The sequence below is a fragment of the Typopeltis vanoorti genome, chromosome 21 (genome assembly GCF_054136105.1).
Source record: "Typopeltis vanoorti isolate ZY-2024b chromosome 21, IOZ_Tvanoo_1.0, whole genome shotgun sequence".
NCBI lineage: Eukaryota > Metazoa > Arthropoda > Arachnida > Uropygi > Thelyphonidae > Typopeltis > Typopeltis vanoorti.
Window position 1 is genome coordinate 13,687,557 of NC_143569.1, and position 1,004,951 is coordinate 14,692,507.

The 1,004,951-nt window shown below is 35.9% G+C and overlaps 4 protein-coding genes and 1 long non-coding RNA gene across 17 annotated transcripts; 2 read left to right on the forward strand and 3 right to left on the reverse strand.

The window, feature by feature from the left end:
- Positions 1–632: 632 nt before the first annotated feature.
- Positions 633–50,115, reverse strand: Tango11 (transport and golgi organization 11). Of its 11 annotated transcripts, none has more exons than XM_090410896.1 (5): positions 50,012–50,115; positions 38,519–38,584; positions 15,144–15,372; positions 6,599–6,806; positions 633–2,008 (listed from the first exon to the last, which is right to left on the reverse strand). In XM_090410896.1, the coding sequence occupies exons 3-5, from the start codon at positions 15,352–15,354 to the stop codon at positions 1,795–1,797; spliced, it is 633 nt and encodes a 210-aa protein (XP_090267022.1). In that variant the 5' UTR covers positions 15,355–15,372; positions 38,519–38,584; positions 50,012–50,115; the 3' UTR covers positions 633–1,794. The 11 variants fall into 11 exon arrangements, with proteins under 11 accessions (XP_090267022.1, XP_090267023.1, XP_090267021.1 ...); XM_090410897.1 differs by having other exon boundaries at positions 15,144–15,355; positions 50,012–50,114; XM_090410895.1 differs by lacking the exon at positions 50,012–50,115 and adding an exon at positions 49,845–49,960.
- A 43-nt stretch (positions 50,116–50,158) lies between these two features.
- Positions 50,159–123,437, forward strand: LOC150094635 (uncharacterized). 2 transcript variants are annotated; one of them, XM_090410904.1, is made up of 4 exons: positions 50,159–50,366; positions 67,879–67,962; positions 116,669–116,827; positions 123,139–123,437. In XM_090410904.1, the coding sequence occupies exons 1-4, from the start codon at positions 50,250–50,252 to the stop codon at positions 123,331–123,333; spliced, it is 555 nt and encodes a 184-aa protein (XP_090267030.1). In that variant the 5' UTR covers positions 50,159–50,249; the 3' UTR covers positions 123,334–123,437. The 2 variants fall into 2 exon arrangements, with proteins under 2 accessions (XP_090267030.1, XP_090267031.1); XM_090410905.1 differs by lacking the exons at positions 116,669–116,827; positions 123,139–123,437 and adding exons at positions 90,841–90,924; positions 108,468–108,567.
- Positions 123,438–144,140: 20,703 nt separating this feature from the next.
- On the forward strand, positions 144,141–858,346 carry LOC150094636 (oxysterol-binding protein-related protein 1-like). Its single transcript, XM_090411347.1, has 26 exons — positions 144,141–144,311; positions 167,879–168,063; positions 181,642–181,727; positions 214,934–215,008; positions 249,434–249,545; positions 271,101–271,186; positions 325,423–325,567; positions 367,370–367,482; positions 411,142–411,215; positions 425,009–425,072; positions 437,684–437,785; positions 473,263–473,394; positions 492,618–492,842; positions 504,453–504,642; positions 593,146–593,308; positions 602,969–603,044; positions 634,099–634,233; positions 659,439–659,536; positions 677,498–677,674; positions 693,757–693,835; positions 712,783–712,901; positions 745,286–745,511; positions 770,524–770,649; positions 807,293–807,413; positions 837,127–837,217; positions 857,140–858,346. Exons 2-26 carry the CDS (start codon positions 167,904–167,906, stop codon positions 857,240–857,242), a joined length of 3,078 nt encoding a protein of 1,025 aa, XP_090267473.1. The 5' UTR covers positions 144,141–144,311; positions 167,879–167,903; the 3' UTR covers positions 857,243–858,346.
- Positions 411,489–561,512, reverse strand: LOC150094637 (uncharacterized). The gene is made up of 3 exons (XR_016550147.1): positions 561,226–561,512; positions 520,408–520,629; positions 411,489–411,745 (listed from the first exon to the last, which is right to left on the reverse strand). It is a non-coding gene; the product is annotated as an uncharacterized LOC150094637 (long non-coding RNA).
- Positions 858,347–866,680: 8,334 nt separating the features above from the next.
- On the reverse strand, positions 866,681–980,736 carry LOC150094638 (tRNA-splicing endonuclease subunit Sen2-like). Of its 2 annotated transcripts, none has more exons than XM_090411325.1 (8): positions 980,035–980,736; positions 978,811–978,899; positions 957,134–957,641; positions 939,073–939,129; positions 930,552–930,693; positions 903,942–904,102; positions 888,455–888,544; positions 866,681–867,036 (listed from the first exon to the last, which is right to left on the reverse strand). In XM_090411325.1, the coding sequence occupies exons 1-8, from the start codon at positions 980,245–980,247 to the stop codon at positions 866,980–866,982; spliced, it is 1,317 nt and encodes a 438-aa protein (XP_090267451.1). In that variant the 5' UTR covers positions 980,248–980,736; the 3' UTR covers positions 866,681–866,979. The 2 variants fall into 2 exon arrangements, 1 of the variants encoding a protein (XP_090267451.1); XR_016550146.1 differs by lacking the exon at positions 866,681–867,036 and adding an exon at positions 894,170–894,283 and having other exon boundaries at positions 888,454–888,544.
- Positions 980,737–1,004,951: the final 24,215 nt, after the last annotated feature.

The window sequence follows — 1,004,951 nt, forward strand, 5'->3', positions numbered from 1 at the left end:
GAACTGAGTGACAAAACACAGTGCTGTAATTCATGTCTAAACACATTTCTCAATCCTCCTTCCCTACCTGAGAGCCGAACCAACCCAAATAGATGAATGGAGAAGGAATATCCAACTGTCAAAAACTGCAGTGAAATATTTCTGACAAGTGTAAACAAGTGCAACCATCTCACTGATTACCCAGTAAAATGTTTATAGTTTTATAAGATTTAATTGTTTATGTCACTCTTTGTGTTTATCAATATATGTAATTTATGAATACAAAATTGAATGTGTGTATATATATGTTTTATTTTATTCCGATTGTTAAGTTTTATCTATCTATGGGGTACACCAGTTACATACACATTTCTGGGGGGGGGGGGTACGTGAAGCATAAAAGGTTGAGAACCACTAATCTATGGCACTGTGGGTAAATTGGGACCAAAACAGTTTACACTTTGGTCCACCATGAATCGTGTTGTAAGGACTGATAAAAAGTTAAAGTTTTATTAATATTATTTAAATTTATTATTTAGTATTTAAACAATAAATTAAAAATATAATCTAAACTTAGAGCTGATTTCACGTCTCCATCAGCTGAAAAAATTTCACGAATTTCACGTCTCCATCAGAAAGAACTTACGATTGAGGAAAAAATGGGATAATTTAATGCACTAAATCAGGAAAGTAACATCTGATGTGTTTACATAAAGAGATAAAGTTAATGCCTTCTACAGTTTCAACAATGGTAACCAATTTTTTCCATTCACAAGTAATGGAAAAAAATAAAAAATAAATATATTAGTGCTGTGGATTGACGATATGAATCAAAACAATCTTGTAACTCAACAATAATCATGAACAAAGCATAGTCCTTGTTTTCTCATTAAGGCTTCTCCACTATATAATATTTTTAATCTAATTTATAATGTATTGTTGTGTTATTTATAAACATTTATGAAAAACAATTATAAAAGAACCATCATTATTTATAAAAATTGCAAAATGATTAACTTGTAGAGATAATTTTTCATATTGAAGGAACCAACTCATTTAAATACATTATAATTTTACCTCAACTTATGAATAATCTACTTTAAAACAGTAGGCTGGGAATATAACCCCTTTGTAAAATGAGGCCCATACTAGTAAGTGGGAAAAAATATATTACTGATCGTCTGAAAAGTCAAGATGGTATTTTTAGCAAGAATTTCATCTCATGCAAAATATTCATATAAAAAATTACAATATATATAAATGGAATACAATATTCCTCACCTATTTGCTCTGCATTAAACAAAAAGTTGTCAACTATCTAAAGCTATCACATCTAATATCTTGACCTCCAGTTTTATATCATTTTTAGGGGTTTCAATTCCTTTTGTGAAAGTCTTTCTTCTTATTTACTTAGTTCTTAAATATATAATTAACTGTTAAATTCATAGCAAGAAATGAAAAATAATTTGCATTCTGAATTTCATGCATAGAATGTGCACTTTTATTACTGAACAATAAAACTAAGCACTTATATACAGTAAACAGTGGAACATTAAAATGATCAAAATATTATACTCAAACAAAAGAAAATTCTATTACATATAAACATAGACTTTTTACAAGATGAAACTGCTAGAAGTATTTCTATCTAAATCTTCAAATACATCATATTAGTAAAATTTAAGTTCTATGACAGTTATCTGACCATCAGTTTTATTATCAATGATTTAAAAACTTTGTCCATTAAATTTCATTCTTTCTTGTTTGCCACAGATGACAATCTCAATTTTTCATTTTAGTGAATTAAGTACATAATCACCAATGTTTGTGTAACCAAATTAATCCTTTCACAAGAAAATAAATAATACCTAGAGAGTACACAATCATATCCCGCTGTTCACGCTGCTGATTTTCTTGTTCAATAAGAAAAACTCTATGGCTCAATTGTTTTACATGCTGACGTAACATAGTTAATTCATCCTCGGGTCCTTGTGATGATGCAACACCAGGCAATGATTCTAGTGGCAATCTATAAGAAATTTATACATACATATATATGTATATATACACATAATGTACACAAAAACTTTTATATAAATGCAGATACTTCATTATAACTGACAGATGAAGTAATCTTTAGAGCTATGTTTAGCACTAAAGCTTATCCTCAAATTCTAAGGCATTTGCAGCATTAAGCCCGAATAATTATCTAGCATTAACTATTATCCTAAAATTTTTATAAATGTATCAGTTCGTCTATAATGATAAATTCAATAAAACTCACAAAACACGAAAGTTTTGAGAATTGCTGATGAGCCCACATGACAAGATATGTTTTTCTAAATTAAAAACCTAAAGGACAAATTAGTATTAGCTATATGATCTGATTTCACTTATGTTGTTTGAGGACAAAAGTGCATTTTGAAAGAAAATATCATGCAAAAATCAGAATGAATTTGACTAATTTATTTGTAAACAACTTTTTCCATTTTTTTTTTTTTTAGTTAAGGATGGAATAAAGTCACCAAGAGATGACAGCACTTGTTTGCTGGTCTCTTCATCAGTAGCCGCCTATAATTAGTGATAGGCATGGGCCAGCTATCTCTGATTGGCTACCAGTGGAGATTGAACTGCCCATAAGTCACCAAAAGCTAGATAGGGTATAAAGGCCTCACCTACTCCCCATTAGGGAATAAAAGGCGTTAGATGATTTTTTTAAAATTTATTTTTAAAGTTTAATAATATTGGAGCAAAACAATCATTTTATAGATAATGCTTATTGAAATGTAAGAGCACTCAGAAATCATGAACACTTGATGCCAGTTTCAAGAAAAAATTTCACGAGAAATGGCATTTTTTTCTCCAAAAATAAGGATGAAAATAATGGAAAAACAACTCATAAGAAATACATTCCATGTTTCATGAGGTTTGCTTGCATGTTTCCTTGTACTGAACATGCTATCTAAAGGGTAATCTGAATTATGCCCAACACATTAAGGTTACTGGGGGTATTGTGTATCCTCTCTTCGATAAATGAGTGCATTCTCCAGTCGCTCTATCTGTTTAGTGGGGAAAGATTTGGATTTCCAGGATGAACATCAACTGAAAATTTGTTATGAATGTTCCTTCCATCCTAAACAAGATTCAGGTGAATTGTCTTTCCAACCAGATGCATTTTTTGGGAATACCAAGTCCCATCTATCTAAACACAGAGACTGATACTCTCTGTATGGATGTCATGTCCAAGAGTATCTTCTCTCACTGCACAGTCCTCATTATATCTTTCCATCTAATCATGAATAATTTATGAAGAGTTATAAAAACAATGACAGTGGCACTGTGAGAAAAATAAATCTCCCTTATAAACCAATCCCATCAAAAAAGTTGCATCACAACCAGTCACACCAAACAAACCAAGCCAGAACCTCTTCACTAAAAACTCTTTCATATCCACTTTATAAACATCTGTGGCATCAACACAAACATAAAGGACATTTTACATAATTTGCAATCTTCGAACATGAAGACATCTTATTTCTGACAGAAACCCAGATTTCAGCTACATCTACTACTACCCAATTCCAATGCTCAAACTACACACTTTATGATTCACAAGAGTAGCACCTGTGCCTGTGTGAAATATGGCATAGTCTGCCAAAGAATGTCTAATTTAGAATCCCCTTCTTTTGACCTTCTCTAGTTCACTCAAGATTTCCTTTCCCCCATGCCAAGATTTCCAAATTCCCAAAACTTCATCTTTTTTTTTTTTTTTTTTTGATTATGTGTTTAATGAAATTATTCCACATTTAAAGTGTTACTTTATGTATACCATAAGCAAGTAAACATTTAACTTGGCCCCAGGCAAGCTTTATTGGATTCAGTTTGCAGTGATAAGGAGGAAGCCTGAGATGCGTGTCCTGCCTCAGTTATCATGATGTCAACTCAATAGGCTGAGAACTTATGCTTCTCCCTGTTCACAATTTCAAGCAACTTGGCCTTCTAAACAAGCTTGAACACAAGGTCAGCCTCTTCAACAAAACTACCTATGCCACCTTCATGCACAGCAATCAGGAGCCAACCATTTCCACATGGAGTCTTCAACCTGGTTGATAATCCTTTTAATGTGGCATCTTGTGTGGTCTTTTCACTATTTTTTCAATCATTTGTTTCTATTCCTGATAGCACTGGTACTGGTATAGCCTGTAACAGTTGTGTCATTCTATGATTTGCTGGTAGCCTGGCCGAAATTAACCCATGTTTTGTCCACAAAAATTATACTCCTCCCAACTTGTCATGCTATCGAATAGCTTGAAGGTATTGATGTCGCCAAGCAATTACATCCTCTCATTCTATGATGGATGATGCATATTATTGTTTAATGTACCTATAATCTCATAGTGTCCTTTTTGATATTTGCAGCAGATCAGGATCACTGCTGACTTCGACAAAAAGCCTGTTCCGTGTGGGCTACTCATTCTTCTTCATGAAAACTTCATAAAAAATCTGAAGTTGCAATCGAAAAACCTGTGAAACCTTTCTCATCCGACATGCTCTTTGTTCTGGTTTTGAAATCATGCCGTGACCCCGGAGAGACATGACAGGTCAAAACAATCGGCCAGTTTATTTAATTATTTATTTTTGTGTTATTTTAAGTAGAACTAAGTTTTTAAATGTTCAGTTTAATTTAAAAAAAGACTAAACACACTCATAATTTTAAGTCCAAATGACAGTTTAATTGCATCCTAAGAAGGGACTATTTTTCTAACTGGCCATTTTCTGAGAGGAAGTGATTTCCTGCAATCTTAGTGTTACAGAGTATAACATTGCATACTAGCCTTTTGCATATCTAGTCATAGAAATTACCACAAAGTCAATTCTTTTCCAGATTACAAGTGTATTTTGTGCTACGGTATTAGAAAAATACCAATCCTTTATCTCCTTCTGCTCCCACCTCCCCCCAAAAGCACATCTGAGATTGCTAATATTAAGCCTAGCTTTTTTTTCATCATCATTTGCATGCATACACAGTGAGGTATGTGCTATCCTATCTTCCATCTTTCTGATTAGGGTCTACTTTTTGATGTGCAGTACACACTTTGAAAGTCTGTAGCCAGTCTAAAAGAGACATTGAAAGAGACATTGTGATAGGATGCCATGTTGCAGGTCTATCTGTTCAGCAAATTGTTGACAACTGGGCTATCGCAGGTAAACAAACAGTGATACCATACTGACATGGAAGGGCAGGGAGTCAATTGCAAGTGCTACCCACAGTGGATGATCCACCAAACATGACCATAGGATGCTGCAAAGTATAAAATGTAAAAAACCACCATTTGTCAGCTGACACGCTGAATGCAGATTCTGGCATCGAATAAAATCTGCACAAAAACATTCAGAACCAAAGCTCACAACAAGGGCTTCCATGGTAGGACCGCAATATGCGACCACACATTACCTGAACTAACATGAAGGGTCATCTTCAGTAGTGCAAAGAGGCATGTACAGTGGGATGTGGAAGTTTGGAAAGGTGTGTTATGGAGCAATGAATCGCATCACACCTTCTACAGAGCAGATGGACAGGTGTTGGTGTGGTGGATGGCTAAGTGAATGTCTCTTACCAGAGTGCATAACCTCAACTATGAAATTAGGAGGTGAGGATGTGGTGGTATGGTCTTGTTTTCCCAGTTTGGCCTCCAACCTCTGTTTCTGGTGGCATGAACATTGAACTCCAAGAGGTATCTGAATATTGTGGACAATGCAATGCTTCCTACTTTGTGGCTTTCTTTGGAGCATTGTCTCTTTCAGGAAAACAATGCATAGTGTCATAAGGCTGCTGCTGTAACTGCATGATTTGTTGACATGAACGTCACCACACTTGACTGGCTTCTACAGAGCTCTGATCTAAATACCAGTGAACATCTGTGGGCTGAATTGGAGCATCATGTGAGGTCAAGGGACATCCATCCCACAACTGTCCAGGACCTCATTATATGCCTACAGGAAGAATGGTCCAAAATTTCCATTGATCGCTATCATACACTTGTGGAAAGTATGCCTTGTAGGATTGCTGCAGTCACTCCAGCGAAAGGAGGTCATACATTATTATTAAGGGATGTGCTATGGTTGTTTGTTCCTCACACTATGGTGACTGTTGACTGCTTTCCAAGCAGTGTACATTATGTTAGTGTAAGACATGTATGTGATCTTCAAAGGTTATCTAATACTAAGACTGACCATTACCTTAGTGGACTTATTCTAGAATTCTGCTCTAGAGGTCAAACAAACTTTATTTAAACCATTTCAGACTTCTGATACACAGGATGATGTAAGTGGTATAATTACAATAAAATTACATTGTTCTCAATCCTAATAAGAACAAAGAAAGAATTGCTATGTATCATTTATACTAATGAATTGTGTTGGTCTGGCAAGACTGCGGAACCACGAGTACCAGAAAATCAGTGGTGTATCTGTGTTTTTTTTAATAAAACAATATAAACTTTCAGTATAATCCATAAATAAAGATGTGAAAAGGGTATAAATATAAAAATTTTAAAGTTTGTAATTTATACAAACTATAACAAAATTTTCCCAGAAATAAGAAATCAAGTACACTTACCCAGTTTCATTATGAGTGGGAAGAGCATTTTGATGAGTATTATTGTTAGGCCTGTTGGGTGGGTCATGAACAGATGGATAATGATACTCCTGTAAAGTTATAACATGAGGAGGAGTAGATAAGTGGAGGCCTGATGGCTGTGATGCAACACTTGATTCTAATCTAAATTCTGGAACAGATTCTCGTCCAAGAACATGTTCTTCTCCACCTGGATCAAAAAAGGATGTTTATTTTTTTGGCTGTAATTAGGAAAATAAAACCATTTGTATGATATTTACCGTTATATTTTCACCATTCCTTTGGATCCTTAATGCAATTAGGGTTCAGCAATTTATAAGTAATCAATGTATGGTTAAATCATAAACATTATTATTATTAATGCACAGACACTTCACTGAGTCCAATGTCTCCACTGCAGAGGGGGTCTACACTAATTATTATGGGCACAATGAATAACATCTCTCTCTCTCAAAGTAGTTCACTGACAACACACTTACCAATGCCTCTAGCAACCTATTCCATTCAATTACCATTCTCCAAACAAAAGATCTTATCTTTACATTCTTGTTAATCACACTCTTACACAACTTCCAGGAGTGATGCCTTGTTTTCTTCTGTTCAGCCATATACTAGAAAATTTGTTTAACACTTACACTATAAAACCACTTCTGCAACTAATGTTTCTATCATATTCATATTCTAATTTCCACATATCAGCTATACTTTGTAACACACAAACCTTTGGTCCATCCTCATAAGGATCATTTCACAAATGACTCAGGATTTTGGTTACTCATCTCCGAATCTTCTACATCACCTCCAAATCCCTAGGTGACCTAATCTGTGCACAATAGCAGAATTGTCATATCAAACCATATCTGTACACAGTGGTTCCAAATGGTCTTTCAAAGCCTTCAAAAGAGGGATAACCTTCTTATTCTTGCTTGTCAGAGTGTTCCTAAAATGATAGTCATTTTATGATAGACAAAATGATATTTTGTCCACTTTTGCAATGTTCTCTAAACTTTTAATTCTGTTCTGACCACTTTCCCTAAACCTTAGCCTCATCAATTTCTTGCAATGCAGCTATTATTTTCCCCAAACTACCACTCCATTTAAGATCATTCTGTAAGATCTCTACATCACTTTTATTAATTATTGCTCTCCCTAATTTAGTAATCCACAAACAATTAGGTATTCCCTCTCAAATCATTCCCAATATCGTTGATGTATAGGGCACATCCAGAAATTAAGTAGTTCCAGTTGGTTGTAAATGTATGATATGACAATGCTTTCATTATTATTTAATTTGCCACACAGTTTACACATACTGTTTGGCTACTGCTACATGAGACATCATATCGGGCACAAGCTTTTGTATCTCCTAAATGAAAATGAAGTAGTCTGCTGCTAGCTTTCACCCAATCTTTTGCAGTTGAACTGTTATTTGATAAAAATTTCTTCAAGTTGAGTAAAAGATGGAAGTCGGTGGGTGCAAAATCATGGCAACAGAGTGGATGTTGGAAACTTCCCAGTTGAATTGTTTGAGCAGTGAACATTATTGCAAATCAAAACAATTTAAATGTAGAGAAGGTCTCATCATTTGTTTCAAATAGAGTGCTTTAGAAAGTTTATTGATGTTCTCTGAGTTACATAAAGTCAATGATCAAACACTGCATCAGTTCCAAAACATGGTACACATGACTTTGTTGAAGGAAAGGTTGTGCTTGAATCTTTCGCCTTTGGAGATTCAATGTGCTACCATTGCACTGATTGCTGCTTACTTTAGTGTCATATGAGAAATCCAGGTTTCATCTCTTGTCACAATGTGATTCAAAATTCATCATCTTCTTAGAAAACTAGTCTAAAAAGTTCATTGGTACACCCATGCATTTTTGTTTTGTATCATCAGTGAACATTTTCGCACTCATCTTACAATATTGAAAGTGTTCCTCGATGATTCTGTATAGTAAAAAATGGGAAATATGTACTTAATCAGAAGCAGTGAATTTTCAGTTTTCTTGAATCATTTCATTCACTCGGTCAAGCAGATTGGCAGTGATTGTCATCCACATTTTTCCTCCTTACTGAACATCATTTTCTCACATATCTTCACTCATGGCATTTTCTCCATACACTTCACTATTCATCAGCAAATTAAGTGATAAATTTCAATCAGGCAAAGCATTTTTAGTATCCAAAAATTTTATCGACTATATATCTCAACAACTGGTAGGATTTTTGATTTTCTTACTCATTTTATAACATTATGGTAACCTTATAAACCCAGACTGAGAAATTACAATATGTCCATCTTATATTTCTTGACTCTGCAACATCACTGTGTAGACATATCCTGCCACTTGTGCTGCTGGTATGTGTGATTTGAATTTGGTTTCTCGACATATCTTGTATAAACTGAACATTGGCAACTACAGTACAGTAAAGAGCCTTGCAGCACATTAGTAACCATATACCTCCTCTTTCGTTCCACTCTACCATACACTATTTTCTGGTGTGTGTGTGTGTGTCAGCCACCCTCTTATCCATGTTGCCAACTTCATGCTCAAGCCTATTTGCTCCAACTTACAATAAGACTATGAAGTATCTTGTCAAATGCTTTTGCAAACTCCAAAAATATCATGGTATAGTTATTTAGAAAGTAAGTAAATTATTAAGACAAGACCTTTGCTTCACAAAGTCATACTGTCCTAATAAAAAATAACTTCGTTCTCCTTCCTTTATCTTTAATGATACTAAATTCGCCTCAAGACCAAATCATTCTTTTTCAAAGACTTACTCCAAGCCTTTTCTGACAAACATCATTTCTATACTGTGAGTGATGTGTTTTTCAGGAAAGGCTGTGAAAAACTTACCATCCCACCAGCCAACTTTCAAATACTGCTCTCAAACACAACCACAGACCTCTGGGAAAAGTTCTCGATGCTGTTTAAAAGATGGCAGTTCAACTAATTGATGACCCGCTCCTCTTGCTCTACAGGCACTGCATCAAGAACAGTTCCCACATTTTGTCTTTTCCACAGATATTTCCAAGAGCACTGTTCAGCAGATCTGATATCCATTACTACCCCTCCTCCGTTTCTGTTAAACCTACAATAACATGAACAGCTGCCCAAGTCGCCATTTACAGTTAAATTATTAATCAACTGAACCCAGTACTCATACATCTTTCATTCCATCTACCTCTATTATCTGGAACAGCCTTTCCTATGAAGTATTCCCTGAAGAATATAAACCTTAGTTCTTCAAAAAACATATCAGTATATTGCTTTTCTTTCTTGACCCCTGCCTCACACACAACATTGATTTGCTATAGGTTTTGTAACGTGTGTTACAAAAAACTAATCTGCCAAGAAGAGTCGATTCATGTTGAAGGGGAGAAAGGATTAAGGCGATACACGAATTTGTCATGAATACATGTAATCACGTGCTTTATACGTAAAATTTTCCAACTGTTGTACAATCAAAATAGTTACCACTTTAAAAACTAGAATTTTCATAAAAGAAAACCAAATTTTCTGACATATAATAATAAACACTCATCCCATGAAACACATTGATTATCCTATTATCGGAATGGATTTGCCTTCTGTTCAAATATGTTTATACCTCTGATATCTACAGGACACTTGTATCTTTCCCAAAAAGAATATTTCAAGACATTTTTTTTCTTCTTCACTAACGACTCCTATTTGCATACAATTTTATAGCTTAAAGGCAAAAGAGAAACAAAAGCTTTCTTGTTTCTCTTCATCTTAGTTCTCTTGAATTAACAGACAACGTAAAACTAAGAACAACGTACTATCTCTATACTTTTCTTCACTTTCTTTTTTAAGCTTTTTGCTGCTTATATTTTTCACATATCAGTTTAACAAAAGTGCTGCATTAAACTTCAAAACCAAAAGCATTAGTAAGCTTGTACATTACATAATACTTAATTTACACTCATGAGCAGTTGAATTAGAGATACCTCTCTAGTAGTGGGTAGCGCCCCCTTTTGCCTTGATGACGGTGGCGATGCAGCGTGGACTCCACAAGGCACTGGAAGCATTGGGGGAGCCAAACTGATCCATGACCGCTGCACAATGCACGGAAATTGGTCGGAACAGGGTCCAGGGAGCATATATCTCTCTTGACAGCATCCCAGATGTGTTCAATAGGATTGAGGTCAAAGGACCTCAGGGGCAAGCCAAGCATCCTCATGTCCGTGGAGAGTTCATCCACCTACTCGACCACAATTTGGGAGCAGTGGCCAAATGCAGTCTTGCTGTAGGTGCAGGTCTCCTGCAGGGTGCTGTAGGCGCAGAAATGGGTGCACACTTCTGACAGCAGGCCTGTATTGTTCGCCGTTGAGGGACGATGGTAGATGTACCAGGGGACCCATTTCATCCCACGTAAACAGTCCCCATACGAGGATACCACCAACCTGAACTGTACCCTGCTGGCAGGAGGGATCCATCGCTTCATGTGCTTGGCGAAGCACTCGTAGCCTGCCATCGGCATCTACCAACGTGTACCTCGACTCATCAGTCCAGACGACCTTTTTCCATGCGTCAAGGGTCCAATGGCAGTGTTCCTGTGCCCATGCTAATCATCGTGCCTTGTGACATGTGGTGAGCAGAGGTACCCAAGTCGGGCGGTGGCTTCTGTACCCCATAGCAAGGAGATAGTTCTGGATGGTGCTGCTGCTCAGACATCGTTGTTGTCCAGCATTGAATTGGCGAGTGATCTGCAGCACTGTGGCCCGTCTATCCTCTATTACCATCCGAGTTAGCTGACGGCATCCCCTGCCATCGACACGTTGCACACCATGGCAGTTTTCCTGGCAGCTGTGGTTTTACCCGATTCCATGTACTCATGGTACACTCTTGACACAGTGGCCCGCGAAAAACCCAGTGCCTGCACGACTTCGGAGATGGAGTGCCGATGTCTGGCCGCGATTGAATTCGCTGAGATCTCGATTCTTCCCCATTCTGTGCTCGACTATTACTCAGACAGTCAGTACAAGGTCTGATGACATCCCTGTCACGTGGCACTATTCCATTCGCCGGGACGACCACAGCACCATTTCGCCAACACGGCAGGTATCTCTAATTCAACTGCTCATGAGTGTATATCATAGCACTAGCCTTTCTAACTAAAGTGTAGCTTATCCATAATACTTGTGAATTATATTTAAGATAAAGTTTGTAGTTTACTATTACCTAAGGAGCAATAGTGATGCATAATTTATTGAAAGAGTAAGTTGTTTCAGCACACAGAAACAAACAAACATGAGTTCATGTTATGGAACATGATGATGGTATAGAGATAGTTGAACTGGTAGCATACTTGCATATCCAAAGATACTTGTGCGTTTCTATTTAACAGTTGATTTGCACTATAGAAAACATCATTATTAATAAAGTTATTCACTATAACAAGCTAATGAAAAGTCCTGAACAAAGCCATATTGGCATAACATTATGCTAAAGAAAATTCGTTATAGTAAGCTATTCTTGGGATCTCCCTCTTCTCTAAGTTCTTTATAGCAAGATTCTGCTACATTTATTAAATTTAAGCTTTCACATAATGTTTATCAGCGCTGAGTTTCACACATTCTTACTCATATATTAAAAGTTATTTTTTATTAGTTATAATCATATTCCTGCCTTAAGAGATTTGGGAACCTTTGATCTCACAGAACCCTAATCCTGCTCTTACTGCAATTATCAATAACATTGCCACTAAATTACCAGCAATATGGTCACTTAGCAGATTAGTTGAATTGTTAATATTTTCTTTGATGCTCACAGGAGTTTTGACTTATAAAGAGTTTTAAATTGAAAATACTATTAATACTTGGCCACTTCATATAACCTAAAAATCTATTTCCTGTACTTCATGCAGTACACCTCTGGCCAATATGAAATGCAAGTATTACCATTTCAAATATAAATTATGAGGATAAGACAAAAAGTAATTTATTAATACTCAGGATACACTTCTTCCAAGTTTGTATTTTGAAGTTTTTATTTTTTGCTGCACTAATAAAGGCAGCAAAAAGTGCACAGAATCAAAATGCGTGCACGCATGCACAGAGTGAGTGAGAGAAAGTAGTTTAATAAATAAAGGAGTGAAATTTTTAATAAAGCAGTGAAAAAATTAATTTTTTTGCTGAAGAATAGTGTGTGTGTGTGTGTGTGTGTGTGTGTGTGTGTGTGTGTGTGTGTGTGTGTGTGTGTGTGTGTGTGTGAGCTGACAGTAATTGGTTTTAAGATATGTTATGATCAACATCTGATGAGTCTTGTGACTCCATGGACACACCGTTATAATCATAACTTCTAGTGACACTCTGTGTGTGTGTGTATATATATATATATATATATATATATATATATTCGATGTATCTCTACAGACACCCTGTGTGTGTGCGCGTGCGTATTCTCTGTATCTCTTAGAAGTTATTATCATAACGGTATTATTATAATTGATTATTCTAAGTAAAAAAGTTCATATAAACATCTGTCCAATTGCCAATGGATGAATGCAGAGATACAAGTGTTTGAAACTGGCATGTAAAAGTTATTATGAGAGGTATTAAAGAACGATAAATGACTTATTGTTTATAATTATTGACTGTTTGAATGATACAAAACACAAAGAATTGACAAATGCTGTAATTTACAGATCATAATAAATGTCTGAAAATTCCACTGACAACTTCATGCACTTTGCAACTCTTGTGGCAATAGTATGTGTTGTTGTTCTGAAGCTTGACGTTCTTTTATGAGCCATAATAAGATCAATCAATTTGTCTCTTGTATTTATCTTTTCTTTGTATACTTCGCTTTTCATCCAGCCCTACAAACCAAATTCTAAGGGAATGAGACCTTGGTGGCCAATGGATGGGAACACCACATCAATCCATCATTCAGGAAAAGTTCAATTCAGATATGGTGTCACCTGATGGCTAGAATGTGCAAGAGCTCAGTCATGCTGAAAGAACATACCAATCCTTGTAGCCAAGGGAAAATCCTCCAATAGTAGTGGAAGTTCGTTTTGCAGAAATTGTAGATAAATGGGTCCTGAGATGATTTGGTAACACAAAAGGCTCAATGAAATGATTGTTAATCATACCACACCACACCACATGTTTACAGAGCAGTGATGTTGGAAATTTGTTTCTACAATAGTATGTGAATTTTTGTCAGACTACTGATGTCAGTTATGGGTGTTATTGATATTGCCATGGGTGACAGTAACTTCACTGGTGAACAGTATTAATGGAATTAATCGGCAATTAACATTTAGACACTGATAAAATCCTAATCGACTTCCTTCATCTGCTGGGTGAAATGGATACAAGCCCTGCTCATGTAATGTTCACTATACTCTTGTATGTGAAACACTGATATGTGCAGAAATTCTCTGTGTGCTTGTAGTAGGACTATGTTCTACTGACTGAAAAAGGTGTTCTACTTCATCCACATTTTGTTTGTTTCAACGTTCAGAAGAAATATGACTGCTGGAAACAGTATCAGTCTCACACAGGTTGTTGTAAACACTAGTAAATACTCTTCAATCTGGTATTCTGCAGTTAGGAAACCGTCAATGGTATTCTCTACAAGCAGCAACAGTGTTTCCATTACAAAAACCATTAACAAACATCATATCAGCATATTCAACATGCGTAAAGATGTGTGGCATTCTTAACAACACTTCTAAAGTGAAACTGCATCAGGTTATAACTGTTTCATGGTCACATCTGATTCAGAGAGCTGCATGTTGGTCACCTGATCCTATAGAGCTGTGTGTGCATTTTAGCTGTACGTGCCAGTTTCAAACAGCTGTACCTCTGCATCCACTGACAATTGGACACATGGATACAAACCTTGCTCAAGTAATGTTCGCCATATTCTTGTAAGTGGAACACCAATATAGAACACTGGAAGATCGATACTAGCACCTACCAAAACATTTACTTTTCCTCCTAAAACACCCTGTGTATGTACAGTATATATTACTGAGAGAGAGAGAGATACAGAGAATATATCTAAGAGTTGTACTGATGTATTACTTTCAATATGCATTGAAGTGTATTTTTTTGCAAAGACTCATTAAATATGCTTTATTTTTAGAGAGATATTCGATATTAATATATATATATATATATATATATATATATATATATAGTCATCCAATTGCCACATGAGCACTAGCACATTGAAGTAAAGTGCATACTATTTTTTTCTCATTATCCAGATCCTAAGCACCTGAGGTAGGTAAAATATCATGCAAATTTGACTTAAGAGAAAAAAAAATAAAAATAAAAAATTGTAATATGTAAATCAGTTCTTCTATGCCATCTCTCAAGTGCATAACGTGTTATTTTGATGAATCAGCAGCAGATATGGATAGGAAATATACTTTGAATTACAACCTTTGCCAAAATGCATGCATAATAAAATAAATATCCTGTTCACTATAGGAAAGTGTTTCAAACAATTATAATATATTCACATTTATGATGTTATGTACATACCTGCGAGTAATATTCTTTCTGGGACGTGCATAAGCAGCTTTTCTGGATCAGGAATAATTCTTGAATTATTTTCTTTAGGGGGATTATGGTCAACAACACTTATTCTGTCTGGTACTTGCATTTTGGTACTTATTTCTGCAGTGAAATTGGGATCATAAAAGTTTTCAAAATTTACAGAAAATCTGTGTACTGGACTTGTTCCACGTGACATTCTAAAGATGCATGAATGCTAGTCAGTTCGCATAAATAAAATTAGTAAGCTTGAGAGAAAAATGAAGAAAGAAAACTCTTACAATTAAAAGAATAAAATTAATATGATACATGGAAAATGAATAATTTGGTGATTATGTAAAATCAATAACTATAGCCAGTAGCCACAGCAATTGGTAAAAGTAATCTCTACATCCATTTCACAACATTTATTTTCACTGCTGATTTTATATAATCTCCAAATCAGTGATAAATGTAATAAAAAATTATGTGTATCAAATTAAGTACCTAATGTAAAATATACAGTCTAATTTTACTGGAGGTCCAACTCACAATGTGGTTCTATATAATCTCTAATTCAGTGATATCTCTCTTAAAAAAAAATTTCATATAAGCAAGTTAAGTGTTGAACTATTTTTGCTGAAATGATGTTGGGTGAATAATTGAAATGGTCAGTTAACTGATGGTACAGTTAGAAGGGAGGAGAACAAAGACCAGGGAAATTACTCAAATAATTTAAAGCGTATTTTTATTACAGAAAATATGGAATAAATGTAAAACAATTTATCACTTTATTACTATCATCATCATCACTGGAACTCAGTTCATTTAAGAGTCTCACTGATGGAGGTCCAACAATGTCGATCACGATCAGTGGTGAGCTATGGAAATTTTAACAAAGGGCTCGCATCGTCAAGCAAAAAAAAAGCCATATTTCACACAAAAACTTTTATTAATACAGCTTGTGTACAAATGCCAATCAAAAAGTATGAAGGGACAACTGTCAAGGCTATCATTTTTAAACCAATATTTCATGATCTAAACATGAAATATTTGCACAATCATCTGTGTTAATTTATCTTAATAAGAAAACATTTTTTACTATCAAAATATAATAAGAATAAAATCTTTTATAATTGCACATATGAAATAGTCTGCATTTTTTATAAACAAAATAAATTTCTTTTGTTTGCTATAGAAGGTTTTATGACAAACAATCTATAAATAATAAATAAATATTATCTAAACACAATAATATTGAAGTATGTTATATTTCTCTTTGTTTTTATACTTCAAGTGATAATCAACAGTACCAATCAAGGTGCATTATTTTATTATTATTATTATTATTATTACGGGTATCTCCATGGAGTCAGTAGACTCATCGCGGGAGACCCAAACTAGCAAAACAATATCTGTCATATCTCTTCTTGAATTCATTTACAGATGAAGAGCTCACAACAAAGTCAGGCAATGAATTCCACTCATTCACCACCCTCCAGGCAAAAAACCTTGTTCTGACACCTTTGTTAACCACACTCTTCTTTAATTTCCAGAGATGACCTCTTGTTCTTCCATCACTATCACACAGCTGAAACATTTCCCCTGCATCAATCCTATAAAAACCTTTTAGTAATTTGAATGTTTCTATCATATCCCCTCTTCTTCGCCTATCAACCAATCTCTGCAATCCACAAGCTCTCAATCTTTCAATGTAGGGAGCATTTTTTTATATCACTCACCAACTTGGTCACTCTTCTCTGAACCCTCTCCACAGCCTCCTCATCTCCAAGGAATCCAGGTGACCAGACCTGAGCACAGTAATCCAAATGTGGAAGTATCAATGCTTTATAAAAGGGAATAATAACCTCTTTATCTCTGGATGTCAGTGTGTTCCTCAACAACCAAGTAATCCTATGTGCAATCTTGGACACCTTAGCAATGTGTCCTCTGAACTTCATCTCCTTATCTACCAATACCCCTAAGTCCCTAGCCTCATCAATCTCTTGGAGTACCTTTCCATCTATGTAGTACACAGCTGGTAATCTTTTAATCCCAAAATGCAAGACTTTACACTTTTCCACATTGAACTGACATCCATTTTCTTTTGCCCATTTTACCAGCTTATTTAAATCCTCCTGCAAACTTTCAACATCAGCTTGATTTTTTATTGCACTACACAACTTTGCATCATCAGCAAACAACTGAATATCTCCCTTTAAGCCGTTTCCTATATCATTTATATACAAATTAAACAACATTGGCCCAAGCACAGAGCCCTGAGGCACACCACTGGTCACCTGCCTCATTCTGAAAAGTTCTTCTAGTCGACGACTAGATTCGAGCGCCTTTCGTTGTGCGATCAAGTGCTGTAGAGTGCAAACGCCACTTCTACTGAGCTACACAGGCACCTGTGTAGTTTTATAGTCCTATTTATTTATATGCGATTACCAAATGTGAATTCTTATTTGTAAAACGATGGTAACAGTAACTATAATATTTTATTTAATAAAATCACTTTGTTAGGTTACCATGAGTTTGTCACTTAATATATTTAAAAAAATTATAGGTTTTTTTTGGAAAAAATGAAAAGTAAACAAGAGGCTCACAAATTTGAGAAAAATTCAACTAAGGGCTTGGGCGAACCCCTTATAGCTCACCACTGATCATGATACATCTTAAATCCAATTACTGTCAGCACACTCATATCCACCCAGGCAGTACAATGCATTCTACTACCTCTCTCTCTCTCTCTCACACACACATTTCTCCAGGGAGAAAACTTAATCTTCACTCCTTTATGCACTGCTCCCTTGCACAACTTCCACAAATAGCTCCTCTTTGGAAAATCTCTAAAGTATTTCTTTGGTAAGTTTCTCAACAGCTGATGTCTCAGCCATATTACCATCTTCTCCTATCCACCAAACACTGTAGATTACATTTCCACAATCTGTCATTCTAAAGACCCGATATCTTTGTTATCCACCTTTGTACCCTTTCTAAAATTACTCAACTGGTTGAAATCCAAATGACCAGATCTGTGCAGTGGTCCATATTTAGTCTTATCAAGGCAACCACTACATCCTTATCTCTGCTGAAAAAAAATCATTTCCATCATAAATGGTAAGTGTATCTTCTGGTCACTTGCAAAGGCTATTGGGAAAAACTTCTAATATATGCTTCCACTTCTTTCTTGTCTCCAGATGGCACAGCTGCAACCATGCCTATAGGAAAAAACTGGCATTCTGGCATACAAGGCAAATCACTTCCCTATAGTATCTTGGCAGATACACACAAAAAAAAATCTTGGATAACCTGTAGGTTATCTATGTTAATTAATCTTAAACTACAACAAACTTCTCTTCCTCTTCTTTCATTCAATTCCTCTGTTTTGCTCTGTTATTTGAACTGGCTCCTCCACCGTCTTTTCTAAAAGACAAAGTTTGCTGTTCAAGCAGTATTTCAATAAATTTCATGTGCAGGCAAGAAGCTGAAGAAAAACGAAAGAATGTGCTATAGGTTTTACAACCTTTTATATATGAGTTTAATATTTAAAGAAAAGTTCTTAGGTCTTGATGGTATTTTCCTAAATGTTACTCAAGTTATGCTATGGATCAAACACCTGTCCAATATCATCTCTCCAAACGCTTTTATATTCAGCTGATATCTGTCCTAATCCATGGAAGCAAACATATATTCAGCTCATTCAAAAAAAGTGAAATAAGTTTGCCACAAAACTATCAATCCAATGGCTTCATCTCGGCTATCTTTAAAATAAAGGGAAAAGTTATCAGCAGTCAACTTCTATATCACATGAAGAACCACCACCACCACCAGTATGAATTCTGCTACTCTAGATCTATGGAAGCTCTAGCTTACAGCACACACCTATGGACATATGCTATGGAAAGTTTGGGGAAACAATAGAGGTTTCCCTAAACCTGTTGCTTTTGATATTTCCAGATCATTTAATCAAGGCCTGCTAGTGTTTGTAAATTGGTAGCTAGTTTTTAATCAAACTAGCACATTATGGTGGATAGTTTCCTTACTTCAGACTTTCCCATCACTGCTGATGTGCTCAGGGTTGTATCTATCACCCACCTTCATTCTCTTATACATAAATATCCCTTTTCTCATTGATCAATAACTCTATCTATAATTCCGTTGACAACAGTACATTCCATTCCTCCTACCCATTTGACAAACTACACAGTGTTCAAACATTCCAAACTCAAGAACTTTCTGTAATCAGATTTGGGCTATTTTTCAATGGCGGTGAGATAACCTAGTCGCCTTAAACAATATCAAAACACAATTTTCTTCATTTTCAGTACAAATGATAATACAAAAATTACCTGATAGGATGGGATCTCTCTGTTCTTGGATTGACAATTATTCATCGTTTTTACTGGAACAAACACATGTTAGTTACTTCCTCAGGTACTAACTCAGCATTTTGTTTCTGGGATGACAATTATGTCCGTGTGATACTTTTCAGTTCTGCAATCTTGATTTCCTTTCCATTAATACTCATCATACTGCATGTTGTTATCTTCAGTTCTTCTAACATTTGGTTTGCTCTTCTTCTTCTTTTAGATGTTGAGCTTGAGTCTGTTCCAGTAGCTGATTTTTCACTGCTCGCCCTTGTTCCCTGATGAAAGTAGTGGGAAGAGTCTTATTTAATCTGGCAATTCCCAGTTAAATGAGGAAATGACTGAATTGATTTTGATGAAATTTTGAGGACATGCTTAGGGTAGTTCTGGCTATGATTTAGGCTACTTGGTTGTCTTCTGCTGTCATGTTTCATCTAAGGTTACTGATGTGAATAAACCAAGCACTTGACTCTGTTAGTACACCATACTAACTCCCAAGAATGACAAGGCATAAATGATCAATAGCACTGTGCTACGCAGATATGATGCACAGGAAATGGTCTACAAATCCACAGGCAGTGTTACAAATTAGGATAAAGCAGTGAACTACCCAGTACAATTTTAAAAAGTTCATTACTGCTCATGAAATATCCATACATAAGATCGACCTGAAAACTGGTATAAAAAAGTTGATGAAAATCTTTAGAGCAAAAACTTCACATATATATCTCATAGCCAGCCTGATTAGCCAAGTGGATAACGTATCCACTCTCCAGCCAAAAGGATGCGGGTTCAAATCCTGCCGTGGACACAGCTGTTTGTGACTGTCATTGGAAATACCATTAGTAGTCAGTGGTAGATGGCGTTGGTGATTGAATGGTGGAGACAGAGTTGTAGAGCAGGTGCCCTCCCTCGATGAGTTCTTGGACTCCTGGAGGTGTCAAATAATAATAATAATATCCCATTGAATTTAAATGTCCCCAGTTTCTAGTCAGCATATGCTACATATTAACCATTAACAAGTGACAATGCAGAATGCTCTGAATTATTATTATCTCAAGGGGCCCACGGAGTCAAAGACTCATCTAGAATGTCCTTCTGTCATACACACAGCTCATCATACCTTGCCTTAAACACACTCAAATTCCCAGCAGACATCACACTCTCAGGCAAGGTATTCCAATCATTCACAACTCTGTATGCAAAAAAAAACCTGCTTCTCACACCCTCCTTATACAGCTTCCAAGGATGTCCTCTGGTTTTCCCCTGATCTTCCACTGTTTGCTGTAAAAATCTCCAACAATGATCCTATAACAACCCCTTACTAACTTGTAGGTCTCAACTTTCCTCATATTCAACATTCCAGAGATCAGAAACTAGAAACTACCTAGTAAGTCATCTCTGGACCCTTTCCAACATCTTTCCTTTTGAAAACCAGGTAGCCAGGAAAACCAGAAAACCAATATATGCACAGAAGTCCATGTGTGGCCTAATCAAAGCATTATACAATGGAACAAAAATCTCCTTACTTATACAAGTCAGAGTCCTCTGCATCATTCCCAGAATTCTTTGTGTTGTCCTCAAAATTTTGGCAATGTTCCCCCTAAATTTCAGATCCTTATCACTATCACCCAAAAATCTCTTATTTCCTCCACCTCCAACAATATATTCCCATCAAGCATAAATTCCACATCCCATCTTTGTTTCCCAAATTTTAAAACCTTACATTTTGCAATATTGAACTCTCATTCCCATTTCCATGCCCATTCACTAAATTTGTTCAAGTCTTCTTGTAAGGCCACATTTTCTAAGATGTTGCAGCCACTAATTTCAGATCCTGCTGTTTCCCACATGGGCAGATAGCTACATGCATTCTACTCAAGGGTGAATAGCAGTAATGATCTAAACATAAGCTCCAGAGGGGGAAACAATGCAGTTTATAAAGAGGCTTTGATATAAGTGAGACCGTATAATATTTTAGTTATAATGTGAACAATGAAATATTTCTTTTATTAATGTAAACTCATACTGTTTGAAGAATGGGTATTTCAGCTAGTTAATTATATATATATATATAACAAATATTCCCAACCTTCAATATACTGTCTCATGTTTGCAATGGTACATTAAGGAACCCCTTAAAAATTCTTCGTGACAAGCACAGGGGGGAGGGGATTCACAATCCAACTTTAGTTCTTAAATTACATAATAATGTAATTTAAGGATAAGTCCTAGAGAATTACCAACATATCTGCAATATTGAAAACTTATTTTAATGGTATTACAACACCAAACCAACTAAATTATAAAAAAGATGTTTATTAACTGGCTTATATTTTGCTGAATTTCAAACCAGCATCTTCAGAGCAATTACATGTTATAGTTAATATGTGAGAATGAATAAGTGAAACAATTCAAACTGTAATGGACAAAAAGATCTAAAGTTCTAATTTGGCAAGCTTAGATGTTGTAAAAAAGAAGTATTACAGCTATGTAGGATTTAATCTTAAGATGTCTTCCAAATTTTTGGCAAATGAATGCAACCATACTTGTTCAGGAGAATGCTCCATAGTCATGGTTGACTCTAAAAATACTATTTTATAATACTATTAAAATAAGTTATGAAAAACATTTAACACCTAAGCTTGTCTATCAGATATCTCCAGTAAATATAACTTTAATTTAATGAGTTGCACACTGTTATTAAGAAGGCAATTATTCAAACACTGTCTGATAATTCTTACATCTTGTACAAAAAGATATTTTTCAATTAGCTAACATTGGTCATTATAAGGTTTAATGGAATACAGTGCACTTAAATAATTAGACATAAGTTTAACCAATCCTATATTTCGTTTGTCAGTGAGACATTGCCAGGGAAATAAATTATATTAAAATTGCAAAAACAAAAAAATGCACAAAACAATAAGTGAAATAATTAGACTGAAAGCCTAAAGTCCTATGAAAATAGTATCAACAGGATGGATGATAATGACTAATTTGCAAAAAATTTATTATTATTCAAGAACTCCAGTCACAAAACTCATTATGGGATGCCTATCTATCTTTACCATTCCTTAAACCAGTTCACCACCCTAGCAGTGCATTCTATCTTCCATGCAAAAAAAAGCCAATTCTTACTCACCACATCCTTTTGCAATGTCTTTATTATTATTATTATTCAGGCCTCCATGGAGTCAAAAGACTCATCATGGGAGATCCTTCCTAGCAAACACAAAGTCTTTAATCATACCACTCCTTGAACTCATTGACCAATCTTGCTCTCACCACTCTATCAGGCAATGTATTCCACGGTTCAACCACCCTCCATGCAAAGAAAACAATCTTCACCCTCTTGCTCACAGCTTCCTTTTGCAACTTCCAGGGATGGCCCCTTGTCATCACTCCTTCCTGCTGTTCCACCAAGCAAAAGAACTCCCCAGTGTCAACCCTGTAACTAACCTCTCAACTGTTTAAAAGTCTCAATCATATCACCTCTCCTAACTACCAAACTCTACAGTCCACATTACCTCAGCTGATCATCATAACTATTTTTTTGGGATAGTATTATAGATAGATATATACAGTCCTGAAACCATCTTTATTATCTGCCTTTGTATCCTTTCCACAGTTAATTTATCCCCTTCAAATCCTAGGGATGAAATTTGAGAACAACAGTCTAAGTGTGGTATCCTGTCTTGCCAACCTCTACCTCACACCATATGCTTTCAAAACCATTAGTGTCACTGACCTTCAAAATCTCCACTTTTAGGGGACATAAGTCATCACTTATCAGAAGCAGTACTCCACCACAACGTTTTCCCTTCTACTGTTGTACCCTGCTAATTCTATTCCTGTTATTATATCATCTTCCTTCAACCACGTCTCGGAGATCCCAATAATCTTTGGCCAGGCTGATGCTATCAGCGCCACCAATTCATCTACTTTATTCTGGATACTCCTGGCATTAGTATAAAGCATAAAAATGTCACATGTCACTTCTTCTATACCTATCATTAACCCTTCCAGACTCCATTGGGCTCAGTGTTACCTGATGCCATCCCCTTCACCTAAGCACCCATTTTCACAAGAGGCCATCCACCCTGGAAATTCTAGTTTCCCTGCATTGACAAACCGACTTGTTCAGAAAACAGATGTCTACATCCTTCCTCATTCAAATGCAAAGGGTCTCTCGCATACAGCTCCTTTCTGCCCTCAAATGCCCTCCAAGCATCCAACATATTCCAATCCTCTCTTCTGCACATTCTAGCTATTATGCTATCCATTATTACTGCTCTTCTTCTGTCCAGCTCGTCATTATCATACCTGGGTAACACACACATAATCTTTATTCTCTGCATTTTCTTTTGTACAACCTCATACATAAATCTCAGATCTCTCACCACCCCATTTACACTGCCTCTCAAGTCATTCGTGCCCACCATCACAATCATCTCATCCACCCTTTCACCTCGCTTAATTGCCATAGCCACACTTTCTATTGTTCTTCCAGGCAAACACTCCTCTGGCATCCTATCTTGCACACCACGGATCATTAAGTCTCCATACATCATACCTCTTACCACTCTGTTCCTTGATTGCTCACCTGCATCCCTCACTCTCTCTCTCTCTCCCTTTCACTCTGTGTTCCCCTACTTACCTGCTGTCCTGGCTATACCTGGTTCCAGCACTCCCTTGCATTCTTCTCATTCCCTCTCTCTGACCGTTTCCATTCTCATCTTCTATCATTCCCATAACTCTCTCTCATTCCCTCTCTTCTACTGTTTCTATTGTCTCCTCTTCTATCATTCCCATAACTCTCTCTCATTCCCTCTCTTCTACTGTTTCTATTCTCTCCTCTTCTATCATTCCCATAACTCTCTCTCACTCCTACTCTGATTCGCCTAATCTCATCTTTCATACTCTCATCTCATCCCCGAGACATTCCACCTCCTCTTTCGGCTCATCTCTCTCTCTCTCTACCTTTCAAATACTCCTTAGTTTAAATGTCTCAATCATCTCTTTTTTTTGTCTTCTATCTACCAAGCTCTGCAGTTTGCATGCCCTCAATCTATCTGCATAACAAACACTGTATAGCCCTGATATCATTTTTATTATCTCCCCCCTGTTACCTTCCCCTTTCAAAGGTTACTTCATCCTCTTCAAATCCTGGCAACCAGATTTGAGCATAATATGAGGATATGTGCTGAAAAAGTTGTGATAATTCTATGAAGGAATTGGGTAGAACCATGCAACTTACACATTATCCTACGTATTCTTCATGAAGTATTATACACTTGTTACTACGCTGCTGTATCATTTGCAATCCTCTGAGAAATAAATCTTTCCCTTGTTGCACAAACTACTCCTCAGCTGCAGATATGACTTCATCATCTGTGGTAAATTATGTTTCTTTCAAGTGTTTCTTTAAATTTGGGAATAGAAAATAGTCAGATGGGGCCAGGTCTGGCAAATAGGGTGGGTGAGGCAAACATTGAAAGTCCAATTGTATATTGTCTGTTGGATTTTATGAACAGTGTAAGCAGTAAGCATGTTTGTTGTTCTGCAAAAGTAACACGCCTCTGCTCAGTTTCCTGCAGCATTGTTCCTTCAGTACTTCCTTCAATGCCTTCAGAGCTGTTGAATAAACTGCTGTAAAGTTTCACCTTTTTTTAAGGTACTTGTAAGGATTATCCATATTCCAAAAGACAATGGCAAGAACTTTCTCTGCTGACTTTTGGGTTCAGATCTTCTTTGGCTGTGAGAACCTTTGTGTTTTCACTCTGCTGACTGTTGTTTGGTCTTTGGGTCATAGTGATGAAGCCATGTTTCATCAAGTCACAAAAATTGAGTCAAAAAATTTGCACCTGATTTCTCAAAATGACCCCCATTCATTCCCTGAATATCCTCAGAGTCTTTGCAATGTTTTTGGCTGGTATTTGTCTATCATCAAGAATCATGGCATGCGCTGCGATGTTTTCAGGTGATTGCTGTGAAAGGTCTTCCTGACCTGGGGGCATCTGCTGTCTCAGGATGCCATTTTAAACTTGGTCATCCATCTGGCAACTGTTGGATATGCTGGGGGAACAGTCATCTAAAGTCTCACACAAAGTTTGGTAAATCTCAGTTGTGGACTTTTCTTGCAGCACAAAAAACTTGATGACGGCCCACACCTCTATGTCTTCGAATTTCTTCAAACCTCTGACATCTTATTATCCTAAAAGAAAAAGACATATTACAATTTGATGAAACATAGTGGGTTAAAGGGTTTTAAGATATGTTCTTTCTTGTGGTTATATCAGTTGCTTTAATATCATTTTGTTCTAGGTGTTTATCAGAACTTTTCAGACCCCCTTGTAATCCAGATGTAGTCTGATATAAGACTTTTACAATGAAATTACCACTCTTATCTGTGCTGCTCAAATGCTTTCTTAATATCACAGCAATCACCTGGGTTATGTCTGCTATACTTGAACTTTCTATCGAATACCAGCCAAAATCCTTTGCCTATCTACTTCCTCTAGTATAATTCCACCAATAGTGTGCAACTTCCATTGATGGATCCCAAATTTCAGGATCTTATATTTAGTTGCATTAAAATGCATTACTATTCATTACCTGTCCAGCTTATTCATATCCTCTTGAATAGCCACCACACTGGCACTACTACTAATAACCCTTCCGGGCTTCACATCAACTGCAAAAAAAAAAAAAAAAAAAACTGCAGATATTACTGCAATCCAGCGACAATATCACTGACAAAGATTAAACACCAAAGGTCCCAATAATGAACTCTGTGGAACTCTACAACCTTCCTTTTCCTTGATACTGTTTCCACATACATAACTCTGATATCAGCCAATTTCCAATCCAATTCACTAACCTGATATCTAACCCTGTGTGTTGCAACTTAAATATCAGCTTATTGTGTGGCATCCTGTCAAATGATTTTGCAAAATCCACAAAAAAAATGGCAGTATATGCCTTTTCCTTATCAACCACTCATTACTTTATAATAAAGGGCAAGTAGATTACTGACGCAAAAGAAAAAGTACTCCTTAACAAATCCATGCTGACCTTCATTGACATTGCCCTCACTGCCCAATTATGTATACATTCTCTCTCTCTCTCTCACATTAATTTCTCCAAAATCTTGTATTTTTTCTGCGTTATTAAGATTTTGGAGAAATTAGTGAGAGAGAGAATGTATACATAAGGAAGGAAAGTAGGATAGTGCCATTGCATAAGGGTAGTTTGAAGCCTCCGTTATACTACTACTACCCTTACGCAATGGCACTATCTTACTTTCCTTCCTCTCTTTATATTACCTAGCAATTAGACTTTCGATGAACAGCCCGATCGATGGAGATGTCAATTCCTTAACATATGAATGTGTGTATGAAGATGGAGTATATTGCAATGTGGGGGGAGAAGTGGAGATTGAGCAGTGGTAAGCAGCGATAAAGGTGATTTGGCAGGTGTAGTGGAGAAATCACAACCAACATATGGCTTGGATAAGACTGGCTATAGACCTAAAAATGAACTTCTGTTTGTTTACAAATGTCTGAAGTATCAGAAATAAAGGGGATGGAATGGTTTCAGTGATTGAGTTTATTCGGCCCCAAATCATTGGAATAAGTGAAACATGATTGAATGAAGATGATATCGTAACTGGAATAGAAATGGAAGGGTACAGTATTTTTCGTGAGGACAGAAAGGACAGGAAGGGAGGGGGGAGTGCTGCTGATGATAGCAGGGGAATTAAGTCCACATAAGGTAGACATGAAAGGTCTACCTTATGTAGACATGAAAGGTCTACCTTATGTAGACATGAAAGGTCTACCTTATGTAGACATGAAAGGTCTACCTTATGTAGACATTTCATGTCCACATAAGGGAAATAGTGACAATGGTTATGAGGCAGTGTGGTGTAACGTGGAGGTTGAGAGGAAGACATACTTAGTTGGATGTTGCTATAGGCCTCGGAATGTGGAAGGTGGCGATGAAGAAATGTATAAACAACTTGGATTAGTGAACAAAGGAAGGGTAATTATTATGGATGATTTTAATTATGGCAGTATAGATTGGAATGAAGAGATAGCATTTGGGAATAAGGAAAGTAAATTTCTCGGGTTCTTGAGTGATAACTATCTCAGGCAGCACGTAAAGGAAGGCACACAAGGATCAAGAGTCCTAGATCTCATCATTTTATCAGAGGATGTAATTGTTAGAGAGGGGTTTCACATTTTTCTCCAGTTGGTGAAAGTGATCATGAAATAATTACCTGTGTTGTGGCTAGTCATATGCAGGCTTTTTCAAGGAAAGGATATATGTGGAATTATAAGGCTGGTGATTATGACAAGCTTAGGAGACAACTTGAAGCTATAACATGGAACGAGGAGTTGAGTGGTAAGGAAATAAATGCTGCATGGGAACTTACAAAGAAATACATAACAGCATCAGTGTACGAATGTATCCCAAAAGCCAAAAGGCTGAATAAAGTAGGTGTAAAATGGATGAATATGAAGCTTTAGCCTGATATCTAGAAAAATAAAGTACTGTGGAGGAGTACAAGATGAATAATGGTAATCAGTCATATGAAGAATATAAAGAACAAGCCAGGAGAGTGACTCAGTTAGTAAGGAAAATAAAAATAGAGTATGAGCAGAAATTGGCAAATCAGGCTAAGAAAAACCCTAGAGAGTTTTTTTTCCAGATATATGGCAAGTAATTTTTTTAGATATATGGCAAGCCTTTAAAGGAATGCGGAGAACCGACCAGGGCTTCTGACTTAATGTCCAATCCTCACCTTCTCGTGGTGCACCCTGTTGGGTATCTACTTTGATACTGAATGAACGAGGATGGGCTGGCAATTTGGGATTTAGCAGACCAAATTGTATTCTTATTGGTTAAACCAAAATAAAAAAATGATGGTACAACATGACAAAATTTCATGCCGGCTGGGGCGTCGCCCGGTTAAACAAGGCCCCCGTTGTTTTTGCCAGGGAACCAAGGCGAACAGCGAAAAGTCAGCTACTGGAACAAATCTGAAAACACACCCCAACTCAACATCACCAGAATTAAAGATCGGTACTATCAACATAAGAAGCCTGAATGGCAAAGAAATGGAGCTAGCATAGGAATTGGATAAGTACCAGATCGACATAATAGGGGTGACTGAAACAAAAAAGACCAAAACTGGTGAGATCTTTCTGAGCAATAAATACAAAATGTTATATTCGGGCAACGACAATCAAGGAAAAGAAGGAGTAGCCATAGTATTCAACACAAAATATAAAGGCTAATCTTCTTGAATGGCAGTCAGTCTCAAGTAGAGTAATGTGGGCAAATATGAGAATGGGGAACTGGACAAAGAGACTTATTTGTGTCTATGGTCCCACAGAAGGTTCTACTAAGGTAGAAGTGGAGGAATTTTTTGATGCTCTAGAAAAAGCAACTGAAATGAAAACACAATGAAAAAGGAAAAGTTGGTCCTTGTTGGGGATCTAAATAGCAGAGTAGGAAATGACTGTGAGACATACAAATATATTTTGGGAAAATTTGGAGAAAAGAGCAAAGCTAATAATAATTGAAAATATCTGTTGGATTTCTGCTCAGGACATGGACTGGTTATTACTAACACCATGTTCCAACATAAAAATGTGCACAAATTCACATGGAGAAGAGGCTAGGAATAAGAAAAGTCTCATTGACTATGTTACTGTTGATAGTGATGTTTTCTCCCTCGTGCAGGACACCAGAGTGTACAGAGGGTTTGAAATTGGAAGTGATCACTATTTAGTCTTGAGCAGGATAAAATTGAATTTCATATTGAAAAGAAGAACATGTAAGAAAGTTTTAAAGCGAATAAAAGTTGAGCAGCTCTCAGATGTGAACTGTAGACTAAAATACAGAAAGATTATTTAAAAGAAAATGAAAGAGTTTGAGAACCGGAATCAAACTTTGGAGATTCAGTGGCAAACTCTGAAGAAAACATTGATTGATTCTGCCAGAGAGGCATGTGGTGAGGTTGTGTGCAAGGATAAAAAAATCAGAACTCCCTGGTGGACACAGGAAGTTAAAGAGGCAGTGAAGGAAAAGAAGAAAGCATATCAAAAGTTCCTGGCAAATAAGTCAGCTTTTACTCTTACAGAATACAGAGACAAATGTAAGAAAGCTAAACAGTGTGTAAAACTAGCTAAACAAAAGTCATGGGAGGACTTTGGCAAGAATATAGAAAATAAATATCAAGAAGGTGGTAAGATATTCTGGAGGTTGTTGAAGAAGCTTAGAAATGGAGGTAAGAGTGCTGTGAAAGGAATTAGAGATGCTAAAGGTGACATGAAAACAGGAGAAAAAGATATCCTTGAAGTATGGAGAAATTACTTCAAAAAATTTCTAAATGAAACAAGCAGTGATGACACCACACTGATAAAAAAACACTGACCAGGCATGCAGTCAGGAATACATATCCATACTTGAAGTATAAAAAACCATCAAAGGCTTGAAATGTGGAAAGGCAGCAGGAGTAGATGATATTCGACCAGAAATGCTGAAGTATGGTGGTATAAAACTCTTACAGTGGCTGCACTGTATAGTTCAGAAAGTCTGGACAGAGGGATGAATTTCCGATGATTGGAGCAGAGCTCTCATAGTACCCATATATAAAAAGGGAAATAAAAAACTGAATGTGAGAATTACAGAGGTATTTCCCTACTGAGTGTTCCTGGCAAGATCTATGCAAGTATACTTGAGAAACGGTTGAGAAGAACTGTGGAAGAAAAGCTTGGTGAAGAACAAGCTGGATTCAGGCCAAACAGAGGCTGTCAGGATCAGATCTTCACTTTACGACAAATAATCGAGAAAGCATGGGAATATAACAAAGATCTGTATTTAAGTTTTGTCGATTTGGAAAAGGCATATGACAAGGTGCCAAGAGAGAAGCTATTCAATACGCTGCAGTTATATGGTATCAATGGGGCATTATATCAAGCAATACTTAGTCTTTATTTGAGTTGTAAGTCAGCAGTTAGAATTGAAGGAAGTACAGGAAGATGGTTTAATGTTAAATCTGGTGTGAGACAAGGATGTACATTATCCCCTGTTATTCATTATCTATATGGATCACATTATGAAGGAAAGTGGTATTAAACTTGATATCAAAATTGGAGATATTAATGTCAGCTCTTTGCTTTATACGGATGATGTTATACTTCTAAATAAATCCACTACAAGTCTGCAAGATTCTCTGACTAAATTGAATAGCTGTTGTAATAGATATGGTATGAAGGTCAGCAATAAAAAGACAAAGACAATGAAAATAGGCAGAATCATTGAAAATGTCAACTGTGTTGTGAATGGAGAACCTGTGGAACAAGTAAAACATTTTAGCTACTTAGGCACAATTTTTACTGAAGATGGTAAATTAAATATAGAAATAGACAACAGAATCAGCAAAGCTGGTATGGTGGGAAGTCAAATGAATAAATTCATATGGAATAAGAAAGAAATTAGTCAGAACACTAAATTAGCTGTATACAAGACAGTGTTCAAACCAGTTTTAACTTATGGATCTGAGAGCTGGGTCAGAAGTAAAACACTTGACCAAAGACTAGAGAACGCAGATATGAGAGCCCTGAGAAGGATTATAGGCGTGAGCAGATAGCATCGATGGCAATATCATATTAAAAATGAGGATATTAGGAAAGAACTTGACATTGTCAACATCCAGGAATGCGTTAGCAGAGCTAATCTCAGGTGGTATGGTCACTTAAATAGAATGGGAGAGGAAAGATTAGCAAAACAAGTGTTCTCTGCCAGGTTGGCAGGAAAACGACCCAGAGGAAGACCAAGATATAGGTGGATTGATACGGTACAAAGTGCCTTAGACGATAGAAATATAAGATCTAATAATGTTGGAGTCTTGACAAGTAACAGACTGATTTGGAGGAAAATTGTAGATAGGAAGTTAGTAATGATGTAATTTTTTCATGTAGTACTGTCATATCCTGTACACCCCTTGAGGGTACATGGCAGGAATTTGATGATGATGATGGCAAGTAGAAGGAAGAATGATCATGGAAAGATGAAGTTAAGATTAAAATGGTTCTTGATTGCGTGAATGGACAGGTAAGTGGAACTGTCAGTTCAATGTTACCAAGTGTAAGGTTTTGAGATTTGGTAATCAATGATGGGATGCAAAGTATACACTTGGTGGGGAAACTTTAACTGAAGTAGAGGAGATGAGACATCCTGGTCAGGGTGGAATCATGATGAACTTAAGTGTAGAGGACATCGGAGAGGTTAGCTTAATTGTTAGTGAGCAGGAGGTATTTGAGGAAATAAATAACCTTGATGTTAATAAGGCGATAGGATTTGATGACATATCACCACACATCTTAAGGGAATGTTCCAGGGAAATGGCAGTAGCATTCGAATGCCTGTTTAATAATGGTTTTGCAACAGCACAAGGTCCAAGGGAGTGGAAGGAGGGTAAAATTGTTCCACTGCATAAAGGCAGTGATAAGGCTGTATATTTGGAGTTGTGGTGAAGGTCCTGGAGAGATTGGTGAGAAGTAGGATACAGAAATAGGTTGATAACAGCAGTATTCTCTGTGGCTATCAGCATGGATTTGTTAAAGGGAGATCATGTTTCACTAACTTACTCATATATTATAACAAGGTGACAAATACCTTGGACAGAGGAGATGCATATACAGTGCTGTACTTGGATATTGCAAAGGCTTTTGATAGACAGCCACATGACAAGCTCTTAAATAAATTGAATCTGATGGGATTGGATAACAGACTTCTGTGTTGGATCAGTGAATGGCTGTCAGATAGGTATCCGAAAGTTGTATATGGGGGTGCATTATCTCGAAAGAGAAAAGTCACCAGTGGTGCGTCGCAAGGGTCAGTTTTGGGGCCATTGTTGTTCACTTTGTATGTTAACGATATTGGGTTGGGTTTAACTAGTGAGATCCAGCTGTTTGCGATGTAAAACCGGAGAGAGCAATGCACAGTGAGACTGATGTTAATGCCTTACAAGAGGACTTGAATAGATTGCATGAATGGACAGGTAAGTGGAACTGTCAGTTCAATGTTACCAAGTGTAAGGTTTGAGATTTGGTAAGCAACGATGGGATGCAAGGTATACACTCGGTGGGGAAACTTTAACAGAAGTAGAGGAGATGAGAGATCTAGGAGTGATGGTAGACAAGGACCTGAAACTCAGGGACCATATTGCAAAAGTCGTGAAGACATCACATCGAATAATGGCAATGATGCAGAGAACTCCGACATGCAGAAATAGAGAGGTTATGATTCCATTGTATAAAGCACAGATTTGGTCGCCAGGTTTTCATGGTGAAGAGGATATGTTGGAAAGGTTACAGAGAAGATTCACAAAGGTAGTCAGTGGTCTTTGGAATGGAGTACGAGGACAGATTGAGAGAATGTAAGTTGCAGAACCTCGTGAATAAGAGGAAGAAGTGGGGATATGATTAATACATATAGGCTGGTCAGGGGTAGTTATCAGGTAGACATGGAAGAGATATTTCACAGAATGGGTGACAGGAATAGAACAAGAGGCCATTGCTGGAAACTGTATAAGGAGAGTGTGAGCAAAGGAGTGTGAAGCAGGTTCTTTGCATGGAGGGTGGTTGGTGAGTGGAATGCATTGCCTGAGTGTGTTGTGGATGTGGACACACTGAATCAGTATAAGTCGCAGTTGGATGAGCGTTGTATGCAATAGTGAGTACTTCCCACGATAAGTCTCTGACTCCATGGAGGTCAAATGTTGATAATAATAATATTCTCTGTAAACATGGCAAAATATTATCCAATCTTACTGCCTTATTGACTTCCAGAGTACTTAATATTCAAATGTTCCCCTCGTGCATTTATAAACCTTTAACCCCTCTAGAAATAAAACCCTGCTTTTCTGGGATTAAATAGCTTAATAAACTGATCACCCACAATTATATTCTTCTCCTAATAGCCACATAACAAAAAAAGTCCTTAGTCTCTTCTCACATTCCACTTTTGTCTTCTTTACTATATGAGTGATATGGCCTAATTCTTATATTCCTCACACAATTGCTATCTTTATACTTTTTTCTATAACCTCCTTTTCATCGGCAGTTCCTGTTTGATATCCTTAGTCATTTATCAAATTGTGCTATCTTTTTCACTTGAGGAATGCATTTTGTCATTAATGCTGATAAATATTTCCAAACTAGCTCCCATGCACTGAATGATTTCTCTTCCATCCATTGAGCTGTCCCTAATTCTGATAGAGAGGCTTATATGTTGATTATTCATAACTTATTTTTTTAGGAAATTATATGTATACTAAATATTAATTATAACAACTTTAATTAACACTTCCGATATTTCGGAAAAGTCAAACTGCCACCATCAGGGAATCACGGAACAATGATATGAGCACAGTCACTAATACTGCGTAATTGAGGCAGAAGAAAGGCAACCAAAGTTGGACCTATCCTAAATGGTGCCACCTAGTGAGCTAAACGAGGCTGACGATTCTGAGGATGAGTGCTTCCCAAATGTGGGGAAGTTCCATGCACTTCAAATTTGTTGAGGTTTGGAAAGTTTCTCAAGGATGAGGCAGATTCTAAGAATAGCCTCTTATATTCATATTTGCTGCAGTGGAGTAGAGTGGTTTTCTTCCAGCATATCCTGTGGTGGGTGTCCAATGCAAAGTCAGCAAGTCCAGAGTGACTATAATGGTGGAACTGAATGTAGTCCATATGTTCAGAAATTCTGTTATTGGCTGTCTTACCTGTTTGGCTGTAGTAGGACAGTTTGCAACAGCAAGGGACCTGGTAAACATCTGGCAGGTCTTGAGTAGGCAGATAAGGGATGCCATTTTTTTTTGTATCTAATAGACATAAAATCTAATGCCTAATTTTTTGTGTAGTCTGTAAATGGTTGTAAGATTGTATTTCTTTAGGATTTTTGTTAATTTTTCAGATGTGCCCCAGATATATGGAATGGTGATAGATTGTGTGTAGTCTCTGTTCCAAAGGGGGAGGGGAGGATTACTACATTCAGTTCCATCATTATGGCCAACTCTAAAATGACTGACCATGCTTGAAGAAGGTCACTCTACTCCACTGCAGCAAAGTAGAATAATTAAAGCTTTAAATTTATTACAGCTAACATTTGCTAATGAGAGTACAAGAATAGCAAAAAAACAAAATTAGAAATTAAGCAAGTCAGAATGGAAATGGAATTCATGCAGCTATTGAGTGAGACATTATCTTAAACAACATAATAGAAGGTACTCAGGGTTTGAAAGTACTGGATCTGGTGGCCACATTACAGAATGTGTCCATAACCAAGGTAACCACTTTAACTCTGATTTGGGTGATTGCTCATGTACTCTTGACCAGAAAGGCAGCAAGCCTGTGGAATTTTCAGTTAAGAAGAGGTATATGTGGAACTACAAAGCTAATGATTATGACAAACTCAGGAAGCAGCTTAAAGCAGTGCCATAGCTTAAAAAATTGCAAGGGAAGATATCAGTAATGCATGAGAAATGGTCAAGGGATGTTTTTGAAGGAAAACTGTATCAGATTTCATACCTAGTGTCAGGGAGATAAATCACACGAGTTAAATGGCAACAGTAAGCAGGAGCTGCGAAAAAGAAAATGTCATGGAGAGTATATAAGGAGAAAGATGATCCGGCACACTCATGACTAATACACAGCACACATACAAGAAAAGCATCCAACAGGGTGAGGAAAGCAAAATAGCTGGGCAGGTCAAACAATATCCCAAAGAGTTCTTTCATTGGGAAATAAGTTTTTTTTTTTTTTGTGGAGGAGGGGGAAAGACTAAACACCTAAAGTTTAATACCTTAAACGTGGTGTTTAGGGAAATAAGAAATCTCAATGTGCATACAGCCACGGAGCTGAATGAGATATCAGACTATTTGTTCTACAGGAGAGTGCAAGAGAAATGACAGTACCCTAACCAGACTAAGTTTCAGCACAACTTAGTCTGGTTCCTGGTATATACCTTCAAGGGGTATACAGGATATGATAGTATTAAATGAAAAATTTACATCTTTACTAACTTCCTATCTACAATTTTCCTCCAAATCAGTCTGTTGCCTGTCAAGACTCCAATATTATCAGATCTTATATTTCTGTCTTCTAAGGTACTTTTTATTGTATCAATCCACATATATCTTGGTCTTCTTCTGGGTCTTTTTCCTGGCAACCTGGCAGAAAACACTTGTTTTACTAATCTTTCCTCTCCCATTCTGTTTAAGTGACCATACCAACTGAGATTATCTCTGCTAATGCATTCCTGGATGCTGACAATGTCAAGTTCTTTCCTAATATCCTCGTTTTTAATATGATATTGCCATTGATGCCATCTGTTCATGCCCCTAATCTTTCTCAGGACTCTTATATCTGTGGTCTCTAGTCTTTGGGTAATGTGTTTTACTTCGACCAGTTCTCAGATCCATAAGTTAAAATTGGTTTGAACACTGTCTTGTATACAGCTAATTTAGTGTTTTGGTTAATTTCTCTCTTATTCCATATAAATTTATTCAGTTAACTTCCTACCATACCAGCTTTGTTGATTCTGTTGTCTATTTCCATATTTAATTTACCATCTTCACTAAAAATCGTGCCTAAGTTGCTGAAATTTTTTACTTGTTCTATAGGTTCTCCATTCACAATGCAGTTCATATTTTCAATGCTTCTGCTTATTTCCATTGTCTTTGTCTTGTCAGTGCTAACCTTCATACCATATCTATTACAACAGTTATTCAATTTAGTCAGGGAATCTTGCAGAATCTTGCGGATTCATTTAGAAGTATAATATCATCACAATAAAGCAAAGAGTTGACATTAACATCCCCAATTTTGATATCAGGTTTAATACCACTTTCCTTAATAATGTGATCCATATAGATAATGAATAACAGAGGGGATAATGTACATCCTTGTCTGACAGCAGAGTTAACATTAAACCATCTTCCTGTACTTCCTTTAATTTTAACTGCTGACTTACAACTCAAATAATGACTAAGTATTGCCTGATATAATGCCCCATTGATATCATACAACTGTAGTGTTTGAATAGTGTCTCTCTTGGCACCTTGTCATATGGCTTTTCCAGATCTACAAAACTTAAATACAGATCTTGGTTATATTCCCATGATTTCTTAACTAACTGTCGTAAAGTGAAAATCTGATCCTGATAGACTCTATTTGGCCTGAATCCAGCTTGTTCTTCACCAAGCTTCCCTTCCACAATTCTTCTCAACCGTTTCTCAAATATACTTGAATAAATCTTACCAGGAACACTCAATAGGAAAATACCTCTGTAATTCCCACATTCAGTTTTATTATCCTTTTTATATATGTGGGTACTATGAGCGCTCTACTCCAATCTATCTTAAAAACTGAAGTTTCAAATTAGACCATTTAATATCTAAGAAGCAACAGTTAAGGTATTGGAAAAGTTAGTTAAGGACCAAATTCAGGAATGGGTGGACAAGAATACGATACTCTATGAGGCACAGCATGAGTCTGTGAAGTGGAGGTCCTGTGTTAGTAATTTACTCAGTTCCTAAAGTCATAGCCAAGTTGGATAACAGAAATGGCTACACCACAATATTGCTGAAGCTTTCAAAAGCATTTGACAAGTATTGCACAAAACTCTATTATGCAATTTGGAGCAAATAGGCATTAAGCAGGTAACACGAATACGAAGTTTCTGATGGACAGACATTAGCAAGTAGTATATGGTGGAAGTTGAATCAAAGTGAAGAAAGGTGCCAGAGAGCTCTCTACTGGAACTACTGCCTCTGTTGGGAATGATTTGAGGGAAAATATTCAGTTGGTTGCAGATGATGCTAAATCAGGGAGAAACAGTTTATAAAAATGACATAGTAGTCCTGAAAGATGTTAGATAGACTGGTAGTTTGGAAATGAGTAATAATGGCTGCCAATTCAATGTGTTAAGACTGCAGAGATGGACTGATGAGACTAGTGATTAAGGGATAATGGCAAACAAAGTCTAAGTTCAGAGAATATACTGAAACAGCAGAAAAAAAATCTTAATCACTTTGAAAGAAGGAAAATAAATTTCTCACTTTATAAGGCTTTAATACAACATCTATACTGCTGCACAGATTTGGCTATTTTGTTTTCTTGGCGATGTGGTAGCAGCAGGGAGGACTCATATGCAAGTGATCAAAAATGGTGACTGGTTTGTGGAGTACTCTGTATGAGGTCAAACTGAAGGTCTGCAGTAACAGAGGTTGAATTGATGTGTGGAAAAGATGCAACATGAAAGAAGCATAAGTTACTACGGAGGTTTCATAGAGTACAAGCTAGAGAAATATTCAATATGTGACTGGATAGGAAAAAAAGGGATTACTCCTGGAAGATTGACATGTGTTTGGTTAGCAAATGCATGAGGACTAGTTATTTCTGCTTGGCGAGTGGTAAATGAGTAAAACAAGATGCATCAGGTGGACTCAAGCATGTCATCAGTGAATAACTTTAAGGAGAAATATGACAGTCGGAGTATGAATAATAGTTAAAATGTGGGACTTCTGAGATAATTCTGTGGATTCCATGGGGATGCCAGTATACAGTAATGATTATAATACATTTATTAGTATATCAGTATAATTACAATACAATTATTAGTATATTAGTATGATTACTTCAACATATTTAATTTAATGCTGACTTAGAATAAGACAATACTAATGTTATTAAGTCCACATTTCTAAGAAACGAAAGTAGCAAATGTAACCAACTTTAGCTCACCAAAAGAAGAAACCGAAACCAGTTTTTTTTCCCCCTTGAGAAATTGGAGAGATGGATTAAAAATATACATTTCTTTCAATCTTGATTTTCTTCTTATTAATCTGGAGAGAATATAAAAAGTGCAAAAGGCAAACTACAACAGTATGTTCAATGTAAAACCTACAATTTCTAATTATATAATATATACCTAATATATGAACTGTCCCCACAGTCTCCAAAAGACAGGTATGGCTAAAATGGCCTCGCCTACTTCCTATAAGGGAATAAAAGGTATTAGCTGATTTTTTTTTTTTTTTTTGATATATGAATTATATGGACAGATTTTAGAAAGCATGGACAATCCATATTTGATATAGATGGTCCATATTTCTAATATCTGGTCATATTATTACAACATGGACAGATCTAGTAACAGCATCAGAAGATATATCCATAACCATGGTAGTCATTCTTCCTGGAATTAGGGAAAGTGACCATGCACTCTTGTTCTGGAAGGTTGCTAAATATATCTAGACTACTGTGCTCAGATTTGGTCACCTAGGTTTCTTCTTGATGGGGAGGAGGTGAAGAGGATCCAGAGGCGAGTGACCAAGATGATAGCAGGTCTGTGGAATGAACCGTATGAGAACAGGTTGAGGATTTGTGGGTTGCAAAAATTGGTTGATAGGCGGAGGAGGGGAGATATGATTGAGACATTCAAATTACTGAAGGGTTTCTATAAAATTAATTCAGAAGATATTTTTGAGAACAGGGCTGGTTGTGGGAGGACTAGGGGACATCCATGGAAACTGGGCAAAAGTGTGGTTAGTAAAGGTGTTAGAGCTGGGTTCTTTACTTTTAGAGTAGTGAATGAGTGGAATGCGCTCCCTGAGTCTGTGGTGGATGCTGTGACAGTGAATGAGTTTAAGGCGAGGTATGATAGATACTGTATGAATGTCAAATAGTTGTGATGAATATGATTTGGGGCCTCCCTCGATGAGTCTAATGACCCTGGAGTTGCCCGTAATAATAGTAATAATAGTAATATGGAATTGTCAGTCAAGAAAGAGTTTACATGAAACTACAAAGGAAGTTATTATAACAAACTTTGGTGGCAACTTGGAGCAGTGCCAAGGCATAAGAAGCTGCAAGGAAAGAACATTAATAGTGCTTCAGGAAAGCAATATAAGAGTATATATGCCAAGGATCAGGAAGATAAACCAAGTGGAAGTTAAATGAATGAGTAGCAATATAAAGCAGAAGCTGATTAAAAAATATATATATATATATATATAGAGAGAGAGAGAGAGGAAACAAAGAGGATCAGTATAAAGGTGTTCTTGCACAAGCAGTAAGGGTGATCAGTATGATAAGCAGAGCTAAAACAGGCCAAAGAAAATCTAAACATTTTCTTTGGCCTGCTTAGAGTTATTTCATTATGCATCAAGTAAGAGAAAGAATGATTACGGAAGAATAACTTTAAAATGTGACAAAAGCAGAAGACAGTTCAGTTATTAAATGATCACTATGAAAGGTTGTGCAACCAAGGTGAGATTCTGGAATTGTCGAGGCGAAAGAATGATGTAAGAATTGAGGTAAATGAACTGGAAGTGCTCAGAATATTGAATATTCTGTATTCAATGAGAATACAGAAGTGAGATTGGATGGCATGTTGGCCCATGTATTATGAGAATGTGCAAAAAACTCACAATACCTTCTGACGAAGTTGTTTAATCTAAGTCTCAGCTCAGGCAAGGTTCTAAGTGGAAAGTGGGTAAGATAGTTATATAAAGGAGGCTCCAATACAGAAGTAGTAAATTACAGACCAATCACTATCTCAGGAATAGTGGTTAAGGTATTGGAAAATTTGGTTAAAGATAGAATTTAGGAATGGGCAGATAGGAACAACACTCTATGGTAGGCAGCACAACTTTGTAAAAGGTAGGTCTTGTCTTAATAATTTACTCACATTTCATAATGAAGTAACAGTGGAGTTGGATAAGGGAAATGGCTACACTATTATATTACTGCTTGGCAGAGGCATTTGACAGAATACCACACAGAAAACTATTATAAATTGGAACAAATGGGAATGGATATGAAGCTCGTGCATAGATAAGGAAAATTGCTGACTGACAGACAGTAGAAAGAAGCATATGGTGCAGTGGAACCTAGGAAAATGAAGGTGACTAGTGTGGATACAGAAGTGGGATTGAAAGCTTTGTATGAGAGCAACTACTGTTTAATATTTATACTAATGATAAAAGGAATGATTTGAGGGGGGGGGGATTCAGTTGTTTGCTGATGATGCAAAGCTGAGGAGGACAGTAGTTGATAAAGGTGATGTAGACATCATGCAGGATGCCTTAAACAAATTGGCAGTGTGGGAAAAGGATACTGATTGTCAACTTAATGTTGTAAAATGGATAAAGACTACATACTGTGTATTTTATATATATGTAGAAAGTTTTTTACCTTGAGTATAATATACGTTAAAGATACCAAGCTATTTTAAACCTGGTTTTACTCCATTTCCCAAGTAAGCAAACAGACAAGTAAGTCAAGTTTGCACTTGCAAGTAGTGCAAGTCTGGGTGACCCCGCACGTAGTGCAAGTCTAGGCAACTCGTGGTAAAGGTGGAATAAGCTCTGATCACTGTTCTTAATATTTACCCTTAATGCAAAGCACATCTCTTCAAGGAGATGTAGATGCTATGTATTAAAGGCAAGGGGCCACTACAAAGACCGGTTTCGACCTTTACTGAGGTCTCAACATAGCATCATACATCTCTTCCAGAAGATGTGCTTTGCATTAAGGGTAAATATTAAGAATAGTGATCAGAGCTCATTCCACCTTTACCACGAGTTGCACTACGTGCAGGGTCACCCAGACTTGCACTACTTGCAGGCGCAAACTTGACTTACTTGGGAAATGGAGTAAAACCAGGTTTAAATAGCTTAGTATCTTTAACGTATATTATACCCAAGGTAAAAAACTTTCTACATCTATCTCTCATCCTGAGATTTTTATTTAATAAGGTCAAAGCACCTTATGGTAACTTGTTTTGGTAAAATACTTATAAGCTTTGTATTACTATTTTAGTATTTCTAAATCTTAGTATTTCTAAGCCTGGCTCCCACTGAAGAAACCTCAATAAAGGTCGAAACCGGTCTTGGTTGTGGCCCCTTGCCTTTAATACATAGCATGATACATCTTGATATCAAGAAATTACATCATACATCAAGAAATTGAGGAGGATAGAGATTTTTGAAGGTAACAGTAGATAGAGCTGAAGTTCATGCATATTGCAAAAGTTGACAGAACAGCTCAAAGGATTACTTGGATGTTAAAGAATACAATGCCAAGTACAGAAGTTATTCCTCTTTATAAGGTTATGATATATTTTTATATCTCATCCACACACACAAAAAGGCCACAAGACCCACAGCATATTAGTGCTGTCTGTGGGCATGAGAAATAGAAGAAAGGGGGAATCTGTTCACATTTAGCTTGAACAGCCAAGGGTTGTAATCTTTGGGGAAAGAAGAGTGTTGGAGACTGTTCCAAAGGACAGAAGTAGACGGAATGAAAGAGGAGGCAGTGAGGTTAGTTCAGCGACTTTTAAGATGCACTTGTAAAAGGGTGTTGGTTAGTAGTGGATCTTGTTTTAATGATTTTGGAGGACAGTGGAGGAATAAAAGTGGCCAATTCAGCAGAGCACTGTCCATATGAAAGTATCTGTGGAAGAGGCACATAGCAGAAATGAACTTCTGTGAGAGAGAGGGATTGAAGTGGGTATGTGAGAGGGATCATTAATTAGTCGGATTGCCCTCTTCTGGACAGAAGTGAGCAATCTTAGAGAGGATTTAGCAGCTATGACGGTGTGTCTCATGCAAAAAAGTGCACAAGTTTTTTTGTGGCTGAAGAAGCTATAGTTGAAATGTGGTTGTGCCTGTGATTGTGTTTGGATATTTCAGTATTACTGATGGTAAGGGGAAGGGATGCAAGCTCTTTCTTGCAAGAGACCAGTCACTGGTCGTGGTAGATTTTGAGGATTCCAATACTTGAACACTACAAGGTTTGTTGAATAAAAAGGAGGACTGTAATGTATCATTGGCAAAGCTATGGATAGGACTGGAAGTTTCCGAGAGCAGGTCATTAATATACAAAAGGAAAAGAGTGGGTGAAAGAACAGAACCCTGGGATACTACTGCATTGGTAGTACCCCAGGAGGAGGAGAAGAAACCATCCACAATGATGTAGTGAGCAACCAATGAGAAAGTTGGTAATCCAATTGCAGAGTGAGGAAAGCAGACCATAGAATAGCAGTTTGTTAAGTAGGCCCCTGTGACAAACCTGATCAAATGCCTTTGAAATGTCAAGAACAACCACATGAGTTTCTCCAAATTTTTCCATAGCTTGTGTCCAAACATGAATGGTGAAAGCAAGAACAGCTGTAGATTGAGAACGGATGAATCCGTACTGCTGGTCACTGATTGGTGGTATGTCTCCAGGTAGTTCAAGAGTTGGCTGTTGATGACCTTCTCCATAATTTTAGACAGAACAGAAGCAAGAGCAATTGGATGGTAATTCATTGGTTGACTTTTATCACCTTTCTTTGGGACGGACTGGATGTAGTACTACTTTCATGTTATAGGGAAGGTGCTAGTTGAATAGGATAGATTAAAGAGGCAATACAGAACAGGTGTTAGTTCTGGGGCACAATTTTTTTTTTAACACAATAGGTGGGATACCATCAGGACCAGATGCCTTGTTTGTGTTCAGGCTATTAAGGCCTCTTCAGATTTCTTTTTGTCAGAAGACTATGGGAGACATGAAAGGAGCCATTCTTGGTAGAGTGGAGGGAACTTTGCCTGGGTCATCAATGCCAGAATTGGAAGAGAAGAGCAATGCCAGAGTTGGCTTTGTCTTTAGAAGGTAACTACAGTACCATCCAGATGTGAGAGTTGTGGAAACCTAGGCAAGTTTGCAGCATTTGGCCCTTTCAAAGTCTGACTTGGACTTGATGATTCTTTTACAACAATTGTGAGCTGCAGTATAGCCATTTGTGGTATGCAGAGGTTTTTTCTTTTGCAGCATTGGCACAGTTTTTTAAAAACCTAGGCTTGGATGGTGGCTGAGAATTTGGAGTGGAATAAGGGATGAAAGCCTTCATTCCTGTGAGGATGATTTCTGTTATTCAGTCTGAGCAGGTATTTGGATAAGAAGATCTGAAGCCATGGGAAGGAAAAATAGAAGTCAAGGAGGTCATCCCAGTTGGCACCCTTGTAGTGCCAAAGAACACAAGACTGTGAAAGGTGGGTAAAGGTTGTTCTGTGGCAAAAAACGACTTGTATGAGGTTGTGATTATCCGAGTTACCAAGAGGAGAACTGATACCCACAGTATACCTGGAAAGGGAGCTTGTTAAGAAGATGTCAAATGTGTTGGAAAATTGGAAGGGGTTATCAGGCATTATGGTAGGAAGATCAAGCTTTAGAGAGGGAGAGAGAGTTGAAGAGGTAAGAGTGGTTGATGGAGTTTGGAGAGCAATAGAGAGAGCATATGAAAAGGGCAGCTTGATTTGGTAGAGAAATTTTGAACCAAGCTGATCAAACTGTGGAAATTCAAGGATTTGCAATCTCTGGCATGGTATGTTAGTTCTGATGAATGCACAAGTGCCATCCTTGTGGTGGAAAAAGCTATGTAATGTGTAGTTTGGCAGTTGAGGTGGGCAATGGCTTTGAGGTTGCCAGTTGGGGGTTCAGATAAGAATAGTAATTCTGGTTTAGATGAATGTAAGTGGTGGTGCACATCATTCACCACCACCTATTGCTGTTTAGGACATGGATGTTAGTGAAGTGGACGTGGAAACATTTTCTTCTGATAAAAATTAGTGTTGGTGGGTTGCTTGGTTGATTGGATTTCTGGTGTTTTTAATGATTTTTGATGTTCTTTATGATTAAATTTTTTTGTTTTGTTTTTTATGGTTTTTTTTTTAACTATTTTTTGTGGGAGAATTTTGAGATCTGCAGTAAAATTGCATTTCTTTGGATTGCGGTCCATTATATTTGGTGAAGAAGAGATAAAGGGATAGTGGGGCATGCAGTGAGAGGTGACAAACTTGCAAACATACTGCCCACACTGAGGGAACTCAGTCTCCTGTCCATATGTGGCTTATTCAGTTCCACTATAGCCACAGTACTGGGTCTCTCTCCAGTGATGAACTGGCCAAACGTAGTTGCAGGATTTGACACCAGCTGATTGGGAAGCCTCCAGATTCATTATTAACTGGTTCGGTCCCATGTACTAAGCAGGGGCCAGCCTGCAAAACCATTTTACTGCTGTACCCCCTCCCCTGAATGGTGAAGTCCAGGTCCCCTACAGCGAGATTGAAGTGTCATTGAGGATATCACTAACTGCATGTTGCCTCCAACTAGGGAAGATATACTTTTGAAGTGGCAATGCTTACCTACCATATAGCTGCATCTTGACTACTGTGCACAGATTTGGTCACCTTGGTTTCCTGGGGATAAAGAGGCAGTGGAGAGGATCCAGAGACAAATGACCAAGCCGGTGACAGGTCTGTAGAAATCTCTCTGGGAGTGAAGGTATACGTGTTGCAAAGTTTAGTGCCAGACAGAAAAGGAGAAATATGATAGAACACTTACCTTCACTTACTATATTGATCACATTATGAAGGAAAGTGGTATTAAATCTGATATCAAAATTGGTGATGTTAATCTTAGCTCTTTACTTTAAGCAGATGATGTTATACTTCTGAATAAATACCGCAAAGTCAGCAAGATTCCCTGCCTAAATTGAATAACTGTTGTAATAAATTTACTGTGAAAATCAGCAATAAAAAGTATCAACTGTATCCTGAATGGTGAACCTATAGAACAAGTATAGCATTTCAGTTATTTAGGCACACAAATTAAATATGGAAACAGACAACAGAATTAGTAAAGTTGGTATGGTAGGAAGTCAGCTGAATAAATTTATATGGCATAAGAAAAAAATTGGTCCACTGTTTGAACAAAACAATGTTCAAACCAATTTTAAATTATGGATCCAAGAGCTGGGTCAGAAATAAAACACTTGATCAAAGACTACAGACCTCTGACATGAGAGTTTTGAGAAAGATTAGTGGAGTGAAAAGATGGCATCAAAGGCAGTATCACATTAAAAATGGAGATATTAGGAAAAGAAATTAGCATTCGGGAATGTATTAGTAGAGGTAATCTCAGTTGGTAGGTCACTTATATACAATGGGTAAGGAAAGAGTAGCCAAACAAGTGTTCTTTGCCAAGTTGGCAGAAAAAGACCCAGAAGAAGATCAAGATGTAGATGGATTGGTACAGTAAAAAGTGCCTTAAAAGATAGAAATATAATATCTGATAGCAATGGAGTCTTGACAGATTAATTTGGAAGAAAACTGTTTGAACAGAAGTTAGGATTGGTGTAACTTTTTCATGTAGCACTATAATAATTATCCTGTATTTTCCCCCTAAGGATACATATCAGGAATTTGATGATGATATAGATATTGTGTGATTAACAGTTAGTGTAGGTCTCTTGTGATAAGGCTTTGAATCTATGGAGGTATCCATATAACAGTTATGTGTGGATGTATTGCAGTCTATATTTTAATACAATTGTATATTGTCAATATTTACCATTTTATTAGTTGTCTAATAAAATTATTTCTTATTCTAATATTAATAATTTTAAAAATGTATGTCAATTAAAACTGATCATGAAATAATTGGTATTAGAACTATTGTGCAGTTTTATTTTGTGATTTTTATACATAATACTTATTTAAAAAATTTAAATATATGGAAAATTACATAAGAAAATTATTGAATTCCCCCCCCCCCAACTCCTCCTTGCTGATGACAGTCTCAATAACTTGTCTTGCTGAAATTTAATAGTATCTAGGCTCATTGGCGCACCCAGGGAGGAGGCCAAGGGGCCCTGTCCCCCTCCCCCCCAAAAAAAAGAAAAAGGAAAAAACACTAGGAAAATTTCAAAAAATCTTTTGGAAATTCGTTTTTTTTTTAAATTTATGTTGTGTTGTGTCTTCTATTTCTATGCTACTTATGAATTAGCGGTCACATAAGGTGGGAATACCCTATAGCTCTCAAGAATTCTGGCCACAGTGAAAGCAAGGCGAATGAAGTAGTGCTCAGGTGCTACTTCGTTTTCCCCGAGTCGAGCCAGAGGAGATCACGGGTATCATGTATTGGCAATCACTGCAGATGCTCAGTCATAGCTCGTATGCAATGCGTAGTGTGTATTCTCAAATCTTCTATTCAACTCGCCCCCCCCCCGCCCCCAAGATTAAATCTTGAGTGCTCGGCCCCCTCCAAGATTAAATCCTGAGTGCACCACTGTCTAGGCTAAATGCCTTCTAGTTTATTAAGATAAAAAAGATAAAAAAACAAAGTTTTCTATAATTTATATATATGTAAATGAATTGTGTTCACAGGACTATAGAACATGAGATTATCACAACTCTTTATTAACTGATTATATTAAAATAACATCCCTTTTATACTATATTATGGGGGATGAGGGGAAATGCCCATATTTGGAAGCTTAAAAAATATGCTAACCCTCAAGTAGTCAATACATATTTTAGTTTAGTGTTTGAAAAAACTGCATTATAAATATTGTAATTTACAATGTCTATAATTTCTTGCTATATATTAAAACTTGAAAATATAACTGAATATACGAGGGGGGGGGGGGCTTTAAAGTTCTGGTAAACACCTAGAACAAAAAATGATATTAAAGCAACTGATATAACCACAAGAAAGGTCATACTGGTAGCAGAGTTATGAAGATAACTTATATTTTTATATCCTCATAGGTTCTTTCTTGTGGTTATATCAGTTACTTTAATATCATTTTTGTTCTAGGTGTTAATCAGAATTTTCCAGACCCTCCACCTCATATAACAAGACAAAATGTACCAATTTAAGCAAATATTTTAATAGGCTAATTCTGATCAAAAGGAATGAATGACCTCCATAAGAGAAAGAGAATAATAGCAATATCTGCCACACTGGTTCTTAAACAAGTATGAGGTGGGGCACTATTATCTGCAGTAAATTACAAGATACAAATTTCTATTTTTGCATACCATGATTCGTGCCATACTTGTCAAACATTACAATGGTTCTGTGCATAACAATTTATGAACATTCCTGGAAGATTTTAATGCTGGAAGAATGGCAAGAATTTTCAGTATATCCTTCACACGAGACTGTTTATACAGACAGATAAACAATCTCATGTAGATGATACTGAAATGGTGGAATCAAATTAGTAAGCTAGTATTTTAGAAGAGAAGTTAGGATCAAAGTTGGTTAGGAGTCATAAAAAACAACAGCTGCAAGAATGGCTGATTTTCATCATCTACTGTAATCCTGCTAGTTCAGTAACCTTCCTCTAAAGAAAAGTAATAGTAATTTCCCAAACAACATTAGACTTAGATGTAGAAAGTATTTTTAACTTGGGTATAGTTATGTTAAAGATACCAAGTAATTTTAAACCTGGTTTTACTCCATTTTTTCCAAGTAAGCAAACAGACAAAATGTCAAGTTTGCGCCTGCAATATATGCAAGACTAGCTGATCTTGCCTTGGAAAAAATGGAGTAAAACCAGGTTTAAAATTACTTGGTATCTTTAACATAACTATACCCAAGGTAAAAATACTTTCTACATCTATATCTCCTCCTGAGATTTTTATTTAATAAGGTTATAACACCTTATGGTAACTCGTTTTGGTAAAATACTTACAAGCTCTGCATTACTAAATCTTGGTATTTCTAGCCTGGTTCCCACTGATGAGACCTCAATAAAGGTCGAAACCGGTCTGGGTAGTGGCCCCTTGCCTTTAATACAAAACATCATACATCCCCTTCTTGGAGATGTGTTTTGGCATTAAGGGTAAATATTAAGATTAGTGATCAGAGCTTGCTCCACCTCTACCACGAGTTGTCTTGGTCTTGCACTACCTGTGGGATCAGCTAGTCTTGCATATATTGCAGGTGCAAACTTGACATTTTGTCTGTTTGCTTACTTGGAAAAAATGGAGTAAAACCAGGTTTAAAATTACTTGGTATCTTTAACATAACATTAGACTTGTGTGTCCAAAAAATTACCATGTTTCATCTCTCTCTAAAGCAGGGTTTCTGGATTATCCTGCCCTCAGCCTATACACAATACTAATGTGCAGGACTCAGTAAAATATATTTATCATAATGCAGGTTTGTTAAAATAAGGTTTTAAGTGAATTGCCCATTTGTATAATAGGGCAATTATTGTGTTGGATAATGGAAATGCACACACTGAAATAAGGACATGAATTTTGGATGTTGTGATTCCTTCTGAATAAGCAATCATCTGGATTATTCTGAACATATTTAATCATGAACACTATGCCCTCCCTCGATGAGTTTTTGGACTCCCTGGAGGCGACAAATAATAATAATTAATTTGAGAATGAGGAATGATTGGAAGATTCACAAGAAAATGACCCTAATATCTTGATTATACAGTGTTCATTATAACAACAGTCTAATGGACTGTGAAGTTATGGAATGTGGTAAATAGGAAGAAAACAGTGAATGTGATGAATACAATGAACAGTGTAGTGAGCACTCTAAACCATAGCAATGCCACAAAATTTGTATGAAATATACATGAAAATGGGGAGGGAGTAATGTTACTCCAAGATGAGTAAAACCATTATCTGTAAAGATTGTTTTCTAGCGAGTAAATGCCAGTATTACCTGGATGAACAGCACACGCACAAACATAGCAAATTAAATGTATTAGGAAAATGGTGTCAGTAGTATGGGGGGGGGGGGTCAGTGTCCATTAATGTTATTTAACGTTATTATTATCATATTATTCAGCCGGATATTAGCGAATAATAATTCAACGTATTAGCTGGGCAATGCGCCAAACCAAAACATTAGTAACAATGATTGAACATAAAGATTATACACAACTATTTTTCGACTAATTTATTTCTATGTTTCCAAACATTAACTTTCAGTCACTCACCTAAAGGCAAGTTATATCAGCCAAGTAAAACTGTATAAAATACAGTTCAATACATTACATATTCCATTTTCCAAACGGATTAAGACTATGTAAATTGATTATATTTTTAAGATGCACAAAAGTTAGAAAAAAAAATGCTAAGTTTTGTAAACAGAACTATTTCACAACTAAAAGATGCTTGCTTAAACCTATTATATTGAGCAATATTAAATGCATAATGGTGGAAACCGCGCTATCGTTGCAACATGTGATATCTTTGTAGGTGCGAGTTTTTCTGCTACACGCAGGTGAAGTAATATGAAAGGTTACAAAGAGAGAGCAGTAAAGGAGAGAGAGGGAAGAAAAAAAAAAAAAACAGCCGTCATTCTAAAGCATATGGTATTACATAAACTACTGCCAGAACATCAAATCATTAACGCAGATGACTATTTTACTTAATTACGAAAACGCTTACCCAAAACAGAGTTAAAAAAACAAACAAACTCCACAATTAATATAAATATCCCCAAACTAATATAAAGATTTCATCATTAAAAAATAATTAATGTATTACAAATTCAAACAAATACACCAAAGCATAAATAAAAAACATAAAATTCGCAGATTATCATTTTCAGATACCATTAAAATCTGATGAGAATTGGGTTTAAGGATACCAATTTAAGCGCCATCTTGTAGACGGTGTGTAGAATTCGTCTGCTAGTGCAGGAACTTGGGATATGGTTTGAATATGTGGAATTTTTACCTGTTCGTTGGAGAATTTTAGCAGTTATTTTAGGAATTATGGTATATATATATTATAAGGGTTTGCAAAGCTATTAACAAGTTTATTAAATTACATCAAACGCAGGACTCACAAATGGCAACAAAGATAAAATACTTTTGGCCCCTGCGACGATACGCAAGGTATATGAAAGATGAGAGGGCTCGTGTTTCAAGTACTGCGGAAGATACCGAATCGAAAGGAATATGGAAGGTATGTGCGCAAAAAAATATATATATATATATATATATATAAGATAAATTATTATTATTATTATTATTATTATAAATGAGTAGGGTTACCAAGTGTCGCAGTCGCGAAAGGAGGAAAATTTCTGTAGAAAATGTTAAAACAAAGGAGGATACAAGTAAAAAAATTAAAAATTTTAAACTAAAATTTGAATCATGTAAATTACTTTACTACAACATATAACATATTTCCTTTATATAAAATGTATGTCTCATTATTTTACTCTAACCTTAACCCATATACTCTTACCCATATTTTTCTGATGTACATTTGGTACTTCAGTAAGATTTCTTCATAAAATTGCAAATAATTTCTATTGCAAAAATTGAATTTTACCATTACCAAACCTTTCAGTTTCGATCAACATTCTGTTTCATTCCTCCGACCATTGCTATTCCATTAAACTAAATACTCGAGCGGTGGCATTATGAGCAGGAACTGCGAACATATATTGACAAACTTTTAGGAATTCTGATTGTTCCGGATTGTCTATTGTTTGGAAATACCCAAAACATTTCTCATATACTTGTTCATTTAAATTAGAATTCTGCTGCAAATAATTTTTAAAATTACAATATTGATTCACACACTTGGAATCGTCAATCGTTATTTCCCTTTCATTAAGATATTCAGTAGTTTTCATAATATCCTCCCAAAGAGGGATTTTTGAAAGTGACATCCAATTAAAAACTTTGAACGAAAATATTGATCCGTCCACAAATTTAGATTGTCCAAATCCAGCTTGGTACACGATCAAACAATTTCTTTTAAATTTTAGCATTGTCTCCCCAATGCAACATATTTATTGAGAATATTATTCACTGTCAGTGGGAGAACATGTGAAATATCAGAAACTTCTTCCAACATAGACATTGTTTCTGGAAAAGTCAGACACGTTTTCCATTTTTGAAAATGGTTTGGTGAAAATTATAGGCTAATAAATGTACAAACATTAGGTGTTTACGAGGGGGGGGATGGAAAGTTCTGATAAACACCTAGAACAAAAATGATATTAAAGCAATGATATACTGCAAGAAAGAACACACTAGTAGCAGAGTTATGAAGGTAACTTATGTTCTTATATTCTCGTATGTTCTTTGTTGTGGTTATATCAGTTGCTTGAAAATCATTTTTGTTCCAGGTGTTTATCAGAACTTTCCAGCCCTCCCGTCGTAGGTATGCTTCATGTAATGAGCTTTCAAAGAATGATTTAAACATGGCCAGAGGTTTCTCAATACTTAAGAAATAATATTTTAATGACTCATACATTTGTAATACTTTTGAGATTACTTGATATAAGGATAACCAACGGGTCTTGGAGTGACTAAGAATTTGTTCGTAATCGACTTCGACCAAAGAACAAAATTCTTCTAACTTCTCAACCAGGATACTCCTCTAAGTGGAAAAATGATTATAAATCTTTACAAGAATGCTCTTTATATCAATTGGTAAAGAGTCTACATTATGCTGGAAACAGTTAATTACAATATACGCTGTGCAGCCACTACCTTCTAAATATTTAATATTTTCTAGTAGTAAAGCTAATACATTCTTTTTTCCAGCATGTTCACGCAATCTAAAATTTGAGTTACAGTTATCGACGCCAAAGGCCATGTAAACGGAGGGAGATTATTATAAATGCTGCACCATTGTAAACGATGTGGTGGTAGGTTCCGTTGTTAACCTTCTGTGATGTAATGTATAATGTTTAACTCTTTCTTTAATGTACTCTTTACTTTAATCTCTAATTGACCTTACTCTTTCGTATGAAAATCTATTTCACCTTTCGCACTATTTGTCATATGCCTATGAGTACTGGAAAATTTATTTGTTAGACTGTGCCGCCAGTAATCTTTTCTTGGCATAAGACTCAGTAATACGGCTGATAGATCTCACTCTCTAGCATAAATTCCTTCAATCAAGTTTTACATAAACAGTCGTGGTTCTCAAGTATTTAAACTACGCTTTTAATGCCTTGTTAGTTTCCCGCTCACAGGTCCTCCTTATTTGGGAACAGTGCATTGTAAATTAAAAGATCGGGTAGCACCCTGTTGATATATAAATAAAACACATTTATTTACATTAATATCAAAGTACATTAACTAAACGACAGGGCGGTTACTCTGTCTACCTATCCGTTAAACTTTAGCATAAAGAAACAAAATTTCCCTTTTCAATATTAAATAACTTTACAATACAATTACTTAATTACTTCTCTGCTTATTAAATCAAATTATTGATACTCTAGTTTACTCACAAAGAGGTTAGCTAGCTATGACAAGTTATCTCACAAATTATATACCAATTATTAACAAATCACAGGCCTCTCTTATAGACACTGCTAATTCCTAGTGCCTTATATCTTAACAGTCCATCTAAATTAATTCTCCTATATTGCAAAACAGAAACATGGAAAAAAATTGGAATGAACTCACATATGCTCTGCCTTCTGAGTCGCGCAATTTTTCAAGGAATTTTCACTAGAGTCCTAGACTTTTCTTTCTGCAGTGTCTTTCTCATCCTTGATGAGGTGAAGGATTGTTGCGGGGCTTTTGAATGTTGATCTCCGGCACTCTTGGGATTCGGACGAGGGTTCCATCATGCGGAACTTATGCGGTCTCGTTCAGAAAGCAATGCATTATCCTATGGACGCTGGAGTCTGCTCCTCGATTATTAGCTTCCGGTAATCTTCCATAGCCAAATCCAAGATCGAAACAGCCTTTTTATTTCACGTTCTCTGGGACCTTGCACGAAGGGTTGAGGCCCCGAAGAATTCGGCGCAATTCCTTGATCTTCTGTTTAGGCCAACCCGTTTTTTCTTCTCCAGGCGTACTACACAAACCCGATTAGTCGGACACCGGAACTTCATGTGATCCACGCCGACCCCTTTTAAGAACGACCTTGATGGTTAGCATATACAGAGTACGTAAACAAAGGTGTTCAAAGCACTTAGTTAAAACAAAGATATATAGCTTCTAGTGACACAGCATTTTCCTTTGTTACTAACTTTAACCTTTCTTGTTTACTACAATTTTGGGCAGGTTATGTTTTCCTTAGGATTATGAACATTCTTTTATACACGTTTATTTTTTTTCAACACAAACTTTTTAGATGTGACCTCTGTAAAAATCGATGTAAAGCGCTTGTAAAATTTTAAGCTACATCGAATTTTACAGCCATATATTTTGTTAGTATTTCATTGAACAGACACTGTCTTCTACTTTATACGAAACTGAAGGTTAAAATTCAAAACTGAAAAGAAAAGCCAGCAAAAGGATAGAGCGCGCAAGAATTAAAATAGTGCGCTTGCGTCCTTACCATATGAGGCAGTCGGCATTAATGTAGAAGGCGTACATGCCGACTGTCCCATATTCGCCGAATTTAACATCAACTGACGCACATGGAAATCGAGATTTTAATCAGTTACCTAGTCTGTGTGAAAAAAGGTAGTGAAATGAATAACCCCTCTGATGTATTTTCAATCCCAAACGAAGTGACTAGTATTTTAGCGCTACCTTTTGGAAATCTGTAGAAAATTAACTAGGCTCCACCTTTCTTCCGTGCTGCTAAATGAACGGTGTTTTATCTAATCTCAAGTAGTATTTATTTTCATCCACTCGTCTAATTTTCTGAGTTGAGGGATTACAAAATGCAAGATTCCTCTGTAAATAAAACAAGTGCAAAACAGCAAAAAAAAAAAAAAGAACGTAATCTGTTAACATCATAGTCTTAATTGCTTCAGCTAGGATTTCAACCAACTATCCATCCTCTAGTAGTGATTAGAATCGAACCTGTAAGGCTGTTATTTTACAGACACCCTACAGAATACTGACGCTAAGCAGTCATGTTTAAATTTTAAGGATAAGTGCATGACAGAAGTAACAGTTTGGTTCTGGCCACGAGCCGCAGAGATAACTCAAATTTATAAACTATAAATGTCTTATGAAAGCAAACTGTACATTCATACTAATGCCAAATATATTAAGAATAAATAGTTTTTTGTGATTGAGCAATGCATTCTGCTGAAACATTTTTATAAGTGAGACTGATGATAAAGGAGAAAGTGGTCACAGAGAGTAAGAATACTAAAGATGTGGTATTTTTCAGAAAGATTGCCATGAGAAGAGAAGGGATGAACATTTTTGATACCACTCCTCTCTTTAATTAATTAGCATTAACTATGATGTGGAATTGGTTATTTCTTTGTTTACACAATTGAAACACAGTGTAAACAAGATATTATTCAAGCAAAAATTTGACTGGTGACACAGAGCAATTCAGATTATACACAAAAGTCTAAGAACAGTTTGTGAGGTAGCGCCTTAAAATATGGATACTCCAAGTAATGCTGTTTTGTTTTCTTGTAGATCATATGTGCTTAATTTGTTGATGTTTAATTCTTGAAAATAGTTGGACAGTTTCTTTGATATTGCACCGATGCCAACTGGGATAACTTTGATGTGTTCAAGCCAAAGCCTGCCAACATTGATTTCCAGATCTGGGTAATTAGTATTTTTTTTCAGTTCTTTGTTGTTGATGTTGCTATCAGTTCGTACTGCGATGTCAAAAATTCATCCTTGTTGGCGTTCAACAGATCTGTGAGATCAGATCTGTTCCAAAGGCCAGTTTTTATTCTCAAGTCTAGAGAATTTCTGTATATCCAGTACTGTTTCTATTTTATGCTGCCACCAGTTATCAGAAATAAAAAAAAAACATATTTTTTGCATACATGCTAATGAATATTTTGACCACGTCATCATGGCAGTATTTATAATTAGTTTTTGTTATCTTACTTCAGGCACACTGATTAGATGTTCTATAGTCTGATCTTTCTGATCATATAATCTGCATTTGCTGTTATTATTGATATTCTCAATTTTTGTTTTAGCTGCATAAGTTTGTAACGCCTATTCTTTAGCGGCTAGAACAAATCCTTCTGTTTCTTTTTTAATATATTCATGTTGAAGCCATTACAACGTTGGTCACGTCAATTTTTTCCTCAAAAAAATAACCGATATGTGCGCACATATCGGTTATTTTGTTGTTCCTTTTTTGCAATCGGATTTATTTCCTATTGCTTTTAGAACTTCTTGTGAAACGACTTGAAACATTTGCTCAGTGCTGTTGTCTATGTAATTTTTAAACTACTTTCTTCTTACGTGTATTGAGGCTGTGAAGAATTCATGTTAGAGGTTTAATGGAATATTAACAGCACTGAGAAAGGATTAAAACTAATTTTAATACTTCCAGTATTTCGTATCCGTCACAGAAACATCTTCGGGGATTACAAAAACTTTTTGTAACAACACACACAAATACAATACAAAGTGAAACTGAAGTCCTATCTAGGTAGTTCACCCTCTATGGGCATTTGCAGGTGGCCTGTATTGTATTTGTGTGTGTGTGTGTGTTGTTACAGAAAGATTTTATAATCCCCCGAAGATGTCTCTGTGACGGAGAAGAAATAGTGGAAGTATTAAAATTAGTTTTAATCCTTTCTCAGTGCTGTTAATATTCCATTAAACATCTAAACATTAATACTTTCTTCTTCTTCTTTAGCAGTATGTCTCATTTGCAGCAGTCCCTGCCCAATTATTCTTCTTAGTAGATACAGCTGATCATTATCACTTTGTGTATGTAATGCATGATGAAGTCGTTAATTTTGTAGTTTTGCGGTCCAGTTTGTCCAGGTCTTCTTTTTGTCCAATCTATTATGCCAGCAAACTATATTGGATCACTGGTAAAGCCCAAGAGTTCATTGTATTCAATCCATGAAGTTTTGTTCTCAGAATGTTCCTGACTCTTTTGGTGTATTCAGCTACTGCTGCTCGTTGTTTAAATATCGAGTGAAGGATATCACTGGCTTTTAATATTCCCAAGTATTTATAGTGTTCGTTGGCTGAAATTGCTTTTATATGTCTTTCCTGGTCAAAATTAAAATTGTTAGTGTCATTAATTTTTCATCTTTTAATAGATAAAATTGAGCAGCCATTGGGAAAAAGAAAACCAGGACGTCCTCTTAAACGATTCAACGATGACTTCTATGGCCGGAACAGGCCACGTTAGGCCTAAATCCTCGGTACGCATGATGATGATGATGATGATGATTTATCCTAACCAAATACCATTTTGATGTCCTAACCGAAAATACGAATCGTGTTCAGTAATGAGTCTATGCGCTGTGCTGATTTTTCCATATAACTTCAAGTAGATAGGAAATTTTAATATTATTTTTAGGAATTTCATATCCAAGTTTTGTTCTCTTCAAAATCGTAGAAAACGGAGTCAAAGAAATGTTGAAGTGTAATGGTGACAAGGACTGACCTTGGAAATTTCCATGCTTATGCTCATATCTCCGAATCGTTCATTATTCACTGTTAAAGTTGTTTTCCATGATTTCATAGCAGCAGCCAGAAATGAACATGTGTGTTTGCTAATTTCAAATATTTCTAGTTATTTTAAAATCCAAGAGTGCGATAGGGAATCGTATGCATTCTTTTAAGGTATCGATGCCATGGTTAAGTCCGTTTTTTCGTCTTTTTGAATTCTGGGATATCATTTTATTAATAAGGATCTGGTCTTTTGTTCCTCTAGATTTTCTAAAATTGCTTCTTTGTTCAATCGGATTAATCTGATCATTTGATAAGTAATGAGTGTGGAATTTGTTATGATTGCAGTGAACAGCTTAATCATAGTGAGTAGGCATTTCATTGGACTATGTTACTTGTGTCCGCACCATTTATCTATCATGAATAAAAATGTACGCCTTATTTGAGTATATCATCCAGTCTGCTACTGAGGCTGACTGCAACAAATAATTAAATTGTTCTGCCAATCGACCATGCAAATTGATTAGATGCTTTAACCAAAATCCGTGTAGTTCGACTTTGCTAGGTGCGTTCCAGTTTTTAAACTTTCTTGCTTGTGATCTGACCATTTCTTTATTAATAATGACATTTTGCATTTGTTTTTGTTTCATTTCCGATTTTGTTTTCTTAATCCATGAGGCATCTTTATTATGTTTAATGGGATTGTTCCAGATTGACTTCCAAAATCCAGTGTTTCTTCTTTTCTGGTGAATGATGGTTTGTATTTGTATTTCCCTGGAATAAGCATTTTTGATTAATTTTCTTTAAATAGTGAGTTATTAGATATTACTGTGGATCTCATCTGGAGAGCCTGTGTAGCTCAGTAGAAATGGCGTTTGCCCTCTACAGCGCTTGACCGCACGAAGAAAGGGTTTGGTGGTTCAAATCTAGTCGCCGACTAGAGGAAATTTTTCTAAGCCTTTTTTCGACCGGTTCCCGAGTTAGTCGATCTCTGGCACGGGCAAGCGGGTTTTTCCTCCCGGAAACTCGGGTTTTTCGTCCCGTAAACTCAAGAAAATCGACCGCAGAACCCACATTATTTTCAGACATTAAATATATTGTGTTAAGGTTAGGGACCACGAGATGGCGGCACATTTGAGCCGTCTCTCTTCACTGTGTACCGCTTAATTAGTGATAGCCTTGGGCCATCTATCTCTGATTGGTACCAGTGGGGATTGAACTGCCCACTCAGTCTCCAAAAGTTAGATAGGGCTAAATGGCCTCGCCTACTCCCGTATACGGGAATAAAAAGGCGTTAGCAGATTTTTTTTTTATTATCATCTGAGACCTTCAGAAATTTAAGGACTCAGAGGAGACTATACATTACTCACACTAGATGCATACATTTTCTTAAACTCAGTCCCACTTGTTGCATGCACAACTTCAACAGGCAAACTGTTTTCTCTCTCTCTCTCTCTCTCTCTCTCGCTCTTCAAACTCATCAGTTAGGGGATTTCAACTTTAGCTTGAACGGCACCGAAATTTAGTGAACTTGAGCTGGAAGCACTGAAACCTCAAGCTGTAAAAGGAGACCGTACTTACCCTGAAGTGACCAAGAATATGAATGAAGCAGAACCAGATTCCAACGTGCAGTATGCTGAAAATTTTGAAAATATATAAATAGTTGAAAGGAAGCTATCAGATAAGGATCAAGAACTCACACAAAAAATTATCGAGCAAATGAACAGCAACCAGGAACGAGTTAGGCTTCCAGTATTGAGACAAGTACCTCAACAAAAACTCAAGGAACTCCTACAAGAGGCCAATAAAGCTGCAAGGGATATTCCTACTGGAACTATTGGGCAAACGAATCAACTTATGTACTCAATAGCCTATGTCATAACATCTGAATTAGGATATAAGATTAGTGAACCCAAAAGCAGTAAGGCTCAGGAACCAAAATGGAAGCATCGACTGGAGAATGAAATTCTTAAACTCAGAGCAGACGTGAGCAATTTGAAAAACCTTAAGGAAAAGAAGCTGAAAAACACAAAAATCCGAAATAACCTCATAAAGAGATATAATACTGGAACACGACCTATTGATGAAGTGAAGCAAAAAATAGTTGCAGTTGCAGCTAAAATAAGAAGATACAGTGCACGTATTGAACAGTACAAGCACAATTCGATGTTTCGCGCAAATCAGCACCAGTTTTACAAGAAAATTGAATGCTGCAGGAATGGTAACTTGAAAGAAAATATAAATATAAATACCAGAGACAAAGAAAATACACTAAAGTTTTGGCAAAACCTATGGGACCACCCTAAGAGGCACAATAACAAGGCAAAATAGATTGAACAAATTACGAACAAATATCAAGAACGAAAAATGGACCAACTGAAAATAACAACTGAAATGGTTCAAAAGCAAGCAAAATAAAAAATAAAAAATTGGTCAACACCCGGGAAGGATGAATTACATGGCTACTGGTTGAAATATCTAACAGGCTTATATGAAAGACTTGCTAACCAATTTTATGATGTTTTAGTAGGAAAATGCAAAGAAGAGTAGCTCACAGCAGGGAAAACGTTTTTGATCATAAAGGATAAAGAAAAAGGTCCAAACCCAGAACACTTCTGACCAATAACCTGCCTGCCAACAATTTTTAAGCTACTCACAGGCATACTAGCTGATAAAATATACAGCTATCTTAAAGCAAATTCTCTTCTCCCGATTGAACAAAAAGGTAACATCAAAAATTCAAGAGGCACAAAAGACCAATTGCTGATTGATAAAATGATTCTTAAAAATTGCAAACGTAGAAAAACCAACCTTCATATGGCTTGGATAGATTATAAAAAAAAGCTTTTGATTCGGTGCCTCATAGTTGGATTTTAAAATGCACAAAATTATTTGGTATTAGCGAAAACGTGCAAAAATTTTTGCAATCCAGCATGAAAAACTGGAAACAACGTTGGTTATAAATAGAGAAGAAATTGGAGAGGTAAACATAAAAGGGGCATCTTTCAAGGAGACTCATTATCTCCTCTATTGTTTATATTGTCATTGATCCCCTTAACTAGAATTTTAAATAAAACTGCTCATGGTTATCAAATTAACTGCGCAAAAGAGTGCAAAGATATCTCACCTTTTATACATGGACGATCTGAAGTTGTATGCAAAATCAGAGAATGAACTCGGATCGTTGCTAAACACTGTGCACATATTCAGTCAAGATATATCAATGGATTTTGGCTTAGACAAATGTGCAATTGCTGGAATAACAAGAGGAAAGTTTGAAGATATGAACGAAATCGAGCTGCTCAATGGTGAAATAATCAAAGCAATAAAATTCGAAGACAGCTACAAATATTTGGGAATTTTAGAAGCATCACAAATTCTGCACAATAAGATCAAAGAAAGAACTAGAGCAGAATACATAAGACGATTAAGAAAACTCCTTAAATCAATGCTTAATGCTGGAAATTTGATAAAAGCAATTAATACCTAGGCCATACTTTTTCTGAGATATTCAGCAGGCATTGTTGAATGGACCAGCTAGAGATGGAAGATTTAGATCGAAAATCTCGAAAATTAATGACAATGCACCATGCCCTCAATCCTCGCAGTGACATTGATAGACTATATCTATTACGCAAAAAAGGAGGTAGAGGATTATTACAAGTGAAGCAAGTTATTGAAGAAGAAAAACGAAATTTAAATGATTATCTGCAGCAAACAACGGAAAATTTTCTAATTCAGGTAAGGAAAGAGAGTTTATTTAAACCTATGGAGACAAAATTGGAATACAAAACCAACCAAGTAAAAGTGAGAATCGAAAGATGGAAAAATAAGGCATTGCATGGAAAATACCTTCACAGCATAGAGGATAGCGCTGACAGCAACTTGACCTGGCAATGGTTGAGAAATGGAGCACTAAAGAAAGAAACAGAATCGGTAATTTTTGCAGCACAAGAACAGGCCATTAAAACCAACGTTATGAAGGCAAAAATACAAAAAATTCAAGAAGACAATATATGTAGATTGTGCAAAGAAAAGGAAGAAACGGCAGACCATATTATAAGTGGATGCAGCAAAATCGCACAAACTGAGTACCGTAAAAGGCATGATAACATAGCTAAGATAATCCACTGGCATTTATGTAAAAAGTATGGGTTTGAAATATCTAAAGACTATTGGAAGCATACAGTTCACCAGAAAGTGGTTGAGAATGAAGAAGCTAAAATACTCTGGGATTTCAAAATCCAGACTGACAAAAGTTTGGAATGTAACACACCCGATATCACAGTGGTTGAAAAAAGTGAAAACAAGGGTGTTACGTTTATCGAAATATAAGTACCAGGAGATAGTCAGATTGACAACAAAGAAAATGAAAAAATTACAAAATATCGCGATTTGCAAATCGAAGTTGAACGAATCTGGCAAAAGAAACGAAAGTTGTTTCCATAATAATAGGTGCTTTAGGCGCCATCTCTAAAACGTTGAAAAAACATCTAGAAGCACTCGAGTTAGATGGATTAAAAATTGGGCAGCTGCAAAAGGCCGCTTTGTTCGGCACAGCTATCATTTTCAGAAAGTATTTCCACAACTCATAGGCCCTTGGGTAGGGCCCGAATTAGTGGAATATAACCAGCCTTTTCTTAAGACTGAGGAAGCAAATCATGCTTTGATGAATATTATATATATATATATATATATATATATATATATATATATATACAGGGTGTCCCAAAATTCAAGCAAGAAGTAATTTTGATAGAAAACACAGGTTTTTAATTAAAAATTGTAATTTCTTACTGATTCATAAAGTATACAGTATAGTGTTATTCATGGAATAGCATATCGGGTAAATGGCCTCCACGTCTTTGGTGGCACATATGCACTCTTTTGTCGAAATTTGCCATGACCGTTTTGCATAAATGTGGCTGAATTTCGTTGATACAGCGCTCAATTTCCTCCTTCAAGGCGTGGGTAGTCGTGGGGCTTGTTTGCCTAAACCTTAGACTTCAAAAAACCCCAAAGAAAAAAGTCCAACGGCGTTAAGTTACATGATCAGGGTGGCCAATTCTGATCACCAAAACGGGAAATTACACGACCAGGAAATGACTTATGCAGTAATTGAATTGTTTCTCGGGCTGTATGGCATGTGCCACCGTCTTGTTGAAATCTCATGTCGTCCACATCCATAATCTTGCAATTTAGGTACAAAAAACTGGATTATCATGTCGCGATAGCGAGCACCATTAACTGTTATTGCCTTACCAGCCGCATTTTCGAAGAAGAATGGACCGATGATGACTCCAGCCCAAAATCCGCACCAAAGAGTGACACGTTGTGGATGCATCTGTTTCACAACAATCACTCGTGGATTTTCTGAACCCCAAATGCGACAATTTTGTCGATTAACGAAGCCATCAAGATGAAAATCAGCCTCATCGCTGAAGATGATTTTGTTCGAAAAATAAGCATCCACTTGTTGTTGTTCCATAATCCATTCAACGAACTGTCTTCGCTGTGTGTGTGGTCAGTAGGTTTCGGTTCTTGAGTCAATTGAACTTTGTAAGCATAAAGATGCAAATCTTTCGTGGGAATACGCTGTAGAGAGCTTCTCGAAATGCCCAATTCAAGACCACGGTGCCGAATTGATATTCCTGGACTCTCAGCAACACTCTCACGAACTGCTTCGATGTTTTCTGTTGAACGACTTGTTGAAGGACGGCCAGAGTGTATAAGATCACTAATTGATCCAGTTTTCTTGAATTTAATTAATCTTTTCACAGTTGATGAAGTTAAATCACTATTCCGACCATATTTTGTACGAAAATTGAGAACTGTAACTGCCAAACCTTCATTATTTTTAAAATATTGCTCAACAATGAAAATGCGTTGTTCTTTCGTGTAGCGCTCCATTTTTAATAACCCTGAACTGTCAGCTGTCACGCTGTCTTATATATATATATATATATATATATATATATATATATATATATAATTTTTTTTTTTTTTCTTTAATGGAGGGTAGTGAGGAATGTCATGCAAGGATTTTTCGCAAACTGTGAAAAACTTGTGTTTAGCTACTTCGTTTTCGGTAAGAAATTACTTCCAATATAACAGTGTGCCTAGACTATTATGGACTCTTGCGATGTCATAAAAGGATAATAGAAAATTAAATACAGAACAAAACAAAGACAGTAAGTTTAAACAAAACCAATAATCAGAATGACAAGTCCTTGCGTTATCATGATTAATTATAATTATCACTTATCATTTTTTGGTTCTCGCTATGTTTAGAGTGTTCTATCACAGATATGCTAGATATTTTTATAATACAAATAGTACTAATAATAGTAAATAAGAAAAGTAATTGGTTTGAGTTGGCGAAACTACTCCCTTTGGGATTATTCCTACTCATCCTTCACTAAAATGGTCCCATCCTGTGTTAACACACATTGAGATGAAATTCGTGTAATTATCTGAGTTTTTCTTCTCATAAGATGGGAACAGTGTGTTGCAAATTATGCAAAGGGTTTCGAAGCAATAACAGTTATATTTTGCAAATAATAATAAACTATCAGCAGTACACAAACAAAATCGATTCTATGTTGTATAGTGGTGACACCACTACACAACAGTATTATTGCAGAACATCCATTTTTCTGACTATGTTTGGATCTTGCGGTCTTCATGTGATAAACCTTCCAAAGAATTCAAATCGCATCCCCCCCCCCAAATTCAGTTGACCATTTATGAGATATGTTGTATTCCAGGACAGAGGTTGCTTAACATAAGTAAAAAACCGATAAAAAAAATAAACATTTTCCAAACAGCCGCTAATATCTATAAATTGAAAAGACTGGCATGATATTTCAATCACTACTAGCATTAGGCATGTTTCCTGTAATCTCTACATTGTTGTGTAAACTCTGTCTGTGATTGCTGGCATAGAAAAGGTCTTCGGGAAGTCCAAGTGTTTAGGGAGTCACCGGAGGGAGGACTCAATGTCCATGTTTGGTCTTTAGAGGAGAGCCTGTGGACTATGTTATAAATAAATAAAAAAATCCAAAATATATAAAATTAATAAAAATAACGGGGGGGGGGAACCTTAACCCACTTGGGATGTTTTGATTTGACTCACACTCACGAAAGAATATAAACCCACTCACGGCATTGATCACTGAGGGTGGTTCTGTTCTGTTATTTTATCTTCTGACCATTTTTCATCTAATATGATCTCGTTCTTTAAATGACATGACATTTGCTTTCTTTTACAAAATCTTTAAATTGTAGAGGTAACTTATTTAATTCATAAACTGATTTTTGAAGATCATCTTCATTTTCACCTGGAGAAGATAAATTAGATTCAGAACTATATAAATATGCAGGAACTAGATTCAAAGAAAGATTCTTATTATTTTTAAATAAAATTTATTCAACTGGTATTCCCCCAATAGAATGGAAAAAAGCAATTGTGATTCCTATCTTTAAAAAAAAGGTAATAGAGATGACCCTAGAAACTATAGAGGTATCAGTATACTAAATTCCTGTTACAAAATATATAGCAGAATCTTAAAAAGCAAACTAATGAAATATTCCGAAAACTTTATTTTATAAGTACAGAATGGATTTAGAAAAGAACGATCATGTATAGACCCGGCCTTTTGCCTAAAATTAATAATAGAGAAAAGAAGAGAATACAATTTAGAAACACATATTGCATTTATTGACTTTGAAAAAGCATTCGACAAAGTTAAAAGAAACATATTATTTAACATAATATAAGAAAGACAAATACCAAATAATATCCTAAAAGCTATCACAAATATATATGAAAATAATCAAATATAAATAAGATTAAATCACGAGCTATCATATACGAGAGAGATAAACCAAGGGGTCCGACAGGGATGTCCCATCTCAGCAACTCTTTTTAATATCTACTTAAATGAAATAATAATAAAATGGAATAAAAATTTACATCAAGGAATTAAACTTTCTCCTACAGTAAACTTAAACACTCTCCTCTATGCCGACGACCAAATAATAATTACAAATTCTGAAGATAAACTACAGAAAGCTATTTTAGATCTAAATGAGATATCTAAAGATTATGGTATGATAATATCAACAGAAAAATCAAAAACTATGGCCTTTAAAGGACAAAATCTAGTAAGAACTAAAATAGTAATAGATAACACGATCTTAGAACAGATGAATTCATTTAACTTCCTAGGATGTACGGTCACATAAAAATGAAAAAGATATAAACGTAAAAATTGCAAAATATTTTAAAATAACAGGTGTAACTCTATATTTAAACCAAACCTAGTTCAAAAACAAACCATACTAAAAGTATACGATACATTATCCCTACCAGTCTTAATGTATGGAAGCGAAATCTAGACAATAAAACAAAAAGACAAACAAAGATTAACAACAGCAGAAATGAAGTTTATGAGAAAAACTGCAAAGTATACCCTATTTGATCACAAAATAAATTATGACAGAATTAAACCAAGAACCAGTAGTAGAAAAAATTAAAAAATATAAACATAAATGGATGGAGCCTGTGTAGCTCAGTGGAAGTGGCGTTTTCATACTACGTCGCTTTGCCTCACGAAGGAAGACTTGGTTTCGAGTCTAGTCGGCGACTAGAGGAAATTTTTCTAAACCTTTTTTCGACCGGTTCCGAGTTAGTCGATCTCTGGCACGGGCAAGCGGGTTTTTCGTCCCGTAATCTCAAGAAAATCGACCGTAGAACCCACATTATTTCAGACATTAAATATTGTGTTAGAGTTAGGGATTTGAGCCGTCTCTCTTCACTGTGTACCGTTTAATTAGTGATAGCCTTGGGCCATCTATCTCTGATTGGTACCAGTGGAGATTGAACTGCCTGCTCAGTCTCCAAAAGTTAGATAGGGCTAAATGGCCTCGCCTACTCCCCGTATACGGGAATAAAAAGGCGTTAGCTGATTTTTTTTTTAAATGGATGGAACACGTTCAAAGAATGAAAACAGAAAGATTACCAAAACAAGCCTTAAAATACAAGCTATTAGGAAAAAGAAAACCAGGACGTCCTCTTAAGCGATGACTTCTAAGGCCGGAACAGGCCATGCTAGGCTTAAATCCTTGATATGGATGATGATGATGATGATCTTCATTATTTATTATTATTTATCTTCATGTCTTGTAATATAATCTGCATAGCATTGTATTGACAACACTTTTTCTGGTTAACTGGATACATGTCTTATTGTTGTTTTCCATATCTTTAGAGGCAGGATCTCTCTCTCTCTCTCTCTCTCTCTCTCTCTCTCTCTATATATATATATATATATATGACTATCCAGACCGGTTTCAATCTTTTTTGAGGTCTCCTCAGTGAGTAGCTAGACCCTAGACACAAAGGTTTTAGTAATACAGAGCCTTATCAACTTTACCTATAGAAGTTGCTGCAAGGTGTTTTTATTTTTAATAAGAATCTCTGGAGGAGATATAGATGTAATAAATTTTTTCACTTGGGGATACTGTATATTAGGGTTCCCAAGTAATTTTATAAGCTTGGTTATTTAACTCTTAATCCCAAGTATGCAAACAATTAAGTTTGCGCCTGAAACATAGTGTATTGCATAATATATTATCCAATACACTATATATATATATATATATATATATATATATATATATATATATATATATATATATATATATATATATATATATATATATATATATATATATATATATATATATATATATATATATATATATATATATATATATATATATATATATATACAGTATATACACATACATACATAGAATAGAGTTGGAGGCAAACTACATCTCGGTCTTTCAACTTGATTTTATACACTTTTTGGGAAAAAGGTCCACGGATACTCGCATAGGCAAGATGCATCGTGTCATGTAACGTGCCAAGCTCCTAAGTCAATGCAACTGTCCGGGTGAAATGGCTGCTGGAGGGGAACTCGCGGAGTTTGAAAGAGACCTTGTGATAGGATGCCGTGTTGCAGGCCAGTTTGTTCAGCAAATTGTTGACAAATTGGGCTATCCCGGGTAAAGTGATACCATACTGAGATGGAAGTGCAGAGAGGCAATTGCAAGTGCTACCCGCGGTTGACGACCCACCACACTCACCAAATGTGACCGTAGGGTGCTATGAATGTTAATATGTAAAAACTATCTTCCTTTCGTCTGCAGATACGTTAAATGCGGAGTATAACGTGGAGTTTAACTGTATCAACTGGAATACGAAACTGCACAAAAACATTCAGAACCGAGACTCACAACATGGTTTCCATGGTAGAACGGCAATATGCAAGCCTCACATTATCCGACCAAACATGCAGCGTCGTCTTCAGTGGTGCGAAGAGCATGTACAGTGCGACGTTTAAGCTTGGAAAGGTGTGTTACGAGCGATGTATCGTGCTACACTTCTGCCGATCAAATGGACGAGTGTGGCAGATGGTCGGTGAATGTCTCTCTCCAGAGTACGTCACCCCAGCTATGAAATTCGGGTGCGGCGGTAGAGTCTTGTATTTCCTGGTTTGGCGTCGGACCTCTGTTTCTAGTGCCACGAACACTGAACTCTGAGAGGTATCTGAACAATTTTGGACAATGCAATGCGTCCTACTTTGTGACGTTTCTACCAAACTAACATCGTCTCCTTCATCAAGACAATGCACTACGTCATAATCTGTTGTAACTATTGTAACTACGAGATTTGTGGACATGGATGTCACCACACTTGACTGGTGTCCACAGAGCCCTGATCTCAACCTTATTGAACATGTATGGGATGAACTGGAGCGTCGAGTGCGGTCAAGAGGCATCTTCCCCACAGCAGTCCAGGACTTCATTACATGATTACAGGACGAATACTCAAAAATTCCCATTGATCGCTATCGTACACTCGTGGAAAGTATGCCTCCCAGGATTGCTGCAGTGATCGTAGCGAAAGGAGATCCTACATCTTATTAAAGTGAGCCTAGGCTATTTGTCCCTCACACTATGGTGTCCGTTGACTTCTTTCCAAGCAATGTGTGTGTATATATTGTTTATATTATTTGTGTTTGTATATTGTGTGTGTGTGTGTATAGTGATATATATATAGTGTTGACATCTTTTAGCATGTATTGGCTGAGAAGGAAGATCTCGATCTGAGTTATCTAGAATTTGAACACTTCATCATTAAAAAGAACGGTGTTGTTTTAGTAAGTATTTTACAGATTTTTACAAGTGTAATAGTATTACTTAATAAGTGTAATAGTATTACTTATTTTCAGAGGGTAAATGATAGTGAAGACGAGACACTTAGTGTATGCAAAAAAAAAAAAAAAAAAAAAAAGGACTGAGAATGGATAAAATATTGCTGCAGTAAAATAAAGTCTATTTCTTCTCCATGTTTCCATTTGGAGTAGAAAAACACTTTAAGGATTTAGTTGTTTGTAAGAAATACTCTGAAATATGTCTTCGGGAAAAACCATATCATTCGTTTTTTAGAAGATTCATTTGTTTGCTTATGAAATTGTTTTTCTCGAACTGAATATAATATAGTAGAAGGGGGGAAATGCGAACAGGAGCAAAAACAGGGAAAAAATCCAGATTTATGTGAAAGACAGTTTCAATATATAACTTAAGAAATTCGAAATCCTTTTAAGTGTAAAAATATTTTGAATCATCTGAAATGAATAAAAGCGTTTCCTTAAAGAACAAATATTACGATCTTGTATTCATCTGTAGTCTGTACTATAGTTTTGCCAAAAAAAAAAACAAAAAAAACTCACAACTTAGAACATGGTATATGGTGTATGCCTGGGTAGTCTTTGTTTATATAATTAACTAAATAAATCGTTTAACGCCTTTTATTCCTAAAGGGAGTGACAGAGGTCGCCATTAGCCCTAACTTTGGAAATCAGTAAGCAGCCTGGATCTATCCACAACTGTCAATCAAATATAGTTGAGCTCATGACTACCGGAGATTTTGAATGCATCGTGACGAGAGTGATTCCAAATTCCTACTCGTACCATTATATAAAATTGTGCGATTTTTCTGACTTCCAGAGTTTAATAACTCGAATTTCCTGAAAACAAATACTCTACTTTTCTGCGGAGATCTGCTAATTTTTGAACCAGCTGAAAAACAAAGGCTTAGGGAATGTTCTTTGCTTCAGACTGCCTAGCATTGTGCATGTTTATAATAAAACGAACACAACTGATATATGCTGCTATACAGGAAAATTAAAAATTCTACCCTAGGATCATGTTTTAAATATATGCCATATAATTAGCTTAGTTTTATTAATATATTCGGGAAATATCACATGCTCGTATTTCATAATGATGTTAAGGCTGAGTCAGATGAGGATAATGGATACACTATTATACTCTTTGGACTTTGTTAAGGCATTTGATAGGATACCACATGAAAGGTCGTTGCATAAAGTGGATAATATGGGACTGAAATGTAAAGTATTGGCCTGGATAAGTCAGTAGTTGACGAACAGATATCAGAAAATGGTATATGAGAGTGTGAATCCATCAGATTTAAGGTGACCAGAGATCAGGCCTTTAACCATTGTTATTCAATCTATACTTTAATGCTATTGGGAAGGACCAGACAGGAAAATGTTCAGCTGTTCACTGATGATGCAAAAATAGATTGGACAATTAGGCATGTTACTGATAAACAGCAGGGGCTAATTCTCTATGCTTGCTGCGCAAGTGCATTAATTGAGAAAGAAGTAATATTTATTTGTTAATAAATGCATGCATTTATAAGCATTCCATTTAGGATTTTATTTTTGTAGACAGAAGACGTCTTAAGCTTGCGCGGCAATAATAATTGAGCTTTGCGTTGTGTATCGAAGGCCGATGCTTGCTAGTCTAGTCAAAGCTACCTTGGCTTGCTCGGTTGTAGGAGCTTCCAGGTCCGTCGCTGCAGCACTGTGATTTCATGCGCGCGCATAGCCATTTCCGCTCCCTTCACATCGTCTTAAACACAGGCCATACGCAGTCAAAGTAGCTCTAGCCAGCCTTTACAAGTGTGCGTGTTGCTTGGGAAATTAAATTACAACCAACTTTTTATGACGATGTTATTAACCAGTTCAGAAAGAAGAACCGTAGGGTAGAATTTGTATTCAAGTAGCTAAATTGAAAAAGATAGAATATCATTTGTAAAATAAATGTTTTATTTGTATGATTAAATGTACATTATATATAGTTATATAGTTTTAAATGATCAGTATTCATTATTCCACTAATCAGACTTCAATCACACCTCTCACTCCTTGAATGATAACAAGAGCAAGCGTGAATTTCAAGACCAGCATTCGCCACTGATAAGTCTTTGACTCTTTGAGGTCTTGGGGTAATAATAATAATAATAAACAGCACTTATAGGATGGTTTGAATTAACTGGAACAGTGTGCAAATGATAGTGACTCTCTCAGATAAAGTTCGCCCACCGTTTGTAGGTCTCTGCTTGGCGTCTTGCCAAGAATAGTCGATTCATGCTGAAGGAGAAAAAAAAAAATGAAGGACGTACGAATTGGTCGCCAACACGCGAAATCACGTGCTTTATAGGTAAAATTTTCCAACTCTTATACAAGCAACATAGTTAACTACAATAATCATAAAAGAGAAGTTAATTTTCCGACCTGTAATAATAAAAACTCATCCCACAATACGAACTGATTACCCTCTTATCGAAATGGATTCTCCTTTTTCTGACATGCGCAGAAGTGTCGAAGTACCTCTAATCGGTGGGCGAACTATAGTATGTGTAAATTTTAATGTTAGTAAGTGTAAATTTATGCACTTGGCGTGATGAGATTTCCAACGGCGTATTATATTGGAGGAATTATGCTAAAAGAAATTAATGAGGCTTGGGATCTTGGAGTTATGGTGGATGGAAATTGAAGTTCAAAGATCAGATTGCAAAAATTGCAAATACTACTCACGGAATGACTGCAATGATGGAACGTACATTGACATCTAAGAATAAGGAAGCCATTTTGCTTCTTCACAAGGCCTTGATACAACCGCACCTGGACTACTCTGCGCAGATTTGGTCTCCTGGGTTCGGAAGGGACATAAAGAGGCTGTGGAAAAGATGCATAGAAGAGGTACAAAGATGATATCGAATTATCAGGACAGATTGAGAGTATATGAAATGCAGACTAGGTAAATAGGAAGACGTGCGGTGATATGATAGAGGTTAGTTAGCTTCTAAATAGGTGTTATAGAATATCGAGTGATGAAATATTTGCTTTCATTTAAAGTGGGGAGAGAACGAGGGGGAATCCATGAAAGTTAAGTTTGCAGTTAAAAGAGGAGTGAGAGCTGGAACTTTCTCTCACAGAGTAGTAAGTCTCGGATAATAATAATAAGTTACCCAGAATAAATTGAAACAATTTGGCTTTAGTATATGAAATCTGCATGTGGATGTTTGAGAATACCCTAGATACACAGTTGTATGCATTACCACCTGCACTCAACCTTATGGTAAATCATTAGGAGGCTTCCCGCCTTACTTAGGACTAACTTGCTGCTAGTTACTTACTCTGCTAGATCGTGCATAGAGAAAGCGAGGAGAATAGAATGAAATACAGAAGAGTGCTGTTGAGACTATGTACAAGCCAGGAGACTCAATATCGTTGTGTTTTGTGTGCGAGTCTTCCTGCCCCGCCATACATACTGCAAGCCTCTCTTTTAACTTTTCCATCATTAACAGTGAAATATGTCACAAACAATTACAATATAATTCAAGATAAAAATTCCCAAAAAAACCCATAAAATATAGAAAATTGAAGGCTTGTGTAGCTCAGTGGAAGTGGCATTTACATCCATAGCTCTAGACAACTCGAAGAAAGACAAGTTAAGTTACAATCTCTGGCTAGAGGAATTCTTTATAAACCTTTATTCGACAAGTTCCAGAGGTCGTCGATATCTGGCATGGGAATTGGGTTTTTTTTTCTCCAGGAAACGCAAGGAAATCGACCGTATAACTCACACTATTAAGTTATCCTTATCCATCCACGTGGTCAGGGACCACGAAATGGCAGCATTTGTTTGTTGTCGCTTCACTGAATGTGCTTAAAATTATTGATAGTTTTGGGTCAGCTATATCTGATTGGCTATCTCCAAAAGTAAGATAAGGTTAAAATGGCCTCAAATACTCTCTATCACAATAATGAAAGGCATTAGCAGATTATAGAAAATTAATCCTCTATAGCATTAGATTCTTCAGCAGTAATTCTAATCCAATCCTGTGAGTGTGATATTTCTTTCTTTAATTCTTCATTTTGTTAAAGTGAGTTTTTAAACTTCATATTTATTCATCGATGGTCACAAATGCGAAAATAACATTGCGGCACTTCATTCCTCCTCCTGGGGTAATATTACAAAATGTGAAGCCTAATATATAATACTATTCATTTTAATATAGGAAAATAAATACATTTTTTTCTTTAACCGTATTAGTCCTATTCGTGCTATCAAAAAAATTAAGTTCATCAAATAGGGTATGGTAAAGGCTTCTATTGGAATCAACCACATCAGTTCATTGTTTTATGCAAAATCAGCTACACATAATCGCACCCATTCGGCTACATCAATATGCACTTGACTGAAACAGCCGATGTATCAATTGACACATGTCCGCGCGGTTAGCCTAGTGGCTTTGCGCTTCGCAACCATGCCGGGGGAAGGAGTGTCCCAGGTTCGATTCCCGTCAACGACGTGAGGAGCTCAGGGATCTTCCTCAGCCATAGCCAGGTTAGCCGGTCTTGGGCTTGGACAGCAGGGTTTTTTCCGCAAGTTTATCTGGTGTTTTTCATCCCGCAAACCGGTCTGAGGACACACGGATTTCAATCAGGAATACGAACCCAGCCATAGGTCTGATTCGTCAGCCAATGCCCGGTTCCGGAGCCCTGTTAAAATTTGGGGAGAATAGATGGTACGTGAACTCTCGTAAAAAAAGGGGGGACGGACTATCATCACACGGAATTTATTTATTTAATTGACACATCGCTTGATATATCAATTATCAGTTTGATATATCAGTTTGTGCAAAACAAAATTCTATATTCGGCTTTGAAATAATGCTAGATCTTGTATCTACTTTGATTATGTAACTTTGCATTGCCGAACTGAAGCCTTTTGGCTCTTTGTTTTAGTAATTGCATATTGATATGCTTTTTATCTTAATCTCTCATATGTGTTATGTGAATGATCTTTCATGGAAACGACGATGCGCATGCATTGCATCATATTTATGCAAAGAAAATCGTAGATGTAAAAATTATCACGTCTTCATAAATATTTATATAATAAAATGAATTACTATACTAATCACTTTATTTCAATTTTACGAATGTAAAAATAATTACTGAGACAGCTGTACTTCTGATAAACTTAACATTGCGTCCATACCATTTGCGTGTGATTTTTTTCTGGCTGTGATCACACTTCGCATCCCTCTCAGTGTATTCTCCACCGGTCTGTGAAAATTTTGACTTTCCCGTAATGTTGTGTCAAACGCTCACTCTATTACCTTTATCGCAGTAACATTTCCTTTATGGAATAGGTGCATTCTGATATTGACAAAGGCATGGATCGGTTCCATAAAATTACCGAAGCAAAAGAACCATTACATTACCTAAAAGTATTGCATGTTCCTTGGAATTAATTTATTGTACTCCCCTGCTGAGCATCCCAGAACCCTTTCATACTTTGGTCTTGGTTTTCTGCACATTCCGGTGCATTATTTTCAATGCGATGGTACATTGACATTTCCATCGTTCATAACATGCCTTCGTTTGGAATTTTGGACAAGTCAGTATTTTACTCATTAGCAAAAGATCAAGATATTTCATGAACGAGTAGGTCGCTGTTATGCATATTATGTCAATACTGCTTTTGAAGTCCAGGAATTTTTGTCCACATTCATTTACAATATTGATATGTAAAGTTGAATCCACGATATGCACACTTCTTAGAAAGAAGTCAAAGCACACTCGCATGGGCAAGGTACATCGCGTTTTGTAACGAGTCACGTGTGTGTAGCCGGTAGAATGGTCCAAGAATGGGAAGAATGGTCCATCCACATTCTCATTGATCACTATCGCACGCTTGTGGAAAATATGTCCCTTAGGATTGCTGAAGTCATCACAATGGAAGGAGGTCCTATTATTGAGGTGGGCGCCATCATGGCTTTTTGTTTCTCACATTATGATGTCTGTTGACTTCTTTCCAAGCAGCGTATCTGTTTACCTTATTTAGTAATACAGGCGACGTGGAATGAAAGAAATGATATTCTGGTTTGTTTCGTTCTAAATATTCCGATCCTTATTATAACAAATTAAATAATTTAACTTAGTCTGATTGATAAATCAGACTAAGTTAATTTATCAATCCAAATCCCATCTCGGATTGAAATTTCACCACCTTCTCTTCGTGGAGAGATTTTGTTTCACACATTTTAGTAACCTGGAATTGAGACATTGCATCCCTCTTAGCATCCCAGTACATTTACGTGCTTTATAAATAAAGTTTGAAAAAATTAGTCCCAACTTATCTTAGCTGTAATTGTGATAAACTAGACTTATCACTGCATCTGGTCTGATTCTGATCCATTTTCAATTCGGAATTCTACTGAACTCAGTAGTGAATTCTGAATTGGCAATGATTCAGAATCAAATCAGCCTTCTCTCCAGATATCAGTATCCTTAGAAGATAACCTTATATAAACCAGTGGGGGGTCTTGAGTGACATTAGAAATCATGTTTTGCCTATAGCGTGTGTGTTTGATTATCTGACGATTAATCATTTCTAAATGTGCATGCACTGCAGTAATATCAGTAAATACTGTGCTAATTGTAATTAACACAAAACCTAGTAGAAAGAATTATAAAAGCCAACCCATCATGATTTTCTGAAGAGAACACAGTACAAAATAATTACATTTATCAAAAACAGTCATGCAACAATTAGCGCGTCACAAAAACGAACTCACGCTATGATCATTATACTAAAGCAATCGATCATTTACAGAAGATCTGGATGCTGGTTAAATGATTAATACCTCCTCTCTTATACATCTCACCTGTCATCTGAAAACTGTGCCAATCAGAAACGATGAGAAAACAAGTTGTCATAACGCCAAAATTACTGTGACCTTCTGCCTGTTAAGTAATCAGTATTATGTATATGTGTGTGTGTATATAAAACAATAAACAAAAAAATAAATAAATAAACATTAAATTCTTATAAATTAAAATTGAATGTTATGCAAAATACTCCTATAATGAAATTAAAATTTTAAAATTAGAATAAAGAATTATGATAATGAAATATGCAAGCTGCAACAGTAAAATAAATATATACGGACCTTGTATATTGTACATTCAAGGGTATCTAATGGCCTTGTTGCAAACTTGTATCATAAAGCACCACCTCAAACGAAGGACCGTTATAATTTCGATTCCATTCGCTGACCCTAAAGGAACTGTTCCTAGGCCCTTAACTAGTTCTAGAGTTAGTTGATATCTGTACACTTAAACGTGGTTTTTCATCCTGAAAATTAAGTTCATACCCAGCATATCATCAAAATAGCCGAAGAACTCACTGTCTCGGACAGATATATGTATAATGGTTTGGAGTAACTTGATGGCAGATTTCTCGATTATACTGTATATGGGTGTGTGTCTCTCTACAACCATTGGGAGCTATGGGATCAGCTTTTGGTGCTGGCTAAGGGCAGAGATGACTTCCAACAGTTTTCCAGACCTAAAAGAGCTCTGTCTACTTTGAAGAAAAAAAAGGTCTTTAGGGGATTTGTTATTCATATATAAAGCACATTACCATGGCTTTCTATTTAGCACATTTCACTTCTATTTTCGAAATTTTGTATACAGTGTTTTACAGTTTATTTATTTTTTGCTTTTTATAATTTTGACATGCAGAGACCATTTAGCATTATTTTCAAATAAATGTGTGTGTATATATATATATATATATACACACACACACACATATATACATATATATATATATGTATATATATATATATATATATATATACACACACACACATATATACATATATATATATGTATATATATATATATACATATATATATATATATATATATATATATATATATATATATATATATATATATATATATATATATAGTTCAAATTTGACTGTTGTTATTCCTAACTTGTTTATACGAGAAGTCCATGATTTATCTTGCTATTTTTCCAGTTTGTGATAATTTGTACACCTGAAGAAGTCGAAGTCGGCATTCCAACGAAACTAGTTGTGTTTTACCTTACCTTACCTTATAGTTTTTATCTTACCTTATCTCGGTGTTCCTAGTCAGTAAAATTATGATTTAATATATATATTAGCGAAACTTGGTTAACCAAGAATGATATAGTTATTGGGATTGAATGTAAGGGGTACAGTATTTTCAGGCAGGACAGAGATGACAGAATGGGGGAGGGGTTTTATTAATGATAGACGAAACATTAAAGCCAAAAAAGATAGAAGTACCTCACTGTGACAGGTATGTAGAGGGCAGTTCATTAGAGGCTGTTTGGTGTGAGATAGAGATTAACAAGGCGAAATATGTAATTGGTTGTTGCTATAATCCAAGGGGAATAAGGGAGAATGTAGATAGCATGTATTGGTAAATTAGCACGATGAGTAAAGGTCAAGTAATTATTATGGGGAATTTTAACTTTGAGGACATAGATTGGGGGAAGGAATGGTCACAAGGAACAAAGGAAATGGAGTTTATACAATTGTTAAGAGATAATTACCTGAGACAGCATGTGATGGAAGGGACAAGAGATTCTAGAGTGTTAGATCTGGTCATAACATCGGAGAACATATCAATAAGTAATTTAGTTACAATGTCTCCACTTGGGGAAAGCGATCATGTGGTCTTGACCTGGGAGATTGAAAGACGTACTGAATATTCTATTAAGAATGGGTACATGTGGAATTACAAGGCTGGTGATTATGGCAAGCTGAGAAGTCAGCTTTCAGCTGTATTATGGCATGAGAAATTCAAGGGGAGAGATGTTGATGGTGCGTGGGAGATTCTCAAGGAGTATTTGAAGAAAGCTGTATCAGACTGTATTCCCAGAGTCAGAAGGAGAAATCAAGTAGTAAAATGGATGACTAATACTATTAAACAAGAGTTGCAGATAAAGAAAAGGTTGTGGAAGACATATAAGGAAAAAGGTGATGAGCATTCCAATGAGCAATATAAGGTACAGGCAAAGAGAGTAACCTGTATGGTAAGGAAAGCCAAAGCTAATTATGAGAGGAAGCTAGCTGATGAATCCAAAAGAAACCCTAAAGAGTTCTTTCGCTATGTGGCTAGTAAAAGGAAGAATATCCATGGAAAGATTACTTTAAAAAGTATTGATGGTAAGGAAATTACTGAAGCTAATCAAATAGTTCAGTTGCTTAGTGATCATTTCGCAAAAGTGTACCATCTTCGTAGTGATAGTGCAGTGTCAGATGTGCCATTGACTGATGAGAGTATAGAGATAGATGAAATTGAGGTGCTTAATATATTAAAGAGCCTTAATGCTAACACTGCCATTGGGTTAGATGGCATATCGGCCCATGTGTTACGAGAATGTGCAAGAGAATTAGCAACTCCTCTAACCAGGATGTTTAATTTAAGCCTCAGTTCTGGTAAAGTGCCAATAGAGTGGAAAGAGGGGAAAATAGTTCCATTGCACAAGGGAGGCTCTAAGTCTGATGTTGCAAATTATAGACCAATCAATATATCTGGAGTGGTGGTTAAGATTTTGGAGAAATTAGTTAAAATTAGAATTCAGGACTGGGTGGACAGCAATATGATACTTTATAAGGGGCAACATGGTTTTGTGAAGGGTAGGTCTTGCCTAAGTAATTTGCTTACGTTCTATAATAAAGTAACAGTGGAGTTGGATAAAGGAAATCCTTACTCAGTGATACTGCTTGACTTTGCAAAGGCTTTTGACAGTATTCCACATGGAACTCTATTAAATAAATTAGAGCAAATGAGTTTGGATCCGAAGATGGTGATTTGGATTAAAGGATGGCTGGCGGACAGATATCAAAGAGTGGTTTACGGAAGATCTGAGTCCAGGAAAAGGCAAGTGACTAGTGGTGTACCTCAGGGCTCAGTTCCTGGTCCTCTATTGTTTAATTTGTACATCAATGATATTGGAAATACCTTGAATGGAAATATGCACTTGTTTGCTGATGATGCAAAATTGGGAAGAGCGATAATCAATTCAAATGATGTGGATATTTTACAGGGTGACTTAAATAGGCTGACGCTATGGACTGAGGTAAATGGCTGTCAGTACAACGTGGCTAAGTGTAAGGTGATGCACTTCGGGAGGATGACATCGCATGCTGTTTACTATATTAACGGAACTGAACTGCAGGAAGTTGATGAGACAAGAGACTTGGGAGTTATTGTGGACAGAGAACTTAAGTTTAAAGGGCATATTGCTAAGATTGCCAAAACATCACATCAAATTACATGGTTGTTGAGGAACACACTAACAAGCAGGGATAGGGAAGTTATTGTTCCACTCTATAAGGCATTAATAAGGCCGCATTTGGACTATTGTGCACAGATCTGGTCGCCAGGATTTCTTGGTGATGCGGAAGTGGTAGAGAGGATTCAGAGGCGGGTTACAAAGATTGTTGCAGGTCTGTGGGATGTTCCCTATGAGGATAGCTTGATGATCTGTGGGCTCCAAAAACTAGCTGATAGACGTAGGAGAGGAGATATGATAGAGGTATTTAAATTGTTAAAGGGATTTTACAGGATTGATACTGATGATATTCTTAAGACCAATGCAGGATGTGAGAGAACGAGGGGCGATCCCTGGAGATGGTGTAAGAGTGTGGTTAACAAGGGTGTTAGGACTAGATTTTTTACTTGGAGGGTTGTGAATGGGTGGAATGCTTTGCCAGAACTGGTTGTGAATGCTTCAACTGTGAATGAATTTAAGGAGAGGTATGACATGTGTAAATAATGGTTAGTGTCAATGTCGGGTCTCCCGCGATGAGTCTTTTGACTCCATGGAGACACCGTTAAAATAATAATAATAATAATATATATATATATATATATATATATATATATATATATATATATTTCAGAATAACAAAAATAAGCTAACGTCTTTTGTTCCCGTATAGGGAATAGGCTAGTTCGTTTTAGCCCTATCCAACTTTTGGAGATTGAGTGGTCAATTCAGTCTCCACTGGTAGCCAATCAGAAATAGCCCGCCCAAGGCTATCACTAAGTTAATAGGCACACAGTGAAGGGACGGCTAAAAATTGCCGCCATCTCGTGGTGCCTAACCCTAACACAATATGTTTAATGTCTAAAAATAGCATGGGTTCGACGGTCGATTATCTTGAGTTTACGGGCGAAAAAATTGAGTCTCTGGGATAAAAAACCACTTGCACATGATCGACTAACTCGGGAACCGGTCGAAAAAGGCATAGAAAATGTTCGTCTAGTCGGCAACTAGATTTCAACCCAAGTCTTTCTTCGTGCAGTCAAACCCTTGGAGTGCAAACGTCACTTCCCAAAGGGAGTATGAAGAGGGCCTTAGCCCTAACTTTTTAAAGACAAGTAGGCATTTAGTCTCCAAACTTCAATCATTCACTAAAGAATGGAGACCGAATGCTATTAATTAGACAACCGCCGACGTCTTGTGAACCCTAAACGTTAACACTCACTAGTCTCAGTTTTAGATGCAGGCTTAAAAACCCGAGAAAAATTCTATTTTCCTGTGCCATGGGGCAACTAAATTTAGAAACGTTCGAATACAGTCTTAGATGAAGTTAGTCGAATTGGAGAGTAGAATCGAAAACCCGTGATGGTGTTTGCCAGCCTCGTTGGACACGTGGTTAGTGTACCTGCTTACCAACCAACAGGTCGCGGGTTCGATTCCTGCCATAAGCAAGGATGCTGCTATTGTCTTTTGGTGAGAGATTGTACATCACACAGATGCGATCTTCTTCTTCCACAGCTTCTCCCACTTAAGTGGGGTCACTGTTGATGATGAGTCTCCTCCACATCCTCCTGTCTTGGGCTGTCACCACATCCATGGTCTTCATCCTCAAGTCCTCTTCTACCAGCTCCCTCCATCTCTTCTTTGGCTGCCCACACTTCCTCCTTTCTTGCACATCCATCTGCATGACCCTTCTTCCCACATATTCGTCTTCCCTCCTCATCACATCACCAAACCATCTCAACCTTGCCTCCTGTATCTTTGCTCCTAAGTTCGTAACTTTCACTGTTCCCCTTACATAGTTATTTTTCAGACGATCCTTTCTGGTCACACCGCACATCCACCTAAGCATTCTCATCTCTGCTACTTCCATCCTGCTGATGTTATTTTTCCTCAAGGCCACAGTTTCCATAGCATACGTCATAACTGGCCTCACTACTGTCCTATAGATTTTGCCTTTCAGATTGATCTGCACCCTCTTATTGCATAACACTCCAGCCATCTCCCTCCAGTTCCGCCAACCCGCTTGTATCCTGCATCTCACTTCCTTCTCAGCTCCTCCATCTTCTTCCACTGTTGAACCTAAATATCTAAAATCCCTCACCTTCCTGATGAGATTTCCTTCCAGCTCCAGATCTGTCTCCTGGCCGCCGCCCACTGTGCAACACATATACTCTGTCTTACTTCTGCTCAGTCTCATACCTCTCTCTTCCAGTACTTTTCTCCATCTTTCCAGTTTAGTTCCCACTTCTTCGCTTGAATTTGCACACAGCAAGATGTCATCTACATAGAATATTGCCCAAGGCGCATCTTCTCTCACCTCCTCCGTCACCACCTCCATCACAATATTAAAGAGAAACGGACTTAATGCTGACCCTTGATGCAAGCCAACTGTTACTTGAAAACTTTCTGTCTGTTTTCAGGTCCAAACACTTGTCTTCACATTTCTGTACATATCCTGCACCAACCTGACATATTTATCGGGAACCTTCTTCTCCCTCAGACACCTCCAGACTTCTTGCCTTGGCCTTGGCACTCTATCGTATGCTTTCTCCAGATCAGTAAATGCCTGATGTAGCTCCCGTTGTTTCTCTCGAAATTTTTCCTCATCTGCCGTAACCCAAAGATAGCATCTGTTGTTGATATACCAGGCATGAAGCCATATTGTTCCTTTGCAATCTCCGCCTCCTTCCTCAATCTTCCATCAAGAACTCTTTCTAGGATTTTCATTCTGTGGGACATCAACTTTATTCCTCTGTAATTTTTACAGTCTTGTGCATCCCCTTTACCCTTGTAGATGGGGAAAAGAGTGCTCTCCCTCTATTCCTCGGGTATATTTTTCTGTTGGCAAACTTTCATGAACAGATCCCACAGCAGGTCAATTCCCTCTTCCCCCAGTGCTTTCCATGCCTCCACTTTACATCATACAGAAGCGATATCAGAGAAAAAAAAGTATTTCAAAAATTTAACACCAGGAGGCGTTGCAACCACAAATGCATGGAATTTGCAGATTCTGCAACTCGGCAGGTGCCAGGAGGGTTTAAAAACATGTACACAGATTTTTTCCTCTTAATTCTGGTTGCCAATACTGTCCACAGTAATGGCACCAAAGTTGTGTCATTTGCTCATGAAGCTCTACTATCTAAACAACTGCAATGCTGTTGCTGCACTCCGCGAATTTCTTCGCCTGAATAAATGTCGACGAGGTCCACTATTTCCACGTGCTCTACGACAATGATTAGTCATTTTGAAGAAACAGGTTCGTTTGGAGTCAGACGAGGCAGAGATCGCAAACCAATCAGTTCACAAGTGAATAAAGTTGCTACTACCATTGTGGAGCAGGCCATGAATTACAGCTTTGGTTCCTGCAATCCACGTGCTGTATCAAGACACATAGATGTGCCTTACACAACTGTCTGGAAGGTTCTGCATTTCTACCCATTGAAGATAACCCTGACACAAGAACTGTGCCTGCAGGACTTTGAAAGTCGACGAGAGTCGACGACATTCGTTTTAATATTCTTTGTTTTAGTGGAGTTGGACGCTGCGTGGTCGTGGATGATTTTCTGTGGGGATAAGGCTCACTTTCACCTGAACGAAGCTGTGAATACCCACAGTTGCTGGGTATGGGCTACACAATACCCGCATGGAATCCAACAATTCACCCAAAATTACTGTCTGGTGCTGGTTTACAGCTTCTTTTTTCATTGGACCATTCTTCTTTGATGACATTCGCCTGTCGGGTTCTGTGACCTGCTCAGTTACTGCCGAGAGGTATCGCGATATAATTAACAATTTTGTTGTGTCACAGCTGCAGCAGCGCCTGTGCATGGATTCAGTTATTTTCATGCAGGATGGGCTCCACCATACATCGGTCGTTTTATACAGAAGGTTTTTTTGAGAACATTTCATGGACCCCATACTGATCAGCCATGCGTTTTCCACTGCATGGCCGTCTAGTTCACCTGATCTTTGTGATTTCTGACTCTGGGGATTTCTCAAAGACAGGTTTTATCTTGATCATCCTGATAAGTTGCCAGCTCTGAAAGACAGCATAGAGCATCATGTGCGCAATATCGGTCCCGACCAGTTGTGTTCTGCCGTTGAACACATTGTGCAAAGGGTGCAGTTTGTAGCATACCAGGAAGGGCAACACATTGAACAGTATAGCACGTGAATACATAATGGAAGTAAGTAAAAATGTATTATTTATGCTTGTGTCGCTTTTCTCCCTCTTACACACACAAAAAAAATTACAAATCTATATTCGATACATTGTTAAGCACTCCTGGTGGGAACTACTTTTACCCTGAGATATCTTTTCCGCGTAACGCACAATGTATTCCTACAAAGTTTTGCGGCGTTTGGATCACTGGATGGCTCTCCACAAGACCTTAAACAGGGATACTTTAATTTGATCACCCTGTACCTAAACTGAATAGACAGGAATATTGAAAACACTAACTACACTCTCATTACAAAACCTGTTAAAGAAGAAGTGAAATAGTTTAGTAACATATGTGAAATATGTGCCAATATCACCTCTCTATTTATTGGGCTTCATCTTGCAGCCCTTAACTACTTCTTACAGCTGTTTATTTCAATGAATATTAGTTGTTTTTACAGCTATTTGATTATTGTTTTTAATGAATCTTTTAATGAATGTAAATACCGCTGAGAGCAGCTGATTTGGAAATACTTAATTTTTTGTATTTGTTTCATGGCTCTTATGACTGTGAAATTCTCTCCTAACCTAGATTTGTTATATGAATTTCATTGTTGAATTCCTAATACCTCTCGGTGAGGTATTTTTTTGATGTAAAAGTTTGGTCAGTAGATCGTTTTCCTTTTCGAAAGGCATGTTTTTTACAAATATTGTCTTCTGTATGTGAATTAATATTCGTGTGTATAACTTACAACCATATTTTAAGAACATATACCTCTTTAGTTTTCCCAAATGAAATGTATACGTTTCATTTGATTTTATTCATAAATCGTTGAAAACAAGCATTCTCACAGTGTTTTGTTGTGCAGTCACATGGATTTTCAAACTAAATTCTTAACTTTTCTATGTGGATTTCATTATCTATTGATTTTATCTTCTTTTATTGTTTAGAAAAGACAATAGCTAAGACTGGAATATGTTATGTTTGGTTATAAAACTTAAAAAAAAAAAAGACATATATTCGAATTTTGAGGTCATCCCATTTTCATTTTCGCTTGCATGTTCGGTCGAATGAACAGTAACTGCCAAATAACTTGACACTCCTTTGAAACCTGATTAATGATCTGACAGAGCGGTTTTTGCCTATCTGCACAGTATTATTACTGTAAATTGAGTCTCTTCTGTCCAGTTTTCCTATTTTGCAGGATGAAAAACCTTTCACTTCTCTGTATGAGACCGGAGAAGTGAAAGTCTTCAGAAGTGAAATGCTTCAATTTACAAGCCCCGATATAGGTTTCTTACGTCTAGACCGGATTCGAACCAAGGTCTTTTTAATCAAAGGGTATAGTTTAAACCAACTAAGCTACAGAGACTCATTATGAGTTCTTTTTTTTTTATTTTAATGTCCTCTAATGCCTTTAGTACCTAACTTTTGAAGACACGTGAGCAGCCATTCGCCTCACTAATAGTGAGCTGAAGATATCAATGAAACAAGGTTTTTACGAAAAAGAGAGAGAGAAGGCGAGTATGGAAGCAACTACCACCACACCTCTAACACTCATAATAATGAGAGTTCTGTGGTGAATGTTTTGAGGTATAGGTTTAAAAACACTCAATATAGATTGACTAATTCCCGAACTGGCTTAAAAAAATTCTACAGTAAGTTCTTCAGTCGATCTATAATGGTCTTTCGTCGGGAGGCCTGGCTATGGAAGCAAACGTTATTTTTACAGGGATACAGGCACTGATTAGCATTTTTTGAATAGTCAACACTGCTCTTGCATTTTTGGCAGATAGGCCGAGTTTCCTACAAACAATAGCTTCAATTGTTTCATGTCATTTTCGGGAGAGCTCACAAAATATTATTATTATTATTATTGTTATTATTATTATTATTATTATTATTATTATTATTATTATTATTATTATTAAGACCTCCAGGTAGTTAGGGACTCATTGAGGGAGGCCACATATTACACGCTCTAGCTATCATACTTGTTCTTGAAGTAATCCACAATCCTTTGCACACACAACATCCAATGGCAATTCACTCCAATCACGCACCACTCTATGAGAGAAAAATTCAGTTCTCACTTCCTTCTTAGCGGCACTCATTCGCAGCTCCCAAGGATTCTCCCTTGTCCTTTCCTCATTCTCCATAAAATAAAATAAAATCCATGAACTGAAATCCTATATGACCCTTTCAGAGGGTTGTAAGTCTCAATCATATCTCTCCTGTTTGCTGGTGTCTGCAGGTTGCAAATGCTCAGTCTGCCTTCATAATCAGTACTCCACAATCCTGATATTATTTTAACACTCTCCTTTGCACTCTCTGTACTGTATCAGAATTACAACGGAAACCAGGAGACCAGACCTGTGCATACTCCAAGTGAGGTCTTATTAAGGCCATGTAAAGAGGTAAAATAACATCCTTTTATATGTCAGAGTTCGTTTCAGTATTATCTTTTGAGTTGTTATTTGCAATCTTTGCCACATGGTCCCTGAACTTCAACTTCCTATCTACTAACACTCCAAGATCCCTAGCCTGATCAGTTTCAGTTTCTTCAGTAAATGTGAAGTGTATGACTTCACAATTTACTGACATCCATTTCCCCATGCCCACAATTTCAGCTACGCTAATCATTCTACAAGTACCAGCTGCATTCCTGATTACCCTACCTATCTTTGCATTGTCATCTGTCAAATCCTTCTCAATGTCATTAATGTATAGATTGAATAACAGTGACCAATGACTGATCCTTGCGGTACACCACTAGTTATCTTAAATTTTGCACACTCATATCCCCTGTATACCACTTTTTGATATCTTTGTAGAAGTAGAAAGATAAGTAGGCACATAAGTTAGCCACTTAGGTTAGACTCTAGCCTTCTTAACTACATGTTAAGTAATATAGTTCGCTTAAGAAAAGAAAAAAAAGCCTTTTTCTTTTTATTAAAGAAAAAGGCTTTTTATTCTCTTATAGGGAGTAGGCGAGGCCGTTTAGCCCTATCTAACTTTCGGAGACTGAGTGGGCAGTTCAATCTCCACTGGCAGCCAATCAGATAGCTGCCCTAAGGCTATCACTAATTAAGTGGCACGCAGTGAAAAGAGACGGCTCAACAAGTGCCGCCATCTCGTGGTCCCTAACCCTAGCACAATATATTTAATGTCTGAAATAATGTGGGTTCTACAGTCGATTTTCTTAAGTTTACGGGACGAAAAATCCGAGTTTCTGGGAGAAAAAATCCACTTTTCTGGGTCAGAGATCGACTAACTCGGGAAGCGGTAGAAAAAAGGCTTTAGAAAAATTACCTCTAGTCGACGACTTAAGAAAATAATTTATTTATTTGTCACTTGCACCCTATTGTAAATTCATTACATGTAACTCGAGGGTTATCCGTATTAACTAGGAAGCCCAACTTAGAGATCAATCGTGGAAATTTGTGAACTAACTAAAGGCTTCTAAGAAGCATGGTGGTGGTCACACACCAGACAAAGAAAATTATCTACCACCATCCTCAGCAGCAGATAGTGCAACAAATTAAAATTAACCATGGAAACCAAACAGAACAAATCCATCAATTTCTTAAACTTGATATTAATCAGAAAGACAACAAAATAGCCACGAAAATATACCGCAAACCCACGCATATCGGAAACTAACTCCATTTCTACTCATGCCATCCGTATTCTGTTAAAAAATTGGTAATCCTATCACACCATAATTATATCAACACATAAATAAAAAAATAACACAGAATTTTAAAAATCGCAACTATCCCACACAACTAATAAATTATGCAAACAGGACAGCAAAAACCCGTCAAAACAACCAAAACAAACTTCCCAACACAAAAAGTTATCAAACTGCCATACATCCAGAACACATACAAAGCCTACAAATACATTTTCAAACATGCTGACTACAAACTGATATTCACCACAAACCAAAAATTGTCAAATTTTCTAAAACCCACTAAATCTCATACGCACAAAGAAATATTAGAACACTACAACGTAGTCTACAAATGTGTGATATCACCTACACAGATTCTATGGGCAAGACTACAAGAACACTTCCGTGACTGTAACATCCCTATTCCAGAACATTTAAACACTAAAAAACGCAACATCAAAAAGAAAAATAGAATACAAAGTACAGGGAAAACAGAAATAGCAGTTCACTTCCTTGAACAAAAACATACCCCGCAAATTGACAAGGCCATCATAATAGACTGACAAGTCAACGAAACAATGCTTAGAATATCGGAAACGATAGCTATAAAATGTGACGAGAACTCAATCAACGTCCACAGACCCTACATAATCTCCGAGCGTTGAAAGCTCCACCACATAAAACTTAGATCACGACTCCAAACAATAAGCGAAAACAAAAGTCCTAAGGCACATACACCAAGCCGACACGACATGCCATACACTTCCCCCATGAGTTCAGACGACGACCCACACGATCGAAACGGCTCGCACCCCGTCAGCCCTCTCCCCGGTCCCCTTTTCCCATAAACCCTTCCTCTTCCTCTAAAAATCTGTTTCTATTTTCAGCCCACTTTTTCATCATTTTTTCCCACCCTACAAAAAAAGCGCTCCGTTCACCCTTAAATATAATATATCATCATCATCATCATCATCAAATTCCTGACATGTACCCTCAAGGGGTGTACAGGATATGACAGTACTACATGAAAAAATTACATCATTACTAACTTCCTATCTACAATTTTCCTCCAAATCAGTCTCTTACTTGTCAAGACTCCAACATTATCAGATCTTATATTTCTATCGTCTAAGGCACTTTGTACCATATCAATCCACCCATATCTTGGTCTTCATCTGCGTCGTTTTCCTGCCAACCTGGCAGAGAACACTTGTTTTGCTAATCTTTCCTCTCCCATTCTAATCTCAGGTGGTAAGTGACCATACCACCTGAGATTAGCTCTGCTAACGCATTCCTGGATGCTGACAATGTCAAGTTCTTTCCTAATATCCTCATTTTTAATATGATATTTCCATTGATGCCATCTGTTCACGCCTCGAATCTTTCTCAGGACTCTCATATCTACGGGCTCTAGCCATGGTCAAGTGTTTTACTTCTGACCCAGCTCTCAGATCCATAAGTTAAAACTGGTTCGAACACTGTCTTGTATACAGCTAATTTAGTGTTCCGACTAATTTCTCTCTTATTCCATATGAATTTATTCAATTGACTTCCCACCATACCAGCTTTGCTGATTCTGTTGTTTATTTCTATATTTAATTTACCATCTTCAGTAAAAATCGTGCCTAAGTAGCTGAAATGTTTTACTTGTTCCACAGGTTCTCCATTCACAACACAGTTGACATTTTCAATGATTCTGCCTATTTTCATTGTCTTTGTCTTTTTATTGCTGACCTTCATACCATATCTATTACAACATCTATTCAATTTAGTCAGAGAATCTTGCGGACTTGCAGCGGATTTATTTAGAAGTATAACATCATCCGCATAAAGTAACATCTCCAATTTTGATATGTTTAATACCACTTTCCTTCATAATGTTATCCATATAGATAATGAATAACAGAGGGGATAATGTACATCCTTGTCTGACACCAGATTTAACATTAAACCATCTTCCTGTACTTCCTTCAATATTAACTGCTGACTTACAACTCAAATAAAGACTAAGTATTGCTTGATATAATGTCCCATTGGCACCATATAACTGCAGCGTATTGAATAGCTTCTCTCTTGGCACCTTGTCATATGCCTGTTCCAAATCGACAAAACTTAAATACAGATCTTTGTTATATTACCGTGCTTTCTCGACTATTTGTCGTAAAGTGAAGATCTGATCCTGACAGCCTCTGTTTGGCCTAAATCCAGCTTGTTCTTCACCAAGCTTTTCTTCCACAATTCTTCTCAACCGTTTCTCAAGTATACTTGCATAGATCTTGCCAGGAACACTCAGTAGGGAAATACCTCTGTAATTCTCACATTCAGTTTTTTTATTTCCCTTTTTATATATGGGTACTATGAGAGCTCTACTCCAAACATCGGGAATTCGTCCCTCTGTCCAGGCTTTCTGAACTATGCAGTGCAGCCACTGTAAGACTTTTATACCACCATTACTTCAGCATTTCTGGTCGAATATCATGTACTCCTGTTGCCTTTCCACATTTCAAGCCTTTGATGGCTTTTTCTGCTTCAAGAATGGATCGAAGTAATTACTCCATACTTCAAGGATATCTTTTTCTCCTGTTTTCATTTCACCTTTATCATCTCTAATTCCTTTTACAGCACTCTTTCCTCCATTCCTAAGCTTCTTCAACAACCTCCAGAATATTTTGCCACCTTCTTGATATTTATTTTCTATATTCTTGCCAAAGTCCTCCCATGACTTTTGTTTAGCTAGTTTTACACACTGTTTAGCTTTCTTACTTTTGTCTCTGTATTCTGTAAGAATAAAAGCTGACTTATTTGCCAGGAACTTTTGATATGCTTTCTTCTTTTCCTTCACTGCCTCTTTAACTTCCTGTGTCCACCAGGGAGTTCTGATTTTTTTTATCTTTGCACACAACCTCACCACATATCCTCTCTGGCAGAATCAATCAATGTTTCCTTCAGAGTTTACCACTGAATCTCCAAGGTTTGATTCCTGTTCTCAAACTCTTTCATTTTCTTTTCAATAATATTTCTGTATTTTAGTCTACAGTTCACATCTGAGAGCTGCTCAACTTTTATTCACTTTAAAACTTTCTTACATGTTATTCTTTTCAGTATGAAATTCAATTTTATCCTGCTCAAGACTAAATAGTGATCACTTCCAATTTCAAATCCTCTGTACACTCTGGTGTCCTGCACCAGGGAGAAAACATCACTATCAACAATAACATAGTCAATGAGACTTTTCTTATTCCTAGCCTCTTCTCTCCATGTGAATTTGTGCACATTTTTATGTTGGAACATGGTGTTAGTAATAACCAGTCCATGCCCTGAGCAGAAATCCAAGAGATATTTGCCATTATTATTAGCTTTGCTGTTTTCTCCAAATTTTCCCAAAATATTTTTGTATGTCTCACAATCATTTCCTACTCTACTATTTAGATCCCCAACAAGGACCAACTTTTCCTTTTTCATTGTGTCAGTTGCTTTTTCTAAAGCCTCAAAAAATTCCTCCACTTCTACCTTAGTAGAACCTTCTGTGGGACCATAGGCACAAATAAGTCTCATTGTCCAGTTCCCCATTCTCATATTTGCCCACATTACTCTACTTGAGACTGACTGCCATTCAAGAAGATTAGCCTCGTATTTTGTGTTGAATACTATGGCTACTCCTTCTTTTCCTTGATTGTCATTGCCTGAATATAACATTTTGTATTTATTGCTCAGAAAGATCTCACCAGTTTTTGTCTTTTTTGTTTCAGTCACTCCTATTATGTCGATCTGTCACCCCTATTACTCCTATAACGGCCGATCACGCGTTATCGCGTGGACGTCGCTAACTAAATAAAAAAGTAAAAAAAAAATTGGCCACCACACGAAATTCCAGTTTTCAGCTTGGCAATTAACCAATAAGAATACAATTTGGTAGGCTAAATCCCAAATTGCCAGCCCATCCTCTTTCGTTCAGTATCAAAGTAGATACCGAACAGGGTGCACCACGTGAAGGTGAGAATTGGACATTAGGTCAGAAGTCCTGGTCGGTTCTCCGCATTCCTTTAAAGGCTATGTGGAGGTCTCCTCTCAGTTATACAGCTTTGACCCTTAAGCACTCCCCCCCCCCCCCAAAAATAATGATAATAATAATATATGTATATATTATATAAAAAAAGCCCGAGTTTTTTCAAATTAATTCTCCCACATTGCCAACCCCCCCCGCTCCCCTTTCAACACCATAACAGCAGAAGTATGCATACCGCAGTAAGAAGACAGGCAACTACATCCAAGAAAAGGTATGTACAAATTTTCTTCTATTATGCTACATATATTTGTCTCTAAAATACATCTGCAATGATCTAAGAATTCTTGAGTAAAAAGCCAATGAAATTAAAAAAAGGGCACTCCTAAACGAAAGCAGCCAAAATAGCCGTAATAATAAAAAGTAATGCACTTTCCTTAGGAAGCACTCAAAACTTCAAATCCATAGTCTATATTGAGGTTTTGCTTTTCCCAAGATTGAATGACTCTTGATTTCTGGAAAATATTCCATAAGGAATATTTCTTCCCTTAACGATTTGATATAATTATAATATGCAGATGTACAAGGATCATGGTTGGAATCAGATTCCTAGTACATGAAAGATGGACACAGATTTGCATGTTTCCTGTGATATAGAAAAAACTGATACCCATTTTTTTTTTTTTAATTTCAGGAAAGCTTTTCCTTAATAGACAGCAATAACTGGGTTCAAGGAGTGGCGAAAGGAGACAGTATGTTAATTATTTTAAAACTGCAGGTTAGTTTTAATATATTTTTAATTTTTTAAATCAATCTCCTCAGAAGCCTAATAACCTGCAGAATATGTAATGCTCTCATTAGGCTACGGTTTAAAAAAAATCCCAAAAGCCTGCTCTTGAGGCCAAATACTCTTAAGTTTCTAGTATTATTCGATTTTAAAAAATTATCAGAAAGAAATTTTTGCTTGATTAAATCTCTTTTCGCACTTAATTTAGGTATCATAAATAATATACGTGCAAACAAAGTGATACTGGGAGACTAATGCTAAGCCTAAAATGGTTTTGACCAGTCCTGGTTTGCTAGTATTTTTATTTTTAATCACAAAATACTGTTGGCTTACAGTATATTAGCATAAGTACAGTAGGCAGGCTAAGGGTTAGATAATGTAGATAGCTCGATTTCGTGGTGGAACATCTTTAAGCATTTCATAAATAGAGAGGGTTGTGGTCTCATGGGGCTATGAAATTCATCTATCACTTGAAGTCACTCAAAAATATCCATGCCCTGATTTCATCCGAACCAGCCTGTTAGTTAGAGATGTGGAAAAGTTAGTCATTTAATTAACCAGTCTGGCATATAATGTAAGTAGATAAATTCAGAAATTTAACATCGGTCAGCGTCATCACAGGAGGCTTACGAATTAATCAGTATAGATTTCTCCACACTCGATCCACATCGGACCGCTTAACCAACATCACCCGCCATTGGATGTTATTATTATTCCACAATTCTAGGACGAGTAAATCTAGCAAAGAGGCCTACTTACCAAACTGTCATCTGTGATTCCTTTTTCCACTCTGTAATTAGATTGCTGGATTTTTTTCTGTTCATTCATTATGTGTTATGGTGGATGACTTCCTACAGATTTTCCCTCCGGTGCTGCATTATTCCAGGAATCTGTACATTTTAATTCCTATGCAAAAATGACTTATTTCGTCTAATCTCATATACATCCGCACCTTTACTGATAACAGTGCAATTACTTCCTATTTTTCGACTGATAATCCATGTACTGCTCAAACATTCCAAACTTCCAAACTTCTGTAAGGCATGATTTCCTTGATTCTCTAGCGGGATGAAAATAACTTTGTCTTTTATTTCAAAATACCCTGCGTTGCTTATCACATGCAAGATCCCAGTTGCCTCTTCTCACCCACGATAATACCAAATCTTCAGACAAAATCACATATCACATCTCAGATTAGCATATATCGATATCCTCTCTTAGTACAAACACTTGATATCTGTAGCCTCTTCAACCTCCAGAAAACTTAGTGTCATTTTTCGGCTCAAGCCACTGCTCCTCATATACAATCGCAGCTTTGTATAAATACCTACTCTGCCTAAAAAACTTCCAAAAATACGCTGTGCTGTCCAGAAGAGGACATTCCGGTTTAATGATTACACCTCTCAGATTCATTTCAGTCACTTACTCATGGATTTTCTGTTTCTGCTTTTTGCTCTTATATATACTATCTACCAATAATTGTCCGAACACCTGTGTTATTTGAATTTATGGAACATTCTAGGTTTGTAAAGAATGTCATTTATGGGCTGTCACCAATGTGACAGCCCACATCCACCAGCTTATCCATACGTACCATTGCCGGTCAAGTGGAGCATCCAAAATCAACGGTCGGCGATATGATCAACGAATGGAGACATTCTGGCATCATTAGTGCAGGAAAACACCTAGGCGGGCACGAAAATGACTGACTTGGACAGGAGGGTGTTAAACCTGGCGACATACAGACTGGCTACAATCGGCAGAGACCATCTGTGATGAGTTCCAGCGCTCCAGTAACACCATGGTGAGTACTAATGCTGTACGAAAAGATATATATTTACTGGATTTCGACGGAAGAGCAGCGGCATACAAACCGGACATCACAACAACGAAGAAGGCGGCTCGTCTTGCCTGGTGCAAAGAGCATGTGAACTGGACAATTAACCAGTTGAAAACTGTAATCTAAAGGGATGAATGAAGATTCATCTGTTTCTAGCCTGATGGCAGGGTATGGGTGTGGTGGCAGCCTGCAGAACGCTTATTAGCATGGTGTGCCGTACCCACAGTAACGCTTGGTGGTGGAGGAGTAATGTGTGAGGTGCATTCAGCTGGTTTGGACTAGGACCACTGGTTGTTGTTGTCCAGAATATCAGTACCTTGATATTCTGGATAATCAGGTGCTGCCTATACTGTGGAGTTTTTATGGAAGACCCGTGTTACTATCAAGACGACAATGCCACAAAGCTGCAGCTCTTATGGAATAGTATGAAGAGATGGGTGTTAAACGGCTGCTCTTGCCTATGCAGAGTCCTGACCTCAACCTCATCGAACACCTGTGGGACAAATTGGAGCGGCGATTGAAGTCCAGAGCAGCACGTCCTCGATCTGTCGCTGAACTCAGCGCTGCTTTGATAGAGGAATGGAGACAAATTCCACCTGATGTCTGCCGCACATTAGTGGAAAGCCTCCCTCAAAGGATGCAGGTGGTGATCAAAGCCAACGGTGTACATACGTTTTACATTTCCTGCGTGTGCGGGAGAATAAAAGCTGACGTTTATTTTATTTTTTTATTTTTATATTTGAAATTCGAAATTTGCAAATCTGTCGATATAAGTTCTTAGCTTCGTTATACCTTGATATGCCAGCTTAATGAAAAATTTTTCTTTTGGTGGAATGAAGCAAAATTTCCATTTCATTGTAGCGCCTTTATTATTATTATCATTATTATTACGTGACACGTGCCCAATAAACCGCACATGCAAGGTCGGAGGGCTGAGAGTAACTTGTCACTTTCAGTCCTCCAATAAGCGGGCCATGGTCACGTACCGGGCGATGAAATTCGTCTCTACATTAAGACTTTCGTAAATATCTATACCTGTGGAAGGATTCGTACCCGTAACCTGTTGGTTGGAGGCTGAATACGTGAACCACGCGGTCAGCTAGACCGGAAACATATCTTAATATATATGTAATATGTTTAACTGCACCAGTGGCTCTTTGTTCATTTTATTCACTTTTATTTATTTATTTATTTGGTTTCTAAATGATCATTTCCTTCCAGATGCTTTCTTAAATATGTCTGAATAAATCCAGCCTGCTTTTATCAAAATTATTCGAATATCCATTTTTTCCCAGAACACTGAGCAGCAGTGAGAAACACAGTCGTAAACTAAAGTATAAAAGCAAATTGTGTACACAAAATCATTATATTTGGTACAATACTGCAAATCCATATTGATCACGCAATATTATCACGCACTGCCATATTAGTCATTAATGAGTTTGTTCAATTGCAACAAACTTATAGTATACATAACTAACTATAACTGAATTCATTAAACGACAGAATGTTGAAAAATTAATTCCAGCAGTAAGGCTCATCATATACGAGAAAAGTGAAAATGAGAGGAGAGCAGTTTTGCATTCCTAACATCCGGACTAGTGGATTTTCTTAAACAGGAATTGAGGCTGTATATAGCTAAAGATTTGTGCAAGAACATTTTGTACTCTACAAATATTAGTCAGTTTTAATGTGTTCCAGCAAAACGTCACTCTAAATAACAATATTGTTTGACATGTAGTAGAACATTTGAGATTCTACGAATAGATCTAATTAACTTAAAGATTTAAGTAAAGTATATGAAACGTGAACTCTATGTATCCTGAAAGGAATAAGGAGGACCGATCAGACCTTCTGGCTTAGTGTCTAATCCTCAACTCGTGAGACGCCCTGTTGTTAGGTATTCACATGGTTATTGAATGAACCAGGGTAGTCTGGTAGTTGGGGAATTAACCATCCAGATTGTATTCCGTGTTTTCCTAAAACAAAGAAATTATGAAATATAGTTCGCCCACCATTTCTAGGTCCCTTCTTGGCTTTGTGCCAAGAATAGTCGATTCATGCTGAAGGGGAGAAAGAAATGAAGGATGTACGAATTGGTCGCCAACATGCGAAATCACGTGCTTTCTTGTCTGTCGCTGTACTAGTACTAGCTTGATTTTTGTTGTTCTCTTTTTGCATTATTTTTTTATTATTAATTTGTATGATGGATCCAGTACAGTCAACAAGTTCTATTGTTACACGTTTCAGTAGCTCTTGCAAAAGAATATTGAATAATGTGCTGACATTCTGCGAAAAAGAATCGTCAGAAAGCCGTCTTCTTGTTCCCCTTTCTCAAGTCATAAAACGTGCAAGTGCAATTGCGGGCGTATCGGGGTCGACTGTTAAAAGAATTCGTAGGGAATCAAAAGGTGAAGGTAAGCCAAAATTTAAATCTCCTAAAAAAAAAAAAAAAAGCGCCAGAGTAAAGAAAACCATCGAAACCGTTGCTTTGAATGATTTTGATGTAGACGTTATAAGAAGAGCTATTCACGAATTTTACGTATTCGAGAAAAGAGTGCCAACTGTTCCGAAATTGATTCCTGTGCTTAAAGAAAAAACTAATTTTCCTTGGAAAAGAGAAACTTTAAGGAAAATACTTCATGAAATCGGATTTTGTTTTAAAAAGTCCCAGAATAAAAGGAAACTTATCATGGAGCGAAGTGACATTGTTTTATGTAGAACGCAGTATTTGCACGTATTAACACTCTACGTACATTTTTCCAACTGTTATACAAGCAAAATAGTTACACTTTAAAAACAGCAATGTTCGTAAAAGAAAAGCTAAATTTTCCGACCTGTAATAATAAACAAACTCAGTTTGTTTATTATTACATCCCAGAAGACAGACTGATTACCCTATTATCGGAATGGATTCTCCTTTTTCTGACATGCGCAGTAGTTTCGAGGGACCTCAAATCGGTGGGCGAACTATATCACACCTGCTGGGGCATTGCCAGGTTAAATAAGGTATTTGCAGATTTCATCAAGGAACCAGGGTGAACAGCGTAGTCAAGCCAATACACACTCAAATTTACTCTCAACAGAATTGAAGGTAGGCACCACAACCTAATTTTCTGATAATTTTGTATCAGAAAATAAGGAAAACTTAGAGAAGAATTAAATACCATGCTCACCTACAGCAGCAAAAAATTTAATCCGACAACTCACATTTTAAAGAAATATTTTAATATCATGAGAAAATAAGTGCAAAAATTAAGCTCCAACTTTACCTAATAATTTGTGTTCTGTTCCTAACAAGTTCATTAATTCGTTTAGGCATTGACTCTATCAACGTAAAACATATTGTTCTTATTTCTGTATCTCGAAACCATACTTTCATAATGGGTTGTATTAAGTTATCCTTCGTATCACAATTTAATTTTCCAAGTCTCTTTTTCGCTATGGCCCACTAATTTTTTTACTCTCCTGACACTCTCATTAACCACAAATCGGGGTTAATGTCAGGAGAGTTATCTGGAGACTGAAGCAATTGGATGTTGTGATTTTTGAAGAACTCTTTTTCTTTTTTGAAGCGTGGTATGGAGCGATATCCTGAGTGAAATTGGAGGACGAGTCCTTTCTGGATCTGTTGGACCACTCTTTTATCCAATATGTTTATTTATGCATTGGTCACTTTTCATCATACTGTGAACAGCCACAAGTGATCCTGGACCGTTATGTGTGAAACAACCAAAGAACATCTTTTATCTGCGTGTTTAGGAGCTTGTTGAAGGTGGGCGGGATAAGTCTTCTCAACTGCTAATTTGCAAACATAGGGTACTCATTCTCCTTGGATAAAGAAATGACTTTCATCTGAGAATGTGACCTTCTACTTCTCAACAGTCCAATTTTTGTAAATGACCCACTGGGGCATCTTTCTCTGCATAGCCTTCGTCAACAGTTGTTTTTGTTTTGGTCTGTGGGCAGTGCTCCCTGCTTCCAACAGTCTTCAGAGGCTATTATGTCAGAAACATTAATGCCGCTAGCTGCCAAATCTCTATTTAAGTCTACAGCAGGCAATCTTAGACTCATTTTGCTTTTCCTAACTAGTAAGTATAGTTTTTCTTTTTCGCCCACTTTTCCTTTTTTGTCAGGAGAAAAGATACTTGTCTCCCTAAACCTCTTTAAAATTTTCATTAACAGCATCCAAACCCACACTACACTAATTGGCAATTTGTCTTTGCGTCATGGATGTTTGTTGAGAAAGGGTACACATTTTTGAACGCTTTCCTGGAGATGTATCCATTTTATAGTACAGAAAATTTATAAAACACTACAAATATCAACTTTTTTACACTACTAAAACGCACAACACTATTAATAAACATCATAAAGACAGTTAAAACACACAACACTCAACCAAAATAGTGCACTAAAAACCGAAAAACCAGAACTGAAACAAAAATAAAAAACGTGACGAAAATTCTTCACGATTTTGATTTTTGTTTGATTCTTGTTCGGATTAATTTATTCGCTAATGTATGTTAACGAGTATGAAGTATGAAACAAGTAGGATACTGATAAATACTAATTATGAGATGTTATATTCAGGCAGCAGTGATTACTGCAAGGAGGGAATATCCACTAACACATTTTTATTCTAAATGGGAGTAGACGAAGCCATTTAGCCTTAATTAACTTTTGAGGAATAGGGAAGCCTATCTCCACCATAGCCATGTAGCGCCTCCGTAACTTGATCAGTTTAGATGAAGTTGTTTGGTTGGTTGAAAAGACATGGGACAACCATCACGCGGACTAGCTCAACATGACTTATATGAAGACCATCTCATCAAACTGGAAAAAAAGCAAAGCTACTGCACAAAGACTTCCTAGAACTCTGTTCCCACATGCGTAAGGATTAAAGAAACTTTCCCTCGAGCCCTCATAAATTATACAAATGTCAACTTTTCTCTATATAATGAACAAATACAAAAATCCCTCAGGATTCTTAGTTTTCTCAACACAACATCTTATGATTTTAACGTCAAGATCGTTAACGATAACAATTCAAGTCAAATATTTTGGCCTTCGTAGAGCCGGTTTCAGCTTAAATGAACTGAAAATATCTAGCGAAAATAAAATAAATGTAATCAGTAAGTTCGGCACTCTAGAAGTAAAGGAAAAATCTTAATAAACTCCCGGCTGACATGATGATCCACAACTTGTCAGATTATTACACTTTCTGACAATGAAACCAAAATTTTAAGCAAAGGCTTTAATTTCGCAATTACTCTCGAAAACATTCCTTGCTCATTGATTATAGTAAACATCGAATTCTCCATCAAAAGCTCAAAATGAAGCCGAGGTTATTTGATGAGTGTATGCTAAAAATGCACGCACTCACCCTCCAAAAAGTAGCATATCTCAAAAGGCAACCTTCAGAAATCTAAAACTGGACAAAAACTTAGTTATAATAAAAGCAGACAAAGGAAATGCCACAGGTATCCTTAATACAGATTACTACAATAGCAATAAAAGAATTATTGGATACGTCAACATATATTCTAATAGTGAAGGGTCCTGCCACATTTATTTTTTTTATCGATGTGATATTGTCTAACAGACTTTTAACCATAAGTCTGTTAGACAATATCACAACCTGGTCGACGGAAACTTTTTCCACATTAAAAATCTTTTACCTGCACACACACCAAGGCTATATGGATTCCACAAACCTGGAGCTCCGCTTCGACCCAGCGTTGATACTAGAAATTGCCACACTTATAAACTTGCTAAACATTGAGCATCTGAATTCAAACAAGCATATAAAGTCACCCATTTTCACTAATATTTCACTAGTCCTTTCCAAAATATTCCCTCTTCCCCGATATTTGCATACTCTTTAAAGGTAGTTTAGCTAAAAAAAAATCGGGGTAGGTATTTTAACTAGAATAAGTAGATCTTTAAGAACTGAAGGTAGGCTTCCCCACTTTCATCCTCGTATTGCTAACTTGCACATGGAATTCATTGAAACGTTGGCACTTAATTCATCCCTCCTGCAAACCCAAAATATGGCCGAGGTATATATGATGTCTTTGCAATTTGGCCACGTGGCCAAGAGGCTCTTTCTAACTTTTACAAGTCTTTAACAGTACCCATCCAGAATTACCTTTATGTTGAAAAGGACTCTGGCTTTCCTGTATACCTTAGTTATAAGGCAATCAGATAGGTCCCAAACATGCTCAGTTTGTCGGAAGCCACACACACACACACACACACACACACACACACACACACACACACACACACACACACACACACACACACACACACATACATGTACGCGCGCGCAGGCGCAGATACAGGGTGGCCATAATTAAACTTTCCCTATTCAAAGCATTATGTAGCTCGATCTAATAACCGGAATGTCATCAAATTTGGTATGGAGATTAATCAAGACGGGAAGAAAGATTTCAAGAAAACAAAAAAAAATTATTTCGAAAAGTCGCCGATAGGGGAATATGTAAAATGTATAATAAGAATATGTATAACATAAAAAAAAAAAAGCGTTGAAATGGACAGAAAAATGAATAACAAAGACTAAACAAAATAAACCTTTATGTGCTTATGATAGCAATATAACATTTAATATCAATTTAATTTAGCACAATAATTATGATATTACAGTTACTGGAGCCTAAGTTTCGTCACAAACCTGTTGCACAACTCGAACACTTTGAGTTCATCCATGAGAAAAAGAAACCTGGTTCAATGTAGCCACTGTTCTCATTGGCTACATTGAACCAGAAATTGCTTCTGGACCAGAAATTGCTTCATCTACACAGCATTCTCAATAGCAGAAAGTTATATATCTGAAGGGAATGTTCGTCACAGTCCGTGATACGTTGTCCTTTAAGGCTGCCAAGTTCGAGACACCGCTGCGACATATGTTGGCCTTCAGGTAATCTCCACAGAAAAATCGCATGGAATAATATCAGAGAAGCAAGATAGTCATGCAATCGGAAAGAAGCGATTAATCATTCTTTTTTCCGTGAAATGATGCCGTAGAAGCTACTGTACTATACTGTACTGGTCGTGCAAGGTGGAGCGGTGCTCCATCTTACAAAAAGTATCTCGTCTAGATATCGTCGTTGCTGAAGCTACGGAATGACAAAACTATTCAGCATATCGCGATATTTTAGAGCGGTAATAGAACAAGTTACTGGACCTATCGGAGTGATGTCCTCAGAAAAAGAATGGTCCTATTATTAAACTTGCTGTGAAGCCATATCAAACGGAAATTTTTGGTGAATGGAATGGGAGTCCCTGGAGCGCATGGGATGGATGATTCGGAAGCCAAAATTCGTCAATTTTCGGCGTTTACAGTCCCGTTGAGATAAAAATGCACGTCATCTCCCACAGAATTTTCGAAGGCCAAGCATCGTCTACTTCCAGTTTTACCAGAAACGTCAGAGCAAATGTCAGTCGCTTATCATAATCATCGTGTAACAGCTGGATGCGACTGATCTTTGTATGGATAAAATGTAATAATTTTGCGAAAGACTTTCCATTCCATGGAATAAGGCATGTCGTGCTACTCCATTTGCGCTGCTAATAGCAGCAACGTTTTCATGTGATCTGTCTACAATCGTGATGGCAACTTCTTCAATTACTTATGGTGATGTAAAACTCGATGTTGCTTGGAAATGCCAAAGCGCTTTACATCGATTTTTACAGAGGTCAAGTCTCATGAGATTGTTACAAAAATAACCTTGTTTGTCTCTATATATTTTATGCTAAATATTAATGTAAGTAACCATAAGGGAATTGGCTGTACTTACTGCTTTAACAAAAATTTCTATAATGTAAAAAAAAACAAAGAGATGGACAAGGTTCCGCTGCCTGACAGCATAAGATTAAAGGAATGCACGGAGGAGAAGAAAGAACGGGTCGGTCTTAACAGAAAAGCAAGGAGTCGTGCCGAATTCTTCGGGGGTTACAACTCTTGGCGCAAGGTACCAGAGAACATCAAATAAAATGGGACTGAACCTGACATCGTGGTGCGCAGTTATCAGAGTCGGCAGTTCGAGGCAGAAGTTTCAGAAGTAGGATCCAGAGGACCAGACGTTAAGGCGAGCCCACGCAAAAGGAAAAGTATGGGAATGATGAGAGAACAGCCGATGTAAATGCCAGAGGCAGTGTCCGTCGGATGTCCTTTTGCTGCGGTCAACTGAAGCCAAAAGCAGCAGAGCCCGAATGCTGAAACATCTTACTTGAGCTTTTCGAGTACTGGAAAATTGCAGTCCAAAGCCCGCCAATATCCCGACGAATCGCCTTCTGAAGCAAGTCTCTCCAGACGGTAGCTTAAGGCCCGAGATGAAAGGAAAAGCATAGAGACTTTAGTGCAGGACCTTTGGAAGAGTGTGTGACACAGAGCCTCTGTAAGTTTATTCCATCTTTTGTTGTACATTCCTTTTGTAATCTAGGAGATATGTTGTAGATGGACTGATAAGAAATAGTAATAAGAAGTATCTATAAGAGAGTCCTCTGATTTGTTATTAATTGGAATATAATTTGTGAGATAACTTGGCATAGCTAGCTAACCTCTTTGTGAGTAAATTAGTTTCAGTAATTTGATTTAATAAGCAGAGAAGTAATTGAGTAATCATTGTGTAGTCATTTAGTATTGAAAAGGGAAAGTTTGTTTATTTATGCTAACGGATAGGTAGAGAGAGTAACCTTCCAATCGTTTAATGAATGTATTTTGTTATTAATGTAAATAAAATGGGTTTTTATTATATGTCAAAAGAGTGCCGCCTCATCTTTTACTGTTCCTAAAAAAAACTGGATCTGTGAACGGGAAACAACTAAGGCATTAAAAGTGTAGTTCTCAAATTTGTTTTTGATGGACAGTCAAAAGACAAGGCACAAATTTGGCTGTAACACGATTCATGCATAAATTTTGGATAAGAATCTCATAATAGACAGTTTTTGAAATGTTTACTACTTCAGCTACCTCACAAACAGTTAAATTCAGAACCACGACTGTTTATGTAAACTTTGTTGATGAAAGTTATGCTAGTAAGAGAGAGAGAGAGACAGAGATCTAAAAGAGACTCAGTAACGGACGTTTTACTGAGTCTTATGCCGATATAGAAATACTGGTGGCGCAGTCTTAACAAATAAATTTTCCAGTGTTCACAGGCATATGACTAGTAAATATGAAAGGTGGATAAACATAGTACGCAAAAGAATGAGTAACAGAGGTACGAAAGCAAAAAGCCCATATTGCTATATAAAGAATAAAGAAGATATTACAAATAAAGCATTTAAACATCATATTATTACAGTGGCATTGGTTTCCGTGCACTGGCAGGTCGAACTTCCAAAGATCTTTCTTCAAACTTCCGAGTCATCGATCTAACTGCGTTAGCTTACAGAGGACATTTACTCAAGTTCTAGCAGTTTCTAAACTCACGAAGTACGGCTATTCATTGCATTTGTTAAAGTAAAATAACTACAAATAACACGCAATAAGTTAAAGTGGGACTTGTTGAACACGATTATCAATAGGAATGCATTTGTGAAGTTTTCCCTTTACTTTATAGCTCTCATTATGCCAGCAAAACAGGTGTTCAACTTCGTCTCATGCAAATTTTCGGTTTCCTGGACTACAACAGCACCATATTCTCCTACCTATCGAACTAATTAATTTTTTCTCGGAATCCTTCCTGTGTTTTGATTAGTCTCCTTACCAAATTTGGTGACATTCCAGTTGTTAGATCTAGCTGCATAACGCTCTGAATAGGTAAAGTTTAATTATAGCCACTCTGTACTTACATACATCACCATCATGTCCAGAAACTTTGGATTTTCCAAACTTTAGCCTACAGAGCAGAACGAATTTCGTCCTCACCACCTGAACTGCATCTGGAACAATAGTTTGTAGTTACACTTTTTGACAAAACAGCTACAAACAAAAAAGCCTCGCCAAATTCCTTTAAAAAGGGTAACAAATCCTACCCTCCCTTACAATAAAGATATAACAGATGCACTCATGTCATTCTTGAAACAACACAGAATCAAAATAGTCTATAAATCTTAGGACAAAATCTCCACTTTCTTTAAACAAATTAAGGATTGCCAGGATCTTCTCTTTCCCAGGTGTCTATAATATTCTTGTTAATGTGGGATCCAATACTCGGGACAGGCATGATTGTCTACCTTAATAAGAAGAAAATAATATAAAAATTATATTTGACATGGACAACCAAAAAGCGGACTTGATTAACATATCTCGAATAAACACCATTTCATCAGATGGTAAAAAAGCAAAGCTACTACGCAGATCCCAGTTAAAATCGCAGAGACTGTTTTTTAGAAGTCACTCATGTGTTACAGAACTGAACCAATTTAATTGTAATGGAAATGGTGGTTTAATTTTACATAAATTTTGGAGTATCTCCCTGTTCACCCACTGGCAATACTAACAGAATATTACCGCAAGAGAACGCCACTGTCGTACTCCATTCACCTTACTCTTCTTGCTCTGGAATTGATTTTAATTTTGTCTTCACTGAATATATATCTTCAGTGAGCCTTTGATAATGCTTGCTGGAGCTGGCGAAACGTCAGATGTAGATATTTAGTTTATTAAATATACTGTATTTGTTTCACTCCTATTTCTATGTAGTTTTACTATGTAGAAATAGGAGTGAAACAAATACAGTATATATCCATAAACTTCAGCATTCATCTGTTTTGCTCATCGATGTACGTTTCCAAAATAGGGCATTATGAACAGATGCCAATCCATTTTAAAACTTCAAAACGTAATCTAATTTGAGTCCTCAGATGCACTCTTCTCTGAAGTGTGTAAGATTTTGACTAATTACAAAGAGCATAACACACACAGTCAGACTTTAAAAAAATATTCCTTATCAATACTGCAAGCTATAACTGTAAAAGAAACGACTGATGACCTAGCTAATCCTAACTACACGGAAGATTTTTTTTGTCGTTTCCTCTTTGAAAAGGTGTAAACGTGTCGCACAGTTATGTACCTTGGATAAGGATTAGAAAAGGAGTGTTGTCGAGGCTATCAGGTGAAAAGTACTGTTAGAAAGATTTGTAATTTTTGTTGATTTATTGTGTTTTCTTAGATTTAATTGTGTATTTTTAGTATATTATTGTAGTTTTAGTGTAATTATTGTACTATAGCATTTTATAATACAATTGCAGAAATATTATTAGTTTTTACTACTCTTAAAAATAGCACGGAAAACTCCTCATAACAAGGCAGTGTCTAAAGTTCAAGTTGTCGCTACTGAGGAGAGAGTTTGTCATGATGAACAAACGTACTGCTTCAGTGATGATGATAATTTATCTGATGATAAGTTGACATCAGAAATATCTCGATTAAAAGAAATTATTAGAAAATCGACCAGGGAATTGGAAAAGGTGGAAAAACTTTTGACTCAACTTAGACAGGATAAGAAAAAGGATCAGAACAAGAACAGGCAGGAAAGTACTGAACTTGGTAATCAAAATATTAATAACAACAGTGTAAGTCAGTTAAAAACTAAGAAAAAAGCGATGATATGGTATGGCGACTCAGTTTTAAAATTTGTGCTTGCTGAGGGAGTCACCAGTTCTAGATTCCCTGGAGCGAAAATTAAAAATATGTCAAACGTAATTAAAAACCAAAAAAGAAATGTAACAGAGATGGTAGTTCTGGTAGGTACTAATAATTTAAGTAGTAACAAATACTGTATAGTATGAGAAGATATGAAAGGTCTGTTGGAAGAAACAAGGAAGAAATGTGTGAGAGTAAAAACTATAGGATTACTACCCAGATATGACAGTACTGAGTTAAGGAGGAGGGCGATGATAGCAAATGATTTCACTCGCAGGCTATGTAGAAGATATGGATGCGAATCTTTAGATGTGTGGAATGTGTTTGATGGCAGAAAAGACTTGTATAAGCAGGATGGCTTGCACTTGAATTCCTTTGGCGTCAGAAGCTTGGAGAAATTGCTTCTTGGTATGAGACCTAATGAAGAGAGTCAGGAAAACTAGATCATCAAGGGAGGAATGGGAAAAATGGGTGTGAAAATTCAGCTATGGTATGCAAACGTGATAAAGATATGAATGTCGTCGAACATGGTTACGAATGTGGCGAAGTGGTGGAAAAATATACTTTGGGTTTGGACTTTTAAAGTATGTCTGGGGGATGGGGGGAAGAGAAAATTCTAGAACGAGACCAGATTGCATTCCTAATTATAAGAATAGGCTAGGTGATAATTTATTTTGTCTATACACAAATGTCAGGAGCATTAGAAACAAAGGGGTTCATTTCGTTGCTTTATTGAATACAACGTGGCCTATGATTGTTAGCATTAGTGAAACCTGGGTATCAGAATCAGATATGGTAAGTGGGATCCAGTGTAATTGGTATACTATTTTTAGGAATGACAGAAGAGATAGCAGAGGAGGAGAGGTGCTACTAATGACATCTGATGACTAAGTCTAGTTAGGGTAGAAACACAAGAAAACCATGATGTTAACAATGTCCCATGTAGCAGATCGTTTGAGTCTATCTAGTGTGAAGTGGAGGTTAACAGAATGAAATATATGGTGGGTGTTGCTACAGGCCTGGCAGCGCAGTTGCAGGGGACGAATGCATCGCCACTTTAGCCTTATGGGTAACAAACGAATGATCATTATGGGTGACTTTAATTTTCCAAACGTTGATTGGGTAGAAGAGAAATCTCATGATATGAAAGAAGAGATTATTGAATTGTTGCGAGAAAATTTTCTCAAGTAGCATGTGAAAGAAGAAACTCTAGATCAACACGGGATTTGATCATAGCGTCAGAAGGGTCTCTGTCAAAAATATGGCTATTTTACCACCAATTGGTGACAGTGATTATACTGTACTTTCTAGGGGAGTATCTAATTGTATTGATGCTCCGATTAAAGCAGGTTACATGCTGAACTACAGAGCTGGAAATTATTATCAACTTCGGAGAATACTATCGTTGGTCCCATGGTATCAGTTACTGAATGGGATTTGCTGACATTTTGTCAGCGGTATCCCTAGTGTTCGAAGAATAAATAAACGGTCACTACCCGAATTGTTCTTCAGACGATCTTTTACAGAAAGAACTACAATATATAACTTCTTCCTTTCTATCTAATGGTTATAAGAATTGCTTCATTAAAAGAACTTTGAGTATTTTTAATATGTCTTCCTCTTCAAACACAGAAGAAATAACACGCATTACTATCCCTTATGTACAAGGCATCAATGAACGTATAGCAAAATTTTTAAAACCACTGAATATTTGTGTTGCCTTTCGACCGTTTAGAAAAATCTCCACCTTTCTCACTTCTCCTAAGGACAAGCTTCCGCATCTTAATCATCCAGGTGTCTACCAGATTCCGTGCTCTTGTGGATTATCTTATTTCGGACAAACGAGAAGATCTGCCTCTATTCGGCTAGAAGAACACCAATCTTATATTGAATACCTTAAACCTGAAAAGTCTGGACTTGCAGAACATGCCATCTTCACTAGACACAGAGTTCATTGGAGAAAGACAAGAGTTCTTCACAAAAGTCAGTTTCTCATGGAACGCCTTTATAAAGAAACATGTGAAACTCTACTTCATTCTCCTAACTTAAACAGATCCGACGGCTTACGTCTATCCCCTTTATGGGAGATAGTACTTTACAAATCAGCTAATCTTTCCTAACTTTTTATTGTATTGATTTTTATTTATTTATTTTTATTTTATTTTATTTTTAGGAAAGTTATTGACCTTTTTTAGTTATCTTACACCAGCTACTTAGGTGGCGCTTTTCGGAATTGTCAGTTATTGTTTAATTTGAGCTTAATGTACTGAAGATGCCTGTTACACCCAGGCGAAAATTATACTATTAAATAATCTTTGTACGTGTGTTTTTTCCGTTATTAATTTTGTATGCATATTATATTAGCGGGATTATGCTACAAGAAAGTGAGGAGGCAAGGGATGTTGGCATATTGGTTGACGGGAATTTAAAATTCAAAGGTCACATAGCAAAAGTTTCAAACACAACTCAAGGATAATTGCGATGTTGAAGCGAACCTTGACATATAAGGATAAGGAAGGCATTTTGTCTCTTTATAATGCTTTGATAAGACCACACCTGGATTATTGTGCGCAGATTTCCTCTCCCGGGTTCCAAGGGGATAAAGAAGCTGTGGAAAGGGTGCAAAGAACAGTTACAAAGGTTATATCCGGATTATGGGATTTAGATTGTGAAGACAGATTGCGAGTGCTTGGATTGCAGACTGGTTAAGAGGTTAAAGAGGAGTGTATGATAGAGGTCTATAAACTTTTGAATGGGTGTTATAGGATATCAACCGATGAAATGTTTCGTTATATGGAAGGTGGGGAAACACTTGAGGCATCCATGAAAGTTAAGTTTGTTCACAGTCAAGAAAGGGGTAAGAGCTAGGTTTTTCTCCGAGAGAGCAGTAAGTGGAATAATTTGCCCTTAGGGGTAGTGAGTGCATCTAGTGTGAATGACTTTAAGGAAAGATATGATAGCTGGTTTTGGTGATTTATAACCTCCCTCGATGAGTCCTTGACTCCCTGGAGGTCTCAGATTTTTTTTTTCGTCTTGCACGCAATTTTTTTTTTTTTTTTAAATGTCAAAGTTTATTATCCTCATCACAAATTATTTACAAATATATAACTGAAGTATTACTATCACATTTTCTGTTTACTGCAAGTATTCATTACAGAATGTTAAGTAAATAATGTTAGATAAATACTAATACTACTCGGATGTAATGTCTCAACTGCATCCTCGAAGGGGACACGGTCAACTGGGCGATGGCCAAGTGGGCGACGGAATAAAAGATGAAATGTGCAATTCTATTCTGTTGATCTATTACTGGGTAAAAATGAGTTAAAAGAACGGTATAAATAAAAAAATTGAAAAATCTTGCTTATAATTAAGTTTATTTAAGTTTATTTTTATTGTGTAGAATTACGAATTGTATTGAAGTCATATTGAAATTTCGGTATAAACATAATTGAAGACTTGATTGAATTGAAGAATTGACATAATTGATTCGTAGAATTACGAATTGTATTGAAGTCATAGAATTACGGTATAAACATAAAATTTGAAAAATCTCGCTTATAATTAAGTTTATTTTTATTGTTTGAAGAAGTATTTCTGAGCTTCACTGCGTAAGGTATCTTGTTTGGCAATTTATCACTTGGGCGTTTTGTGTGAGGTTATTTAGTTTAATACGCATTCACAAGATATTTTGACTTCTATTAAACAGTAAGACTAGTTTGTTTATTACATCATTTCCGATATTTGTGTGAACGTTACAGTTACCACGTGCAAAGAACAAGTTTCAGTAAATAAAAGGTATGTATTCAAAATTTATAATCTTAATCGTATACTAAATTGTATACGTAACATCTAAATTAATTTAAATAAATTTCAAACTCTTGATTATCTCTCAAATGAAACAAATTGCTAACTACAATTATATAGAAGTATAGAAATATTTCACTATTGATATAATTAAGAATTTTTTCAGTACTATTTTTCAAATAGTACTGAAAAAATTCTTAATTATATCAATAGTGAAAACGTTTTTTTAATTTTATTTTTGTATTTATATTTCTTGTTTCTATTCTTCAGAAATGGATAATTCAAGAATATTAAATCAAAGAGACAAGGGAAAATATGCTTGGAATGAGTATCTTTATGTTAAATACAAGATTGATAAGAAAGGTTCAATTCAATTTTGGCGATGTGAAAATGAAAACAAAGGATGCAAAGGTAGAATCTGGACAAGTGTCAGTGATGGATCACTAATTTCTGAAAAACAGGAACACACATGTAGCAGTTCTGGAAATGCGGCCATAGTAATAACGCAAGAAGTTAGTGCAACAGCCAAAAAATTAGCGGATACGACAATGAGCAACCCATCACAAATCAGAACTCAAGTTCTACAAAATGTTTCTTCTGCGCTATAAGGAATGCTTCCAAATCATAGCAGTCAGTGCAGAAATATCCAAAGAAGAAGATTAAAAAAATTTAAAATCCACAATTAATCCTGATTCTAAGGAAACAATAATTATTCCTGAAGAATACATAAATTATGACTTCAGTCCATCACAATTGCAACGTTTTTTATTGGCTGATTCTGGATCAGAACAGATCGACCCCATGAGAATATTATTTTTTGGTCGTGAAAGCCATGCAGTGTGGAGCCAAAGCATGAATGAATTATTTATGGATGGCACACTTTTACTTTCTCCCCCTCTTTTTGCTCAAATTTTTGTTATTTTGGCTAGAAAGGATGGAGGTCCTGTTTTCCCTGTTTTATATTGTTTATTACCTAATAAGACTCTTGAAACATACACAAAATTATTTTATATATTATACATGAAATGTGGCCATTACTAGATCCCGAAAATATAAATGTTGATTTTGAAATTGCCATTCATCAAGCGTTACGTATAGTATTTACACAAACACAAGCAAACATAAATGGTTGCTTTTTTCATCTCGTACAAAATCTTCGTAAGCATTTAGCTTCATGCAGTCTTTTAACCAGATATAATTCTGATGCGCAATTCACTTTAAATTCAAAAATGATCACTTCGCTTGCTTTCGTTCCAGAACAAGATATTATTTACGCTATTTCTGAACTTGAGAATCATTTATCCAATGAATTTGAACCAATTTTAGAATGGTTTACGAACACACACACAGGTCGTCTAAGGAATAACAGAACCAGGGCTCCACCGATTTTTCCCTCAAACGTTTGGTCTGTGTACCAAAGAACAATAAATGGAAGCGATAGGACAAATAATTTTGCGGAAGCCTGTCATCGAAAACTGCAATTGAGCTTTGGCAGCAGCGCAAGTCATCAAAATTTATGGACTTTTATAAGTGGACTACAAAAAATTCAAAAAACATATGATGTTGATTATGAAAGAGCAGTAGCAGGTTTTCAACTTGAGCGCAAACGTAGACGTTACGATGAAGCTGACCAAAGAATTTTGAAAAAAGTTATTATTTACGATAGGAAAAATATAATAGAATATTTACGTGGTATTGCATATAATTATAATATGAATTAATAAATTCAAAAAAATTGTCTTGAATTTCATATACTTTTTTGTTTTATTGTATATATGTAACATTTGTAAATATGTTTGTTAATTACAAAATAATATTAATAAATGAATTAAAACAAAACTATATTTTTTCTTTATTTTAATACTGTGCAATTATACCTTTTCATTTTTAAATCATTTTCGGGCCACTCTTTTTAACCATCTCTTTCTTAAACGATCCTACAAATTTTGATATATGATATAAACGATAATATATAATATAAATATTTATTAATTAGCTGACTCATTTTTTGTATGGGAAATTTCAATATAACTTCTATACAATTCGTAATTCTACACAATAAAAATAAACTTAATTATAAGTGAGATTTTTCAAATTTTATGTTTATACCGTTCTTTTAACTCATTTCTCAAAAAAAATATTATTTAAATTTACCTGGTAATAGATCAACAGAATTGTATATTTGATCTTTTATTCCGTCGCCCATTTGGCCATCGCCCATTCGCCGTCGCCCAGTTGTCGTGTACCCTCCTCGAAGCTTTCTAATTAGCTTATCTCAGGATGACATTGGTTACACACACACACACACACACACACATATGTGTGTGTGTGTGTGTGTGTGTGTGTGTGTGTGTGTGTATATATGTGTGTATATATATATATATATATATATATATATATACATATATATACATATATATATATGTGGGAGGTCAAATGATTGATCTGAAAAGGTCTGATCATCAAAGTGAAATTGCCGATATATTCTGGTGTTATTGCACCTGTCTTGATGGTTCACATTCTTTTTTTATTGTGCGCTTCTTTTTGAGCTAATTAGGAGGCTTTTTTTTTCACAGTGGCAGCCTTTCTATGTATTCTGAGCTTTAATTTGTATCGGCTTTGAAGTTTGTGACTTCCTTATTAATATCTTGGCATCTCTGGTCCACAAAAATTGGTAATTTTTTCTATTTTTGCTTTTCTTTCTTGGTACAACAGATTCTGGTTGAATGGTGTTAAATATTCGGATAGGAAGATTGGTGTATTGTCTTGCTATGCGTTCAAGTACTTGGCAACTGGTTTTTTCTGCCTGTTGGCTTTTATGAGATTGTCTCTTGTGGACTTGCTCGTAAGACGAATTATGACTGGTGCAGGTCATGGCAAGCCTTGGTTTTTGCTCTTCCTAGAAATTTGATTTACGGTCTGAATGTCGTTAAGCTGTAGGGGAATATCAATTGCATGTCCTATTTTTAAAACCACGTCTCTGAGGTTTTCTGTAGGTGCAGTTTCAGGAAGACCGTTTATGATAAGATCTTCTTTATGTTGTTGCTGATTTAAACGTTCGTATTGTAGTTTTAGAGAATGAAGTTCTTGGCAGAGTTTGGATGTCTCTTTCGTCAAATTGTGTTGCTCATTTAGTGCTTAATGCTCATTTTAATGTCTTTTACCGTTTGCAACACTTCTATCGCTCTGCTAAATGATTATGTTTTACCAAATCTTCATATTCGCTAGATTTTTTTGTTATTTGTTCGTTCTGTTTATTAAAGAGTTCTTGCACAAGGTTACTAAGCTGGCTTTTATGGTCTCTATACCGTTTTCTATTAGTATATTTAAAGAGTTGAAATTATAGCACTCACCAGCATCTTTTTGTCTGTTCAGTTCGTCGTCTGATTTTGCCTCCAGTATTATTATTATTGTTCTTATTATTATTACCCAAGACCTCATGGAGTCAAAGACTCATCTGGGAGGTCCTTTTATCACACACACAGCTCATCATACAGTGCTTTGAACACATTCAAACTCCCTGCAGACACCACACTTTAAGGCAAGGCATTCCAATAATTTACAAATATGCACGAAAAAAATCTGCCTCTCACTCCCCTACTCACGCCTTCTTTAAACAGTTTCCAGGGATGACCTCTGGTTCTCCCCCGATTTCCCACTATTTTCTGTAGAACCTCTACAGCATTGATCCTTTAACAATCCCTTACCAACTTGTAGGTCTCTATCATATCTCCCCCTCTTCCTCCTGTCCACCAGACTCTGCAAATTGCATCTCCTCAATGTTTCCTCATACTCGACATTCCAGAAGTCAGAAACTACCTTAGTCAGTCGCCTTTAGACCCTTTCCAACATCTCTTCATCCTTCTGATAACCAGGTGACCAAATCTGGGCACAATAATCCGTGTGTGGCCTAATCAAAGCCTTATACAGCTGAACAAGAATCTCCCTACTTCTACACGTCAGTGTCCTCTGCATCATTCCAAGAAGCTTTTGTATTGTCTTCACAATTTTGGTTATATGTCCCCTAAATTTCAGATCCTTAACCACTATCACCCCCAGATCTCTTATTTCTTCAACCTCCAACAATGTATCCTCACCAAGCATAAATTCTGCATCCCATCTTTGTTTTCCAAATTTTAAAACCTTACATTTTGCAACATTCAACTCACATCCCCATTTGCTTGCCCAATCACTCAATTTATTCAAGTTCTTGCAAGGCCACAACATCTTCACTACTCTTCATGGTTCGCCCCAACTTTGCATCATCTGCAAACAACTGAATATCTCCATCCAAATCTTCACCTATATCATTAACATACATACAAGTTAAACAGTAATGGCCCTAAAACAGATCCCTGAGGTACTCGGCTAGTGACTTTCCTTTTCGTGGACATTGCTCTTCCATTCACAACTTGTTGATACCTATCAGACAGCCAATCTCCAATCCAATGCACTAATCTAATATCCAACCCCATCTGCTCCAGTTTGACTATCAATTTATCATGAGGTACTTTTATCAAAAGCCTTTGCGAAATCCAAGTATATCACTGTGTATCCTTCTCCTCTGTCCAAGGAAGCAGTCACTTTATTGTAATAAGTAAGTAGATTACTAAAATATGACCTCCCTTTAGCAAATACATGCTGTCCATCAAAGATGATACATTGTTGTCAACCCAACTCTGGATCCTAGTTCTCACAAGCTTCTCCAACAACTTAACCACAATACCTGACACACAGATAGGCCTATAGTTTAATGTTTGAGTTCGATCACCTCCTTTATGAAGTGGCACAATCTTGCCCTCCTTCCACTCCTTAGGGACTTGACCGAGTGCAAGACTCGTATTAAAAAAATATGTCAAAACAGGTGTCAACTCCCTGGCACATTCCTTCAGAATACGTGGCAATATATTATCAAGTCCCACAGCCTTATTAATATCTAGTTTACTCAACTTCCCATACACCTCTTGCTTACTTACAGTCAGTCTCTCCTCCCCATCAATCTCTCAATCTCTCCATGAAGGCACATTCACAAGATTGAAATAATCAGCTGCGTCATAGGTGGCTGCTTTAGGTGCGTTTCTTTGTTCTTCCTACAGAGTACACACTTCCATTCCTCGCCCAGTTGTATGTTGCCCAGTTGTTTCTGAAAACCCGGCACATTTTAAGTGTAGAATCCTACTGCATTTCGCAGAAGTTATATTATTTCCGTCGGACGATAAATCCTCCAGGCATTTGATACACTTCATGACTCACCTTTCTTCCCTTGGGCAGTTATGACGTGATTGTAAAGATGGCGACGTCCTTTGTTCTTTGCTTGTTGTTGACCACGGTCCTCTCTGTTCACTTTTCAACACTTCACATATTGGTTTCTTCTAAGCCGATCTCGTTGAATTTTATATCACTGTCTTCGGCGTGATAAGTGAATAACACATAATATGAACATAGTAATAATAATAATAATAATAATAATAATAATAATAATAATAATAATAATCCAAGAGCTCTCTTCTAGAGACCAAATATAGTATCAAGATATTTCAGGCCTCCAATATGCTCATATTATGCGATAACCTCAGTCAGTATACACCAGGGTATCTCAAACTATGTTCTGCGGAAGGTCAATAGGTGTTCCGCGAGAATTTCTGGAATTTTTCATTTTAGTTTCCTAAGCATTTTTCATGAATAAATATTTTATAGTAGAAATATTCTGAGGAGAATAATATTCGTAAATATGTCGAAAAGCTGAAACCCAGAACGCCTAATAACATCTCTGTATCGTTAATTTTCACACATCGAAATATTTCAATAATCGGGAAAGAGAATACCGCCGTTTATGACGAACATAAAAAATTGCCTGCAAGCCAATTACAACAATGAGCGGCGTGTTCTCAAAGCTGAACGAAACAACATCTGTGTTGCAAATGTCAGTGACCAATCAGCAAAGAAGTATAAAGAAAATTTTTCCACTAAAATTGAAGATCAAGATAGTCTGTGTCCGGTTCTCAAATCTATTAATACTGAATAGTTTCTTCGCAGTGCCGGAGTGCCGTGATTTTTTTAAAAGTAATAGGAATACAGATTTAAATTCTAATACGAATAAGAGACAAGGCACTTTGTTTAATTTGTATTAAGAAATCTCTTATTGAAGGTGTTTGTGACGGAACAGATAGTGAGTCATCCACCTCAAATATACAAAAAAAGTTATCCACCTCAGGATATACAAAAGGAGGGGAAAACTACCAGCACACAGGAGAAAAAGTCTGCATTCACTCGTAAGTACTTATAATAATATTATAATTTTTTGGTGATCAGAATGGGATATGTCAATGAAAATCAGCACGAATTAATTTAATGGTGGTTTAATTGACGTCTACTTAATTAATTATCAATTATTAATTAATACATTACAAAATAACCAAGGTGTTCCGTGAAAATTTCAGGATTTATGAAGTGTTCCATCGTAGAAAAAGTTTGAGAAAGTATTTTCTCAATATATTTTCTGGTATTCTCGGAAGTTCATCATATAGACCAGTGATGGCGAACCTTTTTACCCACGTGTGTCAGACATCTTTTTTTTTTTTAAATATTGACGTTGTTGATGTGCCACTTGCATACATGCATTATAAATTTAACTACATAATCATAGATGGTGACTTATACATATCATATTAGGCTATTTATTTAATAGGACATTGATATAAAGTCTATGAATTCATATTATACAATTAATTTAATAAAGTGAAATTACAAACTTATATTACATTTAATGACTTTTCTGTTGCTGAGTACTGGTAGAAAGTTGCTTCATAGAAGGGCTATAGTGTGTACATTTTAATGCTACACAGGCAGCGCTCAAATCATTGCTCAATCTATTTCTCCCTTTCGATTTGATATTATTTAAGGAAGAAAATAGAGTTTCACAAGAGTATGTAGAAGAGAAATTGTTAGAAGAGCTTTAGCAAAGATTTTAAGAGCATGAAAGTTTTCGGGAAGACTATTCCACACGCTTATCAATAACACCATATTGTTTCTATCAATATCTCTATCAATAACACCATATTGTTCAGTCTAGGCATCTTGGAAATTTCTTCCACTTCCTTTCTGTGAAAATTTTAGTTTTTTATTAGTGCTAGCTGCCATTGTAAACGGGTTCACAAATTAAAAAAAGAGCACAATTATATACAGCAGTAATTAATAAGAACTTACAATTACTGGAAATGAATTGTACACCAGCAACTCAAATTACTTAAGTGGCAGACCATGCAAGACTACTACTACTTCTTTCAGCAGGGTTGCCGGATTTATTACCGGTACGTTCATAGCAACCTTGTTACGTTTTACTCTCTGTCATGCTACTAAATAGCAGCTATTTAGTTTTGTTGCGACGTCATCGTAAGTTGTTACTATTTGCATTATTTAACGAAATTTAGTGAATTTTTATTGCAGCTATAAAAATATTTTCATTATTTACTCAGATAAATTCAATATTTAATGCTGCGAATTATATTTTCTGTTAAAGTGGTCTCAAATATGTTAGAACTTGCATTACTCAGTCGAGAGACTTGGAATGCATGCATGAACGAATTTCACACAGAAGTCAAATGAAAACTTTACGTTTATAATATATGAAACATGTATTTATAAGTTTGTATCGTATAATATTGATAATAATTTTTATAAGTTTTTATAATATCATATGACTATGCATAAATTATAATCATTAAGAAAGAAAACATAAACTTCAAACACTCGTTGTTTATAGGCTAGTTACAAAATAAAATAGGAATAGGCTAACTATAAAATATAATTCTTTCAATGAACCGAAACCTACCTTCGCCTTAACTGAGAGCGATCTTACATGATTTATCGCAGTTTCTTCATCAGAATACCATTATCTTTCAATATCCAAGGTGTGTCACCTGAAACCCTCAAGTGTGTCAGTGCTGACACACGTGTCATAGGTTCGCCATCACTGGTATAGATGATGCCCTTCCGTTGGAAAGATCTCGGTTCTAATCCCATCTAGGACACGAAAAATCTTTAAAAGGATTTTTTTCTCATCTGTACGTGAATTAGCCATTGTATGGAATTGGTAAGATTATCCGTCCAGGAAACTCTTTTTTTGATTTCTTTCTTTCTTTCTTCATTCTTCCAAAGCAGGCAAATCCGCCAAAAGAACACATGCAATTTTCAGAGACAATATACTGGTCTCATTGCCTTAGTTGCTTCTGCTCTATTTCCAAACAACTTCAGCCAATCATTAGACGATAAAAATCATCTATTATCTGAAACATTGTCATCCCACGATAACTGTTATCCTAATATATGTGTATGTGCGTGTGCGTGTGTACTATTAATAATTATGATATACGGTATGTATACTTATATTTTCTCTCTTAGAGCATTATGGAATTTAATCGTATTATATGAGTTCCATCAACTTTTGTGTTTGCTTTTCTACTCTATAATAGGAAACAAGGAGGTTTCGTATTCAGTTTGATTCATACAAAGGAAGAAACGGAATTCAACAGTGTGAAGAATGCAGTAGAAAGTTTTCTTTGCACTTTCCGATTAAATTTTCCACAAGTATACATTCAGTAAATACTGAAACCGAAGAAAATATTCAGCAGGTAAAGTAGCTGTTAAAAATAAACAAAATGATATTGAGTTAACTTTCTTATACTAATTGAAAACCGTAATTAAAATTCTCGAGATACTGAAGAAGTAAGGAAAAAAGATTGGATATAGATCGTGAATTCATTTTTCGTCTCCCACTACTTTGACCCTAAATACATATGAAGATATTAATGATAAATAAAAACTTCGTTTTAAACATTTATTAAAGATGATAGAATTCTTTAGAAAATAAGCAGTTGCATATCATCATTATTTTTTTTTCATGGTCGAGTTAATTGTAACTTAATGAAAATTGTCTTTAGTATTATGAAGTGGTTTACTTTGTGTTTATAATTTAATTACCATATAGTCCACGCGGTTAGCCGAGTGACTATGCGCTTCGCAACTATATGCCTGGGAAAGGAGTGTCCCGGGAGGGAATCGAACCCGGGACACTTAGGACCTTTCTCAGACATAACCAAGTTAGCCGGTCTTGGGCGTAGACTGCAGAGTTTTCTCCCCAGCATATCTGGGGGTTTTCCATCCCCCAAAGCAGGCATACCGGCCTTGAGAACTCAACGCTTCTACAGATATATGATCCCCTGGAGGCATAGGGCTAACCACCGTATCCTCGTATAACAGTTGCGGTTATGAATAGAAAATCCTCGACACCGCAAGGTAAAAGAGGGGAAAAGGAAGAAGAAGATAGTATTTGTTATGAAATGTGATCATACCGGTTAAAGGGTTGTCTAACTCAGCTTCGGAAATCCATTAATTCATAGACAGTCCTAACTCACGCTCTTATACCAGTCGGTTGATTCGAGAACCGCTCAGCTACTGAAAATATTTGCATAAATATTTTAAATATCACTTTTACCACATAGTTGCGGTAAATCTGCACTTTAAAAAAATCTTTCTAGGAGCATTTACTAACGTATAGATATAGACCTGAAAGGCTTCAATTTGGCATGAGTAAGATATTAATATTAAAATGAAGGATAGTATATATCCATTCATGTTTTATAGCCGAATATAGAAACTTTATTAAAGCCTTCGGCATTGGAGTTGCTTGAGTGCAGTAATCCCTCGATTAATGCGTCCCCGATTAGTGCGCCATTTTTTTTTCGATACCCAAATCGATTAGTGCGCCTATATGCATCTTAAAAATAAATGTTACAGATTTTAAAAATTTTCTATCTATATATTTTTATAGCTAACAATTTTAAAAAATCACTCACCAGAATGAAATTATTTAGTTACAGATTTAAAACATTTTACAAAGTTATTTTTAATGGCATACTACACTACTTCCATCTATACTATGTACACTATGTTCCAAATTTTTACCGCCAAAATTTATGTCGTCTGCTATAGTACGCCCACAGATTCGAGACTCTTCGACACTTCTGCGTATGGTACAAAAAAGGATAATCCATTCCGATAATAGGGTAATCAATCCGTCTTCTGGGATGAGTTGTTTATTATTACACGTCGGAAAATTAACTTCTCTTTTATGATCATTGTAGTTTTTAAAGTGGTAACTATTTTGCTTGTATAACAGTTAAGAAATTTTATCTATAAAGCACGTGATTTCGCGTGTTGGCGACCAATTCGTACGTCCTTCATTTCTTTCTCCCTCTCCTTCAGTGATAACGTCCAAGAGTTAATTAAATCTCATTCTGAAGAATTGAGTGATTCCAATCTGCCAATTTTAGATGCACAGCAGGAAGATCCCGAAGAACATGAAGAAAATTTAACCACTGATAGTCAGCCAAAAGAGATTTCACAGAAACAATTTGAAAATATTTTTCGTACAATCGAAGTTTTTAAGCAGCAGTGGTTAGAGGCTGACCCTAAGAGAGAAGATCAGCCTCTAATGATGAAGAGAGAAGCAGTAAAATTTGCAGAAGAGTAGAAGAGGCAATAGGGCCATACCGTCGATTGTATGAAAAAAAGAAACAAAATGCCAACCAAACTACGTTAGCTCAATTCTTTGTTAAGAAGTATAATAATAGAATTTATATTCTGAATATATTTTATTGTCTTTCAGTTTCATGGTTTTCCTTTAACTAGGCCCTGAGACATACCTTAATTCTTTTATAAAAAGATTAAGGTTCAAAAAAGAAATTTGAGGAACGAATTATACTTTTCCCATAGGTTATTATATTCCATTAGTGCGTTTTCGATTAATGCGGCTGTTTTAAAGAACGCATTAGACGCACCAATCGAGGGATTGCTTTATTCACTACTTAAAAGACACAAGCCTTGCCCAGAATCCCGTATGTTCTCCTTTTATTAGTGCTTAAATTAGGTTTTTACTGACCCAATAGCTGTTTTTAACTGTTGGTTCTCATCAGAGAGTAGGCAGAAACCTAAACAGAGCAAAAAGAAAAGAAAAAAAAATTCAAATTAGGTGGATATTGAATCCAACATTATTTCAAAGGCGAATAGAGAAACTACAAGAGTTTCATGCCGAATATAGATAGAAACTATAAACGTTTCGGCGGATCCAAGCGTAAGCAAATCTTTCTACGGGTTGCCCCTGTCATGAAAGGTTTTTCTTACGCTTGATCCGCCGAAACGTTTATAGTTTCTATCTATATTCGGCAGGAAACTCTTGTAGTTTATATATTCGGCTTTGAAATAATGTTGGATTCAATATCTACTTATTATATTTATCATAAGTGAACTCTCGGTAGGTGCATAAATCACTTACTAAAGTATAGTACTTTAGTACTATACAGGCGAACCTACTTATAAACTTTCAAAATACGAACAATTTGTACTTAAGAGCAATTGGTACTTACAAACACCGTACGGGCTAATAAATTATGACCCCAGTTCATTTATCGAACGCAGAATTCACGCTTACAAATATTTTACGAAGCCCGAAGTTCACCAATACCTTAATTATATGCTTAACAACATATCTTACGGGAAAAATAAATAAATTCAACTGACGAACATTCAAGTTACAAACACATTTCAAGGAACGCATTATGTTCATAAGTTGGGATTCCCCTTTACTTTACTATGCCATACTGTACTTTAGTACTATACTTTATACTTAGGCTGACCGTATTTCCTTGAGACAAAAACGGGACGGGGGTTATGTAATATTCTGTATTCATGAAAAAGTAAGACGATTAAAAAACGTTTTACTTTGCCCAGTATGTATGGTCATAAAACGTTGGTAATTATTGCTTCTGATTTGGTACGTGCTGAAGAAAATTTTAATTCATAACGTTTATTGATCAATGACGACAAGCAGTCATTTGCGCAAAAACTTTGGCCGTGACCCATAATATGATAAGTAACAAGAGCTTCACTTGCTGCAATTTTATCACTTTCGCTATCACCATCACGTCTCAGCATAAACGAGCTAATGTTTTTAACTGAAGCCAGAGTCTTTTCAGCATCCTTACGTTTCTGGCTATGTAGATGTCGCTTCTACCTCCATGAGCAACGGAAAAATGGACATTACAATGTTGGCATACCACTTTTGTTCCATCACTACACAGCTTGTCCAGTTTAATAAATTTGAATTCTTTCTGGAGATCGTCATTAAAACTGTAGTTTCGCCTCTTTTTTAAAGTAAAGCTTTAAAAAATAAAACTGAAAACTTTAAAAATTATGAAATTTAAACCACCTGCATTGAATAACAAAGCCACCGGTTAGCATACAGACAAAAAAAAAACTAACACTACAGCAGAACATACGCCGCGTCTGAGACGCAAGTGTTGCCAAAATGTATTTATTATTTTCTCTGAATAAATCACTGCAGAAATCGATAATTAGTATCGAACAATGCGACTCCATGGATGTACAAATTACTGTATCCATGATATCGATATACGATTATAGATTATGAATAATAATTTATAATCGATCGATATTAAAGTATATTTATAGATTTTATTAAAAACGGGACAAAATTGACATTTTTATTAAAACGACGGGATGGCCGGGAAATATGAAAAAAAAAAAACGGTCCTGTTCAAACCGGTACGTATGGTCAGCCTAATTATACTGAATATTACTTTCGGACATAGAATTAAGTATTGCATGGAAAGTTTTTTGCTCTCTAGGTTTCTGCTTGGCCTGTGATGAAAACGAACAGTTCAAAACAGCTGTCAGGCCAGTGAACCTAAATAAGCTGAACATACTTCTTGAGAGAACTCATGTTTTTTAAGCAGTGCATACTAAGGCTACTCCGGTGTCATAAATTTCGAAATTTTTAAAAGTCTATATTTGCTATAAAATATGGATGGATTCATTTTAATATTAGTTTCTAATTTAGAAAGAAAAAAACGTGAATGTTCATTTCCAAAGATCCAAGTGTCCACGCACGCGTGCATGTGAGCGAGTGAGTGAATAATCTAAAAGACGGTTGCAACATAAATTTGAGGTCCCGACATTATTCGCATATCAAGTTTGTGCTGGCTAATTTTAATTAATTGTCAGTGCACCCTTTTTTATTAAGTGGTCAGTCAATATTAACATTCTTTATAAAAATGAATACATTATATTTCGAGTTATGATATATGCATTGCAGCAATCACCCAATTCAGAATTACAATTACAATACGTATACATAGTGTGCCCGTTAAGTAATGAGACAACAATTATATCAAAACAAAGAACTAACATTTGGAATTGTCAGTTACTCAGATTCAACATAATCTCCCTAAAACTGCATATAATGTTTACATCTGTCGTCGTACAGGTGTTCGAAGGCGTGGTGGAAGTCCTGAACGGGAATCTCCTTCAGTGTCTGGGTCACACTGCATTGGATGTCCTCAATGCCTCTGAAGTGCTTCCCTTTCAAGACACACTTCATCTTTGAGAAGAGGAAAACGTCTACGGGAACCAAATCTGGCAAATAGAATTGGGGGGGGGGGATGTTCGATAACACAGATCGACTTCGAAGCCAGACTTAGCTTCACAGTGCGCGTCATTCAACAGAAACCAATTGTTGATGTTGTGGAACAGTTCTTTCCTGACATGCCGCATGCGGGCATACATACGTTACATTACTCCTAAATCATACTGACCGTTCACTTTGGTGTTCTCAGGAACAAATTTGCGGTGGGTAATTCTAGCAGCGTCGAAAAAAACAATGACCATTGTCTTGACACGTGATTTTTGCAACCTGACTTTCTTTTTGCTGGAGAAGACGTTCCATGCCATTTCGTTTCCGGATCAAACTAAAAACACCAACTTTCATCACCAGTGACAATTCTTTGCACCACATCACGATCTACATCAACTGTATAGATGAAATTTTGACATGCAACCCAGTGCTCTTTCTCTGTTCGTGTGTCAACGTGTGTGACACAAACACCAACACAAAGCTGTATAGCTAGTAGCCTAGTGGCTATTCTCCTGTCATAGGCAACAATTTCCCTAGCTTTTAACGCATTTTCATTTGTCCGTACAGAAATTGACCTCCACAGGGTTCATCCTTCAGGGACTCCCTCCCCTCTTTAAATGTTGAAAACCAGCGGAATGCTTGTGCACCGTTCAGACAATCATTGCTGTAAACTTTTTTTTAAAGGTCTTAATACTCTTCTGTAGCAGTTTTTCCTAATTTACAGTAAAGTTTTATCACAGCTCTTTGCTCTATGACGCAACTTCTGACATGCTCCACTCACACACTCTTACTTCAATGGTTGCAACACGAAAATGCTGCGTCGCCCAACTCGAAAGTTGCACCTGCGATTACAACACAGTCTAGCGATCAAAACTATAAACACGTTTGTTACTTTTATTCAAAGGGGGTTCCTGTAAAAAATCAATCTCATTACTTAACAGGTACACTGTATTTCTTCCCTGTTCCCCTCATGAAGTATCTCTCTCTCTCTGTTTCCAGTTCTCTAGTTGATAGATTGTTATAATCCGATATTTAGGATGTTTTCAACCGTAAAAAACAATTCAGCTTTTTTATGTCCGTTATTCCGAAAACTTAATCGCAGAACACACAATATATACAAAATAAAATTAATTATGCTAGAAAAACAAGATGGCTGGTGCTGTCGGCTGTAGTTTGTAGTTTCATCGCCTTCCATTCATTCACTTCTTCATCTCCGCAGTATTTATGTCAGTATTTATAAGTAAGGAAATAAAAAGACATTAAAGGGTTCGCTTTTTTTATAGCTCTGATTACTATATGCAAATATTAAAAATAACCTGATAAGTTTTTCGTTGGTTTTAAATATCGGCAAAAGCTCTGTAATTTGAGAACAATTTACCTGTTTACTTTATGTTGCTTTATTAATTATCGCTCATGTGATGTTAATGATTTTATTTAATATTGTTGTTTCAGGATTCACAAGAAGTTGTCAAAATGTCCACAGCATATAGGCATACTAACATTCAGGATGAACAGTTGAGGGAATTAATATTACTCTGTTTGACTGATTCTCATTTTCCTACATTCGTTGGACAAGTAGATAAAATTCTCCAAAATGTAACTGGAGATACAGATTTAAAAAACAAAACAACAACAAAAAAAACTTAGTTGATGATTGTTGATAGATTACTTTCCTCATATATATATATATATATATATATAAATATAGATAGATAGATCACCACGTATTGAATATAATTCATAGTCCGTAAATGTAATTCATTTTCTCGGTGCATGGGAACTTAATGCAACCTTGCCAGAGAATTTTCGTTCAACAACCTTGTGTTTTCAGTTATAAAAGATGCTAACTGTAATTAAAGTTGTTCATGCAAGTTGATTTGCGATATTATTTATTTAATTTTTTAAACCGAAACAGTTGAAGTAATATTAAGAGAAACCCACAGGGAGTCAAGCACTCATCGAGGGAGACCATACACCCACACTACCTGCACTCACCATCTTCAAATGCAAACCATTCCAATCACGCATGGCTCCATGCAAATAATAATAATAAAATATATAGCTCTCATCCCGTTTTTGTTTATATTCTCAATTTACATCGCTACCCTCTCTTCCTCTCCCGAGCCATCAATAAAATAAAATAAAAATTCAATGTACTAGTAACTTGTATGATCCTTTCAGAAGTTTGAAGGTCTCTATCATAGCATTCTTTTTTCTCCAGTGATTTGCAGTTCGACAATTTCTCAAACTATTTCAAAATCTTGTAAAGTGATAAAAGGACTTCACTTTACTTACATGTCATTCCTTGTTTCATCATTACAATTATTGACTGAGTTGCATCTTCAGTCTTTGCTATATGGTCCCTGAATTTCAACTTCATATCTACTAAAATTCCAAGATGCCTGTCCTAATCAGTTTATTCTAGCATAATCCCACCAATATAATATACACTGAACATCTCATCACACCAGAGTGCAAAGCTTCAATTACACTAAACTGCAGCTATTTTCACATGCCCCCATTTCAAGCCTATTGAAACAATTCTGCAAGTGTTGCATGGGAGTCGTATTGCTGATTACCATGCATATCTTTGCATCATTAGCAAACAGTTTAGTGTCTCCTGTCAAATCCACAGTGTCATGAATGTAAAGACTGAGTAACAATGAACCAAGCAACTGATCCCTTGATTGACTACTGATGACAGTATTTATTCTCCTTATCTATCCGAACACGAACATGATTAAAAATGTAAGTTATGTGAACATGATCTTCTCTTAGTAAACTCATGTTGTTCATTGAAAGTATAGATTTTCTCTCAAAACCTATTTCTATATGGGATTTTTAGCAACTTTTTCAAAATCCACTACTCCAAAGATTTTAATAAACCCGAAGTTTGACACATCTGTCTTTGCACAACCTTATGCAATGGAATTATCATCCATTCCTTTCATTTCTGTCTGATACTCCGTGTGCTGAGACTAAAATTATGTCACCAGATCAAAGGTACAGCCATTTCAGCTGAACATTCGTTTGGCAGCCATGCTGATATATTCTACCAGATCCTACTGTGGAATTCTTATTCAGTTTATTCTATCTAATTTCCTCCTCATACACTTGAGTTTCTTTATTGAGTATAGAGGAAGCATCGAGCTAAGTATTAACTACATATGATGCGAGCTCATAGCAAAATGGGCCACGTTATTCGAACAATCTTTTCTACATCTCTCATCAGAATATTGTCAGCATTTAGCAATTATTTTTCTTCATTCATTATTTATTTTACTTGCAGCATAACTATAAAATTCTTTTGCATTGTCTTTAGCTTGCAGAATCAGTTTATTTTCATACTCAGACTTCGCTTTCTGTACAATTCTTGTAACCTTTCTGTCCTGTGCCTTATAATTTTCATACCGATATTATCCTTATGACTATATTCCTTCCATATCGTCTTTTCTTAGGAAACTCTTGTTTAACAAGACTACATCCATTTCACCACTACTTCATTTATTTCCCGAACTACAGGGATATATTCCGATATTGCATCATTAAAGTATTTTAATGATTCTCTTGCATTACCAGTATCCTCCGATCTGGCAACCAATTTCATGGAACCAGTCCTAGAATTGTTCACAATAAGTCACAGTTTCCTGCTTTTTTTAATTTGATATTTACAAGATATTTCATATTTACAAGAGGAGCAATTATTAATAATCATAATTTGTTCAAATCTATTACAAATTCACTCTGTGCTAAATACGTAGTCAATTTCTGATTTACTCTATATTCTCAGTTTTTCATCATACTCACAACTGGTGTGCAATAAGAAAGTTCAAAATTTTTATGCTTTAGTTTAGTCATCACATTTTAAGCTATGATCGAGCAGAGTTTCTAAGCTACGAAGAAAAAAATGCCGTAATTATATATATATATATATTTTTTTTCAGACATTAAAAATATTGTGTTACGGTTACGGACCACAAGATGGTGGCACTTGTTGAACCGTCTCTCCACTGCGGGCTGCTTAACTGGTCCCACAGATAGCCTTGGGCCATCTATCTCTGATTGGCTACCAGTTTAACTCATTTTGTGTGCTCTAGTTGAGAGGCATTGGCATGTATGGATATGCCACCATGACCTTAGTTTTGTGTACACACAAATACTATCTACTAATATTTGCTTGGACACTAGCAATTTGCAACTGACACCAGCAGGCGATCCCTAATTTCGGGAATGTCTACTTTTGGCTTTGATCACCTACTTTGACAAAGGTTTCCCATCAATGTGTGTGGGATAGACATGAGATCGAATTCTCTATTCTTCTAGTCGTCGAATTCTCTCTATTCTTCCATCAAAGCAACACTCAGTTAAGTGACAGACGTGCTGCTCTGGACCTCAGTTACCGCTCCAATTCGTCCCACAGATGTTCGATGGGTTGAGCTCAGGATTCTGTGAAGGCCAGAGCAGTCATTTAACACCCATCTTTTCATACTATTCCATAACTGCTAAGCTTGTGGCGTGGGGCATTGTCGTCTTGATAGAAACACGGGTCTTCCATAAAAACTCCACAGTGTAGGCAGCACCTGATTATCCAAAATATCAATGTACCGAGCGGCCTTCATGGGACCAGGGACAACGACTAGTGCTCCTGCTCCAAACTAGTTGAATGCACCATACACCATTACGCCTCCACCACTAAATTTTACTGTGAATACAACACCCTGTAGTAACAAGCGTTCACCAGAATGCCTCCAAGTGGCGTATTTAGGTATAGCCGTATACTCCCGGGCCTAGAGCGGCAAATTTCCGGACTCTCATTTTTGTAATTATATTTATATTACGAATTTACGATATAAATAGCTTATGCATGTAAATCAACATGTTCATTAAATATGGGGGGGGGTGGCATTTTCTGTTGGCCTAGGGGCGAGAAATACCTAAATACGCCACTGCCTCCACACCCACAACCCTCCCATCAGATTGTAAACAGGTGAAACTTGATTCATCATTCCAGAGTGCCGTTTTCCACTGGTCAATTGTGCAGTTTACACGCTCTTTGCACCAGGCCAGATGAGCTGTTTTATTCGCTGTTGTGATGTTCGGCTTGTGTGCTGCTGCTGCTGCTGCTCTTCCGTGGAAACTCGGTAAATGGAGTTCTTTTCGTACAAGTATAAGTGCTCACCCTGGTGTTACTATCGCTCTGGAACTGATCACAGATGGTCTGTGCCGATTGTCGCCGGATTTTGTGTGCAACCCCCATTCTAACACCCTCTTGTCACTGTCAGTCATTTTCGGCGGCTGCCCTGGATGTTTTCCTGCACTAATAATGCGAAAATATCTCCATTTGTGGATCATATCACCAACCGTTGATTTTGTGTGCTCTAGTTGAGAGGCAATGGCATATATGGAAATGCCACCGATGTGACAGCCACGATGATACCTCTCTCGAAGTCACTGAGTTCACGTGTTGCCATACCACTTGTATTCAACTATCTGTGCACTGGTTTTTATGTTATTAACAAACCTGGAATGTTCCATAACTTCAAATAACAGGGGTGTCCAGACAGTGATTGGTGGATCGTGTATATTTATGTAGGGTTTATCCTTCCTCTAAGAAATATTTGCTTTCTTTAAATGCAAAGCAATATGTTAAGAACAAAAGTGTATTTATGTTTGAGATACACGTTTTTAGCATTTTAAAACATTTACCGTACATTCCATAGTACTGCAGACAATAATTCATTATGTCGATGTTAAAATGCGTTTAATATGTTAATAATACACTGTTTGAACGCGATTGTGGCACTCATTTGCTGGCTGTTGTTTCTTCAGTAGATGCCATTTAAATTTAATGACTGTCGTAGAACATCTATCTCTGATTGACTAATGGTGGAATTTGAATGATCTCTGGATCCAAAAGCTAGATTCTGCTAAAACTACCCTGCCTGATCCAAGCGTGAATAAGAGTGTTAGCGGATTTATTTTATTTTTCAATTTAAAACACAATACAGGTTTTACAGTAGGAATATGAACAAAATATTTTTTAATAATTGAACATAATATTAACTTGACTAGCTGAATCGCTTTTTAGCGTCACGTATTTTTTTTTTAACTTGAGAAATTAGTTATTTACGCGAATTAAAAAAAAATCAGCTAACGCATTTTATTCTCTTATAGGGAGTAGGCGAGCCATTTGATGGTATGCTATCTCTTGGAACCTAACCCTAAGAGGTTATGTTAGTCTGAAATAATATGGGGTTTTTGGCCTTTTTTTTGGTTTTACATGACGAAAAACCCGACTTTCCGGGAGACAAAAGCCGCTTGCTCATCCCAGAGATTGAATAACTCGCTCCACACATCCACACCACTCCTCCTGCATAACCTACGCATAGAGTCATTCGCAATTATGGCCCTCCTTCTCAACTCTACTCTGTCATACCGCGGCAACAGACTAACTATCGTAACTCTCACACTCTTTCCTTTTGCTACATCTAGTAATTCTTTCAAGTCCTCTCTCATAGCACATTTTTCACCTTTTAAATCATTCGTTATGGCAACTACTATCATTTCTTTCACCCTATGCTTCTCTGCTCTAATAGCCTCACTTACATTATTAATTTTCGCACCCGGAAAGCACGATTTTGTCAAACTCTCATCTATTACACCTTATTACATCTTTTACTACTGAATCACCGCATAACACTCGCTCCTTAATTTTTTTTTTCACTCCCGATCATGTATCTTATCACGTGCTTACTTCTTTTTGTTAGCTGATCCATCGGTAGACATTTTTGTAATCGCTCCAGCTGCTGCTTCTCCCTATGTATCACTCCACGCAACCGAGCTATATCCTCATTGCAGCTAACTCTTCATTTTTTTTTTTTTTATCAGTCGAACCATTCTCTCGCTCTGTACTTTTACTTTCACCATTAACTGTATCACTTTTAAACTCACTCTCTATGCTATCTGGCGTTACATCACAATTTTCTATCGCATTCTGACTTTCATCCACTACGTCAATCTCGCGACCTGAGACACACTTCAGATCCTCGCTTTCATGACACTCTCCCACTACTATCGCTCTCAAACCAAACTCCAGCCGCTCTTGGTAAAGCATACATTCCACAGACCTTACACTGGAAGGTCTGTGGAATTCCTTTGGTTAAATTCTTCAAACAAATACGATGATTTAGACGCCATTGCCTTTCTTCGCTTTGGTGCCATGTGCTACGCTTCGTATCTACCGTGTCTTATTAAAATACTAACTTAACTCTATTTAAAACAAACTTTTTAAGATAACTCCGCAATATATTCCAATTCTAGCACAATTTTTAAACTAATATCGCTATATTTTTAAAAAAACTAAATAACGTATCTTTCAGAGCCCTTCAAACGCAGTACTACAAACAACAAGCACTGTAATAACTTTTTCCAATTAGAATGGACATTACAAAGTGCGTTCTTTCTTTCTACCACTTTCTATCACGTGATCCTATTTGAAAAGCCATGGGAAACTGAACATGAACATAGCATTAACAAACGTAATATGTATAAGCAATAACAAACCTCCAATGGGAAAAAGGGTGCATGGCTTGTTAGGATTCAAACGTTCAGTTTAAATATGAAAATATAGTAAATTTAAAATAAAATAAAACTGCAGACAAGCATATATTATATACTAATATAATACATTGTTTTTTACTTAAAGCTGAGAAATCTAGAGAACTCTGAAGAACACAAAATTTCTATTAGACACAGGATCCTTAGTGCACACAAAAGTTCTTCACAAACATATTTTCAAATTTGAGATGTTAATCAAGGAATGTTATGAAGCTTTCACAGTCAGTCTAAATCTCAACGATTGTCTACAGATATCAAATATTTGAGAAACGGTGAATTCGAAACTCTCGCTAATAATCTAACGTTATTCGTAATATGTATGTGCAAATTCTCATGCAATTTAAATATATATTTTAATATATATTTATAACCATGCATGATCTATTATGTGAATAACCTGGTGTGTGTGTGTGTGTGTGTGTGTGTGTGTGTGTGTGTGTGTGTGTGTGTGTGTGCGTCGCGCGCGCTCTAGTGCAAGTTTTTGCATATTATTATTATTACCTGAAACTTCCAGGGAGTCCAAAGACTCATCGGCGTATAACTTAATTTTTTTATATAATTTTATTTTTAATTTAATAAATTCTTCTCGTTAAGCTGTCTCGCCGTACTTTTTTGTATCCTAATGAACTGCACACTATTTGCAAATTTGCTACATTTCTTTATTGCTTTGTTAATGATGATATTTACGGGTTTCCATACAGTGGTAGAGAAGCTGTAGTGTAATTAATTGGAGCAGTTTCCAAGAGGGCCACTGACCACGATATTTTACCAATTATCGTAATTGTTGCGCGCACGCACGCACGCACACACACACACACACACACACGCACACACACACAAAGCTAACACTGTATCTATGAGTTTGCCAAGGAGTACCAGCAGAAACCTTGTAATGCTACTCTTCCCTTATTATCATGTGATTGATTTGCCAGAGAGCAGTAGAAATATAGCACTTTATATTATTATTACTACAAGCGTATCTTTGAGTTACCACTGATCGAGGGATGTTCATTACATTTTTGATTCATATGACTTCCTTCATTTTGTTTTCAATCTCCTGATATGATGAGATACTCAGTACAAAATATAAATGTATAGTAAGTTCATCCTGAATTACTTTAGTATTAATAATTAAATTCGCATGCAAATCGAATAATAGCTATAATGAATATTATTATTTAAAAAAAAATCAGCTAACACGGTTTATTCCCTTATAGGGAGTTGGCATCATCATCATATTGTACGAATACCTCCCTGGGGTATGAAGATTCATCGCACAGACCCAAACCATCCACACATCTATCATATCTCTCCTTGAACCGATTAACAGACAAAAAGCTTACAGCTAACTCTAACAACCCGTTCCATCTATTTACCACTCTTCAAGTAAAAAACCTATTCCTGACACACTCTGAAATTCCAAGGGTAATCTCTTGTTGTTCTCTCTCTCTCTCTCTCTAGCAAAGTGCTGAAACACTAACACTATATCAATTCTATAAAACTCTAACTACCTTAAATATCTCTATCATATCCCCTCCTTTTCGCCTTTAAACACAACATCTAGAACCGAAGCCTCACTCCGTTCTTAAAGGGGGACACTTCACAGATGACTTACCATCATGATCACTTTTCTCTCAATCCACTCCATCACTTTCTGATCTGCAAAAAACCGAGAAAACTAGCCCTGAGCAAAATAATCCTGATGACGCATCAAGGCCTTAGAAAGAGGAATAAAAACTTTCCCATATCGACTTGTTAGTGTGTTTTTCAATAGCCAAATAATCTTATGAATTACTTTAGCAATATGCACTGTAAATTCAACTATCGATCTACTACCACCTGCAAATATTAAGTTTCATCTGTTTCTTGAAATAAAGTTCCAACAATGTGGCACACAGCTTGTCGGTTTATCCCAAAATTCATAACTTTACATTCCTCCAAATTAAAATAAAACCAATTATCTTTTGCCCATTCTGACCGCCTATTTAAATTGTCCTCCAAGAACTCCAATATCACCTTCATTAACTATTACTTTATCCAACTGTGCATCATCAGTAAACAACTGAATATTTTACTAGATTATTCTGTTATCATTTAGATACAAATTAACCAGTATTGCTTGAAAAACAGAATCTTGCCACACACTTTCTAGTTACCTGCTACTTCATGAATTCTGCTCCTCTATATACCACTTATTGGTATCTGTCCATCAGCCAACGTTGTATCCATACAATCCATTTGATATCAATTCCAATTTGTTCTAATTTGTGTAAGGGTGCTCCACGCGGTATTCTGTCAAATGTCTTTGCAAAATCCAGCAAAGTCATTGTGCAGCCATTCTTGCTATCCGACGTCGCTGTCAATCAATTATAAAAAGTTTGTAAATTAACTAAGACATCACCCATCTTTCACAAACCACGCTACCCACCCATTCTTGAATTATACTTTTGACCAATTATTCAGTACAAACGAGCACTCCTGAGGTTCTGATTGGGGATTATTTTGCCTTCTTTCTAAACCCATGGAACTCTATTACAGCTGCGTATTAAATTAAAAGAGCCTTGTCAGGAGAATTTCCAATTCCTTGCATATTCTCGTAAAATGTGAGCAAATATCTCCTCTAATCTGACAGCAGTATTTGTATTGAGATTCCGCAATATCATAAAAGCCTCCAATTTATCTACCCCTGCTCTCTCAACATTCTCTGTTTCATATGTCACGGCGGTAACTTAACATGGATGATATATTCTGTGGAAGGCACACAGCAGGAAGCTTCAGGTAATGAACGTCAAGAAGCAGGGAAACCGAGCATGCATAGTCATATTGTGTCTCCGGCCAAAGAAAGCGGCATTCAAAGAAGGAAACACAGATAAGTAAGCGTCAACAAGGGAAATCGTCAAAACGTCCTATGATGGACTTAGATCTTATTTTTAAAAACACCCGGGTTTTTTAATTTAATCTTCCCACCTTGCCTCAAACAACCCCCCCCCCCCCCACGTTTCCTATCTCCTTTATCGGCCTAACAGCAGAAGTATGGAAAACGAAGACATCCTAATATCCAAACAAGGATATTAGGATGTGCAAAATTTCTTCCTCTATTAGTCTGCATATATTTACCTCTAAAATACACTTATAATGTCCTAAAAAATTCTTGAGTTAAAAGCCAATGTATTTAAAATAAGGGACACTCCTAAACGAAAACAGGCAAAAGCAGTATAAATAATTGTTATAAGCAATTGCGAACAAATAAATACACAACTGTTCGAATTTTCACGAGTGTTTCTATTATTATAATGATTGCTTTATTAAACCAGTCTGAATGTTTAAAATAAGAAATATGATATATAAAATAATAAAATACAGTATGTCAATTATTTTTGACAATTTAATTTTGTGCTGCCTTAGAAACCTCCTACCCTCAGGAATTGTCTTAGTTGCTTATTGGATAATCATTGCCCTGCTACTGATATATATATATTCTATTACATATACATTACCAGGGTGGTCTGAAAGATTCTTGGCATAGCAATAAAGAAACGAATTTATAATTTCAAAATTATTTTTATTTTTCAACATAATCTTCCTTAAGACTAGGGCTAAAACGGCCTCGCCTGCTCCCTATATACCGGAATAAAAAGGCATTAGCTGATTTTTTTTTTTTTGAAGACTAATACATTTAATTCAGCGATGCTCCAGCACTGTCCCTGTAGTGGTTCTCAGTAAGATCTGCAAAATACCCCTCTACAGCTGCAATCACCTTTTGATTCGAAAAAAAAAAACTCTCACCAACGAGGAGTTCTAGTTTTGGGAAGAGATAGAAGTCAGAGTAATTTTCCATTGCCTACACACCTTTGTGGGCAGCTGCATTGTCCTGATGAAAGAGGATTTTGTTTCTTCTGCAAACCGCATTTTCTCACGAATTTTTTCGTCTAATCTGGTTAAAAGAAAGGAGTAATATTCCCGGGTTATTATTTTACCCTTTTCAAGTTAATTAATTAACAAAACACCGATGTCATGATCTTTCCTGCTGACGGAACCGACCTTGTGTTCTTTGGTGCTGAACAACCGAATTCTATTCACTGTTTTGACTGCTGTTTGGATCCTGGTGTGTAATAGTGAATCCAAGTCTCATCCATAGTAATAAATCGACGCACAAATTCAGTTTTATTCTTGTTAAAATGCTCCACGCACTGTTCAGAGATTTTCATGTGGGTGCGTTTTTGATCTGCTTCGAGCAAACGAGGCACTCATCTTGCTCAAAGCTTTTTAATTTGCAATTCTTCATGCAAAATATCTCCTACACGTTCCTTTGAAATGTCTATAGTCTCAGCAATTTCACGCACATTGACTTGCCGGTCATCCAATACCATTGTACACTTGATCAATGATTTCTGTTGTTGTTACACTTTTTGGATGTCCTTCACGTGGATCGTCTTCAAAGCTGGTACGGCCACAGCAGCCCATTTCTTAATTGTCGAAAACGAAGGAGAAAAGTGCCCATAAATTTTCATGAACTTGGAATGAATTTCTTTTGGCGTTAAATGTACTTTTACAGAGCGTTTATAACCGCACGATACTCAATTTTATCCATTTCAAGGGATACGTACAACACTTTTACTTCACACAGCTGTATAAAACAAACTATTTAATAGAATGACTTGCAATTTCACATGGGCGCGTATGACAAATGTACCAACTTAGAAACAAAATCTTGCCAATAGTGTTGCCATCTATTGTCGAAGCCTAGAACTTTTCAGACCACCCTCGTATATACATTGTCCTCTTGATATTCTGTGTTAAATGAAATAGAAGTATTCAGCAAGAAAACAGAAAATTTGAGGACTCGGATCAAGAGAGTAAAAGGAAACATTAGGACTCTGCAGTTAAGATGTCGATAAATGTAAAGCATTATTTCAACGCAGAACACAATTTTTGTACATTAAGTTTATTTATTGTGGATAAATGATATTTATGCGCATATGAACGCAAATATTGAAGAGTGTGAAGCAATCTGCAGTCGTCAACTGTTCATCCTGTATCGGTAGCTAATCCATAAAGAATTATTTCTTTCTGGTCCTGCTATTCTGTGGAAAAAGAAATAGAAGTATTCATAAAGAAAATTGAAAATTTGAGGACTCGGATCAAGAAGTGAAAGAAGACATTAGGACTCTGCAGCTAAGATTAGCTAATATAAAAACTTTAAGAGAATGTGCAAGAGAATCAAGAGAATGGGAAAATAATGAAACCTTGGGGCAGAGAAGTATAATGGTTAGAGAGTAAGAGAAGGTTTCAAGAAAATGGAAGAGTATGTGAAGGAGGATAAATGTAAGACATAATGATGTGAGAGCAATGTATGAGAGTGGAAAGATGCTAGGATAGGTGCACATAAAAGCATTGATGGTCTAGAGCAGTGGTGGATATCGACCCCCAGGGGTCGATAGAAAAATATAAGACATCATTGTACGGGTAATATTTAATTCTGTTAACTTGGTAACTCCATCCTGAATGACAACGCAATTAAGAGTGAATCGTGGGAACAGTGACATGAATAGGACCTGTAAGATGGAGCAAGGTCATGAAAATAGTTAAGGAGGCCAAAATGACGTATTTACCAATAAACAGATGTCGGTGGTTCCCGCGCGGCGGGAGCGAGATGGCAACACGTGCGCCGTTGCTTATTTACTCATTCTTACACGTATTCGATCCCAGTCTCACTTTTGCCATCGGCATACAAGTGAGCGTTAATGTTCTAAAATTCATCAACATACATATTATAATTCAATCGTTATTCATTCACAAACTAAACTTCTCTATGTTAAAGAATTGAGAAGGGCTGGTAGTAATATCAATGATATTAATACCAGTATATTAATATCACTAGTATTACCAGTGATAGTAGTAGTAATAGTAATATAATAATATATACTATATTATACATACAATAAACACTGTAACTATAAAATAAACAATCTAAAAACTCATAAGCTCTTTTTCGCTTGTCCTATTATAATTACGTAATAGTAAAATAGAGGGGGTCGATAAAACATCAAGAAACTCTTCACGGGATCGACGGTCAAAGAAGTTTGGCGACCCCTGGTCTAGAGAATGAAGAGTTAGATGTAAAGAAAGTGTTAGCTTGCTTACGTGTAGTTTATCATAGGATGAAGCCTAAGGTTGGAGACTGAATAAACGTTTGGTGAGTATGGTGCTGCTGAAAGAGAGAAGAAAGAAAAATGAGGAACCAATGAAGATAAAAGAATTCCCGTTAAAGAAAGATAGTAGGAGTAGAATGAGAATCTTTATGGCGATCATGTTTTTCAGGTACAAAGAATTTTACTCGTCTCTACTAGCAGTAGAGACGAGTGAGTATGTAAAGTTAGTAAATAAGTGTTTCATGTTCTCCTTCTCACCATACATTTCCCTTTTCATATCATTTGTACCTGCCAAAACAATTAACGTTTTCACTTTACCCTTTTTATATGCTAATAATATCACTAACGTTATTAATCTTTGCATTTGGGAAACATGATTTTATCTTTCCTTCACAAAGCATTCCTCTTCTTATGGAATCGGCATACAAAATTCCCATTCTACTCTTACTATCTTTTTTTGACGAGCATTCATTTCTAAGTAAGTTGAGAAGAAGCCATCATTGCAAATGATTCAGTATGTAGATTGTGTAAGAGGAATGAAATTCAGTTTCTGGTTGTTTGGAATGAGTTGGATGATTGAAAAGACAAATACGGTTTGGCAGTTAAATGGATTTGGTGTTAGGAGTCTAGAAAAGAGCTCCTGACTGTATCAGGTATTTGGTGTGCAAAATCAGGTAAAGTGCAGTTGTTTGGGAGAAAGAAGGTAATTACCAATAAAGGAAATGGGTGTATGATTGGTGAGAAAATTCAGGCTTTAGTATCTGAGACAGTAAATATGAATGGGATTGTGAGTACATGGTGCAAGGTTCATTATGTATCTATGAGGTTTATATCATTTATGTATACTAATCCAGAAGAATTAGGAACCACGAGAAGTTTTTAGCAATGGTTAGTTCCTAATGGCCAAAAAGTTATTGGGACTAGTGAGACGTGGTTGACTAAGGATGATGTAACTATGGGCATAAAACGTGATGGTTATAGTATTTTAGGGGGAATAGAGCAAGTGCTAGCACAACAGGAAATCAGTAAAATAGAAGACAGTGCTTTTGAGGCTGTCTGGTGTGAGAAACCAGCTGACATAATCAAGTATTCGGTTGGCTGTTGCTATAGGCCCTGGGTCAGAAAACAAAATTCAATAAGTAGATGGAGGGTAATTATTATGGGTGACTTTAATTATGGGGATATAGATTAGAAAGAGGAGTGGTCATTTGGAGAGATGGAAATGGAATTTGTGCAGCTTCTTAGGAATAATTATCTAAGGTAGCAGCCTGTAATGGAAAGGGAATCGAGCGTGCTGGACATTGGGATTTCATCTGAGGATTCTTGTATAATTGAGATGGATATCCCGCCAATCAGCGTGAGCGATCATTCCGTTTTGACCTAGGAGGTGGATAAGCATGTGAATTTTCAGTGAAAAAGGAGTTTTATATGTAATTACAAAGCTGTGAACTACGAGAAATTTATAAAATTGTTTGGAATTGAATATATTTGCATGGGAAGCCGTAAAGAGATGTTTGAATGAACAAATAACTACTACGTACCAAGAATTAAGAAACTAGCAAATAAATGGATGAGTTACAGCATTAAGCAGGAGTCAAAAAGAAAGAGATTCACGTGTAAGAGATTCATAGATATAAATGACGAGCAAGTCCATTAGCAGTATAAAACATTTAAGTGACTGGTTTGATGGCTTTTCTTTTCTTTTTTTTTTACATTAGATAAGATCATGTATTTTAATTGCAGGATATTTTGCTGCTATGATGCGGAATTTAAATGTAGGTATTCTATATATTTTGTCAATTTAAGGTGACAATCTATGTAAAGGCCATATAAGGTGGCTAAAGGTGTGGAATTTACAATTAAGATAGGATACATGTGGAATTATCGGGCTGGTAAGTATAAGGTTGATGGGTTCAGTGCCATGGCATGTACAACTGCAAGGGCTAGAAGTTGATAGTGCATGGGTGGCGGTTAAGAAGTGTTTGCATGAAGCAATGGCTGACTGTATACCTAGAGTCCGAATAATAAATCAAGTAGGGGTTTAATGGATGAATAACACCATTAAGCTTGAGCTGCAAAAAAGAAACAACTGTGGATAGAATTTGAGGAGAAAGTTCACCGACAGGCATATGAACGGTCTAAAGCGCAGGCCAGAAGGATAACGAGAATGGTAAGAAAAGTAAAAAAGGATTACGAAAGAACATTGGCCATGCAGGGCTAAAGAGAATCCTAAACAGTTTTTTCGATATGTTGCAAGTAAAAGAAAAAATGTATATGGAAGAATGATTTTAAAGAAAGCCAATGGTACGGAGGTAACCGAATCAGTTGATATAGTTGAATTACTGAGCGAGCACTTTGCAAGAATATATCTTCCAGGTGGTGACATTGCAGAAATTAATGAACCAATAGATTATACAGGAATTGTGGTGAATGAAGTGGAGGTGAATAGTCTATTGCGAAACCTCAGCGTCAATACATCTGTGGGATTGGATGGCATACCAGCTCGTGTCGTACCTGAAGCGGCTAAAGAATTGTCAGTAACCCTTGACCATTTTGTTTAATTTGAGTTTGGGTCTGTGTTAGTCCTGAGGGGGTGTAAAGAGGGAAAAATAATTCCACTGCATAAAGGAGGTTCCAAGACTGCTGTTGTAAATTACCGACCGATTAGCATCTCAGGAATCGTTGTCAAGGTCTTGGAGAAATTAGTCAAGAGAAGAATACAGGATTGGATAGATGAAAATGGGATACTGTATGGGGGGACAACATGGTTTTGTGAAGGGTAGATCATGCCTCACTAACTTGCTCACATTTTATAACACAGTGACGGCTGAACTGGATAAGGGTAATGGGTTTACAGTGAATCTACTCGACCTTGCCAAGGACTTTGACAGAATACCACATGGAACTCTAATTATTAAAACTGGAGCAGATGGGGATGGATATAGGGTTGGTGAGATGGATAGGAGGGTGGTTGATGGAGAGATACCAAAGAGTAGTTTATTCAGGAGTGGAGTCCAAAAGATAGCTTGTGACTAGTGGTAATGCCGCAGGGTTCTGTTCATGGACCACTACTTTTCAATTTGTTCATTAACGATATAGGAAATGATCCGAGAGGAAGTATTCGCTTGTTTGCTGATGATGCAAAGTTGGGTAGAGAAATAGTGAATGCACATGATGTCAAAATTTTGCAGGATGATTTGGATAGTTTGGAGGACGGCTAGGGAAAATGGATGTCAATTTAATGTGGCAAAGTGTAAGGTTATGCATTTGGGAGTGAAAAGATTAGCAGCAGTATATCACATTGGTGGAACTGTACTCCAAGAGATTGATGAAGCCAGGAATTTGGGAGTGTTGGTGGATATGGAGTTGAAGTTTAGGGGGTACATTGCAAAAGTGGCTAAATCAGCTCATGAAATCACTTGGTTGCTGAAAAATACTTTAACAAGCAGAGAAAAACAAGTTATTGTTTCTCTATATCGAGCCTCGATAAGACCCCATCTAGACTACTGTGGTCAGATTTGGTTGCCTAGGTTTCTTCTTGATGGGGAGGAGGTGGAGAGGATCCAGAGACGAGTGACCAAGATGGTAGCAGGTCTGTGGAATGAACCTTATGAAAACAGGTTGAAGATTTGTGGGTTGCAAAAATTGGTTGATAGGCGGAAAAGGGGTGATATGATTGAGACATTCAAATTACTGGAAGGTGTCTATAGGATTAATCCAGAAGATAATTTTGAGAATAGGAATGGTGGTGGGAGGACTAAGGCCATACATGGAAGCTGGGCAGCTAGCAGAGGTGTTAAAACTAGGTTTTTTACTTGGAGAGTGGTGAATGAGTGGAATAAGCTTCCAGAGTCTGTTGTGGGTGCTATCACCGTGAATGAGTTCAAGGTGAGGTATGATAGATACTGTGTGAATGTCGAATAGTTGTTCTTGACATGATGTTAGGGCCTACCTCGATGAGTCTGTCGACTCCTTGGAGTTGCCCGAAATAATAATAATAACAATAGGCAGCTATTTTCGTTGTTAATGCAGCGGCATGCCTGACAGTATAGTGATATTGGTGCGGGATGCATGATTCTCGGATTATGTATACTTAACATCTGGGTTTTGGTGCTGTTGATTATAATTTAATTTTGGTAGAAGTAATTTGTGATTTTGTTTAGGTGTTATTGTGGGAAAGAGTGGTGTTGATGTCTATGTGGATGCTTGAATCGCGGTGTCGTCTAAGTATTAATATATTTGACTTCGTGTGGCCAGGTTGTGAACGTCTTTAATGTGTATGTTGAACAAAGTAGGTGATAATATTGCGCCCTGTGGGACACCTGTTTTATTTGTATACCCTCGGCTGTAATGGATGCCTATTTTTGTTACTTGTGTTCTGTTTGAGAGAGTTCCTGAACTAAGTATGCAGTGTTCATTTTATTCTGGCTGTGTATAGTTTTCAGCAGTATATCATGTTCGAGTGTATTAAAAACTTTGGTTAAATCAAGAAATATATGGACAGTGTACTTGTTTTTGTCGAGGGCTTTGTTTATGGCGTTGGCGATGTCTTCTAATAAGGTGATGGTCTGTTTTGTTTTCTGAACGCGGTGTTGGTTTTGTGAGATGATGTGGTACGAGTTCTCCTGCAAATAGTTCTGTAGTCTGGTGTGTGTTCTTTTTTCAAGAATTTTGAAGATGACTTGTTGGTTAGCTACTGGTCTGTAATTCTGAGTATCGTTTCTTTTGCCATGTTTGTAAATTGGCGTAATTATTGCAGTTTTTAGTTGTTATGGAATAATACCAGTGTCGAATATTATGTTCACAAGTCTCAGAATATTGGATTTATTTGTTCAAAGTATTGTTAAAAGCTCTGTAAGTCTTATTCCAGGCATAGAAGTGGTCTTTGGGTTTGGCTGTAAGAGTTCCTGTTTTGTTACGGGTGGAAAATACAAGTTTGTTATTGACTTTGTGTTGGTAATTTTTGTTGATCTTTGGTAGATTTTTTTTTTTTTGAGTTGCGTCACACAACTCAGAAAAGTTTAGTATGTAAGCATTCTATATATTTTGTCCATTTAAGGTGGCAGTCTATGTAAAGGCCATATAGGCAGCTATTTTGTTGTTAATACATCGGTATGTGTGACAGTGTAGCGATAAGATGATGGTGTGTTTTGTTTTCTGAACGCGGTGTTGGTTTTGTGAGATGATGTTGTACGAGTACTCCTGCAAATAGTTCTGTAGTCTGGTGTGTGTTCTTTTTTCAAGAATTTTGAAGATGACTTGTTGGTTAGCTACTGGTCTGTAATTCTGAGTATCGTTTCTTTTGCCATGTTTGTAAATTGGCGTAATTATCGCATTTTTTAGTTGTTGTGGAATAATACCAGTGTCGAATATTATATTCATAAATCTCAAAGGTACGAAATGAGTCTGCTAGTTCCTCTTGGTTCATATCCTGACCGAAGCTTTTTGCAATAAAATCTTGTACTGAAGTTTTCTTTTTTTGAGTAGTAATTCGTCAAGTGTAGCCTATGTTTGCTTCATATTGTTATTACATTAGTAAAATTTTTGAAAATACTAGTGGCTTTTAGCCCGACGAATTTTCGTTGTGTTTTTGTATAATGTTTGTAAATGAGTGTTACTCGGTGGCTTTGTTTTAGTCTTTTCCATAGATTTTCTTTTATAGTAATACTATTTATAATGTAGCCATTTATCCATGGGTTATTTTCTGTTTGCTTCCCCGTTTGTGTACGCTTTGTTGCTTTTTTTGTACATTGGTTGGAAGTTCTTTTGTTACAGGATCATTTATTTGAGTACGCAATTCCAGTCTGCATTTTTTATAAGGTTGTCGACAATGCTCTGTAATATGATGACTTAATATATCAAGGTATGTGTTAGTGGTTGAAGACGCAATGTCAAGAGTATTTATGGTAATGTTTCCTATTAGGATAGGCCGATGTGTTGTACAGGGTTTAATGCTGCTAAGCCATGCTTCTAATTCGTGCAGAAAGCTGATTTGATTATTATCTAGGGGTCTGTATATTATGTTTATCGTTTATTTGATGATACGTTTGTCGGTATTTCTGATTTCCAATATTAATGTTTTCGCATGTTCGAAATGATTTTGTTTTTTTAGTCACGCTGTATGTTTCTTTGATAAATGGCATGATGCCTCCTCCTCTTTTGTTTGGTCTGCATAAAGTGTAGGACTGGTAGTTATCAATGCTGTATGCATAAGCTTATGTCTCATTTATTGCAACTTTGGGCAGGATTAGTATGGCTATGTTTGTCAAGATGTAGTTTAGCAGTGTTATCAATATAAACCAGTGTTTCATTACACTTCTTATATTTGTGTGTATGACGGTGAAGCCAACATTTCTGAAAGTGTTGTCTTTCCACTTCTTCAACGAGTCAAAGACCTTGAAGTTTTACATTTTCTGACTGGATATGGTTGCCCAGATATGTCATTTCCATGCATAGTTTATAGAAATAATTCTTTCTTACTCTTAAGGGGAGGGAGAGTCAATGTACTATTTGGTAGACTGCTTCGGTCGAATTATCTTGCAGTTATATAAACTTGAGTGTTTTCATTCTATCTCATAAATATCTACGAATCCTTAGTCAACAGAAACTTGTAGTTTTTTTTTTTTCTGTTTTTGTTTTCCTTGCCTGGTATAGATTTTTAAATTATGGGGTCCAGTGTTCAAATATATACATTGGAGTTGGGAGTTGCTTTTCAGTTAGGATCGATGCTATTGGCCTTGCTTTCTTGCTTGTGCTAGAATGCTGTCTCGGAGACTTTTGCTGGTAAATCGAGCGATGATTGGTGGCGGTCTCTCCCTTTATTTTTTGTGGTCCACGATCAACAGACGTGATGTCCGTGGTTGTGACTGGAATGCCGATATTGGCGCTAATCAATTGCATTATGAAACTTAAATCTTCTTTCTACTTCTTTGGTATTCCCTCTATTTGAAGTTCTTTTTGTAGTATATGCTCGATTTGGCACTTGAGATTGTTTACCTCTTTCCACAATTCTTCATTTTCGCGCTTCATGTTTTCTTGAGCTTCTGTCACTGCCGTTACTTTCGTTTTTATGTCCCGAACAGTTCCAAGTAATGGGGTATTTAGGTATAGGCCCAGGCCTAGAGTGGCAAATTTTGAGGGGGCTGCGAAAATTTCCGGGCTCTTATTTTTGTCTGATATCAGATTGACATCACAGTACCCACCGCAGTGGCATAGCTGGAGCTTTTGCCACCCAGTGCGATCCCTGAGTTTGCCGTCCCTCTCAATACACACCAAAAATGCAAAAAAAAAAAAAAAAAAAAAAAAAGTCAAAACGACGTATAGGGATATAAATTAAAACACTATGTTTATTTTTGAAGTAAAACTTTAATTCCAACATTCTAAAATGTTATTTTTCTTCTTTTCTGTTAGCAAAATCGTCGATGACATTGGCGAAGACTATTTCATAGTAATGTAGGTAATTCTTAATCAATTTTAATTTAGAAAAACTCCTCTCACAACCTAGCAACACTTACAGCAATTGTGACAAAAATTCGCATTAGTATTACAATTTTGAACTGAGTTCTCGAGACTGTATTTTAGAATAAACTGCAAAAGTTCAAAAAGGTCAAAGTGCCGCGTGGAGCAAACCGCCCCCCTCCGCTCTCGCCTAGATACGCCACTGACCTAACGTTAACAACAAATAACTGGAAAAAGTCAATAAAATATCGAAATCTGTCAATCGAAGTTGGCCCGCTGTGTCTTAAATACACCTGTCATTCAAATAGTTATCAGTGCGCTTGGTGCAATTTCAAAGAAGCTATCCAACTATTTAGAAGAATTAAACATGAACGAAATGACAACACATGATCTACAAAAAAACGGCATTACTTGGAAAAATCCATATTTTACAGCGCTACGTGATCAGACTATTCTTATATTCGTGGGTAGAATCTGAATTGCACTGTGTTGCCAGTCAAACTTTTGTTTCAACGATATCTTGTTTTGACTGCATATTAATTGTGTAAATAATAATAATATATATTAATGATGAAAAAAAATATATATCAATCATGAAAAACAATATTGCGATCATATGATTGTACTTGTATTATAACTATTTATCGACAAATTTCTTAATATTCTGTCATGATATTATATTTTACATACGTAAAGGTTCATGTTCCTGTGTAGTCGGTCTCGTGTTAATTTACGCTTACAATAATATTATCGTGGTCCGTACTTGAACAGCACTGTATGAATTTATTTTTTTGATCCAAATATGAACTAATCGTAATAAATGCGATAACATGATGAGTCTTTTGACTCCCCGGGGGCCTAAATAATAATGATAACACTGTAATTTTTTTGTAGCGAGTTATATTTACTATAAGCTGTATCTTGAAGCACACGCATGCTGAAAGGCCTTTGATGGCATCTTCCTTAAAAAAATATAAAAATAAAAATAAAATATGAGTTATGAATGTTTTAAAATGTTAATAGGATTTTTTTTTTTAGTCAGCAATTGTTATTTGTTTTGTATGGGCTTTGCTATCGTAGTTACTATAGGCTCGATATTTACAACATTCTTGATTGTAAACTGACATACACGTGGAAGTCAAGTGACAGCATCTTCCACATTTTTCTGCCGAGATCAGTTTCCCACGTGATTTTGTACTTCTGTGTCAGTTTGTTATCACTGTTGAAATGGGCGGTGTGGTGATGCGTTTTGGTTGTTGATAATATTCTTTTATTTTTAATGTAATTGCAGTTTGGTATGTTATACTCATAAACAATCTGCTGTGTTATCATGCTTAGAGAGAATGTATAATACGGCTTGCATCATTCGATTGTGCAAATAATTTTCATCATATTGCGGTAAGTTATATGTACCAAATATCGGAATCTAATAGTGACGTATCAGTGTGAAATATATCACTCTTAGAGATAAATATGTGCTTTCATTACCAAAAAATAAAAAATAAAAAATGCATTAACAGGAAGGAAATATGATGCGACATGAAGATTCTGATTGTTCTTTGGTGTGCTGGTAATCGGATATGGTGTTACTTCACCTTCGAAGTCATGCATACCCCTATAATGACTCACCATTCCCCCCCCCCCCATGACACTCGTTCAGTGAATTCTTTATTTTATTTTATTTTTTTAAAGTTCCTCGTGAGTATTGTCATTGGACCTGCTAAATCCCTATTCTGCCCACATAACCATCTACGAATTGCGAGCTTTAGTGGTATGACAGTTTTGTCATAGAGACAGTTTGGTCTCTAGTGAAGAGTATAGAGAGTAACTTTCAGGAGTGATGCCAGGCTACATACATAGTTTATATGTTGATTGATGAACTCAGAAATTTGGGTCTTATTATGAAATAAATACAAAATTTTATAGTTTCCCCAGCATTACAGATGTGTAAATTACTTAATATTGGGATAAAGGTTGTTTCTGTTACCTATTAAATAATTTGTTAGAGATTTTGTAAATAACTTGTGGGGAGCTTTATTTAACACATAATCATTGAACACATGAATGAGAAAAAAAAAATTAGTGATCTGTAAAAATTAGTGATGACACAACCATTTTGTCAAAAATGCAACTAGAGACAGACTTCTATTTTATGACTCATGTAGTCAATGGTGTATTCCAGAACAGGATTCTGTTCATAAAATGTTTAGAAAACAAATTTATATATAGGGATCAAACATGAAGGAATGATCAAATAAAAGAAAAATATGGATAGGATTAGGATATAGCATTGGTAGATAGGCAACACAAAATTCAAATTATGGGCAGCATTGGTTTGGAAATGGGTAGTCCTGCTACGCATGCCACTTCTGTTTTAATAAAAGTGATGATGTTGAGAGTAAATTATATATTTAAAAGTCTTAAAGCTATGTTTCATAGGTCATATGCATAGCAAGTTGATGAAGAATCATGATAGACTAAGGTGATTAGGGAGATTGGTTGTCTGAGAGAAATCAGTAGGTTAGTTATGGAGGGGTGAGTATAATGTCTCAAAGTGAAAATTGCCAGTGGTGTGCCACAGGATTCTGTCCTAGACTGCTACTGGTTGTCAACTTATTTGTTAATGAATTTTTTCTGGATTGACAGCAGATATTCATTGTCTGCTGATGATGCAGAGATATAAGAATCATTCTATTGTTACTCATTCCTAAAGGAAATTAAAATATACTTTTTCCTGGATAGATGAGTTGAATGGCTTTTTGAGGAGGTGGATAAGATTAGGACTCTAGGAGGAATGGTTGACAGAGAATTGAAGGTTAGGGAACACATATGCAAGGGTTGTGTAGATGTAAAGCACGTTGCTTCTATGATAAGGATGACACTGCTGACAAAGTGGAAATTAAGTGGTTATAACCACCTCACTTCATCTCACCTCTGCTTGTATCCTTATTCCTGTTATAAGAATGACACTGACAAATAGAGATTGGGATGGTTCTGACACGATACAAGGCCTTGATCAGATCCATACCTGGACTTTTGTTCACAGATTTGGTTTTGTGGTCTGTGGTAATGAAGAAACTGGAAAGGGTTGCTATTATTATGTGACATCTCCATTGACTTGAGTTGTGTAGATGTAAAGCACGTTGCTTCTATGATAAGGATGACACTGTGACAAAGTGGAAATTAAGTGGTTATAACCACCTCACTTCATCTCACCTCTGCTTGTATCCTTATTGTTGTTATAAGAATGACACTGACAAATAGAGATTGGGATGGTTCTGACACGATACAAGGCCTTGATCAGATCCATACCTGGACTTTTGTTCACAGATTTGGTTTTGTGGTCTGTGGTAATGAAGAAACTGGAAAGGGTCGCTATTATTATGTGACATCTCCATTTACTTATTGTGAGAAGGCACAATCCATTATGTAATTCACCCAGGGGTGCAGCAGTAGTGTCCGGTGCCTGTGTTCAAAGCTTTAGTTGGCGCCCCTATACCCAGTAGTGTCCAACACTTGTGTGCAAAACTTTAGTTGGTGTTCCTATCCCCCCCCCCCCATTACAATAAAAAAATCACATTAAAAAAACGTTTTTTTAAAGTATTTCCTCCTCTTTGGTGCCTTTACTATCCTGGCACCTGTGTGTATTGCACATATGGCCGACACGCCCCTGAATTCATCATCCATACACATTGCCATCTAGTGTCCACCAATAATATTTTTGGTCATTTAATTGAGTGGGTTTTCTGGTAGATTTGTCTGTGTGGGATGGAAAAACCTGAGTTTCTTGATGATAAACATGCTGCATCTGTGCAAGATAGTTAACCCACTGTCAGTTAAAAAAGTCCACATATAGGTTCTCGTCATGATGAGAATCAAACTGGAATGTTTTCCAACTGAAGGGCACATTGTCCAGTCATTCTTTCAGCTGCGCTATGGCATTGCTATAACTGAGGAATTAAGAGGCATAACTTAGGCACTATCTGAAGTCTGGAATATGATTAAAGCTGAAGAAATTAATTTGGTCATTCCCATCTTAGTTTGATGATAATAACTAGATTAATACAATAGAGTGGAAGAGGAGGAAAACAAGAAGTCATTTGTAGAAATGTGTTGCAAAGGTGAAGTCTGTCATTGAATTTAAGTTAAATAACAGATTACAGTTCTTGGTTGAGTGGGGCCTGTGACAGATCTTTTGTCACAGGCCCATGTTTTCCATGTTTTCATGGAAATCTTTTAATAAATCTTTTGCAGGCCTGGTTGGTCGAGTGGTTAACGTATCCGCTCTCCATCCAAAAAAGGTTGCAGGTTCGAATCCTGCTAAGGACATGGATGTTTGTGATTGTCTGTGGAAATACTAGTGGTGGTGGTCGGCGGTAAATGGCGTTGGTGTAGACGATGAAGGGGCAGTTGGTGGATTGTGGAGTGATGGAGAGAGAGGTGTAGAGTAGGTGCCTTCAATGAGCCTTTGGACTCCCTGGAGGTGTTACGTAATTTTTTTTTTAAATTCAATTATTTTTATTATTAAAATTATGATTGCATATTTATGCATTTACAAAACATGTTGTTCTAGTTTTTTTTTTTTAACAATGAATTTCAAACAAATTTTCATTTTTTTTTATATAATGTATTAATAATAGTTAATATAGATGATAATTTATAGTTTGCAATTGAATAAGATTACATTTTTAACAGCATTTATAGTATAACAATGTTATATTTTACAATTTTTGCTTTTAATATATTTTTATAATAATTTTTTTTTTTTTTACTCTTTAATTCCTATATATTTTATTATATTATTATTATTCTAAGAAACCTTTATATCAAAGGATTAATTAATTTTTTACATATATATTTTACATATATATTTACATAATATATATTTTACAATTTTTGCTTGTTCCATGTCAAATCCTTCCAATGTTGTTAATGTACAGATTGAATAACAACGAACCAAGGACACTACTTTGTACCTTGAATCTTGCAGATTCACCGCCCCATACCACTTTTTGATGTCTGTCAGTCAGCCGTCCTCTTATACATGACAATAGTTTATAATCCAATCCATTCTCCGATTTTATGCAACAGTATTCCATGCTATATTCTGTCAAAATCCAAAAGTGTCATGGTGTATCCATTCCCCTTGTCTAACTCGGTAGTAACATTATTATAGAATGTGAGCAAGTTGCTAAACATGACCTTCCCTTAGTAAACCCATGCTGTTCATTGCAGAGTAGAGATTCTTTGTCAACCCATTTCTGGATGTGAGCTCTAACCAACTTTTCAAAAATCTTCACACCACTCCTGAGATACTGATAGGTCAATATCTGAATACATAGCCTCCCCCCCCCCCCTTGTGCAATGGAATTACTATACATTCTTTTCACTCCTGTGGAATCTCCCTGTTCTGAGACTCAAATTATATAGCCTGGTCAAGGGAATAGCCATGTTGATTATTATTTTAACGGTATAATAGAACAAAGAAACTAAGTAAATAATTAATTTATTAACTTAACGCTGATATTTCACTGGTGTTATAACCAGCATCTTCAGAGCACAAAAACACTGTTTGTCACAATACGCGAGACTAAAACAACATGGTGTACTTAAACAAAATTGTAGCAGCAACACAAAGACTAGAGTCCTGATTTTGGCACCCTCTATCTGAAAAAAAAAAAAAAAAAAAAGCTATCATATATTACTAGAGTCCTAGAAAAGTGCTAGTTTTTTCTTAATATGACTGTCTCCCAGATCTTCGGCAAGTTAATACAGCCATATTTGTTGAGATTTGGAGTGTGTTTTAGGGCTTCTGTCGCCCCTAAGAACAATCTCTCTGATTTATACGGGTTTCTGTGTAGTACTTTTGTGTTTTTCCAGTTGATCCTGTGTGCAGGGGTATCCAGAGCATGGTCGGCTAGGCCCGACTTCCCATAATGATAATTCCGGACGTATCTTTTATGTTTGCTGATGCGGATGTTCACAGTTCTTCCTGTTTGACCGTAGTAGGCTTGATTGCATGAGCAGGGTACTTGGTAGACTCCTGGATGTGATAAAGGAGGAATGCTGTCCTTGGGTGAGCGGATGAGGGTGGCTAATTTGCTACATGGTCTGAATGTAGTGCGTAGTTTATGTTTATTGAGAATTCTTGAGATCTTTTCGGATGTGCCTTTAATGTAAGGGATGGTGACTGTTTTGTTGTAGTTCTCTGTGGTGGATGGTGGGAGGGGTTTCTTAGGAGTGTTTAGTATTTTGTTTATTTTATGTGGATTGTAGCCGTTGGCCAAGAAGTTGTGGCGTAAGTGAGTCACTTCAGCAGTAAGAGCCTTGTCATTGGAACAGATTGCTCTCGCTCTATGGGTTAGCGTTTTTAATATGCCATATTGTTGAGAAGGATGATGGTGTAATTGTTTGTGTAAGTATCTACCTGTATGTGTGGGTTTTCTAAAAACTGAAAATGATACGGAACCATCTGGGAGATGTGTGATGAGTGTATCCAGGAAGGGCAGACAGTTGTTGGCTTCCAGTTCCATAGTAAAGTGGATTTTTGGATGTTGGCTATTTAAGTTAATAAATTAAGTTAATAAGTTAATATCAGCATTAAGTTAATAAATTATTTACTTAGTTTCTGTGTTCTATTATACCATTAAAATAATAATCAACATGTTCGACGAACACATAAGTCTGTCCACACGTTCAAGGGAATAGCCAGTTCAGCTGAACTCTTTTTTAACATCTGTGCTGATATCACGTTAGTTCCTATTGCGAAATTCTTATTCAGTTTGTGCAACATCTCTAGTACTTCCTCCTCATCTACATCAGTTTCCTCATATGGTGAAGAAGTAGCGGTGACTTCAATGTTGCATATACCAGGTTGATAGCTTTTAGCAAAATGGCTGCTCATTAGTTAATCACTTCTGCATCACTCACCCAAATACCAGCTGCATTCAGTGGAGTTATTCTTTCATATTCAGTCTTTCTTTTACTTCAGCATAACAGTAGACTTCTTTTGGATTATCTTTAACTTGCAGAGCTAGTTTCTTTTCATATTTGGACTTAACTTTCCTTACAACACTTGTGATTCTGGCTTATAATTATTGTAACTGACATCGTCCTTATGCACACAAAATCCCTTCCATTTCATCTTTTTCTTATGAATCTCTTGCTTAATTAGATTACATATCCATTTCACTCCTACTCTATTTATTCTTTGAATTTAGGACACATAATTTCCTGCTTTGTAGTTCAACATGTAACCTTTTCTGAATATGTTCATAAATTCTTAAACATTATTAATGGAATAGGAATGCAGCAATAATTTCCTGTAGGTTTTATAATCCCTTGTGTACGTGTGAGATTGATATAAAAATAGAAGAAAGGGACGGAATGCAAAAGTCAACATCAAATAAATTAACTGGAATAAAGAAATGTCACCAGGAAAGATAGATGGTATTCAGAATAGTCTTGATTTTGCTGATCTCTTTCTGGTGAAATATTAAAGAATTGCAAATCTGATATGGTAACACAGGATTTACTCAGAAAATTCTTGGAGGAGTTGGTTTGACAATATAATTGATCATAATTGGCTTTGTAGCGCAATTGGAAGAACGACGGTACATTGCATCATTTGATTGGAAAGGCCTAAGTTCGATTCTCGTCATGATGGGAGGGATCTTTATATGGACTTTTTCAATTGAAGGCGAGTTAGCCGATCTCATATGGAGGTAGCAGGATTTTTTCTCTCAGAAACTCGGGTTTTTCATCCCGCATACAGACAAATCGGCCCTTCAGAACACACCCAATTTACAGACAAAAAATACTAGCTGTGGTGGTGGTGGTGGTAGGCAGTAGATGGCACTAATGTAGATGATTGGTAGATAATTGATAATGTAGAGGATTGGTGGAGACGGGGAGTTGTACAATAGGTGTCCTCTCGCGATGAGTCTTCGGATTCCTTGGAGGTGTCACGAATAATAATAATAACATACTCCGGTTAACTCTCACCATAACAAACCTAAAGGGACTGCAGAAATATTTTTTTATACGGGATAGTTTGCTATACTGAATATCCTTTAGAAATTTCCCAGTGGTATTTGTTTTGGTTGGAATATTTTGGTAGTTACATCAGCATTTAATGTATTGATAGTCAGATGTTTATGAATATAAACATCTGACTATCAATACATTTAATATCTGACTATCAGTTGTTCTTGTAGTCGTATGTAATTTTTCTTGGGAAATATGTATATATAATATATAGTTTTTCACTTCCAGTCTATATCCTGCTGTTTGTTCATAAATTCCATTTCAGTAGTATTTAATCATGTGTGTTATTTTTCACTAATTGTTAGTGCTTGTGCACCATAGAAGAGAGTTGATTGGAAGAGCTGCAATAAATATCCGAAGAACGAATCCTTTTTGAGCCTCGGACAATTATTCTGGAGTGGAACAATATTTTTTTTGTAAATATATTTTTATTCTACTGAAACAGTTGATGTTTAGGTTCAAGGATATCTATCTTTGAGGATGAAGAGGAAATGCTCTGGTAAATTGCCTCCATAGCACAATTGGAAGAACATTGGTACGCTGCACCCTTCGTTTGGAAAAAGCCTGAGTTCGATTCTCGTCGTGATGAGAGGAATCTTTATATGTTCTTTTTTTTTTCATTTGAAGTTGAATTAGCCAATCTCATACGGAGGTAGCAGGATTATCTCTAGTGGTGGTGGACAGTAGATTGGGTTGGTGTAGGTGATGATGGTAGTGGTGGAGATGGAGAGTTGTAGAGTAGGTGCCCTCCTTCAATGAGTCTTTGAATTGCTTGGAGGTGTCATGTAATAGTAACAGTAAATCATTCTGGTAGCAAAGAAATTTTGCTCTCAGAAAATAATGCTTCATCTGAAAAAAAAAAAATAAATTAAAAACTCCATGACAACATACACTACTTATATCTTCTCTATGAATAAAACTTTTATTTCCATAAAGTTGTATTTCCATTCATTTAAATTATCAATATTCCTTTTCCATGTTAATAGTAAAATAAATAAATACTATTTTTGCATCATATTATGTTTTTCTTTATCATAATTCTTAAATTCCTAAATAGCCAATAAATCAATAAAGTAATCAATATATATATATATATATATATATATATATATAGAGAGAGAGAGAGAGAGAGAGAGAGAGAGAGGTGTGTTGTGTTGTGTTGTTTTGTTTTGTTTTTCAAATGGAGCATTTTTCTATGAGTGAAATATGAGTGAAATATTTTGCCCTGACCTGAAAATATTTAAAAATAAGCAAATTGTTCCAATTCATTCTGGGATTATTAATTAGAAAAAATTAAGTTCCTTTTGAATTGTTCCAAGAGGAACATTTTATTTTGGTTTTCAAAACTGTTTCAATCCCTGGTTGATTGTGCAAAAGTATTGTGCATCCTCATTTCCTTTTGTACTTGTGATGGTTGAAAATAGATGGAATGGTTTCTTTGATTTCTGTTTACTTGATGATATCATGTTTAAATCTTCTGTCATATGCTACATGGTATTATAAGAGAATATGTTGAACTACTCTGTTATTTTTATTATTATATTATGTCTCATGCTAATGAGTACTTGTAAGTCACTGCTGACTTCATCTGCACTATTCCACAAACTACATACTTCACCCATAAAATATTTTGTTTACTGAATGTGTTGTCAGACTAGTTTGCCTATTTTTGAGGAAAAATCTGATTTTTCAAGAGGGGAAACCTCCTCCCCATCTATATAGAATTAATGCATAGGGGGAAAAAAGTTTTAAGCATTCCTAGCATTTGATGAAATTTGAATTCGTATCTGTTTCCAGTCAGCGAACACATGTTACATCATCCTTCTAACTGCACTGCTAATGTAACTATGAAATCCTCATGGAGTGTAAGGATATGTTGCAAGTCAACTCGTTCAGTTGTTTTTTCTTATATGTGTCAGTATATAAGACATGGAATCAGCAGTCTCATTATATGAGGCCTTTAACTAGTAGCAAGTCTATCATATTGAACATTGAAATCATTTATACTTCCCACATTCTGGTAGTGTGTTCCATTCTTTCACCACTCTCCATGTAAAAAATCTACTCCTTACACAACTTCCATGAATGGCCTCTCATTCTTCACATCTCATCCTCCTCTCTTGTTATAATCTCTTCTGTATTAATCTGGTAAATCCAACTTGAAGGTCTCTATTACATCACCTCTTTTCTTCCTATCCATCAAAATCTGAAATTTATATTTTCTCAAATTATTTGAATTTTTCAATAGAGCATTACTGTTAATGTAATTCTTTATCATATGATGTGTAGTCTTTACAACATTGCAATGTGACCTTGGAACTTTAGTCCACCGTGAACTATTTACTCCAAGTCCCAAATCGCATCCACTTCCTGAAGTACAGCTCCTCCAGTAGTGAACACACAGCCTGATATTTCTGCACCCCAAAGTGCAGCATCTTGCATATATTAATGTTAAAACTATAATCCCACAATGGATTAGATATAGATGTTGAAAATTTTTCCACTTGGTTATATTATAATTTAAAGATCCCAAGAAATTATATTCTTGGTTGCATCCATTATGTCCCAACTGTTTGGCCATTCTATGGAGTTGTAAGTTGTCCTATTATGACCAAACAGGCAGGAGCGTCTGCATCAGTCTTAAGAAACTACTTGAACTTCAGTAAATTTGGTTGTATGAAACTGCCTCAAATCTGGGTGCACTTATCCTGAGAACTTCAGCCCAACAGCCACAGACACTCATCCCAGCCAATAAAGGGGCAGTGTTTAAGACTTACCTTTTGTTGTTTCTACTTCAGTCATACTTACCCTATGTAGTGTCTGCATGCCTATATTAGTTTGTTCATTGTTCCCTGATGATGGCAATTTGACTTTGCCAAAATATTGGAAGTATTAAATATTTTTCTAATTAATATATAGTACATGTTGTTAATTTCCTTAAGTAATACAGTTATGGATATGAATTATATATTTAATTTAATCCTTTATCTAAGTGTAAGCAAACAAAGTTTGCGCCTGAAGTATCTTCAGGACTGGGGCAACTCGTGGCAAAGGTGGGCTAAGTTCTCATCACTTTCCTTAGTATCCCATAATGCAAAACACACCTCCTTGCAGACATGTATAATGGTATGCAATATGGGAAGGGTCACTACTCAGACCGGTTTCGACCTTTATTGAGGTGAAAAAGTAAGTGGAAGCAAACAAAGTTTGCATGTAAAGTAACGTCACGACATGAAGTTACTTCATGTGCAAACTTTGTTTGCTTACACTTGAATAAATGATGAAACCCAAAATATAATTTCTTGGCGTCTTTAATTTATAATATAACTAAGTGGAAAAACTTTCAAAATCTATCTGTAATCCAGTGTATTTTAATAATAATGGTGACACGTTTTGACTCCTTGTATATGGAAATATGACTTCTGCATTACTTCAACCTTGTTATCACTTCTGGATCTGACTCACACTGATGAAATAATAAAGATTGAAACCGATCTGGGTAGTAGCCCTTCCCATAATGCATACTATTAAATATGTCTGTAAGGATATGTGCATTGCCTTATGGGATACTAAGGCAATTAATGCAAAGTCATTAGCTTCTATATACGAGTTGCCCTTTATGAAGTTACTTCATGTGCAGACTTTGTTTGCTTACACTTGGATAAAGGATGAAACTAAGAATATAATTTCTTGGCATCTTAAGTTATAACCCCACTCATTTGTCCAAGCTAAAAGTCTGTTCAAATCTTCATGTAGAGAATTAACATTTGTCTGATAATTTTACTCAACTTTGCATCATCAGCAAATATTTGAAGATCCCCATTTGATCCACATGAAACATTAATAAATGAGTTAAACAGCAGGGGCCCAAGAACTTGAAGCATGCTGCTGTCACCTACCTTTTCTGAGACACTTTCCATCATGCACAACTTGTTGGTATCATTCAGAAAACCAATCTGTTATCACATCTTTTGTAGTCTAATATTTAAAGGTACGCATGGTATAACTGTAAAAATAACTTAATACAATAACCACAGTAATTGACTTGAATGAAATAAAGGTACAAATATTATTTATTATTATTATTATTATGTGACACCTCCAGGGAGTCCAAAGACTCATCGAGGGAGAGTGTGCCGACACCATCGAACGATTGATCTCCTTCCAACTACTAACCGTGCTCAGACTTGCTTAAGTTTATGCAAGCGATTAATAGCAGAGGCTCTATCAATCGACCAACCTTCGCTGGCAATTCATACAATATATTTCATACTGAAATTAACCGTACATCATCATCAGTGTAGAACAAACAGTTAAAAGGAATGAAATACAAAGTACAGAACAATCGGTGGATTACCAATTAAAATTGTTGCTGCATGCTAGAAAAATGGAATACAAAGTACAGAACAGTCGGTGGATTACCAATTGTTGCCGCATGCTAGAAAATTTATTTTCTAGCATGCAGCAACAATTTTAATTGGTAATCCACCGATTGTTCTGTACTTTGTATTTCATTCCTTTTAACTGTTTGTTCTACACCAATGATGATGTACGGTTAATTTCAGTATGAAATATATTGTATGAATTGCCAGCGAAGGTTGGTCGATTGATAGAGCCTCTGCTATTAATTCCATTCCTTTTAACTGTTTGTTCTACACTGATGATGTGCTGTTAATTTCAGTACAAAATATTTGTACCTTTATTTCATTAATTACTTAATGAAATTACTGTGGTTATCGTGTTAAGTTATTATTATTATTATGTGACACCTCCAGGGAGTCCAAAGATTCATTGAGGGAGAGTGTGTGCCAACAGCATCAAAGGATTGATCCCTTCCAACTACTAACTGCACTCAAACTTGCTTAACTTTTTGCGAGCCATTAGTAGCAGAGGTCTAAATCTTCTGTAGCTTATTCACCAGTCTGTCATATAGTAATATATTAAATGCCTTTGCAAAGTCTAAGAATATTACTGCGTTATTAATCTCTCTTATTCAAACACATTTGTTACTTTATCATAAAATGCAAGCAGGCTGCTAAAACAAGACCTGTCCTTTGCAAACCTATGCTGACTATAGAGAATCCCATCTATCAACCCAATCTGGTATTCTATTTCCAATCAGAAATACACTTTTCAGTTTAAAATTTTGTATATTTTGAACATCTGCGTGGTTAGCTTAGTGGCTATGCGCTTTGCAACCATATGCCTGGGGAAGGGGTGTCCTGGTTCAATTCCCATCAATGACGTGAGGAGTTTAAGGATCTTCCTCAGCCATTGCCAAGTTAGCCGGTCTTGGGCGTGGACAGCAGGGTTTTTTCTGCCAGTTTATCTGGGGTTTTTCCTCCCACAAGCAGGCAAACCAGCCCTGTGAACACACATGCACGGATTACAGTCATGAATATCGCTCTTAGTGAATGCAGCAGAGGAGTGGTGAACCCACTGCATTAATACGCCAGTAACCCCTCATTAGGAGGGGACTCAACCTGTCCTAGGATGGACGAGAAGGATAGGATAGGGTATTTTAAACTTCTATTTTGTATAACGGTATTCCTTAAGGAAATTAACAATATATATTATATTGTTAATTATATATAATTAACAATACTTCCAATATTTTGGCAAAGTCCAATTGCCAAAATTAGGGATCAATGAACAAATTGATATATGTCTGCAAACACTACTTAAGGTGAGTATGACTGAAGCAAAAACAATAAAGGTAAGTGTAAAGTCCTAAATAGTTCCTCCCCACACACACACACTCTCAGTGGGCTAGGATTGGGTGTTCTTCATTGATAGGCTGAAGTTCTTAAGTGTTCCCCAGATTTGAGGCAGTTAGTTTCATACAACCAAATTTACTGAGGTTTGTGTATTTGGGTAGTTTTTAAGACTGAACCAGAATTCAGGAAAGGTCTTTCACTTTTGAATTGCTCCTGTGGCTTAAGATAGCCTTTTATCCATTATATCTTGTGGTGGATTTCCAAGGTATGCTCAGCAAGACCTGAGTGGCTGTGATGGTGGAACCAAATGCAGTCTTTGTGTTCTGTGATTCTGATGTTGACTGTCCCAACTGTTTGGCCATTCTATGGAGTTGTAAGTTGTCCTATTATGACCAAACAGGCAGGAGTGTCTACTTTCAGTCTTAAGAAACTATTTGAACTTCAGTAAATTTGGTTGTATGAAACTGCCTCAAATCTGGGAGCACTTATCCTGAGAACGTCAGCCCAAGACACTCATCCCAGCCAATAAAGGGGCAGTATTTAGGACTTGAGACTTATGGCAATTTGACTTTGCCAAAATATTAAAAGTATTAAGTATTTTTCTAATTAATATGTAGTATATGTTGTTAATTTCCTTAAGTAATACAGTTATGGATATGAATTATATATTTAGTTTAATCCTTTATTTCACTAAGCCATATGAGCATCTGCAGGTAACAGCTAATCAAATTGCTCACCAGCTGCTGCTGAATGGAAAATTCATTAAAAAACACACAAAAAATAAGATACTTAGAACACCAAGTGAGGAACAAAATATGATTAACTCAGATTTCACCATCACTGAACTCAACGCTGCCATAAACCTATTAAAACCTAGAAAATCTGCAGGCCTTGATGATATCTGTAATGAACATATTAAACATTTTGGAACCAGGACTAAAGAGTGGTTATTAAACCTATACAACACTTGCCTCAGAACCCTAAGGATACCAACTATCTGGAGGCATGCCAAAGTGGTGGCCTTTCTGAAACCAGGGAAAACTCCAACCTAAGCAAAAAATTACAGACCTATATCACTACTCAGCAACCTCTTTAAACTCTATGAACAATTAATTCTGAATAGGCTACAACCTCTAATCGAACCCCCATCTTATTGCTGAGCAGGCTGGCTTTAGACCAGGCAAATCCTGCACATCACAAATTCTCAACCTCACTCAATATATAGAAAATGGTTATGAGCAAAAACTAGCCACAGGAGTAGTCTTTGTAAACCTAACTGCAGCATATGATACCATAAACCATCTCACACTCAGAAATAAAATATACAGAATAACTAGAGACTATCGACTTGTCCTCCTGATCCAATCACTATTGGAAAACAGACGCTTTTATGTGGACCTTGGGGTATGATGAGCCGCTGGCACTACCAAAACAATGGCCTCCCCCAGGGAAGTGTGTTATCACCATTACTTTTCAACATCTACAACAACGATCTCCCCATCTTTCCAGGAACTAGAAATTTTATCTATGCTGATGACCTTGCCATAGCTATTCAGTCAAAAAATTTCAAGTCCATTGAAACTACTCTATCACTTGCCTTAAATAGTCTAACCACGTACTATACCAACAATCAACTAAAACCAAACCCCTTGGAAACCCAGACTGGCCTTTTCCACCTTAACAATAAGGAAGCCAACAGGAAGCTACAGATTTCTTGGGAAGGCTCTAATATAGAACATTCCTGGAAACCAATCTACCTCGGTGTGACTCTCGATTGCACCCTCTCATATAAAACCCACATAGAAAAAACAAAGGCAAAAGTGAATGCAAGAAACAGCATACTAAGGAAGCTTACCATTCTCCAAATGGGGTGCAGACCCTAGCACACTGAGATCTTCTGCTGAATATGCCTGCCCAGTATGGTCCAGATCCTGCCATGCTGAAAAACTTGATCCAGCATTGAATGAAAGCTGCTGCTTAATTACAGGATGCCTGAAACCAACACCACTAAAAGACCTGTCTACTTTGGCTGGTATTGCACCCCCTTCAATTTGAAGATCTGCATTCTCAGCTGATGAAGGAAGCAGACAAATGAATGATGAATGCCACCCACTGTTCGGCCAGACCGCAGTGCCCCAAAGACATAGCTTCCTGACAACTGTTGAACCTCCTAAAAACCTCCCAGAGACAAGACTTCAACAATGGCTTGCACTATATCCTGAAAATAATACTGGTATTCCAACAGCCGAACATCTTCCACGTGGTGCCCACTTAGACTGGAATACTTGGAAAAGCCTAAACAGACTCCGGACGACAGGCCGTTGCAAACAAAACCTCATCAAATGGGACTACCTCGCTGGTCCAGACAATTGTGAGTGTGGGTCAACCCAGTTCATGGAACACCTTCTTTCTTGTCCCTTTCTTCCATCGCCTTGTGCAAAAGAGGACCTTATATCCTGCACAGAAAGAGCAGTTGATTGTGCAAGATACTGGAGGAACATCTGACCGTGTTTATTGTATATAAGTTATGTATAGTTTCCTTTTTTTCATATTTAATTATTATTCCCTCTATAATTCACCTACCAAATCTAAGATGATCTCATTGTAAAGTATCCTAATTTGTTGTAAATCATGTTGTACCACTTACTTACTACTGTACTACTTGTGTTTGGATACGAAATAATAATAATCCTTTATCCAAGCATAAGCAAACAAAGTTTGCGCCTGAAGTATCTTCAGGACTGGGGCAACTTGTGGCAAAGGTGGGCTAAGTTCTCATCACTTTCCTTAGTATCTCATAATGCAAAGCACACCTCCTTGCGGACATGTATAATGATATGCAATATGGGAAGGGTCACTACCCAGACCGTTTTCGACCTTTATTGAGGTGAAAAAGTAAAGGATTGCTCATCATAGGCCTAGAGTAGTTAGTATAGGGATGCAAGAGAGAGCCTGATAGTATTAGGAGAAAGAAAGACAGATAGATAGCATGAGGGATAGAGAAAAAGGCCTCAGCTCTTTTATATCATCATATAGCCAAAGGCTATCAGTTTTCCTTTTTCACCAATCTCATATAGATGGACAACCAAAAAACCAATTGAAACTAAAGTGCAAAGATGACTGATACCCAAGTGGTTAGCCCCATCTGGCTTAACTGCCTTGAATTGGCCCTCTCTGCCTAGGATTGCTCTCCAGTCACGCTTGCAATTGACTATAAGACTACATTGAATTAAGTGGATGGAGCTATTTAGAAAACCTCTCATAGTAAGAATAGACAGAATTTTATCCACCCCCCTGGTGAATATTGCATAATGTGGGTGGTCTATACCATCTAGTGATAAATTTGATATCTCCTAGAATGCTTCTTTCTAAATACAAAAAATGTCTGACTGAACAATAAAATTTCCACAATACAATATTATAAAGCATTTGTATATCATATTGCTGGTTTTCAAATCCATGTTTTTTCTAACCTTCCATAAATGGTATTTTAATTCATTAATTGTAAATAATGGCATGCCCAACACATTACATAATCTGTTCCAAATATGCAGAGCAAGAGGGCAGCTGTAGAATGCATGTTCTACTGTTTCTAATTGGCAAGATGTCACAGATTGTATCTCCGATGTTCAAGTACATCCATTTGATGGCATTGACTGGAAGGCAACCATATGCAATTCTCCAAGCAAGATCCTTCCTGTTAGGGTACCTCGGAACTTCATCAAGTTATGAAACAAGATATTGTTGTCAGTACCCAACTGTGGAACTTCGCAGCAAAAGAGATTAAAGATTTCTTTATACCAAATTTTACTTTTTTTAATGGAAAGAATGTCAATTCCACATTGTTTTAGCAGTCTTAGAGTTAAGCACAGAATGCATTAATACTTAATTTGCTGCTTTTGCTGAATTTTTCCAAAATACCAAAAAAAAAAAAAAAAAAAAATATATATATATATATATATATATATATATATATGGAATCATTATCCTTCAAAAATCTGACTACATCATTAGCATATGCTAATATCTTATTTTCCTTTTTATTTGAAGGAACTGTTATTCCTCGCACAGCATGTGTATTGTTGACTTGTAAGAAAGGTTCAAGAACCAATGCAAGGAGCAGTGGACTGAGAATTCAATCTTGCTTGACTCCTTTTTGAATTTTTACTGGGTCTGACAGGAACCCATTAACTAGGAGGCGGGAGGTTGAATTGGCATAAGATCCTTTGATAACAGATAGCAGTTTTTTACCTACACCAGTTTTCTAGAGGATGTGGAATAGAAAGGGATGCCAGACATTATCGAATGCTTGAGTAAGGTCTACTGATAGCACTGCCATTGATTGCTTTTTCGTGTTACTAAGCGGATTAGATCATATAGCAGAAATAGATTAAATTTTACTGCTCGACCTGGTACCCCATATGCCTGTGTGCTTTTAATTATATATTTCATTCCAACTTTGAGCCTGTTATTGATAATGTGGAAAAATATCTTGTAGTCAGTACTAGATAAATAGGTCTCCATCTGCTGATTAAGGTGTGATCTTTAATAGGTTTAGGAATGAGGACAGTATGGCTTGCTACAAATTCACTTGGTATATGTCTTGATGAGAGAAAGGAATTAAATAGCGTAACTAGAATGGGAACAATAAAATCCCAGGCCTCATGATAAAGGTCTATCCCTAGACCATCAGGCCCTAGGGATTTTATGTCTGGCATTTTTTATAGGCTTTTGGTAACTTTAAATGCAGTAATGGGGGCTGTCAAGCCCATCTTGGATATGAACAGAAAAGCCATTAATGTTCCAAGAGTTATAATTTCCAACAGTAGTACTATTGTCTTGAAACCGATTTCTTTTAGTGTTTTTGAAAGGCATCGAGGATGTCTTGAGTGGTGGACATGTCTTCTCTATCCGCACAGATTTGAGTGATAGTCCTTTCTTTGCAAAATTTTGTAAATTGTTTATTGAAGAATGCAGCTGAAGGGCTATCTGCTAGGTGCTGTTATATTCTTATCTTAAAATTTCTTTCTTCTACTTGTTTCTGCCTTTCCAGTTCTATCTCTATGTTAATGTTTCTAATGATGTTACATATTCTCTACCATTGCATTGGTTTGTTACAAACCAGCTTCTCTCTCTTTATATAGATCTTTCAACTTTTTCCTTTTGAGGAAAGCCTGTTCCTTTCCCCATTCCATCATATTTACTTTACTGCTTGTTTGAATTTTAACCACATATCTCAATTCCAGGTAACATTATTCCAATTCAAACAGAGAGGCTGGAATTTAGTTCAAAAGATCAACGAAAAATTTGGTGGAAGTCTCCATGGTCCAGAAGAGATCTCTACTTTTTCCATGCATCAAACTTAAGTATTTATTTATTTAGCATATGGCTCACACATGAAAAGTTACATTATATTAATCCTTAATATATATGGAAATAGTAATAGACATATGTTCAATAATAAGACATAATACAGCCATAAAAGAGACACTCAAGAATCAAGAACAGACTACAACTGAATGTCTAGGTTGATTATCCAGTCGACTGCACTTGGTGTAGCATGGATGAAGTCTGACAGGTTTCCACTGTATGCACGTTGGACACATTCTGTTGTAATATGATTAATTGTCTGGTGGGGTGATCCACAGTCGCACCAGGGTAAGGCAATCATGCCCCATTTGTAAAGGTGGTCTGCACATCTGCCATGGTTGGTGCGGATTCAGTTAAGGGCAGACCAAGTTTTCCGAGGTAGGTCAAAACCTGAAGGTATCTGTGTTGGGTCCACTAATTCATGGAAGATCCCTGTTGAAATGTTACACCAGGACTCTTTCCACTTCTCCTTCATGTTGAAACTTGTCTCTGCAATATTTTTTGCTGTTAAGATTGGAGGGTGTCTTGACTTTAGCCTGTTTATTTCTAGGGATGGGATGTCTTCATGGATTGGAAGATTTTGAATTTCCATGATTTTGCTGTATTCATGTAGAAGAAAGTTGGATCTGTGGATGTGTGGAGGCGGGATGTTGCTTAGCACTGGGAGCCAGTAGGTTGGGGTTGATTTTACAGTTCCAGAAATAAGACGCATAGTGGTGTTAAGCTGGACATCAACCAAATACACATGGGCGCTGTTCAGCCATACGGGTGAGCAGTATTCAGCTGTAGAGTAAACGAGGCCAAAAGCAGTGCAGCGAAGCGTTGTTGCTGAGGCATCCCAAATTGTTCCACATAGTTTTTGCAGTATATTGTTTCTTGTTTTTAGCTTGGATGCTGTGTTAATGAGATGTGGTGTAAAAGAAAGATAGTGTTCTATCTAGAGTGACGCCCAGATATTTCGGGAATCTGTTGTAGCGTAGCAGTTTGCGGTTGAAGTAGACCATGAGTTCTTTGTTAGCCCGGTTATTGTTCAGGTGAAAGCATGAAACTTCTGTTTTGCTAGGATTTGGGCATAATCTCCATTTGCTGAAGTATTCAACTAGGACTGCAAGGTCGTTTGTCAGTGTATCTTTCATTGTAGTAAAATTGGTGTGTCTGGTGGCTAGAGCAATGTCATCAGCGTAACAAAACTTCTTGGTGACTGTATTAGGCAGATCTGCGATGTATAAGTTAAAAAGGAGGGGAGTCAGAACTGACCCTTGTGGTAGTTCTTGTGGAACTATTGTATAACTGAATTATGATCTGACCTGTTGATGTCAAGATGTTTTATCTGAATTATCCTATTTATAAGTGAAGAAGAGATATAAATTCGATCAATAAGAGTACTAATACCTTGATTCATGTATGTGTGTGCCTGGAGATTAGGATTGCAAATCCTCCATATGTGTACTAGTTGAGCTTTGTCAAGACATGTTTTTAACTGTCCGTATCCCACTTTTCCACTCCTGGGGTATCCTCCTATTTTGTCTAATGTGGGGGTTTTTGAGGTCTCTTCTTTGGGAGCCAGACCGAGAGGTGATACCAAGGTTGAAGCAATGCAGAACTCATATTTTCATATGCCAGTTGCCAAAAGGTGTTCACCTTATTATTAAATTACTCAGGATTAGAGAAAGATGTTGGAAGTTTTTTCCACTTGGTTAGACTATGAATTATATATTTAGTTTAATTCTTTATAACTAAATATTATAACTAAATTTAATCCTTTAAAACTAAATGTTATAACTAAATATATAATTCATAGTATAACCAAGTGGAAAAAAGCTTCCAACAGTTATGGATAACCAAGCTATAATAAGCCTTTTCACCCGAACTTCTATTTTGTAGCATTAAGTTGATGGCTGTTCTCTGTTACTTATAATACCAATGTATTTAAGTCTTCTTAGAGGAAAATTTTCCAAGTTTATTATAGTTCATAATTTTGTATTAGTAAGCAACTGGATATCCCTTTTAAACTCCTTTCTGTATTATTAATATACACATTAAACAGCAATTGCCTAAGGATAGGATTCCATTGCTCTCTCTCTCTGTAACCTGCTCATCAAATGTACTATATTATTACTGGTTAATGATTATTAACCAGGCATATTGTGTGGATCTCATTCATTAAGTTTATTCACATAAGTTTATGTGAATAAACTTATGTGAATCTAAGAGTATCTAAGGCATTTGGCCAAACAGGCAGAACAACAAATATCAGGATTTCAGAACACCAAGACTACATCCGGTTTCACCAGTACAGCTGCTCTGGGCTGGCAAACCATGCCTTAGATACCTACCATAAAATTCGTTGGAAGAAAACAAAAATAATCCATCGCAGCAAGTTTAAATACGAAAGATTATTCAAAGAATCTTCAGCAGCTCTAAAAAACGTTCCTAACCTCAACAAATTTGGGTGCATGAAACTGCCCCAAATTTGGGAGACTTTCATTATGAGAATTTCAGCCCAACTGCCAAGACTACCAAATTAGCCCGCAAAAGGGCACCATTAGGACTTTAGGAACAATATTAGTTTCTTGCTTTCTTCCTCATTTGCTTTGTGTTAGTTCCTGAGTGCACATACCATATCTTTATGTTCCCGAAGATGGCAATGTGACATTGCCGAAATATAGAAGTTATTCATTAAAGTTACCTTTAATTAATATACTTTATATGCGTTGTTAATTCCGTAAACTAATTACCAGTTATGTCTAACCAACGTATAAGTCTTACTACTAGAAACTTAAGGATCTTACTGACCCTTAAGCTTATTCACATTTCTAGCATTCATGAAGATGGTAGATTGGCAACATCTGCATAGGAGATAGTTAAGATATTCAGCAAACAGCTCATCAGGGTGTTTCATCCTCATCAGTGTGAAATCGTGAAAAGTTGAAGTGATTCAATATGGCAGGACCTACCTTTCACAGAGCCATGCTAATCACCAGAGAGTATTGTATCCTCTATCTGTCCATTCTTGAATTCAACCTTTAGCCAAATTTTTCAGTACCTTAACCATTACTTCTGTGATACTAATTGGTCATAATTTACTACTTCTGTCTCAGAACCTCTTTTATGTAATAGAACTATCTTAGCCTCTTTCCACTTCCTCAGAACGATGCCAGAGCTGTGACTTAGATGAAATAGCTTGAAGGTCACTCCAGTTCTCTTGTACATTCTTGTAACACACATTTCATCAAGAAATCATATAGGTCGAACATATAGTCCATTCCCACTACTACAATCCACTCCACCTGGATAATATGCCTTTGGAAAACGATTACTTAGTATCTGAACTATTTTTTCTGTTGGCCACTTTCTAATTATCAGCATTGATTGAAGTCATCCTTCCATAATAGCTAATTTCCTTTCATAATCTGATTTAGCTTTTCTGACCATGATAATTATCCTTCTTCCCTGCACTTTGTATTGCTCATAGGCATGCTGATCAGTTTTTTAATTTTTTTTTTTTTATATCTCCTCTGCAGTTTTTTTTTTTTTTTTGCAGCAGCTTCTTTATGATACTACTAATCCATTTACTCTCACTTAGTTAATCCATTTTGACCCTGGGTATCCAGTATGATACTATTTCCCTTAAGCATCCCTGACTATTCCCATGCATTATTGACATTTCTTACCTCACATCTTCTCATATCATTTCTCCAAGGTATGAATCTCTACTGTACGCTACATTTGTCACTTTATTGTAAATGTGAGCATATTGTTAAAATAAGACTTCTCCTTTAATGCATGCTGAATCCTCATAGATAATCTTGGATCTGTTATTCCTATATTTGTCAGGCCTGTACTTTATTTAATAATTCTCTATAGTACTTTAACTGCAATATAGGCACTAACCTATATTGCAGTTAAAGTACTGCAATATAGAAACCTCTGTCTTGTCATGAGTGATGTGCATTGGCTCTACTTTCTTTCTTCAACTCTTTTGGGACCTCCTTTATTTCAAGATTTTCGTTACACTACCAAAACAAGGGGGGGGAAAGCATGCTATACAAATTTATGGATGATCTCTTCCCCCCCCCCCCCTCCTGTCTCCAGTATTCCTCTTTCCTCTGGGCTTTGCACTCTCTCTTAGTATGGAATACTGAGAGAGAGTGCAAAGTTTGTTTTGTGAGTGTATGGAATATACTCACAAAGTGCTCATTAAGTAATTCTACCACATCCTCTGCAGTGGTTATTTTATCAAATAGTGTTGTGTTGCTCATCTGTAATCAATCTTCCTCTTGCCTCAGCACATAATCAAAAAACTTCTTTGGCCTGACTTGTTGCAGTCCTATCATATTGCCTTGTTTCTTTTCTTCCTTGATTGTCACCTTTCTAGATTGCACCTTCCTTAAGTTGTTATAAGAGAGAGAATGCAGAAGGCACAGATCCCTCGTTTCATAGGGTGGGATAATGTGAAAATACTACTCCCACCTATTGGTGGCTTGAAAATGTTTGTTTTCTAGAGCAGGGTTTCTGGATTTTCTAAAAAAAAAATACAGAAAATATAAAAAATTTATAAAAATAGAAAAAATAATCCTTTGTCCACCCACAGTACTAATGTACTATAGGTTTAGAACCTATAGGTGGGAGTAACATAAAAAAAATTTCATTTGATGAAATTTTCATCCTTCTGATTGATGAGCAGGCCTTGACAAGCACTATAATAATGATCTATTTCTATCAGTTTCAACAACTCAACAGCCTTTGTCTTACCAAGCTAATGTTAAGTATTGAATTTTGCTGACAGTAAATGCTTCAGACCATGTTGGGTTTGAAACTTTGTTCATTGCCTCAGGATCCTTTGAGAGCGACTATGGAATGACATACAACTCTCAGTTAATATTAGAGTTCTCTTCATCATACTATTCTAGCCTTCTGCATTGCAAATGGTTTGACACTTTGGCTCTAGTAACTTTAAATTCGAAGTCATGAAGTAGGATTTACAAATTAGGTAATTTTGTCTATTTCTCCATAAAATCAGCTTAATCATTCAATAGATAAACTGTTTTATATACAGGGTGTATAATATAAAATTTGTAAGCAGATCAGCTCATCCAACATTATTAAATCATGTATGAACAAGCCCTCACACCACACACACACACACTTTCTCTCCCTCCCCCTCCTTTCTTTCACTCACCTGTTCACTTATATTGTACCGACTTCTAACAAGGTGCATCATGCCATAGGAATTTTGTTGTGTGCAAGTCATTTCCAGGAACACAAGAATGTTTTTTTATACTTTATCAGCCCACTCAGTTGTATTTTGGTCTTGTCATTTGCAGATTGTTGTGTATCATTGAAAGACATACCAATTCTTACAGTGATGAATTTTACCTTGTCTTCACAGACTAGTAATACCACCAGAGCACTTTTATTCTCTTATGGAATCAGTACAAAGGGATGACCCCCTTTTTTCTCACATCCTCATGTATTGAAAGTTTTCTTCTGCATTCACTTTATAAAACTCCTTTCAATAACTTATATGTTTCTAATATATTCCCCCTTCCATCAGCTAAATTTTGTAATATACAATAAAGTGATACATGATATTATCTAACCTAACTCCAGAGGACCCATAGATACATCTCCAAGATCAGGCAATCGAATCTGTTATGCATTGTAGTCCAGAAACTTCATTCAGTATTCTTACATATGCATTTGCCTTAAGTGTTCCAGGTACGCATGCTCACTTACATCACTAAACAGCTCTTGGGGGGGAGCAGGTGAATCTAATATAATACCTTTGTGTATGTGTATATCATTATTTTATTATTTTTTGTCTTTCAGGTTTTAATTGGTAAACTTGTGAAGCATGTCAAAGGAAGAAGAAATTACAGACACACATTTTTCATTTCATTCAGCACCAGAAGAATTGCTCTTACAGAGTGCACGAACAGGAAGCTTAACTATTTTAAGTCAGCTTTTGGAAGCATATACCCAAGGAAAAGTTGTGTTAGATGTTAACTGTAAAGGTATGAAAGTAAACAGATACATATATGAAATACATATTTTGATTTGCAGTGGTCAGCTTTTGAGTTGAATTGTAGAAACATTTTTAAGTATTTGTCATGAATTTGTCTGTGCTTTCAGAAAAATCTAAAGGTGAGTAGCAAAAACACTACTTATTTTTATTCATATACATTTTTGAATTGAAGCAGAAGTTCTCATTAACACTGTAATGACTGTTTCTTGGCAACAGAAAAGAAAAACATGATGATGATGTTAGAGAATCATTTTTAGCTTAAAATAAACCTAATAACAATATTATATTCTGGGTTATGCTTATTAGTTTGTATTAGTGATCTATGGTTATATTCAGTTTATTATATTATTATTATATCCATCCTCACAGACTTGTAATGCAAGGTCTTGCTCAGCCAACACCATACCTATCCTGTTGAATTTTGAAAGTGGGCAAGTAGTTTTTAACATGAAAACGTTTCAAGTTAAAAATTACTTGCCTGCTTTTTTTTTTTTAACCACATCCTAATTTTCAGGGATGATCCCTTTCTCTTTTGACCTTCAAACTTATACTCCCTTTCATATTAATCCTAAAAAATTCCCTTGCTAGCTGAAATGCTGCTATAGTCCTCTTTTCTGCCTATATTCTGAATTCTGCAATTTACATTTCCTTGACTTCTCCCCATAACCAACATCCAGATATAGTTATTCATCTCTTGATGATTTTCCCCAGAGTTTCCTCAGCATAGCAGTTAACTAATATTTTGATTTGCATAGTGACCAAATCTTTGCATGGCAGTTCACACGTGGTCTGATTTAGTCACCTCCTTATTTCTACCTGCCATTATCCTTATTATAATAACAGGACTCTGTGTAGTCTTTTCAACACTTGTAGTGTGCCTTTTGAACTTCATGGCTCTTTTGACCACTTCCTCGGATCACAAATCTCACCCACTTCCTGAAGCAAAGTTTCATAAATACAATGTCTAGTCTCTGCTCTAGATTGCAACACACACACACACACACACACACACACACACACACACACACACACACACACACACACACACACACACACACACACACACACACACACACACAGAGAGAGAGATAATGAGGTGGATTGGATGCAACTGCCTTCTTATCTCTACTTGTCAGTGTTGTCCTTATGATAGCAACAATGCTCTTTGGAGATTCTCAAAACTTGCATTGTGCTCTTTGAACTGTGTGGTTGCCCCTAATCTCATCCACTTCTTGAAGCATACTTCCATAAATACAATATATAGGATCTGCAATACCCTCTTGCCCTGCATATTTGAAACAGATTATATAATGTGTTGGGCATTTAAATTTCATAGAACATTTAATTTTCTATGAAACACAGTACCAAACAGAGCCTTGTTGATAGAGTGTCTTTCAACAAGGCTATGAAAGCCAAGTGGATCAAGGCCTTAAATAACACCAACTTCACATATTCTAGCACTCACTTATGCCTGGTATTTAATACTAGAAATTAAAAAAACAACAACATTACCCTGCCAATGTTAATGACATTGCAAAATGTATCGTCCTCTTTACAACTTATCCACTTGAAAAATGCACTATTAGAGAGATGAATGCAAGACTGAAATCCAAGATAAATATGCTCCATCTCTTCTTTCACATGTTTTCACATTTCTCAAACTTATACAAGTATTTGAATCTCTGTAAACTGGTCAAGTAGCTGGTCTGAATCATCTATCCAGAATTCAAAAGAAATATAACCCAAATGGCATTAAATGGCTGACCACTACCTATAATGATATCTTACAGAAAGGAACATTGTCAGCACTCTTCAAGATATCAAAAATAATAACTGTATTAAACCCTGGAAAGACACATCTCTTGCTACAAGCTTTAGACCCATTGCTTTGTTAACAATCTGCTTGAAACTTCTTGAAAGATTGCTGTCCAATAGGATTTCTCTAATCATCTACATCATGATACCCATAGAGCGAGCTAGCTTTAGGCTTAACAGAAGATGTTGATCAGGTTTTGGCATTAGCAACTATTTTAGGTATTGATTCCTGAAGACAATATCTTTCGGCAGCTTATGACACTGTATGGTGTCATAAACTGCTGAATTTACAGGATTGCTAATCTAGTCAGTGTAATGGATCATCCAGCATATATTGGTGGGCAAAACAGGATATTTAGTGGGGTGTTGCTACAAGAGCTCAGAAGGTGAGGAGCAGGAGATGTTTAGGTAGTTGAGCTTTGCAAGTGCAAGAAGAAGAAGAAGAATGATTGTTATGAGAGATTTTAACTATAGCAGTATAAATTGAGAAGAGGAAACTGCATGTAGTAATAAGGGAATGGAATTTCTACAATTCTTGAGTGACAAATGTCTTAGGCAACATGCAGTAGAACGAACATGAGGTTCAAGAGTTTTGGATTTGGTCATAGCATCAGAAGAGCTGATTATAACTGAGATGACATCTCTACTCCCAGTTGGAGAGAGTGACCATGTGGTTTCGACTTGAAAGATGAATAGACATGCAAGAGTATCAAAGAGGTGCCTTAGACGATAGAAATATAAGATCTGATAATGTTGGAGTCTTGACAAGTAACAGACTGATTTGGAGGAAAATTGTAGATAGGAAGTTAGTAATGATGTAAATTTTTCATGTAGTACTATCATATCCTGTACACCCCTTGAGGGTACCTGTCAGGAATTTGATGATGATGAGTATCAAAGAGAAGGGAATATATGTGGAATTATAAGGCAGGTGATTATAATAGTCTTAGATATCAACTTGAGGCAGTTCCATGGAGAGAGGAATTGGAAAGGCGAGATATCATTAGTGCTTGGGAAATTGTGAAGGAATATTTGTTAGCAGCAATAGTAAACTGTATTCCACGAGGAAAGAGGAGGATACAATTTGGTGTAAAGTGGATAAGAAACAACATGAAACAGAAACTCCAGGTAAAAAAGAGATTATGGAAGAGATATAAGGAGAGAGGTGGAGAGCAGATGCATGAAGAACATAAGACTCTGGCCAGGAGAGTGACTAGTATGGTAAGGAAGACGAAACTGGAATATGAGAAGAGATTGGGTCCCTAAGATTTTTCTTGGATCTTAGGAAAATTCCCATAGGAGGAGAAATGATTGTGGAAGAATGACATTGTGGGATAAAAATGGGAATAGAGTGTAGTTGTTCAATGAACACTTTATTGGAGTATTTCATCCTGTAGGTTTTAATACTAGAGGGATAGGGCAGGTTCGAGGTTTAGAAGTGCACGAGGAGAGTGTGTTTCAAATATTGAAACACACTCTCCTCGCGTGTGTGTGTGTGTGTGTGTTTTAAATATTGAAATACACTGTACCTTTCCTGTAGTTCATTCTGACCACAGGAAAGGTACCCAAGGAGTGGAAGGAGGGTAAGATAGTGCCATTGCATAAGGGTAGTAGCAGACTGGAAGTGTCAAATTATAGACCAGTTTGTGTTTCATCAGTAGTTGTTAAGATCTTGGAGAAATTAATGAGGGACCATATACAGCATTGGGAAGATGAGGGTATTGTTATCTGTGACAGTCAACATGGATTTGTTAAGGAGCGTTCTTGCTTTAGTAATATGATTGCCTTTTATAATAACATGACAAGAGCAGTTGATGAGGGAAAGTGTGAAGAGATAAAGTTCCAAATGAGGAGGTGCAATTATAAAATAATGTTTCATTTAGTTTGTGACTTGCAAGAATGGAGCAGTACTAACAGAAGAACTGGAAATCAAAAACAGATAAGAGTACTGTGAAGAACTGTACAGCAGAGAGAGTATAAGGAAAATTCTGATTTGGAACCTCCTTCACTTAGGCATGAGGTTGAAAGAACAGTTAAACACCTTCACAACAATAAGACCCCAGGTGCAAATGGAATCCCAGCATAATAGGGGATGGAGGGATAAGAGTGTCTCATAGATTGATTACAAGAATATGGGAGATAGGATCATGGCCTAGAGACTGAAAGAAGTCAGTTTTCACATCACTGCACAAGAAGGAAGATGTGAAGGATTGCAAGAGCTATAGAACTATTAGTTTAATCATTCCTGCAAGCAAGATTTTATTAAAGATCACTATAAATATGATTGAGGTCAAAGTGGGGATTCTTGAGGAACAAGCTGGTTTGAGGAAAGGCAAAGGTACCAGAAATCAGATGATCCTTTGAGTTAGATAGGTGTTTGAGAAGTATAATGAGTTTAGGCTCTGTTTGGTACTGTGTTTCATAGAAAATTAAATGTTCTATGAAATTCAAATGCCCAACACATTATATAATCTGTTTCAAATATGCAGGGCAAGAGGATAGCTGTAGAATGCATGTTCTACTGTTTCCAATCAGTCACAGATTGGATATTTGATGTTAAAGTACCTTCATTTGATGGTATTAACTGGAAGGCAGCCATATGCAATTCTCCAATAAGTATAACTTATTGAAGTCATAACTTCAATATGTTATGAAACAAAGTTTTCTTTTGTTTTTACCTAACTGTGAAAGTTTGTACTGAAAGAGGTTAAAAATTTCTTTATACCAAATTTTACTTTTTTTTAATGGAAAGAATGTCAATGCCCAAATGTTATAGCAGTCTTAGAGTTAAGCACAGAATGTTGTAGTATTTCAGAACATGCTCAGCTTTTGGACCTTTATAATCATTTACTCCAAACAGGGGAAGATGATAACCCAGGTAGTACCAGAGAAAGTCTGCACATGTGTGATTGTTCTGCAACATTTTATGAATATTTGAAGCTGTACTGCTTAAATAGCAGAATTTTAAAACTGGAAGCCCAAAGCCTCCATGCTTCTTTGATAGTTGAAGAAATTCCTTTTTAAGGCCATAGTTCCTTTTTAACATCTTTGTATAGGCTGGACCAAAAAATTGCATAGGCTTGCTGTATAATTGCTTTTCTGCATCTCTAATGTTTGTAATATTTCTTATGTACAATTGAGCAAGGAAGATGTTGCTGAATTTTGAAAATACCAAAAAAGATCTATATCTAATTATTATCCTTCAAAGTGCCCGCTATGTCACGTCATATGCTAATACTTATTTTATTTCATAGTTGAAGGAACTGTTATTCCTCACACAGCATGTGTATTTTCAACCTCCCACAAGAAAGGTTCAAGAACCAGTGCAAAGAGCAATGGACCAAGAGGGCAACCTTGCTTGACTCCTTTTTGAATTTTGACACTGGGTCTGATAGGAACCTATTAACTAGGAGGAACGTAGTTGAATTCGCATAGACTCCTATTATAAAGGAGTCTGTGCCAGAGAAGGAATTTTCTTTCGAGTGCAATCTTTTATCCAAATCATTAGAAGAGCTGATATATAGGTTCCATATATCAGCAACTCACTTTGCACTTATTGTTGACCTGGCAATTGCACTTTCTCAAATTTCATGTTGATTTAATGTTCCTTTTGTTTGATTGTTTAAATTGTTGATTTTCATTTTAATTTAAATTCATCATCATCATTATCATCATCAAATTCCTACCATGTACCCACAAGGGGTGTACAGGATATGATAGTACTACATGAAAAAATTATATCATCACTAACTTCCTATCTACAATTTTCCTCCAAATCAGTCTGTTACTTGTCAAGACTCCAACATTATCAGATCTTATATTTCTATCGTCTAAGGCACTTTGTACCATATCAATCCACCCATATCTTGGTCTTCCTCTGGGTCGTTTTGCTGCCAACCTGGCAGAGAACATTTGTTTTGCTAATCTTTCCTCGCCCATTCTGTTTAGGTGACCATACCACCTGATATTAGCTCTGCTAACGCAGTCCTGGATGCTGACAATGTCAAGTTCTTTCCTAATATCCTCATTTTTAATATGATATTGCCATTGATGCCATCTGTTCATGCCTATAATCTTTCTCCGAACTCTCATATCTGCGGTCTCTAGTCTTTGGTCAAGTGTTTTACTTCTGACCCAGCTCTCAGATCCATAAGTTAAAACTGGTTTGAACACTGTCTTGTATACAGCTAATTTAGTGTTCCGACTAATTTCTCTCTTATTCCATATGAATTTTTTCAATTGACTTCCCACCATACCAGCTTTGCTGATTCTGTTGTCTATTTCTATATTTAATTTACCATCTTTACTAAAAATCATGCCTAAGTAGCTGAAATGTTTTACTTGTTCCACAGGTTCTCCATTCACAACACAGTTGACATTTTCAATGATTCTGCCTATTTTCATTGTCTTTGTCTTTTTATTGCTGACCTTCATACCATATCTATTACAACAGCTATTCAATTTAGTCAGAGAATCTTGCTGATTTGTAGCGGATTTATTTAGAAGAATAACATCATCCGCATAAAGCAAAGAGCTGACATTAACATCTCCAATTTTGATATCATGTTTAATACCACTTTCCTTCACAATGTGATCCATATAGATAATGAATAACAGAGGGGATAATGTACATCCTTGTCTCACACCAGATTTCACATTAAACCATCTTCCTGTACTTCCTTCAATTCTAACTGCTGACTTACAACTCAAATAAAGACTTAAGTATTGCTTTATATAATGCCCCATTGACACCATATAACTGCAGCGTATTGAATAGCTTCTCTCTTGGCACCTTGTCATATGCCTTTTCCAAATCGACAAAACTTAAATACAGATCTTTGTTATATTCCCATGCTTTCTCGACTATTTGTCGTAAAGTGAAGATCTGATCCTGACAGCCTCTGTTTGGCCTGAATCCAGCTTGTTCTTCACCAAGCTTTTCTTCCACAATTCTTCTCAACCGTTTCTCAAGTAAACTTGCATAGATCTTGCCAGGAACACTCAGTAGGGAAATACCTCTGTAATTCTCACATTCAGTTTTATTTCCCTTTTTATATATGGGTACTATGAGAGCTCTACTCCAATCATCAGGAATTCGTCCCTCTGTCCAGGCTTTCTGAGCTATGCAGTGCAGCCACTAAGATTCTTATACCACCATACTTCAGCATTTCTGGTCGAATATCATGTTCTCCTGCTGCCTTTCCACATTTCAAGCCTTTAATGGCTTTTTCTACTTCAAGTATGGATATGTATACTTAAATATAAAGAGCTAATAAGCTTCATTTCGGCAATGAAAACATTACTTAAAATAAGGGGATATTAAATCCCCTTATTTTAAGTAATAGTTTATAGTTTATAGTTTACTATATTCGGCAAGAGTTTCTTGCCGAATATAGTAAACTATAAAGTATCGGCGACACTAGCGTTAGCAAATGCAAGTGATCCTAGTACTTAGTACAATACTGGGCAGCTCGTTGCAAAGGTGGAGAATTTCAGATCGCTATTCTTAGGTATTTTCCATAATGTAAAAACACATTTTCTACTCACTGATGAAGCCTCAAAAAAGGCTGAAACCGGTCTGGGTAGTGACCTCCCTCCATAATGTAATAACAGCATACATTTCCTAGGAAATGTGTTTTTACATTATGGAAAATACCTAAGAATAGCGATCTGAACTTCTCCACCTTTGCAACGAGCTGCCCAGTATTGTACTACGTACTAGGATCACTTGCATTTGCTAACGCTAGTGTCGCCGATGCTTTATAGTTTACTATATTCAGCAAGAAACTCTCTGATTCCAATCTTTGAGTTTCTTATTCGGTTTTAAAACTATGTGGGATTTAATATCCCCTTATTTTAAGTAATGTTTTCATTGCCGAAATGAAGCTTATGAGCTCTTTATATTTAAGTAACTTAATGGTTGCACCTGTTTGGATAACTCGTTCGCAGAGTATATAAGTTCTTTTCGCTATACACTTTGGTATTATTAGGTCTAGCTACTCACTGATGAAGCCTCAAAAAAGGCTGAATCCGGTATGGGTAGTGACCTCCCTCCATAATGTAATAACAGCATACATTTCCTAGGAAATGTGTTTTTACATTATGGAAAATACCTAAGAATAGCGATCTGAACTTCTCCACCTTTGCAACAAGCTGCCCAGTATTGTACTATGTACTAGGATCACTTGCATTTGCTAAAGCTAGTGTCGCCGATACTTTATTTTTTACTGTATTCGGCAAGAAACTCTCTGATTCCAATCTTTGAGTTTCTTATTCGGTTTTAAAACTATGTGGGATTTAATATCCCCTTATTTTAAGTAATGGATATGTATTCCTGACTGCATGCCTGGTCAGTGTTTTTTACCACTGTGCTGTCATCACTGCTTGTTTCATTTAGCAGTTTTTCAAAGTAATTACTCCATACTTCAAGGATATCTTTTTCTCCCATTTTCATGTCACCTTTATCATCTCTAACACCTTTTACAGCACTCTTTCCTTCATTCCTAAGCTACTTCAACAACCTCCAGAATATTTTGCCACCTTCTTGATATTTATTTTCTATATTCTTGCCAAAGTCCTCCCATGACTTTTGTTTAGCTAGTTTTACACAGTGTTTAGCATTCTTGCATTTGTCTCTGTATTCTCTAAGAGCACAAGCTTACTGATTTGACAGGAACTTTTGATATGCTTTCTTCTTTTCCTTCACTGCCTCTTTAACTTCCTGTGTCCACCACGGAGTTATGATTTTTTTTATCCTTGCAGACAACCTCACCACATGCCTCTCTGGCAGAAGCAGTCAATGTTTTCTTCAGAGTTTGCCACTGAATCTCCAAAGTTTGATTCCTGTTCTCAAACTCTTTCATTTTTTCTTTAATAATCTTTGTGTATTTTAGTCTACAGTTCACATCTGAGAGCTGCTCAACTTTTATTCGCTTTAAAACTTTTTTACATGTTATTCTTTTCAATATGAAATTCAATTTTATCCTGCTCAAGACTAAATAGTGATCACTTCCAATTTCAAATTCTCTATACACTCTGGTGTCCTGCACCAGGGAGAAAATATCACTATCAACAATAACATAGTCAATGAGGCATTTCTTATTCCTAACTTCTTCTCTCCATGTGAATTTGTGCGCATTTTTATGTTGGAACATGGTATTAGTAATAACCAGTCCATGTCCTGGGCAGAAATCCAACAGATATTTGCCATTATTATTAGCTTTGCTCTTTTCTCCAAATTTTCCCAAAATATTTTTGTATGTCTCACAATCATTTCCTACTCTGCTATTTAGATCCCCAATGAGGACCAACTTTTCCTTTTTCATTGTGTCAGTTGCTTTTTCTAAAGGCTCAATAAAATTCCTCCACTTCTACCTTAGTAGAACCTTCTGTGCGACCATAGGCACAAATAAGTCTCATTGTCCGGTTCCCCATTCTCATATTTGCCCACATTACTCTACTTGAGACTGACTGCCATTCAAGAAGATTAGCTTCGTATTTTCTGTTGAATACTTTGGCTACTCCTTCTTTTCCTTGATTGTCATTGCCTGAATATAACATTTTGTATTTATTGAGATCTCACCAGTTTTGGTCTTTTTTGTTTCAGTCATCCCTATTATGTCAATCTGGTACTTATCTAATTCCTCAGCTAGCTCCATTTCTTTGCCATTCAGGCTTCTTACGTTGATAGTACTGATCTTTAACTCAGGTGATGTTGAGTTGGGGTTTGTTTTCAGATTTGTTCCAGTAGCTGACTTTTCGCTGTTTGTCCTGGTTCCCTGGCGAAAACAACGGGGGCCTTGTTTAACCGGGCGACGCCCCAGCAGGCATGAAATTTTGTCATGTTTTACCATCATTTTTTATTTTACGAATACAATTTGGTCAGCTAAATCCCAAATTGCCAGCCCATCCTCGTTCGTTCAGTATCCAAGTAGATACCCAACAGGGTGCACCACGAGAAAGTGAGGATTGGACATTAGGTCAGAAGCCTTGGTCAGTTCTCCGCATTCCTTTAAAGGCTATATGGAGGTCTCCTCTCCGTTATACAGCTTTGACCCTTAAGCACCGCACCCCTTTAATTTAAATTCATTTAAATTAAAAAAGTCCTTGAAAACAACTCCTGGTTTTTCTCCATTTTCCAACGGATCCAAGATATCAATTGTTTCTTCGAGAGAAATGAATTTTCTTTTCGATGTTGTTTTTTTCCCTTTTGTTGCAGTTTTAGTGGCTATTACTATAAAAATAAATTTTTTACATAAAAAAAAAACATTACATATTAATTATGTATGTGACTCAACAGAAAATAAAGTGCTTAGCTTGAAATTAACACACTTATGATTTTTAATGCTTTCCTGGCAGAAAACAAAAACAATTTTCAACAATAAACACTTTATATGGTAAACCATTGACATTGTGCTAAAGAGTATTCTCCTAATATAAATTCACTACTTATAATTACATGTGCGATACTGGCAGACACAAATTTAACGAAGATAAAATTTGATTTTTAAGTTACACTGAGCTTGTGTTACAGTAGTTCTTGATGTAAAACAGGTTATGACATGTTGAAACATATTTAAACTACTACAACAAAAGGACAGTAAAGTGACAGTAATTTAAAGTTTCAGTTTTCTAATTAATAATTTCTTCTAAAATATTTCAAAAATCTGATTTTTTGAAATATTTCAAAATATTTCAAAAAATCCTTATATGGTAGAATTTTGCAGATTACAGATTTGGTTTCAGTACATCAAATACATTAAAGTCATCTACATATACCATTTTAAACTGATTTTCACATTATTTTTATAGTTTACAGTTTATACATGGGATTGTAAGTTTCAGTAAGGAAATACCGTGAGTAGACATATTACTAACTATTATAATAACGGAATTAACTCACATAAATTATTCGTTATTCGTAGAATTTTCACCTGAGTATCACAGGCATCATCAGTACAGGTACAAGGCTAATTAAACAATAACTGTTATATTCACAAAGCACCACCTAAGTAGCTAAGGTTGAATTTCCTAAATTTATTTAATTATTATTTTATTTTTTATTTTTTATAATTAAATATATATCTGTGTATACAATTGTATGTTAGGAAAGATTTGCTGCTTTATAAAGTACTATCTCCTACAAGGGGGAAAGATATGTGAGTTAATTCCGTTATTATAATGGTAACATGGAAATGTCTATTGATATTTCCATATACCGACTACTGAATGATGAAAGAATAGAGGTTATTAGGTTTCTATGTCTTAACAACACCATAGGAGTTTTAACTGATTAGTAATGAAGCAATATTAAGTGACGGTAACTGCTAAACTTTTATTTTGATATGATTGGGCAAGGGGCTATCTATGAATTGTGGCATGGTTCTTTATAATGTTTATTGGTTTAATATAGTTTTAACATGATAGTAATGAAGTGACAGTGTTCAGTAATTTAACTTTTTTGTACATTAGTGAGCCTCCATCAATGATGAAAGTATGGTGATTCCTTTTTTTTTTGTGTGTGTGTGTGTGTGTGTGTGTGTGTGTGTGTGTGTGTGTGTGTGTGTGTGTGTGTGTGTGTGTGTTTTTCATGTGTGGTTAAATATGACAGTGACATTTTCATTTGGTGATAATGGATAATTATTATTATTATTACTACCACGGGCTACTCCAGGAGTCCTTAGACTCATCGAGGTAGGCCCTAAACATCATGTTCACACAGCTGTTCAACATTCTCACAGTATCTATCATACCTTGCCTTGAACTCGCTCACTGTCATAGCACCCACAACAGACTCTGGCAGCTTATTCCACTCATTTACCACTCTAAAAGTAAAGAACCCAGCTCTAACACCCCTGCTAACCACGCTCTTGCCCAGCTTCCATGGGTGTCCCCTAGTTCTCCCACCACCAGTCCTGATCTCAAAAATATCATCTGAATTAATCCTATAGAATCCTTTTAGCAATTTGAATGTCTCAATCATATCTCCCCTTTTTCGCCTATCAACTAGTTTCTGCAACCCACAAATCTTCAACCTGTTCTCATATGGTTCATTCCATAGACCTGCTATCATCTTAGTCACTCACCTCTTGATCCTCTCAACCTCCTCCCCATCAAGAAGGAACCGAGGTGACCAAATCTGGGCACACTAGTCGAGATGAGGTCTTATCAGGGCTCGGTACAGAGGTACAATAACTTGTTTTTCTCTGCTCGTCAAGGTATTTTTCAACAACCAATTGAGTTGATGAGCTGATTTAGCTACTTTCGCAATGTGCCCCCTAAACTTCATCTCCCTATCCACCAACACTCCCAAGTCCCTGGCCTTATCAATCTCTTGGAGTACAGTTCCACCAATGTGGTATACTGCTGCTAATTTTTTCACTCCGAAATGCATAACCTTACATTTTGTCACATTAAATTGACATCCATTCTCCTTAGTCCAGAACTCCAATCTATCTAAGTCATCTTGCAAGACTTTGACATCTTCTGCATTCACTATTGCCCTACCCAACTTTGCATCATCAGCGAACAAATGAACTGTCCCACTTAGACCATTCCCTATATCGTTAATGAACAGATTAAACAGCAGTGGTCCAAGAACAGAACCCTGTGGCACACCACTAGTCACAGGCCGTTTTTTGGACTCTACTCCTGAATAAACTACTCTTTGATATCTCTCCATCAACCACCCAGCTATCCATCTCACCAACCCTATATCCATTCCCATATGTTTTAGTTTACGGATTAGAATTCCATGTGGTATCCTGTCAAACGCCTTTGCCAGGTCCAGCAGTATCACTGTAAACCCATTTCCCTTATCTAGTTCAGCCGTCATAATCATGATATATAGAGATTTGTGTTATCTTCAGTATATCTAGAGGGGGGTGGGGGTGGGGGGAAAGAAAAGGATTTAGCATGATGTAGCAAGAGATTTTAGCTTGTTGTTAGTATAATGATGTGACAATGTCTTGTAATATACAATTTTCCAGTTAGTGAACCTTTTTATATTGTGTACATATGGAGAACAGTAGCAAATACAGTGTAGGTCTTTAAAACATATGTTTCTTTAAAAGGTTTTTCATTTTGATACAATCATTGTGGCTGAGAATGAGTATGGAATGTCTTTTTTTTTTTTTGTAAATACTAACTCCACACGAGAGGATGCAAATCTTATAGTACATTGCTGTGTGTAGGGGGCCACCTAATATCTTTTCATAGTTGAACTCCAAACTTGCAGAATAAATTTTTCTTCTTCCTCTCTCTCATTCCTTTTATTGTTATTCTCTGGAACAGTCTCCTCTTTTATGCATTTCCCAAGGAATGTCAAGTATGGAATCAATATAAAAAACTCGCATCACAGTCAAATGATTAGTCACTTTGTTAATGTTCTTAATCCTAGTAGCAATTTTATGTGGTTTTTGTTAAATGTTTTTGAGATGTCAAGCTCTTACCTATTGTAATATTTAAACATGTTGGAATTGACAAGTGGACATTCTCTTTCTGCTAATGTAAACATATTTCCTGTTTTTCTCTTCTATTATTTAAACGAAAACTACTCTCTCTCTCTCTCTCTCTCTATCGGGACTATGTTGTATATCTTATCAGTGACAAGTGCTTGTTTACAAATAAAATGGAAAGCATTATTTTTTTAATTTAGTTTTTAACAACTGGAAAATGTTTCGGTTTGCTTGTTTGTTTGTTTTCAGTTTTTTTTCATAAAGATAACTTTTTTTTTTTTTTTTTACAATTTCAGGAAAACAAAAAAGCAACATGGGTTGGACTCCTTTACATTTGGCATGTTATTTTGGACATAAAACTGTTGCAGAAATATTGATAAAGGTAATTTGGTTTTAATATGTGTATTAAAATGTAATTTTACATATAATTGCTGCTAATACAAATAAAAGTGCTGTATTTAAGATTTATTTGCAAACGTATTAATTTATTTGGCTCCACGTGTTATTCTTCTTCTTATTATTATTATTATCCCAAGACTTCCATGGAGTCAAAGACTCCACAGGATGTACCTTTGTTATACACATTACTCATCATACCATCTGAAATATATTAAAGTCTCTGCAGACATTGCATTCTCATGCATTCCAATCATTTACAACTTTCCATGCAAAAAACCTATGTTCTTACTGCCTTGCTCACACTGTCCTTATACAGCTTCCAGGAATGACCAATTGGTTCCCCCCCCCCATCTCTCACCATTTTATGAAAAACCTGTTCAACATCAACCCTATAACAATCCCTTATTAATTTGTACATCTCTATCATATTTGTACACTAGGCTACAAATTGCATCTTCTCAACTGTCATCATACTCAACATTCTAGAGACCAGAAATTGCTTCTGGACCCTTTCCAATATCTCTTTATTCATTTGAAAACCAGATGAACAGATCTGTGCACAGTAGTCCATATGTGGCCTAATCAAGGAACCAGAATCTCCTTCCTTCTTCAAATCAGTGTCTTCTGCATCATTAACAGAATTTGTTGTGTTGTCCTCACAATTTAGGCAATGCGGCCTCTAAATTTTAGATCCTTATCCACCATCATCTCAAGATCTATTTCCTCTACCTCCAACAATATATCCCCACCAATAATAAATTCTACATCCCATCTTTGCTTTATAAATTTTAAATCTTTACATTTTGCAACACTGACCTGGCATCCCCACTCCCGTGCCATTCACTCAGTCTATTCAAGTCTTCTTGTAAGGCAACATCTTCTCTATTCTTCATAATTCTTTCCAACTTTGTGAATCTGCAAGCAACTGAATATCCCCATTTAAATCTTCCCCAGTATTATTAACATACAGGTTAAATAGCAATAGCACTAAAACAGACCCCTGAGGCACACCACTAGTGACTTTCCTTTCCTGGGGGATGTTACTCTCCCTCCCCCATACACAACTTGCTGATACCTGTCAGATAGCCAATCTTCAATCCAGTGCACTTGTCTAATATCCAATCCCCATCCACTCTAGTTTGACTATCAACTTATCATGTGGTAATCTATCAAAGTCTTTGCAAAATCTAAGTAAACCACTGTGTATCCATCTGACTTGTCCAGTGCAGCTGTCACCTTATTGTAATAGGTAAGTAGATTAATGTGATACACTCCTTTATGAAGCGGTACAATCCTCCCTTCCTTCCACTCATTCGGAACTTGACTGAATGTAAGACTCATATTAAACTAATATGCCAAGGGAGACATCAACTCCCTGGCACATTCCTTCCAAATACCTAGTGATGGATCATCATCATGTCCGACAGCCTTATTAACATCAAGTTTGCTCAATTCCTCGTGCTCACTCACTCACAGGCAGTCTCTCCTCCTCCTGATTCACTGCTCTTAAATTCTCAGTGGTGTCACATTCACAACGATGAAAGACTTCTGTGAACTGCTTATTAAATATCTCAACTATATCCTCCGCAGAAGTTGTTCTTATATAATTTTCTCCAGTCATTGTCATCCTATCATAATCATTTTTTGTTTTGCTGGTTACATATTGAAAGAGCTCCTATAGTTTTATTTTTATTTATTTATTTATTTTTTTTGCTTCATTAGCTAGTCATACTGCACTTTTGCTACCCTTGCCAATGTTACCAATTCTTATGTTGCTTCCATAATGCCTTCTTTCTCTGTACTGCATCATTTTACACCTACCTTATTTAACTTTCTGACCCTTGGAATACATTTAGACATTGCTTTTACTAGATGGTTCTTGAATAGCATCCAAGCAGGCATTGATATCCTTTCTACCCAACTCCTCATTCCATTATACAACTGCAAGCTGTCTCCTGAGCTTCTCATAATTACCACATATACCCTTTCCTTACAGAAGTCCTCACATGGTTGCCAACCACCCAGGTAATCACTTCATAGTCACTCTCGCTATCTGAAGGGTGATTTGACATCTCATTTATAATAACATACTCTGATAAGATGATCAAGTCCATGACCATCAATCATCACTTGCTCTCTGTTACATACTATCTGAGGTAGTTGTCCCACAAAATTTGAGAAATTAATTTTCTTGACATCCAGTTGTGCCTCGTCATCCCAATCTATATTTTCCTAATTAAACTCATAACGATCACCCTTTTTCTATTTGATTAATTTCCCTATACATTTCATGGTCACTACTCTTCACATTACCAGGTCTCTAGCAACATCTAAGTATTTCATTCTATTCATCTCTACCTCACACCATACTGACTCAAAACCACTACCACTATTCTTCCCTTGCATCTCTACTTTGTATGGACATAACTTTTTTCCCTCCCTTTTTACCCTTTCTGTCTTCACGAAATACATCATACCTTTCCATCTCTATTCCTATCAGGATGTCATCCTCTTCCAACCATGTCTCACTTATTCCAATAATTTTTGGTGAATGAACTCAATCAATGCAACCATTTCAATTCCCTGTTTCTGATTCTTCTAGCATTTATATACAAACATAACTCATTCCTTGATCCATAACAGGTTTTCACTGATACTATTTATTAGATGTGATGTCTCCATACCTTCCTCAAGTCCATTCTTTTTCTCCTTACTCATCCCAGAACCTTCCTCAAATCCAACTGTTCTCCCTATATACCATTCATCCCATTTCCTTCTTGTCTACACGCATGTGTGCATGCGCCCTCCCCACACATTCACTTCCTTTTTGAGCATCAACCTTTTTCATGCTGTGTTTCCATTCTTCTAGAGTCTCCAGTTTCTGTCTTGCACACTTGTTCTCTCATTCTCTACTCATATCATAAGCACCTCTTCAGTCTCTCCTGCTCTTTCACATAGCTTCTTTCTTGCTCAGATTCATTTTATGCACTCATTACCATATTTACTCGAATATAACTCACCCTCGTATATATCTCATACCCCCGATTTTACTTTATGAAAAAATAAATTAAAAAGTTTTGCATATAGTTTGCACACGAAAAAAAGTTTAAAACTTTAAGAAATAGATAACGAATGTTGTTATGACAGTTTCAAATATTTTGGAATTCGGTTGAAGAGAATCAGCATTTCAACTCAACAATTGTCGGCTTGCCTTTGTTGTTGAATCGCACAGTCTTTTGTTAATACCACCCCAATCATATGCACAGAGACGAAAGCAACCAGTAGAGGAAATGTGAGAGTATTGACTTCTACTCTATCTTGGATTGTGCGGGGGTGGATTAAGAGACCATCATTAGAACTGCTGTGCAACTGGATTTTGAGAGCTTGGGACATGATTTCACCAGAAATAATTAATTTAATTGAAGAAGCATTGTCGCAAAAAAGATTCATTCAGATATATTGTGTGATGAAGGTGAGTGGCTGATCACATAAATAAATAATTAAAATTTAAATGCATTCATTTTATAAATGTGAGCAATTATAAATCATCATGAATACTGAGGATTTAATTATAAATGTCAATTTAGATTTTTCCTGAAAAACTTCAGTTTCCGAAATTCCCTGCATGTATCTCACACCTTTTTTTTTAACTTTAATTTTTGGAGAAAAAAGTGTGAGTTATATTCTAACAAATATGGTACTCAACTATCCCTTCAAGCAGCAGTCTCTCCACATAACTTACACCAAAACCATTCAAATTCAGTCCATCATATAGAGTTCAATTCATTCTTCAAACTCATTCCATGCATTAACAAATTGCACTCCTTTCTCTTCATGCATTTCCACTAATATATCATTCATAATCTTTGCTCTTTGCCTCATCTCATCACTGTAATAGCCGGGCAACACATTGACTACATTTCTTATCTCATTGCTATTTTTTATTCTCTTCTCCAAACCTCTTGATAGGCTTGATTGCTATTTGGGAAGGAGGCACGCTTAGCATTTGGCTCTAAAAGTCTGCTTCTGATTTGTTGATGATTTTTTCAAGTTGTTTCAGGCTGTAGTGTAAACTAAGTAAGAAGCTAGAGTTTTTTTAACTTAGATCACTGAATGTGCTGAATTTTTGTCTTGGACTGCCTTCAGCACATCTGCTGTTCATTTGTTACATCTGTTATTCAATTTAGTTAAAGAATCCTGAAAACTTGCATTAGATTTATTTAAGAGTATAATGTTCAAAAAGTAAAGAGTTAAATTTAATATCATCTCCAATAATCCATATAAATGAAGAACAGTGGTGTAGAGATTATGTGCACATGGTATAAGACAAGGAATGGAGTGATTAATAAAGCCATTTATTCCCAAAGAATAATTTCAGTTATATGATTGGAACAAATGCTTTATCAGGAGAATAGAAACATTAATCGTGATCGAAAAGAGGCATAGATGGTCAAAGGTGTTGGAAGAATGATGAGATTTAGAATTCTGTTAGGTTGGTGAGCAGTTTGTGTTTGATAACTATTTAAAGAAAACAGTTCAGCTTTTGGATAATTAGACTGTATTTAATCAACTTTCAGAAATAAATCATTGTAAACAGAGTCTCTCTTGAATAGATAGATGTTATTCTATGACCATAAAGAGTTAATAGAGAAAAGTGGATTTAATATGCAGCAGTTCCTGATATAAGAGAGCTTTAGTATGGAACATCAAGTACGTGCATGATGGTACTACATGATAATACTCCAATATTGTGATATCTTATATTTTAGTCGTTTAAGGTACTTCTAATTGCTCAATCTGCTTATGATTTTAGTCTTTTTCTTGTCATCTTGGCATCAAACATTATTGAATATGTTAACCATGCAGTGTTCCTTCCTGTATCTTCATTTTTTTTTTATATGTTGATGTCATCTGTTCATTCTATTAAAAGTCTCATAATCTGTGGTTTCTGGTCTTTGATTGACTGCTAGTTTAGTGCAGGGTGAATTTATCTCTTTATTTAATATAAATTTATTCAACTTATCCTGCTCCCCCATACCATCTTTGTTTATCATCATCATCATCATCATCAAATTCCTGCCATGTACCCTCAAGGGGTGTACAGGATATGACAGTACTACATGAAAAAATTACATCATTACTAACTTCCTATCTACAAGTTTCCTCCAAATCAGTCTGTTACTTGTCAAGACTCCAACATTATCAGGTCTTATATTTCTATCGTCTAAGGCACTTTGTACCGTATCAGTCCACCTATATCTTGGTCTTCCTCTGGGTCGTTTTCCTGCCAACTTGGCAGAGAACACTTGTTTTGCTAATCTTTCCTCTCCCATTCTATTTAAGTGACCATACCATCTGAGATTAGCTCTGCTAACGCATTCCTGGATGCTGACAATGTCAAGTTCTTTCCTAATATCCTCATTTTTAATATGATATTGCCATTGATGCCATCTGTTCACGCCTCTAATCTTTCTCAGGACTCTCATATCTGCGGTCTCTAGTCTTTGGTCAAGTGTTTTACTTCTGACCCAGCTCTCAGATCCATAAGTTAAAATTGGTTTGAACACAGTCTTGTATACAGCTAATTTAGTGTTCCGACTAATTTCTTTCTTATTCCATATGAATTTATTCAATTGACTTCCCACGATACCAGCTTTGCTGATTCTGTTGTCTATTTCTATATTTAGTTTACCATCTTCACTAAAAATTGTGCCTAAGTAGCTGAAATGTTTTACTTGTTCCACAGGTTCTCCATTCACAGCACAGTTGACATTTTCAATGATTCTGCCTATTTTCATTGTCTTTGTCTTTTTATTGCTGACCTTCATACCATATCTATTACAACAGCTATTCAATTTAGTCAGAGAATCTTGCAGACTTGTAGCGGATTTATTTAGAAGTATAACATCATCCGCATAAAGCAAAGAGCTGACATTAACATCTCCAATTTTGATATCAGGTTTAATACTACATTCCTTCATAATGTGATCCATATAGATAACGAATAACAGAGGGGATAATGTACATCCTTGTCTCACACCAGATTTAACATTAAACCATCTTCCTGTACTTCCTTCAATTCTAACTGCTGATTCACAACTCAAATAAAGACTAAGTATTGCTTGATATAATGCCCCATTGACACCATATAACTGCAGCGTATTGAATAGCTTCTCTCTTGGCACCTTGTCATATGCCTTTTCCAAATCGACAAAACTTAAATATAGATCTTTGTTATATTCCCATGCTTTCTCGACTATTTGTCGTAAAGTGAAGATCTGATCCTGACAGCCTCTATTTGGCCTGAATCCAGATTGTTCTTCACCAAGCTTTTCTTCCACAATTCTTCTCAACCGTTTCTCAAGTATACTTGCATAGATCTTGCCAGGAACACTCAGTAGGGAAATACCTCTGTAATTCTCACATTCAGTTTTATTTCCCTTTTTATATATGGGTACTATGAGAGCTCTACTCCAATCATCGGGAATTCGTCCCTCTGTCCAGGCTTTCTGAACTATGCAGTGCAGCCACTGTAAGACTCTTATACCACCATACTTCAGCATTTCTGGACGAATATCATCTACTCCTGCTGCCTTTCCACATTTCAAGCCTTTGATGGCTTTTTCTACTTCAAGTATGGATATGTATTCCTGACTGCATGCCTGGTCAGTGTTTTTTATCACTGTGCTGTCATCACTGCTTGGTTCATTTAGCAGTTTTTCAAAGTAATTATTCCGTACTTCAAGGATATCTTTTTCTCCTGTTTTCATTTCACCTTTATCATCTCTAATTCCTTTTACAGCACTCTTTCCTCCATTCCTAAGCTTCTTCAACAACCTCCAGAATATTTTGCCACCTTCTTGATATTTATTTTCTATATTCTTGCCAAAGTCCTCCCATGACTTTTGTTTAGCTAGTTTTACACACTGTTTAGCTTTCTTACATTTGTCTCTGTATTCTGTAAGAGTAAAAGCTGACTTATTTGCCAGGAACTTTTGATATGCTTTCTTCTTTTCCTTCACTGCCTCTTTAACTTCCTGTGTCCACCAGGGAGTTCTGATTTTTTTATCCTTGCACACAACCTCACCACATGCCTCTCTGGCAGAATCAATCAATGTTTCCTTCAGAGTTTGCCACTGAATCTCCAAGGTTTGATTCCTGTTCTCAAACTCTTTCATTTTCTTTTCAATAATATTTCTGTATTTTAGTCTACAGTTCACATCTGAGAGCTGCTCAACTTTTATTCGCTTTAAAACTTTCTTACATGTTATTCTTTTCAATATGAAATTCAATTTTATCCTGCTCAAGACTAAATAGTGATCACTTCCAATTTCAAATCCTCTGTACACTCTGGTGTCCTGCACCAGGGAGAAAACATCACTATCAACAATAACATAGTCAATGAGACTTTTCTTATTCCTAGCCTCTTCTCTCCATGTGAATTTGTGCACATTTTTATGTTGGAACATGGTGTTAGTAATAATCAGTCCATGTCCTGAACAGAAATCCAACAGATATTTGCCATTATTATTAGCTTTGCTCTTTTCTCCAAATTTTCCCAAAATATTTTTGTATGTCTCACAATCATTTCCTACTCTACTATTTAGATCCCCAACAAGGACCAACTTTTCCTTTTTCATTTTGTCAGTTGCTTTTTCTAAAGCCTCAAAAAATTCCTCCACTTCTACCTTAGTAGAACCTTCTGTGGGACCATAGGCACAAATAAGTCTCATTGTCCAGTTCCCCATTCTCATATTTGCGCACATTACTCTACTTGAGACTGACTGCCATTCAAGAAGATTAGCCTCGTATTTTGTGTTGAATACTATGGCTGCTCCTTCTTTTCCTTGATTGTCATTGCCTGAATATAACATTTTGTATTTATTGCTCAGAAAGATCTCACCAGTTTTGGTCTTTTTTGTTTCAGTCACCCCTATTATGTCGATCTGGTACTTATCTAATTCCTCAGCTAGCTCCATTTCTTTGCCATTCAGGCTTCTTACGTTGATAGTACCGATCTTTAACTCTGGTGATGTTGAGTTGGGGTTTGTTTTCAGATTTGTTCCAGTAGCTGACTTTTCGCTGTTCGCCCTGGTTCCCTGGCGAAAACAACGGGGGCCTTGTTTAACCGGGCGACGCCCCAGCCGGCATGAAATTTTGTCATGTTGTACCATCATTTTTTATTTTGGTTTAACCAATAAGAATACAATTTGGTCGGCTAAATCCCAAATTGCCAGCCCATCCTCGTTCGTTCAGTATCAAAGTAGATACCCAACAGGGTGCACCACGAGAAGGTGAGGATTGGACATTAGGTCAGAAGCCCTGGTCGGTTCTCCGCATTCCTTTAAAGGCTATGTGGAGGTCTCCTCTCAGTTATACAGCTTTGACCCTTAAGCACCCCATCTTTGTTTATTTGGTTGTCTATTTCAATATTTAATTTGCCATAGTCACTTAGTGCTATATAGCTTGAAATATTTTACTTGTTTTGCAGGTTTTCTGTTGGGAATGTGGTTGTTTACAATGTTCTCACTTATTTTCATTGTTTTTTTTTTTTCTTCTTACTATTTTTGTACTTTGTTACATCTGTTATTATTCAGTTTAGTTAAAGAATACAGAAGACTTGCACTAGATTTATTTAGGAGTATAACATTGTCTTAATAAAGTCAAGAGTTAAGCTTAATATCCATGCATAGTGCATGGGAAATATCTGGAGTATCTGGAGGAAGCACTATCACACTGTATTTCCCAAAGTCAGAAGGGTAAATCTGGTAGGAGTTGGATGGACGAGTAGTATCATTAAGCATGAGCTGCAACCAAAGAAAATGCTGTGGAGGGTATGTAAGGAGAAAGGTGACCAGATTATGAGAAGAAATTAGCTGAACAGGCAAAAGGAAATCACATTTTTTTTTTTTTTTGTTATGTGGCAAGTAGGAGAAAGAATGACTATGGAAGGATAGCTTTAATGAGTGCAGATGGTAGAAAGGTAATGGAGGCAGACAAAATTGTTGAGATGAGGGATCATTTTGCAAAGATATATAGGTGAAAGATATTGTTATGACAGGGACTAGTGTTAGAACAGAGGTTGAAGAATTGGAGATACTTAGCATATTGAAAAATCTGAATGCTAATATAGCTGTGGGATTGAATGAGATATCAGCCCACATTGTACCAGAATGTGCAGAGGAATTGGCAATGCCTTTGACTAGGCTGTAGGAGTTAGATGGGGAGTCCAAAGAGAGTGGAAGGATGTCAAAATAATTCCCTTGCATAAAGGAGGATGTAAGTCTGTGGATTGATTTACAACAAATGAATCCAGGAAGTGGAGAACTTACGAGTAGAAATACCATTACATCAATGAATTTTTATGCGTTATTGCATGACGGCATGGATGGAAAATTTAATTCCATACATAGACGTGGTCAACTCATCAATCATTGCTGAGTTTTTGTATGCTAAAATTGAGTCCGAGCATCTCACATACATATGTTTAAACCAAAGTAAACTTCGGGTAGAAAATTATATACATCTCTGTGATGCATTGTGTGATAATCTTCAAATATTGGCCAAATTTAAATATTGCCTTCTTCTTCTTCTTCTTTTTGTGGAAATCACTTGTTATTTCCTCAAAAAGACTCAGGATGCAATGGTCATTGTTAGAGCATGTGGCAGCGCTGACCTTTTTTATTACCTTCACGTGCAACAGTAATTGGCCAGAGATTTTGGAAAATTTGCTACCCGGTAATAAGACACAACACTTATGAGGCACAACATCATTACAAGAGTTTTTCGTGGCAAACTGATGAAATTGATGAATGTCATCACAAAGTACAAGTTTTTGGAGCATGGAGGTGCTATATGTATTCAGTAGAATGGCAAAAAAGGATTTGCCACATGCTCACATATTGATTTGGCTTGAAGATAAAATCAGAAGCCATGAAATCAATTCCATTATAATCACTGAGATACCTTCTCCTCAATGTGACAAAGAACTGTTTGATATCACAACAAAACATATGGTGCACGGTCCATGCGGAACTGTTCATTTGAACTCACCATGCATGAAGAGATATCAAAGGTCATTTATCAGTGAAACTCAAACAGATGAGGATGGATATCCATGATGTCATTGCCATATAGTGTCTTATAATCTGGTTTTGTCGAGAACCTTTAATGCACACATAGATTTTGAAATTTTAGTTCTGTGAAATCCATCAAATATGCGTGCAAGTAGACCAAAGTATGTTTTGTTTACAAAATGAACATAGCAAAGTAGATCTCTACCAAACCGGATGACACTTCAGTACTTTTGAAGTTGTTTGGCAGATTTTATCATTTGATATTCATGAGCACCATTCAGCCGGTGTTCATCTCACAGTTCATCTCAAAAATAGTCAAAGAGTATACTTCACAGAAAGTAACACGCTCGGCATAGTGGAGTCACCAAAGGATACAACGTTAACAGCCTTTTTTAAGCTATGCATCGCAGATAATTTTGCCCAAATACTGACCTATAATGAGGTACCTACATACTACACCCAGCATTAAAACAGACAACAAAGAAGACAGGGTGCCAATGTGGACAGTAATCCTGGTGTGAAAAACAGTGTTTCTCTAGGTTGTATTTATAGTGTACATCCCAATAATGCTGAATGCTTTTATTTACAAATGTTCTTAATGCGTGTGAAAGGACCAAAATCATTCAGCAACCTAAGAACAGTAAATGGTGTAGTACATCCAACATACTGGGATGCATGTAAGGCTTTGAATTTGATAGAAGATGATTCTCACTGTTTCGATTGCCTTGCTAATGCAATAATTTCAAGCTCACCATCATCTTTGTGCCTTTGGTTCACTATAATGTTGGTTCACTGCAACATGACTGACCCTCTATCTATGGCCCACTTACAAAAATCATTTTTTTGGAAGATATCTTACACCAAGAATGTTTTACTCTTTCTCAGGTTCAGTTTAATGAAGCAATATATAATGAGGCATTATTGAGACTAGAATCAATTGTTAAGTCAATAAGTGACAAAAGTTAAAGATTTCGGTCTTCCGATGCTGAACAATCTTTTGCCTGATTTAATCTGAGAAATTTCATACAATTTCAATGAACTTTGGGATTTATTATGTCGGCATGAACAATCACTAACTTCAGATCAAGCTGAACTTTTTCACAATGTTCTAAGAAGCTGTTAAAATCGATCAGGGAAACTGTTTTTCTTGGATGCTCTAGGTGGTTACTGGAAAAACATTTTTAGTAAATTTGTTATTAAGTTCAGAGGCCAAGGTAAAATCACTCTGGCTGTGGCATCCTCAGGTATATCATTAACTCTATTGCAAGGTGGTCGAGCTGTGCATTCTACTTTCAGAAGTACTACTTACAAATGTGACTAATGATACACTTATGTGCAATATATCAAAATGAAGTAATTTGTTGAAATTATTACAAATGGTTTCTTTGATTTGTTTGTGACAAATGTACAATGTCCCATAAAACATCCATTGAAGCGGTTGACAGAACACTGAGACTAGATCAGATGATCGAAGCAAATATGCATGTTCACCTACATGGAGACGCTAATGTACATTCCTTCTCCTCAAAAGTGTTAAAAATTGTGAATGGTGAAGTACAGCAAAGAGATGAAAAAATTATATTAACACACCTAAATATTGGGAAAATTGTCCAAACTGCAGACGAACTGTTGTGCAGTGTCTACCCATCTATTGAGAACATAACAGAAAAGCCATCTTCTTGGTTCAGATAGAGAGCTATTCTTGCACCTCGAAATGATGCCATGTCAATAATAAACGAGTTGGTTTTTAGTAGGATTAATGGATCTCTTAATGTTTACAGATCAGTAGATACTCCTGTTGGATGTAGGTAATGCAATTCGTTTTCCAATTGGAATTTTTAAATTCCAATTGGCTTAATTAGATTAAGCGAATAGTAGATTAAGTAGATTAAGCAAATTAAATTCGTTTAATCAACCTGGATTGCCTGGTCATGATATTAAATTGAAAATAGGTGTTCCTGTTATGTTGCTCCGAAATCTGCACCCTTCTCCCCAATCTTTGCAGTGGAACTAGGCTTCAAGTAAAATTATTGAAACTGAGTGGTCGATGGCTGAAATTCATTGCCTTGGAGTGTGGTGAATATAGAAATGGAAAACAAGTTTGGAAGATAGTCTGATGTGGGAGATCCTCCCACTGGTGTGTCCCAAAATGAGTCTTCTGACTTCACAGAGAAAGATGTTGGAAGTTTTTTTCCACTTCAGTAAAGGTCGAAACCGGTCTGGGTAGTGACCCTTCCCTTAATGCATAGCATTATACATGTCTGCAAGGAGATGTGCTTTGCATTATGGGAGATACTAAGACAAGTGATGAGAGCTTAGTCCACCTTTACCACGAGTTGCCTCAGTCCTGAAGATACTTCAGGCACAAACTTTGTTTGCTTACACTTGGATAAAGGTGTTGAAAGTTTATTTTTCACTTGGTTAGAATATAATAAATTTAGTTTGATCCCTTTATCCAAGTGTGAGCAAACAAAGTTTGCGCCTGAAAGTATCTTCAGGACTGAGGTAAGGTGGTACACACCAGGGCAACTCGTTGCAAAGGTGGAGCAAGCTACCAATACTCCTGTCTCAGTATCTCCTATAATGCAAAACACATCTCCTTGCGGATATGTCTAATGTTATGCATTAAGGGAAGGGCCACTACCCAGACTAGTTTCGACCTTTATTGAGGTAGAATGGGAGTTCATGTCTCTCATCATTGGCCTTTGGAGAATAAAGCATGCTGAGGATCAGCAGACAGTAAAAGAGGAGTATGATATAAGATAGAGTAGGATAGTAGGAGGTAAAAAGAGGCCTCAGTCAACCTGTTTAGCCTGATTGGCTAATTGGTCTGTAACATATAATCTCAATTTACCTGTTCAGAAAAGGTTAAACATAGACTTTTGTCTATAGTTCTCATATTATTTTATCTAAAGTAATGATTTACTCCAGTATTAATGGAGGTTCTTTTTATGTTACTAGATATAATATCCTTATTTTTATTCCAGGTAAATATATATATATATATATATAATTTTTTTTTTTTTTTTTTTTTTTTTTTTTTTTTTTTTTTTAAAACAGGATGTAAATAATAGGACTTGTTTAAATATTTATTTTAAATCTAAAATAACGGGACTTAAGGTCCGGTAAGTAGGAATGAATAGGAACTTACTGAGGAACTTGTATACCTGGTACCACTGGGACTTAGAATGGGGAAGAGACTGGCCCGGGAGATGCCACTCACGAGGAGCGGCACCGCCTCGCAGTAAGCCTTCGCTGCCCGGGTTCTCAGCTCTCCCCCCCCTTGTTTGGAGTAAAAAAAACCGTGCCAGCGAAAGCTTTGTGGCTAGGGGAAACAGAGTGGTTATTCTTTTTCCTGGGGTGGGGGGGATGGTGGGTTTTTTTTTGGGTTCTAAAGAGATATACAGGGCTTGATGCGTCCCTGTATAAGAAAGCATATTATCGGTGGTTTGCAGTATTGATTCACAAATTTAAAGTCTCCTAGTAAGTGCCTTTCTTGTGCAAGAAATTTGTGTAAGTAGAAAAAGAAACCTTTTCTTATTCTTGCATACATTAAATTTGCGTCTCGTACCTGGGATTTTTTCCGTACTTTCCAGATGTGATATTTTAGTACATTGATTAGGAAGATAGTGAACTTTTGGGTTTTTTGGACTGGTGGCGGGAATTGTAGTCGTACTACCTCTTCTACTGTCAGCATGGGGATTCCCAATGCTGTGCTGAGTCTCCGCCAGATGCGTTGGGCTGGTGGGCAAAAATAAAAGAAGTGGTCCACCGTTTCCACGTCCCGGCAGACATCGCAGAATGGGTCGCACGGGTTAGGTACATACCAGGATTTCACCTGTTTCACCGGGAGCCGCCCGTAGGCTATTCTCCAGGCTAGATCCCGATGAAAAGGCTGTCCCCAGCTATTTTTGATGTTTCTGAAGAGAATTTCATTATTTGTACTAAGATTGGGTGTATCACGCCTGGAAAGTTGGAAGAAATCCCAGTATACTGCTTTGGGTTTGTGTGTGAGGATTGCTATTCCTCTGTCTCTGAGTGTTGTGATCGATTTCACTACTGTCGGTACCACTTGGGCACCCCCCTTGCGCGGGGTCCAGCATAGTCCGTGATCCCAAAGAGGGGGAGGAAAAGTCCTATAAAATATCTAATTAGTAGGCCAGAAATGTGGTTGGAGTTTAAGGCCTTCCGTACGGTTTTGAACGTGTTTGCTTGTAGCAAGCTTCTGTGATCGGGCAGAGCATAACCCCCTTCTTCCTGTTTGAGTTGTAGATATTCTTTCTTTACTTCGCGTTTTCTCCCATTCCAGAAGAAATCCAGGTGTTCTTTTGATAATTTATTTTCTTGTGCCAGTGTGATGCCTGTGATATTGACAGTGTGCATCAGCATTGGGGTGACGATTGTTTTTATTACTGTCGCTCTGCCATAAAAGGAGAAGAAGGTTGGTTTGAACAGCCTTATCCTTTCCCTGCTTGTCTCCTGCAATTTTTGGATTGGTAGTGCTAGGGTGTCTGAAAAGGGCACGCCTAGTATAGTTAGAGGCTGTGTCTGTAGCGTTAAACCGTAGGGAAGTCCAGTGCTATGGAAATTTCCGAAACTTTTGATTTTGGTTTTTTGTGCGTTAACGCGAAGACCACTGACTATGCTGAATTTTTGCAGCGTGTGCAGATAGATATAGATGGACTCAGAGTCTCTGAGTGTAGCCACTACATCGTCTGCATATGCCACTATTTTGCATTGTCTGGAGCCTTGGGGCAGTGGAATACCGTTAATTGCGGGGGTGTTATCAATTCTTTTGATTAGGGGTTCTAATACTAGGGAGAAGAGGAGGGGGCTTAGCGGGCAGCCTTGCCTAACCCCTCTCTTTATGCGGATTGGTTCTGTTAGAAACCCATTAATAGATAGTTGGGTCGTGGCTTCCGCATACATGTTTTTAATTGTACGCCGAAGTCTCGGGCCCACGCCTGTTTTTAGTAGGATGTTCTGCAAGTACCTGTGGTTGATGCTGTCAAACGCTTTCTCCAGGTCGGTAGAGAGAAGTGCCAGGGGGTATTTTTTCTCTTTGGCCAGTTTGATCAAGTCTCTTAACAAAAAGAGATTGAATTCCATAGATCTACCAGGGATCCCATAGACCTGTGAGCTTGTTATTATTTTTCCGATACCACCCTTGAGGCGCGTGCAGATAATTTTTGCAAAAATCTTGTAGTCTACATTGGTTAGGGAGATTGGACGCCAGTTATTCGACAAAGTCCGATCTCGGTCTTTCTTGGGGATAAAGATGGTGTGGCTCTTAACGAATTCCTCGGGGATGTTTCCCGAAGTGAGGAATTCGTTAAAGATGTTTATTAATGCTGCCAATGCAAATTCCCAGATAGATCTATAGAATTCTATCCCCAGTCCGTCTGGTCCTGGGGTCTTCTTTGTTTTCATCATTCTGTACGTGGCCTTTAATTCGGCTGCAGTTATCGGCCTGTCCTGCAGGGCACTAAGATGATCAGGAAAACGTGTTGCGTCCCACTCACTGAAGTCATCCGTGCCCTGCCGGTCAGAGAAGATACCGATATACTGCTGATGAAAGTGACCGAGTATTTCGTGGGTTGAGCGTAAAATCTGGCCCTTCTCCTCGATCTGGTGAATCGTTTTCTCATCATTAGCCACCACCCGTTGTTGGTTGTAGAATGCGGCGGAAGGTGTTTCCAAATGTCTGAGATAGAGTCTCGTTCGAAAGTCGAGGTCCTCGACTCTACTCTGCCGCTCTTGCTGCAGTTCTATTTCTACTTGTCTGATGAGATCTCCGCAGGGAACTCCGCTCCGTTCGTTTGTCCGGTACCAGCCGAGTTCCCTGTAGAGATCCCTCAGCCGTTTGCGTTTTTGGTAGGCCCTTTCGCGTCCACATTTTTGGAACAGTTCCCTAGCCTGCCTCTTGAAGGTCAGCCAGTTTTCCCAGTCCCAGTTGGTGTTTGTCCATCCGTCACAGAGGTTCTGTAGCTGGTCGCTGAAAAGACTGGGGAAGGTAGGAGGGAGCCTCCAAGGACCTCTGGCTGTTTCCATCAGCTCTGGGAGCGTGATTTTTAGTATGACCATCTTGTGGTCGGTTGTCAAGTTATGCACTGCGGTGTGACGTATCCTCTGAACATATTGTTCCAGGTTTTGGGACACGTACACCCTGTCTAGTCTTGTCGATATCTGGCCGCGGCCCCACGTAGTTTCTACTTTGGCTGGGTTATTCCGCCTCCAGATATCGACGAGGTCAAAATTTATACAGCATCGATTTAAAGCGGCAATGCCGCCAGTTCCGTTGTTTGCGTTCCCGCCTATTTTGTCTAGACGTGTGTCTTCCACACAGTTCCAGTCTCCTGCAACTATTAGGTGTTCTGCTCCCAGGAGATAGTCTTCAAGGGCAGAGAAGAAACCACTTCTGTGGTATGGATTGTTCGGGGCGTAAACTGCAGCAAGTCGGATGGTACGGCCACCGTACTTCCAGTCCACCGTTACTAGGCGTCCTGTGGCGTCTTTTTGGACGTTGAAGAACCCCCCCACGATTGGGGGGCGAATTAGTATCCCCACCCCTCGCGAGTGAGCGTCCCCGAAGCACCAGTAGCTGGTGACCGGATAGCTTCTTGAGAAGTTCTCCACGTCCCAATGCTTATAGAAATGGGTTTCTTGTATCAGGAGGATATTAATTTTGTGTGTTAACATTAGCCTCCAGACAGCGCTTTGCGCAAAGGGGTTGCGTAGTCCGTTAGTGTTTAAAGTTGCGATTTTAACTTCCATGTTGGTGTTAGAATGAGGGGGGGGCGTTATCTGGTGTTTGTTTTATGAAACCCGGTTCTGGTTCCTCGTCGGAGCTGGTTGCACTTTGAGCATCCGAGACAATGACAAGCCTGTCTGTAGAGTCCCTGTCTTCGTCAGAATCCATTTCGTGGACTTGGGGTTGTGCCAATTGATCCATTACTGGGGGTAGGCTCTCTAACATTGTAACGTCATTGTCGAGGGGCTTTGCGCCTATTGTTCGACGTTGACCTGTGGTCTCTGTTTCGTCCTCCGATGACATCATGCTGCTTTGTTTTGCTTTTTTCTTTTCCTGTGATTCCGTTTCTCTTGCGCGCTTTGTTGGGGCGCTGGGTGTGACCTCTTCCTCTTTCCTGCAAGCTTCATGGTTTGCCACATTGATGCTGGTGATGTTCTGTGTGTGGCGGCTTGCCTTGGGTATCTTTGGGGTTTTCGTTTCCGTTGCTGCTTCCTTTTCAGCCTGCTGGCCGAGCTCCGGAAAATCGCTCCTTGATATTTTCTCAGGGTTCCCAATGGGCGTTGCCCTAATCGGTGTTATGGTCCCTCCTGTTGCTTCTGAGTGTGTCTTGTACGGACATGTGTCCAATTTGTGGGTCAGAGCCCCACACTTAATACAGGGTTCTGTACAGCTTTCCATTTTATGCTTTGACGATTTGCAATTTCTGCATTGTATTCGAGGGCAATCTGCCCCAAGGTGTTCCTCCGAATTACATCTAAAGCACCTTTTTTTCACACCTGGGTAGTTCACCATTACCCTCGTTCCCCCCAAAAAAACAAAATTGGGGACTTCTTTTTTCATGTCAATCTGGATTTCAACATCTCCTGTTTTCCATCCTTTATAGTCTGCATACTCCATTGCTTTAATCTCGTGAATTTCCCCCCATTGGCTAAAGAATTTCTTGACTTCAGGTTCGTTCTCTAGGTATTCTAGTGGAAACCTGGTTATTTTTAGCGTTTTTCGTAGGCTCCCTACTAGAAACGGTCTGATTGTTTGTCCACAACAAATGAAACCCTCTAATAATTTCTTTTTTGTTTGTTCGCTTTTCACCACTATTTGAAATCTATTGTTCCCATAAGGTATAAAACCGTATATATTTTCAGCCCCTACTGTTTCGATTAGAGCTCTCGCTAACGCCCGCTGATCTACGGGCTTCGTGAGCTCGATACCGAGCGTCCTAGTTCTAGGCAAAAAATGCGACATGGTTACAGAAATTCCTGACTACTGGGTGTAGAAAGGGAATGTAAGGGGGGGGGGGGAAATCGAGGAACGTTGGGCGTTCCTCGCCGCAAACAAGGCGATACCAGAATAGACGGATAAAACAGGCAATAAAAAGAAAAAAGGTCTTACCAAAGCTGGGGTACTACTGCGGAATCTGAGCATGGAGCTCTCTTTTCGGGCCGTTGAAACTGGATCTTCTTGAGAGGTAGATGTCTGCCTTCGGCCGGAGCTTTCTCGGGGGTCCTCGGGAACTGTCTCTGGAATCCGCTGCGTTCTGTCGATGTCGATATTGAGGTCTCTTCAGTGGGAGACAGGCCCAAGCTGAGATACCAGGCAGAAGCATTCGCAGGTCATCTCTACCTATAGAAGTTGCCAAATGGTGTGCCACCCATTTTTATTAAATTACTCTGGATTTAGAGAAAGATGTTGAAAGTTTATTTTTCACTTGGTTAGAATATAATAAATTTAGTTTGATCCCTTTATCCAAGTGTGAGCAAACAAAGTTTGCACCTGAAAGTATCTTCAGCACTGAGGTAAGGTGGTACACACCAGGGCAACTCGTTGCAAAGGTGGATTGCATTGGTAGCTTGCTCCACCTTTGCAACGAGTTGCCCTGGTGTGTACCACCTTACCTCAGTCCTGAAGATACTTTCAGGCGCAAACTTTGTTTGCTCACACTTGGATAAAGGGATCAAACTAAATTTATTATATTCTAACCAAGTGAAAAATAAACTTTCAACATCTTTCTCTAAATCCAGAGTAATTTAATAAAAATGGGTGGCACACCATTTGGCAACTTCTATAGGTAGAGATGACCTGCGAATGCTTCTGCCTGGTATCTCAGCTTGGGCCTGGCTCCCACTGAAGAGACCTCAATAAAGGTCGAAACTAGTCTGGGTAGTGGCCCTTCCCTTAATGCATAACATTAGACATATCCGCAAGGAGATGTGTTTTGCATTATAGGAGATACTGAGACAGGAGTATTGGTAGCTTGCTCCACCTTTGCAAAGAGTTGCCCTGGTGTGTACCACCTTACCTCAGTCCTGAAGATACTTTCAGGCGCAAACTTTGTTTGCTCACACTTGGATAAAGGGATCAAACTAAATTTATTATACTTGGATAAAGGATTAAACTAAATTTATCATTTCGTTTTATAAAGCCTTGATACTATTGATACTACTGCATCTGAATTACCGTGCTCAGGTCTGGTCACCTGAGTTTCTTGGGGATGAGGAAGTGGTATCAGATCCAGAGGTGAGTAACCAAGATGGTGAGTGGTCTGTGGAATACCCCCCTATGAGGATAGATTGAGGGTTTGTGGATTGCAAAAATTAATTGATAAGTGAAAAAGGGGTGGGGGGAGATGATAGAAACATTTAAGTTATTTAAAGGCTTTTATAGGATTGATGCAGGGGAAATGTTTCAGCATTTGGCCAGAGGAAGCAGAACAAGAGGTCCTTCTCAGAAGTTTAGTAAGAGTGCAGTTAAAAAGGGTGTTAGGAGTAGATTTTTTGCTTGGATAGTTGTGAATGAATGGAGTGGGTTGTCTGGTCAGTTGTAAGTGCCTTGTCTGTTAATGATTTCATGGAGAGGTATGATAGATATTGTGTTGATAGTTTGGGTCTGCTATGATTAGTTTTAGGACCATGGAGGTGCTCTTGCAATGATAATAATAATCTCTAACAACATGATCCATGTAGATGAAGAACAATGGCATATAGTGTACACATGGTGTAAGACAAAAATGCATAACATTTTTGTCTTATACCTTGTGAAGATATGAAACCATTATCCTGTAGTTCCTCCAATTTTAATTGTTGACATATAGCTTAAATATCGACTAAAGTTTTTCTTCTGCAACATTTCTTTGCTTCTTTTAAATTATGCTTGCTTAAATCTTGTGTGGAACAATTAGCAGATCTATGGCTTCTGAATTATGTAGGTCAACCGCTGTAAAAGTTTTATACCTACATATTTGTGGCTTTTCTGGTCAATTATCTACTCAAGCTGCTTTTCTACATTTCAGTTATCTGACACCTTCCTCTACCTCGAGTATGGTGCTTGTTTTTGATCACACTTCTCTCGATTATTTTCTACCATTGTTCTATCATTGCTAGTTTTATTTAAATCTCAAAGTAATTACTCCAAACATCCACAATATCTTTATTTTCAGTTTTAATATCACCATTCAGATTTTTCTGAACTTGAAGAAAAAATTGCAGAATTATTGATTTCAATTTTGAAAAACAAACACATAAGCAAAAAATTTCTCCAAAAATTTTACTCTTTTCTCTCAAAGAGTGATTTATACTCACAATTTTTAGAAAAATTTTTGGATTTTGAAAATTTGAAATCTTTGATATTATTTTAAGTAACAATAGGTGCACAAATGCCTAGTTAATGCAATTCAAAATTCTGTTGTCTACCAAGAAGTGCAATAATCACTTCTGCAGGTAGCCAGATGTTTCATCACCCACTGAAGACAACTACTACTGTAGTGGTAGTAGTCTTATTTACAGTTCTGTAAATAAGAACTGTAAAGTATCATTTCTAATCTTTTAGAGCAGAGTTTTTGGATTATCTGACTTCTAAAATTCTTCACTGGAAAATTGCAAGAAAATTCTTTTGTGATATTTTGCAAACTGATTCTTCACTGTATCAATTTTAAAGCTGATATTGAAATGTTAGACATGAAAAAGAAATTCAAAGCAAGAAATATTTTAGAAAATATAGCTTCTTTCTGTATAAAAAACTAAATAAAATCAAAATAAAATATCATTTTATTTAGTTTTTAATTATATTTTTATTGTGTATAAATTGGAATTAATATTTTACTGATTGGTGAGTTCTCTAATTTTTATTTATTTCTTAAAATGTTAATTTTAAAAGAATTTTTTTTCTTCCTTGGATACTTGGGGCTCTGTAGATGGGATATGAAATTTTACAAAACTGGCATTTAGTGCCTCTACTCATTAGGGAGTAGAGGCACAAAATTTAAGAAAATGCTTATTTTTTTAGCTTTTCAGTATTTTTATGCATAATTCATACATTAACCAAATGTGATATTATTTTTTTACTAACTCAGAAGATGAGGTACTTTCCAATTGTAGAAAACCCATATATTTTGGAATTGACTTCTTCTGCATAGTAAAGAGATTTTGAAGGCTGTTATTGTTTTAAGGCTATTAGTGTAAGAATGTGTGTGTACCTTAGAGTAATTATATTAAAGAAAATGATGGTAAAATTATATATATCCTTTCACAATGTAAATCATTACATCATAATTGCTGATTGGATTACTTACTGCTGTCTTTTGGTGAATTTGTTCAAGGAAAGATGTGTATTTAGGCCAGAGCACTTCTTCCAAAATAATTGAAAGAAGTGCTCTGTATGTGCTGTATCCTTGAACTCCCTGGAGGAGCCTGCATAATAAATATGTTGTTCTTTAAGGAAGGACCTTCTTAGTTTAATAATGGTTAATTTTGTTTAGAAAGATCTGAGTTCAGATCCTTCCAAAGGCTTTTCAATTGAAAGTGAGTAAGTGAGTTAGCTGGGTTTTCCTACTAAGAACTTAAGACTTTTCATCCTGCAAGTCTGACAAACCAGTAAAAAAAATGCAAATAATTGACAGACATAGCACTCTATATGGGGTGCTTAAGGGTCAAAGCTGTATAACTGAGAGGAGACCTCCACATAGCCTTTAAAGGAATGCGGAGAACCGACCAGGGCTTCTGACTAATGTCCAATCCTCACCTTCTCGTGGTGCACCCTGTTGGGTATCTACTTTGATACTGAACGAACGAGGATGGGCTGGCAATTTGGGATTTAGCCGACCAAATTGTATTCTTATTGGTTAAACCAAAATAAAAAATGATGGTACAACATGACAAAATTTCATGCCGGCTGGGGCGTCGCCCGGTTAAACAAGGCCCCCGTTGTTTTCGCCAGGGAACCAGGGCGAACAGCGAAAAGTCAGCTACTGGAACAAATCTGAAAACAAACCCCAACTCAACATCACCAGAGTTAAAGATCGGTACTATCAACGTAAGAAGCCTGAATGGCAAAGAAATGGAGCTAGCTGAGGAATTAGATAAGTACCAGATCGACATAATAGGGGTGACTGAAACAAAAAAGACCAAAACTGGTGAGATCTTTCTGAGCAATAAATACAAAATGTTATATTCAGGCAATGACAATCAAGGAAAAGAAGGAGTAGCCATAGTATTCAACACAAAATACGAGGCTAATCTTCTTGAATGGCAGTCAGTCTCAAGTAGAGTAATGTGGGCAAATATGAGAATGGGGAACTGGACAATGAGACTTATTTGTGCCTATGGTCCCACAGAAGGTTCTACTAAGGTAGAAGTGGAGGAATTTTTTGAGGCTTTAGAAAAAGCAACTGACACAATGAAAAAGGAAAAGTTGGTCCTTGTTGGGGATCTAAATAGTAGAGTAGGAAATGATTGTGAGACATACAAAAATATTTTGGGAAAATTTGGAGAAAACAGCAAAGCTAATAATAATGGCAAATATCTCTTGGATTTCTGCTCAGGGCATGGACTGGTTATTACTAACACCATGTTCCAACATAAAAATGTGCACAAATTCACATGGAGAGAAGAGGCTAGGAATAAGAAAAGTCTCATTGACTATGTTATTGTTGATAGTGATGTTTTCTCCCTGGTGCAGGACACCAGAGTGTACAGAGGATTTGAAATTGGAAGTGATCACTATTTAGTCTTGAGCAGGATAAAATTGAATTTCATACTGAAAAGAATAACATGTAAGAAAGTTTTAAAGCGAATAAAAGTTGAGCAGCTCTCAGATGTGAACTGTAGACTAAAATACAGAAATATTATTGAAAAGAAAATGAAAGAGTTTGAGAACAGGAATCAAACCTTGGAGATTCAGTGGTAAACTCTGAAGGAAACATTGATTGATTCTGCCAGAGAGGATATGTGGTGAGGTTGTGTGCAAAGATAAAAAAAATCAGAACTCCCTGGTGGACACAGGAAGTTAAAGAGGCAGTGAAGGAAAAGAAGAAAGCATATCAAAAGTTCCTGGCAAATAAGTCAGCTTTTATTCTTACAGAATACAGAGACAAATGTAAGAAAGCTAAACAGTGTGTAAAACTAGCTAAACAAAAGTCATGGGAGGACTTTGGCAAGAATATAGAAAATAAATATCAAGAAGGTGGCAAAATATTCTGGAGGTTGTTGAAGAAGCTTAGGAATGGAGGAAAGAGTGCTGTAAAAGGAATTAGAGATGATAAAGGTGAAATGAAAACAGGAGAAAAAGATATCCTTGAAGTGTGGAGTAATTACTTTGAAAAACTGCTAAATGAAACAAGCAGTGATGAGAGCACAGTGATAAAAAACACTGACCAGGCATGCAGTCAGGAATACATATCCATACTTGAAGTAGAAAAAGCCATCAAAGGCTTGAAATGTGGAAAGGCAGCAGGAGTAGATGATATTCGACCAGAAATGCTGAAGTATGGTGGTATAAGAGTCTTACAGTGGCTGCACTGCATAGTTCAGAAAGCCTGGACAGAGGGACGAATTCCCGATGATTGGAGTAGAGCTCTCATAGTACCCATATATAAAAAGGGAAATAAAACTGAATGTGAGAATTACAGAGGTATTTCCCTACTGAGTGTTCCTGGCAAGATCTATGCAAGTATACTTGAGAAACGGTTGAGAAGAATTGTGGAAGAAAAGCTTGGTGAAGAACAAGCTGGATTCAGGCCAAATAGAGGCTGTCAGGATCAGATCTTCACTTTACGACAAATAGTCGAGAAAGCATGGGAATATAACAAAGATCTGTATTTAAGTTTTGTCGATTTGGAAAAGGCATATGACAAGGTGCCAAGAGAGAAGCTATTCAATACGCTGCAGTTATATGGTGTCAATGGGGCATTATATCAAGCAATACTTAGTCTTTATTTGAGTTGTGAGTCAGCAGTTAGAATTGAAGGAAGTACAGGAAGATGGTTTAATGTTAAATCTGGTGTGAGACAAGGATGTACATTATCCCCTCTGTTATTCATTATCTATATGGATCACATTATGAAGGAATGTGGTATTAAACCTGATATCAAAATTGGAGATGTTAATGTCAGCTCTTTGCTTTATGCGGATGATGTTATACTTCTAAATAAATCCGCTACAAGTCTGCAAGATTCTCTGACTAAATTGAATAGCTGTTGTAATAGATATGGTATGAAGGTCAGCAATAAAAAGACAAAGACAATGAAAATAGGCAGAATCATTGAAAATGTCAACTGTGTTGTGAATGGAGAACCTGTGGAACAAGTAAAACATTTCAGCTACTTAGGCACAATTTTTACTGAAGATGGTAAACTAAATATAGAAATAGACAACAGAATCAGCAAAGCTGGTATGGTGGGAAGTCAATTGAATAAATTCATATGGAATAAGAAAGAAATTAGTCGGAACACTAAATTAGCTGTATACAAGACTGTGTTCAAACCAATTTTAACTTATGGATCTGAGAGCTGGGTCAGAAGTAAAACACTTGACCAAAGACTAGAGACCGCAGATATGAGAGTCCTAAGAAAGATTAGAGGCGTGAACAGATGGCATCAATGGCAATATCATATTAAAAATGAGGATATTAGGAAAGAATTTGACATTGTCAGCATCCAGGAATGCGTTAGCAGAGCTAATCTCAGGTGGTATGGTCACTTGAATAGAATGGGAGAGGAAAGATTAGCAAAACAAGTGTTCTCTGCCAGGTTGGCTGGAAAACGACCCAGAGGAAGACCAAGATATAGGTGGATTGATACGGTACAAAGTGCCTTAGACGATAGAAATATAAGATCTGATAATGTTGGAGTCTTGACAAGTAACAGACTGATTTGGAGGAAAATTGTAGATAGGAAGTTAGTAATGATGTAATTTTTTCATGTAGTACTGTCATATCCTGTACACCCCTTGAGGGTACATGGCAGGAATTTGATGATGATGATGATAGCACTCTATATTGATAGGATCAGTGCTTTTTTTTTTTTCTAAAAAAAAAAAAAACTGCAGCTACTCATTCTTTTCTAGCAGGAAAAATTAAAGATTTAAAAGTTATGAAAAGAAAAATGCACAAAAAAAGTATTTATCTATACTGTTACTTCATAGTGTGATAATGTTTTCTTTCTTAAAGTGAGTAAAGGACACTTGTAACCTACTAAGGCACTTCTTAGGAGCGGGCTTGGAGGATGACAAAATTCTATCTCAACCATTTATTTATTTCATAACACAGGTGATACAGTAATGAGTAATTAGTACAACATTATTTACAAAAAATTAGGATACATTACAAATGAGAAAAGCTTGAATTTAGCAGGCAAATTATGCAGGGAATTATAAGTAAAATATACATAAATTATATACAATAAATATGGTCAGATGTTATTCCAGAATCTTGTGCAATTAATTAACTGCTCTTTCTGTGCAAGAAAGGTCCTTTTTTGTGCAAGGTGATTGAAGAAAAGGGGCAAGAAAAAAAAAATGTTCCATGGACTGGGTTCTCCCACACAATTATCTGGTCCAGTGAGGTAGCCCCATTTGATGAGGTTTTGTTTGCAGCATCCTATCATTCATAGTCTGTTGAGGCTTTTCCAAGTATTCCAGTCCAAGTGGGCACCATGTGGAAGATGTTCGGCTGTTGGAATACCAGTATCATTCTCAATCTCAACCATTAAAAAAACCTTAACATTTTTTTTACTTCTTGAATCTGTTGGCAGCATATATCCTAACAATGGTCCTGCATCGAAGTCTCTTATTTTGATAATAAGATCTTATTTTGGTTAATGGTCCAGCAACTTTGCCAGTCATTTTATGGCATTCATTTCTTGTTGTTGGATGCTGATGCATCATGAACAAGAAGTCTTTAACACATCCTCTGATTTTTGACAAGTGAGAAAATTGGTGAGTTAACTCTTCACTAATTTTCTCATTATAATCCTTTTCATTTACTTTTGGTTCAAGTTTTTTTTTTTTTTTTCTTCTTAGATGAATAGAATATCTGCAAATGTTGGATGAAACCTAGAAAACTGATTTACGTAACACATCTTCGAGGGGAAGAGACAAATCAACTCATGTTGTACTTGACCTTCAGGCAGGATAGGAGAATTTGCCGTGTACTTTCTGTTTGCATATCATATATACATATTGATAGTTTAGCACTAGAATGAAAATGACCCTATATATGTGTAGTATGCTGCTTCTCCTCCTAGAAGCAGCATACTACACATAGAGTCAGTGCACTGCATTGAGCGAAAAATACAGTATTTAGCATAATTAGTAACAACTGGAATGAATGCCATACTGCATAGTTGCAAACCAAAGTAAAAGTTTTATTGTAGCTCTAAATTACAGTCCTGATTTGAAGTGCAAATGCGAGACACAGCCTTGCATGAATGTGTTAATAATATAAATATATGAAAGTGATTTAAAATCATAAAAATAGTTATATCAAATATCTTAATAATAGACTTAGTAAAAATATAAATTTCATTAAATAACTAAGTTTATTTGAACTAGATAAACGTGTAAAAACATTATTGAATATTACAAAAGAGGCAGTGAAGGAAAAGAAGAAAGCATATCAAAAGTTCCTGGCAAATAAGTCAGCTTGTGCTCTTAGAGAATACAGAGACAAATGTAAGAAAGCTAAACACTGTGTAAAACTAGCTAACCAAAAGTCATGGGAGGACTTTGGCAAGAACATAGAAAATAAATATCAAGAAGTGGCAAAATATTCTGGAGAATGTTGAAGAAGCTTAGAAATGGAGGAAAGAGTGCTGTAAAAGGAGTTAGAGATGATCAAGGTGACATGAAAACTGGAGAAAAAGATATTACTATTACTATTATTACGGGCAACTCCAGGGAGTCATTAGACTCATCGAAGGAGGCCCCAAATCATATTCATCACAACTATTCGACATTCATACAGTCTCTATCATACCTCGCTTTAAACTCATTCACTGTCACAGCATCCACTACAGACTCAGGGAGTGCATTCCACTCATTCACTACTCTAAAAGTAAAGAACCCAGCTCTAACACCTTTACTAACCACACTTTTGCCCAGTTTCCATGGATGTCCCCTAGTCCTCCCACAACCAACCCTGTTCTCAAAAATATCTTCTGAATTAATTTTATAGAAACCCTTCAGTAATTTGAATGTCTGAATCATACTCCCCTCCTCCACCTATCAACCAATTTTTGCAACCCACAAATCCTCAACCTGTTCTCATACGGTTCATTCCACAGACCTGCTATCATCTTGGTCACTCGCCTCTGGATCCTCTCCACCTCCTCCCCATCAAGAAGAAACCTAGGTGACCAAATCTGAGCACAGTAGTCGAGATGGGGTCTTATCAAGGCTCGATACAGAGGAACAATAACCTGCTTGTCTCTGCTTGTCAACGTATTCTTCAGCAACCAAGTGATTTGATGAGCTGATTTGGCCACTTTTGCAATGTGTCCCCTAAATTTCAATTCCTTATCCACCGACACTCCTAAATCTCGTGCCTCATGAATTTCCTGGAGCACGGTTCCACCAATGCAGTAAACTGCCATCAATCTTTTCACCCCAAAATGCATAACCTTACATTTTGCCACATTAAATTGACATCCATTCTCCTTAGCCCAGACCTCCAATCTATCCAAATCATCCTGCAAATTTTTGACGTCATCTGCATTCACTATTGCCCTACCCAACTTCACATCATCCGCAAACAAATGAACTGTTCCTCTCAGATCCTTTCCTATATCATTTATGAACAAATTAAACAGCATGGTCCAAGAACAGATCCTTGTGGCACACCACTAGTCACAGGCCGTCTGGTGGACTCTACTCCTGAGTAAACCACTCTCTGATATCTCTCCGTCAACCACCTTCCTATCCATCTCACCAACCCTATGTCCATTCCCATATGCTGCAATTTACTGATTAGAATTCCATGTGGTATCCTGTCAAAGGCCTTAGCAAGGTCCTGTAGAATCACTGTAAACCCATTACCCTTATCCAGTTTTGCCGTCACTGTGTTATAATACGTGAGCAAGTTACTGAGGCATGACCTACCCTTCACAAAACCATGCTGTCCCCGATACAGTATCCCATTTTCTTCTATCCAGTCTTGTATTTTCCTCTTGACTATTTTCTATAAGACCTTGATAATGATTCCTGTTATGCTGATTGGCCGGTAATTTTCAACAGCAGCCTTGGAACCACCTTTGTGCAGTGGAACTATTTTCCTCTCTTTCCACCCCCTTGGGACTGACCCAGTCCTGAGGTTCAAATTAAACAAAATGGTCAAGGGCACTGACAATTCTTTGGCCGCTTCACGTACGACACGAGCTGGTATACCATCCAATCCCACATATGTATTGACATTGAGGTTCTGTAATAGACTAGTTACCTCTACTTCATTCATCACAATTCCAGTATAAGCTGTTGGTTCTTCCATTCCTGCAAAGTCACCACCTGGATGATATACTCTTGCAAAGTGCTCACTCAGTAATTCCACAATATCTACTGATTCGGTTACCTCCCTACCCTCATCATTTTTTAAGATCATTCTACCATGAGCATTTTTCCTTTTACTTGCAACATATTGAAAAAACTGTTTGGGATTCTCTTTAGCTTGCGTGGCCAATTTCCTTTCGTAATCTGCTTTTGCTTTTCTTACCACCCTTGTTACCATCCTGGCCTGAGCTTTATACTGTTCCTGCACCTGATGGTCACCCTTCTCCTTAAATTCCCTCCACAATTGTTTCTTTTTTTGCAGCTCAAGCTTAAGTGTTATTCGTCCATTTAACCCCTACTTGATTTATTATTCAGACTCTTGGTATACAGTCAACCATTGCCTCCTGCAAACAGTTCTTAACCACCTCCCATGCACTATCAACATCCAGCCCTTGCAGTTTTACATGCCATGGCATTGAGCCAAGCACACTCCTAAACTTGTCATACTTACCAGCCCGGTAATTCCACATGTACCCTGTTTTAATTGTAAATTCGACTCCTTTAGCCACCTCCCAAGTCATGACCTTATGGTCACTCTCACCAATTGGTGGCAACATGGTCATGTTCGTTACAGCCACATTCTCAGTTGCAATTACTAGGTCCAGCACTCTCTGTCCCCTGGTATTTTCCAATACATGTTGCCGTAGATAGTTGTCCCTTAATAACCGCATAAAATCCAATTCCTTCCTCCCATGTGCCCTCTCCTCTTTCCAGTCAATGTTACCATAATTGAAATCACCCATAATAATTACCCTCCTTCCACTCATTTCTTTTATTTGTTTATGCATACTATTCCCACCATCCACTCCATCACCCAGTCTATAGCAGCACCCAATTGTATATTTTGTTCTGCTAGATTCTATCTCACACCAAACAGCCTCAAATGTGCTTTTTTCCCCATCCTGCAGTTCAACTTCTATACTCCTTGGCTGAAGCTCATCAGCTATCATCAATAACACTCCTCCCCCCATTTTTATTCACCCTGTCACTCCTGAACACGCTATACCCGTCGCATTCAATCCCACTAGCTTTATCATCTTCTGTCAGCCATGTTTCACTAATACCGACAACCTGTGGCCTGGAAGTGCCAACCATGGCCAAAAACTCTTCCGTTTTGTTCCTAATACTCCTGGCATTAGTGTACATGAATCGCAGAAGCCCATTTGTCCCATCCCTACTTTGATGCCTTATACTAACTATCCCATTCTGATTTGTTGTCCGTCGTACTCACTCGGGCATAATATACTCATTCATACACTTAACTGCCCCCCTAAAGTCTGCATATCTACTCCCCCCCCTCTTAATAAATCTAGTTTCCCTGAGTCTGTACATCCACTTCCACATCATTCATCAACACTCTTTCAAGTCTCCGTACACCAACTCCATTCAAATGTAACCCATCCATCTTATATAAGTCCTTTCGCCCATCGAACTCATTCCACACATCCACAAATTCCACACCACTCTCCATGCATAACCCACGCATAAAGTCATTGGCAATTATAGCCCTCCTTCTAAACACTTCGCTGTCATACCGCGGTAAGATACTCACCATCCTAACTCTCTCACTCTTCTCTTTTGCTACCTCAAACAAGTCCCTCACATCCTCTATCATTTCCATTTTGTCCTCTTTCAAATCATTCGTTCCTGCCACGATTATCATCTCTTTCACCCTCTGTTTTTGCAGTCGAATAGATTTGCTGACGTCCTTTATGTTCGCACCCGGCTGGTACGACTTTGTTAAACTCTCAATTATTACACCTCTTAATAGCGAATCCAGATACAGCACTCGCTCCTTCATTTTATTGACGTTTACGAACATTCTATTATTTGCCGTCACAGACTTCTGCCGGTTATTTGTCAGTACGTTCGACACACATTTTTCCATATGCTCCAGTTGTCTTTTAGCTCTGTGTATCGCACCATTCAAACGGGCAATTTCGCTACTCGCATTTATCTCACCATTTTCATTATCGATCAAATCATCCATTCTTTCTGTGTTTCTACCTTCATTTACACTTTCAGCGACGCTCTCACACCTATCTGGCACTAACACGCAATTCTCTAGCACACCGCCATTTTCTACATTCTGACTATCGTTAATGATATCACTCTCGACACACGAAACACGCTTGAAGTCCTCATTCTCTTTACACTTTCTACACATATTAACTCCACTATCACTTTCTAACCAGACTCCCACCGCTCTTCGCAAGGCATACATCTCACAGACAGCACATTGCATAAATTCGTTTACATCAGAACTCTTAAACAAACATGGCGACCTGGCCGCCATTTTTTTCTTTATCGGTACCATGTGTACGCTATCTTTTCTTAAAAATAATAATTAAAATAACAGAAAACATGCAAAAATTGCACAGACACACCAAGAAACAAAAACCAAACAATACTACTTAAAATTCTAGTAAAATATCTAATGTTAACACAAAATACTACTAATCTTTTCATGAGCTCTCGACAAGCCGACGATCTAATCAGTGTGACACCAAGCGGACTCAATCCTCGAAGTATGGAGTAATTACTTCGAGAAATTGCTAAATGAAACAAGCAGTGATAGCACAGTAAAAAACACTCAACAGGCATACAGTCAGGAATACATATTCATACTTGAAGTAGAAAAAGCCATCAAATGCATGAAATGTGGAAAGGTAGCAGGAGTAGATGATATTTGACCAGAAATGCTGAAGTATGGTGGTATAAAAGTCTTACAGTGGCTGCACTGCATAGTTCTGAAGGCCTGGACAGAGGGACAAATTCCAGATGATTGGAGTAGAGCTCTAATAGTACCCATATATAAAAAAAGTGAAATAAAACTGAATGTGAGAATTACAGAGGTATTTCCCTACTGAGTGTTCCTGGCAAGATTATTTATGCCAGTATACTTCAGAACTGGTTGAGAAGAATTGTGGAAGAAAAGCTTGGTGAAGAACAAGCTGGATTCAGGCCAAATAGAGGTTCAGGATCAGATCTTCACTTTACGACAAATAGTTGAGAAAGTGTGGGAATAATACAAAGATCTGTATTTAAGTTTTGTTGATCTGGAAAAGGCACCAAGACAAGGCACCTGACTTTGAATCGCTTCTCTCTTGGCACCTGACAAGGTGCCAAGAGAGAAGCGATTCAATACGCTACAGTTATATGGTGTCAATGGGGCATTATATCAAGAAATACTTAGTCTTTATTTGAGTTGTAAGTCAGCAGTTAGAATTGAAGGAAGTACAGGAAGATGATTTAATGTTAAATCTGGTGTGAGACAAGGATGTACATTACCCCCTCTGTTATTCATTATCTATATGGATCACATTATGAAGGAAAGTGGTATTAAACATGATATCTGAATTGGAGATAATGTCAGCTCTTTGCTTTATGCGGACGATGTTATACTTCTAAATAAATCCGCTACAAGTTTGCAAGATTCCCTGACTAAATTGAATAACTGTTGTAATAGATATGGTATGAAGGTCAGCAATAAAAAGACAAAGACAATGAAAATAGGCAGAATCATTGAAAATCTCAACTGTGTTGTGAAAGGAGAACCTGTGGAACTATAACATTCAGCTACTTAAGCACGATTTTTAGTGAAGATGGTAAATTAAATATGGAAATAGACAACAGAATCAACAAAGCTGGTATGGTAGGAAGTCAGTTGAATAATTTCTCTCTTATTCATATGGAATAAGAGAGAAATTAGTCAGAAGACTAAATTAGCTGTATACAAGACATTGTTCAAACCAGTTTTAAATTATGGATCTGAGAGCTGGGTCAGAAGTAAAACACTTGACCAAAGACTAGAGACCGCAGATATGAGAGTCCTGAGAAAGATTAGAGGCATGAACAGATGGCATCAGTGGCAATATCATATTAAAAACGAGGATATTAGGAAAGAACTAGACATTGTCAGCATCCAGGAATGCGTTAGCAGAGGTAATCTCAGGTGGTATAGTCACTTAAACAGAATGGGTGAGGAAAGATTAGCAAAACAAGTGTTCTCTGCCTGGTTGGCAGGAAAACGACCCAGAGGAAGACCAAGATATAGGTGGATTGATATGGTACAAAGTGCCTTAGACGAGAGAAATATAAGATCTGATAATGTTGGAGTCTTGACAAGTAACAGACTAATTTGGAGGAAAATTGTAGATAGGAAGTTAGTAATGATGTAAATTTTTCATGTAGTACTCCCTTGAGGGTATATGTCAGGAATTTGATGATGATGAATATTACAAATTTCTAAATTTATGACATCTGTATCTCAAACGTTGCTATGTAATAGAGATGCTGGTATGCTGTACTGTTAGCCAATCATTTTATGGCATTCATTCCTTTTTGTTGGATGCTGATACATCATGAACAAAGAAATTCACTGGATGTGATTAATCCCCATGCTATAGCATTAATTAGGTTTCATGGCCTGCCAAGTTACTCAAGAGGCTATGAACCCAACTTGTTCAAAGGAATATGATAGTAGATCTTAATCTTTAAGGTGACTTCCATTAATTAATTTAACAAGTCCTTTAATTGTCTTTTTTTCTTTTAGTATGGTGCTGATGTGAATGTTGTTAATGATGCAGGAGATACCCCACTTCATAAAGCTGCTTATACTGGAAGAGAAGTAAGTAGCTTACCTTGGAGGATTAACTTGCACTTTTTTCTTTTACAAACTATATGTAAAACATTCCTTTAGTTTGATATGCTTTAACACTTTTACCAGATTGGAAATATTTTCTTCATTCGTGGGAGGTACTACTTCAGAATAGGCGAAGAAATTACATTCATATCATTATCACAAGTTAATAAATGCTGCATATAATGGTACCTATTGCTTTCTGTAAATTTATTCTGAATTTGAAGTTGTCATATTTGCTGATCTTAAATTGATTTGCGGTTTATTACGTTCTGAAACATGTCAGACTCTGAAGGATACATTATGTTGTAAAAGTATTGGAATACCTCAGGAAAAAGTGTACACGATCTAATGACCATACAAATTGAGGGGCTGCAAATATTGTCTGTATTAATCAAAGAAAATTCATAAATGAGTTCTCTGTTTGTTTGTTCGGTTTACGCAAACTCTGAGACCTGATATTTAGCCATTTTCTGAGACTTCTTTGGTTATGTTGAAATTCTTGAGAATTCTGGTATAAAGACCACATAATATTTCTAAGATAAAACTAGTTGTTCGATAATTCTCTATTAATTTTATATATCTTTTGTAAGTTAAGACAAGAGACCCTTACTTTATAAAAGGTGGAATGGAATCAAAAGTTGAAAAATTATTTAACAGTGGGCATGTGATGGAAATATAACCTATTATTATTATTATTATTATTACATGACACCTCCAGGGGGTCCAAGGACTCATCGAGAAAGGCACTTGCTCTACAAGTCTCTGCCTCCACCACTCAAATCCACCAACTACAACGAACAGTAACTACACCAACACCACCACTTTCACAGACAATCACAAACATCCATGTGCACGGCATGATTCAAACCTGCAGCCTTTTGGCTGGAGAGCGGATATGCTAACCTCTCGGCCAACCAGACTGGCTGGACTTAACTGGAATTATCATATTTCAAAACATAATGTGCATCATATCTAGAGTTTATTAAGAGAGATTCTTGATGAAAGATGAATAGGCTTGATGTAACATGATGCCTTAGTTTTTATTACATTCAGCAAGTGCATTGCATTTCTGTCCTTGGATTTTCTGACAATGCAGCTATCGTCTGTGTGGCATTTCTGTTTTCTACCAGAGCTAAAGAATGACTTCATTGGTTGTAGAATAGGCTAATCTGGATTGTGTTTTTGACATTTTAAAAATGTCTTTGGTAGTTTTATCCAAAATTTTCATCATGAAAGAGCATTATGGAAATTTCACATTCAGCAGTGTTGCACATGCACATATCCACATTCATGAAATGCATGTACATATAGTATGGAAACTTGAAGACTAGTGTATCCTAAGATGCAGTGAGTACTTCAGAGTAGCTAATGAGATTTCAGTCGTTATACCAGCATTGTGACATGGTCTTTCGAATGCATCTCTTTCCTTTCTTCTTCTAAGGTAGACTGCAGGCTCGGTTGCCACTGGGCAGATAAGTATCATTCTTCTCCCTTTTTTTATCTCCTAACATTTTCAATTTAACTTTCATTCTTTATTAATAATCTTTGTTTTCCTTTATTCATTTTTTCCTTACATTCTTGCACTGCTATACAGACTAAAACTTCTTAATTTGCAGATACTGCTCTCTAGTATAGGAGAACCTGACTGACTCTAAAATTGTCTTTCTGATCTCTAATGGCTTCTAAATAGCACACTGGCTATGAAGAAACCTACTAACCTGAACAAGTATGGTTGCATTAATTTGATACAAATTTGGGAGACTTATCTTAAGATCAACTTCTACATATCTGTAATTATTATTATCATTATTATTACATGTAACACCTCCAGTGAGTCCAAAGACTCATCGAGGGAGGGCACCTACTCTACAACTCTCCGTCTCCACCAACCACAACTACTTCATCATCTACATCAATACCATCTACCGCCAACCACCACCACTAGTATTTTTACAGACAATCGCAAACATCCATGGCCACGGCAGGATTCGAACCCACAGCCTTTTGGCTGGAGAGCAGATACACTAACTACTCAGCCAACCAGGCCAGATGCTTCTTTTTAATACTGCTTTTTAAAATATAATACAGTAAACCCTTGATTTAATGGACTAACAGGGGGGCTAAGGGGTGTCCGTTAAATCGCAAATTTTTTAAAATATAATTATCTGTAACATTATACTGCAATTTTATCAATATTAGCACTGTAATAACAAAAAAATTGTTTTACACACACTTTTAGATAAGTTAATGGGAAGTTATCGATGTTGAGGCACTTGGTTTAGATAATCGTGCTTTGAAAAAACGATCAAGTTTTTTTTTAAACTTTTGAATTCTGCTCTTTTTTTATAATTAACTCCCTAAAATTATGAAAGCATGTGTAATAAAACTGCCACAGAAAGTCACGCCATGCGACAAAAGAACCAATTACAGTGCGATTGGTGTGATCACATCCTAATCATTTGGTGAACATGTTTTATGAGCGGTGACTCATTTATGTCGGCTAAATTACTACAGTGTTTTTCCAACATATGATGGCCTATTCGCCAAAATTTATTAAAAATAACAGGAAATTAATAACAAAAAATAACCTGTTAATTTAATTATAAGCAAATCTTGGTTAAAAGCATTTTAAAATTAACAGGGTGTTAATTTTCACGTGACATACGGACCAGAAATTTTTCCGTTAAATCGAGGGTTTACTGTACTTCTTTTTTTACAACATTAGAGGGTGCCAAAATAGGACTTTAAATGTTTTGTCTGTTATAATTTGAATTGTTTCACTTACTCATGATGCATGTAAACTATAGCATGCTGGTTTGAAATCCAGTGATATATGAGCCAGTTAATAAACAGCTTTTTTTTTTTTTTTTTTTTTTTTTTTTTTTTATAAAATAGTTTGTTTGGTGGTGTTAATAGCATTAAAATAAGTTATGGGTAACATTTAACACCTAAGCTTGCCTATTAGATTTATTAATAGAGGTTTCATAATTATCAGCCATTATCGATCCACTTCTGGATGAAGGCCTTTCAAGACTACTCCAAAACTGTCTGTCCATGGCTTTCCTTTTCCATTCTGCAAATCTGATGATATCATCAATCCACCGTGATTTAGATCGCATCTTGGTCGTTTTTCCTCTCGCGGAATCCAATCCAGTGGAATCCTTTCCATATTAAATTGTGTTGTTCTTAAGCTTAGAATTTCGTTTGCATTTAGTGTCCATGTTTTGCAGCCATATGTCAATATTGGAAGAATACATTGGTTAAAAACTTTTCTTTTCAGGCATAATGGCTTTTGAATATTGAATGTAATTTTCCAAATGCTTTCCACCCAAGCATCGTGCTCGTCTTTTACTTTTGTTCATGATATTTTGTTCCATTGGTATCTGTTGTCCTAAGTATATGTAACAGTCTACTTGTTTAATTTCCTCATTATTTCTGGTTGGACATGGCTATTGAACATAACTTGGGTCTTCTTTAGGTTTATATTTAGGCCAGCTGTTTTGCAAGCAATTTGGAGTTCATGGATACTATTCTGTAATTCATGTACAGTTGAAGTAAAGATACCTGTGTCATCTGCAGAGCATAAATGGCTTAAATATCTTTCATTTATTTTCAGACCTTTCCCTTCCCAATCAAGAAGTTTGAATATTTCTTCTAGGCACACTGTGAATAATTTTGGAGAGAGAGATTGTGTCACCCTGTCTTATACTTCTCTGTATTTCCACAGTAGAGATGCTTGAGATGCTTCCATTGAAATGAATTGTGTATACTGATTTGATAGTTCTGACGTATGGCTCCTCCACTTGTTGGTTTCATAATACTTTAAGTATTGCACAAGTTTTTAGTGAATCAAAGGCTTTCTCATAATCAATAAAACCAAGGCATAATGGTAACTGATATTCATTATGCCATTCAATAATCTTCTGTACAACTTGAATATGGTTCCAAAGCCACTTCGAAAGCCTGCCTGTTCTTCTGTGCTAGGTGTAGAGTCGTACAAAGCCTATGAGCTAAGACTTTTGTAAACACTTTACTGTTAGTAGACTGATGGATCAGTAGTTCGTCGAGTTTTCTACCTCACCTTTTTTATGTATCAGAATTGGGGTAGCCTTCTTCCACGTTCTTGGTACATCATTTTTCTTCAGGCATAAAGTAAATAGTTTTGCTAAGAGTTTGTAGATTATTTCTCCATCTGTTTTTAGAAGTTCAGCTATAACTCCATCCTTACCTGCAGCTTTCCCATTTTGCAAGCTTTGGATGCTCCACATAACTTCTTCTTGGAGAATCTGAGGTACTTCACTGTTTCGTAGTTGTCTTCTTATTCATTTAATTCATCATCACTGAGTAAAATTCTTCAATTCTTTTTGCTATAGCATATCAAATGGTCTCATCTTGTCGTTTGACTGCAACCATCTGTTTTATTGCTGTTTGGCTTGTTTGAGACTACAATTGTTTTCAATTGTTTGTTGCGTGAATTTATAATTGAATTTCTTTGTTTCTTCTGTGATTCATTTTCTGATCGTTTTGCACAATCCGGTGTATTCAATTTTATTCTGTAGGTTATTTGATTGTTTCATTTCTCTTCTTTTTTTCATAAGCTATTTTGTTTCTTCAAATATTTTGTCTTGTTTCTGTTCTATGGTACCAGCTATTTCAAGTGAGCATTGTAAAAGGTTTTGGTTAATAATATCATAACTTTCTGATTGATCAGCATTGTCATCAATAATAAGATGTTTAAATCTATTGATCAGTTCATGTTGAAATATATCTTTTTTAATGTTGAGTTTGTGTACATCTATGTTTTGCTTTAATCTTCAAAACATCTTTCTTTTTGGCAGTTTATTTGGATTTTACTGCATACCATATGATGATCACTTCCAATGTTTGAAGGTGTTTATAACAGAGCAGTCTTGAAAGCTGTTTTTTTAGTGCTGAGGATCAAGTCCATTTCACTAGTTTTTCCATTTGGATTTTTCCATGTCCACTTCCTATGTGTTTTTTTTTTTCCTGAAAAAGGAATTTATGATGTACAGGTTTTCTTTTTCTGCAAATTCTATTAATCTTGCTCCTCTATTGTTTCTCATGCCATATCCAAAATTTCCCATTGGGCTTTCATCTGATTGCTGTATACCATTTCTATCATTAAAGTCTCCTATTACAATTCTGAAATGATGTTTTCCTTTATTGCAGAGTTGGGATATATTAGAAGGCTTAAAGTTCTTAATATTCAGTTTCATAAAAATCAGAAATTTGGTTTCATAGTAGTGTACATTTAATTGGAAATTACTGTTATTAGTAAATATTAATATACTATTAAATTAGTATTTTCCACCAGCACAGCTCATTGAATTAGAAGTTGAAGGTGATGATGATCCTGCTCCGATGAAAATCCCCAATCCTTCAGATATTGAAAAATTAATCTAAGTTATTTGCATGAACTTTTCTACCAGAAAGATATATGCATTATATTATTTTCTGTCTCATGTTAATAATAATTAATTTAAATGTGTATTTCTTAATTTTTAAGTATTATTATGTAATGTTTAATATTAAACATCATGTATAAATTTTTCCATGGTGGCAGAATTCATATCCCCACCCCTACTTTATATGTATTTGAATGGGGAAATTCTATTTAAAGAATTTTAAATTTTATTAAGGTCTCGGGAATGTATAGAAAACTTACTGTGTATAAAGGAATCCTTTCTTTTAATGTTACATGGTGATCATCATTTATTTTGCTAAAATTATGGAGACTATTGATGTGATAAGAATAATTATTTTAATTTCCTTTCATAATTTCTTCATTTCTTTTGTGATCAAATAGGATATACTTTGCAGTTTTTCTCATAAACTTCATTTCTGCTGTTGTTAATCTTTGTCTTTTTGTTTTATTGTCCAGATTTCGCTTCCATACATTAAGACTGGTAGCGCTAATGTATTGTATACTTTTAGTCTGGTTTGTTTTTGAACTAGGTTTGGTTTAAATATAGAGTTAATTACACCTGTTATTTTTAAATATTTTGCGATTTTTACGTTTATATCTTTTTAATTTTCATATGTGATCATACATCCTAGGTAGTTAAATGAATTCACTTGTTCTAAGATCTTGTTATCTATTACTATTTTAGTTCTTGCTGGATCTTGGCCTTTAAAGGCCATAGTTTTTGATTTTTCTGTTGATATTATCATACCATAATCTTTGGATATCTCATTTAGATCTAAAATAGCTTTCTGTAAGTTATCTTCAGAATTTGTAATTATTATTTGGTCTCGGCAAAGAGGAGAGTATTCAAGTTTACTCAAGGTTAATTCCTTGACGTAAATTTTTATTCCATTTTATTATTATTTCATTTAAGTAGATATTAAAAAGAGTTGCTGAGAGGAGACATCCCTGTTGGCCCCTTGGTTTATCTCTCTCATATATGATAGCTCATTATTTAATCTTATTTGTATTTGATTATTTTCATATATACTTGTGAAAGCTTTTAGGATATTATTTGGTATTTGTCTTTCTTTTAATATGTTAAATAATATGTTTCTTTTAACTTTGTCAAATGCTTTTTCAAAGTCAATAAATGCAATATGCGTTTCTAAATTGTATTCATTCTCTATGAAGAAATTATGAAAGAATTAAACCAAGAACCAGTAATAGAAAAAAATTAAAAAATATAAATATAAATGGATGGAACACGTTCAAAGAATGAAAACAGAAAGATTACCAAAATAAGCCTTCAAGTACAAGCCATTAGGAAAAAGAAAACCAGGACGTCCTCTTAAACAATTCAACAATGACTTCTAAGGCCGGAACAGGCCATGCTAGGCCTAAATCCTTGATACACATGATGATGATGATGATTTTAATTTTCTAATGTTTCCACCTTCATATTATTATTATTATTATTGCACAGGCACCTCCATGGAGTCTTATTGCTTATCGCAGGAGACCCAAACTATCAACACAATATCTATCAGCTCTCCTTGAAACCATTAACAGACAAAGCACTCACAACTGACTCAGGCAACCCATTCCATTCATTCACTACTATCCAATCAAAAAAACTAGTTCTCACACCCTTGCTAACCATGCTCTTACCCAACTTCCCGGGGGATAACCTCTTTTTCTGCTTCCTCTAGCAAAATACTGAAACATTTAATTGATTGATTGATCTATCTCATCCATCCCTTTAGTATAAGTGGATTCTTCCCCCCCCCCCACCATGAGGGGTTTACACTGAATTTAATGTGGCCTGTTCATCACTCCTTGCTGCATCTTCTAAGGGCAATATTCATAACTGTAATCTGTGTGTTCACAGGGCTGGTTTGCCTGTTCTGGGAGACGAAAAACCAGAGTTTCTGGGTGAAAAAACCCCCTACTTCTGTATGAGACTGGCTACTCACCCTTCATCGAAAGAGACCAGATAAAGGTTCCTCACGTCTTGGACGGGAATTGAACCCAGGTCTCTCCGACTAAAGGGCTCCGCTTATACCGACTGAGCTATGGAGGCTCGCTGATACATTTCCCCTGCATCAATCCTATAAAATCCTTTAAGTAACTTAAATCTTTCAGCCATATTCCACTTTTTTTGCCTATCAACTAACTTTTGCAATCCGCAAATCCTCAACCTAATAGTTCTCATAGGGAGTATTCCACAAACCACTCACCTCTGGATCTGCTGCACCACTTTATCATCCCCAAGAAAGCCAGGTAACCAGACCTGAGCACAGTAATTCAGATATGGTCGTATCAAGGCTTTATAAAAAGTAATGATAACTCCATTTGTTTGTGAGCCACTCCATCTTCTTTCTACCTACTACCACCACCGCTACTCCAAAATCCCTGGCTTCGTCAATTTCCTGAAGTATAGTTCCCTCAATGTGGTATACAGCTTGTAACCTTTGTATCCCATAATGCATAATTTTACACTTTACCACAATGAATTGACATCTATTATGTTTTGCCCATACTGTGAGTCTATTTAAATCATCCTGCAAGCTCTCTACATCACCTTGATTAACTCTTAGCCTATCCAACTTTGCATCATTAGCAAACAACTGAATATCTCCCTTCATATTATTTCCACCTTGGCATCTTTAATTTATAGCCCGTTCCCTTTATCCAATTCATCTGTCATTCTATTATAAAAAGTTATAAAAACTTATGATGTAAACTGGGATCTCAAAGTATTAATGTTTCCCATATTTTGAAAAGTTTTATGCAAGCATATGTATTCACATTAGGTTGATGTTTAATAGCAGCAGCAGATTCTAAAAACAGTGTTCTAAAAAAACAGTCTTAATGGCTACAGTTCCCACATTATCAAAAAAAAAAAAAAAAAAAACCTTCCACCAATTCACGACTTTCTTTTCAGAAAGATATTAGTAATGCTGTTACCATCCCCTATGTCTGAGGCACATTAGAATCTTAAAGAAATACAGTCTTTACACTGCTTTCAAGCCCTTCTTAAAACTAGCTACCCTTATCTGCTGCACTAAAGACAGACTTCCTCCTCTTGCTGTCCCAGGTGCATAGAGTTCCTTGTTCCTGCAAGTTAGCCTATTGTGGGCAGACAGGAAGGTCAGCTACCATCTGCATTGAAGAACTTAAAAAATACATCTGCACTCATGACTGTGGTCATTCTGGCCATGTACATCATGCTTAGGGCAGCTCACAGAATCAATTGGAAAAAGACCATCATACTACATCACAATAAATTTAGAAGAAAAAGACTGTTTTAGAATCTGCTGCTGTGCTATTAAAAATCAGCCAAATTGAATAAATATGGTTGCATAAAACACATATATCAAAACATGTGAAGTGGGAGTCTTATAACATGGGATAAAAGAGGATGTGTTCCCAAATGAGTGAGGTTCCAATCCTTGAAGGTTAATTTAATTGAGAATGTACCTGTTTTTCACATATATTAAGGCATTATAGTAGTAAATAAAATATTCAGTATGTATAAAACAAATAACTATTGAAATAGCTCTTTATTTTCAAGTTTAATACATCGTGCAACTCTCTTGACAAATCCATCCATCCATCAGTGGCTTTAACAGGCACTTAAGTGCCCATAGGCTTCCAAGTATCCTTGGACTTCCCAACTGTATTATAAGGATATGGCAGTTACCACTATGCCTCTAAGTATTCTTGTCTGTAAATTGTGTGTGTTCTACTGGCTGGTTTGTCTATTTTGAAGGATGAAAAACCCGAGTTTCCGGGAAGAAAAAACCCTCTACCTCAGTATTAGACCGGCTAACTCACCTTTAGTTAAAAGAGACTAGGTAAAGGTTCCTCATAACACTGATGGGAATTCAATTCAGGTCTTCCAACCAAAGGGCTTCGTCTATACTGACTGAGCCACGGAGGCTCTCTCTGAAACATATTCACTGAAAATGTGTGTTGTTATTCAGCTTTTCATGTTCACTCTCCAAGCATAATTATTGAAGTAGGTCTTTATTTTCAAGTTTAATTCATCGTGCAACTCTCCTGAAAAATATTCATTGAAAATGTGTGATGTTATCCAACCCTTGATATTCACTCTCCAAACAATACACAATGTTGCCTTTACATATCCCTTTCAGTGACCATGGATTTTTTGAGTAGTACAACATGAGAGGTCTTATTTTGTAGTCCCCAGAAGCATTACCTCCCAAAAGCAACATGTACTCGGTGCTTTAAACTCAAATGCTGTCTTCACTTCGATTGATAAGTAGGTACAACTGATCATATGCTTCCATACTACAGGCCAGTTTCATCTAGATTAAACACTTTGTTATATAACCTGCTTTGCTTTGAAGAGATCATGAAATTCTTCAGCAGCTATGTGATCTGCAGCTGCAGCCTTGCCAGTCATGTTGAGATTGTGAAATGCACTGTGACTGTTATAGTGGTCGACCCACTCATAACTTGCAGCAAACAGTGTCGGTTGTTTTTCATCTTTCATCATATCTTGATATTTACAGATAAAAACAATACTGCATAGATCAATAAGGCAGTAAGGACACAGAAAATGGGCACCGAGCCAGTGACCACAACAGATAAAGGTAGGAAACAAGGCACATGCACAGAAGCTTCCACAGCCATGGATAGCAAACAGTGATAGTTCTTATGTATCGAAATGAAACTGCATATATGCAAAAAACATGGATAACGAAAGTACGTATGATGAGAGTTACTTGTATTGATTGATTCAGGCAGGGAAGCATATGTTGAAGTTGTCTGCAAGGAGAAAACTATCAGAACTCCATGGTACAGTCTGCAAGATAAAAAAGCAGTCATTGAAAAGAAGAAAGCATTGAAAATTCTTAGCAAGTAAATCAGCATGTGTTCTGAGAGAAATGAAAAAAAAAAAAAACTGTACAAAAACAGCAAAACAAAAGTCATGGAAAGAATACAGAAAGTTGCAGAATGTTCTTGAGGCTATTAAAATGCTTAAAATTGGAAGAAGTACTGTAAGAGGAATTAGAGATGATAGTGACATGAAAACTGAAGATAAAAATATTCCAGATATCTGATTGGATCAGAGCTCTCTTAGTACCCATCTATGAAAGAGAAATAAAACTGAATGTGAGAATTACAGAGAAATTTCATTATTGAGTTACAGTTAAGATTTATGGAAGGATACTTAAGAAGTGACTAAGGAAAATTGTGGAAAGTAAACTTGGAGATGAATAAGTTGGGTTCAAGCCAAATTGAGGTGGTCACGATCAGATTTTCAATATAAGACAAACATTTGAGAAATAATGGGAATATAAAGATCTTTATTTAAGTTTCTTAGATGTGGAAAAGGCAAATAACAAGGTGTCAAAAAGCTGTTCAGAAATGCTACAATTATATGGTGTCAATGAGATAGCATATTGAAGAGTACAATTTAGTTCTAAATTCAAGATGAGATATACAAGAAGATAGTTTGATGTTAAATCAGGTCTGAGACTAAAGTATATATTATCTATCTCCACTGTTTTTCATCATCTATATGGATCACATTATGAAAGAAAATAATGTTAGATCTGATGTCATGGAAATATTAAACTCAGCTTTTTTATGCAAATGATGTTATATTCTTAAATAAATCCATTACAAGTCTGTAGGATTCCTTAACTAAATTGAATAATTGCAGTAAGAAATTTCATATGAAATTTGGCAGTAAAAAGAAAGATTGAGAAAATAGACAGGAATATTGAAAACATCAACTGCAACTTCATGGAGAATCTATAGAGCAAGTAAAACATTTCAGCTATTTAGGCCCGATTTTTAGTAAAGATGGCAAATTAAATATTGAAATAGACAACAGAATAAGTAAACTAGTTATGGTAGGGAGTCAATTTATATCGAATAAGAGAGAAATTTGTCAAAACTAATACAAGTTAATGTTCAAATCAATTGTATTTTATGAATCTGGATCCGAGAAGTGGGTTAGAAATAAAACACTTTATCAAGGACTGGAGTCTAGATATGAGAATTCCAAGAAAAATTAGGGAAGTGAATCAGATGGCAGAATCATTAAAAATGAGGATATTAGGAAGTAACTTGACATTCAGGAATGTGGGAGCAGAGCTAATCTAAGATGGTAGGAACAAAAATTAGCAAACAAGTGTTTTTTTACCCAGGATGGTAAGAAAATGACCCAGAGAATGACCAAGATCTGTTTAAGTGCCTTAGGAGATCAAAATATAAAACTGAATATAGCAATACTGGCATCCTAACAGATAACAGATGAAGTTAATGATTCATGATGTAGTACTATCATAATATCCTGTAATCTCCCCTTGCCCCCCCCTCCCCCCCAAGGATACTTATCAGGAATTTGATGTTGATCAGAAAGTTCCTTCAACTAACCTTGATCTTACAACATTTGGATTAAACACTAATTCATTTACTGTTCCTCCAACAGATTTAATGTGATGCATTTCAGTTACTATACATTAAGGAAATGTTTGGTTATAGAAGTTAGTAAACCAGCAAATAAACAACAATAACAAAAAAGGAAAAGAAATTTGAATGTAATCAAATTTACATTCAAAAATCAAATTAGTGTGGAAGGTGAGCAAGTGCATTCCCAGGAAGTATATCTCTGGGGCTGATTTTTTTTTTTTTTTGTAATGAGAAATGTTTGATATGTTTATAAATAAAATTCAGAAGAGATTTGATAGGCATTTCATAAACTAGAATTCAACCTCCCTGTAACTCATGAGGCTCCTATCCTATCCTTCTCATCTGTCTAGGACAGGTTGAGTCTCCTCCTAATAAGGGGTTACTGGCATATTAATGCAGCCAGTTCGCCACTCCTCTGCTGCATCCCCTAAGGGCGATATTCATGACTGTATCTGTGTGCGTGTTCATGAGGCTGGTTTGCCTACTTGCAGGATGAAAAACCCCAGATAAACTGGGGGGGGGGAACCCTGCTTTCCACACCCAAGACATCAGCTAACTTGGCTATGGCTGAGGAAGATCATTAAGCTCCTCATGTTGTCGACAGGAATCAAACCTAGGACACTCCGTTCCCAGGCATATGGTTGCAAAGCACATCATAGCCACTAGACTAACTGTGCAGGCGCTCATGAGGCTACCAGATAATAATACAGGAAAACCTCGCTTAACAAGATTAATCAATCAATTAATGCATGCTAAGCAAATACAATAAACAATAGGAATAATTATAATTCATCCATCAGTTAGCATTAATTTGGAAAAAAATTACAGTATAGGTTATATTAGAGGATAAAATCATGAAAGTTAATAAAAATCTATTGCTTAAATTTTTATTTAATATCTAAATATTTGATTGAGGTACTTTTTACGAAAAAAAATTAAGTAAAGAGGTTCGAATTGTGCTCATCTTTTTCATCTCATCATGCAATTTGCAATAGCAGGTGATCGCTTTATCAAGATTTTGGCAGACTTCGAAGCTTCGTTCCATATCAGTATCAGCATCAAACAAAATTTTATTAGCATACTCAATGTGATTGAAAACTAGCTCAAGTTCTTTTGCAGTTAGCTTCTTAGTCGTAATATTTTCTTCTTGTTTGCACTCCTTATCATCTTCTTCATATGCACGCTGTTCTTCTAGTTGAAGGAGATTATTCTTGCTTAACTATTCTGAATGAGAATCGAGCAAGTTTCTCATATTTTCATTATCCATTTCATTAAATCCAAGTTCTTTCCAATTGTGCTGATTTCTTTAATAATGTTAGATCTTGGATTTTGCTCATGATAAACTAACATAGGCTTGAGTTTAAAGTCTCCTTTTGCATTGCCTCCTAATAAAAGCATAAGATGATCTTTAGATACTTTATATCCTTGTTGAGATGCTTCTGCATTATGCTTTGCAATTCTTCAGGAAACTTGGCCGCAGAATCTTTATCAGCACTCACAGATTCCCCAGTTATTCTTACGTTTTATGCAGTCTAGTTCGATTTTTAAAATGGTCATCCTAAATTCACAGTAAAGCTTTCACATTCCTCTTGAAATTTGGTCTCTTTCAATGATGTTAAAATATTGAGAGCCTTGTGCCTGAATATTCCCTGTACTAAGAGGTATAATTTAGTTATAATCCTCAATCCAGAGTGATAGAAGGTACTCCATCTTGATCATTAAATCACTTTTATTTCAGATGATCTGCATGCTTCAAGAAGGAGTAGCAACTTTTTCTTGTTCTTTGTATTCTTTGTTCTTATTTTATATAGTCCAAACTGTAGACTCGCTGTATCCCAGGTCTTCCACAATCACTAGCACTGGTGTATTACTAGCACCACTTTCATGTCTCTTAATGACTTTCAGCTTTTCTGCTTGCTGCAGATTGGCGACAAAAAATTTTGTGTAACATAAGAAAACTGTTGAAAATTTATTTATCACTAGGTTAGACTATAATAGATTTAGTTTAATCCTTTATCCCAGTGAGAGCAAACAAAGTTTGCGCCTGAAAATATCTTCAGGACTAAATACTATATTAATACAACACTAAATACAACACTATATTTAGTCCTGAAGATATTTTCAGGCGCAAACTTTGTTTGCTCTCACTGGGATAAAGGATTAAACTAAATCTATTATAAGAAAACTGTGTTAACTGATTAATCACTCGCTTAAAGCAGGAAATAGTATCATTTCACTCAGTCACCTGATTATCGCGCATATCGAATTTGCATTAAGCGAGGTTTTCCTATACTCATTATTTGAAGTCACTATTGTAGTTGCTTTAAATGAAATGTATTTTAATAAGTCAAATGAAGGTTTTTATTATTAAGCAAAGGGAAATGAAGGACCATGAGATTGTTTTAATACTTAGATTATTAATAACTATTATGTACTTCAGCTGTTGTAGAAGAGGGATTGCTGTGAAAATGTTAACTATCAAATGTGCAAGACGATCAAAATATATACAGTATTTATATCTTTTACAGCAGTGTTTCCCAAACTTTTAGTACCTATCTGCCTCTTTTAAAATTTTAGTAACATCAGTGTACCCACTCTCGGGTAATTTGGGAAAAGTTATAATATTATTTCATTAAAACACAAATAATTATAAAGTATTTTTTTTGAAATTTGCATTATAATAAATTACAAAGTAAAATACTTTTTTTTTTAAATGATTAAATGCATTTTTAGTTACGCAAATCTAGTATACAGTATTAACAAAAATTATGTTATTTAAATTTTTAATAATAAAACAATTTAATAAGACAAATGTATTTGTATTTAGCAGAAAGTTCTAGCTGCATAATTTGAACTATTTGAATTTAAACTTTTAATGCAGACAATTTGAAGCATGTTACTGGAATGCGATCGTGCTATCAACCAGATTCAGTCCTAACAGTGGTATATATGCTGAAAGAGACATTTTATTTAAAAATTCTTTTAGGTCATTTTGTTATGGAAAGTTTTAATTATAAGGAATTGATGTGCATTTATCTGTGACAGTACAATAACAAAATGGGGGATGAGGCACTTTTCAAATTTTGATTTTAAAAAATTATTTTACATCAAAATTAAAAAAAAAAGTGTTGTACTCTCTTAACGACTTTGCATGTGCACCTCAGAGTATACATACTGTGCTTTTGAGAAACACTGTTCTAGAATGTTTTATACTATTTTAGGCATTAGTATCCCTATATATAATATCCCTATATCATTTTGGAATGAGGCCTATAGGGATAATAAATCAAAAACAATACTTTGTTTCAAGAGCACATACCAATAAAAACCACAAAAATTATTGTCATTAGAAATAAATATGGCAATACTTCAGAGATTGACAAAAGCTGCATGAATCTCACATTTTAATCCATGAAAGTAGACTAGTGACTTAAATATAAAGAGCTAATAAGCTTCATTTCGGCAATGAAAACATTACTTAAAATAAGGGGATATTAAATCCCACGTAGTTTTAAAACCGAAAGAGGTCACTACCCAGACCGGTCACTACCGGTCTGGGTAGTGACCTTCCTCCATAATGTAATAACAGCATACATTTCCTAGGAAATGTGTTTTTACATTATGGAAAATACCTAAGAATAGCGATCTGAACTTCTCCACCTTTGCAACGAGCTGCCCAGTATTGTACTACGTACTAGGATCACTTGCATTTGCTAACGCTAGTGTCGCCGATACTTTATAGTTTACTATATTCGGCAAGAAACTCTCTGATTCCAATCTTTGAGTTTCTTATTCGGTTTTAAAACTACGTGGGATTTAATATCCCCTTATTTTAAGTAGACTAGTGATTTTTTTTTCTATTTGTTATTACTTTTTTTTATATGTTTTTGTTTATTTTATTGATTTTTCTACCTGCTTCGGAAACCCTGCTCTAGAGACCAAACTAATTACTCTAATAAGTAATGTAATGTTCTCACACTGGACAGTGAAATTCATCTGCCATTTAAAGACAATCACAAACATCCATGCCCACCATGGGATTCGAGAGCAGGTAAGCTAACCACTCTGCCAAGCACATGGCCAACCTACTTTCATAACCAAAATCTCACATTTAATCAGTAAACTGAAATGCAACATTAATAAAAGACAGACCCTATTAAATCCGTTGCATTTGCTACAGTTGAAAGGCAACCATGGAGAAAAGTTGTAGTCCACTATTCCAAATATACAATCACTGTACTGCATATATCCTAAAATTTGGGGCATATTTTGAGGTGAAAAAAAAAAAAGATTGGTTGTTTATACATTTCCCAAGGCATATGTTCTGAGTAATTGTACATTTGACCAGTGGAGGAAACTATATCATCCTGTAGATAAGGCATTAAAATGTCTTATTTTAAAAACAACTTTGATAAATTTTTAAGTGTAAATTTGTTTAGTCATTAAAAAAAAAAAAGACAGCATGGACAACTAAATAATATATAATACTATGTATTATGTAACATGATGTGTAAATTTTTCGTCATCATCACATTTCTGATATCCTCAAGGGGTGTACAAGATATGGTAGTACTACATGAAAAATTTACATCATTACTAACTTCCTATCTACAATTTTCCTCCAAATCAGTCTGCTACCTGTCAAGACTCCAATATTATCAGGTCTTTTATTTCTGTCTTCTAAGGCACTTTTTACTGTATCAATCCACCTATATCTTGGTCTTCCTCTGGGTCTTTTTCCTGCCAACCTGGCAGAGAACACTTGTTTTGCTAATTTTTCCTCTCTCATTCTGTTTAAGTTACCATACGACTTGAGATTAGATCTGCTAATGCATTCCTGGATGCTGATAATGTCAAGTTCTTTCCTAATATCCTCGTTTTTAATATGATAATGCCATTGATGCTATCCGTTCATGCCCCTAATCTTTCTCAGGACTTTCATATCTGCGGTCCCTAGTCTTTGGTCACGTGTTTTACTTCTAACCCAGCTCTCAGATCCATAAGTTAAAATTGGTTTCAACAGTGTATACAGCTAATTTAGTGTTTTGGCTAATTTCTCTCTTATTCCATATAAATTTATTCAGTTGACTTCCTACCATACCAGCTTTGTTGATTCTGTTGTCTATTTCCATATTTAATTTACCATCTTCACTAAAATTTGTGCCTAAGTAGCTGAAATGTTTTACTTGTTCTATAGGTTCTCTATTTACAATGCAGTTGAAATTTTTAATGTTTCTGTGTCTTTTTAATGCTGACTTTCATACCATATTTATTATGACAGTTATTCAATTTAGTCAGGGAATCTTGCAAACGTGTAGTGGTTTAAGCCAAATAAATCTATTTGGCTTAAAAGAAATCTGGCATGCTGTATCCAATCACGTAGAAGTGCCAAAGATGTTTTAAAATAAACATGTTTCTCTCATCTTGAATGGAATTGTTCTTTTAAAAATAGAAACTTTGGAATAATCTTGTTATCTCTACATCTTTTCAAAAAAGTGAGGTGATTTAATAGTTTGGCTTTTTTACATTTAAGGAATTCAAAACGGCATACCTTTCTTTTGGTTTCCCCATGGATTCTCTTCATGTTAAAAATACATTTAATTTTCTTGCCCAAAAATCTCTGGAAAAACTTTTATTGGGATTATATTGATCAAGTGTATATAATAAACAACTAAGTTATACCAACTAGTTTCACCAACTAAGTCTGTTGGCATCTTCAGGGTACATAACTGATGTAAGGCACTAAAAAGTAAAAAACTATTACAAACTAAAATCAACCGATTCCAATTATATTAAAAAGAACAGAGCGCGTACAATACATTCATAGAGCGTGGATGATCTCACCTGTTGTTATTTAGGAATGTTCTATAGTTGGCACTATAATTCAGTTCTGGTGAGTTGAAGGATCTGATAAGGGTCTTCCAGATCACGGGCAAGATTAGTCCTTGGTTCCTGTTAAGGTTTTGTGTACAGCGGGCAACTGTTGTGGCCTCCTTAAAAATCTATCCTTAAAAGTCTATAGAACTGGTCTATAGACTTAAAACGAAGATTGAAATCCATGCATCCACTAACACCAAGACTATATTGCGCTCCTAAGGTACACAAAAATGGAATACCACTACGCCCGATTGTGGATGGAATCAATTCACCAACTTATCTGTAATCTAAACACCTGGCAGGCCTCCTCAAACCTCACATCCATAATTTGGACACTTATATACGAAATTCGCAACATTTCGTTGAGAAACTGAACAACATCTCTATCTCCAGTACGGATTTACTCGCTAGCCTGGATGTTACATCTCTATTCACTAACATCCCTGTGGAGGAAGTGATGAACATTTTAGGAAGTTTGCTCCCACAAGACATTACTTCTCTGTTCCATCATTGTTTAACACCAAACTTTTTCTTATGGAATAAAACCATATATCAACAATTAACTGGCCTTGCAATGGGTAGCCCCCTCTCTCCATCTTGTGCTGATCTCTTTATGGAGGATTTTGAAAGTAAAATCTTAACTCAAACAGACCCTAAACCCACAGTATGGTGGAGATACATGGATGATGTCTTTATCGTTTGGAATCACACAAAAAAGGACCTGTTCGACTTTCTTAAGAAAATCAACTCTCTACACCACACAATCAAATTCACTCTAGAACTTGAAGAAGATAACCAATTATCATTTCTGGACACTTTAATTAAGAAGCTTCCGAATGGTGGTATCAACCTCTCAGTTTACCGCAAACCTACCAATACAGGACGTTATTTACATTTCACTTCCTCACACCACATTTCTCAGAAACTTAGTATTGTACACATGTTGAAGAACCGTGCCTCTCTCCTTACAACAGATCAACAAGACCTCCAAGAAGAACTATCCCTGATATCCACCAACCTTATCATGAACGGATTTCCTCGAAGACTCGTCCACAAGATACTTTTCTCTGAACCCCGACAAAGACAACAAGATGATGTACGTTATATTTCCACCATCGTCATTCCATACTTAGGGACAGTTTCCAATAAGATTGCTAGACTCCTTAGACAACATAAAATAAGTGTGGCCTTTAAAACCACAGAAACGATTAGACAATTCTTAAGATCTCCAAAAGATAGCCATCCTTTCTCCAAATATGCTGGAGTTTATAACTTACCATGCTCGTGCGGCTTGAATTACATCGGCCAAACTTCAAGGAGCCTTGAAATTAGGCAAAAAGAACATATAGGTGACGTCAATAATAACAGAGAAGAAAAATCGGGGTTAGCTTTTCATTTCTCAAGAACTAACCATACCATAGAGTGGGATAGAAGCACAATTGCTTACATGGAGGAGGACTTCCGCTCCCGAATTTTTAAGGAGGCCACAACAGTTGCCCGCTGTACACAAAACCTTAACAGCAAGGACTAATCTTGCCCGGGATCTGGAAGACCCTTATCAGATCCTTCAACTCACCAGAACTGAATTATAGTGCCAACTATAGAACGTTCCTAAATAACAAGTGAGATCATCCACGCTCTATGAATGTATTGTACGCGCTCTGTTCTTTGTTTAATATAATTGGAATTGGTTGATTTTAGTTTGTAACAGTTTTTTACTTTTTAGTGCCTTACATCAGTTATGTACCCTGAAGATGCCAACAGACTTAGTTGGTGAAACTAGTTGGTATAACTTAGTTGTTTATTATATACACTTGATCAATATAATCCCAATAAAAGTTTTTCCAGTATTTGTGTATTTCAGTCTACAGTTCGCATCTGAGAGCTGCTCAACTATTATTCACTTTAAAATGTTCTTACATGTTCTTCTTTTCAATATGAAATTCAATTTTATCCTGCTCAAGACTAAATGGTGATCTCTTCTAATTTCAAATCCTCTGTACACTCTGATGTCCTGCACCAAGGAGAAAACATCACTATCAACAATAACATAGTCAAAGACTTTTCTTATTCCTTGCTTCTCTCCATGTGAATTTGTGCACGTTTTTATGTTGGAACATGGTGTTAGTAATAACCAGTCCATGTTCTGAGCAGAAATCCAACAGGTATTTGCCATTATTATTAGCTTTGCTCTTTTCTCCAAATTTGTCCAAAATATTTTTGTATGTCTGCCAATTATTTTCTACTCTGCTATTTAGATCCCCAACAAGGACCAACCTTTGCTTTTTTCATTGTGTCAGTTTCTCTAAAAGCCTCAAAAAAAAAAAAAAAAAAAAAAAAAAAAAAAAAAAAAAAAAAATTCCTTCACTTCTACCTTAGTAGAACCTTCTGTGGGACCATAGGCACAAATAAGTCTCATTGTCCAGTTTCTCATTCTGATATTAGCTCAATTCACTCTACTTGAGACTGCCTGCCATTCAAGAAGATTAGCCTCGTATTTTGTGTTGAATACTATGGCTACTCCCTCCTTCTTTTCCTTGATTGTCATTGCCCGAATAAAACATTTTGTATTTATTGCTCAGAAAGATCTCACCAGTTTTTGCCTTTTTTGTTTATTTGTAAATTTATTTAGTCATTCAAAAAAAATTATGGACAAATAAATGATATACATAATACTATATATTATGTAATGTACTGTAAATGTTGATTAACCTCTGTTTGCTAATTGCTGTTATGCTGCATTAATTATGTGGCTGCTGTGCACTATGCCGAGAGGGATAAAAATCTTAGAATCCAATATTTCAGCTTAATTAAATCAAATCCAAAATAAAAATTTTAAGTATAATCTCAACAGTAAATATTTGGTGAGAAATAAAATCAATAAAACATGACAGATTATTACAACCAAATAATCTGTCATGGAGTCATGCAGATTTACAGCAAGTCATAGTTTGTAGTTAGAAAGTAATCCCACACGTGATTTGAAAATATCAAACTATTACATGAAAAAACATGCAGATACTAGAGCCAGCATTGTGAAAAACATCAAAATGAAATCACTATTATTATTTATATGGGTATTCCATGGAGTCAAAAGGCTGATTGTGGGAGACCCACCCTATCCATTAATACAATACCTATCATACATATCCTTAAACTTGTTCACTGCTGAGGCGCTCATAAACGCCTCTGGCAATCCATTCGAGATCTGAACCAACACTTGAATTCATTCACCACTCTCCAAGAAAGAACCTAGTCTGCACACTCTTACTAAACACGCTCTTAGACTGCTTCCAAGTGTGATCGCTTGTTTTCCTCCTATGCCCATGTATTAAAAAATTTGTTGTGTGTTAATCTTATAGTATCCCTTTAGTAACTTATAAGTTTCTATCATATCCCTTCTCCTCTACTTGTCAGCTAAACTCTGTGACCCACACATCCTCAATCTGTCCTTACAGGGAACATTCCATAGACATGTCACCAGCTTAGTCACTTGTTTTTGAATCCTCTCCACCACCTCTCGATCCACAAGAAATGCAGGTGACCAGATCTGTGCACAGTAGTGCAACATGTGGCCAAATCATAGCCTTATAAAGAGGGATAATAACCTCTCTATCTTTACTTGTCAATGTGCTCTTCAGTATCCAAGTAATCGTCTGCACTATTTTGCCAGCTCCTGCAATATGTCGTCTGAATTTCAAATCTCTATTTACCATCATTCCCAGATCCCTAGTGTTATCAATTTTCTGTAAACTAGTACCATCAGTATGACACGAAGTATGTAATCTTTTCATCCTGAAGTGAATTATCTTACATTTTACAACATTGAATTGATAACCATTGTCCTTTGCTCACATTGTTAATTTATTTAAATCATCTTGTAAGATATATATCCTTTATCAACTATTGCCCTCCCTTGTTTTGCATCATTGGCAAACAACTGAATGTCTGCCTTCAAATTTTCTGCTATTCATTAATATACAAATTAAAGATTTGTATGTAAATTCTTGATTTGCTCCAACTTATTCTGTCAAATGCTTTTGAAAAGTCCAGCAGTATTATGGTGAAGCCATTTCCTTTATCCAGTTCTGCTGTCAACTTATTAAAAAATGTGAATTAATTACTGGGGCAGGACCTACCTTTTACAAAGCCATGCTGCCCCATATAAAGTACATATTCCTATCCATGACATTCCTGAATTTTACTTTTAACCCACTTTTTCAATAATACTTTAACCACCACTCCAGAGATACTGATTAGTCTGTAATTTTCTAATTCTGTTTTGGAGCCACCTTTATGTAATGGAACTATCTTACCCTCTTTCCACTTCCTTGGAACCATGCCAGAGCTGAGACTTAGATTAAACAACTTCATTGGAGGCACTGCCAGTTCACTTGCACATTTTCATAGCACATGAGCAGACATACCAAGCTGACCAATACTAAAAACTCCTCTCCTTTATTTCATGCTTAGGGAATTTGTGTACATGCATTTTGGCATCCCCTTGGGACCACAGTTATGCTCACATAATTTGTTACCTGCCCATTCAGATTGGAAACCTGGGAAACTGCACCCAACTCTTCATAACCGTTCCTTCACTCATAGTTATCTATCCCAGGGGTGGCTAGACAAATGCTTGATTCCCCCCCCCCCCCCACAATATCTCTAGTTTCTCTGGTTTTGCACTTCTAAACTCCCTTACTGAACAACACCTTCTTTAAGCACCTAACTCCAAAATCATTTAAGTGCAGTCCATCATATTCACTTCACAGATCTATAAACACAGATCTAACGACAGGTCCTTATGTCCATCGTATTCACTCCACACATCTATAAACTGCACACCAGTTCCTCCTGCACATTCTTCTCATTGGCAATCATGACCTTTCTTCTCGTCCTATCATACCAAGGCAGCAGACTCACAATCTTCACAATCATGAGAAGGATTATATCAGTAGTATGAAAGAACAGTATGATAATTTAGGAATTATAGACACGTTAACACAAGAATATTTTAATATTTGCGAAATATTTCAGTCTGAAACTAACAAACTATCTTCAGTGGCTACATAGGAACAGTTTTTTAACAAGGTGGAATACCAACAATTGATCATTCAAAAGTAGAATGAGCCGCATGATGTTACATTGCTAAGCGTTAAAGAGAGAAAGCATTTCATCAGAGTGATGACAATATAACATCATATGACTCGTTCTACTTTTGAATGATCAATTGTGTATTCAACCTTGTTAAAAACTGTTCCTATGTAGCCACTGAAGATAGTCTGTTAGTTTCAGACTGAAATATTTGGCAAATATTAAAATATTCTTGTGTTAACGTGTCTATAATTCCTAATTATAATGTCACAAGTGTCTCTCAAGAGTAAAAAATATGATAATTTGCATAAATAACATTACATTGCAAATACCATCAGGAAACAAAAGGAATAGAATTACAGTGCCATCAAATTATGGTCAAGTGTTTAGAAAGAAAGAAATAATATTGTGTTTCTTGAAAAGCTTGTGAGTATATTTATTCAGGAAAATGGTATGAGAAAGTCATTTTCGAAGAACAGAGATAAATGAAGGAAGAGAAGGTTTGTTAAATTTGTTGCTGAACTGGGAATGGATGTAGGGTAGTGCTTGTGTTCTTACATGATTAAAGGAAAGCAGAAGGATGGTAGGGTTAGTGGAACAGCACTCACAAAATACTTATAAAGAAAGAAAAAAACATAATCCAGAAACAAATGAGAAAGCAATTGGAGAGAGATGGTGAGAAAGGGCGTCATCTGTTAGGTGGATTGTCCTCTCCATGGATTCATAAGACTCATCATGGGAGGTCCACACTATTTAATACAAAGTATTGTACCACTCCTTAAACTCATCCATTGTTTGCACTCTCACCACCCTCTCAGGCAATCCATTCCATGCCCTACCACAATCCATGCAAAAAAAAAAACTTATCTTTTTGATCACTACTTCCTTTTGCTACTTCCAGGATAGTCCCTTGTTCTACCATATTGAAAATCTTTCCAATATAAATCCATTAATAAACCTTTAATAAGCTATCATCTAGTATATTTCCACCAAGTGGGTATGAATCCCATCTGTGAATCAGTAAAGCATCAGTACTATTAATAATGACCCTCCCAAGCTTCACATCATCTGCAAATAACTGAATATTTTAACATGAAGAGTGAAATAATAATGGTCCCAGTACTGAACCCTGTGTAACTCCACATGTACCTTTCCTACTCCATGATACTGTTCTCTCATATACAACTGTTTGATTATTAGAAAGCCAGGCATCAATCCAATCCACTAACCTGATATCCAAAAACAACTTGTCAAGTGCCTTTGCAAAATTCAAAAAATGACAGTGTATGCCTTACTCTCATCCACTTCTCATATTACTCTGTCCTGTTACCATTTATAAATCGTAACTAGATTACTAAAACGAGCATGCCCCTTAACTAATCCATGCTGGCCTACATTATTAATATTGTCCTCATCTGCCTAATTTGGTATACCAGTTCTTACCAGTTTCTTCAAAATCTTAACAACTACAGAAGAATTACAAACAAGCCTATAATATAATTTGATACCTCTATTCTAACACCACCTTTATACAGTGGCACTACCTTACCCTCCTTCCAATCTCCGAGGAACCTGTCCCATTGCATGACTTTCATTAAACAGTCAAGTCAATAGCATGGTCATTTCCATAGCATATTCCCTTAAAACATGTGAATTCCATCTTTTCCTCCTCCCTTACCAGCATTTAGTATGTGGAATATATTACAGTTCACCACTCCTTATCCCTCCCCTCTTAGGACTAGGATGGAACACTCTAATAAAATGATCATTAAATAGCTCAACTATGTCAACTGCATTGGTTATCTGATGCCCATCTTTATCCAACTGGGTAATCCTTCCACAATCGTTTTTCTGCTTACTCACCACACACTGACAAAAACTCCTCGGGATTGTCCTTAGATTACAGCACTAGTCTCCTCTCATTTTGTAAATTTTCACTCCTTACAATACTAGGCACTTTTTTAACTGAGCCTTATATTTATCATGCAAACTGTTCTCCAACTCTCTTTATATATCTTCCATAACCTCTTTTTCATCTGCATTCCTGTTTAATTTCTCATCATCCATTTGACTCCAAATCACTATATCTTCTTTACTGAAGATATACAATCTGTCATTGCTGTCAACAATTTTTTATTAATTATCTCCCATACAATACAGAAGTAGAAGAAAATTTGTAGTGACATTACAGACCTCCCTCCCTTCAAATTTTCAGTCCATTGTACTGCTGCAAGCTAGTTTCTAAATTGATGATAGTTGCCTGCCTTATAATTTCACATGAATTCCTTCTGCCTTGATACTTATCCCTGCCTGTTCATCCTCCAAGATAGGATTACATGATCACTCACCAACTGGAGTATAGCATCTCATTACAGTCAGATCTTCTGATGCTATGACCAAATCAAAAATTCTTCACATTCCTTCCACCACATGCTACTAAGACAGTTGTCTCTCAAGAAATCCAGTGATTCAGTTCACCTAGTCCTGCATGCTGCCTCCTCTGTCCAGTTTATATTGCTATAGTTGAAGTCCCCATAATGATCACTCACTTTGTACTTATCAAACTAATTTCCCTAAATGTTTCTTGCTCATCACCATCTGGTCTATAGCAACATCTTCTTAAAATACACTATCTACCAATAATTGTTCGGACACACCTGTTATTTGAAGTTGTGGAACATACCAGGTTTGTTAATAACATAAAAACTATTCTACAGATAGCAGGAAGCAGTATTTCATCATATTAGTAGTTGAATACAGGTCATAATGCAACAAAACATAATCTTAGTGACTTCAAGAGAGGTGTCGTCGTGAGCTGTCACATTGGTGGCATGTACATACGTGCCATTGCCACTCAATTGGAGCAACCAAAATGAACAGTTGGCGATATGATCAACAAATGGAAACATTCTGGCATCACTAGTGCAGGAAAACACCCATAGCGGCTGCCAAAAATGACTGATAGGGACAAGAGGGTGTTAAAATGAGTGGTATGCAAAAATTGTTGTGTCCCAGTCTACGATTATTAGGCTTTTCAACTATCCTTACATGTGAAACTCTACTTGTCTTTGTCCAAATCTTATTTATATACGCGATATTACCCAGATACAAATATTCAAGCTTCTTCTCCCCTTAGTGTCCATAAATATTTATTTTATACTGCACCGTTCAGGACATTTAGTTTAAGATATAAAATTCAAAAACAAGGAGCAATTACCAAAATGTCAGAGTGTGAAACCAATATGCAGTCGTGACCTTTATCTCATAACTTAATAAATCCCCCCCCCCCCCCCGTGATTAGGTTTGTACGTTGTTACAAGTGGTGCATTGAGTGACAATCTCAGACAAATGTATTCTCAACGAACAAAAGTTTATTGAACTCTTAAACATGGTACAATTCATTCTAAATAAAACTCAATTCAGTACTAAGAATATATAATACAAATTTTCACCAGCTAAACACAAGTATTAGGTTAAGATCCTACATGAGAATTGTGATCATATCGCCATAACAGATTCTATACATACAAACAAGTATAATCTTAGAACTAGTTGATCCTTTGTCTAACCCCTTACTGGTTTGATCATGCTATAATTCTGTATTTCCTAGGACATATATAATCTGTTATTCTAATTTTCTCACTAAGACAATATGGATTAAAATTATCCTTTCGCTGAGCTAATACACACTTTTGACCTTTAAAACTCTCTTAATTAAAATACAATGTACATGCATAAATCTCTAGGTACATGAATTACATATTAATTAATAATAAGCTCAATTTTATTCTAGTTTGACATGTACTAAAGTCCTAGTATAATTCTCATTAATCCTTTCAACTGTTCAGCAACTGTTCACAAGTGTCTCTCAAGAGTAAAAAATATGATAATTTGCATAAATAACATTACATTGCAAATACCATCAGGAAACAAAAGAATAGAATTACAATGCCATCATATTATGGTCAAGTGTTTAGAAAGAAAGAAATAATATTGTGTTTCTTGAAAAGCTTGTGAGTATATTTATTCAGGAAAATGGTATGAGAAAGTCATTTTCGAAGAACAGAAGTAAATGAAGGACGAGAAGGTTTGTTAAATTTGTTGCTGAACTGGGAATGGATGTAGGGTAGTGCTTGTGTTCTTACATGATTAAAGGAAAGCAGAAGGATGGTAGGATTAGTGGAGCAGCACTCACAAAATACTTATAAAGAAAGAAAAAATGAACAATGACTTTATGATTTGAATTGACACGAGATTTTACAGTACCTTTTGACTTGGGTCTTCTACACTGGTCTCTACCTTTTTCCGATATTTTACTTTCCTAGGACGAGATTTTCTATAACTTATCACTCCTAAGTTCTTTTGGCACTAAGATGGGCTTTCACAATCTTTACCTTACATTCTTCAATCAAGGACATACATAGGATCATCTATTCTATGGCTGTGAAATTCACCACATGGGCACTGACTTCTTTATAGAATTTTCTTTCTCTCGTTACGATCACTGGACGATGAAACATACTGACATTATCTTCTCTCCTTTTAACTGAATGGCATCCCTCATTTCTTACAATAGGAACACGGAATCAAAATCCTGCGCACTTTGTTTCCTTATTGTGTCGGACGGAGAAAACTCCTAACCTGTCACTCAGGAAAACCGCATGAGACCTATACGAAGACTCGTGAAGAAAACTCTCAGGAAAAAAAGCCTCTTGGGGGGGGTTTCCTAACCATTTTATACGGTGACCCCTATCGGCACCTTCTTCAATTTCTTCCCCCCCCCCCATACTGGAGTTGATTTCACTGACTAATTAGAGTAGCGTTCTTCTGCCAAAACATCATGCAGTCCGTGTGCACGCGATTGACATGTGACGAAGTCTCGTTTCGGGAATTATGACCTTGAGCTTTGGTTTTTTGTTTAAGCTAACCTCTATGTCATCTGTACTAAATTAATCCCCCTTCCAAAATTTTCTAAGAATTAACTGGAATCTTTAATCTCTTATTTCAAGTGTAAAAACCTCTCACATACAAATTCCTATGACTAATCTTCTTTGCTTTACTTAACCTTATTTTATCATATCACAATTGTAATAAAATTCCCTTCCTTTTTTTTTTTTTTTTTTTTTTTATTTAGTTCAACAAACAATTTCAGCTATATTTTTCACTTGGATGCAAGCATGTTTTTCTTTCCTTTTTTTTTTTTTTGTATTCGTTACTTTCAAAGGCTCTTAACGATATCTGCTTAGGAAGAAGCTTGCTTACTTAGTTATCTATACAGGGTTTTTATTTCTTCTCTTGTTACACCATGATAACTGAAATTTTCACATTTTTAAGTTATCAGGGTGTAACAAAACATCTACACTTGGCACAGACTATCTGTGATGAGTTCCAGAGTGCCATTAACACCATATTGAGCAATAATTCTGTACGAAAAGAACTCTGTTTACTGGGTTTCCACAGAAAAGCAGCAGCACTTAAGCTGAACATCACAACTTTGCACCAGGTGGCTTGTCTTGCCTGGTGCAAAGAGTGTGTGAACTGGACAATTGACCAGTGGAAAACGGTACTCTGGAACGATGATGAAGGTTCACCATTTCCAGTCTGATATCAGGGTGTGGAGGCAGCCTGGGGAATGCTTGTTACCACAGTGTATTATACCCACAGTAAAGTTTGGTGTAGGGGGTAATGGTGTGAAGTTCATTCACCTGGTTTGGAGTGGCACCACTGTTCGTTGTCTGTGGTTCCATGAAGGTAGCTGAGTATCTTGATATTCTGGATAATCAGGTGCTGCCTACACTGTGAAGTTTTTATGGAATGGACTCATGTTACTATCAAGACAACAATGCTCCATGCCACAAAGCTGTAGCTGTTATGGTATGAAGAGATGGGCGTTAAACGACTGCTCTGGTATGCGCAGAGTCCTGACCTCAACTTCATCGAACACCTGTGGGACGAATTGGTGCAGCCATTTAGGCCCAGTACAGTATGTCTTTGACCTGTTGTTGAGCTCATTGCTGCTTTGATGGAGGAATGGAGACAATTCCACCTGTTTTATGCCACACATTGGTGGAAAGCCTCTCTCAAAGGGTGCAGAAGGTGATCAAAGCCAAAAGTGGACATACCCAATATTTAGGTTTGCCTGATGATATCAATTGTAAATTGCTAAAATGTTCGGACAGTTATAGGTGGATAGTGTATTTTGTCCATCTCACACCATACACTCTCAAAGCCATTAGTGTTATTTCCACTGTGATTCTCCACCCTGAGAAGGCACAATTCAACTCTTATCATGAGTAACATTCAACCACCATGCTTACCTTTCCTATCCTGATGAAATATGCTATACACTTTTCTATCCCTGTCAGAACATTCTCCTCAGTTAACCATGTTTCACTGATTCGAACAATCTTTGGAGAGACTGAATCAAACAATGCCACAAATTCATTCTCTTTATTCCTAATGCCCCTAGCATTTTGTATACAGAAAACCCAGTGCATTGCCAATATTTTTATCGTCAATATTACTATTCTCATTCTCTACCTGGCTCTGAACTTTATTGTGTACACATACTCATTTCTCAAGCACTATATCCACATAAGGTGCCATTCCTGCTATGTTCAAACATTCTTAGTGAGATTTTGGGTGTGCTCTCCCAGTTGTGAGAAAGATATTAAAGTTTTCACAGATTTGGAAGTTGTTCAGCAGAAAAAAAAATAACGTTTTGTGCAAAAAAGAAGTTTTTTTGGCAACTAAGGAGGCTACTGGTGTGATGTGTTTATGCCAGGATTAGCTATATGTGAGTCATCCTAAGAAGAGAAAACTGATAAGAAGGCCACATTGCTAGACTCATGCAAATGCTTTGTAAACATCAAGACCAACTATGTAAATTTCTCCAGATTTTTCTGTAGTTTTTGTTCAAAGGTAAGTCAGGTTAGCTTGGAGACCTGGAATGAGTGGCAGAATTAATATATGTGATCACTAATTAATTGGTGGGTGTCCAGGTAAAAGTTGCATTAATGACCTTTTCAGTTATTTCTGAGAATATTGAAGTGATCGCAGATAGTTTGTTGGCTGACTATCTCTCATTTTAGGCACATGCTGAATAAAAGCTTGCTTCCATGTTATTGGATAGATGCTAGATGAGTGTGACATCTTGTATAGATGATAAAGATGGATGTTAATTCTGGAGCATAATCTTTTAGTACAGTTGCACGATTCTTCCAGAGTTGGGGATACCAACACTCCTATCCCAGTATCTCCCATAATGCAAAACACATCTCCTTGTGGATATGTATAATGTTATGCAATAAGGGATTGCCCACTACCCAGACTAGTTTCGACCTTTATTGAGGTCTCTTCAGTAGGAGCCAGGCCCAGAGTTGGGGATACCAGGCAGAAGCAATAGCAATGTCTTGCTCTCACTTGGATAAAGGATTAAACTAAATTTATTATAGTCTAACTAAGTGAAAAATAAACTTTCAACATCTTTCTCTAAATCCAGAGTAATTTAATAAAAAAAAGAAAAAGGTGGCAAACCTTTTGGCAACTCCTATAGGTAAAGATGACCTTGCTATTGCTTCTGCCTGGTATCTCCAACTCTGGACCTGGCTCCCACTGAAGAGACCTCAATAAAGGTCAAAACTAGTCTGGGTAGTGGCCAATCCCTTAATGCATAACATTATACATATTCGCAAGGAGATGTGTTTTGCATTATGGGAGATACTGGGATAGGAGTGTTGGTATCCCCAACTCCGGAAGAATCGTGCAACTGTACTAAAAGATTATGCTCCAGAATTAACATCCATCTTTATCATCTATACAAGATGTCACACTCATCTAGCATCTGATGAAGTGGCCAATCCCTTAATGCATAACGTTATACATTATGTGTTTTGCATTATGGGAGATACTGGGATAGGAGTGTTGGTAGCGTGCAGTATATGTCATGTTAGAACTGGGATTTTTCATTTATGCCATTGAACATGTATGATGCTGAATTTTTATCTTGGATGGCTTTGTCACTTGTTGGAGAACCAGGACTTTCATAGGATTTTATTTTATGGTACAAAGACATCAACGGTCATACTGCACCAGGACACAGCTCACAGCAGTACATATGATAATTGGTTCGCAGGATTTGAATCCACAGCCTCTTGGCTAGAGAGTGGATATGCTAATCACTTGGCCAACCAGGCCAATGCTTCCATAGGAGTTTTGAGTGGAGTGAGGAATGAAGGCCTTCATTCCACTGTAGATTATTTCTGTTTGGATAGAGCATGTGTTTGATATGGTAATTAGACCATGGAAATGAGGTGTAGAAATCCTTGACTTCATCCTAATTGGAACTGTTGTAGTGCTGTTGTATGAAGCTGAAAATAGATGTGGGAAAAAGGAATATGAACAAAGTTGTGGTCAAAGTTGCTAAGAGAAATAACATCTGTAGTGTATTTGGAGAGGAAAGCTGGTTAAGAATAGGTCCAAGTGTTGGCAGTAGGATGAGGATTGTCTGGTATTCTGATGGGTAGGTGAATAATTAGTGTTACATCATTACTGATAGCAGATTGTTTGGTTTTTCTTCCAGCTTTATTTGTGAAGTGAGACAAGGGCAGCCATTTGGAATTATGAACATTGAAGTCTCCAAGAAAGATGATCTTACTATTTGGCTGGCTAATTAAACTGAATGTATATATCAGTGTTCAAATAAATCAATAAAAATCAGTGCTCAAATAAATAATAATCCAAGCAACATCATGGTCATTTGAATAATAGAGTAGTAAAAACAGCAAATGAAGGCAACAGAGTAATGCAAGGAAATCTTGAGCTGGAGTAGAAGTAGAGGATATTCAAGGTTTAGGAACCTTCATCACGGAATATCGTGCCTGACAGAAGTTTGTTTCCCATCCTCCTTATGGAAAACATCATGAATGATGTAATTAGGGTAGTTTTTGTGAACTGTAATCATAGAGTATTCAGAGATGCTACAGTACCTCTGAATGGAGGAAAGAGGAATTGCTAGCTCCCTAATTAATTATGGTATGTTATACATGTCCAGCAAGTCCATTGTCTGAAGAAATAGGTGTGGGGTGGAAAAAAGGAAAGCAGAAACTGGAGACCTTACTTTGGAGATAAAACAGCAATAGCCATCTTCAGTTCAGCCTCCAATAAGATTGATATTGGTATTTCACCAACCAGTGAAATTGCAACTTCCTAGTTGCAAGAAATTTGGCATTTCTTGCAACTAGGAACGATTTGCTCTTTCACATTCAAGTTTTACAATCCTCGGGCTCCTAAACTGTTAATAATGATCCATTATTGTTGGACATAGTAACATCACTTAATATGCTGTAGAAGGGATGGGGAAGATGAGCCCTGTGTCTTGGTATACATTATCAAAATAACCATGTACCCATTAACACACACAGATCCATACAACTCTTTCAGTATATGTATATTACTGTGTTGTTTCAGAATATAATCTGGATCTATTATATCCAAATTAGATACCGGATATAATTCAGTATCTAATTTGGTAATTTAGCAAATTAGAAGTATCCTATCAGTGGCTTTAACAGGCACTTAGGCTCCCACAGGTCTTCCAAGTATCCTAACCGCAATACGAAGATAAGGGTTTACTCCTATGCCTCTAAGTATTCTTGTCTGTAAATTGCGTGTGTTCTACTGGCTGGTTTGCCTGTTCTGAGGAATGAAAAACCCAAGTTTCTGGGAGAAAAAAACCCTCTATCTCCATATGAGACCTTATGAGCAATGATTAGAACTTTCTTAAAATTAAAGATCATTGCTTATTATAGGGCATGTCTCTAGAAAATTGTGTATAATAAGATAACAGTGCCTTAAGACAGTGGCATATTATGATAAGCCCACAAATCACTCTCTACAGGGACTCCCATAATTACAATGTTGTAATAGTGATGACTTCAGGTGTTACATAAGGTTTCAGTCTACATAATTGGAAACCTGTATATAGCTGGTGACGAATGCATAGAGATAACCTGGACTGCTAACTAGATGTCCAGTATCTTCTGTGGTCTACTGAGATAGTGAGCAAATGAAGATTGGCTTGGGAGTGTGTTAACAGAATTGTATTCTATTCAGGGAGTAGTAGTAGTAGTGATCAGGAAAAGGGAAAAAAAAAGCGATAGTATTCGCATACACCAACTGGCTGGAATGTACATGATGTTAATATATGTATATAGATAGATACTTGTTGTTGTGCCCAATGTATTTCTACAACCAACAGATAACACTAATAATAGGACTCTAGCATCATCATCATCATCATCAAATTCCTGCCATGTACCCTCAAGGGGTGTACAGGATATGACAGTACTACATGAAAAAATTACATCATTACTAACTTCCTATCTACAATTTTCCTCCAAATCAGTCTGTTACTTGTCAAGACTCCAACATTATCAGATCTTATATTCCTATCGTCTAAGGCACTTTGAACCGTATCAATCCACCTATATCTTGGTCTTCCTCTGGGTCGTTTTCCTGCCAACCTGGCAGAGAACACTTGTTTTGCTAATCTTTCCTCTCCCATTCTATTTAAGTGACAGGGACTCTTAAATAGAATGGGAGATCAAGGACTCTAGCATTGATGTATAATCTTTTTTTTTTTTTTTTCACCAGGGGCCAGACCAACAATTGTTGTAGCGATTGGTCAGTGTCTGTAACAAACCAGTTCGATTGTAGTGTAGCTTGTTTTCTGTGTATAGTTGTATGCTTCAGAAGATGACCTTGACATAAAGGTCGAAACGTCGAATGTAGATGTTAGTTATATTAAACTAAAGTTTTTATTCAAACATGGTAGTTGTCTCCATAATTTTCAAAAATGCAGACTAATAATATGATTAGTACCTGCTAAATTTCTGTTCATGACATGGGCTAGTAATTAATAGTGCCATGTTTTGATATCAACACATCTATAAATTCACAGGGAGGGAACACAGTGGTAGTAACTGCCAGTTCTGCTCTGCTGAACTGACTACCACCATTGCTCCACTTTCCTCTTATCATTTATGAGCAAACATTAGGGATGTTGACAAGGCAACTGCTACTCACTATCCCTATATGGTTCAATCCCAAATTCACCACACCAACTTCTCATCCTCCTCCTTCATTCCATTTTTCTCCTTTGGAACAGTATATCCCATACTATTTTTCCCAGTAAATATAACCTGCAGCTCTTCAAAAAACAATAACAGATTCCTTTTTTCTCTCTCTTATCACTTGCCTATACACAGCACTGTCATGTTAGGTCTTGATGCCTCTCATTTGTAGGATTTATAAAAATCCTACAAATGAGACTATATAAAAAAATGTGTAGTGCATTTTAATAGTAGAATTTTGAGTGTATTTTAACTGTAGTTTTTTGCAGTTAAATTTTTAAGTGATGTGGTTTTGTAGTTTGTTTCATTTTCAGTGATGGAGCCAAGATTTATGAATACATCCATGATATAGACATGGAGTTAATTTTTGTTATATCAGTTTTGTTTGCTTATTTCAAAAATGTTATTTAATATAAGTGTTTTTTTCAGGAATTAGTTTTATTGTTACTGGCAAATAATGCAAATGAGTTTATTAGAAATGGAGAAGGTCAAACTGCAAAAGATGTTGCCAAAGTAAATGATGTCAAAAAATTGCTTAAAGGTAATTTCCTTATGTTATATAAATGTTAATATCATGCATCCAAATATTAGAAGATATTCGTTAATCATTGAATAAAATTTTAAGTTAATATTAGAAAAAAAAAACACAATGTATTGTTTAAAAGTATTTTATTGTGTTTTTTGTTTGGAATTCTGCAGATTGTTCCAGATTCTGAAAAAGCACTCAATCACCTACAAAAAAGTCTGTTAGATATATACTTAGGATGAAGATATTACAAATTTAAGTAGTAAATTGTGAGTTATGCCAATGTTTGGGCCATGATATTTGGGTTTTTATTGAAACATTTTAAGTTACTAAGCAGACATATTTGAGCTGTTTTAGTCATTGCATTCTACAGATGATGAAATTTGAGATTTGCAATATTGCCTTGATTGGAATTTTCAGAAAAAAATGAATGTATTTTATAATAAAGAAGAATTTATATTTTTTAATCCTTTATCCAAATGTGAGCAAACAAACATTTGTGTGTGAAATATCTTAACTACAATGCTACTTTCAAAGTCATGTCTCCACGTATATCAAGTTATTCAAAACTTGAATAACTTGATATATGTGGAGCTATATTTCCATAATGTATAGCGTATTACTATACATTATGGAAAGAGTCACTACAGAGGTGGTTTTGATCTTTATTGAGGTCTCTTCTGTGAATACTAGTCTTAAGGAGATACTGAGAACTAAATCAGTACAGAAGTCATGTTTTCCTTATACAAGCAGCATCAAATTATAATGAAGTTGTTCCTGTTTTAATACTTTACCCAAGCATAAGTAAACAAAGTTTGCATATGAATTATGAAAAGTTTGCATATGAATTATGAAAAGTTTGCATATGAAGATACTTCATATGCAGACTTTAGTGAAGGCAGATGACTCTACATCCAATTATCCTAGTGGCTCATAATACACAAAAAACTTTCTTTCAGATGTGTGTGTTGCTGTACATTATGGGAAGGATTCCACCAATGCAATCTCAATGGTTGAAACCAGTCTGTGTAGTGACCTTTCCCATAGGATGCATAGTAATATGCAATATACACATCTGAAAGAAAGTTAGTATGCTGTGTATTATGGGATTAGAGCAGTTTGGTGTAAAGTCTGGAGATGAGGAGGCTGTGGAGAGGGTTCAGAGAAGAGTGACCAAGTTGGTGAGTGATATAAAAAATGCTCCCTACATTGATAGATTGATAGCTTGTGGATTGCAGAGATTGGTTGATAGGCGAAGAAGAGGGGATATGATAGAAACATTCAAATTACTAAAATGTTTTTATAGGATTGATGCAGGGGAAATGTTTCAGCTGTGTGATAGTGATGGAAGAACAAGAGGTCATCTCTGGAAATTAAAGAAGAGTGTGGTTAGCAAAGGTGTCAGAGCAAGGTTTTTTGCCTGGAGGGTGGTGAATGAGTGGAATTCATTGCCTGACTTAGTTGTGAGCTCTTCGTCTGTAAATGAATTCAAGAAGAGATATGACAGATATTGTTTTGCTAGTTTGGGTCTCCCGCGATGAGTCTACTGACTCCATGGAGATACCCGTAATAATAATAATAATAATAAGTCATTGCAAAGCCACAAGCAGCCTTCTCATACAATGATAATTTATGCAGAAACTTTTGTTTGCTCACTCTTGGATAAGGGATAAAAGCAAGAATATAAGTTCTTGTTTATTATAATTTGTGTAACTAAGCAAACAAAAAACTTTTTCAAGAATGCATGTATCAGTATGTATGAAATTGGTACTGAACATGTTATAGGTTTCCAATATTTTTGTGGGTAGAACTGATATAAAATTAGATTTATAGATAGCAATGTGAAGGCAACCTTTAAGTTGTATTGTGTGAATATTTTTACTACTCACACAATACAGCTGTTTTGAATGTAGGGTAAAGAATGTCACCTTCACACAGCTGCAAAAAAAAGTGTCCTTGATATTAAGATTGCCTAAACAGCCTCACTCACCTCTGAAGTGACCAAGAGTGTACATAGTTTTCTGCGCATGTATCGTCTGTTATGTTGGCCAGATGGCTTGATTGATAGAAATCTGCCTCAAAGAACATATCAAAGGTGTGGAGAAAAGAGAGCACATGAATCAGGATTAGCATTTCATACCACTAAAGAAAAACAAGTACTTTGGCAACTCACACTGAATTCAACATCTATGTTTGCAGATTTAAAGACGCTACCAAAATGGTAAGGTGTCCAACCCAATGTAACAAAAACAAGGTTTCATCTTGAATTATCTTTGGTCAGCATATATCAGAAACCTGAATATCAGTGAATTAGGCTATGAAAGATACACAACGCATTATGACATTGAGCCAAACATCTGACATGTTGATGCTATATTCAACATCTGGGTTAAGATTAAATACCTCGTATAACAGTTACTAATTTAGAAATTTCTCTGTTAATACCTTTTTGTAATTTTGTAATTAAATTTGAGAATGTACATGACAGAATGTATTAAACTAGTCATTAAATAGTTCTTTTTATGATAATGTTATACATGGTTCTCATCTGATAAATAGCAATAGAGAACTTACCACAGAGACCTCATTTCATTGATTATATATTGAGACTGCATTGCAAGAAATTGAGGTGAGCGATTTAGAAGTAATAGTGGACAGAAATGAAATCCGAGAAATTATTGTAAAATTTGGCAAAATAATATACAGGATTAATTTATATTAGAAAAACATACTGAAATGCATAATTAGCATTTTTTATTCCTTATGAGCCATGTTTTTTTTTTTTTTTTACAAAAATTCACAGACGAGAGGTCTCAAGATATATAACACAACAATGCTATGTGTGGGCAAGTGATTAGAAAGTAGAATGGAATTTGTCAATGTGTTTCTTGAAGATGTTGAAAGATTATTTTTCACTTGGTTAGAGTATAATAAAATTAGTTTTATCCTTTATCCATGTGTGAGCAAACAAACTTTCAGGTGCAAACTTTGTTTGCTCACACTTGGATAAAGGATTAAACTAATTTTATTATGTTTCTTGAAGAGTTGGGAGGTTGCATGCATTTGGGAAAACAGTAATAGGAAGACTGTTCCAAAGGAGAAAGATAGTAGACTAGAATGAATAAAGTGGATGAAAAGTTGGTTCAGTGAGTCTGAAGCTGAATTTTATATATATATATATATATATATATATATATCAATGTTGACCAACAGCTGCCCATGTTCATATGTAATTAGAAGGAAGCAGACGGACAGTGGTAGCCAGTAAGTGAAGCAGCATCCATGGAAATACCTATAAAAAAAGACAATGCAGAAACAGTGTTTCTATGGGGAAGCAACTAGAAGAAGTCATTGAGAGAAGGATCATCAAACGGCTCTCTTCTGGATACAGTGCTGTCTGACGACAGATGCGAGACCCCTCAACACTTCTATGAATAGTGGAAGAAGGCGAATCCATTCAGATAATAGGGTAATCAACATTTCGTGGGATGAGTGTTTATTATTATATGATGGAAAATTAACTTTTCTTTTATGAAAATTCTAGTTTTTAAAGTGGTAACTATTTTGCTTGTACAACAGCAAAAAAATTTTACGTATAAAGCACATGATTTCGCGTGTTGGTGACGAATTTGCACATCGCCTTATTCCTTTCTCCCCTTCAACATGAATTGACTCTTGACAATCTGCCAGCTATGGTTCTTGCATCTGTGGTTGAACAGTATAATATTCTAATTAATAGCTTTAATGGAACATGCACTAGACATATTAAAATAAGGCATATTCCGATAATTGGACCACATTTTTTTATTAAGCTAAAAGCACAATAAAGAAATAAAACCCGACAAGTTTTACCCCTGAAGATGTAAGTCGATTGACTTACATCTTCAGGGGTAAAAGGTAACTGAAAGTTAAAACAACAACCAAGAGAAATTAATAGTTCATACTATACAGTTGTAGCCGTCTGACTGTTCATAAAATTAAAAAATCAGAATGCAGATTCAAAGCAGTGCTCAGTTTAAACAATGCTGGATGATGCCATGTTCTGTTGTTCACGATCATAATGTCCGAGGTCTGAGTGTGGTATATTTTTTATCAAAGCTGACCAAACTTGGTGTAGAATTAAGCCTTGGTTTTTATTGCATTGTGTCGGAATTCTAAGCATGTTTGCAGCTTCTTTAAATTTTCTTATGTAACAGTTTTTTTCTATATAAGACATGTTTGTTTTCTACCAGAGTACATTGTGGCTGGTGGAAGTGGTATGGAAAGCTAGACCTGATGCTGCGAGAACAATAAATTTTATAAACACCTGATTTTTTTAAAGGATGATGTGGAGGTTTCGGGGGATATAAAAATCTTGCAATTTTTTCCAGCAGCAGAAAGGCTACTTTGATGTTACGTTTGTTTAGTAATTTAGCCATCTTGTCTGTAACATTCTTGATATATGAAAGCGTGATGGCGTTTTTGAAATCTAGTTTCTGTGAGATGTTTGTAGGAGGTGTGTGGAGGATTTTTTTGATAGTCTTGGGTTCATAACCATTTTTTTTGAGGATCTGTGTTAAATATTCCAGTTCTTCATTTCTCTGTTTTTCTGTGTTGGAAATATTATAAGCTCTGTCCCTCAGGATTTTTATTAGACCCATTTTTTGTGAAGGGTGGTGGTGGTGGTGTCAGGCCACATTAAGAAATCTTCCTGTGTTGGTGGGTTTTCTATATATTAAGAAAGAAAGTTATTATCTTTTTCATTAATTTTAATAGGATAGCAAGAAAAGGAAGTTTTCTAAGTTCTTGTTCTAAAGTAAATTTTATATTCTTATGTAAATTATTCAGGTAATCTTTGAAAGCAGTGAGTTCATCTGTTGTTCCTGGCCAAATGATGAAAATATCGTCTACATAGCGTAGCCAAATTTTTGGTTTTTTATGATAATTGATTAAAGCATTATTTTCAAAATTTTCCATAAATAGGTTAGCTAAAGTCAGAGAGAGGGGAAGAGCCCATAGCCAATCCTTCTTTTTGTTCCCAAAATTTGTCTTGATACATGAAAAAATTATTATTTATACAATGTTTATAAAGATCTATGATGTCCGGAAGAAAGAGGTCTTCAAGGAGATTCACAGTTTCATTTCTTGGAACATTTGTAAATAGGCTGATAACGTCCAAACTTGCTAAGATGTCCGAAGGTCCAATGTAAATATCTTTTACCTTCTCAATAAAATGTGTACTGTTCTTGATGAAAGAATATGCTTTTCCTGTGTGATGTAAAATCATGTTAGTGAGATGTTTTGCTAAATTAGAGGTCTGAGAGTCTCTTCCATCCACTATCGGTCTTAAGGGAATACCTATCTTATGTATTTTTGGTACACCATAAATTCTTGGAACTAATGAGTGTTTTGATTGTAGAGTTCTTTTAAGTTCTTCAGTCCAATTAGGCATCTTTTTAATTAGATCATTGGTTTTATTGTGAGCACGCCATGTGGGATCTCTGTCTAAAGGTCAATAGGTATTAGACTCTTCAAGAAGAGTTTTCATTTTATTGTTATAATTTTCAGAGTTCAAAACTACTGTTGCATTCCCTTTATCTTCTTTGATTATAATATTTTTGTCCGATTTTAGTTCTTTGAGGGATGCGTATTTCGTGTAAGGAAGGTTCCTTTGAAGTTTTCTTTGCAATAGTAATGCTGTGCTTTGTATGCAGAAGAGATCTGATGTATCATCAGGTAAATTTCTTATTCCTTTTGTTATTTTTGGTAGGAAACATGGCTTTAAGGCAAAGTTGAAACCTTTCATGAGCAGATTTTTTTCGGTTCTTGATAGGCCTCTTGAAGAAAGGTTAATAACTACTTTGGAATAATCTAGGTGTTTTTGTTTTTCATGAAGAAGTAAGTTAAATTTTTTGATTAAAGTATGCTTCTTCCAATCAGAAATTGCTGCAGCTTTGTTATATGTGATGGTGTCTATGTTGTTCCACAGGTCGGACGGAAGATATGTGGCTAACTCATTATGTAGAGAAAATGTATCTCGGCTAATTTGTCAATTCTGATCTAGTGGCTGAAATCCTTTCTCTCAGAATCGCTAGTTCCATTCTTCAGTAAATTCTGTTAGCTTTATTTGTATGGAATGCAGGCTTGGTTTGGATGAACTTAGGTATGATTTCGTTATCTCTGCATCAGATTAAGAATATAAGACGGTTGATGAAATTTTGATGTTTAATATGTAATTTCTCTAGTTGAGTAACTTTATACCAAAAGCACTCACTGTGAGCATTTAATTGTAAGTGGAGGTTTCTGTGGTTTAGAAGTTCATAAGGCATATTCTGGTAATTGGACCACATTTTTTTATTAAGCTAAAAGCACAATAAAGAAATAAAACCCGACAAGTTTCGTAAGTCGTTTGACTTTCATCTTCAGGGATAAACGGTAACTGAAAGTTAAAACAACAAAAAAGAGAAATTAATAGTTCATACTATACAGTTGTAGCCGTCTGACTGTTCATAAAATTAAAAAATCAGAATGCAGATTCAAAGCAGTGCTAGTTTAAACAATGCTTGATGATGCCATGTTCTGTTGTTCACGATCATAATGTCCGAAGCCTGACTGAGGTATATTTTTTTATCAAAACTGACCAAACTTGGTGTAGAATTAAGCCTTGGGAACAAAAAGAAGAATTGGCTATGGGCTCTTCCCCCTCTCCAGCTTTAGCTAACCTATTTATGGAAAATTTTGAAAATAATGCTTTAATCAATTATCATAAAAAACCAAAAATTTGGCTACGCTATGTAAATGATACATTCATCATTTGGCCAGGAACAACAGATGAACTCATTGCTTTCAAAGATTACCTGAATAATTTACATAAGAATATAAAATTTACTTTAGAACAAGAAGAACTTAGAAAACTTTTTTTTCTTGACATCCTATTAGAAGTCAATGAAAAAAGATAATAAACTTTCTTTCTCAATATATAGAAAACCCACCAACACAGGAAGATTTCTTAATGCGGCCTCACCACCACCCTTTGCAAAAAATTGGTCTAATAAAAACCCTGCGGGACAGAGCTTATAATATTTCCAGCACAGAAAAACAGAAAAATGAAGAATTGGAATTTTTAACACAGATCCTCAAAAAAAATGGTTATGAACCTAAGACTATCAAAAAAAATCCTCCACACACCTCCTACAAGCATCTCACAGAAACAAGATTTCAAAAACGCCATCACGCTTTCATATATCAAGAATGTTACAGACAAGATGGCTAAATTACTAAACAAACGTAACATCAAAGTAGCCTTTCTGCTGCTGGAAAAAATTGCAAGATTTTTATATCCCCCGAAACCTCCACATCATCCTTTAAAAAATCAGGTGTTTATAAAATTTATTGTTCTCGCGGTGTCTGCTATAGGACAGACAGTAAGATCTGGGGAAATACACATGAACAAACACCAAAAGGATGTACAAAACAGAAGAGAACACAAATCAGGTCTAGCTTTCCATACCACTTCCACCAGCCACAATGTACTCTGGCAGAAAACAAACATGTCTTATATAGAAAAAACTGTTACATTAGGAAATTTAAAGAAGCTGCAAACATGCTTAGAATTCCAACACAATGCAATAAAAACCAAGGCTTAATTCTACACCAAGTTTGGTCAGCTTTGATAAAAAATATGCCACAGTCAGACGGCTACAACTGTGTAGTATGAACTATTAATTTCTCTTTTTTGTTGTTTTAACTTTTGCTTACCTTTTACCCTTGAAGATGTAAGTCAAACGACTTACGAAACTTGTCGGGTTTTATTTCTTTATTGTGATTTTAACTTAATTAAAAAATGTGGTCCAATTACCGGAATATGCCTTATGAACTTCTAAACCACAGAAACCTCTACTTACATTATTAAAATAACTTCCATAGCTTAGAAATGTAACAAAAATTATATAGAATTTATTCAAAAACTCCAACATATTTGATCCATGAGTAAGACCATTAACTACATTAAAAACTACGTAATAATAATAAGATGAATAATGAGTCATAAATCATGCATATGTTAGCTCGTCATGTCTCAGTCGCAAGCTGAGGCATATGATATTACACTATTAGAGTTCAAAGGAACAATCATAGTAATTTGAATTATAAAAAATTATTTAAAATAATTATTAATTAAAAAAAAAGAAAAACCTTATGGACAATTAACACTTTAACTGCTACGGTCAGGTTAACTCAAGTGTGGAAAAAATGGCGACCTTGCTACGGTCGAGTTAACTCGATCGATGAAAAATCGATTTAACTCAATTTTTCATCCTGCACACCGACAAATCGTCCCCTCAGAACACACATAATTTACAGACAAAAAATACTAGTTGTGGTGGAGGGCAGTAGATGGCGTTAATGTGGATGATTGGTAGTAGAGGTTCGGGTGGAGACTGAGTTCTACAGTAGGGGTCCTCCTGCGATGAGCCTCCGGACTCCTTGGATGGGTCACAAATAATAATAATAATATGCAGCACGATGCGTAAACCACGTGACTGCGGGAATTTCCGTGATGTCACAATATGGCATCTACCAGTAAATATCCGTGTTATCTTACTGATGATCAAATTGATGATTCTTAACAACAAATGAGTTGGGAGAAGAATTGTCCGAGTTAAGTGAATTGTGTACTTCAAATGAAGAAGATCCTGGTGATTTTATATAAATTAATGTGTGTAATTTGCTTAATCAAGTGGACACCTTGATTATGCAAATTTTTTAAAACACTATTATTGCCATTTTTGTGAGTGAACAAGTGTATATCAAGAATGTATGATGCTATCCAGACTTCTTACTTCAGTAAGAATTTTAATTGATTTTATTTATAAATTTTTTTCAAAATTAATTCGGCACATGGGACAATGTCAGTGGAATATAAAATCAGCAGTTAAAGGGTTAATAGTGATTGCTTCCTAAAACTTGGATATTGGTATACAGTCTGTGAAATGTGAAAACTTGTGAAATGCTATGATTTCATAGCATTTAACAAGTTTCAAGGGAAAGGCGATCAAATTTGAACTTTGGAATAAATAAGTTTTGTTTGGTTCCAAAGAACTCTGTGCCTAGTGAATTTATGAAGAATCCTTTGCTATTTGTTCCATGGTTCCTTTAAGGTAGGATATTAAAATTCTTTTCACATCATAGAGGATGATAATTATCAATAATTTTTGAATGGTAATTTTGTTGTATCAATTACATTTCAGATTGCTTTTAATTTTATTAAGTTCATCTAACAAAAGGGAATTAGATGAGTAGATTGTGTGAGCTCTGTGTACAAGACCTTGATAATACCCATATTTTGTGATTAATGATGCTGGGAAGATGAGTGAATGTATCTGCCATTAAAAGCAGATACATTCTTCTGATAAACTGAAATTCATCATGTTTGGGAGATTATGAATTATTATGGTATCCAAAAAGGGTAGTTGGTTATTGGATTCATGTTCAATGGTGAACTTGATATGGGAGTACAAGGAGTTCATTTTCTCTAAGAACTGAAGTAATTCTGACTTCAGTTCTTAGAGAAAATGTATATCATCAACAAAATGTAACCATACACGAAGCTGATGAATATAGTGTCAAAGAGTCCTTTTTCTAAATGCTTTCTAAATAAAATAATCAGCTAAGGCTAGTTGAGATAGGAATGCCCATTGCTGTTCCTTCTGTTTGAACAACTTATTATGCCATGTAACATAGCCTGTGTTGATGGTAAATTTAAATAGGGTGACAATGTCTTCTGGGAAATCAGATTGTAAAAACTGAAGAGTCTCTTGTGGTGTATGTTGGTGAATAGGGAGACTACATCAAATGAAACCATAATCTCATTATTAGACAGATGTAGATCTTTTATTTTCTCTTTGAAGTCAATTTTGATATAAGCTCTGGTATGGTCAGTGAGATTCTGACCATACCAGAGGTATGGTCAGAATCTCACTGACCATAATGACAAGAGAGAAGGAGAGAAATGTTTTGCAAGGTAGTAAGTTGAAGAGACAATATAGTCTACTATTGGATGTAGTAGGTTGCCATCCTTATGCATTTTAGGAAGACCATTGAGATGCAGCAACAATGGTCTTCCTAAAATGCATAAGAATTTGTAACTTCTCAGCAGTAGGTGGCATTCCATGATTGTATATTGCCTAATAATTTATTTAATTTATTGAGTTTTTACTTTTTTGTTGGATCCCTGCTGATAACACTGTTGGTTGATCTATCTCTTAATAAGATATTAATTTTATGATTATACTTGGTGGTATTCATGACAACAGTGGCATTACCTTAGTCAGTTTTTGTGATGACAATATTGGTGTTCTGGCATAGGTAGCAAAAAGGTTGTACTTCTGAGAAGGATATATTTAAAGGGGAGTAGTTTTGCTTTGTATAAAACTTGGGCAATCTCAAAATGTAATTTATTAGCTTCATCTGTACATGATTCTCTGATACCTTTTTTTCTAGATTGACCATGTAAGTAAGGTACATGTCAAGGAAACAGTAAAATCAGGACATTTAGATAAAATTAGTTTATCATTTGTTAGTGGTTTATTGGTTAAATTTATAACCCAGCTGTTGCAGTTAGACTAAGTTATTGGTTGAATGTTGTGGTGGTTTCTTTTCTAGTATTTCAAACTTACGAATTAAACTAGTTTTATGGATGAAATGTGCTCATCTTCCCGAGGATAGCGAAATATGAGAAGTAAACTCAAAATTGTCTTGATTAAGAATGTCTTTTAGAGTATTTTCAACTTTCAGAAGTTGAGCATTATTTAAATAAAAATGGTTTTTCATTTCACATATTTGATTTACTAACAATACTTTGTTTGTTTTTTCATAAATCTCAGTGGAATGCGACTGGATGGTTTCTTTAATTTTAACAAAATTTGGAATAATATCAGCAGTGCAACAAAGTTTAACAACAGAAGGCTATTATGCAAATTTTGGTGCACCATCTCATATGTGAAAACAATATTCTAAGGTTAAGCAGATTTGGAATTTAAAAAAGTGTTAGGAGTTGATCAGAAGTGACATAACTTTTAGAACAAAACAAATACAAAGCTTTTTCTGGAATTTGAAGAGGTTATGAATGTGTTTATGCCAAGATAAGCTAGATGTGAAAATCAGCCCAAAAAAGAGAAACCGATCTTGATTATCAAAAATGAGAGACAGTTAGGCATGGTCTTTCTCCTAGGAAAGTAAGACAGGTTGCGTTTTGTTAGCATTAAAATTCACTAAAATTCAAAAGTTTGAGTCATCTGATTACCAGAAGGTTTTGTAAATAGCAAAGAGGAATTGAGTGCCTTTTCATCAGCAATGCTATGAATAGAATTGGACATTAGTGAGAGAAGATCATTGATCTATAGAAGAAAGATTGTAGGTGAAAGTACAGAGCCTTGGGGGTACTCTGGCACTGATGGAAAAATTAGAGGAAAGGAGAATGTTAGATCAGATCAAATGGCTTGGAAATATCAATAGTGACCTCAGGGATTTTTCAAATCTTTCCATGGTATGTGTCCAAAGTTGGATAAGGTTAGCAATGAGGTCTGATATATAAAACAGCAATGGCAAAATCAATATTGGTGATCACCATTTAACCATTGGATATCTAGGTAATGAATAAGCTGATTGCTGATGACCTTCTCTATCACTTTTGAGAGTATGCAGGTGTGGGCAATGTAATGATAACTTGATGGCTGACTTTTATTTCCATTTGTAGGAACAGGCTGAATAAAAGCTTATTTCTGTGCTGTTGGAGAGATGCCTGATGAGTAGACAACTTATGAAGACGATACAGAATTAGCATCAGTAATTCCTTCTCACCTTAAAATCAGTCAAACAGATTTTAGGAGAGCAGAAAGGTGCACAATATGTGTAATGACTTGTTACCAACCCATTGTGGTTCAGCTTCTCTTAGAACAAATTTTTCTTCCTCTTCTTTCATTCTCTCTATTATAGTCCTTTGAAGAGCCTGTATATAATTTTGAGTACTTATTAGTACAATCTGCAGATTTTCAAATCAGAATGTTTTTTTTCTTGCTCCTCAACTTCTTCCCATTTATGCATGTCATCCTTTTGTATGATCAATGGAGAGGAGAATACTATTAAAAAAATGCAAACAGAAATTTTTTCAGTTTCTTCAGGGAATCATTCCAAAATTGTGCTCAAATAGAAAATACAGAAGGTAGCAAAAGGATTCTACTAATCATAGCTTTGTGGGATTCAAAGACTTGCAGTATTTTTTTTTTTTTTTTTTTTTTTTTTTTTTTTTAATCCAGAGTGCTGAGGGGAGGAAAGTATGCTCTAATTTTTCAAGATTGTGCACTGTCAGATAATAATAATATTATTATACAGGTATCTCCATGGAGTCAGAAGACTCATTGTGGGTGATCAATTATTCACACACTAGCACCATTATTTACCTGTCATACCTCTCCTTAAACTCATTCACTGATGAAGCATTCACAACGACCTCTGACAATCCATTCACCACCTTCCAATCTGAAAATCTAGTCCTCAACTCCCTTGCTGTCTGCACGCTTATACAACTTCTATTGATGATGCCTTGTTCTCTCCCTTCTTGCCATGTACTGAAAACAGTTTTCAGTGTCATTCCTATAAAACCTTTTTAATGACTTAAATTTCTTTATGAAGACCTTTGAAGAGAAAGCCTTAAACTCCGCCCCACAAAAACCCACTATTTGGCTTCGTTACATGGATGATGTGTTTGCTATTTGGCCACATGGCTCAGACACACTCCACACCTTCCTAACACACTTAAACAACCAACACCCCAGAGTCCAGTTCACCTCAGAAAAAGAGGAAAACAACACCCTCCCCTTCCTAGACACTTTAATCACTTGCCAGCTTGATGGATCTTTGGTTTTCTCTGTTTACAGAAAACCCACCCATACTGGCAGATACATTCACCAGCAATCTCCTTCCCCCCCCCCTCACAACAATATGGGGTTATAAAAACACTATATAACAGGGCAAAATTAATCTGCTCAGATGACAAGGCCCTAACCACTGAACTAAACCACATCCTCAACACTTTCTTAGCCAATGGCTATAACCCCTCCCCCCTCCACAATAAAGATTACACCAAATCTATCACCCTACATCCAGGGCACCTCTGAGAAAATAACCAATATTCTCAAAAAATATGACCTTACTTCTTGTTACAGACCATATAAAAAGTTGGCATCCCTTATCCGCTCTACCAAAGACCAACCACTTCCCCTAGACCTACCTGGTGTATACTAGGTCCCTTGCAGCTGCAAATTGTCCTACTTTATCCAAACAGGCAGGACAACAAATATCAGGATTTCAGAACACAAAGACTACATCCGGTTTCACCAGTACAGCTTCTCTGGGCTGGCAGACCATGCCTTAGATACCCACCATAGAATTCGTTGGAAGAAAACTAAAATAATACACCGCAGCAAGTTTAAGTACAAAAGATTATTCAAGGAATCATCAGCAGCTCTAAAAAACGTTCCAAACCTCAACAAATTTGGGTGCATGAAACTACCCCAAATTTGGGAGACTTACATTATGAGAACGTCAGCCCAACGGCCAAGACAACCAAATTAGCCTGCCAGAGGGCACCATTAGGACTTTAAGAACAATATTAGTTTCTTGCTTTCTTCCTCATTTGCTTTTGTTAGTGCCTGCGTGCACATACCATACATACCATATCTTTATGTTCCTGAAGATGGCAACGTGACGTTGCCGAAATATAGAAGTTATTCATTAAAGTTGCCTTTAATTAATATACTTTGTGTTGTTAATCCCGTAAACTAATTACCAGTAATTTATTGTTTAATGAGCAAAATTATTGGCGACAGAAAGAAATCATTGATTTTACAGGATCGGCATCGTGGTGCTTTTAGATTTATGAAGAGAAATTATTTATGCTTGCATGCAAAAATGAAAATATCATGGAAAATAAATGGACAATACATGTATTAAAATTTAAAATAATGATATTAATAAAATAAACAAATAAATCAGGTATTGTTTATTCTCTCATAGGGAGTAGGCGAGGCCTTTTAACATGTTTAGCTTTTGGAGACTGAGGAAGTTCAATCTCCACTGGTAGCCAATCAGAGATAGCTGGCCTATCTATCACTAATTATAGTGGCATTGATGAAGAGATGGTCAGACAAGTGCTGCTATCTCTTGGTACCTAACCCTAACTGGATATGTTACTATCTGAAATAACGTGGGTTCTATAGTTGATTTTCTTAAGTTTCTGGGAAAAAAAGCCCTCTTGCCCATACCAGAGATTGACTAACTTGGGAACCAGTGGAAGAGAAGTTTAGAAAACGTTCCTGCAGTCAACGACTAGACTTGAACTTAAGTTTTACCTTTGGATGGCCTAGTGCAAAGGATGCTAGTGTCACTTCCACCAAGCTACACAGGCTAAAAAAAAATATAATATTTACAGGAAAAATTTTATACATAATTCGTGAGTCTTATACTGCAAAGAATATTTTATTTCCAAAAATTCGACATGAAAAATGTGATGCGTCCAATATAATGGTGCTTCATTATAAGACGAAAAATATGGTATTTATTCAATTTTTTTATATCATGCATAGGAAAAATTATAAAAGGATGCTTTAAAATGCACAGTAAAAAGATTAAGACAAGTGCTAGTACAAACACCATTTAATCAAAAATGCTAATAAATATGCTGCTACAGAGGTTGAGGGCCATGGAGATTTAGACAAAGAGGTCAGCCACTCAACCTTACAATGAATACTTTAATAATGGATGACTGGACTGTGACTTTTTTCTTTGCTTCATTGATTTCTTTGTAGTTAGCAAGCAAGCTCATCATTCACTCTTCAGTTAACTTTTAAGAATCTCTGTCGGAATCTACCTTTTCAAACCTCGTCATTGCCAATGCAATTTCATGAAATGCCATTGCCATCTCTCTCTCTCTGCTGATGAGGCATCTGCTTCTCATTTGGTTCATCTCGAGTCTCATCAGCATTTTCTTCTCTCACTATTGCTGCTTGCATGTCAATAAGTTGTTGTTAGATAATTCCTTCTCTTCCTTCTCTATTAACTCCTCCATGTTGTTTTTGTTGTCATCAACCTGCAACTGAAATAGCTCTGCAAGCTTTGCAGTCTTATCTGTAACCTCTTCATATGATTTGTCTTTTTCAAAGCTTTTGAAAACTTTATACATGTGCTGTGGGCATATTGTCTTCCATATGCTATTTAAACAATTTTTAGAAATTTCTGTCCGCAGAGTATTAATGTTTAATATGTCATAGTAAATGTAAGATTTTCAAAAGTCTCTTGACATCAATTTTTTTTCCCACCATCTACTACAGACAATGCTTGAGCAAAATGTGCATAAATGCTATGCTTTGAAATTCAAAATAACACCATGATCCGTAGATTGGATGAGTGAAGTTTCGTTTGGCGGTAAAAATAGAACTCTCACATTCAAATTGAAACTGCTTAGCACTTAATCATTTTCATCTTCATTCCTAAATCAATTTTTTTTTCTAGCACTATCACCACTTGCATTCTCCTTAGATCTCTTTCCTTTCATCATTGTAATAAGAATAAAACAACCACTAAGGACAACCAACACGTGGTTAAAAAGAACATTGATGGCATGACTGCAGATCTCTGATCCGAAACAGTAATAACATTCATATAGTAAGCATTTATTTGACTATTGTAATTCATTATCATTGCCAACCAAGAGGCCCATCTACTGGAGTTTTATGCATTTATGCTGTCTACTTAATTTTGCAGTCCTGATCTGGTCCTCCATTAATTTCATATGAAATGCAAAGTATGTTTCCATGATTTTTTTTAAGTTTGCATAGCTGACAAAAATTTACGTGAAGTAGAATTTACATAAGTCAAGTATTGCACAAGTCAGAGAGTGGCTGTATTTTGAACAGAGATGGAGGTTGAAGAGTATCATGGAGAGGATGTGGAGGCACATACCTTGAATGGCATTAACATATTTAGAGAATGAGAGAAGAACAGTTGCCATTGAGAATTGTAAATTGGCTATTGGAAATAGGAAAATAGGAAGACCAAGGACTATTTGGAGACAAGTGGAAACATCTTTAGAAGGAGAAAAAAGAAGCATCCTTAATTTGGCCTGTACTTAGCTTGTTAGAAATAATTATTAAAGGGAAAAATAAAGAAACGCCAAGTATGGACTGAATTGGTATTGCCACAACCAAAGTTTTACGTTAAAACAAATGGGCAGGCTGACTAAATAAATGATCCCACTCTTTCTCTCATAGATCTTTCTTATACTTTCTTTCACTTTCTTATAAGCATTCTGATTCTGCAATACCTCCCCCATCCTTTTTTTTTTTTTTAATTTACAGTACTTTCATGGTTTTCCTTCAAACTGACCACCATCATTCCCGTAATTATTCAAGAACATGAGTAGCCACTCTGTGACATCTACACATATTTCCACTTCAAACTTATTGAACCCACATTCGATTATCTTTTATCATTTCATCTACTTCTGTTTTTGGAATAGCCTTTCCCATACTGTTTTTTGCAATGAATACTACTCCCATGTTTTCAAGAAGTTTGTTAATAGATTTCATCTTTCTCCTTAGCTATTTGCCCGTTTGTCTAGAGATGTTACTGTTGTGATATAGGTTTTGAGACCTCTAATGTGTAAGACTACTATTAAAAAATTGAGAAATCATGGTCTTATATTATTATTATTATATGGTGGTACCTACTATAATAGTATCTATTATGTAATATGTTAGTATTTCAATTAAAGCTTTTGTAGAGTGTAAAAAAAACATATAGTGTTTCCTTGGTACGCTATATGTTTTTTTTGCACTCTACACTTTTCAAAGCATTAAATCTGCATAATTGATGAAACAGTAGGATGTATAGGATATTTGATGTTAAATTGGGTGCAAAGCAGAGATGTATGCTATCCACACTGTTACTTATAATCTATACTGACTGCATTGTTAAGGAAAATAATACGATTCAAATGATAGATGCTTTACTCAATACATTGTCATCTTAAATAAAAATGTTAAAAAAATTAAGGTCATGATGATGATATGTAAAATTTGCTTTCAGATTTGCATAGGACTTAATTAAAGAATATATATATATATATATATATATATATATTGTGTGTGTCTATTATGTTGCATATCACGCACTCTTTACTTGTTTCTAATGGTCCTCGTTGCTGTTTTAAATATGCTGCTGTGTCTAAAAAATGAGTGAAAACAATTTTTTTAATTTTCTTTTTCTTTTTTATAATGTTTATCTCACCCACAAAAAGTTAGAAACATATTGTACATTAGTACTTAGGTTCATATTGGTTTTATATTTCATATCACTGGAGTTATATTTCAATTTTATATGTCACTGAAGGCATATTACATTGTTAATAGAATAGAATAAACTAACACTGAGTTTAAACCTATAGATATGAACCATAACCATTTGGTTGGAAAGCAGAGACAGTATTCGCTCAGCCAATCATGCGAGCAATTAATATTACACCTTGGGAATTCTGATTATCAAATGTATTGCTTATTAAACCATGTCATAACTGGTTTATTGTTTCTGCACTCTTAGGCAGTGCATTTCACTCTCTCTCTCTAATCAAAAATTGGCTTCCTCAATTCCTTTGCTCATGCCCTTCTTTTATAACTTCTGGGGATGGTCTCTTATTTTAACCATCTCCCTTCCTTCTGTCCCATGCTGTGCATGGCATTCAATCAGTTTGTCCTTAGATCCATCATTCAAAAATTCCAGAGACTTGCTACCACTTCAGTCTCTTCTCTGGCCTTTTTCAGTCTTTTTTTTTTTTTTTTTTGAAATCAGGTAACCAAATTCATGTACAGTAGTCCAAATGTGTCGTGGTCCCATATTCAGACATCAGTTGAATTCTTTATTTCTTCATGGGAATGTTCTCACAGTGTTTGAAATATAATCACTAAATTTCAGATACATTAAAGATACCAAGAAATTATATACCGTTTAATCCTTTATCCAAATGTAAGCAAACAAAGGTTGTACCTAGAGTATTTTCAGGACCGGGGCAACTCATATATAGAAGCTAATGACTTCACATCACGGCAAAGCACATGTCCTTATGGACCTGTGCTTTGCATTATGGGATGCTAAGGCAAGTGATGTGAAGTCATTAGCTTCTATATACAAGTTGCCCTGGTCATGAAAATACAGGATAAAGATACCAAAGATAAAGATAAAGAAAATAAGGATACCAAGAAATTATATACCGTTTAATCCTTTATCCAAATGTAAGCAAACAAAGGTTGTACCTAAAGTATTTTCAGGACCGGGGCAACTCGTATATAGAAGCTAATGACTTCACATCACGGCAAAGCACATGTCCTTACGGACCTGTGCTTTGCATTATGGGATGCTAAGGCAAGCGATGTGAAGTCATTAGCTTCTATATACAAGTTGCCCTGGTCCTGAAAATACAGGAATACCTTGTATAGCGGGGTTAATTGGTTCCAAGAAGAGTCCGCACCATGCAAAACCACATTGTTCGAGGTCTATTTATAAAGGTTTTCAATTTAATTTGTTTATTACAAAAATTTTGGATAATAAAAATGTTTAAAAATGAAAAAAAAAAAATTTATTTTTATTAACCAATAAAATAACTAATAATAACTAAACATCAAATAAAATCCTTTTAAACTGATATAAAAGTTGTAGAAAACAAAACAAATATTGCTTCAATTTTAGCATACAGTAATTTACTTTTTACTAAAGTAGTCTTTTAGTGTTCGTTGAATCATCCTTGGCTTCTTTGTCTCTTCAAGTACTAAATCTCTGTAGCATTTGATGGCATTATTGAGACTTTGTCTCACTTTGATGCTTCTTTTCAAATTCTGGTTGGGATTTATGAGAAAGTTGGAAGCCTGGTCGATTTTTCTCACAAAAGTTGAAAGGTCAGCAAAGGAAAATTCTTCATCCATGACATCAGTGGGGTCATCTTTATCTTCTGCTTCATAGGCTCATTGTTGTTGCAACTCCAAAAGGGTTTCATCATCCAGATCATTTGAATGAGAATCAATTCATTCACATTGTTACAATCTAAACTTGTAAAACCAAGATCTTTGCCCATCTGCACAATTTCTGTTGAGATTTCCTCTTTCTGTGTTGCAAAGGCAACAAAGTCCTTTGAACAATGCAGTAAGATTATGCCATACGGCTCTCGTGTTGCTTTGAGTCACCTCTTGCCAAGATTCATAAATATTTTGAATGGCATCTTTTATGTTAAATTTCTTCCAAAATTCACTCAAAGTCCAAGAATCTTCTTCTGCTGCAGCTTTAATAGCTTGAGCAAAAGTTCGTCTTAAATAGTAAGCCTTGAAAGTGGAGATAATGCCTTGATCCATCGGCTGCAGAATTGATGTTGTGTTTGGAGGAAAAAAACGAATCTTGACATTTTCATCTAAGTCAGTCAATAGAGTTGGATGGCCTGGCGCATTGTCTAATAAAAGCAAAATTTTGAAAGGAACATCATTCTTTTTACAATAGCTTTTAACTTCAGGGCAAAAATAAGTTTTAAACCAGTCTTCGAAAATTGAACGAGTAACCCACGCTTTTTTATTCGAACGCCAATGAACAGGTAAGTTGTTCTTTGTAAAGTCCTTAAGAGCTCTTGGGTTTTCCCCTCTGTACACTAACAGTGGCTTCAATTTTAAATCACCTGATGCATTACCTTCTAGTAAAAGTGTCAATCGGTCTTTTGACACTTTATACCCAGCTTGTGTTTTTTCCTTCTCTGCTAGAAATGTGCACGATGGCATTCTTTTTCAGAACAAGTCAGTCTCGTCAACGTTAAAAATTTGATCATCTGTGTAGCCTTCCTTCTCAATAGGCTCCTTCAATTCATTGGGAAATAATTCTGCAGTTTTAGTGTCAGCACTTTCATCTTGGATTCTTACATTATGGAGTCCCATACGCTTTTTGAAATTGTAGAACCACTTGTGACTTGTTATAAAAGTTTCACTGGTTGTACCTCCATCATTTTCACTTTCATTTTCTTTTTCATTTTCATTTTTCATTTTCGTACAGATGACTCATTCATTGAATTCTCACGAGCTATTTTAGCAAACGAAGCGGCATTCTCGTGACATTTTATAATTTCAAGTTTCTTCTCTAATGTCAACCACTTGTGATTTTTTGTTCCAACAGTGTTTTGTTTGTTTTGTCTCTTTTCACTCATACTTAAATAATAAAAAATATTAAATACTAATATTAACGTAAATAATAAAATGCTGTGGGGAAAAGAACGTGTCTATGTGAAAGCCAATCGAATAACTACTGCATAAACGTGGCTCTCGACTATCACTTGTGGCACCTGGGAGTCACCGGTCAGTGTTGACAATGTTAGTGTAATAATGATAAGTGTAATAATAAAAACAGTGTTAGACCAAAACCCACGTTGTTCAAAACCGCACTATACAAGGTATTCCTGTACTTCAACCTTTGTTTCAACCTTACACTTGGATAAAGGATTAAACCAAGTACATAATTTCTTGGCATCTTTAATGTATAGTACAACCAAAGTGAAAAAACTTCCAACAACTAAATTTCAGATGTCTGTCATCACTCCCCCCTCCTCTCCCTTATCTCCTAGACCTCCTTCAATACATTCTCACTAAATATCTGAATACAGAACATCCATTCTTTGTCTTACAGAAATTTTGAAATCTTACAGTTTGCAGAGTTATTAGCCCACTTATCTGCCCACAGAGACTATCTATCCAAATCCTTATGGAGAACCACATCATCATCAGCTTTATTTCTCCTGAGCAAATTTGCATCCTCAGTAAATAGCTACATATCTCTATTATCATTTGCATACAAGTTAAACAATAATGGTCCTAAAATATACGCTGGCAGTATAAGACTTAAATGTTTAAGTATACCTGTGATGTTATAAGCACAATTGACTACAAATTACTGTATATCATTTCTACTAACATAAATGTTCAATACAGACGTTATGTACAGTTGTGTTATATATGAAGAAGAAAGGTTATGTGTTTGTTAAAGAGTAAATAGGAAAGCTGTTTTTGTTGGGGAGTATTCAGCCTTTGTTGGAAAGCCATTTTGTGTGCACATTTAGTTCATGAAGCTTTTATTTTTGTTTACATGAAATTTGTAAATTTTATAATTATGTATACGAAAATATTTAGTTCAATAGAAGTTTGTTCAAATTTTAAAACTTTTATTGAAATATCAGTTGTAGTGGAACACAGTGATTAGTTACAGTTGGTAATTTCAGAGTTAATGAGTGATGTGTTGGTGGTGTCATAATCGTAATAAATTCTGTAAATTAAACATAATGCCATAGTCAGATATTTGAACTAGCGCTGATCATCACTGGCAAAGTGTTGAACAAAATCAGCTTAATATTGCATAATAATTCCATCATTTTTTTAAAAACTAATTTGATAATCTCTTAATGGCTTTTATTTAAATAAACAACTGTGTTTTAATAACAAAGAAGGTATTGTTATATTGTAGCTGCAGAAGATGTTGACCTAAGAAAGAAAGAGGAAAAACTGCTGCATTCTGCTCGTGAAGGAGATGTAAAAACATTAGAAAAGTTGGTAAGTATTCAGTTGTGATTGGTTGATTGATGTTTCAGAGTGGTTTTAATAATATCAAATTTTATGTATTCTTTGCTATATGTATATATAAAGCAGCTATGTTGATAATTATTGCTGCTCAATACTTGGATATAGGAGACCTAAAGCGGCTTGAAAAAAAAGGGGACTGTATTTAGTCTCTTTGGAATTATTATTAGTATTATTAATATCTGAACTCTGGAGTCAGAGACTCATTGTGGGAGGTATACACTATTGCACACGATACTCATCCAACCGTGCCTTATGTGTCTATGTTCACAACACATTCAGGCAATGTATTCCACTCGCCAACCACTCCATGCAAAGAATCTTCTAATCACTCCTCTGCTCACATCCTCCTTATACAGTTTCCAGTGATGGCCTCTTGCATTACCCCACACACACACATACACTCTCTCATTCTATGAAAAATCTCTTCCATGTCAACTTGACAACAACCCCTGACTAGCCTATATGTCTCAATCATATCCCCCCCCCCTTTCCTCCTATTCATGAGGCTTTGCAAGTTACATTTTCTCAATCTGTTCTCGTACTCCACATTCCAAAGACCACTGACCACCTTTATGAATCTTCTCTGGACCCTTTCCAACTTATCCTCACCAATTTATGTTGGAGGTTTAATGGATTTTTTACAACACTCAAAAAGAATTAAATTAGAATTTAATACTTCCTATATTTCGTCCTAGTCACTAGGACATCTACGGGGATTACAAAAACAATTAATGTAACATGCACACAAAAACTTACAATACTAAGCCCAACCACGTGGGTGACACTAAAGTCCTATCTAGGTGGAGCGCCCTCTAAGGGCGGTAGTAGGTGGCCTGGAATGTAAGGTGGGACCTCTGGTGATGAGTGTTTCCCAAATCTTCGGAAGCTTAATGCAACCGTATTTGTTAAGATTTGGTTGGTTTCTGAGAGCTGCTGCTGCTTCTAAGAAAAGTTCCTCTTTCTTGAATTTGCTGTGGTGGAGCATGGTGGTTTTCTTCCATGATACTCTGTGGGTGGTGTCCAAACATGGTCAGCCAAGCCTGAATGGCCATAGTTGTTTTAACGATGTACGACTTGTGTTCCTCCAGGCGGATGGATGCTGATCTGCCTGTCTGTCCAAAGTACGCAAGCTTACAGGAACAGGGTACTTTGTAAACTCCAGGCAGAGAGAGAGAGAGGAGGGAGCTGATCTTTCGTAGAACGGATAAGGGAAGCAAGTTTGCGGTAGGGCTTATATGCTGTGTGTATCTTGTGTGTATACTTTTTTAGTATCTTGGCTATTTTTTCCGAAGTGCCTCGGATGTAGGGTATGGTGATGGCATTTTTGTTGACGAGAGGGACGGGGAATTGGGGAGGAATTGATTATTTTTTTGATACTGTGTTCGCTGTAGCCATTGGAGAGGAAAGTTCTGTGTATGTGGTTAAGCTCAGTAGTGAGGGCGGTTCCACTGGAACAAAGATTGTGGGCTCTCTTGGTAAGGGTTTTAATGATGCCATATTGTTGTGAGGGGTGGTGGTGTGAGAATTTGTGAATGTATCTGCCTTATATCTGTACAATACTACCGCCCTTAGAGGGCGCTCCACCTAGATAGGACTTTAGTGTCACCCACGTGGTTGGGCTTAGTATTGTAAGTTTTTGTGTGCATGTTACATTAATTGTTTTTGTAATCCCCGTAGATGTCCTAGTGACTAGGACGAAATATAGGAAGTATTAAATTCTAATTTAATTCTTTTTGAGTGTTGTAAAAAATCCATTAAACCTCCAACATAATGTCCTCACAGCACTTAAGCCTCTACACAAAAATATCCTCAACAAGTTATCATCATGATAACCCGGCAACCAAATTTGTGCACAATAATCCATATGAGGCCTGATCATGGTTTCATATGGATGATTGTGCTTAAGTTCTTTATAATTCCACCCTGATCAGGATGAAACACCCTTATAAATTGATCACTGAATACCTCAACAATGTCTTCTGCAGCAGTTACCATTTTAGTATTTTATCCATTAACATCATCTCACCCTGATCATTCTTCCTTCTACTTGCCACATATCTAAAAAACTAGGGTTTTTCTTCACCTGATTTGCAAGTTCTGCTTATACTGCACTTTTGTTTTCCTGTTACTGACTGAGTCACTCTCCTGGCTTGCTCTTTATACTCTTCATTTAACTGCTTTTTATAATTTTTCATCCTGTAATAATGATGTCATGAAATCTGGAAGAATTAAGTATTCTTCTTCCAGATTTCATGCTTAAGCCCCTTATTTCTCCATTTTACACCTACTTTATTCAGTCTTTTGGCCTTCGGAATACATTTGCACATTGATGCTGTTGAGGGAAGAATGGAAATGAAAACATGTTATGTATTTCTTTGTCATTTCTCAAGCAGCATTGATTTCCTTACTGCCCAACTCCTCATTTCAAGCTATAGCTCCAAGCTGTCTCCTAAGCTTGTCATAATCTCCTGCCTCATTATTCCACATATATCCTTTCCTCACAGAAGTCTGCATATAGCTAGCCCACAACTCAGGTGATCACTTCATGATTACTCTCACCAACTGGAATAAAGTGTGAAAATCCATTCACAATTTCATCCTCTGATGAAATGATCATATCTATAACTCTCGCTACTTGTGTGCACTCTTTACATGCTACCTGAGATAATCCTCTCTCAAGAACTAGAGAAATTCAATTTTCTTATTCCTAAATGCCATTTCTTCATCCCAATCTATACTGCTATAATTAAAATAACCCATGATAATTATCCTTCTTTTGTTCACTAATCCAAGTTGTTTATACATTTCTTCATCACCACCCTCTACATTCCCTGGCCTATAGCAACATCCAACTAAATATGTCTTCTTGTCAACCTCCATCTTAACCACACTGCCTTATAACCATTGCCACTATTTCCCTCTTTCATGTCTACCTTTAGTGGACATAATTCCCCTGCTATCATCAGCAGCACTTCCTCTCCCTTATTGTCCTCACGAAAAAAACTGTATCCTTCCATTCTATTCCTGTTAGAATATCATCTTCATTCAACCATTCATCACTTATTGCAATGATTTTGGAGTGAATAAACTGAATCAGTGAAACCATTTCATCTTCCCTATTTCTGATACTTCTGGCATTTGTAAACAAATACAGTAGTTCATATTTAGGTCTATAACCAGTCCTACCTAAGCCACTTGTTGATTGCGATTTCCCCCACCACACCTGCCCTTGCCCAATCACTTTTATCACCACTTACCACATATATCTGCTCAGTCTCAACTTCTCCTCCCACATCACAATATACTACATCATCATACACACATTCACTACCACTTTCAACACCCACTCTCCCTATGCCATGTACCCCTGTTCAACCGGGCTTCCCCCATTTCCCTGTTCCTCTTGCATTCCCCATTCCCCTACTTTTGACCTTCATGCCACACACACACACACGCTGTACTTCCATCTAGCAACACTTTCTCCAGTGCACTCACTCCAAAGCAATGCAGATGCAACCCATCATGCCTGTATAATTCCATTCTTCCCTCAAACACATGCAATATGTCCACAAACTGTACTCCCTTCTCTTCACACAGCTCCACTAGCATACCATTCATGATTTTGGCTCTCCATCTCAGCTCATCATTGTCATACCTCAGCAACACACTGATGATTTGAGACAGAAAGCCAAAATCATGAATGGTATGCTAGTGGAACTGTGTGAGGAGAAGGGAGTACAGTTTGTGGATGTATGATATGTGTTTGAGGGAAGAACATACCTTTCACTCTTACCTTATCACTGTTATCTTTCACTCTTCTCAATAACCTCCTTATATTCATCCTCACATACTCCTTATGTCCACTTAGATCATTTGTTCCCACAATCACTACTAACTCTCTTGCTCGTTTCTTCCTCATGTCCAACTCCTGAATTATCCTACTCATTCTTCCTCCTGAATAGCAGACTTTATGGACTCTCTCATTAACTAATCCTCTAACTTCATGTTGGAGGCTTAATGGATTTTTTACAACACTCAAAAAGAATTAAAATAGAATTTAATACTTCCTATATTTCGTCCTAGTCACTAGGACATCTACGGGGATTACGAAAACAATTAATGTAACATATACACAAATAACAAACAATACTAGGCCCAACCACGTGGGTGACACTAAAGTCCTATCTAGGTAGAGCGCCCTCTAAGGGCAGTAGTAGGTGGCCTGGAATGTAAGGTGGGAACTCTGGTGATGAGTGTTTCCCAAATCTTCGGAAGCTTAATGCAACCGTATTTATTGAGATTTGGTTGGTTTTTGAGAGCTGCTGCTGCTTCTAAGAAAAGTCTCTCTTTCTTGAATTTGCTGTGGTGGAGCATGGTGGTTTTCTTCCATGATACCCTGTGGGTGGTGTCCAAAACATGGTCAGCCAAGCCTGAATGCCCATAGTTTTGTTTGAAGATGTAAGACTTGTGTTCCTCTAGACGGATGGATGCTGATCTGCCTGTCTGTCCAAAGTATGCCAGCTTACAGAAACAGGGTACTTTGTAAACTCCAGGCAGAGAGAGAGGAGGGAGCTGATCTTTTGTAGAACGGATAATGGTAGCAAGTTTGCGGTGCGGCTTGTATGCTGTGTGTAGATTGTATTGTTTTAGTATCTTGGCTATTTTTTCAGATGTGCCACGGATGTAGGGTATGGTGATGGCATTTTTAAAATCTTGTTGACGAGAAGGAAGGGGAATGGGGGAGGAGTTGATTATTTTTTTGATGCTGTGATCGCTGTAGCCATTGGAGAGGAAAGTGCTGTGTATGTGGTTAAGCTCATTAGTGAGGGCGGTTCCACTGGAACAAAGATTGTGGGCTCTCTTGGTAAGAGTTTTAATAATGCCATATTGTTGAGAGGGGTGGTGGTGGGAGAGCTTGTGAATGTATCTGCCTGTGTGTGTGGGTTTTCTGTATACGGTGAAGGTAAGTGTATCATTAGGCAGGCGTGTGACTAAGGTGTCTAGGAAGGGTAAACAATTGTTCTTTTCCTTTTCCATAGTGAACTGGATTCTTGGATGTAGACTATTGAGATGACTGAGGAAGGAGTCTAACGTGTCTGGGCCATGAGGCCAAATAGAGAACACATCATCTACATATCTTAGCCAGATAGAAGGTTTGAGTGGGGCTGAGTCTATGGCTCATTTTTCGGAATCTTCCATATAGAAATTGGCAAGGGGGGGTGAGAGGGGGGAACCCATGGCAGTTCCCTCTATCTGCTTGTAGATTTTGTTGTTCCAAGAGAAATACCCAGAGTTAATGGCAAAGGAAAAGAGATCTAAGATGTCAGAGGGAAAAACGTTTTCTAAGAGAGATAAGGTGTCATTTAAGGGAATATTGGTAAACAAAGAGGAGATATCAAAGCTTACCAATATGTCTGTCTTATGCAAGGTTAAATTTTCTGTGAGGGCTTTAATTACTAAAACAGTACAACCTACACACAGCATATAAGCCCCACCGCAAACTTGCTTCCCTTATCCGTTCTACGAAAGATCAGCTCCCTCCTCTCTCTCTCTCTCTGCCCGGAGTTTACAAAGTACCCTGTTCCTGTAAGCTTGCGTACTTTGGACAGACAGGCAGATCAGCATCCATCCGCCTGGAGGAACACAAGTCGTACATCGTTAAAACAACTATGGCCATTCAGGCTTGGCTGACCATGTTTGGACACCACCCACAGAGTATCATGGAAGAAAACCACCATGCTCCACCACAGCAAATTCAAGAAAGAGGAACTTTTCTTAGAAGCAGCAGCAGCTCTCAGAAACCAACCAAATCTTAACAAATACGGTTGCATTAAGCTTCCGAAGATTTGGGAAACACTCATCACCAGAGGTCCCACCTTACATTCCAGGCCACCTACTACCGCCCTTAGAGGGCGCTCCACCTAGATAGGACTTTAGTGTCACCCACGTGGTTGGGCTTAGTATTGTAAGTTTTTGTGTGCATGTTACATTAATTGTTTTTGTAATCCCCGTAGATGTCCTAGTGACTAGGACGAAATATAGGAAGTATTAAATTCTAATTTAATTCTTTTTGAGTGTTGTAAAAAATCCATTAAGATTCCAACATGATGTCCTCACAGCACTTAAGCCTCTACACACGTATTCTAATCATCCATGGAGAAGAATTAGCACGCAAATCCAAGCAATACGGTAAGTCAAAACTACGACTATCTAGGCAACTAAATAGGCTGGCCTTTTTAAAATGATGTCGGGATACAAGAGTGATACCAAACTGCGTTAAAATAAAGATCAATTTCCATTCCAAAGAAGCACTTTGTATATATAACTGTGCCAGCCGGGCATTACTCTGCTAGCAAATCGCCTCTACACGTGCTACCCTCGCAGTGACGAACGCCGCCATTGGCTCCTTACATTCAGAGCTCTCCACCGTTCTTAACCCTGAACTTTGGTTGATTCTCTCTGGCATTTTGGAAACTTCCGCACAGAGGGAATTCCAAAAAATAAAAAATAAACACATCAAGAAATATAGCAACCTTGTGAAAAACAAACCACAACCACAAATTCAACCACTCCAGACAGTAATAAACCTGTCTTCCAAAAGGCTCAACGACGAAACCGTCAGCGCCCTTTGCCTCGGCCGTAATTTTGCCGTCGCTCCGAAGGAAGTGCCGGTGCTTGACGTAATGGTGAACATCGAACGGGGAAATCGGTGGCTTACCGTCGGAGATAGCTAACAACATCAGACTTGACGTAGCCAACATCCTCGCGCATTCTTTGCCGCCAAAAACTAATTTTTCATATGCCCAACGCATGGCTTTCCTGAAACTACATAAAGAATAAAGTATCGTCATCACCAGAGCGGATAAGGGTAATGCCACAGTCGTTCTTAATACCAGTGAATACAATCGTAAAATGAACATTATCCTCCGCGATCGCGCTACCTACATCCCGCTAGAACACGACCCCACAAAAACACAAGAAACTAAAAATCTTACTCAAAAAAGTATCTTCCTGGCCCCCTGACGTCACGAAAATACTTAAACCTTTCCGCTCCCGTTCCCCCTGAATATACGGTTTACCAAAAATCCACAAACCCAATTCCCCACTCAGGCCTATAGTAGATGCCACAAATGCACCTTGCTATAGACTATCTAAACAGCTGGCCAACTCTCTGATCACCCTCGCCAGAAGGTCCCCTTCCTATATAAAAAACTCGCACTTTAAAGCCCTCACAAAAAATTTAACCTTGAATAAGACAGACATATTGGTAAGCTTTGATATCTCCTCTTTGTTTACCAATATTCCCTTGATTGACACCTTATCTCTCTTAGAAAACGTTTTTCCCTCTGACATCTTAGATCTCTTTTCCTTTGCCATTAACTCTGGGTATTTCTCTTGGAACAACAAAAACTACAAGCAGATAGAGGGAACTGCCATGGGTTCCCCCCTCTCACCCCCCCTGCCAATTTCTATATGGAAGATTTCGAAAAATGAGCCATAGACTCAGCCCCGCTCAAACCTTCTATCTGGCTAAGATTTGTAGATGATGTGTTCTCTATTTGGCCTCATGGCCCAGACACATTAGACTCCTTCCTCAGTCATCTCAATAGTCTACATCTAAGAATCCAGTTCACTATGGAAAAGGAAAAGAACAATTGTTTACCCTTCCTAGACACCTTAGTCTCACGCCTGCCTAATGATACACTTACCTTCACCGTATACAGAAAACCCACACACACACAGGCAGATACATTCACAAACTCTCCCACCACCACCACCACCCCTCGCAACAATACGGCATCATTAAAACGCTTACCAAGAGAGCCCACAATCTTTGTTTCAGTGGAACCGCCCTCACTACTGAGCTTAACCACATACACAGCACTTTCCTCTCCAGTGGCTACAGCGATCACAGTATCAAAAAAATAATCAACTCCTCCCCCATTCCCCGTCCTTCTCGTCAACAAGAATTTAAAAATGCCATCACCATACCCTACATCCGTGGCACATCCAAAAAAATAGCCAAGATACTAAAACAGTACAACCTACACACAGCATATAAGCCCCACCGCAAACTTGCTACCCTTATCCGTTCTATGAAAGATCAGCTCCCTCCTCTCTCTCTGCCTGGAGTTTACAAAGTACCCTGTTCCTGTAAGCTGTCGTACTTTGTACAGACAGGCAGATCAGCATCCATCCGTCTAGAGGAACACAAATCTTACATCTTCAAACAAAACTATGGGCATTCAGGCTTGGCTGACCATGTTTTGGACACCACCCACAGAGTATCATGGAAGAAAACCACCATGCTCCACCACAGCAAATTCAAGAAAGAGAGACTTTTCTTAGAAGCAGCAGCAGCTCTCAAAAACCAACCAAATCTCAATAAATACGGTTGCATTAAGCTTCTGAAGATTTATGAAACACTCATCACCAGAGTTCCCACCTTACATTCCAAGCCACCTACTACTGCCCTTAGAGGGCGCTCTACCTAGATAGGACTTTAGTGTCACCCACATGGTTGGGCCTAGTATTGTTTGTTATTTGTGTATATGTTACATTAATTGTTTTTGTAATCCCCGTAGATGTCCTAGTGACTAGGACGAAATATAGGAAGTATTAAATTCTATTTTAATTCTTTTTGTGTGTTGTAAAAAATCCATTAAGCCTCCAACATGATGTCCTCACAGCACTTAAGCCTCTACACACATAATCCTCTAACTATGCAATCTCCATACACTATACTAGAATCACTCGTCACCTCTTTTACCCTTTTTCTTTCAATCTATTCTTTTCCACACTTTCTTTAGTTTCAACTAAATGTCTAATAATACTCCTCATATTCCTCATTTCATTTTTCATTTTCAATAACTGTTTCATCAAATCTTGCATACCTTATGTTGTATTGCCATGTCAAGATACCTTCATAAGAAATTTCACATTATTCAATCAACAATCAAACAACCATGGGTTCAATGCCCGTAGGTGTCTGATGCTGTTTTGATATGATTCTTCCATTGCATTCTATTTTGTATAAATTACTCAATATGTGTACTGAGTTTCTGCACCATTTGACAATGTCATCGCATTGTCAAATGTCATTTTTGGTCTTCCTCTTTTCTTTCCTTCAGTCATCTCAAAGAGCAGCATTTTTAATTTCCTCTCATCATTCATTCTGCTTATATGGCCAAATAAACATAGTTTACTTTTGATTATTTTCTGAATCAGGTTTTCTTTTGGATGGGGTGCTTAAGGGTCGAGGCTGTATAACTGAGAGGAGACCTCCACATAGCCTTTAAAGGAATGCGGAGAACTGACCAGGTCTTCTGATCTAATGTCCAATCCTCACCTTCTCGTGGTGCACCCTGTTGGGTATCTACTTTGATACTGAATGAACGAGGCTGGCAATTTGGGATTTAACCGACCAAATTGTATTCTTATTGGTTAAACCAAAATAAAAAAATGATGGTACAACATGACAAAATTTCATGCCGGCTGGGGCGTCGCCCGGTTAAACAAGGCTCCCATTGTTTTCGCCAGGTAACCAGGGCGAACAGCGAAAAGTCAGCTACTGGAACAAATCTGAAAACAAACCCCAACTCAACATCACCAGAGTTAACGATCGGTACTATCAACGTAAGAAGCCTGAATGGCAAAGAAATGGAGCTAGCTGAGGAATTAGATAAGTACCAGATCGACATAATAGGGGTGACTGAAACAAAAAAGACCAAAACTGGTGAGATCTTTCTGAGCAATAAATACAAAATGTTATATTCAGGCAATGACAATCAAGGAAAAGAAGGAGTAGCCATAGTATTCAACACAAAATACGAGGCTAATCTTCTTGAATGGCAGTCAGTCTCAAGTAGAGTAATGTGGGCAAATATGAGAATGGGGAACTGGACAATGAGACTTATTTGTGCCTATGGTCCCGCAGAAGGTTCTACTTAGGTAGAAGTGGATGAATTTTTTGATGCTTTAGAAAAAGCAACTGACACAATGAAAAAGGAAAAGTTGGTCCTTGTTGGGGATCTAAATAGCAGAGTAGGAATTGATTGTGAGACATACAAAAATATTTTGGGAAAATTTGGAGAAAAGAGCAAAGCAAATAAAAATGGCAAATATCTGTTGGATTTCTGCTCAGGACATGGACTGGTTATTACTAACACCATGTTCCAACATAAAAATGTGCACAAATTCACAGAGAGAGAAGAGGCTAGGAATAAGAAAAGTCTCATTGACTATGTTATTGTTGATAGTGATGTTTTCTCCCTGGTGCAGGACACCAGAGTGTACAGAGGATTTGAAATAGGAAGTGATCACTATTTAGTTTTGAGCAGGATAAAATTGAATTTCATATTGAAAAGAATAACACGCAAGAAAGTTTTAAAGCGAATAAAAGTTGAGCAGCTATCAGATGTGAACTGTAGACTAAAATACAGAAAGATTATCATCATCATCTTCCTTATACCTTCTCTTACCTTGCGGTGTCGATCGTCCATTGATCATCGGACCTCACTCCGTTTACAGGATAAGGTGGTCAGCCTTATGCCCCGGTGTATCCTATGGCCTGTAGTGTTGAGTTCTCAAGGCCAGTTTGCCTGCTTTGCAGGATGAAAAACCCCAGAATAAACTGGGGAATAAACCCTGCTGCCCACGCCCAAGACTGGCTAACTTGGCTATGGCTGAGGAAGATTCTTCAGCTCCTCACGTCACCAATGGGAATCGAACCTAGGACACTCCTTCCCCAGGCATATGGTTGCGAAGCGCATAGCCACTAGGCTAACTGCATGGACATACAGAAAGATTATTGAAAAGAAAATGAAAAAGTTTGAGAACAGGAATCAAACCTTGGAGATTCACTAGCATACTCTGAAGAAAACATTGATTGATTCTGCCAGAGAGGCATGTGGTGAGGTTGTGTGCAAGGATAAAAAAATCACAACTCCCTGGTGGACACAGGAAGTTAAAGAGGCAGTGAAGGAAAAGAAGAAAGCATATCAAAAATTCCTGGCAAATAAGTCAGCTTTTACTCTTACAGAATACAGAGACTAATGTAAGAAAGCTAAACAGTGTGTAAAACTAGCTAAACAAAAGTCATGGGAGGACTTTGGCAAGAATACACACGGGAGGAAGGAACTGGATTTTATGCGGTTATTAAGGGATAACTATCTGCGACAGCATGTAATGGAAAATACTAGGGGTCAGAGAGTGCTTGACCTAGTAATTACATCTGAGGATTTGGCTGTAACAAATATGACCACATTGCCACCAATCGGTGAGAGTGATCATAGGGTCTTAACTTGGGAGGTGGCTAAAGGTGTAGAATTTTCAATTAAGACAGGGTACATGTGGAATTATCGGGCGGGAAAGTATGACAAGCTTAGGAGTTTGATTGGTTCATTGCCATGGCATGTACAACTGCAAGGACTAGAAGTTGATAGTGCATGGGAGGTAGTTAAGAAGTGCTTGCATGAAGCAATGGCTGACTGTATACCTAGAGTCCGAATAATAAATCAAGTAGGGGTTAAATGGATGAATAACACCATTAAGCTTGAGTTGCAAAAAAAGAAACAACTATGGAGGGAACTTAAGGAGAAGGGTGACCGGCAGGCAAATGAACGGTATAAAGCGCAGGCCAGAAGGGTGAGGAGTGTGGTAAGAAAAGCAAAAAAGGATTACGAAAGAACATTGGCCATGCAGGCTAAAGAGAATCCTAAACAGTTTTTTAGATATGTAACAAGTAAAAGGAAAAATGTACATGGCAGATTTATTTTAAAGAATGCCGATGGTAGGGAGGTAACTGAATCAGTTGAGATAGTTGAGTTACTGAGTGAGCACTTTGCAAAAGTATATCATCCAGGTGGTGACATTGCAGAAAACGAATAAACCAGTAGATTATACAGGAATTGTGGTTAATGAAGTGGAGGTGAGTAGTCTATTGCATAACCTCAATGTCAATACATCTGTGGGATTGGATGGTATACCGGCTCGTGTTGTACGAGAAGCAGCTAAAGAATTGTCAGTACCCTTGACCATTTTGTTTAATTTGAGTCTCGGGTCTGGGTTAGTCCCGAGCGGGTGGAAAGAGGGGAAAATAGCTCCACTGCATAAAGGTGGTTCCAAGACTGCTGTTTTAAATTACCGACCGATTAGCTTATCAGGAATCATTGTCAAGATCTTAGAGAAAATAGTCAAGAGGAAAATACAAGATTGGATAGAAGAAAATGGGATACTGTATTGGGGACAGCATGGTTTTGTGAAGGGTAGGTCATGCTTCAGTAACTTGCTCACGTATTATACCACAGTGACGGCTGAACTGGATAAGGGTAATGGGTTTACGGTGATTCTGCTGAACCTTGCCAAGGCCTTTGACAGGATTCCACATGGAATTCTGATCAGTAAATTGCAGCATATGGGAATGGACATGGGGTTGGTGAGATGGATAGGAGGGTGGTTGACGGAGAGATATCAGAGAGTGGTTTACTAGGGAGTGGAGTCCACAAGACGGCCTGTGACTAGTGGTGTGCCACAAGGATCTGTTCTTGGACCACTGCTGTTTAATTTGTTAATAAATGATATAGGAAATGATCTGAGAGGAACAGTTCATTTGTTTGCAGGTGATGCGAAGTTGGGTAGGGCAATAGTGAATGCAGATGACGTCAAAATTTTGCAGGATGATTTGGATAGATTGGAGGTCTGGGCTAAGGAGAATGGATGTCAGTTTAATGTGGCAAAATGTAAGGTTATGCACTTTGGGGTGAAAAGATTGGCGGCAGTTTACTGCATTGGTGGAACCCTGCTCCAGGAAATTGATGAGGCACGAGATTTAGGAGTGTTGGTAGATAAGGAATTGAAATTTAGGGGACACATTGCAAAAGTGACCAAAACAGCTCATCAAATCACTTGGTTGCTGAGGAATACGTTGACAAGCAGAGACAAGCAAGTTATTGTTCGTCTCTATCGAGCCTTGATAAGACCCCATCTAGACTACTATGCTCAGATTTGGTCACCTAGGTTTCTTCTTGATGGGGAGGAGGTGGAGAGGATCCAGAGGCGAGTGACCAAGATGATAGCAGGTCTGTGGAATGAACCGTATGAGAACCGGTTGAGGATTTGTGGGTTGCAAAAATTGGTTGATAGGCGGAGGAGGGGAGATATGATTGAGACATTCAAATTACTGGAGAGTTTCTATAAAATTAATTCAGAAGATATTTTTGAGAACAGGGCTGGTTGTGGGAGGACTAGGGGACATCCATGGAAACTGGGCAATAGTGTGGTTAGTAAAGGTGTTAGAGCTGGGTTCTTTACTTTTAGAGTAGTGAATGAGTGGAATGCACTCCCTGAGTCTGTAGTGGATGCTGTGACAGTGAATGAGTTTAAGGCGAGGTATGATAGATACTGTATGAATGTCAAATAGTTGTGTTGAATATGATCTGGGGCATCCCTCGATGAGTCTAATGACTCCCTGGAGTTGCCCGTAATAATAGTAATATAGAAAATAAATATCAAGAAGGTGGCAAAATATTCTGGAGGTTGTTGAAGAAGCTTAGGAATAGAGGAAAGAGCTGTAAAAGGAGTTAGAGATGATAAAGGTGACATGAAAATGGGAGAAAAAGATATACTTGATGTATGGAGTAATTACTTTGAAAAACTGCTAAATGAAACAAGCAGTGATGAGAGCACAGTGATAAGAAACACTGACCAGGCATGTAGTCAGGAATACATATCCATTCTTGAAGTAGAAAAAGCCATCAAAGGCTTGAAATGTGGAAAGGCAACAGGAGTACATGATATTCGAACAGAAATGCTGAAGTAATGGTGGTATAAAAGTCTTACAGTGGCTGCACTGCATAGTTCAGAAAGCCTGGACAGAGGGACGAATTCCCGATGTTTGGAGTAGAGCTCTCATAGTACCCATATATGAAAAGGGAAATAAAACTGAATGTGAGAATTACAGAGGTATTTCCCTACTGAGTGTTCCTGGCAAGATCTATGCAAGTATACTTGAGAAATGGTTGAGAAGAATTGTGGAAGAAAAGCTTGGTGAAGAACAAGCTGGATTCAGGCCAAATAGAGGCTGTCAGGATCAGATCTTCACTTTACGACAAATAGTTGAGAAAGCATGCGAATATAACAGAGATCTGTATTTAAGTTTTGTCGATTTGGAAAAGGCATATGACAAGTGCCAAGAGAGAAGCTATTCAATACGTTACAGTTATATGGTGTCAATGGAGCATTATAACAGGCAATACTTAGTCTTTATTTGAGTTGTAAGTCAGCAGTTAGAATTGAAGGAAGTACAGGAAGATGGTTTAATGTTAAATCTGGTGTGAGACAAGGATGTACATTATCCCCTCTGTTATTCATTATCTATATGGATCCCATTATGAAGGAAAGTGGTATTAAACCTGATATCAAAATTGGGGATGTTAATGTCAGCTCTTTGCTTTATGCGGATGATGTTATACTTCTAAATAAATCCGCTACAAGTCTGCAAGATTCTCTGACTAAATTGAATAACTGTTGTAATAGATATGGTATGAAGGTCAGCAATAAAAAGACAAAGACGATGAAAATAGGCAGAATCATTGAAAATGTCAACTGTGTTGTGAATGGAAAACCTGTGGAACAAGTAAAACATTTCAGCTACTTAGGCACGTTTTTTACTGAAGATGGTAAATTAAATATAGAAATAGACAACAGAATCAGCAAAGCTGGTATGGTGGGAAGTCAATTGAAAAAATTCATATGGAATAAGAGAGAAATTAGTCGGAACACTAAATTAGCTGTATACAAGACAGTGTTCAAACCAGTTTTAACTTATGGATCTGAGAGCTGGGTCAGAAGCAAAACACTTGACCAAAGACTAGAGACCGCAGATATGAGAGTCCTGAGAAAGATTAGATGCGTGAACAGATGGCATCAATGGCAATATCATATTAAAAAGGAGGACATTAGGAAAGAACTTGACATTGTCAGCATCCAGGAATGCGTTAGCAGAGCTAATCTCAGGTGGTATAGTAACTTAAATAGAAATGGAGAGGAAAGATTAGCAAAACAAGTGTTCTCTGCCAGGTTGGTAGGAAAACGACCCAGAGGAATACCAAGATATAGGTGGATTGATATGGTACAAAGTGCCTTAGATGATAGAAATATAAGATCTGATAATATTGGAGTCTTGACAAGTAACAGACTGATTTGGAGGAAAATTGTAGATAGGAAGTTAGTAATGATGTAATTTTTGCATGTAGTACTGTCATATCCTGTACACCCCTTGAGGGTACATGGCAGGAATTTGATGATGATGATGGTTTTTCTTTTGGTTGTATTCATCTGTAAGATTTCCTCATTGTTCACTTTCTGGATCCAGTTTATTCTCAAGATCTTCTATAGCACTTCCTCTCGAATGCTGATTTCCTCCTTTCAGATTTTGTCAGGAGTACCTAGGCCTCACATCCATAGAGCATGCTGCTGAATATACAGGTTTCCATAATACACAGTTTAGTGTGTATCTTTATAGCTTGGCTCATCCATATTTTGTCCATGGCTTTTAAGTTAACTGTTGCTGTAACTATTCTAATTTTTACCTCTTTTTTTTGGTTCCAAGTCGTGCATTATATGGCATCCAAGATATGTGAAGTGTTCCACATTTTCCAGTTGAAATCCTTCTATGGTAACTTTGTTCAATAACTCCTGTTGTCTGAATATCATTGTTTTAGTTTTTTCAAAATTGACCTTTAATCCATATCTTTTTCCTTCTGCATATAGTGTTTACAGTGTCTGTTCCAGCCTTGCTGTGTCTTTTTCAATCAGGATGATGTCATCTGCAAAGCAGAGGTAGTTTATTCTCATGCCATTTATTGAAATGACTCCACCTTCTTCTTTAATCTTATCTAGTGTTTTCTTCCCAGATGTGTGATGAAGATGATTGACGATATTGGGTCCTCTTGTCTTGTGCCTTGACTAGTGGCAATCAATCTCCAGTCATACCTGCTATCCTGACTGTTGCTTATGCTTGGGTGTTTATATCTTTCAATAGGCAGATCAATTTATTGGCCATACGATAGGACTCCAAGACTGCCCGTGTTATAATTAGGTCAGTATTATCAAAAGCTTTTTGGAAGTCCATGATAGAACAGTATATCTTTTTGTTCTTTCTTTGAGCTTTCTCTGCTATTAGTCTTAGTGTGAGTATTTGTTGCCCTGTACTTGAATCTTTTCAAAATCCGGCTTGCTCATCATGAAGATGTGCCTCCATATGACCTTTCAGGCATTCTGTAAGTATTTTCATCAGCACTTGCCAAGATGACTCATTAGTGCAAATAGTTTAGTGCATTCTAAAGCGCTGCCTTTCTTATAAAGAACAACCAAGACCGATTTTTTCCAATCTTCGGGGGCATACCCTGATCTCCATATTTCATTACATAGCTTATGCATTTCTTTTACAATCATCTCATCTGTTATGTTGTCATTTCTAGGACTCTTGTTGTTCTTGAGATGTTTTAGTTTTATAGCCTTACTCACCTCCTCTTCCAAGATGTCCTTTTCAAAGATCTCTGCTGGTGGAGAGATTGCTTTTAGTTCTTTGATTACTTCTGTTGCAGTATTACTTAGTTTATTTTTATATAATTCACTGCAATATCTTGTCGATCAGTGTATGATTCCAGTTTTGTCCATCAGTACTTTATCATCTTCATCTTTGACTGCTACTGATCTTGTTTGCCACTTCCTATTGATATTTCTTATAAGTTTATAAACCTGTCTAGTTTTGTGTTCTCCGTAGTACTGTTCAATGTCTTTGCATTGGTCCTCCAGCCATTTGACTTTATCAGATCTTGTTGCTTTCTGTACTTCATCATTGCATTTTTGACAGTATAACTCATCTGCTACCTCTGAATCATCTCTTTTAAGTTTCAGTTCTCTTTTCTCTTGTACCAATTTCAGGGTTTTTTAAGTTATCCGTTTCTTGATCTCTCGTTCAGGAATTACTTCTACAGCTTTTTTTAGTACTGTAGTTAGTTGTTCTGGTCTTGTATTTATATTTTGTTTTTCACTTGTGGTCTTAAGCCTAGTTTCCAGTATGTCCTGATATGCTGTTCTTAACCTGTCTTCATTTAGTCTTGAGATTTCTCTAGCTTTTTGGGAACTTTCCTTTGTATTTCTGTTTCAGTTTTAGTCTTATATTTACAATCACTAAGCTGTGGTCCGAATCAGTATCAGCTCCTTGGAATGATCTACACTGTTGAATCGATGTTCTCCATTTCTGGTCTATTAATATCAGGTCAATCATATTCCAATGCCTGCTATCAAAGAAGCGGCATGTCCATTGACGACAATCTTTTTGTTGGAATTTGGTATTGCAAATCAACAGGTCATTATCAGAGGCAAATTCCAGAAGCATCTCTCCACATTCATCACTTTCTCCATATCCAGATTTTCCCATAACCTTTTCCCATCCCGTGTTATTTCTGCCAATCTTTGCACTCCAGTCTCCTCCAATGAGTGTATCCTGCTTTGGCACCTCATCAATTTCTAGTTGTAGATCTCTGTAAAATTTCTGTGTCTTCATCTGCACTTTCCACAGTAGGCACATATACTTGAATGGTCATGATATTAAATGGTTGGGCACTGAATCTTGCAACCATTATCTTTTCACTAATTGGTTTGTATTCTATCATTGCTTGACAGGCCTTGTTACTTAGCAGGAAACCTATGCCTGCTTCATGCTTACTTTCATTTCCTGACCAGAGAACTCTTCCACCATTTGTTTCTCCTGACAGTGTCCATCTCATTTCTGAAATACCGAAGATGTCACATCTGTTCAGATTTGATGAGACATCAAAATGATGAGACAGATGCAATGAGAGAGATTGCATGGTTGCATGGAGCGATACATAGGGCGAATTGGCAGCTGGAGCATTGGCAAAAATGTTTACAGAGCATGCCAACTAATAAACAGCAAAAGTATGATAAGAAAAATAAGAGTATGATCGTGAGTGTGAACAAAATGAAAGAGTGAGTGTTGTACGGAGATTTTTTAGTAAGAGGTGTGATAGATGAGAGTTTGACAAAATCGTACCAACCTGGTGCGAACATTAAGGATGTAAGTGAGTCTATTAGAGTGCAAAAGCAGAGGGTGAAAGAATTGATAGTAGTAGCAGGAATGAATGATTTCAAAGGAGACAAAATGGCTATGAGAGAGGATTTGAAGGAATTACTTGAGGTAGCAAAAGAGAAGAGTGAGAGAGTTAGGATGGTGAGTCTGTTGCCGCTGTATGACAGTGAAGAGTATAGAAGGAGGGCCATAATTGCTAATGACTTTATGCGCGGATTATGCAGAAGGAGTGGTGTGGAATAGGTGGATGTGTGGAGTAAGTTCGATGGGTGAAAGGATTTATATAAGATGGATGGTTTGCATTTGAATGGATTTGGTGTACGGAGACTTGAAAAGGTGTTGTTGAATGACATAGAAGTGGATGTGCAGAAGCAGGCAAACTAGAGTTATTAAGGGTGGGAGAAGTAGATATGCAGACTTTAGAGAGACAGTTGAGTGTATGAATGTGTGTAATATGCCCGAGCGAGTACGAAGGACAACAAATCAGAATAGGATTGTTAGTATAAGGCATCAAAATAGGGATGGGACAAATGGACTTTTGCAATTCATGTATACTAATGCCAGAAGTATTAGGAACAAAAAGGAAAAATTTTTGGCCTTGGTTGGCACTTCCAGGCCACAGGTTATTGGCATTAGTGAAATATGGCTGACAGAAGATGATATAGCTTGTGGGATTGAATGTGAGGGGTATAGTGTGTTCAGGAGTGACAGGGAGAATAAAATGGGGGGAGGAGTGTTATTGATGATAGCTGATGAGCTGCAGCCAAGGAGAATAGAAGTTGAACTGCAGGATAGAGAAAAGAGCACATTTCAGGCTATTTGGTGTGAGATTGAGGCTAGCAGAACAAAATATACAATTGGGTGCTGCTATAGACCAGGTGATGGAATAGATGGTGGAGATAGTATGCATAAGCAAATAGAAGAAATGAGTGGAAGGATGATAATTATTATGGGAGATTTCAACTATGGTAACATTGATTGTAAGGAGGAGAGGACACATGGGAGGAAGGAATTGGATTTTATGCAGTTATTCAGGGACAACTATCTGCGACAGCATGTAATGGAAAATACTAGTTGTCAGAGAGTGCTTGACCTAGTAATTACATCTGAGAAATTGGCTGTAATGAATATGACCATGTTGCCACCAATTGGTCAGAATGATCGTAGGGTCTTGACTTGGTAGGTGGCTAAAGGTGTGGAATTTACAATTAAGACAAGGTACATGTGAAATTATTGGGCTGGTAAGTATGACAAGCTTAGAAGTTTGATTGGTTCAGTGCCATGGCATGTAAAACTGCAAGGGCTGGATGTTGATAGTGCATGGGAAGTGGTTAATAAGTGTTTGCAGGAGGCAGTGGCTTGACAATATACCTAGAGTCCGAATAATAAATCAAGTAAGGGTTAAATGGATGAATAACAGCATTAAGCTTGAGCTTCAAAAAAAGAAACAACTGGGGAGGGAATTTAAGGAGAAAGGTGACCGACAGGCACACAAACGGTATAAATCCCAGGCCAGAAGGGTAACGAGTGTGGTAAAAAAAAGCAAAAGCGGATTACGAAAGAACATTAGCCATGCAGGCTAAAGAGAATCCCAAACAGTTTTTTTGATATGTTGCAAGTAAAAGAAAAAATGTATATGGCAGAATGATTTTAAAGAATGCCGATGGTAGGGAGATAACTATATCAGTTGATATAGTGGAATTACTGAGCGAGCACTTTGCAAGAGTATATCATCCCGGTGGTGACATTGCAGGAATGAAAGAACCAACAGCTCATACAGGAATTGTGGTGAATGAAGTGGAGGTGAATAGTCTATTACAAAACCACGATGCCAATACATCTGTGGGATTGGATGGTATACCAGCTCGTGTCGTACATGAAGCGGCTAAAGAATTGTCAGTGCCCTTGAACATTTTGTGTAATTTGTCTAGGTTAGTCCCAAGGAAGTGTGGAAAGAGGAAAAAATAGTTCCACTGCATAAAGGAGGTTCCAAGACTGCTGTTGTAAATTACCGACCGATCAGCATATTAGGAATAGTTGTCAAGGTCTTGGAGAAAATAGTCAAAAGGAAAATACAGGATTGGATAGATGAAAATGGGATACTGTATGGGGGACAGCATGATTTTGTGAAGGGTAGATTGTAACTTGCTCACATAACTTCCTCGGTAACTTGCTCACATTTTATAACACAGTGACGACTGAACTGGATATGGGTAATGGGTTTACAGTGATTCTACTGGACCTTGCTAAGGCCTTTGACAGGATACCACATGGAATTCTAATCAGTAAACTGCAGCATATGGGGATGGATATACGGTTGGTGAGATGGATAGGATTGTGATGGAGATGGAGTGGTTTATTCAGGATTAGAGTCCAAAAGATGGCCTGTGACTAGTGGTGTGCCGGAGGGTTCTGTTCTTGGACCACTACTGTTCAATTTGTTCATTAACGATATAGGAAAGGATCTGATTGTTTGTTTGCTGATGATGCAAGTTGAGTAGAGCAATAGTGAGTGCTCAGGATGTCAAAATTTTGCAGGATGATTTGGATAGTTTGGAGGACTGGGCTAAGGAGAATGGATGTCAGTTTAATATGGCAAAATGTAAGGTTATGCATTTTGGGGTGAAAAGATTAGCAGCAGTATATCACGTTGGTGGAACCATACTCCAAGAGATTGACATGGCCAGGGATTTGGGAGTGTTGGTGGATAGGGAGTTTAGGGGGCACATCGCAAAAGTGGCTAAATCAGCTCATCAAATCACTTGGTTGCTGAAAAATACTTTAACAAGCAGAGACAAACAGGTTATTGTTTCTCTGTATCGAGCCTTGATAAGTCCCCATCTAGACTGCTGTGCCCAGATATGGGCACCAGGGTTTCTTATGGATGGGGAGGAGGTGGAGAGGATTCAGAGATGAGTGACCAAGATGATAGCAGGTCTATGAAATTAACCTTATGAGAACAGGTTGAAGATTTGTGGGTTGCAGAAATTGGTTGATAGGCGGAAAAGGGATTGAGGCATTCAAATTACTTAAGGGTTTCTATAAGATTAATTCAGAAGATATTTTTGAGAATAGGACTGGTAGTGGGAGGACTTGGGGCCATACATGAAAGCTGGGCAAGAGTGTGGTTAGCAAGGGTGTTAGAGCTAGGTTTTTTACTTGTAGAGTGATGAATGAGTGGAATAAGCTGCCAGAGTCTGTTGTGGGTGCCATGACTGTGAATGAGTTCAAGGTGAAGTATGATAGATACTGTGTGAATGTCGAATAGTTGTTCATGACATGATGTTAGGGCCTCCCTCGATGAGTCTATGGACTTCTTGGAATTGCCTGTAATAATAATAATTTGTATTTCTTAATTTCTTTTTGAAGCAACTTCAATTTTCCAGTTGTCCATAGTGTGCAGACATTCCATGTACCTATTGATATTCCATCCCACACAGGCTTGAGTTTGATTTCTTTGTCTTTGTTTTTAGTAGCTGATTTTTTGATCCAACCCTGATTGATCAATTGGGGATGCAGACCTTGTTTGACTGGGCACATTATTGTTGCCAAATTATTCCAAGTAAAAGATATGATAACAATCTAACCATTCTGATTGGTTGAGTGGTTAATATACCCATTCTCCAACCAACAAGCTGTGGATTTAAATCCCACGCTGGGCATGGATGTTTATGATTGTAATCAGGTGGGAGATCAGTGAATATGTTGTTGGATGTCTAAACTGCTTGAAAGAGTTCCATTTTTGGTCTCTAAAGCAGGTTTTCTGGATTATATAAAAATACAAAAAATATATAAAATTAATAAAAATAAAAAAAAATCCATATCCCATCTGAGTTACTGATCTACTGCAGTTTACAATCTTTTGTGGGTGACAGTTGTATAAAAAAACTATATATGTATGTATATAATATAAGATAAAAAATTCAAATACAGAAGATATTCTGTAGTTATTTGTTATCACGAGGATTGTTTTTTTAAAAAAGAGGACACATTACGATTATGTTCGAATTAATTGGGATTAATTATTTTTGCCATATTAGCTAGGCTGATTCATAAATTTTAATTTTTAAGGGTGTTCCTCCAATTTTTAGGTGTGTTGTTACAGTTTTATTTTTACAGGCTGCCTTATTATTTTTTAACGCTTTAATAACATTCTTGTCTTCATTCAGAGACAATTCCTGAACTGTCAGTTCTTCAACATTTTATTCTAAACATTGTACCTATGGCATCAGGTTTTCATCTAATGGTAATGATTTTCTGAGCAGTTTCTCAGCATACTGTCCAAATTTCTCAACAGTTTGTTTTTCTTAAATAATAAAATCTCCTTGGCTGTTAGTCAGTATTTGAGTTTGTGGTTTATATCCTCTTTTAAGTATCTCACTGCATCTGAAGAACCTCTTTGAGTTCTTTGTATTATTTTCAATTTCAATTAATTTTTCTCTGCCAGCCATTCCTCTCAATGCAGTATTTTACTAATTAAATTTCTGCGCATCCTGTATTTCTTGATATTTTCTTGTTATGTGTCCTGTGGCATTTTTAACCTTATCTCATTGCTTCTTTAGAGCCTCTTCATGCATTATTTCCTCTGCATCAGTTCTATGAACTATTTTAGAAATTTATTTCTATCATATCCTCTAGTTTTTTATCAGTTGATTTCTGCAAATTGCAAATCCTCCAGCTAACCTCATAGGAAGCATTTCACAGAGACTACTACATCTTGGTTACTCACCTTTGAATCTTCTCCACCATTTCATCCCCAAGAAATCTGAGTGACTAAATCGAAGCACATTAATCTAGATGTGGCCATATCAGTTCCCTGTAAAGAGGAATGATATCATTATTCTCCTTACCACTACTGTTAATTCTCTGAGCTACTTTGGCTGATATTTTGCAATATGTTCTCTGAACTTCAATTCCTTGTCCACCAATACTTCCTCAATCTCTAGCTTCATCAATTTCCTGGAGTACATTCTGTGAATGTAGTTCACAGCTTGTAATTATCACCAACAAATTCCTGATATGTACTCTCAAGGAGGGTACAGGACATGTTAGTTATAAATGAAAAGTATGCATTATTACTAACTTTCTATTGACAGTTTTCTTTCAAACTAGTCTGTTATGCGTTAGGACTCGGATATCAAATCTCATATTTTGGTCTTTAAGGATTCTTACTGTATCCATTTACCTAGGTCATGGTCTTCCTTTGGATCCTTTTCCTACTATCAAATGCCTGTTTTAATTTCCCATTCTGTTTAAGTGACCTTGCCACTTTAAATTAACTCTGATCAAACATTTTTGAGAGCTAATTTATTTCATCTATTTCAAGTACTTTCCTGTTATCTTTATTTTTAATATGATTCTGCCATTAATGTCATCTGTTCATTCCCCCAAGTTTTTTTTTTTTTTTTTTTCTTACCCAGTTATCAGATCTATAAATGAAATTGGTTTGAACACTGTTTTCTATATAGTTACTTTATTGAACTTTAATTAGAATAATTTCTGTCTTATTCCATATAAATATATTTATTTGTATCCCTGCTATACTAGCTTTGCTCTCCTGTTTCCATTTTTAATGTTACCATTCTCACTAAATTGTGCTTGAGTAGCTGAAATGTGTTACTTATTCTGCAGGTTCTTCATTCAGGATGCATGGAGGTTTTCAGTATTCCTGCTTATTTTCAAAGTCATTCTCTTTTTATTACTGATTTTCAAATGAACTTTATTACATAAGTTATTATGTTCAGTTAAGGAATCATACAGAATTTTAATGGATTTATTCAAGAGTATAGTATCTATATAAAGAGCTAAGATTAACATCTCCTTTGATATTAGGTTTATTGCTCTTTTCTTCATATCGTGATCCATGTAGGATGATGAATAACAGTTGAGATATGTGCACTCATCTCACACTTCATTTTACCTCAAACCATCTTCTTGTAATTGCTGACTTACAACACAGATATAGAATCTGTGTTGCTATGTATAATGTCTGTGTCGCTATATTATGGTGTTTTGAACAACTTTTCTTATGGCACCTTCTCATATCTAGAAAATTTAAATACAAATATTACCGTATATTCGTATGTAATCTGAACCATTTGTCTTATAGTGAAAATCTGTTTCAACAGCCTCTATTTGCCCTTAGCTTAGCTTGTTCTTCTCCAGGTTTCCCTTCTGCAATTTTTCTTAGCATCTTTTCATATATGCTTGCATTAATCTTACCTAGAACATTAGAAAAATTCCTCTGTAATCATCAGATTTAGTTTTATTTCTCCATTTTACAGATGGGTACTGAGAGCTCCAAAATAATAAAATCATCCTCAGCAGGCTATCTTGAATTATACATTGCAGCTACTATAACACTTATCTCCATATTTGAATACCTCCAGTCCAGTATCATCTGCTTCAGTTGTCTTTCTACGTTTAAGTTTTTGATTGGTTTTGCTACCTCAGTTTTTGATATAACTCATGATTGCATTTCTTTTCAATATTTTCTACCACAATTCTAGCATGCCTTGTTTTAATTAGTATTTTGCCAAAGAATCCTCTAAATACCTTGAATGGTGTTGCCCCAAGTGTGGTCCATGGATCCCTGGGAGCCTCCAAGGTCAAAACTACTTTTGTAATAATACCAAATTTATTTGAAAATATAGTTATTTTTCATGAAAAGTATGTTATTTATATTAACATGTAATAGATTTATTATTATTTTTCAAAATTAATAATGCTGTCTTTTGCTATGTTTTTGCCTCTAAACACTTATGTCTTGAATCACTTTTATGGAAAAGATCAAACAATTTCTTCTCTGCCATTATAAACTTTGAATTCAGTATATTATAAAAACTGTCAACGAAATAAAGCCCTTAAGTCTACACACAAAAGTATGTCAGTGCATTTGAATTCTGGTTGACTGAAATGTTGCTGGATGGACTGGGCCAGTGATGTCACATGACACACTAGCAACTCAGAAAATGATCAAAAAACATTTAGGTTGAAATCAATATAAAGAAATATTTTGTTAAATACTTCTTTGTCATCTTTCCAAGTTTTCATATCCAATATTAACAGTGAAATATACCATCAGGAATAATAAATAAACTAATTATTACTCTGCCCATTGCATATCTATTTTAAGGTTGCCATGTCACTATTAGTTGATTGCCTAGTAGTGTAGACAAAATCAAGACAAAATAATGCATGTATATCCTATTCTCTTACTGGTCATAATCTGTTATGACAAAATCAGTGATAAGTGGTAAAACAGACGTTTGTAATAGCCAGCAATTCCCAAAGATGCAGTAAGGTGAACGTAAAAAAAAATTTAACAATTGAATCAAACTTCTTTTGTACAGTCAACTAATAATTCTGATTCATTACAAATGAGCAGAGATAAGTGCATTTTTCAAGTCCAGCTGGTAGTCCTTTTACAATACTCTTTCCTCTGTAAGTTTTTTTCAGTAGTCTGCCATTTCAAAATTATCCTCATATTTAGTGTTGAATACTATATCTGTGTGGTTGCTTAAAGGTCAAAGCCAGTTAACTAGGAGGAGATATTCATGTAGCCTTTAAGTAAAGGAGGCAGCCAACTGAGGCTTCTGACCTAATCTCCAATCCACACCTTTTGGTGGTGGACTCTAATAGTCACTCATTGTTATCTACTTGAATACTGAACAAACAGTGATGGACTTTCAGTTTGAAATTTAACCAACCAAATTATTGACTTAAATCAAAATAAAATGATAATTCAACATAATTTCATTCTGGCTGGGATGTCACCCAGACAAACAAGGCCAGTGCTGTTTTTGTCAGAAACCAAGGCAAAAACATTTAAAAGTCAGCCACTTGAAAAAACTCCAACTCAGCATAAGTTAAAATTCAAGTTTGAAGCAGCATCAATGAAAAAGACATTGAACTAATAGAAGAATTTGCATTAGTACCAGATTGACATAATAGGTGTTAATGGAACGAAGAAAGCAAAAACAGGTGAGATTGTTCTAAGCGACAAATACAAGATGTTATACTCAGGTAATAACAATCAGGGAAATCATAAATCATACTCTAAATCAGTTAATCAACTCAATATGTGAGAATAATCTTCATGAATGGCAGACAGTATCAAGTAGAGAGAGATGTGGGCAGATATCAGAATGCAGAATTGGACAATGAGACTTATTTGTGCCTATGGTCCCATAGACGGTTCTACCAAAGAAGTAGATGAATTTTTTGATTCATTGGAGAAAGTAACTGATGCAAAGAAGAAATTTGTTCTTGTTGGTAGCAATCCACACAGCAAAGCAGGAAATGATTACCATATGGAAATGTTTTGGGAAAATTAAAAAAAAAAAAAAAACAGCAAAAGCTCATAATAATAATAGTGAATACCTGATGGATTTTTCTTCAGGATATGGACTAATCATTACTAACATCATGTTCCAACGTACGTCGTGTACAAATTCACATGGAGAGAAGACACAAAAAATATTAGTCTCATTGACTGCATTATTGTTGATAACGATATCTTCATGTTGGTTCAGGACATAACAGTATACTGAGAATTTGACTAGGTAGTATTAACCATTTAGCTTCATGCAGAATAAAATTGAATATCTTACTGAAAACAAAAGTGTGTAAGAAAGTTATAAAAAGAAAAGGTTGAGCACCCTTCAGTGATGAGCTGTAGACTTAAATATTATTATTATTATTAAGAGAGACCAACAGGAAGTCAGAGACTCATCGAGGGAGGTCACATACTACACACACCAGCTATCATACTTATTCTTGAATTCATTTATGTTGCTTTCACTCACAACATCCAATGGCAATCCATTCCAATCACGCACCACCATCTGAGAGAAAACTGTAGCCCTCATCCCTTCTTAGTGGGCTTCATTCTTAGCTTCCAAGGAAGCCTTCTTGTCCTTTTCCCACCCTCCATAAATTGAAAAATTCCATCAATTGAAATCCTGTATGACCCTTTCAGAAGTTTGTCTCAATCATATCACCCTCTTTCTCCTGTTTGCTAGTGTCTGCAGTTGACAAATTCTCAATCTGTCTTCATAATCTGTAGCCAATCCTGATATCATTTTTAACACTCTCTCCAATATATCAGAATCACAATGGAAACCAGGAGACCAGACATGTGCACAATAGTCCAAGTGAGGTCTTATCAAGACCATGTAAATGTTTGTTCCAGCATTCCAATTATCTTTTGAGTTGTATTTGCAATATTTTCTACATGGCCCTGAACTTCAACTTTCTGTCTACTAACACTCCAAGATCCCTAGTCTCATCAGTTTCTTCTAGCATAATCCCACCAATATAATACGACATTGGATATCTGATCATGCTGAAGTGAATGACTTTACATTTACTGACATTGAACTGACACCCATTTTCCCATGCCCACAATTCCAGCCTATTCAAATCATTCTGCAAGTACTGCATATAAGCAGCATTCCTGATTATCCTACCTATCTTTGCATCATCAGCAAATAGCTGTATGTCACTTGTCAAATCTTTCCCAATATCATTAATGTACATATTGAATAACAGTGGTGGACCAAGCACTGATCCTTGTGGTACACCGCTGGTTACCTTAAATCTTGCAGGACTCACATCTTGTGTATACCATTTTTTGATATCTGTCAGTCACCCATCCTCTTCTTCACCCATCTTATTCATGTTAATATTCTATAATCCAAATCCATTTTCTCCTATTTATGCAACAATCTACCATGCTGTATCTGGTCAAAAACCTTAGCAAAATCCAAAAGTATCATGGCGTATCCATTCCCCTTGTCTAGTTCAATGGTAACATTGTTATAGAATGTGAGCAAGTTGCTAAAACATGACCTTCCCTTAGTAAACTCATATAATTCATTGCAAAGTAGAGATTCACTGTCAACCCATTTCTGAATGGAAGCCTAACCAATTTTTCCAAAATCTTCACCCTGCTCCTGAGATACTAATTGGTTGATAGTTGGATACATCGGTCTTTGTTATCACCCTTGTGCAATGGAATTATCATACATTCTTTCCATTCCTGCAGAATCTTCCCTGTTCTGAGACGCATATTAAATAGCCTGGTTAAAGGAATAGCCAGTTCAGCTGAATGCACTTTTAGCACACATGCTGATATCCCATCACTTCCTATTTTTGAATTCTTATTCAGTTTGTGCAACAGCTTTAATACCAATACCTCATACAACCGAGTTTTTTCATCAAGTGAAGAGGTAGAGGTGAGCTAAATGTTGCGTACACCAGGTTGATAGCTTTTAACAAAATGGGCACTCATTAGCTGAACAACCTCTTCTGTATCTGTAACCCTCAAGCCATCTGGATTTTGAAGAGTTATTCTTTCATATTCATTCTTTGTTTTACTCTCAGCATATCAATAGTATTTTTGTGGGTTGTCTTTAGCACGCAGTGCCAGTTTCTTTTCATACTCAAACTTTGCTTTCTGTACAACAGTCATGACTATTTTAGCCTGCTGCTTATAACATTCATAATGGACATCATCCTTATGCAGACAGTATTCCTTCTACATCTTCCTTTTCTTACGTATCTCTTGCTTAATAAGATTATACATCAATTTGACTCCTACCCTATTTATTCTTCAAACTTTCGGGACACATTCTTATATCACATCATTTAAGTATTGTTTAAATGTTTCCCATGCACTGTCAATATTCTTTCCGTCCAGCAACCGATCCCATTCCACTGAACTCAGTATACTCCTCAGTTGGTCATAATTTTCTGCTTTGTAGTTCAGCATGTGACCTTTTCTGAATGGAACATTCATAAACTTAGTCACTTCCAAAGTGAGTATCGCATGATCACTGTCACTAACTGGAGGGAGAATAGTTATGTCTTTAACTGAAATGCCCTCTGACACTGTAATCAAATCTAACACTCTTTGCCCTCGAGTTCCTTCTGTCACATGCTGCTTGAGGAAGTTGTCGTGAAACAGCTCATTAAACATTTCATTCCTCTCATGAGATTCTACTGCTACCCAATCAATATTTGGGTAATTAAAGTCTCCCATTATTGATTACTCTTTAATAAATAATGGGAGACTTTAATTACCCAAATATTGATTGGGTAGGTTTATTATTCTCATCTTTTCTATTTGGTGATGCATTTCTTCATCACTAGCAACTGATCTACGAGGTCTGTAACAACACTCCACTATGTAATTGATCTTGTTAGATTCCACCTCCCACCAGCTGGCTTCAGGCTCACTGCCACATGAAATATTGTTAGTAGTAGTAGTATAATAATAGGTTTCAATTCTAACTGGATTCAAGTCATCTGATATCATTAGCAGCATGCCCCCTTCATTCCTATTCTCTCTGTCTTTCCTAAAAATACTGTACCATTGACACTCGATACCAGTTAGTAGATCTGAATCTGATAGCTAGGCCTCACTAATACCTAACAATCTAAGGTCGCAACATATTGACTAAGGTAAGAAAGTCTAGCCCTTTGTTTGTGATACTTCTAGCATTCGTGTACAGACATAATAATCTACCTTCTTGTTCTTTTGTATAGCCTTGTCTCAGCCTATCTGACACAATTGGACAACTTGCAGATCTCTATTTTTCTCTAATGCCTTATACATCTTTGCACACTTTTGATGGGTCCGAACCAAATGAACACAAATTCATGACTTATTTTTCACGGTATTAACAACACCACAAACAGTTTTATCAACAAAGATGTTTTATTAACGCTTATATTTCACTGATTTTCAACTCGGCATCATCAGAGCCCAACACACATGTAAACGTGACAGTGAGTGAGTGAAACAATATAATTGCAAAAGACAAAAGATCTAAAGTCCTATTTTTGGCGCCCTCTAGCGAGGAAAAAAAAAACCCTGCAATTATCCAGGAGTTTTTCTTAGGATAACCGTCTCCCAAATTTTTGGCAAATTAATGCAACCATATTTGTTAAGGTTGGGAGAATTCTTCAAAGCCATTGCTGACTCAAAAAATAATCTTTCAGATCTATAACGACTCCTAAATAGCACATTCATTTTCCTCCATCTAATCCTGTTTGAAGGAGTGTCCAAAGCGTGGTCTGCCAGTCCCGACTTGTCATAGTAATAGTAGCGAATGTATCTTTCATGTTCTGCCAGGCGGATGTTCACTGATCTTCCTGTTTGCCCATAATAGGCCAAGTCACAGTCACCGGAACTTCATACACTCCTGGGTGTATGAAGTTCTGGGCGGATCAGAGTTGCCAGCTTGACATGAGGTTTGAAAGTGGTGCGAAGGCCATGTTTCAACAATACTTTGGCTATCTTTTCCGATGTACCTCTGATATAGGGAATAGAAATGGTCATGTTGTATTCTTGTGTATTAGGGGAGGGCAGAGTAATGGGCCTGTAGTATTTTATCTATTTTGTAGGGATTGTAGCGTTGGCTAAGAACATACTGCGCAGGTATTGGAGTTCAGTGGTCAGAGCTGTATCGTTGGAAAAAAACTGGCCCAGCATTTAGCCAAGTCGCTTGCCCCCCTTACTGGCAACTCCTCTACTTTTGTAAAGAATTCAATCGATTTCAAAACACTGGTTTTAAAAATCTAATCCTAAAAGATTCAGACATAATGGTTAGTTTCGATGTCACCTCCTTATTTACCAATGCACCACTTATAGACACTCTTGATTTAATCGAGTCTAAATTTCCCCCAGATATTTTTGAATTATTTCAATTTACCATGAATGCAGGTTACTTTACATGGGGGGGGGAATTCTACAAACAAATTAATGGTACTTCTATGGGTTCCCCCCCCCCTCTCCTCCATTAGCAAATTTTTACATGGAACACTTTGAAAACAAAATACTTACCACAGGTACATACAAGCCACAAGTGTGGTTGCGCTATGTAGATGATGTGTTTGCCATCTGGCCCCATGGACAAGACACTTTGGATGCTTTTGTCACCTACCTAAACAGCCAACACCCCAAAATTCACTTCACAGTAGAAAAAGAATCAAATAACTGTTTACCATTTCTTGACACATTAGTCACCCACCTTTCAGATGGATCACTACCTTTTTCTATTTACAGAAAGCCTATACACACACACACAGGAAGATACCTACATAAACAATCACACCATCATCCAGTCCAACAGTACGGCATTTTAAAAACACTTACACACAGAGCCAGAGCCATTTGTTCCAACGATACAGCTCTGACCACTGAACTCTAATACCTGCGCCATATATTCTTAGCCAACGGCTACAATCCCTACAAAATAGATAAAATACTACAAGGCCCATTGCTCTGCTCTCCCCTAATACACAAGAATACAACATGACTATTTCTATTCCCTATATCAGAGGTACGTCGGAAAAGATAGCCAAAGTATTGTTGAAACATGGCCTTCGCACCACTTTCAAACCTCATGTCAAGTTGGCAACTCTGATCCGCTCGTCTAAGGATAAACTTCACCCTTTAGCACACCCAGGAGTGTATGAAGTTCCGTGTGACTGTTACTTGGCCTATTATGGGCAAACAGGAAGATCAGTGAACATCCGCCTGGAAGAACATGAAAGATGCATTCGCTACTATTACTATGGCAAGTTGGGACTGGCAGACCACACTTTGGACACCCCTTCACACAGGATTAGATGGAGGAAAACGAATGTGCTATTTAGGAGTCGTTATAGATCTGAAAGATTATTTTTTGATTCAGCAATGGCTTTGAAGAATTCTCCCAACCTTAACAAATATGGTTGCATTAATTTCCCAAAAATTTGGGAGACAGTTATCCTAAGAAAAACTCCTGGATAACTGCGGTTTTTTTTTTCCTCGTTAGAGGGCGCCAAAAAATAGGACTTTAGATCTTTTGTCTTTTGCAATTATATTGTTTCACTCACTCACTGTCACGTTTACATGTGTGTTGTGCTCTGATGATGCTGAGTTGAAAATCAGTGAAATATAAGCGTTAATAAAACATCTTTGTTGATAAAAGTGTTTGTGGTGTTGTTAATACTGTGAAAAATAAGTCATGAATAACCATCAACACCTAATCTTATCTGTTAGACAAATGAACACAAAGCCGAAATCGTTCTTTCTTCATCAAAATTTCCATGACAAAGCCCATTCCCATCATTAACACAGTTATATAACATTGTCACTCATACATTCACATTCAGACCATTCCTCCCTTTATAATTTAGTTTCCCTGACTCTCTGTGTTAGGTCTCATACCAGTTATTAGTTTTTCTAGACTCCTGATACCAAACGCATTGAGGTGTAGGAATCCTGTATGACCCGTTCAGAAGTTTGTCTCAATCATATCACCCCTCTTTCTCCTATTTGCTAGTGTCTGCAGTCTACAAATTCTCAATCTGTTTTCATAATCAGTAGTCCACAATCCTGATATCATTTTTAACACTGTCTCCAATATATCAGAATCACAGTGCTCTATCCAATATATCACATAGGATGTCCTTCTTATACAAATCTGATCTTCTCCCAGACTTACTCCACACATCCATTCCTTCTACACAGCCTATACTCGAATCGTTTGCCATCATACCCCTTCTTAATTCATTTTTATCATATCAAGATAAAATACTGATGATTTTCATTTTCTCACGCTTCACTCTCACCTCTTCCAACAACCCTTTCATGTCCTCTCACATACTGAACTTATCACCAGTTAAGTCATTAGAACCTACTACTACAATTTCGTTTACTTTTCTTTTCTGTTTTAGAATTGCTTCCTTTATATTCTTAATTTTCACTCCAGGAAAACTCAAAGTTATAACTCGACTTTCTGGTGGTCACGAACTATGCATCACTGAAATCGGTTGTCATAGCTTTTCTTAATCTCATTCACATTAGATGCACTTACTGTTTCACTTGCTCACTGCTTTGTGAGAGAAAATTCTAGCACTTACATCTTTCTTAACAGCAAATAAACGAAAGAGAACGCTGGGGCATAGATGCTGTCTTAAGAGAATACAGATGTCTGCTCCTCTGAAAGAATACAGAGTGAAGTATGTAAGAAAGTGAAGCAGTATATAAAACTAACTAAACAGAAGTAATGGAAAGACTTTAGTAAGTACTTTGAAAAGAAACATTTGGAAGGAGGCAAAATATTCTGGGGACTATTGAAAAAAGCTGCTTAAAAATGGAGGAGAAAAATTACTCTAAAGGGAATAAAGATGACATGAAAGCTGAAGACAAAGATAATCTAGATGTCTTGAGTAATTTCATTACTTGGACTTCTGAAGAATGAGGACATAATACAATTGTGTTGCCAGTATTCTTATCACATAAAATAGTTAGAATTGAAATAGTTTATTAATTACTGAACTAGTTTCATGAAATTCATGTGTTTACATCATCAGGAGAAATAAGTGAATAAACTACAAAATCAGATTACAAATGGGTGTGACATTCACACCCATTTTTGTATCTGTATTTCACTGTGACATTCACAGTGAAATACAGATACACCATCTATTTTCTGGCGACAGATGATCTGGCACTTCCTTTAGTCCAGACAAAATTTTGAGAGCTTGTTTCAAATTCACATAAATAGTTCTGAGACTCATATTAATATACGTTGCCATAGACATTGTGTGTGGGGAGTATGTTCACTTAATCATTTGCATCTGCACTTGGTGGTAGTGATCCCTTGATTTTGAGTGATTTTTAAGCTTATTTTACTTACATTTTAACATTTTACATTTTTACTTTTACATTTACTTACATTTAACTGTATCTAGGTTTCTATGCAAGATCTGTTTCACAGTGGTGGTAAGTGTAAGCACAAGTCCATATCGATACAAAATAAGATAGAGGTGTGGAAACAACTCAACTGTGATATTTCGATGCAAAATGTTATGTGTATGATATCAGTTCTTAAACTGTTTATAATGTAAAGAAGCAAAGAGAAAGGTACTGAAATTCATTACAGACAGTGATTCCAAGAAGCAAATAAAAATGGCTCAATTACTACTGACATTATGTTAGGATAACTTGAAAAGTTTTTGTTCCTGAAGCCTGAGCATAATGCACATCTTTAGGCTTACCAGAAGACTGCAAAATTCTTCTCAGTGAACAATTTTGGCAATCTTGAAGAAAACCTGGCTGAATGGATGAACACTAATGAATAAACTTCTTCATGATACTAATCCTAAAATTAGGGATATTGTTCTGAATCCTGATAAAAACCTAAGTGATAAAACAGACTTAATTAATGGATGAGTTAATTTGATGTATGAAAAATTACACAAGAAAGATCAGAGTACATGAAGCAACTTTCCTTGAATGAAATGTTTAAAAACAGCCACCAAGATGCCAGAGCAACAGGCAACATGAGATAATTCTGTGGCTTCAACTTCAAGTACTGCAAATATCCATCTGCAACTATACAGATCTGTCAGTAATCCTGACAGTCGTCAACTTCCAGACTCTACAATCCCAGTAAAATTGTCAATTTTTGCACTTTGAGCACTATTACAACATTCTTTGTTATTTATAGCAATTAATAAACTTTTTAAATTTATATTGTACTATACTGATAATCTCTCTCTCTCTCTCTCTCTCTCTCTCTCTCTCTCTCTCTCTCTCTCTCTCTCTCACACACACACACACACACACACACACACACACACACACACACAGGAATGTATGTATTTCATTTAATCACTTAATTCACATTTTATTTACATATAATATTGTTTCTAGCTCTTTAGAGTAATAAGAGGGATATAATTAGTGGATCTGATGTGTACTGATCAATTATTATAATGGTAATGCCAAATTAAACATTTTGTTGGACCAATGGAGGTCCAACAAAATGTTTAATTTGGCATTACCAGGGGTGCTGGAAAGGCCGTGGTGTACTTGTATTTGAAAACAGGAATAAGAATGGAAAGTGCACGTGTGCTACTGAAGGTTGAAAGTATTTACTTTTCCATGGTCTTATGTGAACTATTAGCAACTGCATGCATATCATGTTTACTTAGAGAAGACCAGACCAGACTTGAAGTAACATCGTTCTTTGTTTCTTGTTGCACCATTGAGGGTGTTTAATCATTTCAGTTGATTCCTTAAGTGCTCTTGAGAAGAGTTTGTTATTTATGTGGAGCATTTCGGTATAATGACGTGAACATGCACATGAATTTTTTGAAACTAGGTTAAACTTTTGAAAGTTTAACCTCTTGGATAGTTTATCAGTAGTTGATAAACTATTTCAATTTCAGCTGTTTTATGTCATAAGAATACTGGCAACACAATTGATTATGTCTGGATTGATTATAGACATAATACAATTGGTAGGCAGTGACAGCATAGTAATTGAATGTATTCAGGAATACATATCAATACTTGAGGTAGAAAAAGCCATCAAAATCCTGAAATGGGGAAAGACAGCTGGACTATGAGCAAATTAAATATGGAAATAGACAACAGAATTAGCAAACTGGTATGGTAGGAAGTTAATTGAATAAATTTATAAGAAATAAAAGAAAAATTAGTCAAACACTAAACTGACTATATAGACAGTGTTCAAACCAGTTTTAGATTATGGATCTGAGAGTTGGGTTAGAAATAAAATCCTTGATGGAAGACCGGAGACAACAGATATAAGAGTACTGAGAAAGATTAGGGGAGTCAGTATATGGCATCAATGGCAATATCTTATTAAAAACAAGGACATTTAGAAGGAACCTGACATTGCTAGATTCAGGAATGTATGAGCAGAGCTAATCTCAGGGTTAGCCAGTCTAATGCAGAGACAGAGGTGTTTAACCTCTTGGAAACTCATGTTTTTATTCTGCAAAACAGCCATTAGAACACACACAATTAACAGACATAATATACTGTCCTTGTATCTTGAGTTGCTTCAGCTGCAAATCCAAATAAACGAAACCAAGCTTGTCTCAGGTGGTATTGTTATGTAAACAGAATGGGAGAGGAAAGGTTAGAAAAACAAGTGTTTTTTGCTAAGATAGCAAGAAAAAAGATGCTGAAGAAGATCAAGATCTAGGCTGACTGTTACTGGTACAGGCTTAGATGACTGAAATATAATATTTAACAATACTGGAGTTTTGGTAGATAACTGCATAATTTGGAGAAAAATTGTTAGTAGGAAGTTAGTAATTAGGTAAACTTTCCATGTAGTACTATCATACATATCCTGTAACCCCCCCCCCACACACACACACAAGGATAGATATCAAGAATTTGATGATGATACTATATATCTTATCCTTCCTCTCCAGGATCAGTATCGCCTGAATGTAATATCTTGTATTTTTTATTTAGCAGGATCTCATCTATATCTGTACTCCTCTAATCCTTCTGAAGTTCCACTCCTTTTCCATTAATATTATGTTAATGAGAGTACAGTTTGATTGACTAAATTTCCAAATTGCCAGCCCATTGTTGCTTTTTTGTAAGTGAATACCTATTAATTGAGTGCACCATGAGAAGATGAGAATTGGATATTAGTGCAGAAGCCCCAGTTAGTTCTCCACATTTCTTAAAATGTCCTGTAGAGATCTTTTCCCCAGTTGACTCTTTGGCGATCCCAGTTTGTAATATTTTATTCCAAAATGTATAAATTCTCATTTTTCCACATTAAACTTGCATTCATTATCTCATTCATTATTGCTTATAATGTTAGTTTTTTTAAAAATTATTCTGCAAGTTTCCTTCTTTGCTGCAATTAACTGTTATGCTATAGTATTTTGGATCATCAGCAAGCAACTGAATATTTGACTTTTGAGCAGTAGTCTAGGCACAAATCTTAGCATGCCACTAGACACCTGCCTTCTCTTGGATTCATGTTCATCCCCATTTACTCCAGTTTGTGTGATTGAATATAGTAAATCATAACCACCAACACTGAGTTTATGATATACGTGCAATCTCCATAGAGCGAAATAGAAAAAAAAAAAGAAATATAGCCTTGCTCATGACTATAACGCAATGACTATAAACACAAAAAGTGATTCCACTAAACTTAAACCGACTAGTTCAAAAATTAATGGATTATGCACATCAAAGAACTAGACAGGCTTTCTGATACATTAATAGAGTGGATCAACTTCTGCTCCCCCCCCCCCCCAAAGGAAAATAAAACTGTTATAATACCTAATGTTGTCCCATACAAAGTAGAAGTTGATGTCAGAATCATATGTTGTCAAATTTCCTGAGGAAGGAAGATGGATACTGGCTCTCCACAGTTCTTTGAAAAGGAAAAATCCAAGAATAATGCATGTTCTCACAAAATCAGATTCCATGTGTATCATCCAAACCTAAATTACTAACACATTCCAATAATGGAATTGTTGCAGAGTCCATCAAAACACGAATGATATTAGTGTCTTCTTACATAGGTGAAGCCAGTTTGCAATCCCATTTGAGGCACTTGTTGTGGTGGAGGAGACCTCCACTAATCATACCAGCCCTTTTCATTCTTCTTCTTATATTCTTCCTCTTCTATTCTTTTCTCTCTACTTCCCTGTGTCTTTTTTACTGTCCTGTGTTCCAGACCATCATCACTGGAATCCAATGCCTTGTTGCCATATGAACATCTGGAAGTTTGCATGGGGGTGGGTCGATTCTGGTAGTCTTACAACGGTGCTACAGTAGGTCTATCACGTGATCTGGGATCAGGGCCCAAGGCTTGCTGTGGTGTCAGCATAGTGTCCAAAGTAGCCCAGTGATTCTATTCCTAAGCTCAATCCTTTGCTTGCTGGAGAGTGGGCATTTATGTGTGGCTCCATGGTGGGTGAGGAACTCTGGCACTAAATCAAACTCTTCCAGAGAATGAATTTTTCGTCTTTTTTTTTATTATTATCATGCTCCTCAACAAGTTCCAGTCATGTCCTGAAATCATAAAAACTTCAAATGAAAACAACAAAATAAAGAAGCAGAAAACATAAGAGGCAACAATAAATGTACCACCTTTTTAATATTGCTTTCAAGTGGACATTCTTCAGTTGGATTCTAGAAACATAACAATGTAAATACATTCAGAGCATCTCATTTGCACAGTATCCATCTGGGGAATACCAATTTTGGTTATCTCCTACAAAACTCGGAACTATTCTTGAAGAGTATTATTAGAATGGAATCTCCTCGATGTCCCAGACAAAGAGGTTTGCTCTGAAATGAAACACTCGAGTGACAGCAATGAGGAGAATACTCGCATGTAGGAATGGTTGTCTTTAATTTCAACACACCTAAAAAACCACTATCATTACTGAAAGTGGGTTATCTTACTGCCCAGTTAGATTCTGCATCCAAAATCCTTTGCACTGTTTTAAATATCAAAAGTATGGTCATTCTAAAACTGCCTGTTGTGAAATCTGCCATTTCAAATCTGTTGTAGCAGTAAAGATCACAAAAACAAGGACTGTAAGAGCAAAGAACCAAAATGGTATAATTGTGAGGAAGATCACCTTGTATATTACTGGGCATGCTTCCAAAGCTACATAACGATCTCGAACATCAATGAATTGGTATCCAGTTGCTCTGGTTAGCTGCTTATGCAAGAGCTTCAGAAAAACAAAAAAAAAAAAAGCCCTCGTCATTTATAGTTTCTAGAGCAACGCCTTTTTTTTTCCTCCCAAGACACAGGGCTTTCAGAAACATAATTTTAAACTAGATCATTTAATCCAACTGGGAACATCTATTAGTGATGAATTTTTTATTTTAAACATGAGCATTTACAAGGGTGGTCTGAAAAAACGAATTTATAATTTCTAAATTATTTTTATTTTTCAACATAATCTCCCTTAAGACTAATACATTTATACCAGTGATGCTCCAGTGCCATTATCCCATCCCTGTAGTGGTTCTCAGTAAGATAGCGAGGAAGAGTTTAGTTTTGAGAAGAGAATAGAAGTTAGAGGGAGCCAAATCTGGGGAATAGGGTGGATGTTCCAACAATTCATAGTGCAGATTCCTTAATTTTCCCATTGCCAAACACGTTTGTGGGCAGGTGTATTGTCCTAATGAAAGATGATTTTTTTCTTCTGCAAACTGGGTCTTTTCTCACAATTTTTTTCATCTAGTCTGGTTAAAAGATTGGAATAATATTCCCCGGTTGTTGTTTTATCCTTTTCAAGACAATTAATAAATAAAATGATTTTAGCATCCCAAAACACCGATGCTGTGACTTCTTCTTTGGTGCTGAACAACCTGCTTCTGTCCCCTGTTTTGACTGCTGTTTGGATTCTGGTGTGTAATGGTGAATCCAAGTCTCATCTATAGTAATAAATTGATACACAAAATCAGCTTTATTCTTGTTAAAACTCTCCAAGCACTGTTCAGAGATTTTTAAGAGAGTGCATTTTTGATCTGCTGTGAGCAAACGCGACACCCATCTTGCACAAAGCTTTTTCATTTGCAATTCTTCATCCAAGATATATTCTACACGTTCTTTTGAAATGCCTATAATCTCAGCAATTTCACACACTTTGACACTCGCCGGTCATCCAATACCATATCATGCAGTTGATCAATGATTTCTGGTGTTACACTTTTTGGACGTCCTTCACGTGGATCATCTTCAAGGCTGGTACGGCCACGTTTAAACTCGACAGCCTATTTCTTAATTGTTGAAAATGAAGGAGAAGAGTGCCCAGAAACTTTTATGAACTTTGAATGAATTTCTTTTGGCGTTAAACCTTCTTTTACAAAGAATTTTATAACCGCATGATACTCAATTTTACCCATTTCAAGGGATACAGACAACAGTTTTGCTTCAGACAGCTGTATAAAACACACTACTTGATAGAATGACTTGCAATTTCACATGGATGCTTATGACAGATGTACCAACTCTACTTTGATAGAAAAAAGTGTATGAAATAACTTGAAAGTTTGTTATATTGTAATATATAATTTCGATTTTAGAAATTTTGTTGCTTTCAACTGTGTTTTGGTCAAGATCAACTAACATTCAGAAAGCACAAAAATTAATCAAACACACAGTATGAGTTTTGGTAAATTTAAAGATTTACACTAGAAAACATTAGTTTCAAGTTGATGATTTGATTAAATCAGATAAGTTTAAAGACATTATACAAATAATAAATTCAATGCTCTTCTTAGGAATATGTTACTAGAAAGTATAATTCAACACATGAATTTATCTTTTAATTGGATGATGAAAACATTTTAAATTATTTCTGTTTATTAGAACAATCTACTTGGCCACGTGAAGAATGAACTTTATTATGGATTGTTGTTGAAAAATAAAATTGTACCGTTTAAGTGAAATTTTAAAATTACAAAGTTGATATGAATATTTTTGGGATTTTGTAGATAATAATGTAGAATCAAAGGTTGTTTCATTCTCTGCAAGTATTATAAGCGCTAAAAAGATAGTTTAACACTACTGCAATCAATAATGCTGAAGCTGAGAGAGTTTTCAGTTTAATGAAAATAATTTGTATGATGGAGAGAAATAGTTCAGCATTAGCTAACATAGCGGATTTAATGGTAATAAATTTATTGGGAAAAGAGTTAACAAATTGGGATGCAACTCCATTTGTTGAGTTGTGTTGAATCGTAACTACAGATTGGTTATGGATCCAAAGACTTGACAAAAGTTAATGAAAACATTTTGTGCTTATCCATTGGCTATATGTAAATTACAATAAAAATGAATGGTTTATTATTGTTTTAAATTTTTGTATTTGAAATTGCTCTGAATCAGTAAAACTTAATAAATATATCCACACATATTCTTGGTCTTTTTTTTTTTTTAGTGAGCCAGTTGTTAAAAATTTACCAGCGAACCACTGAAGATGGGCCTTCTGTGATGAGTCATGTGATTCCATGAAGGTCTGGAATAATATGTTGGTTATGGGATAACTGTGAGTTATTCATTATAATACTGAGATCACACTTAGACACGATTAAAAATTTTTTTAACTACGACCGATTACACTACAGACCCTCAGCCCTTCCTAATTGAAATATCTGTAATTTAACATATTGATTACCACTGGCATAATGGGCACACTTTCTGCAGTGACATGAGGTTGGTAATATTTTCTCTTAAAATATACATAACTGATGATACGTTTTTCATTTTGTCACTTAACTACAAAATTTTTTTAGTAAAAAGTTTTCAGGGCTTGTGTGTGTGATTATATTATTGGTTGAAAGTTTCTAGTCTCACATGGGTTGGGAGTATGTTACTAATATCTAATATTCAGTATGAGAAATATGATATAGGATAACTCATAGTTGGCATCCTGATATAGATATCAACCTGAAGTTATCTTATAGTTAATCAGTCTTAAATAATTTTCAACTGTGTCTACATGTGACCTTAGTATAATAATAATAATCCACCTGCTCCTACATTTACGACATTGCACCAGAAACATCTCTAAAATGCCCCACACAGGCAGATACATTCACAAACTTTCCCCACCCCCCAACAATATGGTATTGTTAAAACACTAACCTATAGAGCCTTTGTTCCAATGAACCCTCTCCTACAGCAGAACTTAATCACATACATCAGACCTTCTTGTTTAATGACTACAGTTCTCGTGGTATCAAAAAAAAAATCAATTCTTCCTCCAATCTTGGACCTTCTTTTCAGAAGGATTTTGGTAATGCTATCATCATCCCCTATGTCTGAGGCACTTGAGAAGAAATAGCCTGAGTCTTAAAGAAATAATACATTCTCTGCAAGGCTTTCAAGCCCCACTGAAAGCTTGCTAACCTTATACGTTTCACTAAAGATTACTCTCTGTTCCTGAATACAAAGTGCCCTGTTCCTGCATGTTGACCTGCTATGGATAGACAGGAAGATCAGCCAACATCCATATGGAAGAACACAAAAAATGCATCTGCAATCATGACTGTGGTCACCAGGGACTTCCAGACCATGCTTTAGATATAACTTACAGTTGGAAGAAGACCACCATGCTTCATTGCAATAAATTTAGAAGTGAATATTTTTGAAATTTGCAGCTGTTCTCAAAAATCAGCTAATTTAAATAAATATGGTTGCATTAAGCTTCCCAAAATATGGGAAACACTAATACTTCGAGATCCCAGTTTACATCCTAGGCTAACAGGTGCTCACAGAGGATGCCCCATCTAGTTAGACTCTAGTCTTTCATCCATGCATTTCATTTAGTTTTGTGTTGCTTTTGTGTGTGTGTGTGTGTGTGTGTGTGTGTGTGTGTGTGTGTGTGTGTGTGTGTGTGTGTGTGTTATACAAGTCTCATATTGTACTCCCTGATGATGTCTCAGTGACTGAGATGAAATATTGAAAAAATTAAATTATTTAAAACCTTTCTCAGTCATGTGACTGGAGCAACTCTAATAAGCATCTAACATGAATGGAGTGTAATTTAATTCATCTCTTACAGATTCACTCTTTCACAGATGTTCTGTTTGTATCTTATTTCTCTTCTGTAGGTATTTTCATGGACACTGTTCTGCCAAGTTGGTCAACATTATTTGTCCATTTTCTTCTAAGACTGTATAAACATGAGCAACTGCTGGTCGATCCATTTATTGTTCAGATTCCCAACTCCCATATGAACTTCTCTTTCATTCTGTATACTTTGGTTCTTTGAAGCTATGCTTTAATCTTAGCTAAAAAAATCCAGGTATTTAATGTCAAAAAATTGACATGTAAATAGTAGACATGTTAATAAAAATAAGAGATGGAATTAACTTACATTGAGAATAATACATCATTTATTATTCTCATATATCAGAGATCATATATCAGTTCAAGATAAAATGAAATAACAGTAAAAATAGTAATAAATTTATAAAAATAGGATCGATTGCTTAAACCTTTACCCTTTTTGGAAAGTTACTTTGCTTAATACTCTCACTACTGTTCTTAGTTCAGTTTAATTTTCTTATTGACTCTAATGGTTTGCAGACAAAGTTCTTCTCCTGAAATTAACATCACACAGTATAACATATTAATTGTCGATCTGTTCTATTTGCTTTTTAACTCTTTCTGAGCTAATTAAATTAGTTAATTAAATAATTATAATATAATGATATATTATTCTCAACATAGATGATAAATTCCATCTCTTATTTCTTTTTATTACTAGTTGTTTAATGTTTGTTATCAAGTTTAGAACAAGACAGATATTCAGAGTAATAGGAATATCTGTTCAGTAGTACTTCTTTTTTCTTACTGCCCATAAGTTTTTAAGGTAATTTAAAATCCATCAACGGACCAATAGCTGGCAAAGCATACATAAAGTAATTTTGCATGCTCTTATTATATAAAATCAAAGACACCACAAACTATTCCAAAACTAAAAACTACTATGGATTAGAGATAGCTGTTGTTGGAAGTTTCCCCACTTGGTTATACTATAAATTAAAGATACCAAAAAATTATATACAGGTATCCCTTGCTTAATGCAGGATTTGATTAATGCAGTGAAATTAATTGCGACAATCCCTCAATATATGCGGCAGGAGTTTTGATTAATGCGCCTTTTAACCCTGTGGAGCTCACAGCTGATCTGACAGATACATGCAAAATGTTTAATATAAATATTCTTACACAATTCAGTGTATAGCTTGGAGGTCATGAGTAGCTGTGCATTCATATGTTATGAGTGATATTCCGCACTGTTTTTTGTTATGTAAAGGTTTGGATTTTTGACAGTAAATTTTATCTGAGAGATACCGCGACCTCCGATGTTTATTTATATTCTGATATCAGTATAGTATGGTATAGTTTTTTTTTTATTCTTTGTTCAATAATTTCTAGATTGTAATTGAAAATAAATAAACCATCATGTATTACTGAAATAGAGAGCCAAAGGCTTATTTATCATAACATGTCTTCTAGGACAGTGCTTCCCAAACTTCTGGATGTCAGGGCCCCCTTTGGAAAAATTCAAATATTTCACAGCCCCCCCCTTAAAAAATCGTAATATAGAAATATATTATTATAATATTTATTGTATTTATATTCAATACAAAACATACACAGCGAATATTGCAAAACTCAAATGCCAGTATATCATATTTTTAGCATCTTACATACACATTTTTGACATGGCACGTTATCTCATATTTTTATTTAGATAGATATATTGTTATTATACATTTGCAGTACAAGCACATGAAATGTAATGTTAATATAAATATTCTTACACAATTCAGTGTATAGCTTGGAGGTCATGAGTAGCTGTGCATTCATATGTTACGAGTGATATTCCGCATTGTTTTTGCTGTTATTTTTTTAACACATGTTATGTAAAGGTTTGTGATATTTGACAGTAAATTGTATCTGAGAGATACCGTGACTTCCGATGTCAGTATAGTATGGTTTAGTTTTTTTTTTTAGACTAAACTTTAAAACTGGCAATTTAGTATTTAAAACTGAATTGTGTAAGAATATTTGGCCAAGTGGTCAGCATATCCGCTCTCCAGCCAAAGGCTGCGGGTTCGAATCCCGCCGTGGGCATGGATATTTGTGATTGTCTACGGAAATACTAGTGGTAGTCATCGGCGGTATATGGCGTTGGTGTAGTTGTGGTCAGTTGGTGGAGAGAGAGAGCTGTAGAGCAGGTGCCCTCCCTCAATGAGTCCTTAGACTCCCTGGAGGTGTCTAATAATAATAATGTAAAACGATTAGTAATAAAGAAAGAATTAAAAACATAAAAGAAGTTTAATAACAATTTAATGTGATGGTTGTGTTTCAATACTGCTTCCAACACAAAAAAGTCAATATCAGGTGAAATATTCGAAACTGCAATTCTTAGATTTCTGCTTTGAAATGAAACTTATATGAATAAGCATATATTTAATAATATTCATTAAGCGACGAAATATGCAGGAAGCAAAATTTGTGAACCCTCACTAATGTGTGATATTTTCCATTAAAATATAAAAAATAACAAAAAAGAAATAATAAATAATAAAAATTAAATATGTTTCTTTTAAGATAAAAAAAATCTACTTAGTCTTAAAACATTTTAAATTTGTTTTCATTATTTCATGGCCCCCCCTCTCAACAAAACTTATGGCCCTGAAGGGGACTGCGGCCCACAGTTTGGGAAGCGCTGCCCTAGGAGATATGCTTTACATTATGGAAAATACTAAAGAAAGTAATCTGGAGCTTACTCCACCTTTACTACAACCTGCCCATAAGGTTGCTTATGCTTGCATCTGCCGAAACTTATAGTTTCTATATATTTGGCTATGAAATAATGTTGGATTCAATATTTATCATACATGTCCTCTAGGAGATGTGCTTTACATTATGGAAAATACTAAGGAAAGTGATCTGGAGCTGACTCCACCTTTACTATGAGTTGCCCATAAGGTTGCTTATGCTTGCATCCACCGAAACTTTTAGTTTCTATATATTCGGTATGAAACTTTTGTAATTTCTATATTCGGCTATGAAATAATGTTGGATTCAATATCCGCTTAATTTGTACCATCATGTATCATATTTGCAGTGTTTTTTCTTTGTTTTATTGCTTGTTTGCCGAAGTCTGGAGAGTCATTTTGCTTGTTATCATAGAATTTATGCCGATAAGGAAAAAACTATAACTGTTCAAACAACTCTTGATAACTTCTTTTGATAAAAAAAGTTGCAGTAAATAATGTAGGTACAAGTATTTATTAAACATTTACTTTGCATTCATTTTTTATCTTTCCTAAAAGAGTACCACATAAAATGAATTATTAATACAGTAATCGATCATCGACGAACTGTAATTTTTACCATTGATTATTAGATTTGATTAACACGATTTTGATATACGCGGTAACATCGAGGGATTAATTAACCGCGTTAATCGAGGGATACTTGTACTTGATTTAATCCTTTATCCAAGTGTAAGCAAACAAAGTTTGCACCTGTAGTATTTTCAGGTGCAAACTTGTATATAGAATGTAATGACTTCACATTACTTGCCTTAGTATCCCATAATGCAAACCACATATTCTTATGGACATGTATAATGCTATGCATTATGGGAAGGGTCACTACTCAGACCAGTGTCAACCTTTATTGAGGTGAAAAAGTAAAGGGTTGCTCATTATAGGCCTAGAGTAGTTAGTATAGGGATGCAAGAGAGAGCTTGATAGTATTAGGAGAAAGAAAGACAGATAGATAGCATGAGAGATAGAGAAAAGGCCTCAGCTCTTTTATATCATCATATAGCCAAAGGCTATCAGTTTTCCTTTTTCACCAATCTCATATCGATGAACAACCAAAAGACCAATCGAAACTAAAGCTCAAAGATGACTAACACCCAGGTGGTTAGTCCCATCTGGGTTAACTACCTTGAGTTGGCCTTCTCTGCCTGGGATTGCTCTCCATTCACCCCTGCAATTGACTATAAGACTACATTGAATTAAGAGGATGGAACTGTTTAAAAACCTCTCATAGCAAGAATAGACAGAATTTTGTCTCCCACTTGATGAATATGCATAATATGGGTGGTCTATTCCAACTTGTCAAAAATTTGATACCTCCCATACTTCTTTCTAAATACAAAAATCATCTGACTGAACAATAAAATTTCCACAATACAATATTATAAAGCATTTAGATGTCATATTGCTGGTTTTCAAATTCATTTTTCTTTTTAACCTTCCATAAATAGTATTTTAATTCATTAATTATAAAAATCAAAATTCTCTTCCCATTGCTGAGAGGTGGTGGGTATTGTAAAAAAAAACTTGTTCTATTGTAAGTAATGGAATGCCCAACACATTACATAATCTGTTCCAAATATGCAGGGTAAAAGAGGGCAACTGTAGAATGCATGTTCCACTGTTTCGGTAACAGATGTCACAGATTGTATCTCCAATGTTAAAGTACCACCATTTGATGGTATTGGCTAGAAGGTGGCCATATGCAATTCTCCAAGCAAGATCTCTCCTATTAGGGTACCCTTGGAACTTCATCAAGTTATGAAATAAAATATTGTTGTCCATACCCAACTGTGGAACTTCACGGCGAAAGAGATTAAAGATTTCTTTGTACCAAATTTTACTTTTTTTTAATAGAAAGAATGTCAATTCCACAGTGTTTAAGCAGTCTTAGAGTTAAGCACAGAGTGTTGTAGTATTCAGTAATAATCTCAGCTTTTGAACCTGTATAATCATTAATTCAAAACAGGGGAAGATGAAAACCCAAGTAGTAATGGAGAAGCTCACCACATGTGTTATCAATCTGCAATATTTTATGGATTTTAGAAACTGTATTGTTTAGATTGCAGAATTTTAAGACTGGAAGTCCAAATCCTCCATGCTTCTTTGATAGTTGAAGAAATTCCTTTTTAACTTCTTGGTATCGGCTGGACCAAAAAAATTGTAGAGGCTTACTATATAATTGCTTTTCTTCAGCTTCTGTGATGTCTGTAATATTTATTATGCACAACTGAGCAGGAAAGATTTTGGTTTTCAGTACTATGGCTTTAGAAGAAAAGGAGAGTGGCCCTATTTTCCAGTCTTCTAAGATTTCCAAGTTCTTATAAGTTCTTGGACTGGTATATTGGGTAAGTGAAGAAGGGACTTCCAAGTATAGTAAGAGGGTTCTCTCTTAGGGGTTAGTCCAAAAGGAATGCCTTCAAGATCACACTTTCCATTAACTTTTAATTTTGTGTTGTCTGCATTAATAATTAATCCACTGCTTTTGCTGAATTTTTCCAAAATACCAAAAAATATATATATGGAATCATTATCCTTCAAAGTTCCCACTACATCATCAGCATATGCTAATTCAAAGTTCCCACTACATCATTTCCATATGCTAAAGGAAAATAAGGTTAGCATATGCTAACCTTATTTTCCTTTATAGTTGAAGGAACTGTTATTCCTCACACAGCATGTGTATTGTTCACATGCTGTAAGAAAGGTTCAAGAACCAATGCAAAGAGCAGTAGACTGAGAGGGCAACCTTGCGTGACTCCTTTTTGAATTTTGACAGGTGAATTTTGACTTACATATTAGTGTATTTAGATAAATACACTAATATGTAAGTAGTTAACATATTTGCTTCAACACTAATAGTTAACAGGATATCTGTATGTGATTCATCACATACAGATTAAATACATGTAATCTAAGGTGACCATTGTCGATTACATCTGTTCTAACATCTTACCAGCAAGATATTTGCCTGAATGGTTAGCACAAAATTTTTCAACCTCTATGTGTGTGTGTGTGCGCGCTATGTGTAGACACAGAATAAATACATACATACATACATATATACAGGAAAACTTCACTTAATGCGCACTAAGTGAAATTGTGTTAAGTAAAAATGGTAAACAATAGGAATAATTATAATTCGTCCATCAGTTAGCGTAAATTTGGAAAAAAATTACAGTATAAGCTATATTAGAGGATAAAAATCATCAAAGTTAATAAAAATCAATTGCTTACATTTTTATATAATGTCTAAACATTTGATTGAGCTACTTTAAAAAAAAAATAAGTAAAGATGTTTGAATAGTTCTCGACTTTTTTATCTTGTCATGCAATTTGCGATAGTTGGTGATCGCTTTATCAAGATTTCAGCAGACTTTGAAGCTTCATTCCATATTAGGATCAGCATCAAACAAAATTTCCTTAGCATACTCAATGTGATTGAAAACTAGCTCAAGTTCTTTTGCAGTTAGCTTCTTAGTCATAATATTCTCTTCTTGTTCGCACACCTTACTTCTTCATATGCATGCTGTTCTTCTAGTTGAAGGAGATCATTCTCACGTAACTGTTCTGAATGGGAATCGAGCAAATTTCTCACATTTTCATTATCCATTTCATTAAATCCAAGTTCTTTCCAATTGTGCTGATTTTTTTAATAATGTTAGATCTTGGATTTTGCACATGATAAACTAACATAGGCTTGAGTTTAAAGTCTCCTTCTATATTGCCTCCTAATAAAAGTGTAAGATGATCTTTAGATACTTTGTATCCTGGTCGAGATGCTTTAGTCTTAACTAGGAAAGTTTTTGTTGGCATACCCTTTCAATAGAGACCAATTTTGTCGACGTTGAATATTTGCCGATTGTCATAATCACACTCCTGAATTATCTTTTGCAATTTTTCAGGAAACTTAGCTGCAGAATCTTTATCAGTACGAGCAGATTCTCCAGTTATTCTTATGTTATGCAGTCTAGTTCAATTTTTAAAACGGTCAAACCATCCTAAACTTGCAGTAAAGCTTTCACATTAAGACTCGTTAGTACGAGGTGTGTTAGTAGAGGATTTGACAAAATCGTACCAACCTGGTGCAACCATAAAGGATGTAACTGAGTCTATTAGAGAGCAAAAGGAAAGGGTGAAAGAAATGATTGTTGTGGCAGGTACGAATGATTTGAAAGGAGATAAAATGGAAATGATAGAGGACCTGAATGAATTGTTTGAAGTAGCAAAAGAAAAAAGTGAGAGAGTTAGGATGATTAGTCTTTTTCCGTGGTATGACAGTGAAGTGTTTAAAAGGAGGAAATAAAAGTTTAATTGCAAATGACTTTATTCGTGGGTGATGTATGACGAGTGGTATGGAATTTGTGGACGTGTGGAGTGAGTTCGATGGGCAAAAGGATCTATATAAGATGGATGGCTTGCATTTGAATGGATACGGTGTAAGGAGACTTAAAAAAATGTTGCTGAATGTAGTGGATGTGCAAAATCAGGGAAACTAGATTTATTAAAGGGGGGGTAGATATACAGACCTTAGGGAGGCAGTTGAATGTATGAATGAGTATAATGTGCCCGAGCGAATAAGGACAACATCTCAGAATGGGATAGTTAATATAAGACATCAAGGTAGGGATGGGACCTAATGGGGTTTTTAAATTCATGTACACTAATGCTAGGAGTATTAGGAACAAGAAGGAAGAGTTTTTGGCCATGGTTGGCACTTCCAGACCACAGGTTATTGGCATTAGTGAATCATGGCTGACTGTAGATGATATAGCTAGTGGGATTGAATGTGATGGGTATAGTGTGTTCAGGAATGACAGGGAAAATAAAATGGGGGGAGGAGTATTGTTGATGATAGCTGATGGGCTGCAGCCAAGGAGAATAGAAGTTGAATTGCAGGATAGAGAAAAGAGCACATTTGAGGCCATTTGGTGTGAGTTGTGGCTAGCAGAACAAAATATACAATTGGGTGCTGCTATAGACCGAGTAATGGAAAAGATGGTGGAGACAGTATGCACAAGCAAATAGAAGAAATGAGTGGAAGGAGGTAATTATTATGGGAGATTTCAACTATTGTCGCATTGATTGGAGTGAGGAGAGGACACACGGGAGGAAGGAATTGGATTTTATGCAGTTATTAAGGGATAACTATCTCCAACAGCATGTAATGGAAAATACTAGGGGTCAGAGAGTGCTTGACCTAGTAATTACATCTGAGGATTTGGCTGTAACAAATATGACCACATTGCCACCAATTGGTGAGAGTGATCATAGGGTCTTGACTTGGGAGGTGGCTAAAGGTGTGGAATTTACAATTAAGACAAGGTACATGTGGAATTATCGGGCTGGAAAGTATGACAAGCTTAGGAGTTTGATTGGTTCAGTGCCATGGCATGTACAACTGCAAGGACTAGAAGTTGATAGTGCATGGGAGGCAGTTAAGAAGTGTTTGCATGAAGCAATGGCTGACTGTATACCTAGAGTCCGAATAATAAATTAAGTAGGGGTTAAATGGATGAATAACACCATTAAGCTTGAGCTGCAAAAAAAGAGACAACTATGGAGGGAATTTAAGGAGAAAGGTGACCGGCATGCACATGAACGGTATAAAGCGCAGGCCAGAAGGGTGACGAGTGTGGTAAGAAAAGCAAAAAAGGATTACGAAAGAACATTGGCCATGCAGGGTAAAGAGAATCCTAAACAGTTTTTTCAATATGTTGCAAGTAAAAGGAAAAATGTATATGGCAGAATGATTTTAAAGAATACCGATGGTAGGGAGGTAACTGAATCAGTTGATATAGTTGAGTTACTGAGTGAGCACTTTGCAAGAATATATCATCCAGGTGGTGACATTGCAGAAATGAATGAACCAGTAGATTATACGGGAATTGTGGTGAATGAAGTGGAGGCGAGTAGTTTATTGCATAACCTCAATGTCAATACATCTGTGGGATTGGATGGTATACCAGCTCGTGTCGTACGAGAAGCGGCTAAAGAATTGTCAGTACCCTTGACCATTTTGTTTAATTTGAGTCTCGGGTCTGGGTTAGTCCCAAGGGGGTGGAAAGAGGGGAAAATAGTTCCACTGCATAAAGGAGGTTCCCAGACTGCTGTTGTAAATTACCGACCGATTAGCATATCAGGAATCATTGTCAAGGTCTTAGAGAAATTATTCAAGAAAAGAATACAGGATTGAATAGATGAAAATGGGATATTGTATGTGGGACAACATGGTTTTGTGAAGGGTAGATCATGCCTCAGTAACTTGCTCACGTTTTATAACACAGTATCGACTGAACTGCATAAGGGTAATGCGTTTACAGTGATTCTACTGGACCTTGCCAAGGCCTTTGACAGGATACCACATGGAACCCTAATCAGTAAACTGGAGCAGATGGGGATGGATAGGAGGGTGGTTAATGGAGAGATACCAGAGAGTGGTTTATTCAGGAGTTGAGTCTAAAAGATGGCTTATGACACTAGTGGTGTGCCGCAGGGCTCTGTTCTTGGACCACTACTTTTCAATTTGTTCATCAATTATATAGGAAAGGATCTGAGAGGAAGTGTTCACTTGTTTGCTGATGATGCAAAGTTGGGTGGAGCAATTGTGAGTGCACAGGATGTCAAAATTTTACAGGATGATTTGGATAGTTTGGAGGTCTGGGCTAGGAAAAATCGATGTCAATTTAATGTGACAAAGTGTAAGGTTGTGCATTTTGGGGTGAAAACAATAGCAGCAGTATATCACATTGGTGGAACTGCACTCCAGGAGATTGAAGAGGCCAAGGATTTGGGTGTTGGTGGATAGGGAATTGAAGTTTAGGGGGCACATTGCAAAAGTGGCTAAATCAGCTCATCAAATCACTTGGCTTCTGAAAAATACTTTAACATGCAGAGACAAACAAGTTATTGTTCCTCTGTATCGAGCCTTGATAAGACCCCATCTGGACTGCTGTGCCCAGTTATGGGCGCCAGGGTTTCTTCATGATGGGGAGGAAGTGGAGAGGATCCAGAGACGAGTGACCAAGATGATAGCAGGTCTGTGGAATGAACCTTGTGAGAATGGGTTGGGGATTTGTGGGTTGCAGAGATTGGTCGATAGGTGGAGAGGGGTGATGTGATTGAGACATTCAGATTGCTGGGGGGTTTCTATAAGATTAATCCAGAAGATATTTTTGAAAATAGGACTGGGGGCCATGCATGGAGGCTGGGCAAGAATGTGGTTAACAAGGGTGTTAGGGCTAGGTTTTTTTTACTTGGAGAGTGGTGAACAAGTGGAATAAGTTGCCAGAGTCTGTTGTGGGTGCTGCGACCGTGAAGGAGTTCAGGGCAAGGTATGATGGATACTGTGTGAATATCGAATAGTAGTTCTTGACATGATGTTAGGGCTTCTCTCAATGAGTCTGTCGACTGCTTGGAGTTGGCCGGAATAATAATAATTACTCTTGATATTTGGTCTCTTTCAATGATGTAAAAATATTGAGAGCTTTTGTCTGAATATACCCTGTGCTCAGAGTTATTCTTCTTTGGTTATAATCCTCAATCCAGAGTAACAGAATACACTCACTCCATCTCGATCATTAAATGGCTTCTATTTTGGGTGATCTGAATGCTTAAAGAAGCAGTAGCAACTATAGACTTGTTGTATCCCAAGTCGCACCCAATCATTGTATTACTAGCAAGACTTTCATGTCTCTTAATGACTTCCAGCTTTTCCACTCGCTGCAGATTGGCGACAAAAAATTTTCATCATCATCATGCGTATCAAGGATTTAGGCCTAGCATGGCCTGTTCCGGCCTTAGAAATTATCGTTGAATCGTTTACAAGAACGCTATAGCTTTCTTTTTCCTAATGGCTTGTACTTTAAGGCTTGTTTTGGTTGTTTTGGTAATCATCATCAAATTCCTGCCGTGTACCCTCAAGGGGTGTACAGGATATGATAGTACTACATGAAAAATTTACATCATTACTAACTTGTGATCTACAATTTTCCTCCAAATCAGCCTGTTACTTGTCAAGACTCCAATATTATCAGATCTTATATTTCTGTCATCTAAGGCACTTTGTATTGTATCAATCCACCTATATCTTGGTCTTCCTCTTGTTCATTTTCCTGCCAACCTGGCAGAGAACACTTGTTTTGTTAATCTTTCCTCGCCCATTTCTGTTTAAGTGACCATACCACCTGAGATTAGCTCTGCTAACGATATTCCTGGATGCTGACAATGTCAAGTTCTTTCCTAATATCCTCATTTTTAATATGATATTGCCATTGATGCCATCTGTTCACACCTCTAATCTTTCTCAGAACAAGTGTTCTCTGCCAGGTTTGCAGGAAAATGAACCAGAGGAAGACCAAGATATATTGAATTGATAATATTTAAATTGAAATATAGTAAACAATTCCATTGAAGAAAAAAAAAAATTAACTGTATACAAGACAGTGTTCAAACCTGTTTTACTTATGATCCAGCTCTCATATCCATAAGTTAAAACTGGTTTGAACACTGTCTTGTATACAGTTAATTTAGTGTTCCGAATGTAAAAAAAAAATCGCATTAACTGATTAATCACTTGCTTAAAGGAGGAAATGATATCATTTCACTTAACTGATTATCATGCATATCGAATTCGCATTAAGCAAGGTTTTCCTGCACACACACACACATATATATATATATATATATATATATATATATATATATATATATATATATACTGATTTGTTCCTTGAGATCATGTTATAATTGCTGCAACCTTGGGAATGCATTATTAAATCGAGGTGAAGTATGGGTATCCAGTCATTTCTTTTACCTATTGTGGTGTGTTTTGTTTTGTTGTAATAACCCAGTAAACCACCAAAGATATAATCAGTGCAAGTCTAAATACTTGTTTGAACTAATTTATTTTTATTAAAGCTTCAAAGTGTACCTGCTCCAAATATTAACTGTACAGATTCTTCAGGAAACACCCCTCTGCATTGTGCAGCATACAGAGGTCGAAAGGAGGCTGCAGTTTTTCTTCTTCAAAGTGGCATTGATTCATCCATTCGAAATAAAAGAGGTTTGTTTTATATATATATATATATATTTTTTTTTTTTTTTTTTTCCCTTCAATGGAATTGTTTACTATATTTCAATTTAAAAATAGTTAATATCAACATCAATTATATTTTTGTATTCTAAATAAAATAAAGAATGATTATTAATTGCTGTTTTTAATTTGTAAACATATATAAACATGATAATCTCCTAGAACAATTTTTTTTCTTATCCTTCTTCCTTGCTAAAATTAATTCATTGCATTTGATGGATCTCTTCAGCCAACCATGTATAACATAATTATCAGTTCAGCCTACCAATAACTTGGAACGACAGCTTAGCCTAGGAAATCTCTACTGTTTTGGTTTAGTGAAGGAAATGTGGAATTCCTTCACTGAAAGTGAGGAAGGTATTCTATATCATGATGATATAGAAAACAAAGAAGCATAAAAGAAACTTCTCCCACACTGATGATCCTTTAACCATCAAATCACTATCCTTCATATAGAAATTGTAAGATTCTCCTGATAAACTAATGATAGCCTTTAGGTATGCTAATGAATTCATAATTCGAGGAGTTAACTCAAAGGTAAGGTGCAAAAATTGCATAGCAGATGTTAACAGGCTAGGTACGTGTGATGTCTAATTAATGGACTTGAAAAAAAATATTAATACCAATATCAGGAGTAATCATTCCATGGTCTCTGTTTCTAAAATTTTGATAGGCATTTTGAACTTAAATGCAAGAGGATATGTCTCCGTTATATGCATTAAATTCTCAAACAACTAACATCAACTCGGCACCTCTGAGTCGGGCAAAATTTTCTTATGACCTCTATCTTACAGTAACCCAACAACTACAGAGCAGAAGTTTAATGTAAGATAACTAAAAAAGGTAATTAAATTTCCTTACTTATTAAAAAAAAATTAATAAATACACACATACAGTTAAATAAAATAAACTGAGGAAAAATTAGCTGATTTAAAAAGTACTATCTCCCACTAAGATAATACTTTTTTCTATCCCACAAAGGGGATAGACCATCGGCTCTGTTTAACTTAGAACTTTACTTCACTCTTCTAAGTTAAACAGATCTGATGGTCTATCTTTATAAAGTTATGTTTTCTTTATAAAGTCATTCCATGAGGAATTGACTTTTGTGAAGGACTATTGTGTTGTCCCAATGAATATGTCTAGTGTTGATAACATGTTCTGCAAGTCCAGACTGTTCAGGCTTAAGGTATTGAATATAAGACTTCTGTTTTTCTAGCCGAATAACAGCAGATCTTGCTGTTTGTCCGAAATAAGATAACTCATAAGAGGAAGGAATCTGGTAGACACCTGGATAATTGAGATGTGAAAGCTTGTTCTTTGGAGAAGTGAGAAAGGTGAATATTTTTCTGATGGAGCAAAAGGCAACAAAAATATTTAGTGGTTTCAAAACTTTCGCTATGTGTTGACTAAAGCACGTAAGGGACAGGAATATGAGTTATTTCTTCCATATTTGAAGAGGTAGAGATACTAAAACTGCTCAAAGCTCTTTTGATGAAAGAATTCTTATGACGTGGTGACTTTTGGAATTGCCAGTTATTCAATTAGTATTATAATTTATTTAAATATGCCTACTCACGATATTTCCTTATTGAAACAAATACAGAGCAGAAGTCAACTTAGAGATTTGTGATGGACTATGTCTTCAGTGTGCATTTTGACACCAAACTGTGATACTCTTCATGTATTCACTATTTACATGCCACGAGAATGCTCTCGCAAGAAAAATCATGTATTATACTTGCGAAAAAATTATATCCTTATTTAATAGTTTGTACCAGAAATATCTTCAACTAGGCTACTTGTATATAAACAATTGTTGATTTCATGTTGCCTTAGTATTCCATAATATATCACATACGAGTTCAGATGCACAATACAACTCTTGTACCCTTAAAAATTCCCTGCAAAAATATGTTAAATAGATGTGATATATTTGTCTACTTTTTGATATTTTTATCACCAAGACATCTTGCAAATATTGGAGATAAGGCTTAACAACATCTCCATCAGAGAAAGACTTCCGTTTTTTGGTCAACACTAAAGCAATTTTCTAGAATGCTTTTCTCATCACCAAACTTTCATAACTTCTTTTAATAGAGATATTTTATCTTCTTTTGATTTTTTTCTAAATCACATATTCTCTTCATAACCCAGACTCAAGCACTAGCTCCAGTTTTCCGTTTATTTCAGTCTAATGTTGTGCTTTATTGTGTTTATTAAGATCATATCTTTTATTATGTGACAAAGTGTTTTCACAAACAGTGCACACTGGTTTTCCTGACAGATTCACTATAAATAAGAACTATTTTCTAACTGTTCATTGAATTTACACTTACTGTCACCTTCTGTTTTCCTTTTGTGCTGTGATGGGTAACTAGAATCTCCATAGCTCAGTATAGTCGAAGCCCTTTGGTCAGGAAGACCTGGGTTCTGTTCCCATCTGTGAGTGATGAACCTTTATCAGGTCTCTTTCGATGAAAGGTGAGTTAACTGGTCTCACACGAAGATAGGGTTTTTTTTTTTTCACCTGGAAACTCGGGTTTTTGTACCCCCCCCCCCCAGAACAAGCAAACTGGCCCTGTGAACACATGCATTTGCAGACATAGGACATTTCTGGGAGGCATAGGGATTAACCACCTTATCCTTGAATTATGGTTAAGAAATCCAAGAATAATTGGAAGGTAGTGGGCACTTAAGTGCCTGTTAGAACCACTGATGGATGGATGGATGCGTAATTGAATGTAAAAACAACACTTCATTTTTGAATAACTACAAAACTGCAAAAATTCACAAAGGATGAACAAAGCACAACTCCATGTAGCACGAGTCTCAATTGTAAACTGACTGACAAAAACCTATGAATGTGCAAAAGATGTGCACGAAACAATAAAATTGCTAACAATAATTACTAAATTTTAGCTTTTTTTTTCTACAAATCAGTTTTTAGTTAATACTTTTTGCATAAATAAATTAGGCTTACTTCTTTTATTATTATCATTGAGGTCTAATGCCCTACTTCTAATCATCCAGTGTGCCATTTGTGCACATGTGCCATAGTTTGGCCATCCCTGCCATAATGCAATAGCCTTCAAATGTGTATGTTGCCATGCATTATCACTATCCAGACTGGTTTTGACCTTTACTGAGGTAAAAAAGTAAAGGGTGATCATCATATGCCTAGAGTAGTTAGTATAGGGGTGCAAGAGAGCCTGTTAGTATTAGGAGAAAGAAAAGATGGATAGTTAATATGAGAGATAGAGAAAACACCTCAGTGCTTTTATATCACTATATAGCAAAAGGCTATCAATTTTCCTTTTTCACGTCTCATGCAGATGAACAACCAAAAGACCAATTGAAAAGTGCAAAGATTGACTGATGCACAGGTGGTTAGCCATATCTGAATTAGCCACTTAGAGTTGGCCTTCTCTGCCTGGGATTGCTCTCCAGTCATCTCTGCAATTGACCATAAGACCACATTGAGCTAAGAGGATGGAACCATTTTAAAAACCTCTTATAGTAAAAATAGACAGAATTTTATCTCCCCTGATGAATATGCATAATGTGGGTGGTCCATTCCAACTAGCCAAAAATTTGATATCTCCTAGAATGCTTCTTTCTAAATACAAAAGACATCTGACTGAATAATAAAATTTCTGCAGTACAATATTATAAAGCATTTGTATGTCATATTGCTGGTTTTCAAAACCAAGTTTCTTTCTTTCTGACCTTCCATAAATGGTATTTTAATTCATTAATTATAAAAATCAAACTTCTCTTCCCATTGCTGACAGGTGGTGGGTACTGCAAAAAAAAAGAACCTCTTCTGTTGTAGGTAATGGAATAGCCAAAACATGACATTTGTTTCAAATACTCAGAGCAAGAGGGCAGCTGTAGGATGCACGTTCTACTTTTCCATTCGGTAAGAGATGTCACAGATTGGATCTCTGATGTTAAAGTACCTCCATTTCATGGTATTGACTGGAAGGCAGCCATATACAATTCCCCAATCAAGATCCCTCCATCCTTGGAACTTCAATAAGTTATGAAACAAAGTGTTGTTGCCAGTACACAAGTGCAGAAGTTCACGGCAAAAGAGATTAAAGAATTCTTTATACCAAATTTTAATTTTTTTTTAATGGAAAGAATGTCAATGCCTGAATGTTGTAGCAATCTTAGAGTTAAGAACAGTTGTAGCATTCATAGAATGTTGTAGTATTCAGGAACAATCTCAGGTTTTGGACCTTTATAATCATAACTCTAAACAGGGAATATGGAAACCCAGGTAATAGCGGAGAAGATCTGCAACATTTTATGGATTTTTGAAGAAGCTGTATTGCTTAAATTGCAGAATTTTAAGACTGGAAGCCCAAATCCTCATTCTTATTTGATAGTTGAAGAAATTCCCTTTTAATTACTTAGTATCAGCTGGACAAAAAAAAATCTACAGGTAACTCTCGTATAACGCAGATGTTAGGTTCCATAGAAATGGCACGTTATATAAATTGCGTTATGCGAGACTCAGATCACATAGAAAAAGGGGTTATGTTCCGAAATCATTTTTTAAAAATTATGTAAACAACAATGACATATCCAACAAATACATCTGTTGGATATGTCAAAACTATTGAACAAATATATAAAAATTACAAATTGCACATAAACTTCATTGCACATAATGCATAAATATTTTAGGCAAAATAAAATAAAGTGCATATTTTAATCATCATTACTGTCTTCAAAAATAATATTTCGTAGATGTTCTTCATTTATGAGTAACTGGACATCATCACTTCAAATCTCTTGGACATCATTTGTATAATTCTCATTGTATACTTCTGCTGGTTTAGTTATCAAGAAGTCAGTAATAAGACTTTGCTTACCACTATGCTGCAATTTTTTTATTAAGTTCATAATATGGAGCTAAACAAATATTCAATTGTCCCGTGAATTTTCCGGAATGCTCCATTGAGGGACACATTAGGTCATGTCACAATGAGAATCTTCGGCAGAACTCTCCCCACCATTTGGTTCAACGTCATCAATTAATTATACCAGTTCCTTTTCATTTACATCTTGGAAGTTTTTTCCCACTTGGTTAGACTATAATAAATTTAGACCCTTTATCCAACTGTAAGCAAACAAAGTTTGCGCCTGAAGTATCTTCAGGACTGAGGCAACTCGTGGTAAAGGTGGACCAAGCTCTCGTCACTCCTTGTCTCAGTATCTCCCATAATGCAAAACACATCTCCTTGTGGACATGTATAATGCTATGTATTAAGGGAAGGGTCACTACCCAGACCAGTTTCGACCTTTATTGAGGTCTCGTCAGTGGGAATCAGACCCAGAAGTGGTGATACTAAGGCAGAAGCAATGGAGAAGTCATATTTACCTATACGAGTTGCCAAAAGGTGTACCACCTTATTATTAAATTACTCTGGATTTAGTGAAAGATGTTGGAAGTTTTTTTCTACTAGGTTAGACTATAATAAATTTAGTTTAATCCTTTATCCAAGCGTAAGCGAACAAAGTTTGTACCTGATGTGTCCCCTAAATTTCAGAACCTTATCAACTATCACCTCCAGATCTCTTATTTCCTCCAACAATATAATGTTGTCGAAGATGCGTTGTTTTTTATGGAACATTTTGAACAACGTATCTTTGACAACATTTCTCCCAGACCTACTCATTGATTCAGATATGTCAATGATATTTTTGCTATATGGAATGGCTCTTCTGATGAACTTCAACAGTTTCTCACTAAGTTAAATGTACTTCATCCAAGGATCCAGTTTACCCTGGAAGTAGAATCAAATAAGCAGTTAGCCTTTTTAGATCTTCTAATTCTTTGCCAACCAGATGGTAACCTACATTTCTCAATCTATAGAAAGAAGACCCATACATGCCATTATATCCATGCTGAATCTCATTACCATCCCCGTCAAAAGTCAGGAACTATTAAAACACTGGTTCATCACAGGCCCACTTCTTTTGTTCTTCAGACGATCTATTACAGAAAGAACTGCAATATGTTACTTCTTCCTTTCTATCTAATGGATATAAGAATTCCTTCATCAAAAGAGCTTTGAGTAGTTTTGATGTCTCTTCCTCTTCAAATACAGAAGAAATAACACACATTTCTATCCCTTATGTACAAGGCATTAGTGAACGTATAGCAAAAGTTTTAAAACCGCTGAATATTTTTGTTGCCTTTCGACCATTTAGAAAAATCTCCACCTTTCTTACTTCTCCTAAGGACAAGCTTCCACATCTTAATCATCCAGGTGTCTACCAGATTCCGTGCTCTTGTAGATTATCTTATTTCGGACAAACAGGCAGATCTGCCTCTATTCGGCTAGAACACCAGTCTTATATTCAATACCTTGAACCTGAACAGTCTGGACTTGCAGAACATGCCATCATCATCACTAGACATAGAGTTCATTGGAAAAAGACGAGTCCTTCACAAAAGTTGGTTCCTCATGGAATGGCTTTATAAAGAAACATGGGAAACTTTTCTTCACTTTCCTAACTTAAACAGATCTGATGGTTTACATCTATCCCCTTTATGGCTTTATGGGAGATAGTACTTTATAATTCAGCTAATCTTTCCTAACTTTTTATTGTATATATAATTTTTTTTTTTTTTTTTGTTAGGAAATTTATTGACCTTTTTAGTTATCTTACACTAGCTACTTAGGCACTTTTTGGAATTGTCAGTTATTGTTTAATTTGAGCTTAAAATGTACTAAAGATGCCTGTGACACACAGGCGAAAATTATACTATTAAATAATCTTTTTACGTGAGTTTTTCCGATATTAATTTTGTATTTTTCTGTTGATCTTTCCAACCGAATTCCAGACCTTCTGGTAAATTGGAATAATGTCACTTGGAACTGGGAAATGCGATTAAAATTCAAACAAGTGGTAAAACAGAATATGATTGAATGGAGAAAGGAACAAACTTTCCTCAAAAGAAAAAGTTGAAAGACCTGTATAAAGAAAAAAGCTGGTTTGTAGCAAACCAATGTAATTGTATAGAATGTAACAAAATTATTAGAAATATTAACATAGTGATAGAAGTGGAAAGGCAGAAACTGGTAGAAGAAAGAAATTTTAAATTAAGAATACAACAGCACTTTGCAGATAACCCTTCAGCTGCATTCTTCAATAGACAATTCACTAAATTTCACGAAGAAAGGATTATCACTCAAATCTACATTGATGGTGAAGACGTGTCTACCACTCAAGGCATCATTGACTCCTTTCAAAAACACTACAAAAATCTATTTGAAGACAAATAGTACTTTGGGATATTATAACTCTTGGAACATTAATGGCTTTCCTATTCATATCCAAGATGGGCATGACAGACCCATTACAGCATCTGAAGTTACCACAGCCTATAAAGAATGCCAGACAAAAAAATCCCCAGGACCTGATGGTCTAGGGATAGAACTTTACTAATGATGCCTGGGATTTTATTGTTCTCATTCTGGTTATACGGTTTAATTCTTTTCTCTCATCATGACACATACCAAGTGAATTTGTAGCAAGCCATACCATCCTCATTCCAAAATGTAATAGAGATCACACCTTAATCAGCAGCTGGAGACCTATTTCTCTATCTAATACTGACTACAGAATATTTTTCCACATAATAACAGGCTCAAAGTTGGAACGAAATACATAATTAATAGCACACAGGTGTATGGAGTTCCAGGCCAAGCAGTAGAATTTAATCTGTTTCTAATACCTGATCTACTCTGCTTAGTTAATACCAAAAAACAGCCAATGGCAGCACGACCAGTAGACCTTACTCAAGCATTTGATAATGTTCACTATTCCTTTCTTTTCTACATCCTCAATCAAACAGATGTGGGTGAAAGGAGCCTATGCCAATTGAACTACCTGCCTCCTAGTTAATGGGTTCCTATCAGACTCAGTTAAAATTCAAAAAGAAGTCAAGCAAGGTTGCCCTCTTAGTCCATTGCTGTTTGGATTGGTTCTTGAACCTTTCTTAGAGGAAATCGACAAAACATGTCCTATGCGAGGAATAACAGTTCCTTCAACTATGAAATAAAATAAGGTATTAGCACATGCCAATGATGTAGTGGGCACTTGGAAGGATAATGATTCCATATAGATCTTTTTTGGTATTTTGGAAAAATTCAACAAGATCGGTGTATTAACTGCTAATGCAGACAAAACAAAATTCAAAATTTTTGGAAAGTTCAATCTTGGAGGCATTCCTTTTGCACTAACCCCTAAGAGAGGGAGAACTCCTCATTTCACTTGGAATTCCCTTCTCCACTTACCTGATATTACCAGTTCAAGAATTTATATACATGAACATTGAAACCTGGAAAATTGGGCCACTTTCCTTTTCTTCTAAAGCATATTACTCAAAGCCATAATCTTCCTTATTCAGTTGTACGTAATAAATATTACAAAACCACAAAAGTTAAAGAAAAGCAATTATATACAGGTAACCCTTGTATAACGCGGTACTTATACAACGCAGTTTTAATATAACGTGGCCTACAAATTGTAGTAACCCTTTATCTTTTCATATACAATATTTTTCACTGCGAGACTTAAAAATCAAATTTTATGTTTGTTAAATTTGTGTTTGCCCGTATCGCACATGTAGTTATAAGTAGCGAATTTATATTAGGGGTAATATCCTTTAGCACGCATGTACGTCAATTGTTTGCTGTTTAAAGTGTTTATTGTTGAAAATTGTCTTCGTTTTCTGCCAGGAAAGTGTATTAAAAATCATAAGTGTGGTAATCTCAAGCTGAGCACTTTATTTTCTGGGAGTTACATTTATAATTAATATGTAATGCTTTTTTTATGTAAAAAATTTATTTTTCTAGTAATGGCCACTAAAACTGTAATGAAAGGGAAAAAACAGTTGAAAAGAAAATTAATTTCTCTCAAAGAGAAAATTAAAATTTTCCTATGAAATGGCTCAACAAGTCTACCCTACCTGTTAATTGGTGAGTTGACAAAGAGGCATGGGTTACAGCCAGCATGTTTGAAAATTGCTTTTTCAAGTGTTTTGCACCCGATATAGAAAGTTACACAAAGAAAAAGAATATCGACTTCAAAATTCTACTAATTTTAGATAATGCACCAGGCCACCCAACAAATTTAAGACATCCAAATATAAAAATAACTTTTTTGCTGCCTAATACTACTTCACTTACTCAACCAAGGAATAATATCAACATTTAAGTCATATTATATTCGTCAACATTCCAATTAATTTTGGAATAAATGGAATCTAATCCAATCATGACACTGCTTCAAGCATGGAAAGAGTTTTCAATATTCAATTGTGTGAATGCTTGGTGGAAAAAAATATGGCCTGATGCAGTTCTGGAACAAAATTTCATACCTCCAGTGGATGCCAAGCTAAGTCGTATAATAAACGCCATACACATTTTTGGAGGAGAGGGCTTTTCTGATATGGTTGAAAATGAAATTAGTGAATTAATTGATGATGATGTAAATGAAATATAATAAATTTAGTTTAATCCTTTATCCAAGTGTAAGCAAACAAAGTTTGCGTGTGAAGTACTTCAGGACTGAGGCAACTCGTGGTAAAGGTGGACCAAGCTCTCATCACTCCTTGTCTCAGTATCTCCCATAATGCAAAGCACATCTCCTTGTGGACATGTATAATGCTATGCATTAAGGAAAGGGACACTACCCAGACCCATTTCAATCTTTATTGAGGTCTTGTCAGTGGGAGCCAGACCCAGAAGTGGTGATACTAAAGCAGAAACAATGAAGTCATATTTACCTATACGAGTTGCCAAAAGGTGTACCACCTTATTATTAAATTACTCTGGATTTAGAGAAAGATGTTGGAAGTTTTTTTCCACTTGGTTAGACTATAATAAATTTAGTTTAATCCTTTATCCAAGTGTAAGCAAACAAAGTTTGTGCCTGAAGGGAAGTAAAATCGATATCACATATGGCAGATATGTGGAACAGTGATGAATCATACAATTCATATAACATAATAAAAAAGAAAATTCTGGTCAGTAGTTCTAATTTTTGGAAAGAACTTGAAGCAATTCTGCAATCTATTAACTGCTCAAAACAGTAAGTATTACACAGATCTGATAGCCAAAATTGTGAAGACATCACAAAGGCTTCTGGGAATGCTGATACGGACGACACTGACTTGTAGGAGTAGGGAGATACTTGTTCCATCGTATAAGGCTTTGATTAGGCCACACATGAACTATTGTGCCCAGATTTGGTCACCTGGTTTTTAGAAGGACGAAGAGATGTTGGAAAGGGTCCAGAAGTGACTGACTAAGGTAGTTACTAACCTCTGGAATGTCGTGTATGAGGAAAGATTGAGAAGATGCAGCGTGCAGTCTGGTGGACAGGGGGAAGAGGGGAGATATGATAGAGACCTACAAGTTAGTAAGGCGTTGTTATAGGATCAATGCTTGAGAGGTTCTACCAAAAATAATGGGAGATCAGGGGGGGGGGAAACCAGAGGTCATCCCTGGAAACTGTATAAAGAGGGTGTGAGTGGGGGGGTGAGAAGTAGCTTTTTTTCATGCAGAATTGTGAATGATTGGAATGCCTTGCCTGAGAGTGTGGTGTCTGCAGAGAATTTGAGTGTGTATGATAAAAGGACGTCCCAGATGAGTCTTTGACTCCATGGGGTCTTGGGTAATCATCATCATAACACTAATTACGGGTATAGACCATATTGGTCTGTTCTGCTCTCGTTATCCATCCAATATCCTTTTTTGAGGTCTAACCTGCCTTCTCTTTCCAATTGGCTTATATTTTAGTATTTGTTTTGGATGTCGGGTGTTGGCCATTCATTTACACGTTCAATCCATGTTTGTTTATAATTGTTTAGTTTTTCTTCTATTGATTTTGTTTTTAGTTCTTTTAAAATGTCTTCGTTCCTTTTTTGATCTAATAATGTGTATTTTGCAGTTCTTCTCATAAATCTCATTTCACTTGTTTTTATTCTTTGTTTATCTTGTTTGTTTGTTGCCCAAATTTCACTGCCATATAATAATGTGGGCACTGCTAAAGTATTGTATATTTTCAAGCATGTTTCTTTTTGTGCTATATTTGGGTTGAGTGTTCTATTTATCAGGCCTATAATTTGAAATTAAAAATTTTGAAGTTTTTAATTTTGTCTTTTTCTCCTTTATATGATATTTCACATTCAAGATAACTGAAAGTATTTATCTGTTCTATTATTTTATTATTAATAACTATTTTGCTTCTAACTGGAGTTTGTCCACAAAATGCCATTGTTTTAGTTTTATCTATGGAAATTTTCATTCCAAACTGTTCTACTATAATATTTAAATTATATATTGCTCTTTGTAAATTGTCTTCCTTATCTGATATTATTACCTGATCCTCTGCAAATAATAGTGTATTTATTTTGTTATTCCGGGAAATTTCTATACCTTGATTGTTTAAGGTGTTCCACTGTATTAATATTTCATGAATGTAAATATTGAAAAGTGTTGGAGACTGAGGGCATCCTTGTCTTACTCCTTGGTTCATAGATTGTTTTTCAGACAACTTTTCATTTATTTTTATTTTTATTCTTTATCTTTGTATATATTCAATATTGCATGTAGTAAAATATCATCATCATCATCATCATCAAATTCCTGCCATGTACCCTCAAGGGGTGTACAGGATATGACAGTACTACATGAAAAAATTACATCATTACTAACTTCCTATCTACAATTTTCCTCCAAATCAGTCTGTTACTTGTCAAGACTCCAACGTTATCAGATCTTATATTTCTATCGTCTAAGGCACTTTGTACCGTATCAATCCACCTATATCTTGGTCTTCCACTGGGTCGTTTTCCTGCCAACCTGGCAGAGAACACTTGTTTTGCTAATCTTTCCTCTCCCATTCTATTTAAGTGACCATACCACCTGAGATTAGCTCTGCTAACGCATTCCTGGATGCTGGCAATGTCAAGTTCTTTCCTAATATCCTCATTTTTAATATGATATTGCAATTGATGCCATCTGTTCACGCCTCTAATCTTTCTCAGGACTCTAATATCTGCGGTCACTAGTCTTTGGTCAAGTGTTTTACTTCTGACCCAGCTCTCAGATCCATAAGTTAAAACTGGTTTGAATACTGTCTTGTATACAGCTAATTTAGTGTTCTGAGTAATTTCTTTCTTATTCCATATGAATTTATTCATTTGACTTCCCACCATACCAGCTTTGCTGATTCTGTTGTCTATTTCTATATTTAATTTACCATCTTCAGTAAAAATTGTGCCTAAGTAGCTGAAATGTTTTACTTGTTCCACAGGTTCTCCATTCACAACACAGTTGACATTTTCAATGATTCTGCCTATTTTCTTTGTCTTTGTCTTTTTATTGCTGACCTTCATACCATATCTATTACAACAGCTATTCAATTTAGTCAGAGAATCTTGCAGACTTGTAGCGGATTTATTTAGAAGTATAACATCATCCGCATAAAGCATAGAGCTGACATTAACATCTCCAATTTTGATATCAGGTTTAATAAAACTTTCCTTCATAATGTGATCCATATAGGTAATGAATAACAGAGGGGATAATGTACATCCTTGTCTCACACCAGATTTAACATTAAACCATCTTCCTGTACTTCCTTCAATTCTAACTGCTGACTTAAAACTCAAATAAAGACTAAGTATTGCTTGATATAATGCCCCATTGACACCATATAACTGCAGTGTATTGAATAGCTTCTCTCTTGGCACCTTGTCATATGCCTTTTTCCAAATCGACAAAACTTAAATACAGATCTTTGTTATATTCCCATGCTTTCTCGACTATTTGTCGTAAAGTGAAGATCTGATCCTGACAGCATCTCTTTGGCCTGAATCCAGCTTGTTCTTCACCAAGCTTTTCTTCCACAATTCTTCTCAACCGTTTCTCAAGTATACTTGCATAGATCTTGCCAGGAACACTCAGTAGGGAAATACCTCTGTAATTCTCACATTCAGTTTTATTTCCCTTTTTATATATGGGTACTATGAGAGCTCTACTCCAATCATCGGGAATTCGTCCCTCTGTCCAGGCTTTCTGAACTATGAAGTGCAGCCACTGCAAGACTCTTATACCACCATACTTCAGCATTTCTTGTTGAATATCATCTACTCCTGCTGCCTTTCCACATTTCAAGCCTTTGATGGCTTTTTCTACTTCAAGTATGGATATGTAATCTGAACTGCATGCCTGGTCAGTGTTTTTTATTACTGTGCTGTCATCACTGCTTGTTTCATTTAGCAGTTTTTCAAAGTAATTACTCCATACTTCAAGGATATCTTTTTCTCCTGTTTTCATGTCACCTTTATCATCTCTGATTCCTTTTACAGCACTCTTTCCTCCATTCCTAAGCTTCTTCAACAACCTCCAGAATATTTTGCCTCCTTCTTGATATTTATTTTCTATATTCTTGCTGAAGTCCTCCCATGACTTTTGTTTAACTAGTTTTACACACTGTTTAGCTTTCTTACATTTGTCTCTGTATTCTGTAAGAGTGAAAGCTGACTTATTTGCCAGGAACTTTTGATATGCTTTCTTCTTTTCCTTCACTGCCTGTTTAACTTCCTGTGTCCACCATGGAGTTCTGATTTTTTTTATCCTTGCACACAACCTCACCGCATGCCTCTCTGGCAGAATCAATCAATGTTTTCTTCGGAGTTTGCCACTGAATCTCCACGGTTTGATTCCTGTTCTCAAACTCTTTCATTTTCTTTTCGATAATCTTTCTGTATTTTAGTCTACAGTTCACATCTGAGAGCTGCTCAACTTTTATTCGCTTTAAAACTTTCTTAGATGTTATTCTTTTCAATATGAAATTCAATTTTATCCTGCTCAAGACTAAATAGTGATCACTTCCAATTTCAAATTCTCTGTACACTCTGGTGTCCTGCACCAGGGAGAAAACATCACTATCAACAATAACATAGTCAATGAGACTTTTCTTATTCCTAGCCTCTTCTCTCCATGTGAATTTGTGCACATTTTTATGTTGGAACATGGTGTTAGTAATAACCAGTCCATGTCCTGAGCAGAAATCCAACAGATATTTGCCATTATTATTAACTTTGCTCTTTTCTCCAAATTTTCCCAAAATATTATTGTATGTCTCATAATCATTTCCTACTCTGCTATTTAGATCCCCAACAAGGACCAACTTTTCATTTTTCATTGTGTCAGTTGCTTTTTCTAAAGCCTCAAAAAATTCCTCCACTTCTACTTTAGTAGAACCTTTTGTGGGACCATAGGCACAAGTAAGTCTCATTATCCAGTTCCCCATTCTCATATTTGCCCACATTACTCTACTTGAGACTGAATGCCATTCAAGAAGATTAGCCTCGTATTTTGTGTTGAATACTATGGCTACTCCTTCTTTTCCTTGATTGTCATTGCCTGAATATAACATTTTGTATTTATTGCTCAGAAAGAGCTCACCAGTTTTGGTCTTTTTTGTTTCAGTCACCCCTATTATGTCGATCTGGTACTTATCTAATTCCTCAGCTAGCTCCATTTCTTTGCCATTCAGGCTTCTTACGTTGATAGTACCGATCTTTAACTCTGATGATGTTGAGTTGGGGTTTGTTTTCAGATTTGTTCCAGTAGCTGACTTTTCGCTGTTCGCCCTGGTTCCCTGGCGAAAACAATGGGGGCCTTGTTTAACTGGGCAACGCCCCAGCCTGCGTGAAATTTTGTCATGTTGTACCATCATTTTTTTTATTTTGGTTTAATCAATAAGAATACAATTTGGTCGGCTAAATCCTTGTAAATTGCCAGCCCATCCTCGTTCATTCAGTATCAAAGTAGATACCCAACAGGGTGCACCATGAGAAGGTGAGGATTGGACATTAGGTCAGAAGCCCTGGTCTGTTCTCCGCATTCCTTTAAAGGCTATGTGGAGGTCTCCTCTCAGTTATACAGCTTTGACCCTTAAGCACCCCATTCTTTGTAATATATCAAGCAGTATATATCTTTTTACTTTGTCAAATGCTTTTTTGTAATATATAAACAAAATATGAGTTTCTAAATTAAATTCTCTTCTTTTTTCTATAAGTAATTTTAAACAGAAAACTGCATCCATTGTAGAGCATCCTTTTCTAAATCCATTTTGACATTCTAATAATATTTTTTCACTGTATATTTTTAGTTTTTCATTAAGTATTCTGCTATATATTTTGTAGCATGTATTCAATAAACCAATGAACTCATACCTCTGTAGTTAGCAGGTTTTGTTTTATCCCCTTTTTTAAATATAGGTATTACTATGCTTGTATTCAATTATATTGGTATTTGTCCATTTGTATATATTTTATTTAAAAATTTTAGTAATCTTTGATGAAATTTTTTTCCAGCAAGATGTTGAAAGTTTATTTTTCACTAGGTTAGACTATAATAAATTTAGTTTAATCCTTTATCCCAGTGAGAGGAAACCAAGTTTGCACCGGAAAATATCTTCAGGAGCAAACTTTGTTTGCTCTCACTGGGATAAAGGATTAAACTAAATTTATAAGTTTATTAGTGAAAAATAAACTTCCAACATCTTTCTCTAAATCCAGAGTAATTTAATAAAAAAAAAAGTTGGCAAACCTTTTGGCAACTGCTATAGGCAAAGATGACCTTGCTATTGCTTCTGCCTGGTATCTCCAACTCTGGGCCTGGCTCCCGCTGAAGAGACCTCAATAAAGGTCGAAACTAGTCTAGGTATTGGCCAATCCCGTAATGCATAACAGTATACATATCCACAAGGAGATGTTTGGCATTATGGGAGATACTGGGATAGGAGTGTTGGTAACTTGCTCCACCTTTGCTACGAGTTGCCTTGGTGTTGTACTACTTACCTAGGTAAGATAGTACAACACTATATTCAGTCCTGAAGATATTTTCAGGCGCAAACTTTGTTTGCTCTCACTGGGATAAAGGATTAAACTAAATTTATTATTTTTTCCAGCAAATTTATACAGTTTGGAGTTTATCCCATCTTCTCCTGCTGATTTGCCATTTTTATTTTATTTAGGTTGTCCTTTAATTCTTTCATTGTTATTATATCATTTAAGGTATTTTGTAAGTTTCTGGTGTAATTATTTTCGATGCCAGCATTATTCGTCCAAAGATCTGTAAAGTAATCCAAGAATTCTTTTATATCTATTTCACAATTTATATTTGCAGTCTCTTTTATATCTGCATTCATTTGTTGTAGTATTTTGTATGCACTGGGTTTTATTTTGTATATGTCATTTTCTAGATATGATACAAATTTTTCCCAGCTTTCTCTGTGTCTCTTTCTGGTTTCTCTTTTGACTATTGCTCGTCTTTTTTTATATTCAGTTTCGTCTTCTTGTTTTTTGCTACTTAACCATCATTTAAAAATCAGCTTTTTATTTTCAATTATTGTTTTTATTTCATTGTGCCATATATGTAATTTTTTATTTTTATGATATTTTTTGTGTGTTCCTAGACTTTCATATGCTGCTGATGCGATAATTTCTTTTATCTTTCTCAATGTCTTCATTTTCTGGTATTTTTTCTAAGTACAGTGGTATCTCGCTAATCCGAACTAATAAAAACCGTGCTCGTTCGTATTAGCGAATTTTCCCCCAAGAGTCAACAATAACTAGCGTTTAAGACAAAAATAATCAGATTCTAATGGTACATCAATTTAATTCTATAAATAAATTAACTGATAGAAAAAAGCTACTGTACTGTAATGCTGTGTACAAGAAAATATCACTTTCTTGTACATAACACAAAAAGTTTCACAAAATAACACAAAAAAGTTTTTTTATTTCTTTGTAAAAAAAGTCACTGATTTTCTTTTGCTTCTTGGAAGTTAAACTTTTTTTGAATGCTTCTTCTCGGAGCTGCATTAGCTATAACATTTTGTGGAATGGCGTATCATTCTGCTTAGCCCATTCTATAAACACATTAAAATTATCAGCTGCCTCTTCATGTTTTACTTTTTTTTCTTTGAGTTCTTCATCATTGTCTGCTAATTCATTCTGTAGTATCATATTTATAATTTCAGCATCCGATTTCATTTCAAATTCACTTTCGGTTCTACCTGTAATTCATTCCGCAACATCTGTTTGTGAAATTTTAACATCTGGATTTATATTTTTAACCGAATTATGCACGTTTTGAATTTCCTCTTTTTGTGTATATTTGTGATTCATGCCGACAATACGGTACGTACTGTACAGTATAAAAAAAAGCAAACGTGAATACACAATAAATCAAAATAGTCCGCAGTATAACCGTACAATCGACAGTATGAAAAAAAACTGTACTGTAATAATAAAATAAATAATAATAGTTAAAATAATAATTATTAAATAAAAATAATAGTACACAAAATAATAATACGTAATAAATAAAACTTTTTGCTTTCAAACCGCAGTTCGGATTACTGGAGGGTTCGGACTAAAGAGGTTCGGATGAGCGAGATACCACTGTAGTTATTAATCCTCTGTTTGTATAAATTTCTTATACTTAAATCATTTAGTAGTCTTATTTTGTAATTAGATTTTGATTCTCTAGTTTGTTTATTTTTTTTGTATTTTTTGTAGCCAGTTTGGTGGAAATCTTAGTTTTGCCTGTACTAAATAGTGATCTGTGTCAATTTCTAGCCTTCTTCTAACTTTAACGTCTAGGAAGAGGTTTGCTACTTTTTCATTTGCTATAAAGTAGTCTATTATTGATTTTTATCCTCTTGCACACCACGTATATTTATGTATATTTTTATGTTTGTAAAATGTATTCATTATTTTTAAATTATTATATATTGTATAATCAATGAGTTGCTTTCCATTTTTGTTTACTGTTGGTTCTCCAAAGTTTTGTATATTATTGTTAATTTTTTTCATTCCTATTCTGGCATTACGATTTCCAGCTATAATTATATGGTCTGTTTTATTTAATTTTTCATATATTCCTTGTAACTCTTTGTAAAAGTAATCATTTCCTTCTTCTTTTCCTCCTTCAGGGGACATACACTCCAACAACGGTTAAATTTTCTTTATTTAATTTTAATCGAACTTTTAATATTCTTTCATTCCAGTATGTATAATGAGTTATTTTTGCTTTAATTAATTTATGGATCCAAATCATTACACCGGCTTTTTGTTTCTGTAAGAACTGCAATTTCTATATTTTCGTCATTTAAAATTTTATCTAATTCTTCTTCTTTATGTGCTATGCTTCTAATGTTCCATGTAGCATATTTTGCCATGTTTTTCTTTTTCCAAAGTTTCTTAACCTTTTCCAGCTTGCAGTCGTTTCCCATGTTTTCTGTCCGGTTTGGATTTCGTTGAGACTTGAAAGTAATATGTGTTTCCCTATGTCAAGTGACTAGCATGACGATAGGTATCCTAGTGGTGGGGCTGCCACCTTAAGACAACTAGGCTTGCCTTTTTTAGCAGACATTGCAGACTACAGTTTGAGAGGAAAGAGTCATCCTCTCGCCCTCGAGTTGCTCTAATAGCACTGCGACGAAGCAGGGCCGGATTTAGACTTGTTGATGCCCTAAGCTATATACAAAACCCAGAGGCCCCTACTGTTTTAAATTACATCAGCTGGTCTCAGAAAAATTTTAAATATATACGCCTTTTTAATATATGAAAATATATTGCCTTTTAATTTTTATTAAAAAAATAATAAAGTATGCATTTACAAAATCACAGAAATAAATATATAATTAAAGGATTTTAAAAACGACAAATAAGGCTCATAGAACAGAAAGTTTTAAATTAAAATAAGAAAATAAAAAGTAAAAATTAAATTAACATAACAACATAATTGGTAGTATATAAAAAATTAATCTTTTATTCAGGTGAAAATTTGACAGTAGACATCACATAAAATTGGGTACCCAAAATTCCAAATAATGCAGGTACACATATATATAATAAATTAATATTGAAAATATGGGGTGGATAAATTGTTATAATACAACAATATTTAATAGAAATAATTCATCATCAAATTCCTGCCATGTACCCTCAAGGGGTATATAGGATATGATAGTACTACATGAAAAAAATTACATCATTACTAACTTCCTATCTACAATTTTCCTCCAAATCAGTCTGTTACTTGTCAAGACTCCAACATTATCAGATCTTTTCTTTCTATCATCTAAGGCACTTTGTACAGTATCAATCCACCTATATCTTGGTCTTCCTCTGGGTCGTTTTCCTGCCAACCTGGCAGAGAATACTCATTTTGCTCATCTTTCTTCGCCCATTCTGTTTAAGTGACCATACCACATGAGATTAGCTCTGCTAACGCATTCCTGGATACTGACAATGTCAAGTTCTTTCCTAATGTCGTCATTTTTAATATGATATTGCCATTGATGCCATCTGTTCACGCCTCTAATCCTTCTCAGGACTATCATATCTGCGGTCTCTAGTCTTTGGTCAAGTGTTTTACTTCTGACCCAGTTCTCAGATCCATAAGTTAAAACTGGATTGAACACTGTCTTGTATACAGCGAATTTAGTGTTCTGACTAATTTCTCTCTTATTCCATATGAATTTATTCAATCGACTTCCTACCATACCAGCTTTGTTGATTCTGTTGTCTATTTCCATATTTAATTTACCATCTTCAGTAAAAATCGTGCCTAAATAGCTGAAATGTTTCACTTGTTCCACAGGTTCTCCATTCACAACACAGTTGACATTTTCAATGATTCTGCCTATTTTCTTTGTCTTTGTCTTTTTATTGCTGACCTTCATACCATATCTATTACAACAGCTATTCAATTTAGTCAGAGAATCTTGCAGACTTGTAGCAGATTTATTTAGAAGTATAACATCATCCGCATAAAGCAAAGAGCTGACATTAACATCTCCAAATTTGATATCATGTTTAATACCACTTTCCTTCATAATGTGATCCATATAGATAATGAATAACAGAGGGGATAATGTACATCCTTGTCTCACACCAGATTTAACATTAAACCATCTTCCTGTACTTCCTTCAATTCTAACTGCTGACTTAAAACTCAAATAAAGACTAAGTATTGCTTGATATAATGCCCCATTGACACCATATAACTGCAGTGTATTGAATAGCTTCTCTCTTGGCACCTTGTCATATGCCTTTTCCGAATCGACAAAACTTAAATACAGATCTTTGTTATATTCCCATGCTTTCTCAACTATATGTCGTAAAGTGAAGATCTGAACCTGACAGCCTCTATTTGGTCTGAATCCAGCTTTTCTTTCACAGTTCTTCTCAATCGTTTCTCAAGTATACTTGCATAGATCTTGCCAGGAACACTTAGTAGGGAAATATCTCTGTAATTCTCACATTCAGTTTTATTTCCCTTTTTATATATGGGTACTATGAGAGCTCTACTCCAATCATCGGGAATTCGTCCCTCTGTCCAGGCTTTCTGAACTATGCAGTGCAGCCACTGTAAGACTTTTATACCACCATACTTAAGCATTTCTTGTTGAATATCATCTACTCCTGCTGCCTTTCCACATTTTAAGCCTTTGATGGCTTTTTCTACTTCAAGTATGGATATGTATTCCTGACTGCATACGTGGTCAGTGTTTTTTACCACTGTGCTGTCATTACTGCTTGTTTCATTTAGCAGTTTTTCAAAGTAATTACTCAATACTTCAAGGATATCTTTTTCTTCCGTTTTCATGTCACCTTTATCATCTCTAACTCCTTTTACAGCACTCTTTTCTTCATTCCTAAGTTTCTTCAACAATCTCCAGAATATTTTGCTACCTTCTTGATATTTATTTTCTATATTCTTGCCAAAGTCCTCCCATAACTGTTGTTTAGCTAGTTTTACACACTGTTTAGCGTTCTTGCATTTGTCTCTAAGATCACAAGCTGACTTATTTGCCATGAACTTTTGATATGCTTTCTTCTTTTCCTTCACTGCGTCTTTAACTTCCTGTGTCCACCATGGAGTTCTGATTTTTCTATCCTTGTAGACAACCTCACCACTTGTCTCTCTGGCTGAATTAATCAGTGTTTTCTTCAGGGCTTGCCACTGAATCTCGAAGGTTTGGTTCCAGTTTGCAAAATCTTTCATTTTTTCTTCAATAATCTTTATGTATTTTAGTCTACAGTTCACATCTGAGAACTTCTCAACTTTTATTTGCTTTAAAACTCTTCTTACATGTCATTCTTTTCAATGTGAAATTCAATTTTATCCTGCTCAAGACTAAATAGTGATCACTTCCAATTTCAAATCCTCTGTACACTCTGGTGTCGTGCACCAGGGAGAAAACATCACTATCAACAATAACATAGTCAATGAGACTTTTCTTATTCCTTGCCTCTTCTCTCCATGTGAATTTGTGCAAATTTTTATGTTGGAACATGGTGGTAGCAATAACCAGTCTATGTCCTGAGCAGAAATCCAACAGATAATTGCCATGATTATTAGCTTTGCTCTTTTCTCCAAATTTTCCCAAAATATTTTTGTATGTCTCACAATCATTTCCTACTCTACTGTTTAGATCCCCAACAAGGATCAACTTTTCCTTTTTCATTGTGTCGGTTGCTTTTTCTAAAGCATCAAAACATTCCTCCACTTCTACCTTAGTAGAATCTTCTGTGGGACCACAGGCACAAATAAATCTCATTGTCCAGTTCCCCATTCTCATATTTGTCCACATTACTTTCTTGAGACGGACTGCCATTCAAGAAGATTAGCCTCATATTATGTTATACTATGGCTACTCCTCACATTATACTATGGCTACTCCTTTTCCTTGATTGTCATTGCCTGAATACAACATTTTGTATTTATTGCTCAGAAAGATCTCACCAGTTTTGTCTTTTTAGTTTGTCACCCCTATTATGTCGATCTGGTACTTATCTAATTCCTCAGCTAGCTCCATGTAAGAAGGGGGGGTAAGAAGTAAGAGAGCGTAAAGGGAAAGAAGAGTAGAAGACCAGTCTCCAGATACGATATATCAAGTGTATATTGTATGAAGCAAGATCAGGTCTAGCTTGGGTGGGTATCTCAGGTTTGCCATGCCCGTACTCACCAGTGTGATAATAATAATAATTATAATAATAATTGTTATAAGGGTAATAATAATTGTAATAATAATATTACAGAATGACCCAAGGAGGGGCAAGAATAAGAACTCCTGCTCCAGCTCTGTTAAATCTTCCAGAGCTCCAATAAAAAAAGATTAGATAAAGTTCTATTCTATCTGTTAAAGTTTTTATCTCTTTATATCTGCAGAAGTATGTTTCTTGGAGAAACATACTGATATTATGATAAACCTATATTATGGCATACATAAATTTCCACATAGCTTCTTGTTCAACTTGCCTGTGGAATTCTTCTACATTTAGTGAGACAATGCAGAAAGGAGATGAAGTGAAGTGTTACTGGTGAGTTTTTAATTTCTACATTTTGGATGAACCTGATTAGGTCTTCAATCTGTGAAGGAGCAATTGTGTAGCCTGCTTCTTGCAAACTGTTTTCCAGTTTTTTCCAGTTGCTTTCCATTATTTGAATTTCATGCCTGTTGTTCTTGAATTGGATGCTAGTTATTTTCTTTTCATGTAGATGATTATCGTGCTGAGAAAACTTTGAATCAACAAACTTTATTATTTTATCTTTAATTGTATCTCTTGCTTTCCCTTTATTAGCATGAGATGGTGCTTCATAGTCCATAAACTCTTCTGCACCTGAAAAGTCTTCATTTGACAATCTGCAGCTTTCTCCAACTTTACATATTTTTATTATTTCTTTTTCTTTTAGATTTAGTTCTTTTTTTTTAACATCTTTTAATTTTTTTTTGTTTATCCTCAATTTTTTTCATTAATTCATCTTTTCTTTTTGATGATCTTGTCTGCATATTAAGTTCTTTCAGTTGTCTTACTTGCATTTCTGTTTCTTCTCCAGTTTTTCCCTTGTAGAACAGTTTCATGTGTTTGCATTTTGTCTTGTATCTGTTCAGTTGTTATACTAGGTTCATTATTGGAAATTTAGACTGAAGTTTTCCATCCATATTTGACTGGGAAAGTGGCTCCTGCAGTTCTGGAATTTTGAGGCTAATTTCTGGCTGATTTGGTTGCACACTTTTTGTGATTTTTTTGTTATAGTTTGTTTAAAAGTGCTGTCTTTATTAAACTGAATTGGAAGATCCGGGAACTATTTTTTATGTCTCTCTGATATATATACAATGTTCTGGCTTAATGGATTTTTTACGACACTCAAAAAGAATTAAAATAGAATTTAATACTTCCTATATTTCATCCTAGTCACTAGGACATCTACGGGGATTACTAAAACAATTTGTAAATGTCCTAGTGACTAGGACGAAATATAGGAAGTATTAAATTCTATTTTAATTCTTTTTGAGTGTTGTAAAAAATCCATTAAGCCTCCAACATGATGTCCTCACAGCACTTAAGCCTCTACACACGTATACAATGTTCTGATTGGTTCTACCGGTGCACTCTTTCAGCGAAAGTACTGAAAAGACAGATGTTAATGTGATATTCAGACTTTTGTATTTCTGACAGGGTTTGAGACACTGATTAGCGACATGTCCAATCACCATGCAATTGAAACATTTAGATTTGGGGCAGTTGTCACTCAAGTGATTATATGAACCACAGCGCAGGCACTGCCTCTCTACTCCTGGATAGTTTATCATAACTCGAGTTGTACTGATGTTGACAAAATTTGGTACGGATGTCTTTATATCCATTTTGAAGGTGACCTCATCAGAAAACCAGTTTCGATTTTCACCTCTTTCGTATATTACTGATTTTACCCCATTTCAAGAATGTCTGTATAAGAATTTCATTACTGTTCTATATACATTCCATTTGAAATCTTTCAATTTTTACTGTTCTAACCTGGCTTCCCACCATTATAGGAATTACTGTGCTACCTTTGAATGTAAAGCCCTGCAATAGTTTATCTTTCGTTTCCACATCTTTAACTACAGTTAAATATTTCCCTCTGCCGTATGGCATGAAAGAATAAATCTTACTAGCACCAAAAAAAAAAAAAAAAAGAAAAAACTTTCAGTCATAAGACTGAGAATTAAATAATACTGTGATATAGAAACAGTTCTACACCACCAGCAAATGCTCTATTTGAGCTATTATAAAGTGGCGGCTGTGATACTGCCAAAAGTAATCCTGTAATGCAAATATTATACTACCAGCAATCTTAATATTTACTTTAAAAAAGCCAGTGCTAGCAGGGGCAAAACCACCACTATCACCATAGCAGTAAAATTAAGTCAAAGTGAAAAACAAAGGAAAGAAAACCAAAGTACAGTAGGCCCTCCCCCCGTATCCGCGGGGTTTGGTTCCATCGTCTTTCGCGGATACCTGAAACTGCGGATAGTAGCAAACCCTATATACAGGGTGTCCCAAAATTCACGCAAGAAGTAATTTTGATAGAAAACACAGGTTTTTAATTAAAAATTGTAATTTCTCATTGATTCATAAAGTATACAGTATAGTGTTATGCATGGAATAGCATATCTGGTAAATGGCCTCCATGGCTTTGCTGGCACATACGCACTCTTTTGTCGAAATTTTCCATGACCGTTTTGCATAAATGTGGCTGAATTTCGTTGTTACAGCTCAATTTCCTCCTTCAAGGTGTGATGGTCGTGGGCTTGTTGGCATAAACCTTAGACTTCAAAAAAACCCCAAAGAAAAAAGTCCAACGGCGTTAAGTCACATGATCTGGGCGGCCAATTCTGATCATCAAAACGGGAAATTGCATGACCAGGAAATGACTCATGCAGTAATTGAATTGTTTCTCGGGCTGTATGGCATGTGGCACCGTCTTGTTGAAACCACGTCTCGTCCACATCCATATCTTGCAATTTAGGCACAAAAAACTGGATTATCATGTCACGATAGCGAGCACCATTAACTGTTATTGCCTTACCAGCTGCATTTTCGAAGAAGAATGGACCGATGATGCCTCCAGTCCAAAATCCACACCAAACAGTGTCACGTTGTGGATGCATTTGTTTCTCAACAATCACTCGTGGATTTTCTGAACCCCAAATGCGACAATTTTGTCGATTAACGAAGCCATCAAGATGAAAATGAGTCTCATTGCAGAAGATGATTTTGTTCAAAAAATGGGTCCACTTGTTGTTGTTCCATAATCCATTCAACGAACTCTCTTCACTGTGTGTGGTCATTTTAATAATCCTGAACTGTCAGCTGTCACGCTGTCTTTTTTTTCTCGTTGGCAACATTTTACCGCACAAATGGCGCTAAATTTAAATCTTGCGTGAATTTTGGGACACCCTGTATAAATATCTATGACGAAGTTTAATTTATAAATTACAGACAGTAAGAGATTAACAACAATAACTAATAATAAAACAGAACAATTATAACAACATACCGTAATAAAGTTATCTGAATGAAAATGGAATCTTAGCAACCTCAGATATGTGGTTGCTAAGATTCCATTGTAATTCTATGTGTAAAATTACATAAGCAAAGTGGATATTAGATCCAACATTATTTCAAAGCCGAATGTTTGTAGAGACTATGAAAGTTCCGTAAGTTAACCTTTCGTATGTTAATATCTTCGGACGACCAGGGTTGACCGCGGATAGGGGGGTCCTACTGTACTTATCTTGCCAAAATATTAAAAGTAGCAAAAAATGGTTATTGCCTTATTAGTAAAATACTGTGGATCAGAGGTAGTTTTAGAAAGTTTTTCACTTGGTTACCAAGTAAATTATATTTGCTAAGAAATTATATTCTTGTTTAATCCTTTTTCCAAGTGCAAGCAACTAAGTTTTCATGTGAAGTATCCTCACAACTAGGCTACTTGGATATAGCAGCTTGACATCACATGGAGTATACTTACATGTACTTTAAGTCTGGTATTTTCTCTCGTTTCCTTGTTGTAGGCACTGGTCTGTCAGTGCTGGATCTTTCTTCTGCCTGCACTGTTGTCTATTCGTGGAAGATTTCTTGCTGCAAGTGCTTTGACACGGGATTTTCTTTCTCTTGCTAGTGATGAATTGCACAATCTCACCATAGGATTTTTATCAGACCGAAGGTCTCTTTTTGCTTATTTTTTTTTTTTTTTTATTAATGCAAAGAATGATTTAAAAATGAGTTCCCGACCTTCTTGGGTTAAAACTTCTGTTTCGAAATTGCTGGACTCATGAAGTAAGAGAAGTCATTTAAGCACTGCAAGAGATAGAGGAGTAGATAATATATATATATATATATATATATATATGCATTCCTGCCTTTTGGCAGTGAACAGTATCAGGTTGTCACAAGAGATATAATTGCTAGAGATGAACTACTAGCAGGCTTTAAAATAAAAGATCAGTTGATCACTTCCATAATGATTGGAAGCAGGTCTGCGAGTAGAGGGAGAAAGGTTCCCAATTGAATACATTGAACGCTCTGATGAGATTATATACAAAGCCTTCACCTTCTCTAAATGGGGAACATTTAAAGATATACATAAAGAATCCAGAACAAACAGAATGGAATTTGAGGTGCCTCCTTTTCACTATGGTTATGAAACGGCAATTCCCAATGGCTAGGCGTGGTCAAAAAACAGACTGAACTTTTGCTATAAAGACTTTATTGCTCATTTTGCAACATTTTAAGCACCATCTCCTTTAAAGTAGTCCTCTCTACTGGTGATACACCGTTCCCAACGTTTCTTCCATTGTTGGAATGCACTTTCTGTGATGGTCACAGAAAGTGCAGTTCTCTTATCGCATTTTCCTGAATCTCCTCTATGGTTTGGAAATGACATCCTTTCAAAGTGGTTTTAAGTTTGGAAACAGGAAAAAGTCTGCTAGGGCTAAGTCCAGAGAATAGGGTGGATGGGGCACAATGGATGTCTGGTGTTTTGCCATATAACTGTGGATGAAGAGCGACACTTGACCAGTGCATTGTCTTCGTACAACATCCAAGTCTGGTTTTCTCCAATTCAGGCCTCTTCCTGTGCACAGCATCCCTCAAGCAGAATAATAAAACTTCCTAGTACAATTGTTTGTTTACCATCTGACCACGTGGTACAAATTCATAACAGACAAATGCCTTTCCAATCAAACAACACGACCAACATCACAATTGTTAACTGACTCATCTGTGCTTTTTTGGCTCAAGGAGATGCTTTCAAATGGGGAGGGGAGGAAATCACGGACCTCTCCAATACTACTGTGACAGATTTTCAAATTGCCTTCAAAAACATTAACAAAAAAATGTTGAAAGTTTATTTTTCACTTGGTTAGACTATAATAAATTTAGTTTAATCCTTTATCCAAGTGTGAGCAAACAAAGTTTGTGCCTGAAAGTAACTTCAGGACTTGGGTAAGGTGGTACAACACCAGGCAACTCGTTGCAAAAGTGGAGCAAGCTGACATCATTCCTATCTCAGTATCTCCCATAATGCAAAACACATCTTCTTGCGGATATGTATAATGTTATGCCAGACCCAAGTGGAGATACCAGGCAGAAGCATTAGCAAGGTCATCTCTACCTATAGAAGTTGCCAAATGGTGTGCCACCTTTTTATTAAATTACTCTGGATTGAGAGAAAGATGTTGAAAGTTTATATTTCACTTGGTTAGACTATAATAAATTTAGTTTAATCCTTTATCCAAGTGTGAGCAAACAAAGTTTGCGCCTGAAAGTATCTTCAGGACTGGCTCCCACTGAAGAGACCTCAATAAAGGTTGAAACTAGTCTCGGTAGTGGCCCTTCCCTTAATGCATAACATTATACATATCCGCAAGGAGATGTGTTTTGCATTATGGAAGATACTGAAATAGGAGTGATGTTAGCTTGCTCCACTTTTGCAACGAGTTGCCTGGTGTTGTACCACCTTACTCCAGTCCTGAAGATACTTTCAGGCACAAACTTTGTTTGCTGACACTTGGATAAAGGATTAAACTAAATTTATTATTATTAACAAAAAAAGCTGAATAATGAAGAGATGAATATCTTGCATAGAACTATACAGGCAATTGCCAACAAAAATATTAACTTATAATGGTCAACATTGCCACATTTAACATCAGAAGATTCAAGTCAGATTTAAAACAGTACTATGCCTGGAAGTTGTTGCTACTTCATAACATTAACCTACTCTTTATTCAAGAAGTGCATTTCTCTGGCCATCAGGATGTTAGTACTTTCTTGAAGAAATTTCAATTAACCTCATATTGGTTGTTCAGACAAACAGAGTTAGAGGTGTTGCCTTGTTAATTCGTCCCCCGATTCTGGGCATCTTCTATAATTTACAACTGGATGTAGAAGGATGTATTATTTCCACTGATTGGAGATGGAAGGAGAAGACGTTTTGCATCATGGGAGTCTGTCCACTCATCTAACAATCCTTGAGAGCGAATTATGTTTTTCTCAACTTTAGAGATGTAGCTACATGATGTAATATCATTATGCTAGAGGATTGGAACTCTATGGAATCCCAGAATAGTACGATCAGAGGAGGCTTTTGGATAGGGAACATTAGAACAAGAGAATTAAAGGTCTTTTGTGGGAACATGGGCATATGGAAGAAAAGTCCCAGTAACAGAGATATATGATTAGGTCCAACAGCTGAAAATCACCTTGTAAGGATTTATATATTCACAAATTTGCAGAATAATGTTAAATATATATGATATATTAATTCAGCACAAGGGACTGACCTTGCGCTAGTATGTACTCATCCCTAAAAAAAGGAAAAAAATCTATCATATGTTACCTCTTTCATTACTTTCATTTGGAGGCCTATAGCTTTAATGCAGGGGTCACAAACTGGCCATATACGGCCTGCGAAAGCTTTGTATATTCGGATGTTATCACAACAAGTGATGCTGCTGTTAAATGTAGTTACATCATAAGTGAAAAAATTGCTTTTGCTTCAAAACCTTTTACTGATGGAAAATTTATTAAAAATTGTATTTTAAGTGCAGTTGAAATCATATGTTTGGAAAAAAAAGCAAGCATTTGAAAGTTTAAGCCTATCATGAAATACAGTTGTGAAGCGTGTTGAAGATATAGCAGAGAACCTCCAAGATATATTGTGTGAAAAAATAAAGAGTTTTATAGCGTTTTCCATTGCAGTTGGCGAATGTACAGACGTTATTAATACTTTCCAGTTAGCAATATTTATTCTTGGCGTTGATGACAATATGAATTTAACTGAAGAACTATTGGATATAGTGACTATGTCAGGAATATCGACAAGAAATTATTTATATTTGTGTATTGCTAAATACACAAATATAAATAATTCTTGAAAATGCTCATGCAGACTGGTCAAAATTAGTAAGTGTGACTACAGATGGGACTCCTGCTATGGTTGGTGTTAAAGTCGAACTTGTTACAAAACTTCAAATGAAAAAGGAAATGTTGTGCAAGGACAAACTTAAATCATTTCATTTCATAATACACCACGAGTCACTTTCTGCAAAAACTAAAGATGGAACACGTCATGAGTGTAGTAATTAAAACAGTAAACTGGATACGCTCTCACACCTTGAATCATTGGCAATTCAATGTTTTGTTGGATAAATTGGATTCACAATACACCAAATGATGCAATGCTCCGACTATATTATACAGAGGTTAGGTGGCTTAGTCGTGGCATCGTTTTAAAAAGATATTTTGAACTCTTAAAAGAAATTGACATGTTTACTGCATCCAAAGGAAAATTGATTCCTCAGCTCACCGATGAAATTGCAGACTTGGCCTTTTTAGCTGACATAACAAACCACTTAAACACTTTGAATACTGCTCTGCAAGGACGTGAACAGTTGATATGTCATATGTATGATTCAATTGTCATTTCTGGCAAAACTCTATCTTTGGCAAACACAGTTGGCACAGAATAATTTAGCCCACTTTCCTACACTTAAATTGATTTCTCGAAATAATAATGATGCTGAAAAATACATTCCTCAAATTGAAGAATTGAAAATTGAATTTGAAAAAAGATTTTCTGATCTCAACCATATAACGAAGTTGGCATACCAAATTTTTATAAATACCTCGGCAGTAAATATCAGAATATAAAATTTATTGTGCAAAAATGTTGTCAATCTTTGGAAGCACCTATGTATGTGAGCAATTATTTTCAATTATGAAACTTAATAAGTCAAAGTTCCTCTCACGGATAAAAGATTCTAGATTAAATGTAATACTTCATATTGCAACACGAAGTGAAAAAGCAGATATTGATATGTTAGTGCAGATATTTCAGGATCAAAATCAAATTAAAAGAGGATTCATAGATAAAAATCTTTATTTTTGCAAGTCAAAATTATGTATTAAGAAAATTATAATTTTCTTAAAGTATGAATAAAATGTAATTGAACTTGTGTTTTCTAAACTTGTTATATTTTTAAAATTTAAAAATGCTTATATATTTAAAATTCAAATGGTGGTGTAACTGTTTACTTAAGTCATAAAGGCCCAACAACAAAAGGGCAATCCGCAAGGAGATGTGCTTTGAATTATGGGAGATACCGAGATAGGAGTGATGAGAGCTTTCTCCACCTTTGCAATGAGTTGCCTGGTGTTCCACTACCTTACCCCAGTCCTGAAGATACTTTCAGGCGCAAACTTTGTTTGCTCACACTTGGATAAAGGATTAAACTAAACTTATTATAGTCTAACCAAGTGAAAAATAAACTCTCAACATCTTTCTCTGAATCCGGAGTAATTTAATAATAAGGTTGCACACCCTTTGGCAACTCCTATAGGTTAGGATGACCTCTCATTGCTTCTGCCTTTGTATCTCCACTACTGGGCCTGGCTCCCACTGACGAGACCTCAATAAAGGTCGAAACCGGTATGGGTAGTGGCCCTTACACATATCTGCAAGGAGATGTGCTTTGCATTATGGGAGATACTGAGATAGGCGTGATGAGAGCTTTCTCCACCTTTGCAACGAGTTGCCTGGTGTTGCACCACCTTACCCCAGTCCTGAAGATACTTTCAGGCGCAAACTTTGTTTGCTCACACTTGGATAAAGGATTAAACTAAACTTATTATAGTCTGACCAAGTGAAAAATAAACTCTTAACAAAAAGGTCTTTGTTAGAGCCTTTCTTTTTTTAGTTTGTTTTGGTTTGCAGAATAATATTGAATACATCCTGCATCTGACATACATCTAATTGACTGGCTCTTTGCTGCATTTGAGTTTGAGACCCCTGCTTTAATGAATATAGATTATAAAATCCTCATGAAAATTATAAATACTAGAATTAAAATTCATTAAAAGAGTTGGGTCAAAGCCCACAAAATGGCTTCTCCAGAGGAACGATGACATCTGTTCAAAACAGCTGTCAGGCCACTGAAACCTTTATCAAAATATTAAGTAGTGCAAGCTAAGGCAACTCCAATGCCAAGATTTGTATTCTCATAAGCTCTCCAGTCAAAATTTTGAAACTTCGAAGTTTGTACATAGATTGGGCTTTGAAATAATGTTGAATCTTTAATATGCACTATTTCTGTACAATTTATTTCACTAAAATGAAGCCGTATCTATCCCTCTTTCTTTGATGATTGAATTTAATTTATTTCTTATCAAGGATATTATTAATTTAGTCAACCAACAAAAATTTCCTTGCACACTATCTATATACTTAAGTAAAGCCTTTGACAGCCTGCAGCACAAATACTTGGAATACCTCTTAAAGTCCTTCAGCATAGGCCCTGTACTTATCCAGGTCATAATGAAAATCTATAAAAAAAAAAAAAAGCTACCACAAAAATGTTGATTAATGTCTTCCTGTCTAATCCCATCCTTGTGCGTCGAGGGGGTCAGTCAGGTATGTCCTCCAAGTCCCCCTGTAGTTTGCCTTGGCTGTAGAACCATTAGTGCAGAAAGTCTAGCAGTCCTCTGCTATTAGAGAAATAACTGGCTCACTTGTGTCTTATCCATCAAGAACATAATATATGCAGATGATATGGCACCAATATTGAGAGATTCTGACTTGTTCTACTGCTTCTTTAGATTATCAGAAGAATTTAACAGCAGCAGTATTAAATTCTTCTGCTAATCCAGAGAAACAAAACTCCTAAATTCAGAAGAAAAAAAAAGAATTTTTGGAACTTTTGATCCAACAAACTTGCAGTGCTTGCTTACACTGGAAGAGGGCCCTATAAACATCTTAGATATACCTGTAAATGAAAACATTACGCTCCAAATGTTTCAGGTCATTAGGAGAAATGCTTTGGTTAACACTTTAGAGATCATTCAGAAAGCACTGCCATTTACACATGTTTTTGGCACTAATTACATTCTTCTTAGGATTTTCTGTATATCTTTTTTTGGGGTACTTGTGACAAAGATCCAACTAGTTAAGTAGTAGTTGTCATAATCACAAATATCCTGCCGTTTGTGATTGTGGGCATGGATGGATGTTTGTGATTGTCTTTGAAAATACTAATGATGGTAGTGGATGGTAGATGACGTTGGTGTAGTTACAGTTCATTGTAGTAGGTGGATTGAGTGGTGGAGATAGAGTTGTAGAGTAGGTGAGTCTTTGGACTCCCTGGAGGTGTCGCATAATAATAATAACATTAGGACTCTTTTAAAGCATGGGAAGTACACATACCAGCCACTGAATTAGAAACTTTTCTTTAATACCATGTTGGCTCTCCTTTAGTGATTGCCAATACTGATCTTCAATTCCCAGCGCATAGTTCAGTGAGATATTGGTCAGGAACAGCTTTCATTAAATGCTTTGGTCAATTATTGCACACAGCAAGTTCTGCTTATCTGTACTAGCCTTCTCAGATGATGCAGATCTCATTCCTGTCTGTCTTAAGATTATAGTTACTTCTCTTAGACAAGCATTGTCGGATTATTTTTCCACTGATTAAACACCTAGGATATCTCATCTTTTGAGAAGCCAGTCATCTATACTGTTTTCTAAATTGTGGCCCCTGCCAAACAGGTATCTACAATAACCCTTTATCGAATTCCGAAAGATCCTGTATTGTGATGAACACTATTGACGATTACTGATCAGCAGCATTCTTAAATAGTTGCTTAGAACACGTGGTAATGCATGTGACTAAGTATTTTGCATATATATTGCATAAGTGACATTTAGTATGCTAGTGTTGATGTGCCTAAAACCTTAGACGTTGCTCACACATTGCTTGGAATGTGTGAGCAATGCCTAATATAACTACATAAATATATAAAATGAATAAAATAAATATAAATAATAACTATTGATTATTATTATTAACTAATAATAACCAATAGTTATTATCTCCTTCATTCACTAATAAAAATAATAATTTTTGCAAACTTCTTTAAATACAATGACCACCTTTACAAACAAATTTTTGGTCTTCCAATGGTCCAAAGCAGGTCTACTCGCAGAACTTTTTCTTGCCCATATAGAAACACAATTCTGTCTTCTCTACTCAGTGTAATCTCTTACAATGGTAGATATGTAGATAATGCTCAATGTACAGTAGTCTCCCCCTATCCATGGGTTCACTTTCTCTAGTTTCAATTACCCGCAGTCAACCCTGGTCCAAAAATATTAAATGGAAAATTCCAGAAATAAACAATAAGTTTTAAATTGTGTGCTGTTCTGAGCAGCATGATGAAATCTCGCACTTTCCTGCCCGGGATGTGAATCATCTTTTTGTCCAGTGTATCCACATTGTACTGTATATGCTACCTGCCTGTTAGTCATTAATAGCTGTCTCGGTTATTAGATTGATTATCGCGGTATTGCAGTGGTTGTGTTCGAGTAAACCTTATTTTACTTAATAATAGCCCCAAAATGCAAGAGTAGTGGTGCTAGCAATTTGGATATGCCAAAGAGAAGCTGTAAAGTGCTTCCTTTAAGTGAAAAGGTGAAAGTTCACGACTTCATAAGGAAAGAAAGAATTGTATGCAGAGGTTGCTAAGTTCTATTCACATAACTTTTATTAGTATATTGTTATAATTGTTCTATTTTATTATTAGTTAATTTCTTCTCTCTCTCTCTCTCTCTCTATGTTCACTGGGCATCTACAGATGCCATATGGTCACTCCGATGCTTGGTGATGTGCCCCACCAGGCTTCACCATGTAGTCCTGTTGTTTGCTTTTCTGGAAGCCTCAGCTCTCTGAAGATCAGTCACTCTGCACACCATCCATCTATTTCATTGATGGTCTACCCCTTCCTCTTTTTCCAGGAACTTTACCTTCTATTACTGTTCTGAGAAGTCCTCATTCCTTTTATCCTTTCAATGTGTCCAAAATATTTAACTTTCTTCTGCCAATATCCTTAACGTGCCTTAAAGTTCTACTGATCTTTTCTAACAGCCATTCATTTGTACACCTTTCTGTATATGATATCCTCAACAGCCATCTGTAAAACCATCTCAAAAGCAGCTATCCTTTTCTTATCTGACATCTTTAGGTTCCAAGTCTCACATCCATAAGTCGCTGTTGGAAGACAACTGCATCCAAAATCCTCAACTTTGTTCCCATGTAGATAGATCCATCCTTCCAGATTTTAGACAGGTCTCTGACTGTTGTTTTAGCCATTCCTAACCTTTTTCTGACATCTCCTGAACAGCAATTCTTCACATTAATAACGGATCCCAGGTACTCAAACTTGCAGACTTGCTCAATTCTTTCTTCATTAAGGTACACCTGTTTCTCAAGAGCTTCTCTGTTTGTATTTCCTTTGAGAACCATAATCTTTGTCTTGCTAGGTTTGAGTTGAAGTCCTCCATTATTACTGATCTTGTTAACTTTGTCAAGAATTAGTCCTAGTTCTTCCATGTCATTACAAAGGAGTACTGTCTTATCAGCATACCTCAGATTACTGATCAATCTACCTCCTATCCTAATTCCTGTCCTGAGCTCATCCAATTCATCACGCATGATGTCCTCCACATATATATATACTAAACAAATGAGGAGGAAGTAAACATCCTTGCCTGACTCCTTTTCCATCTTGAAGCCAGTCAGTCAATCCAACACCTGTTCTTACCATGGCTTCTTGCTCCCTATACAAGCTAGCTATCAACTTGATAGTGTGTTGAGGAAAACTCATTCTTTTCATTACTTCCCACAGTTTCACATGCTCAACAAGTCAAAAGCTTTAGAGTAATCTAAGAAACACATTACCAGAAGGAGTCTGAATTCTTTATATTTTTCTATGATCTGTCTAAGGCAAAGGATCTGATCTCTGGTGCCCTTACCTTTACTAAAAAACCTGCTTGTTCCTCGAGTATCTCTGCCTCAACTTTGGCCTCAGTCCTATTTAGCATGATCTTTAATAAAATTTTGCTTGCATGAGATATTAAAGTAATAGTTCTATAATTCTTGCACGTCTTCATATCACCTTTCTTATGTAGTGGTATGAAAACCAACTTCTTCCATTCTCTAGGACATGATCCCTTCTCCCATATCCTTGTAATCAATCTATGAAACACTATTATCCCTCTGTCATCTGTCTTAATTCTGCTGGGATTTCATCTGCACCTGGGGCCTTATTGCTATTAAGCTGCTTAACTGCTCTTTCTATTTCATGCCTAAGTGGAGGAGGTTCCAAATCAAAATTTTCCAGGTGAGAGGACTCCACATTTTCTTTATCCACTCTTCTGTTAGTAATGCTCAATTCTTCTTTGATGACATTCAATTTAGGCTTAAACTTGTGCTTTAAGTCACGAACTAAATAAAACATCCTTTTATAATTGTGCCTCCTCATCTGGAACACTATTTCTTCACATTTATTAGTATAGAACTTAATTTCTTACTATGCCTAATTTATAAATTAAACTTCACCATAGATATGTATTGGAAAAAAACATATATATATATAGGGTTTGGTACTACTCTCAGTTTCAGATATCCACTGTGGGGTCTTGGAATGTATCCCTCCCTCTACAGATAAGTGGGGAACTGCCGTATCTGTAATGTGAATGCCATACAACAGTTGGTTTGTTCTTTAAATACTTTTAATTAACTACAGATTTAAAATTCTCCATTGAATACAAACAAAATAAATCCATAATTATTTCATTATAAATTCATAAGAAATTCAAATAAATAAAGTTCTTGAGCTTACAGTCTGCCCTACTTGGGACAGACACTGGGAGATCAGTTGACATCCACCTTGAAGAACAGAAAACTTACATCTGTGATCACTTGTATATCAAGTTGGGATTGACAGACCATGCTCTGCATGCTCCTTCACATGGGATCAGATGGAGAAAAAACATCTTTATTACATTGAAGGTCTGAGAGACTATTTTTAGAATCAGCATCAGGTATGAAGCATTCTAACCTCCACAAGTATGGTTGCATTCATTTCCCAGTGATCTGGGAGACTGTCATTTTAAGACCTGATAATCTGATTTCTCTAAATTCACTTTGTGTTTATCTGATAAAAGGACATTAGTTCTGTTGTCAGTTACAATTTAAATAAATTATATATTTAGTTTAATCCTTTATCCAAGCATAAGCAAACAAAGTTTGCAGCTGAAGTATCTTCAGGACTGTGGCAAAGGTGGACTGACTTCACATCGCTTGCCTTAGTATCCCATAATGTATAGCATTATGGGAAGGGGTCACTACCCAGACCAGTTTCGACCTATATTGAAGTCTCTTCAGTGGGAGCCAGACCCAGAGGCGATACCAAGGTTGAAGCAATGCAGAAGCCATATTTCCATATATGAGTTGCCAAAAGGTGTCGCGCCTTATTATTAAATTACTCTGGATTAGAGAAAGATGTTGGAATTTTTTTCACTTGGTTAGACTATATTTATTTATTTAGCATATGGCTTACACATGAAAAGTTACATTACATTAATCCTTACTATACATAAACATAGTAATAGACATATGTACAATAATAAGACATAATACAGTCATAAAAGAGACAGTCAAGAATCAAGAATAGGTTACAACTGAATGTCTTAATTGATTATTCAGTCGACTGCACTTGGTGTAGCATGGATGAAGTCTGACAGGTTTCCACTGTATGCATGTTGGACACATTCTGCTGTAATATGATTAATAGTCTGGCGGGGTGATCCACAGTTGCACCTGGGTGATGTAACATGCCCCATTTGTAAAGGTGGTCTGCACATCTGCCATGGTTAGTGTAGATTCGGTTAAGGGCAGACCAAGTTTTCTGAGATAGGTCAAAACCCAAAGATATCTGTGTTGGGTTCACTAATTCATGGAAGATCCCTGTTGAAGTGTTACACCAGGACTCTTTCCACTTCTCCTTCATGTTGAAACTTGTCTTTGCAAGATTTTTTGCTGTTAAGATTGGAGGGTGCCTTGACTTTAGCCTGTTTATTTCTAGGGAGGGGATGTCTTCATGGATTGGAAGATTTTGGATTTCCATAATTTTGCTGTATTCGTGTAGAAGAAAGTTGGATCTCCAGATGTGTGGAGGTGGGATGTTGTTTAGCAGTGGGAGCCAGTAGGTTGGGGTTGGTTTTACAATTCCAGAAATAAGGCGTATAGTGGTTTTAAGCTGGACATCGACCAAATACACATGGGTGCTGTTCAGCCATACGGGTGAGCAGTATTCAGCTGTAGATTAAACGAGGTCAAGAGCAGTGTAGCAAAGCGTTGTTGCTGAGGCATCTCAAGTTGTTCCACATAGTTTTTGCAGTACATTGTTTCTTGTTTTTAGCTTGGATGCTGTATTAATGAGATGTGATTTAAAAGATAATGTTCTATCCAGAGTGACGCGCAGATATTTCAGGAATCTGTTGTAGCGTAGCAATTTGTGGTTGAAGTAGACCATGAGTTCTTTGTTAGTCTGGTTATTGTTCAGGTGGAAGTATGAAACTTCTGTTTTGCTAGGGTTTTGGTGCAATCTCCATTTGCTGAAGTATTCCTCTAGGACTGCAAGGTCATTTGTTAGTGTATCTTTCATTGTAGTAAAATTGGTGTGTCTGGTGGCTAGAGCAGTGTCATCAGCATAGCAAAACTTCTTAGAGGCTGTATTAGGCAAATCTGCGATGTATAAGTTAAAAAGGAAGAGAGCCAGAACTGACCCTTGTGGTAGTCCATTATCCAGTGTTCTTTGTTTACTTTTGTTCTCGTCCATACACACTTAGAACAGGTAGTTGCTTAGCATGTTATCAATTAGTTTTGTTATTGTTCTGCATGGGACTGCATGGAGCAACTTGCAGATTGCGTCATGCCTCCAGGCTGTATCATAAGCTGCAGTAAGATCTACAAAAGCTACAGCTGTTTCACAGCATTGTTGCTAGCCTGCCTCTATATGTGTGGTGAAAGACAGAACTTGATCACAGCAGCTTCATTTATGTATGAATCCGGCCTGTTCCACTAGGACTTGTTCTGTTATCTTAAGGGCAATTTTATTAAGGATGAGCCTTTCTTTAAAGGTCGAAATCGGTCTGGGTAGTGACCCTTGCCATAATGCATAGCATTATACATGTCCACAAGGAATATGCTTTGCATTATGGGATGCTAAGGCAAGTAATGTGAAGTCAGTCCACCTTTGCCACGAGTTGCCCCAGTCCTGAAGATAATTCAGGTGCAAACTTTGTTTGCTTACACTTGGATAAAGGATTAAACTAAATAATATATAATTTATAGTCTAACCAATTGAAAAAACTTCCAATACAATTTAAATTGTTTTCCTCAAATACATATAGTTTAGTGTTGTGTGTCACAGTTATAATTGTGCTATGATGATGATGCTGGTTAGAAAACTATCCAAATATTAGTGAGTTTAATAAATATATATTTTTTCCTCTCTCTCAGTGTTGTTTATACCTTAAAAATTATTATGAATCATCAACACCTAAGTTTTTCTAAATATACGAATACCAAAAGAAGTTGATGAACCATATGGTTGGCCGAGTGGATAGAGTATCTGCTCTCCAGCCAAAAGGCTGTGGGTTCGAAACATGCCGTGGGCATGGATGTTTATGATTGTCTCTGAAAATACTAGTGGTGGTAGTGGGGCATTGGTGTAGATAATGATGGTAGTTGCGGTTCGTTGCATCTCGTGGATTAAGTGGTGGAGACAGAGAGTAGGTGCCCTCCCTCAATGAGTCTTTGGACTTCCTAGAGGTGTGACACAATAATAATAATATTGAAAGAATAGACAGTTCAAGACCATCCAAAAAGATTCTCTGATACCATCCAGTTTGGAGGAAATAGAAGTCTGAGATTACCAAGAAAATGATGGAATGAGACCAGAACAGGCCATTGTACCTAAATCCTTGAAAAGGATGCTGCTGATGATTTAATTATTATTATTATTATTATTATTACTACCATGGGCTACTCCAGGAGTCCTTAGACTCATCGAGGGAGGCCCTAAACATCATGTTCACGCAGCTGTTCAACATTCTCACAGTATCTATCATACCTTGCCTTGAACTCGCTCACTGTCATAGCACCCACAACAGACTCTGGCAGCTTATTCCACTCATTTACCACTCTAAAAGTAAAGAACCCAGCTCTAACACCCCTGCTAACCACGCTCTTGCCCAGCTTCCATGGGTGTCCCCTAGTTCTCCCACCACCAGTCCTGATCTCAAAAATATCATCTGAATTAATCCTATAGAATCCTTTTAGCAATTTGAATGTCTCAATCATGTCTCCCCTTTTCCGTCTATCAACTAGTTTCTGCAAACCACAAATCTTCAACCTGTTCTCATATGGTTCATTCCATAGACCTGCTATCATCTTAGTCACTCGCCTCTGGATCCTCTCAACCTCCTCCCCATCGAGAAGGAACCGAGGTGACCAAATCTGGGCACAGTAGTCGAGATGAGGTCTTATCAGGGCTCGGTACAGAGGTACAATAACTTGTTTTTCTCTGCTCGTCAAGGTATTTTTCAACAACCAAGTGAGTTGATGAGCTGATTTAGCTACTTTCGCAATGTGCCCCCTAAACTTCATCTCCCTATCCACCAACACTCCCAAGTCCCTGGCCTCATCAATCTCCTGGAGTACAGTTCCACCAATGTGGTATACTGCTGCTAATCTTTTCACTCCGAAATGCATAACCTTATATTTTGTCACATTAAATTGACATCCATTCTCCTTAGTCCAGAACTCCAATCTATCTAAGTCATCTTGCAAGACTGACATCTTCTGCATTCACTATCGCCCTACCCAACTTTGCATCATCAGCGAACAAATGAACTGTCCCACTTAGACCCTTCCCTATATCGTTAATGAACAGATTAAACAGCAGTGGTCCAAGAAGAGAACCCTGTGGCACACCACTAGTCACAGGCCGTTTTTTGGACTCTACTCCTGAATAAACTACTCTTTGATATCTCTCCATCAACCACCCAGCTATCCATCTCACCAACCCTATATCCATTCCCATATGTTGTAGTTTACGGATTAGAATTCCATGTAGTATCCTGTCAAACGCCTTTGCCAGGTCCAGCAGTATCACTGTAAACCCATTTCCCTTATCCAGTTCAGCCGTCACCTTGTTATAAAACTTGAGCAAGTTACTGAGGCATGATCTACCCTTCACAAAGCCATGCTGTCCTCTGTACAGTATCTCATTTTCATCAATCCATTCCTGTATTTTTCCCTTGACTACTTTCTCCAAAACCTTGACAATGACTTCTGATATGCTGATCGGTCGGTAATTTGCAACCATAGTCTTGGATCCTCCTTTATGCAGTGAAACTATTTTCCCCTCTTTCCACGCTTTCGGGACTAAGCCAGACCTGAGACTCAGATTAAACAACATGGTCAAGGGCACTGATAATTCATTAGCCGCTTCATGCAAGACCCGTGCCGGTATACCATCCAATCCCACAGATGTATTCACATTAAGGTTCTGTAATAGACTATTCATCCACTTCATTCATCACAATTCCCATATAAACTAATGGTTCCTTCATTTTTTCAACGTCACCACCTGGATGATATACTTTTGCAAAGTGCGCGCTCAGTAACTCCACTATATCGACTGGTTCAGTGATCTCTTTACCATCGTCATTCCTTAAAATCATTTTGCCATGTACAGTTTTTTTCTTGCTTGCAGCATATTGAAAGAACTGTTTGGGATTCTCTTTTGCTTGCATAGCTAGTTTCCTTTCATAATCGGCTTTTGCTGTTTTTACCACACTCGTTACCCTTCTGGCCTGTACTTTATACCGTTCGTGTGCCTGCAGGTCACCCCTTTCTTTAAATTCCCTCCATAGTTGTTTCTTTTTTTGCAGCTCAAGCTTAATGGTGTTATTCATCCATTTAACCCCTCCTTGTTTCACTATTTGGACCTTAGGTATACAATCAGCCATAACCTCCTGTAAGTGCTCTTTGATCACTTCCCATGTTCTATCGACGTCCAGCCCTTGCAGTTGTACATGCCATGGCACTGATCCAAGCAATCCCCTAAGCTTGTCATACTTGCCAGCACGGTAATTCCACATATACCCTGTCTTAATCACAAATTTCACACCTTTAGCCACCTCCCAGGTCAAGTGATCAACCTTATGATCACTCTCACCAATAGGTGGCTTTTTAATATTTTATAATAATTAATATCTCTTTATCCTATATAGATAAAATGGAAGAGCTTTCTTACCAAAATAACTTTGCTTTTTTCAGCTTGACATCAAATTTTAGGCATGTCATGATTTTATCAGATAATTTTAAATATTGATTATTTCATTCATGTTTCATTCAACCTAAATCAGCATATTTATTTTTAATTTTTTATTTATTTTTATTTTTAAATACCAGGCCAGTTAGCAGTAGATCTAGCAATTAGTCCCTGGATGAAACAAATTCTCAGTGTTCAACCAGTAAAACAGCTTCAGAAAACAGCTTCCAGATTTGAAGGGGCTATTTTGAGGGTTTGTAAGATACATTTTTTACATAAAGAATATAATAACTTTACATACAGCAGTTTTATTTTATTTTACTTCTTATTTATTTATTTATTTGGCTGGTAATGAGTAGTGTTTTTTTATTTATTTATTTATTTCTCTGACCTAAGGTAAAGAAATGAACACACACAAAATTTTTTTTTTTTTTTTTAGTTATTTTTCACAGATGGAATACAGCATGTTTTTGGAACATAATAAATAGCATTTCCTTCTTTTCTGTTTAGTCAGAAGAATCTGAATTTCATATTAACTGATCATTTCATTAGTAATATATTGAAAGAAGCTTAGCAATGTATTGTTGCTTGCATTTTACTTTACTTGTTGTATTGGTCTCATAACTAGGTTTCAGGAGATTACCATAGTCTCCCCACATTTGAGATAACCGTAGCTGGCAGAGTGAAAAGAAGAGTCATTTCATGTTTAAGGGGAGAAAAGAATAATTGATGCATGAATTTGTCACCAACATGTGAAATCATGACTTTATACATAAAATTTTCCAATTATACAAGCAAAATAGTTACCACTTTAAAAACTAAAATGTTCATCATCATCAAATTCTTGCCATGTACCCTCAAGGGCTGTACAGGATATGACAGTACTACATGAAAAAATTACATCATTACTAACTTCCTATCTACAATTTTCCTCCAAATCAATCTGTTATCTATTAAGACTCCAACATTATCAGATCTTATATTTCTGTCTTCTAAGGCACTTTTTACTGTATCAATCCACCTATATCTTGGTCTTCCTCTGGGTCGTTTTGCTGCCAACCTGGCAGAGAACACTTGTTTTGCTCATCTTTCTTCGCCCATTCTGTTTAAGTGACCATACCGATTAGCTCTGCTAATGCATTCCTGGATGTTGACAATGTCAAGTTCTTTCCTAATATCCTCATTTTTAATATGATATTGCCATCGATGCTATCTGTTCATGCCTATAATCCTTCTCAGGACTCTCATATCTGCGGTCTCTAGTCTTTGATCAAGTGTTTTACTTCTGACCCAGCTCTCAGATCCATAAGTTAAAACTGGTTTGAACACTGTCTTGTATACAGCTAATTTAGTGTTCCGACTAATTTCTCTCTTATTCCATATGAATTTATTCAATTGACTTCCTACCATACCAGCTTTGCTGATTCTGTTGTCTATTTCTATATTTAATTTACCATCTTCAGTAAAAATGTGCCTAAGTAGCTGAAATGTTTTACTTGTTCCACAGGTTCTCCATTCACAACACAGTTAACATTTTCAATGATTCTGCCTATTTTCATTGTCTTTGTCTTTTTATTGCTGACCTTCATACCATATCTATTACAACAGCTATTCAGTTTAGTCAGAGAATCTTGCAGACTTGTAGCAGATTTATTTAGAAGTATAACATCATCCGCATAAAGCATAGAGCTGACATTAACATCTCCAATTTTGATATCATGTTTAATACCACTTTCCTTCATAATGTGATCCATATAGATAATGAATAACAGAGGGGATAATGTACATCCTTGTCTCACACCAGATTTAACATTAAATCATCTTCCTGTACTTCCTTCAATTCTAACTGCTGACTTACAACTCAAATAAAGACTAAGTATTGCTTGTTATAATGCTCCATTGACACCATATAACGTATTGAATAGCTTCTCTCTTGGCACTTGTCATATGCCTTTTCCAAATCGACAAAACTTAAATACAGATCTCTGTTATATTCGCATGCTTTCTCGACTATTTGTCGTAAAGTAAAGATCTGATCCTGACAGCCTCTATTTGGCCTGAATCCAGCTTGTTCTTCACCAAGCTTTTCTTCCACAATTCTTCTCAACCGTTTCTCAAGTATACTTGCATAGATCTTGCCAGGAACACTCAGTAGGGAAATACCTCTGTAATTCTCACATTCAGTTTTATTTCCCTTTTTATATATGGGTACTATGAGAGCTCTACTCCAATCATCGGGAATTCGTCCCTCTGTCCAGGCTTTCTGAACTATGCATTGCAGCCACTGTAAGACTTTTATACCACCATACTTAAGCATTTCTTGTTGAATATCATCTACTCCTGCTGCCTTTCCACATTTTAAGCCTTTGATGGCTTTTTCTACTTCAAGCATTGATATGTATTCCTGACTGCATGCCTGCTCAGTGTTTTTTATCACTGTGCTGTCATCACTGCTTGTTTCATTTAGCAGTTTTTCAAAGTAATTACTCCATACTTCAAGTATATCTTTTTCTCCTGTTTTCATGTCACCTTTATCATCTCTAACTCCTTTTACAGCATTCTTTCCTCCATTCCTAAGTTTCTTCAACAACTCCAGAATATTTTGCCACCTTCTTGATATTTATTTTCTATATTCTTGCCAAAGTCCTCCCATGACTTTTGTTTAGCTAGTTTTACACACTGTTTAGCTTTCTTACATTTGTCTCTTTATTCTGTAAGAGTAAAAGCTGACTTATTTGCCAGGAACTTTTGATATTCTTTCATCTTTTCCTTCACTGCCTCTTTAACTTCCTGTGTCCACTAGGGAGTTCTGATTTTTTTATCCTTGCACACAACCTCACCACATGCCTCTCTGGCAGAATCAATCAATGTTTTCTTCAGAGTTTGCCACTGAATCTCCAAGGTTTGATTCCTGTTCTCAAACTCTTTCATTTTCTTTTCAATAATCTTTCTGTATTTTAGTCTACAATTCACATCTGAGAGCTGCTCAACTTTTATTTGCTTTATGTTCATAAAACTAAAATGTTCATAAAAGAAAAGCTAATTTTCCAATGTGTAATAATAAACACTTGTCCCACGAAACGGATTGATTACCCTATTATCAGAACGGATTTGCCTTCTGTCATGTTCAGAAGTGTTGAGGTTATCTCATCTGTGGTCGAACTATAGCTGTGATTATCTATTACACAAATAAGAATGATGCTATGAAACTAAAAGGCAAATAAGACTTTATGTAGCTCCCACACGTGAAAGATACGTGATTTTAGTACACTATTAGCTTGGTTGGACTAAAAATTTTTTTTTTTATTAATTTTATATATTTTTTGTTATTTTTTACATAGCCCAGAAATCCTACTCCAGAGACCAAACATAGAACTTTTTCAAGTGTCCATTTGTTTAAACTTCAAAAATAAATGAAACAATTGAAACTACAGAATGGATCTCAACAGAGGATTCTAATTAGATATATCTTCTTTAAATAACCATCCCTGAAAGTAAAATATCAATTATTAAAGTGATAGGTTGACTGACTGCCAAAAATTCCAATGCAGTGACATACATAACTGATTATCTTGTTACATAAAAAGACAGCAGAGATGATATCACTAACTATAGGCTCATCAGTTTGCTATCACAATGGTACAAAAATTTTTACAGCTACATTTAGTTTTAACTTGGATCTGAGAGCTAGGTTGGAAATATAACACTTGACTTGATCAAAGACTGGAGACCATATATATGAATTCTGAGAAATATTAGGGGAGTGAATAGATGGTATCAGTGGCAGTATTGTATTTAAAATGAGGATATTAGGAAAGAACTTAACATTGTTAGCATTCAGAAATGTATTAGCAGAGCTAATTTCAGGTGGCATGGTCACTTAAACAGAATGGGAGAGGAAAGGTTAGAAAATAAGTGTTCTTTGGGAGGATGGCAGGAAAATGACTCAGAGAAAGACCAAGATCTAGGTGGATTGATACAGTAAAAAGTGTCTTAGAACAGATTATCTTGGACAATATTATTAAATTTTACTATTTAACAATATTGGCATCTTGACAGATAGCAGATTACTTTGGAAGAAAATTGTTGATAGGAAATTAGTAATGAGATAACTTTTTCATATAGTACTATCATAATATCCTATACTCCCCTTGAGCATAAATGTCAGGAATTTGGTGATGATTGAAAAAGCAAATTAATATAATCTTCCTGCATATTTACTTTTTGTAGAAGTTTTAGATTCTCCAAATCAGTCAGAAATAATAAACAGCTTAAAACAATAAGCCATTACAGAAAAAGTATATCAAATTATTAAAAACAATATATCAAAACTCAGCAGCCATAGAGGACTATGCTTAACATCAGGGGAAAAAATGCAATATTGGGAGAGGAGTAAGACAAGGAGATCCTGTAGCACCCAAACTGTTTTTTTGCTAGCATTAGAAGAAGTCTTTAAGAATGTCTCATAGGAAAAAACTGGAATTAACATAAATGGAAAAAAATCTCAATCACTTATGTTTTGCAGATGACATTGTTCTTTTATCAAAAAATCAAAAAGTCTAGGAAATGTTAAATGACCCTGACAGAGAAAGCAGGAAAAAAAAAAGTTTAAAGAAAACCTTTAAACATAAGTGAACAAAACTGATGACAAATTCAGATCAAATTGAAATTGTGGAGGACTATGTTTACTTCAGTCAGTTAATTTTAAGAAAAACAAGATTAACAAATAAAGAATCATATAAGGAAACAAAGCATGTCTGTTAGTAGATTTGCCTGTATGCTTAAAAAGAATGCTATTTAATGATTAAGAAACATTTTGTGTGTAGTCCAAGAACCTTGAAAAAAAGAATGCTCCACATAATGCTCTACACACACACATGCCAGACTGTATATGGGCCAGAACTGGTCAGTAATGAGTCAGGAGGCTTCCTTTTCAGCTGGTGCATAATCCAGCTGCCACATAGTCTACCAGGTCATTCCTGGTCATTCCTCACCAGGAATGACCTGCCACATAGTCTACCAGGTCATTCCTAGTTAGGGAATCCGAGTAGTGGTGTGTGGAAAATACTGTCAAGGCTACAGAACGGCAAGGAGACTGGTTGCTCTCTGTATGGGTGTCATTGCATACTCCTCCCATTGCATATTCCCACTATTTCCTTTCATCTAATAACAAACCAAAAATGAAAAATGAAACAGACAAACAATGATGGAAATACTGCGAACATACCAACAACCAATTCTTCCAAACAATTCAAACCAAACATAATATTCCAAACTTACAGGATTCCTACTACAAAAAAAAAAAAAATAATTTTTACATCTACTTCACAAACATCCACAACATAAATTCCAATGTATGACTTTCATCACTATTTACAGATCCAAACCAGACCACCGTCTCTTAACAGAAACCCAAATTACAGCTATATCAACCAAAGGTGGCACTTGTGCCTTTATACATTCTAACACTGCCTGCCAGAGAATGCCAAATTCAGAATCCTCTACTTTTGACTTACTTTGGCTGAAGGTTTCCTTGTCCTACTAAGTAATATTCATCTGCTGCATTTACTAGTCTTCAAACTCTGAAAACCACAAAGACCTATGCACCTTCCTCTCCATGAAACTCAACCATCTACAATCCAGCTACCCGAACAACAAAGTCATCAATCTAGGTGACCTGAATGTCCACAACTCCAACTGGCTCCCTCCCTCTCCAACACTACAGATCAAGCTGGACATGATGTGGAAGTTTTGACTATAAGCAATGATCTAACACAAATGGTGCAGCTACCTGCCCAAATTCCAGATAATTCCCTCTACTCTCCTAATACCCTTAATTTTTTTTTTAACTAATTCTCCTTCTGGACCCATTGGAGAAGTTATCTCCCTTCTCGGGGAACTCAGACCACAATCTAGTGTGTAAGTTTCCAGTCTCACAGAACACCCTTCTCTGACCACACCCAACCTCATGTCCTCTGGCACTACAACAATACGGAGTGGGATGATCTCTGGAACTACCACTTTCCTTTTCCATGGCATGACTATTGCTTCCACTCTTCTGACCTAGACACCTGCACTGGGCGAGTCACAGAGATCATCCTCAGTGGCATGAAGGCATTCATTCTTTGTTGAAAATTTATTTATCACTAGGTTAGACTATAATAGATTTAGTTTAATCCTTTATCCCAGTGAGAGCAAACAAAGTTTGCGCCTGAAAATATCTTCAGGACTAAATATAGTGTTGTACTATCTTATCCAGTAAGTAGTGCAACACCAAGGCAACTCGTGGTAAAGGTGGAGCAAGCTACCAGGCACTTCTAACCCAGTATCTCCCATAATGCAAAACACATTTCCTATGTGGATATGTATACTGTTATGCATTAAAGGGATTGGCCATCTACCCAGACTAGTTTCGACCTTTATTGAGGTCTCTTCAGTGGGAGCCAGGCCCAGAGCTGGAGATACCAGGCAGAAGCAGTAGCAAGTCATCTGTGCCTATGGGAGTTGCCAAAAGGTTTATCACCTTTTTTAAAAATAACTCTGGATTTAGAGAAAGATGTTGAAAATTTATTTATCACTAGGTTAGACTATAATAGATTTAGTTTGGTCCTTTATCCCAGTGAGAGCAAACAAAGTTTGCGCCTGAAAATATCTTCCTTTATCCACCTTTACCACGAGTTGCCTTGGTGTTGCACTACTTACTGGATAAGATAGTACAACACTATATTTAGTCCTGAAGATATTTTCAGGCGCAAACTTTGTTTGCTCTCACTGGGATAAAGGATTAAACTAAATCTATTATAGTCTAACCTAGTGATAAATAAATTTTCAACATCTTTCTCTAAATCCAGAGTTATTTTTAAAAAAGGTGATAAACCTTTTGGCAACTCCCATAGGCACAGATGACTTGCTACTGCTTCTGCCTGGTATCTCCAGCTCTGGGCCTGGCTCCCACTGAAGAGACCTCAATAAAGGTCGAAACTAGTCTGGGTAGATGGCCAATCCCTTTAATGCATAACAGTATACATATCCACATAGGAAATGTGTTTTGCATTATGGGAGATACTGGGTTAGAAGTGCCTGGTAGCTTGCTCCACCTTTACCACGAGTTGCCTTGGTGTTGCACTACTTACTGGATAAGATAGTACAACACTATATTTAGTCCTGAAGATATTTTCAGGCGCAAACTTTGTTTGCTCTCACTGGGATAAAGGATTAAACTAAATCTATTATATTGCATTCATTCTTTGTTCCAACCAAAATTCCCATCCACTTTCCAAGCCCTAATTAGGCACCCTCTATGTTAAAAGAAAAAAAAAAAAAAAACAGAGAGAAAGCAGGTACTAGTTATGTCTTAAGATGACTGTCTTCCAACTCTTAAACAAATTTATACAACCATACTTGTTGAGGTTCGGAGTATGTTTCAAGGCTTCTGTTGATTTTAAGAACAATCTCTCTGACTTGTAAAAGCTTCTGTGCAGCACTTTAGTTTTCTTCCAGTTGATCTTGTGTGCAGGGGCATCCAAGCGTGGTCTGCTAGACCTGACTCGCCATAGCAATTGTGCCAAATTCACTGAGGCGGATGACCACAGTTCTTCCTGTCTGACCGTAGTAAGTTTGATCACACGAAGGGTACTTTGTAAACTCCTGGATGTGATAAAGGAGAGATGTTGTCCTTGGGTGAACGGATGAGAATAGCCAATTTGACATGCAGTCTAGGTACGGTCTCTGCGTAGTAGATGTTTATTGAGCACTCCAGATATCTTTTTCGATGTACCTTTAATGTATGGGATGACTGTTTTGTTGTAGTTTTTCGTGGTGGAACAGTGGGGGGAGCATTTAGTATTTTGTCTATCTTATGGGGATTATAGCCATTGGCTAAGAGGGTGTGACATAAGTGAGCGAGTTCAGTAGTAAGAGCATTGTCATTGGAACAAATTGCTCTCGCTCTGTGGGTTAGTGTTTTTAGGATACCATACTGTTGAGATGGGTGATGGTGTGATTGTTTGTATAAATATCTTTCTGTATGTATGGGTTTTCTATAAACTGAGAATGATAAGGAACCATCTGGAAGATGTGTAATGTATCCAGGAAGGTCGGACAGTTATTAGCTTTCAGTTCTATTGTAAAGTGGATTTTTGGGTATAGCTTAAAGTTGAGATTGTGGTGAGCTCACTCTATTAGTACTAAAAGGCTGGTATCAATAGCAGCTATTTGTTCCTGTATTAGAGAAAACTGGTGCATATGTAGATGTGGAGGGGTTTTGTAGCATTCTCAGTCTTGGCCACAAACTGTTGTGGCCAAGACTGAGTAACTAGCAAAATAACATTGTTATCCCTGATGTCTCACATAAAACATCAATGTTAGCAGCCTGGCTTTAGATATTGCAAACAACATAAAGATTGACATTGATGTATGAGCTTTGCTCCCCAAAAGTAAACTCTTCTAGTCAATTCTGTGCTCTTAGGAGTCTATCTATGGAAAATCAGAAATATGGTCATCACTGGAGTGCATACGGGTAATGTTACTATAGTCTTCAACACCACTGAATACAGTCTTGCCATAAATACTGTTACAACTTTCATACATCCCCTGCGAGCTGATTCTGTTAATGGCGCTGTGCACAACCAACATTTGCATATTTATCAGTAAAAAGAGAGTTGTCTCGCTGTATGAGTTAACATGCATTGGGGAGATTATGAGAACCATGTAGCTGCAGTAGCACTTCCCAGTACCAAATCAACTCCTTCTTGGACCCCCCGGCAGGAAGAAGAAATGTGAGGCCCCTGTCACATTTTCTAATGGTCAATAATAATAATGATACTCATCGTTTTGAAATCCCAAGTAATTCCATTTGTGAATGTGAAGGTGATATTCAAAATAAAAATAATACAACAATCCACTCCTTCCCACCCACACGCTTCCCCATAGCAAAACTACCATTATAAAGTGATTTTTCTACATTTTGATGTGGCAAAATCATGTATTAGGTCATCAAAGTTAATATTTTGTGAAATCTCATGTTCAGTAATCATTAAACTTAGATGGTTTAATCGTGACTGTGCCATGCTGTTTCTTAATTCATTTTTTAATGATTTCATTTTAGAAAATGAACGTTCGCCACAGGCATTAGTAATGATCATTGAAAGAAAAATCCTCATAGAGATTTCCATATTAGGAAATACTGAAAATATATGTTTATTATGCATATAAGTGTAAATTTTGTTAATGGTAACACAGTCTTCTTCTTCATTTGTGGTTAAGGTCTTATCACCTACGTTTGCTTTTTTCACTGATTCTATATCCATCATCATGTGTGACCTAAAGTGGAGACATTCCATGAATAGTTCTGTAGAAGTAAGGTCTTCACTATAGAAGTTGGCTAGATCATCACAGTGAGTTTTTATGTTTTGATCATCTAAAGTATGAAGCGTTTCTAAGAAGCCAAATTTATTAAATATTTCTACATACTGTTTTCTCGCATATCCAAACTAGTTACCAAGGAATCTATGATCAGTAAGTATGTGTCCACTCTAAATTTCCTACTTCTCTTAAGTTGCACATTTGAGTCATCTGTGTTTCTAACACCATCTACAAATGTTAGAGTGCTGTTGCTGCGTTGTTTTATTCGTTTATACAAATCCTGGTAGTTCTTATCCCGTGACTTTTCTTTCACTTGGGATTCATAGTCTTCAAAATAGTTTCTTTTCTCAGTTACAAATGCCTTTAAGGACTTAAGAAATTTCATAGCAGTAGATAAGTTCATGCTTTCTTTCTGGAGGACTTGGCTCACACTGTTAAATCATTTCAGTATGTCATTCCAAAAAAATAGTCAGAAAATTTGTTTCTAGTTTGTCTCTTAAACCCTGAGCTGTAAGCTGTGTTTCTGATGATTCCTTTCTCCCTCCTAAATCATCCAAACTCGATCTGATTTCTTCATAACCTTCGTGTAGAGCACTTACTGTATCTGCATGTGCAGACCTCTGAGTTCTTGACAATTGTTTTGCCACCTTAAGCCAAGATGCCAAATGCGAAATGATTATTTCCCAATGATAAGGCGAAGATGAAAAGAAATTGTAAAGATTTTGAACAAAATCAAAATAAATTGTGACATTTAAGGTACTATTTACAGCATGAACACCTACAAGGTTCAAGGAATGTCCTGCGTATGGTATATATACAATGCATATTTATTTTGTTCCTTAATTTTAGCCTGTAATCCTGAATAATGCCCTGACATATTTGCTGCATTATCATAGGACTGACCTCTACAGTTCATTAGTGGTATATTATTTTGATCCAAAAAAGTCGTGACTATGTCAGCGAGAATATCTGCTTTATGCCCATGAATGGGAATAAACTGTAAAAATCTCTCTTTAGGAATACCTCCAGAAACATATCTTATTATAAATGTCAGTTGGTCTACATATGTGATATCAGGTGTTGAATCCACCGATATGGAATAATACTTAGCTTTCTGTACTTCAGCGATAATAGTTTCCAACACTTTAACTCCCATAATTTGCATGAATTCTTCACAAATAGTAGCTGATAGATATGATGGGACCATCTTTACTGCATTACTATACTTCTTTATATGTTCACATAAAAATGGATCAGTTCCAAAATGCCTAAATAATTGCCATTCCTATGTGAGCCTATGGTTTGGTTGTTTCCTCTTGGCGGCAGGCCTCTAGACGCTCAAAATTTTATAACTGCAATTATTATTTTCAATACTTCTATCCAGTACTGACGCTCACCGTCGAACTGGATTACCAATTGTGTGTTTATACACCCATGCACTTTTAAACAACTGCAGTATGTCATCATGCATTTTATGTGTTCTGCCCCATTTTCATGATGTGAAATGGCCTTTATTCCGTATTTCTAGTCATTGAATGTGCTCATTATAAATGGGGAATCAGAAGTTGAAAACAATTTACAAACAAAACAATATACTTTTCATTTTGTGGGAGAATAAATAAGCCAATCTCGAAGTTGAATTTCTCCATTTGACAACTGTTGCGAAAACATTGCCGGTGTTAAATATCTAGTTTCTTTATCTGAGTTGTTACTTCCTACCATATATTCTCTGGCTGAACTGACTAAAGCTGCACTGATTATTTTGGCATTTGGATGGACCTTTTTGAACCCAGTACTTCTGTAAGATATGATTTGCCATTGGCCATAGTCCAGGATCTGAACTCTTATAATTGTCATTATTTGTACTTACATTTACTGTAGCATCAGCAGAGGTTGTTTCTTCTTGTACACTATTACTGCACAAGAACTTGCTTGAAACAGAATTTGCTGGCGATTCTGTATTTTCTCTTTCCCTATGCGCTTCATTCTCCGCAATAACTTCACTTTTGCTGCTCTTAAAAAATGTTGTTAGTTTTGGAAGTTTTTGAATAGCCTTTGCATGTTCTTTCATTTGGCACAACCACTTTCATAACGTTTCATACTGAGGGGAAGCGTGTTCTCCTAATATCCCTATGACTTGCCTATAACTTTTAACTATTTTCAAACTAGATCAAGACAAAACACAATATACTTATCTACTAGTTTATACTTGTAAAGCAGAAAGCTGAACCTGAACTGCGATGTATATATTACAGTTGGTACTGAACAATCACCTGCAGGCCACACGAGAAAATTCATTCATTGTTGCGGCATTCCAACTATGAAAGTTGTTAGAGATTTAAAAAAGTTTCTATTCATTTATGTATTATATTTTGCAGTGCTTGAAATAGAAATTTAGAAGTGTCGGTATACTTTCCAAGGTTCGATTTGCGTTATATCAGCTTTGGCGCACAAAACTTTTGCACATGAGCATTATCAACAATGCTTTGGTATTGTTGATAAATAATGCTTGATTTGGTTAGGATGCACCAAATCGAGTTAATGTTAATTCCATAAAAGTGAGTAACTCATAACTTAGCACCGTAATAAAACGAAGTTTAATAACAGTTTTTGTTTAACCAGGTTTCTTTTAACCGGAGTTTGAAAACGACAATCAACAAAACTAAATTAAGCTTTTCAACATAATTCTAAGTTCTTTCCTCATAGCATTTTCATAAAAAACTTTGCATCAAGTTATATTAGGGTTATGTAATATTTTAACTGGCCATGTTGAGCACTGAAAATTTGTTTAGTTTCTCTATTTTTAAAAATAAGAGAATGGGGCCCCCCCTAAAGAGCAACGGCCGGCAGGGTTCACTGTTACCTTAAAACGCCCCTGGCACTTCCCAAAGGTTAGAATGCAGTCACCTGTTATTTTTAACCTGCTAAAAACAGTTTGGATCATTAGGATGTTTGTGTATTGGATTATTAACTGTTATAACAGTTTCAGTAAGGAAATACTGTGAGTAGACATATTACTAACTATTATAATAACGGAATTAACTCACATCAATTATTCTTTATTCGTTGGCGGACAGTATAGAATTACTACACCAAGAATTTCCTCCAGACATTGTCAAATTATTTGAATTTGTAATAAAGTCCAGTTATTTTTCCTTCAAAAACCAGTTATACCAACAAATCGAAAGGACAGCAATGGGTAATCCAATATCTCCTGCTATTGCCAACTACTTCATGGAGCATTTCGAACAGCGTATCTTTGACAACATTACACCCAGACCTAACATTTGGTTCAGATATGTGGATGACATTTTTGCCATATGGAAAGGCACCTCAGAAGAACTACAACTGTTTCTCTCAAAAATTAATGCACTTCATCCAAGGATCCAGTTCACTCTAGAAATAGAAGTAAATAAGCAGTTAGCATTTTCTAGACCTCTTGATTCTTCGCCAACCAGATGGTTATCTACAATTCACAGTCTATAAGAAAGAGACTCATACAGGCCAGTACAATCACATCACCATCCCAGCCAAAAGGCTGGTACTATAAAAACACTAGTTCATAGAGCCCACTGCTTTTGTTCTTCAGAAGAACTTTTACAAAAAGAATTACAGTATATTAATTCCTCCTTCATATCCAATGGCTATAAGAAGTCCTTCATGAAAAGAGCTTTAAGTAGTCGTGCTCCAGCATCCTCTTCAAGTACAGAAGAACCTATATGTATATCTATCCCCTATGTACAAGGGGTTAGTGAACGCATAGCTAAGGTGCTAAAACCACTAAATATCTGTGGCTTTTCAACCCGTCAGAAAAATCTCCACTTTCCTAATGTCTCCAAAAGACAAGCTCCCACATCTCAGCTATCCAGGTGTCTACCAGATTCCCTGCTCGTGTGGATTATCATATTTTGGACAAACAGGAAGATCTGCTCAGGTCCGGTTAGAAGAACACCAGTCATACATCCAGTACCTTGAACCCAAACAGTCTGGAATTACAGAACATGCCATCAACACCAGACATAGAGTTAAGTGGAACAAGACAAAAGTCATTCACAAAAGTCGGTTCCTAATGGAATGGCTTACAAAGAAACATGTGAAACATTACTTCACTCCCCTAACCTAAACAGAGCCGATGGTCTACGTCTTTCCCCCTTGTGGGAGATAGTACTTTATAAAGCAGCAAATCTTTCCTAACATATAATTGTATACACATATATATATATTAAAAAAAAATTAATTCTTATAATTGAATAATTAAATAATTATTATTTCATAATTAAATAACTAAATAATTTTAAAAAAATAAATAATAATAATAATTAAATAAATTTAGGAAATTTAACCTTAGCTACTTAGGGCACTTTGTGAATATGACAGTTATTGTTTAATTAGCCTTGTACCTGTACTGATGATGCCTGTGATACTCAGGTGAAAATTCTACGAATAAAGAATAATTGACGTGAGTTAATTCCGTTATTATAATAGTTAGTAACTGTTATAACAATACAGAAGATGTATCTAACAGCCAAAGAACAGGTCGCCAAACTGTGTTAGGATGGAACAGCTTGTGAGGGCACGCCTCTGCCATAATCCTGTGAGAATGCAGAAAGTGATTTCTTGAGAGATGAATGTTCACAGACAAATGTCACATGTATTAACTGATTCACTTAAAAATGAGTACTACAAGTAACAGATGCTCTTCATTACTAGAATTAATTTGGATAATTTAATTTCTTAAGAATGAAATTACATGGGCCATTTGTAAATAGAGCAGATATAAGTTATTAGTATCACAGTTATCATTGACTTCAATGATAACTGCATAAATTCTTAGATTTCAGAACATCTTTACCTCAACCACAATACTGTCTTCGGTGGTTTGACAGATCCATAGTAGATGGAGTCATATGGAGTAGTATTAGACTCTTTTGAGTCAGTAACTCATCATGGGAGACTATACATCACCCATACCAGCTGTCATACCTTTCTTGAATTCACATCCACTACTCTTGGCATATTAAAAGCTAAGCTATTCCAATCTTACACTACTATGAGAAATCTCTCATCCATTTCTTGACTGCATTCATCCTCCTTTCAATGAAGCCCTCTCCTTCTGTCCTGCGCCTTCTATAAATTTAAAAATACCATCTGCCAGTATGACCTCAGGAGTTTCAAGGTCTCTCTTATATCACCCTTCTTTCTCCAGTTTGCTAGCATCTGCAGTCACATGTTCTCAATTTGTATTGTAATCTACATTCCACAAGCCTAATATTAACACCCTCTCCACTTTATATACATTACCCTGAATCCCAGGAGACTAGATGACTATTTAGGTTTATGTGCTGGTTTACACTCATAATACAATTTAATGGAATACCTACAGCACAAAGAATTTATTTATTTTTATTTTTTTATTTTTATTTTATTTTTTTTTATGTTGCTCCAACCAAAGAAAAGTTATTTGTAAACCTATTTTATCATCATTTTATCATTGGGGTGGTTAAGGATCAAATCTGTATAACTGAGAGAAGACCTCTACATAGCCTTTAAAGGAATGTGGAGAACCGACCAGGGCTTCTCATTTAATGTCCAATCCTCACCTTCTTATGGTGCACCCTGTTGGGTATCTTCTTGGATGGGCTGGCAATTTGGGATTTAGCAGACCAAATTGTATTCTCATTGGCTAAAATCACAAATAAAATGATGGTACAGAATTTCATGCCGACTAGGGCGTCGCCCAGTTAAACAAGACCCCCATTATTTTTGCCAGGGAACCAGGGCAAACCCCAAAAAGTCAGTTAATGGAAGAAATCCTGAAACACACCACAACTCAACATCACCAGAGTTCAAGTTGTGGTGTGTTTCAGGATTTCTTGATTTCTTGATAGTCTTGAGCAGGATAAAATTGAATCTCATATTGAAAAGAACATGTAAGAAGGTTTTAAAGTGAATAAAAGTTGAGCAGTTCTCAGATATACACAAACATTATTCAAGAAAAAATGAAAGAGTTTGAGAACAGGAACCAAACCTTGGAGATTGAGTGGCAAGCTCTGATGAAAACATTGATTCACCAGAGGCATGTGGTGAGGTTGTCTGCAAGGATAGAAAAATCCGAACTCTGTGGTAAACACAGGAAATTAAAGAGGAAGTGAAGGAAAAGAAGAAAACATATCAAAAGTTCTCGGCAAATAAGTCAGGTGCTCTTAGAGAATATAGAGACAAATGTAAGAAAGCTAAACACTGGATAAAACTAGCGAAACAAAGGTCACGGAAAGACTTTGGCAAGAACATAGGAAGATTGCAAAATATTCTGGAGGCTGTTGAAAAAGCTCAGAAATGGAGAAAAGAGTGCTAGAAGGAATTAGAGATGATAAAGGTGACATGAAAACTGGAGAAAAAGATATCCGTGATGTATGGAGTAATTCAAAAATTGCTAAATGAAATAAACAGTGACAGCATAGTGATAAAAAAATACTCAGCAGGCATGCAATCAAGAATACATATCCATACTTGAAGTAGAAAAAGCTATCAAAAGAAATGTGGAAAAGCAGCAGGAGTAGATGATATTTGACCAGAAAATGTTCAAGTATGGAGGTATAAAAGTCTTGCAGTAGCTGCACTGCATTGTTCAGAAGGCCTGGGCAGAGGGACGAATTCCAGATGATCGGAGTAAAGCCCTCATCATACCCATATAAAAAAGGAAAATAAAACTGAATCTGAGAATTGCGTGGGTATTTCCCTACTGAGTGTTCCTGGTAAGGATTGTGAAAGAAAAGCTTGGTGAAGAACAAGCTGGATTCAGGCCAAATAGAGGCTGTTAGGATCATATTTTCACTTCATGACAAATAGTAGAGAAATCGTGGGAATATAACCAAGATCCATTTTGTAGACCTGCAAAAGGCATATGACAAGGTGCCAAGAGAAAAGCTATTCAACATGCTACAGTTATATGGTGTCAATGGGGCATTATATCAAGCAATACTTAGTTTTTTATTATTGTTATTATTATTACGTGATGACACCTCCAGGAAGTCCAAAGGCTCATCGAGGGAGGGTACCTACTCTACAGCTCTCTGTCTCCACCAACTACAACAAACCGCAGCTATCATCATCTACACCAACGCCATCTAACACTCACCACTACCACCACCACCACTAGTATTTTCACAGACAATCACAAACATCCATGCCAACGGTGGGATTCGAACTCGCAACCTTTTGGCTGGAGAGCGGAACTCGGCCAACCAGGCCTGCAAAAAAAAAGTTTCTCAGCAAGGCAATTTCATCTCTGCAACTCCCGTGAACCGATTGTGCTCTTGAATGTTATTCACATCATTAGCACTGCTACTATTCACTATACCATCATATAGTATACACAATGCAATCTTATCCTCCCAAAGTGCATCACCGATTTAGCCACATTAAACTGGCAGTCATTTAACTTTGCCCATACCTCCAGCATATTTATGTCATCCTGCAAGATCTCTATGCCCATCATCAGTGACTGCAGCTTCTCCCAGTTTTGCATCATCAGCAAACAAGTGGATATTTCTCATCAGATTATTTCCAGTATCATTAATGTACAAATTAACCAACAGAGGACCCTGTACTAAGCCATAAGGAACACCACCAATCACATTCCTTCTTCTGGACTCAACTCCTCCATAAACCACTCTTTGATATCTGTCAATTAGCCACCCTCTAATCTAAATCACTAGCTTCAGATCCATTCCCATTTGCTCTAAGTTAATTCCATATGGAATCCTGTCAGATGCCTTTGCAAAGTCCAGCAGTATCATCAAATTTTCATATAATATATGGAAATCATCCAAATATCACAATAAAACTAAAATAAAGATCTTCAATAGCAATATTAAGGCTATATTATTTTTCATCAGAGACATGGAAACTGACCAGTAAATAGGAAGCTAAATTAAATAGTTTTCAAACAAAATGTCTGTGTAAAATATTAAAAATATTTTGGCCACAACCTGACTGACCAAAAGAGTATCACCAGTGGAAAAATAAAATAAAAAAAAAGACACATGGAAAGTGATTGGACACATGCTGTGGATAGACAGCAGAGAAATTCCAAAGTAGCATTGACCATGGATTCCAGAAAGAAAAAGGAAAAGGGGAAACCTAAATTACTTTGCCAGAAAAAGACAGAAAAAGAAAAGAAGATTGGTTGGTTGAGAGAGAAATGGATCTCAACCTTACGTTTCATGAGACACAAAGAAGATAAATGAGTAAAGAAAGATGTTAAGCCTAACTGCTTTTCATAGACTGATTTTGCCTTAGGGCCCTTACTTACTTTTCCGCTTTCTTTTTTTATACTGCTACTGGACCTGGTAATCGCACTTTTCCCGGTACTGGATTCATATTTTCTTTTTAAGAAGCACTTGATTCAAAGTCTTATTCACCCATTTAATGCCTATACACTTTATTCTCTTGACTCTAGGAATACTGTAGCTTCTTTCAGACATTCTTTGACACATCCCATGCAATGTGGATTCTCTTGTCATGCAAATTTTTCATGTCAATACACCGCAATGCTTGAAGATGCTTTCTCAGTCTATCATAACATCTATCTGAAGTTCACATACATCCTTTTTTATTGAAAGTTTTCACACGACTCGCCACCTCCCAAGTTAAATTGCACAATACCCCTCTCTCTCTCCCTCACCCCCCCAGTTGAAAGCAAAGCAGCTACTTCATTTATTAGCTGTTCCTCCTCACATCCCTCTCAACATACAGACTACAGTAATGCTATTATTGTTCCCTATATCTGAGACACGTCAGAATAAAATAGCTAGAATTTTAAAGAAACAATCTCTGCACTGCTTTCAAACCTCATTTGAAGCTAGCCTCAACATCTCCAATCTTCTAAGGATCCTCTTCATCCCCTCTGTTTCATGTGTTTAAAAGATTTCTTGTTCTTGCAACATCATATTATGCTCAAACTGGGAGATATACTACATCTATTTTGGTGAACACAAGAAATACATTATTTGTCACAACTATAGTCAGTCAGGTCTAGCTGACCATGCCTTGGATACAATGCACAGGGTCAGATGTTAAAATATATATGCTTCATCACAGCAAACACAAACTTGAAAGACTTTTTTTTTTTTTAGAATCAGATTTAAAAAAACCATCCTAAATAAATATGGTCCTGTTAAACTTCCTAAGATTTGGGAAACTGATTATTTGGCCTCCCACCTAAACAGCATCTATAGAGGGCGCGCTAGGACTTTGACTTTTTTTTTTTAAAAAAAAAGCTTTCTTAAACATTTATTTTATTATCTTCTAGAAGAAAGCTGTTTAGTCCCAGATGATCCCTTCATATTCCAATGGGGCTGAGAGCATCCAGAACAAGTGACAAAAATGGTGATCTAGGGATTAGAAGGTTTAGCAGAGAAGATTGGCTATAACAGAAACAATATTTTATAGAGTAGATGCCAAAGAAATTTTTAAGTACATAACCAGACAGGAAAGAGCAAGAGAAGTTGCACCCTTGAAGTTGAATCACTTTAATCACTACTGAAAGTTACATAAGGATGTGATGTGAAAGCGAGTGATGAATGATTGGAATGGGTTGCCAGGTGCAGTTATGAGCTTTGATGAATGAATTAAGAAGAGGTATGATTCAAGCACCATGCAAACAATGGAATGTGAGTCTCTCAGGATGACTCTTCAGACTCCATGGAGGCATCTGTGTAATAATGATATAAATTATGCATTCCCACATTTTATTTTGAACACCAATTAAGAGACATTTACAAAAAAATAATAAAGAAGACTTTTTTTTTTAATGTATGTGTATGTGCTCTCTATAAGCAAAGTTATGACATCATATTTATATGCTGGGGTTGAAATAACAAATCTATCAAAACGGAGAGATTTGCTAAGCTGGCTTTGGCTTCATGTTTTGCTTATACCAAAGCATGCAACAAATGCAAAGCTGTCACCAGCAGATAACTTTTTATTTTGAGTTGTAAGTCAGCAGTTAGAATTGAAGGAAGTACAGAAGATGGTTTGATGTTAAATCTGGTGTCGGACAAGGATGTACATTATCCCCTCTGTTATTCATTATCTAAAAATATATGGATCACATTATGAAGGAAAGCAGTATTAAACCTGATATCAAAATTGGAGATGTTAATCTCAGCTCTTTGCTTTATGCAGATGATGTTATACTTTAAAATAAATTCAGTACCATAACTGTAAATGGAAGAAATATAACACATTTAAAGTATGCTGACGACATAGTAATCACTACAAAGAGCCAAGAAAAATTAGAAAATATCCTGATCAAGCTGCAACAAACAAGTAACAAATATGATATGAAAATCAATTTTAGTAAAACAAAACTAATGGTAATAGGAAGAAAAAGAGAAGCCATCCAAATGAAAATAGGAAACAATAATATAGAATAGGTAAAGAAATTCAATTACCTAGGCTCACTCATCACTGAAGATCTAGATTATTTTGAAACTATAAAACAGAATCAGTAATGGATGGATAACAATGGGCAGACTACAAAAAATATGAAACAATAAAAGATTAAGCAAAGAACGCAAACTAAATATATATAAAACAATGATAATTCCCATAGTACTCTATGGCTCAGAATGCTGAATCTTAAGAAAAAAAAAGAAATGGATAAACTCAATGCTTTTGAAATGAAATGCCTAAGAAAAATCAATAAAACAAACTGGACAGAAAAAAAAACAAATGAAACACATAGAGAAGAACTTAACTTTAAAGAAACAATAATTACAGCACTAAAAAAAAAAAAAAAAAAAAAAAAAGAAGAAGCTAATTGAACTGGTTTGGACATGTTTCAAGAATTCAAGAATGAACTCAGAAAGACTACCGAACATATTATTAAATGGTTGAATTGAGGAACAGCCCAAGAGAGGAAGGCCAAGAAAGAAATGGATTGACAACATTAAAGAGCACCCGCTTAATCTCCATAATAGAACTACATAAAAAAACAGCAGGCAAAAATTCATCTTTGAGGAACTCAACCTGTCATGAGTAGATGAGAAGAAGATGAAATTCAGTACAAGTCTGCAAGATTCTCTGACTAAATTGAATAACTGTTGTAATAAATTTAGTATGAAAATCAGTAATAACAAACTAAGACAATGAAAATAGGCATGAACATTGAAAATATCAACTGCTTCATTAATGGATCACATTATGAATAACCTTGTTACGAATACCATTGTTAGCATCCAGGAATGTATTAGCAGAGTTAATCTCAGGTGGTATGGTCAATTAAACAGAATGGGAGAGGAAAGATTAGCAAAACAAGTCTTCTCTGCTAGGTTGGCAGGAAAAAGACTCAGAGGAAGACCAAGACATAGGTGGATTGATACAGTAAAAAGTGCCTTAGAAGACAGAAATATAAGATCTGACAATGTTGGAGTCTTAATAGATAACAGATTGATTTGGAGGAAAATTGTCGATAGGAAGTTAGCAGTCATGTAAATTATATCCTCTATACTCCTTGAGGGTACATGTCAGGAATTTGATGGTGATGATGATAACAAGTAAAACGTTTCAACTACTTAAGCAGAATTTTTAGTGAAGATGGTAAATTGAATATGGAAATAGACAACAGAACAACAAAGCTGGTATGCTAGGAAGTCAGCTAAATAAATTTATATGGAATAAGAGAGAAATCAATCAAAACATTAAATTAGCTGTATACAAGGCAGTTCACACCAGTTTTAACTTATGGATCTGAGAGCTGGGTCAGAAGTAAAACACTTGACCAAAGACTAGAGACCGCAGATATGAGAGTCCTGAGAAAGATTAGAGGTGTGAACAGATGGCATCAATTGACATTGTCAGCAGAGCTAATCTCAGGTGGTATGGTCACTTAAACAGAATGGGAGAGAAAAGATTAGCAAAACAAGTCTTCTCTGCTAGGTTGGCAGGAAAAAGACCCAGAGGAAGATCAAGATATAGGTGGATTGATACAGTAAAAAGTGCCTTAGAAGACAGAAATATAAGATCTGATAATGTTGGAGTCTTAATAGATAACAGATTGATTTGAAGGAAAATTGTCGATAGGAAGTTAGCAGTCATGTAAATTATATCCTCTATACCCCTTGAGGGTACATGCCAGGAATTTGATGGTGATGATGATAACTAACTGATGACCAGGGGAATGAGCTTATCATCATTCTACTGGGAACTTCCTAACACTACAACTTATGCAGTAGAGGATTATAAAATCAAAGGCACTTCTCTGGCCATCACAGATGAGAAGATTTTCACCATTGAAGATTCATTTAACTGCCAAAATAATTGTGTATATATCCCGGATGGTTGCACTTGCACCAGAATTCAGAGAGGTCATCACCCTTCGTCAGTGATGGTTTGGTGTTGGGGGGGTCACTTTGGATATCAAAGTTGCATTTCTGTGAGAAAGGGGTCAAAACCTCCGCTAAAGTGTATCAAGACATCGTGATGTAACCTGTGGTACAGGCTCCTGAACAACACCTTGTTTCATGGTAGGCAGGAGACCCTCCAACAGGACTTAGCCCCTGCACACAAGGTGAGGACCACACATAAGTGGTTGGAGGTGAATGTTCACAACTACATAGCGCCATCTGGAAGTCACGATCTGAATCTGTTGGACTTCGAATTGTGGTTGGAGCTTGAGAGAGTAGCCTGAAAAAATGACACCTTCACACACTTCGGGTATGTGTGAAGGCAAAAGGGGAGACATTTTGAACATTGAGTGCTGTTATGTATGTTATACTTGTGGTTTATATGTGCTGAAAACTGTAAATGATTTTCTGATAGATCAAAGCTTTATGTACTATTCTAGTTATAACAGTATTTAGGGCTAGATTTGGTATAACCTTCAAATGGATGTTGTGCTCAGAGACTCTGCTACTTCCATTCTTTTATATTATGATACCAAATCTCAGGTTAGCACTATAAACAGAGTTGTACTTGCAATTTTTGTAATGCGATCTTTGAATTTCAACTTTCTATTTACCACAACTCCAAGATCTTTAGCCTTGTCGGTTACTCCAAGTATAATCCCAACAATATAATATGCTAGGAATGAATGGGGAAGTGAGTGACATGAGTATAGAAAATGAGAGAATGGGTGTGCAAGAGAAACAGGGAAACGGCGAGGCTCATGGTGGACAGAGGTACACAGTGTGAGAAAGATGGATGCTCCAAGAGGATGTTCGAGCAAGTGTGGACAGGAAAGGCATGGGATGACCTGAGATCAAGAGGAAGCAGTTGGAAATGAAGGGGGTTCTAAAATGAATAAGCAGAAAGGGAAATGCCCCAGTCGATGGAGAGATCACATCAAATGAGTGGTATCAGTGGAACTAGCTATAGATCCAGAAATGAGCTGTTGTGTTTGTATACAAATGCTAGAAACATAAGAAACAAGGCAGATGAAATGGTTGCACTAATTGCATCTGTTCAACCAAAGATTGTTGGAATAAGTGAGACATGGTTGGAAGAGGATGACATCCTGACAGGAATAGAGACGGAAAGGTATGATGCGTTTCGTGAGGATAGAAGGGGTAAAAAGGGAGAGGGAGTGCTATTGATGATAGAGAAAGAGTTATGTCCATACAAAGTAGAGATGCAAGAGGGAAATAGTACCAGTGGTTTTGAGGCAGTATATGAGATAGAGGTGAATGAAATCAAATACTTGGTTGGATGTTGTTATAGACCAGGTAATGTGGATGGTGGTGATAATGAAATGCATGATCAAATTAGCCAAGCAAATAAAAGGATGATCATTATAGGTGATTTTAATTATGGCAATATAGACTGGAATGATGAGATAGCAACTGGAAGTAAAGAAAATGAGTTTTTGAGGGATAACTACCGCAGTCAGTATGTAACAGAGGGCACGCGAGGATTGAGGGTCTTGGATTTGGTCATCTCATCAGAGGATGTAATTATAAATGAGGTGTCAAACCATCCACCAATTGGTGAGAGTGACCATGAGATGATTACCTGGGTGGTTGCCAGCAGTGTGAGGACCTCTGTGATAAAAGGGTATATGTAAAACTACAAGGGGGGGGGTGATTTTGAAGAGCTCAGGAGACAGCTTTTGAGTGTAGCATGGAATGAGGAGTTAGCTGGAAAAGAGATCAATGCAGCTTGGGGGATTTTAAAAAACTATCTAGTAGATGCAATGTTTAAATGTATTCCAAGGGTGAGAAGGTTAAATAAGGTAGGCGTGAGATGAATGAATAAAGAGATTAAGCATACGATATAGAGAAAAAGGGTATTATGGAGGCAGCATAAGAGAAGTGGAAATAACCAATTCCATGAGGTTTACAAAGACCAGGCAAAGCGGTTGGTGAGGGTAGCTAAAGTAAGGTATGAATAGCAGTTAGCTAATGAAGCCAAAAAGAATCCTAAGGAGTTCTTTTGATATGCAGCCAGCAAAAGAAAGAATGATTATGGAAGGATGACATTGATTGGAGAAAATGGTATAAAGACAGCTGTTGCAGAATCCGTGGCGGAGATACTTAATGAGCAGTTCATAAAGGTCTTTCAATCTTGTGAATGTGACTTCATGGAGAGATTGAAAGCAGTTGATGATGGGGAAGAGAGAGAGAGACACTGTAAGTGAGCAAGAGGTGTATGGGGAGTCGAGCAAACTAGATGTTAATAAGGCTGCGGGACTTGATAATATATCACGTATTCTGAAAGAATGTGCCAGGGAGTTGACACCTGCCTTGATATATTTTTTTAATGTTGATAGTACCGATCTTCAACTCTGGTGATATTGATTGTGTGTTTTGAGATTTGTTGCAGTAGCTGACTTTTCGCTGTTTTCCTTGGTTGCCTGACAAAAACAATCAGGCGACTCCCCAGTTTACATACAATTTGGTCAGCTAGATCCGAAATTGCGAGCCCATCCTCGTTCATTCTGTATCCAGGTAGATACATAGCACTGTGCACCACGAGAAGGTGAGGATTGGACATTAGGTCAGAATCCCTGGTTGGTTTTCTGCATTTCTTTAAAGACTACGTGGAGATCAACTCTCATTTATATAGCTTTGATCCTTAAGCACCCCTATGTTGGGGTGCTTAAGGGTCAAAGCTGTATAACTGAGAGGAGACCGCCACATAGCCTTTAAAGGAATGCGGAGAACCGACCAGGGCTTCTGACCTAATGTCCAATCCTCACCGTCTCGTGGTGCACCCTGTTGGGTATCTACTTTGATACTGAACAAACGAGGATGGGCTGGCAATTTGGGATTTAGCCGACCAAATTGTATTCTTATTGGTTAAAATAAAATAAAAAAATGATGGTACAACATGACAAAATTTCATGCCGGCTGGGGCGTCGCCCAGTTAAACAAGGCCCCCATTGTTTTCGCCGGGGAACCAGGGCAAACAGCGAAAAGTCAGCTACTGGAACAAATCTCAAAACAAACCCCAACTCAACATCACCAGAGTTAAAGATCGGTACTATCAACGTAAGATGCCTGAATGGCAATGAAATGGAGCTAGCTGAGGAATTAGATAAGTACCAGATCGACATAATAGGGGTGACTGAAACAAAAAAGACAAAAACTGGTGAATTCTTTCTGAGCAATAAATACAAAATGTTATATTCAGGCAATGACAATCAAGGAAAAGAAGGAGTAGCCATAGTATTCAACACAAAATACGAGGCTAATCTTCATGAATGGCAGTCAGTCTCAAGTAGAGTAATGTGGGCAAATATGAGAATGGGGAACTGGAGAATGAGACTTATTTGTGCCTATGGTCGCACAGAAGGTTCTACTAAGGTAGAAGTGGAGGAATTTTTTGAGGCTTTAGAAAAAGAAACTGACATAATGAAAAAGGAAGAGTTGGTGCTTGTTGGGTATCTAAATAGCAGAGTAGGAAATGATTGTGAGACATACAAAAATATTTTGAGAAAAGAGCAAAGCTAATAATAATGGCAAATATCTGTTGGATTTCTGCTCAGGACATGGACTGGTTATTACTAACACCATGTTCCAGCATTAAAATGTGCACAAATTCACATGGAGAGAAGAGGCAAGGAATAAGAAAAGTCTCATTGATTATGTTATTGTTGACAGTGATGTTTTCTCCCTGGTGCAGGACACCAGAGTGTACAGAGGATTTGAAATTGGAAGTGATCACTATTTAGTCTTGAGCAGGATAAAATTGAATTTCATAGTGAAAAGAATAACATGTAAGAAAGTTTTAAAGCGAATAAAAGTTGAGCAGCTCTCAGATGTGAACTGTGGACTAAAATACAGAAAGATTATTGAAAAGAAAATGAAAGAGTTTGAGAACAGGAATCAAACCTTGGAGATTCATTGGCAAACTCTGAAGAAAACATTGATTGATTCTGCCAGAGAGGCATGTGGTGAGGTTGTGTGCAAGGATAAAAAAATCAGAAATCCCTGGTGGACACAGGAAGTTAAAGAGGCAGTGAAGGAAAAGATGAAAGCATATCAAAAGTTCCTGGCAAATAAGTCAGCTTTTACTCTTACAGAATACAGAGACAAATGTAAGAAAGCTAAACAGTGTGTAAAACTAGCTAAACAAAATTCATGGGAGGACTTTGGCAAGAATATAGAAAATAAATATCAAGAAGGTGGCAAAATATTCTGGAGGTTGTTGAAGAAGCTTAGGAATGGAGGAAAGAGCTGTAAAAGGAGTCAGAGATGATAAAGGTGACATGAAAACAGGAGAAAAAGATATACTTGAAGTATGGAGTAATTACTTTGAAAAACTGCTAAATGAAACAAGCAGTGATGACAGCACAGTGATAAAAAAAACACTGACCAGGCATGCAGTCAGGAATACATATCAATGCTTGAAGTAGAAAAAGTCATCAAAAGTCTAAAATGTGGAAAGGCAGCAGGAGTAGATGATATCAGACCAGAAATGCTGAAGTATGGATGGTATAAAAGTCTTACAGTGGCTGCACTGCATAGTTCAGAAAGCCTAGACAGAGGGACGAATTCCCGATGTTTGGAGTAGAGCTCTCATAGTTAGTACCCATATATAAAAAGGGAAATAAAACTGAATGTGAGAATTACAGAGGTATTTCCCTACTGAGTGTTCCTGGCAAGATCTATGCAAGTATACTTGAGAAACGGTTGAGAAGAATTGTGGAAGAAAAGCTTGGTGAAGAACAAGCTGGATTCAGGCCAAACAGAGGCTGTCAGGATCAGATCTTCACTTTACGACAAATAGTCGAGAAAGCATGGGAATATAACAAAGATCTATATTTAATATTATTATAATTACAGCTATTTTGCCTGCTTCACAACATAAAATTGAGGTCACAACCCCGACCAATAGGAGACAACACAAACACCTCTAAAGCAGAAGCACTCACCCGACCTGACATAGCTTCCACTTTCCCAATGTGTTCAGATGATGACCATGAATAGTCGAAACGGTCCACACCCCGTCAACTACCTTTCCCCTTCCCCCTCCCTATTTTAAAAAAATTAACCCTTTCACTTTTTTCCCCACCCTATATAAAAGTATATGTTTCTATATATTACGAAAAAAACCTGGGTTTTTCTAACTTATTCTACCATACTGCCTACCCCCCCCCACACACACACACTCTGCAATTTTCGACATCGCGGACTGAGGAAAAGCAACAACACCCAGAAAAAGGTATGTGCAATTTTCTATTCCTTAGGCTACATATACTTTTTAGTACATCTACACTCATAATGCCCTAAGAATCCATGAGTAAATAGCCAATGACATTTAAACAGGGGTACTCCTAAACTGAAGCAGGCAAAATAGCTGTAATTATAATAGTTTATAAAGAGGAGTAACATGGGAGTTTTCACAGAAATAATATACATAATCTATATTTAAGTTTTGTTGATTTGGAAAAGGCATATGACAAGGTGCCAAGAGAGAAGCTATTCAATACGCTGCAGTTATATGGTGTCAATGGGGCATTATATCAAGCAATACTTAGTCTTTATTTGAGTTGTAAATCAGCAGTTAGAATTGAAGGAAGTACAGGAAGATAGTTTAATGTCAAATCTGGTGTGAGACAAGGATGTACATTATCCCCTATGTTATTCATTATCTATATGGATCACATTATGAAGGAAAGTCGTATTAAACCTGATATCAAAATTGGAGATGTTAATGTCAGCTCTTTGCTTTATGCAGATGATGTTATACTTCCAAATAAATCTGCTACAAGTCTGCAAGATTCTCTGACTAAATTGAATAGCTGTTGTAATAGATATGGTATGAAGGTCAGCAATAAAAAGACAAAGACAATGAAAATAGGCAGAATCATTGAAAATGTCAACTGTGTTGTTAATGGAGAACTTGTGGAACAAGTAAAACATTTCAGCTACTTAGGCATGATTTTTACTGAAGATGGTAAATTAAATATAGAAATATACAACAGAATCAGAAAAGCTGATATGGTGGGAAGTCAATTGAATAAATTCATATGGAATAAGAGAGAAATTAGTCGGAACACTAAATTAGCTGTATACAATACAGTGTTCTAACCAGTTTTAACTTATGGATCTGAGAGCTGGGTCAGAAGTAAAACACTTGACCAAAGACTAGTGACCGCAGATATGAGAGTCCTGAGAAAGATTAGAGGTGTGAACAGATGGCATCAATGGTAATATCATATTAAAAATGAGGATATTAGGAAAGAACTTGACATTGCCAGCATCCAGGAATGTGTTAGCAGAGCTAATCTCAGGTGGTATGGTCACTTAAATAGAATGGGAGAGGAAAGATTAGCAAAACAAGTGTTCTCTGCCAGGTTGGCAGGAAAACGACCCAGAGGAAGACCAAGATATAGGTGGATTGATACGGTACAAAGTGCCTTAGACAATAGAAATATAAGATCTGATAATGTTGGAGTCTTGACAAGTAACAGACTGATTTGGAGGAAAATTGTAGATAGGAAGTTAGTAATGATGTAATTTTTTCATGTAGTACTGTCATATCCTGTACACCCCTTGAGGGTACATGGCAGGAATTTGATGATGATGATGTTTGTTATTGCCCAAATTTCACTTCTATATAATAATACAGGCACTGCTAAAGTATTGTATATTTTCTAGTGTGTTTCTTTTTATACTGTATTTGGATTGAGTGTTCTGTTTATCAGGCCTATAATCTGTAAAAATTTTGAAGTTTTTAATTTTGTCTTTTTCTCTTTCATATGATATTTCACATCCAAAATAACTGAAAGTTATCTTGGATGTTATCTTTCAGACTCACATCCCCAATATACCACTTTTGCATATGTCAGTTAGCTATCTTCTTATCCATGCTGATATTTTACAATCCAATCCCATATTCTCTAATTTATGCATCAGTCTTCCATACTGTATTCTGTTAAAGCTTTAGCAAAACCAAGAGCTTCTGTCCCCTGTTTTGACTGCTGTTTGGATTCTGGTGTGTAATGGTGAATCCAAGTCTCATCCATAGTAAAAAATTGATGCACAAAATCAGTTTTTTTCTTGTTAAAATGCTCAAAGCACTGTTCAGAGATTTTTATGCAAGTGCATTTTTGATTTGCTGTGAAAAAGCACAGCACCCATCTTGCACAAAGCTTTTTCATTTGCAATTCTTCATGCAGAATATATCCTACATGTTCTTTTGAAATGCCTATAGGTTCAGCAATTTCACGCACTTTGACTTGCTGGTCATCCAATACCATATCGTGCACTTGATCAATGATTTCTGGTGTTGTTACACTTTTTGGACATCCTTTTCACGTGGATCATTTCAAGGCTGGTACGGCCATGTTTAAACTCAGCAGCCCATTTCTTAATTGTCAAAAACAAAGGAGAAGAGTGTCCATAAACTTTTATGAACTTTGAATGAATTTCTTTTGGTGTTAAATCTTCTTTTACAAAGAATTTTTATAACACATGATACTCAATTTTATCCATTTCAAGGGATACAGACAACACTTTTGCTTCAGACAGCTGTATAAAGCAAACTACTTGATAGAATGACTTGCAATTTCACATGGATGCTTATGACAGATGTGCCAACTTAGAAAAAGAAATTCTTGCCGATAGTGTTGCCATTTATGGTCGAGGCCGAGAACCTTTCAGATCACTCTTGTAATCAAGGATTTATGCTGCTACACTGGAATTTTTTCTGTAGTTAAAATATCATTGAACATATCCAATATGGTCTTTACAAACTGTGAAACCACATGATTTTATGTATTTTGTGAATATGCCATCTTCTTTGCTCACTTGAAGATTTTAATCAACTTTCTTAACTAAAATCAATAGCCTACACCCATGTATCAACTTCACCATGGAAAAAAAAAAGACAGGAAATTTGCCTTCCTGGACATCTTTCTTTCCCATACACCATCTGGAATACTTACAACATCTGTTTATGGTAAATCTTCTTTCACAGTTAGCTACATATGGCAACATTCAATCCATTATCTCTAAAAAAAATCGGTGTCTTCACATTCTTGCTGAACAGAGCACATTATCTGCTCCAATTCCCAACCTCTCCAAGTAAGAACTGAACACCCCCATCCAGTACATGATACTATAGAATGGCTTCACCTCAAGTATGTTTAAATGCATTCTGGACACATACAACCTAACTCCAAGAACAATCCTGAATCTGTACGCGAGTTCGTCTTCCATTAATCTCGGAGGAGATTGTAAAGATCCTAAAAAGATAAAATTAGTCCCTTCATTCTTCCCTATCAACAAAATATTCTCCTAGTTACCATCCATGAAAAATAAACAACTCCCTTCCCTCTAGTGTTTACCAGGTTTAGCATAAGTTGTTCATGCTCTGGACAAACAGGACATTTAGTTGAAAAACAACTATGAGACTGTTAATCTTATATCAACACAATAAACAATAAACGTGAAAAATCTGGCCATGCTCAGCATGGAGTGAACATTGACAATACCCTCCAGTCCACTGCTCATTTTACCTTAGTGCCAATTTAGATGTGACAGACTATTTAAAGAGTTCTGAAGTGCTTCTATACTGCCCAAACTTAAATTGAAATGGTTGCCTATCTAATGCCAAGATTTGGAAAAGTCTCATCCTTATAAATGGCAACAGAAAGCAATGCCCTTCCCCCTCCCTTTTTTTTTTAATCTAATGCTATTTCATTCAATTATATAAATTTTGTACCGTAGTCCCCCCCCCTTATCTGCCGGTTTGCTATCTGCAGTTTGTTATCTATGGTCAACCTCAGTCCAAAAATATTAAATAGAAATTCAGAAATAAACAATATATAATACATCTACAAAGTGGATATTATATCCAACATTATTTCAAAGCTGAATGTCTGTAGAAACTATGAAAATTTTGTAAGTTGACCTGAGAGCTTATGAGAATACAATCTTCGGGATGCCCGAGTTGCCTTAGCTACTTAAGTCAAGTAGTGCAAGGTAAGGCAACCTGGTGAAACCGAGGATTGTATTCTCGTAAGCCAACTTACGAAGTCAGGTCAACTTATGTAACCTTCATAGTTTCTATAAACATTCGGCTTTGAAATAATGTCGGATCTAATATCCACTTTGCCTATGTAATTTACATTGCCAAAATGAAGCCGTATGGCCCTTTCAGGCCTCCAATAAGCTGGGCAGTGATTTCACACCGGCCAATGAAGTTCATCTTCCACCTAATAGACAATTCATAAGTTTTAAACTGTGTGCCGTTCTGAGTAGTTCTTGGTTATCAGATTGTCACGATATCGCAGTGCTTGGGTTCAAGTAACTCTTATTTTACTTAATAATGGCCACAAGAGTAGTGATGCTGGCAATTTGGATATGCCAAAGAGAAGCCGTAAAGTGCTTACTTTTAAGTGAAAAGGTGAAAGTTCTCGACCTCATAAAATAATAAGTAAATAATAATATTTAAAAAAAAAATGTATGCTGAGGTTGCTAAGATTCCATTCACATTCAGATAACTTTTATTACAGTCAGAAAAAAAAAATCAGCTAACGCCTTTTTATTCCTGTATACGGGGAGTAGGCGAGGCCATTTAGCCCTATCTAACTTTTTGGAGACTGAGCGGGCAGTTCAATCTCCACTGGTACCAATCAGAGATAGATGGCCCAAAGCTATCACTAATTAAGCGGTACTCAGTGAAGAGAGACGGCTCAAATGTGCCGCCATCTCGTGGTCCCTAACCCTAACACAATATATTTAATGTCTGAAATAATGTGGGTTCTACGGTCGATTTTCTTGAGTTTACAGGACGAAAAACCCGAGTTTCCGGGAGGAAAAACCTGCTTGCCCGTGCCAGAGATCGACTAACTCGGGAACTGGTCGAAAAAAGGCTTAGAAAAATTTCCTCTAGTCGCCGACTAGACTCGAAACCAAGTCTTCCTTCGTGCGGCCAAGTGCCGTGGTTGGCAAACGCCACATCCACTGAGCTACACAGGCTCGTTTTTATAATTGTTCTATTTTATTATTAGTTATTGTTGTTAATCTCTTACTGTGCCTAATTAGGCTCAGTACTGCCCCCCCCCTCTCTTATTTAACCTATACATAGCTGACCTGCCAGACACAGCATCTAGAAAATTCTGCAATGCAGATGACATAGCATTAGCTACCAGAAATAGAGAACTAAGACGAACGGAGGAAACTCTCACAAATGACCTTGCTGCTATGCATAACTACTTTAAAAAATGGAGACTGCAACCAAGCCAAAGTAAAACTGAAGTGTCAGCATTCCATCTCAGCAATAAACTGGCACATAACGAGCTGAACATTTGATTTGGAAACTCAGTTCTACACCATAACAAATATCCGAAATACCTAGGGTTTACACTTGATCGCACCTTATCATATAAGAAACATGCTGAAAACACAGCTGGAAAAATTAGAACCAGAAACATCATCCAGAAATTATGTGGCACTTCTTGGGGTGCAGCAGCAACCACATTAAGAACATCCGCACTCGGATTGTTTTTTCCGGTGGCAGAGTACTGCGTTCCTGTTTGGCTCAACAGCTGCCATGTTGAGCCAAACTAATTGACCGCCAGCTTAACACCACAATGCAACTTATCACTGGAACCATAAAAACTCCTATTTGCTGGCTCCCAATGCTGAGTAACATAATACCACCAAACCTACGAAGACATGATGCTCTACTATGTGAATATGATAAAATACTCAGAAACACTGAATTGCCTATACACAATGACATATTAGAGCTATAGCTCAACAGACTGCAATCAAGAAAACCTCCTCTCTGTGAAGCTAAACACCTGAGAATGACCAACTACAACACCAAAGAACAATGGAAGTGAACGTGGAGCATAAATTCCAATGCTCAACTCCAAACTTGGTTTGACAGGCATCATCTCAACATCCCGAGTATGGAACTGTCGAAAGACTTGGACAACGCGGAACAGGATTCGCACCAGACATGGAAGATGTGCAAGCTCTCTCTACAAGTGGGGAAAATTCCCTTACCGGAATGTAACTGCGGGCACCCGAATCAATCAATCCACCACATCTCTACTGAGTGCAGTCTTTGTGCATACACAGGCCAAAGAAACAACTTCCTGGAGGCGACACCACCTGTTATAGACTGGATCAGACAACTTCATATTAACCTATAAGTGTTTTGTTTGTTGAAAGTATAAGTGTCTTTGTTTTATTCTAATTCTTTGTCACTTACTTTCTATATATTTATTTTGACTTATGTACCTTTATAACTGCATGTAGATTGCCATACGCTAAATAAATAAATAAATGTGCCTAATTTATAAAATAAGCTTTATCATAGGTATGTATATATAGGATTTGGTACTATCTGTGGGGTGTCTTGGGATGTATCCCCCCCTGCAGATAAGGGGGACTACCATATTTCATATAATTTGATTTTGTAACCATCTGTATGGTGGCACTCTGGTACTTGTCTCAGCTCTGTAAATAGGAGTAACATTCCTTGTTCTAGCTTTACCTTGTGATTATGCTAATACACTGATGATGATGCTTTAGTAATAGAAATGCCACAGAAATGTTAATTTCTGACTGAACTATTTGCAGTAATAAAAATAATTATTATTATTCTTAATCTTGTGAATGTGTGTGTGTGCAGTAATCTGTTCTGTGTCACAAGATCCATTAAAAACTCAATATTATTGATACTAAATTCCCTGATTCAGATAATATCATCCCAATTTTACTAAAAACTTGTGATCTGGAATTTTTTATTTTATTTTATTTTTGATGTGGTTACCAGCCACAAAAGAAGGTTATTAAACTTATAGTATACTAGGGCTCTTCCCCCTGATGCCTAGGGTGCCCCCGAGTTCCGGACTGGTAGACCAGTTCTCCTTGAATTCTGATGACTCGAATTTTGATGACTTGAAAAGGGGGTTCCCCTGAGTTCCTGACCGGTAGGCCTGTTCTCCTTGAATTCTGATGACTCGAAAAGGGGTTCCCGCCCCCTATTTCCTGACTGGTAGGCAGGTTCTCCATGAATTCTGATGACACAAATAAGGTTGAAAGACTTGACACTCAGGGTAGCCCCTGAGTGTCGAGTCTTTCAAAACGTTTCAAATAACTTGACAACAAACATGACATAAAAACATTACAAAAAAAAAAAGGCTTATTTTAAATTATAGAGTAGATTTGTACTGTGGGTGGGTTAAGGATTTTTTTCCATTTTTATCAATGTTTTTTTTTTTTGTATTTTTTTTACATAGTCTGGGAACCCTGTTCTAGAGACCAAATATAGAACTTTTTCCACTTCAGGCCTCCAATAAGTGGGGCAGTGATCTCACACTGGGCAATGAAGTTCATCTTCCACCTAAAGACAATCACAAGTGTCCATGTTCACAGCGGGATTCGAACCCACAACCTGTTGGTTGGAGAGCAGCTATGCTAACCACCTGCCAACATATTAATACTCATCCTCTTACACTTCTCTAAGCTTTCATACTCATCTGATACCCTACACCATTGAAACAAGTCTTTATCTAGTTTGTTTCTAGAAAGTGAGGTAAAAGTCAGCCATCATCCTATTTCTTTTACCTCAGTCCACTAGAAAATAATGAAAAAGGTTGTTAACAGCCAACTGTGTCATTACTTACTGACCCACCATTTAATTAACACTTGCCAATATGATTTCTTCACTCCTAGTCAAAACAGATTTCTGTGCTTGCTTTACACACCTTTGGATATAAACCATGGAAAAGTTTGGGGAAATTTATGTGGTCACTCTTGATATTTCCAGGGCATTTGATAAGGTCTTGCATTTTAGTCTTCTTGCTAATCTACCTTCATATATTCTTTTTTTTCCCCTTTCTGATTGAATTATCTACTTCTTTCAGTATTCATTGCATACCATAGCAGATGATTTCATCTTCCCATTTTTCATTTTCCATCAATTCTTGAGTATTCCATACCCTTCACTTTCAGTCCTGTTCATAGTTTTATTGATGACTGTACACACCATTCTTTTCTATATTCTTAAAATCTTATTGTATTCAAGTAATTCAATCTTCAATATCTTTTATAATCAATGCCTCAAACACACATTTCCTCACTTCAGAAGTGGGGTGAAGTCCTATACAAACATAGTCCTGTCTTATTTTTTGGAAGAAATATCTTGTCCTTAACCCCCCCCCCCCACTTTTGATGATATTCTGATTGCCAACTGAGATCAGTTTTCTTTACTAGATCATTTTCACTACAAGATCAGTTTTCTTTATCACTTTATTTAATAATTTTTTCATTTGAGATGGTGCACATAGAAACTTTACTCACAATGCCTTGTATTCAGGGAAGGGCTATTTGCTTAATAGATTTACTCTGGTATCTCTCACTGACTTCTGTGAGAAATACCAGATAACAGTCCTGTTTCTGCATTGTCTTTTTTTTTTTTTAATATATAGATATTTTCATAGCTAGCACTCCATTGAAGCCAATATCATTCTTATGCTTTCCTCTAATCATGTGAGAACACAAACAACCACTAGTCAACATCTATACACAGTTAAGTTCCTAACTTTTCATCCTCTTCTTTTATTTCACATACCTCTGTCCTTTGGAAGAACAACTTTCCATATACCATTTTCTACAGTGAATGCAACTCTCACCTCTTTAATAAACACATTAACAAACCCCTTTGTCTCCAGCCAGTTTCCCATGCATTGCACATTATCTTGTTATAGTTTTGTGATTACTCGTGTATGGTACTGATAAACATAATAGCAAAGCTGTCTTGAATATCCTTAGTCCTAATTGGTTAATCTCCTCTTGTTGCACCTTTCCTTACTATTTGATCACATTTTGTTTTAGTCGGTATCTTATAATATTCATGTAGCTGATCATTGTGTGCTATTCTATAGTGATTTCTTTTTCCATATTCTTTGTTGAATTTCACTCTTCATCCATTTCACTTCTACCCTATTCACTCATCTGACTTTTTACATAAAAGTACCTATATCTGACAGCCACTTTGTAGAGTGGCTATCAGGTTATTTTAATTATTTCTCATGATCTATCAATCTCTTTCTTTCATAAATCATTACCATGATTTTGATGTAAGTAGACTGTGGAGCTTTCTTGATCACATCTGTCTTATACTTTTGCTTGTATGTCTTTCTGATTGATGACTTCCCTCAGCATTAAACTTATTGAAGCATCTTCCTCTTTAATTCCATTTACCTCTGTTCATTCTCTCTGAAACATACAGCCTTTCCAATGCCATTTTACTCAAGGACTACAATTTCTAGCTGCTCAAGAAACATCAGTAGATTCGTTCTTTCTCACTAATTGCTTTTTACTGGTCACAAAACCTGTACCACATGTATTTTTGTGACTTCTTTTGTGTGTGGGGGAGGGGGATGATATACACTGGTTTCCAAAAGCTAAAGATGAACTACATTTTTACCTGTATATGGAAAAATTTTCACATTTTCATGACTACAGCCAAATGTAGACAAATTTAGTGCCAGCATACTACACAAAAAATGTATTATAAATTTTGTACAAATTAAATTGCAGTATGGTTTTTTTTGGGGGGGGGGGGAAGTTACAATTTCCTAAGAACATAATTAAGGAATTAATGTACAATGCTTACAGAAAAACTGTGAAGAGACATTTCAGAATGGAATATCCACCCCAAACTGTAATGCAGTTCTCACAATGTCATATCTTGCTTAGCACCAAGTCATTCAGGAGTTCTTGAGGGAAACTAGCCCACTGCTCTTCCTTCAGAGCAAGGATAAGGCCTTGTTTGTTTTTTAGGGGGAGGGGGGGGTATTTTAAGCAGTATTGTATCTCCCTGTTATTCCCAAATGTGTTCTTGGGTTGAGATCTGGGGGGGGGGGCATGCTGATCTCTTGATTTGAATAATATCCTTGGTCTCTAGAAGTATCTCTACTTGTGTATGATGTGGTGTGGAATTGTCATCCCTAAAAATAAATTCTTCACCTACAGAACAATCAAACATGATATACTAGTCCCTTTTTTCCCCAACACTTGTGACTAGGTGCATCCATTATCCATATGCCTCCACACACCATGACTCCAGCACTACTGTATCTATTCCTTTCAAGAAGATTCATGTGATGATAAGCAGTGCACTTTCATGCCAGATTGAGTGTCATCTAGAATTGGAGGAAAGACTAAAATGACTCATCTGTAAAGAGTACATTAGCCCATTGATGTCTTGTCCAATTTTTATGGATACAACAGCACTGAAAACATGATCTAAGATGAGCTGTGGATAAAGGGATGCAGACTACAGGCTCTCAGGTGTATAGGCCAACTTGTTGCAGACATCTTATCACAGTTTGTGAGATATCTGCATACTTGTGTTTGAATGGAGCCAATTTGCAAGCTGACCTGTGATGTGTCAATTATGTTTTGCTGTTATAACCGAAAATCTGTCTTCATGCTCCATGGAAGAGCATGGTGGTGACCTCTTAGCAAATGTCTGGAACACATTCCATTGGTTTGAAACACTGCCCAAGGCCTGGATACAACACTATGTGAGATTACAAACTCTCTAGCAATATCAGTAATTCTGTGGTCTTGTTCAAGCATTCAGATGTCTTTGAGACTTTACAAGACATTCAAGTTTGCAGATTTATTCCTTCAAGAAAAGAGCTTCCTTCAAACACAATTTGTTTAGTGCAGCCTTTTGCCTTTTATCCTGCTGACTGCTATCATTTGACTCCTTTGTATGTGATTTGAAAATTTAATGTGTACCTGCTTTCTACTCAAAATTGTCAGTTAATCAAAGCGCCACAAACTGATTCATCTGAATTTGCAGTTGTTACAGTGATAATCTTTAGATATAGTGTTCACCCTTAGATTTTGAACACCAGTATATTAAAACACAACATTTATTTTCTTTGTTATTATGTGCTATGTCCTCTTTCCAATCCATATTTCTATATTTAAAATCCTCTAGTAGGATCACCTTTTTGCCTAAACATTTAACAATCTCATTATCTCCTACACCCTACACTTGTGAGCTAAGACATTTTGACCACCTCCTTAGAGGCTTGTTGGGCCTCCTTTTGAGATATCAACTTGCACCAAGCATTATGTTAATTTTACTAGATCATGGAAGGTGTCTTGAGGTTAGCAAATGAGTGCAGGTGTTGACTGTAGATGCTGTGTGTCACATGACCCCACAAATGTTTGATAAGGTTCAATTAGATAAGGAGAATTAGATGGTCACAGGGCATTGTGACCATGGCTTGCTGGAAGGGTTCAATCATCCATCAAGCTACTATCACCATTTAGGACAATCTCCAGGTAAGAATTAGTGATTAAGGTGTGTTCATTTGGGATGAGAGGATCTGGTGGTATCCATGAGAACAATTGTTACATCAGAATAATTACTGCCAGCCTTCCCTTGTGCTAACTGACTCAGTTAATGCTGCAAATGCATATTGGACTGACAGCATGATCTTGAGCTTGTAGATAAGTCATTGTTTTAATATTAAATTCATGATATTTTTGATAATTACTAGTTGTAGTATCCTTGTGTATGACTGTGTGGCTGAGTGTGTTTTATTTTTTGATATATTTATACCATGTATGATAGATAAATAGTATTATCTATGGTGCCGATGTGAATGAGAACAATAGTGGCCAAGATGTGCAGGGGGTTTGACATTGGTGATTTTGTGAAATGTAGTGTGTGTATGTGTGTGTGTATGCTATGTATTAATTGCCAAGAGAAAATGGATTGTGGTATGAGAGTGGCAGTGGAGAAAGAGAGCGTGCCATAAATGCTTTCTGAGCCAAAAATGCAAGACTTGTTGGAAGCAAGAAAATGAGATAGAGGAAGTTAGTATGGAAAGCCCTGAAACTGAATTTTTTCTGATTGAATGGAGTTCTCCATTTAAATGATGGTAAAAGAAATATGAAAGAGAGTATAAATGAGGTTATTGAAAGTAGCAATAATCTAACTTATTCAAAAGTTAAGCCGAATGACTGTAAAATAACAATCATGATAGACAGCGAGAATGAAAATGCAGCCAACTTGGTAGAGATAGTAAAGAGCAGTGATTTCAGGATATGAAAGTGCAGTTGGTGAAGATGAGGCAAGAGAAGGCAGTTGCAGAGTGAAATAAGGAGATTAGCAGGTTTGTATGGAAGAGAGAGGAAGGCTAGAATAAAAGATGGCAGTGTGAAAGAGGTGTCCAATGATTCAAGAGTCACCATATATGGGGGATTCAATTATTAGAGGTGTGGTAAATGAGAAGGTGCATAAGGTTTGCTTTCCAGGATATAGAATAATTGTGAGCAGAGTAGTTGAAACACTAGATATTAGGAAGAAGTGAGCAAAATAGCTGGTCGAGATGAGCTACATTTAAATGGATAAGTCAGCTGGAGTAATTTTCACTGCAAGAGAGAGTGATGACTGAAGTAAATGGAAGACCTGAGGAAGCAAGAGGTGACGTGGAACAACTGTAAGTAGGGTAGGAGAGCTTATGAATGCAGTGGTAAGTGGCATGAGTGAAGAGAATGAAAGAAAAGGAACGCAAGACCAACAGGGAAATGGGGGAGGTCAGGATGGATGGGGAAACTGCATGAGAAGGGTGGATGATGGATACAGGAGCAGGTGTATGTGTGTACAAGAAAAGATTGAAATGACCAGGGATGTGGGGGGAAACAAACAGGTCTGAAGAGAGGTGTAAGATCAGTGAAGATAGAGACAAGCATATGGAGGTGTCACATTTGAGAAGTGGGTCGGGAAGGCTTGTTATAGAATCAAATAAGTTTGTATGCATGTTTACAAATGCCAGAAGTATTTGGCTTGGAATAAAGGAAATGAAATTGTAGTATTAATAGAGTATATTTGCCCCAAAATTGTTGGAATAAGTGAGAAATGGTTAGATGAAGATGATATTCTGATAGGAATAGAGATGGATGGATATGATGTTTTTGTGAGGATAGGCAAGATAGAGGGGAGAGGGAGTGCTGTTGATGGTAGCAGAGGAGTTACTCCAGCTAAGGTGTGAGATGAAAGGAGTGAACAGTGGCAGCAGTTTTGAAGCAGCATGATGTGATGTGTAGGTGAATAGAATGAAATATCTAGTTAGGTGTTGCTGTGGACTGATAATATGGTGAGCAGTGAGAAGGAAATGTATAGGCAAAGTGTAGCTAATAAGAAAAGGGTGATCATTATGGGTGATTTTAATTATGGTAATAGACTAATGATGAAGAGACAGCATCTGGGGGCAAAGAGAATGACTTTCTTCAGTTTTGAGGGACAACTACCTTAGACAGTATATAACAGAGGCGCACATGGATCAAGGATCTTGAATTTGATTATTTCATCAGAGGATGTTATTGTAAATGAGGTACTGAATCACCCTCCAGCTGGTGAGAATGACCAACTGCTGATTACTTGAATGGTGGCCAGCCATATGAGGACTCTGTGAGAAAGGGATATATTTGGAACATAATGCTGGTGATTGTGGCAAGCTCAGGAGACAACTTGCAGCTATATCATGGAATGAAGAATTGGAAGGAAGGGAGATTGTCGTCTTCAGAATATCAGTGCTGCTTTGGACCTGTTCAGGAACTGTCTGGCAAAGACTGTCTAAATGCATTCCAAAGGTCAAGAGGTCGAATAAGGTGGATGTGAAATACATGAAGGAAGAAGTGGAGCATGCCATTTGGAAGAAGGCATTATGGAGGCAGCATAAGATGAGTGGCAGTAATAGTCAGTTGCATGAGGCATATAAAGTGCAAGCAAGAGAAGTGACTAACTCACTTGGTAAAGGTATCAAAAGTGCAGTATGAGCAGCAGTTAGCTAATGAGGCCAGAAAGTGTCTTAGGGAGTTTTTTGCGATATATGACCAATAGAAGAAAGAATGATTATGGAAGGATGATACTGGTTGGAGAGAATGCTAACCACTGAAGAGAATATAATAGCGATATTAAATGAGCAGTGCATAAAGGTATTTTATTCTCATGAAAGTAACCCAGAAATAACATGTGAAAGTAATTCAGAACTTGAGAAGGGAGGTGGAGCACTGATGTTGTGTGAGCAGGAGGCATATGAGGAATTGAGTTAACTTGATGTCAATAAAGTCATAGGACTTGATGGTATATTATTGCATGTCTTGAGAGAATGTTTCAGGGAGTCAATGTAAACTTACCTCACTAACTTAAGTTTTAGATTTGCCAAAGTTCAAAAAGAGTGGAAAGAGGGCAAAATTGTCCTGCTTCATAAAGTGGGTGATAAGACTAAGGTTTCAAATTACAGACCAGTCTGTTTGTTCTGGAGTTGTAGTAAAGATATTAGGGGCTAGTGAGAACCAGGATTCAGAATTGGGTTGATGCCAACAACATTCTCTTTGATAGATAGCATTGGTTTGCTAAATGAAGGTCGTGTTTTAGCAATCTACTTATCTACTTACTATACCAAGGTGATAGATTCTTTGGAATAGGGGAAACGCATGCAGTGGTATATTTAGGTTGCCATGTAACAATCTGGTAATTAAACTCAGGCAGGTGGGATTGGATAGGTGATTAGTGTGTTGGATTGGAGATTGGCTGTCTGATAGGTATCAGCAATTTGTGTTTGTGTGTGTGGGGGGGGGAGTGATATCCCATAGGCGAAAGGTCGCCAGTGGTGTGCCCCAAGGATTTTTCTTTTTGTGCCCATTGATGTTTAATTTGTATGTAAGTGATATTGGAAAGGGCTTGAATGGGGATATACAGTTGTTTGCAAATGATACAAAGTTGGGAAGAACTATGAAGAGTAGAATGGACATTGTAGCTTGGGACTTGAATAGACTTTCTGAATGGGCTGTTCAGCATAGCCAAGTGGAAGGTTTTAAAATTTGAGAAGCGTAGATGGGATGCAGAATATAAGATTGGTGGGGATATCTTACAGGAAGTGGAGGAGATGAAGGATCTGGAAGTGTTGTTGGATAAGGACCTGAAATTTCAAGGACATTTTGCTAAAATTGAGGACTACATAGTGCATAATGAGAATTCTGTGGAGAACATTGATGTGTAGGAGTAAGGATGTAATAATTCTGTTGTGTAAGTCTTTGATCAGACTGCATATGGATTACTCTGTACAGATTTGGTCACAAGGTTTTTAAATGGATGAAGAGATGTTGGAATGGGTTCAGAGATGATTGACTAAGGTGGTTTCTTGTCTTCAGAATATCGAATATAAAGGTAGATCGAGAGAATGCAAATTGCAGAGGCAGAGTCTAGTGGATAGAATGTTTGGGTAGTGGTGTGTGTGTGTGGGGGGGGGACATGATCGAGACATATAAGTTGGTAAGGGGTTTTTACTGGATTAAAGTGGATCACAATTTCATAGAATGGTTAGAGACCTGCAAAGAATCAGAGACCATCTTTGGGAGCTGTGTAAGGAGAGTATGAGTAAGGAGATTTGCATGAAGAGTTGTAGTTGGTCAGAATGCATTGCCTGAAAGTGTGGAAACAGTGAATGCATTCAAGTCACAGATTGATAAACTGCATATGTGATGGAGGACCTACTGCGATGAGTCATTGACTCTATGGAAGTCTGATATTATTATTACTCCTGATACTCTTTGAATTAGTATACTGACATAACAGTCCATATGAAGACTCATAAGCCATACTCATGCTATTATTTTCTTGTGCTGCTACACCAGTCCACAATCTTAACAAGCCTTCCTTTATCTTACTGTGTACTTCCTCAAGATATGACTGATTCTAATTTGTTTGAGGCCATTCCTTTAGAAATTCTCTCTCTCTTTGCTATGCATTAATGCTTTAGAGTATATATTAAAGAGAGAGAATGTATAAATAGAGCAGCATATCTAATATGATGTTGGTATAGGATTCTGAATGTACACTCATGAGAGAGAGAGAGAGAGAGAAAGGTTGTGGACTTGTGTGGTGGCCTAAGAGTATAACAGCACAAGTATAACTTAGATGTCTTCATATGGGCTGTTATGTCTGTATACTACCATTCATTGCACTGCTTGTTCTACTCATCTACTGTCATACTCTGATGTATTCTTTCATTCTGTCCTGTCACAATCTTCTCATCCTTGTATCCATCCTATCTTTTCTCTCTTCCTTATGGTTACTCATTTTTATCTTACTTTTGTGCATTTCTCTCTCTCTCACACAAACATGCACAAATAACTGCTTCAAGCATCCACTATCAAATGCATTCAAACATGTTCCATTTCTATTTTCTCCAGTTTTTGGTTTGGAGCAAATTTGAATTTGTTCCTTATGTTTGCCAATTGCACACTTTTGTCTCATACAGCTCGGCCATCATGACATTCATCATTTCTGCTCTCTCTTCCTTAATTCAGTATTGTCATTCCTGGACAACACACAAACCACTTTCCCACTTAAACTGTCAGTATTTGCATGTCATAAAAACTTCCCAAGATTTCCTTCAGCATCCTTTTTACCCATCTTTCAAATAATTTTGGCTACAAACATAACTCTGATATCCATTCATTCCTTCCATTTCTGAGCTTCAGTTCCTGACCTTATTTTAATATGGAGAAAATATCCATTTTTTTATCTACCAGATAACTGAATCTCTCTCTCTTTCTCTGATCAGTTTCTTCATTTGTCTGTTTTATCCTCAGCATGCTTTGTTTCACTCTTTATTTCATTTGTTATGAAGGACCTGGTTTTCAAGAAACATTTTTTCATTAAATATCTTTATTCTTTCTTTTCATAATTTATGTAATGGTTTGATCCAAAGTAGGATTTATTGAATTTTGTAACTGAGAATAAGATGTCATCATACAGCTTATCTTGATTATTTATATCTAATATTAAATGTAAAAATTAGCATATTCTAATTTGAAATAAGTTTTGGCTAGTAGTATTTTCACTGTGTTGAGAATAATATTCTCTGAGAAGGAAAATGAATCAGATGAGCTTTTCCCCACATGCATCTGTTATGATAAACTGGTGATCTTAATTTAATATTTGCATAAAATTTATTATAATATGCAGTGATGATTATGTTAATAATCTGTGTAATGTAATTGTTATTCATGTTTTGTAATTTTTAATCTGTTATTTGCAGAAATCTCGTTTTCTTGGATGGAAACCAGTGTGGACAGTTTTAGAGAGGGGAGTAATGTCCTTTTTTGTATCAAGGTAATAAACTTCATGGATGATTATTGATATTATGAGATGTAAAAAATTTTTATTATAAAGTCATCATAGCTTAACAGAATTAATAATTAGTATGTATGATAAATAATTACGAATTTACACACATGTAACCAAACTACATTCAGACAATATAAGTATAAAAAATTAAATTTGCTTTTCATAAGTTTTTCAGTTAACATATAGTAACTAATAGTGCACTTGCATTTTGAGAGTACAGCATTAAAATGATGCTGAAGGCCAGGTAGTACTTAATCAGCCAGATAGCACAGGCCCAAAGCTATTTATGAGTTAGGAGACTTGGTTCAACTGGTACATAATCCTTCTGCCACGTACTCTTCCATGTTATGCCTAGAGTGCAGGTAGAGAGTCAGAGTAGTGGCATGTGGGAGGCACTATTGAGGCCAAATTTTGGCAAGGAAACTGGATACTCTCTATCTATATGAGTGTCATGTCTAAGAGTCTGACTCCTCTCACTATACATTCCTACTATTTTCAGCTGTTCCCAAATCAGACTATGAAAAATAGAACAATGATAGTCAATTTAAAAAAAAAAACTTCAGAATAACTCTCACAAAACTGCAAATCAAACAAAATGTAAAAATACATGCCAAAATTTCTACAGAAAAAAAAAAGCTTTCACATCCATTATCCATGATTTATATTAGATAAGAAATTGTATTGTAATTATTTACCCAAGTGCGAGCAAACAAAAGTTCACACATAAAGTATTTTCATGATTAGCTAAATCCTATAGCTTCCTCAGTGAGATTTCAGTAAAGGTCAGAACTAGTCAGAGCAGTGATATTTTCCATAATGCATGGCATACATGCCTGAATGAAGTATACAGGATACTGAAGCAGTTGATGTGAAGTCAACAACAACTTTTGTATATAAGTAACCGAGTTATGAATACACCTAACTGCATCATTTTGGTTTGCTCACATGGGATAAATAATTAAAACAGGAATTTAAGTTCTTGTTAAATGTTTATGTGATAAGAATTTGGCAGTAGGACCAGGTGGGATATCAACACATACCACCTAGCTAAAGGAATGTTCAGCTGAATTGTCTCTTGATGTGTTTATATAACTTGAGTCTCAGCTCAGGAAAGATGCCAGAGGAATAGAAAGAATGTATAAAAGTTCCATTGCACAAGCATGGTCCAACAACTGATGTTTAATTACTTATCTTTCACTATCCCTAGAGTGATGGTGAAGATTTTAAAGAAGTTGCATGAACTTGACAGAAATGGATTTAAAAACAAGCTATACTTTGCAAGGGACAGCATGGATTTACTAAAGGGAGGTCATGCTTCAGCAGTTTGCTGTTTTTTTTAATGATGTTACAGCTTTGTTGGATAAAGGGAATACACTATAATACTGTTGGACTTTGCTAAGGCATTTGATAAAATGCAACATATGAAAGACCATTGAATAAACTGGAGAATATGGGATTAAAATATAAACTGTTGACCTGGATAAGTGGGTGGTTGCCAGATAGATATCAGAACATGGTATAATGGGTGTGAATCTGTTAGATTTAAAATGACGTGGTGTAATCAGGGAAGCAGTCCTTGGACCATTGTTATTCAATTAATGATATTGGCAAAGATCTGACTAAAGACATTGAGGGCAATCAGGGATGCTACTGATATCTAGCACTTATAGGAATGATAATGATTTGAATAGGCTGGACCTGTGGTCAAACAGTAATGTCTTCTCATTTCAGTATTAGTAATGTAAAGTTATGTACTTTGTCATGATGAGACTTCCAGCAGCATATTATATTGATGGGATTATGTTACTAGAAACTGATGAGGCTGGGGATATTGATGTTATGCGGGATAGGGATTTGAAGTTCATAGATCACATTGCAAAAATTGCAAATACAATCCAGAGGATAATTGTGATGTTGAAATGAATATTGACATGCAAGGATAAGGAAGTTCATTTTGCCACGATAGAAGTACACCTGGACTGCTGTGTACAGATTTTGTTTTCTGGGCTCAGAGGAGATAAGCTATGGAAAGGGTGCAAAGAAGAATTATGAATATTATATCAGGATTATGGCAATAAATGTAAATAAAAATTTATCTAAATTTGGAGATGGAAGTGAGCTCATTGCCATTTCTGTGTTTGCAAAATTTGTTTTTCTAAGTTAAATATTCAGAAGTGATTATAAATTTAATTAATTAATTAATTTATTTATTTATTCATATGGCATGAATAAAAAAACATAGCACAATACACTGTCACTTTAAAACATATAAAATTAAAAGTATTTTAAAAACCAATAAAATTAAAAGGTTACGTCCATATTAGTCAAATAGTTCATTGCTTCGGGTGTAGCAGTTAAAAATTCCAATTTGTCTCCTGAATATTCTCTGAGATAACACTGAGTCACAATACGGTCCATAGTTTGTCTTTGAGCTCCACAATCACAATGCAGGGATGGTCGTTTACCCCATTTAAAAAGCATGTCTGCACATACACCATGACCAGTTCGTATTCTATTAAGCTGAGTCCAGAATTTTCATGGGAGGTGTGAGCAAGCATCAAAACTTTCTTGTATTTCTTTGAGAGAAAATTTTGTGATGTCATCTGCCTGGCTCTCCCACTGTTCTTGCCACTTTTGCTTCAGGTCAAAGTTAGATTGTAGTAGTAGTAGTTGGGCTAATTGTAGTGGTGGATGTCTTGATCTCAATCGTCATACACTTAAGTCTGGAAGATCTAAATGTATTGGTAGGGCTGTGTTCTCCAAGATTTTCTTATACTCCTGTAAGAGAGCCTTAGTCCTGCACAGATTTGGTGGAACAATGTTGCTAAGAGCTGGAAGCCAGTGTGTGGGTGTGGATTTAATTGTGCCAGAAATCAGTCTCATTGTCTTATTTAGTTGGTTATCAACAAGTTTAACATGTGTGCTATTTAGCCACATTGGTGAGCAATATTCGGCAACAGAGAAAACTAGACCAAGAGCTGTAATCCACAGATTATTAGCTGTTGCTCCCCATGTCGTGCCTATTAGTTTTTGTATTATGTTGTTACAGATTCTTAACTTAGCAGAAACGTTTGTTAGGTGTTGCTTGTAAGAGAGTGTGCAGTCCAGGGTCATGCCCAAGTATTTTGGAAATTTATTGTGTCGTAGTAAACATCCTTCAAAGAAGATATGTAAGTGACATCTGTCATATGATTATTAAGGTGAAAGCTTGATACTTCTGTTTTGTCTGGATTGAGCTGGAGTCTCCATTTTTTGTAATATTCACTTATTGTTTTCAGATCTTTTGTAAGTACCTCTTCAGCCTGACTCATGTTTTTGTGTCGAATGGCAATTACAGTGTCATCAGCATAACAGAATTTGCATGAGATGGTAGCAGGCAAGTCATATGTGTATAGGTTATAAAGTAAGGGTGCCAATACTGACCCTTGTGGAAGACCATTATTAAGTTTTCGTTGTCGGGACATTTTATTTCCTAATATAACTTGAAAGAAACATTCAGTGAGCATGGAGGAAATTAAGTGTGCAGTCCATTTACATGAGACAATGCTAAGAAATTTGTATATAAGACCTTCATGCCATACTGTATCATAGGCTGCTGTTAGGTCCAAGAAGACAGCTGATGTTTTTTCTTGCTTCTGAAATCCAGCTTCTATGTATGATGTTAAAGTGAGCACTTGATCACAGCAACCACATTTTTCTCTAAAACCAGCTTGTTCAATTGGGACATTCTGCATAATTGGTATGGACAATCTGTTGTACAGAAGGCTAGGCCAGTCAATAATATATCAAAAGAATTCACAGAACCATTTTATAGTATTTGGCCCGCTATTAATCAGAAATTCAGGATGGACACCGTTGAAGCCTGGGGCCTTGCCTGCTTTGATATCTTTTATGATGGCTTTTACTATAGTGAAGATTGGGGCATATTGTGAAAAAGCAGGGGCATTTGTTTTTAAAGCTCTAAGTTCTTTCTCAACTTTCTTGGTATGTTCACGGTCCCTAGGTGCCCTTGACATATTAACGATTTGATTAGCTGTTTTCTCAGGGGAAATAATTGTGCTTTTTCTTTTAGATAGATTAGTTATGGATAGTTGTGGGAGAAGATTCCAAGCTTTTCTACTTGATCATTTGAGGTCAAGGTTTTCAACCATATCAATCCATTTTGTTTTTCGAGATGAGTTCAGGCTATGTAGTAATTCATCTGCTATTTCAGGATCTTCACTTTTCAGGAACGCTCTATAGAGATGTTCACTCTCTTCATTCCATCCAGGGACATAATCCTTTCTGTAATTTCTAGGGATATATTTTTTTGCAGTTGATATGATTGCTCCTACAAATCTTGTACTCTGCAAATCTAGCAGGTATCCAACAAACACATTTATCCAATTCATTTGCAAAATTTCTCCAATTTGCCTTTTTAAAATTCCAACGTGGTCGTGGAAAGCAACTTGCTATTGGTAGTGTCATACCGATTTCCAGTAACACCATTCGATGTTTACTGTGTGGGAAGTTAGAAAGTACATATCGTCTTGCTGGTAATGGTTGCCCTTCTGTGTTTATTGAAACAAAACATAAGTCTGGATTAGACTCTGTTTGCCATGCTGATGATCTAAAGGTGTTTCTATCCTTGGTATCAAATACAAGGTGTATATTATTTATTTCTGCCCATTGAACGAGGATTGTACCTCAGTCGTTGTTATCGTGGTACATCCGCTCTTCATGATGGCTATTAAAATCACCAATCCATACTGTTGGATGTTGATAAGTAGGTATCACATCTATAGACCATGATGTTAAAGGATGTTTATAGACATTGACTATTGTTATGTTGTGAATTTTCACACTCACAAGACGGGTATCATTATCACATCTCATAGAAAATGCTTCTGTCAGGACAGAAGCATATTCTATATCATCCTTGATATATGTTGCAATGCCATAATTCCGGTGGTATGTAGCACCAATCAGAGTGTAACCAGTTATTTTTCCTCTTCTATTAAGGTCGTCTTCATTGTCAGCATGTTTCTTGAAGAAGCACAACGTCAATGTTATTTTCTTGTAGTAGTTTGCAAAGATAGTCACATTTTGCTCCGTTAATTCCCTCGATATTCAGTTGATTCATCTTAAGGCTAAATCCCAGTTTTTTGTCAGCATCATCAATAAAATTAGAAAAATCAGTATTATAAATTTAAATAAGTTTGTAATGTCACATGGAAATTTTTGGAATAAAAATTCTTATTTCTCAGTATGAGGAATATTTATGAAAAGAGATACAGTGTTAAACCTGACCAGATAATTTGAAGATCAAAGATTTGAGTTTTATAAATTCAGTGGAATTTTTTATTGAAGAAACAGACTAACAAATTAGAGTGTGGTGTAGATTACACAAAAATTTAGAAAAACTTTGTAGGTAGAACTGCTTATGAAATCAATATTCGGTTGAAGAGGACATCCTTTTTTTTTTTTTTTTTTTTTTTTAAATGTAGTTCTGGGCCATAGACTCTAGAAGTCTCTCATGTTATGTTTTGAGTTGCATTGAACAACAGCATATCATACTTAATAATTTGTTTTGTTTATTAAGCTGACTTCTGGCAGGCTCCCTATTCACAGAAAATATATGTTTCAATCTCAGAGAAGCAAATTCATTATCTGGTTATAAGCTTCAGAGTCCAAAACAACAGTGTGGTTGCCTTTGTCATCTTTTATCATTTCTTTACAGACTGCAAGGCTTTAATTTCTGACTGTAGAATATTCAGTTTAGGAGGTTTTGCAGCACTGGAGAAAAGAGAAAAGATAATTATCTGCAGGATTTCTGTTCAGGATGTGAACTAGTCATTACTAACACTATGTTCCAACATAGATCTGCATAAATTCACCTGGAGGGAGAGAGAACACAGAAGAAATAGGAAAAAACTTATTGACTGTTATTTTTGATTTTGATATCTTCAGGACAGTTTGCAATTTAGCAGTATTGTGAACTAGTCTGAAGTTTTAGATAAAACTTCAGTTTTAAAAAGAGTTTTTAAAAAGAATCATGCATTTAAAAAAAAAAAGTCAAAGCTAAGAAGTTTTTAGAATTAAACTCAAATACATAAATATTATTGAGAAAAAAAAAAAAAAAAAATATATATATATAAAGTTGAAAACAAAAACCAAACCAGCAGGAGCGCATTGACAAAATCTATGAATTAATTGATTGTTTCACTTGGGTCATGTTTTGTGAAGTTGTTTGCAATGATAGAAAATTCAGAGCTGCCTGCCTAGTAGATATAAAAAAAAAAATTACAGGTGGTACTAGAAAAGAAGACATCCTATCAAGAGCTGCTATCAAGTAAGTAAACAGGTGTTCTTCTTAGAGAGTATATAAAGAGAAAAGGAATTTAAGAAAGTTGTTATATGTAAAAATAATAAATAAATAAATAATAATAAGGCTTAACAAAAATCATAGGAAGAATATAGAAGATAATATTGTGAAGAGTTAAAATGTTCTGGAGGCTATCGAAGAAATGAATGAAAGCTTACTGTAAATAGGAATCAGATGATAAAAATGACACAACAATCTGAAAAAGAAGGATATTCTAGATGTCTGGAGTAGTGTTTCTTTAATTAATCTCACACGCACAAAGAGTAGCAAAATCTATAACTCAAGAGTGCTCTATATGTAAGCACATCATCATCAGTGCCTATGATTCCGTTGTCCATTAGTGTTTGATGTTTTACCATTCTTTACCATTTCTGTCTGTCCATTGCCAGGTGACTCAAATCCTGCAAACTCTTTCTGCACCAACTCCTTCACATCTACCCACTCTCGCTTTGGCTGTCCTTTTTATACCATTCATTGCACCAGCATCAAGGTTTGATCTTTCTGTTGTTCATTCTTCAAAAAGCTTTAATTTCCTTTGAATTATTTTTCTGCATTAGATTCTCTTTGTAGTTTATACTTTGCTACTATACAGTTCTTCATTTGTTACTTTTTGCACCTTAAATTCATAGAATCTTTCAATAATGTGTTCTTTCGAAACCTCATATTTGTCTCAAAGTCTTTGACCATTATCTCATAGCAGCCTCTGTAGCAGTGAGTGTGAGAATGGGAAAAAAAATGCTGAATGTAGCTTCTTAAGTCCAGAAATTGAGAGAGATAGTCTACAAGGATGGTTGTGGACCCAAGGACTGCAGTTTCATTCAGAATTATAAGTGAGGAGTCTATGGCATTGGTTAGTTCATTTTGAGCAAAAGCTATAGGCATTAATTAGATGAGGATGATATAGGGATGGAATGTAATGTGTATCGTTTTTAGGAAGGATGGAAGAAGTACTTTGCTAATGATAGCTAAACAGCTGAAGGCAAAATAAATAGGAGTTTTCTCAAGAGGATAGAGATGCAAAGAGCAGTGCATTAGATTATTAGATTACCAGGTGTGAAATAGAGGTCAGCAGGACAAAATGTTTAGCCTGTTGCTAAGCCAGGGCTATAAAGAAAGATGTGAAGGGCAAAGGCATGTATTGCTAAATTAGCACAGAGGGCAGGACAAGTAATTATTATTGGAGATTTTGCTGGGGACATAGTTTAGAAGGAGAAAAGGTAACATAAAGAGAAGGAACTGGAATTTATATAGCTACTAAGAGATAATTACCTGAGACATCATGTTTTAGGGGGAACTCAAAATTTTTGAAAGTGCTTGATGTTGTGATCGGATTGTGACCACAGGATTTATAAATAATCATGGTTGTCCTTGCCTCCTTTTGGCAAGATCGATCATGTGATCTTGACCTGGGAGGTTGTCAGATGTGGAATTTTATTTAATATTAAAATATAGATGAATATCAAGCAAGATTCTGAAGAAATATAGTATGTCCACACTTCATAGAACCGACCTTGACTCTTGTTTTTTTAAACTCTCGTTTAGATTTAAAATAGCTTTCTGTAAGTTATCTTCAAAGCTATCTTCTTAAATTCTGTCAAGCAGAGTTAAAATAGAAATATACAAAACAATCGTTAGACTGATTTTGATATAGAACAGAAACCTGTAGCATAACAGACTAAGACGAAAAAGCATTGCAGATCTTTGAAAATAAAATCCTCACAAATATCTTTGGATCTGTAAGAGATAACACAACAGATGGAAAAGAAGATATAAATCAAGAACTATATGAACTCTATAAATCTCCACTTTATCTGATGAAATCAGAGCTTGCAGGTTGAAATGGCTTGGGCACATGGAAAGAATGGGTAAAGAACAAATGGCTAAACAAGCTTTTAAGATGAAACCTGATGGAAAGCGACCTAGGGGAAGACTGCATCAGCACTGCGAGGATAACATTCAAATAGACTTAGCTGAGAAGAGAATCTTGGACTGGACTGAAAGAGCTCAAGATAGAAAAAAAATGAAATAAAAAAAGTTGGTCTTAGCAGCAAAGAACCTTAGGAGTTTCAACAAGCTAAGGAAGAAGAACAGAGAAGGCCATTATGACCAACTGAGGAGGTAGCTTGAGCCTTGCGCATTCTTAAGAAAGTGCCATGGCAAGAGAAAATCTGCAAGGAAAAGATGTTAACAGTGTATGAGTGGTCAAGAAAAAGACAGTATCGGACCATGTATTAGGTTGAAGATAAATCATGTTGGAGTTAGATGGATGAACAGCATCATAAAAGAAAAATAAATAAACTGATTCATTTTTATTTTCCTTTTTACAAAATTTGGAAATCCTGCTCAGCAGACCAAACATGGAAGTGTTTCAAACCACTTCAGAACTGTGGAACAAGCTGTCAGAGTGCAGAAACTTTGGCTCATGTTGCTCAGTGTTGTTTTCACATACACATGAAATACATGTCAGAAGATATAATGCAGTAGTGAGAGTTATAGAGAATAGGTTGGAGAACAAAGGTTGAATAACAACAGTAGAACCCTATAGGACTAACATTGGATTGAGGAAGCCTGACCTTGTAGTAAAGAGGAGATGAGCTAGTAATTATTGATGCACAAGTTGTGGGTGCTGGGTGACCACTCACTATCGTCTATCATGAGAAAGCTGTCTACTATGCTTGAAAACCAAGACTCAGTGTGACCACTTCAGGAAGAACACCACATCATACCAAAATTTACTTCTGTAACTGTATCCTTTAAAGGCATATGCTATCAGCAAAGTTATATGGACTTACTAAGCTTCAGACTGTCTTGGGCTGATTTCAAGATTCTCTGTTTGCATGTCTTGCAGGACACCTGACAGCATGGAGGTCTTACCAGATAATGACCTCTTAAATCCTCAAGCCTGGAGTCAGATCTTCTGGTCCTATATATGGGACCATAATATGTAGCACTGTTTTCAGTGCAAATTATGAAAATAAAAATTTCCAGTATACAGAGTGGTGGTCTCATACTGACAATGAAATTTATTTCCCCCTAAAACATGTTGATAGGTGCTGAGAGGTATGCTGTTCACAACCTACAATTAGATGGTGTACATGGGATATCTTCAACATTGTTATCTGATTTGTGTGTAACTCAAGAGCTGCAGAGGATACTATGATTGTATTACATATTGTTTATATTATTACTAACTTCCTACTAACTTACTAACTTCCTACTAACTTAGAAACCTTAGTCATTACTAAGGTTTCTAAGTGAAGAAGTGAAAAATTCCTTAAGATATCCTTAAGGAATGTGCGACACAGTTGGCTATGTCCTTGACTAGGTTATTTAATGAGTCTTGCATTGGGTAGGGTTCCTAAGGAGTGGAAAGAAGGCAAAATATTAGTACTCCATAAGCATGGTTCTAGGACAGAAGTTTTCAATTATTGACCAGTCTGTATAACTGCAGTTGTGCTCAAGATATTGGGGAGATTGGTTAGAAATAGAATACAGGATTGGGTTGATGGATTATAGCATTCTTTATGATGGTCAGCATGGATGTGTAAAGGGTAGGTCCTGTTTTAGCAATTTACTTGCATTTTATGATAGGGTAATGGGTGTGTTAGATAAGGGAGAAACATATACAGTGATATTTTTGGACTTTGCACAAGCATTTGATAGATTACCACATAAGTTGGTAATACTTTATACTTACAAGCTTCAGAGGATGGGAATATATAATATATTGATTAGATGGATTGGAGATTGGCTTTCTGAACGATACCAGCAGGTTGTGTATGATGGAGCACTGTCTCTAAAAAAAAAAGAGGGTAACCAGTGGCATGCCTCAGTGTTCTATTCTTGTGTTCCTGCTCTTTAACTTGCTTGTAAAGGATATATCATATATTAAGTGTTCCCCATCAGCTACAACTTCCAACTCTTCAAGCAAAATGTCAGTTGATTTCTTGTTTCCCATCTCTCACTTGTATCCCACACTGATATGCTATATTTTATACCTCTTGTGTATGGTATCAGTATGTAAAAAAAATTACTCCAAACATCTGGAATATCTTTGTCCTCAGATTTTATGTGATATTTTTCATTTGTAATTCTTTTTACAGTGCTCTTTCTTCCATTTCTAGGCTTTCTTTTCTATATTCTTGCCAGAGTTTTGACTTTGGTAAGAATGACTTTGAGTTTTTCTTTTACACATTGCTTAGCCTTCTTATATTTTTATTCTGCATTCTCTCAGATCATGTATTGACTCACTTATTGGATACTTGCAGTATAATTTCTTCTTTGCCAGAACTATCTCTTTAATTACTTGTAAAGTAATCCACCTACCACAGGTAGGTGGATTAATTTACAAAAATCAAATCCACCATATGAAGATTGGATTGGTTTTTTTTTTTTCTATGTTACAAACTGCTTTATATATCACCCTGCATCAGTCATTATTTTCTTTCAACTCTGCGATCTCTATTTTCTTTTCAATGTCATTTATTTATATTTTTCCATGGAAGTTATGTTCACAGTCAAGAAGGGGATGAGAGCTAGGTTTTTCATTCACAGACCAGTGAGTGAGTGAAATAGTTTGCCTTTAGCAGTAGTGAGCATCTAGTGTGAACGAATTTAAGAGAAGGTATGACAGCTGGTTTGGGTGATTTATAGCCTCCCTCAATGAGTCCTTGACTTCATGGAGGTTTCAGATAATAATAATAATATAAACAACTAAAATGGATTAAACTCAATTTTTTTTTATGTTAAAAGTCTACAGAAAACAAATCCATACAGGTAGGTTCTTGCATGCAAGCTAATTTTACCATCCTCAACAAAAATCAGGTATCATTACAATTTTAAAAACCAGGCCTTAAATATAATTAAGGATGATGAAATAAAAAGAAAATAACTTAAAATCCTATTTCACCAATTTTCAAAATGGCCACTCAATGAACTAATTTAAAAATTATTATTTTCTGTAACATGCAGATCCAGTTCAATTCAATTACAAAGGCATCATCTCAATACCCCATGTTGGTAACACATCAAGACAGACAGAATTGTTAAAAAACAATGACAGAACATCCTTCAAAGTTTCCTATGTTCTCCTAAAGACATATATACATAGTGGGGTATATAAGATCCCATGCTCCTGTGGAAAGGTCTATGTAGGTCAAACTGGGAAACATTTTGAAATCCACAAAAACAGCATACAGTCAATATTAAACATGAGAGAGAGAAGAAGAAAGTGGTCTCATTGCATTCTTGCAGAACATCACCCTCTAGACAGACCATCATCCTCCATGTCTTACTTAGAGGGAAAAAAAAACTTTTGCCAGAATGTTGTCTTCTGAGGTGATTTGCTCACAATTACCTCAGAAGCAGTTGTGTACACTTTTATTCAACAATAACAGACTGTGCATAATGTATCTTATGATACATGTAACCGACTGTTCAATGTTTTTCAGTTTGTGTGTGTGTGGGGGGGGAAGCTATTTGAAGCATTTAAATCTTTTTGTATGTTCCTTGTAAACTTTCTTGAAGATGCTATCAACCAAAGGATGACAGTAAAAAATGTGGAAGTAATATTTAGTATAATAGGTGGGTCTACGAATTTAACTATTTTAATTCTGTATATAGTTCATCAAGTCTATAGTTATTATAAACATTTCAGTATCATTTAATTTCATTCTGCTCAAAACTGAATAGTGGTCACTTCCTATTTTGAAACCCCTGTATACTCATATCTTGAATCAGTGTGAAGATAAAACCACCAGTAGTGACACGAGACATTTTCTCATTTCTCCTGTCTTCCCTCCATGAGAATTTGTGAACATCTTTATGTTGAAACATGGTACTCTAATAACTGATCCTTTCCTGAACAGAAATCCAGCACATATTTAAAATCCACATTATATGTAAAATCCATTATTATTAGTTCTCTCTTTACTCCAAATTTTCCAAAACCATTTCTATGCCTTTCATATTCATTTCCTATTCTGGTGTTTAGATCTCTAACAAGTACCAACTTTTTCATTGTCATCTGCCTTCTTTATTGACCCAAAGAATTCCTCCATGTCATTCTTAGTAGAATCTTTTGCAGAATCATAGACCAAATAAGTCATGTTCAATTCTCTTTTTGATATTTGTACACATCACTTGAAATTGCCTGTCATTCAGACAATTTCAAGTGATGTGTACAAATATCAAAAACTATATAAAGATATTAAGTATGCCTTCACTTCAGAAATTTTGAAATCTCTTTAACCTATGAAATGAATAACCAGAATGCAATTATCAAATCCATTGTTTTACTTATCTGCTGTTATTATCATCAGTTATTTATATTAGACATATGAAGAGCCAAAGGCTTCAATTCGGCGACATATATAACTTGTTTAAGTTAAGGGATATATATCCCATATCGTTTCTTAGCCAAATAAGAAACTCAAAGAGTTTCATGTCGAATATAGTAGAAATTATATAAAGTTCGGTGATTCCAAGCGTAAGCAAATACCTGGATACTGCAGCAACTGACCCTTAAGGTAGTGCAAGCTGAGGCAACTCATGTCTAAGGTGGAGCAAGCTCCGATCACTATTCTTGATATTTACTCATAATGTGAACTTAGCTCCTAGGAGCTGTATTACTGTTCAACATTATGAGAGAAGGTCACTACCCAGACCGGTTTCAACCTTTATTGAGGTCTCATCAGTGAGTAGGTAGACCTAGTTAATATCAAGTTTGTAGCGAGCAGAACTTATCACCCTTCTATGAGTATTGCCGAGAGGTGTCCTAATAAATTATTAGGCATATGAAGAGCCAAAGGCTTCAATTCAGCAACATGTATAACTTGTTTAAGTTAAGGGATATATATCCCATATCGTTTCTTAGCCGAATAAGAAACTCAAAGAGTTTCATGTCGAATATAGTAGAAACCATAGAAGGGTGATAAGTTCTGTTCGCTACAAACTTGATATTAACTAGGTCTACCTACTCACTGATGAGACCTTAATAAAGGTTGAAACCGGTCTGGGTAGTGACCTTCTCTCATAATGTTGAACAGTAATACAGCTCCTAGGAGCTAAGTTCACATTATGGGTAAATATGAAGAATAGTGATCGGAGCTTGCTCCACCTTAGACATGAGTTGCCTCAGCTTGCACTACCTTATGGGTCAGTTGCTGCAGTATCCAGGTATTTGCTTACGCTTGGAATCGCCAAACTTTATATAGTTTCTACTATATTCGACATGAAACTCTTTGAGTTTCTTATTCGGCTAAGAAACGATATGGGATATATATCCCTTAACTTAAACAAGTTATTTATATTTTTGTAACTGTTCAGAAGCCCAAGAAATTTTACATTCTGTGCAGTATGTAAGTTAATTTAAAAGTTTTAATTATTTTATGGCTTGTTATGTTTTGCTTCCTAGGGCAGATTCAACAACAGGAACAAAGCGAAAAGGTTATAAATACTTGGATGGAGGAAAAGTAGTAGTAAGTTGATAGATATTAAAATAGCTTTGTTTCTTTATTTATGTAGGTATAATAAGTGAAAATTTAATGCATTTTAATTAGTCTTTACAAGAAATTTTATGCTTCTTTTAATTCATATTATATTCATGTCAGGGCATTTTTAAAGTTGTAGTGAGCTTGGAGTTACTGCAAGTATTTAATACAATTAGAAAACACATCCTCAATTGTTTATGTGCAGCACTCCTGATCCCTTCCCACCTCAGGCAATCTTTCTGACTTATTCACTTCTCTTCAAGCAAAAATCTAATCTCATGCACTTGTTAACAGTAATTTCCAGAAGTGATCCCTTGATCCTTTCTTCCATCATGTATTGAGAAATTTCTTCTGTATCAATCTTATAAAATCCATTTAATATCATATGTTTCTATCGCATCCACTCTTTTCTACCTATCAGTTCGATCAGTCAAATTTTGTAACCTTCAGTCCATTCTTATGAGAAGTATTCCACAAACCTGTTACCATCTCGTTTTCACCCCTAGAGTCTTCCATAATCATTCTTCCTTGCATCAGCTAGCAGCAGAAATTCATAAGATTTCCAACCTGCTCAGCCAATTTCTTCTCATAATAATCTGATTTTTCCACACTTTACTATGCTGAACACACTTCTTGCCTCAGCTTAGTACTGCTGAAGAACCTGCTGATTTCTTTATACTTCTCTACAATTCTTATGCCATAGCATCACTCTATTCTATTTAGTAAGTGCAAATCATGAGCCTCCATAGTTCAGTCGAACTTTGGTTGGAAAGATCTGGGTTCGATTCCTATCAGTGACGTGGGGAACCTTAATCTGGTCTCTTTTGATGAAAGGTGAGTTAGTCAGTCTCATACGGAGGTAGGAGGTTTTTTTTTTGGGGGGGGGGTCAGAAACTCGGGTTATTTGTCCCCCAGAGCAGGCAAACAAGCCCTGTGAACACACACTGATTACAGTCATAAATATCGGCCTTAGGGGATGCAGCAGAGGAGTGACAAACTGGCTGCATTAATTCATCGTAGGTCCCTCATTAGGGGGACTCAACCCGTCCTAAGGGACGGATGAGAAGGATAGACAGATAGAAGTGCAAATCATTGGTTCTGTAATTCTGTATATTTAGCAACCTCCCAGGTTAAGACTGCATGAACATTCTCCCTATTCAGTGGCAAATATATGCTTCCCATTATAGTATACTGAAAAGAATTGTTGCCTAGATGTTTCAATTCTTACTGGAATCTTATCAGTAGCTTAAGTTTTGAAGATACCGCAGGGTTAACTCAACACCAAACATCATCATTCAGTATGAAAGCCTCTGTTAATGAATTTGCAATAAGAAACAAAATGATCCTTGCAGTTTAGCATCTGACTTTTATCCCATTTTAGGAACAGGCTGGATACATGCAGATGAGTATGATTACTTTTAAAACCAATATAGGATAAGTGTTAATATGTCCTTCTCATGAAAGATCAGAGGAGGCATTTGGTTTGTGGAATAAGGGGTTATATTCAGTTAGTGGAAATGGTATGGAGACTGTTCCAAAGGATGAATATATGGAATTAATACATTTTCGAAAATTATGGAGACAACTACCATGTTTGAGTAAAACTTTAGTTTAATATAAACCAAAATCTACACTCGATGTTTCGACCTTTATATCAAGGTCATTACGGCCCTCTTTGTCCACATACTGTGCTCCGGTTACTTCATGTGGCAAAATAAATTTTACCTACAAAAAGAAGGCACGGCCATGGGCTTGCCACTATCCCCCCCCCCCCCCAATCACTAACTTCTATATGGAAACTTTTAAGCAAAGTGCTCTTGATTCCTCCACTCTAAAACCTACAGTATGGCTTTGATACGTTGAAGATGTGTTTGTTTTCTGGCCACACGGGCAACAAACACTAAACACATTCCTCAGCCACCTGAACAAACAACACGAACGGATAAATTTACGATTGAAATTGAAAATCAGAACTTGCTCCCGTTCCTGGACACACTGGTCACATGTCTTCCTTCAGGAAGTCTATCCTTCATGATCTACCGCAAACCAACACACACTTACCAGTATATACATGCTAATTCATACCACCACCCATCACAAAAATATAGAGTCATTAACACCCTTAAAAACAGAGCTATAACAAGCAAACTCTGAAACAGGAACTAAAAATAATCAGCAACACATTTATAAATAATGGCTATAACAAAAATACTATTAATAAAATACAGTGGTGCCTTGGTTAATGACGTTAATCCGTTCCAGGATTATCGTCGTTAACCAAAACTGTCGTTATCCAAGGAGCAATTACCCATAAGATTATATTCCCCATAAGATTTAATTTGTTCCGACTCCTCCCCATAACCATAGTACATATTAAAAATGCAGATAAAACGCATTTAAAATGTCATAAAAATATGGTAAATATCATTTATTTATTATACAGTATATGTATTTGCTACAAAAAAATTAACATTAATAAAATGAATTGTTCGTGAAAACAGTTTTTAATTATCAATCTTCACCAGAAGGACAATTGGACTCACTTTGGAATTTTTTGAGAAATGGACCTGTAAAAAAACATGTCTAGGGTTGTTTGCTTCTGCCTCTTTTTTAAAATGTTTCTGAAAAATTGCATGGACTTTTCATTAAATAGATCTGCATTTCTGATAACTTCAGATTTTTTTGGATTCCATTTCATAGCAACATTTTGAACTTCCTCCCACTTTGCCAAAACATTTTTGATTTCAGCAGTTGTAATTTTTTCTTTCTCTCCATCCTCATCTTCAGATGAAATTTCCATTTCCTTTTCTTCACATTGCTGCTAGAAAAGTTCTTTTAGCTCGTCAGTTCTCGGTCATGCATCTTCAATAATTCTTCAACATCTTCTTCCTCTACTTAAGTTAAGATGATGATCAGTTGCCACAATATCCTTTACCAATTTGTGTCCTTCATCTGAAGTTTCTTCATTACCAAAGGAAGGACACAGTTTCCTCCATGCTGCTTTGAGACATTTCATTGTTACTTCTTGCCAAGCCTTTACAATTAGCCTAATTGCTATGAAATGTTGAATTCTTCCTTCCAAAATTTTCTTAGGGTTATGTTGGTGGCCTCACACATTTCAAAGCACCTGATAAAAAGTGCCCTTGTGTAAAGTTTTTTAAAATTTACAATTATCAGCTGATCCATAGGTTGAATCAGAGATGTAGTCTTGGTTTGGAAGAAAAATCACCTGTGTTATCCAAGGTTAAAATGGCTTTTAGAGGCAGATTGTTTTGCTCAAGATAGGCTTTGACAGTTGGTCCAAACACTTCGCGAATCCAGTCTCTAAATTCGATTCTTGACCCAGGCTTTGCTGTTAGACTTCCACGAAACACCGAAATTGGATTTAGAGACATTGAACTTTTTGAATGCTCGGGGATTCTCTGAGTGGTAGATTAACATTGGTTATACCTTGCAGTCTCCACTCATATTTGCTGCTAAAAGCAATGTTAACCTATCATTCATTGGTTTATGCCCTGGAAGTGTTTTTTCTTCTTTTGTGATAAATGTCCTGTTGGGCATTTTCTTCCAAAATAACCCAGTCTCATCACAATTGAAGACTTGTTGAGGTAGGTATTCTCCTTCTATAATTATTGTAAAGCTATTGACAAATTTATCTGCTGCTGCTTTGTCAGCACTAGCTGTCTCTGTGTCTGACCACACTATGAATTCCTGTTCTTTTATAAAAGTTGTCAAACCAACCTCTGCTACCTTTGAAATCATCATCATCTACCTCAGAACTTGATCCTGAAGTCTTCTTTTTCAAATCTTGATAAATCTGTTTAGCTTTCTGACAGATTGCATTTTGAGATGTAGTATCACCTGCCATTTCTCTTTCTTTGATCCAAATTAGTAACAGATTTTCCATTTGCTCAAAAAGAAGCCCTCTGACATTCAACCTTGAAGTTCCCTTAGCAACCTTAGCTACCATAAGTTCTTCTTTCTTAGCCAAAATGGTTGATATTGTAGAATGACTGGTTTCATATATTCGAGCTAGCTGCATAACTTTCACACCTTCATGATGTTTTGCTATTATTTCTTTCTTCTGTTCAATACAGAAAATTTTTCTGTTTTTTTTCCCTCATTAGCTTTCTTTCTGGAACCCATTTTGTCACACGGTAAAAAAAATTCACTATAAAAAAAAAATACGCAAAATATGATATTATTACAAATTGTATAACATTAAGACAAGGGATACAAAGAACATAGCATCACCAGAAAATAAAAGTAAAAGTTCAAAAAAAAAACTTTTTGAAATAAAAGTTAACAGTTAAATTTGAAACTGCAATTTTGGACTTAGTGCATTTTGCTTGTAAGATGACGATATTAAATACAACACTTACCGTAACATACACTGATTAGCAGCTTACAGATGCAACGATTATTATACAGATGAGATTTAATTTTGCCTTTTGATGGCGAATGAACAGTGACATGCACCCACCAATTTATTGTCTATATGAACCAACACATAAAAAATAAATGCTTAAATACTCATTTTCATCATAAAACGTATTTATAACCACAAATTTTAAAATAAAGAAAAGAAACAATAAACGGAAAACGGAAACAGCTGGCTATTATGGGTCAAACATATCTGAGTTTCACAGCTATGCAGCGTGGCTGTTCTTTATTTGACAATGTCTTCCTGCGCGTGGCTGAGTGCAATCGGAAAATTCCGGTTTTTTAGATCGGATAGAGGTTCGCATAATCGAGAGTTGTTAACCAAAGCCTGTGTCGTTAACCAAGAGATTTTTTTCTTACAGCAACTCGTCGTTTACCAAGTACGTTGTTATCTGAGGCCGTTGTTAACCAAGGCACCACTGTACTTCATAAAACATCATCAAAAAAGAATCTAGATTACAGTAAAACCATAGCCATCCCATGCATTAAAGGGTTATCAGAAAAAATCAATAGAATCCTACACCAGTATAATCTCAATGCCACCTTTAAACCACCTACAAAACTTAAAAACATATTCAACTCTTCTAAGGATCCTCTCCTCCCACTGGCACATCTTGGAGCTTATTGCATCCACTGCACCTGTAACTTACCATACATTGGTGAAACAGAACATACAATCCCTATACTCTATAAGAAAGAACACATAAGACGCATTAAATATAACCATTTTGGTGAAGCAAGCCTCTCAGATTACGCTCTCAACACCTTACACCAAATTGACTGGGAAAGTACCCGCTCTTTGCACCATACAAAAACCTGGTATGAAAGAAAATTTAAGGAAGCCTGCGAAATTCTGATTCAGCCTACTTAATATTTAGTATCATACTTCATGACTCTAGGCAACTTTCAGCTAGTATTGGAAACCATCCCATACCAACTGGTTGGAATGTATATGTATAATCATGGTGTTTATATGTATAATCTTTTTATATGTTTATATGTATAATCATTTGTTTATAGGTTTATGTTTATATGTATAATATATATAATATGTATAAGGTTTATATGTATAATCATATATATATGGACTTGTTGTTGCTCCCAATGTAATTTTACAACCAATAGATAATATTAATAATAGGATTCTAGCATTGATGTAGTAAGTTTTTTTTTTTTTTTCACCAGAGGTCAGGCCAATAATTGTTGTAACGGTTGATCAATAACTTTAACAAACCATGTAGGTTGTAGTGCAGCTTGTTTCTCAGTATATAGTATGTGTATGTTTCTCTGTATATAGTATATATCCTCCAGAAGATGACCTTGATGTAAAGGTCGAAATGTCGAATGTGGATTTGGGTTTATATTAAACTAAAGTTTTACTTAAACACGGTAGTTGTCTTGATAATTTTCCAAAATGTATTTGGATCACTGTGTAAGCCTAAAAGAAAGGATATGGAATGAAGGAAGAGGATGAGAACTTTGGTGAGTTTACAGCTGAACCACATGGATGTTGGCTAGCAGCTGCTTCTGTTCACATATCATTAGAGGAATGGTACTGACCAGTTTTATGGAGCAGCATCCTTGGAAATACTTAATTACAAGTAGTGATGTAGAAACATAGCATCTATGGGAAATCATTGAGAGAGAGAGGCGGGTTATCTATTAAGTAAATAGCTCCCCTTACGATCTATCATTAGGAGGAAGGTTTTTGATTCACTACTCCAAACACGAGAACAATAGTCTTAGATCAATTAAAGGTCAATTAAAGATTTATTGTCTTGCAATTTGAGCAGAAGAGAAATAGTATAGAACACCATGCTTTTGAGGGCTGAATGTGTTGTGTTGGTGCTAGCATACACCTGATGTTGATAGTCAACCAAAAAGAGAAACTAATCTTGGTTAGGGAATAGAATGTTATTAAGAGCAAGGGGAAGTGGGCCAATTACTTTCTTCTAGGAAATAAGATAGCATTGTGTTTTGTGTAGATTAGAGATTTAATTATATTTGAATTAATTGAATTATATTTAACCACTTGAATGGTAGGAAGATTATTGTTTAAGGCATTAGTCATAGAAATTAAGAATTATCAACACGTTAGCACAAGAATATTTTAATATTTGCCAAATATTTCAGTCTAAAATTAACAGACTATCATCAGTGGCTGGATAGGAACAGTTTTTACAAGGTGCAATACAAACAATTGATCATTCAAAAGTAGAACGAGCCGCATGATGTTACATTGCTAAGCACTAAAGAGAAGTAAATTTCATCAGAGTGATGAAATTATAATTATAGGAATAAATTATAGGTATCAATTCACAATTTCATACAACAATCTTAATCTATAAATTCAATTAAAGATAACATTAGATTAATGTAAGAACTAGAAGGTCTCAATTGCAAAAAAAAAAAAAAAAAAGAAAAAAAAAAACTTAGTGTGTTATCCAGATTAAACTTTCCCATATTTTTGACATGGATAGGCAATCATTTCGATTCAAGTTAGGGTGTTGAAGTAAGGCCTCAGCACTCTCTTTTCTTTGAATAGGCATTCGAATTTATAGTGATATTGGTGTAGAAGGCAAGTCCTGGACCAGAGAATGTTGTGCTAACCCAGACTTATTGGATTTGTTGTGAAGAATGTACAATTGATGTTCTTGTATTCTTTTTTCTATGGAGCATCCGGTTTGTCCAAAGTACAACAGATTGCAGTCACACGGAACTTTATATATACACCAGGCAGCGACATAGTTGAGCGTTTATCTTTAGAAGTCTGTTAATTTCAGACTGAAATATTTGGCAAATATTAAAATACTCTTGTGCTAACGTGTTGATAATTCTTAATTTCATGTCACAAGTGTCTCTCAAGAATAGAATTAGTCATAGAAGATCTTGAAGCTTGAGTCATCTGTGCACTACTGTGTTTTGTAAGTGAAGAAGAGGACTGGAGTGTACTGTCATTAGCAGAGTTATGAATAGGATTGGATGTATGCAGGAGGAAAAGTGTAGGCAAAAATCACAGAGCCATAGATTTCTCCAGAATTGTTGGATAAATCAGACAAGAGAGAGAACCATCCATCATGACATGCAGTGAACAACCAGAGAGATAGCCAGAAATCCACTTGCAAAGAGGAGGAGGAGGGATATCATTACATGCTCAATTAAATGTCTTGGAAATATTAACCACAACCATATGAGTTTCTCCAAATCTTTTCATGATGTGTGTCCAAAGGTGGGAAAAGTTACTGAGGGGAGTCTGTTGTAGAATAAGAATGGGGGGATCCATATTGGTGGTTACTGTTTAATTGATGGATTTCTAGGTAGTGAAGAAACTCGTGGATGATGCTCTTCTGCAACATATTAGGGGGGCACCAGGGGGAGGTGCCCCCCTAATATATATATATATATATATATATATATACACACACACACACACACACACACATATATACACAAAAAAAATCTCAATCAAATTTGCATTTTATATTTCCTAGCTTGATATCAGAATTGCTGATTTCAAGTTATGAAATTTCAAAACCCCTTGAGATTTTCTATATCATTGAGACAGTTTACACATACTAATTTTAGAAATAAAATTTAACCAAAACTATTCAAACTAGAATTTTGTATACATTGAAAACTGTAAAAATGCACCTACTGACAAGGAAGGACATAATGAAAAGCGAGTTCCCCCTTCAAGCAAGACACATGGGAGATGCTGCCCAATGTGAATCTGTTAAAATGAAATAGCGAATTCGTCCTTTATGCTTTCCATATTTAAAATTATATTAACACGTCTCATTTGCACCTTGTTGTCTGTTGTTCCCTTATTCCCTGGTGGGTACTAGTTTTTAGTGTATGTATGCGGCTTCCCTGTCGAGCGGTCACATTTTAATGCAATTAGCATTGAAGTGTCTGGATGATATTGAATATCTGAAATGCAGTTCAAACTGATTTCAAGTTATCAGTACCGTCGACAGGATGTAGCATAGAGGCCTGCCTCGTGGCACAGCTTAATAAGGGCGCTTGTTCGGCCATACTGCGGTAGGCGCCGTTGCTACACTAACAATTCCCGTTAGCTTAACAAGTGCAGAAAGAAATTTTTCCAAGCTTAAACTGATTAAAAATTATTTTTGAACAGCAACGACCCAAGAAAGATTGGTTGGTCTAGCAACTATATCAATAGTGGCAAACATAGCATATAATTTTTTTTTAATAGTTTCATTGTGCGATATCCCCATAGAGCAACATTTAATTAATATTATTATGTAATCGTTTTGCATTAATGTTTCTCTTGTAATAAAAACAACATAGCAATTGGAGATTTTCTTACATTTTTGTCTTATAATCCATCATGGGCGATATTTAATTGTTTGCCTAAGGGTGCGATCTGATCTGACGACGGCCCTGCAAGTTATATATATATATATATATATATATATTCATTTTGCTTTTCATAAATTGAGTGCTTTCTGTATCCAATGGCTGTGTTACAAACAACTTTTACACATGTTTCTGGAACTGAAAATTTGAAAGTGGATGTTAGGACAAATGTATTTAATTAGGTGTTATGTTTAGTCTGTTTGCATGCATACAGCATAGCCTGTGGGAGGGGGGTGGTTTTTTTCCCATTAAGCATGTCGTTTGAGTTCTCTTACACTAATTGTTCCTTAATATAGTATACAGATGTTAAAAATCTGTTTACTGTATTTAATCGTAAACAAAGGTAATTGTTTTTCTTGCTTGTGCAGTATAGCATCTGTTGAGGTTAGAAAGTTTTTTAACAGTATAGAGAAATTTTTAGTTTAGTCTTTGGAAACAACAGATGGAAAAATTTTATCTATTCCTGAATAAAAATGAATACTTCTGTGTATTATAAGGCGTTCTTGATCTACAACAAAAGCCCTGATACTAAAAGAAAAACTAATGAATGTAGGATTCCCAAAAGTGTGGAGAATATCCGATAATAAAACGCATACTGAGTATTGGTAAACAAAAGAAAATTCTTAGAAAACGGAGCAAAATATCCACAGACCAGAGAAATGAACGTAACATGTGCAACAAATTTTATGAGACGATTTGCTGTTCCATCAAACCATATTTATTCTTGCCATACTCTCCGTCTCCTCGTAATTTTTTTAATTATGCCATCATAAATCCACTTATTCACGTCTAGACTTTATAGGATTGTGCTACTCGCTCTACCCCGCAACTTGTAGGACCACATATGACAAATGTTAATTATTAATAATTCGTTTGCCATTAATGAAAGCATTTCTACTCGCACTTATTCTTTCTTTTCGTTTCCCATTCTCGCATGTCTTGTAAATGATGCTTCACATATTTTCACCTTTGAGTATTTCAAATATACCAACCAAATATAGCATTCTCCTTCCTTGTTGTTTTCTAATAAATCCTGAAACAAACAGATTGTTCCTCCACACTGCGAATTGATTACAATTTCAATTTCAGTGGTGAATTGAATCCAATTCACCATTGAAATTGAAAAAAAAAACACTCTCTTCTGTTCCTAGACATACTTGTCACACGTTTTCCTTCAGGCTGTCTCTCCTTCTCAGTTTACCGCAAGCCTACACACACAGGCCAGTACATACACAAAACTTCTTATCACCACCCAACACAAAAACAAGGGGTCATAAGCACCCTTAAACACAGAGCTCAAACCATTTGTTCAAATGAACAAGCTCTTAACCATGAATATGAGACCATCAAACATACCTTTATAAAAAATGGATACAGTATAAAAACCATTCACAAGATCCTCCACAAAGATACCGCTAATAACAAAAAAGATTTCAAGAATGCTATTGCTATACCATATGTTAGAGGCATTTCAGAAAAAATAGACAGAACACTACACAAATACAACATCAAAACCACCTTTAAACCCCCGACAAAATTAAGACACCTACTCAGTTCTTCCAAGGATCCCCTGCCACACTTAGCCCACCCAGGGGTTTACAAAATAGATTGCACATGCAACATATAATACATAGGGGAAACAGGGCGAACCATCCCAATCAGAAAGGATGAACACAAACGTCACATAAAATACCTCCATTTTGGAAAAACTGGCCTTTCTGACCACGCATCCAAACGTACCACAGAATTGACTGGAAAGGTACCAAGTCCCTACACCGCACCAAAACTGAGTTCGAGCGGAAATTCAAGGAAGCATGTGAAATGATCAAACATGATCCGAATCTGAATAAAAATGATGGTCTAACAATTGCAAGAATGTGGAGGACCCATCTACAACCTTCATAGCAACACGAAGAAAAATCTCAATACAAGAAGACTTGGTGAAGTTTTTTTTTTTTTTTTTTTTCTCCTGAACATTCAATAGCAACCGGTACTATACAAATCCAGAAGATAATTGTAATATAACAATATAAACTGTATAATTCCAGAAGAATCCTAGTATGTGAGGACTTTAGCAGAGTTTATTGTGGTTTTTATTTTATTTATTTATTTTTATTTTTATTTATTTATTTTTTTTATCACTAGAGGGCAGGCTAAGAAAAAAGATTAGTTAACAACATAGATGTAATTTACTTGTATAGAGTGCAACAGCACGTAGCTTGTCCTTATACACATGTATCCTTCTAAAGATGACCTCAATACAGGGGTCGAAACGGCAAGTTATTATTTTATTATTAATCAGTAAAATAATCTTTTCAACACGTGTGTATTGTGTCCCTAAATTCATAAATATAAATATGATTACAATTAATTGATAAATTAAAGTATTCAAAGTTATCCTGCAATTAATTGCATTGTACCAATTAAGATGAGCTCTGATGTGCTGTGTACTCTCAAAACTTTCATACATAGATAAAAATGCAATCATATAGTCAAACTGATGTGAATTTTGTAGTGCAGGTTTCATAACATACACGACAGCACACCCAACTGAAATGGGCATGCGATGCTACTGATATATATGTATACATATGCAATTTATTTTACACTTTTATGATTAACTTTTTCTTTAGTGAAAGCATAATGCTATTAGTGATTTAACATCACACGGCTCATTCTGTTTCGAAAAAATCAATTATTTGCATTCTACCTTGTAAAAACTGTTTTTAAGCAACTGACAATAGTCTGTTAATTTCAGACCGAAATATATGACAGCATATTTAATAAATAATACTTTTACCTTGTAGAAATTAAGCGGATAAAAATCCTATGTTGTTATATAGCCAGTAAGTGAAACTCAAGATCGAGAACTAGTTCTCGATCTTGAGTTTCACTTACTGGCTATATAACAACATAGGATTTTTATCTGCTTAATTTCTATTAAGTTGCCAGAAAACTAGCCATTTGGCTTTTCATTTTAATTACTTTTACCTTGTGTTTTTGTATGTATATTATATAGATTGAGTGTGTGTGTGTGTGTGTTTCTCCCATCCTTTCTTATGGAAAGGAAGAATATACAAATAGCTTGATGGGACTATGATGCCCCCCCCCCCCCCCAGCTCTGTATGGAATTTTTTGAAAACCAAGCATTCAACATTGCCACACTGTGCTATGTTGAAGATGTATTTGCTGTTTGGCCTTATAATTCAGATATACATTTTTGGTGCATCTTAACAGCTTACATCCTAAAATAAACTTCACCACAGGAAAAAAAAAAAAAAAGTAGTAACAATTGTCTCTTCTTTCTAGGTGACACGATTTTCTAAGAGCTTATTATCATTCTCGATTACAGTAAACCCACCTTTACATTACAAGAAAAAGTTGATTAGCATGCCTATAAGTAGCATTAGGCACAAGCAAGAGGTTCAGCTTTGGTCCATCAAAGTCGTGATCGTTCTACTTTTTTTTATATTTTTTTATTACAATATGAGTACCCCTTTATGTGCAATTATATGCACTTACAAAAGAACTCTCATTAAATGTGCTTTCAATTTTTATTAGAAAGACGATGTTTCTGAGTTTTCTATGGATGCCAATCCTAACACATTGAATGAAGCGTTACAGTTCGGCAAGCATTGCAACATGTTTTTCTGTTGTTGTTGTTGTTGCATAATTAAAACTATATTGTATAAATATATATTTATTAATCTCCCCAAAATGCCCAAAATGTTTTTTATCTGTATTATTCCATTTTTCTTTTTTTTCTTGGAAAATAGCTAGATCCTTCTGATGATGCTATCTTTGTAATTCACTTTTCTGATAATACAAGTCAGCGATTCAGTGTTCCTTATGTTTATTATCAGCAGGTTGATCGCCAGGTAAGTATTTTTGAGTATATTCTGTACATATTTTCAAAGAAATGAAATCAATACATCTCATACATTGCTAGTTTTCTTCAAAAGCTAACCAAAATTCAAAATTGTAATTTTTAATGGTCATTGGATGGTTTGGAATTTGAAGAATAGAGCAGTAGAATTAGAGGAGTGCTTGTTGTGTGTGTGTGTGTGTTGCGGAGGGAGAGTTATAGAGAGTAAGAATGTGATGTCAGAATGTAGATGATATAATGGTGATCGTTTGGAATGTATGTCTAGAGGGGAAGGCTAGTTCCTGAAATATTTTAGTGCATTGTTACAAATTATGTAGTAGAAGAGCATGATGGGAGAGGATAGTATATTGCTTTGGCATGTTATTGCAGAGTTGAGAAGATGAGCAGTGATAATAAATATCATAGTGAGAATATATGCAGATTTGGAATATGTAGATTTTGGTGATGTTTGATGACAGAAGAGGTATTCAAAAGATGAGTTCCATCTAGACAGTGAAGAAAGAAAGCATCTCGAGAAATTGCTATTTTATGAGCAGATATCTTCCCAGTTTTGTTGTCGAAGTGGATAGCATCTCCACTATCCAACTGACAGTTGTTGTTCCAATTTTACAGCATGCATAGATAAATGTCTATTGAATGTCTTTAGGTGTAGAGAAATGCTGTGAGCCCTGCTTAGTCGCTTTATTACTTGAATAAGTTTCATGTTTGATCTCTAGAGCAGGCTTTCTGTATTACTTACATCTTAGCCAACCCTTGGTACAAATACGCTACAGGTTTACAACCATTCATGGGTACACATTTAAAAAAAAAAAAAAAAAGGTGTTGAAGCAGGGTAATTCAAGTTTGCCTGGGGAAGGTATTGTGACCTCATGTGGGGACCATAGCTTCAAGGGAAGTTAGATGAAATAAAAGAGCAGAGATAAACTGACGAAAGCAGTAATAGATAGGTGCTAATAGGAATACTATTAGTAATGTATTCTAACATATAAACAGTCTTCAAGGATTACTGGTATCAGTGAAATGTGTATGACAGATGATGTCCTGAGAGGATTAGAAATTGTTTCAAAATATTAGCATATTTTAGATTTTGGATGTGTGGAGTGAGTTTGAGAGAAGATTAGACTTGTATAAGAGGGACATTCTACCCCTGAATGTGTTTGGTAATAATAACTGGTATGAGACCTAACACAGAGAGTCAGGGAAACAAAATTATAATGGGAGGAATGGTTAGAATATGAATTTAATAGTGACAATGCTATATAATTGTGCTAATGACAGGAATAGAATAGGCATTATCATGGAAATGATTACGAGGAGACAATGATTTCAACTTTGTGTTTGTCTAGTTCTGACCCACTAAACATATGCAAAGATGGCTACACATATAAGGCATTAGAGAAGAATAGAAATCTGCAAGTTGTCCAACCGTATCAGGCAGACTGCAGGTAGATTATTATGGCTATACACAAATGGTAGGAGTATCAGAAACAACAGGGTAGAGTTTATTGCCTTGGTCAATATGTTTGGACCTCAGATTGTAGGCATTAGTGAGACCTGGCTATCAGAATCAGACATACTAACTGCATTACTAACATAACAATAATTTCGACTTTGTGTTTGTCTAGTTCTGACCCACTAAATGTGTGCAAAGATGTCTATTGTCCAACTGTATCATGCAGACTGCAGACAACAGTATACAAAAGAAAATGCAGGTAGATTATTATGACTATACACAAATGGTAGGAGTATCAGAAACAACAGGGTAGAATTTATTGCCATGTTTGGACCTCAGATTGTAGGCATTAGTGAGTGGCTGTCAGAATCAGACATACTAACTATATCGAGTGTAAAGGGTACAGTATTTTTTAGAAAGGATAGACAGAATAGGAGAGGAGGGGCATGCTGCTAATGATATAGGATGACTTGAATCCAGTTAGTGTTGAGATCGTAACGGTATTTCATGTGGCAGTGAATTTGAAGCCATCTGGTGTGAGGTGGAGTCTTAACAAGCTCAATTACATAGAGGGGTGTTGTTACAGACCTGGTGGATTAGTTGGTAGTGATGAAGAAATGCATCACAAAATACAGATGATGGGCACGAAAAGAGTAACCATAATGGAGGACTTTAATTATTCAAATATTGATTGGGTAGGTAGCAGTAAAATCTCATGAGAAAAATGAAATTGAATTTATTGAGCCTATTGTGAGACAACTTCCTGAAGCAGCATGTGAGAAAAGGCACTCGAGGTCAAAGAGTTCGATTTGGTTTGATTATAATGTCAGAGGGTGTTTCAGATAAAGACGTACCTATTCTGCTTCTGGTTGATGACAGTACTCATGCAGTACTCTTGGGAAGTGACTAAGTTTATGAATGTTCTAATCAGAAAAGGTTACATGCTGAACTACAAAGCAGGAAATTAGGACCAACCGAGGAGTATGCTGAATTCTGTACCATGGTATCAGTTATTGGATGGGAAGGATATTGAGTGTGTGTGTGGGGGGGGGTTTAAAAATATTTAAATGATGCAATATCAGAATGTGTCCCTAGAGTTCGAAGAATTAAGCAAGAGATTTGTAAGAAAAGATAATGTGGAAGGAATACTTGGTGCATAAGGGTGATGCCCGTTATGAAAATTATAAGCAACAGGCTAGAATAGTCACAACTGTTATACAGAGAGCTAAGTCTGAATATGAAAAGAAATTGGCTCTGCAAGCTAAAGATAACCCACAAGAATTCTATCGATATGCTGTAATAATGAATATGAAAGAATAAGTCTTCTGGATGCAGATGTATGAGAGTGACAGATGCTGAAGAGGTTGTTCAACTAATGAGTGTCCATTTTGCTAAAAGCTATCAATGGTGTATGCAACATTGAGTTCACTGCTACCTCTTCACTAAATGAAGAAACTGAGGTGTATGAAGAAAGATATTAGAGCTGTTGCACAAACTGAATAACGATTCAGCAATAGGACTGATGGGATATCAGCACAGATGCTAAAAGAGTGTTCAGTTAAACTGGCTATTCCCTTGACCAGGCTATAAATTTAAGTCTCAGAATAGGGTAATCCCATTGTACAGGGGTGGTACAAAGGCTGATGTATCCAACTATCAACCAATCAGTATATCAAGAGTGGTGAGGAAAAGTTGGTTAGGGCTTGCATTTAGATATGGATTGACAGAGAATTTACTTTGCAACGAAATCATGGGTTTACTAAAGCAAGGGCATGTTTTAGCAACATCCTTTATGTCCTCTAAAGTGATTCTATTCCTAAATCCCTGAAAAGTGTGATGATGATGTTTTAGCAACTTGCTCACATTCTATAATAATGTTACCACTGAGTTAGATAATGCAATGGATAAACTAGGACACTTCTGGATTTTCCTAAGGCTTTTGACGATACAGCATGGACTCTTGCATAAATTGTAGAATATGGGATTGGATTATAATCTGTTGTCATGGATAAAAGGATGGCTAACTGACAGATAACAAAAAGTCATATATGAGGGGTGTGAATCTTCAAGATTCAAGGAATCCAGTGGTGTGCATCAAGGATCAGTTCTTAGTCCACTGGTATTCATTCTGTACATTAACACTTTGAGTCCTAGACCTACTGGGACTTAAAGAACCCTGTCTCCTGACCATTTTTAGCTCTATTTAAAAAATTGCTCTACAGTATTTCTGTGGAATATCCAAATAATTATTTTTTGTCTTTTAGTTAGCATCTTTGACAATTAATATTGGTTGGATTTCTGCTCAGGACATGGACTCGTTATTACTAACACCATGTTCCAACATAAAAATGTGCACAAATTCACATGGAGAGAAGAGGCAAGGTATAAGAAAAGTCTCATTGACTTTGTTATTGTTGATAGCGATGTTTTCTCTCTTGTGCAGGACACTAGAGTGTACTGAGGATTTGAAATTGGAAGTGATCACTATTTAGTCTTGAGCAGGATAAAATTGAATTTCATATTGAAGAGAATAACATCTAAGAAAGTTTTAAAGCGAATAATAAAAGTTGAGCAGCTCCCAGATGTGAACTGTAGACTAAAATACACAAACATTATTGAAAAAAAAATGAAAGAGTTTGAAACCAAGAACCAAACCTTGAAGAAAACCCTGATTGATTCAGCCAGAGAGGCATGTGGTGAGCTTGTCTGCAAGTATACAAAAATTAGAACTCCATGGTGTACACAGGAAGTTAAAGAGGCAGTGAAGGAAAAGAAGAAAGCATATCAAAAGTTCCTGTCAAATAAGTCAGCTTGCGCTCTTAGGGAATAAAGAGACAAATGCAAGAATGCTAAACACTGTGTAAAACTAGCTAAACAAAAGTCATGGGAGGACTTTGGCAAGAATATAGAAAATAAATATCAAGAAGGTGGCAAAATATTCTGGAGGTTGTTGAAGATGCTTAGGAATGGAAGAAAGAGTGCTTTAAAAGGAATTAGAGATGATAAAGTGACATGAAAACTGGAGAAAAAGATATCCTTGAAGTATTGAGTAATTACTTTGAAAAACTGCCAAATGAAACAAGCAGTGATAGCACAGTGGTAAAAAACACTGCCCAGGCATGCAGTCAGGAATACATATCCATACTTGAAGTAGAAAAAGCCATCAAAGGCTTGAAATGTGGAGAGGCATAGATGATATTCTACCAGAAATGCTGAAGTATGGTGGTATGAACGTCTTACAGTGGCTGCACTGCATAATTCAGAAGGCCAGGACAGAGGGATGAATTACTGATGATTGGAGTAGAGCTCTAATAGTACCCTTATATAAAAAGGGAAATAAAACTGAATGTGAGAATTACAGAGGTATTTCTCTACTGAGTATTCCTTGTAAGATATATGCAAGTATACTTGAGAAACGGTTGAGAAGAATTGTGGAAGATAAACTTGGTGAAGAACAAACTGGATTCAGGCCAAATAGAGGTTGTCAGGATCAGATCTTCACTTTACGACAAATAGTTGAGAAAACATGGGAATATGACAAAGATCTGTATTTAAGTTTTGTCAATCTGGAAAAGGCATACGACAAGGTGCCAAGAGAGAAGCTATTCAATACACTACAGTTATATGGTGTCAATGGGGCATTATATCAAGAAATACTTAGAATCTGGTGTGAGACAAGGATGTTCATTATCCCCTCTGTTATTATTATCTATATGGATCACATTACGAAGGAAAGTGGTATTAAACATGATATCAGAATTGGAGATGTTAATGTCAGCTCTTTGCTTTATGCGGATGATGTTATACTTCTGAATAAATCCGCTACAAGTTTGCAAGATTCTCTGACTAAATTGAATAACTGTTGTAATAGATATGGTATGATTATGGTAAGATGGGATTCTGGATTCATGCACGATGTATGTATATTTACATTGATAGGAATCAAAGTGTTAATGACTTTAAGAAAGATTTGACAAGTAACATAGAGCTATTTGTTGATGATGCAAAGGTAATAGGTTAGGTAATCAGGAATGTTGCTGATATGCAGTACTTACAGAATGTTTTAAATAGACTGGAATTGTGGGCATGTGACATTGGCTGTTATTTCGATGTTAATAAATGTAAGATTATATAGCAAAAGTTGTAAATACAACTAAGACAATAATGGCAATGCTGAAGTGAATCCTATGAGTCTAAAAAGGAAAGCTTTTGAACAGTGTATACTTCGTGTCCTAACATATGGGGGGAGAAACATGGACTTTAACAGAAGCTCTAAACAAAAAGCTGAGAACAACACATCACATGGAGAGAAGTATACAAAAAATAACATTAAGAGATAGGAAGAGAAATGCTTGGATAAGATCTCAAACAGGTGTCACAGATATTGTAAAATACATTAAACAGGCTAAGTGTAGATGGGCTGGCCATATTACTAGATGCAATGACAAGAGATGGGCTAGAAAAACAACAGAGTGGAGACCAATGGATGGAAAAAGACGAAGAGCAAGACCAAGAAGTAGGTGGAGGGATGAACTGGAACAAGTTGCAGGAGTGAGATGGATGGTTTCCAGACCACTTGGTAGAAAACCAAGTGGTCTGGAAACCATAGGGGAGACCTTCGTCCAGCAGTGGATAGAACCAAAAGGTTGAAGAAGAAGAAGAAATGTAAGGTCATGCACTTTGGTGTGATTAGATATCAAATGTTGCATTGGATTGGTGGGATTATGCTTGAATTAACTGATGAGGCTAGGAATATTGGAGTTTTAATGGACGATACGCGAGCAAATTGCCTCTACTCGTGCCACCCTCACAGTGACGAACGTCACCATTGGCTCCCTACATTCAGAGCTCTCCACCGTTCTTAACCCTGAACTTTGGTCGATTCTCTCTGACATTTCGGAGACTTCTGTACAGAGAGAATTTCAAAAAATAAAAAACAAACACGTCAAGAAATACAGCAACCTGGTTAAAGACAAACCACAACCACAAATTCAACCGCTCCAGACAGTAATAAACCTCTCTTCCAAAAGGCTCAACGATGATGCCATCAGCACCCTTTGCCTCGGCCGTAACTTTGCCTTTGCCCCAAAAGAAGTGCCGGTGCTCGATGTAATGGTTAACGTCGAACAGGGGGATCGGTCGCTTACCGTCGGAGGTAGCCAACAACATCAGACTCGACATAGCCAACATCCTCGCTCACTCTTCGCCTCCAAAAAGTAACTTATCGTATGCCCAACGCATAGCTCTCCTAAAAATATGCAAAGAAAAAAGTATCGTCATCACTAGAGCGGATAAGGGTAATGCCACAGTCGTTCTTAATACCAGCGAATACAATCGTAAAATGAACATTATCCTCCGCAATCGCTCTACCTACATCCTGCTAGAACACGACCCCACAAAAACACAAGTTAAGAAATTAAAAATCTTACTTAAAAAAGTAACCTCCTGGCCCCCTGATGTCACGAAAAAACTTAAACCTTTCCGCTCCTGTCCCCCCTGAATATATGGTTTACCAAAAATCCACAAACCCAATTCCCCACTCAGGTCTATAGTACATGCCACCAATGCACCTTGTTACAGACTGTCAAAACAGCTGGCCAACTCTCTGTCCCCCCTCACCGGAAATTCCACATCCTATATAAAAAACTCGACCCACTTTAAAGCCCTCACAGAAAATTTAACCTTGAATAATACAGACATATTAGTAAGCTTTGATATCTCCTCATTGTTTATCAATATTCCCTTAACTGACACTTTATCTCTCTTAGAAAACGTTTTTCCCTCTGACATCTTTGATCTCTTTTCCTTTGCCATCAACTCTGTGTATTTCTCTTGGAAGAACAAAATCTACAAGCAGATAGAGGGAACCGCCATGGGTTCCCCCCTCTCACCCCCCCTTGCCAATTTCTATATGGAAGATTTCGAAAAACGAGCCTTAGACTCAGCCCCACTCAAACCGTCTATCTGGCTAAGATATGTAGATATGTGTTCTCTATTTGGCCTCATGGCCCAGACACGTTAGACTCCTTCCTCAGTCATCTCAATAGCCTACATCCAAGAATCCAGTTTACTATGGAAAAGGAAAAGAACAATTGTTTACCCTTCCTAGACACCTTAGTCACACGCCTGCCTAATGATACACTTACCTTCACCGTATACAGAAAACCCACACACACAGGCAGATACATTCACAAACTCTCCCACCACCACCACCACCCCTCGCAACAATACGGCATCATTAAAACGCTTACCAAGAGAGCCCACAATCTTTGTTTCAGTGGAACCGCCCTCACTACTGAGCTTAACCACATACACAGCACTTTCCTCTCCAATGGCTACAGCGAACACAGTATCAAAAAAATAATCAATTCCCCATTCCCCGTCCCTCTCGTCTACAAGATTTTAAAAATGCCATCACCATACCCTACATCCGTGGCACTTCGGAAAAAATAGCCAAGATACTAAAAAAGTATAACCTACACACAGCACATAAGCCCTACCGCAAACTTGCTACCCTTATCCGGTCTACGAAAGATCAGCTCCCTCCTCTCTCTCTCTCTCTCTGCCTGGAGTTTACAAAGTACCCTGTTCCTGTAAGCTTGCGTACTTTGGACAGACAGGCAGATCAGCATCCATCCGCCTGGAGGACCACAAGTCGTACATTGTTAAACACAACTATGGCCATTCAGGCTTGGCTGACCATGTGTTGGACACCACCCACAGAGTATCATGGAAGAAAACCACCATGGTCCACCACAGCAAATTCAAGAAAGAGAGACTTTTCTTAGAAGCAGCAACTCTCAGAAACCAACCAAATCTAAATAAATACGGTTGCATTAAGCTTCCGAAGATTTGGGAAACACTCATCACCAGAGTTCCCACCTTATATTCCAGGCCACCTACTACCGCCCTTAGAGGCCTCTCCACCTAGATAGGACTTTAGTGTCACCCACGTGGTTGGGCTTAGTATTGTAAGTTTTTGTGTGCATGTTACATTAATTGTTTTTGTAATCCCCGTAGATGTCCTAGTGACTAGGACGAAATATAGGAAGTATTTAATTCTTTTTGAGTGTTGTAAAAAATCCATTAAACCTCCAACATAATAGTGAATTGGACAGTGAGACTTATTTGTGCCTATGGTCTCACAGAACGTTCTACTAAGGTAGAAGTGGAGGAATTTTTTGAGACTTTAGAGAAAGCAACTGACACAATGAAAAATGGCTTTCTTAATAATAATAACTTAGCTATTGGACAAGCTATAGCAATTTCATATTGCTAGGGTCTGCAGAGAACAAGTGCATACTGCAGTTTGAAACATCTTATAAAATTTTGTTCTATTTTGAACAATTTTACTTAGCTTGGGAATGACACTAACTGGTGCTCACCCTTAAATATAACTTATTTTTTATAAAAGAAATGATCTTGTTGTCAATTTTAATAGCAGTCCTGTAATAGGTTTTAATAGTTATCATAATAAACACATCTCATAACCATTCAATTGCGATGAAATAATCTTTGAGGCACTGAGTGAATGCAACAACTTCAAAACTATCTGAAACAGAATAGTTGCAGATAGCAACATTTTTTATTTATTTATTTTTTATTGACTGATACATAGCTGTGATACCTCTGCTGTCAATTTTCTCTGCTTTCTCAAATCTTTCTTATACAAATTGCATTCATGTTAATTGTCTTCACTGGATAAAAAAAAAAGAATTTTCTACCAGTAGTGTTGCTAGAACAGAAGTTGAACTCGTTTTGTAATGACAACATGTGGTTTTCAGTGATCATTTGCAGCTTGCATTTGTGACCAACTGTTTAGCATCATCACATGGTCTTCTAACATATGACATACCAAATAAATAAATAAAACTAATTAAATAAATAAATAAAAATAAAGTGCCACTGGATAAAAAAAAAAAAAGAATTTTCTACCAGTAGTGTTGCTAGAACAGAAGTTGAACTTGGTTTGTAGTGACAACATGTGGTTTTCAGTGATCATTTGAGCTTGCATTTGTGACCAACTGTTTAGCATCATCACATGGTCTTTTAACATATGACATAACAAATAAATAAATAAAGCTAACTAAATAAATAAATAAAAATAAAGTGCCACTCTGTGATTAAGTCAAATTCATTTTTGTGGGTAGTCAGGTTAAGAAAGTTAGTTTTGTTCTTATACTGAGCTTATAAGCCATCACTAACTAGGCTCAAACAAAGATACAACAACCTTAAATATCCCAGCGTTTACCGAATTTGATGCAACTGCGATAAACCCTATTTTGGCCAGACAGAGAAATCCATCGAATTACATCTTGAAGAACATCTATGGAGACAATGAGCTTCATACCATCAGATGCGGTGTTTAGTGTAAATACTATGTTGTGCCAGACCATACTTTTGAGGTTTCATGTATTCATTATAATATTGATATTCGTTAATTCTTTTTTCCACAGAATGGCCTGTCTGCCCAAAGTGGGAAAGATTACATTCACAAGGTATCTAGTAAATACCAGCTAATGATAGAAGTGACAGTTTGTCTTTTGTAGATGATAACAGATGAGAAATTTTGTTGATAGGAAAATATGTGGGAATAAGGTGATACTCCTTCACAATTCTACCAATAGGTTCAAACATACTAGAAATATAAGGGATTAGAACCCTGCAGTCTATTGAAGAATCATTAGGTGTTGAAACATAGCAGCCAATTATCTGCTGGATTTGATTAGGATTAACCAAATTAAATTCCATTGAAGTTTTGATAGTGAGAAGGTCCTGTTGTAAGCTTGAGGAAGAGAAGCACATGTTTTGTGCTCTATTAAATTAAAAACTTGATGACACCAATTTTTTTTTTTTGAGAGGTGTGGTGTGATGAGCAAACTTTTGATGAATGTATCTGCCAGTAAAGGTAGGTTTTTGATTAAATGATTTAAGGATTAGAAGGTTAGATATATACAGAGACGTTATATTCAGGAATTGACAATCAAGGAAAGATTACAGGAGTAGCTATATGCAAAACTATGAGGCTAATCTTCTTGAATGGCAGGTAATATCAAGTAGAGTAATGTGGGCATATATCAGAATAGGGAACTGAACAATGAGACATTTGTGCCTGTGGGCCCACAGGAGGTTCTACTAAGGTAGAAGTGGAGGAATTTTTTGAGGCTTTAGAAAAAGCAACTGACACAATGAAAAAGGAAAAGTTGGTCCTTGTTGAGGATCTAAATAGCAGAGTAAGAAATGACTGTCAGACATACAAAAATATTTTGGGAAAATTTGGAGAAAAGAGCAAAGCTAATAATAATGGCAAATACCTGTTGGAATTCTGCTCAGGACATGGACTGGTTATTCCTAACACAATGTTCCAACATAAAAATGCGCACAAATTCACATGAAGAGAAGAGGCAAGGAATAAGAAAAGTCTCATGGAATATTTTAATGTTGATAGTGATGTTTTCTCCCTGATGAAGGACTCCAGAGTGTATAGAGGATTTGAAATTGGAAGTGTTCACAATTCAGTCTTCTTGAGCAGAATAAAATTGAATTTCATATTTGAAAAGAAGAACATGTAAGAAAGGTTTAAAGCTAATAAAAGTTGAGCAGCTCTCAGATGTGAACTGTAGACTAAAATACAGAAACATTATTCAAGAAAAAATGAAAGAGTTTGAGAACAGGTACCAGATCTTGGAGATCCAGTGGCAAGCACTGAAGAAAACACTGATTGATTCATCCAGAGAGGCATGTTGCGAGGTTGTCTGCGAAGATATAAAAATCAGAACTCCATGATGGACACAGAAAGTTAAAGAGGCAGGGAAGTAAAAGAAGAAAGCATATCAAAAGTTTCTGGCAAAAAAGTTAGCTTGTGCTCTTACAGAATACAGAGACAATGTAAGAAAGTTAAGCACTGTGTAAAAAACTAGCTAAACAAAAGTCATGGAAAGACTTTGGTAAGAACATAGAAAATAAAGATCAAGAAGGTGGCAATATATTCTGGAGGTTGTTGAAGAAGCTCAGAAATGGAGGAAAGAGTGCTGTGAAAGGAATTAGAGATGATAAAGGTGACATGAAAACAGGAGAAAAAGATATCCTTGAAGTATAGAGTAATTACTTCAAAAAATTGCTAAATGAAACAAGCAGTGATGACAGCACAGTGGCAAAAAATACTGACCAGGCATGCAGTCAGGAATACATATCTATACTTGAAGTTAAAAAGCCATCAAAAGTCCGAAATGTGGAAAGGCAGCAGGAGTAGATGATATTCTACCAGAAATGCTCAAGTATAGAGGTATAAAAGTTGTACAGTGGCTGCACTGCATGGATCAGAAGGCCTGGACAGAGCAATGAATTCCAGATGATTGGAATAGAGCCTCCGTAGCCCAATTGGAAGAATGACGGTACATTGCGCCCTTCGATTGGAATTGGCCAAGTTCAATTCTCATCGCGATGGGAGGAATCTTTATCTGGACGATTTTCAATCAAAGGTGAGTTAGCCGATCTCATATGGAGGTAGGAGGGTTTTTTTTCTCCTGGAAACTCATGTTTTTCATCCCGTATATAGATAAATCGGTCCTTCACAACACACGCAATTTACAGACATAGCATACTAGTTGTGGTGGTGGTGGAGTTGGGCGGTAGATGGCATTGTGGAGATGATTCATAGTAGAGGTTCGGTGTAGTGGTTGAGACAGTTGTAGGTGTCCTCCCGCGATGAGTCTTCGCGGTCAGAAATATTATTATTCCTGACTCCTTGGAGGTGTCAGGAATAATAATAGAGCACTCATAGTACCCATATAAAAAGGGAAATAAAACTGAATGTGAGAATTACAGAGGCATTTCATTAGTGACTGTTCCTGGTAAGATATATGCAAGTATACTTGAGAAACGGTTGAGAATGATTGTGGAAGGGAAGTTTGGTGAAAAACGAGCTGTATTCAGGCCAAATAGAGGCTGTCAGGATGAGATTTTCACTTTATGACAGATAGTTGAGAAAAAATGGGAATATAACAAAGATCTGTATTTAAGTTTTGTAGATCTGGAAAAGGCATATGACAAGGTGCCAAGAGAGAAGCTATTCTAAACGCTACAGTTATATGGTGTTAATGGTTCATTATATCAAGCAATATTTAGTCTTTATTTGAATTGTAAGTCAGCAGTTAGAATTGAAGAAAGTACAGGAAGGTGATTTAATGTTATATTTGGTGTCAGAGAAGGATGTACATTATCCCCCTCTCTTATTCATTATCTCTATGGATCACATTATGAAGGAAAGTGGTATTAAACCTGATATCAAAATTTCGGATGTTAATCTCAGCTCTTTGCTTTATGCAGATGATGTTATACTTCTAAATAAATTCGCTACAAGTCTGCAAGATTCCCTGACTAAATTCAATAACTGGTGTAATAGATATGGCATGAAGGTCAGAATTAAAAAGACAAAGACAAACATTGAAAATATCAACTGCATTCTGAATGGAGAACTTATAGAACAAGTAAAACATTTCAGGTACTTAGGGATGATTTTTAGTGAAGATGGTAAGTTAAATATGGAAATAGATAACAGAATCAACAAAGCTGGTATAGTAGGAAGTCAACTGAATAAATTTATATGGAATAAGAGAGAAATTAGCCAAAGCACTAAATTAGCTGTATACAAGACAGTGTTCAAACCAATTTTAACCTATGGATCTGAGAGCTGGGTTAGAAATAAAACACTTGGCCAAAGACTAGTGACCACAGATAGAAGAGTCCTGGAAAGATTAGAGGGATGAACAGATGGCAATGTCATATTAAAAACAAGGATATTAGGAAAGAACTTAATATTGTTAGCATCCAGGAATGTGTTGGCAGAGCTAATCTCAGGTGGTATGGTCACTTAAACAGAATGGGAGAGGAAAGATTAGCAAAACAAGTGTTCTCTGCCAGGTTGGTATGGGAAAAAGACCCAGAGGAAGACTGAGATATAGGTGGATTGATACAGTAAAAAGTGCCTTAGAAGACAGAAATATAAGACCTGATAATATTGGAGTCTTGACATTTAACAGACTGGTTTGGAGGAAAACTGTAGATAGGAAAGTTAGTAATGATGTAAATTTTTAATGTAATACTGTCGTATCCTGTGCACCCCAAGGGTATATATCAGGAATTTGATGATGATGATGATAAAAAATGGCTATCCAAGGAATTTAATCAACAAACTTCTTCATAGACCCCCACAACAATAACAATCTACCTTCACTCAATACAGATCATCCATAGTTATTCCTTATGCAGGTACAGTGTCGAAAAAGATTGCAAAACTTTTTAAGCCTTTCAACATCGGAGTTCCATTTAAACTGGTCAAGACTGCCTGTCATGTTTTAAGATTACCAAAAGACGTTAATGCTTTTTTCAAACACCCTGGAGTGTACAACATTCCATGTGAATTTTGAACATTCCATGTGAAATTCAAGAACCCTCGAAATCCAAAAAAAAAAAGAACAGAACAGACAATTCAGGTCTAGCCCATCATTTCGCGATTATAAACCATACCATTGATTGTGACAGCAGTTCCATGCCGTATCTAGAAGAAGACTTCCATTGTAGAAATTTTAAGGAAGGTGTAGTAGTCATCTGATCTGGAGAAATCTTAACAGAAACTAGGCAATGATAATATCTGACCTATGGAAAACCTTAATAGGGTCGCTTAGTCTGCCAGAATTTAATTTTGCCCAAAACTACAGAGTGTGCTCTCACAACAGTGACTAACACAACATGTACCATGTATAATGTTATGCATTCTGTTTTAATTTTTAATTTATGTGGTAGTGTTACTCCATTTTCTCTGTACTGGTCACTTTGAGTTTTCTCTTACTGTTATAAGCCCTGAAGAAGCTGAACAGCTCCATTGGCAAAACTTGTTGGCATTAGATGTTTATAAATCAATGGTCAATTAATGATCAATTAATTTTCTCTGTACTGGTCACTTTGAGTTTTCTCTTACTGTTATAAGCCCTGAAGAAGCTGAACAGCTCCATTGGCAAAACTTGTTGGCATTAGATGTTTATAAATCAATGGTCAATTAATGATCAATATACAGTTCATTTTAATTATATGTTTGAATGACCAAATATAATCTCAAGAACATCTGATAACGTTGCCGTCCTGACAGGTAACAGATTGATTTGGAGGAAAATTGTAGATAGGAAGTTAGTTGTGATGGAAGGTTTTCATGTAGTAATATGATAATCTGTACACTCCTTGAGGGTACATGTCAGGAATTTGATGATGATATATACAGAGAACATTTGGCTATTAAATGTTACATATTGCTTTACTTCTGTAAAGGGAGTTTCTTAAATTCATTTCATGGCAAATGATTCTATTCAATAAGGTTGAGAAAAAAAAATGAAAAAACAAAATTAAAAAAAAAATGATGAAAAAAAATGAAAAAAAAAAAACAGTCAAGTTCCAGATCAGTAATTCTATCTTATTCTGTACATGAGTTATATCTTTAACATCCTTAGACATTCTTAAAATTACTTAAATAAGTACAAAACTAACAGGATCCAATGCCATCTAAAATAAGTATATACCTAGAGATTTTTGTATCCTAATCATTCACTCAATAAAAGGCAAATATATAGAAGCTTGGGTTGTGCCTATGTCTTTTATATGATCCACACTAGGGCAACTCATAAATGCTGGCAAGTGTATTCCTGTAAGATCTCTGGTTTGGCTTTAAAATAATGCTGGATTTTTTTGCATTGCTGAAATGAATCCTTTTGGCTCTTTATTTTAGTAAATACTTTACGTACCAACCGAGGCAAAAAATACACCTCTCCGACACTTTGAGTTCCTTAGTACTGAACGAGTGTTTTTGCTCTCTTAAGGTTTCTGCCTAGTCTTTGAAGAGAACCAACCCGTTTGAAACAGCTGTCAGGCCAGTGAAACCTTATCAAAATGAACCAATAAAAGGTGAATATATAGACTCTTGGGTGGTGCATATGTCTTTTATATGGTCCACGCTAGGGCAACTCATAAATGCCGGTGAGTGTATTCCTGTAAGCTCTCTGGTCATGTTCTTTATGAAACTTTCATAGTTTCTGCATTTGGCTTTGAAATAATGCTGAATTTAATATCCACTTGATTTATATAATCATTCACTCTTTGACTCCTATAACTGGTCTGTTTGACATATATTTAATTATATCTACCAGACTAAAAATTTTTGTTTTTTTCACAACAAGAAAATGTTCATCAGAATCAGTTTCTTTGTTGGGCCTTTTCTGAAAACATAAATTGCCTCTTCTTCCAAACAAGATGCTTTTTTCCCCCTTATTTAGCATATGATTTTTTTCAATCATTCCTCCTGTTTCACTGGAGTAGAAAAATTCTTACCTCTCACAGTTCAATTTGAAGTGCAAATTATCAATTTTTGTACTAGAAAAAGAACTTTTCTACTACTAATTCATAAACAGCATATCTAAGTAGAGCTCTTCATGTTAAGCCACTTTACAGTTTCAGATTTTTATAATTCCAATGATTTTTCCAATAGAATAATAAAATTGATCCAGCATCCTTAAGACAGATGACAAAACTTTTCATTCAGTATTTCCTGAAACATTGAATTAGAACGTCGACTCCAGTATCTTATTTTATTTACTAAACACTTGTTGAGTCTCATCACTTCCAGTTTAAAGATTCACAATGCTATGATTTCTTTTTGGAATCTTATATTAATATTCTCCCGACTGTCATGTTTTCTTAAAAACTTCCTAAGAACAAAATTTTCTAGTTGACATTCTCAAATTTCTATTCTCTCTCTCTTTTTTTTTTCTTTGTTACTTCGATACCAAACTCTACAATAAAAAAAAAGATTGAAAGTAACACAACTATCAGAATCTAGTAAGTACATCAAAATTTTAAATCCTTTACATTTCATTTTGACAATAATAATATCAGTAATGGGAACATCTAAAGTGCTGATCATATATGTTATGAAACCAAAACTAATAATGTATTAACATAGAGAAACAATTGTAAATAGATTCATAATTTTAAATTATGATTATTTTTACACTCATATCAAATCTTTGTTATATAATTCCTCCACCTTGTTCATTAGCAACCTTTTTCTTTACTTTCCTTCTCTTGATATTAATTCAGTGCTTACTTTTGCTTAACAGTGGTATAAGAGATACTTTTTGATTTAGAATCAAATTTTGTCGGTGTTGCTATTAATTCTTGATGTTGATCATGAGACCACATCAAGAGTATCGTATTGTTGGAATATGTCAAGTGTACTGCTCTCCCTATCATGGTGGTGATGTTCTTGCAGCAGATTCCTTCTGGCCTTTTGTCTAAAGCAGGGGTCGCCAAACTTCTTTGACCGTCGAACCCTTCAAGAGTTTCTTGATGTTTTATCGACCCCCTCTATTTTACTATTACGTAATTATAATAGGACAAGCGAAAAAGACGCTTATGTGAGTTTTTAGATTGTTTATTTTATAGTTACAGTGTTTATTGTATGTATAATATAGTATATATTATTATATTACTATTACTACTACTATTACTATCACTAGTAATATCACTGGTATTACTAGCGATATTAATATGCTGGTATTAATAAACTACTGGTATTAATAAACTACTGGTATTAATATCACTGGTATTACTACCAGCCCTTCTCAATTCTTACATAGAGAAGTTTAGTTCGTGAATGAATAACGATTGGATTATAATATGTATGTTGATGAATTTTAGAACATTAACGCTCGCTTGTATATGTCGATGGCAAAAATGAGACTGGAATCGAATACGTGTAAGTATAAGTAAATAAGCAACCACGCACGTGTTGCCATCTCGCTCCTGCTGCACCAGCCGGGCGGGAACCACAGACATCCGTTTATTGGTAAATGCGTCATTTTGGCCTACTTGATTGGTCCGTAACTATTTTCATGACCTTGCTCCATCTTACAGGTCTTATTCATGTCACTGTTCATACGATTCGCTCTTAATTGCATTGTCATTCAGGATAGAGGTAATCCAAGTTAACTGAATTAAATATTACTGGTACAATGATGTCTTATATTTTTCTATTGACCCCTAACAATGTTATATCGACCCCTTTGGCGACCACTGTCTAAAGGGTTGTAAGCAGGTCAACTATGTCTTGCTGTAAAGATTTTGTACTATCATGATTTGTATATTTCAGGTAGAAAATGTAGATCACTATTTTGGCTGTAATGAAGAAAGCAGATTTGGTGGTTAACTGATTGAGTATGGATGAGGTTGAAGTGTTGTTCTGCATGCAAACAGCCACAGCTAAGCCTTGCAGTATCATAAAATGACCGGATCATTTTTTATTGATAGGGCATTCAAGGTAGGTTATTATTATTATTGTAAGGACACCTCCATGGAGTTCAAAGACTCATTGTAGAAGACCCAAACTATCAACATAAATATCTATTGTACCTTTCCTTCAATCCATTAATAAACGAAGTGCTCGCAGGTGACTCTGGCAAACCATTCCATTCATTCATTACCTCACCAAGTGAAAAATCTAGACCTCACACCCTTACTAACCACACTTACCCAACTTCCAGGGATGCTCTCTTGTTCTATTACCATCTAGCCAAGTGCTGAAACATTCCTCCTGCATCAATCCTGTAAAACTATTTAAGTAACTTAAATGTTTCTATCATATCCTTCTCATTTTTTGCCCATCAACCAACTTTTGCAATCTGCAATATATTAGTCTCCACTTCTTCCCTAAGAAATCTAGACCTGAGCACAGTAATCCATTTGTGGACATTCAAGACCTTATAAAGAAGAATGACAACTTCCTTATTTCTGCTTGTCAGTATGATTTTTAATAGCCAAGTAATTCTATGAGCTACTTTGGCAACCTCAGCAATACACTCTCTAAACCTCCCCTCTGTCTACTATCACCCCCAAATCCCTAGCTTCATCTACATCCTGGAGTATAGTTCCATCATTGTGGTACATAAATTATAATGTATTTATTCCAAAATGCATAACTTTACATTTCTCCATGTTAGACTGACACCATCCAATATCTTTTGTCCATACTGACAGCATATTTAAATGATCCCACAAGTTCTCCACATTGCCTTGATTAAGTATTACCTTAACTATTACTATATCCAGTTTTGCATCATCATCAGCAAAGAACTGAATATTTCCCTTCAGATTATCTCCTATATCACATATATACAGTTTAAAACAGCAGTGATCCTAGTACAGAGTCTTGCAGAACACTACTAGTCACATGTTTTTTCTGATTCTTCTCCTCCATATATTATTTTTTTGGAATCTGTCCATTAGATTTCTGTGGTATCTTGTCAAATGCAAAAACCAGCAGTATCATTATGTAGCCTTTTCCTTTATTCAACTCAGCTATCACTATTATAAAAAGTTAGCAAATTACTAAGGCCTGCCCAACTTTTCACAAAGCCATGCTGCCCCTCATTGAATATCATATTCTTATCCACCCATTCCTTGTTTCTCTCTCTCTCTTTGACCAACTTTTCTAGTACTTACTGCCACTCCTGATGCAAAGGAATTATTTTGCCATCTTTCCACTCCCCAGGAATCTGCCAGAGCTGAGACTTAAATTAAATGCCCTAGTCATTGCCATTTTCCTTGTGCATTCTCTTAATATGCAAGTTGATATTCCATCTAGTCACACAGCCATATAAATACATTGAAATTCTGCAGTATCCTGAGAACCTCCAATTCATCCACCTCTGTTTTCACATCAGTCTCTGTTGTAGCCTCACTTGGATGATATACCTTTGCTACATGATCATCCAGTAACTTAACTATATTGTTACTGGAGTGGTGCTAGCGTCGGCGTAGCACGTGGCGGTGAATTTGAGCTGTGCAGAAGAAAGTGATTTTTAATCGGTGAATAGTCCGTTTTTTCCCCTGTTTTTCTACATTTTTGAGGTCTAAATTGTTTCTCTGAATACGAGTGTACTTCAGTGGTTGTTTTTTGGAAGTTAGTTGCTGTCGCGATATAATATATTTTGGTTACCGTCGGAATCGAATGCATAACGGCGGAAGACAAAACGAAGCTAAGTTTTCATTACTGTATTTAGTTATATTTCATTTTATTTAATTATATTTAGTACTTAAATGTTTTTTTGCTTTTAATTGTTTGTACTTTTTTTCCTTATTTATTTAACGGAATTTATTAATTGAATAATTATTAAAGATTACGCTACTCGGCAGTAAGGAATGATGGCGGATTCAGCAGCAGTCGCAAGTGGCGTATTGCCAAGTCCTCCGCCATTTAAGAACTCAATTATAAGCAATATCATAAGGGACTTTGTGGCATGCAGTACTTGTGGCATGTATGCGTTTGGGGATTGGGTATGTGGCTTGTGAAAGAGAGCGGAGAGCGTATGTGCGCAAAATGCAGGCAGTTGGAGGAAATAAGTGCATTAGAAATATCGATATCCAACTTTGTTGCTCCAGGAACGGGGAATGAATGTAGGAAGACAAGTAGTGTGATAGGAGAGAATGAAAAAAAGATATATATGAATGAGAAAATAATAGTTGATAGTGTGGAAGGTGTGAGTGACTGTGAAAGTTTAGGAGATGGTTTTGTTTGGGAGAGTGAATTTAAATTAAGAGTGACTGACCTGCAGAGGGAGATAGATGAGTTGAAAGAGGAGGTGAAATGTCTTGTGAATGAGATCAGAAGTATGAAAGATAAGATTAGGAGAATGGAAGAAATAAATGCAAGGCGAATCAGAGTAGGAGAGAGAGAGAGAGAGAATTTAGGGAGTATGAGCGAGAGGTATGGGGGTGCTAGAAGAGGAGAGAATGGAAACAGTAGAAGAGAGAGAATGAGAGAGAGGTATGGGAATGCTAGCAGACGAGAGGATGGAAACAGTAGGAGATATGGAAATGCTAGAAGAGGAGAGAATGGAAACGGTAGGAGAGATGGAATGAGAGAGAGGTATGGGAATGCTAGAAGACGAGAGGATGGAAACAATAGGAGAGACAGAATGAGAGAGGGATATGGAAGTGCTAGAAGTGGAGAAAATGGAAACAGTAGGAGAGAGGGAATGAGAGAGATGTATGGGAGTGCTAGAAGAGGAGCGAATGGAAACAGTAGGAGAGAGAGGTATGGGAATGCTAGAAGAGAGAATAGCAGTAGAGGAGAGGGAATGAGAGAGACCTATGTGAATGAAAAAAGAGGAGAGAATGATGACAATAGGAGAGAGGGAATGGTAAGAGGTATAATGTATGGCAACTCAATGATCTGTGGTGATCAAGATAGGATGCGTGAGGAGTGTTTGCCAGGAGGAACAATAGAAAGGGTGGCTATGGCAATTAAGAGAGGTGAAAGGGTGGATGAGATGATTGTGATGGTAGGAACGAATGACTTGAGTGGTAATGTAAGTTGGGCAGCGAGAGATATGAGATTTTTGCTTGAGACTGTACGGAAGAAGACAGAGAGAGGAAAAATAGTGTGCGTGTTGCCTAGGTATGATAATGATGAGCTGAGCAGAAGAGTGGTGATATTGAATGGCATAATAGCGAGAATGTGTGACAAGAGAGGACCGGTATATGTGGATGCTTGGAGTGCGTTTGAGGAAAGAGAAGAATTGTATGCGAGAGACCATTTACATTTGAATGAGGAAGGACATAGGCATCTGGAGAGATTGCTGTTCTGAACGAGTCAGGGAGGATGATAGCAGGAGTGGCCTCTTGTGGGAATGGATACTTGGGAGAAGGGAGATGATGTCAGGTAACACTGAGCCCAGTGGAGTCTAGAAGGGATAATGCTGGGTATAGAAACAATGGCATTTATATGCTTTATACTAATGCCAGGAGTATCAGGAATAAGGGAGAGGAATTGGTGATGCAGATAGCATCAGCCTGGCCAAAAATTATTGCGATCACTGAGACGTGGTTGACAGAAGGGGATATAATAACAGGAATAGAAGTCGCTGGGTATAGCATTTTTTGTCAGGATAGGAGGGGAAAGCATGGTGGTGGGGTACTGCTTATGATAAGTGATGACCTATGTCCTCTAAGAGTGGAGGCTTTCGAAGGAAGTGAGACAAATGATTTTGAGAGCGTATGGTGAGGTAGAGGTAGGCAAGACAGGATATTTAGTGGGGGTGTTGCTGCAGACCCAGGAGCACAGAGGATGGAGACCAGGAGATGTTTAGACAGCTGAGTTTGGCAAGTGCAAGAAGAATGATTGTTACGGGAGATTTTAACTACAGTAGTATAAAAATTGGAGAGAGGATGATGCATGTAGCAATAGGGGAATGGAATTTCTAGAATTCTTGAGGGACAAATGTCTTAGGCAACATGTAACAGAGGCAACAAGAGGTTCAAGAGTTTTGGATTTGATTATAGCATCAGAAGAGTTGATAATAACTGAGTTGACATCTCTCCCACCAGTTGGAGAGAGTGACCATATGGTTTTGACTTGGAAAATGAATAGACATGCAGGCGTATCAAAGAGACGGGAACTTATGTGGAATTATAATGCAGGTGATTATAATAGTCTTAGACGTCAACTTCGGGAAGTTTCATGGAGGGAGGAATTGGAAGGCCGGAATATCATTAGTGCGTGGGAAATTGTGAAAGAATATTTGTTAGCAGCAATGGTAAGTTGTATACCACGAGTGAAGAAGAGGACACAATTTGGAGTAAAATGGATGACAAACAATATTAAACAGGAGCATGTGAAAAAGAGGCTATGGAAGAGATATAAGGAGACAGGTGAAGAGAAGATGCATGAAGAATATAAGACACAGGCCAGAAGAGTGACTAGTGTGGTAAGGAAAGTGAAACTGGAATATGAGAGGAGATTGGCCCTAAGATCCAAAGAAAATCCTAGGGAATTTTTTAGCTATGTGGCCAGTAGGAGGAGGAATGACTGTGGAAGAATGATATTGTGGGATAAAAATGGGAATAGAGTGACTGATGCAGAGGACATGGTGGAATTGTTCAATGAACACTTTATCGGAGTATTTCATCTTAGAGGAGTCAGTTTTAATGCCAGAAGGATAGGGCTGGTTCGAGGTTTAGAGGTACAGGAGGAGAGTGTGTTTCAGATACTGAGTACTCTGGATGTTAGTAAAGCTGTGGGACTGGATGGTATTTCACCATGAGTTTTGAGAGAATGTGCTAGGGAACTGACAGTGCCTTTAACTTGGCTTTTCAATGAAAGTCTGGCTTCGGCAAAGGTGCCCAGGGAATGGAAGGAAGGTAAGATAGTGCCATTGCATAAGGGTGGTAACAGACTGGAAGTGTCTAATTATAGGCCAGTCTGTGTGTCATCAGTAGTTGTTAAGATCTTGGAGAAAGTAGTGAGGGACCATATATAGCATTGGGCAGATGAGGGTAATGTTATCTGTGAGAGTCAACATGGATTTGTGAAAGGGCGCCCTTGTTTTAGCAATATGCTAGCCTTTTATAATAAAGTTACAAGAACATTAGATGAGGGAAAAGCATATACTGCAATTTTCTTAGACTTAGCGAAGGCATTTGACAGGGTGCCACATGATAAGCTGATATTTAAGTTGCAGCACATGGGTCTGGATGTGAGATTGGTCAACTGGATTCAGGATTGGCTGTCTGATAGGTATCAGAGAGTTGTGTATGGTGGAGCAATTTCAAGGAGGCAGAGGGTTACAAGTGGGGTTCCACAGGGCTCAGTACTAGGACCTATATTGTTTAACCTTTATATCAATGACATTGCCAGCGAATTGCAAGGGGATATTCAGTTGTTTGCGAATGATGCGAAGCTGGGAAGGATTATTAGTAATAGTGCAGATGTGGTAGCCCTGCAAGAGGATTTAAATAAGCTAGATAGATGGGCAAATGAATGGGGGTGTCAGTTTAATGCAGCAAAATGTAAGGTCTTGAGGTTTGGGAAACAATGATGGGATGCTGCATACTCTATGGGAGAAGTTATACTGGAGGAAGTAGGGGAGACGAGATCTGGGGTTGATGATTGATAGAAACCTGAAGTTTAGGGGACATATTGCAAAGGTGGTGAAGGTAACACAGAGGATTGCTGCAATTATGAGAAGGACACTGACCTGCAGAGATAAGAGGGTTATCATTCTGTTGTATAAGTCTCTGATCAGACCACACTTGGACTATTGTTCTCAGATTTGGTCCCTAGGATTTGAAGGGGATAAATTAACTGTGGAAAGGATGGTTTCAGGACTGTACAAGCATAGTTATGAGGATCGGCTGAGGGAATGTGGACTGCAGAGTTTGGTGGATAGAAGAAGGACAGGTGATATGATTGAGACTTTTAAACTGTTGAGAGGTGGTTACAGGGTTGACACTGGGGAGTTCTTTCACTTGGTTGAACAGCAGGAAGGAGTGATGACAAGAGGCCATTCCTAGAAGTTACGAAAGGAAACTGTGAGCAAGATGGTAAGGAGTGGTTTCTTTGTGTGGAGGGTGGTTGAACCGTGGAATGCATTGCCTGATGGAGTGGTGGGAGCGAGAACGGTCAATGAGTTTAAGGAGTGGTATGATAGACTTTGTTTCTTAGGGGGGGACTTCCCCTCGATGAGTCTTTTGACTCCATGGAGGCCTGAATAATAATAATAATAATAATATTAACTCAGCCATCGGCACTTGTTAAATTTATCCTTCCATAGTCATTCTTCCTCTTACTTTCCACATAATAAAAGGACTTTTGGGGATTTCCTTTGGCCTGCTTTGCTAGTTTCTTCTCATAATCTGAATTTTTTTTGCCTTCCTTACCATGCTGGGCACTTTTTTGCCTGCCCATTGCACTGCTTGTGGGCTTGTTGGTTGCCCTTCTCCTTATATTCCCCTGAACAAACTTTTTATTTTCAGCTCTTGCTTGATGAGACTACTCATCTAACTCCTACCTGTAATGTTCCTGAACTTGGGTATGCATGCAAAGGAGTTCCAGTTTGTTCACCAAAGCAACATTTTTGTCATAATTCTGGTTTGAATTTGTCTAACATTGCAGGAGTGGAAAGATATCATGCCAAAATCTCCATTGAATTTCAGTGTCAGGTTTGATGGAATGGTATTTGTTGGAATGATTAATAATACGATGTCTTTTGCTGACACTGTTGTTTCAAGGTGCTGTAAATCTTGTTGACATTGGATAATATAATGCTAACCTGTGCATTTTTATTGAACATACAGGCACTGGGTCTTCTACTTTGGGAGATTGGAGTCCCTCTTCAATTATACTCCCAGGAATATTCATGTAAAATGCAGATTCCCAAATTCCAAGTTGGTGAGTAATTTTGGAAAGTATCATGTGAGGCTTGGAGACAGAATATCACTCAAGACTCATGCCTCACCAGCTTCAAGCAGGAAAGTGGATCTCTCTCTCGGTGATGGGATTTCTTACCATCATGTTGTGGACAGTGGGTTTTATAAGGTTCTCATTAAGGGCTTCACTGGGTGCTGAGGTTTAAGTTCTTTCATCTTTGAAGAGATCTTTATATAAATTTGTTAGATTTATTGGCATATGAGCTATTGTCATTATAGTTGAAGAAAGAGAGGTGATGAAGCTGAAGATATATTTGGTGGTACATTTATGTTCCATTTCCTGTTGTTGGGTACTGAGGAAGAAATGAGCATGAAATGTTGTTATCCTGTAGGCAATGGATATCAACTTTTAGCATCCTTGTTTAAGAGAATGACAACTTGGTATAGGAAAGCCAGTTTGTTTCCATATGAATCAACAGATAATAGATTGTATTTGTTTGATGAATTGTGCTGGATGGGGGGGGGGGCAGGGAATTGAGAATCTTTAATGTATGCCAAAGGACAATCCTTCAGCTAAATCATTGATAGTATTTGCTCTTCCTCTTATTGAGGCGAGACCTATACTGCAGCCCACCTTTCCTAGTACATGATGTGTTTCCTAGGTGAATTCCCAAGTATTTGTTTCCTCTCTATAGACCAAGGGCCAGACATAAATGTGTTGGTTCAGCTTCTCCATTTGCAGCCCCACAGAGGAGAGAATTGCTTTTATACCTCTTTTGTATGGTGTAGATGTAGTAAGTCTGTTTATCTTCATGCCAAGCATTACATCTAAATGGCTTGAATGATGCCTGGGTGAAAACCAAAGGCTTTTAAGCAGCTGAATAAGTAATTCAATAGAATGTTCAGTGGGATTGAATGCTTTTTATTAGTTTAGTGTTACAAGCCCTTGGTTTCACTGTTGTTGTTGTTAGATCCCTTTTGAAGTGTAGGTTTTTGTGACTGAATCTTCCTGGAATAGAAGAACTGTGGTACCTTATTATTTTGTTCAAAGTGGGCTTAGGTCTGTTCACAGTGGCTTTTGATAATATTTTAAAGTCAGTGTTTATAATGGAGATGAGTTGCCAGTTTCTCAGTAAGGTCACTCTTTTCTATGGAATGAGAATATCAGTATTTTCATACTAGGCACGAAGTCATTGGTAGTTGCTTTAACATACATTCCGTGGAGAATAAGTTCAAACTGCTTCCAGAACGATTAAAATTCAGTAGAAAGCCCATCCATGCCAAGAGATTTGTCTTTTGGTAGAGAACCGCAGGGTTTTGTCAAATCATGTAGCATGATGCAAGGCTAATGCAACACCCATCAATGCCACCAGTAAAATCCTCTTTGTTGTGAAAAGACTCATTTTCAGTTCCACATAAAACAGAGCTTCCCATCATGATTTGTTGTATTGTTTAAGGTATGCAGGAAGATTTTGTTGTGATCTTCTATAATGCTTCCACTATGTGTTATAGAAGAAATTCTGATGGATTCTTATTGATGCTTCTCTAATGAAAAGAAATACTTTGTGAATGCATCTATGAAATTTATGTGTATGTTGTGCTCTTATTAGAGCTCCTCTTGCAGAGTGGTTCTCCAAATGTGAAAGAATGGTGGTTTCTAGAGACTTCTTGGAGCCCAGGTTATGTGATTGCCCAGATGATGTGATCATTGCTGCATATTGCATAAGATTGAATTCAGATTCTTCTGGTGACTGTTTGAGTGAACATCTTAACTTTAAACTTAAAGAATGCCTACCAGTGAACAAATGGTCATGAAGTTGGCATGCTTCTATGAGAGAGTAGCAGTATAGTTTATGGAACCATTGAGATACTCTGTGTCTCAATGAAGATTCAGTATGCTACACTTTTGTGTCCAGGAATAGAGATGGGATGGTCTTATGAAGAGTATTGTATGCATGGATATATAGTACCCATCCAGACATGCCTAAAGGGCCCTTCTAGGAAACCTTTTGGCCCTCCAGAAGAACCTTGTGTATGGGGGAGGGGGGGTGTAAGTCTGGAGATATCAGTCAACTCCTAATTATTGATTACATCCTGCTGGAGCGGAGCTAAGGCAAGATGATGTTTTCCTGGCATTAGTATCTGTCCATTGTGAGGTCTAGAGTGCAATTGAAATTCCCCAGGATGAGGTGGTCCTCAGTAACACTGCCGTGGTGACTTTGGATGAACTCCAGTACTTGCTGCAAGCAGTACTTGCTGTGGTATATATATATATTAATTATATGTCACAGTCTGAGTTTTAATGAGTGTATAAATTGCACAACCTGGAAAGGTACTGATGATCCGTAGTTTTGTTTGAAACAATTGAATAGATCCAGTGGAGGATAACCACAATAATATTTGGCCTGTGAAATTTTGCATAGGAGTGGTGACTAAAGGAATATGGTTTACAAGATTTGAGTAATAGATGGGCGAGAGAACATATGACAGAAGTATATACATTGGTAAGGAGATCTTACAGTGTAGACACAAATGAGATTTTACATCTCATAACTGAAAACTGCATAAGGGTATCGTTAAGAGGCATATGAGGTCCATATTCTGCTCATGGCATGTGGCGAGTGTGTGGAATGTGCTAATTGCAAATGTTGAGTGTATCTTCAGTGAATGTTTTTAAAGAAAAAATATTTAGCATTGTGTGACCTGGAAGAAGATTTCCCTTGAATAGGAGCCTACATACCAGTAATAATAATGCTAGATTAGTTAGGTGGATTGAATATTGTTCTCAGAACAATACTGACAAGTTGAGTATGTGGAGTAGTGTTGGGAGGGGGTGATATAACTATTGATGTGCTTCTGTATTCTTAGGCCCTACTGTTTTAACTTCTTTCTTAATAATATTTCATTTAGAGTTTGCTGATGATGTAGAGTTAGGGAGTTATTAAAAATGAGTGGGTAACTCCCTTCAGGAAGATTTAAATAGACTTGTAGATTTGTAGCTTGGAACAGTTTTAATTTTAATAATTGCAAAGTTGTTGTGCTTGGAATGCAAAAGTATAAGGCTGGCACTATATTGGAACTGTGCTTCAGGAGTGATGAAATTAGAGATATCAATATTACTTGAAGTTTAGAAGGCACATTTGAAGATGTTGCAAACTAGAACATATTGCTGCTATGATAAAGAGCACACTGATGAAGGGATAAGGAGATGGTTGTGCCAATGTATCAAAAATTGGTAACGCTACCATGCACGGACTATTGTGCTCAGATTTGGTTCACATAGTTTCCATTGTTATCTGGAAAGTAGAATTCTGATATTGCCTAAGTTATTTGTCCAGAGACAAGTATTATTATTATCCAAAATTCCCATGGCTCATCAAGAGAGACTGCAGAGACCCACTCCAGTTATCATGCCTTCTCTTAAATGCATTCATCCTGAATATACACACTACTTAAACATGCAAAATATTCCACCCACTTACTGCTCTGTTAGAAAAAAATCTTGCTCTCATCCCTTTCTTAACTGCATAGAGACTTAACTTCCACAGATGCCTACTTATCTCCACCTTCCATATAATGAAAATTTTCATCATATGATAACCTATAACAACCTATCAGAAGTTTGAAGATCTCGTTGATATCATCCCTCTTTCTCCTGTTCAGCAGTGTCTGCAGTCCCATACAGTCTGCTCTCAATCTCTCCTCATCATCATCTACATTCCATAATCCTGATATCATTTTGATCTAATTTTTGTTACACTTCTTTGCTCTTCCCACAGCTTCTTTATTCTCTCCAAACTCAGGAGATCAAATCTGCACACAGCAGGTGCAGTCATTCCTTGCATGTCAATGCTCATTTCAGCAGCGTTATTATCCTCTGAGTAGTATTTGTTATTAAGTTTTGCAATGTGACCTTTGAACCTCAGTTTTCTATTTGTCATAAATCCAAGATCCCTAGCCTCATCATGACAAAGTGCATAACTTTACTATCATTGAATTGCAGTTATCATTTGCCCACTGATTCCAACTTATTCAAATCATTCTATGAGTGCTATATATCAGTAGCATCTTTGATTGCCCTGCATATCTTTGCATCATTAGCAAATAATTGAACATCTGTAAGGTCTGTCCCTCCCAGTATCATTAATGCATAGGCTGAACAATAGTTGTTCAAGGGCTGATCCCTGTGTGTGTGTGGGGGGGGGGCATACACCACTGGTTACCTTAAATGTGGTGGATTCAGTCCCCCCCCCATATACCACTTTCAGATAGGTATCTATCAGCCACTCACTTATTCAAGTGAACAGTTTATATTCCAATCTCATATTCTCCACTTTATGCAACAACCTTTCATATGGTATCCTATCTGATGCCTGAGCCAAGTCCACCCATATCATAATGTATCCATTCCCTTTATCCAACTCTGTCATAACATTATTATAAAATATGAGCAAATTGCTGAACCATTAAACCATGCCAGCCTGGCTGGCCGAGTGGTTAGCGTGTCTGCTCCATTCAAGAGGCTGCGGGTTCGAATCTCGCCGTGGGCACGGATGTTTGGGATTGTCTGTGGAAATACTAGTGGTGGTGGTCAGCGGTAGATGCCGTTGGTGTAGTTGCAGTCAGTTGGTGGATTGTGAGTGGTGGAAGCAGAGCTGTAGAATAGATGCCCTCCCTTGATGAGTTTTTGGACTCCCTGGAGGTGACAAATAATAATAATAATAATAATAATAATTAGTGGATTTACTGAAAGGAGGTCATGTTTGTAAACCCATTTCTGTATTCAAGTTCTTATAAATTTTTCGAAAATATTCACCACCACTCCAGAGATGTTAATAATAATATTGCTTGGAGGAAGATGCATTGTACACTATTCTATTAATTGGAAAAACTTGATATGAAAAATGATATTTACAATATTTTGAACAGTGAAATTACTCTCATCATGAATGAACAAATTGATAATTCTTGTTATAATATTTATTATTATTACAATTATAATTTTTGCAAATTTTTATTATTTCAAAAATTTTTATTATTGTGATATAAATATAAATAATAATTACTGATATTCTTGTTAAAAATTGATAATTGATTAATGGATTGTAGTGATTTGAATGAAAGTCCAAAACTGGAACTGAAGAATATCAGACAAGGTGAAAGGCAGTGCTGGATGTAAGATTAAGAATGATAGCCAGAAGAGTTAGCATGAGAATATAAGTGTGGAGAAGGTGAGTGTGAAGATGGAAATAAGTAAAAAAGGAAAACCAGACATAATTATGGAAGCTGAAGTTGTGCTTGACTAACAAAGCAATAGTGGAAACAATTAGGGGAATGCAAGAATTCAAGAATGAAATTATTAACACTAGGAATGAAATTAAGCATGTACAGAATGGAAATAGATGTATGATAGATATAAACGGAAGAATGTAAAAGAATAAAATGAAAGATAGTGGAGAGAAAGTAGTAAATAATTCAAGAATAGCACTATATGGATACTCATAAAAGGTATGGTGGATGAGAGAATGCATGTGTTTTTCCAGAGAGAGAATGAACAGGGATATGAGAATTAAGCATGCAAGGGAGTTAGAGGCTGTGGTTGGAATGAATGATTTGGAAGAATGTGAAAATTGATATCAGAGCCTCTGCAGGTAGCTTCCGTAGCTCAATTGGTATAGATAAAGTCCTTTGGCCAGAAAGACATGGGTGTGATTCCCATCTATGACATGAGGAATCTTTATCTGGTCTCTTTTGACTAAAGATAAGTTAACTGGTCTCATACAGAGGTAGAGGGTTTTTTTTGTCCCTCAGAAAGACAAACTGGCCCTGCAAACACAGATGGATTTACGGTCATAAATATATATATATACTTAATCCAAATGAAATCAGGAGGGCTCAATCTGCCTCCCCAAAGGGATGGGGAGAAATACGAATATTATGAAGGAGAGTGAAAGACAACAATGATGAGTTGTGCAAGACAGCGAAGATCTTGAATGGTATGTTAGAAGAAATGTGTGAAGAGAAAGGAGTGAATGTGTGGGATGAGCTTGAGGGACAAATGGAACTATATAAGAGTGAAGGACTGCATTTGGAAGTCATTTGGAAAGGTTGCTGCTAGAAGGAAGTGTAATGAGTGTTGCAAACAGGGTATTAGTGGAAGTCAGAGATGATGTGAATGAGCAGAAGAGTGGACCAAGTGAGACCGCTGTGGTTGTAAATGGAAAGGAGAATGTGGGAATAGGAATGTAAGTTGGACGGCGAAATAGGGAGGTCAGGAGACACAGTGTAAGGAGAGTGCATTCTGAAAGAAGTAATGAATGCATGAATATGGATGGTCAGCATGGAATGGAACAGCCTGGAATACATGTGGATTTGAGTTGGGGAGGGGGGTTATGGGGCAGGAGGTGAGCAGAGCAGACAGGAGCAGTTGAGAGGAAGTCACAAATGGGGGCAGTATGAGTAGGACTGTTTATAGACCAAGAAATGAATTATTATGCTTATTTATGAATGCCAAGAATATTAGAAATAAGGGAAATGAAATTGTTGTATTGATTGAGTTTATGTGCCTGGAAATAGTTGGAATAAGTGAAACATAGTTGAGTGAGAATGACATCTTGATGGGAATAGAAATGGATGGTTATGATGTTTTTTGGTGAAGATAGGAAAGTCAAGAAGGGAGGGTAATGCTAATGATGATAACAGAATATTTTGTCTGTGCAAATTTGAGATACAAGAAGGGAAAAGTGGTAGTGGTTTTGAAGCAGTATGGTGTGAAGTGGAGGTTGATAGAATGAGGAAAGTAGAGACAATGAAATATATATATGCAACTTGACTTAGTAGAAAGTGAAGGATGATTTATGAATGATTGATTGGTCATTGATTGGAATGAAGACATAGCATCGCAGAATAAGCAGAATGAGTTTTTTTAAGTTCTTAAGGGACAGCAATCTTTGGCAGTATGTAACAGAGTACACATAAGGGTTAAGAGTTCGTATCTGGTTATATAATCAGAGGATATGATTGTGAATGTCTAATCTTCCTCACTTGGTTGGAGTGACCATGAAGTGATGGCCTGAGTTGCATATGACAACATCTATAAAGAAGGGATATGTGTGGAACTACAAAGGTGATGAATATGGAAAGCTTAGAAGCAATTGGGAACTATAGCATGGAAAGAGGAGTTGAGTGGGAAGGAGATATATGCTGTTTGGGCATTGATTAAGAGTTATTTAACAGCAGTAATGTGTAAGTGTATTCCAAAGGTTGAAATGACTAAACACGGTAACAGTAAAATGAATGAATGAATGAATGAATGAAGAGATTGAGCGTGAAATCTGGAAGAAGGAGGAGGCACTGTAGAGGCAACAAAAGATGACTGTTAGTAATGATCAGTTGCATGAAGAGTACAAAGAGCAGGCCAGGAAAGTGATTTGGTAAAGGCAACAGAAGTGCAGTATGAGAAGATATTAGCCAGTCAAGCTAAGAAAAATCTTAGTAATTTCTTTGAATACGTGGCAGGTAGAAGGAAAAATGACTATGGGAGGACAATGCTAGTTAATGACACTGGCAAATTGGTAATCAATGCACTGGATATAGTTGAAGTATCCAAGAAACAGTTCATCAGTATTTCATCCTGTCATATGCAGCTGGAGTGAAGAGAGTATGGTAGAGACAGGACTGATGGTAATTAATAAATTTGATGTTAATAAGGAAATAGGCCTTGACAGTGTATCACCACCTGTCTAGAGGGAATGCTGTATAGAATTAATGGCACCTTTGGCAAACCTGTTTAACGTGAGTATTGCAACAGGTCAAGTCCCAGAGGAATGAAAGGTGGGCAAATTCGTTCCACTTCACAAATGAAGGGGGAGGGGATAAGACTGAGGTTACAAATTATAGGCCATTCTGCATGTCTCCGGTTGTTAAGGTATTAGAGAAGTTGGTGAGGACAATGGTTCAGAAGTGGATCAACAATAGCAGTATTACAACAAGGTGACAAATTCATTCAATAAAGAAGACGCATATATGGTGGTGTATTTGGATTTTTCTAAGGCCTTTGATAGACTTTCACATGACAAGCTATTTGCTAAATTGAAACAAATGGGATTAGATAACAAACTAGTGAGTTGGATAGCTGATTGGCTGTTGGACAGGTATCCTCAAGTTGTGTATGAAGGAGTGGTATACCAAAAACGGAAGATTACTAGTGATGTGACCAGTGGCGGCCGGTGAAAATTTTAAGTGGGGGTTCTGCATATACAAAATAAAAAAAAATTAAACATTTTAAAAAAATAATAAATTCTTTTTTTTCCTAATCAGTAACCAATTTATTAATAAATAAATTTACATATTAAAAAATTGCTTTATTAAAAATATTTCATCCTCACCACGAACAAACACCAATGATAAAAGTTTTGTATCTCACAGAAATAATATACGATACACTGCCCAACCAAGCAGTGTCGGAATGACCTTGTAACATGCAATCACAAGTGCAAACGGATATCAGTGAGTCTGGCTGCAATCGGTCGATTGTGATAATTCCGACACTGCGTTAGATGGCAATATGTCCCTTAATCTAAAGAGTTAATCGAACAATCCCAATTATTAACTATTCAATCACTGTCGAAACATAAGCTGTAACCTTTAATATGTTGTATTGCATTTATATAATGTTGTAAGCATTGTTATTATTTATAAACACAAACAAAATTTAAATTTTTAAATTTTTCCTTGGGGGTGCTGCAATGTTGCAGTGCTTATGTACAGGCCCACTGGATGTGACTCAGGTATCTGTTTTGTGACCATTATTGTTTAACTTGTATGGTAAGGACATTTGAACTGTCTTAACTGGTCATGTGCAGCTGTTTGCTTATGATGTAATGTTGGGATGAGGTATGAGAAGTACAGCAGGAGTTGTGGCCTTGCAGAATGATCTAAATAGACTATGTGATTGGGTAAATGAGTGGAGCTATTAGTTTAATGTTGCAAAGTGAAAGGTCTTGAATTTTGGTAGGCAAAGTTGGGATGCATCATATATAATTAATGGAGAAAATTTGAAGGAGATGAAAGATCTGGGAGTGATGGTGAACAGAGACTTGAAATTGAGGGATCACATTGCCAAAATTGTAAGAAAATCCCAACAGATTATGGCAATAATTAAGAGGACATTGACATGCAGAAGCAAAGAGGTTATGGTTCCTTTGAATAAGATTTTGATTAGGCCACCACTTATGGACTACTGTGCACAGATTTAGTCACCTGGTTTTCAGGGGAATGAGGATGTATTGGAGAGGGTAAAGAGGAGGTTTAGTAAGTAGTGTCAGGTCTGGAATGTCAGTGTGAAGAGAGATTGAGGGAATGCAGCTTACAGAACCTTGCGAATAGAAGAAGAGGAATATGATTGAGATGTATAAGTTGGTGAGGAGTTTGTTATCAGATTAATGTGGAAAAGCATGGGTAAAACTAGAAACTATTCCTGGAAGTTGTATAAGCAGTGTATAAGCAGAGGAGGAGGAGTGAGAAGCAGGTTCTTTGCATGGAGAGGAATTGGTGAATGGAATGCATTTCCTGAAATTGTGTTAAGTCAGGAAACTATGAATGGATTTAAGGTGGTTTGATGATAATTTTGTATGAATGAGTATAGACCTTTATATGCATATTGGTACTACATGAGATTATTATGGCTGAAGCAGAAGTGCGGAAATAGTTCCCACTGTTGGGCTGGGATGCTTGGTCTTAGCTGTTGTGCTGAATCTCTAAAGATGAGTGTTTCCCAGATTTGAAGTTGTTTCATACAACTGAATTTCTTCAGATTTGGGCAGTTCCTTAAAGCTGAGGTAGATTCTAGGAAATATCTTTTATATTTAAGTTGTTTCTGTGAAGTAAGGTGGAATTTTTCCACCATATCTTGTGGTGGGCATCCAAAAAAAGTCACTTTACTCCACAAGAGGATGTTTAAAAATGAAAAAAAAAAAAAAGTTCAGTGTCTTGAATCTATGTTAACTTGGTTCTTAAAACAATTTTTGGGGTCATTGTTAAAGCAAACTAAGTTTAACAATATATCTATAATTATATTACTACAATGCATTAAACACAAAAAATCCTCTAAACTAAAATCATATGCTAAAAATATATAGCTAATTTATGAAAACGGCAAATTAGAAAGAAAAAAAAACATCACCAATCTTTCAGGCGCTTTATAATAACATGGCCACACTAAATAGCCCAATCCAGGAAATATCAGGACTGAAATTTTGTTTATGAGAAGAGAGTTAGGGAATGCAAATTGCACGAATTAATGGATAGGCAGAAAAGAGATGATATGATAGTGATGGAAATTTGCATGGATTAATAAAGAAGGAATTATGCTTAGAAATGAATGTGAGAAGGGTGAATGAGAGGCCATCTGTAAAAGCTCTGTGAAGGTGTGATGATGAAGTCAATGAGGAGTAGATTTTTTTACATGGATAATGATAGACAAGTCAGGTACATTACTGGAATGTGTTGTGAATTATAAGATTATGAATGAATTTCAGGATCAGTGTGATAGTTATGTTGCTCACTGAGTGATGTTTTCTGCAGTGAGTCGTGTGTGACCCCCTTGGAGATATGTTATATTGTTATAATAATAATAACATAAAAAGTTAAATCACTGGTGGCTAATATGTATCATTTAAATCTTGCTATGATAATATTGAAATTTTCCACTAAAGAAATTTTCGAGAATTTCTGAGACAGAGTTATTTATTTTTTGTCATCACTAGAAATGGGTAAATGCCATTATGGAACATATAGAATTTAGCACTCATTATTTGAAACAAGGAATGCTGGACTCAGATAGCGATGAAGACTTAGGAGATGCAAAATCAATAGGAACAATGCAAGTTGTATTACAGGTAAGTTAGTACTGTTATATTTAGCTTGAAGTAAATTTGTTTGTTATTCATTTTCTGGTATTTTTCCCAGCCAGGTGGTACTAAATGGGCAGCTTGGTATGCAATGGAAAATGACGTAGTTATGTGGAAATGAAGGATATTTATTTTATTATTACAGTATTTAGAAGACTTTATGGTAACAAGTCAGAGCATAAATGCTTATTGTAGATTCCATTTCTCAAGTTTTAAAGTGGTTCTTTTTATTGGCATTCAGTGTGAAAGTGTTATATATATATATATATTGTATATTTATCATTTTTTTTACATGATCTCAAACCCTACTCAAGGACCAAATATAGAACTTTTTTGAAGTGACTTCAAGCCTCTGACAGGTGACGTCACCACACAATGAAATTCATCTTTGACCCAAAGATGCTCACAAACATCCATGCCCCTAGCAGGATTTAAACTTTCTGGATAGAGAGTGGACATGCTAACCTGATTAAAGTTGATCAAGTAGTTAGCATATTTCAAATTTTTGCATTCCACATGATGGATGAATCAGGTATTGCAATTATTGCAAAAAGAGAAAGTTCTATGAAATAATTTACTAGATGACCAAATAACAATGCAGATGAGGAAAGCGAAGTCTTCACAAAATGACATAAAGCAATTTGGTACCTCATTAATGAGTCCCCCCCCCCCTCCCTTCACAAAGCAGATTTTTTTGAAAAAGGCAAAACCTTTAAAAGAGCTGATGATCTATTCAACCACACTCAGTGCATTCCATTGTAGAGATACTGAAGAAAAGATCACCCCTTTCCTACCAGCAAAGCAGAACACCTTAACTGGGACCATGTACATACTATGATTCTCAACTATAGATACTAATCAACACTGCCTTGGACTAGAAGCAAATTGTAATAGTTTTTATAGGTTTATCAAAAGCATTTGACATACACTTACATGCAAAAAAATTACTAGTAATGCTGATACAAATCAATTTGCTGGACCTCTTGCATGTGCAAAAACTGTTTAATCACTGAACACAACTTACTTGTATAAATTCAATCTGCATCAAAGAGATACTAACAACCTGTGGAATCCCAGAGGAAGCACTTCTCTCCTCAGTCCTCTTAAGCATTACATGCATGATGTTAATCACCTACTACTAACAGACAAAGATATGCCATATGCAAATAATGCAGCTGCATATCAGTATATAATGATTTAAGCACAGCCTGTGTAAACGTGCATCATTACAGTATTAACCTAGTCACCAACTGGCTGACTCGGTTAGGTTAAGTTGTGTGAAGAACTTCCTTTCTTACAAATTGGTGGTCTCTTCAACACTGCAGTTATCCACTTCAGTGCCTTAACCACCTTACCAACATTGCCACTAAATTTTAATCGTCTGTCCTCTATAATCACTCCCTGCAGTCTCTAGTGTCATTTATTACTATTAGTAAATTCCCATGGGGTGCTTAAGGGTCAAAGCTGTATAACTGAGAAGAGAACCCCACATAGCCCTTAAAGGAATGTGGAGAACCGACCAGGGCTTCTGACCTAATGTCCAATCCTCACCTTCTCGTGGTGCACCCTGTTGGGTATCTACTTGGATACTGAACGAATGAGGATGGGCTGGCAATTTGGGATTTAGCTGACCAAATAGTATTCTTATTGGTTAAACCAAAATAAAAAACGATGGTACAAAATGACAAAATTTCCTGCCGGCTGGAGCGTCACCCAGTTAAACAAGGGCCCCTGTTGTTTTCGCCAGGGAACCAGGGCGAACAGCAAAAAGTCAGCTACTGGAACAAATCTGAAAACACACCCCAACTCAACATCACCAGAGTTAAAGATCGGTACTATCAACATAAGAAGCCTGAATGGCAAAGAAATGGAGCTAGCTGAGGAATTAGATAAGTACCAGATCGACATAATAGGGGTGACTGAAACAAAAAAGACCAAAACTGGTGAAATCTTTCTGAGCAATAACTACAAAATGTTATATTCAGGCAATGACAATCAAGGAAAAGAAGGAGTAGCCATAGTATTCAACACAAAATACAAGGCTAATCTTCTTGAATGGCAGTCAGTCTTAAGTAGAGTAATGTGGACAAATATGACAATGGCGAACTGGACAATGAGACTTATTTGTGCCTGTGGTCGCACAAAAGGTTCTACTAAGGTAGAAGTGGAGGAATTTTTTGAGGCTTTAGAAAAAGCAACTGACACAATGAAAAAGGAAAAGTTGGTCCTTGTTGGGGAACTAAATAGCAGAGTAGGAAATGATTGTGAGACATACAAAAACATTTTGGGAAAATTTGGAGAAAAGAGCAAAGCTAATAATAATGGCAAATATCTGTTGGATTTCTGCTCAGGACATGGACTGGTTATTACTAACACCATGTTCCAACATAAAAATGTGCACAAATTCACATGGAGAGAAGAGGCAAGGAATAAGAAAAGTCTCATTGACTATGTTATTGTTGATAGTGATGTTTCCTCCCTGGTGCAGGACACCAGAGTGTACAGAGGATTTGAAATTGGAAGTGATCACTATTTAGTCTTGAGCAGGATAAAATTGAATTTCATAGTGAAAAGAATAACATGTAAGAAAGGTTTAAAGTTTAAACAGGAATCAAACCTTGGAGATTCAGTGGCAAGCCTTGAAGAACGTACTGATTGATTCAACTAGAGAGGCATATGGTGAAGTTGTCTGCAAGGATAGAAAAATCAGAACTCCATGATGGACACAGAAAGTTAAAGAGGCAGTGAAGGAAAAGAAGAAAGCATATCAAAAGTTCCTGTCAAATAAGTCAGCTTGTGCTCTTAGAGAATACAGGGACAAATTATTATTATTATTCCAGGCAACTCCAAGAAGTTGACAGACTCATTCAGGGAGGCCCTAACATCATGTCAATAACAACTTCGACATTCACACAGTATCTCTCATACCTCGCCTTGAACTCATTCATGGTCGTAGCATCCACAACAGACTCAGGCAGCTTATTCCACTCATTCACCACTCTCCAAGTAAAAAACCTAGCTCTAACACCCCTGCTAACCACATTCTTGCCCAGCTTCCATGTATGGCCCCTAGTCCTCCCACCACCAGTCCTATTCTCAAAAATATCATCTGGATTAATCTTATAGTAACCCTTCAGTAATTTGAATGTCTCAATCATATTGACCAATTTTTGCAACCCACAAATCTTCAACCTGTTCTCATAAGGTTCATTCACAGACCTGCTATCATCTTGGTCACTTCTCTGGATCCTTTCCACCTCTTCCCCATCAAGAAGAAACCCTGGCGTCCATGTCTGGGCACAGTAGTCTAGATGGGGTCTTATTAAGGCTCGATATAGAGGAACAATAACTTGTTTGTCTCTGCATGTTAAAGTATTTTTCAGAAGCCAAGTGATTTGATGGGCTGATTTAGCCACTTTTGCAATGTGCCCCCTAAACTTCAATTCCCTATCCACCAACACTCCCAAATTTCTGGCCTCATCAATCTCCTGGAATAAAATTCCACCAATGTGATATACTGCTGCTATTCTTTTCACCCCAAAATGCATAACCTTACACTTTGCCACATTAAATTGACATCCATTTTCCCTAGCCAAATTTCAATAATCCATTTTCCTCCAAACTATCCAAATCATCCTGTAAAATTTTGACATCCTGTGCACTCACAATTGTGAGTGCACATCCAGTGCACACCCAACTTTGCATCATCAGCAAACAAGTGAACACTTCCTCTCAGATCCTTTCCTATATCATTGAATAACAAATTGAAAAGTAGTGGTCCAAGAACAGAGCCCTGCGGCACACCACTAGTCACAAGCTGTCTTATGGACTCCACTCCTGAATAAACCACTCTTTCCATCATATCACTCCATCAACCACCCTCCTATCCATCTCACCAACCCTATATCCATCCCCATCTGCTCCAGTTTACTGATTACAGTTCCATGTGGTATCCTGTCAAAGGCCTTGGCAAGGTCCAGTAGAATCACTGTAAACCCATTACCCTTATCCAGTTCAGCCGTCACTGTGTTATAAAACGTGAACAAGTTACTGAGGCATGATCTACCCTTCATAAAACCATGTTGTCCCCCATACAATATCCCATTTTTATCTATCTAATCCTGTATTATTTTCTTGACTAATTTCTCCAAGACCTTGACAACGATTCCTGATATGCTAATCAGTCGGTAATTTACAACAGCAGTCTTGGGACCTCCTTTATGCAGTAGAACTATTTTCCCCTCTTTCCATCCCATCGGGATTAACCCAGACCCGAGACTCAAATTAAACAAAATGGTAAATGGTACTGACAATTCTTTAGCCGCTTCATGTACGACACGAGCTGGTATACCATCCAATCCCACAGATGTATTGACATTGAGGTTATGCAATAGACTACTCACCTCCACTTCATTCACCACAATTCCCATATAATCTATTGGTTCATTCATTTCTGTAATGTCACCACCTGGATGATATATTCTTGCAAAGTGCTCATTCAGTAACTCAACTATATCAACTGATTCAGTTACCTCCCTACCATCAGCATTCTTTAAAATCATTCTGCCATATACATTTTTTCTTTTACTTGCAACATATCGAAAAAACTGCTTAGGATTCTCTTTAGCCTGCATGGCCATTGTTCTTTCGTAATCTTTTTTTGCTTTTCTTACTATACTCGTTACCCTTTTGGCCTTCCAGTCACCTTTCTCCTTAAATTCCCTCCATAGTTGTTTCTTTTTTTGCAGCTCAAGCTTAATGGTATTATTCATCCATTTAACTCCTACTTGATTTATTATTCGGACTCTAGGTAGACGTTCAGCCACTGCTTCATGCAAACACTTCTTAACTGCCACCCATGCACTATAAACTTCTAGACCTTGCAGTTGTACATGCCATGGCACTGAACCATTCAAACTCCTAAGCTTGTCATACTTACCAGCCTGATTATTCCACATGTACCCTGTTTTAATTGTAAATTCCACACCTTTAGCCAGCTCCCAAATCAAGACCGTATAATCACTCTCACCAATTGGTGGCAATGTGGTCATATTTGTTAGAGCCAAATCCTCAGCCAAATGCAAGAATGCTAAACATTGTGTAAAACTAGCTAAACAAAAGTCATGGGAGGACTTTGGCCAGAATATAGAAAATAAATATCAAGAAGATGGCAAAATATTCTGGAGATTGTTGAAGAAGCATAGGAATGGAGGAAAGAGTGCTGTAAAAGGAGTTAGAAATGATAAGGGTGACAGGAAAACGGGAGAAAAAGATATCCTTGAAGTATGGAGTAATTACTTTGAAAAACTGCTAAATGAAACAAGCAGTGACAGCACAGTGGTAAAAAACACTGACCAGGCATGCAGTCAGGAATACATATCCATACTTGAAGTAGAAAAAGCCATCAAAGGCTTGAAATGTGGAAAGGCAGCAGGAGTAGATGATATTCGACCAGAAATGCTGAAGTATGGTGGTATAAGAGTCTTACAGTGGCTGCACTGCATAGTTCAGAAAGCCTGGACATAGGGACGAATTCCCGATGATTGGAGTAGAGCTCTCATAGTACCCATATATAAAAAGGGAAATAAAACTGAATGTGAGAATTACAGAGGTATTTCCCTACTGTGTGTTCCTGGCAAGATCTATACAAGTATATTTGAGAAATGGTTGAGAAGAATTGTGGAAGAAAAGCTAGGCGAAGAACAAGCTGGATTCAGGCCAAATAGAGGCTGTCAGGATCAGATCTTCACTTTACGACAAATAGTCGAGAAAGCATGGGAATATAACAAAGATCTGTATTTAAGTTTTGTCAATTTGGAAAAGGCATATGACAAGATGCCAAGAGAGAAGCTATTCAATATGCTACAGTTGTATGGTGTCAATGGGGCATTATATCAAGCAATACTTAGTCTTTATTTGAGTTGTAAGTCAGCAGTTAGAATTGAAGGAAGTACAGGAAGATAGTTTAATGTCAAATCTGGTGTGAGACAAGGATGTACATTATCCCCAATGTTATTCATTATCTATATGGATCACATTATGAAGGAAAGTGGTATTAAACATGATATCAAAATTGGAGATGTTAATGTCAGCTCTTTGCTTTATGTGGATGATGTTATATTTCTAAATAAACCCACTACAAGTCTGCAAGATTCTCTGACTAAATTGAATAACTGTTGTAATAGATATGGTATGAAGGTCAGCAATAAAAAGACAAAGACAATGAAAATAGACAGAATCGTTGAAAATGTCATCTGTGTTGTGAATGGAGAACCTGTGGAACAAGTAAAACATTTCAGCTACTTAGACACGATTTTTAGTGAAGATGGTAAATTCAACGTAGAAATAGACAACAGAATCAGCAAAGCTGGTAAGGTGGGAAGTCAATTGAATAAACTCATATGGAATAAGAGAGAAATTAGTCGGAACACTAAATTAGCTGTATACAAGACAGTGTTCAAACCAGTTTTAACTTATAGATTTGAGAGCTGGGTCAGAAGTAAAACACTTGACCAAAGACTAGAGACCACAGATATGGGAGTCCTGAGAAAGATTATAGCCAAGAACAGATGGCATCAATGGCAACATCATATTAAAAATGAGGATATTGGGAAAGAACTTGACATTGTCGGCATCCAGGAATGTGTTAGCAGAGCTAATCTCAGGTGGTATGGTCACTTAAACAGAATAGATGAAGAAAGATTAGCGAAATGGGTATTCTCTGCCAGGTTGGCAGCAAAACGACCCAGAGGAAGACCAAGATATAGATGGATTGATATGATACAAAGTGCCTTAGACGATAGAAATATAAGATCTGATAATGTTGGCGTCTTGACAAGTAACAGACTGATTTGGAAGAAAATTGTAGATAGGAAGTTAGTAATGATGTAATTTTTTTCATGTAGTACTATCATATCCTGTACACCCCTTGAGGGTACATGGCAGGAATTTGATGATGATGATGATGTAAATTCCCATTAATGTAAAATTCTCTGATTGCCATGTCCTCATTCCAGAATACATATCCTTGCACTTAGGGACTTTAAACTCATTAATATTTCCCCATAGAATTAGTCTCTTGAAGTCAACCTGAAGATTCTCTTTTAGATATGTTCCTATCACTCACCACAAATTAGCATTATCAGCAAAAAACTGGATATGACCCACCGAGCCATCATTATTATTATTAATATGCAAGTTAAATAACAATAGTTATTTCATTTCAGTCCATTAATCTTCACTCCCAGAAAACACACTTTCTTTGCTCTTTCATGCAGCAAACCCCCAATGGAATCACAGTATTACTTTTTTTTGCCTATTTCTGCTTTTATTTTGATTTTTTCTTAAAATTGTTGCTATTTTCCAGTTCAGTTCTCTTCAGATGATCTGCTTGGCATCCAATTATGTATTTTGTCCTCTTAATCTCTATCTCATATTAAAACAGTCTGAACCCCATTGCCTATATCAGTCACACTAACACCACTGCCACTGATTTCTACTCTGGTTGGATTTAACTCTTCTGCAATCATTGTTCAACTTCTGTCTTGTTTCTCCTTCCTGAATATGCTGAACTCAGTATTTCTGTAATAGTAGCCTCTGTCAGCCAGGTTTCACTGCTAACATTAATTTTTGGTCCCACTACATCTACCAGTATCAAGTGCTCTTCATATTTATTACTTATGCTTCTGGCATAAGTTCATTTTCATTCACTGTGTATCTCTTATGTGTGCAGACTTATGATAACATATGATAACTTATGATAACTTGCAAGTAAAAGGAAAAATGCTCATGGTAGAATGATCTTAAAAAATGCTGAGGGTAGGGAGGTAACTAAATCAGTCGATGTTGTGGAATTACTGAGCGAGCACTTTGCAAGAGTATATCATCCAGGTGGTGGCTTTGCGGAAATGGAGGAACCAACAGCTTATACTGGAATTGTGATGAATGAGGTAGAGGTAACTAGTCTATTACAGAACCTCAATGTCAATACATCTGTGGGATTGGATGGTATACCAGCTCGTGTCGTACGTGAAGTGGCCAAGGAATTGTCAGTGCCCTTGACCATTATGTTTAATTTGAGCCTCAGGACTGGGTCAGTCCCAAGGGGGTGGAAAGAGGGGAAAATAGTTCCACTGCACAAAGGTGGTTCCAAGGCTGCTGTTGAAAATTACCGGCCAATCAGCATAACAGGAATCATTATCAAGGTCTTAGAGAAAATAGTCAAGAGGAAAATACAAGATTGGATAGAAGAAAATGGGATACTGTATCGGGGACAGCATGGTTTTGTGAAGGGTAGGTCATGCCTCAGTAACTTGCTCACGTATTATAACACAGTGACGGCTGAACTGGATAAGGGTAATGGGTTTACAGTGATTCTGCTGGACCTTGCTAAGGCCTTTGACAGGATACCACGTGGAATTCTAATCAGTAAATTGCAGCATATGGGAATGGACATAGGGTTGGTGAGATGGATAGGAGGGTGGTTGACGGAGAGATATCAGAGAGTGGTTTACTCAGGAGTAGAGTCCACAAGACGGCCTGTGACTAGTGGTGTACCACAAGGATCTGTTCTTGGACCACTGCTGTTTAATTTGTTCATAAATGATATAGGAAAGGATCTGAGAGGAACAGTTCATTTGTTTGCGGATGATGCGAAGTTGGGTAGGGCAATAGTGAATGCAGATGACGTCAAAATTTTGCAGGATGATTTGGATAGATTGGAGGTCTGGGCTAAGGAGAATGGATGTCAATTTAATGTGGCAAAATGTAAGGTTATGCATTTTGGGGTGAAAAGATGGGAGGCAGTTTACTGCATTGGTGGAACCGTGCTCCAGGAAATTGATGAGGCACGAGATTTAGGAGTGTTGGTGGATAAGGAATTGAAATTTAGGGGACACATTGCAAAAGTGGCCAAATCAGCTCATCAAATCACTTGGTTGCTGAAGAATACGTTGACAAGCAGAGACAAGCAGGTTATTGTTCCTCTGTATCGAGCCTTGATAAGACCTCATCTCGACTACTGTGCTCAGATTTGGTCACCTAGGTTTCTTCTTGATGGGGAGGAGGTGGAGAGGATCCAGAGGCGAGTGACCAAGATGATAGCAGGTCTGTGGAATGAACCGTATGAGAACAGGTTGAGGATTTGTGGGTTGCAAAAATTGATTGATAGGCGGAGGAGGGGAGATATGATTGAGACATTCAAATTACTAAAGGGTTTCTATAAAATTAATTCAGAAGATATTTTTGAGAACAGGGCTAGTTGTGGGAGGACTAGGGGACATCCATGGAAACTGGGCAAAAGTGTGGTTAATAAAGGTGTTAGAGCTGGGTTCTTTACTTTTAGAGTAGTGAATGAGTGGAATGCGCTCCCTGAGTCTGTGGTGGATGCTGTGACAGTGAATGAGTTTAAGGCGAGGTATGATAGATACTGTATGAATGTCGAATAGTTGTGATGAAAATGATTTGGGGCCTCCCTCGATGAGTCTAATGACTCCCTGGAGTTGCCCGTAATAATAATAATAATAATATTAATTTAATTCATGGAACATCTCTATCTCAGTTGGTATAGATGAGTGCTCCTTGGTTGGAAAGACCTGGGTTGAGATGGAAGGCTTTTCTTCAGAAAAACCTGCCTCCTTTTTTTTCCCTCTCAAAACAGACAAACCACCCACAAACACCTGGGTCTACATGCATAAATACTTGCCCTTAGGGGATACAGCAGAGAAATATCATGCCTGCTGCATTAATTCACTATGACCCCTAATCAGGGGACTCTCTAGCTCTTGCCTCATTTTTGACTGCATTCCTTCTCAGCTTCCATGAATGTCCTCTCCCAATCCTCTATAAACTTAATTTCATATACAGGCATCCTGTATGATCCTTTTAGAAGTTTGTAGGTCTATCATGGAACATCTCTATCTCAGTTGGTATAGATGAGTGCTCCTTGGTTGGAAAGACCTGGGTTGAGATGGAAGGCTTTTCTTCAGAAAAACCTGCCTCCTTTTTTTTCCCTCTCAAAACAGACAAACCACCCACAAACACCTGGGTCTACATGCATAAATACTTGCCCTTAGGGGATACAGCAGAGAAATATCATGCCTGCTGCATTAATTCACTATGACCCCTAATCAGGGGACTCTCTAGCTCTTGCCTCATTTTTGACTGCATTCCTTCTCAGCTTCCATGAATGTCCTCTCCCAATCCTCTATAAACTTAATTTCATATACAGGCATCCTGTATGATCCTTTTAGAAGTTTGTAGGTCTATCACCGCTCCTTTTTATTCTGTTTACTAGTGTCTTCAGTCCACACATTCTCAATCTCACCACAAGAGGGTGGAAGATAATTCACATGGTGATTTTGGTGACAAAAGATAAGTTATTTTTGGAAGAATTTAATCACAGTTACATCATCCTTTTTGCATCATCACATTTATGTTAGCAATTACTATAAGAATAATGGGCTTAATTTTTTGATTTTCAAAGATTTAATATTTGTTTTCTTGTACACTGTATAATGCATCATGGTGCCCATGTGCAAAACAGTAGTGGGCATGTTGTAATAGATTTCACAGTATGATGTGAATACAGCCTATCCACGCGTATAGTAGTGGGCAATTTTAACATGCATGATTATGTTCATTCCACCATGTGAGAAATATGTGGTCTTTGTAGACCTCATTGAATTGGTTATTTCCACTTCTCTTATGCTTCCTCCATAATGCCCTTTTTCTCTGTATCGCATGCTTAATCTCTTTATTCATCCATCTCACACCTACCTTATTTAACCTTCTCACCCTTGGAATACATTTAGACATTGCATCTGCTAGATAGTTTTTGAAAATTCTCCAAGCTGCATTGATTTCTTTTCCAGCTAACTCCTCATTCCACGCTACACCTTCAAGCTGTCTCCTGAGCTCTTCATAATCACGCCCCCCCCCCTTGTAGTTCCACATATACCATTTTTCACACTCTTTTACACTGCTGGCAACACCTCAGGTAATCACCTCGTGGTCACTATCACCAATTGGTGGATGATTTGCCACCTCATTTGTAATTACATCCTCTGATGAGATGATCAAATCCAAGACCCTCAATCCTCGTGTGCCCTCTGTTACATACTGTCTGAGGTAGTTATCCCTCAAAAACTCAAGAAACTCATTTTCTTTACTTCCAGTTGCTATCTGATCATTCCAGTCTATATTGCCATAATTAAAATCGCCCATTATGATCACCCTTTTCTTATTTGCTTGGCTAAATTGATTATACATTTCATTATCACCACTATCCACATTACCTGGTCTATAACAACATCCAACCAGGTATTTGATTCCATTCACCTCTATCTCACACCATATTGCCTCAAAACCACTGGCACTATTTCCCTCTTGCATCTCTACTTTGTATGGACATAACTCTTTCTCTATCATCAATAGCACTCCCCCCTCCCTTTTTACCCCTTCTATCCTCAGGAAACACATCATACTCTTCCATCTCTATTTCTGTCAGGATGTCGTCCGCTTCCAACCACGTCTCACTTATTCCAACAATCTTTGGGTGAACAGACGCAATTAACAACCATTTCATCTGCCTTGTTTCTTATACTTCTATCATTTGTATACAAACACAACAGCTAGTTCCACCAATACCACTCACCCGATGTGATCTCTTCATACTCGACTCGGGCCATTTCCCTTTCTGCCCATTCATTCTAGAACCCTCTCCAATTTCAACGGTTTCTTCTCGATCCCAGGTCATCCCATTCCTTTCCTGTCTACATGTGCTCTCATCTTGGAGCATCCACCCTTCTCATGCTGTGTACCCCTGTCCACCTGTTCCCTGCTCCTCTTGCACACCCTTTCTCTCATTTTCTATATTCATCCCACTCACTTCTCCATTCATAACCACCTCTTCAATCTCTCCTGTCTTACACTCCTGCTCTTCCACATCACTTCCCGCTTGATCTCATTCATTCATTCTCTCTACTCACTTCTCTATCTTCCAGCAGCAGTCTCTCCAAGCAACTCACACCATAACCACTCAAATGCAGTCCATTTTTTAATGAAAGAATTAGAATGGCCTATAGAGGAGTTAGGAAAGGAAGTTAGAAAATTTGTCCATTAATTAAGGAACAAAGATAAAAATCATTGAAAAAGTAGATATGAGATGTGAAAGGAACACCCACAAAAATGTTAAATAAATAATTTAATTCAGTAACAAATGTGTACATAAAGACAATGGTCAAAAACAAGAGGTCAAATGAAATTGTCAAAGTGCATCAATAAGGAAATGTGGTCAACACTCACAGCAATACAGTACTTACAACAGTTTCATACTGTTCATAATGATGTCTAGGAGCTCAGTTGGTAATAAGAATCATTTCTCCTGCATTGCTCTCCTAAGTCCCTTAAAGTTTTGGGGAGGATGTTTGGGAGCAGCATATGTAGAGCATCCCATACATGCTCAATGGGATTAAGGTCACCTGACTGACCAGTCAATATGTATGATAATCTCTTCTTGAAGATATTGATCCATGAGCTTTGCTTGATGGGGATGAGTATTATCATCTTGCAGGATAAATGTCTTCCCTATTGCACCCACATATGGATCAACATAAGAATCCAAGACCTTGTCTCTGTAATTTGCAGCATTTCATGGTTGCCCAATGAGATTCCTCCCCAAACCATCACACTACCTTCACTATTAGTGTCCCTTCAACAGATATTAGAGGGATAATAACGTGTTCCTGGTTCTCTCCAGATCAGAGTACACCTAATATTGCTTTGTGGAGCAAATCAGGGCTCATGTAAACAATACCAACAACAGTGATTGGCCTCGGGTCCAGTTGATGTGGAGCTTGGTCCATTTCAGATATTCTTTCCTGTGGTGTTAGAATAGGGCATGCAGACTACTAGTCACCTAGCATACAGCCCACATTCATGAAGCCTTCTGTGCACAGCGGAAGCAGACACCGATGTTTATGTAGCCAATGCAAAGTCGAATCATTACTGATTCGGGGTAGCACTCCTGTTTTGGTGAGCAGATAATCAGAGATATTGGTCACCCTCTATGGTTGTAGCTTTCCTTCACTGTATCTCCATGATGCTGTTTGTGACTGTTGGAATAAATTCAACAGTCTGTGAACTACAGAATGACTTACATGCAACCATCTGGCTCTGATTTTGGCTGTCCTCTAATCTTACGATAGCTTACCACCTAAATTCATCAGTTAAATGATGTCTTGCTGATATCCAAGAATTTTGCTATCATGAAATGTCTTGTTCTCACTCCTGACCTGAAATGGAAAACCATTCTGGAATATCCACTTTTATGCTATGGCTCATTTGCATATGCTGCTGACATTGCCACGTATTTGTATATAATAATCAGACTGAGCATCACTTTTTACATAATGTATCTGACTTTCATATGTTTTTTTTTTCTTTTCTCTTGAGTTATTATGATTTTTCTTTTTTTTTTCCCCTTAATTTATAGAAACCAGTGTATTTTCCCAATATATCTATTTCTCCTCCCCTCCCTCCCCCAGTCTCATATGGGGCACCTGTTTTTGGTGGAGAGGCTGTCTGGTGGATAGTACTGACCCTTTTCATTTTTCATCATTGTCTATTTTTTGTTATGTTTTATTTACTCTACTTCTCGTGAGTCTTTTTTTACCAAATACATTGTCACTTGGATCCAATGTCCTGCCATCATATTTGACATATGATATGATCTGTGGATATCTTGAAGGAGGGAGCATGGTAGTCTCCTTGCTCTGGAAATATGGGTAGTTCTGGATGGCCCAGCCAGGATAAGTTGGCTTAGCAGGCTTGCCTACAAGGGACAGTAGTGTTGCAGTAAGTCTCCTTTCCCATGGTAGCATCTTGAGTTCTCACACTGAATTCTTCCTTCTTAAGAGAATGAATCTTTCACCTACAGGTTTATTAGGAATCCTCAACTTGCTATGCCCAATACAGAATCCATATGCTCATTAGCCAACATCAAAAAAAAAAAAAAAGAAGACCTACAAATACAAGGCCTTTTCTATAATACAAGTAAATGTTCAAAAATCTCCAAATTCAATAAAACTATGTTTAGGAAATATTCTTTTTGAAACATCACTCCAGAAACAATATGAGCAGTTCTTTCATGCATTCATTCTTTGGGGAATACCAATCATGGTAAATCTCCATAAAAACTGAAATTTTCTCAAAAGTAATATGCAACCTGTTTGGTGATCCTCATGAGGAGATTGCTTAGAAATGATTTGTTATTGGAAGTTTTTCCACTTGGTTATACTATAAATTAAAGACACCAAGAAATTATATACTTGGTTTAATCCTTTATCCAAGTGTAAGCAAACAAAGTTTGCACCTGAAGTATTTTCAGGACTGGAGCAACTTGTATAATAGAAACTAATGACTTCACATATATACAAGTATATCCTTCATATATGTGAGTTGTCACATTACTTCAGGAGCAAACTTTGTTTGCTTACATTTGGATAAAGGATCAAACCAAGTATATAATTTTTGGTATAACCAAGTGGAAAAACTTGCAACAACTATTTCTAATCCAGAGTATTTTAATAATAAGGCTTGACACCTTTTGGCTGCTCATATAAGAAATTATCACTTTGGCATTACTTCAACCTTTGTATCACCTCTGGGTAGTGAACCTTTCCATAATGCATAGCATTATACATGCTTGTAAGGATATGTGCTTTGCATAATGGAATACAACTCGTATAATAGAAGCTGATGACTTCACATATATACAAGTATATCCTTCATATATATGAGCTGTCCCAATACTTCAGGAGCAAACTTTGTTTGCTTACGCTTGGATAAAGGATCAAACCAAGTATATAATTTTTGGTATCTTTAATTTATAGTATAACCAAGTGGAAAAACTTCCAACAAAACTATATCTAATCCACAGTATTTTAATAATAAGGCTTGACACCTTTTGGCTACTCATTTAAGAAATTATGACTTTGGCATTACTTCAACCTTTGTATCACCTCTGGGTCTGGATCCCACTGATGAGACCTCAATAAAGGTCAAAACCGGTCTGGGTAGTGACCCTTTCCATAATGCATAGCATTATACATACTTGTAAGGATATGTGCTTTGCATAATGGAATACTAAGGCAAGTGATGTGAAGTCATCAGCTTCTATGTACGAGTTGCCCCAATCCTGAAAATACTTCAGGTGCAAATTTTGTTTCCTCACACTTGGATAAAGGATTAAACCTAGTATATAATTTCTTGGTGTCTTTAATTTAAACAATTTGTTAGAATTGCTGGAGCAAAGATAAGTTTTATTTTTTGGAATATTTTTCAAGAATTATATGAATCTTATTGAAAATGCATTTATTTAGTGATACTGAGATTAACTATATTAATTATCAAAGTTCATAGTAGAGTTTGTAGGAAATTTTGTTTATAACAGTTAACAAAGACAAAATTACTGATAAGAAAAACTGGATGTGTGGTGCAAAAATCTAATGTGTTGAAAAGCGTCTATTTTACTAAATTGGTTCATTGTGAAGTGTGTAATATGTATGCGTGTGTGTGTGTGTGTGTGTGCGTGCATAAATGCGGTAGTTGTGTTTGTTGAGAGATTAATGGACTGTGGTGATTTGAATGAAAGTCATGGACAGAAAATGAAGAATATCAGGTTAAAGACAATGATGAGTGTAACACTGAGAATAATAGCCAGAAGAGTGAACATGAAAATATGAGTGCAGAGAATCTGATAGTGAATATGGAAAAAGAAAAGGCAAGAATAAATGTGGAAGCAAAAGTAAGCTTAACTGATGGTGCAAGAGTTGGCTTGACTTCAAGAATGGAAGAAAATCTGAGTGATAGAAAAATACTGGAAATGATTGCTGGAATGCAAGAATATAACAGCAAAAAATAATAAAATGAAAGCAGCAAATGAGTCAAGAGTAGTACTATATTATTATATAGTACTACTCTTGAGATTATGTTATAAAAAGTGTGGTTGATGAGAGGGTGCACAAGGTCTATTTTCCAGGAGGGAGGATGAAACAAGGTGACTGAGATATAAATTATTATATGTTTAGTTTAATCCTTTATCCAAGCGTAAGCAAGCATAGTTTGCACCTGAAATATCTTCAGGACTGGACTTAGCACTTGCAACATTCCAACAAGGTGATTGAGATGCTGGAGATATGAGAAGTGTGCAATGGAGTTAGTGGTTGAATTTGGTTGGGGGATAAGAAGAATGTGAGGAAAGATATCAGGAATGAAAGACAGCAGTGTGGTAGGAAGAGTAGTTTGTGTGTTGCTCAGGTATGACGATGAGTTACAATGGGGAGCAAAAATCTTGAATCAAATGTTAACAGAAATGTGTTGTAGGAAAGGAGTGCACTTTGTGAATGCGTGGGATGAGCTTGAGGGACAAATGGAACTGTATAAGAGCAATGGACTGCACCTGAATAGTTTTGGAAGGGCTACTTCTAGAAGGAAGTGCAATCAGTGATGTGTTCACAGTAGTCAGATGATGTAAATAAGCAGGAGAGCAGACTAGGAGAGATTAGTGTGATGGGAGATAAGAATGCGAGAACAAGAATGGAAGTCAAACAGGGATGCAAGATGGGACAGGGGAGGTCTGCAAGATACAGTGTAAAGAGGGTGGAGTCTGAAAGTAGTAATGAATGCATGTATCAGGTTGGTTGACATAGGATTGGAATGGCCTGGAATACGTGGGTGCATAGTGAGTCTCTTGAGAGGTATATGGGACAGAGGGTAAGGACAAGTGGACAGGAGCAAGTGTGAAGTCATAGATTAGGAGCAACATGGGTAGGACTGGTTATAGACCAAGAAATGAAATTGTTGCATCGATTGAATTTATTTCCCCAAAAATAGTTGAAAAAGCAAAATATGGTCAGATAGAATGATATGATATTTTTTGTGAGGATAGGAAGGGCGGTACATTCTGGCCCACCCTTCCTATCCTCACAAAAAATATCATATTGAAGTGACTTTGAAGCAGTATGGTGTGAGGTGGAGGTTAATAGAATGAAATATTTTGTTTGGCGTTGATATAGGCTGGGAAATGTGGAGGGTAATGACAAAGAAATGTATATGCAACTTGACATAGTGAGTAAGCAAAGAGTGATCGTTATGGATGATTTTAGTTATGGAATGAAGAAATAGTATCAGGGAATAAGAAGAATGAATTTATTAGTTTCTGAGAACTCAATAAGAGACAACAATCTTAGTAAGTAATGAAGGGCATGTGAGGGTTAAGATTCTTAGATTTAGTTATATATCAGAAGATGTGATTATGAATGGAGAATCTAATCTTTCCCTGATTGGAGAGAAAGAGTGACCATGAAGTGATCACCTGGTTTGAATTCAGTCACATAAGAGCGTCTATGAAAACAGAACATATATGAAACTGCAAGGCTGGTGATTATGAAAAACTTAGGAGACAAGTGGGAGATATAGCATGAAAAGGAGATAAATACTGCTTAGGTACTGATCAAGAGCTGTTTAACAGCAGCAATGTCTGAGTATATTCCAAAGGCAAAAAAGGCAGTACGACTTGACAATATATCACCATGCGTGTTGAGGGAATGCTGTATAAGAATTAATGGCACCATAGGCACACTTGTTTAACATGAGTCTTGCTGCAGGGTGAGTCCTAAAGGAATGAAAGGTGGAAATATTGTTACACTTCAAAGGAGATAAAACATGCTGCAAATTATTATTGTTACTTAAATAAAGAGCCAATAGGCTTCATTTTGGCAATGTAACATTAATATCCCCTTAATTTAAATAATATTATTATTATTGTTGCAACCTCCATGGAGTTGCAGACTAAATATGGAAGGTGCAACAGATTTATTCAACTGACAACATATTTATCATACTGAATCTTAAGATCCTTAACACTTGCATTAAAAACATATTCCAGTGATGTATTCCATTCACTGACAGTTTTCCATTTAAAAAATTCACTCCTCACACCCCTCTTCACCACACTCTTACATAACTTCCAAGGATGGCCTCTGGTTCTTCCCCTCCTAACTTATGCTTTTTTTTTTTTTTAATGATCACCTCATTTCTGGATCTACAGCTAGTTCCACCAATACCATTCACCCGATGTGATCTCTTCATGCTTGACTCGGGCCATTTCCCTTTCTGCCCATTCATTCTAGAACCCTCTCCAATTTCAACTGTTTCTTCTCGATCCCAGGTCATCCCATTCCTTTCCTGTGTACATGTGCTCTCATCTTGGAGCATCAACCCTTCTCATACTGTGTACCCCTGTCCACCTGTTCCCTGCTCCTCTTGCACACCCTTTCTCTCATTTTCTATATTCATACCACTCTTTAATGTCTTTGTTATATCTTTGTTATAACTTTCATGTCTTTGTTATATCAACCTCTCTCCATAGATGGATGAAAGACAATATCATTCCAGAGTCCTGATATTGTCTTTCATCCATCACTCATCTTCAATGTTTCCACATAACATTGAAAACCAGGTGACAAAATCTGAGCACAATAGTCCAAGTGTGGTCTGACTATTGCTTTACACAGTGGCACAAGCACCTCCTTATCCCTACATTTAGAGTACTTCTTGTCATAGCAGAACTGCAATGTGCAGTCTTTGCAATACTTGCAATATGTCCTCTAAACTTCATTGTACTGTCAACCATCTGCCCAAATCTCGAATCTCATCCACTCCTACAGTACAGCACAATCAATTTAAATAATACCATAGTCTTTTATTTCTGCACTCCAAAATGCAACACCTTGCAATAATGACTTATGTGTTGGTGAAAAGATTTTGTAGATTATTGTATAATGACAGAGATAAGTGAATTTTTTTCACTATGTAGCAGCCAAAGAATAGAACAAAGTTGTCATTGCTGGAGGGACTGAGAAGTACAGTGGGAAAATTTATGAGAGATAATTTTTTCATACTGAGCGAATGAAATATTTGCTAGGGGAAGTGGTGAATGCAGTGTCAGTGAACACATTTAAGGAATGATAATGAGTTTAATGTAATGGGCCTCTTACTCTGAGTCTTCCTATAAAGTAAAATGATGTTTATTTAAAATTACATAAAACATTAGATGAATGCAAATATATTTTAAGTATAATGAAATGGGAAGAGAATACATATCCAGTGCCATATTTATCATCATAATTTTATTTTTATTTTTTAAATAGACAGCTCAAGCCCATCAACAGCTTTTGGAAAGAGAAATAATTTCTGCAAAAATGGCTATACAAGAGCAAAGTACAAAAATTGAAAATAGTGATCAGAATTCTCTAGACTACTGTGAAAGTTCCTGGCAGCTAATATTTAGTCAACTGAATATGATTATTGAGTCTTCCTATAAAGTAGCTTCCAGTCTTGCTCACTGCATGAATCTTTTTTCTCAGCAAGAAGAGGTGAGTTTGTAGCTTAATTTTCTTCTTTCTTTTTAAAATTTTTTAAAATGAAAAAAATTTTAATCCAAAATATGCATAACTACTAACAGTAATGGATTCTTTATTTTCTTCCATATCAAGTTCACTATTGAACTTGAATTCAATAACCAACTATCCTTTTTGGATACTGTGATGATTTGTAATCCAACAAGTCATGTTGAATTTTCAGTTTATCAGAAGCCAACCTTTACTGGCAGAAATATTCATTCATCACAAAAAAATGGGCATTTTCATGTCTTGTACACAGAGCTCATATGATCTGCTCTTCTGATCCCCATTTGTTAGATGAACTGAATAAAATTAAAAGTAATCTAATATGTAATGGATGTGTTTATTATATTCCATCGAGTCATTTTCGACTCCTGGTGATCCTATGAACATGCATTCTCCATTCATATCTGTCCCCGACCATGTCTTTCAGAATTTCCAAGCGCAGCCCCACCACCAGACTTCTTTAACTCCATCCACCCATCTAATTCTTGGTCTTCCTCTTCTCCTTCTTCCATCAACTTTAGCAAGCATCATCATCTTCTCCTGACTGTCATTTGCTCGCATAATATGTCCGAAGTATGACAATTTTTGCTTGATGATCATAGCTTCGAGGGAGCAATCTGGCTTTATTCCGTCTATCACTGATTTTCAAAACTACAATTGAAAAGATTATTGATAATTATCATCCTTCTACCAGACTACAATATGATGTGAAAAGAATTTCAATACCTATCTTAAAGGAATCTCGAAACAAATAGCAAGGATTCTTTGTAAATTCAATCTATATTCTTCCTTCAAACCAGTTCAGAAACTTTCTTCCTACCATCAACAAAGGATACATCATTACCTCTTTCCTTACCAGGTGTCTGTCAATTACCCTAAAAAGTCATAATCTTTCCCATTTTGGACAGACTGGCTGTTCTTCCTTGATTAGAATTGAAGAACATCAAGACTATATTGCATTTTTGGAATCTGACAAGTCTGGCCTTGCTTCTCACACTATTGACACTAGACATAGAGCTCTTTGGAACCAGACAAAATTTCATCACTCCTGCAAGTTCAATTCAATTGTCTTTTCCGTGAAACATGTAAAATGCTAAGAAATTAGTCCGAACCTGAACTGATCAAACTATATGCTAATATCCAAGTTTTGAGAAGTGATCACTATTAACTGTTCATAAGTTTCGTTCTTTTATATATATATATATATATATATACAGGGTGTTCGGGATAAATTTGACATATTTATAATTAATTATATTTTTCCGTAAGTTACATGTATTAACACACACTTCTCTTCATTTAAAAGTTTGGACCCTTCTTCATTCATATACAAGATGTCAGAAAGGATGGATAGCTGGAACCCACCTGAATCATGGAAGAGAATAACTTGTATCATGATGATTCGTGCCCACCATCAAAATAAGGATATTACGACTGCTGCCCAATGCTCCCTGAATACAGTAAAAACAATCAGGCATGAACTAGAGACTTGCAATGGTGACTATGAGGATGTAGCAAGAAGAAAGATCCCTAGCAGACGATCTGATTGCGTTCGTACAGCAGAATTCCTCACAAATCTGCAGGAACAGGTGTTGAAGAACCCTGGCATTGGAATTCGGGCTTTGTTCGTGGAGTTGCTAACTGTAGTCAAGCCCTGGATAACAAGGGTAGCCAATGGTAGGCCGTATGTATGGCAGCAGGATTCGGCCCCTTGCCACACCTCTGGGAAAAGTCAAAAATGGTTGTCTGAAAATTTCTACGACTTCACCAGTCCAAATGTTTGGCCTCCAAACTCCCCAGACCTTAACCCCATGGATTATTTTGTATGGGGCGCAGTTGAAAAAGACACCAATCGCACTTCCAGTAATACAAAAGCCCAGTTAATGGATAAAATTAAAACAGTTTTTGCGGCCCTTCCCAGGGAGACTGTAGCATCAGCTTGTTCGAGGTTCCGAAGCAGAATTGAAGCTGTGATCGATGCTAATGGTGGTTATTTTGAGTAAATCTTGTTGATAGTATTGTAATTAACTCTGCCTGTAATGTTTTTTTGTCAATTCATTAAATTTAATAGATACAAAGAAGATTTTCTTTTTCCTTACGAAACTGTCAAATTTATCCCGAACACCCTGTATATATATATATATAATATACAAAACTTACTACATTGTACCCTTGAAGTCTGATGGTGTAACATATACTTCAGTTATGCTAACTGAAGTAGAACAGTGGTTTTACAGCAGAATTCATTATTGCAACTTTCTTTTTTGAGGAGCTAGGTCCTGCTGGTCTCATTACTTGCAATATTAATGACCATGGATATGCACTTCTCTTAGCCAGTCAGGTGATTCCAGCACTTCAGCAGCATCATTGCGTGGATTCAGGAGTTTTTATGCAGGATGGTGCCCCTCCTCACATCGCCACCCTTGTCAAGTAGTTCCTTCAGGCGCATTTTACTGAGGACAGAATCATCAGCCACTATTTTTTATGTGGCCAGTGCACTTGCTGGATCTCAGCCCCTGTGACTTTTGGCTGTGGGGGACAACTCAAAGGCATTTGTGATAGCCAACTTAGTGAACCTGAAGACCAGCATTACATCCCATATCCACAACATTTCAAGTGAAACTTTCTTGCACACTTATATCCAGCTTCTCAATCACCCTGCTATTTATTTCCTCTGGAAAACATGCCTTGTGCACCCTCTCATCCACCACAACTTTTATGTTAGAATCTTCATTTAGTCTATTCTTGAATCATTTGCTACTTTTTCTCTCCCCTATCTTTCATTTTATTCTTTCGCACTCTTCTCTTTTTATCCACTATATATTTAATTTCATTCTGTACATGTCTCACCTCATTTCTTGTCTTAATTATTTCATTCTTCAATTCTTGCTATTCAGCAGTCTTCTGTTGCTGCAGCTATGCCAGCTTTTGCTTTGTCAATCAGGCAAACACTTCTGCTTCCATATTCACAATCACATTCTCCACACTAATATTCTCATGCTTACTCTTCTGGCTATCATTCTTAGTCTTACATCCATCACTGCCTTTCACATTTTGTCTGGTATTCCTCAATTCTGATTCCTGACTTTCATTCAAATCACTACAAACCATTAACATATCACACTTTCTACTGACCCTCACTCTCTAACCTCTCTTGTTTAATCTCTCATCAGACATTTCTGCCATATTCACCCATGCATACATAGTACACTTCTGACAATGAACCAGCTTGGTAAAATCTGCAACACACTTGATTTTTTACATTATGCATCTGATTGACTTAGTTCGTACTGCCATTTTGCCTCCATTAACTGTTATATACAAAATTCACTACAAACCTGCTAACAACCTTGATAATTTATACACATTCAATCTCAGTATTGCTAATTAAATAAATTTTCAGTGAAATGCTTAAAAGTTTTCAAAAATATTCCATAAAATATAACTTATCTTGGCTCCAGCAACTGACTTTCATTATACTCTTCCTTATAATCTTTAAAAAGTGCTTCAAACTGAATAACTTCCAAAAGCAAACATGCCACACTCATTCACAACCAAACCATACTAACATTACACTATCATTATAATACAGTATGGCACAAAAAAAGCAGTTCTGAATGCCAGAATGTTATGGAGTAAAGGGATTTATTAACAAAGAAATATGTGTTTACACATGATGATATGTACATCCACAACTATCTGTAGAATCTTGATTAAATAAAGCATTGATGATGTAGATTATGTCTCTCAGCGGACACCTTGTCTTTCAAGACAGGTTTCGTAGCACATGCAAAGGTTCTCTGTCATCTTGGAGAACAAGGATTAGGACATCTGCTGGACATATTGTGTAATTTTATCCCTTAGTATATCAAGGTTTGAAGGTGAGTCATAGTAGAATACCCATCCATTCATTCAACATACCCCAAATTAAGGCATTAAAGCAATGTGAAGGATATGGGAATTCTGTAAACCTCGAAATGAGCCTCCCAGGGAAATGTTCTGATAAATGTGGCTCTAGAACCACGTGATGTGTGATAGGTTGCTTCATCCTATTGGAATATCTATGCATCAAAATGGAATGTTTTTTGTACGACACATTCTATGCAAATCCTGGGTGAACCAACACATTCTCGATGTAGTGAATGAAGTAGTGCCCAGTTATGCCATGGCCAGAAACTTCACACAGTATGATGACCTTCTCACTTTGAAGAGGTTTCTCTTGACAAATTCAGGTCTTGAGAAACCAAGAAACCTGTAAGTTTGTCTGTTTACATGACTGCTTAGATAGAAATCTGCTTCATCCAAGAACCAGACATTAGGGAGGAAAGACAGATCTTCCTAGACATTGGTCAGCACAAATGCACAGTATTCCTGCCGTGCAGCATAATCCGTTGCTGTTAAATAATGACCTACCTGAATGACATACAAAAAGGCACCCAGCTCCTTAAGGATTTTCTGTAGTGACCGCCTCAGTATCCCAAGTTTTACTGCAGTTCACTGTTTGACTACATTTCAGAGACTGTAACACTTGCTCCAGCCCCACCCCCCATTATGCAATCCATTACCATCTTTAATTTATTACACTTTTCCACGTTAAGCTGACAACAACTATTTTATTATTACTGACAAGAAATTGTAGCCTTAGAGAGATAATAACTTTTCCCAAGTAATTCTTTCAGCTATTTTTTCCAAGTTTCACATTATGTCCTCTGAAATTCAACTGTCTACTATGAGTACCAAATCCATAGCTTTATCAATTTCTTGCAATCCATTACCATCAGTGTACACAATATGTAATATTTTCATCCAGAAGTGCTTTATTACACTTTTCCACATTAAACTGACAACAATTATTATTTTCATACACACACACACACACAATTTATTTAAATCATCCTACAGAATCTCTGCCTGTGCGGGGATACCTGTAACCCACATCGGATACATCCCCAGGTGACGGATTGGGGAATGCTCGTCATAGTTTACTATGAAGGGTGGGGGAGGGAATAAAATACCGCCTGCAGACCAACAGAATAGCAACTTTTCTCATAGGCTGGTCTGGGAGCTTCTAAGGTGGTAGCCCCACCACCAGACTCGGGTGCTGAAGGCTAATCACCTACACACTTTAAAACTCCATACATTAAAAGAAACAACAAAGAGATAGCTGAACTGCCATAATGATTAATGACAAAGCGAGGAAAAAGGTGCATGTGATACGGAACATGGAATGTTAAAAGTTTACATGGTAAAGAAAACTAATTCATAGATGAATTTAAAAAATCGAAATTGAATCTCCTAGCAGTTACAGAAATGAAAAAGAAAGGCCAAGGTCACCAGAACTGAAAGATGGATATATACTTTTCTATTCAAGAGCAAACTCAATAAAACAAGGGGTAGCATGTATAATTAAACCAGATCTTGAAGAAAATATTACTAAATGGTTAATAAATTAAAGGTTGTTGACAATCACTATAGATTTTAAATCAGGTAACCATGTATTCACTGTAATTGTTGTATATGGCCTAAATGATAATGCCAATAAAGAAATTAAAGATGAATTCTTTGAATTCTTACAAAAAAAAAAATTGAAAGAGTTCAAGGGCATATTATACTGCTAGGAGACCTTAATGGCCAGGTAGGGAATCAAGTAGATGAAGAAACAAAACAAGTTTTAGGATCACAAGGAGAAATAACTCCAAATAATAATGGAAAAAGAATAATTAATCTTTGCCTTATGAATAATATAGTAATAGTGAATACTATGTTCAAGAATAAAGAAATCCATAAGTTTACCAAGGAAGAGTTCAGCAGAAATGAAAAATCTATTATTCACTATCCCATCATAAGCAGATCCTACTGGAAGTATGCAAAAAATGCAAGAGTACATAGAGGAATTTTTATTTTATGGATCATTTCCAATATTAATAGGTAGGGGTATTGGAAACAATCCATAAAATAAAGAAGAAATAAAAGAAATAAATGCTAAGATAAAGAACTACAAACTAAACAAACAAGAAACACACACTGAGTAGAAAAGTAAAATAGAAGAGAACATGGAAGCAGTAGAAAAAGAGATTTATGAAGACCAATACAAAGTCTATAGCAGAAGTTCAAAACACTTTTGAACTTCTGCCAATAAACAAAAAAACATAAAACACCCTGGTGGACTGAGAAATTAAAAAGAAAAAGCAATTGTGGAAGAGATATATATAGCATCAAAGTTGCAGGTCGACAGAGAGTTATACAACAATCAAAGAAATAAAGTTAAGACCCTAGTGAAAAAAGAGAAAAGAAAGTGCTGGGAAGACCTCATTAGAACAAAATTTTAAAGAAACCAAACACTTTTATGTTTTAAGAAGAATGAGGTCAGAGAAAGAATGCCCCATAAAGTTTATCAAAAATAAGGAGATAGAAAGTTACTCACAAATCCCAGAGACATCATGGAAAGGTGGGAACAGTACTACCAGGAATTACTGGAAGATGTAGGACACAGAAAAAATAGAACTCTAAGAGCAAGACATGCAAGCAAAACAGAAGAAGATCAAAGTGAAGAAATTGAATTTCTTGCAGGAATAAGTAAAATAAAATTAGGCAAATCAGCAGGCTATGATCAAATAACACCAGAAATCATAAAGAATTTAGGAAAGAAAACCATAAAAATTTTATTACTTTGGATTAGAGATAGTTGTTGAAAGTTTTTCCACTTGGTTTTACTATAAATTAAAGATACCAAGAAATTATATACTTGGTTTAATCTTTATCCAAGTGTAAGCAAACTCATGGTAAAGGTGGTATGACTTCACATCACTTGCCTTAGTATCCCATAATGCAAAGCACATATCCTTGCAGACATGTATGAGGGTGGTCTGAAATGTTCTTGGCCTAACAATGAAAAAACGAATTTATAATTTCAAAATTATTTTTATTTTTCAACATAATCTCCCTTAAGACTAATACATTTATTCCAGCGATGCTCCAGTGCCATTATCCTGTCCCTGTAGTGGTTCTCAGTAAGATCTGCAAAATACCCCTCTACAGCTGCAATCACCTCTTGATTCAAAGAAAATGCTGACAACTAGTGAGGAAGAATTTTAGTTTTGGGAAGAGATAGAAATCAGAGGGAGCCAAATCTGGGGGAATAGGGTGGATGTTTCAACAATTCATAGTGTAGATCCCTTAATTTTCCCATTGCCAAAACACCTTTGTGGGCAGGTGCATTGTCCTGATGAAAGATGATTTTTTTTTTTTTTCTGCAAACCGGGTCTTTTCTCAAGAATTTTTTCATCTAGTCTGGTTAAAAGATCAGAATAATATTCCCCGGTTATTGTTTTAACCTTTTCAAGATAATTAATAAACAAAATGTCTTTAGAATTCCAAAACACTGATGCTATGACCTTTCCTGACACTCCAAGCACTGTTTTCATGCGAGTGCATTTTTGATCTGCTGTGAGCAAGTGTGCCACCCATCTTGTGCAAAGCATTTTCATTTGCAATTCTTCCTGCAAAATATATCCTACACATTCTTTCGAAATGCCTATAGTCTCAGCAATTTCACACACTTTGACTTGCTGGTCATTCAATGCCATATCATACACTTGATCTATGATTTCTGGTGTGGTTACACTTTTTGGACGTCCTTCAAGTGGTATTGAGAACAAAGTGCTGAGTCTAAGAGTAGAGTGACATGATGTACCTCAGGATTCTGTGCCTGGGATATCATTGCTTAACTTGTTTATTAATACTATTAGAAATGGTGTTGGAATATGATATCCCATTTTTTGATGTCAAGTTTGAAAGGATGATAAAGAAGAATACAGCTGATATAGCATCTTTCTAGACATTTGAACAGACTGATTCTACAGGGGACATTAACTGAATGTCAATTAAGTGTTGCTAATTTCAGATATATGCAATTTGAAGTGAGGATGATGCATGCAAAGTGTTATGTTTAATGGGAATTTGCAAGTTTTCAATGTAACTAGAGACTTGGGGATGGGGGTGATGGTAGATAGAATTAAATATTAGGTGCTGCATTGCTGAGGTGGTTGTTATATCAGATATCTGCTATGCTGAAGAGAGCACTGATGTGTAGGAATGAGAAAATTCTTCCATGTTGCAAGACCTTGATAAAACCAATCTAGACTACTACTCTGATCAGATGTAGTCACCTGAATTCCATGAAAAGTCAAAAAGATCTAGCAGCAGGTAAACAAGATGATATCTGGGCCAAATGGAATTGTGTATGTAATGACAGATTGAGGGAAAGCAGTCATTAACATTTGATAAATGGACAAATTGATGAAAACATAGAAGTTGATAAAAGGGTAATTTTGCATCTCATTGACAGGTGGGTAGTTAAGTTGTGATCATCCTTGGAATCTAATGATGGATGTGATTAGGACGCATAAGTTTCAGGTTCTTCTCATGTTTCTGTACTCTTTTCTTATAAGGTTAGATGAATTGTGCAGATTAGGCTGCCATTAGATGTTGTCGAGTATCTTTGTTGAATGTATCCAGGAAGAGATTTTATAGATATTTAGGCATTCTGTAACCTAGGCAGGGGAAGAATCCCCTTACCCAGCAATTTCTTAGACTCCTTCAAGAAGCCTTAGACTCTTCAAAAAGAGATCATATCCTGGTTTGATGAGCATATCTGCTCTCCAGCCAACGGGTGTAGTTCAAATCCCACTGTAGGCATGGATGTTTGTAATTGTATTTAGGTGGGAGATAAATTTTTCTCAGTGTGAGATCACCACCCCACTATTGCAGTCCTGAATTGGCTTCAAAAAGCTCTGTGTTTCGTCTCTAGAACAGTGTTTCCAGATTATGAAAAAAAAAAAAAAAACATATATATATATATATATATATATATATATATATATATATATAAATTAATAAAAAAAAAATACTAAAACAGAAACCCTTCTGTGCCGATGGTACCAATCTATAGGTTCCCAACCTTTCATGGGTAGAAGTGTCAGGGAAAAAAAAAAAAAAAAAAAAATATATATATATATATATATATATATATTCTTCAATCTGGATAGCAAATAAGTGTCCTGTCCAGATGCTGTTTCTTTCCTTCTTCTAAAGGTTTGTACTCCTGCATTGATTCTCATTTTATGTCATGTACTATTTCACTGATATTTCTCCTTTAGCAAGGAAATTACCCTTATTCAACCTATTCCTAAGAAGTGTGACAAACTTTACCATCAAGTTATTGTCCTTCTTTCTTTTGCTTCTGTACTTTCTAAAGTAATGAAGAAATACAATAACTGTCAGCTTTTAATATCTAGACTCAGCTAATAAACAAACCAGTATGGATTCTACTACTGTTATTCAGCATGATTGAGTAGTTGTGGAATGCATTCTTCTTGCTTATGCCATCCATTTTGGGCAAATGCAATGGAAAAGTTGGAAATGGCTGTTGTATTATTTTGGCTATCTACAACAGACTAACTTCACTTTGTTAACGAAGTTCCATCGTATGGTCTCTACTGACTTCTGCAACCAGAAGTCAGAAGAGACCATAATATTTCCCTAAATTTCAAAAGACTGTCTTGAAATCTTGAATCTGTCATGGAATGTCAGATATGAGAAGAGATCAAGGGAATGCAATTTACAGAGCCTTGTGAATAGAAGGGGAAGAAGAGGGGGATATGATTGAGACATGTAAGTTAGTGAGGGGGTTGTTACTGGATTAATGTGGAGAAGATATCTCATAGAGTACAAGGAGACAAGCGTAGAACTAGAGGTGATTAATGGAAGCTGTATAAGGGGGATGTGAGCAGGAGAGTGAGAAGCAAGGTCTTTACATGGAGAGTGGTTGGTGAGCAGAATGCATTACAGAAACTGTGAATGGGTTCAAGGTATGATTCGATGATCCTTTGGCATGAGAAAATATAGACCTCCTACAATGAGTTCATTGATTTCCTGGAGGTCAGGTAATAATAATAATGCTGGTGGCTCTAAATTGCACTCCTCATTCTCATTTGATAAACCTTGCGCTACATAAATTACCAAAACATCTAGAATATACATTCCTACATTCCAAAATCAGATCTACAAACCATTCTTTAGTTGGGGTTCCTTGTTAGTTACAGTGCTTGCAGCACCCAATTCTAACTTGTTTTTGATACATCTCCAGACAAGATGTTTCTCTTCTTGAGATAACTGTTACCTCCAGTTTTTCATGGCATAAACATATTGCAAGTGTCTCTTCAGAATCCAAGAAATTAGGGTTTTCTCTTTCACTCAGTATGTTACTTTACTTAACTAAACAGCTGTTAATCAAATACAAATCCATTCAGCTATTGAATACTGTTACACTTGGATGATGCTTCTGAGATATCAATAAAAATCTTTGATTCAATATGGAAAATAGCACTAAGTTGATTAATGTCATCTTTTTTTTTTTTTTTTTTTTTTTTACCATTTCACTGTACTCTCTTTCATATAGATGTTAAGTTTCTGCTGGTTGCATTTTCTACAAATGCTTGAATGGTAATTGTTCAATACAATTTGCATATTTCCTCTCCCCCCCCCACGTGCACTGATGGTAAGGACTTAATTTGCAACTCAAATTCACACAACAATTTTTTTTCTTCCTCTTCATTCATTCCTCTCTATTTCTGTCCTTTGGAACAGTGCTTTATGCATTTTCCTAATGAGTATAAACTGTAGCATTCAAATCCATTATTAATAAGCTTGTATTTTAATTCTGTTCATTCCTGGCCTTAATGTGTTGTAAATTGAAAAATGCTATTATAACATGGCACTAATTTTAAAGAAAATTATATTATAAAAATTATAATTACAAATCAGAGCACTTATGAACATACTGAAGATGTCTCCTCAGCTATGATTTAAAAAAAAAAAAAACTGACAAAGTTTTCTTTGACATGTTTAAAGGAACCTTGTGGGATGCATGCTCGCACACACAGAGGACTTAACAAATACACCTACCCACTCATCAGTGGCTGCAAATTGGACAAAATGGAATATGTTTTATTCAATAAAAATTAACTTTCTAAATGAAATCTTATTAACTTTAAGAAGACACAGATGTAACATCACTGATCACTTTATAGAACTCTTATTGATTTATTGGGATGAAGTGACATATCATTTAAAAAATAGCTGTGTGTGTGTGTGTGTGTGTGTGTGTGTGTGTGTGTGTGTGTGTGTGTGTGTGTGTGTGTGTGTGTGTGTTGTTGAATCTAACGATGCCGAGAAATATTTCCTATATAATTATTCTTTTATTTCCAAAATTCATATTCTCTAGACAAAAGCAATACTGTGATATCCTTTTTTATATCATTAAATCATTCTTATTAATGGTGCTGCACACCAGACAATCAAAAATTTTTAAACATATTATTTTTAACAACTATGGTATTATTATATTTTACTGTTGAACTGCTTTTGCTTCAAATCACCTGAATCTTGCCTACATACACAAAAGCATTCATGGCAGGTAAACAATCTAAGTTGGTTTATAGGCAACTGTGTTCAGTATAAGCTTATTATAATAATTTCATAATTATAAATTGCTTTATGAGTTTGATTTATTTTCAGGTACGCATGCTACAGTTAAAACAGGAACAAGAAAGATGTAGGGTCTTGCAGGATGCTTTACATGTTTTAGCCCAAGAGCACCATGAACTAGAACGCTCTATAACTGCATCTTCTTTTAATTCTCCTTCTCGTTCTCCTCTTTTTCATGCTGATACAGATTATGATGAATTTTTTGATGCCTATGATGGAGGTATGATTTTTTAGATTAGCAGGCTGATTATATAAATTATTGGTTATCAGCTTTTAATTCTAGATTATGTGACTATTTTCCCTTTTTTTGACTAATTTATGCAGAAGGACATCCTTCTTTGAAATGATTGAAAATTTAATTTACACGCTATTAATAATTCACTTATAGAAGAGGAGTAGAAAAATTTTTAAATTCAGTAACAGAGAAAAACATTTTTGAGTACTCCAAAATGTTGCCATTTATGCATAGATATGCATACTCATACATAAGAGCCACTGGGAATTTTCCATACTTTTCAGTGTTTACTGTTTAAAATAAACAGAGAACACTGTGGGTATATATTTAGAAACTAAAGATGTTGTTTTATTGTAAAGAAAAGTGAAATATTATTATTAACATTTGACCTCCATGGAGTCAGAGACTCATTGTAGGAGGTACTCACTATTGCATACAATGCTCATCCAACCGTGTCTTAAACTGATTCAACAAATCCACAACACACTCAGGCAATGCATTCCACTCACCAACCACCCTCTATGCAAAGAATCTGCTTCTCACTCCTTTGCTCACACCCTCCTTATACAGTTACCAGCAATGGCCTCTTGTTCTACTCCTCTCTCCCATTCTATGAAAAATCTCTTCCATGTCTACCTGATAACAACCCCTGACCAGCTTATATGTCTCAATCATATCCCCCCCCCCACTCTTCCTCCTATTCATGAGGCTCTGCAACTTACATTTTTTCAATCTGTCCTTGTACTCCACATTCCAAAGACCACTGACTATCTTTGTGAATCTTCTTTGTACCCTTTCCAACATATCCTCGTCACCATGAAAACCCGGCAACCAAATCTGTGCACAATAATCCATATGAGGCTGATCAAGGCCTTTACAATGGAATCATAACCTCTCTATTTCTGCATGTCAGGGTTCTCTGCATCATTGCCATTATTCGATGCGTTCACAACTTGTGCAGTGTGGCCCCTGAATTTCAGGTCCTTGTCCACCATTACTCCTAGATCTCTCATCTCCTCTACTTCTGTTAAAGTTTCCCCACCAAGTGTATACTTTGCATCCCATCATTGCTTACCAAATCTCAAAACCTTACACTTGGCAACATTGAACTGACGGTTCCACTTACCTGCCCATTCATGCAATCTATTCAAGTCCTCTTGTAAGGTATCAACATCAGCCTCACTGTGCATTGCTCTCCCCAGTTTTGCATCATCTGCAAACCCTAGATATCACTAGTTAAACCCAACCCAATATCATTAACATACAAATTGAACAACAATGGCCCCACCACTGGTGACCTTTCTCTTTCCAGATACTGCATCCCCATATACAACTTTCTGATACCTATCCGACAGCCAGTCAATGATCCAACTGAGAAGTCTGTTATCCAATCCTATCTGTTTCAATTTATTTAAGAGCTTGTCATGTGGCAGTCTATCAAAAGCCTTTGAAAAATCCAAGTACACCACTGTATATGCATCTCCCTTGTCCAAGGTATTTGTTACCTTGTTATAGCAGATAAGTAAGTTAGTGAAATATGATCTCCCCTTAACAAACCTATAGTGATAACCACAGAGAATACTGCTGTTATCAACCCATTTCTGTATCCTACTTCTCACCAATCTCTCCAGGACCTTCACCACAACTCCAGACTGGCCTATAGTTTGAAGCTACAGCCTTATCACTGCCTTTATGCAGTGGAACAATTTTACCCTCCTTCCACTCCCTTGGAACCTGTGCTGTTGCAAAACTCTTATTAAACAGGCATGCTAATGCTACTACCAGTTCTCTGGAACATTCCCTTAAGATGCGTGGTGATATGCCATCAAATCCTATCACCTTATTAACATCAAGGTTATTTATATCCTCAAATACCTCCTGCTCACTCACAATTAAGCTATCCTCTCCAATGTCCTCTACACTTAAGTTCCTCATGATTCTACCCTGATCAGGATGAAACACCTTTATAAATTGATCACTGAATACCTTAACAATGTCTTCTGCTGTAGTTACCATTCTACCACTTTCATCCCTTAACTTCATCTTTCCATGATTATTCTTCCTTCTACTTGCCGCATATCTAAAAAAAAAAAAAAAAAAAAAAAAAAAAAAAAAAAAAACTCTCTAGGATTTTTCTTAGCCTGATTTGCCAATTTCTGCTCATACTCTACTTTTGTTTTCCTTACTAACTGATCACTCTCGTGGCTTGTTCTTTATATTCTTCATGTGACTGATTATCATTATTTGTCTTGCACTTCCTCCAAAGTACTTTCTTTTTCTTATAATTAAATTTCATGCTTAAGCTCCACATTCATCCATTTTACACCTACCTTATTCAGCCTTTGGGATACATTTGTACAATGATGCTGTTATATATTTCTCTGTAAGTTTCCATGCAGCATTTATTTCTTTACTGCTCAACTCCTCATTCCATGTTATAGCTCGAAGTTGTCTCCTAAGCTTAGCGTACTCATTCTCCCACCTGGATAGCAGACATTATGGAGTCTGTCAGTAACTAGCCTTCTAATTATGGAGTCTCCATATACTTCTATTCTTTTACTCTTTGTTCCCTCATTCTGTTTTCTTGCATACTTTCATTAGTTTTAAACTAGATGCCTAACATCACTCTACATATTCTTCATTTCATTTTTCATTTCCAATATCTGTTTCATTAAATCGTGCATTCTGACAATTTCATTCTCTATCTCACTACTTCTCATTCGGCCGCATTTACTTCCTATGTATTCATATTTTTAATTAAAAAAAGCATTAAAAGTTATGGATAAGATCATTAATTATGGTTTGTAGTTATCCATCTTACAGGTGACATTAAGGAAAATTCTAGATGACCGTGAGCAGATGGTTGGATTGGTAGGATAAAAACTATTTTGACTACTTTTAAATATTTGTTGAAACCTAAAGTGTGCCGAGTTTTTAACAAACAAATGAAAAGTTTCAGTGAAATAAAATTGAAGTAGTAGGATAAGTTATTGATGAACTCTTTGCTGCCAGTGTTAACAGTCTTTAATAAGTCAAAATATTCCAAAAGATATAATAGTTGATACTAGTATCAGCAGTTGTATCCCTAAGCACATAATATCAGGAAGAAGAAAAAGTTTACTTGTATCTGAATAAAATTGTGAAATTATGTTTTTAAAGGAAGGAAGTGACATGAATTTGTCTCTTTAAGCTTAAGTGTTAAAGGATTGTCATGCATTTAGAGTATATTAATTATAATAAGGATTTAAATATAAATAAAACAAATACCCTGTGTCTTAATTTTCCAGTGGAATAGATAGAAGCAGCTCACTAACCCTAACATCTTTTTTGAAATTTGTTTGTCTAGTTCATCATCTTATACCAGTGGTTGGCATCCTTTTTAATATGAAGGGTGCAATACTGCAGGCGCCATGACGATCGTGGGCGCTGCATTGCTGACTCCTCCTGATTTAAATAATTGAACTTAAAATTACAATTGGCATGAATGGTTTTGAAATGTCTTTCTTTATTACTTTTTTTTAGAAATAGCCACACTATTATTGCATAATAAACAAATACATTTGCCATTATGATTGATAAAGCAAGGCGCTCGCATTTGATCTGACAGATACATGCTAATTGTTAACATGAATATTCTTTTTGTATTCATTTTTTATTTTTATTTTTTATGGTATTTTATATTCATTCATATGTGATAAAAATATGTTGTAAATGTGAGGTAAATAAAATAATGTTAAAATTTGAAATCTCATTTTTCTTAAAAACAACTAATCATAGAATTTCTAAGCCTGAAATGAGAGAAAAAAATGCCTGTGTCATGAGCCCTCTGTAATTTTCAAATTTTATATTGCGCTCTTCATATTAAAAAGGTTGCTGACCTCTGCAAGATGTGCTTTATATTTATGGAAAATACTAAGGAAAGAGGTCTGGAGCTTACTCCACCTTTACTAGTAGTTGCCCATAAGGCACTACTTATGCTTGCATCCGCTGAAACTTTTAGTTTCTATATATTCGGCACAAAACTCTTGTAATTTCTCTATTTGGCTATGAAATAATGTTGTATTCAATATTCACTTAATTTGTACCATCATGTATTATATTTGCAATGTGTTTTCTTTATGTTTTCTTGCATTTTAGCACATGCTAGTAATGAATGTATCTCTCAGATATACTGCAATCTACGCTGCAAGCTCCAAAGTAGTTTGCAATAATTTCTCTGAGAGTGCACTAAAAATTCACTGCGGGCGCCATCCCTCCCATGGGCACTGCGTTGCCGACCTCTGCATTACACTATACATCATCACTATGTGTATTTGACAGTGACACAATTGACACTGATAATAGAATACAGCAGGTGATTGCTAATATTTTGTGTTTTTAATCCTAATCAGTTCTGGGTAGAATTACAGTTGATTTTTCTGAGTTTGTGAGATGAAAAATCTGAGTTTCTCTGGCTAAAAATGCTTTTTTGTACCAGAGATTGAGTAACTCAGGAACAAGCTGGAGGGCAGGGGGAGAAGCAAGCTGTTGAGAAGAATTACTTTTTTTTCCTCCCTCCAGCTTGGTCATTCTTTTGCAGAACTAGCCTCACAGACATTACTGTAGGGTGCACAGCAACTAAACGAGCTTATGCTCTTAGAGAATACAGACAAAAATGTAAGTGAATGAAGCACTTTGTAAAACTAGCTAAGCAAAAGTCCTGGGAAGACTTTAGTAAAAAAAAAACTATCAAATGCCTGAAATGTAGAAAGGCAACTGAAATAGATGATATTCAAAGAACTGCTCAAGTATGGAGGTATAAAAGTTTCTTAGTGGCTACACTGCATAAATCAGAAGACCTGGTCAGAGGGTCCAATTCCAGATAATTGGAATAGAGCTCTCATAGTACCTATCTTTAAAAAGGGAAATAAAACTGAATGTGAGAATTATGGAGGAATTCATTCCATAATTCTCACATTCAGTTTTATGGAATGTAACTGGTAAGAATTATGCAAATATACTTGAGAAAAGACTAAGAAAAATTTTTGCAAGGGAAATTTTGTGAAGAACAAGCTGGATTCAGGCCAAATAGAAGGATCAGATTTCCACTTTAAGATAAATTGTTGAGAAATCATGGGAATATAACAATGATCTGCATTTAAATTTTGTAGATCTGGAAAAGCCATATGTTTAAGGTGTCAAGAGAAAAGCTGGTCAATTAGCTACAGTTATGTGATATAAATGGGGCATTATATAACCTCTACATAGTCTATATTTGAGTTGTAAGTCAGCAGGTGAAACTAAAGGAGGTACAGGAAGATGGTTAGATGATAAATGAGGCATGAAACAAAGGTGCACATTATGTCCACTATTATTCATCATTTATATAGATCACATTATGAAAAAAAGTGGCATCAAAATATATCAAATTACAGATATTAATCTCTGCTCTATACTTTATGCAGATAAAGTTATTCTTCTAAATAAATCCAGTAGCAGTCTGTAGGATTCCTGATAAAACAGAATAACTGCTGTAATAAATTTTGTATGAAAATCAGCAATAAAAAAATACAAAAATGGTGAAAATAGGCAGAAACATTGAAAACATTAACTGTATCCTGAATGGAGAAACTATAGAACAAGTAAAACAATTCAGTATTTAGACACAATTTGTAGTGAAGATGGTAAATTAAATATGGAAATGGACAACAGAATTAGTCCATCTTGTATGGAAGTAAATAGAAGAAATTTATATCGACTAAGAGCGAAATTAGTCAAAACACTGATCAAACTAAATCTAACTTATGGATCTGAGAGTTGGGTTAGAAAAAAAACACTTGAACAAAGATTGGAGACCACAGATATGAGATTTCTGAGAAAATTAGGGAAGTGAACAGATCATTGCAAGTATCATATTAAAAATGAGGATATTAGGAAAGAACTTGACATTGCTAGCTTTCAGAAATGTGTTAGCAAAGTTGATCTCAGGTGATATGGCCACTGAAACAGAATGGGAGAGGGAAGGTTAGAGCATAACAAGGATGACTTTGCTAGGATGTAGGAAAAAACATTGCAAGTATGTCCAAAATCTATGTGGATTGATACAGTAAGAAGTGCCATAGAAGACAGAAATATAAGATCTGATAATATTAGTCTTGACAGATAAGTTTAATTTGGATGACAATTGCTAACAGGAAGTTAGTAATGATCTAACTTTTTCATTGAGTACTATCATAATATCTTGTATACCCTCTAAGGGTACATGTCAGGAATTTGATAGTGATGATGATGATATACTGTATATTGCATATTAGTACTGTCAGCACTACGATGCTTTCATGGTCTCAGGTTAAGGACAGATTTCTACAAGGAGGAAAATTTTCATTGATTAAAGAAGAGTGTAGAATACTTCAAATGGAGAATTCCTGAGTCTAACAGAAATTTACTCACTCGAATAAGGAAAACTAAAAATTATTGGAGTCATCATCGAGCCTTTCTTCATTCTGCTTGTAATTCTGCCATATAAAATAGCCAACACTGGTGGTGAATATAAATATTTTAACAATGTCTTTAGGGAAATCAGCTTGTAAAAATGGAAGCTGTTATGTGCATTGTGTATATTGGTGAATAGGTACTACATGAAAGCAAACTATTATTTCATTATTGAGCAGACATAGATCTTTGTTGCTAATTTTAATATAAGATCTAGTGTGGCCAATTGACACAAGTTAGAAAGTCTAAAAGGTAATGCAATCAACTATAGGGTATAATGGATAACCATCCTTATGAGCATGGTGATTCATAATTTCTTAACAGTGGTCACATCCCATGAATTGTACATTCATTACATTCACAGTGTTCCAGTAATTTATTTATTTAACTCTTAGTTAAGTTTCTCCTAATCACATTGTAGGTTGATCTATCCTTGAGCAAGATATTAAGTTTACAATAACACTCAGTAGTAATCATTTGAATATTCACATTATCCTTATCAACTTTTGTGATGACAATTACTATTATTATTATGTGACATCTCCAAGGAGTCCACAGACTCATCGAGGGAGGGCACCTCCTCTACAGCCCTCCATCTCCACCACTCAATCCAACTACAGCAAACTGCATCATCTACACCAATACCATCTCCTGCCCACCACCACTTTCACAGACAATCACAAACATCCATGCCCATGGCGGGATTCGAACCCACAGCCTTTTGGCTGGAGAGCAGATATGCTAACCACTCGGCCAACCAGGATGGCAAGTTTTAAAAGTTCGGTCTTTTTTTTATGAACACCCCTTGTATATTGGGCAGATCAGACTTTTTCTCCTTTTGATACATGCTCTTCAACCCCTATGGTTAAAATAAATTCATATATTTTGTCTTCTAGTTTCTTTCCATCTGCTTTCAGCAACTCTGGAATTTTATCTATTCCTGGGGATTTGTTGTTCCTGAATGAATGTATTATATAGTTAAGTGCTTGCCTTGATGGTAGTTCTACAGATTCATATTCTGCAGTAGTAACTATTATATAATTTCAAATTACAGAGATCGCTTGTTCTGTTATGCATATCATTTCATTAATGGCTAGTTTTTCTTACTTTGGCAGATTTTATCTGCCTCTTGTCTCAATTCTTTGTATTTTCCTTCTTTAATCCTAGTTGGTCTTGCAGGAAATTCTTTGTATATTTTGTTTCTTTTTTTCTTTATTTCATCATTTCTTTGCTGGGAAAGATCCAGAGGTGAGGGACTAAGGTAGTTTCTGATCTCTGGAATGTTGAATATGAAGAAAGGTTGAGAAGATGCAATTTACAGAGTCCAGTGGATAGGAGAAAGAGGGATAGTATGATGGAGATGTACAAGTTGGTAAGGGGTTCCTATAAGATTAATAAAGAGGTTTTTTATAAAATAGTGAGAGATCGGGGAAGAACAAGAGCTCATCCCTGGAAGCTGTATAAGAAGGGAGAATGAGAGCCAGGATTTTTTCATGGAGGGTTGTGAATGATTGGAATGCATTGCTTGAGAGTGTGATGTATTTCAGAGAATTTGAATGGGTTTAAGGCAAGGTATGATTGACTTGTGTGTGTATGGCAAAGGGACCTCCTAGATGAGTCTTTGACTCCATGGGGTCTTAGGAAAATAATAATTTCTTTTCATTATTACTTGAGCACATTTGTCATCAAACCAATCTCTTGTAAGAGTAAAAAAAAATTTGTTTTTCATATCCCAGAGTTTTTTCTGCACTATTCAGAATCCATTTTTTTAATATATGTCTAACTTCTTTCTAGATCTTGTTCTATATTTATATTTTCATCATCTATTTTTTCTCTGATTTTGTTTTGGAAATTGGTTTTAACTTCATCTTCTATATTCTTCTGCAAGTTAAAATTTAGTTCTCTTTCATTTCTTGTTTCTTAGACTGAGATTCATGCTTAATTTTGACCAAAGAATGATCTGAATCACAGCAAGTTCCTCTGCATGAGCTTTGTTGCCAATCGTTTTCTGTGAGCACATGATCATACTGATTAAATGTTGTACTATCTGGGGATATCAATATACTTTTATTGATGTCTTTATGAAGAAAACATGTAGAGGATATAACCATATTTTTACTTATAGCAAAATCTATCAGTTTCTCTCTATTATCACTAGAGTGAGTATTTAGACTATGTTTTCCCATTTGTTCCTTTATTCATATTTTCCTGTCCAACCTTGGCATTAAAATCTCCAATAATCATTTTTATGTCATTAGATGATGCCGAATCATACAGCCTCTCCTTTTTACAGAAAAATTCACTTTTTTTTCCATATCATCATTTTCTAAAATTAAAATAATTGGGAAACAGTGAACTTTAATCTCTTTAGCAGACTTTGAATATGTTTAGCATCTATAGCATGGTTTTGTTCAGTTTTAGTGATTTAATTGTTTATCTAAGAGGGAAGACTATTGTAAGAGTTTGGACTCATGTATATGAAATTCTCAAATTGAGAAGAGTCAAGTATTATGAAAGAACAGTAACAATTTTTTCAAAATGATCAAGACAATATATTAGTGTTGTGGCATGTTCAAAGAGTGAAGAACCTGCAGTTCTGAGAAGGATATTTCCAAAGAGAGAAGAGCCAATAAATTATGGTTTCAAACCATAATTTATTAGCTTCATCTGTGAATAAGTTTTTGATACCTTTTTCAATACCTGTCATATTTCCAAATGAGATATCTGTTAAGGGAAATATGGCAAAATCCAGATTCTTCAATAAAACATTCGATTCTTGTTTATGAATAGTTTGTTTCTCAAATTTATAACCCAATTTTTATGGACAGAGTTTGGTAGCAGTCAAATTATGTGATGGGTTCTTTTTTCTAATAATTCAAACTTATGAATCATTTTATGCTTCAGTTTAAATGTGCCAATTTTGTTTGCAGATATAGAAATTCTACAGACTAATTCAATATGTTCTTGCTCATGATTATTTTTTAAGGAATTTTCGAGCTGGATAATTCAATCATTATTAAAAATTCATTATTAAAAGACCATCAAATCAGTATGTGATTTGATGTCCTCCTTGATTTTAACAAAGTTAAGATGACATCAACATTGTGGCAATGTTTAAGGAACACAAGTCTGTCATTGCCGGCCTGGTTGGCCGAGTGATTAGCGGATCCACTCTCCAGCCAAAAGGCTGCAGGTTCAAATCCTGCCATGGGCATGGATGTTTGTAATTGTCTGTGGTAGTCAGCGGTAGATAGCGTTGGTGTAGTTGGTGGATTGAGTGGTTGTAGAATAAGTGCTCTCCCTCGATGAGTCTTTGGACTCCCTGGAAGTGTCATGTAATAATAATAATATCAAGTTAGCATTTTCTAAATGCAGCTTTCCAATCTTCCTCACCATACAGGTAAGTAATTAAATGTTTTAAAGGAAAATGTGTACTAGGCATATCATGATATACACTGCTTGGAAAGATGTCAACAGACACCATAGTGTGAGGAACAAACAGTCATGGCACCCACCTTAATAAGATGTAGGACTCCCCTTTGCTGTGATGACTGCAGTAGCCCTATGGGGCATACTTTCCACAAGTGTATGACAGCGATCAGTGGGAATTTTGGACCATTCTTCCTGTAGGCATGTAGTGAGGTCCTGAACTGTTGTGTGGAGATATGTCTCTTGACCTTGCTCAATTTTTATGGTTCATCCAGTTCATCCCACAAATGTTGAGATCAGGGCTCTGGAAGTCAGTCAAGAGTGGTGACATGTCCACAAACCAGCATTATCCAGAATGTTCAGATACCACTTGGAGTTCAAATGTTCTTCACACCACAGAGTTCCAGGGTCAAACCAGAAAAAACAGGACAATACCATCACACAACCACCTCCAAATTTCATTGTTGGGGTTATGCACTCTGGTAAGTGACGTTAACTGGGCATCTGCCACACCTACACCCATCCATCTGCTCAGTAGAGGTTGTAGCATGATTCATCATTCCATAACACAGCATTCCAAACTTCCACATCCCACTGTATATGCTCTTTGCACCAATGAAGATAATGTTGCATGTTGGTTCAGGTAATGTGGGGCTTGCATAACACGGTCATACAATGGAAATCCATGTTGTGAGCCTTGGTTCTGAATGTTTTGTGCAAATTCATATTTCATTCAATGCCTAGAATTCTGCATTCAATGTGTCGGTAGATGAATGGCATTGTTTACACATCATCCTTCGTGGCACCCTATGGTCATGTTCAGTGAGTGTGGTGAGTTGTCCACTGTGGGTAGAACTTGCAGTTTACTCCCTGTGCTTCCATCTCAGTATAGTATCACTGATTGTTGACCCGGAATGGCCCAATTTTTCAAAAGTTTGCCGAACAGATAGGCCTGCAACACGGCACCTCTTTCAGACTCTGTCAAAAGATGCATTAACTACAAAGAAAACATGAATCCCAAGTTATGAGTCACATAGTATATTTGCTTCCTACCTCATGTCTCGATCACAGCTGAGTTAACAGGCGAATTTGTTAATTTTCAAAAGAACAAAACAGATAGCTTCTGTAATTCAAAATTAAATATCTTATTTAATATTACAATAAAATAAAATAAAAATTATGAACAATTAATAGTGATTATTTCCTAGAGTTTTGAGAGTGACAGGCAATTGAAGCAATTAAGATTTGGATGATAATCATAAAGTTTCACAGGTTTCAAGGAATAGACAATCAAATTGAAATCTGCTGGGAAAAGAGAGAGGATGATATGATAAAGGTTTATGAATTTCTGACACTAGATACAGAATCAATGCCATAACAAACAAGGCCAGACTTTTTTGATTCAGAAAATTTAATCTAGTCCTTATATTCTTGTATTATGATTCTAGTAGAACAGCCAGACTGCCCAAAATAGCAAAGTTCAAAGATGATTTGTCCTTTGTAGATGGTGGAAGGAAAATGGCTTTCAAGATTATTTGAAAGTAGTATGTAGATTGTACTCATAAAGAAAGAAGATTATTAAAAATATAATTATTAATAAATTGTTTTTTTATACATGTGTTAACTCTCATAAATATATAATAATATGGATAGGTAGGATGTTCTGTTACTGTATAAAGCATTGGTAGACTGGAGAGAGAGTTCAGAGTCAGGATTTTAGAATATTGTGCAGTGTCAGGATTTTGGAATATTGGTTATGGTAAGAGATTAAGGGAATGTAAATTGCAGAGTTTAGTGGATAGGTGGAAATGAGGGTTATATGGCAGACATTTAAAGTTAGTGAGGAGATTTTATTGGACTAATACAGAAGGGGAAGGTGAGAAGGAGGAAGAATGAGAGTCCATCCCTGGAAGTTGCATAAACATGTGTGAAGAGATAAGTCTGGAGTAGATTTTTTTATGTGGATGGTGTGAAAGTGGAATGTGTTTTAAATGCTGTTAGACTACTAAACAATCTTCAGACTGTTTAGTAGTCTAACAGCATTTAAAAGTTTTAGCTTATAAATCAGAGGGTTGGGTTAGAAATGAGTAGATAGCATCATTGGCAGAATTATATTAAAAATGAAAAATATTAGAAAATAACTTTCTTAGGAAGGCTTTCTTAGAAAAGTTAAATATCATAGATATTAATGAAACAGTTGATAGAGGAAGATATAATACAAGGGGTATTGTATTATCAGGGAAATTAGAACATGAATAGACAAGTAAGAAATGCTGATGCTAGGAAGAATTGCAATCAGCAAGAGAAGTTCATTTGAATGGTAAGCATTAGTTTACATTTTGAAACTATCAAGTAGCATATGAAAAATTATATGAGATAGAGACCAACAGACCATCTCACACTAGATATGTATAGTTTGACAAAATATATAGTGTGGTAGCTGCTGTAGGCTAGCAACAACTGCAAAGAAAGATATAGGTGGCATACATTGGCAAATTAGCTCAATGAGCACAGCGCAAGTAATTCATATAGAAGACTTCAGCTATGGCAATATAAACTGGAAAAATGGAAGCAATGGCAATTTTTTTTTCCAGCTTTTGAAAATTAATTGCCTAAATTGGCATGTGTTGGAGGAGAGCTGGTGTTTTGGAGTGCTGGATCTGATCATAAATAGAGTTGAAGACAAACTGTATCCTTGTCTTACATCTTATTTAATTTCAATTCCTTCTTTTAATTTATTACTTAATTGTAAAGTTATTTTTATTTCTTTATGTAAACTTTGTATATCTTCTAATTAAATATAATGGATTTGGAAAATTTGTCTTTAAACAACATAGCCATACCACTTTGTTCAGATTTGAGGATGTGATCATGCACTATTGAAATGGGAGGTAGCTAATCATATGGAATTTTGGATGAGAAAAATGTAACTGCAGAGCTAATGATTATGACAAACTCAGGAGGTAGCTTGGGGCAGCATCCTAATATATGCAACTGCAAGCAAAGGAAGGACATCAGCAGTATATGAGAAATGGTCAAGGTGAGTTTGAGGGAAACAGTATCAGACTTCCTACTTAGAATCAGCAGCATAAACAGGTGGAAGTTGATAAGGAGTATGATTAAGCAAGAGCTATGAAAAAGAAAATATTGTGGGAAAAGTATTAAAAAAAAAAAAAACACAACAAGCAAGCTAATCAGAGTACAAAGCACAGGCATGAAAGATAACCAACATTGAGTATGAAAAGAAATTAGCTGTGCAAGTCGATAAGAAGTATCAATAGTTTTTTCACTATGTGGCAAGTAAAGTGATGAATGATTATCGTAGGATAATTGTAATGAATGGTTGGAAGGAGTGGTTATGTTATGAGAAAGTGAAAGAGAATTAGCAGAGGCCACAAAAGAGTGGAAAATAGACCATTACCTAATGCAAGAGATATTTCTGTTACATAAAAAGATTCTGGAAGAGAAATAGCAAATTATACACCAGTTAATATCTCAGAAGTGGTGGTGAAGATAACAGAAAAGTTGGTTAAGAGGTAGAATCAAGTGCATGCTACAGGGCTTTACACCTTGGCTGTTTCTTGTTTTATTTGAACATTAATGATGTACAGAAATGATTTGATGAGAAGTATCCAATTGTTTGCTACTGATGATGATGATACTAAACTAGAAAAATTGACAATTAATAAAGGTGATGTAGAAATCCTGCTGCAGGATTATTTACACAGACTGAGAGTAAGCAAAGGATATGATTGCTATTTTAGTGTGAAAAAGTGTAATGTTGTGCAGATTTGGCTGAAAAGATAAACTTTGTATTATGTTGATGAGAATGTTCTACAAGAAACCGAGGCTAGGGATTTGGAATTGATGGTGGACAGAGTTGAAGTTCAGAGAACAAATTGTAAAAGTGAGCAAAATAACTCAAAGATCACTTGAATGTCGAAAAATACATTGGCAAGCAGAGAATATAAAAGTATTATCTCCATCTTTAATGTGACCACATATGGATTCCTGTGCATAGATTTTTTTTTTGCTTGAGCTTCTTTACTTGCCTGAAATGAGCTGGTGGTAAAGAGGATCCATAAGTGGGTGACCAACATAGTGAGAGGCTTGTGAAATGCTCACCATGATTATCGATTGAAGTTTTGTGGATTACGGAATTTGGTTGATAGGCAGAAAAGCAATGAATATGATAAAAAAGTATACAAATGAGGAGAATTTTATAGGATAGTGCAGAAGAAATTTTTCAGTAACATTACAAGATGGGAAAGAATAAGAGTCACACATGGTTTGTAAGACTCTGTAAATTAAAGATACCAAGAAATTTTATAGTTGGTTTAATCCTTTGTCCAAGTTAAGCAAACAAAGTTTGTGCCTGAACTATTTTCAGGACTGGGACAACACAAATATTATTATTCATGACACCTCCAAGAAGTTCGAAGACTCATCGTGGGAGGACACCTATTGTACAACTCTCCATCTACACCACTACACTGATCCTCTACTACCAATCATCTACATCAGTGCCATCTACTGCCCATCACCACAGCTAGTATTTTTTGTCTGTAAATTGCGTGTATTCTGAAGGGCCGATTTGTATGCGGGATGAAAAACGAGTTTCCGAGAGGAAAAAACCCATGCTACCTCCATACGAGATTGGCTAACTCGCCTTTGATTGAAAAAGTCCATAAAAGATCCCTCCATATAAAAGCTAATGACTTCACATTGCTTACCTTGGTATCCCATAATGCAAAGTACACATCCTTACCGACATGTATAATGCTCTGCATTATGGGAAGGATCATTACCTAGACCAGTTTTGAACTTTAGTGAGGTCTCATCAGTGGGATCCAGACCCAGAGGTGATACTGAGGTTGAAGTAATGCATAAGTCATATTTTCATATACGAGTAGCCAAAAGGTGTCGCACCTTATTATTAAAATACTCTGTGGAACAGATAGTTGTTGGAAGTTTTTCCATTTGGTTATACTATAAACTAAAGAAGCGATATGAAGTCATTAGCTTCTATATACGAGTTGTCCCAGTCCTGAAAATACTTCAGGCACAAACTGGGTTATAGTATAACCAAGTGAAAAAAATTTCAAAAATCTTTCTGTAATCCAGAATAATTTAATAATAAGGTGTAACACCTTTTGGTTACTTGTATATGAAAACATGACTTCTGCATTACTTCAACTTTAGGATGACCTCTGGGTCTGGCTCCCAGTCCAAGAACTTATATACAAGAACCTAGAAACATTAGAAGACTGAAAAATAGGGCCACTTTCCTTTTCTTCTAGAGCCATAGTACTCAAAACCATAATCTTTCCTGATCAATTGTACATATAAATATTACAGACATCACAGAAGCTGAAGAAAAACAATTATATAGTAAGCCTGTGTAAGTTTTTTTTGGTCCGGTTGATACCAAGAAGTTAAAAAAGAGTTTCTTCAACTATCAAAGAAACATGGAGGATTTGGGCTTCCAGTTTTAAAATTCTGCTATTTAAGCAATACAGTTTCAAAAATCCATAAAATATTGCAGACTAATCACACATGTGCAGACCTTTTCCTGTACTACCCAGGTATTTCATCTTCCCCTGTTTCGAGTTAATGATTATAAAGGTACAAAAGCTGAAATTGTTCCTGAATACTACAATACTTCGTGCTTAACTTTAAGACTACTAAACACTCTGGCATTAACATTCTTTTCATTAAAAAAAAGTAAAATTTGGTAAAAAGAAATCTTTAATCTCTTTTGCCATGAAATTCCACAGTTGGGTACAGACAACAATATTGGTTTCACAATTTGTGAAAATTCTAAGGATATCCTAACAGGAGGGATCTTACTTGGAGAATTGTATATGGCCACCTTCCAGTGAACACCATCAAATGGAGGTATTTCAACATCGGAGATCCAGTCTGTGACATCTGTTACCAATTGGAAACAGTAGAACATGCATTCTACAGCTGCCCTCTTGCCCTGTGTATTTGGAACAGATTATGTAAGGTATTGGGCATTCCATTATTACTTCCAACAGAACAGGTTATTTTATTTGCAATATCCACTACCTGTAAGCAATGGGAAGAGTATTTTAATTTTTATAATTAATGAATTAAAATAATTAAAAATATATTAATTACTCCATTTATGAAAGGTTAGAAAGAAACATGGATTTGAAAACCAGCAATATGACATCCAAATGCTTTATAATATTGTATTGTGGAAATTTTAATGTTCAATCAGACAATTTTTGTATTTAGAAAGAAGCATTCGAGATATAAAATTTATGACTAGATGGTGTAGACCACCCACATTATGCAATATTCACCAGGGAGAGATAAAATTCTGTCTATTCTTGCTATGAGAGTTTTTTTAAATAGTTCCATCTTCTTTATTCAATGTGGTCTAATAGTGGATTGCAGGGATGATTGGAGAGAAATCCCAGGCAGAGAAGGCCAACTCAGGGCAGTTAACTCAGATGGGACTAACTGCCTGGGTATCAGTCATCCTTGTGCTTTAGTTTCAATTAGTGTTTTGATTGTTCATCTATATGAGATTAGTGAAAAAGGAAAACTGATAGCCTTTGGCTATATGATAATATAAAAGAGCTGAGGCCTTTTCTCTATCTCATGCTATCTATCTGTATTTTCTTTCTCCTAATACTATCAGGCTCTCTTGCACCCTTATACTAACTACTCTAGGTCTATGATGAGCAACCCTGTACTACTTTGGCTATATGATAATGTAAAAGAGCTGAAGCCTTTTTTCTGGCATGCTAACTACTCTACTAACTACTGTTATTGGCATGATTGCATTCCAGCTGTGTGATTCGAAGTGTTTTTATTAAAAGTTTAAATTCATGTAGTTCAAACTGCATAGTCATAACTCTCTGTTAAATTCCATTCATCTCATTAAGCTTTTTTTTTTATTGCTGAAAATTTAAATTTCATAATTTTTGTTTTTACTATATATATATATATTGCATTCCTATTACTAAAAATGTATTTAATAATTAAAAACATTTCACATTTTTGTAATTTTATTATAACACAGATTTTAAAAAATAAATACCTTTATAAATTATTAATGTTTGAATGAAATATTATAACTTCTTTCAAATTGCCTTTGCTTGAGAGGGGTATTCTGGTATTATTAAAATTTTAAAAGGAATACGGTACGGAAAGTTTCGGAAATACTGATCTAGAGTGAACAATAGTATCGCTGACACAATTCTTTTATGGGACAATTTCTGCTGAGTGTTGCAGATGTTTCTGTTCACATACTGAAATAAATAATTTTATTCTGCATAAAATTTTCACTATAGCATCTAGAGCAACTACAGTATAACTTTCAAATTGTTGGTTTCTGGTTGTCTCTTCAAGTAGAATAGATAACCAAAATACACAACAGTGACAGGGCGTCATGGGGATACGGTGTAAGGAGAGTGGATTCTGAAAATGGATGAATGCACATTACCATTTTCACCATAGGAATGGAATGACCAGGAATACATGGGAAGTTATGGAGGGCAGGTGAGGAGGTCACAGACTGGGGACAGCGTGAGTAGGATTGTTTATAGATCAAGAAATGAATTGTTATGTTTATATATGAATGCCAGGAGTGTCAGAAATGAGGAAGATGAAACTATTGCATTGATTGAGTTTATATTCTTGAAAATAGTTTGAATAAGTGAAACATGGTTGAATGAGAATGACATCTTGACTGGAATAGAAATGGAGGGATATAATGTTTTTCATGAAGACAGGAGAAGCAAGAAAGGAAGGGGAGTGCTGCTGACAATAGCAGGGGGAATTATGTCCTTGCAAGGTTGAGATACAAGAAGGAAAAAAGTGACAGTACAGGAAAACCTCGCTTAATTGTGAATTTAATATGCATAATTGAGTGAAATGATACTATTTCCCACTTTAAGCGAGTGATTAGTCAGTTAACGCAATTTTTTTACGTTACTCAAAATTTTTTGTCACCAATCTGCAGCGAGCAGTGGCACTTGTAGCAGTCAGTGGGTGGTGGCCAGCGACACTTGGCAGTTGACTCAAAGCTCTCATCACAAGCACACGTGCAAACACTGTTCTCTTGCTCAATCATTTTTCCTTCATTTTACTTTAATTTAGAGGAGGATAATTATGACAATTATCAATTATTCAACATCGACGAAACTGGTCTCGTTTGGAAGTGTATGCAACAAAAACTTTTCTAGCTAAAACAAGCATCTCAACCACGATACAAAGTATCTAAAGATCATCTTACGCTTCTTTAGGAGGCAGTGCAGAAGCAACTTTAAACTCAAGCCTATGTTAGTTTATCATGCACAAAATCCAAGATCTAACATTATTGAAGAAATCAGCACAGTTGGAAAAGAACTTAGATTTAAACTGGATAATGAAGATGTGAGAAATTTGCTCAATTCCCATTCAGAACAGTTAAGCAAGAATGATCTCCTTCAACTAAAAGAACAGCATGCATATGAAGAAGAAGAAGATAAGGAGTGTAAACAAGAAGAGAATGTTACGACTAAGAAGCTAACTGCAAAAGAACTTGAGCTAGTTTTTCAATCACATTGAGCATGCTAAGGAAATTTTGTTTGATGTTGATCCTGACATGGAATGAAGCTTCGAAGTCTGCCAAAATCCTGATAAAGCTATCGCAATTGCATGACGATGAAAAAGCACTATTCAAACATCTTTACTTCATTTTTTTTTTTTCCGAAATTACACCAACTGATGGATGAATTATAATTATTCCTATTGCTTATTGTATTCACTTAACGTGATTTCGCTTAGTATGTTGATGGATTAATTAATTGCATTTATCAAGATTTTCCTGTAGTTTTGAATCAGTATGGTGTAAAGCAGAGATTGATAGAATAAAATATTTTATGGTTGTTGCTACTGGCCAGGGAATGTGGAGAAAAAGAAATATAGGCAACTTGAATTAGTGAGAGAGTAAAAGGTGATCATTATGGGTGATTTCAACTATGGTAATATTGATTGGAATGAATGATCTGGTTATATCATCAGAGGATGTGATTGTGAATGGAGAGTCTAATCTTGCCCTGGTTGGAGAGAGTGACCATGAAGTGATCATAGGGTTGCAACCAGTCACATGAGAACTTCTGCAAAGAAGAGAGATATATGTGGAACTGCAAGGCAGGTGATTAGGAAAGCTTAGGAGATAACTAGATACTATAGCATGGAAAGAGGCTTTGAATGGAAAGGATATACGTGAATGGTCTGAGAAGTTCTTGGCCTAACAATGAAAAAACAAATGGTTAATCCAATCTCCCTTAAGACTAATACATTTATTACAGCGATACTCCAACACCATTATCCTGTCACTGTAGTGGTTTTCGTTAAGATCTGCAAAAAACCCCTCTACAGCTGCAATCCCCTTTTGCTTTGAAGAAAAATGCTGACAAATCAGATAGATTTTTAGTTTTGGGAAGAGATAGAAGTCAGAGGGAGCCAAATCTGGGGAATAGGGTGGATGTTCCAACAATTCATAGTGCAGATCCCTTAATTTTCCCATTGCCAAAACATCTTTGTGGGCAGGTGCATTGTCCTGATGAAAGACGATTTTTTTCTTCTGCAAACAGGGTCTTTTCTCATGAATTTTTTCATTTAGTCTGTTTAAAAGATCGGAATAATATTTCCCAGTTATTGTTTTGCCCTTTTCAAGATAATTAATAATAAACAAAATACCTTTAACATCCCAAAACACTGATGCCATGACCTTGTCTTCTTTGGCGCTGAACAGCCAGCTTCTGTCCACTCTTTTGACTGCTGTTTGTATTCTGGTGTGTACTGGTGAATCCAAGTCTCATCCATAGTAATAAATCGATGCACAAAATCAGTTTTATTCTTGTTAAAATGTTAAGCACTGTTCAGAGATTTTCATGCAAGTGCGTTTTTAATCTGCATGGCACCCATACTGTGCAAAGCTTTTTCATTTGCAATTCTTCATGCAGTATGTATCCTACACTTTCTTTTGAAATGCCTATAGTCTCAGCAATTTCACGCACTTTGACTCGCTGGTCCACGTGGATCATCTTCAAGCCTGGTACAGCTGTGTTTAAACTCGGCAGCCCATTTCTTAATTGTTGAAAACGAAGGAGAAGAGTGCCCATAAATTTTTATGAACTTCAAATGAATTTCTTTTGTCGTTAAACCTTCTTTTACAAAGAATTTTATAACCACATGATACCCAATTTTATCCATTTCAAGGGATACAGACAACACTTTGGCTTCCGACAGCTGTATAAAAAAAAAACTACTTGATAGAATGACTTGCAATTTCACATCGATGCTTATGACAGATGTACCAACTTAAAAAAAAAAATAGATGCTGCCTGGCCATTGATCAAGAACTATTTAACAACAGCAATATGTGAGTGAATTCAAGGTGAAAAGACTAAACAAGGTAGGAGTGAAATGGATGAATAAAGATATTAGATCTGACACTGTGGAGGCAACAAAAGATGAATATTGATAATAATCAGTTGCATGAAGAGCACAAAGAGCAGGCCAGGAAGTTAACTCTATTAGTAAAGGCAGCAAAAGTGCAGTACAAAAAAATATTAGCTAATGAAACTAAGAAAAATCTTAGTGAGTTCTTTTGATATATGGCAAGTAGAAGGAAAAATGACTATGGGTGGAGGATGCTAGTTGATGACACTATCAAATTGGTAACCAATGCTGAAGATATAGTTGAAGTATTCAATGATCAGTTTATTAGTGTGTTTGTGTATTTCATCCTCATGAAGGCAACATCAGGAGAAACTGGAATGTAGAGGAGGTAATGGCAGAGGATGGACTGATGGTGAAGCAGCAAAGATTTGACAGTATATCACCATGTCTTGAGGGAATGCCCTATGAAATTAATGACACCTTTGGCACAACTATTTAATATAAGTCTTGCAACAGAGCGAATCCCATAGGAATGGAAGCTGGAAAAAATTGTTCCACTTCAAAAATGGGGGGGGGGGGGATAAGACTAACACTAGAAATTATAGGCCAATCTATGTGTCTGGGATGGTTAAGGTATTAAAGAAGTTGATGAAGACTAGAATTCAGAAGTGGGTTGATAATAGCAATATTCTTTATGATCATCATCATGGGTTTGTTAGGGAGATGTCATGTTTCAGCAGTCTGCTTACATATTACAAGAAGGGACAAATTCACTCAATAAAGGAGATGCATATGCAGTTGTGTACTTGGATTTTTTCAAAGTCCTTTGATAGACTACCATATAACAAGCTAGTAGCTAAACTGAAACAGTTGTGATTAGATAACAAACTAGTACATTGGAAAGCTGATTGGCTGTCGGACAGGTATCAACAGGTTGTGTATGGAGGCATGGTATCCCAAAAGAGGAAAGTCACTGGTGAGTGCCATGGGGATCTGTCTTGGGACCATTATTGTTTGACTTGTATGTTAATGACACTGAGACCAGCTTAACTGGAAATCTGCAGCTGTTCACTGATGATGCAAAGTTGGGAAAGGTTCTGAGAAGTAGAGCTGATATTGTGGCCTTGCAGGAGGATCTAAATATGTGAGTGGGGCAAATGATTGGAGCTATCAGTTTAATGTTGCAAAGTACAAGGTCTTTAAAGTTGGAATGCAGAGTATATAATTAATGGAGAAATTTTCAAGCAGGTGGAGAAGATGAGAGATCTAGAAGTGATGGTGGGCAGAGATTTGAAGTTTAGGGTCACACTACTAAAATTATAAGAACATCCCAACGGATTATGGCAATGATGAGGAGAACATTGACATGCAGAAGCAAAGAGGTTATGGTTCCCCTGTATAAGGCCTTGATCAGGCCATATATTGACTATTCTGCACAGATTTGGTCATCTGGTTTTCATGGTGATGACAATGTATTAGAGAAGATCAGACAAGGTTCATTAAGTTAGTGTCAGGCCTATAGGAATGTCGATACAAAAGATATTGAGGAAATGCAACTTACAGAGCCGTGTGAATAGAAGAGGAAGAAGGAATATACAGGGTGTTCGGGATAAATTTGACAGTTTCGTAAGGAAAAAGAAAATCTTCTTTGTATCTATTAAATTTAATGAATTGACAAAAAAACATTACAGGCAGAGTTAATTACAATACTATCAACAAGATTTACTCAAAATAACCACCATTAGCAACGATCACAGCTTCAATTCTGCTTCGGAACCTCGAACAAGCTGATGCTACAGTCTCCCTGGGAAGGGCCGCAAAAACTGTTTTAATTTTATCCATTAACTGGGCTTTTGTATTACTGGAAGTGCGATTGGTGTCTTTTTCAACTGCGCCCCATACAAAATAATCCATGGGGTTAAGGTCTGGGGAGTTTGGAGGCCAAACATTTGGACTAGTGAAGTCGTAGAAATTTTCAGACAACCATTTTTGACTTTTCCCAGAGGTGTGGCAAGGGGCCGAATCCTGCTGCCATACATACGGCCTACCATTGCCTACCCTTGTTATCCAGGGCTTGACTACAGTTAGCAACTCCACGAACAAAGCCCGAATTCCAATGCCAGGGTTCTTCAACACCTGTTCCTGCAGATTTGCGAGGAATTCTGCTGTACGAACGCAATCAGATCGTCTGCTAGGGATCTTTCTTCTTGCTACATCCTCGTAGTCACCATTGCAAGTCTCTAGTTCATGCCTGATTGTTTTTACTGTATTCAGGGAGCATTGGGCAGCAGTCGTAATATCCTTATTTTGATGGCGGGCACGAATCATCATGATACAAGTTATTCTCTTCCATGATTCAGGTGGGTTCCAGCTATCCATCCTTTCTGACATCTTGTATGTGAATGAAGAAGGGTCCAAACTTTTAAATGAAGAGAAGTGTGTGTTAATACATGTAACTTACGGAAAAATATAATTAATTATAAATATGTCAAATTTATCCCGAACACCCTGTATATGTAGGTATTCTTATGGCAGAGTTCAAACATTTATCTCTTGCAAGTTGCCGTGGAAATGGCAAAGGGGCAATCACGGATGATATAATAAAATATAATAAATTTAGTTTAATCCTTTATCCAAGTGCAAGCAAACAAAGTTTGCACCTGAAAATATCTTCAGGCCTGTAGCAAGGTGGTGCAACTGTTGATATGTTTGATAGTCTGTAGAATGTGGGTGCAGTCACAGTAAAGTCTATTTGCCATATTCCATTTATGTAGGAAATATCCACATCTGCCCTTATGTTGTTAATAGTTGTCCATAGCCTTCTAGGAAGGATAAAGCAGGGCTGGCAACTGCAGAAGTCTTTCACAAGAGAGCCATTGTTGGTTTCACATGTCGTGAGTTTAAGTGCTGGACCAGAAAAGGCTCTGGTTATTTAGGAATCTGTCTTCTTTGTATATTTGTTGGAGCTATGTTGGAAAGTGCTGGTAGCTATGGCAGAGGAGTGGATTTCAGGGTCCTGCTAATCATACTCATGGTTATGTTCAGGTGGGAATCAATATTTGTGTGAGCACTTCTTTCCCAGACTGGTGTGCAGTACTCTGCAGTAAAGTAAACAAGGATCAGGCCTGAGATCCTAAATACCCCAGCTCTGCGACCCCAGCTAGTTTCACTTTGTTTTGAGATTATGTTGTTTCTTGTTTTTATTTTTTTTTACTTTCCAAATATGATTTTTGTAGGTCAGACTTCTATCCAGGTGTATTCCTAGGTATTGCAGATGAGGATCATGTTTGACTGGGCTGCAACAGAAAATTAGATTGTGTTGACAGTCTGCCTCCTTGTTAAGATGGAAAGGTATGGACACTGTTTTCATGGGGTTTGGCTTTAAGTGCCACTGCTCAAAATATTTCTTGAGCGTCTCCAAATCTGTGTTCAGGGCAACCTCCAGAGAATTGAAAGAAGGAGATTGGTATCACCATGTCATCTGCATACATATATTTGCTTGATCTTGTTGAGGGAATGTCCGAGATATAGATGTTGAAAAGAGTTGGAGCCAAAACAGAGCCTTGGGCAAGCCATTCTGAAGGAACCTGGGTCTTTTCCTTCCTCCAATATGGACCATAATTTTTCTGTTTGTGAGCATGGATTCTAGGAAGTTTAAGGTTGTTTTGCATTTTATGATGAAACTGAGCTTTAAGAGCATGCCTCTGATCCAGACTGTATCACAGGCCAATGCCAAGTCAGTGGAGACAGCTCCAGATTTTAATTTTTTTTGGAAGCCAGCCTCAATTTGAGTTGTTAGAGCTGAGACTTGATCACAGCAGTTTCTGCCAAGCCTAAAGCCAGCTTGCTCTGTGAGGGAGAGCCATCTCGATGAGCAGGGAGATCCTTTTCAGTATGATTTATTCTTTCCAGGAGCTTGTAGGTTGAGCACAGAAGGGCAATTGAGCAAACATTTCCAATGGAGCTGAGGTTTTTCCCTGGCTTTGGAACTGCAGTTATCTCAGATTCTTGCCACAGGGTTGGTAGTTCTCCCATAGAGATGATGGTGGAGAATACCTTGGCCAGCATAGAAAGGAATGGCTGACAGCCATTCCTTTCTATGCTAGCCAAGGTGTTTAAGGAATTCAGGGAGGAGGCCACTGACTCCAGCTGCCTTGCCATTCTGGGTAAATGATAGCGCTTATTGCATTTCCTCTGTTGTGATTGGGCTACAGCGGTCTGAAGTTTCAAGACTTGAAGTGAAGCTGTGTCTCAGAATAGTCTGTATATCCTTTCTTTCTGGAGGTCTTTGGGAATATGATTGGGAGATATAAGTTGATTGGGGGGTTGTTACCAGATTAATGTGGAGAATATATTTCACACAGTAGCATGAGGCAAGGGTAGTTCCAGAGGCCATCCCTGGAGCTGTATGAGGAGAGTGTGAGTAGGAGAGGGAGAAGCAAGTTCTTTGCATGGAGAGTGATGGGTGAATGGAATGCATTGCCTGAAAGCGTTGAGTGCAAAAACTGTGAATTGGTTAAAGGCAGGACTCAATGATCTTTTGGTATGAGAGGGAGTATAGACCTCCCACAATGGGTACTTTGGCTCCATTGAGGACAGATATTAATAATAATAATAATGAAATCATGTGTGCAAGACATACATGACATGACATAGAGTGATATGGTTTAAAAAATGCTGGGGTTCTAATTGCATAAGAAACAGTAGATAAATTATTAAAAAGAAAAAAAAAAAACTGTTGATTACTGGATCTGCGGAGAAGAACAAGTTTCCACAGGAAGGAAAACTTCAGACCATCATTTCTGTTCAAATTTGGATAGTGAAGCAAGGTTTCACAACTTCCTTTGTATAAATATTCTCTGAGATAAATTGCTTTTGTGAATCACCTTAATCTTGTTTTCCCAAAAGATGTAATGTTGGGGAAGATGGCATGCTCTGCTAGTCCAGACTGTTTTGGCTCATGTGATTTAATGAAATACCTTACATTACCTCTGCTGACACATTCTTCTGTCAGCAGAGGTAATCTGTCTAATGTCAGTTACTTTCTGATAGCTCCATTTTTAATATGATTCTACCATTGATGTCATCAGTTCACTCGCCTAATTTATTTTAGAACCTTCATATCTGTAGTCTCTAATTTTTGATCAAGTGCTTTATTTCTAACCCAACTCTCAGATCCATAACGTCAAAAAACACTGGATTAATACATCTTAATAATAAGTGATTAATAGGTCTTCCTGTATCTCTCCTGTTTCAAATTTTTTACTGAAGTGTGCCTGCATGCACGTGTTTAATACCAGTATATTAATCCCTGAAGATGCCAATTTAACTTTGGTGAAATATAGGAAGTAATAATTAAATAGTTTTAGTTATTATCCAGTCTATGTTGTTAATTTCCTTAAACAATACAATGCTAAATCCTTTACATAAAGAATGGTAGCATGGTAACTTCTTGATAGGACAATTACAAGGAAACCCTATGGCTGTTAACAACTTTCTTGACATAAGATAAAATAAATAAAAATTAAATTTTATTTATTTATTTATTGAAACACCAGTGCTTGAGACAAATGAGCTCTATGTACAAGAGTCTTAACCACCTTACCAGCCATTATAGATCAAATACACATCCTCATACACTTCTTATCCATCATATATTTCAATGTAATATCAATGGTATTACAATTTTAATATGCACTTCACATCCATGGTAACTTGGACGAATATATACGTCCTGGCCAGTAGCGTGGTTAATGGTGCTAGATTTTGGATAAGGATGATGATGATGTGAGAGAGCACAAATGTCAAGTCCAGTGTGATATTTCTTTCTAAAAATGGAAAAGTATTGAAGCCATTTCTCTGACAAAGAAGGAGGTCTAAGAAGGTAATTCAATGATTTTCTTCTAAGAGTGAACTGGATGTGATGATCAACTCTAACAGAGTTGATCAAGATTAACAATCTTGCGATGACTTCTTTAAGTTCCCTGAAGGAACCCTTGCAAAACCGCAAGGATGTTGTCATCCAAATACCAGTACCATAAGGGTTAAGAGAGATAATATTTAGTAGGTATTGTTGTAATCACTCCATAAAATAGCTAGTATAGGAAAAAGAGAACTTCTCATAGATACCTTCAGTCTGCTGGTAAAATTTATTCTGACATGTGAAGTAGCCAGAGTAATAAAGCCAAAGAAGTGAAAAACATGTACAAGAAAGTCCTACCAGAGAAGTCCAGTGTTTCATTTATGGGAACATTAGTAAATGGACAAATTATCTAAACTGAATAAGAGATCACCAGGACAAAGACAAAGCTCACAAACATTTCTTTAAAATGACAACAGTTCGTAATAAATGAAGAGAGATTTTCCTGTGAACATGATTGCAGTTCTAGATTGATAGCCTGTCTTTAGTTTATTTATACCTTGAAAAAAGTTCCTTGCGTTTTTTTATATATTCTCTTTTTTCAGTTTTATCAATTAATTCTTTTAGATAGCGTCTTTTTTTCTTGCCTAATTATTTTGTTTGATTACGAGCAAATCTATAGTTTTGATAGTTATTGTTATCCTGTTGGTTCTGTCATTTAAGCTTAGCTTCTCATTTCTATTGCTTCTTTGTATCTATTATTAAACCATTTATTATAATATGAAATATTATCTCCGTAGCGCAATTGGAAGAACGACGGTACATTGCGCCCTTCGATTGGAATAGGCCTAAGTTCGATTCTCGTCGCGACGGGAGGAATCTTTATCTGGTCGATTTCAATCGATGGTGAGTTAGCCGATCTCATACGGAGGTAGCAGGGTTTTTTCTCCCGGAAACTCGGGGTTTTTCATCCCGCATACATACAAATCGGCCCTTCAGAACACACGCAATTTACAGACAAAAATTACTAGTTGTGGTGGTGTTGGAGGTGGGCGGTAGATGGCGTTGATTCGTAGTAGAGGTAAGGTGTAGAGACAGTTGAAGATGTCCTCCCGCGATGAGTCTTCGGACTCCTTGGAGGTATCAGGAATAATAATAATTATGGAATCCAAAACTTTTTCAGATGCTCTGTCTATACAACACTTAATTTCATTCCATAGAGTATCAATATTTTCAGTTTCTTCAATGTTATTAAGGCTGCTTTTATTTCATTAGAGTAATTTAATCTTATGTTATTGTTTTGAAGATTATAAATATTAAGTTTAGGATGTTTTTAATTTTTATTGAAATAGTTTAGAACTGCAATAATTAATGATAATAAAGGACAAATTATTGCAAATGACAAACAGATGGTGGAGGGAATATTTCAAACAGCTGCTAAACTTGCCAAAATCTCAAAGTAACATTCCTACCCAGAATTTATTCTACTTGTGAACCAGAAGTCAAGGAACCATTATTTAGTGAAATAGAAACAAGCATTAAAACTGTTAAGAATTATAAAGCTGCAGGCTTTGATAAAATCACATCTGAACAAATTAAATATGAAGAAAAAGAATTAACTAACAAACTACTCACACTAATTAAACTCATATGGAAGGATGAAAAACTGCCAGAAGACTGGAAAGAATCAATAAAAATCCCCATCCACAAAAAAAGGCGATAAAAGAAAATGTGAAAACTACAGAGGCATCTCACTTTTAAATACTAGTTAATAAATCCTGTCTATTATTATTCCATAAAGAATTATTCCACATGCAGAAGAGATTCTCGGAGAATATCAGGCAGGATTCAAAAGAAGTCAATCAATCATTGATCACTTTTTATCTTGAGACAAATTCTAGAGAAAAATTGGGAATACAATAAAGAAAGTCATAATCTCTTCATTGACTTCCAAAAAGCATATGATGGCATACATCAAGAAAGTCTATGGAAAATCTTAAAGGAATCTGAAATACCAGAAAAATTAATCAGATAGGTTAAAATATGTGTACAGGAAAATCAATGTAGAGTCCTCACTAACAACATATTGTCAGAGCCATTCAACATCTCCACAGGTTTAAAACAAGGGGATGCAATATCACCTATATTATTCAACATAGCTTTGGAAGAAGTAATTCAAGAAACAACTAAAAATAGTGGATCATACCCTACATCATGGGTTCTCAAACTTTTTAAATTTTGTACCACTTAAATAAGAATCAAAAAATATATGTACCACCATAAAATACTGTTTTAAAATAAATATTAAATACGAAAACCCTTATGACACACTAATGAGACTTCACATCCGAAAATTCACATAAAACTGCAATAAAATTTGTTTGTTCATTTTATTCTATTCGCCAAGCTAAATTCTTGGAACAGTAGACTTGTTACAATATTAAAATACATTTTTCTGAACATTTATTTAAATATTTTGTGTAAAAATTGTACCACCAAAAAGAACATTATGTACCATTAGTGATACATGTACCACAGTTTGAGAAACAATGCCCTACATCATTTCTGGGGTATGCAGACAATATTGATATCATAGGAGAAAGTGCAGATGATATAACTGAAACTTTTATAAACCTTAAAACCTCTTCTGAAAAAATCTTTTAACCTCTTCTTAACACACTTAGACTGTTGTTCTCAGATTTGATCCCCAGGATTTGAAGGTATAAATTAACTGTGGAAAGGATACAAAGATGGATGAAAAAAGATGGTTTCAGGACTGTACAAGGATAGTTATGAGGATCGGCTGAGGGAATGTGGACTGCAGAGTTTGGTGGATAGAAGAAGGAGAGGTGATATGATTGAGGCTTTGAAACTGTTGAGAGGTGGTTACAGGGTTGACACTGGGGAGTTCTTTCGCTTGGTTGAACAGCGGGAAGGAGTGATGACAAGAGGCTATCCCTGGAAGTTATGAAAGGAAACTGTGAGCAAGAGGGTGAGGAGTGGTTTCTTTGCGTGGAGGGTGGTTGAACTGTGGAATGCATTGCCTGATGGAGTGGTGAGAGCGAGAACAGTCGATGAGTTTAAGGAGGGGTATGATAGACTTTGTGTTTCTTAAGGGGAGAACTCCCCTTGATGAATCTTGACAGACTTTATGTTCTTAGGAAAGACCTCCCACGATGAGTCTTTTGACTCCATGGTGGCCTGAATAATAATAATAACCAAATAAAACAGAATATTTAAGTATTTAGAGATAATGATCTCAATAAGCCATCAACTATTCAGTTTGCTGACATGATATTGAAAAACTGAATACAATTTAAATACTTAGGCTCTGTAATAACTAAAGATAATAAGATCCAAACAGAAATAAAGATGAGAATCCAAGCAGATAATAAATCATATTTTTTACTTCAGCACCTCCTCTCATCTAGAAATCTGTCATATGAATCTAAAATAAATATTTACAGAATGTTAATTAGACCAGTTGTATTATATGCTGCAGAGACATGAAATATAACAAAAACTGATGAAGATCAATTACAACGTTTCAAAAACAAAATCTTAAGAAAAATATTTGGCCTAATTAAAGATTCTATGACAGACGAGTGGAGAAGGCAAATAAATAAAGAACTCTATGAACTTTATAAGAGGCCACTAATAATAAATGAAATATGAAAGAGGTTGTTTTTAAGAGCATTAAAGTTAATTTGCATGTTTTAATATATCAGTGTTTTTTTCTGTAATGCAATAAGTTGTTTTTAATTCATAATTCATTCATTTTTGTTCCTTTTGTTCGTCACACTAAAGATCAAATTAACTATGTATTTTTAGCCTATAATGTAAACATCATTCCGACCGTGTTTTCATTTATCTCTGGGTATGATCATTGCTTACTTCAGCAGTTCAAAACTGAATTGGGATTTTCATAAATTTAAAGGAGTTTGATCTGGAGCTAAACTAAATTAAAGGAGCAGGAGATGGAGCTGCAAAATTTTCTTCCACAGTCCTACTACTAAGGAGGACAACACTTTTCATCCACAGTGTTGAATATCTAGTTTGGACAGGATTCTTCTGGTGAAAAGGCTCTCAGACCCATAAGTTAAAATTGCTTTCAACACCCTCTTGTATACAGATTGTGTGGTGTTTTGATTAACTTCTCTCTCTCTCTCTTATTCTCTACAAATTTATTCTTTTGACTTCATATCAAACCAGCTTTGCTAAAAATTATGTCTAAATAGTTTGGAGATATTCAACTAAAGTCTTTACTATATGCAGATGAACTTCTAATCAAATTTATTATAGCAATTATTCAGTTTAGTTAGGGAAACTTATATTGAATTTGATTAGAAGTATATCATCTGCATATAGTAAAGACTTTAGTTGAATATCTCCAATTTTGATATCATACCTAATACCCTTCATTCATAATGTGATCCTTGTATATGATGAATAACAGTGGGGGATAATATGCACCTTTTGCATCAAACATCTTCCTGTACCTCCTTTAATTTTAACTACTGATTTAGAACATAAATATAAACTATATATTACTTGATATGACATCCTGTTGATACCATATAACTGTAGTGTTTTGAACAGCTTTTCCAAATCCTTATTATATTTAGATGATTTTTCAACTGTTTGTTTTAAAGCAAAAATAAGAACATAACACTTCTGTTTGGCACAAACCCACTCAGCTTGTTCTTCAAGTGTTTCTTCTACAATTTTTTTTATCATTTAGTCTGGTCTCCAACACTCATTAGGTAAATTCCTTTGTAATATTCTCTTTTATTTCCCTTATTATAGATTGGTATGATGAAAGCTCTTCTCCAATCATCTGGAATTTAAAACTCTGACTAGGCTTTCTGAATTATGCTGTGCAGTCACTGTAAAACTTTTAGCCTCTGTATTTCAGCATTTCTAGTCAAATATCATCTACTCAAGCTGCCTTTTCACATTGAGTTTCTTTATGGCATTTTCTCATATATTGATATGTACTCTTGACTGCATTTTCCTCTTGAATATTTTCTACCTGTTCGATCACTTCTTTTTTCACTAACCAATCATTCAAAATAATTACTCCGGACATCTAGAATATCTTCAATTTTTATGTCATTTTCTTTTCTTTGATTCCTTTTACATTATTCTTTCCTCCATTTTAATCTTTTTCTTTTCAATAGCCTTCAGAACATCTTCCTAATATTTATTTTCTATGTTCTTACTAAAGACATTTTTCTGTATATACTCTGAAGGCATATACTTACTTGCCAGGAACTTTCAATACACTTTCATCTTTTCCTTGACAGCCTCTTTAACTTCCTGATTGCACCATGGAATTCTAATTTTTCTACCCTTGCAGAAAACTTCACTACATGCCTCTCCAGTTCTACTACTGAGTTTCCAAGGTTTGGTTTTTGTTTTCCAACCGTTTCCTTTTTTTTCTTGAATAACATTTTTGATATTTTAATATTTTATTAAGTAATTAAAATGATTAAATTTATAATAATTATTATAAAAAATAATATTTTAAATACTAAATTTTTTTGAATGTGTTTGGAATAGAAAAGTGGGAAGGTTCCCAACTGGGTCAAGTACACTGTAGATGTAATATGCGAAAATGCCAGGAGCATCAGAAATAAAGGGATAGAATTTGTTGCTATCATGAATACGCTTTGGCCTAAGATTACTGGCATTAGTGAAACCTGGTTCTCAGAGATGTAGTAACTGAATCGAGTGTAAAGGGTATAGTATTTTTTATTATTATTAACATCTGACCTCCATGGAGTCAGAGACTCATCGTGGGAGGTATACACTATTGCACACAATGCTCATCCAACCATGCTTTAAACTGATTTAATGTATCTATACCCACAGCACATTCAGGCACTGCATTCTACTCACCAACCACTCTAATATAATAATAGTATTTTTATTATTATTAATATCTGACCTCCATGGAGTCAGAGACTCATTGTGGGAGGTATACATTGTTGCACACAGTGCTCATCCAACCGTGCTTTAAACTGATTTAATGTGTCTATACCCACAACACATTCAGGCACTGCATTCCTCTCACCAACCACTCTCCATGCAAAGAACCTACTACTCACTCTTCTGCTCACACTCTCCTTATGCAGTTTCCAGCAATGGCCTCTTGTTCTATCAACCCCTTCTCTCATTCTATGAAAATTTCTTCCATGTCGACCCGATAACAACCCCTGAGTAGTTTATATGTCTCAATCATATCTCCCACTCCTCTTCCTCCTATTCACAACTTACATTCCCTCAATCTGTCCTTATACTTCACATTCCAAAGACCACTGACCACCTTTGTGAATCTTCTCACCCTTTCCAACATACCCTGGTCACTATGAAAACCCGGTGACCAAATCTGTGCATAATAATCCATATGAGGCCTGATCAAGACATTATACAACGGCTTCATAACCTCTCTATTTCTGCATGTCAGGGTCCTCCACATCATTATCATTATACGACATGATGTCTTCACAACTTATGCAATGTGGTCCCTGAATTTCAGGTCCTTGTCCACCATCACTCCTAGATCTCTCATCTACTCCTGTTAAAGTTTCCCCATCAAGTGTATACTTTGCATCCCATTGTTGCTTACCAAATCTCAAAATCTTGCACCTTAAACCTTTTAGAAAGGAGATGAGGGAGGGTTTCTACTAACGATATCAGATGATTTGTGTCCAGTCAGTGTAGAAACTCAAACGACAACAACAATAATAATAATAATGTGCCATGTATCAGTGAGAGTGAGGGTATCTGATGTGCAGTTAAGACTAACAATCCACCATATACATGCTACAGAACTGGTGGTTCAGCAGCTAGGTACAATGAAATGCATCACCAGATGAGTATTAAATGAATAATCATTATGTATGACTTAAATTATCTCAACATTCATTGGATCATAGAGAAATCCTAATAATAAAAATGAAGGAGAATTTATCGAGCTGTTGCAAAACAACTCGCTCAAGCAGCATATGAAAGAAGGAACTCGAAGTTAAAGAGTATTAGATTTGATGATGGCATCACTTAAGACTAACTATTTTGCCACCAGTTGAGATCACACTCTACTATCCTGGGATAGCTAACCATATGGATGGATATTCCAATTGGGACAGGTTACATGCTGAAAGACAAAGCTGGAAATTATGACAAACTAAGATGAATATTATATTTGGTCCCATGGTATCAGTTACTAAATGAGAAACTTTGAAAAGGTACTTAAAAAAGGTGATATCTGAATATGTGCCTATAGTCTGAAGAGTAAAGAGGATTGGTGTGAAATGGATGTGTATTCTTATTAAGCAACATATGAAGAAGATGATGTGGATGGAATATCATGAGAATAAGAGTGCATGTTATGAGAGTTCTTAAATGTATAAAGCACAAGCCAGAAAAGTTACAAATATTGTATGGAAAGAAATTGACTATGCAGGCAAAAGACAACTCAAAAGAATTTCATCCTTATGTGGCAAACAAAAGAAAATACGAATGTGGAAGAATAATTTGACAAGTGATTTGATGGGATGAAAAGACAGGCAGGGAATGCAGCTAATATGCAGTACTTGCATTATAGATTTGAATAGGCTGGAATTGTGGGCATGGGAAAATGGCCATTAGTTCAAATGTTATTAAATGTAAAGTCATGCACTTTGGTGTGATTACATATCCAGTGTCATAATATATTGGTGGGATTATGCTATAAGAAACCAATCAGGCTAGGGATCTTGGAGTTTTAGTAGACAGGAAGTTGAAGTCAAGGGTAATATATGCAAAAATTGTAAATACAACTTGGAAAATAATTGCAATGCTGAAACAAACTTCGACATGTAAAGATAAGGAAGTAATTTTGCCTCTTTACAAGACCTTGATATGACCTCACTTGGACTATTGTGTGCAGATCTCATCTCCTGGTGATTGTGATATCAGGGTTGTGGAATACTCATTATGAAGACAGATTGAGAATTTGTAGACTGCAGATACTAGCAAACAGAAGAAAGAGGGGTGATATGATTGAGACTTACTTACAAACTTCTGAAAGAATTATACAGAATTTCATTAGATGGAATTTTTCATTTTATGGAGGGTGGGAAAGGATGTGAAGGCATCCTTGGAAGTTGAGAATGAATGTTTTTAAGAAGATGAAAGCTAGATTTTTCTCTCATAGAGTGATAAGTGATTGCCACTAGAATTTAGTGACTAGATGTTTGTGCAAGTAATGTGAATGAATTGAAGAACAGGCATGACAACCGATATGGATAGTATGTCACCTCCCTCAATGAGTCCCTGTCTCCCTGGAGTTCTCTCTTAATAATAATAATAACTTGAATGATTATGCAGATGGTGCCCTTGTGTCAGAAGCAGATGAAATTGTTCAAATAATGAGTGCTCACTTTGCTAAGGTCTTTCAACACTGTACATAACATGGTACACAGTGCTACAACTACATTGGATGATGAGATAGAGGTGCATGAGAAGGCGATTCAACTGTTGTATATGAATTTGGCAGTTAGGAACAAATGGGTCATCAGCATGTATGCTAAAGGATTGTTCAGTCAAAATGGTGTATATAATTAAATCGCAACTCAGAAAAGATCCCACGAGAATGGAGAGCAAGAAAGATAGTTCTGTTGTACAAGGATGGTGCAAAAATCAGTGTGTTTAACTGCCAACCTATCAGTATAACTAGAGTAGTGGAGAAGATTTTCAACAAGTTGGTAAGAACTGGCATACAGAAATAGGTTGACAGACAAGTAGTACTTTGAAAAGAACAGCATGAGTTTAATAAAGGAAGGTCGTGTTTTAGCAGTGTGCTGATATTTTATAATAATGCTATAGCTGAGTTGGATAAAGGAAATGGATATACTATGATTTAGATTGAAAAATAAAACTTGCATAAACTGGAATATAATGCATAGTATTATACATGTCCATAAGGATATGTGCATTGCATTATGGGATACTAAGGCAACTGATGAAGTCAGTAGCCTCTATATACAAATAGCCCAGTCGTAAAGTTACATCGCATGCACACACTGTTTGCTTACACTTGGATAAAGGATTGAACCAACAATATAATTCCTTGGCATCTTTAATTTATAGGAAGGCAGGTAAGTGGGATGAGAGATGCAGATGAGCAAGGAGGGAACAGAGTGATGAGCGGTGTGATGTGTGTAGATTTGATGATCAGTGGAGTGCAAAATAGAATTCCAGAGGAGGATTTGCCTGGAGGAATGATAGACAATGGCAATTAAACAAGTGGATGAGATGATTGAAACAGTGGATGAGATGATTGTGATGGTGGATATGAATGACTGGAGAGGCAGTGCCAATCAGATGAGGAGGCGAGAGCTAAAGTTCATAATAAATTTAGTTTAATCCTTTATCCAAGTGTGAGCAAACAAAGTTTGCACCTGAAAATATCTTCAGGACTGGGGTAAGGTAGTGCAACACCAGGCAACTCGTAGCAAAGGTGGAGCAAGCCACCATCTGTACTTGCACCACCTTTGCTACGAGTTGCCCGTTGTACTACCTTATCCCAGTCCTGAAGATATTTTCAGGCACAAACTTTGTTTGCTCACACTTGGATAAAGGATTAAACTAAATTTATTATAGTCAAACCAAGTGAAAAATAAACTTCATCAAGAGATTTTTTCATACTTGAGATAGTGAGTGTGTTACCCAAGTATGACAAGCAGAGTTGTAGAGAGGAACGTTAATGAATGGTATGATAGTCAGAAGGTGTTGGAAGAGAGGCTTGGGTTATATGGATGCCTGAAATGTGTTTGAGGACAGAAAAGAACAGTATGCGAGAAACATCTTGCATTTCAGTGAGGAAGGACAGGCATCTGGACAGAGTGTCGTTCTCTGAACAAGTGAGAGTGTCATTGCAAAAAACTAGAATTATCAGAGTGGTTGGTAACGGGGATAGCCTCTTGTGGGAATAGTCACCTAGGAGAAGGAGGAACAAGTAATGTAATGCAGAATCAAGTGGAATATGGAGGAAATAATGATAGGTATAGAAACACTGACAATGCATTAATGTATGCCAGGAGTATCGAGAATAAAGGAGATGAATTAGTGGCACTGATAGCCTCAGCTTGTCCTAAGATTATTGGGATTGGTGAGATATGGTTGATAGAACATGATATACTGACAGCAATGGAGGTACCAGGGTATATCATTTTTCAGAAGAATAGGAAGAGCAAACACAGCAGTGAAGTTATTGTTTATGATAAGTGATGAGTTGTGTCCTGTCAGAGTGGAGGATTTGGAGGGGACAAGGGCACTAATAGTTTTGAGAGCATATGGTGTGAGATGGGCAGGACAGGATATTTAGTGGGATGTTGCAATAAGCCAGGGATCACTGAGAGCGAAGAGCAGGAAATGTTTAGGGTTGAGCTTGGCAAGTGAAAAGTACAAAGGTGGTCTGAAAAGTTCTCAGCCTAACAATGAAAAAATGAATTTATAATTTCAAAGTTATTTTTATTTTTCAACATAATCTCCCTTAAAACTAATACATTTAGGCAAAATACCCCTCTACAGCTGCAATCACCTCTTGATTCAAAGAAAAACGCTGATCAGCAAGGAAGAGTTTTAGTTTTGGGAAGAGATAGAAGTCAGAGGGAGCCAAATCTGGGGAACAGGGTGGATGTTCCAACAATTCATAGTGCATATCTTAATTTTCCTATTGCCAAAACACCTTTGTGGGCAAGTGCATTGTCCTGATGAAAGATGATTTTTTTCCTTCTACAAACTGGGTCTTTTCTCACGAATTTTTTCATCTAGTCTGGTTAAAAGATTGGAATAATATTCCCTTGTTATTGATTTACCTTTTCAAGATAATTAATAAACAAAATGCCTTTAGCATTCCAAAACACCCATGCCATGACTTTCTTGCTGATGGACCTGACTTTGTCTTCTTTGGCGCTGAACAACCAGATTCTGTCCACTGTTTTGACTGCTGTTTGGATTCTGGTGTGTAATGGTGAATCCAAGTCTCATCCATAGTAATAAATCGATGCACAAAACCAGTTTTATTCTTGTTAAAACGCTCCAAGCACTGTTCAGCAGATCAAAAATGCACTCGCATTTTTGATCTGCTGTGAGCAAGTGCTGCACCCATCTTGCTCAAAGCTTTTTCATTTGCAATTCTTCATGCAAAATATATCCTACACGTTCTTTTGAAATGCCTTTAGAAATTTCACACACTTTGACTCGGTGGTCATCCAATACCATATCGTGCACTTGATCAATGATTTCTGGTGTTGTTACACTTTTTGGATGTCCTTCACGGATCATGTTCAAGGCTAGTATAGCCATGTTTAAACACGGCAGCTCATTTCTCGGTTGTCGAAAATGAAGGAGAAGAGGTCTCGTAAACTTTCATGAACTTCGAATGAATTTCTTTTACCATTAAACCTTCTTTTACAAAGAATTTTATAACTGCACGATACTCAATTTTATCCATTTCAAGGGATACAGACAACACTTTTGCTTCAGGCAGCTATAAAATAAACTACTTGATAGAATGATTTGCAATTTCACGTGGATGCTTATGACAGATGTACCAACTTAGAAAAAAAAGAAATCTTGCCAGTAGTGTTGCCATCTATGGTTGAGACCGAGAACTTTTCAGACCATCCTTGTATTATCGATATGGGAGATTTTAACTACAGCAGTGTAAATTAAGAAGAGGAAACTGCATGTAGCAGTAGTAAGGAAATGGAATTTCTGGTATTCCTGAAAATGTCTTAGGCAACATATAATAGAAGAAACATGAGGTTCAAGAGTTTTGGATTTGGTCATAGCATCAGAGAATCTGACTGTAACTGAGGTGGCATCTCTGCCTACAGTTGGAGAGAGTGACCATTTGGTTTTGACTTCAGTGATGAATAGACATGCATCAGCTTGGGACAGTACCATGGATGGAGGAATTGGAAGGGCAAGATATCATCAGTGCTTGAGAACTAGTAAAGGAATATTTATTAGCAGCAATATAAAGTTCTATACTACAAGTGAAAACGAGAACACAGTTTGGTGTAAAGTGGATAACAAACAATATCAAATGGAACCTGCAAGCAAGAGATATAAATAGAGGGGTGGAGAGCAGATGCATGAAGAATATAAGAATCAGACCAGGAGAGTGACTAGTATGGTAAGGAAGGCAAAACTTAAATATGAGAAAAGATTAGCCTGTAGATCCAAGGAAAATCCTAAGGAATTCTTTCATTGTATGTGGTCAGTAGGAGAAAGAATGGCATTGCTAGACAAAGATGGGAGCAGCGTGACTGATGTAGAGGACATACTAGAGTTGTTTAATGAACACTTTATTAGGGTATTTCATCCAGAAGAAGTAGGTTCTAATATGAGATGGGGAGGATTTGAGGTTTAGAAATGCAAGAGGAGAGTTTGTTTCAAATACTGGATGTCAATAAAGCAATAGGACTGGATGATATTTCATCACAGGTTTTAAGAGAATTTGCTAACAAACTGACAGCTCCATTGACTTGGCTTTTCAGTAAGAGTCTGTCTTCAGGAAAGGTGCCCAAGGAGTAAAAGGAGGATAAGAAAGTGCCATTGCATAAGGTGGTAGTAGAATGGAAGTGCCAAACTCTAGACCAGTTTGAATTTCATCAGTATTTGTTAATATTTTGAAGAAATTAGTGAGAGATCATATACAGTATCACGCATATAAGGATAATGTTATATGTGAGAGTCAGCATGAATTTGTTAAGGGGTACTCATATTTTAGTAATCTGATTGCCTTTTATAATAAAGTAACAAGAGTGGTTGATGAGGGAAAGGCTTTTTGATTTTACAAAGGCATTTCAGAGGGTGCTACATGATAACCTTGATATTTAAGTTATGGCACATAGGATTAGATGTCAGAGTAGTGAATTGGATTGAGATTGCTGCCTAATAGATATCAGAGTTGTATCAAGTAAGCAGAAGGGGGGGTCCCACAGGAATCAGTAGTGGGACCTATTGTTTAACTTTTATATCAATGACACTGTCAATGGATTGCAGGTGGATATTCATTTGTTTCCAGATGATGAGAAGCTGGGAAGGGTTATTAGTAATAGTGCAGATGTGGTAGCCCTTCAGGAAGATTTGAATAAACTGGATAGATGGGCAAATGAATGAAGTGTCAGTTTAATTCAATTAAATGTAAAGTCTTAAAGTTTGAGATACACTGATGGCAGGCTACATACTCTGTAGGAGAAACTGTACTGGGGGAAGTGGGGGGAGGCTAGAGATCTTGGGGTGATGATTGATAGAAATTTGAAGTTCAGGGAACATATTGCAATACTGAGGATGCTGACCAGCAGAGATAGAGGAGTTGTGATTCCATTGTGTAAAGTTCTGATAAGACACCACACCTGGACTGTTGTGCTCAGATTTGATCTCCAAGATCTAAAGAAGATAAATTAATCTTGGAAAGAGTACAGAGACTGATAACAAAAATTATATTGGGACTTTACAGTGTTAGTTATGTGGAGGGAGACTAAGGTAGTGTGGACTGCAGAGTTTAGTAGATATCACTATATGACTGAGGCATTTAAACTGTTGAGAGGCAGTTACAGGGTTGACACCAGGGAGTTCTTTCATATGGTAGAACAAGAGAAAAGTGCAAGGACAAGTTGCCATCCCTGAAAGTTGTGAGCAAGAGGGTAAGGAGTGGTTTCTTTGGAGTAGTTAAACATGGAGAGTGGTTAAGCCATGGAATGCATATCATGATAGAGTGGTGACAGCATGAATGGTGAATAAATTCAAGGAGTAGTATCATACTTTTTGTTGTCTAGGATGGGCCACCTACTGTAAGACTTGTGACACCATGAGGGTCCTGAATGATAATAATAATAAAATTATGCATATCTGTTTGCATTAAAAAAAACTCTGTCAATGAGTTGTTTTATCCAAATAACTTCACAGAGGCAGAGGAGCCTATAATTGAAGTGAAGTGTTGTAATTTATCTCACTCTTTATTTATTGTCAATTTAGTTGAAAATTATTTACAGCGAAATACATATATATACCCTCAAATGTGTTCGAAAAGAGGAAGAGTGAATTTGAAAATACAAAATCCTTAAAGAAGCTGAAAGCATTAACATTAGAAGCATAAAATTTTTAGCCTTCAGGAATCCTGAATGAAATTGATGGAATATGCTCCAAGAAGTACCATCTTAAAGAATACACAAAGTATATATATTATAGAGTTTATACTGTATTTCCAGGAACAAAAATCCCGTTGAGCCTATGCAAAATTAAGACCTGATTTATGACATGTCATATAACCACACTTTTTCCAGGACCCAGTTAGGTTGTGTCTACTATAATCATTTCATGTCAAAACATGAACTTGACAGGCTTAACCTATCATTTTATAGTGCATTATCTTTGCAATGGATTTTTTTATTACTATCTCTGACCAGGTCCTGGCCCTGACAACACAGACTGAAGCAGTCTTCCAAAAGAAACTTAAATCTGGAGCCACTTTCATTGACCTAACATCGGCTTATGACATGTCTGGATCAGGGGCCTCCTCCTAAAGCTAGGAAATATTATAAGGTGCAAAAAAACTTTCCAGCTTTTTGAATCTGTTCTTTCCAACAGAAAGATCCGGGTCCATATTGGCGGAAAAAAGAGCAGGCCCAGATTCCTTCACAACGGTCTCTCTCTCAGGGCCCTTTACTTTTTAACATCTACGTGTATGACTTACCACATTCCAGCTCAAGCAAGTATATGTATGCTGGTGACCTAGGATTCCTACATTAATCTACCTCCTTTGCCAACCTAGAATCAACCTTGAACACAGACCTGAACATCCTGGAAGAGTACTTTAAGCAATGGTACTTGAAGCCAAATCCAACAAAAAGTGTGTCCACAGTATCTCACCTGAACAATGCAGAGGCAAATCAACACCTCAATCTTTCTTTCTGTGGAAAAATGGTCGAACACGAGCCTCACCTGAAATACCTTGGAGTGAGCCTGGACAGAAGCCTAACCTATAAAATACACATCACCAACCTGTCCAAGAAAATTAAAATGAGAAACAATATCATTTCAAGGTTTGTTGGAACAACCTGGGGTTGTGGTGCAGAAATCCTAAGGTCGTCTGCACTAAACCTCGCATTCTCTGCAGCAGAATATTGTGCCCCTGTCTGGGAAAGAAGTGCACACACTAATATTACAGACACCCAGCTAAACTCTACTATGCACACAAATAGTGGGACAGTGAGAAGCATCCCTTTCTCCTGGCTGCCTGTCCTATCTAACATTGCTCCACCAAACATACAGAGAAGACAAGCCTTGATTAAAGAATTTAATAAAGCAACGAGCAACATACTCCTGCCCCTACACCAGACTCTTATAAATCCACCTAGTCTTCGCCTAAAATCTAGAAAGCCTTTCTGGTCCATGGACGAACTCTCCAGCTACCCTGCCATCAACATCTAACATGTAGAAAGGATACTGGTCCAACAATCTCCCAACAAATGGCTTCCTGGTAGAAGATCCCTGTGCTCTGCAGCCTGGTTTTGCTCTTCCTAGGAAGATTTTGTCATCAATCAACAGGATCAGAACTAACCAGGGCAGATGTGGCTATCTACTACATAAATGGGGGCTGTTAGACCACCTTTATTGTGATTGTTCTCCTGTGGCTCAGACGATTATTCATATTGTGAACAACTGCCCAAGGCACCAATTTCATGGTAGTGGTCTGTAGGAAATCCACAAGGTGACAGATGAATCCTTGGATTGGCTTTCCAGACTGGACCTGTAGCTGTTCTGTATTCCTTTTGCCATAAAAATAAATAAAAATTACTATCTCTGAATCCCAACAAGGTTTTTATCTACTAGAATACATTACATTACATTTGTGGTGAAATATCTTGCATTAGTTCTATTACAGATAGATCTACAAAAGCTTCAGACATCCAAATATTAAAATTCCCTACTATATATAAGAAAGAATAGAGACCTGCAAGTTGTCCAACCATGTTATGCAGATTGCAGATAAGAGTATACAAAAGTGCAGGTAGATTATAATGTCTGTACATGAATGCAGGAGTATCAGAAACAAATGGGTAGAGTTTTTGCCTTGGTCAATATGTTGGGACCTCAGATTGTAGACATTAGTGAGACTGGCTATAAGAATCAGACATACTAACCGGTATCGAGTGTAAAGAGTACATTATTTTTAGGAAGGATAGAGAGGAGAGGAGGAACTGCTACTGATGATATTGGATGAATTGAATCCGGTTAGAGTTGAGACCTATGACTGTTGTACTACTACTAACAATATTTCATGTGGCAGTAAGTTTGAAGCCATTTGGTGTGAGGCGGAATCTAACAAGATCAATTACATAGTGGACTGTTGTTACAGACCTGGTGGATTGGTTGCTAGTGATGAAGAAATGCCTCACCAAATAGAAAATATGAGCATGAAAAGAGTAATCATTATGGGAGACTTTAATTATCCAAATATTGATTGGGTAGCAGTAGAATCTCATGAGAAGAATGAAAATGGATTTATTGAGCTGTTGTGGGACAGCTTCCTCAAGCAGCATAGGACAGAAGGAACTCGAGACCAAAGAGTGTTAGATTTGATTATAGTGTCAGAGGGCATTTTAGTTAAAGACATAACTATTCTGCCTCCGGTTGGTGACAGTGATCATTAAGTACTTACTCACTTGGGAAGTGACCAAGTTAATGAATGCTCAATTCAGAAAAGTTTACATGTTGAACTACAAAGCAGGAAATTATGACCAACTGAGGAGTATACTGAGTTCAGTGGAATGAGATCGGTTGCTGGATGGGAAGAGTACTGACAGTGCATGGGAAGCATTTAAACAATACTTAAATAATGTGATATCAGAGTGCATCCTGAGAGCTTGAAGAATAAACAGGGTAGAAATCAAATGGGTATGTAATCTTATTAAGCAAGAGATTCATAAGAAAAGAATGATGTGGAAGGAATACTGTGTGCATAAGGATGATCTCCATTATGAAAATTGTAAGCAGCAGGCTAGAATAGTCGCAACTGTTGTACGTAAAGCACAAAGTCTGAGAATGAAAAGAAACTGGCTCTGTGTGCTAAAGACAACCCACAAGAATTCTATTGATATGCAACAAGTAAAAGAAAAGTAAAAGTACTACTACAAAAAAAAGAATTTTTTAATTCTTTTATAACTCTTCTAAATGCAGATGGAATGAGGATGCAGAAGAGGTTGTTTGATTAATGAGTGCCCATTTTGTTAAAATGTATCAAGTATATATCTGGTATACTCAACATTGAGCTCACTGCTACCTCTTCACTGGATGAAGAAACTCAGGTGGATGAGGTATTAAAGCTGTTGTACAAACTGAATAAGAATTCAACATATCAGCACATGCGCTAAAAGAGTGTTTAGCTGATCATAGTGTTTAGCTGATCATTAAACAGCCTGGTCAAAGGCTATTCCTTTGACCAGGCTGTTTAATGAGTCTTCAGAACAGAGAAGATTCTGCAAAAATAGAAAGATTGTATGGTAATTCTATTGAACAAGGGATGGTGCAAAGACCAATGATGTATCTAGCTATTGCCCAATCAGTATCTCAGGAGTGGTGATGAAGATTTGGGAAAAATTTATTAGGGCTCACATTCACATTGCATGTTCACATGCAATGAACAGCACAGATTTACTAAGGGAAGGTCATGTTTCAGCAACTTGCTCACATTCTATAATAATGTTAACATTTAACTAGACAAATGGAATTGATATTATTATTATTTCGTGGTACCTACTCTAAAAACTCTCCATCTCCACCACTTCTATCTGTCTCATTATACACAATGATACTTTACATGAACCTTGACATGTAAAGATAAGGAAGCATTTTGCCTGTTCACAAGGCCTTAATATATAGCCCAAGACCTCACTTGGGCTATAGTGCACAGGTCTGGGCTCCTGGTTTCCGTTAGGATTGTAATATAGTGTAGAGGGTGCAAACAAGAGTGTTAAAAATGATATCAGGAGTGTGGAATACTGATAATGAAGACACATTGAGAATTTGTAGACTGCAGACACTAGCAAACAGGAGAAAGAGGGGTGATATGATTGAGACTGACAAACGTCTGAAACGGTCATACAGGATTTCAGTTGATGGAATTTTTCAATTTATGAAGGTGGGGAAAGGACAAGAAGGCATACTTGGAAGCTGAGAATGAATTCTGCTATATTACACAGTATATTGTAATATACTGTGTAATATATGGCCTCCCTCGATGAGTCCCTGACTTGCTGGAGGTCTCTCTTAATAATAATATAGTGCGAGATTATTTACTTTATACCTATTCATATACACAATGCTTATCTATATGAAATAACCCCAACAAGGTTTTTATCTACTAGAATACATTACATTTGTGGTGAAATATCATTACATGATATATAACATCACTACATTCCAACCAGTGAAGTTATCAGGTGTTTTTATACTGTAATAGGGAAACTTTTCTTTGTAAAGAGAAAATGTTTTTCATGATTATTGAAGTTCGTGTTTTCCATAATTTATTTCCTTTTGTTAAATTGGGATCCAGATTCTAATTTCCCAAGCTGTAATCCTTTCTTCTGTAATTTAGCATGCATCCTCCTACACTATAGTTGTTATCATCTTTTTGTGTACAAAGTGCCCGTGTATTATAAATTAGTACTTCAGATGTACTGATTTTTAGTATATGGAGATATATTAAGGTGTAGTTTGTATTACGTTTTAAGCTCATATCATGTCTGCATATGAAGGACAGGTTATCAATGCTCTTTAGATAATTAGAACTAAAAGCTTCCTATGTGCAAAGCAATGGAGTATGCTACACCTTAAATTTGTATCTGCATATACGATAGTGGTCTGAAAAGTTCTCGGCTTAACAAAGAAAACACGAATTTATAATTTCAAAATTATTTTTATTTTTCAACATGATCTCCCTTAAGACTAATACATTTATTCCAGCACCATTATCCCATCCCTGTAGTGGTTCTCAGTAAGATCTACAAAATACCCCTCTACAGCTGCAATCACCTCTTTATTCAAAGAAAAACGCTGACCAGCAAGGAAGATTTTTAGTTTTGGGAAAAGATAGAAGTCAGAGGGAACCAAATCTAGGGAATAGGATGGATGTTCCAACAATTCATAGTGCAGATCTTAATTTTCCTATTGCCAAAACACCTTTGTGGGCAAGTGCATTGTCCTAATGAAAGATGATTTTTTTTCTTCTGCAAACCGGGTCTTTTCTGATTAATTTTTTCATCTAGCCTAGTTAAAAGATCGGAATAATATTCCCAAGTTATTGTTTTACCCTTTTCAAGATAATTAATAAACAAAATGCCTTTAGCCTCCCAAAACACCGATACCGTGACCTTTCCTGCTGATGGAACGGACTTTGTCTTCTTTGGCACTGAACAACCAGCTTCTGTTTGCTGTTTTGACTGCTTTTTGGATTCTGGTGTGTAATGATGAATCCATCTATAGTAAAAATTCAATGCACAAAATCAATTTTATTCTTGTTAAAATGCTCCAAGCACTGTTCAGAGATTTTCGTATGAGTGCATTTTTGATCTGCTGTGAGCAAGTGCTGCACCCATCTTGTGCAAAGCTTTTTCAGTTGCACTTCATGCAAAATATATCCCATACAGTCTTTTGAAATGGCTATAGTCTTGGCAATTTCACGCACTTTGACTTGCTGGTCATCCAATACCATATCGTGCACCTGATCAATGATTTCTGGTGTTGTTACACTTTTTGGACGTCCTTCACGTGGGTCATCTTCAAGGCTGGTATGGCTGTGTTTAAACTCTGCAGCTAATTTCTCAATTGTTGAAAATGAAGGAAAAGAGTTCTCATAAATTTTTATCAACTTTGAATGAATTTCTTTTGCCGTTAAACCTTCTTTTACAAAGAATTTTGTAAAAGAAGGTTTAACCGCATGATACTCAATTTTATCCATTTCAAGGGTTACAGACAACACGTTTGCTTCAGGACAGCTGTATAAAAAACTACTTGATAGAATGACTTGCGGTTTCACATGGGTGCTTATGACAGGTGTACCAACTTAGAAAAAGAAATTCTTGCCGATAGTGCTGCCATCTATAGTTGAGGCCGAGAACCTTTCAGATCACCCTCGTAACTGACCAGGGGTTAGTATAGAATAGCTATTCATCTTGAATCAGAAGATGAGTAGCTCATGTTCATCGCAAGATGCACTACATATGATAGTGTAGTGCATCTCATAATTAGTTTTACTGGAATTATGTTATATATATATATATATATATATATATATGTGGGTGGTCTGAAAAGTTCTCTGCCTCAACCATAAAGGGGAACACTATCGGCAAGATTTTATTTTTCCTAAGTTGGTACATCTGTCATGAGCATCCATGTGAAATTGCAAGTCATTCTATCAAGTAGTTTTGTTTTTGTACAGCTGTAGGAAGCTAAAGTGTTTTCTGTATCCTTTGAAATGGATAAAATTGAGTATCGTACGGTTATAAAAATTTTTTCGTAAAAGAAGGGTTTGTTGTTTTAAGGATACTTGCGACATAAGACTGAATGATATAATCACGTAATCACAAGAAAGATATTTATTTAACCAAATATTTCGGTCTGGAAATAGCAGACCATCGTCGGTGGTATTACAAGAACAGTTTAAAAAATATACAAGCTAGAATACTAACAATAGATCGTTGAAATTAGAACATGCCGCGTGATGTTATATCACTAAGTATGAAACGAAATATTTTGAAGTAGAAACATGATTGAATTTGCTATTAAAAAAAAAAAAAAAAAAAAAAAAAAAAAAAAAAAAAAATTAATGAGTAATCTTGATTAGGCTTTCCCAGATTTTTGATATAGATATGCAGTCATTACGATTCAGGTTGGGATGATGGAGCAAGGCCTCCACGCTTTCCTTGAACAAACGTTCGAACCTATAACGGGATCTATGTAAGAGGCGCGTTTTGGACCAAAGGATGCTGTGGTCAGTTTCAATCCCGTGTTGAGCCAAACCAGACTTTTCAGGTTTATTGTGAAGAATGGATGATTGATGTTCTTGGATTCTTTTTTCAAGAGAACGTCCAGTCTGTCCAAAGTAAGAGAGATCACAGTTGCAAGGAATTTGATAAACTCCAGGAAGAGATAAAGTTGAGCGTTTGTCTTTAGGAGAAGGAAAATGAGAAGACAATTTGTTAATAGGAGAATACGTAGCTATTAAATCATATTTCTTCAAAATTCTTGCGATAGGTTCTGAAATACCGGAGATATAAGGAATAGGTACTCGACGTATTGAATCTTTGTTGTTTTGTGGAGGATTATAAGATGTAAGAAGACGTTGAATACTTTTTTCAGAAAAGCCATTGAGTTTCATGTGTTGCTGGATAGTAGAAAGTTCTTTCTGTAGATAATCAAAAGTAGAACAATTAGTTTTGGCTCTTTTGATGAGACATTTTATAATTCCTGTTTTTTGACATGGATGATGGGCTGATTCTTTCAGAATATAACGACCTGTGAATGTTGGTTTCCTGTATACTGTAGTTGTAAGAATATTTGAAGATGATCGGATGAGGAGAACGTCTAAAAAAGATAACTGGTTGTTTTCTTCTAATTCCATAGTAAACTTTATGCGATGATGTAAGGAATTAATACTGTTTAAAAAGGAAGATAAAGTGTTTTTACTGTGAGGCCAAATAGCAAATATGTCATCTATATATCTTACCCAAAAAGATGGTAGAGGGAAACTAGATGTGAAGAGGACTTTTTCTAAATGTTCTAAATAAAAGTTGGCTAAAGCTGGAGAAAGAGGACTTCCCATGGCTGTGGGAAGTCCTCTTTCTCCAGCTTTAGCCAACTTTTATTTAGAACATTTAGAAAAAGTCCTCTTCACATCTAGTTTCCCTCTACCATCTTTTTGGGTAAGATATATAGATGACATATTTGCTATTTGGCCTCACAGTAAAAACACTTTATCTTCCTTTTTAAACAGTATTAATTCCTTACATCATCGCATAAAGTTTACTATGGAATTAGAAGAAAACAACCAGTTATCTTTTTTAGACGTTCTCCTCATCCGATCATCTTCAAATATTCTTACAACTACAGTATACAGGAAACCAACATTCACAGGTCGTTATATTCTGAAAGAATCAGCCCATCATCCATGTCAAAAAACAGGAATTATAAAATGTCTCATCAAAAGAGCCAAAACTAATTGTTCTACTTTTGATTATCTACAGAAAGAACTTTCTACTATCCAGCAACACATGAAACTCAATGGCTTTTCTGAAAAAAGTATTCAACGTCTTCTTACATCTTATAATCCTCCACAAAACAACAAAGATTCAATACGTCGAGTACCTATTCCTTATATCTCCGGTATTTCAGAACCTATCGCAAGAATTTTGAAGAAATATGATTTAATAGCTACGTATTCTCCTATTAACAAATTGTCTTCTCATTTTCCTTCTCCTAAAGACAAACGCTCAACTTTATCTCTTCCTGGAGTTTATCAAATTCCTTGCAACTGTGATCTCTCTTACTTTGGACAGACTGGACGTTCTCTTGAAAAAAGAATCCAAGAACATCAATCATCCATTCTTCACAATAAACCTGAAAAGTCTGGTTTGGCTCAACACGGGATTGAAACTGACCACAGCATCCTTTGGTCCAAAACGCGCCTCTTACATAGATCCCGTTATAGGTTCGAACGTTTGTTCAAGGAAAGCGTGGAGGCCTTGCTCCATCATCCCAACCTGAATCGTAATGACTGCATATCTATATCAAAAATCTGGGAAAGCCTAATCAAGATTACTCATTAATTTTTTTTTTTTTTTTTTTTTTTTTTTTTTTTTTTTTTTTTAATAGCAAATTCAATCATGTTTCTACTTCAAAATATTTCGTTTCATACTTAGTGATATAACATCACGCGGCATGTTCTAATTTCAACGATCTATTGTTAGTATTCTAGCTTGTATATTTTTTAAACTGTTCTTGTAATACCACCGACGATGGTCTGCTATTTCCAGACCGAAATATTTGGTTAAATAAATATCTTTCTTGTGATTACGTGATTATATCATTCAAAAGAAGGGTTTAACGCCAAAAGAAATTCATTCGAAGTTCATAAAAATTTATGGGCACTCTTCTCCTTCGTTTTCAGTAATTAAGAAATGGGCTGCCACGTTTAAATGTGATCATACCAGCCTTGAAGATGATCCACGTGAAAGACGTCCAAAAAGTGTAACAACACCAGAAATCATTGATCGGTGCACAATATGGTATTGGATGACCGGCGAATCGAAGTGCATGAAGACATTACTGGAATAAATGTATTAGTCTTAAGGGAGATTATGTTGAAAAATAAAAATAAATTTGAAATTATAAATTTATTATTTTTTTTTTTTTTTTTCATTTTTAGGCTGAGAACTTTTCAGACCACCCATGCATATATATATATATATATATATATATTAAAAAATAATCCACTAACACCTTTTCCTGTATAGGGAGTAGGCGAGGCCTTTTAGCCCTATCTAACTTTTGACGACTGAGTGGGCAGTTCAATCTCCACTGGTACCCAATCAGAGATAGCTAACCCAAGGCTGTCACTAATTAAGCGGCATGCAGTGAAGAGAATGGGGCTCAACAAGTGCCGCCATCTCGTGGTCCTTAACCCTAACACAATATATTTAATGTCTGAAAATAGTGTGGGTTCTACAATCGATTTTCTTGAGTTTACGGGACGAAAAACCTGAGTTTCCAGGAGAAAAAACACACTTGCCCATGCCAGAGATCGACTAACTCGGGAACCGGTCAAAAAAAGGCTTAGAAAAATTTCTTTTAGTCGCCAATTAGACTCGAAATCAAGTCTTCCTTCATGCGGCCAAGCATCGTGGTGTGCAAACGCCACATCCACTAGTGGTTGTGTTGAATTCTTATTGTATTTTCATAGGAAAGTGGTTGTGTTTCTGAGTGAGGTTAGGAATGTTTATTTCACAGTTTTATGTCTGAATGCAGCATTGTTGGATGACATTTTTTAGTTTTTTTTTTTTAAGTTTCTTTTAAAAGTTTTTTTTTCCACTTAAAGCTTGTATGGCGATTTTAATGACATTAAAAAGTTTAAGTTAATAATAAACAGCAACAAGCCTGAGATTCTTAGTGTCAGCAGTTGTAGTAACTCCTGTAATTTTCTTGATGTCAGAAATGATAATTCTGTATGTTTATTTTACTGACTTTAAAAGGAGGTTAGATTTTTTGAGGGCCATAGATGAGATATGTAGTATGCTAGTGTAGTTTTGGTGCTTGGTACTCCAGTTGACATTTTAGTGTTAGAAGAATAGCATGCCGATTTTAATTTGTTTTCCTTTTCTTGGCCTGTGTGCTGTTGGTGTTTCAGCTGGCATCCTTCTTGGCTTTGTTTTTTTGACAATGGAACACTTGGGCTTGCTTTTTAACTTGATTCTGTGGAAAGCATATTTAGCTGAATGGTTGCCATACCTGATTTCAAACAAACCAACAGACTGTGGGTTTGAATCCCACAGTAGATATGTATGTTTGTGATTGTCTTTTGGTTGGAGATGAATATCATCACTTTGTGTATTGGAGGCCTGAAGTGGCTTCAAAAATATTCCACGTTGCCTCTAGAGCAGGGTTTCTGGATTATATAAAAAATAAATAAAAATACAAAAAACATATACAATTAATTTAAAAAAAAAAATTTTAAAAAAAGGGAAAAAATTCTTAGCCCACTCATACAACATATGAGTCATATAAGAAATATTTCTCTATAAGCATGTTATAACTGATTTATTAGTATTTGCTGCTTTAGTTCTCCTCACTTTTATTCATTGACTGCCATATTGGTAGTAATATATACTCTTGTGTATTGGATTTATATTTTTTCTTGTTGGTGGTGATATTATTATAAGCCAGCAAAGCTTGATCGATTGGTAGAGCCTCTACTACTAATGGCTCACACAAAAAGTTAAGCAAGTTTGAGCGCAGTTAGTAGTTGGAAGGGATCAATCTTTCGATGCTGTAGGCACACTCTCCCTTGATGAGTCTTTAGACTCCCTGGAGGTGTCACATAATAATAAGTTTCATCTATTTGTGTCTTGTGTTATCTGTGTCTGATTTTTTTATAATTTATTTAATCAAGTATTTATTTATTAGAATTTAGAATTCATTTAGAATGAATTTAAAAAATCTCCAATATATTTCATCCAGTGTACAAGATGACTGATAGCTACATTCAGGGGGACTGATAACTACATTCAGAACATGAATAAAAGATATCAGTCAGTAGCATGTGATTACTATCTCATGTCTTGGTCAAGGATGCCTTGACAGGAATGCACTTTTAGAGTTTTCAAAGGAACCTTCTGCAACTAAAATAAATAATCTATTCAATATTGTTAAAAAATAAATAAATAGTTAACAGTAATTACTTTACAAAACTTTGCAATATTGGCAGATACTCAGAATAGTTAAGATTCACAATTTCATAGCGTTTTACAAATTCAGGAAAAAAAGGTAATTAAATTTGAATCTATTCAAATGATGAATCTTAGTCCGATTCCGAAGAACTCTGTGTCTAGTGTCAGTAGCAAGGGAAGCAAGGCCAGATGTTAAATTCCTAAAATGCAATGTAGTCTTGAAGTTCTTGGATTCTAATCCAAGCACAGTGGCGAGTTTGTCCAAAGTAACAAACAGGGAGTTGAATAGACACCTGGTAAGAAAAGAGGAGGTATGGAGTAAATGAAGGAAAAGAGGCAGTTTGTTCTTGGTATATGGTAGAAAAGAAAACTTCTGAGCTGGTTTAGGAGGAAGTGTATAGATTGCACTTGTGAAGAATCCTTTGCTATTTGTTCTACATTTGTTTAAGGTAAGGTATGAAAATTCTGTTCACATCAGATTGTAGTCTGGCTGAAAAATGGTAAGTATCAATAATATTTTGAATAGTGCTTTTGTTGTAACTGTTAGTCATCAGTTTTTTTGTTGTTTTTTTTTTCAGTTCATTTAACAGAGCAGATCACTTGAGCTCTGTGGACAAGACTTTTGATACTTTACAAAACTGTATTCAATTTGCTTCATCTGTATGCAAGTCGGCGATGTCTTTTTCCACATTCAAGTAAGTATTCATTTAGGAGGGAGGGCAGAATCTGAACCCTGAGGTAGAGCATTCATTTCATTGTTAATGAGCAGTCTGTTAAATTTATAACCCAGTTTTCATGAAATTGAGTTATAAATTTCTAAAACTTGTGAATCATTCTGTGGTCTTCCCAAGGTCCATAAAGTTGGCTATCCACTATGCCCAATAACTGATTGTATTACTGTCCCACTTACTGTCTTGCCAGACATCTTTTCTTTCTCACCTTCTTTGAAATCTCATTGGCCACACTAGTTTTTACATTAAGAACAGCATGGGCTGCAAGGGGGGGGGGGATTAAACTTCTGTGTCTGATGGATAATGAAACTATGCTTTTTTTGATGTGGTTTACCTGTTCACCAAAATACCACTATAAGAGATTCTTCAATATGTGCAAGCAATTTCCCTGAAGACATTATTAACTTGTCAAATTCACCATTAATGAGTTTACATGGCAGAATAAATTGTTGAAACAAATTGAAGAAACAGCTATCTCACCTGCTTTGCTCATTATTTTATGGAACACTAACTCTTCCATACCATGAGCAGAAATTGGCAAATCAGGCTAAGAAAAACCCTAGAGAGTTTTTTAGATATGTGGCAAGTAGAAGGAAGAATGATCATGGAAAGATGGAAGTTATGGGATGAAAGTGGTAGAATGGTAATTGCTGCAGAAGACATTGTTGGTGTATTCAGTGATCAATTTATAAGTGTATTTCATCCTGATCAGGGTGGAATCATGAGGAACTTAAGTGTAGAGGACATAGGAGAGGATAGCTTAATTGTGAGTGAGCAGGAGATATTTCAGGAAATAACCATGATGTTAATAAGGCAATAGGATTGATGACATATCACAACGCTTCTTAAGGGAATGTTCCAGGGAACTGGCAGTAGCATTGGCATGCCTGTTTAATAAGAGTTTTGCAACATCACAGGTTCCAAGGGAGTGGAAGGAGGGTAAAATTGTTCCACTGCATAAAGGCGGTGATAAGGCTGTAGCTTCAAATTATAGGCCAGTCTGTATATCTGGAGTTGTGGTGAAAGTCCTGGAGAGATTGGTGAGAAGTAGGATACAGAAATGGGTTGATAACAGAAGTATTCTCTGTGGTTATCAGCATGAGTTTGTTAAGGGGGACAAGGGAGATGCAAAAGCTTTTGATTGACTGCCAGATGACAAGATCTTAAATAAATTGAAACAGATGGGATTGGATAACAGACTTCTGTGTTGGATCAGTGACTGGTTGTCGGATAGGTATCAGAAAGTTGTATATGGGGATGCAGTATCTGGAAAGAGAAAGGTCACCAGTGGTGTGCCACAGGGGTCAGTTTTGGGGCCGCCGTTGTTGTTCAATTTGTATGTTAATGATATTGGGTTGGGTTTAACTAGTGATATCCAGCCATTTGCGGATAATGCAAAACTGGGGAGAGCAATGCACAGTGAGGCTGATGTTAATGCCTTACAAGAGGACTTGAATAGATTGCATGAATGGGCAGGTAAGTGGAACCGTCAGTTCAATGTTGCCAAGTGTAAGGTTTTGAGATTTGGTAAGCAATGATGGGATGCAAAGTATACACTTGGTGGGGAAACTTGAACAGAAGTAGAGGAGATGAGAGATCTAGGAGTGATGGTGGACAAGCACCTGAAATTCAGGGGACACAAGTTGTGAAGACATCACATCGAATAATGGCAATGATGCGGAGAACTCTGACATGCAGAAATAGAGGTTATGATTCCATGGTATAAGGCCTTAATCAGGCCTCATATGGATTATTGTGCACATATTTCGTCGCTAGGTTTTCATGGTGACGATATGTTGGAAAGGGTACAGAGAAGATTCACAAAGATAGTCAGTGATCTTTTGGAATGTGGAGTACAAGGACAGATTGAGAGAATGTAAGTTGCAGAGCCTCATGAATAGGAGGAAGAGTGGGGGGGGGGGATATGATTGAGACATATAAGCTGGTCAGGAGTTATCAGGTAGACATGGAAGAGACTTTTCATAGAATGGGAGAGGCGAGTAGAACAAGAGGCCATTGCTGGAAACTGTATAAGGAGGGTGTGTGGAAATGAGTGAGAAGCAGGTTCTTCATGGAGGGTGGTTGGTGAATGGATTGCATTGCCTGAGTGTGTTGTGGATGTGGACACATTGAATCAATTTAAGAAGTGGTTGGATGAGCATTGTATGCAATATTGAGTACCTCCCAAGATGAGTCTCTGACTCCATGGAGATCAAATGTTGATAATAATAATAGTTTACTATTATTATTGTGATAACTCCAAGGACTTGTATGAGAGCACTCACACAACGCCATCTACCAAATTTTTTTGTCTATAAATCGGCCATGACAAAAAAATTTTTTTGTCATGGCCGATTTCTCTGTATGTGGGATTAAAAAACACCAGATAAAGTATATTCCCTTATCTCACTGGGTTTTAGGAGAGAAGTCTTGTTAGAAGAAGTGGTAGGGTCGAAGATACCTTTCCACACAGAGTTAGTAGGACAATCACAAACATCCATGGTCGGATTCAAACCCATAGCTTCTTTGCTGGAGAGTGGATATGCTAACCAGGCCAGCTATTAACTGCTATATATACATACATATATATATATATATATATAAATATATATGTTAAAGATACCAAGCTATTTTAAACCTGGTTTAACTCCACTTCCCAAGTAAGCAAACAGACAAACAAGTCAAGTTTGCATCTGCAAGTGTTGCAAGTCTAGCTGACCTGGCACGTAGTGCAAGACCAAGGCAGCTCATGGTAAAAGTAGAATAAGCTCTGATCACTAATCTTAATATTTACCCTTAATGCAAAGCACATCTCCTGGAGGAGATGTATGATGCTTTGTATTAAAGGTAAAGGGGCACTACATAGACCAGTTTCGACCTTTATTAAGGTCTCATCAGTGGGAGCCAGGCTAGAAATACCAAGATTTTAGTAGTACAGAGCTTATAAGTATTTTACCAGAACAAGTTACCATAAGGTGTTTTCACCTTATTAAATAATAAGGTTAAAACACCTTATTACATATATACTTTCTACACACACACATATATATATATATATATATCCCTGCACATAGGCATGCATGTTTGTGATTGTCTTCTACCTTCATACACCTAAGTATACATACACTTTCCCAATATGGATTGAGATAGTAGACCCAAAACCTCGCGTAATGGGAGAGGCCTTCACCCTACAGTGGGTAGAAAAATAGCCTGTTCATCATCATCGGTTTTTTTTTTTAAACGATAGCATGTAGGTTATTTACTTTAGCTGCAAAATGTATTCCACAAGTTCCCTAAACGCTAAAAGTGTATTATTGTAGCGCCATATGCAGGACTGGATTTAGACTTGCTGAGACCCTAAGCTGTACAAAACCTAGAGGCCCCCCTACTGTTTTAAATTACATCAGCTGGTCCTTTTGTTTTTTTATTTGAGGCCCCGGCAGATTGCGAGGCCCTAAGCTGTAGCTTTTTTAGCTTATACGTAAATCCGGCACTGGCCGCCATATGTGACCGAGACATGAGGTGGTTAACTTACCGTCTTCTCTTTTCTCACCGATCATGTCCCTGTTAAATTGGATGAAATGTATTGGAGATTTTTTAAATAAATTGTGTATCTTATTGACATGTGTTAGCCGTGTAAATGTTTGGAAATATTATGTATTGTATGTTTGCTATTCTTTTATTTCTGCAGTACTTATCGACGTCACTTTTCCTGTGACTTAAGTCGCATGGTTTTATTCAGTTAGGAGTAGCTGTTCTGTAAGGTTATTAAATGATGGGTTACTAGTGCTCTATAGATAATTGACTTTAAAGACAAATTTCATTATTGCTTTTGTGTACATTTCTATTCCAGATAGTCCATATCTTCGCTTTAAAGCGGGGAAACACATATAGGAACCACCTGTGTTTTATAGTTATTATTGGTGATCGGCTATTACGGTAACCAATTGGAAAATCGCGATATATATATATATATATCGCGATTAAAAAGAAAAATTTTTTTTTCTATCTTGCAACTACATTTGTTGCTCGTGTCAGGATACACCTTTCCTTTACTCTAGCAATAATACATAAGGCAGTAGATATCATTTCTAACACCATTCAAATTCAGCAGCTATGACGATGATAAAAAAAAAACAGAACTCACACGAGCAGTTGACTCCTTGATGATTTGTGTTTTAATAAATTACATTTGGACGGTAGTAAGAAATGAAATGCTGAGTATGAGTATATGCATCATAGCAAGGAAGCAACGTTAAAAAATAATGTTATATTTTTAACGCATTTAGTAATACACTTGCAAAACTGGTGTCGGTATTTCACTTGATAAGAATGAACATAACTTTGTTTACTTCTTGATAACACAATGTAGCCCCGAGATATCACGTGGAACCAAAAAAGCAGCGCTGCCTTAGGAAGTTTCAATCAATATTAGCGAATCAATTTATTATACAGGTATTGTGATATATGTCATGCTATATTATATTATATACATATACACACACATACAAGTTGAAATGTGTAGTGAAAAGTTTATAAAAAAAAACGGCTGTGTAAGCAATTAAATGGTTAATGCAAACTCTTAACAGTTGCGAAATAATGTAAAAGTTTATTTGAGGTTTAGCAGCATATCTCCCACGTTGATAAATAGAGGTATGACGTGATTGCCTACATAATATATTTATCTTGTGGGTCGGTATTGTGTTAATTAAATGGCCGAAGGATCCTCATTATTTGGTAAGCGAGCATTTGTCATTTTCCTTTTTCATTCTTACCGATCGCATTGCAGAAAATTGCTGATTATATATGATGAACGAAGCAAATATTTGGTGATGAAATTTCACGTTATATAAGCAGTTAAATTTCGTGCGGCATAGTCATTTTGTTTTTTATAAGTTAATATAAATTAACAAGCTTCTCCCTTGTCACCACTGCTAGTTCACACACGGCACTAATACTCTGCAATTGCGATATATTTAAATAATAATAAAGACGGCATTGATTTCAGTTTTCTCTTTCACTAGCCGTGTGTTGTCGTCGTCATCGTTGACCTTCTATGGACTTAAAAATATAGCATCGGAGGTTAACCCAATTGCCTCGTTTATTATATTTTTTTAAAACTCATTGATACTTTTTATGTGTACCAAACCTTCCAGTTCAGAATTCCGCTCGTCTAAGGTCCCCCTCGGAGGGGGGGGGGATCATTCGAGAGTCGGTGCACGTAACCACCATCTTCTTATAACACATTGTTTGTGTTATTATTAACACGTTGTTCGGCCCACCCAAAGTGTACAATTCGCATTTTTTCCCAAACTTTTCTCATTGTTAACATTACACGTCTTCAGTATTAGTAGACTGCACTTATTATTGTCCTTATAAGGACTGGCTTAAAGGGGCGAAGCAAGAATGCTTTTCATATTCCCCGTTATCTGTAGAGGACAGTGTAGGGATAAGATGTTATTGAGCTATTAAAGCTCTGATCATGGCAGGAGGGTAAAAGCAATATCCGAGCCTCAGTTAGAACTTCATTAGCTACAGCATTGCCATCCATTACCCTCCAAGGATATTGGATTGAATGAATCAATCACTGCATCTCACGGTCGATTGATCCGATCCAGACTGCACTTATTCTGGTGTATGATATACTTATAGTCACAGTACTACTCCATCTGCTGTCGTAATGAATTTCAGAAACTTACAGTATTTCCTCTGCATTTCATCTCCTGTTAATACTTTCTAAAATCCCACATTTCTTTAAATATGATTTCGTATAGAATAAATAGCTGAAAAGCTACTTATTTTATATCAAAGTGCAATATATTGCATTTAGCAACACTGAATTAGTATTCACAAATAAAATCTAGTCAAATCCTCCTAGAGAGAGATCTGCAATTCACATCCTATTTATTACTTAAACAATACATGTATGCTGCAGTGAAATAATTACATATTAATTACAAATATTTGTCTTTCATATTGTAAAATATTATCATTGTGGGTGAAGAACAATAATAAAAATTTCAATACAGAAACTGGACTCCCTGTAGGTGTATAATAATAATAATAATGTCTGTATTAGGATTTCTTCCAAGCCTCCATGGAACCTAAAAACTAATTAGTCTTTTAGGCTCCATGGAGACTAAAATTAGACTAATTTTAGACTAATCTTTAATCTCCCACGACCATTCTAAATTTTCCAGTGATGACCTGTTATTCTCACAACCCCCCCCCTCATCTTATGCAATAATTCCCTATATCTATTTGATAGGCTCCTCTCACAGACTTATACATCTCAATCATATCATACCTCCTCCTATTCACAAAGTTCTAAACACCACATTCCTTCAATTTGTCCTCATACTGAATATTCCAGAATCATGAGACAATCCTATTTGTCTCATGATTCTGGAATATGTCTCCTTATTGCCAGTTTAGCTAGGTGACCAGATATTATTATTATTAAGAGAGACCTCCAGGGAGTCAGGGACTCGAAGCCACATACTATATGCACCAGCTACCATACTTGTTCTTGAATTCATTCACGCACAACATCCGATGGCAATCCACTCCAAGTACACGCACCATTCTATGAGAGAAAAAACGAGCTCTCACCATGGTCTTAGCGGCATTCATTCTCAGCTTCCAAGGATGCCCTCTTGTCCTTTCCCCATCCTCTATAAATTAAAAACTTCATCATCAATATTAATTTCCTGATGTGTACCCCAAAGAGGTGTTCAGTTACTATGATAACACAACATGGTTATGTTTATATATTATTAATATCCTGTCAACAATTTTCGTCCATATCAATATCTTGTGAGCACTCCAATATTGTCATATCTAACATTTTGTGCATCGAATGCACTTCTAACCAAATCAGTCCACCTAGACTTTGGTCTTCCTCTGGGTCTCTTTCCTGCCATTTGGCACCTGTTTTGCTAACCTCTCTTCACCCATTCTGTTGAAGTAGCCAATACCACCTTAGATTAGCTCAGCTGATGCATTCTTGAATGCTAATAATGTCAAGTTCCTTTCTAATATCTTCATTTTTAATATTCTGCCATTGTTTCACTCCCCTAATTTTTCTCAAACCCTCATATCTGTGGTCTCTAACCTTGAATCAAGTGCTTAATTTTTAACCCAACTCTCAGATCCATAAGATAAAACTGGTTTAACCTCCCTACCGGCTGAGGTGGATGAAATAGTGAGACCAAATTGCAATTCTTATCCATGTTATTCAACGGGTATTACAGAAACGTATCGAGATTTAGTCTATAGACGTAATAGCTTGAGAGGTTAACCACTTTGGTGGTTTTTTTTTTTTTTCCCCTCCTATTCAATATAAATTTATTCAGCTAGCTACCCACCATACCACCTTTGCTTATTCTGTTGACTGTTTCCAGATTTAACCTGCCATCTTCACTGAAAACTGTGCGAATAGCTGATTTATTTATGACTTGTTTTATAGGATCTCCATTCAGAATACAGCAAAGTTTCCTACTCTCCTGCCTATTTTCATAGTTTTGGTCTCTTTATTGCTGGTTTTCATGCCAAGTTTGTTACAACTGTTGTTCAATTTAATTTGTGAATCCTGGAGACTTGCACTAGATGTGTTTAGGAGTATAACATCAACTGCAAAGAGCAAAGTATAACATGTCCACTTCTAATATCAGGCTTGATGCCACTTTCTCCATAATGTGGGCCATACAGATGATAAATAAGAGTGCATATAATGTTCATCCCTGATTTTACTTCAAACCATCTTCCTTTATTTCCTGCAGTTCTAACTGCTGATTGACAACTTAAATATAGACTATGTATTTTCTGGTGTTAAGACCAGAAAATGGAAGTGGGCAGGCCATGTAATGAAAAGAAAGAAGTGGTCAAAAAAAAGGGGGAAGGCCTTTGTCCAGCAGTGGACTGATCAAGTATAATGTGCCATTCATCCCATATAATTATAGTGTTTTGAAAAGCTTTGTTTCTGGACACCTTGTCATATGCCTTTTCCAGATGTGCAAAACTTAAGATTCTTGTCATAGTCCTACAGTTTCTGAACTATTTGTCTTAAAGTGAAAATTTGATCTTGACAACCTTTATTTGGCCTGAATCCAGCTTGTTCTTCTCCATGTTTCTCTACCACAATCTTTCTCAACCTCTTTTCAAGTATGCTTGCATAAATCTTATCTGAAACACTTAGTAGAGAAATTCTTCTGTAATTCTCACATTCAGGTTTATTCCCCTTTTTATAAATGGGTACTATGAGAGCTCTACTCCAATCATTGAGAATTTGACCTTCCGAATTATACAGTGTAGCCATTGCAAAACTTTTATACTTCCATACTTAAGCATTTCTGGTCGAATATCATTTACTCCAGCTACCTTTTCATGGTTTTTCTACTTCAAGTATTGATATGTACTCCTCTTTGTATTCTTCTTGAAAATTTGAAAAATTTAAAAAAAAAACTTAAAAAAATTTATAGGGATGTGATGTTTCATCTTGATTAGGGCGAAATCGTGAAAAACTCAAATGTAGAGGACATAGCAGAGGATGGTTTAATTGTGAGTCTAATCTTTAAAGGTACCTGTGGCATGACTATAAACAACAAAATCACATGATAACCAAAGTAATTAACTTTAATGAAATGAAAGTACAGATATTTTGTACTGAAAAATAACAGTAGATCATCAGTGCCTACAAACAAGACCTTGTTTCTAGGCACTGATGATGTACTGTTATTCATTAAAGTTAATTACTGTGGTTATCGTGTAATTTTGTTGTTTAATTGTGTCTATGAGGAAATAAATAACCTTGGTTGGTGTTAATAAGGTGATAGGATTTGATGAGATAGCACTATGTGCTTTAAGGAAATGTTCCAGGGAATTAGCAGCAGCATTGGCATGTCTTACAACAACACAGTTCCAAAATGAGTAGAAAGAAGGTAAAATGCAACATTGTTCCACTGTGTAAAGATGTGATAAGGCTATGGCCACAAATCATAGACTTAACTGTATATCCGGAGTGGTGGTTAAGGTACTGAAGAGATTGGTGAGTACTTTGATATAGAAATGGATTGATAACTATAACTGCAGTATTCTCTGTGGTTGTCAGTATGGGAGATCATGTTTTATTATCTTACTTGTGTATTATAATAAGGTGACAGATGTCTTGGACAAGAGAGATGCATATACAGGGTATACTTAGATATTTAGACTGCTACATGACAAGCTGTTAAATAAACTGAAATAGATGGGATTGGATAACAGACTAACAAATTGGATTGATGACTGGCTGCAGATAGGTATCAGAAAGTTGTATGTGGGGGTGCAGCATTGCAAAAGAGGAAAAAGTCACTAGTTGTGTGTTGCAGGGGTCTGTATTCGGCACATTGTTATATAATTTGTATATTAATGATATGGAATGGTTTTAACTGGTAATTTGTAACTATTTGAATATGATGCAAAATTGGGGAGTGCAATGTGGACTGAAGCAGATGTTATGGCCTTACAGGAGGCTTGAATAGATTGCATGAATGGACAGGTTAGGCTTAACTGTCAGGTCAGTGTTGCAAAGTGTACATTTGGTGAGGAAACTTTAAAGGAGGTAGAGGAAATAAGAAATTGGGTGTGGTGGTGGTGGTGGACAAAGACTTGAAATTCAGGAACCACATTGCACAAGTTGTAAAGTCATCAAATCAGATAATGGCAGTGATGCAGAGGACCTATACATGTAGAAATAAATTGGTTTTGATTCCATTGTATAAGGCCTTGGTTAGGCCTCCCATGGATTATTATGCATAGATTTGGTCACCAGGATATATTATAAAGGGTCCTGAAAAGATTCACAAAGCTGGTCAGTGGTCTTTAGAATATGGAGTATGAAGACAGATTGAAAGAATGTGAATTGCAAAGCCTCATGATTGAGTCATATATAAGTTAGTCAGGGATTATCAAGTTGACTCAGAAGAAAAATTTTTCAAAGAATGGCAGAAGAGGTTTAGAACAAGAGGCCACCCCTGGAAATTGTATGAGGATGGTGTGATTAGAGGAGTGTGGAGAGTGGTTGTTCAGTGGGATGCATTGCCTGTGCATTGTGAATGTAGACACGTTGAATCAGTTTAAGGCACAGTTGGATGAGCTTTGCGTGTGATAGTGTGTACCTCTCATAACGAGCGTCTGATTCCATGGAGGTCAGATGTTAATAATAATAATTAATTCCTTAAACACTGGTCTCCATGCCATCGTCAAGTGTTGAAGATAATCTGATGAATTTTAGTGATTTTGGAATTTGGAACTTTTGGATTGTAATCCTGCCATATTTCTTAGAAGGAAACTCATGCTTTATCCCTCTCACTTTTGATATTTTAATCGCCATCCAAAATCAGTTTTCTCTTCTTGGATTGATTTTCACATGTAGCCTATCATGGCACAAAAACATCATGTCCATAAAAAAAAAAAAAAAAAAGAATACCCAGTTTTTTGTTATTGTTGTAGTAGTAGTAGTAAATACTACTTTATAAATTCCATCTCTGTCCAATCTTAGATTATTGTTCTCACATTTGTGGTGATGCCTCCAAAACCCTTCAGAACATTTGATTCCATCCAGAAGAAGACTATCTTCTTAATAAATAATCTCTCTCATCAATCTCCTCCAGCTGCTTTTGTGTAGATGTTCTGTTTCCAGGTCAGATTATTTTTGCAGACATTTTCATGGATAGGCTGACCATACGTCCCAATTTGACTGGGACGATCCCGGTTTGAAGGTCCTGTCCCAGGAAAACATAATATTACATATTATTGCTATTGTACATTATCATAAGTGGGAGGAAGTAAAAATCAAAAAACAAATAAATTTATAAAAAATAATGATGCTGTGCTAAACTCTAGAATGTGTAATCGACGTGCATCAAGGCCACTACTAACTATGAAACTATGCACGCGCAGAATCTGTACAGGTGTGCAAATCACGAATCCATGATATAGCGTTGTGTGTGTTTACAATGCTTTTCGTCCATTCTAATAGTGATTCAAGTGCTATTCATGACATGAACTTGATGTGTGTGCCAAGAGTGTTTTGCTTTAGTTTATGTTATAATTCTGCTTTGTTCCTATACCTGTCATGCCTAAAAGGAATTGTAAGTTCACCGATGAACTACAAAAGGGCTTTCCTTTTCTTTTCTTAAGAGATATTGTGATGAAGTTGATCGAGTGCGATGCGATCATTGTGCCTCAGTTTTCTCTGTAGCGCATGGCGGGTGGTCAGACATTAAAGACCACTTGAACATTGCTAAGCATAAAGCTGGTTTGTTAGCAGTGGCAAGTTGTTCTTCATTATCTATGTATTTCAAAAAAAAGTGATCCTGCATAAAATGACCTAGCAATCACAGCTAAAGAAGCAATATTTGCACTCCATTCTGTTTCACATGGAGTAAGTTTCAGAACCTCTGATTGTTCTTCTAAACTGATTTCGAAACTTTTTGAACCAAAATTTGCACTTGCCAGAACAAAATGTGAGGCTATCGTCTTGAACATAATTGGATCCATGGTAATTAATGAACTTTACGAGAACTTAGAGAAATGTAATTTGGTCACAATTACAACAGACACATCAAACAGGAAAGAACTTAAATTTCTGCCAGTCGTTGTGGGTGCTTCATGCCTGAATATGGAAGAAAGGTTAAACTTCTGGATGTTGAAACACTCCCTGGTGAGACATCGGAAATAGTGGCGGAATCACTTAAGAAACACAAACTATCTACTGAAATTGTTGGATTCTGTGGCAATAATTGCAACACTGTGGAGATGTAAAACGCCAAAGTGAAAATAATGTTTTTGCACAAAAGTTTCTTTGTTTCTTTGAAGAAAGACTATGGGAGAAACATTGGTGTTGGCTGTGGGGCACATATTGTCCAAAATTGTCTACAAACTTCAGTAGATGTTCTTCCAATAGACATTGAAGCTTTGATTGTTAAAGTGTACATGTATTTTTACATTTATACCATTCATATATCTCAGCTGAAAGATTTTTGTGACTTTGCACAAGTGAAATACAGGAAATTACTGAAACATGGAAATACAAGATTCTTATCCCTCCTTCCAGCTATTGAACAATTTCTTCATATGTATGAAGGTCTGAAGTCTTACTACTGCTCACTAGAGCACTGTCCAGTGATTATAAGTAATTTTTTCAACAGTGAGTGTGGAGAAATGTATATGTAGTTTGTGCATGGACAGCTCCGTCTCTTCAATGAAACCATTTTGGCTATAGAGACAACTAAGGCAACTGCAACTGAAGTGACCATTGAGCTTGAAAAGCTGAGAACAAACATTTAGAAAAGGCTAGAAAGTAGATTTTTGCCATGGGGAGCCAAAAAACTATTACAATCACTTGAAGACGAGGGACAGATTAACAGTACAATTGTCATGCAAGAAGTTAATGCCTTTTATGAGAACTGTACCATTAAGGCAGAACACCAGATCCTCTGCTTTAGTCAACAATAACACCTTATCATGGCCTGATGTAGAAAAATCTGCAGAAAAAGTTAATGAGGCAGTTGGGTTTGAAGCTATAGATTTGGATAATCTTTTTGATGAACTGGTGATGATTGCTAAGAATTTTTTAAAAGAAAATAGGAGGCAAACAGAAGAAAACTTGACTAGTGAAGAAAAGTGAGTTGGATTGTTCTCCCATTTCAAGAGCCAAAAGATAAATTTGTGTAACCTCTTAGAATACATATTTTGCTTTCGTGGTACTTCTGCTCCAGTCGAAAGAATATTTTCAGTGATGAACAATGTTTGGTCAGAAGAAAAAAGTAGAATATTGGAATCAACTCTTAGAAGTTTATTGTATTGTAAAATTAATATTGGACTCACCTGCACACAGTTCTATGACAAAATAAAAAACTACACAATTTTTAAAGAAGGTTCCCTCAAGTGATAAATATGAGTGGTATATTACAGCTCAGAAGGAATAAAGACAGTGGATAAAAATATTACGAACATTGTTTAAAATAATCATTAATCTCATCAACATTCATAGACTAAAACTATTTTTAAAGTTTAACAGTTTTATTCCAAAAAAAAAAAAATAGACATTTAAAATATACATAATTAGTAAAATACTTTTAATGTTTTTTAAGTTAACAGTAAACCTGTTTTGTTTGCTTTTCATGGAAGAACGGTGCCTAAATGTACAATTATGTTGATGCCATTTAAACTTAAAAGTCAATATTAATATATTTGTCATACTGGTTGTTATTGTCTTGTATAGAAGTGTCCCGGTTAGGGAAAATCAAAATATGATCAGCTTATTCATGGACGCTGTTTCTAAAGTACCCACCACCATTGCTCCTTTCATCTAGTAATATATTATTATTATTATTATTATTATTATTATTATTATTAAACAAGACCTCATGGAGTCAAAGACTCATCTAGGAGGTCCTTTTATCTCACACACATCTCATCATACCGGGTCTTAAACACATTCAAACTCCTTGCAGACACCACACTCTCAGGCAAGGCATTCCAATCATTCACAACTCTGCACGAAAAAAAACCTGCCTCTCACATTAATACAAGCAACTGGTCAGCATCCATATACACACAATTCAGCTCCAAACTTATGAAAGTAACTTCTCATTCTCCTCCATTTTGATATAATACACTGGCCTTGTAGCCTTAGTTGCTTCAACCAATTTTTTCAAATATTGGTCTTGTTAATGTAGTGCCCAATAAGTTAAAAGGTAAAAGTTAACAATAAAATTATATGTCTTCGATGCATACCAAAAATTGCTCTAGTGATAATGAATAGCGTCACTTTACAAGAATGCTATTACGAAAAGCGGCATTTTCATAATTGCTTTATGTATAATTAATACTTCATGGCCTCATCATGACAAAATTACAGTGTTCCCTTACATGGGTTGTAAAACAAACAAACGAACGAACAAACAAACAAACATAAAATTAAAGTTGATTAACAGCTACGTAGAGAAATTATAATTCAAAAGCGAGTGACACACTCTCTCTCTCTCTCTCTATATATATATATATCAGAGTATATTTTCAAAATATCACTCTTTGTGGACTTTCTCTCTCTACTGTACTAAATATTTGCATAATTGTACGAAACACAAAAAAAAATTGTTTACTTTTTTAAACGGCCAGTAAATATTACGTAAGCTTACGATACGGTAACGGGATTCTTCGACAGCTGGGGCGCTACCAGTACTACATGTGTATGATTGGTGCGTCAGTGATAGGCACTTGCAGCTTCGTCGATTTGTAGAAAGAAATAATAACATATTTATTTGATCTCTAAATGTAGTAATTGAGCTGCTCATTATTGAAAAAAAGTATGTTCACTTCTCTTATGGATTATTTGAATCCGTTCAAAGTAACAGAAACATCATCTGTTGATATCGCAAACGACGGTCAGCAAATTAACTGTACAACAGGTAATCTTTTAACTCAATGTTTTGCGCACCCAGGTTTACAATTAGTGTATGTAGGAACGTGGTATTTTGAAGGATATGCAACCGAAAAAGTGAGTTTTTTTAGTATCTTTTTTGGTATATTATAAGTATTGATGTGCAGGGAATGCCTTTCATACGGTCACAGGTTGTATTTAGTGAAGAGACAAGGATTCTGTATCCCTTCACCTTCAAGAGAAATAGTTTACATTCCGTCAGATTATTAAATTCGATGATGATGCCTCAGATTATATAAGTTTAAATACTGAGATGAATTTGTTCGCTGTCGTTCCTTTTTCTATCTCGTTTTAATCTTCATGTGTCTGTCCTTTAAAAACGCCTTTACAATATCCCGTTTGTTAATGTAAATAACGTAAATGTATCTTGAAATGTGTAAAGTAATATAAAAAGAAAATCGCCCGAAAAGTAACATGTTAAAATCCTCAGAAATAAATATGTCCATGTTTAATTACATTTGTTCATTTAACTGTTAATGAAATCCTATAAACAAGGACTTTAAAAATCGTATTAGTTCTTTAGTGTATAATAGATTTAGTTTAATCCTTTATCCCAGTGAGAGCAAACAAAGTTTGCGCCTGAAAATATCTTCAGGACTAAATATAGTGTTGTACTATCTTATCCAGTAAGTAGTGCAACACCAAGGCAACTCGTGGCAAAGGTGGAGCAAGCTACCAGGCACTTCTAACCCAGTATCTCCCATAATGCAAAACACATTTCCTATGTGGATATGTATACTGTTATGCATTAAAGGGATTGGCCATCTACCCAGACTAGTTTCGACCTTTATTGAGGTCTCTTCAGTGGGAGCCAGGCCCAGAGCTGGAGATACCAGGCAGAAGCAGTAGCAAGTCATCTGTGCCTATGGGAGTTGCCAAAAGGTTTATCACCTTTTTTTAAAAATTACTCTGGATTTAGAGAAAGATGTTGAAAATTTATTTATCACTAGGTTAGACTATAATAGATTTAGTTTAATCCTTTATCCCAGTGAGAGCAAACAAAGTTTGCGCCTGAAAATATTTCTCCACCTTTGCCACGAGTTGCCTTGGTGTTGCACTACTTACTGGATAAGATAGTACAACACTATATTTAGTCCTGAAGATATTTTCAGGCGCAAACTTTGTTTGCTCTCACTGGGATAAAGGATTAAACTAAATCTATTATAGTCTAACCTAGTGATAAATAAATTTTCAACATAGTTCTTTAGTGTTTTTCAGATTTTTATCTCAATCAATTAGTGGCACATTAATTTAAATAGGAAAAAAACGTTTTTTATTTGTATGTTTATTTAAACGTAATTGAATTCTGAAATTATTTTGATTAACATGTAAGCTGTAGCGTGAGAACTACTGTCAGGCGCACTCAGGGTTTAATCTTTGTGGGGGGGGGGGGGAGTAGACGATTTTTAGAATACACACTACGCATCGCATGCGACCTCTGACTGAGCATCCGTAATGATCCCTAATGCATAAGTAGTATAGAAATAGAAGACAGAACATAAATAAAAAAATGAATTTTAATTAGGAAAATATTGATTTTTTTGGAAATTTTCTAGTGTTTCTTCCTTTTTCTTTGGGGGACCTTTCACCCCCTCTGGGTGCGCCACCCACTACTGTATTATATATCTTCTTATTCTTTTGCTGCCTCACCTAACATGGATTATAGGTCAAGTGTCTTTTTCCAGTCTCTGTTGCTTTCTTAGGCATCCAAGTCTTCTTTTCCCATTTATTTTATAACTGTACAATAATTTTCGAAGGCTGTTATTGTACATATATATATAATACATTTTTAATAACCGTCCATGAAATGTTGGAAACCTATGGTACATTAGTATTGGGAAATTCACAATCAGATGTCAACTGTTAAATATTACTGCTATGTTGCACTTCCATGGAGGACAAGAACTCATCATGGGAGTGCACTCTACACCATACAGCCTGCCATATTATTATGTGACACCTCCAGGGAGTCGAAAGACTCATCAAGGGAGAGTGTGCAAACAGCATCGAATGATTGAACCTCTTCTAACTACTAACTGCACTCAAACTTGCTTAACATTTTGCGAGCCATTAGTAGCAGAGGCTCTACCAATCGACCTACCTTATATACACTACCTAATCCTTCATTTATGTGCTATATCATCTGCCACCCACAAATGATATTTTGCTGTTAATTACATGCCTTCTCTGACTAATTTGCTTGTATGCAGAATGAAAAACACAAGTTTAAGATAAATCCTGCTACTTTCATTTAAAAAAAAAACATGTAAAGATTCTTATGACAAAACCTAGGTCCTTTCCAAAGGGGGACAAGTCCTGTTGTTATTCCAACTGCACTCTGCAGACACTTATTGAAATAAAATGTGCTTTCAAAGTGACAACTGGTCACTCCATTACCTATTTAACTTGGATAATTAATATTAACTAAGTTGGAAGATCTTACTTAATCCTCTTCTACCTTTACAGTGAGGTTGAAAGAATTTATCCAAAGAATAATTATGATACAATCACTATCAGACTTTTCATCTTCTTGATTATATAGAGAAACCTGTGGAGAATTCATGACTAAATTTAACACACGTGAACCACAGTAGTAGGTTTTTTATTATGTAAATATTTCGTCCTAGGTATCTTAGGACATCATCAGTACAGTATGGCAATACTAGGAATAGATATTCCTAGTATTGCCATACTGTACTGATGATGTCCTAAGATACCTAGGACGAAATATTTACATAATAAAAAACCTACTACTGTGGTTCACGTGTGTTAAATTTAGTCTTTTCATCTTCTTGTCTGTCACATTCAAGTAACTTAGCATTTAGAAACCTGATCGGTACTTATGATAGAGTGGTTAATCCTCTCTGCACTGTCTGTTATATCTGTAAATTTCATGTGTTTTGCAGGATGAAAACAACAGTTTCCAGGAGCAAAAACCCTGCTACCTTTGTATGAGACTGGCTAAATCACCTTCATTTGAAAAGCCTGATAAATGTCCTTTGTGTCCTAGATGGGATTCAAACTCAGGTCTTCAAACCAGAGGCATTGATGATGCTGGCTGAGCTAGAGAGACTTATTATGTTATATATAATAATATCTTATGTAGTATATTTTCAGACTTTAGTAATCATAGATGTTATGTATGAAATCATGGATATGATTTTAAAACTTAGATTGAGCAGTAATAAAAGTGTATATTATTAATTAATTAAAAGTATATATTTAAGCACCTCCATAGCACAATTGGAAGAACAACGGTATGTTCCGGCCTTCGATTGGAAAAGGCCTAGGTTTGATTCTCGTCATGATGGGAGGAATCTTTATATGAACTTTTTCAATTTAAGGTGAGTTAGCTGATCTCATACGGAGATAGCAGGGTTTTTTCCCACCAGAAACTTGGATTTTTCCTCCCACATACAGACAAATCGGCCTTTCAGAACACACGCAATTTACAGACAAAAAAATACTAGAGGTGGATGGCGTTGATGTTGATGATTGTGGTGGAGGCTTGATGTAGTGGTGGAGACGGAGAGTTGTGGCATGGGTGTTCTCCCTCGATGAGTCTTCAGACTCCTTGGAGGTGTCACGAAAATAATAAAATAATAATTATTATTATAAGGTTAACAAAATGTTGGATTCATATAGCACATTAGCACCATGGCACCTAGCCACAGAGAAAAGCATGGTCTTAGTATGCACTGTTGGTCTTGCACTCAGAATCATCCCTCACTAAAGGACTTTCACAAATATCCATGCCATTGTGGAGGTTAAACTCAGTTCAGTTAGCTACAAATCAAAAGTACTATGTACTCAGCAACCCAAGAAGAATTTTATAAACTTTATTTTTCCTGTAAGTTATTGCTTATAATGGAGAATTAGGAGCATGTATTGTTGCCATGTTTTGAAAAACGAGCCGAGAAACTGAGCCTTGAAAGAGGACTAACTTTTTTCTGTTTATCCTGTGATCTCCTTGGATTAATAACAGCAATAATCAGTATAAACATGGTATCATTAATTAGCATCAAACTTCCATGTTGTCAAAAGACATCATGAGAAGTTCTAGTTTTGCACTCAGCATACTCTCAATTCATTCCATTCACCTACTTCCCTTCAAGAAAAAAATCTGTTTGCTCTTATGTGTTCCTTATCCAACATGTAAGGAACACGTTCGAGCAAACACGTTTCTTATCCAGCTTTCTATGTTAGCCTCTTTGTTCGGTCCTTCCTATCTCTCTCGTCATTACCTCTCTGCTGTATGAAAAATCTTTTATATTAATCTGATACAAACCACTCACAAATTTAATGTTCCAGTTATATCACTTCTTCTCCTATTACTATCTACCATGCTTCACAGATAGTAATAATTAAATTAAATTAATTTATTAAATAATAAAATACGATCATCAGAATCCTATATCAAGAATAGTCAACATTTTGTAAATAAACTCCAAGCCATTACGATTGCACCAACTGACATGCTAGCCAGCCTAGATGTTGTATCCCTTTTCACCAATGTTCCAGTAGAAGAGGTAATAAACATCATCCAAGACCTCTTTCCTCTAGACATCACACAGATGTTTAGACACTGCCTTCAATGTAATTTCTTCAAAGTTAACAACACCATATACCAACAATTAGAAGGCCTAGCAATGGGAAGCCCACTATCACCATCTTGTGCAGACCTTTTCATGGAAAAACTTGAAAAAGAAATTCTCTCTGCAATCTCTCCAAAACCATCTACATGGTGGAGATATGTGGATGATATATTCATCATATGGCAAGACAGCTTAGACAACCTTAAATCGTTTGTGGATAAAATCAACTCAATACATAGCAAGATAAAATTCACTCTGGAAGTAGAAAAACAACCAACTGCATTTTTTAGATATTTTGATAAAAAAACAACCTAACAGTGTCAAATTATCCATTTACAGAAAGCCCACAGATACTGGAAGATATCTTCACTATACTTCAAACCATCACAAGTCACACAAACTGAGTATTATCAACATGTTGAAACATAGAGCCAAAAAGTTTATATCAGAAGAGGAGGATACACAGAATGAACTCTCACTAATAGCCAACACATTATCACAAAATGGATACCCTCAAAACATCATCAAAAAATATCTATACAATGACAACCCCAGACAAGAAGAATCCCACCGTCAGCACGTTTCTACTGTAGTGATACCTTTCATCAAGTCAATTTCTTATCAAATAGCAAGAATACTAAGAGCCAACAACATCAGAGTGGTCTTCAAACCAACCACCAACATCAGACAAGTTTTAGGATCTCCAAAAGATAAATCTTTCTTTTAGGGTTACACGGTGATCGGCACTCATATTTGTAGATTTAGGGACTCAAAAACACACGTGTTAAACAGATTATTTTATTAATTACAAATAAAATAAACTTGACGTTTCGCCCTCTATATCGAGGTCATCATCAGAAGAATACAACTGTATGCAGAACCAAGCTACATGCTCATGCTTTCTATATCAGTAAGCTAAATCTACGCAGTTAATAAATCTTTTTTCTAGCCTGACCTCTAGTGATAGAAAAGAAAAAAAAAAATAAATAAATAAAATAAAATAAAATAAAATAAAAAAAAAATTAAAAAAATATAAAATAAAATAAAATAAAAATAAAAAGTAAATAAATACAAAAAAAAAAATAATAATAATATATATATATATATATATATATATATATATATATATATATATATATATATATATATATATATATATATATACACACACATAAATAGATAAATGCAACTACAATAAACTGTTAGAGTCCTCATGTATTAATATTCTGGATAGTTACAAAATGATTTCTTTCAGTTGCTATTGAATGTTCTAAACACTTCACCAAGTCACCAGGTTGTCTTCTTGTAGTGGAAATTTTTCTAATGCTATTTTAGGATGTTATACAGGTTGTAGATGGGTCCTCCACATACTTGAAATGGTGAAGCCATCATTTTTGTTGAGATTTGGGTTGTGTTTGAGCATTTCACAAGACTCTTTAAATTTTCTCTCAAACCAGGTTTTGGTGCGGTGTAGGGACTTGGTATTTTTCCAGTCAATTCTATGGTATGTTTGGAGTGCATGGTCAGAAAGGCCTGTTTTACTGAAGTGGAGGTATTTAATGTGTCGTTTGTGTTCGTCTTGTCTGATTGGGATAGTTCGCCCTGTTTCCCCTATGTATGGTATGTTACATGTGCAGTGTATTTTGTATACCCCTGGGTGTGCTAGGTGTGGAAGAGGATCTTTAGAGGTACTGAGTAGGTGTCTTAGCTTATTTGGGGGTTTAAAGGTGGTTTTAATGTTGTATTTGCGAAGTGTTCTGTCTATTTTTTCAGAAATGCCTCTAACATATGGAATGGCAATAGCATTCTTGCCATTCCATATGTTAGAGGCATTTCTATACAGGTTGTAGAGGACCCATCTACAACCTGTATAACATCCTAAAATAGCATTAGAAAAATTTCCACTACAAGAAGACAACCTGGTGACTTGGTGAAGTGTTTAGAACATTCAATAGCAACTGAAAGAAATCATTTTGTAACTATCCAGAATATTAATACATGAGGACTCTAACAGTTTATTGTAGTTGCATTTATCTATTTATGTGTATATATATATATATATATACAGGGTGTTCGGGATAAATTTGACAGTTTCGTAAGGAAAAAGAAAATCTTCTTTGTATCTATTAAATTTAATGAATTGACAAAAAAACATTACAGGCAGAGTTAATTACAATACTATCAACAAGATTTACTCAAAATAACCACCATTAGCATCGATCACAGCTTCAATTCTGCTTCGGAACCTCGAACAAGCTGATGCTACAGTCTCCCTGGGAAGGGCCGCAAAAACTGTTTTAATTTTATCCATTAACTGGGCTTTTGTATTACTGGAAGTGCGATTGGTGTCTTTTTCAACTGCGCCCCATACAAAATAATCCATGGGGTTAAGGTCTGGGGAGTTTGGAGGCCAAACATTTGGACTGGTGAAGTCGTAGAAATTTTCAGACAACCATTTTTGACTTTTCCCAGAGGTGTGACAAGGGGCCGAATCCTGCTGCCATACATACAGCCTACCATTGGCTACCCTTGTTATCCAGGGCTTGACTACAGTTAGCAACTCCACGAACAAAGCCCGAATTCCAATGCCAGGGTTCTTCAACACCTGTTCCTGCAGATTTGCGAGGAATTCTGCTGTACGAACGCAATCAGATCGTCTGCTAGGGATCTTTCTTCTTGCTACATCCTCGTAGTCACCATTGCAAGTCTCTAGTTCATGCCTGATTGTTTTTACTGTATTCAGGGAGCATTGGGCAGCAGTCGTAATATCCTTATTTTGATGGCGGGCACGAATCATCATGATACAAGTTATTCTCTTCCATGATTCAGGTGGGTTCCAGCTATCCATCCTTTCTGACATCTTGTATATGAATGAAGAAGGGTCCAAACTTTTAAATGAAGAGAAGTGTGTGTTAATACATGTAACTTACGGAAAAATATAATTAATTATAAATATGTCAAATTTATCCCGAACACCCTGTATATATATATATTTTTTTTTTTTTTTTTTTTTTTGTATTTATTTACTTTTTATTTTTATTTTATTTTATTTTATATTTTTTTAATTTTTTAATTTTTTTTTTTATTTTATTTTATTTATTTATTTTTTTTTTTTTCTTTTCTATCACTAGAGGTCAGGCTAGAAAAAAGATTTATTAACTGCGTAGATTTAGCTTACTGATATAGAAAGCATGAGCATGTAGCTTGGTTCTGCATACAGTTGTATTCTTCTGATGATGACCTCGATATAGAGGTCGAAACGTCAAGTTTATTTTATTTGTAATTAATAAAATAATCTGTTTAACACGTGTGTTTTTGAGTCCCTAAATCTACAAATATGAGTCCAAAAGATAAAGTTCCGTTCTACAAATATCCAGGAGTATATTACATTCCCTGCTCCTGTGGTCTTGCCTACATTGGACAAACTTCACGAAGTTTAGAAATTAGACAAAAAGAACATGTTGGTGGTGTAAACCACAACAGAAGCATTTCTTCTGGCTTAGCACATCATTTCTGCACGTCTAACCACACGATAGATTGGCAAAACAGCTCCATGCCATATCTCGATGATGACTACAGGCATCGTGTATTTAAGGAAGCCACAATAGTACTAATAACCGGCGGAAACCTCAACAGAAATCAGGGTATAATTCTCAACAGTTCATGGAAAAACTTGATCCTCTCTCTCAATCAATCTGAACTTCAGCTAGCCAGTAATCACATTACAAGTCTACAACAAACACGCATGCGTGATAATGAATAAGAACAATAAGCCATCTTTGTCACGCGAAACGTGTAACCATAGATACTAGTTTGGTTTACAACGTTTTTTATGTTCCTTTTAATTTGCATTTACTTTCATATCTCCGTAATACCTTGAAAAAGCCAGACAGTTTGCTGGCGAAACTGGTAGGTTTTAATAAATGTTTATTTGTAAAATACTGGTCTGTATTAATAAAAGTGTATTTCTATCTATAAAAACGACCAAAAATGTATACCCTACAAGACTATTGTTCAGGTGAAAGCAAGAACATTCGGTTTTACCAGAATTTGGTGTTAATCTCCATTTTTTATAGAACTGCCATAAATCTGACAGATCATGTGTCAATATTTCTTCAGTTCTTTTGATAGACGTCGCTGATCACCAAAGCTAGATCACCTGCATAAGCAAACTTCCTGCTGGCTGTTTCAGGAATATCTGCGATGTAAAGGCTAGAAAGCAGTGGTGCGAGCACTGAGCCCTGAGGTAGTCCATTCTTAAGCACTCTCTGTTTACTGATGCTTCTTCCGGTGACTACCCTGAAATATCGATCACACAGTAAGTTGTTTAGGAGATGACCCAATATTTTACATGGGATGACCTTAAGAAATTTATATATGAGTCCCTCCCTCCAAACAGTATCGTAAGCCACTGTTAAGTCAATAAAGACTGCAGTAGCCTTCAGGCATCTTTGAAATCCTGCTTCAGTGTAGGTTGTTAAGCTGAGAACTTGATCTGTGCAGCTGCGATCTCTTCTGAACCCTGCTTGTTCTATTGGAACACATTCCAAAATTTTATCACTGATCCTGTTCAATATTAGTCTCTCCAACAATTTGGAGGTTGCACTTAAAAGGGCTATGGGGCGATAGCTTTCAGTTCTGTCTGCTGGCTTACCTGGTTTTAACACAGCAATGATTTTTGTCCTTTTAAATTCTTTAGGAATGCAGCCACTTTCAAGTATGTCGTTAAAGAACTTAGCCAGCCACGATCTTGCATAAGGTCCACATTGTACAGTGATAAAATACTTTTATTTGAGGAAGTGGATGGCTGTGCTGACCAAGCCAAGTTAGATGCAGTTCATGGGGACTCTGCACCAGCACTAAAGACTATTTATTTTTGGATAAATGAGTTTAAACGTGGTTGTAAGTCCATCGAAGATGAAGCGTGCTCGGGACTCCCGACAAAGGAAATGATTGACAAAATCCATGGTATCGTTATGGAAGACGACTAGGTGAAAGTGCATGAGATTGCCGAGATTGTAGGCATCTCAACTTGAATGAGTGTGTAATATCCTGCACGAAAATTTGCACATGAAAAAGTCACAATTGCACGAATTGAGGTTCAAATCGGTTCCACATCCACCGTATTCTCCAGACTTGGCCCCATGTGACTTCTTCTTGTTCCCAAACTTAAAAATTTCGCTCAGTGAGAAAAAATTTTCTTAGAATGAGGATGTCATCACGGCTGTCAATGACTATTTCGCACAATTTGACAAATCTTACTTTTTAGATGGGATGAAAAAATTGGAAACTCACTGGACCAAATGTGTAGACCTCGAAGGAGACTATGTTGGGAAATAAAGGTGATTTTTTTCCAAAAAAAAATGTGCTTAACTTATTTTTTTACCAAACTTTTCAAACAACCCTCGTACTTAGAACAACAGATATCAGTGGAACAAAATATCATGGACGAAATTAAAAGATGCATGATGATTTAAAGGAAAGCATTTGGAAAATTACATTTAATATTCAAAAGCCAACTACCATTATGCCAGAAGAGAAAAGTTTTTAACCAATGTATTCTTCCTGTATTGACATATGGCTGTGAAACACGGATACTAAGTGCAAAGGAAATTCAAAAATTAAGAATAACACAATTTAGTATGGAAAAAAGTATGCTGGGTATCACATGACTAGATTACAAAAGGAATATGTGGATAAGAAATCAAACCAAAGGCTCTGACATCATAGGAAGAGTGAATCATCTGAAGTGGCTATGGACCAGGCATATTGCTTGAGGACAACATCAGTGATGTACAAAAAAGGTACTGGATTGGATTTTCACGAGAGGAAAAACGACCACGATGCTGACCTAAATCACAGTGGATTGATGATATCATCAGATTTGCAGGGTTTACGTGGGGAAGGAGAGCCAGGACAGACAATTTTGAAGTAATCTTGGAAAGTCCTTCATCCAGCAGTGGATTGACAATGGCAGATGATGATGATGCTTGATTAACACTAAAAATTAATAATATACTAGCATCATCACCTTACTGCCTCAGCTGTAATTCCCACCATCTTAGTCACTGTTTTGCAGATTGTTTCCAAAATCTCATTTCCTCAAACGAATAGATTTATACACAGTTATTCATTTGCAGCCTGATCAAGATTTAATGCAGTGTAACTATAATCTCTTTATTACTATATACCCATGTTCTTATCATCATTGCCATAATCTGTTGTTTTGCCATTGAATTTCTCAAGTGAAGTTAATAGTTAGACATGTGAAATTTGCAGTCCATAAATTTCAGATTCTTGACTACTGCCTCTATCTCTTTTAATGTATTCCCACCATTTATGAATATCCAGCATCCAATCCTTTTCTTCCAGATTTCAAATGATCTCATAGTCAGAGTTTTTTCAGCCATAATACCCACTAAACCTAAATTTCAAAACACTGCATTTTACATCTGTGAATTGTAGCCCAATTGAAGTTTCCATGCAGACAGGATATAAATCTTCCTTTAGAGCCACATCATCAATTTCACTCCTCATAGCTGTTTCAGCTTTGCATCCTTTGCAAACATTTTGCTACTTTGGTTTGCTGAGTGGATAGTACTTCTTCTCCCTATCATTAGGCCATGATTTCATATTCCACCAAGAATGTTTGGGAATCACTTTAGATGGTACATGAATTTCATCACCTAGTGAAGACCATCTTGCTTATTCAAGGTGAAGCAGCTTGAAAAAGTTACGATTGCCATTGGTCTGTAGATCAGGGTTTCCATATTATTTAATCCTTACCCTGTATATGGAATTAATACTAATTGTATTATAGCTTTATAAGTTATCATCAGTGGGGGTTCACCTGAAAATAAACTATTTCCTCTTTTAAGCCTTTTCAAATAATATTAACATATATGCTGAATATAGACATAAAACCAATCCTTACAGCATGCCATTAGTCACTTATGTTCTGAGATGCTGCTTTTTCTTATAAATCCACTGATACATGTGTAATCACTTATCCACCATATACCACCAATTTAAATAGCCATTTTTGTCATATGGAAGTGTCGTTTGCTACATACGAATCCCCTCCCCCTTGTTTACTACTTTATAAGTAATGCTAACCCTCAGAGAATCCTGCTGTTACACTGGACAACACACAATTTGCCCTCTGAAATGAAAGGAGTGATTCCTTACTAAGTTTGATGTGCTGAACATGAAAATGAACAGTAAAATTTGTTGATTGGCTCTTGTTTAATGAGAGACTCTGGCTACATTGCATACACAGGTATCACGTGGCAATGCTGTATTTCAATCTTCTGATTGCATCAGCCAATAATACACACCCCCAGGAGCTATTGCATCATTGGCTGGTGCAGTGCAGTTGAGTCATGACATTGCTTGTAAGATGATGCAGTCATTAGTATAAGGTCAGAGAGAAGAATGTGCAACACCCAGCACTGGCAGAAACACACAAAATTTTGTTACTGCCCCTACACATCAAACTCTCTCAAAAAAAAAAAAAAAAACTTCATAAAAGCCACTGACTGGATTGGATCAGCTTTCAAGTACCTGGCTGACAAATTCCCTTGATTCAGTGAAGCAAAAATTAAAGAGGAAGTTTTTGTGAGTCCTCAGATCGGAGAACTCTTCATTGACAAGATGTTCAACAACCTGCTACAGGGTGATGAGAAAAAATCTTGTAACACATTGCGTCTGGTATCAACTAACTTCCTCAGAAATATCAGAGCAGAAAACAACAAGGAACTGGTTGAGAACTTGTTTGTAATATGTTCTTAAAAATACACTTGTTCCATTGCCACTTGGATTTCTTCCCCTACAACATGGTTAGTGCTGAGCATGGTGAACATTTCTACCAGGAAATTGCAATGGTGAAGAAACGATACCAGGGAAAGTAGTCCATTTCCATGTTGGTTAATCTAGATGAGCTAGAGATGATCCTGAGTAGCTTTACAAGCAGCAGGCAAAGCGGTGTCAGATGTAGAAGCATATGTTTACTGGCATGTGTAATATGCACGTATTACTCTATAATATAAGAAACTATTGCAGATCCCTCACAAATCATAGTCAATTTTGTATTTTCGTTGTCATATTCGTGTTCAGCACCTTAAAATCTATAAGAAGTGACTAAATTAATCTAGGGAGAATGACTTGTAAAATTTTGTTGTTCCGGTGTTATCAGTGCATTTCTCAATCCATAGCCTTGCTAATCAGAACAATTTGCATACTCTAACCACCACCACTGATAGCCCCTCTTCTTCTTCATCGCACCCATTTTATTCTCTCGCCAACGTTTTGGACCTGTGTTGCAAGGCTCTCCATCATTATACAAAATAAGCAGTGAGGATTTATAAGTAAAAGGTAATGATTAAGAACCGTCTCTTCTAAATTAGCAGAATTAAAGTTGATATACAAATTTAATATATATGTATAACTGAGCATAAACATAAGCTTGCCTTTAAAAGCCATTATTTTTCAAACAAGATATATTTCATAAATGACCTTATCAGTAACACCCCCAATAGTGGATTATGTCTCAAAGATTTGGTCAGTCAAATAATTAATAGATTCTAAGAGAATTAAAGATATTCAGAGAGGGTAGGTATGCTAAGTGATTTGAGGGAGTGTATTAAACAGTTATGCAATTAAGTTCATTAGCTATCAGCCTTGTTTTTACTTTGTGTTACATCACCTTTGAGTATTTTTCAAGGACTTTTAATTCTGTGGTCCATCGACTCTCCATACAAAAAAGCCACTTCTTACTCTCCAGTTCACCATTTCCTTTAGCAACTCCCAGGGGTGGTTCCTTGTCCACTCCCCTTATTCTGCTATATGAAAAATCTCAGTATCAATCCTGTAAATACCTCTCAAAAAGTTAAATGTCTCATTCGTGTCACCTCTTCATGTTATCCACCAAACTATATAGTCCACATGCCCTTAGTATATCCTGATAGATAACATTGTACAGTATGTACCCTCTTCAAAGTTAGTTTCTCCCCTTCAAATCTTGTTGACCTGCTCTGAGCACTGAGCCAGATGTGGTCTTATCAGAGCTTTATATAATAGAATCACCATTCTTTTATCTCTACTATCCAAAGCCTGTCTTAGTATTACTGTAATCCTCTGGTCTATTTTTGTGATATAAACTTCAACTTTTTTTATCAAACTGCCACTCCATGATCTTTTGCCCTCTCTGCTTCCTCTAGCATTGTTCTTCCAATAGAGTATGCAGCCTCCCATTTATGGATCCCAAATTTCAAGACCCTACATTTACTTGAATTAAACTTAATCCCCCATCCAGCTTGTTGAAATCTCCTGAAGTGCTATCACATCGATACCATTACTAATACTCTTTCCAAGCTTCACATCTACAAATAACTGAATATCTCCCTGCAATCTAGTGACAATATTATTGACGTATTAAAAAGCAAAGGTTCATTTACTCATTCCTATGGAACCCCATTTGCAGCCTTCCTTTTCCTTAATACTGCTTTCCTGTATATCTAAATCCATGTATTGCTAATTAACTTTTTGTGATATTATTATTATTAACATTTAACCTCCACAGAGTCAAAGAACTCATTGCAAGATGTCCATACTCTCGTGCAAAATATCACTGACCCATTCCTTAAACCCATTTGCAGTTTCTGCACTCACCACACTCTCAGGTAATGCATTTCTCACACCAATCACTTTCCATCCAAAGAATCTGCTTCTCACTTCCCTTATACATCTTCTAGGGATGACTTCTTGTTCTACCATGGTATCTCTCTATGAAAAATCTCCTCCACATTAATCTGGTAACAACCCCTCACCAACTTGCATGTCTCAATCATATTTCCTCTCCTTCTATCCATCTCTTGACTCTCTCCAGTACATCCTCATCCCTCTGAAAACCAACTGACCAAATTGTGCACAGTAGTTCATATGTGGCCTGATCAAAGTCTTATACAAAAGTACTATAACTTCTTTGCTTTTGCTTATTGGCATAATCCATTGTGATGTTACAATTTTAGCTATGTGACCCTTAAACTTCAAGTCTCTGTCCACCATCACTTTCAGATCTCTCATCTCTTCCACCTCCTTAAAAATTTTGCTATTAATTTGATACTCTGTATACCAACATTAAACTGCTAGTCCCACTCACATAGTCTGTTGAGGTCCTCAAGCATGGCTATAACATCTGCTCTACTTTTCATACTTCTTTCCCACTTTGCACCATCAGCAAACAGTTGCACATTTCCATTTAAGCCGGTCCCAATGTCATTAAAATACAAATTAAACAATAATAGTTCCAAAACAGATCCCTGTGGCACTCTACAAGGGTACCATACTAGTGACCCTCCTCTTTTGGGAAACCACTCCTCTATATACAACCTGTCTATACCTTTCTGACAGCCAATCAGCTATCTAACTCACTAGTCTTTTATCTAATCCCATCTGTTTCAGTTTAGCTACCAGTTTGTCATGTGGCAGTCTCTCACAGGTCTTTGAAAAATCCAAGCATACCACTGTATATGCATCTCCTTTATCAAGTGAATTTTTCACCTTGTAATATATAAGCAGACTGCTAAAGCATGATCTCTCCCTAACAAATCCATGCTGACCATCATAAAGAATACTGCTATTATCAACCCATTTCTGAATCTTAGTCCTCACTAACTTCTCCAACACCTCAACAACTCCAGAGAAATTTGCTGTTGATATGTATTTCTTAACTAGCTCCCATGCACTGCTGATATCTCTCCCTTTGAATTCTTCCATCCATGAAACTGTTTCTAGCTAATTTCTAAGATTAATATTTTCTTTCATAATTAGACATATGAAGTATCCATAACTATAGAATCACACTTGTACCACAGTAACAATTAAATTATTATGGAGCTATTTCCTTTTACGTGTTGTAAGATATCATCATTGCAAATGGTGAACAACAATAAGGAATTTGAATAAAGAAATAATGTGCATTAAATTGGAATCCTGTTTATTCAGTTGTGTGTATATGGGTTAAAACTTTTAATTTAATCTGAAAATAAGAGATTACAAATTTCTTTAATAGTTGAGGATAATAATTTGCCACACATTTAGAATACTAAGGCATTGAGGTTAGATTGATGAAGCATGATTTCAGTACTTTCTTTGTATAAACATTCATGTTTATGTATGGATATATGTAATAGCTTGGTGTTTTCCCATTTGATCCTGTGCTAAGTGTTTTAAATTCTATGTTGCGCCAGGAGAGACTTATGAGGTTTGATAAGCCAGATGTGATCTTGATGTTCAGAGATATGTTTATTAACAGATCTTCCTGTTTGGCCATAGTAAGACAAGTTGCATTAACATGGTGGTTTGTATATGCCAGGTAGCATCGGTGGTAAGAGTTTATCTTTTTGGAGAAGGCAGCAGGTAATGAATTTGGTTGATGGATTTATAGGTAGTGACGAGTTTATATTTTCTCATAATTTTTGTCACCCGTTCAGAGATTCCTTTAATATATTGTATAGGAGTCCTGTGGACTTCTTCCTGTCTAGGAGACTCATTATTTTTGATCCAAAGCCAACAATTTGGCTGCTGTACATTGATGACATCTTTGCAGTTTAGAGTCACACAGAACCAGCACTCCATTCATTTCTACAAAAAATCAACATACTACATCTATTAAGTTCACACTAGAAAAAGAATCATCAAAAGTTATTTATTTCCTTTCTAGATGTACACATCTAATCTAAGCATGATGAATCAATTTCCATTTCTGTCTAACGAAAACTAACTTTTACAGATCATTATATCGACAATTCATCAGCCCACTATCCATCTGAAAAATATGGCATCATAAAATTTCTAGTATCAAGAGTGCAGAAGGTTTGTTCTTCTGAAGAATCTCAAAAACAAGAACTGGAAAATATCAAACAGCATTACTAAATGGCTGTATTCCAAGAATAATTCAAAAAAAAAAAAAAAAATTCCTATACAACATCTGAAACAAGAGCCCTATACCATATATTAACAGCGTCTCTAAAGGAGTGTCAAAAATTATGAGAAAATATAAACCCATCAACAAATTCAGAACCTGCTACTTCTCCAAACGACAAACTCTCACCACTGATACTTTCTGAGGTATATAAAGTATACATGTTCATGCATCTTGTCTTATGTACAAACAGGAAAATCGGTTAATAAACTTATCTCTGACATCAAGACTACATCCAGTTTATCAAACCTCACCAATATGGCCTGCACAACATGGAATTGAAAATACTAGCCACAAGATCCAATTTGAAAACACCAAGAGCTACTACATACATCCATGTATAAATATGAATGTTTATACAAAGAACGTTCTGAATCCCTGCTTCATCGACCTTGCCTCTGTTGTAATAATTGAGGTAAGGTTGATGAAGGAATGATTGAATGTGCCTCACTGTATTAAATACATTTTTAATCTCTTATATTGGGTTGGCAAATAAGTTTGTTCGGTTTATGCGTTAACTGATAAGTGAAGCGGTTTACGCCGCCTTCACCTGTCATACAACACTATTGTGCAGTTGAAAGGCAACATTTCACATAACCTTTTAGAGAATTTTCATTTGGCCTACTTCAGTTGGGTGTGTGTGACATATTTTTAGAAATGGAAGGAAATAATGTACATTACCGGCATATTTTGCTTTTTTATTTCAAAAAAGGCAAACGAGCTGTGGAGACCCTTAAAAAATATGCAGCATATATGGGGATGGTGCCTTAACAGAATGCATATGCCAAAAGTGGTTTGCTAAATTCCATTCTGGAGATTTCGAAGTCAGTGATGCAGCTCGTGCCGGTTGCCTCACCAAGGTTGATTCGAGTGTTGCGAAGGATATCTTCGACAAAAATCCGTCAAAAATAGTGTGGGAGATTGCTGCAGTACTGAACACATCCCATACAAGCATTGAAAACCATTTGCACAAGCTGGGATATGTTTCAAAACTCAATGTTTGGGTGCCACATGAATTGACTGAGGCCAACATGACTGCTCGCATATCCATCTGTGATTTGCTGTGATGTTACCAAGAAAACGACCCATTTTTGATGCAGATGATTAAAAATGGGTCATGCATGATAATGTGGTATGTATAGTTCGCCTACCGATTAGAGATCCCTCGACACTTCTACACATGTCAGAAAAATGAGAATCCATTCCAATAATAGGGTAATCAATCTGTCTTCTGGGATGAGTTTGTTTATTATTACAGGTCGGGAAATTTAGCTTTTCTTTTATGAACATTGTGGTTTTTAAAGTGTAACTATTTTGCTTGTATAACAGTTGGAAAAATGTATGTAGAGTATTAACAAAATTAAAAACGATATAGCATAAAACAAAAATTTAACTAAGTTTGTTTTTAAGAAAGTTTTCTATAAAATAAAAATAATTATACAGAAAAACAGAAATTTTTTCAAATGAACTTAGATATTCTAAACTTACAGTTTAGAGAACTGAGACACTTTAATGTCCTAAACCAATTAATTATTTTTGACTTGTTGTGACTCTTTTAACAAATCCCTGTAAAAAAAAAAGTTGGAAAAAAATACCATTATCAAATCCTTTTAATCTTCAGAGTCGTCTGAATCGCCATCACTTTCACTTAAACTGATCACCAAAAGTTCGCATAATTCTTCGATAATTCTGTCTCTGTCCCAATACATACTTTCCAATGAGGTGACATGAGAGCAATATTTTCCCCAGATTTGAATTGTAATACTTTCAATCGCCTGTTCTGAAAGCTTAAAAAGTTTTGACATGTCAGTATCTCCAGTTACGTTGCGATGGCGAATGAAACTTTTCACTTCTTCCCAAACATACTCAATATCATTAATATCACAATGATATGGTGGTAGTTGAAAGATTATTTTTCACTTGGTTAGAGTATAATAAATTTAGTTTAATCCTTAATTCAAGTGTGAGCAAACAAAGTTTGCACCTGAAAGTATCTTCAGGACTGGGGTAAGGTGATACAACACCAGGACAACTCGTTGCAAAGGTGTAGCAAGCTACCAACACTCTTGTCCCAGTATCTCCTATAATGCAAAACACATCTCCTTGTGGATATGTCTAATGTTATGCATTAAGGGAAGGGCCACTACCCAGACTAGTTTCGACCTTTATTGAGGTCTCTTCAGTGGGAGCCAGGCCCAAGCTGAGATACCAGGCAGAAGCATTCGCAGGTCATCTCTATCTATAGGAGTTGCCAAATGGTGTGCCACCCTTTTTTAATAAATTACTCTGGATTTAGAGAAAGATGTTGAAAGATTATTTTTCACTTGGTTAGAGTATAATAAATTTAGTTTAATCCTTTATCCAAGTGTGAGCAAACAAAGTTTGCGCCTGAAAGTATCTTCAGGACTGGGGTAAGGTGATACAACACACACTTGGATAAAGGATTAAACTAAATTTATTTAGTTTAATCCTTTATCCAACAAAAAGAGCTTCCTCAAACACAATTTGCTTAATGCAGCCTTTACTCTTTTATTCTGTTGAGTGCTACCACGTGACTCCTGCATTCTACTCAAAATCCTCATCTATACAAATTGTCACAATCTGATTTGTCTGAACTTGTAGTTGAAATCTTAAATAGTGTTCATCCTTAGGTTTTGGATGAGGCATAGGGCTGACCATCTTATCCTCGTATTTTGTAACCGAAATACGAGGAAGGTTGTGGGTCTTAAAGGCCTGTTAAAGCCATTGAGATAGGATAGGACTTAGGTTTACCAGTGTACCACGAAATATCTTATCCTGTGCACCTCCACCCCCCATACCACACACTTTCAAAACTGATGGTGCTATATGCTTTCAAATTTTCTGCTCTGAGAGGACACAAAGGTGAAATTCATTGAATATCATTTATCATAAGTAACACTCCATCACCAAATTTGCCCTTCTTATCCTGTTGAAATATGCCATAATTTTCTATTTCGGTCAGGACATCATCGTCTTAAATTAAAAATGCCAGGAAATATATTCTGGAAATACACGGACCAAGGAATCTAGCATGTGCGCAAGTCATCATTGAGTCATGAATAAGCCCAAACGTGCAATGAAAGTGAAGGATATATATTCTTGTTTAATCTTTTATCTGAAGCCAAAGTTTGGGTGTGAAGTATCTTCACAACTAAGCTACTTGTATATAGAGGCTAGTGGCTTCACATTGATTGCCTTAGTATCCCATAGGCATACATCCTTTTTGGTTTGTATAATGCTAATCATTATGAGAAGAGCCACTATACACTGGTTTCAATCTCTATTGAGGTCCATTAAAGGGTGGTGGTACTGCTCCAAAAACTCTTAATTGCATGAGTAGTATACTTTAAGAATTGATTTTTTGTATACTTAAAAAAAAGACCACAGCAAAACTTGTTTGAGAATTGAAATTAATATAGCATGACTTTTTAACTATTTTTATGTGACTTCTACTCAAAGGTTGCAAATTTATAGTACATTAGCACCATGGGCTAAGGATGTTTACTTTTTTTTTTTTTCCCCCATTAAGGGTCACTACTAGACTCAATTCCTGACTCGAATCACTCCAGGACAGGAAAGTCAGTGACAGGCAAAAACTTACCACTGAGCCAAACTGCTCTACTCACCAGTAAGCAAGCAAACCCAAGACAAATATTATTAAATGACATCAGTAGGAGCCAAACCTAGAAGAGAGAGATTATGGTTGAAGCAATGCAAAAATCATATATCCCATCTACAAGTAGAGAAAAGGTGTTAATACTTTACTATTAAAACACTCTAGATTAGAGCAAGTTTTTTTTTACACTTGGAAAAAGGATTAAACAGGAATATAATATTTTGACATTTTTAATTTCATTTATAACCAAGAGAAAAAACTTTCCACATTTTCTGTTAATCATGTTTCACTGATTGCAGTAATGTTTGGACAGGCTGAGGCTATTATTGCAACCAATTCATTTTCTTTATTCCTGATACTCCTGGTATCTGTATAAAGAAACATCAGTACATTTCAGTATTTTTATATATTATTGTTCCCTCCAGATCCCCTATAATTTTGCAATATACCATTCCCTAGTGACATCTTACAACAGTCATCCTTGCTACCATCCACTCTGGTAACTAGTTTCGCCTACTCTAATACTGTTGCTTGCCTAGAACAACTCTCTTTCCAGATACCCACATCTAAACATCAAACTCCTAATATGTATCTTCATGGGTGGATAGAATATTATGATAGTACACATGAAAGATTACATCATTACAAACTCCTATATTTTGGTCTTCCTTAGTGTCTTTTTCCTGCCACTTTTTATTGGCCACTATCTATACCAGTTGCAATTTATAAATTGCAACTGGTATAGATAGTGGCCAATAAAAAGTGAAAAATTGCTTAGTCCTAAAGTTAGGGTTTGCTGGAAAGTAAGTGACTTTAGGACTCGAAGCAATTTTTCATTTTTTATTGGCCACTATCCATACCAGTTGCAATTTATATGTACACTTATATAAGTAATTTTTATTTTCTGTTTATTTATTTATCTATTATTTTCTATATGAACATGTTACTCTCTAGCTTAATTTTATCTTCATAACCTAATAGATAATAATAATAAATTCTAGCTTTGATGTAGTGATTTTTTTTTTTTTTTTTTTTTTTTTTTTTTTTTTTTAGTACCAGAGTTCAGGCAAATAGTTTTAATGGTTGATCAGTAACTTTAGCATGCCATGTAGATTGTAGTGCAGCTTTTTTCTTTGTATATATACATATACTTCAGAAGATGACCTTAATGTGGTGGTCAAAATGTTGAGTATATTTTGGTTTATATTAAACTAAAGTTTTACTCTAACATGGTAGTTGTATCCATAGTTTTCATAATGTAAAATTTTTGTATCCCTCTTATGTTAAATACAAGAAAACTGAGTTTTTTTTTTTAAATATTAAATTTAGTAAAAAGCATTATTTAATCACTTGCTTCTTGTTAGATGATTCGCCTACACCTATAGCATCTCCAGAAGAACACGAACCAAGTGAGCAAAATTCCATTAAGACAGCTACAGAAAGTGATGTGTTTGTCTCTTTTCCATCATCTACTGCCGCTTCACTATCAGCTTCAATGAAAGAGAGAGAGCGATCGAAATGGGGAAGGTAGGTTTTTAGATGATTAAGGTGTTTCATTGTATTTATTCTGAAGATCACCTTGGGAATACAATTAATTGAAATGTAAATATTAAAATGGCTTTAGTATAATTTCCAGAATTGCCACTTGCAAACTCCTTTCTAATACTTTTTCTCCCAAAGTCTTTCTCTTTTAATGGTGACCTCAAGAAAGAAGGAAAAAAGTGAGCATATTTTAATATATGTAGCTTATATCTTTTAGGAAGTTGAAGATAAAGATATTCTAAAGAAGAGCAGTAGAGAGAAGAAATGAAAGAATAAGAGAAAATTTGAGGCAATTGGCAACCTTTGTGATAAACATCTTCAAATATTTCCATTCACTGCATGTCTGTAAAAAACAATTTACACCTAGAAACTAAATAGTTATGCAATAGTGGAATATTTTAATATGAGGTGGATCATTAATTAACCTAATTGTATTATTTTGGTTGCAAGGATTTCTGTTTGTACAAGATCAGTACTTGTTCAGATATATATAAACAATACCTGAAAAAAGTAGAGAAAACTCCTTGTCATGAATGGAATGTTGAGAAAAAGTGAAGAGAGAGTTATCCTAGAAAGAGAAATCTTATATTGTTATGGATTTAAGCATTATTGAAAGTACATGTAAGGCAAGGAAGAAATTTTTTTCTTAGAAATATGACTTGAGTTGTTATTAGTACTGAAGTCTGGTCTCTTCCTATGCTGAAGAATGGTTTGACAATCAGTAGCAGTAGGTGTTTTTTAAAAAGTTTCATTTATTGGTGTATTGCAAGATTTCTCAAATAAAAAAGTGAAGTTCATTATGGGGTCATGGATTCAGTAAAACTGAATTAGATTTGCAGTCAGTTGGGAGAACCATAATGTCTTTATTTGTACACATCAAGGGCCTCTATATTATTTCTATAATTCAATATGAACAACTTTATAGTTTGTGCAGTGAGACTTTGAACTTCAGGTCCTTGTTTAACACCAGTCTCAGATCTCTCATCTCCTCTACCTGCTTCGAAGTTTCCCCATCTAATGTTTACCTTTCATTCCATAATTGCTTACCAAATTTCATAACCTTAGACTTTGCAACATTAAACTAATAGGTCCATTTACCTGCCAATTCGTGCAGTCTATTCAAGTCCTCCTGTAAGGTGATAACACAGCTTGACTCCTCATTGTTCTCTCCAGTTTTGCATCATCTGCAGACAGTTGCATATCTCAGTTAAACTTTTCCCAATATTAAAAACATCACAACCTATTTGACAGCCAGTCTACTGTCCAACTCATTAGTCTGTTATCCAATCCTATCCATTGCATTTAAATTAATAGCTTGTTGTGTTGTCACATTTTACAAATTTGTAAAATATGGCTTCCCTTAAACAGAACCATGCTGGCAGTTACAGAGAATACTGCTCTTATCACCCTGTTGTTGTTGTTGTGTCTTAGCTCTCACTAATCTCTTCAATACGCTAAGCACATCTTCAAATTGACCCTTTGATTTATAGCCATAACCTTATCACCACCCTTGTGAAGTGGGACAGTTTTACCTTTATACTCCCTTTGGACCTATGCTGTTGAGACTTATTCAAAAGGTATATCAAAGCTACTGCTGCCTCTCCTGGAACATTCCTTTAAGATGTGGTGATATGACATAATTTTATTGCCTTATTGACATCAGCCTTGCTTAACTTTTTGTGTACCTCGTGCTCGCTCACCTGTAAGCCATCTTCCATTTCTTCTGTGCTTTAGCTTTTTTCTCATGATTTCACACTGATGAAACACCCCTGATGAATTGCTCACTGAATACCTTGACTATGTTCTTTGCATCAGTTATCAATCTATTATTTTCATCCATTAACATCATCTGGCCATAATCATTCTTCCTTCAACTTCCCACATAATGAATAAACTCCCTAAGAATTTTCTCACCCTGATTTGCTCATGCTGTACTTTTGCTGTCCTGACCAAACTTCTTGGTCTGCTATTTCTTCTACTCATGCAACTGATTGTTACCATTATTCATCTTGTGCTGCCTTCACAGTACATTCTTCCAGATTTTGTGCTTAAGCAAAAATTGCTTAAGCAATTTTGTGCTTAAGCATTACTTTTCTTGCTTTACTCCTCATTCTGTGCTGTATTATTAAAACACTTAAGGAATTGAACAACGTAGTTAAGGATATAAATTAAATTATACTTGAATAAATATTTTCCAATATTTTGCAACGTCATGTTGCCATCTTCTAAAGGAACTTTCAAAAAAGGCATGTGCACGTAGGCACTACAAACACAGTAACTGGAATGAAGAGATGAAGCTATTGTTCTCCTAAAAGTCCTGATGGTGCCCTCTAGCGGGCTAAGTACTGTGTCTGTGCTGTAGTTCTGTGTAAGTATCTGTGCTGTAGTTCTAAGCTGTCTTCTAAGTATTTCATAATCACAGGTCTTGTAGTTCCACATATATCCTTTCTTCACAGAAATCTTCATATGCTGAACATTCCATTTACATGCATAGATTAGAAAAGTCAGAATTTGTTCACTTTTTAACAAGTAAGATTGTGGAAGAAAGTATAAGAATGTCTAATGTTTTAGAAATAGCCTCGTTGTTAAGCAATAATGTAAGGTATGTATCTCTGGCAGTTCCGCTAACTACCTGGATCCTGTGATGAAACTAACTAGGATTAAAGTTGAGAAGTGGGCAGTTAGTGTCTTCTTCCTCTGTAGAAGACAGCAGTCTTCAACAATTTGCTTTTGTTGTGTAATAGTAACATCAGAAGTAAATGAAGCGAATGGATGAACAAAAATCAAATACTTATGGATTTTTCTAAGGCATTTGGCAGGATTTCCTGTTGGAGGTTGTCATACAAACTCACAGAGATGAATATGCAAAGTATACTTTTGACACAAATAACAGAGTGACTGGGCAGATTGACTGAAAGTTATGATGTGCTAAATCCAAGAGAAGGATGACAAGTAGAGCACAAGGTTTTGTACTCAGGCTATTATTGTTGAACATATATATCAATGATGTTGTTGGTCTTGATAATCATACACAATTATTTGCTAATGAAAGTTTGGAATGGTGATAAGGAACATTTCCAGTTCAAAATTTTGGCAAACTGATCTGAATAAACTGGTGCTATGGGCATAGGACAGTGAATTCCAATACATTCACTCTCCTATGTATGTTAGTTGTAATCTGTATAGGTGATCACTGAAGCTAAAGTTTAAGGGTAACATTGCCAAAATGGTTAAGTTTTACCATCAGATAACTGCAATGTTGCAGAGAACACTAACTTGTAAGAATATGGAAGTTATTCTTCGAGGTTTTGATATGACAACATCTTGACTACTCTGCTCAGATGCGGTCATCTGTGTTTCAAGTATGATGCTGGTCCATGGAATTGTGGACTAAAGGAATGTAGTTATAAGAATCTCACTTAATTGTAAATTATTGATCGATTGTTTATTACAGTATTATAGATATTTTTTATACATCTTATAAATAGGCTTTGAAATTAAGTTTGTTATATAAGTTAGGAAATTTTTGAAATTCACTTTAATTGAAAACTTTAAGAGTAAAATTGAAACTGCCTTGCAGATGAGCAGTAGTGATATAAAGAAAATTATATTTAAAGTGATTCATCTGCTTAACTTGATAATGAAATCCTTAGGGAATTATGTAGAAATTCTGAGTATGTGTATTATTTTTTCTTATTATAATAGTTCCTTTATGTCATATATCATCATAATATGTAATTGCAGTATTAGCAGCAAGTACGTTGTTACTTAAGTTTCACTTTGAATCTCAGTGATGGGTACACAGTGGTTATGAATTTTGGGACAACTGTAGCTGGAGAAATGGAAAACACCAGTGGAGAGAAGCAGAGAAAGGAAAATAAAGGAACTGTGGGGACAAGTTGAATTCTTTTCTCTAAAGAAAGATGATGGAATTAATGTTGAAAGAAAGTGAATGTGTCAAGCATTTATTTTTCAGTGAGAACTGTTATATGTCCTAAGTAATTTGGAAAAATATATTTTTCATAAAGCAAGAAATTAATAATGGTATTTTTTCTTTTGAATCTCTCTTTAAACTTTTCAATCAAATGTAATAACTTCTATTGTGATGCAGTGTTCTACTATGAGATGATGATTGCCAGCAAAATTCTCTGTTAATAAAAATATGCTAGTCAGATGATATCGACAGTTTTCATATTGTGTGATTAAACAATCTGAAAAAGGTTTTGAATGAATGAATGGACAGAAATTAATTGGTTTCCACTAGAGAAAAATAATAGTGAGAGAGGAAGAGGATGCAATCATCAAAATAGCAACATGTGTACTCCCGTGCATACACACACACATCCCAAAGGAAATGTCTTTTATGGTCAAATAAAATTATAGATCTTTCCTAGAACTGAATGAATGCTGTTTCTTTCTTTTTGTGTATTGTTTAGTATCATCCCTATGAGATGAAATCAGATGTTAATATATCCTCTGTGAAATTAGTTTAGAAAGAAAATATCCTTATTTAAAGATAATACATTATGTGGATAAATTACTTGGTGTTTTGGAAAAATGTTATTATTTATTTAGTTAGTTAGTTTATTATCATCATCATCAAATTCCTGACATACCCCCTTAAGGGGTGTACAGGTTGTTGTTATTATTATTATTATTTGCATTGTTGTTCAGTCTTGAGAATTAAGAATCGAAATTCGATCCTCAATTCTTTAAATGGAATTTTCTTTATATCACTACTGCTTATCTGAGAGGCAGTTCCAATTCTACTCTTATCAATCTATAAATAAAACCAGTATTGAAGTAATCTTTATGTTCACAAGAAAGGTTATTATTATGTAACATCTCCAGGGAGTCCAAAGACTCATTGAGGGAGAGTGTGCCAACAGCATCGAACTTGTCCCCTTTCAGTTTATATAAGCAATTCTGAATTACACTGATTATTTGTAATTCTTCTAAGATCAGCTTGCTTTAGAAGGCTAAATATATATATTTCTTTAAAATCATTCAATGAAGATGCATTCACAACATCCACCACAGCCCATTCCACTATCATGTCATGGATATAAGAATTAACTATAATCAAATCTTGTTTATTGGTTGATGGATATTTCAAATTCATACCTATGATGGTACAATAATTTCAAAATCAATAGGTTGTAAATTAGAAAAAGATGAAGCTCAAGATATACAACAGAATAATAATAAATATTTCATATAAATATGTATGTACAATAGCTGATTCCTGCATATCAAGTTTATAAATTCTCATAGATTCTTTTCATAGAATGGATGGAGATAGGAAGAGAACAAGAGGCTATCCCTGGAAGCTGTATAAGGAGGGTGGGAGCAAAAGGGGTGAGGAGTAGGTTTTTTTTACACAGAGAGTTGTGGGTGTTTGCAATGCATTGCCTGGAAGCATGGTGGGTGTGGAGACAATGGAGGACCGCCTGCAAAGAGTCATTGACTCCATGGAGTCTGATAATAATATTATTTAATATTCTGAAAACCACTGATAGACTCTTACGAATAGCTACTTGAAATGTCAGTGCATTATACCAAATCAGAAAATTTGAGAATTTAATGGAAAAGATTCTAAATTATGTCTGTGGATATGCTTCTGATGAACTCATAATGGAAGGTTAGTGAGGCAGTTAAGAATGCATAAGAGTTGAAGTTATAATGATAAAGGAATTTCGAAACATATTCTTGGATATTGGCCTGTAAGTGACAAAATCATGCTAACTAAAGTTGTAAAAAAAAAAAAAAAAAAAAACTTTTGACATTGGTATCTTCAGGTACATGCTCTTATGATAACCATTCTAATGAAGAAGTTGAAGAGTTTTATGAAGAGGTACAAAAAGTTTATAAACAAGTAAAGAAAGATACTTTGATCATTATAGGAGACTTGAATGCAAAAATTGGGCCGACAGGAAGAGGAGTGTCCACAGTAATTGGTAACTTTGAACTTAGTATATGAATGACAGAGGTGTAAAGTTAATTGAGTTTTATGATATTTTGATCATTATAGGAGACTTGAATGCAAAAATTGGATCGACAGGAAGAGGAGTGTCCACAGTAATTGGTAACTTTGAACTTAGTAATATGAATGACAGAGGTGTAAAGTTAATTGAGTTTTATGAGCGAAATGACCTGATAATAGCAAATCCTTTCTTTCAACAACAACAAAAAAAATATATATGTATATGTATAACTGTATACCTGTAAAAGGCCAGATATGGCAAAATCAGAAACAAGATTGATCATATAACTGGAATGGGCAAACAAAAACATACCCAGGTCATAATGATAAAGGAATTTTGAAACATATTCTTGGATATTGGCCTGTAAGTGAAAAAATCATGCTAACTAAAGTTGCAAAAAAAAAAAAAAAACTTTTGACATTGGTATTTCCAGGTACATGCTCCTATGATAACCATTCTAATGAAGAAGTTGAAGAGTTTTATGAGGAGGTACAAAAAGTTTATAAACAAGTAAAGAAAGATATTTTGATCATTATAGGAGACTTGAATGCAAAAATTGGATCGACAGGAAGAGGAGTGTCCACAGTAATTGGTAACTTTGAACTTAGTAATATGAATGACAGAGGTGTAAAGTTAATTGAGTTTTATGAGCGAAATGACCTGATAATAGCAAATCCTTTCTTTCAACAACAACAAAAAATATATATATATATATATATATGTATAACTGTATACCTGTAAAAGGCCAGATATGGCAAAATCAGAAACAAGATTGATCATATAACTGGAATGGGCGAACAAAAACATACCCAGGAGCAGATATAGACTCAGAGCACATCCCATTTGTTTCAGAATTAAAAGTATGATTAATAAAATGCTAAAAACCCCATCTGGATTTCAGTTACATAAAGAATGACTCGGATCAAAATAGGTATGCATTAATAATAAATTCAAGGGAATAGAAGTTCCTGAAATAAAACAAACTTGAAAATGAACAGCCCGCAGAATTTTAAATTTAGATCAATGATGACAAAATGTTAGTTGAAACTGAAGAAATTAAGAAAAGTGGGTTGAATACATTTTAGAAATGAGGAGAGAGAAATAATACCAGAGTTCAAAAGAAAAAAATATTAAGAACTAAAGAGCAGATGAAGACAGGAAAGGCACAGATCAAGATGACATTAATACAGAAATGTGAAGGACCTTACAAGAAATTGGGATGGAAGAGCTAAAGAAACTATTTAACCATACATGTGAAAGTGGATATGTTCCTGGTAAACATCTTCATAGCAAAAACAGCTAGGGAAATTGTAAACATTACTTATCAGTAAGCCTATTATGCCATGTGATAAAATTACTATTACAAATTGTATTAGAAAGATTAAAATGAAAAACAGGAAATGAAATAAATCATGTCCAAAATGGATTTACAAAAAACAGAGGAACAAGAGAGGAGGGAATAGTATCTTCAAATATCAGAATGATACTAGAAACAAACTTGGAAATGCCAAAAGATTTTTATCCTTGCTTTATATATTATAATAAAGTGTTTGATAGTGTTCACCATAAGAAATTAATAGAAACATTGATAAAGAAAATAATACACATTTACATTTGGTTCTAATTATATATTAGAACCAAACTGCAAGCAAGCATAGAAATCTATAATGAATTGTTAAAAATGTTCGAAATACAAAAAGATTTTAAGCTTTCTCCTCCTGTGTTTGATATCTACACTGCAGAAATTTTTGCTTGTTGATAAAAAAAAAAAAAAAAAAAAAGGAGAAAAAAAGTCAGTGATCTTCATTATTGATTGCACACAGAATAAAAAATATGGCCTTACATTCGATTTAAAAATAAAAATAAATAAAGTTTTGATAGTTAACATATACCCCAAAATTAAAATATATAAGATATTCTTAGAAACTATACCCCAAAGTTAAAAATCCAAATTACAGAACATCGAATCTTATTTTAGAGATTTAATTGCATAGGATAGAAAATGCAAAAGAGAAATTAGGAGAACAGTAAATCAATCTTGAACAGAAATGGAATATAGTAACATCCAGAGAAATAAAAAAGTAATAATAAATAAATATATTAAAAATGATTAAATGCTTTATTTTATCTACTTTTCTCCATGGAGTAGAAGCAATAACCAAGGAAGATAGTAGAAAGATTAATGCTTTTTGAGATGTGGACATTATAAAAGAACATTAAAGATCTCATGGATAGAGGAAAAGGTTTTGAAGATGATGTGTACTGAAATGGAACTGATAAAGAACATACAGAAAAGAAAAATATCTTGTATGGATCATATTATGAGAAATTTATTAGGAAGAAGAAATGAAAGCAAGTAAAATAAAGACTGCAACATTCATTGTTCAAAAACATAAAGCACTAGCTGAGCCTGGATGGAGATGATACTTGACATGACAGAATATTCTGGTAAACATACAAACCATTTGAGTAAGGTAATTTTTGGATACAAATGACTCAGCAAATCTACCAAATTCATATGCTCGTGCAACTTCTCTCCTAATGCCAACAACCACACCGAACTCTTCAGGTACCTTGACTGATGATTTTGGATTGATTTTCTTCAGTCCAACTTTCCTATTTTATAAAAAAGATGTTTATTAGCTGGATTTCAAACAAGATTGATCATATAACTGGATTGGGCAAACAAAAACATACACAAAGCAGCATGTTATAGTTTATACCAGTGACTCCAAAGTTTGGTTCTTTTCAAACTCTATAATTTATCCTTCAATAAGGTTTATATACTTAAGCATATATGATCTGTATACTCTTGTCCTGAATCAGTTTCAGGATATTGCTATGAACAATAACATGTTTTGTCTATTTAAATTTGGGCACATCTTTAGGTTGATACGTGGTGTTTTTTTATAAACTAATCAAATTCGTATCAATTAAAGAAATTCAGACAGAATAAGATAAACGACCAGAACAAGAAGAGGAAGTGAGGTGCTAAAGTAGGTGTGATAATAATGAATAATATGATAACAAGAAGATAAGTCAATTAGAATGTAATATAGTATGGTGATTCATTCATGAAATTTGTACTTTCTGAAGGAATCGTTACTTTGAGCTTCTTGGGATGTGAAAAATTAAAGATGTGACAAATATAATAGAAAAACAGAAAAGTAAAAGAGATTGGAGTGCTTGTTGGAATTAATGATTTAAGCAATGATAAGTGTAATGTGTATTGTTTTTTCCCAATCCTTTGTTGGGCAGTCACATTCAAATGTTATTCAGTGTTTTTAAAATGCTTCAGTAATCTTAGCTACCAATACTTGAGACTATTCAATGCATGGAGATGGAATTAAAACAAAGACAAATTTCTGATGGTAGGTGAGTGATAATCCCAACAGACCTAGAAATAGTTCAAGAAGCTTTAGCAATCAAACTGAATGTCAGTGACATGTGGGTGTTTATTTTCTGGGAATAGGGTAGTCTTTTTTTCCCTAAATTTGCTGTAGTAATTTTGTGTTGTAACAAACTATTTGTCTGATCTGGGTTGTTATTGCTACAGCAAATGCGTAGTGTATTTCATTTTATGAAGCTTCATTAGTATTAAATGTACATAGTTGTGTTGTTTGGTATACTTGCATTTTGAGTTTATTTATTTTTGTTTTAGGTCACGGCTTCCAGTTCCTATGTTTTCTAGGAATGATTTTAGTGTGTGGAGCATACTTAAGCAATGCATTGGGAGGGTAATGTAGTTATTATAACATTTAAAATAACTATATATTATTTTGGTATAGTATAAATGGTATTGCTTAATTTACAGCTAATGTTTTGCATTTTGGGAGCCTGAAAAGAACATACGAGGATATAAGAATATAAATGCATAAGTTACCTTCATAACTCTGCTACTAGTATGTTCTTTATTTTGATTATATCAGTTACTTTAATATCATTTTGTTCTAGGTGTTTATCAGAACTTTCCAGACCTGCCCACCTCCTAAACTGTGCAAAGGATGGTTCATTTGTTATCTGCTTCCTAGATTATAACTAACTTTTGCTAAATTTCAAACTACATTCCATGATATTATTAAAGATGAAAAAAGAATTTCTTTGTGACTTCTGTTTTTGACAGGTCATCCTTTGATATCCTGGGCAGGTTTCCACTGTTTGAGGACAAAGACAACAAAGGACTGCTGCAAAGAGGAATTGATCTATGATAACAATTATTACTAAAAACTTATATTAAACATCCTGCTTCTCTGCATAATCAGGAAAAAAAGATATATGTCATTCTGATCTAAAATGTCATTTTTTCAATTTAAGGACATTCTTGTACATTGCATCTCAACTGCTTTGATGTTCAAATACGGATGCAGACAATGAGTACCTGTGGACTGTTTGCACTGGAGCCATTTAAATGTAACCACAGTTACAATGGAAAACATTTTAATAATTAATGTATTAATCATCAACAATCTGTACAGAAGTTACTAATGAAGAAGTAACTGATGGGTCTCCAGATAGTAACCTGGAGTCCCATCAGTTAATTAGTGATCATCAATATGCACGCTGCCATTCTTGTTCTACAGCAGACCCCCTTGTTAACTTTAACCACCTTTTTAAACAAGCTATGAAAAGATTTGGAGGATCTGACGTGGTCGCTCATGATATTTTCAAGTCTGTCACCATGACCTTTCCAATTTATCATCTTATGGTCTCCCCCTTGCCCTTGTAAGTGGATTGTCCTTCCTCTCGAGGCATTCATTGTATGTCATAGTGACTTGTATCCTCTCATCTCATTTCTCTATCAATTCTAGATCACTCCAAGACTTGGTGCATACACCCTGCACCCTTTCGCCTACACATCAGTGATCTCTTGCTAACATCCAATACCATTCATAACTTTGCCAATGACAGTACAATCTATTACTCTTGAGCTTCAAGATCTTCTGTGGCCATTGCCTCAAACACTGATCTTCTAGCCGTTCTCAAGTAGAGGTGAGGATAATTTAGTAAATTTTAATGCTGCCAAGACACAATCCTGCCCTATTTCCTGGAAGAAAGACAGACAGTGCCTCATCTTCTAATAAGTTTTTTCTTGGTATGACTTTCATACTGGGGCTATATTGACAAACACAGTCGCAGTCTCTCTTAAGCCAAAAAGCCTCGTATCCGTTCTCATTCTAAACATTACTTCTCTTCTGCTCAATTCCTAACATTATAAATTCCAAAGTTGCCCAAGCTTAGAATATTGTTCTTACATCTGGGATTGTGTTCCCAAACCAATGGTTTTGGGAGCACAGGCAGACCATTTTTGGCTTGTGTTCTTGGTTTTCAAAAGTTCCATGTAGAATTCATGTTAGAAGTTTAATGGAATATTAACAGCACCGAGAAAGGATTAAAACTAATTTTAATACTTCCAAAATTTCCTCTCCATCACAGAGACATCTTCGGGGATTACAAAAACTTTTTGTAACAACACACACACAAATACAATTCTTCACAGCACTTAAGCCTCAACACATGTGTTAGGTAGAAGTTTAAGTTGGTAGAGGAAGAAGGAAAGAGGGAAGCCCACTGCAGATCCAGATATATTTTTCCTTTCCATAAGAAATAACCTGCATATATAGTGAATCTGAATGATTCAGTTCAGACTGCATATGTTAGGGTAAGTGAGGCTTAATTGAGGTCAAGGGTCTCTGTGAAAGGTCCATTAGTGAATTAATATCAAAACTGACCATGATGTCAGTTAGATTTTTTATTAATGTTTTAAAATGTAGAGAGAGATTTTATTAGATAAGGGGGAGAGAGAGAGAGATACATGTAAAGGATGAAAGTGATTTGGATAAATGTTTAGTCAATTTCTATTCAGGGCTGTCTACTATTCAACGAAAAGTGTGTGTTGGGGGGGTTGTTTGTGAATTTTAGGGCCCTGTATATCCAGGGCGGTTTGACATGATAAGGTTTAATTTATTCAATTTTCCTCTCCCATTCTGTTTTAAATGGCCATATCATCTTAATTTAGCTCTTCTCACACATTTATGAATGTCAAAAATGTTCAGTTCCTATATGAATATCTTCGTTTTTAATATGATTCTGCCATTAATACAATCTATTCAAACCCCCCCCCATTTTTCTCAGAACTATCATGTCTATGGTCTCTGTAGACTTCATGAACTGTCTTACTTCTTATCCAACTCTCAGATGTTTGTATACTGCTGGTTTAAAGTTTTATTATTGTTGTGGGGTATTTCTACGGAGTCAGTAGACTCATCACGGGAGAACCAAACTATCAAAACAATATCTGTCATATCTCTTCTTGAATTCGTTTACAGACGAAGAGCTCGCAACTAAGTCAGGCAATGAATTCCACTCATTCATCACCTTCCAGGCAAAAAACCTTGCTCTGACACCCTTGTTAACCACATTCTTCTTTAATTTCCAGGGATGATCTCTTGTTCTTTCATCACTATCACACAGCTGAAACATTTCCCCTGCATCAATCCTATAAAAACCTTTCAGTAATTTAAATGTTTCTATCATATCCCCTCTTCTCCACCTATCAACCAACCTCTGCAATCCACAAGCTCTAAATCTATCAATGTAGGGAGCATTTTTTACATCACTCACCAACTTAGTCACTCTTCTCTGAACCCTTTCCACAGCCTCCTCATCTCCAAGGAATCCAGGTGACCAGACCTGAGCACAGTAATCCAAATGTGGAAGTATCAACGCTTTATAAAGGGGAATAATAACCTCTTTATCTCTGGATGTCAGTGTGTTCCTCAACAACCAAGTAATCCTATGTGCAATCTTGGACACCTTAGCAATATGTCCTCTGAACTTCATCTCCCTATCTACCAACACCCCTAAGTCCCTAGCCTCATCAATCTCTTGGAGTACCTTTCCATCAATGTAGTACACAGCTGGTAATCTTTTAATCCCAAAATGCATGACTTGACACTTTTCCACATTGAACTGATATCCATTATCTTTTGCCCATTTTACCAGCTTATTTAAATCATCCTGCAAACTTTCAACATCAGCTTGATTTTTTATTGCGCTACCCAACTTTGCATCATCAGCAAACAACTGAATATCTCCCTTTAAGCCATTTCCTATATCATTTATATACAAATTAAACAACAATGGCCCAAGCACAGAGCCCTGAGGCACACCATTGGTCACCTGCCTCATTCTGGACTCTGCTCCTCCATACACCACCTTATGGTATCTCTCCCTGAGCCATTCTCCTATCCATATCACCAATTTAATATCCATCCCCATCTGCTCCAATTTGTGTAACAGTGTTCTATGGGGTATCCTGTCAAAAGCCTTAGCAAAATCCAGAAGTGCTACTGTGTAGCCAGTTCCTTTGTCCAACTCAGATGTCATTATATTATGAAAAGTTAGTAGATTGCTAAGGCAGGATCTACCTTTAACAAAACCATGTTGGCCTCTATAGAGTATCATATCCTGATCCACCCATTCTTGAATTTTGTCTTTAACCAACTTTTCCAATACTTTTACCACTACTCCTGAGATGGTGATTGCAAAGGAACCACTTTGCCTAACTTCCACTCCCTAGGGACCATACCAGAGTTCATATTTAAATTAAACATCAAAGTAAGAGGAGTTGACAATTCATTTGAACATTCATGCAACACCCGAGCTGATATTCCATCTAAACCTACAGCAGTGTTTGCATTTAAATTTTGCAATGTATTAAATACCTCTGATTTCTTAGCTTCGATTCTCACATTAGTTATTGCTACAGGTACAGAGATATCCTCACTTGGGTGATAGACTTTTGAAAAGTGATCACTCAGTAACTCGACTATTACATCTGATTTTGTCACCTCAATACCATCAGCAGCCACTAAAGTTATCCTTCCAAAGTCATTCTTCCTATTACTTGCCACATAGCAGAAGAACTCTTTGGGATTACTCTTGATCTCTTTGGCTAAGGTCTTCTCATAATCTGATTTAGCTTTTCTTACTATGCTGTAACCTTCCTATCTTGAGCCTTATACTGATTGCCTTTCTCCTTGTAACATTTTCTTTTTTTGCAGATCAAGCTTGATACTACTGCTCATCCATCTAATGCATAGGTTGCCAAACTTTTTCGGGCCACCGCCCATTTTGCAAGACATAAATTTTGTAATGCTCCCATTATAACAGTTTGAATAAAACCATATTTCAATATTTGAGACTGAATAAAACCATATTTCAAATACTCAATACTGTACTGTCGACATAATAAAGTAATAAAATTTGCAAAAATATTCACAAAATAAAAGATTTAATTTACACTTTGTATGACTCCACTTATCTATCACACTTTCGACTGATGATTGTTGGCAAAGCACACAAAAAATAATGAAACTTATTCCTAAATCACTGGTATTTATAGATTTGAAATCTAGCCCGAATCAACTTGCATGCATTGATTGTTTGCGATCTAGTAGTATGTCAGTCAACTACGTAATAGTTGACCGACATACTACTAGTTAAGACTCGTCTGCTGCATGGATAGACTAAAGCCTGTATGGCATGATCAATTTTTACATTAGCAAAAAATGATTAAATTTTTTTGGTATATAAAAAATAGAAGTTAAAATATCCTGTATGACACGTTCAATTTTCTCATTGACATAGAAAATTGACATCTATTTCTATCTGACATGGTAAATTTTCAAATGATTAAATAATTGAAATAGAAAATTGATAAAAAAATTGAAATAGAAAATTGATAAAAAAATTGATCGTGTAAGACCGGCATAAAATGAATTAAAATTCAATATTTAAATGATTATTTAATTGCAAAATCACGAAAATAATTAATTTTTAAATATATGTTATTAATTTCTTCTATAAAGAGCCACCGATCCCTAGACCGCCTGAATGCCCCCAAATGCTTCTGATCCCACTATAGCCCCCGAGAAGGCTTCAGCGCCCACTGGGGGATGGTACCGTTCACTTTGGGAACTGATGATCTAATGCCTGCCTTGTTTGACCATGGGGACCCAATCTGATATTGCTTTCCTCAGATACCCGCTGATTTTATCCCATGTACTGCTAACATCTTTCCCCTGCAATATGTTCTGCCATGGGATGGCTGCAAGCTCACTCCGAAGCTTGTTATAATTGCCTAACCTGTAGTACCGTACATACCCCTTCTTAACAGAAAAATCCACAGATTTTGCAACCTCCCAAGTCAATACCACATGATTGCTTTCACCAATTGGAGGTAACGAGGACACCTTACTTATGCATATATCCTCTGAACCAATAACTAGGTCCAACGCTCTCACACCATGTGCTGTTTCAAGTAATTATCTCATAGAAGATGTATGAACTCCATTTCCTTTTTGCTATGAGATGTTTCCTCCTTCCAATTGATATCACTGTAATTAAAATCCCCCATAATAATCACTAAACCTGCACTCATCGCACTAATTTGCTGATGCATGAATTCAATATCTCTCCCTGTACTCCCTTGCCTATAGCAACATCCAACTGTATATTTGGTTGCATTGGTCACTATTTCACACCAGATCGCCTCAAATGAACTCTCATTCACATGTCTATCATCTTGGTATACTACTTTCTTTGGCTGCAACACATCAGCTATCATTAACATTACTCCTCCCCCTGTTTTATCTTCTCTATCCTCCCTGAAAATACTGTACCCATCACATTCAATTCCAGTGACCACATCTACTGACAGCCAAGTTTCACTAATGCCTACAACTTTTGGTGAGATTGCACTGACTAATGCCAAAAATTCTTCTCTCTTATTTCTGCTTCTTGCATTGGTATACAAAAATTGCAGATTCCCTCTAGTTCTTGTACTGGCTTTAGAACTGATATATGAGTTCTAAAGTTTACTAATTTCAGTATTCCCTTGCTGATTTTTATCCCCCTCTCTTCTGCAATTTATTTTGCGAATAAGGATCAATAAATATACAATCAGTGCTAAAGTTTCTCTCTCTTACACCAAACCTTTTCAATATTAGTTTCCCTACCCAATTACTTTAACTTATTCAGAAAACAGTATCTTCTTCAATCGCTTATGTCCTTCCATGTTCAGATGCAGCCCATCTCTAGCATACCACTGTCTTTTTCCTTCAAACACGCTCCAAACATCAACAAATTCCAGACCTCTTTTTTTGCACATTCTTGCTATCATGTCATTCATTATTATCGCTCGTCTACTTAACTCGTAATTGTCAAAACGAGGCAGCACACACACACTATCCTCCCATTGACACTTTTCCTCTTCACAATATCTAACAATGTTCTTAAATCTTTTGCTACTCGATTTATACCACCACTCAGATCATTTGTACCCACCATAACTATCATCTTGTCTGCTTCATGCCCTCTCTTTATTGCTAAAGCCACTCTTTCTATTGTCCCACCAGCCAAGCACTCCTCGGGCATACCACTCTCCATACCCTTAATCATAGAATCACCATATATCTTACGATTCTTAACTTCATTTAAGTCCACACAAGCATCACTCATGGACTCATTTTCTACGCTATTCAGCGTGACTCTCCCAGTTTCATTATTCAGTGCTCTTTTACTTACCCCCCACTCTCATGACATCTCGTTTCTTCTAGACCTCTTGTGGTTTTATTTTGTTGACTCCCAATCACTCCCATACTATTTATTACTGCATCATTCACCAAAGACTCCCATACGTAATCCTGTTCTAGTTACTTCATCTTCAGTAATCTCTATAGTCCTAATTTCTCTGTTTAACACATTAAACTCAGTTTTAACTTCCAATATCTCCTTACTGAGCACTTCCAATTCCTCATGCAGAAGATGGTCATTTTTCATTTTCGTGAACTTCCATCAAAATTCTTCCACTATGGTCCGATGTCAGCTTCCATTCCTAAACGCTCCAGCCTATCCCGACACTTCTCACATACATCGACATTTTCGTTCCTCTCATTTAGCCAGACCGACCACAGATCCTCCACATTCTTCGGCGCATACATGTAGCAGTTTCCGCATTGCACCCATTGTGAAAAATCTAATGCTGAGCCAGCCTTTCGTGTAGAAGTCCTCCGTGCCGCTGACGTACATTTCTTGTTGGACGCCATCTTTACACGTTGAAGTAGTAAAACAAATGGCAGCGAAAACACAATATATACAACACAGTTCCAAACAATAACACCACTGAAGGACACTTGTATCTAACCGATGCACAACTGCAGCACAATTTAAGACAAAAAAGCCACACTATATTTAAATTTAAAAACACATTTTCTAGCCTAACTAAACACGACCTCCACATTCACCAAGGACACTAGCGCCACCTAACCTATAGTTTTAGCTAATATCTCTCTTAGTCCTTTTAAATTTATTCAGCTGATTCCTCACTGCATACCAGCTCTGCTTTCTTCTATTATCTATTTCCATATATAATTTATCTTCACTAAAAATGTTGCCTAATATCATCATCATCAAATTCCTGCCATGTACCCTCAAGGGGTGTACAGGATATGATAGTACTACATGAAAAAAATTACATCAGTATTAATTTCCTATCTACAGTTTTTCTCCAAATCAGTCTGTTACTTGTCAACACTCCAACATTATCAGATCTTATATTTCTATCGTCTAAAGCACTTTATACCGTATCAATCCACCTATATCTTGGTCTTCCTCTGGGTCGTTTTGCTGCCAACCTGGCAGAGAACACTTGTTTTGCTAATCTTTCCTCGCCCATTCTGTTTAAGTGACCATACCACCTGAGATTAGCTCTGCTAACGCATTCCTGGATGCTGACAATGTCAAGTTCTTTCCTAATATCCTCGTTTTTAATATGATACTGCCATTGATGCCATCTGTTCATGCATCTAATCTTTCTCAGGACTCTCATATCCGTGGTCTCTAGTCTTTGGTCAAGTGTTTTACTTCTGACCCAGCTCTCAGATCCATAAGTTAAAACTGGTTTGAACACTGTCTTGTATACAGCTAATTTAGTGTTCCGACTAATTTCTCTCTTATTCCATATGAATTTATTCAATTGACTTCCCACCATACCAGCTTTGCTGATTCTGTTGTCTATTTCTATATTTAATTTACCATCTTCAGTAAAAAAAGTGCCTAAATAGCTGAAATGTTTTACTTGTTCCACAGGTTCTCCATTCACAACACAGTTGATATTTTCAATGATTCTGCCTATTTTCATTGTCTTTGTCTTTTTATTGCTGACCTTCATACCATATCTATTACAACAGCTATTCAATTTAGTCAGAGAATCTTGCAGACTTGTAGCGGATTTATTTAGAAGTATAACATCATCCGCATAAAGCAAAGAGCTGACATTAACATCTCCAATTTCGATATCATGTTTAATACCACTTTTCTTCATAATGTGATCTATATAGATAATAACAGAGGGGATTATGTACATCCTTGTCTCACACCAGATTTAACATTAAACCATCTTCCTGTACTTCCTTCAATTCTAACTGCTGACTTACAACTCAAATAAAGACTAAGTATTGCTTGATATAATGCCCCATTGACACCATATAACTGCAGCGTATTGAATAGCTTCTCTCTTGGCACTTTGTCATATGCCTTTTCCAGATCGACAAAACTTAAATACAGATCTTTGTTATATTCCTATGCTTTCTCGACTATTTGTCGTAAAGTGAAGATCTGATCCTGACAGCCTCTATTTGGCCTGAATCCAGCTTGCTCTTCACCAAGCCTTTCTTCCACAATTCTTCTCAACCATTTCTCAAATATACTTGTATAGAACTTGCCAGGAACACACAGTAGGGAAATACCTCTGTAATTCTCACATGCAGTTTTATTTCCCTTTTTATATATGAGTACTATGAGAGCTCTACTCCAATCATCGGGAATTCATCCCTCTGTCCAGGCTTTCTGAACTATGCAGTGCAGCCACTGTAAGACTTTTATACCACCATACTTAAGCATTTCTTGTTGATTATCATCTACTCCTGCTGCCTTTCCACATTTTAATCCTTTGATGGCTTTTTCTACTTCAAGTAGGGATATGTATTCCTGACTGCATACCTGGTCAGTGTTTTTTACCACTGTGCTGTCATATGCACTGTTTATTTCATTTGGCAGTTTTTCAAAGTAATTACTCCAAGGATATCTTTTTGTTCTGTTTTCATGTCACATTTAGCATTTCTAATTCCTTTAACAGCATCCTTTCCTCCATTTCTGAGCTTCTTCAACAACCTCTAGAATATTTTGCCACCCTCTTGATATTTATTTTCTATATTCTTGTCAAAGTCCTCCCATGACTTTTGTTTAGCTAGTTTTACACACTGTTTAGCTCTCTTACATTTGTTTCTGTATTCTGTAAGAGTAAAAGCTGACTTATTTGCCAGGAACTTTTGATATGCTTTCTTCTTTTCCTTCACTGCCTCTTTAACTTCCTGTGTCCACCAGGGAGTTCTGATTTTTTTATCCTTGCACACAACCTCACCACATGCCTTTCTGACAGAATCAATCAATGTGTTCTTCAGAGTTTGCCACTGAATCTCCAAGGTTTGATTCCTGTTCTCAAACTCTTTCATTTTCTTTTCAATAATATTTCTGTATTTTAGTCTACAGTTCACATCTGAGAGCTGCTCAACTTTTATTCGCTTTAAAACTTTCTTACATGTTATTCTTTTCAATATGAAATTCAATTTTATCCTGCTCAAGACTAAATAGTGATCACTTCCAATTTCAAATCCTCTGTACACTCTGGTGTCCTGCACCAGGGAGAAAACATCAATATCAACAATTTCATTGTCTTTGACTTGTTATTGCTGACTTTCGTACATATCTGTTATCAAAATTATTCAATTTAGTCAGGAAATCTTGCAGACTTGTACTGGATTTATTTAGAAGTATAATATCATCTGCATAAATTAAAGAGCTGAGATTAACATCTGCAATTTTGATAACAGGTTTAATACCACTTTCCTTCATAATGTGATCCATATAGATAATGAATAACAGAGGGTAATATACACCCTTGTCTGACACCAGATTTAATACTAAAAAATCTTCTTATGCTTCTTACAATCCTAACTGCTAACTTACAACTCAAATAAAGACTAAGTATTGCTGGATATAATGTTCCATTGACACCATAGAACTGTAGTATTTCAAATAGCTTCTCTCTTGGCACCTTGTCATATGCATTTTCCAGATCTCCAAAACTTAAATACAGATCTTTGTTATATTCCCATGATTTCTCAACTACTTGTCATAAAATGAAAATCTCTTTCCGACAGTCTCTATTTGGCCTGAATTCAACTTGTTCCTCACCAAGCTGCCTTTCCACAATCCTTCTCAGCTGTTTCTCAAGCTTATACTAGCATAAATCAGGAATACTCAGGAGAGAAATACCTCTGTAATTCTCACATGCAGCTTTATTTCCCTTTTTATAATGGGTACTATGAGATCTCTATTCCGATCATCTGGAATTCGTCCCTCTGTCTAGGCCTTCTGAACTATGCAGTGCAGCCACTGTATGACTTTTATACCTCCATATACTTGACCATTTCTGGTTCGAATATCATCTACTCCTGCTGCCTTTCCACATTTCAGGCTTTTGATGTTTTTTTCCCTACTTCAAGTATGGATGTGTATGCCTGTTGAGTGTTTTTTACCATTGTGCTGTCACTGTTTGTTTCATTTAGCAATTTTTTGAAGTAATTACTCTACCCATGAAGGATATATTTTTCTCCAGTTTTCATGTCACCTTTATCATCTCTAATTTCTTTTACAGCACTTTATCCTCCATTTCTGAGCTTTTTCAACAGCCTCTAGAATATTTTGCCACCTTCCTGATATTTATTTTCTATGTTCTTACCAGAATCTTCCCATGAGATTTGTTTAGCTAATTTTACATAATAATTTCATAGTTTTGGTCTTTTTATTGCAGATTTTCATGCTAAATTTGTTGTGACTTTTATTCAGTTTAGTTAAAGAATTCTGGAGACCCCTGCATGTGAGGCACCTGTTTGTGGTGGTGGTGGGGAATCTCCCAGTGATAGTATTCACCCCATTTTTGTTCTTATTATTGTACTATACTTTTCCCAAATTTTTCACCCTGCTTCTCCTTAGTCTTTTTTATTATCCTATCTTTCAGACCACCATGTGGCAAATACTGCAGTAAAGCATTGGATCCATCTTCGACAAGGCAGGCAGTGCTGGGTGGCTGACCAGGATCATTTGGCTAGTGGACTTGCCTGCAAGAGTCAACAGTGTTGCAGTGTAAGTCTCCTTCCTTGTAGTCTGGGTACAGGACCCAAAGTTTTTCCTGTATCAGTATGACATCCAGAATAATCCTCGCATTTAACTCCTGAGTGTAGTCATTGCTTGCCAAGAGAGTAGGCATCTGTGTGTTTTATGGGTAGGTTGGGAGTCTGGCACTAAATCAACTTTCTCTTGAGAATGAATTATTTTTCCATCTTCTTATTTAGCAGATGCTCTCAAGCTACAGCTGAGTTCAAAAACAATTCAACATCAACAGGAAACATCATGGACAGCAATAACAATACTAACCTCCTGAATATTGCACTCAACTAGCAAATATTCACTTGGGACATGATAGTTCCATAGAGTTCAAGGACTCATTGCAGGAGGTGCACATAATGAAAGTTTTTTGTCTGTAAATTTCATGTGTTCTTCTGGCCAATTTGCTTGCACATGGATGTAAAACCCAAGTTTCTGGGAGAACAACCCCTGATTCCACATGCAATCGACCAACTTATCTTCAGTTGAAAAACCCCATATAAAGATTCCTCTCATTATGATAAGAACCCAGATATTTTTTAACCAAAAGGCACAGTGTTCTGCTGTCTTTCCAGTTTAATTATGGAGCAATCATTGTTGTCACCAAATTGCTTCCATCACCCTTCTTCATCCAGAAGGGCTAACAAATTCTCCAAAATCAGTTGAAAATCTCTGTTCAGTTGCTATTCTTATTGAAGCAGCAACAGATTGTGTTGCTGCTTCAATTGCCATCCCCAACACGAAACTAAACTTTTCTAAAAGCGTAATATCCGAGTAGGATATCCTCAATATACCAGATGAAGAGATCTGCTCTGAAATGAAAGAACATGGAATGACAGCGATGAGAAAAATACTCACACATAGGATGGTCACGTACAAGGGTCATCTGTAAAGTTCTCGACCTTGACCATAGATGGCAACACTATCAGTAAGATTTTTTTTTCCCTAAGTTGGTACATCTGTCATAAGCATCCATGTGAAATTGCAAGTCATTCTATCGAATAGTTTGTTTTATACAATTGTCTGAAGCAAAAGTGTTATCTGTATCCATTAAAATGGATAAAATTGAGTATCATGCGGTTATAAAATTCTTTGTAAGAGAAAGTTTAATGCCAATAGAAATTCATTCTAAGTTCATAAAAGTTTATGGACACTCTTCTCCTTCATTTTCGACAATTAAGAAATGGGCTGCCGAGTTTAAAAGTGGCCATACCAGCCTTGAAGATGATCCACGTGAAGGACGTAAATAAAGTGTAACAACCCTAGAAATCATTAATCAAGTACATAATATGGTATTGAATGACTGGCGAGTCAGACTATGTGAAATTGCTGAGACCTATAGGCATTCTAAAAGAACGTGTAGGATATATTTTGCATGAAGAATTGCAAATGAAAATACTTTGCGCAAGATTGGTGCCATGCTTGCTCACAGCAGATCAAAAATGCACTCATGTGAAAATCAGAGATTTTCACATGAGTACTTGGAGCGTTTTAACAAGAATAAAACTGATTTATTGTGTCGATTTATTACTATGGATGAGACTTAGATTCACCATTACACACCAGAATCCAAACAGCAATCAAAACAGTGGATAGAAGCCGGTTGTTCAGCACCAAAGAAGACAAAGTCAGTGCCATTGGCAGGAAAGATCATGAAATCAGTGTTTTGGGATGCTAAAAGCATTTTGTTTATCAATTATCTTGAAAAGGGTAAAACAATAACCGTGGAATGTTATTCTGATCTTTTAACCAGGCTAGATGAAAAAATTCCCGGTTTGCACCTGCACCTGCGCACAAAGGTGTCTTGGCAATGGAAAAATTAAGGGATCTGCACTATGAATTGTTGGAACATCCACCCTATTCCCCAGATTTGGCTGTCTCTGCCTTCTATCTTTTCCCAAAACTAAAACTCTTCTTTGCTGGTCACTGTTTTTTCTTTTAATCAAGAGGTGATTTCAGCTGTAGAGGGGTATTTTGCAGCCTTGCTTGCTGAGAACCACTACAGGGACGTGATAATGGCGCTGGAGCATCGCTGTAATAAATGTAGTCTTAAGAAAGATTATGTTGAAAAATAAAATAATTTTGAAATTATGAATTTGTTTTTTCATTGTTAGGCCAAGAACTTTCCAGACCACCGTCGTATTTCCAACCAGGAATATTATCCTTACTTTCATCATACCTAAATGACCATCTGTGAAAACAGACTGTCTAAACTGCCTTGTTAAGGCCCATATCGCAAACCCCTTGCATTGTCTTAAATGTCGGAAGAATGTCATGCTTAAACTTGTTGTTGTGGCTCTGCCATCAGTGAAGCAATAATGTTCGCAAGAACAAAAATTGTAAGAGCAAAACACTGAAATGCCAATCGTGAGAGAAAACACCTAGTGTACTCCTGAGTATGCCAAGGGCGAAAGGATGAAAAGGAGATCCAAAAATAAAAAATGAACAGAGAATCTCCTATCATAAGTAGCTAAGCAATATACCAACAATGTAGCAACATCTAGTGGTAAACCATCCTCCATTGAGAAGGGAATGGCAAAGAAAGTATCAGTAGAAATATTAACATTTATGTTGACGATACCTTCTCACAGTTACATTCCCGAATGGTATTTGCACAATGTCTCTTATAAGGACATAAATGAAAAATCAATATTGGCTCATTCCTGACAACATGCCATAAATGGTACAAGAGAGTCCAATAATGTAAAAAAATAATGGAATATGCAGCACAGAGGATCAAAGACATGCTTCCAGACCCATTAATAGATGGCAGGAATGTCTCTCTTCTCCACAAGAAGATAAAACAATATAACTAGTGCCATAGAGAGTATAGCATTATAATCTGGCATTACAAATATAGTTTGTTCTCTTACAGAAGTACAAATGAATGTGCTTTTTCCTACAGGAAACATACTTGGAAGTCTATTAATAATGAGCGTGTATTTTCTTGATCACAGAACTAATGTAAATAACTATTTGGGAACATTGATCAAGTGTAAACGGATAAGTATTTTAATACTGACTAGTTTCACCAACCTTAAGCTGTTGGCATTGTCAGGGTACAAGCACTGAGGTTAAAACATATCACAAAATAGATCTTAACTGTATATTTTAAAAATTATAGTTACAAACTAAAATAGCATTGAATATGAATAATACACGTATTGCGTGTACATGATTTGCTAGTTGTTGCTGAGAAACATTCTATAGTTAGCATTAAAGTTCATTTCTTGTGTGTTTAGAGATCTAATTAGGGTTTTCCATATCTCTGGAAGTATTAAACCTTGGTTCCTGTTAAGGTTATCTGTAGTGCATGCGACTGTGGCTGCTTCTTTAAACATTTGAGAGTGGTAGTCTTCTTCTGTGTAAGGGGTGTAACTTTTCTCCTACTCAATGATGTGGTTTGTTATGGAGAAATGTGATGACAGGCTTCATATGTCTTGTCTATTGTTTTTAACATAATCAATATGTTCCTTCTGTCTAATCTCGAGGCTTCTCGAAGTCTGGCCGATGTAACTTGAACCACACGAGCATGGGATATTGTAGACTCCAGCATACTGATAGAAAGGATGGGTATCTTTTGGAGATCGTAGTAGTTTACGAATTGTTTCTATAGGTTTGAATGTTCACTCTTATTTTGTATGGTTTGAGGAGATTAGTGAGCTTGTTAGAGATACTGCTCACATACGGAATGGCGATTGTTGTAATATATTGAATGTCTTTTCGTTCTCTTTGTGGTGGCACAGAGAAAAGGATTTTGTTGACGAGTTTTCTTGGATAGCCATTCAAGGTGAGGTTATTAGATATCAATGTTAATTCATCTTGGAGGTCCTTTTCATCTGTTGTAATGTGGACAGGCTCTTTTCTTTAGTATGTGTACTATGCTGAGTTCGTGAGAAATGTGGTGTGAGGAGCTGAAATGTAGATAACGTCCTGTGTTCATAGGTTTCCTGTACACTGATAGACTCAGCATAGTACACATACTAAAGAAAAGAGAAAGAGCTGTCAGCATTACAACAGATGAAAAGGACCTCCAAGATGAATTAACATTGATATCTAATAACCTCGCCTTGAACCCATGAAGACTCGTCGACAAGATCCTTTTCTCTGAGCCACCACAAAGAGAACGAACTTCCCAATAACTTTTCTCTGATGATACCATGGGCACTACCCCCATAGCACACTGTGTAAATTTATATCCCCATTAAAAGTTGTATTACAATATATTACAACAATCCCCATTCCGTATGTGAGCAGTATCTCTAACAAGCTTGCTAATCTCCTCAAACCACACAAAATAAGAGTGACATTCAAACCTATAGAAACAATTCGTAAACTACTACGATCTCCAAAAGATACCCATTCTTTCTATAAGTATGCTGGAGTCTACGATATCCCATGCTCGTGTGGTTCAAGTTACATCGGCCAGACTTCGAGAAGCCTCGAGATTAGACGGCAGGAATACATTGGTTATGTTAAAAACAACAAACAAGACATATCAGGCCTGTCATCACATTTCTCCATAACAAACCACATCATTGAGTAGGAGAAAAGTTGCACCCCTTACATAGAAGAAGACTACCACTCTCAAATGTTTAAAGAAGCAGCCACAGTCGCATGCACTACAGATAACCTTAACAGGAACCAAGGTTTAATACTTACAGAGATACGGAAAACCCTAATTAGATCTCTGAACACACAAGAAATGAACTTTAATGCTAACTATACAACGTTCCTTAGCAACAACTAGTAAATCATGTACACGCGATATGTGTATTATTCACGTTCAATGCTATTTTAGTTTGTAACTGTAATTTTTTGAATTTACAGTTAAGATCTATTTTGTGATATGTTTTAACCTCAGTGCTTGTACTCTGACGATGCCAACAGCTTAAGTTTGGTGAAACTAGTTGGTATTAAAATACTTATCCGTTTACACTTGATCAATGTTCTCAAATAGTTATTTACATACTTTGAAGTCTTTGTCATTGTCTGACATTATAAAATGTAGCAATCATTCATGAAGAGCAGAACTGGGTGGTGGGGGGGACTGCCTATTGGAAGAATTGCTATCCTTGTGAGCAACCATATCCCCCTTTAAGCAAGTCCGCAATGCAAACTCAGAAGCATTTGTCATCTGACTCTCCTTTGGATCTCGTATAACAATATGCTGCATCTATTTCCCTCCTGCTGTGGTATGACTGATGATGTCACATTGTAGTCACCATCCTCTTTACTTTTAATGGGGATATAAATTTACACAGTGTGCTATGGGGTAGTGTCCATGCTATCATCAGAGAAGAGTTATTGGGTATATGCTTGACAAAAATAATCTCTCCCTCTTAAATACAGGAAGCAACACAGTCCACTAATTAAAAAATAATGGAACATACAGCACAGAGGATAAAAAAAAAAAAAAAAAAAAAAACACCCTCTTCCATATATCTACCTCAACATTCACTGTCATTTACTTAAATGTATGCTCACCCTCACTTCTCCCGCTACTTAAGTGGGAAACTGATGACAGCTTATTTTAGAGTGATCACTTCTCTATGATATTCATATTTTTGCAGTGATACAGTCTTGTACTGTATCACGGATATAAAGATGAGGAAATCGAGCAAGCTGACTGACTCACCCCACTTTTCCTTAGCAAAATTTGCTTCTATAGTAGTCAGCTGATCTATCAGCAATACAATGAATCATGCGACTGCAGTTCCTAAAACATCTAGGTGGTTTTCACTCTTCCCTAAGCCATGGTGGAATGCTGATTGAACAGTGAAAAGCACTTGAAATATTTGCTGCAGATATCTCACTAAAGAAACCCTCACTGTTTTTAAGCCTGCCAACCAATACACATCTGTCATCAGAGTCAAAAGGAATCCTGGATCTAGTACACATCTTCCATAACAAGAGCAACTAACAACAAAGAAGTTTTGGGATAAATCCCAGAAAATGATGGGCAGATACACCTACCCACTTTCCATCCTTGAATGATAATACATGCACAGTTGTTTGCCAACACATCAGCAACATCTTACCTCTTGGATTTCCTTGCAGAAAAACAACAAATTCTGTTCTCTTCAAACAGCATGAAAGTCTACAATAGGCTGTTCACAAAATAAGAAATGAAAGCTGTTTTGCTTAAATGTCACTCAAACTGCCATTGTACAAGATAGCATCCATATAAGATGAGCAAACATCTGTTACCATCTACCAAGGATCAACTACTGTACTTGTCCATAGAATTTTCTGTGAGAAAATTTTTCAGAAAAATTATTGCCTCTCCTAAGCCAGAGAAGGATCCATAATTCTCAATAAATTATTGACCACCAAGGCTTGTGCAAGATTCTGGAAAAAATGGAGAGAAACAGCTTTTTTTTTAGTATTATTTTTATTTTATTTTTTTATAACATAATCTGACTTCTGCAAATATCATTCAACAACCATTAAGCATTTATTCAATATTCCTTCCTAAAAATGTGAGCACTTAGCGTCAGTTTTCTTTGATATAGAAAAAGCATATGATACTGCTTGGAGATTTTCTTGGGATAATCTTCCTGTATTTATCAAGAACATTTTTTATCCAAACAAATCTTCAAAGTCTGAGTAGGAACCACTCTCTTGATTGTACACTTGAGAGGAGGGAGTCTGATATGATTCAATATCAAGTGTTGTACTTTTTGCAATCAAAGTTAAATCAATAACCAGACAACTTCCTCCAAGTGTAAGTAAATCTCTCTGTGGATGACTACTATCTTCTGTCATTTTTCGTGTAATATAAGGGTCATAGAAAGATAGCTGCTGCAAGCTATTGATCATCTTTCAAAATAAGTGCTAGAAAATGGGTTCAGATTTTCCTAGCAGAAGAATACTGTAAATTTTTGCAATAGATGTGGGTTCCATCCCAGTACAGAATTCAGATGACTGGAACAAACTTTAATCCACACTTTTGTGACAGTCTAGTTTATGTAAAGAGGAAGTGATTCTCGCTCAGCCCTGCATAGGTAATAGTCATCTTTCACAGATTCATGTTATGGGGTGATGACATACCTATGTGTAAGTTCTGTAGTACCATACTAACCATCATTCATATTTAATCTACTACCCTCATTTCATCAATAGGCACATTCACTGTTGTAGTCATATTTATAATCTGTTGTGAGTCATCTACTGAGATTCATCAACTGTTTTTTATTTTTATAAAGGGTTAATAATTAACATCTTATAAAGACTATGTATGTTGTATACATTAGTTTTATTAATTGTACTTTGTGTATATGTTAGTTTTAACACATGGTTTTTTATGCATGTTTTCTGAATTTCTTTACACTTATTATACACTTTTTTTTGTATTGGCTTTTTATACCTGTTTATGCTACTGTTATTTATTACCTTGTGTATTGTTGTGACATATATTAGCACAGTATGACTTAGCTGTCATTGCAACATTAAACTCTAATTCAAAGCAAAACCTAACCCAGAGACATGTACTCTTAGCAAAGGTCTGAAAAGTTCTTAGCCTAACAAAATTAATTTTTTTCTACATAATCTCCCTTAAGACTAATACATTTATTCCAGTGATGCTCCAGTGCTATTATCCTGTCCCTGTAGTGGTTCTCAGTAAGATCTGCAAAACACCTCTCTACAGCTGCAATCACCTCTTGATTCGAAGAAAAATGCTGACCAGCAAGGAAGAGTTTTCATTTTGGGAAGATATAGAAGTAAGAGGGAGCCAAATCTGGGGAATAGAGTTGATATTCCAACAATTCATAGTGCAGATCTTAATTTTCCCATTGCCAAAACACCTTTGTGGCCAGGTGCATTGTCCTGATGAAAGATGATTTTTTTTCCTTCTGCAAACCGGGTCTTTTCTCATGAATTTTTTCGTCTAGTCTGGTTAAAAGATCTGAATAATATTCCCCAGTTATTTTTTTACCCTTTTCACAATAAGTAATAAACAAAATGCCTTTAGCATCCCAAAACACCGATGCCATGACCTTTCCTGCTGATGGAACCGACTTTGTCTTCTTTGGCACTGAACAACCAGCTTCTGTCCACTGTTTGGATATTCTGGCGGGTAATGGTGAATCCAAATCTCATCCATAGTAATAAATCGACACACAAAATCAGTTTTATTCTTGTTAAAGTGCTCCAAGCACTGTTCAGAGACTTTCATGCAAATGCATTTTTGATTTGCTAAGAGCAAGCGTGGCACCCATCTTGCGCAAAGCTTTTTCATATGTAATTCTTCATGCAAAATATATCCTACACATTCTTTTGAAATGCCTATAGTTCTCAGCAATTTCACGCACTTTGACTCGCCAGTCATCCAATATCATATCGTGCACTTGATCAATGATTTCTGGTGTTGTTACACTTTTTGGACGTCCTTCACGTGGATCATCTTCAAGGCTGGTACGGCCACATTTAAACTCGGCACCCCATTTCTTAATTGTCGTAAATGAAGGAGAAGAGTGCCCAAAAATTTTATGAACTTCGCATAAATTTCTTTTTTCGTTGAGCCTTCTTTTACAAAGAATTTTATAACCGCACAATACTCAATTTTATTCATTTCAAGGATACAGGCAATACTTTTGCTTCAGACAGCTGTGTAAAACAAACTAATTGATAGAATGACTTGCAGTTTCACATGGATGCTTATGACAGATGTACCAACTTAGAAAAAAAAATCTTGCTGATAGTGTTGCCATCTGTGGTCGAGGCCAAGAACTTTTCAGATCACCCTTGTATTGTGGTTGCTAGTGAACAGTGGCCATAGAAATATCTGTAGAAAAGAGACAAAGCAGAAACTAATCTTCTGTGAGTAAGTGGTCAAAGACAATCTGTAAGAGATGTTATTAATCAACCAAACTACTCTTTTCTGAACATCAACAAGAATTTTTAGAAATGTCTTAGGTACACCAACCTAAACATGAGAGCAGTGTTCCAGAGTTGGCCTGATTTGGGATTTATGCAGAGTATGTAACTTGTCAGAAGTGAAGTACCAAGTACCATTTTGAGTGGAACAGGATGCGAAGGTTTTTTAGAAGCTGATGATGCTATAGCAGTGATATGATTATTTCAGTAAAATGTTGGATTGGGAGTCAGTCTGATAAGAGAGATTTGGTCTTGACTATTGAGCTAAGCATCATCAAAAGTTAATGAAGATTTCGGGTCTTTTTTGCAAGAAAATTAGCCAAAATGTGTTCTGGAAGCATTGAAGTTGACTAGAGTGTGTTTGGGACACTTATTGCAGATGATCTTCAGGGTTGAGATGTTTTGAACACTTGCAAGGCTTTGTCAGATAAGGGGAGTGCTATCATCAGCAAAACTCTGAAGGGTTTTCAGTCAGTGAGAGCAGGTTATTTATATAAAGGAAAATGATGATTGAAATGACAGAGCAGCCCTGAGGACCATCCATATTAACAGAAATATCTAAAAAGAGAATACTGTCTACCATTTCATGTAGGGATTGATCTGAGAGTAACCATGAGGACAAAAGGAGTCATTATGGGGCACTTATGGCAGATGATCTTCAGGGTTGAGATGTTTTGAACACTTGCAAGTCTTTGTCAGATAAGGGGAGGAGGAGGGTGCTATCATCAAAGGTTTTCAGTCAGTGAGAGCAGGTTATTTATATAAAGGAAAATGATGATTGAAATGACAGAGCAGCCCTGAGGACCACCCATATTAACAGAAATGTCTAAAAAGAGAATACCATCTACCATTTCATGTAGGGATTGATCTGAGAGAAAACTAGTAACCATGAGGACAAAAGGAGTCCACATGATCATAATTTGTTGAGAAGTCTTTGATGCCAGACCCTTATCAAAATCCTTGGAAATGTCAAGTGCAATATCACGTGTTTCTCCAAACCTTTCTTTGGAATGAGTCCACAGTTGAGCGATGTAGGCCAGGAATCTAGATTGGTGAAATCCATAATGGTGGTCACTAATTAGATGACAGTTTTTCAGTTGTTGAAGAAGCTGACTGTTGATAACCTTCTCCATTACTTGAAAGCAATAGTTTGATGGTGGACATTTTTCACGTGTTTTTTTTTGGTGGTGGGTACTGGCTGTATATGGGTTTGCTTTCATGTAGTAGTTGTTGCCAGTTGAGTACACTTAGCTTATAGATGATAACAGGTGTTAGTTCAAGAGCACATCTCTTTAGCACAATAGTATTCCATCAACTGCCTTTGTATTATCCGGGTTTTTCAAGATTTTTCTGTCTTTCTGGCAGAAGGTTGTTGGTGACACAATGTTCTAAGCAAAGGAGGAGGTAATTCTCCATGGTCATGTATGGGGGAGCTGGAAGAAAAGCAAGGATGTCTGTCTGGTCTGATGATACATTTTTACCATTAGGGTGAGAAAGATGAGGTAGCAGGTGGTCAAAAGTTGCACCCAGCAGCTTTGACAAGAGACCAGAAGGTGGCACAAGCAGTGAGTTTTCTACATTTAACTGTGTTGAAGATATAGTTAAATTATCTTTATTTCCTTCCACTCTTTTAGAATTGTTGTGTTGAGATCTTTAATACCCATGTCAAAGTCACAGCTAATTCTTTCGCAATTTCTTCAGCATCCTGGCTGATATCCCACTATTTGATTTGAATCAAGCTCTTATAGTAGCTTTAAAGTTTAGAGGACATATTTCAAAAGATAAAAAAAAAGGTCTGTGTGATTACTTGATATAGGACAAATCATAAGGAAGTTATTATTCCTCATCCAGAGTACTGTGCGCATATTTCATCATCTGAATTTCTTGAAGACAAAGTGATGGAGCAGATTCAGATTTTTCAAGTGCTCAGATGGTAGCAAACAAGGCTGTGGAGTCGGTAATAAAAACCTTCAACTCCTACTCCAAGTTTTCTAGCCATTTCTCCATTTAACTCTAAAAAGGCGTTGTGAAAAACAAGGATAGAGGCACACTATTCTTCACTGCCATTTCAAATGTGGGTTTTAATCTTTTCTGGCATCTTTGTTATTATGGTAACTTTGTCAGATGTAAAGAATCTTGGTAGTTGTGTTGGGCCTCCAGTAGATTTCTGATCTTTCTTTAGCCCTGAAGTAGAGGGAATGTTTTTATTTCTGTCTGTCTTTCACAGCTTTTGGATGAAATTTGATGCTCTTGTAGGTGCATTTTTATTAGAACCACAAAAAGTACTAAGTTTTGCATCACATGCTTTTTCACAGTCATCTTCTATAATACATTGACACACACACATATTTCTTATTGGTTGTTATTGTAAAGTGTTCAAACACACTTTGTTGACACTTCTTTTCTTTTTTGCCATTGTGAATTTTTTCATGGGGTGTCGCTTTCACTAATATAAATATAAAAATTATCATAAAATATGATAATTTTCAAATTTGCAAAGAACTTGAAATTAAAATATATCCTGAAAAAAATAGGTTAATCAAATTATTATCTGTGAAATAGGAAATTTTAACATATTATTTATATTGCAATTTAAATTCATTAGGAGTCTGAGTCGTTGCATTTTTACTGATTCCGACTCCTGTAAACCAAGAATTGCTTCCGACTCCATAACTATGGTAGAAAGTCTGATGTATTTTTGTTAATATAGATTAAAAGTTTGTGGAATTGCTAAAATTATTCAGAAGGCAAAAAATATTGGATATGTTGTTATTATTACATGACACCTCCAGGTGGTCCAAAGACTCATCGAAGGAGGGCACCTACTCTACAACTCTGTCTCCACCAACTACAACAAATCCCAACCACACCAGTGGCATCTACTGCCCACCATCACTGGTATTTTCATGTATGATTACAGACATCAATACGCACAACGGGATTCGAACCACAGCCTTTTGGTTGGAGAGTGGATACACTAACCACTCGACCAAGAAAAATGAGTTACCAAAGGGCTTTTTAAAGATAAATATATCAGAAATTTTTCACTGCATTACAAGAGAAGAGAGAGAACAGCAATCAATTTCCACAGGTATAAATAGCTGTAGCATATGAACTAAATTTTTGTTTACATAATAGTGATTGAATGTAATCAGCAAAAGCATTTGTGAGTATTTTGTCAGTGATCAATGCAAGGAGTGGGTATGATAGTCATTGTAAGATTGTTGGCATATAATGTGTATCCTTCTAGAATGAGTCTTCAGCCTCCATAGAGTTGCCTGCGTGATGATAATAGATGGATAGGTGATTTAAGCAAGGAGATTCTTCCGACATACATCTGTAGACTGTGGAGGAAGGATATAATCTGTAGATCTTGGTTGGTAGCACTGCCCAACTGGTTTGAACCAAATTTGGAATTATAACCATTTCTTATGCTGTGATAACTTTGGCACAATCCAACAAATGGGGAAAATTTTAGGGAAATGATATATCTCTGTGAACTTACTAGAGCTAGTTTACCTACATTTGAGAAAACGTGAACTTCAAAAATAAATCTCATATGAAAGAAATGAAATAAGTGACAAGTAGGATGCCAGCAGTTTAGATGCAGCTGTATAAAAATGAAATATTAATGTTAACCAAGTATCTGCTGGAAACCTACTACTTATTCGTTACTTTACTCATTTACATTCGTATATGGAAATAATTGTTCCTTCCATAGAGAGAGAGAGAGAGAGAAAAAGAATTTAGTTTTTGTATGTAGACGGTAGAGCCTCTGTGGTTCTGTTGATTTCGACAATGGCTTTTGGTTGAAAAGACCTGGGTTTGAATCTTTTATAGGATAAGAAGAAACTTTATCAGAGATTTTCATTTGTAGATGAGTTAGTTGGTCTCATACAGAGGTGGCAGGGTATTTTCTCTCAACAACTTGGGTTTTTCAGACTGCAAAATAGGCTAGCCAGACAGAAGAATACACGTCATATATAGACATAGGGCACTGTGGGAATATGGATTAACTACCCTACTCCATTGTGTTTCGTTTTGAATACCTGCATGGCATGGTGTGGATCTACAGATACATAGAAGGAAGAAGGAAAGTTGTAGATGGTAGCATGCTGTCAAACATTGCCTTGAATTTTACAAGTTTGTTATTATTATTACAGGCAACTCCAAGGAGTTCTTAGACTCATCGAGGGAGACTCTAAACATCATGTCAAAAACTATTCAGCATTTGCACAGTATCTATCATACTTTGCTCTGAACTCATTCACAGCACCTACAACAGACTCTGGCAGCTTATTCTACTCATTCACCACTCTCTAAGTAAAAAACCTAGTTCTAACGCCCATGCTAATTACACTCTTGCACAGTTTCAATGGATGGCCCCTAGTTCTCCCACCACAGACCTGTTATGAAAAATTTCCAAAAATTTCCTCTGAATTAATCTTGTAAAAAACCCTCAGTAATTTGGATGTCTCAATCATATCACCCCTTTTCTGCCTATCAACCAATTTCTGTTCTCATAAGGTTCGTTTCATAGACCAGCTACCATCTTGGTCACTTGCCTCTGGATTCTCTCTACCTCCTCCCCATCATCAAGAAGAAACTCTTGACACCCAGATCTGGGCATAGTAGTCAAGATGGGGTCTTATCAAGGCTTGATAAAAAGGAACAGTAACCTGCTTGTGTCTGCTCATCAAAGTATTCTTTAGTAACCAAGTGATCTGATGAGCTGCTTTAGCCACTTTTACTATGTGCCCCTAAACTTCAGCTCCCTATCCACTGACACTTCCAAGTCTCTGGCTTCATCAATTTCCTGGAGTATGGTTCCACCAATGTGGTATACTGCTGAAAATTGAAAATCTTTTCACCCCGAAATGCATAACCTTACACACTGTCACATCAAACTGACATCCATTCTCCTTATCCCAGTCTGCTAATCTATCCAAATTATCCTGCAAAATTTTGACATCATATGTATTCACTATTGCTCTGCCCAACTTTGCATCATAGTAAATAACTGAGCAATTCCTCTCACATCCTTTCCTGTATCATTAATGAACAAATTAAATGGTAGTAGTCCACTAGTCACAGGCTTTCTTTTGGACTACACCTGAATAAACTACTCTCTGATATCTCTCCATCAACCATCCTCTTATCCACCTCACCAACCCTTATCCATCCCCATGTACTGCACTTCATTCATTGGAATTCTATGTGGTATCCTGTGAAAGGCTTTTGTAAAGTCCCACAGCATCACTCACTGTAAACCCATTATCCTTATCCAATTCAGCTGTCACTGTATTATAAAACATGAGCAAGTTACTGAGGCATGATCTACCATTCACAAAACCATGCTATTCTCCATACGGTATCCTATTTCCATTCCTGTATTTTACTCTTAAACTTCTCCAACTTTGACAACTCCTGATATGCTGGTCAGTCAGTAATTTGCAACAACAGTCTTGGAGCCTCCTTTATGCAATGGAATCATTTTCCCCTCTTTTCACCTCCCTTAAAATTAACCCAGGTGAGCTTAGACTTAAAAAAGAGCTGAAATGTAGATTAAACAATATGATAAAGGGCACTGACAATTCCTTTGCCCCTTCACATAGGACCCGAGCTGGTATACCATCCAATCCCACATGTATTCACATTAAGGTTCTATAATATGCTATTCACCTCGATTCCCATGTAATCCATTGGTTCCCTTATTCCTGCGATATCACTGCCTGGATGATATACTCTTGCAAAGAAAGTGTTCACTTAGTAATTCTACTATTTTGACTGATTCAGTTACCTTCCTACCATCAGTATTCCCTAAAATCATTCTGCCATATACATTTTTTTTTTACTTGCAGCATATTCAAAGAACTCTTTGGGATTCTCTTTAGCCTGCATTGCTTACTTCCTTTAATAATCTGCTTTTGCTTTTCTTGCCACACTAGTTATCCTTCTGGCCTGTGCCTTGTACTGTTCATGTGCCTGTAGGTCACCTTTCTTCTTAAATTCCCTCCACAATTGTTTCTTTTTTTTGCAGTTCCAACTTAATGGTGTTATTAATTCATTTAACTCCCTAACTCAAACACTCCTTTACCACTTCGCATGCAATATCAACACCAGCCCTTGCAGTTTTACATGCCATGGCACTGATCCAAGAAATCTCCTAAACTTATCATACTTACCAGCCTGGTAATTCCACATATACCCTATCTTAACTGAAAGTTCCACACATTCAGCCACTTCCCAGGTCAACACTATATGATCACTCTCACCAATTGGTGGCAATGTGGTCATATTCATTATAGACAAATTCTCAGATTCAATTACTAGATCGAGCACTCTCAAACCCCGTATATTTCATTACATACTGTCTCATGTAATTATCCCTTAGTAACTGCATAAAATCTATTTCCTTCCTCCTTTCAGTCAATGTTACAATAGTTGAAAGTCCCCATAATAATTATCTGTCCTTCACTCGAAATCTATTTGCTGATGCATACTATCTCCATCGTCTGTTTCATTCCCAGGTCTATAATAACATGCAACTGTATATTTTGTTCTGCTGGCCTCAATTTCACACCAGATAGCCTCATATGCCACTTTCACTATCCTGCAGTCTAACTTCTATTCTCCTTGGTTGCAGTTCATCAGCTGTCATCAATAACACTCTTCCTCCAATTCTTTTCTCTCTGTCCTTCCTGAACACATTATACCTTTCGCATTCTATCCCACTAACTATATCATCTTCTGTTAGCCATGTCTCACTAATGCCAATAACCTTTGGCTGGGATCAGTCAACCAAGTCCACAAATTCCTCCTGCTTTTTCCTAATGCTCCTGGCATTAGTGTGCATAAAGTGCAAAAGCCCCCCCCAGGCTCATCCCTATCTTGATGTCTTATACTAACTATCCCATACTTGTTTGTTACCATTGGTACTAACTCAGGCATATTATACACATTCTTACACCCAACTGCCTCACTCTTGTCTGCATATCCACTCAACAGTTCCTCCCCTCCCCCCTAAAATCTCTAGTTTCCCTGATTCTACATATCCACTTTCACTTCATTCATCAACAATTTTTCCACTCTTCGAATATCTATTCAGATGTAAATCATCCTTCTATAAGTCCTTTTGCCCATCAAACTTACTTAAAGCTTGTCCACAAACTCCACACCACCCCTCCTCCTGCATAACATCAAGTCAATCACTATTATGGCCATCCTTCTCAACTTTACTATGCGATACTGCTGCAACAGACTCGCTATCTTAATTCTCTCACTTTTTTCTTTTGCTACTTCCAGTAATTCTTTCAAGTCTCTCTCTCTCTCACACACTGTACTTTTCTCCTTTTAAATCATTCGTTCAGGCAACTACAATCATTTCTTTCACCCTACACTTTTGCGCTCTAATAGCCTCGCTTACATCATTAATTTTTGCACCAGGAAAGCACGATTTTTGTCAATCTCTCATTGATCACATCTTTCATGATTGAATTGCCATATAACACTTGCTCCTTAATTTTTCTTTCTCTCCCATCATGCCCTCATTTTTCCTATATCACAGTTGTTTCTCTTTGTTATTAGCCGATCCACTCAGTAGACATTTTTGCAAACACTCCAGCTGCTGCTTTGCCCTATGTATTACTCAGTGCAAGTGAGCTGTCTCCCTCATTACAGCTACCTCTTCATTTTTTATATTTACTCTTCATTTTTATATTTTTATTTACACTTTTACTCGCATTCATTTTTGAAATTATGGATTCTACAACTGTGTTAGAATAACTTTTTATTCTAACACATTTAGAATAACTCTTTTTATTATCCCGATGTTTCGATCTTCGTATCAAGATCATCATCCGGAGCATACATAAATATACAATACAAGCTGCGTTACATTTCGAACCATAAGCTGGAGAAGCAATGATTTGATCACGTTACTGGCATGACCTCTAGTGGGGGGGGGGGAATTACATCAAGCTAATTTAATTTTGGATTACATGAATAAACATTCTTGCTTTCCTTCCAGTAACAGTGATGCCCTATTTCTATTATTACAATTGCTATTTTTGATTTAAAAAAAAAATTACAACATGTCCTATTTTTCAGTATTAAAGTTGTCATTATAGATTTAGGATCCTGGATTTTCTAGAGTCCTGTTTATAGTTGTTCTTAGAGAGGAAGGATTCATGGGACGAATATATGCCTTCCATATGTATGGGATTTTTAGACCATCATTATTGTTTAGATTGGGGTGGTTGATAATGATCTCACAAGCTTCCTTAAATTTGCGTTCGTACCATGTTTTGATGTGATGTAGACAAATAGTGCTTTTCCAGTCAATTCTATGTAAGGTGTTCAGAGCATGATCAGAAAGTCCAGCTTCACCATAATTATTATATTTGATGTGTCGTTTATGTTCTTTTTGTCTGATCGGAATTGTGCGTCCTGTTTCTTCTATGTATGGTATGTTGCAGGTGCAGTAAATACGGTATACTCCAGGGTGGGCCAGCAGAGGGAGAGGGTCTTGGGATGAGTCGAGTAAGCTTTTTAATTTTGCAGGAGGTTTAAAGGTGGCTTTGAAGTTGTATTTTTGTAGTACTCTGTTTATTTTGTCTGATGTCCGTTTAATGTAGGAAATGGTTATAGTTTTACTGTTGTAGTCTGGTTTGGCTTTGTTTTTTATTGAGGTCTTGTAGAGAATTTTGTTAATAGTGTTTTGGCTGTATCCATTTTTTTTTAAAGTATTACTGATCACTTTAAATTCGTTTTTCAGTGGCTGTTCACTGGATCTTCAGAGCCCTGTTTTTTAGGGTTTTGATGTTTTTGTTGGGTGGTGGTGGTAGGAGTTTATGTGTATATATTGGCCATTATGTGTTGGTTTCCGGTAAACAGTGAAGGAAAGATTGCCCGAGGGAAGACGTGTGACAATTGTATCTAGAAACGGCTCTGAAGATCTGCTCCAGTGAACAGGTGCTGAAAAATGAATTTAAAGTGATCAGTAATACTTTTCAAAAAAATTGATACAGCCAAAACACCATTAACAAAATTCTCTTCAAGACCTCAATAAAAAACAAAGACAGACCAGACTACTGTAAAACTATAACCATTCCCTACATTAAAGGGACATCAGACAAAATAAACAGAGTACTACAAAAATACAACTTCAAAGCTACCTTTAAACTTCCTGCAAAATTAAAATTACTCAACTCATCCAAAGACCCTCTCCCTTCGCTGGCCCACCCTGGAGTATACCATATTTATTGCACCTGCAACATACCATACATAGGAGAAACAGGATGCACAGTTCTGATCAGACAAAAAGAACATAAACGAGACATCAAATATAATAATTATGGTGAAGCTGGCTTTTCTGATCATGTTCTGTGAACACCTTACATAGAATTGATTGGAAAAGCACTAGTTGTCTACATCACACCAAAACATGGTATGAACGCAAATTTAAGGAAGCTTGTGAGATCATTATTAACCACCCCAATCTAAACAATAATGATGGTATAAAAATCCCATGCATATGGAAGGCATATATTTGTTCCAGGAATCCTTCCTCTCTAAGAATAACTATAAACAGGACTCTAGAAAATCCAGGATCCTAAATCTATAATGACAACTTTAATTCTGAAAAATAGGACATGTTGTATTTTTTTTTTTTTTTAAATCAGAAATAACAATTGTAATAATAGAAATAGGACATCACTATTATTGGAAGGAAAGCAAGAATGTTTATTCATGTAATCAAAAATTAAATTAGCTTGATGTAATTTTTTTTTTTTTTTTCACTAGAGGTCATGCCAGTGAGTAACGTAATCAAATCATTGTTTCTCTAGCTTACAGTTTGAAATGTAACGCAGCTTGTATTGTATATTTATGTATGCTCCAGATGATGAGCTTGATATGAAGATCGAAACGTCGGGATAATAAAAAGTTATTCTAACACAGTTGTAGAATCCATAATTTCAAAAATGAATGCTGATCACTGTGTAACACTAAAAGAAAAGAACTTTTACTCTCACTTTCAACCGTGTCCCATTTAATCTCACTCTCAGTGCTATCTGGCGTTACATCACAATTTTCCATCATATTCTGACTTTCATCCACTACATCAATCTCATGACATGAGACACACTTTTGATCCTTGATTTCATGACACCTTTCCTCCACTATCACTTTCAAGCCAAACTCCAGCTGCTCTCAGCAAAGCATACATTCCCCAGACATTGCACTGGACAAAGTGCGTTTGATTAAATTCTTTAAACACTAATTCTAGCACAATTTTTTTAACTGATAACTCTATTTTTTTTTTTTAAACTAAATAACTTAGCTTTCAGAGCTCTTCAAACACAGTTCTACCATCAAACTCCACCTATCTCCCAATTTTGAATATACACTATCAATACCTCAATACTGCAAATGTCTTAATGTGTTTTTCTAAAGAATTTTCACTTCACATTCTTTATAGACAGCCAATTCATAAATGTAATCATATTTAAAATATATTGTATCATATTTAAGCTGCTTAAAGACTTTAATTTCATATTCATATGGCTTTTTTGAAAAAAAAAGTTTTCAATCATTGATTGAATTTCTTTAACTATACTTTAGGAATTGTCGAAGATTACCATGCCTGTTGTTTTCAATGAGCCAATTAGTTTCTTGCAACGTATATCAGAATATATGGAATATAGTCATCTTATAAAGAAGGCAATTGAATGTGATGATGCTGTTCAAAGACTTGAGGTACTGTGTTGTTTTATCTGTTGTTAAAGAGCTTCTTTTTTTTTTCTTTTTTTTTTTTAATAAAGATGAATACTAGTATGGCATATATAATACAAGTAGCCTTATAAAGTATCTTAATACAGTAAAAATAATGGAAATAATGCATGGTATGGAAGAATGAAGCAAAGCATTTCGCTAACATCAAATAGATACCATTAGTGCTAATAAAAAGTACTCTCACATTAATTCAATTCTTTTCTAATTCACTTGCACTAAATATTCAAACAAAAGAAGACACTCCTATGGGCTCAATGTTTCCCCAAACACATATTCATGGCACATTTTCTATTTGACACATTTCTCTACAGCCCCCTGTAGAATAAGAATGCTAGAATAATTATCCATTCTAGAGCCACTTTATTGGCACATCTGTTCAGTTGCATCCATCTTTCACTACAGCTGGCTTACATACATTTCTGAAAATGTGAAGTGAACTTAAATTCTCTTCACAAGATTTTTTCAGTTTTTTCTAAAACTACTTGAACAAGAATTTGTTCAAGTAGCTTCACAAGTAGATTTACTGTACTCCTGAACCGACACTGCCATGTTACTTACTGGATTCCATTCAATTGAATGGAATCCAGTAAGTAACATGGCAGTGTCGGTTCAGGAGTACAGTAAATCTCATGTGAAATGGTGAAACAAATGCTAGGTAGAATTATGAAATCAAACTTGCCAGAAATTATATTCTTGTTTAATTTGTTATCCAAGTGTAAGCCAACAAAATTTGTTCAAGTAGCTTCACAACTAAGCACATAGATGGCTTCACTTCAATTGCCTTATTATCACATATTGCAAAACATACTTCCTTTTGGACATGCATAATACATAATATGCATTATGGGAATAGCCCTATTCTGACTGATTTTGACCTTTATTGAAGTCGCATCAGTGAGAGCACCAGATCCAGAAGAGATGAGATACCAAGGTTGAATTAATGCAGAAATCACATATTTCTAAATATAAGTAGTAAAAAGTGTATTACATCATTATTATTAAAATAGTCAGGGTTGGTGATAGTTGTTTTTTTCACTTTATTATAAATGAAATTAAAATTAAATGTTGCATTATGGGATATAGTCCAACCACAGAATGGAGAGCCATCGTTGTCAGGCTGCCAAAAAAGAGTCAATTTATGTTGAAGAGGAGAAAGAAATAAGGTAATTTATGAATTGGTCACCTGACATCACGTGCTGTATACATAAAATTTTCCAACTGTTGTACAAGCAAAATAGTTACCACTTTAAAAACTACAATGATCATAAAAGATACGGATTGATTACCCTGTAGTCAAAATGGATTCTCCTTCTTTTCACATGCACAGAAGTGTCGAAGGGTCTCATATCTGTGGCCGTACTATACTAAGATAAGTGAAGTCATTAGCCTCTATATACAAATACACTGATGTTCAAAACCTAAGGAGGAATACTATTTCTGAAAATTACAACCACAAATTTAGACAAATCAGCTTGTGGCACTTTGTATAACTGATGATGTTGAGTAGAAAACAGGTGCACATTCATATTTTTGAGTCAGACTCAAAGGAGTCATGTGGTAGTACACAACAGGATAAATGGCTGTGTTAAGCGAATTGTGTTTGAAGGATGCTCTTTTCGTGGAGGAATGAAGTTGAAAATTTGGATGTCTTGTAATGTCTCAAAGATGTCATCTAAATGATTTCAGGCAGGGAAGAATTATTGGAAGGCTTGAAGGCCACAAAATTACTAATATTGCCAGAGAATTTTTACTCTCACATAGCATTGTATCCAGGCTCTAGGCAGCGTTTCAAACCAATTGAATATGTTCCAGATGTTTGCTAAGAGGTCACCATCGGTCTACCAAAGAGCATGAAGACAGATTTTTGGTTATATCATCAAAACATAATTGATGCACCACAACAGGTCAACTTGCAAATCAGCTACGTTCAAGCAGAAGTATATAGATGCCTTGACAAACTGTGGCAAGACTTCCGTGACAAGTCTACCTATATGCCTGAATGCCTGTATGATTATCCACCACTGTGGAGCATGCTTTCAGTGGTGGTGTATTCATAAAAATTGGACAAGGCTCCAATGGACTAATGTAGAGTACAGATAAGAGTCGTTTTAGTCTTTCCTCTGATTCTAGATGACACTTCATCTGGCATGGAAGTGGTACCGCTTACCATCACGAGAATGTTCTTGAAAGGAATAGATATGGCAGTTCTGGGGGCATGCTGTGGGAGGCATTATACTTAATGGACACATCGAGCTACAAGTGCTGGAAAATTGGACTATGACTGGTGAACAATATTGCAACGAAATGTCATGTTCGATTGTTCCATGGTGCTGTAGGCAAAGAATTTATTTATGAATGACAGTGCCACGCCACATTGTACATGGGCAGTGGAGATTGAGGATATTAATTGAATCGAGTGGCCAGTACACTCCCCAGATCTCAACCCCATAGAACACATTTGAGATGCAATATGGAGATGCATTGCTGCTCAAAATTCCCCTCCAAAAAACAAACAAGGTTTTATCATTGCTCTGAAGGCAGAGTGGTCTCAAAAACTGAATCACTTGGTGCTAGGCTTGGTATGTCATTTTGAGAGCTGCATTGCAGTTTGAGGTGGACATATTCCTACTGAAATGTCTCTTCACATAGTTTTCTGTAAGCACTTTAACACTTTCAAGTCGGGAAATGTTTCACACTTTTAATGTACCCACGAGACTTCTCCATACCATTTGTGTGTCATCTGACATTGGGTTTGTGAGCTCACTAACATAAAGTTTATACACCATGTTAGTTGCAACTCTTTTGGTAGACTTTATTTAAAGTTAGCATTTGTGATCGGTCTTAATGACATCAAAAATTTCAAATGTAATCAAATAAACGCTTATTTCATGTCATCAAAAATTTGGACAAATGTTAGGACAATTGTTTTTATTTAGATACTATGTTTGGCAGTACAGCACACAGTTTTGCTTGAATCTATACAGCATAGTTTCTGTGGGAGGAGACATATGTTTCATTAGGTAGTGCTGTTTTTATCCCTGATGTCTCTATATCTTATTCAGTGGTACAATAAAACTACTTGCTTTTCTTGCATCTGCAATATAATGGATGTTGGGGAGGGCATGTGTTCACTATATAGGGACAGCTACTTCCAGTCTTCAGACAGTATATGCATAGGGAGTAAAAATTTATCTATTCCTAACTAAAAACGAATCCTTCTATATTCTATAAGAAGAATGCATCTGACGAAAGCCAACAAACTAGAAACATGGGAAATTCACATCGTCTAGTGATGAGTTTCTTGAACTGCTATCAAAAAGAAAAAGGTATCATGAAGTTCGAATTTTCAAAGATGTAGTGAATAATTCATATGATGATTTTGCTTGGGTATTGTATTTACAGAGCAGTTCCTCTTCTGACGAATATATTTCACAAAGTAAGGGTTCTGAATTTTCAGTTTCAGTTGAATGGAATCCGGTAAGTAAAATGGCAGTATCGGTTCAGGAGTACAGTAAATCTCATGTGAAACAGTGAAACAAATGCTAGGTAGAATTATGAAATCAAACTTGCCCAGAAATTATATTCTTGTATTATATTAGATAAACTTCTTCTACCACTTGATGCAGAAAATCCATCTGCAGTGTACTCTGCATTTCTAACTGATGACCCTAATGGAATTTATGGTAAGAGAAACTAACAGATATGCAGATCAGTGCTTATCTAAAACTCAGGATTGTGAAAATCCAGGTAGACTAGGGAATTCCAAGAATTAAACTTATTAAGAACAAAATTCTTCTTCTTCCTTTTTTTCCCCTCTTTTACCTTACGGTGTTGAGGGTTTTTTATTCATTTAACCACAACCGTACTCGAGGATAAGGTGATTAGCCCTATGTCTGTAGAGGCATTGAGTTCTTAAGGCCGGTTTGCCCGCTTGTGGGATGAAAACCCCCAGATAAACTGGGGAGAAAAACCCTGTGGTCCATGCCCAAGACCGGCTAACTTGGCTATGTCTAAGAAAGATCCTAAGCTCCTCACATCTGCGATGGAAATCAAACCCAGGACACTCCTTTCCCAGGCATATGAGAAGCATATAGCCACTCGGCTAACAGCGCAGACAAAATTATTTATGTATATGTTATACTACTACTATGAAAAAATAAAAAAAACACTGATCATTAATAAATAAAAGAATTATCAGAAAATAAGGTGAAATATATAAAAAAAGAAATAAATACACATAGCAAGCACAATAAATTATATAAGAGGATTTACTCTTCCGTCAACCCACATGTATTCCCATCACACCCACATAAATCACCTGATGATCATCTCATCTTATCTTCCTTTTCTCCTCTTTTACCTTGCAGTGTCGAGGGTTTGTTAATCATCAGACCTCAAACCGTTCACAGGATAAGGTGGTCAGCCCTATGCCCTGGTGTATCCTATGTCTGTAGTGTTGAGTTCTCAAGGCCAGTTTGCCTGCTTTGTGGAATGAAAAATCCCAGGATAAACTGGGGAAAAAACCCTGCTGTCCATGCCTAAGACTGGCTAACTTGACTATGGCTGAGGAAGATCCTTCAGCTCCTCACGTCAATGACGGAATCGAACCTAGGATACTCCTTCTCCAGGCATATGGTTGCGAAGCGCACAGCCACTAGGCTAATTGCATGGACCGTCACCTGATCAGAATTGTTAAATAAGAAGATAAGCCCCTCCCAATAGTTATATACTGAGCTAGCAATGCATACAATCGCTGTTTCTTTTTGGTTATGATTTATGTTGTTTATTTTTTGACGGTATATATTAGAACACAGAATAATAAGTAAATAATTATTTATTAACTTATTGCTATATTTCGCTGGTGTTATAACCAGCATCTTCAGAGCACAAAAACACAGTTTGTCAACACAATACGTGAGTCTTTGTGTTGTTGCTACAATTTTGTTTAACTAGTCCGTTGATTACACCATGTTGTTATAGTCTCGCATATTGTGACAAACTGTGTTTTTTGCTCTGAAGATGCTGGTTATAACATCAGCGAAATATCAGTAATAAGTTAATAAATAGATTGAATGATATAATCACGTAATCACAAGAAAGATATTTATTTAACCAAATATTTCGGTCTGGAAATAGCAGACCATCGTCGGTGGTATTACAAGAACAGTTTAAAAAATATACAAGCTAGAATACTAACAATAGATCGTTGAAATTAGAACATGCCGCGTGATGTTATATCACTAAGTATGAAACGAAATATTTTGAAGTAGAAACATGATTGAATTTGCTATTAAAAAAAAAAAAAAAAAAAAAAAAAAAAAAAATTAATGGGTAATCTTGATTAGGCTTTCCCAGATTTTTGATATAGATATGCAGTCATTACGATTCAGGTTGGGATGATGGAGCAAGGCCTCCACGCTTTCCTTGAACAAACGTTCGAACCTATAACGGGATCTATGTAAGAGGCGCGTTTTGGACCAAAGGATGCTGTGGTCAGTTTCAATCCCGTGTTGAGCCAAACCAGACTTTTCAGGTTTATTGTGAAGAATGGATGATTGATGTTCTTGGATTCTTTTTTCAAGAGAACGTCCAGTCTGTCCAAAGTAAGAGAGATCACAGTTGCAAGGAATTTGATAAACTCCAGGAAGAGATAAAGTTGAGCGTTTGTCTTTAGGAGAAGGAAAATGAGAAGACAATTTGTTAATAGGAGAATACGTAGCTGTTAAATCATATTTCTTCAAAATTCTTGCGATAGGTTCTGAAATACCGGAGATATAAGGAATAGGTACTCGACGTATTGAATCTTTGTTGTTTTGTGGAGGATTATAAGATGTAAGAAGACGTTGAATACTTTTTTCAGAAAAGCCATTGAGTTTCATGTGTTGCTGGATAGTAGAAAGTTCTTTCTGTAGATAATCAAAAGTAGAACAACTAGTTTTGGCTCTTTTGATGAGACATTTTATAATTCCTGTTTTATGACATGGATGATGGGCTGATTCTTTCAGAATATAACGACCTGTGAATGTTGGTTTCCTGTATACTGTAGTTGTAAGAATATTTGAAGATGATCGGATGAGGAGAACGTCTAAAAAAGATAACTGGTTGTTTTCTTCTAATTCCATAGTAAACTTTATGCGATGATGTAAGGAATTAATACTGTTTAAAAAGGAAGATAAAGTGTTTTTACTGTGAGGCCAAATAGCAAATATGTCATCTATATATCTTACCCAAAAAGATGGTAGAGGGAAACTAGATGTGAAGAGGACTTTTTCTAAATGTTCCAAATAAAAGTTGGCTAAAGCTGGAGAAAGAGGACTTCCCATGGCTGTTCCTTCTACTTGGCTATAAAATTTGTTTTGACATATGAAATAACCAGAATGTATAACGAAATCGAATAGTTTTATAATATCTTGAGGAAAGATGTCAGCAAGTAGTTTTAAAGTTTCCTTAAGAGGTACATTGGTGTATAAAGATTCTATATCAAAACTAACCATAAGATCTGTAGGTTGTAATGAGACATCTTTTAATTTTTCTAAGAAATCTGAGGAGTTTTTTAAAAAAGAACTCGAGTTGCCAATGTAAGATTTCAGTAATTTAGCTAGATATTTGGCTATACGGTAAGTAGGAGAATCAATGCAATCTACTATTGGACGAAGAGGATAGTCAATCTTATGGATTTTGCAAGACCTCCTAGATTTTATGGCCTTCCTAAAATCCATAAGATTGACTATCCTCTTCGTCCAATAGTAGATTGCATTGATTCTCCTACTTACCGTATAGCCAAATATCTAGCTAAATTACTGAAATCTTACATTGGCAACTCGAGTTCTTTTTTAAAAAACTCCTCAGATTTCTTAGAAAAATTAAAAGATGTCTCATTACAACCTACAGATCTTATGGTTAGTTTTGATATAGAATCTTTATACACCAATGTACCTCTTAAGGAAACTTTAAAACTACTTGCTGACATCTTTCCTCAAGATATTATAAAACTATTCGATTTCGTTATACATTCTGGTTATTTCATATGTCAAAACAAATTTTATAGCCAAGTAGAAGGAACAGCCATGGGAAGTCCTCTTTCTCCAGCTTTAGCCAACTTTTATTTGGAACATTTAGAAAAAGTCCTCTTCACATCTAGTTTTCCCTCTACCATCTTTTTTGGGTAAGATATATAGATGACATATTTGCTATTTGGCCTCACAGTAAAAACACTTTATCTTCCTTTTTAAACAGTATTAATTCCTTACATCATCGCATAAAGTTTACTATGGAATTAGAAGAAAACAACCAGTTATCTTTTTTAGACGTTCTCCTCATCCGTTCATCTTCAAATATTCTTACAACTACAGTATACAGGAAACCAACATTCACAGGTCGTTATATTCTGAAAGAATCAGCCCATCATCCATGTCATAAAACAGGAATTATAAAATGTCTCATCAAAAGAGCCAAAACTAATTGTTCTACTTTTGATTATCTACAGAAAGAACTTTCTACTATCCAGCAACACATGAAACTCAATGGCTTTTTCTGAAAAAAGTATTCAACGTCTTCTTACATCTTATAATCCTCCACAAAACAACAAAGATTCAATACGTCGAGTACCTATTCCTTATATCTCCGGTATTTCAGAACCTATCGCAAGAATTTTGAAGAAATATGATTTAACAGCTACGTATTCTCCTATTAACAAATTGTCTTCTCATTTTCCTTCTCCTAAAGACAAACGCTCAACTTTATCTCTTCCTGGAGTTTATCCAAATTCCTTGCAACTGTGATCTCTCTTACTTTGGTCAGACTGGACGTTCTCTTGAAAAAAGAATCCAAGAACATCAATCATCCATTCTTCACAATAAACCTGAAAAGTCTGGTTTGCTCAACACGGGATTTGAAACTGACCACAGCATCCTTTGGTCCAAAACGCGCCTCTTACATAGATCCCGTTATAGGTTCGAACGTTTGTTCAAGGAAAGCGTGGAGGCCTTGCTCCATCATCCCAACCTGAATCGTAATGACTGCATATCTATATCAAAAATCTGGGAAAGCCTAATCAAGATTACCCATTAATTTTTTTTTTTTTTTTTTTTAATAGCAAATTCAATCATGTTTCTACTTCAAAATATTTCGTTTCATACTTAGTGATATAACATCACGCGGCATGTTCTAATTTCAACGATCTATTGTTAGTATTCTAGCTTGGTATATTTTTTAAACTGTTCTTGTAATACCACCGACAATGGTCTGCTATTTCCAGACCCGAAATATTTGGTTAAATAAATATCTTTCTTGTGATTACGTGATTATATCATTCAGTCTTATGTCGCAAGTATCCTTAAAACAACAAAGTTAATAAATAATTATTTACTTATTATTCTGTGTTCTAATATATACCGTCAAAAAAATAAACAACATGTACGACGAACACATAACTACACGGGGTATGATTTATATTTACAAACAAATCCCTTTTCATCTATTCATAAGTTTTTTTTTAAATTATGCCCATCATAAATGCAAATATGAAAGTCTAAGAGTTTATACAGTCACGTTTTCTTCACTCCATCACAAGTACACATATATTGCGATTATAAATTTCCTAAGGATGTATAACTACGTCCTTAGGAAATTTGTAACTTTTGTCAAAAACGTATTGCAATTTGCATCCATATCTCATTATGTATTGCTTCCTTCCATATCTGAAAGGAAGTGGTGTGCTTTGCAATTGATGTGAAATCATTAGTATCTGTATACAACTAGCCTATGAAGATACTTACACTTGGATGAAGGATTAAACAAGAATATAATTTCTTGGCAAGTTTAATTTATGGTAAAAAAACTTTTCACTACCAGTATGCAAAAAACCTACTTTCACATAAGAAGATTGATTCTAAAAAACAATGAGCATCTATTTAGAAGAAGAATATTAAAAAAGATGGATCTGCCACTACAGTTAAAGATTATTCAAGCTTGATAGAATCTACCCTTGCCTAATGAAGTTAACTAAATACAGATATGTGAAACCCCCAGAGAATAGAAACCAGTTCTGAGGCTATAATTTTTTGTGATTATTAATTTGTCATTACCAAGAGTTAATATAAAGGAAAAATTAATTCTTCTCAGAGACACAAACAGTTGAGTAAGAAATAAATCCCTGACATACAAAAAAGATTGTGGAAAATTTGGAGAGGCTAATAATAATAATAGAAAGTACCTGCCTTTAGAACTTACACTAGAGATTACTAAGTTCATGTTCCAGTATAAAAATATGCATAAATCTCTTTGGAGAGAATACACACAAAACAAATAATTCATAAAAAAGCTCCTGTTTAATAAGTTAGTATGTGCTCAAATCTCTTTGGAGAGAATACACACAAAAACAAATAATTCATAAAAAGCTCCTGATTAATAAGTTAGTATGTGCTCCTGAAGAATACAGATAAAATTGTAAAGCAGGCATTATGTTTTGTATATGAAAGTAAACAAAAGTCATGAAAAGATTTTGGAAAATAATATACAAGGCAAATATCCTGAAGGAAACTATCTTCTGTATTGGAAGGAGGAAAAGATCACATGGCAGAAAGCAAATTTAATTTATTCATCCACTAAGAGATGACTTGAAACAGCATGTGACGAAGGGGGGACTCAAGATTCAAAAGTGTTGCAATCTTATCATAGGATCAGAAGATTTGTCCATTAAACAATGTAGCAAAATTGCCTTCAGTTCAGGAAAGTCACCTTGAAGCCCTCACTTGGGAATTTGCCAAATGCATTTTCAGTTAAAAAGGAGATTATATGTGGAACAACAAGGCAGGTGATAATGACAAGCTTAGGAGGCAGCTCAAAGCAGTTCCATGGGCATAAGAATTTGCGAAGGAAGGATGCCAGCAGCGCTTGGGAAAATAGTCAAGAGGTATCTGAAAGAAGAGCAGTGTTAGACTGCATACCCAAGGGTAGGTGGATAATTCATATAGGAGTTAAATGACATTAAATTTTTCAGGAAATGACGTGTACTAAAATATTAATTAAAAAAACTTGAATCAATACCTTCCAATATTTTTAGCAATGTTACATTGCCATCTTCTGGGAACATAAAACTATGATATGTGCATGCAGGCACTAACAGTGAGCAAATGAGGCTGAAGAAGGCAACTGGCATTGGTCCTAGAGTCCTAAAGGTGCTCCCTATCGGGCTAAATTGGATTGTCTTGGCTGATGTTCTAAGGATGCAAGCTTCCCAAATTTGGGTAGTCTCATGCACCCAAATTTGTTGAGATTCGGAGAAGTTCTTTAGAGCTGAGGCTGATTCCAGGAACAAACTTTCATATTTATATTTGCTACAGTATGGTAAAAGTGGCTTTCTTCCAGTGTATTCTGTGGGTGGGTATCCTGGTGCATGGTCCTCAATTCCTGAATGGCCTGTATTGGTTGAAACCAGATGTAGTCTTGGTGTTCGGATATCCTGATTTAGCTGTCCTACCTGTTTCGCCATAGTAGGACAGTTTACCAGCTGCAAGGGACCTGGTATATTCTAGGTAGGTCTAGGGGAAGTGGCTAGTCTTTGGTGGAGCAGATTAGGGGATACCAGTTTCTTATATGATTTGTAACAGGTATTCAGATTATATTGTTTTAGGATTTTTGTGAGCGTTTCAGACGTGCTGTGGATATAAGGAATGGTAATAGATTTAGTGTGATAATCTCTGTTAAGAAGGTGGGGTGGGTGGGGGGGTTAACCCGGTTTTAAATATTTTTTTGGATTTTTTTGGGGTTGTAGCATTTGGCTAAGAAGGTGTTAAGAATATGGTTCAGTTGTGAGTGCATTGTTATCTGAACAGATTAATTTAGCCCTGTTATTTAGGGTTTTATATATTACCATATTGTTGTGGGGGGTGATTGCTGGTGAATGGGTCAGTTTTCTGTTTACAGAAAGGGGGAGACTGTTGTTGTTTTCTTTTTCCAAGGTGAACTAGATTCTAGGGTGTTGATTGTTTAAGTGTGTTAGGAAGTTGTGGAGTATGTCTAAGCCATGTGGCCAAATAGAGAACACATCGTCCATGTATCGCAGCCAGACAGTGGGGTTTTTGTGGGGGGCTGAATTTTAAGGCTTTTTTCTTCAAAAGTCTCCATAAAGAAGTTTTCTAGGGGATAGAGAACACATAGCTGTACCCTCTATCTATTTGTAGAATTTTCCTTGCCAAACAAAATAGCCTGAGTTCATGGTGAACTGAAATAGGGCTGAGATATTGGGAGGAAATTTGGCTTGGATGAGATCTAAGGTATCCCTTGAGTAGGACACTTGTGTGTTGTGGAGTGAGAGGTTCTCTGTACTGGCTTTTAAAGAGGGCTAAGTTTTCAATGTGTGATGGTGTGTTGCCAGTATAATGTGAGCACTTTGGCTAAATGGTTGCCTAATTTGTATGTGGGGGGAATCGCTGCCATCCACAATGGGACGTAATGGGCACATTTCTGCTTATGGATTTTTGGTAGTCCATATATTCATGGGTGGGGGGGGGGGGGGTCTAGAGTTGAAAGGTTTTAGTCTGCTAGTCATTTTCTCAGGCCAAGAAGGTGAATTTTCTTAAGGAGCCTTTGGGAGCTGGTGGGATCATTATTCAGTGGGGAGGAAGATAGAATAATCTTACAATAAAGTTGAAAGCCTTACCTGTGTAAGTCAGTTTGGTTGAGAACCATAGTGGGTATTTCCCTTAAGAAGGTTACTTCTTGGTCTCAGGAAGTGACTAGCACGACTAAAACCTTTCAACTATAGACCCTGCTCAAAGATACCTTAGATTCTTCCAAGCTAAATTTCCTCCTGATATCTCAACCCTATTTCAGTTCATTATGAACTCAGGCTAATCCATTTGCCAAGGAAAATTCTACAAACAGATAGAGGGTACAGCAATGGGTTCTCCACCCCTGGCAAACTTCTTTATGGAGACTTTTGAAGAAAAAGCGTAAATTCAGCCCCACATAAACCCACTGTCTGGCTACCCTACACGGACGATGTGTTCTCTATTTGGCCACATGGCTTAGACACACTCCACAACTTCTTAACACTTAAACAATCAACATCTCAGAATCCAATTCACCTAGCTTTTTCTGTTTACAGAAAACTGACCCATACAGGTAGATACATTCACCCAACAATTACCTCCCCCCCCTTCACAACAATATGGGATTATAAAAACCCTATATAACATATAACGGCAAAATTAATCTGTTCAGATAATAATGCACTAACTACTGAATTTAACCATATTCTTAACACCTTCTTAGCCAATGGCTACAACCCCAAAAAAATCCAAAAAATATTAAAACTGGTTAGCCACAACCCCCCCCCCCCCTTTTAGACAGAGATTATTACACTAAATCTATTACCATTCCTTATATCCAGGGGTGCATCTGAAAAGCTCACAAAAATCCTAAAAAATATAACTTGACTACCTGTTACAAACCACACAAGAAACTGGCATCCCTTATCTACTCCAAAGACCAGCCACTTCCCCTAGAGTTACCTGGAGTATAGCAGGTCCCTTGCAGCTGTAAATTGTCCTACTATGGCCAAACAGGCAGGACAGCTAAATCAGGATATCTGAACCCAAAGTCTACATCTAGTTTCATCAATACAGTCACTCAGAACTTAATGACCTTGCACTACATACCACCACAGAATACACTGGAAGAAAGCCACTTTACCACACCGTAGCAAATATAAATATGAAAGATTGTTCCTGGAATCAGCCTCAGCTCTAAAGAACTTCCCAAATCTCAACAAATTTGGGTGCATGAGACTTCCCCAAAATTGGAAAGCTTGCATCCTGAGAACATCAGCGAAGACAACCCAATTTAGCCTGCCTAGGGAGACAACAACAGGACCAACGCCAGATGCCTTCTTCAGCCTCATTTGCTCGTTGTTAGTGCCTACATTCACATATCATAGTTTTATGTTCCCAGAAGATGGCAATGCAACATTGCCAAAATATTGGAAGGTATTAAAGTTTTTTTAATTAATATTTTATTATATGTTGTCATTTCCTGAAAAATGTAGTCATGTGTAACCAACATATAAATCTATCTACAAGAATTACGATCATCCAAGGAGTTAAATGGATGAGTTGTATCATTAAATAGGAACTCAAAAAAAATAAATAAAATGTAGAGTATAAGGATAATGAATATCAACATCCTCACAAGCAGTATAAGGCGCAGGAAGGAAAGGTGACCAGCTTGTTAAGAAAGACAAAATCAGATTACGAGAAGAAATTAACCCCCTAGTTCTTTTCTACATTGCAGTTAAAGACTGTAGAAGTAAAACTTTTGAGTGCTGAAGGCAATAAGATGACAGAAGCAGACAGAATAGTTACCGATTGATCACTTTGAAAGGCTCTGTCATCCAAGTGATGGTAATGCTGTTACAGATGTGGATAGAGATTAATGAATTGGAAGTAGGATAGTGCAGAATCTCAGTGTTAATACAGCCAGGGGATTAGATGGAATATTTTTCTCATTTATTACATGAGTATGCAAAGCTGTTTAAATCTTAGTTCTGGTAAGTTTCAAGGGAGTAGAAAGGAGCAAAATAAGTCATTTGCACAAAGGAAGCTCCAAAATAGAGGTAGTAAATTATAGACAACTGATTAGTATTTCAATAGTTGTCATAAAGTTATTGGAAAAGATGATCAGAGACAGAATTCAGAATGGCTGGATAAGAATATAATCCATGGAGGATATTCATGGCTGTGAATGGCATGTCATGCTCAAGTAATTTACTCACCTTTTTATTTTAATAATAGATGGTTTGAGTTGGATAAAGGGAATGCTACACAATAGTGTAGCATTCATTTTGAGATATTCATTTTGAGATAAAAAGATTATAAGCTGTTTATTGCATTGATGGAACTGTACTCCAGGAAATTAATGTAACTAGGGATTTGGTGTGGGAGGTAGAGTGTATAAGGGAGTTCAGAGGGCATATTGCAAGGATTACTTGGTTATAGAAGAATGCACTTTCCATAGACGAGTTGCCATCCTTGTGAACAACCATTCCTCTTTCCAACAAGTCACACTTAATACAGATATATAGACAGTTGCTATTTGTATCTCAGTAAGATCTCTTGTTACAGAATGCTGCATTTATCCTACCACCTAGTACAGATATATATCACATGATGACCTTTATGGCCTTTTGGTGTTTACCACTCATATACTCTTAATGAAGAATTTAAATAGCCACTATATTCTGTGTACGGTAATACACATAGTAATGTCAGAAGAAGAGCTGTGGAGCATATTCTTGTTGACAATACCTATTACTCTGAAACACTGAAAGTAACTTACACCTTTATTCACATGCTTACCTGAAAGCTAATTGCTATCAACCTAACAATTAGTTCACCATCCCTCTTCAAATGCTTAAATGTGAAGTAGAGGATAACTTCTGGGGGGCGGGGGGGGGGGGCGATCATTTTCCAATGATATCCATTCTCTTACATAAGCAACCATGTATTCCATTGTGGATAATTGAAAATATATCAAGCTAACTGGAATATCATCTCATCTTTGGCAGAATGTGAATTTGCAATAGTCACTCCTCTCCTGTTAATGAAGCAGAAAATTGTATTACAGTATGTATAACAATCCACAACAATTACAGGACCCTAAAACACATCAAATTGATTATTGCCTTTCTATATATATACCATGGTATCATTCAGAATGCACAGCAACTAAAAAAAAAAAAAAAAAAAATGCTTAGGGTATCTTCCAACGTAGGGCACCTTTTATCTACATGATATTTAATTGATTTTTCATCATGTTCTTGTTGGAGTACAGTATATTCACTGTCATAGCCAAAGACTAGTGGATTCATTTTGCATCTTCTATCACCAGATCAACAAACACCAATGAAGTCTGGAACAAAATCTAAAATAAAGGCAGATATGCTACTCACTCCTCTGCAATCCTAGAACAAAATGTGATTGTTGCCATGTGCATTTTGCTGCAAGCGCTGTCATCCTGATGTAGAACAGATTACAGCTAACAATAATCCCAGTATAGTAGAAGATTCATATTTTTTTTAAAAAAAAAAGTTGTTCAATTTAAGAAAACGCATTGAAATCCTGGAACAGTGCATCGTTTGCTGTTGATGAAACTTTCTCCCATAAATTAAATCAGTTGACTCTATATTGGAACAGATCCATGATCAGCACCTTGTTTCAGCTCATAGTGGTCTCCATGGCATATGTTCACTCTAGCATACCATGTCAGAGACCCTTCAACTTACAATCTCCCCAAATGTGATCTTTGGCTGAAAATCTCTCTCTGCCAAATTTACATGCTATCTCTCTCTCACACTTCCAATGCAACCACCCACTCTGATCTTTATGCCTTTCTCTTCTTAAATGTATATTTCCTTAAGTCTGACTATCCAACAGTGAAGTAGTCTTTCTTGGAGATTTTAACATCACAATACCAACTGGCTTTCCTTTTCGAACTACACATACCTGGCAGGTTGAGATGCCAAATCGTTTGCCATCACAAATGACCTTACACAAATTGTTTACATGCCCACCAGAATACCAGATAATCCAAATCACTCTTCAAACGCTGGACTTTCTTCCTCACTAGTGATCCATCCAGTCCACAACTTTGTGCTTATCTCTTCTCCCACCAAGTAACACCCACACAGCCATTCTCAACCAAGAGTCATCTGGCGCCATGAGAATGCAAAGTGGGATGACCTCCGTGACTTTAAAGCCTCATTCGTTTGGTTGGATTACTATCTTCAGCCTTCCAACCTAAGCATATGCACCAAGTGCATCACTCTGGTAATCCTCACCAGTATATAAGCATATATTCCCCATTCCATGAAAGATTCCCCTTCTTGTAAGCAAGTCTCGGTTCCCCAAAAGATGTGTTAAGGTTGTACGAATGAAGAAACTGAGCATATCACCACTGGCTATCATCAAGAACTCTGCCTTCCCTCACTGAATATGCTAAAACCCAAATCAGCTGCAAGAAAGTCATCAGTGCATCAAAAACTGATTTTAAGAGCTAAAAGCAGTAAAGTTGCATCATGTCCAAATGACAGTCATGTCATGCCTTTCGATCTCTTACCAAACCAATTGGGTAATTTTTGCCTAACACTGCTACTACACTCAGTTGGATCTTTTGCATTGTCACCCACAAAAAAAGTCAATCTTCTGTCATCATACTTCTCCTGAATGTGCATAAATGATTTTGGTAAACGTCCTCCAACCATTTCAAACACCCAATATTCAGTGCTCTATGACCTTTCATCAGAAAGTGATCAATAAAATACAAATTAGATGCCAAAAAGTCCCCTGGTTCTAACAATTCTTCTATTTGCTCTTAAGAATTGTGCCTCCAAAGTTTTTATTTATATATATATATATTTTTTTATGCTCTCTTATTCCACTTGTATGTATCCTACACCCTGGAAACTAGCCCACATACAACTCATTCCTAAGAAGGGTGATAAATCCTTACCATCAAGCTGCTGTCCAGTCTCTCTCTCTCACTCCTCGCTGATGTAAAGAGAACCATCAACATCCAACTCTTATGCTACTTCGAAGATACTCAACTAATAAATGACTGCCAACATAAATTCCACCAATGCACATCAACGGAATCTGCTCACCCATGTCACCCACCTCCAGATAAATACTATGGAAAAGTTTGGTGAATCCTCTGCAGTTTCACTTGATATCTCCAATGCTTTTGACTGAGTCTGACACTATTAATGGCCTATTAAGTAAACTCCAATCATTTGGTCTGTCCCATGAATTCTGCAACCGTGTTGCAAGTTTTTTCACTGGGTATTCATTTCACTTGATTGTGGACACTTCCATGTCTTCTATGTAACTAATGCTGGGATCTCACGAAGGTTCTGTCCTCTCACCCATCGTCTTCCTTCTCTCAGTGACCTGCTTCAGTTGACACCGATCCAATGCACAGTTTTGCTGATAACATCACATTCCTTCTTGCTCAACAAACCCTGCACCACACAAATTACAACTTACTGAGCAAGAACCTCTGAAACCCTAAATTCTAATCTTGGAAATATTCTTCAGTGGGGCTCAGATAATCGTGTCGCTTTTGTTGCCTGCAAAACACAGTTCTGCTTTATTTTTCACAAAAAAAAAAAAAAACCATATTCTTCAAGTCTTATCTTTGAGAACACTTAAAACAATAGGAAAGATGTGATTTTTTCTACTTGGTATCACCCTGACAGGAAACCTCTTGGCATAATCACATTACAGTCATTGCCTCCTTAGCGTCTAAAAAATTGTTTCCTGTTTCACTCAGGGCATTACTTTACCTCCAAACAGCTATTAACACTGTACAAATCACATATCCACCCATCCATTGAGTACTACTCACATTTTGTATGTCACCCAAGGAGTTCCCTAAAAATGTTCATTACAGAAGAGAGCAGTCAGATTGATTAATGACTGATTAATCCGTCTCTGACCAACTCACTCCAACTATTATGCAAGCATTTAGTATCTGCTGTATCATCTACTGTAAATATTTCCATGGCAAATGCTCATCATTAGTAATTCCCCCACCCTCTAAGAAATCCATTGAAACATGTGCAGGTGTTGCCCAACTTCCCATCATAGTTCAACTCCTAATCCATGGTATGAGTTTCTCCTCCTCTTACATTCCTTCTGCTTCTGCACTCTGGAACAGCCTCCCCTCCTATGTGTTTCTCAAAGAATGCAATGCGTAGGCCTTCGGATCTAATGTAAACACGCTTCTCTTACTCAAACCTCTGCCCATACAGGTTGACCAACCAAACTCTTGTAAATGGATCTAACATTACAAAAATAGTAATAATATGCACACGCACATATCAGTTGCAAGATAAGTGCCAAAGAAAGATGGACATCATTCATATCCTAGTTGTCATTTCCACCCTGAATGCAGACCTACATAAACAGATATTCGCTCTTCTGTTTATATTTAGTAATTATTAGGTGAAAACTTGATTATGGATTGCAAGTCTGTGCTTCTGTAAGCACAGACTTCAATGGCTAGATCTAATCCACAATTAAGCTACCAGAATTGAAATTAGAACATTTTCAAACATCACTTTTCATGTTTTTTTACATCAGAGAAAGAATATTGCCTTTGTCACTTTAATAGCAGTTGTCCTTATGTGCAGATGAAATAAAATTCCTGTCAGACTATCCTGCATGTCTAGTTGCTTTTTGACCATGATGGGAAAATTTACACAGTACCTGTCAGATTACCACTATGGCACCGCTGCATTCCATGTTTCTCCCTCTGTCTGTTGGTAGCTCTTTCAAACACACATGATTTTTTTTGTCTGATGGTACAAATGGAAAGAAGCTGACTTGGCCACAGAAAATTGCTTCTATGCATTTTGCAGCAAGCAAATGAGCATAATATGTAATCACATCCCCTTAGAATATACCAGCTGTCTTGCTGAGCTTCATGCAATAGGTCTTGAAAATTCCATTACTTAAAATTTGTAATGTTCATCAAGAAGCATATACATTGTTTTAGCACTTTTAAAAATCCCTCTGAGCCCTACTCGGGTAGATTTTCTCTTGTCCTGATATTCAATGTGTTTTTAAATTTCTACAAAAGACTGACCTTTATTAATTATACGTTATTCCCAACTTTATATTTTTCTTGTATATAATTTTAACTTGACTTATAATTTATACATAGTTTTACATAATTTTTTAACCATTATCATGGCACATTATAGCTTAAGTTGCAAAGATATCGATGAATTGAGGCCAGGTGCAAGTTAAAGGAAAATGTTGCTGAAGAGTCAGTTTTTTTAGATATACTGTAAAATAATCAGCCAAAGCTGGTGAGATAGACTAAAATTCACACGTATATCACAGTAATTAAATTTTAATAATATGTAGATATTTTGTCTTAAATATCATATGACATCATCAGTACAGTTATTACAAACAATGCTAGGAATTACATTCAAAGGAACAGTTAGTATGCATGCTTACATTGGCATTCCTCTATGCATACAGTATTGTGTTTTAGGACTAGAAAAAAAAAATTCAACTGAAAATTAAATTAAAATATATCTCATAAATTTATTTTATACAATTGAGGATTATAATTTCCCAGACCTTTGGGATAGTGAGACAGTCATTAGGGTTAAGATTGGGCCTGTGACATAAGGCTTCAGCACTTTCTTTATATAAACGCTCATGTTTATATAAAGATCTATAATATTGCCCCATAGATCTAATAAGGATCTATGTGGCAACTTGGTACTTTTCCATTGGATCCTATGGTTAGGGTTTTCAACCCCATGTTGAGCGAGGCCATATTTGTGTGGTTTATCAGACGGATGTGGTCTTGTTGTTCAGAGATGCTTTTACTTATAGATCTTCCTGTTTGTCTCTAGTATGACATCTTACAAGAACATGGAACTTCATATATGCCAGGTAGCATCATAGGTGAGAGTTTGTCTTATGGAGAAGGTAGCACATTTGGTTGATTAGTTTATAGGTAGCAGCGAGTTTATATTTCTGCTTAATTTTTGACAGACATTCAGAGATGCCTTAGCTATATGGTATAAATGTCTATGAACATCTGTCAAAAATTATTTAAATTAAATTGAATTATTTAAATTGTTAAAATTTTTCAAACTTGATAATTTGAACATTATTAAAAAGAACTATTTCTAAGTTTGATATAATAAAATGAAAACTCATTACCTTTTTACATCATAGTTCTTTCACATTTGCCTGTTAGTCTAAAGAATCTTCTGAAGCCTTTTTGTAGTCTGCCATGTCTAAACAAGAATGATTCAATGTTCATCTTGAGGATGTGGTAATTTGTTATCAAAATGTATAAATAATTTTAACTGCAGTCACTGTATTCTCTTGAAGATAGGCATCTGTACAATCCTGGAATTTTAGCTGGAGTTATTCAGTTCTTGAACACATTCCCTGGTTATTTTTGTGTTTTTGTTCTCAGTTTGTGCAAATCTGTCAGTCTTGCTCTGACAATGAAAGTTACTTTCTTTGTCTTATTCTGTGAAATTTGTATTTGTATTTCCATCATTTTCAAAACATTGCCTGAATTTAACCTTGGAATGTCCGATTATTTTGCTTTAGAATTTGCCAGTATCTGATACATTATAAAGTACATTGGCATAGTAGTAGTCAATAATAAAGTGGAAATATCAATATTGTATGGAAGTGTAGAGATTGCTTTTCAGTATCAAAGGTTTTTCTCCCTTCCCCCTCTCTCTCACATGTGCTAAAATGGTCAGAGAATATATGCAGTTAATTATACAGGATAATGACACACTCATCTCTTAGCCCCCAACTGCCTCAGCATTCTCCTAAACAACATTAACTCTGCATAAACTAATACTCTTCTACTAGTTACAGCATGCTTTATACTTGCTTTCCATATAGATATAAAATTTGCTAATTTTAAAAGTAAATTTTTTACTAATAATTAGGCAGTAGAGCTCCAAGCTGTTGCCATTTTTTTAATACCAAATTTGATTTCATAAGTTTTCTTCTCAAACAGCTTGTGCTCTTAGAGAATACACAGACAAATGCAAGAATGCTAAACACTGTGTAAAACTAGCTAAACAAAAGTCATGGGAGGACTTTGGCAAGAATATCGAAAATAAATATCAAGAAGGTAGCAAAATATTCTGGAGGTTGTTGAAGAAGCTTAAGAATGAAGGAAAGAGTGCTGTAAAAGGAGTTAGAGATGATAACGGTGACTTGAAAACGGGAGAAAAAGATATCATTGAAGTATGGATGAAACAAGCAGTGATGACAGCACTGTGGTAAAAAAAAACACTGACCAGGCATGCAGTCAGGAATACATATCCATACTTGAAGTAGAAAAAGCCATCAGAGGCTTGAAATGTGGAAAGGCAGCAGGAGTAGATGATATTCAACCAGAAATACTGAAGTATGGTGGTATAAGAGTATTACAGTGGCTGCACTGCATTGTTCAGAAAGCCTGGACAGAGGGACGAATTCCCGATGTTTGGAGTAGAGCTCTCATAGTACCCATATATAAAAAGGGAAATAAAACTGCGTGTGAGAATTACAGAGGTATTTCCCTACTGAGTGTTCCTGGCAAGGTCTATGCAAGTATACTTGAGAAACGGTTGAGAAGAATTGTGGAAGAAAAGCTTGGTGAAGTACAAGCTGGATTCAGGCCAAATAGAGGCTGTCAGGATCAGATCTTCACTTTACGACATATAGTCGAGAAAGCATGGGAATATAACAAAGATCTGTACTTAAGTTTTGTTGATTTGGAAAAGGCATATGACAAGGTGCCAAGAGAGAAGCTATTCAATACGCTACAGTTATATGGTGTGAGTGGGGCATTATATCAAGCAATACTTAGTCTTTATTTGAGTTGTAAGTTGGCAGTTAGAATTGAAGGAAGTACAGGAAGATGGTCTAATGTTAAATCTGGTGTGAGACAAGGATGTACATTATCCCCTCTGTTATTCATTATCTATATGGATCACATTATGAAGGAAAGTGGTATTAAACATGATATCAAAATTGGAGATGTTAATGTCAGCTCTTTGCTTTATGAGGATGATGTTATACTTCTAAATAAATCCGCTACAAGTCTACAAGATGCTCTGACTAAATTGAATAACTGTTGTAATAGATATGGTACGAAGGTCAGCAATAAAAAGACAAAGACAATGAAAATAGGCAGAATCATTGAAAATGTCAACTGTGTTGTGAATGGAGAACTTGTGGAACAAGTAAAACATTTCAGCTACTTAGGCACGATTTTTAGTGAAGATGGTAAATTAAATATAGAAATAGACAACATAATCAGCAAAGCTGGTATGGTGGGAAGTCAATTGAATAAATTCATATGGAATAAAAGAGAAATTAGCTGTATACAAGACAGTGTTCAAACCAGTTTTAACGTATGGATCTGAGAGCTGGGTCAGAAGTAAAACACTTGACCAAAGACTAGAGACCGCAAATATGAGAGTCCTGAGAAAGATTAGAGACATGAACAGATGGCATCAATGGCAATATCATATTAAAAACGAGGATATTAGGAAAGAATTTGACAACAGCATCCAATGTTAGCAGAGCTAATCTCAGGTGGTATGGTCACTTAAACAGAATGGGTGAAGAAAGATTAGCAAAACATGTGTTCTCTGCCAGGTTGGCAGCAAAACGATCCAGAGGAAGACCAAGCTATAGGTGGATTGATACGGTACCAAGTGCCTTAGACGATAGAAATATAACATCTGATAATGTTGGAGTCTTGACAAGTCACAGACTGATTTGGAGGAAAATTGTAGATAGGAAGTTAGTAATGATGTAATTTTTTCCATGTAGTACTATCATATCCTGTACACCCCTTGAGGGTACATGGCAGGAATTTGATGATGATGATGATGAGCTTTTCTTCTTGGTTAGAAAGGAAATTATACTCTACGAGAAATTCTTGTTTTTATCCTTTATCCATGCATAGGCAAAGTTTCTACACGAAATATCTTCACAACTAGGCTACTTGTATAAAATATAGATGAGGTTTACTTCGCATTGATTACCTTATTATCCCATAATGTACAGCATGTCTTTTTTCAGATGTGTATATTGCTGTGCATATACATACCTGAAAGAAAGTGTGTGAATGGTCACTATTTAGTTTTCACCTTTATTGAGGTTTCATCAGTAAAATCATGGTGGAGCTCTATATTTGTAAAAGATAAAAACAAGAATATAGTTTCCTGTGTAGCATAATTTACTTCCTAACCAAGTGAAACTTAATTATCTCTGATCCAGAAAATTTTAATACTTCAGTAAAACAACATTTTATTACTTATCTGTGGAAAATATGACATCTGCATTGATTTAGCTTTAGCTCCTAGTGACATTATTATTAAGAGAGACCGCCAGATAGTCTGGGACTCATCGAGGGAGACGGCATACTACACCCACCAGCTGTCATACTTATTCTTGAATTCATTTACACTGCTTGCACACACCACCTCATGAGAGAAAAATCTAGCTCTCACCCCTTTCTTAGTGGTATTCATTCTCAGCTTCACAAGGATGCCACTTGTCTTTTTCCTACCCTCCATAAAATGAAAAATTCCATCTACTGAAATTCTGTATAACCCTTTCAAAAGTTTGTAAAGTCTCATTCATATCACTCCCTCTCTCTCCTTTTTGTGAGTGTCTGCAGCCTACAAATTCTCAATCTGTATTCTAACAATCCTGATATCATTCTTGACACACTCCTTTGCACTCTCTCTCTCTCTCTCTCTCCCTCTCTCTCCACTGTATCAGAATCACCATGGAAACCAGGAGACCAGACTTGCATGCAGTAGTCTAAGGTGAGGAAGATGAGGAAGTCATTTTGCCTGTTTACAAAGCCTAGATAAGGTTTTATAAACAGGCAAAATGACTTCATCTTTACATGTCAAGGTTCATTTCAGCATTGCCATTACTCTCTGAGTTATGTATTTTTATTTTTGCTAATATGACTCTTGAACTTCAACTTCCTGTCTAATAAAACTCCAAGGTCCCTATCCTCGTCACTTTCTTCAGTTTCTCCCACCAACATAATGACATTGGATATCTATTCACACCCAAGTGTATGACTTTACATTTATTAACATTGAAATGACAGCCATTTTCACATGCCCACAATTTCCAACCTATTCAAATCATTCTGCAAGTACTGCATATCAGTGACATTCCTGATTACCTTAATCTTTACATCATCAGCAAATAGCTGTATGTTGCTTTCCTTCCAATCCTTCCCAATGTCACTATCCACACTGGTGTTGACCTTTATATTGGGAACAGTCCTTGGTCCACTGTTACTCAATCTGGACATTAATGATATTGGGAAGGATTTGACAGGCGACATACAGCTATTTGCTGATGATGTAAAGATAGGGTAATCAGGAATGCTGCTGATATGCAGTACTTGCAGAATGATTTGATTAGGTTGGAAATTGTGGGCATGTGAAAATGGCTGTCATTTCCATGTTAATAAATGTAAAGTCATTTCCATAGTGCACAGCATTATTATTATTATTATTACATGGGCACCTCCATGGAATCCTAAGTCTCATCACGGTAAGCCCAAACTATTGACATCTGTTGTACTTCTTGAAACCCTTTAACAGACAAAGCAATCACAACTGATTCAGGCAATTTATTTCATTCACCTCTCTAGTCCTCACACCCTTGCTAACCTCACTCTTACTATGCAGGGATGACCTCTTGTTCTGTCCTCACTAGTCAAGTGCAGAAACATTTCCTCTGCATCAGTCCTATAAAATCCTTTAAATAAAATGTTTTTATCATATCTGCTTTTTCGCTTATCAACCAACTTTTGCAATCCACAAGATCTCAATTTTTTGTCATAGGGAGCATTTCACAGACAACTCACCATATTGGTCACTCGTCTCTGGATCCTCTCCACCACTTCCTCATTCCCAAGAAACCCAGGAATGGTCACCTGGGTTTCCCAAGAAACCTACATGACCATCCCTGAACACAGTAGTTCAGATGTGTTCATATCAAGACTTTAAAGAGAAATGATAACTCCCTTATCGCTGTTGTTAGTGTGTTCTTCAATAACTAAGTAATCTTATTGAGCTACCCTGACTGCTTAGCTTTATGCTCTCTAAACCTCAACTCTCTATCTACTACTATCACTAAATCTCTGACTTCATCAGTTTCCTGGAGCAGTGTTACTTGTTCAATGTGTTACTTGTATCTTTGTATCACAAAATGCATAACTTTATGCATTTTGCGATAATCCTATTCAACCTATTCAAATCATCCTACAAGCTCTTTACATCACCTTGATTAACTATTATCCTATCCAACTTTGCATCATCAGCAAACAACTGAATATCTCCCTTCAAATTATTTCCTATACTTATTACACATGCCCAAAAGAAAGTTGCTGTGCAGAATGCGTTACTAAGGCAGTTAATGATCAGTAGCATTCTAGCTGTGAAGATAACTTGCATGCAAACTTTGTTTTTGCATGGTTAGAAGATAAAAACAAGAATGTAATTTCTTATTATATTTACTTTATTAAATTTGATTTTGTATGCACAAATCTACATAGATAATAATTAAATATTTTCTCAATAGTACGTTGCAGCATTTGCAGTATCAGCACTTGCGTCAAACTGGGAAAGACTAGGCAAACCTTTTAATCCTCTTCTTGGAGAAACATATGAACTTGTAAGGTAATAAGTCCTCTGCATAACATCATTTATTTTTTACAGTTATCTTATAGATGCTTATTAATTAAGACTTTAATGATTATATAGGCCTACAAATTGAAACCTGATATTTTCATTTGAATAGCTTACTACATACTTAAATTGTCATGCTGATTTTTAAAAAAGAAAAAAAAACTTTGTTCGGGTTGTGTAAAAATTTTCACAGGTCAGGGAGATATATAATGCATTTCTTTATTTTTGATTCAGAAGGACTATATGGGGATCTGCAAGGGACTAGTGATGATGATGACAAACTTAGTTTGAAGTGCAGAAGAAATCTTGTCCTCTTTCCCCTCAAAATGGAATGGGAAAAGCAAGATTACATCCATTATATAAAGGGGAATGACAAGACAAAGTTAATGTACAGGTATCCCTTGATATATACAGTTAATTAATCCTCGATGGACACCGCATTATTCAATGTTAAGAATTAATGGGAATAATTATAATGAATCCTGCAAAATATAAAAATTTAAACATCATTTATTTTTTAAGGTGGCATGTATTTATATATTTTATCTATACATATTTGTTACATAAAAACTTATCTAAATATTTATTTTTTATAAAAAAAAAAAAAACTTTTCTAACGTAAATTGAACAGTGGTAGCTTTTTTTTTTCTCCTCCATGATTTTACTCTGCATACTCAAAGATGCAAATGCCACTTTGCCTTGTTTGCGGTACTCAGTTGCTTCATTTAAAATGGCTCATATAGTTGATTCACCAAAGCCTAGAGCTTTTCCGGTGTTTACTTTGCTTTCTCCATTAGCAAACCTTTTAATATCAAAGTAATAAATTTTCATTTATTACTCTTTTTTGAGGCCATGGTTACAAAGGGTAATGCTTTACATAATTTGAAAATTACATGATATGCAGATAGGCCGTAAGTGTACAATTTAATACATACACATATATGTCTGTACACACCACTCTCTGCTGATAAATCGAAGCACTGAGACTGACATGGGCACACTACTTGTACCACGTGATCTGATCGGTTTCATTGACAAAGCTAACACTTTGCTTATTTTCAAACTTTTTGGGCCGCACTAATCAAATTTGATACTGCATATATCAAGTTTATGGTCACAATAATTTTTTGTGCACTAATCAAAACTGCATATATCAAGGAATACCTGTATTATATGCCAGTCAGTATCTGAGGTGTAGTAGTTAAGGTATTGATAAAGTTAAAGGCAGAATTCAAGAATGGATAAATATAACTCTTCAAAAGAGAGCACAATTTTCTGAAGGGTGGTGTGGTCTTATCTTAATAATTGACTCACTTCAGAAATAGCTGTTTCATGATATTGCTGGACATTACAAAGGCATTTCACATGATTCTGCATGGAAATCTATTACTAGAATTGGAGCAGAAGGGCATGAATATGAAGTTGGTGATATGAATAAGGGTTGCTGATGGTCAGACATTAGAGAGTTTTGTGTCAAGGAGACAAATCACTATGAAGGTAAATGATGAGTTGTGCTACTGGATTCTGTATAGGTTGCTGCTGTTTAATTTGTACAACAATTCTAATAGGAGTAATCATTGTGCAAATTAATCAGCATTATACATGAAAAAGGCTTGTGATCAGGTATCTGTACATGGGTTATCAAGTTGCTCTAGGTGATAGTTCAATTTTCTTCTTATATATGGAAATATGTCAACTAGTAAGTTCTCAGTAACCCTTTGGTAGACTTGTGCATCTTAATGAGAAATCAATGGCCTCTATCAAAAATTTTTGTTTCAAGTATGTTTGTCGTTTTGGTTCTCTGAGTGTAAAAAGAGTGGAAAAGATATTGCAAAGTTTATACAAAATCTTCATATTGAAACCTGTTTATGCATCCAAGTTTTTGTAATATATGTAATATATAGCAGCAAGGCTCCAGAAATACAATTTAAATCTACTATCAAAAAAAAATTTTTCACCCAAGGTATTGTTATAGGCGATTTTAAAATAATAAATAAATAAACGTAAAAACATTGAATAATTCTCACTATATCTTATTCACATTTAACATCAGTAGACGCTGTATGATCACTCTTGTACTCCATAGGGAGTGAAGTCTTCTGCTAGAAGAGGTGATAGGATTGCAGATGCCACAGAGTTGGTAAGACCATCACAAAACATCCATGCCCATGCCTAGATTTGAAACTGCAGTCTTCTGGCTGGGGAGCAGATACATTAACCACTTAATCAATCATGCCAGCCACTATACTTAACATGTAATTATGTCATCTCATCTTCTTTTTCCCTCTTTTACCTTGCGGAGTCGAGGGTTTATTAATCATTGGACCTCAAACCATTCACAGGATAAGGTGGTTAGCCCTACGCTCCGGTGTATCCTATGTCCATAGTGTTGAGTTCTCAAGGCCGGTTTGCCTGCTTTGCAGGATGAAAAACCCCAGGATAAACTGGGGGAAAACCTTACTGTCCATGCCCAAGACTGACTAACTTGACTATGGCTGAGGAAGATCCTGTGGATTTAAAATTGCCACAATACAGCTCATTACAACTCGGTTTGCTTTTTCTTTTGTTTAATGTTCATAATGAAGGGTGAATTTATATAAATCATCCTCCTTCCTTTTTCCCTCTTTTACCTTGCTGTGTCAAGGTAAAAGAGGTTTTCTGTTCATTTAACCACAATCTTACACAAGGTGGTTAGCCCTATGCCTCCCAGTGTATCCTATGTCTGTAGAAAGCTGGTTTGCCTGCTTGCGGGATGAAAAACCCTGCAGTTCACACCCAAGACTGGCTAACTTGACTATGTCTGAGAAAGATCCTAAGCCCCTCGTGTCAGCGATGGGGAATTGAACCCAGGACACTCCTTTCCCAGGCATATGGTTGCAAAGCGCATAGCTACTCAGCTAACTGCACAAACCATTATAAATTATCCATGAACGATTTAAGAGGAAAAACAAATAGTAAAATTCACGACAGCAAGAAAGTCAATAGCACTCTAAGTGAAGCCAGACTCACTTTTCATGATGCACTCAGTCATATAATCTAGTCTTTGCAAGATATCTGTGTTATGTAAAATTTCCCAGCATTTATTAAGCTAATTCATGTTAAGCTGTGAAAATAAGCTTAGAACAATACTATATTATGATAATGATAAATATATTATGATGATAACTTAAGGAGTAGAGATGTTGGAAGAATAGATATATAGATGTATTACAATATATTATTGAAAACTTACATATTTTCTCGCACACTTGAAGTGTGCAAGATTTACTGTTTTCAAGTTAATCCCTGTAATTATAACATATAATGGCAGCTGATTTTTATCATTACATGACTGAAATGAAAACTGGATGTGTCTCATTGGGGAACATGCATGGAATGAAAAGAACCCTATAATATTGCTTAGAAAGAAATAAGATTTTTGGAACTCAAAAGCATATATTTATGAAGTCTTTCATATAGAAAGAAATATATGTTTCAAAATTATCACTTGTTATGTTACAACAATGATGACAGAACAACTGCTGGGGTGAGGGATATGGCAAGTTGAATTTTTAATTACTATGAAAAATCAAACATATAGAAAAAAATCAAGTTCTGAATCTTAAAGGAGATAAAACAAGGAAAAAAAAATGAAGGTGATTTGCTCACATTATGACTTTTAGAGAGAACTAGCAACTAAATTTGCAGATGCTTTTGTGATTCTTTAAGAGGAAACACTGTAGTGTTCAAATTAAGGATTTCTGATCCTAAAGTTTTATTTCCAACTCTCTGGACATAAAACTTTAATCTTTAATAAATTCACTGGCAGCCACACATAAACAACTTGACAGTGAATGAGCTGTTTTAAAATGGGGGGGGGGGGGGGGGCAGAATCATTATGCAGAAAAGAAATAATATATTTTGAATGCATTTAGAAAGAGGCTGAAAATTCACTCTTCATTTGTTTTTGTCACTGGATTTCTGGAGCTCTGTATTGCAGGATTTTGGATTTTCTGTTAGACACCATATCTTACATTACATTACAATATATCTTACATTACAATATATTTAACACAAGAATGAGATAGTTGACTGCTAATTTACTTGATAATGTGGAAGAAAGCAGCATTAAATTACCTCTCAATTTTAACTTCTAATTTGGATTTCACTGATCCGTATAATGTTCAGTTCACTCCACCTCTTCATAGTGGACAGGACTTCACATTGTGCTACTGGCTCTTTTTTTTTTTTTCCAATGTTAGTATTCTTTTCTTTTCTTGCTCTACTCTCCCAAGTTTTTTCAATCTGTTTTTCAAGACCATCATCACTGGGATCCAATGCTCTTCTGCTTGCAGGAAAAAGACACTGATATTAGGAACCTCTTCATAGTGGACAGGACTTCACATTGTGCTACTGTCTCTTTTTTTTTTTTTTTTTTTTTTTTCAATGTTAGTATTCTTTTCTTTCTCTACTCCCAAGTTTTTTCAATCTGTTTTTCAAGACTATCATCACTGGGATCCAATGCTCTTCTGCTGTGTTTGCCTTGCAGGAAAAGACACTGATATTAGGAAAGGGAATCCTGGTAGTCTTGCACTACTTTTGTTCCTGCCTCAACAAGATAAGCACTACTGGATGGCCTGGCCAGGTCAGTGGTGATGTTGCACTGTTTCTTTCCTCCTCCTCCCAATGGTCCAGAGACAAGTGATATGGAGGTGATTTTGCATCCCTTGTATTCTCATTTAAGAATAGCATGGATACTCATTTAAGAGACCCTCAAAAAGCCTGAACCAAGTACAGAAACCATAACATCAATAGAGAATAAAAATATGAAACAGCCAACAGAGACACCTAGCAGATATACCATCTTTTCTTATACATTCAACAGATGATCATATGATTCCAAAATATCACGTCACCGTTTTCTAAAATTAATTTTCTAAAATCCAGTACAAATTATATACAAATGTTTTGGTTTATGCTTCATAAACCATTATCATTGTTACTGAATGAAGAAGAAGTCATCATCAGATTCCTCATATGTATCCTCATGGAGGTATACAGGATATTATGATAGTACTACATGAAAAAAAAGTTACATTATTACTAACTTCCTAACAGCAATTTTGCTTCAAATTAATCTGTTATCTGTCAAGAGGCCAATATTATCAATTTTATATCTCTGTCTTCTAAGGCACCCCTTACTGTGTCAATCCATATAGATCTTGGTCTTCCTCTATGACTTTTCCTACCATCCTGGCAACAGACACTTGTTTTTGCTCTTTGCAGCACTTGTATATAGCTAGTTTAGTGTTTTGACTAATTTCTCTCTTATTCCATACAAATGTATTTCATTTGACTTCCCACCATATATAATCTTTGCTAATTCTGTTTGCTATTTTCATATATAATTTGCTATCTTCACTAAAAAAATGTTCCTAAATGGCTGAAATGTTTTACTTGTTCTATATGTCTGTCATTCAAGATGCAGTTGATGTCTTCACTGTTCTTATTTTCATAGTCTGTGTCCTTTTAGTGCTGATTTTCATGTCAAGTTTATTACAGCAGCTATCCAGTTTAGTCAGAGAATCCTGCAGATAGGCTGAATCAACCAAATGTTTGTTTTTTTCAGGGTCGACCACCAAATCCCCAAGGTTTGGTTCTCGTTTTGAAACTCTTTCATTTTTTCATGAATAATGTTTATATTTAAGTCTACATTTCAATTCTGAAGGCTGCTCAATTTTGATTCATTCTAAAACTTTCCTTACCTATTGTTCTTCTCAATGTGATATTCATGTTTATCCTGCTCAAAACTAAATGGTAATCACTTCAGATCTTCTGTATACTCTTAACCAGATTGAATCACTCAACAATAATATAGTTAGATTTTATTTCTTGCATCTTCTTTCCATGTATCATGTTGGAGGCTTAATGGATATTTTTACAACACTTAAAAAGAATTAAAATAGACTTTAATGCTTCCTATATTTCGTCCTAGTCACTAGGACATCTACGGGGATTACAAAAAAATTAATGTAACATATGCACAAATAACAAACAATACTAAGCCCAACCACGTGGGTGACACTAAAGTCCTATCTAGATAGAGCGCCCTCTAAGGGCAGTAGTAGGTGGCCTGGAATGTAAGGTGGGAACTCTGGTGATGAGTGTTTCCCAAATCTTCGGAAGCTTAATGCACCCATATTTATTGAGATTTGGTTGGTTTTTGAGAGCTGCTGCTGCTTCTAAGAAAAGTCTCTCTTTCTTGAATTTGCTGTGGTGGAGCATGGTGGTTTTCTTCCATGATACTCTGTGGGTGGTGTCCAAAACATGGTCAGCCAAGCCTGAATGGCCATAGTTGTGTTTGAAGATGTAAGACTTGTGTTCCTCTAGACGGATGGATGCTGATCTGCCTGTCTGTCCAAAGTACGCCAGCTTACAGGAACAGGGTACTTTGTAAACTCCAGGCAGAGAGAAAGGAGGGAGCTGATCTTTTGTAGAACGGATAAGAGTAGCCAGTTTGCGGTGGGGCTTGTATGCTGTGTGTAGATTGTATTGTTTTAGTATCTTGGCTATTTTTTCAGATGTGCCACGGATGTAGGGTATGGTGATGGCATTTTTAAAATCTTGTTGACGAGAAGGAAGGGGAATGGGGGAGGAGTTGATTATTTTTTTGATGCTGTGATCGCTGTAGCCATTGGAGAGGAAAGTGCTGTGTATGTGGTTAAGCTCATTAGTGAGGGCGGTTCCACTGGAACAAAGATTGTGGGCTCTCTTGGTAAGAGTTTTAATAATGCCATATTGTTGAGAGGGGTGGTGGTGGGAGAGTTTGTGAATATATCTGCCTGTGTGTGTGGGTTTTCTGTATACGGTGAAGGTGAGTGTATCATTAGGCAGGCGTGTGACTAAGGTGTCTAGGAAGGGTAAACAATTGTTCTTTTCCTTTTTCATAGTGAACTGGATTCTTGGATGTAGACTACTGAGATGACTGAGGAAGGAGTCTAACGTGTCTGGGCCATGAGGCCAAATAGAGAACACATCATCTACGTATCTTAGCCAGATAGAAGGTTTGAGTGGGGCTGAGTCTATGGCTCGTTTTTCGAAATCTTCCATATAGAAATTGGCAAGGGGGGGGGGGGGGTGAGAGAGGGGAACCCATGGCAGTTCCTTCTATCTGCTTGTAGATTTTGTTGTTCCAAGAGAAATATCCAGAGTTAATGGCAAAGGAAAAGAGATCTAAGATGTCAGAGGGAAAAACCTTTTCTAAGAGAGATAAGGTGTCAATTAAGGGAATATTGGTAAACAAAGAGGAGATATCAAAGCTTACCAATATGTCTGTCTTCTTCAAGGTTAAATTTTCTGTGAGGGCTTTAAAGTGGGTCGAGTTTTTTATATAGGAAGGGGACCTTCCGGTGAGGGGGATCAGAGAGTTGGCCAGCTGTTTAGATAGTCTATAGCAAGGTGCATTGGTAGCATCTACTATAGGCCTGAGTGGGGAGTTGGGTTTGTGGATTTTTGGTAAACCGTATATTCGGGGGGGGACGGGAGCGGAAAGGTTTAAGTTTTTTCGTGACATCTGGGGGCCAGGAAGATACTTTTTTGAGTAAAATTTTAAGTTTCTTAACTTGTGTTTTTGTGGGGTCGTGTTCTAGCGGGATGTAGGTAGCGCGATCGCGGAGGATGATGTTCATTTTACGCTTATATTTTCTGGTATTAAGAACGACTGTGGCGTTACCCTTATCCTTATCCGTGCGGAAGTTTCCGCACGGAGAGAATTCCAAAAAATAAAAAATAAACATATCAAGAAATTTAGCAACCTTGTGAAAAACAAACCACAACCACAAATTCAACCTCTCCAGACAGTAATAAACCTCTCTTCCAAAAGGCTCAACGACGATGCTGTCAGCGCCCTTTGCCTCGGCCATAATTTTGCCGTCGCTCCGAAGGAAGTGCCGGTGCTTGACGTAATGGTGAACATCGAACGTGGAATCGGTCGCTTACCGTCGGAGACAGCTAACAACATCAGGCTTGACGTAGCCAACATCCTCGCGCATTCTTCTCTGCCAAAAAGTAATTTATCATATGCCCAACGCACGGCTCTCCTGAAACTACGTAAAGAAAAAAGTATCGTCATCACCAGAGCGGATAAGGGTAACGCCACAGTCGTTCTTAATACCAGCGAATATAAGCGTAAAATGAACATCATCCTCCGCGATCGCGCTACCTACATCCTGCTAGAACACGACCCCACAAAAACACAAGTTAAGAAACTTAAAATTTTACTCAAAAAAGTATCTTCCTGGCCCCCAGATGTCACGAAAAAACTTAAACCTTTCCGCTCCCGTCCCCCCCGAATATACGGTTTACCAAAAATCCACAAACCCAACTCCCCACTCAGGCCTATAGTAGATGCTACCAATGCACCTTGCTATAGACTATCTAAACAGCTGGCCAACTCTCTGATTCCCCTCACCGGAAGGTCCCCTTCCTATATAAAAAAACTCGACCCACTTTAAAGCCCTCACAGAAAATTTAACCTTGAAGAAGACAGACATATTGGTAAGCTTTGATATCTCCTCTTTGTTTACCAATATTCCCTTAATTGACACCTTATCTCTCTTAGAAAAGGTTTTTCCCTCTGACATCTTAGATCTCTTTTCCTTTGCCATTAACTCTGGATATTTCTCTTGGAACAACAAAATCTACAAGCAGATAGAAGGAACTGCCATGGGTTCCCCCCTCTCATCCCCCCTTGCCAATTTCTATATGGAAGATTTCGAAAAACGAGCCATAGACTCAGCCCCACTCAAACCTTCTATCTGGCTAAGATACGTAGATGATGTGTTCTCTATTTGGCCTCATGGCCCAGACACGTTATACTCCTTCCTCAGTCATCTCAGTAGTCTACATCCAAGAATCCAGTTCACTATGGAAAAGGAAAAGAACAATTGTTTACCCTTCCTAGACACCTTAGTCACACGCCTGCCTAATGATACACTCACCTTCACCGTATACAGAAAACCCACACACACAGGCAGATATATTCACAAACTCTCCCACCACCACCCCTCTCAACAATATGGCATTATTAAAACTCTTACCAAGAGAGCCCACAATCTTTGTTCCAGTGGAACCGCCCTCACTAATGAGCTTAACCACATACACAGCACTTTCCTCTCCAATGGCTACAGCGATCACAGCATCAAAAAAATAATCAACTCCTCCCCCATTCCCCTTCCTTCTCGTCAACAAGATTTTAAAAATGCCATCACCATACCCTACATCCGTGGCACATCTGAAAAAATAGCCAAGATACTAAAACAATACAATCTACACACAGCATACAAGCCCCACCGCAAACTGGCTACCCTTATCCGTTCTACAAAAGATCAGCTCCCTCCTCTCTCTCTGCCTGGAGTTTACAAAGTACCCTGTTCCTGTAAGCTGGCGTACTTTGGACAGACAGGCAGATCAGCATCCATCCGCCTGGAGGACCACAAGTCGTACATTGTTAAACACAACTATGGCCATTCAGGCTTGGCTGACCATGTTTTGGACACCACCCACAGAGTATCATGGAAGAAAACCACCATGCTCCACCACAGCAAATTCAAGAAAGAGAGACTTTTCTTAGAAGCAGCAGCAGCTCTCAAAAACCAACCAAATCTCAATAAATATGGGTGCATTAAGCTTCCGAAGATTTGGGAAACACTCATCACCAGAGTTCCCACCTTACATTCCAGGCCACCTACTACTGCCCTTAGAGGGCGCTCTACCTAGATAGGACTTTAGTGTCACCCACGTGGTTGGGCTTAGTATTGTTTGTTATTTGTGCATATGTTACATTAATTTTTTTGTAATCCCCGTAGATGTCCTAGTGACTAGGACGAAATATAGGAAGCATTAAAGTCTATTTTAATTCTTTTTAAGTGTTGTAAAAATATCCATTAAGCCTCCAACATGATGTCCTCACAGCACTTAAGCCTCTACACACGTATTCTTTCCATGTAAATTTGTGCATATCTTATTTTTGAACATGGTGTTAGTAATAACTAGCTCATATCCTATTCAGAAATCCAGAAGTTACTTGCCATTATTATTATTGGCAAGGTTTTTCCACATTTCTGGCTCTGCTGTTTAGCTCTCCAACAAGGACCATCTTTTCCATTTTTCTTGTTTCCTCTAATGCCTCAAAAAATCTCTCCTACTTCCTTATTAGAACCTTCTTTGTGACCATAGACTCACAGAAGATTCCACTACATAGTTTTGTATATTTAAAAAAAAAGAGGTTTTAATAACAATTTCCCAGACTTGGAAAAGAAAGTTCATCATTAAGATTGAGAATTTGATTATTATTATTATTATTGTACTGTGTCTCTCCATGGAGTCAAAAGACTCATCATGCGAGACCCACACTAACCATTATTCACGCAATACCTATCATACCTCTCCTTAAACTCATTCACGGTCGAGGCCCAACTACCTCTGGTAACTCCCTACACTCATTCATCACTCTCCAAGCCAAAAAATCTAGTCTACACTCTTACACAAGTTCAAAGAGTGACCCCTTGTTCTCTTCCTACCCATCATGTATTGAAAGATTTCTTTTATTTCTTTTTTATAGAATTCCTTTAGAATCTTATAAGTTTCTATCATTCCCCTCCTCTGCCTGCAAAATAAACTGAAACCCATTCAGTCTATCATATGGATTTCTTAAAATTAATATGATAATACAAGTATAAATGGAATTTAATAAAAAGCCATATGTTTTGATTGGAAAATTACAGATTATCTTCAGCAGCATTCTAGGTAATAGAATGCAAGTTAGAACTAGAACAGTGACAAATTTGAAACAGTGCAAAGCAGAAACTGAGAAACACACAGTATTATTAGCTATTACTTAACTCTATGATTAATTTAAAAAAAAAAAAAAAAACTATATGTGATTAGAATAAGATTTTTCCATATTTTTGAAAGTGATGCTTTCCTTAAGTAAATTTTTTATATTTTTATATGGCAACACTGATGAAGGAATGAATTTCAGACCATAAGATATTGCAGTCAGTATTTATTCCATGATTTGTAAGGCCACTGATGAAGAAATAGTATTTCAGACCATAAGATATTGTGGTCAGTATTTATTCCATGATTTGTAAGGCCAGTTTCCTCATGTTTCCCATTGGTGATGTAGGTCTGGTGTTCTTGTATTCTTTTCTCCACTGAACGACAATGACATGGAATTTACTAGATGTCAGAGAGGAGCATTTATCTTTAGATGATAGGAACCATGAAGATAGTTTGGTGAATGAGGTAAACTGTTTCCTTATTATTTGAGCTAGGGTGATAGGTATCAGAAATACATTGTGTGGTCAGCTCTGTAAAGCTGTTGAGTTTCATATGTCGTTTGATATTTAAAGTTCTTGCTGTAGTTGTTGTGTAGAACATATAGTGTGAGCACAATTTAGTAAACTTAATAGACCACACAACATATTTTTTTATGCCTATAACTGTAGCTCAAATAATAAGGAAACAGTGCATAGAATTTTTCTTCCATTGCTGACATTTTGGAACTGATCTTAAGAATTCTTAATAAATATAATCTAGTGATGACAGTTCATTCCATTCAATAAATCCTTTTAGTGCTGCCAGTACTCCTTTAATCCTCTAACATGATGAACATATGCTGTATTAACAGCCTGATTTAATGGACCCTAATTTTTTAAGGGATAGATGAGGGTGATTTAAAAAGATGTAAAAATTTGAGATCTTGCATGATGAGATGAAAGCTATGTCATGGTATTGAAGTATTCAAGACATTTTGTCCATTGCCTGTTGGGTATAAGAATGAATTTTTGCACCTTTGTATTTCTGGTTGTTTGTCATTGTCTGTGGAGGAGTTGATCATCCTGTACCTGTATCTAATTTGATATAGGATGTGGCTAAGGTATTTAAGTTTTGATTCCTATTCTCTGTGTTATTAGATATGTTGTATCTCTCTCTCATTTTTGCACAATGTCATCATGGTGAAATGAGGCATAGAGAGGTATCTTCTGTGTGGATAGGTTTCCTTATACTGAATAAACTTCATTCTCTTTGGAAACCTTAAGGAGTATGTCCAGAAATTGTAGTGTCCTATAGTTTTTCATATCAGGAGTGAAGTGTGTGTTTAGATGTAGGCTGTTCTGGTATTTTAAGAATTCTTTTAGATATATTTTTTAATATTACTTTCAGGTATCATTTAAGTAGTCACTTAAAATGAGGAAGTTTTTTAATAATTGGAAGGAGACCCTCCACATATTCTTTAAACTAATGCAGGAAATAGACTGGGACTTCTGACCTAATGTCCAACCCTCGATTCTCATGTGGTATAGCACTTTTGTAGGTATGCTGATACCTGCTAATGTGCTACACCAATGAGTATGCCCAATATGCCACTAGTTTGCAAAATTCAATTATTCAATTTATTTCAATGTCCTCACGAGCAACTTATAACATCAAGTGCAGGTAGTTAATATGTATGTATATATCCACTATCTGACAGAGAAAGCCCAGCTGTATTGCCTTCAGTGTTGCCATGTTGTGTAGAAGTTGATATTATTTGTTTCTAATATATAGACATGTTTACACAAGAATATTATATTTTAATTTGCCAAATATTTCAGTCTGAAAATAACAGGCTATCTTCAGGAGCTACATAGGAACAGTTTTTTAACAAGGTGGAATACCAACAATTGATCATTCAAAAGTAGAATGAGCCACGTGATGTTATATCGCTAAGTATTAAAGAGAGGGAAAACATTTTTTATCAGAGTAATGATTAAATTAAAGATATTAATTCACAAATTCATATAATAAATCTTAAATTATAAATAACATTAGACTAATGTAAGAATTAAATTCTTAATTAAAAAAAAAAATATATATATATATATATATATATATATATATATATATGTAATTATATGCTTCAACTCAGTTGTTCTGATACATTTTTAAAAATAGATTTAATGACTTAAAAACCGAGATTACTTATAAAGATTTAATAAGATTGATACAACTAGTTTTGGCTTATAATAGCCTTCATCAGGTATTCTTAAAGGAAGAGAATAGTAATAAACATTGAAGTATCTAAAAACTTAATACAGGTAAAATATCGCCACACATAATTGGTACATAAAAAACGTATTTTTTCAAGTTGTTCTAACAGATGTGCCATTGTTTATTGCAAGTATGCGTGCAGACTCACGTGAACGCCAATATTGAATAACTGCAGCATGGCTATCTGGGATGTTATAACTCAAATTGTTGTTTAAGTGGACAGGATTCAGAAGGATTTCCCTTGATTCTATAATTTTTCTCTCAAACTCATCATCAGAGCAAAAAATATTTTCTTATCTATCCCAGCAAACGGAGTGGCTTTGTTGATCATCATTAGGATTATTTGAAAAAAGAACATGACTGGATAATGCAGTTGCATGTGATCTTTTGTAAGAGATGTCTCTTTTATGCTCTTCTATACGTTGCTCAACAGATTTGTTAATTTGTCCAAAATAAGGGATATTGCAATCGCACCATAATTTATATACACCTGGATATTTTAGGTTGTGATGAGGAGGCTTTGGATGACTGATTAGAGAACAGATTTTTGGAAGGGTGGTGAAGAACGTCTTGATGTTATATTTTTTAAGGACTTTTGCTAATTTGTTAGAGAGAGACTGTGCTAATATGTGGGATGGAGATGCTGCCTTTAAAATTACTAGTTCCCGTGGTGCACTGTCTAGGAGGATCGAAGAAATTTCTTAATCGTTTTTTCAGAGTAACCATTTCATCATGTTCAAGATGAACAAGATGAACTACAAAAAGAAATAAATCAACTCTCGCTTATCTTTAAACAAAATGGTTACTCTGAAAAAACTATTAAGAAATTTCTTCTGGATCCTCCTAGACAGTGCACCACAGGAACTAGTAATTTTAAAGGCAGCATCTCCATCCCATATATTAGCACAGTCTCTAACAAATTAGCAAAAGTCCTTAAAAAATATAACATCAAGACGTTCTTCACCACTCTTTCAAAAATCCGTTCTCTAATTAGTCATCCAAAACCTCCTCATCGCAACCTAAAATATCCAGGTGTATATAAATTATGGTGCGATTGCAATATCCCTTATTTTGGACAAACTAACAAATCTGTTGAGCAACGTATAGAAGAGCATAAAAGAGACATCTCTTACAAAAGATCACATGCAACTGCATTATCCAGTCATGTTCTTTTTTCAAATAATCCTAATGATGATCAACAAAGCCACTCCGTTTGCTGGGATAGATCAGAAAATATTTTTCGCTCTGATGATGAGTTTGAGAGAAAAATTATAGAATCAAGGGAAATCTTTCTGAATAACTGCAGCATGGCTATCTGGGATGTTATAACAACAATTTGAGTTATAACATCCCAGATAGCCATGCTGCAGTTATTCAATATTGGCGTTCACGTGAGTCTGCACGCATACTTGCAATAACTTGGAACAACTTGAAAAAATACATTTTTTATGTATCAATTATGTGTGGCAATATTTTACCTGTATTTTCAAGAAGTTTTTAGATACTTCAATGTTTATTACTATTCTCTTCCTTTAAGAATACCTGATGAAGGCTATTATAAGCCGAAACTAGTTGTATTAATCTTATTAAATCTTTATAAGTAATCTCGGTTTTTAAGTCATTAAATCTATTTTAAAAAAAAAATATATATATATATATATATATATATATATATATATATATATATATATATATATATATATTAATGTGTTATCCTGATTAAACTTTCCCATATTTTTGATACAGATATACAGTCATTTCAATTCAAGTTAGGGCGTTGAAGTAAGGCCTCGGCACTTTCTTTAAATAAACATTCAAATTTATAGCGACATATGTGTAGGAGGCGAGTCTTGGACCAGAGGATGTTGTGGCTTGTCTCTATTCTGTGCTGAGACAATCCAGACTTATCAAATTTGTTGTGCTGAATGTATGATGTTCCTGAATTCTTTTTTTCTATAGAGCGTCCTGTTTGTCCAAAGTAGGACAGATTACAGTTACAAGGAACTTGATACACACCAGGCAAAGACATAGTTGAGTGTTTATCTTTAGAAGAGGGGAAATAGGTGGATATTTTGTTAATAGGTATATAAGTGGCTGTTAAATTATATTTCTTCAGAATTCTTGAAAATAGTTCTGAAATCCCAGAAATATAAGGAATTGGAACTCAAAGTATCGAATCTGTGTTGTTTTGGATTGGCTTGTAAGATTCGAACAGATGTTGTGTACTCTTTTGGAGAAGCCATTTAATTTCATGTGGTGTTTGATAGTTGAAAGTACTTTCTGTAATTCATGAGGAGTTGAACAATTAGGTCTAGCTCGTCGGATTAAACATTTTATGATTCCTGATTTTTGATAAGGATGATAAGCAGATTGTTTGAGAATATAATGTCCAGTGAAAGTGGGTTTTCTGTTAACTGTTGTTGTTAGAATACCTGAAGGTGAACGGATGAGGAGGACGTCTCAAAAGGATAACTTGTTGTCTTTTTCAATCTCCATGGTAAACTTAATATGAGGATGTAAGAAATTGATTCTGGCTAAAAAGGAAGGTAAGGAATCTCTGTTATGAGGCCATACTGAAAAGATGTCATGTTTATATATCTCACCCAAAAGGAAGGTTGAGGGAATATAGATGAGAACAGGACGTCTTCTAGATGTTCCAAATAAAAGTTGGTTAGAGCAGGTGAAAGTGGACATCCCATGGCTGTTCCTTTTATTTGGAACATCTAGAACAATGGTCTCAAACTCAAATTGCATGTGGGCCGAATGCACGATGTGAAAGCAGTTGACAGGCCAGGTTTTTTTTTAAACAAAATGAGAGTGAATATATATATACTAGGGGGATCTACCCCCCCCCCCGGGAAACACCAGAATATGGAAGGGCCACCAACTATTGGCTGGCAAACTAAATTTACTGATTGTAAATAGTAGATATGGACTGAGCTTATGCTCACATAAGCTCAGTCTGTATCTCTATGTCTCTAAACCTATAAGCACCGTATTTACAAGAAATACATAATTGAAATGTATTCGCAGGCCTTGTAAAATTGCTTCGGGGGCTGGATGCAGGCCGCCAGTTTGAGACTACTGATCTAGAAGACGTCCTGTTCTCATCTATATTCCCTCAACCTTCCTTTTGGGTGAGATATATAGACATCTTTTCAGTATGGCCTCACAACAGAGATTTCTTACCTTTCTTTTTAGCCAGAATCAATTCCTTACATCCTCATATTACGTTTACCATGGAGAGTGAAAAAGACAAGTTATCCTTTTTAGACATCCTACTCATCCGTTCATCTTCAGGTATTCTAACAACAACAGTTAACAGAAAACCCACTTTCACAGGACATTATATTCTCAAACAATCTGCTCATCATCCTTATCAAAAATCAGGAATCATAAAATGTTTAATCCGACGAGCCAGAACTAATTGTTCAACTCCTCATGAATTATAGAAAGAACTTTCAACTATCAAACACCACATGAAATTAAATGGCTTCTCCAAAAAGAGTACACAACATCTGTTTCGATTCTTACAAGCCAATCCAAAACAACATAGATTCGATACTTCGAGTTCCAATTTCAAGAATTCTGAAGAAATGATTTAACAGCCACTTATATACTTATTAACAAAATATCCACCTATTTCCCCTCTTCTAAAGATAAACGCTCAACTATGTCTGCCTGGTGTGTATATCAAGTTCCTTATAACTGTAATCTGTCCTACTTTGGACAAACAGGACATTCTATAGAAAAAAAGAATTCAGGAACATCAATCATACATTCAGCACAACAAATTCGATAAGTCTGGATTGTCTCAGCACGGAATAGAGACAAGCCACAACATCCTCTGGTCCAAGACTCTCCTCCTACACAGATGTCGCTATAAATTTGAACGTTTATTTAAAGAAAGTGCCAAGGCCTTACTTCAACGCCCTAACTTGAATCGAAATGACTGTATATCTGTATCAAAAATATGGGAAAGTTTAATTATCAGGATAACACATTAATATATATATATATATATATATATATTTTTTTTTTTTTTTAAATTAAGATTTATTATATGAATTTGTGAATTAATATCTTTTATTTATTCATTACTCTGATAAAAAATGTTTTCCTCTCTTTAATACTTAGCAATATAACATCACGTGGCTCATTCTACTTTTGAATGATCAATTGTTGGTATTCCACCTTGTTAAAAAACTGGTCCTATGTAGCCACTGAAGATAGGCTGTTATTTTCAGACTGAAATATTTGGCAAATTAAAATATAATATTCTTGTGTAAACATGTCTATATATTATAATCTTAATGTCAAAAGTTTCTCTAAAGAATCAAATTATTTGTTTCATTAAGACTCATCTCTATGTCTTGTATTCTTGTATGTGTGCACATATGTGTCACTATATATTTATTTGCCATGAGCCATTACATTAATTTCTTTGAAAATCATGCACAAATAGCCACATTGGAGGATTTACATTTATATAAAAGTTCACCATGATCCTCAGCACTCCAGCAGTGATATAAATCATATATCATGGTTAATTCTTTTTGCTGTGAATGAACATGGTATTCTTATGTTATCATTCACTATTATATTCTGGCAGAGAAAATTTGCTATATGCGGAAAATTATATATTCTTTATATAACATGCAGTTGACTCTCACTAGAGAGACCACTGAATAGTTTGTTATAAATAGTTTTGTATGGTGAATTTCTTTTAGAAAAGCAGTTCACCTCTGGTACTTCAGGAATATTTGGTATGTTATAGTGATCAAGTTTATTTAATGCTTACTATAATGAGAAGTGGCTGTATTAATGCTCATAGTAGAAAAAAAAATGGTAATTTGAGATTTCATGCGCATCTTTCAGGAAAGATATGGATTTCAGAATAGTTTGTGAACAAGTGAGTCATCATCCACCTATTAGTGCTTTCCATGCAGATTCTTCCCATTTTATATTTTATGGATCTATATATCCCAAGCTAAAGTTCTGGGGAAAGTATGTTGAAATTAAACCCGAAGGAACTATAACTCTACATTTGCTTAAGTAAGTAATGTTGTTCTTAGAAAAACTAGTAGAAATAAGATATTATTTCTGGGAAAATTCCCATGTTACTCTAAGATAAACTATTATTTTTATGGCTAATATAGCCTACTTTAGTTTAGGAGTGACCCTTTTTTACAATGTCATTGGTTCTTTACTCAAATCTTAGGGCATTACTGATGTGTTATAAAACTAATATATGAAGAATAATATAGGAGGAAATTTCAAGCATACTTTTTTTTGGATGTTGTTGGCTTAAAAAAAAAAAAAAACTGTTTTTTTTTTCAAATAATTCTCCCACATTACTTTACCCCACTTTCCCAAACCCCCTCCTTTAACAGCTTAACAGCAAATGTATGCATATCACCAGGATAAGGTGACAGCCAACAACATCCAAAAAAGGTATGTCTGAATTTTCCTCCTATATTATTCTTCATATATTAGTTTTATAACACATCAGTAATGTCCTAAGATTTGAGTAAAGAGCCCAATGACATTGTAAAAAAGAACACTCCTAAATGAAAGTATGCTATATTAGCCATAAAAATAATAGTAGAAATAATTCTTGAAGTTTGAAAAATCAGCTAGATCCCTTTATACTAACCTAATAAACACACTTGGAAGTTTAAGCTCCTGCTAACTGCTTAGATGACTAAATTTTTTTTTGTAAATTTTCTTCTCTTATCACACCAAAAAAAAATGTACGAAAGGTTTTATACTTGTTCTTTATACAATTGGCACTAACATTACAGAATAGAATACACAATATAAAGACAACCACTCAGCTTCTTTCTGTTTGCAGTACCTTGTTTTCATAAGTATTAGTGATCCACTTATAATTATGTAGTAGGTCCTTATTTGATATAAACAGAGTAGGAAGTTTGAATATTTGACATATATGAAATGTTTCAGGAAATAGAGAAAATTGCAAAGCTAAAAATAATAGTAAATACTTTCTAGATTTCTATTCAGTATATGGACTACTAATTATTAATATCATGCACCAACATAAAAATGTGCACAAATTCACATTGAGAGAAAGACAAATAAGAAAACGCTTGCTGATTATATTATTGTGGATAGTGATTTTTTTCGTACTGATTCAGGACACATGTACAAAGATTTGAAATAGAGAGTGAACACTGTTTAGTTTTGAACAGGATAAAAAAAGATAAATATCTAAAGAAATTTTAAAAACAATCAAAGTGGAGTAGCTTTCAGAGATGAACTGTAGACTCAAATATGCAAAAGACCTCCAGGGAGTGAAAGATTCAGTGAGGGAGGCCATACATCACCTTCTCCAGCTGTCATACCTTCTCTTATACTCATTCGCACTAGATGCACTCACAACTTTGACAGCCAGACTGTTTCACTAACTTAATCACTCTCTGTGAGAAAAAAAATAGCCCTCACCTCTTTCTTTAACCACACACAGTTTAACTTCCACGGATGTCCCCTTGTTCTCTACCCGCCCTCTATATAATACAAAATTTCATCAACCAATATCCTATTATACCCTTTTCTGAAGTTTATAGGCCTCTAATATAACACATCTCTTTCTTTTGTTTTCAGTCTACAGTTCATATATGCTTGATATCATCTCTGTAACTCCTTTTCATGCTTTCCACATCTTCTTTATCTCCTCAGAAATCAGAAGACTGAATCTACACACAGTCCAGGTGTGGATGCATCAGTAAAGAGACAAAACAACTTCAATGTCTGTGTTTGGTTTGACATCACAGTTATCCTCAGCTGTATTTGCAGTTTTTCTTATGGAACTTTCAAACTTGAGCTTTGTGTCCTCAATTCCAAGATCCTTAACCTCATGAGTTTCTTCAAGACTAGCCTGTCTTGAAGAAAGGTTAGCATATCTGCTCTCTGGCCAAGAGGTTGCAGGTTTGAATCCCACCAAGGGAATGGATTCATTTTAAAAATTATGGACTTTACAACCATGTTATAAATAACTATTATAATTTCCCGTCGTTTCGACCTTCATATGAAGGTCATCATCTGGAGTATATACAAGGACAAGCTGAGTTACATTTTGCACAGTATGCCAAAGAGACAATGATTTGAACAATGCTTATTCTACTGGCATAACCTCTAGTGAAAATATAATATATAAAAAACAGAAAAAATTAATTATTTAGAAACTACATCAAAGCTAAATTCTATTTAAGATAACATAAGAGAAACATTCTTTCATTATAGATAGTTTTCTTACACTAACAATGATGTTTATATCTCCTAGTTTAACATGACAATTGTTATATTAGATTTAAGATTCTGGATTATCTACAGTCCTGTTTATAGTTAATTAGGGAGAAAGGGTCCTGGGTAAAATATGTGCCTTCCATATGCTTGGGATTTTTAGACCATCATTATTGTTCAGATTGAGGTTGTTGATAAGAATCTCACAGGCTTCCTTAAATTTGCGTTCATATTAAGTGTGATGTAAACAACTGGGGCTTTTCCAGTCAATTCTATGTAAAGTGTTCAGGCCATGATCAGAAAGACCAACTTCACCATAGTTATTATATTTAATGTGTCGTTTATGTTCTTTTTGTCTGATAGAAATTGTGCATCCTGTTTATTCTATATATGGTAGATTACATCATCAAATTCCTGCCATGTATTCTCAAGGGTTGTACAGGATGTGATAGTACCATGGAAAAAAATTACATCATTACTAACTTCCTATCTACAATTTTCCTCTAAATCAGTCTGTTACTTGTCAAGACTCCAACATTATCGGATCTTATATTTCTATCGTCTAAGGCACTTTGTACCATATCAATCCACCTATATCTTGGTCTTCCTCTGGTTCGTTTTCCTGGCAGAGAACACTTGTTTTGCTAATCTTTCTTCTCCCATTCTATTTAAGTGACCATACCACCTGAGATTAGCTCTGCTAACGCATTCCTGGATGCTGACAATGTCAGGTTCTTTCCTAATATCCTCATTTTTAATATGATATTGCCATTGATGCCATCTGTTCACGCCTCTAATCTTTCTCAGGACTCTCATATCTGCAGTCTCTAGTCTTTGGTCAAGTTTTTTACTTCTGACCCAGCTCTCAGATCCATAAGTTAAAACTGGTTTGAACACTCTTGTATACAGCTAATTTAGTGTTCCAACTAATTTCTATCTTATTCCATATGAATTTATTCAATTGACTTCCCACCATACCAGCTTTGCTGATTCTGTTGTCTATTTTTATATTTAATTTACCACCTTCAGTAAAAATCGTGCCTAAATAGCTGAAATGTTTCACTTGTTCCACAGGTTCTCCATTCACAACACAGTTGACATTTTCAATGATTCTGCCTATTTTCATTGTCTTTGTCTTTTTATTGCTGACCTTCATACCATATCTATTACAACAGTTATTCAATTTAGTCAGGGAATCTTGCAGACTTGTAGCGGATTTATTTAGAAGTATAACATCTTCCTCATAAAGCAAAGAGCTGACATTAACATCTCCAATTTTGATATCGTGTTTACTACCACTTTCCTTCATAATGTGATCCATATAGATAATGAATAACAGAGGGGATAATGTACATCCTTGTCTCACACCAGATTTCACATTAAACCATCTTCCTGTACTTCCTTCAATTCTAACTGCTGACTTACAACTCAAATAAAGACTAAGTATTGCTTGATATAATGCCCCACTCACACCATATAACTGTAGCGTATTGAATAGCTTCTCTCTTGGCACCTTGTCATATGCCTTTTTCAAATCGACAAAACTTAAATACAGATCTTTGTTATATTCCCATGATTTCTCGAATATTTGTCATAAAGTGAAGATCTGATCCTGACAGCCTCTATTTGGCCTGAATCCAGCTTTTCTTTCACAATTCTTCTCAACCGTTTCTCAAGTATACTTGCATAGATCTTGCCTGGAACACTCAGTAGGGAAATACCTCTATAATTCTCACATTCACTTTTATTTCCCTTTTTATATATGGGTACTATGAGAGCTCTACTCCAATCATCGGGAATTTGTCCCTCTGTCCAGGCTTTCTGAACTATGCAGTGCAGCCACTGTAAAACTTTTATACCACCATACTTCAGTATTTCTGGTTGAATATCATCTACTCCTGCTGCCTTTCCACATTTTAAGCCTTAGATAGCTTTTTCTACTTCAAGTATGGATATGTATTCCTGACTGCATGCCTGATCAGTGTTTTTTACCACTGTGCTGTTATCACTGCTTATTTCATTTAGCAGTTTTTCAAAGTAATTACTCCATACTTCAAGGATATCTTTTTCTTCCATTTTCATGTCACCTTTATCATCTCTAACTCCTTTTACAGCACTCTTTCCTCCATTCCTAAGCTTCTTGATAGTTATTTTCTATATTCTTGCCAAAGTCCTCCCCTGACTTTTGTTTTGCTATTTTTACAGCTTGGCATTGTCTCTAAGAGCACAAGTTGACTGATTTGCCAGGAACTTTTGATATGCTTTCTTCTTTTCCTTCACCACCTCTTTAACTTCCTGTGTCCACCATGGAGTTCTAATTTTTCTATCCTTGCAGACAACTTTACCACGGTGCCTCTCTAGCTGAATCAATCAGGGCTTTCTTCAAGGCTTGCCACTGAATCTCCAAGGTTCCTGTTCTCAAACCCTTTCATTTTTTCTTCAATAATCTTTGTGTATTTTAGTCCACAGTTCACATCTGAGAGCTGCTCAACTTTTATTCGCTTTAAAACTTTCTTACATGTTATTCTTTTCAGTATGAAATTCAGTTTTATCCTGCTCAAGACTAAATAGTGATCACTTCCAATTTCAAATCCTCTGTACACTCTGGTGTCGTGCACCCGGGAGAAAACATCACTATCAACAATAACATAGTCAATGAGACTTTTCTTATTCCTTGCCTCTTCTCTCGATGTGAATTTGTGCACATTTTTATGTTGAAACATGGTGTTAGTAATAACGAGTCCATGTCCTGAGCAGAAATCCAACAGATATTTGCCATTGTTATTAGCTTTGCTCTTTTCTCCAAATTTTCCCAAAATATTTTTGTATGTCTGACAATCACTTCATACCCTGCTATTTCGATCCCCAACAAGGACCAAGTTTTCCTTTTTCATAGTGTCAGTTGCTTTCTCTAAAGCCTCAAAAAATTCCTTTACTTCTTCCTTAGTAGAACCTTCTGTGGGACTATTGACAGAAATAAGTCTCATTGTCCAGTTCCCCATTCTGATATTTGCCCACATCACTCTACTTGAGATTGCTGCCATTCAAGAAGATTAGCCTATTTTCTGTTGAATACTATGGCTACTCCTTCTTTTCCTTGATTGTCATTGCCTGAATATAACATTTTGTATTTATTGCTCAGAAAGATCTCACCAGTTTTTGTCTTTTTTGTTTCAGTCACCCCTGTTATGTTGATCTGGTACTTATCTAATTCCTCAGCTAGCTCCATTTCTTTGCCATTCAAGCTTCTTATGTCGATAGTAGATCTTTAACTCTGGTAATGTTCAGTTGGGGGTGTGTTTTTCAGATTTGTTCCAGTAGCTGACTTTTCGCTGTTTGCCCTGGTTCCCTGTCGAAAACAATGGGGGGAGGGCCTTGTTTAACCAGGTGATGCCCCAGCCAGCATGAAATTTTGTCATGTTGTACCATCAATTTTTATTTTGGTTTAACCAATAAGGATACAATTTGATTGGCTAAATTCCAAATTTCCAGCCCATCCTCGTTCGTTCAGTATCCAAGTAGATACCCAACAGGGTTCACCACGAGAAGGTGAGGCTCGGACATTAGGTAAGAAGCTCTGGTCGGTTCTCCGCATTCCTTTAAAGGCTGTGTGGAGGTCTCCTCTCAGTTATACAGGTGCAATAATATGGTATACTCCAGGGTGGGCTACAGAGGGAGTGGGTTCTTGGATCAGTTGAGTAAGCTGTTTAATTTTGCAGGATGTTTAAAGGTGGGTTTGAGGTTATATTTCTGTAGTATTCTGTTTATTTTATCTCATGTCCCTTTAAGGAATGGTTATAGTTTTATTGAGATCTCGTAGAGAATTTTTGTTAATAGTGTTTTGACTGTAACCATTTTTTAGGAAAGTATTGCTGATAACTTTAAATTCATCTTTAAGCACTTGTTCATTGGGGCAAATCTTGAAAGCCCTGTTTTTTAGAGTATTAATGATACCTAGTTTTTGTGTTGGGTGGTGGTAGGAGTTTGTGTATACATTGGCCAGTATGTGTTGGTTTCCGGTAAACAGTGAAGGAAAGACTGCCAGAAGGAAGACATGTGACAAGTGTATCTAGAAACGGAAGTGTGTTCTGCTTTTCAATCTCAATTGTGAACTGTTTGTGTTTTGTTTAGGTGGCTAAGGAAAGTGTCTAGTGTCTGGCGGCCATGGGGCCAGATCATGAAAACATTGTCAATATACCTAAGCCACACTTTGGGTTTTAAAGGAGAGGAATCTAGAGCATGTCGTTCAAAATGTTCCATATAAAAGTTAGCAATGGGGGGGGAGATAATGGTGAGCCCGTGGCTGTGCCTTCTTTTTGTAGGTAGAAAGCATTTTGCTATACAAAATAACCAGATCGAAATACATGCACAAAGAACAGTGTGTGATGTCTGGAGAGAATATGTCCTGTGAAAGAAGGATTGTGTCATTGATTGGGACATTCGTAAAGAAGGCAGAGATGTCAAAACTGACTAATAAATCATCTTTTTCTAATCTAATGTCTTTGATTATGTTGAAGCATTGTTTGCTGATATAGGTGAGAGAATGACCTACCAACTCCTCAAGTGTTGACGCGAATTTCTTGGCTAGGTGATAATTCGGGCTGTCTATACCTTCGACTATCGGCCGGAGTGGTGTGTTTTGTTTGTGTATCTTTGGTAGACCGTAAATTCTCAGACAACGAGCATAGTGCAGAAGTAATTTTTTTATTGTACCTTCGGGCCATGTAGTAACTGATTTAAGTAGCTTCTCTGTTTTCTTTTTTATTCTATTTGTAGGGTCGTAGTTAACAAATTGATGTGTATTGTCCGAAACTGTTTAGCAGATTAATTTTTTTCTAAATATTTTGTTCGATTTAGAATAATGGTGGCATTGCCTTTATTGGCTCTAGTTCTTAAGATGTCCAGATTTGATTTTAGTAATTTCACCGCTGTTATTCGTGTTTTGTTAAGTTGCTTGTTATTGTTTTCTTATAATTTACATTTAAAATGTTGGCAATTTCTAAACGTATTTTATCTGTTTTGGTAGTTGGGATTAATCATAAGCTTCTTTCAATATTATAAATAAAATCCAGTTTGTTCATCGATCTGGCTGCTACGGCACAGTTTAAACCTTTGCTGAGTAGCGAGAGCTCATCTTTGTTTAAGGCATCGTTGGATTGGTTGACTACATTACTTTTACCTGACGGCAGTTGGTGGCTCCTGTTATTTCATGCTTCTGGTTGGTTGTTAATCCTTCAAACTAAGAAAGAAAATCTCATATCCAAATTTCATAGACTGAAAGATCAACAAATCCAATGGACATTTTTGAATTTCTCCGCAGTGAATGTTAACAACCAACCAGAATCAAGAAATAACAGGAGACACCAATCAACGTCAGGTAAAGGTAACATAGGCAACCTATCCAACGATGTCTGACAATCATTTCATGCTATGCTATTTAGATCCCACCAACTTTTCCTTTTTCGTAGTGTCAGTTGCTTTCCTCTAAAGCCTAAAAAAAATTCCTTCACTTTTACTAGTAGAACCTTATATGAGACTATAGGCACAAATAAGTCTCATTGTCCAGTTCCCCATTCTGATATTTGCCCACATCATTCTACTTGATATTGCTTGCCATTCAAGAAGATTAGCATCATATTTAGTGTTCGATACTATAGCTACTCCTTCTTTTCCTTGATTGTCATTGCCTGAATATAATGTTTTGTATTTATTGCTCAGAAAGATCTCACTAGTCTTTGTCTTTTTTGTTTCAGTCACTCGTATTATGTCAAGATCAGTATTATCAATATAAGAAGCCATTTAGGCTTCTTATATTGATAGTACTGATCTTGAATTCTGATGATGTTGAGTTGGAGTGTGTTTCAGGATTTGTTCCAGTAGCTTACTTTTTACTGTTTGCCCTGATTCCCTAGTGAAAACAATGGGGGCCTGGTTTAACAGGACGATGTTCAAGTTGGCATGAAATTCTGTCATGTTGTACCATCATTTTATATTGTGATTTAAGCCAATTAGAATACAATTTGGTTGGCTAAATCCCAAATTGCCAGCCCATCCTTGTTCATTCATTATCCAGGTAGATCACTGGCATAGCTATAGCTTTTACTGCCCCTCTCAATACACACCAAAAATACTACAAAAAGTCAAAACGACGTAGGGAAAGAAATTAAACTAAAATAAACATAAACACTATGTTTATGTTTATTTTAATCATTGAAAACTAATTATTAATTAATGAAATTACCAAATTAACATAAATTGAATAATCGTCGAAAAATAAAATCGTCTCATATGGGAAGTGCTTCCCCATGCGGACAGTCCCCTCTGCACCCCCCCCCAGCTACACCACTGAGGTAGATACCTAACAAGGTGCACCATGAGAAGGTGAGGATTGGACATTAGGGCAGAAGCCCTGGTAGGTTCTCCACATTCCTTTAAAAGCAATTGGAGGTCTCCCCTCAGTTATACAGCTTTGATCCTTTCATGGTTTTCCAAGCGAAGTGGTAACATCTACAGTATATTAGGAAAAGTTGGTTGTGAAAGGTTTGGTGTGTTGGAGTTATCTGCTAATTAGTGGGTAGGTGAACTATTTGTGCTGGATCATTACTAGCTACAACAACAAAACATTGCTTTTAGCTTAATCAGTAGAATTAGAGAAGGAAAATCGTTTTGAATTATGAAAATAGAATGTATTGAGGAAGTTTACTATTTGAATATTTGAACTGCAAAAAACCAAACTTCTGACATATCTATTTAGAGAAATTTTTAGAATTAGATGCGTGATAAAGACAAAAAGTGAATTCAGCAAAGTATGGCAGGGAAATTTTGAGTTGGGAGAAATCAAAGGAATGGATTGTAGGTTTGATATTTTCTGCTGTTTCAGTTTTGTGAGAAAGAACATCTGATTTGGATAAATGCTGTGGTGCACTTTACCTAGGTTTGTTAAGGCTCTAAGTGTTGTTGATGCAGATACAAAAATGTTTTAATGTATTTTTGTTGTGTTTGTGGGTTTTATTTAGTTGGATGTTTGGCTCCCCCCCCCCATCTACAGTATTAGTGCATCTGTATCCATTTGTCATCTCCCAATAACAGTGAAGAAACATAGAGTAAACCATGTTTCTTCACTTTATTAGCAAATATATTTTATTTGCTAATAAATATATGAAAACACAATTGCTGTTATCCTCACATTTTAAATGAATAGCTTGCCAATTTTAGAGATATTATTTTACCAAAGTATGCTTGTTGGAAGAAATTAATAAGGGTAGTGTTATACCTTCCCTTTTATCGTGTTCCTTGTTATTATTATTAACCTTATCTCGTCCTTCTGTTAATCGATTTACTTTAATTCTGACTTTGACTGACTACCTTCAAAATCCTATCTTAACACAAGCTATGGTGCTAGACTCAGAAGGCCATCTAACAACTTAGCCGAATACTTAGAGTCACCACGTGTATTGAACTCTCAGACAAAGGGACTATCTCTTTGTTGGAGACAAATCCTTTGTATTAACTGTCCGAAGTTGTTTCCCCATCAGATACTGGCAAATTTATTTGTTCCGCTGTGCCAGCCAATATCCTTAGGTTAGGAGGAATCCTTAACCAGGGAACTTCTCTCAGAAATTATACAGAGGTGATTATCCTAATACTTATCCTTCAGCACCTAATTATCTAAACTAATTACACCCAATGATGCTTACAATCGTGGCCTATATATTCAATTATATCCTGCATTAGGTTCGGAATTTTATGAGTGATGAGTTGAATTCAAGCACAGGCTATTTTTTAGGTTAAAACATAAAGCACATTTTATTAAGATCACTAACTTGTACATAGTTACCTATATATTCAATTCGTGGCCTATATATTCAATTATATCCTGCATTAGGTTCGGAATTTTATGAGTGATGAGTTGAATTCAAGCACAGGCTATTTTTTAGGTTAAAACATAAAGCACATTTTATTAAGATCACTAACTTGTACATAGTTACATTCATTCTCATTATTAGATTAAAGTCAGACTCAGGTGAGGAGCTATTATTGATATTTAGAACTTAATTGGGAATCTAACAAGATTCCCAATTATTTAAATTTATTTAAATATTTATTATTTAACATTAATAATTAATATTAAAAATATTAATTATTTAACAATTATATAACAAGATTGGGAATCTGAGCTCCTTCACAATTTCACTCAATTGACTGTACACAATACACATTATCAAATTCTAATCTTCACAGTTTATCCTATCAAGCTATGTCACAAGTTACAAATCGTGATTATCACACTCTACCTAATTCACAATCTGAGGCAAAGCTACCGATAGAGCTAAACCTTTGCAGTTAACGCTAATCACTTAAAGTTCCTTACTAGAATGTCCGTTCACAGTTAATACTTAACTGCAATTCACACTTATCTCGCAGCATGCTTCTCTATTAACATAAAGGAGAATAAAACAGTACTTTACCAAGATAGTCCACATTCTGCATACAGTGATAGGTTCTGCTTCCTTGAAAACTGGGTCAGGAACATCATAGAATTACCTTTACACATGTGGTCATACACGCTATTCATCTCGTCTGCCCCTTCAGTACGGCTGGTGATCTGTCCACGCTGGTCTGGTTCCGTTGCCGGTTGTTCTATTCCACATCATCATCTCAGCGATCATGTACACAGGAAATTCTGCTGCCGATATTGAACATCTATGGGCTATCCTGTATTGTTCAAAAACTTTTAAAGCAAACCCTTTTTATTTAGCACCCTCTTTTCTTTTACAAATCTTCACCTGAATTCGAGCGTGAGCCGCTTTCCAATAATTTACACTGCCGCAAGCTTAACGCTACCCAAGCACCTTGAACTGTAGATTACTTACATTTCACATAGAACATAATATGGTCGTTACAACTTACTAAAACATAATTCTTTACACAGAAAAACTTAACATATTGGATTTACGCTTTGTATCTTTACATAAAATATTCGTTCTCGTTCTGTATACTCTTTTCATAATCAGTATCTATACTAAAGCTCAAGTATCTCTTAATTGTTTTCTAATTCTTGTTGAATCCTGAATAAAAATCAAAAAATTATAGAATTTCCCATTCAAGATTCAACAAATAGTGAACATAAAATAAAAAAAATCATTTACAATACACACTGATAATGGCAAACAACAAAATAGAACCGGAAAAAATTAAGGAGGAATAAATACAGTATCAAATAAAATAGGATTATGGAACTATGAAAAAAATTAAAATAGCAAAAAATATTAAAGATTACCAGATGACAGAAGAATAAATAACAATAGACAAAACAAAATACAGTATAGAAAGAAAAAGAAATCACCTAGGCTAGTGGATGGCTTTTGCTGAACTGAAAATTAAGCTCAACTTTTTTAATTAGTGTCATCCCAGATATGACATACAGATTTGAGATATGAGTAATAGTCAAACAAATTTTGGACAAATTGAGAAAAACTGAGTGTGAAATGGAAAGAGGACCATAAATATCAAACAACATGACAGAATGAAGATATAAGAATAGAAATAAAGATGTTGGATATAGGGGAAGAGATTTTAAAACGAAAATGGGAATGATAAGGTCATATTATATGGGTAAAAAGGAAGCATAATGTCTGGATGACATTCTCTTTATGCTTTCTTTTTACCCATGGATAGAAGATAGAATGATGACCTAGTGGAGATGATTAAAGAATGTTAGCATCAGGAAGTCTGCAACATAGAAAAATGGAGACAAATTGTGACAACCTATAACCATAAATGGTTATAAGAAGTTGGAAGTTTATTTTCCACTTGGTTAGACTATAATAAATTTAATTTAATCCTTTATCCAAGTGTAAGCAAACAAATTTTGCACTTGAAGTATCTTCAGGACTGCGGCAACTCGTAGTAAAGGTGGACTAAGCTCTCATCACTCCTTGTCTCAGTATCTCCCATAATGCATAGCACATCTCCTTGCGGACATGTATAATGCTATGCATTAAGGGAAGGGCCACTACTCAGACCAGTTTCAACCTTTATTGAGGTCTCATCAGTGGGAGCCAGACCCAGAAGTGGTGATACTAAGGCATACCCAAAATAAACTTCCAACATCTTTCTCTAAATCCAGAGTAATTTAATAATAAGGTGGTACACCTTTTGGCAACTCTTATAAGTAAATATGACCTCTCCATTGCTTCTGCCTTAGTATCACCATTTCTGGGTCTGGCTCCCATTGACAAGACCTCAATAAATGTCGAAACCAGTCTGGGTAGTGGCCCTTACCTTAATGCTTAGCATTATACATGTCTGCAAGGAGATGTGCTTTGCATTATGGGAGATACTGAGACAAGGAGTGATGAGAACTTGGTCCAGCTTTACTACGAGTTGCCTCAGTCCTGAAGATACTTAAGGTGCAAACTTTGTTTGCTTCCACTTGGATAAAGGATTAAACTAAATTTATTATAGCCTAACCAAGTGGAAAAGAACTTACAACATCTTTCTCTGAATACATAGTAATTTAATAATAAGGTGGTATACCTTTTGGCAACTCGTATAAGTAAATATGATCTCTCCATTGCTTCTGCCTTAATATCACCTCTTCTGGGTCTGGCTCCCACTGACGAGACCTCAATAAAGGTTGAAACCGGTCTGGGTAGTGGCCCTTCCCTTAATGCATAGCATTATCTATGTCTGCAAGGAGATGTGCTTTGCATTATGTGAGATACTGAGACAAAGAGTGATGAGAGCTTGGTCCTTGCCTCAGTCCTGAAGATACTTCTTGCTGAAACTTTGTTTGCTTACACTTGGATAAAGGATTAAACTAAATTTATTATTTGTTATAAGAAGTGTTTAAAGAGAACATTTTTCATAGTTGGTGTTGGAATAAAGTTAATTAAGGAGTAGATACATGTAATGGGCGGATGAAAGAATCACAGACATGCCTTCAACACAGATTACCTAGTCTTCAGTCCATGCACTGCCTTGATAAAGCTCTTCCCCCCCCCCTCCCCACACACAGACATACCACTATACTAGGATTTCCTCCAGTCATACATAATCTGAAATAATTGCCCACAAGCTGATTAATGCACTGTCATCAGGTTCAGTCCACTAGATGGTAGACTGGACTGAACTTTATGGTGAACCTGCTATAACTTTGAATGAACATGTTCTGTAACTTTGTTTATAGCCTGCCTTTGGAGGATATCACCTCACCAGCATTCATACAAGAAAAACACATAGGGACTGAGACCAGATACTTTGCCTTGAGGCCTGAAGTGGTTGATGCCACATCATGCCTTCAATATGCAAGGTGATGATGGTGTTTCTCCAGGTGATGAAAGTCCTCTAGTAGGCATTTTCTCCATGGATTATGTTTTTTTTTTGCAATATTGCCTACCACATTTGCCAAAATTCACTTGTTGAAACCGTCTTCACCACAGGAAATTGGGGTTGGGTTAGCATGGCTGTGTGTCATACGTTAACTGTTATTGTTAATTTGTTGTAATTGATTAATTCACTTGTTTGTTATAGATTTATATGTCTTGCAAGCTGAAGATATGTGGTGCTCTGTATTTAGTACCACTCAAGAAAAAACAATTGAAAAATTTTTCTTGTGCACATTATTTAAGTGCTGTAAATGTGCATTTTTTAATGAATTCTATTCAGTCGTTTGATTCACTTGATATTTGTCATTGTAAAATAATGATTCAGCTCTTTAAGAGCCAAGCCAACTTCAATCAAGATATAGTGCTGATTCCACTTGGAAGATTCCCAGCCTTTTTTGAAAACATTTATATTAAAATTTTGTGCAACCCAATTTTTTTGTTTACATTTTGAACAATTATTTTAAAAGTTATACAAAAATAAATCAATAAATAATACTCAGTAGGATTTAACTATGTTAGTATATTATGAAGATTGTTTCAGATGAATTTATCAGTGATTGGCATGTTGTGTGAGGAAATGGACATTTGGGAGAAAATTTGCTGTTCCACATGCACACATACCATTCCTAATATAATATTCTACATTGTCTATTCTTTGAAAACCCTTCAGTGTTCAACAAGATAGCTACATCATTTCTTATCATTATACTTTGATATTATTACTGTTTATTTGGTCATATCATTATTGTTGCTATCATCTTCAGCCTTGTCTTCAACTGCCATAAATATGTATACAGGTAATTGAGACAAACCCATGTGTTTATTGCTTTTATATGGATTTATATTCTTAAAATAAAAATTATAGGTTATCCATTTTGCATCAACCAGTTTTCTAATATTTCCATATGCTAAAATATAAATTCATTTTCTTCATCTTCCCATAGTCCATAACAACTGGACTGTTGAGCAGACAGATGTCAGGAAATATACCTGACAAAAATCTTCCAATTAGTACTTGATTGACATTTAGCTTTAACCTCTGTAAGTGAAGAACCTGTCCAGTTTTTTATATTGTCTATCCAGTTTATTCTAGTCAGCCTTTTGGAGGTGTTTTTTTTTAAATAAGTTCTCTGAGAATTTGCCTTGGAAGGCCATCAGATCTACTTATATAACTAAGCCATATCAGTTGTTTCCTTCAAATCTTTGTTATGGTGTTATCTCTTGGACCGGTGAAAGAACTGATTCTTAGTTTTACTTCAGAATTTTTGATATAATCAATGCTTTGGTATCTTTAGGAGATATTTATAGCACCTCATTTCAAATGCCAACAACCTTTTTACATCTTCTTTTAAGAGAATCCAAGTTTCATTTCCATATAGGAGTATGGAATGAACTTGTGTTTAAAAAAGATGTAATCTGTTTCTAAGTTGGTGCGCAGTCAAACCACTGTTTCACTGTGCACTAATATTTTGGTCAGATTTCAGATCAGAAATGGTCAAAGAAGGTTCTCCTTCTTTGACCATTTCTGATGGTATATTGTCAATTCTTGGTGTTTTTCCTGTTTTTGATCTTAACATGACTCTTTCTACTTCTCTAAGTATAGGATAGTCATTATTCTCTGTTATCATTGGGACAATCCCCTTTAAAATTTTGATGCTCCAAGTTATTATCATATTTGAATAATTTACTTGAATAATCATACCATCTTTTTCAGAATTTTTTCATGATCAGTAATATTTACTCCATTCTCATCCTCAATTATCTGGTATGCCATTGTATAGTTATTCTTTTGAAGATTATCCTCAATTTCTTTGCATTCTCTAGATAACAATTGTTTTTTTGAGTTTTATCTCTTTTTTAATCTGTCTATCAGATAATTATCTGCGCATTGTGATCTCCTTGGCTGATCACAAAGTTCTAATATTCCTTAGGTAATCCAGATTTTCTTGATATAGCATTCTCTTCATAAAATGTTTTCAACTGTTTCAATGATATCAGTGAAAATTGTTGGTAAGAGGCATCAGAATCAAAAGAGTCAGACAGGATTTCAGAAAGAGAAGAATCATTTGCTTTAAATTCTTTAATGGTATTTGATTTGAGTTGTATAATGTTAAACTTTTGTCTTATTTTCTGTGTGATTCTCATTGCAAGTTTCATCATAAATGTTGCTATGACTAAATTATGGTCATTTCAGTGTCAGCACTCTGGGACAATCTAATTCTTCCCCAGTTTGTACAGGTTTTGTGTTTAGTTTTTATAAGTATACAATTAGTAAGGTTCTGAATTCTTCTAAATTCATTTTATTTATCTTTATTTAAGGGTTGGGGCTGGTATAATTATTAGTACTAAAAAAAATCACCTGAATGTTCTAGATTTTAGCTTTGCATGGTATGTGTGAGAGAGAGAGAGATTTTTTTTATCTCCAATGATATCTCTCACTGTTGTGATTTTATGATATTTTAATAATCATCTTTTTATTTACAGGCATGATGAAGTATATTCTTGGAGTAATATTAATTGTTGTGTTCATAATATCATTGTTGGGAAATTATGGTTCGAACAGGTGAGTAAATTTATGTTTTGAAACTTTGTTCATGAAGATCTTCAAGAAAATGCATTACCTGCACATTCTACATTATCTTATATTATGTGATGTGTGAACAACATATCTTTTGGCAATGCATTTTGTGATAGTATATGAGAAATAGCACATATCAACAAAAATATAGTGTCAATGTAACTTTATAGTTTGCAATGATTTGTTATTGGAAAATAGATCAGACCAAGTTGAACACATTTTCATTTCAAGCAGAATTTTATTCTGCAATAATCAGCCCTGCTCTTAGTAAAGAAGCAGAAACTATAATAACAAACTTGTTGAACAGTTTTACCTATCCCCAAACCAAGCAGAATGTAGGTAGTAAAGAAGGTTCAGAATAAGCTTAAGGTATCTTCTGCAGATAATTTCCACAAGAAATTTAACTATTGTCAAATGAGCATGTTCAAGCATGATACATTAATCTTTAGAGCCAAAGTGATTCTTAAATCCAATTTACATCATCAATAACTAGATCAGCCAAACCTTGTGCAGATAGTCTGAGACTGTCTGGAAAATGAAGAGCATATCTACCGCTGCTCACTTTCAGTCCTGGACACAGTGAAATATAGTTGTTGCTGAGCAAATGCACAAATGAAAAAAAAAAAGCATCCTTTTCCTATTCCCCCCTCCCCCAGCCTGAAAGGAAGACTGGAGATATTCTTTGTTGGATAGCCAAGATAGATTGCACAGTTTTGGTTTGAGAAAAAAGAGGTCTGCAACACAATTTCAGAAGAATTTCTGCACATAATACTCCAAAGAACCTCCCAGTAGGTGCATTTTCTACACGTGGCACAAGAATTTTGGGGAAACAGGCTGTTCTGTACATCATCCAAGGTCAACAGGAATGCCACATGCTGCCAGTGCTGTTGTGTAAGAACCTCAGGAAAGTTTCCAGAGAAGTCCTGGAAAGTCAACCAGATGGGCGTCTCTTTAATTGGAATTCCACATGCGACTGTGTGGCATGTTTTACAATAGCATCTACATTTAAGTCCCTACAAATTTACCCTCATACAACATTTGAAGAAAGATGATAGAAGATAAGCCAGGATTTCTATATGGAAATGATGAGTAGGATAGAACAAAATTAGAACTTTTTTGGACACGATCGTTTTCATTGACAAGTGCACTTTACACGTAACAGCAAGTAAACACTCACAACTGCAGAATTTGGGGAAGCGAAAATCCACGTGCCATCATAGAACGTGTTTTCGGCATCCCAAGGGCTAATGTTTTTTGCAACATAAACAAGAAGAAAGTGTGTGGACCCTTCTTTTTTTGTAATCTTCTGTTACTGGTGGTGTGTATCTGGACATGCTACAAGGATACCTAATACCACAATTTAATGACTATGACCACAACGAACACTTATATTTCAGTAAGGTTGTACCTCGACAGCCATTTTCCAGGCAGATGAATTGGTAGAGGTGGGGGTTGCCTGTAGCATGGCCAATGCATTCCCTAATTATGCCATTAGATTTTTTCTCGTGGGACTTTGCAAAAAATCAAGTGTTTGTACCACCACTACCAGCCAATTTGGATGAGCTATGTTCCAGAATTACAGCTGCCATTGCTGAAGTTACGGCTGATATGCTAGTCACGTGTGGCAGGAAATTGATTACAGATGAGACAACTGCAGAATTACTGGAGGCAGGCACATTGAACTTTAACTGTCTGTGTTGAAACTTCAAGTGTTACGCTACATTTGCATGGTAATAAAAATTGTGCATCTATAACAATTTACCTTCTTCATTCAGAGTCATATACCGTTTGAAAAACACCCTATATATATATAGCCAGCCTGGTTGGCCAAACAGTTAGTGTATCCGCTCTCCAGCCAAAAGGCTGTGGGTTCGAATCCCTTGGGCATGGATGTTTGTGATTGTTTGTGGAAATACCATTGGTGGAGCAGAGAGAGAGAGAGAGATGTAGATTAGGTGTCCTCCCTCGATGTATAATTGTAACCTTAGTATGGCACAGCATGATCTTTGTAGTTTTTGTGCCAAATAAACTATAAACCAACCGACTGACCTTCCTCGATGAGTCTTCAGACTCCTTGAAGGTGTCATGTAAAATAATATATATATATTAGGCAAATAAGTTTGTGTGGTTTAATGCTATATTGGCAAATAAGTTTGTGTGGTTTAATGCTATATTGGCAAATAAGTTTGTTTGGTTTATGCATTAGTACAAGTTTATGCCGCTTCGCCTGTCGCTATTGCGCAGTTGAAAGGCAACATTTCACATAACCTTTCAGCGAATTTTCGTTTGGCCTACTTCAATTGCGTGTGTGTAACATATTTTTAGAAATGGAAGGCCCATAAAAAAAATATGCAGCGTATATGGGGATGATGCCTTAACAGAATTCTTATGCCAAAAGTAGTTTGCCAAATTCAGTTCTGGAGATTTCGACGTCAATGATGCGCCAGTCACCCAACCGAGGGTGATCCAAGTGTTGTGAAGGATATCGTCAACAAAAATCCATCACAAACAGTGTGGGAGATTGCTGCAGTACTGAACATATTCCATACAAGCATTGAAAAACCATTTACTGGGATATGTTTCAAAACTCAATGTTTGGGTGCCGCATGAATTGACTAAGGCCAATATGACTGCTCGCATATCCATCTGTGACGTCACCAAGAAAATGACCCATTTTTGAAGTGGATGATTACGGGAGATGAAAAATGGATTGTGTACGATAATGTGGTATGTAAAAGATCATGGGGGGCACAAGAGCGAACTGTTACAAACACACTCGAAAGTGGGATTGCACCCAAAGACGATCATGCTCTCTGTGTGGTGGGATTATAAAGGTGTTGTCCACTATGAGGTGTTACCATCAGGTAAAACGATTGATTCAACTGTCTGTTGCTCACAGTTAATGCGACTGGCCCGTGCAGTTAGCACAAAACGTCCTGAATTGGCAAATCGGAAAGGAGTTGTCTTTCACCACGACAAAGCCAGATCCCACACATCGTTAACAACCCGGAATAATTGTTACGTCTTGGCTGGGATGTTTTGCCGCATCTTCTGTATTCACCGGACCTGGCACCTTCTGATTGCCACTTATTCCGTTCGTTGCAGAATTCTCTGAATGGGAAAACCTTCGCTAATGACGAGGCTGTCAAAAGACACCTGGATCAGTTTTTCGCCAGTAAACCTCAGTAGTTTTATGAATGTGGCATAATGAAGTTGGTGGGCAGATGGCAAGAGGTCATTGATAAAGAGATTATATACTCAATATATAACTGACTAGTATGTATTATATATATTAAATAAAATGTGTTTCATTCCACTCTGAAAAACCGAACGAAATTATTTGTCAACCCAATATATATCTCCTAGCAAATAGGCATTACACCATAGACGACTATTGAGGAATCAACTAACAGGCAGGAGTCAAGGTTAGCATCCAAATTGTCAGAGGTAAGGCCAACTATTGCTTGGGCATCACTAGGTGGTGGATGAGTTTAGACTGCTTAGTATAATACCACCACTTTGCTTATTGGAAATGAAGTGACCAAAAACTATGTTAGGATTTGAGACCAAAGATTCAGATTACTTATTCCTCATACCTTTAAGAACCTCAATAGACCTTTCAGTACCAACAATTCTTTTGTTGTTATATTTGAATTCCATTCAAGATGTGTAGAACCTTTATAAGTTTTTTTTTTTTTTTAACTGAAGACTAGTTACCTATCTCATATTGGGTGGCAGGGTTTTCCTCTTAGGAACCTGGGTTTTGTACCTTATCATATGGATAGGTACATACACTATATGTCGCATCACCCCCCCCCCTCCTAGCAATATGGTGTTATCAAAACCTTAGCTAATCAAGCTAGAACTGTTTGCTTAAACCACACTAGTCTTCCCACAGAAATAAATCACATCTGCAACATAATCAACAGAACATTGTCCCCTCACACACACACACACACAAAATTCCATTGCCATTCCCTACAATCAGGAAATGTACAGAAAGGACACTCAGAAAATAATTTCACAGGTTTTAGAATAGTACAACACACACTCCTTCAAGCTATACAAAAATTAGCTACCTTTATCTGCTCATCAAAATCATCTAGAACAGGAGTCTACAGCATTCACTGCTCTTGCAAACTTTCATATTTTGATCAGACAGGAAGAACTGCCAATATCCACCTGGAGGAACACAACTATACATTATCCGTTGTTTGTGCTACAGCCATTCTACTGTAGTAGACCTCACTGTGAATACAAATCACCAGATCCAATGAAACAAAACCTCCCTTTTATACAGGATCAGATATAAATCAAAGAGATTATTTCTAGAATCTGTTACAGGATCACAACACTCACTAAATCTGAGCAAATTCAGCTGTCTCACTTTACCTAAAATATGGAAGACAGTTATTTTTTTAGACCCTCTGAAAGTTTCCATCACTACATGTAGTGGGCACCAGTTAGGCTTGTTAGGTATAGGTACCTCCCTTTTGTACTCTGTGTGTGCCTGTGTGCACTTAATTCTATTTCTTTATGCCCATGAAGATGTCATGGTGACCAAGGCAAAATATTGGAATAGTAATTTATTAGAAAAATAAATTTACTCAGTCATTAATGCCGATAGATGTGTTTTTTTCACTAAACATCAGCATGAATGATTTGCTTAAGAATCAAAGCCAGAAAATTGGGAGAAGACCTCCATATAGCCTTTAGGGAATGCAGAGAACGGACTGCGATTTCTGACCTAATGTCCTATTTTCACCTTTATGTGGTGTACACCGTTAATAGGTATCTACTGGGTACTGAATGAATGAATGAATGAGGATGGGCTGGAAATTTGGGAGTTAGACAACCAAATTGTGCTCTCTATTGGCTTAAACCAGAAATATGTATGATGGGTTTTCATACTGGCTGAAGCATCGCCTGGTTAAAGCGGGCTTCACTATTTTCATCAGGGGAAACCAGGGAAAACACTGTAAAGCCTGCTACTGCAGCAGAATGTAATGTCAGAAGAATTGAAGATAGGAACTATGAACATAAGAAGTATTAAGGGAAAAGAAGTCAAACTTGCAGAATAACTGAAAAAGTAACATGTGGATGTAATTGGCATTACTAAGACAATAATTCAGAGGACTCACTCAGGTTAAATTCATTTGACTGGAGTAGAGCTCTCATAGTTCCCATTATAAAAAGGATAATATTTCTATAGAATTCAGGAGGTTTGGAGGCCAAGAAGCCGCATAGTCTCAATTTCAGTTCCTCTAATGTATTGTATTTCATTAATAAAATGTTGCAAACTTCGAATTAAGTGGTAATCTGAAGGTGTAAGATCAGGAAAATACAGAGGATGTGGAAGAAGCTTTTTACAGCCAAATTCCTCGCTCTTGGTACAGGTGATTCTTGCACTATGAGGGCATACATTATCATGGTGAAAAACAAAACACCCTTTCAATTGACCAGAGAACACCTCTTTTCTTACAGTTTTTCATTCACTCAATCGAGTTGCTCATAGTATACTTCAGCTGTGATTATTTGGTTTTGTTGAAGAGTTCCAAGTGTATAATACTATCCATATCCACCGAACGTGTAAGAAAACCTGAGGCTGAAGAAGGTTTTGTTTTGACTGAGGTTTAGCCTGTTCCTTTGAATGAACCCACTGTCATCGGTGCTTAACATTCTTATAAAGTATCCACTTTTCATTATTGATGACAACATGACTCAAAAACGGAGATTGAACCTCTCTAGAATGAAGCGCAGTGCAGATGCTGACGCTCTCTTTGATTGTTTGTTTGTTGTTTGTCAACTCATAAGGAACTTAGATGCTATTCCAAGTTCTTGCAAATGATAATGGATTGTCGATGATGATGATGAATTAAGGTCTTTTGCTAAATCTTCAACAGTTTTATTATCGTTTCTTGCAATAGCAGCTTAACATCATTATCGAGAGAAAGATAGGGTACTCAGAGCAAGGGGGTCTTTCAAGCTAAAGTTCCCTTGTTGAAATTTTTGGAAATGCTGCTGGCACTTTTCCACATTCAAAACATTCCGTGGTAAAATTTAATTATTATACGTTTTTTTTTTTTATAAAACTTATTTCATTTACTTTATCTTAACTTGATGTCACTTTATTCATTCATTTCAAACTCTATGTTTAGGCTATTTCTACTTTAAACATAAGCCTCTCAAGATTAATCCTTTTGTGACCTACTTCTGTCCCCCCACCTGCTATTAGACAAACTTAGTGATACAAGTAAGTCTAATGTGAGCAGTTTCCCTCTCTCACACAAAATCAAATTAGGATTTTTTTTTTTTTTTTCGACTGCACCACCCGATTTGATTGGATATTGTTAGAAAGATGGGGTGGGAAAAACAGGAAGTAATCAAGCAAATTTAACTTTTAGAGATAGTGCATTGACTAAGGAAAACAAACCAGGTAATTACAAAAACACATTTTTTTTTTTTGCTGAAACAATAACTACAAAGGACATAAGTTACTGAGAAGTTAAACCACACAACCATTTAACACACACACATTGGAATATAAAATTCATGCAATAAAGCTCGCAGTGTATTTAACACTAAGTTAATTTATAATGAAGTTTCCTGTGACATTGCTATACAAAATTTGTGCACTGTGATCACAAGTAACATAAACTCATCCTTTAAGTGTAGCAACTTAAATCTTGTCTAGCTACATACACTCCTTATTGGCACTATTCCCTGTCTTACAAATGAACACACATTCAATATCCAAACACAAAAATAAACATACTATCCTCCCACAACACTTTTGATTTAGAAACCGCCTGTTTACAAATGCTTAAGCAACACATACAATTCCGATACACACTTTAACAAAAATATAAAAGCTGTTGCTTACTCATATAACCAAGCATGAACTGTCCCAAAACTTTTATGGCAAACCACCTCATGACCCTGCCATTCCTTTCCTGGAAAATTTCTTCTTCCTGCTAGGACTTTGCTGGCAGTAGTCTTATAGAACTGCCGACATCGGAAGTTCTCAGATTGGACACTATCGACCCTCTATGGCCTGAAGAATGGCCGGCTACAGGAATACAGCTGGATACTCTGAGAAGGCCGACATCGGGAACACAGCCGGCACCTGTGGGAGAATTGCCGACCACCACAGGGAAAGGCTATGTCAACGACCGGAGAAAAGGAGAGCTACAAGCTCTTTATATACCATACTTATTCCTTTGTTCTCATGGTCTGCTTTTCCGGATGAGCCTATAATGTTATGACATCAATGCTGCATGTTTTGTTAACAACATTTAGCCTCACGACCTCTGGCAGATATTTGTCATTGGTAATCTGGCTAATCCCTACCAAGCTTTGTGACCTATATGCAATTTTACAGCAATTCTTATAACATTATATTCAGCGCATAATATTTTCACATTACATTTTAAATATTTGGAAATACGGAGAGAAATAAAAATTATGTAAGATTGGTTGCAAATTATTTTTTTCTTTCTTGCAGCAGATTTTACACTGTAAACTTGTGCATTTACGGCATGCATTTTTTACAGTGTTAGCAGCATTTTTCTGAACTCATAAAGCATGATGTACTTAATGTGCTCTTATTAGAGCACATCATGCCTAATAATTTCTCTAATCTCTAAACTATGTGCTCTAATCTAAGCTAGTCTGGACATTGAATTATTGAAAATTGAATATCATTGTGCATGTTGCTAAACAATCTTTAGCCCACTGTTACGGAAGACATTACTACAGACTGAGCAAAAATATGAATCTTTTTACTGTAAACAAAAAATTACTTCTGACAACACATTATAATAAATGGGTTGAATATTTCTGGATGCCTGTTGTCTGATGCTGAATGAGTTTGTTGGCTAAAGGCCATGATTTTGCTTTGGTACCTAAATCCATTCCGCGCCCATTTTTTGCATAACAAAGTATAGTTTATTAGCATCTTCGATTGAAGATGCTAATAAACTATGCTTTGAAGTTGCTCCTTTACTCTTTAAAAGCAAATTACCTCCATGTAATTTATCCAGTGCTGAAACCTGTGCACTGTTTTCATTAAGAAGAAAAGAACCATATATGTATTTTGAAAGTAGATAAAAGAAAAGCTGTAGTGGTAATGGATAAGACCTGACTATGAGAGGAAGATAGACTGCCTTTTACAGGATACCTCCACCTATGATGAAATTAGTTATTACCCTACAAATACACAAACAATTAAATAAACTGTTGGATGAAGTTATTAGTTGGGATCAGAATACTTTGGATAAATTATGCACTCAATTTTAAGAACTCTTTGTTTATATGGTCTCCCAAAAATTCATAAAGGTTATTCAGTAAGACCTATCTTAAAAATTTAGAATTGCTAATTTCTTTCACGTTTATTAACTGCCCATATCGAACAGTCCAGATCATTCATCAAGAATTCCACATATTTTCTTGAGAAAATCAAGGATATTCAAATACAAGAGTTGGATTTGTTAGTCAGCTTTGATATTGTTTTCCTCATTACCAACATTCTGTTATCTGACACTGTTAATTTACTATATAGTGATTACCCTCCCGATATTGTGAAGATTTTTGAATTTGTTATAGAATCAGGATATTTCAGTTGGGAAAAACAAGATCTATAGACAGGTTGAAAAGGCACTGCCATGGGTAGCCCTCTTTCTTGAGAAAATCAAGGATATTCAAATACAAGAGTTGGATTTGTTAGTCAGCTTTGATATTGTTTTCCTCATTACCAACATTCTGTTATCTGACACTGTTAATTTACTATATAGTGATTACCCTCCCGATATTGTGAAGATTTTTGAATTTGTTATAGAATCAGGATATTTCAGTTGGGAAAAACAAGATCTATAGACAGGTTGAAAAGGCACTGCCATGGGTAGCCCTCTGTCTCCATCTTTGCCAAACTATTTTTTTAGCCATCTTGAAGATACCATGTTCTCATCCATTCATTCCAGAACTTCTCACTAGTTTTATTATTATGTAATACCTCCAGGGAGTCAAAAGACTCATTGAGAGAGGACACCTACTCTACAACTCTCCATCTCCACCAACTGCAACTGCCTTCATCATCTACACCAACACCATCTACCGCCGACCACCACCACTAGTATTTTCACAGACAATAACAAACATTCATGCCAACGACAGGATTCGAACCCGCAGCCTATTGGCTGGAGAGCGGATGCACTAACCACTTGGCCAAACAGGCTGGCAATGATATGATAAAAATTATGTCAATGATATTTTTGCTGTTTGGCCTCATTCTAAAAATGAACTAATTACTTTCCTACAACAGATTAATAGCCTTCATCCGTGTGTTCAATTCACCATGAAAAAAGAAAATGCTGGTAGTTTACCATTCTTGGACATCCTTCTTACTCGTACAGCCTCTGGTAATTTGTCAAACAGTGTTTATCAAAAATCTACCCTTTCTGGCAGATACATTCATCAAAAGTCTGCTCATCACACATTTCAAAAAATTGGTGTTATCAAGTCTTAAATTAATTTAATTAATAGAACACATAATGTATGTTCCTCTCTCTCTCAAGCTTACGACAGGAACTTCTCACTGTCAGAACTTTAGTGGGATTTAATGGTTATTACCCTCATCAAATCCAGCAGATAATTGACTGCTATGTTTCAATACCTAAGGATTCTTCAATAGACCGCAGGGTTCCATCCGTTATGTTTCTGCTATGTTTGAACCTATTGGTAGAATTTTGAAGGAGTATCAACTTATTCCCACATATTTTCCTATCAACAAAATTTCTTATCTATTATCATCTACAAAAGACAAACTATCACCCCTATCATTAGTTGGTGTTGACTACACCAACAAAAGACAAACCATCACCAATGATAGGGGTGATAGTTTGTCTTTTGTCTCTGACCAGATACTTGGTGAATGTAATTTGACATACTTTGGGCAGACATGCTGTTGTGTGAAAAAAAAAAATTAATGAACATTGGTATTATATTGAATATATGAAACCTCAAAACTCTGGTCTGGCACAATATAAATTAAGGATGCCAAGAAATTATATTCTTGGTATAATCCTTTATCCAAGTTCAGGCAAACAAAGTTTGTGCCTGAAGTAATTTCAGAACTGAGCAAGTCGCATATAGAAGCTAATGACATTTCATCACTTGCCTTAGTATCCCATAATGCAAAGCACATATCCTTACAGACATGTATAATGCTATTCATTATGGGAAGGGTCACTACCCAGACCGGTTTCGACCTTTATTGAGATCTCATCAGTGGGAGCCATAATGCATAACTTTATACATGTCAGTAAGGATGTGTGCTTTGCATTATGGAATAATAAGGCATGCGATGTGAAGTCATTAGCTTCTACATACAAGTTGTCCAGTCCTCAAATTACTTCAGGACTGGGCAACTTGTCTGGCACAACATAAAGATGCCAAGAAATTATATTCTTAGTTTAATCCATTATCCAAGTGTAAGCAAACAAAGTTTCCAGCTGAAGTAATTTCAGGACTTGGACAACTTGCATATAGAAGCTAATGACTTCACATCACTTGCCTTAGTATCTCATTATGCAAAACATTATGGGATACTGCACAAACTTTGTTTGCTTATGCTTGGATAAAGGATTAAACCAAAAATATGATTTCTTTGCATCTTTAATTTATAGTATTACCAAGTGGAAAAACTTCAAACATCTGTCCCTAATCCAGAGTATATTAATAATAATGTGTGACACCTTTAGGCTGGCTACTTGTATAGAGAAATATGACCTGCATTATTTCAACCTTGGTATATCTTCTGGATCTGGCTCCCACTAATGAGACCTCAATAAAGGTCAAAACCAGTCTGGGTAGTGACCCCCCTCCCATAATGCATAGCATTATACATGTCTGTAAGGATATGTGCTTTGCATTATGGGATATTAAAGCAAGTGATGTGAAGGCATTAGCTTCTATATATAAGTTGCTCAGTCCTGAAATTACTTCAGGATTGAGCAACTTCAGGTGCATACTTTGCTTACACTTGGATAAAAGATTAAACAAAGAATATAATTTCTTGGCATCTTTAATTTATAGTATAACCAAGTGGAAGAACTTCCAACTGGCACAACATAGTATTAACACTAAACACAGTATTCATTGGGATGAAGCTCATCTTCTCCATAGAAGCAGTTTTAAATATGAATGCCTTTTTCAGAGATAGTTGCAAAGCCCTTTTTCATCAGCCAGATCTGAATGGAACGATTTTTCTATCTCTCTCCCAAAAATTTGGAAGATTCTCATTTTATGTAAACATCAAAAATAGTTTTAATCTTATTTATTAATATATTTAATTTCTAGCACACGTCAACTGTTTTTTTTTTAATTGATAAACCTATTGTTGTAATGTAACTTATATTTGCATTTCTTTGATTTGCTTATTTTTACTCACTGATGATGTACTGTTATTTTCAGTATGAAATATCTGTACTTTCATTTCATTAAAGTTAATTACTGTGGTTATCGTGTAATTTGTTTATAGTTATGTCAGAAGTACCTTTAAAGATTAGACTAATGATGAAGTATTCATACATGTTTTCAAGAGTTCAGCTTTGAAATGGTTATTATTATTCCACAGACCTACATTCAAATCCCATCCAGAATGCAAATAACTTTTCTTATGGTGAGTTAACTGGTTTTATATCAAGATGGCATGGTTTTCCCTCCTAAAGAAACTCTGGTTTTTAATATCTCAAAACAGGTAAACTAGCCAGAAGAACCAGAATTTCAGCCATAATATGATAGTCTCCTCGCAGCCTTAGGATGTGGGATTTTGGGATGGTTGGTATCCCCCATCAGGCAGTTATAACTGTAGCTGGTGTTTTTAAAACATCACCAGTCACTAGTCTTTACATTGAAAAATATGAACCATTACTGTTGATGTTATGACACCAGCAGTTGTCTATACAGTTGGGCTTTCAGTACCAGCCAACATCTTATTACCGATGTTTCAGTATTTTTAATTTATGAAACCAGGATATTGGTATTCCAAAAACAAACATTCTTTCTCAATAAATTTTGATGAAAATGCAAGAAAGGAACCGAAAATGTAATTGACTTCATGTTTCAAATCAACTTGTATTATAATAATTATTAAAATATTTTGACAAAATATCACTAAAAATATACTTATTCTAAAAACAACAACAAAATACATATTAAAACTGCAAATTGTACTTATGTTTAAGCAGCCACATTACCTGTCTGAATAAATTGAGCTGTTAAGAAACATAAGCAATTATTAGTGTTATCATTTAAACTGAATCTTATTTTGGCACGTACTTGATTAGCTTCAGCAAACATTCTTTTGGATCCAATGCTGGATGCTTCTGTTTAACAGAGGTAATCATAAATGAGTTGATAGTTTATTTCCCTTATTCCCTCATCTTAAAAAAAAAAAATCTTATTTCCTTTTTAATTATATTTTCGAGGCTTTGAATTTTTTAAGAAGGAATGGAACAGTTAAGTCGCATTAATTTCTAACTCAAGGACCCACTTGAGTCAGGCAATTTCTTATTTGGGAAATAATTTGCAGAACACTGATTTTCTGTTTTATGTTGGTCTTCTAAGGTTGAATCTGTTCATCTGAAGACAAAATATGTTTTTATTAAGCAAAGTATAATTTTTGATATAGTATGTTTACTGAGTCTGGGAAATAATTTGCTTGTGTCCCACTTTGCAAATACTGAAGAACTTGCAATACATTTTTTACACCTCTGTGAAATTCAGAGTTTTAGTACCATATGTAATTCTCTGACTATTTCAGAATTTTTATTGTCAAGCATTTTGTTCATTAAATTTTAGGCAGCATCTAAAGTTTAAAGATTTGCTTCTATACAGCATAGCACATCATCACAGAAATTAATACTTAAATCTAAATCAATTAAAACTTTCTGCACACAATATCGCAACTCAAATCTTTTGAGCATGAACAGTAATCTGATCAGCAGAGCATTGGAATGTAATTGCAAGACAGTATCTTTACAAATTTCTTTTCCATTTGAAAACAGTGTTTCAATTTCATACAATTCAGGGTCAAGTTATCCTGGCAGCATTTTAAAAAGGACTGATCTATTCAGTTGGATATCTTCAACTTTAACTTGCGGTATTGACAGGTTTTGCATGTGATGGAATCTCCGTGGCTGATAGTAATTCTTATAGAAATTGAAACACAATTTTTACTTCATCAAAGGTTCTCTGCATTTACATTTGCCCTAGCTTCATTCTTCTACAGGAACATATTGCCACCACCTTCATTCTCCTGGCCGACACTAACGAAACTATCCATGCATTAGAAGAAGAACTTGCTGCAACGCTGAACGTCAACCTTTGGATGATTCTTTTTGACATCTCAAACACTTCAGCAGACAAAGAATATGATGTCAGCACATCAAGAAATTTGAAAGTCTACAAAAAAACTCTGCTTCCAAGCCTCAACTACTTCCTAACACAGTAATAAACCTATCATCCCTTACTCTTAAGCCTGAAGCAATTAGCGCATGTTGCCAAAACTATGCAATAGCACCTAAAAAAAAATTCCTGTCAAAGAAATAATGATCCAAGTAGAACGAAGTATCTGCAGCCTTCCCAGCCATGTTGCCGACAACATCAAACTGGATGTAGCCCATGTACTCACCCAAGCTAAACCATCAATAAACAAACTATCAGTAAAAGAATTTGAAGCTCTGGAAGAAATTAAAAGCAACAACAAAATAGTAATTACCAAAGCAGATAATGGAAATGCCACTGTGGTTTTAAACCAATCAGAGCACAAACTTACTCGGCTAAGTTTGTGCCTCCTTATTTCTAGATCATTCTACCTACCTCCATATAGACTATGATCCTACAGCACACAAATCAGACACTGCACAAGCTCCTTAAAAGGGTTACCTCTGGGCCTGTGGAAGTTACAAACAAACTAAAACCTTGTAACCTTGTGGACTAACAAAAATCCATAAACAAAATGTGCCATTACATTCCATTGTGGATGGCACTGATTCACCCATATACAAATTAGCCAGACGTTTAGCCCAAGTGCTCACACAATATACTGGCAACACACCTTCACACATAAAAAAACTCAGCCAACTTTAAAACCAGTATAGAAAACCTCACACTCCAACACACTGACATAATCATGAAGGTTGTTTTCTTGATCATAAATAGTAAATAATAATATTTGGTTAACCGATCAAGTGTTGATCAATGTTTTAATTAATTAACTGGACCAACTATTTTCGCCACACTTATCTGTTGGCTTCTTCAGGGCACTAACATATAGGTTTAAACACTCTCACAATTATGCGTAACTGCAAAACTGACTGGAATAATTACAAATGAAATAGTATATGTCAGTTTTTATTCTTGTCAGTTTTGCAGTTACGCATAATTGTGAGTGTTTAAACCTATATGTTAGTGCCCTGAAGAAGCCAACAGATAAGTGTGGCGAAACTAGTTGGTCCAGTTAATTAATTAAAATATTGATCAACACTTGATCGGTTAACCAAATATTATTATTTACACTGACATAATGGTCAGTTTTGATGTCTCCTTATTATTCATCAATGTCCCACTCAAAGATACCACAGGCCAAGAGGTAACTCTTTCAAATTCTGGAACAGGCAAATGCCTAATCCGGCATTTGTCTTCTTCTATCTTATTTTAGAAAGAACAAGAAGAAGACCATCTGCAAGATGGGAAAGACCAGTGAAGCCGGAACAGGCAAATGCCTAATCTTCAAAAAAAAAAAAGAAGATATTACCTAAGATGTATCATTCATGCAAACATATAAATTTCACTACAGGTACTACGAAAAGTAGTACCTGTAGGAAAGGTCACATTTATCGAGCTTCTGATAGATGACAGAAATGGCCAGGGATGGAACCAGATGGCAAAGATTTGCACATAGGAGACTCAACTCATCATCTGACGGATGAGAAAGGAGGAGGAGGAAAGAAAGATTGTCATATCAGTTTACATTTTGTGTTATCATTTATTAATTTTTATCTTTTATATAAATATCAGGGTTGAATATTCGGGATGTGCTAGGTGTGGCTCATCCACCGAATAGCAGTATCACCGATATTATATTTATGCATTTATTCCCATTAAAGACTACTCTAATACGTGTGATTCCTAAAAGTAAACATAATATACTAATGCTTCATGAAGAGAACACTTTTCGACACACAAGCATTGTATCTTGCATGTTAATAGTCTACATTGTGTGTGTGTGTGTGTGTGTGTGTGTGTGTGTGTGTGTGTGTGTGTGTGTGTGTGTGTTCAAAATACATACACCTTTGAGCCCTTTGAAAAGATATGCAGATAGCTCAATGGATCAAATTCTTAGCATTCTAGTAATTTTAAACCACCCGGAAAGCAGGGCAGGATGAGTTCTGAAAAAACAATAGCACCTAGAGGCTGTGATTGGTTATTGTTTCAACCAATCCAGTTGAAAATTGTCATTTGTTTTTGTGTTCTGGATTTCATCCTTTTTGCAGGCATGAAGTGTGAACTGATGTGACAGGAGAAGAGTTTTTAATATATAATTTTCCATAAATTTAACTTTAAAATTAGTCGAAAAAATTTCACTTTTTTTGCCTATATTTACAATGGCAAACAGTATTGTAGTTGAAGGAGGTAAGCTTCGTCCTCTTTAAAATTTTACACCTTTCTGCAATTCAAATATACCAACCAAATATAGCATTCGCCTTCATTATTGTTTTCTAATATACAGTGTCTTAAAACAAACACATTGTCCCTCTGCCCACTCTGCACAGATCTGGTTACAATTAATTGATAAATTAAAGTATTCAAAGTTATTCTACAATTAATTGCATTGGACCAATTAAGATGAGCACTGATGTGCTATATACTTAAAACTCCAGGTGTGAGTGGGGAGAGGGATTTTGATTACCTTAATTTGTAAGAGAACTGAAGTTGGGGATTGGCATTCATTACATGGCTGCCTTTTGTCTACTTGCTCTTCATCATACTTGCTTCCATGCTGTAAGGTTAAAATGGGAAAAATCAGGAATTTTTGTCCAATGGAATCAGTAGTGAATTGTTATAAAGGTCATGTTCACTAACATATTGGCCTGTGCTTGGATGTAGACCAACTGTTGCTGTTATTTCGGAAGAACTGTACTTGTTTTCCTTAGTTATTATTTATTTAATTATTTGATGTTTTATATAAATTTATTTTTAGCTCTGTTACATTTGTGAGTTACATATCCCATGGGATCTCCCTTGGAAGAAGCCTGCTATCCCCCTCCCCAAAAAAAAAATTTTTTTCAAGAAAACTGAATAAATAAATCTGCATCAAATCATATGTTTTTATTTGTTTTATCAGTTGTTCAGTAACAGAGTTACTGAACAACTTCGTCACCATTTGTGCAGTTCCTGAACAAATGCTAAGGACATATCTTTCTGTTTTAGTATACATTTTCAGGCAACACATACATGAATTAATTTTACTTATGCCAAGTTTTCATAATATAAACCAAATCCAATGGCTCTCTTTTATAGCAGCCTCATATGTGAATGTTACAGTTTCACTGTTAGCATGACAAGGGTTAAATACTAAAGGAGTATTGACTCTTTTGAAATATTGTACATCGTAGATCATGGGAAATACTTCTGGGAGTAAGCTTTTTCCATTAGTAGTAGGGATTGTTTTGCAGGGGTAAGTAGTAAGTGTATGCACGGTTTAAAGTTGAATTGAACTGAATATTGATATTTTGTAGTAGCTTAAATGTGTAGGTCTAGAGGAAATCCAGGGAATTATTGATGAAAGTTTAGATGAGCAGTGTCCAGTGAACTATCTTTGTATGTCGAGTAGAATGAGCTACCGAGAAAGGATCCTTAATTAGTTAGATTGCATCCTGCTGAATGGAATTAAGGAAGTATAATAGGTTTTTTTTTTTTTTTTTGCCCTATTTCTTTTAGGGAGGGAGGGAAGGAGATTTTAATGTATGAGTTTTGTTCTCTAGCTCAGAGTTTCTTTGCTGCAAGTTCCACTTTCTTGCACTCTTTTTCTGTCTTGAGTTCTTCCAGTAATCCAGGATTCCCAATACAGCTAAGTCTTTTTGGATATTGTCTTCTCCAGCATTACTGTGGGAGGAGAGGTGGGAGGTACATGTCCAAGCACTCTCAGTTTGCAAGCTCTGTTTCATCAGTTAGTAGTGACAGCATATAGAGTTTATATAATTCTTGATTCTCTTCTTTTCCAGTTACTTGTGTTGTCTGTTATAAGTCCAAAGTCTTTTCTAAAGATTTTGTTTTTCAAATATTTTAAACTTTCAGTGGCTCTCTTTTTGACTCCATAGAGTACCCATATAAATAATAATATCTGTAGAGCTTGTGCATGTCTGTTATGCTCTGGGTTTTTGCTCTATACAAAACAGTAATAGATCTTACTATATTTCTATTTCGACTGCTTGAGAGAATTTTAGAAGGTAGTAAATGATGATATGAATGATAACAACTATTGGAAACATGCATTCTAGCTTATATTTTTCTACTAATTTTATTATCTTAAGTAATTGATTTTCTTAAGGATCAAAACTATATAACTGAGAGGAGACCTCTACATAGCCTTTAAAGGAATGCAGAAAACTGATCACGGCTTCTGACCTAATTTCCAATTCTCACCTTCTCATGGTGCAACCTGTTAGGTATCTGCCTGGATACTGAACGAACGAGGATAGGCTGGCAATTTGGGATTTAGCTAACCAAATTGTATTCTTATTGGCTTAAACCAAAATAAAAAATGATGGTACAACGTGACAGAATTTCATGCCTGCTGGAGCGTCGCCCGGTTAAACAAGGGTCCCGTTGTTTTCACCAGGGCAAACAGCGAAAAGTCAGCTACTGGAACAAATCCTAAAATCCACCTCAACTCAACATCACCAGAGTTCAAGATCGGTACTATCAACATAAGAAGCCTGAATGGCAAAGAAATGGAGCTAGCTGAGGAATTGGATAAGTACCAGATTGACATAATAGGGATGATGACTGAAACAAAAAAGACATAAACTGGTGAGATCTATCTGAGCAATAAATACAAAATGTTATATTCAGGCAATGATAATCAAGGAAAAGAAGGAGTAGCCATAATATTCAACACTTATCGAGGCTTTATAAGTGTTGAATATTATGATTTTTTTTTAATATAACATTAGATAAAATTTCATAGCCTGTGGACAGGGGTGATAATCCTCTGTAATTTTCACATCCATTTTTGTTTCATTTATATATTAATATGATTAGTGATCCATTTTGTGAATATCTTTCTCTTTTCTCCCATATTAAATTTTATGTATTTTTGTAATTCACTACCACCATATTTGATGAGGTCAGCTACTATTCCATCAGTACTTGGTGCTTTATTGTTTTTCTGAGTTGCTTTTTACTTCTGGATAGTGAAGATTTAAATATTTCTAAGTGACAGATATGATAAGTTTTTCTGTTCAGAAATCTTGGCAGGTTCATCACAGTTTAGAAGTCCAGGTATTTTAAACTATTGTTTTCTTATGTGGACCTGTTTTTGGTTTGTTATTTCATAGAAGATTTTTTTTTATTTAATTGTAAATTGTTTATAGTTTTCTTCAATTTAATGTTTGATCACATGTTAAAATTTTATTAGCATATTGGAAATTGTATTTTATACTTATCTAGAAAAAAGATGGTTTGGGTTTATCATCCTCACATAAATAAACTCATGATCTTCCTCCTCACTATACCCGTCCATATAATGTTTTTGAGGATTCTCATAGATGCATTTTAATCATAGCTGCGTTGTAATGCTAATAGTCTAATAAAAGAGAAATATTTAGTTAGTGATGATGATAATGAAAAAAAGTTTTTATTTATTTCAGTATGGCCCATTGGAAATCACCTGTCATACAAATGGATTGAGAGCAATTGTTAACTTTAAACCAGCTGGTTGGTTTTGGCGTGATCTGAACTGTGTTGAAGGTTTTATTTACAGTTCTGAGTAAGTAATTATTAAATTACTTAAATGAAGTTGTTGTAAGCACTTGTTATTACATTACTTTTCATCTTATAGAAATTGATGAAATTAGTCATTACAGAAAGAGAGAATTGCTGACAGGTTTTTAAAAACTATATATATACCTTTTAAACTTAGTGCACCAGCAGTCTTGCGAATTCAAGTGTTTTTAAAACACTTTTGAATTCTGGCAACGTATCAAGTATATGTTGTCAGAATTGGACATCATAGCACACACACACAGAGAAGGGATTATAGTATCTTCCAAGAGATTCTTCAGACCTTATCTGCATTCAAACTTTGACTGTTACTTAGAACCAAATCGCTGCTGCTGAAAAATATTCTCAAATCAGAATTAACAGCTCTCAAAGAATTGCAACAAAAACATTGTGATAGTCAATGCAGATAAAATGCAATAGTGGTGATGAACTCAGATGAATGTGCTACAAAAATGTGAACACCTTGCTAGAAGATACTAATACCCCTACAACCTTAGACCAGGATCCCATGTGGCATACACATATAAAACCAATGATTTAATTTTAAAGTACTCAATTGACCATAAGAATTAAAGCAATTTCTAACATGAAAACATCCCTTAGTCCCAAGAATTTATGGAGCACCAAAAACCAGATGTTCCTTTATGCCCTGTTGTAGATGGAAAGATTCCCCAACCTCAAACTTGGCAAAATATCTCTCAATCCTGGTAGCTCCACATATAGGAAATCCAGAAGAATTGTGTATGAAGAATGGCTTACATTTTAATGAAAGAGTAAAGGATTTAAATATAGAATCTTCAGACATCCTATCTAGTTTAGATATTGTTGGTCTGTTCACCAATGTTCCCTAGGATTGATACATTCAGGCTATTCAGTCATTACATGGATAACACATTCTTTATATTTCAGGATAAATATTGAGAACAAGCAAAAGGACTTGTCAAGTTCACCCTGTCACCAATTCTAGCAAATATCTTTATGGAAAACTTTGAATGGCATTAAAAAAAAAAATAGATTAACATGTAGGTTGTCTAGATTAACAAAATTCTAGACATCCGTCTGATAGTTCCTTCAAAGAAACAAAATTTCGTAAATGCAATCACATCAAAAATGTTGCAGCATTGCTTCATAATTAGAACCTTAAAGTGACTTCTTTCCCAGTGTATACATTTCAAGGTTCTTACATTCATTGCTCTTGTAGCATTTGCTATATAGGACAGACAGCCAGGGCATTCATGTCTGAACATGTAAAGGACGTTGAGAAAAACAAAAGTGCAGATCAAGATTAGCCTCTCACACACAAATACAGGCTGCCCAAGTATTTTGGCAAAAAAACTTGCACTATGAAGTCTCCATACTGAAAATTAAATGAAGATTTTTTAAACCACAGAAATATTCAACATTGTGTCAACTACATATTATTGAAACTGGTGATTTCATCAATATATAGTTGACATGTTAACTCCATTCACTCCACTAAAAAGGAACTGAGACAAGTATGCAAGCTATCACCAATGTTATTCAATTGTTCCTCAAATATGTCATAAACTTGGAACTTATCAAATATGCAGGACTTGAATTCTCATTCAGGTTTACTTAACTTTTATAATATGATTTGGAAAGAAGGAAAATGCCCACATGATTGGACAAAAGCAATAGTTATATCCATCTACAAAAAAGGACACAAATCTGATTGTAACAAGTATTGTGGCTTCAGCTTACTTAGTACCTTATAAAGTATATGCAAAAATCTTAGCATATAAACTTAAATGTATAATAGACCCAAAATTAATAGAAGAACAAAGTGGATTCAGAAAAGACAGGTCTTGCATAGACTCTGCATTTACATTAAAATTACTAATCGAAAAACACAGAGAAATGAACACAGAAATGCACACAGCTTTTATGGATTACACACAAGCATTTGATAAAATTATCAGAGAAAAACTATGGGATATCCTGAAAGAATATGAAATACCAAACCAACTCTTTAGAGCCTTATTTAATATATATCAAGGTTATAACATATATCTGTGAAGTACAATAATTTAACATCAAGCTGGAAACCAATAAATAGAGGAGTACGTCAGGGTTGCCCTCTCTCTCTCACACCAGTTTTATTTAATATATACACATAGATAAAATTATTATTATTATCTGAGACCTCCAGGGAGTTAAGGACTCATCAAGGGAGGCTGTAAATTACCCAACCCAGCTATCATACCTTCCCTTAAATTCATTTACACTAGATGCACTCACTACCCCTGAGGGCAAATTATTCCACTCACTCACTGCTCCCTGAGAGAAAAACCTTAGCTTTTACCCCTTGACTGAGAACAACCTTAACTTCCATGGATGCCCCCGTGTTCTCTCCTCTGTGTAGCACTGTGCACCATACTACATAAACCTGGTTGATATATCTTAGCAAAGTGAGCACTCATTAACTGAACAATCTCCTTAGCTTCTGACACTCATATACCATCTGCATTCAATAAAGTTATTCTTTCTTTTGCTTCCTGCATAACGATAAAATTCTTTTGGATTGCCTTTAGCTTGCATGGCCAATTTCTTTTCATACTTCGTTTTAGCTTTTCTCACAATACTCGTTACTTTTCTGGCCTGAGTTTTATATATTTCATAACTCCTCTCACTCTTATTCTCACGATACTCTTTCCATATCATCTTCTTCTTGTGGAGTTCTAGCTTAATAAGGCTGCACATCCAGAACTAGCAAGAGACAAGCATTTTTTCAAAAATTCTCATGCATTGCTGACATTTTTTTCATTCAGTAACTGATACCATGAGACCAAAGATAATATTCTTCTAAGTTGATCATAATTTCCAGCTTTGTAATTCAGCATGTAGCCTGATTTAATCAGAGTTTCAATACAAGTAGATACTTCCCAAGAAAGAACAGCATGATCACTTTCACTAATTGGTGGTAAAATAGCTATATTCTTGACAGAGATCCCTTCTGATGCTATGAGCAAATCCAACACTCATAAAAAATCAATAAAGAATGGAAGATTACTAATGAAGGAGGATTCAAGATAAACAGTAAAACAGCAGATTAGCTACTCTACTTTTTTGCTGATGACCAAATAATCTTTGGAAACAATGAAGATGAACTACAAAAATCATTATGCAGTCTAAGTAATCTGATAAAAACATATGGTATGGAAATATCAACAGACAAAACAAAAGTTATTGCCTTCAAAGGTGCTAATCCAATAAGAAGCAAAACAGTAATAATCAACAAAATAATAGAGCAAATAAATACCTTCAAATATTTAGGATACACATTGTCATATGAAAATGAAGCTGATATAGAACCGAAGCTCTCAAACTTTTTAAAAGTAACAGGCATTATAAATAAAATTTTTAAACCCAATTATGTACAAAAACACGAATAAGAATCTACAATACAGTAGTTAAACCTACCCTACTTTATTGCAGTGAGATATGGATAATAAAAAAGCAGATCAAAGAAGAATTGAATCATCCAGAATGAAATTTCTGCGTAGAACTGAAGGAGTCACAATAATGGATAAAACGAAAAGCAGCAAAATCAGAAATATACTTGGAATTATAAACTCTCTAAATGAAACATTTTTCTTTATTTTCTATAAAGGAAAATGGAAAGAACATGAATAGAAGCAGAATACCTAAACAAATTCTAAATTCTGCATGGGGTACCCAGAAGGTACCCCATGCAGAGGAAGATCCTTAAAAATATGCAGTTGAGTCCCGAACAGGCCACCTGGCCTATTAGCCTGGAAAGGAAGAGGATGAAGAACTTGCACTACTGATGACTTGTCAAATTATATTGTTCATTTTAATAAAATATATTTCTGTTTAGAAATGTAGTCTCCATACTAAATTAAATGAAGATTTTCTAAACTGCAGAAATATTCACCATTGTGTCAACTACCTATTAATGAAACTAGTGATTTCATCAGTATATAGTTGATATGTTAACTCCATTCACTCCACTAAAAAGGAACTGAGACAAGTATGCAAGCTATCAGCAGTGCTATTCAATTGTTCCTCAAATATGTCATAAACAAATCACTAGTGAATGATATGGGAGTAACAATGGGAGGAAGAAATCCATTCTGGTGGTTGTTGATTGGTTGACACTTCTCCTGGCATCAAAGATATTGACTATTGTTGGGCATCTCCATTACTTCAGACAACAACAACAACTGAATTAGAGCATTAGGTTGATAATTCGATGATAGACAGCCTTTTTTGGGGGGAGGTTGAAGGGGGGGATTGGCTGTATGTAGGTTTGCTTCTCTGTTATAGGGTGGGTGCTAGTGGAGTATAATATAATGTAGAGATGATGATCAGGTCTTAGTTCAGGGGACAGTTGTTTGAATTGATTGAATACATCAGGAATAGAATTCTTTTTGGTATCTAGATTGTTTGGGATTCTTGTCTTTTTTGGCAAGAAACAAGCAGTGTAATGTTTTGGGTAAAGCTGGAGATGATTTGCCTTGGCCATCCATACTGGAGTTGGATGAAAAGAATGATGTTAGGAGTATAGCTTTATCTTATTCAATTTACACGTTTCTATTTGCTTACTTTATAAAGCAAAATGACAATCTGGTTGGATGAGGGAAATTTCTACACCATGATAATGACTAGACTTTGCAAAGGCATGTGGTAGGATACCACATGGAGCCTTGTTACATAAGTTGGAACAATTTGGATGGACATGAAGCTGATGGCAAAACATAGTGGCTGACAAATAGACATCAGTGAGTAGAAGGGTAGTCCTCAACACTTAGGACACACTTAGTTCCTGAAAGCTGCATTGTAGGTTGAGGGGTTATAAGTCTGATCATTGTTTCCCTTTACTGTGTGTTAAAAATTAAATGTATGTACCTGTAAATTTGTTTTATTAAGTAGATGCTAACGAAATTTTTCAGTATGTGACTGGATAGGAGAGAACAAGGAATCCTCCTCCTCTTCCAGAAGTTGTGTAAGGAGTGTGAGACTAGATTTTTTTGTGTTGAGAGTAGTGAATGGGCAGAATGGGTTGCCAGAGATAAGTGTTTTTTTAGATACCTTAATAATTCGGACAGGAAAGAGCAGTGCACAACTGCTCAGATTAGCACAGGAGCGCGGTTTGTTCGCCAAGACGGTCGCTGACCTTCGATAGAAGATAGCACAATTAGAAGAAGAAGAATTCGAAATCCTACAGGTCGTTGAATTTTCAGTTTATTGGAAGCCAACTGTATTATCAAGGTCTTAATGGTTTTGACTTTTTGAATGGGATAATGATGAGAACTAACATTGATGCAATGTTCAGTGTATGTTTCTTGTCAAACAACAGAGAATTTCAAACTACCACCAGACTTACAAAGAAATCGATAAATCTCAGGTGAACTGAATTCTAGGGTGAATCATATTTAATTTTGGGAACAAAAATTTCATATATTACATGGAGAACCATTTCCTATCACATATAACATAACATATATGGTACATATACACATATCATAGGTTTAGGAGTTTCACTAAGACAATCTTCAAAATGCTACATGTAGTATTTGACAAGCATAGGAGAAAATGAGAACCTACCATGGTTGTACTTTTAGTCTCTTCATGTAATTTATCCTGGACATTAAAATAACAGGAGTGGATAACAAAGTTAAAAAGTTTGATGTCTGTAGAAAATCTTATTAAGTGAATTAATGGTATCTGTCAAAGGAATGTTAATGAAAAGAGATATCTAGACTAATCATAGTATCTGAAGGGCCTAAACAAAGATTATAAATTTTAGTTTTAAAATCTGAGAGTTCTTAATATGTGAAGCAGATTTTACAGTGAAGGTAGATAGGACAGCCAACACAATCTGTAGATGACCATACAATCTGGGAGATGGGCATAAAAGATCTGCAGTTTTTCTTTAATTCTTCATTCCAGCTGGAGATGCCAGCTGGAATGAAGAATCAATCAATTTATTAGCCTCAAGAATCTTTGATTAATACTAGGTGAAATTTGTGTTGGAAGAATTAAGTATAGATAGTTCCCAACTTACATATGAGTTATGTTCTACAAACTCTATATGACCACTTTTAAGTCGGATTTAAGCATATCACCCATTAATCACATCATATTGCTCGTGTGTTTGTAGTACATGTATGCAGAAGTGCATTAACATGTTTTAAAGATTATTTCTGGTTGTTTTGTTTTTACGATGGCAACACAAATTAGATTTCAATATGTAATTATTAATGCAACGTAATCTAATAAAGTATAAATAGGCTAGATTTTTTGGAAACCTGTCTTATGCTGATAAGATAATAAAAAATACAATGGGGTGGGGGATCTCAAGTAGTCGTTACTGTTCGACTATTTAGTCCTTTACTCCACAGCCTGTTACTCTTTTATCTAGCTCAGCTAATCATTTGAGCACTTTAAATCCTTCAATTGTGCTGTTTTCTTATAAGAATATCCAAGAAATTACCATTGCTGGAAAAACATTAAAAGTAGCCAAAAGGTACTTCTCCAAGCAGGATGCTGCATATTTCTTGAATGCACAGCATCAAGTACACTCCACATTTTAATTATCAGTAAATGTGTTAGTTTAACATAAATTTTGTGTTGTAAAATATTGCGAATAATATTTCAGCCAAAATTAATGAAAATGTAAATTCTATTAGGCATGTGCTGATAGCATATTATCGTTGTTGGCATTGTGTAAGAGCAGTTACAAAACCACGACTAATATCCTTAGTGCGTGGAGGATTTTTAGATGCATACAGCAAGAAAAATACTGAAGGAAAGTGTGAATAATAATTCTGTGAAGTCCATAAATTTAGGGACACAAAAACACACGTGTTGAACTCGGATAGCTCTAATTTAAGTTGTAGAACTTTGGCTTGGGTGGATGCTAGATTTCTACTTGCCTCGTGGATTTGTTCTCATAACAAGGCTTTTTCCAACCGGGCATAAATACGGAGCACTTTTGCTGATTTAAACTTCTTCTTTAGTTAATGCAGTTGGGTATTACGTTGCTGTCTCTACATCGTTTCAAAAAGGCTAGTCGATTCGTTAACAAGGAAACACATATCTTTAGCTTACCGTAGAGGCTGCACTGCTTGTGGGTCACATTTCCATGGATTATGATGATTCTTTCTTTTAAGGTTACACGGTGATCAGCATTCATATTTATAATGTTTTTGTGTCCTTAAATTTATAAATATGAATGCTGATCACCGTCTAACCTTAAAAGAAAGAATTCTGTGAAGTTTTTAGATGTTTTTTTTTTATCTCTGGACAAAAACACATGTTGATAGCAATATTGTCAAGTGTAGAGTAAGAAACCCAGATGTGACTAAAGCAATCTGCACAGCTTTTTATTTTTTTAATCAATCAAAAGAATGCTAGAAAATAACAGCTGAGTAGCTGAGGAGAGCATTGTGGAGAGAGAGAGAGAGAGAGAGAGAGAGAGAGAGGTAAATTTGAAGTTATGGAATAATGCGGATTCAGACTTTTTATATACTTGAGGAATAAAATAGAGGTTTTATTTAATAAGTACACTGACATACAGCTTGTTGACAGCAACTAATATATGCTGATATTTTCAAGTTACTTTTTACAGCAGTAGCTTATTGATGACATAAATTGAAGTAAAGGAACAGTTGGTAGTTCCTGCTGTAATTAGTGATTGGAACAGATGTATACTTCCATTATGATATGCAAGAACTCATATTCTTAATTTGGAATGGACACAGTGTTTGTATGAATATTTTCTCGACTACTAGAAGGTATGACTATTTTGTTTTGTTAGTTAAATTCTCATGTTGAAGGTTGAATAGATGACTACTTATGAACTTTGGATGCAGAACAGGCATGTGGCATAATTTATCTGCCCTGTTTTTAGTTTCTTCAGAGAACAAGCTGTTAAAAGATTTACTTGAAGTTTTTTAGAGTGCAGTTGATGGATTTATGTCATGCTTGCTTGGCCTGTGAGTCATAAGTTTTGTTAAATTTAGTTGAGCTCATTGTATGTTCATCCTTATTTGTATAATCTAATTTGAAAGAAAGTGTGTGTGTGACTTAATATTTTGGTTTTGTAGTGTTATGATTTCCCTTCATATGTTATTAGATGAGCTGTGTATATAATCATTGTAATCATTATATTCAAGCAATCAAGCAAATAGTTTAACAGACAATCAAATTTGTCTTGATATTTGTCTCAATTTTGCGCTGTTCTCGACCAAGTTGTCGTGCTGTTAGAGTAAGTTCATCTCTTCATCTGGTCTTCTGTCTTCCTCTGCTTCTCTTTCCTCTCTGCTGATATCCAGTAAGTGGTAAGTTTATCCCGTGTGTGTGTGTGTGTGTGTGTGTGTGTGTGTGTGTGTGTGTGTGTGTGTGTGTGTGTGTGTGTGTGTGTGTGTGTGTGTGTGTGTGTGTGTCATCTTGTTCTCTCATCAAGTGTTCTGCCCATTTCCATTTTAGGGATTTTATTGTTCTTATGATGTCAAAGACTTGTTTTCTGTCTTATTTCTAAGGCTATTATTTTTTCTATCCTTTTGATATTTAACATACTTCTTTCCATTTCTCTTTGGCATGTGCTTAACTTGGTCGCTTGTTTAGTTGTTAGTGACTATGTTCGTGATCCATGGGTTAGAATGTGCAGTATGATCATGTTATGAAGTTTACATTTTAGACTGACTGGTAGGTCTCCCTTCATCTACTCTTTTAATCTCCAGTAGCTTCTCCTAACATTGGTGAGCATCTGTTTCTTTTTTCCATCCTGTTTTTAAATGATATTATCTGGCTCAAATATTTTAAATCTTCTTCATAACTTATTATTCTGTTTTCAACAGTTATTGGAAGTTCTGTATGGAATTGCTTAGATTTACTGTAGTTCGTGTTTAATCCATATTATTAATTAGGTATTAATTTGCTTTTATTAATTAGGTCTCTAATCACTGTTTCCAGTTCTGAGCTATTTTTGGAGAAAAGTGCAATGTCACCAGCAAATCTAAGATTGCTTAAATTTTTGACTAAGATGTTTAAACTGCAATTAACCCAGTTCGGTTCTCTAAATAACATTTCCGACAATGAAGTGAATAGCTTGGGTGCTATTGATTCTCCCTGTTTGACTCCTCTTCCTAGATTGAAGGATGGTCCTGTTATCTCAAGTTTGATTTCTGCTGTGTTACTATCATAAATATTTTTTAATATTCTGATATATTTATTTTCTATGCCTTGATTTTGGAGTCCCTGGAATAGCAGCTTGTGTTCTATTGAGTCAAATGCTTTCTGGAAGTCTATGAATGCTATGTATAGAGACATTATATTCTTGATATTTTTCACTAATTTGATTGATAGTATGTAGATGATCAGTAATTGAAAAATCTTTTCTAAAGATTTTTCAATTACTTGTTCATATGGTTTTCTGATCCAGTTGGCTTGTAATTCTGTTTTGGATAATCCTAATAAATATTTTATATTTATGTGAAATGAGACTTATAGGTCTACTACGTAGTTGCTTATATTTGATCTGTTACCCTTTTTATGAAATAGTATTATTTTTGAATTTAACTACTGCATTGGTACTGTTTCTGTATGTAGGATACTGTTGTATAGTTTGAAAAGTTCTGGTAATAGTTCCATGAGTCTTGTTTTGAAGAGTTCTGCTGGAATTTGATCACTGCCCCATGCTTTGCCATTTTTCATTTGTTTGACTGCCTGTTCTGTTTCTTCTTTGGTGATTTCCAAGATAGGATCATCATGCATTCTATTTGTTTGATTGTCTGTTAAACTATTTGCTTGATTGCTTGAATATAATTCTTGATAGAATTTTGTTGCTATTTTGAGAATTTCGGATCTGTTATTTGTTTTATGACTAAATTCATCTGCTAAGGAAGGGATCCAAGATTTGCCATCTTTTAGGCCTTTTTTTGCTGTTTTTAAAGATGTGCCTTGATCTAAGGTTTTCATTTTATTGACTTTCAAATTCCTTAAATCTTTTCTAATTTCTCTTTTGACTAATTTATTTAGTTCAACAAACTCTATTTTGTTATGTATTAATTGGAACCTTTTTATCTTTAGTAGTTCTCTTTGTTTTATTAAGTTTTTAGTGTTGTTAGTTATTTTTGACACTTTATCTCTTGTTTCTACTTAGTGGTTGGTATGCTTGCTTCATTCCCTCTATATTATTGCAAAGCTCTTGAGTATTATTTAACCTGGTTGGTTGGTTTTTGAGTTGTTAATATTTGCCTTAGGTTGTCTCTAAATTTCTTCTGGTTTCTTTGTAGATCTTGAACTCCTGGTTATCTGTTTCTGAACCAATTATTCCTGTTTTTGGTTTTTTGGAACCAGAAGGTTCCTCTTATTAATCTATGATCTGAATTAACGTTAGAATCGTTAAGAACTTTAAAGTTATATAGATGAAGTGAATCTTTTAATAATAGTTTATTTCATTTCTTGTTTTTCCATCTGGTGAAATCCATGATCATCTTTTTTCTCTTTTCGTAGAGAAGGAATTTCCAATTTTCAGCTGGTGGTTAAAGGTGAATTGTAGGAGTCGCCTTCCTCTGTCATTCTTTTTCTGGCTGCCATGGTTTCCAAGAATTAAATCTTCTGCCTTTTGTTGCTTAGTTCCTACCTAGGCATTAAAGTCTCCCATTATAATGACCTGGGAGTTGTGGGGTGTTGTTGCTAGTACAAGTTTATTGTAGAACTCCTGTATTTTTTCCTGATCATAGCTTGTTGTGGAAGGATAAACCTGTATTTATTGTTAGTGATTAATATTATCCTAATTCTAACTTTAAGGAGGCAATTCTGCTTGTATAACTTTTAAATTCTGCAATATGTTTTTTTCCATTTGCTTTTAAGTAAGAAACCAACTCCATTAAGTCCGTTTTCGCCTTCATTATGGTAAAATAGAAGGCCATTGTCCCTTTCAATAATTTTTTTTTTCTTTTTTTTGGTGTTGCATTTCACCTTCGAAGGTCCAATGATGTCCCAGTTGATCTTTTCCAGGTTTTCTTCTAACTCTTCTAATCTATCCTTTGATTGTAATCTGCATTCAATGTAGTGATTTTTATTGTATACATTTTAGTGGTAGATTTAGTTATAGCTTTAGTAGAAGATATCGTGATGGTTTTCCTAGTTCTTTTATTGGAGGCAGGTCTCCCTTCAGGGTTTGAGTTCGTATCTTCATTCATCTGGGAGAGATTTGTCAATATTGGTAAATGTCCTTTTCATCCTTGAACAGTGTTTACCTTTCTTTTCTTTTTTTTTTTTCTTTGCCATAAAACTTTGTCTTGGGAGGTTTTTTTGGTCTGATCTCCCACACTGACACTGGGTGACTTGGGAGATACATTTCATACCTTTCTATCAGGTTTAAAAGTAACTGCTCCTCTGGAGTACAGATGCCATTTTTAACCACTCCACTGGAGAACAGATGCTAAGAAAGATTCGACTATAACTGGTGGGTTACATCATGTTTACTGCATAAGACAAAATGAAATAGCAAATTGCAAAAGATTCACCCCTGGCCCTTGAGTACTCTAAGAGCATTGGTGGGGAGGCGCAAGATGAAGAGAAGGAAAGAAAAAAGTGGAGGGACCAGTATAAAGATAATGTAACAGATGTATATTACATGAAGTGAGGCATTGTCCAGCATCAGGTACCTTGGGTTTGCCATGCCCCTACTCACTAATGTGAGCTCTTGAGGACAATCACTGTAATAACATTTGATTTATTAAATTACTTTTGGGTATGCTCTGTAATTACAGACTTCTGCTATAATAAATAACTATAGGCTTCTTTAAATGGAGTTAATACTTGAGTCCGAGATCAGTAATAGTGTTTCCCTAGGAAATGAACCTGGTTAGTATTTTGACAATTGAAACAGATGATTGAATACCAAATGAAAATCATTCGTCATTTTATGAAAACCACTTACAAAAATAATTCAATAGCTCTGAAGCTGTACAGAGAAGCAGAAATAATATACATTCGCAGTATATAGTGAATGAGTCAGGCACAATGATGTCACAGACATCTTTTCCAAGAAGATGGATACTCACCATTCATACTTCCCCAAATGGAAGGAAAATAAGATCATAAAAATAAGTCCTAAAACCACTGGTAGTCCAATAGGTTCATCAGGTCAGAATATTGGCTTAATTCTTCACTGGTATTACTATAGATGATTATTCTAGCAAATTGGACATCACGATCTTACACAGAAGCATGCATCTGTTGTGCTTGTAGGATGAAATCATGTTATTGGCACTTCAGTATTATCTGTAAGGTTACAACAATAGATATTCCTCCCCAGGAGAGGCAGTTGAGATCTCTTTGGTAAGTATACTTTGTGGAATGTGGTGTGTGTGTGTGTGTGTGTGTGTGTGTGTGTGTGTGTGTGTGTGTGTGTGTGTGTGTATGCGAGAGTGGTCTGAAAAGTTCTTGACCAAACAATGAAAAAATGAATTTATAATTTCATGCTTATTTTTATTTTTCAACATAATCTTCTTTAAGACTAATACATTTATTCCAGTGTCATTATCCTGTCCCTGTAGTGGTTCTCAGTAAGATCTGCAAAATATCCCTCTACAGCTGCAATCACCTCTTGATTTGAAGAAAAATGCTGACCAGCAAGGAAGAGTTTTAGTTTTGGGAAGAGATAGAAGTCAGAGGGAGCCAAATCTGGGGAATAGGGTGGATGTTCCAACAATTCATAGTGCAGATCCCTTAATTTTCGCATTGCCAAAACATCTTTGTGGGCAGGTGCATTGTCCTGATGAAAGACGATTTTTTTCTTCTGCAAACAGGGTCTTTTCTCATGAATTTTTTTCATCTAGTCTTGTTAAAAGATCAGAAAAATATTCCCCGGTTATTGCTTTACCCTTTTCAAGGTAATTAATAAATAAAATGTCTTTAGCATCCCAAAACACTGATGCCATGACCTTTCCTGCTAATGGAACCGACTTTGTCTTCTTTGACGCTGAACAACCGGCTTCTGTCCATTGTTTGGATTCTGGTGTCTAATGGTGAATCCAAGTCTCATCCATAGTAATAAATTGATGCACAAAATCAGTTTTATTCTTGTTAAAACGCTCCAAGCACTGTTCAGAAATTTTCATGCGAATGTGATTTTGATATGCTAAAAGCAACGCGGCACCCATCTTGTGCAAATCTTTTTTATATGTAATTCTTCATGCAAAATATATCCTACACATTCTTTTGAAATGCCTATAGTCTCAGCAATTTCATGCGCTTTCACTCGCCAGTCATCCAATACCATATGTGCACTTGATCGATGATTTCTGGTGCTGTTACACTTTTTGGATGTCCTTCACGTGGATCATCTTGAAGGCTGATATGGCCATGTTTAAACTCAGCATCCCATTTCTTAATTGTCGAAAACGAAGGAAAAAAGTGCCCATAAATTTTTATGAACTTCGAATGAATTTCTTTTGCCGTTAAACCTTTTACAAAGAATTTTATATCATAATACTCAATTTTATCCATTTTTATTATTATTATTACGAGCGACTCCAAGGAGTTCTTAGACTCATCAAGGGAGGTCCTAAACAGCATGTCCATCACAACTATTCGACAGTGAATGAGTTCAAGGCTAAGTATCTATCATACTTAGCCTTGAACTCATTCACTGTCATAGCACCCAAAACAGACTCTGGCAGCTTATTCCACTCATTCACCACTCTAAAATTAAAAAAAAACTAGCTCTAACACCCTTACTAACCACACTCTTGCCCAGCTTCCATGGATGTCCCCTAGTCCTCCCACCACCAGTCCTGATCTCAAAAATATCCTCTGAATTAATCCTGTAGAAACCCTTTAGCAATTTGAATGTCTCAATCATATCTCCCCTTTTCCGCCTATCAACCAATTTTTGCAACCCATAAATCTTCAACCTGTTCTCATAAGGTTCATTCCATAGACTTACTATCATCTTGGTTACTCGCTTCTGGATCCTCTCCACCTCCTCTCCCATCAAGAAGAAACCCTGGTGTCCAAATTTGGGCACAATAGTCTAGGTGGGGGTCTTATCAAGGCTCAATACAGAGGAACAATAACTTGCTTGTTTCTGCTCGTCAAAGTATTCTTCAGCATCCAAGTGATTTGATGAGCCGATTTAGCCACTTTTGCAATGTGCTCCCTAAACTTCAACTCCCTATCCACCAACACTCCCACGTCCCTGACCTCATCAATCTCCTGGAGTACAGTTCCACCAATGTGATATACTGCTGCTAATCTTTTCACCTCAAAATGCATAACCTTATATTTTGCCACATTAAATTGACATCCATGCTCCTTAGCCCAGAACTCCAATCTATCCAAATCATCCTGCAAAATTTTGACATCTTCTGCATTCACTGTTGCCCTACCCAACTTTGCATCATCAGCAAACAAATGAACCTTAATGCCAAAACATCTTTGTTTTGGCATTAAGTTCCTCTCAGATCTTTCCCTATATCATTAATGAACAAATTAAACAGCAGTCGTCCAAGAACAGAGCCCTGCGGCACACCACTAGTCACAGGCTGTCTTTTAGACCCTACTCCCGAGAAAACTACTCTCTCATATCTCTCCATCAACCACCCTCCTATCCATCTCACCAACCCTATATCCATTCCCATATGTTGCAGTTTACGGATTAGAATTCCATGTGGTATCCTGTCAAAGGCCTTAGCCAGGTCCAGCAGTATCACTGTTGTAAACCCATTACCCTTATCCAGTTCAGCTGTCACTGTGTTATAAAATGTGAGCAAGTTACCGAGGCATGATCTACCCTTTACAAAGCCATGCTATCCCCATACAGTATCTCATTTTCATCAATCCATTCCTGTATTTTTCCCTTGACTACTTTCTCCAAGACCTTGACAACGACTCCTGATATGCTGATCGGTAAGTAATTTGCAACAGTAGTCTTGGATCCTCCTTTATGCAGTGGAACTATTTTCCCCCTCTTTCTAGCCCTTCGGGATTAAACCAGACCTGAGACTCAGATTAAACAATATGGTCAAGGGTACTGACAATTCTTTAGCTGCTTCATGTAAGACACGTGCTGGTATACCATCTAATCCCACAGATGTATCACATTAAGATTCTGTAACAGACTTTTCACCTCCACTTCATCCACACAATTCCGGTATAAACTTAATGGTTCTTTTATTCCTTCAATGTCATCACCTGGATGATATACTCTTGCAAAGTGCTCACTCAGTAATTCCACTATATCGACTGATTCAATGACCTCCCTACCATTGGCATTTCTTAAAATCATTCTACTGTATACAGTTTTTCTTTTACTTGCAGCATATTGAAAGAACTGTTTGGAATTTCATAGGAATACAGACAACACTTTTGCTTCAGGCAGCTGTATGAAACAAACTACTCGATAGAATGACTTGCAATTTCATATGGATGCTTATGACAGATGTACCAACTTTGAAAAGAAAAAAACTTGCTGATAGTGTTGCTATCTATGGTCGAAGCCGAGAACTTTTCAGACCACCTCATACAGGGTGTTCGGGATAAATTTGACATATTTATAATTAATTATATTTTTCCGTAAGTTACATGTATTAACACACACTTCTCTTCATTTAAAAGTTTGGACCCTTCTTCATTCATATACAAGATGTCAGAAAGGATGGATAGCTGGAACCCACCTGAATCATGGAAGAGAATAACTTGTATCATGATGATTCGTGCCCGCCATCAAAATAAGGATATTACGACTGCTGCCCAATGCTCCCTGAATACAGTAAAAACAATCAGGCATGAACTAGAGACTTGCAATGGTGACTACGAGGATGTAGCAAGAAGAAAGATCCCTAGCAGACGATCTGATTGCGTTCGTACAGCAGAATTCCTCGCAAATCTGCAGGAACAGGTGTTGAAGAACCCTGGCATTGGAATTCGGGCTTTGTTCGTGGAGTTGCTAACTGTAGTCAAGCCCTGGATAACAAGGGTAGCCAATGGTAGGCCGTATGTATGGCAGCAGGATTCGACCCCTTGCCACACCTCTGGGAAAAGTCAAAAATGGTTGTCTGAAAATTTCTACGACTTCACCAGTCCAAATGTTTGGCCTCCAAACTCCCCAGACCTTAACCCCATGGATTATTTTGTATGGGGCGCAGTTGAAAAAGACACCAATCGCACTTCCAGTAATACAAAAGCCCAGTTAATGGATAAAATTAAAACAGTTTTTTGCGGCCCTTCCCAGGGAGACTGTAGCATCAGCTTGTTCGAGGTTCCGAAGCAGAATTGAAGCTGTGATCGATGCTAATGGTGGTTATTTTGAGTAAATCTTGTTGATAGTATTGTAATTAACTCTGCCTGTAATGTTTTTTTGTCAATTCATTAAATTTAATAGATACAAAGAAGATTTTCTTTTTCCTTACGAAACTGTCAAATTTATCCCGAACACCCTGTATATACATATATATATTCCATCACTTTTTCTGTTCTTTAAGTGTGAATTAGAGATAATTCAGTATTCAAGGGATGTTTCATGTGATATCCCCCCTTTTGCTTGTATACAAAAGTTTTGCAAGTAATTGACAATCTCTTGCTTTAATAATAAATTTAGTTTAATCCTTTATCCAAGTGTAAGCAAACAAAGTTTGCACCTGAAAATATCTTCAGGACTGAGGTAAGGTAGTGCAACTCCAGGCAAAGGTGGACCAAGCTCTCATCACTCCTTGTCTCAGTATCTCCCATAATGCAAAGTACATCTAATTGCGGACATGTATACTGCTATGCATTAAGGGAAGGGCCACTACCCTAACCGGTTTCAATCTTTATTGAGGTGGCAATAAAGGTTGAAACCGCTCTGGGTAGTGGCCCTTCCTTTAATGCATAGCAGTATACATGTCTGCATGGAGATGTGCTTTGCATTATGGGAGATACTAAGACAAGGAGTGATGAGAACTTGGTCCACCTTTGCTCAGAGTTGTCTGATGTGGCACTACCTTTCCTCAGTCCTGAAGATATTTTCAGGCAAACTTTGTTTGCTTACACTTGGGTAAAGGATTAACCTAATTTATTATAGTCTAACCAAGTGAAAAATAAACTTCCAACAATCTCTTTCTTGTGAAAATGCAAATCTCTTGAAGCAAACTTGTCTAATAGGTTTTGATCTTTTCTTGTATAATTCTTCATACAACAAATAAAAATTCATTAACTCTAGCAGTTGGATTAATTCACCTGTCAGCTCATTAAACTAGTTTACATCACTATCCATCTTTATGGCTTTCACTGTTTTTTATCAGTTTTCAGAACTGATAAAAAGAATCTATAATTTCAAGTCAGTATAGGGAAGAACAACAGATGTGTGTTTTTCAGTTTTCATCCACTCATCCAGATTTCCCTTATTGAGCCTACCTGCTATCCTCTTACAAGAAGGCATGGCAGCAGATCCGGTAACATGTTTTGCATATCTCATGGACAACTTTTCTGTTCTCATTTTATGCATTAAATCCTATACAGTCATGGCCAACATTTTCATCATGAGAATTAACAAACATCAAGATAGCCCACAATTTATGATATCAAATCTTTAGTGTTGCTGCTTTTATTCTCCCTGGCACTAGCGACAAACCAAAGCACTTCTTTCATGTTAAATTTTTTCATTTGCAAGCAGCCTAGAGACATATGTCTCTAGGCTGCTTGCAAGCATTTACACCTAACAAAACATTTTATGAAAGTGAGTGATACCTAGCCTTCACAGAGTGTAATATTCCTTGGTCTTTAGTGCTGATAAGGAATGTACTGTGTAAATATTTTTGTTACAAAGGATTTTAGCTGTCCAGAATGAGAAGAATTTTGTAAGCTTCTTGTAGGCCTACAGAAGTGCATTGTTTTATATTCTGGCACAAAACAATTTTCAAACCATTCTAACATGATCTGATTGAGCTATTTTAATTTGCACAGTATGTATGCATGCTTGGAAATTTTAATGCTTCCAAGGCCCTGGGACATTTATATTTTTCCATCACCAGTGACTTACCTGTGTGTGTGTGTGTGTGTGTACTCGTGCACGTGCGCACATTGCATGCAAGCATATACACTTGCACCTGCTGCAGCAGGAACTTAGGAAATAAAGAAATAGAATTGCATTGCTGATTTTATGTGGAAAGGTGATCAGAGGAAGAAAAAGAAATGGAAGGAAACAAATTAGAAACCAGTAAGTTTTATCATATTGCTCTTACAGTTTTGAACACATGTTTGTCTTTTGTGCTTAATTTATACCAATGAAAACATTCAGATATATAAAATATTGTTATTTTATATATCTGAATTTAGAATAGCATGTTAAAAAAAGTTTTGCATTTGGTCTCTGGAACAAGTCACTGGATTATCTGATTCTTAGTGTCTGCTAACAATAATAATACATATAATAGGTTGGCCACCTTTCCTGGTTGTTGTTCATCTAAACTCAATATGTATAGTAATGGATTTAATTTCCTTTTGATAAATATGAATCCCAGATCCCTTGTGGACGTAATTTGAACATAATTTGGGCAGACATGCCATTTTGTGGAAAAAAAAAAAGAATTAGTAAACATTATTGTTACATTGAATACCTGAAACCTCATAAGTCCTGTGCTGATACTATGCTGTGCAAGACCAAACAGCATCCTGTGGAATGAAGCTTGTCCTCTACATAGAAGCAGTTTTAAATGAATGCTGTGTAGCCCTTTTACACAGACTGAATCTGAATTGCAATGATTATCTCTTCCCCCCCCCCCCCCCAAAAAAAAAAAAAGTTTGGGAGATTCTCATCTTATGTAAATATCAAAAATATTATTTTAATATTATTTCTCTACATGCAGCTACAATTCAGTGGTGAACTGATTACTATATTTGCCTAATATTCCTGTCCTGTTTCATTTGTTGTTCCACACACTGATGATGTACTGTTAATTTCAGTACAAAATATTTGTGCTATTTCATTAAAATTTATGACTGTGTTTATGATATGTTTTTTTTCTAGTTGAACAATTGCTTTAACATTGATATAGTAAAACAAATCTGTTCTTGCAGCCTTTTACCAGTGATGTACATGTAGAAACCTTAAGTGATGGCATTTATTAATTATATTATTATTATTACCTGACATCTCCAGGGAGTCCAAAGACTCATCGAGGGAGGACATCTACTCTACAACGAACTGCAACTACCGTTATCACCTACACAAACATTATCTACCACCCACCACCACCACTAGTATTTTCATAGACAATCACAACAATCTTTTCCCACGCCAGGATTCGAACCTGCAGCCTTTTGGCTGGAGAGCGGATATGCTATCCACTTGGCCAACCAGGCTGGCTTCATTCAGTGAAATATTAGTTAATGAAAACTAATATTTCACTGAATTTCAAACATTGTCAAAAAAAAACAAAAATCTTAATCTTCTCAATACACAAGACAGTCCAGTAGTTGTGGGAGCAATACTGATTCCCATATTGTTACCCTCTAGGGTTGGATTTAAAAAAAAAAAAATACAGATATTAGATTATAGTTGTTCTTAAAATAACTGTTTCCCATGTATGATTAAGTAACCAAACTTGTTGAGAATTGGGTAATGCTGAACTGGTGTTGCATGCTGACTCCAAAAATAGTCTGGCAGACTTATGACTTCTATTCAGCACTGAAAATGGCTAACTCTTTAATGGCTCATATTCATTTTAGTAAAATTATGGTGACTACAACCATGTTAGGAAAAATTACTTTAATTTCCCAATGTTTTGACCTTCATATTAAGATCATCATCAAAAATATACACATATGCAAGGTGTGTTCAAAAAAAAGACCAAACTTTTTAATTAACATGCCAACTGGCACAGTGAGTGCGCTGCAGCTACTGAATGCACCTAGTGGCAGATTTTGACAACAAACTGCCATTTCCCCCATTCTGCTATGACCATTAATGGTCAAGTTACATCTGCTGAAGTGAGCACGTGCACACGATGTTTGTTGAATTAATGACAAAGTGACAGTGAAAGAGCTTGAAGAACCTCTGTGCATATGAAATTTTACTGCAAACTTGGTAAAAATTTTACAGAGACATTTCAGTTGCTCAACCAAGCATATGGGAAGGACTGTATGAGCCGAACACAGTGCTATGAGTGGTTTAAGCATTGATGGGTGAGTTGGTCGAAGATCAAGGTGATGTTGGTTGTGTTTTTTTGATTGAAAAAGCATTGTCCTTTATGAATTTGTATCATGTGGTCAGATGATAAACAAAAAGTTGTACCAAGAAGTTTTAGCACTTTTGAAGGATGCTGTGTGCAGGAAGATGCCTGAATTGTGGGAAAACCAGACTTGGATGTTGCACCATGACAATGCGCAGTCATCCGTATGGCAAAATATCAGACATCCGTTGTGCCCCATCCACCCTATTCTTCATACTTAGCCCTAGCAGATGTTTTATTTTCTTGTTTTCCCAAACTTAAAACCATTTTGAAAGGACGTCGTTTACAAACCATAGAGAAGATTTAGGAAAATGTGATAAGAGAACATAAATTAAAGATACCAAGAAATTATATAATTGGTTTAATCTTTATCCAAGTGTAAGCAAACAAAGTTTGCACCTGAAGTATTTTCAGGACTGGGACAACTCGTATAAAGAAGCTAATGACTTCACATCACTTGCCTTAGTATCCCATAATGCAAAGCACTATGGTATAATAAAGTGTGACACCTTTTGGGCTACTCGTATATGAAATTATGACTTTTGCATTACTTCAACCTTAGCATTGCCTCTAGGTCTGACTCCCGCTGATGAGACCTTAATAAAGATTGAAACCGGTCTGGGTAGTGATCCTTCCCATAATGCATAACATTATACATGTCCATAAGGATATGCACTTTGTATTATGGGATACTAAGGCAAATGATGTGAAATCAATTTGCTTCTTTGTACGAATTGGCCCAGTCCTGAAAATACTTAATGTGCAAACTTTGTTTGCTTACACTTGGATAAAGGATTAAACCAATTATATAATTTCTTGGTATCTTTAATTTATAATATAACCAAGTGAAAAAACTTCCAACAGTGTTAAGAGAACTGCATGCCATCACAGAAAGTGCATTCCAGGAATTATTCCAATAATGGAAGAAATGTTGGGAATGGTGTATTGCCAGCAAAATATTGTAAAATGAGCAGTAAAGTCTTTATAGCAAAAGTTTGGCCTTTTTTTTGAACATGCCTTGTATATATAAAAACAAGCTACATTATTTTTCTAATAGTAGGCCAAAGCGACAAGGATTTGATCAATTGTTATTCTACTGACCTGATCTCTAGTGAAAAAAAACTACATCAAAGTCTATATTCTAAGATGTATCATTCCCCCCCCCCCCCAGCTAGAGGTCAGGCCAGTAGAATAACGATTGATCAAATCATTGTCACTTTGGCTTACTATTAGAAATGTAATGTAGTTTGTGTGTGTGTGTTGACCTTAATATGAAGGTTGAAACGTCAGGGGAATTAAATTAATTATTCCTAACATGATCTCCATAATTTTACTAAAATAAATGCTGATCACCATGTAACACTAAAAGAAAAAGCCAGTCTCATATGGAAGTATCAGGGTTTTTTCATCTGGCAAACTAGCCAGAAGATCACATTCAGTTTACAGACATAATACACTGGTCTTAGTAGCTTTGGCCATGAATCCAAAACTGTCACCAATCCATTTTATCTTGTTTGGTGAAGGGTTCAAAACATGATCTGGCTGATCATAATGTGGTGTGTTATGGCAAAAGACACCATACATTTCTGGATGGAATGTGTTCTTTGATAAACAGATAAAGATTGCTGTGTGATATATGGTTTAAAAGTTGTGATAATATAATCGCCATCACAGATCTGATAAATATAATTTCCAGCACATAGGATAAAATGGAAGAAAACTATAGCACTGCATGGAAGCTGTTACACGAGACTATTTTTAGAATCAGTAGCAGCATTGAAGCAATTGGGAGAAAAAAAAAAAGTTGTATAAGGCAGAAATGTAATATATGATCATATAAGAGATCTAAAAATAAATTAATATGGAAAGAAGTTCTTGATAGGAAACTTCTTTTCCACAGCTTATCCCACTTAAGTAGGGTCGCTGTATTTAATGAGTCTCCTCCACATCCTCATGTCTTGGGCTGTAACCACATCCAATTTCTTCATCCTCAAGTAATCCTCCACCAGCTCCCTCCATCTTTTCTTTGGCTGCCTGCACTTTCTCCTCCCTTGCGCATCCATCTGCATGGCCTTTCTTTCCACGTACTTGTCTGCCCTCCTCATCACATGACCAAACCATCTCAACCTTGCCTCCTGTATTTTTGCTCCTAAGTTTGTAACTTTCACCATTTCCCTTGCATAGTCATTTCTCAGATGATCCTTTCTGGTCATACTGCACATCCACCTAAGCATTCTCATCTCTGCTACCTCCACCCTGCTGATGTTATTTTTCCTCAGGACCACAGTTTCCATAGCATAAATTATAGATGGTCTCACTACTGTCCTGTAGATTTTGCCTTTTAGATTGATCGGTACCCTCTTATCGCATAGCACTCCAGCCATCTCTCTCTCTCCAGTTCCTCAATCCAGCTTGTACCGTGCATCTCACTTCCTTCTCAGCCTCTCCATCCTCTTTCACTGTTGAACCTCCTAAGTATATAAAGCCCCTAACCGTCCTGGTGACATTTCCTTCCAGCTCCAGATCTATCTCCTGTCTACCATCCACTTTACAACACACATACTCTTACTTCTACTCAGCCTCATACCTCTCTTCCAGTACTTTCCTCTATCTTTCCAGTTTAGCTGCCACTTCTTCTCTTGGTTCTGCACACAGCACGATGTCATCTGCATACAACATTGTCCAAGGTGCATCTTCTCTCACCTCCTCCTTCACCACATCCATCACAATATTAAACAGGAATGGACTTAATGCTTACCCTTGATGCAAACCAACTGTCACTTGAAAACTTTCTGTCTCTTACAGGCAGGTCCAAACTCTTGTCTTCACATATCTGTACATCTCCTGCACCAACCTGACATATTTCTCCAGTACCTTCTTCTCCCTCAGACACTTCCAGACTTCTTGCCTTAGCACTATGTCGTACGCTGTCTCCAGATCAATAAACACTAGATGTAGCTCCCGTTGTTCCTGATAGAAAACTAGAAATAGTAAACTTAATCTCGCATAAAGAAATTGCACACTTGCATGTATTAATTGACAGGACAAAGCGTGAGATTGGAAGGCTGCAGAAACAACAAGAGATCGTTCGAACTGAAAACAGAAAATAACAAGGTTGGAAGCCAAAAAGAAAATTCTAAAAATAATCAAGAGAATGAGCATAAGCGGATAATTTTTTTTTTTTACGACAATTCCAAGATAATAAGAGTATGTCATGAAAATACTACAAAATCTTGTTTCCTTGGTTCGAAAATTAATGATATCAGTAATCCTGTTGGAAGGTGAAAGAATTTGTTTATTTTGGCAGAATTAATGACCTGAAAGATGAGAAATATTGTATAAGGGAGGATGTGAAAGAGTTAATGGAAGAAGCAAAAAATAAGAGCAAGAGGGTGAAGTTTGTAAGTCAGTTGCCATGCTATGATAAAGGTGGACTGAGGAGGGAAATGATAGCTAATGAATCAATGTGCAGGTTGTGAAGAAGGATTGATGTAGACTTTGCCTATGGCTTGAATTTGTTTATGAAAGGATTTGTACAGTGTTGACAGACTGCACTTAATGGATTCAAAGCCGACTGCATGCACGCACACACACACACACATAGCTTTGCTTACTGAGAGTGTGGAAACGTAAACACAGAAAAATAAAGAGATGCAGAGGATTGTGCGTGTGTGTGAAGGCACCCATGAAGCAAATGAGTGTATGAATAAACAAAAGCTGTGGAATCTAGTCTCTCTCAGGCTACAGTTGTCTCCATAGTGTAATTGGAAGAACTACAGTACATTGCACCCTTCATTTGGAAAAGGTCTAAGTTTGATTCTTGTCATAACAAGAGAAATCTTTAATAAATTTAGTTTAATTCTCTATCCAAGTGCAAGCAAACAAAGTTTGTGCCTGAAGTATCTTCAAGACTGAGGCAACTCGTGGTAAAGGTGGACCAAGCTCTCATCACTCCTTGTCTCAGTATCTCCCATGATGCAAAGCACATCATCTTGTGGCCATGTATAATGCTATTCATTAAGGGAAGGGCCACTACCCAGACTGGTTTCAACCGTTATTGAGGTCCTGTCGGCGGGAACCAGACCCAGAAATGGTGATACTAAGGCAGAAGCAATGGAGAAGTCATATTTACCTACACGAGTTGCCAAAAGGTGTACCACCTCATTAAATTACTCTGTATTTAGAGAAAGATGTAAGTTTTTTTCCCACCTGGTTAGACTACAATAAATTTAGTTTAATCCTCTATCCAAGTGCAAGCAAACAAAGTTTGCCCCTGAAGTATCTTCAGGACTAGGCAACTCATGATAAAGGTGGACCAAGATCTCATCACTCCTTATCTCAGTATCTCCCATAATGCAAAGCACATCTCCTTGCTGACATGTATAATGCTATGCATTAAGGGAAGGGCCACTACCCAAACCGGTTTTGACCTTTATTGAGGTCTCGTCAGTGGAAGCCAGACCCAGAAGTGGTGATACTAAGGGAAGCAATGGAGAAGTCTTATTTACCTACACGAGTTGCCAAAAGGTGTACCACCTCATTATTAAATTACTCTGGATTTAGAGAAAGATGTAAGTTTTTTTCCTTGGATAGAGGATTTAAACTAAATTTATTATAGTCTAACTAAGTGGAAAAGAACTTGCAACATCTTTCTCTAAATACAGAGTAATTTAATAATGAGTTGGTACACCTTTTGGCAGCTCGTGTAGGTAAATATGACTTAACCATTTCTTCTGCCTTAGTATCACCACTTTTGGGTCTGGCTCCCACTGATGAGACCTCAATAAAGGTCGAAACCGGTCTGTATAGCCTTATACATGTCTGCAAGGAGATGTGCTTTGCATTATGGGAGATACTGTGACAAGGAGTGATGAGAGCTTGGTCCACCTTTACCACGAGTTGCCTAGTCCTGAAGATACTTCAGGGGCAAACTTTGTTTGCTTGCACTTGGATAGAGGATTAAACTAAATTTATTGTAGTCTAACCAAGTGGGAAAAAAACTTACATCTTTCTCTAAATCCAGTGTAATTTAATGAGGTGGTACACCTTTTGGCAACTCGTGTAGGTAAATATGACTTCTCCATTGCTTCTGCCTTAGTATCACCACTTCTGGGTCTGGTTCCCGCCGACAGGACCTCAATAACGGTTGAAACCAGTCTGTATAGTGGCCCTTCCCTTAATGCATAGCATTATACATGGCCACAAGATGATGTGCTTTGCATCATGGGAGATACTGAGACAAGGAGTGATGAGAGCTTGGTCCACCTTTACCACGAGTTGCCTCAGTCCTGAAGATACTTCAGGCACAAACTTTGTTTGCTTGCATTATTATTGCATATTGCATGAATATGTCACGGTTAACATGGACTAGTCATTACTAACACCATATTCCAACATAAAGATATTAACAAATTCACATTTAGAAGTGATCCAAGAAATAAGAAGTCTAAGGGGGATAAAAATCCCTTATTGTTTTTCAGCCAGTAAGCGAAACTAAGATCGAAAACTACAATCTGAACGTTTCATGCCGACGAACTGTCGGCCGATCCAAGCGTAAGTGACCACTTGGTAGTGCCACACCAAGGCAACTCGTTGCAAAGGTGGAGCAAGATCCCTCACTATTCTTGATATTTTCTCATAATGTAAAAACACACAGCTCCTAGGAGATGTAGTACTGCTTTACATTATGAGGACAGGTCACTACCCAGACAGGTTTCAACCTTTTTTGAGGTCTCATTAGTGAGTAGCTAGAACTAGAATATCAGAGTTTAAGTGAAAAGAACTTACATACTTTCGCTATACGAATGCCAGAAAGGTGTGTCACTATATTATGTAGTACTACATCTCCTAGGAGCTGTGTGTTTTTACATTATGAGAAAATATCAAGAATAGGGAGGGAGCTTGCTCCACCTTTACAACGAGTTGCCTTGGTGTGGCACTACCAACAGGTCACTTACACTTGGATCTGCCGACAGTTCATCGGCATGAAACGTTCAGATCTTAGTTTCGCTTACTGGCTGAAAAACAATAAGGAATTTTTATCCCCCTTAACTTATCAACCTCGCCAGAAAAATAGCCGTTTGGCTTTTCATCTTAGTTATAATATGTTATAACATAATATAGTGACACACCTTTCTGGCATTCGTATAGCAAAAGTATGTAAGTTCTTTTCACTTAAACTCTTAATATTCTAGGTCTAGCTACTCACTAATGAGACCTCAAAAAAGGTTGAAACCGGTCTGGGTAGTGACCTCTCCTCATAATGTAAAGCAGTACTACATCGCCTAGGAGCTGTGTGTTTTTACATTATGAGAAAATATCAAGAATAGTGAGGGATCTTGCTCCACCGTTGCAATGAGTTGCCTTGGTGTAGCACTACCAAGTGGTCACTTACGCTTGGATCTGCCAACAGTTCGTCGGCATGAAACGTTCAGATCGTAGTTTTCAATCTTAGTTTCGCTTACTGGCTGGAAAACAATAAGGGATTTTTATCCCTATTAACTTATCAACCTCGCCAGAAAAATAGCCGTTTGGCTTTTCATCTTAGTTAAAATAAGAAGTCTCTTAATTTACTATGATATTATTGAAATATCATAGTAAATATCATAGCAGCTCTCCATTTTGTCCTTAATGTGAGTGGTTGCAAGACACCAACAAGTGTCTTGAGTGGATAAGGGGAATTGTCCTTATCACTGCTTGAGTGTATAAGGATAGCTAGCTTTATATGATTTTGAAGACAATGAAGGGATTGTATTTCTTTTTAAGTGCTGTGCTTGTTAAGTGTTATTTTTTTACTGAGATGCTCCAGATACAGAGAATAGTGATAACATTATTATAATGTGTATGTTGAGAGGGATGTGAGGTAGCAGGAGGAACAAGTATTTTTAACATCTTTTTGGCATTGTAGCCATTGGATGGGAAGGTATGCTGAATGAAGAAAGAGTTGCTGTGAGTGAAGTATTATTAACAGTCTCCAACCTCAGTTCCAACCAAAGGTTGGAGACGGTTAATAAGCATTTTTATGATGTCATGTTGTTATTTTTTGATACCATATTGCTAGACTACGCTTTGGACACTCCTTCATAGAAGATTAGATGAGGAATGAAAGTGCTACAAAACCTTAAAATAATCTTTTTGATCTATTCAGAAGTCATTACGGGTCAAAAAGATTATTTTTAGAGTCAGCCATGACTGTGATGAATTCTCTTAACCTGAACAAGTATGGTTGCATTAATATGCCAAAACATTTGTGAGTCTTATCTTAAGATCAACTCATATGTAGCTGTAATATTTCTTTTTTTTACAATATTTGAGGTGCCAAATTAGGACTTCAGATCTTTTGTCCATTACAATTTGAGTTGTTTCACTTAATTATTGTCATGTGTAAACTCTTGAAGATGCTGGTTTCAATTCCAGCAAAATATAAGCCAGTTAATAAACATCTTCTTTATAAATCGGTTCGTTTGGTGGTGATAATATTGTTCAAGTAAATTATAAACATGGGTTACAGTAGAACCATACTCTCATTCCCTATTGGGGGGGGGGGGGGAATAGATTGCTACACAAATACAACCTTAAGGCCACCTTTAAATCGACTTAAAAACTCCTCCAAGTATTCCTCCTGGTCCACCCTAGGGTTTACTGAATCCAGTGTACCTGTAACTTGCCATATGTAGGTGAAACAGAACAAATATAGGAACACAAATGATATTATCAAATTTAATAATTATGCCTCTTGAATCATGCCCTGGAAAAGCATCTGTTTCTTACGTTGTACCAAAACCTGGCACAAATGTAAATTTAAAAAAATAAAAAATGTGAGACTCTAATCAACCACCCTCATAATCTCAACAATAAAGATGGCTTAAAAATCCCAAGAATGTGGTTAGCTTACATTTGACCCATGTAACTTCTTTTCACAAAAATAACAGTATTTCTTACTGTAAATAATATGACTCAAGGTTAAACAGGTCATGCATGATAGAACTTCAGGTGTATAGCAGTTCCTGATTTCAGGACTCTTAAGCACTGAAGAGTACTTTAATCTTATTTTTGATATGAATACCTCCTTACAATTCTTAGACCACTACTAATACTACTGGTGAATATATAAACTTTTTCTTAACCTTTTTAGCTAGTGGAAAATATGACTGAAAGTGATCACCATCATCCATAAAAATACAAGCCTCTAGCTTTGACTTTTTTTTTTCACCAGTGGTCAGCATAGTAGGGTAAACAACCAGATTTGTAGTACTTTGGTATGCTGTCCTCTAACTCTTTTTGTATATGTATTCTATCATCATTATCATCAAATTCCTGCCATGTACCCTCAAGAGGTGTACAGGATATGATACTACTACATGAAAAATTTGCATCATTACTAACTTCCTACCTACAATTTTCCTTCAAATCAGTCTGTTACTTGTCAAGACTCCAACATTATCAGATCTTACATTTCTATTTAAATTTCTATTTCTTGTCTAAGGCACTTTTTACCATATCAATCCACTATATCTAGGTCGTTTTCCTGCTAACCTGGCAGAGAACACCTGTTTCACTAATCTTTCCTTGCCCATTCTGTTTAAATGACCATACCACCTGAGATTAGCTCTGCTTACGCATTCCTGGATGCTGACAATATCAAGTTCTTTCCTAATATCCTCATTTTTAATATGATATTGCCATTGATGCCCTCTGTTCATGCCCCTAATCTTTCTCAGGACTCTCATATCTGCAGTCTAGTCTTAGGTCAAAATGTTTTACTACTCCACCCAGCTCTGCTCAGGTTTTATAACACAGTGACGGCTGAACTGGATAAGGGTAATGGGTTTACAGTGATACTGCTTGACCTGGCTAAGGCCTTTGACAGGACACCACATGGAAGTTTAATTCGTAAACTGCAACATATGGGAATGGATATAGAGTTGATGAGATGGATAGGAGGGTGGTTGATGGAGAGATACCAGAGAGTAGTTTACCCAGGAGTAGAGTCCAAAAGACAGCCTGTGACTAGTGGTGTGCCCCAGAGTTCTGTTCTTGGACGACTGCTGTTTAATTTGTTCATTAGCGATATAGGGAAGGGTCTGAGAGCAACGGTTCATTTGTTCGCTGATGATGCTAAGTTGGGTAGGGCAATAGTGAATGCAGAAGATGTCAAAATTTTGCAGGATGATTTGGATAGATTGGAGATCTGGGCTAAGGAGAATGGATGTCAATTTAATGTGGCAAAATATAAGATTATGCATTTTGGGGTGAAAAGATTAGCAGCAGTATATCACATTGTTGGAACTGTACTCCAGGAGATTGATGAGTCCAGGGTTTTGGGAGTGTTGATGGATAGGGAATTGAAGTTTAGGGGGCACATCGCAAAAGTGGCTAAATCACTTGGATGCTGAAGAATACTTTGACGAGCAGAGATAAGCAAGTTATTGTTCCTCTGTATCGAGCTTGATAAGATCCCATCTTCATTACTGTGCCCAGATCTGGTCACCTAGGTTTCTTCTTGATGGGGAGGAGGTTGAGAGGATCCAGAGGCGAGTGACCAAGATGATAGCAGGTCTATGGAATGAACCTTATGAAAACAGGTTGAAGATTTGTGGGTTGCAGAAATTGGTTGATAGGCAGAAAAGGGGAGATATGATTGAGACATTCAAATTTGCTGAAGGGTTTCTATAGGATTAATTCAGGGGATATTTTTGAGATCAGGACTGGTGGTGGGAGAACTAGGGGACATCCATGGAAGCTAGGCAAGAGTGTGGTTAGTAAGGGTGTTAGAGCTGGGTTTTTTACTTTTAGAGTGGTGAATGAGTGGAATCCTGTGGGTGCTATGACAGTGAATGCATTAAAGGCAAAGTATGATAGATACTGTGTGAATGTTGAATAGTTTGGATGGACATGATGTTTAGGGTCTTCCTCGATGAGTCTAAGGACTCCTTGGAGTCACCCGTAATTATAAGTTAAAACTGGTTTGAACACTGTCTTGTATACAGCTAATTTAGTCTTACGACTAATTTCTCTCTTATTCCATATGAATTTATTCAATTGACTTTCTACCATACCAGCTTTGTTGATTCTGTTGTCTATTTCCATATTTAATTTACCATCTATGTGTATTCCAGATTTACTTTAATATAAAGGTTGAAATATTGAGTAATTAGTTTTATTTATTTTAAATTAATTATTACTCCAATATGGTAGTAGTCTCCATAATTTTTTAATACTGCATTGATTACCATGTAACAATGAGGGAAAAGAAAATTGTTCGTGAATTATTTTATGCCAGCAGTAGAGAAATCTCTTGAAAGGCTCTTTCAAGAGATTTCTTTCAAGAGAATGCACCACCTCAAATTGGAAATTTTTGCCATCAAACGCCACCTCATTGATTCAACCAGTGGATGAATAGATAATGCAGAAGAATGTGAACCAAAAATTGTCAGCAACATAAAAAAATTGTGCCTTATTTTAAATGCAGCCTTGATGTCATCAGAAGTGTGTGTGTGTGTATGAGCTTTTGTAGTCTCATTCTGAAGATCTATTTAAAAAGTTGTCCTTGACTTTGAGGAAGAAATTGTATTAAAACTTATAAACAATGTAAAATGTGAAAGAAACTGTTGATAAGGCACACAAATTGAAGCCATTATCTTATGACATAGCATATGCCTTTATCCTGAATGAAATGTTAAAACTGAAAAACATATAAAATAAATTGATTATTTAATAATTAATTAAAGACTTATTTTGTATGCTAGCCAAGTAAATAACAGTTTAATATCCAATGTTTCATTGACTAATATCTGTCAGCATTTTCAAATGAATACACTGGTAGGCGATAGAAAGTAACAAAAACTAGGAAACTAACCGACAATTCTAAAAATTATATAAAGTTATCACTGAACGTGAAACAGTGACATGATACGCGTGTCACAAGTACAACATTTTATTTGTTGAGATATTTAATGTAATTTTCTTGAAAGTTCATTACTTTTTGGTTAAATGATCTGATTAGAGTTTTCCATATATCTGGTAAGATTAGGCCTTGATTCTTATTTAAGTTACCTGTTGAATGGGCAACTGTAGCAGCTTCTTTGAAAGTTCTGGAATGGTAGTTCTCTTCTATATAGGGCATATGACTCATATCCCATTCAATATTATGGTTGGTACAGGCAAAGTGGGAAGAAAGGCCTGATATATCATGTCTGTTATTCCTAACATAGCCTATGTGTTCCTTCTTTCTTGCTTCAAAACTTCTTGATATCTGTCCGATGTAATTGATACCACATGAACAGGGTATGCTATAAACTCCAGAGTATTTGTAGAAAGGATGGTTATCTTTCGGTGATCTTATAAACTTTTGTATGGTCTCAATAGGTTTGAAGGTTACTCTGATATTATAAGGTTTTAGAAGAAGAGCTAATTTTTTGGATGGTACTAACAAATGGAATTGTTATAGAGCTGATGTATTGGGTTGCATCTCATTGTCTTTGCTGAATGTCACTAAAGAATCATCAGCAAGATTCTCTTTAGTGACATTCAGCAAAGAATCACATTATGGAATATATAAATATCATGTAGCAAATGAATCAGCTTGAAGAATCATTTCCTTTGTTATATTTTATAAATTATACCTATGTACATAATTATGTGCTTGAATTTCATGCCCATTCATATATAACATATTTAAGTACTAATTTTAGACAGAACATAGTGAAACTAGCTCAGTAAATCACTTCCACAGATAGTATTTATGTAGCACTGCCAGAAGAATGATTTAAAGTTGTCCCTTTGATTTGATAAGACTTAGATCATTTAAATATCATTAAGCTCTTTAAAAAGTTTCTAAAACCTTTAAGAGTTTTATTAGTTGTGAAGGGGTCAGCTGATACCATACACAGATAGTTGGTTTTTCATTCACCAAAACATAAACTGCCCAGAGAATACATAGAATTAAGTCAAAAATATACTTCAAAGCGTGGACTGGAGTTAGGTGAGTAATGCAATGGCAAAATGTGTCCCGAGACGTGCTGGTGATGGGAAGTTATAATAATCATGTAATGCTAAGTTCCCCCCCCTTCTTCATCTTTCCCACCAACTGCTATTATTCTAATATTAAAAAGTTAATACTATTAAATACTATTAGTAATTTTAATTATTTTATTACCAGAAAGAAAAAACTTCGTTTCCTCTTTGGTAATTGGACATCTTATTTGAAAACCACCAATCCTGAAGCATATGAGGATTATTTATACTTGAAAGAGCAATATGATAAAGACAAAAGGAATTCAAATGCTAAAAAAAATTCAAATTTATCTGAACAGCCAGTTACCTACTCACCTTCCAAGGAAAACAATACTACAGGAGCAAAATGTAAAGATATGTATTTAGACCAGGTGAGTTAAGTTTTCCCTTAATGTATTCATCACCATTTCTAGTTTTAATTGATGTCTGTTGTGAAAGCCTAAGGAAAAAATTTTGGAATAAGAGCACTTTCTTTTCTGTATATGTTATAATATCAGAATACTAGAAATTTGTTAAATAAAGGAAAGTAGCATTGAGTGGAAATTTGTCATGTTGTACCATTATTTTGTATTTTGGTTTAATCCAATAAGAATACAATTTGGTCGGCTAAATCCCAAATTCCCAGCCTATCCTCGTTTGTTCACTATCCAGATAGATACCCAACAGGATGCACTACAAGAAGGTGAGGATTGGACACTAGGTCAGAAGCCCTCGTCAGTTCTCATCATTCCTTTAAAGGAGTGGAGGTCTCCACTCAGTTATATAAACACCCCAAATCCGAAAACACATCCCAACTCAACATTACCAGAGTTAAAGATTGGTACTATCAACATAAGAAGCCTGAATGGCAAAGAAATGGAGCTAGCTGAGGAATTAGATAAGTATCAGATCGACATAATAGGGGTGACTGAAACAAAAAAACACAAAAACTGGTGAGATCTTTCTGAGCAATAAATACAAAATGTTATATTCAGGCAATGACAATCAAGGAAAAGAAGGAGTAGCCATAGTATTCAACACAAAATACGAGGCCCATCTTCTTCAATGGCAGGCAGTGTCAAGTAGAGTGATTTGGGCAAATATCAGAATGGGAAACTGGACAATGAGACTTATTTGTGCCTATGTTCCCACAGAAGTCTACTAAGCTAGAAGTGGAGGAATTTTTTGAGGCTCTAGAGAAAGCTACTGACACAATGAAAAAGGAAAAGTTGGTCCTTGTTGGGGATCTAAATAGCAGAGTAGGAAGTGATTGCCAGACATACAAAAATGTTTTGGGAAAATTTGGAGAAAAGAGCAAAGCTAATAATAATGGCGAATACCTGTTGGATTTCTGCTTGGGACATGGACTGGTTATTATTAATACCGTGTTCCAACATAAAAACGTGGACAAATTCACATGGAGAGAAGAGGCAAGGAATGAGAAAAGTCTCATTGACTATGTTATTGTTGATTAGTGATGTTTTCTCCCTGGTACAGGACACCAGAGTGTAGAGAGGATTTGAAATGGAAGTGATCACTATTTAATCTTGAGCAGGATAAAATTGAATTTCATATTGAAAAGAATGACATGTAAGAAAGTTTTAAAGCAAATAAAAGTTGAGCAGCTCTCGGATGCAAACTGTAGACTAAAATACACAAAGATTATTGAAGAAAAAATGAAAGAGTTTGAGAACAGTAATCAAACCTTGGAGATCCAGCGGAAAGCCTTGAAGAAACCCCTGAATGATTCAGCTAGAGAGGCATGTAGCGAAATTGCCTGCAAGGATAGAAAAAGCATAACTCAGTGGTGGACACAGGAAGTTAAAGAGGCAGTGAAGGAAAAGAAGAAAGTATACCAAAAGTTCTTGGCAAATAAATCAGCTTGTGCTCTTATGGAATACAGTAACAAATGTAAGAATACTAAACACTGTGTAAAACTAGCTAAACAAAAGTGATGGGAGGACTTTGGCAAGATATTCTGGAGGTTGTTGAAGAAGCTTAGAAATGGAGGAAAGAGTGCTGTAAAAGAAGTTAGAGATGATAAGGTGACATGAAAACGGGAGAAAAAGATATCCTTGAAGTATGGAGTAATTACTTCGAAAAATTGCTAAATAAAACAAGCAGTGATAGCACAGTGGTGAAAACACTCAACAGGCATACGATCAGAAATACATGTCTGTACTTGAAGTAAAAAAAGCCATCAAAGGCTTGAAATGGAAAGGCAACAGGAGTAGATGATATTCGACCAGAAATGCTGAAGTATGGTGGTATAAGAGTCTTGCAGTGGCTGCACTGCATAGTTCAGAAAGCCTGGACAGAGGGACGAATTCCAGATGATTGGAGTAAAGCTGTCATAGTACCCATATATAAAAAGGGAAATAAAACTGAATGTGTGAATTACAGAGGTATTGTTCTACTGAGTGTTCCTGGTAAGGTTTATGCAAGTATACTTGAGAAATGGTTGAGAAGAATTGTGGAAGAGAAAAGCTTGGTGAAGAACAAGCTGGATTCAGGCCAAATAGAGGCTGTCAAGATCAGATACTCACTTTACTACAGATAGTTGAAAAATCATGGGAATATAACAAAGATCACTATTTGAGTTTTGGAGATCTGGAAAAGTCGTATGACAAGGTGCCAAGAGAGGAGCTCTTCAATAAGCTACAGTTATATGGTGTCAATGGGGCATTATATCAGGCGATACTTAGTCTGTATTTGAGTTGTAAGTCGGCAGAATTGAAGTAAGTACAGGAAGATGGTTTAATGTTAAATCTGATGTGAGTACATTATCCCCTCTCTTATTCATTATCTATATGGATCTCATTATGAAGGAAAGTGGTATTGAACATGATATCAAAATTGGAGATGTTAATGTCAGCTCTTTGCTTTATGCGGATGATGTTATACTTCTAAATAAATCTGCTACGATTCTGCAAGATTCTCTGACTAAATTGAATTACTGTTATAATAGATATGGTATGAAGATCAGCAATACAAAGGCAATGAAAATAGGCAGAATCGTTGAAAATGACAACTGTGTTGTGAATGGAGAACCTGTGGAACAAGTAAGACATTTCAGATACTTAGGCACGATTTTTAGTGAAGATGGTAAATTAAATATAGAAATAGAAACAGAATCAGCAAAGCTGGTATGGTAGGAAGTCAATTGAATAAATTCATATGGAATAAGAGAGAAATTAGTCGGAACACTAAATTAGCTGTATACAAGACAGTGTTCAGACCAGTTATGGATCTGAGAGCTGGGTCAGAAGTAAAACACTTCACCAAAGACTAGAGACCGCAGATATGAGAGTCCTGAGAAAGATTGGAAGCGTGAACAGATATCATGAATGGCAATACCATATTAAAAACGAGGATAATAGGAAAGAACTTGACATTGTCAGCATCCAGGAATGCGTGAGCAGAGCTAATCTCAGGTGGTATGGTCACTTAAAAAATGGGCGAGGAAAGATTAGCAAAACAAGTGTTCTCTGCCAGGTTAGCAGGAAAACGACCCAAAGGAAGACCAAGATATAGATGGATTGATACTGTACAAAGTGTCTTAGACAATAAAATATAAGATCTGATAATGTTGGAGTCTTGACAAGTAACAGACTGATTTGGAGGAAAATTGTACATACGAAGTTAGTAATTATGTAAATTTTTCATGTAGTACTATCATATCCTGTACACTCCTTGAGAATACATGGCAGGAATTTGATGATGATAATGAGCATTGAGTGGAATGAGGAAAAGAAAAATTTTCATTCCTACTGGAATGATATAAAAGAAAATATTAATAATCATCTACTGAAATCAATTCCAATGGGATTTAAAGTATTAAAAAAAAAAAGAGTAAAGTAGTGAAGCCTGATATCAGTCTGGTCAAAAAAAAGCGAGCCCATTTGAAAACAGTGAACATTAAGGTCACTAAAGAAAATCACATTAGGATTGTAGATTCCCATGATCTTTAAGAGTAGAGTAGCCATTTGAGAGCGATAACAGTAATAAATCAATTTCAAATAGGATTTTTTAAAAATTGAAATTCTTTTCTGAAGGAATAAACTAAAAAGATTTTGAGCCAAAGATAATCAAAAAAGGAAGGAAATTTCAGCCTAAAAATAAATATTTGGAAATAACAGAATAGCTGTGTCATCAGAATTTCTTATATTTCTTAATCATCCAAAGAAGGTCAAAAAGGAAAGGAAAGTTCAACCAAAAAAAAATACTTGGAAATGAAACTCCTTGGAAATATAAAAGGAAATAAGAGACAGTTTGTGTCATCAGGATTTTCTATGTTCCCCCTACATCAGGTCTGATGTTGGGAGGAAAACCGTGCATAAAATATATATCTTATTTTATATGACCAGAGAACAAAATCATATTATTTTTCAAAACAGCACCAGTGGTGGCTTAATCAGTAATTTAAAGTGTTTGTTTGCTTGTTATATTAAGGCTATGATCCTATAGTACTACACTTCTAATTATAATTTATAATATCCTGTTAGGTTATGTGGGTAGAATATGTACCATCCATATTCTTGGCATTTTTAGAGCATTATTATTTTTGTGATTATGGTGCATGATTAAAATTTCATGTCTCCTTAAATTTGTGCTCTTACTAAGTTTTGGTGTGATGTAATGAATTGGTGCCTTTCCAGTTAATTCTATGTAGAATATCCAGGTATGATATTCTACATAGAAGAAAGTATAGATTTACCATAGTTATTAAAATTAATGTGTAATTTATATATATTAAATATAATATACTCCAGGGTGGACCAGGGGAGGAATGTGATCTTTGGAGGAATCGGATAAGTTCAAGTTTGCAGCAGGTTTTAAGGTTGACATTAAGGTTGTATTTGTACAGTATTCTGTTTATTTTATTTGATATCCCTTTAATGTATGAAATATATCCCTTTTATGATTAAGTGCGTCTTGTGAAGAATTTTGTTGATAATATTTTTACTGTAGCCATTTCTTAAGAAAGTATTACCAATAATTTTTAATTCATGTTTAAGTGCTTGCTCATTAGAGTATATCTTTAAGCCCTGTTTCTTCATGTTTTAATGACACCTGATTTTTGTGTTGGGTTTTGAGAAGAGTTTGAGTATGTACATATTGGTTAGTATGTGTAGGCTTATAGTAAACAGTGAAGGAAAGACTGCTGGGAGGAAGATGTATGACAAGTGTATTCAGAAATGGATGTGTGTTCTGATTCTCAATTTTAGTTGTGAATTTTATACATTTTGTGCTATTTGTTTAGGTGGCCATAGAAAGTGTTTAAAGTCTGTTGGCTGTGGGGCGAGATAATGAAAATATCATCATTATTCCTAAGCAATCTTGGCAATTTAAAGTAAAGGAATCTGGAGCATGTTGCTCAAAAGTTTTCATATAAAAGTTAGCAATTGGGTTGTTGGTGGGGGGGGGTAAATGCAAGCCCATGGCTGTACCTTCTTTTTGCAGATAAAAAGTGCTCTGCCAAACAAAATAAGCAGGATGTAGTAAACTAGCAAAGAGTGCCATGATATCTGCCGAAATTTGTCCTGTAAAACAAAAATTGCATCGATTGGGACATTTGTGAAAGAAGGTAGATATTTCAAAATGGACTGATAAATCATTTATCAGGTGTGATGTTTTTAATTTTTTTTTAATAAAGTTTAATGTGTTTTTTATACGGGAGTGGGAATGACCTACCAATTCCTTTAGTGTCAATGCTAGGTTCTTATCTAGATGATAATTGGGCTGTTGATACCTTCAACTATCAGCCGAAGTGGTATGTTCTCCTAGGCAAACCATAAATTTAGGGGAATGAGCATAGATAGTGTGGAAGTGGTTTTATAACGGTATCTGTGGGATACAGTTATAAAATTCAACTGTTTTTGTTTTAATTTGATTACTTGGATTATATTTTACAAGTTGATAGGTGTTATCAGAGACTAATGATTCATATTTTGAAGGTAAGTTGTTCAGTTTAAAAACAGTAGCACTCCCTTTATCAGCTCTAGTAATTAGGATATCCTGATTTGGTTTTAAAGATTTCACAGCTGCTAATTAATTTTTGGCGAGATTGCTAGTTATTGTTTTAGTATTATTTAAAATGCCAGTAGTGTCTAATCATATTTTATCACTTATGTTAGTTGAGAGAAACCTCGTACATGTAAACCATCGATTCTCTGGTACACTTAGTTACAGAACCGTGCCAGATTTGCTGTTTTACCGGACAATGGAGATTGCATTACATCTTTGACCCACTCATCACACCTCTTCCATATCTCTAAAACAACATGCACTGCTAGATTAAATATTCAATATAAATTAAGTGATTAAATGAAATGCACTGGTATAAATGATACAGTGCCTATGGACTTATGTCTGTGCTTGACATCATCAGCACTGTAAACTCTTCCTTGCTTAGGAACTCTAGCTCGAATTAAATCTAAAGATAATGAGTTAAGAATCACTAAAAATCAAGAGCTCATCATCATCAAGTGCAGATGTAAATAATTAAACGCTCAGTGCACGACCTGTGACATCCCGGCAAACTAATCATGTTATCATAGGAATTTCAAGTGCACTCTTGTAATTTTGTCTTGACTAAAGGAGGTGCCAGAAAATTGATGGTGTATACCTCTCAATATGGTATATAAAATCCAATTTGTTAACTGTCCTAGATGCCACAGCAAAATTTAGGCCTTGAGAGAAACCTCATACAGGTACACCACCAATTCTCTGGTACGCTTAGTTACAGTTACCCAGTTACCTACCCTAGAGATGTTATATACCCTAAATAGCAAGAGTTCAAGGGCATGGGTTGAAAAATTATGTGACTGTTCATGGAAGGCAGTTGGTTGCTCATGTTATCTCTAGCTTATGATTAGTTGCTTAAATCTAGCTGCTTTTTCAATCGAATAAATTTGTTATGAGTTTTATTTTGTTTCTTTCCAGAGTATGTTTAGCTGAGTTGTCAGTAATTCTCTCAAGGACCTTCCAAATATCTGGATTTAAATACCTGAAAAGTTCAGATTTTAAATTTAGAACCTGGTTTTGAGCAAAGTTTTTTGTGACTAAATCTGCTCTCTGAGCATTGCTTTCTCCTTAAATTCTTAGTGCTTTTGCCAAGGTGAATTTCCTTTTTAGATTGATTCAGTCAGGAATAAGATTACTGTTTCTACATCTTTTTTAAAAATATCAGCCAATTAATCAAAAATAGAAAGGCATATAGCTTGCTGTAATGATTGCAACAGAGTAATATGAATTTTATTCTCTGGTCATGTAAAAATATAATAGAATATGATGTAGTGTTTTTTTTCCTCACTAGAGGTCAGGCCAGGAGAATAAAGGTTAATCAAATTGTTTCACTTTGGCATACTATTTGAATTGTAATGTGCTTGTCTCTGTATGTTTATGTGTTTGTGCTCCAGATGATGACATTAATATGAAGGGTGAAATGTCATGAAACTAAAGTAATTATTCATAACATGATAGTAGTCTCGATAATTTATAAAAATGAATGCTGATCACCATGTAATATTAAAAGAAAAAATTGTTGTCAATGATTGCTGAAATTTGTAAGCAAATTATGCTAGACAAGAAACTAATGAAATCTTGTAATTAATGTTAGGTATGTGTACCACATGGTGAAAGTTCGTTGAAAAAATTGCAATTTATTATCTGTAATCTCTTTTAGTTTATGTGCATTATGGTTACCCTTCTCCAGGAGAGTCAAAGTAAAACTGTGTAATATTACAATTGCTAGGTTTGGAAGTAAGTAAACTAATGTTATCAGTGGTAAGGAACATTTCTAACAGATCAGCAGTGTTGTGCTTGTGTGACTTCTGATGTATTATGATGACTGGCTATGTAATGCATAGAATGTCTGAGATCTGCCTGTGCCAGGTATTTTATGAATATTGTTTATATGATCTTAATTAATGGAGCGAAGGTCATTTTTTATCCTTTATCTTGTCTACAATGTATGTAAGGAAGTGATACATTTCTATATGTCTGTTTATCTTGCTTTATGGGTTTGTTTAGGAGTCTCTTTTAGGATTTTCTCAAACCCTTTACCACCTTTTATCCTTTTGTTGGAAGAATGAGACTAAGGTTGTTAAGTTCTTGGCTTCTTTTCTCTGCAATACTAGAGATGTTATATACTCTATCTCATTGAATTTTTTTTATAATACCTATTTTCTTATAGATGAAGGGAAGCTACAAAGAGGTATCTTCCTTAGTGTGTTGGCTTCTTGTAGACTAAATAACTGAGTTTATTCTGTTTGGAGATGAATGCTGTTAAGATGATTGGTAGAGTCTGTAGTTCTTCTGCCAAGGTGAGTCATATAAAGAAAATGTTGTCTACATATACAGCCAAAGTTTTAGCTGTAGTTTGTTACCCTGGGCCTGTTTGTCAAACAACTCCATGAATACAGCTGGCTAATAAAGAGATAGTGACCCATTGTTAGGCCATCTTTCAGTTCACAGTATTTGTCTTCGAATCGGAAGACCATATTGATGATATTGTTGAATATATAAATAATGTCACTATGGGAAATACTTGTAATAATCCTGTGGTTTCTACTCAGGATGCAGTAGTGAACAGATCAACAATGCCAGATCCAATAATTGGTCAGAGAGTTCTGTTACTATAACTTCCATTTTGTTCACTGAACTGTTTTTTTTTTTTATGTAGGAGTCTATCTTGTCCACAAATAGAACCATGAGCTGTGACATGTTTGGAGAGAAGTAGGCAGATTTCTGGCATCTACCTGTGGGTCACAATAGTATGGTCTGCTTGTGTATCTTTAGCTCCATAAATTTTGCGAACTAGTCCTCAGGCCAATTTAAGTAAATTGTTCAAATTATTTAACCTCAAGCAGAAACTATAAGACTGTAAAAGAATTATTTGCACTAAACACGTCAATTTATGACAATACTGCATCAACAACATGTTCTTCAGTTCTAGGACAAATATTAGGTACTGTTATGCAAAAGTTTCAATGCCAGCTCTAGGTGGAGGAAGCCTAACCAAGCCTTAGTTGGTTTTTGATGACAAGTATCACCTCAGTTTCATTGTGAACTGAGATGATAGAAGAGCATAAGCAAATGTTTGCGTTGCTTTAACAGTAAATTATCTTTAATATATAGGAAAAAAATATAACAATATAAAAAGTTAGACTAATTAAACTGGGCAATCATGACTCTCTCACTTCCACCCTATCTGACAGGACGAGATAAAACACTGTCCGGTAGAAATTTTGTGCTTGCATTTTGGTAGACATACTACGTATTGTGATGGTTCTTTAATTGTAACCAAATCTGCATGATGGGGGGGGGTGGCATGTTTTAGAATATATTAGAAAACAGTAATGAAGGAGAATGATATATTTGGTACATTTGAATTACTAAAAGGTGTAAATATGTGATCCATCACTCTCTCATTTCCACCCTATCTGACAGGACGAGAAAAAGCACTGTGCCCTGTAGAAATTTTGTGCTTGCATTTTGGCAGACATGCTATGTATTGTGATGGTTCTTTAATTGTAACCAAATCTGCATGATGGGGAGAGCAAGTTTTAGAATATATTAGAAAACAGTAATGAAGGAGAATGCTATATTTGGTTGGTATATTTTAATTACTAAAAGGTGTAAATATGCGATCCATCATTAATAAGCCATTATTATTATTATTACGGGCGACTCCAGGGAGTCCTTAGACTCATCGAGGGAGGCCCTAAACATCATGTCCACACAACTATATGACATTCTCACAGTATCTATCATATACCTTGCCTTGAACTCACTCACCATCATAACACCCATACAACAGACTCTGGCAGCTTATTCCACTCATTTACCACTCTAAAAGTAAAGAACCCAGCTCTAACACCCCTGCTAACCACGCTCTTGCCCGGCATTCCGACTAGATGTCCCCTAGTTCTCCCACCACCAGTCCTGATCTCAAAAATATCCTCTGAATTAATCCTATAGAAACCCTTTAGCAATTTGAATGTCTCAATCATATTCCCCTTTTCCACCTATCAACTAATTTCTGCAACCCACAAATCTTCAACCTGTTCTCATATGGTTCATTCCATAGACCCGCTATCATCTTAGTCACTCGCCTCTGGATCCTCCCTATCAAGAAGAAACTTAGGTGACCAAATCTGGGCACAGTAGTCGAGATGAGGTCTTATCAAGCTCGGTACAGAGGTACAATAACTTGCTTGTCTCTGCTCATGAAGGTATTTTTCAACAACCAAGTGAGTTGATGAGCTGATTTAGCTACTTTTGCAATGTGCCCCCCCCCCTAAACTTCATCTCCCTATCCACCAACACTCCCAAGTCCCTGGCCTCATCAATCTCCTGGAGTACAGTTCTGCCAATGTGGTATACTGCTGCTAATCTTTTCATCCCAAAATGCATAACCTTACATTTTGTCACATTAAATTGACATCCATTCTCCTTAGCCCAGAACTCCAATCTATCCAAGTCGTCCTGCAAGAATTTGACATCTTCTGCATTCACTATCGCCCTACCCAACTTTGCATCATCAGCGAACAAATGAACTGTTCCTCTTAGATCCTTCCCTATGTCGTTAATGAACAAATTAAACAACAGTGGTCCAAGGACAGAACCCTGCGGCACACCACTAGTCACAGGCCTTTTGGACTATACTCCTGAATAAACTACTCTTTGATATCTCTCCATCAACCACCCACCTATCCATCTCACCAACCCTATATCCATTCCCATATGTTGTAGTTTATGGATTAGAATTTCATGTGGTATCCTGTCAAACGCCTTTGCCAGGTCCAACAGTATCACTGTAAACCCATTACTCTTATCCAGTTCAGCCGTCACCTTGTTATAAAACTTGAGCAAATTACTGAGGCATGATCTACCCTTCACAAAGCCATGCTGTCCCCCATCAGTATCTCATTTTCATCAACTTTCTCCAAGACCTTGACAACGACTCCTGATATACTGATCGGTCGATAATTTGCAACCGTAGTCTTGGATCCTCCTTTATGCAGTGGAACTATTTTCCCCTCTTTCTACACCTTCGGGACTAAACCAGACCCGAGACTCAGATTAAACAACATGGCCAAGGGCACTAATAATTCTTTAGCCACTTCACGCAAGACCCGTGCCAGTATACCATCCAATCCCACAGATATATTCACGTTAAGGTTCTGTAATAGACTATTCACCTCCACTTCATTCAACACAATTCCCATATAAACTAATTGTTCCTTCATTTTTTCAATGTCACCACCTGGATGATATACTTTTGCAAAGTGCTCGCTCAGTTACTCCACTATATCGACTGATTCAGTGACCTCCTTACAATCGTCATGCCTTAAAATCATTTTGTCGTGTACAGTTTTTTTCTTGCTTGTAGCATATTGAAAGAACTGTTTGGGATTCTCTTTAGCTTGCATAGCTAGTTTCCTTTCATAATCCGCTTTTGCTTTTTTTACTACACTCGTTACCCTTCTGGCCTGCACTTTATACTGTTCGTGTGCCTGCAGGTCACCTCTTTCTTTAAATTCCCTCCACAGTTGTTTCTTTATTTGCAGCTCAAGCTTAATGGTGTTATTCATCCATTTAATCCCTACTTGTTTTACTATTCGGACCCTAGATATACAATCAGCCATAACCTCCTGTAAATGCTCCTTGACCACTTTCCATGCTCTATCGACATCCAGCCCTTGCAGTTGTACATGCCATGGCACTGATCCAAGCAATCTCCTAAGCTTGTCATACTTGCCAGCACGGTAATTCCACATATACCCTGTCTTAATCGAAAATTCCACACCTTTAGCCACCTCCCAGGTCAAGACCTTATGATCACTCTCACCAATAGGTGGCAACATGGTCATATTCATTACAGTCAAATTCTCAGATGCTATTACCAGGTCAAGCACTCTCACACCCCTAGTATTTTCAATTACATGCTGTCTCAGATAGTTATCCCTTAATAATTGAATAAAAATCATTTCCTTCCTTACATGTGTCTTCTCCTCCTTCCAATCAATTACCATAGTTGAAATCTCCCATAATAATTACCCTCCTTCCACTCATTTCATCAATTTGTTTATGCATACTATATCCACCATCTATTCCATCATCTGGTCTATAACAGCACCCAACTGTATATTTTATTCTGCCAGTCTCAATCTCACACCAAATAGCCTCAAATGAGCTATTTTCACTATCCTGCAATACAGCTTCATTTCTCCTTGGCTGCAGTTCATTGGCTATCATCAATAACACCCCTCCCCCCATTTTATTCTCTCTGTCCCTCCTAAACACACTATAACCTACACATTCTATCCCACTAACTATATCATCTTCCATGAGCTATGTTTCACTAATGCCAATAACCTGTGGCCAGGAAGAGCTAATCAAGGCCAAAAATTCTTCCTTCTTGTTCCTAATACTCCTGGCATTAGTATACATGAAATATAGTGATCCCTTTGTCCCACCCCTATCTTGATTTCTAATTATTCTAAATATCTCATTCCCGTTTTTTGTCCTTAGTACTGGCTCGGGTACATTATATACATTCTTACACTCAACTGTCTCACTGATGTCCGCATATCCACTCCTTTCCCCCCCTTGGTAGTTCTAGTTTCCCTGGTTCCGCACATCTATTTTCACTTCATTCAGCAACACTTTTTCCAGTCTCTGCACACCAAATCCATTCAAATGCAGGCCATCCATCTTGTATAAATCCTTTCACCCATCAAACTCATTCCACACGTCCACGAATTCCACACTGTCTCTGCATAACCTGCACATAATGTCATTTGCGATTATGGCCCTCCTTCTAAATTCCTCTCTGTCATACCGCAGCAACAGACTCACCATTCTAACTCTGTCACTCTTTTCTTTCACTACCTTTAACAATACTTTCAAGTCCTCTCTCATAAAAAATTTATCTCCTTTCAATTCATTTGTACCCGCCACAACTATCAACTCTTTCACCCTCTGTTTTTGCACTCTAATACTCTCACTTACATCCTTAAATTTTGCACCCAGTAAGTACGATTTAGTTAAACTCCCATCTATCACTCCTCTTAATAACCAGTCACCATACAAAACTCTTTCCTTCATTTCAGAAACTCTCCCACTCTTACGCTTATTTTTCCTGTCAAATACTTGTTTATTTATGTTAGCCGAATCACTCTGGAAAGAGTTTTGCAGGTGCTCTAATTGCCGCTGCGCATTTTGTATCACTGTGCGCAACCTTGCGATCTCACTTCATACAAATAATTCCTCATTTTTTTTTATCATTTAAACCATTTTCTTTCTATATATAGTTGCTTTCACTCTTCCTTTGATCACCACTCTCATTGCCATCTTGTACATCGCAGTTCCCTATCAAGCCACTATTTTCACTCACATTCTGGCTTTCTTCAACCATAACTGTCTCACAACCTGACACATACTTTAACTCATCACTTTGCTTACACTTTCTGCACATTCTCCTACCACTATTACTTTCAATCCAAACTCCAGCCTCATTCGGGAATGCATACATACCACACACATCACATTGGACAAACTCTCTCACATTACAGTTTTTGAACAATGGCGTCGTATTTTTGGACGCCATTATCTTGCGTCGCATTGGCGCCATGTGCAAATCTATGAAACGTATTGTTTCATAGATTTGCACATGGCGCCAATACTAAATTAAATAATGGAATTCACACCAAAATCACATAGACACACAACAAGCTACCAAAATTAGACAATATTACGTTATGATTTAAACCTATATTCTAATTTTCACTCATAATTATACTTAGCTTTCGGGAGCGCTCTGAAAACACTACAGACCGTGTAGCCCTCTAGCGGGCTCTCTGATGTGAGAATGTAAGATGTAATGTCTGATGTAAGCCATGTGAGAATAGGAAATATAAAATTACTCACAAATGATTTATTAATAGTTAACATTTGGGATATTATCTGTGTGTACAATAAGTTGCTGAGTGGAGTGAATAGCATGTGATCCTATAAATTCTAGACATTCATAAGTGAATTTATGGTAGCATAATTAAGAGGGGGAAAAAATTCATGAGGAGAGGGAAAGGGATTTGTTTGCGAAGTATAAATAACTAACTAATAATAAACCGCCACCTGTATACATTTGGTAGTTCAGTAAATTACTACATGCAGAGGATAATCCAGTGAACTAATAATGTTGATCAGGTGATTCATTTAGGTATGGCAAGAATACATGTTGGTTGATGGAGAAGCAAATGATGTTGTAGAATTTGTTGTGCTTGTTTCATTTTGCACAATAATAGGATACATAATTTCCAATCATGGGAATTATCCATCCTTTTGCAAATCCTACATTCATTACTTTTTTTTTGTCAGTGGCTCTTCTGTTTTATCAACAATAGATATCTTACATATGCTAGTATTTTGTTGAGACACCCACTTTTTTATAATACATAGAAGTATTCATTTTTATTCAGGAATAGATTGATTTTTACCATATTGTTGTTTCCGAAGATTGGAATAAAAATGTTCTTATATCTTGTAAAACATTCCAACTTCAACAGACACTATACTGCAGAAGCAATAAAAACAAATAGCTTTATTGCATCATAGAATACAGCACACAAACATTTACAATCTATGTCCTATATTTAGCAACAATTAGTGTAATTAGAGACAATTGGAATGACACTAAATAATGAATCCCTACCCCCATGCACTTAGATTGTGCTGCATGCATGCAAGCAAAACAGATTTATTGTAGCACTAAACATAGCATCTAACTAAATACATTTGTCTTAACATCTTCCAACAAATACATATCCAAATACCTTGACATCCATCCTAGAGATTAGGGAAATGTCTCATCACTAAATTTTTTTTTTTAAGTTATCTTTCATTTTTTACGTTGTTAATCTTTGATTCTGTTTAATGTTCTGCTGGTTGGAATCCTATCCATCATCCATTTGAAAACTTGGGTCATTCTTAACACATAACAGGCAAACTGTTGGATTCTGATTATGTAGAGATTAGAGTAATTATTATTTGCTTCAGAATCCAACATGATCTTCCATCACAAAGGCTAGACTTGTAATTATTATTTAATGTAAACAACTTATTTTAAAATTTAATATTCATATAACTACTTTAATTTTGTCTAATATCTAATTATTTAATCAAAGATATATGTAATAATAGTGATAAGACTGTATTAAATATTATTAAGCTATTTTAATTATTACTATGTTAATATTATAAGAACTTGTATTTGATAATTTAATTGCGCATTATTTGAAATGTAAATATTCTCTATTTATTCCTGTTTGTAAAGTTTAATGTTATGTAATAGCTCAGTTTTATTATATTTTGTTTTGTTGTCATGGAAACTTATGTAAGTGAGCGAGCACGTTTTGGAACACCACGTGAGGTTTATTGAAAAGAGTTTTAGATCACGAGAAGAGTTTAGGCAGGAAGAATGGATATAAAAAGGGAGGAACGCTGAAATTATTATTAGGGGAATTAAGAGATGGATTAGAGATTTATAAGAGAGAGAGAGAGAGTAGCATAAGATTGGAATCGGGGCATTCGGAAATCACAGTACGTTAATAGCGAGTCGGCAAGTCACTCAAGCAGCTAAATAAGGTCTACTAGTCGAGAGGTGGTTAGCTAATAAGTTGTAGAATAACAATTATAGCTACGGAAGACAGCTGAGTGACTACTAAATAGACTAGCAATACTTGAGTTGAGATTTAATTTCAGAGCCGTCCTGTCAAGGACACACAGAATCTTGAAATAAAGCATGGAGTTACTAGAGAACAGTAGAGCTGTAAAGTTGAAGTTTACCGATAGCTGTGCTTAGAATTGTAGTGTCTAAGAATTAATTGAATGCCGGAAGAGTGAACAACTGTGCATATAAAACCTCAAGTTAAGGGATTATTGTGTATTGCCTTAATTCAAAAATGATCAGTAGTATTTCATGCAAGAACGTTCTTGCATGAAATACTACTGATCATTTGTTTATGTGTATAGTGACTGACGATTAATTCAGTTATTGCTTAGAAGATTTATTTAGTGAGTGCTGTATTCTGTTTAAGTGTTTACGTATAAGTAAATGAAGAAAAAAGATTATCGGTAAGATTATTCCAACCATTAATATTCCTATACAGAGAAGTGTTTGAGTTTCATCTTAGAATTTCCTTATAATAACAGTAACTATTGGTGAGAATTAGCTGAAGTGTAAAATTAAAAGTATTTGTTTGTGAAGAGGTGTGTTACTACGATTTTATTGTATTTGGAACTTAAGGAACTGCAAGAAGACTGTACTAGTGATAACAGTTTTAACATTGTATGAGTTGAATGATTGAATTTACCTGAGGAGTTAAAATGTTTGTAATATCTTAATTACTGATTTGAAGTTAAGTGTAAAATTTGTGATTTTAAAATTAAATGTTTGTTTTTGTTAATCAAAAGATGTATTTTGCCTGAATCTCTTTTACTGCACCATTCATAAAATATTCAAACCAAAGTGGGTAAATTAAGTAAGTCAGATATACTCGGCCAGTATATATAATATTGACACCTTAAGGAGAAATAGTTGAAGGTTGATTCTTCTTCAATTATTGAACTAATTCAGATATAAAGTGGCACAGTCTTTAAATATAAATTTTCTTTATATTTGAATTAGAAATCAACTTACAACTTATCAATTAGTTAAAAACATCGTAATAGTAATCATGTCGGATCCAAGGTAGAGATTAAGAAGAAGTAGGATCCAACAAAACCAGCCAGAAGAAGACATTCAGTCCATCCATAGTAGGCCAAATTGTAAAAACAATGAACTCTATACAATTAAAAATTGAGAGAGATAAAAATTAGTCCTTTGGTGAATGGAATAACAACCTGTTTCATTTAGGACTTGACAGAGCAGAGACTGTATTTTCCATGTTTGGCCTCTCTAGAGACCAAACATTAATTTATTAATTCGTTTTTCCACAGAATAGCCTATCTTCCCCCAAAGCCGGTGTTTACCATATTTCTTACATTTGCAAGGAATATGGTAAACACCGGCTAAAGATGTGACAGTTTGTCATTTCTAGATGGTAGGAGATGAGAAATTTTGTCGATAGGAAAATATGTGGGAATAAGGTGACACTCCTTTAAAATTCTACCAATAGGTTCAGAGATACTAGAAACATAAGGGATTGGAACCCTGCAGTCTGTTGAAGAATCCTTGAGTGTTGAAACATAGAAATCAATTATCTGCTACATTTCATGAGGGTTGTTGCCATTTAATTCCGTTAAAGTTTTGATAGTCAGAAGTTCTTGTATGCTTGAGGGAGAGGAGCACACATTATGTACTCTATTAATTAGACTTGATAACACCAATTTTTTGAGAGGTGTGATGAACAGACTTTTGATGAAAGTATCTGCCAGTAAAGGTAGGTTTTTGATAAACACTAGTTGACAAAAGTTAATTTGGTAAACTAGCAGAATTTTCTTTTTCCATTGTGAATTGAATGCGTGGGTGAAGACTATTGATCTGTTGTAAAAAAAGTCGTAAGTACATTTTCAGAATGAAACCAAACAGCAAAAACATCATCGACGTAACAACCAAAGAGAGAGGGTTGGAGGGGGTGGTGAATGGATGAAAACGAGGTATCTTCCAGATGGTTCAAAAAGTAGTTTGTCAGATGTGAAGATAGAAGACCACATCATGGTAGTGCCTTCAACCTGTCTGTAGATTTAATTTTTCCAGCTGAAAGATCCTGATTGCATAACAAATTCAGAAATCTTTATATCAGGAGGAAAATCATCATATAGTGAAAATAGTGTCAGATAATGGAATGTTAGTTAAAAGAGAAACAATGTCAAAGCTGACTATCATATCTGACTCTTGCATTTGAATATTCTTGATTTTTTTCGAGAAAGTGTGTGGAATTCTTGATGAATGATCTGGTTTGTCCAGTATGGACAGTTAATAAGTGTGAAAGAAATTTAGCAATTTTATAGGTGGAAAAATCAATACAATTCACAATGGGTCTAACTGGACAACCTTCTTTATGAATTTTTGGGAGACCATATAAACAACTAATAATCTAACAACTTCATTGAGAAGCTTATTTGATTGTTTGATCTCTGTTTTTGTAGGTTTATAACTAATCACTGTGGTTTTTGTGTAATTTTGTTTATAGTTATGCCACAGGTATAACTCTTAAAGATCATATGTATTCAATATAATTCTTTTTATTCTTTGCATAGTGAAAGAATTCCTTGGGATTTCCTTTGGCATGCTTGGTTAATTTCATCTCATTCTGCTTTTGTCTTCCATTCTGGTCCCTATTATTGCTTGTGCTTTCTGCTACTCTAGAACACGCTCATTAATTTCAACCTTTTGCATTGTTACTGTTTGATACGACTCATCCAGTTTAACACTTATCTGAATTATCTTTCTAACATTCTTCTCTTGCAGTTTCTCATGCCATACTGCTCCAATCTGTCTGCTTAGTTTATAATCACTCATCCCTATAGATTTACACAACCCCCTTTATAACTGAATATTCTTCATGCTTAACAAGTCAAGAATGCATCACCAGTCTGAGTCATGAGATCAGCCTTCTCAAACCTTGGATTTCTTCTATTACATGGCAAGTTATGGCAATTAATTATTCACTCTAACCACATAAATTCCATCTCATGTGTCCTTTCTGACTTCCACTATCTATGTCCCACAGTCAAAACCCTTCATAATAATTCCTTGCCCTATTACTCATCGAGATAACTTGCAGAAGCATGGCATCTGCCCTTTAGTGTCCTGTTTATTTTTTCTCACAACATTTAGCCTCAAATGTACTGCCAATCTCCTGGTTGCATTTCTTATGTTAGCATAGCAACCCTCCCCCCCCCCCCCCATCCCTTCATTCTGTGTCCTCTGTTCTCCCTGAAAGTGCACCTCTGAATCAAAAAATTAGAATAATCAAAGGAAATATGTTGAATGACTTGCAATATGGACCAATAAAAGACTAAAGTGAGATATGGAGAATTAGAACAAATAATGAACTTGAACAACTAACTCATGATGAAGATATACAAAGATATATAATCACAAAGAATAGCATACATAATTGGGGCACATAGAAAGAATGGGAAAAGACATAGGAGTTAAAAAAAATATTTGAATAGAAACCATTAGGACAAAGGAAGAAAGGTAGACCAAGAAAAAGATGGATTGATAATGTACAAAAAGATCTTACAACTCTTAAAAATTAAGAATTGGAAAAATATTGCACAGAAAAGAAAATATTGATTAAAATTGTTTTGCAAGCTAAAATTCAAAGAGTTGTAAAGTAGAAGAAGACTTGCAATTCTAATTTATTGCATAGAAAATAATTATTATCAAATATGAATTAGCATCACCTAAATCTAAGTACTTTGTACATTATATACCATGCAAACACATAAAAATGTAAGTTATGTATAAAAACTGTTATTTGAAAATATTCCCAAAATTAGAATAATTTTTAACGTGGTTCAAAATATTAGATTATTTCAAATTTTTCTGATTGGTTTTGAGGAGAGCATAGAAATAGCATATACAGTAATACCCCGACTTACATGAATCCGGAGTTACGTGGTTTCTTATATGTACGTATTCCCGTCCCACTTCACCCCTCACCACTAGTCATATCTTTCCGGCGCCGGCCGCATTCGCCAGTATCGCACATGCTGTGAACAAGCACTGACGTGTTTCACGCTGTCTCCATTCATACACGGTTTTTATAGTCTACAAACCTTGTGATTGTTTAAATGTTATGTTCTTGATAAAAATTTTATCACATAAAAAAATAATAATGGCGTCCAAAAGTAGCAAATCTGATTCTTCTACAGCTAGCAAGAAAAAAAAAACATTGACTTTGGAAACAAAACTCAACATTATTAAGGATTCTGAAGGCAGAATGAAAATTTGTGAGATAGCAAAGAAGTTCGATCTACAGGAATCCACAGTAAGAACAATCATAAAAGATAAAGAAAGAATTCTTGCTGCTGTGAAAAATGCCCAATCATTGAATTCAAGGATAATTCGTAAACGTCATGGGATTATTGGTGAGATGGAAACGGAAATATTGCCAGAAACTGATCAGGTTGCTGAGGCAATAGAAGAAGTTGTCAACCTTACCAGGCAATTAGATTTAGAAGATGTCAGTGAGCTGTTAGACTCGCATAACAAGGAGCTTACAATTGACGAGCCCATAGAAATGTGTGAGCAAAGCGCTACTGAAGAGACCGAAACCTCAGATCCAGTTCTACCAGAAAAGCACATGACAATTGCAAAATTAACAGGTCTCAGCTCAGCTTAATTAAGAAAGGTTTGCAGATTTTGGAGGACATAGATTCTAATGAGGAACGAATTGTAGCCACAAGGCAAGGAATAAAAATTAATTGGCTATGAAGAAATTTTGCGTGACAAGAAAAAGACATTATGCCATCAGACGAATCTATTAGATTTTATGAAACCATCGACATTGAAATAACTTTCTTTTTTTTATGTACGAAAAACTACAATTATGATTATATTTCTTAAAAAATATAGATGTTTTTGTAAACCTTTGGTCCCAATTAACTAATATTTTGTATGTTTGTATATATAAATTACATGCAAAATTATACCCCGAGTTATGCGAATTCGACTTATGCGCTTTTTGTTGGTCCCACCTACTGCATAACATTGGGGTTTTACTGTATTTCAGTAGCTGTGGGACTGACTTGTGTGTGTGAGGAATGGCTTGCATATGGATTTCAGTTAATCATTTGCTAAACATTTTTCGAAATAATGATATATCAGAAGCTAAAAAGTTTCGTATGGTGTATCTATACAAAGAATATCAAACTCAACAATTTATAGCTAAGGAATTGAAATGTTCTCAAGCAAGCATGAGTAGAGTATTGAGATAGTATTCTAATAACGGAGTTTTCAAAATAATCACTGGAATATCGGTCGAAGGGTAATAACTACATCAAGAGATGAGAGGAGATTAAAGAATAGCATGAAAAAAAAACTATTTCCGAAGTGTAAGTTGTAAAAAGGACTTTAGGTTTATAATGTTTTGATTAATGAAAGGACTTGAGAGATTATACTAAAGGAAGTAGAGGAACTTTAAGTTTTGGATGGAGGAATTGTGCGGAAGCTGGTTGAGATAACTCTGTTATTGATAAATGAATGATCTTTAGCATTGTAATGTGTAAAAATGGAAAATTGACCTTTGATAGAATTTCCTACTTGAAATAATATTTTAACATATTACGGGAGAATTAGCAATTTTAGTTGAGTATACTCATTCCCTAAAGTCCTAAAGTGCAATTCTATGTCAGAATTGTTCATAAAGTGTAAATTGTCTAATTTTGTAATTAAATGTTTTTCTTTAGTATTAATTGATGTCTTGCCTGATTTCCTTTCTATTGCACTGCTCATTAAGTTAGAACCAAGGTGGGAGGTAAAATACAAGGAGGCTACGGCTGTGAAATGAATTTTAGTTATTTGATGAATTTAGAGTTTAACGTGTACTAAACTGAGTTCTAGTTCCTTGATTTTGCATTGTTCAATAGTCTAGGATTTAGGGTAGCGCAGTATAATAGAAATTTTCTCTGAATCTGAAAAGGAATTGGCGCTATCCAACGGCAATCCCTTTGTCTTCAATTCACATGCACTACTCTTAAGAAAGTTTAACGGCCCAGATTAAATATTGAGACTGCATAGGAATTATAGTATATTAACTTGATGCATCGAGTAAAGAACTTTTATTGAAATTAGGCTAAGGAAATTATATGAGGGAATAATTCAGGATTAAGATCATAAATCATGACATTAGGAGAGAAAAGAATAAATATTACAGAATAAGAGTGGCGATAATATGCATCACTGCATACCCCTGATTTAAGTGCAGATCCTTGTCATATTCCTGCGATTTCTCAACTATTTTTCTTAAAGGAAAAATCTCATCTTGACAATCTCTATTTGGCCTGAACCCAGCTTGTTCTCTAAGTTTCTCTTCCACAATAGCCTTAAACTTTTTTTTTTAAATATGTTTGCATAAATCTTACCTGGAACACTTGATAGAGAAATTCCTCTGTAATTCTCACGTTCAGCTTTATTCCCTTTTTCATAGATGATACAATTGAGCGCTCCACTCCAATCATCTGGAATTGGACCTTCTGACCAGGTCTCTGTAAATTTTGCAGTGTAGCACCACAAAACTTTTATACCTCCATATACCTTTATATGGAGGTATATAATCTTCCCAAGTAATTACTCCAGACATCTAGGATGGCCTTATCTTTAGTTTTCATATCATCTTTGATTCCGTTTGTCTTCCTCTATTTCTAAGCTTTTTTTCTATAGCCTTCAGAACATTTTACACCTTCCTGCTATTTACCTTCTATAGAATACTGAAGTCTTCCCATGACTTCTGTTTAGTTACTTTCACACATAGCTTAGCACTTTTACATTGTTCTCTCTATTCTTTTAAAACATGTCAACTTATTGGCTAGGAACTTTTGGTATGCTTTTTTCTTTTCTAGGACTTCTTAAACACTCTGTGTCCACCATGGAGTTCTTATTTTTATGCCCTTGCAAACAATTTCACCACATGCCTCCCTAGCTGAATCGATCAATGTTTTCTACAGTGTTTACCACTGAGACTCCAAGGTTCTTGTTTTCGAACTGTTTCATTTTTTTCTTCAATAATTTTTATATAGTTGAGTCTACAGTTTATCTTTAAAACTTGCTCAACTTTAATTCTTTTTAAAACTTTTTTGCATACTGTTCTTTTCAATGTGCAATTCAGTTTTATCCTACTTTAATCTAGGTGATAGTCACTTCCAGTTTCAAATCCACTGTACACTCTTGTATTCTGAACCGGCATGAAGATATCACTGTCAACAATAACATAGTCAATAAGGGCTCTTCTTATTTCTCATGTCTTCTCTCCATGTGAACTTGCAAACACCTTTTATGTTGGAACATGGTGTTAGTAATGACTAATCCATACGTTGAGCAAAAATCCACCAGTTACTTACTTACCATTAGCCTTTTCCTTTTCTCCAAATTTTACTGAAACATTTCTATATGCCTAGTGCTGGTTCATTTTCTACTCTGCTGTTCAGATCTTCAACAAGGCCAACCTTTTCCATTTTCTTTGACAGCTTCCTGCCCTAGTGAGTCAAAAACATTCCTCTACTTCTTCCTTAAGAGATCCTGTTGTGTGACTATTGGCACAAATAAGTTTCATTGTCCATTTTTCCCATTTTGAAGCTTTCCCACATAATTACTTGAAACTACCTTTCAATCAAGAAGTTTATTTTCATGTTTGGTGTAGAATGCTATTGCACCAAATAGCATTTGGTGTAATAGCATTCTTTCTTTCTTTGATCACTATTGGCTATAGCATTATAGCATATTATGAATATAGCATACTACACTTATTATTTAGTAAGATTTCACCTGTTTTTGTGTTCTTTGTTTTAGTAATGCTAATTATGTCCATGTGGTACTTTTCCATTTCTTCTGCAAGTTTGATTCCCTTTCCATTAACACCCTTTAAAATTGATGGTTCCCATCTTCTCTTCTTCTAGTTGTTGAGTTAGCTTGTTCCAGTAGCTGACTTTTTACTGATTGACCTGGTTCCCTGATGAATTATTAGTCATTAGTCATCATTAAACATTAGATTTTGTAATTTAATTACTTAAGGCCAAAAAATAGTAAGGTATGGTCATGAAGAAGCATTCATAAATTACTGTGTTTTTTTTTAATATGTGAAATATGTATCATTAGTATTTTTGTAATATTTTAATAAACTTCTTTGGAGTTTATTAAATTTTATTTATGTTTAATTATGTGATGCATAAAATGCATTATCATGAGAAATATGTAATTTAAAGTCATGTGTTTAATTTCTTTACCTTGTATAGATTGTAAGAAACCTTGAAATATTAAAAAATGTGATATTTTTGATAGTTGCTAGTGAATGTTAATTGCTAAGGTGGTGTGCAAGAATTCTTCTGTAGAATGACTGCCAACAAAATCTTATTATACTACCAAAATTGACATTGTTTCTAGAAATATCACTGATGTCAGAGATGTTTGGTTTGATTGCAAGCTTAATGTTATATTCAGTTCTGTTCATAAATATTGAATAAATTTGATACATATTTAAAATTTAGTAAAGTTTATTCAGCATATTATACATTGAATAAATTTTGCTTAGATTTCACTGCACTTTGTATTGCTTCATTTTAACAAAATACACCATTTTATAGATGCTGAGTGGATGACATCTCTGCTTTTAAACCAACAGGCTGTGAGTTAATTGATGTTTGAAGGCAGTAGGTGATTTGTTTTCATATACAGTGGTAAATCACTGTCACTCTTTATTGGTAGCTTCTGTGTTAGGTCCATAAAATAGGGTTTGTAGATTATCTTACCCTTAATATCATTTCATGATGCTAAATGTACAGTAAGTTTATCACAATTTCTGGGTGCGATTAAAAATTGCTGAAATAGTTTGCAAAAAAAAAGGATAAAAAAGTTACTTTGAAAATTTTATTAACGAGATATGTGTTCGGACTAAACTCGCTTCTTAACCAGATTATGGGAATCTATTCTAATTAGTCAGATGAAGAGCATTGCCTGCCTTCTTTTTTGATGGTTATTCCCAGCAAACTAGCTAGTATTGTCCTACTTAGTTAAAATGCCCTTTTGTATGTCACAGAGACAAGTTTAATTGAAATGATAATTAAACTTATCATTTCAATGTTAGTGTTTTACTGTTTAAAAAAAATAAATCATAAAATACAAATTCATTTATTCTTACTACTAAAATAGGTTTGCAAATATATGCATCTTAAAAAACTTTGGGCATTTTGATTGCAAAATATCAGTCAAAATGTCCATATTTTGATAATGACATTTTAAGAGAGGAGGGAATACAAATTAATCAGCATATCTCTGATTAACACGCACACACATTGCAAACTATCTCCTGTAAGTTTAGCAAAAGTGCCTTATTTTTCACTTTTTTTTTCTAAAGTGAACATTTATGCGAGTTCATCAAAAATTTAATTAAGAAACTATGTTATTCATGAACTCAGATTCAGTTCATTAAACTGTCATCTGCTAGCATACAAAATGCAGTGGTCTGTTAATATTTGTTACACACACACATATATATATATATAACAAATATTTAGTGTAACATCTTTATATTATACTATAATATCTTTATAATACCGCTGATCAAAAGAAAACGCTTCTAATTATGAAGAACAAAACTTACCATCACTGAGTTTTTGATGGAGTATATATGTTAATGTCTGTTTCATTTTTATCTCTTTCTCTTTAAGGCCTCTAATAATTTAAATGATAAAGTACAAGATGAAACTCCAGAACCTAATTCTGATTGTTCGTTAGATGTTCAGAATTCAGTGTTACTGTGGAAAGCTGATCCACGTCCAACTTATGCGTATGAGGTATTAATAATGTGTAGTCTTCCATCTTACATAATATATTTAATTATCAATTGTTTCTTTTTGGTTTTTGTTGTTTGGTTAAATAACTATGAAATATACACACACACATACATATATATATATATTTGTTATCATATATATTCTATCTACATATATAGCATATTAACATATATATATATATATTTCATCTCATTTCAAGAAAAGATAACAACGGAATGCGCAAAAAGAATTTATCACAAAGCTAAAATGGATCTTCTCAGTGAAAGAATCTCAGATACAAAATGTTGTTTAGCCTCTTTGTTCAGCATAAAAAGATCTTTAACTCAGAAACTTGAAGAAATTATGGATAATGATAGCTTACATGATTTTATCATTAACAGTAAAGCACAAGCTACTCGAATACAAAACAATAATAAGTATACCCTTATCAAGAAATTTGATACTCTGAAGAGAATACAAAATACATCTGGTCGTACTACAACCCGTATTAATCCAGACAGATTTGTTCACAAGATTTGTTGTGAACAAATCTTCTCATATTTTAACAGATGCAGAAAAAGATATTCTAAGCAAAGGTCTTAATTTCATTCCCTCACCAAAATTTATCCCTGAAGAATCTCTTCTTACAAAAATGGAAAAAGCAAGTTCGCTCGTTCCTAATCATTTAGCGAAACTTCTCCGTATTGAATCGATTTTCATTATCAATAATGCTAAACCTCCAACAGATAATATTTCTCCTGCTGAGAGACAAGCCCTAAAAAAACTTAAAAAGAATAATAACATTGTTATTTTACCTGCAGATAAAGGCAATTCCATAGTCATCCTCAACTCTGAAGATTATCACAGCAAAATGCTTCAATTACTTGAAGACAACATAACTTATTCAATTCTTCAGGAAGATCCTACAAGAGAATTACAAAACCATACAAACAACTTTTTAAAGACTATGAGTGAACTTCCTCATAATGTTCGCCTTTCTTTACGCTCTCTACATCCTCTTATACCACGCATCTGTGGAGTTCCTAAGATACATAAGGAAAACACCGCTCTTTGCCCAATCGTGGAAGGAATTGATTCACCTACTTACAATCTTTCAAAATATCTAGCAAAGCACCTCAAATGTTTCTCCAATAAATCCTCATCATTGATCAAAAACACCACAGATTTTGTTTCTCATATCAAAGATATTTCAATTAATGAAAATGACATTATAGCAAGTTTTGACATTATCTCTTTATTTACTAACGTTCCTACAGACGAAGTACTTACATTACTAAAGGAAAAATTATCCAAAAAAATGTTAGCTTTATTAAAACATTGCATTCATTCTGGTTACTTTAGATATCGGGACTCCATTTACCAACAAAAACAAGGCCTGGCAATGGTCAACCCATTGTCCCCAGTTCTAGCTGACATTTTTCTAGAAGATTTTGAAACGAAAGCTATATCTTCCTTCTCATTTAAACCAAAACTTTGGAAACATTATGTTGATGATATTTTCATTATATGGAGTCACAGACGCACATCTCTCATAGATTTTCTTCATCATCTTAACAACCAATACCCTAATATAAAAATTAATGCTGATCTAGAACAAAATAACTCCTTACCATTCCTGGATGTAATGATTACTCGATGCTCTGAAAGATTAAAAATCTCTATCTATATACAGGAAACCTACTCATACCAATAGATATCTATATAGTCATTCTCATCATTTCCCACCACAGAAAATTGGAACTATATCTACCTTAGGACACAGAGCATGCTCTCTTTTGAATGAACCAGATGAACTCCAAAAAGAAATAAATCACCTCTCTCTTATCTTTAAACAAAATGGATACTCCGAAAAAACGATTAAGAAATTTCTTCTGGATCATCCTAGGCAGTGCACCACAGAAACTAATAATAATTTTAAAGGTAGCATCTCCATCCCATACATTACACAGAATCTAACAAATTAACAAAATACAACTTCACCACACTTCCAAAAATCCGTTCTCTTATCAGCCATCCAAAACCTATTCATCACAATCTAAACTATCCAGGTGTATATAAATCATGGTGTGATTGCAATATCCCGTATTTTGGACAAACCAACAATTCTATTGAACAACTTATAGAGTAGCATAAGAGAGACATCTCCTATAAAAGATCATGTGCAACTGCGATGTCCAGTCATGTTCTTTTTTCGAACAATCCTAATGATGATCTCCAAAGTCACTTCATTTGCTGGGATAAATCAGAAAATATTTTTTGCTGTGGTGATGAGGTCGAAAGAAAAATTCTAGAATCCAGGGAAATCATCCTGAATCCTGAACACTTAAACAGCAATTTAAGTTATAACATCCCAGATAGCTATACTGCAGTTATTCAGTATTGGCGTTCACGAGCGCCTACACACACACACATGCAATAAACAATTATTGCGTGTGTGCGTGTTAGAACAACTTAAAAAATACAACATTTTTTGTTTCAATTATGTGTTGCAATTTTTACCTGTAATTCCCAGTTTTTTAGATACTTCAATGTATATTACTATTCTCTTCCTTTAATGAATACCTGATGAAGGCTGTTATAAACTGAAACTAGTTGTATTATTTTCATTAAACTTTATAAGTTATCTCGGTTTAAGTCATTAAATCTATTTTAAAAAAAAAATATATATATATATATATGTTAATGTCAGCTCTTTGCTTTATGTGGACGATGTTATACTTCTAAATAGATCTGCTACAAGTCTGCAAGATTCCCTGACTAAATTGAATAACTGTTGAAGGTCAGCAATAAAAAGACAAAGACAATGAAAATAGGCAGAATCATTGAAAATGTCAACTGTGTTGTGAATTGAGAACCCGTGGAACAAGTAAAACATTTCAGCTACTTAGGCACGAATTTTAGTGAAGATGGTAAATTAAATATGGAAATAGACAACAGAATCAACAAAGCTGGTATGGTAGGAAGTCAATTGAATAAATTCATATGGAATAAGATAGAAATTAGTTGTAACACTAAATTAGCTGTATACAAGAGTGTTCAAACCAGTTTTAACTTATGGATCTGAAAGCTGGATCAAAAGTAAAACACTTGAACAAAGACTAGAGACCACAGATATGAGAGTCCTAAGAAAGATTAGAGGCATGAACAGAAGGCATCAATGGCAATATCATATTAAAAACGAGGATATTAGGAAAGAACTTGACATTGTCAGCATCCGAGAATGCATTAGCAGAGCTAATCTCAGATGGTATGGTCACTTAAATAGAATGGGCGAGGAAAGATTAGCAAAACAAGTGTTCTCTGCCAGGTTGGCAGGAAAACGACCCAGAGGAAGACCAAGATATAGGTGGATTGATACTGTACAAACTGCCTTAGACGATAGAAATATAAGATCTGATAATATTGGAGTCTTGACATTTAACAGACTGATTTGGAAGAAAATTGTAAATAGGAAGTTGGTAATGATGTAAAAAAATTTTCGTGTAGGTATGCCCCATGAGGGTATATATATATATCAGGATCTTGATTATGATGATGATATATATTTTTTAACCATTTTATTAAATCACTTAGCATCAGGTACAGAAAAGGAGAAAAACTATTTCTGCTCTCTATTTACATACCTTGTATTCGTTGCTCATTGCTGTTGTGTTGATATATTTTTTATGCATGAAATATGCTAGTGGCTGACAGAAATAGTCCTGTATCATCCACCAACAGTAGAGATTTTGTGCTGATTCGAGCACAAAAAAACTAATGGTAAACAAGTAATTTAAACTTGTGACTGCACTTTGCAAATCCTGAGAGGAAATTTAAGAAATTATAGTTTGTCACAAAATACAGCACTCATTTACAACATGCAGTAAGCACATTTACCTTCCTGCTTAGTACATACCAAAAATTGTGACTCTTCAAGTCTAAACAATCATTGGGAAAGAGCAGATATCATTCCTCTCCCACAAACATATCTGGATATCAAAGATTGTGCAAATACTTCTTTCCCAAGGAAAATGTCCAAATGAATGGTTGCATTAATCTTATCTTTCTAGTTCACCTATTTCATAGGTGTTAGTAAACAAAGCAGACTGCTTATAAAGACAGTGTGAATGCTCTTAATGTATCAGTATCAACAAAGGCAACCTAAAAGTTGAGCATCTGTTTCAATAGCAACAAACATAAAGGATGAAACTAAATAATCAGGAGGAGATGTTCATGCAGCTTATAACAAATGCAAAGAGTTCCGTGGCATTGTCCCTTTAATAGTTGTGTTTCATTGATAAATTAATAAAGATGGGCCAGTAGTTTGGGATTTACTGAGCCACAAAATCTCTTGTATTATCCATTTAGACAAGATCCTGAGTATGCCAATATGCATGAAAGAGAGGAGTCTAAAGTGTGTATGTGCATGCGTGCATCGTTTCATATATAGCATAATTAAATAACAGATCATCTTAAAATGCAGTCCCAATCCCACTTCTGTAGTATATGTCCAAGTTCTCACAAAATTGAATTCTGGTGAGGGGTGGAGGGAATCAAAAATCAAAATACCAGTGTACCACTTTTTGTTACAAAAATTCACAGTAATATTCATAAATTATTTTACAGAAGAATTCAAACATAAACGAAAACATATTACATATATTTTATTACAAATATTTCTATTATATCTATATATATATATATATATTGAATTTAATAATAATAATAATATATTATTATTATTAACAAAGGGGTGCTTAAGGGTCAAAGCTGTATAACTGAGAGGAGACCTCCACATGGCCTTTAAAGGAATGCAGAGAACCGACCAAGGCTTCTGACCTAATGTCTAATCCTCACCTTCTCGTGGTGCACTCTGTTGGGTATCTACTTGGATACTGAACGGACGAGGATGGGCTGGCAATTTGGGATTTAGCCGACCAAATTGTATTCTTATTGGTTAAACCAATATATAGAATGGTGGTACAACATGACAAAATTTCATGCCTGCTGGGGCATCGCCCGGTTAAACAAGGCCCCCCGTTGTTTTCACCAGGGAACCAGGGAGAACAGCGAAAAGTCAGCTACTGGAACAAATCTGAAAATAAACCCCAACTCAACATCACCAGAGTTAAAGATCAGTACTATCAATGTAAGAAGCCTGAATGGCAAAGAAATGGAGCTAGCTGAGCAATAAATACAAAATGTTATATTCAGGCAATGACAATCAAGGAAAAGAAGGAGTAGCCATAGTATTCAACACAAAATACGAGGCTAATCTTCTTGAATGGCAGTCAGTCTCAAGTAGAGTAATGTGGGCAAATATGAGAATGGGGAACTGGACAATGAGACTTATTTGTGCCTATGCTGCCACAGAAGGTTCTACTAAGCTAGAAGTGGAGGAATTTTTTTCAGGCTTTAGAAAAAGCAACTGACACAATGAAAAAGGAGACGTTAGTCCTTGTTGGGGATCTAAATGGCAGAGTAGGAAATGATTGTGAGACATACAAAAATATTTTGGGAAAATATGGAGAAAAGAGCAAAGCAAATAATAATGGCAAATATCTGTTGGATTTCTGCTCAGGACATGGACTGGTTATTACTAACACCATGTTCCAACATAAAAATGTGCACAAATTCACATGGAGAGAAGAGGCTAGGAATAAGAAAAGTCTCATTGACTATGTTATTGTTGATAGTGATGTTTTCTCCCTGGTGCAGGACACCAGAGTGTACAGAGGATTTGAAATTGGAAGTGATCACTATTTAGTCTTGAGCAGGATAAAATTGAATTTCACATTGAAAAAAATAACATGTAAGAAAGTTTTAAAGCGAATAAAAGTTGAGCAGCTCTCGGATGCGAACTGTAGACTAAAATACACAAAGATTATTGAAGAAAAAATGAAAGCGTTTGAGAACAGTAATCAAACCTTGGAGATTCAGTGGCAAACTCTGAAGAAAACATTGATTGATTCTGCCAGAGAGGCATGTGGTGAGGTTGTCTGTAAGGATAAAAAAACTCAGAACTCCCTGGTGGACACAGGAAGTTAAAGAGGCAGTGAAGGAAAAGAAGAAAGCATACCAAAAGTTCCTGTCAAATAAGTCAGCTTGTGCTCTTAGAGAATATAGAGACAAATGCAAGAATGCTAAACAGTGTGTAAAACTAGCTAAACAAAAGTCATGGGAGGACTTTGGCAAGAATATAGAAAATAAATATCAAGAAGGTGGCAGAATATTCTGGAGGTTGTTGAAGAAGCTTAAGAATGGAGGAAAGAGTGCTGTAAAAGGAATTAGAGATGATAAAGGTGAAATGAAAACGGGAGAAAAAGATATCCTTGGAAGTATGGAGTAATTACTTTGAAAAACTGCTAAATGAAACAAGCAGTGATGACAGCACAGTGGTAAAACACACTGACCAGGCATGCAGTCAGAAATACATATCCATACTTGAAGTAGAAAAAGCCATCAAAAGCTTGAAATGTGGAAAGGCAGCAGAAGTAGATGATATTCGACCAGAAATGCTGAAGTATGGCGGTATAAGAGTCTTACAGTGGCTGCACTGCATAGTTCAGAAAGCCTGGACAGAGGGACGAATTCCCGATGATTGGAGTAGAGCTCTCATAGTACCCATATATAAAAAGGGAAATAAAACTGCTTGTGAGAATTACAGAGGTATTTCCCTACTGAGTGTTCCTGGCAAGATCTATGCAAGTATACTTGAGAAACAGTTGAGAAGAATTGTGAAAGAAAAGCTTGGTGAAGAACAAGCTGGATTCATGCCAAATAGAGGCTGTCAGGATCAGATCTTCACTTTACGACAAATAGTCAAGAAAGCATGGGAATATAACAAAGATCTGTATTTAAGTTTTGTCGATCTAGAAAAGTCATATGACAAGGTGCCAAGAGAGAAGCTATTCAATACACTGCAGTTATATGGTGTGAATCTGGCATTATATCAAGCAATACTTAGTCTTTATTTGAGTTGTAAGTCAGCAGTTAGAATTGAAGGAAGTACAGGAAGATGGTCTAATGTTAAATCTGGTGTGAGACAAGGATGTACATTATCCCCTCTGTTATTCATTATCTATATGGATCACATTATGAAGGAAAGTGGTATTAAACATGATATCAAAATTGGAGATGTTAATGTCAGCTCTTTGCTTTATGCAGATGATGTTATACTTCTAAATAAATCCGCTACAGGTCTGCAAGATTCTCTGAATAAATTGAATGGCTGTTGTAATAGATATGGTATGAAGGTCAGCAATAAAAAGACAAAGACAATGAATATAGGCTTGAAAATGTCAACTGTGTTGCGAATGGAGAACCTGTGGAACAAGTAAAACATTTCAGCTACTTAGGCACAATTTTTACTGAAGATGGTAAATTAAATATAGAAATAGACAACAGAATCAGCAAAGCTGGTATGGTGGGAAGTCAATTGAATAAATTCATATGGAATAAGAGAGAAATTAGTCGGAACACTAAATTAGCTGTATACAAGACAATGTTCAAACCAGTTTTAACTTATGGATCTGAGAGCTGGGTCAGAAGTAAAACACTTGACCAAAGACTAGAGACTGCAGATATGAGAGTCCTGAGAAAGATTAGAGGCGTGAACAGATGGCATTTCAATGGCAATATCATATTAAAAATGAGGATATTAGGAAAGAACTTGACATTGTCAGCATCCAGGAATGCGTTAGCAGAGCTAATCTCAGGTGGTATGGTCACTTAAACAGAATGGGCGAGGAAAGATTAGCAAAACAAGTGTTCTCTGCCAGGTTGGCAGGAAAACGACCCAGAGGAAGACCAAGATATAGGTGGATTGATACGGTACAAAGTGCCTTAGACGATAGAAATATAAGATCTGAAAATGTTGGAGTCTTGACAAGTAACAGACTGATTTGGAGAAAAATTGTAGATAGGAAATTAATAATGATGTAATTTTTTTCATGTATTACTATCATATCCTGTACACCCCTTGAGGGTACATGGCAGGAATTTGATGATGATGATTATTATTATTATATATTACATATTATGCAGTTGGCCAAGTGGTTAGCGTATCCACTCTCTAGCCAAAAGGATGCAGGTTTGAATCCTGCCATGGGCATGGATGTTTGTGATTGTCTGTGAAAATACTAGTGGTGGTGGCGGGCAGTAGATGCCATTGGTATAGATCAGTGGTTCTTAACCTTTTCAAAGTCACCGAACACTTTTGATTACAAGAAAAATTTGGGGAACACCAAAAGCATTAGGGTCAAAAAACTAACAATCAGAATATGCATGGATTTGCCTTTTATAAAAATGGAACTTATTTTAATGCAATACTTGAAGTTGTTGGCGTTTGCAGATTTCAGCAATATCAGGTTTAATATATGACATAGCTACCCTTATCTCTTTGTCTATATTAGTAAGTCTTTCATGCTTTTTAGTTTTTATATTGGCTCACATAATTATGATGGTGAAAACTGTAATAAAATTTTCAGTGCCCTTGTGGAAAGAGCTTGGTGTTGGAATGTACTTCCTAGTTTTGAATCCGCCATCTTGTTGTAAAGTTGTTCTTAATAGAAATCAATTAATTGCTGGTTGATTACTAATCAAAATATAGGGAAATTTATATTGCGCCACCCTATATTTAGATGAGCCTATGTAAAATAGTATATCAATCTTCAATTAATTTAGCAGTCTCGTTAATCATATAGGCCGAATTTAATATTTTACACTTAAGGCTCCCGCAAGATCCGAACTTTTTATGAACGGTGTAATGAAAAAGAATCAGGCATGTACAATATTGAAGTTAATAAAACAAAACATTTAATACAAGGTTATATGACAAGTACATAAAATTATAATTCCAAAAATAAGATAATACAATTAACTTAGTTCTTCAGGTCAAAACATTTACATAGAATCAAATATCATATCTTCAGACACTAAATTCATAGTTCTCCTAATAATAAAAATTGTTCATAGAGTTCAAAACTTCAGAATTTCTTAGTAAATAAATTTACTAGTATTCACTCAGTTGCACTCTATAATTTAACATTTAGTCAGCAAGCACTTATTGAATTATTAATGGCAGAAGTTATTACTTCAAGAGGAATTACGTTTAAGCTTCTGCCTTGGCTAAATTCAGCAAAATGCCACAGTAAATGTTAGGATATTCGAGACAGAGCTATCACTTAAATCTTCGCACTGTAATAAAATAAAGTAGGACTGTTCTTACCGGGATTAATCCTTAGCACATCAAATTCAAGTGAGCAGCACATTTCAAAACTATATTCACTTATTACTCCGAAGCAACACTATTCAAAAGAATTCTTCACGGAGATAACTGAATTATTATTTATCGCGCTGCACAAATCTTGACAGACTTGCTATAAGGCATAATAATTATTCCATGTTTACTACTGCATAACAAATTTAGCTTTGCATAATCCTTCTTGAAAGCGATATAGGAATGCGTAGTAATTCTAGAACTTAATGAAATTATTCTGAATTTTCTATTAATCTTCCGGTCTTTAGTTAATCCTATTTCGGCACTAAATTCCTATTATTGCCACCGCTGACTTTACTCTCTGCAGCCTATAAGTTTTCTCCTCGTCTCCGTACTCTACTCAGTGCTTCTCTATGCTTCTGCCCTTGAGTGTCCTTGCTTACTTTCACCTTTCATTTATATACATTCCTTCTTCCTGCCTAAACTTGTTCATTCGTCCAACTCATATTAATTCCTTACTTCCAATTACTGCAGCTCGTGCGTTCTATTTTATTTCTGTCTCCATTGCAATGATCAAAACAAAATGTAAACATAGGCATTACATAAGATTATACCTTTACACTCAGTAATGAAAAATAATAACAAAAAATGTCACAGTTACTTAATTTCTCCTTCACTTTCATTTACAAATTTAATAAATAAAACATATGTTACAGTTCACATAAGGCACATAAAAGTTACATTCAAAGAATTTCTCATAATATTATTGAAGGAATAAAGTAATAAAATAAATGGTGTTTACTACTTTCATTAACATAACATATATTAAAATTATATACTTAAATAATAACTAATAAAATTCAAGGAAAATACATGAATAATAAATTTTAAGCAAGAGACTAACAAATAATATTTAAACAAGTCTTGCTTAGGATATGGTAGATTATGTTAAATGTGAATGAAGAATAAAAACATACAAAATAGCTTCATTCACAGTTTAACATTGGTATTCGGCTTGGAAAAAAATCCAAAATTTCTCGAGAGTTATTTAAGAGAATTTCATTTTTAGAGTACGATCCCGTTGACAAGGTAACTAATTGTTCTTCTTCTTGTAACGAAAATTCACAACTCGATGTATTAACTGTCTCAAATGGATTTCGTTTCCAGTCATAATTGTGTGCATTTAAGGAAGGAAAGTAACTTGAAATCTTTTCTTCCAATACTGTTAAATGTTCTGTTATAACAGAGATAATTCCCTCGACATTTTTATTATGGAGCGAAAGAAACATATCTACTGTCTTTTTTTTTTTTTTTTTCTGATATACATACGATTTTTCCAAAGATACTTTTTTCTGAAAAGCTGACAGTGGATGTCAAAATATTTTCATTTTCCCCTTGGATACTTGTATTAACGCTATTTAAATAATTAAAAATATCAGCTAAATATGCCATTTTAGCACACCAAATAAATTTTACAAAACCATATGAACCTTCATTTTGTAAAAAGGCCATTAATTCATTCTTAAGTTCTAAAATTCGGAATAGAACTTTACCCCTGGATAACCATCTTATTTTAGTGTGCAAAAGCAAAGATTCGTACTTGACTTCTATAGACATGCAAAATTTTTTTTTAAAAAAAGGCATGCTTTTAAAGGTCTTGACTTGATGTAATTTACCGTATTTACAACTTTATTAGTACAAGTTTTAATGTTGCCGGTAATGTTTTTGAAACTAGGGATTCTCTGTGTAAAAAACACTATGTAGATATGTTTGGGTTTATTTTCTTTGCAAGCGTAACAAATCCTTTTATAGAGCTTACTACTGATGGAGCACTGTCTGCACAAATTCTTACACACAGCTCCCATGAAATTTAAAAATTTTCTAAATATGATGTAACAGAGTCAAAAATATCTTGTCCTGTTGTACGTTCAGTAAGTTCTCTGCAGCATAGAAATTGATTCACTATTTTGTTTCATTAATGAAACGAACAAATCCTATTATATGAGTTTTACCGCTAATGTCAGCGTACTTGTCGATTTCTAAAGCAAAATGTTGTTTGGAAAATTTATTGGTAACTGTTTTCTCAATATCATTAAACATATTTTTAAATTTATTTTTTATTGTATCATCCGAATGAGGAATTTTCATAATTTCCTTTTTTTGCTTCGTCACCAAACATAATGTTTACTATTTCACAACATGCTGGTAAAATAAGAGACTTGCTATAGTATGTGGTTTTAATTTTACAGCAATTAATTCAGCTACCTTATATGATGCAAGTTGTGCCTAATCAGAAATTTTAACAGTCTTTTTAAAATATTTTACTTGCTTAACTTGCATGTCCAACAATCTCTTGAAATAATATTTAGTTTTTGAAGCAAGATTGGCATGCTTCGTAGTAAAGTGTCATGTGACATCTTTCACTGGCAGAACACTTGTAACCAGTTCGTGGAACACCGGTTAAGAACCACTGGTATAGATGATGAGGTTTGCTATAGTTGGTGGATTGAGTGGAGACTGAGAGCTGTAGAGCAAGTGCCCTCCCTTGATGAGTCTTTGGATTCCCTGGAGATGTCACATAATAATAATAATATCATTCCCACACATAAGAAATTGTAAAATCTATGATATATTAGTGTCATATGCAGGGATTAGGATAGAAGAAAGGCATTCATATTCTTTTTGATTTGGAGGTTTAATTTTGGAAAACACTTAATGAGAAGGACTGTTCCATATAGGCAGATAGAATTGAATAGAAGAACCAGGTTTAGTGAGTTTGTGATTGGAGAGCTGCAGCTTGTATTATAACCTTCTTTGTGGAAAGTGAAGGAATGCTAATTGCAAGTTTCACAGAACAATTCCTGTGTGTTGTGAGCAATTCCTATTGAAAAATGAAAGAACAAAAAATATCATGTGGGCATAATTGGCATCTAAAACAAAAACAGGAATCTTAATACATAATAAGTATAGAATGTTATATTCAGGCAATAATGCTCCAGGAAAGGAAAGAGTAATGATAGCATTCAACACCAAGCATGAAGATAAACTTCTTGATTAGAAGGCAGTTTCAAGTAGAGTTTGGTGGGCAAACTTTAAAATGGGAAAATCGACAATGAAACTTATTAGAAATGACACAAGATCTGTCTTGTCAGATCAGTGGTTTGAACAGATAGTATCAATGGCAGAATCATATTGAAAATTAAGTTAGGAAGGAACGACATTGTTAGCATTCAAGAATGTGTGAGCAGAGCTAATCTAAAATGATATGGTCACCTTAATTCAAGGAAAGATTGGCATAACAGGTGTTAGATGGCAGGAAAAAGACTCATAGGAAGATCAAAGTCTAGATGGATTAATTCACTTGGAGGTCTCTTAGAAAAATGAAATGTTAGGTATAACAATATTGGAGAGCTGGCAAATAATAGACTAATTTGGAGAAAAATTGTGGTAAGAAGATTAATGATATTGTAAAGTTAATCATGCATAATAGGTTGAATATCTCTTGAGGTACATCAGGAAATGCATGACGATGGTGAAGTAATTGGACAGGTGATATGTAGCATCTTAAACAAAATATGATGCAAAGTTTTTCTGAAGACTGTGATCTGTGTGTTCCAGGAAAGGATAGGTATAAATGTCAGTCCAATGAACAGAGAGATCTGATTTTGACTGTAATTGATTTTTATCAAAACTAAGAAATTCTAAATAAGCACTGGAAGAATCTTAGGTTATCCTCATGATTGAGGAATTATAAAGCCAACTCTCATTTGGAACTTTGGTGATTTGTTATAGTGTGAGTTGGTTTTATAATTCCTTAATCATGAGGATAACCTAAGATGCTTCCAGTGCTTATTTAGAATTTCTTAGTTTTGATAAAAAATCAATTACAGTCAAAATCAGATCTCTCTATTCATTGGACTGACATTTATACCTAATCCTTTCCTGGAACACACAGATCACAGTCTTCAGAAAAACTTTGCATCGTATTTTGTTCAAGATGCTACATATCACCTGTCCAATTATGCCAAATCACTATAACAAACTATTCTTGATCCTAAGAGTGGGCTGTATCAGGAATCAACTATATGAGGAATTGTATTTAAAGTATTTGTTGTAGCAGTTAAACTTAGGCTTTGAGAATTGCAAGTTTTGTCAAATAAATAGGAGGAATGGGGTGTACTCATTTTCTTGTCTTTTGCAATGCACTGATTCAAAAATAAAAATCGAACCTAAGTGGGGAAACGTTGATATAAATAGTAAGTGAAAAAAAGGCTGGGACGGCAAAGCAAATTGATAACTTGGGAATGATAAAGAGATTTTGTTGTGAAAGATTTAATAACCTACTGGAAGTACTATATTTCTTGCACCATATCGAGGCATGGATGGTGCAGTCATAAATCTAAATAAATATTTCCATTGCTCTCGGGTAGAAGGAGTATAGAATACAGAAGAGGAATCTAGAGTATAAAAAGGGAACGTATAAAATTAAGTGACGAATATGTAAGTAAAGCATCTCAGGATAATAATAGAAAATAAGAAACAACGAACTAATGAGAGATACCCCCCCTTTTTTTTCACAATCGGATGTAATGTAAAGAAAAGAAACCCCACTGCTGCTGCTGTCACTTACCTGCTGAAGATGAGCCTAGACCTTCCACAAGTTATACATCTGGTGAGCCATCCTCAGAACCATTTGATACAATTCCTGAATTTGAAGAATTTATTATCAGTGAACTAATCTTCCTTGACTTCTCCGATAAATTGTCTAAAGCTACCTTGATGAATCGCTCTTTTCCCGTTTGTTTCCATCTGATTAGTTTACTAGTAAGTGCAGAGAAGCACTACGCTCGTGTTTCATTATTTATTGAAAAAATTTAAAAAATTTGAATTAGTTAAAAAAAAAATAACAAAACACACCTACACATTTTAGCATTCAAGCATTAAATGACAACACATTGTTATGGTTTATATAATGATATTTTTATTCACAATGGGATCGTCCGAAGAAAGCTATGTCGTAGATCAAGGACTGACTGTATATGAGCAGAGCTAATCTAAGGTAGTGTGGCCACTTAAATAGAATGGAACAGGAAAGATTAGTAAAACAAGTGTTTGATCCTGAGAAGTGAAAAAAATATAGATTGGAAATGAACCTTCAGTATAGTTGGTTTGATATAACAAACACTACTATAACAAACTACTGAAAACCCCTGTATACAATGTTGTGCTAAAAAAAATTAATATAGTATAGTAAAATAACAGACTATTCCTGTGGTCCTTGTAAGTTTGCTATATCAAGAGTCTTTTGAATATGTGAAAGGTTTATGATTTTTGTGAGCCATGGAAAAAAAAAAAAAACAAGAAAAAACATATTGATGCTCCAGGCTTGGTTTGCTGTATTTTAAAATATTAACTTTTGCAAAACGCTTAAGTGCCAGTTAGATGAGTTTCATTAAACCATCCTTCCATGAAAGCTTTCGATTTCTCACTGGGAAGATTTCATTGAACTTTGTTATTTGGAATCCTTACAAAAACTTGAACCATCCAATTTAGTTTCACATACATTTAATCCCTTTATAACCCTAGAACATTTCTAGGGTTATAAAGAGGTTAAATGTATAGAAATCAGTGAATGCAGTATTTGAGATGTCCAGTAATATTTTTACTTGTGTGTGCGCGCGTATTTCCCCTTCCTCCCATATACTTTTCGAAGAAAGTCTAGGATATATCACCATAATTGATGTGTTAATATCTATCTTAATATCTATCTTGTATTAATCATATTTCCATTACAGGAAAAAGGAATTTTTAACATTAAAAAATAGAGTTGATAGATCCATTAATGAGCAGAAACTGCAACAACAGAAAGCATAGTTGAGAGACATTGAATGAATAGTATAGCAACAGCTTTGAAAACATGTCTTATAACAAAGAAGAGAGACATATAATTGTGCTGCACCATTTCCCTGTGTGAAGAGTATTAGAGATGGAATTAATGCTGTTAATTAACTTTTTTTATTCAATAATTCTTTTGCTAATGATTTATTTTAAGAAAAAATTATATTATATAATCAAAAAGCCCAAACTTTGCAAGCAATTTCCTTTTGACATCAATGTACTTTTACACAAAGATACAGTTAGTTGTAGATATCATCATTCAGATCACATCGTTAAAAAAAGCAAATAATCATTCAAGGCCTTGGTCTTTATTTCGTTTACTGATTGAAGGTGAACTTGTAGAACATGGAATGATTCACTCATGTTTTTGCAAACAAATGCTGCCTGTGCAGAAGACAATTAAAGTGCTAACATCAAGAATATTTTTTTCTTCATAAATACTAAAAACCTTGTATATTTGATGGACGTTATTTATTGTTATAACATCATTTGCTTGCTGACTCCAGCAAGGTCAGTATTGGGAATTCCTGCACTAAACTTTATAGTTCCTCATCGTTGACCTATAACCAGAGTCCTATTGCTGCTTTGGTTGTTTATCTCTGTACTCTCCCAGCATTTTCTTATCATAGTGGAAACCAGGTGACTAAATCCACACAGAGTGATCAAGAATCGATACAGTGGTACACCCACCTCTTTAACTCTACATTTTAGTGTTCCCCTTATCACAGAAGTGCACTAATGCAATAAAAAAAGTGATATTTATTCCCTTGAGGGGACCACACTCCTGCCAGACGCGTCCCCTGGGTGGCAGAGGGGGGGGAACTCAAATGGGTTACTCTGAATAAAGAGCCGTGGATCAAAGGATGTAGCAGAGGCATGGCAAGCTGGCTACATTATTATGCCAGTAACTTTCATGAGCAGGAGAAAGTCTACAAACCGAGATAGTGCTGCTTCCTATTGGACAGCTGACACGTCTACTCAAAGACCACATAAAGTAGGTGGGAAATCAGCAATGTGGTCAGCCAAGGATGTGAAACATGTAGCCACCCTCAACATAAGATCATTATACCAACCCCAGGAAAATTTAAAAAGACTGAAATGTAGTATTTTAGGTTTATCAGAGACGCATTGGTGCGGAGATGGATTCATGGATTTACCAGAAGGAAGACTATACTTCTTAGGAAGAAAAGATAACATACACAGAGAATGAGTTGCATTATTAATTGAAAAGAAACTTACACACCCAGCAATCGAAATAAAACCAGTGTCTCCTAGAATAATCACAGCCAAACTTCAAGCAAAAGAAAAAGGTCAAACAATTAAAATAATCCAAATATATGCACCAGACAGTAACCATTCAGAGGAAGAAATAGAAAATTTCTATGAACTACAACAGGAAATAGATAATCCCAAAAATAGAGAACTCATGATAGTGGTGGGAGATTTTAATGCTAAAATAGGACAGTTCACAGCAGACAAAAAAGATGTGATGGGGAAATTTGGATACAGAGAGCTTAACAACAGAGGAGAACAATTACTCCACTTCCGTAAAGCAAACAATCTAATGATTACAAACACATTGTTCTATCAACGCCCTAATAATAAATATACATGGACATCCCCAGATGGTAATATAAAGAACTGCATAGACCATATCATCATAAACAAACAATGGAAGAGATCAGTAAATAATGTGGGAACATTGAGAAGTTTTCATTTCAACACTGACCACGAAATATTAACTGCCAAAGTAAAGATAAAATTCAACAGGAAAAACAATATCAGAAAAGAAGAAAACATCAACCTATCAAAACTAAAAGATAGCTCAAGCAGAAGTCGATTTTTAGAACAGATGTGCTCGAAATTAAAATCCTCCATCTTCCAGAACAGCGGAAAATACTGGGAAGAAGGAAAAGAAACAATGTTATCAATTGCAAAAGACACTCCAGGTACCAAACCCAAAATAAACAAACAGTGGATAACCCAAGAAATCGTAGCTACAATAGAAGAGAAAAGAGAGGCCAAGATACTTGTAAACCAACAAAACAATGAAGAGAATAGAGAAAAATACAGAGCTCTAAAAAATAAAGTTGTTAACCTAAGCAAAAAAGCCAAAGAAAAAGCTAAGAAATGCCAAGAAGCATATCAACAAAACAACCTAAAAGTCTTCCATGATGCTATAAGAGAAATTACAAAGGAATTCTCAGCAAAAGCAGTAACAATGATAAACAACAAGATGACTGAAACCAGGAATATTGACGATATAAGAAAAATCTGGTCAAACCATTTTAAGACTATCTTCCACCAAGGAAACAAAACTACAATGCCAACAATAGAAGAAAATAATGACCATCCAAAAATTTTACAAGTTAGATACGCAATAAAACAGATGAAAAACAATAAAGCACCAGGCATTGATACTATCCCTACTGAACTGTGGTCATATGGAGGCAGCACATCAATAGAATATTTAACAACCCTATTCAATAAAATACTATAAACAGGAGAGATCCCAGATGACTGGAGAAGTTGAAAGATCATCCCAATATACAAGAAAAGAGACTGCAGAAATTACAGACCAATCAGTTTACTCTCCTATACCTATAAAATATTCATAAGAATTATGCAAAATATATTAAAAAATACCTATAAAAAAATGATAGGCATAGAACAAGCTGGTTTCCGAGGAAATTATTCAACAATAGGCCAAATTTTCACATCGCATCAACTAGCAGAGTTCAGCTGGGAAGACCATAAAGAACTATAATAATGATAACTAATATTTAAGGAATTGACAGCGTATACTGGAAATATAGATTAAATAAACTTTAATATACACTTTCCGATATTTCGGCGAACGTCACGTTGCCATCTTCTTGGGAACTTACTAAAAAGACACGTGCACACAAGTACTAATAACAGCAAATGAGACTGAAGCTAGGAAGCTAGCGTTTTCCTAAAGTCCTGATGGTGCCCCCGGCGGGCTATATTGGTAGTTCTTGGCCATAGGGCTGAAGTTCTTCTGATAAAAGTTTCCCAAATTTGGGGCAGTTTCATGCATCCAAATTTGTTGAGGTTTGGCATGTTCCTAAGGGCCGAGGCTGATTCCATGAATAGTCTTTCATACTTGAACTTGCTGCGGTGTATTACTGTGGCTTTCTTCCATCTTATTCTGTGGCGAGTATCCAGAGCGTGGTCTGCAAGCCTAGAGTGGCTGTACTGGTGAAATCGGATGTAATCCTTGTGTTCTGAGATTCTGATATTTGCTGTCCTGCCTGTTTGGCCAAAGTAGGACAGTTTACAGCTGCACGGGACCTGGTATACACCAGGTAGGTCTAGGGGAAGTGGTTGGTCTTTGGTGGAGCGGATAAGGGATGCCAGTTTTCTGTGTGGTTTGTAACAAGTGGTCAAGTCATGTTTTTTTAAGATTTTATTGATTTTTTCCGAGGTGCCTCTGATGTAGGGAATAGTGATGGATTTAGAGTAATCTTTTTTGTGAAGGGGAGGAGGGGGTGGGTTGTGGATAACTGGGTTAAGTATTTTTTGGAGGGGGTAGCCGTTGGCTGAGAAAGTGTCACAGATGTGATTTAGTTCAGTGGTTAGGGCTTGATCGTTAGAACAGATTATTTTTGCCCTGTTGAATAATGTTTTAATAACTCCATATTGTTGTGAGGGGGGGGGGGGGGAATTGTTGGTGAATGTATCTGCCTGTATGGGTGGGTTTTCTATAAACTGAGAAAACCAAGGTTCCATCAGGTTGGCGGGTGACTAGTGTGTCTAGGAAGGGGAGGTTATTGTTTTCCTCTTTTTCCAGGGTGAATTTGATTCTAGGGTGTTGGTTGTTCAAGTGTGTTAGGAAGGAGAGGAGTGAATCCGGGCCGTGTGGCCAAATAGCGAAAACATCATCAACGTAACGAAGCCATATGGTAGGTTTTTGTGGGGCTGAGTTTAAGGCTTTCTCTTCAAACATCTCCATGAAGAAGTTGGCCAAGGGTGGGGAAAGTGGTGAACCCATGGCTGTCCCCTCTATCTGTTTGTAGAATTTTTCCTGCCAAACGAAATAGCCTGAGTTCATTGTAAACTGAAATAGGGCTGAGATATCGGGAGGAAATTTAGCTTGGATTAGCTCTAAGGTTTCTTTGAGGGGGACATTCGTGAATAGGGAGGAGACATCAAAACTGACCATTGTGTCATTATGTTGGAGTGTCGGGATAATCATGTCATCCCGAACTGTGTTAAATTTAAACACCGCTTCATCTCACAGAAAGCTCTCTGTATTTACAACCGCGCTAGCCAGGCATTACTTCGGGAGCAAATTACCGCTACACGCGGTTCCCTAGCCGACATAAACAGGGCTATATCAACGCTAGAAAATGAGCTTTCACTTACGCTGAATCACGAGCTTTGGTCGATCCTACATGACGTCTCGTGTATGGCAGCTAAAAAAGAATTTGAACGAGTACGAAGCCGACATATCAACAAGTTTGATAAATTAACAAAGAACTCGGCGTCCAAACTACAAACCAACACTGTTGTTAACCTATCGTCAGCTACCTTAAAGCCAGAAGCACTCCACGCTCTGTCACGGGTCACAACTTCGCCATTGCTCCTAGGAAATTACCGGCTGAGGAATTAATGATTCAAATTGAACGCGGGATTCGCCAACGACATTAGATTGGATGTAGCCTGTGTTCTCAATAAAGCAAAACCTCCAAAATCCAACATATCCATTAGTGAATACAAGGCACTACAAGAATTGAAGAGAAACAAAAAAATAGTGATCACCAAAGCTGATAAGGGGAACGCCCAATTCCTTATCAATTCCTTAAATATTAGTTATCATGTCTAACCAGCGTATAAGCCTCTCAACAAGCATAAAGAACTATATTGTTGCTTTGTGGACTTTAAACAAGTTTTTGATAGCATTAACAGAGAAATCCTTCTTAAAATTCTGATAAAATATTACTCTAAGACAAATGCAATAATTAAAAAGGACACACTCACAACAGAACCCATAGAGATCCAAAAAGGAGTAATGCAAGGATGCCCATTATCTGTCTATTCAACATATATCTAGAAGAAGTTGTAAAGAAGGCAATAGACAATGAGCCTGGAATCAATGTCAATGGTTTAAACATAAATAATATCAAATATGCGGATGATTCTCGTCCTTATTGCAAGAACTCCAAATGAACTACAAAAGTTGATAAACAAGCTAAAAGAAACCTGTAAAACATATGACATGACAATAAATATACAAAAGACAAAAGTGATGAAAATAGGGAGGAACGGAACTACCATCTCAGCCACCCTAAACGGAGAACAAATAGAACAAGTAGACAACTTCATATATCTTGGATCAAAACTAACAGAAACAATAGATGAACTCAAAACAATCAAACACAGAATAGCAATAGGATGGACCACCATGGGAAAATTACAGAAAATCTGGAAAAGTAACAAGATATCTAAGCAAGCCAAAATCAAATTAAATGAAGCAATAATTACCAACAGTCATCTATGGAGCAGAAGCGTGGACAGTTAAGAAAAGAGAGGAGAAAAAACTGCTGGCATTTGAAATGAAATGCTTAAGAAAAATAAATAGAACAAGTTAGATAGAAAAGAAAACAAACAGCACAGTCAGACAAGAATTATTGTATAAAAATACAATAATAGAAAAAATTAGAAAACAACAACTGAGATGGTTTGGCCACACTGTACGCAGACAGACTTCCTGACGTCCTAATCAATACTTTTCCAACTGAAAAAAAAAAAAAAAGAAGACCGAGAATTACCTGGCTGAAATTAATAAAGAACATCTTGGGATGCAGAACATATAAGGAACTTTTTCGAACAGCAAGGAATAGAGAAGACTGGAAGATCCTGCTCAAGAGAAGACTCAACCCGTCTTAGACAGAAGAGAAGAGGAAGAACTTTAGGGGTCTATTGACTACTGTTCGAAGATCCGAAATCTGGGAATGGTAGTCTGTTGACTGTATACACATTAAAATGGTAATACCAGTCATCCGTCTAAGCTCAAAGTTTATTTAAATCTTCCCAAAAGGAAGATCAGCAAATGACTGAATACCCTTTTCCAATCAATCCACATGAAATGTCTCTAACAAATAATGGAACCTGCTGATTCAAGAACAGTTCTGTTCATGGGTCAGTGTGCCCTGACATAGGTTCTTCTTTTTCTGTGATTTCATCTCCTCATAACTTTCTGGTAGCATCAATTTAGAAAACAACTCTTATAAATATATTAACCATCCTCATCCCCTAACTTTTCAAGTATAGAAATCTGGCACATCTTTTATTATACACACATTCACAAGAATATAGTAATTTTATTACTGCAAATATTTCAATCAGAAAGAAACTGGTCATCATCAGTACATCAACATGGTGATGGGAAGTAGATGCCATTGATTGTAGTTTTGGTAGTGGGAGAAATAAGTAGTAGGAGAGACAGCATGCATCAGAGTGGACTAGAGTACCCTCCAATGATGAGTTCTTGCACTCCTTGGAGGTGTCAGGTAATAATATAACTTATGTCCTAGAGGGTATTAGCATCATCCTTAGTAGCAGATACTGTACACATGTTGCTCAGCTGTCATTTTTTAGTAGATATTAGCCATATTGTTTTATATATTTGGTGGTATTTTGCTTATTTTGACTGTGTTGTTTATTCGACTATTATTAAATGATATAATTTCAGAAACATTTTTCATTGCGACACTGATGCATAAGAGAAAAATGGTGACCAAGACATTGATATTGTCTGATATCGCGTGGGATTTAGTACAATGTGTTTAATGTATTCATTGCTGAGAGTGAATTATTTGTGGTATGAAAGAAAGTATTTGTCAGTAATGTTTCATAAGTGAGTATAAGAAATGTGAGTTGCAAAAGAATGAAGTGACTGATAATAAGGATATTAGGCAGGATTGTCAGTGTTGTGGAGAATATAGCAGAAGCAGTGAATGGATTTTGGAGTTAGATGTTTGGAAAAAGTGTTGTTAAGTGAGGATATAGTAGTGCACAACCATGGAATCTGGAGATTAGGGAGAATGAAATCAAACGTGTCTGGTCAACCGTGTGATAAATGAGCATGTGTACAGTAATGATCATGCAATGCTGAATGGGATTTCACAGGTTTCTGATTTGAATGGGTCAGTAATGACATTACACAAGGGTAGCTGTTGATACAAAGGATGTTGAAATGCATGTACACGACTGCAAGAAGTATCAGGAATAAGGGTGAAGAGATTTTGGCATTGGCAAGCTTGACTTAACCAAAAATTATAGGCATCAGTGAGACCTGGTTGACTGAAAATGATATAGTTATTACAGGGATAGAATGTGCAGGATGTTGTATTTTCAGGAAAGATAGAAGAAACAGGACAGGAGGTTTGGTGTTAGCTGAAGAATTAGACGTTAAAAGAGGATTTTAGATCTGAGGGAGATGGTTCATTTGTGGCTGTCTGATGTGAGATATAGACAAATAGGACAAAATACATTGTTGGGTGCTGCTATAGACCGGGGGGGGGTCCACAGAAGGCTGTTGATGCCATGTATTGGTACAGATTAGCACAATGAGAGTAGGTCAAACAATTATTATGGGAGACTTTAACTATGGAGACATCGATTGGAGGGAGGAAAGGTGACATGGGAAGATGGAAGAGATTTATACAGTTCCTAAAGGATAATTATATGAAACCACATGTTATAGAGGGGACAAGGGGTTTGAGGGTATTGGATTTGATAATAGCATCAGCAGATGTATCCATAACCAAGGTAGACACTCTGCCTCCAATTGGGGAGATTGACTATGCAGTCTTGTTCAGGGAAGTTGCCAAACATGTGGAGTTCTCTGTCAAGAAGGTGTTTATGTTCAACTATCATCATCATCAAACGTATCAAGGATTTAGGCCTAGTATGGCCTATTCCGGCCTTAGAAGTCATCGTTGAATCGTTTAAGAGGACGTCCTGGTTTTCTTTTTCCTAATGGCTTGTACTTTAAGGCTTGTTTTGGTAATCTTTCTGTTTTCATTCTTTGAACGTGTTCCATCCATTTATGTTTATATTTTTTAATTTTTTCAATTACTGGTTCTTGGTTTAATTCTTTCATAATATCTTCGTTTCTTTTGTGATCAAATAGGGTATACTTTGCAGTTTTTCTCATAAACTTCATTTCTACTGTTGTTAATCTTTGTTTGTCTTTTTGTTTTATTGTCCAGATTTCGCTTCCATGCATTAAGACCGGTAGGGCTTAGTGTATTACTATACTTTTAGCCTGGTTTGTTTTTGAACTAGGTTTGGTTTAAATATAGAGTTAATTACTCCTGTTATTTTTAAATATTTTGCAATTTTTATGTTTATATCTTTTTCATTTTCATAAGTGATCATACATCCTAGGTAGTTAAATGAATTCACCTGTTCTAAGATCTTGTTATCTAATACTATTTCTTGCTGGATCTTGTCCTTTAAAGGCCATAGTTTTTGATTTTTCCATTGATATTATCATACCATAATCTTTGGATATCTCATTTAAATTTAAAATAGCTTTCTGTAAGTTATCTTCAGAATATGTAATTATTATTTGGTCGTCTGCAAAGAGGAGAGTGTTTAAGTTAACTGTAGGTGAAAGTTTAATTCCTTGATGTAAATTTTTACTCCATTTTATTATTATTTCATTTAAGTAGATATTAAAAAGAGTTGCTGAGAGGGGACATCCCTGTCGGACCCCTTGGTTTATCTCTCTTGTATATGATAGCTCGTGATTTAATCTTATTTGTATTTGATTATTTTCATATATACTTGTGACAGCTTTTAGGATATTATTTGGTATTTGTCTTTCTTTTAATATGTTAAATAATATGTTTCTTTTAACTTTGTCAAATGCTTTTTCAAAGTCAATAAATGCAATATGTGTTTCTAAATTATATTCTCTGCTTTTCTCTATTATTAATTTTAGGCAGAAGTCTGGGTCTATACATGACCGTCCTTTTCTAAATCCATTTTGTACCTCTAGAATAAAGTTTTCGGAATATTTCATTAGTTTGTTATTTAAGATTCTGCTATATATTTTGTAACATGAATTTAGTATACTGATACCTCTATAGTTTTTAGGGTCATCTCTATTACCTTTCTTAAAGATAGGAATCACAATTGCTTTTTTTCCATTCTATTGGAGGGATACCAGTTGAGTAAATTTTATTTAAAAATAATAAGAGTTGTTGGATTCTAATTATGTAGAAAATAGAATAAATGTTGTTTGATTCAGAATCCAACATGACTTTCCGTCATAAGAACTATATTTGTAGATATTATTTAATGTAAATAACATAAATTATAATTGATATTATATAACTACCTTAATTATGTCAAATATTTAATTGCTTAATCAAAGAAATGTGTTAATGGTAAATAGATTCTGTATTAAATGTTATTAAGCTGTTTTATTTATTGTTATGTCAATATTGTAAGAACTTATATTTGTAGTTTAACTGCGCATTTATTGAAATGCGATCATTCTATTTATTCCTTTTGTGAAAGCTTAATGTTATGTAATAACTCAATGTAGTTGTATAGCGTAATGTAACATTCGCGAGAATGTTTACGTCTATCGGTTGTCATGGAGACGCGTGAAAATAAACGGGCGCGTGTGAAGGGAGCGTTTGTGGAGAAGAGAGAAAATAGATACGCAGTTGTAAGTGAGAGTCGGAACGGAACTTTGGAACTATAAGGTAGCAAGGAAGTAAACTAAAGAAGTAGATGTAATTAAAAGGTTCTTAGGGAAGAATTGAGTAGATATTTTTTTTCATAAGTGAATCTTATAGTTGGCTGAAAGCAAAGTCAGCCGTAGTAATAAAGGAAATTATTGCCGTAATCGGATAATTAGAGAACTGGACATTCAAAGAAGAATTCTGAATAAATCCAGTCAGTCTACAATTACGACTTATTTCTATACTACGAACAAAAGGAATTGTACGGAGTTAAACTAGTTGATGAATGAAAAATAAGAATAATTAATGTACCTTATAGTTTTTATCTGGAGTTTTGAAGCGCGATTAATAAGGCTTAGTTATAACCTTGGAGAATTTTTATAAATGTGTTTCGCAAGTATGATAAATACAAATTGAAAGTGTGCTCACAAAATATTGGAAGTACTGAAGATCATTTCTGGTAAGGACAGTCACATTAGTTTATTTCAGTGTATGAAGATTTAAGTATTAGTTCCGTTGCGCTGTTTGTAACATTAACTGTAGCTTACCATCGAGGCTGAGAGTTGAACTATAGACATTGAAATGATATCTACCGTGGTTAGTGCCTGTTATGAGTTAATCGTAGAGTGTAGCTGAGAGACACAAGGAAACTGTTTAAATAAGAATTTCTATTGTAATAAGTTGAGTATAGGAACTTTGTGATTCTGAAACTGTGAAATTGTATGTGAAAGTTTGAAAGATTGATTTATTGTGAATGACTTGACCTGATGTACTAGCTTGACTGAGTTATCATATTTAAAAGTGGAATACATGTATTTTGTTATATAACCATATATTAAATGTTTTGTTTGTTAATTTAAATATTGTGTTTGCCTGAATTTCTTTTTACTGCACCGTTCACAAAAATTCGGATCTAGCGGGAATCCCAGAAGGAAAGAAAATAAATACCATCGGCCTGAATGAGTGAAAAGACTGCTAACTAATTTTGAATTAATCTTACTAATTCATATAGACTTATCTAAGGATAGAGTGGCGCAGTATAATAGAAATTTCTCTACCCTTAGATCAGTGATTAATTTGCAATTAGTTTGCCTTTATTTTATGAAAGTGACTTTTAGCAAGATGGCGGATTTAGAACATAACATGAAAATAGAACGTCACGACAGAGTCTTCCTTTGAATCTTGTTCCTGCATATTTATATAGTTCTGAACCTAGCTTATGTTCTCCAGGTGATTTTCCATTTCTTGTTTCTTTCAGGCTGATTTCTAATTCTTCTTCTTCAGTTATTTCCTTTTCATTTTCGTTAATTGTTTGCCAGTTGTCTTTTTTAAAATATTTGTCTGTCCACAGTTCTGTGTAGTAATTTAGAAATTCTTCTAATTTCAATTCAGTATTTAATTTTATGTTTTCTTTGGTATCTGAATTTAGGTGTTTCAAAATTTTATATACATTGGGTCTTATTTTATATAAATCATGTTCTAAATTAGAAACAAATTTATTCCATGATTCTCTATGTCTTTTTCTGACTTCTCTTTTAGCTGTGGCTCTTATTCTTTTATATTCTATTTCATCTTCTAATCTTTTACTGCTTAACCATTTGTAATAGGCTTCTTTTTTCTTTTTGATTATTTCATCCCAGATCTTCAGTTTTTTTCTTTTATTGAATTTTTTGGTCTTTCCTAAGCTTTCATTTGCTGCTGCATTTAGTATCGTTTTTATATTAAGCCATTCTATTTCTTCATTTTGTTTTATTTTATCTAGATACTGGTTAATTCTGTGTTCATATAGCCATTGTTCATTTGTGTCATTCAATAGTCTAGTTTTATAAACAAATGTTTCAATTTTTCTTTCTGTTCTTGTTACTTGTAGCCATTTAAGTGGGTAATCTTAATTTTATTTTAACAAGGAAGTGGTCACTGCTTATTTCATATCCTCTGTGTACTCTAACATCTAGTGAAAATTTTGATGTCTTTTCATTTAATATGAAGTAATCTAATATTGATTTCCATCCTCTTGCTGCCCAAGTATATTTATGTATGTCTTTATGTTTATAGAAGGAATTCATTATTTTTAGGTTATTATAAACTACAAAGTCAATCAATTTTTTACCATTTCTGTTTAGAGTGTGTTCTCCGTGTATTTCTATATTATTATTAATTTTCGTGTTTCCAATTCTTGCATTTAAGTCTCCTGCTAAAATTATGTAATCATTTTTATTTATTTTATTATATATGTTTTGTAGCTGATTATAAAAATCAATATTATTCTTTTCTCTTCCTTCTTCTGGGGCATATAAACCAATTATTGTTAAATAGCCTCTATCTATTTTTATTCTAGCTTCTATTATTCTTCCATTCCATAATTTATAATGTTTTAACTGTTTTGAAAGGGAGTTATGAATCCAAATCATGACTCCTGCTTGTGCTCTTTGGTCTCTGTCGACTCCACTGTATATCACATTAAAAGTATATCACATCATTGCTCTTGTGCTATTTGTTATTTAGGCCAGAGAGGAAGGTCAGGAGAGATCTGCATGTCTGAACATGTCAAAGACGTCGAAAAAAGAAGAGAGCATAAATCAGGCCTGGCATTTCATACAACCACTAATGGCCATCAAGTAGTTTAAAACAAACAAATATATCATATATTGATTGTAACTGCTTTATAAAGAAATTTAAAGAAGCCTCGCAAAAGCTTAGGATCCTCACACAATGCAATAAAAATCAAGGCTTAATTTTACATTAAATTTACATTACTTTCATCAAAACTTTAACTGTCACGGACCTTGGATATAACGTGTGATACTACAGAATGTGATAGCAATGTTCCAACACACAGTAACAAATTTGCTGTTTGTATTCTAGTTTATCGATTATATGTTAAGTTGTGAAGTTTTCAAAAACATCTAATATGTGTCATTAACTGTTAATAGGCTTTTGTTATGTAAAACTTTTCTGTACCAGTACCCTCTTTTTTAGTCACATGATTACAAAACTTGTCGGGTTTTTAATTGCTTATTTTTATTAAACTCTTTAATTACATAATAATGTGCTCTCAATACCATAAACTTCCCACAGAGAGATATCTTAAAAATTTGCAATAATAATTATTATGCTATGTGCTATACATTTTACACTGGGCATGACTTTTTTTCACTCTGAATAAATTGGTGAACAAAAACTAACTAAATTATTTTCATAAACTTTATTGAAGGATAGGCTTGCAACTAAGTCTAAGCTAAGGAACTTTTGCAAATTTTATTGTACATTGTCATGGTCATTGACGACAAAGCAGAATGTTAACAGTTTCTGTTTGTCACTTTGACTGATATTTAATTACATTCTAGTTTAAAAATTTCAACTTTTCTTTCAATAGCAAAAGATGTAGTTTTACTCAGAGCATATAACTATATAATAAATGGTCACTATATTTAGCTCTTCTATGAAAGTAGTGATTCTGCCTGATTTTCCTGTATTTATGGTGTTTATTGATATTTTCTTGGAATACTGTAATATTACAGTAGTACCATAAAATGGTACCAAAACCTCACAAGAATAATAAAGCAGTAATAAAGACTAATGCTAGTAAAATTGTTAACAAGGTGGCTTGCCCCAATGAATAGACTCACTCCCCCCCCATATACTGCTTTTTGATATCTGTCAGTCAGCCATCCTCTTATGCACACTAATATTCTATAATCCAAATCCATATTCTTCAATTTATGAAAGTCTACCATGCTGTATTCTATCAAAAGCCTTAGCAAATTTCAAAAGTATCATGGTGTATTCATTCCCCTTGTTCAATGGTTGTTACATTGTTATAAAATGTGAGCAAGTTGCTAAAACATGACCTTCCCTTAGTAAATCCATGTTGCTCATTGCAGTATGGATTTACTAAGTTAAAGATACAACTGTCCTGCCTCTAGTCTGTGACAGTGATCATGCTCTACGGATGTGTGAAGCAACTAAATTTGATGATCCATTCAGAAAAAGTTACATGAACCTCAGTGTAAGAAATTATGACCAATTGATGACTATGCTAGGTTCTGTCCCATAGTATTGTTTGCTAGATGGGAGAAATACTGGGTGTCCACATTGGACCTCCCTAGTTTTATCATGATATTACTAAAGTGTATGGACTATGGTGTTGAAATTGTACAAATGAAAAGGAACACTCACTAAGTTTTTGTAAAAAAAAAAAAAATAAATAAATCGGTACACTTCCATATGTGCTCCTTCAGTGGCATGCATAATGTCAAGTCAATGTATCTCCAACCCGGTTCTCTGAAGCATGTCAGAGGTGATGGAGGACACAGTAACAGAAGTGCAATGTTTCAAGTTCTCTAGGCTGTCCACTTTAGTTGTGTAGACTGTGTCCTTCACATACCCCCCCCCCACAAGAAAATATCAAGTGGGGTAAGATCTGACGATCGTGGTGGCCAGAGAATCGGTTCTCCATGTCCGATACTCTGCTGAGGGGACCCTGTAAAGAGTTGCATATGGACCCCCAAATGCCAGTATGGCAGGGCACCAGCATGTTGAAGTAAATAATTCCGTCGATATTGCTTTTCATGAAAAAAAATGGGCGTATGATAGTGTTTTGCATTACACTACACCAGATGTTTACCTCGAGACTGTCACATGTGTGTTCCACGACACAGTGAAGATTTTCACTCCCCCATATCCTGACATTATGTAACTTTTCCACTAAATGAAAAGTGGCTTCATCTGAAAGAAAATTTGGATTCTCGTTGACACGTTCCAGAATTTCAACTGTAAACAATACCTGCTGTGGCTTATCATTTTGTTTGATTTCCTACAACACCTGCACTTTGTATGCACATAGACAAGATTTATGATGGACGACTTAGTGGAGTGGGGTGTCTCTGTTAGGAGAGCATCGCATGACGCTCTCCTAATAGATATTTTCATGCTTCGCACAAAGGCCTCATGAATCCTCTTTGCCTTTCTCTTCTGATATTGGCTGCTTTCCTCCTCCATGTTCTTTCAAAACGCTTCCTATTAGGAAATTTTCTTTCCATAAACAGATACTCTTGGGGTCGGTGCTGCCTTTCTGTACACCTGATGGAACTTATGCTGCACTGTTTTGATTGATTTCAGCTTAGCTAACCACCACATATCTTACGCTTTCTCTGCCCATGATGCCATGTTTAAAACTACTACAAAACTACGACAGCTCTGTCCAGCAGTGCCACCACATTACAATGCAGGAAAAATTTCTGGAAGAAATTTTTAGTCTCTAGAACGTTTGAACAACCCAAAGCTTATATATTTCCACATTTCGATTTTTTACCATTCTTTGAAACTAGGGAAGTCCAGTGTGGACACTGTGTATTGGCAATGCATCATTTAAGTATTTTTTAAAAATACTTAAGCAATCAGAATGTGTCCCAAGTGTGTGAAGAATAAATAGGATCAGAGTGAAATGGAAATACAGTCTTATTAATCAAGAGATTGTCAAGAAAAAGATCATGTGGAAGGAATACCATGTGCATAAGGATGGTGTCAGTTATGAAAATTATATGGAGTAAGCCAAAAGCATTATAACTATTGAATAAAAAGAAACTGGCTCTGCAAGATAAAGAAAATACAAAAGAATTTTGTTATGTTGCAAGTAAAAGAATGAGTATGAACAGACATGTTCTAGTGAATGTAGATAGTAGGTGTGTGACACTGGTCATACTTTGCAGTTGCAGAAGAGATAGTTCAACTAATGACTGCCCATTTTGCAAAAAAAAAAAAAAGCTATCAAACTGGTGTGTGTGTGTGTGTGTAGCATTGGGCTCACTTCCTCTTCACTGGATGAAGAAACTCAAGTGCATTTAGAAGGTATTAAGAATTATTGCACAAACTGAATAAGAATGTATGTGTTCAGCTGAACTGACTTCGTTTTTGACCAGGCTATATAATTTGAACCTAAACAGGAATGATTCCACAGGATCAGAAAAAATGTGTGATAATTCCATTGCACAAGGGTGGTTCAAAGGCTGATGTGTTTATTTTTCAATCTGTAGATATCTCTAAAGTGGTGATTAAGTTTTTGGAAAAATATAGTAAGAGCTTACATACAGAAATGGATTGATAGAGAATCTGTGTATTGCACTGAACAGAATGGGTTTACAAGTTGCTCATGTTTGAGCAACTTGTTCACATTTTATAATAATGTTACCATTGAGTTAGTAAAGGAGAATGGATGCAACATGGAAGACTGCTGCATAAATTGGAGAATATGGAATTGGATTAAAAAATATTACTGTGGATGATGGCTAACTGACAGTTATCAATAAAGAATATATGAGGAATTTGAGTCTGTAAGATTTAAGATGATCAGTGCTGTACCACAATCAGTCCTTAGTTTATTATTCACTCTTTACATTAATGACATTGGGAAGGATTTGACAGGTGACATCTGTTTGCAGATGATGTGAAGGTGGAGTAATCAAGAATTTCACTGATATTCAGTACTTGCAGAATGATTTGAATAGGTTTCAATTGTTGAAAATTGCTGTTAGTGCAATATTAATAAATGTAAAGTCATACATTACATTTATTAATACTGATAAATGTAATTCTTGTAGACAGGCTTATATGTTGGTTATGCATTACTAAATCACTTAAGGAATTGACAACATAGATATGAATTTAAATTACACTTTAAAAAATATTTCCTGATGGTTCCCCCTAGTAGGCTAAGTAGGTGTTCTTGGCCGTTGGGCTGAAGGTCTGCTGATGTAAGCCTCCCAAATTTGGGGCGGTCTCATTCATCCAAATTTGTTGAGGTTTGGAGAGTTTCTTAGGGCTGAGTGTGATTCCATAAATAGTCTTTCGAATTTAACGTATACTAGGATATATATTAAAATAAAGTTTAATACACTTCCAATATTTCGGCAACGTCATGTTGCCATTTTCACAGGAACTTAAAAACAAGACACGTGCACGCAAGCACAACAAACAGTAAATGAGGACGAAGCAGAAAGCTATTCTTTCTCCTAAAAGTCCTGATGATATCCCCTAGCGGGCAATGTTGGTATTCTTGGGCAATTGGGCTGAAGGTCTTCTGATATACATTTCCCAAATTTGGGCCAGTCTCATGCAACCAAATTTGTTGAGGTTTGGATTATTTCTTAGGGCTGAGGCTGATTCCATGAAAAGCCTTTCGTATTTGAATTTACTATAACGTATTATCGAGGCTTTCTTCCACCGTATTCTAGCAGGTATCCAGCGCATGGTCTGCAAGATCAGAGTGGCTGATTGATGAAACCGGATATCATCCTTGTGTTCTGAAATTCTGATATTAGCTGTCCTGCCTGTTTGGCCAAAGTAGGACAGCTTACAGCTGCAAGGGCCCTTGTATACACCAGGTAGGTCTGGGGGGGGGGGGGGGGGGTCTTTAGTAGAGCAGATAAGGGATGCCAATTTTTTATATGGTCTGTAACAAGAAGTTAAGTCATGTTTTTTAGGATTTTTGTAATTTTTTCCGAGGTGCCTCGGATATAGGGTATGGTGATGGATTTAGCGTAATCCTTATTGTGTGTGGGGGGGGTTTCAATATTTTTGGGATTTTTTTTTTTGGATGGGTAGCCATTGGCTGAGAAAGTGTTGGGAATGTGGTTTAGTTCTGTGGTTAGGGCATTGTCATTTGAACAGATAAGTTTAGCCCTGTTGTGTAGTGCCTTAATAACTCCATATTGTTGTGAGGGGGGGGGGGGAATTGTTGGTGAATGTATCTGCCTGTATGGGTGGGTTTTCTATAGACCGAGAAAACCAAGGTTCCATCAGGTTGGCGGGTGATTAGTGTGTCTAAAAAAGGAAGGCAGTTGTTTTTTTCTTCTTCCAGGGTGAAATTGATTCTGGGGTGTTGGTTGTTTAAGTGTGTTAGGAAAGAGAGGAGTGCATCAGAGCCATGTGGCCAAATAGCGAACATATCATCAACATAACGAAGCCATATGGTTGGTTTTTGTGGGGCAGAGTTTAAGGCTTTCTCTTCAAAAGTTTCCATATAAAAGTTGGCCAAGGGTGGGAAGAGTGGAGAACTCATGGCTGTCCCCTCTATTTGTTTGTAGAATTTTCCTTGCCAAACAAAATAGCCTGAGTTCATTGTGAACTGAAATAGGGCTGTGATATCGGGAGGAAATTTAGCTTGGATTAGCTCTAAGGATTCTTTGAATGGGACATTTGTGAATAAGGAGGGGATATCAAAACTGACCATTATCAGTGTGTTTGAGTGTAAGGTTTTCAATGCTGGCTTTGAAGTGGGCTGAGTTTTTTATGTGTGAAGGTGTGTTGCCAGTATAGTGTGTAAGAGCTTTGGCCAAATGTTTAGCTAGTTTGTATGTGGGGGGGATAAATGCCATCATTTGACGCAATGGCACATTTTCCTTGTATGTACTTTTGGGAGTCCATGAATACGGTGGGCGGTATGGAGTTAAATGGTTTTAATTTGTTAGTGACTTGTACTGGCCAAGAAGTGACCTTCTTAAGGAGCCTGTGGAGTTTTCTAATTTGTGAGTTGGTGGGATTGTACTCGATAGGGAGGTAAGTAGCCCGATCTAACAGTAGAGCATTCAGCTTACCTGTGTAATCCTTTTGGTTAAGCAATACTGTGGCATTCCCTTTATCCGCTTTGGTGATTATTATTTCATTGTTTTTCTTTAATTCTAGTAGAGATTTAATTTCTTTACTGGACATGTTAGTGTTTGGTGGTTTTGCTTTGATCAGAACACAAGCCACATCCAGTCTAATATCATTGGCGACGTGGTTTGGATGGTGTCGTATCCCGCGTTCAATTCACCAAATCATCATAATAATCACCAAAGCAGATAAAGGGAATGCCACAGTATTGCTTAACCAAAAGAATTACACAGGTAAGCTGAATGCTGTATTGTTAGATCGGGCTACTTACCTCCCTATCGAGTACAATCCCACCAACTCACAAATTAGAAAACTCCGCATGCTCCTTAAGAAGGTCACTTCTTGGTCTGTAGAAGTCACTAACAAATTAAAACCATTTAACCCCATACCCTCCCCCCCATATTTATGGACTCCCAAAAGTACATAAGGAAAATGTGCCATTACGTCCCATAGTGGATGGCATTGATTCCCCCACATACAAACTAGCTAAACATTTGGCCAAAGCTCTCACACACTATACTGGCAACACACCTTCTCACATAAAAAACTCAGCCCACTTCAAAGCCAGCATAGAAAACCTTACACTCAAACACACTGACATAATGGTCAGTTTGGATATCTCCTCCTTATTCACAAATGTACCACTCAAAGAATCCCTAGAGCTAATCCAAGCTAAATTTCCTCCCAATATCACAACCCTATTTCAATTCACAATGAACGCAGGCTATTTTGTTTGGCAAGGAAAATTCTACGAACAAATAGAGGGGACAGCAATGAGTTCTCCACTCTTTCCACCCTTGGCCAACTTTTATATGGAAACTTTTGAAGAGAAAGCCTTAAACTCTGCCCCACAAAAACCAACCATATGGCTTCGTTATGTTGATGATATGTTCGCTATTTGGCCACATGGCTCTGATGCACTCCTCTCTTTCCTAACACACTTAAACAACCAACACCCCAGAATCAAATTCACCCTGGAAGAAGAAAAAAACAACTGCCTTCTTTTCTTAGACACACTAGTCACCTGCCAACCTGATGGAACCTTGGTTTTCTCAGTCTATAGAAAACCCACCCATACAGGCAGATACATTCACCAACAATCCTCTCCCACTCTCACAACAATATGGAGTCATTAAGACACTACATAACAGGGCTAAACTTATCTGTTCAAATGACATTGCCCTAACCACAGAACTGAACCACATTCGCAACAATTTCTCAGCCAATAGCTATTACCCCCCCCCCCCAAAAAAAAAAAATCCAAAAAATATTGAAACCAAAAAAAACCACAGCCCCCCCCCCCGCCTCACAAATCCGAGGCACTTTGGAAAAAATTACAAAAATCCTTAAAAAACATGACTTAACTTCTTGTTACGGACCATATAAAAAATTGGCATCCCTTATCCGCTCTACTAAAGACCGACCCCCCCCCCCCCTCTAGACCTACCTGGTGTATACAAGGTCCCTTGCAGTTGTAAGCTGTCCTACTTCGGCCAAACAGGCAGGACAGCTAATATCAGAATTTCAGAACACAAGGACTAAATTCAGTTTCACCAATACAGCCACAATGGTCTTGCAGACCATGCGAGATACCCGCTAGAATACAGTGGAAGAAAGCCTCGATAATACACCGTAGTAAATTCAAATACGAAAGGCTTTTCATGGAATCAGCCTCAGCCCTAAGAAATAATCCAAACCTCAACAAATTTGGTTGAATGAGACTGGCCCAAATTTGGGAAATGTACATCAGAAGACCTTCAGCCCAATCGCCCAAAAATACCAACATTGCCCGCTAGGGGACACCATCAGGACTTTTAGGAGAAAGAATACTTCCTGCTTCATCCTCATTTACTGTTTGTTGTGCTTGCGTGCACGTGTCTTGTTTTTAAGTTCCTGTAAAAATGGCAACGTCATGTTGCCAAATTATTGTAAGTGTATTAAAATTTATTTTAATGTATATCCTAGTATACGTTGTAATGTCCTTAAGCTATTTAGTAAAAATGCATAACCAACGTCTAAGCCTTTCCACGAGAATTATGATAAATGTAAAGTCATACACTTTGATGCGATTAGATATCCAACGCTATTTTATATTGTGCTAGAAGAAAGTGATCAGGCTTGGCATCTTGGAGTTTTAGTAGATAGAAAGTTTGAAGGACCATATAGCAAAGATTGTCAATACCATTTAGGATCGTTGAGTGCTGAAACAAACCTTGACATGTAAGTATAGGAAAGTCACGTTACCTTTTTTTTACAAAGTCTCGATACAAACTCACTGCTGATGCTGATTTGGTGTAGAGAGAGCAAAGAGGAGTGTTAAAAATGATATCAAAATTATGGAATACAGAATAGACTGCAGACATCAGCAAACAAGAGAAAGATATATGTGATATCTTCCGAGAGGTTAATACAGGATACCAGTAGATGGAATTTTTCATTTTCAATGGAAGTTGAAATAAATGCAGTGGAGAAGGGGGGAGGAGATAGAGTTACACTTTTCTATCATAGAGTGGTGCATAATAGGAGGTAGTGAGTACAGATTGTGTGAATGAATTCAAGGAAAGGTGTAACAACTGGTGCAGTGATGTTTCTAACTATTAATAATAACAATAATATATTAATCTACCATCTATCTGACCTTCAAAACATTGATCCTTCAATTATCTGACATTTTGATAGCTGAAGAGTCACATAAATGGTTGATTATTGTCATGCTAATATAGAAATCACAGAAATACAGTCGATGTTTTTTTTTTGAAGCAGACTGTGCTCAGAAGCCAATTATTACATAAATCCCCCCCTTCCCCTCTATGGTCAGTGGATTTGCCATTTCTTTCTCTGCAAAAACATTTCTCCTGTATATTTGTTGTTAGATGGATTTAGTTAAGTTGTTCTTGTTAGCAAGCCTTAAATTGCTATTATGGGATTTGTGGGGCTTATTTCTTGCAGTAATTCATAGTAGTATACATATTAATTAATCTGTCGTTACTGAGCCATCTGCTACTTTTTTGGACCTTCAGCTGCTATTAATTTCTACTATTTAAATAATACAAGTTACCTGTTGATGTTCAATTTTTTTTCCTGTTTATATAAATTTTATAGCAGGAATTCCTTATTTTGACTTATCTGCATTACTAAACAGCTTCTTCACTTTATACAATTTCAGTATTACCAATTTTCTCTATTTGCCATGGCACTAAATGAGTTGGATGATAATCCAGAAGTACTGGCGCCAACAGACTGCAGATTTCGACCTGATATTAGAAGACTTGAAGAAGGTGACATAGGTAAGTTCCAGTTCAATTTTGTAGATGTGTTGTAAAAATATACATACTCTCACCTTATTTTCAAAAAGGATATCAACATTACTAGTATGAATCACAACTGTGACTTGTTATGGAACAAATTTGCAAAAGGGTAGCTGCAATTTTGTACCATTCTTTCACTCTATTTACAATTATAGCATTTATCTAATCAGCAGCATGATATCAGGTATATAACCAGAGCATCCAAAAAAAAAAAAAAAAAAAAAGTGAGTCACAAGTCAACTACCAAACTATCATCCTCTTGCACACACCTTAATTCTCATGAAACCAATGGAGAAAGTAATCAGGTATCAATTTTTTTTTAACTGGAACTCCCCAGTTAATTAGTGATGCAAATATGGATTTTGACATGTTTGTTTGAGAGCAAATCCCCTAGAGATTTAAAGATGGTTGTGATTGCTCTTAACATTTACAGGGCATTCAGTCATACCTGGCATAGAACCCTCTTTGCCAAGTTATTGTCTGAGGATATGTCTTTAGCCTTTTGCAGTTGGATTACCTAGTTCCTCGCTGATAGTTCACTATGGGTCTTGGTGTATGGTTTCTTCATTTCAAATTTTCTCACCACTTCAGGAGTATTTAACTCATGGAACTATTCTTTTGTCCTCTATCCTTCATACTACACACTATGTGTCACTAATGACCTACTATTTCTATCAAATCTTATACAGTTTTGCTGATGAAGTACAGTCCATTCTTCTTTTTCATTTTATAAATCTTATAAGTTATCCAGGCTTTAAGATCCTCTGAAACAAATATTTGAAACTGTGACCTTCATACCATACTCCAATGATTTAATTTCATCATAATGAAATTCCTGTGTGTGTGGGGGGGGGGGACATGAATTTATGAAAGTACAGGTAACCCTAGTATAATACGGATATTAGGTTCCACAAAAATGCTGCGTTATAAAAATCATGCTAGGTGAGACTCAGATCACATAGAAAAAGTAGGGTTAAGTTCCAAAATCATTTTTTTTTCAAGATTATATAAACAATGACATATCCAACAAAAAATATTTTTATTTAATTCAGGTAAAAGGTTTGAGAACAGGAATCAAACCTTGGAGATTCAGTGGCAAACTCTGAAGAAAACATTGATTGATTCTGCCAGAGAGGCATGTGGTGAGGTTGTGTGCAAGGATAAAAAAATCAGAACTCCCTGGTGGACACAGGAAGTTAAAGAGGCAGTGAAGGAAAAGAAGAAAGCATATCAAAAGTTCCTGGCAAATAAGTCAGCTTTTACTCTTACAGAATACAGAGACAAATGCAAGAAAGCTAAACAGTGTGTAAAACTAGCTAAACAAAATTCATGGGAGGACTTTGGCAAGAATATAGAAAATAAATATCAAGAAGGTGGCAAAATATTCTGCAGGTTGTTGAAGAAGCTTAGGAATGGAGGAAAGAGTGCTGTAAAAGGAGTTAGAGATGATAAAGGTTACATGAAAATGGGAGAAAAAGATATCCTTGAAGTATGGAGTAAATACTTTGAAAAACTGCTAAATGAAACAAGCAGTGATGACAGCACAGTGATAAAAAACACTGACCAGGCATGCAGTCAGGAATACATATCCATACTTGAAGTAGAAAAAGCCAAAAGTTGAAATGTGGAAAGGCAGCAGGAGTAGATGATATTTGACCAGAAATGCTGAAGTATGGTGGTATAAAAGTCTTACAGTGGCTGCACTGCATAGTTCAAAAAGCCTGGACAGAGGGACGAATTCCCGATGATTGGAGTAGAACTCTCATAGTACCCATATATAAAAAGGGAAATAAAACTGAATGTGAGAATTACAGAGGTATTTCCCTTCTGAGTGTTCCTGGCAAGATGAAAAATCATGGGAATATAACAAAGATCTGTATTTAAGTTTTGTCGATTTGGAAAAGGCATATGACAAGGTGCCAAGAGAGAAGCTATTCAATATGCTGCAGTTATATGGTGTCAATGGGGCAATATATCAAGTAATACTTAGTCTTTATTTGAGTTGTAAGTCAGCAGTAAGAACTGAATGAAGTACAGGAAGATGGTTTAATGTTAAATCTGGTGTGAGACAAGGATGTACATTATCCCCTCTGTTATTCATTATCTATATGGATCACGTTATGAAGGAAAGTGGTATTAAACCTGATATCAGAATTGGAGATGTTAATGTCAGCTCTTTGCTTTATGCGGATGATGTTATACTTCTAAATAAATCCGCTACAAGTCTGCAAGATTCTCTAACTAAATTGAATAACTGTTGTAATAGATATGGTATGAAGGTCAGCAATAAAAAGACAAAGACAATGAAAATAGGCAGAATCATTGAAAATGTCAACTGTGTTGTGAATGGAGAACCTGTGGAACAAGTAAAACATTTCAGCTACTTATGTACGATTTTTACTGAAGATGTTAAATTAAATATAGAAATAGACAACAGAATCAGCAAAGCTGGTATAGTGGGAAGTCAATTGAATAAATTCATATGGAAAATAAGAGAGAAATTAGTCGGAACACTAAATTAGCTGTATACAAGACAATGTTCAAACCAGTTTTAACTTGTGGATCTGAGAGCTGGGTCAGAAGTAAAACAAAGACTAGAGACTGCAGATATGAGAGTCCTGAGAAAGATTAGAGGCGTGAACAGATGGCATCAATGGCAATATCATATTAAAAATGAGGATATTAGGAAAGAACTTGATATTGTCAGCATCCAGGAATGCATTAGCAGAGCTAATCTCGGGTAGTATGGTCACTTAAATAGAATGGGAGGGGAAAGATTAGCAAAACAAGTGTTCTCTGCCAGGTTGGCAGCAAAACGACCCAGAGGAAGACCAAGATATAGGTGGATTGATACGGTACAAAGTGCCTTAGACGATAGAAATATAAGAATAGATAATGTTGGAGTGTTGACAAGCAACAGACTGATTTGGAGGAAAATTATAGATATGAAGTTAGTAATGATGTAAATTTTTCTTGTAGTACTGTCATATCCTGTACACCCCTTGAGGGTACATGGTGTCGTGACGTTCTATTTTCATGTTGTGTTCTAATTTACCATCTAGTTTCAAGTCACTCTTATAATAAATTAATTAATCGAGAATTGATCACCGATCCAAAAGTAGGGAAATTTATAATTATACTGCGCCACCCTATTTTTAGATTAGTCTATATAAAATGGTAGGATCAATTCTTAATTAAGTTAGCAGTCTCCTCATTTATTTAGGCCGAATTATTTACTATTGCACTTGGGGCACCCGCAAGATTCGAATTTTTTATGAACGGTGCAATAAAAGGGAGTTCAGGCAAACACAATATTTAGATTAACAAAATAAAACATTTAGTATACGATATATAGCAAATACATGAATTCTACTTTTAAATGAAACAATACAAATAACTTAATACATCTTGCTAAGTCACTCATTCCAATTCAATGTTCTAAACTTTAACATACAATTCACTGCTACAAAATTATAAATTTTCTTAATTCAAGTTAATAAAACAAAACTTCTCATTTGATCAGTCTGCACACATCTATCAGTTGTACTTAATGTTTAACTTCACAGCAGGCACTAATCAAGGTAGACATTATTCCAAGCAATCTTATTTCGGACCTTGAACTTCGAAGATACGCTATAGTTAATGTTAGAATAAACAAACATGTATGACTACTCTTACCAGATACAATCTTCAATACATTAATTTATTGCGAGCACACTTATGAATTAACTTATTTGAGCTAGCGGAACACATTAAATAAAATTCTTCAACACTTTAACTGAACTACTGTTAATAGCGCTTCACTACTCTAAAAAAACAGCAATAAGGTACTGATATCCTTCCTTGTTTACTTTCCTGCAACTAGTTAAATTCATTATAATTCTTCTCAGGGCAACATAGAATTAAGACATAATGCTAAATTAACTGGAACTAATTAGAATTTCCCATTGAATGTCCAGTTCTTTATTTATCCAATTATGACATCAATTTTCCTCTATAACAACAGCTGATTTCACTTGCAGCTGAGTATAAGATTCACTACGTTTCTTGCTTACTTCTAAACACTATGCTCTTGAATTTCTGCCCTAAAGAATTTACAATTTTCTTTCACTTCCTTGCTTATATCCTACTTTCCTTCAGGCTCCGCAAAACTCTTCCCTTTTCTTTCTATAAAATTCTTATTGGCTCCCTTTCTCCTTTTTGGTTCCAAGGTCACGCACTCTTCGACTTGTGCTTGTTTATTTCATGCGTCTCCATGACAACGCATGAACATAAACATTTCGCTAATGTAATACAATGCTCTACTCTTACATAAGTGATTACATAACATTAAATTTTCACAAATAAGAATAAACAGAATATTTGAGCTACTTAATCAGCTCTTTCATTACGTATACAATTATTTATAATACACTTTTCGTTACTTTACATATATATTTTAGTTATCATAAATTTCTACAAATATTATTATTTAATAAATTAATAGTAGGTTAAGTTTAGAATAAATATTTAAATAGTAATCCTTAATTAAGGAACAATAAATAATCCTTATACAAATTATGATTAATACATAATAAGCAATGTTAAATGTGAATGAAAAAAAATAAATTACACAACATAGTTTCATTCACAATTTAACATAAGTTCACCCTTCCTTTTTAAAAAAAAAAAATTTTTGTTATAAGAAATTTTTTTTTTTTTTTTTATACTAGGCTTCTTCACGGAAGGACTGGATTACATATTTCCTTTCCGATTCCTCAAGTAGTACCTAGTTTGACTGAAACTTGGTTCCTTATTATGTTTAATGTATTTATTCTCTTTTACATTCTCATTAAATTTCTCATTACTATCATTATCAATTTTTTTGTGTCTTCTATGTCTGTAGTATGGGATTTTCTCTTCTGAATTAAATTCACGTTTTCTATCACCAGAATCAAGTTTTAGCTGTTTCACAACTTGGTGATTTGTTCCATTATACAGATTGTTTATTTTACCAAAATTAACTTCAACTGTTATCTCACTATTAGTGGTAATTTCTGCTTTAGACTTTGTCACTACCACTTGTTGTTCATCCATGACAAGTGGTGTGTCAGACTGAACGTGCACATGTGAGTTATCATCACTATCTCTTTTAGATAATTGATTCACAGTCGACCTTTCCTTAGTAGATGGTCCTGATTCAAGTGGCAATCTAAACTGTTTTGTTTGATACTTAGTCTTATCACAATCATGAATTTCATTTCTTCTGGTATATCTCCTCTTGTTCATCATTGATATTTCCTTCTTAGAAAAGTCACAAGAAAATTGATATCTTGTTAAGAAGTTTGTTCCCAAGATAATGTGAGAACTTAGATTGGAAGTAGTGGGGACAACAAGTAGGTCTTGCCACACGTACAGTCCAAATTCTGGTAGGTATATTCTTGCTCGAAGCTTTTCATATGCCACAGAGTTTGAGTCTGAGAGAGAAGTAATTCTTACAGGTTGTCTCAGCTTGGCAGTGCTCTTCCACAGTTTGTTCTTCAAGGTTAGGAAATAATCCATTCTGATTGTAGAGGCATTGCATCCTGTATCCAATAAGATGTCGCATTTAGAGCCCAGGATATCACCTCTAATTCTCATCATTCTGTCATTAGATGCTTGATATTTCTGAATTCTGTTATTTCTCCTGTGGGTCATATATCCAAATTTTGATTTCCATCTGTTGTCATAGTAGTTTTCTTTGTTATGGAAACAGTTTCTGGCATAATGTCCAAGTTTGTTGCAATTATAACATTTAACAGAATTTCTTTGTTTTATATCTGTCTTGGATTGAGGAATAACAGACAATTGTTGTCTAACATTATCTAATCCTCGGATTACTTTATCTAGACTAGTTAAAATAGGTTGACTTTGTTTTTCAACTTCATGTTTGATCATCTCATTAATTTTATTTGTAGTGAGGTTTTGATTTTCTTGAGATCTCAAGGTAATAGTCGACAATTGCTTTACAACTTCATCAAGACTATCCATTATAGGTTGATTTAATTTTTTCACTTCCTGGTGAATCAAGGTTTTTACTTCTGTCATCAGTTTCTTGTCCAATTGCTCCTTACTTTCAGTTAGACAGTTAACATTGCTTGAGTTTTCTCCAATATCCGTAGCTTTTCCTTTTTCAACCTTACTTCTCTTTTCTACTTCTGATTGGTTGAAGGAAGAATTAGTCTTATTCACAATATTAACAAGATTTACATTGGTTGAGGGATAAAGGTCTCCCAATATTGGTTCTCTTTCCTTGACAGTTTTGAGACACTCTTCTAATGTGGAAATTTTCCTCTTATAGGCTGTTTCTCGCAGTTCTTGCCTAAGACCTTGTCGGCATTGTTGGAATACCGCCCAATCCAAGTGAGGTTTATCTTCACTAGTAACATTCAAACTGTTGGCCAATGTTAATTGGCCAACAGTTTGAAACGATTGTGGAAATCAGTAACAGTCTCCTTATCCTTTTGAATAATTTTCTGTAATTTCCATAAATTAGGACCTACACTTCTAAGTTTACAAAATTGGGATAACAAAGTTTCCTTAAATTTGGAATATTCAAAAGTTTCCCGAAGTATTGGAGAAGAATATAAGAATGTTTTTGCTTTACCTACTAATTTACTTCTAATCAAAACTAGCAATTGAAAATCAGTCCAACTTGCTATTTCTCTAAGTTTTTCAACATAGGTAAAGAAAAATAGTACATCATCCGATTCTTCACCTGAAAATTGGGGAAAAACCTGTTGCGGCTTTACCGTACGAAAGAATTCACTATCATTCATTTCAGAGCTTGATGTAACAGCCATAGTGATTAATAAATTACTAATTCTATTAATACAATCTTTCTACTTTAAAATAAACTTTTATCCTTGCCTGACTCCAAATAAATCACCAGTTCACTGTGATTTATTTATCTCAATTTTTTTTTTTTAAATCTTCAGGGAGTATTTCTAAGATTGTTATCACTAAAACTAAACTCAATTTCTTAACTTATAGTTGTTAAATTCAATTCCTATCGATTAAATCACATCCTGCCGACTGCGCCATTTGTCGTGACGTTCTATTTTCATGTTGTGTTCTAATTTACCATCTAGTTCACTCTTATAAATAAAATAACTAATTGCGAATTGATCACCGATCCAAAAGTAGGGAAATTTATAATTATACTGCGCCACCCTATTTTTAGATTAGTCTATATAAAATAGTAGGATCAATTCTTAATTAAGTTAGCAGTCTCCTCATTTATTTAGGCCGAATTATTTACTATTCCACTTGGGGCACCCGCAAGATTCGAATTTTTTATGAACGGTGCAATAAAAGGGAGTTCAGGCAAACACAATATTTAGATTAACAAAATAAAACATTTAATATACAATATATAGCAAATACATGAATTCTACTTTTAAATGAAACAATACAAATAACTTAATACATCTTGCTAAGTCACTCATTCCAATTCAATGTTCTAAACTTTAACATACAATTCACTGCTTCAAAATTATAAATTTTCTTAATTCAAGTTAATAAAACAAAACTTCTCATTTGATCAGTCTGCACACATCTATCAGTTGTACTTAATGTTTAACTTCACAGCAGGCACTAATCAAGGTAGACATTATTCCAAGCAATCTTATTTCGGACCTTGAACTTCGAAGATACACTATAGTTAATGTTAGAATAAACAAACATGTATGACTACTCTTACCAGATACAATCTTCAATACATCAATTTATTGCGAGCACACTTATGAATTAACTTATTTGAGCTAGCGGAACACATTAAATAAAATTCTTCAACGCTTTAACTGAACTACTGTTAATAGCGCTTCACTACTCTAAAAAAACAGCAATAAGGTACTGATATCCTTCCTTGTTTACTTTCCTGCAACTCGTTAAATTCATTATAATTCTTCTCAGGGCAACATAGAATTAAGACGTAATGCTAAATTAACTGGAACTAATCAGAATTTCCCATTGAATGTCCAGTTCTTTATTTATCCGATTATGACATCAATTTTCCTCTATAACAACAGCTGATTTCACTTGCAGCTGAATATAAGATTCACTACGTTTCTTGCTTACTTCTAAACACTATGCTCTTGAATTTCTGCCTAAAGAATTTACAATTTTCTTTCACTTCCTTGCTTATATCCTACTTTCCTTCAGGCTCCGCAAAACTCTTCCCTTTTCTCTCTATAAAATTCTTATTGCCTCCCTTTCTCCTTTTTGGGTCCAAGGTCATGCACTCTTCGACTCGTGCTTGTTTATTTCATGCATCTCCATGACAACAATGAACATAAACATTTCGCTAATGTAATACAACGCTCTACTCTTACATAAGTGATTACATAACATTAAATTTTCACAAATAAGAATAAACAGAATATTTGTGCTACTTAATCAGCTCTTTCATTACGTATACAATTATTTATAATACACTTTTCGTTACTTTACATATATATTTTAGTTATCATAAATTTCTACACATATTATTATTTAATAAATTAATAGTAGGTTAAGTTTAGAATAAATATTTAAATAGTAATCCTTAATTAAGGAACAATAAATAATCTTTATACAAATTATGATTAATACATAATAAGCAATGTTAAATGTGAATGAAAAAAAAATAAATTGCACAACATAGTTTCATTCACAATTTAACAATGGCAGGAATTTGATGATGATGATGATGATGATGGTAATTCATGTAAGTTAAGAAATGATATAAACTATGAAAGAAATACATAGTATAAAATTATAAAAATTATAAATTATACATAAACTTCTTTACACATAATACATAAATATTTTAGGCAAAATAAAATAAAGTGTATATTTTAATCATCATCACTCTGTTCAAAACTAACATTTCGTAGATGTTCTTTATTTAGGAGTGGCCGGACATTGTCATCACTTGATATCTTTTGGACATCATTAGTATAATTCTCATTGCATACTTCAGCTGGTTTAGTTATCAAGAAGTCAGTAATAAGACCTTGCTTACCACTATGCTGAAAATTTTTATTAAGTTCATAATATGGAGCTAAACAAATATCCAATTGTCTCGTGAATTTTCCAGAGTGCTCCATTAAGAGATAATTATCCATAAAATAACTTTCTTGCCAAGTCCATTCCTTCTAATTTCTTTAAACCGAATTCTTTAACGGATTCATCACAATCAGAATCTTCGGCAGAACTTTCCATGCCATTTGGTTCGGCATCATCTATTAATTGTACCAGTTCCTCCTCATTTAAATCTATTTCCCCATCAGTTAATTCACTATTGAGAGATTGGAGCACTTATGAAGGAGTTCGCTAAGGTTAAGTCTCATGTGCTGATCAAAACTGAATGCATTTTCAGTCTTGTTCAATTGTTACCTTGGCAGTTTACAGTGGGTGGGTTTAGCACACGCTTAACACACGTATATCGCAAAAGTGCTCTAAGTGATCATTACTATAATTTTTTTTTTTTTTTTTTTTTTTTTTTTTTTTTTTTTTTTTTTAACATAAGAAAAAAGCATTACATATTGTATGTAACTCACCAAAAAATAAAGTGTTCAGCTTGAGATTAACACACTTATGATTTTTAATGCACTTTCCTGGCAGAAAACGAAGACAATTTTCAACAATAAATACTTTACGGTAAACAATTTATACGGTAAACAATTGTGTGCTAAAGGGTATTTCCCCTAATATAAATTCACTACTTATAACTACATGCGCAATACGGGCAGACACCAATTTAACGAAGATAAAATTTGATTTTGAGTCGTGCATCGAAAAATACATGAAAAGATAAAGGGTTACTACAATCTGTAGACCATCTTATATCGAAACCGCGTTGTATAAGTACCGCGTTCAGCAAGGGTTATTACAATTTGCAGACTGCGTTGTATAAGTGTACCGCGTTATACGAGGGTTACCTGTACTACATGAAAAGTTACATCATAATTATTTACTTCCTATAAATTGCATTGATATGCTGCAGGTGAAAGAAAGAATAACTCGTAAATGCAGATGGCATGAGAGTTACAGATGCAGAAGAGGTTGTTCAACTAATGAGTGCCCATTTTGTTAAAAGCTATCAACCTGGTATACGTGACATTGAGCTCAATGCTACCTCTTCACTGGATGAAGAAACTCAGGTGTATGAGGACGAGGTATTAGAGCTGTCTCACAAACTGAATAGGGACTGATGGGATATCAGCATGTGTATTAAAAGAGTGTTCAGCTGAACTGGTTGTTTCTTTGACCAGGCTGTTTCATATGAGTTTCAGAACAGGGAAAATTCCGCAGGAATGGAAAGAATGTATGATTCCCGATGCCGCCTTAAGCCTCTATATATGGCGTCGCTGGACCTCCAAAAAGCCTTTGATAGTGTCTCCCTTCCTGCTCTCCTTTAAGTGATGTCTGTTGCTGGATGTCCAGAACCATTTCTTTCCTATGTTATGGAGCTACTTCTATCACATAAGACTTTATTCCTGCAATACAGGGTGTTCTCCAGGGTGATCCTCTATCTCCCATTTTCTTTAACCGCGTCACAGATAAGTTTTTCACTCCCTTCTTAGCCATATAGGCTACTCTCTAGGTGCTTCTTCTTTTAATGCTATGGCCTTTGCAGACGATCTTATTCTCGTAGACTCAACTAAGGTAGGCTTGCAGGAACTCCTTGACCGGGCAGTTGACTTTTTCTCTATTTGAGACCTTTCTATTAATGTAGAGAAGTCCTGCTCTTTAGTTCTTGTCCCCTCTGGTCGAGCCTGTAGAGTTTTCCCTGCATGGGAGGCCGTTGCATGCTTTGACCATCTTGGAAGAGTGGAGATACCTCGGTATCATGTTAACCCCCAAAGAGAAGGTCTTCTGTCCCTTCTATCCTAGAAGCTGGGATCGCTTCTTTGAGGAAAGCTCCTCTCAAGCCCCAGCAAAGACTGTTTCTCCTTTCCCACTATCTCCTACCTCGCTTTTACCACAAGTTGGTGTTTGGTAGGACATATATCTTGGTACTGTCCCAAATGGACAGGGCTATCCATTGAGCTGTGAGATCATGGCTCCGACTGTCCTGACCCCCCCACTGCATGTTTCCACACGAAGGTGAGGGATGGCAGGCTCGGGGTTCCATCACTTATATGGCTGATCCCATGCCTGTGGCTGTCCAGAATTGCAAAGTTAGAACTATCTTCTTTCCCCATCTGCAGAGTGGCTTTCTATAGCCCATTAATACAAGAAGACTTTCGGCAGACTAAAGGCCAGTCCCATTATCAAGGTACCTTAATTGAGTCAGCACCCGCAGAACACGAGATAGGTCTCTGTTGCACTATTCTGTAGATGGTGCTCTTTTAAAAGAGTCATATCTGGTGCCTCCCCAACATGATTGGGTAAGAGATGGTACCAGACTCCTCCCTGGGTTCGAGTATATTGACCTTATCAGGACGAGGATCAATGCCCTGCCCACTCAACCCATACAACTCGATGGGGTGGTGATGACTCAAACTGGTGGGCTGGCTGCCACTGCAGTGAGGCATTGTCTCATATAGTCCAGTGCTGCTTCCGCACCCATGGGAGGCATGATGCTGTGGTCTCCATTCTGAACAACCGCTTTAAGAACAAAAGTTGGGAGACCATGGTGGAACCATGTTATAGGACCTCTGTGGGTTTGCGGAAGCCAGACTTCATGATTAAAAGAGATAGTGATGTTTGGGTAGTTGTTGCCCAGGTGGTGGGAATAGGGTGCCCACTAGCCATAATAATAAGGTAAACTATTATAAGAATAACCAAGATCTAGTTAGTAAGATACAGGAGGAGCGTGGGGATACTCCAAAGTTTACCAGCGCCACATCTCTTTACATGGCATATGGAGCACAGATAGCTATAAGGACTTAAAAACAGCTTGGGCTTATGCAGAAGGATATAAAAGTTCTTTCCTTGAGGGCCGTACAGGGCACTAGTGGCATGGTGTTGCTACCAGAGAATGACTACAATGATAACTAGAACAGACATAGGATAAAACACTTGTAAAGGCTTAGGGCTATATCAAGTCTGGATGTGATGTAAAGGTAGTACTGCCCATAACCAGTACAAAGATTAATAAAAAAAATAAAAATAAATAACCAGTGAAGTACTACAAGGATCAGGTACCTGGTCCAAAGATAGGTAGGTAGGATAATCAGGAATGCTGTTGATATGAAGTACTTGCAGAATGATTTGAATAGGCTGGAATTGTGTGCAGGTCTGGTCTGGTTTTTGTTGTGATTCTGATATAGTGGAGAGAGTGCTAAAAATTATATCAGGATTGTGGAATACTGATTATGAACACAGATTGAGAATTTGTAGACTGCAGACAATAACAAACAGAATCATACAGGATTTCAGTTGATGTAATTTTGCAATTTATGGAGGGTGGGGAAAGGACAAGAGAGCATCCTTGGAAGCTGAGAATGAATGCCACTATTATGTGGGGATTATGGCTAGATTTTTTCTCTCATAGGATGGTGCATGATTGGAATGGATTTCCATTAAATGTTGCGAGTGCAAGCAATGTGAATGAATTCAATAATAAGTATGGTAGCTGATGCATGTAGTATGTGGCCCACTCGATGAGTCTCTGGAGATCTCTCTTAATAATAATAATAATCCCTTACTACACACCATGCTTCCTCTTGGCAAAGGAAGTGTCCTTTCCTTTATGGTATACTAAGACACTACCTAGAGAGATTTCGACTACTCAGATTACATCACATTTCCTATATACAAGTAGAAAACTTCTCTTGCACTTCTGACAAAATCAATGGGAAATTTATCTCATTCTTTAGATAAGTATTGGGTTCTATTAGTGATACTGTTCTCCAGGGACAATTCCTCATGTTATTCCCTTCCCATTGGTTTATTCTGAGCCATTCAAAATGCATTGCTATCCTCACAACAAGCTATGATAGACACTACTGTCTACTATGGCTCTGTAAAAAAATATATATATGTATCCCTTTCAGCATTGCCCTGCTGGAAGGTATGGAAGGTATATGGTTCTTTGCTGTAGAAATTCATTCATGGTGATATTGATAAAAATAAAACTCTCTCTCAAATCTTTGGGCAACAGTCATTCTGAGACTAAATGTAGCTTGACTTCCCCAAATTAACTTCAATAGTATTTGGCCTCTCAAGTCACCTTTTTAGGACATTAGTTCTTTCAGTTACACATGGAATTGTTTCTTGAATTATCTAGTGAAATGCTGTGTGCTTGCCACAGTTGTAATTTGTGCTCTTACAGTGCTGATTAGTGAAATATTAGTACGTTCATTAAATTGTTTATATATTTTTAATAATATAATATAGTATTAAAAATAATAATAATAAATAAAAATATAACAATTAATATAATAATAAAAAATATACACACACACACACACACACACACGATGCCATTTAGTGAGTATGGGAGTGGTGAACCTGAGGTACCTGATGCTGGACAGTGTCTTTTTCCATGTAATATATATCTGTTACATTACCTACTTTCTTTCTTTCCTTCTTGTTCCTTTCTCTCCCCTCTTCAATCTTTCCTATTTTACTTTTCTTCATCTGTTGCAGTTTGTTTAGCCTTACCTCGTAGCCTAAAGAAACACAAAAGGCATTGGCATATATTTTGTATATATGCCATTATATCTGTATATATATATATATATATATATATATATATATATATATATATATATATATATAATGCTGCATAGAAAACGTGCAAAACCCTTGCAGTCAAATCCATACCTCACAGAACCTTGCATATTCACTTCACCAACATTCGTGGCCTCAACTCCAACCTTAATAGTGTCCATTGCCATCTGCAGTCCACCAAGCCCCACCTACTCTTTTTAACAGAAACTCAAATCTCACCTTTCCCCAATGCTATCCATCTCAACCTTCCAAACTATACACTATTTAACTCCTTTCGATCCAAGGGTCTGACATGTATCCGTTCTGACATACCCTGCCAGAGAGCACTTAACCTAGAATTGCGCAACTTTGACCTTCTTTGGTTGAAAATATCCCTACCCACTCAGTCGAATTTATCTGCTGTCTCTATTGCTCTCCTAACACCACAAACTACTCCGAGCTCTTTGATTTTCTCCAGTCCCACTCTCCTAACAGTGAAATCATCTTCCCTCATGCAACAATGCTTACACAGTCACTCCCACACAAGAGTAGTTTGGCACTATAACAGTGCAAATGGGACAACCTCCAAGACTACTATGCTTCATTCCCATGTTGGACTATTGTTTCCAGTGTTCCAATCCAAACATATGTAAACAGCTGTTAACCTTATACAAATCACAAATCCATCTAGCTATCAAATACTGTTCTCACATTTAGAGTGGGGCTCCTGAAAGCTCACTCAAAATGCTTGACTCAATACAGAGGAGAGCAATTAGACTGATAAATGACCCATCTGTTACTAACTCACTCTGCTCACTTTCACAGCTGTTTAGTCTCTGCAATTTGTATATTCTATAAATATTTCCATGGGAAATGTTAATCTGAAACAGCATCAATAATTCCCCCACTCTGTACTAAGCCCATTGGAACACGTACAGCTGCCGCCAACATACTTTCACAGTACACCTTGAAATCCACAGAACAAGTTTCTTTTCCTCCTCCTTTATCCCTGCTACTTCTGTACTGTGGATGATTGGAATGGATTCCAATACATATACAGTATATATATATATATATATATATATATATATATATATTTTTTTTTTTTTTTTTTATTTCCCCAAGCAAATCTTATGAACAGGGGCTTGTGATATAGTGCTGAAATATGGGACACCCAGGTCAGAAGACACTGAAATGACTACAGAAGAGCAGAAAGAACTTTCAATGAAGTTAACAAGAATGATGAAACAGGATCAAAGCCTTCTGGAAGTTCAACTTCTGATAGAGTTAATCTCAGAAGAAGATGCTTCCACTTTACTGATTTACATAAAATAGGAACATAGAAGGTAAGAAGTATGTATCAAGGAAAACTGGAACTGGTGAAGAAAGAAAAAAGAAGAATTCGAGTTAATATTTTAGGAATCAGTGAAATGAGATGGACAGGAATGGGTCACTTTGATACTGATGATTTCGTGATGTATTCTTCTGGACATGAAAATGTTCGAAAAAATGGAGTAACATTCATAGTTAGACGAATACATCATGAAATCATTAGTATCAAAGTGACCCATTCCTGTCCTGTCCAAAAAAAAAAAAAAAAAAATCTGATAAAACAGATTTTTTTTTTTTTTTTTTTTTTAATATTAGGTGATTGGAATTCAAAAGTAGGTGAAAAAGAAGAATAAGGCCTCACTTAAAAATTTGGTTTAGGACTGAGGATAGCAGGAGAAAGGATGTTTGGAGTTTTATGTTGAGAACAGTTTCTTTATTGCAAACACTTGCTTCCAACAACATAAGAGAAGATTGTACACATGAACAATCTTCTCTGTTCTCCACATAATGGAGAACAGAAAAATCTGATACATTATGGATATTATTTCTGGGAAACTCCCATGTTACTCCTCTTAACAAACTATTATATTTACGGCTATTTTGCCTGCTTCTGTTTAGGAGTGCCCCTGTTTAAATGTCATTGGCTTTTTACTCACAGATTCTTAGGGCATTGTAGATGTATATTTACCAATAAATATATGTAGCATAAAGGAAGAGAAATTTACACATACTTTTTTCTGGGTGTTGTGGCTTTTCTTCTTTCTGCGATGCACAAACTACTGCAGTTAGGGTGTTTTGGAAGGAAGTGGAAGGGGGGGGGGGGGTAGGCAATGTGGGAGAATTAAAAAACAGAAAATGGAATAAAACAGGTTTTTTTTTTTATAATATATATATTGTATTATTAGGGATGGGTGGAGCGTTTTTTTTATATAGGATGGGAAAGAGTGAAAGGGGTTGAAAACAGCAACTGATTTTTAGAGGGGGGGGATTGATGAGGTGCAGTCCATTTTGACTATGCTTGGTCATTGTCTGAACACATGGAAGTGGATGCTGTGTCAGGTCAGTTAGGTGCTTCTGCTTTTGAAGTGTTTGTGTTATCACCTATTGGTCGGGGTTGTGACCTCAATTTTATGTTGTGAAGTGTCTAAACCTCGGAGATTATGTAGGGCCTGTGGATGTTGATAGAATTTGCGTCACATTTTATGGCTATTGTTTCCGATATTCTAAGCATTGTTTCATTGTCTTGTCTGTCTACTATGATGGCCTTGTCGATCTACGGGGTATGTTTTTGTTCAAGGGCGTGAACAGCTATTTCCGTTTTTCCTGTGCTTTGTATTCGATTTTTCTTTTTGATGTTGCATTTTTTAGTGTTTAAATGTTCTGGAATAGGGGTGTTACAATAGCGGAAGTGTTCTTGTAGTCTTGCCCATAAAGACCTGATGGTGGAACCTGTTTAGGTGATATCACAATAAACTGATAGATTATATTGTTGTCAGCAGAAGGTGGAGGAGTACTATCCAAGCAGCAAAAACACTACCTAGTACAGACTGTGGGGCAGATCATGAATTGTCGATAGCTGAAGTTAAATTGAAATTATGGGACAAGAAAAAAAAAAAAAGGACAGTATCAGATTTCATTAAGTTCATATAAATGAAGCTTCTATCCTATAAATTTATTTATAGGATATATATATATATATATATATATATCCTATCCTGAAAAAGATCCTATAAACTTCAGGGTCTGCCTCCCACTGATGAGACCTCACTAAAATTCGAAAATGGTCTGGGTAGTGAACCTTCCCATAATGCATAACATTATACATGTCTGAAAGGATATGTGCTTTGCATTTTGGGATAATAAGGCATGTAATTTGAAGTCATTAGCCTCTATATATGAGTTTCCGAGTCCTGAAATTACTTCAGGTGCAAATTTTGTTTGCTTATACTTGGATTAAACCAAGAATATAATTTCTTGGCATCTTTAATTTATAAAATGAAGCATTTAAAGTTGGAAAGAAATTAAAAAGTTTGGAGAAGACAAGAAGATAATTAGAAGAACTGTGGGAAGAAACAAAATGTACAGTCATAGAAGTGGCAAAGAAGACTTAATAATGCAACAAGAAAGAAAGATTGTAAATGATTGTTTACAAGAAGCTATTCAAATAGCAGAGGAGAGAAAAATGAAACTTTGGAGAAACAAAGAAAGGGTTAGACAATTGAGCAGATTTACAGGCAGGCAGGCTAGGAAAGATAAGGAAACACATCTAAACAAAAGGTGCAAGGAAATTAAAGAAAGCAATATTATAAGTAGAACAAGATCTGTTTAGAAAAATAAATAATGTTACAGGGAAGTTTATCCCTAGATTAGGCGTTGTAAAAAAGTATTTTGTGTAAATGTCTGATGGAAGAAAAAGCAGTAAAAAAAAACAGATGGAAAGAGTATGCAGAGGATTTGTACAAAAAAAAATATAATATTGATCGAGAATTTTAAAAGGGGGAATTTGTTGATAATGAAATGTGAAGTGATTGTCAGTAATGGAACACCTGCCAAAAGGAAAAGCTGATGGTGTGTTAGTGGAATTATTGCATCTGGAAATGAAGTACTGATATGGACTGAAATTTGTCAACAGGTGTGGAAGAAAATATTCTGGCCTAGAGATTAGAAAACATCTGTATTTATCCTAATTCCAAAAAAAAAAGCAAATGCTAGAGGTTGTGAGAATTATAAAGCCATCACTTTAATTTCAAATTGCAAGTAAAGTTATGCTGATAGTGATCCAACAAAAGTTGGAGCCTTATGTGGATACAGAAATTCCACAAGAACAGGCAGGCTTTAGGAGAGGTAGAAGAACTAGAAACCAAATAGCAAACATGAGACGGATTATGGAAAGAACAAGAGAATTTCAGAAGGAAATATTCATTAATAATGAAGGAGAGATATAAATCTTTTGATGTTTAACTGCCAGTAAGCGAAACTCTAAAACTCTTCGGTTACTTACCAAGTGTAAGTAACCACTTGGTGTTGCACTACCAAGTGGTTACTTACACTTGGATTTGCCGATAGTTTTTCAGTATGAAACTCATAAATCTTAGTCCGAATTCTTAGAGTTTCACTTACTGGCAGTTAAACATCAAAAGATTTATATCTCCTTCATTATTATTAAGGTTGCCAGAAAAATAGCCGTTTGGCTTTCAATCTATGAAATATTCATTTGTTTTGATTATAAGAACGCTTTTGATTGTGTGGATCACAACAGACTGTGGATTGTAATGAGATCAATGGAATACCTGAACATCTAATTCTCTTGATAAAAGAGCTATAGACAACCAAAAACTTCAGTAAAAAAAACAGTCTTTGGAGAAACAGTGTTTCTCCAAAGACTGTTTTTTGGTAGTCTAAAAAATACAAGCTAGAATACTAACAATTGTTAGTATTCTAGCTTGTATTTTTTAAACTGTTCTTGTAATACCACTGACGATGGTCTGCTATTTCCAGACCGAAATATTTGGTTAAATAAATATCTTTCTTGTGATTACGTGATTATATCATTCAAACAAGTTATTGTTCCTCTATATCGAGCCTTGATAAGACCCCCATCTAGACTAATGTGCCCAGATATGGGCGCCAGGGTTTCTTCTTGATGGGGAGGAGGTGGAGAGGATCCAGAGACGAGTGACTAAGATGATAGCAGGTCTGTGGAATGAACCTTATGAGAACAGGTTGAAGATTTGCGGGTTGCAAAAATTGGTTGATAGGCGGAAAAGGGTTGATATGATTGAGACATTCAAATTACTGAAGGTTTCTATAGGATTAATCCAGAAGATATTTTTGAGAATAGGATTGGTGGTGGGAGGACTAGGGGCCATACATGGAAGCTGGGCAAGAGTGTGGTTAGCAGGGTTGTTAGAACTAGGTTTTTTACTTGGAAGTGGTTAATGAGTGGAATAAGCTGCCAGAGTCTGTTGTGGGTGCTATAACCGTGAATGAGTTCAAGGCGAGGTATGATAGATACTGTGTGAATGTCGAATAGTTGCTCTTGACATGATGTTAGGGCTTCCCTCGATGAGTCTGTTGACTCCTTGGAGTTGCCCGAGATGATAATAATAATAATATACCGATTTTACTGGTAAACAAAATTCACTAAAAATACTTGTATATAGAGGAATTTTCATATTTTTTTAATTTGGAAATAATATTTTTTGTATATTACTGTATATTGTCACCTCAAAGGGTTTTTGTAAAAGAACAAAGGAATATAAGTGCAACATAAATTGTCTAAAGAAACTTCTTAGTCACTAGTAATTCTTGACGGATTAAGGTATTAACTAATGACCTGGGGCAACTGCAACCTCGAAGGTCAACATTGCAAGGTGGTTTCCCACCTTAATGCAACGACCGAAAAAAAAAGGCAGCAGAGGATGCAGAACAACGTAATACCCAGGGAATTAATACGTAGCAGAACCCAAGGTTATCGGAGAGATATAAGGGGGGTTCGCTACGGCGATAGGGGGATTTTTAGTGGTTCCTTGGTCAGCGAGAAGTTACGAGGTCACATGAAGTTACTGGCTCGAAAAGGCGACGAGGAAAGCGAGGGTCAATTAGTTACTGGGATAAGATGTACAGTACAGCGACAAGTTTTGCTAACCATCATAGAAGATGATTCGCAATCGCCAACAGCACCTGCATTCCAGCCATTAGATGCCAGAAGTGCAAAACAACTAATTTAAGTTGTATTAGAAGAAAGTAGATACTGGAGTTTGATGCTGCCAAGTTCCCGATGCTCGAAAAAATTAAGAGGAGATCTCAAAAATCCCGGAGAAAAAGTACCTGTGTTTGTTGCTTAAGGTCGGAAGGTAATAGAAGGAAGTGATTCCAAGGATCAATCAGAGAGGACCAGACAGTTGTTTTAAAGTAAGATCTTTCTATTGTTTTAGCTATAGACAGAATTGTGACGGTGACTTGAAGAGTTTATGATACTTGAGGACTTTAGGCTTTATACTAACCTTTGAATGGTCTTGTTAAATTATATGCGAGAGAAAACTTAGCTAATTTTTAAGGCGAATTATCGTGGGTTTAATATTATTGCTAGTAGCTATGCCTGAGTTGTTTAAGTGAGATTGCTCAGAGTGTGATAAGGTGTTAACCACGGAAATATTATAGACACGTGGTCTTAGAAGAATTGTCTTCCTAAGAGTAGTAATTGGTATAGAGAATTGTCATTGAAGCATAGAACCTGATTTACTTGGAATTTAGTATTGACCTTTTGTACATTTCTTTGATGATAAATCTACGGTATAAAATCACGATAATATTCACCACCGAAAGAAACGGAGGTGGGAACCACCTATGTTACCAAATAAACACAACTCTAGAACAAACTACGTTAAATCACCAACCTCATGTTTAAATAACTTGCCTGATTCTATTTCCAATGCACTACGCACTAATTCAAATCTGTGTGTCCTAAAGTTAGATTGCCACGACTGCAGATTAGCAAATATACGTTGATAGATAAGAAAGGAAAGTTCCATACGTTTCACTGTGTTTTTTCTTTGGAGGGAAATTGGTGGTGCAGCTAGAAACTAAATAAATTTTTCAGTTTTAGTTGAGAATAAACACTGTTAGTTCAGAGAAAGGAATTGGCTCTAGCCTGATGCGATTACTTTGTACTGTAAGTTTTGCACACGTGAGCTTTATTAATTGCAGCCATAAGTCAGATGTATAACAAGGTAAAAGAAGGAAAGTTTAAGTGAGATAAAGTAGGATTTAAAGGGAGATTTTAATAAGAGAAAATAAGATATAATAAAAGATTTTAACAGGACGTTTTAATTAAAATAACAATATTTTTACACCATACCACCTGAGATTAGCTCTGCTAATGCATTCCTGGATGCTGACAAGATCAAATTCTTTCCTAATATCCTCATTTTTAATATGATATTGCCATTGATGCCATCTATTCATGCCCCCTAATCTTTCTCATGACTCGCATATCAAGTCAAGTGTTTCACTTCTAACCCAGCTCTCAGATCCATTAGTTAAAATTGGTTTAAACACTGTCTGGTTTACAGCTAATTTAGTGTTTTGGCTAATTTCTCTCTTATTCCATATAAATTTATTCAGTTGACTTCCTACCATTGTTGATTCCGTTGTCTATTTCCATATTTAATTTACCATATTCACTAAAAATCGTGCCTGAAAGTAGCTGAAATGTTTTACTCATTCTATAGGATCTTTATTCAAAATGCAGTCGATATTTTCAATGTTTCTGCCTATTTTTAATGCTGATCTTCATACCATATCTATTACAACAGTTATTCACTTTAGTCAGGGAATCCTGCAGACATGTAGTGGATTTATTTAGAAATATAACATCATCTGCATAAAGCAAAGAGCTGAGATTAACACCTCCAATTTTGATATCATGTTTAATACCCTTTCCTTTATAATGTGATTCATATAGATAATGAATAAGAGAGGGGATAATGTACATCCTTGTCTGACACCAGATTTAACATTAAACCACCTTCCTGTACTTGCTTCAATTCTAATTGCTGACTTACAACTCAAATAAAGACTAAGCATTGCTTGGTATAATACATCATTAACACCATACAACTGTAGCATTTGGAATAGCTTCTCTCTTGGCACCTTGTCATATGCCTTTTCCAGATCTACAAAACTTAAATACAGGTCTTTGTTATATTCCCATGATTTCTCAACTATCTGTTGTAAAGTGAAAATCTGATCCTGACAGTCTCTATTTGGCCTGCATCCAGCTTGTTCTTCACCAAGCTTCTCTTCCACAATCCTTCTCAACCGTTTCTCAAGTATACTTGCATATATCTTACCAGAAACACTCAGTAATGAAATGCCTCCTTAATTCTCACAGAGGCATTTTATATTTGGGTACTATGACAGCTCTACTCCAATCATCTGGAATTCGTCCCTCTATCCAGGCCTTCTGAACTATGCAGTGAGGCCACTGTAACACTTTTATACCTCCATACTTGAGTATTTCTGGTCAAATATCATCTACTCCTGCTGCCTTTCCACATTTCAGGCTTTTGATGGCTTTTTCTACTTCAAGTATGGATATGTATTCCTCACTGCATGCCTGGTCAGTGTTTTTTACCACTGTGCTGTCATATGCACTGCTTATTTCATTTGGCAGTTTTTCAAAGTAATTACTCCAAGGATATCTTTTTCTTCTGTTTTCATGTCACATTTAGCATTTCTAATTCCTTTAACAGCATCCTTTCCTCCATTTCTGAGCTTCTTCAACAACCTTCAGAATATTTTGCCACCTTCTTGATATTTATTTTCCATGTTCTTGCCAAAGTCCTCCCATGACTTTTGTTTAGCCAGTTTTACACAGTGTTTAGCTTTCTTACATTTGTCTCTGTATTCTCTAAGAGCACAAGCTGACTTATTTGCCAGGAACTTTTGATATGCTTTCTTCTTTTCCTTCACTGCCTCTTTAACTTCCTGTGTCCCCCAGGGAGTTCTGATTTTTCTATCCTTATACACAACCTCACCACATGACTCTCTGGCTGAATCAATCAGTGTTTTCTTCAGAACTTGCCACTGAATCTCCAAGGTTTGGTACCTGCTCTCAAACTTTTCTATTTTTTCTTTAAAAATGTTTGTGTATTTTAGTCTGCAGTTCACATCTGAGATCTGCTCAACTTTTATTTCCTTTAAAACTTTCTTACATGTTCTTCTTTTCAATATGAAATTCAGTTTTATCCTGTTCAAGACTAAATGGTGATCACTTCCAATTTCAAATCCTCTGTACACTCTGATGTCCTGCACCAGTGGGGAAAATATCACTATCAACAATAACATAGTCAATGAGACTTTTCTTATTCCTTGCCTCTTCTCTCCATGTGAATTTGTGCACAGTTATATGTTGGAACATTGTATTAGTAATAACCAGTCCATATCCTGAGCAGAAATCCAACAGGTATTTGCCATTATTATAAGCTTTGCTCTTTTCTCAAAATTTTCCCAAAATATTTTTGTATGTCTGACAATCATTTCCTACTGTGCTATTTAGATCCCCAACAAGGACCAACTTTTCCTTTTTCATTGTGGCAGTTGCTTTCTCTAAAGCCTCAAAAAATTCCTCCACTTCTACCTTAGGAACCTTCTGTGGCACCATGGGCACAAATAAGTCTCATATTTGCCCACAACACTCTATTTGATGATTAGCATCGTATTTAGTGTTGAATACTATGGCTACTCTTCTTTTCCTTGATTGTCATTGCCTGAATATAACATTTTGTATTTATTGCTCAGAAAGATCTCACCAGTTTTTGTTTCAGTCACCTCTATTATGTCAATCTGGTACTTATCCAATTCCTCAGCTAGTGCTATTTCTTTACCATTCAGGCTTCTTATGTTGATAGTACTGATCTTGAACTCTGGTAATGTTGAGTTGTGGTAAATTTTAGGGTTTGTTCCAGTAGCTGACTGTTCGCTGTTTGTCCTGGTTCCCTGGTGAAAACAACGGGGGCCTTGTTTAACCAGGTGACGCCCCGGCCACTAAGAATACAATTTAGTTGACTAAATCCCAAATTGTCAGCACATCTTCGTCCGTTCAGTATCTAGGTAGATACCTAACAGGGTGCCACACAAGAAGGCGAGGATTGGACATTAGGTCAGAAGCCCTGGTCGGTTCTCTACATTCCTTTGAAGGCTATGTGGAGGTCTCCTCTTAATTATATAGCTTTGACCCTTAAACACCCCCCCCCCCAAGTATTATTTATTCTAACTGAAATTGTTCTATTTCTTAGAAAGTCATAAATCCAGTTTGCCATATTCCAATAGGGCGAAGCTTCGAAAAGAGCTTCTGCCTCCACATCTTGTCAAAGGCATTGCTAAAATCTATAAAAGATGCAATGATGGATTTGATAGGTTTGATCTGGAAGTTATCTTGAATTGGCTGGTTTAAGTAGAAAAGTTGATCAGTTGTAAAGTAATTTCTTCTAAAGGCAGCCTGAAAATGGTAGGATACTATTTTTGTTTAGATAGTAATTCAGACATTGAAGTATCACTTTTTCCATCAATTTGGCTGGAATTGAAGTCAGTAAAATTAGGTAGTAACTGGTTGGCCTTGAAGTTTGCTAGGCTTTAAAATTGTGAAGTAGCTGATCTAGGGCTAGGGGAGGAAGACGTTCAATCATAATTTCATGTATGTTATCCAGTCCACATGATTTATTTATATCTAGTCTCTTCAAGGCATCTTTCAATTCAGAGATTGTAAATGGATCCCAAAATATTTGTTTTTATATTTTGGGGAAAATGCAGTGTTTTTCTGCTGTCAAGTCTGTTTTGATATTTGATGGTCCTTGCTAATATTCATCTTTAGTTTGCTTATATTTTAATAATATTTAATACCATTTAAATTACATTGGATGATATAAATATTTCTTGTAATGGGTGAAATGGTTTGCTCATTTCTCAACTCTGACATTTCCAAATCAAGAGTCACAGAGGCTGCTCTGTATGAAGGTAGCATAGTTATAATCACTAAAATTTTTCTCCATGTTGGGTAAAAAGAAATACCTCTGTCATTAGATTATTCAGAGGGCACCACGAGGAGGTGACAGTCAGACTTTGCCTTCCTGACTGTGAAAGTTGCTGTGTGTGTGTGTGTGTGTGTGTGTGTGTGTGTGTGTGTGTGTGTGTGTGTGTGTGTGTGTGTGTGTGTGTGTGTGTGAGAGAGAGAGAGAGAGAGAGCCAAAATTCATTGTGGGAAAAAGTCATCGTGGAAAAAATTCGTTGAAAATGTTATTATCTAGATAATTGAAATGATATTGTACTTGATACCCATATATGAAAATTAAATGCAGTAAAGATATATTTCACAAAATATAGTTTTTTATATATTTATGAATTATTTATTTAGATTTTCATAATATTTTTATTCTTATAAAGTGAAAGTAATATGTTAATGATCGGTGAGTTTCCTAATTTCTGTTTTGTCTTAAGTCATAAATATAAATATTCTTTCTTACTTAGATACCTACAGGTTCTGTTGACAGAATATTAATTTTTACAAGACTAGTCTCATACCAGTTATTTGTTATTCAAGATTCCTGATACCAAACACATTCAGGTGTAGGTCGTCCCTCTTATACAAATCCAATATTCTCTCAAACTCACTCCACACATTTTCAAAAACTTGCATCCATTCCTTCTACACAGCCTGTGCATCCAAATGATTGCCATTATAGCCTTCTTCTTAACCACTCTTCATTAAATGTAAATTATAACTGGCTTAAACATTAAAAATGTTTAGGCCAGTTATGCAGAAATTTGTTATGCAATACAAAAATTTCAGAGCTTTTGCTGCTGGATGTGGCTTTTAATTATTATATTCATTTAGAGCATTTATTTCATTTATTCTTAATATAAAACACTTATAAGGACTCAGATATGTAGAGTGGTGGCTTTCTGCCACCACTCTACATAATATAATCTACCATCCACTACACAATGGCACGTGTTTTCTGGCTGATTTACTTGTGTTGTGGGATGAAAAATCCTGAAGTACCAATTTAGTTGTTTATGTCATTAAAAATAAAGGGGGGGGAAACTCATCATCATCATCAAAATCATAGTATACACTCAGCAAATGAATTATTTTATGATCTTCCAATTTGTCCATAATAGTACGAGGGGTTGTTCGATAAGTCAGTGCAAAATGAAGAAAACATAATATTTTTAGGGACAAACCTTTATTTTTCAACATAGTCTACTTTGAGGTCAATACACTTAGTCCAGTGATGCTCGAGTTTTTTGATCCTGTCCATATAGTATGATTTGTCCAACTCTTCAAAATAGTCAGTTGTTTCGGCAATCACCTCATTGTTCGATGAAAATCTCTTTTCCCAGCCATTTTTTCATGTTTGGAAACAGATAGTAGTCTGAGGGAGCCAAATCTGGAGAATTGGGGGGGCCAAAAGGACTTCATAGCGTAAATTGAACAATTTTGCAGTCACAATTGCAGAAGAGTGAAAGAGAAATCTTCTTTTTTGCCAAGTGTGTTTTTCCTTTATTTCATTATTTAAATGATCCAGCAAAGATGCATACTACACTCTGGTAATTGTTTTGCCCTTCTCCAAGAAATCTATGAAGATTATGCCATGAGCATCCCAGAAGATGGTGGCCATAACCTTTCCTGTTGAAGGAACAGTTTTCCTTTTCTTTGGTGCAGATTCCCCTGCTTGCAACCCATTGTTTTGACCTGTTCCTTGGTCTCAGGCTGGTAGTAATGAATCCATGTTTCGTCCACTGTTGCGAAACGATGAAAAAATTCCTCTGGATTCCGTTGAAACAACTTCAAGCTGTCCTTGCAACAGTTCACATGTTGACGCTTTTTATCCAGCATGAGCAAACGCTGCACCCATCTTGCAGATAGTTTTCTCACATGTAAAATATTATGTATGCAGTTATTTGAGATGCCCACAGCCTTATTTCTCTGATGGAGTGAAAGGCAACAAAAATGATCAGTGCTTTTAAAATTTTTGTTCATTCAGAAATGTCCTGCACATAAGGGGTAGAAATGCAAGTTATTTCTTCTGGGGGTCAAAGAGACATAGATTCTGTAATTGTTAAATGATTTTTTGATGAAGTAATCCATATAAGCCATTTGATAAGAAAGTAAACTTAATATTGTAATTCTTTCTGTAAAAGTTCCTCAGAAGAAAATCATCCTCTCCTGAAAACAGTTATTGGAATTTGAAAGATATAAATTGTGATTATAAAATAATTATATTATTATTATCCCTGGCAACTCCAAGGAGTCGACAGATTCATCGAGGGAGGCCCTAACATCATGTCAAGAACAACTATTCGACATTCACACAGTATCTGTCATACCTTGCCTTGAACTCATTCACGGTCGTAGCACCCACAACAGACTCTGGCAGCTTATTCCACTCATTCATCACTCTCCAAGTAAAAAACCTAGCTCCAACACCCTTGTTAACCACATTCTTACCCAGCCTCCATGCATGGCCCCTAGTCCTCCCACCACCAGTCCTATTTTCAAAAATATCTTCTGGATTAATCTTATAGAAACACTTCAGTAATTTGAATGTCTCAATCATATCACCCCTTTTCTGCCTATCAACCAATTTCAGCAACCCACAAATCTTCAACCTATTCTCATAAGGTTCATTCTACAGACCTGCTATCATCTTGGTCACTCGCCTCTGGTTCCTCTTCACCTCTCCCCATCAAGAAGAAACCCTGGCACTCAGATCCAGGCACAGTAGTCAAGATGGGGTCTTATCAAGGCTCAATACAGAGGAACAATAACTTGCTTGTCTCTGCTTGTCAAAGTATTCTTCAGTAACCAAGTGATTTGATGAGCTGATTTAGCCACTTTTGCAATGTTCCCCTTAAACTTCAACTCCCTATCCACCAACATTCCCAAATCCCTGGCCTCATCAATCTCTTGGAGTACGGTTCCACCAATGCGATATACTGCTGCTGTTCTTTTCACCCCAAAGTGCCCGACCTTACACTTTGCACCACATTAAATTGACATCCATTTTTCCTAGCCCAGTCCTCCAAACTATCCAAATCATTCTGTAACATTTTGACATCCTGTGCACTCACAATTGCTCTACCCAACTTTGCATCATCAGCAAACATGTGAACACTTCCTCTCAGATCCTTTCCTATATCATTGATGAACAAATTGAATAGTAATGGTCCAAGAACAGAGCCCCGTGGCACATCACTAGTCACAAGCCATCTTTTAGACTCAACTCCTGAATAAACCACTCTCTGGTATCTCTCTATCAACCACCCTCCTATCCATCTCACCAACCCTATATCCATCCCCATCTGCTCCAGTTTACTGATTAATGTTCCATGTGGTATCCTGTCAAAGGCCTTGGCAAGGTCCAGTAGAATCACTGTAAACCCATTACCCTTATCCAGTTCAGCCGTCACTGTGTTATAAAACGTGAGCAAGTTACTGAGGCATGATCTACCCTTCACAAAACCATGTTGTCCCCCATACAATATCCCATTTTCATCTATCCAATCCTGTATTCTTTTCTTGACTAACTTCTCTAAGACCTTGACAACGATTCCTGATATGCTAATCGGTCAGTAATTTACAACAGCAGGCTTGGACCGACCTTTATGCAGTGGAACTATTTTCCCCTCTTTCCACCCCCTCGGGACTAACCCAGACCCGGCTCAAATTAAACAAAATGGTCAACGGTACTGACAATTCTTTAGCTGCTTCTCATACGACACAAGCTGGTATACCATCCAATCCCACAGATGTATTGACATTGAGGTTATGCAATAGACTACTCACCTCCACTTCATTCACCACAAGTCCAGTATAATCTACTGGTTCATTCATTTCTGCAATGTCGCCACATTGCAGAAATGAATGATATATTCTTGCAAAGTGCTCACTCAGTAACTCAACTATATATTATATATAACTCAACTTGGATAAAGAATGCCGATGGTAGGGAGGTAACTGAATCAGTTACCTCCCTACCATCGGCATTCTTTAAAATCATTGTGCCATATACATTTTTCCTTTTACTTGCAACATATCGAAAAAACTGTTTAGGATTCTCTTTAGCCTGCATGGCCAATGTTCTTTCGTAATCCTTTTTTGCTTTTCTTACCACACTCGTTACCCTTCTGGCCTGTGCTTTATTCCATTCATGTGCTTGCCAGTCACCTTTCTCCTTAAATTCCCTCCATAGTTGTTTCTTTTTTTGCAGCTCAAGCTTAATGGTGTTATTCTGTAATTAATAATGTGATGACATAATTATATTATACAGTCAGTAAATGATGAGGGGAAATATTAATAGTAATATTGCATTTACTTACATCTTTCCTTTTACAATAAATTTTGCAATAAATATCATCTCCTGGCTGAAAGAAATATACATTGATACATACATATCCTTGGTGCATGCATGTATGCACGCATGTGTGTACTTTCTGAGTTACACAGAGAAAAAAATATTCTACCTTTATTACATCATACTGTGTTAACATGCTAGTTAAGTGATATATTAGTGATTTAACAAAATTTTACTGTTAAAGATGCCAAGAAATTATATTCTTGATTAATCATAAGTAAAAGTATAAGCAATCGTTGTGCATGAAGTTTCTTCAGAAGGGATACTAAGGTTGCAGAAGTCATGTATTTCCATTCTTCTGCATTACTTAAACCTTAGTATCCCTTCTGGATCTAGTTCCAACTGATGAGACCTTAATAAAGTTCAAAACCAGTCTGGGTAGAAACCCTTCCCATAATGCATTGCATTATACATACCTGAAAGGATGTGTATTTTGCAGGTCATTAGCCTCTACATACAAGTAGCCTAGTCATGAAGAAACTTCACGTGCCAACTTTGCTTATGCTTGGATAAAGGATTAGTCAAGAATGTGATTTCTTGGCATCTTTAATTAAATTTATAACCAAGTAAACTTTCAACAAATTTTTACTGTTAAACATGTCCACAAAGATACTATATACGTGCTACTATCTTGTTTTTTTTTTCAAAGGATCATTTATTAATGAAGTAGCCTCATTCTCCTGAGACTACATGTTTTTTCTGATTAATACAGCTATATCTTATTCAGTAAGTAAATATTTTTTACTAAATCTTGATTATGCATATTTTTATAATTTTAGATGGTGCAGCAACTGAAAAAAATAGACTGGAAGAAAAACAGAGAGCTATTCGCAAGATGAGGAAAAAGAGAAATGAAGTGTGGAATCCAAAGTATGTTGTAATGTTTAAAATTACAGTATAATATATTCCAGATGTATAGCAGATCATAGAGAACTTTATGATGTTTGAAATTTGTCCATGCATCCAGTTATCATTCATCCTTAAATGGGGTGAGAGAATAAGGGAAGGAGGGATAATAGTGCTTTAATAGGATGAAGTATTATTTGTAATGCAAGAGGTGCAAAAACATCTGAGTGCTAGTGTCAAAAAAAAAGAATGGAAGAGACTTGAGAGAAATTCGAGAAGGTATGAGAGGATAAAGGGAGGGATGGTAGTGTAGGATAGAATGAAAGCATGGATGATGTGGAGAATAAAAATTATTTGTAATGAAAGAGTTTCAAAAATTAATGACAAGTGCTAGTGCTTATCATTGCTGAGAAAAGAAGGGGTGAAGGAAGAGAAAGAAGAAGAAAGGTAAAAAAAATTTTACCTTTCTTCTTCTTCGTGAGTGGGATAAAATTATGCTTCCCAGGTGCAAAGATTAATGATCTTGGTGAGGCTTTTGAGATGCAGAAAAGTGAGAGTTGATCATTTTGGCAGGTAGAAATAGGGTTGCCACCTGTCCCGAATTAGGCGTGACATCCCGAACTTTAAGAAAATTTTCAGTGTCCCGAATTACACCTAAGCGGGACAACATGTGGCGAGACACCAAATTATCCCAAAGACTTATAAAATATGCGAAAGAAATTCTTAGTGAGCATTAGCGATATTTGTATCCATGAAAAAATATGTGTTTTGGGGGTGGGGTCTCATTGGTCAAATTCTGCTCAAATGACGTACATTCCCGTAGATTGTAATGCTCGTTGTGATTCGATTAACTTATAATCTTTGCTTGCAATATGAAATAAGTACGTTCATGGCTTACGTAATGTGTTTATATGATTTATCACCATAATTATTGTATGTTATGTTGGCAGCAGAATTCTAGAAGGCTATGATAATGTATCATAGCCTTCTAGAATCTGGATACATTTGTCATATGATTCATATGACTTGGCTCAACGTCAACGAATGAACGCTACGAGTTGGTTGTTTTTTACGTCGCGTTTGACTTGAATTTTCATTGTTTAAAGGAGAAGTTGTAGCATTTTTTTTCAGAGGAGGAGGTAAGTAAGTTATGATCGATGATAGCATGTTCTTAAGCTTTGTGAGATACTACTATTATTTTTCTTTCTTTTTTTCAGAATTGCTTTCCGCACAACATTAGTGAACTGGAGTATTGCACACATTAGTTTCATGTCTAGTTCCTCAAGTGACAGTGAAAAAGAGAAGAAAAGCAAAAAAAATGAAGCATTTATGTGTGTACAGAAGTGTTTGGGAAGGGAAATATCCATGGTTGAAGCCATGTGGAACAAACTCTTTTAAAGCATTCTGTAATATTTGCTTCCGTGAATTCAGTATTGCACATGGCAGAGAAAATGATGTTAAAAAGGCATTCAAATAGTGATATCCACACAAAGAAAGAGAACAGTAGCAAACAGGGAATGAAATTAGAAAGTTTTTTCATATCATTCGAAACGGAAAGAAAATCAGTAACAGCCGCAGAATTAGGTTTGGTTTATCACACAGTGAAGCATAATTTATTATATTCAAGTATGGATTGTGCCAATAAAATGTGTGCTGTTATATTTAATGACTCTGAAATTGCTTTAAAGGTTCAATGTGGTAGGACAAAGGCTGAAATGCTTGTCTACAATGTAATGGCCCCTGAATCAGTCTCCGAAGTTACCAGAGATCTAAAAAAAAGTAGGTTACTTTTCTGTAGCTACTGATGCAAGTAACAGAAGAAACAGAAAGCTGTGGCCTCTGTGTGTAAGATATTTCACAGCTGAAAAGGGCATTGAATGTAAGGTTCTTGATTTTTATGAGGATCCAGAAGAGACTTCAGATTCAGTTTTATTTTTAAATATCAAAAGTAGGCTTCAAGAGCATTCCCTGAGCCTAGACAATGTCACAAGCTACAGCACAAACAATGCCAATGTTAATTTTGGGAAGAAACATTCCGTGTATCGGTTATTATCTAAGGCAAATAACAAAATAAAAGCCAATTGTTCAGCCCACATCATACATAACATGTGTAAGCAAGCATGTGATGCACTAAATATAGATATAGAAACAGTTGTTCTCAAAGTTTACAATCACTTTTCTTGTTCTGCCAAAAGGAGAGAAGAGTTGCAGAGAGAGTTATTTTGAGTTTGCTGATTTAAAATGGCAAGAGGTTCTGAGGCATGTTTGTACTAGATGGCTTTCCTTGAAACCTGCAACTGATAGACTTTTACTTAACTGGGATGCTATTGAGAACTACTTTAAAAGCATTGAAGAATGTCCTGTTTTTCTGAGGAAAATATTTGATGACAAGAAGGTCATCCAGCAAGCCAAACTCTACTTTTTATTTTTTTCAAATGGTTCAACCATTTTTGAAGAATGTATTAAACTCCTATAAAAAGAAGATTTCAGTGCATTTGAAGTAGTCAGTGTTTTACAAAAAAACTTCTTAAAAGACAAGAGGACAGGTTCTTTGGAAATGCCACTGAAGAGGTATTAGAAGCCATGATCCCTCGAGAAAGCAACCAGTGCAAGTCAGACTTTCTTAACTTCTATGAGAGAACTTTAAGCCATCTGGAGAAATCATTTGACTTCACAGAAAACAATCTTTTTAGTCTGCTGAAGAGTTTAAATCTCCAAAGTGAATTGTCTCTCAAGCATCTCAAAGGGACTTAATCTAGAATCTCACATTAGCCTGGATGAGTTATACGAGGAATTCTGCTCGAGTTGTGACAAAATAAATACCACTAAAGTGGACTACACAGCAAGTGAGACCTTAGGTCTAAGCTCATATGGTTTGTTTTAAGCATTCCTATTAGTAATGCCTTGGTAGAAAGGGACAGACTCAAGAAACAAGTACTCAGCTGACCTGATAACAAGTGAAATCATCATTTCAAAAAATGTTACGGATACTTGCAAGGACTATTTTGTGAGAGTGAAACAAAACAGGCAGCTTTTAGAAGCAGCCAAATCAAATAAGAAGCAAAGTTTCAAATCTTGAATTTCAAGAACAGGTAAACTTGTGCTCCTCAGTATTTTCTCCCCATTAAGTGTTCCAAGTTATAATAAATTTCTATAGTAAATCTCTCTAACAGAGAGAGAGAGACCATTATATTATGTCTGTTATTAATTGCATGCTTTCTGCATTTTGTAGAGTGGAAAAACTCAAAAATCTTCCTTTAGGTGGTAAATGCCTTTCATTGCCTAGTACAGCATTTCCCAAACTTTTCCTACTATGGAACACTTCACAAATCCTGAAATTTTAATGGAACATCTTGGTTAGTCGAGTGTCATCATTCTCATTCAATGTAAAGCTAAGCGCACACTACAGGCCACATCGCATTGATCTTGCTTATGACTGCACGTTTCCTAGAACAGATACCTCCATACTTCACTTGCACTCAGAGGTGTCAACAACCGCGGGCGGCTGTCAGCCAGTGGCTGAGTCAAGACCAGTGCACGCTGATTTTAATAGCACAATCCATATGCAGAGTGAGGAGCTCTTGATTTCAAACATGTTTGAACTTGTCGCAGCATTTAAAACCATTCCAGGCTCATATTAATTGTAATAATTTTTCATGGAACACTTATTCACTCTCTGCAGAACACAGTTTGGGAAACCCTGCACAGGTGCTTTCCCTATATAAGCTGCGTGTCCAGGCAATTCATCATGAAAAAATTCTTTGCAAGAAAATTTGAAATCCTATTTCATGTCATTCCTATATATGAAAAAAAAAATAATAATAATAAAAGAAATATTTTATGTATTATTTCAATTATACTTAGCGTTGTGGAATATTTTATTCCATATAAAGTTATTAATATTCTTTTTTACTACATGCTCTGTAGATGGAGCATTAATTGTTACAAAACTGGGATAGGATAGCTAGGGAGAAAGAGCACCATATTTAAGAATATTTAGGGATAATAGTTATATCCAACTAATATTTATAGTTAACTATTTACATGTTTCTATTATTCCTATTAGCTATTCTATTAATAGTTAGAATAGTTATTAGGGAGAAGAAAATATTTGAGAATAGTTAAGGAGAAAGGGCACAATATTTAAGAATATTTATTCTTCTAACTGTTCACTATTTTACTGTTCTGCACATTTAGACATCAATCCAGGTGTGATATACTTTTTATCTGAACTAATTCAGAAGGTGACGTGTTTCAGTTATTGATATTTTGAAAATCACTGCAGTTTTCCTACATAGTAAAGATGTCTTGCACACTGCTATTGTTTGCAGAACTAGTTTAAGATCATAGGTGCAATTTTGAGTAATTATATTAAAGAGAATGATAATAAAATTACGTAATTGCTATCATAATAATGTAAATCAGTATAAATAAATCTGCTGCTTCAACACTAGTCTTTACCCTTTCCTCCAATACTAGTATTTTATGATACTAAGAAATTTTATATTTAATCTTTTTTACCGAAAAAATTATATATAGGTGGATGTTCCCAAAGTGAAATATGTAATTAATTAATTCTCTTGTGAACCATTCAAAAGTAAACTGTAATCAGAAATATCATGTCGTTACAACCTCAGCTATGTAGACGATATAGTATTAATAGACTCAGCTTTAGTCAAGGCACAACAACACTTTCACAAACTATGCCAAGCTGCATAGTTTGTGCCAAATAATTGTAATATTATTTGGATTGACAGTGAAATGAAATAAAACTAAAATACTCACAAATATTGTACAATGTTTCATCATTACAGAACACAACCAACCTTTAGAAAAAGTAGAAGACTTCAGCTCAAATAGATAATATTGTAAATGACATATTATTAAGAAAACATAAAGCTCTCAATCAACATAGGAATCTAAGAAATATGTTGAAATCACTCCTCATTATCTTAAAAAAATTTAAGGAAACAAAAATTAGGCTTTACAAAGCAACCTCTCAGGCCATCAACCTTCTTATATCGTGGAGAAACATAGAACATTTCCACCCAAAAAGCAATAAAAACCATTAATAGCTTTAATACAACCTGCTTAAGACTGTTAATCAGTTACTCTTGGAAGAATCATATTGGTAATTCCACTATTTTAGAAGAGGCAAACCCTTGATTGAAACCCAACGCAGACGTCAACTTGATTGGCTTGGACATCAACTGAGACATCCTCCTTCTCCATAATTTGACATCCCCTCAAATGGACAAAGAAGGAGAGGAAGACCAACTAAACAATTCTGGCAGTATATTTAACCACCTTATCAGCACAGATATCCTTTCTCCATGAGAAATAACTCAACTAGCTCAAAACAGTGATGCCTGGAAAGCTACATATAATAATTTTTCTTATTCCTATTTATTTAGTTCGTTTTCCCTATTTACAAATTGATGATGAACAACTGATTAGATAGCTTACCCTCTCCCACCAATGAGCTGTAGATTCGAAACTCACAATAGGATGTTTGTAATTGTTATTAGGTGAAAGATGAATTTCTTCATCTGAAAATACTAGCATTGGAGGAAAAGGTAAAGACTAATATTGCAGCCGCAGATGGCAATTTAGCTAATGCTGATTTACATCATTATGATAGCATTTACATAATTTTATTATTTTCTTTAATATAACTACTCAAAAGTACACCTACGATCTTAAACTAGCTCTGTTAATGATAACAGTGTACAACATATCTTTCCTATCTAGAAAAAGTGGAATCATTTTCAAAATACACGTGTATTCAGTAACTGAAACACCTCATCTTCTGAATTAGTTCAGATAAAACATGAATATACTGTGTGGTCGCATCTGGATGGGTGTCTGAGTGCACAGAAAAACAGTGAACGGTTCACAGAATAAATATTCTTAAATATGGTGCCCTATCTTCTTAAACCACCTTATTCCAGTTTTGTAAATATTAATATTCCATCAACAGAACTTGTAGTATCAAAGTAAGAAAGAATATTTATACCTTTTTAAGATGAAACAGGAATTTGGAAACTCACCAATCAATAAAATATTACTTTCACTGTATAAGAATTAAAATATTATGAAAATCTAAATAAATAATACACAGATCTTCTTAATCTTTCTCTTTTTACCTTCACGGGGTCGAGGGTTTCTATTTCTTATAACTGCAACCGTTATACGAGGATAAGGTGGTTAGCCCTATGCCTCCCAGTGTATGTTTATAGAGCCATTATGTTCTCAAGGCTGGTTTGCCTGCTTACAGCAGGAAAAAACCTTGGATAAACTGGGGAGAAAAACCCTGCAAGACCAGCTAACTTGGCTATGTCTGAGAAAGATCCTAAGCTCCTCAGGTCAGCGATAGGAATCAAACCCAGGACACTCCTTCCCCAGGCAAATGGTTATGAAGCACATATCCATTCAGCTAACCACGCAGACTAATACATAGATACATAATAAAATTATATTTTGTGAAATTTATTTTGCATTGCATTTACGTTACATATATCAGTAGTAATTCAATATCATTTCAATTTTCAGCAAATTTTTTCCATGATCAATAGTTCGTGCAATGAATTGTCTGTGCACCCATAAGCTGGCCACTAGTTAGTACACAGCACTGAACCTGGTGGTAACAAATCTGAATCTGGAGATATCCAATCAGTTTGTGATAAATCCTGCTCCCAGTTTATTCCTGGAGGTAGTCCAAATATGTAGTGGGAACTCTTGAGCTCACACATGGTTAGGAAACTGGATTCCCTCTATGCAGGCAATATAAAATATGTCTGCAAGTCTTTCACCTCCCATTGCATGCCCTGCTTTTTATTTAACTCTCTGCCTTGTATACAGTGAAAGACAATTTATTGAATTACAATTATACTGTGGATCACAAAAAAAAAAAAAAAAAAAAAAAAAAAAAAAACCTGCAAAAACAATTCCTAGAAAAATAAAAATCCATCCCCCTTAAAAAAATCCACTTAACCAACATTGGCTGCCTTAACAGCAATTTAAACAATATGCATCTCACCTACAGTCATCAAAACCAGAATTTTTATTCCTAACAGGACCTTAGTTGCCCAAACTATGCCTCTCACAATTCTTTCGACCACAAGATGCTTGTGCATCATCATAGCCAACAATCTTAAATATCCCCTATTTGATTTGGCTCAAAATTCCTTCATTTTCTGTGCCCTAAAGCTTGATTTTCTGCAGTCAGAATTCCCAAATAGTGAGACCAGCTTCCTTGGAGATGTCCAGTTTCCCTAATCAAGCAGGCAGGGATGTTGATCTAGCCATGTCCACATGCATACAAGGGTTCCAAATGAACAGAAATTCCAATCAAGAATTTAAGGCATTAGTTAATTGAGGACCTTCAGGGCTCTGGACACTAGAAAGTATGTCAGAAGGGAAGGAAGAGTGATGTGTTTTGTATGGTAAGGGGAAGTGATGCAATCACTTCCCCTGTATTCTCTGAAACAGCCTTTCTCACTCTGTCTTCCCCAAAGACTATATACACAGGTTTTTTTTCATTCATGCAATTTTTAGCATATAGGTTAGGCTACTATAAAGAAATTGTATCGATTGTACTAGGCTAACATAAAACAATCGTATTGCTGCTTCTTCATTATCAATGCATGAATTGTTATACACCTGTAAATAAATATGAATAATTTCTTTTTCACATTATCTTTTCATTTTCGATGTCTAGTGTTAGTAACACGTATAACATCTACAGTGTTTTGTATCATATAAGACAATATTGATGTAGGTCCTGACAGACATGCAATTCATCTTGTACACAGAAGACGTAAACTTACAGTATTGATAAATACAGTACATTTCTGTAAAAGTATTTTCTCTTTCTTATGATTTTCTTTAATAACATTTTCTTTTCTCTAGCTTACTTTATTGTAAGAATATAGTATATACATACATACCGTACAAAACGTGTTAATCAACTGTTTATGCTATCGGTAAAGCTTCCAATCAACAGTAGGTTATTTGTAGTTAAGTGTTTGAGGAGTCAAAAGTTATGTGCAGATTTTCAAACAACGTGGGAGGTCAACTCCCCTAACTCCCGCATTGTTCAAGGGTCAACTGTACTCTGATTATATCAGTCTGCGTGCCAATCTATCCTTGCATGTTGTGTACTGTTTGCTTTAAACTCTTGCATTCATTCTTGGTTTTCCAAAAGATGAACAATGTATGACACTAAATTTATTACAGATGACTATGCTACAGCTCACAATAGTTGCAAACAAATAATCAACTACTTTAAAAGTGATTTTGAAGAGGTCAGAAGATGGCAATTTGTCCATATTGCCTGAATAGTAGTCGTTTTCTATTTTCATGCTATTTCCTCATCTGTTTGAGGAAATAACAGTCCTACCTATAAAAGTTCGGAAACTTAACAGCTGTGAGAAGGAAGGAAGGAGACTGTTTAAGTAGCAGACATTAATACGTTAGATATGGAAAGCTCTTGAACTTGGAATGTTTGAGTACCACAAGGCTTGTCAAGTGAATAGAAGGAATGGAATATACTGTCATCAAATATCCATTGGCATTTGATGACACTATATTATGAAGCTATCCTTCATAATATAGTGACCAACTAGAGAAGAAACTGACTGCTAAATTACAAAGAGTGAAGAGTAGAGTAGAGTATAAAATGGTGCTTCTATCAGTAATCCTCTAATTGACATTTCAAAGGAACCCTACTTCCAAATGCCTTGTCATTGGCAAAGCGACTATGCAAACTTCTCCAGACCTTTTATTCCATGGTTTGTCTAGAAGTGAATGATGTGTATTGTCTGCCATGGATCAAAAGTGACAGGTGCTAGTGAGATAGTTGATGGTTGATAACCTCGGTTATTTTTGAGCAAACTAAAGTGAGGACAAATGGCAAAGCAGTGATTCTTTTCTTGAAGCAGTCTTGGTATTTGATTTCATGCCGTAGCATAGATTTAGAATGAAAGATGACAGAGATGAGATTGGCTTGGCAATAAAATTCAGTACTTAATTTTAGGTGGGATATGAAGAACAGGAGGCTTGGCGTATTGAAATATTCAGGATTCTTTATATAAGACCAGAGAGGGCATTCATGGTATAGCATGATGTGATTTGCCTATAAAGAATGATTCCTGTTAACCTCTATCAGCTGTGGTGGATGAAATAGCGAGACCAAATTGCACTTCTTATCCATGTTATCCAATACGTGTTACAGAATCATATCCAGATTTTGCTGAACGTCTATAGACATCATGGCCAGTTGGGGTGTTAATAATAACTTTCTATTATTGGGTCAGAGTATAATAGGAGAGTGGAAACTAACTGAACATTTCAGAGAAGAGTAGAAAATCATGAAGATAATCCCACTTGATGGATTATCTTACAGAGGGTCCCTGACTTACCTAAAAGTTGTGTTCCAAACTCTTTGCATAGCTCAGATTTAACCTCCTTCACCTTTTAATTACATCCTATTGCTTACTTGTTTACAGTACATTAACCTGTTTTAAAAGATTATTTTTGTTAGTTTCATTCACAGAATGACATACTAATTAGATTTCAGTATGTAATTATTAAGAGCCTCCATATCTCAATCGGTATAGACGAAGTCCTTTGGTAGGAAAGACCTGGGTTCAATTCCCATCCATGATGTGAGGAACCTTTATCTGGTCTCTTTCGACTAAAGATAAGTTAGCCGGTCTCATGTGGAGATGGGGAGTTTTCTCCCTCCTGGAAACTCGGGTTTTTCTTCCCTCAGAACAGGCAAAGCAGCCAGTAGAACATGCAACTTAAGAATACTTGGAGGCATAGGGCCTTATCCTCATGTTACGGTTAAAAAATCCAAGGGTACTTGGAAGATTATGGGTGCTTAAGTACCTGTTAAAGCCACTGATGGATGGATATGTAATCATTAATGTAAAGTAATATAAAAATGAGAAAATAGAAAAAAAGTTTCATTTAGCTATTCAGCCTTCTGTATAACTTATCAAGAGATCACTGAAGTCAAATCTTTCCTCTCTTCATAAAGTTCTCAATAACAGGCTAAAAGCATAATGGGAGGACTTTGGCAAGAACATAGAAAATAAATATCAAGAAGGTGGCAAAATATTCTGGAGGTTGTTGAAGAAGCTTAGGAATGGAGGAAAGAGTGCTGTAAAAGGAGTTAGAGATGATAAAGGTGAAATGAAAACAGGAGAAAACGATATCCTTGAAGCATGGAGTACTTACTTTGAAAATTTGCTAAATGAAACAAGCAGTGATGACAGCACAGTGATAAAAAACACTGACCAGGCATGCAGTCAGGAATACATACCCATACTTGAAGTAGAAAAAGCCATCAAAGGCTTGAAATGTGGAAAGGCAGCAGGAGTAGATGATATACGACCAGAAATGCTGAAGTATGGTGGTATAAAAGTCTTACAGTGGCTGCTGTTGGATTCTGATTATGTAGAGATTAAAGTAATTATTATTTGCTTCAGAATCCAACATGATCTTCCATCACATAGGCTAGACTTGTAAATATTATCTAATGTAAATCACTTGTATATAAATTAATATTCATATAACTACCTTTAATTTTATCTAATATCTAATTATTTAATCAAAGATATGTGTTAATAGTAATAAGACTGTATTAAAATATTATTAAGCTATTTTATTTATTACTATGTTATTATAAGAACTTGTATTTGATAATTTAACTGTGCATTAATTGAAATGTAAATATTCTTTATTTATTCCTATTTGTAGAAGTTTAACGTTATGTTTTGTTATGTTGTCATGGAGACGCATGTAAGTAAGCAGCATGTTTTTGGAACACCACGTGAGGAGAAAGCTTATTGAAAAGAGTTTTTAGTTAAAGAAATCACGAGAACAATTTAGGTGGGAAGAATGGATATAAAAAGCAATGCACGCTGAAATTATAGAATTAGAGATTTATAAGCGAGAGATTGGCATTAGGTTGGAATCGGAGCATTCGGGAATCACAGTGCAATAATAGCGAGTCGGCAAGTCACTCAAGCAGCTAATAAAGTCTACTAGTCGAGAGGCGGTTAGCTAATAAATTGTAGAATAACAATTATAGCTACGGAAGACAGCTGAGTGACTACTAAATAGACTAGCGATATTTGAGTTGAGATTTAATTTCAGGGCCGACCTGTCAAGGACACACAGAAACTTGAAATAAAGCACGGAGTTACTAGAATAGAAGAGGCAGTAAAATTGAAGTTTACCGTTAGCTGTGCTTAGAATTATAGTGCCTAAACAATTAATCGAATGCCAGAGGAATGAACAACTGTGCATATAAAACCTAAAGTTAAGGAATTATTGTGTATTGCCTTATTTCATGAGTGATCAGTAGTACTTTATGCAACAACGTTTGTTTATGTGTATTGTGACGGATGATTAATTCAGTTATCGCTTAGAAGAATTATTTTAATGAGTGCCGTTTACTATTTAAAGTGTTTACAGTTATAAAAAGTGTATATGTATAAGTAGATGAAGATAGAAGATTATCGGTAAGATTATTCCAACCATTAATATTTCTATACAGAGAAGCGTGTGAGTTTCATCCTAGAATTTCCTTATATTAACAGTAACTATTGAGGAAGTTAGCTAAAGTATATATTTGAAAGTGTTTGCTTGTGAAGAGGTATTACTGCAATTTTTGTTGTATTTGAAACTTAAGGAACTGTGAGAAGACTGTATTATAGAGACAACAGATTTACCATTATATGAGTTCAATGATTGAATTTACCTCAGGAGTTAAAATGTTTGTGGTATCTTAATTACTGATTTAAACTTAAGTGTAAAATTTGTGATTTTAAAATTAAATCTTTTTTTTTGTTTATCTAAAGTTGTATTTTGCCTGAATCTCTTTTACTGCACCATTCATAAAATATTCGAACCAAAGCGGCTAAATTAAGTAAGTCAAATATACTCGGCCAGTATATATTTTAAGGAAAAATAGTTGAAGGTTGATTTTTCTTCAATTCTTGAACTAATTCAGATATAGAGTGGCGCAGTCTTTAAATATAAATTTTCTCTATATTTGAATTAGAAATCAACTCACAACTTATCAATTAGTTAAGAACATCGTAATTGTAATCATGTCGGATCCAAAGTATAGATTAAGAACAAGTACGATCCAACACTGCACTGCATAGTTCAGAATGCCTGGACAGAGGGACGAATTCCCAATGATTGGAGTAGAGCTCTCATAGTACCTATATATAAAAAGGAAAATAAAACAATGTGAGAATTACAGAGGTATATCCCTATTGAGTGTTCCTGGTAAGATATATGCAAGTATACTTGAGAAAAGCTTGGTGAAGCGGATTCAGGTCATATGGAGGCTATCAGGATCAGATCTTCACTTTACGACAAATAGTGGAGAAATCATGGGAATATAACAACGACCTGTATTTAAGTTTTGTCGATTTGGAAAAGGCATATGACAAGGTGCCAAGAGAGAAGCTATTCAATATGCTACAGTTATATGGTGTCAATGGGGCATTATATCAAGCAATACTTAATTTGAGTTGCAAGTCAGCAGTTAGAATTGAAGGAAGTACAGGAAGATGGTTTAATGTTAAATCTGGTTTGAGACAAGAATTATCTATATGGATCACATTATGAAGGAAAGTGGTATTAAACATGATATCAGAATTGGAGATGTTAATGTCAGCTCTTTGCTTTATGTGGACGATGTTATACTTCTAAATAAATCTGCTACAAGTTTGCAAGAGTCCCTGACTAAATTGAATAACTGTTGTAATAGTTATGGTATGAAGGTCAGCAATAAAAAGACAAAGACAATGAAAATATCAACTGTGTTGTGAATGGAGAACCTGTGGAACAAGTAAAACATTTCAGCTACTTAGGCATGATTTTTAGTGAAGATGGTAAATTAAATATGGAAATAGACAACAGAATCAACAAAGCTGGTATGGTAGGAAGTCAATTAAATAAATTCATATGGAATAAGAGAGAAATTAGTCTGAACACTAAATTAGCTATATACAAAACAGTGTTCAAACCAGTTTTAACTTATGGATCTGAGAGCTGGGTCAGAAGTAAAACACTTGACCAAAGACTAGAGACTGCAGATATGAGAGTCCTGAGAAAGATTAGGGGCGTGAACAGATGGCATCAATGGCAATATCGTATTAAAAACGAGAATATTAGGAACGAACTTGACATTGTCAACATTCCAGGAATGCGTTAGCAGAGTTAATCTCGGGTGGTATGGTCACTTAAAAAATGGGCGAGGAAAGATTAACAAAACAAGTGTTCTCTGCCAAGTTGGCAGAAAAAGAACCCAGAGGAAATCCAAGATATAGGTGGATTGATACGGTACAAAGTGCCTTAGACGATAGAAATATAAGATCTGGTAATGTTGGAGTCTTGACAAGTAACAGGCTGATTTGGAGGAAAATTGTAGATAGGAAGTTAGTAATGATGTAAATTTTTCATGTAGTACTATCATATCCTGTACACCCCTTGAGGGTACATGGCAGGAATTTGATGATAATGATTTCTCTTTGTACTTTTAAGACAATGAGGCATTAGTACCCATCCTTCAGTTATGTTGTACACTTTCATATTTTGATGTTACATTTTTACTGGTATTATACAGAAATTTTTGTCACAATAGCATCATGTACAAGAGTGATGTGTGCGTACGTTAAAAAGGAGACTTGTGGTAAAGACATAACATATGCTGTGACACAAAAATGAACTTCAGAAACTTCTAAATATGTAGCAGGACACATTATGTACCTGGTACTGGATTTTTTTAAAAAAATATAATTATCGGATAAGTACCAAGTAATTTTTTTCATTTCATTGTCAACTTTGTTGCATTTATGCATGAGTTCACTTTTTCTACTTCTCTTCCTTTACCTAGTCATGATTATACTCTACACTGGCACACACAAACACTAAATATTATGAAAGCATATGCCTGTGTTCAGTAGCATCACGGAAGGTGCATGTATGTATTGCGTGGGCTGTCTAATTTGCAGATGACCACTATTAGGTGGTGTGCAAGTAGCATAGGCATGGTAAATAAAATTTGAATAACTGATTTTGTTCTTGCAGCCCTTTCAGGATAATTTACCTAAGTCTTGGACTGCCTGTATAGGCCAAAAAGACAGTATGGTATCAGTAAAAAAAAAAAATAATTCTTGATAACGTTATAGTCTGAAGGTTTACAAGATCAAATATTTGGGAAGCAATGAGAATTGTCTAGTGGGTAACTGTGGATGATTTACATTAGTTCATTTGCTAATCAATTCTCTCCTTGAGCTTAATTATTGGTGTTGGTGTGGTAAAGTAGACCTTACTGTACCATTTGGTTATGTGGAGTACAGAATATCAAGCTTCGGAGATAGAAATTCAGAAAGACAACAAGTGAAACAAACATTTTAAGTTAGAGATTATTAGAAAAACAATATTGTTGATTTGGCTTTCATTGACATCAGCTGTTTGATCATGTAATGTGAAAGAGAGCATAGATTGGTCAGTTGAAGTGAAAAATATTTTTTTAATTTGAGGTAAGTGATAATGCACATAGTATATGCTGGTGCTTAGGTGGCGGAGAGGATGTTTTAAGTTTTTAATTAGGCTTTATTTTTTGTTGTAATTCTGATTGTGAATTTGAAAGATATGTAATGTTCTCTCTCTCCTGGTTGAATAAACTGGATCATGAAAACAAGTATTTAGACTTAATTGCTGGTTTACATTCATGTTGCACTCATCATCATCAAATTCCTGCCATGTACCCTCAAGGGGTGTACAGGATATGATAGTACTACATGAAAAATTTACATCATTACTAACTTCCTATCTACAATTTTCCTCCAAATCAGTCTATTACTTGTCAAGACTCCAACATAACCGGATCTTATATTTCTATCGTCTAAGGCACTTTGTACCATATCAATCTACCTATATCTTGGTCTTCCCTTGGGTCTTTTTCCTGCCAATCTGGCAGAGAACACTTATTTTGCTAATCTTTTTTCTTCCGTTCTATTTAAGTGACCATACCACCTGAGATTAGCTCTGCTAAGGCATTCCTGGATGCTGACAATGTCAAGTTCTTTCCTAATATCCTCGTTTTTAATATGATATTGCCATTGATGCCATCTGTTTACGCCTATAATCTTTCCCAGGACTCTCAGATCGATAAGTTAAAACTGGTTTGAACACTGTCTTGTATACAGCTAATTTAGTGTTCTGACTAATTTCTCTCTTATTCCATATGACTTTATTCAGTTGACTTCCCACCATACCAGCTTTGCTGATTCTGTTGTTTATTTCCATATTAAATTTACCATCTTCACTAAAAATCGTGCCTAAGTAGCTGAAATGCTTTACTTGTTCCACCGGTTCTCCATTCACAACACGGTTGACATTTTCAATGATTCTGCCTATTTTCATTGTCTTTGTCTTTTTATTGCTGACCTTCATACCATATCTATTACAACAGCTATTCAATTTAGTCAGAGAATCTTGCAGACTTGTAGCAGATTTATTTAGAAGCATAACATCATCCGCATAAAGCAAAGAGCTGACATTAACATCTCCAATTTTGATATCAAGTTTAATACCACTTTCCTTCATAATGTGATCCATATAGATAATGAATAACAGAGGGGATAATGTACATCCTTGTCTCACACCAGATTTAACATTAAACTATCTTCCTGTACTTCTAACTGCTGACTTACAACTCAAATAAAGACAAAGTATTGCTTGATATAATGCCCCATTGAAACCATATAACTGCAGCGTATTAAATAGTTTCTCTCTTGGCACCTTGTCATATGCCTTTTCCAAATCGACAAAACTTAAATACAGATCTTTGTTATATTCCCATGCTTTCTCGACTATTTCTCGCAAAATGAAGATCTGATCCTGACAACCTCTATTTGGCCTGAATCCAGCTTGTTCTTCACCCAGCTTTTCTTCCACAATTCTTCTCAACCGTTTCTCAATTATACTTGCATAGATCTTGCCAGGAACACTCAGTAGGGAAATACCTCTGTAATTCTCACATTCAGTTTTATTTCCCTTTTTAGATATGGGTACTATGAGAGCTCTACTCCAATCATCGGGAATTCGTCCCTCTGTCCAGGCTTCCTGAACTATGCAGTGCAGCCACTGTAAGACTTTTATACCACCATACTATAGCATTTCTGGTCGAATATCATTTACTCCTGCTGCCTTTCCACATTTCAAGCCTTTGATGGCTTTTTCTACTTCAAGTATAGATATGCATGCCTGGTCAGTGCTTTTTACCACAGTGCTGTCACCACTGCTTGTTTCATTTAGCAGTTTTTCAAAGTAATTACTCCATACCTCAAGGATATTTTTTTCTCCCGTTTTCATGTCACCTTTATCATCTCTAATTCCTTTTATAGCACTCTTTCCTCCATTCTTAAGCTTCTTCAACAACCTCCAGAATATTTTGCCACCTTCTTGATATTTATTTTCTATATTCTTGCCAAAGTCCTCCCATGACTTTTGTTTAGCTAGTTTTACACAGTGTTTAGCATTATTGCATTTGTCTCTGTATTCTCTAAAAGCACAAGCTGAGTTATTTGACAGGTACTTTTGATATGCTTTCTTCTTTTCCTTCACTGCCTCTTTAATTGCCTGTGTCCACCAGGGAGTTCTGATTTTTTTATCCTTGCAGACAACCTCACCACATGCCTGTCTGGCAGAATCAATCAATGTTTTCTTCAGAGTTTGCCACTGAATCTCTAAGGTTTGATTCCTGTTCTCACACTCTTTCATTTTTTTTTTTCAATAATCTTTCTATATTTTAGTCTACAGTTCACATCTGAGAGCTGCTCAACTTTTATTCGCTTTAAAACTTTCTTACATGTTATTCTTTTCAATATGAAATTCAATTTTATCCTGCTCAAGACTAAATAGTGATCACTTCCGATTTCAAATCCTCTGTACACTCTGGTGTCCTCCACCAGGGAGAAAACATCACTGTCAATGAGACTTTTCTTATTTCTTGCCTCTTCTCTCCATGTGAATTTGTGCACATTTTTATGTTGGAACATGGTGTTAGTAATAACCAGTCCATGTCCTGAGCAGAAATCCGACAGATATTTGCCATTATTATTAGCTTTGTTCTTTTCTCCAAATTTTCCCAAAATATTTTTGTACGTCTCACAATCATTTCCTACTCTGCTATTTAGATCCCCAACAAGGACCAACTTTTCCTTTTTCATTGTGTCAGTTGCTTTTTCTAAAGCATCAAAAAATTCCTCCACTTCTAGCTTAGTAGAACCTTCTGTGGCACCATAGGCACAAATAAGTCTCATTGTCCAGTTCCCCATTCTCATATTTGCCCACATTACTCTACTTGAGACTGACTGCCATTCAAGAAGATTAGCCTCGTATTTTGTGTTGAATACTATGGCTACTCTTTCTTTTCCTTGATTGTCATTGCCTGAATATAACATTTTGTATTTATTGCTCAGAAAGATCTCACCAGTTTTTGTCTTTTTTGTTTAAGTCACCCCTATTATGTCGATCTGGTACTTATCGAATTCCTCAGCTAGCTCCATTTCTTTGCCATTCAGGCTTCTTATGTTGATAGTACCGATCTTTAACTCTGATGATGTTGAGTTGGGGTTTGTTTTCAGATTTGTTCCAGTAGCTGACTTTTCGCTGTTCGCCCTGGTTCCCTGGCGAAAACAACGGGGGTCTTGTTTAACCGGGCGACGCCCCAGTCGCCATGAAATTTTGTCATGTTGTACCATCATTCTATATTTTGGTTTAACCAATAAGAATACAATTTGGTCGGCTAAATCACAAATTGCCAGCCCATCCTCGTTCGTTCAGTATCCAAGTAGATACCCAACAGGGTGCACCACGAGAAGGTGAGGATTGGACATTAGGTCAGAAGCCCTGGTCGGTTCTCTGCATTCCTTTAAAGGCTATGTAGAGGTTCTCCTCTCAGTTATACAGCTTTGACCTTTAAGCACCCCTCATGTTGCACTTAATGGAATAATTTACAGCACAAAGAGAAATTAAATAACAGGTTTAATCGATTTCAATATTTCGTCTCAGTCACAGAAACTTCAGGAATACAATGTTAAAATTGTAATAACATACACAGGAAACAGTAAGTGGAAGAAATGAGATAGAATAAATAAAAACTAAAGTTCGATGAGGGGCATCCTCTATGCTGTTGGCTATCCTTATTTTTGTCGAGCGGGAGGCCTAAGAATTAGTTTCCCAAATTTTGGTCCGTGCGGTTAGCCTGGGGAAGGAGTGTCCTAGGTTCGATTTCCGTCGGTGACATGAGGAGCTGAAGAATCTTCCTCAGCCATAGCCAAGTTAGCCAGTCTTGGGCGTGGACAGCAGGGTTTTTTCCCCCGCAAAGCAGGCAAACTGGCCTTGAGAACTCAACACTACAGGCCATAGGATACACCGGGGCATAAGACTGACCACCTTATCCTGTAAACGGAGTGAGGTTCGATGATCAATGGACCCTCGACACCGCAAGGTAAAAGAGGGTATAAGGAAGATGAGATGAGATGAATTTGGGTCAAATAGGTCTAGCAAACCAGATGGAAGAAACCACCATGCTTCATGCCAATTTGAAAGAATCTGCAGCAGACTTAAAAAACCAACCTTATGGTTATATTAAACTTTAATTCTTAGGCCTCCCACCCCACCTCTAAGGCTAGCCAACAGCATCTATAGAGGATGCTCCTCACATGACTTTAGTCTTTACTATTCTATCTCATTTCTTCCACTTATTGTTTCTTGTGGAAGAAATGAGATAGAATAAAAAAAATTACAATTTTAATATTGTATTCCTGATTATGTTTCTGTGGCTAAGATGAAATATTGAAATCGATTAAACCTGTTGTTTAATTATTTCTCTTTGGGCTGTAAATTATTTCATTAGGTGCAACATGAAAGCTGGATCATGCACTAACTGGAAAGGTTCCTTGTGCATTACCACCAAGTTTATTCCTGTGCACTGTCCTATGGCACTGCTTTATCCTTGAATGGAGGTGCTTTTGGTTCTCACTGCTAAGTTGGGCATGTAGGAAAAGAGAGAGGAATACAAATTCCAGAGCAGGTCTGTTCTATAACTCACTGAAGCAACATCTTGCTTATTAGAGGCTTAAAGGTTTGTCTCAGTCCAGAGGCATTTCCTCTAATCAGGAAAGTTATGCTTTTATGGAAACAGTACTTGCCAGTGGAGCCTGCCCATTCACATGTGGTGAGTAGATTTTATCAGCTGGTAAGAAGTAGCTGCAGACTGTAATAAAATAAATTTCTAAACAATCTTTTTAACTTTAAGAAAACACAAATGCAGCACCACTAATCGCTTTATGGAACTTGTATCGACTTACACCAGCCTAAGTGGATAGTGGGTGTGGATTCAGATCCCACTAGTTGCATGGATATTTGTCCTGCTAATTATGTGTGGAAGAGGCCTTCTACTTTTTCTAGCAGAAACTTCACTCCCAAAACTAGGAGATATGGGAGTTGCTATGCAGCAGCCAATAAGATGTCAAAACGTGAAAAACTATTGGGACGTATTATAAAAAAAATTGGGTGGGCATTAATACTTTTAAGTATCACTCCTCCATTGGACCAAAGTTAACTCATTCAGTTGAAAAGTTTTATAATTACAGGTTCTCAGCATCCATATTTAACTTCATTACAATGACATCTCCATTATTTTTCCAGCTTATTCACATTCTTTTGAACAGCCAAAATATCAGCACTATTACTAATAACCTCATAACTAACGTAGAGTCCTGATATCATTTTGATTACCTGCCTCTGTACCTTCTCCAAGGTTAATTTATTCTCAGTATCAGTTAAAATGTATCAATGTTTTTTTCTTCATTTAACTAATATGCTATGTTTATTCATTATAGGTGGTTTGAATTGAAACCTCATCCATTTAAAAGAGAGGAAGTTTGGACTTTCACTGGAAATTACTGGGAACGTGATTATACAAGTTGTCCTGATATTTTCTGACAATCATATAATTAGGAAAACTTTTTTTTTTACTACTGTAAGAAGCTAGTTCTCAGGGCCCAGTCCTTATGATCAGAATCAGACTGCAGTCCTGTCACTAGTCAGAAATAGTCTGTAAATAAGAATACTATTAAATGCCAAGGTCTATAATTCTGTAAATTACTTGTACATATGTCTAACATTTATCTTTCTTATTCTTTAGTGTATATCAGTAAGTTATTTGAAAGGGAAAATTCCATGAGACCACTGTTTTTATTGTACTCGTAAAGCCTTAATATCAGAATGTTTTTTTTTGAGTTATTTAAATTATGCAATACAACAATAGTAACTAAATATCTTCAGTATGTGATGACGATATTAAATGGAGAAAATCAGCTATAATATTTTGTAACTATGTTTTTTTCTAACATTTTGATACATGTCATGAAAAATTTTAACGATGTGCATTTTATTCTACTCGAGATGTCATGGTAATGAAGATAATCTGCATCCTCCCTACATTGAGCCACCTCAGTAGTTGGCATGTAATTTGAAATAATGAACTGTATAGACTTGAAGAAAAACCTGGCTTATACTTTTTGTTTTTAGAAAACAAAATATTAAAGTAACATTTTATGTAAAAATGTAAGTGTTGCTCATGTATTTGAATTTAACATAGATGATGGAGGACTAAATTTGAAAGGTTCTCTTAACTCCAAAGGTGACAAACAAAACTTACACAAGTCAGATATATGTGTAAATAATGTTTTATATAAATAGAGGATGATTATACTTTGTTCAGTTGGAAATTTTCAACTGGTCATTTTCTTTATTTGAAAGCCTTCTGGCCATTTCAGTAGAATTCAATTTTCACTTATATACTCATGAACCTACTCTTAAGTGTATATGTTACATATATAGTTATTGGCTTACAGATGGTATTAATATATGCTTTATTAAAAAAAAAATCTAGATCTTTAAATGCAATTTTTTTTTTGTAAGCCTTTCATTAGATTAAATAAGTGCCCGATTCAAAACATATATATAATCTCAAAAAGCAACAAATGGTTAATTGCTTGTATAATTGCAAACCTGTTCCAACTGAATAAAGTTTTGAAATCTTTTGATGTTGATTTAAATTAAACTTCCACATTTGTGAACATTTTATTGGTATTTAATTCTAAGACAACCTCATTTTGTTTATTTTCAGTGTCAAATTTGAATAATTTTATTTTACAATCATGAGTGGCTGCCACCAATTTCTTCTAGCACAATCTCACCAATATAATATGACATTGAATATCTTATCACATTCAAGTGCATAACTTTACATTTACTAACATTGAACTGACAGCCATTTTCAGATGTCTCACAGTTCCAACCTATTCAAATCATTCTGCATTTACTGATGTTTCCTGTCAAATCCTTCCCAGTGTTATATTCCTTACTTTAAATCTTGAAGACTCACATCCCTGATGTACCACTTTTTCAATATCTTTATGACTGCATTATTTCTTAAGTTTTTGCATAACAGTTGAACAAATCGCATATCTCTGTTCTTATCTAGTGCTTTACTTATGCAGACATCCTTGCACGTAAGTTCAAACCTGTTGAACACAAAATCGTTCTCCCCTCAATCATTAACACATTGTTGCTCTTACACAGATTCTCACCATAATCTAGTTTTCTTGTGCCAGGTCTTGTACATAGCCAATGCCTTGAATCATTTGCCCTTCTTCTCAATTCATTTCTGTCATATGTAAGTAAGACTTACAATGGAGAAAAGAGTACTATGAAAGACATTCTAAATATCTAGCAGAGAAAATTATTTGAAATAATGCTTAGAGTCAAGAAATATGCAATCAGAAGTATCATCATCAAATTCCTGCCATGTACCCTCAAGGGGTGTACAGGATATGATAGTACTACATGAAAAAAATTACATCATTACTAACTTCCTATCTACAATTTTCCTCCAAATCAGTCTGTTACTTGTCAAAACTCCAACATTATCAGATCTTATATTTCTATCGTCTAAGGCACATTGTACCGTATCAATCCACCTCTATCTTGGTCTTCCTCTGAGTCGTTTTCCTGCCAATCTGGCAGAGAACACTTGTTTTGCTAATCTTTCCTCGCCCATTCTGTTTAAGTGAGCATACCACCTGAGATTAGCTCTGCTAACGCATTCCTGGATGCTGACAATGTCAAGTTCTTTCCTAATATCCTCGTTTTTAATATGATACTGCCATTGATGCCATCTGTTCACGCCTATGATCTTTCTCAGGGCTCTCATATCTGTTGTCTCTAGTCTTTGGTCAAGTGTTTTACTTCTGACCCAGCTCTCAGATCCATAAGTTAAAACTGGTTTGAACACTGTCTTGTATACAGCTAATTTAGTGTTCCGACTAATTTCTCTCTTATTCCATATGAATTTATTCAATTGACTTCCCACCATACCAGCTTTGCTGATTCTGTTGTCAATTTCTATATTTAATTTACCATCTTAAGTAAAAATCGTGCCTAAATAGCTGAAATGTTTTACTTGTTCCACAGGTTCTCCATTCACAACACAGTTGACATTTTCAATGATTCTGCCTATTTTCATTGTCTTTGTCTTTTTATTGCTGACCTTCATACCATATCTATTACAACAGCTATTCAATTTAGTCAGAGAATCTTGCAGACTTGCAGCAGATTTATTTAGAAGTATAACATCATCCGCATAAAGCAAAGAGCTAACATTAACATCTCCAATTTTGATATCATGTTTAATACCACTTTCCTTCATAATGTGATCCATATAGATAATGAATAACAGAGGGGATAATGTACATCCTTGTCTCACACCAGATTTAACATTAAACCATCTTCCTGTACTTCCTTCTATTCTAATTGCTGACTTACAACTCAAATAAAGACTAAGTATTGCTTGATATAATGCCCCATTGACACCATATAACTGTAGCGTATTGAATAGCTTCTCTCTTGGCACCTTGTCATATGCCTTTTTAAAATCGACAAAACTTAAATACAGATCTTTGTTATATTCCCATGCTTTCTCGACTATTTGTCGTAAAGTAAAGATCTTATCTTGACAGCCTCTATTTGGCCTGAATCCAGCTTGTTCTTCACCAAGCTTTTCTTCCACAATTCTTCTCAACCGTTTCTCAAGTATACTTGCATAGATCTTGCCAGGAACACTCAGTAGGAAAATACCTCTGTAATTCTCACATTTAGTTTTATTTTCCTTTTTATATATGGGTACTATGAGAACTCTAGTCCAATCATCGGGAATTCGTCCCTCTGTCCAGGCCTTCTGAACTATGCAGTGCAGCCACTGTAAGACTCTTATACTACCATACTTCAGCATTTCTGATCGAATATCATCTACTCCTGCTGCCTTTCCACATTTCAAGCCTTTGATGACTTTTTCTACTTCAAGTATGGATATGTATTCCTGACTGCATGCTTGGTCAGTGTGTTTTACCACTGTGCTATCATCACTGCATATTTCATTTATCAGTTTTTCAAAGTAATTACTCCATACTTCAAGGATATCTTTTTCTCCCATTTTCATGTCACCTTTATCATCTCTAACTCCTTTTACAGCACTCTTTCCTCCATTCCTAAGCTTCTTCAACAACCTCCAGAATATTTTGCCACCTTCTTGATATTTATTTTCTATATTCTTGCCAAAGTCCTCCCATGACTTTTGTTTAGCTAGTTTTACACAGTGTTTAGCATTCTTGCATTTGTCTCTATATTCTCTAAGAGCACAAGCTGACTTATTTGACAGAAACTTTTGATATGCTTTCTTCTTTTCCTTCACTGCCTATTTAACTTCCTGTGTCCACCAGGGAGTTCTGATTTTTTTTTATCCTTGCAGACAACCTCACCACATGCCTCTCTGGCAGAATCAATCAATGTTTTCTTCAGCGTCTGCCACTGAATCTCCAAGGTTTGATTCCTGTTCTCAAACTCTTTCATTTTTTCTTCAATAATCTTTGTGTATTTTAGTCTACAGTTCACATCTGAGAGCTGCTCAACTTTTATTCGCTTAAAAACTTGCTTACATATTTTCTTCCTTTCAATATGAAATTCAATTTTATCCTGCTCAAGACTAAATAGTGATCACTTCCAATTTCAAATCCTCTGTACACTCTGGTGTCCTGCACCAGGGAGAAAACATCGCTGTCAACAATAACATAGTCAATGAGACTTTCTTATTCCTAGCCTCTTCTCTCCATGTGAATTTGTGCACATTTTTATGTTGGAACGTGGTGTTAGTAATAACCAGTCCATGTCCTGAGCATAAATGCAACAGATATTTGCCATTATTATTTGCTTTGCTCTTTTCTCCAAATTTTCCCAAAATATTTTTGTATGTCTCACAATCAGTTCCTACTCTGCTATTTAGATCCCCAACAAGGACCATCTTTTCCTTTTTCATTGTGTCAGTTGCTTTTTCTAAAGCCTGAAAAAAATTCCTCCACTTCTAGCTTAGTAGAACCTTCTGTGGCACCATAGGCACAAATAAGTCTCATTGTCCAGTTCCCCATTCTCATATTTACCCACATTACTCTACTTGAGACTGACTCCATTCAAGAAGATTAGTATTTTGTTTTGAATACTATGGCTACTCCTTCTTTTCCTTGATTGTCATTGCCTGAATATAGCATTTTGTATTTATTGCTCAGAAAGATCTCTCCAGTTTTGGTCTTTTTTGTTTCAGTCACCCCTATTATGTCGATCTGGTACTTATCTAATTCCTCAGCTAGCTCCATTTCTTTGCCATTCAGGCTTCTTACGTTGATAGTACCGATCTTTAACTCTGGTGAGAGTTGGGAGTTTGTTTTCAGATTATAAATATTAATACTTGAGGTAGGAAAAAAAACATCAAAAATTGTGAAAAGGCAGCTATAGTAGAAATATTATGACCAGAAATGCTCGAATAAAACCTAAATGTAACTTTATAAAAAGCTTAATTTATTTACAGAAACTGTGCTGCATAATTCATAGGGTATGGTCAGGATTAAATTTCCAGATCACTGGAGTTCTGAATAGTACCGTCTGTAAAATAAAATGGGATAAAACTAAATGTGAAAATTAAGAAAGGGTTCCTCTACTTGAGTGTTCCAGGTAAGATGTATGCAAGCACACTTGAAAAGGTTAAGAAAAACTGTGCACAGGGAATTTGGAGAATAAGTTATCAGAATTATATCTTTAAATCATAGGAATGTAACAAAGATCTAAATTTTGTAGATTAGATCTGGAAAATGTACATAACAGTTAATCAAGAGAATAGCTATTCAAAATGCTACAGTTATATGGTGTAAACGAGACAATATATCGAACAACATGTATTGTATATCTGATGAAATTCTGCGGTTAGAATTGAACAGGAAGATGGAGTAAAATTAGTGAGAGACAAGGATGCATGATATCTTCACTGTTATTCGTCATTTATATGAATCACATTATGCGGAAAGTGCCATTACGTTGGAAATCACAATTGGAGATATTAAATCTTAGCTCTTTATGCTATGCAGATTATCTTATCTTAAATAAATCAAGTACAATTCAACTGAATTCCTTTTGGTTACAAATTTGATATAAAAAGACTATGAAAACATTTCAGTATTTAGGCACATGTTTAGTGAAGATAACAGAACAGAATATAAGCAAAATTGATATGGTTGGGTAAATATATGGATTAAGAGAAAATTAGTCAAAATACTCTAGTAGGGGAGAAACAGTTAATAAAACAGGTGTCTGATGTCAGGAAAAAGATCCAGAGAGAAACCAAAGGTACAGGTGAAATGATTCAATTTGAAGTACTTTGGAACACTGAAATGTAAGTGCTGACAGATTGTATTGACTAATTTGAATAAAAAAAAGTGTTAGATGCTATATACAAGACAGTGTTCAAACTAATTTAACCTTTCAATTTGAAAGTTGGAAATAAAACAATTGATCACAGACCGCAATGAGAGTTCGGATAAAATTAGGAGAATGAACAGATGGCATCAGTGGCAGTCATATTAAAATTGAAGATATTGCAAAGTTGATGTCTGGTCACTTAAATGGAATAGAGGAACAGTTAATAAAACAGGTGTCTGATATCAGGAAAAAGATCCAGAGAGAAACCAAAGGTACAGGTGAAATGATTCAATTTGAAGTACTTTAGAACACTGAAATGTAAGTACTGACAGATTGTATTGACTAATTCGAATAAAAAAGTGTTAGAAATTTAGTGATTAATGTAAACTTTTTCATGTAGTACTACCATAGTCGAGGATAAATACTGTACATCAGGAATTTGATAATTAATTGGTCATATGTTAGGAGGATAGTGGTGGAGTGGAAGGCTTAGGATTGACTGCTCTCAGATTGACAGTTCTGGTGATTGATAACAATTTGCATGTATTTTCTGCTATACTGACATATTTTAATTGAGATATAAACATCACAGTAAATGCAGCTTAATTTCTCCTTTTGATGATTTAAACCAGATAAGCTTATTCTGATAACTTTCAAACATTTTTTTTTAACTTGATTTAACGAGTAATCAGTGCAAATCTTCCTGTAGTCTTTTAAATCATTTATTCCATTTGTATAAATACTTCATAGTTTGTCATTTTTCTTATACATATCTTCATTTAAATCTTTCACTGTATCTCCAGCCAAGCAAACTTGTGGAATATTTTAATGACAGCACTTCAAGCAAAATCTATTTCTCAAGCCTTCTTTCCATGACAAGAATTCTCATTTCCTGATCTATCACTTTTTTTTATACTGAATCCTATCAATTCTGTAGTTACCTTCAATTTAATAATTTTCACATTTAAGTGATATTTCCATCAAGTAATGTGTGATACCTGGATAAATTTCTGTGACTTTTCCCAAAATATGGATGTATTTATTACTCTGTAGTATTTGATTTTCACATTTAAGTGATATTTCCATCAAGTAATGTGTGATACCTGGATAAATTTCTGTGACTTTTCCCAAAATATGGATGTATTTATTACTCTGTAGTATTTGATTTAATTCTGCTATTTCCAAGCAGTGCTTGCAAGTGAACTGACTATTACCTCTGTCATTAATTTCTCAACACCTCATGTTATTGGTGTAACCCTGAATATGATAATCATCACTAGGACCTTTCTGCCTTAATTCTTTTTATTTTTGCTATGTGACCTGACAATATAAATATAGAATTTTTTACAACACTCACAAAGAATTAAAATAGAATTTAATACTTCCTATATTTCGTCCTAGTCACTAGGACATCTACGGGGATTAGAAAAACAATTAATGTAACATATACACAAATAACAAACAATACTAAGCCCAACCACGTGGGTGACACTAAAGTCCTATCTAGGTAGAGCGCCCTCTAAGGGCAGTAGTAGGTGGCCTGGAATGTAAGGTGGGAACTCTGGTGATGAGTGTTTCCCAAATCTTCGGAAGCTTAATGCAACCGTATTTATTGAGATTTGGTTGGTTTTTGAGAGCTGCTGCTGCTTCTAAGAAAAGTCTCTCTTTCTTGAATTTGCTGTGGTGGAGCATGGTGGTTTTCTTCCATGATACCCTGTGGGTGGTGTCCAAAACATGGTCAGCCAAGCCTGAATGGCGCCATAGTTTTCTTTGAAGATGTAAGACTTGTGGTCCTCTAGACGGATGGATGCTGATCTGCCTGTCTGTCCAAAGTATGCCAGCTTACAGGAACAGGGTACTTTGTAAACTCCAGGCAGAGAGAGGAGGGAGCTGATCTTTCGTAGAACGGATAAGGGTAGCAAGTTTGCGGTGGGGCTTATATGCTGTGTAGGTTGTACCGTTTTAGTATCTTGGCTATTTTTTCGGATGTAGGGTATGGTGATGGCATTTTTAAAATCTTGTTGACGGGGAATGGGGGAGGAGTTGATTATTTTTTTGATACTATGATTGCTGTAGCCATTGGAGAGGAAAGTGCTGTGTATGTGGTTAAGCTCAGTACTGAGGGCGGTTTCACTGGAACAAAGATTGTGGGCTCTCTTGGTAAGAGTTTTAATAATGCCAAATTGTTGAGAGGGGTGGTGGTGGGAGAGTTTGTGAATGTATCTGCCTGTGTGTGTGGGTTTTCTGTATACGGTGAAGGTAAGTGTATCATTAGGCAGGCGTGTGACTAAGGTGTCTAGGAAGGGTAAACAATTGTTCTTTTCCTTTTCCATAGTGAACACTTTCCTTTTCCATAGTAATACACTTACCTTCACCATATACAGAAAACCCAAACACACAGGCAGATACATTCACAAACTCTCCCACCACCACCCCTTGCAACAATTTGGCATTATTAAAACTCTTACCAAGAGAGCCCACAATCTTTGTTCCAGTGGAACTGCCCTCACTACTGAGCTTAACCACATACACAACACTTTCCTCTCCAATGGCTACAGCGATCATAGTATCAAAAAAATAATCAACTCCTCCCCCATTCCCCGTCAACAAGATTTTAAAAATGCCATCACCATACCCTACATCCGTGGCACATCCGAAAAAATAGCCAAGATACTAAAACGGTATAACCTACACAGCATATAAGCCCCACCGCAAACTTGCTACCCTTATCCGTTCTACGAAAGATCAGCTCCCTCCTCTCTCTCTGATTGGAGTTCACAAAGTACCCTGTTCCTGTAAGCTGGCGTACTTTGGACAGACAGGCAGATCAGCATCCATCCGTCTAGAGGAACACAGGTCTTACATCTTCAAACAAAACTGGCCATTCAGGCTTGGCTGACCATGTTTTGGACACCACCCACAGGGTATCATGGAAGAAAACCACCATGCTCCACCACAGCAAATTCAAGAAAGAGAGACTTTTCTTAGAAGCAGCAGCAGCTCTCAAAAACCAACCAAATCTCAATAAATACGGTTGCATTAAGCTTCCGAAGATTTGGGAAACACTCATCACCAGAGTTCCCACCTTACATTCCAAGCCACCTACTACTGCCCTTAGAGGGTGCTCTACCTAGATAGGACTTTAGTGTCACCCACGTGGTTGGGCTTAGTATTGTTTGTTATTTGTGTATATGTTACATTAATTGTTTTTGTAATCCCCATAGATGTCCTAGTGACTAGGACGAAATATAGGAAGTATTAAATTCTATTTTAATTCTTTGTGAGTGTTGTAAAAAATCTATTAAGCCTCCAACGTGATGTCCTCACAGCACTTAAGCCTCTACACACGTATAAATAGAGAAATTGCAAGAAAACATTTATGCATAATAAATTATATAGCTTTTCTCTCTCTCTTAACTTTGGGGCTTTAACCTATTTAAATTTAAAGCACCCTAGATTAAGTTCTGAGTATTGTATATTTGTTTGTATTATTGTGGTAGGTAACAAACTGTTATAGTATGTTGCTATCCTTCTTACAGCATGGAAATAAGTGTTCCATCCATTGAAAAACACAAATGACAAGGGATCGGATTTATTTCTACATCTTATTGACACGCCAAGTGATACAAAAGAAGCTTAATGAAAACATATGCAGTATACAATATTATATCCATATTCTTCCCACACTGAGATAGTTAAATTGGTGATAATTTGCTAACAATTATTATTAAATGATTGTTATGAATTCACAGTGCATTTATATCAAAAACATTCCAGGATGCTAAGATGTTATTACAACTAACCATATGAGCTGAACAAAAATTTTGAGAAAATAACTTAAAAATTCATTTTATACTTTAACCTTATGGTTTTGTTCATGAATAACAATCTTCTCTACCTTCAGATGCAACCCACCTTCTCATAAGTATTTCCTATTTATAAAATAATAATAATCATCTCAAGATAACACATGCCAAAATCCATTTACAATATCAAGTAAATATGATTACAAAGCCATAATTCTACAAGTTTATATACTTGTGTGTGTGTGTGTATATATATATATATATATATATATATATATATATACCAAGTTATTTTAAATATAAACCTGGTTTTTTACTCCATTTCCCAAGTAAGCAAACAGACAAGTCAGTCAAGTTTGTGCCTGCAAGTGTTGCAAGTCCAAGGCAACTCGTAGTAAAGATAGAATAAGCTCTAATCACTATTCTTAATATTTACCCTTAATGCAAAGCACATCTCCTGGAGGAGATGTATGATGCTATGTATTAAAGGCAAGGGGCCACTACCCAGACCGGTTTCGACCATTATTGAGGTCTCATCAGTGGGAGCCAGGCTAAGAAATACTAAGTTTTAAGTAACACAGAGCTTATAAATATTTTACCAACACAAGTTACTATAAGGTGCTTGGACCTTATTAAATAAAATTCTCAGGATGAGAGATAGATGTAGAAAGTTTTTTACCTTGGGTATAATGTATGTTAAATATACCAAGTTATTTTAAATATAAACCTGGTTTTTTACTCCATTTCCCAAGTAACCCAAGGTAAAAAACTTTCTACATCTATCTCTCATCCTGAGATTTTTATTTAATAAGGTCAAAGCACCTTATGGTAACTTGTGTTGGTAAAATATTTATAAGAGCCTGGCTCCCACTGATGAGACCTCAAAGGCCAAAAACCGGTCTGGGTAGTGGCCCCTTGCCTTTAATACATCTCCTCCAGGAGGTGTGCTTTGCATTAAGGGTAAATATTAATAATAGTAATCAAAGCTTATTCTACCTTTACCACAAGCTGCCTTGGACTTGCAGGCGCAAACTTGACTGACTTGTCTGTTTGCTTACTTGGGAAATGGAGTAAAAAACCAGGTTTATGTTTAAAATAACTTGGTATCTTTAAAAACCTTTCTACATATATATATAAAATATATATACACACACACACAGCATAATAGCTGCTGTTAGAGGAAAAAATTGTGAACTTAGAAAAAATAGAGATGCAATAATCAAAAGAATTCAGGAATTTTATACTGATCTCTATGAAGAAAGACATTCAAGAATCATCTATGGATAACACGATGCCCCTGAGATCTTACAAGGTGAAGTGGAAATGGCACTGTGGGATATGAAGAATGAAAAGGCCCCAAGAGAAGATGGAATTATGGTAGACTTCTTAAAACTGGGAGGAAGCCCTGTCATCAAAAAGCTGACTAAACTCTTTAATAAATGCTTAAAACAGAGAAAAATTCCAAAAAATTGGAACAATTCACTTCTAATATTAATTTTTAAAAAGGGCAATAAGGAAGAAATTAAAAACTACAGACCTATAAGCCTACTCCCCACAAAAATTATAAATAATAGAATAAAATCTAAACTAGAAGGAAAACAAGCTGGAAACCATATTCACACATTAAGACAGCTCATTAAAAAAACCAACTGAATACAATAAACCCTTATGTCTGGCCTATATAGACTACGAAAGAGCATTTGATTCAGTTAAAACATCTGTAACACTAAAAGTACTTGAAACCCATGGAACTGAGAAACATATACCGAAACACTAAAACATAAAATACATTCTGTAATTAAATTATATAAAAACAATGAAAGTTCTCAATACAAAAAGGCATCCAGCAAGGGAACACCATATCTCCTATAAAATACATTCTGTAATTAAATTATATAAAAACAATGAAAGTTCTCAATACAAAAAGGCATCCAGCAAGGGAACACCATATCTCCTAAATTATTTACAGCTGCACTAGAGGAAATCTTTAGAGGCCTTGATTGGGAAACAAAAGGAATAAACATAAATGGAGAAAGGCTGCATCATCTGAAATTTGCAGATGATATTGTCCGGATAGCAGATAATCTTGAAGATCTGGAATAAAAGCTAAATCAGCTAAACGAAGCCTCCAAGAAATTGGATTAAAAATAAATAGAGAAAAAACAAAAATAATGATTAAATACATAAACCATAGAACTGTCAAAGTTGAAAACCATGAAATAGAACAAGTTACTTCATATGTATATTTGGGCCAATTGTTATCCTTTGAGGAGTGCCAAAGAAAAGAGATTGAATGAAGAATTCACCTTGGATGGATGGCTTATGGGAAAATGAGAGACATATTCAGAAGTGACATTCCTACAAGTCTAAAAAGGAAAGCTTTCGACCAGTGCATACTTCCTGTCCTAACATATGGAGGAGAAACATGGACTTTAACAGAAGCCCTAAACAAAAAGCTGAAAACATCGCATGGAGAAAAGTATGCTAAAAATAACATTAAGAGATAGGAAGACAAATACCTGTATAAGATCTCAAACAGGTGTCATGGATATTGTAAAATACATTAAACAGGCTAAGTGGAGATGGGCTGGCCATATTACCAGATGTAGTGATGGGAAATGGACTAGAAAAACAACATAGTGAAGACCAAGAAGAAGGTGGAGGGATGAATTGAAACAAATTGCAAAAGTGAGAGAGGCAGAAAAACTGAATGGTCTGGAAAATCATGGGGGTAGACCTTCATCCAGCAGTGGACAGAACCAAAAGGTAGAAGAAGATATATATATATATATATATGTGTGTGTGGAAAAATTCACTTTTTTCTTCCCAGTCATACAAAATCACTGTACATCATGTTCTGAAGTTAATAACAGAAAATCACTAATTTTTAAATTTATTACTATGAAAGAGGGGGGGGGGGGATACTATAATAATGTGACTAATGAATACGTAGTGTCATCCCTCCATTACCATTTTTTTTTTTTAAGTTCAAACAAATGAGATTGATGCTGCTTACTAGCAACAAGTGTAGGTACTTGCCAGTAAAACATTGAATGAGTCACTTAACAGATATTAAACAGAGTGTGTACTATATATTTTTTCAAGATACCAAATTTTGACTAATGATTTTGCATATCAGAGAAAAATAACATATCTTCAGTTTTTCATCTCAACTTATGTAAGAAAACATTCCACAATCAAGAAGTTGCATGAAGAGTACATAGAGATATGCATGCTTTGCCTTTGAAGCAAAATATCTGTAATAAGATGGTAAGATTGTTAAAACTGTTGGTCAATATATTATTTAAATATGTTTTGATGAAGTAACTGGAATGATTCCTAAAAATTCCATCACTAGTTGCTTCTCAGATTTGGCCAAAGTGAGTTTATATGAATAAGGGACTTGATTAAATACTGGGCAGTAATCAGCATGTTTTGTGAAACATCTTGAGAGTTCTGGCAACCCATTCAAAAGAATAAGTATCCTACATATTTCATTTCACTTTGGTTTGGTGGATGAAGCCTTATAAATACATTATACTTGGCATGGTAAGATCTCTGGAACTATTAAAAAAAGGCAGAAGTGATTCACCATATAGAAACCTGGAAAGCCAAACTATAAACCAGTTTATCTGTTATGGATAGTCATGAAGAAATTATGGAAGAATTAAACCAGGAATCAGTAATATAAAAAATTAAAAAATAAGTGGATGGAACACATTGAAAGAATGAAAACAGAAAGATTACCAAAACAAGCCTTAAATTACAAACCATTAGGAAAAAGAAAACCAGGACGACATCTAAAGAAATTTAATGATGACTTCTAAGGCTGGAACAGGTCACTCTAGGCCTATATTCCTTGAAAAGCATGATGATATTCATCATGAAAAATATATAACCATTGTGATTGAATATACCTTATCTATCAAGCTGGAGAGGCTGTTCTAAACTGGTGAAAAAAGCTTTGATTAAATTATACCGAGGAAGGGAATAATGATAAATGAAAATTAGTGGCAGCATTTGTAGATTTGATGTACATGTCCAATACAATATTAAGGAAATCTGCTTATGCAGCTGACTTTGTGCTTGTGGTTCAAAGTAAATTTTTAAGACTACCTTAAGCAATGGTGATTAAAGCCAAACCAATTAATAAAATTATTTAAGCAACAAACATGCAATTACTATGAGATGAAAATCTAGCTTTTCTGAGAGTATACCTGACCAAACCTTATCTTTTCAAAACTGAAGCTGAGTTGCTTTCATTCCAAGTTAAATGGTTATACTTAGGGAGCTAGAATGGATATAATTAAGGTATATGACCTATCACTGGTTTATTCTGCTGTAGAATATTATATTATACTTCAGTATGAGAAGCATGTTGTAAGTCGGGTGATTTCCAACCATATAGTGACATGAAGGTAATAAAATATCGTGAGTGGAGAAAGGAAAGAATAGCTATAGAACTCAACACACTAACACAAAGATGTAGGCAAATTTCAAAAAAAAAGGAAATTGGACAAAATAAGTAGAATTCTTGGGCCCCTATAAAGAGGGCAGCTGAAATTTTAAAAAATGGAAAAGTTCTTGTTGATGAAAAACACAGCCAGAAATGAATCCAGTTTAAATGTTTTGGAGAAAAAGTATGCCAACAGATAAGCACCCCCCCCCCTAGATTTCTGTTAAAGACTGGTTTACTTATACATAATTGCTACCAACAACAACATGTAGATGCATAAATATTCACACAGAGTAAATAACATTGAAAAACATTTTGTAAAAATACAAAAGAAATGTGTTATTATTGATAACGATATCATCAGATTAGTTCAGGATATAGGATTTAAAATATATAGTAATAAGCACTGAATCTTCAGCAGGATAAAAATAAGTCACTTAAGGATCCAAGCTAAATAACTGGAAGGAGACTTCCACATAACCTTTTAAGGAATTTACAGAACAGGCGGACTTCTTACCTAATGTCCAACTGCTCACCTTCTCATGATGCACTTCCATTAGTAGGTATCTAAATGGATGAATTAGAATGGGCTGCCAGTTGCCAGTATGGGATTTAGCTGACAAAATTGTATTGTTACTGGCTTAAACCAAATAAAATGATGGTACAACATAATGGAATTCCATGCCAGCTGGGATGTCGCCAGTTAAACAAGGCCCGAGCTGTTTTCATAAGGAAAAATTTCAGTCAACTACTAAAACAAACTCCACCTTAGCAAAATCCAATTCAAGATAGGGTAATCAACAAAAGAAGTGAAATTAACAGGAGAATTCGAGAAAGATGAGACCAACATAATATATGTTACCAAAACAAAACAGACAAAAACAGGTGAGAATCTTTTAATAACAAATACAAGATGTTATATTCAGGAAGTAATAATAAGGGAAAAGAATTAGCTATACTATTGAACACTAAAATACAAGGATAATCTTCTTTATGACAGACAATATCAAGTATAAATGTGGACAATATTCTCTGTAATTTTTTCTGGCCCATTTGCACTTGAAAAACATTTTCTGCACAAGTTTCCAGTCTCAGACTCAATATATGTGGCACACATCTTTCTTAAATTATCTAAATACTGTATATACATGCAATTTTATAAACAAATTAAGTCACAATTGTTCAGCCACTCAAATCAAATTTAAACAAAGCTGCAGTTTGCTGCTTTAATTCTGGCAGTGACATTTTAAAGATTTAACATACTAAAACTGCTAATGTAATATTTCCTATATCAACGGTGCCCTTTTTTCATCTAACTATAACCTGTGAAACTGCAAGCACTAAATTAATTTGCTTAAATCTGTGTGCCTACAAAAATCCCCAAGATGTCTGCACGAGTTCGTGTGACTACTGTCTAGAGAGTAGACACCAAACAATTATGCCTCTGCAGTTCACACACACAGCACAGACTATAAGTAACTCATTAGAGTGTATTAAGGTTGGAATAAGAAGGGAGACATGACTAAATAAAATAAGTGACAAGTATGATTTTTCATATAATTTCTTTTTATAGGATATCCAAAATTGACTAAATTAGAAATTTTGAAAGCAACCTTGGAGATTCAATGACAAATTCTGAAGAAAACATTGATTGGTTTAGCCAGAGAGGCATGTGCTGAGATCTGTAAGGACAGAAATATCAGAACTCTGTGGTGGTGGAATCAAGAAGTTAAAAAGGCAGTCAAGGAAAAGAAGAGAAAACATATCAAAAGTTCTTGGCAATAACTGCTATTGGAAAATACAAAGTAAAATGTAAGAAAGCAAAGCACTGTGTAAAACTAGCTAAACAAGTCATGGGAAAATATTCTGGAAGATATTGAAAAGTTTAGAAATGAAGGAAACAGTACTGTAAAAGGAGACAGATATTCTAGATGTCTGGAGTAATTACTTTGAAGGACTACAAGACTAAATGACAGTAGAAAACTTCCAACAGGAATGCATATCCATACTTGAAATAGAAAAAGTCATCAAAACCTGAAATGTGGAAAAGCAGCTGGGGTAGATGAAATTTGGCCATCATCATCAAATTCCTGATATGTACCTTCGGTGAGTGTACAGGATAATTATGATAGTACTCCATGAAGAAATTATGCCATTACTAACTTCCAATCAACAATTTTCATCCAAATTAATCTGATACCTGTCAGGAATGCAATATTACCAGTTCTTATATTTCTGTCTATTAAGGTGCTTTTTTACTTTATCAATCCATCTACAACTTGGTCTTCCTCTGGGTCTGTTTCCTGCCAATCTGATAAAGAACACTTGTTTTGCTAATCTTTCTTTTCCCATTCTGTTTACGTGACCATTATTATTATTATTACGGGCAACTCCAAGGAGTCCTTTGACTCATCGAGGGAGGCCCTAAACAACTATTCAACATCCACACAGTATCTATCATACTTTCCCTTGAACTCATTCACAGTCATGGCACCCAAAATAGACTCTAACAACTTATTCCACTCATTCACCACTCTCCAAATAAAAACCCTAGTTCTAAAACCCTTGCTAACCACACTCTTTCCCAAGTTTCCTTGGATGGCCCCTAGTTCTCCCACCACCAATCCTGTTCTCGAAAATATCCTCTGAATTAATCTTATAGAAACCCTTCAGTAATTTTGAATGTCTCAATCATATCAACCAATTTCAGCAACCCACAAATCTTCAACCTATTCTCATAAGGTTCATTCCACAGACCTGCTATCATCTTTGTCACTCGCCTCTGGATCCTCTCCACCTCCTCCCCATCAAGAAGAAACCCTGGCACTCAGATCTGGGCACAGTAGTCAAGATGGGGTCTTATCAAGGCTCAATACAGAGGAACAATAACTTGATTGTCTCAGTATTCTTCAGTAACCAAGTGATTTGATGAGCTGATTTAGCCACTTTTGCAATGTTCCCCCTAAACTTCAACTCCCTATCCACCAACATTCCCAAATCCCTGGCCTCGTCAATCTCCTGGAGTACGGTTCCACCAGTGTGGTATACTGCTGCTAATCTTTTTACCCCAAAATGCATAACCACATTAAATTGACATCCATTCTCTTTAGCCCAGTCCTCCAATCTATCCAAATCATCCTGCAAAATTTTGACATCATGTGCATTCACTATTGCTCTACCCAACTTCGCATCATCAGCAAACAAATGAACAGATCCTCTCAGATCATTTCCTATATTGTTAATGAACAAATTAAATAGTAGTGGTCCAAGAACAGAACCTTGTGGCACACCACTAGTCACAGGTCATCTTTTGGACTCTACCCCTGAATAAACTACTCTCTGGTATCTCTCCATCAACCACCCTCCTATCCATCTCACCAACCCTATGTCCATACCCATATGCTGCAGTTTACTGATTAGAATTCCATGTGGTATCATGTGAAAGGCTTTAGCAAGGTCCAACAGTATCACTGTATACCCATTACCTTTATCCAGTTCAGCCGTCACTGTGTTATAAAACACAGGCAAGTTAGTGAGGCATGATCTACCCTTCACAAAACCATGCTGCCCCCCCCCCCCCATACAGTATCCCATTTTCATCTATGCATTCCTGTATTTTTCTCTTGACTACTTTCTCCAAAACTTTGACAACGACTCCTGATATGCTGATCGGTTGGTAATTTGCAAGAGCAGTCTTGGAACCTCCTTTATACAGTGGAACTATTTTCCCCTCTTTCCACCCCCTCGGGACTAACCCAGACCCGAGACTCAAATTAAACAAAATGGTCAAAGGCACTGACAATTCTTTAGCCGCTTCACGTAAGACCCGAGCTGGTATGCCATCCAATCCCACAGATGTATTCGCATTAAGGTTTTGTAATATACTATTCACCTCCATTTCGCTCACCTCAATTCCCGTATAAGCTATTGGTTCCTTCATTCCTGCAATATCACCACCTGGATGATATACACTTGCAAAGTGCTCGCTCAGTAATTCCACTATATCAACTGATTCATTTACCTCCCTACCATCGGCATTCCTTAAAATCATTCTGCTGTATACATTTTTTTCTTTTACTTGCAGCATAAGGGCCACTACCCAGACCGGTTTCGACCTTTATTGAGGCCTTGTCAGTGGGAGCCAGACCCAGAGGTGGCGATACCAAGGTGGAAGCAATGGACAAGTCATCTTTACCTATACGAGTTGCCAAAAGGTTAACCTTATTATTAAATTACTCTGGATTTAGAGAAAGATGTTGGAAGTTTTTTTCCCACTTAGTTAGACTATAATAAATTTAGTTTAATCCTTTATCCAAGTGTAAGCCTAGTGTAACCCTTCCTATTATCCAAGTGTAACCCGCATAGCATTATACATGTCTGCAAGGAGATGTGTTTTGCATTATGGGAGATACTAAGACAAGGAGTGATGAGAGCTTGGTCCACCTTTACCACGAGTCCTAAAGATACTTCAGGTGCATACTTTGTGTGCTTACAGAGTTTATTATTGCTGATTTTTGTACCAAACGTATTGCAAAAGTTATTCAATTTATTCAGAAGTATAACATCATCTTCATAAAGTAGAGGTAGGATCAACATTGCCAATTTTGATATCAGATTTAATACCACTTTCCTTCATAATGTGAACCATGTAGATAATGTGCACCCTTATTGACACCTGATTTAACAAAAACAGAGGATTTGAAATTGGAAGTGATCACTATTTAGTCTTGAGCAGGATAAAATTGAATTTCATATTGAAAAGAATAACATGTAAGAAAGTTTTAAAGCGAATAAAAGTTGAGCAGCTCTCAGATGTGAGCTGTTGACTAAAATACACAAAGATTATTGAAGAAAAAATGAAAGAGTTTGAGAACAGGAATCAAACCTTGGAGATTCAGTGGCAAACTCTGAAGAAAACATTGATGATTCTGCCAGAGAGGCATGTGGTGAGGTTGTCTGTAAGGATAAAAAAAATCAGAACTCCCTGGTGGACACAGGAAGTTAAAGAGGCAGTGAAGGAAAAGAAGAAAGCATACCAAAAGTTCCTGTCAAATAAGTCAGATTGTGCTCTTAGAGAATATAGAGACAAATGCAATAATGCTAAACACTGTGTAAAACTAGCTAAACAAAAGTCATGGGAGGACTTTGGCAAGAATATAGAAAATAAATATCAAGAAGGTGGCAAAATATTCTGGAGGTTGTTGAAGAAGCTTAGGAATGGAGGAAAGAGTGCTATAAAAGGAATTATAGATGGTAAAGGTGACGTGAAAACGGGAGAAAAAGATATCCTTGAATTATGGAGTAATTACTTTGAAAAACTGCTAAATGAAACATGCAGTGATGACAGCACAGTGGTAAAAAACACTGACCAGGCATGCAGTCAGGAATACATATCCATACTTGAAGTAGAAAAAGCCATCAAAGGCTTGAAATGTGGAAAGGCAGCAGGAGTAGATATTCGACCTGAAATGCTGAAGTATGGCGGTATAAAAGCCTTGCAGTGGCTGCTTTGCATAGTTCAGAATGCCTGGACAGAGGGACGAATTCCCGACGATTGGACTAGAGCTCTCATAGTACCCATATATAAAAAGGGAAATAAAAGTGCATATGAGAATTACAGAGGTATTTCCCTACTGAGTGTTCCTGGCAAGATCTATGCAAGTATACTTGAGAAACGGTTGAGAAGAATTGTGGAAGAAAAGCTTGGTGAAGAACAAGCTGGATTCAGGCCAAATAGAGGCTGTCATGATCAGATCTTGACTTTACGACAAATAGTCGAGAAAGCATGGGAATATAACAAAGATCTGGAAAAGGCATATGACAAGGTGCCAAGAGAGAAGCTATTCAATACGCTGCAGTTATATGGTGTCAATGGGGCATTATATCAAGCAATACTTAGTCTTTATTTGAGTTGTAAGTCAGCAGTTAGAATTGAAGGAAGTACAGGAAGATGGTTTAATGTTAAATCTGGTGTGAGACAAGGATGTACATTATCTATATGGATCACATTATGAAGGAAAGTGGTATTAAACATGATATCAAAATTGGAGATGTTAATGTCAGCTCTTTGCTTTATGCAGATGATGTTATACTTCTAAATAAATCTGCTACAAGTCTGCAAGATTCTCTGACTAAATTGAATAGCTGTTGTAATAGATATGGTATGAAGGTCAGCAATAAAAAGACAAAGACAATGAAAATAGGCAGAATCATTGAAAATGTCAACTGTGTTGTGAATGGAAAACCTGTGGAACAAGTAAAACATTTCAGCTATTTAGGCACGATTTTTACTGAAGATGGTAAATTAAATATAGAAATAGACAACAGAATCAGCAAAGCTGGTATGGTGGGAAGTAAATTGAATAAATTCATATGGAATAAGAGAGAAATTAGTCGGAACACTACATTAGCTGTATACAAGACAGTGTTCAAACCAGTTTTAACTTATGGATCTGAGAGCTGGGTCAGAAGTAAAACACTTGACCAAAGACTAGAGACCACAGATATGAGAGCCCTGAGAAAGATCATAGGCGTGAACAGATGGCATCAATGGCAGTATCATATTAAAAACGAGGATATTAGGAAAGAACTTGACATTGTCAGCATCCAGGAATGCGTTAGCAGAGCTAATCTCAGGTGGAATGGTCACTTAAACAGAATGGGCGAAGAAAGATTAGCAAAACAAGTGTTCTCTGCCAGGTTGGCAACAAAACGACCCAGAGGAAGACCAAGATATAGGTGGATTGATACGGTACAAAGTGCTTTAGACGATAGAAATATAAGAATAGATAATGTTGGAGTGTTGACAAGTAACAGACTGATTTGGAGGAAAATTGTAGATAGGAAATTAATAATGATGTAATTTTTTTCATGTAGTACTATCATATCCTGTACACCCCCTTGAGGGTACATGGCAGGAATTTGATGATGATGATGATCTTCCTCTACCTTCTTTTGGAGCATCATATTCCTCCAATTTACACTGACTACAAACACGTGACTCATTACATGCCTCAATGCACTTTGCCCTTTACTGAAACATTATTTTATAAATCAGTTATATACATGTATCATTTAAAAAGTTTGTTATGTTTTCTAAATTAAGTCCTGTTAAATATTAATTCATAATCATCAATTTCCTGATATGCAGCCTCAAGGGTTGTTCATTTCATCATTACTAATGTCCTGTCATCAATTTTCCTCCAAATTATTCTATTGCTTGTAACACTCCATTATTATCAGATCTTATATTTCTAACTTTCAGAGAACTAACTAGATCAATCCATGTAGATCTCAGTCTTCTCTCTGGATCTTTTTCTTGACATCTCGGTTTGCAAACCTTTCCTTTCCCATTCTGTTGGAGTGAACACTTTAACTGCTCACACTTACCTTAATGTGCTGGTATTTAACAATATCAAGTTCCTTCCTAAGATTCTGATATTAATGCCATATAACTTGTCACTCCCCTAATTTTCTTAGAACTCCCATATCTGTGATCTCCAGTCTTTAGTCAATTTCTAACCCAACTCTCAGATTCATAAGTTGGTTTGAACTCTGCACTTTATACTATTATACTTTATAATTGTTTTCAAATTTTTATGAAAAATCGGCAATAAAAAGACCAAAACTTACAAAATAGGCAGGAGCATAGAAAACTTCAAAATTTTATACAAAATTTTACACACGCTAGTTTAGTTTGTTTTAACTAATTTCTCTCTACAGATTTATTCAAAGTGCTCACCACCATACCAGCTGTACTTATTCTATTATCTATTTCCATATTTAATTTGTCATCTTCAATAAAAATTGTGCTAAATAGCCAAAATATTTTGTTTTATAGGTTCTTGTTCTCCGCTGAAAAAGTGGTTGAAGTTTTCTATGCTCTAGCCTATTTTCTGTGTTTTGGTCTTTTTATTGCCGATTTTTCATAAAAATTTATTGCAGCTCTTATACAATTTAATTACAGAATCCTACACAGTTGCAGATTCGCTCAGTACTATAATATGATATGCTTAAGCAAAGAGCTAAGTTTCACATATCTGAGTCATCATCAAATTCCTGCCATGTACCCTCAAGGGGTGTACAGGTTTAATGTCACTTTCTTTTATGATGTAATCCATATAGATGGTTTGCATCTTGGGTCTTACATCATACTACATTCCTGCACCTCCTTCTTCTATTCTAATTGCTAATTTACAATTTAAATATAGAAATATTCCATTTACCCCATATAACTGTAGCATTCTGAACAACTTTTTTCTTGACATCTTGTAATTGTAATATGCTTTTTCCAGATCTACAAAACTTAAATACAGATCCTTGTTTATATGCACGCAATTTCTCATAAAGTGAAAATTTGATTTTGGCAGCCTCTATTTTTTTTGAACCCAGCTTGTTCTTCTCCAAATTTTTCTTATTTAAATATGCTTGCATAAATCTTACCTCAAAGTCTTTGACAGGATAGAAAACATGCCACCTGTGCCACTGGCAATTGTGCCTTCTGATCCCCAATGTTGGGTGTAACCATTGTGCTTCTCCTCTTTCTCACTCCAATGGTTGATGTCTGGCTTGATTCCTCTTTTCAAACTCCTCCACAGATGATGAAGGCAAATCATCTCCTCCTTTATTTAAAGCATTGTCGTGCATGCCTTCTGTGACTGTCTTTCAGAAAGATATCAGAAAAATCTTGGAAAACCAAAAGGCAGTTGGCCACCTGTTGTGCTCAAAGGATCTGCTCTTGAACTAACACCTGTTCTTTATCATCTGTACACTACATTATACTCAGTTGGCATCCACTCTACAGCATGGAATTAAGGCCAGTATAGCTAATTACTAAAAAAGAAAAGAAAAAAATGTGATAAATGTCTGCCATCAAGTTATCGACAGTCAACTTCTTTGACACCTGGAGAACTGTCAGCTAATTAGTGCCTGCCAATCTAGATTCAAAGATCTCCTAGCCCATGAAAAGGTTTGGAGAAAGTTGTGCCATTGCACTTAGATCTCTTGAAATGCATTTGATAGGATCTGGCATTAAAGGATTCTCAACAAATTACCATCATATGGACTGCCATCCTTCCTTTGTAACTGGGTTGCCAGTTTTCTCGCAAATCAATCGGTACAGGTAATGATGGAGGGTGTTCTCCATTCAGATTTTCCAGTTAATGCAGGTAACCCTCAAGGCTCTGTCATTTCACCCAACCTCTTCCTGATATTTTATAAATGACCTGCTCTCATTGACTGCAAATCCTCTTCATAGTTTTGCTGATGACAGCGCACTCTCCATTCTTATCTGTAATAAGAGCCCTGAATGCTGATTTCTGCTCCACCTTGATTGGAATGAAAACAACCCAGTCACCTTTGCTTCAAAACAACCCAGTCACTGCTTCCAAACCACAGTACTCCTCATTTTCTATATTCTATATAAAAAGACCTCAAAATCTTCTCCACTTACTTTTGATAATGCTCTCCCTCGTTTCTTGGACTGACTTACATCAAACCTTTCCTGGAATAATAATGCCACATCCAAAAAAACTTTGCATCCTTTTTCACTGAAGACAGAACTTCTCTTATGACCAGTTACTTGATTATGAATACGAGTTTACTCTGACGTTTGTTTACAGTTTTATGCTGCAAGGACTAATATGGCCAACTATAAGGGTCAAAGCAGCAGACAAATATAAATAAACAGGTATAGATAAAAAAAGATAAGCATGAAAAAAGTATACATAAAATAGTGCAAAACCAATTGTAAAACACAGGTAAAAACAACCTTGTGCAAATAAAATAATGCAAACAATCTATATATAGTGAAAAATATTGATTTTCTGTAAAAATGTATAAAAAAAACCTTGGTTAGTCTGATAAAATCTGCCTGAGCATATATAATGACTCAGAGAGATTATGTATACAACTAAAATAGTGACTGCACTTGGCGAAATATGGGCAATCAATTAAAATATGACTGATCATTAGTCTACTACCAAAGAACTCGCATACAGGCATGTCATCACCCCTCAGTTGAAAGGAGTATGTGAGATGGCTATAACTTATAGGAAGCGAATTTAAGAACAACTTCCTCTTTATGGACCCTGCATAGACTGAATTGTTACAATTTAATTTTAGTGAGCTTATTATTGGCCTCTCTATTCCATGATGACTGCCACTGGAATAAGTTCCTGTCTTATGATCTGTATGCAATCAGTGTAAGCTTGAGAATGAGCTGCAGTATCTGCAGCCTCATTTTCCTTAATTTCAGTGCAGCTTGGAATCCAACAGAAGCATACATTCAATGTGGCTTCCATAACTAAGAAAGCACATGTTGGATCCGAGAGAGAGAGTTCTGGTATGTATATATATATATATATATATATATATATATATATATTATGCTCCTTGGGTAGTAATCCAGTTGTATGTGTTTTAAAGCAAGCTCTATACAATGCAGCTAGAGCTTGCTTCAAAGTTGTTACATTATAGCAGGATCTGAGCAGATATTGTGCTGTCTGGAAAAACAGCAAAAGATCCCACTACAGCCTTTGATTTTGAATCTTCAATGCAAAACAGGCAGAAAATCAGAGTTTTCAATTTTATAAGCTTGAAACAGCTGCTTATAGACAACAGGAGTGGCAAAAAATGTATGTAGTCTGCAAAAAAGAAAAGCTGCATGGTGGCACGTACGAAAGCCATATTGACTATTCCCAACATCTAGAGCATGAGACAGCTTTTATACACAAGCCAAAGGATTGTATAGAAGTCTGATGGGTGTTATACATCCATATGGGATGGTCTAGCAGGGATTTTATTTTCATAACATAATAGAGAATTTGTCATTTGTCTCAATGTACATACTAGGGATTGGTGAAGTACAAAATGCTCAGTTGATATTCACTGGTGTATAAAAAGAACATCATACTTAAAAACATAGAGCAAAACTAATTCTTCAAGGCTGATGCTTTGTTAATTGGACAATTCATCAGAGAAAGTGGAGGTGGCTAGGTCATCAACTAATTCTTCAAATTCAGGCACTGCAATAAAGCATTCTGAGGATGGCTCACTAGATGCATAATAGAAGGGTCTAGGCTCACCTTTTTTTTTTTTTAGGGGGGGGGGCAACAAGAAAGGACTTCTTTAAAAATTTGTACATTACATCCCATCCTTCTTAGTATACACAGTTTGCTTTTCTTTGCCTTATATAAATTTCTCAGTAGCTAACAACTACAGCTAGCATCTTATTAACAAAGGCAAATGCCTGTGCCAATATTTTTCACTGTAAACTTTTTTTTGGTGTGTGGTAGGGGAGACATCTTCTTTTCTCTCTTCTTATTCTGAAACTTTCTGTGCTTCTAACTGTATAAGATCTTCATTTGAGAGCTTCTTCCACCAACTGCTCTGCATCCTGTCAATTCGAACTCTATCTTGTTACCAATCTCACATAATGCTTCGTCAAATCTCCTGTGAATGTATTAACATATATTTTAAGCAGTTTCTTCCAAACATTATTCATGTATTTTCCTCTTGCTCCATGCTACTTCTTCATTCTTTGTACAGTGCAAGATATATTCCTTCTAATAGTTTCCAAGGGTTTTCTCAGTGGTAGCAAAACCTGAGCAAACTTATTTCTTAAATATGCCTTGAAGACAGCAATACTGGCCGTATTGTAGTTTTTATTCTTTTTAACAGTATCTTTAAAAAATGAACTTACGGAGATACAGTATATATGATTATGTTCACTTTGCTGCTAGCTTCTTAACAACAACTGTTATTTCTAAGGACTCCGATATTTTCAAAGATACTCACTGACTGCAGCAATTCACTTATTTTTTGTCTTCCACAAAATCTCCAATGAACATATGTTTAAGTAACCACATACCTCAGAATAGCTGTGTTCACACGTTCTATAATATTAACAATGTCAAGTTCCTTTCCAGTATCTTCATTTTCTCGCAAATGTCTGGGGAAGGAGCGTCCTAGGTTCGATTCCTGTCAACGACGTGAAGAGGAGCTGAAAGATCTTCCTCAGCCATAGCCAAGTTAGTCAGTCTAGGGCGTGGACAGCAGTGTTTTCCCCCCTAGTTTATCTGGGGTTTTTTCATCCTGCAAGCAGGCAAACCGGCCTCGTGAATACACAGGCTACAGTCAAAAATGCTGCATACTTAATCCCTCATTAGGAGGGCTCAACCAGTCCTAAGGGGCAGTCAAGGAACGGGGGAACCCCACTCGAATAAATAAAAATCTTCATTTTGAATAAAGCTTTCAACAGAGATCACTTGCTCTTTGAACTAATTTCTCGTATCTCTAGTTTCTAAGTCTTTGATCAGCTACAGTCATTCTTCTTCATGGAATGACTGTAGGTTTAATGGAATGAATACAGCACAGAGAAACAAACACACATTTAATGGATCCTATATTTCTTCTGTCACAGCGACACTGTCAAGGTTCCAATCTTCATTTTGAATTGTAAAAGCCCATACATACACACACAAACCAATAAGTGGAGGAAAGGCTAAAAGCCTGAAGTCCTGTGAGAGACAGAAGGGGCCAAGAAATTAAAGTTTCCCACAATCATATTTAAACATTAGGTAGCTTTTTCAAATCTGCTGCTGATTCTAAAAAAAGTCAAGCTTATATTTGTTACTGTGAAAAACTAGTTTTTTTTCTTTTTTTCCCCCATTTGATTCTGTGCAAAGTAATCAAAAGCATGGTCAGCTAGACCTGACGGATCATAGTTGTGGCAGCAGATGTATTTCTTGTGTTCTCTAAGGCAAATTTTGAATCTCCCAGTATGACAGATCATATTAACCATAATATGATCAGTTGAAAGAACAAAGAACCTTTTAAAAACCTGGAACAAATAGTGAGAGGGAGTGGATCCTTAGGAGAAAGAACAGATAAGGGAAACAATCCTCAAATGAGGTTTGAAAGCAATGCAGAGATTATATTTCTTTAGAGCTCTGGCTATTTTTTCTGAGAGGACCTGGATAAAGGGAATAATAATAGCATTACTGTAGTCTGTATGTTGAGAGGGATGTAAGGAGATGGGAAGAACAACCAATTTGTCAATCTTTTTGGCATTGTAGCTTTGGACAGGAAGGTCTGGAAAATAAAGGAGTGTTCAGATGAAAGGGAAGTTTGGGTGGTGCAGAGGCTTGAGGCTCTAATGACAAGCATTTTGTCAAAAGATTAGAGCAGTGATTTTCAATCAGTGTGTCGCAAAAGGTTCACAGGTGTGCTGCCAGCTTTTGATATAAAGGAATAAAAATTGATATAAAAGAAGTTTTCTGTGCATTTTACTACAAAGTATATAAGGAGTCAATGTTTATGTTGCATTGAACGGAATTGTTAGAGTGAATAAAATATATGATTATATTGATATAATATATATTTCTTATACCTGCTATTATAGGTATGCATCGTTATATGTGTTTATAGGTTCCTCCAGTTGTGTGACAATTATAGCATATGCTGTGCTTGCAATGTAGTGTCGCCACTGTATAAAGACGAGACAGGTTTAATCATTGAACAACTGAAGTCTTTGAGCATTCATTTTTCTCGCCGACACAGCTTAATTGGTTTCAATTCTATAAGATCTGTTTAGTTGTGTTTTAACAGTGTTGAATTTTAATGAAAACTATGAGTGCTGCACTTTTAAAACGTTACGAGACCCATATTTTCTTTTAACTGGTAAGAGTCAATTCATTATTTTATTTATTGATTTTTTTTTTTTTTGACAAAGATCCATTCAACATGCACAAGTTTCTAATTAAGAAACAAAAATTAGATGACAGTGAAGTAGTAAGTGATGTTAATACATCTAAAACCATTGTCTGCCAGAACAATGGAGATTATTTGTCATTCAGCTTTATTTCCAGTGAAGATAATCCACCACATCCTCACGTGTGAACGATTGATTGATTTGCTAGTTTTTTTGCCCGTGAGGGCAAAAAACTAGAAAATCAATCAATCATTCCTAGCAAAATGAAGAGACATTTGCACGAGAAACCAGTGAAATACTTCAAAAGACTTGCCAGGCAAAAAAAAAAAAAAAAAAAAAAAAAAAAAAAAAAAAAAAAAAATTGTGACAATATCAGAAAAAGCAGAAGCAAGTTACGCTGTCATTGAAATAGTTATCAAAAAGATGAAATCTCACACAATCGCAGAATCTGTTGCTCCTGTCGGCCCTTGAAAATCCAGGGGGGGGGGGGGGGGGGGATTTTTGTGCCAGACCGTACCCATATCTGCAGCAGGTCTCCAAGGTGAACAACCTCTAGTCGATAGAGTAATGTAGGTAAGGGAAGTCAGTGAGACAGATCTGTGAACTTGAGCCTGGACCAGTGTCAGGGCCTTCTCATGGAATGCCTCAGCTGCATGCTGTCGGATGCCTCATCTGGCCTGACAACTTACAGCCAACTCAGAACTGACACAGACCAGGGGAATCCGACTGTCTAATTAAAACAAAGTAATTTAATGGTCCATTCAGAGGTGTTGCTGCCAATGTGCTTCCTGGCCAGTGGTTTGAACATTTAAGTGAGAGAATATCAATCAAGGTCAGTGATATAGGACAGAACATAACTCTCATTGCTACGGATGATCTTTAGAGGTAGTGAGTAGAGCCCTGGTTCTGCTGGTCATATAAGCTAGCCAATTTATATGACGCTCTCTATAGACAGTAATTTATCAGAGGGAGCTTTATAAATAAGGTGCATAAAATAGCACCTAAGAAAATCCTGTGCAGAAGGCCAGGTTTGGCATGCCTCTTTGAGTATCCTGTAGAGAGAGAGAGAGAGAGAATGCTGAGTGCTACTCTTGGAAACATGTCACCTCACCCACACACCTAGGTGCTGAGCTATCGTAGGGAAATTGGCTATCTAGTAAGCATTGTTAGATTTTTAATGAGGTGGTGTATTCCATTCAACCCTAACACCCTGTGCCCCATCACAGCAACCTGCCACGAATGAATTAATGTGAAAATAATATTCATAATATGAAAATAACAATCTCAAATAAAAGTAGATGGGGATATAGCAACTAGAAATAAGATAGATTTAAGCTAGTATTTAAGTTAGGTTAAGATGAGCTTGTAAATCATGTGTTTGGCAAATTAAAGAGATACTGGAGAGGTGCGAGTTCCACTGGCCAACTCTGTGGTTGGCCCTGACCTGGTGTTAGTGAGGTGCCAGACTCCATAATTGCTCTTTAGCTGCTTCTATTAAGGGAAGTCAAAGGTTGGTTAGTGCATAGCCATGTCATGCTTTGCATACATTTCGAGCTGAATGCCTTTAGGCTCTTGATGTGGGGATTATGACTGAACATCTCTGTTATGGTGCAATCGCTTTGGTGATGAGGCCACTAGAACGGAAGCAACAAGACAGTTATTGAGATTATGTGGCTGCTTCCTATGCCGCACCATATCATCTGAAAACCTAAGTACCAGTCTGGATGTCGTGCTTAGAAAAGCAGCCACCTGCAATCTATTGAGACTCATCCTCTGATTTTTCTACTTCAAGTACTGATAAGTATTATGTAAGTGGTAGAAAATATTTAAGATGAATATCCAATGTGCAGAATAAACATCAAATTACAAGCCCTAATCAGCTGCTGCCTTCCTTTGTCAGTCTACTTTAGGCAGAGTAGGCTGACCTCAAAAATTCACTATAACAGACTGTTTATTTGGTCCCTAAAAGTTTGCTACTTTGCAAGGTGAATTTTATATATGTGATCTTAGACAACTTTCATCATTAAACAACAAATTACATGATAACCACAGTAATTAACTTTAATGAAAGTGTAAATATTTCATACTGAGAATAACAGTGCATCATCAATGTATAGAAACAAGTAACTCAAAGAACAGAAATACAAGGTACATACAATAATTGGTTTACCAATTAAAAACAGCTGCTGCAAGCTGGAAATTAATAATATTAAAACTATTTATTGATGTTTACATAAAATGAGAACCTCACAAACTTTTTTTTTGGGGTGGGGAGATGATTGTTCCGATTCAGGTTAGGCCAACGTAAAAAGGCTTTGCAACTTTCTTTGAAAAGGCAGTTCATATTTAAAACTGCTTCTATAGAGAAACGAGCTTCATCCCACAGGATACTGTGCCTTTTGAGATTTCGCGTATTCAAAGTAATATTGATGTTCATTAATTCTTTCTTCCATAGTACAGCCACAGCCCAGCATATGTCAAATTACATTCACAAGGATTCTGGTAAACCAGCTAATGATAGAGGTGACAGTTTGTCTTTCGTAGATAGGAAAATATGTGGGAATAAGGTGATACTTCTTCAGATTCTACCAAATAGGTTCAGAGATACTAGAAATATAAGGGATTGGAACTCTGCAGTCTGTTAAAGAATCCTTAGATGTTGGAACATACGAGTCAAGTATGTGCTGGATTTGATGAGGGTTGCAACCATTTAATTCCATTAAAATTTTGATAGTGAGAAGTTCTTGTTGTAAGCATGAGGGAGAGGGGCATATATTATATTATGTGCACTATTAATTAAAGACTTGATAACATCAATTTTTTGAGAGGTGTGATCAGCAGACTTTTGATGAATTTATCTGCCAGTAAAGGTAGGTTTAATGTCAATATTATGCTGTTCATATTTAAAATCTGGAGAAGCTTCGTCCCACAGTATCCTGTGGGACGAAGCTTCTCTGTAAAATTTTAAATATGAACTGCCTTTTCAAAGAAAGTTGAGAAGACTTTTAAGATTGGCCTCACCTGAATTGGAACAATCGTCTCACTCTCCCCAAAGTTTGGGAGATTCTCATTTTATGTAAACATCAAAAATAGTTTTAATATTATTTATTAATATATTAATTTCTATCTTGCAGCAACCATTTTTAATTGGTAAACTGGCTGTTGTATGCACCCTGTATTCCTGTTCTTTGGTTTGCTTGTTTCTACACACTGAGAATATACTGATATTTCCAGTACGAAATAACTATACTTAATTACTGTGGTTATCGTGTAATTTGTTGTTGTTTATAGTTATGCCACAGGTACTTTTAAAGTTTGTTTCATCATTAAGATATACTAAAATATACCTATTAAGGTTATCTCTCTTTTTTACTTACTTGCATTTTAAATCTAGAAAGACAGCAGGGATTAGAAAAATCATGTTCAGACAGTTTATCAGGATGAAGTACATAACATAACAAAACTTCCTGAAAGAGAAGAACAAGAAAATTACACTAGGTAGTTTCTTTTCTTATTAAAAATTAGAAATATACATATGACTAACACAGTAGATGCTCTTGAATTAAGACTGTTCACTAATAAAACTAAAATAAATAATTCATTACAGTGATAGAAAAAAAGGCAGAGATAGTCCTTATTAATGGCTTTGTAGGTGTCTAAATTCATTTGCTTGCATAGTACCAGGCAACACAAAACAAGTCAATTATAGGTTTCATTTTAAATCACCTACTAGAGGAACTTTTTCCTAGAACTTGCAGATAAAAATATTAGGGTTTAGGGCTACAAGATGACAGCTTTGAAGGATGGAGACTGGTTGCCCACCTCTTATTGAAAACTTATTAGTAGTACTGAAGGAGTTCTGCCTACTTCCTTGTTGCCAGTTTTCTCTTAAGAACATAATGAGGATATTAGACAGGAACTCAGCATTCAAGAATGCATAAGCAGAGCTAATCAACAGCAGTATGGTCAACATGAACAGAATGGAAGAAGAAAGGTTAGCAAAACAGATATTTGATGCTAAGATGACAGGAAAAAGGCCCAGAAGGAGACGAAAATCTATATGAATTGATTTAGCAGAAGTCTTCTAGAAGATCAAAACTTAAAACATGATAGTATTGGAGTGCTAACAATTAAGAGACTAATTTGAGGAGATTAACAATAATGTAAACTTAATCATATAGCACTGTCATAGTAGCCTGTACACACCTTGGAGGTACACATCAGGAAATTGATAATATGTCTATGAGAGAGATAAGGAGGATCATTTTATATTTCCAGCATAATTACATACCTGACTTGATCTATTTATTAATTTTTCTAACAGAACAAAGTCATTGTTGCAGTTCTGAAGATGCTAAGACACTACTTTACACAAGAAAATAATTAGCTTTCAAAACTAAAACAAAACCAAAGTTCACCTACGGAATTTTGGTCGAAAGTTTTTTACAATCCGTAAGTTCCTATTTTAACAACAGGATATGTTGTTAAAATAGGAATTGTTACTTTTTCAGGCATCTCACACATACATGCATATATACAGGTAACTGTCAATACAGAAAACATTATATAAAAAAAAAATCATTCCCTATACCAAATTGCAGAAACTTCCATATAAAGTTCCATAGGTAAATTTGATGATGACTTATTCAGCAGAATAAGCCATCACCGAATTTAGGAACAAACAAGCAAAACTGTATTCAAACCAATTTCAACATGTGAATGATACTTCAGATCATATTAAAATAGTGATATTATAAAGGGGTTGCTAAAAGGTCAAAGCTAGATTACTGAGAGGGAACCTCTGCATAGCTTTTTAGGAACTGATGGGGCTTCTGACCTAATATCCAATCTTCACCTTCTTGCAGTACAACCCATTAGGATGTATTCACCTAGATGATGAATAGACATGAATAGAAATTTTGGATTTAGCCAACCAAATTGTATTCTTAATGGCTTAAACCAAAATAAAATGATTGTACAAGGTGGAATTTCTTGCTGGGTAAGGCATTGTCCAATTAAACAAGACACCTGATGTTTTTCATCAGGGAACCAAGGAGAACAGTGAAGATTGACTACTGGAAAAAAACACCAATACAACAACAGCAGAATTCAAGATTGGTACCACTAGCATAAGAAGTATCAACAGAAAAGAAATTAAACTAGTAGAAGATTAAAGCAGCACTAGATCAACATAAGAGGCCTTACAAAAAGAAAGAAGACAAACAGGTGAGATTCTTCTAAATAACAAATAAAAGATGCTATATTCAGGCAATAATGATCAGGAAAAAGGAATAGCTATAATAATCCACACTAAATACGAGGATAATCTTAAACGGTAAGCAATATCAAATAAAATGATGGGGAATTGGACAATGAGACCTATTTGTGTCCTTTGCCCCCACCCACACATAATTCTACTAAGGAATTAGAAAAGCTAGCGCGCACGCACACACACACACACTGAAAAAGGAAAAGTTAGTCTTCGTTGGAGATCTAAATAGTAGAGTAGGAAATGATTATCACACACAAAAAGTTTTGGGACAATTTGAAGAAAAGAGAAACAGAGCTAATAATAATAAAAAAAAAATTAAAAAAAAAGAAGAAATGACTCAAATCACTGGCTATGTTATCAATAATGATGTCATCATGTTGGTCAGGACACAACAGTATACAGAGAATCTGAAGCAGAAGTGACCACCATTTATTTTTGAGCAGGATAAATTTGAATATCACTTTGAAAAGAAAAATAATAAAAGTTGAACAGCAGTTGAGGTGGACTGTGGACTCAAATGCACAAATATTATTCAAGAAAAAAATGATAGACTTTGAAAACAAGAACCAAACCAAAAATATCAGTGTGAAACCCTGAAGAAAACATGGATCAGCCAGTCATGTGCTGAGGTTGTCTGCAAGGATAGAAAAATCAGAACTCAATGGTAGACTCAGTAAGTTGAGGCAGTCAAAGAAAAGAAGAATGCATATCAAAAGTACCTGGCAAGTCAGCATGTGCTCTAAAATAATAGAGAGAAAATGTTAGCAAGAAAATAAAACTAGCAAAATGAAAGTCATGGGAACACTTTGGTAAGAACACAGAAGATAAATATCAGGAAGGTGGCAAAATATTCTGGAGGCTATTGAAAAAGCCTAGAAGTGGAGGAAAGAGTACTGTAAATGGAATCAAAGATGATAAAGACAGCATAAAAACGAAAGATATTTTTGATGTCTGGAGTAATTTGCTTTGAAAAATTGCTAAATGAAACAAGCTGTGATAGCATGGTGGTAGACAGCACTCAACAGGAATGCAATCAGCGATATGTATCAGTACACAAAGTACAAAAACCTGAAATGTGGAAAGGCAGCTGGAGTAGTGATATTCGAAGAGAAATGCTCAAATATGGATGTATAAAAGTTTTGCTCTACAGTGCAAATGCCATGGTCAAAAGATCAGATTCCAGATGACTGGAATAGAACTCTCATGGTATTCACTGAATGTAAGAATTACATGGGAATTTCCATCTTAAGTAAAATTCTCAAGTAAGTATACTTAAGAAAAATTATGGAAGGAAAGCTTGGAGAAGAATAAGCTAGGTTCATACTAAATATACTTTGCCAGGATCAGATTTTGATCCTGGCAAAGGACTCATGGGAATATAAAAAGGATTGTATTTAAGTTTTGTAAATCTGGAAAAGGTATATGACCAGGGCGGCATAAATTAAGTTAAGGAGATAATAAATTCTTCATTATTTCAAAGCCCAATAAGAAACGCGAAGATCGAAATCAAAGCGTTTCATGCTGAAGAACTTCCAGCAAGTCCAAGCATAAGTCAACACCTGGTAGTAGAACAGTAGGCCATAGTTTATGCCATCAAACTGGATATGGAATGCTTTGTGCTGTTTCACTATTGTTGGGACTCATCAGGTGGAACAAGACTTAAAATCAGTAAAACAGCTGCCCTTGTTTAAATGAATGTTAGTTAAAAAAAATTTGAGAAAAAAGGATAGTAAAATTAGCCTGTTTTAATCTCCTTTAGCATAGACAGACTTGTTCAAGATGATTCTATAAGTTCATTGTCTCTTCTCGATTTATAGCCAACACGATACTAATTCAATGCAGATTCTGTTGTCATGAGCGAAATTAATATAAAAACTGCATTGCAACAGCATCAAAAACGTAAAAAGAAACAATTGGTTTTTCCTTCCAAAGCGCCTTTCTAATGATACATCAAAGCAATTTCATCTGAGGTTACTTAACCCTAATTATAAATGATATAATCACCAAATTAAATGATGACACACGTCAGGATATAAATTACTCTTGGAAAATATCTGAAAACTTCCTTTTTAGGAATATAAATCATAAAAACAGGTACAAGGAATTGATATTCGCTACTTCCTGATAAAATTTTGCAATACTTTCAGCATAATCTTTCTTGATTATATCATTCATGTCATTTGTTTTTTTTAAGCACGTTGCGTGACTCAATTGACATCCACCGCCATGTTAGGTTAACTCGAGATGACAGTTACAGAATTTTGAGAAAAACACCAATGATGAATGCTAAAACACACTCCATAAATAAACCCATATTCAGAGACACATTTCTAATGTTTTTTGCTGCTTTGTCAGATCAATCTGTTTCTAAAATGTATCATTGGTTGACATTAGATAGTAGTGGACATGCCTCTGGAATCTTAGGGGACTGTAAACATTCTGAATTGATTTCTTCCTTCACAGTTTATGGCATCTGTCTGCCAGCCATGGTACCACATGTGCAAGGTCATAGGAAACTAACTACAGTTCAAACGTGAGTCTATTCTTAAGTTCTTTGCCTTAGGCTTAACTGCAAGCGTCTTATCAGCTGGCTGTGTTTACACTGATTGATGCAGCAGAAATAAACACTTTTTTTTTTTTTTTTAAGATTGCAGAAATAAAACATTTGATCAAAGATATGAAAGTCCAGAAAAAGATCGCTGGAGTGAACAGATGGTATCAGTGACATCATTGAAATGAACATATAAGGAAGGCACTTAACATGATTAGCATTCAGAATGTACAAGCAGAGCTAATCTAAAGTAGTATGGTCACTTAAACAGAATGGGAAAGGAAAGGTTTTCACAAAGCAGATATTTATTCCCAGAATGTAAAGAAAAAGACCTTATGAAAGATCTAGGTATATTGATACAGTGCCTTCGAAGGCAGAAATATAAGATCTGAAAATATTAATGTGAAGGAAAATTGCTGTCTGGAACGTAGTAATGATTTAAACATTTTCATGTAGTACTCTCATAATATTCTACACATCCTTTGAATGTGTGTGTGTGTGTGTGTGTGTGTGTATGTGTGTGCGTGCATGTGAAAGAATGATCATTAACTCAGTTAACATACATATTTTTATAAAGAATTGAATGACTAGAACCGAGATTTAAGTAAAAAGGTTTTAATATAAAAACATGACTAGTTTCGGCTTGTAACAGCCTTCATCAGGTGACATTATAAAAGAAAGAAAAAACACTAAAACACTGAAGCTTAAATAAACTATGAACATCATAGAGAGTCTCTATACATAATTGACATTAAATCGTTGTGGTTGTATTTAAAGCTGTGCTTTCGTTAGTTGTATTGTTGGGAAAGTGCATGCTAGTAGCATCTCAAGTTATTATTTAGATGAACAGGATTGAAGATGATTTCTCTAGATTCCAAGATTTTTCTCTCTAGTTCATCATTGCAATGGAAGATGTTAGTAGATTTTTCCCAGCAGACTTTGTGACTTTCATTTTCATCATTAGGATTAGCTGAGAAAAGGATATGACTTGATAATGCACTGGCTCGCTGTCTCCTGTAAGTGATGTCCCTCATGTGTTCTTCCATACGCAATTCGACAGATTTGTCTGTCTGCCCAAAATAAGGAATATCACAATCACACAATAGTTTATATACACCAGGGTATTTGAGTTGTTGATGACAAGGTTTTGGGTGGCTTATTAAGAAACGGATTTTGGATGTGGAGTGAACAAGGTTCTGATATTGTATTTTCTTAGAACTTTTGTTAATTTATGTGAAACTGTACTTATGTAAGGAATAGATATATTACCTTTGAATCTATATGTTTCTTCTGGGTGATGTCCAGGAGAATTAAGAAGGAATCTTTCAACGATTCTCTTGGAATATCCATTAACTTCGAAAGAAGTTTTGAGATGGTTTATTTCTGTAAGAAATAAAATAAATGTTAGAGGATTTTGAAACCAAGGCCATCTCTTCCTTTATTTTAACACCTAAAGTTTGGAAACGCTATGTAGATGATGTCTTCATTATTTGGAGCCATGGACATGATTCCCTTATGGTTTTCCTCGAGAACATCTCAATAGCCGACATCAAAGTATTAAGTTTACTGCCAAGCTTGAAACAGATAATTCCTTGCCTTTTCTTGATATCAAACTGACCCGCTCTTCTGGTAAACTCAAAATATCGATATATAGAAAGCCCACACATACCAACAGATATCTGCATAGTCAGTCCCATCACTTTCCTCCTCATAAGCTTGGAATAATTTCCACCTTGGGACATAGAGCCCATTTCTCTTCTGGATGACCCAAATAAACCTCTTACAGAAATAAACCATCTCAAAAATTCTTTCGAAGTTAATGGATATTCCAAGAGAAACGTTGAAAGATTCCTTCTTAATCCTCCTAGACATCACTCAGAAGAAACAAATAGATTCAAAGGCAATATATCTATTCCTTACATAAGTACAATTTCACATAAATCAGCAAAAGTTCTAAGAAAATACAATATCAGAACCTTGTTCACTCCACTTCCAAAGATCCGTTTCTTAATAAGCCACCCAAAACCTTGTCATCATCAACTCAAATACCCTGGTGTAAATAAAATATTGTGTGATTGTGATATTCCTTATTTTGGACAGACAGACAAATCTGTCGAATTGCGTATGGAAGAACACATGAGGGACATCACTTACAAAAGACAGCGAGCCAGTGCATTATCAAGTCACATCCTTTTCTCGGCCAATCCTAATGATGAAAACCAAAGTCACAAAGTATGCTGGGAAAAATCTACTAACATCTTCCATTGCAATGATGAACTAGAGAAAAAAAATCCTGGAATCTAGAGAAATCATCTTCAATCCTGTTCATCTAAATAATAACTTGAGCTACAACCAACCAGATTGTCATTCAGCTGTAATCATGTACTGGCGTTCACAAGATGCTACTAGCAAGCACTTTCCCAACAATACAACTAACGAAAGAACAGCTTGAAATACAACCACAACGATTTAATGTCAATTATGTATAGAGACTCTCTATGATGTTCATAGTTTATTTAAGCTTCAATGTTTTTTCTTTCTTTTATAATGTCACCTGATGAAGGCTGTTACAAGCCGAAACTAGTCATTCAATTCTTTATATATATATATATCAGATAATTGATGGTGATATATTCATTATGATATTATAAAGTACCACGACATTATTACAATTCAAGAATGTTCTGTTGTTTGGATTTGCAGAATCTTTTGTGGGATAGAAAAAATAATCATCCCTATATGAAGTCCAGCTAATTCATCTTTGCTGAAGAAACCTATATAAAGGTTCCTCACTTAATAGACAGGATATAAACCTAAGTCTTGTGCATCAAAGGTGTTGATTCTCACTATGAAAACCTTCTGGGGATCACACAGTAATAGTTTGCTAAACTGAATTTCCTTTAGCATCATACTCTAGTGACTTCTGGACTTCAGATATAACTTTTTTTAATAGCCGTAATAGTTTTGAAGTTTGTTATAATGGTGCTTATTACATAGTGTTGATCAACTGTACTTGAAGTTTCAACCAACAAAGACCAAGATGTAGCAAAAATTATTGTTATTATTATTATTACATTATTATGTAACTTAGACTCATTGAGGGAGACCCTAAACATCATGCCAAGCACTATCCAACATTTCTGCAGTACGTATTATACATTGAACTCATTCAGTCATGGCAACAACAGACTCTAGCAACCTATTCCACCCATTTGCCATTCTTCAAACAAAAAGTCTAGTTCTAAACACTCTTGTACAATTTCCAAGGATGGCCCCCTAGTTGTCCCACCACCAGACCTGTTCTAAAAAATTTCCTCTGTATTAATCTTGTAAAAACCCTTCAGTAATTTGTATCTCTCAATCATATCACCCCTTTTCCACTATCAATTTCTGATTGACAGTGGAAAAGGGGTGATATGATTGAGAGATACAAATTACTGAAGGGTTTTTACAAGATTAATACAGAGGAAATTTTTTAGAACAGGTCTGGTGGTGGGACAACTAGGGGGCCATCCTTGGAAACCGTACAAGAAACCCACGAATCTTCAACCTATTCTCATAAGGTTCATTCCATAGACCTGCTACCATCTTGCTTACTCGCCTCTGGATCCTCTCATCGCTAGGAGATCCAGGTAACTAGATGATCTGCGCACAGTAGTCAAGATAGGGTCTTATCAAGGCTTGATAATGAGGAACAATAGCCTTCTTGCCCGTTTTTGTCAAAGTATTCTTTAGTAACCAAATAATCTGATGAGCTGCATTAGCCACTTTTGCTGTATCTCTAAACTTGAGCTCCCTATCCACTAACACTCCCAAATCTCTGGCTCTGTCAATTTCCTGGAGTGCAGTTCCATCAATATGTTATACAGCTAGTAATCTTTTCACCACATAACCTTACACTTTGCCACATTAAATTGACATCTGTTCTCCTTTACCCAAACTGTCAGTCTATCCAAATCATTCTGCAAAATGTTAACATGATCTATATTAACTATTGCTGTACAAATTTTGCATCACTGGCAAACAACTGAACAGTTCCTCTCAGATCCTTTCGTATATCATTCATTTACAAAATAAATAGTAGCATCCCAACAGCAGAGCCCTCTGGCACGACACTAGTCACAGGCCTTCTTCTGAACTCTACTCCTGAATAAACTACTCTCTGATATCTCTCCATCAACCACCCTCTTATCCACCTCACGAACCCTATATCCATCCCCATGTACTGCACTTCATTCATTGGAATTCCATGCGGTATCCTGTCAAAGGCTTTTGTAAAGTCCAGCAGTATCACTGTAAATCCATTACCTTTATCCAACTCTGCTGTCACTGTATTATAAAACATGAGCAAGTTACTGAGGCACAACCGCCTCTTCACAAAACCATGTTTCCCCCCCCCCATACAGTATCCCATTTCTGTCTCTCTTCTTTCCTGTATTTTGTTCAACCTCTCTAGTACCTTGACAACAACTCCTGATATGCTGACTGGTCAGTTATTTGCTACATCAGTCTTGGAGCCTCCTTTATGCAATAGTACTATTTTTCCCCTCTTTCCACTTGCCTATGACTAACCCAGAGCTGCATTAGCCAATTTTGCTGTGCCCTCTAAACTTTAGCTCCTTATCCACTAACAACAACATGGTCAAAAGTGCTGAGAATTCCCTAGCACGTTCACCTAAAATTCGAGCTTGTACTATACACCTCCATTTTATTTACCACAGTTCCCATATAAGTCTTGGCCTCCCTCGTTACTGCAATAACTCCAACTGAATGATATACTCTTGCAAAGTGTTCACTTAGTAATTCGACTAATTCAGTTGCCTCCCTACCATCAATATTCATTAAAATCGTTCTACCATAAACATTCTTCCATTTTACTTACAACATACTGAAAGAATGTTTGGGATTATCTTTGGCATGCACTAAGGTGCCTGCTGATCACCTTTCTCCGTGAATTACCTCCACAATTTTTTTTTTTTTTTTTTTTTTTTTTTGTAGCTCCAGCTTAATGATGATATTCATTCATTTAATTCTCACTTGATTTACTCTCCTGACTCTAGGTATGCAGTCTGCCATTACTTCTCTCAAACACTTCTTTACCACTTACCATGCACTCAACATTCATCCCTTGCAGTTTCACATGCCATGGCACTAATCCAAACAATCTCCTAAACTTTTCATACTTACTAGCCCTGTAATTCCACATATTTAGCCACCTCCCAGGTCAAAACCATATGATCAAGCTCACCAATTGGTGGCAACATGGTCATTTTGGTTATAGACAAATTCTCAGATGCAATTACTAGATTGAGCACTCTCAAATCCCTAGTATACAAGACGTGTTCAAAAAAAATATTGAACTTTTGCTATAAAGACTTTATTGCTCATTTTACAACATTTTAAGCACTGTCCCCCTTCAAAGTAGTCCCCTCCACTGGCAATACACCATTCCCAACGTTTCTTCCATTGTTGGAATTCCTGGAATGCAATTTCTGTGATGGCACACAGTTCTCTTATTGCATCTTCTTGAATCTCCTCTATGGTTTGGAAACAACGCCCTTTCAAATTGGTTTTAAGTTTGGGAAACAGGAAAAAGTCTGTGGGATGCTTAAGGGTCAAAGCTGTATAAGTGAGAGGAGACCTCCACATAGCCTTTAAAGGAATGTGGAGAACCGACCAGGGCTTCTGACCTAATGTCCAATCCTCACCTTCTCGTGGTGCACCCAGTTGGGTATCTACCTGGATACTGAATGAACAAGGATGGGCTGGCAATTTGGGATTTAGCCAACCAAATTGTATTCCTATTGGTTAAACCAAAACACAAAATGATGGTACAGCATGACGAAATTTCATGCCAGCTAGGGCGTCGCCCGGTTAAACAAGGCCCCCCGTTGTTTTCACCAGGGAACCAGGGTGAACAGCGAAAAGTCAGCTACTGGAACAAATCTGAAAACACACCCCAACTCAACATCACCAGAGTTAAAGATCGGTACTATTAACATAAGAAGCCTAAATGGCAAAAGAAATGGAGCTAGCGGAGGAATTAGATAAGTACCAGATCGACATAATAGTGGTGACTGAAACAAAAGACAAAAACTGGTGAGATCTTTCTGAGCAATAAATACAAAATGTTATATTCAGGCAATGACAATCAAGGAAAAGAAGGAGTAGCCATAGTATTCAACACAAAATATGAGGCTCATCTTCTTGAATGGCAGGCAGTGTCAAGTAGAGTGATTTGGGCAAATATCAGAATGGGAAACTGGACAATCAGACTTATTTGTGATTATGGTCCCACAGAAGGTTCTACTAAGGTAGAAGTGGAGGAATTTTTTGAGGCTCTAGAGAAAGCTACTGACACAATGAAAAAGGAAAAGTTGGTCCTTGTTAGGGATCTAAATAGCAGAGTAGGAAGTGATTGCCAGACATAAAAAAATGTTTTGGGAAAATTTGGAGAAAAGAGCAAAGCTAATAATAATGGCATATATCTGTTGGATTTCTGCTCAGGACATGGACTGGTTATTACTAACACCATGTTCCAACATAAAAATGTGCACAAATTCACATGGAGAGAAGAGGCAAGAAATAAGAAAAGTCTCATTGACTATGTTATTGTTGATAGTGATGTTTTCTCCCTGGTGGAGGACACCAGAGTTTACAGAGGATTTGAAATTGGAAGCGATCACTATTTAGTCTTGAGCAGGATAAAATTGAATTTCATATTGAAAATAATGACATGTAAGAAAGTTTTAAAGCGAATAAAAGTTGAGCAGCTCTCAGATGTAACTGTAGACTAAAATACACAAAGATTATTGAAGGAAAAATGAAAGAGTTTGAGAACAGGAACCAAACTTTGGAGATTCAGTGGCAATCCTTGAAAACCCTGATTGATTCAGCTAGAGAGGCATGTGGTGAAGTTGTCTACAAGGATAGAAAAATTAGAACTCCACGGTGGACACAGGAAGTTAAAGAGGTAGTGAAGGAAAAGAAGAAAGCATATCAAAAGTTCCTGGCAAATAAGTCAGCTTGTGCTCTTAGAGAATATAGAGACAAATGCAAGAATGCTAAACACTGTGTAAAACTAGCTAAACAAAAGTCGTGGGAGGACTTTGGCAAGAATATAGAAAATAAATATCAAGAAGGTGGCAAAATATTCTGGAGCTTGTTGAAGAAGCTTAGGAATGGAGGAAAGATGCTGTAAAAGGAGTTAGAGATAAAGGTGACATGAAAACTGGAGAAAAAGATATCCTTGAAGTATGGAGTAATTACTTTGAAAAACTGCTAAATGAAACAAGCAGTGATGACAGCACAGTGATAAAAAACACTGACCAGGCATGCAGTCAGGAATACATATCCATACTTGAAGTAGAAAAAGCCATCAAAGGCTTGAAATGTGGAAAGGCAGCAGGAGTAGATATTCGACCTGAAATGCTGAAGTATGGCGGTATAAAAGCCTTGCAGTGGCTGCTTTGCATAGTTCAGAATGCCTGGACAGAGGGACGAATTCCCGACGATTGGACTAGAGCTCTCATAATACCCATACATAAAAAGGGAAATAAAACTGAATGTGAGAATTACAGAGGTATATCCCTACTGGGTATTCTTGGTAAGATATATTCAAGTATACTTGAGAAATGGTTGAGAAGAATTGTGGAAGAAAAGCTTGGTGAAGAACAAGCTGGATTCAGGTCAAATAGAGGCTGTCAGGATCAGATCTTCACTTTATGACAAATAGTTGAGAAGCATGGGAATATAACAAAGATCTGTATTTAAGTTTTGTCAATCTGGAAAAGGCATATGACAAGGTGCCAAGAGAGAAGCTATTCAATACACTACAGTTATATGGTGTCAATGGAGCATTATATCAAGCAATACTTAGTCTTTATTTGAGTTGTAAGTCAGCAGTTAGAATTGAAGGAAGTACAGGAAGATGGTTTAATGTTAAATCTGGAGTGAGACAAGGATGTACATTATCCCTTCTGTTATTCATTATCTATATGGATCACATTATGAAGGAAAGTGGTATTAAACATGATATCAAAATTAGAGATGTGAATGTCAGCTCTCTGCTTTATGCATACGATGTTATACTTCTAAATAAATCCACTACAAGTCTGCAAGATTCTCTGACTAAATTGAATAACTGTTGTAATAGATATGGTATGAAGGTCAGCAATAAAAACGCAAAGACAATGAAAATAGGCAGAATCACTGAAAAGTCAACTGTATTGTGAATAGAGAACCAGTGGAACAAGTAAAACATTTCAGCTACCTTAGGCACGATTTTTAGTGAAGATGGTAAATTAAATATGGAAATAGACAACAGAATCAACAAAGCTGGTATGGTAGGAAGTCAAATGAATAAATTAATATGGAATAAGAGAGAAATTAGTCGTAACACTAAAATAGCTGTATACAAGACAGTGTTCAAACCAGTTTTAACTTATGGATCTGAGAACTGGGTCAGAAGTAAAACACTTGACCAAAGACTGGAGACCTCAGATATGAGAGGCCTGAGAAAGATTAGAGGCATGAACAGGCAGCATCAATGGCAATATCATATTAAAAACTAGAATATTAGGAAGGAACTTGACATTGTCAGCATCCAGGAAAGTGTTAGCAGAGCTAATCTCAGGCGGTATGGTCACTTAAACAGAATAGGCGAGGAAAGATTAGCAAAACAAGTGTTCTCTACCAAGTTGGCAAAAAAATGACCCAGAGGAAGACCAAGATATAGGTGGATCGATACTGGTAATTGATATCTGGTAATGTTGTAGTCTTGACAAGTAACAGACTGATTTGGAGGAAAATTGTAGATATGAAGTTAGTAATAATGTAAATTTTTCATGTAGTACTATCATATCCTGTATCCCCCTTGAGGGTACATGGCAGAAATTTGATGATGATGAAAATGTCTGTTGGGGCTAAGTCCAGAGAATAGGGTGGATGGGGCACAATGGTTGTCTGATGTTTTGCCATATAACTGCAGATGAGAAGCAACATATCAGCCAGCACTCCCACAATTCAGGCCTCTTCCTGCACACAGCATTCCTCAAACATATTAAAAATTTCCTGGTTCAACTCTTTGTTTACCATCTGACCATGTGGTACAAATTCATAATGGATAATGATTTTCCAATTAAAAAACACAATCAACATCACCTTGATCTTTGACTGACCTCATCCATGCTTTTTTTTTGTTCGAGGAGACCCTTTACCCACCCTTCTTTCATTGGAATGTATCTCAGATAATTGATGGTGATATATTCACGATGGTATTATTACATCATGAATAATACTGCGACGATTGCATCTTGGTTTTAAGATCATAGCCATAAACCCACATCTCAATTTTTACCAAGTTAACAACAAAATTTCACACATGTTGTTAAGTTCTTTCATTGTCACTAATCTGACAAACAGCTTCTGCATGTGGTCATTTCAGCGGATGTAACTCAACGGCTAATGCTCATAGCACAACAGGACAAATGTAGTTTGTCAAAACCTGCTACTAGGCACGCTATTTAAAAATTTCAGTCTTTTTTTTTTTAACATGCCTTGTTTTCCATCACATGTCATTTCAGGTAATTATTTTTAAGTAACTGCATAAATTTCATTTCCTTCCTTCTACGTGTCCTCTCCTCCTTCCAATCTATGTTCCCATAGTTGAACTCTTCCATAATAACTACCCTCCCTCCACTCATTGAGCTTATTTGCCGATGCATACTTTCCCTTGCCATTGCAAGTTTTACACTCATTCAATATTCTTTATGCATTTCCCACTCACATTACAAAAAGCTTTAAACTTATAATATAGCTTTATCGTACACAGAATAAAGAATTTTTTTTATCACATCTGAAAATGCTCTAGAGACCAAATATGAAACTTTTTCAAGCCACTTCATGCCTCCAATAAGTGGAGACAGTGGTCTCACTTACTGGATGAAATTCTCTTATATGGTTATGGTTCAGTGTAAAATCTTTTAAATAATCCTTTTGAATTATCTTTTGAATCTTCTGAATTATCCAGTATACTTGTAATTTTTTTTATCTCCCTGTTTGCTGGCCTGGTTGGCCAAGTGGTTAGCATATCTACTCTCCAGTCAAGAGGCATGGATGTTTGTGATTGTCCTAACCATTTACCACATGCACTGCTGTAACCTGTGTCCTGGCACAGTATGACCTTTCATGTATTTGCACCATAAAAATAAAATCTCCCTGTTTAAGTTATTCAAGTCAAAAACATTTTGGATTTCTAAAAGCTCGTTCTACCTCCAATATCAAAATCTCGATTGTTTGGCTGAATATTTTCAATTGGAGTTCTGTTATTAACTCTAATTTGATACCATTTCAAAAGTAATTGTGCCATGCATTTCAGTTTCTTATCTTCAACTTAAAAATTGAAGAGATATAAATATCTACTTAATTATCTTTCATTCCAATTATGTAATTTTTTTTCCCTCTTGCATATCTAAGCTTTCTTAACAGATTCTGAAACTCCCCCTCCCAAATTCATTGTATTTTTTCTAAATTATTTTCATGATTTCTGGCCACTTTTAAATTTAAAAATTAAAATTTTAAATCCATTATGGAGAGCTTATTTTTCTATCCTTATAAACAACTTTATTGCATGCTTCCTTAACAGAGTCGATCAATACTTTCTTTGGACTTTATCATTCATTTGGTTCTTGTTCTCAAACACATTCACTTTTCCCTCTTTGATCAATTTGGTGATCTCATTATCAATAACTGTAATATAATGAACAAGATTTTTCATGTTTTGTATACATTCTCTGCCAGCAAATTTACTCTGCGAGAATGAAAATGAAATTCTTTTATTTTTCTGTTCTTGGAGACCACATTACTATATGCTTCCTTGAAAAAAAATCAATGTTTTCTCCAAAATCAGTCACTAACATGTGGTTCCTGGTTACAAATTGTTTTACTTTTCCTGAATATGAAAGAGTTTGAAAACAAGAATCAAATATATAAAGTAAACAGTCTGTAAATTTTAATTTTAATTCACTATCAAAAGACATACCTTAGCTGCATGTGCACTAACTCGAGCAAGAGCTGCAAGAATTCTCCAGGTTAAAGGCTGAGTACAAAGTGAATAAACTTCTTGTAATGATCCCAGATAGGCATTCCTTACAAAAACTGAATAGGAAGCATGGTAGAAAGGAGGCCCATCTTTATATAATACTGAAGGTAAAGGGAAAAAAACATTATTATGAATAAAAATATTTTAACAAGAAAATTATTCTTTATTGCTACTAGAAAAGCTGTAAGCAAAGAAAAGGATGTTCTATAAAATGGAATAAGTCAAGATGGAAGAGAAGATATGAACTAACTATAGAAAATAGTTAGTTCATGGACCAGAGGAATACTTTGTTATGGTGAATTTTCTTTAGCACAGCACTGTATCTATGGGAATTTGGTCAAGACTTTTCAGTTGTATGTTGTAGTGAGTGAGTTTGTTATAATAGTGTTTACTATAGCAAGATTTGATACAGTTAACTATAGCAAGATTTGATACAGTTAACTATAGCAAGAGTTAACTGTATCAAATTCAGTGAGTTTGATATTCTAATAAATTCTAATAAACAATGAGCAAGGAAATTGCAAATCCATAAAATTCTGATGGTATCATAATTTATTTATTTATTCATATGGAGTTTCCTCCCTTTTCTTCCCCATCCCTATTGGGGCAAGTTGAGCCACCTCATGGGGGGGGGGGGGGGGTAAGTATTTATGGCTGTAGATCCGTGTGTTCAAGAGGCCGGTTTGCCTGCTTGCGGGATGAAAAGCCCCAGATAAACTGGGGGAAAAAACCCTGGTGTCCACATCCAAGACTGGCTAACTTGGCTATGGTCGAGGAAGATCCTTAAGCTCCTCACGTCGGCAACAGGAATCGAACCCAGGACATTCCTTCCCCAGGCATATGGTTGCAAAGCGCATAGCCACTAGGCTAACCGCACGACCGATGCTATCATAATGTTTCTTTATCAGCAAGTGCTAAAGGTTTTTTTTTTTTTAATTAAATGGCCTTTGTGTTGTTATTATAACCTTGAATGTGAATATATACAAAACTATTAAGACTTAGGTATTTAACATAATAGTACCTTTGCTAATAAACTTATATATTAGTTATTCATAACAATTTTACTTATTATAACAAAATTTTAAGTGGGAGATGAATTTCATCGCCTGGTGTGAGACTACTATCTGGCTTATTGGAGGCCTAAAATGGCTTGAAAAAATTCCAATGTTTGGTCTAGAGCAAAGTTTTCAGACTATGAAAAAATATATAAAAAAAATTACAAAAATATATAAAATTTATAAAAATGGGAAAAAAAATCCTTATCCAATTCATGGTACAAATGTACTATAAGTTTACTAATAACGTTTCGTGGATGAGAACCACATAGATAAGGAAATTACAACGTATGCTACATATTAATTAAAATAACTTTTAATATTTCCAGTTTTTATGACAAAATCATATTGCCATCATCAGAGAACAAAGAACAAAATGGTATGCACACACAGGCACTACATACAGTAAATATGACAGAAGCAAAACAACAAAGCTTGCTAATGGCAATATAACTATCCTTGGGGGGGGGGGGGGGCATACTCTTTTCCAACAGCAGCTTAATATTGCTCTGGAAGCAGTAGTCATTCACCCATTCATGGGATTTTTATTACAGAGTTCTAAGTTAAATCAGGTTGACCTTCATAATCTTATATTACAGCTGCCTCAGCTTATACTTTTTATGGGTCTTTAATGGACACAACACTCTGTGGGGTAGTGCCAGCATGAATGAATGAGGCTAATATTGTTGACTGTATGCTTGATTCTGCAGTATAATTTCTGGTGTCCCCCCCCCCCCCCCCGCGCCACCGCTGTAGAAATATTTTCATTCCATTTTTTTATAAGAATGGACACAATAAGTAAAAATTCATCTGTTTCTGAATAAAATGAATCCTTCATCCTCTAAGAAATAGATTGCATCCATTGATCTCCAACAAAAGACAGTCATATACAAGATATCTATTATTGATAAAACAGAACAGCCACCAACTTATAAATTAAAAATATATAACATTTAATTTTTAATTTAATTTAATGAAAACTTATATCTGAAAATACAATATATAGGCATCATGTGTAAGCATAACAGTATTTTTGAGCTGTGTTTAGAAAAGTATTTTTAAGTAATGAGTAGTGTGCCTTTTTATCACATAATTGTGCTTCATTTTTTACATTTTATTTCTTTAAGTGTCCTTCAGTAGTGTTTGCTGGAATTTTGTTTGTTTTTTCTGTTTTTGCTACTTTTGTTCCTATTGCTTCTGCTTTCTGAAAACAGTGTCCCATAAAGAAGCACACATTTGCAGTGTGCAAAGATTAAGTTGTGCCCCCTGGATTTTCTCCAGTGGATGCATTGTGAGAATTGCTAGAGGTATTCATCGAAAAATGGGAAAGATTTCTGCTCTTTCAGAGTGAACATAAAGAAGGAAAGCATTAATGTATGTGAAAATGGAATTGATAGGTTAGAACATTTAGAAATGGGAACTCAGGCAAGAGTTGGCGAAAATGAAAAATGAAATGATTCATCTGGAAGATGACATTAAACACCTAAAGAAGAGGTTGGCAGATGTGAATAAGAAGAAAGAAGTTAGTGTTAAGAAAAAGAGGTCAAAGGATAATCATAATCATATATCAATAATGTTCATCAGAGGTGTGATGTCTAATAAACTACACAAACATGCTTTACTGGTGGAACACTGAAACAAAGCATCAGTTATTTGTTGCAGTGTTCCACCAGGAAAGCATGTTTGTGTAGTTTATTAGACATCATACCTCTAATGATCAAGTCCCCATATAATGACATATGATTATCCTTTGACTTCTTTTTCTTAACACTACCTTACTTCATCTTAGAAATTCTGAACTTTACAACTGTGTTATAAATAACTATTTTAATTTCCCGATGTTTTGATCTTCATATTAAGGTCATCATCTAGAGCAGGGGTTCTCAACCTTTTCCAGTGGCGTACCACTATATTTAATTCAAGATATTAGATGTACCAATAAGGCAGTGGTACATCTAATACGTACCACAGGTTGAGAATCCCTGATCTAGAGTATATACAGATACAAGGACAAGCTGAGTTACATTTCACACAGTAAGCTAAAGAAACAATGATTGATCACTGGTTATTCTACTGGCATGACCTCTAATGAAAAAATAAAATAAAATACAGATAAAATTAAAAATTAATTAAATATTTAGAAACTACATCAAAGCTCAATTCTATTTAAGATAATGGGAGAAACATTCTTTCATATAGATAGTTATCTTACAGTAACAATGATGTCATATTTTTAACATGGCAATTGTTATATTAGATTTACGATTCTGGATTATCTACAGTCCTGTTCATAATTAGCTCTTAGGGAGAAAGGTTCCTTGGATAGAATATGTGCCTTCCATATGCTTGGGATTTTTAGACCATCATTATTGTTCAGATTGGGGTGGTTGATAAGAATCTCAAAGGCTTCCTTAAATTTGTGTGCATACCATGTTTCAGTGTGATGTAAACAACTGGTGCTTTTCCAGTCAATTCTATGTAAAGTGTTCAGGGTATGATCAGAAAGGCCAGCTTCACTATAGTTATTATATTTAATGTGTCGTTTATGTTCCTTTTGTCTGATAGGAATTGTGTGTCCTGTTTCCCCCCTATATATGGTAGATTACAGGTGCAATAAATACGGTATACTCCAGGGTGGGCCAGCAGGGGGAGTGGGTCTTTGGATGAGTTGAGTAAGCTTTTTAATTTTGCAAGAGGTTTAAAGGTGGCTTTGAGGTTGTATTCTGTTTATTTTATCTGATGTCCCTTTAATGTAAGGAATGATTATAGTTTTATTGTAGTCTGGTTTATCTTTGTTTTTTGTTGAGGTCTTGTAGAGAATTTTGTTAATAGTGTTTTGGCTGTAACCATTTTTTAGAAAAGTATTGCTGATAACTTTAAATTCGTCTTTCAGCACTTTCATTGGAGCAGATCTTCAAAGCCCTGTTTTTTAACATATTAATGACACCTAGTTTTTATGTTGGGTGGTGGTAGGAGTTTATTTATGTGTATATATATTGGCCCGTATGTGTCAGTTTCTGGTAAACAGTGAAGAAAAGACTGCCAGAAGGAAGACGTGTGACAAGTGTATCTAGAAACAGAAGTGTGTTCTTTTTTTTCAATCTCAACTGTGAACTGTATGCATTTGTGTTGTTTGTTTAGGTGGCAACGTGATGGGGATGGTATCAAATACACATCCCCATATGCTTCGTATCCATCATATATTTCAATGTAACATCAATGGTATTACAATTTTAATATGAACTTCGCATCTATGGTAACCTGGATGTATATATATGTCTTGGCCGGTAGCGTGGTTAAATAGAATTTAGCTTTGATGTAGTTTCTAAATATTTAATTAATTTTATCCGTATTTTTTTTTTCATTAGTGGTTATGCCAGTAGAATATCTGGTGATCAAATCATTGTTTCTCTAGCTTACTGTGTGAAAAGTAACTCAGCTTGTCCTTGTATATCTGTATACTCCAGATGATGACCTTAATATGAAGGTCGAAACGTCGGGAAATTAAAATAGTTATTTATAACACGGTTGTAAAGTCCATAATTTCTAAAACGAATGCTGATCACTATGCAACATAAAAAGAAAGGACAACACTAACTTCATTCTTCTTATTCACATCTGCCAACCTCTTCTTTAGGTGTTTAATCCCATCTTCCAGATGAATCATTTCTTTTCATTTTCACCAACTCTTGCCTAAGTTCTACTACAGTCCTGACAGAAAGGGTGGTAGTTGTGGGCACAAATGACTTAGTTGGTGAAAAAAAAGGAATGTTGATAGAGTTGTGGGAAAAGTCGTTAGCATGTTACTCAGATATAACAATAGTGAATTGTCATATCTGAGGAGAGCAAAGATAATGAATAGCAAGATGGCTGAGTTGTGTCAAACAAAGAGGGTTCACAGTTTATGAATCTGTGGAGAGAATCTGAAGGTAAGTTGGAATGGTTTAAAGTTGGTGGATTGCATTTGAATGGGTCTGGTGTTAAATGTTTAGAAAGGCTACTGTTTTCTGAGAAGACACAAAATCAAGAAGTTAATGTAGTTAATAAGCAGAGGGTACTTGTAAAGCAGGATAGCACAGCCAAACAAGTTGTATGGCAGGAGAAAGATGGATACGAGGCTTAAGATATGGTTCTGGTAGGACAAGGTGATGGAATACATAAAGATGAGGATGATACAGGTATAAATGGCAATCACACAAAAATTCAGGAAAATAGGAGTGGTCTGACCAAAGAGAGTAGTGCGGTATAACAGCTAGACTAGAGAATGTTGGTGCTGGTAGACAAAAAAATGATTGTAGAGGAATTTTGTTCACATAGCATGGAAGTTGATAGTATACATGCAGATTTTGAATCTGTGTGGTGTGAAGTTGAAATTAACAAGCTAGTATATCTGATAAGATGCTGTTATAGGCCAGGGAATGTAGAGAATACTGACCATGAAATGTTTAGGGAAATTGGTTGGGCATGAAAAAGAATGATCTTGATGGGAGATTTTAATTACAGGAATATAGCATAGAAGGAGGAGATGGTGTATGGGAACAAGGTGAGCGAGTTTGTTGAATTTCTGAGGAATAAATATCTTAAGCAGCATGTGACCAAAGCAACTAGAGGCTTTAGTGTTTTGGATTTGGTGATACCTTCAGAAGACATAGTTGTTAATGAGATATTAAGACTGCCACCAGTTGGTGAGAGTGATCATGAGGTACTTGTTTGGGAAGTGGTGAAACAAGAAAAGGTTACTACCAATAAAAAGGGATATATGTGGAATTTGGAGTTATAAGGCAAATGATTATGGGAAGCTCTGTAGTCAACTAGCATTAATATGTTGAGTAGATAAGCTGTATAACTACATACCAAGGGTTAAGCAAGTAAATAGAGTAGAAGTGAAATTGATGCACAGTGAAATCAAGCAAGCTGTACCGAAAAAGAATACTTATGGAGGAAGTACAAGACAGTTGATGGAGATCAGATCATGAAGAGTATAAAATGCAAGCAAGGAAGGAGATGAGCATGGTAAAGAAAGAAGGTGCAGTATGAAAGGAGAATGGCTGGTCAGGCAAAGGTTAATTGAAGGGAGTTCTTCTGCTATATGGTAAAAAATAATTATGGCAGGTTGACATTGGTGGATAGTCATGGCAGAGAGAGCAAAGGATATAGTGGAATTTGAATGAGTACTTTATCAGCATATATATCATATTGGTGTAAATGATGCCGTGCAATATGCAAAAGGGAGACAAGTATTAGGAGAAATGGAAATGAAAGAATCAGAGATGTGTCAGGTGTTGATTGGATTAGATGTTAATAAGGCTGTGGAAATGGATGACATCACCACGTTTTTCTTATATATCATCATACACAAGTTAGCTATGCCTGTGAGTTGGTTTTTTAATAAAAATGTTGTAGTCAGTAAGGTTCCTAAGGAATGAAAAGGAGACAAAATAGTACCAGTCTACAAGTGTGGTTCTAGAACAGAAGTTTCCAATTATAGACCAGTGTTTAACTGCAGTTATAGTAAGTGTTGAAGAGATTGGTTAGGAATAGAATACAAGATTAGGTTGATGGACACAGCATTCTTTATGATGATCAGCATGGATTTTAAAGAGGAGGTCTTATTTTAGAAATTTACTTGCATTTTATGACAAGGTGATGAGTGTGTTAGATAAGGAAAAATCATATACAGTGATATTCTTGGACTTTGCAAAAGTGTTTGATAGATTACCACATAAGTTGGCATACAAGCTGCAGAGGACGGGAATAGATGGATCGGTGATTGGATTTCTGAATGACAGCAGCATGTTGTGTATGATGGAGCAGCATCTCAAAAAAGGAGAATAAATAATGGCATGCCCCAGGATTCTGTTCTTGGGCCTCTGCTTGTAAAACTTGTTTGTAAAAGATATATCATAACTGACTGGAGATCTTTATATGAGATTTGGGAGTGATGATGGTTGACAGTAGACTAAAGGTTGGAGGGCATACTGCAAGTCTTGCAAAGACTACATATCATAGCACCACTATGATAAGAGTACACTAACATACAGGAATAAGGAAGTGCCACTGTATAAAGCACTGGTCAGATCACACTTGGACTACTGTGCTCAGATTTGGTCACCTGGTTTTCATTGTGATGTGAAAACACTGGGGAAGATCCAAAGAAGAGTGACTAAGACAATATCAGGACTTGATTGATGGAAGGAGAAGAGGTGATATGATAGAGACATTTAAGTTAGTGAGGGGATTTTATCAGATTAACCCAGAGTGGATTATAAGAAGAGTAGAAGACAAGAGTGAAAGAACCAGTGGCCATCCCTGAAAGTTATGTAACAGTGTGGTGAAGAGGGATGTGAGAAGTAGATTTTTTACATGGAGAGCTGTGAATGTTACCGATTTAAGATTCAGTATGAACTTTCCATGATGAGTCTGCTGACTCTATGGAGGCATAATAATAATGATAATAATGAATGTAGAATTCCCCAAAGGATAGATAATTCTGATGACGATCAGAAATTATTTGTGTGTATATTACTATATTAAAAGTGCATACAGATCAATGAATAAAAGAAAATTCACAGAAAACAAAGTGAAATATAAATAAAACATAGAAATAAATACATAACATGCACAACAAACTGTACAAGATGATTTGTTGCTACATCAACCCATATGTGTTCCTAGCCAGTGCCTGGATGAATCACCTGATAAACATTATTACCGTATTTTTCTATAGATAAAGCATACCTAATGTATAACGCACACCCCCAACATTTTCATCGCTCCTTTTGATGTATAGATAATGTGCATGCATCAACTAGCCTAGAGTTAGGAAGTACAGACAGAGAACGGAGGAATTCTTTAAAAGCACATGCATTGCTAGTAGCAGTGGTCGATTATTCTGTACATCCTGTTATAAAATATTTCATAAAGTAAATCATTATTTATTTATATTTTGTTATTAGATCTGAATTACCCATGAAAGACAGAAGTACTTTTCGGAGAAAATCCTACACAGCGCAGTTCAAGCTTGAAGTGGTAGAAGTGGCAAAGGAAAAAGGGAATTGTGAAGCTAGCAGATTGTTCGGTGTTGGAGAAAGTAGTGTTCGTGAATGGCAAAAGGCTGAAACAGTCCTGAAATGTTTACATATGAGGAAACATGTTATGAGGTTTAGAAGGTGCTTGTGGCAACCATTGGAAAAAAACTGTTTGATTGGGTTGCTAGTGAAAGAGCTAAAGGTATAAGAATATCTACTGTCCATGTGTTGCAGGAATCAAAAAGAATTGCACAAGACAATAATATAAAGGATTTCGAGGCCTACCCATCTTGGGTTTTTGGATTTATGAAGAGAAACAATTTAAGCGTGTGCTCCTCCACTAGTGTTGGACAAAATTTGCCATGCGACTGGGAAGCAAAAGTAGCTAAATTTCGTTTGTTTCTGAGAGAAAATGTGTGGGGTTGATGCTTGTCACTTTGGGAATATGGATGAGGTTCCCGTAAGTTTTGACATGCCTAGTTCTAGGACTGTGAATCTGAAGGGAGCAAAAGAGGTTTCAGTTGCTACAACAGAGCATGAAAGGTCTAACTTTACTCTGGTTCTCTGCATAACTGCAGATGGTTCCAAACTGCCACCGATGGTGATTTTCAAAAGAAAGGCTGTTCCAAAAGGTTGCGATTCCAAAGATATTATTGTTACTGCTAATGATAAAGGTTGGATAAATTCCGAGGTTATGAAATTTTGGTTGGAGTTTGTGGCGAAAGAGAAAAATGGCATTTTTCATTTTTCAACCCAAAATCTTTGTTAGTGTTGGATTCGTGTAGAGCACACACAACAACAGAAGTTAAAACAATTGTAAGTAACTATTCCAAATTGGCTGTCATTCCAAGTGGTTTAATAAAAAAAACTCTAACCCTTTGAACTTGCAGTAAATAAACCATTCAAAGTCAATTTGCAGGCTAAGTGGGAAGACTGATGATGAATGGCATCCATGAATATAACAAAACAGGGCAGATGAAAAGAACATCATATAAAGATATGACGATATCTTTATATATAACAAGGGAATGCAGTGATGTCCAGTAACAATGATTATGAAGCTGAAGAAATACCAAACAAAATTTTTAATGCAATTGATTCTTTCAGTATTGAGTCTGATGAAGAATTTTTTTGATTTGAATAGTGTAATGATCAATAAATATTAAGTAATACTTCTACCTTAGTTTTGTTATTACATTTGATTTACCTCTCATCTAATGTATAACACACATGCTCATTTTTAACGAATTTAGACTTTTATGTATAGTAATGCACATATTATCTATCGAAAAATATGGTAGTTCAATTGATTAGTCCCTACCCAGTTATTTACTGAGTTACCAATGAATACAGCCACTGTTTATTATCCATTAGTTATTTAAACTTTGCAAACAAATCTCTTTCCCTCTTCTCATAAGTTTTTTTGTTTGTTTATTTAAATTATGTCCATCCTAAATGTAGCCGAATCACTTATATTAATTTAAATGTCTTTATTTGTAAAATATTTGGCTGAGTGTCATAGCCATTGTCAATACAATTATAGGAAAACACAAAAAAGAAAACAATTCATTTGAAAGCACATGATATTACATGCACTTCTGAAGCCAATAGTGCACATACTATCATGTGCTTTCAACTGAATTCTCTTTTTTGTGCTTTCCTATAATTGTGTTGACAATGGCTATGAAACTTAGGGAAACATTTTACAAATAAAGACATTAAAATTAATATAAGTGATTACATTATTAATATGTTATAATGAATAATATCATGAATGTATATTATTAATAATTCAGTAAAGAAGTAATCCTTTCTATTGCATTTCTATTTATGCCTGTTTTTTTTTTCTCCCTGAATCAACATTAACTAGCCATTCTCAAATGGCTAGTTAAAGTTAATTCACATATTTACACCTTTTAGTAATTCATATATGCAAACCAAATAGGGTGGTAGCAGAGTTGCTTTCATCCATAACAATTCTTAAGCTACTGTAGACCATCAGTATGTTCTATGACCCATACAGATGTTCTACAGAATTTTCTGGTAATTTGAACCAGAACTTAAATATTCTGGTTCAAATTACCATTGTTAGTGCATTTATATTTTGAGAACCGCATGATAAATTGCTTGTTTTAATATGTACATATATAGATGTTTACATATTACGTTTATGTGTAGTATTAACATTCTGTGAAGTGAATGTCATAGTACGATTTGTTTATAATTTACTGTATTCAAAATTAGTATTAAATTAAACTATACAGTTTAATGTTTAGCTATGTTTAAAATACATAAGTTAAAAAGAATTAGTTGACTGAAAATGTTTTACTGCTTTCAAGCAAAGTGCCCAAAAAATAACCAGTAACAGCAATGGTTTTCCTCTCTTTACGACTGAAGCAGAACCGAAAGTATCGTGCATGCTGGAGCATGCATGAGTAAAATGGACAAGGTAACTAGTAAACAGTTCAGATAGAGCAATACAGATATGTAGTGATATGGATGAGATTTTGGAACTTGTGAGGGAACTCGACTAATTCTGGCGATTCATTCCACTCACTCATACCACTCTCCATGCAAAAAATCTGGTCTGCACACCCTACTAACCACATGCTTACACAACTTCCACTGATGGTCCCTAGTTCTCCATTTGTCATATATTGAAAATTTTTGATTGCATCAATTTTATAAAACTCCTATCATATCCCCCCCCCCTTTTCTGCATATCAACTAAACTTTATAACCCACAAACCATCAACCTATCCTCATAGGTCTTATTCCACAGACCTGTCACCAACTTGATGACTCATCTCTGAATCTTTTCGACCACCTCCTGGTCCCCCAAGAAACTCAAGTGAACAAATTTGTGTGTAATAGTCAAGATGGCCAAATCATAGCCTTATAAAAAGGGATAATAACTTCCTTATCTTTACTTGTTAGTGTGTTTATCAACAGCCAAGTAATTCGTTGAGCTATTTTACCAACTTTTGCAATATGCCCTCTGAACATTAACTCTTTGTCCACCATTATCCCCAAGTCCCTAGCCTCATAAATTTCCTGCAAACCAATATCATCAATATGATACACCATATGCAACCTTTTCAACCGAAGTGCATAAATCTACATTTTACAACATTAAATTGACAACCATTATCCTTTGCCCACAATGCCAATTTATTTAAATCATCTTGTACATCAGTAGTGATCTTTTAGAAAGATATTTTGAAAGTTTTTTTTTTTAAGCTGTTATGTTACAAAAGTAACTGGAATAACAGTTGTGGAAGAAATTTGTAGGAACTTGATAAATGAAGTTTCTCATATAAGAAGTGAAATGTTTATTGAATATTGTAGGTTCCATTAATAGAGTAATTAATAAATAGAATAGGTGCAGCAAGTCGATTTTAAGCGTTTGATCATTTTTCCTTGGGAATTCTTCATACAGGAAAAGGGGGAAAAAAAGATTGTGAATCTTGAAGATGAAAGTAGAATGAAGAAACGTTTTTGGTGGGATTTTTCTAGAGGGTTAAGAGGAATGCTAGATAGTGTTCAAATTTGAAGATTTTATGGTCAAGTCTGAACTTTTCATATTACTAAAAACAGAAAATCTATAGTTATTTCCAAGATAAAGTGGTTTTTAAATTTTTTTTCAAGAGAGAGATCCAGAAGCAGTTAAGAGACAATGTTCTTTTCAGCTGGTAAAAAACCAGATAAGATGCAATTTGTTTGATTGTCTTTTTAGATTTTAAGACAAGTTTCTGTTGTTGAAATAACATTCAGAATATTGTATAATTTTTTCAAATGCATCTTAATATTATTAAACTGTTTTTCATTTCTCATATATAGAGTGTGAAGACTTAATTTATTTAATTATTGTTGAAGTTAAGATAGAATTTTGAGAATAGTTAGCAAATTATCATTGCAAATTACATATATCTAGGATCTTACTTCTGTGCTCAGATTTCAGTATAGCAATCTGATACCACTTGCAAACTACTTTTTACAATAGGCACAGTAAACAGGAATTAATAATTTAAAACTTATTCACAATGGTGCAATCCATGACAGGATTTAATAAATTGCCAGCATCGTTGGCCGAGTGGTTAGCATATCCGCTCTCCAGCCAAAAGGATGCAAGACATGGATGGTTGTGATTGTCTGTGAAAATACTAGGGGTGGTGGGCTGTAGATGGCGTTGATGTGGTTGCTGGAGACAATGATTGGTATCACATCTCACAAAATGTATGAATGTGCCACATATACAGGAATATCTTATCACAGAAATTAGAACAAACCCACTCTCTCTCTCAGATCTCCTCGTCTGAGGACTCGTGACCTTCCTGGTGATGCTTCGCCATTTCTTTCTCTCCTGTGCTTCTCTTATTGTTTGTTCTAGTTAAAGTTCAGTGATTCTTGATATTTGGTCAATCCACCTGTAGGGTGGTTTTCCTGTTTTTCTTTTCCCACACGGTTTATCCTGGATGATTATCTTTTCCAGACAGTTTCCTTCTCTTCTACATACATGTCCAAAATATTGCAATATTCTCTTGTCAGTTATGTTTATCAATCGTGTGTGGATATTGTTAAACTGAAAATGAAATATTTTGTATGTTTTTATTCTTCATTCACATTTAACATAATCTACCATATACTAAGCAAGACTTGTTTAAATATTATTTGTTAGTCTCTTGCTTAAGATTTATTATTCATGTATTTTCCTTAAATTTTATCAGTTATTATTTAATTATATAATTTTAATTTATGTCATGCTAATGAAAGGACTCTGTAGTAAATAACATTTATTTTATTGCCATATTCCTTCAATAATGTTATAAGATATTCTGTAAGTAACTTTTATGTGCCTTATGTGAACTGTAATATATGTTTTAATTATTATATTTGTAAATGAGAGTAAAGGAGAAATTAAGTAACTGTAATATTTTTTATTATTATATTTTTCATTACTGAGTGTAAAGGTATAATCTTATGTAATGCTTATGTTTATGTTTTGTTCGTTGCCATAGAGAAAGAAATAAAATAGAATGCGCGAGCTGCGGTAATTGGAAGTAAGGAATTAATATGAGTTGGACGAGTGAACAAGTTTAGGCGGGAAGGAGGAATGTATATAAACGGAAGGTGAAAGTAAGCAACGACACTCAAGGGCAGGAACATGGAGAAGCACTGAGTAGAGTATGGAGACGAGGAGAAAACTTATAGGCAGCTAAGAGTAAAGTCAGTGGTGGCAGTAATAGGAATTTAGTGCCATAATAGGATTAACTAAAGACCGGAACATTAATAGGAAATTCAGAATTACGTATTCCTATATCGCTTTGAAAAAGGATTATGCAAAGCTCAATTTGTTATGCAGTAGTAAACATGGAATAATTATTCTGCCTTGTAGCAAGTCCGTCAAGATTTGTGCAGCACGATAAATAATAATTCAGTTATCTCCGTGAAGAATTCTTTTGAATAGTGTTGCTTCGGAGTAATAAGTGAATATAGTTTTGAAATGTGCTCAACATTGAATCTGATGTGCAAAGGATTAATCCCGGTAAGAACAGTCCCACTTTATTTTATTTCAGTGTGAAGATTTAAGTGATAGCTCCGTCTTGAATATCCTAACATTTACTGTGGCGTTTCGCTGAAGTTTGAAACTTGAAAATAATTCCCCTTGAAGTAAAACTGCTGCCATTATTAATTTAATAAGTGCTTGCTGACTAAATGTTAAATTATAGAGTGCAACTGAGTGATACTAGTAAATTTAATTACTAAGAAATTCTGAAGTTCTGAACTGTACGAACAATTTTTATTATTAGGAGAACTATGAATTTAGTATCTGAAGATATGATGTTTGATTCTATGTGAATGTATTGATCTGAAGAACTAAGTTAATTGTATTATCTTATTTTCGGAGTTATAATTTTATGTACTTGTCATATTAAACCTTGTATTAAATATTTTGTTTTATTAACTTCAATACTGTATGCGCCTGATTCTTTTTCATTGCACCGTTCATAAAAAGTTCAGATCTTGCGGGAGCCTTAAGTGTAAAATATTAAATTCGGTCTATAGGATTAATGAGACTGCTAAATTAATTGAAGATTGATTCTATTATCTTACATAGGCTAATCTAAATATAGGGTGGCACAATATAAATATAAATTTCCTTATATTTTGATTAGTAATCAACCAGCAATTAATTGATTTTATTAAGAACAACTTTACAACAAGATGGTGGATTCAAAAAACTAGGAAGTACGTTACAACAATATTTAGTTCTTCTAGGATACTTTTGTTTGTTCGTTTTTCTGTCCAAGACACTCTTAACAATATTCTCCAGCACCAAAGCTTGAACGCCTCAATTCTTCTTCTGTCATCTTTTGTCATTGTCCAAGATTCAGAAGCATAGAGAAAGATCGAATAAACTAAGGTTTCTACAAGCTTAATTTTGGTCTTTTTGGAGATGTGCCTGTCTTTCCAGATGTTAGTTAAATCAGTCATCGCTTTCTTAGCTAGTGCTGTTCTTCTTCTTATCTCAATTTTACATTCATCTATTTTTGTTATTATCACTCCAAGGTAATTGAAATTGTCGACAATTTCAATTTCTTTTACATCTATCTCTTCTGCGTTGTTTAAAACCATTATTTTGGTTTTTGTCTTGATTTATTTGTAAACCAAAACAATGGCTTAAGCTTTCCCATTCTAATTGATTTAGGATGGATTTTAATTCTTGTTCATTTGTTGCTATTATCACTGTGTCATCTACGTATCGTAGGTTAGTGATTGTTCGGCCACCTAATTTAATGCCTCCATTCCACTTTTCTAGAGATCTTTCATTATAGTTTCGCTGTAAAGGTTGAATAGTAATGGTGAGAGTATGCATCCTTGTCTTGAACCTTTCTCAAATTGGAATGCAGGGGACACTGAGTTTTCAATTCTTACTGTTGCCTGATTTTGTTGATATAAGTTCTTTATGAGGGTTACTAGATGGTTTGGTATTCCTGATTCTTGCATGATGTCCCATAAAATATCCTATCTCATACAGTCAAAGGCCTTTGAGTAATCTATAAAGCATAGAATTAGAACAAACCCACAGTATATCAATGATAACTATCCTTCTCCCCTGAAGCCTTAAAATAGTAAATGTCTACAATCCTCCTGTTACATCTTGGCCACATGACTGTGGCCAAGATGTACCAGGCCATGTGGTACTATATGTACCACTATACATATGACCATCCTACAATATATGCAGGTGATTTTAATAGTCATCATATACAGTGGAAATATAAAAATAGCAACAAAAATGAAAAGGCCCTGGTATATTGAAAGACAATAATTTACAACATGTCTTTGATGCCAAAAAACCAAGCACCTTTCAATCTGAATGATGGAATACTGACATCAACCCTCATTTATGCTTTTTATTAGTGGCAGCAAATCAATGCTTGTCCCTATAACCTGATAAATACTCCTCCAGCTTTGTCAAAACACAATACTGCCTAGTAATCCTTTAGATAGGTCTGACAGTCCCACTAACCTGATCAATGTCCCTCCTGAGATGGAACTTATGCAAGGTAAATTAAAGCATCTTTATGAGAAAAAAAGAAAAAAACTTAATGACATTGTATGGTTCATTAAGCTTGAGCCGAATAACTATAAAAAGGATTTGTGAAAGCAATCCTCTCTGAAGCTTGACATTGTATCTCAAGAGGATACCAAAAGGAATATATTCTTCCTTGTTGAAATATGAATAAACAAAAAACTGTACAAAGAATTTTGAACCAATTACTCACAAGACATCACAGGGAAACATTTTGAAAGCCTGAATGTGGCAAGAAGAAAAAGATGGCAGTCAACCATACCGAACATCGACTTCGCCACAAAGCCTGGACACTACTGTGAAAAATAGGTGGTTCAACTCTGAACACCAAGATGTTAAATATGCCCAAATTAAATAGCAAACCACATAATTAATCTCTCCAGAACACCTGTTTCTTGACAGTTCAAAAACTGGAAGCCCACTATGTTGGCTTCCAGTTTTTGAACTTTTCTCACAGTCAAGAAACATGTGAGAAAAATTAAAATGGAAATTGGATCAGGCAAAGTGTGAAGCCATCATAGTCAAAATTTTCTCACTATTTCATCCCCCCCTTTCCAAATTGATGATATAGGGCAAATGGTTAGCTTCACCATTTCTATTCAAACATCCTTGCCAGTGGTAAACTACTAAATACTTTTAAACAGTCTAAGATAATAGCATTATTGAAGAAATTTCCTTTGTTGACATGAGTGAGGACAAATCTGAAAAGTACCACTCAATAGCAGTGCTTAGGCGTCTTCCATAAAACTTAGAAAGATTCATTTATAACATAAACCCAGTAATTGAAAAATGTATCCCCATAGAATAGGCTGGGTTTAGACATGTAGAATGTAAAGAGGCTTTGTAAAATGCTTGTAAACATATAAAGTATTTATGAACTTGACAGTCACATATGAAACTGTGTGGAGACAGGGTATGCTTCTTAAATTACTTCACATAATACTGTACCATCTCCTTAAAAACTGCCTCAACACTCACATCTTCCAGATTTTCACAAAGGACTCCATAAGCTGGTCATGCATATTGAACAATGGTCTGCCCTAAAGTTCTGGTGCTCCAATATGCCTATTAGTGATTTACCCTCTACTATCTCCACGAAGTTGGCTTACGCCAATAATCTGACAATAGCAACACAGGATCAACAACTAACAGTGACAGGGGATATATTAACAAGAGATCTAGCTACACTAAGTACCTATTTTAAGGATTGGGGATTACAGCCAAATCTAAGTAAAACAGAGGTTTGGCTGTAATCTCTGTCATAAACAGGCCCATGAGAAACTCAAAATTGAAATGAAAAGTCAAACTTTAAAGTACAACCCACACCCTAAATATCTAGGATTCAACACTGGATACCCTGACATTCTGTCAGCATCTTACAATGCTTGCTGCTAAACTAGCATCCTGCAACAACATCATTCAGAAGCTTGCCTGAACATCACAGGAATCCCCAGCAGAGATGCTTGGACTGCAGTTAGCTTGGTCTATGCCCCTGCTAAATATGTGTGCCTGTAATGCTGAAAAGCATGCACACACATCTAAAGTCAATACCCAACTTAACACCAACATGAGAATTGTGACAGGAACAATCAAACTAATCCCACTATGTTGGCTTCCAGTTTTGAACAATATTGCTCCACCACATATACACAGAAAGCAATTCCTTCAAAGAGAATGTACAAAAATTATGAACGACTGACAAGTACCGATCCACACTGATCTGGAAGTTGCAGGACATGGTACACTTAGATCTTGATATCCTTCCTGAAAACCGCATAACAGCTGATTGACAAGGAATTTAACTGATGCTTGGAAAGAAGACTGGAACAATATGGAGACCCTGTTTGACAAGAAAGTTATAAAGGATCCAACTAGTTGACCATCTGGTTTCGATCTCCCTCGTTATTACTGGCAAACACTTAGCTGTCTTCGAACCAGGCAAGGTAGGAGTGCAGCATGCTCAAACTCCTGGGACATCATTCCGACTTAGAATGAACACATTAAAAGACTCCAGTATAAAAATCACGGAGAGTTTAAAAAGTAGCAGAAGATATACCAATCAGCAAATCAACTGAAAAAGAGTAGTTAAACACTTGTGGTGTATTAAAACAGGCAGAATTTGAAAGCTTAATCCAAAAGAGGAGATGCATTAAAAGTGGTCTTAGACAGTGGGATAAGAATATTTTTAAGATTACAGCAGAATAAAAGAAATACTTTCAAGAAATTTTTATCAACCAGATCACTGGATAATAAAACTGGATATTAAAGAAAGAAAGCCAAAGCTAAAAGATAAGTGAGGAATAGACAAAGGGAAAGCTAGAATAATTTTATATCTAATTTAGAGAAAGACAGATTTAAAAAAATTCAGTCCAATAAGGTATAAAATTTTAAATAATTTTTTATGGTTACATACTACAAAATCACATACTACAGGATTTATGATCACATACTACAAAAGAATTACAAATACTGCAATCCAAAAATAATGTTGAACACATTTCTATCAGGTAACTAAAAAAGTTCGTGTGGTTTTCAGTAGAGTTCACCGCAATGACTTGTTCTATTTTGTAGTGGTTTGCAGAGCACAGTTTATGTGCATCATACAGCGACAGTCAATCGATGCACTCTAACTTGGAGTGTACTCATATTCTGGGACTTTGAACTCTTTTAAAATGTCAGCTGAACCTGGTGTAATTCAGGTTTGTTTGCTTTACGAATTTAAAATCAGTTTGAAGGCTTCAGAAGCGTCCCATAAGATATGTGTGCCATTTGAAAAAGATGCAGTAGCAGAATGTACTATGCAAAAAGGGTTTAAAAAATTTGTTTCTGGTGATGAATTACTTGAAGATGCACCATGTTCAGGAAGATCCTCCATTATTAATAATGAAGAATTATGTGCCACTGTGAAAATAATTCAAGGCTAACATGTCAAGAAGTTTCACAAATGTTTAATGTGAGCAGTGAAACAATTCATTTACACTTGCATCAACTGAGAAAATCATGGAAGCTAAGCAAATGGGTCCCACATGCATTATCAGATGATAATAAACTTCAAAGGATATCAAATTTGTTCTTCATTTCTTTCATGTCATTTTTGGGTATGCTCACTTGTGATGAAAAATGGATCTCGTACTCTAACAGGAAGCGAACTTATCATTGGTTGTCACCAAATGATTCAGTACCGCAGAATTCAAAGGCACCAATTCATCCCCAGAAGACTATGCTTTGTGTGTGATGGACTGGAGCCAGTATTGTCCACTATGAGTTTCTTGCTGCAGGTCAGACAATCACAGCCGAGATCTACTCAATGCAACTCATGTGCAGGATGTGTGTTACTTCAGAAACAGCCAGAACTAGTTAATCAGAAGAAAGTGCAATTCTTACAGGACAACACAAAATCTCATACTGCAAAACTTACCTGTAAGAAGATTTATGCTTTAGGATGGGAGATACTTCCTCATCCTCCATATTCTCCTGACATTTCTCCAAGCGATTATCACCTTTTTTTTGTGCTAGACAATCACATGCGAACTAGACAGTTCTGCAATAAAACAGAGATTGAAGCAGAGGTTGCTAGGCTTATTACTTCTAAAGACAAAATGCTTTATAAAAGCAGAATTTACAAAATTGTATCTTGTTTGGAAAGAGTTGTGGATTGTGAAGGTGCTTATTTTAATGAATAAAACATTTTATGACAATTTCTGCAGGTGTTTAATTTTTATTATGAAAAACCACACGAACTTTTTTTGGTTACCTGATATACAGAAAATGAATGATAATACAGCTAATTCTCTTTTTACGCGTTTTTTTTTTAATTTTTAATTTTTTTTTTTTTTACACGATTTCAAAATAACACGGTTTAGATAACAAAAGCAATTCTATTTTTACATGGTATATTTTGATTTAACATGGTTCAAATAGCAATTATTTTTAAAATTTCTGTTTGAATTCAGTTCTGTTAAAAAGGGTATTTCAATTATAATTATCATTTTCTAGAATAGTACATATGTAACTAAACTTGAATTTTGGGGGAAACCCCTCTCCCTCGATGTTTTAAATATCAGGGATTACTCTATGCTACAGAATGTAAACAATTGTGCAACAACAAAAAAAATCAAATTTTGAAATTGCGATTCCCCGAAGTTAAGCTGACAGATGACCTATTATATTCATTTGCTGTTGGTTCCTGGAAGCAGAAGGGTGCTATGCTGATTCCTCGAAGTTAAGTTGGTCTGTTACAGGAGGCCTGCCTATATAAATCTGCTTGCAAGAGTTAAGATGTTTGCTAAACAATCATTTCTTGTTTACAATTTGAAATGTTTATACATCTTGTGTTTTGTTTGTGCAATAGAGTTATACAGGTATGTATTAAATTTTGAAGTTTTGTATGCATAATATCAAATCAGTAAAATTAATTATTGATTATTTTCAGATATTTTCGTAACATTACCCTATTAATCACGGTGTCAGATAATTCAGTTAGACAGAAGAAGAAAAGAAAAGAAAACACATTTCTTTAGAAACTAAGATCTAAATTTTAGATCATTTAGCAGCTGGAGAAGATTCAACATCCTTAGGGAAATATTTTGGATTGAATGAAGCTACCGTGAGAATGATTAAGAAAAATGAAGAAGTCATTAGAAAATCAGTTCTTTATGGAACAAAATTAGGTGCCAAGTTGTCATGTATATGAGAGACATTATAAAAGTGAAGATGGAAAAGGCCCTAGTGATGTGGATAGAAAATTGCTCACAAAAAGGAATACCTTTAAACAGAAATGTCATCAAACAGAAAGCATTATGGTTGTACAAACAGATTCAGGAAAAGAAGCCAACAACATCAAACAACAATTGGAATTTTTCTGCAAGCACAGGCTGGCTTACAAAATTTCTCAAAAGATGCGTGCTTCATAATGTAAAAATAAAAGGAGATGCTGCATCTGCAGATGAGCCAGCAGCTAGGTAATTTCTTTCAAAACTGTCCAAAATTATTGAAAATAGTGGCTACACTCCTGATCAAGTTTGGAACGCAGATGAAATCGACCTTCTTTGGAAAAAAATGCCAAGTAGAACTTATATAGTGAAATCACAAAAAAGTGTTAGTAGCTTTAAAGAAATAAGGATCGTGTGACTCTATTATTTTGCAGATGCTTCAGGAGATCGTATATTAAAACAATTACTCATTAATCCCCAAGCAATGAAAGGTGTGGATTTTAACACATAACCAGTGCAATGGAAGGCAAACAAAAAAGGGTGGGTTACAAAAGAAATTTTTAATGAATGGTTCCATCAATGTTTTGTTCTAGAAGTTAAACGCTATTTGATGGAAAAAAATCTGGACTTTATTAAGTTTTATTGACGATAGACAATGTGCCTGGCCATCCTGTTTTAGAACACCCGAATGTGGAATTTTGTTTTCTGCCACCTAATACAACATCCTTAATACAACCACTAGACCAGGTTGTGATCACTATGTTCAAAACTTACTATATAAGAAGAAAATTCCAATATATTTTGGATAAACTAGATAAGGATAATTTACTGACAGTTATTGTTGTGTGAAAGAAATTTTCTATTTTGATTGCATCAAACTTGCTAAGGTAGCATTATGAGAATTGAAACCATACCTTAAATGCATGCTGGAAAGTTAAGTTACTTGGCCAAAATGTGTGAAAAAGAAAAGCCCTGTACCTTTGCATACAACTAAATATCCCAATATCATCAAGATCAGCACATGCATTTTGCAGAGAAGGATTTGATGATTTTTTGTCTGCAGATATTGAAGAATTTATGGTTGACAAAGCAGTTAGTGATGTCGAAATAACAGAAGCTGTCCTTGAGAATGTCGATGAAAAAGAAAAAAGTGATGATGAAGAGATTCTCCTCACTGCAGGATTAATTAAAGAAGGGCTTTAAGTGGCTAGTAAATTGCAAAGTCATTTTCTTACGCATGATCCAAATACTAAACGAGTTGAACAGTTTAAACATGAACTGAAGTCATGTATGGTGCAATATGAAGAATTATACAAAGATCTAGTCAAAACAGGATTTCAACAATTAATTACAGATTGTGGTAAAAAAGATCAACCTTCAGAATTATTGGAAATTAGTGCTAATTTAGTTCCTTTTACTGAAGAAAATGTTTCACCACTGCAGTATGAATAGGATGGATAAAAAGTGTTTCAAGTGATGGAAATCATTTAATTCCAGTCTCACACAAAAGAATGCAGCTACTGTCAGAAAGTGACGGCAAATAAAATTTAACTAATAATAACCATATATTTAAGAAAAATACATATGCATATACTTTAAATAAGTATTTAAAATAAAAAATATTCCATTAAAAATTAAACAGAGTCTTATTCAATGATTTTTATGTTTCATTTGAAAATAACTTATTGTTCGTATTGGGTTTTCACATCTGAAACCATTCTTCTATTTTTTCATATGCACTCTATTCTTTCTTTCTTTCTTTCTTTACACAGCTTTCATTTATAGTTTCTCTGGAACCAATCTACAGTGTAAATGGAGAATTGGGTGTACTAAACAACTTCAAAAACAAAGTCATCTGGAGAAGATGGTATTAACAGACCTGTTCAAATATGTTCATGAAACTCTTAAAGCAATGTTTACAGATTTCTAGGATAGAGAACTTTCCATAGAATCCTGGCAGAAGATCATAGTTATTTCAGTTTATAAAAAAAGCAACCATAAAGATTGAAAATTATTGTGAAATAATTTTTCTCAATAGTGTTTACAAAATATATGCAAAAATTAAAAAGACAAACTAGAAAGTCATTACAGAGATGAGATAGGTGAGAAGCAAAATGAATTCCACAAGGACAGATTCAGTGTAGATGGTTATTTTTTCTTTGAAATTACTATTTGAAAAGCACAAAGATTTCAATAAACCAACATATGTAGCATTTATAAACTATAAAAAAGCCTATGATTATGTGAACAGAAATCATCTTTTACAGACACTCACTGATGAAGCCCTCAACCAAATAATAGTAATCTACAATCTTTATAAACATAACAGCACTCACATCATGAAGTATCAAACTGGACACCAATAAATCCTGGCATCTGAAAAGGCTACCCATTATGACAATTACTCTTTTATATATAGACAAGGTCTGTTCCATGACATTTATCATTGTAAAGAAACTGGGCATGCTAGCATACTGTTTAGTAAGCTGATAAGTACATAGACAAAACAAATCAAAAGTCACTGTGTCACCTCAGTGACCCACACTGCTTTGATGAATGAACACACGGTTTTTGTTTTGTTTTGGTGTCCTGATATAAGGAATTAGTGAACAATATACTACGTCAAGTTTTATGTTAAACTTGGCAAAAAAAAAAAAAGCTATAGAAACTTATCAATTGTTAAAAGAGCTTTCAGGAATAATGCCTTAAGCTGCTCAAGGACATTCGAGTGGTTCAAAAGATTTAGAGATGTCAAAATGCAAGTGATGATCCTTGCTCTAGATGACCATTGATATCCAATGCCCATGATTTGATGGCTTATGTTCACAACAAGGTAATCAACAATCAGCAAATTACTGTTCAAGAGCTAGCTTGTGAAACAGGAATCTCAGTTGGATCCTGTCATCAAATTGTGATGGAAGATATAGAAATGAGGACTGCTGCAAAGTTTATGCTGAGACTTCAGCTCATTCATTTCTTTCAATTCACAAGTTTCTGGTTCACAGTCTAACCTAACCCACCATACTCACCAAATTTGGACCCTTGTTGACTTCTTTTTTATTCCCTAAGCTAAAATATGCACTTAAAGGATGAAGGTTTCAAGACATATATAAAATTAAACAAAATGCAACAGAGCAACTCAAAGCCATTTCTTTAGAACAGTTTCCAGATATGCTTTTAAAAGTAGGAACACTGTATTGAAACAGAGGAAAATATTTCAAAAGGGTGTGTTCCCTATAGTTCATAAGCTTTTTTATATATTTTAAATAAATTTTAAGTCCCAGAACTTTTTGAACAAACCTCAATGCCACTGTCAAACATTAGAGACTGACAGTTCATAGAAATATCTCATTATGAAGCTTGACACACTATTATATACAGATGATCAAGTACTCTGGCTAGTAATGAAGATAAACTGCAATATTCTGTGCACCGCTTACTTGCTACTACATCTTACTGCTGAAAAATTTAATATGCCATTATCAACTGTAAAAACCAAAATTATTGTCTTTCCAATATAGAAATCAGTTTGTGTGGCCAGCTTGGTTCACTGAGTGGTTAGTGTATCCTTTCTCCAACCAACAGGCTGTAGGTTTGAATCCTGCTATGGGCATTGATGTTTGTAACTGTCTTCAGGTAGGAGATGAATTTCACCACTTGATTTGAGACCACTGCCGTGACAAAGAAAGAAATGCCCTGTTTATTGTAGGCCTAAAGTGGCTTCTTTGAAAAAGTTCCATGTTTGGTCTTCAGAGTAGAGTTTCTGGACAAAGTAAATAATGAATAAAAAATTATAAAAATTAACTAAAAAAAAAGAAGAAAATGCTTAGCCCACCACAGTACTAATGTACTATAGGTTTAAAAATTTCATGGGTGGGAAGCACATAAAAAGTAAACTGCTTCAACTATCTTGGTTATGGTCTCAACTTACACAGCAGAAATTGACGATGATAATAAAATTCAAAAGTAAACAAAAGGGTACTTAGAATAATTACTTAAATATTTAATAACTTAAATAATTATGAATAAAATGATCAAATACAGCTTACATCAACTGAAATGAAATTCATCAGAACTGCAGGATATATGTTACTAGACACCAGATGAAAAACAAAGATATAATGAAAAAACTAAATATGGTACCTGCAATAGTTTATTTAGTAACATAGACATTTATGGGTACAGCACGTAAACAGAATGGACAAGACCAAGATACCTCAACATGTCCTTCAATACATCAGACCTGCTACTGGACAGGATGATGATGATGATGATGATAATAATAATGTTTTATTTATCAACATGATACAAACATTTTAAATACTACTGAAGTCAAGTTGGTTAGTTGATTTGCGGTTTTATGGCACAAGGAGAGCAAAGGACATACTGTGCAATGACACAGGTTACAACATAACATAGGGTATTAACAAATAAATAAATAGTTATGAGAAAAATTAGTGAATAGGATAAAATGTATGTATAAAGTGTTAAGTATTTGTATATAAAAGACTAATAAATAGTTATAAAGATAGATAAAGTATACATACAAAACACAGAGTATCTCTATATTAAAGGTATTAATAAATAGTTACATATAAGAAGGTATTGATAAATAGTTATCTATACAAGGTATTAAAAATAGTTACATATACAAGGAATTAATAAATAGTTATAAGAAGATCACTGAGTAAATAAAATGTATGCACAAGATTTAGTGTCTACAATGCAGTATCTATGAACAAATTTATAACCAAACGTGTGTAAACAAATTAATTCTTCTTTATAAAAATGTCGTGCAATTTGTCTGAGTTTGATAACATCTGCTTGAGCTTACAGGACCTGGCCAAATAAGTAAAAATGTCATTCCTCTCTCATGTGAAGTGACAGCACTCCACCAGAATATGACTAATGGTCAGACAGGTGTTGCATTTCTCATAGCTAGGTGGGTCATCATGGAGCCTAGCAAACACAACTTCCTCTTTTCTGTTCCTACGTTGACTAGAATACCAATTCTTAATTTCAGGCATAATCTCATGCAATCTGTTTGCCAGTGCTTCCTACCAAAGGTATTGCCACTGGGCAATTAACTTTGATCTTAAAAACTGTTTGTAATCAAGTATATGGTACTGTCAAACAGTATGTCAAAAAACCATGAGCTCATCTGGCAACTGCATTTGCGATGTCATTTCCCTCAATTCCAAAGTGACTGGGAATCCAACACAACCAAACATCAAAATTGAGGTTCTTTATTTTGTACAAAAGTTGTAACATTCACTAAGCACTGGATATGGATTATACACCAGAGAGAAGATAGCCTGTAAGGAACTCAAAGAGTCTATAAATTACACACCTTTGGTAGGCATTTTTTTTTTATATGCACATGAGCAAGCTGAATGGCATGCAACTCTGCTATATAATTACTGTAATTTGAGTGGGATCTAGTTGGAGATAGTAATATTAGGAAACACAGCAGCACAGCCAACAGAAATCTCTGATCTTGAACTATCAGTATAGATGAGCAAGAAATCAGAGTGGGCTGCTCTGTGTGCATTAAACAACTGAAGGTAGACAGGTGGTGTATGAGACTTCTGTAGTTGAAAAAGTGAACGGTTGCAAGATGGGGTGCAAGCCTGCCATGGAGGAATGCCATTTTGCTTGGTGCAGGTAATGTTGTCAACATTCATGCAGTAGCTTCCACAGCCTCTCTAACAAGCATACCAAAAGGACAAATGGCAGTTTGATGTGTGTGATACTGGTCTTCCTAATGTACAGAAAAGAGACTAGTCCATGTAGAATGATCTGTAAGGGACTTTATTTTTAGAGAATAATTAAGAGACATTTGTTTTGGTTTAAATGATAGGGGAGGTTCCATTTGATTCAACATAAAGACTTTGAAGAGTAATGTGCAGAAAGTATAGCTATCCAGATACCCTGATGATGGATAGAGAGTCCAACTGAAAGAAGTCCAAACTATAAGCAGGCTATGTTGAATAATCAAATCATGATATTATTTGTTGTTGTTGTTTTAGATATGAAATCCCCCAAAAAGGTTTCTGGCTTTGTTGTGTGAAGGATTTTGATTACTTTTCTCTATACATCTACAAAACATTCACAGATATCCAATAACACGATATACTTATATATACTCATATACTTACAGAAGTCTGATCCATATTTCAAACCAGATCTAACAACCCAACCTTTACTGCGAAAATGATGATATACTGCATACATCACAGGAAAACTAATGCCAGCAGATCTATCACAAAATTGGTTCCACATTTCCTCTACTGTCAGCATCTAATATGAAGAGAAATTTACACACACACACTTAAAAAGTGAAAGTAACAAGACCTAGCATATAAATGAAAGAATTATGGAAACTATATTTTACTATTTTTAATGTGATTCTTACTCCCTACTTCCAAAAAGGATAGTTCTTGATTAATCATCTCATGAAGTCTTCATACTTCAAAAGATCAATGATAGATTGCTCTGGTATAATAAATCATAACCTGGTGTGGGCACACTAGACATTTGTTTGTTTGAGGTTGGTATGGGACAGCATTAGAGTAGATAATTTTTATTGTTTGGCAAGACCACCACCACCCTGTTTAGTGGGGGTGTGAAGTGCTTTGAAAAACACATTTGGTCTCTAGTTACCAAGTTTTCCTTGGTAACTAACTGTATGTCCCCCCCCTCATCCCACCACAATGTAAAAAAAATTCGCAAGCATTCGTCCATTGCCTCATTGTGATAGCTTCCGTCTAAAAGATAAATATCAGTGAAATAATAATATAAAAATGATGTATTTATTTTCATATGCTATTTCTCAACGCAGTCTCTCTCTCACTCTCAATGCATTGTCTTCACCATATAACAAATTTTTCAAAACTGTCATATTACTATGACAGCTTTGAAAAATTTTTGAAAAATCCTTTAAATTGTTTTCAGAACCATTTTCACACATACACTCTAAATTATTTCATCATTTCAAATTGATACTCTTGAGATGATGTCTTCAATTTAGTCAAAAAACAGAAATTTGATGAAGCCAAGTCAGGGTTATAGGGTTCGACAACTTCAGGTCTGATTCCTTTGATAGCCACTGATGTAAACATGCTCTTGTGCAGCCTCATGTTGTCATAATGCAAAAGAAATGACTGTTCATCAGAACAAACATAATTAATTCAACTTTCTCAAGAGCCTCACAATGCTTTTTGAATTTATGGTCTCCCCTTCTGTATGTGAGTAACAGACAGATAAAATGGCACAGGATTAGAACAATCTAAAATCCTCTAAACAGTTTCTATCCTCCAGAGGCAGATTGAAGAGCAACAGGTTCCTCTCTCCAATGTCAAGTTGGTAACCAGTATTTTAGACAGGATTAGCCACCATGATCAGGAAGAAAGGCTTGTATATTCTCTCTCTCTCTCTTTCTGGGTATGTGTCTGACATGGCTGTTTTGTGAGATGAAAAATCTGAATTTCCAGGAGGGAAACCTGCCGTGGTTGCCAAAAGTGAATTAGCACAACATGCCTTGGATAAAGATCATTTCATCAGATGGAAGAAAAATCCAAGTAACTGCAATAATCTCAATTGAAATTACTAAAACCATTCATAGAAGTGGCTAAAGTTCCAGTGATAACTGCAACAGAACTGACAGTGCGATTTTAAAAAAATTCTTGTTGAACTAATTCATCTTCCCATTACTACAAGGAGTGCAACTTTCACTTCTAGCTGCATGCAAGTGACTGTTATGTCATTTCATTTTCTGTCTTTCTGGAGCAAATAAATTTTTAAGTTATTTATTTTATGCCTGTTCTACACAGTTATTTTTCCAGAAAACTTTAACATGAGTGATCACGTGGAAATAGAATCACTCATGTTAAATGGAAATATGATTCAACATCCTTTCAAAAAAACTATTATTTTTCTGATTTCAAGGCCAATAAAAATGCCCTCCTTTAAATTTTACTATTGCCTTATAAATTTGTTCCTCAAATGAATAAATAAATCATTAACATTCCTCGTTCCTGCATTAACAAGTTTTAATTAGTCCCACCAATGAATGCAGCAGTAAGAAAAATTGTGGAATAATTATTAAGGTTTGATCCATGACATATTTTACTAATGATATAAAATTTTGTCTTAAAAGCTGCTGTTTGAAAATATGACTGTTTTTGGCCATCCTGTTCACAGAAAAAGCAGCAACAGTATTTAATGCAATAGAATAATATGACACTGTCTTAAATGGATCAAATGACTTAAAAGAGGTTAAGTTTCATGTGCAAGATGATATGAAAGAACTGACAAAAGAGAAGGACAAAAGAATCAACACCGTAAAGTTAGTAGCCACAGCATGACAGGAGTAAGCTGAGCTGAGGCAACTGCAATTACAAATGATTCAGTGAAGAGACTGTAGAAGAAATGGATGCAGAATGTTATTGTTTAGGATAATTTTCATCACTGAAAGGATTTGTACTTGCAAGAAAAATTGCTTAGAGGAATTGTTATTAAGTGATAGAGAACATGAGCATTCCAGGAAACTGGATGGGTTTGAATGAAAACATGGACATTAAGGGGTCATAATTATGAGTGTAATGACAATAGAGAGAAATGATAGTAAGTTAGAGATAAGCCCAGAAATGGGAGTGAAAGAAAAGTCAAGAAAGAAAAAAAAAAGAAAACTATAAAAATATATTCAAGGATTTTAATGGAGAAAACTCCAGTTACTTATTAGAGCTGGCCAACTCTGCCATGGGATCCTTAGGGGTCTCATGCCGGTCCCAAGTCTGGATAAAGGAGGAGGGTTAGTCAGATGAGTGTCGATGCTCTGACCGTAAAGAAAAAACATGATTGTTATCCGATGCCTATATGATCAAAGACAACTAAAACACACCAGCTCGGACATCACCCCCGACGAACAAGGTCCACGATACCAATCGAGTGATTAGGGTTGGATTAAAAAGTGGGATACCAAAAGGAAACAGAAACTAACAGAACTATTATCAGTAGGAACATGGAATGTACGGACACTTTGGATGTCAGGAAAACTATAATTACTTCTTGAAGAAATGAACAGATATCGGTGTGATATACTAGCACTGGCAGAGATATTACAGGAGAGATAAATGGATGCAAAGTCATATGGTCAGGGCTTGACACCAAGCATGAAGCAGGAGTTGGTTTCCTTTTTAACAAAAAAAGCTGGAAAGGCACTGTTGGGCTAAAAACCGGTCTCAATTCCTGAAGTATGAATGAATCATAGTATCAAGATTTCAAGCAAAACCACTTAATATGTCAACAGACCACATCTGACAGCAAATGAGGATATTGACTTATTTTACAAAGATCTGACAGAGACAACAGAAATAATACCAAAGCAAGATGTACTAATTATTGAAGGAGATTGGAATGCTACAATTGGAATAGATAATGATGGTAGGGAAAGCATCATGGGAAAATATGGTTTTGGAGAAAGAAATGAATAAAGTGAAAAAATGTTAGAATTTGCTGCTGACCACGAGATGATGATGATCTGTAACACAAGATTCCAGCAAAAAGAGTATAGAAAATGGACATGGCGATCAAAATGATGGGAAAAGCAAGAACATGTTCGATATGATTACGATTGGTATCGTGGACCTTGGCGATAGAAGATGCAGTTGAAGAAACAGTACCAGAAGAAGAAGAGAAGATCAAGAAGAAGTGGATTGGACAAGAAACACTGAAGTTAATAAGGAGAAGAGAATGTTAGAGATAAGAAGGGATACTTCAGAAGAAATAGAGGGGCAATACAGAAGAAAGAGTAATGAGGTGAAAAAAGCAGTCAGAATGGATAACATTAAATGCCTGCGGGGTTAGCCTAGTGACTTTGCACTTCGCAACCATATGACTGGGGAAGGAGTGTCCCAGGTTCGATTCCCGTCGAAGACGTGAGGAATTTGAGGATCTTCCTCAGCCATAGCCAAGTTAGCCGATCTTGGGCGCAGGCAGTAGGGTTTTTTCCACCAGTTTATCTGGCATTTTTCATCCCGCAAGCAGGCAAACCAGCCCTGCGAACATACACTGCTACAGTCAAAAATATATTCCCCCCCCCCCCAGCAGCAGGCTAGGTGAGAGGTCGGTTGGGAGTGGTACTAACAAGAAGTCGCATTTAAGTAACATGCTGACCCTGCATATGAAGCAGGAATAACACATAGTGAAAGAAGAATGGATAACATTAAATGATTAGAACCCCAATGCAATAATATAGAATAGCACTATGGAGAAGAGCATAAAACTAGGGAGATGCACAAACAGATTAGAACCCATTAATAGAAGGTGGCAACCAAAACAGACCACACTTAAAGATGAAAAAGCCAAAGTATTAATGAATAAAGATAAAATTGTACAGCAGTGGTCAAGATACTGTAGTGAATTACATGAAGAAAAACTACATTTAGATAGCTTTGGGAAACTGATTGAAGAATTGAAGCAGATATCACCACCATGTAATGAGTATGATATGGACATTTTAAGAGGAGAGGTATAAAAAGCAATAAGATGGCTAAAACACAACAAGAGTCCTGATAATGATAACATCATTGGAGAAATGATTAAATATGGTGGCAAAAGTATGGTCACAGAAATGCACCAACTATGTCATATGGTATGGAAAGAAGGAAAAATGCCAGAGGAGTGAGTGAGATCGATATTAGTGACATTATACAAGAAAGGAAATAGGATAGAATGTAAAAATTATAGAACAATAGCTTTGACAAGTCACCTTGGTAAGGTGATGATGATATTGACAGAAAGATTGAGAACACAATTGGAAGCATACCTTGCAGACAAGCAAGCAGGATTTAGAAAAGATAGAACTACAATTCAAGAGATTTTGACAATGCAGTTAATAGCAGAGAAAACTAGGAGAAAAAAACAAAAACACATATACTTGCTTTGATTTTCAGAAGGCATTTGACAGTATCAACCAGAAAGTGACATTAGCAGTGCTAGAATCCTATAAAACTGATAGAAAAATAATAGCTATATTAAAAGATGTTTATAAGAATGCAGTTGCAGCAGTTAGAATAGGTGATGATTCAGGGAAATGGTTTAGAGCAAGCAGAGGTACTAGACAGGGAGACCCAATATCACCAAGCATTTTCATCACACATTTAGAAAGAGCAATGGATAAAATGAAGGAAGATGCAAAAGAAATATTGGTACATGAGATGAGAATTAACAATCTGAGATTTACGGATGATGTTATTATTGAAGAAGACGAAAGAGAACTACAAAAAACATTGAAACTGTTAAATGAGGAAGGGAAGAGATTTGGACTTATGAATTTGGAAAAAAAAAAACAAAGGCAATGGTATTTGGTTAGAACATGAAACAAAAGATACAAGTGGATGGAACTGATATAGAAAATGTACAACAATTCACATATTTGGGAAGTAAAATGACATATGATTTGAACAGTAAAAAAGAAATAAAGATCAGGATTGCAAAGGGAAAAACAAATCTGAAGGCCACAGATAACATCTGGAAAAGTAACATGATCAGCATGCAAACAAAACTAAGCGTGCTGGAAACATGCATCTTTAGCAGTGTACTGTATGAATCTGAAATGTGGGTAATAAATAAGGAATCAAGAAAAATCATTTTGGCATTTGAAAGAACTTGTTACAGGAAGATTCTAAGAATAGGATGGGTACAGAAAATCACGAATGAAGAGCATTATCGGAAGATATAACCAAAGGAGAATCTAATGCAGAAGATTATAAAACAGAAGTGCAATTATTTGGGCACATCTGCAGAATGAGTGAGGACCGGAAGATAAAGATAATGTTTGGTATTATTGATGGTTTAAACAGAAGAGGTAGACCATACAGAGAATGGATAGACGACATAAAGAACTGGTGTGGAATGGGTGTACAGAAACTGTGACACTGTGCAAAGAAAGGTGAAAGAAGATAGTGAAGGAGGCATCAGACACTAACGGGCAGGGAGCCCATGGTTTGCGATGATGATGACAGTCATTAGATTGGAGGTTTACTGATACACCAATGCCAGAAATATCAGAAATATTGCTAATATTTCAGATATATTAATAAAGAGCGACCAAAAACATCAGTGAAACCTGCGACATGGATTTGATCTACACCATTAAAAGATCTTCCATTTTGGCAATAAGATTGTTAAGTTTATGGATAACTATAAAATAAACTAGTGTAGCAATTCACTTTTTAATGCTGACCTTCATACCATATCCATTACAACAGTTATTCAATTTAGTCAGGGACTCTTGCAAACTTGTAGCGGATTTATTTAGAAGTATAACATCGTCCGCATAAAGCAAAGAGCTGACATTAACATCTCCAATTCTGATATCATGTTTAATACCACTTTCCTCCATAATGTGATCCATATAGATAATGAATAAGAGAGGGGATAATGTACATCCTTGTCTCACACCAGATTTAACATTAAACCATCTTCCTGTACTTCCTTCAATTCTAACTGCCGACTTACAACTCAAATAAAGACTAAGTATTGCTTGATATAATGCCCCATTGACACCATATAACTGTAGCGTATTGAATAGCTTCTCTCTTGGCACCTTGTCATATGCCTTTTCCAGATGGAAAAAACTTAACTACAGATCTTTGTTATATTCCCATGCTTTCTCAACTATTTGTCGTAAAATGAAGATCTGATCCTGACAGCCTCTATTTGGCTTGAATCCAGCTTGTTCTTCACCAAGCTTTTCTTCCACAATTCTTCTCAACCGTTTCTCAAGTATGCTTGTATATATCTTGCCAGGAACACTCTGTAGGTAAATACCTCTATAATTCTCACATTCAGTTTTATTTCCCTTTTTATATATGGGTACTATTAGAGCTCTACTCCAGTCATCAGGAATTCACCTCTGTCCACGCTTTCTGAACTATGCAGTGCATCCACTGTAAGACTTTTATACCACCATATTTCAGCATTTCTGGTCGAATATCATCTACTCCTGTGCCTTTCCACATTTCAAGCCTTTGATGGCTTTTTCTACTTCAAGTATGGATATGTATTCCTGGTGAGTGTTTTTTACCACTGTGCTGTCATCACTGCTTGCTTCATTCAGCAATTTTTCAAAGTAATTACTCCATACTTCAAGGATATCTTTTTCTCCTGTTTTCGTGTAACCTTTATCATCTCTAACTCCTTTTACAGCACTCTTTCCTCCATTTCTAAGTTTCTTGAACAACCTCCAGAATATCTTATCACCTTCTTGATATTTATTTTCTATATTCTTGCCAAAGTCCTCCCATGACTTTTGTTTAGCTAGTTTTACAAACTGTTTAGGTTTCTTACATTTGTCTCTGTATTCTCTAAGAGCACAAGCTGACTTATTTCCCAGGAACTTTTGATATGCTTTCTTCTTTTCCTTCACTGCCTCTTTAACTTCCTGTGTCCACCATGGAGTTCTGATTTTTCTATCCTTGAAGACAACCTCACCACATGCCTCTCTGGCTGAATCAATCAGGGTTTTCTTCAAGGCTTGCCACTGAATCTCCAAGGTTTGGTTCATGTTCTCAGACTCTCATTTTTTCTTCAATAATCTTTGTGTATTTCAGTCTACTGGTCACATCTAAGAGCTGCTCAACTTTTATTCGCTTTAAAACTTTGTTACATGTTATTCTCTTCAATACAAAATTCAATTTTATCCTGCTCAAGACTAAATAGTGATCGCTTCCAATTTCAAGTCCTCTGTAAACTCTGGTGTCCTGCACCAGGAAGAAAACATCACTATCAACAATAACATAGTCAATGAGACTTTTCTTATTCCTTGTCTCTTCTCTCCATGTGAATTTGTGCACATTTTTAAGTTAGAACATGGTGTTAGTAATAACCAGTCCATGTCCTGAGCAGAAATCCAACAGGTATTTGCCATTATTATTAGTTTTGCTCTTTTCTCCAAATTTTCCCAAAATATTTTTGTATGGCTGACAATCATTTCCTACTCTGCTATTTAGATCCCCAACAAGGACCAACTTTTCCTTTTTCATTGTGTTAGTTGCTTTTCTAAAGCATCAAAAAATTCTTCCACTTCTACCTTAGTAGAACCTTCTGTGGGACCATAGGCACAAATAAGTCTCATTGTCCAATTCCCCATTCTGATATTTCACTCTACTTGAGACTGCCTACCATTCAAGAAGATTACCCTCGTATTTTGTGTTGAATACTATGGCTACTCCTTCTTTTCCTTGATTGTCATTTCCTGAATATAACATTTTGTATTTATTGTTCAGAAAGATCTCACCAGTTTACTGTGTTGTTGATGGTAAAGCTTGACTCGCAATGCATGTAAGGTGAGATCCATAGCACTTCAGTCTTATCAGAATGATGAATCCATTCAGTCTTCCTTATATCCATCAACTCATCAGTAGAAATAATGAGATTATGCAAATATCATGTGATTCTAGCACCAATTGCCCACTGGTGTTGGAATTTTGTACTTTTTGCTTTTTTCTGTAAATCAAAACCCCATGTCCCAGAGTATAGTTACACCAAGTCTGGTTGGATTTCGTCCAATATACATTTTTTGCTACAGGGCTCTGAGCACCTCTTCTTTAATTATGGCCACCCTATATATTCCAAAATATTTCTATTTCTAAAAATCTTAAAACACAGACTTACATTTTCTTCTTCATCCAGAACAATTAGACAACCAAGTCCATATGCAAGGAAGAAAGCCTGTTGAAAAACAAATTATACATGAGATGGTCATATTCTTCAGAATATAAATTAAGTCACATTATAAAGCTCACTGCAAGAGGATAGAAGCCAGTTAATGTGATGATTTTCAGTGCCAAAAGATAGGTTTTTTTTGGGAAGTATTTAGTGACAATTAAGTCATCCTTTTTGTATCATTATATTTATGAATGTTTGTTTAATAAACTGTAAGGGGATATTTGTGCCTATTTTTCTGATTTTCAAAAGTTTATATTTGTTTTTTTTGTACATTGTACTGTGTATCATAACGCTGATGCGGAAAACAACAGCAGGCAATTTCAATATGCATGATTATATTTGCTGCAGCATATACAAAATGTATGGCCTTCACAGAACAAGAAATTTCTGAAAGGAGAATGTGTTTGTTGAAAGTGTTTTGTGAACAAATACCAGAAGCATGAAGGGAGCCATTTCTCGTGGACACAGTCGCACTGACTTGGGAGCATCGCATTCCTCCAATTTATACCAGCTACAAACATGACTTGTTACTTGTTACATGCCATGATGCACCTTTATCATGAGGATGTCCACTGACTTCTTTCCAAGAAAAGTACTTTGTACTTCTTTTTATGAAAACTTAATTCTCAAATGCTTGAACTTGAATAAATAAATATTTTAGAAGTGTCTTACTTTTTTCATATAATTCACAACACACCCCAATCATACCTGAATTTTCCTGAAAAATATTAAGACTGTGTATATTATGCATTTCTTTTTAAAAATTTTATGGAATTTTTTAAAAAACCTTTTTATTATCCCGACGTTTCAATCTTCACATCAAGATCATCATCTGGAATATATATAAATATACAGGACAAGCTGAGTTACATTATTAACTGTAAGCTAGAGAAACAATGATTTGATCACATGTTATTCTACTGGCATGACCTCTGGTGAAAAAAAAAAAAAAAAAGTATAGTTTCTGGGAAAATTCCCATGCTACTCCTCTTAAACACTATTATTATAATTACGGCTATTATAGCCTGTTTTTGTTTAGGAGTGTTCCCTTATTTTAAATACATTGGCTACTATTACTCAAAAAAGGGTATATATATTTTAGGGCATTATGGGTGAGTATAGAAAGCAATTATAGCAGAATAAAAGAGGTGGAAAAATTTTGTACATACCTTGTTTTGATACCAGGATGTCTTCCAATTTCATGATCCTGCTGAAGATTGTTTATAATGAGGGGGTGGGTGTTTTGACGCGGGAAAAATAAATTTGGAAACCCGGGTTTTGTATTAATAATATATATTATTGTGTGCTCCAGTTTTCCCATAAGTAAACCCTTCCCCTTTGCTCCCCCCCCCAAAAAAAAAGTGCCCTTAAACACAATTATATATATATATTTATATATATATATATATTATTAATACAAACCCCAGGTTTCCAAATTTATTTTTTCCACGTCAAAACACTCCCCCCCCCCCCCCAATTATAAACCATGATACTTCAGCAGTATCATGAAATTGACATCCTAGTAGTATGAAAACAAGGTATGTACAAAGATTTTCCACCTCTTTTATTCTGCTATAATTGCATTCTATACTCACCCATAATGCCCTAAAATATATATACCCTTTTTTTGAGTAATAGTAGCCAATGTATTTTAGGAGTGTCCCTTATTTTAAAATAAGGGACACTCCTAAACAAAAACAGGCTATAATAGCCATAATTATAATAAAAAGAAAAAAAAAATTATATATATATATTATAAATTACATCAAGCTAAATCTATTTTACGATGACAGGAATAAACATTCTTTCAGATGGTTTTCTTTCAGAAACAATTGGTGTCCTATTTTTAGTATTACAATTCTTATTTTTGATTTACAATACTGGATTTTCTACAGTCCTGTTTATAGTTGTTCTAAGAACAACTGGATTTTCTACAGTCCTGTTTATAGTTGTTCTAAGAACAACTATAAACAGGACTGTAGAAAATCCAGTATTGTAAATCAAAAATAAGAATTGTAATGCTGAAAATATGACACCAATTGTTTCTGAAAGAATGTTTATTCCTGTCATCGTAAAATAGAATTTAGCTTGATGTAATTTATAATATATATATATGTGTGTGTGTGTGTGTGTGTGTGTGTGTGTGTGTGTGTGTTTTCCACCAGAGGTCATGCCAGTAGAATTTCTCCAGTTTACAGTTAATGATGTAACTCAGCTTGTCCTGTATATTTATGTATGCTCCAGATGATGATCTTGATGTGAAGATCGAAATGTCGGGATAATAAAAAAGTTTTTTTTAACACGGTTGTAAATTCCGTAAAATTTTTAAAATGAATGCTGATCACCGTGTAACTCTAAAAGAAAGGTGTATATTATGCCAACTACTCAACAATTTTGCACTCAGGAGCAGAATATGAAAGCTAACCTCTGGTGGTTAAATATGACCTATCAGTAAAGGGTAATGAATCAAGGGTACAAAGAGAAAAGGAACCAAGACTATTTTAGTCAACCCAAGTATTCTTTATTCTAAATGAGTGTTGATATTTAAAGAATTATGAAAATGATTACATAAGTTTTCCTTTTCATCAAGTTTTAGTACTAACAACTATTTTGGTCAACACAATATTCCATCTAAATTCCTAAGTATATAACATACTCATTTTATGAGTGTGTTAGACACTTCACCGGAGATGACTCTTGTAAATGCATAAAAAAAGAATGATAAAGATTTGTAACAAAAAAACAGGAAGAATTTCACTATGTGGAAGAAATGCTGCATAATGAAATTAGCTACATACAAATAATAACTGCAAGAGGACTTTGTTATCCCATCAGTCCCCACCTCTGACTTTCTCCAGTGTGATTAACTACATTGATGCCAGGGATACATGGAATATCATTTCTCCCCCCCACACACACATAACAGTGTGAACTAATGAAAGATGCTAATGAAAATGAAATGAATGAAACTAATGCTTTAACCATTGCAGAGATACGAATACAGTTTCAGGTGTTTAGAACCTGAAAAAAAAAAAGAAGTAATTTCAATTATATTTTACACATTTTCTTCTAAGATTAAGTATGGAAAATACCCTCTGTGCCATATGTATCATGCCATTAGGCCAATGTTTATCAGAGGCAGCAAATGAAAGAAATAATACCATAGTGAAACTTCATTATAACAAATTATCAAACAGCATTAATCAAAACAGTAACACTGGTGAATTTTCTTATGCAGTGCATCAATGATATATCTAAGGAAAACTGCTACAACCAACTATTTCTTTCCTTCATAAGATCATTATAGTTAGAGTTGATTGGATAATAAATGAATAGTGGAATTTGCTAAATATACATTGTTTTTGACTAAAATTTAATAATCCAACTTTTACATTGGAAGTAAACCATTACTTAATGCTAATCAGGATAAAAATGGATATTACAGTGAAAAGGACAGTACATAAGAAAGTTACAAAAAGAATTAAAGTTGAGCAGCTTTTACAGGAAATGGTTCAAAAACAAGAATCAATCCTTGGAGTCTCAGTGGCAAACCCAAAAGAAAATATTGACTGATTCAGCTAGAGAGGCATGTGGTGAAGTTGTTTGCAAGGATAGAAATATATGAATGCCATGGTAGACACAAGAAGTTAAAGATGCAGTCCTGGAAAAGAAAGGGCCAAATTCTTAGCAAATGCCCTAAAAGAATATAGAGAAAAATGTGAGCTAAGCTATATGTGAAAGGAGCTAAACAAAAGTCAGGGAAGATTTCAGTAAGAATATAGAAGGCAAAACGTTCTGGAGAAAATGCTTAAAAATAGAGGAAAGAGTACTGTAAAAGGAATCGAAGATGTTAAAGGTGTTAAAAAGATGTTAAAGATCCTATCCTCAATTTTCTCTACATGAAAATTGAGGATAGGATATCTCCCAGATGCCTGGAGTAATTACAATGAAAGACTGTTAAACAAAACAAACAGAATCATACTAGAGTATTTTTAAGAAGCATACATATCAATACTTGAGGTATAAAAAGCCATTAAAAATTTGAAATGTGGAGAGGCAGCTGCAGTAGATGATATTCAATCAGAATATATCAATTTGCTACACTGCATAATTCAGAGGGCCTGGTTAGACAAATTCCAGATGATTCAAGAAGAGCCCTAACAGATCCCATCTTCAAAAAATGGAATAAAACAATGTGAGAATTAGAGGAATTTCTCTACTAAGTATTCCAGGTAGGATTTATGCAAGCATACTTGAAAAGAGGTTGAGAAAGATTGTGGAAGAGAAACTTGGAGAAGAACAAGCTGAGTTCAGGGCAAATAGATATTGTCAAGATCAGATTTTTATTTTACGACAAATAGTTCAAAAATCAGGGGGAACGTGATAAGGACCTGTACTTAAGTTTTGCAGATCTAGAAAAGGCATATGACAAGGTGCCCAGAATAAAGCTTTTTAAAACACTACAATTATATAGGCAAATGGAACATTACACAGAGCAATACACACAGTCTATATTTAAGTCGCAAGCTAGCAGTTAGAATTGAAGCCAATATAGGAAGATAGTTTGATGTAAAATGAGTAGTATACAGGAATGCATATTATCTCCACTCATATTTATCATCTATATGGATCACATTATGAAATTACGTGGCATTATACATGATATCAGAACTGAAGATATTAAACTTGCATTTGTGCTTTATGAAGATGATTTTTTTTTTATTTGATTTTTATGGCACAAAGACATCAAACATCATACTGCATCAAGACACAAGTCACAGCAGTACACATGGTAATTGGCTAGTAGGACACTCACAAACATCCATGTTCTTGGTAGGATTTGAATCTGCAGCCTTTTGACTGGAGAGCAGATGATATGCTAACTGCTCAGCCAACCAGGCTGGCAAAAATGATGATGTCCTCTTAAACACATCTAGTGCAAGTCTTCAGGATTCATAAACTAAACTAAATAACAGCTATAATAAATTTGACATGAAAATCAGCAATAAAAAGACAAAAACTATGCAAATAGGCAGAAACACTGAACACATCAACTGTATTCTGAATGGAGAGCCTGCAGAACAAGTAAAATATTTCAGCTATTTAGACACAGTTTCTAACAAAATTCTAGTAGCAAGACTTATACGTTGGTCATACATAACTGGTAATTAGTTTACGGAATTAACAACGCATATAAAGTATATTAATTAAAGGTAACTTTAATAAATAACTTCTATGTTATTTATGTTATTTATATCTTTATGTTCCTGAAGATGGCAACGTCACGTTGCCATCTTCAGGAACATAAAGATATGGTACGTGCACGCAGGCACTAACAAAAGCAAATGAGGAAGAAAGCAAGAAACTAATATTGTTCCTAAAGTCCTAATGGTGCCCTCTGGTGGGCTAATTTGGTTGACTTGGCAGTTGGGCTGAAGTTCTCAAAATGTAAGTCTCCCAAATCCACACTTGCACGTGGTCATAATTTCGCCCTAGCTCCTAAAAGAATACCTGCCAAAGAAATCATGATCCAAATAGAACGTGGGATTCGCAACCTGCCTAACCATATCGCCAACAACATCAGATTGGATGTAGTCAGTGTTCTCACTAAAGCCAAACCTCCAAAAACCAACTTATCCAAAGACGAATATGCAGCCCTACAAGAAATGAAGCATAACAAAAAAATAGTAATCACCAAAGCGGATATGGGAAACGCCACTGTGGTGCTAAATCAAAAGGACTACAAAGGTGAGCTTAATGCTTTAGTACTAGACCGTACTACTTACCTCCCTATTGAATATAATCCTACCAGCTCTCAGATTAGAACTCTCCACAGACTCCTTAAGAAAGTCACTTCTTGGCCTGTGGAAGTCACTAACAAACTAAAACCTTATAACGTTAGACCCCCCCCCCGATTATATGGACTCCCAAAAATACATAAACAAAATGAGCCAATACGTCCCATTGTGGATGGCATTGATTCCCCCCACATATAAATTAGCCAAACATTTAGTCAAAACGCTCATACACTATATTGGCAACACACCATCACACATAAAAAACTCAGCCTACTTTAAAGCCAGTGTAGAAAACCTCTCACTCCAACACACTGACATAATGGTCAGTTTTGATGTCTCCTCCCTATTCACTAATGTCCCACTCAAAGAAACCCTAGAGCTCATTCAAGCCAAGTTTCCTCCCAATATCTCAACCCTATTTCAGTTCACAATGAACTCGGGCTATTTCGTTTGGCAAGGAAAGTTCTACAAACAGATAGAGGGGACAGCCATGGGTTCACCACTTTTCCCACCCTTGGCCAATTTCTTTATGGAGACCTTTGAAGAGAAAGCCTTAAACTCCGCCCCACAAAAACCCACTATTTGGCTTCGTTACGTGGATGATGTGTTCGCTATTTGGCCACATGGCTCAGACTCACTCCACTCCTTCCTAACACACTTAAACAACCAACACCCCAGAGTCCAGTTCACCTTAGAAAAAGAGGAAAACAACACCCTCCCCTTCCTAGACATTTTAATCACCCGCCAGCTTGATGGATCTTTGGTTTTCTCTGTTTACAGAAAACCCACCCATACTGGCAGATACATTCACCAGCAATCTCATCACCCCTCCTCACAACAATATGGGGTTATAAAAACACTATATAACAGGGCAAAATTAATCTGTTCAGATGACAAGGCCCTAACTACTGAACTAAAACACATCCACAACACTTTCTTAGCCAATGGCTATAACCCCAAAAAAATCCAAAAAATACTCAAAATAATGAAAACACGAAAAGTCACACTAAAAAGTTATTTTTGAAACAAACACCTCACTCTTACACGATGCAATAACAAATCGAAGCTGTCAACAGCGGTACTGCGGCATTATTTAAAGCGTAGATAGTGCACGCTATTCAAAATACATATTAAAACATAATAATTGTTTTGAAAAAATTTTCGCTTAAAATAATCAAGATTTTTATGATGTTTACCAAAAACAATCTATTTTAAAACACTATAGGAAAATATCTTGGCTTGGGGGTCCTCAAAGCTTGAGGCCCCTAGGCACGTGCCTCATTAGCTTAATGGGTAATCTGCCACTGGGTACAGGAAAGACAGAAATAACAGCCCACACCCTTGAACTGAAACACATCCCACAAATCGACAAGGCCATAATAATAGACAACAAAACAATGCTTAGAATATCCGAAACAATAGCCATAAAATGTGACGAAAACTCAATCAATGTCCACCGTGCGTACCTAATTTCCGAATGTTGGAAACTCCACAATTTGCAAATCAGTTCACGCCTCCGACTGATAAGTGACAATAAATAGACTTTTTTGGCAGATACAACATGCAGTCGTGATATAGCCCTACACCCATTCTGAAAATGTTCCGATGATGGTCACACGACCGAAACGGCTCGCACTATTAATGCTTTCCCCCCCCCCCCCAACCCAGTTTTCCCATAAAACCCTTCCGCAAAAAAAGCGCCCTTAAGTACAATAATATATATATATATATTATTAAAAAAAAAAAAAAAAAAAAAAACGGGTTTTCAAAAAAATTATTCTTCTGGCCTTGCGTCAAACACTTCCCCCAAGTTTTCTCCCCCCCCCCCTTTTTTTTTTAACAACCTAACAGCAGAAGTATGGAGAATGATGTCATCCTAGCATCTAAACAAGGTATGTACAATATTTGCTTTCTAAATTATTCTGCTATATTTTCCTTTAAAATACATTTATAATGCCCTAAAAATTTCTTGAGGAAAAAAGCCATATTTAAAATAAGGGACACTCCTAAACAAAAACAGGCTATAATAGCTGTAAAAATAATTGTTTTCCATATTTTTTTTATAATTTTATCAAAATAGCCTGGTTGGTCGAGTGGTTAGCATATCCACTCTCCAGCCAAAAAGGCTGCAGGTTCGAATCCTGATATGAGCATGGATGTTTGTGAATGTCTGTGAAAATACTAGTGGTGGACAGTAGATGGCATTGGTGTAGATCAGTGTTTCTCAAACTTCAGATATCCGCATACCCCTGATTAATTAATTAAAAAATAAATTCATTAATTTAAAAAATAATTTATTTAAAAAATTAATTAATTAAAAATGAATAAATTATTTAAAGTAAAGAGCCAATAGGCTTCATTTCGGCGATGTAAAACATTATTTAAATTAAGGGGATATTAAATCCCACATTGTTTTAAAACCGAATAAGAAACTCAAAGATCGGAATCAAAGAGTTTCATGCTGAATATAGTAACTATATTCGGCATGAAAATAATAAAAAAAAATAAAAAAATAACATCATTCATCTCCTCCAAAAGATGTGCTTTGCATTAAGGGTAAATATTAAGAATAGTGATCAGAGCTTATCCACCTTTACCACGAGTTGCCTTGACTTGCACTACATGTGGGGGTCACCTAGACTTGCAATACTTGCGGGCGCAAACTTGACTTACTTGTCTGTTTGCTTACTTGGGAAATGGAGTAAAACCAGGTTTAAAATAGCTTGGTATCTTTAACATTTATTACACCCACGGTAAAATACTTTCTACACACATATATATATATAGAAAAAGTTGGAGACAAACTATATCCCTATCTTACACCTTGATTAATCATTGTCAATTATGGCAATGAATCACCAATTCTGTATCATTTATGCCTTAATTATACAATAAATTTAGCTATTTGCAATGTTCCAAGGAATGTTAGAAAAAATATTTAGAATTCTAAAGGAATATAACCTCAGCACGGCTTTTAAGCCCCATTTGAAACTAGCTCCTTTTATCTGCTCAACTACCAACCTCCCTCCTCTCTCAGTTCTTTGGTATTTCTAGCCTTGCTCCCACTGATGAGACCTCAATAAAGGTCGAAATCGGTCTGGGTAGTGGCCCCTTGCCTTTATGGTAACTTGTTCTGGTAAAATACTTATAAGCTCTGTATTACTAAAATCTTTGTATTTCAAGCCTGGCTCCCACTGATGAGACCTCAATAAAGGTCAAAACCGGTCTGGGTAGTGGCCTCCCTTGCCTTTAATACATAGCATCATACATCTCCTCCAGAAGATCTGCTTTGCATTAAGGGTAAATATTAAGAATAGTGATCAGAGCTTATCCACCTTTACCACAAATTGCCTTGAATTGCAAACTTGTGGGGTCACCTAGACTTGCAATACTTGCAGGTGCAAACTTGACTTACTTGTCTATTTGCTTACTTGGGAAATGGAGTAAAACCAGGTTTAAAATATCTTGGTATCTTTAACATTTATTATACCCCAAGATAAAATACTTTCTACATATATATATATATATATATATATATATATATATATAGAAAGAGTTGGAGACAAACTATATCCCTATCTTACACCTTGATTAATCATTGTCAATTATGGCAATGAATCACCAATTCTGTATCATTTATGCCTTAATTATACAATAAATTTAGCCATTTGCAATGTTCCAAGGAATGTTAGAAAAAAATATTTAGAATTCTAAAGGAATATAACCTCAGCACGGCTTTAAAGCCCCATTTGAAACTAGCTTCTTTTATCTGCTCAACTACCAACCATCCCTCCTCTCTCAGTTCCTCATATAAGTAAGTTCACCTACTATGGACAGATAGGAAAATCAGCCACCATCTGCTTATAAGAACATAAAAAATATATCTGCAATCAGGACTTGCGGATCATGCTCTAGATATGACTCAGAATCAATTGGAAGAAAACCAAAAAGAGGAAATTCAGAAGAGAAAGATTCTTTTTGGAATCTGCAGGGCCCTCAGAAATCAGCCTCACTTAAACAGTTGCACAAAACTTCCCAAATATGAGAAATACTAACATTTTGAGGCCCCAGTTTACATTTGAGGCTGCCAAAAAAGATGCCCACAAAGGGCTCCCCACCTAGTTATTACTAAGGATTCTAGTCTTTCTTCCACATGTTTTGCTTAATTTTGTTGCCTTTGTGTGTGCATATTACAAGTTGCATATTCCTGAATATGCCTAACCTAAACAAATATAGTTGCATAAAACTTCATAAAATTTGGGAAACACTAATACTTTGAGATCATAGTTTACATTCGAGGCCACCAACAGATGCTCCCATCGTGTTAGGACACTAATCTTTCATCCATGTGTTTCACTTAATTTTGTATTTCCTTTGTGTGTTGTATATTACAAGTTTTGTATTGTATTCTCTGTGATTGAGATGAGCTACTGGAAGAATTAAATAGCATGTTTAATTCTTTCCCAGTGTTATTTCACCTCATTAAGTCTCCAACATGAGTTCCTTTTAGCACTTAGGTCTCAACATAGAAAAAAGTATAAGTCTCTGTTAACAATTCAGTCAACATCAACAAATTTTAAAAGAACATTTTCAGTTGCAACAAATTTTTTTTTGGCACAACTTTTTTTTTTCAAAATTATTGGACACATCTATTTCAACACTACTTTTTCTTAAAGTTTTTTTTTATTAAAAATAAAATGTGATTATCTATTAACAGAAATTAAAATGTAATTGAAAAGTTTTTTACATTTTTATATTTTTTATACTCCATTTTACTTAATTAAACTAAAAAAAAATATGTTGATGTAAAAATTTAGATATTAGTACAAACACCATGGTAATCCTAGTTCTCCATTTGTGTGGCATTAAAAAATTGTTTCATAAAATAAAATAATTTGAAATAAAATAATTTTATTTCATGCTAGCCAGTTAAACAAGCCCTCCCCCCCTCCGTTTTTGCAACAGGGAACCAGGGCAAACAGCGAAAAGTCAGCTAATGGATCAAATCCTAAAACACACCCCAACTCAACATCATCAGAGTTCAAGATCAGTACTATCAACATAAGAAGCCTGAATAGCAAAGAAATGGAGTTAACTGAGGAATTGGATAAGTACCAGATCAACATAATAGGGATGACTGAAACAAAAAAGACAAAAACTGGTGAGATCTTTCTGAGCAACAAATACAAAATGTTATATTCAAGCAATAACAATCAAGGAAAGGAAGGAGTAACCATCGAATTCAACAAATATGAGGATAATCTTCTTGAATGGCAGGCAGTCTCAAGTAGAGTGATTAAATGGCAAATATGAGAATGGGGAACTAGACAATGGGACTTATTTGTGCCTATGGTCCCACAGAAGGTTCTACTAAGGTAGAGGTGGAGGAATTCTTTTGAAGCTTTAGAGAAAGCAAATGACACAATGAAAAAGGAAAAGTCGGTCCTTGTTGGGAATCTAAATAGTAGAGTAAGAAATGATTGTCAGATATACAAAAACACTTTGGGAAAATTTGGATAAAAGAGCAAAGCTAATAATAATAATAATGGCAAATACCTGTTGGATTTCTGCTCAGGACATGGACTGGTTATTCCTAACACAATGTTCCAACATAAAAATGTGCACAAATTCACATGGAGAGAAGAGGCAAGGAATAAGAAAAATCTCATGGACTATGTTATTGTTGATAGTGATGTTTTCTCCCTGGTGAAGGACTCCAGAGTGTACAGAGGACTTGAAATTGGAAGTGATCACCATTTAGTCTTGAACAGGATAAAATTGAATTTCATATTGAAAGAAGAATATGTAAAAATGTTTTAAAGCAAATAAAAGCTGAGCAGCTCTCAGATGTGAAATGTACGCTAAAATACACAAACATTATTCAAGAAAAAATGAAGAGTTTGAGAAAAGGAATCAAACCTTGGAGATCCAGTGGCAAACCTAAAGAAAACACTGATTGATTCAGCCAGAGAGGCATGTGGTGAGGTTGTCAGCAAGGATAGAAAAATCAGAACTCAATGGTGACCACAGGAAGTTAAAGAGGCAGTGAAGGAAAAGAAGAAAGCATAGCAAAAATTCCTGGCAAATAAGTCAGCTTGTGCTCTTAGAGAATACAGAGACAAATACAAGAAAGCTAAACACTGTTTAGATAGTGTGTAAAACTAGTTAAACAAAAGTCATGAAAAGACTTTGGCAAGAACATAGAAAATAAATATCAAGAAGATAGCAACATATTCTGAAGGTTGTTGAAGTAGCTAAGAAATGGAGGAAAGAGTGCTGCTGTAAAAGAATTAGAGATGATAAAGGTGACATGAAAACTGGAGAAAAAGATATCCTTGAAGTATAGAGTAATTACTTTGAAAAACTGCAAAAAGAAACAAGCAGTGATAGCACAGTGGTAAAAAGCACTCAACAGGCATGCAGGCAGGAATACATATCCATACTTGAAGTAGAAAAAGCCATCAAAAGCCTGAAATGTGGAAAGGCAACAGGAGTAGATGATATTCAACCAGAAATGCTAAGTATGAAGGTATAAAAGTGTTACAGTGGCTGCACTGCACAGTTCAACACGACTGGACAGAGGAACAAATTCCGGATGATTGGAGTAGAGCTCTCATAGTACCCATATATAAAAAGGGAAATAAAACTGAGAATTACAGAGGTATTTCTGTACTGAGTGTTCCTGGTAAAATTTATGTAAGTATACTTGAGAAACGGTTGAGAAGGATTGGAAGAAAAGCTTGGTGAAAAACAAATTGGATTCAAGCCCAATAGAGGCTGTCAGGATCAGATTTTGGCTTTACGACAAATATTTGAAAATTCATGGGGAATATCCTTCTGTCCAAAAAAGAAACTGATCTTTTGATAAAAAATAAAACACAGGGCAATTATAATTATTCAAATAATTTATTTCAATCAATATACTCTCCTTCAGCTTTGATACAGCAATCAATTAATTCATTAAATGAGTTTTTTTATATTGTTTTTTGGGATACTGTTGAGGGTCATAGTTACTGCCGCTTAAACGTTTTCACTGGTGTTGTATCGCTTTCCTTTCATCAGTAAATGAAGTCGGGGGAAGAGAAAGAAGTCACAGAGTACTAAATCAGGTATATACAGCGAGTGATCCAACACACAAAAATTGGTTTTTTCTCATAAACTGTCTCACAATGTTCAAACGATGAGATGGTGCATTATCGTGCAAAAGTGACCAGCTGCCTGCATCATGATATTCATGCCATATGCAACGAATTCTCACTATCAGTTGCTTCAAAACTTCAAGATAAAACTCACCACTGACCGTTTGGCCAGGGGAGAATGAATTCTTTGTGAATAATGCTCTTGGAATCATAGAAACAAATCAGCATTGTCTTTACTTCTGACTTCTCCAAGCGACTTTTTTTTCTGATGCCCCTCTTCAAAATCAACTGTGCACAACATTTTGATCGAGAGTTTGGGCCTTCGTAAATTGAATTCGCGATTTGTTCCCCACAAGTTGACCGACGACCAAAAAATGTATCGAATTGAACATTGCAAGGCCTCTTTAAAACCACTCATAAGAACTGAAACTTCCTTTAAATGATCATTATTGGTGATGAAACGTGGTGTTTTTTTTTTTAGTATGAGCCCGAAACAAAGCACTCAGCACTTTGGTGCTTTGTTTCGGGCTCATACTAAAAAAAAAAACACCACGTTTCACCAATAATGATCATTTAAAGGAAGTTTCAGTTCTTATGAGTGGTTTTAAAGAGGCCTTGCAGTGTTCAATTCGATACATTTTTTGGTCGTCGGTCAACTTGTGGGGAACAAATCGCGAATTCAATTTATGAAGGCCCAAACTCTCGATCAAAATGTTGTGCACAGTTGATTTTGGAATCCCCAATGCATCTTCAATCAATCTCAGACAATTTCAGTCTTTCTTTGATAAAATCACACACTTTTTGGTTGCTAACTTCACTCAGTCCAGTTTTTGGATGGCACGGCTTTTCGTCGTCCTCAAGCGTCTCACAACCACTTTGAAATTGCATGCACCACTTGCAAACTTGAGTACAGGATAAGCATTTATCACCCTATGCTTTTTGAAGCATTTGATGTGTTTCAGTAAAACTTTTACCAAGTTTAACACAAAAGTCAATTGCAGCTCTTTGTTTGAAACTCTTTATCTGACCGTTCATCAAAACACACTGTCACTCTTGGCACTACACGTCAGCTTCTAATGAAACAAATGTCATAAACAGTTGATACAACACTCATGAAGATTGCCGCTTTCAACAACAAAAAGATACAACAGGTGATGCCACTAGTTTTTTCTATTTTCAAAAAGTTTGGTTTCTTTTTAGACAGAGGGTGTATAACAAAGATCTTAAATTTTATAGATCTGTTGGCATATGACATTACACTAAGAGAGAAGCTATTCAAAACGCTACAGTTATATGGTGTCAATGGAGCATTATATCAAGCAATATATAGTGTTTATTTGAGTTGTCAGCAGTTAGAATTGAAGTACAGGAAGATGGTCTAATGTAAATCTGCTGTCGGACAAGAATGTACATTATCTATATGGATCGCATTATGAGGGAAAGCAGTATTAAGCCAGATACCAAAATTGGATCTTTGCTTTGTGCGGATGATATTATACTTCTAAATAAATCCGCTAGACGTCTGCAAGATTCCCTGCTTAAATTGAATAACTGTTGTAATAGATAGATATGAAGGTCAGCAATCACAAGACAAAGAATGAAAATTGGTAGTTGCATTGAAGATATCAACTGTATTGTGAATGGACAACCTATAGAACAAGTAAAACATTTCAGCTACTTAAACACTATTTTTAGTGAAGATAGTAAATTATATATGGAAATGGACAACAGAATCAACAAAGCTGGTATGGTGGGGAGTCAACTGAATGAATTTATATGGAATGAGAGAGAAGTTAGTCAGAACACTAAATTAGCTGTATACAAGACAGTGTTCAAACCAGTTTTAACTTATGGATCTGAGAGTTGGGTCAGAAGTAAAACACTTGACCAAAGACTAGAGACCACAGATATGAGAGTCCTGAGAAAGATTAGAGGCGTGAACAGATGGCATCAATGGCAATATCATATTAAAAATGAGGATATTAGGAAAGAACTTGACATTGTCAGCATCCAAGAATGTGTTAGCAGAGCTAATCTCAGGTGGTATGGTCACTTAAATAGAATGAGAGAGGAAAGATTAGCAAAACAAGTGTTCTCTGCCAGGTTGGCAGGAAAATGACCCAGAGGAAGACCAAGATATAGGTGGATTGATACGGTACAAAGTGCCTTAGACGATAGAAATATAAGATCTGATAATGTTGGAGTCTTGACAAGTAACAGACTGATTTGGAGGAAAATTATAGATAGGAAGTTAGTAATGATGTAAATTTTTCATGTAGTACTATCATATCCTGTACACCCCTTGAGAGTACATGTCAGGAAATTGATGATTTTATTTATACATATATGCATATATTATATTTTTAAATGGAGTGCAATCAGAAAAACAGTGTGTGTGATTAAGTAAAATATAACAATTAAATACAAATAATGAGAATTAAATTTTCACCAATTAAAATTTATTTACAAATGCAAATTATTTACAATCATATTATTTTAAAAGAATAATGTTTTCAGTTTATCAAATAATATAATGTTTGTAAATTTTTTAGACTCTGACTTATTGAGTCTCAATGAGTTGTCCCAAACCATAGTCTAGTCGGCATCCCTTAGAGCAGGAATACCATAGTCCCTTTTGGAGAAATGGACCACTTCTCCAGAACGCAAGGTGAGAAATGAGCAAGAGAAAAAGAGAAGCTATTACTCATCAGCTAAACTAAAAAATAGTTTTTTTAAATAAAAAAAAAATCTTGTACAAAATATCATTGTACAAAAGCCTCAAACCTAATTCAGAGGTCTAACGGCACAAAATGATAAGTCACTTTGTCTGGAGCAAGATTCCTGGTTTTGTCAAGCCTAAACACTCATCCACAATAAGTAATTGCTGTAGGTTACCAACCTTTGTAGGAATATAATAAAAAATGAAGTAGAGAAAAATGTGACATCCTTGGCATTTAAGGATTTCCCATCTCTTCAGTAATTTTTTTTGAGAACAGCACAATGTCTGATAAACCCATAATGTTTCACTTCAGTACATGTAATTTGGACAACTCTTTACTTTGTCATCAATGTAATATATTTTTGTAGTGAATATTTTGCAACGATCTGTTGATACTAAATTTTATCTCGTTAGAATTGGATTTAAAAGAACAGTAACATACATATATATATACACACACACACACGCACATATATATATATGAATTTCACTACTATTTTGATTTTAATATTTCATTTTAATGAAATTGTAATTTATCAGCCCTTCATCAATAAATAATTGCTATTTGGTATCATATTTGAAGATGGGTGAAGGGCAAGGAGGGGAATCAATCTTCAAATATCCACCCTTGGAAGAGTTAGTGTGTCAACCAACTTCCTATCTGAAGTTGGTTGACAACAACATCAATCTGACCAGCAAATTGATTTCCCAGTGTGGTTGGATAACAGGAATAACTGTAGTAAGGTGAAACCACTACTCTCATTTCTTTCCTCTAGAATTGAAGTCCTTTCTAAAATTACTCCTAATATTAAAAAGGTGCTTCACATCAACTTTTTCTCTCACAAGCCTTCTATTTATTTCATATTAGCCATGTTAAGTAAAAAAAGATACTTTTACGACATTACCTGATAATATGTAATATATTATCAGGGCATCCCAAAAGTAATGTCATTTTTAGCATTAAGTTTTGAAAGGATATAAAAGATAAATCACTTTCTAATTTAATCAAGTATATATTCTCCATTTGAATCAATAACGCTCTTCCAACATTGTGAAAGCTTCATAGAATTTCTATAGAATTCAGGAGGTTTAGAAGCAAAAAAGTTGCACAGATTCAATTTCATTGCCTCTAATGTATCGTATTGTTTTTCATTAATGAAATGTGGCAAACTTCAAAATAAGTGGTAATCTGAAGGTACAAGATCAGGAGAATATGGAGGATGTGGAAGCTTTTCCCAGCCGAGTTCCTCAATCTTAGTACAGGTGATTCTTGCACTACAAGTGCATACATTATCATGGTGAAAAATAACACCCTTTCAATTGACCAGAGAACACCTCTTTTCTTTCAGTTTTTCATTCAATTGATCGAGATGTTCACGGTATACTTCAGCTGATTGTTTGGTTTTGTGGCAAGAGTTCAAAGTGCATAATGCCAGCCATATCCCACCAAATGCTTAACAAAATCTTCTGAGGGAGAAGATCTTGTTTTGGCTGATTTAGCCTGTCCCCCTGAATGAGTCCACTGCCATTGGCACTTAACATTCCTGTAAATTATCTACTTTTCATCACAAATGACTACACGACTTAAAAATGGAGATTAAATCTCTGGAGAATAGAGAGCAGTGTAGATGTTGACACGCTCTCTTCGATTGTTGTTTGTCAGTTCATGAGGAACCCACTTGCCGAGCTTAGACACTATTTTAAGTTCTTGCAAATGGTGATGGATGGTAGATGATAATGAATTAAGATCTTTTGCTAAATCTTCAACATTTGCATTGGCATTTCTTGCAATAGCACTTCCAGCATATTATTGAGAGAGACAGGCTCACAGAGCGAAGGGAGTCTTTCAAGCTAAAGTTTCCTTGTCAAAATTTTTGGAATCCTCGTGGGCAATTTTGTACATTCAAAACATTATCGCAATACACTTCTTGCACATTTTTTTACAATGTTAGCAGCATTATTGTCTTTTTTGAACTCATAAAGCATGATGTGCTCTTCAGTGACCTCCACGGTAATAAAGGATTATTTAAACAATAACTTATGTATGATGTTCTTGCAAGGCGGAATTTCTTCGAATGAGGACACCTCAGCTTAGTGGTATTTTTAATGTTTTAAAAATTCATAGTTAGACAAGCCGAGATACATTTAAACAAGTACAGTATAAAAAAACAACATTACTTTTGGGATGACTTGATATTAATAAGTTAATTGTAACAATAACACATATTTCAAACATGTATTTCTGACTGCATATGAATGCATATAATTTACTGATTACAGTGAGCTTGTAGTATGCAATGTTTTAAATGAAGGTCCCACACAAGGTTTAAAAACATAATGGAACAACATACCTCTTCAAATGTTAACTGGAGCATTTCTTCTATGGGCCAAGGATCCTCAGTCACAAAACTTGGACTAGTTGACATGATGCAATGTGTCTCTAAATGTTCACCTTTGTCAGTATCTGGTATACTACTGATTTCATCCTCCCTGTTAGCAGTGAATACCATACTGTCATCTTGGCTCTGCTTCTCACAAACTGTTACCTTTCTATTCTCATCTAAATTAACTGTTTCAGAAACACTAGTCTGCATTATATTTTCATGTTCTACTATTTCTTTTTGAAATTCATTGTTCTCCATAATTACTTTCACCATATATTTCTTCTCAGAACTCGGGTCATCTTCTTCTGGTAAATCCTCTTCTTCCTCCTCACTATAATCACCTGAATCCTCACTTTTTTCAACATGGCTCCAATAATCCATTGAAATCTCAGCAAATTCTTCATTCTCCCTTCCTTGTTCTTCATCTGTATGCTGTTGTTGCTCCACCCTTTTTTTTTTCAGATGCCGTTCATATCTAAGAACATCAAAACACTTTTCTATAAAATTTTCTATATCAGAAGATTGCATTCTTATATCTACAATAAAAATGTAAATGTACTATTACTTTTAGAATTATATTTCAATATATTCAGATACCAAAATATTCATGACATTCCACACAAAATGAATTCCAACAGTAACACCAAACTAAATCCCATATGGCAGGCACTGGCCATAAACAGGTGACAGATGGCTTATGGGAGACAGTATCTATATTCAAGTGTGTGTGTGTGTGTGTGTAATAATGGCAGATGTCACCTGAAATGATTTCAAACTGGGAATGGTGGGAAGTGCTAGACAGGTCAGTAAGAGTATTTCAGAAACCAATGTTTACTAAAATGGCCATAAGCAACATCTCACATACACTAAGAATGATTCGATACACAAAAAAATATTCAATCAATATAAGACGTGTGGCTAAAAACTAGTGACTGATGCAGGAGGCAGACTAAAAATTAAGAGGATCACAAAAATCTAATAAATGCTACAACTGAATAATGTCGTAAATGAGATGTAACAGGGGATGATCAATAAGGAAACTATGCACTGTCCTATAAAAACAAAAGTCACAAGTATTTGGGCAAAGACATATTTGGAATGAGCATGTCTGGGACCTGGACCTGATGAAATAAGATGCTCAATGTCAGGAACACAGTACCAGTAAATGTGAAGGAACTAAGGGAACTGAAGGTCTTTCTGAAGGCTCAGAGTGGTCCAAAATGCTATTTAATAGTTATGATCAAAGAGACAACCTACTTACTACATACAACAATCTGCCAACTAAAAACAAGTTGCTCATCAGTTAGAACAGGAACCCTGAATTCATGGGGATGCATGACCACAAAGAAACAACAGGTAATAAGTCAAATACAAAAAGGGGGAGAGGAGCATTCATAATCTAATCATCCAGAAAACACATGTAACCAAAGTTAGCAGAAATAAAAAATAAAATAAAATAAAAAAAAAAGAAGAGGAATGCATGCCATTACAGCGAAGGAAATAACATTGCCAGAGGTACAACCATAATTCTGGAAACTTCCATCCTCTAGAAGGGATCCAGAATGAAAAATATCAGTAAATATATTCAATAATAATCAGCCTAAAGTATAAATCTCCAAAATCATGGACATGGTTTCTGGTTCAGGACCCCAGCACTCATGAAAAAGGTAGATTTAGTAACAACACTGAAAAACGTAATAACAATAAACTGGGAAGCAGTAGATGATAATGAAATAAGAACTTAAACAAAACACAAAGTACCGGAACGATAGTAAAACCTTTAAAAAACTGCGATAATATTATAGCATCATGAGAAAAAAAAATCCGCATGGTTGGCCAAGTAGCTATGCACTTCGCAACCATATGCCTGTGAAAGGAGTGTCCTGGGTTCAATTCCCATCGTTGACATGAGGAGTTTAGGATCTTTCTTAGACATAGCCAAGTCAGCCAGTCTTGGGCATGGACTGCAGGATTTTTCTCCACAGTTCATCTGGGATTTTTCCTCCTGCAAGCAGACAAGCCAGCCCTGTGAACCCATGCATCTACAGATATAGGACACACCGGGAGGCATAAGGCTAGTCACCTTATCCTCGGGACAGGTATGGCTTGAAAGTTAGAGCCTAGGATAGCTCCATAACAGGCCAATAGGCCTAATATGAAAAAGGAAGAAGAGAAAAAAAAAGGAATATATGCAAAATATTTACACACTATATAAGAAAATTATTATCATTAAAGCTAGCACTAATAACAATATATTAACATTTAACCTAACTTAAATCTGACGAATCATTAAAAATGAAGGTGTTCACATAAATGCACAACCTCATCAAAACTAGTAAACAAACACTGAAACAAAGCAAATCAGCAACTGAAGAACTATCTCCTTACTAAATACCAATTACAAACCAGCCAAAACAATTAAAGCCAGTAATCCAAGCCAAACCAATACTATGCTGGGCTGATACACATTTTAATCAACTAGTCTCCTCAGGAATATTAATCAAAATACAGGTAACTCTTGTTATATGCAGAGATTGTGTTCTCAAGAATCAGAGCATAAATCAAAAACACATGAAATGGGCGACTTATAACATGGGATAATAGAGGATGCATTCCCAAATGAGCAACATTCAGATTTTTCATTAATTTAATAGAAAATGCACCTATTTTTCATATATATTAGGGCATGAGAGTAGTAAATAAAATATTCAGTACAGATAAAACAAATAACTATTAAAGTAGTTCTTCATTTCAAATTACATTCAATGTAATTTGAATTTGGGAAGTTTTATGCAAATTCAAAGAACAGTCTTTCTTTTTTGAATTTACTGTGGTGGAGCATGGTAGTTTTTTTGGGTTGTATCCATGGCCAGATTTAGACTTGCTGAAGGCCCTAATCTATACAAAACCCAGAGGCCTCCTACTGTTTTAAATTACATCAGCTGGTCTTTTTGTTTTTTTATTTGAGGCCCAGGCAGATTGCGAGGCCCTAAGCTGTAGCTTTTTTTAGCTTATACATAAATCCGGCCTGGTTGTATCCAAAACATGGTCTGCAAGACCAGATTGACCATAATTGTGATTGCAGATGTATGACTTGTTCAGCAACGATCCAGTTAGAAGAACACAAGTCATACATCTGCAATCATGATTATGGTCAATCTGGCCTTGCAGACCAGATTTTTTGGGTTATATCCATGTTTTGGATATAACCCACAGGATATAGAAAAAAACCATGCTCCACCACAGTAAATTCAAAAAAGACTGTTCTTTGAATCTGCATCTGCACTAGGAATCAACCTAATTTAAACAAATACGGTTGCATAAAACTTCCCAAAATTTGGGAAACATTATCAGAGATCCCTCTTTACATCCTAGGCCACCTGCAAACGAACATAGAGTGCACACCACCTAGACAGGACTTTAGTTTCACTTGCTATTGTATTGTATTTTTGTGTGTTGTTACAAAAAGTTTTTTGCAATCCCTGAAGATGTCTCTGTGATCGAGATGAATAGTGGAAGCATTAAAATTAGTTTTAATCCTTTCTTAGTGTTCATCAGTGTATCGCTCCATCTCCTTGCAAAGTAAGTCTAGTTTTCCCAGAGCTCCACAAAGTATGAACCTTCCATGTTCCTAATGATAGCTTGTCTCTTGCTGGTTTTAATTTTATTGCATTTCTTTCAATAGCTAACTTGTCGACCCAAGCCCAATCGCTCAGTTGTGTGTGCAGAGTTTGTTTATCCAGGCAAAGTCTGAGCTAGCATGTTGTACTTTTCTTTTGCACTTCCATATTGCAATAGATTTTAATCATGTTTTGTGTTTAGTCAGCACATCAACACTCATCTAGTCAACCTTAATCCAAAGAAAATAAACATGGTAAAACAATGCGCAACAATTATAAAATCAAGATAATATGAAATGGGAATTTAACTAAAGAAATAAAAACAACAAGCGGTGTAAGGCAAGGGTGAATATTTTCTCCCTAGAATCTTCTTAATAGCAACAGACTAAGTGATAAGAAATACAACAGATTAAATTATTAACATGAAATGGGGATGGACAAATAAATTAATGATCTAGATTTTTGCTGGTGACATATGTTTGCCAGCTGAAAAGCACCAACAGATGCAAAGGAAAATAGATTATTTCAACCTGGAAGTGTAGCTTAAAAATAAACCAAAAGAAAATTAAAATAATGAAGATTAACCCCACACAAAACACTCAAAATTATGGAAAAATCACTAAAATGGGTAGAACAACAAATTGCTTTCAAGACAATGAAAAACATATGGATAAGTAAAGAAATAAGTATCTAGACAATACGTAAAGACTATTAATCTGAAACCTGGAGACTAACCAAAAGGAATTTAAATAAACTGCAGATATACATAAAGTCAGAAGATATACATAAAGATGTCTTATGAAGATAAAAGATACTAGCCAAATGGAATTAAAATATAAGACATTATTGGACAAAATAAATCAATTTGACATCAAAACAGAAATAACAAAAAGAAAATGGATGTGGATAGGCCACACAATCAGAAATCCAGACAAGGATACAGCAAAGATGGCCATGGAATGGAACCCACTGGGAAGCAGAAGGAGATGCCCAAGAGGACCTAAAGGAGAGATTGCAGAAGAGGTGAAACAGCTGGGAAAATCCTTGAATGAGATTAAGAAAGAAGCAATGAACAGAGTCTAATGGAGATGTCCTACCCTTCACAAGAAGAGAAGTGGATAAGTAATATGCAAGTATTTTGGAAGTTTTTCCACTTGTTTAACACTTTCATTGCCAAGCTGAAAATTGGAATTCCGTGTGGTGGCCAATTTTTTTTTTATTTAGTTAGTGACGTCCACGCGATAACGCGTGATCGGCCATTTGGTGAGACCTCGCATCGCATGATCGCGCAATATCGTTCACTGCCAAGCTGAAAATTGGAATTTCGTGTGGTGGCCAAATTTTTTTATTTTCTTATTTAGTTAGCGACGTTCATGCGATAACGCGTGATCGGCCGTTTGGTGAGAACTTGTATCACACGATATTGCGTGATTGGCAATGAATGTGTTAAAAAACAAATGTTTAAACAAAAATTTGCAAAAATCTTCTTTTCCGCTCATGGCGGGTTGAGTTCTTCAAAGATGAATTTTTGCTGTTTCTTTCTGTCTGCTGTCTTTTTATGAAGTTCTTTTATGGAGTTTAAGTGGGTGCTTTCTATAATGTTGTCAATCCATTTCTTTCTTGGTCTTCCTCTGCTGGGCTGTCCTTCAATTCTACCATTTAATAATATGGTAGTCTTTCTGGGTTCATTCTAGAAAAATGTCCAAACCAGCTTAGTTGGCTCTTTTTTAGTGCTGTAATTATTGTGTCTTTAAAGTTAAATTCTTCTCTGACTTTTTCATTTGTTTTTCTTTTTCTTTGTCCAGTTTGTTCTACTGATTTTTCTTAGGCATTTCATTTCAAAAGCAATGAGTTTATCCGTTTCTTTTTTCCTTAAGATCCAGCATTCTGAGCCATAGAGTACTGTGGGAATTATCATTGTTTTATATATCTTTAATTTGAGTTCTTTGCTTAATATTTTATTATTCCATATTTTTTGTAGTCGGCCCATTGTTATCCATCCATTATTGATTCTGTGTTTGATGGTTTCGAAATAGTCTAGATCTTCTGTGATCATTGATCCTAGGTAATTGAACTGCTTTACTTGTTCTGTATTATTGTTTCCTATTTTCATTTGGATTGCTTCCCTTTTTCTTCCTATTACCATTAGTTTTGTTTTACTAAAATTGATTTTCATATCATATTTATTACTTGTTTGATGCAGCTTGGTCAGGATATTTTCTAATTTTTCTTGGCTGTCTGTAGTGATAACTATGTCATCAGCACACTTTAAATGTGTTATATTTCTCCCATTTATAGTTATGCCTTCACACATCTGTAGTCCTTCATCTACTACTTGTTTTAGATACAGGTTGAATAAATATGGTGACAATGGGAAGCCTTGCATCACTCCTTTTTTAATTGCTATTTGATCTGTTTCTATGTTTTTGTAATTCACTATTGCTTGTGTTTCTGAATAGTAATTCTTGATACAATTTAATAGGTATTTGTCGAACCCTCTGTTTTCTAGAATTTTAATGAGTTTGCTTCTGTTTATTGAGTCAAAAGCTTGTTTGAATTCAATAAAACAGCAGTAGAGTTTTTTATTTTTGTCTCTCATAAGATCTGCTAATCTGTTTGTAAAAATTACATCTATTGTGCTTCTGCTATTTCTAAATCCCATTTGCTCTTCTTCAATTTGTTCTTCATAGGAATGTTTAACTCTGTTTTGAAGAATCCTAATGAATATTTTATAGCAATGGCTTAGAAGGGTGATAGTGTAAATGTTACCTGTGGCTCTATTTTGTAATTTATTTGCATCTTTGTAATATTTCTCTTATTGCTTTATTTTCTATTATTAATTAATCTTCTCTACTCTATTCTTATTTTTATTAGTTTATCTCTACCCCTTAACTCTTTATCCTTTAACATCATATATTAGCATACAATTTGTAGCTACAGTCTTATCCCCCTCCCTTCCAATTTGCGAAGGGAAACTATTTTTCCCACTTTCCACTCATTTTGAGACTCACTTTGTGGCAAGAGTTGTATTAAACAGGTATGCCAATGATGCCATTAATTCTCTAGACCAGTGTTTCCCAAAATGCAATATGTATACACCAAGGATACATGAAAGGCCTTTAAGAGGTAAAGGGCAGTTGTAATTTTGATTTCCGTTTTTTTTTTTTTTTTTTTTTTTTTTTTTTTGTCGTTGTATTACAGATAAATGCAGGCATAGTCTTCTACAATTCATTTTGTAGTAACTAAAAAATTGAAAGGAGATTTTAAATAAAATGTGTCTCTTGTCTTGACATATACTGAACTGACCTCCATTAAGGCCAGATGCGATTGATAGCATGATTTCATTCTAACTGAATGATTTGAACTGTTTGCATTAAAGATAAAATTCAAATAGCTTGAACCATGCAGTCAGAACTCTCCACTAAATTTCTGAATTATTTATGTCTTAAATTGTAAATAAAGAACCAGATTTCACCAACTTGACTCCTTCCCAGCAGAAACAATTTCATTTGTCGCACTAAACTTTTATAAATAAAATCTGCTGATACCTTGTATTTCCCCTATAAGGAGTAGGCAAGGCCATTTAGCTCTATCGAACTTTTGGAGATTGAGGGGCAGTTCTATCTCCACAAGTAGCTAATTAGAGAGAGAGAGCTGGCCAAGACTATCACTACTTATAAATGGCATCCAGTGAAGAGATAACTAACAAGTGCCACCATCTCATAGTCTTTAATCCTAACACTATATTTATTGTGTGAAACGGTGTGGATTCCACACTTGATTTTCTTGAATTTACGGGACAAAAAACTTGAGTTTCTAGTAAAAAAAAAAAAAAAAAAAAAACACTTGCCCATGCCAGAGATCGACTAATTCGGGAACTTGTCAGAGAAAGGCTTAGAAAATGTTCCTCTCGTCAGTGACTAGAATCGAATCCAAGTCTTTCTTCAAGTAGCCTAGTGCTGTGGTGCATAAACATCACTTCCAGTGAGCTATACAGGCTCATTAAACTTCTTTTATTAATGAAAATTTAAATTTTATGCATATGTTAAAAAGAAATACCTTTATAATTATTTGTGCTTGAAAGAAATGCTATAATTTCTCTCAAATTGCCTTTCCCTTATAGGGGGAGTAGACTGGTGTTACTAGAATTTTAAAAGGGGTATTGTTGGATTCTGAATGAGGAGAATTGGTTAGTATCCCCGCCTGTCACGTGGGAGACCGGGGTTCAATTCCCCACTGGGGAGCCACAGTCAAGAGCTAGAATATACATTGGAGTAGTACATAGGATCCAACAAAATGGCACAGTCAACAGGATGTTGATTCACTAGTATTAATTAAGAGATTAAGTATTTTTTATATTTAGCTTAAGAGGAACTAATTCCTAAAACTTTAGTAGTAAAGTTAAGTGAATCACGGTGAGCTGGTTGTGGAACAAATCAGGCAAAGAATTGTATTTTGAATAGTTTTAAATTTGAAGTCGTGAGAATTAAAGTAGTACCTGATAATCCAATATGGCTCTTGCATCTAGCATGGGAATGGAGGACAATGCATTCTTCCGAACTATAAACCCCCAACAGGTATTTCCTCAATTTTCAGGAGAGGAATCAGACGATGTGCTATCTTTTTTTTCTTTTGTAGAGAAACTTAGAGAGGTAGCAAATTGGACTGATTTTCAATTATTAATATTGCTACGAAGTAAATTGATTGATAAGGCAAAGACATTTCTGTATTCATCTCCCATACTTAAGGAAACATTACAGTACCAAAAATTTAAAGATGTCTTGATATCACAATTTTCTAAACTGATAAGTATTGGTCCAAACTTGTGGAAACTACAGAGGATCACTCAGAAAGATAAGGAAAGTGTTACCGACTTTTACAATCATATGTTAACACTCTCCAATAGTTTAAATGTATCCAATGTAGATAAACCTCGTTTAGATTGGGCAGTATTTCAACAATTTTGCCAAGGCGTTAGACCAGAATTAAGAGAGACAGCCTACAAGAAGATAATTACCACATTGGAGGAATGTCTTAAAGCTGTGAAGGAAAGAGAACAAATGATAGGAGACTTTTGTCCCTCATCCAATGTAGGCCATGTGAATATCATAGAAAGGGCTGATTGTTCCCTAAACCTAATCGAAACTGGAAAAGAGAACAAAAAAGAAATGGGAAGGAAGAAAAGTATTGGGGAAAATTCCATAAATCTTAATCACATATCTGAGAGTGAAGATCAATCCAACAAGAAGAAATTAATGGAGGAAGTACAAACCCTAGTTCACCATGAGGTAAAGAGATTGCAGCAACCAGTAATAGATCATCTTGATGAAGTAGTGAAACAACTAGTAGCTATCACTTTAAATTCTCAAGAGAACCACAACAGATAGGATCAACGGGATGATAGAACAGGAGGTGCAAAAACAAAATCAACCTATATTAGCAAATCTGGATAAAGTGATGCAAGGATTAGAGGGTATCTATCAACAGAGACCCATTGCCTCTCAACCTCAGGCAAAGAGAGAAACCTCTCAAACCATAGAGATCCTCAGTGTTTTCAATGCTACAAAACTGAGCATATTGCCAGAAATTGTTCCTATATTAGAGGAACATACTCAAACAACAAATGGGATTCAAATTTTGGGCATATGCCTCACAGAAAGTGTGGTAATAATCAAAACTCCTTTAAATTAAATGAGTCAATAATGAGGATTAGAAGAAATATCCAAGGATTTCAGTGTAATATTTTGTTAGACACAGGCTGTAATGCTTCAACTATTAGTAGAGATTACTTGCTACACATAAGGCATAGATTGTGGAAAGACATTGTTCAATTAAAGAAACCAGTGAGAATTACTACTCTCTCAGACTCTAACTTTGTAGCATATGAGAAAGTTCATGCAAGAATTTATCTGCCAAATTTTAGACTATGTGTCCGGCAGGATTTGCTGGTTATTCCTTCAGCACCTAACATGGATTCTCACATTATCTTAGGAACTAACTTTATGGAAAAGTATCACTTTTCATGTGATTTTTCTAAGGGTGAGAAAAATGAATAGAAGAAGTGTTAGAAACAACAATATGCCTGCATATATTAGAAGGAAGCGACTGACAGAAAGGTTTAGTAAATCAAATAAAGTACAACCTCCAAGTAAAGTGCAATCACCTACAAATAAGCTAATTGAGCATAATAGTAGTGCAGACTCTGATAAACTGAATCAGCCTGAAGCTCAACTCAACACAGACATAACATTACAAGAATAAGTATCCAAACCCGAAATAAAAGTTGACACCACAGATCAAATAACAATTGGAATTAACTTTGCCAAAGCAACTAGTCTACATACTAGATCAAATAAAACAAGAAGAGAAAGGGAAAGAAGAAACAGGCCTGACTATGTAATTTTTCTAAGGGATTCACTGGAGACAGTATGGGGAAAAAGGAAGAATTATCATAGAATGAGTAAATGCAGAACGTATACAAATAGTACAAAACAATCGAGATGCAATAATAGTGACGGAGAACAAGAATCTTATTCTGAGGAGACATTCCCACACTAGGTTTAGGACATGCTGACTTCAATAATAAGGGTAGTAAGGATTCAAATGAAAAAGTAGAGGAGAATAAATGCACAAATCTTAATAAGGAATCAAGTTTTGTCCAGACAAGATATGATCTAAGACCTAGAGAAAATAATAAGAAGTCTGAATCCTCTACAGGAATGAACTGTGTGAAAAATTTTTCTTTAAAGAAAAATTTTTCACAGGAAGAGTAAGCCTTTGTTGGATTCTGAATGAGGAGAATTGGAAATTATTAATATTTCATTCAAAGTCCAACATAATCTGCCATTCCCTAAGCCAAATTTGCTCATCAGACTAATAATCTTTTATTAATAGTATGCCATTCGTATGATTTCTTTCAAGTTATGTTTGTTAATATTTATTTGTTCATTTATTATTTTGATATGAAGTACAGTTGTAAAAACTATGTATTAAATATTGCTTGTATATTATGAGATTAATGTTACTGATACAGAGATAAAAAGATTGTGAATTATGCAATCCTTTTATGTTATTAGAAATGTAATGTATCCAAGAAATTCCTCAAAATAAGACTTGATTGGTTGTTGTGAGAAATTATGTTATTTTTAGCAACCGCGTGCCTTATCGTGAGTTACTGTACAGTATGCAAGAAAGCAGTTCTGTATGAACAAAACCAGTTGGAACCGGATTTTGGCAGGAAAGGAGAGTAGGATGTCATGAGAAGTAGATAGAAAAGAGGTGACACAAGAAGAAAGGAGAGAAATAACCTGGGGCTGAACAGAGTAGGAAAGACTGGGAACTGCTCTGTATTTTGACTTATCTTTCTTCGAACTCTTATTCTTTTATAAATTCCTATCGCCTCACAGAAGGATAGCGTTGGACGAAAGGATAATAAGAATGAGCAAGAAATATTGAGAGTTAGGCAATTACGAGCAAGGAGAGAAATTTCATCATCATCATCATCAAATTACTGTCATGTAACCTCAAGGGGTGTACAAGATATGATAGTACTACATGAAAAATTTACATCATTACTAACTTCCTATCTATAATTTTCCTCCAAATCAGTCTGTTACTTGTCAAGACTCCAACATTATCAGATCTTATATTTCTATCGTCTAAGGCACTTTGTACCGTATCAATCCACCTATATCTTGGTCATCCTCTGGGTTGTTTTCCTGCCAACCTGGCAGAGAACACTTGTTTTGCTAATCTTTCCTCTCTCATTCTATTTAAGTGACCATACCACCTGAGATTAGCTCTGCTAACACATTCCTGGATGCTGACAATGTCAAGTTCTTTCCTAATATCCTCATTTTTAATATGATATTGCATTGTTGCCATCTGTTCACGCCTCTAATCTTTCTCAGCACTCTCATATCTGCGGTCTCTAGTCTTTGGTCAAGTGTTTTACTTCTGACCCAACTCTCAGATCCATAAGTTAAAACTGGTTTGAACACTGTCTTGTATACAGTTAATTTAGTGTTCTGACTAATTTCTCTCTTATTCCATATGAATTTATTCAATTGACTTCCCACCATACCAGCTTTGCTGATTCTGTTGTCTATTTCTATATTTAATTTACCATCTTCACTAAAAATCGTGCCTAAGAAGCTGAAATGTTTTACTTGTTCCACAGGTTTGCCATTCACAACACAGTTGACATTTTCAATGATTCAGCCTATTCTCATTGTCTTTGTCATTTTATTGCTGACCTTCATACCATATCTATTACAACAGCTATTCAATTTAGTCAGAGAATCTTGCAGACTTCTAACGGATTTATTTAGAAGTATAACATCATCCACATAAAGCAAAGAGCTGACATTAACATCTCCAATTTTGATATCAGGTTTAATACCACTTTCCTTCTTAATGTGATCCATATAGATAATGAATAACAGAGGGGATAATGTACATCCTTGTCTCACACCAGATTTATCAATTCTAACTGCTGACTTACAACTCAAATAAAGACTAAGTATTGCTTGATATAATGCCCCATTGAGACCATACAACTACAGCGTATTGAATAGCTTTCCATATCATATGCCTTTTCCAAATCGACAAAACTTAAATACAGATCTTTGTTATATTCCCATGCTTTCTCGACTATTTGTCATAAAGTGAGGATCTGATCCTGACAGCCTCTATTTGGCCTGAATCCAGCTTGTTCTTCACCAAGCTTTTCTTCCACAATTCTTCTCAACCGTTTCTCAAGTATACTTGCATAGATCTTGCCAGGAACACTCAGTAGGGAAATACCGCTGTAATTCTCACATTCAGTTTTATTTCCCTTTTTATATATGGGTACTATTAGAGCTCTACTCCAATCATCAGGAATTCTTCCCTCTGTCCAGGCTTTCTAAACTATGCAGTGCAGCCACTGTAAGACTTTTATACCACCATACTTCAGCATTTCTGGTCGAATATCATCTACTCCTGCTGCCTTTCCACATTTCAAGCCTTTGATGGCTTCCTCTACTTCAAGTATGGATATGTATTCTTGAGTGCATGCCTGGTCAGTGTTTTTTACCACTATGCTGTCATCACTGCTTGTTTCATTTAGCAGTTTTTCAAAGTAATTACTCCATACTTCAAGGATATCTTTTTCTCCTGTTTTCATGTTACCTTTATCATCTCTAACTCCTTTTACAGCACTCTTTCCTCCATTCCTAAGCTTCTTCAACAACCTCGAGAATATTTTGCCACCTTCTTGATATTTATTTTCTATATTCTTGCCAAAGTCCTCCCATGACTTTTGTTTAGCTAGTTTTACACAGTGTTTAGCATTCTTGCAAGAGAAGAGAAATTTTCCCAAGTTAATTAATCAGTTACCGAAACCCAGGATTCTGTAATATTTGTGTGTTCTCAAAGTGAAGTATTCAAGAACCAAGGAGAGTTTCCAGAAATTCTCGATAATGAGGAAGCTATACTGTCTATACCAGTAAAGATATCTTTTCTGTGCCCCATGTGAAGCAAATTAGAACATAGAGTGGCACAGTTAAAAATAAATTTTCTCTGTGTTTGTATGTGGAGTCAGTCAAGAGCTCAAACATACATCAGAGTAGTACATAGGATCCAACAGTATGCAGGTATTGGAAGTTTGCAAAACACTGCCCTAGAACATTCCTTCAAGATATACAGTGATATATTGTCAAGTACTACTGCTTTATTACATCCTTATTACTTAATTCCTCATATACCTCCTGATTAATCATCATCAGTCCTTCCTCCATTACACCTCTACACTCCAGCTTCTCGTGATGATGTCTTGACAAGGATGAAAACACTGATAAACTGCTCGCTCAATTCTTAAGTTATATCCTCTGTATCACTGTACAACTGTCACCAACAAACTTTATAATCCCATAATCATCCTTTCATCTACTTGCCATAGGTCAAAAGAGCTCACTAATTTCTGTTCATAATGCATTTTTCCCTTTCAAAATAATAATAAATAAATAAATAATATATTAATTGAAAATTCATTCATTCATCTTGGAGAAGCCTCTCTTACTTCTTTACATACACTTTTTGATTCCATGAAAATTACTTATCCTGAAAAATAGAAGGTTCTTCGAAACACGAGGGTGGTCTGAAATTTTCTTGACCATAGATGGCTACACTAATGGCATTTTTTTTTTTTTTTTTAAAGTTGGTACATCTGTATGGAGACCATATTTTTTTGGAGAATATAAAGAACAAATCAAAATTGTTTAATAATTTAAAAAAAAAAAAAAAAAAAAAGCAGGTTGCGTCTATTTGTTTCACTAAAACTAAAATGTTTTATAACGTTTATTATAAAATATAAGCATATATATATATATATATAGCATTTTAAACAATCATATCATTATTTAAAAAATTTAATTTTGATATTCTTGTGTAGAGGCTTAAGTGCTGTGAGGACAATATGTTGGAGGTTTAATGGATTTTTTACAACACTCAGAAAGAATTAAATTAGAATTTAATACTCCTATATTTTGTCCTGTCACTAGGACATCTACGGGGATTACAAACAATTAATGTAACATGCACACAAAAACTTACAATACTAAGCCCAACCACGTGAGTGACCCTAAAGTCCTATCTAGCTGGAGCGCCCTCTAAGGGCGGTAGTAGGTGGCCTGGAATGTAAGGTGGGACCTCTGGTGATGAGTGTTTCCCAAATCTTCGGAAGCTTAATGCAACCGTATTTTTTAAGATTTGGTTGGTTTCTGAGAGCTGCTGCTGCTTCTAAGAAAAGTCTCTCTTTCTTGAATTTGCTGTGGTGGAGCATAGTGGTTTTCTTCCATGATCCTCTGTGGGTTGTGTCCAAAACATGGTCAGCCAAGCCTGAATGGCCATAGTTGTGTTTAACGATGTACGACTTGTGTTCCTCCAGGCGGATGGATGATGATCTGCCTGTCTGTTCAAAGTACGCAAGCTTACAGGAACAGGGTACTTTGTAAACTACAGGCAGAGAGAGAGGGGAGAGCTGATCTTTCGTAGAACGGATAAGGGTAGCAAGTTTGCAGTAGGGCTTATATGCTGTGTGTAGGTTATACTTTTTTAGTATCTTGGCTATTTTTTCCGAAGTGCCTCGGATGTAGGGTATGGTGACGGCATTTTTAAATTCTTGTTGATGAGAGGGACGGGGAATGGGGAAGGAATTGATTATTTTTGTGATACTGTGTTCACTGTAGCCATTGGAGAGGAAAGTTCTCTGTATGTGGTTAAGCTCAGTAATGAGGGCGGTTCTACTGGAACAAAGATTGTGGGCTCTCTTGGTAAGGGTTTTAATGATGCCATATTGTTGTGAGGGGTGGTCGTGGGAGAGTTTGTGAATGTATCTGCCTGTGTGTGTGGGTTTTCTGTATACAGTGAAGGCAAGTGTATCATTGGGCAGGCGCGTGACTAAGGTGTCTAGGAAGGGTAAACAATTGTTCTTTTCCTTTTCCATAGTAAACTGGATTCTTGGATGTAGGCCATTGAGATGACCGAGGAAGGAGTCTAACGTGTCATCATCCGGATGGATGCTGATCACAAATCAGCATCCATCCGCCTGGAGGAACACAAGTCGTGCATCGTTAAACACAACTATGGCCATTCAGTCTTGGCTGACCATGTTTTGGACACCACCCACAGAGGATCATGGAAGAAAACCACTATGCTCCACCACAGCAAATTCAAGAACGAGAGACTTTTCTTAGAAGCAGCAGCAGCTCTCAGAAACCAACCAAATCTTAACAAATACGGTTGCATTAAGCTTCCGAAGATTTGGGAAACACTCATCACCAAAGGTCCCACCTTACATTCCAAGCCACCTACTACCGCCCTTAGAGGGCCCTCCACCTAGATAGGACTTTAGGGTCACCCACGTGGTTGGGCTTAGTATTGTAAGTTTTTGTGTGCATGTTACATTAATTGTTTGTAATCCCCGTAGATGTCCTAGTGACTAGGACGAAATATAGGAGTATTAAATTCTAATTTAATTCTTTCTGAGTGTTGTAAAAAATCCATTAAACCTCCAACATAATGTCCTCACAGCACTTAAGCCTCTACACAAGAATTCTAATCATCCATGGAGAAGATTTAGCACGTAAATCCAAGCAATACGGTAAGTCAAAACTATGACTATCTAGACAATTAAATAGGCTGGCCTTTTTAAAAAGATGTCGGGATACAAGAGTGATACCGAAATGCGTTAAAATGAAGACCAATTTCCATTCCAAAAAAGCACTCCGTATATATAAACGTGCCAGCCTAGCATTACTACGCGAGCAAATTGCCTCTACTCGTGCCGCCCTCGCAGCGACGAACGCCGTCATTGGCTCCCTACATACAGAGCTCTCCACCGTTCTAAACCCTGAACTTTGGTCGATTCTCTCTGACATTTCGGAAACTTCCGTACAGAGAGAATTTCAAAAAATAAAAAACAAACGTCAAGAAATACAGCAACCTGGTTAACGATAAACCACAACCACAAATTCAACCGCTCCAGACAGTAATTAACCTCTCTTCCGAAAGGCTCAACGAGGATGCCGTCAGCGCCCTTGGCCTCGGCCGTAATTTTGCCGTCGCCCCGAAAGAAGTGCCGGTGCTCGATGTAATGGTTAACGTCGAATGGGGGGATCGGTCGCTTACCGTCGGAGGTAGCCAACAACATCAGACTCGACGTAGCCAACATCCTCGCTCACTCTTCGCCTCCAAAAAGTAACTTATCTTATGCCCAACGCATGGCTCTCCAGAAACTACGCAAAGAAAAAAGTATCGTCATCACCAGAGCGGATAAGGGTAATGCCACAGTTGTTCTTAATACCAGCGAATACAATCGTAAAATGAACACTATCCTCCGCGATCGCGCTACCTACATCCCGCTAGAACACGACTCCACAAAAACACAAGTTAAGAAATTAAAAATCTTACTTAAAAAAGTAACCTCCTTCCCCCCCCCCCCTGACGTCACGAAAAAACTTAAACCTTTCCGCTCCCGTCACCCCCGAATATACGGTTTACCAAAAATCCACAAACCCAATTCCCCACTCAGACCTATAGTGGATGTCACCAATGCACCTTGTTATAGACTGTCTAAACAGCTGGCCAACTCTCTGTCCCCCATCACCGGAAATTCAGCTTCCTATATAAAAAAACTCAACCCACTTTAAAGCCCTCACAGAAAATTTAACCTTGAACAATACAGACATATTGGTAAGCTTTGATATCTCCTCTTTGTTTACCAATATTCCCTTAACTGACACTTTATCTCTCTTAGAAAACGTTTTCCCCTCTGACATCTTAGATCTCTTTTCCTTTGCCATCAACTCTGGGTATTTCTCTTGGAATAACAAAATCTACAAGCAGATAGAAGGAACCGTCACGGGTTCCCCCCTCTCACCCCCCCTTGCCAATTTCTATATGGAAGATTTCGAAAAACGAGCCATAGACTCAGCCCCATTCAAACCTTCTATCTGGCTAAGATATGTAGATGATGTGTTCTCCATTTGGCCTCATGGCCCAGACACGTTAGACTCCTTCCTCGGTCATCTCAATAGCCTACATCCGAGAATCCAGTTTACTATGGAAAAGGAAAAGAACAATTGTTTACCCTACCTAGACACCTTAGTCACGTGCCTGCCCAATGATACACTTGCCTTCACTGTATACAGAAAACCCACACACACAGGCAGATACATTCACAAACTCTCCCACCACCACCCCTCACAACAATATGGCATCATTAAAACCCTTACCAAGAGAGCCCACAATCTTTGTTCCAGTGGAACCGCCCTCACTACTGAGCTTAACCACATACACAGAACTTTCCTCTCCAATGGCTACAGTGAACACAGTATCAAAAAAAATAATCAATGCCTTCCCCATCCCTCTCATCAACAAGAATTTAAAAATGCCATCACCATACCCTACATCCGAGGCACTTCGGAAAAAATAGCCAAGATACTAAAAAAGTATAACCTACACACAGCATGTAAGCCCTACTGCAAACTTCCTACCCTTATCCGTTCTACGAAAGATCAGCTCTCCCCTCTCTCTCTGCCTGGGGTTTACAAAGTACCCTGTTCCTGTAAGCTTGCGTACTTTGGACAGACAGGCAGATCAGCATCCATCCGCCTGGAGGAACACAAGTCGTACATCGTTAAACACAACTATGGCCATTCAGGCTTGGCTGACCATGTTTTGGACACCACCCACAGAGGATCATGGAAGAAAACCACTATGCTCCACCACAGCAAATTCAAGAAAGAGAGACTTTTCTTAGAAGCAGCAGCAGCTCTCAGAAACCAACCAAATCTTAACAAATACGGTTGCATTAAGCTTCCAAAGATTTGGGAAACACTCATCACCAGAGGTCCCACCTTACATTCCAGGCCACCTACTACCGCCCTTAGAGGGCGCTCCACCTAGATAGGACTTTAGGGTCACCCACGTGGTTGGGCTTAGTATTGTAAGTTTTTGTGTGCATGTTACATTAATTGTTTGTAATCCCCGTAGATGTCCTAGTGACAGGACGAAATATAGGAGTATTAAATTCTAATTTAATTCTTTCTGAGTGTTGTAAAAAATCCATTAAACCTCCAACATAATAATTAATTTTGATACTTTCACAGGAACAAACTTTTTTAAATAAATACGCTTCTATACTACACACACCATCAAGTACGATACGTACACATGCACATCAACGATGCAGCGGCGCTAGCAAGGGCAAATGTAATGACAGTTTCATTTTTCTATGGGCCGTGTGCTCCATGCCAATTGTCAAATTACTATTTCAATTCACAAAATAAAGGACAAAGTGGCGATTTTAGAAAAAAAATAAATCTAAAGGACAGAGCAGAAATAAAGGACTGTCCTCTTAAATAAAGGATCGTATGGTCACCATACGAGAGGCATACGCAAGAGAAGATTGGTTAAAAGCAGAATGTAAAGAAATTGAAGAAATGGATAAAAGAGGGCGATATGATAAAATGTTTTAAAAAGCAAAAGAAATTACACATATTAAAAAAAGCATAAGAAATCTGCCATTAGAAGATAAGCAAGGAAAATTGATTTATGATATTGAAATACAAGGTGAAAGATGGAAGGAATACATCGAAGAACTTTATGCAAAAAATGAAAGACCAACAAAAATTGAATTGGAAGAGCAAAATGAAATCTCACCAGAAGAAAGAGGTCCTGAAATAATAAAGAGAGAAGTAGAAACAGAATTAAAAAGTGGAAAGATGGAAGGAGTGGATGGAATACCTAGTGAAATCCTAAAACAACTGGAGGACAAAGGTATAACAGAAACATGGAAACTCTGCAACCTCATTTACAAAACAGGAGTATGGCCTAAAGATTTCACAGAGAGGAGTATTCTTATATCAATTGAAAAGAAAAGCAATCCTGTTAAGTGCAGTGACTACAGAGCTATAAGCATACTCTCGCATGCCTCCAAAGTACTGTTAAGAATATTAAATCAACGATTGCATAATAGAGTGGAATATTTTCTGGGGAATGATCAATTTGGATTTAGAAAAGACAGAGGAACTAGAGATGCAATTGGAGTAATGAGGACAATATGCGAAAGGAATATAGAAGTAAATAAAGAAGTTTATATATTTTTCGTTGACCTTGAAAAAGCATTTGACATGGTAAAATGGGAAAATCTGATGGAAATGTTAAGCAAAATAGGTTTAGATTGGAGAGACCGAAGGTTAATAGCAGAATTATATATGAACCAGATGGCCATAATAAAGACAAAAGTAGGAAAAAATAAAAAATGTGTGATTGGCAGAAGTGTAAGACAGGGATGCTGCCTGTCACCGACGCTCTTCAATATATTTGCAGAAGAAATTATAAAAGAAGCATTAGATAAAGAGAAAAGAGGAATAACTATTGGAGGAAGAACAATACAAAATATTAGATTTGCAGATGATCAAGCAATATTAGCTAATACTGAAGATGAGCTACAGCACCTAATGCAAAAATTTGAAAGTATATGCAAGAAATATGGTATGAAAATTAACACAAAGAAAACAAAAGTGATGAGTCTCCAGGAAACCAAGAAGTATCAAGGTGATGATGAATGGAGAAAGTGTAGAACAAGTGAGACAATACAAATACCTTGGTAGTATAATACAAGAAAATGGAAAATGTGACATGGAAATAAAGAATTAACAAAGAAAAATATGCATTTTATAGCAAGAAAAATTTGTTTTTTAATAAAATGAATAAAAATATAAAGAAAAGGCTTATTGAGTGTTATATTTGGTGTATGACCTTATATGGGTCAGAAACATGGATAAATGGGAAGAAAGAAGGTAAAATGTTGGAGGCATTTGAAATGTGGTTATGGAGAAGAATGGAGAAAATTAAATGGACTGAAAAAATCACTAATGAAGAAGAATTACAAAGAATTGAAGAAGAAAGGAATTTAAAGACCATAAGAAGAAGAAGAAGAAGAAAGCATAACTGGATAGGACAAGTATTAAGAGGAGACAGCCTACTGAAAAGAATGATAGAAGGGAAAATTGAAGGGAAGCGACCAAGAGGAAGGAGATGACTAATGATGTTTGATGATATAATGGGCATGAGGATATGAAGGAGGAAGCAAAAGAGACAGGAAATTGGAGAAAGAGAATCTGCTGAGTTATACCATTGGACCTGTCAAGAGAGAGAGAGAGAACACTAATGATGATGATGGTCACCATATACATCTGTCATAAGCATCCATATGAAATTGCAAGTCATTCTATCAAATAGTTTGTTTTATACAGCTGCATGAAGCAAAAGTGTTGTCTGTATCCCTTGAAATGGATAAAATTGAGTATCATGCGGTTATAAAATTCTCTGTAAAAGAAGGTTTAATGGCAAAAGAAATTCATTCAAAGTTCATAAAAGTTTATAGGCACTCTTCTCCTTTGTTTTCGACAATTAAGAAATGTGCTGTCGAGTTTAAACGTGGCCGTACCAGCCTGGAAGATGATCCATGTGAAGGATGACCAAAAAGTGTAGTAACACTAGAAATCATTGATCAAGTGCATGATATAGTTTTGGATGACCAGTGTTTCACAGTGCGTGAAATTGCCGAGGCTATAGGCATTTCAAAAGAACATGTAGGATATAATTTGCATGAAGAATTGCAAAGGAAAAAGCTTTGGGCAAGATGGATGCTGCACTTGCTCACAGCAAATCAAAAACGCACTCACATGAAAATCTCTGAGCAGTGATTAGAGTGTATCAATTTATTACTATGGATGACACTTGGATTCACCATTACAAACCAGAATCCAAACAACAGAAAACAGTGGACAGAAGCCAGTTGTTCAGTGCCAAAGACAAAGTCGGCTCTATCAGCAGGAAAGGTCATGGCATCAGTATTTTGGGATACTAAAGGCATTTTGTTTATTAATTATCTTGAAAAGGGTAAAGCAATAACCAGGGAATATTATTCCAATCTTTTAACCAGACTAAACGAAAAACTTCACGAGCAAAGACCTGGTTTGCAGAAGAAAAAAATCATCTTTCATCAGGACAATGCACCAGCCCACAAAGGTGTTTTAGCAATGGGAAAATTAAAGGATCTGCACTGTGAATTGTTGGAACATCCACCATATTCCCCAGATTTGGCTCCCTCTGACTTCTATCACTTCCCAAAACTAAGAATCTTCCTAGCTGGTCAGGGTTTTTCTTCGAATCAAGAGATGATTGCCGCTGTAGAGGGGTATTTTAAAGATCTTACTGAGAACCACTACAGGGATGGGATATTGGTGCTGGAGCATCGCTGGAATAAATGTATTAGTCTTAGGGCAATTATGTTGAAAAAAATATAATTAATTTTGAAATTATAAATTTGCTTTTTCGTTGGGCCGAGAACTTTTCAGACCCCTCGTAATACAGAATATTATGACTACTTTTTAACAATACTAACAAAAAAAAAAAAAAGAAAGAAAGAAAATTAGAAAAAGTTTTTATTTTTAAAAATTAATTTGGCTTAACCTTCTTTGACTGATCACAGGAAGTTCATTTTCAGGTAAATTGTTATATACTGGAGCACTTCTGGACATGGTACCTTTGCCAAAATAACCCTGAAATTAGACATAAATAAATAAATAAATAAATATCAATAAAACCAACAACCATCATTAAAATAACTATAACAACAAGGATGCAAAGGATAGAATATTATTAAATAATTGAAAGTAAATGAGATGAAATTGCATAATTAATTAGATAGCATAGACTGAGAAGAGAGCAAGAATTTAGTATAAGAGATAAAGAAAACAATAATGCAAAGGATAAATATGAAAAAAAGAATGATTAATAAGAATAGGGCTGAAGATAGCAAACAACTTAAGTAGCTTCTCCAATTTGGAGGTTAGCAATCATGGTACATCAGGGTGCCCATTCCTCTGCCATCCTTTTTGTTCTTCTAATGGCTCTGTCACCTATCCACTTCTTTATATCATCAACTCAAGAAGTTCTTGGTCTACCAAGATCTTATATTGTACCAAGATACAATATTATATAGTATAAAGTCCTCTGGAAGTATGTCTGAATCATATATATTCAGTATTATTTCTATTAAATAATCTGTTACTCCTACCCCCCCCCCATCTCTTTTATTAACTCAGCTGATATTAAATCACATCCTGTCATTTTACCATTAGGTTGTTCTTTTAATGCATTTACTGTTTCTTTTTTATGGGTGATACTGCTGTTCATTTGCTTGTGATTTGTTTTGTTACTATTATATTGTTATGTTTATTTTGTTACATTTTATTATACTGCTTTTATTATAAATGTATTATTTTGTTACATTTTATTATACTGCTTTTATTATAAATGTATTATTTTGTTACATTTTATTATACTGCTTTTATTATAAATGTATTATTTTGTTACATTTTAACTTAACTTTTGGTGATGCCAATTATGTATTCATTGTGTCACCTTCATTTCTCAGTTATGAGCAAGCAGCAGTTGTCATATACCTTCTCTGGAAAAGCCAAAAATATGAATTTATCTGTTATATGTGATGAAGGTTGTAGCCATTCAATTCCATTAAAGTTATAATGAGAAAGTCTTATTATAAGGATGAAAGAGAAGAACAAATGTTATGTACTGTTAATTAAGAATGCTGTATGTTCATTTCTAGCTAGCATTGCAATTGGCAAAAATTAGGAAAACATTTTAATATACTATTCAACATACTAGACTTACCATATGATACAATGCCTTCATAGATGATTGGTCTGTAACAACAACACTATCCTGCTGTAAATATCCAGTATAATAACTCCAATATGCTAGTGCATTTTTATTGCTTTCTATCTTCCCTGTTTGACCAAGGGCAAGAGGTAGTGGAAATGGAACTTGTTTTGATATGCTAACATTGCGTTTCGGTCTTAGTCTTAATGATGAAATGCTACTCATTGCAGTTTTGTGGCGAAATAGCAAAGGATTGCCATACAGCGTCTATTTTAATAAAAATACATAAATACAAATTTTCTGTAATGCTATGTAACGTAGTTACTGCATAATGTACTGACAGAAGACTAGCACCACAAATGAAATTATATATATACACACAGACACACGCGCGCTATGGGGGGGAAAAAACTGCTTTTCAGTCTTCTTTTTTTTTTTTTAATTTTAACACGGCTAAAGCTGACTAAAGTATAAAATACATATAGCACGCTGTACACATAACTCGCAAATATATCGCTACTATAAATACACTGTGTCACATTCAAGGAAAAACACTGTGAAAGTAGCGACCTCGTAAGTTAAAAGTGATTAGCAACAAATAATGTAGAAATAAGTTTCGCCTTTGTTAATTATTGCTACGAGTAGTTTAATAAAATCAGAAATATGGCACTTGTTTATTTCGAATGCCAGGCACGCAAAGATTTCATTGCCAGGCTGTTGCCTTCATACCTGAGGCAATTGATTGAAGACCTACGTAATAACCTCTACTTACAAGTAGGCTAGTCGTGAAAATACCTCACGCGCAAACTCTCTGCACATGTTTGGTAAAAGACTGAAACAAAATATGCTATTTAACCCATAAATAAAACATTCAGTAGAAATTCAGATTGATTTCTAGGATATGGATAGATCCTTCGATAATTTTTCTAGAAGGACAGTTGTAGATTTGATAGTAAGTTATTTTATTCCAAATGTTCTAAATAATAGTTATTATTATTATTATTATTATTATTATTATTATTATTATTATTATTACGTGAGACAAACAGAAAGTCCAAGGACTCATCAAGGGTAAGTACTCTACTCTACTCCATTACACACATCCCACCGGTTCCCTTACTACTAATCCTCACGTATGAAGACTTTTTTTAGAAAAAATCACCTAACACATTTTATTCCTGGTTTGGCCATGGGAAAATCATGGCCAAACCAGGAAAAACAGGCCATGGACATTTGCAGTGCCACGAACTTTAAATCCTCAGAAGTATCCGAATAATCTGGACAATTATTATTATTATTATTCCTGACACCTCCAAGGAGTCCGATGACTCATCGCGGGAGGACACCTACAACTGTCTCAACTGATACAACTGTCTCAACCACTACACCATGCAATACTTCTGCCTTAATGACGTTTCTAGAGAACTGATGAGTTTCGCTTTCTTCAAGACAATGCATTGTGTTATAAGGATGCTGCTGTAATCGCATGATTTGTGGACATTAGCGTCACCACACCTGACTGGCCTTCAAAGAGCCCTGATCTCGACACTACTGAACATCTCTGGGTTGAACTGGAGCGTCAGGCAAGGTCAAGGGATGTCGTCCCAACAATCGTCTAGTACCTCACATTTCATGCCAACAGGAAGAATGGCCCAAAGTGATAGTGATCGATGAGAATCCATCTCACGAATATCGTACTCTTGTGGTAAGTATGTGGTAAAGATTGCTGCAGTCATCGCAGCGAAAGAAGGTCTTACATCTTAATAAGGTAGATGCCATGGCATTTGCTTTTTCATATTATGGTGTCCATTGACTTCTTTCCAAGCAGTAAGGACATCTGCCACCAAGTCGCGATATTCTCAACCTCAAAGGCTATGAAAATCATTGACAGCCTTGAACTAGCTATCAGTGAAAGCTAGGGGGAAAGATTTGTAGCCACTGTTCCATAAAAAAGATAGTTATATAACTAATTGATTCTCTACTCACTTTAGGAATTAAGGCTTTGGAGTATTTATTTTAGTAGTAGTAGTACTAGTAATAGCAATCAGAGGAAAAGTAGGCAGAATAGAAAACAAATTGTCGCAATGTTGGTCTTTGCTGTTAAACCCATAAAGGCAAGTTATTCTAACTATCAAATATATTTCGGTACATAAATTCGGATATAAAAATTCGATTGCCTAAGCAGCAAAATGAGCAGTGCTTCAGATCAGCTTGAAACCACAGCTCATTAGGTCAAATCTATTCCGTCCATAGACGTTTATTTGTGATAGTTATGATCTACATGGCCAAGTGAGGGATCAGAATCCTGCTCATGGGAGATTTAAACTAACTAGAAAAAAAATGAAATCTTTCCGGAGCGCACAGTATGTGTTCACTGATAAGATTTACGTCTTCTGTTTCGAGAAGCAGTATGCGAGTTCAATATCCATCCCTTTTATCAACATTACCATATGATATATGCACATTTGAAATACACATGTAGGCCACCAAATGTGGAAGCATGTGTAGTTCAGTAAAAGTGGCGGCCACGAAACCTTGCCGCCCAAACACACACCTAGGTGTCCATCTAGATGCCGATTAGAAAATCGTTTTCTAATCTTGTTCAAGAGCTAGTCAATCTCATGCGCACCGCTGGCGGGATTTTTCTCCCAGCTACTCGGGTTTTTCTTCCCATAAACTGAAGAAAATTGACTGTAGAACCCATATTATCTCAGACAATAAATATATAGTATTAGGATTTGACAATGAATCAACGGATGTGTATAATTCGTGAAAATCTTGGATCAGCTATCTGTTATTGGCCACCGATATGATTGAACTGTCCCTTTAGTCTCTAAAGGTTACACACGGACAAAAGGCCTCGCCTACTCACTAAGGGAATAACAGGCGTTAGCGAATATTTTTATATAGATGTACATAAAATTCACTTACATTATATAGATAAATATGTACTGTGAATTATTTGTACAAAAAAAAAAGATGTAGAAAATATTCAGTTGATGATGAGAAATTAGGGAGAGTAATAGTTAATCAAGAGAAGGAGGTGAGCTTACAGGAGATTTTATTTCTGACGACAATATTTCCACGGCAGATATCTTACGGGAACTGTCAAAATTGACACATTATCGGGAACGGTTTTCTTGTTTCTCCCATCAGCTGAGGTTTTCTTTATCCGTGTCTTGATCCTCTTAACAGCTCATTTCACCCCTAGTAGAATTGCATCTGGTTCAGTTACCTTTCGCATTCCATTGTTCTATTAATAGACTGTTAGTATTGACAAAATATAATGGGTATCCGTTTAATGTGTGTAATATAAAGGTATAGTATGCCCACAGATACCAGATCCTTCGACACGTCTGCGCATGTGAAAAAAAAAGGTAATCCATTCCGATAATAGGGTAATCAATCCGTATTGTGGGATGAGTGTTTATTATTACACGTCAGAAAAATAACTTCTCTTTTATGAATATTGTAGTTTTTTTTTAAGGTGATAACTATTTTGCTTGTATAACAGTTGGAAAACTTTTACGTATAAAGCACGTCATTTCGAGTGTTGTGACCAATTCGTACATTGCCTTATTTCTTTCTCCCCTTCAACATGAATTGATTCTTCTTGGCAGTCTGCCAACGATAGCTCTCTCTTCTGTGGTCGGACTATATACATTTTGGGACAAACAGATTACGGCTGTGTACCACGTTGATAAAAAAATGTACTCCAGAAAATAGATGAAGCTAGAGATTTAGGGATGCTGATAGAGAGTTGGAGTTTAGAGGATATATCTAAGGTGTATCCCATAAGATTATTTGGCTATTGCAGAACACACTAACAAGTAAAGATAAGAAAGTTGTTATACCTCTTCATGAGGTCCTAATATGTACATATCTAGATTAATATGCTCAGATCTGGTCATCTGGGTTTCTAGGGAATTAGGAAGCGGTGGAGAGGATCCATAGGCGAGTAAATAAAATGGTGAGTGGTCTGTGTCATGTTCCCTGTGAAGATAGATTTAGAGTATGTGGACTGCACAGAGGAGGAAAAGGGGTCGTAAACTTAAGGACCTTTAAGTTACTTAAAGAGTTTCATAAGATTGATGAAGGGTAAATGTTTCAGTACTTTGTAACGAGGCAAAACAAGTGGCTATCTCTATACAGTTTTCGCTTCACGACTAGCGAGTGAATGGAATGAGTTGCCAGAGTCATTTGAGAGTATTTTTTCTGTTAATGGTATGATATTGCATGGATAGTTTGGGTCTCTCGCAATGAGTCCTCAGACTCTATGGAAGTGCCAGTAGAATAAATAATAATAATTGCAACAACAACAATCAATAATAATAATAATATGAATATGAATAATATCCAAAATCCTTGATCAAGTGAGTTACCGCATATTTTGGCAACTGTTTCAGAACAGTGCTAGTCACTAATCGTCAATTGAGTTGATCTCTATGGGAAAATGAAGAATCTCTTTCGGAATTCGATAAACGGCTCGTTGTGGGTGCCCCTGTGCCTGAAGCCGTGATTTTTGAAACAGAAGGCCTGAATGGGTTTCTCAAGAGATGATTCTAGATGTTTATTTAGTGAAAAAATAACCCACATTGCTTTTCTAAGAGTCGTAACTATACTCCTGAGACAGTCTGTCAGGAAACACTTAAGAAGTCTTGAACGGACAAACAGAACTTTCTTTGTGTAGCAATTGACCAAAGCATTTAATGACGACTCTTCCCAACGAAAATGTCACCGAACAATGCTCAGGAAATTAAAGTGGATTAGGCAATCACACTACTATACGGAAACTATTGATTTCTATAAAGCTGTAATTCGGTGGCTGGAATATCTAGTTGAAAACTTCTGATCCGCAAGATATTCTATCATTTAAGAGCTGACTAGTGGATTGAGAAGAAAAATTGAAATTTTCTTTTGAACCCTAGTAAAGTTTACATATATGTACATTCTGTGGCCAATATATTGTCCACCGTATTCAATATGTTTTTCCATTGGATCTCATGCAGAATCTTAAATGGCATGTACATGTACTATAAAATTACATATATTATAAAGAAAGAAAAGAATCAAAATTACCATTTTTAGACGTTTTAATTACTTGAACATCTGAAAGGATCCTTGATGGTCCTAGTAAATCAAATGCATCTTCAAAGGTGAATAAAGAAAACATCTCATCATTCTACCTAGTTACATGGAATTATAAAAACAGTACTTATCATAGCTCAGTATCTCTGTGCCCAGGGACGGCGGAAGCGGACATGCAGAGCATGAGGAAGCCGCAACGATGGGGGCGCCTCCGCCAGGGAACAGTTCATAAGTTAATTTTTAAGAAACAAAATTGTTATCATAAAAACAAAAAAATTCTTACAATGATCAATATTAAAATAAATGAGGCCGTATACAGTGAATAAAAATTTTAAAAAAAAATTATGTTGCCGCCTTTTTGATCAGCCGGCTGTTTACAATTTTACAGCCAGAGCAGGCTAAATGCTTGCCTGCAGAATGTTGTGTCTAATGCAGGCTACCTAAGTGAAACGGTGAACAGTGTTTATGCGCAGAAACGAATTTTCATACAAAACATTTGTTGCTAGTTAACCAGTCATATGGTACGCATCTCAGTAGGCTACTGACAGTAGCGCAGTGCGGACTATTATTTCGTCTCTGTGTCGTGTTGTGTAATAATTTCTTGTAGGTATAAAATAGAAATGGAATCAAAAATTAAAAAAAAAAGTTATCCGGTGCACAAAATCATAAGCGTCACGCTGCGAAAGAAGCAGATATTAACAAACAAACTGGGGCTCTTGATATATTTGTTTAAATATTAAAATATTCTGATGCAGATTGTAACCAACTCGATACATCAGAAATCAGAGTTGAAGAACCGTGCACATCATCCAGTTTGTATGAAGGTACTATTGCAACTATTGAACAAGATAATTGAACATGATTTAAGTGAAAAATAGTTAGGATTTAGTCAACTACAACAAGATTTAGTTGTAGTTGACCACGAAACTAACACATTGTTAGTCTCTGTGAATTTAGAAGATCCAAGTGAACGGGGAAATATTGATGAAAAATTACGAGTTGTTTTAATTGAAATGGCCTGTTCAAAATAAAAATATAATATATCCCAGAGATACATATGGTCGTAAATTTGGTGACACGTATTATAATAAAAAAATGAAAAACGGGAGCTCGTGCCAAGAACATGGCTCATTTAATCCGAAACTTTAAATTCTGTATTTTGCTTTTGTTGCAAACTTGTCGCACCTACTGAATCAACTGAATCACCCACTGAGTCTTGTAGAAGGTTATAACGATTGGAGAAATGTAAGTACAACTTTACATAGACATGAGACTAGTTTAACTCACATGAAAAATTTCTTAAAATGGAAGGAACTTGATAAAAATTAAAAAAAACAAAACTACTATTGATTTCCAGACTCAAAGGATGTATGAAATGGAAAAAAACATTGGACGAGTGTTTTAGAACGCTTGATTGAAATTATAAAATTCCTTGGTAGCCGAAATTTAGCTTTTCGCGAATCATCTGATAAATTATATGAAAGAAATAACGCAATTTTTTAAAATTGGTCGAACTCTTTGGGAAGTTTGATCCCATTATGGAAAATCATGTTGAAAGGGCCCTACAACGAAACAATAGAGTACACCGTTTGAGTAAAGACAGTCAAAATGAAATATTGGAAACATTAAGTAACGCAATCAGGGATACAATTTTATTATCAATTCGCAAATCTAAATATTATTCCATAATTTTAGACTGCACACCTGATGTATGTAAAACAGAACAAATGACCATTATTATTCTCTTTGTTTCCTGTGACAATGGAATTGACAAGATCAGGGAAAACGTTTTAGGTTTTGCAGATATATCAGATTCCACAGAACGTGGTTTATGTGCAACAATAATGGAACAACTGGGAAAATGGAACACTCCCATTGAAGACATAAGAGGTCAAGGGTATGACAATGGGGCAAATATGAGCTCCAAAATTTGCTTTTGAACAAAAATCCTCTAGCTTTTTACGTGCCATGTGCTGCTCATACTCTAAATTTAATCATTAACGATGCAACCAAAGTGAATGCAGATGCAATTAGTTCTTTGCAATTATTCAAGGAATATACAATTCTTTTCATTCTCTTACAAACGCTGGGCAATCCTTTTAAAGTTCGTAAAAAAATTAACATTAAAATAGCCATCAGAAACGCGATGGGATAATAAAATTAATGCAATCCACCCTCTAAGATATCAGTTAGGAGAAATTTATGATGCACTTTTTGAAATTTTAAATAATGAAAATTTTAATAAAGAAACTCAGCATGAAGCACAAACATTGTGTGCTAAAATAAAGGACTACAAATTATTTGCTCTCTTATAACTTAATTTATAATCTTAATTTATTCTGTTAAGTATGATTTTAACGATCCACCAGGTCGGTAACAACACTTCACTACTAATTGATCTTGTTAGACTGCATCTCACACCACATGGCTTCAAACTCACTACCAAGTGAACACTGTTAGTAGTTGTACTATAACCACAGGTTGTTGTACAGTAGTTGTACTATAATCTTTGTACTATAATGAGATTATAGTACAGTAGTTGTACTATAATCTCAATTCTAGCTGGATTAAAGTCGGATGACATCAAATAAAAACGGATTCTGAATATCTGAAAAGAGTTAGAAAAGTTCTAAAGTCCAAACTGAATGAAGCAACACTGTAAAAGCAATTAATACCTAGGCCATACCTATAATCAGAATGAACAAGGATAATTGATTGGACTTAAATTGATCTGCATGAACTTGAGCGTGAAGAAAGAAAATTAATGATTGTGAATCATGCCTTGCATCCACTTAGTGATGTGTATCCGTCATACATAGCCATGAAATGTAGAAGATATTGTCTTTTCGGTGTCAAACAAACATTAGAAGAAATATGAGCGTTAAATATTCGAAAGCACACAAAAAAGTTAATTGAATCTTACAAAACAAATGTAGTGAATGGAGTAGATTCAACAGTACAAGGAGAAAAATATGGCCAGGAGATCAGATGGTTGAAAGAATAAAGAACTCTATGATGAATATATTCGAAGGATATTTAGGGGAAATTTAGCAGTCGCTTAACCTAACAATGGTTTCAGCAGGGTAACATAAAGAAAGAGACAGAAGGTGTGATACTTGCTACTCAGAAGAAGCACTGCGAAAGAATGTACTAAATCCGAAGAATTAAAATATCCGTATCAAGAATAAATGACGACTGTGTAAAGATAAAGAAGGTAGAATATGCAATATTATTAGTTCTTGCAGCAAGATTACTGATATTGACTAGAAACAAAGACATGATCGGGTAGTATAATCAATACACTGGAGCTTGAGTTTTAAAACTTGTAAAATACACTTAAAATCATTGAAAATGCCAAGATGTTATGGGACTTTAAAATTCAGGGGGATAAAGCTAAAAAAGCTACAGCTTAGGGCCTCGCAATCTGCCGGGGCCTCAAATAAAAAATCAAAAAGACTAGCTGATGTAACTGAAGACAGTAGGGGGGAATCTGGGTTTTGTATAGCTTAGGGCCTCAGCAAGCCTAAATCCGTTCCTGTGTAGAACAACCATGTGTAGTTTATTCACATAGCAATGTCAGGTGATAGTAGAATAGAAAAAAATTAAATGAAAAATTAACCATAGGTAGGAATCTGGTGACTACGATTGGAAGTCAAAAACTTTGAAACAAGAACAGTAACAGAACAATAACAGTGTCAATTGCTCTGGAGAGTTTGAAGCAATGACAAACGGATTTATGATACATCTCCTGATAACTGCACTTGTACGGGCATTTTACATTTTATGACACCTATTTCATTTCTACGCTTCCTGTGGATTAATAACGAACTACATTTGAAAATCAAAGATTTCATTATGTTGTTTCATGCTTACCTAATCAATGTTTCTGTGAAGAGAATGTACAGACACCTGTCAGGAGCCTACATACTATCTTCACTGTAAGCCGTTTAATATGAGTATTAGTTTGGGTCAGTTATGTTTAATTGCATAAGGTCAGATATACTGTTTATTTTTTGTCTTTCAGTCATCTAAAGATAGACATTGCTTAAACGATCTTTCGTACTCCCTTTACATAATAAAATATATTACCTTTGAAATAAACCTAGATAGGGTAAAAATGACTCCCCTACTCCTTATAAGGGAATCAAAGGCACTAACTGCAATAAAGCAATATGATCATAAGGCTTCTCTCTCTGGTTTTAAAACTAGATATGCTAAAACATAATAAAGGAATAAATAAAAAAAATTTTAAAAATAAAATCATTTTCTTGAGTTTACGGGACGAAAAACCCGCTTGCCCGTGCAAGAGATCGATTAATTCGGGAACCGGTAGAAAAAAGGCTTAGAAAAATTTCCTCTAGTCGCCAACTAGACTCGAAATCAAGTCTTCCTTCGTGCGGCCAAGCGCCGTGGCGTGCAAACGTCACATCCACTGAGTCACATCCACATGGCCTCGCCTACTCCCTTTTTATTCCCGTATATATAGGGAGTAGGCGAGGCCATTTTTAGCCCTATCTAACTAAGAGCCTGTGTCACTCAGTGGATGTGACGTTTGCATACCACGGCGCTTGGCCGCACGAAGGAAGACTTGATTTTGAGTCTAGTCGGCGACTAGAGGAAATTTTTCTAAGCCTTTTTTCGACCGGTTCCCGAGTTAATCGATCACTGGCACAGGCAAGCGGGTTTTTCCTCCCGGAAACTCGGGTTTTTCGTCCCATCAACTCAAGAAAATCGACCGTAGAACCCACATTATTTCAGACATTAAATGCGAGTGTTAGGGTTAGAGACCACGAGATGGAGGCACTTGTTGCGCTGTCACTCTTCACTGCTTGCCGCTTAATTAGTGATAGCCGTGGGCCAGCTATCTCTGATTGGGCACCAGTGGAGATTGAACTGCCTATTCAGTCTCCTAAAGGAATAAATTATAAAAATAAATCCACTAATATCCTTCATTCCAACAGAGGAATTGGCAAAGCTGTTTAGACTCTGGACAGATCAGCATGCAGTCAACCTCCTCCCTGATTCAATCAAAAATGACTGGCAGAAGACTATAAATTATATTTAATACGAATTCATTCTACAGAATAATGCTTGCAAATTTCACCATATTTTGGTACCTAACCTTGATACTATTATTATTTGTCACACTGGATGCACTCACTACCCATAAAGGCAAACTATTCCACTCACTCACTCACTGCTCTATGTGATAAAAACCTAGCTCTTACCTCTTTCTTGATTGTGAACAGATTTAACTTCCATTGATGTTCTCTTCCTACCTTCCATATGACGAAAAATAACATCGGATTCTATCCTATAACACCTATTGAAAGGTTTATAGACTATCCATATCACCCCTCTTTGTTCCTGTTAACCAGAGTCTGAAATCCACATACTCAAAATCTGTCTTCATAATTTAAATCCGGATATAATCTTTGTAACTCTTCATTGTACGCCTTCCAAAGCTTCTTTATCCCCCTTGGAACCTGGTAGACCAAATCTGTACACATTAATCCAGGTGTGGTCTTATTAAAGCCTTATAAAGATGCAAAATGGCTTCCTATCCTTATATGTCAAGGTTCGTTTTAACAGCTCAATTTTTCCCTGAGTTGTATTTGCAACTTTTGCTATGTGACATTTGAACTTCAAATTTTTATCCATTCACGAATGCATTATATTCTCTTGCCTCCACAGTTTCTTGTAGCATAACCCGCTAATATAATAAGCAGCTAGAAATCTAATCACGCCAAACTGCATAACTTTATTTACTAACATTATTATTATTATTATTATTGTTGTTGTTGTTGTTCTGGGCAACTCCAAGCAGTCGACAGACTCATCAAGAGACGCCATAACATCATGTCAAGAACAACTATTCGACATTGACACAGTATCTATCATACCTCGCCTTGAACTCATTCACCGTCGTAGCACCCACAACAGACTCTTGAAGCTTATTCAACTCATTCACCACTCTCCAAGTAAAAAACCTAGCATTAACACCCTTGTCAACTACGTTCTTGCCCAGCTTCCATGTATGGCCCCTAGTCCTATTTACAAAAATATCTTCTGGATTAATCTTATAGAAACCCTTCAGTAATTTGAATGTCTCAATCAAATCACCCCTCATTCGCCTATTGTCCAATCTATGCAACCCACAAATCTTCAGCCTATTCTCGTAAGGTTCATTGCACAGCCCTGCTATCATCTTGGTCACTCGTCTCTGGATCCTCTCCACTTCCTCCCCATCACGAAGAAACCCTGGTGCCCATAACTGGGCACAGTAGTCCAGATGGGGTCTTATCAAGGCTCGAAACAGAGGAACAACAACTTGTTTGTCTCTGCATGTTAAAGTATTTTTCAGAAGCCAAGTGAATTGATCAGCTGATTTAGTCACTTTTGCAATGTGCCCCGTAAACTTCAAATCCCTCTCCACCAACACTCCCAAATCCCTGGCCTCATCAATCTCCTGGAGTACAGTTCGACCAATGCGATATACTGCTGCTATTCTTTTCACCCCAAAGTGCATAACCTTAGACTTTGCCACATTAAATTGACATCCATTTTTCCTAGCCCAGTCCTCCAAACTATCCAAATCATCCTGTAAAATTTTGACATCTTGTGCACTCACAATTGCTCTACCCAATTTTGCATCATCAGCAAACAAGTGAACACTTCCTCTCAGATCCTTTCCTATATCATTGATGAACAAATTGAAAAGTAGTGGTCCAAGAACAGAGCCTTGCGGCACACCACTAGTCACAAGCTGTCTTTTGGACTTAACTCCTGAATAAACCACTCTCTGGTATCTCTCCATCAACCACCCTCCTATCCATCTCTCCAACCATATATCTATCCCCACCTGCTCCAGTTTACTGATTAGGGTTCCATGTGGTATCCTGTTAAAGTCCTTGGCAAGGTCCAGTAGAATCACTGTAAACCCATTATCCATATCCAGTTCAGCTGTCACTGTGTTATAAAACGTGAACAAGTTACTGAGGAATGATCTACCCTTCACAAAACCATGTTGTCCTCCATACAATATCCCATTTTCATCTATCCAATCCTGTATTCTTTTCTCGACTAATTTCTCTAAGACCTTGACAATGATTCCTGATATGCTAATTGGTCAGTAATTTACAACGGCAGTCTTGGAACCACCTTTATGCAGTGGAACTATTTTCCCCTCTTTCCACCTCCTCGGGACTAACCCAGACCCGAGACTCAAATTAAACAAAATGGTCAATGGTACTGACAATTCGTTAATCGCTTCAGGCACAACACGAACTGGTATACCATCCAGTCCCACAGGTGTATTGACATTGAGGTTATGCAATAGACTACTCACCTCCACTTCATTCACCACAATTCCCGTATAATCTACTGGTACATTCATTTCTGCAATGTCACCACCTGGATGATGGATGATATATTCTTGCAAAGTGCTCACTCAGTAACTCAACTATATCAACTGATTCAGTTATCTCCATACCATCGGCATTCTTTAAACTCATTCTGCCATGTACATTTTTCCTTTTACTTGCTACATATCTAAAAAACTGTTTAGGATTCTCTTTAGCTTGCATGGCCAATGTTCTCCATTAAACTCACAACCATTATCGTTGCCCAAATTTCCAGCCTATGCAAATCATTTAAGTGCGGAATATCAGTACCATCCCTAATTGCTCTGCCTATCTTCACATCATCGGCAAAGAATTGCAAATCTGATGTTAAACCTTGCTTCATGTCATTAATGTACAGATTGAACAATAATGGCCCACAGATTGAATCCCGAGTTATACGACTGGACACCTTAAATCGGGGGTAAGGGATAATTTTCGTTACAGGAAAATTATTCGAGGATAAAGATATGCGCAATACGTCTCTAATATAGAGACTTAGCCTCTTCTTTACCAAGACCGCACTGCGTTGGGAAGAGTCACACCCTTCCATAGGTGCCTCCATTTTCACAGAACAGTGCGGATCTAGACTGGAAAGTCGAAAAATGTTCCAGAGGAAGGCAATGGCAAACTACCTCTACACCTTGCCAAGAACATTCCATGAACATGCCAAAAACGAAAAAGTACTATTATGCGGCTGGATGGTAAGACCCCCCTGGCCGGAAGGCATCCAACATGCGACTGGTGAAGAACAGAGGGCTTCCATAGTAGAACTAGTTTTTATGATGTGTCCAGGGTCACGGATGTTGCTGCTTGGAAAAGAGAGGCTCCCTGTTTCACAAGAAACCACAGGATTGGAAACTGGAATGGTAGAAGCATGAACCGAGGCAAGCTGGAAATAATGAAGATGGAAATGGAGCTCAAGAAGCTGGATATATTGGGAATAAGTGAACTTAGATTGACAGGAATGGGCTATTTTCATTCAAGGGGCTATAAGGTGTATTATGCAGGACATGCAAGTCGTTAAAATGGAGTATCAAATGTCGATCAGGATAAAGATGGTTAGGTATGTATTAGGTTATAATCCAGTGAGCAACAGAATCATTTCTCTCAATGTGAGTGGACATCCAATGAATATGACCATCATTCAGGTTTATGCACCTACAACAGAGGCACCAGAAAAAGACATTGAAGAATTTTATAGCAAGTTACAAGAAGTGATAGATGCAACACCATAGCGAGATTTATGGCTACTTATCGGAGATTGGAATGCAAGTGTGGGAGAAAATGAGGAATAAGAAATAACAAGTCGTTTTGGTTTAGGTATTTGTAACACAGCAGGGAAGAGACTGTTTGAGTTTTGTGCAGAGAATTCCTTGCTAACACCTGCTTTAATCAGCATAAAAGAAGATTATACACATGGATATCACCTGATGGACAATTTAGAAATTGACTATTTACTTGGCAAAGAAGATAGAGAAGCGCAATTCAGCCTGCCAAGACTTTTCCAGGTGCAGACTAAGGAACAAACCATGAGTTATTAGTGGCTACAATACATGCGAAATAACGGAACTTTAAAACAACACATCAGATGTGATCTTGGAAGCATACACGCTGAATAGAATATTATCATACAGAACAGATTCAACACACTCAATTTGTATGAAAGAAAATCAGATGAACTATGAGAAGAGATTAATGATATAATTAAAACAGAAGCAAAGAAGAAAATTCCAACAATTTGTAAGAAGAACTCCAAATGGCTGTCAGAAGATGCCATCAAAACTTCTCAGGAAAGGAGGAAAATGAAGACCACAGGAAATTTGCAGGAAGTATGGGATTTAAATGCAGAGTTTCAACGACAAGCCAGAAGAAACAAGGAAAAATACTTTAACCAAGAATGCCAACAAATAGAAGACCAAAACAAGAAAGAAAAAACAAGAGATCTTTTCAAAAAGAACAGAATAAATCCACATTGCTCCCTCGAAGCTATGATCATCAAGCAAAAATTATCATACGTCTGATATATTATGCGAGCAAATGACACTCTGGAGAAGATGACGATGCTTGCTAAAGTTGATGGAAGCAGGAGAAGAGGAAGACTAAGAATTAGATAGGTGGATGGAGTTAAAGAAGCAACTGGGCTGGAAATTCTGAAAGACATGGTAAAGATCTGAATAGGGTGTGTATGTTTGTGGGATCACCAGGAGTTGAAAACAACTCGATGGGACATAACACACACACACCTTAAATCTGACAGATTCACATGAGCTGTAACCACTTTTTGATATCTCTCAATCCACCATCCTCTGATATCCGAGTCTAGATGTTATATTGTAATCCCATATACTCCAGTTTATACAACAGCCTTTCGTTGGTATCCTATCAAATTGCCTTAAAATCCATCACTATCATACTTATCCATTCCTTTTATACAAATTGGCCGTAACATTGTTATAAATTATGAGCAAATTGCTAAAACACGAACCTTTAGTAAACCGATGCTGCTACTTGCAGAGTATAGTATGTTTAGCTGCACTTCTGTATGCGAGTTCTTACTATTTTCCCTAAAATCTTCACTCACACACCAGAAAGACTGATAGTTCGGTAGTTAAGCCCATTTTGCACCACCTTTGTACCATGGAAAGATCATATATTCCTTCCCTTCCTGTAGTATTCCTAAGCTGAGACTCAAGTTATACAAACTAGTGAAAGTCCTAGCCAATTCAACTGAACATTCTTTAGAAAACGGGCTGATATTCCATCTGTCTCTAAAGACAAATTCTTATCCAGGTTATGCAGCAGCTCTTCATTCTCATTTTCATGAAACTGAAACTCCTCATTCAATATAGCGGTAGCACTGTGCACCTTGTTACATACACCTGGTTGATATATTTTAGCAAAGAAAGTGCACATTAACTGAACAATCAAATAGCTTCCGACATTCGAGTGACAACTGCATTCAATAAAGTTATTCTATAACATTCATTTTTTCTTGTGCTTGCGGCATGACGATAAAATTCTTCTGGATTTCCTTTAGCTTGCATTGCCAATTTCTTTTGAAACTCCAGTTTAGCTTTCCTCACAGTACTCGTTACTTTTCTGGCCTGAGCTTTATATATTTCATAGCACCTGTCACTCTTATTCTCACGATATTCTTTCGACATCATCTTCTTCTGGTAGATCTCTTGCTTAATAAGATTGCATATCTATTTCACTCCCAACATATCTATTATTCTGACACTCTAGGGCTACATACTGATAACGCCTCATTTAAGTACTTTTTCAAAGATTCCCATGAAATGCTGACATTTTTCCCATTCTGTTATTGATGCCATGCTACCAAAGATTAAGTTGATCATAATTTCCAGTTTAATACTTAAGCTTGCAACTAGTTTTAATCGGAGCATGAATAGAATTAGATACTTCCCAAGAAAGCACAGCATGATCACTATCACCAATTGGTCGTAAAATAGCCATATTCTTAACCGAGACCCCTTCTGACGCCATGAGGAAATTCAATACTCTTTGACCTCGAGTTGCTTCTTTCACATGCTGCTTGAAAAAGTTATCTTGCAGCAATTCAATAAAATCATCATATTTCTTATCATGAGATTTCTCTTCTAGATCAGTGTTTGGAAAATAAAAGTCACCCATAATGATCATTCGTTTGATACTCATAAAACCAAATTGGCAATTCATTTCTTCGTCCCCTACAACTGAGCCGACAGGTCTGAAGGAACTCCCTACCATATATTTCATTGTTTTCATCATTGTTTTCTTGTGTCTCTACCAAAACTGGACTTAAGTCATCAGATATCATTAGTAATGCTCTCTCTCCTCATCAGTTTCTACATGTTCTGTCGTTACTAAAAATAATACACCCATTACACTTGATTCCACTTATCATATCTGATTTACAGGCTTGTTTCACTAATGCCAAGAATATTAGGCGACATCGTATTAAATAAAGCAATGACAACCCTTTGTTTCTGATGCTCCTGGCATTTGTATATAGACAACAAATTACAACCTAGCTTAGTCTTATGATTAGATATGAAATCTATTTGGTCATGTTCTAGAATTTTCTCTTTTCCCTCCTCAGACATACTTAAAAGGCCAGAATCCAATGCATAATTTTCCATCCTTCGCCACATGCATAACCATGTTCGAAGGTTTCGTGTGTTTATCACATATCACATCTGAACTTTCACGTACATTTTTCCCATTCCTCCCTTGATGATCTAGTTTCCTTGATTCTCTGTGTTAGGTCTCATTCCGAGAACTGATTTCTCCAAGCTCCGGATGCCAAATGGAATTCAAGTGCAGGCCATCCCTCTTATTTGCCATGAAACACTCTACAGATCTAAAAGTTCGCATGCATCTTTTCTATACAGCGTATGAAATCATTTGCTATCATCACCCTCCTTAACTCAGTACTGTCAGTACGTTTTTCATATTTTTAATTTTCGCCCCGAAACTAGATGTGGTGACTCCCTCGGCAAGAGCAAAGTTTATGATTGCGCCACCATACTATATCATCGTTTATTTCTAGAATTTAACTGACATAGGATATTTTTCACTACTGTGATTACCAAGTTCAATTTAGTACTTTTCTGCCTGTCCTTATTCTTGTTCTGATCGTTATTTTTTATCCTTTCTAAGTTTAGTCAATCATTTTGCCACCTTTTCCAATTCTTTGGTCGATTTTCTAATAAATTCTTTTAATCGCAATATTTCTGATATCAGTTTATCCTCAGATAGATTATTATTATCATCATCATCAATGCAGCCATCTTCCTTAGCTCAGTCGGTATAGACGAAGCACTTTGTTCCGGAAGGCCTGGTTTTCATTCCTGCCCGTGGTGTGAAAAATCTTTGTCTGGTCTCTATCGACGAAAGGAGAGTTAGCCGGTCTGATAGAGAAGTAGAGTTTTTTTCCCACCCGGTAACTTGGATTTTTCTTCCCACAGAACACATGGATTATCGTCAGGAATACTTAAGATGCAGCCACTGGCCGGATTCATCAGCTATGCCGGTCATGAGCCCGGATAAAAATAGGGGGGATTGATATAGTGCCGTACTTTCCCGTAAAAGGGGTACACGTCCGTTGTACCATCATATGCTTTAAAAAAATAAAATCACAGCAGCAGTACTTTTGTTCATCAGTATAAATCTCTCGTCAGTAGTAACAACTTAAGCTTTCGACACTTCCTTGTTGTGACCTGTCTTTGGCGGCATTCCTAAAAGTAGGAGAACTAATAATATTTCTGCAATTATGTTATAAAATGCTGTAGAAAAATAATTATAGTAAAATACTACAATTAAATATCAAAAATACACAATTAAATCTAAGTAACACAAATCTAAGAAAACACTATATTTTATCGTCTAAATTAACTTGAGCTTTAAGGATGATTTTCTTAGTTGTTGGGTTAAATAACTCAGTTTCGTGAAAAACAAAACCAACAAATAAGCCAAAAAAATTTCCTGTGTGGCAGAGATTGAGAAACTTGGGAACCAGTTGAAGAAAGTCTTATAACAAATTTCTCTATCAACGACTAGTAGAATAAAAGTAAGAAGTCTTTCTTTTAATCAAAGCAATATTAGGATATAAACAAAATTTATATAAATAGTGAACTTCTAATGTGCAAAGCTTTAAGAATTGTTGAAGTAGAAGACCATATTGCAATATTAGCAAGTCTGAATATGAGTGCTGTGACTGGGTAAACAACCTGTGGATGCGGAATGGGACAGGATTCAAAATGTTCTTTGCTATCTCTATTACTTCTGAGGTAGTTGTTAACTGTGTTCCTGGAAGTTGTATATTTACTCAAGATGTATGCATGTTATAATGGAGTTCCCAGTAGGTGTTCTTTATTAAAGAAGTATCTCGAGTAAACAACTTTACTCTGGATATCCTTAATTAACTGATGAAAACCAGTCAAGTGTTACAACAGCTAAACATTAGTGGAACTTAGGTCAGGTATAGTCAGCATTCTAAATGCCTGCCTATATCACCATACGAATTCAGTAGGAAAATTATTTATTTGTATTCTATAAGCAACTGAATCTTGTAATTCAGTTGTTTTACAAAACATATTTCTCAAAATCAATAACAGTAATCATGCTGGGAGTTTTGCGTGGTTCAGGACCTGCCTTGTTCCTACTTTCCACCAAGTGTAGACCGGCAGTCGAAATTTCCCACGAGAGGCGGATGATTACTAACGGACACTTGGCAGGGAACAGGAGAGGGCCTAGGGAAGATGCACTAAAAGTCAAGAGGAAAATGAACTTCTAGCAGTTAAAGATGTCTCTACTCAATATTTTTAAAAGTTAAATAAAAATGCAGAATTAGAGGTAGAAATATATTACACAAAGTGTTTTATCCAGTGATTTTTCTGGAATAAGTTAACAAGTCATGTTCTTTCGTGGACGAATCATTTGCTAACAGAAACATTTTTTCTAAAAAGAAAAAAGTGCAGAAAGTTAAAAATAACAAATAAGAAAAATTAAAGACTTCGTTTTCTGTTCCTCATCATTCTAGTGATCATAATGAAGAAACTCTAACAGCTCCTTATGCTTTGTCACATTTTCCTAAATTAATACAAAGAGAAATTCTAGTAAAAGAGTTCATTTCATGGTGTGTGTAAAATTTTCACTGAGAAGTATTGAGCTATTGAAAAAAATGAGACAATAATTCAAAATTATAGAATGCTTTGACAGCAATTCTACAATAGAATTCTTTGCGTTCATTTTCCAGAGTTTATAAAATAGCCCATAGAATCCTAACTATTTCAGACAATGCTATTCAGAGTTAGGATTCGGGACACTAGATGACGACAGTTGTATGCTCTGGTAGGTTATTACTTTACAATAAACAGACCTCCGACCAGTTAAATCCAGTTTATATGTGTGCATAATCGGTGGTTGAAAAGAACATTACAACCGGTAAAAATATAACAAAATTTTATTAGCATTTCAAACTGCCGTGCATTTTTTTCTTTAGAAACTATAGCAATGCTTTGTTTCATTGTCTAGACATCTAAGTTACTAGTATGCATGTGAAACGAGTAGAATAAAATCTCTTATTCTATTTTTCGATTAATACCCGTGACATGCGAAAACTTTCAACCTGTCATATTTTAACTTGAAACAACTAAACAGCATATTGCATGATGAGAGTGGCTATACCAACTTTGCCGAACAATGCAACAAAAATGCAGATTTCTTCAATTTCAAGAACTTTTAAAAACTGTTGGGATAAAAATAACGGAATTGGACCAATGTTTTTTTTTTTTTTTATAGCCAACTGTCTAGTGTAGCTATCATGAGTTCAAATGCTTATTTGGAATTTTCAAATGAAAAGTTGAAATTAATTTTTATTTAATGATGCTCCATGCTAAAACTGCAGTTTTAATTTTGAAACCTCTAATTTCTTTTATTGTATTATTATTATTTATTTTAAATTCCTTTAAAGCCTCTTATTTTCCAAAGGGATTCGTCAAATCCATTTAGACATAACAAAGTTTTTAGAGATTTGTGGAAGCCGTATTCTACTCTTAGCTAGTAGCTAGTCCAAGACTACTGTAATTTTAATTGCCTTTGTGGGAGAAAGCAGCACGAAATTGCTACTATCTTCTGCTGCTAACCTTCACTCTAACGGCATATGTTATTGTCTAAAAGAGTGTGAGTGTTATGCAAGGCCATCATACTCCCAATAAAGCAATTCTTTGGAGTTTTAACTTTGGAGGATACAAATAAGCAGCAAACTTGTATAACCAATAAAATATCCCTTTATAAAAGAATTTTAAATATTTTTTCTTGAATTTGCATAGACAAGTATATACCTTGCCACAAGAGTCCCTACGTTCGATTTTTTCAACTATTTGTAATAAATAACCTGAAATTCAGATAAAAATACTCTTCTTGGCTACACCATAGATCAATTAACTCAGGATCTGGTTGGAGAGCACTTAGAAAATATTTTTCTGGTCAGCGATTAGAATGGTCTTTCTTCAGGCAACCTAGTGCTATGGATGAAAACGTCATTTCCACATGGCTGCATAGGGTATTTATATTTTATAAGTATCTAAATAAATGCCTTTATAGCCCTGCGAACGTGGCATTAGCGTCCATAGCAGTAGGCTTCCCTAAGGCCTATTCTAATCGCTAACTAAAGGAGCTTTTTCTAAACTTCCTTTCTACCAGTTGTCGAGTTAGTTGATCAACACCCAAATAAGTGACTTTTTTCTTCCTAAAACTTGGGTTTTTCTATAAACTTAAGAATATCAACCTATACCACGCACTATTTCGGACAATAATACTGCATATTATGTTATGTTTAGGGACTATGAACTGTCGACATTTGTCTACTTTCTCTTCACCAGATACCATTTAAAATTAGTCATAATCTTCGACAAGTCATATCAGATTGGCTATCGATAGAGTTTGACTGCCCCTCAAGCTCCAAATGTTAGATGAGGCTAAAAATGCTTTCCCCACTCCTATGGGAATGAATTGCGTCAGCGGAATTTTTTATCTTATATTAATCGGCCCTTCAGAAACACGCAATTTACAGACAAAAAATACTAGTGGTGGTGATGGTGGGCATTAGATAGCGTTGATGGAGATGATTTATAGTAAGGGTTCGGTGTAGTGGTTGAGACAGTTGTAGGTGTCCTCCCGCGATGAGTCTTCGGACTCCTTGGAGGTGTCAATAATAATAATAATAATAAATAAATGGTCTGTGTAGCTCAGTGAAAAAAATGATGATTGCATTCTCCGCACCAGGTAGCCCAATGATAGTTTTAATTTCATGTCTAGTTGCCGACTAGAGGAACTCTTTCTAAGCCTTTCTTCATCTGGTTCCCGAGTTAGTCGATCTCTGACAAGGACAAGCAGCTTTTTTTAGAAACTTGAGTTTTATCCAATAAACTAAAAAAATAATCGACAGTAGAACTTAAATTATTTCAGACAACATATCCTGTTAGGATTAGAGAATATGCGATGGCAGCATTTGTTTGGCAGTCTCTTCATCGGTCGTCGCTTAAATTAGTGATAGTCTTTGTCCAGCTATATCTGATTGGTTACCAATGGATATTGAACTGCCCACTCAGTCTTCAAAAGTCAGAGAGCTTTTCATGTTCTACTTTACTGGAATAACTTACAGAACAAAGAGAAATAATTAAACAAGAAGATTTATCGATTTCCAAGGAGCCTGTGTAGCTCAGTGGAAATGGCGTGAGACATCCCTAGGGCTAAATAGCCAGAAGACTTACCTTCGTAAGTTCGCTTCTTGTCGCCGACCAGCGGAACTTTTACTAAACCTTTCTTCGACTGGTTTATATCAGTTACTTTTCCAGGAAACTTGGGTTTTTCGTCCCGTAAACTCAAGATAATCAACCGTAGAACCCACGCTATTTTCAGGCAGTACACATAATGTTAGGATAAGGGATCCGAGATGGCAGCACTTGTCAGTCACCTCTCTTCATTGGACTATGTATAATTACATAGTCCAATTGAACTATGTATAATGACAGTCTTGGGTCAGATATCTTGATTGACTTCCGATAGAGATTGAATTGCCTTCAGTCTCCAAAAGTTACACAAGGTTAAAACGACCTCGTCTACTCCCTATGCGAAAATAAATGGCATTAGCTGTTTTTTATATATATTTTCTCTCAGTCACAGAGACATCATCAGGAATAAAATATCAAAATTGTAATAACACACACAAGAAACAATGAGAAGAAGAAATTAGAATAAATAAAGACTGAAGTCCTATGAGGGAGGGCTAAGAATTAAAGATAAGCCAACAGCATCCATAGTGGACACTTCCTCGTAGAACTTTAGTCTTTATTTATTCTAATTTCTTCCATTTATGATTTCTGGTGTGTGCTATTATAATTTTAACATTGTATTCCTTATATGTCTCTGTGATTGAGATGAAATACTGATATAGATTAAACCTGTTGTTTAATTATTTTTCTTTGTGCTGCAAGTTATTCCATTACAGTGCAACATAAAAGTAAACCAGCACCTAAGCCTAAATACTCATTTAAATAGGGCTAAAATGGCCGTTGCTTAATCTTGCTCTAAAATAAAAATGTGCTAGCAATTTTCTTTTTTTGTTTGATTTTATAAATAACTGACTGAAGTTTTTTTATTTTCTACAGAGAGCAGGCAAGGCCATTTAGTCCTGACTAACTTTTTGAACAATGATGGCAGCTAATAACCTCCTCACCACCCTTTGCCGTGAATGATGTCTAGTACGTTGCTGTCAGTGATTTTCATAAGGATCTGAAGAGGAGAATATGACAAAGTGATAATCGAAACCACTGCGTGATCCCTTTCTCTAACTCTGTATATTAATTTTGAAAGCATGTAAGTTTTGTGGTCGATTTTGTCTGGTTGTACGGTTTTATTTTGTTGATATTCATAAAGTGTTATTGTTATTATTATTTATTTTATGACACCTCCTTGGAGTCCAAAGACTCATCGGGGGAGGGGGGGGGGAACTTACACAACAACTCTTCATTTCCGCCACTTAATCCACCAACCACACCGAACCACTACCACCATCAACTACACCATCATCATCTACTTTCCACAGCCATCACTAGCATTTTTTGACTGTAAATTGTATGCTGTGAAGACCGATTTGTCTGTATGCGAGATGAAAAACCTGAGGTTTCCAGGAGGAAAACTCTGCTACCTCCGAATGAGATTGGCTAACTCACCTTCAATTGAAAAATTCCGATATAAAGTTTCCTCTCTTCATGACGAGAATCAAACATAGGTCTTTTCCAATCGAAAAGACCTAACTTCGATTCTCCCCTTCGATTCGCCTAAGTTCGTTGTAATAATGTGTAATTTGATGTCTTATTTAGTTAGGCTGATCATATTTCCTTTAGACAAAACTGGGGATGGGACTTATTTAATATTCTATATTCATGAAAAAGTAAGACTATATAAAAAGTTTTATTACATAAACATATTGAGCTTACCATTATTCTTTAGTGACAGAACCCATACAAAAATTTAGGTAGACGTAGAGTGGGACTGTATTTCAGGTAAGGAAATAAAATCTATAATTATGTCTTGAACACCACAATTTGGCAAAAAGTACTGCACAACGATTGGAAAAAGTTTGATGTCTTTTATGTTTGATGCATCTAAACTGACTGTAATGCTTTTTGTTTTATTCAAATTCTTTATTATTTCACACAATATGTAAGGTGATAAAACATTGGTAATTATTACTTGTAATTTGTTACGTGCTGATGAAAATTTTGGTTCTAAATTTTATTTATCAATGTCGATAAGCAGTCATTTGCGTGAAAACTCTGGTCATGATGCACAGTATGATATTCAACAAGAGCTTCACTCACTGCAATTTCATTGCTTTCACTATCACCATCACGTCTCACCATAAACAAACTAAATCCAGAGTCTTTTCAGCATCGGTATGTTTCTGGCTACGTAGATGATGGACGATATTGCTTCTGCCTCCATGAGAGACGGAAAAAATGGACAATACAATGTTGGCATACCACTTTTGTTCCATCGCTCCACATCTTGTCCAGTTTAATAAATTTGAATTCTTTCTGGAGATCATCATTAAAACTGCAGTTTCGCCTCTTTGATTTTGCAAGAATAGAGTTAAAAATTTATAAAATAAGACTTAAAACTTTCAAAATAATATGAAATTTAAACCATCGGCAATGAATAACAAAGCCCCCAGTCAGCATACAGGTGAAACAAAAACAAACGCTACAGCAAAACAGACGCCGTATCTGAGACGTGCAAGTGTCGCCGACATGCATTTTTATTATTTTCTCTGAATATATTACTGCAGATATCGATATTTCGTATCGAACAATGAGACTCCATGGTTATACAAATTAATGGTATCCATGATATTGATGTACGATTATAGGTTATGAATAATAATTTATGATTGACCAATATTAAAGTACGTAGGTTGTTCAATAAGCAATAAGACTATATTTATACAGAAAACAGATTACCTTTAATCGTCATCATTTACATGGTCTTTTTCGAAGTAACTACCGTGAGACGAGATGCATTTGTCCCAACGTTGCGTCCACTTCTTAAACACATGTGAAAGTCCGTTTTTTGAGAGTTCTTTCAAAACTGCCTCCTCAGCTTTTACACATGCTTTGTTGCTTTCGAAATGGCGGCCTCTTAGTGGTTTCTTGAGCTGAGGAAACAGCCAGAAATCGCACGGTCAGGACAGCATGGAGGGTGTGGTAGGATATCTGTGTTGTTCTTCTGCAAAACGTCCACTATACAACCAGCAATATGTGGCCTTGCATTATCGTGGTGCAGTAAGAAGCCATTCTTCAGCAATGGACGCTTCCTTTTGACGTGCATGATGATAATCGCTGATGTGTTGATCATTGTCTCTGTGATGGA

Excerpts from the sequence above, each read along its gene's own strand:
- Tango11 (XM_090410896.1), bottom strand. The coding sequence starts at position 15,354 with ATGTCACGTGGAACAAGTCCAGTACACAGATTTTCTGTAAATTTTGAA. Across the intron at positions 6,807-15,143 it reads AGAAAGAATATTACTCGCAG|GTGGAGAAGAACATGTTCTT; the intron begins GTATGTACATAA and ends TTTTTGATCCAG. Across the intron at positions 2,009-6,598 it reads CCCACTCATAATGAAACTGG|ATTGCCACTAGAATCATTGC; the intron begins GTAAGTGTACTT and ends AATTTCTTATAG.
- LOC150094635 (XM_090410904.1), top strand. The coding sequence starts at position 50,250 with ATGGCAACAAAGATAAAATACTTTTGGCCCCTGCGACGATACGCAAGG. Across the intron at positions 50,367-67,878 it reads AATCGAAAGGAATATGGAAG|CATGTATTGGCTGAGAAGGA; the intron begins GTATGTGCGCAA and ends GACATCTTTTAG. Across the intron at positions 67,963-116,668 it reads AAAAGAACGGTGTTGTTTTA|GAAACAAGGAGGTTTCGTAT; the intron begins GTAAGTATTTTA and ends ACTCTATAATAG.
- LOC150094636 (XM_090411347.1), top strand. The coding sequence starts at position 167,904 with ATGTCAAAGGAAGAAGAAATTACAGACACACATTTTTCATTTCATTCA. Across the intron at positions 712,902-745,285 it reads GGTTTTATTTACAGTTCTGA|AAAGAAAAAACTTCGTTTCC; the intron begins GTAAGTAATTAT and ends TTTTATTACCAG. Across the intron at positions 770,650-807,292 it reads GTCCAACTTATGCGTATGAG|TATTACCAATTTTCTCTATT; the intron begins GTATTAATAATG and ends ATACAATTTCAG.
- LOC150094638 (XM_090411325.1), bottom strand. The coding sequence starts at position 980,247 with ATGAGTAGCATTTCATCATTAAGACTAAGACCGAAACGCAATGTTAGC. Across the intron at positions 978,900-980,034 it reads TGAAGGCATTGTATCATATG|GGTTATTTTGGCAAAGGTAC; the intron begins GTAAGTCTAGTA and ends GTCTAATTTCAG. Across the intron at positions 930,694-939,072 it reads TTCTGGATGAAGAAGAAAAT|ATGCTGACAGTAGAGGAAAT; the intron begins GTAAGTCTGTGT and ends TCTTCATATTAG.